A 1,153,433-nucleotide genomic window follows, 5' to 3' on the forward strand; every position below is an offset into this window, starting at 1 on the left:
GGCTCTATAAATAAAGAACTACGGCAGATCTGTAATATTTAATGCAGCCGAACCGTGTATTACAATGCCGTTATGTGATGACTTTCAAAGAGAAAAGCAGGAGCACTCGGAATTAAGTATTATTTTATTATTTTAAAATGTTTTCCGGATTTCATATAATATAAACACCAAATCCCAGCATACATTGCGGCTAAAACATCCAATCAGCGTAGCTGAGGATCTTGGGTAATCGCTCGAAATGCCTACGTCTGTTTCCGGTTATTTTTATTTTGAAATTCAGTTCCTGACGAACGCCAAAGAAGCCCGAGATTATGGAATTAAACCAATAAATAAAAGCAAGGATAATTGTGTGTTATTGGTGAGTAAATAACAGTGTGCTATTTTGAAAAGAATAACAAATTAGAAGGAAAAAAAGATTTAACAAATACGAGGCTCTGAGCCCCGTTTATTTTCCTCACAGACGGCAACACTAAAGGTCTAAAATAAAGACCTAAATGAATATTTGGGATGTTCTTGCCTTTAGATTCTCCCAATAAGTCCAAGTACAGAGGGTGACTTTGCTGTGAAAAAACACATTTCCACCAAAAAAACGTTAGCAACCATGAATGTGTACACATTCATGAAGTAATCTTCGTCATAACTAGCAAACTAAACATCATGTCCATGTACTGCACAAATAATCAGAAATAAAAAGTCATTACTTGCATAAAATGACATCAAAACGCATTTTAATGGCCAAATGAACCTTAAAATAGGCATTTTCCACCGAGAATAACACGAAGGTCGGCCATTGTTGTTGATCACGTGGTCTGGGAGCTGTTGCAGCGTCCATAGCAACCACCTTAGCAACCATGAATGTGTACACATTCATGAAGTAATCTTCGTCATAACTAGCAAACTAAACAACATGTACATGTACTGCACAAATAATCAGAAATAACAACTCATATTAATCGCATAAAATGACATCAAAACGCATTTTATTGGCCAAATGAACCTAGGCATTTTCCACCGAGAATAACACGAAGGTCGGCCATTGTTGTTGATCACATGGTCTATGAAGGTCTATGGGACGCCCTGCCCGTAGAAGCCTGACGGTCAAGGGGTCCGCTGTCCGCAATGAAGGTCTATGGGACGCCCTGCCCGTAGAAGCCTGACGGGCAAGGGGTACCCTGTACGTAATATAGCGACGGGGAGGGGCCCTGACCGTCCGTCAATATGTGACGGGATGGGAGTGAGAACGTGTTGGTGTGTTTGTGTGTGTGTGTGTGTGTGTGTGTGTGTGTGTGTGTGTGTGTGTGTGTGTGTGTGTGTGTGTGTGTGTGTGTGCGTGTGTGTGTGTGTGTGTGTGTGTGTATGTGTCTGTGTGAGAGAGAGTGTGTGTGTCTGTGAGTGTGAGAGAGAGAGTGTGTGTATGTGTGTGAGAGAGATATATAGAGAGAGAGAGAGTGTGTGTGTGTGTGTGTGTGTGTGTGTGTGTGTGGTGTGTGTGTGTGTGTGTGTGTGTGTGTGTGTGTGTGTGTGTGTGTGTGTGTGTGTGTCTGTGTCTGTGTCTGTATGTGAGAGAGAGAGAATGTGTGTGTCTGTGTGTGAGAGAGAGAGTGTGTGTCTGTGTGTGTGTGTGTGTGTGTGTGTGTGTGTGTGTGTGTGTGTGTGTGTGTGTGTGTGTGCAACACACTCTCACTCCCTAAGCGTCCAGGAGCGACGTTTGGTCAGTGTCCGTGGCGTCCAGTTGTGACGCTCCTAGGCTCCTTCAGCGTCATAAAGGGACGCAAATAGCTTTCAACTGATTGCAATGTATTCCCATCTGCGGCGGGATTTGACGCTCATGGAAGCACCGCATTCGTTTGTGTCGGCTGCCCATAAAGGCAATGTGAGCGTCCATTCCCATTGGATAACGGAGAATTGTACACCCGGAAGTAAGTATTCCTCTTACTGTCGATTGATTTTACAGTGATATCTGCACTACTCATCGACTAAAAAACACCAGATTATCCTTGTTAATTACACAACATTGATTGGTTTAAATTGTGTGCAATGCTTTTGTATTTTTCCCCTTCGATTCGGAGAAACAAATGTTTTTTCTGAGTAAAGGATGGCAGAAGACACTACACTACCCAGAATCCCCAGCTATCGTTTGGACTACACCATGTGCTCTGTTTGACAAACCCCGTTTTTTTCACTATTCATTCCAATGGCTGGCGTCTATGTCAGGTAATCTTCAAATTTCTCCCTGCAGAAAAAGAAAACATGGCCGAACTTCGTTTTATTCTCGGTGGAAAATGCCAATTTTAAAGTTAGTTTGGCCATTAAAATGCGTTTTGATGTCATTTGATGCGAGAAATATGAGTTGTTATTTCAGATTATGTGTGCAGTGGATGTCCATGATCTTTAGTTTGCTAGTTATTACGAAGATTACTTCAGGAAATCGCGACGTTTTCATTGTTACCAAGGTGGTTGCTAGGGACGCTGCTATCGATATTATTTCTGTTATATTGTGTAACTGTTTAATGGTGTTATCTTTATTGCTACCCCCTTCCCCGTCAATGTATAGTGTTGGTCCACAGCGCAAACATATTAGTTTAACAAAATCCGCATCTAAAGATAGCCTACGTTATTTTCCCCTGTGCAATTTCAGTCTCACATCTCACAGCACATCGTCATCGTCAGATTTTCTAAGGTTTATTGACATATCATATAGGCCTACACAACTATGGTGTAGTTCTGCATTGAATGAAAAACGTGGGTCGCAGGTTCCTCAATAGTGCATTACAAGACATCTATCAATATTTGTGCATACCTCCAGCAATGTTAACTATGTTGAAGCACTTATTTTAACTGATATTATACATAATGTATTTTACTCTTATAAGATGTATGTAGATATTTCATCTCCGGCCTTGTCAGGTATTGAACAATCAATAAATAAAGAACACAGAATTGTTAAATATAAAACACAGAATTTGTGTGATTATACTAAATGATTTACAAATAAACACCACTGCATATTTACAACTGTTACACATGCTGATGTAACGCAAATGTTCCAAATTGGGATCAATAAAGTATATCTTATTTTAAGCTGATCGATGGCTACTGCCATATTTGCAAAATTTGCCTCTGAACCTTGACAAGTGCATGTTTCAGGCTTATCAATTAATGTAATGTAATGTTATCAATTAACAACAGGGGTCACAAACATAAGACCAGCTGTTAAATAAAGCTCTTCTGACCTTAGCTGGCATGTGTGTATATATATTAATGCTGCCCATTATGGGCACAAGCAATTTTCACCCATTTATTAATTATATGTTTTAAATGTGAGTGTTTCCTATCCCCTAAACCTCCAGGGATGTACCCAGTTTAATACTGGCAACTTCTTATTATGGGAAATACGAAAACGTCTTTTAAAACTACAACTCCCAGTAGAGACGTGCCATAGATAGAGAACATGTTGCGAAACAGAATAGCCAGCATGTGTAGTTCTGGGGATGGGGTGGGGGGGGGGGGGGGACGCGGTGGACCCGTTCAAATCCAGTTTTCGACAGTCTGCGTGGTTCCATCCCATTTCAAGTGCTGTTCGAGAATCGGCGTAACCCTCGGAGCACACTCTCCAATCACAGAGCTTGAGGACTATCATTGGGTTTGTCAAACAGAGCACATGGTGTAGTCCAAACGATAGCTGGGGATTCTGGGTAGTGTAGTGTCTTCTGCCATCCTTTACTCAGAAAAAACATTTGTTTCTCCGAATCGAAGGGGAAAAATACAAAAGCATTGCACACAATTTAAACCAATCAATGTTGTGTAATTAACAAGGATAATCTGGTGTTTTTTAGTCGATGAGTAGTGCAGATATCACTGTAAAATCAATCGACAGTAAGAGGAATACTTACTTCCGGGTGTACAATTCTCCGTTATCCAATGGGAATGGACGCTCACATTGCCTTTAAGGGCAGCCGACACAAACGAATGCCGTGCTTCCATGAGCGTCAAATCCCGCCGTAGATGGGAATACATTGCAATCAGTTGAAAGCTATTTGCGTCCCTTTATGACGCTGAAGGAGCCTAGGAGCGTCACAACTAGACGCCACGGACACTGACCAAACGTCGCTCCTGGACGCTTAGGGAGTGAGAGTGTGTTGGTGTGTGTGTGTGTGTGTGTGTGTGTGTGTGTGTGTGTGTGTGTGTGTGTGTGTGTGTGTGTGTGTGTGTGTGTGTGTGTGTGTGTGTGTGTGTGTGTGTGTGTGTGTGTGTGTGTGTGTGTGTGTGTGTGTGTGTGTGTGTGTGTGTGTGTGTGTGTGTGTAATTTTCAGAGTGGTTTTCGTAAAGGAAGATGTACAATAGATACTTTGGTTAGAGTAAGCAACGAGGTGGAATAGACACTGAAAATGAAAGAGGTTATGGCAATAGTACATTCTGATATTGAAAACGTTTACGACTCTATGTGGAGGGATGGTTTACTCATCAGATTAAGTGAAATGGGCATTGGAGGGAGAATGTTTAACTGGATCATTGCTTTTTTATCAGATAGGATATTCAGAGTTCAAGTAGGGGCAGAGGTTTCAAAAGAGTTCAGTATAGAAAATGATATTCCCACAGGGAGTTCAATCAGCCCGATATTATTTAACATTATGATAAATGACATAATCAGTCATTTGGACGGATGAATCAAATCTGCGCTGTATGCAGATGACGGGCCATATGGATAAGGGGAATAAATGTGTTTGAGAAGATATGCAAAGCTATAAAGAAAGTGGAGAAGTGGTCATATACATGAAGCTCAGTGTAAATTCAACCAGGAAGACCTTCTTTACTCATTCATTCAGTATTTCCAATTTACTACTCTCTCTCCTCTCAATAAGTGATCGGGGCGTCACTCCCCAGTTTAACCAATCACGTCGCTCTATTCTCACAAGCCTATCAAAGCGCTCCGCTAAACTTTTTAAATCTGCTCTCCCCTCTGACAGCTGTCATTTCAGGTGACTCAACACAACCCCCATCCAGGGTCAAGCTAAGCCCCTCCCCTTCAGACCGACCCCAACTATCCATTCACCACCACCAGGGTCAAGCTAAGCCACTCCCCTTCAGACCGAACCTAACTATCCATTCACCACCACCAGTGTCTAGACCCCGGGGGGTTTCATCGGATCGGTTCTCCCCTCCCGAATGATACACCTGCACAACGGGGTCTAATCATCAAAACTCCATTACATTCATTTGTGTATTCCTGGCAATAAACATGTATTCTTACATCAAAACCGTCTCTCCTGATTGAACTGGGGTTTCAAGCTGTCAGCAAGCAAATCTTGCCTCATGAAATTGATTAATAAACGCAAGATGGAGACTGAGAAGCTTACATTATATGGAAAGCCGATGAATGAGGTCAATGAATTTAAATATCTGGGGCTATGGTTAAATAGTAAATGTACATGGAAAACTCATATTAAACATTTGGAAACAAAATCCCAAAAAGTTTTGAACCTATTAAGAGCGGTGTCTGGATGTGACTGGGGGCAGACTAAGGGCAATTATGAGGGCAACATTGGATTACGGGTGTATAATATATGCAGCAGCAGCAAAAACGTCATTACAAAAAATTGATAGATTTACAATATAAAGCGTTACGGTTGTGTATAGGTGCAATTAAGTCAACCCCTATTAATGCAATACTAGTTGAAGCAGGAGAGACTCCATTTGGGCTAAGAAGAGAGAAAATTGATCTTGCTTATTGGGTCAGGAAGTGGGGAAGGAAATATCACAAACAAAACATTACAGGATTGCTGGGAATATTCCAAGTTCCAGGGGCGTGGGTTTGGATGGACAATTAAAGGAAAAATAAGGACATACGGCATGCATGATTCAGAGTTCTCACCATCAAATTCATTCAGTAGTGTACCCCCATGGCTCTTTCCAATAGTAAATATATATGTGAGTATTGCAGAAAAGAAAAGAGAGTGGCAAATAAATGAAGTATGTACCTCAGGAATAATTATCACAATTACCTCAAAATATACACAGATGGTTCTAAGAACAAGGAAGAGTGTGTTGGAGTTGGTATACATCCCAGACTTTAAACTATGGATCTCAAAAAGAGTGTCAGATCAATTATCAGCGTACACAGCAGAAATGCTGGCAGTAATAATAGGATTACAGTGGGTTGAAGAGGTCAGACCAGATAGGGTGGTGATATGCACATATTCATTCATATTAAAAAGCATATAGTCAACAACAACTGTCAGAGAAGACATTCTCATAGAACTTAATCATAGCCTGTTAAGACTTCACAGAGGCGGTAAAGATCTGCAGTTCTGCTGGATGCCTGCACATGAGGGGGTGAAAGGGAACGAGTGTGCTGATAAATTAGCAAAAAGTGCACTACAAAAGGAAATAACATTACCAGTTCAACTTGGAAAAGGAGAAGGAAAAGGAGTAATTAAGAAGAAAGGGATGGAGATCTGGCAGAAAAGATGGGAGAAAGACCAGAAAGGCAAAGAGTATCATAAAGTTCAAAAGACAATCACAATTAATATTTATAAAGAAAGAAACAGAAGGGAGGAAATCATGATGGCTAGACTCAGACTAAATCACACAGCATTGAATGGTACGCTGTATGTCATGGGGAAAAGTGACAGTGACAAGTGTAGGAACTCTGGAGTTAAAGAAAATGTAGATCATATCTTATTACATTGTGACATCTGAGAAAAACTAAAGGATAAAGTTTTAGAGGCAGAGAGGGAGTGGAATGTGTTTGGTATTCTGGGAACAGAAGGAGAGGGAGTACGAGCTACCAGAAATGCACTGTTTACCTTTCTGAGTGAAACTGGGGAGGGAAAAATAATTCAACATTAGGTTAGAATAGATATGGGATGATTGTTTTTTTTGTAGCCTATTGTTTTATTTATTTTATGTTTTGATTAGATCATAGATATACGCCCATGAGTTAAGAGATGGAATTATATGGTGATTCACACTCATGTACAGTAGGTGGCGGTATGCACCTTAAAGTTGTTTGCAATCTGCCAAAAACCGAGAGAAGAAGAACAAGAAGTGAAGTTCCCAGCTCTTTCTAACCTGGATCGAGGAGGCATCTCGTAGCTACGGTTCTCTCTCTGTGTGTTCCTGATAAAGTGTGTGTGAGCTCCAGCACTACTGATCCATCATCTGTGTGTCTGGATAAACCTCCGAATGGACACTGTGCTCTTTTTTCTGGAGCGTTTACCTCGGACTATAGGAGCTAGTTTAGCATGCTAGCTGGAAACACGTTAGCAACACTAGTCAGATTGAGAGTTTGATGAAGAGAGAAACGCTGTGTTTAATGGAGTTAGCAGGAAAAGGTGATCTAGTAAACATGAGTAAAGTCCAAATGCTGCTGTCGTTGAAGAAGCAGGGACTCACTGCTGCTGCTGAAGAGATATTTGCTCTGTTTGAAAAAACGATAGCAGAGCTCGAGGAGGAGCTGTTTCTTTCCAAAGAGGAGAACGAGAGACTCCAGAAACTACTGGACGCTGTTTTACAGCCTGAGCTTCGGATACACAGAGCAGGTATGTTCCCTTTACTCTTAATTAACACTTTAAACCAGGGGTGTCCAAACAACGGCCCGGGGGCCAAATGCAGCCCGCTGGCCATTTTGAATCGGCCCTCAGCTAATTCAAATAGTAAAAAAAATGAAATATGGCCCACAAATTAAACTTGTGCTTTTCTCATATTGTACTTCTTAAATATATATGTACAAAAACATTACATGGTAGTATTCATGTCTTAACCAGTTAAGCCCCAATCCTGTTTTTCAGGCCTCAGGCTCGAAAATGACAATAGCCGCGTTCACACCAAGTACTTTGCCACCCCAGGACACTAAGTACAGATCACGTTCACACCGGAATAAGTTCCCTGAGGGAAGATTATGCAAATGAGCCGCTGACGTCACTTCGTCTTCTTCTACTTTGGGTTTAACTGGCAGGCCACAAACCACTTCACGGCGAGTACAGTAGGTGGCGGTATGCACCTTAAAGTTGTTTGCAATCCGCTAAAAAACCAAGAGAAGAAAAACTTCCAGCGTATACTGCCACGCCCACCCACCCGCTGTATGTGTCTGTTTACCTTCCGACCTCAGACATGATGGAGATGGAGTCGACATAAGTTGTGCTGTTTGTGCTCATGTTATTCAGCTTTGTAACTGAGTTATTGCAGCCTGAGCCAACTACGCCTTCGACACAAATCCGGAGCCGCCACCCGTCGAATGCTATAATCGCAAAGCTGCTTCAGCATCAAATGCGGTTAAAAAGCCTTAAGAAAAGGATTGGACGACGAAAAGCACGCAGTATGGCCATGTTTCACCGTAGGATGGCTGATGACGATGAGCGTTTTCACGCCCTAAGAACAGCAATGGTAAGTTCAGTAAATCACAATTATTAATACTCTCTAATGTAGGATTTGTGGAGTTATGTAGAGCTAATTTGTGCCTTTGTATGTGTTCCAGATATGCGAATACTAGGGCTGCACGATTTTGGGAAAAAAAATCGAATTGCGATTTTTCTGAAAAATATTGCGATTGCGATATTTGTTTTTAAGCGACCCAACGGAAGTTTCTTGTAAAATGCGGCCATAACTCCGGCTAGGAAGGTCGTATCAACGTACTCCCGTCTCTAGCACCCCCGCAGCCCGAGCTACGAGTGAAAAAACTAAACTTACATGAAACTTCCGTTGGGTTGCTTTAAAGTCAAGCTTCAGTTTAAGATTCACCCTGTAATAGAAACATGTGATGGAGCATTACTAACCTGACCCAGATGGTTTGTTTCACCAAACCATCTAAAGCTCCATTGGAAGCCATTTGGAAAGGGCGGGCACTTTCAGAAGCACTTGGCAGGTGATTGGATCAATCTGTGTATCACCTTCTATCATGGGCTACTTCTGATTGATTAACAATGGCTGGTACATGTGGAGCACAGCACTTCTGATTGGTGTGGATGACTGACACACAAGAAAAAATAAAAAAAATTGTAAAAATAAAAAAATTGTAAAAATGTTAAAAATAATCGTAGGCTTTGCGATTTGATAATCGCATCATTTAAAATCACGATTTCGACTTAAAATCGATTAACCGTTCAGCCCTAGCGAATACTACGGAACGCGTCGTGTCCCGCGCTCTCTCTGGGTGAACAATAGAACATCGGCCACACTGATGTGCAGTGGATCAAAGTTTTCCGAATGTCCAAGCACTCTTTCCAATACCTCTGTAGTCGCCTGGAAGCAACGTTGGGGAGAAGCAACACCAACTTCCGGGAGTGTGTCCCTGTGCCTAAAAAAATCGCCATAGCACTGTGGAAACTTGCGACCAACACTGAGTACAGGACCATCTCTCATTTGTTTGGAGTCGGCAGATCTACGGTGTGTTACTGTGTGCACGAGTTCTGCTCCTCTGTTGTGAGCCTACTCCTTCCTGAGTTCATGCCATGGCCGAACGCTGAGAAGTTAGAGATGGCGTTATTTTTTGAGCACAGATGGGGTGTGCCACAGTGTGTAGGTGCAGTAGATGGATCACACATCCCCATTCTGAGACCAGAGGAATTCCACAACGAGTATTTCAACCGCAAAGGCTGGCACTCGCTCATCCTGCAGGGTGTTGTGGATGGTAAGGGCCTCTTTTGGAGTGTTTTTGTTGGCTTACCAGGTAGCATGCATGATAGCAGAGTGTTAGGCATGTCATCACTGTGTAGTTTTGTGGATAAGGGTGGTCTACTTCCTCATGTAACAAGGAATATTGGTGGACATGATGTGGGTTACTATATCCTTGGTGACTCAGCCTACACCCTGCAAAGATGGCTGATGAAACCTTTATAAGTAAGGCTGACACCCCAGCAACTTGCGTACAATTACAAAACAAGCCGAGCACGAGTGGTGGTGGAGAACGCTTTTGGCAGACTGAAGGGCAGGTGGCGGTGCTTGATGAAAAGAAACGACTGCAAGATTGACAAGATCAAAATCCAGGTGGCAGCATGTTGCATATTACATAACCTTTGTGAGAGTAATGATGATGAGTACAGGGAGGAATGGACTGCCTTACCGGCGACCCAGCTTGATGGGCCAGCGCCAGCCATTGCCGAGGCTGGGGGGCAAGACACGCGCACAGCCCTTATGAGGCATCTGAACAGCGTGTAAATTGTACATTGTAAACATTTTGACAATAAAGTTGATCTTTTGGTTCTCTCTTTTATTTACCACAGGCAACATTACAATAGTGTACAGTGTGGAAATATAATAACAATAAACTGTGCCAGGTGTGTTGTATGCACAGTAAATAGGCTCAGCAGCAAACACACCTTTTATTATATATCTTCCTGAGACCCACTGCATCCATCCATCCATCCATCTTCTCCCGCTTATCCGTGGTCGGGTCACGGGGGTAGCAGTTCCAGCAGAGAGCCCCAAACTTTCTTTTCCCTGGCGACATCAACCAGCTCTGACTGGGGGATCCCAAGGCGCTCCCAGGCCAGCGAAGAGATATAATCCCTCCACCTGGTCCTAGGTCTACCCCTTGGTCTCTTCCCAGCTGGACGTGCCTGGAACACCTCCCTAGGGAGGCGCCCAGGTGGCATCCTAACTAGGTGCCCGAACCACCTCAACTGGCTCCTTTCGACGCGAAGGAGGAGCGGCTCAACTCCGAGTCCCTCCCTGATGACCGAACTTCTCACCTTATCCCTAAGGGAGACACCAGCCACCCTGCGGAGAAAACCCATCTCGGCCGCTTGTATCCGCGATCTCGTTCTTTCGGTCATGACCCATCCTTCATGACCATAGGTGAGGGTAGGAACGAAAATGGCCCGGAAGACCGAGAGCTTTGCCTTCTGGCTCAGCTCCCTTTTCGTCACAACGGTGCGGTAAAGCGACTGCAGTACCGCTCCCGCTGCTCCGATTCTCCGGCCCATCTCACGCTCCATTGTTCCCTCACTCGAGAACAAGACCCCGAGATACTTGAACTCCTTCACTTGGGGTAAGGACTCATTCCCTACCTGGAGTGGACAGTCCATCGGTTTCCTGCTGAGAACCATGGCCTCACTGGCCCACTGCATCCGTCTGCCATAAACACTACGGAAACCTACATGTTAGTTATGGCCAGTGTTGTGATAGTTACTGAAAACCAGTAACTAGTTACCATTACTAGTTACTTCATTTCAAAAGTAACGCAGTTACTTACATCAAATAGTAATGCGTTACTGTGAAAAGTAACGTTTTAGTTACTTACAAAAAGGGCTCCCATTAATGCCCTTATAGCCATCATTTCAGTACTGTTATTGCATTGGAGAATAATACAATCTGTTGATCAACTTGACATTCATTATATGCAATCTGGATTGCATCGATATTAGCTGGCTTTCCATTTTTGTATATTCTTTCTCCAGGTAGTTGGAAAAAGTCTTCCGTCCCATATGCCGTGTGCAGCCCGGACATGCTATCATGCTAACTAGCTCCCTGAAAGCAGGTGACTCCACTGTAGCAATAGCCTGCATGTGTTCTACAACATACCGTGCAATGGCTTTATCGACTTTTCCCTGGCCAGCAGTCCCTTGGTTAAAATCCAGCCGCTGTTGCTTAGGTGGAGGTGGAGTGGCGTCGGCTGAGTCTCTGTGGTCTTAGCTACTAGCTTCGTCCCAGCATGTTGTTTTTGCAGATGTTTTAAGAGATTTGAATAACTGGTTTGGGCAGTAGATAGGCTCTTTGACCCGCCAAGACACAACTTACATTTAACAGAAACTTTATTTTCTTTGTGCTCGACAAAAGTGAAATAGTGAGAATATCTCCAGGTGGAGAAACTAGACTTGAGCTCTGCCGCCGCCATGATAGTCTTGTTAGTAAACAACACAAACACGCCCACAGCCCGTCTCCGCATGTGACACAGGAAGTATCTAAGTACATTTACTCAAGTACTGTACTTAAGTACAGTTCTCATCTCTGTTCGCCTGGCTGTTGACTATATAAAAAAACTAACGCAGTAACGGAGTAACGCACCATGTAGTAACGGTAACTGAGTTACTGAATTTTAAAATAAATGTGTTAGAGTATTAGTTACTACAAAAATAACGGCGTTACAGTAACGCGTTACTTTGTAACGCGTTAATCCCAACACTGGTTATGGCCCATAGTGGACTCCATTTTGTGTTGTGTAAAATGGGGGGGGAATAAAAAGTTAGCAAATCCCCATGTCCTCCTCAGAGAACATTCATAAAAACATTTAGTTTTAGGTTAAATAATACTTAAAATGATAGGATGCTACATAGGTCGTTGTAAAGATAAAGTGTCAGAGGAGAAATAAGCAAGACACAGGATCTGTTTAATCGCCATGTAGGTTCTCTTTTATTGCACACTCAAGACATAACAGTAGTAAATAGAAGTTCACATTTTTTATGTAAATAAAATAGAAGTTGTAAATGTAAGTTAACATTTTCAATATAAAATTAAAACTGCGGTCACAGACGTGCACGGAGTTGTGGGCAGGCCTTCGCGTCTGAGCGCCTGTCGGGGAGGGTCGCCGGTCGTCCCGCCGTCAAGCAGACGCGCGCGAGTCCTCCGAAATGAGCCGTTCGTAATTTCTCAAATGTTCGCGTTGCGGTGGGATAATCCAAAAATCAGCTCCTAATGTCCAACCCTATCGTCTATTCCTTGACCTCTGAGTGAAACGTCATGGGGTTAAGGCATCGTTTCTCAAAGTGTGGGGCGTGCCCCACCGGTGGGGCGCAGAGATATGATAGGTGGGGCGCGAATGGACGCGATGAACGGAAGATTATTTTTTTTTATTTAAGAAAAAAATGTTTTGGACTTCAGGCTGGAATCGAACCCGGGTCCTCGCGGGCGGTAGTGGATTGTTACAGCCGGAGACTCGCAACGGCGATGGACTTTCACAGCACCGCTGCGCCGGACCTGCCGGAGGCGCCAGAGCCTCGCAACGGCGGGTGTTTGCGGCGGCGGATGCGGTACCGGCGCAGCGGCGCTGTGAAAGTCCACGGCCCACCTATGCCAGAGCTAGCGGCCCACCGAAGGCAGCAGCCCACCAACGGCAGCGGCCCACCGGGAAAAGTCCCGATGCTCACACACACACAACTGAAACCAAAATAATTTACAGATTATGTAAAAATCACTCTCACACACATGTGAAACACACACACACACACACACACACACACACAGCGTTACAGTCGGGAAGAAAAGCAATGTGGAGCGGCACCTCACCACTTCAAGGAGTTTAACCGTGACACTTTTCGAAATCCCGTTTGTGTCCCCCCACTTTACAAATAGGCCTATGTTTATTATTATCTTTTAACACAAGCCATCATCGCCACGGAGGAGCACACAGCCTCTGTGAACGAGCGAGACAGAGCTAGAGAGAGCACACCTTTATCTATTTAATATAGCCTAGTTGTAAAAAATAAAGTAAGAAATCATTCCAATGTGTACTATAGGTTGTGATCATATTCTAAAGATGTTTGGATTATTGAAAAGTATACAGCTCCCTTTCATGAGGGTTGAGAGCTGTATCCATACATTCATTTTGTGCTCAAAGTGCACCAGATAGATGCTTTTAACTTCAACATTTAAAAAAAAAAATCATACATTTTCTTTTAGTAAACACTGAAAACGGGTCCCACAGACCCAAACAGCACACAAAGGTTAAATGTAGCATATAATAATGTTAAAATGTGCTAAATATATACATTGCAAAAAAACAAAAAAAGAGGAGTAAGTAGCTCACGACTTGTTTTTTTTTAAAGTAGCTCTCATCCTAAAAAAGGTTGGAGACCCCTGTTGTAGAACGATATATTTGACCATTTTAAGCTTGGCCTACCATTTTATTGGAGCGATGAGGAACAGGTGGGGCTTGAAAAGGCCCACCTGTTCAAAGTGGGGAATGACAGGAAAAGTTTGAGAACCACTGGGTTAAGGGATAGTGGATAGGATAATTCAAAAGGACTTAGGAGAAGAGACTGCGGTACTTTAGAGAATCCGACCCACTTTCACTATCCGACGTGTTTATGATGAGCCAGCGGACGTCATACATGTGCGTCTGCTGCTGTGGGGAAACTATGGAAACTACAGTTTTCTTTACAGAGGACTACAACATGGATGTATAATAAGAACGAGGGACTACTGTAAACTCATCTAGAGACTCTGCACCGTGCTCTGATGCTGTTGCTTTATGCTTTATGAACGTGGATAACAGAGAAAAATATTCTTCATGACCAAAGTTGGAATTGAAATAAAAAAGGAAAGTGCTACTGAGCCGTATTTGCTAAAACGTACGATTTTTTTGTACAGTCTGGAAAAGGTTGTGGGCTGTCATGTGTGTTCTGAGATTAAAGGCCGTAACAGATTTTAACACAAAGTTATACACTAAGTGTTTTTAACCCTTCGATTTCGAGAAAATACTTAATAGGACACGCCCACATTTATCATTGGTTGCAACACTTTAAATCTCAGTTTATACTCATCCTGCCAGTATATCTATATATAGGGAGGTGTGTGGCGCAGTGGATAGAGCCTTGGTGTTGGGATCAGGGGGTCACAGGTTCGAACCCCACTGCAGTCAGCATGTCGTTGTGTCCCTGGGCAAGACACTTCACCCCAAATTGCTCCTGTGGGGATTGCCCACAGTATTGAGTATGGAAGTCGCTTTGGATAAAAGCGTCTAACAAGTGACATGTCATATCTGACAAAATATATTTATTTCGTCCATCCGTTCTTGAGGTATACATTTGTTGTGTTTTTGGCGCCCCTTATTTTCCAAAATGAACATGCTTTTTTGAGCATTTATGTCTAGGCCACACCTTTTTGCGAATAGGTTTTGATTGATGTCGGCCACATTTTTCCACACCTCGTGCTCATTTTCTACGGTAATGTGTCCCTCCAATGATGCTGTACACTAAGTTTGGCGTGGAAAATAAAAAAATGGAAATTTAAGTTAATATTTCACTGTTTTTCACATTATGTTAATTTAAGTGTGCAAAATGTCAGGTCCATCAGACTTACGCTGCGACTATGTACATTTTTCGCAAACTGAATTTTCAAAGGTGGCGCTAGCGAGCATGTTGGACATTTTTCACCCATCGACTCCAGAATGTAAAATGTTTCACCCGTCCTGGCGGCGTTGCCAAATGTCGCTACATGAATAGTGTCGTAACCCCCTCAAAAACAGGTTGAAACTGCAGAGCATGGAGAATAAGAATTCTACCAATTACAATAGGTCTTCGCACACTTCGTGCTCAGGCCCTAATCAACTGTCCCAGGTGTAGGGATAGGCTCAGCAGCAGACAAAGTTTAGTGCAAAGTTATTGTTAACAGTGGCAACTATACCACTATACTAACTGGGAAAGCACTTCCAGAAACCCATTCTGAAAAGAGGTTTGTCGCTCATCCTGGCGCTCCTGGCGCCGCTCGCGCCGCCCCGACAATTCATCCTGGCGCTCCTGGCGCTGCGCCGACACTTCATCCTGGTGCTCCTGGCGCTCCATCTGCCGCGTCAACACTTCAGCCTGGCGCTCCATCATCGTGAGCATCTTGTCCTCTGTTTACTCTTTGACCACATCGCCTCGACGGTGTCAAATAAATTATCATCCCGTGCCCGCTTTCCTAAGAGGAAAAATAAGCAAGATACAATATCTGTTCAATCAACACGTTCTCACTCCCAACCCGTCACATGTTGACGGACGGTCAGGGCCCCTCCCCGTCACTCTATTACGGACAGGGTACCCCTTGGAAGTCAGTTTTCAACGGGCAGGGCGTCCCATAGACCTTCATAGACCTCCCATAGCGTTGATAATAGACGCCATGAGAACGCTCCCCGACGGTGGGTTGTTATTGTCAATATTAATATAATAATTATTTATTTTTTAATAGTCACACTCGATTTCGCCGATTATCTTGTTGCCCCAGCTGGTCGACACCTCTTTTAGCAGAAACAAAGGCTACATTAATGTATTAAATCGATGTTAATCCATGTGTGTGGTTGTGGAATTAATGGACGTGCCGTTGTCCGTTACAAACTCTTCAACTACAACCCTAATTATATTTAAAAACATTTTAGAAGGCCTCACGAAATACTTTAATGTAAATTCAAATGTAAATGTGAAGGGATGTGTGTAATGTGGTGATTGACATTATTCACCCACGGATCTATGGGTTGGGGTATTGTTCCGCACGGACATTTTAGTTAACCGGACTTCCTGTTGATGTGAAATCCGAAAATATTTTTTACAAATAAAATAACACTTTATTCTGAGTTTGCTTGCTTTTCTCTTTGAAAGTCATCACATAACGGCATTGTAATACACGGTTCGGCTGCATTAAATATTACATATCTGCCGTAGTTTGCTATTTATAGAGCCCTGATGAGAAGACCTCTGGACAAACAGGAAGAACTGCCGCCGAAACTGAATATGTGACGTGGATCATAAATATATCAGCAATTAAACAAAATCTTCAATTTCTCTTCACAATATAAGTCTCCTTGCAGTATCAATACTAATTCGGCTGACTTTTATATTTGATCCAATTGCTATATTTACACCATAACGGTGCACAGCTGATAGAAAGGGACACCTGGTGGTTAAAGCACGTTATTGAAATGTATTATTTTTATTATTAGATATTAATAGGAGACACAGACAGACAAACTAATAAGGCTTTATTTAAACATTAAATAATACTTTAGGTTAAGGTCTTATTTTGAATAAGAAAAAAGCTTTGGGGGTATAAATATTAAGCCTGACAAAGTACTAATATATTGCTTTCGTGCAATGTTAACTACTGTATGTTTAAGCACTTATTTTAACTGATATTATACGTATTATACTCTTATAAGATGTATGTAGATAGTATAAGAAATGTGCAGAATACGACAGTTTAATGGTGGAGGTATACACACATATTGATAGATGTCCAAGTTTTTCATCTCCGACCTTGTCAGGTATTGAATATTCAATAAATAAAGAACACAGAATTATTAAATATAAAACACAGAATTTGTGTGATTATACTAAATGATTTACAAATAAACACCACTGCATATTTACAACTGTTACACATGCTGATGTAACGCAAATGTTTCCAACTTAGGATCAATAAATTATATCTTATCTTAAGATGATCGATGGCCATGCCATATTTGCCTCTGAACCTTGACAAGTGCATGTTTCAGGCTTATCAATTAACAACAGGAGGGGTCACAGACATAAGACCAGCTGTTAAATAAAGCTCTTCTGGCCTTAGCTGTCATGTGGGTATATATGAATGCTGCCCATTATGGGCACAAGCAATTTTCACCCATTTATTAATTATATGTTATAAATTTGAGTGTTTCCTATCCCCTAAACCTCCAGGGATGTACACAGTTTAATACTGGCAACTTCTTATTATGGGAAATACGAAAACGTCTTTTAACCTCTTAAGCCCCAAGCCTGTTTTTCAGGTTTCAGGCTCGAAAAAAAAAGGACATGCCCAAAACAAAGGACTATAACTTAACTTCTAAAAGGGTTATATGAATAATTTATTTTATCAAAGCAAGGTCACATCTGTGAGTTGGATGTAGAAGTGTCAGAATCAATAAAGATGTTTCAGTGTCAGAGTAAATCCATATGGAACATAGTCAAAAAGTTTAAATTCTTGTCTCCGCCCAAATAAAACCCATTACTTATAGTGAAAACCACCCTTGAATGATGGGTTAGTAGCCTCAAAGCTTTAGGAATCCAAAGTATAACATATAATAAGTACCCTGTATCAAGATTGAGGCAAAACAAGTGAGAATTGACCTTTTCAGAGAGATTTAGCAAACAAAAAGTCCAAGCGGACTAAGCTTTGGGTACATTTGGTTCCATCAGTGCCATTTAACATTTTTCAGGTACCAGACTGTACAAATCATAGTATAACATTTAATTATCACTATAGGTATTCATTCCATAAATAAAACAAATGATTGTAAAAAAAAGTGTGTGTGTGTGTGTGTGTGTGTGTGTGTGTGTGTGTGTGTGTGTGTGTGTGTGTGTGTGTGTGTGTGTGTGTGTGTGTGTGTGTGTGTGTGTGTGTGTGTGTGTGTGTGTGTGTGGTGTGTGTGTGTGTGTGTGTGTGTGTGTGTGTGTGTGTGTGTGTGTGTGTGTGTGTGTGTGTGTGTGTGTGTGTGTGTGTGTGTGTGTGTGTGTGTGTGTGTGTGTGTGTGTGTGTGTGTGTGTGTGTGTGTGTGTGTGTGTGTGTGTGTTGCACAATAACAATTAGGAAACTTAGGAAACATTTGACTCCAACTGGAGCAGCTTTATTTAAAACAATTTAGCAACACACTATACAACCAGCATTTTTTGGGTAAAAAAAAAAACTTTATACAAACCCTGAATGTTACAGTATTACTCCAGTAAGTCATGCCATGCCCGGTAACAGTTATTTTTGGTAGTGAAGCACAGACACTTCCTGCAGTACACAGGTGTCTTCACTCTTCAGTTGCCAGCATCAGAGCACCTTCTGCAGTACCTCCTGACCTTGGTGGCATCTTCCCCATAATACTCGGGCATCCAGAAGCCATATCATCATCGCCTTCTTCACTGTGAAAACAAATGTGGAAAAAACAAATACCAATGCAAAGACGCTACAATCGATGCATCGCGAGTTCAACCCAAACTGTAGCCGATGTGCACTCTTTCAACCGGTGCACTCGCATCTCGAACGTTTATGCCGGTGCACCGATGTGAATCGGTGAATCTTAACATCCCTACATTCAACACAACTTTTGATCAGAAACGGTAAAAGGTAAGACTCTTTTCCGTGTTTCCTCCGTAAAGCTGGGTTAGCTTCCCCTGTCACGAGTTTTGATCGCACGGTGATGATACTTATATTTCTAGAATCTGTGGAATCTCAGCTTGCTAGTTAATATCTTGTTTGTGCAGATCCAATAAGTAATAAACTATTTCTACCGAGAGTTCTGTGCTAAGTGTGTTAGCATGTTTTGCTTAGGGCTCATTTAGAGGCTTCTTGTGAGACTTGTGTTTTGTTTCGGTACAAATCGTATCGTCAGTTAGCTGAGTTTCTTCCCGTTAGGTGGGTATGACACATTCATAGTTTGTTAAATGTTAAGAAGCCCTCAGACGCTGTTTTTTGCAGATGTTGCGTTCATGCCCCCGCCCGCTGTAAAAAGGTAATGAACTGAACAAATTGTAAATAATGTGAACTTACAGAACTGTAAAAAACAAACAAAAAACAAATATTTACTGCAAAGATACAGTAGTACAGAGCAACACAGGTGGGGCATACAGGTATGCTGCAAAAGGCCTAACGGTTCTTCTGGAGGAAGATTAAGGCATACACATACCATACCTGACGTGGAAACGTTACTCGTGGATGGGGCTACAGAAATACCAGAAAGACAGTCGAAAAAGGTATTTATATATGTTTAGTAGGTCGTGGAAGTGCGCTCCAAAATATGTGTGGATCTTTATTGGTATTTATTATTTTTATATTATTTATTTAAATGTATAATTTTTTATTTTTTTTAAATTGGTTTTTCAGTTGAATTATACTTAAAGTTCAGTGTAATCAACTGTTTAAAATCAATAATAATAATTTGAGCAGTATGTTTTTGAGTTCAATAAATGGATGTTTTCAAAGTCAATGAATAATCGTATTTAATAATCGTGATATCAATATTGACCACAAATAATCGTGATTATGATTTTTGCCATAATCGATCAGCCCTACTATTTGTGCAATATATACCTGGCTGCTAAATCCTAAGAACTGTTACAGGATGTGTATTTTGTAAATTGTGTAACTTTTTATTATATTTTGTATTATATCATTACTTTTTTTTTTCCTTCAATACTTTCTAATTCATGTAACATGTAACATTAAGCTGGCTCTTTTTCTGCTGTAACAATGTACATTTCCCCTCTCTGGGACTGATGAAGGTATTCTGATTCTGATTAACACTTTAAACCCTTTGTTAACCCTTTTTACAATTTAACTAATAAGTGAATTATCATGCAATTATATTGACCAAAAAGTAATATTAAAAATAAATGTAGAAAATATTTAACTCATAAAATATTAAACGTTATCTTTTGCAGTTGTTCCACTATTTATCTCTCTTCGTTATAAATGTATTTTTAAATGATTTATTCATTATCAAATGTATGTATTTATTTTTTCATCTTGAGAAAGAAAATCAACTAAATGTTAAAAAGAAAATAATAAAAAATTACATTTTGGGTGTATTCAGATTGCGAGTTCCCTCTTCTATCATCATTTATAGAAGTGCAACCTTAAACATGTACAGCAGTAAAATGCAACATTGACAATAATCAAGAAACATCATAAATCAAACGCTGACAGGGAAGATTTTATTGCAGTGTCATTACTTTTACATAAGAAGGTGCTGTTAATACTTGCGTACTTTTACTTAAATAAGGTTTAAATGCAGAATTTAATTTGTAACCGAGTATTACCATTCTATAGGCGTAGTGTATCTGTGAACGATCCCAAATACAATTATTTGTTTACATATCAGCTAGTGCTAAACCAGAAGAAAAACCCCTTTTTCATTTTTAACTGTAAGTGGAAAGGGTTGTGCTACATAAGGTGAATTGAGCCAACAAAAATACACAACAGGTGGGACAAATTCACACCAACGCAGTTCCCGTTCTAGCTCCGTGCTAGAGCTTTTCTGGTTCGGAACCGTTTTTTTTTCAGCCCCCCGTTTTGTTCACACCGCCGAGAAACCGACTGGTGCTGCTGCGTCATGACGTCACCGTTTACATCGCTGATCGATGGATCAGCTGGTCGATGATCGTGTTGCTTTTAATCATATGAAGCCAGATTAAATTAAATAGCTACTTCTCAAGACTATCAACTTGTGATAGTCGGACATGAGTCATGGAAACCTGTGCAGCCCATGTATTGATTCCATCCGATACCTGCTATAATACAAAACAAAACGTCTGCCTGCTCTCCACAATGATCAATGATAGCGAACAGATGGTCAAAGTAGGGTACAAATAAACAGAATAACACTAAGCCTGGTTAGTGTTGCCTGACTTTATAAAGTGTGTTTTTTTTAATAAGTGTGTGGTTGGGTTCTAGTCACTTTGGTCAGCGCTACTGCTTGTTACAACTTTCATTTGCCGTACTCGCCATAAACTGTTATTGCTGAGGTTGATCCCGCCCCTGCCCCGCCTCCGAAGTAAGCTCTTCTTGCTTCTACAATTTTTTGGTCCTTGAAAAGCACCGGGATTCGGAGCTTAGAGCCGGCTACGGTGTGAACAGGAAAAACTGGTACTTTTTAGGCTCTAGCTCCGAACCACGTTGGAAAGCCCCATCAGAAAGACAATATGAAAGTATAAAAACAAAGGCATTAATTAGGGCTGCAAAATGTCTCCCATTGTAATGGTGATTAGATTTTTAAATGCTAACACTTAACAGTTTTTTCTGACTGTGTTTCCTGTTTCCTGCAGATGTCCAGCTGCTGGTGGTGGTTAAAGAAGAGCTTCTCCCTGACCAGCAGGAGTGGAGCACCAGTCTGGACCAGGAGGACCCAGAGCCCCCCCCAAACATTAAGCAGGAAGGGGAGGAACTCGGGATCAGTCAGGAGGGAGAGCAGCTTCAGGAGCTGGAGGAGGCTGATATCACCAAGTCCACTTTCACTCCTGACCCTGTGAAGAGTGAAGATGATAAAGAGAAACCTCAGTCATCACAGCCTCATCAAAGACAAACTGAACACATGGAAACAGAAGCTGATGGAGATGACTGTCGAGGACCAGAACCAGCCAGGAACTCAGATCCAGAGAGCAGTTTACAACCAAAGACTGAGGACCACACTGGAGACTCTTCTGAACCTGACACTGAAGACAGTGCTGATTGGAAGGAGACCAGAGAACCTGCGTCAGGCTCAAACTCACTGAAAAATAGACAAGAATCTGTCAGTGATCCAAGAGGTAGTGCTGGAAAGAAACCATTTGGCTGCTCAGTCTGTAAGAAAGCTTTTTCACAGAGTGGAAATTTAAATCGACACATGACAATCCACACAGGAGAGAAACCATTTAGCTGCTCAGTTTGTACCAAATATTTTGCATTGAGTGGACATTTAAAGGCACACATGAGAATCCACACAGGAGAGAAACCATTCAGCTGCTCAGTCTGTAAGAAAGCTTTTTCACAGAGTGGAAGTGTAAAGGCACACATGAGGGTCCACACAGGAGAGAAACCATACAGCTGCAAAGTTTGTGACAAAATATTTAAATGGCGTAATCATTTCAAAACACACAAGTGTGTTGGTCGTCAGTCCTCACAGCTTAATGAAATTCAAACTGAGGATAACGGAGAGGCAGAGCCTCCAATCAGCAGCTCAGCTGAACACATGGAAACAGAAGCTGATGGAGAGGACAATGAATATGGTTTTCAATTCTGACAGAAACGTCCCAGGTAGGCGGGACTTTCAGCGGTGCGTCCCCATTGGATACTCAGTTTTTGAGTGACAGTCCAGTCCTCCAGCGATTGTACAGTGCAGCTGCGGCAGTTGAGCATGGACAGAAGACCCCCAGGAGAGCCTGCATTTCAATTATTATAATACTACAAGTGAAAATATAAGTATTGATCATTTGTGTTGTTTGTGCTGTACTATACGGTCTGTTTCTTTTTTGTGTTAAGTGATAAGTAAAGAAAATATGTGCTATGAAAGTTAGCTTTTGCTACTATTGCGGCAGTGATCTTCCAAACAATGCCGCGAGGCACTAAACAAGAGAAAAACATTGTGGACGCGCAAAAAACTCAGTCTTTCCAGCAGTATGCGTTTGACCTTTTATTTCCAAAGCAAAACCATATGCATAGGCCTATATTCCTTTACGCGTGCGTGCGTGCGGTCAACAAAAATTGTCCTTCTCCAGCTCACTCCCCCTCCATCTATTACAAAGTGCGCAGGTAAAAGCAACCGGGTATAACCACAAACGTCACCACACAAATCCACTCAAAAAACATGTATCGTAACAAACACAGTAAAATACTTCAAATGTGGCTCCTACAGCAGCTACCTTTAGATCCATAACAATGCAAGCTAAGTAGCAGGGACAGTTAGCCACATAGCTAGCAGTGAGTGAGCATTCAGACACCGGCGCACACACTCAAACGGACTTGTGTGCCTGACTCTACCAACAGGCTTTCATGATTCTGTTTAGATATGCAAGTATAAGCCACGTTAGCTTATTTTATTAACACACTAATTTTATATGAAAATCAATGGAGGCTGAGTTAACTTTGTAGGAAAACCTACCTTCCCTGATGCCCCTGAGCTGAGTTTTAGTTGTTAACTTCATATTTTTCATTTCCTAAATCATTAATGTTCCTCTCTTAAAAGTGTGGATCATTGAGACAGCATGGTGTCCAGAGTCTTATCCCGTTTTCCCACTTCCTCTGAGGGGACAGCATTAGATCCTAGGAGGGGGGGGCATGAAGAAAGACCTGCACCATCTTCATCCACGCGTTGCTGTTATCACTTGCTCAGTGTCATTTTCATTCATGTCTTTACATATACATTTAATAGATTTTATTATTATCCACCTTTTAGTTTAATGTTCTTTTATTTAAAACATTCTTTGAGACTTCATCTTCTGGTTCAAATTTCAATAAATGTAATTTGTAAAACCACTATTTTTATTCTACATGAAAATGTTAGAGATTCCATTCAAACCTGTTGATTATTCATATCTTCCTCAGGCTATAGGAATAGTATGTCGAATTTGTAATGCTAAATGTATATCATTTTCTCATAGGATATAGAATGAGACAACATAGGCCCTTTCTCATTTCTCTAACTCCCCTCCTCGACTCCTATCCTCGAGACTTAGTCCCGCCCACAGGAGATGCGAACGGAGGAGTCGAGGAGGGGAACCGAGGAGAGAGGAGGGGAAGCAGCAGGCGGTTAGAGAAATGAGAACTCCTCTCCTCTGAGCGGTCATTTTAAAGAGACGTCCATTAATGATGACAGGAGGCTCAGCAGCCCTCTGTCTGATGGACAGATGTGTTCATGACGACTTATATATTTACTTTTAATTCATTCACCGTGCGGTATAATGAGACAATAACAGGCTACAGATGCGGACACACACACACACACACACACACACACACATAAATATATACCATTTCAGAATCAAACAGAGCACTCTCATAATAACGTAACACTATCAGAGACTGGATATATCCCCCCCCCCCCCCCCCCCTCTCTGGTCGCTACAATGAGGGAAATAAATTACGGGCCAAAAGTTTTATTTACAAGTATTAAAAGTAAGCAGAGGACACCAAACCAACTGTGACCTGTCTGTCCGCTGCATCTACGCACTGTACAACACACACACCTACACACTGTACCACACACACACACCAACACACTGTACCACACACACCTACAGCTCCTAAAGCATATTATCAGGCTACAGCCGTTGTGTATTTTATTATGTGAAGCACTAAATGGTTTTAGAAAAATATCGACTCTTTGTTTGTAGATATCTACTAAACTAAAGCAAATAAAGAGAGTAGGCCTGTTATACTGAGTGATATATATTATACACACTGCTCTGCTTTCTGCACGGACCTCAAAGCTGTTCTCTCTGTAAACATCGCGTTGCGATGAGAGCAGTTAATAAAATAATATCCAGGGGATGCATGCAGAGCTGTCATTGGCTGAGATAAGTCCGGCCGTGCGTCACGACGCTTTGAAACATCTCTGTTCCCGGAAATGCATCCGCGAAGGAGCCGTGGAGGACCCATCAGTGTCTCCTCGGTTATAGCTCCTCCAGAGAGCCTCCTCGACGCTCGATCCTCAGTCCTCGAAGTGCATTGAGAGAAATGAGATGTCCTTCAACATGACGCGCTAAAATTCATTTCCGGGTCACTACCGGAGGACCGAGGAGGGGGATTTGATGAAATGAGAAAGGGCCATAGTTTGTATCCATTGTGTATGAATGCTTCAGAATTGTAGAGTTTGTTAAATTAAAGCTGTCTTTAATTGTTTTGTCCTAAACATAGCAATATATGCTTTTGAAATGTAACATGTTTTATTATTTTACAGCAGCAGTGTGTTCAGGTATTAAAATATTTAAAGTTGGAATAAAGTATGAACTACACAACACAAGTATAATGCACAGCAATCCATAAGATAAGTCCGATATGTTCATGAAACTCCCCAGGAGACACCAACACTAATGTGGCCGAGTGGACTCCGGAGTTTGCTGCATGAGTTGCACTGTATGATCTGTGGTGTAGTGGGCTGTCACTCAAAAACTGAGTAGCCAATGGGGACGCACCGCTGAAAGTCCCGCCCACCTGGGACGTTTATGTCAGAATTGAAAACCAAAAATGAGGGAGCGCAAATAAGAGAGCTGCAGCGAGAGCAAAAGTCTGATCCTTGAGAAAGAAGAAACAAGAACTGCAAACAAAAAGCTATGTTAAAACAAAGAAAAAATATTTATAGTTTATATGATTACACAAATGATTTGTTTGCAATTTATAGTTTTATTTTTAAAATTTATTTTATTTTGCTTGACTCAGTTTTTTTCTTCTTTTAAACTCATAGTTTTGCTTTATTCTGAGAAAGTGTTGCTTTATCTTTATGATACAAAACTAATCCCATACTAAATGCACTTTTGTACGTCTTTTATACATGAATATGTGTCCCCGGCAGAGGTCGCGTTAACCGAATATATTCCGTCGATGACGGAATTTTTTTTAACGATGACGGAAAAATCTGAAAGCAGTCCGTCATTTTGACGGATTAGAACAAACTCAGTACAGTGCAAAAGTTTCCCCGCAGCAGGGCTCCGGTGTTATGCCTTGTTATGGTAATTTGGTAAGAGCGTTTTTAACAGACAGGACATTTAGAGGAAAGGTTGGAGCAGATATTTCCAATTATTTTGAAATAGAAAATGGTATTCCCCAAGGGAGTGCAATCAGTCCAAAATTATTTAACATCATGATTAATGACATGTTTACATGCTTAGACACATGCATCCAATCGGCTCTGTACGCAGATGATGGGGCTATATGGATGAGGGGAAGAAATGCCCCATGTAATGGAGAATATAGCTTGAGCGATTAGAAAAGTGGAGAGGTGGTCATATAACTGGGGATTCAAAATGTCAGAAAGCAAGTCATGCTACATGGTATTTACAAACAGCGAGAGCAAAAGTCTGATCATTGAGAAAGAAGCAAAGAGAACTGCAAACAACAACCTATGTTAAAACAAAGAAAAAATACTTATAGTTTATTACACAAACGATTTGTTTGCAACTTATGGTTTTATTTTTGAAATTAAATGCATTCTGCTTGACTCCGTTTTTTTTTTCTTAAACTCTTAATTTTGCTTGATTCTGAGAAAGTGTTGCTTTATCTTTATGAAACAAAACTAATCCCATCCATAAAGGCATAATATAACAATTCAAGGGACACGAGGAGGTAAGATAATAACAATAAATTAATAAAAATAAATGAAAACATTAGACAAATTAAATGAATACAATACAATAAAACCTATAAGACACCATCTGAGTATTTCTTCCACCTCTGCTGCTGAGGCACATCAAACATTAAAATACAAGTTCTCACCTTGTTGAACACATCCTCAAACTGTGCGTCCGTCACACAGCCAAGCCTCCTCAGCACCTGAGTGTCAATAATGAACATAATCAGAGGTGGGAAGCAACTAAGTAGATTTACTTAAGTACTGTACTAAAGTATCATTTATAAGTACTTGTACTTTACTTGAGTATTTCAATGTTATGCTATTTCATACTTCTACTCCTCTACAGTTCAGAGGTACATGGTGTACTTTTACTCCACTACTTGTATTTAATATCTTTAGTTACTTTACAGATGTGGATGAATGATGTGAAATATAATCAAGTCTTAAATCAGACTTTAGTTCCACCTGGAGTACACTGGGTCAGGCTACAAGGAAGTGGCGAGGAAAATATCACAAACATAATACTGCAGGATTGCTGGGAATATACAAAGTTCCAGGGGCGTGGGTTTGGCTGGACGAGTAAGGAGAGAACGAGGGCATATGGAGTGGAGACCATAAAGCTTGCCAAAGCAAGCCCATTTAGCAGTGTTCCCCCATGGCTTTCCCCAGAAGCTAATATAGATGTGAGCAGGGACGTGCACAGGTACGGGCTAATGTTGCCCGGGCAACGGCCCGTTTGGCCTTTTTGGCTGACCTGCCCCTCTGGAGAGAGCGAGAGTTTGTTTTTGTTTTTTCTGTTGTGGCCAAATCAACATGATAAACCCACAATTAGTATTGTAGCATCTCGCTGCGGGAAACACACTTTGTCAGCGCTGTCATCTGCCGGGGCGTTAAGACCACCTCAGTGTCAGATTATGGAAACTTGATTTTGAGTTGTCTCATGGCAGTTAGGGTATAAGAGACAAACCAGGGGGCTTTACTTCCTCTTGATACCGTCGGTTATTTACAAAAAAACACCTAAATATAGCCTACTTGTTGTTATTGTGCTTCTGTCTTTCTGTGTCTTCTCATCTGTAAACTCCCTCAACGGGGCCGCTCGCTCTCTTTTCTTGATCGCCCTCTCACGGGTGAACAGTTCAATGTCCCGCTTCATTGTAGGGCAAGGCAAGGCAAGGCAAGGCAAGGCAAGGCAAGGCAAGGCAAGGCAAGGCAAGGCAAGTTTATTTATATAGCACTTTCCAACACAAGGCAATTCAAAGTGCTTTACAAAAAATGAAAGAAATTAAGAAAATGGCATTTAAAATCAGTCATTAAAAAGAAAAGCTAATAAAATAAACATTAAAAGAAAAAGTACATGGATAAAAGTTACAGTGCAGTCTAAGATATGAATAGTTCAATTAAAAGCAGCGACAAAAAGAAAAGTCTTCAGCCTGGATTTAAAAGTAGTAAGAGTTGCAGCGGACCTGCAGGTTTCTGGGAGTTTGTTCCAGATATTTGGAGCATAATAACTGAACGCTGCTTCTCCATGTTTAGTTCTGACTCTGGGGACAGAAAGCTGACCAGTCCCTGAAGACCTGAGAGATCTGGATGGTTCATAATTTAGCAGGAGGTCAGAAATGTATTTTGGGCTTAAACCATTCAGTGCTTTATAAACCAGCAGCAGTATTTTGAAATCTATTATTTGACACACAGGAAGCCAGTGTAAAGACTTCAGAACTGGAGTGATGTGATCCACTTTCTTAGTGTTAGTGAGGACTCGAGCAGCAGCGTTCTGAATTAGCTGCAGCTTCCTAATAGATGTTTTAGTGAGACCTGTGAAGACACCATTGCAGTAGTCCAGTCTACTGAAGATAAAAGCATGGACAAGTTTTTCTTTTGTAGGATTTCTACCACGTCTCTACCACTTTAGTTTGACCATCTCTGTTACTAAGTTATGGAATACTAAATAAATAAGTAATTAGATACCTTACCGTTACTGCGCTCATGATAAGAATAAGAATAATGCGTAATGAACTGGTTTAATTAATTAGTGAGTTTATTTAAGGTAATTAGTTAGAGGCCCTATTTTATGTCTGGACTGCACAGCAGTTACAATGGTCTGGTCAAACTATATTAGAATATAATTGTCCCCATTTTGTCTTTAATAGTTACTAACATTAGATATTTTTGATGAGATATGGACCGCAAAACAAAAAATGTCCCTGGTTTGCATTTTTAAAAACAAGTTACCGAATGCAATAGTTGCCTTAGCTTATTTTGTTATGAGATGTGAATTACTGTTCAATTTAGTTGATGTAATAATCGTTTGGTTTCTTTTACATTAAAAACAAGTTACAATTTTCAAAAGGTCTTATGTTTTTTATCGGGGGGAGGCCCTTTTTCCAGTTTAGAGCAATAGCCCCTCCAAATGTCTGTGCACGTCCCTGGATGTGAGTATCATAGAAAGGAAAAAAGAGTGGCAAATAAATGAAGTGGGAATTAAAACGAGTATGTACCTGAACGAAAAGTATTACAATTACCTCAAAATGTACACAGAGGGTTCTAAGAACAAGGAAGAGTGTGTTGGAGTGGCTATATATATATATCCTAGACTTTAAAATATTGATCTCAAAAAGAGTGTCAGAACAATTATCAGTGTACACAGCAGAAATGCTGGCAGTAATAACAGGAATACAGTGGGTTGAAGAGGTCAGACCAGATAGGGTGGTGATATGCACAGATTCATTGTCCATATTAAAATGCATACAGTCAACAACAACTGTCAGAGAAGACATTCTCATAGAACGTAATCATAGCCTGTTAAGACTTCACAGAGGCGGTATAGATCTGCAGTTCTGCTGGGTGCATGCCAACCTGATCTCACCAGAATGCGTGACTCCACCACGACTCCTCAACACCACAATGCGTGGTGGAGTCACGAACTTGGCCACATTTACGTGTCTGCACCACTCAAACAACCCCAATGTAAAGTGAATGAGGCTGCTTTGTTGTGGTGCACACACGCATTTCTACAACGTCCCGCAGTGAGCTTTTATTCTATAAAACGTTTTTTAAATCTACTTTACAGCTTTACTCACGGGAGGCTTCTTTTATTTTATTTTTATTCATAATCATTTTTATTTTTCGTCAGAATGTAAAAATTACATTAGTTACGAATTTTTGTTCTCAAAAAACAGTGCATTGTGTGTAATGCAACTGTGATTTTTATTAAATTAGATAGGTTTTAAGGAAGGCCAGAGCTTCAGCTGTATCAAATAGATTGTTCCCTTTAGTTAACGTTATTTAAAAGATAATGATCATGTCCCCTTTATTGTATTACGAGCGTCCATTCCCATTGGATAACGGAGAATTTTACACCCGGAAGTAAGTATTCTCCTGACTGTCGATTGACTTTACAGTGATATCTGCATTACTCATCGACTCAAAAACACCAGATTATCCTTGTTAATTACACAACATTGATTGGTTTGAATTGTGTATAATGCTTTTGTATTTTCCCCCTTCGATTGGGAGAAACAAATATTTTTTCGGAGTATTTGGATGGCAGAAGACACTACACTACCCAGAATCCTCAGCTATCGTGTGGGACTACACCATGTGCTTAGCTTGACAAACCCCGTGATCAGTCCTCAAGCTCTGTGATTGGATGTTGGAGTGGCAGTACGCGAAGTTTACACGGAGCGTCAAAAAGCACTTTGAAATGGAATGAAACCCATCGACGGCACACTATTCAAAACAGGAATCACAGGCTCCTCCAACAGTGCTACACAATAAAACAGATACACAGAAAAAATAGTGAAATAGTGCAATAAGAGTCTATATACAAGTGATTGGAATATGATATATTAGATACATAATTTCTAAGTAGCAGCCAGATGAATGTTATGGATGTTGTTTCTAAATTCAGGTGTTTAATAATCTTATGGTCTGTGGGATGAAGCTATCTCTGAGTCTGGTGGTTTTAGTCCGGATGCTGCGGTACCGCCTGCCAGACGGCAGCAGACAGAACAGTTTGTGGTTGGGGTGATGGGGGTCTTTTATAATCCTGAGGGCTTTCTTTAAGGTTAACGTGGTATTTGTACTCCACTACATTTATTTTTAGTTACTTTACAGATTTGGATTAATGATGTGAAATATAAACAACCCTTAAATCAGACTTTAGTTACACCTGAGTGAAATTCAGTGAAGGTGATTGTCAAGTGCCAACAATCAGGAGAGATATTTGATAGTCGGTGCTTGAGAAGACTAAATATGTATCTGCAGATCCGTTTAAAGCATATCCATTACTCGTTATTCTCTAATCGTTCATTAAAGACTGTATATAATGGCTATTTTGCACATCCCTTTCAAGATTTCAAGATTTTCTAAGGTTTATTGACATATCATATACACAACTACGGTGTAGTTATGCAATGAATGAAAAACTTAGGTCACAGGTTCCTCAACAGTGCATTACAAGATATCTATCAATATGTGTGTATACTTCCATTAAACTGTCGTATTCTGCACATGTATTATTCTATCTACATACATCTTATAAGAGTATAATAAATATGTATAATATTGGTTAAAATAAGTGCTTCAACATAGTTAACATTGCAGGAAAGTTGATTGTCAAGTTCCAAAACAAACCATGCAATATATTAGACTTTGTAAGGCTTAATATGTATCTGTATCAAAGCTTTTTTCCTATTTAAAAGAAGATCTTAACCTAAAGTATTCTTTAATGTTTAAATAAAGCCTTATTAGTTTGCACATCCTCCTATCAGGCACTAAACTGTTTTATTCTAGATATAATTTAGAGTGTCTTCTTGATATTTTCTATTCTATATTTATATCATTGACCTTCTACTTTCCCACTATTTTGTATGTACTCTTAATATTTAAATGTTTTCATCAAATATAACACATTCAAAAGTGCTTTACAAAAATGAAAGACATTAAGAAAAAGGCATTTTAAACAGTCATTAAAAAGCAACACAATCTCCCTGCATTGCATTACTCTAAACGTGTAATAACGTGCTTTAACCAGTAGGAGGTGCGGGTTAAAAAGCTGTCAATTTTACAGTGTTAACAAAATAAAATATACTGCTGTTTCCGGTTTAGTTTACGACGGATACATTTTGTTATTGTTTTGATATTTGTAACACAAAAGCGATGGAAAAAACCCACAGCAACACAGAAAATATGGTCTTAACATGACCCAGCGGTCTAGTAGTTAATAACAAACAATAATATCAAAACAAATTATTACTACTAACTTTATTGTGAAATTAAAACAGAACGGTAAAAGAAACGTTTCCGGTCTAATCTGATGCCCGATCTCTGTAGATAAATAAAGAACAACGACAGATGTGTAATATGTAATGCAGCCAAACCATTTATTACAATGCATTCATCTGATGACTTTCAAAGAGTAAAGCAAGCACTGCTGAATAAAGTATGCTTTTCTTTTTTACGAAAGGTTTTTTTTATATGGAATGCAGTTGGAGGTCAACCAATCACAGAGCTTGAGGACTGATCAGGGGGTTTGTCAAGCTAAGCACATGGTGTAGTCCCAAACGATAGCTGAGGATTCTGGGTAGTGTAGTGTCTTCTGCCATCCAAATGTACAAAAAATACGTGTTACTCCGAATCGAAGGGGGAAAATACAAAAGCATTGTACACAATTCAAACCAATCAATGTTGTGTAATTAACAAGGATAATTTGGTGTTTTTGAGTTGATGAGTAATGCAGATATCACTGCCAAGCTGGCAGATGTGTGTGTGTGTGTGTGTGTGTGTGTGTGTGTGTGTGTGTGTGTGTGTGTGTGTGTGTGTGTGTGTGTGTGTGTGTGTGTGTGTGTGTGTTGTCCCAATGGAATCTATAAAATACCCTAAATGATAGGGGGATCTAAAATGGTCAATTTAAAAGTAATTCCAGTTCTATTAGTAGGCCATGCATAGAAGTGTAAGTGCAGTTAAAACACAAGTGCAATGATAAAAACACAAATAATTAAAACAATCTCCCCAGTAATATTAATTTAAAAAGTAAAGGGAGTGTTAAAAGTAACTAATAATAATAAAATAAAGGCACACCGGGTTAGTAAAATCGTATAAGATGAACTGGATGTCACTGAAAAACAAAAACCACTAAAATCAAGGTCGGGCTAAAAGATTCCAAAGGGTAGGTATTTTTTGGCTCTGTTTATTTAAAAGGGTAGCAGGTAGGTGAAGAGTTCCTCTCTGCGGGTGGTTTTCTGGCCTCCAGGTAATAAAATAATTTAAAATAAATATAAATAAACAAATAAAAGCATCCCTCCTCATGTGGCTTTGATCATTATCAGATAAAAACATACACATATATACATTTAAAATTATAAAACATGAAAGAAGTAATAAAAACATAAATATGAGCACCATTAAAATAGATAAGATAGTGCTAAAAACATGCGATAAAAATGTAGCACACCAATAAAAAAAGTCCAGATGAGGTGGATCTATAGATAGTTAATAAATAAATATAAGTGCTAAAATACGTGGAGGGCGGATTCAAACAGGCTGACACACCCGCAGAGAAGGGAATTAAAATCACCCATCTGCAGGGGAGAGACCCTGGGGGGAGAGGAGATCACACAGGTTATCAAAGTTAATAAAACATGTTTAAGTCGTGGGAGGCGGACCCATCAATTGTATTTTTCGTTTAATCCGCCCGGGTCAATGGTGCCCAGGCGATGGATCCACCTCCGCTCCGCCGCTCGCCCGTGCTCCAGCCGCTGCTGCTCTCCAGGCCCATGGACTGCACGTTCTGGAGGCCATGGAGTTTAAAATGGTTATATAAAACGCTCGTGCCGTCCCCGTCTCTAATTCTATATCGGTGTTGTTTAATTCTGAGGCTGATCTCATTGCGCGTTTCCCCCACATAGAGTATCTGGCAGGCCTTGCACCTAATTGCATAAATAATGTTTTTTGTGTTAGGTGTCAAGGCCTGCCGTACATTGCTCCCCTCTCGAGAGAAGGGATTGAAAACGTGGGGGAGGCGAACGAAACCAACCTCAGAGACTCGAGGCGCCTCCCTAGTTTTGGTGCTTTTATTTAGTTTGGTATGGACCAGGAGGTCCTGGAGATTTGTATTACGCCGGTAGGCAGAGATCAGCCGGCACGGCCGCAGCGCGTCACAGCCACTCCTGGCCCTCTCAAAATTGGCCTTTAGTTTGCCTAAAAGGCTGGTCAGGCTACCTGAGTAGGTTGTGATGAGGGGGACCAGGGTAGGGCCGGACGGCCGGGCGGAGATGTCTTTATATTTCTCTATGAAGGTGCGGCTGACCTCCGCCTTAATGCTTCTAAGGAAGCGCCTCGAATAGCCCCTATAGGTCTCAGCGCACTAAAGAGGATTCTGGTAGCCTCCTCCACATCCTCCGCGAGGGTGCATATCCTGTGGAAGCGGATCAGCTGGGACTTAATCAGACCTCTGTACGTGTGCCCAGGGTGATAGCTGGTTTTATGGAGGAGTGCTTGGCGATCTGTGTCCTTAAAGAACACCCTGGTGGTGAGTGTCTTGCTGTGGTCGCTGGAGCTGCGGAAAAAAGACCCCAGTGTCGAGGAACTCCACAGTGTGTGTATTTAACTGATGTTTGAGTTTTATTTTAGGGTGATGTGTGTTGAGGATGTCTGAGAAGGTGAGGAAGTCCTGTTCTGTGTGATGCCATAGGCCAAAGATGTCATCCAAGTACCGGAAGTACAGAAGGGGTTTGAGGGGGAGTTTACCCCTAACCCTAATCCTACCCCTCACACGAGATACTGACTGGTTTTCGGACCCCCAGACCCCCCAATAAAGCAAAACTGCACGTTTCAGAGTGGCCTTTTATTGTGGCCAGCCTAAGGCACACCTGTGCAATAATCATGCTGTCTAATCAGCCTCTTGATATGCCACACCTGTGAGGTGGGATGGATTATCTCGGCAAAGGAGAAGTGCTCACAATCACAGATTTTTTCAGATTTGTGAACAATATGAGAGAAATGGTTATTTTGTGTATATATAAAATGTTTTAGATCTTTGAGTTCATCTCATGAAAAATGGGAGCAAAAACAAAAGTGTTGCGTTTATATTTTTGTTCAGTGTATATACTAATAAAGGACTGGCTTATCTAAAAACAGTTGAGTAGCACTTGAAATGTTTTGCTCTATGAAACCTGATGTACTTATATGATTCTATTTTCTTCAAGTTTGTATTTTCTTGGTCGAACGCACTTATTGTAAGTCGCTTTGGATAAAAGAGTCAGCTAAATGCAATGTAATGTAATAGTCATCCTGCGAAAAGTATTTTTGAAAGACTGCTGGGAGCACAATGAGTCACATTTAACAAGTTTTGGATGGATTGGCGATGTTAAAGCAGCAAGTATAGGTTTGAATCAAATACAGTATTGCCCACAGTTCCAACCTCGTCCATTCCACCCTGGTTGTTCCCATTGCCAAGTGTAGACCTCAATATACAAAAAGAGTTGAAGGAAAATAAAGAACTACCAGTATGGCGCATCATCCAGAATTATTTTGCAAGATATCACTCAGACTCAACAATCATATTTACAGATGGTTCCAAAGATCCAGAGACAGGGCGTGCAGGGGCAGCAGTGTATATCCCAGTGAGTAATACACATATAAAGAAAAGGGTAACAGACCATGTGTCAGTATACACCACAGAGTTGTTGGCATTGGTGTTGTCATTGAAATGGATAGAGGAGAAAGAAATACATAATAGTGTAATTGCATCTGACAGCTGTTCAGCATTATCGAGTACACGATCAGGTAGATCTTCATCTAGAATGGACATAATAAATGAAATATTTCTAATTTTATATAAAATGCAAATCAAAGGCATAGCAACTCGTTTCATCTGGGTTCCTGCTCATGTAGGTGTGGAGGGTAATGAACAGGTGGATATTCTGGCAAAACAAACACTCAGAATGACAAACACAGACATAGAAGTTCCACTCAGCAAAGCGGAGGTTCAAACATTCATACAGAAATATGCACAAACAACATGGCAAGAACATTGGGACCTTAGTGATACAGGAAGACATCTTTATAAAATGCAAAGGTATGTGGGGGATGGAAGGAAGGTAGGGTTTAAAAGAAGGGAGGAACATGTCATTTCTCGGATGAGAATAGGTCATACAGGTCTCAATCATACATTAAGTATAATAGGAAAGCATCCAACCGGAAAGTGTATACACTGCAGCCAGACAGAAACTGTTGAGCATGTTTTACTGCTTTGCAGGAAATATAGTACTCAGAGAAATGTGCTTTTCCACACACTGAAGAAAGCAAAATTCCATGACTTGTCGCTATCAGGGCTGTTAGGGAAAACATCAGGCAATATATATTGTGAGATTATTACGTTTCTAAGAGAAATTGATAAATGTAAAATAATCTAGAGTTTTGGTTCTTTGTTTTGTTTTGTTTATTGTTTTCTGCATAGTCTCTTGTCCACACTCCAGTCCAGTTGGTGGCGGTAATGCACCTACAAGTTGGTTTGCCATCCGCCAATAAACACTAAAGAAGAAGAAGAAGAAAAAACGAGAGAAGAAGAAGAAAAACTGAGAAAATAACATTACCAGTTCAACTTGGTAAAGGAGAAGGAAAAGCAGTCATTAAGGAAAATGGGTTTGAGATCTGGCAGAAGAGGTGGGAGGAAGACCAGAAAGGCAAGGACTATCACAAAGTACAAAAGACAATTAATATTCATAAAGAAAGAAACAGAATGGATGAAATCATGATGGCTAGACTCGGAATAAATCACACGGCTGTATATACACTGTATTTACGCTGTATATCATGGGGAAAAGTGACAGTAACAAGTGTGCGAACTGTGCAGTAAAAGAAGATGGAGAACATATCTTGTTACATTGTGACATCTATAAAGCAGAAAGAGAACAATTAAAGGCTAAAGTCTTAGAGGCAGAGAGGGAATGGAGTGTGGTTGGTGTTTTGGGAACAAAAGGAGAGAGAGTAAGAGCTACCAGAAAGGCACTGTTTAAATTCTTGAGTGAAACTGGGGTAGGAACAATTATTTAACATTAGGTCAGGAAAGAACATAGATTTGTTTTTTGTTTTATTTATTTATTTTAATTTAATTTTGATTAGAGCATAGGTTAAAGAGTTGGAATGATGTAATGATTCATACTCATGTACAGTAAGTAGGTGGCGGTATGCACCTTTTAAGTTGTTTGCAATCCGCCAAAAGCAAGAGAAGAAGAAGAAAAACTGAGAGAAGAAGAAAAATAACCTGGATCCATGTGGCGTCTCGTCGCTACGGTTCTCTCTCTCTGTGTTCCCGATAAAGTGTGTGTGAGCTCCAGCACTACTGATCCATCATCTGTGTGTCTGGATAAACCTCCGAATGGACGCTGTGCTCCTTTTTCTGGAGCGTTTACCTCGGACTATAGGAGCTAGCTTAGCATGCTAGCTGGAAACACGTTAGCAACACTAGTCAGATTGAGAGTTTGACGGAGAGAGAAACGGTGTGTTTAACGGAGTTAGCAGGAAAAGGTGATCTAGTAAACATGAGTAAAGTCCAAATGCTGCTGTCGTTGAAGAAGCAGCGACTCACTGCTGCTGCTGAAGAGATATTTGCTCTGTTTGAACAAACGATAGCAGAGCTCGAGGAGGAGCTGTCTCTTTCCAAAGAGGAGAACGAGAGACTCCAGAAACTACTGGACGCTGTTTTACAGCCTCAGCTTCAGATACACAGAGCAGGTTTGTTCCCTTTACTCTTAATTAACACTTTAAACTCTTCAGTAACACTTTATTATCACTTTAATAATTTAATTACCCTTTATCAGCCCTTGCTGCAGGTAGTAGATCCTGAACAGTAGCGGCCGGCCCATAGGGGAGCTAGGGGCGCCGCCCCCCCTCTTCCCACATGTTTGATTGTCATTAAAAATATTTTTAATTTAATAAAATTTGTAATGAACAAGGTAAATATGATATAGTTGGTATCAGTAAAATGTATAATCTAAAATAAAATCTCGTTTCAAATTGTGTTAAGATGTCTAAAGTTACTGATAAGTCACATGTTTCCTGCCTGGCCGCAGCGTGTATCATTACCCTCTCTCGTCTGGGCGCTAAGAAAGGAGCCCTCACTCAGCCCCAGCAGCATCCAACACATTGCTGACTGTTGCCATCTGTAAAACTATGCCGCCGAAACATAATTTCAGCCAATCAGCGTCGTCAGATCTGATGTTCAAAGGGCAGCAATTTCAGTGCCCGATGCAGTCTGTGAGTTGGTTATGGCTAGAAAGAATCCGTCTTGTGCAAAACTCTTCCGAGAGTTTGCGAGTCACGTGTCTGAATGTTTACGTTTGGCAGGCAGCCTTTCGTTAACATCAGTGGGCCACAGCAAATGATGGTGAGAAGCTAAACTATCTATTAATTATGTCAATTACAGGGAGTGTGATTGTAACTGTGTGTGTGACTAGCTGGATGCAAACAGGTAAACGCTGTCTTTTGTTTCCCATGCTTGCTCTTCAAACAGCCGGGGACAGATACTATGTGCCCGTGATAAAGAAACACACACACACACACACATTATTATTAGGGATGCACGATAATTATCGGCCCGATAATTATCGGTCCGATATTAGGAATTATGACGTCATCCCGATAAACCCGATACCAGTATTAATAGCCCCGATAATATACAATATATTTTTTGGGTAAGAAAAAAATACTGCGGTGTGGGTGGATTGGGATGAGGGGCGCTTGTTTTTCACTCGGCTCCTCCCGTTTTGCCAGTACCGTGGTATTAGTGGTTTAGGAAGAGGGGAGTTCTTCACAAATCCAGCGCTCCCTAACTCATGCCTGGCTGTGACGTAAATGGTGTGCAGCCGTGAAGCCAGGACAGTAAACAAACATGTCGTCGGTGGTATGGGCGTTGGAGCTATGTGCAACTCAAGGCATATGCTCGAACCGGAGCTGCCTGGACGCTGCAATCATGTTGCGCACTATCCGTGCTGAATGTGCTGACTTTTCGTACAATGTCCCACTGTCTGGCTTCCTGCATAAAGTCAAGTGCTCAGCGCAGTTGTGGTGAAATGTCGCTCCTCTGTTTTCATTTAAACAGCTCCTTATATCCGTTAGCGCAGCTAGCTAGCACCAGATGCTAACAACAACAATACACGTAAGGTCTCTCTCTCGCTCGCTCGGGCCACACATACACACACCCTCCCGGTCTTCCAGATGTCCAGTCGGTGCCTGCCGGTGAGCGTGGAAGTGTGGTCTGCCACAAGCGGGCGGCAGGAGCGGGGCTGTCAGCATCAGCTTGTAGATGGTATTTTAAACTCGATGCGCTCTGAAACTACGGGGCGGTCAAGGAAAAAAAATACACATGTGTTAATCGCGTTAAAATAATTAGTGGCGTAAAAAAATGTTTGGTATCGGTCTTGAGAAGCAGGAAGGTATCGATTTCAAAAAACCAATATCGTGCATCCCTAATTATTATAGTTGAGTTTTGACAGCATCCATCAAACTAGATGTATTGCCTTAATGGTCTGTTTTCTAATATTTCTGTGTTTCTGAACTATGTCTGTGTCTGCATATAATGTTCGTATTTAGTCTCCTGATTTTAAATGGGAATTCAATCATTTGAGTGCTCCCAAAGAACCGGTGTTCTGCAGTTTGTGTGGGCCTACTGTACTGTTGCACAGTTTACTGTAGAAACTATGTCCAGGACAAGGTATTTAAGTTTTGGAAGATTCATAGCTAACCACACTGAAGATTATGGAGGTATTGATCAGCCTTCTCATATCTCTAATATCACCAGGAGTCATAATTTAAGGGGTCATTTCTCAAAATGTCCCCCGTGTGGTTTATTCACCATTACAATAGCCCCACCTAAAATAATTTCCACCAGCCGCCACTGTTCATATCTTATTTAAGTAAAAGTATGTAAGTATTACTAGACAACTGTACTTTATTATACAAATTATAATTTATTACGGAAGAGCAAACCTACCAAAATAAATGTATTTATAAAAATACATACATATGCCATTTAATTTACCGATTTAAATATGTGTTTCCCACCGATATGAAATATACTTTGGGTGGGGGGTGTGACGTGGCTTTGTGACGTGCAACAACATTAACCTTTCTGTTGGTCGCTTGTGAGCAGACCCTTCACGCGATGGCAGAGCGAACAGGTACAGGCAGGACCGAGACAATAATTCAGGCCGGAAATGATACACCCAGCCAGGCCACTACCAGTTTTTTTTTTGTGCCATTTTGCTGGATTTATTTGCCAATATGTACAGCGTTGCTGCCCATAGTGATAGCCCTATAGTTTAAATCTACTACCTGCAAATAAACATATGGACATGGGTTACTATTTAAAAAAATGTTTAAATGTATTTAGGAACCTGTCCATGTGATATTAAGTGGGGGTGGACCTCAAATCCTCTAGGAGACGAGACTAAGGTGTTAATGGTGGACTATCAGACATTCAAAATGCAGGGTCTTCTCTGTCGTAATGCATCTTACGTTTCTAACTTGCAACATCATTATTTCTGCTCTCTTCACTCCAGAAGAGCGATCTCTCTTAGTCTCTCTGTGTGCGGGGGCGGGGCCTAACAGACGCTGCACTGGCAGACAGAGATCTGCCCTAGATATTACACAAGTAAAGTGTTAAGAGAGAGAAGTGTTGCTTTACTAATTTCAACACTTGATACTGTCACCTTGATTCCAATTTCAGATTCCTGTATTTGCACGACTGAATTAGTTTAAGGAGAGAAAACATTTTGACTAAAAGTTGACTAAAATGTAATGATTTTTCATCGACTAAAACTACATTAAAACTATGAAGGATCAAAAGGACTAAAATGTGACTAAAACTAATCACCATTTTCGTCTAAAGACTAAATCAAAAATAGCTGCCAAAATTAACACTGAAGTGATGATGGACGGCCGTTTCTCTTTACTGGGTTGAGTGGTTCTTGCCATAATAGGGATTACAACAGCAGTCAACTTGGGCTTTCCACTGTGCACTGACTCTACCTCTGCACAACACAACTGATGGTCTCAAACACATTAAGAAGGCAAGTCATTCCACACATTGACTCTTGACATGTTAATTGAAAACCATTCCAGGTGTCTACCTCATGAAGCTGACTGAGAGAAGCCAAGAGCGTGCAAAGCTGTCATCAAGGCAAAAGGGGGCTACTTTGAATAATCTAAAAATAAAAATCATATTCTTGATTTTTAAATGCTTTTTTGTTAACTAGATAATTCCATATGTATTCTTTCATAGTTGTGATGTCTTCAGTATTAATCTACAAAGTAGAAACAAATTCAAATAAACAAAAACCATTGAATGAGAAGGTGTGTCCAAACTTTTGACTGGTACTGTATATAAAAAACACATATTTTAATATTTAGCAGGTTCCCTCATCTATAATCATTTATACAAGCGCAACTTTGAACATGTACAGCACTAAAATGCAACATACAAAATAATCAAACATCATAAACTAAACACTGACAGGGAACATTTTACTGCACCATCATTACTATGACATAAGAAGGTGCCGTAAAATGTTCTGATGATACTTGCATACTTTTACTTAAATAAGGTTTGAATGCAGGATTTTAATTTGTAAGAGAGTATTTTAATTATATACTATAGGGGTAGTGTATCTGTGAAAGATCCCAAATACAATTCATTGTTTACATTGCTTTTTAATTTTTAACTGGAAGTGGAAAGGAGTTGGGCTACATAAAGTGGATTGAGCCAACAAAAACACACAATAGGTGGGACTAAGAAAGATAATATGAAAGTATAAAACGAATGCATTAATTAGGGCTGCAAGATGTCTCCCATTGTAATGGTGATTAGATTTTTAATTGCTAACACTTAACAGTTTTCTTTGACTGTGTGCTTCCTGCTTCCTGCAGACGTCCAGCAGCTGCTGGTGGTTATAGAAGAGGTTCTCCCTGACCAGCAGGAGTGGAGCACCAGTCTGGACCAGGAGCACCCAGAGCTCCCCCCACACATTAAGCAGGAACAGGAGGAACTCAGGATCAGTCAGGAGGGAGAACAGCTTCAGGAGCTGGAGGTGGCTGATATCACCAAGTCCACTTTCACTCCTGACCCTGTGAAGAGTGAAGATGATAAAGAGAAACCTCAGTCCTCACAGCCTCATCAAAGACAAACTGAACACATGGAAACAGAAGCTGATGGAGATGACTGTCGAGGACCAGAACCAGCCAGGAACTCAGATCCAGAGAGCAGTTTACAACCAAAGACTGAGGATGACACTGGAGACTCTTCTGAACCTGACACTGAAGACAGTGCTGATTGGAAAGAGACCAGAGAACCTGCGTCAGGCTCAAACTCACTGGAAAATAGACAGGAATCTGTCAGTGATCCACAACATAGTGCTGGAAAGAAACCATTCAGCTGCTCAGTCTGTAAGAAAGCTTTTTCACACAACAGAAATTTAAAAGAACACATGAGAGTCCACACAGGAGAGAAACCATTCAACTGCTCAGTTTGTGAGAGAGCTTTTTCACAGAGTGGAAATATAAAGGCACACATGAGAGTCCACACAGGAGAGAAACCGTTTAGCTGCTCAGTTTGTGAGAAAGCTTTTTCATGGAGTGGACATTTAAAGGAACACATGAGAGTCCACACAGGAGAGAAACCCTTTAGCTGCTCAGTTTGTACCAAATCTTTTGCATTGAGTGGAAATTTAAAGACACACATGAGAGTCCACACAGGAGAGGAAATATACAGCTGCAATGTTTGTGATAAAAGATTTAAATGGTGTAGTGATTTCAAAAGACACAAGTGTGTTGGTCGTCAGTCCTCACAGCTTAATGAAATTCAAACTGAGGATAACGGAGAGGCAGAGCCTCCAATCAGCAGCTCAGCTGAACACATGGAAACAGAAGCTGATGGTGAGGACAATAAATAAGTCTTATGACAGTTCACACATGAGAGAAATCTGTCTGACTGGATTAACATTGTTACACAACATTCATATAAGACTTAAATGAACTCCATCTTTATCAATATAAGTAGACAATATGATTTTCTGATGTATACGTTTACCACTTACTGTTGATGAACCATTTTATTTTGGATTGAGGGTTTCAAGTTTCCATATAGAGATATAGGATGATTTGATATATTTTTCTTTATTTCTAAATGTTTAGTATCATTGCTATTCTGTTAATGAGCCCTGTTTTACATACATGTACCCGTTATCTGATTGTTTTTGCTTCTGTAACTGTAAGGGAATACATTTGTCTATTTTGTATCCTGATGACCTAATGCCGTTACATGTAATACGTTACTCCCTAAGCCTGATTTCACCCACCTGCAACCGATTCGCTAATAATCACAAATGTTAATTTCTTTGACCCCTTGACTAGACTATTTCTTGTTTAATAATTGTTACATCTCCTCAGGACCAAGTTCCAGTGTCCTGCCTTTCACCTGCTGATCACCCACTGCTCATTTAAGGTGGACTGACCATTACAATGGACCAGCTAGTCTTAGTGTCTTAATACAAACGTTTCGTAAAGTGATGCTAGACCAACAACGTGCTGTTGGGTTGTGTGCTCTCTGCAGGACGGGGTCTGTACTCAAAGATTGTTTATGAAATGAGAGCTTCACTCTGTTCTTGTTGTCCAAACGATGCACACAGAGCGATACGTCTTCTTTCCAGCAGATGGCATAAATGATACATCATCCAGTTCAACTGTCATCCACATATTAATGATTCAAAACAGCAATGTGTAAGATATGGCTCGTAATTGACTATTTCAACAGAATGTGAAGAGGTTACAGTCTTGAGGTCATGTCCAATATGTTTATGTTTTGTTTGATTAAATCTACTGAAATGAGCATTCAATGACTAAATTATTCTTAATTACTGTCATTACATCATGGGTTTGCATTGCAATATTAGAACGCATAAAACCCAACTTTATTTCTTCTAAGTTACGGGTGTTCATTGTTTAGAAGTCCGCTGTGTTTCATCCAAGCTTCCACTTCTTCCACTTTAATCTTTTATCCCAACTAGACTACAAGGAAATAGTGCTACTTGGAGATTTTAACTGGGACTGGTTAACTGCAGTGTCAGAGGATTTTAAAAACCTTTGTATCTCTTTGAATGTTACTCAGATTGTTGACAGTCCTACTCGCCCAAATATTAAGTCCCCTAATAAATCCTCCCTAATTGATCTCCTTTTAACTAATGTTCCCCATAAATATTCATCTGTGGGAGTATTTGCAAATGATCTGAGCGATCTCTGTGTTGTAGCCACAATTAGGGACACTAAGGTTCAAAAGGTTAAACCTCGCATTATCATTAAGAGAGACAAAAAACATTTTGTTGAGCAGGGTTTTGTGCATGATCTGTTTGGGTTTGATTAAAATCGATCTGTGTGCTGATGTAGAAACCGCATGGTCTTATTTTTATCTTGGTTTTATGGAGATCATTGATAGACATGCACCCCTGCGTACATTTAGAGTAAAAGGGACGAGACAATCCTTGGTTTTCTGCCGAGCTGTCTAGTCTCCTTCATGAGAGAAACAAGGCCTGGGCAAAGGCTAGGCAATCAGGCTCAGAGGTAGAATTGCTGCATTTTAGGCAGCTAAGAAATAGCTTCACTTCAAATGTCAAAAGTGCAAAGTCGAAGTACTATTTGTCAGTAACCACAAATAATCTGATTAATCCTAGGAAATTTTGGAAAGCCATAAAAATCGATATCCACCGGTGAGATCCGTAATGAGCTACCTCCTTGCCTTACCACAGCATCTGGCACTATATCGGACAGGGCCACTATGCTAAATTGCTTTAATGAGCATTTTGTGTCCTGCGGTTCTCTGTTTGATTCTGTTTCTAACTCTGCTTCTGTGAACACCCCAATCCGTGACTCTGAACAATGTGGTCTGGAAAACCCTTTCAGTTTTACTCCTTTTACTGTCAATGTTGTTCATGAAGCCTTATCTAAGCTAGATCCTAAGAAACCGGCTGGTCCGGACAACGTAGAACCTTTCTTTTTAAAGATAGCTGCAGATTTATTGCTCTTCCTCTTAGTAATCTTTTTAACCTCTCCCTCAGCACAAATGCAATTCCAAAAGTATGGAAGTCAGCTTATGTATTGCCTTTACTAAAAGGAGGGGAGGCAACTATTTTAAATAACTATAGGCCAATCTCTAAATTGTCAGTTCTGGCGAAGGTGCTCGAACGCCTAGTAAGTGAACAAGTAAAGGAGTTTTTATGTAAAAATGATATCCTGTCTAAACATCAGTCAGGCTTCAGAAAGCAACATAGCACCATCACTGCCACAATGAAAGTGGTGAATGACATTACGAGTATTTTAGACAATAAGCAGAGTTGTGCAGCTCTATTTATTGACCTTTCCAAAGCGTTTGATACCGTTGATCATCGCATCTTAAAGCAGAGGCTACTCAGTATTGGCATATCCAGCCATGCAGTGGGTGGTTTGTGAACTACCTCTCTGAAAGGTCCCAATGTGTTCACTTTGATGGGATGTCTTCTGAATGGTTAAACATTGCTAATGGTGTTCCTCAAGGTTCTGTTTTAGGTCCACTTTTATTCTCCATATATATCAACAGTTTAGGTGAAAATGTGGATGAAGCTACTTTACATTTTTATGCTGATGATACCGTGATGTATTGTTCAGGTCCCTCCATTAAGGAGGCTGGTGTTAAATTACAGGCTGTTTTTAACATTATTCAGACTCAGCTCGCTGAACTTAAGCTTATTTTAAATGTTGATAAAACCAAGGTAATGCTCTTTTCTAAAGCTAAAAAGACACCAGAGCCTGTTTTGGATATTGTTACTATGCAAGGACAAGTACTTGAAGTGGTTACCAGTTATAAATACCTTGGTATCTGGCTTGATGATTGTCTTAGTTTTAAACTTCATGTCAATAACCTGCTTAAAAAGCTGAGGGTTAGGCTAGGTTTCTTTTACAGAAATATGTCCTGTTTCTCTTTTGAAGCCAGGAAAAGGCTCTGTGACCTTTTTACCTGTGCTGGACTATGGTGATTTGTTGTATATGAATGCACCTGCCTATTGCCTGAACAAGTTAGATGCCACCTATCACAGCGCACTGAGATTTGTCACAAATTGCAAAGCACTTACTCATCACTGTACCCTGTATGCCAAGGCAGCTTTGCCATCACTTACTGTAAAGAGGCTCAGTCATTGGTACACGTTTATTTATAAAGCTTTGTTGGGTAAACTCCCATATTATATCTGCTCTCTGATAACACAGAGAGTTGCAAGCAGCTATTGTCTGAGATCGCATGATGTAGTATTGTTAGATGTGCCAAGAGCAAGGACTGTCTTAGGTAAGACTGCTTTTATGTGCGCAGCTCCACTTGCTTGGAACAATCTTCAGCAAGAATTTAAACTGAGCAATCTCATTCCTCTGCATGTTTTTAAAGCTAGGCTAAATGAAATGCTCGTTGATACTATGGCCACTTGTAAATGTCTATAACTATGTAAATGTATCCTGTAAATATAATGTATAATGTCCTTTATTGTTTGATGTTTCATGTGGAACCTATATGCTGCAGGTCTCCCTTGAAAAAGAGATCTATGATCTCAATGGGACCAATCTGGTTAAATAAAGGTTTGAAATGAAATGAAATGACTTTGTGCTCCGATAATGCTGAAAGTATCTGTTGTATGCTTTACCTGCTCCAGTAACACAAGTGTAATTCACTGGACAGAGACAAGTGGATGGATCCAGAGGAGAACCAGAAGATAGTCCGTATAGAGCCTTTGGTTTCTGAAAAGTATCAGGGATAGAGCTAGAAAAAAAACCTCCAACAACCTCAATAGAGCTAGAAGATAACCAGTACAAAGCCAAGAAAGACCCAGTAGAAAGACAGGAAGGAGCCAAAATAGTTTTTAATATTCAAGCTCTTCTCTTAAGGTATTAGAACTTCCTATCTCAACATGTATCCTTTTATTCCAATTACAAAAACCTTACATTGTTGCTGCAAATTATTGAGATTGTTTCACAGCTTTATCTTAAATATTTAGACTTTTTTCTTTACATATAGATTTGAACATCACGATCCACTCAGCGTACAAGACACATCCTTTAAATATCAATTTTATTGGGTTCTGTCCTCAGAAAAAGCTGTATATTTTTAAGCAATTTACTCACTTTTTTCTCACACAACATTTGCTTCATTATGGCAATCAATTTCTAAAAGAAATAATGAATGTATAGAATCCTTCTTTTCCCCCTTTTCCACTGTCACTCCATTTCATTAATGTCACTTCATGTCTTAACTTCTTAAAGTATTTATTTATGTACTGTGAGAAAACCATTTCAAAGGGACTATATTGTACATTTAAGAAGATGTTTAGAAACGGTGTTCTTCAGTATTTTTGGTTAGAGGAATATTGAAATGATTGCCATATAGGAGAGAGTATGGAGATAGCAGCAACGTTTTTTTTCTGTCTTTTCTTCTTGCTGTGATTCAGTGCAGTTGGGTGTTTTTTAGGCTGTTCCACTGTAACTGTAATTAAAGGACTGGTGTCTCAGCATTTATAGATATGTTCTATTTCTATTTTTAAGGTCATTTCCCTGCAGCTCTGCCATTTCTCTCTCTGTTGTCACAACTGTCCACTAGAGAGCGCTGCAGCTCCTGAGATGTAACACTGATGCTGCAGAAAGCTTTCTTACTGCTGTTGAATACATTCCAGTAAGTTCATACATATTATTAATGCCACTATTCAAAGAAGATCTGTTTGTTTTATGGCACCCGTGCCCTCTTCTGAAGGAATGAACGTCCCACATGCTGTTTCCCTTTGTGGAAATGTTATGTTGTGCTTATCTTAAGAAGCTGTCTGATTTCAGTATATTATTTTTAAAAAACTGAGCAATGGTTTTTGTTGACATTTTGTCTAGAGAAAATAACTTTTACTCTTTGATGTTGAAATGTGCTTTGCCTTAGTTTCAAGAAAATGAAAGGTATAAAAAAAAACAGTGTGTGACGGGCTTCTTCCCTCTTATTCTTCTTCCCCATTTATAAATAGATATCACGTCCACTTCATGACACCTACTGAACAATTTCATAACAGCTGTTTATATCCTAAAGCAGTGGTGGTGGATAGTAACTAAGTCCATTTACTCAGTTACTGAAACATTTTTAGGTCATTTACTTTTCCTGCTACTTTATACTTATAATCAAATAAGTATTCATGTATAATTATAGAGCTTTATTGGCCCCTATGATACATGTACAAGCTACCATGCAGTATATAAAGGTACACTTGCTTCGTATTTATCAGAGGCAACATTTGAGCATTCATGGATTCAGATTTATAATTTTAAAATATAACATACATTTTTTCTGAATATTACGTTTTTTTACCTATATAAATATAAGTATCATTTGACGACTTAAGGACTTCAGCACTTTAACTGAAATAAAAATAGTAATACCACAGTGTGTAGAAATTATCAACACAATACAAATACGTCCAGAATGTACATGAATGCATCAATGATTATAATCAAAACATATCATATATATTATTCTGAAATGGGTCGATCTGCATATTGAGTACTTCTACTTTTGGAACTTTAATTATATTTTGATGCCAATACTTTTCTACTTTTACTTCAGTAACATCTTGAATGCAGGACTTTTACTGTAGCAGAGTATTCATACACTCTGGTACTTCTACTGTTACTCAAGTACAAGATCTGAGTACTTCTACTTTTACTCAAGTACAAGATCTGAATACTTATTCCACCTCTGCAGCTTACAATAGGTCAATCAACCGCGAGGATGCAAACTCCGAAAAGCACGAATCCTGCAAGAAAATTTGCTTCAGATATGCCAAACATTTGTAATTGCTATACAGATATTTGATTTGTGTACCCGCGACCTGTTTGGCTTAATGATGTTTATTTAATTTCCCTTTTTCCTATATGAGTATTTTCTGTTATAGCTCTTACGTGCACCTATGGATGGAAAAGATCATTGTCCGTAGGCTCTCACATGTACTGGAACAGAAAGGGCTGCTGAGTAGTTTTCAGAGCGGATTTCGTAAAGGGCGGTCCACAATAGATGCGTTAGTAAGAGTGAGTAATGATGTGGAAAAACACTGAAAGTGAAAGAGATAATGGCAAATGTGTACTTTGACATTGAAAAGGCGTATGACTCTGTGTGGAGGGATGGATTACTGATCAAATTGAGTAGAATGGGTATTGGAGGGAGAATATACAATTGGGTAAGGGCCTTTTTAACAGACAGGACATTTAGAGTAAAGGTTGGAGCAGATATTTCCAATTATTTTGAAATAGAAAATGGTATTCCCCAAGGGAGTGCAGTCAGTCCAATATTATTTAACATCATGATTAATGACATATTTACATGCTTAGACACATGCATACAATCGGCTCTATATACGCAGATGATGGGGCTATTTGGATGAGGGGAAGAAGTGCCCCATATGTAATGGAGAATATAGCTAGAGCGATTAAAAAAGTGAAGAAGTGGTCATATGTTCAAAAATAATATCCTCCCCTCCGTCACGAACCTTGGAGTGACCTTTAATAGCGCTTTTAAATTTGATAAGCAGGTCAGCAGCGTAGTCAAAACCTGCTTTTTTTTTAAAATACGACTATTGGCCAAGACCAAGTCGTTTTTATCTTTTAAATACCTGGAAGGGGTTATTAACGCCATTGTTACCTCAAGACTGGACTATTGCAACGCTCTGTACGTGGGTATGGACCAGGCGTCAATTAAACGCCTGCAGCTAGTGCAGAACACAGCTGCATGTCTACTCACTGGCCACAAAAAGCGTGACCATATCACCCCAATTCTGGTCTCACTGCACTGGCTTCCAATTCGGTTCCGAATTGATTTTAAACTCCTTTTATTTGTTTTTAAAGCACTAAATGGGCTGGCTCCGGCCTATATAGCTGAACTCCTCCAGCGCTACACCCCAGCCAGAGCTTTGACCAGCTGTTCCTGATAGTGCCCAAGACCAGGCTCAAAACCCGAGGGCACCGAGACTTCGCAGCAGCTGGCCCTAGGCTCTGGAACACTCTGCCCCTCCATGTGAGGTCGGCCCAGACCCTATGGGTTTTTAAATCTACTCTTAAAACACACTTCTTCTCCCTGGCCTTTTAGTCAGAGCGGAGCATGACACCTGACTTTTCCCTGTGTTTTTTATATATCTGTTGTAATTTATTGTCTTTTATTGTGATTGTAGTAATGTGTTTTATGTGATTGTAGTATTTTTTTACATGTACAGCACTTTGGCCCGACCAAAAATCGCTTTTAAATGTGCTCTATAAATAAACTTTAGTTTCATTTGATTTTATATAACTGGGGATTCAAAATGTCAGAAAGCAAGTCATGCTACATGATATTTACCAATAAACGCAAGGTTGATGGCCAACAGCTAACACTATATGATCGTCCAATGACAAAGGTGAATGAGTTCAAATACCTAGGGCTGTGGTTTGATAGCAAATATACATGGAACATGCATATTAAACAAGTGGGAACAAAATGCTAAAAAGTATTAAATGTATTACGAGCTGTAGCTGGATGCAACTGGGGCACAGACAAACAAGCATTAATAGACATTTACACATCAATGATGAGGTCCACAATAGACTATGGTTGTATACTAGTGTATGGAGCAGCAGCAAAAACATCACTATTAAAAATTGATAGACTACAATTTAAAGCATTGCGGCTGTGTGTTGGAGCGATAAAGTCATCCCCTATTAATGCAGTTCTGATAGAAGCAGGAGAGACACCTCTGGAGATCAGAAGAGAGGAACTTGCTCTGTCATACTGGGTCAGGCTACAAGGAAGTGGAGAGGAAAATATCACAAACAGAATACTGCAGGATTGCTGGGAATATGGAGTGGAGACCATTACGTTTGCCAAAGCAAGCCCATTTAGTAGTGTTCCCCCTTGGCTTTCCCCAGAAGCTAACATAGATGTGAGTATCATAGAAAGGAAAAAAGAGTGGCAAATAAATGAAGTGGGAATTAAAATGATTATCTACCTGAACGAAAAGTATTACAATTACCTCAACATTTACACAGATGGATCTAAGAAGCAAGAATGTGTGGGGATAGGCGTGTATATCACAGAATTCAAAATATCTCAAAACGAGTGTCAAATAACTTATCAGTTTATACAGCAGAAATACTCACAGCAATTATTGGGCTACAATGGGTTGAAGAGGTCAGATAGGGTGGTGATATGCACAGACTCACTATCTGCATTGGAAAGCAAACAGTCGACAATAACTGTTAGAGAAGATTTAATCATTGAACTTAACCATTGCTTACTGAGACTTCAGAGGAGGGGAATAGATGTGCAGTTATGCTGGGTGCCTGCGCATGAGGGGGTTCAAGGGAATGAGCATGCTGATAAGTTAGCAACATATACGTTACTTAAGGAAATAGCAATAGCAGTTTCACTTGGGAAAGGAGAAGGAAAAGCAATAATGAAGAAGAAGGGTATGGAAATATGGCAGAAAAGGTGGGAGGAAGATCAGGAAGGGAGGAGATGCCACAAGTTACAGAAATCAGTCCTAACAAAGATCTATACAGAAAGGAACAGACGGGAGGAGATCATCATCACTAGACTCAGATTGGATCATACAGGATTAAACGGCACAATGTTTATAATGGGAAAAAGCGAAGTTGAAGAATACAGGGTGGAGTGAAAGAAAATGTGGAACACATCATATTTCACTGCAACATGTACAAAACAGAGAGGGAACAACTACGAGACAGGGTCAGAGAGCAGGAAGGGAGTGGAGCCTGATGGGGATACTGGGAACAGAAGGTGAGGGGGTAAGAGCTACCAGGGAGGCCATTCTTAAGTATTTTAGTGAAACAGGATTGATTAGAATAACTTAAAACAACGTAAATACAGTGTTATATTTCCACAAGTGGCGATACGATGATATGGTGATACACATTATTGTACAGTAGGTGGCGGTATGCACCTTAAAGTTGTTTACAATCCGCCAAAAACCGAGAGAAGAAGAAAGAGAACCTGGATCCATGTGGTATCTCGTCGCTACGGTTCTCTCTCTCTGTGTTCCCGATAAAGTGTGTGTGAGCTCCAGCTCTACTGATCCATCATCTGTGTGTCTGGATAAACCTCCGAATGGACTGTGTGCTCTTTTTTCTGGAGCGTTTACCTCGGACTATAGGAGCTAACTTAGCATGCTAGCTGGAAACACGTTAGCAACACTAGTCACATTGAGAGTTTGACGGAGAGAGAAACGGTGTGTTTAACGGAGTTTGCAGGAAAAGGTGATCTAGTAAACATGAGTAAAGTCCAAATGCTGATGTCGTTGAAGAAGCAGCGACTCACTGCTGCTGCTGAAGATATATTTGCTCTGTTTGAAAAAACGATAGCAGAGCTCGAGGGGGAGCTGTCTCTTTCCAAAGAGGAGAACGAGAGACTCAAGAAACTACTGGACGCTGTTTTACAGCCTCAGCTTCGGGTACACAGAGCAGAAGAGATATTTTCTCTGTTTGAAAAAACGATAGCAGAGCACGAGGAGGAGCTGTCTCTTTCCAAAGAGGAGAACGAGAGACTCCAGAAACTACTGGACGCTGTTCTACAGCCTCAGCTTCGGGTACACAGATCAGGTCTGTTCCCTTTACTCTTAATTTACACTTTAAACCAGGGGTGTCCAAACTACGGCCCGGGGGCCAAATGTGGCCCGCTGGCCATTTTGAATCGGCCCTCAGCTAATTCAAAACGTTATAATGAAATATGGCCCAAAAATGAAACTTGTGTTTGTCTTATATTGTACGTCTTAAATATAAATGTGCAAATATATTACACAGTATTCATGTTTTAATAAGGCAAGGCAAGGCCATTTTATTTATATAGCACTTTTCAGCACGTGGCGATTCAAAGTGCTTTAATAAGCCCACTTTTAAAGTAAATTCACTAAATTCATGTTAACAATTGTATGTTTTGAGCTGTACTGCACTGTACTCAATATACAAGCTGTTAATAAACTTTTCAATCAATCAAACATTTTCTAACAAATCTTAGTTGATACAAAAAAAGCCAACTAATTACAACTTATTTACATAACAAGCTTGAAATAGACCCTTCATATTTTATCTTATTATAATCGCTCTGAGACTTCTGTTTTTAAGGGATGAGCTGCCAACAAGATAAATGAAACCCTATAGAGAGCTGTGATGTAGGTGGTTTTTTTCTTAAAGCATATTCATGTGTCGAGCCTAATTTACCTACATGTTGCTATCTTAACTTAACTGATGAGGCGATATACCTCACCTTTATGAGTTGCCCAGACCTTCGTATATTTTTCTGTGTGTGGCCCTTGGTGAAAAAAGTGTGGACACCCCTGCTGTAAAGTATTTGGTAACACGTTAAACTATTTGATAACACTTCTGACTGTTTGTCTGCGATTAATTGCATTGTTATACACACAATTCAATAATGAATTCAAAAGTATTGTATTGCTTACTTTTATTTTAAACAAATAAGGTTATTTTTAAAAGTAGTAGGCCTATTCCCTTTACAGAGTAGCATTTCAAATATTTCTTATAAATCTCAAATAACATTAATGTAATCAAATATAAAACCAAAGCTAGTTGCCACTTCCAGGGCATTAACGTTTTATTTAGTTTGTTATTAGGGATGGGTATCGTTAAGGTTTTAACGGTTACCGCTTATCGATCCGGTCCTTTAACGATACTCTTAAAAATACAGTGGTACAGAGCAACACAGGTGGGGCATACAGGTATGCTGCAAAAGGCCTAACGGTTCTTCTGGAGGAAGAGTAAGGCATACATAACATACCTGACGTGGAAACGTTACTCGTGGATGGGGCTACAGAGCTACCAGAAAGACAGTCGAAAACGGTGCATTTCTCCGTCTGAATGTGGTGCACTTTTATAAGATGTTTAGATAAATTGCTCGTGTTACCATCCTTAAATGTTAAACTCTTATTGCACTTTTGGCAAAGAGCAGAGAGTCCACCACTTTTGGCAAAGAGCAGAGAGTCCACCTCAAGACGGGTAAAGTTTAACCACACCTTGCGCTTAGTTTTCTCCGCCGTGTGTGTGTGTGTGTGTTGCATGTAGCGGCCGCGTGTGTTTAACCTGTTAAGCCCTGAGCCTGTTTTTCAGGTATCAGGCTCGAAAATGACATTCCCAGAACAAATGACTATATCTTCCCTTTTTAAAAGGGGTAAATGCATAATCTTTTTTCTCAAAGCAATGATAAACCTGTGAGTTGAATGTAAAAAAAAGTCAGAATCAATATAGATTTTTTTTATTTTAATGTAAATTCAGATTGAACATAGTAAAACAAAATGTAAATGATCGTGTCCGTCCAAATTTTATTTTGTACTTATAGTGAAAACCACCTTTTGAGTGATGGGAAAGTAGACAAAAAGCTTTAGGAATCCAAACTATAACCTATAATAAGTACCCTGTATCAAGATTGATGCAAAACAAGTGAAATTTGACCTTTTTAGAGAGATTTAGAAGAAAAAAACGCACTTCTGGGGTCATTTGGGTGCATTTTCCATATCTCTGGCACCCCTCGTTCGATTTTGATGATTGACATATCTTTTTAACCGTTAGAGCCAATAGAATCGAGGGGAAGTTCCTAAAATCCATCTAAACATTACCCATTGGTGAATGAGTGCTGCGCAGCCAGAATGCCCTGGAACCGGAAGCTGCAATACACTCTGGTGGCTACCATTAGCAGCTAATTTAAATTCTCCGATTTTTACAAACATTTTTAATTATGGATTATCAATAATTGTTTCAAAGTGACAGACACATTGGATCATTAACCTATGGATTAACCCAGGGGTTCCCAAACTTTTCAGCCCGCGACCCCCTGTCAACGGGGAATTCATTTAAGTTTTCCACACTCTCGCGGGAATATCTCTGGAGCAATGGAGCGAGCTTAAAGAGCCTGTGACACGAGTGTTCCCCCATCATCCAAACCCATCAATTTGAGTAAATATTGTCCCCTTGAAAACCGTTACTGAACTGATTTTGGATATTTGTACTTTGATAACCATTAATCTGCCCTTCAATGTTGACCGATGGCGCACACAGCAGCAAGCTCAGACAGCGATGACAGTTTAATTTTGAACGTGTCTGAGAGCTCATATGAGGCTGAAGGATCGGTTTATGTTGTATCTGTTAGAAGTTTAGGAATTAGGTGCGTCAATATGGGCGATCATACGGTCATGTAGCCAGTGGTGGACTGGGACTCAAAATCATCCCGGGACTCTCGACCGGCCCACTTCGGTACCGCTAGTAAATTGTCAACGGGGGGAGTGGGGGATGTGCTAGTGACTTATCCGACCGGCCCACTTCGGTACCGCTAGTAAATTGTCAACGGGGGGAGTGGGGGATGTGCTAGTGACTTATCCGACCGGCCCATTTCGGTACCGGCCCATCGGGATTCGTCCCGATGGGCAGTCCACCACTGCACCCAGTCCAGCCCACGTAAACTGTCAACGGGGGGAGCCTCGGTGCGGGGAAACGGTGGACCTAGTGTCCCGATCGGAGTAGGAATAATAATAATAATAATAATCCGTGCATTTTATCCATTAATTTCCCCAACATTGTGGTAAAAAAACCACACGTTTAATCCATGTTGGTGTACTACAACTACAAAAATAATCGATTTGTTTTTATATCACATCCTACGGGAGGAAATTCAGCAGCTCTCACTACCGATTTGTAATCCTAATTTAATCATCATCTTCACCACGATCATGTATGTTTATGTTCACCGAATTGACATGAATATGAATATACTGTAGTCAACTTCATTACAACGTTATTAACGTGCCTAAACTCAGTAATTCACCATTTCTACGCATGACAACACACTTTGTCTGTGTTTGGCTCTCTTGCCGCACAGTGAAGCGTTCCCGCATTGACGTCATTTCCGGCTTCCCCCAAAACTTCAAAATGAGTCGAAGGAATTTCCCCGCGATGTTCGAAATTATTGATATTTATCGGAACGGTATCGCATCGGTATTAGCTTTTCTTTTTAATGACTGATTTTAAATGCCATTTTCTTAATCTCTTTCATTTTTTGTAAAGCACTTTGAATTGCCTTGTGTTGAAAAGTGCTATATAAATAAACTTGCCTTGCCTTGCCTTGCCTTGCACCTTCTTTTTTTAGCTGACGGTTCAAGATGACTAGTCGCCCAATATGTCATTGCACAACAGTTGTTGGGAGGCTGTCACAGGCTCTTTAAGTTTCACTTTCGACTGCATGATATAGCCCAGCGCAACACCTTCGTCAAACATGTTGCCACTTGTTTGTACCATTTTCAGGCGATTTGTAATCTGTTCTAGAAAAACGATGTGTTTTTTTGGATTTCAAGAAGCATATAGAACAAACAATGGATGTATTTTATGAACATTTATCCATGCTTAAATTAGATTTAGATGTGTTAGGAGTGAGATAGAGATAATTATCTAATATCCAATGAAGCATTGCATGAAGTCTGTTTATGATCAGAGGCTGTTGTTGGGGCTGCATAAACGTTTTTTATTTTTGTGTTGTAGGCAGACCATGCAGAGTTAAACTTGGGCCTGCGACCATAGTTTTACTGTATTTTGTTTTGAAAATCCACAGCGGAGGTTTGTGTCGTACTACATGCGGTGTGTTTGCATATCTCTCAGTAGCCAACGATCTGTAAGTCTGTAATTTGTTATATACTTTTGGAGTGGTAAGCAAGCCTATTGTTTTTGGATATTTGTGGAGATAGGTGGTCCGTGAGTGTTTTTTTATTGGTTAAGTGGTCCTTGGTATGAAAAAGTTTGAGAAACACTGCGCTAGTGGATTGTCAAAGGGGGAGCCTCGTTGCAGGGAAATTATACAGATGGCTAGTCCGCCCCTGAAAAATGTCTATGCACATGTTATTATTAATAATAATAATAATTACAAAAAAATTGATACAAAAAATTGAATCTGATCGCTCAGTGATGATACCAATACCTATATAATCTGTGGAATCTCAGCTTTAATCAGATATCTTGTATGTGCAGTTACGATAAGTAATAAAGGTATTCTGTGGCAAGTGCGTTAGCATTTTTTCGCTCAGGGCTAAGTTAGACGCTTCTTGTGAGACTTGTGCTTTGTTTAGGTAAAAATGGTTCATTTCTTCAGTTAGTTGAGTTTCTAACCGTTAAGTGAGTATGACACATTCATGGTTTTTAAATAGTAAGAAGCCCTGAGACACAGTTTCATGAAAAAACTACCTGCCAGACCCGGATTAGGGTCCTCTCGGTCTTAACAGGTTAAACCGCCCCGCCCCCTCACACACAGACGTGTAGTGCCGCGTACCTGTACTCACATTCAGGTTCAGGTCCGGACTCAAGTCCAGAGGTTCAGGTTCAGAACCCATGGCTTGTGTCAAGTTGTGTGAGTAACTAAAGTGAACTTATTGTGAGCTAATTATCAATTGAAAATAAACTCATAATCAACTCAAATTCAAACTCGTCAGGTTTATTGTGCTCCCTTCCAACTTGTGTCTACATTTCTCTACAAAGTACAAATGTAAAAAAAACACTTTTTGCCACTTAGTCTACAAATGACTTATGACAGCAACTACAGTGAACTACTACAAAGTTCACACAATTATTTCATTTACCAAACTAAAGTAACCAAACAGTCCCTGAGCTGACTGAGCCTAAATCCCTAAAACTTTGCTGAAAGGTAGAGTAGACTATACGCATTACACTGTTACACACCTACTATACAGTATACATTGTAGTGACTGAACAGTCAGGGTACTGTACTGTCTGTACACCATGTATTTTCTACAACTCTACATGTGTACATTATACAGTACATACATAGTGATGTACATACATACGCTGAACAAACATATAAATGCAACACTTTTGTTTTTGCTCCCATTTTTCATGAGATGAACTCAAAGATCTAAAACATTTTCTCTCAAATATTGTTCACAAATCTGAAAAAATCTGTGATAGTGAGCACTTCTCCTTTGCCGAGATAATCCATCCCACCTCACAGGTGTGGCATATCAAGATGCTGATTAGACAGCATGATTATTGCACAGGTGTGCCTTAGGCTGGTCACAAGGTCGCTTTACAAGGAAGAACAGGAGTATAAACAAACATAACAAACATAACAAAAACAAAAGGCAGTCAGATGAACAGTTGGACAGACAAAACAACAAATAGATTTGGGGCCAAAGTCCTTGGCAGACAGATGGGACTTGAGGGCCCTTTTGAAGGCGTCAAGCGTGGGGATGTTGTCAATCTCCACAGGGAGAGCGTTCCAGAGAGTGGGGGCTGCCATACTGAAGGCTCTATCCCCGAAGGTTCACAGGTTGGTGTGGGGGGCCAGAGTCTGAAGACTGCAGGTTCCGGGGTGAGGCATGTGGGAAAAACAGCGAGCCAGCTAGCAGCTAGCATCATTAGCCTGGTAGAAACCGGACCTCGAACCTCAGCAGCGGTGATGGAAAACACCCCAGTTGAGAGGGCAGGACTGAGGGAGGGTTCGTGGATAGTCCTGGGAGCGTGGCAGAGAGGATCCCAGTAAGGGTATTCCGGAGCGGGGATTCCACGGATAGCAGAGCACGACGGTGAGCTCGTTTTGCTAATGGCAGGGTGGCAGAGGCTAGGAGCTAAACAGCAGCCAGACATAATCGGCTGAGCAACGGAGATGGCAGAAACACAAAACCAGAGCAGAACAATCTTTTCGCTGTGTATGTGAAAAATAATTGACGGCAGGGAGTGATAGACACGAGGAATAAGCGTTGGCAAGAAGAGCGATATCATGCTTATATAGCTTCATAACTTAAAAGGTACTTGTACAATTTGTATGTGAAAGTGTAGGGTTAAAAACTGTTCCTCGACGGCGTCTCTCAAAACAGGTTGCCCATCACTGTGGCTTTAGCGCAGGCACCGTGGGAATTGTAGTCCTTTATAGTGCGTTGACTACATACGTAGCAATTAGGTGGCCTTTCTTATAAAATCAAAATACTGGCTCTAACATACAGTATGGGTATCTTTAATAACAATAAACAAACATTCTAAAAGAGCCAGACAGGTCAGTCTTCATATTCTATTTGAGATAGACAGGGTGTCTTAATTGTCCATCTTCAGTTATTTCCTTATTCTAAGGCAGGCACCAGTAGGCTAGTGCTGTAGCGACGCGTCGACGACATATTTCTGCGTCGACGCGTCGCTACACACACGTGGGTCACCCAAAGCAACAAGCAGTTCGCAATCGCACTTCAAACACAATGGAGACTGAAACGGCTACCACCTCCTCCTCACAGGATTGCGCACGAAGCCCCCAAACGAAAACATCTCGCCCTAGGTCTTCAAAAGCATGGGAATATTTTAAAGTTAGTCCAAAACGCAAAGATATTTATATATTTATATCTCACTGAGACTGCTGCATAGCCTAGCAGAAGCAACAGCTAGCTGTGGTGGCTACCATTAGCAGCTAGCATTTGCTCTCCGATTTTTACATAAAATGGAATTATGGATTATAAATTCAATCATTTTTTTATACATAGACGTTAAAAACCTATGGATTAACCGATTCAGCCGCGTTTTTTCTCATTTTATTGCCATTGAACACGTCTTTTGATCAGATTACGGTGGTGAGACGATCTCCCGAGAAGCTCTGTGAAGGTACGTGTTGTGATGACTGTATTTGCTTCCCCTGTCGCGAGTCCGGATCACTCAGTGATGATACTATATACCTACATAATCTGTGGAGTCTCAGCTTTAATCGGATATATTGTATGTGCAGCTACGATAAGTAATAAGGGTACTTTTATCTTGAGTTCTGTGCCAATGTCCGTTAGCATTTTTCGCTCAGGGGTCATTTAGATGCTTCTTATGAGACTTGTGTTTTGTTTTGGTAAACATGGTTTGTATCGTCAGTTAGCTGAGATTATTTCCGTTAATCTGGTATAACACATTAATGGGTTCTTAAATATTAAGATCCCCTGAGACACAGTATCGTGAAAACAATTTTTTTTACATTACGTTTTTTTTACATTACGTTTTTTATGAATTGAACAACAGAAAAATAATCGTTAGATTAGTCGACTAATCGATCAAATAATCGCCCGATTAATCGTTTTCAAAATAATCGTTTTCCCCCAGCACTACAGTAGGCATATTTTGCTTATTGGTCTTTCCAGCATGTTGGTTTTTGTCTTAAAAAGAACACTCCGAATCAGTCCTCCAGATCCAGGATCTTTTCAGTTTCCTCCAGTCAGAGTAGTGATGCACTAGCTTGCTTGTGGCATTTAGGTTGGTTGCAATGGTTAGGTTCACATTTAATTGTTCCTTCTTCACCTCTGGATGATCAGGATAGCTGTCATTGACCACTTTAACTGTGTCCAGAAACTCAGGCCATTTGTCCTCAGGTTTTTTCAGAAACAATGGACCATTTAGCCAAGTCTCACATTTCAAGAACGATTCTGCTGTCAATCCCCGAGATGCATAATCTGCTGGATTCAGTTTAGTGTTGATGTATTTCCACTGTGATATTGCAGTTGCTTCTCTTGTAATACTTATTATGTTGGCTACACATGTCTGAAACCTTAGCGTTTCATTCATGATGTATCTCAGAACAGATGTACTGTCAGTCCAGAAAACAGATTTGCATAATGGGATTTGCAGCTCGGTTCTGATCATCTTGTCCATGCGTACTGCCAGTACTGCTGCTGTGAGCTCCAATCTTGAGGCACAACACGTGACTTTCCTGACATGAAGGATATGTGAACGTCTTCATCTTCATTTGTCATCTTAAGGTAGGTGACAACACCGTATCCAATCTCGCTTGCTTCACTGAAATGGTGCAATTGTGCAGATTTAATTTGTCCATAATTCTTTGGTTTGATACATCGATCAATCTTGAAGCTTTCTATCTGCTTTAATCCCATGAGCCATCTTTGTCACTGTTTCTGGAGAGCCTCCGGGAATTCTTCGTCCCACCCACAATTTAGTTTGCACAACTCTTGTAGGACATGCTTTGCAGTGAAGATAAATGGTGAAAGAAATCCAAGTGGGTCATACACAGAGCAGACTGTTGGAAGGATGCCTCTCCTTGTGGCTGGTTGAGATTTTAAGCAGACTTGAAACTTGAAAACATCTTCCTCCACATGCCACTGTATCCATAGGGCTTGTTCTATTGGAAGATTGTCTTGGATCTCTAAGTCTAGGTTTTTTTACCTCTTTGGGTTTTTCACTCTTTAGGATGGATGCCAGCACAGTTTTACTGTTGCTTGTCCACTTTGTCAGATTAAATCCTCCCTTTGCACAAAGATCCTTGAGTTCTTCACATAACTTCACAGCTTGATCAGCAGAAGCGACAGATTTTAAGCAGTCATCAACATAGACATTTCTTCTGACAGTGTCAACAGCTTCTGCAGAGAAATCCTCTTTGTTGTCTTCAGCGGTTTTAATGAGAGCATAGGTTGCACAACTTGCTGATGAAGTGGCACCAAATAGATGTCATCCTGTACTCAGCGAGAGGTAAACTGACATCTCTTCCTGGCCACCAAAGAAAGCGAAGATAATCTTGATCGGCAGGAGCCACCTTGACCTGATGATACATCCCTTCGACATCAGCCACGAAAACTATTTGTTCTTGTCTGAATCGAATGAGCACACCAAACAGCGTGTTGGTAAGATTGAGACCCTGAATAAGCTTGTCATTTCATGAATATCCTTGATAAGATGCAGAACAATCGAACACTACACAAATCTTGCCCTTCTTTGGTTGATGAACCCCATGATGTGGTATGCACCACACCTTTCCACTCAGGTTTGAGCTGCTCTTGGGGCAGTGGCTGTGCATGACCTTTTGCTATCACAGCCTCCAAGAATGTTTTTTATTCATCATGGAAAACTTTTTTCCTTTTTGAATTTCCTTTTTAATGATTCTGCTCTGCAAGTTTGCGATTGTTTGGCATCATGATATTCTTCTGTTTGAATGGAAGTTCAAGCTGATAATGTCCATCTTTGATTTCAGCTGAATCTGACATGATCTTTAATAATTGCTTGTCTTCAACTGACATCTCTTTCTTCTCATCACAACCTTTCTCTGGAAAGTCATGATTGTATTGCTGCACCAGCAGCTCACCTAAATCTGTCACTGATATCCGATTACAGCACATGAAGTATTCTCAGATTCAGTAGTTTCCTAATTCAGTCCATTCACAACCCAACCTAGGAATGTCTTAACAGCAAAGGGTCCTCTATTTTGACTGTTTATTATTTTCCACGGCTCCAATAGCTTTGGTGCATTTGTTTGCATTTCACAATCGGGTTGCTTATAGGAAAGTAATTTAGCATTTTGACCCAAAGTCTGCTGCTGTAAATAACACCCTGCATGCTCATACTGTATCTTAAGTGACGCTGCTCTGAAAACATTGATTCAGGTCTCCTTTAGTTCAGCTCTAAATCTGAGGGAGTTGGAACATGCACAGGCAAAAACACTGACTGAGTTTTAAATCAATCACTCTTTGAAAATCTTCATTGACGCCTGCAGTGAGTGGCCCCGGCAGATTATTCTCCTAAGCGACTGCAGAAAAAGGTTACAATAATTGCCCTAACCTTTCACACTCAAGAATGCCATCGAAACACCCTGAGGATTATGTGCTACTTCAAAGAGCTAATACACAGATAATAGACCTTAAGGAGGAAATCCGACGGCTTTCTGATGAGCTGAAAGACAAAGACTCTCGTGCCCGGTCTCATGGAGGTGGCCTTGGTGCAGTCTAAACAGCTTGCCTCGTTCAGTGCAACTATCCATGACACAGTTCTGTGGGATCCTTCCACCTGTCCACGGCATTCCGACTGCTTGACACCTGGCCATCAGCAGTCGTAGTCTGAGGTGGTGCGCAGGAGCCTATTGAATGGGGTGACTTCACGCCTCGCCTAAGCCTTCAAAACCGCTTCACGACCCTGTCTGATGATCCGGTCCATCCAGCTGATGCTCCTGCAGCACTGACCCGTCCAGATCTGCACTCTGCCGACACTGCAACTTCTGCGCCAATAGCCGACAGCGTTTGTGCTGCTTCCCAGGCCACTGTAGAGTCAACTCGGCGTCCCTCATCCCGTCTGGCGAAGTCCTCTTCACGTCATAAACTCCTCAAAGGCCGTGCCGAGACACTCAGGAAGTTTTCCGGGCCCTGAGCCGGCAGGGAAATCGTCTCCCAGCCCAGTTGTTACTGTCTCACCACAACACTCTCCTGCTCGGCACCACATCTTCAATCACCGGCACCTCCTCGTCCCCTTTTCGCCCCAACCATGTTAATAATCGGGGATACCATAACCAGAAACATCCGATTCTTCAATGCTTCCGCCAAAAAAAGTTTTTGAGGAACTTTTTAATCTTCTACGGAGCTGTGAAAAGTCGGTTTTTATTTCAGGTCCGATAACTATACCGTACTAATTCGAGTGAGCCCCTGCAATGGAAATGCACCATAATATGAAATATGTAGAGCTTTTAATACAGTCTTTTAATCAGCATTGCTCCACATTGCTGGACAAAGTGGCACCGCTAAAGGATAGGACTAGGGCTATCTGGGACACTTCTCCATGGATGACAGGCACTGTCTGCTGCCTGAGACGGAAGTGTCGCAGGACAGAACTACTATGGAAAACCACTGGGCTGGAAGTGCATCGCCTATATCTCAAAGATCTAAGGTACTCTTTTATTGCATTAGTAAAAGAAGCCCGGACTGCTTACTTTGCGGAGTTGTTTTCTTCTTCAAAAACAAATCCCTAGATGCTATTTGACACAATTAATAACATTGTTTCACCACCATTATCTACATTACCATGTATTTCGAAAGATGACTGTAACAAGTTCCTTATCTTCTTTGTAGATAAGGTAGCATCTATCAGGTCCAGTATTCATCCTGGGACTTCACTGCGCAACTCTAGCCCCTCTCCATCCCATTATGTGCTTGGCTCCTTCGAACCTATCAACTCACAAGACCTGATGGATTTGATTAGAAGAATGAAGCCTTCTTCCTGCCCTCTGGATGTAATACCAACTTCCCTATTTTTAAAAGTCTTACCAACCATTGGCAGTGCTGTATCAGCTATTATTAATATTTCCTTGTCTACAGGATATGTGTCTTCCTATTTTAAGCATTCCACTATTCAGCCCATACAGGCATATATCAAAACTACCCTTTCTGTCAAAAGTTCTAGAGAAGGTTGTGGCCAACCAACTTACTGCTGCATTGGAGAGGCACAATATTTATGAAAAGTTCCAGTCTGGATTTCTGAAAAACTACTCCACTGAAACGGCTCTCCTGAGGGTTTCTAACAACATCCTGATGGCTTCTGATGTGGTTGATTGCTCTCTGTTAGTACTTCTTGACCTAAGTTCTGCGTTTGACACTGTAGACCACCATATCCTGATCAAGAGGTTACGTGACTGGGTGGGCATATCTGGCATAGCACTAGACTGGTTTGCATCATATCTTGCTGACAGAAGTTTCACCGTCTCGATTGGAGACTTTGTGTCAGACTCCTCTCCACTGTCCTGTGGTGTCCCGCAGGGTTCGGTTTTGGGGCCTCTGTTATTCTCCCTATATTTGCTACCCTTAGGACAGATTTAACATTACATATCACTTATTCGCGGACGATATCCAGCTCCACATTTCATTCAAACCTAGTGAGGCTTTTAGGATATCTAGGCTCTTAGAATGTCTAAGTGCTATTAGGGACTGGACGGCAGATAACTTCTTACAACTCAATGCTGATAAGACGTAGGTTCTGGTTGTTGCACCAGAAAAGGTTATGCGCCTGATTTTGAAAAGTATTGGACCATATTCCTCTGCTGCCAACTCCAAACTACGTAACTTAGGGGTAATATTTGACCAATCCGCGTCGTTTGATACCCATGTTAAGCAACTGACGAGATCTTGTTTCTTCCACCTAGGAAACATTAGTGAACTGAGATCTGTAGTTTCAACACCCGACCTAGAAATGATTATACATGCGTTTATTTCATCTCGCATTGACTACTGCATCGCATTGTTCTCCTCTCTCAGCATGTCTGCTCTTGGTCGTCTGCAGGCAGTCCAGAATGCAGCTGCAAGACTTCTCACCCGGTCAAATAAACGGTCCCACATTACCCCGATACCCCGATCACTTCACTGGCTCCCTGTAGCTTATAGGATACAGTTCAAAATCACTCTCACCTACAGAGCATTGCACGGTCAGACTCCTGCTTATGTGGCTGACCTAATTCATCCATATACATCAGCCCGCCCACTCCGGTCACACATGCACAATTTACTGTCTATCCCACGTACCCACTTTAAGACCCGCGGTGACCGAGCGTTCGAAGCCGTGGCTCCTAAGCTATGGAACGCTCTGCCCGCTCATCTACGGTCTGCTGACTCTGTTGACTCCTTCAAAGCTAATATAAAGACATTCCTGTTTGGGCAGGTGTTTGGGTAACCGGTGTGCTTGATTTTATTCTATTTTATACTACGTTTTTGTTTTGTTTTCATTGTGTTTTATTGTGTTTTTATTGTGTTTGTATTGTGTCATTATGTTTTGGTGTTTTTATGACTTCTTAACACGTGGCTTGTGTGTTCATTTATCATTGTACGATTCCTATGATGATGATTTATTGTTTTACTTACAATCCAATTCAGGCAACTTAATTGCTCTTCAATATTTCCATTTATTTATGGTCTCTTGAGTGGGAATGTGCTCTTTTCCAGCAGGAATTTCCTCTTGTGTGTAGACTTTAGGCAGCTGATAAAAATCATTGCCTTCGATGCAACTCACTTCAAGACCTTTGACAAAGGAAGTGTCAATAATTTTCTCCTGACCCATTGTTTTTAAGAGGATTGTTGTTCTCTTGCCCTTGGCATGCAAATCTTGTTGAAGGGCTTCAGTACAGAAACTTGCAGTGCTTCCCTGATCCATAAATGTGTAAGTCTGCACAGTCTGGTTCAAGTTTGACAACTTTATTTGAACTGGGATAATTGGTAGGGTTTGTTGACCCCAGTGTGGTTTCTGCCATTTAAAGAGACTAATGCACTGCTTACAGAAGCTGCTTGGGTGTATTTATCAGTTGTCTTTTTGTTCAATCCTTTTCTTGTAGATGTGCAATATTGTTGGATGTTTCATTGAACAAACTTCACATTTCATTATTTTCTGACAGTCTTTGCTTAGATGTCCTTTCGTTAGACAGCCAAAGCAAATTCCTTGTGCTTTTAAGCAGTCAATATTTTCATTGTGAAATGTTTTGTTCATGTTACATGTTGCAGGGGTGTGTTCTCCTGCACAAAATACACAGCGCCTCTGAACAGTAATGCCTGTGAGTTTCTATATCCAACTCACAGGTTTATCATTGCTTTGATAAACAAAACAAAACATCTGATTTAATTTTTTGGAAAGGTTTTTGCTCCTCACTGACTCTTGGGCTTGTTACAGTAACAACACTACTTCCCTTATAACCATGAGCAGGCTTATTGCTGGGTGATGTGTACACTTTAATATCCCTTTTTGGCATGACATCCTGTCTGTCTCCAAACATGGGGTCTGATGCAATGCGTGCATTATTTTCAATGAAGTCGACCAATATTGGAAACTTTGCTCTTGTCTTATTGTGTTCATAATAAGCATATGCAGTTGTTCTCCACTTGTCCCTAAGTTTAAATGGGGGTTTCATGATCACATTTCTCATGTTTGATGTGCTATTAATTTCATCCAAAAACTCAACATCTTCCATTGTGTTGCAACATCCACGAAGAAAGATAGCATAATAATGCAGTGCTTTTCTATCTTCACTCTTGATGGCATTCCAGTTCAACATTTTGTCCAAACAAGCTGCTGCGATTAAGAGTTGATGTCCATAGTTCTCTTGGAGCAGTCTTTTGCTTCCAAAAAAAACATTTTTTAGAATCCATGTATTGGCAACTTTTTACCAAGTCTTTAGCTTGGCCTTCTGTATACTGCTCTAGAAAGAACAGCCTGTATTTGTAATTGTCAGTTTTATCTTCTATTGTATTTTTCGAACATTCTGATGAATGAAAGGTACTGCAATGGATCTCCTTTAAAGATGGGTATTTCTCTGGATGGGAGTAATGTTAAGTGTTGCTCCTTCATTAGCATTTCAGTGATTTCGTTTTGTCGCTGCATTACTTGAATAAAGTAATTACTTTCTGTCCGAGAGCTTTGTCTGACCTGGATGGAGTGATGCTGCTGTGCTGATGCTGCTGCCCCTGTTGTGGGCCTTGGTTGTAATACTTGGACATGACCACTAGGGGCTGCATGACTTGAGTTCATTGAATTGGAGTCTATGAAACTCTTTTTATTATCCTTCTCCACAGCTTTTCCTTGGTTCTCGTCATCCTGGAAATCATCAGTGTCACACTGCTCCTCCCCCACACGAGGGTCAGGATCAGAGTCATCATCCTCAGAAGCTTCCAATGTTTTAATTGTGGCTGTTGCAGCATCAATATCAGTTTGAAGCTCAAGCTTTTCCATTTTAGCTCTGATATTGGCTTTCATTGCTTCCAGGTCAGCTTCTTGTTTTTCAGGTGAGTGTTTCTGTGATAAGGCAGCAGCGCGTGATATGAGCGCAGCTCTCTCTGCCTCTGCCTTTCTTCTTACTGATGAAGATGTTGAAGATGTATTGCTGCCACTGGAACTTTTACCTTTTCTGCTTATCATGCCCACTGATATTGCTTTATGTTGACTTGACATATATGCAGTATATGAGTCATGGTCAGAAGGAGGCACATTCTCAAAGGAGGCAGCTCTAGCTAACCATCTCTTCATCACATCTTGAAACTCATTAAAATATGCAATTTTTGGGAGATACCAGTCAACATGATCACTTTCTTGTTCTTGCTCCCACAGCATTTCTTGCACTGAGTGATGTGAGTTTGAAAACTCTTTGGAGAGAATTTGAAAAACCCCAATACAACTTTGCATCTCAATGATGTTCCCATAATCAATCATGAGTGAATCAATCTCCTTTTCTTTCCTTGAGACTTGACCCAATTTTGTTTTCCTTTTTTTTTTATTAACTGCACCAGCTTAGCTTCTAAAGCCTTTTCTGTAGGTCGTATTGTTCTTTTTGGTCTGACGTCAGCATTTTCCACAGGCACTTCACGTTTGGGTCCATAGGAGTTTAATTCGATTCCACATTTTCCTTTTCAGCCATTATTATGCTTTATTGTCATTTAACATACACGTGTAAATAGCTTTCCTTATTTTAATGTTGCGCTTTGTTATTGTGCGGCTTGGATCTGTGGCAGTAAGTCAGATGGACAACATTATTAAAGCGCTTTTCAAGATGCACTCCTTGAATTACGTTCCACACTTTATTCATAAGCAAATTTGTTCCACTTCCAGCATTAGACTATAATGTATTGCAACATCCACAACATGTGGCACAAGACTTTTTCCACAGAAATCCACGTTGTCACAATCCAGAATGTCAATGCGGTCCTTCCGTGTTCACTTTGAAGTGCGTGATTTATAAACTCACGATTCACATCTGCTCGTATCCATTCATTTCCAAGAGTATTTAATTGATTCTATAATATTGTGGCAACCATTTAATTCCACACGGATTTGTCCGTTACGAGAGTTTTTAACAATGTTGTGGCTTCCTTCCTTGTCTTTCCATCAAGCCACTAGACCTCTTAAACAGACAGTTCTAACTTGTTTCTTTCCCTTAAATTACTCACAGTTTGAAGAGCTGCTTGGCCTCCGATCATACTTGTCAACCCTCCCGATTTTCGTGGGAGACTCCCGATGTCATTGCCCTCTCCCGGTTTCCTCCCGGGGTCATATTTCTCCCGCATTTCTCCCAATTTCTGACAAAATCAGATTTACTCAGGACTGTTTACACTCGGACTTTAATACAGCTACTACTGTTTGGTTTCCATGGTACCACGTCTCTTTAGTAGCGCGCGCAACTGAAAGTCTGAGAGGGTGAGGCACAGAACACAGAACAAGAATCGACAACTCTACTCTCTGCTCACTCCTTTCCAGCCCACACATCTAATACAGCTCCGGCGATCTACTAGCACCCCCCCCCCCCCCCCCCCCCCCCCCCCCGCGGTGGTTTTGAAATGCTCCCTCCGATGGTTTAGATGATGTTGCAAAATAAAATAACAAACTTTTGCGCATGCAACAACAAAAATAGGCCTTTATAATATTCACATAAATGAGCAAAAACTCAAGTAATATAATAAACAACTTAGGTATTCTTTCTTTCTTAATAATGCTTATATAACTTCATAACTTAAAGGGTACTTGTACGTGTAGGGTTAAAAACTGTTCCTCTACGGCGTTTCTTAAACAGGTTGCCCATCACTGTGGCTTTAGCACAGGCGCCGTGGGAATTGTAGTGCGTTGACTACAGACGTCACAATTAGGTGGCCTTTCTTATAAAATCTAAATTCTGGCTCTAACACATATATCATTGAAATCTGTGGAATCTCAGCTTTCATAAGATATCTTGTTTGTGCAGATCCAATGAAGTATAAAATATGTCTATAGTGAGTTATGTGCTAAGTGCGTTAGCACTCTTTCGCTTAGTGCTAATTCAGAGGCTCGGCATTAGACTTGTGTTTTGTTTTGGTAAAAATGGTTCATATCATCAGGTAGCTGAGTTTTTTTCCCGTTAAGTGGGTATTCATAGTTTGTTAAAAAGCCCTCAGACGCTGTTTCTTGCAAGATGTTGCAGCAGCCCGGGCTAAACGGGTTAAATACCAACCGACTGTGCTATATGTGAGATATATATTTATGCCATTAATAACTGTGCAATATATACCTGGCTGCTAAATCCTAAGAACTGTTACAGGATCTGTATTTTGTAAATTGTGTAACTTTTTTTTTTTTTATTATATTTTTTATTATATAATTTCTTCTTTTTTTTTTTTACATTATTAATTTTTAACCTGTTAAGCCCAGAGCCTGTTTTTCAGGCCTCAGGCTCAAAAATGACATTCCCAGAACAAATGACTAAACTTCCCTTCTAAAAGGGGTAAATGAATAGTCTGTTTTCTCAAAGCAATGATAAACCTGTGAGTTGGATGTAGAAAAGTCAGAATCAATATAGAATTTTTTTTATTTTAATGTAAATTCAGATTGAACAAAGTAAAAAAATGTAAATGATAGTGTCCGTCCAAAAAAAACACATTACTTATAGTGACAACCACCCTTGAATGATGGGATCAGAGACTAACAACTTTAGGAATCCAAACTATAACATATAAGTACCCTGTATCAAGATTGATGCAAAGCAAGTGACATTTTACCTTTTTAGAGAGGTTTAGCAACAAAAAAACACTTCTGGGGTCATTTGGGTGGATTTTCCATATTGGTCCATGTTGATGATTGACACCTCTTTTGAACCATTAGAGTCAATAGAATCGAGGGGAAGTCCCTAAAATCCAGAATGCCCAAAACCGGAAGCTGTCATACACTCTCGTAGCTATCATTAGTAGCTAATACGAAAACTCCGTTATTGACATAAATATGGTGATGGATTATCAGTAATCATTCAAAGTGACACAGACACATTGGATTAACCTTCAGCAGCGTTTTTATCCTTTTAATGCCATTGATCACAACTTTTGATCAGAAACAGCAAAAGGTAAGACATATTTCCCGTGTTTGCTCCGTAAAGCTACGTGGTGTGATGTCTGGGTTTGCTTCCCCTGGTGCAAATTTTGATCGCTCACTGATGATACTTATATTTCTAGAATCTATGGAATCTCAGCTTGCTTGCTGATATCTTGTTTGTGCAGATTCGATAAGTAATGAGGGTATTTTAGCGTGAGTTCTAAGCTAAGTGCGTTAGCATTTTTTCGCTCAGGGCTAATTCAGAGCCTTTGTTATTACCCTTGTTTCATTTAGTTAAACATTGTTAATATTGTCTGATAGCTGAGTTTCTTCCCGTTAAGTGGGTATGACACATTCATAGTTTGTTAAAGGTCCCATGACATGGCCATTTCTACTGATCATAATTCCATTGTTGAGGTCTACCAGAATAGATTTACATTGTGCAATTTTCCAAACTCACATTGGTTTTTCATACAGCATCTCTATGGTATTTGTATTCACTCTGTCCTACACGGCTTGTTGGAGCTCCTGCCCCTCCCTGTGAGCCCACTGTGCTCTGATTGGTCAGCTCGCCAACTCTGTTCTGTAGACCACCGTTACAACGGAACATCAGTGATTATGAGATACAATGGCATTTTTTAGCAACCAGAAAATGACACCAGTAATGACAAACAGATGAGAATGCTGCGTGGGGTCTGGGTGCCGTGTTGGCGGGACGTTGCGAGGCTCGCCGCTGCTCACACACAGCCTCGCCACGTCCCGCCGTCTCAGGGTGAGAAATCCGCGGAGCTGAAGCTGAGAAAAGATTGAGTTTGTGTGTGTGTGAGAATTTCCGTGGATTAGTCAATTTGGACCAATTCGCGGATTTAACGTAACGGCTCCGCGGACGTAACATAACTGCTCCATTTGGGTCGTCGTTACGTCACCTGGCATTCTGGGGCAGCATAGACAGGCCTTTTATGTGTTAGAGTTTTACTCGCTACAGGGTGTACTTTGAGGGTTTGTAACTCTGCAGACCGTTTACATGCATAAAAAGCTACATAACACACAAGGGGACGGGTAATAACCAGAAAAGCATGACATGGGACCTTTAAATGTTAAGAAGCCCTCAGACGCTGTTTCTTGCAAGATGTTGTCCCAGCGAAAATTTTATTGCAGTATCATTACTTTTACATAAGAAGGTGCTGTACATTTTTCTGTTAATACTTGTATCCTTTTACTTAAATAAGGTTTGAATGCAAGATTTTCATTTGTAACGGAGTATTTTCATTCTAGAGATGTAAGTCTGTGAACAATGCCAAATACAATTCCTTGTTTACATTGCAGCTAGTGCTAAACTGGAAGTGGAAAGGGGCTGGGCAACATGAGGTGAATTGAGCCAACAAAAATACACAATAGGTGGGACTAAGAAAGATAATATGAAAGTATAAAAACAAAGGCATTAATTAGGGCTGCAAAATGTCTCCCATAGTAATGGTGATTAGATTTTTAGATGCCAACACTTAACAGTTTTTTTTACTGTGTGCTTCCTGTTTGCTGCAGATGTCCAGCTGCTGGTGGTGGTTAAAGAAGAGCTTCTCCCTGACCAGCAGGAGTGGAGCACCAGTCTGATCCAGGAGGACCCAGAGCCCCCCCCACACATTAAGCAGGAACAGGAGGAACTCAGGATCAGTCAGGAGGGAGAGCAGCTTAAGGAGCTGGAGGAGGCTGATATCACCAAGTCCACTTTCACTCCTGACCCTGTGAAGAGTGAAGATGATAAAGAGAAACCTCAGTCCTCACAGCCTCATCAAAGACAAACTGAACACATGGAAACAGAAGCTGATGGAGATGACTGTCGAGGACCAGAACCAGCCAGGAACTCAGATCCAGAGAGCAGTTTACAACCAAAGACTGAGGACGACACTGGAGACTCTTATGAACCTGACACTGGAGACTCTTCTGAACCTCACGCTGAACACAGTGCTGATTGGAAGGAGACCAGAGAACCTGCGTCAGGCTCCAACTCACTGAAAAATAGACAAGAGTCTGTCAGTGATTCAAGCCGTAGTGCTGTAAAGAAACAATTTGGCTGCTCTGTGTGTACGAAATATTTTACAAATACAAGAGATGTAAATCGACACATGACAATCCACACAGGAGAGAAACCCTTTAGCTGCTCAGTTTGTGAGAAAGCTTTTTCACGGAGTGGACATTTAAAGCGACACATGAAAGTCCACACAGGAGAGAAACCCTTTAGCTGCTCAGTTTGTACCAAATATTTTGCATTGAGTGAAACTTTAAAAAAACACATGATAATCCACACAGGAGGGAAACCAATCAGAAGCTCAGTCTGTAAGCAATCTTTTTTACTGAGTGGAAATTTAAAGGAACACACGAAAATCCACACAGGAGAGAAAGCCTTTAGCTGCTCATTTTGTACCAAATCTTTTGCATTTAATGGCAGTTTTAAAAAACACATGAGAGTCCACACAGGAGAGAAACCATACAGATGCTCAGTATGTAAGAGAACTTGTTCACAGAGTTCAAATTTAAAGAAACACATGAGAATCCACACAGGAGAGAAACCATACAGATGCTCAGTGTGTAAGAAAGCTTTTTCACAGAGTGGAAGTTTAAAGGCACACATGAGAATCCACACAGGAGAGAAACCATACAGATGCAATGTTTGTGACAAAATATTTAAATGGCGTAGTAATTTCAAAAGTCACGAGTGTGTTGGTCAACAGTCCTCACAGCTTAATGATATTCAAACTGAGGATAATGGAGAGGCAGAGCCTCCAATCAGCAGTTCAGCTGAACACATGGAAACAGAAGCTAATGGAGAGGACAATGAATAAGTCATATGACTGTTCATACATGAGAAAAATCTGTCTGACTGGATTAACATTGTTGCACAACATTCATATAAGACTTAAATGAACTCCATCTTTATCAACATAGGTGGACAACATGTTTAATGTTTTTGCCATACTAATTTTCTGATTTATACCTTAACCTCTTAAGCCCTGAGCCTGTTTTTCAGGTTTCAGGCTCGAAAATGCCACTAACACAACAAAGACTATATCTTCACTTCTAAAAGGGGTAAATTAAAAATCCTTTCTCTCACAGCAAGGTTACATCTGGGAGTTGGATGTAGAAGTGTCAGAATCAATATAGATGTTTTTATTTTAAAGTAAATTCAGATGGAACATAGTAAAAACATGTAAATTCTAATGTCCGCCTAAAAAAAAAAAACATTACTTATAGTGAAAACCACCCTTGAATGAAGGGTTAGTAGACTAAAAGCTTTAGGAATCCATACTATAACATATAAGTACCCTGTATCAAGATTGATGCAAAACAAGTGAAATGTTACCTTTTTAGACAGGTTTAGAGTCCAGGCGGACTCTGGGTAATTTGGGAACTATCAGTTCCATTTGACCTTTTTCACTGTAAAAATAATTGTATTACTTTGAATTATCCCTATAGGTATTAATTCCATCCAAATACAACTGTTGTGAAAATAAAATAAAAAACATACTCTGTTATCTGCTGTCCACTCTTTGCTCCGTGCGCTCTGGGTCCTGCAATTCCTGCTTCCTTACGTAGTAAACACTGCGTAGAGTCTGCTCCGTAATATGCTTACGCTGGCTGGCATTCTTTATATTTTACGGAGGACCATATCTCTGGAACCCATTGGTCGATTTGGGTGATTTACACCTTTTTCTTAACCATTACATCCAATAGAATCGATGGGCAGTTCCCAAATCCACGTAAACATTACTATTGCGGACGTAATAGAGAAGCAAACGAAGCATATCTGAAAGTACAAGCCTGAACGGCAAAACTTTATACCCATTATATTGCCATAAATATGATGATGGATTATCAGTAAAAATGTCTACATGACACAAAGACATTGGATTAACCTTGAGCGGCGTTTTTATTCCGTTGAACACAACTTTTGATCACAAATCAAAAAGGTAAGACGTAATTATTGTAATATTTTTGAAACCGGAAGTTGTTTACTTTCTCTTTTCTGGCTGATAGCTCCGCGAATTCGGGGTCGTACAGTGTTGACATTCCATGTGTGGAATCTGTGGAGTCTCAGCTTTAATCAGATATCTTGTTTGTGCAGTTACGATAAGTAATAAGGGCATTTCTACCGTGAGTGCTGTGCAAAAGTCCGTTAGCATTAGTTAGCATTTTTTCGCTCCATGCTAATTCAAAGGCTTGGTATTACTCTTGTGTTTCTTTTAGCTAAAAATTGTTCAGATTGTCAGTTAGCTGAGTTTTCTACCGTTAAAAGGGTATGGAACATTAATAGTTTCATAAATGTTAAAAGCCCTGAGACATAAAACGGTGGGAGGGGTCCACTGGGGGGACCCTCGGGCTTAAGAGGTTAACCACTGACTGTTGATGAATCATTTTATTTTGGATTGAGGGCTCCAAGTTTCCATATAGAGATATAGGATGATTTGATGTATTGTTCTTTATTTCTGAATGTTTTTTATCATTGCTATCCTGTTAATGAGCACTGTTTTACATACATGTACCTGTTATCTGATTGTTTTTGCTTCTGTAACTGTAAGGGAATACATTTGTCTATATTGTATCCTGATGACCTAATGCCATTACATGTAATACGTTACTCCCTAAGCCTGATTTCACCATCACAAATGTTCATTTCTTTGACCCCTTGACTCGACTATTTCTTGTTTAATAATCGTTACATCTCCTCAGGACCAAGTTCCCGTGTCCTGCCTTTCACCTGCTGATCACCCGCTGCTCATTTAAGGTGGACTGACCTTTACAATGGACCACCTAGTCTTAGTGTCTTAATGCAAAAGTGTTGTAAACTGATGCTAGACCAAAAACAAGCTGTTGTGTTGTCTGCTCTCTGCAGGACGGGGTCTGTACTCAAGATTGTTTATAAAATGAAGCTTCACTCTGTTTTTGTTTTCCAAACAACGCCAACAGAGCGATACGTCTTCTTTCCAGCAGATGGCATAAATGTTGCAGGTGTTCATGTTTAGAAGTCCGCTGTGTTTCATCCAAGCTTCCACTTTGTGCTCCGATAATTTTGAAAGTATCCGTTGTATGCTTTTCCTGTTCCAGTAACAAACGTGTAATTCACTGGACAGAGACAAGAGATAGTGGATGGATCCAGAGGAGAACCAGAAGATAGTCCGTATAGAGCAGGGGTAGGCAAGTAAGTAAGTAAGTTTGGCCTTGGGCCAATATTTTGCTGAGCCGCAAGATGGTGGGCCAGAATATAATCAAAGCCTAATTCAAGGAATTGATTTTGGTAAGAGGGCGCAGCGCCCCTGTTTCCCGGTTCATAAAAAACTCTATCGCTGATAACCCTCCCCATCAACACTGATGCGCAGTCAGATCCGCTGATTGGTTCACTGATGATATAGGCGCCCAATCCAGAGCCTCTGGCTAGACTCGCCCAAAGGGAGGCTTGTCCTCTCTAGCCCCATTTCAGTCCCAAAGCCAGGGCTATTATCTGTATTTTAACAGACTTATCTTTTAAATTGAGGTGTAGCCTACTTATTGTTCTCTTCAAAGTTTATTTTTCTCTGAAATTTTAGGGAGGATGGTCCTCCCTTTCCTCAATGGACGAGCCTCCACTGAGTAAAGTAGAGTTATTAACTAGGTAGCAGTGTTATTTAACATACTTTTATTCTGATAAGTATTGTCAAGTTCTCTGGGTTTTTGGCATTTATTTGAGTGTTTGCCCACATTTGAGAGGCTTGAGGGACAACTGGAATCATTTTTCCTTTTCTTTATTTCAACTTTTCAAGGACACATTAGGATTCTTTCAGGTTGAAAACCTTTAAAAAATACCAAAGGACAAAATAAATCAATTACAGCAGTTTTGCTTTGCAATTTCATATATTATAACCTAAATTAATCAGTAACCAAGTATTTTACTCAAACTCAATGTATTTAATAGTTAAATTAGTACTTTAATTGACCTGGTTCCCCCCAACCACACATTTGCCATATGTGACCCGCTCTATTGAAATCAGTCGAAAGTCGGAACGGCTCATTTCAAAATAAACGTGGATTTGCGTAAAAACTAGTTTTTCGGGGTTAGGGTGTTTTGTTTGATTTTAAATAAACAAAGTCTTGGCTTTCAGAATATGACATTTTTATTTCCAAAATCACACGATAAATACATGTTTGAAGCTTGTAAAAGGAAGATGACAGCTCTCACTCACCACTCTGCTCTTCCACAGCGCCGCTTCCCCTCCCTCCGCTGACATTATGAATGTAAGCAGATATGTCGGGACAGAATTTATTTTACCGGACAAATTTGAAACTTACCGGTCATGTTTCAATGATAATAATAAGAATTGTGTAGCAGAGTTTCCGTTAGCAGGTAATCACCGGACTAGGACCGGATATGCTGATGTTTAAAACTCAGTTAATGGGGCTCATTTTTATATTGCTTCAGTTTATAATCGTTACAGATCGAAAAGTTCAGATTCATTTTTCAATGAATGATTCCACAAACAACAAACAACATCATTATTACATTCAAACAAACTACTTGCAGTAGATGAAGTACATTATTCAAAACTTTACATTAACTTTGAATAATAACACAGGAGAAACGGATGCTCTCTTTTCCTCTCTCCTGACAGCCTGTCAGTTTCTCATGCAGCTCGCTAAACAGTGGGCGGGGCTTCAGGTGATTATGCAGAGCTGGGTGTCTCGTCAGACTCAGCAGCTGATCTGATCTCTCTCTCTCGGGTCCGGTTATACTTCACTCGCGTTTATGTCCATATCGATCAGATCCAGCTCTCCTGATCGGCCTTTAAAAAAAATCTCAAAATAAGATTTTATTTTTGATTCTCAAAATTACGGGCCAAATATTATTGCTGGCGGGCCAACAATGGCCCGCGGGCCGCCTGTTGCCGATCCATGGTATAGAGCATTCAGGTTCTGAAAAATATCTATAGCTAGAAAAAAAACATGGGTCAAAAACCTGAATAGAGCTAGAAGATAGCCAGTATAAAGCCAAGAAAGACCCAGTAGCAAGACAGGAAGGAACCAAAAGAGTTTGTATTTTTAGTGTGAATGCTGTGCCACAGCATTCCACTATAGTACTTCAAATCTTTATTCTTCCCCTTATTATTATTTCAGCCAACACTTTGGCTCTCCATAACTTCAGCTTATTTACAACTACAGAAACCATTCAAATATTAAACTATTCAGCCTGTTCAGGAATCGATGGGAAACCTTCAACCTTTTCAAAATATTTCATATTTTTGGAAATATTCAGCTTTTTAAACTCTTTTTTTAACATTGAAGTCAATGGGAGATGCCTTCAAATCCACTTTTCCTACACTTTGAGCCAAATGCTTCTCCTTACACATACTTTCAGCTAGACACTTCATTCTAACTTTCAAATGATCAAAAGACCTTCAGCTATTCAATTCCTATTCAGAATTTTTATATCTTTTAAACGTTTTGAGATATTGAACTTAGTTTGGAGCTTGGTAGAGAGGCCTTTTCAGATTTTAACATTAGTGTGGATGGGAGCAGCTCGTTAAGTCTAGAGTGCTTTGATCTCAAAACAGAGTGGAGCAGTGCTTGAAATTCTCCCCCAAAAATGTTTTAAACTTGCCATAATTCCCAAACCCTACACTCCTCAGACATATTTTTTCATGAAAAACGTAGGAAAACCTCTCCTAGGTTGGAAAATTTAAATAAAATTAAGAAAAAATATTAAACAAAATGCCTCTTGAGGACATGAAGTGACAGATAGTCCAGCTAGCTCCCAATTTATTCCCATGTTAAATTGCTCCGGATCTTTCTTCAGATCAGAGAGAACTACACTTTAGACAAACTTGTCAGATATACTGCTCAATGCATTCTTATGGGACTCAGTGCTGCAGTTGGTTGTCATGGTGTTGCTGGGCAGATTGGAGCCACACACACACACACACACGTCAGTGACATCATCCAATCAGAGCAGACACCATGGAAACTCTTGATCTCTGGGTTTACACACACAGGTGTTTGTAAACATTCAATCACTACTACTTACATTTGATATCTTTATTTAACTCCTTCAGCCTAATTTCAGCTGCAGGAACCATTCAAATATCAAACTATTCAGCCTTTTCAGCACATGATAGGGAAACTTTCAAATTTTTCAAAATATTGTATACTTTTTATAATATTCAGCTTTTTAAAGTCTTTTTAACATGAAGTCATTGCAATGCATTTGAGGCTTTAACAATTAACACACACACACTCGTCTTCTCTCTCTCTCTCTCTCTCTCTCTCTCTCTCTCACACAGACAAGACCACACCACACTCTCTCTCTCTCTCACACACACAACACACACACACACACACACACAACAAACACACTCTCTCACACACCAAGACACACACACACACACACACACACACACACTCTCTCTCACACAAAAGACACACACACACACACACACACACACACACACACACACACTCTCTCTCTCACAGACACACACCGATGATGATGAATGATCAAGAGAAGAGAGAGGGCGATCAAGAGAAGAGAGAGAGTAATGTAACCTCCTAATGTAATGTATAACTCCTATGAAAATGTTCAAAAAGTGCTCAAACTTTGTGAAGACATCTACGGGACAGTTTTGAGATTTCTTCAAATCCGTTGCCATGGCAACACAATGCTCACCATGAAACACGGTTTTCTCATAACTTCAGTGAAAATGCTCAAAATGGCCCTAAACTTCACAGGTTTGGTAACGATGCAGCCATCAACACATCTAAGCGTATTATGGGGTGTCATCCAATGTCGTTGCCATGGCGACAGATTATTCACCATCAAGTTAGTTCAAAAGTTTGCAGTTAAAATATTCTGCTGCTTTCCCAAGCCATTTTACTTTCTTTTCTCATCTTAATACAAATTCATTCACTACTACTTACATCTGATATTTAACTCCTTCAGCCTATTTTCAGCTGCAGAAACCATTCAACTATTACATTATTCAGCTATTTCAGGACATCAAGTCTATACATGTTGTTGTTTATACCTTTTTTTTAAAAAACCTTTTCTTTTAAATATTAAGCTTTTTCTGCATTTTTGTAGCTAAAAGCAGCTACCATTCAGCTAATAACATATTCAGGTTTTTCTTTATTTTCAGCTAAATTCAGCCATAAATGTTCACAGTTTACAGCATTCACACACATTTTCTGCAGGAAATGCATTTTCTAGTTTATTTCAAGCTCTTCTCTTAAGATATTAGAACATGTATCCTTTTATTCCATTTTTTTTTTTTAAACTTACATTTTTGCTGCCAATTATTGAGATTGTTTCACAGCTTTATCTTAAATATTTAGACTTTTTTCTTTACATATAGATGACATAGGATGAACAGCACGATCCACTCTGCTGGATTCTGCCCAAATCTGCTCTAAATGCATGCAAACGTCTCGCTTTATCCATACTCCTGCAATTGTATTGTTCTGGATTCATAGTGAAGTGTATTAGATGTTCTGCACTGGTATTAATTAATATAAAGTGAAATACCCATAAAAAAAGTCAAAAAAGAAAAGACTCACTTAAGGAAAAAGGTACTGAACCAGTGAGAGTTCTTCATTTTCACATAAACATGGTAAAATATTTAAAGTTGTGACCAGATGGTGTCGCCCTCTGCACACATTTAACGCTTTACATTTTATGTATTTATTTTTGCCTTTTATACCACACTGCAAGTCTGACATTTATTAATGAGACGACTGGAAGTTACACTGCAGATTTAAACACTTATAAACACAGCTCAAGTCTTTCACAGCCAGAAATAGTTCTCTGTTTCACCTTGTCTATTATCTGCATTTTCACAGCTAGAAATATTCAAGCAGAAAAATCAGTGCCTGTTCAATCAAAGGGAAAGCAATCAGCTAAGACAACATTTGTGAAGCGGATAAGATCCACTCAGCGTACAAGACACATCAATCCTGTAATCTTTGGTCATAATCCAGGCTCTATGTTCACATAGAGAAGGATTTTACAGTGTTTGAGGGCCTATGTCGGTTAAAAGCCAGCAGAAGGGTGTATTAGTTTGGGAAATAACTCATAAAGTTGTAAATAAACAAGAAATAAATTGTAATAATGTTAGTGCAATTTATGGCTAACCAACCTTAAATGTTAACACAGAGAGAGATCAATAAAACACAAACACAGACATGGTTGAGATTAATTATTATTCAGTTGCGCAACAACAATAATAATCTTGGAGTACATCACCTGCCACAGCAGTCAATCGTGGAAATGCCCCCCGAATACCAGAAACAGAGGGCAGATATACGTTTTCTAAATGACACACAAACATGTTCCCTAACCATGTTTAACGCACACACATGGTTTAGGTCTCCTAAACTTGGACATGTTCCAGATGTAGAAAGGTCATCATCTCCTGACGTCTTTAGGAGTCTTGTAGGATAGGAATTATCCAATAAACAAATTATCCAATAAACAAACTATATATACGTCTGCACATGAACGCACATACATTTCTTAACTAACACACAAACCTCAATGTTTTCCCTCTAACTCTATTATAATCTAAACATCCTCTTTGTCAGCTCACTTCAAGTGAATAATTAGCAAAGAGACGATTAGCCTTGGCTCTGAAAACTGTAATTTAATAACATAGTTACTATGACTAGGTCCAAGATTGATATAACAATACCTTAACAAAGTGTTTGATAGAGGTTCACCCAACCTTGCAAGTGGAGCAATGCAAAAAAATAATAAAAATACTGACAACATAATTATTTTTATTATTTTCCCCCCAAATGTAGGAATTTAATATACTTTTGTTCTTATTAATGGCTGTTTTCTTCTGGTAAATTAACCTTACAAATCTCAGAGAATATAAACATTTGTTTACGATTTAATCTTGCTTATTTTCTTGGAATATTACCCTCCTCCCTTTCTACAATCTACGAATCTAAGAATCTACAATGGCCCTAAAACACTGCTGATAATAGACAACCCTTCGTCTTGTGTCAGTGGAATGTATGAATAAATACATATTAAATATGGAGCCTGACGATTACAAAAACACAGCTCTTAACGTTAAATAGGATACACTGCCTTCAAACACATTTTGAATTGAATCAAGCTAATATCCTTTTCAGTTAAATCCCATCTCAGTGTACTCTCAGCTGACCGTAATCCCTTGCGTTGTACCACCATCAAATCTATCGCTACATATTTGGAACAAGGACCCTTAGTCATGAATATAATTGGTTTGATTGCCAGGCAAATGATTGTAAACATATTTTCCTAATGATGTTTTGTCTCCACAGTTTGGTTGGACTCATGTGACTGCTGATCATGGGGACTCAGTCTCACCTCATCATTCACAACCTGTTTGAGGGGATGATCTGGTAAATAAATAGTCCTTTATCGTCTTCACATAGATAAAGCTTCACCTTACTAGTTTCTTAAGTTTCTGTCTTTAAAAAGAAAATATTCCGCTGTGTTTTACCATTTCAATAAACTTGAACAATTTTCCCATTTTATACTCACACTGTGCCTCATTGCATTTAAATAAATAAAAAACTGCACCTACTATGTTTATCGTGTTTATGGCTAGAAAAATCTAAATGCATTCCTACATGCCTTGTTTTACAAAACTTGTTTTCTCTAAATCTCTTATTTATGAGTCTCATGTTAACTCTTCTCTTCTCTCAGGTTCATTGTGCCAATTTCCTGTGTGATCTGTAACGACATTATGGCCTACATGTTTGGTTTCTTCTTCGAGCACACCCCTCTCATCAAGGTTGGTTGCCTATTATTGTTTTTCCTATTATGAAAAACTGTTAATGCCAGCAACAGATCCAGTCCAGCCTGTTTCATCAATAAAACTCACGTGTTTCTAGTAAATGGAGGGGAGGGAGAATGTGGCGCAGTGGATCATTTTAGGTATTTCTCCATAATATTAGTTCCTTCTCCTTGTTCTTGTTTACTTATCGTTAGTCAGTGTTTTATTGACACATTTCATGGACACTTTGAAAGCGTTGTTTGGTACATGGTGATGTATTAACCTGCTATCGACACATTCACTGTCTTCTGTAGCTTTCCCCTAAGAAGGCATGGGAGGGATTAATCGGTGGATTGTTCTCCACCATAGTGTTTGGCATCATGGTAAGAGTTATAGAGAATCCTTAGTTTTGTCGTTTTTGGACCTGTTTTTCTATCTTAAGATAGTTTAGTTAGATAATGCAGCACACATGCCAATCTCGCTATATCAATTAAAATTACACTTTTTTTATTATGCCTGTGAATTGTATGTGCTCCAGATTATAATTAGATCCTAGTTAGCACATGTTACAGCTTTTCTACAAGCTTCATTAATATCGGCAGACAGAAAAAATGAGCATACAATCCTAACATCCTGGCTGTTTCACTGAGATGTGCAACATCTAATTAAAGCTTGAATTAGCTCTGAATTATTAAACAGTCTACTTGTTGCAGCTTTTCTTGCCCTTATGTCTGTCATTTGACAATGAAACAATATTTAATATTGAAACCTTGCAGCGGAAACCTTGCAGCGGCGGATAAACTGTGGCTCGCTTACACTAATTGCACCGCATTAGCGCATAATAGCTTCAGATGAGGAGGTGAGGCCCCCTCATAACTGCATGAATCCGTATGGCACAATATAACTCAGTACATTTTTTGTAATTGTTATACCCTTTTTAGTAGAATTGTATAAATTGGAAGGCTAACAAGGTAATCAGCTCGTCGGTGATTTTCAGCCCATGCGTGGTGAACTGCGTGTTAGAAAATATGAGATCTCAGACTGGCTTACCTGTACGTCAATCAAGTGGCAAATGCCATAGTAAGGATGGATGATAGGCTAACTTAAAAATGTTTTTAAATAAATGTTTTTTTCTGTGTGTGTGTCGGCAGCTGTGCCAGATGTGACCTGATTGCTAATTCAAGATGTTTTTGAGGACCCTTTGATATTCATACCAGTGGCAAATGTTCGCTTCATTTGGTGGTTCAAATATAAAGGATTCTCTAATGTTGAGTTAATTTTGTTTTGTTTTCTTAAGGGAAAGCGCCCCAGGTAAAAATGTCCCTATGATGTCCATATGACTTTTTGTTGATATTAATAAAGAAAGGGAAAGCAGTTTTGGCTTCTGCTTCAAACTTCAAAAAAGGCCAAATACTGGTACAAAGTAATATTGCTAAGTTCATCAACAAATAGTCACATATTTCTGGGTTATTTTGGGAACAAACATCTGTATTCAGTGTACGTGGGTCCAACTCTGGTTGGATAAAGAGAAAGGCTCTTATATGTCACCATAATCATCCAATCACATCAGGTTGTCCATCATGTCTGTGCAGATTCATCCTTTTGTTTCCATCCAATCTGAAAATATATCATTTATCCTCGTCAGTGAAAGCCAAATGAAATACCTTACGTGTAAATGTAACCCTGGCTATAGAAATTCTGTGTTTATTTGTAAAGGACAAAACAGCAATATGAACAATCATACAGCAGTCCGTGTAGCATAAATGTGAAGTTAAGTATCTAAATGCTATTCTTAAAAATAAAAAACAGCGTACGTTTGTGCTATTATCTGTGACTGCTCCACGTAATCCTTTTGGAAATAATTTGCCATTTTATTGGGTTCTGTCCTCAGAAAAAGCTGTATATTTTTAAACAATTTACTCACTTTTTTGTAACAACATTTGCTTCATTATAGCAATCAATTTCTAAAAGAGATAATGAATGTATAGTCTCTTCCTTTCCCCCTTTTCCACTGTCACTCCATCCTTTCATTAATGTCATTTCATGTCTTAATATGATTTATTTATTCACTGTGAGAAAACCTTTTCAAAGGGACTATATTGTACATTTAAGAAGATGTTTAGAAATGAAGCTTAGCGCAAGTTCAAGAAGGAAGACCATACCCCCTGGTGTTACACGTCACTGCAAGCTCTTCTCCCATTAAGTAATCAGGGGCGGTACTCCCCAGCTAGCAATCATTGCACCTGCTAAACCCTTTAAATCTGCTCTTCCCTCTCTGTCAGTTGTCATTTCAGGTGTCAACGCACAAGTGTACGCGTCATGGTGTTCATGGTTAAGCCAAGCAGCAGCAGGGCTTTGTCCCAGCTGAGGGCTTCGTTCCAGCTCCAGGCATTTATTCATCAGCTCCGCAGTATCGCGGATTAAGCTACAGGCGGCGTTCCCCAGTCGGGTAGCGGGTCAGCCGGCCGGACGCGGGAGGAAAAGACAAGGAAATCGGACTCCATGGAAGTTCCTCCGGCCTAATGGGAATGGCTACTTCACGCAAACAACTGACGTACGCTTCAGTCTCTTGAGAAGGCATCACTGGCATCAGGGCCGCCTAATGCGGCGCTTCCGGCTTCACGTGGAACGGGTCCTCATCACATGCGGAGTTTTACCCATTCTGGCTTCAACTACAACCCCTCCTGCAGGCAGGCAGGGCTTAAGCTATCCCATTGAAGCTATTCCTCCTGCGCTCACTTCAACAGGCGTCAGGGTAACGTTGGCAAAGGCAGTTGCAACAAATTCACGAGATGTTTCGTATATTGTTACGACATTTGGGTCATGCAGAGTGAGATCGCTACCCTTAAGAGAGGGGTGTGGCGTGCATGTGTGCATGGGCATGGTATGAGCGAGCGGGATACATGTTTCTAGAAATAAACGTGGCAGCAGAAAAAAGGAAGGTCTGTGATCTTGCGAAATCTATCTTGCGAAACAGGAGAGCTAAATAATGCAACGACCTCCCAAGTAGAGCTCGCCTCTCTCCTGTCTTTCCGATCAAATGAGTTATTGAACCAGAAGCGTGTTGCTTCTGCCCTGGGAGAGGACAGAGAGTCACCCCCCCCCCCCCCCCCCCCCCCCCGTTTCCTCGACTACGGTCTGGGAGCCGACAGGAAGTTCAACACTATGCATTGCTACCTCTAGTCAGGGTTAAGGTGAGCTTCAGGCAGTGTTGGGGGTAACGTGCTACAGTATGGAGTTTCAGTAACGTATTACTTGCATTACTAATGCAGTCGGGTAATTACTCATTACAATGCTCAGTAACTAAACGCAGGTTCAAGCTTCAACACAGCGTTTCCTGAAATGAATGGCGTTTCGTAGGGCTTCTTTTCCTCAATGAACAAGTCGCTGCACATTATCCTGTTTATGACCAGATACTAAATAAATTAGGAATTCACTCCCAATATTAATTTAATGATTATTGACTAAATGATCGGTTTTCTCTTTTTCTTCTCCACTAAGAATATTCCGCTTCTTGGTGCACCAACGGCTAGATCTGCGACAACAACATCTCCTTGGCAGCAAGTTTATTTATATAGCACTTTCAATACAAGGCAATTCAAATTGCTTTAAAAAATGAAAGACATTAAGAAATGGCATTTAAAATCAGTCATTTAAAAGAACGCTAATAAAATAAACATTAAAAGAAAAAGTTTTAATATATGAATAGTTCAATTAAAAGCAGCGACAAAAGAAAAGTCTTCAGCCTGGATGTAAAAGTAGTCAGAGTTGCAGCGACTAAGGGTGCAACGACTAATCGACTAATCGATCAAATCGATTACCAAATTAGTTGCAACTAATTCAGTCGTCGATTCATTGTGACGTCAGCAGTGTGTTTACGTGCGTAAGCTCCAACGTTATTGGTCTTTTTATCAGTACCGGAGACATTTATAAATATATGTCATGTTTATTGCTACAAAAACATTATATCGCAGTCTAGTGTCACAACTCGTTCTAATATGCAAAGGACAAACAAATGCGCCTATGATGTATTTTCGATCAGATGAGATCTCTCTCCCCCATCGCGAGGGGACGGGGCAGTTTACACACACAGCTGCTACATGCAGCGGAGCACACTGCGGAGGTGGCGGAGAGAACGCGCTCCGAGGCGTGGTTAACTTCACCCGCTTCGATGTGGAGAATGCTCGTTGCCAAAGTGCAATAAGAGTTTATCATGTAAGGGCGTAACACGAGCACTTTGTCTAAACATTTAGCAAAAGTGCTCCACATCCAGACGGAGGAATGCACCGGGTTCCACTGTCTTTCTAGCAGCTCCGTAGCTCCATTCACGAGTAACGTTCCCACGTCAGATGTTATGTATGCTAGCAGCAACACACAGAGTAACTGTGGGGTAGGGACGGGTGTCGCAGTGGTCTGTGCATCCGATCATCAGATCAAGGGGGAGTGCTGGGGAACTCCAGTTCGAAACCCGCTCCTGCCGCCACTGCGTCAGGCCGTTGTGTCCTTGGGCAAGACACTTCACCCGGATTTGCTCCTGTGGGTATCGTCCACAGTACATGTATAATACCAATGTGTACTTGTAAAAGCGCCTCGATGACCTCGAGGCGTGAAGATGGACGGTGTGGTGCAGTGCGCTGTGCAATGATCATCAGATCAAGGGGTGAAACCCGCTGCTGCTGCTGCGTCTGTAAAGCCGGTGTGTCCTTGGGCAAGACACTTCACCTGAACTTGCTCCTGTGGGTATTGTCCACAGTATCTGACCATTGCATGTATGATATATGTGTAATGTGTGTATATGTAAAGCGCTTTGAGTCATTGAAAAAGCGCTATAATAAATGTAAGGAATTATTAACTACATTATACAAACTCGGTTAACTGAGTATTTATTAGTTTCAATTTCAGCTTTTCTGTTTACAGCCTGTCGACAGATTATTTAATACAATTCGGTAAATGCTCAGGTGACAATCTCGATGACAAGGTCAATGTTCCCCCCTTTCTACGCACGGAGATAATGTAATCTAATAGCGTGCAGGCCAAGGCTGGCTCTTCAAAGCAGATATTACGACGCGCTTTAATGTTCCCATCATCGTTCAGCTGAACTCTTCAGCCTTAAGTCAAGTAGGAGAAATTATGCGTGCACCGGCTATTCGGGTAATAATATTAATAGCGTCTCTCCCCAGTTCAAATCACCCACTGCTCAGGGAGATCTCCTAATGCGCTGCCTTCACGCATCTAGCGTTCAAATACAACATTACTAAACTACAACTCCGCTCAACTGGGAAAAGAGAAGAAGAAACAGAAGAGACTCCTCCAGGAGCACAGCGTTCCTAATCATGAGGAACTACAGGCCCAGTCTCACACCGGAGTTCCTAGCCATCACATCAAGCTCATGGTATTATCGTTCCTCTAACCAACTGCGTGCATCCACATAAACGTCTTCAACGACAGTTGCTCTTACTCACCGGGCAACCGTACTTTGCATGCGGATTCTTCGGCACGCATCATCTCCCGTTTCCTGGACGTGGCATCCGCCGGCCTCACGACGACCGTGTTTTCCCCGACTTAAGGACGTGCACTGCACATCCTCCGTTTTGGGGGGGATATCTGCATGAGATCAATCAGATTTCCACTATTTCTACACATTTTTATCACACTTGCTGGATCTAACACTAGCGTCCCTCCATCATCCTCACTTCAGATGATAGAAGACAGTCTTAATCACTCAATCAGCTCATCAGCATCTATGACTCATCCCAGCACACTTAACGCTAATTAAGATATACTATATCATGGGTCATGTCTCAGTATTTAACCAAGTGTACGTCTTTTCTGCGTGCATCCGGCACTTCATTCATATTCTCGGGTTCATGCTCACTTGGCTCGTGGTAAACCAGGTTACGATATTCATGCATCACCGTACTCAAGCTAACAGCTCTCGGGCATTATATCGTCTACATCTCCCTCTTCACCGGACATCGGCTCGTGCCGCCAATCAAGATCTCTTCAGTTTACCTATGGTAAATATGCATATAACTGGTGGTGGCGTCTAATAGCATATCAGGGCTTTCGTTCAGACAGGTGCAGCCATTCAAGGCATATCTCCCTCCTCCCTGCCAACTCGGACGGTGGTTCTCCTCCGCCTTCATATCCCACATTCGCCCGGACATCCGTGCGTGCTGGCCATCCAAGGTCCGAACACTAAACGGTATTTATACATACAACTGGTGGTGGTCTTAGCAAGTCAGCACATGTACGTGTCACCGTGTTCATGTTTAAACACTTAATATCGTCGTGACCTTCAGGTTCGCTCGTATTGAATCCTGCCGCGCAGGTTGCGGCCAGTGGGTCCGCATTATGTTTAAACCCTGCACGTGCAGGGCGAGTAGGCCAGTGTCATGTTTAACCCTGTGTGTACAGGTTGCGGCCTATGGGTCAGCATTTGTTTAACCCTGCGTGTGCAGGTTGCGGCCTATGGGTCAGCATTTGTTTAACCCTGTGTGTACAGGTTGCGGCCTATGGGTCAGCATTTTGTTTAACCCTGCGTGTGCAGGTTGCGGCCTATGGGTCAGCATTTTGTTTAACCCTGTGTGTACAGGTTGCGGCCAGCGGGTCAGCGTCATGTTTAACCCTGCGCGTGCAGGTTGCGGCCGGTGGGTCAGCGTCATGTTTAACCCTGCGCGTGCAGGTTGCGGCCTGTGGGTCAGCATCGTCTAATCCAACATGCAGGCGCTAAGCATGGTTGGCGTTCACATTAACCCTACAGTTATTCCGACAATCTCATCATGTCCCGGTGTTATCTCATTTCATCCGCAGATCTCCTCAATCAGCCAGCAAGGTAAGAAATGCTTCACATCTCAGCACTTCTTACTTCTCTTCTCTTTGGGGGTTCATCGGAGCGGTTTTCCCCTCCTGAATGATATCCTACAAACCGGGGCCTAATCTCCAAACATCAGTTGATTCATTGTTGTAATCTGTCAATCATAATTTTCTATACCACGTGTCCGGTATTAAACATGTATTTCATACATCACGTCTCTCATGATTGAAATGGTGTTCTTCAGTATTTTTGGTTATAGTAGAGATGGAGATAGCAGCAACGTATTTTTCTGTCTTTTCGTCTTGCTGTGACTTCAGTGCAGTTGGGTGTTTTTTAGGCTGTTCCACTGTAACTGTAACTAAAGCATTGTCTCCAGAAATGATATGTTTAGGACTGGTGTATCAGCATTTATAGATATGTTCTATTTATATTTTTAAGGTCATATCCCTGCACCTCTGTACTGCCATTTCAACACGTTCTCCCTCCCAACCCGTCACATGTTGACGGTCGGTCAGGGCCCCTCCCCGTCACCATATTACGCGCAGGGTACCCCTTGAGAGTCAGTTTTTAACGGGCAGGGCGTCCCATTGACTAGAGCATCCTGAACGTTGGTAATAGACGAGTTGGGATCGCGGCGAAATGCTCTCCGCAGATCCATTCTCACAGCGTTTATCAACCTTTTTCTTACTCAATATCAAGCCACACTTATTGTTTTTACTTCTTTATTTTAATTGAATAACGTAGGACTTTTGTTGCCGTCAGTTATGGGGAGAGTAGGGGCTCAGAATACTGAAATCTGTATTGTTTCATCGTTTTTTCCTTCTAATTTTGTATTATTTTCTAAACCACACACTGTTATTTACTCAACAATAATACATAATTATCCTTGTGTTTATTTATTTGTTTGATTAATAAACACAAGTTGGAGTCCGTCAGGACCGAGGGTCGGAGCAGCTCATAGTAGTTGCTTTAGAGAATTTTACACCCGGAAGTAAGTATTCTCTCCGCTTCGCTTGACAAACCCTGTGATAGTCCTCAAGCTCTGTGATTGGATGTTTGAGTGTGCGCCGAGGGTTACGCCGAGCGTCGAACAGCACTTTGAAATGGGATGGAACCACGGCAGACTGTGCAAAACTGAATTTGAACGGGTCCCCCCCCCTCCCACACCCCGTCCCCCCCCCTCCCACACCCCGTCCCCAGAACTACACATGCTGGCTATTGTGTGTTTTTGCAACATGTTCTATGGCACGTCTCTACTGGGAATTGTAGTTTTAAAAGACGTTTTCGTATTTCCCATAATAAGAAGTTGCCAGTATTAAATTGTGTACATCCCTGGAGGTTTAGGGGATAGGAAACACTCAAATTTAAAATTTAAAACATATAATTAATAAATGGGTGAAAATTGCTTGTGCCCATAATGGGCAGCATTAATATACCCACATGACAGCTAAGGTCAGAAGAGCTTTATTTAACAGCTGGTCTTATGTCTGTGACCCCTCCTGTTGTTAATTGATAAGCCTGAAACATGCACTTGTCAAGGTTCAGAGGCAAATTTTTCAAATATGGCAGTAGCCATCGATCATCTAAAAATAAGATATACTTTATTGATCCCAAGTTTGAAACATGTGCGTTACATCAGCATGTGTAACAGTTGTAAATATGCAGTGGTGTTTATTTGTAAATCATTTAGTATAGTCACACAAATTCTGTGTTTTATATTTAATAATTCAGTGTTCTTTATTTATTGAATGTTCAATACCTGACAAGGTCGGAGATGAAAAACTTGGGTCGCAGGTTCCTCAACAGTATTTACAAGACTATCAATATGTGTGTACCTCCACCATTAAACTGTCGTATTCTGCACATTTCTTATACTATCTACATACATCTTATAAGAGTATAATACATATGTATAATATCAGTTCAAATAAGTTCTTAAACATACAGTAGTTTACAATGCAGGAGAGCAATATATTAGTACTTTGTCAGGCTTAATATGTATACCCCCAAAGCTTTTTTCTTATTCAAAATAAGACCTTAAAGGTGGGGTAGGTAATTTTGGAGAAACCAGCTCGAGTGCGCTAGAATTTGAAAATACACAGCCGGAACAAATCTGCCACTTCCTTACAGAGCCCCTCCTCCAACACACACGAACGCACACATGACCAATGAGGGCACGAGATAAGTGTGTGCCCCGATGGAAGGCTGACAGGCAGGTAGGCCATCCAGTTACTTTAGCCAGGCCGGCTCAGATGATTGGTCGTGCTTTTTACAGTACTACGGCTTCCACAGATGACATTTATTTATGGATTTTTTGTCAAAGCACTTCAGATATTCATTGCTATCGTACGGTGGCCGGCAGGTGCAAACGCTAAACAACGGCCAAAAACACACACATAAGCAGGAAACACCTGCAAATAATGAAATGAAAAACCAACAAACCCTGAAAACACATACAACAGAAAAACGCTGCATTTACAGAAATGATGCAAGCTAAACCTACAACACACAAACCCCGAAAACAAACGCGATACAAAAACGATATGCAAAGTCAAAAGCACATACAACCGAATAACGTTACAAAAAAAAAAGACATTCCGGAAGTGCTTCAGGCCTCTAGGGGGCGCGCTACGTGGAACAGATTGATGTATGACCAGACATAGAGAGAACGAACAAGAGGAAAGAAAGTTCATTTAAGTGGAGAAAGATATAAGAAGGTAAGTTTTGTTTTTTTATACATAGAGCGTCATATTTATATAGCTAGCGTTAGCGTGCCTAACTACTACACCAGCTGAGGGAGGAGAGCTTCACGTGAAGAGAAGATAAAGTGAGGGAAGAACATTGTAAAGAGATGACAAATCAAGTGCAGGCAAATAACACGGGCCATAGTGAGTACCGCGGAAAAAGGACATTTGAATTCTTAGCAGTTTGTTTATATTTATGTATTTGTGTATAGATGTTGCAACTATACAGAGCTTTAGCAATTACCTGTAACTATGGTCATGCTAATAAAGCTATTGAATTCAGAGAGAAAGTGACAAAATGTGAAGAGGGACAAAGTAATGACAGGATAGTAGTGTGCATTAGACATGCTCAAGAACAAATATAGAGACATTCAAGGAGAGAGAGAGACAAATCACAGATTCAACGGTGAACATGATGTATCTATTTATTTAGCTAACCACTATTTAGACTATGTGTTTTTGTTTGACTTGATTACATGGATTTACTACATCAATGTATGTCTTTTCAGGCCGCCATGTTGTGTCCTTTCTGTGGCCAGCATCTGGGGACAGTTCAAGTGTTCTGTGGCTCCTGTGGCAAACATGTACAGTTTTTGGCAGAAGTTGAACACAACAGTAAGTTCACTTTTTTTTTATTGTATCTGTTTCAAATGCAAGAAATAAGGATTCAACACACTACTCTGTTTAGAATACTAATTGCAGATGCATACACTAGCCATTAGCATGAAGGACCCATTTTTTCATTGTCTGTTTATGTGAAATATGTAGAAGCCATCATTAAATTGTAGACCAACGCATGATTAAATACACAAAACAGCTTATATTATACATTCATAATTGTGTATTAGTTATATCTTTATAAAGAACATTATACATTTAGAATCAGATTTTGAGACAGTGAGCCATGACATGTTTTCTTCTTTTTCTCCTTGTGTTTTTGAACTATAGAAGTTGCAATCATCCTCCCAGCATGAAAGTATTCGTCATCTTTTGCAGCTGTTGATATTTTTTGTTAAATTATTATCACGTTAACCAACAGTTGCCACGTTATCATAAAGATATACAGTATAAGATAATTTAATTGTCACGTAAATCAAGCTGCAAAATCCATAAGCAGCTCCTATATTTACAGTACAGTATTGAACATAAGACAGATTTGCGAACATCATTACCTGCATTGTCGAACTTGAGGAATTTCCTGTCCTGTGGACCATCAAATATTCTTCTCATTCTCAGGCATTCCATTAGGAGGGTCAGGAACTCACGCTTGGGACCACCAGTGTCCACTCCATCCTCAGTTTGTCCCTCATCGTCAGTAAACTTAACCTGCATCTGATGAGAGGGGTCCAATGAGGCCCGTTTGAAGCCGCGGATTGCTCCATCCCATACATTGGCTCTATTAATATTAAACCTGCTGCAAGAGGTATTTTTAATTTTTGCAGAGAGTTCTGCAACAATGTCTGGCGCAGTCAGGTATTCTGTGCTGGGAAAGACAAAGTGATGTATTGTAATATTAAATGATGAAGCTAGTAATAAGATTTACAGTATAGAATAAAAAAATTAAGTGATAAAAGTAACAATTAATACATTTCCTCTGCAGTTTGCTCCGTTTCCTCTTCTGGCTCAGACTGGCTATCAATAATGATAAGTGCATACACAGTTGTGTAGTTGCTGCAGTGAGAAGACAGTTGAATAATTACTTTCAAATACATAATATATGCATGACAGTCATATTTGCAAAAGGATGTCGATCCTCATCCTGTTTTTTTTAATACATTGGGTTCTAAACTGACAACAGCACTTTGTCATACTCCTGCACAATCCTTTTAACATTTGAAATGGATGCAATAAACAATATCTGACCTTTGAAAAATATTTGTGGGTGTTTTTTGTATCGTCTTCACTAAGATGTCAGATGTTGTGGGTGTCCTTTGGAAATGTATGAAAGTATAATTGTTCTGCTTCCTGGCAATGTTACCCACTGTGATTGGAGGCTATGCAAACAACCAAATGTACAAATAAAAATACACACCAAATAACTGTGTCACGATGCAACTGTCAACATCGTTTACCTATAGAAGGTGTTCTGACCCGGGGCAGATTGGACCTCTTCCTGGAATGGGGTTGGTTCTCCATCCTACTTTTACCCAATAAATAATGATGCAGTTTATCTAATGACGGTGTCATTAGCACACATTACAAAGGTATTTATTGATTTCATGTTCACAAATTCAAACCTACATGGTATAATTACATTTTTAATTAGTCTTACCCGATCAGACGCTGGTTGTGGGTGCCTGAGAGGTCTGATAAAGGTAAACAACAAATATATTCAAACTACTGTACTGTTAAAACATTCTGCTTGTGGCACAAAATAACATGTTGACAATGTTTTATTTTACCCTGGCAAACTGTTGTCCATTCTGGGAGTGCTCTGTTCATTTGGAAAGTCCCACACCTGCATACAAAACACAAATAACTGACTGAAATGAAATAAATTCACTTTAATTAAGAATAAATGCCACGATAGATCCAAACTGACCACGGTGTCAGCAAGACTGTCTCCAGATGGCAACTTTGCAACAACCACACTGTCCTCGTCACTTGAAGAGGTTGTTCCTGTGTAACCTAAGAAAATAAAAGTGTCATGATTAATACTATACAAATAATTGTTCGCCTACGTCTGTACCTATCATCAAATGTTGGTTTGAATCCTGAATTATTGGATTGACATCAATCAGAAAGGATTCAATCGAAACACAAAATGTTTGTGAAATGTACATTATATTGTTGACCGTCTTTTTCACTCTCACATTAGGATTTAGGGCACAACAAACCAACATTGTTGTGAGAAAAAAGGTTAATTTAGAATTACAATCCTTAAGAGGGAATTTATATTTAGTTTGAACAGAAGGAAAGTTTGGAAGCTTTTGTTGATACTTAAATTCCATTTCTTCTGCCACTATTCATAAAAGACCATTTGACGTCATAAGTTCAACCACGAAGAGAAAGGAATGATGGGTGGAATGAATTGTGTTAAGAAATATAGACAGAACAACTGTTATGTTTACATTTGAACTATTATACAGTTTAGTGCTTTAAACAAGGGGGAATATATGTCAGAAGCACTTACAACTGTTTTCAACGGCTTCAAGAGTACAGATGTACAACGTAATTCGTTGGTAGGGCTTTCCAATGGCCTCTTTGTACATCTGTACTGTGAAAGGGGTGTCCGTTCCGGGGATATTTGTTATCACCCTCGCATCAGGGTACAACAAGACATGGGCACCATCTTCCAAGTCCTGGTTAAAGGCTTTCTGCTTTTTTATGGCAGCAGCCAACAGTTCTTCACATGCCCATTGAGGTTCAACATTAAGGGGAAGTGACCTCCCTCTCACAGGTTTAAGGCAGCCATCCATCCTCCTCATTACTCCAACAGAAATCTGCAAAAAGACAATAATATGCAAATGAATAAAAAAATGTTTCGGACATTATATGAGTGTGGTGAGCAGATTTGAATGACAGATGTATTCATAATAGAAAACGTTGCATACCTTCACCAATTTCTGTTTATTTTTGGAGTTATGCCGTCCCTTTGTAAAAAAAGGTCTCTCCCTCTTTTTTATTTCCCTATATTTTTGAAAGGACTCTACAGCTGAGATTCCTGCTACAAAAAAACAGGAATAAAACATTCATTACTCTTCATTATGTTCAATAGGAGTCTCATCCTCAATCCCTTCTGAGGAACATCTTATAACACATTCAACAGTAGGTAAGCCACATAGTTTAGAGATGTATTTGTATAATAACAGAATTCGAACTTTTAAACCAAGTTTTCTATAAATACTTATTGTTTGGTAATAAAACGAACAACCTATTTACCTGCACTGGTGCTAGACTGTGCACTAATGGCGCGTTTCCACTGCAGCGGGTAGCTCGCTTTAAGCGTGCCGAGCCGTGCGGGGCCCGTTTTTGGTTGCGTTTCCACTTGGCCTAGTTTTGTCCCGTGGCTACTTTTTCACCTTTTTTCTGGCCCGACTAAATCGTGGTTCTAGGGCCAGGAACAACCAGGCTGAGTCGGGCTGAGTATGCTAAACTAGAGAGAGAATCGCTGGCAAGGGGGCTACAACTACAACAAGATGAACATATTTGACCGTGAATTAATTGTAATACACGTTTCAAAATGATGCCGAAGTAACAACATACTGATACCGGTTAGTAAAAACCATGAATTAATGCTTTGACAAGTCTGCAGACAGACGGCAGGCGAAAAACCCTTTTAAAATGCGTGTTTTCTAAATGTAGCTTGGCTAAGCTAACGTTATATATGCTCCGACCGTCCACACTCACAACAACGGCCTACAGACATAAATAAACCAGCGACTGTATTCTCCATGACACAGGCAGTCTGTGGTTTGTACTTGTTTAACTTTTGTCTAGTTTCTGAACAGATATGAGGAGCTGTGAGCTCTGAGTGCTAAGAGCTAACGGCTGTGTTGTTTTTCTGGAGCTCTCATTGAAGATGACGTCACGGCTCCGCCTACACTGCGTTACTATAGTAACTGCCCCAGTTCCTAAACTGTAATGAAAAACGCAGCATTAAAGTGAGCCGGGCCTAATAAGGCCTAACCAAACCGAGCGAGGCCGAGCGAGGCCTGCAGTGGAAACGCGCCATTAGATGCGCACTAGTGGTGGGCATCTCCTCAGGGACTTTGTTAGTCACATCTTTTAGAAATGTGATGTCTCTGCCACAGACACCACAAAAGCCATGCGAAGATGTCACACTGGAACCACAGAATGGACAGTACATCTGTGGAGAAATAAAATGTAGGACAGCTAGGTTAAGTCAAAAAGAGTGGATATTTTTCGGCTACCTAAATATTATAATAGTATTAAAGAACTGTCTTTCAATTAACTCATCAGAAGCCAACCTCCTGTCTATCCCCCCACAAACCAAGCACCGAACCTGGAGGGACAGAGCTTTCTCCATCGCTGCCCCCTCCCTCTGGAACTCACTCCCATTAAACATCAGAGACTGCACCGACCCCCCCACCTTCAAAACACACCTCTTCAGACTGTCTTTTAATGTGGGCATAATGTTGTGTTGCTGTTTTAATATTTTAATTCAACTTTTTACATTTGATTTCCTTTTTATCACCGCATCGCATTTGCGGCTCAGTTGAGGCCCCCTCCACGAGGTGAGGGCGTGAGACCCCACCCAGTCTGTGTGATCTGCGTGTAGGGAGGGTCGTCCCGGTTCTATACTATATCTATATTATGTCAAGAGTTACATTTAGGTGCACAATGGCTCTTGCAAGCTCTTTGATCAAACACGCTAACGCTAGCTACGTAAATATGACGCTCTATGTATAAAAACAAAAAAAAACTTACCTTCTTATATCTTTCTCCACTTAAATGAACTTTCTTTCCTCTTGTTCGTTCTCTCTATGTCTGGTCATACATCAATCTGTTCCACGTAGCGCGCCCCCTAGAGGCCTGAAGCACTTCCGGAATGTTTTTTTTTTGTAATGTCTTTTTTTTTTGTAACGTTATTCGGTTGTATGTGCTTTTGACTTTGCATATCGTTTTTGTATTTGAAGCGTTTTTCTGTCGCGTTTGTTTTCGGGGTTTGTGTGTTGTAGGTTTAGCTTGCATCATTTCTGTAAATGCAGCGTTTTTCTGTTGTATGTGTTTTCAGGGTTTGTTGGTTTTTCATTTCATTATTTGCAGGTTTCCTGCTTATGTGTGTGTTTTTGGCCGTTGTTTAGCGTTTGCACCTGCCGGCCACCGTACTATCGGGATGTTAAGAGCATTCTATGTAATATAACAAAAAGTGTATCTCGAGCCGGGTTTCTCAAACTTACCTACCCCACCTTTAACCTAAAGTATTCTTTAATGTTTAAATAAAGCCTTATTAGTTTGTCTGTCTGTGTCTCCTATTAATATCTAATAATAAAAATAATACATTTCAATAACGTGCTTTAACCACCAGGTGTCCCTTTCTATCAGCTGTGCACCATTATGGTGTAAATATACCAATATACTGATTGGATCAAATATAAAAGTCAGCCGAATTAGTATTGATACTGCAAGGAGACTTATATTGTGAAGAGAAATTGAAGATGTTGTTTAATTGATATATTTATGATCCACGCCACATATTCAGTTTCGGCGGCAGTTCTTCCTGTTTGTCTAGAAGTCTTCTCATCAGGGCTCTATAAATAGCGAACTACAGCAGATATGTAATATTTGATGCAGCCGAACCATGTATTACAATAACGTTATGTGATGACTTTCAAAGAGAAAAGCAAGCAAACTCGGAATAAAGTGTTATTTTATTTTTAAAAAATATTTTCGGATTTCACATCAACAGGAAGTCCGGTTAACTAAAATGTCCGTGCGGAACAATACCCCAACCCATAGATCCGTGGGTGAATAATGTCAATCACCACATTACACACATCCCTTCACATTTACATTTTAATTTACATTAAAGTATTTCGTGAGGCCTTCTAAAATGTTTTAAAATATAATTAGGGTTGTAGTTGAAGAGTTTGTAAATTATTGCGTTGCCATTAATGTAGCCTTTGTTTCTGCTAAAAGAGGTGTCGACCAGCTGGGGCGACAAGAAAATCGACGAAATCGAGTGTGACTATTAAAAAATAAATAATTATTATATTAATATTGACAATAACAACCGACCGTCGGGGTAAAGCATTTGCCGGGGAGCGTTCTCATGGCGTCTATTATCAACACTATGGGAGGTCTATGAAGGTCTACGGGACGACCTGTCCATTGGAAACTGACTCTCAAGGGGTACCCTGTGCGTAATAGAGTGACAGGGAGGGGCCCTGACCGACCGTCAACATGTGACGAGTTGGGAGTGAGAACATGTTGGCCATTTCTCTCTCTGGTGTCAATCTCAAAAAGAGTGTCTGATCAATTATCAGTGTACACAGCAGAAATGCTGGCAGTAATAATAGGATTACAGTGGGTTGAAGAGGTCAGACCAGATAGGGTGGTGATATGCACAGATTCATTGTCCATATTAAAAAGCATACAGTCAACAACAACTTTCAGAGAAGACATTCTCATAGAACTTAATCATAGCCTGTTGAGACTTCACAGAGGATAGATATTATAGATCTTCAGTTCTGCTGGGTGCCTGCATGAGGGGGTGGAAGGGAACGAGTGTGCTGATAGATTAGCAAAAAGTGCAGTACAAAAGGAAATAACATTACCAGTTCAACTTGGAAAAGGAGAAGGAAAAGCAGTCATTAAGAAGAAAGGGATGGAGATCTGGCAGAAAAGGTGGGAGAAAGACTAGAAAGGCAAAGAGTATCATAAAGTTCAAAAGACAATCACAATTAATCTTTATAAAGAAAGAAACAAAAGGGAGGAAATCATGATGGCTAGACTCAGAATAAATCACACAGCATTGAATGGTACTCTGTATATCAGGGGGAAGTGACAGTGACAAGTGTGGGAACTGTGGAGTTAAAGAAGATGTAGAACATATCTTATTACATTGTGACATCTATAAAGCTGAAAGAGAAAAACTAAAGGATAAAGTTATAGAGGCAGAGAGGGAGTGGAATGTGTTTGGTATTCTGGGAACAGAAGGAGAGGGAGTAAAGGCCGCTACACACCAACCTGAGACCAAAGAACGCGTACCGAAGGCGTCCCGACTTTTACGTCTGCTACGTCGCCTGCGTCGGCTACGCCGCCCGCCTACGAACACACCGCAAAGACTTCAGTTGACGAGTGGCAATAACTGTCTGTAGTGGCTATTTGTCAACAACAATAAAACTTAAAAAGGCCACTGAGGCACCAGGTATAGTGGATCTTACGCAGATCATGAGTTGGTAATGAGTCCATTGTCCAGACAAGGCATCGACGTTTTACTGGTATTTATTGGCTTCACCTTGGCAAGAACAATACAGCAAAAGGTGTTGAAATGTTTGCTGAACTCACGGGAGGCCCTGGGAGGTGTGAAAATGTGCCGTAAAGCAACGACGGTGCGGGACCATGGATGTATAATAAGAACTGGATACAGCGTGGGAGGCGGGGCCTCATTCATTCCTATGATAGTTGCTCAATAGCGCATGATGACAAAATGGCCCAACTTTTGAGAGAGCAAAACGTCACAGATTACCCGGCATGCCTGAGAAGTACCCGTATGTGCGCTCATAGCGCATGCGCAACTTTAACCACGCCGCCCAAAAGGCTCGCTCACATTAAGCACGTGAATTTGCGTACAGGTAACAGCACCGCGCATTCATGACAGCATGGTACTGGATTTATATTAACGAGGCGGCAGTTAGCAGCTAGCGGCTAGCTAGTAAATGATGCTAACTTACACATCAATCGTTATGTACTTTTATATTACGCTGACATCAGGATCTAGTGATATCCAAGCAACAGAGCTTCATTTAGCATGATACTTGTGTGGGTTGTACATGAAACCACTTGGTAATATATACAAATGTATATGTTGAAGCCTGTTATGATCAATTGTGAGTTAAAACTTTATCTAAAAAGTAATGCTGATGATGGATTACTGTGGTGGAGTTAAAATAACAATAGCCTATTTCTTTTTTAAATGTGATGGAGTAAAAGGATAGTAACTGTGATTATTCATGTTAAGTAGCCCACAAGTAACTAAAACGTATAATACTTGAAGGAAAGGTGTAAAATGTTCCCATAAATACCAATATCACAGTACAACACCCCTTGTTGTTAAATACCAACCATGTGTGTGTATATATATATATATATATATGCCGCTAAAACTGTGTAATATACCAGGCTGCTAAATCCTCCAAACTGTTACAGGATGTGTATTTTTTTAAATGTGTATTTGTTTTTAATTATAATTTCTTGTTTTGAATCTTTAATACTTTTATGTATACTTTAAGTAACATTAGGCTGTCTTTGGCTCTTTTCTGCTGTAACAATGTAAATGTATTCTGATCTAATTGATGTTTTTGTCAGTTTGTTTCCCTATATTGCGACACTTATTTGGTTTAAGATTATTTCTCCTTTTTTTACAGACATCCCCAACCATAGTGGAATGCTGTTGTAAAGGATTGCATTGATCCGTGCATCAATACCTTCACCCAGCTTTGAGGCATCCAATGAATGAATATCATCTTGTGGCTGGGAAAAATGTGAACAAATAAATCTCACAAAGAGTGACTTTCTGGTGTAATCATTATAATATCAAAGACAAGCACTTTAAGTAACAATATATAAAATCATTCAGCAGCAGAGGATGGGGTGGAAACAGCATTTCTAACTAAGATGATTACAATATTACAAGTTAAACATCAAGATGAACATACTATTATTAATTTAAAAGTACATGGGAGACTTAAATATCCTGCAATATACCATTAGCAGAATAGGAACAAATGTGCCAAAACATTTCTAAAATAAACATAAACTGAGGGCTTTCTTCCTGAGCCGCTGGGAGTAAAGGTCCTCCATGGATGGCAGCTCCGCCCTGGTGATGTTCTGTGCAGTTTTCACCACCCTTTGGAAAGCCTTACGATCGAGGGCGGTGCAGCTGCCGTAACGGGCCGTGATGCAGCCGTGTCCGTGATGGACACTGAGGAACCTAAAGCTGCTGACTCTCTCTACCGTAGTCCCATTGATGGCGATGGGGGGCGTGTCCCTCTCTTTGCCGCTTCCTGTAATCCACAATCAGCTCCTTGGTTTTGCTGACGTTGAGATGGAGGTTGTTATCCTGGCACCAAGATGTCAGGTTTTCGACCTCCTCTCTGTACGCCGTCTCGTCGCCGTCTGTGATCTGGCCGATGACGGTTGTCTGTTACGATCTCAGGCACTTAGGATGTTGGACCCAATTGCAGACAGGGAGACAGAGGTAAAGTATTGGTAAGATACTTTATTTTTCCAAGAAAACACGATGAACAAAAAAAGGTCACTAACTAATCTCAGGATGAGATGACAAAAAATTAGACCAAAAGGAAAATCGCTCACGTGGTGAGGAACAAAACTATTCTTGAGCATAAAAGAGCATAGACCTGACCATGGCAAGAGACAATACGAACTGACACTGAACATTGGGAGACAGGGGAATTTAAACACAGGGTAACTAGACACAGGTGGGAACAATCAGGGGCGGGGCTGACACTGCTGAGCACAGGAGACTCACATGAAGTGACAGGTGAAAACAATCAGGAAATTAGACACACCAGGGAACTAACGACAGACATGAAAACACAGGGAAAAGAGACCAGACAATATACAGGGAGGAAAACATGACAAGGAGAACGGAAAAACACCCACACCTAGACATAGACACGTGATATGACATAATAATCCTGACATTGTGTCGTCAGCACGTAGGTCCATACCAGTGTCTTGAAGTGGCTGCGCTTCCTCCTGGGCAGCATCCAAAATGGAGAAGAAAGAGAACAGACACACCACAGCTGGGTGAGGCTGGTGAGGCTGGGGAAGATGAGTGAGGGAAAGAGAGAAACAAAACAGGGGGACTAAGATGAGTGAGGGAAAGAGAGAAAAAGACAAGGGGACTAAGATGAGTGAAGGAAAGAGAGAAAAAGACAAGGGGACTAAAGTTTAAGAGAGAGGAAGAACACAGAATGTGAGTGAACAATTTAATTAAATTACACATTTAAAAAAAATAGTGTGAGTAAGTGAAGACATCCTTACAAGGAGGACTGCCCTGTCATATTTAAAAGTTATTCTTGTTAAATACACATATCCTGTTGAGGCTAGAATCCAAAATGCAGAACCACTTTAGATTGTAGCCTCAAGGGACTGTTTAAGGTTACTTAAAAACATATAATTTCCCAAATTGGTGAAATGAACTCCATCTCTTAGAAATATGCCAGGGCAGTCAAACTTAATGCAAGGATGCCTTACACTCTACCCAAATCACTAACACATTTACCCATCTCTCTGTTCACCCACATTCTGGCCTTGTTCAGCTTTCCCGGATTGGCTTTCCTCCAGTGACATCTCTCATTGATAGAAGATATAATTATCTTCATCTCTGAGAAGTTGTCACTGAGGGAAAGCAGGTCCTGCTTCATCGCTGTGACAAGCTCCACACCTTTGATGTTGCCAAGGTCTTTGCCGCCACAGTGGATGAGCAAGACATCCGGGACTGTTCTTCCTCTCAAGGACTGATAGAAAAAGGGAAGAAGGTTCCTCCACCTCAGACCACCCTTGCCAAACCACCACACACGGCAATTGAGACCCAGGTTGCTTCCCATGGTGTGTCTGGCTCTTTCTTCCCCACGTCTAACGTAGCTGCTCCCTATTATCCACACATTGGGACCTAGATAGAATAAAAATATATTGAAAAAGGGAAAAAAAGTGTTTACTGGTGATCATCTTTTAGAAAAAGGTGGTACATGTAGCCTGAGTTGTCATATCATTTTCATCATATTTTTAAGACTACACAAGTTTAATTTGTATATTATATTACATATAACTCTATACTTGTATATAGAATCATGATGAAACTTTATAAGGATTAAGATTATATATTAATATTACATTAAATAATGCATGACGATTTCATGCATTATTACGAAGCAGGATGTATCAAGTCACTGACTTTTTGTGATAAGGTCACAATCAACTGATTTCACTTATCAGATGTAAAAATAAGGTACAATATATTTGTTTTTGCCATATGAAAGTAAAGGGTATGCAATCAAAAAATTACTGAAACAAAATGAATAAAAATTCTTATAAAAACTATACAGCACCTTGTCCAAGTATGGCGGGAGGCCCACTTTCCTTCAGGATTTCCTCTCTGGATGACGATCCGGCTATTTCTGCCATCTATAAATAAAGTACAAATGATTAGCTCTTCACGCCTCTTTAAAATAATATGTGTTCTTGAAGATTCTGTATGCAGCGTCGTTTACAATGGTAGGGACATTGCATTGGAAATTAGTTGTGAAAAAGATATGTCATTTTTAGTTTTTTCATCTCACATTTATAGATTTTAAATAGAAATATATATATATAAAAAACGAATTATAAATGCAAAGTCTGGTTTCTAGAAAGTTAGCTAATGCATACAGAGTTAACATTGCAGAACTGCTGGCATGCATACATTTCTAGCATTTTGGTTAACTATGAAAAGTATGGAAAATTACTGTGCAAACACCCAACATTAGCTTAGCCACAGTAGCGGTTGCTGATGAGTGGTTTGGCTTATTTTACTCTTTTATATGAGAACATGTTACATTACATACAGACATTAAGGAGGCAGGTTAGAAAATAAATATGTTTTCGTCTCTTACCTTTGGGAGCAAACTGTTGTCGGTTGTTAGCATAGACTGTCTGTATATATAAAGCGTTGTCTCTTTAGCCTCAGTGACGTGACATTGAACACTGAACGTGACCGCGTGTGAAGGGGGAGGGGCGCGGGGGATTTAGGTCTGGGCTGCGCTAAATTCAGCCTCTCTTTCCAACATCTCCTGTGGCGGCAATCCACATTCTATACTATTCTCTACTTCCTTCTATATGTATGAGCTCTGTATGTGTTTTATTTTCCTTATGACTGTTGTAAGTTAACTTATTTATTCTATATCTTCTTCTATATTTGTATTTGAATGTATGTCACAGTCCTCTGTTTATTTATTGTTAAGCAACGCAACACATGGTTTTCAACAGTGGAACGATGTATGTGAATGTCAACAGCAACATCCCAAGCTTCTTTCTAGCCAATATTCATTATGTTGTATTTGTACCTTCAACTGTAACTGAAAGTTCAATTTGGTGTATTTTGTTTGCAAGTCTGTGTTCAACATACTACTTGGAGTATGCTTAACGCGGCACAAGTCTATACTAAACATGGACACGCAAAATTCTAAACATGTATTTTTTTTCATATCTGATACCAAATCTTGCAGCAATATTGCCACACTGGAGATGTATATTAGTTATTTAGAGTTTAGTGTTCAATGTATTCAATGTATTCAATGTGTTAAATGCATTCAATGTGTTAAATGTATTCAATGTGTTAAATGTATTCAATGTGTTAAATGTATTCAATGTATTCAATGTGTTAAATGTATTCAATGTGTTAAATGTATTCATTGTATTCAATGTATTAAAATAACTATCCAAACATTTTATATATAAGTTATTTATATGTATGTAAGTGTTGTCTCGTGTGTATGTACTGTTTGTGATCGTTGTTGTGTCCTCACTCGTGGCCTGCACCTTGATGTGGTGAGTGGGCTTTAAACTAAGACAGGTCATTTATGTTTGAAATATCATGCTAACAAACTAACAAACCTGCAATTACAGAATTGAATGATAGTGGTTATATATGTTCATGTCTTGCTGACATTATTACAATTTTTGTAATGGTTCTCCTCTCTCCTGCAGTCAGCTATGATTCCAGGTGTTCATGCTGCCGCCCGCCTCCCCCCCATCCACCTCCTTTCATCATATCCAGTACCAGGAGAGCTAATCCAAAGACCTCATCATACCTCCTCTTCATCCCATCTCCTCATCAAATCCAGATCTTCAGCATTATCACCAGTGTCTAGACCCCGGGGGGTTCCCTATATGCTCACGGCTGCATTTCCCCTCTTAGATATACGATTTCAGGATCGGGGTCTAATCGCCAAAGACTTAACATTTATCATATGACATGTGTCAATAAATGTTCTTTAAACAAAATGAAGTCTCTCCTGATTGAACTGTCTGGACCCCATCCTCAACTTTTTTCAAACCATAACATGCCTTCAGAGGGCTTTCCTGTTGATAATGTTTGGTGGATTTTTTAATAGAATAATTGTAATCAATCAATATTATATTACCTTTTAATCTATATAAATTGTATTAACATTTTTTGTCACTATTTTGTTCACCTTGTTCTACTATGCCAGCCATCAGAGGTTGTTAACATCTCTTTTAGGTTTCATTTCTTATATTTGTGAATTTCTATATAAAATGCTAATTTCTACCTGAAATGCTTATGTATTTTTAATTACACTTTCGTAAAGCTTTCACTTTTTCAGCGGAATAAATATTATAACTGGTTTTGTTCAGCATTGCCAGCTTCACTGTTTGAGCGTGATCTTGTGCCCAGCATTCTCCTGTCCTGTGCTCTGAAATCAAAATGTGGATAAGAATAAAACAACACTAAAATAAACACTACAATAAAACTTTTGAAAAAACACAAGGTTGTTCATTTGTGTGTATACATATACAACACAGGCAATATACATATATATATATATATATATATATATACAATTATAATTAATACAACTGTTAATTTGATTAGAGCTTTGACACATATCTTTATTGATATATGTATAAATATGACGACTTAATATATAGTCGGCCTAATAGCAAACAGCTACGTTCAACTCTTTTAATGGTATATTGCAAGTGCAATAAGAAGCTACAGGAACGTTAATCTACGTCGGTAATATTATTAACTTTATTTAATACAACATTTACGGTACAAGATTTACATCATAGCCTACAGCCCATGTAGTATATTATTTTACAAATGATGAATTACAGCAAACATGTGCAATATATCCATTATTACAGCTCCGTGGGCTGGCAGTAAGGCGATATGGTCCGTTGTTATTGTGCATCCATGGGTAAAGATAAACGCATGTAGTGCTGAACACGTCACATCACATGAACGTGCCGGGCAGCGCGGTCCCGTGGGTTAGATGCACGTTCATAATGCCGAGGGAAATAACTCTCAGAATAACGTTATTAGCACATTTCTACAGCTTGAGGAACGAATGTTTTTAATAAGGGCTATACAAGTGTTCATACTGGGTTGTTTATTTAGTTTAAAAAAAATTATCCAACGAGTTACAGACCACTCTTTCCCCATGTAAGTCAATGGGAAAAAGTGTTTCCGGGCCCAGCAACCAAACGGAAGTGTAGTACCGCCGTTTGGCCACTACGAATATTCTCATCAGACTCCGGCGCACTTCCTGGGGGCTTGTGCGGGACACACCAACCTGAGTAGGGCGCCGCAAATGCCCGACTGCCTCTGACTCCCAAAATCGGGTAGGTGTGTCAGGGCCTTAAGAGCTACCAGAAAGGCACTGTTTACCTTTCTGAGGGAAACTGGGAGAGGAACAATTATGTAACATTAGGTCATAATAGATCATAGATTGTGGTTTTGTTTTGTTTTATTTATCTTTTTTGTTTATTTATTTATTTTTGATTAGATCATAGATACGTCCAGGAGATAAGAGATGGAATGATATGATGATTCACACTGATGTAGAGTAGGTGGCGGTATGCACCTTAAAGTTGTTTGCAATCCGCCAACAAACTGAGAGAAGAAGAAGAAGAAGTAGGAGGAGCTTCGCCGGAAGTTAAGTTCCCGGCTCTTTCTAACCTGGATCCATGTGGCTTGGCGTGTCGTCGCTAAGGTTCTCTCTCTCTGTGTTCCTGCGAAAGTGTGTGTGAGCTCCAGCACTACTGATCCATCATCTGTGTGTCTGGATAAACCTCCGAATGGACTCGGTGCTCTTTTTTCTGGAGCGTTTACCTCGGACTATAGGAGCTAGCTTAGCATGCTAGCTGGAAACACGTTAGCAACACTAGTCAGTTTGAGAGTTTGATGTAGAGAGAAACGGTGTGTTTAACGGAGTTTGCAGGAAAAGGTGATCTAGTAAACATGAGTAAAGTCCAAATGCTGCTGTCGTTGAAGAAGCAGCGACTCACTGCTGCTGCTGACGAGATATTTGCTCTGTTTGAAAAAACGATAGCAGAGCTCGAGGAGGAGCTGTCTCTTTCCAAAGAGGAGAACGAGAGACTCCAGAAACTACTGGACGCTGTTTTACAGCCTCTGCTTCGGATACACAGAGCAGGTATGTTCCCTTTACTCTTCAGTAACACTTTATTATCACATTAATAACACTTTAGACTCTTTCATAGCACTTTAGACCAGGGTTTGAGTTATAAACTGAGCTATATGGGGGTCTATATGTGCGTGTGCACACACACGCACACATACACACACAAGGCCGGACTGTGACAATAAGTCAGGCCGGTTATTATACACTTCTTTTGTGCCATTTTGTTGGATTTATTCGTGAATATTTACAGCGTTGCTGCCCATAGTGATAGCCCTATAGTTTAAATCTACTACACACAAATAAATATATGGACATGGGTTACTATTTAAACATTTTTTTAAATGTATTTAGGAACCTGTCCATGTGATTTTAAGTGGGGGTCGACCTCAAATCCTCTAGGGGGGGTCCGGGGGCATGCTCCCCCAGTAAGATTTGTTTTTTTGATTTTGGAGTTAAATACATCAATCTGGTGCAGATTGATGTAAACACCTATATGAACAGAACTGTATACATTTCAAAAATCATAAGAACATGGCCATAACCAATAACATACCATATCCAATATTAAAAATAATCGAAACTTGTTTATTTATTTACACTGAACAAAAATATAAATGCAACACTTTTGTTTTTGCTCCCATTTTTCATGAGATGAACTCAAAGATCTAAAACATTTTTTATATACACAAAATAACCAAATTTCTCTCAAATATTGTTCACAAATCTGAAAAAATCTGTGATAGTGAGCACTTCTCCTTTGCAGAGATAATCCATCCCACCTCACAGGTGTGGCATATCAAGATGCTGATTAGACAGCATGATTATTGCACAGGTGTGCCTTAGGCTGGCCACAATAAAAGGCCACTCTAAAATGTTCAGTTCTATCACACAGCACAATGCCACAGATGTCGCAAGTTTTGAGGGAGCGTGCAATTGGCATGCTGACAGCAGGAATGTCCACCAGAGCTGTTGCCCGTGAATTGAATGTTAATTTCTCTACCATAAGCCGTCTCCAAAGGCGTTTCAGAGGATTTGGCAGTACATCCAACCGGCCTTTTATTGTGGCCAGCCTAAGGCACACCTGTGCAATAATCATGCTGTATAATCAGCATCTTGATATGCCACACCTGTGAGGTGGGATGGATTATCTCGGCAAAGGAGAAGTGCTCACTATCACAGATTTTTTTCAGATTTTTTAACAATATTTGAGAGAAATGGTTATTTTGTGTATATAGAAAATGTTTTAGATCTTTGAGTTCATCTCATGAAAAATGGGAGCAAAAACAAAAGTTGCTCCCCAACACATTTCTTATGCTATCTACATACATCTTATAAGAGTATAATACATATGTATAATATCAGTTAAAATAAGTGCTTAAACATACAGTAGTTTACAATGCAGGAGAGCAATATATTAGTACTTTGTCAGGCTTAATATGTATACCCCCAAAGCTTTTTTCTTATTCAAAATAAGACCTTAAAGGTGGGGTAGGCAATTTTGGAGAAACCCGCTCGAGTGCGCTAGCATTTGAAAAAATCTGCCACTTCCTTACAGAGCCCCTCCTCCAACACACACGAACGCGCACATGACCAATGAGGGCACGAGATAAGTTTGTGCACAGGTGGAAGGCTGACAGGCAGGTAGGCCATCCAGTTACTTTAGCCGGGCCGGCTCAGATGATTGGTCGAGCTTTTTACAGTACTACGGCTTCCACAGATGACATTTTTTAATGAATTTTTTGTCAAAGCACCGAAGATATTCATTGCTATCGGGATGTTAAGAGCATTACATGGAATATAACAAAGTGTATCTCGAGCCGGTTTCTCAAACTTACCTACCCCACCTTTAAGTAATTAAAACATTAATATAAATGTATATAAAATCTCATCAATCAATTATTTTCAACATGTATTTATAATAGGGCTGTCAGTCGATTAAAATATGTAATCGCATGATTGTCCATAGTTAATCGCAAATTAATCGGACATTTTTGATCTGTTCTAAATGTACCTTAGAGGAATATTTTTCAAGTTTTTAATTCTCATATCAACATATGAGTGACAAATATGCTTTATGCAAATGTTTCTTATCATTTGAACAATAACAAATATTCTCATGAATATTAAACACAACAACCTCTGAACATTACAAATATTTGCCTCAATTCAACCTGGAACCTCTCTCATGCAATAATACAATGGTGTGTGTGTGTTCGAGCTATGTGCAACTCAAGGCATATTCTCGAACGGGAGCTGCCTGGACGCTGCAATCATGTTGCACGCACTATCCGTGCTGTGTGTGCTGACTTTTCGTACAATGTCCCACTGTCTGGCTACCTGCATAAAGTCAAGTGCTCGGCGCATTTGTCGGCGAAATGTTGCTCCTCTGTTTTCTTTTAAACAGCTCCTTATATCCGTTAGTGCTAGCACCAGATGCTAACAACAATACACGTAAGGTCTCTCTCTCTCGCTCGCACCACACTTTAAAACTCGAGGACAAAAAATACATATGCGTTAATCGCGTTAAAATAATTAGTGGTGTTAACTTTTTTTTGCGTTAACTTGACAGCCCTAATTTATAATATATTCTGTATATATACACAGAATATATATTTTGAGAGATGTACACTAATATTAGACGCAGTCAAAAGTTTGGACATATGTTCTTATTCAAAGTTATTTATTTAAATTGTTTCTACTTTATAGATGTATACTGAAGACATCAAAACTGTAAAAGAACACATGGAATGATCTAGTAAACAAAAAAGTGTTAAAAAATCTAGAATATGATTTATATTTTGCTGGCTACTGCAGAATGCTGTGGTAGCCATGCTGGTTAAGGGTGCCTTGAATTCTGAATAAATCACCAACAGTGACACCAGCAAAGCCCCCCCACCCTCTCACCTCCTCCTCCATGCTTCACAGTGGGAACCACTCATGCAAACCACCCGCTCACCTTCTCTGCATCTCACAAAGACACAGAGGTTGGAACCAACAATCTCTAATTTGGACCGATCAGACCAAAGTACAGATTTTCACTGTCTAATGTCCAATCCTTGTGTTTCTTGGCCCAAAGAATTCTCTTCTTCTTCTTGTTCATCCTCAGTAGTGGATCTTTGCAGCAATTGGACCATGAAGGCCTGATTCACGCATTCTCCTCTGAACAGTGGATGTTGAGATTGTCTGCTCCTTGAGCTCTGTGATCATTTATGTGGGCTCTAATCTGAGGTGCTTTCATTTGCGGTTTCTGAGGCTGAGGCTCTGATGTATTTATCTCCTCTGCAGCAGAGGTAACTCTTGCTCTTCCTTTCCCGGGTGGGTCCTCATGATAGCCAGTTTCATCATAGCGTTCGATGGTTTTTGCGACTGCACATGAGGATACATTCAAAGTTCTTGACATTTTCCGGATCGACTGGCCTTCATTTCTTGTAATGATGGACGGTCGTTTCTCTTTGAGTTGAGTGGTTCTTGCCATAATATGGATTACAACAGTAGTCAAATAGGGCTTTCCTCTGTGCACTAACCCTACCTCTGCACAATAATAATAATAATAATAAATGATATTTATATAGCGCCTTTCAAGGGACCCAAGGTCGCTGTACATGGTGGACAAACAAAACAAACAGACAATCAACGGGCAAACCAAATAAATAAATAAAGGAAGCCAGAGGACCAGAAAAGGGCTAGGGGCCGAAGGCCAGGGTGAACAGGTGTGTTTTTAGTGATCATTTGAAGATGTCCAGGGAGGCAGCATTACGGATCTCGGCAGGAAGTGCATTCCAGAGGGTGGGGGCCGCAACACTGAATGCCCTGTCACCAACAGTTCGGAGGCGAGAGCGGGGGATGGAGAGCAGGCCCGTGTCTGAGGACCGCAGACTCCGAGAAGGGGTGTAGGGATGGAGGAGGTCCGATAAGTACTGGGGGGCGAGGGTATGGAGGGACTTGTACGTGAGGATGAGTGTTTTGTATTGAATCCGGGACTTGACCGGCAGCCAATGTAGGTGGATGAGGGTGGGGGTGATATGGTGCCATGCCTTGGTGTGGGTGAGAAGCCTGGCGGCAGAGTTCTGGACATATTGGAGCTAGGGCTGGGCGATTTAGCCTAAAAATAAAATTGCGATTTTTTTTTTTTTTTTTTTTTTTTTTTTTTTTTTTTTTTTTTTTTTTTTTTTTTTTTTTTTCTTCTAACTAATGGACAATTTTCGATTTAAACCTCGTTTTTTTCTAAACAAACCAGACCAAGGCAACATTTAAATACGTATTTTCTTTATTAACACAATACAAATAAATGAGATTACCAAGTAGTCTAGGCCTATGTGAACAAATCAGTTGTTCAAGAATAAAAATAATAAAATAAAAACAGCACCACGGCACTTGGCTGTCATTAATGTGCTTTGATTTTTTTTAAATCAAACTGAAAAAAAAATCTCTTTTAGGCCATCCCTGAAAAAACTTGTAAAATGAAATACAACAAATAATAAATAATGATAATGAAATGAATAATAAAAAAATACCCTCAAACAAAATAACATCCCTTTAACTTTCTAGGAAGTTGTCTACAGGTTTTTCGCGAGGAAGACCAGCCTGTCTACTAGAGATGTTAAGATTCACCGATTCGCATCGGTGCACCGGCATAAACGTTCAAGATGCGAGTGCACCGGTTGAAAGAGTGCACATCGGCTACAGTTTGGGTTGAACCGGGTTGAACTCGCGATGCATCGATTGCGTAGCGTCTTTGCATCGGTAAAAAACCGATTCATTCATATAAAATCCCCTCATCTTGTCAACGCTCAGCAGAGACGATCTTTGATATTTGCTTCGCCACTACGGAGGCCGAGAGTCTCAGTTATCAACACACACGGAAGTCGAGGAGAAAGAGAAACACAGCGCACCGAAAAATACCTACAAATCAAACGTTTGGTAACACTTCGGATTGTTCAAGAAAGACGGTGTAATAGTCCTTTATGCTAGGCTATGTAGTTGACCGTAGGTCATGGAGAGTAATAAGGTATCCGTAGACTTTTGTATGAGGTATCTTTATTACTTAACAGGTCTACAGCCATGATACATAGATCCGTCCTAGATGCGGGCTTGCATACACACAGTATCACTCCGCAGCCGCACCCCATCAGTAACGTCCTGATGGTATATGTGCGCGGCACTATATACTACAGACGGTCAACTTGAAAAATCGCTCGCAAATTGTTAACGATGCCGAGCCGATTTAAAGTACGAGGAACTTAGCGACGCACATAAAGAGTCGACATGGGGTCTGCGGCTGAAAAGAGAAACCTCAAAGTTAGACATATGAGTTAAATCACTCAGTGAGGTGTTCTGTCAGAGAGAGTGGTGTTTAGTTTGACGGCCTGTGACGGCCAATAATAATTTAAATGTATTCCTCACTGTAAGCAGTTATGAAATACCTGTTTGTGAAAGGTTATTTGTATTATTTATTGTTCATATAGAACCCACCGCTTTCTGCTCACTGGTGAGTTAGCCTATGAATGAGTGTTAAGCACATCAGGCTGGCAGCTGGATGGGCATTGCTCTATGGTAGCTGTTATTTGCACATTGTTAATCATGAGCAATGCATCCTTACATTGTTTAACTGTGAGGTGTTATACAATTGTACTCTGGAGAGCTTTTAAAGGTAAAAAAATAAACGGCATGATGGGATGTGCAGTACCAAATATGTAAAGCACTTTTTTGTTAATGTATGATTTGCTGCATATAAGGAATAAAACAAAAATCCTCTGTCGTACCAAATTGAAGTATCATTATTTTTGCATCGTGTTGAATCGCATCGTATCGCACCAAATCGCATAATGTTGAATCAAATCGTATCGAACTGTATCGCAACAGGGGTGAATCGTATCGTATCGCATCGCCTGGTGTTTCAAATGTATCGTTAATGTATCGTATCGTGGCAACGTATCGAGATGCGCATCGCATCGGCCTCAGTGATGGAGATGCACATCCCTACTGTCTACTGCCTCTGGCTTGAGGCATGCTCTTTGGCATGTTACAATGTTACCCCCCGTACTGAAAACCCTCTCCGAAGGGTGGCAGGAATGGAGAGATATTTCTTGGCCAGATTACTCAGTCTTGGGAAGTTAGCTTCATGTAGCTTCCACCACTGCAGTGGGTCTGTATCAGGGTCTGTCTCAGACGACAACAAATAGGATGACAGCTCAGCTTCAATTTTGTCCTGCTCTGACTGGGAGGTAGACGACACTGTCAGTAGTGATGTGTGGGTCGCGAACGAGCCGGCTCAAAGAGCCGGCTCTTTTAAGTGAACGACGGGAGCCGGCTCTCGCCTGCGAACGAGCCGTGTTTTTGTTTTTTTGCGGAGGGATCTAGATCGGCATGAAGGCACATTATGCAATGTGCACATTATCCCGCTTATTACACATGGCCACATTCTCAACAAAGTAACGACATGACTCCTAATATTAATTGAAATGCTTTTATGGATTTAGAAAATGATTTTATTGACTTAAAAAATAGTTGTATGTATTGATTTAAATTGACATGCATCCGCTAAGAAAAGTAGTCCGTTGTTACTGTTTGAACTAACGTAGCAACCGCAGGAACTGCTTCGATAGTGTTTTTGAGGAGCTTTTTGATTACAGATTTGAAAACATCGTTGCTTGCTTTAAAAGTAGCACACTTCATGATGTCAGACCTTGGGAAGTATCTAGATATCCCTGCCCTAATGCCAAAGTAACTGCCAACTGAATATGTGTCGCCGTTTGATGTCTATGTCTGGACCGCTGCGTAAAAAGGAGGGTTTCTGCCCCATTACTTCTCTTCTTACTTCTATAAGAATAAAACACGGAGGACGGAGATCTCTTTTCCTCCCCCTCTACAGACCGCCCAGCAGCTGATCTCAGAGCACGCTCCCCTCTCCTGCAGGGGGGCGTGGTCAGCTGCAGCTCACATAATCAGCCCCCTGCAAAAACAGCGCTGGAAAAAGCAAATGGAGCGACGAAATGGGCATGGCTAAAATGCAAGATATTTTTGGTATTTTGAAGAGAAAAAAAAATGTATATACTTTATATAGGCCGATACAGTAGCCCCTTTTTTAAAAATAGTTTGTATAGGTGTTGCTATCTGTTTTGTGTAGCGTGGTTCTACAAGCAAGTCAATGCATTCATTGGGTGGTATCAGAGATTTACACGGGTCTGTAAATGCAATGAAAACAATTGGCCACAGCAAATCATTTATATTAAACTTTATTTACTTTATTTACTCTTGAATACTTCAGTACAAAGGATGTATTGAATAATTTAAGTGATATATGTGTACACAGAGCTGCAGATCGGGTAGTCACAGGCAATGGGGCTGAGTTTTGTGTGCGTTCTGGAAAGTGAGAGAGTAAGCTACTACGGAGTCCCTTAAAGCAAAAACAAATCTGCGGAGTCTAGAAATGTTTTTAACTCACGATTTTTCGGTTCAGCCATTTCACAAACCGTAGGAAAGTAAAAATGCAAATTAATCGTTAAAACCGAAAAAATCGCCCAGCCCTAATTGGAGCCTATCCAGGGTTTTGATGGGAACCCCGGACAGGACTCCATTGCAATATTCCAGACGGGATGTAATGAAGGCGTGTACCAGGGTTTCTGTCACAGAATCAGAGAGAGAAGGCCGGATTCTGGCAATGTTTTTTAGGTGGTAGAAGGTGGATTTGGTGACAGCTTTGACATGCACCTGGAAAGAGAGGGTGGTGTCCAGGATGACTCCCAGGTTGCGGACTTCAGTGGACGGGGAGATAGAGCAGCCGTCAATGGAGAGAAGCAGGTCTCCAACCTTCTGGAGCTGCGTCTTGGGAGCCACAATCATGAGCTCTGTTTTTATTGCTGTTGATTTTGAGCAGGTTTGATGACATCCAGTTTTTTATGTCCTGTAGGCAGTTGAGGGGGGAGCTGAGTGGACAGTTTAGTGGAGAGATAGAGCTGTGTGGCATCAGCATAAGAGTGAAAGCTGAGACCATGTTGGCGGATGATTTGACCAAGTGGGAGCATGTAGATATTGAATAGGAGGGGTCCAAGCACAGAGCCTTGAGGTACACCTTGGTTGACTGGGGCGGGAGGGGAGCTGCAGTCACTGATGGTGACAAAGTTTTTCCTGTTAGACAGGTAGGACTCGAACCAGGCAAGAGCTGTGTCACTGAGGCCAAGGTAGTCAGACAGGTGGCTGAGGAGGATGGAATGGGATATGGTATCGAAGGCTGCTGAGAGGTCCAGGAGGATGAGAATGCTGATGAGGCCAGAATCAGATGCGATGAGGAGGTCGTTTGTGATTTTGATGAGGGCAGTCTCAGTACTGTGATATGGTCTGAAGCCAGACTGGAGGGGTTCGTAGAGCTCATGCAGTGACATGTGGTGTTGCAGTTGTGCGGCAACTGCTCTTTCCAGGATCTTGCTCACGAATGGGAGGTTTGAGATCGGTCGGTGGTTGTTGAGGTCCTCCGGGTCCAAGCCAGGCTTCTTCAGGATTGGAGAGACTGAGGCAGTTTTGAGGCAGGGTGGGACTGTGCCAGAAGACAGGGACAAGTTCACAATGTCAACAATGATGTGGCAGATGGTGGATAGAGCTGCCTTGACCAAGGCTGTGGGCATGAGGTCAAGAGAGCAGGTCGATGTCTTGGCCTTAGTAACCAGCTTGGTAATTTGGATGACATCCACTGGGGAGAAGGTGGAGAGGCAACACCTAGGTGGACGAGTAATACCTTGTAGCTGGGGTGCGGTTGAAGTAGGTGGGGGGGGCCAGGCACCAGAAGCTGCTGGTGGATGGAATCAACTTTTGCCTGGAAGAAATCCAGAAACTTCGAGCAGAGATCAAGAGCACCTGGGGGATGGGGGGGGGGGTCAAGGGGGCGGAGAAGCCGGTTTATGGTTGAGAACAGCATTCTCGGTTGGGATTGTTGGATGCCAATGAGGGTGGAGTAGTAGGAAGACCTAGCCAGGGAGAGGGCTTCTTTGTAGACCTTTACATGGTCCTGGTATGCTTTGCGGTGGACGGCGAGGTCAGTTCTTGTTTTGAGTCTCTCTAGCCGACGACCAGAAGCCTTCAGGGCGCGGAGTTCAGTGGTGAACCAAGGGGCCGAACGGGTGAAGGAGACAGTCCGGGTTTTGAGGGGGGCTAGAGAGTCAAGGCTGAGGGATAGAGCTGAGTTGTAGCGAGCAACCAGGCCATCCACAGTGGTGGTAAGGGGAATGGAGGCTAGGTGCGCTGCTATCATGCTGGTCAGGGCTGGTGCACTCAGTGATTTTGTGTTTCTGAATGTGATGGTGTGTTTTGCACGCTGAGTGGGCAGGGGGACAGGAACAGTAAAGAGTATGGCAAGATGGTCCGCAACAGCTAGGTCTAGGCACTGGAGATGGGAGGGAGGGGTGCCTATAGAGCACACTAGGTCCAGCGTGTGACCTTTGGTGTGGGTGGGACCTTGGACGTGCTGTGTGATGTTGAAGCAGTCGAGTAGTGTGAGAAATTCAGAGGCAAAGGTGCATGTACTAGAGTCGACATGGATGTTAAAGTCACCAAGCAGTAATGTGGATGGAGACCTGGAGCAGACACAGGTGAGCAGCTCAGCGAACTCAGACATGAAGATGGCGGAGGCTTTGGGGGGGCGGTATATGAGGACAACCTGTAGCTGTGATGAACCAGCCAGAGAAAAGGCGATACACTCAAAAGAGGTTGTATTTACCACAGCTAGTTGTTTTATCGGGATTTCTGCTCTGTGGATAACAGCCAGCCCACCACCCCGACCCAGGGAGCGGGGCTTCTGTAGGTAAATATAGCCTGGGGGTGTGGCTTGGTTTAAGGTGAAAAAGTCTTCTTTTTTTTGCCAGGTCTCCGTTAGGCAAACAAAGTCTGTTTTCCTATCAGTGATTATGTCCTGAATGAGTGGTGCTTTATTATTGAGGGAGCAGGTATTCAGCAGCATGAATGTGGGGGCGTTGCTACTGGATGCTGGTGGTGTGAGCAGAATGACACGGTCGACACAAATCAGGGCCTTCAGATTGCCAATGCACGTGCAAGGTTTGTTGTGATGACGTAGCGAGGCAGGGACGGTGCGCGCGCAGGACCAGCTGGAGAGAGGCTCCGACCCAGCGATAACAAACCTACGCCGAGAGCCTCTATGGATGTACTGAGGTCTGCTACGTAACAGCCCAAGCTTGTTGATGACTGCTAAGCGTAGAGATTGCCTAATACAACTATTGAGAGTAACCAGTTGTGCGGTGGAGTATTTCAGCATCATAGAGCCGGTGGTATGGTAGCACGATGCTATGTTAGCTGAGAGCCAACTGGGAGAGGGTGGTCCCAACCAAGCGGCTAGCCACTCCGGGATGGATTTGAATGTGTCGTGGAACAGAACTCTCAGCATGGACAGCACCGAGGGGGTGAGACGGGTGAAGACGGGTGAAGACGGGTGAGGACGGGTGATCCAGATATGTTCTGAGGAGGGTAGCCGAAGCCCCAGCTGTTGAGATGGAGCGGAGCTAACCGCACCGGCGGGCAGCAGTGGGTTTGTCGAGCTCTCAGTGGTGATGTTGGCACAGGGTAGAGTCGGCAATGAGTGATCGAAAGTCGGCGACGGGTAGTCCAGAGTCGGGGCACGCAGGGAAGGCAGGACAGAGCAATCTGTCGGAGATGACAGGAAAGCAAAGAACACCTAGCCTGGAGCAGCTGCTACAGCTAGCTACAGGAGCTGGTATAGCAGCTGCTGCGTACAGGTAAAAGATCAGAGGAATTGGGTGTAAAGACGTGTTCACATAAAACGTGAAGTATGAGATACACGGCTGAGTAAGAGGCCGACAGTTAGAGCTGTGCAAAAGAACGACAAACAAACAAAAACACTACTAGGTGTAGCCGGAGAAGCGGCGAACAGTCTACGCCAGCTTCCTCTCACGACCACGAGAAAACACAACTGATGGTCTCAAACACATTAAGAAGTCAAGTAATTCTACACATTGACTCTTGACAAGGCTCACATGTTAATTGAAAACCATTCCAGGTGACAACCTCATGAAGCTGACTGAGAGAAGCCGAGAGTGTGCAAAGCTGTCATCAAGGCAAAAGGGGGCTACTTTGAAGAATCTAAAAATAAAAATCATATTCTGAACACTTTTTTTTTTTTAAACTAGATAATTCCATATGTGTTCCTACATAGTTTTGATGTCTTCAGTATACATCTACAAAGTAGAAACAAATTAAAATAAACAAAAAACATTGGATGAGAAGGTGTGTCCAAACTTTTGACTGGTACTGTATGTACAAAAAACACCTATTTTAATATTTAGCAGGTTCCCTTATCTATAATCATTTATACAAGCGCAACTTTGAACATGTATAGCAGCAAATTGATTTGAAAGTGATTAGATTTTTTAAATGCTAACACTTAACAGTTTTTTTCTGACTGTTTCCTGTTACCTTCAGACGTCCAGGAGCTGGTGGTGGTTATAAAAGAGGTTTTCCCTGACCAGCAGGAGTTGAGCACCAGTCTGGACCAGGAGGACCCAGATCCCCCCCCACACATTAAGCAGGAACAGGAGGAACTCAGGATCAGTCAGGAGGGAGAGCAGCTTCAGGAGCTGGAGGAGGCTGATATCACCAAGTCCACTTTCACTCCTGACCCTGTGAAGAGTGAAGATGATAAAGAGAAACCTCAGTCCTCACAGCCTCATCAAAGACAAACTGAACACATGGAAACAGAAGCTGATGGAGATGACTGTCGAGGACCAGAACCAGCCAGGAACTCAGATCCAGAGAGCAGTTTACAACCAAAGACTGAGGACGACACTGGAGACTCTTCTGAACCTGACACTGGAGACTCTTCTGAACCTGACACTGGAGACTCTTCTGAACCTGACACTGGAGACTCTTCTGAACCTGACACTGGAGACTCTTCTGAACCTGACACTGGAGACTCTTCTGAACCTGACACTGGAGACTCTTCTGAACCTGACACTGAAGACAGTGCTGATTGGAAGGAGACCAGAGAACCTGCGTCAGGCTCACAATCACTAAAGAATGGAAAAGAATCTGTCAGTGATTCAAGCCATAGTGCTGTAAAGAAACAATTTGGCTGCTCAGTTTGTAAGAAATATTTTTCACAGAGTGGACATTTAAAGGAACACATGAGAATCCACACAGGAGAGAAACCATTTAGCTGCTCAGTCTGTAAGAAAGCTTTTTCACGGAATATACATTTAAAGGAACACATGAGAGTCCACACAGGAGAGAAACCATTTAGCTGCTCAGTCTGTAAGAAAGCTTTTTCACAGAATATCAATTTAAAGACACACATGAGGATCCACACAGGAGAGAAACCCTTTAGCTGCTTAGTTTGTACCAAATCGTTTGCATTGAGTGAACATTTAAAACAACACTTGCAAATCCACACAGGAGAGAAACCATTCAAATGCTCAGTCTGTAGCAAAGCTTTTTCACGGAGTGAACATTTAAAGGCACACATGAGAGTCCACACAGGAGAGGAAATATACAGCTGCAATGTTTGTGACAAAAGATTTAAATGGCATAGTGATTTCAAAAGACACAAGTGTGTTGGTCGTCAGTCCTCACAGCTGAATGAAATTCAAACTGAGGATAATGGAGAGGCAGCGCCTCCAATCAGCAGCTCAGCTGAACACATGGAAACAGAAGCTAATGGAGAGGACAATGAATAAGTCTTATGACAGTTCACACATGAGAAAAATCTGTCTAACTGGATTAAAGGGACCATGTCATGGCCATTTCTACTGATCATATTTCCATTCCTGATGTCTACTAGAATACATTTAAATTGTGCAATTTTCAAAACACACATTGGTTTCTCATACAGCATCTCTGTATAGTATGTGTATTCACTCTCTGTCCTAAACGGCTTGTTGGAGCTCCTGCCCCCCCCTCCCTGTGAGCCCAGTGTGCTCTGATTGGTCGGGACGTTGCGAGGCTCGTTGCTGCGAGGAGCGGACAGGCTTCCGGGTCGTCGACACACAGAGAAATAGCGAAACTCATCCTGAGCACACACAAACCCTCACAGCCGAAGTGAAAACAATAAGTGTGGCTTGATATTGAGTAAGAAAAAGGTTTATAACCAGGGGTGCACATAACTTTTTCAGTGAGGTATACTCAGATGAGTACCTGGAGTCAGTGTTTGGTACTTCAACTTCTGGATCCACTCAAAGTTATTAGATGAAGCCCTCTGTATCGCGAACGTTAACGGGTGGTGCAAGTGGAGTACTTCACAGGAAAGTCGATGGGGTTGGGGGGGGTGCTAGTGGAGTACTTCGTGACCACAGAGCGTGAACGTTGTGATCAGCTGTTTTAGCACAGTTCTCCAGTGAAGGGGGTGAGTCTCCCTCCGCAGCAGGTTGGCGTATTTTTGGCACAATTTCGTTGTACAGACCGACGTTAACAGCAGCCCTGTCTGTGCACACAGAGACCGAATTTATCCGCCTTCTGGAAAAGCTTCACAAGTACCTCGGTACGCAAATGCGCTTAGTGACACAAGTGACGGTACGCATTTCAGATTATTGCCGCACCTGCGTACCAGTTATTTGCACCCCTGTTTATAACGCTGTGAGAATGGGTCTGCGGAGAGCATTTCTCTGCGGTGTGTGAGATGCTCCGCGGATTGCTCCATTTGGGCCAATCCGGTCATTTGTTGTTGATTTGGGTATTCACACGTTACAGAACCCAGGAAGCAAACAATGGACAATGAGAAATCTCCAAGAGACGTTCTGGGGCAGCATAGACAGGTCTTTTCTGTGTTAGAGTTTTACTCGCTACAGGGTGTACTTTGATGGTTTTTGACTGTAGACCATTTACATGCATAAAAACCTTCATAACACACAAGGGGACGGGTAATAACCGGAAAAGCATGACATGAGACCTTTAACATTGTCGCACAACATTCATATAAGACGTAAATGAACATAAGTGGACAATATGTTTAATGTTTTTGTCATACTGATTTTCTGATTTAAACGTTAACCACTGACTGTTGATGAACCATTTTATTTTGGATTGAGGGCTCCAAGTTTCCATATAGAGATATAGGATTATTTGATGTATTGTTCTTTATTTCTAAATGTTTTGTATCATTGCTATCCTGTTAATGAGCCTTGTTTTACATAAATGTACCTGTTATCTGATTGTTTTTGCTTCTGTAACTGTAAGGGAATACATTTGTCTATTTTGTATCCTGATGACCTAATGCCGTTACATGTAATACGTTACTCCCTAAGCCTGATTTCACCCACTTGCAACCAATTCGATAACAATCACAAATGTTCATTTCTTTGACCCCTTGACTCGACTATTTCTTGTTTAATAATCGTTACATCTCCTCAGGACCAAGTTCCTGTGTCCTGCCTTTCACCTGCTGATCACCCACTGCTCATTTAAGGTGGACTGACCTTTACAATGGACCAGCTAGTCTCAGTGTCTTAGTGTCTTAATCAGAGGTGGCGTTAACCGAATATTTTCCATCTATGACGGATTTTTTTTAACAATGACGGACAAATCTGAAAGCAGTCTGTCATTTTGACAGATAAGAACAAACTCGGAACAGCGCCAACGTTTCCCCGCAGCGAGGCGCCGGTGTTATGCATGCCCTCCAAAAAGGAAATTTTACCGTTTCCAAAGCTAACCGTTCCGTACAAATCATTGAAATGTCTGTGAGTTTTGGCTTTACGCTGTGCACGCTCCCGTGAGGTGCAGCAGCCATGCATAACACGGCGCATGTGAACTGTCTCCCCCCCCCCCCCCCCCCCCCCCATTTTTGCTGCCAATTATTGAGATTGTTTCACAGCATTATCTTACATATTTAGACCTTTTTCTTTATATATAGATTACATAGGATGAACAGCACGATCCAGTCAATCCATGTTCTGCACTGTTATTGTTAGTAAGAAAGCCTCAGTTGTAAATTAACAAGAAAGAAGCTGTGATAGTGTTTGAAGCTTGTTCTCCCCCAGCTCTCCTACGTGATGTCCAGCTGGCGTTACTTCGTCTGCCCGGTGGAGTTCAACAACGACTCCAACCGGTTCCAGGTGGACTGCGAGCCGTAGGAGCTTTTCCAGCTGCAGGACTATGCCCTCGCCCTGCCCTCCGTCCTGGAGTCCTTCACCGGATGGGTAAGACTCTCCTGACCTTCATCTGTCCTTCCTGTTTTCTGGCATCACAAGTCATGTACACATGAATGTAACTATGAAACAATAACATCACTTTATTTATGTTTTTTCAGAAAGGACCCTTTGATATTTATACCAGTGGCAAATGTTCACTTCGTTTGGTGGTTCAAATATAGAAGATTCTCTAATGTTGAGTTCATTTTGTTTTGTTTTCTTAAGGGGAAGAGCCCGGGGTAAAAATGTCCGGATTATGTCCGGATGACTTTTTGTTGATATTGATAAAGAAAGGAAAAGCCGTTTTGGCTTGTGCTTCAAACTTCCAAAAAGGCCAACAACTGGTACAACGTAATATTGCTAAGTTCATCAACAAATAGTCACATATTTCTGGGTTATTTTGGGAACAAACATCTGTATTCAGTGTACATGGGTCCAACTCTGGTTGGATAAAGATAAAGGCTCTTATATGTCACCATAATCATCCAATCACATCAGGTTGTCCATCATGTCTGTGCAGATTCATCCTTTCATTTCTATCCAATCAGAAAATATATCATTTATCCTCGTCAGTGAAAGCCAAATGAAATACCTTACGTGTAAATGTAACCCTGGCTATAGAAATTATGTGTTTATTTGTAAAGGACAAAACAGCAATATGAACAATCATACAGCAGTCAGTGTAGCAGAAATGTGAAGTTAAGTATCTAAATGCTATTCTTAAAAATAAAAGACAGCGTACATTTGTGCTACAGTATTATCTGTGACTGCTCCACGTAATCCTTTTGGAAATAATTTGCCATTTTAAATATCCATTTTATTGGGTTCTGTCCTCAGAAAAAGCGGTATCTTTTTAAACAATTTACTCACTTTTTTGTAACAACATTTGCTTGATTATGGCAATCAATTTCTAAAAGAGATAATGAATGTATAGTCTCTTCCTTTCCCCCTTTTCCACTGTCACTCCATCCTTTCATTAATGTCATTTCATGTCTTAACATGATTTATTTATTCACTGTGAGAAAACCTTTTCAAAGGGACTATATTGTACATTTAAGAAGATGTTTAGAAATGGTGTTCTTCAGTATTTTTGGTTATAGGAGAGATGGAGATAGCAGCAAAGTATTTTTCTGTCTTTTCGTCTTGCTGTGACTTCAGTGCAGTTGGGTGTTTTTTAGGCTGTTCCACTGTAACTGTAACTAAAGCATTGTCTCCAGAAATGATATGTTTAGGACTGGTGTCTCAGCATTTATAGATATGTTCTATTTATATTTTTAAGGTCATATCCCTGCAGCTCTGTACTGCCATTTCAACACGTTCTCACTCCCAACCCGTCACATGTTGACGGTCGGTCAGGGCCCCTTCCCGTCACCATATTACGCGCAGGGTACCCCTTGAGAGTCGGTTTTCAACGGGCAGGGCGTCCCATTGACTAGAGCATCCTGAACGTTGGTAATAGACGAGTTGGGATCGCGGCGAAATGCTCTCCGCAGATCCATTCTCACAGCGTTTATCAACCTTTTTCTTACTCAATATCAAGCTACACTTATTTTTTTTACTTCTTTATTTTAATTGAATAACGTAGGACTTTTGTTGCCATCAGTTATGGGGAGAGTAGGGGCTCAGAATACTGAAATCTGTATTGTTTCATCGTTTTTTCCTTCTAATTTTGTATTATTTTCTAAACCACACACTGTTATTTACTCAACAATAACACATCATTATCCTTGTGTTTATTTATTTGTTTGATTAATAAACACAAGTTGGAGTCCGTCAGGACCGAGGGTCGGAGCAGCTCATAGTAGTTGCTTTAGAGAATTTTACACCCGGAAGTAAGTATTCTCTCCGCTTCGCTTGACAAACCCTGTGATAGTCCTCAAGCTCTGTGATTGGATGTTTGAGTGTGCGCCGAGGGTTACGCCGAGCGTCGAACAGCACTTTGAAATGGGATGGAACCACGGCAGACTGTGCAAAACTGGATTTGAACGGGTCCACCCCGTCCCCAGAATTACACACGCTGGCTATTGTGTGTTTTTGCAACATGCTCTATGGCACGTCTCTACTGGGAATTGTAGTTTTAAAAGACGTTTTCGTATTTCCCATAATAAGAAGTTGCCAGTATTAAACTATGTACATCCCTGGAGGTTTAGGGGATAGGAAACACTCAAATTTAAAACATATAATTAATAAATGGGTGAAAATTGCTTGTGCCCATAATGGGCAGCATTAATATACCCACATCACAGCTTATGTCTGTGACCCCTCCTGTTGTTAATTGATAAGCCTGAAACATGCACTTGTCAAGGTTCAGAGGCACATTTTGCAAATATGGCAGTAGCCATCGATCATCTAAAAATAAGATATACTTTATTGATCCCAAGTTTGAAACATGTGCGTTACATCAGCATGTGTAACAGTTGTAAATATGCAGTGGTGTTTATTTGTAAATCATTTAGTATAGTCACACAAATTCTGTGCTTTATATTTAATAATTCAGTGTTCTTTATTTATTGAATGTCCAATACCTGACAAGGTCGGAGATGAAAAACTTGGGTCGCAGGTTCCTCAACAGTATTTACAAGACATCTATCAATATGTGTGTACCTCCACCATTAAACTGTCGTATTCTGCACATTTCTTATACTATCTACATACATCTTATAAGAGTATAATACATATGTATAATATCAGTTAAAATAAGTGCTTAAACATACAGTAGTTTACAATGCAGGAGAGCAATATATTAGTACTTTGTCAGGCTTAATATGTATACCCCCAAAGCTTTTTTCTTATTCAAAATAAGACCTTAAAGGTGGGGTAGGTAATTTGAGAAACCAGCTCGAGTGTGCTAGAATTTGAAAATACACAGCCGGAACAAATCTGCCACTTCCTTACAGATCCCCTCCTCCAACACACACGAACGTGCACATGACCAATGAGGGCACGAGATAAGTGTGTGCCCCGATGGAAGGCTGACAGGCAGGTAGGCCATCCAGTTACTTTAGCCAGGCCGGCTCAGATGATTGGTCGTGCTTTTTACAGTACTACGGCTTCCACAGATGACATTTATTTATGGATTTTTTGTCAAAGCACTTCAGATATTCATTGCTATCGGGATGTTAAGAGCATTCCATGGAATATAACAAAAAGTGTATCTCGAGACGGTTTCTCAAACTTACCTACCCCACCTTTAACCTAAAGTATTATTTAATGTTTAAATAAAGCCTTATTAGTTTGTCTGTCTGTGTCTCCTATTAATATCTAATAATAAAAATAATACATTTCAATAACATGCTTTAACCACCAGGTGTCCCTTTCTATCAGCTGTGCACCATTATGGTGTAAATATACCAATATACTGATTGGATCAAATATAAAGTCAGCCGAATTAGTATTGATACTGCAAGGAGACTTATATTGTGAAGAGAAATTGAAGATTTTGTTTAATTGATATATTTATGATCCACGCCACATATTCAGTTTCGGCGGCAGTTCTTCCTGTTTGTCTAGAAGTCTTCTCATCAGGGCTATACATAGCGAACTACAGCAGATATGTAATATTTGATGCAGCCGAACCATGTATTACAATGCCGTTATGTGATGACTTTCAAAGAGAAAAGCAAGCAAACTCGGAATAAAGTGTTATTTTCTAAAAATATTTTCGGATTTCACATCAACAGGAAGTCCGGTTAACTAAAATGTCCGTGCGGAACAATACCTCAACCCATAGATCCGTGGGTGAATAATGTCAATCACCACATTACACACATCCCTTCACATTTACATTTTAATTTACATTAAAGTATTTCGTGAGGCCTTCTAAAATGTTTTTAAATATAATTAGGGTTGTAGTTGAAGAGTTTGTAAATTATTGCGTTGCCATTAATGTAGCCTTTGTTTCTGCTAAAAGAGGTGTCGACCAGCTGGGGCAACAAGAAAATCGACGAAATCGTGTGACTATTAAAAAATAAATAATCATTATATTAATATTGACAATAACAACCGACCGTCGGGGTAAAGCATTTGCCGGGGAGCGTTATCATGGCGTCTATTATCAACACTATGGGAGGTCTATGAAGGTCTACGGGACGACCTGTCCGTTGAAAACTGACTCTCAAGGGGTACCCTGTGCGTAATAGAGTGACAGGGAGCGGCCCTGACCGACCGTCAACATGTGACGGGTTGGGAGTGAGAACGTGTTGGCCATTTCTCTCTCTGGTGTCAATCTCAAAAAGAGCGTCTGATCAATTATCAGTGTACACAGCAGAAATGCTGGCAGTAATAATAGGATTACAGTGGGTTGAAGAGGTCAGACCAGATAGGGTGGTGATATGCACAGATTCATTGTCCATATTAAAAAGCATACTTACATACAAAATACATACAACAACAACTTTCAGAGAAGACATTCTCGTAGAACTTAATCATAGCCTGTTAAGACTTCACAGAGGATAGATATTATATATATAGATATTATAGATCTTCAGTTCTGCTGGGTGCCTGCACATGAGGGGGTGAAAGGGAACGAGTGTGCTGATAAATTAGCCAAAAGTGCACTACAAAAGGAAATAACATTACCAGTTCAACTTGGAAAAGGAGAAGGAAAAGCAGCAATTAAGAAAAAAGGGATGGAGATCTGGCAGAAAAGGTGGGAGAAAGACCAGAAAGGCAAAGAGTATCATAAAGTTCAAAAGACAATCAATATTAATATTTATAAAGAAAGAAACCGAAGGGAGGAAATCATGATAGGTGCTAGACTCAGACTAAATCACACAGCATTGAATGGTACGCTGTATATCATGGGGGAAAGTAACAGTGACAAGTGTGGGAACTGTGGAGTAAAAGAAGATGTAGAACATATCTTATTAATCAATCAATCAATGTTTATTTATATAGCCCAATATCACAAATGTTACATTTGTCTCAGTGGTCTTATTACATTGTGAGATCTATAAAGCTGAAAGAGGAAAACTAAAGGATAAAGTTATAGAGGGAGAGAGGGAGTGGAATGTGTTTGGTATTCTGGGAACAGAAGGAGAGGGAGGAAGAGCTACCAGAAAGGTACTGTTTACCTTTCTGAGGGAAACTGGGGTCGGAACAATTATTTAACATTTGGTTAGAATAGATCATGGATGATTGTTTTGTTTTATTTATTTAATGGTTTCTTATTTGTCGTTATTTTGTTTTATTAAAGATAGAATGACATGATAATACACACTCATGTACAGTAGGTGGCGGTATGCAACTAAAAGCTGTTTGCGATCCGCCATTAAAAAAGAGAATAAGAAGAATATCTTTCTAACCCGAATCAAGGAGGCGTCTCGTCGCTACGGTTCTCTCTCTCTGTGTCCCTGAGAAAGTGTGTGTGAGCTCCAGCACTACTGATCCATCATCCGTGTGTCTGGATAAACCTCCGAATGGACTCTGTGGTCTTTTTTCTGGAGCGTTTACCTCGGACTATAGGAGCTAGCTTAGCATGCTAGCTTGAAACACGTTAGCAACACTAGTCAGATTGAGAGTTTGATGGAGAGAGAAACGGTTTGTTTAACGGAGTTAGCAGGAAAAGGTGATCTAGTAAACATGAGTAAAGTCCAAATGCTGCTGTCGTTGAAGAAGCAGGGACTCACTGCTGCTGCTGCTGAAGAGATATTTGCTCTGTTTGAAAAAACGATAGCAGAGCTCGAGGAGGAGCTGTCTCTTTCCAAAGAGGAGAACGAGAGACTCCAGAAACTACTGGACGCTGTTTTACAGCCTGAGCTTCGGATACACAGAGCAGGTCTGTTCCCTTTACTCTTCATTAACACTTTAAACTCTTCAGTAACACTTTATTATCACATTAATAACACGTTATACCCTTTATCAGCACTTGCTGCAGGGAGTAGATCCGGAATTAAAAGTACTAACACCACACTGTGAAAATACTCCATTACAAGTTAAAGTATTGCATTAATATCTTATTTAAGTAAAACTATTATTAGACAAATGTACTGTATTATAATAATTATAATTATTACGGAAGAGCAAACCTACCAAAATAAATATATTTATAAAAATAAATACATTGAATGATATGCCATTTAATGTACAGATTTAAATATTAACCATTCATGTAGGCAATAGTTGATTAAATGTGACATGAATTGATAATGTAGTTGTAATGTGCTTCTTTATTCACCTTTTTCTTTTTAAATGTGTAGAAAGCAAATAAAAATAACACTTTGGATCAGGGACGTGACATTTGGAGGTGCTATTACTCTAAACTGGAAAAAGGGCCTCCCCCCGAAAAAAAAAAATAAGACCAAAACGATTATTACATTAACTAATTGAACAGTAATTCACATCATCATCTCATAACAAAATAAACTAAGGCAACTACTTGCATTCAGTGACTTGATTTTTAAAATGAAAACCAGGACCATTTTTTGTTTTGCGGTCCATATCTCATTAAAATATCTAATATTAGTAACTATTAAAGACACAATGGGGACAATTCAATGTAGTTTGACCATTATAACTGCTGTGCAGACATACTGATAACATAGGGCTTCTATAATTACCTTAAATAAACTCACTAATTAATTAAACCAGTTCAATACGCATTATTCTTATTCTTATCATTCTTTATGAGCACAGTAACGGTAAGGTATCTAATGGACTTATTTATTTAGTATTCCATAACTTAATAACAGAGATGGTCAAATTTAAAGTAGAGACATGGCAGAAATCCTACAATGAAGCGGGACAGTGAAGGGTTCTCCTGAGAGAGGGCGATCAATAAAAGAGAGCGAGCGGCGCGTTGAGGGAGTTTACCATGGATGTTTAATAGGAGTTTACGGAGCAGATGAAAAGACACATAAAGATAGAAGCACAATAACAAGTATATGTAGGTGTTTTTTTTGTAAATAACCGAAGGTGTCAAGAGGAAGTAAAGTCCCTGCCATGAGAAAACTCAAAATCCATTTTCCAAAATCCGACACTAGAGGTGGTCTTAACGCACCGGCACCAATACAGTAGTGTATAATAAATATTATATATATAATACGTAACATGTGTAATCACACACTTAGCGATATAGAACATAAATAATAAAAACGTAGGCCTAGCTGGTTTAAAACACTTTTGTGGTCATACTGTGGAATGAGTTCACACCCTTTATACCAGGGGTGGGGAACCTTTTTCCTCTCAAGGGCCATTTCAATTTTTCCAATATCCTCAGAGGGCCGTACAAATTATTGACCTCTGCTTAAAAATACTAAAATCACAGCCCATTCATTTCGCCTTTCTTTCATGCTGTGCAAAGAAAAAGCAACCTCTTAATCCAGATATTTCACCATGACTCGCGTATGCATGCACGGTTGTGGCATGACCACCCAAACAGAAAGATATAAAGATATGGACACAAGATGTGTGCAAATATATTTAGTTTCCTATCCATGTGAACATGATTTAAGTGGGGGGGAGGGACCTAACCTCCTCTAGGGGGGCCCGGGGGGCATGCTCCCCCGGGAAGATTATTTTTTAAATGTTGAAGTTAAAAGCATCAATCTGCTGCACTTTGAGAGCAAAATTAGGAGATCTATGGATACATCTCTCAACATCCATATGAAACAGAACTGGAAGCAGATTTATTTTTCTTTATGGATATTTTACAAATCACTCCCCTTTCAAACTGTATTCTTGTTTATTAATAACAACTTTTTTTTACTGTCATATAGTATTGTATACCTGTTTACTTTATTCTCTTATTTTTTTATAACTATAATGATCATATAAAGATGTGCCTTTACCTCACTGGTTGGAGAAAAAGCTTCTTATATTCGTTAGCATAGGTAGCTAACCAGATGCTAATAACAACAAAGTTATTGACTGTCTGTATGATCAGTATGTCAGATGAACAGATCGCCACTGGGTTTTCAACTAAAGACACAGCCATGCAAAAACTGCGGCATGTGTACGGCTCCTTATGGGTACTGCAATTGTTGGAAGTGCCGGAGCGGCGTTCTGGTGCTCTCCGTCAGAACTACACCCCCCTCAGACGAGACATATACCACGTGATGACACGTTTTTTGCGGTCTAGATTTCTTTAATTTTTTTCTTTTTTGCGTGTGTACATAAATTACCTCGAGGGCCGTACCAAATTGTCTCGGGGGCCGCAGGTTCCCCACCCCTGCTTTATACAGTCTATGGTTCACACTGAAACGAGTTCTTCATTCAACATTTTGCGGGCAATTACATGTAAGAAGAAGGAGAAGAAGAATGAAGCTGGTGTGTTTCCCGCAGCGAGACACTACAATACTAATTGTGGGCTTATCATGTTGATTCGACCACAACAGAAAGAAAAAGAAAACTCTCGCTCTCTCCAGAGGGGCAGGTCAGCCAAAAAGGGAAAACGGGCCGTTGCCCAGGCAACATTAGCCCGTACCTGTGCACGTCCCTGCTTTGCATTCATTCAAATTGTGGGAGAATATTTCATAAAAAAATCAATGAATAAATATGTTCAATAATAAAGTAAACACATTGTAAAAGAAAAAAAAGTTAGGACAACTCAAAATGTCAAGGCAACAGGCTTAAGTATTTCTTATAGCTATGCACGGCATGCAGGCGAGCAAACACAAACAAGAACAAACAAACAAGTGAAATGAAGAATAAAATTGAAATTGTACAATATAATATTGTGGTGGTTCATCTTATAATTCAGTCTAGAGAATGCACCAGACAGCATCTAAGATCTGCAAAAATCTAAATGTTCTAGGGGGAGGCCCCCCAAACCCTTCGTGCGTCATTTCGTCCACGCGCATTTTTCAGGGCAATCTCTATTGGGCTCAGGGCCATCTGTAAATTAGCTTAGATGGCCCACAGGGCCATCTCCCAGAATCCTTAATGTCATGCACTGAAATCTCATCAATTAATTATTGCCCACATGTATTTATAATATATTCTGTGTATATATATATATATTAGTGTTGCACGGTGTACCGATACTTGAAAGGTACCGCGATACCCTGCCGTTAAAAACGTTACGATTCCTCAGTTTCATTAGTATCGGTACTTTAAGAATGACGGGGAAAAGTACTCCGGTGAGAAAGCGCAGTTTTAATAAGAGCTGTGTGTGTTCGGCGCTCTGCTTCCACTCCCTGCACTGCAGCCGTGCCTGCAGTCCCTCCCCTCTCAAGCACGCTCTAACTGCCTCCCCTCTCTCATGCACGCGCTAGCTGCCAGAGCAGCATGTGAGAAAACGAGAAGCATGGCTGCAAGTGGGAGTGCAACTGCCGCTGAGCCTCGGCTTGTTGTCAAAAAAGACGCCAGAAGCTAAATTTGGAAGTATTTTAGCTATATCTCTGACAGTGAGGGCAAGCCTACGGACACCACGAGGCCTGTCTGTAAGACATGTTTTAGATCCCTGCAAACCAAGGGAGCCAACACATCAAACTTGGCTAAACACCTCGCCGACCGGCATCCAGAGCTGTTTAAAGAATTTAAAGACAGACAGGTTAGTGAATGTGATAGATAACATAATTACATCATGCTCAAGCCCATGCCCTCACATCTAAGTCAAACAAGTGTAATTTATTTTGTGACAAACGAACGTTTTCGTAGTTTGACGAGGCAATTAATGGCAATGATAACTGTCTAATATGGCTATCTTTTTAGCTAACTTACCAATGTGGCTAACATCTGCAATGTACATTTTGTCAATAATTATTTATATTACTGTACTATTACATGAAAATATAAAGTTAACTATCAAATAAATCACATGAACTCAAGTATAAAGAAGAGACCATGTTGTAAGAAAACACTTAACAGATAAACTACAATTGTATTGATCATGTATTGACCTCTCTGAAGAACCAGCACCTTACCGTGGTAGAGAGGTTTGTGTGCCCTGATGAACCTGGGGGCTGTGTTGTCTGGAACCTTGTGTTCCTGGTAGGGTTTCCCATGGCAAATTGGTCTCAGGCAAGGGGCCAGACTAAGATTGGTTCAAAAGACCTCATGAAAGACGATACAAAAAGTGAGGATACCCGGCCCGGAGGAAGCCCGGGGTCCCCTTCTGGAGCCAGGCCCAGAAGGAGGACTCGTCGGCGAGCGTCTGGTGGCCGGGCTTGCCACGGAGCCCGGCCGGGCCCAGCCCGAAAAGGCAACGTGGGCAACACCTCCGCTTCTCCGTCCCGCGGGCCCACCACCTACGGGAAACATCAATGGGGTCGGGTGCGCTGCCAGAAGGGTGGCAGTGAAAGCGGAGGGTCTCGACGGACCAGACCCGGGCGACAGAAGCTGGCTTTGGGGACGTGGAACGTCACCTCTCTGGGGGGGAAGGAGCCGGAGCTTGTGCGGGAGGTGGAGCGTTACCAGTTGGATCTGGTTGGGCTCACCTCTACGCACAGCGTCGGCTCTGGAACCTTACTTCTGGATAGGGGTTGGACTCTATTCTTCTCCGGAGTTGCTCAAGGTGTGAGGCGCCGGGCGGGTGTGGGGATACTCACAAGTCCCCGGTTAGGTGCTTCTTTGTTGGAGTTTACCCCAGTGGACGAGAGGGTCGCCTCCCTACGCCTGCGGGTTATGGGGGGGAAAACTCTGACTGTTGTGTGTGCTTATGCACCCAACAGCAGTTCAGAGTATACGGCCTTCTTGGAGACCCTGGAAAGAGTCCTGTATGGGGCTCCTGAAGGGGACTCTTTAATCTTGCTGGGAGACTTCAACGCACATGTGGGCAATGATGGAGACACTTGGAGGGGCGTGATTGGGAGGAACGGCCCCCCTGATCTGAACCGGAGTGGTGGTTTGTTACTGGACTTCTGTGCTAGTCATGGATTGGCCATAACAAACACCATGTTCGAACATAAGGATGCTCAGAAGTGTACGTGGTACCAGAGCACCCTAGGCAGAAGGTCCATGATCGATTTCGTTATCGTATCATCGGACCTGAGGCCGTATGTTTTGGACACTCGGGTAAAGAGAGGGGCGGAGTTGTCAACTGATCACCATCTGGTGGTGAGTTGGGTCGAGTGGCGGGGGAAGCCTCTGGATAGACCTGGTAAGCCCAAACGTGTAGTTCGGGTGAACTGGGAACGTCTGGAGGAGGCCCAAGTTCAGGAGGCCTTCAACTCACACCTCCGGCGGAGCTTTTCGGGCATTCCTGTGGAGGTTGGGGACATTGAACCAGAGTGGTCGGTGTTCAAAGCCTCTATTGCCGAAGCCGCGGCGGGGAGCTGTGGTCTCAAGGTCCTAGGTGCCTCAAGGGGCGGTAACCCTCGAACCTCCTGGTGGACACCGGTGGTCAGGGAAGCCGTCCGACTGAAGAAGGAGGCCTTCAGGGATTTGTTATCCCGGGGGACTCCCGAGGCAGTTGCAAGGTACCGACAGGCCCGAAGGGCAGCAGCCTCATCCGTGGCCGAGGCAAAGCAGCGGGTGTGGGAGAAGTTCGGAGAAGACATGGAGAAGGACTTTCGGGCGGCACCAAAGTTGTTCTGGAAAACTGTCCGACACCTCAGGAGGGGGAAGCAGGGAACCATCCAAGCTGTGTACAGTAAGGATGGGACGTTGTTGACCTCAACTGATGGAGTGTTAGGGCGTTGGAAGGAACACTTTGAGGAACTCCTGAACCCGACAACTCCGCCCTCTATGTTAGAGGCAGAGCTGGAGTATGACGGGGGATCAACACCAATCTCCCGGGGGGAGGTCACTGAGGTCGTCAAACAACTCCACAGTGGCAAAGCCCCGGGGGTGGATGAGATCCGCCCGGAAATGCTGAAGGCTCTGGGTGTTGAGGGACTGTCATGGTTGACACGTCTCATCAACGTTGCGTGGAAGTCGGAAACAGTACCGAAGGAGTGGCAGACCGGGGTGGTGGTTCCCCTATTTAAAAAGGGGGATCAGAGGGTGTGTGCCAATTACAGAGGCATCACACTACTCAGCCTCCCCGGGAAAGTTTACTCTAAGGTACTCGAAAGGAGGGTCAGGCCGATTGTCGAACCTCAGATTGAGGAGGAACAATGCGGATTCCGTCCTGGTCGTGGAACGACGGATCAGCTTTTTACTCTCGCAAGGATCCTGGAGGGGGCCTGGGAGTACGCTTATCCGGTCTACATGTGTTTTGTAGACTTGGAGAAGGCGTATGACCGAGTTCCCAGGGAGTTACTGTGGGAGGTGCTGCGGGAGTATGGGGTGAGGGGGTCTCTACTCAGGGCCATCCAATCTCTGTACTCCCAAAGCGAGAGCTGTGTCCGGGTCCTCGGCAGTAAGTCGGACCCATTTCCGGTGAGGGTTGGCCTCCGCCAGGGCTGCGCTTTGTCACCAATCCTGTTTGTAATATACATGGATCGGATTTCGAGGCGTAGTCATGGGGGAGGGGGTCTGCAGTTCGGTGGACTAAGGATTGCACCACTGCTTTTTGCAGATGATGTGGTTCTAATGGCTTCATCGGTCTGCGACCTTCAGCACTCACTGGATCGGTTCGCAACCGAGTGTGAAGCGGCTGGGATGAGGATCAGCACCTCCAAATCTGAGGCCATGGTTCTCAGCAGGAAACCGATGGACTGTCCACTCCAGGTAGGGAATGAGTCCTTACCCCAAGTGAAGGAGTTCAAGTATCTCGGGGTCTTGTTCTCGAGTGAGGGAACAATGGAGCGTGAGATGGGCCGGAGAATCGGAGCAGCGGGAGCGGTACTGCAGTCGCTTTACCGCACCGTTGTGACGAAAAGGGAGCTGAGCCAGAAGGCAAAGCTCTCGGTCTTCCGGGCCATTTTCGTTCCTACCCTCACCTATGGTCATGAAGGATGGGTCATGACCGAAAGAACGAGATCGCGGATACAAGCGGCCGAGATGGGTTTTCTCCGCAGGGTGGCTGGTGTCTCCCTTAGGGATAAGGTGAGAAGTTCGGTCATCAGGGAGGGACTCGGAGTTGAGCCGCTCCTCCTTCGCGTCGAAAGGAGCCAGTTGAGGTGGTTCGGGCACCTAGTTAGGATGCCACCTGGGCGCCTCCCTAGGGAGGTGTTCCAGGCACGTCCAGCTGGGAAGAGACCAAGGGGTAGACCTAGGACCAGGTGGAGGGATTATATCTCTTCGCTGGCCTGGGAGCGCCTTGGGATCCCCCAGTCAGAGCTGGTTGATGTCGCCAGGGAAAAGAAAGTTTGGGGCTCTCTGCTGGAACTGCTACCCCCGCGACCCGACCACGGATAAGCGGGAGAAGATGGATGGGATGGATGGATGAAAATAATAAAAGAAAAATAATCGGAATCGCAATTCTTGACTTGGTATCGAAACCAAAATGTTGGTACCGTGACAACACTAATATATATACAGAATATATATTTTGAGAGATATACACTAGTATTAGACGCAGTCAAAAGTTTGAACACATCTTCTCATTTGAAGTTTTTTATTTAAATTGTTTCTACTTTGTAGATTAATACTGAAGACATCAAAACTATAAAAGAACATATATGGAATTATCTAGTAAACAAAAAAGTGTTAAAAAATTAGAGGCGGGATCCTTCTCCCAGGATGGACAGACGTGCAATAGATGCCGTGTGTAAATCGAAAAGATAATACATTTACAACATAGGTAGACCAAATGTTTGGAAATGCATGTCTATAATAAGAAGATGAATCCACGAGGATGTCAGCAATCTTGTGGGAGCCATCAGGGAAGTAGTATGGTGAGAGTCAGGCAGGACCGCAGAGACAGGTTCAGCCACTACTCGAAGTCCAGGACTCAGATCCAGTACTCAGGATAGAGGATCCAGGACACACGACCACAGCAACAGGATTAGCCTCGACTCAGGCTGTAAGAAATCAGGAAGCATCTTTGGTAGCCATGCTGGTTAAGGGTGCATTGAATTCTGAATAAATCACCAACAGTGAAACCAGCAAATGCAATTATCTTCTTCTTGTTGTTCATCCTCAGTAGTGGATCTTTGCAGCAATTGGACCATGAAGGCCTGATTCACGCATTCTCCTCTGAACAGTGGATGTTAAGATTGTCTGCTTGTCGAGCTCTGTGATCATTTATGTGTGCTCTAATCTGAGGGGCTTTAATTTGCGGTTTCTGAGGCTGGTAACTCTGATGTATTTATCCTCTGCGGCAGAAGTAACTCTTGCTCTTCCTTTCCCGGGCGGGTCCTCATGAGAGCCAGTTTCATCATAGCGTTCGATAGTTTTTGCGACCACACTTGAGGATACATTCAAAGTTCTTGAAATGTTCCGGATCGACTGGCCTTCATTTTTTAAAGGGGACCTATCATGCAAAATGCACTTTTGTATGTCTTTTATACATGAATGTGTCCCCGGTGTTCCAGGGAACTCACCAAGTGTCCGAAAACACAACCCTCTCTATTTTCCTCCATACCCAAATCTCTAAAAAAGGGGCTGCAACGGATCTGATACAGACTGATCCAGATTTGTACACTGTCCTGGCGTCAGGACCATGGTGCTACGGCTATTGGTCAATTCTCCACCTATCAGGGGAATGAGAGGTTGGGCCACGGCCGGCCATTGCTGCTCGAAAGCGCTGGAGAAGCTGTAGTACATATGCCATGCCTGTAAGTGGCGCTATAGTCTGCCACAAAAGCAGCGAAGAAGACTTCCCTTGCATGGTTGCAATGCTTGCCCTTCTGTTTATTCTCCGCTGTGGCTCTTTTTCTCCCTCTCCGAGGCAATCTTTTGCGCCTCCTGCTTTAAAACAAATTAATAATGACTCTATATAATCATATGTAAGGGATAATGTCCAGCGACGCGAAATAACACCTTCAAGCCGATCTAGATCCCTCCGCTTTGCGTCGGGCTCCTGATCAGCCTGTCAGTGTTCTTTTCCCCATAATAATGACCGCATCGCTGCACATTATCCCGCTTATTACATGGCCACATTCTCAACAAAGTAACGACATGACTCCCGATATTAATTGAAATGCTTTTATGGATTTAGAAAATGATTTTATTGATTTAAAAAAGTTGTATGTATTGATTTAAATTGACATGCATCCGCTAAGAAAAATAGTCCGTTGTTACTGTTTGAACTAACGTAGCAACGGCAGGAACTGCTTAGTTAGTGTTTTTGAGGAGCTTTTTGATTACAGATTTGAAAACATCGTTGCTTGCTTTAAAAGTAGCACAATTCATTATGTCAAACCTTGGAAAGTATCTAGATATCCCTGCCCTAATGCCAAAGTAACTGCCAACTCCCCTCTCCTGCAGGGGGGCGTGGTCAGTTGCAGCTCACAGAATCAGCCCCCTGGAAAGAGCAAATAGAGCGAAATGAGGCATGGCTAAAATGCAGGATCTGTTTGGTATTTTGAAAAAAACCAACTATTTATATACTTTATATAGGTATGGCCCTACAATATATGTTTCAAATATAGGTCCACTTTAAAGTGATGATGGACGGTCGTTTCTCTTTGAGTTTGGTCGTTCTTGCCATAATATGGATTACAACAGTCACATAGGGCTCTCCACTGTGCAATAACCCTACCTCTGCACAACACAACTGATGGTCTCAACCACATTAAGAAGGCAAGTCATTCCACACATTGACTCTTGACAAGGCTCATGTGTTAATTGAAAACCATTCCCGGTGTCCACCTCATGAAGCTGACTGAGAGAAGCCAAGAGTGAGCAAAGCTGTCATCAAGGCAAAAGGGGTCTACTTTGAATAATCTAAAATATAAATCATATTCTTGATTTATTTTTTTAGCACTTTTTTGTTACCTAGATAATTCCATGTGTTTTCTTTTATAGTTTTGATGTCTTCAGTATTAATCTACAAAGTAGAAACAAATTAAAATAAACAAAAACCATTGAATGAGAAGGTGTGTGTGTGTGTGTTACGGTTGAGTGAAGGAAGCAGGACCCAAATTAAGATAACTCTGATTAACCTTTATTTCAAGGATAATGAAAATAACTCAGACAAAACAGAACACTCACCGGTGAACTCAGTCACCAACAAAAGACGAACCAACACTGAACAAAGGAAGAGACAAGACTAAATACAGGGAGGGGTAATCACGAGACGAGAAACAGCCGGGCAGGGGAGGAGAAACACAAGAGCAACTAGTGAACACAATCAGACACACCAGGGTAACTAACGACAGGGAGGAAAAACACAGAGAGAGGGACCAGACAATACACAAGGGAGACAGGGAGAACCGAACAGCAAAATAAACCCAAACATACAAAACTAAAAACGTGACATAACATGAGAATCGTGACAGAACACCCCCCCCCCCCCCCCCCCCCCCCCCCAGTGGAGGGCCCGGAAGGGATCTCGGGCAGACGGCCCGGGGGCAAGGCAGAAGCAGAGAAGGGGGACTCGGGCGGACGGCCCGGGGGCAAGGCAAAGTCCTAGGTGGGGGTCTCGGGAGGACGGCCTGGGGGCAAGGCAGAGTCCATGGTGGGAGTCTCGGGCGGACGGCCCAGGGGAAAGGCAGAGTCCATGGAGGGACGAAGACCACAGCGGGCGAACTCAGGGGGCCGAGCATGAGGGCGAAGACCGCGGCACTCAGGGGGTCGGGCTCGAGGGCGAAGACCGCGGCTCTCAGGGGGCCGGGCTCGAGGGCGAAGACCGCGGCTCTCAGGGGGCCGGGCTCGAGGGCGAAGACCGCGGCACTCAGGGGGCCGGGCTCGAAGGCGAAGACCACGGCTCTCAGAGGGCCGGGCTCGAGGGTGAAGCAGGCGGCGACTGAACAACTCCGGAGACTTGAGAGGGAACTCGAGAGGGGACTCGAGAGAGGGCTCGAGAGAGGACTTGAGAGGGGACTCGAGAGGGAACTTGAGAGGGGACTCGAGAGGGGACTAGAGGAGGCACTAGAGGAGGGACTAGAAGAGGGACTATGGCTGCCGGGGCCGGAACCGTGGCTGCCGGGGCCAGAACTGGGGCCGGAACCGTGGCTGCCGGGGCCAGAACTGGGGCCGGATCCATGGCTGCCGGGGCCAGAACTGGGGCCGGAACCGTGGCTGCCGGGCCAGAACTGGGGCTGGAACCATGGCTGCTGAGGCCAGGACTGAGGCCGGAACCGTGGCTGCTGGGGCCAGAACTGGGGCCGGAACCATGACTTTTGGGGCTCGGGCTGCTAGTCTGGACTTGCGTCTCCTTCTCTTAGGAGCCTTTTGGAGGCTCCGTGGACCTCCAAAAGCCAGACTAGTTCCAGAGAACGACTCCTGGACAGGAGCAGGAACTGGGGAAGAAGCAGAGGTTGACTCCAGACGGAACACGCCGAGACGTATGGTGTCCGTTTGAGAATTGGGAGGCAGGGGCTAGCATGCCTGGGGCTAGCAGGCCGGGAAACACATGTCGGGAGGATATCCATCATCCAGCCAGGTAAGATCTTCCCAATACATGGTTTATCTGTAGCTATCTGGTGCGCCTCTGCCTGAGCAGCCTCTTTCTGCTCAACAATGGATGCTCCCCTCCACCTACCATAGCAGAAAGCCAAAGAATAGGTATATTTATGTAGTTCCACCTCAAATGGATAATCTGCTGAGTCCATCTTGGTTGGTTTGTACTGTTACGGTTGAGTGAAGGAAGCAGTACCCAAATGCAGATAACTCTGATTAACCTTTATTTCAAGGATAATGAAAATAACTCAGACAAAACAGAACACTCACCGGTGAACTCAGTCACCAACAAAAGACGAACCAACACTGAACACAGGAAGAGACAAGACTAAATACAGGGAGGGGTAATCACGAGACGAGAAACAGCCGGGCAGGGGAGGAGAAACACAAGGGCAACAGGTGAACAAAATCAGACAATTAGACACACCAGGGAAACTAACTACAGGGAGGAAAAACACAGAGAGAGGGACCAGACAATACACAAGGGAGACAGGGAGAACCGAACAGCAAAATAAACCCAAACCTAGACATACAAAACTAAAAACGTGACATAACATGAGAATCGTGACAGTGTGTCCAAACCTTTGACTGGTACTGTATATAAAAAACCCATTTCAATATTTAGCAGGTTCCCTCATCTATAATAATGTATACAAGAGAAACTTTGAACATGTACAGCAGTAAAATGCAACTACAAAATAATCATGAAACATCATAAATTAAACACTGACAGGGAACATTTTACTGCACCATCAGTACTCTGACATAAGAAGGTGCCGTACAATGTTCTGATGATACTTGCATACTTTTACTTAAATAAGGTTTGAATGCAGGATTTTAATTTGTAAGAGAGTATTTCAATTCTATTCTGTAGGCGTAGTGTATCTGTGAACGATCCCAAATACAATTCATTGTTTACATTGCAGCTAGTGCTAAGCTAGAAGAAAAAACCCTTTCATTTCTAACTGGAAGTGGAAAGGGGTTGGGCTACATAAGGTGAATTGAGCCAACCAAAATACACAATAGGTGGGACTAAGAAAGATAATATGAAAATGTAAAAGCAAAGGCATTAATTAGGGCTGCAAAATATCTCCTATTGTAATGGTGATTAGATTTTTAAATGCTAACACTTAATAGTTTGTTCTGACTGTGTGTTTCCTGTTTCCTGCAGATGTCCAGCTGCTGGTGGTGGTTAAAGAAGAGGTTCTCCCTGACCAGCAGGAGTGGAGCACCAGTCTGGACCAGGAGCACCCAGAGCTCACCCCCACACATTAAGCAGGAACAGGAGGAACTCAGGATCAGTCAGGAGGGAGAGCAGCTTCAGGAGCTGGAGGAGGCTGATATCACCAAGTCCACTTTCACTCCTGACCCTGTGAAGAGTGAAGATGATGAAGAGAAACCTCAGTCCTCACAGCCTCATCAAAGAGAAACTGAACACATGGAAACAGAAGCTGATGGAGATGACTGTCGAGGACCAGAACCAGCCAGGAACTCAGATCCAGAGAGCAGTTTGCAACCAAAGACTGAGGACGACGCTAGAGACTCTTCTGAACCTGACACTGGAGACTCTTCTGAACCTGACACTGGAGACTCTTCTGAACCTGACACTGAAGACAGTGCTGATTGGAAGGAGACCAGAGAACCTGCGTCAGGCTCAAACTCACTGAAAAATAGACAAGAATCTGTCAATGATTCACAACGTAGTGCTGTAAAGAAACCATTTGGCTGCTCTTTGTGTACGAAAATGTTTACATATAGAAGCAATGTTCATCAACACATGAGAATCCACACAGGAGAGAAACCATTCAACTGCTCAGTCTGTAAGAAAGCTTTTTCACAGAATATACATTTAAAGGAACACATGAGAATCCACACAGGAGAGAAACCGTTTAGCTGCTCAGTTTGTATGAAATATTTTGCATTGAATGGAACTTTAAAAAAACACATGCGAATCCACACAGGAGATAAACCACACAGCTGCTCAATCTGTAAGAAAGCTTTTTCAAAGAATATAGATTTAAAGAGACACATGAGAATCCACACAGGAGAGAACCCATTCAGCTGCTCAGTCTGTAAGAAAGCTTTTTCAAATAATAGAAATGTAAAGCTACACATGAGAATCCACACAGGTGAGAAACCATTCAGCTGCTCAGTCTGTAAGAAAGCTTTTTCAAATAATAGAAATGTAAAGATACACATGACAATCCACACAGGAGAGAAAGCACACAGCTGCTCAGTCTGCAAGAAAGCTTTTTCACAGAGTGGAAATTTAAAGGAACACATGAGAGTCCATACAGGAGAGGAAATATACAGCTGCAATGTTTGTGACAAAAGATTTAAATGGCGTAGTGATTTAAAAAGACACAAGTGTGTTGGTCGTCAGTCCTCACAGCTTAATGAAATTCAAACGGAGGATAACGGAGAGGCAGAGCCTCCAATCAGCAGCTCAGCTGAACACATGGAAACAGAAGCTGATGGAGAGGACAATGAATCAGTCTTATGACAGTTCACACATGAGAAAAATCTGTCTGACTGGATTAACATTGTTGCACAACAGTCATATAAGACTTAACCTGTTGAACCCCATCCCCCCGCCCCCGGGCGGAAAAATGCATCATCAACAGGAAACAGCGTATTTCTCGTTTAATAATCGTTACCTTTCCTCAGGACCAAGTTCCCGTGTCCTGCCTTTCACGTGCTGATCACCCACTGCTCATTTAAGGTGGACTGACCTTTACAATGGACCAGCTAGTCTTAGAATATTAATGCATAAGTTTTGTAAAGTGATGCTGGACCAAAAACGTGCCGTTGGGTTGTGTGCTCTCTGCAGGACGGGGTCTGTACTCAAAGATTGTTTATGAAATGAGAGCTTCACTCTGTTTTTGTTGTCCAAACGAAGCCAACCATGATACGTCTTCTTTCCAGCAGATGGCATAAATGTTACATCCTCCCGTTCAACTGTCATCCACATATTAATGATTCAAAACAGCAATGTGTAAGATATGGCTCGTAATTGACTATTTCAACAGAATGTGAAGAGGTTACAGTCTTGAGGCCATGTCCAATATGTTTATGTTTTGTTTGATTAAATCTACTGAAAGGAGCATTCAATTACTACATTATTCTTATTTGCTGTCATTACATCATGGGTTTGCATTGCAATACTAGAACACATAAAACCCAACTTTATTAGTGCAAATGCTGTTTACAGCATTCCACTATAGTTCTTCGAATCTTTAATCCCCTTAATATTATTATTATTTCAGGCAATACTTTGGCTCTCCATAGCTTCAGCCTACTTTAAGCTACAGAAACCATTCAAATATTAAACTATTCAGCCTTTTCAGGAATCGATGGGAAACCTTCAACTTTCTAAAAATATTATATAATTTTTGAAAAATTCAGCTTTTTTTACATTACATTGCATTTAGCTGACGCTTTTATCCAAAGCGACTTACAATAAGTGCGTTCGACCAACAAGATACAATAAGTACATCAGGTTTCATATAGCTAAAACATTTCAAGTGCTACTCAACTGGCTTTAGATAAGCCAGCCCTTTATTAGTATATAAGTGCTCTGTTATCAGTTCTTTGTTAGTAGTTATATCGCTTGAGGTGGAGTCGAAAGAGATGAGTTTTCAGTCTCCCCCAGAAGATGTGCAAGCTATCTGCTGTCCTGATTTCAATGGGGAGCTCATTCCACCATTTTGGAGCCAGGATAGCAAACCCACGCGTTTTTGCTGATGGGAACTTGGGTCCCCCTCGCAGTGCGGGTGCAGCGAGCTGTTTGGCTGATGCAGAGCGGAGTGCACGTGCTGGGGTGTACGGTTTAACCATGTCCTGGATGTAGGAAGGGCCAGATCCATTCGCAGCATGGTACGCAAGTACCATTGTCTTGAAGTGGATTCTAGCAGTTACCGGAAGCCAGTGAAGAGAGCGGAGGAGCGGCGTGGTGTGGGAAAATTTAGGAAGGTTGAAGACCAGACGAGCCGTTGCATTCTGGATGAGCTGCAGAGGTCGGATGGCACATGCAGGTAGACCAGCCAGGAGGGAGTTGCAGTAGTCTAGGCGTGAGATGACGAGAGCCTCGGCCAGAACCTGCGTGGCTTTCTGGGTCAGCTGGGGACGTATCTTCCTGATGTTGTAAAGCGTGTATCTGCAGCAGCGGGTTGTAGCAGCGGTGTTTGCAGTGAAGGACAGTTTGTTATCTAGGATCACACCCAGATTCCTTGCAGTCTGAGTCGGGGAAACAAACTATTTTTTAACATGGAAGTCAATGGGACGACTCTTCAAATCTTCTTTTCCTACACCTTACGCCAAATGCTTTTCCTTCCACATACTTTCAACTTTAAAAATCACAAGACCTTCAGCTATTCAATTCTGATTCTTGATATCTTTTACACATTTTGAGATATTTAACTTAGTCTGGAGCTTGGTAAAGAGGCTTTCTAAAGGTTTTAACATTAGTGTGTATTGCGCTGCTCGTTAAGTCTAGACTGCTTTGATCTCATAACAGAGTGAAGGACAGCTTGAAATTGTCCCAAAAATCTTTTTTATAATAATTCCCAAACCCTACACTCCTCAGACATCATTTTTCATGAAAAACTAAGGAAAACCTCTCCTAGGTTGGAAAATAAATAAAATTAAGAAAAAATATTAAACAAAATGCCTCTTGAGGGCATGAAGAGACAAAAAGTCCACCTAGCTCCCAATTGATTCCCATGTTAAATGTTTCCGGAACTTTCTTTAGAACAGAGAGAAGTAAACTTTAGACAAACTGCTCTCATATTCACATTTACCACACAAAACCCAAAAAAACCAAAACATATCAGTTCATTGGGGTTCCCTGACGCTCACGGTCTGTTAATTTTTTGATAGGAGCCATAGTTTTTTCACAGGTGGCAAATTTGTCAGATATGATCCTCAATGCATTCTTAATGTCACTCAGTTCTGCAGCTGGTAACCGTGGTGTTACAGGGCAGATTGAAACCTTTGATCTCTGGGCTCACACAGGTGTTATGATTATTTGTTATGATTAGGTGCTCAGCACAGAAATAAACACTGACAAACACATTGGACTTTAACAGACTGTCTCAGCCTATTATTTTCTGTCTGATGGAGACTTCATACTGACTTCAACATGTTCCAAATATTTTATACATTATTGGTGACGTTTGGTTTTAGTCGAAAAGTTTGCAGTCAAAATATTCTGCTGCTTTTCAAAGCCTTTTTACTTTCTTTTCTCTTCTTAAAGGAATGCTCCACTCATTAGATAATTAATCAAAACTTCAGTATTTAGTGAAACATTATGTTTAAACCATACCCTGAAGAAATCAGCGGTATTCCCCGGTAAATAATGATTTTATAGCTCTTTTTTATCAAAACCTGTATATTCCGTCAGGCCGCTGCCATTTTGCCCATTTTCAGTAGTCACGTGATGGTCGTGACGTCATCCATGCGTTCACTTTGTAAACACACGAAAACATGGCGAAGTTTTGAGCAATATGAAGAGATTGGAAGGGGGAATTCAGCCATACAGGTTCGAGCCTACTTAGTACTACTTAGTAGATACAATGATTTTGATTACTAGATATGTATGCATGTAGTACCACCCTTGCTAGCGATTCCCTCTCTAGTTTAGCATACTCAGCCTCGTTGTCCCTGGCCCTAGAACCACGATTTGATGGGGCCGGAAAAACTGGGGGGAATACCCACTAGCCGGTACTACGCTATATGGAAAGGCCACCAAAAACTGGCCTGGCCTGGACGATAAAGGACGTTTAAACGGGGCTACCCGCTGCAATGGAAATGCGCCATAACATACCTTATTCTTACTCCGAGCACTACTTCTGGGCCTCCGTCGCTTCACACTTGCAGAGGGCGATTTCTCAACTGGCCGAACTGGTGTCCTGGTCGGTGATGACACCAGAAAGACCGATGGTACTGCATCTCCATTAAGTAATGGTTGTTCAATAAATCCCATGTTATGTTTTATCATACTCATAGTAGTCGTCCGGAAACTTGAAATGTTCGCTGCATACATGCGCCTGTGGATCTTTCGGTTCGGGCCGGCCACATTTCGCTAGCCACTGCCTCCGAACGTACTTCCTACGCTTACCTTTTGGCAACAGATAGAACCGAGCATTCCGTGGATTGTTCCTATCATAATTGTGGCAATGTTTCGTAATACAATGAGGCATATTTGAAGAGAGTAACTACAGTAAATAACATGAACATCAACGTGTCCTCGAAACCAAACGCATGGTTTACGTCACGTCCGGTAAAATGGCGCCGCCCACAGTGTTGATGTTATTTCGGTAATTAATCAGTTTAAAATCACTGATAATGTCATCGGATTAAAAAAAAAAAAAGAGAGACTGGCAGAGACTGGTCTGTTTTATCGGATGATAATTATTTAAAAATGAGTGTCATGACCATACCATTCCTTTAATACACATTCATTCACGACTACTTACATCTGATATTCAACTCCTTCAGCCTACTTTCAGCTGAAGAAACCATTAAACTATTACATTATTCAGCTATTTCAGGACATTGAGGCTATACATGTTGTTGTTTATACCTTTTTAAACCTTTTCTTTTAAATATTAAGCTTCTTCACTCTTTTTCCTACTCTTCCAGTTTAACATTTCACTTTCAAGTTTTCTACAAAGTCATTGCAATGCATTTGAGCTGTAACAATTTGATTCAAATCATTTCACTTTTCTGCATTTCTCCGCTAAGTTCAGCAACACACTTACTTGGTTTTTGTAGCTAAAAGCAGCTACCATTCAGCTAATAAAATATTCAGCTTTTTCTGCATTTTCAACTAAATTCAGCCACAAATGTTCACAGTTTACAGCATTCACACGCATTTTCTGCAGGAAATGCATTTTCTAGTCTTAAGAAGTTTGATTTCAGTATATTATTCTTAAAACTGTGCAATGGTTTTTGTTGACATTTTGTCTAGAGAAAATAACCTGTATCTTTGATGCTGAAATGTGCTTTGCCTTAGTTTCAAGAAAACTAAGGTATAAAAAAACAAACAGTGTGTGATGGGCTTCTTCCCTCTTAGTCTTCTTCCCCATTTATAAATAGATATCACGTCCACTTCATGACACCTACTGAACAATTTCATAACAGCTGTTTATATCCTAAAGCAGTGGTGGTGGATAGTAACTAAGTACATCTACTCAGTTACTGAACCATTTGTAGGTCATTTACTTGAGTATTTACTTTTCCTGCTACTTTATAATTATAATCAAATAATTGTTCATGTATAATTATAGAGATGTATTGGCCCCTATGAGAAATGTACAAGCTACCCTGCAATATATAAAGGTACACTTGCTTCCTATTTATCAGAGGCAACATTTGAGCATTAATGGATTAGGATTTATAATTTGAAAGCATAACATAATATTACGTTTTTCAGGTACTTTGATGACTTAAGGACAAAGTATTCAGCACTTTAACTTAAAGGGGACCTATCATGCAAAATGCACTTTGTGATGTCTTTTATACATAAATATGTGTCCCCGGTGCGTCGGGGAAGTCACGCAGCGTCAGAAAATAAAACCCTCTCTCTTTTCCACCGTACCCAAATCTTTTAAAAACGGGTGTACAACGAGCGGATTCGGATTCCATCCGAACTGACGTCAAATCGGCAGCGGACCCACAGAAAGTTGCTCTCAGAAACAATGCCTGACATGTTTTGGACGTAATCTCGTCTTTGTTTACATTAGCAAGCCTCGCTAACACTCAGAGCTAACCTGTACTGGAGAGCACATGTGTTTAAAAAGCTGGAAATAAAAAAAGAACTCACCTTGTGATAAACCTGAGAGAGAAAAAGCATTTGAGCTCCATACTGTTTATTTCAGAAAAAATCCTTGACGTGGTTTAAACAGGATGGCGTTTTATCACAGCCGAATGTAACTTTATCTCCGGTAGAATTCTGATTAGGCATTAGCTCCGCCTCCTCCTCTTTCTTTTTTTCAAGCTAAGGACCCAAGATCCGCGTTTCTCTAACAGGGCTTCAAAAGAGTGGTATGAGCAGTATGAGGGATGGCTACAATGGGTGATCTGTTTTGTATTTTGAAAAAAAAAACTTCACAGACATGTTGTGTATAAGTATGGCCCTACAATATATTTTTCAAATATAGCATGATAGGTCCACTTTAAATAAAAATAGTAATACCACTATAAGGCTTTAGCGCTAGTATCCTGTTAGTTGTGTTTTTATTGTTTGTCCATCTGTCTTATTATGTTAATGACTCTACCCTCTCTTTCCAGGTGTCTGCACTTCCTGTCCGTGTGTCACCTGTTAGACTGATTGTTGTTCCCTCCCCTGATTGTGTCCACCTGTGCCCCATTACCTAATGTGTGTGTGTATATATAGGGCCCTTCTCACTTCGGTTAAATGGATTCCTTGCGTCCCTCACTTGCATCGTTTCCCTGTGACTAGTCCCTCCCACCAGGGAAGCATGGAGAGACGCAAGGAAACCACGAGAAGCAGGGAAATTAGTTTTAAGAGCAATGGGACGTCCTTTCCTCCGGAGCATCACGTGAAGCGACGTCCGTTTGTGATGACGCTGCACAGCTGATCGTCTGACAGCAGCTCTGTCCCCGTTACTTCCACACACACCCCCGCCTCTGTTAGTACACATTTACTGACACAAAACATTTGTATCATCTGTTGTAGACCCAAATAAATAAAATTAAATAAGAACTCATTCTCAAAAAAGATAAACGCCATTCTTAAAATGTATAAATGAACATTAGTTGGATTAATATTGATTAGAGTGCACAATAGAAATAAAATAATTGAGAGAAGAAAAAGAGATATCTATCAAAACCCAGTTAGATTAACATGCATTGGATTGCACACTTTGTTTGTTTGGATATGTAGCAAATTAACATTTTAATAGCACTTAATGACTGACTGAATGGAAATGACAATACATGAAAATGTAAAACTAAAAAAGCGATCATGAAAATATTTCCAAAAAATGAATAAAATGATTTTTGACCACTTTGTTGTTCAGATATATCACATATTTGTAACTAAATGATACATTAATTGAAACAAAACACGGTATAAACTGAGGAGTGACTCCTGTGAGGTTCATGTATTTTCTTCACTCCGCTGGGAAACTGCTCTCATGTCAAGAAGCATCAGATCAGTGCATGCACTGCCTCGTCCAATCAGTGAGCAATACACAGTAAGGGGGCGGGGCGAGTGTCTGAGGATTTCATCGGAGGATGGTCTAGTGGTTCCTTGGTTATAGCTCCTCCATTATCGCTCCTCGCTCCTCGCTCCTCCGGCAAAAATAAGGCCATTGGGACGCTACTCAAGATGGCGCAGACAAATCAACTTCCGGTGAGACCGAGACCGAGGAGCGAGGAAATTAAAAATAAGAGAAGTGAGAAGGGCCCATAGTCCTTCTCTCCCTTTGTCTTGTGTTAGTTCGTCTTGTCTTTTTGTAATATCCATGCCTGTTTACCAGAGACCTGTTTTTGCATTACCTAGTCGAACCTAGTGATTCTATGGAGAGTCCTAATAGATCCTAGAAGTTATTATTGAAAAGCTTTGTATTGTTTAAAATAAAGAATATTACAAAGCAACGGAATCGAGCATCTGAGTTCTTATGAGCCCATCGTGTCAACCACAGTGTGTAGAAATGATCAACACAATACAAATAAGTCCAGCATTTAAATGTGATAAACACATGAAAGCATCAATGATTATAATCAAAATATATCATATTATTTTGAAATGGGTCGATCTGCATATTGAGTACTTTTACTTTTGGAACTTTAATTATATTTTGATGACAATGCTTTTGTACTTTTATTTCAGAAACATCTTGAATGCAGGACTTTTACTGTAACAGAGTATTCCTACACTCTGGTACTTTTACTTTTACTGAAGTACAAGATCTGAGTACTTCTACTTTTACTCAAGTACAACATCTGAGTACTTCTACTTTTACTCAAGTACAAGGTCTGGGTACTTATTCAACCTCTGCAGCTTACAATAAGTCAATCAACCACGAGGATGCAAACTCCGACCAGCACGAATTCTGCAAGAACATTAGCTTCAGATATGCCAAACATTTGTAATTGCTATACAGATATTTGATTTGTGTATCTGCGACCTGTTTAGCTTAATGATGTTTATTTATCTTCCCTTTTTACTATATGAGTATTTTCTGTTAGTTATAATAGGTTTTTTTGGAAAGAGTGGTTTTATTATTTATCCAGTAGTAGGCGGTAAGGCAACGTCCGGATGCCAATCGCATCTTAAAACCAAAAAGAAGAAATCCTTCCCGGTTTTTTTTTTACGTCCTTTAACCGCACCGGAAGTGAAGTTCCCAGCTCTTTCTAACCTGGATCGAGGAATGAGGTCAATGATATTAAATATCTAGAGCTATGGTTAGATAGTAAATGTACATGGAAAATCCATATTAAACATTTGGAAACAAAATCCAAAAAAGTTTTGAACCTGTTAAGAGAGGTGGCTGGATGTGACTGGGGGGCAGACTAAGGAAAATTATGAGGGCAACACTGGATTACGGGTGTATAATATATGCGGCAGCAGCAAAAATGTCATTACTAAAAATTCATAGATTACAATATAAAGCGTTACGGTTGTGTATAGGTGCAATTAAGTCAACCCCTATTAATGCAATACTAGTTAAAGCAAGAGAGACTCCATTGGAGCTAAGAAGAGAGAAAATTGATCTTGCTTATTGGGTCAGGTTAAAAGGAAGTGGGGAAGGAAATATCACAAACAAAACATTACAGGATTGCTTGGAATATTCCAAGTTCCAGGGGCGTGGGTTTGGATGGACAATTAAAGGAAAAATAAGGATATACGGCATGCATGATTCAGAGTTTTCTCCATCAAATCCATTCAGTAGTGTACCCCCATGGCTTTTTCCAATGGTAAATATAGATATGGGTATTGTAGAAAAGAAAAGAGAGTGGCAAATAAATGAAGTAGGAATCAAAACAAGTATGTACCTCAGGTGTCACAATCTTATGAAGGACCCAAATGCAGCACTCGAGAAACCACGGAGTATTGGTAATGTACTTTATTGGTAATAATACCAGAGCAGAGGAATACCGGATGATGTACAGGCAAACGAACCGGAGGACAGCGGGCAGAAGGTGAGTCAGGGCCGGGCAGAGGGTCAGACAGCAGGCAAGGCAGGATAGTCCAAGGACAGGCAGGATCAGGGATCAGGCAGAGCAGGCAGGTCGGGGACAGGCAGGGTCGGAACCGGGTAGGCAATCTGATGACAAACGCGTGAAAGACTAGCATAAGGCAAAGTACGATCTGGCAACGGGTGTGTGTCTGGTGAGGGTTTAAATACTGGCAGTGAAGCTAATGGGTGCAGAAGAGAAAGAGAGTGAGCAAAAACGTGGGTGTGGTTAACAGGTGAGACAGGTGAATGGAAAACTACTGGTGAAAGATGGAGCAGACTGTGACATCAGGAATAATTATCACAATTACCTCAAAATATACACAGATGCTTCAAGGAAGAGTGTGTTGGAGTTGGTATATATATCCTAGACTTTAAAATATCGATCTCAAAAAGAGCGTCTGATCAATTATCAGTGTACACAGCAGAAATGCTGGCAGTAATAATAGGATTACAGTGGGTTGAAGAGGTCAGACCAGATAGAGTGGTAATCCGTGTATCTACCATCCATTTGTTTTTCTTTATTAAACAAGTAATCGGAAGAGCGTCTGAGACGCGTTTTTTGTTTTTGTTTTTGTACCTTACTAAATGGTCTAATGGTCATTGGAGCGAGGGGCGAGCGAAACTCACAGAAGTGATTTCAAAACAAAATCACTCGTGTGCTTGGAACGGTGATAATATTATAAACAAGGGGAAACAAGGTAAAATTAGCGATCACAAATAAAATGGCCCAGACACATATTGAGTCCAGAAAATTAATGTTATTAAGGGCTGTAAATATAATAAGCCTATGTCTAAAATGGACAACATTGTTAGGAGATTTTAAACTATACAGCAATTCTGCACTGCGGTCAACTCAGCCGTCTCTGTATTAAAGTCCGAGTGGAAACAGTTCTGAGTAAATCTGATTTTGTCAGAAATCGGGAGAAATGCGGGAGAAATATGACCCCCGGGGAAACCGGGAGAGGGCTATGAAATCGGGAGTCTCCCCCGAAAGTCGGGAGGGTTGGCAAGCAGTGGCGGCGCTAGGGGGTGGCTACTTGGGCTCAAGCCCCGGATGTTTTCTGAAAAGCCCCGGATGTTTCACTTAAAAAAAATATAAAAATGTAATTATTTTTTTTTTTTTAAAAACGTCTCGGGAGTAATGTGCAGTACCGGAGTCCACCAGAGAGGCAGCCACTGTGGGACATTAGCCTGCGTACTGCGTAGCCTGCCCTGAAGAAGAAGTGATCCTTCCTAGTGCCTGACGAGTTTTAAGCTAATAGCATATACAGTTATGGATATTAGAAAGTTATTGTCATCGAAGCAGGCGCCACAAGCTGCAGCAGCAGCAGTATCAGCAGCAGCAGTATCAGCAGCTGACAACAATGTCATCACCAGCAGTCAAGAAATGGATGATGTTTCAGGTTTGTTAATCTAATGGTGATATCTGCCCTCTGGCTGACTGAGTAAGAAGTGAAAAAGAGTGATGTAACGTTAATGTTATAGCTAGTAAACATGGAGTAACCACACTAAGTATACGCTTATATGTTAGTATGTATACAGAACATGACTAAAAATTATCCTAAGATGTAACGTTAACCCTTCATAACTCAGTCTACTTTTAAGACACTAAAATAACGTATTCCAATTTGTATTTTGTTTTCACGCGTGGAATTATACCGGCTCTCGTTTCAGTACACATAACAACAGAACTGACAGGCAACCCTCTGAATCAGACTCCGATTGGCTGTGACTGCATCCACTCAGTGTCCGATTCAGAAACGTGACTCTTACGGCCCGTCCACACAGCGGCGTGCGTTGAAGCTTCCAACGCTTCTGCCCATTCACTTTGAATGGAGTGACGTCACTTTTAGCCAAACTGCATCGTGGGAAGCGACGCGGAGCGTTGCTGGCGTGGCTCGCTGCAAAAGTTGAGCAATGCTCAACTTTTGACGCCTCGGCAGAAGCGTCAGCCAATCGAATCATATGCCAGTACAAGCTCTAGCCAATCAAACCGCTGCTTGTGTATCAGGGGCGGGAGATTCATGTGATTGGTTGTTGGTCGAGTGTCAGACACGCCCGCCGGCAAGCGTCAACGCACGCCGTTGTGTGGACGGGCCGTTACACTCTTTACGTCACAAACAAAGATCTTGGATGAAAATAGATCTATAAAATGATAAGAAATGCGCCAGAATCAAGGTGAGACTATCCGCATCCTTTAAAACTCTACGCACATTCGTTTCACCTTAATAAGTAAACGACTATTTGAGTGAGTTAAGGCATTAGTTTGCTTCATTAAAGGGTGTTAATGAGTGCTCTCCAGTGCCTTTTGTCCGCTTTAAGGTGTTATTAAGGTAGGGTTAATGTTGCTCTCAAAGTGCACCAGATTGATGCTTTCAACTTCAATATTTAAAAAAAAATCTTCCCGGGGGAGCATGCCTCCGGACCCCCCGAGAGGAGGCGACGACCCCCCTAAAGGATGTTCGGTCCACCCCCCACTTATAAAAAATAGCACTGTACCCCTGGACCCCCCCCCCCCAACCCAACGACTCCTGGGCTAAGCCCCGGATCTCCTACAATCCTAAATCCGCCTCTGTTGGCAAGTATGCTCTAGCATTGTTTTTTCAAATCAGCTGCTCTTAATTTTTTTGTCCTGCTATATTTGATGCTCGATACAAATATGTGTTACCATAAGTTCTTAATAAAACTGATACTGTTGGACTCGGTACTAGTTTGACTGCTACCAGAAATAAAATGAAGTACCTTTACGGTGTACTTTGTGAGTAATCCTCTGTCAAAGTCCCCTCCTGAGTACAAGAAGGCATGTTTTTCTGCTATTTTTAATAAGCATTAAAAAATCATTCTTCCTGAGACTGATATTATTGGACAGAGGATTTTAAGAGGATACGGTGGACATATTATCAGCAATATTTCCAGTCAGACTCAGTAGCAAAAATGCTACTGCTGGATGGCAGATGGCAGTAGCATTTTTACACCTTTGAAAGTCTTTAGAGACTGGCCTGGATAGCTGGTCATAACTATCCTTCAGCAAAGTGACACACCCTACCCCCAATTACTGTAGACTATTCTGCCCCTTTTTGGGTGAAAACGTTCGCTCTGAAATTCTGAGGTCTTCGCCGATGCAATCAAAACATTAAGAAGAACGCGCATTTTGTTATCTATATAGAGCTTACATATGACAGTCAGTCAGGCATACATTTACACAATGCCATTGCAGATAGATGATTGGCATTAATAGGCTATGGTGAGAGCGGAGCAATGTATTTTCAATCCAACAGTAAACGAGTTTCTCACACTAAAACTGGGATTTCCATGGCTTCATATTTTAATATCAGCAATTGGAATGATAACCCCGACATTTAACGAGACAACTTCTCACTTTGACGATTGCCGTTAGCCTCACTAGCATCATAATGTAACCGTGATGAAGTTTTTCCCTGTTAATGTTGATAGTCCTCGCTTTGGACGGCCTGTAGCCAAACATCTCTCCTTTTACTGTTCTTGTTTTATAAGGGAAAGGGAAGAAAAACATAAGCCTGGATGTTTTGTGTTGCTTAACTTTCAATTCACTGCACAGCAGCTTTGAGACATGATAAAGCATCTATACAGGGCTGGATAAAAAACGATATCTTTCCGCTTGCCGCTGATTCACGGGGTGTTTCTCAATCGCGAGGATGCTGGCTTGGTAGTCGCGTACTTCCAAGTCACTTCCTTCAGAAACGAAGCAAGTATATTTCCAAGCCACGGCTTCGGAAAGAAGAATGGAACAGGCTAACAAGTGTGCCACTCTCTCTAACCGTTTCAACATTGTGATTCTACAATTTAGGGTACATTCCATGTCCATTGATGTCAATTGATGATAATTATAATTATTCTTTCTATTTTCTTCAAAAATATCATATTTTGCCTATTATTGGAAAGCATGTTATAATATCACACAAACATTATGTGCATCCTATGCTTAATTTAGCTTGAAATGTGTCATGATGTTCTTAAATTGACAGTTTTTGCTCTGTCCGTTTTTCAGTTGAGGGTGTCTTGGTTTCAAAATAATGAATAAAAACCATTAAAGTAAATGAAAAGTATTATTCATTTATTTCAAAAGTCTAAATACTAAAGATTAATCATATTTTTTTTATTGATTTCCTCCTTTAAATAATTTAAATATCATAATATATGAATGTGCGCAAAAGTTCTGTCAACTATGCATACTTGCCAACCCTCCCGATTTTTTTTTTTCCGATTAGGAGCGTGGACATGGAAGACCTGACATCATCAATAAGCTGCAATCCAAATTCAAAGGACTGCATGTACAACGAGTGTCCCCATTGCAAAGGACAGGAGTTTGCCATAGCAACAGAAGTTAACCTTCAGGCAAATGTCGAACTCACTCAGTGGTCAACTGAAACAGTCATCAGAGAAAAGAAAAACAATGATGTTAAAAAGGACAAGGTCCCCATGAAAATCACTGTGAAGAATAAAAAGGACATAGTGTTGGCGGATCTGCTGGAGATGTTTCAAGGCCAATTGAGACATTTCAAACGGCATACATTTAACATTAAAAGCCAGTTCACCCACTACCGTGAATTAAGAAAAAGCAGGACCAACCAAGAATGCTTGATTCATGTGGATTTTTCGGAGAATTACTCATGTAAGCTTGCAGCAGAAATCCAGGCAATGCACTTTGCCCCAAACCAGAAGCAAGCAACGCTCCACACAGGAATTCTTCATGTTGGTGGGACAGCAGAGCACATGTGCTTTGGCACAATTTCGGCATCAAAGGAGAAAGGCCCACCTGCCATTTGGGCACATTTGTCCCCCATCCTGGATGAAGTGAAGGCCTCATATCCTTCTGTCGAGGTGGTGCATTTCTTCAGTGACGGTCCATGCACGCAATACAGACAGAAGGGAAACTTCTTCCTCTTTAGCACAGAGCTGATGAACCGTGGTTTCAAAAGGGGGACATGGAACTTTTTTGAAGCAAGCCATGGGAAGGGTGCTCCAGATGGAGTGGGAGGCCTCCTGAAGCGAACGGCTGACAGGCTTGTTAGCCAAGGTCATGACATCCCTTCAGCAGAACATCTCTACAGTGCTTTGGTCAACAGCGGAACAGTTAGGGTGTTCTACATCGGAGAGAATCTTGTGGATGAAGCAATTAACAAGATGCCAAGTAATCTGCCAGCAGTGCCCTCAACTATGCGTATCCACCAGGTGGTCACAGGGGCACCAGGAGAGATCTTGTATCGAGATGTAAGTTGCCCTTGCACCGCCAGACAAAGTTATAAGTGTCGCTGTGATGACACTCATACTTTTAGTTTTGAGGTTCAGCAAACGACCCCTTCGCTGCCTCAAGCACCTAAAGGCAACAGCAAAGAGAATGAAAGGCTGTGGGGTCCTGATTCAATTGGCCAGTGGTGTTCCCTTAAATATGATGATGACATTTACCCAGGAGTCATTCAGGAGGTCATGGACACACATGTGCAGGTAAAGTGCATGCACGTTGCCGGAGTCAACCGGTTCTTCTGGCCACTGAGAGAGGATGTGCTTTTGTACCCTTTTGAGGATATTTTGAGAGTGATTCCTCCTCCAAAGTCAGTGACCTCACGCCACGTGGAGATTGACAAAGACATCTGGTCTAGTTTCTAAAAGGTCCAACTGAATGTTGCAATTGAATAGTACTGTTCTGTTGAATATTAATGTTACTGTACTGTTCTTTAATATTTCGTTTTTAGGTAAGGCTTCACTTGGACCCCTGTGCTGGTTTGAACCCATTACAAAACCATTACTTTAAAAACTGTTCTTTATTTGTTCCTCTACTGTGGGTTTGATCTTTGTCTGACATACAAGTCACTTTCGATAAAACCGTCACATTTCTCAATGTAAATGTAACTATTTAGACTGTTCTGTAGGAATTGAATTAGAAATGAATTCTGAATGTCTGAATTAGAAGAACTTGTTCCAACCCTTCACCGGTTACTGATCAGAGGGAATGTTTAATTTGCACTGTTATTTTTTGTTTTGCTTGATTGTACATTTCAAATGTAATGTATTTTGTATGAATTTGGTGTTTCATAATTGAATTAATTGAAAGTTTCAATTGAATTTTGCACTTCTTCCTTGAAATAAACATAGTGCTGATGGTTAATAATGTGTCCAGTCAACTATGTTATTTGTGTCAAATGTGTGACTTTCATTGTCAACTATGTTGCACCTCATTTTTTCAAATTTAAAATATATAAAATAGTGCTTCTGATATCCTATATAGCATAATGTATATCTACACAGGTTGGAGTTTTACGTGACATCTCTTAAAACTATCAAAATGACCTGTATGGTAGTTTTATAATATAAAATATCCCTATCCTTAATGACAGTGATGAACATATTACATGAAAAAACTAGGGCCGGGACTTTAACGCGTTAATTAAGATTAATTAATTACACAAAAATTAACGCGTTAAAAAAATTAACGCATTTTAATCGCACTTATTTTTGCACCGCGGAACGTTTCTCACTGGATGAGTTTCAGGCGTACCGATTATACTGGAGCACCAACTAACGTTCATGACTTCAGACAACAACAAACCACAGTGAACAACAGTGGGAAATGTTGTTTTAAAAAACGGACGGATGGAAGCGTTGATAAGAGCACGGTTGTGTGCAAATTATGCAAAAAGCAATTCGCATATCACCGCAGCACATCAAGCCTCAAGTATCACCTCAATGCAAAACATATAGCAGCTAGCGTGGAAGCTAGCGTGGACGTTAGCCTCTTTTATCGCGTTCACACCAAAAAGAGCCGGTACTAAAATTAGTTCATGAGAACCTTTTTACCCCCACGAAAGTCCCTGCTAGAGAGCAGAGAGCTGCTAGAGAGCAGGGACTTTCGTACGGCTCTCTTGTGAGAAAAGAGCTATATTTCTGATTGGCTGGGCGGATTGCAAACCACGCCCCCACAAACTCCCAAAAAGTTTTGTGAAGCCGCCATTTTATTATCCTCGCATTAGCATTATTAGCATTAGCCCAGCGCAGAAACCCAGAGAGACTAACTTATGGCAACACAAAATAAAACATGGGAGCGGTGGAGATGAGGAGGTGTCAGCGTTCTGGCGATTTACTCGGAAGGCTGCTGGGACTCCCAGCAGCTTCTACTGAAGCCAGTCCCCAACTCCGGGGACTTCCGGCCGGGGACTTTGTGCGGCAGTATACGCCGTGAAGTGGTTTGCGGCCTGCCAGTAAACCCAAAGCAGAAGAAGAAGAAGTGACATCAGCGGCTTCATTTGCCTAATCCACCCCCAGGTTCAAAGAGTTCTCATGAACTAAATTCTCATGAACTAAGTTCTCATGAACTAAGTTCTCATGAACCTTTGTGGGAAAAGTACTGCGGTGTGAATGCGCCTAATGGTATACTAAAATCCATGTGAAAAAAAATTGCTTCTCACTGTTCTTAGGTCAAATATTTATATGTGATTTAAAAATGCGATTAATTTCGATTAATTAATTACAAAGCCTCTAATTAATTAGATTAATTTTTTTAATCGAGTCCCGGCCCTAATATAAACAAAACTTTAATACAATTATTTTTCAATCTTTTAAAAATCTTTGGATATATGTTAGAATAGACTCAAGAGCCTTTCAAATTGGATTTTACTTGAAGTGTAAAACTTAATCAAATGATTGTAATGACATCAAGTTTGTCCGTAACATAGTTGACAAACTGAGTAGTGAAAACATCCTTTCCCTTCAAATAAAAAATAAATTAAAAAAAGTTTAAGCTTTGCAACTAGTGGATATGTTACACTGAGGAATATACTAACTTGAACCACTGATTGTTTTTTTTACCGTTTTGTTGATGTGAAATGTATACCCTAAATTATAGAATGACTAAACTGTACCGAAAATGAATACCTCACGATGTCTATCTAATTATGAACTTGCTTTACTTTCACGGAACACATTTTTGGTGATAACAAATGTAACAAAGTAACATATTTACCAACACATGTTCTACGCCACAACATACTTACATTTAAATGTGTGCTGCCCCCCAAACCAAGGACGCGGCCTCGGTGGAATTCCAAGTATGCTGGACCTTGGAACAGTACTTTGGCGGCACTCGATGACGTAGCATCCTTGAAATATTGGCTTGGAAGCCAGTATCCTCGAGATTGAGAAACGGCCTGAGAAACAGCCACTGTTTTCACCGGAAAGGGGGCGGGGCCGGTGCTTTGCCGTGCTGTGACGTAGCGTTGCTCTCATCTATAGTGGAGTGGCAGCCAGTAATAACAAACATTATGAAATACATATGATATATTGTTAAGTGTATCACAAACGTGGCAGCGAGTAATGAAATCCTTTAAAAACACGATACTCTCTCTTATTTGTCGTTGTTATTTTTAGAAGGGATTGGCACCCAAATGTTCCATTACCGCCACCTACTGGATACAAACTAATAGTGCATTCTAAAAAAAACTCCAACAATAATAAATCCACTCACATCAACTAAATTGACATCGCCAAATGTCTCCTTAATCAAACCCGCGACTTCAGGTCTGTCAGACAGAACTCAAGATTTGTCCTTGCTCCCAGTTATTTTTTATTACAGCCAGCTATTACATTTAAAAAACATGTTTAGCTTAATTTGTGAATGATGGAGTTTGCGAGTGCTTTTATTTTGAAATCACTTCCGAGAGTCTCGCCCCGCCCCTCGCTCCAATGACCATTAGACCATTTAGTAAGGTAAAAAGCTCATATTTGTCTAATATTAGTTTACTTTTCATTAATGAAGTATGACGTTACGCTGTCAGTACACTTGTCCCTGTTTGTGATTGGTCAAATGTAGCTAACCCCGCCCCTTTCACGTGAACGCGCTCTCAACTGGTGAGAGAAACCCTGGCTTGATTTACCGAGTTGATAACCAGCGTCGTAGGACAGCTTAGCGAGATCTCGTTTGTTAGTTTGTTTGTTACTCAAACATATCCAGGGTATGTTGAACTGGCTTCGTAGTACAGGGCACAGGTGACTAGCAGCGCTAATGTCAAAGACACAGACATTATACATTATATTTGTATTTTACCAGGATGCAGTGACACAAATATTTGGGAAGGCTTAGCCTTCCCTAGCCTACAGCACCCACCACCCCTGCTCGTAATCACGAACAGCTGCGGTCGTCTATGCCATTAATTTCACACGGCTGGTTCCAATAAATGATATGGGCTAATAGCACTAACAACAAAGGATTATAATATTCGAAAATATCAGACTATACATGTTAACTGTTACTAACTGTTACTAACTGTATATCTGTAGACTTGGTATGTCTTAAATGTCCGGTTAGGATGTATTAGAACGAAATCTAAAATGAAAATTGTAAATAAGCAATCTGTATGTAAAAAACCACCTGTATTTAAATTGTAAATAAGCCATCTGTATGTCAAATATGTCTTATATGTCTTAAATGACATGATGAATTGGAAATGGGGGACCCTGATGTAAACAAGACGAAAGTCTTTCTCTGGTCTGCATCCCCTTAACAATTGTATGTTTTGAGCTGTACTGTACTGTACCCAATATACAAGCTGTTAATAAACGTTTCAATCAATCAATCAACATATGGCTCCTACATTACCAGTTCAATTTGGAAAAGGAGAAGGAAAAGCAGTAATTAAGAAAAAAGGGATGGAGATCTGGCAGAAAAGGTGGGAGAACGACCAGAAAGGTAAAGAGTATCATAAAGTTCAAAAGACAATCAATATTAATATTTATAAAAAAAGAAACAGAAGGGAGGAAATCATGATAGCTAGACTCAGACTAAATCACACAGCATTGAATAGTATGCTGTATGTCATGGGGAAAAGTAACAGTGAAGTGTAGGAACTGTGGAGTTGAAGAAAATGTAGAACATATCTTATTACATTGTGACATCTATAAAGCTGAAAGAGAAAAACTAAAGGATAAAGTTATAGAGGCAGAGAGGGAATGGAATGTGTTTGGTATTCTGGGAACAGAAGGAGAGAGAGTAGAGCTACCAGAAAGGTACTGTTTACCTTTCTGAGGGAAACTGGGGTAGCAAAAATAATCTAACATTAGGTTAGAATTGATCATGGATGATTGTTGTGTTTTGTTTATTTTATGTCTTTTGTTTATTTATTTATTTGTGATTAGATCATAAATATACGTCCATGAGTTAAGTCATGGAATGATATGATGATTCACACTCATGTACAGTAGGTGGCGGTATGCACCTTAAAGTTGTTTGCAATCCGCCAAAAACGAGAGAAGAAGAAGAAGTGAAGTTCCTGGATCGAGATGGCGTCTCGTCGCTACGGTTCTCTCTCTCTGTGTTCCCGATAACGTGTGTGTGAGCTCCAGCACTACTGATCCATCATCTGTGTGTCTGGATAAACCTCCGAATAGACTCTGTGTTATTTTATTCTGGAGCGTTTACCTCGGACTATAGGAGCTAGCTTAGCATGCTAGCTAGCTGGAAACACGTTAGCAACACTAGTCAGATTGAGAGTTTTATGGAGAGAGAAACGGTGTGTTTAACGGAGTTTGCAGGAAAAGGTGATCTAGTAAACATGAGTAAAGTCCAAATGCACGTGGAGGAGCTGTCTCTTTCCAAAGAGGAGAACGAGAGACTCCAGAAACGACTGGACGCTGTTTTACAGCCTTAGCTTCGGATACACAGAGCAGGTATGCCCCCTTTACTCTTAATTAACACTTTAAACTCTTCAGTAACACTTTATTATCACATTAATAACACTCATGCCCCTTTCACACCAACGCGTTTTCAGATCCGGCTCGGAGCTGGAGCCTGAAAAGTGCCGGTTTTTCCTGTTCAAACCGCAGTGGCGCCTCCTCTTAGCTCCAGAATCCGGTTCACTTCCAGCTCCAAAAAATTGTCGGTCTAGAGGCAAGAGCTTCGGAGCTAAGAGGTGGCGTCGCTTACGTCTCTCTTACGTCGAGGCGTGCAGGAAACTAAACCCACCTCCCCTGAACATGGGTCGACTGCATGGATGTATAATAAGAACTGGATACAGCGTGGGAGGCGGGGCCTCATTAATTCCTATGAGAGTTGCTCATTAGCGCATGATGACAAAATGGCCCAACTTTTGAGAGAGCGAAACGTCACAGATTACCCGGCATGCCTGAGAAGTACCCGTATGTGCACTCATAGCCATGCGCAACTTTAACCACGCCGCCCAAAAGGCTCGTTCACATTAAGCACGTGAATTTGCGTACACGTAACAGCACCGCGCGTTCATGACAGCATGGTACTGGATTTATATTAACTGAGGCGGCAGTTAGCAGCTAGCGGCTAGCTAGTAAATGATGCTAACTTACACATCAATCGTTATGTACTTTTATATTACGCTGACATCAGGATCTAGTGATATCCAAGCAACAGAGCTTCATTTAGCATGATACTTGTGTGGGTTGTACATGAAACCACTTGGTAATATATACAAATGTATATGTTGAAGCCTGTTATGATCAATTGTGAGTTAAAACTTTATCTAAAAAGTAAAGCTGATGATGGATTACTGTGGTGGAGTTAAAATAACAATATCCTATTTCTTTTTGAAATGTGATGGAGTAAAAGGATAGTAACTGATTATTCATGTTAAGTAGCCCACAAGTAACTACAACGTATAATACTTAAAGGAAAGGTGTAAAATGTTCCCATAAATACCAATATCACAGTACAACACCCCTTGTTGTTAAATACCAACCATGTGTATATTAGTGCTGGGGGGAAACGATTATTTTGAAAACGATTAATCGGGCGATTATTTGATCAATTAGTCGACTAATCTAACGATTATTTTTCTGTTGTTCAATTCATAAAAAACGTAATGTAAAAAAACATTTTTATCACGATACTGTGTCTCAGGGGATCTTAATATTTAAGAACATATTAATGTGTTATACCAGATTAACGGAAATAATCTCAGCTAATTGACGATACAAACCATGTTTACCAAAACAAAACACAAGTCTCATAAGAAGCATCTAAATGACCACTGAGCGAAAAATGCTAACGGACATTGGCACAGAACTCAAGATAAAAGTACCCTTATTACTTATCGTAGCTGCACATACAATATATTCGATTAAAGCTGAGACTCCACAGATTATGTAGGTATATAGTATCATCACTGAGTGATCCGGACTCGCGACAGGGGAAGCAAATACAGTCATCACAACACGTACCTTCACAGAGCTTCTAGGGAGATCGTCTCACCACCGTAGCTGTCAATCTGATCAAAAGACGTGTTCAATGGCATTAAAATGATTACAAACGCGGCTGAATCGGTTAATCCATAGGTTTTTAACGTCTATGTATAAAAGAAAGATTGAATTTATAATCAATAATTCCATTTTTATGTAAAAATCGGAGAGCAAATGCTAGCTGCTAATGGTAGCCACCACAGCTAGCTGCTGCTTCTGCTAGGCTATGCAGCAGTCTCAGTGAGATATAAATATCTTTGCGTTTTGGACTAACTTTAAAATATTCCTATGCTTTTGAAGACCTAGGGCAAGATGTTTTCGTTTGGGGGCTTCGTGCGCAATCCTGTGAGGAGAAGGTGGTAGCCGTTTCAGTCTCCATTGTGTTTGAAGTGCGATTGCGAACTGCTTGTTGCTTTGGGTGACCCACGTGTGTGTAGCGACGCGTCAACGCGGATATATGTCGTCGACGATATTTTGAAGTCGTCGTCGTCGTCGCTACAGCACTAGTGTATGTATATATATATATATATATATATAAAAATGCCGCTAAAACTGTGTAATATACCAGGCTGCTAAATCCTCCAAACTGTTGTTGCTGGATGTGTATTTTGTGAAATGTCTATTTTTTTAAAATTATAATTTCTTGTTTTGAATCTTTAATACTTTTATGTATACTTTAAGTAACATTAGGCTGTCTTTGGCTCTTTTCTGCTGTAACAATGTAAATGTATTCTGATCTAATTGATGTTTTTGTCAGTTTGTTTCCCTATATTGCGACACTTATTTGGTTTAAGATTATTTCTCCTTTTTTTACAGACATCCCCAACCATAGTGGAATGCTGTTGTAAAGGATTGCATTGATCCGTGCATCAATACCTTCACCCAGCTTTGAGGCCTCCAATGAATGAACATCATCTTGTGGCTGGGAAAAATGTGAACAAATAAATCTCACAAAGAGTGACTTTCTGGTGTAATCATTATAATATCAAAGACAAGCACTTTAAGTAACAATATATAAAATCATTCAGCAGCAGAGGATGGGGTGGAAACAGCATTTCTAACTAAGATGATTACAAGTTAAACATCAAGATGAACATACTATTATTAATTTAAAAAGTACATGGGAGACTTAAATATCCTGCAATATACCATTAGCAGAATTGGAACAAATGTGCCAAAACATTTCTAAAATAAACATAAACTGAGGGCTTTCTTCCTGAGCCGCTGGGAGTAAAGGTCCTCCATGGATGGCAGCTCCGCCCTGGTGATGTTCTGTGCAGTTTTCACCACCCTTTGGAAAGCCTTATGATTGAGGGTGGTGCAGCTGCCGTAACCGGCCGTGATGCAGCCGTGTCCGTGATGGACACTGAGGAACCTGAAGCTGCTGACTCTCTCTACCGTAGTCCCATTGATGGCGATGGGGGCGTGTCCCTCTCTTTGCTGCTTCCTGCAATCCACAATCAGCTCCTTGGTTTTGCTGACGTTGAGATGGAGGTTGTTATCCTGGCACCAAGATGTCAGGTTTTCGACCTCCTCTCTGTACGCTAGTGCTGTAGCGACGCGTCGACTTCAAAATATCGTCGACGACATATTTCCGCGTCGACGCGTCGCCACCATAGACTGTATGACGCCACACACACGTGGGTCACCCAAAGCAACAAGCAGTTCGCAATCGCACTTCTAACACAATGGAGACTGAAACGGCTACCAACTCCTCCTCACAGGATTGCGCACGAAGCCCTCAAACGAAAACATCTCGCCCCAGGTCTTCAAAAGCATGGGAATATTTTAAAGTTAGTCCAAAACGCAAAGATATTTATATATTTATATCTCACTGAGACTGCTGCTTGACCGGAAGCAGCAGCTAGCTGTGGTGGCAACCATTAGCAGCTAGCATTTGCTCTCCGATTTAAAATGGAATTATGGATTATAAATTCAATAATTTTTTTATACATAGACGTTAAAAACCTATGGATTAACCGATTCAGCCGCGTTTTTTCTCATTTGAATGCCATTGAACACGTATTTTGATCAGATTGACAGCTACGGCGGTGAGACGATCTCCCTAGAAGCTCTGTGAAGGTACGTGTTGTGATGACTGTATTTGCTTCCCCTGTCGCGAGTCCGGATCACTCAGTGATGATACTATGTACCTACATAATCTGTGGAGTCTCAGCTTTAATCGGATATCTTGTATGTGCAGCTACGATAAGTAATAAGGGTACTTTTATCTTGAGATCTGTGCCAATGTCCGTTAGCATTTTTCGCTCAGGGGTAATTTAGATGCTTCTTGTGAGACTTGTGTTTTGTTTTGGTAAACATGGTTTGTATCGTCAGTTAGCTGAGATTATTTCCGTTAATCTGGTATAACACATTAATAGGTTCTTAAATATTAAGATTCCCTGAGACAGAGTATCGTGAAAAAAAATTTTTTTACATTACGTTTTTTATGAATTGAACAACAGAAAAATAATCGTTCGATTAGTCGACTAATCGATCAAATAATCGCCCGATTAATCGTTTTCAAAATAATCGTTTCCCCCCAGCACTACTGTACGCCGTCTCGTCGTCTGGGTGAGGCTGGGGAAGATGAGTGAGGGAAAGAGAGAAACAAAACAGGGGGACTAAAATGAGTGAGGGAAAGAGAGAAAAAGACAAGGGGACTAAGATGAGTGAGGGAAAGAGAGAAAAAGACAAGGGGACTAAAGTTTAAGAGAGAGGAAGAACACAGAATGTGAGTGAACAATTTAATTAAATTACACATTTAAAAAAAATAGTGTGAGTAAGTGAAGACAAGGAGGACTGCCCTGTCAAATTTAAAAGTTATTCTTGTTAAATATACATATCCTGTTGAGGCTAGAATCCAAAATGCAGAACCACTTTAGATTGTAGCCTCAAGGGACTGTTTAAGGTTACTTAAAAACATATCATTTCCCAAGTTGGTGAAATGAACTCCATCTCTTAGAAATATGCCAGGGCAGTCACACTTAATGCAAGGATGCCTTACACTCTACCCAAACAACTAACACATTTACCCATCTCTCTGTTCACCCACATTCTGGCCTTGTTCAGCTTTCCCGGATTGGCTTTCCTCCAGTGACATCTCTCATTGATAGAAGATATAATTATCTTCATCTCTGAGAAGTTGTCACTGAGGGAAAGCAGGTCCTGCTTCATCGCTGTGACAAGCTCCACACCTTTGATGTTGCCAAGGTCGTTGCCGCCACAGTGGATGAGCAGGACATCCGGGACTGTTCTTTCTCTCAAGGACTAATAGAAAAAGGGAAGAAGGTTCCTCCACCTCAGACCACCCTTGCCAAACCACCACACACGGCAATTGAGACCCAGGTTGCTTCCCATGGTGTGTCTGGCTCTTTCTTCCCCACGTCTAACGTAGCTGCTCCCTATTATCCACACATTGGGACCTAGATAGAATAAAATATATTGAAAAAGGAAAAAGTGGTTACTGGTGATCATCTTTTAGAAAAAGGTGGTACATGTAGCCTGAGTTGTCATATCATTTTCATCATATTTTTAAGACTACACAAGTTTAATTTGTATATTATATTACATATAACTCTATACTTGTATATAGAATCGCATTATTACGAAGCAGGATGTATCAAGTCACTGACTTTTTGTGATAAGGTCACAATCAACTGATTTCACTTATCAGATGTAAAAATAAGGTACAATATATTTGTTTTTGCCATATGAAAGTAAAGGGTATGCAATCAAAAAATTACTGACACAAAATGAATAAAAATTCTTATAAAAACTATACAGCACCTTGTCCAAGTATGGCGGGAGGCCCACTTTCCTTCAGGATTTCCTCTCTGGATGTCGATCCGGCTATTTCTGCCATCTATAAATAAAGTACAAATGATTAGCTCTTCACGCCTCTTTAAAATAATATGTGTTCTTGAAGATTCTGTATGCATCGTCGTTTACAATGGTAGGGACATTGCATTGGAAATTAGTTGTGAAAAAGATATGTCATTTTTAGTTTTTTCATCTCACATTTATAGATTTTAAATAGAAATATATATATATATATATATATATATATATATATATATATATATAAAACGAATTATAAATGCAAAGTCTGGTTTCTAGAAAGTTAGCTAATGCATACAGAGTTAACATTGCAGAACTGCTGGCATGCATACATTTCTAGCATTTTGGTTAACTATGAAAAGTATGGAAAATTACTGTGCAAACACCCAACATTAGCTTAGCCACAGTAGCGGTTGCTGATGAGTGGTTTGGCTTATTTTACTCTTTTATGTGAGAACATGTTACATTACATACAGACATTAAGGAGGCAGGTTAGAAAATAAATATGTTTTCGTATCTTACCTTTTGGAGCAAACTGTTGTCGGTTGTTAGCATATACTGTATATATAAAGCATTGTCTCTTTAGCCTCAGTGACGTGACAGTGAACACTGAACGTGACCGCGTGTGAAGGGGGAGGTGCTGAACACGTCACATCACATGAACGTGCCGGGCAGCGCGGTCCCGTGGGTTAGATGCACGTTCATAATGCCGAGGGAAATAACTCTCAGAATAACGTTATTAGCACATTTTTACAACTTGAGGAACGAATGTTTTTAATAAGTGCTATTCAAGTCTTCATACTGGGTTGTTTATTTAGTTTAAAAAAAATTATCCAACGAGTTACAGACCACTCTTTCCCCATGTAAGTCAATGGGAAAAAGTGTTTCCGGGCCCAGCAACCAAACGGAAGTGTAGTACCGCCGTTTGGCCACTACGAATATTCTCATCAGACTCCGGCGCACTTCCTGGGGGCTTGGTCGACTGTCATGCCTGCCTACAAGCAGTAGTGCTTATAAACACACTTTATAAAGTCAGGCAACACTAACCAGGCTTCGTGTGATTCTGTTTATTTGTACCTTACTTTGACCATCCGTTCACTGTTATTGATCATTGTGGAGAGAGGCAGACGTTTTGTTTTGTATTATAGCAGCTATCGGATGGAATCAATACATGGGCTGCACAGGTTGTCGTGTCCGACTATCACAAGTAGAATCATAATAAAAATACGCCTGTAAAATGTGCCTGTAGAAAACGGTTTATGCCACAATAGGATAGCAATAGCAAGTAGTCAGTTTAGCTTCGGTTGCTATGCTAACATCACCCATTTTATACCAGAGAAACTTTCATAACAGGGTTGTGATGCCAAACAGCGTCAATTCAGACTGACACACATTCACTTAAGGGGAACTGGGGATATGTGCAGCCAACACTGCAGCGGTCGGTAAATGCCGCAGAAACACATTGATAAACAATGAACCACGGCACTCTGGAGAAAAGCATAAGGTTGGAGAAGTCGTTATTTAATTTAATCTGGCTTCGTGTGATTAAAAGCAACACGATCATCGACCCGACGCAGTCCCCCATTGTTGTTGTTGTGAGCGCCGTAACGCCGTTGGGGAGCAAATCAGCGATTTAAACGGTGACGTCATGACGCAGCAGCGGCAGCACCAGTCGGGCTCTGGGCGGTGTGAACAGAGCGGGAACAGAAAAGGGAAACCGGAGCTGAACCAGAAAAGCTCTAGCTCGGAGCTAGAAAGGGAAAAGCGCTGGTGTGAAAGCCGCATCAGAGGCAGTGGCGTAGCCAGGAATTATTGTGTGGGTGGGCCTGGAGAAATGTAGGTGGGCCAGGGGGAGACTCATTAATTAATGATTTTTTTTTTTTTTTTTTAATGCACTAATTAAACATAAGCATAAACTAGCAGTGAAAACAAAAAGATAGGCACGGCGGCCTCAGAATGTGTGTAAAACTGACATCCACATGACTGGTTCGGCGGCCACAGAATACACAGGCTCGGCGGCCTCAGGTTGTTTATCCTTGACAGTCGCACACACGGAGTCGCTATAGCCTGCGAAGCGACGGCATCTTTGAATCGGTATCATACAGAGCGGCGATACTGCGACTAGAACACGCACACACACACACACACACACACACACACACACACACACACACACACACAATAGTCTGCAACAGTCTTTTGTGTCTGCTGCGAGATGCCATCGCGCGTCTTCGTATAGAAGATGAAGGAGAGAAGAGTAGATAAACAAAATGGAACTGATGGATAAAAGACAACGACGAGGCATGGACATCAAACGCTTCATGAAGAGGAACTGGCTGCTCATCGCTACGATGATAGCAGTGGTGTTGTCATCCACATGACTGGAACGGTGGCTTCAGGTTTATCCCGCATCCACATGACTGGATAAAAAATCCAAATAACACCCAAATAAAAAGTAAAAAATAATAACAATTATATTATATTGACGCACCAAATAGCTAGGCTTCATAACAATTACAAATTAGTGAAATGTGAATTAGCCTACCTTTTTGATGATCACAGCAGGAGACGACGGGGCTTGGTATTGAACACTGAGCTGATCTCGTCATGCTGCAAAGACTCGGCCAGTTCTCTTTCAAATGACAGAAGCGATAAGCTATTCAGACGGCCAGTCACCATCGATGCCCTGTTGTCTGTCTTGATTCGATTGACTATAGAAAATAGTCTCTCCACAGAGCAACTGGTCATCGGTAGAGTAACGAGTGCCCTCAGCAGACAATTCATATTTGGAAATATGTCACTTGGGCAGGTGTCGATAACTTCCATGAGTGATGGAAAGAGCCTGCCATCTTCCTCCTTTCTCTTTAGCTGCTGTACAAAAACAGTGTGTTCTGCAGCCTCCACTGTTATTCCAAAGTGGGCACTGGGTGACTGTATTGCTGCCATCTCGCCAAATGTCTCGGAACTGGGCATGCAGGACGCTGCGGCTTTCATCAGCCCATATGAGTCTGCTTGGAAACGAGTGTCTAGCTCCATTATCTGCCTGTCCAAGATGTCATTATATAATCTTCTTAAATCAGAGTTGTCCCTCACAGCGGTCGCTTTGCCGATTGTCGATTCCACGAGAGTCACCCAACCTGGCTGGCATCTTCCTCTTTCGGGAGGCAGTGACGTCCCAGTTCATAATGTCGTATTTCAATATAAAATCCTCCGTCAGTTTCATTACTTTGTCCAAGTCATTTTTGGAATTATCCCTGCATGCAGTGAAGCTCTCCTTAAGTCCCTCGATTAGATGTATGCAATCTGTTATAGATATAGTGGCGGATTGCAGGCCCTTCGTGGCGAAGTCACTCATTTCAAACAACATATTAAATGTTACGAGAAGACATTTCTTGTTCTGGATTTGTTGTAAGAGAGAGTCAGCCTCGATTTTCGTCTGACCAGTGCTCTCAGAAAATTCGGCAAGCGTTTCTAATATTGAATCAAAAAGACTCAAAACCTTATTAACTGAACCAGTCCTGGAACTCCATCGCGTGTCGGAGCCCCTCTCAAGCTCTAGCGCTGGTTTATGTGGGCGGAGCTGTTTCTGTACATTTCTATAAACTTTGCATGTCTATGTGACCCAGTCATTATTTCACACACACATACGGGTTTTGGGCCGAGGGCGACACCGTACTTCCAGTATCAACCATTTCACACGAGGTGCATACAGAATATCATAGTCTATTCCTTAATCAATATAGTCAACTCTAAAATACCACATATATGCATTGGCATGATAATATTATTGTGACAAGTGGGGTATTCACCTGGTGTTTCCAGAAGATAGACGTAGATGCTGCCAAAATCGACCGAAGGCCACTTTTGAGGGTCGTAATTCCATACATTGTACATCCAACAACCCACACAGCTCTAGTTTACGCTGGTAACGACCTAGAGCACACCCCTCAAGTCCAGAGATGTAATCCGAAGACATGCAGCGAGTTCTTCGGTCGTTAATTCAGAAAAAAAACCTAGTGCGCTCTGCCTGGCTACGTTAGCTAGCTGTTTATATTAGCATCGCCAGGATTTTTGCACCTCCAGAAAAATGGCGTCTTTATAAAAAAATATATGGCGCGCGTTGCATTGTGGGTAGCTGTGACGTCACTGTGTGTGAAAGAATTAAACTATGTAAGGAGTTCAAAATAGCAAAAAAGGTTGCGACGCTGGGTGATGCCTTGGATGCTGCGCAAAGCACAAGGTTGAGACGGTGCGAGTTACAGTGCACATAAACAGCATGGGGGAACGTTTGCTTCAGAATTACTTGAACCCCACCTCTTTTGCCGGACATCACTGATGCTCCATTAAAACTAAATCCAACACATAATGCGGGATCAAGCTCTAGTGCCTCCAGTACTTGCAAAATCTTTTCTGATATTACATTTGCAGTCATGTCCCCTGTCTCTACAAAACCCACAGCCCTCTCCTTCAACACTCCTTTGTGTAGGTATCGAACACAGACAGCCACCAGTTCTCTCTTGGAGAGGTCTTTACATGAATCTGCGAGAATAGCATAATATGTATCCGGCTGATCATGTAATTCACCTTTTATTTTCCGGATGAGTAGAGATACAGCTATTTCCAACAACTCATTTTGTATGTCAGGGCTCATGAGTTTACCATTCTTCGGTAGTTCGTCCAGGCGCATTTTTATGTTGGGGTCATAAGTACAAATTAATTTGAATAACTCAAAAAAATTCCCCCTGTTCAATGCCTCCGCATTTTCGCGGTGCCCCCGCAAAGGTATGTCTTGCTTGGCGCAAAATAAAACGAGGTCTATCACAACTTTTATGTGTTCTCGATTTCGTTCTATAAATGATTGATTAGCAGCATCCCTGTTAAGCTGGTTAATAATATTTCCCTTCCCTGATCCTGACTGGTGGCATTGCTTATAGCCTTCTACTTTTGCCAATGCTAAATGTTCTATAAATGATTGATTAGCAGCATCCCTGTTAAGCTGGTTAATAATATTTCCCTTCCCTGACCCTGACTGGTGGCATTGCTTATAGCCTTCTACTTTTGCCAATGCTGAAACATGTTGTTTGCTAGCCTCATGTTTTACACAACTGAGAAATATGCTTCCAGTCCTTAAATCCATCTTTTACGAATCGATCTTCGCCTGTCACTTCAGGGAAATGGCGACATGCCTTACAAAACACTGCATCTCTGGATGTGCTGTATTCAATCCAATGAAATCGGTCATAGCACCGGGCGGAAAAACTCCTACCTTTTCCCGACAAAGTGGTGGCTGGGAACACTTTGTGTTTGGGCTGTGTCGGGGGCTCATCTATACCTGACAAGTCTGATGGTGCTGCTAACTTTAAGTCTGTTCCACCTGAGGCTGAGGTCGATGTTGTAGGTTCTTCGAGAGCAGCTGCAGTGGAGGAAGGGAGTGGAGGAGGATGAGTTGTGATAACGTTAGCCATCTCGAATGCTGACTCTGGCGCTTGCTGGGAAGAATCACTGTGAGCAGCGGCAGCTGCAGTCGGTGTCTGGATGGATTCAGAGGTAGACGCCTGTAGTTCAGCAGAATCCTCCGTGCGAACTCGTTTTAGAAATTTAAACAAACTAGTTTTTTTTGCCATTTTGCAATCAACTTGGTACTGTACAGTTGCGCTAGCTACTGGCTGAGAAAGAGCGCGAGAGCAGTCAGGAACGTCAAAATCGCTATGACACGCTGATTGGCTGTGGGTGGGCCAGACATGCATGTGGGTGGGCTTTCACACCGGCGCTTTTCCCTTTCTAGCTCCGAGCTAGAGCTTTTCTGGTTCAGCTCCGGTTTCCCTTTTCTGCTCCCGCTCTGTTCACACCGCCCAGCACCCGACTGGTGCTGCCGCTGCTGCGTCATGACGTCACCGTTTACATCGCTGATTTGCTCCCCAACAGCATTACGGCGCTCACAACAACAACAATGGGGAACTGCGTCGGGTCGATGATCGTGTTGCTTTTAATCACACAATGCCAGAATAAATTGAATAACGACTTCTCCAACCTTATACTTTGCTCCAGAGTGCCGTGGTTCATTGTTTATTAATGTATTTCTGCAGCATTTACCGACCGCTGCAGTGTTGGCTGCTCTTCCACGGGAGTTTATTCTCCTCCGTTAGCTCCCGGTTAGCTCACACTGCAGCGGCCGCTCTAAAGTATTCACTGTCCGACTCACACAAGCAGCTGATACATATCCCCAGTTCCCCTTAGCCTAAGTGAATGTGTGTCAGTCTGAATTGACGCTGTTTGGTATCACAACGCTGTTATGAAAGTTTCTCTGGTATAAAATGGGTGATATTAGCATAGCAACCGAAGCTAAACTGACTACTTGCTATTGCTATCCTATTGTGGCATACACCGTTTTCTACAGGCACATTTTACCGGCGTATTTTTTATTATGATTCTACTTGTGATAGTCGGACACGACTACCTGTGCAGCCCATGTATTAATTCCATCCGATAGCTGCTATAATACAAAACAACACAACACGTCTGCCTCTCTCCACAATGATCAATAACAGTGAACGGATGGTCAAAGTAAGGTACAAATAAACAGAATCACACGAAGCCTAGTTAGTGTTGCCTGACTTTATAAAGTATGTTTATAAGCACTACTGCTTGTAGGCAGGCATGACAGTCAACCCATGTTCAGGGGAGGTGGGTTTAGTTTCCTGCACGCCTCGACATAAGAGAGACGTAAGCGACGCCACCTCTTAGCTCCGAAGTTCTTGCCTCTAGACAGAAAAAAAATGTGGAGCTGGAAGTGAACAGGATTCCGGAGCTAAGAGCCGGCGCCGCTGCGGTGTGAACAGGAAAAACCGGCGCTTTTCAGGCTCCAGCTCCGAGCCGGAGCTGAAAAAGTGTGTGTGTGTGTGTGTGTGTGTGTGTGTGTGTGTGTGTGTGTGTGTGTGTGTGTGTGTGTGTGTGTGTGTGTGTGTGTGTGTGTGTGTGTGTGTGTGTGTGTGTGTGGGTGTGTGTGTGTGAGATCGTTGGAGCTATGTGCAACTCAAGGCATATGCTCGAACGGGAGCTGCCTGGACGCTTCAATCATGTTGCGTGCACTATCCGTGCTGAGTGTGCTGACTTTTATACAATGTCTCACTGTCTGGCTACCTGCATAAAGTCAAGTGCTCTTCGTAGTTGTCGGCGAAATGCCGCTCCTCTGTTTTCATTTAAACAGCGCCTTATATCCGTTAGCGCAGCTAGCTAGCACCAGATGCTAACAACAACAATACACGTAAGGTCTCTCTCTCGCGCCACACATACACACACCCTCCCGGTCCTCCCGATGGTCAGTCGGTGCCTGCCGGTGAGCGTGGAAGTGTGGTCTGCCGCAAGTGGACGGCAGGAGCGGGGCTGTCAGCATCAACTTGTAGATGGTATTTTAAACTCGATGCGCTCTGAAACTACGGGGCGGCCGAGGACAAAAAATACACATGCGTTATTCGCGTTAAAATAATTAGTGGCTTTCATTTTTGTTGCTTTAACGCGTTATTAATTATAATCCTTTGTTGTTAGTGCTATTATATCATTTATTTGAACCAGCGGTGTGAAATTGACGGCATAAACGACCGCAGCTGTTAGTGATTACGAGACGTTATAGCCGACGGCAGCTGCTGGTGATTGGCGTGTGTGAGAAGGAGAAAGAAGCACAGAGCAACATAGTTTTTGACCTGAGAAAATATGTGTTTGTATTTGATACCTTTCTGTTTAAGTATAGAGTCAAACAAACTATCCTGAGATGTACAGTGGGGCAAAAAAGTATTTAGTCAGCCACCAATTGTGCAAGTTCTCCCACTTAAAAAGATGAGAGGCCTGTAATTTTCATCCTAGGTATACCTCAACTATGATAGACAAAATGAGAAGAAAAACAAATCCAGAAAATGACTGTCGATTTTTAAAGAATTTATTTGCAAATTATGGTGGAAAATAAGTATTTGGTCAATAACAAAAGTTCATCTCAATACTTTGTTATATACCCTTTGTTGGCAATGACAGAGGTCAAAAGTTTTCTGTAAGTCTTCACAAGGTTTTCACACACTGTTGCTGGTATTTTGGCCCATTCCTCCATGCAGATCTCCTCTAGAGCAGTGATGTTTTGGGGCTGTCGTTGGGCAACACAGACTTTCAACTCCCTTGTTTAGAGTATGAGAGGTCCTGATAATTTATTCCGGTAAATTACTCTGACCTCCTAATTGACCTTTCCGAAGATTATTGAGTCTATGTAAGGTTGCTGCTTGGCTCAGATCCACCAACGTCAGCAAGATCTCACCTCTTCCTAACCCCCCCGAAGAACCAGGTTCAATTAACTGCTGTTTCAATTCAGACAACTCTTTTTTAATCTGTTTAAGCGATCCCGAAGGATTTTGATATCAGTAAATGGAGTGTGCTCCTACCTAAGTGTGTGTGGCAGGGTGCAATCTTACCTTTGACGCAGGAGAGGAGAGCACAGGTGTCTTTTAAAGGATCCCAATCCAACAGGTGGGATTCAGTTTATTTGAAGAAAAATAGGTCCAAACTAATACAGGGTTTTTACCTTCTCTCTCACAACATTATAATCATCCTAACAAAAAACCGGGCTGTGATCATGTTCAAATGAAACTTTAATTCACAGTCTTACATTTATTACCAAAATGTTTTAATTTCAACTGCCCATTTCAGTTGTGACATTTTAAAATTCTCCCGATAGAATTTAGAGGTATTTCCTCGTAAAAAGACCGGTGACAATAAAAAGCGCATTCAACTTTTCATTCACCCATTTATTCACTTCACTTTTTCCGACACAGACGGCGGATTAACACTCAAAAACCCATACCTGTCCGCAAAATTCGGGGGACCAGATTTTTTCCCCACAGGTCGCGGTATTTATAAAGGTTCATACACTTTTTCCGACACAGACGGCGGATTAACACTCAAAAACCCATACCTCTCCGCAAAATTCGGGGGACCAGATTTTCCCCACAGGTCGCGGTATTTATAAAGGTTCATACACACATCTCTCATCAAATCATTCCACTCAGCCAACAACCAATAAATTCGAGAGATATTTACCCCGTCTAGAAGGACCTTACCGAGAGCTATTTAACCCAGCTCTGAAGCACACAGCCTACCCGGAGAGAGTCTACCAGGGGTCACCCCCCCTCTCTCGCGCTCTCTCAAAAACCCAGTCCCTTTATGCTAAAAAAACTGGATCCTAAACCCAAAAAAACAAACTCCTCCTCTTCACCCAATTCAGTTGAAAACTGCGCCTGCGCACTAATGTACAAGGCTAAACATGTCCCGACATGTTCCACAGCTGTTATGGGATAAGACACCCTTTCATATGAGGTAAAAAGGACATGAACTCTCTTTGGCCTCTAATGTTTCTCCCCTTAGTGTGAAGCCCCCCCTCCCTGTGGACTGCTGCCAGAGGAGAGGAAGAAAACTCAACCTAAACAACCCACTTTGTTTTGTTTATACTGTAACTATAGGAAACCTAAAATATGAAGCATTTTCATTGTGGGTTATACAAGAATATAATTGATTATATTTGATTATAACTAACTTTCGTTTTTAAGTATTAAACATACTATGAAAACTCACAACACCCTCTTTTCAAAACGCAAAGTTATCAAAATAGCAACAGAAAAAATTGTAAGCATAGATACATATTCAAAAACCGTCAAGAAGCATTCTCATTATGGGTTTATACAAGAATATGATTGATCATGTATGATTTATAATTAACTTTCGTTTTTTAAGTATTCACTTCATACCATGATCTCAATTAACTTTCGTTTTAAGTATTCACTTCATATGAAGATCTCAACACCCTCCAAAGATTTTCTATGGGGTTGAGATCTGGAGACTGGCTAGGCCACTCCAGGACCTTGAAATGCTTCTTACGAAGCCACTCCTTCGTTGCCCGGGCGGTGTGTTTGGGATCATTGTCATGCTGAAAGACCCAGCCACGTTTCATCTTCAATGCCCTTGGTGATGGAAGGAGGTTGTCACTCAAAATCTCACGATACATGGCCCCATTCATTCTTTCCTTTACACAGATCAGTCGTCCTGGTCCCTTTGCAGAAAAACAGCCCCAAAGCATGATGTTTCCACCCCCATGTTTCACAGTAGGTATGTTCTTTGGATGCAACCCAGCATTCTTTCTCCTCCAAATACGTCTAGTTGAGTTTTTACCAAAAAGTACTATTTTGGTTTCATCTGACCATATGACATTCTCCCAATCCTCTTCTGGATCATCTAAATGCTCTCTAGCAAACTTCAGATGGGCCTGGACATGTACTGGCTTAAGCAGGGGGACAAGTCTGGCACTGCAGGATTTGAGTCCCTGGCGGCGTAGTGTGTTACTGATGGTAGCCTTTGTTACTTTGGTCCCAGCTCTCTGCAGGTCATTGACTAGGTCCCCCCGTGTGGTTCTGGGATTTTTGCTCACCGTTCTTGTGATCATTTTGACCCCACGGGGTGAGATCTTGCGTGGAGCCCCAGATCGAGGGAGATTATCAGTGGTCTTGTATGTCTTCCATTTTCTAATAATTGCTCCCACAGTTGATTTCTTCACACCAAGCTGTTTACCTATTGCAGATTCAGTCTTCCCAGCCTGGTGCAGGTCTAACATTTTGTTCCTGGTGTCCTTTGACAGCTCTTTGGTCTTGGCCATAGTGGAGTTTGGAGTGTGACTGTTTGAGGTTTCTTTTATACTGATATAATGAGTTCAAACAGGTGCCATTAATACAGTTAACAAGTGGAGGACAGAGGAGGCTCTTAAAGAAGAAGTTACAGGTCTGTGAGAGCCAGAAATCTTGTTTGTTTGTAGGTGACCAAATACTTATTTTACCGAGGAATTTACCAATTCATTCATTAAAAATCCTACAATGTGATTTCCTGGATTCTTTCCCCCCATTATGTCTCTCATAGTTGAAGTGTACCTAGGATGAAAATTACAGGCCTCTCATTTTTTTAAGTGGGAGCACTTGCACAATTGGTGGCTGACTAAATACTTGTTTGCCCCACTGTATCTTGTCCGAGTCAAACTTATTTGCTACCTGTAAATCAAATTGTGGGTTACTGGAACTACAGTTGTCAACAAACTATGCTATGGAGAAGCCGAGCTATGAAGGAGGGATTCCAGTGACGGTGTCGCATGAAAGGTGAAGATAAAGACTGCTCTTTCGCACACGGAGATCGGCGCATTAAGTGGGACATCCGAAGAACAAAAGACTGTGAAGTGGCCTGTTACGTTAATGTTTGAAGACGGATGGGAGATCGCTACTCTCCGACAGAAGAGGGAGTCTGAATGGATCAGCTGATTCCAACTACCAGCTGATTACCTTTTTGATTTTCATTTGTAAAATACATTTAACTAAGTTGTTCTTTAAGAAAGACAGTGCAACAAAGACATTTTCTATAAAAACGAAGCGTTTATTGTTGGACACCTTCAGTTGAGTTTAAACACTGTACTAAGTTTAATTTGAAAGAGCCATGGATGAACTAACTGAAAGGAGCCACAAGAGGGAGCCAAAGCCCACGGAAAAAGCCAAAGAGGAGAGGCTCCACAGGCCAAATGGATTAAGGAGAGTGAAGCTGTGCCAGCTCACCAAGAAGGTTAATGAGCTGAAACATCTTAAAGAAAATGATAGCAATGTGGATAAAGTGGAAGAAGAAATTCTGAATGACTTTGCTAAATTATTTGGAGAGTTTAATTACATTAACAAGGAGTTGGTAACTCTCTTACCTGAAGGGGCATCTGAAGATTAGCAACACTGGTTTAACCCCAAATCAGCAAGCATTAAACAGTTTGTATGCATAACTGAAAAATGGATTAAAGGAGTGCACGAAGGCACAAAAGAGGACCATGAAGAGGATGCCTGCTCGTCTGAAGTAGATGATATCAGGCCTGAAGACAGCGCCTTCAGAGCCAGTAACCACACAGTGGCGTCTTCTACTGTTTCTTCTGCTCGCAGAAGGGCGGAAGCTGAAAAGGCAGAACTGCTAGCTCGAGCAGCATCTTTAAAGAAGAAGCAGGCTCTTGAGGTAGAAGAAGCCTCTCTAATACAACAGCAAGCAAAGCAGCAAGCAAAGCAGCAAGCAAAGCAGCAAGCAAAGCAGCAAGCAAAGCAGCAAGCAAAGCAGCAAGCAAAGCAGCAAGCAAAGCAGCTCCAGCAGCTCAAAGCTAAAAGAGAACAATTAGAGATGGATGCAGCTGTAGCTGAATGTGATGCAAAGTTAAAGGTGCTTGAAGGGTATGAACAGCTACCTCAATCGCAGCCAACGTCATGTCAGGTCAGAGACATCTGGCACTGGATCCAGAACTGCTTCAAAACCAGCTAAATATGGTGAGAAACTTGCCTCAGCACACCTGCTAAAAGGAACTGTCATGCCACACCCAACACAGTCAAGCATGTGGATGGACATGCAGGATGGGGCTTCTCATGCAGCACACGGACCGGGCCCCAGGGAAGGTCACCGTAGAGGAGAGGGATAGTTATGTTGTGATGCAGTGTCAAAATCAGATTACAGAGATGCTGGTAAGGCAGCACAACCTGTCTTATCTTCCTAAAAGAGAGTTGCCTGTGTTCAAGGGAGACCCGCTCACCTACAAGTCCTTTATAAGAGCCTTCAACCATGTAATCGACAGCAAGGCAGAGAGCAGCAGCGATAAATTGTACTACTTGGAACAGTTCACCGGAGGGGAACCTCAAGAGCTCGTCCGCAGTTGTGAGCACATGGCACCACAGAGAGGCTACAAAGAAGCCAGGGGTCTACTCCAGAAACATTATGGTGATGAACTTAAAATTGCTACAGCATATATAGATAAAGCTCTGAAGTGGCCACAGATCAGATCTGAAGACGGAAAAGCTCTGAATGCCTATGCCCTTTTCCTGAATACGTGCCGTAATGCCATGGAGGACATAGAGGATATGGACGAAATGAACAATCCAACTAACATGAGAGTTGTCGCCTCAAAGCTTCCATACAAAGTGAAAGAAAGATGGAAGAGTGCTGCTTTCGAGGTTCAAGAGAAAAAGGGACGAAGAGCAAGGTTTACAGACCTAGTGACTGTCTGTATATATATATATATATATATATATATATATATATATATATATACAGACAATCACAAATGGCTAATGACCCCCTTTTTGGAAGCATGCATGATACCAGGACAACTACGGAGGGAAAAGTCAAAGCTACGGCCACAGACTCTAAAGCTTGGAAGTCAGGCTGGCAAAGGGGAAGCAGTTTTGCCACAGCTGTCGCTCCAATGAGTGAAGAGAAAACACCGCCCTCAAACTTAAAGTACAGTCCCTCAGCTGCAAATCATGTCAATGCCTTTCAAAAACCCTGTTTGTTCTGCCATAGAGACCACACACTTGATTCCTGCAGAATCATCAAAGAGCAACAACCGAAAGACAGGATTGAGTTTCTGAAAACTAAAGGCCTCTGTTTTGGATGTCTTACACAGGGACACCTTAACAGAAACCGCAATAAAAGGATGACCTGTCAAGTCAGCTCCCTAAGACACCCAGGAATTCTGCATGTTGAGAAGGACAGTGCTACATTTTAGAAATCCAGATGAGAACATCTCAAATGGTCTTGTGTCATTGACGCAGGAAACATGTGGATACACTGGGGCCGGAGAATGTGTACTCGCTATAGTACCGGTAAAAGTCAAGTCCAGTAAATGTGAGAAGGTTGTGGAGACGTATGCCTTCATGGACCCAGGAAGTACGGCGACTTTCTGCACTGAATCACTGAAGACACAGCTGAACGTTCGAGGCAAGAAAACTACGATCCTACTCCGAACTATGGGTCAGGAGAAGCCAGCCCAAAGTTGTATCTTGTCGGACCTGGAAGTGTGCGGACTTGAAGAAAGTAAGTACATTGAACTCCCTTAGGTTTTTACATGTAAAGATATACCGGTCAAGAAAGAAAACATCCCCCTGCAGGAAGACCTAAAGAAGTGGCCATATCTGAAGGAGGTGAAAATCCCAAAGATAAAAGGAGAAGTCACCATGCTTATAGGAACCAACACCCCTAAAGCTTTGGAGCCATGGCAGGTGATAAACAGCATCGGAGACGGGCCCTATGCAGTTAAGACTGCCCTTGGATGGGTATTGTATGGGCCGAAGAAGACAGATGATGGCAGCGGATGGAGTTGTGAGCCACATTACAGCCAACCACATCTCCATAGCTAACATTGTCAAGTTCCGCTGGTTTTTTGCAGACTCCCCACTTGAAAGGGACTCGAGGCATCTACTGGACATTAATAACAGGATTCCACTCCACAGCTTTTCTTTTAGACTTTTTATTTAGTAGATTATGCAGCTTCATGCAGCAGCTTTAATCAGCTTCATTCAGCAGCTTTATTCAGCAGCTTTATTCAGGTGAAAAACCTTTAAACAAGAAAGGTGCATTTTAGTGATCAAAACAAACAAAACATGTAAATAAACCTCACTATCAAATGCTTCTAACAAACAAAATGAACATGAATGAATAACTTTCTCCCCTTTTTAGCAGGACTCTTCAGTGGGTCAAAACAACAGGATTCTAAGTAAATCAAAAATTAAACTTTCCAAATATAAATCCCTCTCTCTCCCACCTATCCCTCCGAAGATAACCAACAGAGCGTCCAAGCACAGAATGCACCCCACAACCAGCGCACCACACTGAAACCTACTCTCTGAGCAATGCTGCGCAGAGTTTTGACAAGACACGTGACACACACGCAAACAATCCAAACAGAACATAACATCAGCGGCTCTGCGGAGCTCTTACACAACATGTTGATCTGCTCTTACCGGCTGCCTGTCCTGACTTAGTAGAAAAATGCCTCCCGTCTGCATGCTTCGGTCTCCCTGGATCGCACACAGCAACTATTGAAATACCTTCTTCCTACTGCAGCTGGGGCTCTCTGATTAGGGTGATTGCACCCAGCTTGCTAGAGGAGGCAGGACTGCCTGCGATCGTTTACACCTGTTGACTATCCCTACTAATTGGTGACTTGATATCTGACTACTTGTAGTCTGTTCTATTTCGTATATGGCTTCGCCCTCTAAGGCTATCGCTATTGGGTTTACCCTTCTGCGCCCCCGCGCAGTACTGAAAACACTTGTAGTCCACGCCCACCCGCTAGGTGGGCCCCACCCTCGGGCCTCATTCCGGTATAAATAGGGAGGTTGCCCGGCGATCTGCTCCCTCTTTTCTTCAGCAACCAGCAGTGAGCAATAAAGAGTCTGTCCGTATGTGCCCTTCGTGCAATACGGGCTACATTATGAGCTACGATTTGCATCCGATATGCGCAGCCTGTCTGGGGCCAGAGCACGCGGACGCGGCTCTCAGCCAGCAGGTCGCATGTCCTCACTGTGTGCGTCTTCCTTCATCCGACAGGAAGCGAAGGGCGGACGCTCTAGCTGCTGCGGGTGAGGAAGACGTCTGGCTAGGGCAGGAGCCCATCCAGAACACACCACCGTCGCTGTGCGCAGCCGAGGCGGTGTCCCAGGCGAGGATTACAGCCTGGGTGACACAGATCCAGCGTCACCTCTGGTTACAGCAGGCAGCGGTCACAGAGCCAGCCAGGAAGGTTTTACTGGACGCTCCGATCAGCTCGGACGGGCTGTTCGGGCCCCAGTTCCTGGCCATGGTTGATTCCATGAAGGCGGCATCGGAGCAGGCGGAGGACATCCGCCAGCACGTCGGCTGGCTCCAGCCAGCGGTGAAGCAGCAGCGACACCAGCGGCAGCAGCAGCAGCTAACCCGGCCACAGCGGCAGACGGACAGACACCAGCAGCAACAGCAGCCGAGGGGTCAGAATCGTCCGTCAGCGGCGGCCGGGGCACCGGCCCACACCTCCAGGGCACCGTCCCGCACCTACGGGCCCCCACCAGAGGGGGGGTAAAAAGGGAGTGAGATACTCCCGTTCGGCGTCTGCTCCATGAGAGCCGCCGAGGAGACAGAGCGGCCTTGACGGTTTGGGAGGGAGTGTGAGGAAAATAAAAAGAAGCTTATTTTACAACATGTTGGCTGAGTCATCAGTTTCAAATGTGTTTCACATATCCCCCACTCTGGGTAAACCAGCTGCCTATGACCTATCGGTTAATAGCCAGCAGGATTCGTTACAAAAGCCTGCGCATTTTAGCACAACTACACCAGCTGTCTTCAATCTGGTGATTAGTAGGCAGCATGGTTCGCTGCAGGGTTCTGGTGGTTATAACTTTCGGTTATTAAACCACAGACCTCGAGGCATTCCTCTACCCGAGACACGCCACCTACACACGGTGACAATAAGCCCATGAGCGCCGTGGTAACGCCTCATGTGGTTATCACTGCACACACCTCCACCCATCCTCTGAGCGTGTACGCGCATCATGATGAGAGGCGGAGTGAATGCAACGTGTGGAGGCCTCCTCACAGCCTTTTCGCTAGGCCCACCTTGGGTTGCCTCACGGGGCCTCCGCCCCCCCCACCAGGAGAGGGGGGGTAAAAAGGGAGTGAGGTACTCCCATTCGGCATCTGCTCCATGAGAGCCGCCGAGGAAGCAGAGCGGCCTTGACGGTTGGGGAGACAGTGTGAGGAAAACAAAAGAAGATTATTTCCCAACATGTTGGCTGAGTCATCAGTTTCAAATGTGTTTCACATATCCCCCACTCTGGCCGGTGAGCCAGCTGCCATGACCTATCGGTTAATGGCCAGCCGGGTTCGGTACAAAAGCCTGCGCTATTTAATCTATCGATTAATAAGCTGCGGAGCACAGTAATTACACCAGCTGCCTTCAATCTGGTGATTAGTAGGCAGCAGGGTTCGCTGCAGGGATCTGATGGTTATGACTCTTCGGTTATTAAACCACAGACCTCGCGGCATTCTTCTGTCCGAGATACGCCACCTATACACGGTCATAATAAGCCCATGAGCGCAGTGTTAACGCCTCATGTGGATATTACTGCACACACCTCCACCCATCCTCTGAGCGTGTACACGCCTCATGATGCGAGGCGGAGTGATACGCAGCGTGTGGAGGCCTCCGCACAGCCCTTTCGCTCTAGGCCCACCTTGGGTTGCCTCACGGGCAGCGGCGGCAAGGGCTCTGGCGTGGCTCGTCGTCATGACAACCACAACACATCTCGAGCATGCGCTCCCGCTGTCAGAGTGTTTCTCGGCGTGGCAGCGCATGTGTTTGATGGACGGATGGATGCACAGGCTGATCAGCAGAGGGTACACCCTGCAGTTCGCCTCCCCCCCCCCACAGTTCAACGAGATACAGGTGACATGCCTAACATCCCGTGAACAGTGTCTTGCGCTCCAAGCAGAGCTACGGGAACTCCTGTTGAAAGAGGCTATTTCCAGGGTTCCCCAGGAGGAAGAAAATCAGGGGTATTACTCCCGCTATTTTCTTATCCCGAAAAAGACAGGGGGAATGAGACCCATCCTCGACCTGTCAGTTTTCAACAAGGCAATAATGAAAAGGCCTTTTCACATCAAAAAGGTGCTAGAGTGTGTTCACCAAGGAGATTGGTTCACCTCTATAGACCTAAAGGATGCATACTTCCATGTACCCATCATTCCGCAACACAGGAAATTCCTGCGGTTTTCATTCCAGGGAATAGCGTACCAGTACAACCGTCTGCCGTTCGGCTATTCCCTGGCTCCTCGTACTTTTTCAAAGTGTGTAGAGACGGCGTGCAGCCGCTACACAGAGGAGGGATGAGAGTACTATTTTTACCTGGACGACCTGCTGCTGCATGGCTCGCTCCAGGGAGGAAGCGGCTTTACAGACGGTACAACTCATATCGTATCTGTCAAAGCTGGGTTTCATGATAAATTGGGAAAAGAGACTCAGCCCGCATGAGAGCACGACTCTCACGGCAGAGAGTGGAGTGGACACGCTGACAGCTCTCCTTCGACGTGTCACACCCCGCAGCGTTGTGACGAAAAAGCCCCCCACAGTTCAATGGGATACAGGAAACACTCCTGTCCTCCCAGAAGCTATGTCTTGCGCTCCAAATCCGAGCTGCTGGAACTCCTGTTGAAAGAGGATATTTCCAGGGTTCCTCAAAGGGAGGAAAATCAGGGGTTTTCACTCCCGTTATTTTTCTAATCCCGAAAAAGACTGGGGCAATGAGATATCCTCGATCTGTCAGTATTCCACATGCTGACGATCAAACAGGGGCTGGAATGTGTTCACCAGGACGACTGGTTCACTTCCACCTGAAGGATGCATACTTCCACGTACCCATCATCCCGAAACACAGGAAATTCCTGCGGTTTCTCATTTCAGGGAATATCAGACCAGACAATCGTCTGCCGTTCGGATATTTCCTGGCTCCTCCCATTTTTGTGTAGAGAAGGCTGGAGCCGCTACACAGAGGAGGGATGAGAGGGTGGTTTCCTTTGGACGACCTGCTAGTTGCTGGCTCGCTCCAGGGAGGAAGTCGCTTTACAGACGGTACATCTCGTATCGCATCTGTCAAAGCCTGGGTTTCATAACAAGTTGGAAGAAGAGCTGTTCCCTTCCCTCTCAGACAAACGTTATCTGGAGTGGAATTAAAAACTCAGCCAGCAGCAGAGCGCTCTCTGGCAGCGAGTGAGAAACTGACAGCTCTCCTCCGGCGTGTCACAAACCACACAGCCCTCTCCATAACGCAGCTGCTCGGCATTAGCGTCAGCTGGTCACGGGGGGGATTCCCCTGGGTCTCCCCCACAGGAGGAGTCTCCAGAGGTGCTTCATTCACTGCAGAAACCTGCTGTTTTAACCTATTGGTTTATAAACTGCAGAGCTCGAGGCATTCCTCTGTCCCAGATATGCCTTACACACGGTCATAATAAATCCACGAGCACTGTTATACCGCCTCATGAGGACAGCATACACACACCTCTCATCCTCTGGGCGTGTACGCGCCTCATGATGAGAGAGACAGAGCGGAATGCAGCGTGTGGAAACTCCCTCGCAGCTTTTTTGCTTCACGGGCAGCAGCGGCGAGGGCGTGGCACGTCACCATGACGACCATTACGACACATCACAGAGAAGCCTCTCCCCCCAGCAGTTCCATGGGATACAAGAAACACTCCCGTTATCCCAGGAACAGTGTTATTTCCGGCGAATGTAACCGAGGGGCTCGCAGAACGCAGCAGCCGTGCTATGCGAGGAGTATGGAGACTCAGACCGGTGTCACGCACACTGGCGCCTCAGTGGGATTTGGCTTTGGTGTTACGCGCACTAAAGAAAAACCCCATTTGAACCTGATCAGGTTCCCCTTAACTGTATTCAGCCAAAGTAGTACTGCTTTTGGCTCTATCAGAGGAAAGGGTGATATGTCTGCTCTCCCGGTGGCTCCGTCATGTCTCCGGATCCATGGAGATGCAGTTCAGCTGTTTTACGCCCTAAACCGGCTTCATGCCTATAAGGTCATCACAACTCTTTTAGGTCAAGAGTGATCACCCTGGCTGGCTTCTTCCCCCCTCCTCACAGGTCGGAGGAAGAAGAAACATCTCATCTCCTCTGTCCGGTACGCGCGCTGTCCTGCTATGTAGCGCGCACGGCGGCATTGCGCCGTTCTCAGCGCCTGTTTGTGCACTACAGAGAGCGCTCGATCGGGCAACCTCTGTCTACTGAAGGGTATTATCATCTGATATTTAAGAAGTGTGTTACATTTGAAATGGCAGAAAGTCTTGTTGCAAATTCCAGATAGATATTAAGAGAGGTCCCTTGGGTTTCTCGGGTGGTTATCAATAGTAGCAGTTAAGTGAATACTGTTCAAACAATACCTGTGTTTGTGTTTTATATTGATTTCTCTGTTTTATCCTTTCATAAATGTAAGGACTAAAAATGGCTATAAACATTCTGTGCTGGTTGGAGTAAACAGGGTTTTATTGCTCTGTGGGGGAGGTGTAGGTATGCAGGACAGGGGGGCTGGGTGGATGAGAGTATATTCTGCTTAGGATCTCTTGGTTAGCCATTAGATATAATGGCTAAATTCTTCCTAAGTTATTTATGCATATCCTGCAGGCCTTGAGAATTGAGTCACACAGATAAGAAAGACAATGGTCCTTTTGTTGTAAAGTGAGCCTGTTTGGTTTTCTGCTGGCCAGCACTGAGTCACTGTGATACAGCATATTTTGCGTCTCCCAATGAGATGACCTGAAAAGATGACCAGCTGACCTAACCCCTAACCCCTCCTTCTTATTCTGGTATATCTACTGTTGATCCCTGGCGTTCGGTCTCTCTTCACATGCTGCCCCGACCGAAAGGATCTCCGAGGCACGCGAACCAGGGCAGGAGTAGGCCGGCATACTCCTTAACCATTACAATATAATTGTAATATATTATGTTGTATTGTAATGATTGTATTGCATTGTCATATTACCATTAAAGTAGATTATTGTTTAACGGTTACTTGGTAGCTCTGGATTCCTTCCTGTATCATAACCAGCTTGATAGGGACGCGCGGAGATTTGAAAAGCGGACCAGATATCCCTTTAAATCTCTAACACTACACAACGGCTGTCACACTGGCTGTGTGAGGCTGTGTCACAGGCATATGTCTCCTCGGGGGTGGAGCCCCCGGAGAATATCAAAGCGCACTCAACCAGAGGAATTTCCTCCTCCTCTGTGTTGCGCGGAGGAATGTCAGTGGAAGATATTTGCACGGATGCATCTTGGTCTTCCCCCTGTTCATTTATTCAATTCTATTTGAGGGATGTCTCCCTTTCCTCTCTGACACGCCCTGTACTGGGTGTCCTGTCAGAGTGAGTGACGTCAGGGATCCAGCTGTGCGCCTCTCTCCTGCCTCGCGGCACACAGAGAGCGGCCCTTTTTCCCCTCGTAGGAGAGGGACGTTCCCCTTTGTTGAGAGTTTTTCATAATATGTTTAATACTTAAAAACGAAAGTTAGTTATAATCAAATATAATCAATTATATTCTTGTATAACCCACAATGAAAATGCTTCATATTTTAGGTTTTCTATAGTTACAGTATAAACAAAACAAAGTGGTTTGTTTAGGTGGAGTTTTCTTCCTCTCCTCTGGCAGCAGTCCACAGAGAGAGGGGGGGGGGCTTCACACTAAGGGGAGAAACATTAGAGGCCAAAGAGAGTTCATGTCCTTTTTACCTCATATGAAAGGGTGTCTTATCCCATAACAGCTGTGGAACATGTTGAGGCATGTTCAGCCTTGTACATTATAGGACATGCGCAGTTCTTCACAAATTAGGTATAGAGGAGGAGTTTGTTTTTTGGGTTTAGGATCCAGTTTTTTTAGCATAAAGAGACTGTTTTTTTGAGAGAGCGCGAGAGAGGGGGGGAGACCCCTGGTAGACTCTCTCCGGGTAGGCTGTGTGCTTCAGAGCTGGGTTAAGAGCTCGGTAAAGGTCCTCTCACACTTGGTAAATATCTCTCGAATTTATTGGTTGTTGGCTGAGTGGAATGATTTGATGAAAGATGTGTTTGTGGATATTATAAATACCGCGACCTGTAAGGACCTTCCTTCGAACTCTTAGCGGATGGGAATGTGTTTTTGACAGGTTAATCCGCCGTCTGTGTCGGAAGATGTGTTTGTGAATATTATAACCCGCAACCTGTAAGGACCTTCCTTCGAACTCTTGGCGGATGGGTATGTGTTTTTGACAGGTTAATCCGCCGTCTGTGTCGGAAGATGTGTTTGTGAATATTATAACCCGCAACCTGTAAGGACCTTCCTTCGAACTCTTGGCGGATAGGAATGTGTTTTTGACAGGTTAATCCGCCGTCTGTGTCGGAAAAATGGTATGAAACTGATGTAAATTGAGTTGGTGAAATGAAAAAGTTGAATGCGCTTTTTATTGTCACCGGTCTTTTTACGAGGAAATACCTCTAAATTCTATCGGGAGAATTTTAAAATGTCACAACTGAAATGGGCAGTTGAAATGAAAACATTTTGGTAATAAATGTAAGACTGTGAATTAAAGTTTCATTTGAACATGATCACAGCACGGTTTTTTTGTTAGTATGATTATAATGTTGTGAGAGAGAAGGTAAAAACCCTGTATTAGTTTGGACCTATTTTTCTTCAAATAAACTGAATCCCACCTGTTGGATTGGGATCCTTTAAAAGACACCTGTGCCCTCCTCTCCTGCGTCAAAGGTAAGATTGCACCCTGCCACACACACTTAGGTAGGAGCACACTCCATTTACTGATATCAAAATCCTTCGGGATCGCTTAAACAGATTAAAAAAGAGTTGTCTGAATTGAAACAGCAGTTAATTGAACCTGGTTCTTCGGGGGGGTTAGGAAGAGGTGAGATCTTGCTGACGTTGGTGGATCTGAGCCAAGCAGCAAACTTACATAGACTCAATAATCTTCGGAAAGGTCAATTAGGAGGTCAGAGTAATTTACCGGAATAAATTATCAGGACCTCTCAAAACTCTAAACACCTTCCTCTGACACACTTCGTAGGGAGTGCCTGGTCAGAGTGAGTGACGTCAGGGATCCAGCTGAGCGCTCTCCTACCTGGCTGACACGGAGAGAGCGGCTGTTCCCCCTCTACGATCGCAGGACAAGGTGGGACCTTCGTCTCTACTTTCTCACAGCGGTCGGTATGTATTGTTCCCAGCCTTCACCCCGTCAGGAAAACAGGTATGTTTGCTCCAGGGACGGGGATGTGCCATTACGCATGGCACAACAGGCAGGGAGGTGTTATTAAGCAGGTATGTCTGTGCTTCTAGTGCTGGACGGACCCAGTGGGGCGCATCATGCTTCGCCCTTAACCCAATAGCGATAGCCTTAGAGGGCGAAGCCATATACGAAATAGAACTGAGGTTACCTACTGTAACCCAGCTTCTATGAGTATTGGCGCAGCCCTCTAAGCACTGGGCCCCACTGGCTCTACGAATAGCTGAAGAAAAGTTATATTGTATGGGAGCAGATCGCCGGGCAACCTCCCTATTTATACCGGAAGGAGGCCCGAGGGTGGGGCCCACCTAGCGGGTGGGCGTGGACTACAAGTGTTTTCAGTACTGCGCGGGGGCGCAGAAGGGTAAACCCAATAGCGATAGCCTTAGAGGGCTGCGCCAATACTCATAGAAGCTGGGTTACAGTAGGTAACCTCAGTTTTTACTCTTGTATTTATTAAAGCCTTAGGCTCTGTTTGACTTTACAAACATAGAGGAACTGTTGATCAAGCAAGATAACACAGACTTCTCAGAACTCAGCTGTGAAGACAAAGAAGAGATATCCCAAGAGGATCATCAGTTCATGCGGTCAGTGGTAAAATCAGCAGAGATAAGGGATGGGCACTACTGCATTGGCTTACCACTGCAAAACGAGACAGCCATCACAGCAAAAGGAAGGGGGGTGTGACAGGAAGGGGTAACAGGAAGGGGCGAGAGGGGGACGGGTGCGAGGGGACGGGGTGTGAGACAGTCTCACATAACTTCAAAGAGACTGCCTTAATTAACACTTAGATTGACATCAAAGGCTTTATAACATGCCGGTGCGATATCACACCGGCATGTTATAACACATCAACCCTCACATCAAAGGACAGACATCAAAGGCTAATTAGATTAGAAAACAAAGGGTCTACTACAGGGGGGCATCAAAGGACAGATATCAAAGGCTAATTAGATTAGACAACAAAGGCTCTACTACAGGGGGGCATCAAAGGACGGACATCAAAGGCTAATTCAATTAGACAACAAAGGCTCTACTACAGGGGGGCATATCACACCTACGTGTAATAACACCTCACCCCTCACATCAAAGGATATCACACCTACATGGGGTATCACACCTACATGACATAACACCTCGAACAAATGGGTCATTAGCATATCAATGGGGGCGGGACCTAGTACATTAGCATAAGTAGGGAGAGGTGTCACACCACCTGTCACTTTGTATGCATACTAATGTGATCGAAAGGGCATGTGTACTACTACTTATTTACATCTGTTACACATACAAGAATAGTGTTTTATTTTGAAGGCCAGTGCGACTGACACCAGCACCCTCTCAGAATAATGGTCAATAATTTGCAGAAAAGCTCTCAGAACACTATCATGATTTAGTTGAATTGGCTTATGCTCTGTGACATAGTTTTAATCTCTGACAAAGAGCTGTTTTACCACATGTTTTGTAAGATGGTGGGATTGTTGCATCTGTTTGTTACATTAGTAGAAACAATAATGGTTTATACACTGCCAATATCTGCTTCTTTATGCTGTAATGTTAGCAGCTTCAAGGCAGAAATACTATTTCACAGAATATGTTTATCACTGGTGGACCTGTGTGTGTGTGACAGCAGCTGTGCCAGATGTGACCTGATTGCCAATTCAAGGTGTTTTTCAGAAAGGACCCTTTGATATTTATACCAGTGGAAAATGTTCACTTCATTTGGTGGTTCAAATATAAAAGATTCTCTAATGTTGAGTTTATTTTGTTTTGTTTTCTTAAGGGGAAGCGCCCCAGATAAAAATGTCCGGATGATGTCCGTATGATTTTTGTTGATATTGATAAAGAAAGGGAAAGCAGGTTTGGCTTGTGCTTCAAACTTCCAAAAAGGCCAACAACTGGTACAAAGTAATATTGCTAAGTTCATCAACAAATGGTCACATCTTTCTGGGTTATTTTGGGAACAAACATCTGTATTCAGTGTACGTGGGTCCCACTCTGGTTGGATACAGATAAAGGCTCTTATATGTCACCATAATCATCCAATCACATCAGGTTGTCCATGTCTGTGCAGATTCATCCTTTCGTTTCCATCCAATCAGAAAATATATCATTTATCCTCGTCAGTGAAAGCCAAATGAAGTACCTTACGTGTAAATGTAACCCTGGCTATACAAATGCTGTGTTTATTTGTAAAGGACAACACAGCAATATGAACAATCATACAGCAGTCAGTGTAGCAGAAATGTGAAGTTAAGTGTCTAAATGCAAAGAGACCTAAAATAACTCTAATGAGACACAAAAAGAAATATAACTACAAAGAGAAAAAACTATTACAAAAAGTGACTAAACAACTACAAAGACACACAAAAAACATTACAGAGGCACAAAGAACCCCACAAAAAGACTCAAAGCTACAACAAGAGACACAAAGCAACCACATGAGTAACGTAAACTAGACAAAGACACCCAGAATACATTTAAAGAGACAAACCGACCAAAGAGTGAAAAAGTTACCACAAGAGACACAAAAAATACAGAGACACAAAATAACCACAATCAAATGTAATCACATTGACAAAGAGATCACGACAGACACAAAACTACAAAGAGACACAAAGAGATCACGACAGACACAAAACTACAAAGAGACACAAAGAGATCACGACAGACACAAAACTACAAAGAGACACAAAGAGATCACGACAGACACAAAACTACAAAGAGACACAAAGAGATCACGACAGACACAAAACTACAAAGAGACACAAAGAGATCACGACAGACACAAAACTACAAAGAGACACAAAGAGATCACGACAGACACAAAGCGACCACAGAGACAAACTATAGACAAAACAACTACAGAGAGACCTAAAACAACTCCACAAATACACAAAACAACTATGAAGAGACACAAAACTACTCAAAGACCAAAAATAACAAAAACTGCTTAGAGACAAACAGTGATCACAAGAGAGACAAAACAACTGCAAAGAGACACAATACATTGAATGAAAATAACAATCTGTCTCTCTCTCTAGCCAGTTGTGGGTATTTTGCATGTCTCTCACACAGAACCTAAAACATGTTTCTCCCAGTTGGTCCACAGCTCATGTGTCCCACTAAGCTGCGGGTGAGGGAGGGGGAGAGCCTGAGCTGCGAGGCGAGAGGAAACCCCCCGCCATCCGTCACCTGGTCGCCCTACCTACTAACTCCAGCAGAGAGTATGCTGGGAATTACACAGTCTCTGCGAAGTCTCTTCTGGGACAGACACGTTTCACAGTGGAAGTGGAGGTCCTCCCTGGCAAAGGTACGTGTATTAGTGCTGCGTTCATATGCCTGAAATCTATATTTACAGCCCCATTGTTCTTTTATATTGAGTTCCTATTAACGAGGTTTAAACGTTCTTTCCTTCCTGAATATCCGAGTGCATTGTTATGTTTTCTAAATAGTTTTAAAACATCCTGTATCAAGGGAATTTATTTGTCTCTTCCTTTTTAGGAACTACAAACAGTTACAACGGGCATTTCCTGTTGGCCGTCTTGCTTATGTTGACGATCAACTGGTCGTAAAACCTCAGGACTCAACGTGATGTGTGATGATTTTTATTCCAAAAATCTGCGAGGGAGTTTTGCTCCTGCTGTGAGAAACGTTTGTCAGCGAAAACTCGTTCTGTCTCCCTTTCCTGCAGTGTGATACAGTATATAGGTTTGTGTGCATGTAAATGGTCTGCAAAGGCTAAAATCCCAAAGTTCCCCAGAGCGAGTTTCTAAGTAGCAGATAAACCTCTCGAGAGAGATTCTGCACAGGTACATTTTCTTAAAATAACTATTAATCTGATCTTTATGTATATTTCCGCACAAACTAACTTCCATATATTCAAGACTGAAAGCTGCTGTAGAAATAATTCACAATGTATTTTCGTACATTTCACTAATCAAAACTCGTACTGCCATAAAGATTTTATGGACACAAAACAATGTTTGTGTCGTGTGTGCAGCTGTTTTTTTCTGTAGTATAATAAGATACTAACAGGTGGTGTCCAGACTTTTGAAATGCTCCAGACCCTTCACTAAAGTCATGTTCGTTCTGCTGTGTAGTAAAATGCTGAATTCTCGTGTCCAACATCAGTGCTTTCTTGCTTTAGACTTTAACTTCCTCGCCAATTCACCAACAAAATATGGTAAAAATGAACATAACTGCGATAGTCTGACGTTGATATGATGTCAAACTTTTGTAAGAGTGGCAAATGTAAGTTAAGAGTTTAAACTGTTAATTAAAAGAAAAAGGTATGCCTGGTTTTAAAGCAATACAAAATAATAAAAGTTGGATGAAATATTTGAAGACTTGGGGTGTTTCTCAATGTCGAGGACGCTTCCTTGGTGGGACATGTCTTCCCACAGGTCCATCAGAGGCTAGGCAAGAATCCATCATTCCAAGCATACTGGACATTGGAATAGATGACGTAGCATCCTTGAAATAGTGGCTCTGGAGCAGCCTTCCTCGACATTGAGGAACACCCCAGGTCACAAACATAGCAGTCGGCCACTTTGCACATGCACACTTAGTGTTTTGTAATGTATTTATTGCGTGTAAGGCATCAATACTGAAACTTAAAGGACACCTATCATGCTATATTTAAATGATATATTGTAGGGCCATACCTATATAAGGTATATTTATACGTTTCTGTTTTCAAAATACCAAACAGATCATGCATTTTAGCCATGCCTCATTTCGCTCTATTTGCTGTTCTCCAGCCCTGTTTTTGCAGGGGGCTGATTCTGTGAGCTGCAGCTGACCACGCCCCTCTGCAGGAGAGGGGAGCGTGCTCTGATCAAGTCAGAAGAGGGGGAGAAAAAGAGATCTCCGTCCTCCGTGTTTTATACTTATATGATTATATAGAGTCGTTATTCATTTGTTTTAAAGCTCAATAAATAACAAAGAAGACCTTTGACCGGCACTTTTCTAATTTTGTCCGGAATATTTAAACTTTAACGGACATGTTGACCGGCGAACTGAAACTCTGCCGCATGGTCCCCTCGTTCCTTGGAAGAGGCGGAGAGGTGGGTGTTTGTCATCTGCTGGTGGACTAACCGGAGAGAATTACAGTGCTTGCCTCGACGGGGAGGGATTGCATTGAATGACAGCAACGGGAGCAAACGCTTGCCTCGGGGAGGGAGAAAAAGAGCCACAGCGGAGAATAAACAGAAGGGCAACCATGCGCGGGAAATCTTCTTCTTCGCTGCTTTTGTGGCAGACTACAGCGCCACTTACAGGCCTGGCATATGTACTACAGCGTCTCTAGCGCTTTCAAGGAGAAGCCCCTCAATGCAGTGCGCAATATCTCAACATGGGCGGAGCCTCAATGCCCCTCCTTCTCAACCTTTGAGGCATGTGACGTCCCGACTCCCGTGTTGTGTACTTACAAAAGTAACATATTATATCAGGGATACTTACCTCCATCGTACTCTGACGCTATGATTAACAGTGTCACTAGGTCACTACCCGATCTGCAGTGCGCATGTGCGAGATGGTCCGCCATATTGGACAACTCCGTACGCAACCCAAGATGGACACTTGACACAGTGGCTTTTGGCAAAGCTCAAAAAGAAAACTCGAGAGAGATGAGTTATTGTTATTACAACGTGACGTCACTATTATTTAACAACTCTTTTTATCGGGTTCTTTTATTTGGGGTTAAGTAAATGAGAAAGTGAGAAATGGATTTAACTTCTGTTAGACAGCTTATATGCCATACATTTTTGCATACATTCACAGTAAATATTTATTCAGTAGCTGTCTAACAGAAGTTAAATTCATTTCTCACTTATAATGACAATGTACTTAACCCCAAATAAAAGAACCCGATAAAAAGAGTTGTTAAATAACAGTGAAGTCACATTGTAATAACAATAACTCATCTCTCTCGAGTTTTCTTTTTGAGCTTTGCCAAAAGCCACTGTACGGAGTTGTCCAATATGGCGGACCATCTCGCACATGCGCACTGCAGATCGGGCAGAGCTGCAGATCGGGTAGTGACAGTGACAAACAGAACATAACTGCTACCCCGGAAACAGGATGCAACGCGTCATCTGTGAAGCTCCGCCCACGTTGACCTCCCACCCACGTGCCACGTCCCGTGCCTCAAAGGTTGAAAAGGAGGGGCGTTGAGGCTCCGCCCATGTTGAGCTCCCGCCCATGTTGAGGTATTGCGCACTGCATTGAGGGGTACTACCTTTCGAGCGGCATTGGCCGGCCGTGGCCCAACCCCACATTCCCCTGATAGGTGGAGAGTTGGCCCAATAGCCGTAGCACCACCGTCTTGACGTCAGGACAGTGTTCAAATTTGGATCAGTTTTTATCAGATCCGTTGCAGCCCCTTTTTTTAGAGATTTGGGTATGGAGGAAAATAGAGAGGGTTGTGTTTTCTGACACTTGGTGAGTTCCCTGGAACACCGGGGACACATATTCATGTATACAAGACGTACACAAGTGCATTTTGCATGATAGGTCACCTTTAAGGCTCATTAACTCATTCCTTCAGTCTCTCTACCTTTGAAGACAATTTATCTAAAATCAAATGGCTGCACAACATGTTAATTTTTTATTATTTATTCATACAAATTAAATCATACATTATAAACAAAGCCTCTCAAATACAAGTTGATTAAAGGGTCACTGCACAGTTTATCACAAGGTGTTATCAGAAACAGTCTGTTCATTTCTAAATTGGTATAAGTGCCATTTCTCCTTTCATAGGTTAAAAAACAAACTAGCATTTATTTGGTTACTTCCCAACTCAGATGAAATGCAAAACAAGTGAAAATGTTGAGAGCACATTTCCACTTGAAAAAAGAAAAAATCTCAACTTGTAGCTGTAGACTAAAAGTCATATTCATTAGCTAATTGACTTTTGATGAGCATCTAATTTGCACAGCTGATTTTGGTGTCGTAACTCCTGTGTTTGTTATAATCTCAACATGTGTCCAGTCAAGAAACGGCTCCCACCTAGAGAGAAATAAACAAAAGTTGAACAAACCTTCATTTACTATATTCCATATCTGGGTTGTACTTTGTCAAACAATAAGTCTTTACTTATTTTAGGTCTTGCATTGTTTGATCCTAAATGTTACAAAAAAGGCTATTGAGGGTGGTTTAACATTTTGTCAGATCATTATTTTATTACTAATAACCTATTAAATAACGTTATCCGTCAAACTTTTACCTGAACATTTAAACTAATGTTTGAATTCTATAGTAGGGACTGAAAATCAGGATATCTGCTGTTTAGAGTTTTTTCATCCAAAAATACATCAACTAAATATGATTAAACAAAACGTACAGCGTGTAAATCTGCACTGGGAGTTGTCATTGTAGCATAACGTCGTCTGAGATGATCTGCACGTGTCCAGCATCAGAGAGCCGGCGAATGTCTCTGACCTGCTGAGGCACAACGACTCGACACAACGGGAAACCCACCGGGCTGGAATGAGGGGGCGGTGGAGGGAACGGAGGACTTCTGGTGTCCGACCCCAGGATCCAGTGCTGGACTGAACGCTTGTATTTAGCCACGGCTGCTGCCAGGAGCTCCTGGAGGATCGGCTGCACGCACGAGCCAGCGCCTGCTCTGCGAGGAGCTCCAGGAGGGACTGTGTCTGAGCAGATCTGGCGTTTATCAGCAGGTGTAGAGGAGGCAGAATCCACTGAAACCCTTCCCGTTTGACCCTCCACCGTCAGCAAGGTTTCCTTATTCTCAGAACTAAGGGAAACTGGATTGGAGAGATTTCTGATCAAAAATCTTTTTATTGTGTTTCGACAATGTAAAAGTAATGTTTGTCATTTAGAGATGGAAAGCAAAATATATACATACAAATGAGACAGTGGTCTGTACTGATTGTACATACAGAGAGAAAAAACAATTACAAAAAACACAAACAATCAATAACATTGACTAAAGTAATCCCCTACATTCACTGCCAGTGAGCCTCATACACACGATTATTTATCAGGAACATTGTTAGAATATATATGCGTGTTATACATATGCACCTACATGCAGCAAATACCTGGATTGGAGAGATTTAAACTCACGATAATGACATCGTCTGAGTCGTGAGGCGGTCCTCTCAGCAGGGGAGACTCCTGGAAGACGCTGAAGTTATCCGAAGTAGCGAGAGGAGAAATGAGAGGCGGCTGCTTCTTCTCAGGCCGGACCCTCTTCACTCTGAGAACACATGTGAGAAGTGAATTTGGAAATCCTTTTAACTAAAAAATAAATAAATCAAGACCTTTCGCAACATTTCCAGAAGCATCTAGACTAGGAACTCATACAAATGAAAGAGATACACTCACGGTAATGGTGCAAAGAGGCTCAACATCTCCCTGCTTTCCTTTATCAGCACCCTGAAACAACACATGTTGAGTAGTAATCAGATTACTTTCTTTAGGAAAATTGGGTTTCAAATTTAGATTGAAAATAATTAATAATAAAATAAAAAATTATAGAAATATTAGTATAACAAATATATTAAGTAAGAAAGTTCAATAAATGGTCAAATAAAATACATATGTAAAGAGAACTTTAAGTTAAACTGTCCAATAAAGATAGAATGAAAAACAAATATGTATTCAAATATAAGTTTATACCACAATCTATGACAGGTATATATAAAATAGTGGTACATTAGTATGGATAAGATATTGAATTGCACAGTTTAATGAGGAATTGTTTTAACAGTAAGAGAAATCAGGCTGTTGAGACTGAGTTTGCCCTGGTGTGACCAACCTAGACTGCATCCAGCCCTTTGGCCACAGCAGTTTGACCTCATTGTCTAAAAAGGTCTTCAGATATTCATCCAGCTCCAGACTCCTTTTCTGTCTTTTATAGCTCTCCATGTTCACGGTTAACACGTGACACAGGCACTCCCTGTGTGAGAGATGTTGGCACAAAGTTAAAATTAGGTTATTTAACAGTTTAAATAATCTAATGATGATTAAATCTGACCTTATCTCTTCGTTCCATTTGAACAGCTTCTTTGGACTCCCTCTTTTCCCGCCTTTCTCCTCCATGTTGTCCTCTGGACCAACATTCTCCTTCTGGTTGCTTTCTTTCTCCTCCGCTGCCCTGACATTAAAACACAGAGATTAATGAGACAAAAAAGATCCACAATGAGCCCAAACCATGATCTGAGGAGAATCAAGTATACGGCCTCAAATTATGGATACAGTAGTTTTTGAGGACAAGCTGCACAAAAATATGTGTGAATACAAAATGGAAACAAGGCTTTGAAATAACAAATATATTCTCATAATTGATAGATGAAAAGATACAAATCTAATAATTTAAATCCAAATGCCCCTTTTTTGGCTCCTCTGTTAGCAAATAGCAATCTAATACCATTTAAGTAAATGAAAGGAATTGTCCACACAAGATATATGCTCAAGTGCTTACTTTGAAGTCCTGGCTTGCTCATATACTTGACAGCTTTCATTGAAACTTGCAATCTGCTCGGGCATGGCTCTGCAGACGGCCTCCTTCAGTTTCTGCATGCGGTTCTCCAAAAGGCTCTGGCTCCCATTGTACTTTTAGAGACTCTAGGAACAACCAACAACGCTGCATTCTTGGAACGCAATGCCCTAATAGGACAGTAGGGTATAATGAGTTATTTAAGGTAAGATGGCACCTGCCCATTAAGGGCTTTGTAGGCGAGAAGAAGAATTTTAAATTCTATCCTGTGTTCTATAGGGAGCCAGAACAGGAGTAATGTGGTCCCTTTTCCTAACTCTGGTTAGTACACGAGCTGCAGCATTTTGAATCAGCTGAAGCGACTTGACTGACTTCTTGGTACACCCTGATAATAAAGAGTTACAATAATCCAGCCTTGAAGTAACAAATGCATGGACTAGTTTCTCTGCATCGTTTTGAGGCAAGATATGCCTGATTTTTGCAATGTTACGTAGATGGAAGTAGGCGGTCCTTGAGATTGATTTTATGTGGGCGTTAAAGGATAAATCCTGATCAAATATAACACCAAGATTCCTTACAGTCTCACTGGAGGCCAAATGAATGCCATCAATAGTTAGTATATCTTTAGATAATTTGTTTCGTAGATTCTTCGGGCCAAGTACAATAACTTCAGTTTTGGTCGTGTTTAACATAAAAAAATGTAAGGTCATCCACGTTTTTAAGTCCTTAAGGCAGTCTTGAATTTTATTTAGATGATTAATTTCATCAGGCTTGATTGATACATATAGTTGAGTATCATCCGCATAACAATGAAAGTTTACAGAATGATTCCTTATAATATTGCCTAACAGAAGCATATATAATGTGTCCAATATGGCGGACCATCTCGCACATGGGCAGTACAGATCGGGCAGGGGGACAGATCGGGTAGGGACAAGGATCGAGGAGGACGGACCGGAAGAAGGAAGTGAAGTCGGAGACACGTTGTAGAAAACTCAGAGAGAATCCGAAAACATCGAAAACATACAGAAACGATAGCATTGGACTGTTATTTTGGTGGATTAGCATAAACTGTACATTGACTGTATCAACATGTCAACCAGCTCAGATGGTAACCAAAGAACCGATATGGAATGGAAGGTATCCACAGCCGTGAGGAAGAAAAGGGCTTTGAGAGAAAGATATAGCTCAGCAAAAGCGCAAAGTTGGTCGGATTGGTCAGGTGAAGCTAGCCTAAACAAAAAATAGCAGAACTTAAAATAGCTTTACAAGGTACAGGATACTCAGCACCAGGACAAGACCAGTTATGCTATGCCATGTTCCGGCAGTTACCTGTGGAAACATTCTAATTAGTCCTGAGACTATTTAATAAAATCTGGAGAAACAGAGTCTTGCCAAGGAGTTGGAAAACGGCAGTCATATTGCCATTTAATAAGCCAGGGAAGGATCCTTCTAATCCCAATAACTACAGACCAATAGCATTAACATCACACTTGTGTAAATGGATGGAGAAGATGATAGTGCATAGACTATCACACGTCTTAGAACAAAGAGGGTTAATGAGTAATTTCCAGAGTGGTTTTCGTAAAGGAAGATGCACAATAGATGCTTTGGTTAGAGCACATATGTCAAACTCAAGGCCCGGGGGCCAAATCAGATTTAATTTCGGCCCGCAGTATCGGCCCGTTTTTTTCATCATTCATTCCAATGGCTGGCGTCTATGTCACGTGATCTTCAAATTTCTCCCTGCAAAAAAAAGAAACATGGCCGAACTTCGTTTTATTCTCGGTGTAAAATGCCTATTTTAAAGTTAGTTTGGCCATTAAAATGCGTTTTGATGTCATTTGATGCGAGAAATATGAGTTGTTATTTCAGATTATGTGTGCAGTGGATGTACATGATCTTTAGTTTGCTAGTTATTACGAAGATTACTTCAGGAAATTGTGTCTATACAACGTTTTCATTGTTACCAAGGTGGTTGCTAGGGATGCTGCTATCGATATTATTTCTGTTATGTTGTGTAACTGTTTAATGGTGTTATCTTTATTGCTACCCCCTTCCCCGTCAAGGTATAGTGTTGGTCCACAGCGCAAACATATTAGTTTAACAAAATCCGCATCTAAAATGGTGGCATAGAAACGTTATTTTCCTCTGTGCAATTCCAGTCTCACATCTCTATGCTGAAAGCTCTGCACCTCCACCCCCCCCCCCCCCCTATCCCCACCACTCACATGCGGGCCCATGTTTTATGGGAAAGATGTCCGTATCAGGAAGGAAGAACTGCAGGAACTGCCATGATGCTGGCAAAAAGAGAGTGAAGACACCTTTGCACTGCGTGAAGTGCCAGGTCCCTCTGTGCTTGACTCCCAAAAAGAATTGTTACCAGGAGTGGCATGCCAAAATGTTGTAACATTGTAAATGTTTAAAATAAATCTGCTCCAGTTGGAGTCAAACTTAATTTTGTATGTTTTTTTTATTTTTTTGTTTTTTTTTACAAATGTTGTATTTGGATGGAATGAATACCTATAGTGAAAATTCAAAGTAATAAAATGATTTTTACAGTGAAAAAGGTCAAATGGAACTGATGGTTCCCAAATTACCCAGAGGTGAGTCCGCCTGGACTTTATTTTTCTAAATCTCTCTAAAAAGGTTGAATTTCACTTGTTTTGCATCAATCTTGATACAGGGTACTTATTATATGTTGTAGTTTGGATTCCTAAAGCGTTTAGTCTACTAACCCATCATGCAAGGGTGGTTTTCACTATAAGTAAAGGTTTAATTTTAGGCGGACATTAGAATTTACATGTTTTTACTATGTTCCATCTGAATGTACTTTAAAAATAAAAACATCTATATTGATTCTGACACTTCTACATCCAACTCACAGATGTAACCTTGCTTTGAGAAAAATAATTATTAATTTACCCCTTTTAGAAGTGAAGATATATCATTTGTTGTGTTAGTGGCATTTTCGAGCCTGAAACCTGAAAAACAGGCTCAGGGCTTAAGAGGTTAAAGAACCGCTGCTGTTTTGCTGCACCGAAAAGAGACGGGTTTCTGACGCTGGGTCATCTCCCGTACTTCCTGTGTGCTGCTAAGTGCTAGTTAATTGTCTGCGTCTGGCTATCGTGTCTGGTCCGGTTTGGCATTGCTTACGGCAGTATCATCACCTGCCCTACCGATCCTGTGCTGCTGGACGCTACTTAAATTGTTCGCTTTTGGCTACTGTGGTTGGGCCGGTTTAGCGTGGCCTACTCTGTACTATAGGTCCGCTCCCCTAGTGAGATTTTAGTGACTGGACTGCTGGGCTAACTCCTTCTGTTTAGTTATTCTTTCCTTCACCAATTTAAACTATTGTTTACTTTGTTCTTTTTCATTAATAGTTTATTTTTGTTTATTCCTATTTTCTTTTGTTGTTTTCTTTTGGCTTATTTTATACTTAATTAGTGTCGATATATCTTTGGTCAATTCATTGTTTGTTTAGATGATAACGGTTTTGGTTTAGGTTTTCTTTCTTTGCTTTTTGCAAAGTTTTGTTTATGCCGCATGTATGGCTGTTGCTAATTCTGGTTTATTTCATTTTGAGTCATTCTGTGTTTTTGTCCCCCACTTATTGTGTTTTCCCTTGTTTTCCTATTTTAGTTACTGAGAGCTGAAGGTGGTGGTGTTGGTGTACGAGGTGGTGGCTTCCCCCTTTCCGTGTGCTGTGCTTCCCCCGGGTTTTTGGATCTTTTCTCCGTGTGATTGTGTGAGTGTGGAACACGTGTGACCGGGGTGACTTAAGTTTGTTTTAGTGGGATCCCTCTACTCATTCGTTGACCTTCTCCCCCACTGGTAAGCCTCAGCCCGCTTGTTCATTCTCCCTTTTGGATATAGCCCTGTGTGACTGTTTTTATAAATTGTATTTTTACTATTGTATACAAATAAACCGTTCTATTTTTGATAATTGGACCACGTCTCTTGTTCCATGAGTAACCGAACCTGTGTGTCCTAGTGACTTAAAATTGTCACATTTCCTGTGAAATTCCCGGGGTGGAGTTGTCGGACTTAGCGGTTTAACCAAACTGTTAAATTAATATATTTATTCTGCGGCCACTGCTACACACAGATTCATTATCCATATTAAAAAGCATACAGCCAACAACAACTGTTAGAGAAGACATTCTCATAGAACTTATCATAGCTTGTTAAGACTTCATTGTATTGTCATACCTTCATCTCCTCTCGTCTGGACTACTGCAATGAAGTTCTGTTCGGGTCACCAGCAAAGCCCTGGGCAGGCTCCAGTACGTCCAGAACTCTGCAGCCAGGCTCCTCACCCGCACTAAGCCCTGGCAACACATCACCCCTACCCTCATCCACCTTCACTGGCTCCCGGTCAAGTCACGCATCCAGTACAAACTCCTCCTGCAAACTTACAAGTCTCTCCACTCCCTAGCCCCTCCATACATCTCTGACCTCCTTCAGCCCTACACCCCCTCTCGTCACCTGCGGTCCTCCGACAAAGGGCTGCTCTCCATCCAGCGCTCCAAGCTGAAAACATTTGGCAACAGAGCCTTCAGTTTTGCAGCCCCCACCCTCTGGAATTCTCTCCCCTCTGCAATCAGGAATGCAGACTCTCTGGACACCTTCAAAAAACACCTCAAACACCATCTGTTCACTCAGGCCTTTGGCCTCAACTAATATATAGTACCCAGCAACCTGTTCCTGTTTTGTTTTCTTCAGCCTATGTATCTGTATGATTATTATTCCTTTTTTTTTTTGTTACTTCCCATTGTAAAGCGTCCTTGGGTTTCGTGAAAGGCGCTATATAAATTGAAATTATTATTATACTGATATTCTGTACAAACTGTGAAGTCTACTGAGACAAATGTAACATTGTGATATTGGGCTATATAAATAAACATTGATTGACTTTACAGAGGCGGTATAGATCTTCAGTTCTGCTGGGTGCCTGCACATGAGGGGGTGAAAGGGAACGAGTGTGATGATAAATTAGCAAAAAGTGCAGTACAAAAGCAAATAACATTACCAGTTCAACTTGGAAAAGGAGAAGGAAAAGCAATAATTAAGAAGAAAGGGATGGAGATCTGGAAGAAAAGGTGGGAGAAAGACCAGAAAGGCAAAGAGTATCATAAAGTTCAAAAGACAATCACAATTAATATTTATAAAGAAAGAAACAGAAGGGAGGAAATCATGATAGCTAGACTCAGACTAAATCACACAGCATTGAATGGTACGCTGTATGTCATGGGGAAAAGTGACGGTGACAAGTGTAGGAACTGTGGAGTTAAACAAAACGTAGAACATATCTTATTACATTGTGACATCTATAAAGCTGAAAGACAAAAACTAAAGGATATAGTTATGGAGGCAGAGAGGGAGTGGAGTGTGGTTGGTATGTTGGGAACAGAAGGAGAGGGAGTAGAGCTACCAGAAAGGCACTGTTTACCTTTCTGAGGGAAACTGGGGTAGGAAAAATAATTTAACATTAGGTTAGAATAGATCATGGATGATTGTTTTGTTTTGTTTTATTTATTTAATGGTTTCTTATTTTTATTTGTATTATTTTGTTTTATTAAAGATGGAAAGACATGATGATTCACACTCATGTACAGTAGGTGGCGGTATGCAACTAAAAGCTGTTTGCGATCCGCCATTAAAAAAGAGAAGAAGAAGAAGAATCTCTTTCTAACCTGGATCGAGGAGGAGTCTCGTCGCTACGGTTCTCTCTCTCTGTGTCCCTGAGAAAGTGTGTGTGAGCTCCAGCACTACTGATCCATCATCTGTGTGCCTGGATAAACCTCCGAATGGACTCTGTGCTCTTTTTTCTGGAGTGTTTAGCTCGGACTATAGGAGCTAGCTTAGCATGCTAGCTGGAAACACGTTAGCAACACTAGTCACATTGAGAGTTTGATGGAGAGAGAAACGGTGTGTTTAACGGAGTTTGCAGGAAAAGGTGATCTAGTAAACATGAGTAAAGTCCAAATGCTGCTGTCGGTGAAGAAGCAGCGACTCACTGCTGCTGCTGAAGAGATATTTGCTCTGTTTGAAAAAACGATAGCAGAACTCGAGGAGGAGCTGTCTCTTTCCAAAGAGGAGAACGAGAGACTCCAGAAACTACTGGACGCTGTTTTACAGCCTCAGCTTCGGATACACAGAGCAGGTATGTTCCCTTTACTCTTAATTAACACTTTAAACCAGGGGTGTCCAAACTACGGCCAGGGGGCCAATGCGGCCCGTTGGCCATTTTGAATTGGCCCTCAGCTAATTCAAAAAGTATAATGAAATATGGCCCACAAATAAAACTTGTGCTTTTCTTATATTGTAGGCCTACTTCTTAAATATATATGTACTGAAGTCAAGTGTTACAGCAGAAGGTTTAATACAGCGTATTTCTGGTAGATTCATTTTATTATGTCACCTGATAAGAAGTGTGTTTTTATATATGTCGGTACTTAATTACTTTGTATTTAATAGTAGCAGTTTATATGAACAAGAAGCTGGAGATATGAGAAGTGAAAACTTTTGTATTTGGAGTAAGATGTGAGCCTTAGATGTCCTTATTTGGAGACAGCTTAGATCTCTGGAATGCTGCATATGTGTGGGTTCATTGTAGTGGCTATATATATACTGGATGTCCTTGTTTGCACACAGCTCAAGCCTCTGGAATGCTGCATATGTGTGTGTTCATTGTAGGGCTGGGCGATTTGGCCTAAAAATAAAACCTCGATTTGTTTCTAACTAATGGACGATTTTCGATTTAAACCTCGATTTTTTTCTGAAATGATATGGATCCTCCTGGATGTGGTGAGTTAAGTATGGCGAGTAAAAAGAAGAATAAAACAGATGGTTGGAGTAAAGATGCAAGGACTTGACATTTTATTTTGGGATCATCCACATTTCCAACAAAGGTTCACGGATGAAAAAAATGCCAATACTGAATCTGATGTTAGAAATGTTGACTGCATCTGGTTTCATTTCAATTTCAACATTTCTATTATTTCCAAATGCACCTGCATGGAAAGAAAACCTATTAAATATCACTGTCCAGAATAATTTGGGTTTCATATTTAGTTATGTGAGAAAAATATACATTATACACTTTTGTCAATCATTTCAACAAATCATATCTCAAAGAAAATTAAAAGAAAGTATAAAGCCTCATATATCTTTGAAAATGTAAAACTGTTTTATGAAATATGTTTTTGTTATGTTCCAATACAAAATATAAAGGCTATAGGTCATCAGTTAAACATTTAAAAAAATAAAATATATATTGTTATATGTTTTTAATATAATAGTGAAATAGAAAAACATGTCCAAAATAAATCAGGTTACAGGATGTTGATTTCAGGAAAGGTAATATTGGGGTTTGTTATAGCTTGCAGGAAGTTAACCATTAGAATAATTGCAATGCATGAATTCCAGGTTAGTCTTGCTGTTGGCATCAAACAAAAAAATCACTTCAGACTGGTTTCATCATTTAAAAATATCATCATGTTGAATGATACAAATACAACAAATAATGATAATGAAATGAATAATAAAAAAATACCCTCAAACAAAATAACATCCCTTTAACTTTCTAGGAAGTTTTCTACAGGTTTTTCGCGAGGAAGACAAGCCTGTCTACTGCCTCTGGCTTGAGGCATGCTCTTTGGCATGTTACAATATTACCCCCCGTACTGAAAACCCTCTCCGAAGGGGCACTTGTGGCAGGAATGGAGAGATATTTATTGGCCAGATAACTCAGTCTTGGGAAGTTAGCTTCATGTAGCTTCCACCACTGCATGTCTCTGTCGCAGGTGCTGGAATAAGTTGGTTGTGTTCCCATGTTTTGCAGCGATCGTCTTTCTACAGACCTTACACAGAACAGTTGTTTGTTCTATGTCTGACTGCTTGTACCCGAACCACTTCCATACAACTGAACTTACTGAAGTGGTACCTTTTTTAGGAATGAGTTCTTCTTCATCTGTGTTCGTGGACATTTTTATGCTACGTCTGTCGTAGTGATGTGTCGGTCACGAACTATTTAAGTGAACGACGAGAGCCGGCTCTCGCCCGCGAACGAGCCGTTTTTTTTGCGGAGGGATCGGCATGAAGGCACATTATGCAATGTGCAATGTGCACATTATCCCGCTTATTACATGGCCAAATTCTCAGCAAAGTAACGACATGACTCCCAATATTAATTGAAATGCTTTTATGGATTTAGAAAATTGTTTTGTATTGATTTAAATTGACATGCATCCGCTAAGAAAAATAGTGCGTTGTTACTGTTTGAACTAACGTAGCAACGGCAGGAACTGCTTCGATAGTGTTTTTGAGGAGCTTTTTGATTACAGATCCAAAAAAAAATCGCGGTTTTTCGGTTTAGCCATTTCACAAACCGTAGGAAAGTAAAAATGCAATTAATCGTGAAAACCGAAAAAATCGCACAGCCCTAGTTCATTGTAGTGGCTATATATATGCTGGACATCCTTGTTTAGACACACACACACACACACACCCCAGACAGAGTCAACAACTGCTGACTCATTGCCTAGGGTCCCACCCAGAAGTGAAACTGGCCAATGGAGAACTACCAGCTCACGGTCTAGGGCTCGCCCAGAAGTGGAATTTGAGGAGGAGCAACCGACACAAATCCTCACACAGAATTTGTATTTAAGCCGTCCCTATGTTCATAATCGGGGCTCTCTTCCTGACTGGCTGTCGTGGTATGTATATCACACGGTGGTAGGAATTGAGCCCGGAGCACTCTGTATTTGGAACTGTTGCAGAGTGTTCTGTATTGTGTTTTGTTGTCTTTTACCATTAAAACAGATTAACCTTTATTTCTGGTGCCCTGAATTCCTTCTTTTATAATCTGACCAGCTCATCAAAGGACACGCGGAGCCGAGGTGGGTTTCAGACCACACTTTGCTCCAACAGTACACATATATTACACAGTAGTATTAATGTATTAATTATTATGGGACATAATTCACCGTGGTATTATTGTGTGTTGCAACACGGACCAGTGAGTGAAGGTTGTCATACTAGCTTGACATATAGTAGCAAGCAGATGCACTTACCTTGTCTTCATGCTAATGAAAAATAAAGTTCCATACTGAACACTCCGCCTCTGACTCCCTTTCATCGGCTCTACACTGGTGACCCTGACGTTTTCGTGATTCCGAAGACTTAATGAACATGGCTGATCGCGATGTTTATATTAAACTGCCGGAGTTTTGGGAGCATGCCGCTGCAGCGTGGTTCGCACACGTGGAGGCACACTTTGCCTGCCGACAGGTCCGTGACGGGGACCTGAAATATTTTCACGTGGTAGCAACGCTGGGGAGCTCCACGTCGTCCAGGTTGGTTGGATTTATTGCAGACCCCCAAGCCATGGCAAATTTGAGGTGATTAAGGCCCTTCTCCTTAAGACATTTAGCTTATCTGCTAAGGAGAGGGCCCGCCAGATTCTTGACATTGAAGGCCTAGGAGACAGCAAGCCATCTCAGCTCATGGAGAAAATGCTGAATCTGCTGGCGGGGGAGGATCCCCAGATTTAGTTTAAGGAGACGTTCCTGCGGCACTTGCCTTCCCGGGTTCAGACGGCGCTAGCCAGCACGTCCATTACTGAACCCTGTGCCTTGGCTGAAGAGGCCGACCGTTTTTTCCTGGCTACCCAGCAGACCTGTGCAGAGGCGCGAGCTGTGACGCTCAGTGCCCCCTCACCAGTTAAGAAGGCTTGGGGGGGGGGGGCTGGCCGCGACGGTGCCAAGCCGGCGTGGGGACACAGGAGTGTTTTTACCACGCGCGGTTCGGGGCCAGGGTGAAGAAGTGCATCGCTCCCTGCAGTTACAAACCTCCGGGAAACGGGAGAGCCGGCGCTCAGTAGTGGCTCTGAGCGTTGGCGGCATGAGCAGGCTTCTCTTCGTTAGCGACAGTGTCTCAGCAAGCTTGTTTCTTTGTGACACGGACGCTCAACGGAGTGTGGTTCCTGCGTCGAGGGAGGACGTCGTTCGAGGGGGACACGGACCGCGGTTGACGACGGCTAATGGCGGCCCCATCCGCACGTACGGCCTATGTGTTTGTGTATTGGAGGACAGCGGTTCAGCTGGGATTTTGTGATGCAGACATTTATTTTCCCCTCCTCGGGGCAGATTTTTTATGTGCTCACGGACTCCTGGCGGACGTTAAAAATAAAAGTTTGGTTGATGCCTTGACATTTTCCTCCCTTGTGTGTACGCTTGGCAAGGCGGCATACGACAGGCTGTCGGGCTCGCTGTCGGGGGTGGACAGTTTTCTTAGGCTGAATTTCCAGACCTGACGCAGCCCACTTTCTCTGCGCTCACCACCAAGCATGGGGTGGAGCACCACGTCACCACCGAAGGTCCCCCAGTCTACGCCAGGGCCCGGCGGTTGAACCCTTCTAAGCTTGCAGTAGCGAGGGCGGAGTTTTCGACCATGGAACGCCTGGGTATCATCCGCCGGTCTGACAGTCCTTGGGCCTCTCCTCTGCACATAGTTCCCAAGCCGTAAGGCAGTTGGCGTCCGTGTGGGGATTACCGCCGTCTCAACAACGCCACGACACCTGACCGCTACCCGGTGCCGCACATTCAGGACTTTTCTGACCGGTACGCTGGTGTTTTCTAAAGTGGACCTGGTGCGTGGATACCACCAGGTGCCCATGCATCACCTGGACGTTCCCAAGACAGCAGTGATAACGCCGTTTGGGTTGTTCGAGTTCCTGCAGATGCCTTTTGGGCTCAAGAATGCCGCTCAAACGTTCCAGCGCTTGATGGATTCGGTGCTGCGGGACTTGCCGTTTGTGTTCGTCTACCTGGACGACATTCTCGTCGCCAGCGCTTCGGTGGAAGAGCACCTTTCCCACCTTCGAGCCCTTTCGACGAGGCTCAGCCAACACGGGTTGATAATCAATCCTGCAAAGTGCCTGTTCGGGGTGTTTGACATTGACTTCCTCGGACACTGCGTCGCCAAAGGCGGGGCAGCACCCCTGCCGGCGAAGGTTAAGGCTGTTGCGGCGTTTCCTCGCACGCACACAGCCCGGTCGCTCCGTGAGTTCCTGGGGATGGTGACTTTCTACCACCGTTTCATCGCCCGGGCCGCCCACATTATGCGGCTGCTGTATGAGGCGTTGAAGGGTAAGGCCCCAATCCAGGAGATCGACTGGACGGCGGATGCTGAGGTGGCTTTTAAGGAGGTCAAGACCGTGCAGGCTCAGGTGGCCCTGTTGGCGCACCCATCATCCACGGCTCCCATCTCCATTACCACAGACGCATCGGACTACGCCGTTGGTGCAATGCATGAGCAGTGTGTGGAGGGCGCTTGGCAGCCACTCGCCTTTTTCAGCCGTCAGCTGACACCCAGGGAACGCAGGTACAGCGCTTTTGACCGAGAGCTCCTTGGACTCTGGCTGCGCTTGGAAGACGTGGTTTTCGGTGACGCGGGCGATACTCTCCTTTGCGACGTCTCCACGGGCCTGCCGCGGCCAGTCGTTCCCGCCAGTTGGAGGTGCTCCGTTTTTGAGGACGACCTGTCTCACCCCGGCGGTAAGCCTTTGGTGCGCTTGGTGGCCGCGAAGTTTGTCTGGCGGGGGCTGAAAAAGGACGTGAGGACTTGGGCTGGTGCGTGGCTTGTCAGCGCGCTAAGGTGCACCGCCACACGAAGGCCCCTTTGGAGCGTTTCCTGGTGCCAGAGAGGAGGTTTGACCACGTCAACATCGACGTGGTGGGTCCATTGCCCTCCTCTCAGGGCTTTTCCTATCTCCTTACCATGGTGGACAGGACGACCCGTTGGCCGGAGGCGGTCCCTCTTGTGTCAACATCGGCAGGTGACATAGCCCAGGCTTTCATTGCGACGTGGGTGTGTCGTTTTGGGCCCCCGTCTGACATTTCCTCAGACCGGGGTTCGCAGTTCACGTCCGAGCTTTGGAACGCCGTGGCGAGTGGTTTGCGGGTTAAGCTTCACAGGACAACCACTTATCACCCTCAGTCTAACGGCCTCTGTGAACGTTTCCATCGCTCCATGAAGGCAGCACTCAGAGCCGGCCTGAAAGACGGCAATTGGGTCGACAAACTGCCTTGGGTAATGCTGGGTCTGCGGACCGCGCCTAAGGAGGATCTGCAGTGTTCCATGGCTGAGATGGTCTACGGTCAGCAGCTGAGGGTTCCAGGGGATTTCCTCCCTAACGCGCCGGTCCCTGGTCGGCATCGGCCCAGTGGGTTTGCCTGCAGGACGCCGCTGAGGCTTTTGCACCGATTCCCACTGCTCAACACGGTACTCAGGTGTCCCGGGTTCCCGCGGATCTTCGCTCGGTGGGGCACGTCTTCATCCGACACGACGCGCACAGGGGTCCCCTGTGGCCTACTTACGATGGACCTTTCCGGATTTTGGAACACGGGGACAAAAACCTGGTGGTCGACCTGGTTGGTAAGGCTGAGTGCGTTTCGGTGGACCAGGTGAAGGCTGCCCACTTGGATTTGGACCAGCTGGTGGGGCTGGTACGGCCTCCGCCACGGGGCCGCCCCCCCGGCCTTAATCCCTGTCACTGAATTGGGACCCATTGTTCAGGTTCCGCCTCTTCCGGAGACCGCCCCTTTGGGGGTTGCTTTCCCGGCTTCCGTGCTCAGGAGTCGTGGTGGCCGGCCTGTCGTTCCTCCTCACTGCACAGACTTTGTTTATGGGTGAATTCTGGGGGGGCTTGTGTGGGGGCACATTATGGGACATAATTCACCGTGGTTTTATTGTGTGTTGCAACACGGACCAGTGAGTGAAGGTACCGTGTGTAGGTTGTCATACTAGCTTGACATGTAGTAGCAAGCAGATGTACTTACCTTGTCTTCATGCTAATGGAAAAATAAAGTTCCATACTGAACACACCGCCTCTGACTCCCTTTCATCGGCTCTACAGTTTATACAAAAAAGCCTAATAACTTATTTACATAACAAGCTTGAAATATACCCTTCATATTTCATGTTATTATAATCACTCTGAGACTTCTGTTTTTAAGGGATGAGCTGCCAACAAGATAAATGAAACCCTATAGAGCAGTGTTTCTCAAACTGTTTCATACCAAGGACCACTTAACCAATAAAAAAACACTCGCGGACCACCTAACTCCACAAATATCCAAAAACACATCGTTTTTTACAAATAGCCGGAAAATGGTACAAACAAGTGGCCACATGTGTGATGGTGTTTATCTGGGCTATATCATGCAATCGAAGGTGACACTTAAGCTCGCTCCATTGCGGAAATATTCCTGCGTTAGTGCGGAAAACTTAAATAAATAAATGTATTTCAAATGTGAAATGTTACCAATATACTCACGGACCACTAGGTGGCGCTCACGGACCACCAGTGGTCCGCAGACCACACTTTGAGGAGCACTGCTATAGAGAGCTGTGATGTATAGTAGGCGGGTTTTTTCTTAAAGCATATTCATGTATCGAGACTAATTTACCTACATGTTGCTAACTTATAAGTTAACTGATGAGCTGATATACCTCACCTCTATGAGTGGCCCTTTGTATATTTGTGGCCCTCGGTGAAATAAGTTTGGACACCCCTGCTTTAAACTCATTGGTAACACGTCAAAGTCTTTGGTAACACTTTTTATTATTGCTGGGCAACGATTAAACAAATGATTTTCTGCGATTAATTGCATTGTTATGCACGCAATTCAATAATTAATTCAGAAGTAGTGTATTGCTTACTTTTATTTTAAAGGTGACCTATCATGCAAAATGCACTTTTGTACGTCTTTTATACATGAATATGTGTCCCCGGTGTGTCAGGGAACTCACCAAGTCTCAGAAATTACAACCTTCTCTCTTTTCCTCCATACCCAAATCTCTAAAAACGGGGCTGCAACGGATCTGATACAGACTGATACAGATTTGAAAATTCTCTGACGTCAGGAACGAGGAGCTCCGCCTATATAGCCAACTCTCCACCTATCATGGGAATGTGGGGTTGGGCCACGGCCGGCCATTGTCGCTCGAAAGCACTGGAGACGCTGTAGTACATATGCCAGGCCTGTAAGTGGCGCTGTAGCCACAAAAGCAGCAAAGAAGACTTCAGGGCATTAACATTTTTATTTAGTTTGTTATTAGGGATGGGTATCGTTAAGGTTTTAACGATAATACTACTTTTATCGATACCGCTTATCGACCCGGTCCGTTAACGATACTCTTATCGGTTCTTTTGAGAAAAAAAAGGTAATGAACTAAACAAATTGTAAATAATGTGAACTTACAAAACTGAACAAATAAAAAAAATAAAAAAAGTATTTACTGCAAAGAGTAACACAGGTGGGGCATACAGGTATGCTGCAAAAGGCCTAACGTTTCTTCTGGAGGAAGATTAAGGTATACACTCCGTGTGTTGCTGCTAGCATACATAATATACCTGACGTGGAAACGTTACTCGTGGATGGGGCTATAGAGCTACCAGAAAGACAGTCAAACGGTGCATTGCTCCGTCTGAATGTGGTGCACTTTTACAAGATGTTTAGATAAATTGCTCGTGTTACCGTCCTTAAATGCTAAACTCTTATTGCTCTTTTGGAAACGAGCATTGTCCACCTCAACACGGGTAAAGTTTAACCACACCTTGGAGCGCTTAGTTCTCTCTGCCATCTCCACCGTGTGTGTGTGTGTGTGTGTGTGTGTTGCATGCATGTAGCAGCCTTGTGTGTGTAAACCGCCCCCACCCCCTCATACACAGATGTGGGAGAGAGAGATCTCCCCACCCCCTGGGGCTCCCGGGCTTAACAGGTGGAATACCAACCAACTATGTACTATATGTGCAATATATATGTATGCCGTTAATAACTGTGCAATATATACCTGGCTGCTAAACTCTAAAAACTGTTACAGGATGTGTATTTTGTAAATTGTCTTAACTTTTTATATTATTTTTTATTATATTTGTTATTATATCATAACTTTTTGTTTTTACTTTAATACTTTTGACAAATAATCAAGAAACATCATAAATAAAACACTGACGGGGAAAATGTTATTGCAGTATCATTACTTTTACATAAGAAGGTGCTGTACATTTTTCTGTAAATACTTGCGTACTTTTACTTAAATAAGGTTTGAATGCAGGATTTTTATTAGTAATAGAGTATTACCATTCTATAGCCGTAGTGTATCTGTTAACGATGCCAAATACAATTCATTGTTGACATAGCAGCTAGTGCTAAACCAGAAGAAAACCATCTTTTTCATTTTTAAGTGGAAGTGGAAAGGGGTTGGGCTACATGAGGTGAATTGAGACAACACAAAAATACAATAGGTGGGACTAAGAAAGATGATATGAAAGTGTAAAAACAAAGGCATTAATTAGGGCTGCAAAATGTCTCCCATTGTAATGGTGATTAGATTTGTAACAGTTTTTTCTGACTGCTTTTCCTGTTTCCTGCAGATGTCCAGCTGCTGGTGGTGGTTAAAGAAGAGGTTCTCCCTGACCAGCAGGAGTGGAGCACCAGTCTGGACCAGGAGGACCCAGAGCCCCTCCCACACATTAAGCAGGAACAGGAGGAACTCAGGATCAGTCAGGAGGGAGAGCAGCTTCAGGAGCTGGAGGAGGCTGATATCACCAAGTCCACTTTCACTCCTGACCCTGTGAAGAGTGAAGATGATAAAGAGAAACCTCAGTCCTCTCAGCCTCATCAAAGACAAACTGAACACATGGAAACAGAAGCTGATGGAGATGACTGTCGAGGACCAGAACCAGCCAGGAACTCAGATCCAGAGAGCAGTTTACAACCAAAGACTGAGGACAACACTGGAGACTCTTCTGAACCTGACACTGAAGACAGTGCTGATTGGAAAAAGACCAGAGAACCTGCGTCAGGATCAAACTCACTGCAAAATAGACATGAATCTGTCAGTGATTCAAGCCGTAGTGCTGAAAATAAAACATTCAGCTGCTCAGTCTATAAGAAAGCTTTTTCACAGTGTAGGAATGTAAAGGCACACATGAGAATCCACACAGGAGAGAAACAATTTAGCTGCTCAGTTTGTGAGAAAGCTTTTTTGCGGAGAGAACATTTAAAGATACACATGAGAATCCACACAGGAGAGAAACCACACAGCTGCTCAGTCTGTGAGAAAGCTTTTTCACAGAATACAGATTTAAAGAGACACATGAGAATCCACACAGGAGAGAAACCACACAGCTGCTCAGTCTGTAAGAAAGCTTTTTCACAGAATACAGATTTAAAGAGACACATGGAAATCCACACAGGAGAGAAACCCTTTTGCTGCTCAGTTTGTACCAAATATTTTGCATTGTGTGGACATTTAAAAAAACACATGCGAATCCACACAGGAGAGAAACCACACAGCTGCTCAGTCTGTAAGAAAGCTTTTTCACAGCGTGGAAATTTAAAGGCACACATGAGAGTCCACACAGGAGAGAAAATATACAGCTGCAATGTTTGTGACAAAAGATTTAAATGGCGTAGTGATTTAAAAAGACACAAGTGTGTTGGTTGTCAGTCCTCACAGCTTAATGAAATTCAAACTGAGGATGACGGAGAGGCAGAGCCTCCAATCAGCAGCTCAGCTGAACACATAGAAACAGAAGCTGATGGAGGAGAATAAATAGGTCTTATGACAGTTCACACATGAGAAAAATCTGTCTGACTGGATTAACAATGTTGCACAATATTCCTATGAGACTTAAATTAACTCCATCTTTATCAATATAAGTGGACAATATGTTTAATGTTTTTGTCACACTGATTTTCTGATGTATACATTAACCACTGACTGTTGATGAACCATTTTTTTTTTAATTGAGGGCTCCAAGTTTCCATATAGAGATATAGGATGTTTTGATTTTTATTTCTAAATGTTTTGTATCATTGCTATCCTGTTAATGAGCCCTGTTTTACATAAATGTACCTGTTATCTGATTGTTTTTGCTTCTGTAACTGTAAGGGAATACATTTTCCTATTTTGTATCCTGATGACCTAATGCCGTTACATGTAATACGTTACTCCCTAAGCCTGATTTCACCCACCTGCAACCGATTCGCTAAAATCACAAATGTTCATTTCTTTGACCCCTTGACTCGACTATTTCTTGTTTAATAATCGTTACATCTCCTCAGGACCAAGTTCCCGTGTCCTGCCTTTCACCTGCTGATCACCCACTGCTCATTTAAGGTGGACTGACCTTTACAATGGACCATCCAATTAAACTGTTATCCACATTGTAATGATTCAAATCAGCAATGTGTAAGATATGGCTAGTAATTGACTATTTCAACAGAATGTAAAGAGGTTACAGTCTTGAGGCCATGTCCAATATTTGTATGTTTTGTTTGATTAAATCTACTGAAATGAGCATTCAATGACTACATTATTCTTAATTACTTTCATTACATCATGGGTTTGCATTGCAATATTATAACTCATAAAGCCCAACTTTATTTCTTCTAGGTTGCGGGTGTTCATTGTTTAGAAGTTAGCTGTGTTTCATCCAAGCTTCTTCTTTGTGCTCCGATAATGCTGAAAGTATCTTGTATGCGTTACCTGCTCCAGTAACAAAAGTGTAATTCACTGGACATAGACAAGAGATAGTGAATGGATCCAGAGAGGGGGAGAGCATTGCAAAACTGGCCCCGGTAATGGTACAAATCTCAACCTGTCATTCAATGGACAGCTTCCCCCTCCATCTATGTATATACTCGCATTTTAGACTCTGTTACTAACTGTATATCTGTAGACTTGGTATGTCTTAAATGTCCGGTTAGGATGTATTAGAACGAAATCTAAAATGAAAATTGTAAATAAGCCATCTGTATGTCAAATAGTCTTATATGTCTTAAATGACATGATGAATTGGAAATGGGGGACCCTGATGTAAACAAGACGAAAGTCTTTCTCTGGTCTGCATCCCCTTAACAATTGTATGTTTTGAGCTGTACTGTACTGTACCCAATATACAAGCTGTTAATAAACTTTTCAATCAATCAATCAATCAGAACCAGAAGATAGTCCGTATAGAGCCTTCAGGTTCTGAAAATTATCAGGGATAGAGCTAGAAAAAAACTCAGAAAACCTGAATAGAGCTAGAAGATAGCCAGTACAAAGCCAAGAGAGACCCATGGGGTAGTAGAAAGACAGCAAGTAGCCAAAATAGTTTGTATTTTTTCTTTTGTAATATTCAAGCTCTTCTCTTAAGATATTAGAACTTCCTATCACAACATGTATCCTTTTATTCCAATTAAAAAACTTTACTTTTTTGCTGCCAATTATTGAGATTGTTTCACAGCTTTATTTTAAATATGTAGACTTTTTTCTTTACATATAGATGACATAGGATGAACAGCACGATCCACTCTGCTGGATTCTGCCCTAATCTGCTCAAAATGAATGCAAACATCTGGCTTTATCCAAACTCCTGCAGTTGTATTGTTCTGGATTCATAGTGAAGTGTATTAGATGTTCTGCACTGTTATTGTTATGTATTTAATATAAACTGAAATACCCATTAAAAAAAGTCTGAAAAGAAAAGGGACTCACTTGAGGAAAAAGGTTCTGAACCAGTGAGAGTTCTTCATTTGCACATAAACATCGTAAAATATTTAGAGTTGTGACCAGATGGTGTCGCCTGCTGAAATACAAGGTGAGTTTCTGTTTCTTTCTTTTACTTCTTTAACATGTTTTATTAAAAATGTATAAAATAATGTGGTGTAGATCAGGGGCGTTGCCTGGACCTGAAAACATCCGGGGCTTAGCCCACAGTGGCCGCAGCGCTCCAGTAGAATGTTCTACTGCAACACTGTGGTTCTGTCCTCAGAAAAAGCTGTATATTTTTAAGTAATTTACTCACTTTTTTGTAACACAACATTTGCTTCATTATGGCAATCCATTTCTAAAAGAAATAATGAATGTATATAATCCTTCTTTTATCCCTTTTCCACTGTCACACCATCCTTTCATTAATGTAATTTCATGTCTTAACTTCTTAAAGTATTTATTTATTTACTGTGAGAAAAAAAAACTTTTCAAAGGGACTATATTGTACATTTAAGAAGTTGTTTAGAAACTGTGTTCTTCAGTATTTTTGGTTAGAGGAATATTGAAATGATTGCCATATAAGAGAGAGTATGGAGATAGCAGCAAAGTCTTTGTCCGTCTTTTTTTCTTGCTCTGACTTCAGTGCAGTTGTTGTTTTTTAGGCTGTTCTACTGTAACTGTAATTAAAGCATTGTCTTCAGAAATGATATGTTTAGGACTGGTGTCTCAGCATTTATAGATATGTTCTATTTCTATTTTTAAGGTCATTTCCCTGCAGCTCTGTACTGCCATTTCTCTCTCTGGTGTCACAAGTTGTCCACTGGAGAACGCTGCAGCTCCTGAGATTTAACACTGATGCTGCAGAAATCTTTCTTACTGCTGTTGAATACATTCCAGTACATTCAAGAATATTATTAATGCCACTATTCAAAGAAGATCTGTTTGTGAGTATCATAGAAAGGAAAAAGATTGGCAAATAAATGAAGAGGGAATTAAAACGAGTATGTACCTGAACGAAAAGTATTACAATTACCTCAGGGCTCTGTTCTTGGTCCCCTCCTCTTCTCCCTGTACACAAACTCGCTCGGATCAGTCATTAGCCCGCATGGATTTTCATACCACTGCTACGCTGACGACACCCAATTAATTCTGTCCTTTCCCCGCTCAGAGACCCAGGTCGTCGCAAGCATCTCTGCTTGTCTAGCTCACATCTCTCAGTGGATGTCTGCTCATCACCTCAAGCTCAACCTTGACAAGACTGAACTGCTTTTCCTTCCAGGAAAAGATTGTCCCACTCTTGACCTAACAATCAACATTGGCACCTCTGTTGTTTCCCCGACTCAGACTGCAAGGAATCTGGGTGTGATCCTAGATAACAACCTGTCCTTCACTGCAAACATCGCTGCTACAACCCGTTGCTGCAGATACACGCTTTACAACATCAGGATGATACGTCCCCAGCTGACCCAGAAAGCCACACAGGTTCTGGTCCAGTCTCTCGTCATCTCACGCCTAGACTACTGCAACTCCCTCCTGGCTGGTCTACCTGCATGTGCCATCCGACCTCTGCAGCTCATCCAGAATGCAGCGGCTCGTCTGGTCTTCAACCTTCCTAAATTCTCCCACACCACTCCGCTCCTCCGCTCCCTTCACTGGCTTCCGGTAACTGCTAGAATCCACTTCAAGACACTGGTACTTGCATACCATGCTTCGAATGGATCTGGCCCTTCGTACATCCAGGACATGGTTAAACCGTACACCCCAGCGCGTGCACTACGCTCTGCATCAGCCAAACGACTCGCTGCACCCTCGCTGCGAGGGGGACCCAAGTTCCCATCAGCAAAAACACGTGGGTTTGCTATCCTGGCTCCAAAATGGTGGAATGAGCTCCCCATTGACATCAGGACGGCAGATAGCTTGCACATCTTCCGGCGCAGACTGAAAACTCATCTCTTTCGACTCCACTTCGAGCGATATAACTATTAACAGAGCACTTATATACTAATAAAGGACTGGCTTACCTAAAGCCAGTTGAGTAGCACTTGAAATGTTTGGCTCTATGAAACCTGATGTACTTTATGATTCTGTTTTCTTCAAGGTTGTGTCTTCCTGGTCGAATGTACTTATTGTAAGTCGCTTTGGATAAAAGCGTCAGCTAAATGCAATGTAATGTAATGTAATGTACACAGATGGATCTAAGAAGCAAGAATGCGCCGGGATAGGAGTATATCCCAGAATTCAAAATATCAATCGCAAACGAGTGTCAAATAACTTATCAGTTTATACAGCAAAAATACTATAGCAGCAATTATTGGGCTACAATGGGTTGAAGAGGTCAGATAGGGTGGTGATATGCACAGACTCACTATGTGCTTTGAAAAGCATACAGTCGACAATAAATAATAAAATGATGCTGTATGATGTCCTTTTGTTGTTCTATTTATGTTTTTATGTTTCATGTGGAACTACTTGAGCAGGTCTCCCTTGAAAAAGAGATCAATGATCTCAATGTGATTTATCTGTATAAATAAAGGTTTGAAATGAAATGAAATAACTGTTAGAGAAGATTTAATCATTGAACTTAACCATTGCTGATTGAGACTTCAGAGGAGGGGCATAGATGTGCAGTTATGCTGGGTGCCTGCACATGTTTATGTTTATTAAGGATCCCCATTAGCTTTTGCTCTCGACAAAAGCTACTCTTCCTGGGGTCCGACACTTAAAACAATACAACAATAATACAGCAACATTTAGGACATAAGTCCTGACATCATTAACAACATTAAAAACATCACCAATATCATCAACAACATGCGATCAAATTTAATTAGGGTTCACAGCTCACAAGGGTACATGGTCATTAGTAGAGATGGCCATTCAATCTCTTCTTGAAAGAGGCTCTGGACTCTATTTCAGTAAGGTAGTTTGGCAATGAGTTCCATTCCTTTATAGCTCTATAAGACACAGAAGATTTCAGAAGATTTGTCCTGGGTTTAGGTGCCAGTAGATGGCCTGATGTAGCTTGTCTAGTCTTATGGTCATGCTCATCTCTTGTGTAAACAATTTGATCATAAAAATACAGTGTTTTTTGGCTAAATTGGAATTGTTTTAGAAAGTGATAACACGAGATTGCAGACGTTTCTCAACTGGAAGCCATGATAGGTTTCTATGCATAACTCCAATATGACATGCCGTAAAAACTGGCCCCTATTAATTATGGTCTGTGAGCAGTAAAGACAATGAAAATTGCTTGCTGTTCTGCAGCTTAAGCCACACTTAACAATTGTGAACTCTGAAAACAAGAAACAATAGTAAAGTCAATAAGCTTGAAGACATTAAGCTCTCATTGTAAATAATGTGAAAATACAGACACCACTAAAAAGAGCAATTTATTATACCTCTGTGCCTCACAGAAGAATGGCTTTTGTCATGGTATTCCACCTGAAGCCTCTGACCTTGGTATTGGCAGAACAGACTTAAAATTGGTACAGACAAAACTCCCCCCTGCTCACTCCTTTCCTGTATAACACAGGTCCAGCCCATCAAGACAGTGCACTTACAACTACAATAAGCATGTTAAGCTAATACAGCTCCGGCGATCCATAGCACCCCCCCCCCCCCACCCGCGGTGGTTTTGAAATGCTCCCGATTTCTGAGGTATCAAGGTTGGCAAGTATGACACACACACACACACACACACACACACACACACACACACACACACACACACACACACACACACACACACACACACACACACACACACACACACACACACACACACACACACACACACACACACACACACACACACACACACACACACACACACACACACACACACACACACACACACACACACACACACACACACACACACACACACACACACACACACACACACACACACACACACACACACACACACACACACACACACACACAGTATTATTGTATGAGAGAGGTTCCAGGTTGAATTGAGGCGAATATTTGTAATGTTCAGAGGTTGTTGTGTTTAATATTCATGAGAATATTTGTCATTGTTCAAATGATAATGAACATTAGCATAAACTATATTTGTCCACTCATATGTTGATAAGAGTATTAAAAACTTGAAAAATATTCCTCTAAGGTACATTTAGAACAGATCAAAAATGTGCGATTAATTTGCGATTAATCGCGATTAACTATTTTAATCGACTGACAGCCCTATTAAGAACCTATTCATGTGAACATATTTTGTGGGGGTGGACCTCAAATCCTATCCTATAGGTCCATATATGCTCCCCCAGTAAGTTTTTTTGTTAAATGTTGGACTTAAATGCATCAATCTAGTGCACTTTGAGGGGGAAATAAAGAGACTACACCCATATGAAACAGAACTGTATACATTTAAATAATCATAAAATCATAAGAACATGGCCTTAACCAATAACATACCACATCCAATATGAAAAAACATTGAAACTTGTATATTTATTTGTTTTTGGTTCATTTATAGTTGTGAGTGTGTCTGGGCTCCTGGATCAGCCTCTCCTGTCTCCCTCCTCTCCCCCTGCTCCTCTTTGAGGCAGCAGCAAAGACTAGTTTTAGCTCTCAACAAGTTTTAAAAGTGTATCTTACCTTTTTTCACCTAGTTAACATGTTATTTGTATTATTCATGCATATTTTACTAATCACTCCCCCCTCAAATGGAAATATGTGTTTACATAAATGGTGACCAAACCGTTTGAGACCCACAGAGAACTTAGACTAAGTTAACTATCTAAACACTCAGAGAGTCCTTTACCTCATCTGAGCTGTAGTTATCAGCCTCTCAGTCTGACTGGAGAGGACTCTCCTCCACCTTGTTGTTGAAACAGCTCCTTATATCCGTTAGCGCAGTTAGCTAGCAACAGATGCTAACAAAAACAATACACGTAACTCAGCCAGTCACCCTCTGTGAGGCAGAGTCAGACCCACATTTGCGCAGCGTTGCGTTCACAAAACATACGTATAAAAAAATCCTCAGGCCAACATGGCCACTTTCATATTGCTGCAGGAGTAGGAAGCAGGTGAGAGGTTCACATTTGATCTCCTCTCCGTGAATAATGTGCAGATAACATGTAGAAGCTCACGTTTAAGTAAGGGATAATGTGCAGCGAGGCGGTCATTATGGGTAAAAGACCACCAATCATAAGGTTCCACCGAGATTTGAACTCTGATTACAGGATTCAAAGTCCAGAGTGCTAACCATTACACCATGGAACCATGTATTTCATTAGTTTTAATACAGTTTTTTTCCTAGCAGATGCAACTTTATTCACATTAAACTTTAGTTTCTCACTTCTAGTTTGTTACTGAACCAATAGAGGTTCAGACAACTGTTTGGGTTTTGTCACCATCTCTTACACTGAAGTTCTGACATGATGGTTTCCTTTTAAATACATTGGCAATGGGGGATCATATTACATTACATTACATTATATTACATTGCATTTAGCTGACACTTTTATCCAAAGCGTGCGTTCGACCAACAAAATACAAACTTGAAGAAAACATAATCATATAAGTACATCAGGTTTCATAGAGCAAAAACATTTCAAGTGCTACTCAACTGGCTTTAGATAAGCCAGTCCTTTATTAGTGCTTTGTTAATAGTTCTATCGCTCGAAGTGGAGTCGAAAGAGATGAGTTTTCAGTTTGCGCCGGAAGGTGTGTAAGCTATCTGCTGTCCTGATGTCAATGGGGAGCTCATTCCACCATTTTGGAGCCAGGATAGCAAACCCACGTGTTTTTGCTGATGGGAACTTGGGTCCCCCTCGCAGCGAGGGTGCAGCAAGCTGTTTGGCTGATGCAGAGCGGAGTGCACGTGCTGGGGTGTACAGTTTAACCATGTCCTGGATGTAGGAAGGGCCAGATCCATTCGCAGCATGGTACGCAAGTACCATTGTCTTGAAGTGGATTCTAGCAGTTACCGGAAGCCAGTGAAGGGAGCTGAGGAGCGGCGTGGTGTGGGAGAATTTAGGAAGGTTGAAGACCAGACGAGCCGCTGCATTCTGGATGAGCTGCAGAGATCGGATGGCACATGCAGGTAGACCAGCCAGGAGGGAGTTGCAGTAGTCTAGGCGTGAGATGACGAGAGCCTGGACGAGAACCTGCGTTGCTTTCTGGGTCAGGTGGGGACGTATCCTCCTGATGTTGTAAAGAGTGTATCTGCAGCAGCGGGTTGTAGCAGCTATGTTTGCAGTGAAGGACAGGTTGTTATCTAGGGTCACACCCAGATTCCTTGCAGTCTGAGTCGGGGAAACACATATTATATATGTGATTATGTGGATAATAATAATAATAATAATAATTTCAATTTATATAGCGCCTTTCACGAAACCCAAGGACGCTTTACAATGGGAAGTAACAAAACAAAAAGTAATAATAAACAGACATAGGCTGAAGAAAACAAAAACAGGAACAGGTTGCTGAGTACTGTATATTAGTTGAGGCCAAAGGCCTGAGTGAACAGATGGATGTCAGTAAATAATCAGTAGATGACATCAATGTGACATTGGGCTCCAGCTCCATTTACAGATCAATGCTGAGTAGTTAAACGTATGAATTGATACAGAATAACATTCTCTCTATCTTCCAAAAAGCTTGGTTTAATGTGAATGCTACCACAGTCCCTTCAGCTCTTCGAAATGTTTATCCAATTACTTCATGGTATGTAAAAGCTGCATGTGGAAGGGGACACACATGGAGGATTATCATAACACTTTGGAGTGTTTTCACACTTTCATCTCATATGTGTTGGGTTTACAGCCTGGAAAGTTGCTGTTTAGGTTCAACCTTTCGCTCTCATTGGCGTCATTTCCAGCCATATAAAGCAGAACATACAGTAAGTGTTACTATGTGGTGACAGTTACGGGACATAATTCACTAAGACATATAGTGTGTGTTGCAACCCGGACCAGTTAGTGAGGGTACCAGGGTTTGGTGTTATTCATGCTAGCTGGTTACACAGAGCAGCACATGTACTCACATCTTCTGGATTAATGAATAATAAAGTGTGGAAGTCCATTCTGAATGCACCGCCTCTGACTCCCGTTCATCTGCTCTACACTGGTGACCCTGACGTTTTCGTGAAAGTTTCCGAAGACTCAATGAACATGGCTGATCGCAATGTTTTTGTAAAGCTGCCAGAGTTTTGAGAGCATGCCGCTGCGACGTGGTTCGCACACGTGGAGGTACACTTTGACTGCCGACAAGTCCGTGACAGGGATTTTAAATATTTCCACATGGTAGCAGCGATGGGAAGCTCCACGTCATCCAGGTTGGTGGGATTTATCGCAAACCCCCCCGCACCATGGCAAATATGAGGCGATTAAGGCCCTTCTCCTTAAGACGTGGGGGACATGGTCCGCGATTGACTACGGCTAATGGCGGCCCCATTCCCACGTACGGCATGAGGCCTATGTGTTTGTGTATTGGAGGACAGCGGTTCAACTGGGATTTTGTGACGGCAGGCATTTCTTTTCCCCTCCTCGGGGCAGACTTTTTATGTGCTCACGGACTCCTGGTGGACTTTAAAAATAAACGCTTGGTTGATGCCTTGACGTTTTCCTCCCTTGTGTGTACTCTTGGCAAGGCGGCGTACAACTCGCTGTCGGGGGCGGACATTTTTCTCAGGCTGTTGGCTGAATTTCCAGACCTGATGCCACCCACCTTTTCCGCGCTCACCACCAGGCATGGGGTAGAGCACCACGTCACCACCGAAGGTCCCCTGGTCTACGCCAGGGCCCGGTGGTTGAACCCTTCTAAGCTTGCAGTAGCGAGGGCGGAATCTTCAACCATGGAACGCCTGGGTATCGTCCACCAGTCGGACCGTCCTTGGGCCTCTCCTCTGCACATCGTTCCCAAGCCGAACGGCGGTTGGCGCCCGTGCGGGGATTACCGTCGCCTCAACGACGCCACGACGCCTGACCGCTACCGAGTGCCGCACATTCAAGACGCATGCATCCCCTGGACGTTCCCAAGATGGCAGTGATAACGCCGTTTGGACTTTTCGAGTTCCTGCGGATGTCTTTTTGGCTCAAGAACGCGGCTCAAGAACGCAGCTCAAACGTTCCAGCGCCTGATGGATTCCGTGCTACGGGACCTGCCGTTTGTGTTTGTCTACCTGGACGACATACTCGTCGCCAGCGCTTCGGTGGAAGAGCACCTGTCACACCTCCGAGCCCTTTTCACAAGGCTCAGCGAACACGGGTTGATAATCAATCCTGCAAAGTGCCAGTTCGGGGTGTTTGACATCGACTTCCTCGGACACCGCGTCACCAAAGGCGGTGCAGCACCCCTGCAGGGGAATGTTGAGGCTGTTGCGGCATTTACACAGCCCGGTCGCTCCGTGAGTTCCTGGGGATGGTGGAGAAGGTACACACGGGTACTTTTGATTTTCAAAAGCAGGCATTGCTTTACTGTAAAAATGATGTTGAAATTCTTGCGCAGGGCGCCACTTTATTTCGAAAAGGGTTCCTTGAAGAGACAGGCTTAGATCCTTTTTGTCGTGCGACCATTGCTTCAGTGTGTAAGAAAGTTTTCACCACACATTTTCTACCCCCAAAAACCCTAGCAATTCCCCCACCTGATGACTACCGCCGTGAAAACAAGACATACTCAAACGCAGGTATTCAGTGGTTAGAGTGGGTGGCACAAACTGAAGGGGTATTTATTCAACATGCGTTGATTGAAGGCGAGAAACGAGTGGGACGTTTCGTCGTAGATGGGTTTGCTGAAGTTGCGGGGGTAAAGATTGTTTGGGAGTTTCTTGGTTGCTTTTATCACGGATGCCCATCTTGCTATAAGGGCCATGAGAAAAACCCCTTGACAGGTGGCACATTTGAGCAGCTCCATGCTGCTAGTGAGGAAAAGCTGCATGAGCTGCAGTCTGTTCACGGGGCCAAAGTGATCGTTATGCGAGAACATACATGGGGTGAGATGAAAAAATCAAATCAAGATTTGCAGGCTTTCCTCAGGGAATACAAAGCTCCAGAGCCACTGACCCCCAGGGATGCTTTGTATGGTGGTATGACATGTGCAGTGAAGTTGAGGCACACGGCAGCGTCAGATGAATTGGTTCATTATTGTGATTTCACCTCACTATACCCTTTTGTAAACTGTACAGGCCTATATCCACTTGGACACCTCCAGATCATATTCCGAGGTTTCAAAGCTCCTCAGAGTTATTTTGGGTTAATCAGAGCCACAGTAGACCCTCTCAGGGGTCTTTACTTTCCAGTCCAGCCCTACAGAACTGCAGCGGGTAAGCTAGTGTTCACCCTCTGCCGTACATGCGCTGAGCCTAACAACCAACAGGGGCCCTGCATGCATAGCAAGGAGGAAAGAGCATTAACAGGAGTTTGGGTGACCACATAATTCAACAAGGCCCTGGACATGGGTTACAACCTGACTCAGATCACAGAGGTGTGACATTTTGAGAAGAAAAGTGACAGCATTTTTGTAGATTATATACAGACATTTTTGAAGGGCAAACAAGAAGCATCAGGTTATCCTTCAGAGGCCACAGATGATGAGAGCAGACAAAAGTATGTTTATATAATCTACAAAAATGCCTTTTGTTTCTGGAGCAGGTAAAGCATACAACAGATACTTTCAGCATTATCGGAGCATAAAGTGGAAGCTTGGATGAAACACAGCGGACTTCTAAACAATGAACACTCGCAACTTTGAAGAAATACAGTTGGGTTTTATGCGTTCTAGTATTGCAATGCAAACCCATGATGTAATGACAGTAATTAAGAATAATGTAGTCATTGAATGCTCATTTCAGTAGATTTAATCAAACAAAACATAAACATATTGGACATGGCCTCAAGACTGTAACCTCTTCACATTCTGTTGAAATAGTCAATTACTAGCCATATCTTACACATTGCTGTTATGAATCATTACAATGTGGATGACAGTTGAACTGGAGGATGTAACATTTATGCCATCTGCTGGAAAGAAGACGTATCGCTCTGTTGGCGTTGTTTGGACAACAAAAACAGAGTGAAGCTCTCATTTCATAAGAAGCATAAACAATCAGATAACAGGTACATGTATGTAAAACAGGGCTCATTAACAGGATAGCAATGATACAAAACATTTAGAAATAAAAAAACAAAACATCAAATCATCCTATATCTCTATATGGAAACTTGGAGCCCTCAATCCAAAACAAATTGGTTCATCAACAGAAAATCAGTATGACAAAAACATTAAATGTGTGGGGGTGGGGGGGGCTCTGGGTCCTCTGGGTCCTCCTGGTCCTCCTGGTCCAGACTGGTAATCTACTCCTGCTGGTCAGGGAGAAGCTCTTCTTTAACCACCACCAGCTGCTGGACATCTGCAGGAAACAGGAAACACACTGTCAGATAAAAGTGTTGAGTGTTAGCAACATCTTGCAAAAACAGCATCCGAAGGCTTCTTAACATTTAACAAACTATGAATGTGTCATACATACCCACTTAACGGGAAGAAACTCAGCTACCTGACGATATGAAGTATTTTTATCGAAACAAAACACAAGTCTAACGCCAAGCCACTGAATTAGCACTAAGCGAAAGAGTGCTAATGCAATTAGCACATAACTCACGGTAGAACATTTTCATACTTCATCAGATCTGCACAAACAAGATATCATATGAAAGTTGAGATTCCACATATTCCAATAGTATAAGTATCATCACTGTGCGACCAAAACTCAGGGCAGCGAAAGCAAAACCAGAAAACACACAACTTAGCTTTAGGTAGCCAAAACGGCAAATACGTCTTACCTTTTCTGTTTTCTGATCACAAGTTGTGATGAAGGGCATTAAAACGCATAAGAACGCCACTGAAGGTTAATCCAATGTTTCTGTGTCACTTTGAAATTATCATTGATAATCCATCATAACATTTTTGTCAAAAACTGAGATTTCATATAGAGTGTATGAGAGCTACAACCCAGCGTCCGGTTTTGGGCATTCTGGCTGCGCATCACTCTATTCACCAATGGTAATGTTTAAATGGATTTTATGAACTTCCCCTCGATTCTATTGGCTCTAACGGTTAACCTCTTAAGGACGAGAGCCCCCCCGATCGGTGCTCGTGAACGTTTTTTTTTTTAGATTGTGTCTCAGGGCTTCTTAACATTTATGAAACCTATTAATGTGTCACATCAGATTAACGGGAAAATCTCAGCTAACTGATGATATGAACAATTTTTACCAAAACAAAACACAAGTCTCATAAGAAGCGTCTAAATGACCCCTGAGCGAAAAAATGCTGACGCACTTGGCACAGAACTCAAGATAAAGATACCCTTATTACTTATCGTAACTGCACATACAAGATATCCGATTAAAGCTGAGGCTCCACAGATTATATAGGTATAGTACAGCGACGTGCAGTCAGGGGAGGCAGGGCCTCACCTGTCATACTCCAATGTAAAGGAAAAACAACTAAAGAAAAACTAAATAGTAATAATAATAAAATGTCTCCACTGATCTGTGTTGTAAGTGTTATTTATGTTTGATTCCAATTGCTTTTTATAGTCAAAATCAGCAAATTTGCCGAGCTCCGCTACAACTACGGGTAGCGATGAGAAGTGAGGCAGGGACGAGCTCTGCCTCTCATAAACCCACAGTAACTGGCTGGAGCGCGGGCACTAATTTAACGCGGGCACTTATTTTGTGAGCGCGCTCAAGCCAGTTACTGTGGGGTGAGGTGAGGCACAGATGAGCTCTGCCTCACCTCAGAATGCGTCACCTCACAGAAACTGGCTGGAAAGCGGGCCCTAAGCGCATGCCTGCACCATCTCACTGTATGTCACCAATGTAATGTTTGTAGATCCCTTTATTACATTTATCCTCGCCATCCATAGTCTCTCAATAACTTATTTCACGTATATATGATATTTAGGCTCGCTGGTCTCATCATACAACGGCAATGAAAAAAGCACCAGGGGAGGCAGCCATAACCTCTGCCGAACTGAAGGGGGCGCAAGTGAGCCCACAGGTTCTTGTTGCTACTGTTATTCTACGCAGAGACGGAACGCAAACAACAAACTAGACTTTTGAAACTACAGGAAGATAAGGAGGACTTTTACAAAAAAGTAATAGAGATTGTTGTCCAGAAGGATAACATGGACTTCATCTTCAAGTCAAGGTAAGACCACAATTGTAATGAAAATGGGATCTTACTAAGAAAGAACAATCCAATATTTAGATTGTGGGTATCCTTTTGTTGAACGGTCTGTTTAAAATGAATCGAAGCATCAGACTAAAAAAGCTTTTGAAAATAACCGAATATTTCGATTAAGGTCAAAATATAATATTTGTAAATCTGACTCTGAAAGAGTCAGTGCCTCACCAGCCATGAACCTCACCGCACGTCACTGGTATAGTATCATCACTGAGCGATCAGAACTCGCGACAGAGGAAGCAAACACAGACATCACAACACGTAGAATTACGGAGCAAAAACGGGACATTGTCTCACCTTAGCTGTTATTCTGATCAAAAGTCGTGTTGATATGGCATTAAAACGATACAACGCTGCTGAGTCACTGAGTGAATGTATCTGTCACTTTGAAAACATTATTTATAATCTATAATTCCTTTTTTATATAAAAATCGGAGAATAAAAGTTAGCTGCTAATGGTAGCCACCAGAGTTATCTCAGCTTCCGGTTTTGGCTACGCGTCACTCTCACTCCTTATTTGGTAACGTGTGTGTGTATGTGGAACTTTCCCTCGATTACATTGGCTCTAGCGGTTATAAAGAGGTTTCAATCATCAAAATGGACCAAGGGGGGCCAGAGATATGGAAAATCCACCCAAATGACCCCAGAAGTGGGTTTTTTTGCTAAATCTCTCTAAAAAGGTCAAATGTCACTTGTTTTGCATCAATCTTGATACAGGGTACTATATTATATGTTGTAGTTTGGATTCCTAAAGCTTTTAGTCTACTAACCCATCATTCAAGGGTGGTTTTCACTATAACTAATGTTTTTTTTTTTGGACGGACACTATCATTTACATTATTTTACTATATTCAATCTGAATTTACTTGAAAATAAAAACATCTAGATTGATTCTGACTTTTCTACATCCAACTCACAGATTTTTCATTGCTTTGAGAAAAAGATTTAGACTAGGGGCTGTGCTAGTTGTATAGTCTGACCGCTGCAGGAAGGAAGAAGCTAATGTATCTCTCCGTGAGACAGCGGGGGTGCAGTGGCCTGTCGCTGAAGGAGCTGCACAGTGAGGACAGGGTGTCCGGGAGGGGCTGGGACACATTGTCCAGCAGGGAGGACAGCTTGGCTGCCATTCTCCTGTCTCCCACCACCTCCACAGTGTCCAGAGGACTCCTGTCTCCCACCTCCTCCACAGTGTCCAGAGGACTCCCCAGGACAGAGCTGGCCTTCCTTACCAGTCTGTTCAGTCTCTTCCTGTCAGCAGCCAAGATGCTGCTGCCCCAGCAGGCCACACCATAGAAAATGGCTGATGCCACAACAGAGTCATAACATGTCTGAAGGAGTGCCCCCTGCACCCTGAAAGACCTCAGTCTCCTCAGCAGAAAGAGTCTGCTCTGTCCCTTCTTGTACAGAGCAACAGAATGAATGAATGAATAGTAGGGTTGAAGAAGTGTTATTATCGCGTCCCAACCAATGAGAGCATTTTGGGCGGGCCTTAGACTGCTGCAGTGCTCACATGAACCTACGTGAAACATGAAAATAAGTGGCGGGGACAGAAACATGGAGAACGGTACCAAACTCTTAAATGGACATTTTTAATCCGTTCCAGGCGGTGGAGTTGATAGAGCCAGAGTTATGTATAACCACTGCAAAGTTGAATTTCCTTATCACTGGACTCGGAGGCTAACTTGTTTTCTATAACAAATATGGATGGTTACCGAGCCCCGGTATTAAACGGGCCCCGGGGCGGAATTATTAAAGACCGTGGTACCCTTAAGCTCCAACGTTATCAGTCTTTTTATCGGTACTAGGCTCAGGTTTGGGAAGGCTAACTTGTTTTACCTGACGCTGCCTGCCTCCGGCGTCTATAGAAAAGAGATCAACTCAGTGAAAGCACCGCCTGATCAGAGCTCAGTGTGCGGAGTTTAAATCTATTAAGTATAAAGGAAATACAGTTTAAACTGCCGTATGCAGAGAAGGCGCCGACGTGTCGCACTTCTCATTCATATCACATCATCAATCAGATCATCGATTATATAATATCATAATATATCATATATGTCCTTATCTGAGTCAGCTTCTCGAGCCGTATCTGGCCGTGCATCACCTACAGTGTCTCCTACTGTATGCATAAGTATTATTTTAAGCAACACATTAGGTTGACGAAAAACTCAACTCAAATGTAGTTAATGTCAGATTTTAGATGGGGCAGTGATCATCATAAAACTGTTACGCTTTCAAACACTCTGTAGTTTATTTATTTTTTAACCAGTTCTATATTCACCTTGCAGGTGCAACTATGTGGCTTGTATCCTGGATTATATGTTTAAGTCATGGATGTTTAAAGCTCATATTTGTCTAATATTAGTTTACTTTTCATTAATGAAGTATGACGCTGCGCTGTCAGTACACTTTTCCCTGTTTGTGATTGGTCAAATGTTGCTAACCCCGCCCCTTTCACATGAACGCTCTCTCAGCTGGAGAGAGAAACCCTGGCTTGAGTTGATAACCAGCGTCGTAGGACCGCTTAGCGAGATCTCGTTTGTTGGGTTAGTTAAGATAACTCAAACATTTCCAGGGTCTGTTGAACTGGCTTCGTAGTACAGGGCTGCATAGCAGCGCTAATGTCAAAGACACAAACATTATACATTACCAACATTTTTCTTTTACCAGGATGCCGTGACAACAATATTTGGGAAGGCTTAGCCTTCCCTAGCCTACAGTACCCGCCGCCCCTGGTACTAGAGACATTTAAAAAAGAAATGTCATAGGTATTATTGCTACATAAACATTATATTGCAGTTTTAGTTTTGCCAAATCCGTTTCCAATATGCAATAAGACTACAAAATGCGTCTACGATGTATATTCAATCTTTCCAATCCAGACGAGATCTCTCTCTCCCACGTCTGTGTGCGAGGGGAGGGGCGGTACACACACACAGCTGCTACATGCATGCAACACACACACGGCGGAGATGACGGAGAGAACTAAGCGCTCCAAGGTGTGGTTAAACTGTACCCGTCTTGAGGTGGACAATGGTCTTTGCCAAAAGAGCAATGAGAGTTTAGCATTTAAGGACGGTAACACGAGCAATTTATCTTGTAAAAGTGCACCACATTCAGACGGAGAAATGCACCGTTCGACTGTCTTTCTGGTAGCTCTGTAGCCCCATCCACGAGTAACGTTTCCACGTCAGGTATGTTATGTATACCTTAATCTTCCTCCAGAAGAACCGTTAGGCCTTTTGCCCCACCTGTGTTGCTCTGTACTACTGTATTTTTGCAGTAAATACTTGTTTTTTACAGTTCTGTAAATTCACATTATTTACAATTTGTTTAGTTCATTTACCTTTTTTCTTTCTCAAAAGAACCGATAAGTGTATCGCTAAAGGACCGGATCGATAAGCGGTATCGACTAAAGTAGTAGTACCGTTACAACCTTATTGATACCCATCCCTAATAACAAACTAAATAAAGCGTTAATGCCCTGGCAGTGGCAAAAAAGCTTTGGTTTTATATTTGATTTCATTAATGTTTTTTGAGATTTACAAGAAATATTTTATATTTGATAGTCTTAAGTGTTACCAAATAGTTTAACGTGTTACCAAAGACTTTAAAGCAGGGGTGTCCAAACTTTTTTCACAGAGGGCCAAATACAGAAAAATATACGAAGGGCTGGGCCACTCATAGTGGTGAGGTATATCACCTCATCAGTTAAGTTATAAGTCAGCAACATGTAGGTAAATTAGGCTCGATACATGAATATGCTTTAAGAAAAAAAACGCCTACATCACAGCTGTAGGGTTTCATTTATCTTGTTGGCAGCTCACCCCTTAACACAGAAGTCTCAGAGTGATTATAATTAGGGCCGGGACTCGATTAAAAAAATTAATCTAATTAATTAGAGGCTTTGTAATTAATTAATCGAAATTAATCGCATTTTTAATCACATATAAATATTTGACCGGAGAACAGTGAGAAGCAATTTTTTTCACATGGATTTTAGTATACCATTAGGCGCATTCACACCGCAGTACTTTTCCCAAAAAGGTTCATGAGAATTTAGTTCATGAGAACTCTTTGAATTTGGGGGTGGATTAGGCAAATGAAGCCGCTGACGTCACTTCTTCTTCTTCTGCTTTGGGTTTACTGGCAGGCCGCAAACCACTTCACGGCGTATACTGCCGCCCAAAGTCCCCGGAGTTGGGGACTGGCTTCAGTAGAAGCTGCTGGGAGTCCCAGCAGCCTTCCGAGTAAATCGCCAGAACGCCGACACCTCCTCATCTCCACCGCTCCCATGTTTTATTTTGTGTTGCCATAAATTAGTCTTTCTGCGTTTCTGCGCTGGGCTAATGCTAATAATGCTAATGCTAATAATGCTAATGCGAGGATAATAAAATTCACAAAACTTTTTGGGAGTTTTACGGGGCGTGGTTTGCAATCCGCCCAGCCAATCAGAAATATAGCTCTTTTCTCACAAGAGAGCCGTACGAAAGTCCCTGCTCTCTAGCAGCTCTCTGCTCTCTAGCAGGGACTTTCGTGGGGGTAAAAAGGTTCTCATGAACTAATTTGAGTACCGGCTCTTTTTGGTGTGAACGCGATAAAAGAGGCTAACGTCCACGCTAGCTGCTATATGTTTTGCATTGAGGTGATACTTGAGGCTTGATGTGCTGCGGTGATATGCCAATTCCTTTTTGCATAATTTGCACACAACCGTGCTCTTATCGACGCTTCCATCCGTCCGTTTAAAAAAAAAAACATATCCCACTGTTGTTCACTGTGGTTTGTTATTGTCTGAAGTCATGAACGTTAGTTGGTGCTCCAGTATAATTGGTACGCCTGAAACTCATCCAGTGAGAAACGTTCCGCGGTGCAAAAATAAGTGCGATTAAAATGCGTTAATTTTTTTAACGCGTTAATTTTTGTGTAATTAATTAATCTTAATTAACGCGTTAAAGTCCCGGCCCTAATTATAATAAGATGAAATATGAAGGGTCTATTTCAAGCTTGTTACGTAAATAAGTTATAAGGCTTTTTTGTAGGGATGCTCCAATCGCCAATTTCGGGGCCAATCGCCGGAATCATTATCGACCGATACCGATCATCGATCCGATCCAGTGGGCGGGGCCTATGGGGATCTTCCATTTAAAGTGATGTTTAAAACTCGGTTAATGGGGCTCATTCACTGGCGCTTCCACAAACAACATAATTATTACATTCAAATGAAGTACATTTTTCAAGTTTACATTAACTTTGGATGATAACACGGGAGAAATGAGTCTCTCTCTCTCTCTCTCTCTCTCCTGACAGCCTGTCAGTATCGTCTCATGCAGCTCACTGATCCAGTAATGAGTGACCCTACAGTGAAGAATACATATATTTATAACTAGTTTAGCTTGTTCCAGAGGTAGATAAAATAGCTAAGTGTGTTAGGTTTAACTCTTAGTGTGTGTTTTCCTCTTCTCACCGGTCCGTCACAGCGGGTGGAGCTGCAGGATTTCTGCTTCACACACGTTGCATACCGCTATTTTATTGTCATTTTCGGACACCTTAAAGAGCCTGTGACACGAGTTTCCCCCATCATCCAAACCCATCAATTTGAGTAAATATTGTCCCCTTCAAAACCGTTACTGAACTGATTTTGGATATTTGTACTTTGATAACCATTAATCTGCCCTTCAATGTTGACCATTTTCTGGATCTTCTCGGGGATTCTTCAAGTCCCGCCAAATTATGTGTGACGTCATTGCGGGCACAGCGCCCCAGCTGCACCGTTCAGGATCCCAGCATCTGCATGTAAACGCACGATGGCGAACACAGCAGCAAGCTCAGACAGCAATGACAGTTTAATTTTGAACGTGTCTGAGAGCTCATATGAGGCTGAAGGATCGCTTTATGTTGTATCTGTTAGAAGTTTAGGAATTAGGTGCGTCACTATGGGCGATCATACGGTCATGTTGCCAGTGGTGGAATGGGACTAAAAATCATCCCGGGACTCTCGACCGGCCCACTTCGGTACCGCTAGTAAATTGTCAACGGGGGGAGTGGGGGATGTCAGGGGCGGCGGGTGCTGTAGATAGTAAATGTAAATATGTAAATATTTGTGTCACTGCATCCTGGTAAAATACAAATATAATGCAATGTCTGTGTCTTTGACATTAGCGCTGCTAGCCACCTGTGCCCTGTACTACGAAGCCAGTTCAACAGACCCTGGATATGTTTGAGTAACAAACTAACAACAACAAACTAACAAACGAGATCTCGCTAAGCGGTCCTACGACGCTGGTTATCAACTCGGTAAACCAAGCCAGGGTTTCTCTCTCCAGCTGAGAGCGCGTTCACGTCTAAGACACGAGTGGATCTGACTTTAAATTACATTTGACTCAAGTGTTTCGTCAACATAATGTGTTGCTTAAAATAATACTTCTGCATACAGTGTGTGACACTGTAAGTGTTGCACGGCCAGATACGGCTGGAGAAGCTGACTCAGATAAGGAAATATATGATATATTATGATCGATGATCTGATTGATGATGTAATATGAATGATAAGTGCGACACGTCGGCGTCTTCTCTGCATACGGCAGTTTAAACTGTATTTCCTTTATCCTGTAATATGACTTGAGAGATTTAAACTCCGCACACTGAGTTGATCTCTTTTCTATAGACGCCGGAGGCGGGCAGCGTCAGGTAAAAAAAGTTATTTAGCCTTCCCAAACCTGAGCCTCACGCGCCGCCTATGGGGGATGTGCTAGTGACTTATCCGACCGGCCCACTTCGGTACCGGCCCATCGGGATTCGTCCCGATGGCCAGTCCGCCACTGCACCCAGCCCACGTAAACTGTCAACGGGGGGAGCCTCGCTGCGGGGAAACGGTGGACCTAGTGTCCCGATCGGAGTGGGAATAATAATAATAATAATAATAATAATAATCATTGTGGTAAAAAAACCACACGTTTAATCCATGTTGGTGTACAACAACTACAAAAAGCATCGGGTGGTTTTCTCATAAGGAAATGCAGACCGGCACAAACAAACGATTTTTAATCATCATTCTCACGATCATTTAATGTATCATATGTTCGCCGAATTGACATGAAAGCACTAATAAATGTAGTTTCATCCACTTGAGTTTACACCTACAAAAATAATCGATTTGTTTTTATATCACATCCGACGGGAGGAAATTCAGTAGCTCTCACTACCGATTTTTAATCCTAATGTAATCATCATCTTCACCACGATCATTTATGTTTATGTTCGCCGAATTGACATGAAAGCACTGACAAATATGAATATACTGTAGTCAACTTCATTAAAACGTTATTAACGTGCCTAAACTCAGTAATTCACCATTTCTACGCATGACAACACACTTTGTCCGTGTTTGGCTCTCTCGCCGCACAGTGAAGCGTTCCCGCATTGACGTCACTTCCGGCTTCCCCCAAAACTTCAAAATGAGTCGAAGGAATTTCCCTGCGATGTTCGAAATTATTGATATTTAACGGAACGGTATCGCTTTTTCTTTTTTAAACTGACGGTTCGAGATTACTAGTAGCCCAATATTTCATTGCACAACAGTTGTTGGGATGCTGTCACAGGCTCTTTAAAATACTGCCAGTCTGGTGAACCCATTTTGGCGAGCTTGTTTTGCCACGCACAGAGAAAAGTGTCATGTATTTTACGTCATGCGATCGGCTCTCGCGATCAGCATTTTTAGAGAGCCCCGATCAATCGGCAGAGAGTGAGTATCGGCCGATATCGATCGGAGCTTCCCTACTTTTTTGTATCAACTAAGATTTGTTAGAAAATGTTATCAACATGAATTGACTGAATTTATTTTAAAAGTGGGCATATTAACACATGAATACTATTGTGTAATATATTTCTACATTTATATTTAAGAAGTACAATATAAGAAAAGCACAAGTTTCATTTGTGGGCCATATTTCTTTGTACTTTTTGAATTAGCTGAGGGCCGCTGTTATGCCGTAGGTTGAAGCCTTGCCGTGGATTGAAGCCCTGTTCGCGGGGACGCGCAAAGGTGACGTCATCGCCTGTATTGAACGTTCGCCGTTTTCTAAGCTTTTTTCACCCTTTTCTAAGCTTTTTTCTCTCTTTTGAATGATATATCAGATTAAACAGCAAACGGCTGAATAAATAATGTGCATACAATTGCGAGGAGGCTCGTTTTAAGGACACGTTTTTCAGATCTGTCACAATCTCCGTATTGGAATACATTTACGTTTTTTAGTGTATAGTCCCACTCTGTTATATTCCTCCTTCCTACAGAACGGACAGGATAATATGTGATTTGTCAGTATAGTCCTATTTCTTAAAACCGTCTCTGTTGTTTAAGTGTCTGATAACCACGAACAGTAAGCAATGATATAACAGTAATGATATCACATATATGATCATGTCAGACACTGTGTTATTTTCAATCAAGCCTAAAATATAATGTGTTCAAACTGGCTTCACTCACTTGAATTGCTCCTTTGAATATCATTTTTATATATTCCTACTCAACACATATATATGTATTGTAATGCCACTCGTATTTTTTTTTTTTTTTAAATTGTATTTTAAAGTGACATTGAATGCTTTGAAAGGTGCCCTAAAATAAAGTGTATTATTGATCTTATATCTGTGCCTCTATTACATTACATTACATTTTCTATCACACTATTAATGTTCCTTATTTTAGACTAGGTTAATCCTGGTGTCAATAGGGAAGATCTGCACTGTTCTCTACATAACATGTTCAGAGCAGGTATTTCTCCTGCCGGATTTGGAACCCCCCCTATATCTTTGTCCAGGATAGTCACAACTTCACCAAAATCACACTGGTGTTTGCTGTTCCCCTCTAGTTTGTGCTCACAAAAGCATTTTAATCTGGGCCCTGCAGGTGAAAAACTAAAGAGGGGCTTCAAAATCCGGCAGATCAGGTGTTGGTGCTGCCGGATTTGGAACCCACCCTATATCTTTCTCCAGGTTAGTCACAGACTCACCAAAATCACACTGGTGCTTGCTGTTTCCCTCTAGTTTGTGCTCACAAAAACATTTTACTCTGGGCCCTGCAGGTGAAAAACTAAAGAGGGGCTTCAAAATCCGGCAGATCAGGTGTTGGTGCTGCCGGATTTGGAAGCCCCTCTTTAGTTTTGTACCTGCTAGGCCCAGAGTGAAATGCTTTTGTGAGCATAAACTAGAGGGGAACATGCAACACCAGTGTGATTTTGGTGACATTGTGACTATCCTGGCCAAAATTACAGGGGGCGCTTCAAAATCTGGCAGCTCTAACAACTGCACTGCCGGATATGGAACCTCCTCTTTCGTTTTTCAACTGCTGGGCCCAGAGTGAAATGCTTTGATGAGCATAAACTAGAGGGGAACATGCAACACCAGTGTGATTTTGGTGAAGTTGTGTCCTGGACAAAGTTGTAGGGGGGGGGGTGACATATCTGGCAGGAGAAATACCTGCTCTGCTGAACATGTTATAGAGAACAGTGCAGATCTAAAATAAGGAACATTAATAGTGTGATATAGGCACAGATATAAGATCAATAATACACTTTATTTTAGGGCACCTTTCAAAGCATTCAATGTCACCTTAAAATACAATAAAAAATATGAGTGGCATTACAATACAAACATGTGTTGAGTAGGAAACCACAGAGGAAAATTACATTCAAAGGAGCAATTAAAGCGAGTGAAGCCAGTTTGAACACATTATCTTTTAGGCTTGCTTGAAAATAACACGTGTGTGTCTGACATATGTTATATCATTACTGTCATATAATTGCTTACTATTCGTTGTTATCAGACACTTAAACAACAGAGAAGGTTTTAAGAAATAGGACTATACTGACAAATGACATATTATCCTGTCATTGTCTGTTCTGTGGAGGAACATAGCAGAGTGGGACTGCACTCAAAAACGGAAGTTTGTTCCAATACGAAGATTGTGACTATCTGAAAAGTGTCCTTAAAACGAGCCTCCTCGTAATTGTATGCACATTATTTATTCAGCCGTTTGCTGTTTAATCTGATGGGAAATATATAATTCAAAAGAGAGAGAAAAGCTTATTAAACTAGACGAACGCTCAATACAGGCGATGACGTCACGTTTGCGCGTCCCCGCGAACAGGGCTTCAATCTACTGCAAGGCTTCAATCTACGGCACAACACCGGCCCGTACTTTGGCCACCCCTGGTTTAAAGTGTTGATTAAGAGTAAAGGGAACAGACCTGCTCTGTGTATCCGAAGTTGAGGCTGTAAATCAGCGTCCAATAGTTTCTGGAGTCTCTCGTTCTCCTCTTTGGAAAGAGTCAGCTCCTCCTCAAGCTCTGCTATCGTTTTGTCAAACAGAGCAAATATATCTTCAGCAGCAGCAGTGAGTCGCTGCTTCTTCAACGACAGCAGCATTTGGACTTTACTCATGTTTACTGGATCACCTTTTCCTGCAAACTCCGTTAAACACACCGTTTCTCTCTCCATCAAACTCTCAATCTGACTAGTGTTGCTAACGTGTTTCAAGCTAGCATGCTAAACTAGCTCCTATAGTGGCGAAGTCCCTCCCCTTCCGGTGGACCTCCATGGAACCTTATTTCGAAAAAATTACGTTTTGAAGTCAATGGAGAAAGAAAGATTATCTTACGATCCCGTTTGAATTGTGCCACAAATTACACATATGATGTTTGTCAATTTAAAAGATAATTTTGCAAGTCAAAAAAAAAAAATGTGTCGTAAAACTGTGAAGTAACACATTTGTTTGTGTGAAACGCTCAATGAACTACATCTCCGGTCTAGCAGAACAACACACGTCACCAAGATGGCCGTCACTACTGTTTGATTGATTGATTGAAAAGTTTATTAACAGCTTGTATATTGGGTACAGTACAGTACAGCTCAAAACATACAATTGTTAAGGGGATGCAGACCAGAGAAAGACTTTCGTCTTGTTTACATCAGGGTCCCCCATTTCCAATTCATCATGTCATTTAAGACATATAAGACATATAAGACATACAGATGGCTTATTTACAATTTACATACAGGTGGTTTTTTACATACAGATTGCTTATTTACTATTTTCATTTTAGATTTCGTTCTAATACATCCTAACCGGACATTTAAGACATACCAAGTCTACAGATATACAGTTAGTAACAGGGTTGCCAACTCTCACGCATCTGGCGTGTGACACACGCTTTCACTCTCAATCTCACGCTGCCCAAACTATTCTCACGCCGAAAAACAAGAATACCGAAGACTAGAAACGGTTTTGAAAACTGTTGTGACGTAGTGATCGTCTTTCCAATAGAACATCTTTGATAATGTCTTCTGGCCAATCAGAATCAAGATAACTGCGTGGTGTTGTTGCAGGAAGTCCCGACGGAGATTAATTTTGCTGTAGTACATCTCTATACGTCGATACAACATTACGTGTTGATAGAAATCAACACGTAATGAAATAAGACCCCACGGTTTGATGATTGATAGGTGTGTGGGCTGTCTTTCATTTTGACACACAGAACAATGGGGGCTATCCACCCTTATCCACAATGTAAAGTCATTCACAGCCTCTTCCCTGTTCTCTCTGTGAGGAGCAGCAGGTTCAGCTTTCAGAACAAAGTAACACAAAACTAAAATGGCATTCATTTTTTTAAATATGTCGTGTAGTAATAGATGTATTTATTTTTCTTCTCAAGAGAGTACCAGAATGTGTATTTTATGTTAGTATTTCAAAAAATCTCCTGGGGAAGAATCCCCCCAGACCCCCCTGCAGGGGTTGGGTTTTCAGCATGTCAACTCTTTCACCTGTGGGGAAATTGCAGGATTGGCTCCAGGTCGCCCTTTTTATTTACTACAAGACAAATGTGCCTTTTTATTTCATACAGTTCAATTTGGATTGAGACAGGGAAATAATCTAACCCTCACGCGTGGCGTTTCACTGTCGGGGGGGCGATATAGCGTGTATGTAATTACATTTCAAATACTGATTTGAGCCCCACCACTGTATGGGTTAGCCCTACCATAGATTACCCAACAAAAATACTCTCTCGCAACTGCCGACCCGTATTGCGCATGCGCAGATCTAAGATCCAGTAGAAATGATAAAAAAGTAAAAGTCTGCTGCTTATTGTTCTACTAGGCCAAAATAGAGTGTGTTAATTAATATGTTTGGCAGTAAGTCTGTAGATTTGTTTGTGTGTGTGTGTTTCATGTATAGGCCTCTCACGATAATTCATTTTGTTGGATACATTTTCCCGGAAATTATTGCGATAAACGATAATATTGTCGGCAACGTTGTATGACCATTTTAGACCACTGACATAATGATAATATATAATAATAATTCAAGTACATCCTTTCAAACTGCTAGTCACATCCTCATGTCAATGGCAATTTATCGAGTTCATTTTTATTTATCGTACGATAAGTCAATTAGTTGCTTATCAGGCACACAATAAAACAGTGCAAACAAACATGTGTTTGACTTTCATTAGTGATTGAAACTTTGTGCCCTTTATAGTCTGTGTCCAATATTGTGTATTTGTATATATTGTATATATATCCTATATGCTAAGGTCCCGCTGTTGACACGATAGCAGTCATTTTGTGCGCATATGTGTAATTAAACCCATGATATCAAAATCTCACTCCAGCCAGGTGCCCAAAGTTGGCAACCCTGAGTTAGTAACAGAGTCTAAATTGCGAGTATATACATAGATGGGGGGGGGGAAGCTGTCCATTGAACGACAGGTTGAGATTTGTACCATTACCGGGGCCAGTTTTGAAATGCTCTCCCCAGAAGGTGCTCTTTAAGAGAGGTTTTGAAGGTAAGTATAGTTTTACTTTCCTTTACATTTGTGGGAAGAGCGTTCCACCTTGATGTGGCATAATTGCGAAACGTGTATTCCCCCTTTTTTGTGCCAAATCTGGGTTTCACATGATTTGTGGAGCTCCCTCTGGTGTTATGATCATGGTATTCCTTGACCTTTGGGAAGAATTTTGACATGTACATGGGTACCATAGAGGTGTAGTGGATCTTGTAGACCAGGCCAATTGCAAGTAGCTGTACTTGTACACTGTCTTGTCAACAAAACGATTGACCACCCTCACTATCACCACAAGGAAACACGTCCAGACGAATGTCATGCAAAGCTGCCTGCCTGCCTTCCTTTGATTCTCTCTGAACTGCCTGGTCTTTTTAATGTGTAATGTCAACCATGTGTGCAGATAGCATGAAGTAGAACAGATCAGCGATCGCCGATGCTAGCGTTAGCATTTCTCCCCCGGGCTTAAATTGTGTATAGAATGATCACACCGGTGACAGTACTCTTCAAAGGGTTCACAAAATATGACTACTACTCTTACTGTTTAACATGTTGGGTTACTTCATGTTAAGGCTAATAAAAATGACAAGGCTGTAATGCTAACTAACGTGCTATCTACTAGCTAGGTAGCTAACTTGATCCAGGCAGCCACTCCTGGTCCTTTCATCAGACGGGAAACGAAAGAACGAGCAAGACCCATTGCTGGTATGATTACAGCCTGGTACTAAGCACACAGGCATCTTGTTAAAGTGATCTTATTTTAGCCAGCGCCATATAGATAGATTATATCTATATGGCGCTGATTTTAGCTATCTCTTAGTGGAGGAAAACAATTGTGACATCAGTTGTGACATCACTTACGGGACTCTGGGATTTGTAGTCTTTCTAGTTGCGTATTTTTCATAGTCTTATATTTCAACAGTTTTACGACAAACTGTGACTTTTTTTACATGGAAATTATTTTTTAAGATTGACAAACATCATATGTGTAATTCATGGCACAATTCAAACGGAATCGAAACAGGGCCATATCCAGGATTTCCTAAATACCGAGGTCCACACATGCTAGGGGGGTTCGGGGGATACTCCCCGAGATTTTTGGAATTTTCATGATCTAGTTAGGTGCTTTGTAAGTCCTGTGGGGGGTCACACATTGGATAATATATTGATTTCAAACTATGTCAGTGGGCTCACAATGTCAGCATCAATTATTTTTAAAGTGTAATAAGAATCAGTTGATTGTTACTATTAATGATCTGGACATGCAGAAGAGGCTAAAAATGATCACAACACATTGTCAACATTCATTTTCCATGTCTCTCTCCTTTCCATAACCTGCACCCTCTCTTCCATCGCCTTTAGTCTCTCTGTCTTCTTCCTGTTCTTTACTCTCTCTGTCCTCTACTCTTTATTTTTGTTCAATCTCTCCCTCGTTGTTCACTGTTTGCTCCTCCTCACTTGTCGCTCCTGCCAGTGAATTAAAAGCAATTCAGCAGTTTAGTTCATTTCACTTGTTTGTTTGCATTTTGTTTGATTCTCAAAAGAGAACAAAGATGTAAGCAAATTGTGTTTTATACAATTGTATGTTATTATGACATCATAACTGCAATAGATGTATGTTTTAAAATGATGCCTACTGTAAATGAAGACTATTGTTATAGATACATAGATAGATAAATAGGTGGGCTTATTAAGCCTACATTATGTTGTGTGACTCCAGTTCCTCCCTGACTTCCATCACTTTCTCTCTCTCTCTTTCTCTCTCTGCCCGTCCTGTCTCTCTCTTACCAAAGCTGAGCTTCGACTGACGTAGTCTTTTCATTATATCTGAGTCAGTGTAAAAAGAAAACAATACAATGTTATATCTTCAATGTTTTACTCAAATTGAAATGAAAGAAAAGCATTACAACGTTTGTTAAAAGGTAAAGCTTCTGACATTGGATGAACGTAATTAACGTTAGCTCTCTAGCTAGTTTTTTCACGCAATTTAAACCAAAGTATAGCCTATAGCTGCATATAAGTTAGTGTGCATGTTGTCGAACGTCCACTGACTAACGTAGAGCGTTCACACAGGATTTGCTGGTCATATGATGTTCTGTAAGGAGCAGGAACACAAGCAGCCCGCTGCACTCAGATCTCTAGATACCTCATCACTCCTTCGCTGCTCCGGTTCAAGTCCGGGGCCCTTTCTCATTTCTCTAACTCCCCTCCTCGACTCCCCTCCTCGACTCCCCTCCTCGACTCCTATCCTCGATACTTAGTCCCGCCCACAGGAGATGCGAGCGGAGGAGCCGAGGAGGGGAACCGAGGAGAGAGGAGGGGAAGCAGCAGGCGGTTAGAGAAATGAGAACTCCTCTCCTCTGAGCGGTCATTTTAAAGAGACGTCCATTAATGATGACAGGAGGCAGCAGCACTCTGTCTGATGGACAGATGTGTTCATGACGACTTATATATTTACTTTGATTCATTCACAGTGCGGTATAATAAGACAATAACAGGCTACAGATGCGGACACACACACACACACCTGTCTGTCCGCTGCATCCGCACACACTGTACCACACACACGCACTTACAGCTCCTAAAACAGGCTATAGCCGTTGTGTATTTTATTGTGAAGCACTAAATGGTTTTAGAAAAATATCGACTCTTTGTTTGTAGATATCTACTAAACTAAAGCAAATAAAGAGAGTAGGCCTGTTATACTGAGTGATATATATTTTACACACTGCTCTGCTTTCTGCATGGACCTCACAGCTGTTCTCACTGTAAACATCGCGTTGCGATGAGAGCAGTTAATAAAATAATATCCAGGGGATGCATGCAGAGCTGTCATTGGCTGAGATAAGTCCAGCCGAGCGTCACGACTCTTTGAAACACCTCTGTTGCCGGAAATGCATCCACGAAGGAGCCGTGGAGGACCGTGGAAGACCCATCAGTATTCTCGGTTATAGCTCCTCCAGAGAGCCTCATGGACGCTCGATGCTCGGTCCTCGATGTGCATTTAGAGAAATGAGATGTCCTTCAACATGGCGCGCTGAAATTCATTTCCGGGTCACTACCGGAGGACCGAGGAGTCGAGGAGGGGGATTTGCTGAAATGAGAAAGGGCCCGGGCTGCGGTGGTTTGTTGATACATGTCGTCTTCTTCTGTTTGGTTTAACAGAGGCTACGTAGTTATGCAGCGCCCACATGGTCAGTAAATGGAAGTACTACAAAGAACACCGTTTAGTGCAATTATTTCACAAGTTTTGTTATACACAGCTCGGAAAATATTACCGAGGTCCGGACCTTGGTGACCTCAATGGTAGATACGGCCATGGATCGAAAGATACGTTAGGCTTGTTTGAGAAAAGCGAGACCTGCGCAATTTCGATCAACGTCTTGCTCGTGCGTTGCATGATGGTTAGTCATTAGAGGCTTCTCAATACTCAAATTTCCCCTCCTCGACTCCTCGGTCCTCCGGTAGTGACCCGGAAATGAATTTCAGCGCGCCATTTTGAAGGACATTTCATTTCTCTAAATGCACACCGAGGACCGAGGATTGAGCGTCGAGGAGGCTCTCTGGAGGAGCTCTAACCGAGGATACACTGATGGTTCCTCCACGGCTCCTCCACGGATGCATTTCCGGGAACGGTGGAGGCGTGACGCACGGCCGGACTTATCTCAGCCAATGACAGCTATGCATGCATCCCCTGGATATTATTTTAGAAACTGCTTTCATCGCGTCGCGATGTTTCCAGAGAGAACAGCTGTGAGGTCCATGCAGAACGCAGAGCAGTGTGATATATCACTCAGTATAACAGGCCTACTCTCTTTATTTGCTTTAGTTTAGTAGATATCTACAAACAAAGAGTCGATATTTTTCTAAGACCATTTAGTGCTTCACATAATAAAATACACAACGGCTTATGCTTTAGGAGCTGTAGGTGTGTGTGGTACAGTGTGTAGGTGTGTGTTGTACAGTGCGTAAATGCGGCGGACAGACGGGTCTCAGTTGGTTTGGTGTCCTCTGCTTACTTTTAATAGGCCTACTTGTAAATACAACTTTTGGCCCGTAATTTCAATTCCCCATTTCAGTGACCAGAGAGAGGGGGGGATATATCCAGTCTCTGATTGTGTTACGTTATTATGAGAGTGCTCTCATACTTTAAATTGTATATATTTATATAAATATATGTGTGTGTGTGTGTGTGTCCGCATCTGTAGCCTGTTATTGTCTCATTATACCGCACTCTCAATGAATTCAAAGTAAATATGTGGGGGAACAATGTTCAGCTGATCTAACAGAGATACAGCGCTATGACAAAACACTCGACAGCTGATGCAGCTGTTGCCACGTAATAATGAACGGACGTCTCTTTAAAATGACCGCTCAGAGGAGAGGAGTTCTCATTTCTTTAAACGTCTGCTGCTTCCCCTCCTCTCTCCTCGGTTCCCCTCCTCGGTCCTCCGCTCGCATCTCCTGTGGGCGGGTCTAAGTCTCGAGGAGGGGAACCGAGGAGGGGAGTCGAGGAGGGGAAATTTGAGTATTGAGAAGCCTCTATTTTGTCGGACTTGCTCTGGAGGCTCGCCTACATGAGACGTTGAAATCTCGCGGGACAAAGACGCCCGCAGCCTTGAGAGCGAGGCGCGGCGAGGCGCGGCGAGGCGCGGCGAGGCGCGGCGAGGCGGCGCAGTTCCTCTCCATGGGCTGCGGAAGCGAAATGCTTGATGGGAACGACTCGCTGGTATCTCGTGGTTTTTTCCACGTGCTGGTGATGAAACTCTCCAATTGGCTCGGCAAAAGTTTGTTGTTGTTTTGTGTCCGTTTTACGTCGCCACTTCCATTCACAGTTTTCATCATTGTTCCACAATATTTATCATCATTAAATTAATATCCATATATTGTATACTATACTTGCACTGCTTACATTTTTCATACTTTATATATCTTAGCATATTCATACACACTGTTCATACTGCTCTCAGATTGCTGTGTATATCTAGTGTATTCATACCCCTCACTGTTTATTCATCATTCAATTCATTCTATATTTTATTCTGTAGATTTTGTACATTACTTTTCACTTTACTGCTTGTTGCACCTGGTTAGAAGCTAAACTGCATTTCGTTGTCTCAGTACCTTTAATATGTGCAATAACAATAAAGTTGAATCTAATCTTGAGCAGGAACAAATGTATTTAGTTAGTACATATCTGACATTAACGATTAAACACATGTGTGCATTCTTTATAAATGCAAACCGAGTCAAGCCGACTCCGGATGTGGCGGTATGCACCTTAAAGTTGTTTCCAATCCGCCAAAAAAACGAGAGAAGAAGAAGAAGAAGAAGAAGAAGAAGAAGAAGAAGAAGAAGAAGAAGAAGAAGAAGAAGAAGAAGAAGAAGAAGAAGAAGAAGAAGAAGAAGAAGAAGAAGAAGAAGAAGAAGAAGAAGAAGAAGAAGAGGACGAAGCCGACTCCGAGCTGTCCGACTTCAGGCGAGCTTTTTGAGACCTCCCCCGGCTGTGATCGGCTATTCTCGTCTACTTTCGAGGCGAGCCGCAACGCGTCTCAAACAAGCCTCATTTCTCTCTCCATTGACTTCAATCCATAATCTTTCCGAAATAAGGTCCCATGGACCGGAAGTAGATGGGCGTGACTTCGCCACTCCATAGAGCGAGGTAAACGCTCCAGAAAAAAGAGCACTGAGTCCATTCGGAGGTTTATCCAGACACACAGATGATGGATCAGTAGTGCTGGGGCTCACAAACACTTTATCGGGAACACACAGAGAGAGAGAACCGTAGCGACGAGACCAACATACTCTCACTCCCTAAGCGTCCAGGAGCGACGTTTAGTCAGTGTCTGTGGCGTCCAGTTTTGACGCTCCTAGGCTCCTTCAGCGTCATAAAGGGACGCAAATAGCTTTCAACTGATTGCAATGTATTCCCATCTGCGGCGGAATTTGACGCTCATGGAAGCACGGCATTCGTTTGTGTCGGCTGCCCTTAAAGGCAATGTGAGCGTCCATTCCCATTGGATAACGGAGAATTGTACACCCGGAAGTAAGTATTCCTCTTACTGTCGATTGATTTTACAGTGATATCTGCACTACTCATCGACTAAAAAACACCAGATTATCCTTGTTAATTACACAACATTGATTGGTTTAAATTGTGTGCAATGCTTTTGTATTTTTCCCCTTCGATTCGGAGAAACAAATATTTTTTCTGAGTAAAGGATGGCAGAAAACACTACACTACCCAGAATCCCCAGCTATCGTTTGGACTACACCATGTGCTCTGTTTGATAAACCCCGTCATAGTCCTCAAGCTCTGTGATTGGAGAGTGTGCTCCGAGGGTTACGCCGAGCCTCGAACAGCACTTGAAATGGGATGGAACCACGCAGACTGTCCAAAACTGGATTTGAACGGGTCCACCCGCGTCCCCCCCTCCCCCACCCTGTCCCCAGAACTACAAATGCTGGCTATTCTGTTTCGCAACATGTTCTGTATCTATGGCACGTCTCTACTGGGAGTTGTAGTTTTAAAAGACGTTTTCGTATTTCCCATAATAAGAAGTTGCCAGTATTAAACTGTGTATATCCCTGGAGGTTTAGGGGATAGGAAACACTCACATTTAAAACATATAATTAATAAATGGGTGAAAATTGCTTGTGCCCATAATGGGCAGCATTAATATATATATACACACATGCCAGCTAAGGTCAGAAGAGCTTTATTTAACAGCTGGTCTTATGTTTGTGACCCCTGTTGTTAATTGATAACATTACATTACATTACATTAATTGATAAGCCTGAAACATGCACTTGTTAAGGTTCAGAGGCACATTTTGCAAATATGGCAGTATAGCCATCGATCAGCTTAAGATAAGATATACTTTATTGATCTCAAGTTGGAACATTTGCATTACATCAGCATGTGTAACGGTTAAATATGCAGTGGTGTTTATTTGTAAATCATTTAGTATAATCACACAAATTCTGTGTTTTATATTCAACAATTCTGTGTTCTTTATTTATTGATTGTTCAATACCTGACAAGGTCGGAGATGAAATATCTACATACATCTTATAAGAGTATAATACATGATGTATAATATCAGTTAAAATAAGTGCTTCAACATAGTTAACATTGCTGGAGGTACGAAAAAATATTGATAGATGTCTTGTAATGCACTATTGAGGAACCTGCAACCCAAGTTTTTCATTCAATGCATAACTACACCATAGTTGTGTAGGCCTATATGATATGTCAATAAACCTTAGAAAATCTTGAAATCTTGAAAGGGATGTGCAAAATAGTCATTATATACAGTCTTTAATGAACTATTAGTAGAGAATAACGAGTTATTAATATACTTTATAGGGATCCTATTAATATCTAATGATAAAAATAATAAAATTCAATAACATGCTTTAACCACTAGGTGTCCCTTTATATCAGCTGTGCACCGTTATGGTGTAAATACAGCATATCTACCAATTGGATCAAATATAAAAGTCAGCCGAATTAGTGTTGATACTGCAAGGAGACGTATTGTGTGAAAAGAAATGTAAGATGTTGTTTAATGGCTGATATATTTATGATCCACGTCACGTTTTCAGTTCCTCATGTTTGTCTAGAAGTCTTCTCATCAGGGCTCTATAAATACAGAACTACGGCAGATATGTAATATTTAATGCAGCCGAACCGTGTATTACAATGCCGTTATGTGATGACTTCCAAAGAGAAAAGCAAGCACACTCGGAATAAAGTATTATTGTATTTTTTTTCAATGTTTTCGGTCTTTTTCCGTTATTTGTTAATGACGATGTGCTGTGAGATGTGAGACTGGAATTGCACAGGGGGAAATAACGTAGGCTATCTTTAGATGCGGATTTTGTTAAACTAATATGTTTTCGCTGTGGACCAACACTATACATTGACGGGGAAGGGGGTAGCAATAAAGATAACACCATTAAACAGTTACACAACATAACAGAAATAATATCGATAGCAGCGTCCCTAGCAACCACCTTGGTAACAATGAAAACGTTATGGATGCAATTTCCTGAAGTAATCTTCGTAATAACTAGCAAACTAAAGATCATGTACATCCACTGCACACATAATCTGAAATAACAACTCATATTTCTCGCATCAAATGACATCAAAACGCATTTGAATGGCCAAACTAACTTTAAAATAGGCATTTTCCATCGAGAATAAAACGAAGTTCGGCCATGTTTTTTTTTTCTTCAGGGAGAAATTTGAAGATCACGTGACGTCAAACAGAGCACATGGTGTAGTCCAAATGATAGCTGGGGATTCTGGGTAGTGTAGTGTCTTCTGCCATCCTTTACTCCGAAAACATATTTGTTTCTCCGAATCGAAGGGGAAAAATACAAAAGCATTGCACACAATTTAAACCAATCAATGTTGTGTAATTAACAAGGATAATCTGGTGTTTTTTAGTCGATGAGTAGTGCAGATATCACTGTAAAATCAATCGACAGTAAGGGGAATACTTACTTCCGGGTGTACAATTCTCCGTTATCCAATGAGAATGGACGCTCACATTGCCTTTAAGGGCAGCCGACACAAACGAATGCCGTGCTTCCATGAGCGTCTATAGAAGCATATGGACATCCCGGAAAGCTGAAAATGGACGCTAAGGCCCCCCCCCCCCCTTGCGTTGAAAATGGACGCTAAGGCCCCCCCCTTGCGTTGGAAAAAGCCGACAGGGGACTTGACATAACGTCAACATAGGCCGACCTGGGAGTGAGGATGTGTTGAATATATATATACACACATGCCAGCTAAGGTCAGAAGAGCTTTATTTAACAGCTGGTCTTATGTTTTTGACCCCTCCTGTTGTTAATTGATAACATTACATTACATTAATTGATAAGCCTGAAACATGCACTTGTCAAGGTTCAGAGGCACATTTTGCAAATATGGCAGTAGCCATCGATCAGCTTAAGATAAGATATACTTTATTGATCCCAGGTTGGAAACATTTGCGTTACATCAGCATGTGTTACAGTTGTACATATGCAGTGGTGTTTATTTGTAAATCATTTAGTATAATCACACAAATTCTGTGTTTTATATTTAACAATTCTGTGTTCTTTATGTATTGATTGTTCAATACCTGACAAGGCCGGAGATGAAATATCTACATACATCTTATAAGAGTATAATACATTATGTATAATATCAGTTAAAATAAGTGCTTCAACATAGTTAACATTGCTCGAGGTATACACAAATATTGATAGATGTCTTGTAATGCACTATTGAGGAACCTGCGACCCAAGTTTTTCATTCAATGCAGAACTACACCATAGTTGTGTAGGCCTATATGATATGTCAATAAACCTTAGAAAATCTTGAAATCTTGAAAGGGATGTGCAAAATAGTCATTATATACAGTCTTTAATTAACTATTAGTAGAGAATAACGAGTAATGAATATACTTTATAGGGATCCTATTAATATCTAATAATAAACCTGCATGTGCCATCCGACCTCTGCAGCTCATCCAGAATGCAGCGGCTCGTCTGGTCTTCAACCTTCCTAAATTCTCCCACACCACTCTGCTCCTCCGCTCCCTTCACTGGCTTCCGGTAACTGCTAGAATCCACTTCAAGACACTGGTACTTGCTTACCATGCTGCGAATGGATCTGGCCCTTCGTACATCCAGGACATGGTTAAACCGTACACCCCAGCACGTGCACTACGCTCTGCATCATCCAAACGACTCGCTGCGCCCTCGCTGCGAGGGGGACCCAAGTTCCCATCGGCGAAAACACGTGGGTTTACTGTCCTGGCTCCAAGATGGTGGAATGAGCTCCCCATTGACATCAGGACGGCAGATAGCTTGCACATCTTCCGGCGCAAACTGAAAACTCATCTCTTTCGACTCCACTTCGAGCGATAGAACTATTAACGAAGCACTTTTATACTAATAAAGGACTGGCTTATCTAAAGCCAGTTGAGTAGCACTTGAAATGTTTTTGCTATATGAAGCCTGATGTACTTATATGATTCTGTTTTCTTCAAGTTGTATTTTGTTGGTCGAACGCACTTATTGTAAGTCGCTTTGGATAAAAGCGTCAGCTAAATGCAATGTAATGTAATGTAAAAATAATGAAATTCAATAACATGCTTTAACCACTAGGTGTCCCTTTATATCAGGTGTGCACCTTTATGGTGTAAATACAGCCTATCTACCAATTGGATCTAATATAAAAGTCAGCCGAATTAGTGTTGATACTGCAAGGAGATGTATTGTGTGAAAATAAATGTAAGATGTTGTTTAATTGCTGATATATTTATGACCCACGTCACGTTTTCAGTTCCTCATGTTTGTCTAGAAGTCTTCTCATCAGGGCTCTATAAATAGAGAACTACGGCAGATATGTAATATGTAATGCAGCCGAACCGTGTATTACAATGCCGTTATGTGATGACTTTCAAAGAGAAAAGCAAGCACACTCGGAATAAAGTATTATTTTATTTTTTTTAAATGTTTTCGTTCTGTTTCCGGTATTTGTTAATGACGATGTGCTGTGAGATGTGAGACTGGAATTGCACAGGGGAAAATAACGTATCTTTAGATGCGGATTTTGTTAAACTAATATGTTTTCGCTGTGGACCAACACTATACCTTGACGGGGAAGGGGGTAGCAATAAAGATAACACCATTAAACAGTTACACAACGTAACAGAATTAATATCGATAGCAGCGTCCCTAGCAACCACCTTGGTAACAATGAAAACGTCGCGATTTCCTGAAGTAATCTTCGTAATAATTAGCAAACTAAAGATCATGGACATCCACTGCACACATAATCTGAAATAACAACTCATATTTCTCGCATCAAATGACATCAAAACGCATTTTAATGGCCAAACTAACTTTAAAATAGGCATTTTCCACCGAGAATAAAACGAAGTTCGGCCATGTTTTCTTTTTCTGCAGGGAGAAATTTGAACATCACGTGACATAGCCATTGGAATGAATGGTGAAAAAAAACAGGTTTGTCAAACAAGGATAATCTGGTGTTTTTTAGTCGATGAGTAGTGCAGATATCACTGTAAAATCAATCGACAGTAAGGGGAATACTTACTTCCGGGTGTACATTTCTCCGTTATCCAATGGGAATGGACGCTCACATTGACTTTAAGGGCAGCCGACACAAACGAATGCCGTGCTTCCATGAGCGTCAAATCCCGCCGCAGATGGGAATACATTGCAATCAGTTGAAAGCTATTTGCGTCCCTTTATGACGCTGAAGGAGCCTAGGAGCGTCACAACTGGACGCCACGGACACTGACCAAACGTCGCTCCTGGACGCTTAGGGAGTGAGAGTGTGTTGACGAGACGCCTCCTCGATCCAGGTTACAAATAGCTGGGAACTTCACTTCTTCTTCTTTGTCTTTGGTGTTTATTGGTGGTTGGCAAACCAACTTGTAGGTGCATTACCGCCACCAACTGGAATGGAGTGTGGACAAGAGACTTTGCAGACATATAATAAACAGAAAGAAAGGAAATAAAAGAAAAAAGAAATAAAACTCTAGATTAATTTAAATGTATCAATTTCTCTTAGAAACTTAATAATTTCACAATATATATTGCCTGATGTTTTCCCTAACAGCCCTGATGGCGAAAAGTCATGATATTTTGAATTCTTCAGTGTCTGGATAAGCACATTTCTACTATATTTCCTGCTATGCAGTAAAACATGCTCAACAGTTTCTGTCTGGCTACAGTGTATACACTTTCCGGTTTGATGCTTTCCTATTATACTTAATGTATGATTGAGACCTGTATGACCTATTCTCATCCGTTGGGTCCTAGCGCTTCGTGCTCGGGCCCTAATAATAATACATTACATTTATAAAGTGCTTTTCCTGGTGCTCAAAGCGCTTATGTCCATTCTAAATGAAGATCTACCAGATCGTATACTCGATAATGCTGAAAAGCTGTCAGACACAATTACACTATTATGTATTTCTTTCTCCTCTATCCATTTCAATGACAACACCAATGCCAACAACTCTGTGGTGTATACTGACACATGGCCTGTTACCCTTTTCTTTATATGTGTATTATTCACTGGGATATAAACTGCTGCCCCTGCACGCCCTGTCTCTGGATCTTTGGAGCCATCTATGATATGATTGTTGAGATGAGGTGATATCTTGCAAAAATAGTTCTGGACTTACATACTGGTAGTAGTTCTTTATTTTCCTTCAACTCTTTTTGTATATTGAGGTCTACACTTGGCATTGGGAATAACCAGGGTGGAATGGAGGAGATTGGAGCAGTGGGGCAATACTGTATTTGATTAAAACCTATACTTGCTGCTTTAACATCACCAATCCATCCAAAACTTGTTAAATGTGACTCATTGTGTTCCCATAAGTCTTTCAAAATACTGTTTGCAGGATGATTATCACAATGCCCCTAAAGGTTTACCAAGTATGCCAACATTAACTTCACTCTTCTGATTCTTAAAGGCATTTCTCCCATTTCCATACTTGTCGCTCCTGCCAGTGTATTACAAATGATTCAGTCATTTAGTTCATTTCACTTTGCAGATAGATAGATGGGGTTATTAAGCCTACATAGTTTGTGTTGAACAGCACATGAACAGAATGTAATGCAACCCTGTGCTCAGAAGGGTGCACCTGCAGTTCCTCTCTGACTTCCATCGCTTTCTCTCTTTCTCTCTGCCTGTCCCGTATATCCCTTACCAAAGCTGAGCTTTGACTGATAGTCTTTTCATTATATCTGTGTCACTGAAAAAATAGAACAATACAATGTTATCTCCTCAACCTTTTACTCAAATTATAATGAAAGAAAACCATTGACACTTTCGTTAAAAAGTCTGACATTGGATGAATGCAATTAATGTTAGCTCTCTAGCTAGTTTATTCACGCAATTTAAACCAAAGTATAGCCTATAGCTGCAATATAAGTTATTGTGCATGTTGTCGTACGTCCACTGACTAACGTAGAGCGTTCACACAGGATCTGCTGGTCATATGATGTCCTGATGAACCAGTGTTAATTTTGGCAGCTGTTTTTTTATTTAGTCTTTAGACGAAAATGGTTATTAGTTTTAGTCACATTTTAGTCATTTCTATCCTTCATAGTTTTAGCCTAGTTTTAGTCGACGAAAACTCAAAACGTTTTAGTCAACTTTTAGTCAAAATGTTTTCTCTCTTTAAACTAATTCAGTTAGGCAAATACAGGTTTCTGACATTGGAATCAAGGTGACAGCATCAAGTGTTGAAAATCGTAAAGCAACATTTCACTCTCTTAACACTTTACTTGTGTAATATCTAGGGATGGTATCATTAAGGTTTTCTACGGTACTACTAGTCTTATCGATCCGGTACTTTAATGGTATTCTTGTATTTACTTTTTGTTATGTTTTAAAGGGAAAAACTAACAAATTGTTAACCGAATTAATTGCTTTATTTAAATGTGAAATAAATGAAATATATATAATTATGTTAAAATATTGTACTGTACTTGAGTAAAATGTTGAGGTAAGGCAAGGCAAGTTTATTTATATAGCACTTTTCAACACAAGGCAATTCAAAGTGCTTTACAAAAAATGAAAGACATTAAGAAAATGGCATTTAAAATCAGTCATTAAAAAGAAAAGCTAATAAAATAAACATTAAAAGAAAAAATACATGGATAAAAGTTACAGTGCAGTCTAAGATATGAATAGTTCAATTAAAAGCAGCGACAAAAAGAAAAGTCTTCAGCCTGGATTTAAAAGTAGTCAGAGTTGCAGCGGACCTGCAGGTTTCTGGGAATTTGTTCCAGATATTTGGAGCATAATAACTGAACGCTGCTTTACCATGTTTAGTTCTGACTCTGGGGACAGAAAGCTGACCAGTCCCTGAAGACCTGAGAGATCTGGATGGTTCATAATTTAGCAGTAGGTCAGAAATGTATTTTGGGCCTAAACCATTCAGTGCTTTATAAACCAGCAGCAGTATTTTTGAAATCTATTCTTTGACACACAGGAAGCCAGTGTAAAGACTTCAGAACAGGAGTGATGTGATCCACTTTCTTAGTGTTAGTGAGGACTCGAGCAGCGGCGTTCTGAATCAGCTGCAGCTTTCTAATAGATTTTTTAGTGAGACCTGTAAATACAGCATTACAGTAGTCAAGTTTTTCCAAATCCTGCTGTGACATTAGTCATCCTAGATATGTTCTTTAGGTGATAGTAGGCTGATTTAGTAACTGTTTTAATGTGACTGTTGAAACTCAGGTCAGAGTCCATGACTACACCTAGATTTCTGGCTTTATCTGTTGTTTTGAACATTGCAGACTGAAGCTCAGCGCTAACTTGTATACGTTCTGCCTTGGCTCCAAAAACCATTACCTCAGTTTTATCTTTGTTTAATTGGAGAAAGTTCTGACACATCCAGTCATTGATTTGTTCAATGCACTTACTCAGTGTTTGAATTGGAGCATAGTCTCCTGGTGAAATTGTTACGTACATTTGTGTGTCATCTGCATAGCTATGGTAACTTATTTTGTTGTTCTTCATTATCTGAGCCAGTGGTAGCATGTAGATGTTAAACAACGAGGTCAAAAACAAGCCTAGACAATAGCTACTTAATATGCACACACTCGCCACCAACCGGACAGTGGTGTGAATGACTAAATAATTGTTACAGACTACAGTAGAGTACAGTAGATCGCCCTCAGTCGACCTGGCCACTAAGGATGTAATATAATGTGGGCCGCTGGTGGACATTTTGGCGCTGTTCCGAGTTGTGTTCTAATCTGTCAAAATGACGGACTGCTTTCAGATTTTTCCGTCATTGTTAGAAAAAAATCCGTCATTGACGGAAAATATTCGGTTAACGCGACCTCTGGCTGGAAGAGATATAAGAATTTCGGCAGAATTACCATTTTAATAAGATTGACACGGCCAACAAGGGATAAGGGAAGGGAAGACCACCTAGATAGATCCGATTTGCATTTAGCTAAGAGTGGTTGAACATTTTTGGGAAACAGATCTTTAAAGGAGCTGGTGATGGACACCCCCAAGTATCTGAAGCCGTCTGATGCAATATTAAAGGGAAAAGCGGTTGGGGGGAGTGTCTTCGCCAGTTGGTTTACAAACAATAGTTCGCTCTTTTGGAGATTTAATTTGTAGCCTGATAAACGACCAAACTGCTCAAGGATTGACAATATACATGTAGGAGGGAGAGAGGACACAGGATTGGAGACGTATAAGAGAAGGTCATCCGCGTAAAGGGAAACTTTGTGAACTATACTGTACCATGGCGAGTGATGCCCTCAAACCCATTGTGGCCTCTAAGCCATATAGCTAGAGCAGTGCTTCTCAAAGTGTGGTCCGCGGACCACTGGTGGTCCGTGAGCGCCCCCTAGTGGTCCGTGAGTATATTGGTACAATTTCACATTTTTAATTAATTAATTAATTAAAGTTTTCCGCACTCTCGCGGGAATATCTCCGCAATGGAGCGAGCTTAAGTTTCACTTTCGATTGCATGATATAACCCAGATAAACACCTTCATCACACATGTTGCCACTTGTTTGTACAATTTGCAGGCGATTTGTAAAAAACAATGTGTTTTTGGATATTTGTGGAGTTAGGTGGTCCGCGAGTGTTTTTTTATTGGTTAAGTGGTCCTTGGAATGAAAAAGTTTGAGAAACACTGAGCTAGAGGCTCGATGGCTAAATTAAACAATAGGGGAGAAAGCGGGCAGCCCTGGCGTGTCCCACGTTGGAGAGGGTAGGTAGACGATTGAATGACATTTGTGTTTACCGATGCAGAAGGGGAGGCGTATCAAAGCTTAATCCAAGAAATACAATTTGAGTCAAAGCCACATTTTTCTAAAATGAAGAACAAGTAGCTCCACTCCACCCTATCAAAAGCTTTTTCCGCATCGAGTGAAACTATGGCTTCGGGGACATTGGACGGGGACGAGAAAATAACATTAAGTAGCCTCCTGGTATTGAAGAAAGAGTGTCTCCCTATCATAAAGCCTGTTTGGTCAAGCGGAACTATAGAAGGTATCACGAGTTGGAGGCGGACGGACAAAATCTTAGCCAGTATTTTACAATCAACATTTAGGAGGGAAATTGGTCTGTAGCTGCCACAAAGAGTAGGATCTTTATCCTTCTTCAATAGTAGAGAGATGGATGCCATGGACAGGGTTTGAGGTAATCTGCCTTCTTTAAGGGAATCATTATACATCCTTGCTAGAATTGGGGCTAAAAGAGACGAATATGCCTTGTAGAATTCGACTGTGAAGCCGTCCGGACCAGGGGATTTCCCATTTTGCATAGATTTGATGGCTTCCTGTATCTCTAAATTGGAAATGGGGTCCCCCATTCCGCGTGCGTTAACTACGTCAATTTGGGGGAAAGTTAAGGAGTCAAGAGGATTTGGGTTTATTGTGACAATTGTGGGGCATTCAGAAGTCTACAAATTATTATAAAATTCAAAGAAAGACAATCGGGTCAGAGACTAAATTGCCTTCGGGCGACTTTACTTTGGGGATTAATCTGGAGGCGTTAACTGCCCGAGCCTGTTGAGCCAGAAGCCTCCCAGCCTTGTCCCCCTGACAAGCGCTGCTTAGTTTGCCTCAGTTGTCTCTCCACTACGCTCGTCATTAAAAAGTAATGTTCCAAATGTAATAATATGCATTTTTTATATAAGGTCGGTGAGGGGGAGGAGGAATATGTTTCATCAATTCGGAGAAGTTCTTCCAATATAAACTGCTCACGAACATAGGCTTTGAGAGCCTCCCACACTGTTCCACAACTTACATCAGCAGTGTCATTAATTTCGATATATAAACGAATCTGTGAATGAACAATGTCCTTAAACTTGTCATCTGACAGCAGGTAGGAACTGAACCTCCACAATTTAGCGGGAGTAACACTAAGAGGGAAGTGGATGTCAATGAATACAGGGGCGTGATCTGGGGTGGCTATAGGATGGTATTGACACGCGCTGGCAAGGTGTAGCAAGCTGTCATCAAGCAGAAAAAAATCTATTCGCAAGAATGTGTGGTGGACGTGTGAGAAAAAAGAGAAAGCTTTACTTTGAGGGTTTTTAAATCATCAAGGGTCTGAGATTCCTAATTGTGCTGCATAATTTGAGACTACATTGGTGGATTTTGAGAGAGTGCCAAGCTTAAGGGATGACCTGTCGAGATGCACATCTTGAATCAAGTTAAAATCTCCACCCCTGATTATGCGGAGATTGTCTGCGTTCGGGATTTTAGCAAAAAGGTTCATAAAGAATTGGTCATCATCCCAGTTGGGTGCGTAAACGGAAACCAAAATTACAGGCATGCCCTGCAAGACACCTGAAACTATGACGTAGCGGCCATTATTGTCGAGAATAGTATTTGTTGGTACGAATATAACACTCTTGTGAATAATAATGGCAGCACCTCTGGCTTTACTAGAAAATATTGAGTGGAAGTAATGGCCCATCCACGCCCGATTGATGCAAAGGGTGTCAGATGTTTTAAGGTGTGTTTCTTGTAAAAATATAATGTCCCCTTCAAGATGTTGCAATCGAGTCAAGACCTTACCAATTTGAATAGCTTTGTTCATTCCTCTGGTGTTCCAGGAGATCAGGCGCACACTTCTGCCAGCAGTCGTCATACTGTTAGTCATATGGGGAGTCTAATGAAAGTGGTCTGAAACTGTTGTGCTTCCCGAGGACTGAGGGGAGAGGAGTGGTGGGGGGGGGGGGGAAGAAGAAGACCGGGGAAGGGGAAAAAACAGTACAAAAAAAACAAGCAAAGGCAAAAATAGACAAACCATAAACAAAACACAACCCATAAACCCAAATGTGACCATACAAGGAGCATCCCAAATACAAACCTTGTCTGAGCGCTATAGCTCAAAGCTCAACAGCTGAACTTATCTTCCGGGGTCCCGTTCCCTATACTAAAAGCAGAAAGCCCATTGTAACACGGAAGAGTATCAAAGTGAACAAACAAAAACAACTCAAGTGTATATATATGCATAGAATAGTAATTATAATAACATCCATATGTAAACAGCCAGCCAATATAAGCATAGCAGAGGGCAATAAGGCACTGACATAGATCTCAAGTAACATACATTAAAAGAAATAGACATTAAGCGGCGTTGCCGTTTCGCTCCCTGCAAAAAATCTTCGGACTTTCTATGACTGATTGAACTGGAGCTGGCCGAGCCGCGCAGGACATAACCGACGGACCTGTGAAGCTTACAGGAGGCAGAGGCTTAGATCACCGGACAACAGAGTTGTTCACCGTGTGCACAGTCGGTATGAACAACAGAATTGTGCCAAAACTCCGCCAACTGGCTACAGTGGGAGACTCCCCTGAGCACACACTGGAGAACTGTGCAAAATCAGCTGATCACAACGTTCACGCTCTGTGGTCAAGCTGCTGCAGTTTTATTTAAAACACACAGTTGCAAACTTCCTCATGGTGTTAATGGAAGAGTTTGGAATCAGACAGAGGTGGAAGAAGTACTCAGATCTTGTGTAGGAATACTCTGTTACAGTAAAAGTCCTGCATTCAAAATGTTACCCAAGTAAAATTAGAAAAGTATTATCAAAAGATAGTACCAAAAGTAAAAGTTGTGCAGATTGGTCCATTTCAGAATAATATATATGATATGTTTTATCATATATATTATTTATATTTATCAAGTCTGATTTAACACTTGATTATGTTTCACATCATTAATCCACATCTGTAAAGTAACTAAAGGTATTAAATAAATGTAGTGGAGTAAAAGTACACCATTTACCTCTGAACTGTAGTGGAGTAGAAGAACAAAGTAGCATCAATGTCAATTAAAGTACAACTATCTCAAAATTGTACTTAAATACAGTACTTGAATAAGTGTAGTAACTTCCCACATCTGAAATCAGATATGACTTCAAGTCATGTGATAATTTCTTAGTATTTGATCCTTCAACTTGGCTTCAGGAAATGCAAGGACTTCACAGTTTTGGCAACAAGTTTTGGAGAAAGCAAATCGGAGGCTTAGAAAGAGACAGGGAGGTGCATCTTCATCATCTTCATCATCTAGCATGCAAGAAGTGTAAATAGAGGACAGTGAAGGAGACACTGAGGAGGACCACGCTTCGTGTGGGGTGAGTACCAAACGCTGTCTCCTGGTACTCATCTGAGTAACTCACTCAAAAAGTGATGTGCACCCCTGGCTATATAGCCTTTAGCCTCTGCCACCGAGGAGAATCTCTTCTTACCTCCCTCCTTCGATACGATGGAAAGCCTCACAGGGAACAGCAGGGCTGGCTTGTTGTAAAGCTCCGCCATCAGCTCTCGGTATTTGTAGTGCTGTTCCATCACTTCGGGTGTGTAGTCCTTGTAGATGGCGATGGGCGTACCTTGGTACTGTAGCTTGCCTCTCCTGGCCCGGGCCTCGCGGATCATTTTCTCCTTCTGCTGGTACCTGTGGACGCGGATGATGACCGGCCGTGGCCTTTGTCCCAGCTTGGGCTTGTCGGTGAGTGAGCGGTGGGCCCTGTCGCACTCCGGCGGTGAATCAAGGACGCCCTCACCAAGGACCTCCATCAGCAGCTTCAGGAAGAATGTCGAGGGATGACGGCCCTCAATGGATTCTGGCAAACCGACAATTCTTATATTGTTGCGCCGGCTGCGGGACTCGAGATCAGTGACTTTGGCCAGCAGTTTAGCATTGCTGTCCGTTAGCGTAGCACAAGTAGCCTCCAGGGCTAACATGCGTTCGTCCTGCAAGTTAGCATTGGACTTGAGCGAAGCAATTGTCATGGTCCGACACAGTCGCTTGGATTCGGTCTAGTTTTGCTTCAAGAGTTGAGATGGCAGACTTAAAGTCTGCAGAGAGAGCTCTACGGTGGTCTTCAAGGAGGCTAGCTATGCCCGCCATGCTGAGATTGTTGCTAGCTAGCTCGGGGCTATCGGTCCTGGCGTTTTGTTATTTTTTTGTTGCTTTTTGCCGGTTTGGACGGCATACTACGGTGGCGTTGTGAACGGAATAATATTAATGTTCACTTGAATGAAAGTTAAAGAAGAGTTACGGGCTTCAGAAAAGTTACAACACAAAAGTTTGCGGGAGCAGGACTACGCACGTCTCTACTCCGTCATGCCCAACCGGAAGACCCTAACGACATATTCTGACTGGAAATTAGATAAATATACTTGGCAAGATTGTACATGTTAGCAGTGCACACTTGAACTCAGGCTTTCAGAGAGAGACGTGATAACATGTACGATGAGATGTATCTTGATCTGATTGTGAATGACTTGTTTTGATGCAGAGTGTCCCCCGGTCCTGTCTCTGACCTGGCACCATGAGTCCTGAGCTGCTGCTCCTCCTGCTGGTGGCTGCAGGGAGCGCAGGTAAACACAGGGACTCAGTGCATTCACTCAATGCTATACTTCACTGCAAAACTACACAAAAGTAGAACAAATAACCTGCAAACATCAACTGGTTGTTAATTAACATGCATATTAGCAGGCTCTTTATTAGCCATCAGATGCACGAGTGACTGGACCCTACACTCTTCCATAAGTGGGTGAAAAAGGACCTGTATTAGATATGTCAATCACTTATGTAGCGGCGATCGCTCATCAAAAAAGGCCACTCATGGAGGTTAGCAGAGTTCCCAACGCGTGTTGTGATGAAGGATGAGGTCCACCATGATGTAATTTGTAATGCTTTATTTCTTTCTCCAAGGTTAAAATGTTCTTTTACGACTCACGTAGGCCTATCTAAAATCTTGTTTAAAACATAACGATGACGCACACGCACACGCTCAGACACAAACACTCACGGTCAACACGGTTAAAAAACGTGTGGCTTCCTCTCTAACCTCTCATCCCAGCTGATCACCTGTGCCCACATATGATCCATTATTACATTTAAAAAAAAAAAAATGTATTAGAGCGCTTTTACAGGTGCTCAAAGCGCTTTACACATTACACATATCAGACATGTAAGAGTCATTACTGTGGACATTACCCACAGGAGCAAATGCGGGTAAAGTGTCTTGTCCAAGGACACAACGGCCTGACGCAGTGGCGGCCGAGACGGGATTCGAACTGGAGTTCACCAACGCCCCTTGATCTGATGACCAACGCTCTAACCACTGCACCAAAACCGCCACATATAGGTGAATTACCTCTCGTGCTCCCAGGTGCGCAGATTGGATGATGACCCGTTCACACAAATAGATAAACCCTGTGCACAACCCAAAGCAAATTGGCTTCAACACACCGGCCCCTAATTGTGACTGTATAATAAAGTGACAATTACACCAAAACACCAGTGGAGTCAATTATTAGTAAAGAGCACGAGAGTGTCTCATACTGTCAGTCAAAAAGTGTCCAAAAAGGGAAAAAGTAATCCGACCATAGGGATCTATGTCAGTTCTTTATTCAGCTTCCTGGAGAAGACAGATATTGGTGACTGGTCATTCCAGTATGCTGCATTTTGTCTGGACTTTAAACAGACCGCACCAGTCAATGTGCGTCAGGAAAGGTCTGTAGTATTTTCCCTAGCAACCAAGATTCACGGGGGGCAGTAGAGTCTGCAACGATGACGATGTCTCCTGTGACGAAACTCCTCTTCTCCTTTGTCCACCGTTGACGTTCCTGTAACAGTGGCAGTGTTGGGACCAACGCGTTACAAAGTGGCGGCGGCGGAGCTCAAGTCTAGTTTCTCCACCTTGAGATATTCTCACTATTTCACTTTTGTCGAGCACAAAGAAAAGAACGTTTTAGTTAAATGTAAGTTGTGTCTTGGCGGGTCAAAGATCCTATCTACTGCCCAAACCAGTCATTCAAATCTCTTAAAACATCTGCAAAAACAACATGCTGGGACGAAGCTAGTAGCTAAGACCACAGAGACTCAGCCGACGCCACTCCACCTCCACCTAAGCAACAGCGGCTGGATTTTAACCAAGGGAATGCTAGCCAGGGAAAAGTCGATAAAGCCATTGCACGGTATGTTGTAGAACACATGCAGGCTATTGCTACAGTGGAGTCACCCGCTTTCAGGGAGCTAGTTAGCATGATAGCATGTCCGGGCTGCACACGGCATATGGGACGGAAAACTTTTTCCAACTACCTGGAGAAAGAATATACACAAATGGAAAGCCAGCTAATATCGATGCAATCCAGATTGCATATAATGCATGTCAAGTTGATCAACAGATTGTATTATTCTCCAATGCAATAACAGTACTGAAATGAAGGCTATCCTTATAGCCTTCATTTCAGTACTGTTATTGCCCTTTTTGTAAGTAACTAAAATGTTACTTTTCACAGTAACGCATTACTTTTTTGTGTAAGTAACTAGTAAAGTAACTGAGTTACTTTTGAAATGAAGTAACTAGTAATGGTAACTAGTTACTGGTTTTCAGTAACTAGCACAACACTGAACAGTGGTAAGTACTCCTGGATCCATCTGCTGCCAGTAAGAAGATGCTCAGCTTTCATGCCACGAGATGCCTCATCTGCTGGATTTTGCTTTGTACCAACGTACCTCCATTGTGAGATATCTGTGGCATCTCTTATAGCAGAAATCCTATTGGCCACGAAGGTGTGAAAACGCTTTGTTTCATTCCTAATGTTCTTCAGTAAAGCTGTGCTATCCGTGCAGAAGGTTGAACCTTTCAACTCTAGCTGCAGCTCAGCTCTCAGCATCTTGTCAACTCGCACTGCAAGCACAGCAGCTGTTAATTCCATTCTCGGGATTGTCACTGTCTTTACTGGAGCAACTTTTCCAAGCAGGAAAGCTAGATGAATGTCCTTCCGTTCATTCTGCAACCGCAGGTATGAAACTGTGCCGTATCCATGCTCACAGGCTATGCTCTTCACACTCCAGTGCATGTTTTTCTCAGCCTGTCCTCCTACAAAAAACGACCATATAGGTCGATTGTTCAGCAGCTAAATACGACCCAGAGTCACGTTTTAAAGTGTAGCACCTCTAGTGGTCGTGTAAGAAACAACATGCTCCTGTCGATTGCAAATGCTCCGGAGGGTCGTTTATTCACAAATTACCCTCTGGAAAATCCTAAATTGTGGAATAGTTTGGCCATTAAAATGCTTTTTTATTAGATTTCTAGCGAGAAGTGTATATTGTATTTTTATAATCTACGTCCAGTGGATGTGTAGGATCTACAGTTTGATAGATATACGAAGATAATTTGAGGTCTCGCCAGGAGAACGTGTACTGTATATGGGGCAGCTTCCATGTAAAGTTAGCATGGGTGAAAACAGTATTGCCGGTCTCGAAGTTTTCATAATAAAACCGGAAGTATTCCCCACACTGTCAAATGATCTCCATTACTCATCCACTTAAAAACATCAGTTTATCCTTGTTAATTACACAATATTGATTGGTTTAAATTGTGTACAATGCTTTTGTGTTTTTAACCTTCGATTCGGAGAAACAAATATTTTTTTCGGAGTTTAGACACTACAGAGTTTCCGAAGACACTACACTACTCAGAATCCCCAGCTATCGTTTGGGACTACAACATCCGCCTTGCTTTACAAACCCCAGGATTAGCCCTCAAGCTCTGTGATTGGATGTTGGAGTGGCAGTGCGACAAGGTTACGCCGAATGTCAAACAGCTCTTTGAAATGGAATGGAACCACGCCAGACTATCCAAAACTGGACTTGGACGTGTCCAGCCCAGCCCTCCCCCACATAATTACACATGCTGGCTATTGTGTGTTTCGCAATATGTTCTATGGCACGTCTCTACTGGGAATTGTAGTTTTATAAGACGTTTTCGTATTTCCCACAATTAGAAGTTGCCAGTATTAAACTGTATACATCCCTGGAGGTTTAGGGGATACGAAACACATTGGTGTTATCAAATTTAAAACATATAATTAATACATGGGTGAAAATTGCTTGTGCCCATAATGGGCAGCATTTATATACCCACATGACAGCTAAGGTCAGAAGAGCTTTATTTAACAGCTGGTCTTATGTCTGTGACCCCTCCTGTTGTTAATTGATAAGCCTGAAACATGCACTTGTCAAGGTTTAGATGCACATTTAGCAAATATGGCCTTAGCCATCGATCATCTTAAGATAAGATAGTTTATTGATCCCAATTTGGGAAATGTTTTTGTTACAGCAGCATGTACTACTTTGTTCTACTCCACTACAATTCAGAGGTCAACCTGGTATTTTTACTCTACTACATTTATTTTTGTTACTTTGCAGATTCTGATTAATGATGTGAAATATAAACAACCCTTAAATCAGACTTTCGTTACACCTGAGTAAAATTCAGCCTTATCAGTTTGTCTGTTTTGCACATCCACCTGTTAATATCTTTGGACGTCCTGCACTAAACTGTTTTATTGTAGAGATCACTACAGTATCTTCTTGATATTTTCTATTCTATATTTCTTCATTGACCCCAATTTTGTATGTAGGCTACTCTTAATATTTAAATGTTTTCATAAAAATTAAACGTATTCAACAACTAAATTCAATAACGTGCTTTAACCACTAGGAGGTACGGTTTAGACCAGTGGTCAAGTTAATAAAACATAATAATATCAAACATAATATGACTATTCACTTTATTGTGAAATTAAAACAGAACGGTAAAGGAAAATACAGTTTCAGTCTCTCAATGTGAAGCTTATGCATTGTACCATAAACTTTTATAGACCTGTAACAGTCATGAGGAGTTGGAAAGGTAGTTCAGAAAATCAGTAATATCTTTAAAAACTACAAAAAAAATCCCTTTCTATCAGCTGTGCACCGTTATGGTGTAAATACAGACTATCTACTTATTGGATAAAATATAAAAGTCAGCCGAATTAGTGTTGATACTGCAAGGAGACGTATTGTGTGAAAATAAATGGAAGATGTTGTTTAATTGTTGATATTTTATGGTCCACGTCACGTATTCAGTTTTGGCGGCATCTCTTCCAGTTTGTCAAAAGGTCTTCTGATCAGGGCTCTATAAATACATATCTACGGCAGATATGTAATATTTAATGCAGCCGAACCGTGTATTACAATGCCGTTATGTGACGACTTTCAAAGAGAAAAGCAAGAACACTCGGAATAAAGTATTATTTTTTTTTTAAAAATGTTTTCCGATTTCATATCACATAAACACCATATCCCGACGTGCATTGCGGCGTGATTTTAGCCTATCAAAACCTCTGAAAAAAGAAATGTGTCTCTCAGAATCGAAAGAGAAAACCCTATGGGAAAAACACAAAAGCATTGTACACAATTTAAACCAATTAATGTCGTATAATTAACTAGGATAAACTGATGTTTTTTAGTGGATGAGTACTGCAGATATCACTGTTAAATCATTTGATCATTGGTTTTATTATGAAAACGTCGAGACCGGAAATACTGTTTTCAACCCGTAACTTTACATGGAAGCTTGCCGCATATACACGTTCTCCTGACGAAACCTCAAATCATCTTCGTAATATCTATCAAACTATAGATCCTACATAACGACTGGACGTGGATTCTAAAAGTACAATATATACTTCTCGCTAGAAATCTAATCATAAAGCGTTTTAATGGCCAAACTATCCTACAATTTAGGATTTTACAGAGAGGGTTATTTGTGAATAAACGACCATCTGTAACGTTTGCATTCAACGGGAGCACTAGAGGCCGAGAACTTTAAAACGTAATTATAGGTCGTATTAAGCGCTTGAAGAAACAACATATTTGGTCGTAATAAGGGCTTAAACAATCGACCCATTTGGTCGTATGAGTTGGAGGACTTGTTGGTTTTTCTTTGAGGATAGCCGCCATAGCACTGAGAGCAGCCGCTTCAGCCTCCGCCTTGATACATGCAGACGAGTTGGATGGCATTTTGGACCTCTGACTGGAGCGGCCAGCTGATGTGCATGTTCTTCCGGTTATATTAGAAACGCTGTCATTTGGACAGATATCATCAATTACCACATTAGTTTTGGTTTCAGCATTGACATTTACCACATCATCATCAATTGCATGTGTAAATTGCTCCTTTGTAGTTTGCAACCACCTTTCCATTTTATTCATAATTTCTCGATTGCTGTGCATTCATGTTTCAAACCATTCATTTTGTTTTATAACTTCATCCTCTGGTATTATTGGTTTCAGTGCCTCATGCAACTCATTTAATTCCATCATTGTTTTCACAAACATTTCACACATGGATTCCACCTCAGACACATTTTGGCTTGAAAGTATCAATTGTTCAACATCCTTTGTTAATTGATGCAGTTTCTTTATCCTTGAATTCCTTTCATGTTGAATTGATGCTATTTTTAATTCCAATGCTTTAACAGTGAGTTTAGGCTGTCTTTTACCGAGCCCACTCTCTGCATCGCTTTGAGTGGCATGGCGCTTTAGGCCGACTCCCCTCTTGGCTCATTTTGACAGTAAAGAGGTTTTATTTGAGAATTGTCACAGGATTTACCTTTATCCTGATATGCAGTGGTGGCCGGCCCATAGGGGCGCTAGGGACGCCACCCCCCTTCTTCCCACATGTTTGATTGTCATTAAAAATAAAAAATAAATAAAAAAATATATTAAAAAAAATAAAAAATATTTTTATTTTTTATTTTTAATGAACAAGGTAAATATTATATAGTTGGTATCAGTAAAATGTATAATCTACAATAACATCTCGTTTAAAATTGTTTTACGATGTCTAAAGTTACTCATAAGTCACATGTTTGCTGCCTGGCCGCAGCGTGTATCATTACCCTCTCTCGTCCGGGCGGTAAGAAAGGAGCCCTCAGCCAGAGCAGCAGCAGCCAACAAGCTGACTGTTGCTATCTGTATACTATGCCGCCGAAACATAATTTTAGCCAATAAGCGTCGTCAGATCAGATGCTCAAAGGGCGCCCTGTCAGCGCCCTGGCCTGTGTGTGTGTGAGTTGTTTGTACTCGTATCCAAGGTGACGCTACAGTAGTTGGAGGTGGAGACTCCGGTGCTAGTGGATCGCCGGAGCTGTAGTTTAACAATTACATGCTTATTGTAGTTGTAAGGGCAATGCCTGTAGCACCATGGAGCATATGTGTGGGCTGGACCTGTATTTTACAGGAAAGGAGTGAGCAGAGGGTGGAGATGTCGATTCTTGTTCAGTTTTCTTCCTCACCCTCTCAAACTTTGAGTTGCGCGCGCTGCTAAAGAGACGGGCTACCATGGAAATCAAACAATGGTGTAGCTGTATTAAAGTCCGAGTGGAAACAGTCGTGAGTAAATCTGATTTTGTGCAGAATATCTAATACACCTCACTATGAATCCAGAACAATACAACTGCAGGAGTATGGATAAAGTGAGATGTTTACATGCATTTTGAGCAGATTAGTGCAGAATCCAGCAGAGTGGATCGTGCTGTTCATTCTATGTCATCTATATGTAAAAAAAAAAGTCTAAATATTTAAGATAAAGCTTAGAAACAATCTCAATAATTGGCAGCAAAAAGTAACGTTTTTTAATTGGAATAAAATGATACATGTTCTGATAGGAAGTTCTAATATCTTAAGAAAATAGCTGGAATATTACATTTTTTAAAATACAAACTCTTTTGGCTCCTTCCTGTCTTTCTACTGGGTCTTTCTTGGCTTTGTACTGGCTATCTTCTAGCTCTATTTAGGTTTTTGGAGTTTTTTTCTAGCTCTATCCCTGATAATTTTCAGAACCTGAAGGCTCTATACGGACTATCTTCTGGTTCTCTTCTGGATCCATCCACTATCTCTTGTCTCTGTCCAGTGAATTATACTTGTGTTTCTGTAGCAGGTAACGCATACAACTATACTTTCAGCATCATCGGAGCACAAAGAAGAAGCTTGGATGAAACACAGCTGACTTCTAAACAATGAACACCCACAACCTAGAAGAAATAAAGTTGGGCTTTATGAGTTCTAATATTGCAATGCAAACCCATGATGTAATGAAAGTAATTAAGAATAATTTAGTCATTGAATGCTGATTTCAGTAGATTTAATCAAACAAAACATAAACATAATGGACATGGCCTCAACACTGTAACCTCTTTACATTCTGTTGAATTAGTCAATTACTAGCCATATCTTACACATTGCTGTTTTGAATCATTACAATGTGGATAACAGTTGAATTGGATGGTCCATTGTAAAGGTCAGTCCACCTTAAATGAGCAGTGGGTGATCAGCAGGTGAAAGGCAGGACACGGGAACTTGGTCCTGAGGAGATGTAACGATTATTAAACAAGAAATAGTCGAGTCAAGGGGTCAAAGAAATGAACATTTGTGATTATTAGCGAATCGGTTGCAGGTGGGTGAAATCAGGCTTAGGGAGTAACGTATTACATGTAACGGCATTAGGTCATCAGGATACAAAATAGGCAAATGTATTCCCTTACAGTTACAGAAGCAAAAACAATCAGATAACAGGTACATTTATGTTAAACAGGGCTCATTAACAGGATAGCAATGATACAAAACATTTAGAAATAAAAAATAAAACATCAAATCATCCTATATCTCTATATAGAAACTTGGAGCCCTCTATCCAAAATAAAATGGTTCATCAACAGTCAGTGGTTAACGTATACATCAGAAAATCAGTATGACAAAAACATTAAACATATTGTCCACTTATATTGATAAAGATGGAGTTCATTTAAGTCTCATAGGAATATTGTGCAACAATGTTAATCCAGTCAGACAGATTTTTCTCATGTGTGAACTGTCATAAGACTTATTTATTGTCCTCCATCAGCTGAGCTGCTGATTGGAGGCTCTGCCTCTCCATTATCCTCAGTTTGAATTTCATTAAGCTGTGAGGACTGACAACCAACACACTTGTGTCTTTTTAAATCACTACACCATTTAAATCTTTTGTCACAAACATTGCAGCTGTATATTTTCTCTCCTGTGTGGACTCTCATGTGTGCCTTTAAATTTCCACGCTGTGAAAAAGCTTTCTTACAGACTGAGCAGCTGTGTGGTTTCTCTCCTGTGTGGATTCGCATGTGTTTTTTTAAATGTCCACACAATGCAAAATATTTGGTACAAACTGAGCAGCTAAAGGGTTTTTCTCCTGTGTGGATACTCATGTGTCTCTTTAAGTCTATATTTTCTGAAAAAGCTTTCTTACAGACTGAGCAGCTGTGTGGTTTCTCTCCTGTGTGGATTTCCATGTGTCTCTTTAAATCTGTATTCTGTGAAAAAGCTTTCTTACAGACTGAGCAGCTGTGTGGTTTCTCTCCTGTGTGGATTCTCATGTGTCTCTTTAAAACTGTATTCTGTGAAAAAGCTTTCTTACAGACTGAGCAGCTGTGTGGTTTCTCTCCTGTGTGGATTCTCATGTGTGCCTTTAAATGTTCTCTCCGCAAAAAAGCTTTCTCACAAACTGAGCAGCTAAATTGTTTCTCTCCTGTGTGGATTCTCATGTGTGCCTTTACATTCCTACACTGTGAAAAAGCTTTCTTATAGACTGAGCAGCTGAATGGTTTATTTTCAGCACTATGGCTTGAATCACTGACAGATTCATGTCTATTTTTCAGTGAGTTTGTGCCTGACGCAGGTTCTCTGGTCTTTTTCCAATCAGCACTGTCTTCAGTGTCAGGTTCAGAAGAGTCTCCAGTGTCAGGTTCATAAGAGTCTCCAGTGTCAGGTTCAGAAGAGTCTCCAGTGTCGTCCTCAGTCTTTGGTTGTAAACTGCTCTCTGGATCTGAGTTCCTGGCTGGTTCTGGTCCTCGACAGTCATCTCCATCAGCTTCTGTTTCCATGTGTTCAGTTTGTCTTTGATGAGGCCGTGAGGACTGAGGTTTCTCTTTATCATCTTCACTCTTCACAGGGTCAGGAGTAAAAGTGGACTTGGTGATATCAGCCTCCTCCAGCTCCTGAAGCTGCTCTCCCTCCTGACTGATCCTGAGTTCCTCCTGTTCCTGCTTAATGTGTGGGAGGGGCTCTGGGTCCTCCTGGTCCAGACTGGTGCTCCAATCCTGCTGGTCAGGGAGAACCTCTTCTTTAACCACCTCCAGCAGCTGGACATCTGCAGGAAACGGGAAACGCAGTCAGAAAAACTAATCACCATTACAATGGGAGACATTTTGCAGCCCTAATTAATGCCTTTGTTTTTACACTTTCATATCATCTTTCTTAGTCCCACCTATTGTATATTTTTGTTGTCTCAATTCCCCTCATGTAGCCCAACCCCTTTCCACTTCCAGTTAAAAATGAAAAAGATGGTTTTCTTCTGGTTTAGCACTAGCTGCAATGTAAACAATTAATTGTATTTGGCATCGTTAACAGATACACTACGCCTATAGAATGGTAATACTCTATTACTAATAAAAATCCTGCATTCAAACCTTATTTAAGTAAAAGTATGCAAGTATTTACAGAAAAATGTACAGCACCTTCTTATGTAAAAGTAATGATACTGCAATAACATTTTCACCGTCAGTGTTTTATTTATGATGTTTCTTGATTATTTGTCAAAAGTATTAAAGTAAAAACAAAAAGTTATGATATAATACAAAATATAATTAAAAAAATAATAAAAAGTTAAGACAATTTACAAAATACACATCCTGTAACAGTTTTTAGAGTTTAGCAGCCAGGTATATATTGCACAGTTATTAATGGCATAAATATATATTGCACATATAGTACATAGTTGGTTGGTATTCCACCCGTTAAGCCCGGGAGCCCCTGGGGGTGGGGAGATCTCTCTCTTCCACATCTGTGTGTGAGGGGGTGGGGGCGGTTTACACACACGAGGCTGCTACATTCATGCAACACACACACACACGGTGGAGATGGCAGAGAGAACTAAGCGCTCCAAGGTGTGGTTAAACTTTACCCGTGTTGAGGTGGACAATGCTCGTTGCCAAAAGAGCAATAAGAGTTTAGCATTTAAGGACGGTAACACGAGCAATTTATCTAAACATCTTGTAAAAGTGCACCACATTCAGACGGAGAAATGCACCGTTTGACTGTCTTTCTGGTAGCTCTATAGCCCCATCCACGAGTAACGTTTCCACGTCAGGTATATTATGTATGCTAGCAGCAACACACGGAGTGTATACCTTAATCTTCCTCCAGAAGAAACGTTAGGCCTTTTGCAGCATACCTGTATGCCCCACCTGTGTTACTCTTTGCAGTAAATACTTTTTTTATTTTTTTTATTTGTACAGTTCTGTAAGTTCACATTATTTACAATTTGTTTAGTTCATTACCTTTTTTTTCTCAAAAGAACCGATAAGAGTATCGTTAACGGACCAGGTCGATAAGCGGTATCGATAAAAGTAGTATTACCGTTAAAACCTTAACGATACCCATCCCTAATAACAAACTAAATAAAAATGTTAATGCCCTGAAGTCTTCTTCGCTGCTTTTGTGGCTACAGCGCCAGTTACAGGCCTGGCATATCTACTACAGCGTCTCCAGTGCTTTCGAGCGACAATGGCCGGCCGTGGCCCCAACCACATATTCCCATGATAGGTGGAGAGTTGGCTATATAGGCGGAGCTCCTCGTTCCTGACGTCAGAGAATTTTCAAATCTGTATCAGTCTGTATCAGATCCGTTGCAGCCCCGTTTTTAGAGATTTGGGTATGGAGGAAAAGAGAGAAGGTTGTAATTTCTGAGACTTGGTGAGTTCCCTGACACACCAGGGACACATATTCATGTATAAAAGACGTACAAAAGTGCATTTTGCATGATAGGTCACCTTTAAAATAAAAGTAAGCAATACACTACTTCTGAATTCATTATTGAATTGCGTGCATAACAATGCAATTAATCGCAGAAAATCATTTGATTAATCATGATTAAAATGTTTAATCGTTGCCCAGCAATAATAAAAAGTGTTACCAAAGACTTTGACGTGTTACCAATGAGTTTAAAGCAGGGGTGTCCAAACTTTTTTCACCGAGGGCCATATACAAAGGGCCACTCATAGAGGTGAGGTATATCAGCTCATCAGTTAACTTATAAGTTAGCAACATGTAGGTAAATTAGTCTCGATACATTAATATGCTTTAAGAAAAAACCCGCCTACTATACATCACAGCTCTCTATAGGGTTTCATTTATCTTGTTGGCAGCTCATTCCTTAAAAACAGAAGTCTCAGAGTGATTATAATAACATGAAATATGAAGGGTCTATTTCAAGCTTGTTATGTAAGTAAGTTATTAGGCTTTTTTGTATCAACTGTAGAGCCGATGAAAGGGAGTCAGAGGCGGTGTGTTCAGTATGGAACTCCACACTTTATTTTCCCATTAGCATGAAGACAAGGTAAGTACATCTGCTTGCTACTACATGTCAAGCTAGTATGACAACCTACACACGGTACCTTCACTCACTGGTCCGTGTTGCAACACACAATAATACCACAGTGAATTATGTCCCATAATGTGCCCCCACAAAAGGCCCCCCAGAATTCACCCATAAAAAAAGTCTGTGTGGTGAGGAGGAACGACAGGCCGGCCACCACGACTCCTGAGCATGGAAGCCGGGAAAGCAACCCCCATAGGGACGGTCTCCGGAATAGGCGGAACCTGAACAATGGGTTGCCATTCAGTGACAGGCATTAAGGCCGCGGGGCGGCCCCGTCGCGGAGGCCGTGCCAGCCCCACCGGCTGGTCCAAATCCAAGTGGGCAGCCTTCACCTGGTCCACCGAAACGCACTCAGCCTTACCAACCAGGTCGACCACCAGGTTTTTGTCCCCGTGTTCCAAAATCCGGAAAGGTCCATTGTAAGGAGGGCCGTAGGGGACCCCTGTGCGCGTCGTGCCGGATGAAGACGTGCCCCGCCGAGCGAAGATCCGCGGGAACCCGGGACACCTGAGTACCGTGTTGAGCAGTGGGAATCGGTGCAAAGCCTCAGCGGTGTCCTGCAGGCAAACCCACTGGGCCGACGCCGACCAGGGACCGGCGTGTTAGGGAGGAAATCCCCCTGGAACCCTTAGCTTGCTGACCGTAGACCATCTCAGCCATGGAACACTGCAGATCCTCCTTAGGCGCGGTCCGCAGACCCAGTATTACCCAAGGCAGTTTGTCGACCCAATTGCCGTCTTTCAGGCCGGCTCTGAGTGCTGCCTTCATGGAGCGATGGAAACGTTCACAGAGGCCGTTAGACTGAGGGTGATAAGTGGTTGTCCTGTGAAGCTTAACCCGCAAACCACTCGCCACGGCGTTCCAAAGCTCGGACGTGAACTGCGAATACCCGGTCTGAGGAAATGTCAGACGGGGGCCCAAAACGACACACCCACGTCGCAATGAAAGCCTGGGCTATGTCAGCTGCCGATGTTGATACAAGAGGGACCGCCTCCGGCCAACGGGTCGTCCTGTCCACCATGGTAAGGAGATAGGAAAAGCCCTGAGAGGAGGGCAATGGACCCACCACGTCGATGTTGACGTGGTCAAACCTCCTCTCTGGCACCAGGAAACGCTCCAAAGGGGCCTTCGTGTGGCGGTGCACCTTAGCGCGCTGACAAGCCACGCACCAGCCCAAGTCCTCACATCCTTTTTCAGCCCCGCCAGACAAACTTCGCGGCCACCAAGCGCACCAAAGGCTTACCGCCGGGGTGAGACAGGTCGTCCTCAAAAACGGAGCACCTCCAACAGGCGGGAACGACTGGCCGCGGAAGGCCCGTGGAGACGTCGCAAAGGAGAGTATCGTCCGCGTCACCGAAAACCACGTCTTCCAATCGCAGCCAGAGTCCAAGGAGCACTCGGTGAAAAGCGCTGTACCTGCGTTCCCTGGGCGTCAGCTGACGGCTGAAAAAGGCGAGTGGCTGCCAAGCGCCCTCCACACACTGCTCATGCACTGCACCAACGGCGTAGTCCGATGCGTCTGTGGTAATGGAGATGGGAGCCGTGGATGATGGGTGCGCCAACAGGGCCACCTGAGCCTGCGCGGTCTTGACCTCCTTAAAAGCCACCTCAGCATCCGCCGTCCAGTCGATCTCTTGGATGGGGGCCTTACCCTTCAACGCCTCATACAGCGGCCTCATACAGCGGCCGCATAATGTGGGCGGCCCGGGCGATGAAACGGTGGTAGAAAGTCACCATCCCCAGGAACTCACGGAGCGACCGGGCTGTGTGCGTGCGAGGAAACGCCGCAACAGCCTCAACCTTCGCCGGCAGGGGTGCTGCCCCGCCTTTGGCGACGCGGTGTCCGAGGAAAACAATGTCAAACACCCCGAACAGGCACTTTGCAGGATTGATTATCAACCTGTCTTGGCTGAGCCTCGTGAAAAGGGCTCGGCGGTGGGACAGGTGCTCTTCCACCGAAGCGCTGGCGACGAGAATGTCGTCCAGGTAGACGAACACAAACGGCAAGTCCCGCAGCACCGAATCCATCAAGCGCTGGAACGTTTGAGCGGCATTCTTGAGCCCAAAAGGCATCTGCAGGAACTCGAACAACCCAAACGGCGTTATCACTGCTGTCTTGGGAACGTCCAGGGGATGCATGGGCACCTGGTGGTATCCACGCACTAGGTCCACTTTAGAAAACACCAGCGTACCGGTCAGAAAAGTCCTGAATGTGTGGCACCGGGTAGCGGTCAGGTGTCGTGGCGTTGTTGAGACGGCGGTAATCCCCACACGGGCGCCAACGGCCTTACGGCTTGGGAACTATGTGCAGAGGAGAGGCCCAAGGACTGTCAGACCGGCGGATGATACCCAGGCGTTCCATGGTCGAAAACTCCGCCCTCGCTACTGCAAGCTTAGAAGGGTTCAACCGCCGGGCCCTGGTGTAGACTGGGGGACCTTCGGTGGTGACGTGGTGCTCCACCCCATGCTTGGTGGTGAGCGCAGAGAAAGTGGGCTGCGTCAGGTCTGGAAATTCAGCCTAAGAAAACTGTCCGAGCCCGACAGCCTGTCGTATGCCGCCTTGCCAAGTGTACACACAAGGGAGGAAAACGTCAAGGCATCAACCAAGCTTTTATTTTTAACGTGCGCCAGGAGTCCGTGAGCACATACAAAATCTGCCCCGAGGAGGGGAAAATAAATGTCTGAGTCACAAAATCCCAGCTGAACCGCTGTCCTCCAATACACAAACACATAGGCCGTACGTGCGGATGGGGCCGCCATTAGCCGTCGTCAACCGCGGTCCGTGTCCCCCTCGAACGACGTCCTCCCTCGACGCAGGAACCACACTCCGTTGAGCGTCCGTGTCACAAAGAAACAAGCTTCCTGAGACACTGTCGCTAACGAAGAGAAGCCTGTTCATGCCGCCAACGCTCAGGGCCACTACTGAGCGCTGGCTCTCCCGTTTCCCGGAGGTTTGTAACTGCAGGGAGCGATGCACTTCTTCGCCCTGTTCCCGAACCGCGCATGGTAAAAACACTCCTGTGTCCCCACGCCGGCTTGGCACCGTCGCGGCCAGCCCCCCCAAAGCCTTCTTAACTGGTGAGGGGGCACTGAGCGTCACAGCTCACGCCTCTGCACAGGTCTGCTGGGTAGACAGGAAAAAACGGTCGGCCTCTTCAGCCAAGGCGCAGGGTTCAGTAATGGACGTGCTGGCTAGCGCCGTCTGAACCCGGGAAGGCAAGTGCCGCAGGAACGTCTCCTTAAACTAAATCTGGGGATCCTCCCCCGCCAGCAGATTCAGCATTTTCTCCATGAGCTGAGATGGCTTGCTGTCTCCTAGGCCTTGAATGTCAAGAATCTGGCGGGCCCTCTCCTTAGCAGATAAGCTAAATGTCTTAAGGAGAAGGGCCTTAATCGCCTCAAATTTGCCATGGCTTGGGGGATCTGCAATAAATCCAACCAACCTGGACGACGTGGAGCTCCCCAGCGCTGCTACCACGTGAAAATATTTCAGATCCCCGTCACGGACCTGTCGGCAGGCAAAGTTTGCCTCCACGTGTGCGAACTACGCTGCAGCGGCATGCTCCCAAAACTCCGGCAGTTTAATATAAACATCGCGATCAGCCATGTTCATTAAGTCTTCGGAATCACGAAAACGTCAGGGTCACCAGTGTAGAGCCGATGAAAGGGAGTCAGAGGCGGAGTGTTCAGTATGGAACTTTATTTTCCATTAGCATGAAGACAAGGTAAGTGCATCTGCTTGCTACTATATGTCAAGCTAGTATGACAACCTTCACTCACTGGTCCGTGTTGCAACACACAATAATACCACAGTGAATTATGTCCCATAATAATTAATACATTAATACTACTGTGTAATATATGTGTACTGTTGGAGCAAAGCGTGGTCTGAAACCCACCTCGGCTCCGCGTGTCCTTTGATGAGCTGGTCAGATTATAAAAGAAGGAATTCAAAGCACCAGAAATAAAGGTTCATCTGTTTTAATGGTAAAAGACAACAATACACAATACAGAACACTCTGCAACAGTACCAAATACAGAGTGCTCCGGGCTCAATTCCTACCACCGTGTGATATACGTACCACGACAGCCAGTCAGGAAGAGAGCCCCGATTATGAACATAGGGACAGCTTAAATACAAATTATGTGGGAGGATTTGTGTTGGTTGCTCCTCCTCAAATTCCACTTCTGGGCGAGCCCTAGACCGTGAGCTGGTAGTTCTCCATTGGCCAGTTTCACTTCTGGGTGGGACTCTAGGCAATGAGTCAGCAGTTGTTGACTCTGTCTGGTGTGTATGTGTATGTATATGTATATGTATATGTGTATGTGTATGTGTATGTGTATGTGTATGTGTATGTGTATGTGTATGTGTGTGTGTGTGTGTGTGTGTGTGTGTGTGTGAACAAGGATGTCCAGCATATATATAGCCGCTACAATGAACACAAACATATGCAGTATTCCAGAGGCTTGAGCTGTGTGCAAACAAGGACATCCAGCATATATATAGCCACTACAATGAACCCACATATATGCAGCATTCCAGAGGCTTGAGCTGTGTGCAAATAAGGACATCCAGCATATATATAGCCACTACAATGAACCCACACATATGCAGCATTCCAGAGGCTTGAGCTGTGTGCAAATAAGGACATCCAGCATATATATAGCCACTACAATGAACCCACACATATGCAGCATTCCAGAGATCTAAGCTGTCTCCAAATAAGGACATCCCCTTGGCTCACATCTTACTCCAAATACAAAAGTTTTCACTTCTCATATCTCCAGCTTCTTGTTCATATAAACTGCTACAATTAAATACAAAGTAATTAAGTACCCACATATATAAAAACACACTTCTTATCAGGTGACATAATAAAATGAATCTACCAGAAATACGCTGTATTAAACCTTCTGCTGTAACACTTGACTTCAGTACATATATATTTAAGAAGTAGGCCTACAATATAAGAAAAGCACAAGTTTTATTTGTGGGCCATATTTCATTATACTTTTTGAATTAGCTGAGGGTCAATTCAAAATGGCCAACGGACCGCATTGGCCCCCTGGCCGTAGTTTGGACACCCCTGGTTTAAAGTGTTAATTAAGAGTAAAGGGAACATACCTGCTCTGTGTATCCGAAGCTCAGGCTGTAAAACAGCGTCCAGACGTTTCTGGAGTCTCTCGTTCTCCTCTTTGGAAAGAGACAGCTCCTCCTCGAGTTCTGCTATCGTTTTTTCAAACAGAGCAAATATCTCTTCAGCAGCAGCAGTGAGTCGCTGCTTCTTCAACGACAGCAGCATTTGGACTTTACTCATGTTTACTAGATCACCTTTTCCTGCAAACTCCATTAAACACACTGTTTCTCTCTCCATCAAACTCTCAATGTGACTAGTGTTGCTAACGTGTTTCCAGCTAGCATGCTAAGCTAGCTCCTATAGTCCGAGGTAAACGCTCCAGAAAAAAGAGCACAGAGTCCATTCGGAGGTTTATCCAGGCACACAGATGATGGATCAGTAGTGCTGGAGCTCACACACACTTTATCGGGAACACAGAGAGAGAGAACCGTAGCGACGAGATACCACATGGATCCAGGTTAGAAAGAGATTCTTCTTCTTCTTCTCTTTTTTAATGGCGGATCGCAAACAGCTTTTAGTTGCATACCGCCACCTACTGTACATGAGTGTGAATCATCATGTCTTTCCATCTTTAATAAAACAAAATAATACAAATAAAAATAAGAAACCATTAAATAAATAAAACAAAACAAAACAATCATCCATGATCAATTCTAACCTAATGTTAAATTATTTTTCCTACCCCAGTTTCCCTCAGAAAGGTAAACAGTACCTTTCTGGTAGCTCTACTCCCTCTCCTTCTGTTCCCAACATACCAACCACACTCCACTCCCTCTCTGCCTCCATAACTATATCCTTTAGTTTTTGTCTTTCAGCTTTATAGATGTCACAATGTAATAAGATATGTTCTACGTTTTGTTTAACTCCACAGTTCCTACACTTGTCACCGTCACTTTTCCCCATGACATACAGTGTACCATTCAATACTGTGTGATTTAGTCTGAGTCTAGCTATCATGATTTCCTCCCTTCTGTTTCTTTCTTTATAAATATTAATTGTGATACTCTTTGCCTTTCTGGTCGTTCTCCCACCTTTTCTTCCAGATCTCCATCCCTTTCTTCTTAATTATTGCTTTTCCTTCTCCTTTTCCAAGTTGAACTGGTAATGTTATTTCCTTTTGTACTGCACTTTTTGCTAATTTATCATCACACTTGTTCCCTTTCACCCCCTCATATGCAGGCACCCAACAGAACTGAAGATCTATACCGCCTCTGTGAAGTCAATCAATCAATCAATATTTATATAGCCCAATATCACAATGTTATATTTGTCTCAGTAGACTTCACAGTTTGTACAGAATATCAGTATAATAATAATTTCAATTTATATAGCGCCTTTCACGAAACCCAAGGATGCTTTACAATGGGAAGTAACAACAAAAAAAGGAATAATAATCATACAGATACATAGGCTGAAGAAAACAAAACAGGAACAGGTTGCTGGGTACTGCATATTAGTTGAGGCCAAAGGCCTGAGTGAACAGATGGTGTTTGAGGTGTTTTTGGAAGGTGTCTGCATTCCTGATTGCAGAGGGGAGAGAATTCCAGAGGGTGGGGGCTGCAACACTGAAGGCTCTGTTGCCAAATGTTTTCAGCTTGGAGCGCTGGATGGAGAGCAGCCCTTTGTCGGAGGACCGCAGGTGACGAGAGGGGGTGTAGGGCTGAAGGAGGTCAGAGATGTATGGAGGGGCTAGGGAGTGGAGAGATTTGTAAGTTAGCAGGAGGAGTTTGTACTGGATGCGTGACTTGACCGGGAGCCAGTTAAAGTGGATGAGGGTAGGGGTGATGTGTTGCCAGGGCTTAGTGCGGGTGAGGAGCCTGGCTGCAGAGTTCTGGACGTACTGGAGCCTGCCCAGGGCTTTGCTGGTGACCCCGAACAGAACTCCATTGCAGTAGTCCAGACGAGAGGAGATGAAGGTATGACAATACAATGAAGTCTTAACAAGCTATGATTAAGTTCTATGAGAATGTCTTCTCTAACAGTTGTTGTTGGCTGTATGCTTTTTAATATGGATAATGAATCTGTGTGTAGCAGTGGCCGCAGAATAAATATATTAATTTAACAGTTTGGTTAAACCGCTAAGTCCGACAACGCCACCCCGGGAATTTCACAGGAAATGTGACAATTTTAAGTCACTAGGACACACAGGTTCGGTTACTCATGGAACAAGAGACGTGGTCCAATTATCAAAAATAGAACAGTTTATTTGTATACAATAGTAAAAATACAATTTATAAAAACAGTCACACAGGGCTATATCCAAAAGGGAGAACGAACAAGTGGGCTGAGGCTTACCAGTGGGGGAGAAGGTCAACGAATGAGTAGAGGGATCCCACAAAAACAAACTTAAGTCACCCCGGTCACACGTGTTCCCCACTCACACAATCACACGGAGAAAAGATTCAAAAACCCGGGGGAAGCACAGGACACGGAAAGGGGGAAGCCACCACCTCGGACACCAACACCACCACCTTCAGCTCTCAGTAACTAAAATAGGAAAACAAGGGAAAACACAATAAGTGGGAGACAAAAACACAGAATGACTCAAAATGAAATAAACCAAAATTAGCCGCAGCCATACGGGCAATCATGCGGCATAAACAAAACTTTGCAAAAAGCAAAGAAAGAAAACCTAAACCAAAACCGTTATCATCTAAACAAACAATGAATTGACCAAAGATATACCGACACTAATTAAGTATAAAATAAGCCAAAAGAAAACAAAAGAAAATAGGAATAAACAAAAATAAGCTATTAATGAAAAATAACAAAGTAAACAATAGTTTAAATTGGTGAAGGAAAGAATAACTAAACAGAAGGAGTTAGCCCAGCAGTCCAGTCACTAAAATCTCACTAGGGGAGCGGACCTATAGTACAGAGTAGGCCACGCTAAACCGGCCCAACCACAGTAGCCAAAAGCGAACAATTTAAGTAGCGTCCAGCAGCACAGGATCGGTAGGGCAGGTGATGATACTGCCGTAAGCAATGCCAAACCGGACCAGACACGATAGCCAGACGCAGACAATTAACTAGCACTTAGCAGCACACAGGATCAGCAGTACGGGAGATGACCCAGCATCAGAAACCCGTCTCTTTTCGGTGCAGCAAAACAGCAGCGGTTCTTTAAAGCCTTAGTTTGGCCCTAGATTAACAATAAACACACAAGTATAATATTAATGTTCAGGAAAGGTGTGGTGAATGGACTGAACAAATCGCTGTGCATACCGATCAGGCAGAGAGGAGAGAGTTTCATGCTCTCTACGTTACGGCTACTTGACGGGCATCGCCAGGAAGACCCTCCGCTATACAAAACATGATAGAGAATTGCGAAACTTTACCTGAAGCCAGCTATTCTCCAACAACATACCTACGCCGGTAGCGGAAGCAAAACACGGCAAGAACGGAAGTGGGTACAGTAGGTCTGGGCCCCAGCGAACAAGAGGCCGACAGCTAGAAGCCTCTGCCCCTTTATAGGGTGCCCCCTGGCGGTGATAGGCCAAAAAGAATATGCCTGACAACACTATTTACTGCTCATCCTGCTACATGTGCATATCACCACTCTATCTGGTTTGACCTCTTCAACCCACTGTAATCCTATTGTTACTGACAGCATTTCTGCTACACTGATAATTGATCAGACGTTCTTTTTGAGATCGATGAGTAAAGAAGGTCTTCCTGGTTGAACTTATGCTGAGCTTCATTTGTATGACCACTTCTCCACTTTCTTTATAGCTTTGCATATCTTCTCAAACACATATGGAAAATGTCTTCCCCTTACCCATATGGCCCCGTCATCTGTATACAGCGCAGATTTGATGCATCCGTCCAAATGACTGAATATATCATTTATCATAATGTTAAATAATATCGGGCTGATTGAACTCCCTTGGGGAATATTATTTTCCATACTGAACTCTTTCAAAACCTCTGCCCCTACTTGAACTCTGAATTTCTTGTTTGATAAAAAAGCCATGATCCAGTTAAACATTCTCCCTCCAATACCCATTTCACTTAATCTGATGAGTAACCCATCCCTCCACATAGAGTCATAAGCCTTTTCAATGTCAAAATATACTATTGCCATAACCTCTTTCATTTGCAGGGTCTATTTCACCTTGTTGCTTACTCTAACCCATGGGTGTCAAACTCAAATACACAGTGGGTCGAGGGCCGGACTGGTTCAATGTTTATTGCAAAACTTATTAAAATTAACTTATTGCACATATTAAACCTGGTACTAACAAAGCTTAAATGATTGCCTATAAAAACAACATTAAATAATCAGTTGCATTCATTTATTATGGCTCTATCTGCAGCTTTTCCGGAGTCATTTCTTTTGATTACATTTTCCCACAGGCCAACAACAGCTTCAACAAAACTATTTCTCTCAAAGAAAATACCAAACATGCCCTGCTGTTGTGAGAGAAAAAGTGCAGAAGGAAACATCCATTGAAACTCAGTGTTCTGCTCTGTGATGCTCAAGCCAGATACTTGGCATCTCATCTTGGGTGCAAGTTCATCCAACCCAGTCTCATAAAAAAATGTGTAATAACTACGTTGGTCCACAACGTAGGATGTAGTATTTCTACAAAAACGCCTCTGAAATTGTAAGATCCCTACGTTTTTTTTCACCATTCATTCCAATGGCTTGCGTCTATGTCACGTGATCTTCACATTTCTCCCTGCAGAAAAAAGAAACTTGGCCGAACTTCGTTTTATTCTGGGTGTAAAATGCCTATTTTAAAGTTAGTTTGGCCATTAAAATGCGTTTTGATGTCATTTGATGCGAGAAATATGAGTTGTTATTTCAGATTATGTGTGCAGTGGATGTACATGATCTTTAGTTTGCTAGTTATTACGAAGATTACTTCAGGAAATTGTGTCTATACAACGTTTTCATTGTTACCAAGGTGGTTGCTAGGGACACTGCTATCGATATTATTTATGTTATGTTGTGTAACAGTTTAATGGTGTTATCTTTATTGCTACCTCCTTCCCCGTCAATGTATAATGTTGGTCCACAGCGCAAACTTATTAGTTTAACAAAATCCGCATCTAAAATTGTGGCATAGATACGTTATTTTATATTTAAATACTACGTCCTACTTAGTTATTACACGTTTTTTTGTGAGACTGGGTTGGTTCATCAATGTTTGGGCTCAGGCTCCTAGCTGAGGAAACCCTCAGGATGGAGTGAAGGTGTGCGTGCAATATACCGGCGGGCCAGATCTAATAGTAATTAGAAATGATCCTGCGAGCCGAAATTAAATCTGATTTGGCCCCCGTGCCTTGAGTTTGACATATGTGCTCTAACCAAAGCATCTATTGTGGATCTTCCTTTACGAAAACCACTCTGGAAATTACTCATTAACCCTCTTTGTTCTAAGACGTGTGATAGTCTATGCACTATCATCTTCTCCATCAATTTACACAAGTGTGATGTTAATGCTATGGGTCTGTAGTTATTGGGATTAGAAGGATCCTTCCCTGGCTTATTAAATGGCAATATGACTGCCGTTTTCCAACTCCTTGGCAAGACTCTGTTTCTCCAGATTTTATTAAATAGTCTCAGGACTAATTAGAATGTTTCCACAGGTAACTGCCGGAACATGGCATAGCATAACTGGTCTTGTCCTGGTGCTGAGTATCTGGTACCTTGTAAAGCTATTTTAAGTTCTGCTATTTTTTGTTTAGGCTAGCCTTGTCTGCTTCACCCGACCAATCCGACCAACTTTGCGCTTTTGCTGAGCTATCTCTTTCTCTCAAAGCCCTTTTATTCCTCACGGCTTTGGATACCTTCCATTCCATATTGTTTCTTTGGTTACCATCTGAGCTGGTTGACATGATGATAAAGTCAATGTACAGTTTATGCAAATCCGCCAAAATAACAGTCCAATGCTATCGTTTCTGTATGTTTTCGATGTTTTCCGATTCTCTCTGAGTTTTCTACAACGTGTCTCCGACTTCACTTCCTTCTTCCGGTCCGTCCTCCTTGATCCTTGTCCCTACCCGATCTGTCCCCCTGCCCGATCTGTACTGCGCATGTGCGAGATGGTCCGCCATATTGGACAACTCCGGACGGCAATCCAAGTAGGACACTTGACACAGTGGCTTTTGGCAAAGCTCAAAAATAAAACTCGAGAGAGATGAGTTATTGTTATTACAACGTGACTTCGCTATTATTTAACAACTCTTTTTATTGGGTTCTTTTATTTGGGGTTAAGTACATTGTCAGAATAAGTGAGGAATGGTGTCAGTCGCACTGGCCTTCAAAATAAAACACTATTCTTGTATGGAAGATAGTATCTGTAACTGATCCTGTCAAACACTTCAGGCAGAGTCCTGCATCGGGTACCCGACGGGTGACCCGCAAAAAAAGTGATTCGCGGGTGATATTTTCTCAAACGCTTTTTTCCGGGTTCGGTTCTGGGTAAAACAAAGATGATGCGGGTCGGGTCGCGGGTGTTGCATAGTAAATATATTAAAATAATAATAATTTAGTTTAATGTTAAAATCCTCAGACCTCTCCCCCGCGGGACCGCGCATAATCATAACCTCTGCAGCGCATCAATCTGCTGCTGAGCGTGCCACATTCAAAATGGCTGAGGTGAAGCTCTAGCGGAGAATACAGCATTTTCAATAACACTTCCATAAGAGCAAAATCCAAGGTCTGGGAGGCTTTTGGTTCCTAGATGGAGAAAATAACCAACATCCCACGCTTTTTGAGACAAATATGCAACTGCGTGTGTTAATAATTGCACGTTTTCACTGCTCATATGCGGGTCGGGTTGCAGAACTAATTGGCAATATGTGCGGGTAGCGGGGCGGGTTCGGTATTGCATGTCGCGGGTGCGTGGCGGGAGCGGGTCTTGAAAATCAGACCGGTGCAGGACTCTGCTTCAGGGTAACTTAGCTGTTCTTCTCTGGACATTATTTTGTGTTAATACTAGGGCTGTCAAACGATTAACATTTTTAATCAGATTAATCACAGCTTAAAAATTAATTAATCATGATTAATCACCATTCGAACTATGTCCAAAATATGCCATTTCTTTATGTAGCCTATATTGTTGAGGGAATGGAAAGATGGCGGATATATCCATTTAACATACAGTATCTATGTTTATTATAACATTTTTCTGTGTGTCAAAATGAAAGAGAGCACCTATCAATCATCAAACCGTGGGGTCTTAATTCATTACGTGTTGATTTCTATCAAAGGGGGAGTACTTCGGAAAAGTCGACAGGGGGGGGGGGGGGTGCTAGTGGAATACTTCGTGACCACAGAGTGTGAACATTGTGATCAGCTGTTTTAGCGCAGTTCTCCAGTGAAGGGGGGGAGTCTCCCTCCGCAGCCGGTTGGCGTAGTTTTGGCACAATTCCGTTGTACAGACCGACGTTAACAGCAGCCCTGTCTGTGCACACGGAGACCGACTCTGTCGTCCGGTGATCTAACCGCCTTCTGGAAAAGCTTCACAAGTATGTCGGTACGCAAATGCAAAGTATTCTCCGTCGGGACTTCCTGCAACAACACCACGCCGTTATCTTGATTCTGATTGGCCAGAAGACATTATCAAAGATGTTCTACAAAACCGTTTCTAGTCTTCGGTATTTCCAGACAAGTGGATACTGAAATCAATCTTACTAATTGCTGTCTGTGCAATTTACTCCGCGAGTTGGCAGACTTTATTTTGCTTACTTTAACCTCATTTTTCATGGTGGGGCTAAGCCATTTCTTGGTATGGGTGTAGCCTACCCCAGCCATACCCTGGCGCTGCCACTGGTGGGATGTATGGGGCGGGCTATTCTGGACATGTGTTAAATGCATTAAATATTTTAACGCAATTAATTAAAAAAATTAATTACCTCCGTTAACGCGATAATTTTGACAGCATTAGTTAATACATGATGAAATGATGTCAATGGCTCTTTTATGAAATGATGAATGGCACCGACACAAACTCGCATATAAATGCACGTGGCGAATGGCAAAGGTGAATTCAGTCTGAATAAAACACGACATTTAGATATAATAGAACAAACATAAAAAATATCTATGTATAAATATAAACAATCACGACAGAACAACTTAGAATCTGTGGAGGAGGAGGGGCGGTAACAATACAGTACAGTGAGTGTTGAGAGCAGTGCATTCAAACTGAAAAACACACATTAATAGGTATATAGAGGATATCCAGGTAGAAATGTCTATCTGACCAACAGTGGTAATACAAGTCGTCTATAACAAAAATGTGTAACAGTAAAGTAACTCACAAACACTGGACTCCCAAACCAAATGACGTGGAATGAACAAAAGCTGGAGTTTTTTGTAGTTTTTCTTTTTTCTCTGATGTGTTTTTCGCTCACACACAAATCACTGCCAGTGTCCCGGGTCAGCAGGGGGTCCTCAGGGTGCTGCCCTCCTCTCTCTCCTCCCCCTCAGGGTGAGCCACAGTGGGTGAGGGGGTCTAGGCCATGACATCCTCCACCGCCGGCAGGAAACCCTTCTCCGCCAGGTGAGCCTTCAGGGAGTTGAAGATGTGGAGCTGCTGGTCGATGCGCAGCGCCAGGAGCTGCTGGATCACCTTGCTGGGGTCCGGGCCCCTGAGAGGAGAGGGGAGATAATTTGGGAGGGAAATTACTAAGATTAGAACCATCAAATCTCACCATCGATCCCAAATAAATTGATGGGTGGTAGAAGAATACATACGAAAAATATGAACACAACCATTACGTTTATTTATTTATTTGAATTATATATATTATTTAGTATGTTCTTTCCCAGTATGATTCATTAAGTACACTGTAAAATGTTTGGCTGTAAAATTACAGTAAATTAATGGCTACTAGTTGCATGGATTTCACAGTAATTGACTGTAAATATTTCACAGTAATTTAGTGTAGATATTTCACAGTAATTTAGAATAAAAGTACAACTAAATACTTTAACTTTACAGTTGCCATGCCCATGAAATTACTGTGATAATTACTGTGATACAGAGCTGTGGTATTATGTTACCTTGCTGTACATACATTACAGTAATTACCTGTATTTTCACACTATTACTGTAGAAGTAATGCAACAAAGTAGCCAGTAATTTACGATAATATATTGTACATTTGAATAGTTAACTGGGATTTTACCATAGCTACACAATTCAATCAGCTCAATCAACAAAGAAAAACAAAGAAAATGCCCATTTTAACTTTTTATTACTCCATTGAAGTGCAAAGTACATTTCACAGTGTCTTGGACATGTTGTTACGGCCCCAACCTCTACTCCGCGGTAGTGGCTCGTGCTGAGACCCGCAACATGAAAGAATACACGCAATAACCGGTGCTTGATAACGAGCATTTATTGATAATCAGCCGTTTGCTCACACAAGCGAAACGGGAAACAAAAAGAGGTCTGGAGGGCCTTGGGCAAGTCTTGGTGTGGATGATGTCCAGGTTAGATATGATAAAATTATTCTACTGAAGAGTATGATGTAATTGTCATTTTTGACACTTTTGACTTTTCACACTACAGGGCCTACCAAGACAAGGGTTCTCCAACAACTGTGGGGTGTTTGTTTTGATGGTAAGACACTGGATATACAGTATACATATAGTAGTCCTATTTTTCTGTTTATAATAATGTATACAGATGTATAATGCTTTCAGCATGCTATGCACTCCATTATTGCTCATAGTTTGAGACATGCTGTGATTTATTTATATCCAAAACAACATTCACGGAGGAATATTATTTGTCAATGAACACCATAGCATCACAACAACCTAACATAATAACTATTTCTTTATTTACAGTACACAATTTAGATTGTGGCAAGAGCCCAATTTGATTTCAATGAGGTATGTATAAATAAGGGTTTCATATTTCAGTTTTTCATTGATATCACTTGTGGATACAAGACTTTTCAGGACATATGTTGTTGACCCATCTGGTTGTGTGCTTTTTATATTCCAAGACAAACATGCAGCAAATTAGGCACTGGTAACCCTAGTTCTCCTCAAAAACGTTCCCATGCCATATGTTCCTTTAATTTTACAATTTACATTTGCATTCTTGAAACTATTTGTTGCACTGTAACCAGACTATATCATTTTTAATGAATGTTTTTAATGTTTGTCCTTCATTCACCAAGGTCTGAACAAGAGAGGTCGCAAGACTGCAAGAGGCGACGGGAGGAAAAGGCAATGCAGGTAGAAGTTGTTGAATCACAAATGATAAAGTCTTGAACCAGTGTGAGTGTTAAACATTTAACCTCTCTTTGTCAAATATATTTCAGGATGAAGAGGTTGTGAGGTTCCACAAAAGAAGCAGGCCATAATTTGAAGGCCGCTGGGAATTGAGATGGGGTCATGTGACCGCTGCTGGGGGGGAACTGTTACAATCAGCTGTATTAGGTTCACTAATGCCTCAATTAGTTGTCACGATCTGTCTGTGTTTTATTTTGTCCTGTCTTGTCTGTTGCTTCCTGTCCCTGTGTTCAATGCAATTGAAAGTCCTTCATTCAAAGTGTTTCTTAAGTAAAAGAATAGAAGTATTATCAGCTAAATGTACTTAAAGTATCAAAAGTACAGTATGCAGAATGGCGCTGTTCCCTGTATTACATTGCCATTGATATTATCCTGTCAATAACAAATACATGGAAGAGCATGTTCATTTGTCAATATGATGGCACTTTTTTAATATTTTTTTTTAAAATACTGGTTGGTATATATATATTAGTAAATACAGTACTATATGATTTAATTTATATCACATGTTTTTGATCTGTAAAAAGTGAGTAAATATACAATATTGCCTCTGGAATGCAGTGATTATATTGAAATGAAAAAGGTATACGTTAAAAAACAAAGGAAGGCCTTTTCTTGAAGTCATAACTGATGCAATTAACATGCAAATAGACATTAAAATATGCTTTGAAGGCTGTTAATGTGTTTAATTTGAGTTTAAACTGTTATGTTGATATGATAAAACATTTTAACTCAAATGTAACACAAACCTCAAGGTATCATTATAGGCCTATTACAGGTATCATTAGCTTCAAAACTTTGAAACAACCTGATTGTCTAGACTGACTTTGTAGTTACATTACATTACATTACATTGCATTTAGCTGACGCTTTTATCCAAAGCGACTTACAATAAGTGCGTTCGTCCAACAAAATACAACTTGAAGAAAACAGAATCATAAAAGTACATCAGGTTTCATAGAGCAAAAACATTTCAAGTGCTACTCAACTGGCTTTAGAAAAGCCAGTCCTTTATTAGTATAAAAGTGCTTCGTTAATAGTTCTATCGCTCGAAGTGGAGTCGAAAGAGATGAGTTTTCAGTTTGCGCCGGAAGATGTGCAAGCTATCTGCTGTCCTGATGTCAATGGGGAGCTCATTCCACCATCCTGGAGCCAGGACAGCAAACCCACGTGTTTTCGCCGTTGGGAACTTGGGTCCCCCTCGCAGCGAGGGCGCAGCGAGTCATTTGGCTGATGCAGAGCATAGTGCACGCGCTGGGGTGTACGGTTTAACCATGTCCTGGATGTACGAAGGGCCAGATCCATTCGCAGCATGGTAAGCAAGTACCAGTGTCTTGAAGTGGATTCTAGCAGTTACCGGAAGCCAGTGAAGCGAGCGTAGGAGCGGAGTAGTGTGGGAAAATTTAGGAAGGTTGAAGACCAGACGAGCTGCTGCATTCTGGATGAGCTGCAGAGGTCGGATGGCACATGCAGGTAGACCAGCCAGGAGGGAGTTGCAGTAGTCTAGGCGTGAGATGACGAGAGCCTGGACCAGAACCTGAGTCGCTTTCTGTGTCAGCTGGGGACGTATCTTCCTGATGTTGTAAAGCGTGTATCTGCAGCAACGGGTTGTAGCAGCGATGTTTGCAGTGAAGGACAGGTTGTTGTCTAGGGTCACACCCAGATTCCTTGCAGTCTGAGTCGGGGAAACAACTGAGGTGCCGATGTTGATTGTTAGGTCAAGAGTGGGACAATCTTTTCCCGGAAGGAAGAGCAGCTCAGTCTTGTCAAGGTTGAGTTTGAGGTGATGAGCAGACATCCACTGAGAGATGTCAGCTAGACAAGCAGAGATGCGTGCGACGACCTGGGTCTCTGAGCGGGGAAAGGACAGAATTAATTGGGTGTCATCAGCGTAGCAGTGGTAAGAAAAACCATGCGGGCTAATGACTGATCCGAGCGAGTTTGTGTACAGGGAGAAGAAGAGGGGACCAAGAACAGAGCCCTGAGGGACCCCTGTAGTTAATTGACAAGGGTCGGACTCAGACCCTCTCCAAGTCACCCTGTAGGTACGGTCTTTCAGGTATGAGGTGAGGAGGGAAAGTGCAGAGCCTGAAACTCCAAGTTTTTGGAGAGTGCGAAGGAGGATCTGATGATTCACCGTGTCGAATGCAGCAGACAGGTCCAACAGGATGATGACAGAGGAGAGGGATGCAGTTTTGGCAGTGTGCAGTTCCTCCGTGGCAGCAATGAGAGCAGTTTCTGTGGAGTGACCTGCCTTGAAACCAGACTGGTGCAGATCCAGAAGGTTGTTCTGATTGAGATAACAGGAGAGTTGTTTAAAGACAGCGCGTTCAAGTGATTTAGACAGGAACGGGAGGAGAGAGACAGGCCTGTAGTTTATAACATCAGACGGGTTGAGAGTGGGTTTCTTTAGGAGAGGGTTTACTCTTGCCTCCTTGAGACTGTTTGGAAAGTGACCAGAAGTTAGAGAAGTGTTGATGAAATGGGTGAGAAACGGTAGAATATCAGGAGCGATAGTCTGAAGGAGGTTTGAAGGGATAGGGTCCAGAGGACAGGTGGTAGGGCGGGCAGAGGTAATGAGGGTAAGAACCTCACTTGGAGAGAGAGGGGAAAAGGAGGTAAGTGTGTTGGTGGAAGGAGGGTCTGGTGACCCAGCGGTGAGTAAAGGTGAGTCAGAAAAAGAAGAGCGAATATCAATATAGTTCTTAAAGCTTTAATCGGAGCCTAAACAATGTTTAATTTAGCATTTCAATTCAACAAAAAACGGACTTATTTCGCCTTAAAACAGGCCAGTTTCATTTGACATTGCATTGTTTCCACATCTATTACACATGAGATAAAAAGAGCCAGGCATAGAGCTTGCACATACAAATGAGCTTGGACATAAACTTAAAAAAAAAAAAAAATTCTAAATCACCAAGCTCTAAAACTTTGAAACAACATAATTGTCTACAGACTGACTCCAGTTCAAACAGCTTTTCTCAAAGCCTAACACATTATGGTCTGCACAAATCTGACTTATTTCGCCTTTATTTAAAATATCATGAGCGTGCCTTTTATCTAATAGCGTTTTCTTTTTCTATCTTTACTTTTGCTTTACAATGTAAATTCCCCCTGTCGGAAAAATAAAGGAATTCGGATTCTTAAAACAGACCTTTTACATTCACCCACTTTATATTGCCTTACTTTGTTTCCGCATGGGTCTACTTATACTAATAATACGAGACGGGGCAAAAAGAGCCAGGCCTACCTGAGAGTTTGAACTGCCCTCCGTCGTGCGACAGCAGCGGGTTGTTGACCACAGAGGCCGAGCAAGATCTGTTCAGTAATCCGTCTATAGAGAAGGGGTTGGCGGCTGCGGAGTGCAGGGAGTGGTGGTGTCCCCGCGAGCTCGTACAGGGAGTGGTGGTGGTGGTGGTGGTGGTGATGGGCACCGAGCGAGTACGGGAAGCCCACCAATCCGCCCAAGGAGCCTCCGAACTGGGTGTGAGGATGCTCGAGTACCTGGCTGTCCATGCCAAAGTGAAGACGCGGAGAGGAGGGGAGGCAGTGTGGCTGAACATGCAGTCAGAAGAAAGTGAGGAAGAGGAGGAAGAGGAGGGAAAGAAGGACCGTACAATACAAGTATTTTCTACAGAATAGGAAAGACAACAGCATTCACCAAACTCAAGACCCATCTCAGCGAGCTCAAAGATCTGGCACATTTTGGACTCTGCCAGCTTGGAAGAGTCTTTGCCAGTCGCAAAAGAATTTGCGCTTCTGCTATATGGAAAAAAGAAAATTGGACTGATGTGCACAAACTTGGATGAACTGAGGTTCATAATTGCATCAACAGCAGATGAATCCTCTGAAAATGTTCCGCCAACAGAGGATGCATTTCAACAACATGTAAAGAGCAATGTTTCAGACAGTGATATGGTGTCACAGCCCGAACCCAAACCCTTGTTATGGAGTCCTGTTGGCAAGGGGTGGATTGTTAAAGATGGGGCCATTCAACCAGTGCTATTTACAAAACCCCAGCACCTACAGAAGATTGGGACATTACTCACTTGTATTGCAAAGATGCAAAGTGTGGAGAGAGTGGGAAGTGCCTCTCTGTTGGCCTTCCCTGAACGGAGCTCTGCACCTGCTGTGCAGAAAGTCAACATGTGTCCCCTAACGTTTCTGAGGAACCAGACATTCAACATTATATTCTAGTATCTATATACTTGACCTCTCACAGAATTATTTGATGAGTTGTATACTGTACTTTGAATTAAGGTTCCAGTTTCAATAAAACCTGTACTATTTACACCTATGTTTTAGAGGCTTGCAATTTAGAACTAATACACTTTATTGTATTGGGTTACTCTTATTCTGACTATTTGGTGATGTAGTTCAGCCACCTGGTATTTCCCTCTCCAAATATAATGACCATCAGAGTAAACATTCTTAACTTATAGGCTATTGGGCCACTTATCCCCCATTCTGAGTTTGACTGTCTCAGAGAAGAGGTAGGCCTACGTCTAAAGAAATCTCATGTGCAATAGAACTGTACCAGATATTTCCATACACCTACTGGTTAGTGTTCAATAGCACCTACTGGTTAGTGTTCAATAGCACCCTAGACAATTCAGTAATGGTATATTTTTTAGGGATTTCTGTTTTTATGATAAATGAGAGAAAAGTGATTGAGTCCTATGTTCCTATCACCAAAAAGTACAATTTCCGTTTAAACTAAAGCTAAGTTTACACGACTATAGTTCAGTATTTATTTAGTTAAATAATTGTCTGACTATTTGGTGATGTAGGACAGCCACCTGGTTCATACCTCAGCACATCTGAAGAGGGAAAGAGAGGTCATTCTCAAGTTATGGGCTTTTCTGTCACCTTTCCCATTCGGCCTGGTCTAATTTGGCTCTTTTTCAGGGATTGGGGTAGTTCTAAAGAACAACCAAAAAAAGTGTTTTCCCCCAAAATAAAATTTGACAACAATCAATTTCATTAATGGGAGACCCTAAAGATAAGAAAAATCATTGTTGTCATTTGTTCTACTTCGGGTAGGGGTATCTCAAAATCTGAGGGCCCTTCCTGCTAGACTAATAGTTTATCACACAGCTGCAGGATTCCCTCACATACAGACATTTAGTTAAACATACATTATCAGTTCAATATATATAACTTTAATTAAAGACATGACGACTAAAATAATAAAACTGAGCCACTTAACTTCAACTAATCACATAATCCATGATTCATCCTTATTGTTGTAGATACAGACATTTAGAGGAAATAAAATTACCCAGATATTAAAGCCCTTTCTCTTTTACTATACAATGAACAGTTCTCTTTCAAACAACCACTGTAAGAGTCATTGTTCCTGCAGCGCTTCTTAGTCTAACAGCATGCAGTGGATGGCACGCCGCCAACATGACAGGACAGTTTAAACAATTAATGCTCAAAGATATCAGCCAGTGAGGGAACTCATTCCAGATAAACTGCCAGTCTGATGATACCCTCTGGAATATCCCATCCTAACATATGCCTAACTGTTTACTACTGCTTGTTTACATAAATACAAAATGTTGCAGGGGGGAGGAGGGGGAGAGAGAGAGAGGGGGGGGGGGGGGGGAGAGAGTGGAGGAGAGTCAGTACACTATAAGAGAGAGAGCCGGAGAATTAATAACAATTTGTGGCAGATAATTACTTATCAATTAAAGCTGTTATCCTGCCTAATTAGACAACGTTCATTAAATTCAGCCAATTTAAACCCTAATCAAAGTTAGCAGGGCCTGACAGCTGCAGGAGGATCAGGGGAGCAGCGCCCCCTAGTGGAAGAGGGGGGGACTACATCAGTGAGTTTTATAGTTTTAATTTTTTTTTTAAATTATTTTCTATTTGTGAGAATTAATAAGGAAAGGCTTTCTCAGTTGTATATATTCTATTATGCATTTTTATTATTTCTTATAATATTAACACAATGATGATGATGATGATTATTATTATTCATATATTTGTATTATTTGTTTATGGCTAGTACTCAGATTGGGCTTTTGCAAGTATCAAAACAACATATTATATTTGTTGTTGTTGTTGAATTAATGTTCAAGCCAATATGAATTTACTAATCCTGTGAAATAAATGTCTAAGAATAAAAAGTAAATAACTTCCTTCATAGTATTTCAATCAAACTGAAATAATAACCTAAGCTTTATTAAATCCAGTCCTCCCACTATCCAGGCAATGCGTCCAGTACTTTATTTATATCTCTGAAGGCCTAGGTTTGCTGTGGGGCAATTTGAACCTAATTTAGGAAGATGCACCACTTTAAACACGATGTCATCCGAAATAATGAACTTCTGTAGAATAGTTTTGATCCAGACCGGGCCATAAGGTCATGTGATGAAGTCAGACCGGCAGAAATCTGTAACTTAAAATCTGTAACTTAAAATCTGTTATGGATATTATGCAAATGAATGACAGTTAAAACACATTTGCGGACATCCAGTGAGTATATTAAACGTTACTTCCAACACAAAAGCCATTGTTATATTGTTTTCAGTTTTAATCTGACACCAGCAGGAGCAGGTTAAGGTGATAAACATCAGGCATATACTCTGTATAATTGTTCTGTAGTTACTCTGTATAATTGTTCTGTAGTTATTGTAGCTAAAACGGCGCTTTTGAGAGATTTTAAATCTCAGATCTGCTCAAGGGAACCTGTTACACATGGTCGCAGTGGGCACTCAAGCCTGCATTACAATATCAGGGCCAGTCTGCTGTCGCCCATCAGCTGTAGAGAGTTAACTAATTAGAGGGGCGTGGCCCCACAGCTGTGAGAACTCAGCAATCAGGCGTCCATTATAGGTAGCTCTTTCCTGGAGCGTCAGCTTTAGCGTCAGACTGACAAAGACATTGGAGTCCTGCTGGAGTTAGACTGACAAAGACATTGGAGTCCTGCTTGAGTAAGACTGACAAAGACATTGGAGTCCTGCTGGAGTCACGAGGGAGGCAAAGAGGAGGCAAATCCTACTCTGATTCAGCTAATTACCGCTGGTGTCTTATTTTATTTTCTTTAGTTGTTTAGCCCCTCATGCTATAATCATGTGTATTTTATCCATTCCTGTTCATGTGTCTTCTCGCAATTATCACTGGTCCCGTGTATCTCCTAATCGCTATAACCGGCCTGCTCTTGTCTATCCCACATGCTCCACTGAGATCCAACATCTAGTTTCAGGTGGCCTGTGGAACTGCCAGTCAGCTGTTCCTAAGGCTGACTTCATTTCTGGCTACGCCTCCCTGCAGTCCCTGGATTTCCTTGCTCTCACTGAGACCTGGATTACTCCATTCAACACATCCACCCCAGCAGCTCTCTCCACAGCATATTCCTTCTCCCATACACCCAGACCCACTGGCAGAGGAGGTGGCACTGGTCTCCTGCTCTCTCCCAAATGGAGCTTTTCCCTCTTCAAGCTACCTAACTTCACTCCTTCCACCTTTGAATTCCATGCCGTCACAGTAACCCATCCTATACAATTAACCATTGTTGTTCTCTACCGTCCACCAGGCGCCTTGGGGGACTTCTTGGAGGAATTAGATCATCTCCTCTCACACATCCCTGAAACTGGCCCTCCCGCTGTACTTCTCGGAGACTTCAACCTCCGGACGGGGAAGATAGGCGAACTAACATCTCTGTTAACCGCCTTTGCTTTCTCACTGTCTCCGTCCCCACCAACTCATAAAGCTGGCAATGTCCTTGATCTCATATTCTCAAGGAACTGCGGTACTTCTAACCTCTCTGTAAACCCGCTCCACACATCCGATCACTTCTTCATTTCATTCTCTCTACCCCTTTCCAAACATAACAAACTAATCTCTTCTCATCCTGCACCTGTCCGTCGTAACCTTCGTTCCCTCTCCCCCTCTACCTTTGCCTCATCGGTGCTCTCAGCCCTCCCTTCATCTGACTCGTTCCAACTCCTGCCTCCAAACTCTGCTGCAGAAACTCTCCTCTCTACTCTCTCATCCTCTCTGGACTCTCTCTGTCCTCTCACATCTCGGCAGGCTCGTCAGTCCCCTCCTGCTCCCTGGCTAAATGATGCACTGCGTGCTAATAGAACCGTCCTTAGGGCAGCAGAGCGGAAACGGTGGAAATCCAAACACTGTGACGACCTCCTAACCTATCAGGCTCTCCTCTCCTCTTTCTCTGCTTCGATCTCTCAGGCAAAAAGCACTTTCTTTCAAGATAAGATCCAATCTTCCTATTCCAATCCCAAAAAACTATTTTCCATCTTCTCCACCCTCTTGGACCCTCCCAAAGCCCCTCCCCCCTCCTCACTTCTGTCAAGCGACTTTGTTATCCACTTTGAAAAAAAGGTTGATGATATTCGCTCTTCTTTTTCTGACTCACCTTTACTCACCGCTGGGTCACCAGACCCTTCTTCCACCCACACACTAACCTCCTTTTCCCCTCTCTCTCCAAGTGAGGTTCTTACCCTCATTACCTCTGCCCGCCCTACCACCTGTCCTCTGGACCCTATCCCTTCAAACCTCCTTCAGACTATCGCTCCTGATATTCTACCGTTTCTCACCCATTTCATCAACAATTCTCTAACTTCTGGTCACTTTCCAAACAGTCTCAAGGAGGCAAGAGTAAACCCTCTCCTAAAGAAACCCACTCTCAACCCGTCTGATGTTATAAACTACAGGCGTGTCTCTCTACTCCCGTTCCTGTCTAAAACACTTGAATGCGCTGTCTTTAAACAACTCTCCTGTTATCTCCATCAGAACAACCTTCTGGATCCGCACCAGTCTGGTTTCAAGGCAGGTCACTCCACAGAAACTGCTCTCATTGCTGTCACTGAGGAACTGCAGACTACCAAAGCAGCATCTCTGTCATCATCCTGTTGGACCTGTCTGCTGCATTCGACACGGTGAACCATCAGATCCTCCTTCGCACTCTCCAAAAACGTGGAGTTTCAGGCTCTGCACTTTCCCTCCTCACCTCATACCTCAAAGACCGTACCTACAGGGTAACTTGGAGAGGGTCTGAGTCCGACCCTTGTCAATTAACTACAGGGGTCCCTCAGGGCTCTGTTCTTGGTCCCCTCCTCTTCTCCCTGTACACAAACTCGCTCGGATCAGTCATTAGCCCGCATGGTTTTTCATACCACTGCTACGCTGACGACACCCAATTAATTCTGTCCTTTCCCCGCTCAGAGACCCAGGTCGTCGCACGCATCTCTGCTTGTCTAGCTGACATCTCTCAGACATCGCTCAACCTTGACAAGACTGAGCTGCTTTTCCTTCCGGGAAAAGATTGTCCCACTCTTGACCTGACTATCAACATTGGCACCTCAGTTGTTTCCCCGACTCAGACTGCAAGGAATCTGGGTGAGACCCTAGACAACAACCTGTCCTTCACTGCAAACATCGCTGCTACAACCCGTTGCAGCAGATACACGCTTTACAACATCAGGAAGATACGTCCCCAGCTGACACAGAAAGCGACGCAGGTTCTGGTCCAGGCTCTCGTCAACTCACGCCTAGACTACTGCAACTCCCTCCTGGCTGGTCTACCTGCATGTGCCATCCGACCTCTGCAGCTCACCCAGCGGCGGCTCGTCTGGTTTTCAACCTTCCTAAACGTTCCCACACCACTCCGCTCCTCCGCTCCCTTCACTGGCTTCCGGTAACTGCTAGAATCCACTTCAAGACACTGGTACTTGCTTACCATGCTGCGAATGGATCTGGCCCTTCGTATATCCAGGACATGGTTAAACTGTACACCCCAGCGCGTGCACTACGCTCTGCATCAGCCAAACGACTCGCTGCACCCTCGCTGCGAGGGGGACCCAAGTTCCCATCAGCAAAAACACGTGGGTTTGCTATCCTGGCTCCAGGATGGTGGAATGAGCTCCCCATTGACATCAGGACAGCAGATAGCTTGCACACCTTCCGGCGCAGACTGAAAACTCATCTCTTTCGACTCCACTTCGAGCGATAGAACTATTAACAAAGCACTTATATACTGATAAAGGACTGGCTTATCTATAGCCAGTTGAGTAGCACTTGAAATGTTTGGCTCTATGAAACCTGATGTACTTTTATGATTCTGTTTTCTTCAAGGTTGTGTCTTCCTGGTCGAATGTACTTATTGTAAGTCGCTTTGGATAAAAGCGTCAGCTAAATGCAATGTAATGTAATGTCTGTAACAGGTCTAACTTTAGATGAAGCAAAACATTCTCACCGCACACAAAGCATGGGTTTTCATTTGTTGACCCCACAGTAGCGGGAAACTGCCCTGTAGTTTTTTGGAGTAACTGTACTGTACTTGAGTTATTTCCCACCAGTGATGATTGTACCTGTCATTGTCATTGATTGTCATTAATATCTTAATCTTTTGCAGTAGTGGAAGTAGTTTATACCAAAATAAAAAGAGAGAGAGAGAGAGAGAGAGAGAGAGTGTGTGTGTGTGTGTGTGTGTGTGGTGTGTGTGTGTGTGTGGTGTGTGTGTGTGTGTGTGGTGTGTGTGTGTGTGTGTGTGTGTGTGGTGTGTGTGTGTGTGTGTGTGTGTGTGTGGTGTGTGTGTGTGTGTGTGTGTGTGTGTGTGTGTGTGTGTGTGTGTGTGTGTGTGTGTGTGTGTGTGTGGTGTGTGTGTGTGTGTGTGTGTGTGTGTTGTGTGTGTGTGTGTGTGTGTGTGTGTGTGTGTGTGTGTTGTGTGTGTGTGTTGTGTGTGGTGTGTGTGTGTGGTGTGTGGTGTGTGTGTGTGTGTGTGTGTGTGTGTGTGTGTGTGTGTGTGTGTGTTGACTGCTGTCAGTTGGAGTGATGACATAATCGTGTTCCATGACACAGGAGTTTATATTTGAGCTAACGAGGTGTGCAGAGATCACAGGTTTCCATTGTTCTGAATGAGAGATGAACCTCTTACATGTGAACGTTTTGTGGAAGAACCGTAACAGATATCTGTGAAATTTCAAAACGTGAAGCATGTCAAGGATGTTGAGTATCTGAAGTGTAATGCCCTCAAGACTTATTTTTTGCTTAATTATTTGTCATTTTTCAAGCTACGAGATGTTTTCCTACGTTTGTCATGAAAAATGATGTCTCATGAATGTAGGGTTTGGGAATTATAGCAGTTGTTTTTTTTAAATATGAAGGCAAATTTCAAGATTTCCTACCCTCTAGCTGTGACATCACACACTCTAGTTAATGTTAAAATCTGAAGAAAACCTCTAAACAAGGTCTGAACAATGTTTAATATCTCTAAAAGTAAGAATCAGATTTAAAAGTTGATCTACACGAATAATGTCAGAAAGATGTGTAACATTTTAAAGTTGGAATGAGGTTTCTGAGTGAAAGTATGAATGCACAGTTAGCAGTTGAAGTCGCATGAAGATTTGTTGAAGTCTGAAGATTTCCTCCATTGACTTCCATGGTTAAAAATGTGATGTATTATGGGATGTATCTCTGGAATTATGAAAGTTATGAATGAGAAAACTAATAGCCATTGATTCCCGACCGAGCTGAACGTGTTGATGTTTGAATGGATTGCGATGTTCAATGCGGGAGGAGAAGAGGGTCAAAATACCGGCGGAATAATAATAAACTTTTTGTGCGTAGAATAACAGATAGTTGGAATGGTGTTAACAGCATTCCCACTAAATAAATACAAGAGAAACAATAGATATATCAATGAGTAGGCCATGAACATAAAACTGCTGAAAAAGGGTACATTTTATAAACAAGTTCTCAAATATATCCATGTTCAGAGATGTAAAGTAAGTACATTAACACTTAAGTACTGTCGTTCAGTACTCTTTTGAGATACTTGTATAGTGTGGTGATTGACATTATTCACCCACGGATCTATGGGTTGGGGTATTGTTCCGCACGGACATTTGAGTGAGCCGGACTTCCTGTTCCGCCGGTCTTCGCTTCCCGGGCATGAAGTTGTTTACATGTGTGTTCAGATGCTAAATAAAAGTAGAGCTTGTAACTTTGATACCCCGCCTCCGACTCCCGTCTCTCGGCACTACATTGGTGACCCCGACATAAGTCTTGTTGAAGGATCCGAGACTGAACCGAGCATGGCAAGTAACGCCGTTTTTTTCAAACTGCCGGAGTTTTGGGAGACATCTGCAGCTGCATGGTTCGCTCAGGCGGAGGCTCAGTTCGCCCTCCGCGTAGTGACTGACGACGCAGCACGCTATTTTCACGTCGTATCGGCGCTGGGGAGCTCCACTGCGATCCGGACGGTGGGCTTTATTACATCTCCTCCTGCCCAGGATAAATATGCAGCGTTCAAGGCTTTCCTGCTAAAGACTTTCGAGCTGTCACGGTCGGAACGGGCCCGACGCCTGCTGGCTATTCATAGCCTGGGGGACAACAAGCCTTCTGACCACATGGAGATGATGCTCAGCCTGCTGGGTACGGAATAACCTAATTTTTTGTTCATAGAACTGTTTCTTCGGCACATGCCGCCGCATGTACAGACAGCGCTAGCTAACACGGCTATTACTGAGCCCCGCGCTTTGGCCGAAGAAGCTGACCGGTTCTTCCTGGCAACCCAGCGTTTTGCCCCGGAGGTGCTGGCCCCGACACGCAGCGGCACCTTCCCTGGTACAGGCAAGCCACCTAGCAGAAGCTCCGGGGCCGACGTCAGCAACTCCAGCCCTGGCCTGTGCTATTACCATGCACGCTATGGGGCGAAAGCGAAGATGTGCCGTCCTCCCTGCACCTACAAGGTAACGGGAAACGCCAAGGCCTGCGCTCGGTAGTGGCCGCGAGCGTGGGTACATCCAACCGCCTCCTGTTCATCAGGGACACCCTCTCTGGTCGCAGACTCCTTTGTGACACAGGAGCCCAGCGGAGCGTCCTGCCGGCTACCATGGAGGACGCTGCCGGTGGAGGCCACGGCCCACCTTTAACGTCCGCTAACGACACCCCTATTCGCACCTATGGCACAAAGACAGTGGACCTGTGCTTCGAGGGTCAGCGGTTTAAGTGGGATTTCGTCACGGCTGACATCTCCTTCGCAGACTTCCTGTGCGCTCACGGACTGCTGGTGGACGTCAAGAACAGCCGCCTGGTGGACGCACTGACGTTTGCCTCGTTCACGTGTACCCGCGGCGAGGTGTCATTCAGCGGGCTCTCCAGCTCACTCTCACAGGGCGACAAGTTCCAGCACCTTCTCAGTGAGTTTCCCGACTTGACGCAGCCCACCTTTTCTGCTGCCACTACCAAACATGGGGTAGAGCACCACATTGACACTGAAGGCCCCCCTGTCTACGCTAGGGCCCGGCGGCTCAACCCTGACATGCTGGCAGTCGCCAAGTCAGAGTTCGTCAACATGGAGTGTCTGGGCATCATCCGCCGCTCAGACAGCCCTTGGGCTTCGCCGCTTCACATGGTCCCTAAATCAGCCGGTGGCTGGCGACCGTGTGGTGACTACCGCCGCCTTAACGACGCCACTACGCCAGACCGCTACCCGGTCCCTCACATCCAGGACTTCTCTGCACACCTGGCGGGCAAGCTGGTTTTCTCCAAGGTGTATCCGGTGCGGGGCTACCACCAGGTTCCGGTGCACCTCTCGGACGTCCCCAAAACTGCGGTAATTACGCCGTTTGGGCTTTTCGAGTTCCTGCGTATGCCATTTGGACTTAAGAACGCAGCTCAGTCCTTTCAGCGGCTGATGGATTCAGCGCTCAGAGACATGCCATTCATCTTCGTCTATTTAGACGACATCCTGGTCGCCAGCTCCTCCTCCGAAGAGCACCAGGCACATCTCCGGGTCCTTTTCGCGAGGCTCAACCAACACGGCCTGATTATCAACCCGGCGAAGTGTCAGTTCGGGTTGTCCTCCATCCATTTCCTCGGGCACCTCATCAGCAAGGACGGGGCCGCCCCCCTCCCGTCGAAAGTGGAGGCCGTGTCTGCCTTTCCACGACCGCCTACAGCTCGGGCGCTCCGAGAGTTCCTCGGGATGGTGACGTTTTATCACCGGTTCATCCGCCGGGCGGCCCACACCATGCGCCCACACAAATCCCCCGGCCAGGCCATAGACTGGACGGCTGAAAGGGAGGTCGCTTTCAACGCCACCAAAGCCGCCCTGAGCGAAGCCGCCATGTTGGCTCACCCGTCACACAGGGCCCCCATCGCTATCACCACCGACGCGTCTGACTACGCAGTGGGCGCGGTGCATGAACAATGGGTCGACGGCGCCTGGCAACCGCTCGCCTTTTTCAGTCGCCAGTTGACTCCCAGGGAGTGCAAGTACAGCGCTTTCGACAGAGAACTCCTTGGTCTCTATTTGGCGGTTCGCCACTTCCGTTTCCTGCTGGAAGGCCGGGAGTTTGCGGCGTTCGTGGATCACAAGCCACTGACCTTCTGCATGTCCAAGGTGGCCGAGCCGTGGTCCGCCCGGCAGCAACGCCAGCTTTCGTACATCTCCGAGTACACCACGGACATACGACACATCGCTGGCAAGGCTAACGTGGTCGCGGACTGCCTCTCCAGAGCGGTCATCGGAGCTGTGCAGCTGGGCCTCGATTACCTCCGCATGGGCGCTGACCAGGCCTCTGACCACGGGGTCCAGACCCTCAAGGCCTCGGTCACGGGATTACGCCTGGAGGAGGTCACGGTTGGTGACTCTGGCGCAAAGCTGTGGTGTGACGTCTCCACGGGCCAGCCTCGACCACTGGTCCATGCGGACTGGCGTCGACCCGTTTTTGAGGCGGTTCACAATCTTTCCCACCCCGGTAGGAAGCCGTCCGTGAAGTTGTTGTCACAGAAGTTCGTGTGGCAGGGGCTTAAGAAGGACGTGAGGTCCTGGGTCGACTCGTGCGTGGACTGTCAACGGGCCAAAGTCCACCGCCATACTAGGGCCCCTTTTGAACTTTTTGCGGTTCCTGAGAGGAGGTTTGACCATGTCAATGTCGACCTCGTAGGTCCGCTTCCCCCCTCTCACGGTTTCACTTACCTGTTTACGATGGTGGACAGGACGACCCGCTGGCCCGAGGCCGTTCCCCTCGCCTCGACATCAGCTTCCGACGTCGCCCGCGCTTTCATCGGCACGTGGGTGGCGCGATTCGGGACCCCGTCTGACCTCTCCTCTGACCGCGGTTCTCAGTTCACCTCGGAGCTGTGGAACGCTGTTGCTGTGGGTTTGGGGGTCAAGCTGCACCGCACCACTGCATATCACCCCCAGGCTAACGGATTGTGTGAGCGGTTTCACCGGTCCATGAAGGCGTCACTGCGTGCCGGCTTGATAGACGGCAACTGGGTGGATAAGCTCCCGTGGGTTATGCTCGGCCTCAGGTGTGCCCCCAAAGAAGACCTGCAGTCCTCGTCGGCGGAGCTCGTCTATTGTCAGACGCTACGGGTCCCTGTGGAATTCATTCCCACCGCCACTGTGCCCTGGTCTGCAGCCGGGCAGCGCTCCTCCCTGCTGGAGACCGCCGGGACATTCACGCCCGTCCCCACGTCGCAGCACAGCAACCCAGCTTTCCGGGTGTCCCCTGGATTACGGTCGGCAGATTTCGTTTTTATTCGCCACGACGCCCACCGCGGTCCCCTGCGGCCCCCTTACGACGGTCCGTTCAGGGTCATACGTCACGGGGACAAGAGCCTGGTGGTGGACGTTGGTGGCAGGCCTGAGACTGTGTCCGTTGATCGGATTAAGAAGTTAAATCCAGAAGTTAAATCCATTTCTCACTTATTCTGACAATTTACTTAACCCCAAATAAAAGAACCCAATAAAAAGAGTTGTTAAATAATAGTGAAGTCACGTTGTAATAACAATAACTCATCTCTCTCGAGTTTTCTTTTTGAGCTTTGCCAAAAGCCACTGTGTCAAGTGTCCTTCTTGGGTTGCGTACGGAGTTGTCCAATATGGCGGACCATCTCGCACATGTGCACTGCAGATCGGGTAGTGACCTAGTGACACTGTTAATCATAGCGTCAGAGTACGATGGAGGTAAGTATCCCTGAATAAATTAACTATTTGTTTTTGCTGCGGTTTAAAATGTGTTGATTTTAAGTCTCACTTATTTGCTGTCAAATGTGCGCTGTCGCTACTTGGACGTGTATGTCCTAGTGATGCAGCAAGTAAAAATACATTTGTGTTGCTTCAAAATAGTAGGATTGCTGTATAAGCAAAGTCCTGAAAACTTTAGGAAAGTCTTTATATTATTTGTGCACTACTTGAGAAATACTAATAACTATACTATGCATAACCTATATGTCAATTCGATTTTTACAAAATAAATGTATATGCAGCTTATTTTATTCCTGCCTATTGCCTAACCCTTTTGTTTGTGTTTATTTTCTTTGACCAGAAACACATCACACTTACACCATGACGAGAGCCCAGAAGTGTATATTTGTAATTCTGGCAGTCATCACTGCCCGTTCTGCCAATACCAAGGTCAGAGGCTTCAGGTGGAATACCATGACAAAAGCCATTCTTCTGTGAGGCACAGAGGTATAATAAATTGCTCTTTTTAGTGGTGTCTGTATTTTCACATTATTTACAATGAGAGCTTAATGTCTTCAAGCTTATTGACTTTACTATTGTTTCTTGTTTTCAGAGTTCACAATTGTTAAGTGTGGCTTAAGCTGCAGAACAGCAAGCCATTTTCATTGTCTTTACTGCTCACAGACCATAATTAATAGGGGCCAGTTTTTACGGCATGTCATATTGGAGTTATGCATAGAAACCTATCATGGCTTCCAGTTGAGAAACGTCTGCAATCTCGTGTTATCACTTTTCTAAAAAATGTCCAATTTAGCCAAAAAACTCTGTATTTTTATGATCAAATCGTTTACACAAGAGACGAGCATGACCATAAGACTAGACGTGCTACATCAGGCCATCTATTGGCACCTAAACCCAGGACAAATCTTCTGAAATCTTCTGTGTCTTATAGAGCTATAAAGGAATGGAACTCATTGCCAAACTACCTTGCTGAAATAGAGTCCAGAGCCTCTTTCAAGAAGAGATTGAAGGGCCATCTACTAATGACCATGTACCCTTGTGAGCTGTGAACCCTAATTTAATTTGATCGCATGTTGTTGATGATATTGGTGATGTTTTTAATGTTGTTAATGATGTCAGGACTTATGTCCTAAATGTTGCTGTATTATTGTTGTATTGTTTTAAGTGTCGGACCCCAGGAAGAGTAGCTTTTGTCGAGAGCAAAAGCTAATGGGGATCCTTAATAAACATAAACATGTGCAGGCACCCAGCATAACTGCACATCTATGCCCCTCCTCTGAAGTTTCAATCAGCAATGGTTAATTTCAATGATTAAATCTTCTCTAACAGTTATTTCATTTCATTTCAAACCTTTATTTATACAGATAAATCCCATTGAGATCATTGATCTCTTTTTCAAGGGAGACCTGCTCAAGTAGTTCCACATGAAACATAAAAACATAAATAGAACAACAAAAGGACATCATACAGCATCATTTTATTATTTATTGTCGACTGTATGCTTTTCAAAGCACATAGTGAGTCTGTGCATATCACGACCCTATCTGACCTCTTCAACCCATTGTAGCCCAATAATTGCTGCTATAGTATTTCTGCTGTATAAACTGATAAGTTATTTGACACTCGTTTGCGATTGATATTTTGAATTCTGGGATATACTCCTATCCCGGCGCATTCTTGCTTCTTAGATCCATCTGTGTACATTACATTACATTACATTGCATTTAGCTGACGCTTTTATCCAAAGGGACTTACAATAAGTACATTCGACCAGGAAGACACAACCTTGAAGAAAACAGAATCATATAAGTACATCAGGTTTCATAGAGCCAAACATTTCAAGTGCTACTCAACTGGCTATAGATAAGCCAGTCCCTTTATTAGTATATAAGTGCTCTGTTAGCAGTTCTTTGTTAGTAATTCTATCGCTCGAGGTGGAGTCGAAAGAGAAGAGTTTTCAGTCTGCGCCGGAAGATGTGCAGGCTTTCTGCTGTCCTGATGTCAATGGGGAGCTCATTCCACCTTTTTGGAGCCAGGATAGCAAACCCACGTGTTTTTGCTGATGGGAACTTGGGTCCCCCTCGCAGCGAGGGTGCAGCGAGTCGTTTGGCTGATGCAAAGCGTAGTGCATGTGCTGGGGTGTACAGTTTAACCATGTCCTGGATGTAGGAAGGGCCAGATCCATTCGCAGCATGGTATGCAAGTACCAGTGTCTTGAAGTGGATTCTAGCAGTTACCGGAAGCCAGTGAAGGGAGCGGAGGAGCGGAGTGGTGTGGGAAAATTTAGGAAGGTTGAAGACCAGACGAGCCGCTGCATTCTGGATGAGCTGCAGAGGTCGGATGGCACATGCAGGTAGACCAGCCAGGAGGGAGTTGCAGTAGTCTAGGCGTGAGATGACGAGAGCCTGGACCAGAACCTGCGTCGCTTTCTGGGTCAGCTGGAGACGTATCTTCCTGATGTTGTAAAGCGTGTATCTGCAGCAAGGGGTTGTAGCAGCGATGTTTGCAGTGAAGGACAGGTTGTTATCTAGGATCACACCCAGATTCCTTGCAGTCTGAATCGGGGTAAACAACAGAGGTGCCGATGTTGATTGTCAGGTCAAGAGTGGGACAATCTTTTCCTGGAAGGAAAAGCAGTTCAGTCTTGTCAAGGTTGAGCTTGAGGTGATGAGCAGACATCCACTGAGAGATGTGAGCTAGACAAGCAGAGATGCGTACGACGACCTGGGTCTCTGAGCGGGGAAAGGACAGAATTAATTGGGTGTCGTCAGCGTAGCAGTGGTATGAAAAACCATGCGGGCTAGTGACTGATCCGAGCGAGTTTGTGTACAGGGAGAAGAGGAGGGGACCAAGAACAGAGCCCTGAGGTAATTGTAATACTTTTCGTTCAGGTACATACTCGTTTTAATTCCCTCTTCATTTATTTGCCAATCTTTTTCTTTCTATGATACTCACAAACAGATCTTCTTTGCATAGTGGCATTAATAATATTCTTGAATGTACTGGAATCTATTCAACAGCAGTAAGAAAGCTTTCTGCAGCATCAGTGTTAAATCTCAGGAGCTGCAGCGTTCTCCAGTGGACAACTTGTGACACCAGAGAGAGAAATGGCAGTACAGAGCTGCAGGGAAATGACCTTAAAAATAGAAATAGAACATATCTATAAATGCTGAGACAACAGTCCTAAACATATCATTTCTGGAGACTGCTTTAATTACAGTTACAGTCGAACAGCCTAAAAAACAACTACTGCACTGAAGTCACAGCAAGAAAAAAAGACGGACAAAGACTTTGCTGCTATCTCCATACTCTCTCCTATATGGCAATCATTTCAATATTCCTCTAACCAAAAATACTGAAGAACACAGTTTCTAAACAACTTCTTCAATGTACAATATAGTCCCTTTGAACAGTTTTTTTTTCTCACAGTAAATAAATAAATACTTTAAGAAGTTATGACATGAAATTACATTAATGAAATGATGGAGTGACAGTGGAAAAGGAGGAGTCTATACATTCATTATTTCTTTTAGAAATGGATTGCCATAATGAAGCAAATGTTGTGTTACAAAAAAGTGAGTAAATTACTTAAAGATATACAGCTTTTTCTTAGGACATAACCACAGTGTTGCAGTAGAACATTCTACTGGAGCGCCGCGGCCGCGGCCACTGTGGGCTAAGCCCCGGATGTTTTCAGGTCCAGGCAACGCCCCTGATCTCCACCACATTATTTTATACATTTTTAATAAAACATGTTAAAGAAGTAAAAGAAAGAAACAGAAACTCACCTTGTATTTCAGCAGGCGACACCATCTGGTCACAACTTTAAATATTTTACGATGTTTATGTGCAAATGAAGAACTCTCATTGGTTCAGAACCTTTTTCCTCAAGTGAGTCCCTTTTCTTTTCAGACTTTTTTTATGGGTATTTCAGTTTATATTAAATACATAACAATAACAGTGCAGAACATCTAATACACTTCACTATGAATCCAGAACAATACAACTGCAGGAGTTTGGATAAAGCCAGATGTTTGCATTCATTTTGAGCAGATTAGGGCAGAATCCAGCAGAGTGGATCGTGCTGTTCATCCTATGTAATCTATATGTAAAGAAAAAGTCTACATATTTAAGATAAAGCTGTGAAACAATCTCAATAATTGGCAGCAAAAAAGTAAAGTTTTTTAATTGGAATAAAAGGATACAAGAGCTTGAATATTACAAAAGAAAAAATACAAACTATTTTGGCTCCTTGCTGTCTTTCTACTACCCCATGGGTCTCTCTTGGCTTTGTACTGGCTATCTTCTAGCTCTATTCAGGTTTTCTTAGTTTTTTTCTAGCTCTATCCCTGATAATTTTCAGAACCTGAAGGCTCTATACCAGGGGTGTCCACACTTTTTGGGCTGGTGAGCTACTTTTGAAATGACCAGCTCACCGAGGTCTACCAACCAAAAATAAAATCCCAAATTGCAAGGGTTGCTGAATAACACGTTTTATTTATACATGGGATAATAGGGCTGCAACAAACGACTAATTTGATAATCGATTAATCTATCGATTAATGAAACGACTAATCGACTATTCGGACTATTACTGTATGCCTTGCACAATTTCTCAAACGCTCTTATTTAGCCATCAACTTTTAGATTTAGCTTGAGGTTGTTTTAGGCATGTGGAAACTAACAATGAAGACAATAAAGATGAATACTTGATTCAAAAATACATATATTATTAAATTAACAAATTGTTTACAAAATTAACATTGCTTTTTATTTAAATAAAATAAATAATATTTCGCATCAAAAGAAACAACAATGTTTTAACAAATCCTATTAAATAATCTGATGACAGAACTGTAAACAGAATAGCTGAAACTTTAACAAAATAAAGAGTAACTCAGTTTCCTCTAATCATTAACCCGTGTTTGTATAATTGAGTTAACTCCGTGTGTTGCTGCTAGCATAACACCTGACGTGGAAACGTTACTCGTGGATGGGGCTACAGAGCTGCTAGAAAGACAGTCGAACCCGGTGCATTCTTCCGTCTGAATGTGGTGCACTTTTGCTAAATGTTTAGACACATTGCTCGTGTTCCCGCCCTCACATGCTAAACACTCTTGGCAACGAGCATTGTCCACTTCAAGACGGGTAACATTTAACCACACCTTGGAGCGCTTCTCTCCGCCATCCCCTCCGTGTGTTTCTGCATGTAGCAGCCGAGTGTGTGTAAACTGCCCCGCCCCCTCACAGACGGGGGAGAGAGAGATCTCGTCTGGATCGGAAAGGTCGAAAATACACCGACCATAGACGCATTTGTTTGTCTTTTTGCATGTTAGAAACGAGTTGGCGACACTAAGACTGTGATATAATGTTTGTGTAGCAATAATACATGACCTTTTCTCTTTCTCAAGTCGCTGTCATATGCCTTGTGAACACTCCGATAATGCCTCTCCACGTTACCTTTCTTTGGCAGAGCGACGCTTGCTTTACAAATAAGGCAAATAACCTTTGAATGTGACATCACAAAACAATATTCTTCCTCCCATTCTGTGTGGAAGTGGTTTGTCTTTAGCTTCTTGCTCGGTCCCGCACTCATTTGGTTGTTTGTCTCTTGTTAGTCTCTTTAACTTAATTTGAGTTTTCCAGGCACTTGACTAATTTTGTATCGCTTTGCATTCTGGGTTAACAGACTGGAAAGCGATAGGTCGCTTTTTCTGTCAATCAAGTAAACTCCTGAATTAAGTGGCAGGGAGGCCAAGGGAGGAGGGATCAAAACCTGTTTTGTCTATTTTAACGGAGCTGGATTTTTTTTTTAAGAATGACTCACGATCTACCAGCTTTGCCCCCGCGGGCGACCGGTCGCCCGCGGTCGACGTACTGGGCACCTCTGCTCTATACGGACTATCTTCTGGTTCTCCTCTGGATCCATTCACTATCTCTTGTCTATGTCCAGTGAATTATACGTTTGTTACTGGAGCAGGTAAAGCATATAAGATACTTTCAGCATTATCGGAGCACAAAGAAGAAGCTTAGATGAAACACAGCTGACTTCTAAACAATGAACACCCGCAACTTAGAAGAAATAAAGTTGGGTTTTATTCGTTCTAATATTGCAATGCAAACCCATGATGTAATGAAAGTAATTAAGAATAATGTAGTCATTGAATGCTCATTTCAGTCGATTTAATCAAACAAAACACAAACATATTGGACATGGCCTCAAGACTGTAACCCCTTTACATTCTGTTGAAATAGTCAATTACTAGCCATATCTTACACATTGCTGTTTTGAATCATTAATATGTGGATGACAGTTGAACTGGATGGTCCATTGTAAAGGTCAGTCCACCTTAAATGAGCAGTGGGTGATCAGCAGGTGAAAGGCAGGACACGGGAACTTGGTCCTGAGGAGATGTAACGATTATTAAACAAGAAATAGTCTAATCAAGGGGTCAAAGAAATGAACATTTGTGATTATTAGCGAATCGGTTGCAGGTGGGTGAAATCAGGCTTAGGGAGTAACGTATTACATGTAACGGCATTAGGTCATCAGGATACAAAATAGGCAAATGTATTCCCTTACAGTTACAGAAGCAAAAACAATCAGATAACAGGTACATTTATGTAAAACAGGGCTCATTAACAGGATAGCAATGATACAAAACATTTAGAAATAAAGAGCAATACACCAAATCATCCTATATCTCTATATGGAAACTTGGAGCCCTCAATCCAAAATACAATGGTTCATCAACAGTCAGTGGTTAACGTATACATCAGAAAATCAGTATGACAAAAACATTAAACATATTGTCCACTTATATTGATAAAGATGGAGTTCATTTATGTCTCATAGGAATAGTGTGCAACATTGTTAATCCAGTCAGACAGATTTTTCTCATGTGTGAACTGTCATAAGACTTATTCATTGTCCTCCATCAGCTTCTGTTTCCATGTGTTCAGCTGAGCTGCTGATTGGAGGCTCTGCCTCTCCGTTATCCTCTGTTTGAATTTCATTAAGCTGTGAGGACTGACAACCATCACACTTGTGTCTTTTGAAATCATTACGCCATTTAAATATTTTGTCACAAACATTGCAACTGTATATGTTCTCTCCTGTGTGGACTCTCATGTGTGTCTTTACATTTCCACTCTGTGAAAAAGCTTTCTTACAGACTGAGCAGCTGTGTGGTTTCTCTCCTGTGTGGATTCGCATGTGTTTTTTTAAATTTCCACACAATGCAAAATATTTGGTACAAACTGAGCAGCTAAAGGGTTTTTCTCCTGTGTGGATTTTCATGTGTCTCTTTAAATCTGTATTTTGTGAAAAAGCTTTCTTACAGACTGAGCAGCTGTGTGGTTTCTCTCCTGTGTGGATTTTCATGTGTCTCTTTAAATCTGTATTCTGTGAAAAAGCTTTCTTACAGACTGAGCAGCTGTGTGGTTTCTCTCCTGTGTGGATTCTCATGTGTCTCTTTAAGTCTATATTCTGTGAAAAAGCTTTCTTACAGACTAAGCAGCTGTGTGATTTCTCTCCTGTGTGGATTATCATGTGTGCCTGTAAATGTGCACTCCGCAAAAAAGCTTTCTCACAAACTGAGCAGCTAAATGGTTTCTCTCCTGTGTGGATTCTCATGTGTGCCTTTACATTCCTACTCTGTGAAAAAGCTTTCTTACAGACTGAGCAGCTGAATGGTTTATTTGCAGCACTACGGCTTGAATCACTGACAGATTCATGTCTATTTTTCAGTGAGTTTGTGTCTGACGCAGGTTCTCTGGTCTTTTTCCAATCGGCACTGTCTTCAGTGTCAGGTTCAGAAGAGTCTCCAGAGTCAGGTTCAGAAGAGTCTCCAGTGTCGTCCTCAGTCTTTGGGTGTAAACTGCTCTCTGAATCTGAGTTCCTGGCTGGTTCTGGTCCTCGACAGTCATTTCCATCAGCTTCTGTTTCCATGTGTTCCGTTTGTCTTTGATGAGGCTGTGAGGACTGAGGTTTCTCTTTATCATCTTCACTCTTCACAGGGTCAGGAGTGAAAGTGGACTTGGTGATATCAGCCTCCTCCAGCTCATGAAGCTGCTCTCCCTCCTGACTGATCCTGAGTTCCTCCTGTTCCCGCTTAATGTGTGGGAGGGGCTCTGGGTCCTCCTGGTCCAGACTGGTGCTCAACTCCTGCTGGTCAGGGAGAACCTCTTCTTTAACCACCTCCAGCAGCTGGACATCTGCAGGATCAGGAAACGCAGTCAGAAAAAACTGTTAATCTAATCACCATTACAATGGGAGACATTTTGCAGCCCTAATTAATGCCTTTGTTTTTACACTTTCATATCATCTTTCTTAGTCCCACCTATTGTATATTTTTGTTGTCTGAATTCACCTCATGTAGCCCAACCCCTTTCCACTTCCAGTTACAAATGAAAAAGGGGGTTTTCTTCTGGTTTAGCACTAGCTGCAATGTCAACAATGAATTGTATTTGGCATTGTTAACAGATACACTACGCCTATAGAAAGGTAATACTCTATTACTAATACAAATCCTGCATTCAAACCTTATTTAAGTAAAAGTACGCAAGTATTAACAGAAATTAACACCTTCTTATGTAAAAGTAATGATACTGCAATAACATTTTCCCCGTCAGTATTTTATTTATGATGTTTCTTGATTATTTGTCAAAAGTATTAAAGTAAAAACAAAAAGTTATGATATAATTAAAAAAACAAGACAATTTACAAAATACACATCCTGTAACAGTTTTTAGAATTTAGCAGCCAGGTATATATTGCAGTTATTAACGGCATACATATATATTGCACATATAGCACATAGTTGGTTGGTATTCAACCTGTTAAGCCCGGGAGCCCCTGGGGGTGGGGAGATCTAATCATTCTGAAAAAAAAACTGAACAGAAAGAAGAAGAAAATGTATTATGAGATTAAGATAAATGATATAAAGCATGATGGAAAAAAGCTCTGGGGTACCTTGAATACCATCATGGGTAGGAAAAACAACTCAACACCATCCTTTATAGAATCAGAGGGGACATACATTACTAGACCACTAGATATTGCCAATTATTTTAATAACTATTTCATTGATAAAGTGGAGAAGCTAAGGCAGGGAATGCCAAAATCTAGCTGCGAGTCGTCCTATGTTAATATTAGAGAACGTATTATGAAAAATAAAAATTGCACCTTTGAGCTGGGTAAAGTTAGGACAGAAGAGGTGGAAAAGTTATTGTTGGCAATCAATAATGATAAACCACCAGGTATTGATAACTTAGACGGTCAGCTATTAAAGAATGTAGCCAAGTTCATTGCTGCACCCATCTGTCATATTTTTAACATGAGTTTGGAAGGTACATGCCCGCAAATCTGGAAAGTAGCTAAAGTTATTCCACTCAGACCAATAAGCCTGTCACCTGTTCTAAACAAACTACTAGAAAAAATGGTATTCAATCAAATACAATGCTATTTTTCTGTTAACAGTCTGATGAGTGAGTATCAACATGTCTCTTTGTATAGAGAGGGTCACTCAACAGCCACAGCATTAACACAAATGACAGATCAATGGATGAAAGAGATTGATGTGAAGAAAATGGTGGGAGCAGTACTATTAGATTATAGCGCTGCCTTTGATTTGATAGACCATAGAATTTTACTTGACAAATTGGAGTGCTATGGTTTTGCCCCAAAGGCGATATCATGGCTAGAAAGCTATCTATATAACAGAACTCAAAGTGTATACTTTAATGGCAGTATCTCTAGTGCTAGATGTGTTGCAAGTGGAACTCCACAAGGAAGTTCACTAGGTCCTTTACTCTTCTCAATCTTTACAAATGATTTTCCATTAGCTCTTGAAAAAGCACAAGTCTCTATGTACTCGGATGACACGACAATATATACACAGGCTCCCACAATCGGTGAGATAACTGATATTCTGAACAAATAACTGAAAACAGTAATGGAATGGGTGACCAGCAACAAATTAGTGCTCAACATTCAAAAAACAAAAAGTATTGTATTTGGCACAAATTACGTACTAAGGTCTAAGCCGCAGTTGAATCTGATGCTGAATAATGTAGAGGTTGAGCAGGTGGAGGAAACAAAGCTCCTGGGACTCATCCTAGTGAACAATTTATCATAGACGAAACACATAGAGTCAGTGGTGGCAAAGATGGGGAGGAATATATCTGTCATCAAGAGGTGCTCAGTGTTTTTACCACCGCAACTGACAAAACAAGTCATTGAGACTCTAGTACTTTCACAACTGGACTACTGCTCAATGATCTGGTCAGGGGCAAACAAGAGGGACCTGGGAAAGCTGCAACTGGTTCAAAACAGAGCAGCTCGGCTTGCCCTTAGGTGTACACCAAGACATAATGTAAACAAAATGCATGTCAAGCTCACCTGGACATTAGTCACGGAGAGGCTGATGGTATCACTCCTTGCCTTTTTGAGAAATATAAATGAGCTGAAACATCCAACCTATCTATATAAGCAACTTACACCTAGCTCTAAAATCCATACATATAAAACGAGACATGCCACAAGAGGTTGCTATCAAATCCCTAAAGCCAAAACAGAGTCTATGAAGAGCACAGTGCTGTATAGAGCCATGGCTGCATGGAACACACTGCCAGATCAGATTTCTAAAGAAACAACTAAAGCAAGCTTCAAAAGACGATTGAAGAGACATCTAGAAGCTCAAAGATTGTAAATTACACAAGCGGCAGACAGGTTATGGTAAACATACAGCAGCACACCGATTCATATAGGTTTTTTAAACACATGCAGGAATACGGTACTTTCGCTAACATAGACACACACACAGCCTTTCACAGTTATTTATGAGGATTGTATTTGTTTAGTTTGTTTTTACTCTAAAAGAAGGGAGACATTTGGAAAATCACTATTATTATTGTTCTTTTTTTGAATTTTTCTTTCCAAGGAAATGGGGAATAAGTAAATAAGCTGTATGTGATGGTTGATATGAAAGTCACTGTTTGAAGGAAAATTGACGCCGTACACGATTTGTATCATTGTCTTGTAATGTACTGTCGAATGTCATGCTTTATGTTATTTGTGGACCCCCGGAAGATTAGCTGTTGTTATGCACCAGCTAATGGGGATCCTAATAAAATAAACAAATACATCTCTCTCTCTCTCCCACGTCTGTGTGTGAGGGGGCAGGGGCGGTTTACACACACGCGGCTGCTACATGCAAGCAACACACACACACGGCGGAGATGGCGGAGAGAACTAAGCGCTGCAAGGTGTGGTTAAACTTTACCCGTCTTGAGGTGGACAATGCTCGTTGCCAAAAGTGCAATAAGAGTTTAGCATTTAAGGACGGTAACACGAGCATTTATCTAAACATCTTGTAAAAGTGCACCACATTCAGACGGAGAAATGCACCGTTTGACTGTCTTTCTAGTAGCTCTATAGCCCCATCCACGAGTAACGTTTCCACGTCAGGTATGTTATGTATGCTAGCAGCAATACACGGAGTTCATACCTTAATCTTCCTCCAGAAGAACCGTTAGGCCTTTTGCAGCATACCTGTATGCCCCACCTGTGTTGCTCTGTACTACTGTATGTTTGCAGTAAATACTTTTTTTATTTGTACAGTTCTGTAAGTTCACATTATTTACAATTTGTTTAGTTCATTACCTTTTTTTCTCAAAAGAACCGATAAGAGTATCATTAACGGACCGGATCGATAAGCGGTATCGCTAAAAGTAGTAGTACCGTTAAAACCTTAACGATACCCATCCATAATAACAAACTAAATACAATTTTCAATGCCCTGGCAGTGGCAAATAGCTTTGGTTTTATATTTGATTACATTAATATTTTTTGAGATGTACAAGACATCATTTAAATGCTACTCTGTAAAGGGAATAGGCCTACTACTGTTAAAAATAACCTTATTTGTTTAAAGTGGACCTATCATGCTATATTTGAACAATATATTGTAGGGCCATACCTATATAAAGTATATAAATATCGTTTTTTTTTCAAAATACCAAACAGATCCTGCATTTTAGCCATGCCTCATTTCGCTCTTTCCAGTCCTGCTTTTGCAGAGGGCTGATTCTGTGAGCTGCAGCTGACCACGCCCCCCTGCAGGAGAGGGGAGTGTGCTTTGAGATCAGCTGCTGGGCTCTCAGAAGAAGGGGAGAAAAAGAGATCTCCGTCCTCCGTGTTTTATTCTTATATGATTATATAGAGTCATTATTCATTTGTTTTAAAGCTCAATAAATAACAAAGAAGACCTTTGACCGGCACTTTTCTAATTTTGTCCGGAAGATTTAAACTTTAACGGACATGTTGACCGGCGAAAACAAATCTAACTGAAACTCTGCCGCACGGTCCCCTCGTTCCTTGGAAGAGGCGGAGAGGTGGGTGTTTGTCATCTGCTGGTGGACTACGGGAGAGAATTACAGCACTTGCCTCGGCGGGGAGGGATTGCATTGAATTACAGCAGCAAACGCTTGCCTCGGGGAGGGAGAAAAAGAGCCACAGCGGAGAATAAACAGAAGGGCAACCATGGCAACCATGCATGACAAGTCTTCTTCGCTGCTTTTGTGGCAGACTACAGCGCCACTTACAGGCCTGGCATATGTACTACAGCGTCTCCAGTGCTTTCGAGCGGCAATGGCCGGCCGTGGCCCAACCCCACATTCCCCTGATAGGTGGAGAGTTGGCCATATAGGCGGAGATCCTCGTTCCTGACGTCAGAGAATTTTCAAATCTGTATCAGTCTGTATCAGATCCGTTGCAGCCCCGTTTTTAGAGATTTGGGTATGGAGGAAAAGAGAGAAGGTTGTGCTTTCTGAGACTTGGTGAGTTCACTGACACACCGGGGACACATATTCATGTATAAAAGACGTACAAAAGTGCATTTTGCATGATAGGTCCCCTTTAAAATAAAAGTAAGCATTACACTACTCCTGAATTCATTATTGAATTGCGTGCATAACAATGCAATTATTCGCAGAAAGTCATTTGATTAATCATGATTAAAATGTGTAATCGTTGCCCAGCAATAATAAAAAAGTGTTACCAAAGACTTTAACGTGTTACCAATGAGTTTAAAGCAGGGGTGTCCAAACTTTTTTCACCGAGGGCCACATACAGAAAAATATACGAAGGGCCACTCATAGAGGTGAGGTATATCAGCTCATCAGTTAAGTTATAAGTTAGCAACATGTAGGTGAATTAGGCTCGATACATTAATATCGTGCCCCGCCGAGCGGAGATCCGCGAGAACCCGGGACAACTGAGTACCGTGTTGAGCAGTGGGAATCGGCGCAAAAGCCTCAGCGGCGTCCTGCAGGCAAACCCGCTGGGCCGACGCCGACCAAGGAGCCGACGCATTAGGGAGGAAATCCCCTGGAACCCTCAGCTGCTGACCGTAGACCATCTCAGCCGTGGAACACTGCAGATCCTCCTTAGGCGCGGTCCGCATACCCAGCATTACCCAAGGCAATTTGTCGACCCAATTGCCGTCCTTCAGGCCGGCTCTGAGTGCTGCCTTCATGGAGCGATGGAAACGTTCACAGAGGCCGTTAGCCTGAGGGTGATAAGCGGTTGTCCTGTGAAGCTTAACCCCCAAACCACTCGCCACGGCGTTCCAAAGCTCAGACGTGAACTGCGAACCCCGGTCTGAGGAAATGTCAGACGGGGGCCCAAAACGACACACCTACGTCGCAATGAAAGCCCGGGCTATGTCAGCTGCCGATGTTGTAACAAGAGGGACTGCCTTCGGCCAACGGGTCGTCCTGTCCACCATGGTAAGGAGATAGGAAAAGCCCTGAGAGGAGGGCAATGGACCCACCAGGTCGATGTTGACGTGGTCAAACCTCCTCTCTGGCACCAGGAAACGCTCCAAAGGGGCCTTCGTGTGGTGGTGCACCTTAGCGCGCTGACAAGCCACGCACTCACCAGCCCAAGTCCTCACGTCCTTTTTCAGCCCCTGCCAGACGAACTTCGCGGCTACCAAGCGCACCGAAGGCTTACCGCCGGGGTGAGACAGGTCGTGCACTGCCTAAAAAACGGAGCGCCTCCAACTGGCAGGAACGACTGGCCACGGAAGGCCTGTGGAGACGTCGCACAGGAGAGTATCGCCGGCGGCACCGAAAACCACGTCTTCCAAGCGCAGCCCCAAGCTATCCTCCTTCAGGGCCTGGACGCCGGGGTGCGTGACCTGGTCCGGCGCCATGCGGGTATAGTCCAGGCCCAACTGGACGGCCCCGATGACGACCCTAGAGAGGCAATCTGCGACCAGGTTTGATTTGCCAGCCACGTGCTTAATGTCTGTGGTGAACTCCGAGATGTAAGAAAGCTGCCGCTGCTGACATGCAGACCAAGGCTCCGCCACTTTTGACATGGCGAACGTGAGTGGCTTGTGGTCAACAAACGCCATAAATTCACGGCCAAAAAACGGAAGTGCCGCACGGCCAGCCAGAGTCCAAAGGAGCTCTCGGTCAAAATCGCTGTACCTGCGTTCCCTGGGCGTCAGCTGACAGCTGAAAAAGGCGAGTGGCTGCCAAGCGCCCTCCACCCACTGCTCATGCACCACACCAACGGCATAGTCCGATGCGTCTGTGGTAATGGAGATGGGAGCCGTGGATGATGGGTGCGTCAACAGGGCCGCCTGAGCCTGCGCGGTCTTGACCTCCTTAAAAGCCACCTCCAGTCGATCTCCTGGATGGGGGCCTTACCCTTCAACGCCTCATACAGCGGCCTCATACAGCGGCCGCATAATGTGGGCGGCCCAGACGATGAAACGGTGGAAGAAAGTCAGCATCCCCAGGAACTCAAGGAGCGTGTGCGGGCGAGGAAACGCCGCAACAGCCTCAACCTTCGCCGGCAGGGGTGCTGCACCGCCTTTGGCAACGCGGTGTCCAAGGAAGTCAATGTCAAACACCCCGAACAGGCACTTTGCAGGATTGATTATCAACCCGTGTTGGCTGAGCCTCGTGAAAAGGGCTCGGAGGTGGGACAGGTGCTCTTCCACCGAAGCGCAGGCGACGAGAATGTCGTCCAGGTAGACGAACACAAACGGCAAGTCTTGCAGCACCGAATCCATCAAGCGCTGGAACGTTTGAGCGGCATTCTTGAGCCCAAAAGGCATCTGCAGGAACTCGAACAACCCAAACGGCGTTATCACTGCCGTCTTGGGAACGTCCAGGGGATGCATGGGCACCTGGTGGTATCCACGCACCAGGTCCACTTTAGAAAACACCAGCGTACCGGCCAGATGCGCTGAAAAAAATGCGTGTGTAAGCAGAAAGCTTACACACCTTCCGGCGCAGACTGAAAACTCATCTCTTTTGACTCCACTTCGAGCGATAGAACTATTAACAAAGCACTTATATACTAATAAAGGACTGGCTTATCTAAAGCCAGTTGAGTAGCACTTGAAATGTTTTTGCTCTATGAAACCTGATGTACTTATATGATTCTGTTTTCTTCAAGTTTATATTTTGTTGGTCGAACGCACTTATTGTAAGTCGCTTTGGATAAAAGCGTCAGCTAAATGCAATGTAATGAAAAGTCCTGAATGTGCGGCACCGGGTAGCGGTCAGGTGTCGTGGCGGCCTTACGGCTTGGGAACGATGTGCAGAGGAGAGGCCCAAGGACTGTCAGACCGGCGGACGATACCCAGGCGTTCCATGGTCAAAAACTCCACCCTCGCTACTGCAAGCTTAGAAGGGTTCAACCGCCGGGCCCTGGCGTAGACTGGGGGACCTTCGGTGGTGACGTGGTGCTCCACCCCATGCTTGGTGGTGAGTGCAGAGAAATCAATCAATCAATCATCAATCAATGTTTATTTATATAGCCCAATATCACAAATGTTACATTTGTCTCAGTGGACTTCACAGTTTGTACAAAATATCAGTATGACAATACGACACCCTCTGTCCTTAGACCCTCACATCGTACAAGGAAAAAACTTCCGAAGAAAACCCACAGTTTAAAGGGAAAAATGGGAGAAACCTCAGGGAGAGCAACAGAGGAGGGATCCCTCTCCCAGGACGGACAGACGTGCAATAGATGCCGTGTGTAAATTGAAAAGATAATACATTTGCAACATAGGTAGTCCAAATGTTTGGAAATGCATGTGTGTATAATAGGAAGATGAATCCACGAGGATATCCATCCAGGACCTATGATCCAGGACCACAGCCACGACTCAAGATCCAGGGCTCGCGATCCAGGACAGAGGAGCGCAGGATCATCCATGACTCCGGATCCCGGCGTATATAGACACCAAAAAGAAAGACATTTGGGGAAGCTGGGTTAATCGGAACATGAGAGTACACAGGTATAGACAGAGAGAAGGAAGAAATAAGATGTCCCCCGACAAACTAAGCCTATATCAGCAAAACTAGGGGCTGAATCTAATCAGCCCTAACTATAAGCTTTATCAAAAAGGAAGGTCTTAAGCGCACTCTTAAAAACGGATAGGGTGTCTGCCGCCCGAACACAAACTGGAAGCTGATTCCACAAATGTGGAGCTTGATAAGAAAAGGCTCTGGCTCCCATTGTACTTTTAGAGACTCTAGGAACAACCAACAACCCTGCATTCTTGGAACGCAATGCCCTAGTAGGACAGTAGGGAATGAGTTCTTTAAGGTAAGATGGCGCCTGCCCATTAAGGGCTTTGTAGGCGAGAAGAAGAATTTTAAATTATATCCTGTGTTCTATAGGGAGCCAGAACAGGAGTAATGTGGTCCCTTTTCCTAACTCTGGTTAGTACACGAGCCGCAGCATTTTGAATCAGCTGAAGCGACTTGACTGACTTCTTGGTACACCCTGATAATAAAGAGTTACAATAATCCAGCCTTGAAGTAACAAATGCATGGACTAGTTTCTCTGCATCGTTTTGAGGCAAGATATGCCTGATTTTTGCAATGTTACGTAGATGGAAGTAGGCGGTCCTTGAAATTGATTTTATGTGGGCGTTAAAGGATAAATCCTGATCAAATATAACACCAAGATTCCTTACAGTCTCACTGGAGGCCAAATTAATGCCATCCATAGTTAGTATATCCTTAGATAATTTGTTTCGTAGATTCTTCAGGCCAAGTACAATAACTTCAGTTTTGGTCGTGTTTAACATCAAAAAGTTTAAGGTCATCCACGTTTTTAAGTCCTTAAGGCAGTCTTGAATTTTATTTAGATGATTAATTTCATCAGGCTTGATTGATAAATATAGTTGAGTATCATCCGCATAACAATGAAAGTTTACAGAATGATTCCTTATAATATTGCCTAACGGAAGCATATATAATGTGAACAAAATAGGTCAGAGCACTGAGCCCTGTGGCACTCCATGGCTAACTTTGGTTTGCGTGGAAGATTCATCATTGACACGTACAAACTGAGAACGTTCAGATAGATAGGACCTAAACCAGTCTAAAGCAGTCCCCTGTATGCCAACTAAGTGCTCTAGTCTTTGCAATAAGATATCATGGTCGATAGTATCAAATGCAGCACTGAGATCGAGCAAAACAAGAATAGAGACACGTCCCTTGTCAGAGGCTATTAGAATGTCATTTGTGACTTTAACCAGAGCTGTATCTGTGCTATGATGTGTTCTAAAGCCAGACTGAAAAGCTTCAAATAAATCATTGTTTTTTAAGTAATCACACAGCTGTTTTGCGACCGCTTTCTCAATAATTTTTGAGAGGAACGGAAGATTGGAAATAGGTCTATAATTGGCTAAAACCTCTGGATCGAGGTTGTGCTTTTTAAGAAGCGGTTTTATCACTGCTACTTTGAATGATTGTGGAACATAGCCTGATAATAAAGACATATTCATAATATTTAATAAATAAGTGCTAATTAATGGAAACACTTCCTTCAACAGCTTAGTTGGAATTGGGTCTAACATGCACGTTGATGGTTTAGAAGAGAGAATCATTTAATTTAATTGTTCAAGGTTTATGGCTGAAAAGCATTCTAGTTTACTATCTAGCGTAATATTAGAACTTACGTTTCCGGGAGCTGTTGATAACACTATACTGGTCAAAGGCAAGAGGTCATTAATTTTGTTTCTAAGAGTAACAATTTTATCGTTAAAAAAGCACATAAAATCATTACTACTGAGTGCTATGGGAATAGAAGGCTCAATCGAGCTGTGGCTTTCTGTCAGCCAGCCTGGCTTTACGCAGTGCTTTCTTATATTCATTGAGAGTAATATGCCAAATTAAACGAGATTCTTCAAGTTTAGTGGAACGCCATATCCTTTCAAGTTGTCTCGACTTTTGCTTTATTTTGCGGGTTTTGGCATTATGCCATGGAGCTAATCTATGTTGTTTTATTTTCTTCTTTTTCAAAGGAGCAACAGAGTCTAATTTTATTCGCAGCGCATCTGTAGCACTATCAACAACATGATCAATTTGGGGTGGTGTACATTTTGTATAAAAGTGGGCTGCGTCAGGTCTGGAAATTCAGCCAACAGCCTGAGAAAACTGTCCGCCCCCGACAGCGAGCCCGACAGCCTGTCGTACGCCGCCTTGCCCAGCGTACACACCAGGGTAATAAATGTCTGCGTCACAAAATCCCAGCTGAACCGCTGTCCTCCAATACACAAACACATAGGCCTTACGCCGTACGTGTGAATGGGGCCGCCATTAGCCGTCGTCAACCGCGGTCCGTGTCCCCCTCGAGCGACGTCCTCCCTCGACGCAGGAACCACACTCCGTTGAGCGTCCGTGTCACAAAGAAACAAGCTTCCTGAGACACTGTCGCTAACGAAGAGAAGCCTGCTCATGCCGCCAACGCTCAGGGCCACTACTGAGCGCCGGCTCTCCCGTTTCCCGGAGGTTTGTAACTGCAGGGAGCGATGCACTTCTTCGCCCTGGCCCCGAACCGCGCGTGGTAAAAACACTCCCTGGGTCCCCACGCCGGCTTGGCACCATCGCGGCCAGCCCCCCCCCCCAAGCCTTCTTAACTGGTGAGGGGCCACTGAGCATCACAGCTCGCGCCTCTAGCCAGGAAAAAACGGTCGGCCTCTTCAGCCAAGGCGCAGGGTTCAGTAATGGACATGCTGGCAAGCGTCGTCTGAACCCGGGAAGGCAAGTGGCGCAGGAACGTCTCCTTAAACTAAATCTGGGGATCCTCCCCCGCCAGCAGATTCAGCATTTTCTCCATGAGCTGAGATGGCTTGAATGTCAAGAATCTGGCGGGCCCTCTCCTTAGCAGATAAGCTAAATGTCTTAAGGAGAAGGGCCTTAATCGCCTCATATTTGCCATGGCTTGGGGGGTCTGCAATAAATCCAACCAACCTGGACGACGTGGAGCTCCCCAGCGCTGCTACCACGTGAAAATATTTCAGGTCCCCGTCACGGACCTGTCGGCAGGCAAAGTGTGCCACCACATGTGCGAACCACGCTGCAGCGGCATGCTCCCAAACCTCCGGCAGTTTAACATAAACATCGCGATCAGCCATGTTCATTAAGTCTTCGGAATCACGAAAACGTCAGGGTCACCAGTGTAGAGCCGATGAAAGGGAGTCAGAGGTGGTGTGTTCAGTATGGAACTCCACACTTTATTTTCCATTAGCATGAAGACAAGGTAAGTACATCTGCTTGCTATGTCAAGCTAGTATGACAACTTACACACGGTACCTTCACTCACTGGTCCGTGTTGCAACACACAATAATACCACGGTGAATTATGTCCCATAATAATTTTAAGTGGGCTAATTAACACGTTAATACTACTGTGTAATATATGTGTACATATATATTTAAGAAGTACAATATAAGAAAAGCACAAGTTTTATTTGTGGGCCATATTTCATTATACTTTTTGAATTAGCTGAGGTCCAATTCAAAATGGCCAGCGGGCCACATTTGGCCCTCTGGCCGTAGTTTGGACACCCCTGGTTTAAAGTGTTAATTAAGAGTAAAGGGAACAGACCTGCTCTGTGTACCCGAAGCTCAGGCTGTAAAACAGCGTCCAGTAGTTCCTGGAGTCTCTCGTTCTCCTCTTTGGAAAGAGACAGCTCCTCCTCGAGCTCTGCTATCGTTTTTTCAAACAGAGCAAATATCTCTTCAGCAGCAGCAGTGAGTCGCTGCTTCTTCAACGACAGCAGCATTTGGACTTTACTCATGTTTACTAGATCACCTTTTCCTGCAAACTCCGTTAAACACACCGTTTCTCTCTCCATCAAACTCTCAATCTGACTAGTGTTGCTAACGTGTTTCCAGCTAGCATGCTAAGCTAGCTCCTATAGTCCGAGGTAAACGCTCCAGAAAAAAGAGCACCGAGTCCATTCGGAGGTTTATCCAGACACACAGATGATGGATCAGTAGTGCTGGAGCTCACACACACTTTATCGGGAACACAGAGAGAGAGAGAAACGTAGCGACGAGACGCCTCCTCGATCCAGGTTAGAACGAGATTATTCTTCTTCTTCTATTTTTTTTAACAGCTTTTAGTTGCATACCGCCACCTACTGTAAATGAGTGTGAATCATCATGTCTTTCCATCTTTAATAAAACAAAATTGCGAAAAATAAAAATAAGAAACCATTAAATAAATAAAACAAAACAAAACAATCATCAATGATCTATTCTAACCTAATGTTAGATTATTTTTTTCTACCCCAGTTTCCCTCAGAAAGGTAAACAGTGCCTTTCTGGTAGCTCTTACTCCCTCTCCTTCTGTTCCCAGAATACCAACCACACTCCACTCCCTCTCTGCCTCTATAACTTTATCCTTTAGTTTTTCTTTTTCAGCTTTATAGATGTCACAATGTAATAAGATATGTTCTACTTTTTCTTTAACTCCACAGTTCCCACACTTGTCACTGTTACTTTTCCCCATGACATACAGTGTACCATTCAATACTGTGTGATTTAGTCTGAGTCTAGCTATCATGATTACCTCCCTTCTGTTTCTTTCTTTATAAATATTAATTCTGATTGTCTTTTGAACTTTATGATACTCTTTGCCTTTCTGGTCTTTCTCCCACCTTTTCTTCCAGATCTTCATCCCTTTTTTCTTAATTATTGCTTTTCCTTCTCCTTTTCCAAGTTGAATTGGTAATGCTATTTCCTTTTGTACTGCACTTTTTGCTAATTTATCAGCATACTCGTTCCCTTTCACCCCCTCATGTGCAGGCACCCAGCAGAACTGAAGATCTATACCGCCTCTGTAAAGTCAATCAATCAATCAATCAATGTTTATTTATATAGCCCAATATCACAAATGTTACATTTGTCTCAGTGGACTTCACAGTTTGTACAGAATATCAGTATAATAATAATAATAATAATTTCAATTTATATAGCGCCTTTCACGAAACCCAAGGACGCTTTACAATGGGAAGTAACAACAAAAAAAAGGAATAATAATCATACAGATACATAGGCTGAAGAAAACAAAACAGGAACAGGTTGCTGGGTACTGCATATTAGTTGAGGCCAAAGGCCTGAGTGAACAGATGGTGTTTGAGGTGTTTTTTGAAGGTGTCTGCATTCCTGATTGCAGAGGGGAGAGAATTCCAGAGGGTGGGGGCTGCGACACTGAAGGCTCTGTTGCCAAATGTTTTCAGCTTGGAGCGCTGGATGGAGAGCAGCCCTTTGTCGGAGGACCGCAGGTGACGAGACGGGGTGTAGGGCTGAAGGAGGTCAGAGATGTATGGAGGGGCTAGGGAGTGGAGAGATTTGTAAATTAGCAGGAGGAGTTTGTACTGGATGCGTGACTTGACCGGGAGCCAGTGAAGGTGGATGAGGGTAGGGGTGATGTGTTGCCAGGGCTTAGTGCGGGTGAGGAGCCTGGCTGCAGAGTTCTGGACGTACTGGAGCCTGCCCAGGGCTTTGCTAGTGACCCCGAACAGAACTCCATTGCAGTAGTCCAGACGAGAGGAGATGAAGGTATGACAATACAATGAAGTCTTAACAAGCTATGATTAAGTTCTATGAGAATGTCTTCTCTAACAGTTGTTGTTGACTGTATGCTTTTTACTATGGATAATTAATCTGTGCATATCACCACCAGTGGCGGCGCCAGAGATTTTCTCTAGGGGGTGCTGTGGGGTAGCTTGACGTTTCATAGAGGGTGCTCAAACATTAAGGGTTTCCCATTAATGCACCAGCACTACAGTTGAACAGTGGGGAGTGGACCCCACGTCCTCTAGGAGGGTCCTCACCTCCTCTAGTGGGGCATGCTCCCCCGGGAAGATTAAAAGCATCAATCTGGTGCACTTTGAGAGCAACATTAAGAGATCTATGGATTTATCTCTCATCAACCATATGAAACACAACTGTAAACAGATTTTCTATTTCTTTATAGACATTTTACAAATCACTCCCCTTTTAAAACAAACCGTTTGAGACCCACTGAGATAACTAGACTAAAGTTAACTATCTAAACACTGAGAGAGTCCTTTACTTCACCTGAGCTGAGGTTACCTGAGACTCTCCGTCTGACAGGAGAGAGTTCTCCCTCCACCTTGTTGTTGAAAAAGCTCCTTATACCCGTTAGCTTGGCTAGCTAGCACCAGATGCTAACCACAACGATCTCCGGTATATACCCACCGGTGCGCGAGTTTGCTCGCTTGCTCGCGCACGCACACAAAATGGCTCGTGCCACACACACACAGAGCAGAGCTTGAATGAAACACAGAGACCCAGTAGTAAGCTACTTGTACTCACAAGGCCTATTATGTGCAGAATCCTTCTCGCTTTCAGGTGGTTTTGATTGAGTGTCCACACGTGGACGTTTAAGGACTAAAAAACGATAATTTTTTCACTTTGCTGTTAGCAAATCATTTGGCGCTCTAGCTAACAGGAAGTCACTCAAGTGTCACAAAGTAATTTAGCCTATGGGTAGGTCAAAAATCGAATGGGTGCTGGCCATTGGCCTAATCATATCACCTGTGTTGGCTTTATGTTTTTGGTCAAACATTTGTTTGTTTCACATTTGCATTGATGTAATCAATAATTTTTCTAATTTAATTTAATAATAATAATTTTCGAAAACAAAAAAACACATATTTCTTGGGGGTGCTTTGGCAATCCTGGGGGGTGCTTCAGACGTTCTTTTTGAGATCGATGAGTAAAGAAGGTCTTCCTGGTTGAACTTATGCTGAGCTTCATTTGTATGACCACTTCTCCACTTTCTTTATAGCTTTGCATATCTTCTCAAACACATATGGAAAATGTCTTCCCCTTATCCGGCCCCGTCATCTGCATACAGCGCAGATGTGATGCATCCGTCCAAATGACTGAATATATCATTTATCATAATAATATCGGGCTGATTGAACTCCCTTGGGGAATATTATTTTCCATACTGAACTCTTTCGAAACCTCTTGAACTCTGAATTTCTTGTTTGATAAAAAAGCCATGATCCAGTTAAACATTCTCCCTCCAATGCCCATTTCACTTAATTTGATGAGTAACCCATCCCTCCACATAGCCTTTTCAATGTCAAAATATACTATTGCCATAACCTCTTTCATTTGCAGGGTCTATTTCACCTCGTTGCTTACTCTAACCCAGGGGTGTCAAACTCAAATACAAAGTGGGCCAAATAAAAAAATGGGTACTAGTCGAGGGCCGGACTGGTTCAATGTTTATTGCAAAACTTATTGAAATTAACTTATTGCACATATTAAACCTGGGACTAACAAAGCTTAAATGATTGCCTATAAAAACAACATTAAATAATCAGTTGCATTAATTTATTAGTGCTCTATCTGCAGCTTTTCCGGAGTCATTTCTTATGATTACATTTTCCCACAGGCCAACAACAGCTTCAAAAAAACTATTTCCCTCAAAGAAAATACCAAACATGCCCTGCTGTCGTGAGAGAAAAAGTGCAGAAGGAAACATCCATTGAAACTCAGTGTTCTGCTCTGTGATGCTAGTTCAAGCCAGATACATGGCTTCTCATCTTGGGTGCAAGTTCATCAATGTTTGGGCTCAGGCTCTGAGCTGAGGAAACCCTCAGGATTGAGTGAAGGTGTGCGTGCAATATACCGGAGGGCCAGATCTAATAGTAATTAGAAATTATCCTGCGGGCCGAAATTAAATCTGATTTGGCCCCCGGGCCTTGAGTTTGACATATGTGCTCTAACCAAAGCATCTATTGTGCATCTTCCTTTACGAAAACCACTCTGGAAATTACTCATTAACCCTCTTTGTTCTAAGACGTGTGATAGTCTATGCACTATCATCTTCTCCATCCATTTACACAAGTGTGATGTTAATGCTATGGGTCTGTAGTTATTGGGATTAGAAGGATCCTTCCCTGGCTTATTAAATGGCAATATGACTGCCGTTTTCCAACTCCTTGGTAAGACTCTGTTTCTCCAGATTTTATTAAATATTCTCAGGACTAATTAGAATGTTTCCACAGGTAACTGCCGGAACATGGCATAGCATAACTGGTCTTGTCCTGGTGCTGAGTATCCTGTACCTTGTAAAGCTATTTTAAGTTCTGCTATTTTTTGTTTAGGCTAGCCTTGTCTGCTTCACCCGACCAATCCGACCAACTTTGCGCTTTTGCTGAGCTATCTCTTTCTCTCAAAGCCCTTTTCTTCCTCACGGCTTTGGATACCTTCCATTCCATATTGGTTCTTTGGTTACCATCTGAGCTGGTTGACATGATGATACAGTCAATGTACTGTTTATGCAAATCCGCCAAGATAACAGTCCAATGCTGCCGTTTCTGTATGTTTTCGATGTTTTCCGATTCTCTCTGAGTTTTCTACAACGTGTCTCCGACTTCACTTCTTTCTTCCGGTCCGTCCTCCTCGATCCTTGTCACTACCCGATCTGCAGCCCTGCCCGATCTGTACTGCGCATGTGCGAGATGGACCGCCATATTGGACAACTCTGGACGGCTACCCAGGTAGGACACTTGACACAGTGGCTTTTGGCAAAGCTCAAAAATAAAACTCGAGAGAGATTAGTTATTGTTATTACAACGTGACTTCACTATTATTTAATAACTATTTTTATTGTTTTTTTTTATTTGGGGTTGTCGTCTATAACAGAAATGTGTAACAGTACAGTAACTCACAAACACTGGACTCCCAAACCAAATGACGTGGAATGAACAAAAGCTGACATTTTTGGCCGTTTTTCTCTGATGTGTTTTTCGCTCACAGGGTCAGCAGGGGGTCCTCAGGGTGCTGCCCTCCTCTCTCTCCTCTCCCTCAGGGTGAGCCACAGTGGGTGAGGGGGGGGAGGGCCTCTAGGCCATGACGTCCTCCAGTGCCGGCAGGAAATCCTTCTCCGTCAGGTGAGCCTTCAGGGAGTTGGAGATGTGGAGCTGCTGGTCGATGTGCAGCGCCAGGATCTACTGGATCACCTTGCTGGGGTTCGGGCCCCTGAGAGGAGAGGGGAGATAATTAAGGAGGGAAATTACTAAGATTAGAACCATCAAATCTCACCATCGATCCCAAATAAATTGATGGGTGGTAGAAGAATAAATACGAAATATATGAACACAACCTTTAAGTTTATTTATTTATTTGTATTATATATACTATTTAGTATGTTCTTTCCCAGTATGACTCATTAAGTACACTGTAAAATGTTTGGCTGTAAAATGACAGTAAATTACTGGCTAATAGTTGCATGGATTCCACAGTAATTTACTGTAGATATTTTACAGTAAATTAGAATAAAAGTACAACTAAATACTGTGACTTTACAGTTGCCATGCCCATGGAATTACTGTGATATAGCAGTACAGAGCTGTGGTATTATGTTACATTACAATAATTACCTGTATTTTCACACTATTACTGTAGAAGTAATGCAACACAGTAGCCAGTAATTTACGATAATATATTGTACATTTGAATAGTTAACTGGGATTTTACCATAGCTACACAATTCAATCAGCTCAATCAACAAAGAAAAACAAAGAAAATGCCCATTTTAACTTTTTATTACTCCATTGAAGTGCAAAGTACATTTTACAGTGTCTTGGACATGTTGTTACGGCCCCAACCTCTACTCCGCGGTAGTGGCTCGTGCTGAGACCCGCAACATGAAAGAATACACGCAATAACCGGTACTTGGTAACGAGCATTTATTGATAATCAGCCGTTTGCTCACACAAGAGAAACGGGAAACAAAAAGAGGTCTGGAGGGCCTTGGGCAAGTCTTGGTGTGGATGATGTCCAGGTTAGAGATGATAAAATTATTCTACTAATTATTCTTCTCTTATTTTTAGCGCCTTGGAGGTGCTATGGTACCATGACGTGCAAGCATAGTCATAGTACCCTTGAATGAGTGCTCCTGCCAGAGTTTTCAGGGTGTTTTTGTTTACCAGAGAGGAGATCCGGTATAGGAATCTAGTTCTTTGATTGACTTTTTTGATTACATTGGATGCCATTTTGTCACAGGAGAGGTTTGCCTCAAGAATAGATCCTAGGTATGTCATTTCCTTCTTACTTGTGACAATAATGTCGCCCACTGCAACTGAGAAGTCGTCGGATTTGCTGAGATTATGTTTCGAACCGAAGAGAATGGACTCTGTTTTACCCAGGTGTAATGATAATGTATTATCGGCGAGCCAGGTGCAGATTCTGCCGAGCTCGGAGCTGAGGGTTTTTTCAACCTGCAACCTGTTCCTGTCAGAGACCAGCAGGGCTGAGTCGTCCGCGAACAGGAACAAGTTGCAGTCACATGCTGATGACATGTCATTTACATAAATTAGGAACAGTAACGGACCTAATATGCTTCCTTGTGGAACACCACAGCTCACTGGGAGGGGGGGGGGGGACAGAGTACCGTTTACCTCCACCATCTGTTCTCTCCCCTCCAGGTAGGATTGCATCCAGCTCACCGATAGTTTATCAAAAACCAATTGCTTTTAGCTTGTCAATCAGAATGGGGTGATTGACAGTGTCGAAAGCCTTTTGTAGGTCCAGCATCACCATGCCGCAGTACTTGCCCTCGTCCACCTCTTGTTTGATGTGGTCGCTCAAATAAAGAAGGCATGTGTTAGTGGAGTGGGATGTTCTAAAGCCAGATTGAAATTCATAGATTAGTTTCTTTTCCGCGAGGTACTTTTCGACCTGTTCATATACTATTTTTTCCATGACTTTCGATATGGAGGTAAGTATAGAAACAGGGCGGTAGTTGCCTGGGTCCAATTTGCTGCCCTTTTTGTGCAGGGGGGTTACTCTTGCAATTTTGAAGTCTTTGGGTACTTTTCCCTGTTTTATGGAGAGGTTAATTATGTGAGCTATGACTGGTGAGATGGCGGTTGCTGAGTCTCTGAGGAATTGGAGGGGATATTGTCGTGGCCAGTGGCCTTGTTAGGTTGGAGGGGCGCTCAGTTTAATGAGTACTTCTACTATTGTTACCCCTTGCTAGACTGAATCATCTTTGCGTACCCTAGGTTTTTGTAGTAGGTCATGATGTGATCTACTCCAAAAGCCCTGAGTGGGAGGGTAATTTATTTACAAGAGTTGTGGCTATGTTTGTGAAAAAAATGTTAAAGTACTTGGCCACATCCAGTTTGTCTGTGATGAGCCTGTTATCTGTCTTTATGTTTAAGTTAGAACATCTCGTTTTGAGTTTTTTACTGCAGCCAAGCTGGTTATTGAGTAATTTCCAAAGTTCACGGGGTTTATTTTTGTTTTCCTCAGTTTTGACATTGATTAAATTCTTTTTGGCAGTTTTGATCATGGAGCTTACGTCATTTCTTAGTCTGTTTCTTGCTATATGCTATAACCCCTTTACTGGAGATCCTGGACTTGTCAGAGGTCAGAATGAGATCAATGGTAGTTTGTGTTGTTTCACATACCCGGGTGGGTTGGGTGATTAGCTGGCTGAAGCCGTGCAGATCACAAATCCTACTGAAGGACTTGAAGACGGACGTGTCTTTACGTTGCATATCCGTGTTCCAGTCTCCAATAATAATTGTCTCTACATCCCCCACATCAGCCAAACACCCATCTAATGTATCATAAAAGTCACTCTGTTCCGGTGGTCTATAGATTGTCCCGACTATTACAGATTTAGCATTGTCAAAAATAATTTCAACCCACACAGATTCAATATTTTCATGATGCAGGTCAGTACGGTTTTTGAAATTGGTGTCTTTATGTATGTACATGCAGACACCACCTCTATTCACGTTCCTGTCCCTTCTCACTACAAGATAATCTTCAATTTCAATCTCTGAATCTGAAATGGAATTGTCCAATTTGGTCTCAGAAAAGCATAATATGCTTGTCTTACCGTTCATGAATAGCTGCCTGAGTTCAGCCAGTTTGTGTCTCAGGCTGTTAGTGTTCAGATGAAAAATATGTAGTCCATTTTTGTTGCTTAAATGCACAATGTCGTCAGCTTGCAGATATTTGTCTTTGTCCGTTACAGCAACCGGCTAGTCGTGGTGGGGTGGTGGGGTGGTGGGGGGAGGGAGGCTCCGTTGTAGCTTTAGCCGTTGATATGCTAGCAGGGTGGCTAACAACATGGCGGATATTTGTTCCCTCGGATCTCGGTTCTCTTCCTCTCGTCACTGCCTCATGCGTGTCTGTCTGCCGAGGCGTCCCGGGGGAATCTCGAAGTCTCCGTTTATTCCTTGGTCTCCGCTGTCTCCACGGTCTCTGTTGTCGTCGCGTAGTTGTTGTTGCAGCGGAAGAGATGCTAGTTCTGATGCTAATTGAGATGCTAGCTCCTCGAGCCTGCAGGACTGGCTTCTTGTCTGCACCGGGCCCGGATTCAGATGGATGTCTCCCGCTAACAATAAGACCAAGACGATCATACTTCTTCGGTCTAGTTTGCCTGACGGGGGTAAGTACTTTCGCGTCGGGTTTGCAGTTAATAATGCATGAATGCTTGCACTTCCAAAAGCGAGGTGTTTCCTTTCCCAGCCGTTGAGAAGGTAAAAGTCATTGTGGTTCATTTTATCCCCGCTTTCATTACTCTCCTCTAAGTGATGTTGCCTCATTGATGAGTTGAGGTAGGAGTCCATAATCCATATTGTCAGGAGGATTAAATATGTAAAAAATCGTGAGGAATAACCGCCAAAGCGGGAGCTCTCGAAAATGCGACCACTCATAGTGAAACTTCGGTTAAATGGATCTGTGTGTGTGTGTGTGTGTGTTGTGTGTGTGTGTGTGTGTGTGTGTGTGTGTGTGTGTGTGTGTGTGTGTGTGTGTGTCAGTGTTTTAGGTGTTGGTGGCAGTTTTTGAGGCCTTGAGCACTGGGGTTGGTGGCTCCCATCTGAAACAGTTTGGTTCCAGGCCTGCCATCTTCACTGTCATGATGGAGGACAGTGTTCCATCTAGGGCCAAGCTGTTCCTAGTTTTTGTCTTGTTCAGTCCAACCATCGAGAAAACCCTCTCCGCGTCGGCATTAGAGTGAGGGAGCACTAGAACAAGTTGAGCTATTTTAGTGAGACTCCCAAACTGGCTCAAACCGGTCACCTTTAAAAAAAAAAGGAACCAAGAGACTCTATTACTCAAATGCTTTGCTTTTGATTTCAATTGATTATGTGTATGTCATGTGGTGCCAAATATTTCTTACCTTGCACTTGATTGAGGACATACTCCCCCAAAACTCCTCAACATTAAAGGTGGTGGGATCTTGGGGCATGGGGATATCCATCAGCTGATATTCCAGGAATTCCTCACACACCTTGTCCTGTTCCTCCGGCCCATGGAAAGGTAGTAGTTCCTGAAATCTAAAAAGAGCACCATGTGTAAATAACTGATTAATGTATTCAATCAAAGTATTGAAATCCTGGAAAATGTGGAAACCCTTACCTGTCTATAAAGTATAGGGCATCTTCCACCCCACACTCAGTCCTCGCACACAGTTTCTTGATGAACTTTGTCATCTGCAAATGTGTAGTTCATAAAACATTTCCATGTATTACTTGAAAAAGGACATATCAGCCAATTCAAGCAGACATACTGTATTTGGCAGCAGGATGGCCTAACCCTTGCATTTTACCTCTCCGTGGAGGAAAGATGGAAGACCTTTCTCTCTGGAGGAGGAGGTTCAGTAGGGTGAACACTGGCAGCGTCGCTTGATAGAAGAGTAGGTAGACTTCAGTCAGGGGGTCTGAAAATGCATCCACCAGCCTTCTAAATCTTGGTTGTTTCTCATCTGCAAATAAACACAGTCAGTGCTTAAAAGTACACATTTAGTCTGGTGTAATGCACCTGTATTACTGTCAATGAAACAAACAACATACTTAAAGACTTAAAATAGCTGGTAAGTGGCCCATACTGTCGCAGAATTCGTGTGATGCACCTCTCCAGGCTTAACCATCGCACTGAAATGTGCAGCAGCATTTCCATGTACTCGCTCTCATGGAATTCACAAAATTCTGGAAAATATAAAACATAACATCAACAGTAAACAAATTAAAAATGTCTGCATTTTGTTGTATAACAGTAGAGCTGGTTGAATCACAAACCTGCCAGGTAACCTTTACGGTTGGTGCTTCCTTTAAACCAGTACCCAACATCCACGGTCAGATCCTCTAGTCTAGATCAAATCCAGATATCTGCAATACATGAATTCAAGTAACTATTGCAACACTATCAGCAAACTGTTTTACATGGCATTGGGCTTAACGGATTGGTAATATGGAGTGTACATGTTTGAACTTACTTCCATAAACTTCTGCCCCGCATGTTTGGCAGTGTTGTGGATGATATGACAGGGGCATCCATGGATGTAAATACTGCCATTTTCCTTCAATATTCTGGCTGAGATTGAATTTCTGGCACCTGTATTTACAGGGGCATTGTCAATAGAGAGACCTACTCAATTTCTCCAAGGGATGTCATTTTCCTGCAAGGTGTCATTGATTTTTGTGTAGATCACTTCAGCGGTGCCACAGCTCCGCCCACTGGTGGTGCACATATCAAGGAACCTGTGCACAACTTTGTTGGTGTCAAATATTCTGACAGTGAGAGGATTCATCTTCTCTAGACCTGTAACAATAAGGACCATAACTAAAACAATATGTTGTTCAAATTGTATGAGTGCATCTAGAAATGAATAAAAAATAAGTACTAATTACTGATAGAAGTTGTTAAGCACATACCAGTATCAATCGAGCCATCTGTGACAAGTGTGAAGGGATTCTCTCTCATCTTCATCACCAGTTCCTTCTTAAAATGAGGTGCCACTGCTTCATTTATGAGGCACGTTGTTTTTGTGCTTGCGCTCTTAAAGCCCTGAGCTGTAGGGGAGTCTCTAAAACATTCTTTGTACAAGGGGCTGAAATGGTCAGCAACGGCAAATGAAACATTGTGCTGCACCATTGCAACAGCAACCTTCACCTCAGCCCTCCTGGTCTGCAACAGAAACAACTGATTACATACCTCATAACCTTAAATACGTTTTCAAGGTAATATGACCATCAATTTGAAGAGAAATGAAGCTTAGCGCAAGTTCAAGAAGGAAGACCATACCCCCTGGTGTTACACGTCACTGCAAGCTCTTCTCCCATTAAGTAATCAGGGGCGGTACTCCCCAGCTAGCAATCATTGCACCTGCTAAACCCTTTAAATCTGCTCTTCCCTCTCTGTCAGTTGTCATTTCAGGTGTCAACGCACAAGTGTACGCGTCACGGTGTTCATGGTTAAGCCAAGCAGCAGCAGGGCTTTGTTCCAGCTGAGGGCTTCGTTCCAGCTCCAGGCATTTATTCATCAGCTCCGCAGTATCGCGGATTAAGCTACAGGCGGCGTTCCCCAGTCGGCTAGCGGGTCAGCCGGCCGGACGCGGGAGGAAAAGACAAGGAAATCGGGCTCCATGAAAGTTCCTCCGGCCTAATGGGAATGGCTACTTCACGCAAACAACTGACGTACGCTTCAGTCTCTTGAGAAGGCATCACTGGCATCAGGGCCGCCTAATGCGGCGCTTCCGGCTTCATGTGGAACGGGTCCTCATCACATGCGGAGTTTTACCCATTCTGGCTTCAACTACAACCCCTCCTGCAGGCAGGCAGGGCTTAAGCTATCCCATTGAAGCTATTCCTCCTGCGCTCACTTCAACAGGCGTCAGGGTAACGTTGGCAAAGGCAGTTGCAACAAATTCACGAGATGTTTCGTATATTGTTACGACATTTGGGTCATGCAGAGTGAGATCGCTACCCTTAAGAGAGGGGTGTGGCGTGCATGCGTGCATGGGCATGGTATGAGCGAGCGGGATACATGTTTTCTAGAAATAAACGTGGCAGCAGAAAAAAGGAAGGTCTGTGATCTTGCGAAATCTATCTTGCGAAACAGGAGAGCTAAATAATGCAACGACCTCCCAAATAGAGCTCGCCTCTCTCCTGTCTTTCCGATAAAATGAGTTATTGAACCAGAAGCGTGTTGCTTCTGCCCTGGGAGAGGACAGAGAGTCACCCCCCCCGTTTCCTCGACTACGGTCTGGGAGCCGACAGGAAGTTCAACACTATGCATTGCTACCTCTAGTCAGGGTTAAGGTGAGCTTCAGGCAGTGTTGGGGGTAACGTGCTACAGTATGGAGTTTCAGTAACGTATTACTTGCATTACTGCAGTCGGGTAATTACTCATTACAATGCTCAGTAACTAAACGCAGGTTCAAGCTTCAACACAGCGTTTCCTGAAAGGAATGGCGTTTCGCAGGGCTTCTTTTCCTCAATGAACAAGTCGCGCACATTATCCTGTTTATGACCAGATACTAAATAAATTAGGAATTCACTCCCAATATTAATTTAATGATTATTGACTAAATGATCGGTTTTCTCTTTTTCTTCTCCACTAAGAATATTCCGTTTCTTGGTGCACCAACGGCTAGATCTGCGACAAGAACATCTCCTTGGCAGCAAGTTTATTTATATAGCACTTTCAATACAAGGCAATTCAAATTGCTTTAAAAAATGAAAGACATTAAGAAATGGCATTTAAAATCAGTCATTTAAAAGGAAGCTAATAAAATAAACATTAAAAGAAAAAGTTTTAAAATATGAATAGTTCAATTAAAAGCAGCGACAAAAGAAAAGTCTTCAGCCTGGATGTAAAAGTAGTCAGAGTTGCAGCGACTAAGGGTGCAACGACTAATCGACTAATCGATCAAATCGATTACCAAATTAGTTGCAACTAATTCAGTCGTCGATTCATTGTGACGTCAGCAGTGTGTTTACGTGCGTAAGCTCCAACGTTATTGGTCTTTTTACCAGTACCGGAGACATTTATAAATATATGTCATGTTTATTGCTAAAAAAAAAAAAAAAAAAAAACATTATATCGCAGTCTAGTGTCACAACTCGTTCTAATATGCAAAGGACAAACAAATGCGCCTATGATGTATTTTCGATCAGATGAGATCTCTCTCCCCCATCGCGAGGGGACGGGGCAGTTTACACACACAGCTGCTACATGCAGCGGAGCACACTGCGGAGGTGGCGGAGAGAACGCGCTCCGAGGCGTGGTTAACTTCACCCGCTTCAATGTGGAGAATGCTCGTTGCCAAAGTGCAATAAGAGTTTATCATGTAAGGGCGTAACACGAGCACTTTGTCTAAACATTTAGCAAAAGTGCTCCACATCCAGACGGAGGAATGCACCGGGTTCCACTGTCTTTCTAGCAGCTCCGTAGCTCCATTCACGAGTAACGTTCCCACGTCAGATGTTATGTATGCTAGCAGCAACACACAGAGTAACTGTGGGGTAGGGACGGGTGGCGCAGTGGTCTGTGCATCCGATCATCAGATCAAGGGGGAGTGCTGGGGAACTCCAGTTCGAAACCCGCTCCTGCCGCCACTGCGTCAGGCCGTTGTGTCCTTGGGCAAGTCACTTCACCCGGATTTGCTCCTGTGGGTATCGTCCACAGTACATGTATAATACCAATGTGTACTTGTAAAAGCGCCTCGATGACCTCGAGGCGTGAAGATGGACGGTGTGGTGCAGTGCGCTGTGCAATGATCATCAGATCAAGGGGTGAAACCCGCCGCTGCTGCGTCTGTAAAGCCGGTGTGTCCTTGGGCAAGACACTTCACCTGAACTTGCTCCTGTGGGTATTGTCCACAGTATCTGACCATTGCATGTGTGATATATGTGTAATGTGTGTATATGTAAAGCGCTTTGAGTCATTGAAAAAGCGCTATAATAAATGTAAGGAATTATTAACTACATTATACAAACTCGGTTAACCGAGTATTTATTAGTTTCAATTTCAGCTTTTCTGTTTACAGCCTGTCGACAGATTATTTAATACAATTCGGTAAATGCTCAGGTGACAATCTCGATGACAAGGTCAATGTTCCCCCCTTTCTACGCACGGAGATAATGTAATCTAATAGCGTGCAGGCCAAGGCTGGCTCTTCAAAGCAGATATTACGACGCGCTTTAATGTTCCCATCATCGTTCAGCTGAACTCTTCAGCCTTAAGTCAAGTAGGAGAAACTATGCGTGCACCGGCTATTCGGGTAATAATATTAATAGCGTCTCTCCCCAGTTCAAATCACCCACTGCTCAGGGAGATCTCCTAATGCGTTGCCTTCACGCATCTAGCGTTCAAATACAACATTACTAAACTACAACTCCGCTCAACTGGGAAAAGAGAAGAAGAAACAGAAGAGACTCCTCCAGGAATACAGCGTTCCTAATCATGAGGAACTACAGGCCCAGTCTCACACCGGAGTTCCTAGCCATCACATCAAGCTCATGGTATTATCGTTCCTCTAACCAACTGCGTGCATCCACATAAACGTCTTCAACGACAGTTGCTCTTCCTCACCGGGCAACTGTACTTTGCATGCGGATTCTTCGGCACGCATCATCTCCCGTTTCCTGGACGTGGCATCCGCCGGCCTCACGACGACCGTGTTTTCCCCGACTTAAGGACGTGCACTGCACATCCTCCGTTTTGGGGGGGATATCTGCATGAGATCATTCAGATTTCCACTATTTCTACACATTTTTATCACACTTGCTGGATCTAACACTAGCGTCCCTCCATCATCCTCACTTCAGATGATAGAAGACAGTCTTAATCACTCAATCAGTTCATCAGCATCTATGACTCATCCCGGCACACTTAACGCTAATTAAGATATACTATATCATGGGTCATGTCTCAGTATTTAACCAAGTGTACGTCTTTTCTGCGTGCATCCGGCACTTCATTCATATTCTCGGGTTCATGCTCACTTGGCTCGTGGTAAACCAGGTTACGATATTCATGCATCACCGTACTCAAGCTAACAGATCTCGGGCATTATATCGTCTACATCTCCCTCTTCACCGGACATCGGCTCGTGCCGCCAATCAAGATCTCTTCAGTTTACCTATGGTAAATATCATAACTGGTGGTGGCGTCTAATAGCATATCAGGGCTTTCGTTCAGACAGGTGCAGCCATTCAAGGCATATCTCCCTCCTCCCTGCCAACTCGGACGGTGGTTCTCCTCCGCCTTCATATCCCACATTCGCCCGGACATCCGTGCGTGCTGGCCATCCAAGGTCCGAACACTAAATGGTATTTATACATACAACTGGTGGTGGTCTTAGCAAGTCAGCACATGTACGTGTCACCGTGTTCATGTTTAAACACTTCATATCGTCGTGACCTTCAGGTTCGCTCGTATTGAATCCTGCCGCGCAGGTTGCGGCCAGTGGGTCCGCATTATGTTTAAACCCTGCACGTGCAGGGCGAGTAGGCCAGTGTCATGTTTAACCCTGTGTGTACAGGTTGCGGCCTATGGGTCAGCATTTGTTTAACCCTGCGTGTGCAGGTTGCGGCCTATGGGTCAGCATTTGTTTAACCCTGCGTGTGCAGGTTGCGGCCTATGGGTCAGCATTTTGTTTAACCCTGCGTGTGCAGGTTGCGGCCTATGGGTCAGCATTTTGTTTAACCCTGCGTGTGCAGGTTGCGGCCTATGGGTCAGCATTTTGTTTAACCCTGTGTGTACAGGTTGCGGCCTATGGGTCAGCATTTTGTTTAACCCTGCGTGTGCAGGTTGCGGCCTATGGGTCAGCATTTTGTTTAACCCTGCGTGTGCAGGTTGCGGCCTATGGGTCAGCATTTTGTTTAACCCTGCGCGTGCAGGTTGCGGCCAGCGGGTCAGCGTCATGTTTAACCCTGCGCGTGCAGGTTGCGGCCGGTGGGTCAGCGTCATGTTTAACCCTGCGCGTGCAGGTTGCGGCCTGTGGGTCAGCATCGTCTAATCCAACATGCAGGCGCTAAGCATGGTTGGCGTTCACATTAACCCTACAGTTATTCCGACAATCTCATCATGTCCCGGTGTTATCTCATTTCATCCGCAGATCTCCTCAATCAGCCAGCAAGGTAAGAAATGCTTCACATCTCAGCACTTCTTACTTCTCTTCTCTTTGGGGGTTCATCGGAGCGGTTTTCCCCTCCTGAATGATATCCTACAAACCGGGGCCTAATCTCCAAACATCAGTTGATTCATTGTTGTAATCTGTCAATCATAATTTTCTATACCACGTGTCCGGTATTAAACATGTATTTCATACATCACGTCTCTCATGATTGAAATGAAGCTTAGCGCAAGTTCAAGAAGGAAGACCATACCCCCTGGTGTTACACGTCACTGCAAGCTCTTCTCCCATTAAGTAATCAGGGGCGGTACTCCCCAGCTAGCAATCATTGCACCTGCTAAACCCTTTAAATCTGCTCTTCCCTCTCTGTCAGTTGTCATTTCAGGTGTCAACGCACAACCCGCCTCCACCCCTTCGCCTCCTGTCTCCTAATTCAGGGCCAAGCTAATCCTTCTTCCTCCAAACCAGACCGAACCATGATCACCACCACCAGTGTCTAGACCCCGGGGGGTTCATCGGAGCGGTTTTCCCCTCCTGAATGATATCCTACAAACCGGGGCCTAATCTCCAAACATCAGTTGATTCATTGTTGTAATCTGTCAATCATAATTTTCTATACCACGTGTCCGGTATTAAACATGTATTTCATACATCACGTCTCTCATGATTGAAATGTAATTCATCAAACATTGCCGCCAGCTTTTTAGTTTTTCTGTGCTACAGTACACTTTACTGTATGTAACTTGGCCGCTTGTACACTCATGCCTCCAACAGAAGTTTCTGGCACGTAGAACTGTGCAATACTGCTGACTGAGTTTAGAGACTGTTCTTTGGCCCGATGTCCCTTGCCTTCCACATGCCTGCTTATGTCCCTCACGCCTTGATGAGCACAGGAGTTTTCTTGTCTGCACACTGAGCACCAGTAGAAGGAGCTGGTGGTTCCCATTGTGATGAATGGCCATCGAGTTGACCACTCCTTCTTAAAGGAACACCTATATGTGGCTGTTCCACATAATCCTCTCCTTTTCTCTGTTTCCAATGGGTTCTCCCCAGTCTCCTCCACTGTCTCCTCTACAGTGTCCTCTGACCTGGCCACCTTTTTAGGGAGCTGATTGTTTTGAAAGCATGAAAGAATGCTTAGTTGCCTCTTTCCTGACATCTTTGAAAGACAAATGCAATAATTATTAATATGCTTTGTTTTCTGATAAAATATACACACACTCACGCCAGGGATGGAAATGAACACCAACCATCAGCCAAATGCTGGTAAAACATAACAGTGGCTGGTAGATTTTAAATACATAATACAAATGTACCATTGGTTTACTACACTAAGAAAGTGGATCACATCACTCCAGTTCTGAAGTCTTTACACTGGCTTCCTGTGTGTCAAAGAATAGATTTCAAAATACTGCTGCTGGTTTATAAAGCACTGAATGGTTTAGGCCCAAAATACATTTCTGACCTCCTGCTAAATTATGAACCATCCAGATCTCTCAGGTCTTCAGGGACTGGTCAGCTTTCTGTCCCCAGAGTCAGAACTAAACATGGTAAAGCAGCGTTCAGCTATTATGCTCCAAATATCTGGAACAAACTCCCAGAAACCTGCAGGTCCGCTGCAACTCTTACTACTTTTAAATCCAGGCTGAAGACTTTTCTTTTTGTCGCTGCTTTTAATTGAACTCTTCTCATCTTAAACTGCACTGTAACTTTTATCCATGTATTTTTTCTTTTAATGTTTATTTTATTAGCTTTTCTTTTTAATGACTGATTTTAAATGCCATTTTCTTAATCTCTTTCATTTTTTGTAAAGCACTTTGAATTGCCTTGTGTTGAAAAGTGCTATATAAATAAACTTGCCTTGCCTTGCCTTACTGAATGGCTGGTAGATTTTCCCCAGTGGCTGGTAAATGTTCATGTGTTGTGTAAATATTCAAATGTTTTGAACAATTAATTTCCAGCCCTGGCGCGCGCGCACACACCGGGAAAATAGGAGAAACAGGGACAGTCCAACAAGGGAGCAAATAGCCTTGGTGCTTACTACAATAACAATAACAACAATGATAATAATAAATAACAATAATAATCATTATAATAAGTTAGTGTAGGCGCAAAATTCCGAAGAAAACAAGCGGCAGAATAGCTGCTGAAATTAGCTAGCAGGGATTCAATCGGCTAGCTAGGCTAGTTCATGCATACTCAGTCAAACTGTTAGCTAAAAGCTCCCTGGACATATATTCCGTAACAACGGAAATCAATGATGAGATGACTTAATGTACTGAAAATATGGTATTCTCCCACGTCGAGCAGTCTGTAGCCACGCAAAATGTCAGTGAGTGACTATGTGACAGCCGTCCTCTTTGGTTACTCTTCAGCGAGCGTCTTAATCATTGGAATGGAATCAGAATGTAATGTTGTAGCGGAATGTCTAAATCCTACCCGGATACAGCCATGTTATTTTCTAATTGGCTGTTCGACAGCTTACATTATTTTGATTGGTTGATGCGTGGCTACAGTGATTCTGTACTAGTTTGTTTACAAAATTGCGGCGCAACTTGGTGGGCGGTACCCTGGAAAGAAATCTCTGCGTGAGAAATACAAGGTGTGGCGTGTGAGTGTGTGAATGGAGTGAAATGTGTGTGTCTTGAGAGCCTTGTACAGTATACATATAGTAGTCCTATTTTTCTGTTTATAATAATGTATACAGATGAATAATGCTTTCAGCATGCTATGCACTCCATTATTGCTCATAGTTTGAGACATGCTGTGATTTATTTATATCCAAAACAACATTCACGACCCCGCCAGCGGGGACCCCGGGTTTTTTTTCACGACACTGTGTCTCAAAGGATCTTAATATTTAAGAACCTATTAATGTGTTATACCAGATTAACGGGAAGAATCTCAGCTAACTGACGATACAAACCATTTTTACCAAAACAAAACACAAGTCTCATAAGAAGCATCTAAATGACCCCTTAGCGAAAAATGCTAACGGACATTGGCACAGAACTCAAGATAAAAGTACCCTTATTACTTATCGTAGCTGCACATACAAGATATCCGATTAAAGCTGAGGTTCCACAGATTATTTAGGTATATAGTATCATCACTGAGTGATTCGAACTCGCGACAGGGGAAGCAAACACAGACATCACAACACGTACCTTTATGGAGCTTCTAGGGAGATCTTCTCACCGTAGCTGTCAATCTGATCAAAAGACGTGTTCAATGGCATTAAAACGAGAAAAAAGGCGGCTGAATCGGTTAATCCATAGGTTTGTAACGTCTCTGTATAAAAAATGTATTTCATTTATAATCCATAATTTCATTTTGATGTAAAAATCGCAGAGCAAAAGTTAGCTGCTAATGGTAGCCACCAGAGTGGCTGCTGCTTCCGGTCTTGGCTATGCGGCAGTCTAACACACACACATTACCAAATAAGGACTATGTGTGAGTTCCCCTCGATTCCATTGGCTCTGACGGTTAGAAAGATATGTCACATGTCAAAATCTAGCAAGGGGGGCCAGAGATAAGGAAAATCCACCCAAATGGCCCCAGAAGAGGGTATATTTTGCTAAATCTGTCTAAAAAGGTTAAATATCACTTGTTTTATATCAATCTTGATACAGGGTACTTATTATATGTTGTACTTTGGATTCCTAAAGCTTTTAGTCTACTAACCCATCATCCAAGGTTAGTTTTTTAGGTAATATTTTTTGGACGGACACTATCATTTACAGTTTTTTACCATGTTCAATCTGAATTTTCTTTAAAATAAAAAACATCTATATTGATTCTGACTTTTCTACATCCAACTCACAGGTTTATCATTACTTTGAGAAAAAATATTATTAATTTAACCCTTTTAGAAGGGAAGATATGGTCATTTGTTCTGGGAATGTCATTTTCGAACCTGAAACCTGAAAAACAGGCTCAGGGTTTAACACATTTAACCTCTCTTTGTCAAATATATTTTCAGGATTGTGAGGTTCCACAAAAGAAGCAGGCCATAATTTGAAGGCCGCTGGGAACTGTGACAGCTGCTGGGGGGGAACTGTTACAATCAGCTGTATTAGGTTCACTAATGCCTCAAAATGTATTAGTTGTCACGATCTGTCTGTTTTATTTTTGTCCTGTCTTGTCTGTTGCTTCCTGTCCCTGTGTTCAATGCAATTGAAAGTCCTTAATTCAAAGTGTTTCTTAAGTAAGAGAATAGAAGTATTATCAGCTAAATGTACTCAAAGTATCAAAAGTACAGTACGCGGAATGGCTCTGTTCCCTGTATTACATTACCATTGATATTATCCTGTCAATAACAAATACATGGAAGAGCATGTTCATTTGTCAATACGATGGCACTTTTTTAATATATTTTTTAAAATACCGGTTGGTATATATATATTAGGAAATACAGTACTATATGATTTCATTTATATCACATGTTTTTGATCTGTAAAAAGTGAGTAAATATACAATATTGCCTCTGGAATGCAGTGATACAAGTATATTGAAATTAAAAAGGTATACGTTAAAAAACAAAGGAAGGCCTTTTCTTGAAGTCATAACTGATGCAATTAACATGCAAATAGACATTAAAATATGCTTTGAAGGCTGTTAATGTGTTTAATTTGAGTTTAAACTGTTATGTTGATATGATAAAAACGTTTTGACTCAAATGTAACACAAACCTCAAGGTATCATTATAGGCCTATTACAGATATATATATATATATATATATATATACAGGGCCATATCCAGGATTTCCGAAATACCGAGGTCCAAACATAGATACCCCGCGAGATTTTTGGGATTTTCATGATCTAGTTAGGTGCTTTTTAAGTCCTGTGGGGGGTCACAAATTGGATAATATATTGATTTCAAACTATGTCAGTGGGCTCACAATGTCAGCATCAATTATTTTTAAAGTGTAATAAGGATCAGTTGATTGTTACTATTAATGATCTGGACATGCAGAAGAGGCTAAAAATGATCACAACACATTGTCAACATTCATTTTCCATGTCTCTCTCCTTTCCATAAGCTGCACCCTCTCTTCCATCGCCTTTAGTCTCTCTGTCTTCTTCCTGTTCATTACTCTCTCTGTCCTCTACACTTTCTCTTTGTTCAATCTCTCCCTCGTTGATCACTGTTTGCTCCTCCTCACTTGTCGCTCCTGCCAGTGAATTAAAAGCAATTCAGCAATTTAGTTCATTTAATTTGTTTTTTTTAAAAATCTGTTTTGTTTGATTCTCAAAAGAGAAGAAAGATGTAAGCAAATGGTGTTTTATACAATTGTATGTTATTATGACATCATAACTGCAATATATATATGTTGTTTTAAAATTATGCCTATTGTAAATGAAGACTATTGTTATAGATAAATAGATAGATAAATAGATGGCCTACATTCTGTTGTGTGACTGTACCTGCAGTGCAAGTGAAGAAAGAGGAGGGAGAGAGAGAGAGAGAGAGAGAGAGAGAGAAGAGAGAGAGAGAGAGAGAAGAGAGAGAGAGAGAGAGAGAGAGAGAGAGAGAGAGAGAGAGAGAGAGAGAGAGAGCGAGAGAAGAGAGAGAGAGAGAGAGAGAGGAGAGAGAGAGCGCTCTCTCTCTCTCTCTCGCTCTCTCTCTCTCTCTCTATACTCTCTCTCTCTCTCTCTCTCTCTCTCTCTCTCTCTATCTCTCTCTCTCTCTCTCTCTCTCTCTCCTCTCTCTCTCTCTCTCTCTCTCTGCCTGTCCTGTCTCTTCCTAACCAAAGCTGAGCTTTGACTGACGTAGTCTTTTCATTATATCTGAGTCAGTGTAAAAATAAAACAATACAATGGTATATCTTCAACGTTTTACTCAAATTGAAAAGAAAGAAAAGCATTATAATGTTTGTTAAAAGGTAATCCTTCTGACATTGGATGAATGTAATTCACGTTAGCTCTCTAGCTAGTTTATTCACGCAATTTAAACCAAAGTATAGCCTATAGCTGCAATATAAGTTAGTGTGCATGTTGTCGGACGTCCACTGACTAACGTAGAGCGTTCACACAGGATCTGCTGGTCCTATGATGTTCTGTAAGGAGCAGGAACACAAGCAGCCCGCTGGACTCAGGTCTCAAGATACCTCATCACTCCTTCGCTGCTCCGGTACAAGTCCGGGCTGCGGTGGTTTGTTGATAATTGTCGTCTTCTTCTGTTTGCTTTAACAGAGGCTACGTAGTTATGCAGCGCCCCCATGGTCAGTAAATGGAAGTACTACAAAGAACCCCGTTTAGTGCAACTATTTCACAAGTTTTGTATCAGCTCGACAAATATTACCGAGGTCCGGACCTCGGTGACCTCAATGGTGGATACGGCCATGTATATATATATAAATAATATAAGATATAATATGTTACTTTTGTGACTGGGTACGTACATAACGCGGGAGTCGGGACGTCACGTGCCTCAAAGGTTGAGAAAGGTTGAGCCCCCGTCCACGTTGAGCTGAGCTCCCGCCCACGTTGAGACGTTGAGGCATTCGTACTGCATTGAGGGGTAGGCTAGCTACGCATGTGTCAGGTCTATCCGGATGTATATGTTCAGCGCAGCCGCTCAGGGTTTACTTTAAGACGGGACTCCAAGAACTTCACTTTCGGCTTTTTCTATTAAAGGACCATTGTTGGTATTTCATGTGAACAGTGTTACATTTATTTCAAATACCGTCTCAGGTTTTTGAGGGTGGTTTTATCTGGCAGTGAAGGGAAGAGGCAGAGTTTCTTTAAGAGTTTCTCTCAACTTTAAATCCCGCGGTATTCCTGTCATGCTACAGTATGATCTATCTTTGTTATCTCTTGTTGGCTGTTCTGTTTGACTTCTATGTTGAAAATAAGTCTGTACCATTGCTAACACTTGTATGCTTCTTCTCAATGAAAATATTTTAAACAAAAAATATGAACAGGTTAAACTTGAGGGCTCCTTTTCTGAGGCTTCAAGCTGGAACCACGTGCTTTATCTGCTTTGAGTTCATTTATAAAAAGTGCTGGAGCTTGACTGCATAGCATTTTTAGAGCCTGATCTACATCGTAAACGCAATATGAAGTTACATTTAAAATCTTTTTTTCCAGTAATCATGAAGTCTCAAAGGCACCCTACAGCGATATTGACCAATACTGAAAAGTCTCAAACAAAATTCAGTTTTCAAACTTTAGTTTCATGTTTTTATATTTATTCAGTGTCAGAGGAAGACATAAAACAACTCAAGAAGAGACAGAGATAACTCTGTAATGGTTATTAGCAAGTTACAACCCTGTCTCCTAAAAATTACGTTCTCACAGAACTAAATTGCATTCTCAATTACGTTTAGCAAGAAACGTATTTTCTCCCACGTTACGTTTCTTATGAACGTATCTTAAAGACATTTATTTTCTACATATCTTTGCCATTTATTGTCTTGCTTATAATAATGATAATAGTCATTTATAAATATCATTTTAGAGCACACATTTTAAATCAGTAGGTGAGGCTGTAATTTCACCAGCTGTTACTCTCATGAGCGAGGCAGAAAATAATAGTTTTAACATGCCAAAAAGCTGCTGTGTCGTTTATTGCACCTCAAACATTAAAACAAATCCAGAGTTACGTGTTTCTGTACTTCTTCTAAGAAGAAAGGACAGTAACAGAAGATCTCTGTGACGCCAGATGTGGTGTTAATGCGATATGATATCCGAAAAAAGATTCAGTTTAGGATGGCCGAAGACACTACACTACCCATAATCCCCAGCTATCATTTGGGACTACAGTCCCGTTGACAAACCCCGTGATTAATCTTCAAGCTCTGGGATTGGATGTTGCAGTGGCAGTGCGCCAAGGTTACGCCGAGCGTCAAGCTCTTTGAAATGGAACGAAACCACGGCAGACTATTCAAAACTGGACTTGAATGCCTCCCGAGAACTACACATGCTGGCTATTGTGTTTCGCAACATGTTCTCTATGGCACGTCTCTACTGGGAATTGTAGTTTTAAAAGACGTTTTTGTTTTTCCCAAAATTAGAAGTTGACAGTATTAAACTGTGTACAGCTCTGGAGGTTTAGGCGATAGGAAACACATTGGTGTGTACAAATTTAAAACATGTCATTACTAAATGGGTGAAAATCGCTTGTATCCATAATGGGCAGCATTAACATATATCCACATTTAATGGTGGAGGTACACACATATTGATAGATGTCTTGTAATGCACTGTTGAGGAACCTGTGACCCACGTTTTTCATTCATTGCATAACTACACCATAGTTGTGTATATGATATGTTAATAAACCTTAGAAAATCTTGAAATCTTGAAAGGGATGTGCAAAATAGTCATTATATATATCTTTAATGAACTATTAGTAGAAAATAACGAGTAATGAATATACTTGATAGGGATCCTATTAATATCTAATAATACAATTCAATAACATGCTTTAACCACTAGGTGTCCCTTTATATCAGCTGTGCACCGTTATGGTGTAAATACAGCCTATCTAGCAATTAGATCAAATATAAAAGTCAGCCGAATTAGTGTTGATACTGCAAGGAGACGTATTGTGTGAAAAGAAATGCAAGATGCATTGCTGATATATTTATGATCCACGTGACGTATTCAGTTTTGGCAGCAGTTCTTCCTGTTTGTCTAGAAGTCTTCTCATCAGGGCTCTATAAATAGAGAACTACGGCAGATATTTAATGCAGCCGAACCATGTATTACAATGCCGTTATGTGATGACTTCCAAAGAGAAAAGCAAGAACACTCGGAATAAAGTTTTTTTTTTAAAAATGTTTTCGGACATCATATCGCATTAACACCATATCCCAACGTGCATTGCGGCAAAAACATCCAATCAACGAGCTTCAAGCTAAGGATCTTGGGTAATCAGTTCAGTGGGTTTGTGGTGTGTATCGCTCGAAATGTCCCTTATAGGCCTACGTCTGTTTCGAATAAACGAATAAATCAAAACAAGGATAATTGTGTGTTATTGTTGAGCATATAACAGTGTGTTATTTAGAAAAGAATAACAAATTAGAAGGAAAAAAAGATTTAAAAAATACAGATTTCAGTATTTTGAGGCTCTGAGCCCCATTTATTTTCCTCACAGACGGCAAAAAAAAGTCCGACATTATACGATTTTAAATAAAAACAAATAAATAAAAAGATAAAGCACTGGCATGTAATTTACGTTAGAATAAATATAATGGTTTTGAATAATATATAATATATTCCGCACTTTTGGGGAAACCAACGCTGTAATTTCAACGGCGATCAAGCCTGAAGCCACATAGATCTTCTTTTACTGTCCTTTCTTCTTAGAGGAAGTACAGGAACACGTAACTCTGGATTTGTTTTAATGTTTGAGGTGCAATAAACGACACAGCAGCTTTTTGGCATGATAAAACTATTATTTTCTGCCTCGCTCATGAGAATAACAGCTGGCGAAATTACAGCCTCGCCTACTGATTTCAAATGTGTGCTCGAAAATGATATTTATAAATGATTATTATCATTATCATAAGCAGGACAATAAATGGCAAAGATATGTAGAATATAAATGTATTTAAGATATGTTCATAACGAACGTAACGTGGGAGAAAATAAGTTTCTAGCTAAACGTAATTGAGAATGCAGTTTAGTTCTGTGGGAACGTAATTTTTAGGAGACAGGGTTGCAAGTTAGCTAATTTAATGTTCAACCAATAGTTTGTTTTCTTGGAGAAATACAATTATTTCTCTAACAGTCGGAAATAAAACAAATAACCACTAACTTTGATGATTAATTCCTTCACTGTCACTGTACATTGTTAATTAGATTATAAAACATATGAACAAGCCATAGCTGTGTGTTTACCTGATGAAGCTGGCAATGTAAATGTTAACAAATGTCGCCATGAGGTACTGGCAGTCGAACCGGTCCATAATGCCACCGTGACCCGGGATCGTGTTGGCAAAATCCTGGAAGAACAAACAACAGTACATGTGATCAGACTGCTGCTAAGAATATAATATACATGGAGCAAAGACAACAGACAATAAAAGGGATAGTTGGAGTGTTTTGAAGTAAACAAACGTGTCAGAAATATCTACTTTGATCTTGAAGGCTCTCTTGAAAGCCGCTGGTGAAGAATCCTCCGAAGGGTCCCATGATGGAGGCGAAGGAGGAGAGAGCGATGCTGTGGATCTGGAACGGATACAGACGCACCGTGGTCTGCGGAGACAAGGAACATGTGTCAGACTGAAGCAGAGACCAGAAGTTCAGTCAAACTAAACTAGTTACTAGTTATTTGGCTAAAATAGGACTTGCATCCCCAGGCTTTTAGTATCAAAATCAAACCTGGCTGAGAAAAATATGATGAGGTTGAAACGTATGATAAAAACCTGGTGTTAAACGGGATTTAGGTTCTGTTAATGTGTACTCTAGAAACAGCATTTAGATATATTTTAACTTTACTTAATGAGTAACACAGGATTAAAACTAAATAACATAGCTGATACAATTAAAGTGTTCGAAAGGTTGCGACACAAATACATTATTATATATATTACGGATCCCTCTTGTTTTTTGGCATACTGGATTTGCAATATAGTGATTTTATTGTTTCATAGTTACATTCATGTTTATATGACTTGTGATGCCAGAAAACAGGAAAGACAGATGAAGGTCAGGAGAGTCTTACCCATCCGGTGAAGGACTACAGGACGGAGGGCAGGGTGTAGTCCTGCAGCTGGAAAAGCTCAAACGGCTCGCAGTCCACCTGGAACCGGTTGGAGTCGTTGTTGAACTCCACCGGGCAGACGAAGTAACGCCAGCCGGACATCACGTAGGAGAGCTGGGGGAGAACAAGCTTCAAACACTATAACAGTTTATTTCTTGTTAATTTACAACTTTATTATGAGTTATTTCCCAGACTAATACACCCTTCTGCTGGCTTTTAACCGACATAGGCCCCAAAACACTGTGATATCATTATCTATGTGAACATAGAGCCTGGATTATGACCAAACATCACAGGATTTATGTGTCTTGTACGCTGAGTTGATTTTATCCGCTTCACAAATGTTGTCTTAGATGATTGCTTTCCCTTTGATTTAACAGGCACTGATTTTTCTGCTTGAATATTTCTCGCTGTGAAACACTTGAGCTGTGTTTATAAGTGTTTAAATCTGCAGTGTAACTTCCTGTCGTCTCATTAATAAATGTCAGACTTGCAGTGTGGTATAAAAGGCTAATTAAATCAATAAAATGCAGAGCGTTAAATGTGTGCAGCGGGCGACACCATCTGGTCACAACTCTAAATATTTTACCATGTTTATGTGCAAATGAAGAACTCTCACTGGTTCAGAACCTTTTTCCTTAACTGGGTCCCTTTTCTTTTCTGAATTTTGTTATGGGTATTTCACTCTATATCAAATATATAACAATAACAGTGCAGAACATCTCATACACTTCACTATGAATCCAGAACAATACAACTGCAGGAGTTTGGATACAGCGAGATGTTTGCATTCATTTAGAGCAGAATCTAGCAGAGTGGATCGTGCTGTTCATCCTATGTCATCTATATGTAAAGAAAAAGGTCTAAATATTTAAGATAAAGCTGTGAAACAATCTCAACAATTGGCAGCAAAAAAGTAAGGTTTTTTAATTGGAATAAAAGGATACATGTTGTGATAGGAAGTTCTAATATCTTAAGAGAAGAGCTTGAATATTACAAAATAAAAAATACAAACTATTTTGGCTCCTTCCTGTCTTTCTACTGGGTCTTTCTTGGCTTTGTACTGGCTATCTTCTAGCTCTATCCCTGATCATTTTCAGAACCTAAAGGCTCTATACGGGCTATCTTCTGGTTCTCCTCTGGATCCATCCACTATCTCTTGTCGATGTCCAGTGAACTACACTTTTGTTACTGGAGCAGGTAAAGCATACAACAGATACTTTCAGCATTATCGGAGCTCAAAGAAAAAGCTTGGATGAAACACAGCGGACTTCTAATCAATGAACACCCACAACTTAGAAGAAATAAAGTTGGGTTTTATGCATTCTAATATTGCAATGCAAACCCATGATGTAATGAAAGTAATTAAGAATAATTTAATCATTAAATGCTCATTTCAGTAGATTTAATCAAACAAAACATAAACATATTGGACGTGGTCTCAAGACTGTAACCTCTTCACATTCTGTTGAAATAGCCATATCTTACACATTGCTGTTTTGAATCATTACAATGTGGATAACAGTTGAACTGGATGATGTAACATTTATGTCATCTGCTGGAAATAAGACGTATCGCTCTGTTACCGTTGTTTGGACAACAAAAACAGAGTGAAGCTCTCATTTCATAAACAATCTTTGAGTAAAGACACCGTCCTGCAGAGAGCACACAATCCAACAGCACGTTTTTGGTCTAGCATCACTTTACAAAACGTTTGCATTAAGAAATCAGAAATCAGTCAAAGTGACACAGACACATTGGATTAACCTACGGATTAATTTCAGCATCATTTTAATGCCATTGAAGACCACTTTTGACCAGACTACCACACAGGTGAGCCATTTTGCCATTTTTGGCTAACTAGCTCCATATGTTCTGATGTGTGTTCTTGTCATTATCTCCGAGAATTCCTATACTTGAGTGATAATGAGGGCACCCATCGATTCTGTGTCCCCTCACGATGTGAAACGATGGGTTGAGATGTGCAGCAAAGATAAATAATAAGGTTTTATGAGTGAATATCGGTGTAGTCATCTGTTAGCATTTTTTGCTCGTTGCTAATTCAGAAGCTCAGGGTTAGCATTGTGGGGGTTTTTTTGAAAAAAAAATTAAAATGATCAGTTAGATGAGTTTCGTTCCGTTACATGGATATAAAACATTCATAGTTTATTAAATGAATATGCCCTCAGACACTGTTTTCTGCAAGATATTGCAGCAGGCCCCCGGAACCGGGGTCTCTCGGGCTTAACAGGTAACAAGACATAGTCGAGTCAAGGGGTCAAAGAAATGAACATTTGTGATTATTAGCGAATCGGTTGCAGGTGGGTGAAATCAGGCTTAGGGAGTAACGTATTACATGTAACGGCATTAGGTCATCAGGATACAAAATAGGAAAATGTATTCCCTTACAGTTACAGAAGCAAAAACAATCAGATAACAGGTACATTTATGTAAAACAGGGCTCATTAACAGGATAGCAATGATAAAAAACATTTAGAAATAAAGAACAATACATCAAATCATCCTATATCTCTATATGGAAACTTGGAGTCCTCAATCCAAAATAAAAATGGTTCATCAACAGTCAGTAGTTAACGTATCAGAAAATCAGTATAACAAAAACATTAAACATATTGTCCACTTATGTTTATAAAGATGGAGTTCATTTAAGTCGCATAGGAATATTGTGCAACATTGTTAATCCAGTCAGACAGATTTTTCTCATGTGTGAACTGTCATAAGACTTATTCATTGTCCTCCATCAGCTTCTGTTTCCATGTGTTCAGCTGAGCTGATGATTGGAGGCTCTGCCTCTGTTATCCTCAGTTTGAATTTCATTAAGCTGTGAGGACTGACGACCAACACACTTGTGTCTTTTGAAATCATTACGCCATTTAAATATTTTGTCACAAACATTGCAGCTGTATATTTACTCTCCTGTATGGACTCTCATGTGCGTCTTTAAATGTCCACTCTGTGAAAAAGCTTTCTTACAGACTGAGCAGCTGTGTGGTTTCTCTCCTGTGTGGATTCTCATGTGTTTCTTTAAGTCTATATTCCGTGAAAAAGCTTTCTTACAGACTGAGCAGCTGTGTGGTTTCTCTCCTGTGTGGATTCTCATGTGTCTCTTTAAGTCTATATTCTGTGAAAAAGCTTTCTTACAGACTGAGCAGCTGTGTGGTTTCTCTCCTGTGTGGATTCTCATGTGTGTGTTTAAATGTTCAATCCGTGAAAAAGCTTTCTCACAAACTTTGCAGCTAAATGGTTTGTCTCCTGTGTGGCTTATCATGTGTGCCTTTAAATGTCCACTCCGTAAAAAAGCTTTCTCACAAACTGAGCAGCTAAATGGTTTCTCTCCTGTGTGGATTCTCATGTGTGCCTTTAAATGTCCACTCCGTAAAAAAGCTTTCTCACAAACTGAGCAGCTAAATGGTTTCTCTCCTGTGTGGATTCTCATGTGTGCCTTTAACTGTTCACTCCGTAAAAAAGCTTTCTCACAAACTGAGCAGCTAAATGGTTTCTCTCCTGTGTGGATTCTCATGTGTGCCTTTACATTCCTACTCTGTGAAAAAGCTTTCTTATAGACTGAGCAGCTGAATGGTTTATTTTCAATACTACGGCTTGAATCACTGACAGATTCATGTTTATTTTTCAGTGAGTTTGTGCCTGACGCAGGTTCTCTGGTCTTTTTCCAATCAGCACTGTCTTCAGTGTCAGGTTCAGAAGAGTCTCCAGTGTCGTCCTCAGTCTTTGGTTGTAAACTACTCTCTGGATCTGAGTTCCTGGCTGGTTCTGGTCCTCGACAGTCATCTCCATCAGCTTCTGTTTCCATGTGTTCAGTTTGTCTTTGATGAGGCTGTGAGGACTGAGGTTTCTCTTTATCATCTTCACTCTTCACAGAGTCAGGAGTGAAAGTGGACTTGGTGATATCAGCCTCCTCCAGCTCCTGAAGCTGATATCCCTCCTGACTGATCCTGAGTTCCTCCTGTTCCTGCTTAATGTGTGGGAGGGGATCTGGGTCCTCCTGGTCCAGACTGGTGCTCCACTCCTGCTGGTCAGGGAGAACCTCTTCTTTAACCTCCACCAGCAGCTGGACATCTGCAGAAAACAGGAAACGCAGTCAGAAAAAAACTGTTAAGTGTTAGCATTTAAAAATGTAATCACCATTACAATGGGAGATATTTTGAGGCCCTAATTAATGCTTTTGTTTTTACACTTTCATATTATCTTTCTTAGTCCCACCTATTGTATATTTTTGTTGTCTCAATTCACCTTATGTAGCCCAACGCCTTTCCACTTCGAGTTACAAATGAAAAAGGGGGTTTTCTTCTGGTTTAGCACTAGCTGCAATGTAAACAATGAATTGTATTTGGCATCGTTAACAGATACACTACGCCTATAGAATGGTAATACTCTATTACAAATAAAAATCCTGCATTCAAACCTTATTTAAGTAAAAGTACGCAGGTATTAACAGAAATTAACACCTTCTTATGTAAAATAAATTATACTGCTATAACATTTTCCCTGTCAGGGTTTTATTTATGATGTTTCTTGATTATTTGCCAAAAGTATTAAAGTAAAAACAAAAAGTTATAATATAATTAAGAATATAATTAAAAAAAGACAATTTACAAAATACACATCCTGTAACAGTTTTTAGAGTTTAGCAGCCAGGTATATATTGCACAGTTATTAACGGCATAAATATATATTGCACATATAGCACATAGTTGGTTGGTATTCAACCTGTTAACCTGTTAGGCCCCAAGCCTGTTTTTCAGGTTTCAGGCTCGAAAATGACATCTGGCCCCCCTTGTTCGATTTTGACATGTGACATCTCTTTCTGACCGTTAGAGCCAATAGAATCCAAGGGAAATCGTCCCGCACACACTCATGTTAATAAAAAAAAGGTATCGTCTCTGCGCATCCTAGCTTGCAGCAGAGGGGAGAAATATCACTGCTTTCAAGCAACGGAAAAGCTGTTTTATTGCTTATGGATTATCAGAACATTTCAAAGGGGATGCAGTCACATTGGATTAACCTATGGATTAACTACAGCATCGTTTTTATCGTTTTAATGCCATTGAAGACCAGTTTAGACCAGAACAAGACGAAGGTAAGCCATGTTAGCGTTGTGGGCTACCTAGCGCCACTTGTTTTGATGTACGTTTTTGTTGATAACGTCGCCTCGATACATTAATATGCTTTAAGAAAAAACCCGACTACTGTACATCACAGCTCTCTATAGGGTTTCATTTATCTTGTTGGCAGCTCATCCCTTAAAAACAGAAGTCTAAGAGTGATCATAATAACATGAAATATGAAGGGTCTATTTCAAGCTTGTTATGTAAATAAGTTATTAGGCTTTTTTGTATCAACTGTAGAGCTGATGAAAGGGAGTCAGAGGCGGTGTGTTCAGTATGGAACTCCAGACTTTATTTCCCATTAGCATGGTACCTTCACACACTGGTCCGTGTTGCAACACACAATAATACCACAGTGAATTATGTCCCATAATGTGCCCCCACACAAGCACCCCCAGAATTTACCCATAAACAAAGTCTGTGCGGTGAGGAGGAACGACAGGCCGGCCACCACGACTCCTGAGCACAGAAGCCGGGAAAGCAACCACCATAGGGGCGGTCGCCGGAAGAGGCGGAACCTGAACAATGGGTCCCAATTCAGTGACAGGGATTAAGGCCGGGGGACGGCCCCGTCGCGGAGGCCGTGCCAGCACCACCAGCTGGTCCAAATCCAAGTGGGCAGCCTTCACCCGGTCCACCGAGACGCACTCAGCCTTACCACCCAGGTCGACCACCAGGTGTTTGTCCCCGTGTTCCAAAATCCAGAAAGGTCCATCGTAAAGAGGCCGCAGGGGTCCCCTGTGCGCGTCGTGCCGGATGAAGATGTGCCCCGCCGAGCGGAGATCCGCGAGAACCCGGGACACCTGAGTACCATGTTGAGCATTGGGAATCGGAGCAAAAGCCTCAGCGACGTCCGGCAGGCAAACCCGCTGGGCCGACGCCGACCAGGGAGCCGACGTGTTAGGGAGGAAATCCCCTGGAACCCTCAGCTGCTGACCGTAGACCATCTCAGCCGTAGAACACTGCAGATCCTCCTTAGGCAAAGTCCGCAGGTCCAGCATTACCCAAGGCAGTTTGTCGACCCAATTGCCTTCCTTCAGGCCGGCTCGGAGTGCTGCCTTCATGGAGCGATGGAAACGTTCACAGAGGCTGTTAGCCTGAGGGTGATGAAGCTTAACCCCCAAACCACTCGCCACGGCGTTCCAAAGCTCGGACGTGAACTGCGAACCCCGGTCTGAGGAAATGTCAGACGGGGTGCCAAAACGACACTCCCACGTCGCAATGAAAGCCCGGGCTATGTCAGCTGCCGATGTTGACACAAGAGGGACTGCCTCCGGCCAACGGGTCGTCCTGTCCACCATGGAAGGAGAGGAGGGGACCCACCAGGTCGATGTTGACGTGGTCAAACCTCCTCTCTGGCACCGGGAACGACTGGCCGCGGAAGGCCCGTGGAGACGTCGCACAAGAGAGTAATGCCCACGTTACCGAAAACCACGTCCTCCAAGCACAGACCCAAGCTATCCTCTTTCAGGGCCTGGATACCAGGGTCCGTGACCTGGTCCGCCGCCATGCGGGTATAGTCCAGGCCCAGCTGGACGGCCCCGATGACGACCCTGGAGAGGCAATCTGCGACCAGGTTTGATTTGCCAGCCACATACTTAATGTTTGTTGTGAACTCCGAGATGTAAGAAAGCTGCCGCTACTGATGTGCAGACCAAGGCTCCGCCACTTTTGACATGGCGAACGTGAGGGGCTTGTGGTCAACAAACGCCATAAATTCAGGGCCTTCCAGCAAAAAACGGAAGTGCCACACGGCCAGCCAGAGTCCAAGGAGCTCTGGTCAAAAGCGCTGTACCTGCGTTCCCTGGGCATCAGCTGACGGCTGAAAAAGGCGAGTGGCTGATAAGCGCCCTCCACCCACTGCTCATGCACCGCACCAACGGCATAGTCCTATGTGTCTGTGGTAATGGAGATGGGAGCCGTGGACGATGGGTGCGCCAACAGGGCCGCCTGAGCCTGCGCGGTCTTGGCGTCCTTAAAATACAACTCAGCATCCGCCGTCCAGTCGATCTCCTGGATGGGGGCCTTACCCTTCAACGCCTCATACAGCGGCCGCATAATCAATCAATCAATGTTTATTTATATAGCCCAATATCACAAATGTTACATTTGTCTCATTGGACTTTACAGTTTGTACAAACTATCAGTATGACAATACGACACCCTCTGTCCTTAGACCCTCACATCGTACAAGGAAAAACTTCCGAAGAAAACCCACAGTTTAAAGGGAAAAATGGGGGAAACCTCAGGGAGAGCAACAGAGGAGGGATCCCTCTCCCAGGACGGACAGACGTGCAATAGATGCCGTGTGTAAATTGAAAAGATAATACATTTGCAACATAGGTAGTCCAAATGTTTGGAAATGCATGTGTGTATAATAGGAAGATGAATCCACGAGGATATCCATCCAGGACCTATGATCCAGGACCACAGCCACGACTCAAGATCCAGGGCTCGCGATCCAGGACAGAGGAGCGCAGGATCATCCATGACTCCGGATCCCGGCGTATATAGACACCAAAAAGAAAGACATTTGGGGAAGCTGGGTTAATCGGAACATGAGAGTACACAGGTATAGACAGAGAGAAGGAAGAAGTAAGATGTCCCCCGACAAACTAAGCCTATATCAGCAAAACTAGGGGCTGAATCTAATCAGCCCTAACTATAAGCTTTATCAAAAAGGAAGGTCTTAAGCGCACTCTTAAAAACGGATAGGGTGTCTGCCGCCCGAACACAAACTGGAAGCTGATTCCACAAATGTGGAGCTTGATAAGAAAAGGCTCTGGCTCCCATTGTACTTTTAGAGACTCTAGGAACAACCAACAACCCTGCATTCTTGGAACGCAATGCCCTAGTAGGACAGTAGGGTATAATGAGTTCTTTAAGGTAAGATGGCGCCTGCCCATTAAGGGCTTTGTAGGCGAGAAGAAGAATTTTAAATTCTATCCTGTGTTCTATATATATATATATATAATGTGGGCTGCCCGGGCGATGAAACGGTGGTAGAAAGTCACCATCCCCAGGAACTCACGGAGTGACCGGGCTGTGTGCGGGCGAGGAAACCCCGCAACAGCCTCAACCTTCGCCGGCAGGGGTGCTGCACCGCCTTTGGATTGATTATCAACCCGTGTTGGCTGAGCCTCGTGAAAAGGGCTCGGAGGTGTGACAGGTGATCTTCCAACGAAGCGCTGGCGACGAGTATGTCGTCCAGGTAGACGAACATAAACGGCAAGTCCCGCAGCACCGAATCCATCAAGTGCTGGAACGTTTGAGCGGCATTCTTGAGCCCAAAAGGCATCTGCAGGAACTGAGGTTACCTTCTGTAACCCCAGCTTCTATGAGTAAATGGCGCAGCCCTCCAAGGCTATCGCTATTGGGTTATCCCCCTGCGCCCCCGCGCAGCACTGAAACACTTGTAGTCCACGCCCACCCGCTAGGTGGGCCCCACCCTCGGGCATCCTTCCGGTATAAATAGGAAGGGGGCCCGGCAATCTGCTTCCATACAAAATAACTTTTCTTCAGCTATTCGTAGAGCCAGTGGGGCCCAGTGCTTAGAGGGCTGCGCCATTTACTCATAGAAGCTGGGGTTACAGTAGGTAACCTCAGTTATATTTCGTATATGGCTTCGCCCTCAAAGGCTATTGCTATTGGGTTAAGGGCGAAGCATGATATAGTCTGCGCCCCACTGGGTCCGCCCGGCACTAGAAGCACAGACACACCTGCTTAATAACACCCCCCTGCCTGTTGTGCCATGCGTAATGGCGCATCACCATCCCTGGAACATAGCAAAACATGCCTGTCTTCCCGACGGGGTGAAGGCTGAGAACAATACATACCGCCCGCTGTGAGAAAGTAGAGACGAAGGTCCCACCTTGTCCTGCGATCATAGAGGGGGAACAGCAGCTCTCTGCGTATCAGACAGGTAGGGGAGCGCCCTGCTGGATCCCTGACGTCACTCACTCTGACCAGGCACTCCGTACAAAGTGTGTCAGAGGAAAAAGGAACCTCCCTCCTATAATAACGGGGCCGCTCTCCGCGTACCGAGAGGCAGGAGAGAGGCGCACAGCTGGATCCCTGACGTCACTCACTCTGACAGGACACCCAGTACAGGGTGCGTCAGAGAGGAATGGGAGACATCCAGTGTGCGAAAAAGTACACGTCCCACCGTCCGGGACGTGTTATTAACAATATCGGACAAGTAGATCTTTCAATTGACTTGTCCGGCGGACAAGTGACGTTTTTCGCCCTGATTTATTGACAAATTCAGTTTACAAAAGGCAGAACTCATTCGCAAATTCTACGTGTCCGCCATTGTTCGTTTAGAAATGTTAGTTTCGGTTCTGTTTGACGATTCCTAAGGAAATGCATCACGCCGCTTTCTGTACAGAGACGGGAGCGGGGCGGGGTGGAAAGTGTAGCACAGTGGCAGGGTTGGGAAGCAAAACTTGGTTCCGAGTAGGAACAAATAACAATTGTCCGGTCCCGGGATTAATAGGAGTTGTAAGGACAGGAGGCGAGGCCGAGCCCTGCGGACCACAGCTCTCTCTCTCTATGCTCCGTATCAGCTGATCGCTGCACGGTGCAGCTCAGCGTCTCTCTCTCTCTCTTTCTACACACAGCAGATCCGCTGCCCGTTTAACAGCCTCATCTTTGTCAAACTTTCTTATGTTCTTTCTCTAACACGTAATGAAGGTTATTAAGCGTTTTAGCTCCTGTGTTGTTAATATTGACCGCCATTTCCTTTATGAAGTGAAGCAGCCTCCCTGTCTGTGTCCTCGCGCTGTCCTCACATCCTCGGACCCCCAGACTCGGAGGAGCACAGGGATGTCAGTATTGTTTATGAAGCAGGGTATAGAAAGTACATTATTGAAATGAAAATACTATTTATTTACTTTTACAAACAGTGAGCAGCTGAGCAGCTGCAGCATGTGTATTGCAGGACATGTGTAAGCGTGCAAGCGTCTTTGAGTTGTAGAAAAGCGCTAGGCCTATAGGCTATAAATATAATAATATTATTATTATTATTAGGTTATGTCCTACACGTATGTGTTGGACATGTGTGGTTGGACTCTGTCTCACAGGCAGGTTGCACTGTAACATCAGAGGACACTGGGCCAATTGTACATTCTCAAACTGCACCACTTAGAACTAACTAAACAATGCAGAGATTATTTTTATATAATTGTATTCAATAACCGTAAGAAATTAAACAGTATGAAGTGATTTGTAAATAGGAATACAGATTTGACTTAATGTTTTCAAAAATATATTTTTCTCCCAGTTTGTCATGGGACTTATTTTTACCCTCTCAAAGAACCGGAATTGAGAACCGAAAATAACCGGAATCGAAAAGCAGAACCGGAATCGTTAAAATCCAAACGATACCCAACCCTATGTGTGATCCATTAAAATCTTACCACTCACTTACGTTAGCGGTGTCGTAAAAACCGTGGGAAAATGTAAAATACGATGACGAAGAAGAAGATTCCAGTGGCCCCAATTTTTGTCAATTCTGGACCAGTGACAAATTTATTCGGACAAGTAAATTGCCAAATTCACTTGTCCATGGACAAGTACTCTCTAAAAACTTTTTCTCACACTGACATCCCTCAAATAAAAATAAATAAATGAACAGGGGAAGACCAAGATGCAGCAGTGCAAATATCTTCCACTGACATCCCTCCGTGCAACGCCGTGGAGGAGGAAATTCCTCTGGTGGAGTGCGCCTTGATATTCTCCAGGGGCTCCACCCCAGAGGAGACATATGCCTGTGACACAGCCTCACACAGCCAGTGTGACAGCCGTTGTGCCGACAGAGGCTGCCCGATTGAGCGCTCTCTATAGTGCACAAACAGGCGCTGAGAACGGCGCCAGGCCGCCGTGCGCGCCACATAGCAAGACAGCGCGCGCATAGGACAGAGGAGATGAGACGTGGCTTCTTCCTCCGACCTGTAAGGAGGGGGGAATAAGCCAGCCAGGGTGATCACTATTGACCTAAAAGAGTTGTGATGACCATAGGCATGAAGCCGGGTTAGGGCGTAAAACAGCTGAACCTGCCATCTCCTTGGATCCGGAGACATGACGGAGCCACAGAGAGAGCAGACAAATCACTCACCCTTTTCTCTGATAGAGCCAAAAGCAGTACTACTTTGGCTGAATACAGTTTAAGGGGAACCTGCTCAGGTTCAAATGGGGCTTTGCTTTAGTGCGCGTAACACCAAAGCCAAATCCCACTGAGGCGCCAGTGTGCGTGACACAGGTCACAGTCTCCATACTCCTCGCATACAACGGCTGCTGCGTTCTGTGAGCCCCTCTGTTCATTTCGCCGGGAATATACATTGCTCTGATGGAGAGCAACGTGTATGTGTGTGTGCGCGCGCCCATAACAGCAGCCGCCTGGCTGCGTTCAGAAGCTGCGCAGATCGTACTCCTCGCTGGCGATTGAGGTAGGCTGCTTCCATAGCCGTGGCCTGTTGTCTGTGTAAATCAACACATGTTTGATTGTACAGCAACGGGGCGACTCCCCCGTTCTTTTCAGAGATTTAGAAAAATAGCGGGGGCAAAAACCACGCAAGACACTGTTCCTGGGATGACAGGAGTGTCTCTTGTATCCCATGGAACTGCTGGGGGGAGAGGCTTCTCTGTGATGTGCCGTAATGATCATCATGGTGACGAGCCACGCCATCGCCGCCGCATGCCCGTGAGGCAAAAGGGCTGCGAGGGAGTTTCCACATGCTGCATTTCACTCCGTCTCTCAACATGAGGCGCGTACACGCCCAGGGGATGAGAGGTGTGTGTATGCTGTCCACACGAGGTGTTATAACGGTGCTCGTAGATTTATTATGACCGTGTGTAGGAGGCATATCTGGGACCGAGGAATGCCGCGAGCTCTGCAGTTTATAAACCAATCGGTTAAAAACAGCAGGCTTCTGCAGCGAATTAACCACCTCTGGAGACTCCACCTGTGGAGGAGACCCAGGGGGATCCCCATGTGACCAGCTGACGCCAACGCCGAGCAGCTGGGTCACGGAGAGGATTGTGTGGGTTGTGACATGCCGGAGGAGAGCTGTCAGTTTCTCCACTCGCTGCCGCGAGAGCCGCGCTCTGCTGGCTGAGTTTAATTCCACTCCAGATAAACGTTTGTCTGAGAGGGAAGAGGACAGCTCTTCTTCCAATTTATTATGAAACCTAGGCTTTGACAGATGCGATACGAGATGTATCGTCTGTAAAGCGACTTCCTCCCTGGAGCGAGCCAGCAAATAGCAGGTCGTCCAGAGAAAACCACACTCTCATCCCTCCTCTGTGTAGTGGCTCCAGCCTTCTCTACACAAAAATGGGAGGAGCCAGGGAATATCCGAACGGCAGACGATTGTCTGGTCTGATATTCCCTGAAATGGAAAACGCAGACATTTCCTGTGTTTTGGGATGATGGGTACGTGGAAGTATGCATCCTTCAGGTGGAAGTGAACCAGTCGACCTGGTGAACACATTCCAGCACCTGTTTGATCGTCAGCATGTGGAATACTGACAGATCGAGGACGTCTCATTGCCCCAGTCTTTTTCGGGATTAGAAAAATAACGGGAGTGAAAACCCCTGATTTTCCTCCCTTTGAGGAACCCTGGAAATATCCTCTTTCAACAGGAGTTCCAGCAGCGCTGAATGGAGCGCAAGACACTGTTCCTGGGATGACAGGAGTGTTTCTTGTATCCCATGGAACTGCGGGTGAAGAGGCTTCTCTGAGATATGCTGTAATGGTCGTCATGGTGACGAGCCACGCCCTCGCCGCTTGCGCTTCTTGAGGCGAAAGGGCTGCGAGGGAATCTCCACACGCTGCATTTCACTCTGGCTCTCATCATGAGGTGCGTACACACTCAGGGGATGGATGGAGGTATGTGCAGTGCTGTCCACACGAGGCGTTATAACGGCGCTCATGGGTTATTATGACCGTATGTAGGAGGCGTATCTCGGACAGAGGAATGCCGCGAGCTCTGCAGGTTATTAACCGAAGGTTAAAACCAACAGGCTTCTGCAGGGAGCCCTGCTGTCTACTTAAACAGATTAGTGGCAGCTGGCTTAATTACCGGCTATGCTTCCTCGGAGGATCTCGCGGAGCAGACCAGGAGCGGGGGAGCCTCACTCCCCTTTGACTCGTCGCCGGGAGACCCTGTCTCTGGGGTGGTGGGGGAGCGGAGACGTGGGACGGAACCCCTGCAGCCGCCGAAGGGCGAGTCTTGCTGTGGCGTCTCTCCGCTTGCGGCCTCCTGTGGCCGGCGTGGAGGCCGCAGCTGCTGCGAGCGTTGGTGCCGCTGTGGGCGCTCAGCAGGCTGGAGCTAACTGTACATGCTGGTGAATGCCGTCCGCCTGTTCCGCGGCCGTCTTCATGGACTCCACCATGGCGTGGAACTGGGGTCCGGGCTGATTAGAGAGTCCAGTAGCACTTTTCTGGCCGTCTCCGTAACAGACGCCTGCTTCCGCCAGAGGTGGCACTGGATCTGTGTCACCCACGCGGAAATCCTCGCGTGGGAGACAGTAACGGACGCGCACAGAATGAGCGCCGTGCTGGCCGCCTTGCTGATTTCCTCTGCCTCGGTGGTGGATCGCTCTACCAGTGTCACCACCGAGTTGGAGAGCAGCGCAATGTTATTCGCCACCGCGCTGTGGTGACGGAGAGGGGGAAAGCATGTTCGGCCGCCAAGATGGCACCCTGCTCCGACTCTGTCTCCCCCGTCCGTGGGAGAGGAGGGAGGGGAGAACCGAACGGTGAACCGTGGAAGGAGGCGGCGCAGGAGTTGCTTTTCTTCGGACTCCTGCCCGGCACTCGGCCCCAGGGACACGAGGACCCGTCCGCGGCTCGTAAGCCTGGCCACAAGAGCGTCCGCTCTCCGCTTCCTGTCGCCCGAGGGGAGAAGGGCGCAGTGTGTGCATGCTACCTGCTGGTTAAGAGCCGCGTACACGTGCTCCGACTCCAGGCAGGATTCGCATACTGCTTTTATCTCTGCTGGTCATAACTCATTATGAACCCAGAGCCACATGAGGGACAATCACGGACGCAGTTGTTGCTCATGATGATTCTCAATTGCTGTGCTTTAGTACTGTGCTGGTTGCTGAAGAAAAGAGGGAGAAGATTGCCGGGGCCCCTTCCTATTTATACCGGAAGGAGGCCCGAGGGTGGGGCCCACCTAGCGGGTGGGCGTGGACTACGAGTTTTTCAGTGCTGCGCAGGGGCGCAGGGGGATAACCCAATAGCGATAGCCTTCGAGGGCGAAGCCATATACGAAATAGAACTCGAACAACCCAAACAGCGTTATCACTGCCGTCTTGGGAATGTCCAGGGATACCTGGTGGTATCCACGCACCAGGTCCACTTTAGAAAAAACCAGCGTACCGGCCTGAATGTGCGGCACCGGGTAGTCATGGCGTTGTTGAGACGGCGGTAATCCCCACACGGGCGCCAACCGCCTTTCAGCTTGGGAACGATGTGCAGAGCAGAGGCCAAAAGACTGTTAGACCAGCGGATGATACCCAGGTGTTCCATGGTCGAAAACTCCACCCTCGCTACTGCAAGCTTAAAAGGGTTCAACTGCAGGGCCCTGGCGTAGACTGGGGGACCTTCGGTGGTGACGTGGTGAGCGCAGAGAAAGTGGGCAGCGTCAGTTCTGGAAATTCAGCCAACAGCCTGAGAAAACTGTCCGCCCCCGACAGCGAGCCTGAAAGCCTGTCGTACGCCACCTTGCCAAGAGTACACACAAGGTAGGAAAACCTCAAGGCATCAACCAAGCGTTTATTTTTAACGTCCACCAGGAGTCCGTGAGCACCTAAAAAGTATGCCCCGAGGAGGGGAAAATAAATGTCTGCCGTCACAAAATCCCAGCTGAAACCGCTGTCCTCCAATACACAACAGTGTTTCCCCTAGGTTTACTGCCTTGGCAGGGTAATGCCCGAATTTTTGTTATCCTCTGGAGCAGAGAGAGGAGCTGTGGATTATTGGATTACTGATATCGTACAGTAACAAAGTATTTGTACATTAGAAAGTAATAAAGTACAGTGTTACACTGTACTTTATTACTTTTATTCAAACTGTATTCCCTTCTTATCATGTAGCCTACACTTCTTCCTTTCATTGATACATTTAAATCACCTGACTGACTACAGCATATAACATACCTGCTGCAACCCTGTGCTGCTGCTGCTGCTGCTGCTTCTCTCTGCCTCATCCTCTATTGCTGGAGGCAGCTCCACCTCATCTGATCTCTAATATGAAAGCAATCGTGTTATGATCATATTGAGCTATTGGTGTGAGTCTAACATTAAACAAACAGTCTGTTTGTCATACATTGCTGACGATACATTTTAAGAGGCAATTTGTTGAGTTACTGCCGCTAAATGCCGGTAGCATCAAGCTAGCAAATCCTGCATTAGCCTCACATCAAGAGGTGTAGACAGAACGTCCAATTATCCTGAGCTAATTTACTGAATAAACCAACTCACATCTCCCGTCTTTTTTTTCACCCAACTCATTAGACTATTCTTCTGCTGGCGCTTCCTTGTTGTTTTCTGTGAAATTCAATACTGTAGTTCAAAACCGCGGTACCTGCTCACCATCTGTGAGCTATTTTTAGAATGCGCACGCTACGTTCTTTGTCACGTTCGTTGTTGCGTTCGTGCGCGTCCACCTGGGCAGGCTGTGTGTGTCCTTCTCCCGTGACGATAACGGCTTGAGGTTAAAAAATAATAAACAAATGTGAAACTGGACACACACACACACGGCCAGACAGCAGAGCTCGGGGCAATAATGCAGATTTGTTTGACTTTTTTACACTTTGTTCTTCTCCTCCTTTCCTCCGCTCTTGTCTCTGATTGTGAGTGTGTGCATTCGTGTGTGTGTGTGGGGGGGGAGCGGAAACAGAAACAGAGCGGAGGGAGAATGTGAATACGCAAAGCAGTGGACACTGAAACATGCACATACATTGGATAAATAACATAGGTGTTTAGTTTATTTAATAAAAGAGCACATGTTCAATGTGAAAAGTGACCGTAGATGGATTACTTCAGTTGCAATTTGGTGCTTTATATATATGTTTTAAATTAAAAAAATAAAAATTAAAAACACCTTGAATTTCAGGCGGGGCGCGGAGCCTCGCCAAGACATAGGGGAAACACTGCACAAACACATAGGCCTCACGCCGTACGTGCGGATGGGGCCGCCATTAGCCGTCGTCAACCGCGGCCCGTGTCCCCCTCGAGCGACGTCCTCCCTCGACGCAGGAACCACACTCCGTTGAGCGCCTGTGTCACAAAGAAACAAGCTTCCTGAGACACTGTCGCTAACGAAGAGAAGCCTGCTCGTGCCGCCAACGCTCAGGGCCACTACTGAGCACCGGCTCTCCCGTTTCCCGGAGGTTTATAACTGCAGGGAGCGATGCACTTCTTCGCCCTGGCCCCGAACCGTGCGTGGTAAAAACACTCCTGTGTCCCCACACCGGCTTGGCACCGTCGCGGCCAGCCCCCCCCCCCAAGCTTTCTTAACTGGTGAGGGGGCACTGAGCGCCACAGCTAGCGCCTCTGCACAGGTCTGCTGGGTAGCCAGGAAAAAACGGTCGGCCTCTTCAGCCAAGGCGCGGGGTTCAGTAATGGACGTGTTGGCTAGCGCTGTCTGAACCCGGGAAGGCAAGTGGCGCAGGAACGTCTCCTTAAACAAAATCTGGGGATCCTCCCCCCCACCGCAGATTCAGCATTTTCTCCATGAGCTGAGATGGCTTGCTGTCTCCTAGGCCTTGAATGTCAAGAATCTGGCGGGCCCTAAGCTAAATGTCTTAAGGAGAAGGGCCTTAATCGCCTCACATTTGCATTGGCGTGGGGGGTCTGCAATAAATCTAACCAAGCTGGACGATGTGGAGCTTCCCAGCACTGCTACCACGTGAAAATATTTCAGGTCCGCGTCACGGACCTGTCGGCAGGCAAAGTGTGCCTCCACGTGTGTGAACCAATCTGCAGCGGCATGCTCCCAAAACTCCGGCAGTTTAACATAAACATCGCGATCAGCCATGTTCATTAAGTCTTCGGAATCTATCACGAAAATGTCAAGGTCACCAGTGTAGAGCCGATGAAAGGGAGTCAGAGGCGGTGTGTTCAGTATGGAACTCCACACTTTATTTTCCATTAGCATCAAGACAAGGTACTTACCTTTTCTTGTACTTACATCTGCTTGCTAATACATGTCAAGCTAGTATGACAACCTACACACGGTACCTTCACTCACTGGTCCGTGTTGCAACAACAAATAATACCACGGTGAATTATGTCCCATAATGTGGCCCCACACAACTAAGATTTGTTAGAAAATGTTAACATGAATTGACTGAATTAATTGTTTTAAGTGGGCTAATTAACACATTAATACTACTGTGTAATATACGTGTACATATATATGTAATTAGTACAATATAAGAAAAGCACAACTTTTATTTGTGGGCCATATTTAAAATTATACTTTTTGAATTAGCTGAGGGGCAATTCAAAATGGCCAGCGGGCCGCATTGGCCCCCGGGCCGTAGTTTGGACACCCCTGGTTTAAAGTGTTAATTAAGAGTAAAGGGAACAGACCTGCTCTGTGTATCCGAAGCTCAGGCTGTAAAACAGCGTCCAGTAGTTTCTGGAGTCTCTCGTTCTCCTCTTTGGAAAGAGACAGCTCCTCCTCGAGTTCTGCTATCGTTTTTTCAAACAGAGCAAATATCTCTTCAGCAGCAGCAGTGAGTCGCTGCTTCTTCAACGACAGCAGCATTTTGACTTTACTCATGTTTAATAGATCACCTTTTCCTGCAAACTCCGTTAAACACACCGTTTCTCTCTCCATCAAACTCTCAATCTGACTAGTGTTGCTAACGTGTTTCCAGCTAGCATGCTAAGCTAGCTCCTATAGTCCGAGCTAAACGCTCCAGAAAAAAGAGCACCGAGTCCATTCAGAGGTTTATCCAGACACACAGATGATGGATCAGTAGTGCTGGAGCTCACACACACTTTATCGGAACACAGAGAGAGAGAGAACCGTAGCGACGAGACGCCTCCTCGATCCAGGTTAGAAAGAGATTACTTCTTCTTCTTCTCTTGCTTTTGGCGGATTGCAAACAACTTAAAAAGGTGCATACCGCCACCTACTGTACATGAGTATGAATCATCACATCATTCCAACTCTTTAACTTGTGCTCTAATCAAAATTAAATTAAAATAAATCAATAAATCAATAAAACCATGAAATAAATAAAACAAATCTATGTTCTTTCCTGACCTGATGTTACATTATTTTTCCTACCCCAGTTTCACTCAAGAATTTAAACAGTGACTTTCTGGTAGCTCTTACTCCCTCTCCTTTTGTTCCCAAAACACCAACCACACTCCATTCCCTCTCTGCCTCTAAGACTTTATTCTTTAATTGTTCTCTTTCCGCTTTATAGATGTCACAATGTAACAATATATGTTCTACATCTTCTTTTACTGCACAGTTCGCACACTTGTAACTGTCACTTTTCCCCATGATATACAGCGTACTATTCAATGCTGTGTGATTTATTCTGAGTCTAGCCATCATGATTTCCTCCCTTCTGTTTCTTTCTTTATAAATATTAATTGTAATTGTCTTTTGAACTTTATGATACTCTTTGCCTTTCTGGTCTTTCTCCCACCTTTTCTGCCAGATCTCCATCCCTTTCTTCTTAATGACTGCTTTTCCTTCTCCTTTTCCAAGTTGAACTGGTAATGTTATTTGCTTTTGTACTGCACTTTTTACTTATTTATCAGCACACTCGTTCCCTTCCACCCCCTCATGTGCAGGCACCCAGCAGAACTGCAGATCTATACCCGCTCTGTGAAGTCTTAACAGGCTATGATTCAGTTATATGAGAATGTCTTCTCTGGTAGTTGTTGTTGTTGATTGTATGCTTTGTAATATGGACAATGAATCTGTGCATATAACCACCCTATCTGGTCTGACCTCTTCAACCCACTGTAATCCTATTATTACAGCAAGCATTTCTGCTGTGTACACTGATAATTGATCAGATGCTCTTTTTAAAATAGATATTTTGAAGTCTGGGATGTATATGCCAACTCCAACACACTCTTCCTTGTTCTTAGAACCATCTGTATACATTTGTAGGAAATTGTAGTACTTTTCGTTCAGATACATACTTGTTTTAATTCCCACTCCATTTATTTGCCACTCTTTTTTCCTTTCTAAAATACTCATATCTATGTTAGCTTCTGGGAACAGCCATGGGGGAACACTGCTAAATGGGATTGCTTTGGCAAACGTGAAATTCTCCACTCCATATGCCCTCGTTCTTTCCTTACTTGTCCATCCAAACCCACGTCCCTTTTTTTTGCATATTCCCAGCAAATCTGTAATATTCTGTTTGAAATATTTCCCTCTCCATTTCCTTGTACCCTGATCCAGTATGACAAAGAGCACGTTTCTCTCTTCTGATCTCCAGAGGCGTCTCTCCTGCTTCTATCAGAACTGCATTGATAGGGGATGACTTTATCGCTCCAATACACAGCCGCAATGCTTTATATTGTATTCTATCTATTTTTAAAAGCGATGTTTTTGCTGCTGCTCTATACACTATACAACCATAGTCTATTGTGGACCTCATAATTGATCTGTAAATGTCTATTAATGCTTGTTTATCTGCGCCCCAGTTGCATCCAGCTACAGCTCGCCATAAATGTAATACTTTTTTGCATTTTGTTTCCACTTGATTAATATGCATTTTCCATGTATATTTGCTATCAAACCACAGTCCTAGGTATTTGAACTCATTCACCTTTGTCATTCGACGATCCTATAGTGTTAGCTGTTGGCCATCAATCTTGCGTTTGTTTGTAAATACCATGTAGCATGACTTGCTTTCTGACATTTTGAATCCCCAGTTATATGACCACCTCTCCACTTTTTTAATCGCTCTAGCTATATTCTCCATTACGTATGGGAAATTTCTTCCTCTCATCCAAATAGCCCCATCATCTGCGCACAGAGCCGATTGTATGCATGTGTCTAAGCATGTCAATATATCATTAATCATGCATGATGTTAAATAATATTGGACTGACTGCACTCCCTTGGGGGATTTAATTTAATTTCAAACCTTTATTTATACAGATAAATCCCATTGAGATCATTGATCTCTTTTCCAAGGGAGACCTGCTCAAGTAGTTCCACATGAAACATAAAAACATAAATAGAACAACAAAAGGACATCATACAGCATCATTTACATAATTATCCACATATCCACGTGCTCGGAACCTATTTTGTTCATATTATATATGCTTCCGTTAGGCAATATTATAAGGAATCATTCTGTAAACTTTCATTGTTATGCGGATGATACTCAACTGTATTTATCAATCAAGGCTGATGAAATTAATCATCTAAATAAAATTCAAGACTGCCTCAAGGACTTAAAAACGTGGATGACCTTACATTTTTTTATGTTAAACACGACCAAAACTGAAGTTATTGTACTTGGCCCGAAGAATCTACGAAATAAATTATCTAAAAATATACTAACTATGGATGGCATTAATTTGGCCTCCAGTGAGACTGTAAGGAATCTTGGTGTTATATTTGATCAGGATTTATCCTTTAACGCCCACATAAAATCAATTTCAAGGACCGCCTACTTCCATCTACGTAACATTGCAAAAATCAGACATATCTTGCCTCAAAACGATGCAGAGAAACTAGTCCATGCATTTGTTACTTCAAGGCTGGATTATTGTAACTCTTTATTATCAGGGTGTACCAAGAAGTCAGTCAAGTCGCTTCAGCTGATTCAAAATGCTGCAGCTCGTGTACTAACCAGAGTTAGGAAAAGGGACCACATTACTCCTGTTCTGGCTGCCTTACACTGGCTCCCTATAGAACACAGGATATAATTGAAAATTCTTCTTCTCGCCCTTAATGGACAGGCGCCATCTTACCTTAAAGAACTCATTATACCCTACTGTCCTATTAGGGCATTGCGTTCCAAGAATGCAGGGTTGTTGGTTGTTCCTAGAGTCTCTAAAAGTACAATGGGAGCCAGAGCCTTTTCTTATCAAGCTCCACATTTGTGGAATCAGCTTCCAGTTTGTGTTTGGGCGGCAGACACCCTATCCGTTTTTAAGAGTGCGCTTAAGACCTTCCTTTTTGAAGCTTATAGTTAGGGCTGATTAGATTCAGCCCCTAGTTTTGCTGATATAGGCTTAGTTTGTCGGGGGACATCTTACTTCTTTCTTCTCTCTGTCTATACCTGTGAACTCTCATGTTCCGATTAACCCAGCTTCCCCAAATTTCTTTCTTTTTGGTGTCTATATACGCTGGGATCCGGAGTCATGGATGATCCTGCGGTCCTGTGTCCTGCATCGCGAGCCCTGGATCTTGAGTCGTGGCTGTGGTCCTGGATCATAGGTCCTGGATGGATATCCTCGTGGATTCATCTTCCTATTATACACACATGCATTTCCAAACATTTGGATTACCTATGTTGCAAATGTATTATCTTTTCAATTTGCACACGGCATCTATTGCACTTCTGTCCGTCCTGGGAGAGGGATCCCTCCTCTGTTGCTCTCCCTGAGGTTTCTCCCATTTTTCCCTTTAAACTGTGGGTTTTCTCCGGAAGTTTTTCCTTGTACGATGTGAGGGTCTGAGGACAGAGGGTCTAAGGACAGAGGGTCTAAGGACAGAGGGTGTCGTATTGTCATACTGATATTCTGTACAAACTGTGAAGTCCACTGAGACAAATTTAACATTTGTGATATTGGGCTATATAAATAAACATTGATTGATTTATTGATTACTTTGTGAGAGTGCTGTTGCGCAATCGACGGCTTTTTTACGCAGCGTGGTCTGCCTGCGCTCCATTTGTTTGATGTGTATTTTCAACCCTGTCTCCTAAAAATGACGTTCCCACAGAACTAAACTGCATTCTCAATTACGTTTAGCTAGAAACGTATTTTCTCCCACGTTACGTTTGTTATGAATGTATCTCAAATAAGTTTATTTTCTACATATCTTCTAGATATGTCCTTTGTGTTTTGAAGGTTTTCAACCTGATGAAAATTCTTGGAGTTGTCTTTTAAAAATAAAGACAAAAAAGAACAAAATCCGAGTTTTCCAAGCGTCCTCTGTTGCCCTGCAGCCTCTCAATTTCGGGCTAAATCACTATGTACATGCCAAAACCCTGAAGAACTTGACAAACACCGTTTCTAAACATCTTCTGAAATGTACAATATAGTCCCTTTGAAAAGGTTTTTTCACAGTCAATAAATACTTTAAGAAGTTAAGACATGAAATGACATTAATAAAATGATGGAGTGAAAGTGGAAAAGGGAGAAAAGGAAGAGTCTATACATTCATTATCGCTTTAGAAATTGATTGCCATAATGAAGCAAATGTTGTTACAAAAAAGTGAGTAAATTGCTTAAACATATACAGCTTTACAGAGGACAGAACCCAATAAAATGGATATTTCAAATGGCAAATAATTTCCCAAAGGATTACGTGAAGCAGTCACAGATAATAACACAAACGTACGCTGTTTTTTATTTATTTTTAAGAATAGCATTTAGATACTTAACTTCACATTTATGCTACACTGACACTGTATGATTGTTCATATTGCTATTTTGTCCTTTACAAATAAACACAGCATTTCTATAGCCAGGGTTACATTTACACGGAAGGTACTTCATTTGGCTTTCACTGACGAAGATAAATGATATCTTTTCTGATTGGATGGAAACAAAAGGATGGATCTGCACAGACATGATGGACAACCTGATGTGATTGGATGATTATGGTAACATATAAGAGCCTTTATCTGTATCCAACCAGAGTGGGACCCACGTACACTGAATACAGATGTTTGTTCCCAAAATAACCCAGAAAGATGTGACCATTTGTTGATGAACTTAGCAATATTACTTTGTACCAGTTGTTGGCCTTTTTGGAAGTTTTGAAGCACAAGCCAAACCTGCTTTCCCTTTCTTTATCAATATCAACAAAAAGTCATAAGGACATCATACGGACATTTTTACCCGGGGCGCTTCCCCTTAAGAAAACAAAATAAACTCAACATTAGAGAATCTTTTATATTTGAACCACCAAATGAAGTGAACATTTGCCACTGGTATAAATATCAAAGGGTCCTTTCTGAAAAACACCTTGAATTGGCAATCAGGTCACATCTGGCACAGCTGCTGTCACACACACACAGGTCCACCAGTGATAAACACATGCTGTATATAATCTGTATTTCTGCCCTGAAGCTGCTAACTTTACAGCATAAAGAAGCAGATATTGGCAGTGTAGAAACCATTATTGTTTCTACCAATGTAACAAACAGATGCACCAATCCCACCAGCTTACAAAACATGTGATAAAACAGCTCTTTGTCAGAGATTAAAACTATGTCCCAGAGAATAAGCCAATTCAACAAAATCATGATTGTATTCTGAGAGTTTTTCTGCAAAGGATTGACCTTTATTCTGAGAGGGTGCTGGTGTCAGTCGCACTGGCCTTCAAAATAAAACAATATTCTTGTATGGAGGATTGTATCTGTAACTGATCCTGTCAAACACTTTAGGGTAACTTAGCTATTCCTCACACATCTGTGGAGTAACAATACACTACAGTGAGTGTTGAGAGCAGTGCATTCAAACTGAAAAACACACATTAATAGGTATATAGAGGATATCCAGGTAGAAATGTCTATCTGACCAACAGTGGTAATACAAGTCATCTATAACAGAAATGTGTAACAGTACAGTAACTCACAAAACACTGGACTCTCAAACCAAAGGACGTGGAATGAACAAAAGCTGACGTTTTTTGCCGTTTTTCTCTGATGTGTTTTTCGCTCACACACAAATCACTGCCAGTGCCCCGGGTCAGCAGGGGGTCCTCGGGGTGCTTCCCTCCTCTCTCTCCTCCCCCTTAGGGTGAGCCACAGTGTGTCGGGGTGGGGTGGGGGGGGGGGGGCTCTAGGCCATGACGTCCTCCACCGCCGGCAGGAAACCCTTCTCCGTCAGGGAGTTGAAGATGTGGAGCTGCTGGTCGATGCGCAGCGCCAGGAGCTGCTGGATCACCTTGCTGGGGTCCGGGCCCCTGAGAGGAGAGGGGAGATAATTAGGGAGGGAAATTACTAAGATTAGAACTATCAAATCTCACCATCGATCCCAAATAAATTGATGGGTGGTAGAAGAATAAATACGAAAAATATGAACATAACCTTTAAGTTTATTTATTTGTATTACATAAACTATTTTGTATGTTCTTTCACAGTATGACTATGTATGTCATTGAGTATGGTATTCCTGTCAAGCTATGTTTTTTCTTTGTTATCTCTTGTTGGCTGTTCTGTTTGTCTTCTATGTTGAAAAGAAGTCTGTATCATTGCTAACACTTGTATTCATCTTCTCAATGAAAATATTTGAAACAAAAAATATGAACATGTTAAACTTGAGGACTCCTTTTCTGAGGGTTCAAGCTGGAACCCCGTGCTTTATCTGCTTTGAGTTCGTTTATAAAAAGTGCTGGAGCTTGACTACATAGCATTTTTAGAGCCTGATCTACATAGTAAACTCAATATGAAGTTACATTTAAAATCTTTTTTTTCATGAAGTCTCAAAGGCACCCTACAGCGATATAAACCAATACTGAAAAGTCTCAAACTAAATTCATACTTTTGTTTCATGTTTGTTTATTTATTCAGTGTCAGAGGAAGACATAACACAACTCAAGAAGAGACAGAGATAACTCTTTAATGGTTATTAGCAAGCTAGCTAATTTAATGTTCAACCAACAGTTTGCTTTCTTCAAGAAATAAAATGCTTTCTCTTACAGTCGGAAATAAAATAAATAACCACTAACTTTGATGATGAATTTCTTCACTGTCACTGTACATTGCTGATTAGGTTATAAAACATATGAACAAGCCATAGCAGTGTGTTTACCTGATGAAGCTGGCAATGTAGACGTCAACAAATGTGGCCATGAGGTACTGGCAGTCGAACCGGTCCATAATGCCACCGTGACCCGGGATCGTGTTGGCAAAATCCTGGAAGAACAAACAACAGTACGTGTGATCAGACTGCTGCTATGAATATAATATACATGGAGCAAAGACAACAGACAATAAAAGGATAGTTGGATTGTTGTGAAGTAAACAAACGTGTCAGAAATCCCTACTTTGATCTTGAAGGCTCTCTTGAAGTCGCTGGCGAAGAATCCTCCGAAGGGTCCCATGAAGGAGGCGAAGGAGGAGAGAGCGATGCTGTGGATCTGGAACGGATACAGACGCACCGTGGTCTGCGGAGACAGGGAACATGTGTCAGACTGAAACAGAGACCAGCAGTTCAGTGAAACTAAACTAGTTACTAGTTATTTGGCTAAAATAGGACTTGCATCCCCAGGCTTTTAGTATCTAAATCAAACCTGGCTGAGAAAAATATAATGAGGTTGAAACGTATGATAAAATCCTGGTGTTAAACCGATACAGATACCGATTATTAGTAATCAAGGAGACCGATAACCGATATTTGGAACCGATATATATTTATATTTGCAGTAATATCAGAAAATCTTGGTGTCAAAATGTAGAATAACACAAACTCCAACACAACTCAACACAACTTCTTTGAAATGCATTTAAGCATATATTATGTTTAATTAACTGTTAAACATCTTACAACTGGTTTCCTCTCTGTGCCCTTTTCTTTAGTGCAGTCATCTGCTATGAGTTAGAGAGAGATACAATAAGTGGGGCTGCAGGCTGACATGCTTAACTAACAATAATGCTTAATTTATTATATCTGTCTATCTAGCATACAATCCCAATAAGCTGCTAGCAACTGCAAAACACTAGTGCTAGCTAATGTTTTGCAAACTATTAAAAGTGAGGCTATTACAGTAGACCTAACGTTAGTCTAGTAGCTTCACTTCTAATATTTTGCTAAACATTTGCTAGATACATGTTGGCTAGCTAATGAGCTGCACATATCAACCTGAAAAACTGCGAGGCTCCACTCGCAGCCCCTCCCCCCCCTCCGCTCCACAGTTACTCCGCTGCGAGACGCTGCACGCACCCCCAACTCTGACTGACTTCCCGCGTCCCTGTGTAACTGGGAAACTGATAGAATTGGATCATAAGATCGTGGTGTTTTTGCAACTTCAGCATAGGGGATAGCGATGTTTATTGAACTTCGGTTTAACACATGTATGGCTCTGCCGCTCAGCGCTGCTGCTTGCTTCAGTCTGTGTCTGCGTTCTTTCGCACCTGCCTGTAATCTGAGAAGGTCCCGCCCCTCTGGCTGGCTCCCGCCCGGAAAATCTTCAGTAATAGCCTATCAGATAGCTCGTGTACACAGAGTGGTGACTGCAGCCAGAGAAACGGCCGTATCAGAGCCAAAGTTGTATCGGCAATTTGATTTAAAAAAAGGCGGATACCGATAATCGGTCAAATGCGGAATATCGGCGGAATATTGGCCCCACCCATCCGGTGAAGGACTCCAGGACGGAGGGCAGGGTGTAGTCCTGCAGCTGGAAAAGCTCCAACGGCTCGCAGTCCACCTGGAACCGGTTGGAGTCATTGTTGAACTCCACCGGGCAGACGAAGTAACGCCAGCCGGACATCACGTAGGAGAGCTGGGGGAGAACAAGCTTCAAACACTATCACAGTTTCTTTCTTGTTAATTTACAACTTTACGAGTTATTTGACAGACTAATACACCCTTCTGCTGGCTTTTAACCGACATAGGCCCCAAAACACTGTGATATCCTTCTCTATGTGAACATAGAGCCTGGATTATGTCCAAACATCACAGGATTTATGTGTCTTGTACGCTGAGTTGATTTTATCCGCTTCACAAATGTTGTCTTAGATGATTGCTTTCCCTTTGATTAAACAGGCACTGATTTTTCTGCCTGAATATTTCTGGCTGTGAAAAACTTGAGCTGTGTTTATAAGTGTTTAAATCTGCAGTGTAACTTCCTGTAGTCTCATTAATAAATGTCAGACTTGCAGTGTGGTATAAAAGGCTAAATAAATCAATAAAATGCAGAGCGTTAAATGTGTGCAGAGGGCGACACCATCTGGTCACAACTCTAAATATTTTACCATGTTTATGTGCAAATGAAGAACTCTCACTGGTTCAGAACCTTTTTCCTTAACTGGGTCCCTTTTCTTTTCTGAATTTTGTTATGGGTATTTCACTTTATATAAAATACATAACAATAACAGTGCAGAACATCTCATACACTTCACTATGAATCCAGAACAATACAACTGCAGGAGTTTGGATACAGCGAGATGTTTGCATTCATTTAGAGCAGAATCCAGCAGAGTGGATCGTGCTGTTCATCCTATGTCATCTATATGTAAAAAAAAAAGTCTAAATATTTAAGATAAAGCTCAGAAACAATCTCAACAATTGGCAGCAAAAAAGTAAAGTTTTTTAATTGAAATAAAAGGATACATGTTGTGATAGGAAGTTCTAATATCTTAAGAGAAGAGCTTGAATATTACAAAATAAAAAATACAAACTATTTTGGCTCCTTCCTGTCTTTCTACTGATCTTTCTTGGCTTTATACTGGCTATCTTCTAGCTCTATCCCTGATCATTTTCAGAACCTGAAGGCTCTATACGGGCTATCTTCTGGTTCTCCTCTGGATCCATCCACTATCTCTTGTCGATGTCCAGTGAATTACACTTTTGTTACTGGAGCAGGTAAAGCATACAACGGATACTTTCAGCATTATCGGAGCACAACGAAGAAGCTTGGATGAAACACAGCAGACTTCTAAACAATGAACACCCGCAACTTGGAAGAAATAAAGTTGGGTTTTATGCGTTCTAATATTGCAATGCAAACCCATGATGTAATGAAAGTAATTAAGAATAATTTAATTATTAAATGCTCATTTCAGTAGATTTAATCAAACAAAACATGAACATATTGGACATGGCCTCAAGACTGTAACCTCTTCACATTCTGTTGAAATAGCCATATCTTACACATTGCTGTTTTGAATCATTACAATGTGGATAACAGTTGAACTGGATGATGTAACATTTATGTCATCTGCTGGAAAGAAGACGTATCTCTCTGTTACCGTTGTTTGGACAACAAAAACAGAGTGAAGCTCTCATTTCATCAACAATCTTTGAGTACAGACCCGTCATTCAGAGAGCACACAATCCAACAGCACGTTTTTGGTCTAGCATCACTTTACAAAACGTTTGCATTAAGAAATCAGAAATCAGTCAAAGTGACACAGACACATTGGATTAACCTACGGAATAATTTCAGCATCGTTTTAATGCCATTGAAGACCACTTGTGACCAGACTACCACACAGGTGAGACATTTTGCCGTTTTTGGCTAACTAGCTCCATATATTTTGATGTGGTTTCTTGTCATTATCTCCGGGAATTCCTATACTTGAGTGATAATGAGGGTACCCATCGATTCTGTGTCCCCTCACGATGTGAAACGATGGGTTGAGATGTGCAGCAAAGATAAATAATAAGGTTTTGTGAGTGAATATCGGTGTGATTTTTCGCTCGTTGCTAATTCAGAGGCTCAGGGTTAGCATTGTGGGGTTTTTTTTGAAAAAAAAATTAAAATGATCAGTTAGATGAGTTTATTTCCGTTACATGGATATAAAACATTCATAGTTTATTAAATGAACATGCCCTCAGACACTGTTTTCTGCAAAATATTGCAGCAGGCCCCCGGAACTGGGGTCTCTCGGGCTTAACAGGTTAAACAAGACATAGTCGAGTCAAGGGGTCAAATAAATGAATATTTGTGATTATTAGCGAATCGGTTGCAGGTGGGTGAAATCAGGCTTAGGGTGTAACGTATTACATATAACTGCATTAGGTCATCAGGATACAAAATAGGAAAATGTATTCCCTTACAGTTACAGAAGCAAAAACAATCAGATAACAGGTACATTTATGTGAAACAGGGCTCATTAACAGGATAGCAATGATACAAAACATTTAGAAATAAAGAACAATACATTAAATCATCCTATATCTCTATATGGAAACTTGGAGCCCTCAATCCAAAATAAAAATGGTTCATCAACAGTCAGTAGTAAACGTATCAGAAAATCAGTATGACAAAAACATTAAACATTTTGTCCACTTATGTTGATAAAGATGGAGTTCATTTAAGACGCATAGGAATATTGTGCAACATTGTTAATCCAGTCAGACAGATTTTTCTCATGTGAACTGTCATAAGACTTATTCATTGTCCTCCATCAGCTTCTGTTTCCATGTGTTCAGCTGAGCTGATGATTGGAGGCTCTGCCTCTGTTATTCTCAGTTTGAATTTCATTAAGCTGTGAGGACTGACGACCAACACACTTGTGTCTTTTGAAATCATTACGCCATTTAAATCTTTTATCACAAACATTGCAGCTGTATATTTACTCTCCTGTGTGGACTCTCATGTGCGTCTTTAAATTTCCACTCTGTGAAAAACCTTTCTTACAGACTGAGCAGCTGTGTGCTTTCTCTCCAGTGTGGATTTGCATGTGTTTTTTTAAATGTCCACACAATGCAAAAGATTTGGTACAAACTGAGCAGCTAAAGGGTTTCTCTCCTGTGTGGATTTTCATGTGTCTCTTTAAATCTGTATTCTGTGAAAAAGCTTTCTTACAGACTGAGCAGCTGTGTGGTTTCTCTCCTGTGTGGATTCTCATGTGTCTCTTTAAGTCTATATTCTGTGAAAAAGCTTTCTTACAGACTGAGCAGCTGTGTGGTTTCTCTCCTGTGTGGATTCTCATGTGTCTCTTTAAGTCTATATTCTGTGAAAAAGCTTTCTTACAGACTGAGCAGCTGTGTGGTTTCTCTCCTGTGTGGATTCTCATGTGTGTGTTTAAATGTTCAATCCGTGAAAAAGCTTTCTCACAAACTTTGCAGCTAAATGGTTTCTCTCCTGTGTGGATTCTCATGTGTGCCTTTAAATGTCCACTCCGTAAAAAAGCTTTCTCACAAACTGAGCAGCTAAATGGTTTCTCTCCTGTGTGGATTCTCATGTGTGCCTTTAAATGTTCACTCCGTAAAAAAGCTTTCTCACAAACTGAGCAGCTAAATGGTTTCTCTCCTGTGTGGATTCTCATGTGTGCCTTTACATTCCTACTCTGTGAAAAAGCTTTCTTACAGACTGAGCAGCTGAATGGTTTATTTTCAATACTACGGCTTGAATCACTGACAGATTCATGTTTATTTTTCAGTGAGTTTGTGCCTGACGCAGGTTCTCTGGTCTTTTTCCAATCAGCACTGTCTTCAGTGTCAGGTTCAGAAGAGTCTCCAGTGTCGTCCTCAGTCTTTGGTTGTAAACTACTCTCTGGATCTGAGTTCCTGGCTGGTTCTGGTCCTCGACAGTCATCTCCATCAGCTTCTGTTTCCATGTGTTCAGTTTGTCTTTGACGAGGCTGTGAGGACTGAGGTTTCTCTTTATCATCTTCACTCTTCACAGAGTCAGGAGTGAAAGTGGACTTGGTGATATCAGCCTCCTCCAGCTCCTGAAGCTGATATCCCTCCTGACTGATCCTGAGTTCCTCCTGTTCCTGCTTAATGTGTGGGAGGGGATCTGGGTCCTCCTGGTCCAGACTGGTGCTCCACTCCTGCTGGTCAGGGAGAACCTCTTCTTTAACCACCACCAGCTGGACATCTGCAGGAAACAGGAAACGCAGTCAGAAAAAAACTGTTAAGTGTTAGCATTTAAAAATGTAATCACCATTACAATGGGAGACATTTTGCAGCCCTAATTAATGCTTTTGTTTTTACACTTTCATATTATCTTTCTTAGTCCCACCTATTGTATATTTTTGTTGTCTCAATTCACCTCATGTAGCCCAACCCCTTTCCACTTCCAGTTACAAATGAAAAAGGGGGTTTTCTTCTGGTTTAGCACTTGCTACAATGTAAACAATTAATTGTATTTGGCATCGTTAACAGATACACTACGCCTATATAATGGTAATACTCCATTACAAATTAAAATCCTGCATTTAAACCTTATTTAAGTAAAAGTACGCAGGTATTAACAGAAATGAACACCTTCTTATGTAAAAGTAATGATACTGCTATAACATTTTCCCTGTCAGTGTTTTATTTATGATGTTTCTTGATTATTTGCCAAAAGTATTAAAGTAAAAACAAAAAGTTATAATATAATTAAGAATATAATTTAAAAAATAATAAAAAATTAAGACAATTTACAAAATACACATCCTGTAACAGTTTGTATAGTTTAGCAGCCAGGTATATATTGCACAGTTATTAACGGCATAAATATATATTGCACATATAGCACATAGTTGGTTGGTATTCAACCTGTTAACCTGTTAAGCCCCAAGCCTGTTTTTCAGGTTTCAGGCTCGAAAATGACATTCCCAGAACAAATGACCATATCTTCCCTTCTAGAAGGGTTAAATTAATAATCTTTTTTCTCAAAGTAATTATAAACCTGTGAGTTAGATGTAGAAAAGTCAGAATCAATATAGATGTGTTTTTTATTTTAAAGAAAATTCAGATTGAACATGGTAAAAAACTGTAAATTATAGTGTCCGTCCAAATAATATTTTGTACTTATAGTGAAAACTAACCTTGGATGATGGGTTAGTAGACGAAACGCTTTAGGAATCCAAAGTACAACATATAATAAGTACCCTGTATCAAGATTGATGCAAAACAAGTGATATTTGACCTTTTTAGACAGATTTAGCAAAAAAACCCTCTTCTGGGGCCATTTGGGTGGATTTTCCATATCTCTGGCCCCCCTTGTTCGATTTTGACATGTGACATCTCTTTCTGACCGTTAGAGCCAATAGAATCCAAGGGAAATCATCCCGCACACACTCATGTTAAAAGAAAAAGGTAGCGTCTCTGCGCATCCTAGCTTGCAGCAGAGGGGAGAAATATCGCTGCTTTCAAGCAACGGAAAAGCTGTTTTATTGCTTATGGATTATCAGAACATTTCAAAGGGGACGCAGTCACATTGGATTAACCTATGGATTAACTACAGCATCGTTTTTATCGTTTTAATGCCATTGAAGACGAATTTAGACCAGAACAAGACGAAGGTAAGCCATGTTAGCGTTGTGGGCTACCTAGCGCCACTTGTTTTGATGTACGTTTTTGTTGATAACGTCGCGAGTTTGTATCTTTCAGTGTTGAGGTGGGCACCGTTAGATTCTGTGTCTCCTTGCGAACAAGTAATCAATACACTACTTCTGAATTCATTATTGAATTGCGTGCATAACAATGCAATTAATCGCAGAAAATCATTTGATTAATCATGATTAAAATGTTTAATCGTTGCCCAGCAATAATACAAATTGTTACCAAAGAGTTTAAAGCAGGGGTGTCCAAACTTTTTTCACAGAGGGCCACATACAGAAATATATACGAAGGGCCACTCATAGAGGTGAGGTATATCACCTCATCAGTTAAGTTATAAGTTAGCAACATGTAGGTAAATTAGGCTCGATACATTAATATGCTTTAAGAAGGTACACAATAATACCACAGTTAATTATGTCCCATAATGTGCCCCCACACAAGCACCCCCAGAATTCACCCATAAACAAAGTCTGTGCGGTGAGGAGGAACGACAGGCCGGCCACCACGACTCCTGAGCACAGAAGCTGGGAAAGCAACCACCATAGGGGCGGTCGCCGGAAGAGGCGGAAACCTGAACAATGGCTCCCAATTCAGTGACAGGGATTAAGGCCGGGGGGCGGCCCCGTCGCGGAGGCCGTGCCAGCACCACCAGCTGGTCCAAATCCAAGTGGGCAGCCTTCACCCGGTCCACCGAGATGCACTCAGCCTTACCACCCAGGTCGACCACCAGGTGTTTGTCACTGTGTTCCAAAATCCAGAAAGGTCCATCGTAAAGAGGCCGCAGGGGTCCCCTGTGCGCGTCGTGCCGGATGAAGATGTGCCCCGCCGAGCGGAGATCCGCGGGACCCCGGGACACCTGAGTACCATGTTGAGCATTGGAAATCGGAGCAAAAGCCTCAGCGGAGTCCTGCAGGCAAACCCGCTGGGCCGACGCCGACCAGGGAGCCGACGTGTTAGGGAGGAAATCCCCTGGAACCCTCAGCTGCTGACCATAGACCATCTCAGCCGTAGAACACTGCAGATCCTCCTTAGGCGAGGTCCGCAGGCCCAGCATTACCCAAGGCAGTTTGTCGACCCAATTGCCATCTTTCAGGCTGGCTCGGAGTGCTGCCTTCATGGAGCGATGGAAACGTTCACAGAGGCTGTTAGCCTGAGGGTGATGAAGCTTAACCCCCAAACCACTCGCCACGGCGTTCCAAACCTCGGACGTGAACTGCGAACCCCGGTCTGAGGAAATGTCAGACGGGGTGCCAAAACGACACTCCCACGTCGCAATGAAAGCCCGGGCTATGTCAGCTGCCGATGTTGACACAAGAGGGACCGCCTCTGGCCAACGGGTCGTCCTGTCCACCATGGTAAGGAGAGGAGGGGACCCACCAGGTCGATGTTGACGTGGTCAAACCTCCTTTCTGGCACCGGGAACGACTGGCCGCGGAAGGCCCGTGGAGACGTCGCACAGGAGAGTAACGCCCGCGTTACCGAAAACCACGTCCTCTAAGCGCAGGCCCAAGCTATCCTCTTTCAGGGCCTGGATGCCGGGGTCCGTGACCTGGTCCGCCGCTATGCGGGTATAGTCCAGGCCCAACTGGACGGCCCCGATGACGACCCTGGAGAGGCAATCTGCGACCAGGTTTGATTTGCCAGCCACATACTTAATGTCTGTTGTGAACTCCGAGATGTAAGAAAGCTGCCGCTGCTGATGTGCAGACCAAGGCTACGCCACTTTTGACATGGCGAACGTGAGCGGCTTATGGTCAACAAACACCATAAATTCACGGCCTTCCAGCAAAAAACGGAAGTGCCACACGGCCAGCCAGAGTCCAAGGAGCTCTGGTCAAAAGCGCTGTACCTGCATTCCCTGGGCATCAGCTGACGGCTGAAAAAGGCAAGTGGCTGATAAGCGCCCTCCACCCACTGCTCATGCACCGCACCAACGGCGTAGTCCGATGCGTCTGTGGTAATGGAGATGGGAGCCGTGGACGATGGGTGCACCAACAGGGCCGCCTGAGCGGACTTGGCGTCCTTAAAATCCACCTCAGCATCCGCCGTCCAGTCGATCTCCTGGATGGGGGCCTTACCCTTCAACGCCTCATACAGCGTCCGCATAATGTGGGCTGCCCGGGCGACGGTGGTAGAAAGTCACCATCCCCAGGAACTCACGGAGCGACTGGGCTGTGTGCGGGCGAGGAAACGCCGCAACAGCCTCAACCTTCGCCGGCAGGGGTGCTGCACCGCCTTTGGATTGATTATCAACCCGTGTTGGCTGAGCCTCGTGAAAAGGGCTCGGAGGTGTGACAGGTGATCTTCCAACGAAGCGCTGGCGACGAGTATGTCGTCCAGGTAGACGGACATAAACGGCAAGTCCCGCAGCACCGAATCCATCAAGTGCTGGAACATTTGAGCGGCATTCTTGAGCCCAAAAGGCATCCGCAGGAACTGACCTTACCTTCTGTAACCCCAGCTTCTATGAGTAAATGGCGCAGCCCTCTAAGGCTATCGCTATTGGGTTATCCCCCTGAACCCCCGCGCAGCACTAAAAAACTTGTAGTCCACGCCTACTCGCTAGGTGGGCCCCACCCTCGGGCCTCCTTCCGGTATAAATAGGAAGGGGGCCCGGCAATCTGCTCCCATACAAAATAACATTTTCTTCAGCTATTCGTAGAGCCAGTGGGGCCCCGCACTTAGAGGGCTGCGCCATTTACTCATAGAAGCTGGGGTTACAGTAGGTTATATTTCGTATATGGCTTCGCCCTCAAAGGCTATCGCTATTGGGTTAAGGGCGAAGCATGATATAGTCTGCGCCCCACTGGGTCCGCCCGGCACTAGAAGTACAGACACACCTGCTCAATAACACCCCCTGCCTGTTGTGCCATGCGTAATGGCGCATCACTATCCCTGGAACATAGCCAAACATGCCTATCTTCCCGACGGGGTGAAGGCTGGGAACAATACATACCGGCCGCTGTGAGAAAGTAGAGACGAAGGTCCCACCTTGTCCTGCGATCATAGAGGGGGAACAGCAGCTCTCTGCGTATCAGACAGGTAGGGGAGCGCCCAGCTGGATCCCTGACGTCACTCACTCTGACCAGGCACTCCATACAAAGTGTGTCAGAGGAAAAAGGAACCTCCCTCCTATAATAACAGGGCCGCTCTCCGCGTGCCGAGAGGCAGGAGAGAGGCGCACAGCTGGATCCCTGACGTCACTCACTCCGACAGGACACCCAGTACAGGGTGCGTCAGAGAGGAATGGGAGACATCCCTCAAATAAAAATGAATAAATGAACAGGGGAAGACCAAGATGCAGCAGTGCAAATATCTTCAACTGACATTCCTCCGTGCAACGCCGTGGAGGAGGAAATTCCTCTGGTGGAGTGCGCCTTGATATTCTCCAGGGGCTCCACCCCAGAGGAGACATATGCCTGTGACACAGCCTCACACAGCCAGTGTGACAGCCGTTGTGCCGACAGAGGCTGCCCGATCGAGCGCTCTCTATAGTGCACAAACAGGCGCTGAGAACGGCGCCAGGCCGCCGTGCGCGCCACATAGCAAGACAGCGCGCGCATAGGACAGAGGAGATGAGACGTGGCTTCTTCCTCCGACCTGTAAGGAGGGGGGAATAAGCCAGCCAGGGTGATCACTCTTGACCTAAAAGAGTTGTGATGACCATAGGCATGAAGCCGGGTTAGGGCGTAAAACAGCTGAACCTGCCATATCCTTGGATCCGGAGACATGACGGAGCTACAGAGAGAGCAGACAAATCACTCACCCTTTTCTCTGATAGAGCCAAAAGCAGTAATACTTTGGCTGAATACAGTTTAAGGGGAACCTGCTCAGGTTCAAATGGGGCTTTGCTTTAGTGCGCGTAACACCAAAGCCAAATCCCACTGAGGCGCCTGTGTGCGTGACACAGGTCACAGTCTCCATACTCCTCGCATACAACGGCTGCTGCGTTCTGCGAGCCCCTCTGTTCATTTCGCCGGGAATATACATTGCTCTGATGGAGAGCAACGTGTGTGTGCGCGCCCATAACAGCAGCCGCCTGGCTGCGTTCAGAAGCTGCGCAGATCGTACTCCTCCCTGGCGATTGAGGTAGGCTGCTTCCATAGCCGTGGCCTGTTGTCTGTGCAAATCAACACATGTTTGATTGTACAGCAACGGGGCGACTCCCCCGTTCTTTTCCGAGATTTAGAAAAATAGCGGGGGTAAAAACTGCGCAAGACACTGTTCCTGGGATGACAGGAGTGTTTCTTGTATCCCATGGAACTGCTGGGGGGAGAGGCTTCTCTGTGATGTGCCGTAATGGTCATCATGGTGACGAGCCACGCCATCGCCGCCGCATGCCCGTGAGGCAAAAGGGCTGCGAGGGAGTTTCCACACGCTGCATTTCACTCCGTCTCTCAACATGAGGCGCGTACACGCCCAGGGGATGAGAGGTGTGTGTATGCTGTCCACACGAGGCGTTATAACGGTGCTCATGGATTTATTATGACCGTGTGTAGGAGGCATATCTGGGACAGAGGAATGCCGCGAGCTCTGCAGTTTATAAACCAATAGGTTAAAAACAGCAGGCTTCTGCAGCGAATGAACCACCTCTGGAGACTCCACCTGTGGGGGAGACCCAGGGGGATCCCCACGTGACCAGCTGACTCCAACGCCAAGCATCTGGGTCACGGAGAGGGCTGTGTGGGTTGTGACATGCCGGGAGCCGCGCTCTGCTGGCTGAGTTTAATTCCACTCCAGATAAACGTTTGTCTGAGAGGGAAGAGGACAGCTCTTCTTCCAATTTATTATGAAACCCAGGCTTTGACAGATGCGATACGAGATGTATCGTCTGTAAAGCGACTTCCTCCCTGGAGCGAGCCAGCAAATAGCAGGTCGTCCAGAGAAAACCACACTCTCATCCCTCCTCTGTGTAGTGGCTCCAGCCTTCTCTACACAAAAATGGGAGGAGCCAGGGAATATCCGAACGGCAGACGATTGTCTGGTCTGATATCCCCTGAAATGGAAAACGCAGAAATGTCCTGTGTTTTGGGATGATGGGTACGTGGAAGTATGCATCCTTCAGGTGGAAGTGAACCAGTCGACCTGGTGAACACATTCCAGCACCTGTTTGATCGTCAGCATGTGGAATACTGAGAGATCGAGGATGTCTCATTGCCCCAGTCTTTTTCGGGATTAGAAAAATAACGGGAGTGAAAACCCCTGATTTTCCTCCCTTTGAGGAACCCTGGAAATATCCTCTTTCAACAGGAGTTCCAGCAGCGCTTATAAACCAATAGGTTAAAACAGCAGGCTTCTGCAGCGAATGAACCACCTCTGGAAACTCCACCTGTGGGGGAGACCCAGGGGGATCCCCACGTGACCAGCTGACGCCAACGCCGGGCCGCTGCGTCATGGAGAGGGCTGTGCGGGTTTGTGACACGCCAGAGGAGAGCTGTCAGTTTCTCCACTCACTGCCGCGAGAGCCGCGCTCTGCTGCTGGCTGAGTTTAATTCCACTATCAGATAAACCATTGTCTGCAGGGCTCGACATTATAATTGGCCCGCTGGCCCGGAGGCACTATTTAGACACCCCGGGCCAGCATAACGTACTTTCCACTTGCCCGCTCGGGCCACTAAAAACAGTAAGACATACATTCACATTGTTCTGTGATATTGGTATTTTGACAAGCAATTTTGTTAGATTGTTCCGTTTATTAACGCTACAACATCGCGCTCTACTCTGCAGCTGTTTGTTGCGGAGTAGAGTGCAGTGAGAGTAGGCCCGTGCACGCGCAGCGCGAGCCTGCTCGCGCTGCGCGCTCACTACAGACTTTCGCGCCACCTAACCATTCCGCAAAATGTTTTTAAAACCACCAGTAACCGGCCAAGCGCCGGGCAAAAAACAGTCCTTAAATAAAAGAAAGTCACCGGAGGAGTTAAAGGAGAGTGACAGGGAGTACGAGAAGAAGAAGAGGGAGAGAAAGTTTCAGGCACACTGGCTTGATCGTTGGAGTTGGCTTGAATATGATGCCAATATAAACAAGGTCTTCTGTCGGCTCTGTACATCAATGCCGACCTATGCTGAGAAGTAAGTGAAGAGTAGAAAATATTATGGTATATTCGCTATAGGGAAATGTCCCAGCAGTTTAGGACAAGGAAGGCTAGAGGCTAATATATTATAGCCATTACATGTCTAACTCCTGATAATGACAGGAAGGCAGAAAGCGCATTATACACATAATAATACTCATACCATAGTGTCACCCTCCTTTTTATTTTATTTTAAAAATGACCACAATATAATTATTTTAATAAACCAAATATGAACAATTGCTTTATAGAAATGTATAGTAGGCCTAGCTAGTTAGTGGCTAGCTAGTGGCTATTTACATATGATATTTAAGCAGCAGATTGTTTTGCTTGTTTAGGGACTCTCCACTCTTCAAGGGCCAGGTAGCAGAATGCTCCACAGGGTTTGACCCGCATGAAAAAAGCACCTCACACCAGGTGTGTGTGAGGAGGCAGAAGGCAGCAATCAAAACACCCGCTGTGTTAGCTGGGATTCATGTTAATGGTGAAATAGATGCAGGTTTCCAGGATAAAATGGAGAATATGTTTCATACAGCGTACTATGTTGTCAAGAAAGAAAAGCCATTTACTGACTTTCCGGACCTGGTGCAGCTCAACAGTAGGACTGGCTCCAACATGACCAATTGTTACTTGTCAGACAAGGCATGTTTAAGGTGAGAATCACAAATACATTAATACTGTACATTCCAAATTTACTATTTAATTAACTTTTTACAATTCCTTCATTATTAATGAAATTCCCTTTTTTTACCTTCAGATTCACAATTGATATCTACAATGTGGAGAGGGAGCAACTGCTTTCTGACCTAAAGAATGCAGGCTATATCAGTGTGATGATTGACGGGGCAACTGATACTGGGAACCTTGAGAATGAGATTGTCTATGTCAAGATCTTCAATAAGGAGAGAGGAGTGGTTCAGTCCTTCCTTGGCATTGAGGATGTCAAAAACGCACATGCAGATGGTGTACTTTCTGCAGTACAGACAGTGTTTGAAAAAGCAGGTCTGGATAACTGGAAGGAAAAGGTGGTTTTCCTATGCGCTGATGGTGCGGCTGTCAATTTGGGGAAGAGGAATGGTGTGGCTGCAAAGCTGAAGGAAGAGATTGGACACCTGCTTGCTATACACTGTGTGGCACACAGGCTGGAATTAGGTCTGGTGGATTCAATAAAAGAGAATCAGAGGCTGAAGCAGCTGCAGGAGGTGCTGCAATATTTGCATCAGCAATACCACTACTCTCCAAAGGCACTGAGGGAGCTGAGGATGCTGGCAGATGCAATGGAGGAGAAGGTCCTCAAGCCTACAAACCTGAAGGGGTCCAGGTGGTTGCCCTACATCCACAAGGCAACACAGATCCTGTGTAATAGCTATGCAATCTTTGTGGCCCACTTTGAGGACCAGGTCAGCCCAGAGAGGACAACCCGACCTTCACCTGCAGTGATGGGAAGGGCAAAGAACATCCTCCACTACCTCAAAAGCCACACCAATGTCCAGTTCATGCACTTCCTGCTGGATAGACTGGACTTTCTCAAGGCACTGAGCCTCCAGTTTCAGCAGGATAGTCTGACACCAGGGGAGGCAGTGCAGTACATTGAGGCCTGCCTCAATGGCCTTACAGAGCTGTGTCTGGAGCCCGGAGAGCAGCAAAGGAAGATGTTGGCTGATGCAATGAATGGCACCTATAGAGGGGTAGAGCTCAAAAACACCACCACAGACACACTGGCTACAGACAGGAAGGAAATTACAGACATGCTTACCAAACATATTGAGAGCCGTCTGGGAGACCTGTTGTCTACCGAGAGCATTGTGCAAACATTCTCAGCTCTTGATCATAATGTGTGGCCAAAACTGAACAACTCAGATGAGTCCAAAGAAGCCTTTGTCCTCCATGGACGAGCAAATATTGAGTCCCTGTGCCACCATTACCAGAGCATCCTGGTGCGTGAGGGGACCACAGTCACTGAGGTGTTGGGAGAGTACAGGCTCTATAAAATCTGGGCAAGAATGCGGAATGGGCCCCTCAGAGACACTCTCCTGGAAATACTCCAGAGAGGTGATCCACAGACCAAGTTTAAGAACCTAGGCATCTTTGCCCAGATCTACCTAACAATGGCTATCAGTACCGCAGCATGTGAGAGAGGCTTCTCTTGCATGAAGAGGGTGAAGAGCGACTGGAGGTCCTCACTGTCGACCCAAAATCTCACTCGTCTCATGTTCCTGACCATTGAAGGGCCTAGTCTGGATACCTTTGATGCTAAGAGAGCTGTTTTGCAGTGGTGGCAGTCGGGGTCAAGAGCCAGACGTCCAGGATTTACAGCCTGGTCATCAGGAGGACGGCAAAATCAACCGACTGAGGAGGAAAATGAGGAAGAACTGACGATTGAAATGTTGTAGTATAGTAGTAATGTAGTTTGTAAATAAATTACTATTGCAACAAATGTGTTCATTTTCTTCATTATTAGAGTCGATTTTTTTTGGACGAATTCTCTTGGGCCAGTGGTTACAATGGTGGGGCCAGTGATAATGAAAAAATCTACTCCTCTGTGTAGTGGCTCCAGCCTTCTATACACAAAAAATGCGAGGAGCCAGGAAATATCCAAAGGCTATTTCCTGTGTTTTGGCATGATGTTTTGGGTACGTGGAAGTATGCATTCCTGCGCTGCCCGTGAGGCAACCCAAGGTGTGCTTGGACCGAAAGGGCTGCGTGGGGGCCTCCACACGCTGCGTCTCACTCCGGCTCTCATCATGAGGCGCGTACACGCTCAGGGGATGGATGGAGGTGTGTGCAGTGCTGTCCACACGAGGCGTTATAACGGCGCTCATGGGTTTATTATAACCGTGTGTAGGAGGCGTATCTCGGACAGAGGAATGCAGCGAGCTTCTGCCGCGAGCCCTGCTGTTTACTTAATCAACAGATTAGTGGCAGCCGGCTTAATTAGCGAGCTCTGCAGTTAATTAACCGATAGGTTAAAACCAGCAGGCTTCTGCAGCGAGCGCTGACGCCATGGCGCTGCGGGCGCTGCCGCTGGGGGGCACTCAGCCTGTAATGGTCGTCATGGTGACGAGCCACGCCATTGCCCTCGCTGCCCGTGAGGCGAAAGGGCTGCGAGGAAGCCTCCACACGCTGCGTTTCACTCCGGCTGTCATCATGAGGCGTGTACACGCTCAGGGGATGAGTGGAGGTGTGCGCAGTGCTGTCCACATGAGGCGTTATAACGGCGCTCATGGGTTATTATGACCGTGTGTAGGAGGCGTATCTCGGACAGAGGAATGCCGCGAGCTCTGCAGGTTATTAACCGATAGGTTAAAACCAGCAGGCTTCCGCAGGGAGCCCTGCTGTCTACATAAACAGATTAGTGGCAGCTGGCTTAATTACCGGCTCTGCTTCCTCGGAGGCTCTTGGGTGGTGGGGGAGCGGAGACGTGGGACGGAACCCCTGCAGCCGCTGAAGGCGTCTCTCCGCTTGCGGCCTCCTGTGGCCGGCGTGGAGGCCGCAGCTGCTGCGAGCGTTGGTGCCGCTGTGGGCGCTCAGCAGGCTGGAGCCAACTGTACATGCTGGCGAATGCCGTCCGCCTGTTCCGCGGCCGTCTTCATGGACTCCGCCATGGCGTGGAACTGGGGTCCGAACAGCCCGTCCGGGCTGATTGGAGCATCCAGTAGCACTTTTCTGGCTGTCTCCGTAACAGACGCCTGCTTCCGCCAGAGGTGACACTGGATCTGTGTCACCCACGCGGAAATCCTCGCCTGGGAGACAGCAACGGACGCGCACAGAATGAGCGCCGTTCTGGCCGCCTTGCTGATTTCCTCGGTGGTGGATCGTGTCACCACCGAGTTGGAGAGCAGCGCAATGTTATCCGCCGCCGCGCTGTGGTGACGGAGAGGGGGAAAGCATGTTCGGCCGCCAAGCTGGCACCCTGCTCCGACTCTGTCTCCCCCGTTCGGGGGAGAGGAGGGAGGGGAGAACCGGCGAGGGAGGCGGGCAGGAGTTGCTTTTCTTCGGACTCCTGCCCGGCACTCGGCCCCAGGGACACGAGGCCCCGTCCGCGGCTCGTAAGCCTGGACGGGCAAGAGCCCGCTCTCCGCTTCCTGTCGACCGAGGGGAGAAGGGCGCAGTGTGTGCTTGCTACCTGCTGGTTTAGAGCCGCGTACGCGTGCTCCGACTCCAGGCAGGATTCGCATACTGCTTTTATCTCTGCTGGTCATAACTCATTATGAACCCAGAGCCACATGAGGGACAATCACGGACGCAGTTGTTGCTCATGATGATTCTCAATTGCTGTGCTTCAGTACTGTGCTGGTTGCTGATGAAAAGAGGGAGCAGATTGCCGAGCCCCCTTCCTATTTATACCGGAAGGAGGCCCGAGGGTGGGGCCCACCTAGCGGGTGGGCATGGACTACAAGTGTTTCAGTGCTGCGCGGGTGCGCAGGGGGATAACCCAATAGCGATAGCCTTCGAGGGCGAAGCCATATACGAAATAGAACTCGAACAACCCAAACAGTGTTATCACTGCCGCCTTGGGAACGTCCAGGGGATGCATGGGCACCTGGTGGTATCCACGCACCAGGTCCACTTTAGAAAAAACCAGCGTACCGGCCAGATGCGCTGAAAAGTCCTGAATGTGCGGCACCGGGTAGCGATCAGGTGTCGTGGCGTTGTTGAGACGGCGGTAATCCCCACATGGGCGCCAACCGCCTTTCGGCTTGGGAACGATGTGCAGAGGAGAGGCCAAAGGACCGTTAAACCGGCGGATGATACCCATGGTCGAAAACTCCACCCTCGCTACTGCAAGCTTAGAAGGGTTCAACTGCCGGGCCCTGAAGTAGACTGGGGGACCTTCGGTGGTGACGTGGTGAGCGCAGAGAAAGTGGGCAGCGTCAGTTCTGGAAATTCAGCCAACAGCCTGAGAAAACTGTCCGCCCCCGACAGCCTGTCATACGCCACCTTGCCAACCAAGCGTTTATTTTTAAACGTCCACCAGGAGTCCGTGAGCACCTAAAAAATCTGCCCCGAGGAGGGGAAAAGAAATGTCTGCCGTCACAAAATCCCAGCTGAAACCGCTGTCCTCCAATACACAACAGTGTTTCCCCTAGGTTTACTGCCTTGGCAGGGTGCTGCCCGAATTTTTGTTATCCTCTGGAGCAGAGAGAGGAGCTGTGGATTATTGTTATTGATATCGTACAGTAACAAAGTATTTGTACATTAGAAAGTAATAAAGTACAGTGTTACACTGTACTTTATTACTTTTATTCAAACTGTATTCCCTTCTTATCATGTAGCCTACTCTTCTTCCTTTCATTGATACATTTAAATCACCTGACTGACTACAGCATATAACATAACTGCTGCAACCCTGTGCTGCTGCTGCTGCTTCTCTCTGCCTCATCCTCTATTGCTGGAGGCAGCTCCACCTCATCTGATCTCTAATATGAAAGCAATCGTGTTATGATCATATTGAGCTATTGGTGTGAGTCTAACATTAAACAAACAGTCTGTCATACATTGCTGACGATATATTTTAAGAGGCAATTTGTTGAGTCACTGCCGCTAAATGCCGGTAGCATCAAGCTAGCAAATCCTGCATTAGCCTCACATCAAGAGCAGAACGTCCAATTATCCTGAGCTAATTTACTGAATAAACCAACTCACATCTCCCGTCTTTTTTTTCACCCAACTCATTAGACTATTCTTCTGCTGGCGCTTCCTTGTTGTTTTCTGTCAAATTCAATACTGTAGTTCAAAACCGCGGTACCTGCTCACCATCTGTGAGCTATTTTTAGAATGCGCACGCTACGTTCTTTGTCACGTTCGTTGTTGCGTTCGCATGCGTCCACCTGGGCAGACTGTGTGTGTCCTTCTCCCGTGACGAAAACGGCTTGAGGTTAAAAAATTATAATAAACAAATGTGAAACTGGGGACACACACACACACGGCCAGACAGCAGAGCTCGGGGCAATAATGCAGATTTGTTTGACTTTTTTACACTTTGTTCTTCTCCTCCTTTCCTCCGCTCTTGTCTCTGATTGTGAGTGTGTGCATTCGTGTGTGTGTAGGGGGGCAGCGGAAACAAAAAGAGAGCAGAGGGAGAATGTGAATATGCAAAGCAGTGGACACTGAAACATGCACATACATTGGATAAATAACATAGGTGTTTAGTTTATTTAATAAAACAGCACATGTTTAATGTGAAAAGTGACCGTAGATAGATTACTTCAGTTGCAATTTGGTGCTTTATATATATTTGTTTTAAATAAAAAAATGAAAATGAAAAAACACCTTGAATTTCGGGCGGGGCGCGGAGCCTCGCCAAGACATAGGGGAAACACTGCACAAACACATAGGCCTCACGCCGTACGTGCGGATGGGGCCGCCATTAGCCGTAGTCAACCGCGGCCCGTGTCCCCCTCGAGCGACGTCCTCCCTCGACGCAGGAACCACACTCCGTTGAGCGCCTGTGTCACAAAGAAACAAGCTTCCTGAGACACTGTCGCTAACGAAGAGAAGCCTGCTCGTGCCGCCAACGCTCAGGGCCACTACTGAGCACCGGCTCTCCCGTTTCCCGGAGGTTTAACTGCAGTGAGCGATGCACTTCTTCGCCCTGGCCCCGAACCGTGCGTGGTAAAAACACTCCTGTGTCCCCACACCGGCTTGGCACCGTCGCGGCCAGCCCCCCCCAAGCTTTCTTAACTGGTGAGGGGGCACTGAGCGCCACAGCTAGCGCCTCTGCACAGGTCTGCTGGGTAGCCAGGAAAAAACGGTCGGCCTCTTCAGCCAAGGCGCGGGGTTCAGTAATGGACGTGTTGGCTAGCGCTGTCTGAACCCGGGAAGGCAAGTGGCGCAGGAACGTCTCCTTAAACAAAATCTGGGGATCCTCCCCCCCACCGCAGATTCAGCATTTTCTCCATGAGCTGAGATGGCTTGCTGTCTCCTAGGCCTTGAATGTCAAGAATCTGGCGGGCCCTAAGCTAAATGTCTTAAGGAGAAGGGCCTTAATCGCCTCACATTTGCATTGGCGTGGGGGGTCTGCAATAAATCTAACCAAGCTGGACGATGTGGAGCTCCCCAGCACTGCTACCACGTGAAAATATTTCAGGTCCCCGTGACGGACCTGTCGGCAGGCAAAGTGTGCCTCCACGTGTGTGAACCACGCTGCAGCGGCATGCTCCCAAAACTCCGGCAGTTTAACATCAGGGCTCGACATTAAGGACTGCCCGATGGCCCGGGGCCATCTAGTATTTAGCTCGGGCAATGAAGCCTCACCTGCTGGTTGCCCGATCGGGCAATCTATTATGCCAGTATCATGCAGCTCGCGGATCCAGTAATGAGAGACCCGACAGTAAAACTAAACTTATCTATAACTAGTTTAGGTAGTTTGAGAGGTAATTAAAATAGCTACGTGTGATATTCTAACCTAAAGTGTGTGTTTTGTCCGCTCACCGCTGCATGTGATCATGCAGAGCTGCGTGTCGACTCGTCAGCAGCAGCTGATCTCTCTCTCCCTTCAGATTAGACTTCACTCGCGTTTATGTCCATATCGATCAGATCCAACTAGTTCTAGCTAATTATATGACTACCTGCTTATTAAAAGACACCTAAACAATAAGTGTCGCTATGCAACCGGATGAGGCCACAAAGTATAGCGCAGCATTATGCATTTGTTTACATGCCCACCGGAACCCCGAGGCATTACCAACAGATCAACGCACAATCAACCCATACAGGACATCTCTTTCTCCACATTAAGTGTTAGACATTAGAATTGACTATTCTTGTCTGTCACATACTCTTCTTGTCTGTCACATAAGTGGCGCAACTGAAGCGGTATTGCGCTAAAGGGAAATTATTTTGACCGAAGATATTTAGATTTGCCGGCTAACGGAAACTCTGAAGTCGCCATTTTGTGTGCTTCGCGGATGCGCTCGGCTCCTCTCGACTGCTGCTCGGTCATCTTCCGGATGAGGAGGCATTCGTTCGACCAATTTAGATAACATTACAAACATTTTTAACAGGGGCCATAATAGTGTAAATAATGTTTGTTTTGGCAGTTATAACTGAATGTAATGTTTTCTACTTTTTTTACATCTGGGAAGGCATTTGCCTTCATCAGATGGAAAGTGTCTTGACCAACAACTTAAGTATTTCTTAAAGCTATGCAGGGCATGCAAGCGAGCAAACACAAACAAGAACAAACAAACAAGTGAAATTAAAAATAAAATTGAACAATATAATATTGTGGTGGTTCATCTTATAATTCAGTCTAGAGAATGCACCAGACAGCATCTAAGACCTGCAACAATCTAAATGTTCTAGGGGGAGACCCCCCAAACCCTTCGTGCGTCATTTTGTCCGAGCGCATTTTTCAGCGCAATCTCTATTGGGCTCGGGGCCACCTGTAAATTAGCTTAGATGGCCCACAGGGCCATCTCCCAAAATTCTTAATGTCATGCACTGAACATAAACATCGCGATCAGCCATGTTCATTAAGTCTTCGGAATCTATCACGAAAATGTCAAGGTCACCAGTGTAGAGCCGATGAAAGGGAGTCAGAGGCGGTGTGTTCAGTATGGAACTCCACACTTTATTTTCCATTAGCATCAAGACAAGGTACTTACCTTTTCTTGTACTTACATCTGCTTGCTAATACATGTCAAGCTAGTATGACAACCTACACACGGTACCTTCACTCACTGGTCCGTGTTGCAACAAAAAATAATACCACGGTGAATTATGTCCCATAATGTGGCCCCACACAACTAAGATTTGTTAGAAAATGTTATCAACATGAATTGACTGAATTAATTGTTTTAAGTGGGCTAATTAACACATTAATACTAATGTGTAATATACGTGTACATATATTTAATTAGTACAATATAAGAAAAGCACAACTTTTATTTGTGGGCCATATTTAAAATTATACTTTTTGAATTAGCTGAGGGCCAATTCAAAATGGCCAGCGGGCCGCATTGGCCCCCGGGCCGTAGTTTGGACACCCCTGGTTTAAAGTGTTAATTAAGAGTAAAGGGAACAGACCTGCTCTGTGTATCCGAAGCTCAGGCTGTAAAACAGCGTCCAGTAGTTTCTGGAGTCTCTCGTTCTCCTCTTTGGAAAGAGACAGCTCCTCCTCGAGTTCTGCTATTGTTTTTTCAAACAGAGCAAATATCTCTTCAGCAGCAGCAGTGAGTCGCTGCTTCTTCAACGACAGCAGCATTTTGACTTTACTCATGTTTAATAGATCACCTTTTCCTGCAAACTGCGTTAAACACACCGTTTCTCTCTCCATCAAATTCTCAATCTGACTAGTGTTGCTAACGTGTTTCCAGCTAGCATGCTAAGCTAGCTCCTATAGTCCGAGCTAAACGCTCCAGAAAAAAGAGCACCGAGTCCATTCAGAGGTTTATCCAGACACACAGATGATGGATCAGTAGTGCTGGAGCTCACACACACTTTATCGGAACACAGAGAGAGAGAACCGTAGCGACGAGACGCCTCCTCGATCCAGGTTAGAAAGAGATTACTTCTTCTTCTTCTCTTGCTTTTGGCGGATTGCAAACAACTTAAAAAGGTGCATACCGCCACCTACTGTACATGAGTATGAATCATCACATCATTCCAACTCTTTAACTTGTGCTCTAATCAAAATTAAATTAAAATAAATCAATAAATCAATAAAACCATCCATCCATCCATCCATCTTCTCCCGCTTATCCGTGGTCGGGTCGCGGGGGTAGCAGTTCCAGCAGAGAGCCCCAAACTTTCTTTTCCCTGGCGACATCAACCAGCTCTGACTGGGGGATCCCAAGGCGCTCCCAGGCCAGCGAAGAGATATAATCCCTCCACCTGGTCCTAGGTCTACCCCTTGGTCTCTTCCCAGCTGGACGTGCCTGGAACACCTCCCTAGGGAGGCGCCCAGGTGGCATCCTAACTAGGTGCCCGAACCACCTCAACTGGCTCCTTTCGACGCGAAGGAGGAGCGGCTCAACTCCGAGTCCCTCCCTGATGACCGAACTTCTCACCTTATCCCTAAGGGAGACACCAGCCACCCTGCGGAGAAAACCCATCTCGGCCGCTTGTATCAATAAAACCATGAAATAAATAAAACAAATCTATGTTCTTTCCTGACCTGATGTTACATTATTTTTCCTACCCCAGTTTCACTCAAGAATTTAAACAGTGCCTTTCTGGTAGCTCTTACTCCCTCTCCTTTTGTTCCCAAAACACCAACCACACTCCATTCCCTCTCTGCCTCTAAGACTTTATTCTTTAATTGTTCTCTTTCCGCTTTATAGATGTCACAATGTAACAATATATGTTCTACATCTTATTTTACTGCACAGTTCGCACACTTGTTACTGTCACTTTTCCCCATGACATACAGCGTACCATTCAATGCTGTGTGATTTATTCTGAGTCTAGCCATCATGATTTCCTCCCTTCTGTTTCTTTCTTTATAAATATTAATTGTAATTGTCTTTTGAACTTTATGATACTCTTTGCCTTTCTGGTCTTTCTCCCACCTTTTCTGCCAGATCTCCATCCCTTTCTTCTTAATGACTGCTTTTCCTTCTCCTTTTCCAAGTTGAACTGGTAATGTTATTTGCTTTTGTACTGCACTTTTTACTTATTTATCAGCACACTCGTTCCCTTCCACCCCCTCATGTGCAGGCACCCAGCAGAACTGCAGATCTATACCGGCTCTGTGAAGTCTTAACAGGCTATGATTCAGTTATATGAGAATGTCTTCTCTGGTAGTTGTTGTTGTTGATTGTATGCTTTGTAATATGGACAATGAATCTGTGCATATAACCACCCTATCTGGTCTGACCTCTTCAACCCACTGTAATCCTATTATTACAGCAAGCATTTCTGCTGTGTACACTGATAATTGATCAGATGCTCTTTTTAAAATAGATATTTTGAAGTCTGGGATGTATATGCCAACTCCAACACACTCTTCCTTGTTCTTAGAACCATCTGTATACATTTGTAGGAAATTGTAGTACTTTTCGTTCAGATACATACTTGTTTTAATTCCCACTCCATTTATTTGCCACTCTTTTTTCCTTTCTAAAATACTCATATCTATGTTAGCTTCTGGGAACAGCCATGTGGGAACACTGCTAAATGGGATTGCTTTGGCAAACGTGAAATTCTCCACTCCATATGCCCTCGTTCTTTCCTTACTTGTCCAGCCAAACCCACGTCCCTTTTTTTTTGCATATTCCCAGCAAATCTGTAATATTCTGTTTGAAATATTTCCCTCTCCACTTCCTTGTACCCTGATCCAGTATGACAAAGAGCACGTTTCTCTCTTCTGATCTCCAGAGGCGTCTCTCCTGCTTCTATCAGAACTGCATTGATAGGGGATGACTTTATCGCTCCAATACACAGCCGCAATGCTTTATATTGTATTCTATCTATTTTTAAAAGCGATGTTTTTGCTGCTGCTCTATACACTATACAACCATAGTCTATTGTGGACCTCATAATTGATCTGTAAATGTCTATTAATGCTTGTTTATCTGCGCCCCAGTTGCATCCAGCTACAGCTCGCCATAAATGTAATACTTTTTTGCATTTTGTTTCCACTTGATTAATATGCATTTTCTATGTATATTTGCTATCAAACCACAGTCCTAGGTATTTGAACTCATTCACCTTTGTCATTCGACGATCCTATAGTGTTAGCTGTTGGCCATCAATCTTGCGTTTGTTTGTAAATACCATGTAGCATGACTTGCTTTCTGACATTTTGAATCCCCAGTTATATGACCACCTCTCCACTTTTTTAATCGCTCTAGCTATATTCTCCATTACGTATGGGAAATTTCTTCCTCTCATCCAAATAGCCCCATCATCTGCGCACAGAGCCGATTGTATGCATGTGTCTAAGCATGTCAATATATCATTAATCATGCATGATGTTAAATAATATTGGACTGACTGCACTCCCTTGGGGATTTAATTTAATTTCAAACCTTTATTTATACAGATAAATCCCATTGAGATCATTGATCTCTTTTCCAAGGAAGACCTGCTCAAGTAGTTCCACATGAAACATAAAAACATAAATAGAACAACAAAAGGACATCATACAGCATCATTTACATAATTATCCACATATCCACGTGCTCGGAACCTATTTTGTTCATATTATATATGCTTCCGTTAGGCAATATTATAAGGAATCATTCTGTAAACTTTCATTGTTATGCGGATGATACTCAACTGTATTTATCAATCAAGGCTGATGAAATTAATCATCTAAATAAAATTCAAGACTGCCTCAAGGACTTAAAAACGTGGATGACCTTACATTTTTTTATGTTAAACACGACCAAAACTGAAGTTATTGTACTTGGCCCGAAGAATCTACGAAATAAATTATCTAAAAATATACTAACTATGGATGGCATTAATTTGGCCTCCAGTGAGACTGTAAGGAATCTTGGTGTTATATTTGATCAGGATTTATCCTTTAACGCCCACATAAAATCAATTTCAAGGACCGCCTACTTCCATCTACGTAACATTGCAAAAATCAGACATATCTTGCCTCAAAACGATGCAAGGCAAGGCAAGGCAAGGCAAGTTTATTTATATAGCACTTTTCAACACAAGGCAATTCAAAGTGCTTTACAAAAAATGAAAGAGATTAAGAAAATGGCATTTAAAATCAGTCATTAAAAAGAAAAGCTAATAAAATAAACATTAAAAGAAAAAATACATGGATAAAAGTTACAGTGCAGTCAATTAAACATTAAAAGAAAAAAGTACATGGATAAAGTTACAGTGCAGTCTAAGATATGAATAGTTCAATTAAAAGCAGCGACAAAAAGAAAAGTCTTCAGCCTGGATTTAAAAGTAGTCAGAGTTGTAGCGGACCTGCAGGTTTCTGGGAGTTTGTTCCAGATATTTGGAGCATAATAACTGAACGCTGCTTTACCATGTTTAGTTCTGACTCTGGGGACAGAAAGCTGACCAGTCCCTGAAGACCTGAGAGATCTGGATGGTTCATAATTTAGCAGGAGGTCAGAAATGTATTTTGGGCCTAAACCATTCAGTGCTTTATAAACCAGCAGCAGTATTTTGAAATCTATTCTTTGACACACAGGAAGCCAGTGTAAAGACTTCAGAACAGGAGTGATGTGATCCACTTTCTTACTGTTAGTGAGGACTCGAGCAGCAGCGTTCTGAATTAGCTGCAGCTTTCTAATAGATTTTTTAGTGAGACCTGTGAAGACACCATTGCAGTAGTCGAGTCTACTGAAGATAAAAGCATGGACAAGTTTTTCCAAATCCTGCTGTGACATTAGTCTTTTAATCCTAGATATATTCTTTAGGTGATAGTAGGCTGATTTAGTAACAGTTTTAATGTGACTGTTGAAACTCAGGTCAGAGTCCATGACTACACCTAGATTTCTGGCTTTATCTGTTGTTTTGAACATTGCACACTGAAGCTCAGCGCTAACTTGTATACGTTCTGCCTTGGCTCCAAAAACCATTACCTCAGTTTTGTCTTTGTTTAATTGGAGAAAGTTCTGACACATCCAGTCATTGATTTGTTCAATGCACTTACTCAGTGTTTGAATTGGAGCATAGTCTCCTGTTGAAATTGTTAAGTACATTTGTGTGTCATCTGCATAGCTATGGTAACTTATTTTGTTGTTCTTCATTATCTGAGCTAGTGGTAGCATGTAGATGTTAAAGAGAAGAGGCCCCAAGATGGAGCCTTGAGGAACCCCACATGTCATATTTGTCAACTCAGATGTGTATTTACCTATAGAAACAAAGTTGTTTCTGTCCTTTAAGTAGGATTCAAACCAATTTAGAACTGTTTCCGAAAGTCCCACCCAGTTTTCCAGTCGGTCTAGTAATATGCTGTGGTCAACAGTGTCAACGCAGCACTGAGATCTAATAATACTAACACTGAAGTTCTGCCACTGTCTGTGTTTAAGTGGGATGTCATTAAAGACCTTTACAAGAGCAGTCTCAGTGCTGTGGTTTGGACGAAAGCCTGACTGGAACACATCGAAACAGTTATTTTAAATGCAAGAAATTACTCAACTGTTGAAAAACAACTTTTTCAATGATTTTACCTAGAAATGGCAGGTTTGATATGGGCCTGTAATTGTTCATTACTGAAGCATCTAGATTATTCTTTTTTAAGAGCGGTTTAATGACTGCAGTTTTCAGGGCCTGTAGAAAAATACCTGAGTGAAGAGATTTGTTTACTATATGAAGTAGATCTGAGGCCATGCAAGGCAAAACATCTTTGAAAAATCCTGTTGGAATAATATCAAGGCAACAAGAGGAGGATTTCAGAAGTTGAATAATGTCCTCTAGGTTTTTATCATTAATCTGATGGAATTGTGTCATGATGTCTGAATTTATGTTAAGTGGAGATAGGGACAACACATTTGCTGTTCCTGATGCAGAGGCACTGACTGCTTGTCTGATTTTCTGAATTTTGTCAGTGAAAAAGGAGGCAAAATCATTGCACGCCCTGGTGGATAGAAATTCAGAGGCTACTGACACTGGGGGGTTAGTTAGTCTGTCGACGGTAGCAAACAAGGCACGTGCGTTGTTTTTGTTTTTGGTAATGATGTCAGAGAAGAACGATTGTCGTGCGTTTTTCAATTCCAAATTATAAAGGCCAAGTCTCTCTTTATAGATTTCAAAGTGAACCTGGAGATTTGTTTTTCGCCACCTGCGTTCAGCTTTTCGACATTCTCTTTTTTCTGTTTTCACGGTCATGGCCTTTCTCCATGGAGATATTTTCTTGCCAGACACTTCCTTTAACCTAGTTGGAGCAATGGCATCTATAACATTTTTAATTTTTGAATTAAAATGATCTACTAGCTCATTTACTGAGATGTTGGCAGGGGCAAGTGTGGAAGAGAAATTCTGAGTAAACATTTCCCTAGTATTTTCAGTTAAATATCGCTTTGTGGTTACCTCTTTTTGAACATTTTTGTGAACAGAAATAGAGCTCTCAAAGAAAACACAGGAATGGTCAGAGAGTGCAACATCAGTCACCACAACCTTAGAGATATTCAGACCCTTTGAGATAATTAAGTCCAGAGTGTGCCCCTTATTGTGCGTGGGCTCCGTCACATGCTGAGTCAGTCCATAGCTATCAAGAACACAAAACAGTTCTTTAGCCCCTCTGTCCTGGGGGTTGTCAACATGGATGTTAAAATCACCAACAATGACTAGACGGTCAAAGTCAATACACACTATAGACAGCAGTTCAGTAAAGTCATCAAAAAAGCTTGCACAGTATTTGGGTGGTCTATAGATATTAGGAACAGAGCTCGAGAGGAGCATTTCAGCCGAAGGGCCACATATTCAAAAGAATCAAAGTTTCCATACGATGTCTTCCTGCATTGAAGGGAATCATTGAACAGAATAGCAACTCCACCCCCTTTCTTATGCATTCTTTCCTGACTCATAAAACTAAAGTTGGGAGGGGTTGATTCGATAAGAACAGCTGCACTGTTATTTTGTTCAATCCAAGTTTCTGTTAAAAACATAAAATTGAGATTGTGCTCAGTGATAAAATCATTGATTAAAAATGTTTTTCATGCCAAAGACCTGACATTTAATAAAGTTAGTTTAAGTTTGTTAAACACACTATCAGTCATGTTTTTTGTAACAAGCTGTGGCTGACATGGAATCACTTCTAAATTTGATAAACTCACACAAACGTTTGAGCGCTTCCTGTTTCTATGATTCACCGCTCTTAATCTATTACCTATCAACACAGATATCGGCAAAGCTACTGGCAGGCAGGGCCCCGGCATGTCCTGGAAAGAGTTGAGAGTGCCATACGCCCTTGAGCCTGGACCCATCACATATCAGTAAGAGTTTGTTGTGTTTTGTACACACACATCCTTATCAGGCTTCGGACACTGCAGATGCCCCCTCGAAGGGAGGGGAGGTGGTCGACGTAGGCACGGTGATGGAGACGGGCTAGATGGTGCGGGGGTAGAGGACATGCTGCCAGGGGGGGGAAGTGGTTGACGTAGGCGCGGTGATGAGGACGGGGGAGATGGTGCGCGTCTCCGCGGTGATTTTGGTGGCCGTTGTTGAGGAGCGGGGGTAAAGGACATGGTGCCAGCCCTGCGTATCGCCTTCGTTTGGTCTTTGAACTCCAGGAAGGAATCGGTGCCAACCCTCTGTATCTCCTTTGTGTGTTCATCGATCTCCAGGAGGGTGGGCGAGGGTGAAAGGGTGAACGGAGTATCCTCAAGGCGTTGACAGGGGGGGGGGGGGGGGGGGGGGGGGGCAGTGGAGACTCCTCCATGTGTCTCATATGTCTCCCATAATCAGAACATTCCTCAGGCGGGTGCAGTGATAATTTTTCAGGGTTTTCTGCGTGATGTGTTGTGTCTTTCTCGTGTTTTGATTCCTCTTGCCGCTTGTCCTTGGCAGAGGGAACAGATTGATGACGCAGGCAGTTGAATATGTTAGAGATAAACAATTTCACTCCTGACTTGTTCAGGCAAACTCCATTTGCCTTGAAAAGATGTCTGCGATCCCAGAAAAAGTTAAAATTGTCAATAAAATGAACAGAATGGTCAGTACAGGCCGTTGAAACCGTCTGTTCTGGATTGGCACACTTGGTGGTTTAGGAGGATTGTTTGTAATTCTCCCTTTAGCAGCTGTCCACTGCTGTTTCCTAGTATGAATAGGGGTTGAAGAGGCGCTCTTCCTGGGTGATAACAATGCAGGCCAGCCGGTCGCATCACAGATTTCGGAGCTCTGGGCTCTGCCTGTTATCCGTCCTCCCAAATCCCATGGAAATGATTTACTCTTAGGCTTTGCACCCAGAGAGTTCCAGGGAGGACTACCACTTGTAGATTTATTACCCGGTACACAGCCCTCCTGTTCATTGGAATCCTTGTAGCTGCTAACTAGCTGTGAGTTAGCATACCCTTCTCCATTATTTTGCAACACTGGTAAAGTCGTGTCATTCCCACGACATAGTCCAATCATTTCCACGTTAACTTCCAACCGTTACATTTTCATTTCCAACACAGCCATCTTCTGTATAAGTTTCTGGAAGTCATCTGTAGAGAACGGAGGCATTTTGCTACCAACTAGCTAAATAGCAGTAGCCTACCAGGCTTTAGCTGTTGCTAGGCCACGCTATTGTAAGACTGACGTCGTCGTAAAAATGTTGAAATATGGCTGAAACCCTCCGTCTATTTACGAAGATGAACTGTCCCAGTGATAAGTTAATGTCCAGGAGCCGCTGCTCGAAGTTTTCAGATAATAAGAATAGGAAAATCAGCATATAAAGTAAGCAGAGGCAAGAGCAAGCAGAAAAGCGTCTGCACTGTAAGAAAGATAAGCAAGATGCAGAGAAACTAGTCCATGCATTTGTTACTTCAAGGCTGGATTATTGTAACTCTTTATTATCAGGGTGTACCAAGAAGTCAGTCAAGTCGCTTCAGCTGATTCAAAATGCTGCAGCTCGTGTACTAACCAGAGTTAGGAAAAGGGACCACATTACTCCTGTTCTGGCTGCCTTACACTGGCTCCCTATAGAACACAGGATATAATTGAAAATTCTTCTTCTCGCCCTTAATGGACAGGCGCCATCTTACCTTAAAGAACTCATTATACCCTACTGTCCTATTAGGGCATTGCGTTCCAAGAATGCAGGGTTGTTGGTTGTTCCTAGAGTCTCTAAAAGTACAATGGGAGCCAGAGCCTTTTCTTATCAAGCTCCACATTTGTGGAATCAGCTTCCAGTTTGTGTTTGGGCGGCAGACACCCTATCCGTTTTTAAGAGTGCGCTTAAGACCTTCCTTTTTGAAGCTTATAGTTAGGGCTGATTAGATTCAGCCCCTAGTTTTGCTGATATAGGCTTAGTTTGTCGGGGGACATCTTACTTCTTTCTTCTCTCTGTCTATACCTGTGTACTCTCATGTTCCGATTAACCCAGCTTCCCCAAATTTCTTTCTTTTTGGTGTCTATATACGCTGGGATCCGGAGTCATGGATGATCCTGCGGTCCTGTGTCCTGCATCGCGAGCCCTGGATCTTGAGTCGTGGCTGTGGTCCTGGATCATAGGTCCTGGATGGATATCCTCGTGGATTCATCTTCCTATTATACACACATGCATTTCCAAACATTTGGATTACCTATGTTGCAAATGTATTATCTTTTCAATTTGCACACGGCATCTATTGCACTTCTGTCCGTCCTGGGAGAGGGATCCCTCCTCTGTTGCTCTCCCTGAGGTTTCTCCCATTTTTCCCTTTAAACTGTGGGTTTTCTCCGGAAGTTTTTCCTTGTACGATGTGAGGGTCTAAGGACAGAGGGTGTCGTATTGTCATACTGATATTCTGTACAAACTGTGAAGTCCACTGAGACAAATTTAACATTTGTGATATTGGGCTATATAAATAAACATTGATTGATTTATTGATTACTTTGTGAGAGTGCTGTTGCGCAATCGACGGCTTTTTACGCAGCGTGGTCTGCCTGCGCTCCATTTGTTTGATGTGTATTTTCAACCCTGTCTCCTAAAAATGACGTTCCCACAGAACTAAACTGCATTCTCAATTACGTTTAGCTAGAAACGTATTTTCTCCCCACGTTACGTTTGTTATGAATGTATCTCAAATAAGTTTATTTTCTACATATCTTCTAGATATGTCCTTTGTGTTTTGAAGGTTTTCAACCTGATGAAAATTCTTGGAGTTGTCTTTTAAAAATAAAGACAAAAAAGAACAAAATCCGAGTTTTCCAAGCGTCCTCTGTTGCCCTGCATCCTCTCAATTTCGGGCTAAATCACTATGTACATGCCAAAACCCTGAAGAACTTGACAAACACCGTTTCTAAACATCTTCTGAAATGTACAATATAGTCCCTTTGAAAAGGTTTTTCAAGTCAATAAATACTTTAAGAAGTTAAGACATGAAATGACATTAATAAAATGATGGAGTGAAAGTGGAAAAGGGAGAAAAGGAAGAGTCTATACATTCATTATCGCTTTAGAAATTGATTGCCATAATGAAGCAAATGTTGTTACAAAAAAGTGAGTAAATTGCTTAAACATATACAGCTTTACAGAGGACAGAACCCAATAAAATGGATATTTCAAATGGCAAATAATTTCCCAAAGGATTACGTGAAGCAGTCACAGATAATAACACAAACGTACGCTGTTTTTTATTTATTTTTAAGAATAGCATTTAGATACTTAACTTCACATTTATGCTACACTGACACTGTATGATTGTTCATATTGCTATTTTGTCCTTTACAAATAAACACAGCATTTCTATAGCCAGGGTTACATTTACACGGAAGGTACTTCATTTGGCTTTCACTGACGAAGATAAATGATATCTTTTCTGATTGGATGGAAACAAAAGGATGGATCTGCACAGACATGATGGACAACCTGATGTGATTGGATGATTATGGTAACATATAAGAGCCTTTATCTGTATCCAACCAGAGTGGGACCCACGTACACTGAATACAGATGTTTGTTCCCAAAATAACCCAGAAAGATGTGACCATTTGTTGATGAACTTAGCAATATTACTTTGTACCAGTTGTTGGCCTTTTTGGAAGTTTTGAAGCACAAGCCAAACCTGCTTTCCCTTTCTTTATCAATATCAACAAAAAGTCATAAGGACATCATACGGACATTTTTACCCGGGGCACTTCCCCTTAAGAAAACAAAATAAACTCAACATTAGAGAATCTTTTATATTTGAACCACCAAATGAAGTGAACATTTGCCACTGGTATAAATATCAAAGGGTCCTTTCTGAAAAACACCTTGAATTGGCAATCAGGTCACATCTGGCACAGCTGCTGTCACACACACACAGGTCCACGAGTGATAAACACATGCTGTATATAATCTGTATTTCTGCCCTGAAGCTGCTAACTTTACAGCATAAAGAAGCAGATATTGGCAGTGTAGAAACCATTATTGTTTCTACCAATGTAACAAACAGATGCACCAATCCCACCAGCTTACAAAACATGTGATAAAACAGCTCTTTGTCAGAGATTAAAACTATGTCCCAGAGAATAAGCCAATTCAACAAAATCATGATTGTATTCTGAGAGTTTTTCTGCAAAGGATTGACCTTTATTCTGAGAGGGTGCTGGTGTCAGTCGCACTGGCCTTCAAAATAAAACAATATTCTTGTATGGAGGATTGTATCTGTAACTGATCCTGTCAAACATAGGTAACTTAGCTATTCCTCACACATCTGTGGAGTAACAATACACTACAGTGAGTGTTGAGAGCAGTGCATTCAAACTGAAAAACACACATTAATAGGTATATAGAGGATATCCAGGTGGTAATACAAGTCATCTATAACAGAAATGTGTAACAGTACAGTAACTCACAAAACACTGGACTCTCAAACCAAATGACGTGGAATGAACAAAAGCTGACGTTTTTTGCCGTTTTTCTCTGATGTGTTTTTCGCTCACACACAAATCACTGCCAGTGCCCCGGGTCAGCAGGGGGTCCTCGGGGTGCTTCCCTCCTCTCTCTCCTCCCCCTTAGGGTGAGCCACAGTGTGTCGGGGTGGGGGGGGGGGGCTCTAGGCCATGACGTCCTCCACCGCCGGCAGGAAACCCTTCTCCGTCAGGGAGTTGAAGATGTGGAGCTGCTGGTCGATGCGCAGCGCCAGGAGCTGCTGGATCACCTTGCTGGGGTCCGGGCCCCTGAGAGGAGAGGGGAGATAATTAGGGAGGGAAATTACTAAGATTAGAACTATCAAATCTCACCATCGATCCCAAATAAATTGATGGGTGGTAGAAGAATAAATACGAAAAATATGAACATAACCTTTAAGTTTATTTATTTGTATTACATAAACTATTTTGTATGTTCTTTCACACTATGACTATGTATGTCATTGAGTATGGTATTCCTGTCAAGCTATGTTTTTTCTTTGTTATCTCTTGTTGGCTGTTCTGTTTGTCTTCTATGTTGAAAATAAGTCTGTACCATTGCTAACACTTGTATTCATCTTCTCAATGAAAATATTTGAAACAAAAAATATGAACATGTTAAACTTGAGGACTCCTTTTCTGAGGGTTCAAGCTGGAACCCCGTGCTTTATCTGCTTTGAGTTCGTTTATAAAAAGTGCTGGAGCTTGACTACATAGCATTTTTAGAGCCTGATCTACATAGTAAACTCAATATGAAGTTACATTTAAAATCTTTTTTTTCATGAAGTCTCAAAGGCACCCTACAGCGATATAAACCAATACTGAAAAGTCTCAAACTAAATTCATACTTTTGTTTCATGTTTGTTTATTTATTCAGTGTCAGAGGAAGACATAACACAACTCAAGAAGAGACAGAGATCACTCTTTAATGGTTATTAGCAAGTTAGCTAGTTTAATGTTCAACCAACAGTTTGTTTTCTTGGAGAAATAAAATGCTGTCTCTAACAGTCAGGAATAAAATAAATAACCACTAACTTTGATGATGAATTTCTTCACTGTCACTGTACATTGCTGATTAGGTTATACAACATATGAACAAACCATAGCTGTGTGTTTACCTGATGAAGCTGGCAATGTAGACGTCAACAAATGTGGCCATGAGGTACTGGCAGTCGAACCGGTCCATAATGCCACCGTGACCCGGGATCGTGTTGGCATAATCCTGGAAGAACAAACAACAGTACGTGTGATCAGACTGCTGCTATGAATATAATATACATGGAGCAAAGACAACAGACAATAAAAGGATAGTTGGATTGTTTTGAAGTAAACAAACGTGTCAGAAATCTTTACTTTGATCTTGAAGGCTCTCTTGAAGTCGCTGGCGAAGAATCCTCCGAAGGGTCCCATGATGGAGGCGAAGGAGGAGAGAGCGATGCTGTGGATCTGGAACGGATACAGACGCACCGTGGTCTGCGGAGACAGGGAACATGTGTCAGACTGAAACAGAGACCAGCAGTTCAGTGAAACTAAACTAGTTACTAGTTATTTGGCTAAAATAGGACTTGCATCCCCAGGCTTTTAGTATCTAAATCAAACCTGGCTGAGAAAAATATAATGAGGTTGAAACGTATGATAAAAACCTGGGGTTAAACGGGATTTAGGTTCTGTGTACTCTAGAAACCACATTTAGATATATTTTAACTTTACTTAATGAGTAACACAGGATTAAAACTAAATAACATAGATGACACAATTAAAGTGTTTGAAAGGTTGCGACACATACATGATTCTACAAATATTACGGATCCCTCTTGTTTTTTGGCATACTGGATTTGCAATATAGTGATTTTATTGTTTCATAGTTACATTCATGTTTACATGACTTGTGATGCCAGAAAACAGGAAGGACAGATAAAGGTTAGGAGAGTCTAGGAATCGACCGATATGGCTTTTTCAAGGCCGATACCGATACCGATTATTAGTAATCAAGGAGACCGATAACCGATATTTGGAACCGATATATATTTATATTTGCAGTAATATCAGAAAATCTTGGTGTCAAAATGTAGAATAACACAAACTCCAACACAACTCAACACAACTTCTTTGAAATGCATTTAAGCATATATTATGTTTAATTAACTGTTAAACATCTTACAACTGGTTTCCTCTCTGTGCCCTTTTCTTTAGTGCAGTCATCTGCTATGAGTTAGAGAGAGATACAAGAAGTGGGGCTGCAGGCTGACATGCTTAACTAACAATAATGCTTAATTTATTATATCTGTCTATCTAGCATAAAATCCCAATAAGCTGCTAGCAACTGTAAAACACTAGTGCTAGCTAATGTTTTGCAAACTATTCAAAGTGAGGCTATTACAGTAGACCTAACGTTAGTCTAGTAGCCTCACTTCTAATATTTTGCTAAACATTTGCTAGATACATGTTGGCTAGCTAATGAGCTTCACATATCAACCTGAAAAACTGCGAGGCTCCACTCGCAGCCCCCTCCCCCCCCCCTCCGCACGACAGTTACTCCGCTGCGAGACGCTGCACGCACCCCCAACTCTGACTGACTTCCCGCGTCCCTGTGTAACTGGGAAACTGATAGAATTGGATCATAAGATCGTGGTGTTTTTGCAACTTCAGCATAGGGGATAGGGATGTTTATTGAACTTCGGTTTAACACATGTATGGCTCTGCCGCTCAGCGCTGCTGCTTGCTTCAGTCTGTGTCTGCGTCGCACCTGCCTGTAATCTGAGAAGGTCCCGCCTCTCTGGCTGGCTCCCGCCCGAAAAATCTTCAGTAATAGCCTATCAGATAGCGCTGTGGGCGGGACATTGCTCGTGTACACAGAGTGGTTACTGCAGCCAGAGAAACGGCCGTATCAAAGCCAAAGTTGTATCGGCAATTTGATTAAAAAAAAAGGCGGATACCGATAATCGATCAAATGCGGAATATCGGCGGAATATTGGCCCCACCCACCCGGTGAAGGACTCCAGGACGGAGGGCAGGGTGTAGTCCTGCAGCTGGAAAAGCTCCAACGGCTCGCAGTCCACCTGGAACCGGTTGGAGTCGTTGTTGAACTCCACCGGGCAGACGAAGTAACGCCAGCCGGACATCACGTAGGAGAGCTGGGGGAGAACAAGCTTCAAACACTATCACAGTTTCTTTCTTGTTAATTTACAACTTTACGAATTATTTGACAGACTAATACACCCTTCTGCTGGCTTTTAACCGACATAGGCCCCAAAACACTGTGATATCCTTCTCTATGTGAACATAGAGCCTGGATTATGTCCAAACATCACAGGATTTATGTGTCTTGTACGCTGAGTTGATTTTATCCGCTTCACAAATGTCTTAGATGATTGCTTTCCCTTTGATTTAACAGGCACTGATTTTTCTGCTTGAATATTTCTCGCTGTGAAACACTTGAGCTGTGTTTATAAGTGTTTAAATCTGCAGTGTAACTTCCTGTTATCTCATTAATAAATGTCAGACTTGCAGTGTGGTATAAAAGGCTAAATAAATCAATAAAATGCAGAGCGTTAAATGTGTGCAGCGGGCGACACCATCTGGTCACAACTCTAAATATTTTACCATGTTTATGTGCAAATGAAGAACTCTCACTGGTTCAGAACCTTTTTCCTTAACTGGGTCCCTTTTTATTTTCTGAATTTTGTTATGGGTATTTCACTCTATATAAAATATATAACAATAACAGTGCAGAACATCTCATACACTTCACTATGAATCCAGAACAATACAACTGCAGGAGTTTGGATACAGCGAGATGTTTGCATTCATTTAGAGCAGAATCTAGCAGAGTGGATCGTGCTGTTCATCCTATGTAATCTATATGTAAAGAAAAAGGTCTAAATATTTAAGATAAAGCTGTGAAACAATCTCAACAATTGGCAGCAAAAAAGTAAGGTTTTTTAATTGGAATAAAAGGATACATGTTGTGATAGGAAGTTCTAATACCTTAAGAGAAGAGCTTGAATATTACAAAATAAAAAATACAAACTATTTTGGCTCCTTCCTGTCTTTCTACTGGGTCTTTCTTGGCTTTGTACTGGCTATCTTCTAGCTCTATCCCTGATCATTTTCAGAACCTAAAGGCTCTATACGGGCTATCTTCTGGTTCTCCTCTGGATCCATCCACTATCTCTTGTCGATGTCCAGTGAACTACACTTTTGTTACTGGAGCAGGTAAAGCATACAACAGATACTTTCAGCATTATCGGAGCACAACGAAAAAGCTTGGATGAAACACAGCGGACTTCTAAACAATGAACACCCGCAACTTAGAAGAAATAAAGTTGGGTTTTATGCATTCTAATATTGCAATGCAAACCCATTAAGTAATTAAGAATAATTTAATCATTAAATGCTCATTTCAGTAGATTTAATCAAACAAAACATAAACATATTGGACGTGGCCTCAAGACTGTAACCTCTTCACATTCTGTTGAAATAGCCATATCTTACACATTGCTGTTTTGAATCATTACAATGTGGATAACAGTTGAACTGGATGATGTAACATTTATGTCATCTGCTGGAAAGAAGACGTATCGCTCTGTTACCGTTGTTTGGACAACAAAAACAGAGTGAAGCCCTCATTTCATAAACAATCTTTGAGTACAAACACCGTCCTGCAGAAAGCACACAATCCAACAGCACGTTTTTGGTCTAGCATCACTTTACAAAACGTTTGCATTAAGAAATCAGAAATCAGTCAAAGTGACACAGACACATTGGATTAACCTACGGATTAATTTCAGCATCATTTTAATGCCATTGAAGACCACTTTTGACCAGACTACCACACAGGTGAGCCATTTTGCCATTTTTGGCTAACTAGCTCCATATTTTCTGATGTGTGTTCTTGTCATTATCTCCGAGAATTCCTATACTTGAGTGATAATGAGGGTACCCATCGATTCTGTGTCCCCTCACGATGTGAAACGATGGGTTGAGATGTGCAGCAAAGATAAATAATAAGGTTTTGTGAGTGAATATCGGTGTAGTCATCTGTTAGCATTTTTTGCTCGTTGCTAATTCAGAAGCTCAGGGTTAGCATTGTGGGGTTTTTTTGGAAAAAAAAATTAAAATGATCAGTTAGATGAGTTTCTTTCCGTTACATGGATATAAAACATTCATAGTTTATTAAATGAATATGCCCTCAGACACTGTTTTCTGCAAGATATTGCAGCAGGCCCCCGGAACCGGGGTCTCTCGGGCTTAACAGGTTAAACAAGACATAGTCGAGTCAAGGGGTCAAATAAATGAACATTTGTGATTATTAGCGAATCGGTTGCAGGTGGGTGAAATCAGGCTTAGGGAGTACGATACGATACGATACGATATACTTTATTGTCCCCATAAGGAAATTCGTTCTGGGCTCCGTCCAGCAGTTCCGCATACATGTACATAATATACGTACTGTATACATACATACGTAATGTACATATATATGCTTGTCTAGCTGACATCTTGCTTGTCTAGCTGACATCTCTCAGTGGATGTCTGCTCACCACCTCAAGCTCAACCTTGACAAGACTGAGCTGCTCTTCCTCCCGGGAAAAGATTGTCCAACTCTTGACCTGACAATCAACATCGGCACCTCAGTTGTTTCCCCGACTCAGACTGCAAGGAATCTGGGTGTGACCCTAGATAACAACCTGTCCTTCACTGCAAACATCGCTGCTACAACCCGCTGCTGCAGATACACGCTTTACAACATCAGGAAGATACGTCCCCAGCTGACTCAGAAAGCGACTCAGGTTCTGGTCCAGGCTCTCGTCATCTCACGCCTAGACTACTGCAACTCCCTCCTGGCTGGTCTACCTGCATGTGCCATCCGACCTCTGCAGCTCATCCAGAATGCAGCGGCTCGTCTGGTTTTCAACCTTCCTAAATTCTCCCACACCACTCCGCTCCTCCGCTCCCTTCACTGGCTTCCGGTAACTGCTAGAATCCACTTCAAGACACTGGTACTTGCTTACCGTGCAGCGAATGGATCTGGCCCTTCCTACATCCAGGACATGGTTAAACCGTACACCCCAGCGCGTGCACTACGCTCTGCATCAGCCAAACGACTCGTTGCGCCCTCGCTGCGAGGAGGACCCAAGTTCCCATCGGCGAAAACACGTGGGTTTGCTATCCTGGCTCCAAGATGGTGGAATGAGCTCCCCATTGACATCAGGACGGCAGATAGCTTGCACATCTTCCGGCGCAAACTGAAAACTCATCTCTTTCGACTCCACTTCGAGCGCTAGAACGATTAACGAAGCACTTTTATACCAATAAAGGACTGGATTACCTAAAACCAGTTGAGTAGCACTTGAAATGTTTGGCTCTATGAAACCTGATATACTTATATGATTCTGTTTTCTTCAAGGTTGTGTCTTCCTGGTCGAATGTACTTATTGTAAGTCGCTTTGGACAAAAGCGTCAGCTAAATGCAATGTAATGTAATGTAATGTAATGTAATATACAAACATAGTGGACATTTAAGAGACATACACATATCATCAATCATACACCGTTTGAACAAACACAATACACGCAGACGCACATACTGACAATGGCGACCTATTGCACAACCCTCATGGCCAACATTTAAAAAAAGTACATTTCATTACATTTGACTTCGACTACATTTCATTTCCTGTCAATGTTAAGAAGTTTAACGGACATTGGTAGGAATGAGTGCTTATAGCGGTTCAGCCTGCTCTTGGGAACCCTGAATCTTCTACCAGAAGGTAGGAGCTGGAATTCTGGGTGGAGTATGTGGGTGGGATCAGACACTATTTTGTTTGCCTGTCTGATAATGGACTGCTCATATATGTTTTGGAGAGATGGGTGTTTTTTAACCCCCATAATTTTCATAGCCGTCTGTACCAGGCGAGCGATCTGTGACTTTGACTGCACTGTCAAGTTACCGTACCAGGCAGTGATACCATACCTAATGATGCTCTCCAACACTGCATGATAAAACAGTAACATGAACTTCTGGTCGACTCCGAAAGCCCGGAGTCGACGCAGAAAGTACAATCGCTGTTGAAGTCTAGAGCACAGATCTTGAACATGCGCCTTCCAGCTGAGTGTATTATCTAGATGGACACCAAGGTACTTATAGGAGCTGACCTGAGTTATGGGTTCATTGTGGATAACCACCGGGCTAAGGTCACCCACTGCCTTTGGGTCCCACACCATCTCCTCAGTCTTCTTCACATTCAGCACTAGATGGCTAGAATCACACCACTGCACAAATCTCTCTATTTCAGAGTGATAAGCCGATGAACTGCTGCCCTTGTGCATTAAGCCAAGGATAGCTGTATCATCAGAGAATTTGATGATATAATTCTCCGGGTGGGCTCTTGTACAGTCGTTTGTGTACAGTGTGAAGAGGACCGGGGAGCTCACACAACCCTGGGGGGCTCCTGTACTGATGGTCCGGGGCTCTGAGAGGGCATTGTTGACCCTGACTTGCTGAGTGCGATTGGTTAAAAACGAAAAATACCATTTCAAGATGAAAGGATTTATATTGATCTTTATCAGTTTTTGAAGCAAGATGTGAGGCTGCAGTGTGTTAAAAGCCGAGCTGAAATCCACAAACAGTAGGCGTACATATGCCTTAGGGTCTTCCAGGTGTTTAGTGACCAGGTGTGTGATGCTATTTAGAGCATCGTCTGTGCCACGCCCTTGCTTGTAGGCAAACTGAAAAGGGTCTAAATGTACATCAACCTCCATTTTTAGCAGCGGCACCATGATCCTCTCAAAACATTTCATGACAATGGATGTCAATGCAACAGGCCTAAAATCATTGTTTACCTTTGGACAAGGTTTTTTGGGGACAGGTTTTATTATTGATTTTTTCCAGAGGGTGGGGATGGTGTGAAGATCAACAGATTTTTGAAATATGGGACACCATGCTGGTGTCAGTTCTTCTGCAAATGTCTTGAGGAGGAATGCAGAGATGCCATCTGGCCCTGTGGCCTTCTTAGTACAGGTGTGTTTGAAAAGTGATTGGACCTTTAAAGGGTCAATCACCACCCTTTCATCCTGGTCACTAGCAGGGATTGTCTCTACGATGTCTGTACATTCAGAGGAGAAGTCCTGGGTTTCAAATCTCATGTAAAAGTCATTCAGTTCATTTGCTTTTTGCAGGTCATCAGAGGTACAGAGAGTTTTTTTAGCTGGGGTCATATTTGTGATTGCCTTCATAGTGTCCCAAAGTTCCTTGGAGTTCATTGTAGAAAAGTTTTGTTCTATAATGTCCTTATGTCTCCTTCTAGCTTCTCTGAGCATGTGGTTGAGCTCCTTTTGCACACATTTCAGTTGCGTTTTATCCCGGTTTTTAAAAGCTATATTTTTACGATTTATGCAGTCCTTAACCTCTTTAGTTATGTATGGTTTGTTGTTGGGGTACACAGTTATTTCTTTCTGAGGTATCACATTGTCAACACAGAATTGTATATAGTCAGTTACCGTCTCAGTAGCATTATCCACGTCCATCTCATGAAAGATACTCCACTCAGTAGAGAGAAAACATCCTTTAAGAGACTCTATGCTGTCACTAGTCCAAACCTTTACAGTCTTGGTCTGTGGTTTACTTCGCTTGAGAACCGTTTTGTAGGTAGGTATTAGATGAACAGTGTTATGGTCCGAGTTCGAAAGCGGGGGTTTGGCTCTACTCACATAGGCGTTGTTCACATTTCCGTAACATTTGTCTAGAATTTTATCTCCCCGGGTCTCACATGTAACGTATTGCTGAAAACTGGGTAGTGACAGTTCAAGTTTGCAGTGATTAAAGTCCCCTAGAATGAAAACCGGAGCGTCAGGAGTGTGTAGTAGCTGCTGGTGAACACAGTCTGCTATTTGAGCTGCTGCACTTGCTGCGTTCCCGCTGGGTGGAATATAAACAGTGCAGAGAATGATATTCCCAAACTCTCTAGGCAGGTACAGGGGTCTTAGGCTCAAGCACATAAGTTCAACGTCGGGGCTGCAGATAGTCTTACGCAAAGTGTGTTGTCTGCACCACTTGTCATTGATAAATACACAGATGCCCCCACCTTTGCCTTTCCCCGACGTTTCACTCCTGTCCGAGCGGATGAGTGAAAAACCCTCCAGTTCACACAAAGAGTCGGGAACATCCTGATGAAGCCATGTCTCACAAAACACCATAATGGACGACTCACGGTACTCGAAACAGGCTGTAGCGTTGATCCGCAGCTCATCCATTTTCCTCCGTAGCGACCTCACATTACTGAGTATCATGGAGGGTAAAGGCGGCCTGTTGCCTCTCCGTCTGAGGCGCTGCCGTACTCCTCCCCCTTCTACGGAGACGTCTCCTCAGAGCAGTGGATCGTATGTCCTCCGGCAGGTCGGCGGGTGGGAGGCTTCCCGCAGCACGGAGTGCCAGCAGTGCGTCTCTGGTGTGTGACAGGGCCAAGTAACGTATTACAGTGGTTCCCAACCTTTTTTGAGTACTGTACCCCCAAAGCATTTCAAGCCAACCTAAAGTACCCCCTACTATGCAATCAATCGTGGTGATCCCCAAGATATATGAATAGTCTATATATATTGTGGCAGACCGTGTGTGTGTGTGTGTGTGTGTGTGTGTGTGTGTGTGTGTGTGTGTGTGTGTGTGTGTGTGTGTGTGTGTGTGGATGACCTGGATAAAGTCACATGGTCACACAGGTTGGCAGTTTATTGAAGTAAAGCTTTAGTTCTGAGGTCTGACATCATCATTCCCATTGTAACATTAAGTTAACAAAGCACTGAAGAATCTGCTACAAAACTAAGATAAGATAAGATGAGATACGATGCGATACGATACGATGTGATACAATCAGATGAGATGTTCCTTTATTGATCCCCTTGGGTAAATGTGGGTGTCATAGCAGCATGGGGGAGGGGGGTATAGGTATGGGCAGGGTAATAGCAGAAAGAAAGAAATATAGAATTAGATCTGAATATAAAAAGATGAGAAAAATGTGAGAAGGATATAATAACCACATACCGTAATAATCAAGTGTGTGTGTGTGTGTGTGTGTGTGTGTGTGTGTGTGTGTGTGTGTGTGTGTGTGTGTGTGTGTGTGTGTGTGTGTGTGTGTGTGCAGCACATATCAGACCCGGGCCGGGGGGCGGGGCCTGGATACAGCCCTGTGTGTAGCTAAGGTGAAACCTGGGAGTGGAAGAAGGAGAGAAGTGACGAGGAGAGATAGAGAAGAGGAGGATATTTTTGTCTGTGTGACCCAATGCGACAATTAATGTGACACTTAAATCATATTCAATCATAACTAATCATATACATTATAATAGCCATTGTTTAAAGACTTTTTTTAAAAAGTAAGATAACTCACCAATTAATGTGACACTTGAGCCTGTTTCTCCCTCATCAGTTTTGTGAGTCTGGGGGAGATTTTTGCAACAGCAGTGACCAGGTTATTCTCCAAGTTGAGTCTGTTCCTGTGTTTAGTCTTGATGTGGGTTATGGCGGAGAATGTCACCTCACACAGGTATGTGGACCCAAAAGGCAACAGTTCATTCAGGGCATGTTTCCCCAATTCAGGATACTCCTTCTCCACACCACACCAGAACTGTGTCAGTGGTGTGCTTGAGTACCTCATCTTCAGGCTCCTATCTGAGGACACATCTATGAGGTGTTCTTGCAGTCTGGCGGGAATGCTGCTGTTAATGCACGTCACAAATGGATTACGCACCCAGTCCAGTGTGGATGACTTGTTGTCAATATCAGGGAAGTAGGAGTTGAACTCATTATTGAGCTTGGACAAATGTGTGTGTACTATTTTCACAATTGGAGCTCTGTCACATTCACCAGTAGCAATGTATGCGTTCAGCTGCAGGAAACAACTTGTATCCCCTTTTTCACATTTGCTCTGCCAGAGCTTGATCTTCTCCATGAATCCACACACTTTGTCATACAAGCTAAGAACATTTGTGTATTTACCTTGAAGAGAGAGATTCAGCTGGTTGAGTTTGCTCAAAATATCAGAGAGGTATCCCAGCCGAGCTATCCAGTCAGCGTCGTCAAACATAGCCACAAGTGGGTGGGTGTGCTCCGACAGAAATGCCCTCACTTCATTGCGTAGCTCGAACAGCCGCTGTAACGTCTTCCCTCGGGATAACCAGCGGACGTCAGTGTGAAGCAGGAGCTGTTTATGTTCTGACCCACCGTCTTCACAAAGTGACTGAAACAGTCTATGATTCAAAGGCCTGGACTGTATGAAGTTGATCACTTTTACGGCATCATTCAAAACATTGTTTAACTCTGGACTCATTCTCTTGCTAGCTAATGCTTCTCTGTGAATCATGCAGTGCGTCCATGTAACGTCAGGGTTTACCTTTTTTATGTGGGCCATTAATCCATTTACTCTGCCGGTCATCGCCGCAGCGCCGTCTGTGCACACATGAGAGCAGGATTTCCAATCCAGCTTGTGTTGAGAGAAAAAATGGTAAATAACGTTAAAAACGTCCTGTCCGGTAGTTCTCCCCGTGAGTTTCTTGCAAAACAGAATGTGCTCGTTCATCTCCAAAGTGTCTTTGTAACGCACAAACGCAATCAATTGTGCTTCCCCACTGACATCCGTTGATTCGTCCAACTGCAAAGCGAACGTACCAGACGCTTTACATCTTTCCACCACTTGGTCAATAATGTCAATTCCCATGTCGTCGATCCGATGGCACACAGTATTATTTGACAACGGCACTTTCTTCAGGACATCAGCTGCTTTCTTATCGAGCATAGTTTCTGCGAGAATTATAGCAGCAGGCAAGATTAGCTCTTCGGCTATGGTAAATGGCTTTTTCGATTTAGCAACGAGTAGCGACACGGCATAAGATGCCTCCAAGGCCTTGGTTGAGACCGATGTCGCTTTCTTTAGTTTTTCTTGGCTTCCCTTAAATTCAGCCAGCTTTTGGTGGAAAAACTCTGCAGACTTACCCACACAGGCGGGATGTCTAGTACTAAGGTGCCGATGTAAATGGGATGGTTTCATGCTATTATTAGAAAGCACGTCGCCACAGATGAAACACATTGGCTGCGGTGGCTCTGTAGTTGTTACCGTAAACCCGGAGAGCACATAATGTTCACCAAACTGACGATTCTTCACCTACTCTGTTTTCATTTTCTTGAGAACGGGTTCTCCTGATTCAGCAGTATCACCTGTGCTGTTGTTTCTGGATGAACCAGCTCGACTCAGCCATTGATCCATAATGATTATGTTAGCAGAAATTTTGATCTCAATAAACACCAGCGCATTCACTTGATAGGATGTTGATATTTTGCTAGCTAGCAAGAAAACCAGCGCGCCACTACAATGATGATGATGATGATGATGATGATGATGAAACACCTGACAGTCCGGCGGGAAGCTGAACGCCACGGCAATAATAATATATAGCCAGCACGTGATTACTTAATTTGAATGCCCCCAATTTTAGTTACATTATTACAGATTATGCATTATTCGGGGACAGTTTTCCTGTAAAAATTTTAATTAAAAAAAATCTAAAATCAAATTATTATTTTTTTGTTTTACTTTTCAAAATCTTTTCACGTACCCCCTGGGGACCACCCACGTACCCCCGGTTGGGAAACACTGACGTATTACATGTAACGGCATTAGGTCATCAGGATACAAAATAGGAAAATGTATTCCCTTACAGTTACAGAAGCAAAAACAATCAGATAACAGGTACATGTATGTGAAACAGGGCTCATTAACAGGATAGCAATGATAAAAAACATTTAGAAATAAAGAACAATACATCAAATCATCCTATATCTCTATATGGAAACTTGGAGCCCTCAATCCAAAATAAAAATGGTTCATCAACAGTCAGTAGTTAACGTATCAGAAAATCAGTATAACAAAAACATTAAACATATTGTCCACTTATGTTTATAAAGATGGAGTTCATTTAAGTCGCATAGGAATATTGTGCAACATTGTTAATCCAGTCAGACAGATTTTTCTCATGTGTGAACTGTCATAAGACTTATTCATTGTCCTCCATCAGCTTCTGTTTCCATGTGTTCAGCTGAGCTGATGATTGGAGGCTCTGCCTCTGTTATCCTCAGTTTGAATTTCATTAAGCTGTGAGGACTGACGACCAACACACTTGTGTCTTTTGAAATCATTACGCCATTTAAATATTTTGTCACAAACATTGCAGCTGTATATTTACTCTCCTGTATGGACTCTCATGTGCGTCTTTAAATGTCCACTCTGTGAAAAAGCTTTCTTACAGACTGAGCAGCTGTGTGCTTTCTCTCCAGTGTGGATTTGCATGTGTTTTTTTAAATGTCCACACAATGCAAACGATTTGGTACAAACTGAGCAGCTAAAGGGTTTCTCTCCTGTGTGGATTTTCATGTGTCTCTTTAAATCTGTATTCTGTGAAAAAGCTTTCTTACAGACTGAGCAGCTGTGTGGTTTCTCTCCTGTGTGGATTCTCATGTGTCTCTTTAAGTCTATATTCCGTGAAAAAGCTTTCTTACAGACTGAGCAGCTGTGTGGTTTCTCTCCTGTGTGGATTCTCATGTGTCTCTTTAAATCTATATTCTGTGAAAAAGCTTTCTTACAGACTGAGCAGCTGTGTGGTTTCTCTCCTGTGTGGATTCTCATGTGTGTTTTTAAATGTTCAATCCGTGAATAAGCTTTCTCACAAACTTTGCAGCTAAATGGTTTCTCTCCTGTGTGGATTCTCATGTGTGCCTTTAAATGTCCACTCCGTAAAAAAGCTTTCTCACAAACTAAGCAGCTAAATGGTTTCTCTCCTGTGTGGATTCTCATGTGTGCCTTTAAATATTCACTCCGTAAAAAAGCTTTCTCACAAACTGAGCAGCTAAATGGTTTCTCTCCTGTGTGGATTCTCATGTGTGCCTTTACATTCCTACTCTGTGAAAAAGCTTTCTTACAGACTGAGCAGCTGAATGGTTTATTTTCAATACTACGGCTTGAATCACTGACAGATTCATGTTTATTTTTCAGTGAGTTTGTGCCTGACGCAGGTTCTCTGGTCTTTTTCCAATCAGCACTGTCTTCAGTGTCAGGTTCAGAAGAGTCTCCAGTGTCGTCCTCAGTCTTTGGTTGTAAACTACTCTCTGGATCTGAGTTCCTGGCTGGTTCTGGTCCTCGACAGTCATCTCCATCAGCTTCTGTTTCCATGTGTTCAGTTTGTCTTTGAGGAGGCTGTGAGGACTGAGGTTTCTCTTTATCATCTTCACTCTTCACAGAGTCAGGAGTGAAAGTGGACTTGGTGATATCAGCCTCCTCCAGCTCCTGAAGCTGATATCCCTCCTGACTGATCCTGAGTTCCTCCTGTTCCTGCTTAATGTGTGGGAGGGGATCTGGGTCCTCCTGGTCCAGACTGGTGCTCCACTCCTGCTGGTCAGGGAGAACCTCTTCTTTAACCTCCACCAGCAGCTGGACATCTGCAGAAAACAGGAAACGCAGTCAGAAAAAAACTGTTAAGTGTTAGCATTTAAAAATGTAATCACCATTACAATGGGAGACATTTTGCAGCCCTAATTAATGCTTTTGTTTTTACACTTTCATATTATCTTTCTTAGTCCCACCTATTTTTGTTGTCTCAATTCACCTTATGTAGCCCAACGCCTTTCCACTTCGAGTTACAAATGAAAAAGGAGGTTTTCTTCTGGTTTAGCACTAGCTGCAATGTAAACAATGAATTGTATTTGGCATCGTTAACAGATACACTACGCCTATAGAATGGTAATACTCTATTACAAATAAAAATCCTGCATTCAAACCTTATTTAAGTAAAAGTACGCAGGTATTAACAGAAATTAACACCTTCTTATGTAAAATAAATTATACTGCTATAACATTTTCCCTGTCAGTGTTTTATTTATGATTTTTCTTGATTATTTGCCAAAAGTATTAAAGTAAAAACAAAAAGTTATAATATAATTAAGAAAATAATTTAAAAAAGACAATTTACAAAATACACATCCTGTAACAGTTTTTAGAGTTTAGCAGCCAGGTATATATTGCACAGTTATTAACGGCATAAATATATATTGCACATATAGCACATAGTTGGTTGGTATTCAACCTGTTAACCTGTTAGGCCCCAAGCCTGTTTTTCAGGTTTCAGGCTCGAAAATGACATTCCCAGAACAAATGACCATATCTTCCCTTCTAAAAGGGTTAAATTAATAATCTTTTTTCTCAAAATAATGATAAACCTGTGAGTTAGATGTAGAAAAGTCAGAATCAATATAGATGTGTTTTTTATTTTAAAGAAAATTCAGATTGAACATGGTAAAAAACTGTAAATTATAGTGTCCGTCCAAATAATATTTTGTACTTATAGTGAAAACTAACCTTGGATGATGGGTTAGTAGACGAAAAGCTTTAGGAATCCAAAGTACAACATATAATAAGTACCCTGTATCAAGATTGATGCAAAATAAGTGATATTTGGCCTTTTTAGACAGATTTAGCAAAAAAAACCTCTTCTGTGGCCATTTGGGTGGATTTTCCTTATCTCTGGCCCCCCTTGTTCGATTTTGACATGTGACATCTCTTTCTGACCGTTAGAGCCAATAGAATCCAAGGGAAATCGTCCCACACACACTCATGTTAAAAAAAAAAGGTAGCGTCTCTGCGCATCCTAGCTTGCAGCAGAGGGGAGAAATATCGCTGCTTTCAAGCAACGGAAAAGCTGTTTTATTGCTTATGGATTATCAGAACATTTCAAAGGGGACGCAGTCACATTGGATTAACCTATGGATTAACTACAGCATCGTTTTTATCGTTTTAATGCCATTGAAGACGAGTTTAGACCAGAACAAGACGAAGGTAAGCCATGTTAGCGTTGTGGGCTACCTAGCGCCACTTGTTTTGATGTACGTTTTTGTTGATAACGTCGCCTCGATACATTAATATGCTTTAAGAAAAAACCCGACTACTGTACATCACAGCTCTCTATAGGGTTTCATTTATCTTGTTGGCAGCTCATCCCTTAAAAACAGAAGTCTAAGAGTGATCATAATAACATGAAATATGAAGGGTCTATTTCAAGCTTGTTATGTAAATAAGTTATTAGGCTTTTTTGTATCAACTGTAGAGCCGATGAAAGGGAGTCAGAGGCGGTGTGTTCAGTATGGAACTCCAGACTTTATTTTCCATTAGCATGAACATAAGGTAAGTACATCTGCTTGCTACTACATGTAAAACTAGTATGACAACCTACACACGGTACCTTCACACACTGGTCCGTGTTGCAGCACACAATAATACCACAGTTAATTATGTCCCATAATGTGCCCCCACACAAGCACCCCCAGAATTTACCCATAAACAAAGTCTGTGCAGTGAGGAGGAACGACAGGCCGGCCACCACGACTCCTGAGCACAGAAGCCGGGAAAGCAACCACCATAGGGGCGGTCGCCGGAAGAGGCGGAACACTGGCTTGATCGTTGGAGTTGGCTTGAATATGATGCCAATATAAACAAGGTCTTCTGTCGGCTCTGTACATCAATGCCGACCTATGCTGACAAGTAAGTGAAGAGTAGAAAATATTATGGTATATTCGCTATAGGGAAATGTCCCAGCAGTTTAGGACAAGGAAGGCTAGAGGCTAATATATTATAGCCATTACATGTCTAACTCCTGATAATGACAGGAAGGCAGAAAGCGCATTATACACATAATAATACTCATACCATAGTGTCACCCTCCTTTTTATTTTATTTTAAAAATGACCACAATATAATTATTTTAATAAACCAAATATGAACAATTGCTTTATAGAAATGTATAGTAGGCCTAGCTAGTTAGTGGCTAGCTAGTGGCTATTTACATATGATATTTAAGCAGCAGATTGTTTTGCTTGTTTAGGGACTCTCCACTCTTCAAGGGCCAGGTAGCAGAATGCTCCACAGGGTTTGACCCGCATGAAAAAAGCACCTCACACCAGGTGTGTGTGAGGAGGCAGAAGGCAGCAATCAAAACACCCGCTGTGTTAGCTGGGATTCATGTTAATGGTGAAATAGATGCAGGTTTCCAGGATAAAATGGAGAATATGTTTCATACAGCGTACTATGTTGTCAAGAAAGAAAAGCCATTTACTGACTTTCCGGACCTGGTGCAGCTCAACAGTAGGACTGGCTCCAACATGACCAATTGTTACTTGTCAGACAAGGCATGTTTAAGGTGAGAATCACAAATACATTAATACTGTACATTCCAAATTTACTATTTAATTAACTTTTTACAATTCCTTCATTATTAATGAAATTCCCTTTTTTTACCTTCAGATTCACAATTGATATCTACAATGTGGAGAGGGAGCAACTGCTTTCTGACCTAAAGAATGCAGGCTATATCAGTGTGATGATTGACGGGGCAACTGATACTGGGAACCTTGAGAATGAGATTGTCTATGTCAAGATCTTCAATAAGGAGAGAGGAGTGGTTCAGTCCTTCCTTGGCATTGAGGATGTCAAAAACGCACATGCAGATGGTGTACTTTCTGCAGTACAGACAGTGTTTGAAAAAGCAGGTCTGGATAACTGGAAGGAAAAGGTGGTTTTCCTATGCGCTGATGGTGCGGCTGTCAATTTGGGGAAGAGGAATGGTGTGGCTGCAAAGCTGAAGGAAGAGATTGGACACCTGCTTGCTATACACTGTGTGGCACACAGGCTGGAATTAGGTCTGGTGGATTCAATAAAAGAGAATCAGAGGCTGAAGCAGCTGCAGGAGGTGCTGCAATATTTGCATCAGCAATACCACTACTCTCCAAAGGCACTGAGGGAGCTCAGGATGCTGGCAGATGCAATGGAGGAGAAGGTCCTCAAGCCTACAAACCTGAAGGGGTCCAGGTGGTTGCCCTACATCCACAAGGCAACACAGATCCTGTGTAATAGCTATGCAATCTTTGTGGCCCACTTTGAGGACCAGGTCAGCCCAGAGAGGACAACCCGACCTTCACCTGCAGTGATGGGAAGGGCAAAGAACATCCTCCACTACCTCAAAAGCCACACCAATGTCCAGTTCATGCACTTCCTGCTGGATAGACTGGACTTTCTCAAGGCACTGAGCCTCCAGTTTCAGCAGGATAGTCTGACACCAGGGGAGGCAGTGCAGTACATTGAGGCCTGCCTCAATGGCCTTACCGAGCTGTGTCTGGAGCCCGGAGAGCAGCAAAGGAAGATGTTGGCTGATGCAATGAATGGCACCTATAGAGGGGTAGAGCTCAAAAACACCACCACAGACACACTGGCTACAGACAGGAAGGAAATTACAGACATGCTTACCAAACATATTGAGAGCCGTCTGGGAGACCTGTTGTCTACCGAGAGCATTGTGCAAACATTCTCAGCTCTTGATCATAATGTGTGGCCAAAACTGAACAACTCAGATGAGTCCAAATAAGCCTTTGTCCTCCATGGACGAGCAAATATTGAGTCCCTGTGCCACCATTACCAGAGCATCCTGGTGCGTGAGGGGACCACAGTCACTGAGGTGTTGGGAGAGTACAGGCTCTATAAAATCTGGGCAAGAATGCGGAATGGGCCCCTCAGAGACACTCTCCTTGAAATACTCCAGAGAGGTGATCTACAGACCAAGTTTAAGAACCTAGGCATCTTTGCCCAGATCTACCTAACAATGGCTATCAGTACCGCAGCATGTGAGAGAGGCTTCTCTTGCATGAAGAGGGTGAAGAGCGACTGGAGGTCCTCACTGTCGACCCAAAATCTCACTCGTCTCATGTTCCTGACCATTGAAGGGCCTAGTCTGGATACCTTTGATGCTAAGAGAGCTGTTTTGCAGTGGTGGCAGTCGGGGTCAAGAGCCAGACGTCCAGGATTTACAGCCTGGTCATCAGGAGGACGGCAAAATCAACCGACCGAGGAGGAAAATGAGGAAGAACTGACGATTGAAATGTTGTAGTATAGTAGTAATGTAGTTTGTAAATAAATTACTATTGCAACAAATGTGTTCATTTTCTTCATTATTAGAGTCGATTTTTTTTGGACGAATTCTCTTGGGCCAGTGGTTACAATGGTGGGGCCAGTGATAATGAAAAAATCTACTCCTCTGTGTAGTGGCTCCAGCCTTCTATACACAAAAAATGCGAGGAGCCAGGAAATATCCAAAGGCTATTTCCTGTGTTTTGGCATGATGTTTTGGGTACGTGGAAGTATGCATTCCTGCGCTGCCCGTGAGGCAACCCAAGGTGTGCTTGGACCGAAAGGGCTGCGCGGGGGCCTCCACACGCTGCGTCTCACTCCGGCTCTCATCATGAGGCGCGTACACGCTCAGGGGATGGATGGAGGTGTGTGCAGTGCTGTCCACACGAGGCGTTATAACGGCGCTCATGGGTTTATTATAACCGTGTGTAGGAGGCGTATCTCGGACAGAGGAATGCAGCGAGCTCTGCCGGTTTTAACCAAGGTTAAAACCGGCAGGCTTCTGCCGCGAGCCCTGCTGTCTACTTAATCAACAGATTAGTGGCAGCCGGCTTAATTAGCGAGCTCTGCAGTTAATTAACCGATAGGTTAAAACCAGCAGGCTTCTGCAAAGAGCGCTGACGCCATGGCGCTGCGGGCGCTGCCGCTGGGGGGCACTCAGCCTGTAATGGTCGTCATGGTGACGAGCCACGCCATTGCCCTCGCTGCCCGTGAGGCGAAAGGGCTGCGAGGAAGCCTCCACACGCTGCGTTTCACTCCGGCTGTCATCATGAGGCGTGTACACGCTCAGGGGATGAGTGGAGGTGTGCGCAGTGCTGTCCACATGAGGCGTTATAACGGCGCTCATGGGTTATTATGACCGTGTGTAGGAGGCGTATCTCGGACAGAGGAATGCCGCGAGCTCTGCAGGTTATTAACCGATAGGTTAAAACCAGCAGGCTTCCGCAGGGAGCCCTGCTGTCTACTGTAAGAGAATATTTTCATCTGATCTGTTTATAGAGTCTCTTATGGTTCCTTAGAGTCTGTGATACTGCAAACATCTGCTTGTAGTCAGTCAGAGACTCCTCTGTAGGTTGAGGTCACAGGTCAAACGCTTCTCCTATGTCCATGGGGGAGGGTTGACCTGGCAGCATCTCTTTGAGACAAGCAGACCATTGTCCCCCATCGGCTATTGATTAGGTAAACGCGGGCTTTCTGTGGGCGGCCTCTCCTCGTGTAGCAGCGATGCTTTGTGGCTTAGGGTCAGAAATCATTTTGGCGGAGCACTGGACATGTGTGAAACTAAGATGATCTCCCGGCCGTATTGTCTGTACTTTCTCCAATAAAACTCTCAGTGCTTTTGGCCAACAACGGTTCCAGAGTCCTTCATTCTGCCTCAACATTGCAACAACAGAAGTTTACCTTCACAATTGGCGTCTACGAATAGGATACCGAGATTTCTTCAGAAGACTGGTAAGTGCTTTTTTTCAAATCTATTTGAACAACTGCCTTACCAGACTCTGTGATTGACGGTATCAAAATTATCTGTGAAACTGCGCGAGTGCAATTTGTTTTGGTCTCTCCACTATGTACATCTGAAGGCTTAATCATAACCTGAGGAATCGGTGTCAAAAGGGGATTTTATCCTGGCCGGTTCTTCCTGTGAATGCTGCTGGGGCAAGTGCCAACAAAAGCAAGCACAGCTCATGTATAAAACAATAAGAATATTTGGGGCTAATAAATAACCTCGGAACATCGACTTTTAACGATTTCCGCTGTGTGTGGTTTCTAGAATTAAATTACTGGACAATCACACACTGCAAATATTCGGAGAGACCTTAAGGAAAGCATCAGCAAGGTGGAACCTCTGTTTAAAAAAAAAAGCAATGTGAGGATTTGTAATTGAAACAAATTGCCGAATTCTGGAGATTTCAACGGGTTTAAATCAGACCAATCCGTTTACGGGTGTCTGCTCAGGCCTGCACGAGGGAGGGCGAATTCCCCTCCCCCTGTGGTGAACGGCACACGAGGAATGTTTAAGAACACAGACTTGTATTTTCTGTTAATCACACCATAAGCTCAAGAACTAAATTGAGCTATTAAATGGGAAGGGTCGTGGCAGAATATTACGTTCACACTGTTTAATGAACTAACTGATTATTGAATTGGCTGTTGTTTATAAAAAATTTTTTTTAAAAAGCACTGAATTAATTAAAACAATCGCTGCTCTCGGTCGGTTGAGCAGTTTTACCACTACATTTGCATAGTGGTTTTGATTGAGAATAAGGTAGTTTATTGCTCATCAACAGATTGAATATGGCTGAGAAGAGCCCATATTAAACAGATATTTCAGTGCTCCCGTTGACGTTTCCGTAATTTCGGACTAAATTAAACTGGATGATTTTTTTGGCCAGGGCACTGATTTTGTTGCGAGTACATGTTTGTTTGTCTAATTGCAGTGTTTGTTTTTATTGTACTAACCGTTAAACATAGGTAATACTGCCTCCACAAACGATTCAGTTGGTAAGAGGAAAACCATTTCACGCACAAAGACACTTAAAAAAAACCCGATTGCAGAAAACCACTACACGCATTTGTTTTCTCCAAACATGCCGTCTGGAATTGTCGGAAGAACTTTGGATTGGTCTAAAGTTATGCCGTTTACATCGTTACTTTGCGAACACTCACAACAGATTAATCAGAAAGGATTGATTCAATTTGATTGGCCTCTGACAGGTAGTTTTGATATGGCCGTGTTGTGGCAAGCATTTAAACTGGTGGAAGATAATTCAAATTGTTCATGGGATCAGAAATACATGACAGAATGTGTGAAAGCCTGGATGACTTTGGCAGAAAAGCGGGGTTATGAAGAAAGGAAAAATGCAAAATCTGTTGGCAGCGAGCGAGGCTCCATTGAGCTCAAGGCGCTTATTGATAAAGTTGCTCAATGTGCAAAAAGTTGTCATTTGCTTAGCCTAGAGGCTGCTTTTGATGTAAGATCAGAAAACATGTCCAGATTCAGGGAAAGACACGGTGAGAATGTTCCAGACATTGCAAAATCCATCATTTATGATTGGATTAAAAGACAAGGTAAAACTCCAACCCCATCTCAGCTCATTTGTATTTTGACAGACGCAGGGCTGTTGGACGGAAAGCAGGCTGTATCTCTCTGTACGAAAATAATTCCCGCGACAGAACTCTCAAATCCCGTTGCGAGAAACTCCGATGATGATCTGTTAATGACAGCTGCAGCTATCATGAATAAAAATGGTTTGAGATATCACACAGAACAATATGGCGAATTAGATTCGGCACACGCCGGGCAGAGTGCAGCAGCGGGGGAGGAGAATGTTTTACATGACAGTCCGCGATTGACCCCCACTCCTCGCACTCCGCCACTCCTCTTACAAGATTACCCAGGTTCGCCGTACGGCAGCAGTTTTCCAAAACATGTGCAGCGTAAAATGTACACGACAATGCAAACATCTCAGGATAATAATTCTGAAGAAAGTGTGACCGCCCCGAAAATTCTGATAGGAGAGGTTCCAGTTTGCAAACCCTGGACACCCGCTGAGGTCATTGATGTCACTAATCACGCTCCCAGTCCCACTAAAAGTCCAGATGAGTATCTGTCATGGTTGACTAATGTTTGTTCAGTTTATAACTGTTTGGTTCATGATGTTAAACAGCTGATAATCTTAACATACAAGGCAGATTGGCCCACGTGCAGAGACGAGTTTAAATTTCCTGAGTGTACGGCCGCAGGGGACTGGCCCACGACACAGACGCGAGACACGTGGATACAAAACGTCGCTGCATTGGCTATCAGAGCATGCGCTAAAACTCACACAGATTTCTCCCAAGTGACGGCATGTGTACAAGACCCAGCGGAAAATGTCCCAGAATGTATCCAGCGTTTCATGACAGTGTGGGATAATAATGCGGGCATTAAAAGAGAGGGTAATGATTTGTTTGCCATACAGACCTTGTTACATAATTTAATCCCAGAAACGGCTCAGGCCTACATGATGGCGACTCCCGAATGGCAAGTTAAAAATTGGAAAATGACGATAGCCACAATGCGTGCATTGCATAGGAGCCAAATATTTCTTACTCCCAGAATTTCACAACTGCTTCAACAATTTCCTCAAAACACCCAGGCTTATCAAACTCAAGGACAGAACCACACCCAGCAGTATCAAAATCAGGGGAGATCACAGGATTATCATAATAAGAGCAGACAGCAGCAGAACAAAAATCCCAAAAAGTTGATGCCATGTCATGTTTGCGGAGAAACCGATCACTGGGCAGGACAGTGTGGTAAGCGCTGGGGGGTCCAGCAGCACACACAGCCCCCCCTCACCCAGCCCCCCTTCTCCCAGCCCGCACTTCCCCCTAACCTCCCCCAGCAGTCCGGACATCTGGCATTAATGCAGTCTCCACGTTATGACAGACAGAACCAGGGGCAGAACGCTCAACAAAGTGGATTTAATAGAAGATAGTGGTGCCAGGAAGATATAGGATCAGAATCACAGCATTTCCCCATTCAAGCAGCAACAATTCGCCTTTCCAATAACCCGCGTGAAGATCCGATTATGCCCGTTGATTTTAGTGGTACGGCTGTAGATATTTTGATTGACAGCGGAGCCACCTTGTCTGCCGTGCGTACTAAGGAGAAAGTGTGTGAAGCAACCAATAAATTTGTCACAACCATCGGTGTTGCTGGAATTTCTATGTCCGAACCCATTTCAGAGAACACTAATGTTTCAATTAATGGATCAAACGTGGAACACTCTTTCATTATTTCAGATGGAAGTCCTATTAATTTAATGGGCAGGGACTTACTATGTAAATTACAGGCAACAATACATTCCACTTCAGACGGATTGTTTTTGACAATTCCTGACAGTAAGGTCTATCAGGCAGTCCAATTCATTCAATCATCGCGAGACAACCTTTATTGTTGGTCATTTCCAGATTTCAATATGATTTCTGTTTTCTCCACAACAGGGATTCAGAAAATTGCTAGCATTTCTCCGGTTTGTGCGTCTTTAATGTCTCTTATGCGACCTGTGTTGAATTGTCATTGCACAGCAGCCTTTAATCCGTCAGATGACTACGCGCAATCAGTAAGAGGTTTTTGCAACAAATCAGATCGGTTGACAAGTGAACAATATTTGTTCATTTCCCGACAAGGATGTGTTTTACCCATCAGACTCACAACACCCCAGCAGGTTCTCCAAGTTGAAGAAAGCCTCCCCTACATAACGGTGGCTGTTACACCAGGCAGTAACCCAAAAGAGGTGGGGGCCATGGCAGCCCGCTGCCAGGCCCAGCCGGAAGCCTCACTTTCCTCACACACACACACACACGCACACGCACCTAACGTAATTAACTTTGGAGGGGAGCATTTCCTGCTGCGTCTCGCGGAGCCAATTGCTCTTCCACAATGCACTTTCCTTCATTTACAACCAAACCCCCCCACAGAGTATGGCCCCCCCTCAGATTTTTCAGAAGTACCGGCTGCATTATGGGCAAAACACAAGAATCATGTTGGGTTTGTTGCCTCAGCGCCTCCACATCGAGTAACACTTAAAGCCAACGCCAGATTGCCAGCTATCAGACAGTACAATTTGCCCCATAGAGCCATTTTGGGGATTGAAGGAGTCATCCAATCTTTGCTTGATCAGGGCGTGTTAATTTACACAACTAGTCCCTGTAATACTCCAATTCTACCCATACCTAAACACAATCGCCCTGATGAGTGGCGCTTTGTCCAGGATTTGCAAGCTATTAATGTTATTGTCATTCCGACAGCTCCAATTGTGCCGGACACCAATTCGATTTTAGCTTCTCTGCCCCCGGACTCTAAGTACTACACAGTGATTGATTTATGTTCAGCATTTTTCTCTGTTCCTCTGCATCCAGACAGCCAGTATCTGTTTGCATTTACTTTTAAAGGTAAACAAATCACATACACGCGCCTCCCACAGGGGTTTGTTGAATCCCCTACAGTGTATGCAGCAGCTGTGAGGAGAGATCTGGACACTTTGGTCCTGACAGGAGGTAGTACCTTGCTTCAGTACGCAGATGACCTGTTGTTAGCTTCTCCCAATAAAGACGCCTGTCGCATCGACTCCATTCTGCTCATGAAAAGACTTTCTGAATGCGGACACAGAGCATCCCTGGCCAAGTTGCAATACTGCCAGACTGAGGTCACGTATTTGGGTCACATTCTGAGGGATGGACACCGTCTCCTCTCGCCAGCAAGGATTTGTCTGTTGAACAAAGTACCACCACCTCGCACAAAGAAGGACATGCTTTCCTTCTTGGGCATGGCAAATTATTGCAGACACTGGATTTTTGAGTATGCTGCGATGGATTCTGTCCTGCGTGCTGCCACTCTGCAGGCTGCCCCTAACATTGTTCAGTGGTCTGAGGACATGCACACTGCCTTTCAGGACTTAAAGCAGGCCCTCACATCTGCTCCTGCCCTGGGGCTCCCTGACTACCATCAACCTGTTCATCTACACGTCCATGAGAAGGGGGGCTTTGCAACGGGCATCTTGGTGCAGAAGCATGGCTCTAATTTCCGGCCTGTTGCATACTACTCATCTCGACTCTCCCCTGTGGTGCTTGGTATGCCTTCATGCCTGCGGGCTGTGGCCGCAGTGGCGATAGTTGTAAAACAATCCTCTCCCATTGTACTGGCCAGTGACTGTGTAGTACATGTCCCACATGCAGTTTTGCATATTCTGAACACCTCTGCTACTCAGCATATGACGGCAGCAAGGCGATCTGGTTATGAAGCGGTAATTCTTTCAAGTCCACACATCACTCTTAAACGTCCCCCCCCCCTAAACCCAGCTACACTGGTGCCAATTCCAGATTTTGAAATAACACATGACTGCGTCACAACGATTGACATGTCTTCCTCCCCCAGAGCTGATATGTTGCAAACCCCTATCCCTAATTCAGATATGATTCTGTACACAGACGGGTCTGCGAGCAGGCCGTCTGACACAGTACACTTAGCAGGCTACGCTGTTGTGAATGACTGGGAAGTCTTAGAAAGCCGAGCCTTGCCAAATGGCACGTCAGCTCAGGCTGCAGAGTTGTATGCTCTGCTCAGGGCGTGTATTTTGGCTGAAGGTAGAGTTGCAACCATTTTCACAGACTCCAGGTATGCATTTGGTGTGTGCCATGATTTTGGTGTCTTGTGGAAAATGCGCGGTTTCTTAACATCGGCTGGTAAGCCTATTCAACATCATGCGTTAGTAGCTGAGCTATTAGACGCTATCCTGCTCCCTGCACAGCTAGCAGTAGTTAAATGTGCTGCTCACACAAATTCGAATGATCCTATTTCGCGTGGAAATGCGTTAGCCGACACCGCGGCTAAACAAGCAGCAGTTTCCTCCTCTTCTATGGTGCTCCAATGCCCCTCGACACAACCCGCAGAAACCATTTGTTTGCCTTCCTTTAATGATGTCGCGGACATGCAAGCCCGCGCTGATGTTAGGGAGAAAGACTTATGGCTAAGACGAGGTTGTACACTTGACGCTGAGTCCAGCTTGTGGCTCCACCCAGACGGCCGGATGGTCTGTCCCCGTTCATTCCTCCATGTTTTGGCACATGTTGCACATGGCAAATCACATGTAGGAAAAGGAGGGATGAATGGGATTATAAAGTCACAATGGTTTGCTCCAGGCATTACACTAGCTACACACACCCTTGTAGATAGATGCATGATATGCCAGCAGACAAGAAGAAGAAAAGGTCCAGTTCAGCATGAACATTTACCACCGCCCCCCTCGGGGCCCTTTGTAAATATGCAAATTGACTTTTCGCACATGCCACCATGCCAAGGATTCAAATATCTTTTGGTAATAGTGTGCCAGTTCTCCAAATGGGTAGAGGCCTACCCTACCAGAAAAGAAGACGCCAGAACAGTTGTAAAGTGTCTTCTCAAAGATGTTGTCCCTAGATTTGGTGTTCCAGCAGGGATTAACAGTGACAGAGGTCCAGCATTCATTTCTAAGATAACCCAGAGTCTAGCTACAGTGTTAGGGTTCAAATGGCAATTGCATGTTCCCTATCATCCACAGAGCTCAGGCCAGGTTGAGAGAATTAACTTGACTATAAAGGAAAAACTCACTAAAACAATGTTGACCACAGGACTAAAATGGGTAGACGCGCTGACGCTAGTTCTGTGCTCAATCAGAAACTCACCAAATGCAACGACAGGGCTCAGCCCACACGAAGTATTGATGGGAAGGCCAATGTTCACAGGATCTAGTCCTCCAGTAATGCCCCACAGACTCACTCTTTTGTGGACAGAGGATTACATGACTAACTATGTCAAATATCTAACTGACATGTTGAGAAAGTTTCACAGGCAGGTGGCTGACAGGCTCACCCAGCCTGGTGAGGAGCCCACCCACCCTTTTCAGATTGGTGATAATGTACTAATCAAATATCTTGAAAAATATTCTTTGTCTCCCAGGTGGAAAGGTCCTTTCCAGGTATTAATAGTGACCAGAACAGCCCTGAGAGTACAAGGTAGAGCGGAGTGGATTCACGCTTCAAGATGTCGTCTCTCTCCTCTACCGGATGCTGGCGTGTGAAGGCAGTCACCATCATCGTCATTCTGGGTTTACTGTACCTGGCCAAGAACGCCCTGCTAGATGAAGCTGTGAAAATCCCAACGACAGGTGGCGAGGGACCTCGCCCATCTGAGGGAGAAAATAAGGTGCTCTTATCTAAGAGCGCAGACGACTTGACCACTCAGGGTCCAGGCCCTGAGGGCAAAACAACACCAACGGGCAAAGAAGTGCCTAGCGACAAGGACAGGTTGTATCCAAACACCACACAGACACTCAGTATGGTGCAAGAGACACAAAGAGAGAGAAAAGGAGGGAGAATAAGGAGGATTGTCTCCCTCCCTGATCATAAGTCAGAGACTATTGCCTTTAACTGCCCAAGTTCAATATGTGACTCATCTAACTGTATTATTGTGTTTCCTGTGTCCTCAGTTTACCCAACATGGGAGATATATCCAAAAAGCCAGTACTCTTGGTTCAGGTTCGCACCAGAGGGGGTAAGGATGGCTCTTAACACCATCGAAGAAATGCCCCCAGAACTGTGGTGTAGCACGATAGAACAGTTCGAGACACTGATAAGGAATGAGGTCAAATGTACAGTGCGGAAGCCAGATTACCACATTCCCAATCTAGGTGATACTGCATGCACAGTTACTGGACCAAATAGCAAAACAAATGTTCCATCTACTCCACTTAAACAATCAGGAGGCGAGGTAGATTCTTCAAAAAAGGCCTTAATTACTCCTTATAAACAAACTAAAACTAATTCTGCAGTAAGTTTAATGTTAGACTATGCACATGAACGTAATGTTAGCAACTGTTGGTTGTGCCAAAATATGCCAGAATCAATGCATTCTCCTATGTTTAGCCCAATTCCTTTCACAAAAGCTGATTACGGTTTAGTAAACTGGAATGACATAGCATCTAGAATTAGCGATGAGGCTGAGGATTGTTATACTCCTTCCTACCCCATAGACTCTGAAAAACCTTTACAGTACAAGGGCTTAGTCTCTCTCATTGTTGATACAGTAAATAAAGATTACCTGCCTGACGGTTTCAAACGTTTGATGTTTTTAAAACTAATATATATGAAGAAATACGTTAACCTAGCTTTTGAATATAGATTCCAGTTAGCTCTAGCTCAGACTAATTGTTCAGCTAACTTTACAAGTCCAACATGTACAATGCAACCACACACACCCGCTTTGTTAGTGGAAGCTTTGGTAACAGTTGTGCCCTGGTTCGGCTCTAGAACAGTGGACTCCGTTGAGGTTAAAATACATGACTGTACGCAGCCAATACCCTTAGGCAAGCCCCCTACACTTGACTGCTCAGTATATGTCCCCCCAATTGTTGTGCATGAATGGAAGAATGTGTCCATCTGTTTCCAGAATGCAGTAGGATCTCACACCTCTCCTGATGTGGGACACAGCGACTGTAATGCCATAGTGAGAGTACATATAGCCAGAATTCCCCTCCCACCGAGAGTTTACTTAGTTTGTGGGGACCGGGCCTATGGATGTGTGCCATATGATGTTTTTTATGGTACCTGTTATCTAGCCTACCTAATCCCTTTAATCCGTAAAGTAGAGGCTACTGAGATTGCAGCAATACTTCCCTCTCTACACAGGAACAGCAGGTCAATTTCACAAGGACAACAGATAGCTAGCCTATTCTTGCCTTGGTACGGTATTTATGTTACTCAGCAGGAAATTGTCGCATTGTCTAAAGTGGTAGAACATCATTTAAATGTATCCAACACAGCGATGTTAGCTGAACACAAAGAATTGCAGGAAGTTAGGACAGTAGCACTACAGAATCGTATGGCTCTTGACCTCCTCTTAGCGGCCCAAGGAGGAACATGCAAGGTGATAGGAAGTGAGTGCTGTTCTTTCATATCTGATGCCACACCTGAAGTTATGGACATGGCTCATGATGCTGCCAGGGGAATAAAAGAATTGCATGAAACTCATGGGTTTACATTTGGGGAATTAAGTGGAACTTTTGGATCTTGGGGAGCGGGGCTGGTTAAATTTGTTGTTACTGTTTCAGTGTTTATCTTGGTTGTGCTGATCCTAGTGATCTGTTTGATCACTGTGGTTAAATTAGCCATATGAAGGGTTGCCAAGACCGCCCTCCAGGCCCCACAAAGGCTAGTTGGACATTCCACTGTAAAGGACACAATATTAATGTACAATGCCGAGCTTCCGGACCCCTGGGTCTCCATCGTGATCTCCGACCCGTGGGTACCTCCATTCAACGATTGAGATGTTGTTTAAAGTTGATATTCTGAATAAAGAACAGATGTTTTAATAATTGATTACAGTTGATACACTGGATTAAAGGACAAATGTCTGATTTTTCCTTTGCAGGTTGTGATACAAATAAAATGTCTGATTTTCCTTTTCAGATTTTGAACAAGTGTATTTGAATGAAATAAATGTATTACTAAGTGCCTTACTCTTGAATAAAGCGTAATGAAGTAAACGTAAAGTAATGTTAAAGATTGAGGACACTGTAACTTTACAGATTACAGATTGATCGATTAATCACTGTGAATTTATACCTTAAACTAGGAACCTTAATTGGATTTCTCATAATCCTAAATGATACCTCAATTGATTTCTTATAATCCTAATTGTGTTTTTAATAAGTAATTGCCTTAAAGTAAATCTTTGAGATGTAAGCTGATTTAGAATCTGTGTTTGATGAATGAGATTAACTGAGTGATAAATGATAAAAGATCTTATTTTTTGAAACATATATTTTGCTATAATATTTTGTATCCCATGTGTTTATTATTGTACCTTTTGACAAAAGATGCCAAGCACTGAAGAGAGATGATTTTTATTATGATTGACTGTGTTCAATCAGGGTGATTGAAATGTTTTCAATCTTGTTCTATTTTTAATGTAATGAATGTATCTGAGCCCACCCAACTCTGAGGACGCCTATTGATTTTAAGTATTGACTGAAATATTCTTAGACTAATGTTAATTGGTTATCAATAGATTGATAAAAAGAGTGAATCTGTAAGAGAATATTTTTCATCTGATCTGTTTATAGAGTCTCTTATGGTTCCTTAGAGTCTGTGATACTGCAAACATCTGCTTGTAGTCAGTCAGAGACTCCTCTGTATGTGGAGGTCACAGGTCAAACGCTTCTCCTATGTCCATGGGGAGGGTTGACCTGGCAGCATCTCTTTGAGACAAGCAGACCATTGTCCCCCATCGGCTATTGATTAGGTAAACGCGGGCTTTCTGTGGGCGGCCTCTCCTCGTGTAGCAGCGATGCTTTGTGGCTTAGGGTCAGAAATCATTTTGGCGGAGCACTGGACATGTGTGAAACTAAGATGATCTCCCGGCCGTATTGTCTGTACTTTCTCCAATAAAACTCTCAGTGCTTTTGGCTAACAACGGTTCCAGACTCCTTCATTCTACCTCAACATTGCAACAACAGAAGTTTACCTTCACATCTACTTAAACAGATTAGTGGCAGCTGGCTTAATTACCGGCTCTGCTACCTGCTGGTTTAGAGCCGCGTACGCGTGCTCCGACTCCAGGCAGGATTCGCATACTGCTTTTATCTCTGCTGGTCATAACTCATTATGAACCCAGAGCCACATGAGGGACAATCACGGACGCAGTTGTTGCTCATGATGATTCTCAATTGCTGTGCTTCAGTACTGTGCTGGTTTCTGAAGAAAAGAGGGAGCAGATTGCCGGGCACCCTTCCTATTTATACCGGAAGGAGGCCCGAGGGTGGGGCCCACCTAGCGGGTGGGGCCCACCTAGCGGGTGGGCGTGGACTACAAGTGTTTCAGTGCTGCGCGGGGGCGCAGGGGGATAACCCAATAGCTATAGCCTTCGAGGGCGAAGCCATATACGAAATAGAACTCGAACAACCCAAACAGCGTTATCACTGCCGCCTTGGGAACATCCAGGGGATGCATGGGCACCTGGTGGTATCCACGCACCAGGTCCACTTTAGAAAAAACCAGCGTACCGGCCAGATGCGCTGAAAAGTCCTGAATGTGCGGCACCGGGTAGCGGTCAGGTGTCGTGGCGTTGTTGAGACGGCGGTAATCCCCACATGGGCGCCAACCGCCTTTCGGCTTGGGAACGATGTGCAGAGGAGAGGCCAAAGGACCGTTAGACCGGCGGATGATACCCAGGTGTTCCATGGTCGAAAACTCCCCCCTCGCTACTGCAAGCTTAGAAGGGTTCAACTGCCGGGCCCTGAAGTAGACTGGGGGACCTTCGGTGGTGACGTGGTGAGCGCAGAGAAAGTGGGCAGCGTCAGTTCTGGAAATTCAGCCAACAGCCTGAGAAAACTGTCCGCCCCCGACAGCGAGCCCGACAGCCTGTCATACGCCACCTTGCCAAGAGTACACACAAGGTAGGAAAACCTCAAGGCATCAACCAAGCGTTTATTTTTAACGTCCACCAGGAGTCCGTGAGCACCTAAAAAATCTGCTCCGAGGAGGGGAAAAGAAATGTCTGCCGTCACAAAATCCCAGCTGAAACCGCTGTCCTCCAATACACAACAGTGTTTCCCCTAGGTTTACTGCCTTGGCAGGGTGCTGCCCGAATTTTTGTTATCCTCTGGAGCAGAGAGAGGAGCTGTGGATTATTGTTATTGATATCGTACAGTAACAAAGTATTTGTACATTAGAAAGTAATAAAGTACAGTGTTACACTGATACATTTAAATCACCTGACTGACTACAGCATATAACATATAACTGCTGCAACCCTGTGCTGCTTCTCTCTGCCTCATCCTCTATTGCTGGAGGCAGCTCCACCTCATCTGATCTCTAATATGAAAGCAATCATGTTATGATCATATTGAGCTATTGGTGTGAGTCTAACATTAAACAAACAGTCTGTTTGTCATACATTGCTGACGATATATTTTAAGAGGCAATTTGTTGAGTCACTGCCGCTAAATGCCGGTAGCATCAAGCTAGCAAATCCTGCATTAGCCTCACATCAAGAGCAGAAAGTCCAATTATCCTGAGCTAATTTACTGAATACAAGCGGCCGAGATGGGTTTTCTCCGCAGGGTGGCTGGTGTCTCCCTTAGGGATAAGGTGAGAAGTTCGGTCATCAGGGAGGGACTCGGAGTTGAGCCGCTCCTCCTTCGCGTCGAAAGGAGCCAGTTGAGGTGGTTCGGGCACCTAGTTAGGATGCCACCTGGGCGCCTCCCTAGGGAGGTGTTCCAGGCACGTCCAGCTGGGAAGAGACCAAGGGGTAGACCTAGGACCAGGTGGAGGGATTATATCTCTTCGCTGGCCTGGGAGCGCCTTGGGATCCCCCAGTCAGAGCTGGTTGATGTCGCCAGGGAAAAGAAAGTTTGGGGCTCTCTGCTGGAACTGCTACCCCCGCGACCTGACCACGGATAAGCGGGAGAAGATGGATGGATGGAATTTACTGAATAAACCAACTCACATCTCCCGTCTTTTTTTTCACCCAACTCATTAGACTATTCTTCTGCTGGCGCTTCCTTGTTGTTTTCTGTCAAATTCAATACTGTAGTTCAAAACCGCGGTACCTGCTCACCATCTGTGAGCTATTTTTAGAATGCGCACGCTACATTCTTTGTCACGTTCGTTGTTGCGTTCGCACGCGTCCACCTGGGCAGGCTGTGTGTGTTCTTCTCCCGTGACGATAACGGCTTGAGGTTAAAAAATTATAATAAACAAATGTGAAACTGGGGACACACACACACGGCCAGACAGCAGAGCTCGGGGCAATAATGCAGATTTGTTTGACTTTTTTACACTTTGTTGTTCTCCTTTCCTCCGCTCTTGTCTCTGATTGTGAGTGTGTGCATTCGTGTGTGTGGGGGGGGGGGGGAGCGGAAACAAAAAGAGAGCAGAGGGATAATGTGAATATGCAAAGCAGTGGACACTGAAACATGCACATACATTGGATAAATAACATAGGTGTTTAGTTTATTTAATAAAACAGCACATGTTTAATGTGAAAAGTGACCGTAGATAGATTACTTCAGTTGCAATTTGGTGCTTTATATATATTTGTTTTAAATGAAAAAATGAAAATGAAAAAACACCTTGAATTTCAGGCGGGGCGCGGAGCCTCGCCAAGACATAGGGGAAACACTGCACAAACACATAGGCCTCATGCCGTACGTGCGGATGGGGCCGCCATTAGCCGTCGTCAACTGCGGCCCGTGTCCCCCTCGAGCGACGTCCTCCCTCGACGCAGGAACCACACTCCGTTGAGCGCCTGTGTCACAAAGAAACAAGCTTCCTGAGACACTGTCGCTAACGAAGAGAAGCCTGCTCGTGCCGCCAACGCTCAGGGCCACTACGGAGCACCGGCTCTCCCGTTTCCCGGAGGTTTATAACTGCAGGGAGCGATGCACTTCTTCGCCCTGGCCCCGAACCGTGCGTGGTAAAAACACTCCTGTGTCCCCACACCGGCTTGGCACCGTCGCGGCCAGCCCCCCTCCAAGCTTTCTTAACTGGTGAGGGGGCACTGAGCACCACAGCTAGCGCCTCTGCACAGGTCTGCTGGGTAGCCAGGAAAAAACGGTCGGCCTCTTCAGCCAAGGCGCGGGGTTCAGTAATGGACGTGTTGGCTAGCGCTGTCTGAACCCGGGAAGGCAAGTGGCGCAGGAACGTCTCCTTAAACAAAATCTGGGGATCCTCCCCCCCACCGCAGATTCAGCATTTTCTCCATGAGCTGAAATGGCTTGCTGTCTCCTAGGCCTTGAATGTCAAGAATCTGGCGGGCCCTAAGCTAAATGTCTTAAGGAGAAGGGCCTTAATCGCCTCACATTTGCATTGGCGTGGGGGGGTCTGCAATAAATCTAACCAACCTGGACGATGTGGAGCTCCCCAGCGCTGCTACCACGTGAAAATATTTCAGGTCCCCGTCACGGACCTGTCGGCAGGGAAAGTGTGCCTCCACGTGTGTGAACCACGCTGCAGCGGCATGCTCCCAAAACTCCGGCAGTTTAACATAAACATCGCGATCAGCCATGTTCATTAAGTCTTCGGAATCTATCACGAAAATGTCAGGGTCACCAGTGTAAAGCCAATGAAAGGGAGTCAGAGGCGGTGTGTTCAGTATGGAACTCCACACTTTATTTTCCATTAGCATCAAGACAAGGTACTTACCTTTTCTTGTACTTACATCTGCTTGCTAATACATGTCAAGCTAGTATGACAACCTACACACGGTACCTTTACTCACTGGTCCGTGTTGCAACACACAATAATACCATGGTGAATTATGTCCCATAATGTGGCCCCACACAACTAAGATTTGTTAGAAAATATTATCAACATGAATTGACTGAATTAATTTTTTTAAGTGGGCTAATTAACACATTAATACTACTGTGTAATATACGTGTACATATATATTTAATTAGTACAATATAAGAAAAGCACAACTTTTATTTGTGGGCCATATTTAAAATTATACTTTTTGAATTAGCTGAGGGGCAATTCAAAATGGCCAGCGGGCCGCATTGGCCCCCGGGTCGTAGTTTGGACACCCCTGGTTTAAAGTGTTAATTAAGAGTAAAGGGAACAGACCTGCTCTGTGTATCCGAAGCTGAGGCTGTAAAACAGCGTCCAGTAGTTTCTGGAGTCTCTCGTTCTCCTCTTTGGAAAGAGACAGCTCCTCCACGAGTTCTGCTATTGTTTTTTCAAACAGGGCAAATATCTCTTCAGCAGCAGCAGTGAGTCGCTGCTTCTTCAACGACAGCAGCATTTGGACTTTACTCATGTTTACTAGATCACCTTTTCCTGCTAACTCCGTTAAACACACCGTTTCTCTCTCCATCAAACTCTCAATCTGACTAGTGTTGCTAACGTGTTTCCAGCTAGCATGCTAAACTAGCTCCTATAGTCCGAGGTAAACGCTCCAGAAAAAAGAGCACCGAGTCCATTCGGAGGTTTATCCAGACACACAGATGATGGATCAGTAGAGCTGGAGCTCACACACACTTTATCGGAACACAGAGAGAGAGAGAACCGTAGCGACGTGACGCCTCCTCGATCCAGGTTAGAAAGAGATTACTTCTTCTTCTTCTCTTGCTTTTGGCGGATTGCAAACAACTTAAAAAGGTGCATACCGCCACCTACTGTACATGAGTATGAATCATCACATCATTCCAACTCTTTAACTTGTGCTCTAATACAAATTAAATTAAAATAAATCAATCAATCAATAAAACCATGAAATAAATAAAACAAAAAACAAATCTATGTTCTTTCCTGACCTAATGTTAAATTATTTTTCCTACCCCAGTTTCACTCAAGAATTTAAACAGTGACTTTCTGGTAGCTCTTACTCCCTCTCCTTTTGTTCCCAAAACACCAACCACACTCCATTCCCTCTCTGCCTCTAAGACTTTATTCTTTAATTGTTCTCTTTCCGCTTCATAGATGTCACAATGTAACAATATATGTTCTACATCTTATTTTACTGTCACTTTTCCCCATGATATACAGCGTACTATTCAATGCTGTGTGATTTATTCTGAGTCTAGCCATCATGATTTCCTCCCTTCTGTTTCTTTCTTTATAAATATTAATTGTAATTGTCTTTTGAACTTTATGATACTCTTTGCCTTTCTGGTCTTTCTCCCACCTTTTCTGCCAGATCTCCATCCCTTTCTTCTTAATGACTGCTTTTCCTTCTCCTTTTCCAAGTTGAACTGGTAATGTTATTTGCTTTTGTACTGCACTTTTTACTTATTTATCAGCACACTTATTCCCTTCCACCCCCTCATGTGCAGGCACCCAGCAGAACTGCAGATCTATACCGCCTCTGTGAAGTCTTAACAGGCTATGATTCAGTTCTATGAGAATGTCTTCTCTGGTAGTTGTTGTTGTTGATTGTATGCTTTGTAATATGGACAATGAATCTGTGCATATAACCACCCTATCTGGTCTGACCTCTTCAACCCACTGTAATCATATTATTACAGCAAGCATTTCTGCTGTGTACACTGATAATTGATCAGATGCTCTTTTTAAAATAGATATTTTGAAGTCTGGGATGTATATGCCAACTCCAACACACTCTTCCTTGTTCTTAGAACCATCTGTATACATTTGTAGGAAATTGTAGTACTTTTCGTTCAGATACATACTTGTTTTAATTCCCACTCCATTTATTTGCCACTCTTTTTTCCTTTCTAAAATACTCATATCTATGTTAGCTTCTGGGAACAGCCATGGGGGAACACTGCTAAATGGGATTGCTTTGGCAAACGTGATATTCTCCACTCCATATGCCCTCGTTCTTTCCTTACTTGTCCATCCAAACCCACGTCCCTTTTTTTTTGCATATTCCCAGCAAATCTGTAATATTCTGTTTGAAATATTTCCCTCTCCATTTCCTTGTACCCTGATCCAGTATGACAAAGAGCACGTTTCTCTCTTCTGATCTCCAGAGGCGTCTCTCCTGCTTCTATCAGAACTGCATTGATAGGGGATGACTTTATCGCTCCAATACACAGCCGCAATGCTTTATATTGTATTCTATCTATTTTTAAAAGCGATGTTTTTGCTGCTGCACCATAAACTACTATACAACCATAGTCTATTGTGGACCTCATAATTGATCTGTAAATGTCTATTAATGCTTGTTTATCTGCGCCCCAGTTGCATCCAGCTACAGCTCGCCATAAATGTAATACTTTTTTGCATTTTGTTTCTACTTGATTAATATGCATTTTCTATGTATATTTGCTATCAAACCACAGTCCTAGGTATTTGAACTCATTCACCTTTGTCATTCGACGATCCTATAGTGTTAGCTGTTGGCCATCAATCTTGCGTTTGTTTGTAAATACCATGTAGCATGACTTGCTTTCTGACATTTTGAATCCCCAGTTATATGACCACCTCTCCACTTTTTTAATCGCTCTAGCTATATTCTCCATTACGTATGGGGCATTTCTTCCTCTCATCCAAATAGCCCCATCATCTGCGCACAGAGCCGATTGTATGCATGTGTCTAAGCATGTCAATATATCATTAATCATGCATGATGTTAAATAATATTGGACTGACTGCACTCCCTTTAATTTAATTTCAAACCTTTATTTATACAGATAAATCCCATTGAGATCATTGATCTCTTTTCCAAGGGAGACCTGCTCAAGTAGTTCCACATGAAACATAAAAACATACATAGAACAACAAAAGGACATCATACAGCATCATTTACATAATTATCCACATATCCACGTGCTCGGAACCTATTTTGTTCACATTATATATGCTTCCGTTAGGCAATATTATAAGGAATCATTCTGTAAACTTTCATTGTTATGCGGATGATACTCAACTGTATTTATCAATCAAGGCTGATGAAATTAATCATCTAAATACAATTCAAGACTGCCTCAAGGACTTAAAAACGTGGATGACCTTACATTTTTTTATGTTAAACACGACCAAAACTGAAGTTATTGTACTTGGCCCGAAGAATCTACGAAATAAATTATCTAAAAATATACTAACTATGGATGGCATTAATTTGGCCTCCAGTGAGACTGTAAGGAATCTTGGTGTTATATTTGATCAGGATTTATCCTTTAACGCCCACATAAAATCAATTTCAAGGACCGCCTACTTCCATCTACGTAACATTGCAAAAATCAGACATATCTTGCCTCAAAACGATGCAGAGAAACTAGTCCATGCATTTGTTACTTCAAGGCTGGATTATTGTAACTCTTTATTATCAGGGTGTACCAAGAAGTCAGTCAAGTCGCTTCAGCTGATTCAAAATGCTGCGGCTCGTGTACTAACCAGAGTTAGGAAAAGGGACCACATTACTCCTGTTCTGGCTGCCTTACACTGGCTCCCTATAGAACACAGGATATAATTGAACATTTTTCTTCTCGCCCTTAATGGGCAGGCGCCATCTTACCTTAAAGAACTCATTATACCCTACTGTCCTATTAGGGCATTGCGTTCCAAGAATGCAGGGTTGTTGGTTGTTCCTAGAGTCTCTAAAAGTACAATGGGAGCCAGAGCCTTTTCTTATCAAGCTCCACATTTGTGGAATCAGCTTCCAGTTTGTGTTTGGGCGGCAGACACCCTATCCGTTTTTAAGAGTGCGCTTAAGACCTTCCTTTTTGAAGCTTATAGTTAGGGCTGATTAGATTCAGCCCCTAGTTTTGCTGATATAGGCTTAGTTTGTCGGGGGACATCTTACTTCTTTCTTCTCTCTGTCTATACCTGTGTACTCTCATGTTCCGATTAACCCAGCTTCCCCAAATTTCTTTCTTTTTGGTGTCTATATACGCTGGGATCCGGAGTCATGGATGATCCTGCGGTCCTGTGTCCTGCATCGCGAGCCCTGGATCTTGAGTCGTGGCTGTGGTCCTGGATCATAGGTCCTGGATGGATATCCTCGTGGATTCATCTTCCTATTATACACACATGCATTTCCAAACATTTGGATTACCTATGTTGCAAATGTATTATATTTTCAATTTACACACGGCATCTATTGCACTTCTGTCCGTCCTGGGAGAGGGATCCCTCCTCTGTTGCTCTCCCTGAGGTTTCTCCCATTTTTCCCTTTAAACTGTGCGTTTTCTCCGGAAGTTTTTCCTTGTACGATGTGAGGGTCTAAGGACAGAGGGTGTCGTATTGTCATACTGATATTCTGTACAAACTGTGAAGTCCACTGAGACAAATGTAACATTTGTGATATTGGGCTATATAAATAAACATTGGTTGATTGATTGATTACTTTGTGTGAGTGCTGTTGCGCAATCGACGGCTTTTTACGCAGCGTGGTCTGCCTGCGCTCCGTTTGTTTGATGTGTATTTTCAACCCTGTCTCCTAAAAATGACGTTCCCACAGAACTAAACTGCATTCTCAATTACGTTTAGCTAGAAACGTATTTTCTCCCACGTTACGTTTGTTATGAACGTATCTAAAATAAGTTTATTTTCTACATATCTTCTAGATATGTCCTTTGTGTTTTGAAGGTTTTCAAAATCCAAAATTCTTGGAGTTGTCTTTTAAAAATAAAGACAAAAAAGAACAAAATCCGAGTTTTCCAAGCGTCCTCTGTTGCCCTGCAGCCTCTCAAGTTCGGGCTAAATCACTATGTACATGCCAAAACCCTGAAGAACTTGACAAACACCGTTTCTAAACATCTTCTGAAATGTACAATATAGTCCCTTTGAAAAGGTTTTTTCACAGTCAATAAATACTTTAAGAAGTTAAGACATGAAATGACATTAATGAAATGATGGAGTGAAAGTGTAAAAGGGAGAAAAGGAAGAGTCTATACATTCATTATCGCTTTAGAAATTGATTGCCATAATGAAGCAAATGTTGTTACAAAAAAGTGAGTAAATTGCTTAAACTATGTTGAAAAGAAGTCTGTACCATTGCTAACACTTGTATGCATCTTCTCAATGAAAATATTTGAAACAAAAAATATGAACATGTTAAACTTGAGGACTCCTTTTCTGAGGGTTCAAGCTGGAACCACGTGCTTTATCTGCTTTGAGTTCGTTTATAAAAAGTGCTGGAATTGACTACATAGCATTTTTAGAGCCTGATCTACATAGTAAACTCAATATGAAGTTACATTTAAAATCTTTTTTTTCATGAAGTCTCAAAGGCACCCTACAGCGATATAAACCAATACTGAAAAGTCTCAAACTAAATTCATACTTTTGTTTCATGTTTGTTTATTTATTCAGTGTCAGAGGAAGACATAACACAACTCAAGAAGAGACAGAGATCACTCTTTAATGGTTATTAGCAAGTTAGCTAGTTTAATGTTCAACCAACAGTTTGTTTTCTTGGAGAAATAAAATGCTGTCTCTAACAGTCAGGAATAAAATAAATAACCACTAACTTTGATGATGAATTTCTTCACTGTCACTGTACATTGCTGATTAGGTTATACAACATATGAACAAACCATAGCTGTGTGTTTACCTGATGAAGCTGGCAATGTAGACGTTAACAAATGTGGCCATGAGGTACTGGCAGTCGAACCGGTCCATAATGCCATCGTGACCCGGGATCGTGTTGGCATAATCCTGGAAGAACAAACAACAGTACGTGTGATCAGACTGCTGCTATGAATATAATATACATGGAGCAAAGACAACAGACAATAAAAGGATAGTTGGATTGTTTTGAAGTAAACAAACGTGTCAGAAATCCTTACTTTGATCTTGAAGGATGTCTTGAAGTCGCTGGCGAAGAATCCTCCGAAGGGTCCCATGATGGAGGCGAAGGAGGAGAGAGCGAGGCTGTGGATCTGGAACGGATACAGACGCACCTTGGTCTGCGGAGACAGGAAACATGTGTCAGACTGAAACAGAGACCAGCAGTTCAGTGAAACTAAACTAGTTACTAGTTATTTGGCTAAAATAGGACTTGCATCCCCAGGCTTTTAGTATCTAAATCAAACCTGGCTGAGAAAAATATAATGAGGTTGAAACGTATGATAAAATCCTGGTGTTAAACGGGATTTAGGTTCTGTGTACTCTAGAAACCACATTTAGATATATTTTAACTTTACTTAATGAGTAACACAGGATTAAAACTAAATAACATAGATGACACAATTAAAGTGTTTGAAAGGTTGCGACACATACATGATTCTACAAATATTACGGATCCCTCTTGTTTTTTGGCATACTGGAGTTGCAATATAGTGATTTTATTGTTTCATAGTTACATTCATGTTTACATGACTTGTGATGCCAGAAAACAGGAAGGACAGATAAAGGTTAGGAGAGTCTAGGAATCGACCGATATGGCTTTTTCAAGGCCGATACCGATACCGATTATTAGTAATCAAGGAGACCGATAACCGATATTTGGAACCGATATACATTTGCAGTCAAATCAGAAAATCTTGGTGTCAAAATGTAGAATAACACAAACTACAACACAACTCAACACAACTTCTTTGAAATGCATTTAAGCATATATTATGTTTAATTAACTGTTAAACATCTTACAACTGCCAAACATCTTACAACTGCCAACTCTCTGTGCCCTTTTCTTTAGTGCAGTCATCTGCTATGAGTTAGAGAGAGATACAAGAAGTGGGGCTGCAGGCTGACATGCTTAACTAACAATAATGCTTAATTTATTATATCTGTCTATCTAGCATAAAATCCTAATAAGCTGCTAGCAACTGTAAAACACTAGTGCTAGCTAATGTTTTGCAAACTATTCAAAGTGAGGCTTTTACAGTAGACCTAACGTTAGTCTAGTAGCCTCACTTCTAATATTTTGCTAAACATTTGCTAGATACATGTTGGCTAGCTAATGAGCTTCACATATCAACCTGAAAAACTGCGAGGCTCCACTCGCAGCCCCTCCCCCCGTCCGCACCACAGTTACTCCGCTGCGAGACGCTGCACGCACCCCCAACTCTGACTGACTTCCCGCGTCCCTGTGTAACTGGGAAACTGATAGAATTGGATCATAAGATCGTGGTGTTTTTGCAACTTCAGCATAGGGGATAGGGATGTTTATTGACCTTCGGTTTAACACATGTATGGCTCTGCCGCTCAGCGCTGCTGCTTGCTTCAGTCTGTGTCTGCGTCGCACCTGCCTGTAATCTGAGAAGGTCCCGCCTCTCTGGCTGGCTCCCGCCCGGAAAATCTTCAGTAATAGCCTATCAGATAGCGCTGTGGGCGGGACATTGCTCGTGTACACAGAGTGGTGACTGCAGCCAGAGAAACGGCCTCATCAGAGCCAAAATGTTATCAGCAATTTGATAAAAAAAAGGCGGATACCGATAATCGGTCAAATGCGGAATATCGGCGGAATATTGACAAATATTACGGATCCCTTTTTCTTTTTGGCATACTGGATTTGCAATACAGTGATTTTATTGTTTCAAGTTACATTCATGTTTATATGACTTGTGATGCCAGAAAACAGGAAAGACAGATGAATGTCAGGAGAGTCTTACCCATCCGGTGAAGGACTCCAGGACGGAGGGCAGGGTGTAGTCCTGCAGCTGGAAAAGCTCCAACGGCTCGCAGTCCACCTGGAACCGGTTGGAGTCGTTGTTGAACTCCACCGGGCAGACGAAGTAACGCCAGCCGGACATCACGTAGGAGAGCTGGGGGAGAACAAGCTTCAAACACTATCACAGTTTATTTCTTGTTAATTTACAACTTTACGAGTTATTTGACAGACTAATACACCCTTCTGCTGGCTTTTAACCGACATAGGCCCCAAAACACTGTGATATCATTCTCTATGTGAACATAGAGCCTGGATTATGTCCAAACATCACAGGATTTATGTGTCTTGTACGCTGAGTTGATTGTATCCGCTTCACAAATGTTGTCTTAGATGATTGCTTTCCCTTTGATTAAACAGGCACTGATTTTTCTGCTTGAATATTTCTGGCTGTGAAACACTTGAGCTGTGTTTATAAGTGTTTAAATCTGCAGTGTAACTTCCTGTAGTCTCATTAATAAATGTCAGACTTGCAGTGTGGTATAAAAGGCTAAATAAATCAATAAAATACAGAGCGTTAAATGTGTGCAGCGGGCGACACCATCTGGTCACAACTCTAAATATTTTACCATGTTTATGTGCAAATGAAGAACTCTCACTGGTTCAGAACCTTTTTCCTCAAGTGAGTCACTTTTCTTTTCTGAATTTTGTTATGGGTATTTCACTTTACATAGAATACATAACAATAACAGTGCAGAACATCTAATACACTTCACTATGAATCCAGAACAATACAACTGCAGGAGTTTGGATACAGCGAGATGTTTGCATGCATTTAGAGCAGAATCCAGCAGAGTGGATTGTGCTGTTCATCCTATGTAATCTATATGCAAAGAAAAAAGTCTAAATATTTAAGATAAAGCTGTGAAACAATCTCAACAATTGGCAGCAAAAAAGTAGCGTTTTTTAATTGGAATAAAAGGATACATGTTGTGATAGGAAGTTCTAATATCTTAAGAGAAGAGCTTGAATATTACAAAATAAAAAATACAAACTATTTTGGCTCCTTCCTGTCTTTCTACTGGTCTTTCTTGGCTTTATACTGGCTATCTTCTAGCTCTATCCCTGATCATTTTCAGAACCTGAAGGCTCTATACGGGCTATCTTCTGGTTCTCCTCTGGATCCATCCACTATCTCTTGTCGATGTCCAGTGAACTACACTTTTGTTACTGGAGCAGGTAAAGCATACAACAGATACTTTCAGCATTATCGGAGCACAAAGAAGAAGCTTGGATGAAACACAGCGGACTTCTAAACAATGAACACCCGCAACTTAGAAGAAATAAAGTTGGGTTTTATGCGTTCTAATATTGCAATGCAAACCCATGATGTAATGAAAGTAATTAAGAATAATGTAATAATTAAATGCTCATTTCAGTAGATTTAATCAAACAAAACATAAACATATTGGACATGGCCTCAAGACTGTAACCCCTTCACATTCTGTTGAAATAGTCAATTTACGAGCCATATCTTACATTGATGTTTTGAATCATTAATATGTGGATGACAGTTGAACTGGATGATGTAACATTTATGCCATCTGCTGGAAAGAAGACGTATCGCTCTGTTGCCATCGTTTGGACACCAAAAACAGAGTGAAGCTCTCATTTCATAAACAATCTTTGAGTACAGACACTGTCCTGCAGAGAGCACACAACCCAACAGCACGTCTTTGGTCGAGCATCACTTTACAAAACGTTTGCATCAAGACACTAATGGCGCATTTCCACTGCAGCGGGTAGCCCCGTTTAAGCATCCTTAAATCGTCCTCAAGCGGCCAGGCCAGTTGTTGGTGGCCTTTCCATATAGCGTAGCACCGGCTAGCGGGTACTTTTTCCCTCTTTTTCCGGCCCCATAAAATCGTGGTTCTATCAGGCCAGGGCTGAACTAGTGACGTCAACACTCTCGACTGCTGATTGGTCAGAGAGAATCGTCACAAGATCGCGCGCGAGATCATCCCTAGCGTCGCATATACATCTAGAAGCAAGTTTGCAGCATTTTTATACACAGCATTTTTGTAAACGGAGGAGCTACAAAAATGGCAACGTCAAAGGAAAGCACACCGCGGTCGACCGAGGAGGTGACGACGTTCCTACATCTCATTGGGAATGATCAAATCCAGCGGGAGCTCGACGGAACAACTCCAAATGTGAAAAAAAAAAGCTGATCGCCCCGCCTACACTGTGTTGCTACCCCAGGTCCTAAACTGTAATGGAAATGCGCCACAGTCTCGGACGGCCAGCGAGGCAGCCCGAGGCCTGAGCGAGGACGCTTATGGCGCGTTTCCACTGCAGCGGGTAGTTCGCTTTAAGCGTTTCCACTTGGTCTAGTTTTGGCCCGGGGCTACTTTTTCACCTTTTTTCTGGCCCGACTAAATCGTGGTCCTAGGGCCAGGAACAACCAGGCTGAGTCGGGCTGAGTATGCTAAACAAGAGAGAGAATCGCTGGCAAGGGGGCTACATCTACAACAAGATGAACATATTTGACCGTGATTCAATTGTAATGCACATTTCAAAATGATGCCGAAGTAACAACATACTGATACCGGTTAGTAAAAACCAGGAATTAATGCTTTGACAAGTCTGCAGACAGACGGCAGGCGAAAAACCCTTTTAAAATGCGTGTTTTCTAAATGTAGCTTGGCTAAGCTAACATTATATGCTCCGACCGTCCACACTCACAACAACGGCCTACAGACATAAATAAACCAGCGACCGTATTCGCCATGACACAGGCAGTCTGTGGTTTGTACTTGTTTAACTTTTGTCAAGTTTCTGAACAGATATGAGGAGCTGTGAGCTCTGAGTGCTAAGAGCTAACGGCTGTGTTGTTTTTCTGGGGCTCTCATTGAAGATTACGTCACGGCTCCGCCTACACTGCGTTACTATAGTAACTGCCCCAGTTCCTAAACTGTAATGGAAACGCAGCATTAAAACGAGCCGGGCCTAATAAGGCCTAACCAAACCGAGCGAGGCCGAGCGAGGCCTGCAGTGGAAACGCGCCATTAGAGACGCTCAAACGGGGCTACCCCGCTGCAGTGGAAATGTGCCATAAGGCTAGCTGGTCCATTGTAAAGGTCAGTCCACCTTAAATGAGCAGTGGGTGATCAGTAGGTGAAAGACAGGACACGGGAACTTGGTCCTGAGGAAATGTAACGATTATTAAACAAGAAATATTCCAGTCAAGGGGTCAAAGAAATGAACATTTGTGATTATTAGCGAATCGGTTGCAGATGGGTGAAATCAGTATTACATGTATATATGTAGCATTAGGTCATCAGGATACAAAATAGGCAAATGTATTCCCTTACAGCAGGGATGACCAACTACATTTGTCCAAGGGCCAAAATGTGTCCGATAGACACTATCGCGGGCCAGCGATTTTTATATAGCCAAGAAAGGGGGGGGGGGGGGGGGGGGGTTTATTCCATAAAAAAAAATAATAATAATTATTGTAAAAAATAAATAAGTGTGTGTGTGTGGTGTGTGTGTGTGTGTGTGAAATTCCCTCTTTGCATGAGATGCATGTTACTTGCACAATAAAAATTAGGAAACTTAGGAAACATTTGACTCTAACTGGAGCAGATTTATTTAAAAAAAATTAGCAACACACTATACAACAAGCATTTTTTGGGTAAAAAAAATAAACTTTATACAAACCCTGAATGTTACAGTATTACTCCAGTAAGTCATGCCATGCCCTGTAACTAGTGCTGCATACCGGTACGCCAAACCGGTACTGGACTTGTAAAAAATGTCGGTTCAAGTCCGGTTAAAACCGGAAAGTCGGGAACCGGTACTTGGACTCGCAAAAAAACTAGCACTTACGTATATTCTGGTGCCTGTGGTTATTTAAACATTCCCTGATAAACGTTATTCAGCGTCAATAAATGAGTGCTAATCCCAGTGTGCTCAGTGTACAACATCACATGTCATTTCACCTTCGATTCACGGTTTGAAAACGTAGCATTTTGCCACATGCTAATGCTAACCGGAAGTGAAGAATTTTCAGAATAAAAGTATTAAGTTAATAGTGTGAACTTCCGTTTTTTTCAGAATAAAACTGATTTAAATTAAATAGTGTATTTAATTCAAAATTACGCCATATCAATATTGATTTTAATTTCTAACAGTATGTATGTACATCACTATGTATGTAGTATACTGTATAATGTACACATGTAGAGTTGTAGAAAATACATGGTGTACAGACAGTACAGTACACTCTGACTGTACAGTCAGTCACTACAGTGTAGCCTATACTGTATAGTAGGTGTGTAACAGTGTAATGCGTATAGTCTACTCTACACTCTACCTTTCAGCAACATTTTAGGGATTTAGGCTCAGTCAGCTCAGGGACTGTTTGGTTACTTTAGTTTGGTAAATGAAATAAATGTTTGAACTTTGTAGTAGTTCACTGTAGTTGCTGTCATAAGTCATTTGTAGACTAAGTGGCAAAAAGTGTTTTTTTTACATTTGTACTTTGTAGAGAAATGTAGACACAAGTTGGAAGGGAGCACAACAAACCTGACGAGTTTGAATTTGAGTTGATGATGAGTTAATTTTCAATTGATAATTAGCTCACAATAAGTTCACTTTAGTTCCTCACACAACTTGACACAAGCCATGGGTTCAGGTCCGGACGGGGCGGTGGTGGCGAAGTCGATAGGGACTTGGCTTGGCAACTGGAAGGTCACCAGTTCAAGTCCCGGAAAGACCAAGTGCTACTGAGGTGTCCCTGAGCAAGGCACCGTTCCCCACACTGCTCCCCGGGCGCCGTTCAAAATGGCAGCACACTGCTCCTAACACTAGGATGGGTCAAATGCAGAGAAACAATTTCCCCACGAGGGATTAATAAAAGTCCATCTTAAAAGGACTTATAAGTCCGGACCTGAACCTCTGGACTTGAGTCCGGACCTGAACCTGAATGTGAGTCCAGGTACGCAGCACTACCTGTAACAGTTCTTTTTGGTAGTGAAGCACAGAGGGACCTGACACTTCCTGCAGTACACATGTGTCTTCACCCTTCTGTTGCCAGCATCAGAGCACCTCCTGCAGTACCTCCTGACCTTGGTGGCATCTTCCCCATAATACTCGGGCATCCAGAAGCCATATCATCATCGCCTTCCTCACTGTGAAAACAAATGTGGAAAAAACAAATAGATTAATTCTCTGGCTTGTACTTTCAAAAATCTCAAATCAGAAATAATTTCTCTACAACAGCAGAACATCAATTTTGAGTGTGTGAATTAACATTATATCACTCAAAATGTATACTGTGTAAATTATGTGAGACAGGGTTCATATAATCTTTTCAATATTTAATAATATTCCATCTGTCATATATTTATATTTTATATATGCATTAGGGCTGTGCATCTTCACTGGTCTCACGATTCGATTATCCTGTCAACGATTCGATTCAATTCGATATCCCGATGCATCACGATTCATACCAATGCATTGCATCCTTAATTTTCTATATTACTGCACATGGCTTATTTTTCATCAATGCATACATGCAGTAAATACATATGAACTCTCTTTTTATTATTTAGAAAGTGCTTCAGAAATCAATAACATAAATGTCTTGACATTAATTTATAAACCAAAATGAATTGTATAGGTCTAGCCTCCCTATATCTGTGTGTGAAGTTGTTCCATCCTCAAAAACAAAAAAATAATGCTTCTGCAGTCTCGCTGCAGCTTCTAGCAACGGTCTTCTGTTAAAAAAAGGACACTGAATGTCCTGAATGTGGCATCACACACAGGACTTGAGTCTGAACACAGCAGACAACAGGAGTATTTACAATAGCATATAACAAGTAAAATACTGCATGTGGGTGCACACTTACATTCTCTGTCTTATTGTTACATAAATCCCATGAATGTTTGAGATTAAGTTAGCTTCATTATATCTCAGTGATTAAGTGAATAATAAAGTTTCTATCGGGTCACTATCAGCCTGTCACTCATTTTCAGGGAGGGGGCGGGGTTTGGAGGAACGGAGAGGAGACGGTGATCGCGGAAGCTTTTTTCCTCCTGCCTTCACAAACTTTACACACGTATATATATCGTCTGAAAATTGCTAGAGGACATTCATACTCTGCAATCCAAGACTTAATTAAATCCACCAAAAACCTAACATGATTGTAACGCGATTATTTTTGAAAAACATAAATCCTTGTGTCTCTGAGCCGCAGCGACACGGAGTGATTCAGAGCGGGTCCTTCTGCTGTTGGTTCTGGACTGGTGTTCTTGTGTTGGTGGATAAAGCAGACTGCTTCGTGTTTGGTGTTGCTGTGCCGCTGTCACGTCTGTTCCCTGATCTCTGCGTCACCGAGCAATTTGATATTAAAGTGACAGAAAAAAAAACGTTATAGTAAAGCCGTGTCCGGAAAATCAGGAAGCAACGTTACTACGCTATAATCGATTATCTTCCGTCACTGCATCGATACCGAATCGTCCACGTCCGCATCGCAATGCATCGTAGAAACGATTATTTTCAACACCCCTAATATGCATGTGTGTATATATATATATATATATATAATATAAGTAATAATTGTAATAATTGTAAGTCGCTTTGGATAAAAGCGTCAGCTAAATGAAATGTAATACCGTGTTAAATTCAACATGTATATGTCTTGTTTATTTCAACAACAAGAACAAGAAACGGCATCCATCTTCTTTGTTTGTTGTGGAGTGTGTGAAAGAACATTATATCACAAGATGGATGCCGTCGTGTTATTGTCACGTGTTGGAAATTACTATAGATGAATACACTCTTACACCAAATAAATAACAAAAAGATAAAAACAGATGAATACTCTTACACCAAATAAATAAGTAATAGATACAAACAGAGAGATTACATACCTTTCCGGTGACGGAGGTTCATAATCAGAGTCATTACCAGAGTCATTACTGTCCCCTTTATGCGTGACGACATCACTATCTTCCCGACGGAGAGTCCTGAAATACGATGTCCAATGCCTCCTCTACGGACAAAAAAGTCTTCTTTCTGGCTGCCATTGTTACAATGAAGACAAATAAAACAAATCCTGCTGATCGATCTGCCATTCTCTGCTCTCCTGTCGCCGCGGGACATGCTATGCTATGCTATGCTATGCTGCGTAAAAAGAGTGGGCGTGTGCCTAAACCAGCTATACTGCCTTTACTTATACTTACGCAAGATCCTATCTCTGGAACCCATTGGTCGATTTGGGTGATTCAAAAATACGTAAATACGTTACGCCTGCGGAGGGGGAGCTATGCGTAAACTGCATCTGCCGCAGCTGAAGCCACAGACTGTTAATCGTTGGACCTACTCTTCTGCCGTGAATGAAAGGATTGATTATCAGTAATCATTTTAAAGTGACAAGAGACATTGGATTAACCTTGAGCAGCGTTTTTATTCCTTTGAACACAACTTTTGATCACAAAACAGCCAAGGTAAGACCTAATTATTGTCATGGATTTGAAAAATTATATTGTTTACTTGCTATGTTCTGGCTGCTAGCTCGATTAATGTTGTGCCTGTAGTGATGGGGTGTATATCCATGGAATCTGTGGAATCTCAGTTTTCAGAAAATGTGTTGTTTGTGCAGAAAGTATGAATTATAAATGATTGTTTTTGTGAGTTATGAGCAGAAATAGTAATTGCCCGTTTTTGCCATGGGCTCATTTAGAGGCTTCTTGTGAGACTTCTTTTTCGAAAAACTTTTTTTTTTTCGTATCGTCAGTTAGCCAAGTTTCCTCCGGTCAGATGGGTATGGAATATTAATAGTTTCATGAATGACACTTCAGATATAGCACTGTTGCTACATATATAGCATTTTCGGACCCGAGCTCGGGTCCGTGGGGCTTAAGAGGTTAAGCTGTGAGGACTGACGACCAACACACTTGTGTCTTTTGAAATCACTACACCATTTAAATCTTTTGTCACAAATATTGCAGCTGTATATTTCCTCTCCTGTGTGGATTCTCATGTGTGCCTTTAAATCTATATTGCGTCGAAAAGATTTCACACAAACTGAGCAGCTGTGTGGTTTCTCCCCTGTGTGGATTTTCACGTGTTCCTTTAAATGTTCACTCCGTGAAAAAGATTTCTCACAAACTGAGCAGCTGTGTGGTTTCTCTCCTGTGTGGATTCTCATGTGTCGATTTATACTTTGTTTCTGTGCAAAAGACTTCATACACACAGAGCAGCCAAATGGTTTCTTTACAGCACTATGGCTTGAATCACTGACAAATTCCTGTCTATTTTTCAGTGAGTTTGAGCATGACGCAGGTTCTCTAGTCTCCTTCCAATCAGCACTGTCTTCAGTGTCGGGTTCAGAAGAGTCTCCAGTGTCAAGTTCAGAAGAGTCTCCAGTGTCAAGTTCAGAAGAGTCCCCAGTGTCAGGTTCAGAAGAGTCCCCAGTGTCAGGTTCAGTCTTTGGTTGTAAACTGCTCTCTGGATCTGAGTTCCTGGCTGGTTCTGGTCCTCGACAGCCATCTCCATCAGCTTCTGTTTCCATGTGTTCAGTTTGTCTTTGATGAGGCTGTGAGGACTGAGGTTTCTCTATATCATCTTCACTCTTCACAGGGTCAGGAGTGAAAGTGGACTTGATGATATCAGCCTCCTCCAGCTCCTGAAGCTGCTCTCCCTCCTGACTGATCCTGAGTTCCTCCTGTTCCTGCTTAATGTGTGGGTGGGGCTCTGGGTCCTCCTGGTCCAGACTGGTGCCCCACTCCTGCTGGTCAGGGAGAACCTCTTCTTTAACCACCACCAGCAGCTGGACATCTGTAGAAAACAGGAAGCACACAGCCAGAAAAAACGGTTAAGTATTAGCATTTACAAATCTAATCACCATTACAATGGGAGACATTTTACAGCCCTAATTAATGCCTTTGTTTTTATATTTTCATATTATCTTTCTTAGTCCCACCTATTGTGTGTTTGTGTTGGCTCAATTCTTCTGGTTTAGCACTAGCTGCAATGTAAACAATGAATTCTATTTGGGATCTTTCACAGATACACTACCCCTATAGTATATAATTAAAATACTCTCTTACAAATTAAAATCCTGCATTCAAACCTTATTTAAGTAAAAGTATGCAAGTATCATCAGAACATTTTACGGCACCTTCTTATGTAATAGTAATGATGGTGCAGTAAAATGTTCCCTGTCAGTGTTTAATTTATGATGTTTCTTGATTATTTGGTATGTTGCATTTTAGTGCTGTACATGTTCAAAATTCCGCTTGTATAAATTATTATAGATGAGGGAACCTGCTAAATATTAAAATATGTCTGTTTTTTATACACAGTACCAGTCAAAAGTTTGGACACACCTTCTCATTCAATGGTTTTTGTTTATTTTAATTTGTTTCTACTTTGTAGATTAATACTGAAGATATCAAAACTATGAACATATGGAATTATCTAGGTAACAAAAAATTGTAAAAAAATCCAGAATATGATTTTTATTTTAGATTCTTCAAAGTAGCCCCCTTTTGCCTTGATGACAGCTTTGCTCACTCTTGGCTTCTCTCAGTCAGCTTCATGAGGTAGACACCTGGAATGATTTTCAATTAACACGTGTGCCTTGCTAAGAGTCAATTTGTGGAATGAATTGCCTTCTTAATGTGTTTGAGACCATCAGTTGTGTTGTGCAGAGCTAGAGTTAGTGCACAGTGGAAAGCCCCATTTGACTGCTGTTGTAATCCATATTATACGGAGCCCCCTGGAGGACATGGAGTAGAAAAGATATCGCAAAACCTTTGCGAGATATTGCAAAACCCCGTTGCAGTTTTTAGACGGTCCCTAAGCACTCCTCTCCCTCCTCCAGCTGCAGATTGTGACCAATTATTGAAGTTTAGCTCGGATGATGGCGCATATCGAACTGTTCTGATAAAAATGACTATGTACCTCGTTGTCTACCTTTGTAAAGTCATACTGTTTGTATTTTTACAACATTATGTTCATGAGTTATTGATCCGCGAAATTCAAATCTGTCAATAACTCAACACAGAGTATGCTTCTCTTGAGGTGTCTTTCACTTATGTGAAATCATTACATTTTAGTCAACTTTTAGTCAAAATGTTTTCTCTCTTTAAACTAATTCAGTTGGGCAAATACAGGAATCTGACATTGGAATCAAGGGGACAGTATCAAGTGTTGAAATTATTAAAGCAACATGTCACTCTCTTAACACTTTACTTGTGTAAGATCTAGGGATGGGTATCGTTAAGGTTTTTAACAGTACTACTACTCTTGTCGATACTGCTTATCGATCTGGTACTTTAACGGTATTCTTGTAGGTACTTTTTGTTATTTTTTAAAGGGAAAAACTAAACAAATTGTTAACCGAATTAACATTGCTTTATTTAAATGTGAAAAAAAATCAAATATAATTATGTTATTATATTGTACTGTACTTGAGTAAAATGTTGAGGTTCTTGTACTTTACTGGTGTTTAAATGTGTTGCTACTTAGTACTTCTATTCCACTACAGTTCAGAGGTAAATGGTGTACTTTTACTCCACTACATGTATTTAATAACTTTAGTTACTTTACAGATGTGGATGAATGATGTGAAATATAATCAGGTCTTAACGTTATTCGTAATTGGGGCAACAGAGCTACGAGTTAAGGAAGTCGAAAATTGTGCATTTCTCCGACTGAATATGACACCTTTTGGCCAGCTGTTTGGACAGACTGCTCGTGTCAACGCGCTTATGCGAAAACAGGAGCCTTGTAGAGTGTCTGTATACTTTTGGACGCTCCGTCCCCGGCAGATCTCTGTGTGCTGCTGCAGCGTCTGTTAGGCCCCGCCCCCCGCACAAAGAGGAGACACAGGGAGATCGCTCTTCTGGAGTGAAGAGAGTGGAAATAATGATACTGCAAGTTAGAAACGTAAGATGCATTTTGACAGACAAGACCCTGCATTTTGAATGTCCGATAGTCCACCATTAACAGCTTAGTCCTGTCTCGTCTCCTCAACGAAAACTAAATATACATTTCGCCATAGTTTTTATTATCAATAATCTATTTTTAGCTCGTCATCGTCTCGTCCTTGTCATGTAAAAAAGGTCGTTGACGAAGATTTTTCGTCATAGTTTTCGTTGACGAAATTAACACTGCATCACTTTAAGAAATGAAGGCCAGTCGATCCGGAAAATGTCAAGAACTTTGAATGTATCCTCAAGTGCAGTCGCAAAAACCATCGAACGCTATGATGAGACTGGCTCTCATGAGGACACCCCCCCCCCCCCCCTGAAAGCAAGAGCAAGAGTTACCTCTGCTTCAGAGGATAAATCCATCCAATTTATTGAGATGTACCTGTACATCAGAGTTACCAGCCTCAGAAACTGCTAATTAAATCACCTCAGATTAGAGCCCACATAAATGATCACAGAGCTCAAGGAGCAGACAATCTTAACATCCACTGTTCAGAGGAGACTGCGTGAATCAGGCCTTCATGGTCCAATTGCTGCAAAGATCCACTACTGAGGATGAAGAAGAAGAAGAAGAGAATTATTTGGGCCAAGAAACACAAGGATTGGACATTAGAAATCTGTACTTTGGTCTGATCGGTCCAAATTAGAGATTTTTGGTTCCAACCTCCGTGACTTTGTGAGACACAGATAAGGTGAGCGGATGGTTTCTGCATGAGTGGTTCCCACCGGGAAGCATGGAGGAGGAGGTGTGAGGGTGGGGGGGGGGGAGCTTTGCTGGTGTCACTGTTGGGGATTTATTCAGAATTCAAGGCACCCTTAACCAGCGTGGCTACCGCATCATTATTCTGGATTTTTTAACACTTTTTAGTTGACTAGATAATTCCATATGTGTTATTTTATAGTTTTGATGTCTTCAGTATAAATCTACAAAGTAGAACCAATTTAAATAAATAAAAAACTTTGAATGAGAAGATGTGTCCAAAGTTTTGACTGCGTCTAATACTAGTGTATATCTCTCAAAATATATACACACACATTAAAGCACCTCAGATTAGGTATATACATACACAGAATATATTATAAATACATGTTGACAATAATTGATTAATGAGGATTTATATTAATGTTTTAATTACTTAATGACCCTATTCTTTTATCAAGTAACATTCTAGATGCGTTTACTTTATTATTGAACATATTTATTCATTGATTTTTTTTTTGATGAATTATTCTCCCGCAATTTGAATTAATCCAAAGTATTGTTTTTATTTGCTTTTTACACATTTAAAAAGAAAAGGTGAATAAAGAAGCAGATTAAAACTAAATTATCAATTTATGTCACATTTAATCAACTAGTGCCTACATGTATCAGGGTTTCCCACACATAGACATTACTTGGGCGGGCCGCCAAGGTATATTAACGGCCAAATATTGGCACAAAAAAAACTGGGAGTGGCCTGGCTGGGTGTATAATTTCCAGCTTGAATTATTGTCTCGGTCCGGCCCTGCTTGTACCTGTTCGCTCTGCCATCGCGTGAAGGGTATGCTCACACATTTTTATTTATTTGAATTAGTCCGCGACGCCATCTGCGATCGATTAACTTGTGGACAATGACGCCATCTGCAATCGATAAACTTGTGGACAATGATCCCTCACTCTACGCCTCCTGTACCCAGGCCCGGACTGGCCATCGGGAGGACCGGGGGGTTTCCCGATGGCCTGGCTTGTTAAGTGGCCTGCTGGCCTGAGGATTTGTGTGGGTCTGCCTCACACAGGGTGACTGGCTGTCCACATCATGTGACCTGCCGACATGGCCACTGTCATACAGATCATAAATCAAAGCCCTTGATTGTGTGTCATTCAAGCTCCGGATAACTACAGCTCAGAGGCCTATACCACAAATCCAGTTCAACATACCCTGGATATGTTTGAGTTAGCTGGCTTACCTAATCCAAAACAAACGCGCTCTCGTTAAGCGGTCCTACGACGCTGGTTATCAACTTGGTAACTCAAGCCAGGGTTTCTCTGTCCGGCTGAGTGCGCGTTCACATGAAAGGGGTGGGGCTAGCAACATTTGACCAATCACAAACATGGACAAGCGTACTGACAGTGCAGCGTCATACTTCCTGAATGAAAAGTCAACTATACTATTACAACAGACATATGAAGAAGTTAAACTTTAAACATCCATGACTTAAACACTTTATCCAGGACAAGGTGAATACAGCTGGTAAAATAAAAAGTGTTTGAATGCGTACATTAACAGGTTTATGATAACGAGTGGATCTGACTTTAAATTACATTTGACTCTAGTGTTTCGTCAACTTAACCTGTTAGGCCCCAATCCTGTTTTTCAGGTCTCAGGCTCGAAAATGACATTTCCAGAACAAATGACCATAACTATACTTCTAAAAAGGGGAACATGAATAATCTTTTTTCTCAAAGTAATGATAAACCTGTGAGTTGGATGTAGAAAAGTCAGAATCAATATATATGTTTTTTTATTTTAAAGAAAATTCAGATTGAACATAGTAAAAAACTGTAAATTATAGTGTCCGTCCAATTTTTTTTACCGAAATCAGTTCCGGTTTCGATACTTTAAAAAAAAAAAAAAATTATTTTTTATTTATTTTTAGTTAATTTGAAAAGTGAGTCCGTGGCCCGTGATGGCGGGTGTTATAAATTAGATTGCATAATCGTTTTTTCTTCATATTTTATGTATTTTTCATTGTTTGTTCAATACTAGAAAGGTAAAAGTCCCACAAATGAACTGTGATGGGATTTGTTTTCTCTCACCAGTGAAGGTAAATGTTGATTTTAAAGATGAGATTTGTTTGTTTGTGCAATGCCGAGATCTCATGACCATTATTCTATTATGTATGTGTTCTCTAGTCGAATCTCAGGTTTAACATTAATTATAACGTTGCTATAACGGTCTGTTTGCATTGACAAGATGTGCTATTCACGCGGCACACCTGATGGCGTGTGTTATAAAAGATATTCCATAATCGGTTTTCTTCATATTTTTTATGTATTTTTCATTGTTTGTTCAGTACTAAAAGGTCTAAGAAGTCCCACAATTGAATTTAATATTCATTTGACATGTTAACTATATCGTAAAGCGCTTCGTGGGAATAATTGTGGGATGATACATTTTCAAAGTATCACAATATGTATCGGTTGAGTATCGGTATCGTTCAGTGGTATCAGTATCGGTATCGTAAAAAAGTCAACGATATGAATCCCTACCTCTGGTGGCTACCATTAGCAGCTCATTTTTCTTCTCCGATTTTTGCATTAAAATGGAATTATGGATTATCAATAATTTGTTCAAAGTGACAGACACATTGCTATAACCTATAGATTAACCTTCAGCCGCGTTTTGATGCCATTGAACACGACTTTTGATCAGAATAACAGCTAAAGTGAGCATATCTCCGTGTTTTGCTACCTAAAGATACGTTGTGTGTTGTCTGTATTTGCTTCCCCTGTCACGAGTTCTGATCGCTCAGTGATGATACTTATATTTCTATAATCTGTGGAATCTCAGGATGTTATCTAAGCTTGTTTGTGCAGATCCAATAAGTATATCGATCGGTATAGCTAGAGTTCTGTGCTAACGGGCTTAATATTGTTTTGCCTGTGGCTAATTCAGAGGTTCAGCGTTAGCTTTGAGGTTTTTTTTATTAAAGATAAATAAAAAAGATCAGTTAGCTGAGTTTCTTCCCGTTACATAGATATGAAACATTCATAGTTTATTAAATCTTAAGAAGCCCTCAGACACTTTTGCTTGCAGATCTTGTGATTTCGGCCCCTTTGGCGGGTCTGTGGGCCTTAAGAGGTTTTAATGTGTTGCTCAAAATAATACTTCTGCATACAGCAGTGACCACCAACTGGCGGCCCGCGGGCCACATCCGGCCCGCCAGACATTCTCATCCGGCCCGCACGACGGGGGTGACTGTGGCGTTGGCGGAGTGGTTAATGCGTTCGCCCCCCCACCCATTTTTTTTTTGTACAACGTCTCGTGAGTAAGGTGCAGTACCGGAGTCCAACAGAGAGGCAGCAGCTGCAGGACAGTAGACTGCGTACTGCGAAACCTTCCCTGCCTTGAAGAAGACGTGATCCTTCGTTGTGAAGAGTCTGCTTTGTGCGCTCCGCACCACAGCAGTAGCCCTGCTGCGACAGAGTCCAACAGATAGGCAGGAGCTGCGGGACAGTAGCCTAGAAGCAGGGTTGGGTTGGTTGTAACGGAATACATGTAATGGTGTTACGTAATCAGAATACAAAAATCAAGTAGGCTAACTGTATTCAGCTGGCGTTTGAAAAACGAGTAATCTGATTACAGTTACTTTCGTAAACCTGAAGTGAATACATTTTGGAATACTTATTGGAATTATTGGTGGAAAAGTTTCCTCACAAAATGTAATATTCATTACCAGCAGAACTGTGTGCACACTGCACAGCGCTGCAGCATGTCTGTGAGCGAGAGAGAGATGCAGCGTGTCTGTGAGGCTCCGCCACCGCACGCAAATGAGAGAGAGATCTCTGAAAATATATTGAAAGTTAGAAACGGAGATGGTTGGATACAATGTGCAAGATAACGTTTATGTGTTGTTTCCCCGACTCAGACTGCAAGGAATCTGGGTGTGATCCTAGATAACAACCTGTCCTTCACTGCAAACATCGCTGCTACAACCCGTTGCGGCAGATACACGCTTTACAACATCAGGAAGATACGTCCCCAGCTGACACAGAAAGCGACGCAGGTTCTGGTCCAGGCTCTCGTCATCGCACGCCTAGACTACTGCAACTCCCTCCTGGCTGGTCTACCTGCATGTGCCATCCGACCTCTGCAGCTCACCCAGAATGCAGCGGCTCGTCTGGTCTTCAACCTTCCTACATTTTCCCACACCACTCCGCTCCTCCGCTCCCTTCACTGGCTTCCGGTAACTGCTAGAATCCACTTCAAGACACTGGTACTTGCTTACCATGCTGCGAATGGATCTGCATCAGCCAAACGACTCGCTGCACCCTCGCTGCGAGGGGGACCCAAGTTCCCATCAGCAAAAACACGTGGGTTTGCTAACCTGGCTCCAAGATGGTGGAATGAGCTCCCCATTGACATCAGGACAGCTTGCACTTCTTCCGGCGCAGACTAAAAACTCATCTCTTTCGACTCCACTTCGAGCGATAGAATTATTAACAAAGCACTTATATACTAATAAAGGACTGGCTTATCTATAGCCAGTTGAGTAGCACTTTAAATGTTTGGCTCTATGAAACCTGATGTACTTATATGATTCTGTTTTCTTCAAGGTTGTGTCTTCCTGGTCGAATGTACTTATTGTAAGTCACTTTGGATAAAAGCGTCAGCTAAATGCAATGTAATGTAATAGGGATCGATCGATATGGCTTTTTCGATACCGATACCGATTATTAGTTATCAAGGAGACCGATAACCGATATTTGGAACCGATATACATTTGCAGTAAAATCAGAAAATCTTGGTGTCAAAATGTAGAATAACACAAACTCCAACACAACTCAACACAACTTCTTTGAAATGCATTTAAGCATATATTATGTTTAATTAACTTTTAAACATCTTACAACTGGTTTCCTCTCTGTGCCCTTTTCTTTAGTGCAGTCATCTGCAATGAGTTAGAGAGAGAGACAAGAAGTGGGGCTGCAGGCTGACATGCTTAACTAATAATAATGCTTAATTTATTATATCTGTCTATCTAGCATAACATCCCAATAAGCTGCTAGCAACTGTAAAACACTAGTGCTAGCTAATGTTTTGCAAACTATTAAAAGTGAGGCTATTACAGTAGACCTAACGTTAGTCTAGTAGCCTCACTTCTAATATTTTGCTAAACATTTGCTAGATACATGTTGGCTAGCTAATGAGCTTCACATATCAACCTGAAAAACTGCGAGGCTCCACTCGCAGCCCCCCCCCTCCGCACCACAGTTCCGCTGCGAGACGCTGCATGCACCCCCACCTCTCACTGGCTTCCCGTGTCTCTGTGTAACTGATAGAATTGGATCATAAGATCGTGGTGTTTTTGCAACTTCAGCATAGGGGATTGGGATGTTTATTGTTTATTGTGTTTTATTTAACACATGTATGGCTCTGCCGCTCAGCGCTGCTGCTTGCTTCAGTCTGTGTTCTTTCGCACATGCCTGTAATCTGAGAAGGTCCTGCCTCTCTGGCTGGCTCCCGCCCGGAAAATCTTCAGTAATAGCCTATCAGATAGCGCTGTGGGCGGGACATTGCTCGTGTACACAGAGTGGTGACTGTAGCCAGAGAAACGGCCGCATCAGAGCCAAAGTTTTATCGGCAATTTGATTAAAAAAAAGGCCGATACCTTATAGACCCCTATAATGTAATGTAATGTAGCATTTATTTATTGTCGAAATGACGACATTTCATAACGGGATCAAATCAAAGTGAATGGCCTGCTGCTGCTGAATGCATGGGGCAGTGACTGGAAAAAGTTATTACATCGTTTCAGATAATAATAATAATAATTCATTCTATTTAGGGGCGCCTTTCAAAGCACCCAAGGACACCTTACAATTCATAACATATTCCAAGGAAAGGTTTTAAGACAGTACAAAGAATGCAATCCGGGTGATGTTTTTTATGTGGGGTGCAGATCAGAGGGAGCTGTCCAGAATGACACCAATATGTTGTGTTTGAGTTCTTGATAAGCCATTAAAACAGTAAAATAAGTGTCTCCTGTTCACTAAAACATACCCATCTGTTATGGAAAAAGAAAGTATTCCAAAAGTATTCTAAAAGTAATCTGAATACGTAACTGTATTCTGATTACTTTCAGAGCATGTATTCAGTAACTGATTACATGTACAAAGTAACCCTCACAACCCTGCCTAGAAGTATTCCTTCGTTAGCGTGAAGAGTCTGCTAAGCTTTATGCGGTCCACACTACCTGAGCGTGCTCCACTAGCACCCCCCCTTTCTGGGCTATATAAATATCGCTGGCCCGCGATAGTGTCTATTGGACACATTTTGGCCCTTGGACAAATGTAGTTGGTGATCCCTGACATACAGTATGTGACACTGTAAGTGTTGCACGGCCAGATACGGCTCAAGAAGCTGACTCGGATAAAGAAATATATGATATATTATGATGTGATGTGATATGAATGATAATGGGACACATCGACGTCTGCACTCACTGTGCCGGGGACTGTACGTAATGTTACTTTGATCCGGTTACTTATGTTGTGGCAGATATTTAAGTAAGCTTTCAGTAACACTTTATATTAAGGTACACAAATTAACCATCAACTAGTTGTTAATTAACATGCATATTAGCAGTATATTGGCTCTTTAGTAGTCATTATAAAACACTTATTAATGCCTTATTCTACATGACCATATTCTACAAGTAATAAGCCATTAGTTGAGAGTTTTTATGCAACCTGAAGAGTAAAAGGGTCAAGTCCGTCAGAAAGCAATGACTGTAACTGTAAGTGTGAGCCTTACACTTACACTGTAAGGATTAGTAACATGTATTGTGTTTATGTGATGACATTTGGAGATGTTTAAACTAGGGCTGTCAAGTTAACGCGTTAATAAAAAAAATTAACGCCACTAATTATTTTAACGCGATTAACCCATGTGTATTTTTTTTCCTCGGCCGCCCCGTAGTTTCAGAGCGCATCGAGTTTAAAATACCGTCTACAAGCTGATGCTGACAACCCCGCTCCTGCCGCCCGCTTGTGGCAGACCACACTTCCACGCTCACCGGCAGGCACCGACTGGCTACTGGGAGGACCAGGAGGGTGTGTGTATGTGTGGCCCGAGCGAGCGAGAGAGAGACCTTACGTGCATTGTTGTTGTTAGCATCTGGTGCTAGCTAGCTGCGCTAACGGATATGGAGCTGTTAAATGAAAACAGAGGAGCGACATTTCGCCACAACTGCGCCGAGCACTTGACTTTATGCAGGAAGCCAGACAGTGGGACATTGTCAGCACGGATAGTGCGCAACATGATTGCAGCGTCCAGGCAGCTCCCGTTCGAACACACACACACACACACACACACACACACACACACACACACAACACACAACACACACACACACACACACACACACACACACACACACACACACACACACACACACACACACACACACACACACACACCACACACACACACACACACACACACACACACACACCACACACACACACACACACACACACACACACACACACACACACACACACACACACACACACACACACACACACACACACACACACACACACACACACACACACACACACACACACACACACACACACACACACACACACACACACACACACACACACACACACACACACACACACACACACACAATTGTATTATTGTATGAGAGAGGTTCCAGGTTGAATTGAGGCGAATATTTGTAATGTTCAGAGGTTGTTGTGTTTAATATTCATGAGCATATTTGTCATTGTTCAAATGATAATAAACATTAGCATAAAGCATATTTGTCCACTCATATGTTGATAAGAGTATTAAAAAACGTTATTCCTCTAAGGTACATTTAGAACAGATCAAAAATGTGCGATTAACTATGGACAATCATGCGATTAAATATTTTAATCGACTGACAGCCCTAGTTTAAACACAATGAGAAAATGTGTTAGCATTCGCGCTAGCATTTTCATTAGCATTCGCGCTAGCGTTAGCATACATGCTAGCGTTAGCCATACTAGCCTGTATACATGTTTATTGCACAGCTAGCATTAGCTATATTTGCCTTGTTTACACTTAGCGGTCCTATGTGTTAATCTGTGTATGTTAAACTTGCATGTATGAGATCATTAAGTGCCTTGTAACTTATTTTTTTATAGTTTCACTCCGTTTGAATGTCAGTGGACTGGGAATAAGGAGCATGGCTGCTCATTCCCTGGTTCTCAAAAGAGTTTGACTGACTGTTTAATCTATGTTCACACTGAGACAGTACAACACAGAGAGAACAGTACACCTATTGTGTAAATACATACAAGGAGGTCACACAGTATGATCACAAATACATACAATCTGTTAAAAATCTGTTTTAATTAAAAAGTACAGGCTGCATATGCAACCCAGTCTCACGGCATTTCGTGTTCACCAACACGATTTTTAATCTATTGATTCGTGTTCCCCAACACGATTTTCCCCTTTTTTTCGTGTTGCACAGCACGATTTTTTTTCGTGTTGCACAGCACAATTTTAAAAGCAATGTATTTCTACTGCTTGCAGCACGTCTTTTTCTCCGGTCGGGTCGAGGAAGACCTGAAGCTGTGTGGTTCATAAAAACATGTTCTTAGTCAATATCAAGCCACAATTATTGCTTTTATTTTAAATCGTATAATTTCGGACTTTTGTTGCCATCTGTGAGGAAAAGAAATGGGGCTCAGAGCCTCAGAATACTGACATCTGTATTTTTTAAATATTTTTTTCCTTCTAATTTGTTATTCTTTTCAAAATAACACACTGTTATTTACTCACCAATAATACACAATTATCCTTGATTTTATTTATTGGTTTAATTCCATAATCTCGGGCTTTTTTGGCTTCCGTCAGGGACTAAATTTCAAAATAAAAATAACCGGACATAGGCATTACCCAAGATCCTCAGCTATGGTTTTAAGCTCGCTTATTGGATGTTTTAGCCGCAATGCATGCTGGGATTTGGTGTTTATATGATATGAAATCCGGAAAACATTTATGTACCTTGTGTGCATCTAGTGGTTAAAGCACGTTATTGAATTATTGTGTTTGATTAAAAAAATATTAAGAGTACATACTTTCATAGGGGGAAAGTATAAATATAGAAATATAGAATATACAAAATCAAGAAGATACTATAAAGTGATCTCTACAATAAAACAGTTTAGTGCAGCATGTACAAAGATATTAATAGGAGGAGGTGCAAAACAGAAAAACGAATTAACCTTTATTTAAACATTAAATAACAGATTAAGGTCTTCTTTTAAATAAGAAAAAAACGTTGGGGGTATCCATCTACAGATAAATATTAAGCCTGACAAAGTACTTAACGTCTAATATATTGCTTTCCTGCAATGTTAACTATGTTGAAGCACTTATTTTAACTGATATTATACATATGAATTATACTCGTATGTATGTAGATAGAATAAGAAATGTGCAGAATATGACAGTTTAATGGTAGAGGTTCACACATATTGATAGATGTCTTTTAATGCACTGTTGAGGAACCTGTGACCCAAGTGTTTCATTCATTGCATAACTACACCGTAGTTGTGTATATGATATGTCAATAAACCTTTGAAAATCTTGAAAGGGATGTGCAAAATAGCCATAATATACAGTCTTTAATTAACTATTAGTAGAGAATAACGAGTAATGAATATACTTTATTACTCGTTTCCATTCATGTCAATTGCAGATACATGTTTAGTCTTCTCAAGCACCAACTATCAAATATCTCTCCTGATTGTTGGCACTTGACAATCACCTTACCTGAATTTTACTCAGGTGTAACTAAAGTCTGATTTAAGGGTTGTTTATATTTCACATAATTAATCAGAATCTGCAAAGTAACTCAAATAAATGCAGTGGAGTAAAAATACCAGGTTAACCTCTGAATTGTAGTGGAGTAGAATTACAAAGTAACAATGAGCTCTCATGTGGGTATATATAGCGATTTTCACCCATTTATTAATTATAATAAATAATATATAATAGTTTTACATTTGATAACGCCAATGTGTTTAATACTGGCAACTTCTAATTGTGGGAAAAACGAAAACGTTCAGTAGAGACGTCCCATAGAATATTTGGCGAAACACAATAGCCAGCATCCAGCATGTGTAGTTCTGGGGGGGGGCGTTCGATTCCAGTTTTGGATAGTCTGGCGTGGTTTTGTTCCATTTCACACAGCTGTTTGACGCTCTGCGTAACCTTACGGGGGACTGTAGTCCTAAACGATAGCTGGGGATTATGGGTAGTGTAGTGTCTTCGGCCATCCTAAACTCAGAAAGGTTGACAATCGCAATAACGCTCGAAATGTCCCTTATAGTCCTACGTCTGTTTCCGGATATTTTATTTTGAAATTCAGTCCCTGATGGACGCCAAAAAAGCCAGAGATTATGGAATTAAACCAATAAATAAAAGCAAGGATAATTGTGTGTTATTGGTGAGTAAATAACAGTGTGTTATTTTGAAAAGAATAACAAATTAGAAGGAAAAAAATATTTTAAAAAATACAGATTTCAGTATTCTGAGGCTCTGAGCCCCATTTATTTTCCTCACAGACGGCAACAAAAGTCCGAAATTATACGATTTAAAATAAAAGCAATAATTGTGGCTTGATATTGAGTAAGAACATGTTTTTATGAACCACACAGCTTCAGGTCTTCCTCGATCCGACCGGAGAAAAAGACGTGCTGCAGGCAATAGAAATACATTGCTTTTAAAATCGCGCTGTGCAACACGAAAAAAAATCGTGCTGTGCAACACGAAAAAAAAGGGGCAAATCGTGTTGGGGAACACGAATCAATAGATTAAAAATCGTGTTGGTGAACACGAAATGCCGTGAGACTGGGTTGGCATATGTGTTCTCAGCCTTGGAGAAACTTGACATGTTTTGGTATGTGTCTGAACCTCTCTTTAGTGGTTCGTTAATAAAAGAGATATTTCAACATGTGCCTACTTTGTTCATGTCATGTTTCAGTAGTTGTGTGCTACAATAAATAAATATGTACAAAGTGTGAAGAGGAGGCAACTTTAGAATAGGGAACCTGTTCAGGTCAATTAGAGTCAAACTACTATCTTATTGGTTATGAACTTCACTTTAAAATAGGGAACATGTTCTTAAATATAACTACCTAATTAGAGTAAAACGACTAGCTTGTTGGTTATGAACAAGACTTCACTTTAAATAGGGAACATGTTCTTAAATATAACTACCTAATTAGAGTAAGGCGTTCGCAGGTATCGCGGCCACTCTAGTCAATGGGTGCTATTCCACCAGACGCACCGTGTTACGGCTCAGAAGCGTCCCAGAAGCGTCTCGGCGCTGGGCTCCACTCAAAATAGGATTGAAGTCTATTTTTCGACGCGAGGCGTTGCAGAGGCACCGGGCAGGAAGTGGACCGGTCAGAGCATCCGGCACATCCCCAAAATAAACACATTTTGCAGACCCTATCCCTCCGTAGTCTTTCAAGTAGGAGGAGAAATGCCAGCGTTCTCCTCCGGTTTACAGGCACTGTGTAAATTATATATATAGAATAATTATGATGATGAATGCATTTTTTTACCACTAAAATACAGCAACACATCTTTGATTCATGTCGTTTATAACTGGGATATTACAATTATTATTAACTTTGTCTGTACAAAGTAGCCTGTCCAGGAAATATGCCCAAATCAAGAAAAACTGCGAGCCGGCAGGCAAGATGCTCCGCTTCTGAAATGCTTCTGAAACGCTTCTGAAACGCGCCTGGTATGGTATGACGCCGGGGGAGGCCGGACCAAAACCGCGGCGCAGCCGTGCCGAGACGCAGACGGACCCAGTGGTATCGAGGGGTTAGACCCTCACATCTTACAAGGAAAAATTTCCGGAGAAAACCCACAGTTTAAAGGGAAAAATGGGAGAAACCTCAGGGAGAGCAACAGAGGAGGGATCCCTCCCCCAGGACGAACAGACGTGCAATAGATGCCGTGTGTAAATTGAAAAGATAATACATTTACAACATAGGTAGACCAAATGTTGTTGTGAAATGCATGTGTTTGTAAGAAGAAGATGGGGAGGATGTCAACAATCCTGTGGGAGCCATCAGGGAAGTAGTATGATGAGAGTCAGGCAGGACCACAGTTAAGGACGCTCTGAGTGTTTAGATAGTTAACTTAGTCTAAGTTATCTCAGTGGGTCTCAAACGGTTTGGTCACCATTTATGTAAACACATATTTCCATTTGAGGGGGGAGTGATTAGTAAAATATGCATGAATACAAATAAAAAATGTTAACTTGGTGAAAAAAGCTAAGATAGACTTTTAAAAACGTGTTGAGAGCTAAAACTAGTCTTTGCTGCTGCCTCAAAGAGGAGCAGGGGGAGAGGAGGGAGAGGCTGATTCAGGAGTCCAGACACACTCACAACTATAAATGAACCAAAAATAAATAAATAAACAAGTTTCAGTGTTTTTTCATATTGGATATGGTATGTTATTGGTTATGGCCATGTTTTTATGATTATTGAAATGTATACAGTTGTGTTTCATATAGGTGTTTCCATAAATCTAGTCTCTTTATTTCCCCCTCAAAATGCACCAGATTGATCCATTTAACTCCAAAATTAAAAAACGAATCTTACCGGGGGAGCATGCCCCCGGACCCCCCTAGAGGATTTGAGGTCCAGCCCCATTTAAAATCACATGGACAGATTCCTAAATACATTTTAAAAATGTTTAAATAGTAACCCATGTCCATATGTTTATTTGTGGGTAGTATATTTAAACTATAGGGCTACCACTATGGGCAGCAACGCTGTAAATATTGGCCAGCAAAATGGCACAAAAAAAACTGGTAGTGGCCTGGCTGGGTGTATAATTTCCGGCCTGAATTATTGTCTCGGTCCGGTCCGGTCCTGCCTGTACCTGTTCGCTCTGCCATCACGTGAAGGGTCTGCTCACAAGCGACCAACAGAAAGGTTAATGTTGTTACACGTCACAATGCCACGTCACACCCCACCCTCTACCACCACAAGCATATTTTGGATCTGTGGGAAACACTGTTTATGGTTAATATTTAAAATGGCATATTATTCAATGTATGTATTATTATAAATGTATTTATTTTGGTAGGTTTGCTCTTCCCGTATTATAATAATATAATTATAATTATTATAATAAAGTACATTTGTCTAATAATAGTTACATACTTTTACATAAATAAGATAAAAATGCAGTACTTTAACTTGTAATGGAGTATTTTCACGGTGTGGTGTTTGTACTTTTACTTCAGGATGTACTACCTGCAGCAAGTGCTGATAAAGGGTCATTTATGCAACTGGATTTGAAGCGTGTGTGTGTATTTTTATTATTTGTCCCGTCCCACAAATTGAGACTATGTCCCGCATTTGAGCGACAGTCGCGCAGAAAGACCGGATCGGTTCGCTGACGGCCGGTGTTGCAGTGTAGCTTGAGTCATGACAACTGGCGACATTTTATTATTTTCGTCATAGGAATCCGGGGCGTGTATATTGAGGACCCATTGTTGACTTACCATGTCGATCGCCTCGTTTGTCGTTTACGTTCATCTTTTGCTATTTCTGCCTTCCTAAGATCACTTTGATGCACATTCAGTACTCGTATGTGAGGTTGTGGGTGAGTGGTGGATATCGTGATGCTTACAGGGAGGTATCGAACATTACAAAGTAGGTGACTGTGTGGATGCCTGTTCAAAATATTGCAAACTTGAATAAATCATTTAAATGATATATCTGTGTCCGACTTTCATTTGTACATCGCTCTTAATGTGATGTATAGTAGCTTTGATAGCTGTACATACCTTCAGACAGCCTAAAATTAAAACACAAGTTGTTTATTCACAGCCCGAACGCTCATCAACATGACTGGATCACTCATGACAAGTTGTGATCAGCTCCGATTAAAATTGTGATATCAATTCTGTACCTATTCTCCAGGGAGCACGTTTTTTTTATGAAATACCTGTATCCCTCTCATCACAACAAGACTCTACACTGTGCAGGAAAAACAATTACATACATGAAAATAACCTTGATGCATGGGAATGAATCACACAAACTATCTTCCGTGGCTATACTGATATGTCACAGTAACGGTCAACCACAGAAACATAAGTCCAGCAAGTTGATTGCACAATTACAAATATGATGATGATCTGCTCAGTTAATTTAGCTGATTCAATTATATTCTTTATTATTCAATTCAAAGTATGTTCAAACAAATGTAAACCAAAAAATCATCCTCATTAATGAAGTTATAAATAAGAGTTACTTTACCATTAAAGCCCAATGTGACATATGTCACATTTCAGATATTTGACAGTAGGGGGGGGGGGGGGGGTTACTTGTTAGAAATGTGTACTAGGTGGTCGATTTAGTCTAAATGACGTTCCCATTAATTTCCCCAAAAGTATAAATGGGTCCGGGTTCTTATGGGTTAAACGTATAGGCTTAAAGGCATAATAGAACTACTGTATTATATGTATTCAACGTGTGCCCCGCTGGACTTACTTTTCTGTGGTTTACCGTTACTGTGACATCAGTATAGCCACTGAAGATAGTTTGTGTGATTCATTCCCATGCATCAAGGTTATTTTCATGTATGTAATTGTTTTTCCTGCACAGTGTAGAGTCTTGTTGTGATGAGAGGGATACAGGTATTTCATAAAAAAACGTGCTCCCTGGAGAATAGGTACAGAATTGATATCACAATTTAATCGGAGCTGATCACAACTTGTCATGAGTGATCCAGTCATGTTGATGAGCGTTCGGGCTGTGAAAACAACTTGTGTTTTACTTTTAGGCTGTCTGAAGGTATGTACAGCTATCAAAGCTACTATACATCACATTAAGAACGATGTACAAATAAAAGTCGGACACAAATATATAATTTAAATGATTTATTCAAGTTTGCAATATTTTGAACAGGCATCCACACAGTCACCTACTTTGTAATGTTCGATACCTCCCTGTAAGCGTCACGATAACCACCTCTCACCCACAACCTCACATACGAGTACTGAATGTGCATCAAAGTGATCTTACGAAGGCAGATATAGCAAAAGATGAACGTAAACGACAAACGAGGCGATCGACATGGTTTGTCAACAATGGGTCCTCAATGTACACGCCCCGGATTCCTATGACGAAAATAATAAAATGTCGCCAGTTGTCATGACTCAAGTTATACTGCAACAACGGCACGGTCCCTTTATTATTATATTGTCTAAACGGCATCATGTAAGTTGCGCAATGCGCTGACAGGCGACACAGAGGTCCACACACAGTGTACCCCCCCGAATTAGCTGAGGGCCAATTCAAAATGGCCAGCGGGCCGTACTTGGGACACCCCTGGTTTAAAGTGTTAATTAAGAGTAAAGGGAACATACCTGCTCTGTGTATCCGAAGATGAGGCAGTAAAACAGCGTCCAGTAGTTTCTGGAGTCTCTCGTTCTCCTCTTTGGAAAGAGACAGCTCCTCCTCGTACTCTGCTATCGTTTTTTCAAACAGAGCAAATATCTCGTCAGCAGCAGCAGTGAGTCGCTGCTTCTTCAACGACAGCAGCATTTGGACTTTACTCATGTTTAATAGATCACCTTTTCCTGCAAACTCCGTTAAACACACCGTTTCTCTCTCCGTCAAACTCTCAATCTGACTAGTGTTGCTAACGTGTTTCCAGCTAGCATGCTAAGCTAGCTCATATAGTCCGAGGTAAACGCTCCAGAAAAAAGAGCACAGAGTCCATTCAGAGGTTTATCCAGGCACACAGATGATGGATCAGTAGTGCTGGAGCTCACACACACTTTCTGAGGAACACAAAGAGAGAGAACCGTAGCGACGAGATGCCACATGTATCCAGGTTCTCCTTCTTCTTCTTCTTCTTCTTTAGTGTTTATTGGCGGTTGGCAAACCAACTTGTAGGTGCATTACCGCCACCAACTGGACTGGAGTGTGGACAAGAGACTGCAGAAAACAATAAACAAAAGAAACAAAACAAAGAACCAAAACTCTAGATTATTTTTAAATGTATCAATTTCTCTTAGAAACGTAATAATCTCACAATATGCCTGATGTTTCCCCTAACAGCCCTGATAGCGACAAGTCATGGCATTTTGCTTTCTTCAGTGTGTGGAAAAGCACATTTCTACTATATTTCCTGCAAAGCAGTAAAACATGCTCAACAGTTTCTGTCTGGCTGCAGTGTGTACACTTTCCGGTTGGATGCTTTCCTATTATACTTAATGTATGATTGAGACCTGTATGACCTATTCTCATCCGAGAAATGACATTTTCCTTCCTTCTTTTAAATCCCACCTTCCTTCCATCCCCAACATACCTTTGAATTTTATAAAGATGTCTTCCTGTATCACTAAGGTCCCAATGATCTTGCCATGTTGTTTGTGCATATTTCTGAATGAATGTTTGAACCTCCGCTTTGCTGAGTGGAACTTCTATGTCTCTGTTCATAATTCTGAGTGTTTGTTTTCCAGAATATCCACCTGTTCATTACCCTCCACACCTACATGAGCAGGAACCCAGATGAAACGAGTTGCTATGCCTTTGATTTGCATTTTATATCAAATTAGAAATATTTCATTAATTATGTCCGCTGGTTTCTCCAAAATTACCTACCCCACCTTTAAGTACTGTAAATATCTTCACAGAACATTCAGAGGTTTTTCATTTCACTCCTCTTTTAGCTGACATTTAATAAATGCAGGTACATTTTTAGCAGCTATTCATACTAAATCAGTTGCCTTGTCCCTCCCCCTGGTGCCAGGACCAACAGATCCATCTTTAGGCTCCGCAGCCCTGTCCCCCCATAAGGCTTTGCAGTCTTGCCATGCTGTCCATTGAAAGCCAGTTGGCTAGAAAGCTGGACTTCAAGGACTTGATCAGTGACTTTACCTGTAAGAAGGCTAGGCGCTGGGCTCTTGGTGAGTAACGGCCCGTCTACACTACAGGCATAAAACAATCTTGAAGCTGGGCATGTCTTAGCTTGGCGATTTTTTGCGACCAATGCGACCAACAACCAATCACATGAATCTCCCGCCCCTGACATACAAAGCATTAGCAATGTTAAAACGAAGTAAACTGGATATAAACTCCCCAAACAGGTGAAAACCTACCAGTTTCACCCACTGTCTCTGCCACCTCCCTCCATGCCTGGTTCCTGTTACGGTTATCTGAGAGGACCCAAACGCAGGACACGGCAGAGTGTTACAAAGGTTTTATTTTGAGGAGAAGGAGCGTGGAGAGTAATCCGGTTGCTGGCGGCTGTTGAGGTGGAGGAGCGTGGAGAGTAATCCGGTTGCTAGCGGCTGTTGAGGTGGAGGAGCGTGGAGAGTAATCCTGGAGCACAAGAAGAACAGGTAAGAAGAACATTCAAGTGTAGCGGAAATAGCTAACTAATTCTAAGAAGGCTGAGAATTTTACCACTGGGGTTTAAACAACGATCTGGCGCTGACAAGTTGTGGAGCCTCCGCTGATATGCCATTAGTAATGGCTGATGGAAATCAGGTGTGTAGCAGAGGAGGGTGCCCAACTGATTGCAGCAGGTGGAGGTTGAGCCGGGAGCCAGGAGTGACAGCCACCACGCCCACACAGACAGGGGAAGGGAAAAGACACACAAGGGAGGTGGCTGGAGAATACAACAACCACAGTTCCTCCGGTTTGTATCCCGGTAAATAGTTCTGGTCGGAAAGAACCGGGTGATTTGCTACCGTAATTTCTCGTTTGGAATATGAGGAAATGAACTGCGGTCTGGCTCACCCAGCTTGCACGCGGTTTGATTGGCTAGCGCTTGTACTGGCGGGATTTGCATAAACGGGATTTGATTGCAGCTTCGAAAGCATCGGGAGCATCAAAAGTTGAACATTGCTCAACTTTTGATGCTCACGATGCTTGCAAAGCCATGCTCCGCTCCCCACAATGCAGTTCGGCGAAGATTCAAAATCTTCTACGTCACCCCATTCAAGTGAATGGGTGAAGCGTTGAAAGCATTTTTCGATGCCTGTAGTGTAGACGGGCCGTAAGGCTGAGCAAGGGCTCGTAATAACTGTTAAAGGGCAAGGCTATGGTAACAATATTGGATCACTACACACACCAGATGCATGATGAGAAAAAGACTGAGAACAGGTAATAGGCTCTGATTTAGCGCCACCATCAGGCCTTTTCACTTCCATTTCCGGTTTGTTGTCCGTTTACACTTTAATACCCGCTTATTTTGTAGTTGGTATGTATATTTAATTCAAATCTACTGCTTATGTTATTTTTTTTGTTATAGCATTTTATAAATGATAATATTGGTGTTAATGTTCACTTTATTTTAATTTAATGTATATTTAAGTTATATTTATTTTGATTTATGAATGTTCCATTCAAAAATGTTATTAAAAAGGCATGTACACCATAAAAGATGACTATTGAGGTCTATTGTCAGGAATGTTAGTGTTATATCAAATAGTGAATTCTACTGCAGCAGAATGTTGCACGTCTGCACAGTGTTATATGTTCACCGCTCAGTGTCAGTAAATATTGTGCAGTTAGTATTGGACTACAAGATAGATGCAAGCCTGTACAGGTAGAGCTATTTAAAGCATAAATGAGTCGGTTGGGTTCTGAAGGTGTGGTTACAGCAATTATGCTTGGTTGGCGTGGCCTGGGCCTGGTGGTGGGGCCCAATGTGATATATTTTCATGGGGCCCAAAATCCCTGGCGGCGCCCCTGTGAGTGCCCAATATATATTCAGAAGTGATGACCTACTCGCTCCCCACTCCTGTCCCGCCAAACACCGAAGTACATTGTTGACCTTTTTACATTTATTTTGAACTTTTCCTATATGATTGCTCCATGTTAACTTTCCGTCAAACCAAACACCAAGAAATCTTATTGTATTAACCTGTTCAAGAGGTTGCTCATACAATTGTAACGATATAGGAGCAATGTTCTGCCGTTTTGTAAAACAAATGACCTGCGTCTTAGCTACTGACAGTTTGAATCCCCATTTATTTGTCCATTTCTCCACTTCAACTATTGCAGCTTGTAATTTATTTACAACATGTGCTACATTGCGGCCTTTTGCCCACAAAGCCCCATCATCTGCATACAAAGATTGTCCCACACTTGGATTAACTTGATTAAAAATGTCATGTATCATTATATTGAACAGCAACAGACTACATACACTACCTTGTGGAGTACCATTTTCCACAGCATAAACACTTGAATATTCTGCACCTACTCTTACTTGTATTTTTCTGTCCAGTAAAAAATTCATAACCCAATTATATGCTTTACCACCAATTCCCAATGATTTGAACTTGATTAGTAGTCCTTCCTTCCAGAGCATGTCATAAGCCTTTTCAATATCAAAGAAGACTGCAATCACTACTTCCTTGTTGGTGTGTGCTTTCCTGATGTCTGATTCTAAGCACAATATAGAATCCATTGTATTCCGACCCCTACGGAACCCACTTTGATATGGGGACAACAGAGCTTTACTTTCTAAGATATATGTTAACCTTTCTGTAACCATTCTCTCCATGATTTTGCACAAATGAGATGTCAGGGCAATAGGCCTGTAGCTAGATGGATCTGAAGGGTCTTTCCCTGGCTTTAGGATGGGCACTATTATCGCTTGTTTCCACACTGAAGGAAGTTGGCCAGAATCCCACACCCTATTAAATAACCATAACACAATGACTAGAGAGTTATCTGTCATGTGTTCCAGCATTTTGTAACAAACACCATCTTTCCCAGGAGTGGTTTGACGAGCACTAATAATGGCTCTTCTCAACTCAAACATACTAAAATGCAGATCCAATTAGCACTTCTACTCTATCCAATATTCTCAGGTTTGCCATTAGTGTATTGTTTCTGCACTGCCTGGCTTCCTCTGTAAGGTTATCTGAACGATGAACTTTCCTAAATGTTTGAGCTAGGAGTTCCGCCTTTCCTAAGTTTGTGACAGCCATTTTGTCCCCTCTGCTCAAAACTGGTAATTCATAATTTCTTCGAATTCCCCCATTCTCCTAATCATGCCCCAAACATCTGCAAGCTTTACTTCTCTTCCAATACTATTGCAATATTGCCTCCAAAAAGTGCGTTTTTGCGTTCTTATTGTTCTCCTCACTATAGCCTGGGCCCTTTTATACTGATTCAAAGCTTCCTGAGAATGGAGTTTTTTTGAGTTGCCTGAATGCTTTATTTCTGTCTTTAATGGGTTTGCTACATTCACCATTCCACCAGGGTACCCTCTTGGTACGCCTAGCTCCTGCAATATCCGGAATTGTTTCTTTAGCTGAATGAATGATAACCTTAACCAGCTCATAATTTAATTTATTTATATTACATGTTACTTGTTAGACGCTTTTATCCAAAGCGACTTACATACTCAATACTGTGGACAATCCCCACAGGAGCAATTTGGGGTGAAGTGTCTCAGGGACACAAAGACATGCTGACTGCAGTGGGGTTTGAACCTGTGCTCCCTTGATCCGAACACCAACGCTCTATCCACTGCGACACACGCCTCCTTTATATCATCATAATTTTCCTCTTGAAGTGTTTTACATCTATTCATACTTACACATTGGAAGGCATCCCAATTACCATCTAGGAATTTTCTTTTCCTTTTCAAAACTTATGTTGGTCCCAACTTTAGTCATTACCGGATAATGATCGCTGCCCACTGCAGTATGCTTTACCACATTCCATGTACTTGTACCAGCTATAGCACTAGACAAATGTCAGGTCGAGTACCGTTTCTATATTCTTCATCCAATTATATCGTGTTCCTTCTCCAGTGTTAATACACACTAGCCCGTGTTCATCTATACATTCTTCAACTACTGCACCATTTGCATCTGTGCTACTGCTTCCCCATAGCGAGTTATGTTAATTAAAATCCCCACACCATATTACTTTGTCTTGCAGTGAACCCCCAGCATCCTCTAATATACTTTGATTTAATTTCCCACATGGATTATAATAATTTACTATATCTATAGGTCCTCTATCATTCCGTACCGTTATAACTATTGCTTCATGATCTGTACTTACATGCATAACTTTGTAACTTATACCACTTTGTATGAATGTTGCAACTCCTCCCCCTCTGCCAGAGTCCCTATCTCTTCTAACTGCAGTATATCCCTTTACAATCAAACCCAGTTGTGCTTTCAGCCATGTTGCCTGAATACAAAGTACATTAGGTTTCTCTCCCAGGTTGTCAATATATTTGTTGAACTCTTGTCCATTTGCAATTAAACTTCTAGCATTCCACTGCTGTACAATTAACACCATCAGGATGATCCAGTCCATGTCTGAGATTGTTGGAAGTTATCATTTAGGATATCTTTGACATGTTCCCAGTGCATCCTTTTCACATCAAGGTACTTCTCAGCTGATTTGATAATTATTTAGATTCTTTCATTCCGGCTTTTGGTCTGCGCTGAACAGACAAAATGGACAAAATGGACAAATTGGATAATATATCTCCTCAACCTTTTACTCAAATTATAATGAAATAAAAGCATTGAAACTTTCGTTAAAAAGTCTGACATTGGATGAATGAAATTCACTTTGGCTCTCTAGCTATTTTATGCATGCAATTTAAACCAAAGTATAGCCTATAGCTGCAATATAAGTTATTGTGCATGTTGTCGTACGTCCACTGACTAACGTAGTGCGTTCACACAGGATCTACTGGTCATATGATGTCCTGATGAACAGAAACACAAGCAGCCCACAGGACTCAGATCTCTAGATATCTCAATCACTCCTCCGCTGCTCAGGTGTTGTGCCGTAGATTGAAGGCTTGCCGTGGACTGAAGCCGTGTTCACAGGGATGTGCAGGGCAGACATAATTTCAATTATTGGACGTTTCGTCTAGTTTTCTAAGCAGAACAACGAAATAAATGATTTACTCTGTAAACATTTTTGTATTGGAATAAACTTCAGTGTTTTTAGGTTTTATTCCGACAGAATACATGGTGAAAGGATAAGATGTGTTTTGTAAAACAAAACAAATATTCTCTGTTGTTTAAGTGTCTGATACTTGATAACCACAAATACAAAATCCTTACAAAATGACAAGTAATGATATCACATATATGATATAATCAGACACTGTGTTATTTCAAATCAAGCCTAATGAATAATTAGTTCAAAACTCACTTACTCACTTGAATTGCTCCTTAGAATGTAATTTTCCGGCCCTAGACTTTTGGGGGCCCTAAGCGAGCTTTGGCTTGGGGGCCCCCCTCACTCTAGCGCGTTCTCAATACACACAACACGGAACCAACTTTTGTCTTATGATATTAGCATAAGCACACATATTGTATAAATAAGCATGTAAACACCATGGACCTAACCTCCTCTAGGGGGGTCCTCACCTCCTCTAAGGGGGTCCGGGGGCATTTCATTTCAAACCTTTATTTAATCAGATTGGTCCCTTGAGATCATAGATCTCTTTTTTAAAACATGCAGAGAAATGAGATTGCTCAGTTTCAATTATTGCTGAAGATTGTTCCAAGCAAGTGGAGCTGCGCACATAAAAGCTGTCTTACCTAAGACAGTCCTTGCTCTTGGCACATCTAACAAAACTACATCATGCGATCTCAGACAATAGCTGCTTGCAACTCTCTGTGTTATCAGAGAGCAGATATAATACGGGAGTTTACCCAACAAAGCTTTATAAATAAATGTGTACCAATGACTGAGCCTCTTTACAGTAAGTGATGGCAAAGCTGCCTTGGCATAGAGGGTACAGTGATGACTAAGTGCTTTACAATTTGTGACAAATCTCAGTGCGCTGTGATAGGCGGCATCTAACTTGTTCAGGCAATAGGCAGGTGCATTCATATACAGCAAATCACCATAGTCCAGCACAGATAAAAAGGTCACAGTGACTAGCCTTTTCCTGGCTTCAAATAAGAAACAGGACTTGTTTCTGAAAAAGAAACTTAGTCTAACCCTCAGCTTTTTAAGCAGGTTATTGACATGAAGTTTAAAAGTAAGACAATCATCAAGCCAGATACCAAGGTATTTGTAACAGGTAACCACTTCAAGTACTTGTCCTCAGTGGCGTGCACAGACATTTATAGGGGCAGGTGCTCAAGAGAAAAAAAAAGGGCACCTTCTGAGTCGTCGTGGTGGTCGCGCCGAAATTGTGCGCTCCAAAATTGTGCGCAAAAATTTGTTTTTTCGGATTTTGTTAGTTTATTTTCGGTTTTTGGTTACTTTATTTCGGTTTTAGGGTTAGGTTAGGGTTATGTTATTTAATTCTTATTTTTGCCTGATTTTACTGATTTATTATCAAAAAATTAATTATTTTAACATTTCTTTTTATTATTCTAAATGACTTAGGGGGGTCCAATCTGAAGCTAAGGGGGGGACGAAATCCCCCCCCCCCGGGATTGACGCCCCTGGTGGAACCGCCGGCTGCCTTAGTAGTGTGAGATTTATTAAAGGCACATCTTGTATGTCGTAATTGCATATATATTTATTTCAATAACCATATGCTGTCTGATGCAGATGCCTATCTAAAACAAATCAAATAGTAGGCTTACTAGCTTCTACACGCTGAAGCAACTGTAGTCAGGGATGCAAACTCATCAGGTATGAAAAAGGTGACAAGGATCCGAGCCCCCCGACCCCACGGAATATCGGCTTTAAAATTAGGAATAACAGAGGATTTTAGCAGTCAGAACAACTAAAGCATCAGGTAATAATAACAGAAACGCCAAAGAGTTACATCTAATAGAAATATATAAAAGCATTTATTTTAATTGTGTAGCAGTCAGTTTATAATTTTGGCAGCACTGTTGAGCATTTTGAAAATGTATTTTCATGCCTTTTAGTATTTTTATAATACTTTTCTACTTTCACCTGAGGAACATTTTGAATGCAGGACTTTTACTGTAACAGAGTATTCCTACACTCTGGTACTTCTACTTTTACTCAAGTACAAGATCTGAGTACTTCTACTTTTATTAAGTACAAGATCTGAGTACTTCTACTAAAGTAGGCTACAAGATCTGAGTATACTTCTACTTTTACTCTAGTAGCCTACAATCTCTATACTTATACCACCTCTGTTTATAGCCTATGAAAACAACTATTAGAAAACGAAGGCTAAAGCTAACGTTAGCAGATAGTGACAATGATATTGCGACAGAAAAACTTTTCAGTTCACATCACGCTCTGTCGCTCTGCTCTGAACACCTGAACGGCCCGTTCTAACAGCTGTTCACCAGCGGCTCAGTCTGTGCCACAGTGACTCCACACAGTTAATGGAACACACCGTAGATAATGTAGCTGAGCCCAGGGGCGTACTGGGACACAAATTCAGCCCGGGACGTTCAGACGCACCGGCCCACACCGGGCCGCCGCCCACACATGCGGGCCACCCTTGTAGCCTACAGATAAATGATACATCTACTATGCTCATATACTGTATACTGTTATGGCTAGATTCCCCAGAGTCAAGCCATAACATAAAAGAGATGGACAACAGGAGTAAGGTGCAAAATGAAACCTTCCTTTAGTTAAGGTTTCTTAAAAATGTCCGTGTCATGTGTGAAGTGTGTCAAAGTGGATATGTAGGAGTCAGTACAATAGTATAGCAAATGGGTATAGTCAAAAATGGTTGCCTGTGCCTGGCTGTAAACAAAAAGAAGTGCCAATGCACATGCAGCTCAGACATTCAATCAATGCCATGTGGTCTAACCAACAAATGATTCTAATAGTCATTATGAGAGCACTTGTCCAGTATTAAATAACCAACTTCAAGGAATACAATATCATGCACAGTAATGTCAATCACTAAAATGAATGCAATAGTGAATTGGCCACACATCTGTGTCCTTATTATTCAATATTAATATTATTGAATATTAATATTATTTCATATAATTATTTAAAATTGTAATATTAATATGATATAAATATAATTTAACTTGGAATATCATGAGCATATAACTCTATCCTAATGCATCTAACTGTATGCAAAATATAATAGTCTGGCCAGCCCTGCAGCCCGTTCTAGCTTCTGATTGGCTCTCTAGGTTTGCATTCTAGCTTCTGACTGGCTGTCCAGGTTGTTAATCACACATCGCTAAACTTTTTTCTTGACGGTTTTCTCAGTCAACTAATGCTATTGCTAACAGTAACATAAATGAACACAGCCCTGCACACTGCACCTGCTGTCATTATATGCCGGGTCTGTGGTTCATCATCTTCCTTTTCATTCTCCTCCTTATTACTTGCGACTGGGAGCGGGAGCCCTTCTACTAAACAGCTCTGTGATTTTCGAAAATGTTCCAGCATCTTCGTGTAGCAATTTTCGTTTTTTCATTCTGGCTTTTTCAGCCCCACCCTTTCTTTTTTTACTGTTCTCCATCTTGTCTTTCTCAATTTCACTAGCTAACTTACTGATCAATCATCAAACGAAGCTAGGGAGCTTGTCTGATGAGTGGACCTCGCGGGCCTCGCCCTCTTTCCAATTGGAAGAGACGACTCATCTCTCCCGGCCCAACCCCTTCAGTTCATCTATTAGCCTACTTTCGAAAACCTAAGATTGACAAGTTTGACAACCTATCAATTGAATGCTTTTCCGATCGTATCCGATCACTAAATAAAGCGATCCACGTTCACTCGTATACATGGGCCAAGCATTAAGCTGATTACAATTTCACCTGTAACGAAGTGGGCCGATCGGAGTGGGGCAGTGGGCCACTTCGGTACCGGGCTACCGGCCCATCGGGATTCGTCCCGAACGTCCCGATGGCCAGTCCGCCCCTGGCTGAGCCTCATCCCGGAGCAGCAGAGTTCAGCCGGCCCGACAGGCAAGAAGACTCGAGCACACAGCTCGCGCTTCATATATTAAAAAATAACACCATGCGCGTCATGATGGCACATAACAGCTCGCGACCGCAGATTATTTCGGCGATTAGATAAAATGTAAATTATATTTAACGCAACTTTAGTTACATTTCCATGACTTTTCCAAAACTTTGGGAAAAATATTGTTTTCCATAACTTTTCCAGGGCCTGGAATTAGCATTTTGAATTTCCATGACTTTCCAGGTTTTCAATGACCGTACGAACCCTGTATAGTTTAGTTTGGCATCTGATTTAGGGGATTAAACAATACACTCGTTGTTTGTTACCTGGTGGTTACTTACTTGGTCGTCACTAGGCACTTTTAATCGTGTTGCTGCGTGCTGCTGCACCACAGACCCGCCGTGGCCTGTCTGACTGACTACTGTCAGCTCTGCGCGCTGCGCGTTCACTTTGAGAGCAGGGAAGGGAGGGGCTGCAGCCAGGGCACGTATACGGGAGTGCCGCGGGGCACGTGTGGGGATGTCTGACAAAATTACAATGCGCATTTGGGGCATTGTTGTATATATTAGAAGCTTTTAATCCAGAATTGATCGATGTTACCATGAGTACACTGTAAAAAAAAAAAAAAAACTGTAAAAAACGAACTTTCAAAAGGGCACATTGCTGTCAAGAGGGCAAAACGGGCAGGTGCTCAAGCACTACCTAGAGTCTATGTGTGCACGTCTCTGCTTGTCCTTGCATAGTAACAATATCCAAAGCAGTCTCTGGTGTCTTTTTAGCTTTTGAAAATAGCATTACCTTAGTTTTATCAACATTTAAAAGAAGCTTTAGTTCAGCGAGCTGAGTCTAAATAATGTTAAAAACAGCCTGTAATTTAACACCAGCCTCCTTAATGGAGGGACCTGCACAGTACATCACAGTATCGTCCGTATAAAAATGTAAAGTAGCTTCATTCACATTTTCACCTAAACTGTTGATATATATGGAGAATAAAAGTGGACCTAAAACAGAACCTTGAGGAACACCATTAGCAATGTTTAACCACTCAGAAGACAGCCCATCAAAGTGAACACATTGGGACCTTTCAGAGCGGTAGTTCACAAACCACCCACTGCATGGCTGGATATGCCAAAACTGAGTAGCCTCTGCTTTAAGATGCGATGATCGACGGTATCAAACGTTTTGGAAAGGTCAATAAATAGAGCTGCACAACTCTGCTTATTATCTAAAATACTCGTAATGGCATACTCCCCCGGGAAGATTTTTTTTTAAATATTAAAGTTAAAAGCATCAATCTGGTGCACTTTGAGAGCAAAATTAAGAGATCTATGGATACATCTCTCAACACCCATATGAAACAGAACTGTAAACACATTTTTCTTTATGGATATTTTACAAATCACTCCCATTTTAAACTGTATTCTTGTTTTGTCATATAGTATTTCATAACTGTTTTTCATTTATTCTCTCTGGCTGTCCATCTCATAATGTTCACATAGAAACTAGCTGTCAATAGGAATATCATTCAGAAGAATTATAATGTAATGCAAAAATCTGTCAGAAAAAGAGGTTGCACATTTAAATTCAGGTGTTGTTATGGCAACGTCAGTGACCAAACAGCCACATTTACTGCTGCAAACACGTTCAAACATGCTGTCGACACTAAAGCAGTGGCAACTATGCCACCATTTCAGCTGACTTTTTCCCAGAAATACTGTCACATAACATCCATATATTTCAGTGCTAGGTTGATGCTTAGCTAAGCTAACTATGAAACACTTTAACTGACAGGACTCCGGATCGACTTCTAGCTTCATGTCGAACAGTAAGGCAAGTTTATTTATATAGCACTTTTCAACACAAGGCAATTCAAAGTCCTTTGCAAAAAATGAAAGACATCAAGAAAATGGCATTTAAAATCAGTCATTAAAAAGAAAAGCTAATAAAATAAACATTAAAAGAAAAAAATACATGGATAAAAGTTACAGTGCAGTTTAAGATATGAATAGTTCAATTAAACATTAAAAGAAAAAGTACATGGATAAAAGTTACAGTGCAGTCTAAGATATGAATAGTTCATTTAAAAGCAGCGACAAAAAGAAAAGTCTTCAGCCTGGATTTAAAAGTAGTCAGAGTTGCAGCGGACCTGCAGGTTTCTGGGAGTTTGTTCCAGATATTTGGAGCATAATAACTGAACGCTGCTTTACCATGTTTAGTTCTGACTCTGGGGACAGAAAGCTGACCAGTCCCTGAAGACCTGAGAGATCTGGATGGTTCATAATTTAGCAGGAGGTCAGAAATATATTTTGGGCCTAAACCATTCAGTGCTTTATAAACCAGCAGCAGTATTTTGAAATCTATTCTTTGGCACACAGGAAGCCAGTGTAAAGACTTCAGAACAGGAGTGATGTGATCCACTTTCTTAGTGTTAGTGAGGACTCGAGCAGCGGCGTTCTGAATCAGCTGCAGCTTCCTAATATATTTTTTAGTGAGACCTGTGAAGACACCATTACAGTAGTCGAGTCTACTGAAGATAAAAGCATGGACAAGTTTTTCCAAATCCTGCTGTGACATTAGTCTTTTAATCCTAGATATATTCTTTAGGTGATAGTAGGCTGATTTAGTAACTGTTTTAATGTGACTGTTGAAACTCAGGTCATGAGTTCATGACTACACCTAGATTTCTGGCTTTATCTGTTGTTTTGAACATTGCAGACTGAAGCTCAGCGCTAACTTTTATACGTTCTGACTTGGCTCCAAAGACCATTACCTCAGTTTTATCTTTGTTTAATTGGAGAAAGTTCTGACACATCCAGTCATTGATTTGTTCAATGCACTTACTCAGTGTTTGAATTGGAGCATAGTCTCCTGGTGAATTTGTTACGTACATTTGTGTGTCATCTGCATAGCTATGGTAACTTATTTTGTTGTTTTTCATTATCTGAGCCAGTGGTAGCATGTAGATGTTAAAGAGAAGAGGCCCCAAGATGGAGCCTTGAGGAACCCCACATGTCATATTTGTCAACTCCGATGTGTATTTACCTATAGAAACAAAGTTGTTTCTGTCCTTTAAGTAGGATTCAAACCAATTTAGAATTGTTTCCGAAAGTCCCACCCAGTTTTCCAGTCGGTCTAGTAATATGCTGTGGTCAACAGTGTCAAACGCAGCACTGAGATCTAATAATACTAACACTGAAGTTCTGCCACTGTCTGTGTTTAAGTGGATGTCATTAAAGACCTTTACAAGAGCAGTCTCAGTGCTGTGGTTTGGACGAAAGCCTGACTGGAACACATCAAAACAGTTATTTAAATGCAAGAAATTACTCAGCCGTTGAAAAACAAGTTTTTCAATGATTTTACCTAAAAATGTCAACATTTCCCACAGAGCTTTCTTTGAAATCACCAGGTAACGCTAAAAAACATTACATTTAGATTGTATGACAAAGTGTTTATTTAATATATCTGGCTAGCTATAGCTACTTGCTAAAGGTTTAGCTTACCCCCGCGATTCAAAGTGACGTCAACGTAGCTGTAATTTCTCCTGGCTCAAGTGGTGGCTCTGGGGTTGTTGTGTGAGCCACCACTTGAGAATTGTCGTATTTTTTAAGAACAAATGTTCTTATGTCCATCTTCAAAAACTCTGAGTCTGAGACTGACAGTTTATTTTAAACATTGTCACAGCTCAAAGGATAGGTACCTGTCAGCCAATAAGACCATTTCCATTCAACTCTCTGGTTGGTCTGGTGCCTTGCCTCTGTTGCATTCACTGAACATGGGAAATTACAATCCTGCTGTCCTCTCATGATGAGGTTCAGGTAAAGCACGGTTAATGTATTATATGATTGACACAATCATATAATATATCACTTTGAGAGTAGGCAATCTAGGCGTAGTAAGAAAATGAATCAAACATACTTATCACGGCGACGGTGTACCGAGATAAAAAACGGTGTTCTGAGATTTTTTTAGATTTTTTGCTAGGGGGCCCTTAATGGGTCGGGCCGGCTCTGGGTTTTATGCAACACATTTATTTATTTGTTTGTTTGTAGCCTTTATTTGGTAAAATCCCATTGAGATCAACAATCTCTTTTTCAAGGGAGACCTGCAGCACATTGGTTACACATAAAAACAAAAGGACATCATACAACATAATTACAGGGGTACAAATGACAACCTATTCACAATGACAGGTATCAAATAACATTTCATCTATCCAAGCTTTAAAATGATGCAGGGGAACCCAAATGCTCAGTTTCAATTTTTTTTGCATAGTGTTCCAAGCTAGAGGAGCAGCGCACATAAAAGCTTTTGGACCAAAAATAGTCCTAGCACTTGGTACATGTAATAAAAACACATCCAGGGATCTCAGGCAATAGCTACTTGCCACTCTCTGTGATATCAGAGAGTAGATGTAAGTTGGTAGTTTACCCAACATGGCTTTGTAGATAAACATGTACCAATGCTTGGTTACTTTGAAGACTGCGTGAACCGGTCAATGCCATAGAGAACCACAGTGACGTGTCCTAAAACCCGGAAGTAAACTCATTCCGGTTCCTTCGTCAAAAACCAATGCAATTTCTCCATGGGACTTTGGATAATAGCTCGAAATAAGATCTGTGGTTGACACACATTAAAGAGACGGATCACGTTTTGTTCAGCCGGATAATATCCACAGTCTACACTACTTTTATAATGTTCGAATCATAAATCTCAGAAGAAAAATGCTAACGTTATGCTATAAACGAGCTACAACAGGGTCGCTGCTTCAACGTCACGCTAACTTAAGATCCATATTCAAAACTACAGATTCAAAATTGTACAAGTTGAAGCCTTTGTTTTAACAGTTTGCAAGAGCGTAGGTACTTGCTTTCAAGCAGAACAGGGCAAACAATCTTAGCGGGAGTATTTACGTGTTCGGTGTACAACGGCCTCAACAATTTCTGTAGTCCTATTCAGCCACATGTTAACAACCATCATTTTTCAGATACATAAACTCTTCAAAAATCACCAGCGGGGTCACTGCTGATGTATTTAATGTCGTAGAACAAAACGCAATCTGTCTCTTCAATTTGTGTCAAACACAGACCTTATTTCCAGATATTTTTCTAAAATCCTATGGAGAAATTAAATTGCTTTTTGTCGAAGGAACCGGAAGTGGTACAAATGCTAACTTACGTCCGGGTTTTAGGATGCGTCACTGCAGTTCTCTATTGGGGCCCCCAAAAAAAAATATATATACAGTGGGGCAAAAAAGTATTTAGTCAGCCACCAATTGTGCAAGTTCTCCCACTTAAAAAGATGAGAGAGGCCTGTAATGTTCATCCTAGGTACACTTCAACTATGAGAGACAGAATGGGGGGAAAGAATCCAGGAAATCACATTGTAGGATTTTTAATGAATTAATTGGTAAATTCCTCGGTAAAATAGGTATTTGGTCACCTACAAACAAACAAGATTTCTGGCTCTCACAGACCTGTAACTTCTTCTTTAAGAGCCTCCTCTGTCCTCCACTCGTTAACTGTATTAATGGCACTTGTTTGAACTCGTTATCAGTATAAAAGACACCTGTCCACAACCTCAAACAGTCACACTCCAAACTCCACTATGGCCAAGACCAAAGAGCTGTCAAAGGACACCATAAACAGAATTGTAGACCTGCACCAGGCTGGGAAGACTGAATCTGCAATAGGTAAGCAGCTTGGTGTGAAGAAATCAACTGTGGGAGCAATTATTAGAAAATGGAAGACATAAAGAACACTGATAATCTCCCTCGATCTGGGGCTCCATGCAAGATCTCACCCCGTGGGGTCAAAATGATCACAAGAACGGTGAGCAAAAATCCCAGAACCACACGGGGGGACCGAGTCAATGACCTGCAGAGAGCTGGGACCAAAGTAACAAAGGCTACCATCAGTAACATACTACGCCGCCAGGGACTCAAATCCTGCAGTGCCAGACGTGTCCCCCTGCTTAAGCCAGTACATGTCCAGGCCCGTCTGAAGTTTGCTTGAGAGCATTTAGATGATCCAGAAGAGGATTGGCAGAATGTCATATGGTCAGATGAAACCAAAATATAACTTTTTGGTAAAAACTCAACTAGACGTGTTTGGAGGAGAAAGAATGCTGAGTTGCATCCAAAGAACGCCTACTGTGAAACATGGGGGTGGAAACATCATGCTTTGGGGCTGTTTTTCTGCAAAGGGACCAGGACGACTGATCCGTGTAAAGGAAAGAATGAATGGGGCCATGTATCGTGATATTTTGAGTGACAACCTCCTTCCATCAGCAAGGGCATTGAAGATGAAACGTGGCTTTCAGCATGACAATGATCCCAAACACACCGCCCGGGCAACGAAGGAGTGGCTTCGTAAGAAGCATTTCAAGGTCCTGGAGTGGCCTAGCCAGTCTCCAGATCTCAACCCCATAGAACATCTTTGGAGGAAGTTGAAAGTCTGTGTTGCCCAGCGACAGCCCCAAAACATCACTGCTCTAGAGGAGATCTACATGGAGGAATGGGCCAAAATACCAGCAACAGTGTGTGAAAACCTTGTGAAGACTTACAGAAAAGTTTGACCTCTGTCAACAAAGGGTATATAACAAAGTATTGAGATGAACTTTTGTTATTGACCAAATACTTATTTTCCACCATAATTTCCAAATAAATTCTTTAAAAATCAGACAATGTGATTTTCGGGATTTTTTTTCCTCATTTTGTCTCTCATCGTTGAGGTATACCTAGGATGAAAATGACAGGCCTCTCTCATCTTTTCAAGTGGGAGAACTTGCACAATTGGTGGCTGACTAAATACTTTTTTGCCCCACTGTATATATATTAATGCTGTCAAAATTATCGCGTTAACGGCGGTAATTCATTTTTTGAATTAATTGCGTTCAAATATTTAACGCATTTAACGCATGTGCAGAATGGCCCGCCCCATACATCCCACCAGTGGCAGCGCCAGGGTATGGCTGGGGTAGGCTACACCCATACCAAGAAATGGCTTAGCCCCACCATGAAAAATGATGTTAAAGTAAGCAAAATAAAGTCCGCCAACACGCGCCGAGTAAATTGCACAGACAGCAGTTAGTAAGATTGATTTCAGTAGCCACTTGTCTTGAAATACCGAAGACCAGAAACGGTTTTGAAATCTTTTGTCACGTAGTGATAGTCTTCTCAATAGAACATCTTTGATAATGTCTTCTGGCCAATCAGAATCAAGATAACGGCGTGGTGTTGTCCCGACGGAGAATACTTTTGCTGTAGTAGGTGCACATAACTGGTACGCAGGTACGCATGCGCGGCAACAATCTGAAATGCTTACCGCCACTTGTGTCACAAAGCGCATTTGCGTACCGACGTACTTGTGAAGCTTTTCCAGAAGGCAGTTAGATCACCCCCCCCCCCCTGTGTTGATAGAAATCAACACGTAATGAAATAAGACCCCACGGTTTGATGATTGATAGGTGTGTGGGCCGACTTTCATTTTGACACACAGAACAATGTTATAATAAACATACATACTTAGGCTACTGTATGTTAAATGGATATATCCGCCTTCTTTCATTTATCTTTCCATTCCCACAACAATATACATAAATAAATGGCATATTTTGGACATAGTTCGAATGGTGATTAATCATGATTAATGCATTTTTAAGCTGTGATTAATCTGATTAAAAATGTTAATCGTTTGACAGCCCTAATATATATAATTTATTTTTTTCCTGTCGATAGTTACGCCACTGATTGTCTCGTCCCTTCACTCTAAATGTACGCAGGGGTGCATGTCTATCAATAATTTCCATAAAACCAAGATAAAAATAAGACCATGCAGTTTCTACATCAGCACACAGATCGATTTTACCCCTTAAAAAACCAAACAGATCATGTACAAAACCCTGCTCCACAAAATGTTTTGTGTCTCTTCTAATGACATTGCAAGGTTTACCCTTTTGGACCCTTTAAGGCTAAACATTCTAGTTGCTTACTGAAGACCAATGTGGTTACACTAAACTTATTCTTCACATAAATGGCAACGCCACCACCTTTATTAGATCGGTCGGTACGATATACATTATAACCATTTAAGGATATGTCAGAGGCCAAAATAGATTTATTTAGCCACGTTTCTGATAAAAACAATGACATCAGCGTCAGTTGAGTTCACCCAAATGCGGACAAAATCTAGTTTAGGTAAAAGACTGCGCACATTCAAGTGGATGAATCCCAACCCAGACCTAGCTTTAAAATCAGCAGGAGTAGCGATCTGACTACTACTACTGGTTGTACATTTCCTGATAGCAATAATAGCAAGAAAACCAGGCATCTTTTCCTCTTAATCGACACACACATAAATTGTCATCTACTTTAAAATCACCAGCAAAGTCTGTGAAAGTGTGATGAGAGCTCAAGAAGCAGTCCTGAAGAACCATCATAGCAGGCAAATAAAACAGACAAACATATTTTGCCGAACTGATTGTCTGTGACAAGGCAACCGGTAATTGTTTGCGTAACACACCTGATCCCCGTGGATTCATCTTCCTATTATACACACATGCATTTCCAAACATTTCCAAACATTTGGACTACCTATGTTGCAAATGTATTATCTTTTCAATTTACACACGGCATCTATTGCACGTCTGTCCGTCCTGGGAGAGGGATCCCTCCTCTGTTGCTCTCCCTGAGGTTTCCCCCATTTTTCCCTTTAAACTGTGGGTTTTCTTCGGAGGTTTTTCCTTGTACGATGTGAGGGTCTAAGGACAGAGGGTGTCGTATTGTCATACTGATATTCTGTCCAAACTGTGAAGTCCACTGAGACAAATGTAACATTTGTGATATTGGGCTATATAAATAAACATTGATTGATCCTTTGCAGGGGATGCCCACTGCGGGCGGCAGAACAGACCAGAATCCAGTTGACTTCTCAGGATGAATAGAGAACTTCTCACTGTCCAAAACAGTTAACAGGCACAGCAGAATCACGATACGGGCCATTTTCCCAGACCGGCACAGCATCCGTGAGGTTTTTGGGGCAAAACCTCCTCAGCAGAGCCGCACAAGACAGACGAAAACAGGCTCCGGTCTCTCTGCGATGTCCCCGGGGTAAATCCTCCTCAGCACAGCACAGCAGCACACGACAGGTAGAGGTAGGCCTCCGCTACAGCAGAAACAGGACAGGTGGAAAGCAGGCCCCTGCCTGAACGTGGAGCCGCTCCGTCTCTCCATGATGTCTCCAGTGCAAAATCCTCCTCAGCGCAGCAGCACAGTACAGGTGGACGCAGGCCTCCGCTACAGCAGTACAAGACAGGTAGAAGCAGGCCCCAGCCCGAACGTGGAGAACGTTCAGGCTACTCCGCAATGCCCTCGGTGCAAATCCTCCTTTCCACGCCGGCGGAAGAGAGGTAACCCTGCCCCTCACTTTCCACGCTCCGTGAGGCGGATGAGTAAAAAAACTGCCAGGTGAGTTGCTCCTGCTCTGATCGACGCTCCTGCTCTGATCGACGCTCCTGCACTGTTACCTCAGCAAGGAGCAGGGAAACACTATGGTGTGGATTTTTACAAAAATAGATCATGGTTGCTTTTTATTTCTTAAGTAAAGCGGGGCAGGGTACATTAATTTGTTTAGCATTTAAAAAAGGTACTCAAAATCTATGTATATGTTTAAAACCAATGAGAAAACCTCTTATATTCCATGAGTTACAACATTGAATGCTTTCATGAGTTGTATTGCAGTCTTGAAAGAGACGGCTGAGACGAGGCCGTCCAACATGACCTTTTTAGGGCAAAGCAGAGAAACACAACATACCATGTACTGTGTATGTGTGCGTGTTTAAGCAAAGGTGCAGGGGAGATATTATTGAGGGTTTTGTGTGTGTGTGTGTGTGTGTGTGTGTGTGTGTGTGTGTGTGTGTGTGTGTGTGTGTGTGTGTGTGTGTGTGTGTGTGTGTGTGTGTGTGTGTGTGTGTGAAGAGGAGTGTTTTAAAGAGGAGAACAAAAGGAGAGAAGATGAAATAATCACGCAGAGAGGGAAGGGGTTCCTGTCTCTGCTATAATGGAGTCCCTCAGTCCAACTCTATTTGCATTAAACACAAATTAAATGCTGAACAAGTCTTTGTGCAAACGTTTAATATCACTCAGACCGATGTGGTTGCCTGGTGTTTCTAGTTGTTGGAACTGTGTGGAGCTGCTGGTTTCTGGTCTGCGAGGGATAAAGATATTAAAGGAAATATATAATAATTCAAAGTAATGTTACCTCCACAAAGGAGGTTATGTTTACAGGTTTGTTTGTCTGAATGTTAGCTCAATTGAGGAAAAAAGTACTCATCCAACCTTTCAAATTGTAAAAGGGCGAAGCATTTCAATTTGGTTTGAATATACAAATTATTTTGTTTACATTGCAAGAAAGGGCATCCATTTTTATCGATAGTTCAACCGACAAAAGGTCCAAAAATGGTTGGCTGGCTGATTTATTTTTTAGTTTACTATGTGCTGCTTGGATTAGTTTTCATTAGTATATTTTATTTTCAATAGCACACAAAAAGAACATTCAGAAACAACAACACAAATAATACCAGACCTCGGGCCTCTCTGAAGAACCAGCACCTTACCGTGGTAGAGAGGTTAGTGTGCCCTGATGAACCTGGGGGCTGTGTCGTCTGGAATCGCATAAAGCTTAGCAGACTCTTCACGCTAACGAAGGATCACTTCTAAGCAGGTGTTAGAAAAATATCACTCGACACCAGGTTGAGAATCAATGATCAGGTAACTAATTTATTCTTGCAAGAAGGAGCAGAGTTAAATCACATACAAAGGATATGGGTTAACTCACACACATGAGGTATGTTGCTCAAAGGAACAGCAAAAACCATTAGGCTTATATAGTCCAAAACACAGGAGATAACAACAAAGTCGTAAATCGAGGTGGCGCTAATATCAGCCGCGGGTGTCGGAAAGTCGGGTCATCTGCGATGGGTCATCTGTGACATCTTCTGGACTTCCAGCAGATAATGTAGGAGACAACAAGTATGTGCCTGTCTCCTCAGAATAGAACAACAACCTGTCTTCTGTTATCATTAGAGGAGGCAGCTGCAAGGTCGTACAGTCTCAGAACCACACATGATATCAGTGCATTAAAACAACCCAAAGAGTGGAGAAAACAGTATTTCTCCAACATATCCCTCCTGTTTATACTACGGAATAACATAGAACTTGGAAAATACAAATGATTATAAAGATTAAAAATTCATATACAAAAGTATCCAAACGGCTGAGGTAGGTAGATTGTATAGGCACATGTTTTAATGTAATCTGAATGGATGCCATGGCCTAATTCTTTCTCTGTACATCGTCAGTTTCTATCACTCAGACCCGTTACTGTTTCCCTGCTAACGTCCACTCTTTAAATTCTACTGGGTTCTGTTGGTTTCTTCACTGGTTTGAGACAAGTGCCCTTATTGGAATCACCTCCCTTTGTAGCCAGACTTCACCACCGTAGGGGCGAGTTTCTGTCTTTAGGTTTAAACAGATTCACAGTCAGATGTATCCAGGATGGTCTCTCCGCCACTCTACAGTAACTGCAGTCGGTGTAGACAGGAGTGCTTGGTAGGGACCCTCCCACTTGGGTGAGTGCCAGCTCTTCCTCTTTATCACTCTGCTGAACACTCACTCTCATGGTTTCACTGTCTGTGTAGTGTCAGGTACTTCCTGTGCAGAGGGGACAATAACATTTGTGATCTCTTTTCTTCTCAACATTTTTTCCATATACTCTGCTGTGTTTTCACTCATACCCTCGTCCTCTCTTACAAATGGTTTTAACTCAGGCAGATATATGGTCTTCCATATAACATTTCAAAAGGTGATAGCCCTCTAGCACTAGGTAATCCTGAATTACTTTATTTACAAAGTGTGTGCCATTATCACTATAGATCTTTTCCGGAATTCCAAAACGTGGGATTATGTGATTTGTCAATGCTTTAGCCACTGCCAATGCATCTGGATTCCTAGTTGGAAAAACTTCAATCCATTTTTAGTACATGTCAATGATTGTTAGACAATATTTCATTCCCTCACATTTATTTAGTTCAATAAAGTCCATGCAAATGTGCTGATACTGGGGCTCAGGTATTCTACCTCTTTTTGGTCTGAACTGTCCCTGAGGGTAATACTGTGCACACACAGAACATGCTAAACAATTTTTTTTTAAGAGTAGTTTGTAAAGCCATAGGCTGTGAATATCTCCTGTATTACGTCCACCATTCCCACTGTTGAGCCGTGGTCCAACCCATGGCTCAATATAGCTGCATATCGAAATAAGGTTTTTGGTAATACAAATTTGCCTTCTGTACTTTCCCACAACCCCTCTTTATTCTGTGTACACAACTTCTTCTTCCAGTATACATTTTCTTTGTCAGGTGCATTCGCTTGCATGTGTTCCATATTTTCAGAAATATATTGTCCTGTCACTGTCTTTGCGCTGCTTTCTTAGCCTCTTCATCTGCCTTCCGGTTCCCTGTGGAAATTGGGTCCGTCCCTGTAGTGTGTGCTGCACACTTATAGACCACCACTCTCTTAGGGAGTTGTACTGCATCCAAAAGTGATAGGATCAAATCTTTATGTGTAATAGGTTTGTTTGTGGATGTTACCATCCCCCTATTTTTCCATTGTTGTGCAAACACATGCATGAATAAGCATAGTTGCTGTCTGTATAAATGTTAACTGTCTTCCCTTTTCCCAGTTTTCATGCCTCTGTTAGTGCGATTAGTTCTGCTGCCTGTGCTGATAAGTGAGACGGCAATGCTGCGCCCTTGAGCAGTTTCATCTGTGTCACTACAGCATAGCCTGTTGCATTAGTTCCATCAAGATTCCTCTTACATGAACCGTCAACATATATTGTTATGTCTGCATCTGGAAAGGGAATGTCCGTCAGGTCTGTCCTTGGTAACACTCTGTTCTCAGTTTCTGCGATACAGTCATGTGATTCCCCATCTATCTCTACTGGCAGTAGTGTAGCTGGATTTAAAGTAGTACATCTCTCGATAGTAAGATTTGGTTGTGATAACAACGTAGCCATGCATGCTAAATGTCTAGCTGGTGACATATAGGAAAGGAAAAGCAGAGGGTCTCGACGGACCAGACCCGTGCGACAGAAGCTGGCTTTGGGGACGTGGAACGTCACCTCTCTGGGGGGGAAGGAGCCGAAGCTTGTTTGGGAGGTGGAGCGTTACCAGTTGGATCTGGTTGGGCTCACTTCTACGCACAGCGTCGGCTCTGGAACCTTAATTCTGGATAGGGGTTGGACTCTATTCTTCTCCGGAGTTGCTCAAGGTGTGAGGCACCGGGCGGGTGTGGGGATACTCACAAGCCCCCGGTTGGGTGCTTCGTTGTTGGAGTTTACCCCAGTGGACGAGAGGGTTGCCTCCCTACGCCTGCGGGTTATGGGTGGGGAAACACTGACTGTTGTGTGTGCTTATGCACCCAACAGCAGTTCAGAGTATACGGCCTTCTTGGAGACCCTGGAAAGAGTCCTGTATGGGGCTCCTGAAGGGGACTCTTTAATCTTGCTGGGAGACTTCAACGCACATGTGGGCAATGATGGAGACCCTTGGAGGGGCGTGATTGGGAGGAACGGCCCCCCTGATCTGAACCGGAGTGGTGGTTTGTTACTGGACATCTGTGCTAGTCATGGATTGGCCATAACAAACACCATGTTCGAACATAACGATGCTCATAATTGTACGTGGTACCAGAGCACCCTAGGCAGAAGGTCCATGATCGATTTCGTTATCGTATCATCGGACCTGAGGCCGTATGTTTTGGACACTCGGGTAAAGAGAGGGGCGGAGTTGTCAACTGATCACCATCTGGTGGTGAGTTGCGTCGAGTGGCGGGCGAAGCCGCTGGACAAACCTGGTAAGCCCAAACGTGTAGTTCGGGTGAACTGGGAACGTCTGGAGGAGGCCCAAGTTCAGGAGGCCTTCAACTCACACCTCCGGCGGAGCTTTTTGGGCATTCCTGTGGAGGTTGGGGATATTGAACCAGAGTGGGCGGTGTTCAAAGCCTCTATTGCCGAAGCTGCGGCGGGGAGCCGTGGTCTCAAGGTCTTAGGTGCTTCAAGGGGCGGTAACCCTCGAACCTCCTGGTGGACACCTGTTGTCAGGGAAGCCGTCCGACTGAAGAAGGAGGCCTTCAGGGATTTGTTATCCCGGGGGACTCCCGAAGCAGTTGCAAGGTACCGACAGGCCCGGAGGGCAGCAGCCTCAGCCGTGGCTGAGGCAAAGCAGCGGGTGTGGGAGAAGTTCGGAGAAGACATGGAAAAGGACTTTCGGGCGACACCAAAGTTGTTCTGGAAAACTGTCCGACACCTCAGGAGGGGGAAGCAGGTAACCATCCAAGCTGCGTACAGTAAGTGTAAGAGTCATTTAGGCACATTATTTTATGGTAATGAATTATGGTTTTGTGAGCCAATTGAATATTCTTTAATTTAACTTAAATGAGCTGAATAACTATGAATTATTATTCAGTTTTTGTAACGTGTTATCTTGCTTATGGACAGCTCTAGTTTATGTTTTGTTATTATTTATAGAAAGCAATCGTAGGGGCGTGCTCAGGTATAAATGACGCTGCCAGCATGACACAGCAGGAAGTTGGAAAATGTTTTTGACCGCACACATCCGTATGACCGAGGGATCTTGTTTGTTTATTTGTCTAAATACTGTGCACATTTTGCACGTCGGCAGTGGATTGACCAACAACGTGGTCAATCAGATACGTTCGGGTCGTGGCTGAACTTGTCTCTGCGGTCCTGCCTTGGGTCTCGCCATGCTGCTTCCCTGATGGCTTCCACAGGATTGTAGCTGACATCCTCGTGGATTCATCTTCTTATTACAGACACATGCATTTCCTAACATTCGGTCTATATGTTGTAAAATGTATTATCTCTTAGATTTACACACGGCATCTATTGCACGTCTGTCCGTCCTGGGAGAGGGATCCCTCCTCTGTTGCTCTCCCTGAGGTTTCTCCCATTTTTTCCCCTTAAACTGTGGGTTTTTCTCTGAAGTTTTTCCTTGTACGATGTGAGGGTCTAAGGATAGAGGGTGTCGTTTTTCTCATACTGATATTCTGAACAATCTGTGCTGTTGTATTTGCTGTAAAGTGTCTCTACTGTAGGCTAATTTTATTATATGTACAGCACTTTGGCTCGACCAAAAATCGTTTATAAATGTGCTATATAAATAAAACTTGATTTGATTTGATTTGATTTGTTGAGGATTGCTAGCGTGTAAGAACCTACTATCACTGGAATTGTCGGATGTGGATCTGATCGTGGCTACTGGAGCCGTGGCAGAAACAAAGTGGATCTGATCGTGGCTACTGGAGCAAAGGACCATTTGGATTATCCTCACCGTGTGGACATGGACTGCAGGCTGTCACGCTACTCTGCATGCCTTTCCGTTGGAGTTCGAGCCACTGGGTAAAACAGCTGTTGTCTTTTGTTCAGCCAAACCGGCTGAATAATGTCGGAAGACAACAACGCCATAGAGGGTGCGTTTACGGTCGACGCACACAAGAGGGCAGCAAAACCAACAGAAAAGGCCATGGAGCGGCGGGTACAGCTCTGCATCAATGCAAGGAGAGGTACATTAAGACTCACTGCAAAAATGAATGAAGTTGAGCCTTTAATGGGCAACACCTGTAACTTAATGGAAGTTCTCTCAAAGATGAAACTTTTCAAGGCAATATTTGAAGATTTTAAAGACTGTAACTGCTCAGTTGTGCTTTTTATTAATGAAGAAGAAAAGAGCCATGATCAAGAGAGCTGGTTTGAGCCTAAATCTCAGAGGTTTCAGGAATGTATTAATGAAGCTGATGTGTGGATTAATTGTGATGAGCATTACAAAGAAATACCACAAGCATGCAACGATGATGTTTCTCATATGGACAGTGTATCTGTGGTGTCAAGATCCAGTAGAGCTAGCAGGGCTTCATCCGCTTCAACAGCATCCTCAGCACGATTAAGAGAGGAAGTAAAGCGTGCAGCTTTGGAAGCCAAGGCTGCCTCGCTAAAGCAAAGTCAAGCCTTGGCATTTAAGGAGGCGCATCTTCGGGCTCAGAAAGAAGAACTGAACATTAAAACAGCTTTAGCAGTGTCCAACGCTAAAATTAAAATATATGAAGAGTATGACGCACAGGATAAGAGTGATGCAATGAACACGTATTTGGACAATGCAAACACACGGCAGAAAGAAGACGCACAAGAGCAAGCAGGACACAGCCATCCACTAATCCCAAGCAGTCATGTAAACCCCTCAGATAGGTCTATTTCAGCACCTGGAGCTAGACCTAAAGCACCAAAGGCTCTGGACTCAAGTACATTAGCCAGTGGGGCACATCAGCGACAAAGTGACTATGAAAAGGACATATGCAAAGTAATCAAGAAGCAGATTGATATAATAGAAATGCTTGTGAAACATCAACAGCTCGCCCTTCTCCCGCAGCGTGATATTCCTGTTTTTTATGGTGACTTGCTCGACTTCAGATATTTTCTTAAGGCATTCCAACACACAGTCAGCTCCAGAACAGACAATGCTGCAGATAAGATGTACTTCCTGGAACAGTATACAAGAGGTGATCCAAAAGACATTGTAAAAAGCTGCCAAGATATATGCCCCCCTGACCGTGGTTTTCAGAGAGCCATGGAAATGTTGGAAGACCGCTACGGCAACCCACTAAAAATTGCCACCGCTTTGATGGAAAACGTGCTAAAATGGCCGCAAATAAAACCAGAGGACTCACAAGCACTCAACAAGTTTTCCCTATTACTTTTAAGTTGCAGAAACGCCCTGGAGGATGTGGATTACATGGAGGAGCTGGATAACCCTACAAATATGAGTTATCATCTCGAAGTTACCCTATAAATTCATAGAAAGGTGGAGGGTGCTGGCATTCAAGATCCAAGAAAGGAGCCAGAGAAGAGTGAGATTCAAAGACCTGGTCGACTTTGTGGATAGACAAGCCAAAATCCTGGCTGACCCTCTCTTTGGTGACCTGCAGGGATCTGCTGCTGAAGCGAAAAAGCAGGAATGTTTTACAAATGGAGAAAAATACCAGGGGCCTCATTTATAACGTGTTGCGTAGGATTCACGTGTGGAGGTTGCTTACGTAGTAGAAATCCAAAAAATAGGTACAGAAATGTTCCGACATTTTCCGATTCACCAAACATTGCGTACCAGCAAGGAAAGTGCGTACAGCCCTTCATACGCCGGTTTCCCTTTATAAATCACAATCGACTCGAAATGCGGTGCAGCTTTTGCGGGCTTCACATAACGCCCATATTTGCCTATAAATAGTCAAAGAAACGCCCATTCATTCATTCATTCATTTTGACAGACTGACTTTATGAAGAAGCTCGCAGGAAATGACGACAGAACAGCTAAAAAAGACATCTCACACCGTGTCAGATTTTGGTTATTTTGGGGAGGTGGAGATAAATCATATTGTTTGGTGGATGCCGTTTGAACCAGAGTAGCAGCATGGAGGTCGGATCGTCATCAAAATAAATAAATAAGTGGTCCGAAAAAGGATAATGACAAAAAAAATACACATAGCCTTCCTCAGGCAGAGTGTTTGTACCGGGGACAGGAGACCCCCCCTTGATGAGAGATGGTAAGAAATGATCGGGGAATCCCTCCGGAGTGGAGTCATCCCCCCCCCCCCCGCAGCAACTCTATATCCACCAGTTAAAGGAAATACAACTAATGTGTTGTGTTATATTAGCTGTACAATTTACCACATATGGTGTTCTTTGTTTCCATACCTCCTGTGTTTTACGAGCGACTTATCAAGTCTTGGCAAATGACACAAAACACGATTAAACGTGATAGTATATAAAACCATGCTCGTATCTACAACCTATAGAAATGCAAAACGGGGTCAGTTTAGACGTAATTCTGTCCTCCTGCTTACCGCATCATTTATGAGAAAACATTTCATAACATTAACACAACATATTCTAGGTGGTTTTAAATAACATATCCGTATTTATTTATTTATCCAAGTTATGTGTTTGTGTGCACTGAGGAGTCTCAAACAGGCGTTTGTTTAATCATTTTAAGATTGGCTTTAATCAATGTTTGAAAATGAATTCTTCATATGATAAATGCGAGATAACATTTTATTTATGGTATTATTTCCACACATTTCTCTCCATTCTTCCTTCTGCCAACGGTGTCGCAGTTTCTCGTCTCTCCCGTGTTTGTGTTTAGTGCGTACGCATGGGTTAGAGTTTGCGTGGAGGACCGCACATTTTCCCGTCAAGTTAGTATTTTATAAATCGCAAACATTGTGTAGAAACTGGCGTACGCCATTTTTTGAGCGTATATCCCTTTATAAAGGAGGCCCCAGGAGTGAAAGGATTAAAGGAAGCATCTTTGCAACCAGTGTGGCCACATCAACAGAGGAAGATAATTGCAAACCACTGACAGTGAATAGCAAGACGTCAAGTAATGTTGCCTTCATGAAGCCATGTTTGTTCTGCAAAAAAGACCACGCACTATTGGAGTGCCATCAGATTGCAGAAAAACCTCATAAAGACAAGGTGGATTTTATATGGAAATCTGGACTATGTTTTGGTTGCCTAGTTAAAGGGCACGTGAGTAAAGACTGCAAAAAGAGAATGACATGCCAAACATGTTCAGAAAGACACCCAAGCTTGCTACACATTCACAAAAAAGACAATGTGTCCAATCATGCACATGCAGAAAGCCAAAAGGCGGCCAGGTCAGACAACACAGTAGTTTCAAGTGCACTGGTGAGCTTACACCAGGAGACTACTACCTGTGAAGGGGCCAGAGATAGATGTGTTCTTGCTATTCTTCCGGTCTACATCAAAGCAAAGATAGGAAGCAAGCTTGTGAAAACCTACGCCTTCGTGGACCCTGGGAGCTCTGCAACATTTTGCACACTCTTTAGCAAGACAGCTAAACCTGCAGGGAAAAGGAATGCAGCTTGTCCTAACAACAATGAGCTCAACCAAACAAGTGAAAACTTCTCTGCTGAGAGATTTGGAGGTCTGTGGAATCAAAGAAGATAAGTTTATCAGCTTAAAAAAGGTTTTCACGCAAAAGAGCATCCCAGTAACAAAGGATCATATTGCTCTTCAGAAAGACATTGAAAAATGGCCACACCTTCAGGAAGTAGAGCTGCCGTGTATCGCTGCTAAGATAGGACTCCTAATTGGAAATGACGTGTATGAAGCTTTCGAAGTCATTCACAGTCAGAATAACGGCCCATATGCCGTAAAGACGGTCCTTGGCTGGACTATTAATGGCCCGCTTAAAGGTGGGGTAGGTAAGTTTGAGAAACCGGCTCGAGATACACTTTTTGTTATATTCCATGGAATGCTCTTAACATCCCGATAGCAATGAATATCTTAAGTGCTTTGACAAAAAATCCATAAAAAAAATGCATCTGTGGAAGCCGTAGTACTGTAACAAAACAAAAAAAGCCAGAAATGCTCAGACGCTGTCTTTTTCCTGATGTCAGCTGGAGATGTTCTTCTAAAATAAGATGTTTTTAAGAGACTTTGACTTAAAAAGATACTTCAGATGCCTTGTCTAAAAACAAGAATTCGGTTATTAAGTCTTATCTCAAGTGTAACGACATATTCTGACTAGAAATTAGACAACTATACTTGGCAAGATTTGACACGTTAGCAGTGCACACTTGAACTCAGGCTTTCAGAAAGAGACTTGATAACATGTACGATGAGATGCATCTTTATCTGATTCTGAATAACTTCTTTTGATGCAGAGTGTCCCCCGGTCCTGTCACTGACCCGGCACCATGAGTCCTGAGCTGCAGCTCCTCCTGCTGGTGGCTGCAGGGAGCGCAGGTAAACACAGGGACTCAGTGCATTCACTGTACTCAAAAGTAGAACAAATAACCTGCACGTTTTCTTTGATTGTTGAAATAATCTTTCAGTAACACTTTATATTAAGGTACACATATTCACCATCAACTAGTTGTTAATTAACATGCTTATTAGCAGTACATTGGCTCTTTATTAGTCATTATAAAACACTTATTAATGCCTTATTCTACATGACCATATTCTACAAGTAATAATCCATTAGTTGAGAGTTTTTCCTCAATGACTCTCTAATTAGTGATTATTGATTGTAAGTCAGGAAGTTGTTGTACATCAGTCTTAATATGCTCAATATGGGCCTAATAAGGACGCAGTACCACAAGAATAGTAATTCTCCCATAATAACACTTAACAAATATGATCTATTCTCATGTAACAAGACATGAAACTATAAGTGTTAATTAAGTCTAAATAACTCAAAATGAGGTGTTTCTATCTAAGGATATGTTTTGGGGTGTTGACAGTTCAGCTACCAATAGCAAGGTGATATTGACCTGTATGTTTCATATGTATTACATTGTTATTTATTAAAGTTAATATACCAGACATCATGTTCAGGTTGGGAGTCACACTTTAGTTTTTATTGATTTATTTATAATTGGATTTCTTTATAATTTGTGTATGTGCTATGTTTGAATTCAAAGAGGTTTTTTTCTGAACATGTTTTGTGATAAATTGTTCATAAATGAGTGTGTAAATGGTGTGTGTGTAGAAAGCTTCAGAATATAGAGAGGAGTGAATGTGGACGCTTTGGTTTTTGTAAGAGATTTCTGCTGAGAGAGGAGGAGAACAATATCATGGAGAGAAAGACATTTGAGCTAATTCCAACATTTTAGGAAAACTGTCGGAATAATCAAATGTAAAATACGACGAGTAAAGTTTAAATAATAACTAATCTGAGCAATACTCTATGTAATAATAACTAATCTGAGCAATACTCTATGTAATAATGACTAATCTGATCAATACTCTATGTAATAATAACTAATCTGAGCAATACTCTATGTAATAACAATGAGATTCCTAACATCTGCATATGTTCTTCCTTTACTGAAAGGAGGGGATCCCTCATCTGTTAATAATTATAGGCCAATTTCAAAATTATGTGTTGTAGCGAAGGTCCTTGAAAAGCTTCTCAGTGAACAACTTAAATTATTCTTGGACACAAATGATATTCTGTCAGAGCAGTGAGCACCAATACGGTTTTAGAAAACAACACAGCACAACAACTGCTGCTATAAAAGTGGTGAACAACATAATTGAGGCATTGGACTGTAAAAAGTATTGTGCAGCTCTATTTATTGATTTGTCAAAGGCGTTTGGCACAGTTGATCATATCATCCTGGCGGAAAGACTACACAGTATCGGCTTATCTAGGCATACTGTAGGTTGGTTTTTAAATTATTTATCAGCGAGAACCCAATGCGTCCAATTTTCTGGGTCCTCTTCTTCCTTCCTCTCGATAGTAAAGGGTGTGCCACAAGGTTCCATATTAGGACCGATTATCTTTACCATATATGTAAATAATCTATGTAATAATTTAGCAAATGCTTCTTACCATTTGTATGCAGATGATACTGTTATTTATTGTTCCTCCGCTTCTATAGAGCAAAGTCTAGATTTCCTCCAGTCTGCCTTTGATGTCATACAAACCCATTTATATCAACTGAAGTTGGTATTAAATGCTGAAAAATCTATTCTACCCAAGATTTGTACTGCACAAGGGACTGACATTGAGAGGGTCACTACTTAGAAATATCTGGGATTTCTTATTGAACAGAACTTGTCTTTCAAGTTACACACGTAAAATGTTCAAAGCTACAAATAAAATTAGGTTTCTTTTACAGAAATAAATTCTGTTAAAAATAAAAATACAAACTCTTCTGGCTCCTTCCTGTCCTTCTACTGGGTCTTTATTGGCTTTGTACTGGCTATCTTCTAGCTCTATTCAGGTTTTGGACTTTTTTTCTAGCTCTATCCCTGATAATTTTCAGAACCTGAAGGCTCTATACGGACTATCTTCTGGTTCTCCTCTGGATCCATCCACTATCTCTTGTCTATGTCCAATGAATTAAACGTTTGTTACTGGAGCAGGTAAAGCATACAACGGATACTTTCAGCATTATCGGAGCATGAAGTGGAAGCTTGGATGAAGACACAGCAGACTTCTAAACAATGAACAGCCGCAACTTAGAAGAAATAAAGTTGGGTTTATGCGTTCTAATATTGCAATGCAAACCCATGATGTAATGACAGTAATTAAGAATAATTTAGTCATTGAATGCTCATTTCAGTAGATTTAATCAAACATATTGTACATGGCCTCAACACTGTAACCTCTTCACATTCGGTTGAAATAGTCAATTACTAGCCATATCTTACACATTGCTGTTTTGAATCATTAATATGTGGATGACAGTTGAACTGGATGATGTAACATTTATGCCATCTGCTAGAAAGAAGATTTATCGCTCTGTTGGCGTCGTTTGGACAACAAAAACAGAGTGAAGCTCTCATTTCATAAACAATCTTTGAGTACAGACCCCGTCCTGCAGAGAGCACACAACAGCACGTTTTTGGTGAAGCATCACTTTACAAAACGTTTGCATTAAGACACTAAGACTAGCTGGTCCATTGTAAAGGACAGTCCACCTTAAATGAGCAGTGGGTGATCAGCAGGTGAAAGGCAGGACACGGGAACTTGGTCCTGAGGAGATGTAACGATTATTAAACAAGAAATAATTGAGTCAAGGGGTCAAATAAATGAACATTTGTGATTATTAGCGAATCGGTTGCAGGTGGGTGAAATCAGGCTTAGGTAGTAACGTATTAAATGCAACGGCATTAGGTTATCAGGATTGTTAGAGATTAAAAGGGATATCTGGTCCGCTTTTCAAATCTCCGCGCGTCCCTATCAAGCTGGTTATAATACAGGAAGGAATCCAGAGCTACCAAGTAACCGTTAATCTACTTTAATGGTAATATGACAATGCAATACAATCAATACAGTACAAATTCAATACAGTTAATCTTTGGGATCCCGAATTTACCTGCACGTGAGCCAGCCAGAGGAAAGAGGCTGAACACCGCGTGTGTGTCTGTGTTTATACTCTTTGACAATGGGAGGAGTTATCAGATCCTCCCATTTGGACCTCCTTGATTGGCAGCCCCAAATATCCCTAACACTTTAGACTTCCCCAATCACTGTAGCTAGATCTAAGTTGAATGCAACTCAAGACATGCTCTCACCTTCCCCCATCTTCCTTTGTCCTCAAAAACACATGTCAACAGGCCCCAAATCCAGCTCACAGTTTTACCCAAATTATTCCCATTTTAAGCTTATCCATAGTTTGCTAACATGAATAAATACAAATCTTTCACTACAAATCCCCCTTTTTATCTCCTTCTCCAGAGATAAACTTAGACAAGGCATTTTGAAATATACCCACTGTCATTCTTTTCTACTGTGTCCGTCCCCCAAACATTGTATAAATCCATCCAAAGCTGGTATTTAGAGTACTTGAAAACTTCATGGAGACAGAACACCACTTTCCATGGCAGTGAAGGAACCATGAGGGGGCAGCTGAGTGCTAGAATCATCAGCCCCCCCCCCCTCGGAGGAATAGCCCACAAGGACAGCTAATAGGGAGGGGGAGATGCGGCTTTCCCTTCACGGGTGGAACTGATCAGAGAGAAGTAGACTCCTCTGCTGCCTCGACAAGTCCCCTGTGCCATCCTGGCTTGCCGTGTCTTTGTCCCCCCGATCCGCTGACAGCAGCTTCTGGGCTGCCTGCTAGAGAGATGTCTTCCTCCTCCTCCTCCTCCTCCTCCGGCCCACTGATGGCGGCTTCCGGGTCGATGCTGTAGAGATGTCTTCCCGATCCTCCTTCTCCGGCCCGCTGATGATGCCTCCCGGGTCGTCTGCTGTAAGGATGTCTCCAGGGTCCTGCTCCTCCAGTCCGCTGCTTCCGAGTAGTCCACGTCTGCCAGGGCCACGTCCGTCCTGATGTCGTCCCCTGGTCCTAGCAGGTGGTTTCCCCGCCGCACACTGGCTCCCGTGGTACGAGCTGTCCCCCTTTTCTCCCAGGCAGACAGCATAAGAGGTCCGCTGGGTCACTCGGTCGGGGCCGGAGAGCCTGGGGTTGAGCCACTTTGTCCTGATGACTTTCAGCCAGACGAACTCTGCTGTGTCGGCCTCGTGCTTCTCGGGTCCCCCTTTTGGCGCCAGCAACCTGTGTGGAGAAATCTGATACAACTCCCTCAAGCCTACGCTTAGCTGTTTTGACCCACTTGGAGCCTGTTGTTGGGGTGTCTTGAAACAACAGCCGTCTGTGAACAGGTTTTCTAAATTAATTGTAGACCTCTTATCTACCAGTGCAGCTTCAGAATCTTAATACTTGGATTGTGCCAACTAAATAAGAACCTCAACATCTTTAGGTAAACTAAATAACATATTTCAATAGCTCTGAATTTCTGACAAGCATCCGTGTTTATTTTTAAATGAAATCCTATTTAAAATCCAAATATAATATGAACTGCTAATGTTTCTGGCAAAGAAACACACCAATGTTATAGATTCAAAAACAACCAAAATCACGATACTAACAAAGTGAATGATTTCCTGATGATACTGCTTTTACCTGTCAGTGCTTAGATATTATCAAGCTGAAAAAATGAATACAGAATTCCAACAAACTGTCATCAAATGTCTTTCTATTCTAAATGTAGATGAAATGTATATCCCCATAATGACCTAAACAATAAAGTCTATGGCTTTTACTTCTTTACCAGGCTAGTTACATGATGTTGTCTGAATTAAATTCTGTCTCAATACACTACTATGTTTTAGCTTTAACTGTAATATGTTCTTTCTACATTTCAAACCTCAGTTACTCTAATGTCTGTTAAAATATTACAAAATTGTTTCATTATCACAGGTCAACTTCTTCGGTATTCTATTATTTCTCACAGTAGCCCCTTGGCCACTGCTTCTGTGTTACCTGTTATAATTCAAATCAATATTTAGAAACATCTCAACATTCATCAAACAGTATCTTATCCCCAGATATGGAGCAGGTTAATTACATTCAATGCTCAGTTTGAACATCTGGGTTGGGGCGGAAGGTTTCTGTCAATCCTTAAAATAAAAATGTAAATTGTGAATTTTACAGCCATGTTGACATTTATACATTATACACACTCCCCCCTTTTACACATTAAATCATGTGTAACAAAACCCTGTAATGGGAGGGGAACAAAAACTGTCAGGTAATTGGTTAGGGACATAACGAATATTATTTACAATTTGACATCCATTATCATTATTTCCACAGTAAACACTTCAGTGAAAAGAAGTGTTCCTCTCCGTCCTTCAGGCCTAAAAGAAACAGAATCTTTAGTTTTACATTTGCAAACCGCCAACTCATGTGAGAGTAAAATATCATCAAGTAGATTAGAACCGGGTCACATGTGCGGTTTCCCCTTTTTGTGGAATTTTTAGGAAACCTCTCGTTTCCCTTGGAGCACCAAAATAATATGTTAGTCCAAAAACATGCTTGGTTAGTTATTGTTTTAGAATCATGCAGTTACACTGATCACATGCAGACATACACTCACATTCACACTCACACCGTCAGGTTGTAAAGTCAGGTTTGGTCAGGTACACCCCAGAGTCAGTCATCCACAGTGCCTTGTCAAGTTACACTGTCGGTCAGGGTCAAAGGTCAGTTGGTCTCCGTCTTTTTTGGCCATGTGTCGTGCTCTGCAGAGACTTTGACATTTCAGCATAGGCCAGTATAATTTATTCTAACTTGTCATTGGGACTTCTGCCTCCCACTTTTCCTGAAACTTGGTACAAAACTCACTTCCTTCGAGTACTACTACTACTGCAATCCATTTACACCTAATTAGTATTAAAATGTCTAATGATCTATTTCAGAAACTTGTGTACATAACTATTATCTTGAGTCAAAACATTACTAGGATCTGTGTCGCTCTGCATTTCATAGCTCATTATACTCATTTATAATTCTGGTCTACTTAAAAAACAATGTTAAACTCTTTAGCAGTGTGTGGAACCTTGGGTGTCCGAACATGCAACAATTACTCCCTCCTTTATCAAGGATTTAAAACCGAAGTCGTTTTATATTTCCATCTTAAAGCCCTCCTATGGTAATAACTATGCTACAATGGTGAAATCAACACTTTAGATTGGAATTTTATATGTGGCTTGGCACCAGCTCTCCCTTTAACATTATTAATACAAATAAAGATTTGTCTTATAGAGTGGTTCCTAAAACTATCCTTTTAATGGTGATCAATATTGTAACCAATGAGATCACTACTTTATTCACACGTGAATAAAAATGTCTTAAAGAATGATTTGTTAAAAGATTGAAGAATATGGTTCTACTCTGTCATGTCTTCCCCTTTATCCCTCAGTGTGTTTTAGGATGATTCTCATTTTACTTTAATAGTTTCCTCTTTACTGCTATTTTTAATTTACCAATTGATTAATTCCTGGTTAATAAATCTTTCTGTCTTTACATATTTATGAAGTTAATTCAAGTTATTTAAATGTGCGTTTTGTGAATAAGTGTGTTTATGTGTAAACTCACTCATTCCCGTTCTCCTTTTCTCCTCCCCTGGTTTTCTCAAGCCGTGACCCCGGCCTCCTCACTTCTAATCGACCATGCCAACTCCTCTGATTCTGTCTTCTCTTCAGTCCATCAGCTGTTGAATCCATCCGCTGTAACTTTTTTAGGCAGCCATTGGCCCAGTTACATCTGCAGCCCCATCATGCCACTGTTGTTGCACTACTCCTTTACAGTCTCTCTGCTGTTTTTATGGAGGGCGGATTCTGCTCTCATGTCCTGTCTGAGGGGCTGATGAGAGTATCTCTCTGTATGTCAGCATGCTGTTTGGTTCTGGATGCCACAGGTGGAGATAGTTCTGGCTGCAGTCTTGATGTAGTCTTGTTGTTGTTGTTGGTTCAGCTCTGGTTCTCTGTCTGTACGATGGAGAAGGAGGAGTCTCCTGTTGGGTTAGGTCTTTTGTCTGCTTGGAGGGTCGGGATCGAAGCCTTTCTAACTCAGAGGGGGAGTCCAGGTCTCGGGACACCTTACCTATAAGAAGTCTAGCACACTGATGTTAAATAAATCCAACCCTTTCCACTCTGTCTCTTTCTAATCATACTATCTGTCTTAGTTGTTAAATGCCATCTAAACAACATAATTAATGTCTACTAATGATATTACAAAAACTCACTCCAAAAATTGTTTCATCCATTGCTACATATTTACCCAACACAACTCTGAAATACTTACATGTTTCCAGCATCACATATTCCACACACTACGAAAAAAAACATCCCCACATTTTCTCTCATTTTAAATCCCACTGTTACTCCGAACAATAGTAAACCTGCAGAGCACACCAATCGGATCACAGTAATGAAATTTGAATCAAGTGTAGGCCTATGTCTACTTTCTGAACATTTATGTATATTGTCTAAATTCCTTGTCTATGATGTGCAAACAGTTCGAGTGTAAAATGTGTTTTTCACAATGTATTTACACTCTACAGATTCTTGAGTTTACTCATCTCCTGGTGCTGTCGTTGTAAAAAATGTTCAATTCCTTATTGTTTTGTACCAGTTTTCCAAAATCAGTTCTAATTAATATACTGGGCTATTGTCGTTGTTACTATTAACGTGCTTCCCGTCTTCAATACCGGCCAGCAATGTAATGAAAAATGTCAAGGGTGTGATACCCCCTTTCAGCCACTAGATGGCAGCAGCAGAAGTTTACAGACAAAGGGAAACGCTCTCCCTCGATTTAACATATAACAGACCTCTGGCTTTTAGCTTTCAGCCTTGGTCTGTTATTTAACCCCAGTTTTAAACGGCGACCCGATCTAAAATATCGTGTTTCCAGGTTTTGTCGTGCAGGAATCAAACCTCGCACCGAACAAACTGCACCGTCTCCACACCACTCAGGAATAAACTACCTGCAGATCCGCGCCAAACTGCTCTATTTACGTTACGCAGGACTTTCCGTCTACCTGGCGATCAACGTTCACGTTTTGTATATAACTTTCCTAACATAGTAAAATATGCATTGTATATTCCATTTAAACTTTAAAAACACTGTGAAACGCCTACAGACAATCCTAAAGTTTTAGTGTATTCAATTGCAGACAGTCGATTTTCATAACAGGCGTCTGCGTACCTTATTTGCAGAGTTCGTGCAGGGACCTGCCGATTGTCTGAGATGTTTGAAAGCGTTTATTCCCGACCCATTCTGGTCGTCTGGATTCTTCCTCAGCTTCGTTATATCTGGCACGTCGAGGGTCACCACTTTGTCAGAGATTAAAAGGGATATCTGGCCCGCTTTTCAAATCTCTGCGCGTCCCTATCAAGCTGGTTATAATACAGGAAGGAATCCAGAGCTACCAAGTAACCATTAATCTACTTTAATGGTAATATGACAATGCAATACAATCAATACAGTACAAATTCAATACAGTTAATCTTTGGGATCCCGAATTTACCTGCACGTGAGCCAGCCAGAGGAAAGAGGCTGAACACCGCGTGTGTGTCTGTGTTTATACTCTTTGACAATGGGAGGAGTTATCAGATCCTCCCATTTGGACCTCCTTGATTGGCAGCCCCAAATATCCCTAACACCTTAGACCTTAGGTTTCCCCAATCACTGTAGCTAGATCTAAGTTGAATGCAACTCAAGACATGCTCTCACCTTCCCCCATCTTCCTTTGTCCTCAAAAACACATGTCAACAGGCCCCAAATCCAGCTCACAGTTTTACCCAAATTATTCCCATTTTAAGCTTATCCATAGTTTGCTAACATGAATACATACAAATATTTCACTACAGGATACAAAATAGACAAATGTATTCCCTTACAGTTACAGAAGCAAAAACATCAGATAACAGGTACGTTTATATAAAACATGGCTCATTAACAGAATAGCAATGATACAAAACATTTAGAAATAAACAAATATTACATCAAATCATCCTTTATCTCTATGGAAACTTGAAGCCATCAATCCAAAATAAAACGATTCATCAACAGTCAGTGGTTAACGTATACATCAGAAAATCAGTATGACAAAAACATATTGTCCACTTATGTTGATAAAGATGGAGTTCATTTAAGTGTTATATGAAAGTTGTGCAACAATGTTAATCCACAGACATATTTTTCTCATGTGTGAACTGTCATAAGACTTATTCATTGTCCTCTCCATCAGCTTATGTTTCCATGTGTTCAGCTGAGCTGCTGATTGGAGGCTCTGCCTCTCCGTTATCCTCAGTTTGAATTTCACTAAGCTGTGAGGACTGACGACCAACACACTTGTGTCTTTTTAAATCACTACACCATTTAAATGTTTTGTCACAAACATTGCAGCTGTATATTTCCTCTCCTGTGTGGACTCTCATGTGTTCCTTTAAATTTCTATTCCGTGAAAAAGCTTTCTTACAGACTGAGCATCTGTATGGTTTCTCTCCTGTGTGGATTCTCATGTGTTCCTTTAAACCTCCACTCTGTGAAAAAGCTTTCTTACAGACTGAGCAGCTGTGTGCTTTCTCTCCTGTGTGGATTCGCATGTGTTTTTTTAAACTTCCATTCTGTGAAAAAGATTTGGTACAAACTAAGCAGCTAAAGGGTTTCTCTCCTGTGTGGATTCTCATGTGTTCCTTTAAATTTATATTCTTTGAAAAAGCTTTCTCACAAACTGAGCAGCTAAATGGTTTCTCTCCCGTGTGGATTCTCATGTGTTCCTTTAAATGTCTATTCCTTGAAAAAGCTTTCTCACAAACTGAGCAGCTAAATTGTTTCTCTCCTGTGTGGATTCTCATGCGTGTCCTTAAATTTCCACTCCGTAAAAAAGCTTTCTTATAGACTGAGCAGCTCAATGGTTTATTGTCAGCACTACAACTTGAATCACTGACAAATGCATGTCTGTTTTCCAGTGAGTTTGAGCCTGTTGCAGGTTCTCTGGTCTCCTTCCAATCAGCACTGTCTTCAGTGTCAGGTTCAGAAGAGTCTCCAGTGTCGTCCTCAGTCTTTGGTTGTAAACTGCTCTCTGGATCTGAGTTCCTGGCTGGTTCTGGTCCTCGACAGTCATCTCCATCAGCTTCTGTTTCCATGTGTTCAGTTTGTCTTTGATGAGGCTGTGAGCACTGGGGTTTCTCTTTATCATCTTCACTCTTCACAGGGTCAGGAGTGAAAGTGGACTTGGTGATATCAGCCTCCTCCAGCTCCTGAAGCTGCTCTCCCTCCTGACTGATCCTGAGTTCCTCCTGTTCCTGCTTAATGTGTGGGAGGGGCTCTGGGTCCTCCTGGTCCAGACTGGTGCTCCACTCCTGCTGATCAGGGAGAAGCTCTTCTTTAACCACCACCAGCTGCTGGACGTCTGCAGGAAACACACAGTCAGAAAAAACTGTTAAGTGTTAGCATTTAAAAATCTAATCACCATTAAAATGGGCGACATTTTGGAGCCCTAATTAATGCCTTTGTTTTTATACTTTCATATTAACTTTCTTAGTCCCACCTATTGTGTATTTTTGTTGTCTCAATTCACCTTATGTAGCCCAACCCCTTTCCACTTCCAGTTAAAAAAGAAAAAGGGTTTTTTCTTCTGTTTTAGCACTAGCTGCTATATATATATATATATATATATATATATATATATATATATATATATATATATCTCTAAATTGGCAGGGGCATTCATATACATCAAATCACCAGTCCAGCACAGGTAAAAAGGTCACAGTGACTAGCCTTTTCCTGGCCTCAAGCGAGAAACCGGACTTGTTCCTGTAGAAAAAACCTAGCCTAACCCTCAGCTTTTTAAGCAGGTTATTGACATGAAGTTTAAAAGTGAGACAATCATCAAGCCAGATACCAAGGTATTTGTAACAGGTAACCACTTTGAGTTTTATTCCTTGCGTAGTTACAATATCTAAAACAGGCTCTGGTGTCTTTTTAGCTTTAGAAAAGAGCATTACGTTGGTTTTCTCAACATTTAAAAGAAGCTTTAGTTCAGAGAGCTGAGTCTGAATAATGTATCATCCGCATAAAAATGTAAAGTAGCTTCATCCACATTTTCACCTAAACTGTTTGCAATGTTCAACCACTCAGAAGACAGCCCATCAAAATGAACACATTGGGACCTTTCAGAGAGGTAGTTTACAAACCACCCTACTGCATGGCTGGACATGCCTATACTGGCTAGCCTCTGCTTTAAAATGTGATGATCGACGGTGTCAAACGCTTTTGAAAAGGTCAATAAATAGAGCTGCACAACTCTGCTTATTATCTAAAATACTCGCCACATCATTCACCACTTTCATTGTGGCAGTGATGGTGCTGTGTTGCTTTCTGAAGCCTGACTGATGTTTAGACAGGATGTCATTTGTACATAAAAACACCTTTACCTGTTCACTCACTTAGCATTCAAGAACCTTAGCCAGAACTGACAACTTAGAGATTGGCCTATAGTTATTTCATAAGGTGGCCTCCCCTCCTTTTAGCAAAGGCAGGACATACGCTGACTTCCACAATTTTGGAATTGTGTTTTTGCTGAGGGAGAGGTTAAAAAGAGTAGTGAGAGGTGGAGCAATAACATCTGCAGCTATCTTTTAAAAAGAAAGGTTCTACGTTGTCCGGGCCAGCCGGTTTCTTAGGATCTAACTTGGTTAAAGCTTCACGAACAACATCAACAGTAAAAGGGGTAAAACTAAAAGGGTTTTCCAAGACACGTTTTTCAGAGTCACATACTGTAGTGTTCACAGAAGCAGAGTTAGTGACAGAATCAAAAAGAGAACCACAGGACACAAAATGTTCATTAAAGCAATTTAGCATAGTAGCTCTGTCTGATATAGAGCCAGATGCTGTGGTAAGGCACGGAGGTAGCTCATTACGGATAACGATTTAATGGCTTTCCAACATTTTCCAGGATTATTCAGATTATTTGTGGTTACTGACAGATAGTACTTTGATTTAGCACTTTCGATATGTGAAGTGAAGCTATTTCTTAGCTGCCTAAAATGCAGCCATTCTACCTCTGAGCCTGATTTCCTAGCCTTTGCCCAGGCCTTGTTTCTCTCATGAAGGAGACTGGACAGATTAGCAGAAAACCAAGGATTGTCTCGTCCCTTTTACTCTAAATGTACGCAGGGGTGCATGTCTATCAATGATCTCCATAAAACCAAGATAAAAATAAGACCATGCGGTTTCTACATCAGCACACAGATCGATTTTACCCCAATCAAACCCAAACAGATCATGTACAAAACCCTGCTCCACAAAATGTTTTTTGTCTCTCTTAATGATAATGCGAGGTTTAACCTTTTGGACCTTAGTGTCCCTAATTGTGGCTACAACACACTCAGATCATTTGCAAATACTCCCACAGATGAATATTTATGGGGAACATTAGTTCAAATGAGATCAATTAGGGAGGATTTATTAGGGGACTTAATGTTAGGGCGAGTAGGACTGTCAACAATCTGAGTAACATTTAAAGAGATACAAAGGTTTTTAAAATCCTCTGACACTGCAGTTAACCAGTCCCAGTTCAAATCTCCAAGTAGCACTATTTCCTTGTAGTCTAGTTGTGATAAAAGATTTGCTAGTGAAGACAAGGAGTCTTTGACAGCTCTCTCCTCTCCATCTTTGTACCCTCGGTTATAGCTCCTCCAGAGAGACTCCTCTCTCCTCTAAATCAGTGTATCCTCGGTTACGGCTCCTCAAGACAGCCTCCTCCATAATCGATCCTCGACGAGACTTTAGAGACATTTATTTTCCTTCGAGACGGCGCGCAGACATCCGTTTTCTGGTCGCTGCCGGAGTACCTGGGAGTCTGGGACGCGAAAATCATAGAAATCACAAACGGCTCATTTCGGTGGACTCGCGCGTGTCTGCTTAACGCCGGGACGACCGGCTGCCCTCCCCAACAGGCGCACGGACGCGAGGGCATCACTACGCGCACATCTTTGACCGCAGTTTCAAATTATTATTATTTTAAATACTTTTTTCGAACCTGGGTCCTCGCAGGCGGTAGTGGACTGTTACAGCAGGAGACTCGCAACGGCGGTGGACTTTCACAGCGCCGCTGTGCCGGAGCCGCGCAACGGCGGGTTTTTATGGCGGCGGATGCGGTACCGGCGCAGTGAAAGTCCATGGCTCACCTATGCCAGAGCCAGCGGCCCACCGGAGGCAGCAGCCCACCAATAGCAGCGGCCCACCGGGAAAAGTCCCGAATCTCCCGATTGCCAATCCGAGCCTGCTCACACAAACACAACTGAAACCAGAATAATTTAAAAGACATGTAAAACTCTCTCACACACAGAGGGCCAATTCTAGGGTCTCTGGCGGCCCTCGACAAAAATTCACTGGGGGCCCCTCGAACCAGCTTTCATCACCATTGTGTTATAAATAATCTGACACCAACAAAAAAATTGCTAAATGTAAACAGTTTTTTTATTTAATAACTTCGCATTTTTGTTATTTTCAAAGTTAGTTATTAGTTAGTAATATGAATATAAAAGACATACAAAAACGAATAAATCACACATATAAATATAAAGAACAATTAAAACCAGAATAGTTTTCCTTTGTAAATCTAAGTGAAGTTTTTTTCAGTATTCTGCGGAAAGACTATATCGGTTTCTTGTATTGGTCCTCTTGTTACTAGTGCACACTATTCACTATCATTTAGGACATTTGGCCATTGTGCAGGGTCGTCTGATGTGATCAAACCTTTTGTAGTCGTGGTAGTGCTGCTGGAGGTAGGGGTTGACGTGTCATCTTCATGATGAGAAGATGTTGCTGTCCCACTGGAGGCAGATGTTGACGCCCCACTGGAGGCAGATGTTGATGCCCCACTGGAGGTAGATGTAGACTGAACTGCTATGACCAAAAAGGAAACAGGGAATATCCTGTTACAAGGAATCTTTGGAGTGCAATGCACAGTATAATCAATTAAAAGTGGAATACTTAACTTACCATCATCAGCATTTGGAGGGGGCACCTTATCCTTTTCCGTTGCTGCTGCCAGAAACTTAAGAAAGGATCCTGAGGATAGATAATAAAGTGAAACTTATAACTAACATGTTAACAATTCAAAATGCTTTCACTTTATATAATTCAAATTCCTCATATTCAGCTTTCGAATGTTGTTTTTGGGTATAGCTTCCACTATTCTTCATTGTTTACTATTTCTATTTCATTTGAAAGGGACAATGTAAGTGAACATGGTTCCAATACAGAGGATTGTGTTGGAGCCTGCACTATGGCTACTAAGGTTGAAATATACAGTTTTCAGTATAATCATAAAACCACTAGGAGTACACTACAGAGAAGCAAAATACAATAAAATACACTCAACACATAGCACACTAACTTAACAATAAGTTATTTAGAGTACACTTGTCCAAATGTCTTGCATCTAAATTTCCTAATTTAACATTCATAGCTTGACAGTTAGCTCAGTCGGACACAGCTTCATCAGTTAACTAGCCTACAGAAAAAGTTAGCTGATTTCCCCCTCCAAATTACTCCATTACTGGTGTCCCATTAAACAACGGGTGAAACATTAATGTAGAAATGGCAGAGACCATGTTTATTTCAGTAGGGATGTCCCGATCTAATTTTTTAGCTTCCGATCCCGATATTTTCATATAGGTTCCGATCCGATCCTGATATTTCCCGATACCGATTTCCGATATCACTTTTTGTGTTGGCAAACAGCATTTAATTTTGTATACATTAAGAAATAGACAAGCACCCAAGCTGTGCTCAATAGATTTTATTCTCTCACTATCACAAATAAGAGCATTTTTTTTGCAATAATAATTAAAAAAAATTGATCTTTCAGTTCCCTTTATTCTGTTAAATAGGACTTTGGTTGTTCAAGTCGCCAGTAGTTAGAAACTATAGTATGAATATTCTGCAGGTAAACTTTACTATCCAACATAAAGTACCCTTTACAACTCAAAAGGTTACTCATTTAACAGCAGTAAATACAAGTAAGCTTCACTAAACTTTACTTCTTGGAAGTAAGTAACCATAACTTAAAAATATTTGCATTAATTGTACACATAAAGTAAACATAACGTACACAAAGTTTTGGTTACTTATTTGAGACAACGAGTTTCCACCCTTTTTTCAAGTAAACTGAACTTATTATTTTTCACAGTGTGGATAATTAAGGGATCTCAGAGACATATAATCACTAAACTTAAACATAAACATTTTTACAGTGTAATAGAGTTCCTTATTTCCTCCATCTTAATCTACTGCACTGACTTCTTCAAAGTGTAGTGCAGGTTTTTTTTTTTATGAAAACCAACACCTGCACCTTATCGGCTGTCAACCGGTTCCTTTTTTCATCAAGGACATTCAACACTGCACTAAACAGTCTCTCACTGTCCACCGATGTACAAGGTGCACAAAGAAACTTCATGGCTGTATCAGCCAGTGCGGGTCGCTGTGTAGCATGTGCCCGCCAGTAGTGTAGAGGATTATCTGACCTTGGGATGGTTTGTTCAGCCAGGTAGGCCTCCACCTGAGTGACGACTGCTGACGTACTCACAGGCCTCGACTCCACCACATTCCCCTCCAAGATCTCGTCATATAGACTGACAAAGCTGCTGTTTGCAGCTGCACAGCCTACACCGCCTCGACGTGGTGACTTTCTTGGAGGCTCTTCTGCAGACACCTCACTGCCAGCCTTCCTCTTTCTCTCCATGATCTCCACCTCTCTAATGAGAGCCTCCTTGGCAAGCTCCTGGTGGTCTGGACTTGTGAATAATCTGAAAATGGATAGAATTTAATTTAGTTAAAAATAATTATTTGTTTCCTAACATATTTTGTCGTTCCCTTAGCATATCGAAGTTATTGTTGTCAATGTCATAGAACAACATTTGGAACATTTATTTTGATGTTATAATCAAATGGTGAATTAATTAGGCCTGAGCAATTATATATATCGCAAAATAAGTTTTGAAACAAACAGGACTTGCCTTTCTTTGTATCTTGGGTCAACCAATGTAGCAACGGAGATTTTAACATCTCAAAAGTTGCACTGAATATTTTTCCTGCTGATAGGTAGCCTCTCAAAACTAGCTGTTTTGTCATTAATACGGTAGGCTACTTCCAAGTCTAACAAACGTATTGAAAGCCTGTAGTCTTAGATAAGACATAAAACAGGATATTAATGTTTCGTTTTAATTATTTGCTGTCGCAATAACAACTAGTGCTAGTGGCTAAGCTGACTTGAGTTAGCTGACAACAAGCTAGGCTAACTTTTCTGCTAGCCTGTTGATGTGGTTGCCGTCTAAAAGACACGTTATCTAGACATCATTTTAAATAAATCCAGGGCACACGTAATTATAATTAGGAATAGGGAACATTTAATATACATCTAGTATATCATGTCAAAATCATCAAATGGAAGTTTACCCCATGACCATTCATTAAAAGATGCTGTTGACGGAATTAGCATGAACTTTACTGACGTGGGTAATGCGTAGCTAAACATCAGTGGTCAATAACAAGAAGGCTTACCTTCTTCATGTTGGCGGCGTTGTCTCTCATAACATGCACCTTGTCATTATCGATGTCCCACTTGGCGAGCATCTCTTCTATAGCATTCCGGATACGCATTGAAGTGTGTGAGAGCCACGCAGCTCACTTGCATACACCACATTGTGCAAAGTAAAACTGGAGTCTATCCAGTGGGCGGTCAGACTGAGGAGCGACATCGGGGCTACACCTGAACTCCACAGGTCAGTGGTGAGGGCGATTGAGGTAGCCTCCTTTAGGTGCCGCTGCACTTGTTCACGCACCTTGGTGTGCAGGGCTGGGATGCCTTTTTCAGCAATGTAATGGCGGGATGGCATCCCATAGCGCGGCTCCAAATAATTTATTAGACGACAAAAACCGGAGTTTTCCACAAGTGAAATTGGCTGGTCGTCCTCTGCTATGCACTCCACAATCAGCTCAGTAATCTTGCGAAATCTCTCGGAGTCTCGAAGAAGTAAATCCTTTCGTTTCAAGCTGTCCCGCAGTGTTTGTTGATGAGTCCATCAGTCGCAGACGCTGTCGCTTTACAGTAGGCGGCGTGTTCGTCGGGGTGGTGCTTTTTAAGATGTTTTATTAGGTTTGTGGTGTTGTAGGAGACCCTGTTAGCACCACCTCGTGAGACTTCCACACCACAGACTTTGCATGTCGCAGTCGGCGACTCACTTCTAGTTATTTTAAAATGATGCCAAACTGCAGACATTTTAACTAGCTAACGATGTGTCTGTTCCACTTTTCCAACTCGATAATGGCGGCTGATGCAAAAGAACAACAACAACAAACAACGGAATCATGGGAAATATTAAATATGGATCGGCCATGATATTTAATTGGATCTGCCGATCCCGATCCACCTTAAAACCAAGTATCGGGGGCCGATCCGATCCGGGGATCGGGACATCTCTATATTTAGTAACAATGCCAAAAAGATTAATGAAGACGTGTTAATACTGTAATTACTAGCTTTTACGTTATTTCAGCCGGCTAGCTAAGCTAAGCTAACACGTCAACAGCAACTGTAATTTCTAGCTTTTACGTTCTTTCAGCCAGCTAGCTAAGCTAAGCTAATAGGTTAACGGCGTTGTACCGACCCGGCTGCGCAGACTTGACTCGGTAATGTCACGGCCAGCAGAGCAGATACTGTTCTGCTAGGTTAACTCATGTCATGTTAAACGTCAGAGTTAATAATAAATAAATAATTTGATTCTAGTGGAAGTTACGTAATTCAAGTTTCTCTATCCCTAGACCAGTGGTTCCCAAACGGTGTGCCGCGGCACACTGGTGTGCCGTGAGGCAAGTCCGGGTGTGCCGTGGGATTTTGTGACAACCATACGTTATTATTGCAATATACAACTACACAAAAATAATTATTTTTTAATTTACTATATCAGTACTTTGTAGGTTTATATGTACGTAATCTGCGCGACTTGTGCGTCCACATCTCCACGTGCAGTGCTGCATAAACATGGCTGAGTCAGCAATAACTTTCGAGGGGTGGAGGTATGCCCATTATTTTGAGTTCGTCCGAAGAATAGACAGGAATGTGACGGTGAGGTGCAAACTGTGTCCAGGCCAGAAGCTGTTATCCACTGCTGTAAACACCACGTGGTCAAACCTCAACAAGCACCTGCAAAGAACACATGCTAAGGTGAAGCTACCGCACACGCTATTTGTTGTTTGTTTATATCACGCAGTCTGTTCTTCTTCTCTGTCTTCCGGTTGTTGCCTGTTTTGAATGACAAATACACAATACCGCCGCCTGCTGGTAAGGAAAGTTATTGCCACTCACGCATGCGCAGTTCGTACGTGCTCGGCGAGTAAAGTAACGAGTAAAGTAACGAGTTACTTTATGTAGATAGTAACGAAGTAGTGTAATATATTACTTTTTTAAAGTAATATGTAATATATTTTAAAAGATTAGTAACGACCCCATCTCTGGAGTTGGCGTTATCTACTCTGGTTTACATGAAGAACAACAAGAGGTCACGGCTCTCTGTTGAACAGGACTTGCGAGTGGCCCTCTCCTCAGTGCCACCAAGGATTAAAAAATGCTGTGCGCCCCCGACAGGCACATGTATCTCACTAATTTGTAAGTCGGCAAAAATATTTACAATAGCACATGTTTCAATGCTGATTGCTGAAATGTTACATTTATAATTTGTAGTTCAGGACCACAGTGCAGCTTCCTTGCATTGACAGTTCTCTGTGCTGAATTTCTGCTGAGTTTCCTTTGCCTCATTTTTAATGTTGTGACCTGTCTGGTTTAAATGAGTGTGTTGCTGCTTTGATGAAACCTAATTTGATAACGTTTCAAATTAATTTCTGAAATATTTCGTTAATAGATATTTCATGAGTAATATAGTTGTCTGTCACATTTTATTTTGCATTAGTAAATAATTATGCACATTTACAGATATTTTACATGATATGAGTGATAACACGTGTTATAAGGGCTATTTTGCAATATAGGTGTGCCTTGAGATTTGTACTTGTCCTTTGGTGTGCCTTGGGCACAAAAAGTTTGGGAACCACTGCCCTAGACTAGCAACATTTAGTTATTTAGTATTTCTTCGTTATCTACTCAACTTACTTACCACTGTCTTGTTTTTTTCTCTCATCTTTATCTTTTTTCCTCTTCCTTTTTTCGCTTCCAGAAAGATAATTTCTCTTCATTTTTCAGTGCCTTTCCTTGTCATCAGGATTATTTTGTAAACAATGATGCACGCGATTTGCGACACTGACCGGAGTGAGCATGGATAAGGTGGGGCCCCATTAGGGAGGTCTCCTACTGTCTGTCATTGCAAACGTTGCGCATTGCCCCACTCATTCAAATTCAGTTCATCTACAATAATGGGGCCCCCCACTATTGTAGATGAACTGAATTTGATGAAGGCTTATGACAATGTAGGATGTCAGTTTAATTGTATTTGTTGTATAATTTGTTGAATTTAAAAAACATTTTTTTTTTAAAAAAACGACACTGATGTCGTTTTAAAGATGTGCCACCCCACTGGGCCCCAAGCAGTTGCCTGCCTTGCCTGTCCGCAAGCGGCGGCCCTGCACACACAACAGCGTTGCAGTCGGGAAGAAAAGCAATGTGGAGCGTCACCTCACCACTTCATAAGGACTTTAACCGTGACACTTTTCGAAAACCCGTTTGTGTCCCTCCACTTTACAAATAGGCCTATGTTTATTATAATTTTTTAACACAAGCCATCATCGCCAGGGAGGAGCACACAGCCTCTGTGAGCGAGCGGGATAGAGGGAGATCGAGCACACCTTTATCAATTTAATATAGCCTAGTTGTAAAAAATATAAGTAAGAAATCAGTCCAATGTATACTACAGGACAATAAAAAAAATAAAATAAAAGGGGAGGGATTAGTAAAATATGCATAAATAAAAAGAAAGAATGCTAACTAGGTAACATAAGATAAGAATAAACCAGTTTAAATGATTTGTTATTGGTTGTGATCATATTCAAAAGATGTTTGGATTATTGAAAAAGTATACAGCTCCCTTTCATCTGAGTGTTGAGAGCTGTATCCATAAATTCATTTTGTGCTCAAAGTGCACCAGATTGATGCATTTAACTTCAACATTAAAAAAAAAAAAATCTTTCCGGGGGTGCATGCCCCCGGACCCCGCTAGAGGAGGTTAGGTCCACCCCCAAATAAAGCATGTTAAAATAATTAAATTGCAGAAATGTACACTGCAAACGGGTCCCATGGCGGACAGAGCGAAGCGATCGAAGGTCTGGGTGCACTTTAAAAGATGTAGTGGCGATAGTGCAAGGTGCAATCTATGTACTCAATTAGTTGCTTGTAAAGGGGGTAACACAAGCAACTTAATGAAGCATTTGCAAACGAGACACTCATTGAATCTAAAACGGTGCAGCATATTTCACAGCCTAAACAATGTGGCTGCTAGCGATACTGCTAGTGCTAATAGTGCTAGCGGCTTCAGCCGCGCCGTGTGTAAATGTGACCTGAGCGAAGGCTCGCAGGCAGGTTAGCTGCTGCACACGGGTAATATGTTTTGTTTACCTGAGTGAAGTCTTGCAGGCACATCGCCTTGTCTTTTTTTTAGCTTATTAACACTGACAGCAGAGATGTTCACAAGTCTTTTTTTGCAAGTCCAAGTCAAGTCTCAAGTCTTTGGTCACGAGTCCAAGTCAAGTCTCAAGTCTCTAAAAAATAAAAGTCTCATGTCTCTTCTGGTTGTAATAAGCCTTCTATTGTCTGCTGCTATCCAGTCTGTTAAGAATACTGCACAGCTATATCTAAGAAATTCAAAGCATTTACTGTATTATTATCACTCCTATATCTATTAGCATACAGTATCAGTACTGATTAGTTGTTTGTTATATGATCACTTTAAAGGAATGCTCCACTCATTAGATAATTAATCAAAACTTCAGTATTTAGTGAAACATTATGTTTAAACCATACCCTGAAGAAATCAGCGATATTCCCCGGTATATAATGATTTTATAGCTCTTTTTTATCAAAACCTGTATATTCCGTCAGGCCGCTGCCATTTTGGTCATTTTCAGTAGTCACGTGATGGTCGTGACGTCATCCATGCGTTCACTTTGTAAACACACGAAAACATGAAGAGATTGGATGGGGGAATTCAGCCATACAGGTTCGAGCCTACTTAGTACTACTTAATAGATACAATGATTTTGATTACTAGATATGTATGCATGTAGTACCACCCTTGCTAGCGATTCCCTCTCTAGTTTATCATACTCAGCCTCGTTGTCCCTGGCCCTAGAACCACGATTTTATGGGGCCGGAAAAACTGGGGGAAAACACCCACTAGCCGGTACTACGCTATATGGAAAGGCCACCAAAAACTGGCCTGGCCTGGACGATAAAGGACGTTTAAATGGGGCTACCCGCTGCAATGGAAATGCACTATAACATACCTTATTCTTACTCCGAGCACTACTTCTGGTCCTCCGTCGCTTCACACTTGCAGAGGGCGATTTCTCAACTGGCCGAACTGGTGTCCTGGTCGGTGATGACACCAGAAAGACCGATGGTACTGCATCTCCATTAAGTAATGGTTGTTCAATAAATCCCATGTTATGTTTTATCATACTCATAGTAGTCGTCCGGAAACTTGAAATGTTCGCTGCATACATGCGCCTGTGGATCTTTCGGTTCGGGCCGGCCACATTTCGCTAGCCACTGCCTCCGAACGTACTTCCTACGCTTATTTGGCAACAGATGGAACCGAGCATTCCGTTGATTGTTCCTATCAGAATTGTGGCAATGTTTCGCGATACAATGAGGCATATTTGAAGAGAGTAACTACAGTAAATAACATGAACATCAACGTGTCCTCGAAACCAAACGCATGGTTTACGTCACGTCCGGTAAAATGGTGCCGCCCACAGTGTTGATGTTATTTCGGTAATTAAATCAGTTTAAAATCACTGATAATGTCATCGGATTAAAAAAAAAAAAAAAAAAGACTGGCAGAGACTGGTCTGTTTTATCGGATGATAATTATTTAAAAATGAGTGTCATGAGCATACCATTCCTTTAAACAGGCTATTGCAATGCAATATGAGGAAAAACATCACAGTTTAGCTAAATGCAAACAACTTATAAGCAAAACACTTCAGAATAAGAAATCAGTATCACAAATACTTTATTAATCCCCCGCAGGGAAACTGTGTTAAAAGTACTTAAAAGTAAACATTTGTTCTGTGCCATTTGCAACTAAAACACTATTGCTGCAATATTATCTGAAATATACTGAACTGGTGATATTAAAACATGACCTGTTCCAAAAGAGATATCTACCATTAACACCATTTACCAGCCAAATGCTGGTAAATCATGCAAGTGGCTCGTACTGTATGTTGCACGCACCAGCCAAAAATAACAATGGCAATCTATTGAGTGGCTGGTAAAATGTCAACATTCACTAGGCTAGCCATTTGGCCAGTGGACAAAAATGTTAAAAGTTGACCTCTGCAACCGTATTGTTTAATTACACTGGGTCTCTAATTACATCTTTTAAGTCTACTATAAATAAACATATTCCTCTATCCTCTCACTCAAACCCAGTGTAATGGTAACCTGATAAACCTGTAACATTAACGTTACGTGGTCAACAATAAACCTGTAACCTGCCTATAAACCGACAGATGTATTTATGTATGTAACTATGTATTTTTCTACGTTTAACGTTAGCCAGTAGATGGTGGCAGCGGAACGTAATGATTAACGTTACCGACCTTTTTTATGTCATGTCAAGAGTTGGATGTCAACGCCACTCAACGCAAACAAGTGTGACAAGCAAACATTCACTCATCTTTTCAAATATTCAGTTACAAAGCTAGTAGCAAGCTAAGTTAACATTACATAGCTGATGCTGAGCTAAACATGTTTGCTAACCGTCCATATGCGTTAATGTGACTGACCTCTCCGGGTGAGTTTTCAAGTGCCTGATGAAATTTGACGTTGTTGCACCAGCATCCTTGATTTTAATATTGCAGACTTTGCAGTGTGCGCTTTTTTTGTTGGTGCCGCCGGCGTTTTGTTCGAAGTTTTTATAGTTGAACAAGCGGTACAGCTGCAGGTGTGCCGCCGGTCGCCATGGTGTTACCATGATGTTAATGTTAAAGGTGGGGTAGGTAAGTTTGAGAAACCGGCTCGAGATACACTTTTTGTTATATTCCATGGAATGCTCTTAACATCCCGATAGCCGGCCCGGCTAAAATAACTGGATGGCCTACCTGCCTGTCAGCCTCCCATCGGGGCACAAACTGATCTCGTGCCCTCATTGGTCATGTGCGCGTTTGTGTGTGTTGGAGGAGGGGCTCTGTGAGGAAGTGGCAGATTTTCTCCGGTTGTGAATTTTCAAATTCTAGCGATCTCGAGCCGGTTTCTCAAACTTACCTACCCCACCTTTAATACGCCAAAAATAGAAAACACAATGATTGTTCACGAGTCCCAAAACACGAGTCCAAGTCGAGTCCGAAGTCTTTTGAGCAGGAGTCCAAGTCAAGTCTGAAGTCTCTGTGTGTGCGACTTAAGTGCGACTCGAGTCCGAGTCACAGACTCGAGTCCCCATCTCTGACTGACAGTGTATTAATGTGAGCTCCTACACCTATAATAATTTGGCCTTTCAATTAATGCTTTATAAACCAGTTAAACTTACAGATGTCATTGTGAATTGGAAAACTGCTTTTAAATGTTAAAGGTCAACGTTTCAATGTATGGTTCAGCAATTGTTGGTCGTTTACTAGGAATTGACATATTTTAAGCTCAAATACTTTGTTCCATGTTTAAACCTTCAGACACATTTTGACGTGTTTCAGTTCAGCACATCATTTATTTTGTGATGATTTAAAAGTACAATCCAGAATAATATACAACGTACGACTTTATCTTTTTGCCATCTTAGCCTTTTGACCAATTTCTTCATATCACAGTTTTGCATGATGTCAATGTTTTAAGGATCTCTTGTCGAGCTAGGTTGTCGATTTGAAATGTCTGGATGAAGATGTAGATTTACAAATGTTAAAAAATGTTATAAAAAATGCCTCTTTTCAGCCTCTGTCTGAGGGACAACCCCAAAAAAGCATGATAGACAACCCCAAAAAAGCATGATAGAGCGAGCCAGGCTTCTGAGAAGCTAATGCAGGGCCGCCCCTGGCCAACTTGGGGCCCCAAGCGACATTGTGAGATGAGGCCCCCCCCCCCCCCCCCCCAACCGACAGGAGTGGAAAATGTTTTTTTGGAAACAAAGTAGGCTACTTTGCAAATATAATTCCTGTATATTATTATTATTATCAACAGTTACTTTTTTATACAGTGAGGTAAACATCTGCATTTCCTGCCAAATACTAGCCTCAAAAAGATTAAAATATAATGAATGCAAATAAACTACTTCTACTAATAATAATAATAATAATAATCAATTCAATAATATAAATACTATATTATTTTATTATAATATAGTTGTAATATAGTCAAGACAAAACATGCTTATGACATGCTCAAAAACTGATACTTCTTAAATCTGTATTCAAATGTAGTTCCCTCTGTCAGCAATGTATCAACAACTACACACACATTTCTATCAGTATTTCTCTGTGTTGTGGTTGACATGATGATGACTGTTAGGAGTTAAGGGGAGAGGCTGAGCATCACCATGAAATGTGCAAATTGACATAAAAATTAGTAAAAGGGGGAAAAATGCTGCATGTTTTTTAGGCTGTAAACTACTAACTGTTAGTAAGCCAACTAGAAAGACAGTTTATCACTCTTCCTCCTGTACATTAGCAGATAAAAGGCATCACATACTTGAATGAATGGTAAATAAAGAATGCTGGAAATAACTGCATCCCCATTAGCCTATATGCTATGCAGAGACTGCCTTCTTCATGTCGTGAATTGCAGCTGATGTTTTAATATGGCAATTGGCAATTTGACTTACACAACATTCGCAAGTTGTACATTTGACTCATACAATAACCCACCTTCGAGTGATGCTCTAGTTTCTTCATGTTTTATTTTGTTCCCTCTTGCTTGTGCCGGACTGAAACTGTCTTTTCACCGACATCTCTTCACCTGCACTAGTGGCCGTATCAAAGCCGTAATTGGTCAGATGTCGATTCATTGCAACGGTGTCGGGTTACAGACGTGCTCCCCTTGTCATCTCTCACTCTCACGGGGGGTGCGCGGAGAACTGAGCGGAGAACTGCGCACAGCAGTTGAGGCCCTATGGGCGGGGCCCCCTGCGCAAGGCGGGGCCCCATGCAGCCTGCGTGATTGGCCTGTAGGGAGGGGCGGCCCTGAGCTAATGTATAAGTTATAGTTATTTCTGCAAGAAAATTACAATAAAATGACTGTTTAATCTTCACATCTTGTATTCATGTCCATAATTATGAGCACCAAATTATTGAAAAGTATCGAAAAATACCGATACCGATAAGCAGTACCGGTATCGATAAAATCCTAACGATACCCATCCCTACCTGTTTTAGAACAATACATTTGACAATATTAAGCTTGGCCTACCATTTTATTGGAGCGATGAGAAACAGGTGTTAATCTGTTCAAAGTGGGGAATGACAGAAAAAGTTTGAGAACCACTGGGTTAATCCAATGTGTCTGTGCCACTTTGAAATGATTACTGATAATCCATCAGCAATAGGACTATTTTTCAGTTTTCAGAGAGTAACATAGCTTTCGGTTTAGACAAACTGCGTGTGCATCACTCTCACTCCTTATTTGGTAACGTGCAGGTGGATTTAGGAAATTCCCCTTCGATTCAATTGGCTCTAACGGTTCAAAAGAGGTGCCAATCATCAACATCGACCAAGGGGGGCCAGAGATATGGGAAATCCACCCAAATGACCCCAAAAGTGATTTTTCTTGCTAAACCTCTCTAAAAAAAAGAAGTTAAATGTCACTTGTTTTGCATCAATCTTGATACTGGGTACTTATTTTAAGTTATAGTTTGGATTCATAAAGCTTTTAGTTTACTATCCCATCATTCAAGGGTGGTTTTCACTATAAGTAATGGTTTTTTTTCGTTCTGGGAATGTCATTTTCAAGCTTGAGGCCTGAAAAACAGGCTTGGGGGCTTAACTGGTTAACACATGAATACTACCGTGTAATATATTTGTACATATATATATTTAAGAAGTACAATATAAGAAAAGCACAAGTTTCATTTGTGGGCCATATTTCATTATACTTTTTGAATTTGCTGAGGGCCAATTCAAAATGGCCAACGGGCCGCATTTGGCCCCCGGGCCGTACTTTGAACACCCCTAGTTTAAAGTGTTAATGAAGAGTAAAGGAAACAGACCTGCTCTGTGTATCCGAAGCTGAGGCTGTAAAACAGCGTCCAGTAGTTTCTGGAGTCTCTCGTTCTCCTCTTTGGAAAGAGACAGCTCCTCCTCGAGCTCTGCTATCGTTTTTTCAAACAGAGCAAATATATCTTCAGCAGCAGCAGTGAGTCGCTGCTTCTTCAACGACAGCAGCATTTGGACTTTACTCATGTTTACTAGATCACCTTTTCCTGCTAACTCCGTTAAACACACCGTTTCTCTCTTCATCAAACTCTCAATCTGACTAGTGTTGCTAACGTGTTTCCAGCTAGCATGCTAAGCTAGCTCCTATAGTCCGAGGTAAACGCTCCAGAAAAAAGAGCACAGAGTCCATTCGGAGGTTTATCCAGAGACACAGATGATGGATCAGTAGAGCTGGAGCTCACACACACTTTATCGGGAACACAGAGAGAGAGAACCGTAGCGACGAGACGCCACCTGGATCCAGGTTAGAGAGAGCTGGGAACTTCACTTCTTCTTCTTATTATTCTTCTTCTCTTGCTTTTGGCGGATTGCAAACAACTTAAAAGGTGCATACCGCCACCTACTGTACAAGAGTATGAATCATCACATCATTCCAACTCTTTAATTTATGCTCTAATACAAATAAATAAAAATAAATAAATCAATAAAACCATGAAATAAATAAAACAAAAAACAAATCTATGTTCTTTCCTGACCTAACGTTAAATTATTTTTCCTACCCCAGTTTCACTCAAGAATTTAAGCAGTGCATTTCTGGTAGCTCTTACTCCCTCTCCTTTTGTTCCCAAAACACCAACCACACTCCATTCCCTCTCTACCTCTAAGACTTTAGCCTTTATTTGTTCTCTTTCCGCTTTAAAGATGTCACAATGTAACAAGATTGTACATCTTCTTTTACTGCACAGTTCGCACACTTGTTACTGTCACTTTTCCCCATGATATACAGCGTACTATTCAATGCTGTGTGATTTATTCTGAGTCTAGCCATCATGATTTCCTCCCTTCTGTTTCTTTCTTTATAAATATGAATTGTAATTGTCTTTTGTATTTTGTGATAGTCCTTGCCTTTCTGGTCTTCCTCCTACCTCTTCTGCCAGATCTCCATCCCTTTTTTCTTAATGACTGCTTTTCTTTCCCCTTTACCAAGTTGAACTGGTAATGTTATTTGCTTTTGTAGTGCACTTTTTACTAATTTATCAGCTCACTCGTTCCCTTTCACCCCCTCATGTGCAGGCACCCAGCAGAACTGTAGATATATGCCGCTTCTGTGCAGTCTTAACAGGCTATGATTCAGTTCTATGAGAATGTCTTCTCTAGTAGTTGTTGATTGTATGCTTTGTAATATGGACAATGAATCTGTATATATATAACCACCCTATCTGGTCTGACCTCTTCAACCCACTGCAATCCTATTATTACTGCCAGCATTTCTGCTGTGTACACTGATAATTGATCTGACGCTCTTTTTAAAATAGATATTTTAAAGTCTGGGATGTATATGCCAACTCCAACACACTCTTCCTTGTTCTTAGAACCATCTGTATAAATTTGTAGGAAATTGTAGTACTTTTCATTCAGATACATACTTGTTTTAATTCCCACTCCATTTATTTGCCACTCTTTGTTCCTTTCTACAATACTCATAGCTATTTTAGCTTCTGGGAACAGCCATGGGGGAACACTGCTAAATGGGATTGCTTTGGCAAACGTGATATTCTCCACTCCATATGCCCTCGTTCTCTCCTTACTTGTCCTGCCAAACCCACGTCAACTTCACTTCTTCTTCTTCTCTGATTTAATGACGGTGTCACTACCCGATCTGCAGCCCTGCCCGATCTGCAGTGCGCATGTGCGAGATGATCCGCCATATTGGACAACTCCGGACGGCAACCCAAGTAGGACAATTGACACAGTGGCTTTTGGCAAAGCTCAAAAAGAAAACTCGAGGGATGAGTTATTGTTATTAAAACGTGACTTCACTATTATTTAACAACTCTTTATTGGGTTCTTTTATTTGGGGTTAAGTACATTGTCAGAATAAGTGAGAAATTGACTTAACTTCTGTTAGACCATACATGCCATACATTTTTGCATAGATTCACAGTAAATATTTATTCAGCTGTCTAACAGAAGTTAAATTCATTTCTCATTTATGAAAGGGGAGTGATTAGTCAAATATGCATAAACAAAAAGTAAGAATGCAGACTAGGTAAGATAAAGATAGGAGAGAGGAGTTTATCAATGATGTGTTATTGGTTGTGAGCATATTCGAATGGTTTTTTGATTATTGAAATATATACAGTTCTGTTTCATATGATTGTTGAGAACTGTATCCATAAATCTCTTAATGTTGCCCTCAAAGTGCACCAGATTGATGCATTCAACTTCAATTTAAAGAAAACAAATCTTCCCGGGGGTGCATGCCCCTGGACCCCTTAGAGGATGTGAGGTAATCACAAATAAAAACAGGTTCACATGGATAGGATACTAGATAAGTGTGCACACATTATATACACTACACATTTGTCTTGGATTTGTTAACACTATAGTCCCTAATATATTTGTAGAAAGGCAGGAAATGGAATTAAATTGTGACGTCCACTGAGACAAATGTAACATTTGTGATATTGGGCTATATAAATAAACATTGATTGATTGATTGATGGAAATTGAGAAAATTTTTCATTGCGGAGGACCCCCTGTTTTGTGTCCCCCCCCACTTCTCAAACGAAAGTTACACCCTTGTTAGTGTTACATCTCAGGAGCTGTAGCGCTCTCTATTGGACAGTTGTGACACCAGAGAGAGACATTTACACGTGAGGTACTTCATTTGGCTTTCACTGACGAGGATAAATGATATATTTTCTGATTGGATGGAAACAAAAGGATGGATCTGCACAGACATGATTGACAACCTGATGTGATTGGATGATTATGGTGACATATAAGAGCCTTTATCTGTATCCAACTAGAGATGGACCCACGTACACTGAATACAGAGGTTTGTTCCCAAAATAACCCAGAAAGATGTGACCATTGGTTGATGAACTTAGCAATATAACTTTGTACCAGTTGTTGGCCTTTTTGGAAGTTTGAAGCACAAGCAAAACCTGCTTTCCCTTTCTTTATCAATGTGACACTTCTATGTACTAGGTTGCTTTCAATGAGGAGTAGAAGATAATATAAATAGAAAAAACAATATCAAATTAATATAGCCGGCATTTTATTAAACATTCATACAACAATTTCACAAACCCCTCATCCACCCCAGTGAAACCCAATCTGCTATCATGGACAAAACAACATTAATCGAACCCGGGTAGTCTGTAGTTTCTCTCTCTGGTAATCCAATGACCATCAGTCCTTTTTCTGGTGAGTAGAATCCTTTAGAATCCTTTTTCTGGTGAGTAAAAGACAAAAACTGCAGCTCCAAAAACTTCCGTCAGTTCTTCTAGTTCCTGGTTCCCCGCAGCATCAAAAAAGCACATCATCAAACAATTTGAACACACACAGGGCCCACACTCAGCTGCCACTCATTGAGCCTCATTAACAACCACACTTGGCCTGCTCTTCCTCTCCTCCCTCATATGCAGATTCTGCTGCCCCAGCACTGCCCCAAGTGGGAGCTGCTGTTTATTACAGGGTCTAAAACTCACTGCATTATTTGAGTGGGTTACATCAATATCAACAAAAATTCATACGGACGTCATCCGGACATTTTTACCTGGGGCGCTTCCCCTTAAGAAAACAAAACAAAATGAACTCAACATTAGAGAATCTTTTATATTTGAACTACCAAATGAAGTGAACATTTGCCACTGGTATAAATATCAAAGGGTCCTTTCTGAAAAACTTCTGGTCACATCTGGCACAGCTGCCGTCACACACACAGGTCCACCAGTGATACAAATATTCTGTATATAATCTGTATTTCTGCCCTGAAGCTGCTAACATTACAACATAAAGAAGCAAATATTGGCAGTGTAGAAACCATTATTGTTTCTACCAATGTAACAAACAGATGCACCAATCCCACCAGCTTACAAAACATGTCCCAGAGAATAAGCCAATTCAACAAAATCACAGAGAGTTTTTCTGCAAATGATTGACCATTATTCTGAGAGGGTGCTGGTGTCAGTCGCACTGGCCTTCAAAATAAAACACTATTCTTGTATGGAGGATTGTATCTGTAACTGATCCTGTCAAACACTTCAGGGTAACTTAGCTATTCTTCTCAGGACATTATTTTGTGTTAATACATGATGAAATTATGTCAATGGCTCTTTTATGAAATGATGAATGGCACCGAAAACACAGGAAAAACAGACACAAACTCACATATAAATGCACGTGGCGAATGGCAAAGGTGAATTCAGAGTGGATAAAACACGACATTTAGATAAAAAACATCTATGTATGAATATAAACAATTACGACAGAACAACTTAGAATCTGTGGAGGAGGAGGGGGGGGGTAACAATACAGTACAGCGAGTGTTGAGAGCAGTGCATTCAAACTGAAAAACACACATTAATAGGTATATAGAGGATATCCAGGTAGAAATGTCTATCTGACCAACAGTGATAATACAAGTCGTCTATAACAGAAATGTGTAACAGTACAGTAACTCACAAACACTGGACTCCCAAACCAAATGACGTGGAATGAACAAAAGCTGACGTTTTTTGTCGTTTTCTTTTTTCTCTGATGTGTTTTTCGCTCACACACAAATCACTGCCAGTGTCCCGGGTCAGCAGGGGGTCCTCAGGGTGCTGCCCTCCTCTCGCTCCTCCTCCTCAGGGTGAGCCACAGTGGGTGAGGGGGTCTACTCTAGGCCATGACGTCCTCCAGCGCCGGCAGGAAACCCTTCTCCGTCAGGTGAGCCTTCAGGGAGTTGAAGATGTGGAGCTGCTGGTCGATGCGCAGCGCCAGGAGCTGCTGGATCACCTTGCTGGGGTCCGGGCCCCTGAGAGGAGAGGGGAGATAATTAGGGAGGGGAATTACTAAGATTAGAACCATCAAATCTCACCATCGATCCCAAATAAATTGATGGGCGGTAGAAGAATAAATACAAAAAATATGAACATAGCCTTTAAGTTTATTTATTTTAATTGTATATACTATTTTGTATCTTTCCCACTATGACTATGTATGTCATTAAGTATGGCATTCCTGTCATGCTATGTTCTGTCTTTGTTATCTCTTGTTGGCTGTTCTGTTTGTCTTCTATGTTGAAAAGAAGTCTGTACCATTGATAACACTTGTATGCATCTTCTCAATGAAAATATTTGAAACAAAAAATATCAACATGTTAAATTTGAGGGCTCCTGTTCTGAGGGTTCAAGCTGGAACCACGTGCTTTATCTGCTTTGAGTTTGTTTATAAAAAGTGCTGGAGCTTGACTGCATAGCATTTTTACAGCCTGATCTAAATAGTGAACTCAATATGAAGTTACATTTAAAATCTTTTTTTTCATGAAGTCTCAAAGGCACCCTACAGCGATATAAACCAATACTGAAAAGTCTCAAACTAAATTCATACTTTTGTTTCATGTTTGTTTATTTATTCAGTGTCAGAGGAAGACATAACACAACTCAAGAAGAGACAGAGATAACTCTTTAATGGTTATTAGCAAGCTAGCTAATTTAATGTTCAACCAACAGTTTGCTTTCTTCAAGAAATAAAATGCTTTCTCTTACAGTCGGAAATAAAATAAATAACGACTAACTTTGATGATGAATTCCTTCACTGTACATTGCTAATTAGGTTATAAAACATATGAACAAGCCATAGCTGTGTGTTTACCTGATGAAGCTGGCAATGTAGACGTTAACAAATGTGGCAATGAGGTACTGGCAGTCAAACCGGTCCATAATGCCACCGTGACCCGGGATCGTGTTGGCATAATCCTGGAAGAACAAACAACAGTAAATGTGATCAGACTGCTGCTATGAATATAATATACACTGAACAAAAATATAAACGCAACACTTTTGTTTTTGCTCCCATTTTTCATGAGATGAACTCAAAGATCTAAAACATTTTCTATTTACACAAAATAACCATTTCTCTCAAATATTGTTCACAAATCTGAAAAAATCTGTGATAGTGAGCACTTCTCCTTTGCCGAGATAATCCATCCCACCTCACAGGTGTGGCATATCCAGATGCTGATTAGACAGCATGATTATTGCACAGGTGTGCCTTAGGCTGGCCACAATAAAAGGCCACTCTGAAACGTGCAGTTTTGCTTTATTGGGGGGGGTCTGGGGGGGTCCGAAAACCAGTCAGTATCTGGTGTGAGGGGTAGGATTAGGGTTAGGGTTAGGGGTAGGGTTAGGGTAATGTTGTGAATTGAGTGGCCTGTGTTCGTCGTCCATAACATACGCCTGCCCATACCATAACCCCACCACTACCATGGGCCACTCGATTCACAACATTAGCCTAACCCTAACCCTACCGCTACCACTCAAACAGCGAGTCTGCAGCGATGCTGACTTGAGACCGGTCTCTACCTGACCGGTCTCAACGCTGTGTGTGTCCGTCAGGAAACAAGCTGTTAACAAGTAGTTCCAGCAAACATCCACTGATAAACTGCGATGTTAATGACCTCATATGTTTTAACTTAGCATCATACCTGTGTTTAGTCTAGAAAAAGGTAAATGTGTGCATTTTATTATAAAGTTGTGTATATTTACAGACTGTTGCAAAAACTAAGAAGCTTATAAACATCAGGTTTAAAACTAAAAAACCCAATGAAAGATGTTTGGAGTTTTATTTTAGTTATTAATTTACATTTGTTGTCTAAGAGATGCTGATTTGAAACCGTTGTTACAGTTACGGCATTTCCTGTTTCTGCCGGAGAGAGGGGAGGCCGTCCCAAAGCTTGCCGCTGTATTTACTCCCTCCATCTGACAGGAGGGAGCCTCATGTGTCACTCCACGGAGTTCACTCGGTCACGGAAGGGTAGGGTCGAGGGAGTGGTTTGGGATTGGGCCTAAATCACACTGCATTGAATGGTACTCTGTATGTCATGGGGAAAAGTGACAGTGACAAGTGTGGGAACTGTGGAGTTAGGGGAAATGTGGAACATATTTTATTACACTGTGTCACCTATAGAGTCGAAAGAGGAAAATTAAGGGATAACGTTTTAGAGGCAGAGAGGGAGTGGAATGTAGTTGGTATTCTGGGAACAGATGGATAGGGAGTAAGAGCTACCAGAAAGGCACTGTTTACCTTTTTGAGGGAAACTGGGATAGGGAAAATAATCTAACAGTAGGTTAGAATAGACCATGGATGATTTGTTTTTTGTTTTTGTTTTGTTTTATTTATTTTATGGTTTCTTAGTTTTATGTTTTTCGATATGCTGGTGTATTAGAGGGATGACATGATGATACACAATCGTGTATCATCAGTAGGTGGCGGTATGCAACCAAAAGCTATTTGCGATCTGCCCTTAAAAAGAGAAGAAGAAAACCCAACAAAACGAACAAAATACAAGAAGAATAAAAGTTAGTATTGGGAGTTCAGATAATAACACACAGGAGCTAGAAGACCTGACCCACCTGCTTCTTTTAAATCAGCTGTGTGGGAACATTTCGGGTTCCCTGTGGACTACAATAACGATGGAGTGTGAGTGGTGGATCAGGAGGACGGTGTGTCGGCGTTGTTCGACAGCGGTGCGGTTTGCTAATGGTAACCAGGGGCGGTGACAGGGGGGAGCTGAAGCACCCCCCAGGATTGCCAAAGCACCCCCAAGAAATATGTGTTTTTTTCGAAAATTATTATTATTATTTTTATTAAATTAAATTAGAACAAATATTGATTACATCAATGCAAATGTGAAACAAACAAATGTTTGACCAAAAACATAAAGCCAACACAGGTGATATGATTAGGCCAATGGCCAGCACCCATTCGATTTTTGACCTACCCATAGGCTAAATTACTAGGCTTGCTTGTTTACCAAGCGAGACCTGTGCAGTTGCGATCAACGTCTTGCTAGTGCGTTGCATGATGGTTAGTCATTTTGTCCGACTTGCTCTGGAGGCTCGCCTTGACGTTGAAATCTCGCGGGACAAAGACGCCCGCAGCCTTGAGAGCGAGGCGAGGCGGCGCAGTTCCTCTCCACGGGCTGCGGACATGGGCGCGGGAAGGGGGGGTGCTGAGGGCGCTGCAGCACCCCCTAGCGGCGGGCAGGGGGTGCGGAGCTCCCCTGTCTGAATTATTATTTGACGGTTATTGCTGCTCCCGCTGTGCATAATCTGTGTAATATGTAGCCAATAAATTCCACATTGTTGGCTACAATTCCTGTAGCCCCCGGATAATTCTACCTCAATAATATAATACATTAACCGTGTCTTACGTGAACCTCATCATGACACTAGAGAGTACGGCAGGACTGTAATTTCCAGTGTTCAAGTGAATGCAACAGAGGGCATGACACCAGACCAATCAGACGAAGTTGCATGGAAATAAAAGTGTGCTTGTGTCATCAAGCTCGTCTCTGTGGTGTGTGGTGTGTGTGTGTGTGTCGTGTGTGGTGTGGAAAATAGCGCATTTAGTGTGTGTGAGAGAGGGAGAAGAGAGGGAGAGAGGAGAGAGAGAGAGAGAGAGAGAGAGCGAGAGAGGACGAGAGAGAGGAGCAGCAGAGAGAGAGTAGCAGTAGAGAGAGCTACGAGGAGAGGAGAGCAGCTGATGAGAGAGAGCTGAGAGAGATGCAGAGCGTAGAGATGCGAGCGCGAGAGATCGCTGAGAGAGAGAGTGGCCCGGTTGCCAGCAGCAGGGGACCGGTTGTTAGCATCTGGTTAGCTAGCTGCACTAACGGACACAAGGAGCTGTTTGTTCCACAACAAGCTGGAGGAGAGCTCTCCTCTCAGACTGAGAGGCTCAGGTGAGCTAAAGGACTCTCTGAGTGTTTAGATAGTTCACTTTAGTCTATGTTATCTCAGTGGGTCTCAAATGGTTTGGTCACAAATTATTCAAAAGATTATTTCCGCAGCACATCATACTATCATTATAGTTATAAAACAAATAAGAGAATAAAGGAAAAACAGTTATGAAATACTATATGGCAGTAAAACAAGAATACAGTTTGAAAGGGGAGTGATTTGTAAAATATCCATAAAGAAAAAGTAAATCTGTTTACAGTTGTGTTTCATCTGGGTGTTGAGAGATGTATCCATAGATCTCTTAATGTTGCTCTCAAAGTGCACCAGATTGATGCTTTTAACTTCAATATTTAACAAAAATCTTCCCGGGGGAGCATCCCCCCGGACTCCCCTAGAGGAGGTGAGGTCCGCTCCCCACTCGTAAAAAATAGCACTTTACCCCTGCCTATATCCCGTGAGCTGATTATCGAGCCTTCATTGTAACAGTCGCGGGTGTACTGTGTGTTTGCGTGTGGGGAGTGCTTTTGTGCGTGCTCTATAGGCCTAGTGCCCGTAATAGTGTTCACTGGAGTCCAGCACCTCAGCACCCCCACTCAAAATACCTTCCCGCGCCTCTGGCTGCGGAAGCGAAATGCTTGATGGGAAACGACTCGCTGGTATCTCGAGCTGAGCGCTCATTGGTGGTTTTTACCCCGTGCTGCTGATGAAACTCTCCAATTGGCTCGGCAAAAGTTTGTTGTTGTTTTGTGTCAGTTTTACGTCGCCACTTCCATTCACATTTTTCATCATTGTTCCACAATGTTTATCATCATGAAATTAATATCTATATATTGTATACTATACTTGCACTGCTTACTGTTTTCATACTTTATATATCTTAGCATATTCATACACACTGTTCATACTGCTCACAAACTGATATCCAGTGTATTCATACCCCTCACTGTTTATTCATCATTCAATTCATTCTATATTTTATTCTGTAGATTGTGTACATTACTTTTCACTTTACTGCTTGTTGCACCTGGTTAGAAGCTAAACTGCATTTCGTTGTCTCAGTACCTGTAATATGTGCAATAACAATAAAGTTGAATCTAATCTTGAGCAGGAACAAATGTATTTACTGAGTACATATCTGACATTAACGATTAAACACGTGTGCATTCTTTATAAATGCAAACCGAGTCAAGCCGACTCCGGAGGTGGCGGTATGCACCTTCAAGCTGTTTGCAATCCGCCAAAAAACCGAGAGAAGAAGAAGAAGAAGCCGACTCCGAGCTGTCCGACTTCAGGCGAGCTTTTTGAGACCTCCCCTGGCTGCGATCGGCTATTCTCGTCTGCTTTCGAGGCGAGCCGCAACGCGTCTCAAACAAGCCTACTTTGTGACACTTGAGTGACTTCCTGTTAGCTGGAGCTAACAGCAAAGTGAAAATATTATCGTTTTTTAGTCCTTAAAGCATTACAACGTTTGTTAAAAGGTAATCCTTCTGACATTGGATGAATGTAATTAACTTTAGCTCTCTAGCTAGTTTATTCACGCAATTTAAACCAAAGTATAGCCTATAGCTGCAATATAAGTTAGTGTACATGTTGTCGGACGTCCACTGACTAGCGTTCACACAGGATCTGCAGGTAATATGATGTCCTGACGAACAGAAACACAAGCAGCACATTGGACTCAGATCTCTAGATACTTCATCACTCCTTCGCTGCTCCGGTACAAGTCCGGGCTGCGGTGGTTTGTTGATACATGTCGTCTTCTTCTGTTTGCTTTAATCGAGGCTATGTAGTTATGCAGCGCCCCCATCGTCAGTAAATGGAAGTAGTACTACAAAGAACCCCGTTTAGTGCAATTATTTCACAAGTTTTGTTATATACACAGCTCGAAAAAGAATTACCGAGGTCCGGACCTCGGTGACCACAATGGTGGATACGGCCATGGTTGTGGTTAGCATCTGGTGCTAGCTAGCTAAGCTAACGGATATAAGGAGCTTTTTCAACAACAAGGTGGAGGGAGAACTCTCTCCTGTCAGACGGAGAGTCTCAGGTAACCTCAGCTCAGGTGAAGTAAAGGACTCTCTGTGTTTAGATAGTTAACTTTAGTCTAGTTATCTCAGTGGGTCTCAAACGGTTTGTTTTAAAAGGGGAGTGGGACCCCACTAGAGGAGGTGAGGACCCTCCTAGAGGACGCGGGGTCCACTCCCCCACTTGTAAAAATAGCACTTTACCCCTGCTTACACATATGCCGTGAGCTGATTATCGAGCCTTCATTGTTACAGTCGCGGGTGCACTGTGTGTGCGTGTGGGGAGTGTTGCAGTAGAAAATTCAATTGTAGCGCTGGTGCATTAATGGGAAACCCTTAATGTTTGAGCACCCTCTATGAAACGTCAAGCTACCCCACAGCACCCCCTAGAAAAAATCTCTGGCGCCGCCACTGATGGTAACACACGCCAAACGTGCTACATCATATAAGAAATATACGGAAGCTATTGGCATATATATTTCAACGGCTATGCTGCACCCTTATGCAATAGTAGAGGACCCCACCTTTTATTGATCTATTATTTATTTTGTAATATTTTCAAGACATTCTTTTTAGTTTTACAGCTTATTGAACCTTTTTGTTTGACATCAGCCATTATAGATAATATGGCCATCTGAGTGTGTGTGGTACTGTTTGTGGTTTGTTTTTAACTGTGTAATACAGTTAATTATTCAAAATGTTAGAGTTCCTTATTGTTAAACTGAAACTTGCACTACTGTTAAAAAATAAATAAAAAACAAATCTAAAATTATGCATTTGGGACTTTTTTTTGCTTTTTCTTGTTGTACCGAACCCGTACCGAACCGTGACCCCCAAACCGAGGTACATACCAAACCGTGAATTCTGTGAACCGTTACACCCCTATGTATCACAGTTTCTTTCTTGGTAATTTACAACTTTATGAGTTATTTCCCAGACTAATACACCCTTCCGCTGGCTTTTAACCGACATTGGCCCCAAAACACTGTAATTATGTATTATTATGACCAAAAATCACAGGATTGATGTGTCTCGTTTGCTGAGTTGATCTTATCCGCTTAAAAAATGTTGTCTTAGAAGATTGCTTTCCCTTTGATTTAATAAACACTGATTTTTATGCTTGAATATTTCTAGCTGTGAAAAAAAAGGCAATATAATAAACAAGCTGACACAGACAAAATATTTCTGGCTGTGAAAGACTTGAGCTGTGTTTATAAGTGTTTAAATCTGCAGTGTAACTTCCAGTCGTCTCATTAATAAATGTCAGACTTGCAGTGTGATATAAAAGGCAAAATCAATCAATAAAATGCACAGCGGGCGACACCATCTGGTCACAACTTTACATATTTTACCATGTTTATGTGCAAATGAAGAACTCTCGCTGGTTTAGAACCTTTTTCCTTAAGTGAGTCTCTTTTCTGTGTTTTTGTTATGGGTATTTCACTTTATATTAAATACATAACAATAACAGTGCAGAACATCTAATACACTTCACTATTAACCCAGAACAATACAACAATCTAATACACTTGAATCTACGAATTATACAACTGCAGGAGTTTTGATAAAGCCAGATGTTTTGCATGCATTTTGAGCAGATCTGGGTAGAATCCAGCAGAGTGGATGGATGTTCATCCTATGTAATCTAAAATCCTCAAAAAAAGTTTGGAAACATTATTTCGGTCGATTATTACTCCCCTTTGATAATACCAATTTATATTGTTGGAAAGCCTGATTAGACACCTTTATAACGAGGTACAACTTGTAAGGATCGTGCATTCGTGGGATGAGCAACACAGCTAACCGTGTCGGTAGCGGCCCAAACATTTTTGCCAAAATCCCCTGCAATATTCTTCTGTTGGTATTCACTCTCGTTTTGAGCCTCAAGTGCTGGCAGGTGTGTGACTGACACCTGATTACAGGCAAGAATTGATCGCTGATCAGACGGTGAGGAACAGACTGCACATGGCCGGTCTTCGTGCTTAGAAGGCTTCCAGGAAGCCTGCAATGACTACCCTTCACCGCCAGGCTCGTTTGCGCTGGTGTCGACAGCACCGACAGTGGAACCTAAGAATGTGTGGGAACGTCATCTCACATCTCTCTCACAGGTAAAACAGAACTTGTCATCATCGAAGGCAATCTCAATGCAGTGAGATATCGGAATCAATTAATGTTTATTTATATAGCCCAATATCACAAATGTTACATTTGTCTCAGTGGACTTCACAGTTTTTACAGAATATCAGTATGAAATTACGACACCCTCTGTCCTTAGACCCTCACATCGTACAAGGAAAAACTTCCGGAGAAAACCCACAAACCGAGGTACATACTGAGATTCTGGAGCCAGTAGCGATCTCATATCTCCAGAATCTGGGACCTAACTCCATCCTCAAGGATGACAACGCTTGCCCCCACAGGGCCAGGATCATCACAGAGTACCTCCAGAATTTGGCAGTGGAGAGGATGGAATGGCCTGCCGTGAGTCCAGACCTCAATTTTTAACATTTTTGGGAGGCTATCCACACGGTTAGCTGTTGATCATTCCACAAATGAACAATCTTTACAAGTTGTACCTCGTTGTAAAGGTGACTAATCAGGCTTTCCAACGATATAAAATACAATACCAATTGGTATTATTAAAGGGGAGGAATAATTGACCGAAATAACTTTTTTTTATGTAAAGAAAAAAGTCTCAATATTTAAGATAAAGCTGTGAAACAATCTCAATAAAAGTTTTTTTTAGTTGGAATAAAAGGATACATGTTGAGATAGGAAGTTATAATATAAGAGAAGAGCTTGAATATTAAAACAAAACAAACTCTTTTGGCTCCTTCCTGTCTTTCTACTGGGTCTTTCTTGGCTTTATACTGGCTATCTTCTAGCTCTATCCCTGATAATTTTCGGAACCTGAAGGCTCTATACGGACTATCTTCTGGTTCTCCTCTGGATCCATCCACTATCTCTTGTCTCTCTCCAGTGAATTACACTTTTGTTACTGGAGCAGGTAAAGCATACAAAAGATACTTTCAGTAATATCGGAGCACGAAGTGGAAGCTTGGATGAAACACAGCGGACTTCTAAACAATGGACACCCGCAACTTAGAAGAAATAAAGTTGGGTTTTATGAGTTCTAATATTGCAATGCAAACCCATGATGTAATGACAGTAATTAAGAATAATGTAGTCATTGAATGCTCATTTCAGTAGATTTAATCAAACAAAACATAAATATATTGGACATGGCCTCAACACTGTAACCTCTTTACTGTCTGTTGAAATAGTCAATTACTAGCCATATCTTACACATTGCTGTTTTGAATCATTAATATGTGGATCACAGTTGAACTGGCTGATGTAACATGTATGCCATCTGCTGGAAAGAAGACGTATCGCTCTGTTGGCGTAGTTTGGAAAACAAAAACAGAGTGAAGCTCTCATTTCATAAACAATCTTTGAGTACAGACACCGTCCTGCAGAGAGCACACAACCCAACAGCACGTTTTTGTTCTAGCATCACTTTACAAAACGTTTGCATTAAGAAATTAAGACAAGCTGGTCCCTTGTAAAGGTCAGTCCACCTTAAATGAGCAGCAGGTAAAAGGCAGGACACAGGAACTTGGTCCTGAGGAGATGTAACGATTATTAAACAAGAAATAGTTAAGTCAGTGGGTCAAAGAAATGAATATTTGTGATTATTAGCCAGGTGGGGTTGAAATCAGGCTTAGGGAGTAGCGTATTACATGTAACGGCATTAGGTCATCAGGATACAAAATAGGCAAATGTATTCCCTTACAGTTACAGAAGCAAAAACATCAGATAACTGGTACATTTATATAAAACAGCGCTCATTAACAGGATAGCAATGATACAAAAACATTTAGAAATAAAGAACAATACATCAAATCATCCGATATCTCTATATGGAAACTTGGAGCCCTCAACAAAAAAAAGGTTCATCAACAGTAAGCGGTTAATGTATGAATCAGAAAATCAGTATGACAAAAACATTAAACATATTGTCCACTTATGTTAATAAAGATGGAGTTTTTTTAAGTCTTATATGGATGTTGTGCAACAATGTTAATCCAGTAAGGCAGATTTTTCTCATGTGTGAACCAAGCCCCCAGGAAGTGTAACGAAAATATTTGTTGTGTCCAAACGGTGGAACTGCAACTTCCGTATCAGTCCGTCACGTCACCCGGCCCAAAAAAACGTTTCCCATTGACTGGGAAAGAGACGTCTGTAAATCGGTGGATTTTTTTTTTTAAATAAATAAACTAACCTAGAATCATTCGGTCCTTAAAGTTGTAAAATGCACTAAAAGCCGAACCTAGATTCATTTTCTCTCTTCATTCATTCTAGTGAGCCGAGAGTGGGAGCTCAGGGGGCGGGGATTAAGGGGCAACTCGACTGTGCATGCTCTATGAGCGCACATACGAGTACTTCTGCTCTGACAGCCAGGAATGACGGGTAATCTGTGACGTTTCGCTCTCTCAAAAGTTGGGCCCTTTTGCCTTCATGTGCCAATGAGCAGCTCTCATAGGAAAGAACGAGACCCCGCCTCCAACGCTGTATCCAGTTCTTATTATACATCCATGTTGTGAAATGTCATAAGACTTATTCATTGTCCTCTCCATCAACTTCTGTTTCCATGTGTTCAGCTGGGCTGCTGATTGGAGGCTCTGCCTCTCCGTTATCCTCAGTTTTAATTTCATTAAGCTGTGAGGACTGACGACCAACACACTTGTGTCTTTTGAAATCACTAAGCCATTTAAATCTTTTGTCACAAACATTGCAGCTGTATATTTCCTCTCCTGTGTGGATTCTCATGTGTATCTTTAAACTTCCACTCTGTGAAAAAGCTTTCTTACAGATTGAGCAACTGTATGGTTTCTCTCCTGTGTGAATTCTCATGTGTTTCTTTAAATTTCCACTCTGTGAAAAAGCTTTCTGACAGACTGAGCAGCTGTATGGTTTCTCTCCTGTGTGGATTCTCATGTGTTTTCTTAAATTTTCTCTAAATGCAAAACATTTGGTACAGACTGAGCAGCTAAAGGGTTTCTCTCCTGTGTGGTTTCTCATGTGTAGGTTTAAACGTCCACTCTGTGAAAAAGCTTTCTCACAAACTGAGCAGCTAAAGGGTTTCTCTCCTGTGTGGATTCTCATGTGTCGATTTACATCTCTTGTATTTGTAAAAGATTTCGTACACACGGAGTAGCCACATTGTTTCTTTACAGCACTACGGCTTGAATCACTGACAGATTCTTGTCTATTTTTCAGTGAGTTTGAGCCTGATGCAGGTTCTCTGGTCTCTTTACAATCAGCACTGTGTTCAGTGTGAGGTTCAGAAGAGTCTCCAGTGTCAGGTTCAGAAGAGTCTCCAGTGTCGTCCTCAGTCTTTAGTTGTAAACTGCTCTCTGGATCTGAGTTCCTGGCTGGTTCTGGTCCTCGACAGTCATCTCCATCAGCTTCTGTTTCCATGTGTTCAGTTTGTCTTTGACGAGGCTGTGAGGACTGAGGTTTCTCTTTATCATCTTCACTCTTCACAGGGTCAGGAGTGAAAGTGGACTTGGTGATATCAGCCTCCTCCAGCTCCTGAAGCTGCTCTCCCTCCTGACTGATCCTGAGTTCCTCCTGTTCCTGCTTAATGTGTGGGGGGGGCTCTGGATCCTCCTGGTCCAGACTGGTGCTCCACTCCTGCTGGTCGGGGAGGACCTCTTCTTTAACCACCACCAGCAGCTGGACGTCTGCAGGAAAGAGGAAACACAGTAAATACAACTGTTAAGTGTTAGCAATTTAAAAATCTAATCACCATTACAATGGGAAACATTTTGCTGCCCTAATTAATACCTTTGTTTTTATACTTTCATATTATCTTTCTTAGTCCCACCTATTGTGTATTTGTGTTGGATCAATTCACCTTATCCCATCCCCTTTCCACTTCCAGTTTAGCACTAGCTGCAATATAAACAAGGATTTTTATTTGGCATCGTTCATAGATACACTACGCCTATAGAATGAAAATACTCCGTTACAAATGAAAATGTTGCATTCCAACCTTATTTAAGTAAAAGTATGCAAGTATTAACAGAAACATGTACAGCATCTTCTTATGTAAAAGTAATGATACTGCAATAACATTTTCACGGGGGCAAAATGCAACATCTTGCAAGAAACAGCGTCTGAGGGCTTCTTAACATTTAAAAAGATCCCATGTCATGCTTTTCTGATTATTACTCGTCCCCTTGTGTGTTATGTAGCTTTTTATCAGTCACAAACCCTCAAAGTACACCCTGTAGCGAGTGCAACTCTAACACAGAAAAGGCCTGTCTATGCTGCCCCAGAACGCCTCGTTGGAGACTTCTCTTTTTCTTCCTGGTACCAAGTGACGTAACGACGACCCATATGGACCAATCCGGAGCCGTTACGTTAAGTCAGCGGATTGGTCCAAATTGACCAGCCTGAGACGGCAGGACGCGGCAAGGCTCTGAGTCTGTGTGTGAGCAGCAGCGAGCCTCGCAACGTACCGCCAACATGGCACCCAGACCACACGCAGCATTATCATCCGTTTGTCATTACTGGTGTCATTTCCTGGTTGCTAACAAACGGCATTGTAACACATAATCACTGATGTTCCGCTGTAACGGTGGTGGACTCATCAGAACAGAGTGGGCGAGCTGACCAATCAGAGCACAGTGGGCTCACAGGGAGAGGGGGGCAGGAGCTCCAACAAGCCGTTTAGGACAGAGAATGAATACACATACTATACAGAGATGCTGTATGAGAAGCCAGTATGAGAAATTGCACAATGTAAATATATTCTAGTAGACCTCAACAATGGAATTATGATCAGTAGAAATGGCTATGACATGGGACCTTTAACAAGCTATGAATGTGTCATACCCACTTAACAGGAAGAAACTCAGCTATCAGACAATATTAATAACTTTTAACTAAATGAAACACAAGGGTAATAAAGACTCTGAATTAGCCCTGAGTGAAAAACTGCTAACACACTTAGCATTGAACTCACGGTAAAATACCCTTATTACTTATCAGATCTGCACAAACAAGATATCAGCAAGCAAGCTGAGATTCCATAGATTATAGAAATATATGTATCAACAGTGAACGATCAAAACTCGCGCCAGGGGAAGCAAACCCAGACAACACACCACGTAGCTGTACGGAGCAAACACGGGAAATACGTCTTAACTTTTGCTGTTTATGATCAAAAGTTGTGTTCAATGGCATTACAATGATAAAAACGCTGCTGAAGGTTAATCCAATGTGTCTGTGTCACTTTGAAATGATTACCGATAATCCATCACAATATTTATGTCAATAACGGAGTTTTCATATTAGCTGCTAATGATAGCTACGAGAGTGTATGACAGCTTCCGGTTTTGGGCATTCTGGCTACGCATCACTCATTCACCAATGAGTCATGTTTAGATGAATTTTAGGGACTTCCCCTCGATTCTATTGGCTCTAACGGTTCAAAAGAGGTGTTAATCATCAAAATCGACCGAGGGGGGCCGGAGACATGGAAAATCCACCCAAATGACCCCAGAAGTGTTTTTTTGTTGTTGCTAAATCTCTCTAAAAAGGTATATACCTACCAGTATTTGCAGTTTATGACAGAAACTACAGTAATAACATGCCGAACAATGCTATTCAATACAGACGAGTTAGATCAGAGGAAGCAATGAACGCTTTAAAAAATGCCTTACTGGCACAAAGATGGGATGATTTATACAAAGAAAACAATATTGACAATGCATATGATCAATTCCTGAGAATTTTTGTATCATTATATAATACATACTGCCCAATTGTCAAATGAAATATGTCCATAGATCACAAGGGGTTTACAAAATGCCTGTAAAAATAAAATTCATTGTATAGAGATTGCATGCGAAATAAAACAAAAGAGACAGAGATTAGATATAAAAAATATAAAAATAAATTAACAATTATAATAAGGACCTGCAAAAGTGAATACTATCGGAAAATACTAGACAAAAATAAAAACAACATTAAAGGAATATGGAGCATACTGAATAGTATTATAAAAAATGGGTCTAGAAAAAGGAGTTATCCCACATACTTCATTGACAAGGATAAGGAAGAGGAAAATATGGATGTTGTATCCAACAGTTTCAATGATTTCTTTGTAAATGTTGGACCTGAATTAGCAGGCAAAATCCCTGATGGAGGAACATCAGAAAAAAAGCTGGAAAACATAATAAAACGTAATCCTTTCTCAATGTTCCTCACAGCAGCAAAGCTGGGAACAAACATCACTTCACAAACTACAGACCTGTCTCACTTCAACAACGATTCTCAAACATTCTTGAAAAGCTTTTCAATAACAGACTGGACAATTTCATAGAAAAACACAAACTTTTCACCGAAAGTCAATACGGATTCAGAGCCAATAGATCAACATCGATGGCTTTAATAGACTCACTTGAAAAAATTACTAGCTCAATTGACCAAAAGAAACATGCCATTGGAATATTCATTGACCTAAAAAAAGCATTTGACACAATTAATCATGACATATTAATAAAGAAACTGGAACGTTATGGAATCAGGGGTGTAGTTTTGGAATGGGTAAGAAGTTATTTAACCAACAGGCAACAGTTTGTGAAGCTGGGAGAGTGTTGTTCTTCATATTTGGACATTACATGGGGTGTCCCCCAGGGGTCAGTATTGGGGCCGGAACTATTTACTATGTATATTAAGGACATATGCAATGTATCGACAGTACTCAAGTTTGTTTTGTTTGCTGATGACACTAACATATTTTGTTCTGGGGACAATGTACAGCTACTATTGGAAGAGATCCCAGCTGAAATATGCAAACTAAAGTTATGGCTAAACAGTAATAAGTTATCATTAAACTTGAATAAAACAACATTAATCATATTTGGACATAGCAATACACAAGCATCCATTAAGATAAATGGGATTTTCATTGAGAGAGTTAAAGAACATAAATGCCTTGGAATCACAATTGATGAGAAACTGAGCTGGAAACCACACATAAAACATATTCATTCCAAAGTCTCAAGAAGTATTGCAATATTAAACAAGGCAAAACAGATTCTTGATCAAAATTCCCTCTACATTCTTTACTGTTCATTGGTGTTACCTTATTTAAGTTACTGTGCAGAGGTTTGGGGCAGTAATTATAAAACAACACAATTCCTATTTATTCTACAAAAAAGAGCAATAAGACTTATTAAAAATGTCGGCTATAGGGATCATACAAACCCATTATTCTTAGAGCTACAATTATTAAAACTGTCAGATCTTGTTGAATTCCAAATTGCACAAATCATGTTAAAAAGGCAAAAAACGTTCAATTACGTGGGAATATTCAGATATTGTTCAATGAAAGACAAGGGAATTATTATTTACATGGTTCATTTATATTTCACTAATGTTAGGGTGCGCACAACAAAGAGAAGTTTTTGTGTTTCTGTTTGTGGGGTGAAGATCTGGAACAATTTGAGTGAGGAGCTAAAGGGATGTCCAAACATCAAACTATTCAAAAAGAGGTATAAAGACACAATTCTCACAAGGTACAGGGATGAAATTGCTAAACCATATTCTTGTTTTGTATTCTATTTATGAATTTGTGTTTGTATGAATTTGTCAATGTACATATATATATAAATATATAGAGACCATTCTCCTAACTTGCCTGTATATATTATATAAATTATTCAAGATTATAAGTATACATTTATATTGTATGTTAACATATATTAAGATGTAAAAAAAAAGGGAGAAGGGGTCTGATTAAATAAGTGTAAACTTCTTCCGACCCCTTTTCGGACGTGTAATTAGCTAAAGCTTTGTTGTTTATTGATATCAGACAATGATACTACAGATTATTCAATTATTAACGGACACTATCATTCACAGTTTTGTTTTAGTTTTTTTTACTGTGTTTAATCTGATTTTCTTTAAAATAAAAAACATCTATATTGATTCTGACTTTTCTACATCCAACTAACAGGTGTATCATTACTTTGAGAAAAAGGATTATTAATTTCCCCCTTTTAGAAGTGTAGTTATGGTCATTTGTTCTGGAAATGTCATTTTTTAGCCTGAGACCTGAAAAACAGGGAGGTGGTTAATAAGTTTGTCTATCTGACTTACTGCCGCAGATCCAAGCCGCACAATAACAAAGCACAACATTAAAATAAGGACAGCTATTTATACGTGGATGTTAAACGACAATAAAGAATAAAAATGGCTGAAAAGGAAACTCCTATGGACCCAAACGTGAATGAATGTGAAGTGCCTGTGGAAAATGTTGACGTCAGACCAACAATAAGACCTACAGAAAAGGCGTAAGAAGCTAAGCTGCTGCAGTTCATTTAAAAAAAAAAAAAGGAAAACAAAATTGGGTCAAGTCTCAAGGAAAAAAAATTAGATTGATTCACTCATGATTATGGGAATGTCATTGAGATGCAAAGTTGTCGTGGGGTTTTTCAAATACTCTCCAATAGAGATGGGCGAGTCCTGATTCATCCGGATCATTAACCCGGATCCTAGAAATGAGCTGGTCGTGACGAGTCTCCCCTCTCCCTTAACCCGAGTCCTTTGAGTCCTACACCTTGTGTGACGTACAAATTAAAACTATAAATTGCGTCACTCGCTACTCTCTATATAACATGTAAAATAACATTACAACGTACCCCAGTCCATCTGCCTACCCTTTAGCAAGTAGGATAGCTTCCAGAAGTTATATCTCTCACAGGCTCCGCCCTCTACTGGACTCTATGGGTACTACCCTCTATGCAAGCATTCTCCCACTGAGACTTCTATAGACGTAGCCGGCCTTGGGCGGGCCTACCTGAATGCGCGCGCATCACACCGTATAAAAGGAGGCCTCGCCTCCTGACCATCATCCTTTTCTCTTCAGCAGCGGAAGTGATTCCACGAGAGACTGAGATGTTTGAAAGAAGAAGAAAGAGTTATCATATCTCCAGGGAGTCGCCACTGCTAGAGACCCGGGCCTGTCCTTTGTGCCCTGGCTGAAATAGCGGGCGCCGATCCCCACCACCTCGCTTCGAGTGGTTGGGGGACCAGGATATGGCCGAGGCGGTGCCATTCACGTTCGCCATTCACGTTCGCCATTCCTTCCGGGTCTGGCGTCCATGGAAGTCCACCGCCCAGGGCTGTACTCTCCCTGGGTGATGATCGTGGCGGCGGGTGTGTGGGCTACTCACTTATTGCTAGAGATGCCCCCGCCTCACCAGGTCAGAGTGATTATTGGGCCGCAAGGCCGAATAAGTAGCTTGGTCCACGGGCCGAGGGACCGGTGCTCGGTGGCTTCACGTGATATAGGGTCGACCCTACTTCATCACAGGCTGCCACCGCTGCCCGACGTGTGATGTCCCTGGGATATCACGCCGCGTGGCACTTTCCAAAGAGGATCGTGTTGATCTCTTGGGAGCCCCCGTGTTTACGGAAGGGCTCTTTGGATCGATCTCCTTGCTCACGGGATGAGGATTAGTCGCAGTGTAGCTGCTTCTTGCCCATCCCCAGCGGAAGAAACACTGTCCTACACTCCCCGCCCCTGCTGTAAACCCCAGTATAGTGAGCCAGCAGGTGGGCGTGTGCACGTGAGTGGAATAAACCGAGTGCTGTCAAAGCACTGTGCGGGTTCAAGAGACGCTATTGCCGGCGTGCTGTTGTCAGAAAACACACCTTGCCTGGTATAATAGCACCAATTAATGCATTTCACCGTTGCAATGGGAAATACAGCGTTAATACGTGGGCGCGCGGCCCTCGTGAGAGTGGCCGCGGTGCGTTCAGGGACCCCCGCAGGAGAACGGTGGTTTACGTTTGTAAACTCTAGTTCTGGAGTGAGGTGTGTGTGGGAAAAATGCATTCAGTAAAGACTATTGCATTTATCCCAGAGTAAGAGTAATTTCTCTCCACAATTCCACTTTTTCCCATAATGTCCGTTTCAAAGAGACGGCATTGTGACGGCGCGCGCGGCCCCCCCCCCTCCCCCGAGGGCGGGCCACGGTGCGTTCAAAGACCTCAGTAGAGAGGTGAGACGAAGGGAGAGGTGCCGGCACGGAGATCCCGATCCCGTGCCCGCGGCGCCCTCCACCTCTTCGGCCCACCCTGTGGAACCGGCGTGCCGGCACTCACGGGGACGGGCTTTCTGTCTTTACGGATCTGGCTGGCGGGGGGAGAAAATCTCTCCGCCCGGGACGAGGGGGCGAATCCCGCCTCCTCCCTGTATAATGCACAGATCACTACGTTTTCTAATAAGAATGAGGTTGATCTGTATCCAAATCTAAGTGTCTTTTGTTTCCACAAAGGCTACACTTGGGCCTACACACAATGTTAACCGTACAAATTCCCCATTCGCTGCCCCAGCTGTAGCTCCTGTAAAGGAGGTGGCTAGTGGGCATGCGCAGAGAGGGGATGAACCGCAGGGAGTGCTATCTAAAGGAGAGCGCTATGCGGGTACAGGGAAATTATGGCCGGCGTATTGCTGTCAGAGAACACACTACGCCTAGAGCAAAGACTCCAATGCAGTTTACCCGTAGTGGTAAAGGCTGCATTATGGCGGAGCCCGCACTCACACAAGAGCGCGTGGTGGTGCGTTCAGGGACCTTAGTAAAACACACTACGCCTATAAAGACTCCGATTAATGCTGTTTACCGTAGTGGTGAGAACAGCATTAGGGTGCGCGCTCTTGTGTGAGCGCGCGGCTGTGCGTTCAGGGTCCTCAGTAAATAATCGGCCCTTTCTGTGTCAACCCTCCATGGGCAAATCTTCCCTTCGTGGGGAGGAACGGGTCAACAGAGAGTATCACAGCTTCATAGCTGCTGCCCCACGGCTGAGGGCCTGTCCATTAACACAATGTTCTGGGGAATGGGAACTCAGCTGTGTGCTAACAAGGTGGAGGGACAGGAGGACGCTGAAACGGGGCTATTCACTCCAGTTTTGCAGCGTCCCACTGTACCACATGTCTATACACTGTACCACTGTATCACATGGACCACTGTCTTGTAGGTGTCCCACACTCACCTCTTTTTATGGGCATGCGAGAGGTAAATCTGTTCTCCCAGGAGGAATTGTGTTTCCTCTCAGAAGAGATTCAGGCTCTGGTGCAGAAACAGGCTGTGTCTGTTGTGCACCCTCAGCACAGAGAAAAGGGTCTTTATTCCATGTACTTCCTGGTTCTCAGGAGGACAGGGGAATTCAGACCTATTCTAGATCTCCGCGGCCTGAATCGCCACATTTCCTGCAGGAAATTCCGCATGTTAACTATGAAACAGTTACTGGGGCTTGTGCAGACAGGCGATTGGTTCACCACCATCGACCTGAAAGATGCGTACTTTCATGTAGAAATTGCTCCAGAGCACAGAAAGTGTCTGCGTTTTGCCTTCCAGGGAATAGCCTACGAGTACAACAGGCTGCCGTTCGGCTATTCCCTATCCCCATGCACATTCAGCAAATGTGTGGCCACAGCGCTTCAACCGCTGCGCGTCCACGGCATGAGTTTTATTTTACTAGACGACCTCAGTCATGGCTGGGTCCCGGGAACAGGCAATGTTTTGCACAGCACAATTGATCACACACCTAACCAAATTAGGCTTTGCGATCAATTGAAAAAAGAGCACCCCCATACCTCACCAACAGGCGTTGTAGTTGGGAGTGGTGCTCGATGCAGGCGTGCTACGCGCCACCCTGTCAGAGAGCAGAAGTGCGTCCTTTCTCCGGGCGGTTCACAGGCTGCGACAGGGGGCAACAGTGACAGCTTTAACTGTCATGCAGACTCTGGGTCTCATGGCGGCTACTCACATTATGGTCCCGCTGGGGTTACTGCATATGCGCCGCCTGTAGAGGTGGTTCTCCAGCCTGCGTTTGGATCCCAAGAGGCACAAACAGCGGCTGATGACCATCCCCCCCCCCTCAGTGGAGGGCAACCTCCGGTTTTGGGGGTCCCCAGATCACCTCCAGAGGGGGTCTCCACTGGGACGGGTGACCTCCTACATCACAGTGTTCACGTACGCATCCAGAACAGGATGGGGAGGGACCTGCCTGAAGAGGGCTATAGGTGGGCGCTGGGCTCTAACAGAGTTTCGACACAGCAACCTCCTAGAGCTACGGGCGGTAGTGTTAGTCCTCCAGCATTTCATGCCCCTAATTCAAGGGAGACATGTAATGGTCAGGAGCGACAACAGCACCACAGTGGCTTATATCAACAGGCAGAACGGAGTCCGCTCCGCCGCCTTGTTGACCACAGCGGAGAGGCTGTGGTTATGGGCTTCAGAGGTGGTGTTAGCCCTGAGAGCCCTCCATATCCCGGGACTGGAGAACAGGGGAGCCCACCTCATGTCGAGGAGCGGCCCCCTGCCAGGCGAATGGACGCTTCACCCGGATGTGGTGAAGCAGATCTGGGCCCAGTTCGGGAGAGCGGAAGTGGATATGTTCGCCAGCCGGCGCAACAACCACTGTGCCCTGTGGTTCTCCATGGCCCTGGGCGACGACCCGCCCTTGGGGGTGGACGCGTTTGCACACGAGCCATGGCCAAGGAAGCTGCTATACGCCTTTCCACCGCTGCTTCTCATTCTCCCTCTCCTGGGGAGAGTGAGCCGAGAACGTCTGTCAGTCATCCTAGTGGCTCCGGACCGCGTAGGGGCGCCGTGGTACTGAGAGATGACACAGATGAAGGTGGGCCAGCCCTGGGCGGTTCCCCAGTTCTGGGGGGCAAGGTCTCAAGAGGCAGGTGCAATCGGGGCGTTACCCACTCTGGGCCGTCCTCTCCAGGCTTGGCTCCTGAGAGGGACAGGCTGAGACAGGGTGCATTGTCTGACAGTGTTATTCAGTCTATCCAGGCAGCTAGAGCTGGATCCACCACAGCATGTTACAAGTCAAGGTGGCTAAGATTCCAGCGATGGTGTGAGGAGCGGAGAATAGAGCCCCTATCTTGTGAGTTAGGCTCTATTTTTTCCTTCTTACAGGTGGTGGACAGAGGACTAGCTCATTATACTATAAAAGTGTATGCAGCAGCCATCTCGTCCTGCCATGAGGGATTTGGCGGCAGGTCAGCCTTTAGTCAACCACTGATGTCTCGGTTTTTACAGGGGGTCAGGAGGCTGCGCCCAGTAGTGCACGCCTCCACCCCGCAGTGGGACCTGCCCCTAGTGCTCGAGGCTCTGGCCTCGGGGCCGTTTGAGCCTCTGGAGCTCACCTCTGAAAAAATTGTCGTGGAAAACAGCTTTGCTACTTGCCTTAACGTCAGCCAAAAGGGTGTCCGAGTTAACTGCTCTGTCGGTGCACCCGAGCTGTTCACTGATTCGGGGTGACCGGAGTGGCGCGACACTCAGACCGAACCCCTCCTTTGTGCCCAAAACCTAAGGAGTGCGTTCAGGTCGAGGGCTATTCAGTTAGGGGGTTTTAGTCTTCCCCCCCATGGTGGGGCCAGGGAAGCTAAACTGCACCTCCTCTGCCCGGTGCGTGCGCTAGCATGATATGTGGAGCGCACGGCTGCCCTTAGACGCACCGAACAGCTGTTTGTGTGATCGGGAAAGCTCTGTCCAAGAAACGCCTGGCAGGCTGGCTCTGCGAGTGCATTGCACATGCCTACGGACAGGCAGGGAGAGCCTGCCCTACGGGGGTTTGTGCGTACTCCACACGGGCTGTGGCTGCGTCGACAGCCTTATTCAACGGTGTGAGTGTGGAGGATATATGCACAGCGGCGTCTTGGTCGACGCCAGGCCCTTCATAAGGTTTTATCTCTTGGACATGTCGGGCTCTTTCTCCTCGTCTGTGCTTGCGGGGGCAACACAGGACTGGTAGGGAGGGGGGTTGTGGGTCAGTTGGCATCTGACCCCCTCCCCGGACGTAATGCGCCTTTGCTGTTCCCGGGCCCTCTGAGTGTCCCGGGATGGGTGAGGGGCGCGCTGGGCCCTTACAGCCCTCCACACTTTAGTCCACACACTCTGCACGGGGTCAGTGTTTGAGCACTACTTGCTTATCTTTCTTACAGTGCAGACGCTTTTCTGCTTGCTCTTGCCTCTGCTTACTTTTTATGCTGATTTTCCTATTCTTATTCTCTGAAAACTTCGAGCAGCGGCTCCTGGACATTAACTTATCACTGGGACAGTTCATTTTCGTAAATAGACGGAGGGTTTCAGCCATATTTTAACATTTTTACGACGACGTCAGTCTTACAATAGCGTGGCCTAGCAACAGCTAAAGCCTGGTAGGCTACTGCTATTTAGCTAGTCGGTAGCAAAATGCCTCCGTTCTCTACAGATGACTTCCAGAAACTTATACAGAAGATGGCTGTGTTGGAAATGAAAATGCAACGGTTGGAAGTTAACGTGGAAGTGAATGGACTATGTCGTGGGAATGACACGACTTTACCAGTGTTGCAAAATAATGGAGAAGGGTATGCTAACTCACAGCTAGTTAGCAGCTACAAGGATTCCAAGGAACAGGAGGGCTGTGTACCGGGTAATACATCTACAAGTGGTAGTCCTCCCTGGAACTCTCTGGGTGCAAAGAGTAAATCATTTCCATGGGATTTGGGAGGACGGATAACAGGCAGAGCCCAGAGCTCCGAAATCTGTGATGCGACCGGCTGGCCTGCATTGTTATCACCCAGGAAGAGCGCCTCTTCAACCCCTATTCATACTAGGAAACAGCCATGGACAGCTGCTAAAGGGAGAATTACAAACAATCCTCCTAAACCACCAAGTGTGCCAATCCAGAACAGATACGCTCCGCTGACCGAGAACCGGAGATCTGATGACCTGGATAACCTGTCCTCTTCACGCAGCAGGGTAAGGACCAATAGCTACTCTAAAAGTAAAAGGCTAGAGGGAAAGCTAACGACTGGGCCTGAAACTCTGATTGTGGGTGACTCTGCTGTAAGAGATGTAAAAGGTCTGTGTAATAAGAACAACACCAAAGTACTCTGTTTTCCCAAGGATGTGGTCTCTGACTTGGCTGAGAAGATCCTGCATATTGGGGCTGAACATCCGACTGTGAAGAATGTGGTACTGCACATTGGAACAAATGATGTTGTGAAACAACAGTCAGAAGTGCTGAAAGAAGACTTTAAATGTTTGTTGGAAACTGCCAGCTCTCTAAATGCAGAGGTGTTCATCAGTGGCCCTCTACCGCCAGTCAGAAGAGGAGTGGAGAGATTCAGCAGATTGTTTGCACTGAACACGTGGCTTTCAACGGCCTGTACTGACCATTCTGTTCATTTTATTGACAATTTTAACTTTTTCTGGGATCGCAGACATCTTTTCAAGGCAAATGGAGTTTGTCTGAACAAGTCAGGAGTGAAATTGTTTATCTCTAACATATTCAACTGCCTGGAATCAAAACAGGAGAAAGACACAACACATCACACAGAAAACCCTGAAGAATTATCACTGCACCCGCCTGAGGAATGTTTTGATTATGGGAGACCTATGAGACAAATGGAGGAGTCTCCACTGCCCGTAACCCCCCCCCCCCTCCCTGTCAACGCCTTTGAGGATACTCCGTTCACCCTTTCACCCTCGCCCACCCTCCTGGAGATCGATGAACAAAGGAGATACAGAGGGTTGGCACCGATTCCTTCCTGGAGTTCAAAGACCAAACGAAGGCGATACGCAGGGCTGGCACCATGTCCTTTACCCCCGCTCCTCAACGACGCCCACCAAAATCACCGCGGAGACCCGCACCATCTCCCCCGTCCTCATCACCGCGCCTACGTCAACCACCTCCCCCCCCTGGCAGCATGTCCTCTACCCCCGCACCATCTCGCCCGTCTCCATCACCGTGCCTACGTCGACCACCTCCCCCTCCCTTCGAGGGGGCATCTGCAGTCTCCGAAGCCTGATAAGGATGTGTGTGTACAAAACACAACAAACTCTTACTGATATGTGATGGGTCCAGGCTCAAGGGCGTATGGCACTCTCAACTCTTTCCAGGACATGTCGGGGCCCTGCCTGCCAGTAGCTTTGCCGATATCTGTGTTGATAGGTAATAGATTAAGAGCGGTGAATCATAGAAACAGGAAGCGCTCAAACGTTTGTGTGAGTGTATCTAATTTAGCAGTGATTCCATGTCAGCCACAGCTTGTTACAAAAAACATGACTGATAGTGTGTTTAACAAACTTAAACTAGCTTTATTAAATGTCAGGTCTTTGGCAGGAAAAACATTTTTAATCAATGATTTTATCACTGAGCACAATCTCGATTTTATGTTTTTAACAGTAACTTGGATTGAACAAAATAACAGTGCAGCTGTTCTTATCGAATCAACCCCTCCCAACTTTAGTTTTATGAGTCAGGAAAGAATGCATAAGAAAGGGGGTGGAGTTGCTATTCTGTTCAATGATTCCCTTCAATGCAGGAAGACATCGTATGGAAACTTTGATTCTTTTGAATATGTGGCCCTTCGGCTGAAATGCTCCTCTCGAGCTCTGTTCCTAAATATCTATAGACCACCCAAATACTGTGCAAGCTTTTTTGATGACTTTACTGAACTGCTGTCTATAGTGTGTATTGACGTTGACCGTCTAGTCATTGTTGGTGATTTTAACATCCATGTTGACAACCCCCAGGACAGAGGGGCTAAAGAACTGTTTTGTGTTCTTGATAGCTATGGACTGACTCAGCATGTGACGGAGCCCACGCACAATAAGGGGCACACTCTGGACTTAATTATCTCAAAGGGTGTGAATATCTCTAAGGTTGTGGTGACTGATGTTGCACTCTCTGACCATTCCTGTGTTTTCTTTGAGAGCTCTATTTCTGTTCACAAAAATGTTCAAAAAGAGGTAACCACAAAGCGATATTTAACTGAAAATACTAGGGAAATGTTTACTCAGAATTTCTCTTCCACACTTGCCCCTGCTAACATCTCAGTAAATGAGCTAGTAGATCATTTTAATTCAAAAATTAAAAATGTTATAGATGCCATTGCTCCAACTAAGGTAGAGGAAGTGTCTGGCAAGAAAATATCTCCATGGAGAAAGGCCATGACCGTGAAAACAGAAAAAAGAGAATGTCGAAAAGCTGAACGCAGGTGGCGAAAAACAAATCTCCAGGTTCACTTTGAAATCTATAAAGAGAGACTTGGCCTTTATAATTTGGAATTGAAAAACGCACGACAATCGTTCTTCTCTGACATCATTACCAAAAACAAAAACAACGCACGTGCCTTGTTTGCTACCGTCGACAGACTAACTAACCCCCCAGTGTCAGTAGCCTCTGAATTTCTATCCACCAGGGCGTGCAATGATTTTGCCTCCTTTTTCACTGACAAAATTCAGAAAATCAGACAAGCAGTCAGTGCCTCTGCATCAGGAACAGCAAATGTGTTGTCCCTATCTCCACTTAACATCAATTCAGACATCATGACACAATTCCATCAGATTAATGATAAAAACCAAGAGGACATTATTCAACTTCTGAAATCCTCCTCCTGCTGCCTTGATATTATTCCAACAGGATTTTTCAAAGATGTTTTGCCTTGCATGGCCTCAGATCTACTTCATATAGTAAACAAATCTCTTCACTCAGGTATTTTTCCACAGGCCCTGAAAACTGCAGTCATTAAACCGCTCTTAAAAAAGAATAATCTAGATGCTTCAGTAATGAACAATTACAGGCCCATATCAAACCTCCCATTTATAGGTAAAATCATTGAAAAAGTTGTTTTTCAACAGTTGAGTAATTTCTTGCATTTAAATAACTGTTTCGATGTGTTCCAATCAGGCTTTCGACCAAACCACAGCACTGAGACTGCTCTTGTAAAGGTCTTTAATGACATCCACTTAAACACAGACAGTGGCAGAACTTCAGTGTTAGTATTATTAGATCTCAGTGCTGCGTTTGACACTGTTGACCACAGCATATTACTAGACCGACTGGAAAACTGGGTGGGACTTTCGGAAACAGTTCTGAATTGGTTAGCCACTGGCTCAGATAATGAAGAACAACAAAATAAGTTACCATAGCTATGCAGATGACACACAAATGTACGTAACAATTTCACCAGGAGACTATGCTCCAATTCAAACACTGAGTAAGTGCATTGAACAAATCAATGACTGGATGTGTCAGAACTTTCTCCAATTAAACAAAGATAAAACTGAGGTAATGGTTTTTGGAGCCAAGTCAGAACGTATAAAAGTTAGCACTGAGCTTCAGTGTGCAATGTTCAAAACAACAGATAAAGCCAGAAATCTAGGTGTAGTCATGGACTCTGACCTGAGTTTCAACAGTCACATTAAAACTGTTACTAAATCAGCCTACTATCACCTAAAGAATATATCTAGGATTAAAAGACTAATGTCACAGCAGGATTTGGAAAAACTTGTCCATGCTTTTATCTTCAGTAGACTCGACTACTGCAATGGTGTCTTCACAGGTCTCACTAAAAAATCTATTAGAAAGCTGCAGCTAATTCAGAACGCTGCTGCTCGAGTCCTCACTAACACTAAGAAAGTGGATCACATCACTCCAGTTCTGAAGTCTTTACACTGGCTTCATGTGTGTCAAAGAATAGATTTCAAAATACTGCTGCTGGTTTATAAAGCACTGAATGGTTTAGGCCCAAAATACATTTCTGACCTCCTGCTAAATATGAACCATCCAGATCTCTCAGGTCTTCAGGGACTGGTCAGCTTTCTGTCCCCAGAGTCAGAACTAAACATGGTAAAGCAGCGTTCAGTTATTATGCTCCAAATATCTGGAACAAACTCCCAGAAACCTGCAGGTCCGCTGCAACTCTTACTACTTTTAAATCCAGGCTGAAGACTTTTCTTTTTGTCGCTGCTTTTAATTGAACTATTCATATCTTAGACTGCACTGTAACTTTTATCCATGTACTTTTTTCTTTTAATGTTTAATTGACTGCACTGTAACTTTTATCCATGTATTTTTTCTTTTAATGTTTATTTTATTAGCTTTTCTTTTTAATGACTGATTTTAAATGCCATTTTCTTAATCTCTTTCATTTTTTGTAAAGCACTTTGAATTGCCTTGTGTTGAAAAGTGCTATATAAATAAACTTGCCTTGCCTTGTGGGGCATGGGCTCTGGTGCTCTCCCTGTTATCCTTAGGGATTAAGGGAAGCAGGCGTGTAGTAAGCCCATTCGGGGCCGAGGGGGCTCTCCCCATCTGTGGGCGGGGGGTCTCCCGGCACTGTTTTTTGAGCAGACTTTCTGCGAGGTAAGCACAGCAGGGTGTGCTCTGTCAGCCACAGCCCAGATTTCTCCTCGGTTATAACCGGGTTAAAGGAGAATGTGGGGCAGCAGCTGCTGACCATAAAAGCCGGTCAGGGGCAGTACGGTGGAATGTTGTTTTTGGACGACAGTGCGCGTATATATATATCGTAGCTCCACCCACTGTACCCATAGAGTCCAGTAGAGGGCGGAGCCTGTGAGAGATATAACGTTGGGTTACGTATTGTAACCCTGTTTATTAGCAAAGGCGGAGCCCTCTACTCAGGGCACTGTCTGTCCTATTCCGCTCGCTGAAGGGAGGTGTAGGATGATAGTCAGGAGGCGAGGCCTCCTTTTATACGGTGTGATGCGCGCGCATTCAGGTAGGCCCGCCCAAGGCCGGCTACGTCTATAGAAGTCTCAATGGGAGAATGCTTGCATAGAGGGTAGTACCCATAGCGTCCAGTAGAGGGCTCCGCCTGTGCTAATATAACAAGGGTTACAATACGTAACCCAACGTTATCGTTTGGCTCAGGGGAAGGGACGCGGATCAGTGAAACTTCCTGCAGACTCGTGGGGACTCAGAGTAAGTTACGGCTCCTAACCGTAATAGCATAGCAGATCCAGAGATCCATACTCGTCATGTGCACAAGCATAGCTGCGGCCGGGAAGCCATTTTACTTAGGGGGTGTGGCCAAAAGTGGGGAGAGATTAACAGTAACATGTTGCAGCCCCTCCTCCAGCTCCCGGCTCCCGCGGCTATATTATGCACGAGTCAACAGCAGACTCAGATTCGCAAATCCTGACTCACTGTGCAAAACACAGCAGACTCGTGCAGACTCAGAGCCGTAACCGTAGAGCAGCAGATCCAAAGATCCAGCAGACTCGTCGTCATGCAGGAGTCAACAGCAGACTCAGAGATTCGCAAATCCTGACTCACTGTGCAAAACATAGCAGACTCGTGCGGACTCAGAGCCGTAACCATATAGCAACAGATCCAGAGATCCAGCAGACTCGTCCTCATGCACGGGTCAACAGCAGACTGAGATTCGCAAAATCGCAAAATGACCCTTTTTGTTTGTGATCAATATTTTGTATTAAAGCAAAAGACACTGTGTAGCGGAGGTTAATGTAACGTCAGTTTAATATGCTCGTGAAATGCAACAAGTTTTCGGTTTCACCGGTAGGATTTCTACGCTCTTGGTGATGCTGACTCATATGACTCGTATGATCCGGATCTCTTCAATGACTGACTCAGAAGACCCTGAGTCCGTAAAAGGATCCGGATTTGCCATCTCTACTCTCCAAACAGTTTTCAAACTCACATCACTCAGTGCAAGAAATGCTGTCGGAGCAAGAACAAGAAAGTGATCATGTTGACTGGTATCTCCCAAAAATTGCATATTTCAATGAGTGTCAAGATGTGATGAAGAAATGGTTAGCTAGAGCTGCCTCCTTTGAGCATGTGCCTCCTTCTGACCATGGCTCATACTGCATATAGGTCAAGTCCACATAAAGCAATATCAGTGGGCATGATAAGCAGAAAGGGTAAAAGTTCCAGTGGCAGCAATACATCTTCAACAGCTTCATCAGTAAGAAGAAAGGCAGAAGCAGAAAGAGCTGCGCTCAGATCACGTGCTGCTGCCTTATCACAGAAACACTCACTTGAAAAACAAGAAGCTGACCTGGAAGCAATGAAAGCCAATATCAGAGTTAAAATGGAAAAGCTTGAGCTTCAAACTGATATTGATGCTGCAAGAGCCAAAATTAAAACATTGGAAGCTTCTGAGGATGATGACTCTGATCCTGACCCTCGTGTGGGGGAGGAGCAGTGTGACACTGATGATTTCCAGGATGAAGAGAACCAAGGAAAAGCTGTGGAGAAGGATAATAAAAAGAGTTTCATAGACTCCAATTCAATACACTCAAGTCATGCAGCCCCTAGTGGTCATGTCCAAGTATTACAACCAGGGCCCACAACAAGGACAGCAGCATCAGCACAGCAGCATCACTCCATCCAGGTCAGACAAAGCTCTCGGACAGAAAGCAATGACTTTATTCAAGTAATGCAGCGACAAAACGAAATCACTGAAATGCTAATGAAGGAGCAACACTTAACATTACTCCCATCCAGAGAAATACCCATCTTTAAAGGAGATCCATTACAGTACCTTTCATTCATCAGAATGTTCGAACATATAATAGAAGATAAAACTGACAATTACAAACACAGGCTGTACTTTCTAGAGCAGTATACAGAAGGCCAAGCTAAAGACTTGGTAACAAGTTATACATGGATTCTAAAAAATGGCTTTTTGGAAGCAAAATACTGCTCCAAGAGAACTATGGACATCAACTCTTAATCGCAGCAGCTTGTTTGGACAAAATGTTGAACTGGAATACCATGAAGAGTGAAGATAGAAATGCAGTGCATTATTATGCTATCTTTCTTCGTGGATGTTGCAACACAATGGAAGATGTTGAGTTTTTGGATGAAATTAATAGCACATCAAACATGAGAAATGTGATTATGAAACTGCCATTTAAACTTAGGGAAAAGTGGAGAACAACTGCATATGCATACTATGAACACAATAAGACAAGAGCGAAGTTTCCAATAGTGGTCGACTTCATTGAAAAGCATGCACGCATGCATTGCATCAGACCCCATGTTTGGAGACATACAGGATGTCATGCCAAAAAGGGATATTAAAGTGGACACATCACCAAGCAATAAGCCTGCTCATGGTTATAAGGGAAGTAGTTTTGTTACTGTGACAAGCCCAAGAGTCAGTGAAGAGCAAAAACCTTTCCAAAACATCAAATCAGACCATAAAGGCATTACTGTTCAGAGGCGCTGTGTATTTTGTGCAGGAGAACACACCTCTGAAACATGTAACATGAACCAAAAATCTCACAATGAAAAGATTGAGTGCTTAAAAGCACAAGGAATTTGCTTTGGCTGTCTAACGAAAAGACGTCTTAGCAAAGACTGTCAGAAAATAATGAAATGTGAAGTTTGTTCAATGAAACATCCAACAATATTGCACATCTACAAGAAAAGGATTGAACAAAAAGACAACTGATAATTACACCCAAGCAGCTTCTGTAAGTAGCAGAGGTGTGGACTCGAGTCACATGACTTGGACTCGAGTCACCAATTTGATGACTTTGGACTCGACAAGACAAAATCACAAAACACTCGCGAATCGGACACCAATGACTCGGGACTGGACTTGGCAGGGCTCGACATTAACGACTGCCCGATGGCCCGGGGCCATCTAGTATTTAGCTCGGGCAATGAAGCCTCACCTGCTGGTTGCCCGATCGGGCAATCTATTATGCCAGTATTATGCAGCTCGCGGATCCAGTAATGAGTGACCCGACAGTAAAACTAAACATATCTATAACTAGTGTAGGTAGTTTGAGAGGTAATTAAAATAGCTACGTGTGATATTCTAACCTGAAGTGTGTGTTTTGTTCCGCTCACCGCTGCATGTGATCATGCAGAGCTGCGTGTCGACTCGTCAGCAGCAGCTGATCTCTCTCCCGTCAGATTAGACTTCACTCGCGTTTATGTCCATATCGATCAGATCCAGCTAGTTCTAGCTAATGATATGACTACCTGCTTATTAAAAGACACCTAAACAATAAGTCTCGCTATGCAACTGGGCATAGGCGGAGTTTGACATTTGCGCTTGGGGGGGCAAACCTTTTTTACTGACGTCAGTACACAGTCCCAACTATTGCGTGAGATGCAACATACGGATACAGTAGCAATAAAGCCAGCGCTCACCGCACTGAGTATGACTTTTCCATGCCCGCCGTACACACACACTCATATGGAAGGGGCGGTCTCTCCCCCCAACAACAGTGCATTACATAACTGTAAAACGTATCATAACTGTGCACATCTTATACTTATTTGATAACTACTATATCCCTTGGTTACTTGAACACTCTACAATATTATTAACCAGTGTCCTACCTTATTAAAATATTGATATACGAAATATTTGTATTGGAACAGTTTTCGACGTAGTAATGCTGTAATATATTTCAGCTACTAGGGGGGGGGGGGGGCAATGCCCCCCGCAAAATCCGCCTATGCAACTGGGTGAGGCCACAAAGTAGCCTATAGCGCAGCATTATGCATTTGTTTACATACCCACCGGAACCCAGAGGCATTACCAACAGATCAACGCACAATCAACCCATACAGGACATCTCTTTCTCCACATTAACATTAGTGTTAGACATCAGAATTGACTATTCTTGTCTGTCACATACTTTCTTGTCTGTCACATAAGTGGCGCAACTGAAGCGGTATTGCGCTAAAGGGAAATTATTTTGACCGAAGAGATTTAAGATTTGCCGGCTAACGGGAACTCTGACGTTGCCATTTTGTGTGATTCGCGGATGCGCTCGGCTCCTCTCGACTGCTGCTCGGGTCTGCTCGGTCAGCTTCCGGATGAGGAGGCATTCGTTCTACCAATTTACAGTAGATAACATTACAAACATTTTTAACAGGGGCCATAATAGTGTAAATAATGTTTGTTTTGGCAGATACAACTGAATGTAATGTTTTCTACTTTTTTACATCTGGGAAGGCATTTGCCTTCATCAGATGGAAAGTGTCTTGACCAACCACTTAAGTATTTCTTATAGCTATGCACGGCATGCAGGCGAGCACACACAAACAAGAACAAACAAACAAGTCAAATGAAGAATACAATTGAAATTGTACAATATAATATTGTGGTGGTTCATCTTATAATTCAGTCTAGAGAATGCACCAGACAGCATCTAAGACCTGCAAAAATCTAAATGTTCTAGGGGGAGGCCCCCCAAACCCTTCGTGCCATTTCGTCCGCGTGCATTTTTCAGGGCAATCTCTATTGGGCTCAGGGCCATCTGTAAATTAGCTATCTCCCAAAATCCTTAATGTCATGCACTGCTTGGACTTGGACAGCCGGTCCTAATCTTGCTGCTGAAAATCCATGCAGGGAGGGACTTTATTTTGCTGGGCCACCATGCGGGAAAGTCACGAGTCGTGCCTTTGCAGCATACCTGTATGCCCCACCTGTGTTGCTATGTACTACTGTATTTGTGCAGTAAATACTTGATTTCTGTTTGTTTTTTACAGTTCTGTAAGTTCACATTATTTACAATTTGTTTAGTTCATTACCTTTTTTTCTCAAAAGAACCGATAAGAGTATCGTTAAAGGACCGGATCGATAAGCGGTATCGATAAAAGTAGTAGTACCGTTAAAACCTTAACGATACCCATCCCTAATAACAACAAAATAAAACGTTAATGCCCTGGAAGTGGCAACTAGCTTTGGTTTGACATTTGATTACATGAAAGTTTGAGATTTACAAGAAATATTTTAAATGCTACTCTGTAAAGGGAATAGGCCTACTACTGTTAAAATAAAAGTAAGCAATGCACTACTTTTGAATTCATTATTGAATTGTGTGCATAACAATGCAATTAATCACAGAAAATAATTTGCTTAAATCATGATTAAAATGTTTAATCGTTGCTCAACAATAATAAACAGTCAGAAGTGTTACCAAATAGTTTAAAGCAGGGCTATCCAAACTTTTTTCACCGAGGGCCACATACAGAAAAATATACGAAGGGCTGGGCCACTCATTGTGGTGAGGTATATTGCGCGTGATGATGTGGCTACCTCCCCTGCTACTCTACCTGGTCGGCTACCGGTGTCGCTCCCGACGCTGAACACCCACAAGACACACCTGCGCTTGATGTGTGGCCTACCCCAGGCACCATGGCTTCCCCGGATCCAGTAAGAGTTTTTGCCATGATGACAACCCCGCTGCTCGCGGAGGACCTTCTCTCATGGACGTCTCATCTACCCGGGGTTCTGCCGCGAGGACTACGCTGTCTATGGGCCCAGGGAAATGGGAGACTTTCCCCCTATGCAGCGCGCACTTGCGACGGCAAGCCGACCAGCCCAGCGAGGAGGACCTGGCTTCTAATTCTCCTACTCCTGATGTCGGGTAACGTGAAACCGAATCCAGGCCCAGAACTGTCTCAGCTGCAAACGCCAGAGGAGTTTAGAACGAAAGACGGATTACGTCTTTTTCACCTTAATGTTCGCAGCATGATTAATAAGATGGACTCCATCAGAATATGGGCCGATTCGACTGACTCTGATATCATTGTCCTTTCTGAGACGTGGCTCAAAAAGTCGATTACAAATGATATGATAAATATAAAAGATTACAATGTCTTTAGAACAGACCGTGTGGGAAAAGGGGGCGGGGTTGCGATTTATGTTAAAAACCATTTAGACTGCACCTGCATCGAATCCCTAACAAAACCAAAATGCTTTGAACTCTCTGTAATTAAACTATCGCTCCCAAGTGGTTCAGACATTATAGTGGTCGGATGCTACCGCCCGCCCGCTGCCTCAAGCGAAGCCACGAATATACTCTCCAATCTTCTCCATAACTGGACTAAATCCGAGATGGTTTTACTCGGAGACCTAAACTGGGACTGGCAAACGGATTTACAAAACTCTTTCAAGGACACTTGTGACTCTCTCTGTTTGGTGCAACTAGTTAACTCGCCAACTCGGTTAAACCAAAAAGATTTAGAGAAGTCCACTTTGATTGATGTTATTCTTACAAACGCACCTCACCGTTTCTCCGCAGTAGGCACGTTTTGTAATGATATAAGCGACCACTGCGCAATTGCTTGTGTGAGAACCTGTAAGATCCCTAAAGGAAAGCCACGTCTCATTCACAAGAGGCGATTCAAACATTTCGATGAGCAGGCGTTTCTACATGATGTTTTTAATAGTGATTTACACATTGTTTCACTTATGACCGATGTTGAGTTAGCATGGAATTATTTTAAATCCACCTTCTTGGCTATATGTGACAAGCATGCTCCTTTTAGGACATCTAGGATAAGCGGTAAAGACAACCCCTGGTTTAATGATTCTATATCCTCTCTCATTCGACAGAGAGACACTGCCTGGGCTAAAGCAAAGAAATCGAATATTCCATTAGATTGGAATCTGTATAGGACATTAAGAAACAAATGCACTAAGCTGATTAAAGACTCTAAATGTGCCTACTATCTTAATGCAATACATGACAATTTGAATAACCCTGCAAAGTTTTGGAAACTTGTTAACTCCTCCTCAGGTTCTATCACTCCAAACAGCCTTCCTGATCTCTTAAGGGTAAATCAGAGTGAAATCAAGGGCAAAATAGATATTGCAGACAGCTTTAATAATTATTTTATTTCTGCTGGCTCAATCTTTGATTCTAGCAACTCAGGGATGATTGCTGCAGAAGGAGAGCCAGGTCCTCCGCCACTTGACCCTGATCAACTGTTCACCTTTGCCCCCATCTTGACCTCTCAGGTTCTCAAAGCTTTAATGAGCCTAGATGTAAAGAAATCTTCAGGCCCAGACAAGATAGAGCCGTTCTTCTTCAAAGTTGCTGCAGGTCTGATTGCAGAACCCATAACCTCTATTTTGAATCTCAGTCTTTGTGCTGGTGAATTGCCTAGCTCCTGGAAGTCGGCCATGGTTCTCCCCTTGTTAAAGGGCGGAGACCCCTCTGACCTAAATAATTATCGCCCTATTTCCAGACTGTCTGTAATGGCCAAAGTCTTTGAATCTCTTGTAAACGAACAACTGAAAAAGTTTCTAACTGACCATAATATTCTTAACGAGTCTCAGTCAGGCTTCAGATCAGGCCATAGTACTACTTCAGCGGCTATGCTAGTCTCAAATGACATAATTGAAGCACTAGACAAGAAAAAACACTGTGCAGCATTGTTTGTTGATCTGTCTAAAGCTTTTGATTCTGTGGATCATGCATTGCTACTGCAGAGGCTTGGCTGCATAGGTCTTGGCAAAATGGCTTTGAGCTGGTTTAAAAACGATCTATCTGAAATAACTCAGTGTGTCTCAGTAGAAGATTATACCTCAGCTGCTCTTACTGTAAACAAAGGTGTTCCACAAGGTTCTATTTTGGCCCCCGTCTTATTCTCCATCTTTATAAATGAACTAGGAAATGGGATAAACCCAGCACGGTTTCATTTATACGCCGATGATACAGTTGTTTACACAGTGGCTTCCTCTTTAACCCAGGCCATAGAGCTTCTACAGGATGCTTTTAATACACTGCAACACTCCTTGCTAAGGCTAAGACTGGTCCTTAATGCAAAAAAGACCAAGTACATGACCTTCTCTCGCTCTCGAGCTAATACAGCTGTCCCTCCGATTCTGACACTGGAAGGGACATGCCTTGACAAAGTAGCATCCTACAAATATCTGGGCATATGGATTGATGAAAAGATGGCCTTTGATGTTCATATTGGGAACCTACTGAGAAAACTTAGACCTAAACTGGGCTTTTTCTTCCGTTTAAAGAAATGTTTCCCGTCTGAAGCCAGGAAGAGAATTGTGCAGAGTTCCTTTCTGTCTGTATTAGACTATGGCGATGTGATCTATATGCATGCTCCTTCCTCCCTGCTTAAAAAGCTGGATTCTGCGTACCATACTGCTATACGTTTTGTAACGGGTGCAGGCTCTCGCACCCACCACTGCACTTTGTATCAATCCCTAGGATGGTCCTCTCTGTACCAAAGAAGACAATCACACATGTTGATTTTTATCCTTAAGTCATTGCTAGGTAAGCTGCCCTTATATATCTCCAGACTTCTGTCCTTTTATACTTGCTTTTATAATACCAGACGAGCAGCAAATGGGATGCTTTTAAATGTTCCTTTGATGCAGTCAGAGCTTGGTAAAACTGCATTCTCCCACTATGCTCCCTTTTTATGGAATACGCTGCAAGTAAAACTTTGTCGAGAGGCACTTCCTACTGTAAATGCTTTTAAAGGTATGCTACGATTAGCCCTTCATGAAACATGTAACTGTTTTACCTGATGCTATTGCTGATGTGATTATGCTTCTTGCCACTGCACAAATGGCCTTCTGTATTTATATTTGAATTGTATGTTTTTTTGTTTAATGCCCTTGTTTTATGTTGAAACTTGTTGTGTGCCGTGTTGGTCAGGACTCCCTGGAAGAAGAGATCTTGTATCTCAATGGGACATTCCTGGATAAATAAAGGATAAATAAAAAAAAAAATTTAAAAATCAGTTAAGTTATAAGTTAGCAACATGTAGGTAAATTAGGCTCGATACATGAATATGCTTTAAGAAAAAAACCGCCTACATCACAGCTATCTATAGGGTTTCATTTATCTTGTTGGCAGCTCATACCTTAACACAGAAGTGTCAGAGGTTATAATAAGATGAAATATGAAGGGTCTATTTCAAGCTTGTTATGGAAATAAGTTATAAGGCTTTTTTGTATCAATTTGTTAGAAAATGTTATCAACATGAATTTGATTGCATTTATTTGAAAGGTGGGCTTATTAACACATGAATACTACTGTGTAATATATCTGTACATATATATTTAAGAAGTACAATATAAGAAAAGCACAAGTTTCATTTGTGGGCCATAATTCATTATACTTTCTGAATTAGCTGAGGGCCAATTCAAAATGGCCAGCGAGCCGCATTGACACCCCTGCTTTAAAGTGTTAATTAAGAGTAGGAACATACCTGCTCTGTGTATCCGAAGATGAGGCAGTAAAACAGCGTCCAGTTGTTTCTGGAGTCTCTCGTTTTCCTCTTTGGAAAGAGACAGCTCCTCCTCGTGCTCTGCTATCGTTTTTTCAAACAGAGCAAATATATCTTCAACAGCAGCAGTGAGTCGCTGCTTCTTCAACGACAGCAGCATTTGGACTTTACTCATGTTTAATAGATCACCTTTTCCTGCAAACTCCGTTAAACACACCGTTTCTCTCTCCATCAAACTCTCAATCTGACTAGTGTTGCTAACGTGTTTCCAGCTAGCATGCTAAGCTAGCTCCTGTAGTCCGAGGTAAACGCTCCAGAAAAAGAGCACCGAGTCCATTCAGAGGTTTATCCAGACACACAGATGATGGATCAGTAGTGCTGGAGCTCACACGCACTTTATCGGGAACACAGAGAGAGAGAACCGTAGCGACAAGAGGCCTCCTTGATCCAGGTTCTTCTTCTTCTTCTCTCAGTTTTTGGCGGATTGCAAACAACTTTAAGGTGCATACCGCCACCTACTGTACAAGAGTGTATATCAGCATATCATCCTATCACCACTTGTGGAATTATACCACTGTATTTACGTTATTTTAAATTATTCCAATCAATCCTGTTTCACTCAAATACTTAAGAATGGCCTCCCTGGTAGCTCTTACCCCCTCACCTTCTGTTCCCAGTATCCCCATCAGGCTCCACTCCCTTCCTGCTCTCTGACCCTGTCTCGTAGTTGTTCCCTCTCTGTTTTGTACATGTTGCAGTGTAATATGAAGTGTTCCACATTTTCTTTCACTCCACACCCCCTGCATTCTTCAACTTCGCTTTTTCCCATAATAAACATTGTGTCGTTTAATCCTGTATGATCCAGTCTGAGTCTAGTGATGATGATCTCCTCCCGCCTGTTCCTTTCTGTATAGATCTTTGTTATGACTGATCTCTGTAACTTGTGGCATCTCCTCCCTTTCTGATCTTCCTCCCACATTTTCTCCCATATTTCCATACCCTTCTTCTTCATTATTGCTTTTCCTTCTCCTTTCCCAAGTGAAACTGGTATTGCTATTTCCTTAAGTAACGTATATGTTGCTAACTTATCAGCATGCTCATGCCCTTTAACCCCCTCATGTGCAGGCCCCCAGCATAACTGCACATATATGCCCCTCCTCTGAAGTCTCAGTAAGCAATGGTTAAGTTCAATGATTAAATCTTCTCTAACAGTTATTGTCGACTGTTTGCTTTCCAATGCAGATAGTGAGTCTGTGCATATCACCACCCTATCTGACCTCTTCAACCCATTGTAGCCCAATAATTGCTGTGAGTATTTCTGCTGTATAAACTGATAAGTTATTTGACACTCGTTTTGAGATTGATATTTTGAATTCTGGGATATTCACGCCTTCCCACGCATTCTTGCTTCTTAGATCCATCTGTGTAAATGTTGAGGTAATTGTAAGACTTTTCGTTCAGGTACATACTCGTTTTAATTCCCACTTCATTTATTTGACACTCTTTTTTCCTTTCTATGATACTCATATCTATGTTAGCTTCTGGGGAAAGCCATGGGGGAACACTGCTAAATGGGCTTGCTTTGGCAAACGTGATGGTCTCCACTCCATATGCCCTCGTTCTCTCCTTAATTGTCCAGCCAAACCCACGCCCTTGGAACTTTGTATATTCCCAGCAATCCTGCAGTATTCTGTTTGTGATATTTCCCTCTCCACTTTCTTGTAGCCTGACCCAGTATGACAGAGCAAGTTTCTCTCTTCTGATCTCCAGAGGTGTCTCTCCTGCTTCTATCAGAACTGCATTAATAGGGGATGACTTTATCGCTCTAATACACAGCCGCAATGCTTTATATTGTAGTCTATCAATTTGTTGCCTTTGTTTACGTTTTTGCTGCTGCTCCATACACTATACAACCATAGTCTATTGTGGACCTGATAATTGATCTGTATTTGTCTATTAATGCTTGTTTGTCTGCGCCCCAGCATCCAGCTACAGCTCGTAATGGCTAAATGGGCTTCCTTTAAGAGCTGGGAACTTCACTTCCGGTGCGGTTTGAGGACGTCAAAATAAAAGCGAGAAGGATTTCTTCTTTCCGGTTTTAAGATGCAATTGGCATCCGGACGTTACCGCCTACTACTGGATAAATAATAAAACCACTCTTTCCAAAAAAAACTATTATCACTAACAGAAAATACTCATATAGGGAAAATAAATAAACATCATTAAGCTAAACAGGTCGCAGGCACACAAATCAAATATCTGTCTAGGAATTACAAATGTTTGGCATATCTGAAGCTAATGTGCTTGCAAGATTTGTGCTGTTCGGAGTTTGCATCCTCGTGGTTGATTGACTTATTGTAAGCTGCAGAGGTGGAATAAGTACTCAGCTCTTGTACTGAGTAAAAGTAGAAGTACTCAGATCTAGTACTTGAGTAAAAGTAGAAGTACTCAGATATTGTACTTGAGTAAAAGTAGAAGTACTCAGAACTTGTACTTGAGTAAAAGTAGAAGTACCAGAGTGTAGGAACACTCTGTTATAGTAAAAGTCTTGCATTCAAGATGTTACTGAAGTAAAAGTACAAAAGTATTGGCATCAAAATATAATTATATTCTATCTGACCAACAGTGGTAATACAACCCTTCTCCGTCAGGTGAGCCTTCAGGGAGTTGAAGATGTGGAGCTGCTGGTCGATGTTCAGCGCCAGGAGCTGCTGGATCACCTTGCTGGGGTTCGGGCCCCTGAGAGGAGAGGGGAGATAATTAGGGAGGGAAATTACTAAGATTAGAACCATCAAATCTCACCATCGATCCCAAATAAATTGATGGGTGGTAGAAGAATAAATACGAAAAATAGGAACATAACCTTTAAGTTTATTTATTTATTTGTATTATATATACTATTTTGTATGTTCTTTCCCACTATGACTATGTATGTCATTGAGTATAGTATTCCTGTCATGCTATGTTCTGTCTTTGTTATATCTTGTTGGCTGTTCTGTTTGTCTTCTATGTTGAAAAGAAGTATGTACCATTGTTAATACTTGTATGCTTCTTCTCAATGAAAGCATTTGAAACAAAAAATATGAACATGTTACATTTGAGGGTTCCTTTTCTGAGGGTTCAAGCTGGAACCACGTGCTTTATCTGCTTTGAGTTCGTTTATAGAAAGTGACTACATTGCATTTTTACAGTCTGATCTACATAGTGAACTCAATATGAAGTTACATTTAAAATATTTGTTTTCAGTAATCATGAAGTCTCAAAGGCACCCTTCAGCGATATTGACCAATAATGAAAAGTCTCCAACTAAATTCAGTTTGCATACTTTAGTTTCCATCCATCCATCTTCTCCCGCTTATCCATGGTCGGGTCGCGGGGGTAGCAGTTCCAGCAGAGAGCCCCAAACTTTCTTTTCCCTGTCGTCATCAACCAGCTTTGACTGGGGGATCCCAAGGCGCTCCCAGACCAGCGAAGAGATATAATCCCTCCACCTGGTCCTAGGTCTACCCCTTGGTCTCTTCCCAGCTGGACGTGCCTGGAACACCTCCCTAGGGAGGCGCCCAGGTGGCATCCTAACTAGGTGCCCGAACCACCTCAACTGGCTCCTTTCGACGCGAAGAAGGAGCGGCTCAACTCCGAGTCCCTCCCGGATGACCGAACTTCTCACCTTATCCCTAAGGGAGACACCAGCCACCCTGCGGAGAAAACCCATCTCGGCCGCTTGTATCCGCGATCTCGTTCTTTCGGTCATGACCCATCCTTCATGACCATAGGTGAGGGTAGGAACTAAAATGGCCCGGTAGACAGAGAGCTTTGCCTTCTGGCTCAGCTCCCTTTTCGTCACAACGGTGCGGTAAAGCGACTGCAGTACCGCTCCCGCTGCTCCGATTTTCCGGCCCATCTCACGCTCCATTGTTCCCTCACTCAAGAACAAGACCCCGAGATACTTGAACTCCTTCACTTGGGGTAAGGACTCATTCCCTACTTGGAGTGGACAGTCCATCGGTTTCCTGCTGAGAACCATGGCCTCAGATTTGGAGGTGCTGATCCTCATCCCAGCCGCTTCACACTCGGTTGCGAACCGATCCAGTGAGTGCTGAAGGTCGCAGACCGATGAAGCCATCAGAACCACATCATCTGCAAAAAGCAGTGGTGCAATCCTTAGTCCACCGAACTGCAGACCCCCTCCCCCATGACTACGCCTCGAAATCCGATCCATGTATATTACAAACAGGATTGGTGACAAAGCGCAGCCCTGGCGGAGGCCAACCCTCACCGGAAATGGGTCCGACTTACTGCAGAGGACCCGGATACAGCTCTCGCTTTGGGAGTACAGAGATTGGATGGCCCTGAGTAGAGACCCCCTCACCCCATACTCCCGCAGCACCTCCCACAGTAACTCCCTGGGAACTCGGTCATACGCCTTCTCCAAGTCTACAAAACACATGTAGACCGGATAAGCGTACTCCCAGGCCCCCTCCAGGATCCTTGCGAGAGTAAAAAGCTGATCCATCGTTCCACGACCAGGACGGAATCCGCATTGTTCCTCCTCAATCTGAGGTTCGACAATCGGCCTGACCCTCCTTTCGAGTACCTTAGAGTAAACTTTCCCGGGGAGGCTGAGTAGTGTGATGCCTCTGTAATTGGCACACACCCTCTGATCCCCCTTTTTAAAAAGGGGAACCACCATCCCAGTCTGCCACTCCTTCGGTACTGTTTCCGACTTCCACGCAATGTTGATGAGACGTGTCAACCATGACAGTCCCTCAACACCCAGAGCCTTCAGCATTTCTGGAGTGGATCTCATCCACCCCCGGGGCTTTGCCACTGTTACCTCATTCACACCAACGCAACTCCGGTTCAAGCTCCGTGCTAGAGCTTTTCAGGTTCAGAACCGGTTCTTCGGTTTAGCGGAGGCTCTTTTCACACCGCCCACCGCCTTTTCACACCGACTGGTGCTGCGTCATTGCGTCATGACGCAACCGTTTGCGTCATGACGCATTCGTTTGCGTGCCTGCTTCATAAAGCCAAACCACGCAGAAACCCCTCACAGCTGACACCGACAACAACAACAATGGCCGATTGTGCTCCAGCTTCCTCTGTACCTCTTCGGAAGACCAGATTCCCAGTAGGTAGCTGGTCTCTTCAGTGGACCCCTGCTGCTTGTTAAGTTTCTCCATCGTTGTGTACAAACTGGATACAACGCCGGCTTTTTGTTGTTGTTCAGGAGTTGATCTGTCTCTGCCCCTGCCCCCGCCTCGACGTAAGCGTGACGTATGTGGTGCTTTTGCTCTGGCCGGACAATTTTTTGGTGCTTGAAACTAACCGGATTCCGGAGCTAAGAGGCTGCTCCGCTGCGGTGTGAAGAGGAAAACCCGGTGCTTTTCAAGCTCCAGCTCCGAACCGGCCCTGAAAACACCGTTGGTGTGAATGAGGTATAAGGAGTTGTTTGAGGACCTCAGTGACCTCCCCCCGGGAGATTGGTGTTGATCCCCCGTCATACTCCAGCTCTGCCTCTAACATAGAGGGCGGAGTTGTTGGGTTCAGGAGTTCCTCAAAGTGTTCCTTCCAACGCCCTAACACTCCATCAGTTGAGGTCAACAACGTCCCATCCTTACTGTACACAGCTTGGATGTTTCCCTGCTTCCCCCTCCTGAGGTGTCGGACAGTTTTCCAGAACAACTTGCCGCCCGAAAGTCCTTCTCCATGTCTTCTCCAAACTTCTCCCACACCCGCTGCTTTGCCTCGGCCACGGATGAGGCTGCTGCCCTTCGGGCCTGTCCATACCTTGCAACTGCCTCGGGAGTCCCCCGGGATAACAAATCCCTGAAGGCCTCCTTCTTCAGTCGGATGGCTTCCCTGACCACCGGTGTCCACCAGGAGGTTTGAGGGTTACCGCCCCTTGAGGCACCTAGGACCTTGAGACCACAGCTCTCCGCCGCGGCTTCGGCAATAGAGGCTTTGAACACCGACCACTCTGGTTCAATGGCCCCAACCTCCACAGGAATGCCCGAAAGGTCCGCCGGAGGTGTGAGTTGAAGGCCTCCTGAACTTGGGCCTCCTCCAGACGTTCCCAGTTCACCCGAACTACACGTTTGGGCTTACCAGGTCTATCCAGAGGCTTCCCCCGCCACTCGACCCAACTCACCACCAGATGGTGATCAGTTGACAACTCCGCCCCTCTCTTTACCCGAGTGTCCAAAACATAGGGCCTCAGGTCCGATGATACAATAACGAAATCGATCATGGACCTTCTGCCTAGGGTGCTCTGGTACCACGTACACTTATGAGCATTCTTATGTTCGAACATGGTGTTTGTTATGGCCAATCCATGACTAGCACAGAAGTCCAGTAACAAACCACCACTCCGGTTCAGATCAGGGGGGCCGTTCCTCCCAATCACGCCCCTCCAAGTGTCTCCATCATTGCCCACATGTGCGTTGAAGTCTCCCAGCAAGATTAAAGAGTCCCCTTCAGGAGCCCCATACAGGACTCTTTCCAGGGTCTCCAAGAAGGCTGTATACTCTGAACTGCTGTTTGGTGCATAAGCACACACAGTCAGAGTTTTCCCCCCCATAACCCGCAGGCGTAGGGAGGCGACCCTCTCGTCCACTGGGGTAAACTCCAACAACGAAGCACCCAACTGGGGACTTGTGAGTATCCCCACACCCGCCCCACTTTAGTTTCATGTTTGTTTATTTATTCAGTGTCAGAGGAAGACATACAACAACTCAAGAGACGGAGATAACTCTTTAATGGTTATTAGCAAGCTAGCTAATTGAATGTTCAAGCAACAGTTTGTTTTCTTCAAGAAATAAAATACTTTCTCTAACAGTCGGAAATAAAATAAATAACCTCTAACTTTGATGATGAATTCCTTCACAGTCACTGTACATTGCTAATTAGGTTATAAAACATATGAACAAGCCATAGCTGTGTGTTTACCTGATGAAGCTGGCAATGTAGACGTTAACAAATGTAGCAATGAGGTACTGGCAGTCGAACTGGTCCATAATGCCACCGTGACCCGGGATCGTGTTGGCAAAATCCTGGAAGAACAAACAACAGTACATCTGATCAGACTGCTGCTATGAATATAATATACATGGAGCAAAGACAACAGACATTAAAGGGATGGTTGGATTATTAAGTAAACAAACGTGTCAGTGTTATGACCGGCTCGTAGGCCACAACGGAAAGATGACAAGACGTACACGAGTTTCCAAAAACCACGGCACATTTATTGCGGTTGTTCAATATAAAGTACAAGATGGATGGACGAAGGGAGAGGATCGCCGTGTTACTCCTCCTGCGGCCGGCTTGGAGAAAGTCAGGGCCGCCATTTGACTCGGGGCAGCTGGGCTTAATAGCACCTTGGCGCCGGCCAGGTGTCCGCGATTGCTCTGATTGGCCTCTTCAGCTCCACCCCACCATAAGACCTGTAACACACCTTGCACACAGGCTCTGGGGCCGTCACAGCCCCCCCCATAAAATCAGGGTCCCCATCGGAACCCTGGTGCCTACACACAAACGGAAACACCCCACAAAGAACATGGCGCCCACAACAACGAAGAAAAACAAACAAGTCACTGACTAGTTCAGCTAACTATAACGCGTTAAATTTTTCTTCCCTTTTTTTTTTTTTTCTTCTTTTTTTTCTTTCCCGCCATGCTCCGGAACCTGGAAGACACCCCGACCTGGTAAACCGGTTTGCCAGCAAAATACGCAACACTCTCCTGAAGTGAATACCCCTGAGCACGACCTCTCACCTCACCACCATGAAGAACACTCTCCCTTAGACCCTCCAGAGATGCATCAGGACGCTGTTCCTCCACCAGCTCAGCGTGAGAAACCGACCAGGGAATCTCGAGACACGTCACCCCATGCTGCGGTGAGGCCTCATCGATTTCAGCTGTGCTCATGACCTCTGTCTGCCCACGTTTCATTCCCCGTGTCACAGCGCATGCTTTAAACACGTCAGGGTACTCAGTTTCGCTCTTGTCTGGCTTAATACTAACCAGGGTCACTGGCGCCATAATAGCAGGAGGTGCCCCATCAGCCCACACACGACTACCTGCAATGTCGTTACCAAGTATCATCGTGACCCCATCTATGGGCAGAGCGGGCCGCACGTCAACCGCTACTTCACCCTCAAACAGATCCGAACACAGCATCATTTAATGGAGAGTCACCCGAAGAACATTTAATCTGATTCCAAGTGTCGGAATGAACAACCCCATGTATGTGTCCTCTGAAAATGGTAAGGCAGATGCCAAAATGAACGAATCAAATGATCCAGTGTCTTACCCGCACCTTCTCATCGTTCCCCACCAGAGAAACAAACCCCTCAGTCATGAAAGGCAAATAAGACTGTAGTTCTGGGCTAGACCTCTGTGGTTTCAACTCACCGTCTAAAGGCCCAGTCACCTGCTCAGCGACAGGTGCCACGAACATTGCTGGCCTGGGACTACCACTAGTCCCTTCCTGCTCAGCTTTAGCCCTAAATGCATTGCAGTCTTTTCTCCAGTGCCCTTGCTCATGACAGTAATGACACACATTGTCAGGCTCACGTGCACCACGTCCATACCCACTGTCCTGCCCAGCAGGTCTCACTGGAAGACCAGACCACGCTCCCACACCCAAGGAATTTCCACCGTGACTGCTTTGTACGGCAGCATCTCCCTTAACGTGTGTTAAAACACAGTCATCTGCTAATGCAGCAGCTTCAGCAGTTGTCCTGACTGCGTGCTCACTGATATACACTGCAATGTGCTCCGGTACAGAATTTTTGAATTGCTCCAAAATAACGAGATCCCTCAACGTCCCGTGAGAATCAACGTCAGTTGCCGCACACCAGCGATCGAAATGGGTGGAAATATCCCGAGCAAACTCAAGGTGAGATTTATCACCTCTCTTCCAATTCCTAAACCGCTGACGATAAGCTTCAGGCACCAGCTCGTAAGCCCTGAGAACGGCAGATTTAACTAAATCATAGCGCAAATAGTCACTGCCACTTAAAGATGAATAAGCCTCCTGAGCCCTCCCGGTTAACACACACTGTAACAATAACACGCGAGTGGCCTCAGACCACCTCATTACACCTGCGAGAAGTTCAAACATTGAAAAAAAAAAATCCGGATCCTTCTCATTAAACCTCGGAACCAACTTCAAATCATTTAAGTCATCCACTGACCTCCCTGGGGCCCCGCTTTGACTCGCTGAATAATCAGGAAACAGGACATCAGCCGCTACTTTGCCCTCTCTAATTAATTCCAGTTTCTCCCTCTGAAACTCCAACTTAGCCTGCTCAGTTTCCTGCCTCAATTTCTCCAAGGACACCGCTCTTTCCAGCTCAATGCCCTGTCGCATCTTCTCCACGGCCAACTCCTTTTCCGTCTCCAACTCTAAGCGTAATCTGAGTAACTCCTTCTGTTGCTCGAAAACTCAAAACCGCACTTTGACCCGCCATTTATTTTGTGCGCCCGGGGACAGGAGTATCAAACACTTTACTTTTCAACAAACAAGCCCTCAAAATGGCTTTCACCGACAATTTCACTCTTTTATCGCCAACTTCAAACCCATAATACTGAGCTATGTTCACCAATTGATCCAAGAAACCTTCAGAAGTTGCAGCCACAAACGCCCCCACAATATCCTCCATATTTACCGATATTTACCCAATAATATCTATTTACACAGAGGAAATGCAATTTCTTAGCCCACCTGTGCACACAGTAGGAATGAGCAGCCCCGCTAGCTGACTTCTTAATCACAAACTTACTACATAACTCCCCCCCTAGTCTTCATGAGGCGTAACGGTGGGTACTTATGCACTTAAAGCCCGCTGGACCGAGAGAGGCGACCAGGTAATCGGCAACCCCCCTGAACCACGGAAGTGCTCCCGAGCAAGTTAAGGGAAAAGGGAAAGTGAAGCTCTAACCGCCGTACCTCAACACTATCAAAGCCCCCCCGGACGAAACCCAAAGGGGAAACGCCTCTTGAACCCACCAGGGGAAACACTCCTACAGGTATTGTATACACAGGCGGGACCACTACCTCCTATTTTTCAGCGAATATTTAAGAGAACAGATCACCGCTATCGGACAAAAACACATCTCATCAAATCCCACAAACCTGGGACCATCCGCGTTCCAAAATAACGCCTAGGCACCCGTAGAGTGCATCCACAACACCATATAAGGCCACATACATCACTGTCCTCAGAGGGAATCCCCTCAAAAAAAAAACTCAGGCTACCAACTAGCCATGAACACAGGCTAATTCAGGCACAGCTAACGCCAAAACAATCCAACCAACTCCCGGTTCATACTCAAGTTCACGATAGACGAGCCCCCAGTTGTTATGACCGGCTCGTCGGCCACAACGGAAAGATGACAAGACGTACACGAGTTTCCAAAAACCACGGCACATTTATTGCGGTTGTTCAATATAAAGTACAAGATGGATGGACGAGGGGAGAGGATCGCCGTGTTACTCCTCCTGTGGCCGGCTTGGAGAGAGTCAGGGCAGCCATGTGACTCCGGGCAGCTGGGCTTAATAGCACCTCGGCGCCGGCCAGGTGTCCGCGATCGCGCTGATTGGCCTCTTCAGCTCCACCCCACCGTAAGACCTGTAACACACCTTGCACACAGGCTCTGGGGCCGTCACATCAGAAATCCCTACATTGATCTTGAAGGCTCTCTTGAAGCCACTGGCGAAGAATCCTCCGAAGGGTCCCATGATGGAGGCGAAGGAGGAGAGAGCGATGCTGTGGATCTGGAACGGATACAGACGCACCGTGGTCTGCGGTGACAAGGAACATGTGTCAGACTGAAGCAGAGACCAGCAGTTCAATCAAACTAAACTAGTTATTTTGCTAAAATAGGACTTGCATCCCGAGGCTTTTAGTATCAAAATCAAACCTGTCTGAGAAAAATATAATGAGGTTGAAACATATGATAAAAAAAACCTGGTGTTAAACAGGACTTCGGTTCAGTTAATGTGTGCTCTAGAAACAACATTTAGATATATTTGAACTTGAATTAATGAGTAACACAGGATTAAAACTAAATAACATAGCTGACAACAAGTGTTGCGACACAAATACATGATTCTGCAAATATTACAGATCCCTCTTGTTTTTTGGCATACTGGATTTGCAATATAGTGATTTTATTGTTTCATAGTTACATTCATGTTTATATGACTTGTGATGCCAGAAAACAGGAAGGACAGATGAAGGCCAGGAGAGTCTTACCCATCCGGTGAAGGACTCCAGAACGGAGGGCAGGGTGTAGTCCTGCAGCTGGAAAAGCTCCAACGGCTCGCAGTCCACCTGGAACCGGTTGGAGTCGTTGTTGAACTCCACCGGGCAGACGAAGTAACGCCAGCCGGACATCACGTAGGAGAGCTGGGGAAGAACAAGCTTCAAACACTATAACAGTTTCTTTCTTGTTAATGTACAACTTTATTATGAGTTATTTCCCAGACTAATACACCCTTCTGCTGGCTTTTAACCGACATAGGCCCCAAAACACTGTGATATCCTTCTCTATGTGAACATAGAGCCTGGATTATGACCAGACATCACAGGATTGATGTGTCTTGTACGCTGAGTTCATCTTATCCGCTTCACAAATGTTGTCTTAGATCAGGGGTGCCCAACCTTTTTTGAACCGAGAGCTACTTTTAAAGTTGCCAGTCTGCCGAGATCTACCAGTCCAAGCGTCCAGGCGTAGCCATTACTGACAGCCTACTACCAGGTAAATACACACTTCTACTTGTGTAAAACTGAGTAGTGTTGCTACAAAAGTATAAATTAGGCTTACTAATAAGACAACTCAGATCTGAAGCTACACAGGAATCTGCTGCCAACGTGCAATAAAAAAGACAAAATTAATAGAATCAAACACTTTTTTTGTTTCATTTAGTAGAGTATACAAATAAATGCCTTTTTAAAATAGGATGCAAGCAACACTAGTTTCTTAACTTAACCTGAATTGATAATAGACTATAACCTTTATCTTTATCTTTTACCATTTTGTACAATAATTATAATGAATAAGTTCAAACAAACAAAAACTTACAGCTGATTAATAACGGTATCTAACTTGAGTTTTTATTATATCAAAAACCTGTTGAAATGCTACTGTTATTTTTACTGTCCCCAAAAAGCATGTCGGCAGCCTCCAGGAATGCTTCTTTCACAACTTCGCCGTCTTTGAAAGACTCTGGCCTGGCGCCACGAGGGGGCAAAAGGGGGCATTTCCCCCTAAGTTGTTTTATTTGCCCCCTCACTTTGAGCATCATTCAGCCATCGAAAAGTTACATAAATGTCACAATTATTAAATAACTTTAAATAATTATTTTCCCCAACACACGTTACTATATTTAGATCAGATATGTGGGCAGGCAGTCAAGCAACGTGTAAACAAGCCTCAACCCCAAGTGAGCTTGTAGTCTTAATTAATGTTAGCATGTGTGCTTATCTGTAAACACAGTCGGATGGGGGACCAAAACGTCCCTGTTTTCCGGGCAAAGTCCCCATTTTCGGAATGTGCGTAAAAAAACATAGAGCAAGGTGAAATAAAATGTTACATGTCAGTAAAAACAGAGTAACAGTGTTGTGCCTGTTTGTAGCGTTAGTGTATTTCTTTTTCTAATACTTCTTCTTCTACCCATGGATGTATAATAAGAAGCTTCTAATTCAATGTACCTTCCCGCAAAATATTGGACAAAAGAAAGTCGGCTAGTAGTGTCAACTAAATCCATAGTATTAGAACAAAAGTGATTTAAACAAGGTAAATTACGAATGTATGTTCTCAATCGCCAAGTGTGGGATTGAATATTACATTAGTTTAGATTAGATTTATTGTCCCCAGGGGGAAATTCATTTCCACAGCTCTGTGAAAACAAGATGAAATCGACAAAAAATAAGACAACTACAGATAGCACCACACATGATGCTTACCTGTTATTATTTATGGATCAGGATTTTGCCAAAGCGAGCCCTTTTACTATAATAATAATGTTATTATATAAACCGTATTGGTACAATGAGCGACATCTAGTGACGGATTTTTATTCTGTGTCTGTCCATTGGGTGTAGTATTTGATCCAATATTACATTTGGTTTATATATTAGTCACTTTCTTATGGAATGCCAGGTTGACGAAGGTACGTTTTAACCGTTTGTTTTTTCGTTCTAATTGAAATAACAAAAAAAGCAGAAACGGGTCGTTTTTTGGTTTTTCAATTTTGCCCCAAAACGAAAAAACGGAAATTCAGCTCGTTTTTTCGTTTTTCTGTTCTTACTGTTAAAACAAGTATAGCACTCAATGTTTCGTTTCCATAAGTGGGTGTGTCTCCAGCGCCTCCTTGCTTCTGATTGGCTAGTGTGCCCTATGCTTGCGCTGTACTCTTCAAAATAAAGGTTCTACGTATTTGCCTTTAGACTGCGTTACAAATATACGTATATTATTATATTCATACATACAAGTACAGAAGACAGTCTGTCCGTATGTCTGTCTTTCTATGTATATGTCTGTCTCGATGTCTTTCTATCTCGATGTCTGTCTGTCTTTCTGTAACTATATTTTAGAGTTTAAAGCGTAGCCACTTTTACTCCACTCCATGTATTTAAAACCTTTAGTAACTTTACAGATTTGGATTAATTATGTGAAATGTAATCAACACTTAAATCAGACTTTAGTTCCACCTGGAGTAAATCCACCAGCTACCCTGCAGTATACAAAGTCATTCAAACAGCTGCACCTTTACCAGCTTTGAGAACACTTTCATGATCAATCATTATAAAACATATCATATATTGTTCTGAAATGGACCAATCTGCAAAATGACTACTTTTACTGTCTTTTGACGAGAATACTTTTCTACTTTCACTTGAGGAACATTTTGAATGCAGGACTTTTACTGTAACAGAGTATTCCTACACTCTGGTACTTCTACTTTGACTAAAGTACAAGATCTGAGTACTTCTACTTTTACTCAAGTACAAGATCTGAGTACTTCTACTTTTACTCAAGTACAAGAGCACCTGTCCCACCTCCGATCCCTTTTCACGCGGCTCAACAAACACGAATCATCAATCCTGCAAAGTGCCAGTTCGGGTTGTCTGACATTGATTTCCTGGGGCACCGCGTCACCAAGGGCGGTGCGGCACCTCTGCCAGCGAAGGTGGAGGCTGTTGCGGCTTTTCCTCGCCCGCTCACAGCCTGGTCGCTCCGTGAATTTCTGGGAATGGTGACCTTCTACCACTGTTTCATCGCCCGGGCCGCACACATCATGCGGCCGCTGTATGAAGCGTTGAAAGCAGTGACGTGCGGTGAGGTTCATGGCTGGTGAGGCACTGACTCTTTCAGATCTTGTACTTCTACTTTTACTCAAGAACAAGATCTGATTACTTCTACTTATACTCCAGTACAAGATCTGAGTACTTCTACTTTTACTCAAGTACAAGATCTGATTACTTCGACAACCTCTGATTAATGGTTGATTTCCAAATGTTCTGTTGGTGCGTGGATGATAAAATAATAGTGTTTGATTGTATTGCCTTACGTATGTAGCTATTTGCCTGTGTTTAGAAACATAATTAAACATACAATGGACACACATTCAAACAATTTTCCATTTATTAAACATTGCAGATGAACAATTAACAAGTCATACAGCTAAAAAAAACTACAACAATAATTTTTTGTATGATATCATGGAATCTGGAATTTGAACACACACCACTTAACAATAAACAATAAACTTAACAATAAACGACTGAACTGCTGTCCACTTTAGGGTAGGGCCCTTAAAGCATCCAGTGCTGCAGACAGTCCAGCAACCTATACACTGGCTCCTGATCCCTGCACTTAAGCACAGGGTTGCCAACTCTCACGCATCTGGCGTGTGACACAGGCTTTCACTCTCAATCTCACGCTCTCACGCTGCCCAAACTATTCTCACGCCAAAACAAGAATACCGAAGACTAGAAACGGTTTTGAAAACTGTTGTCACGTAGTGATCGTCTTCTCAATAGAACATCTTTGATAATGTCTTCTGGCCAATCAGAATCAAGATAACGGCGAGGTGTTGTTGCAGGAAGTCCCGACGGAGAATACTTTTGCTGTAGTACATCTCTATATACATCGATACATCGATACGTAATGAAATAAGACCCCACGGTTTGATGATTGGTAGGTGTGTGGGCTGTCTTTCATTTTGACACACAGAACAATGGGGGCTATCCACCCTTATCCACAATGTAAAGTAATTCACACAGCCTCTTCCCTCTTCTCTCTGTGAGGAGCAGCAGGTTCAGCTTTCAGAACAAAGTAACACCAAACTAAAATGGCATTCATTTTTTTAAATGTGTAGTAATAGATTTATTTCTTTTTCTTCTCAAGAGAGTATCAGAATGTGTGCAGGGGTTGGGTTTTCAGCACGTCAACTCTTTCACCTGTGGAAAAATAGCAGGATTGGCTCCAGGTCGCCCTTTTTATTTACTACAAGACAAATGTGCCTTTTTATTTCATACAGTTCAATTTGGATTGAGATAGGGAAATAATCTAAACCTCACGCGTGGCGTTTCACTGTCAAGGGGGCGATATAGCGTGTATGTAATTACATTGCAAATACTGACTTGAGCCCCACCACTGTATGGGTTAGCCCTACCATAGATTACCCAACAAAAATACTCCGGAGCCGATAAATCAATGAATTGCTTATCGCGACAGGCACACAATAAAACAGTGGAAACAAACATGTGTTTGACTTTCATTAGTGAAGGAAACTGTGTGCCCTTTATAGTCTGTCCAATATTGTGTATTTGTATATATTGTATATCCTATATATATATATATATATGCTAAGGTCCCGCTACTGACACGATAGCAGTAATTCCGTGCGCATATGTGTAATTAAACCCATGATATCAAAATCTCATTCCAGCCAGGTACCCAAAGTTGGCAACCCTGACTTAAGGCATTGGGGAGATGTTATCCTCCACTCCTCCACACAGAGCCTGCATCCCACGATGCTTCGGCAGCAGGAGGAAAACATGGGTCCAGTCATTGTGTCTTTGTCTTTGTGTCGCTTTTGTACCCAAAATGGTATAGGCAGAGAGCGAGTGCACGATTCCAAACTGGAAGTAGAGGTTGCTAAAGCAGCTGTTGAGGTGAGGTAGGCCTATGGCTTAATTCAGTGATGTAAAGTAATTACGTAGATTTACTCAAGTACTGTACTTATTACATAATAGAGTGGTGTAGTGAAGCGTCCTAAAACCCGGAAGTAAGTTCCTTCTGGTTCCCTCGACCAAAAAGCTATGCAATTTCGCCATAGGATTTTGGAAAATAGCTCGAAATAATGTCTGTGGTTGACACACATTTAAGAGACGGATTTTTGACGTTTTGTTCAGTCGGGAGAGGGGCCGTATACTGTAAACGTTTCAGCTCCGATTATAAACTCTCTTCCAGTCTTCTCCCATTGGTTGGCGGCGTCATATTCCGTTACCCTCTATTGACGTAGCTAAACATCCATTCATAAGCATTTAAAGAGCCTGTGACAGCATCCCAACAACTGTTGTGCAATGAAATATTGGGCTACTAGTCATCTCGAACCGTCAGTTTAAAAAAGAAAAAGCGATACCGTTCCGTTAAATATCAATAATTTCGAACATCGCGGGGAAATTCCTTCGACTCATTTTGAAGTTTTGGGAGAAGCCGGAAGTGACGTCAATGCGGGAACGCTTCACTGTGCGGCGAGAGAGCCAAACACGGACAAAGTGTGTTGTCATGCGTAGAAATTGTGAATTACTGAGTTTAGGCACGTTAATAACGTTTTAATGAAGTTGACTACAGTATATTCATATTTGTCAGTGCTTTCATGTCAATTCGGCGAACATAAACATAAATGATCGTGGTGAAGATCATGATTACATTAGGATTACAAATCGGTAGTGAGAGCTGCTGAATTTCCTCCCGTGGGATGTGATATAAAAACAAATCGATTATTTTTGTAGAGGTAAACTCAAGTGGATGAAACTACATTTATTAGTGCTTTCATGTCAATTCGGCGAACATATGATACATTAAATGATCGTGAGAATGATGATTAAAAATCGTTTGTTTGTGCCGGTCTGCATTTCCTGATGAGAAAACAAACCGATGCTTTTTGTAGTTGTAGTACACCAACATGGATTAAACGTGTGGTTTTTTCACCACAATGTTGAGGAAATTAATGGATAAAATGCACGGATTATTATTATTATTATTATTCCCACTCCGATCGGGACACTAGGTCCACCGTTTCCCGGCAGCGAGGCTCCCCCCGTTGACAGTTTACGTGGGCTGGGTGCAGTGGCGGACTGGCCATCGGGACGAATCCCGATGGGCCGGTACCGAAGTGGGCCGGTCGGATAGTCACTAGCACATCCCCCATAGGCGGCGCGTGAGGCTCAGGTTTGGGAAGGCTAAATAACTTGTTTTACCTGACGCTGCCCGCCTCCGGCGTCTATAGAAAAGAGATCAACTCAGTGTGCGGAGTTTAAATCTCTCAAATCATATTACAGGATAAAGGAAATACAGTTTAAACTGCCGTATGCAGAGAAGACGCCGACGTGTCACACTTATCATTCATATTACATCATCAATCAGATCATCGATCATATAATATATCATATATTTCCTTATCTGAGTCAGCTTCTCCAGCCGTGCAACACTTACAGTGTCACACACTGTATGCAGAAGTATTATTTTAAGCAACACATTATGTTGACGAAACACTTGAGTCAAATGTAATTAAAGTCAGATCCACTCGTGTCTTAGACGTGAACGCGCTCTCAGCTGGTGAGAGAAACCCTGGCTTGATTTACCGAGTTGATAACCAGCGTCGTAGGACCGCTTAGCGAGATCTCGTTTGTTAGTTTGTTGTTGTTAGTTTGTTTGCTACTCAAACATATCCAGGGTCTGTTGAACTGGCTTCGTAGTACAGGGCACAGGTGGCTAGCAGCGCTAATGTCAAAGACACAGACATTGCATTATATTTGTATTTTACCAGGATGCAGTGACACAAATATTTACATATTTACATTTACTATCTACAGCACCCGCCGCCCCTGACATCCCCCACTCCCCCCGTTGACAATTTACTAGCGGTACCGAAGTGGGCCGGTCGAGAGTCCCGGGATGATTTTTAGTCCCATTCCACCACTGAGCTTGCGCCATCGTGGGTTTACATGCAGCTGCTGGGATCCTGAACGGTGCAGCTGGAGCGCTGTGCCCGCAATGACGTCACACATCATTTGGCGGGACTTGAAGAATCCCCGAGAAGATCCAGAAAATGGTCAACATTGAAGGGCAGATTAATGGTTATCAAAGTACAAATATCCAAAATCAGTTCAGTAACGGTTTTCAAGGGGACAATATTTACTCAAATTGATGGGTTTGGATGATGGGGGAAACTCGTGTCACAGGCTCTTTAAATAGCTATATACATGATAGTTAACCATATAGTAACAGTTGATATGTTAGCATCGATGAGTGGCAGTTGGAGACGGTGTGTTTAGTATGTAACGACACACGTTTGTATCCATCTCTTCACTAATGCTGCTTGATATGCTACATCCTACCGTGAATGCTAAAAACAATGCAACTTCCGGTTCCGGAAGCTACTAACCTCGATATTTGTCCGTGGGGGAACAATACATCAGTGGACTAAAGTTCCGGTTTAATTTGTATATTGATTATTCTCACAATACAAACAAATGTAACGAGCCCTGAATTATGGGTTTTCTTTGAGACGTAGGAGCTGAGTTGAGGCTTAACAATGATGTGACAGAAATACTCACTAATAACTTTGGACGTAATTGTGTAAATAATAATGAGATAACTATTCTGTTTTTTTTTTTTTCAATTAGAACTAAAAAACAAACGGTTAAAACGTACCGTGGTCCTATTTAGTTTTTGTTTTGTGTTTACAAATTCAGACTGGACCAACATATGGAAGAAAAATGATGACTGGTTACCTGGCCTCAAAAGGAATCCGAGCATCAGAGGGGCGTGTTGGTCGTGTCCTCAGAGAAACTAACCAGCCATATCATGCAGATCGGTATCGTGTAGGTATTATTAAAAAACATCTAGATTTTCCTGTATTGTACATTGCTGAACATATTGTGAGAACAATAACATTGTGTGTAATTCCTCAGAGATTAAGGAATTTAAATCCAGTGCCATACAGTGCAGATATTTTTAAGGTAAGGGTATCCCAGGTCAACTTGCTCATGGTGGATGCCCAAAGAGACTGCCTGCAGATCTTTTGCCTGAAGCTACAGGTGCTGCAGACTGCTATCATCAGGAAGTGGGGTCCTCTCTGACACGAGTGTCGCTGTTTGGGAGAAACCCATTTGCCACTGTGGAGCACCAGACAGCAGCTGAACAAGAATTTGCAAGGAACTATGCGGACATTGCTGAACTCTTTGAGCGTGCCATTCATAACGAGCCAGCACCATTCCAAAACGGGATAAAGGATCTCATAGGCATTGTAAGAAGATATGTGTAAAGGCAAGTGCAGGGATCAGGAGCCAGTGTATACCCAGGTTGCTGGACTGTCTGCAGAACTGGATGCTTTAAGGGCCCTACACTAAAGTGGACAGCAGTTCAGTCGTTTATTGTTAAGTTTATTGTTTATTGTTAAGTGGTGTGTGTTCAAATTCCAGGTTCCATGATATCATCATACAGAAAATTATTGTTGTAGTTTTCTTTAGCTGTATGACTTGTTAATTGTTCATCTTCAATGTTTAATAAATGGAAAATTGTTTGAATGTGTGTCCATGGTATGTTTAATTATGTTTTTAAACACAGGAAAATAGCTGCATACGTAAGGCAATACAATCAAACACTATTATTTTATCATCCACGCACCAACAGAACATTTGGAAATCAACCATTAATCAGAGGTTGTCGAAGTAATCAGATCTTGTACTTGAGTAAAAGTAGAAGTACTCAGATCTTGTACTTGAGTAAAAGTAGAAGTACTCAGATCTTGTACTTGAGTAAAAGTAGAAGTACTCAGATCTTGTTCTTGAGTAAAAGTAGAAGTACTCAGATCTTGTACTGGAGTAAAAGTAGAAGTAATCAGATCTTGTACTTGAGTAAAAGTAGAAGTACTCAGATCTTGTACTTGAGTAAAAGTAGAAGTACTCAGATCTTGTACTTTAGTCAAAGTAGAAGTACCAGAGTGTAGGAATACTCTGTTTCAGTAAAAGTCCTGCATTCAAAATGTTCCTCAAGTAAAAGTAGAAAAGTATTCTCATCAAAATATAGTGAAAGTAGCGACAATAAAAGTAGTCATTGTGCAGATTGGTCCATTTCAGAATAATATATATGATATGTTTTATAATGATTGATCATGAAAGTGTTCTCAAAGCTGGTAAAGGTGCAGCTAGTTTGAATGACTTTGTATACTGCAGGCAGGGGCGGCGCCAGGTGGGAGCTAGGGGGTGCTGAAGCACCCCCCAGGATTGCCAAAGCACCCCCAAGAAATATGTTTTTTTTTTGAAAATTATTATTATTATTTTTATTAAATTAAATTAGAAAAATTATTGATTACATCAATGCAAATGTGAAAGAAACACATTTTTGACCAAAAACATAAAGCCAACACAGGTGATATGATTAGGCCAATGGCCAACACCCATTCAATGTTTGACCTACCCATAGGCTAAATTACTTTGTGACACTTGAGTGACTTCCTGTTAGCTAGAGTGCCAAATTATTTGCTAACAGCAAAGTGAAACATTTATCGTTTTTAGTCCTTAAACGTCCATGTGTGGACACTCAATCAAAAACACCTGAAAGCGAGAGGGATTCTGCACATAATAGGCCTCGTGAGTACAAGTAGCTTACTACTGGGTCTCTGTGTTTAATTCAAGCTCTGCTCTGTGTGTGTGTGGCACGAGCCATTTTGTGTGCGTGCGCGAGCGAGCGAGAGAGAGAGCTCGCGCACCGGTGGGTATCTACTGGAGATCGTTGTGGTTAGCATCTGGTGCTAGCTAGCCAAGCTAACGGATATAAGGAGCTTTTTCAACAACAAGGTGGAGGGAGAACTATCTCCTGTCAGACTGAGAGTATCAGATAACCTCAGCTCAGGTGAAGTAAAGGACTCAGTGTTTAGATAGTTAACTTTAGTCTAGTTATCTCAGTGGGTCTCAAACGGTTTGTTTTAAAAGGGGAGTGATTTGTAAAATATCTATAAAGAAATATAAAATCTGTTTACAGTTCTGTTTCATATGGGTGTTGAGATGTATCCATATATCTCTTAATGTTGCTCTCAAACAACACCAGATTGATGCTTTTAACTTCAATATTTTAAAAAATATTCCCGGGGAAGCATGCCCCCAGACCCCAGGAGGTGAGGTCCCTCATAGAGGAGGTGAGGTCCACCCCCCACTTGTAAAAATAGCACTTTACCCCTGCTTACACCTATATGCCGTGAGCTGATTATCGAGCCTTCATTGTAACAGTCGCGGGTACACTGTGTGTGCGTGTGGGGAGTGTTGCAGTAGAAAATTCAACTGTAGCGCTGGTGCATTAATGGGAAACCCTTAATGTTTGAGCACCCTCTATGAAACGTCAAGCTACCCCACAGCACCCCCTAGAGAAAATCTCTGGCGCCGCCACTGACTGCAGGGTAGCTTGTGAATTTACTCCAGGTGGAACTAAAGTCTGATTTAAGTGTTGATTACATTTCACATAATTAATCCAAATCTGTAAAGTTACTAAAGGTTTTAAATACATGTAGTGGAGTAAAAGTGGCTACGCTTTAAACTCTAAAATATAGTTACAGAAAGATAGACAGACAGACATTGAGATAGAAAGACATCGAGACAGACATATACAGAGACAGACAGATATACGGATAGACTGTCTTCTGTACTTGTATGTATGAATATAATAATATACGTACATTTTGTAACGCAGTCTAAAGGCAAAGACGTAGAACCTTTATTTTGAAGAGTACAGCGCAAGCATAGGGCACACTAGCCAATCAGAAGCAAGGAGGCGCTGGAGACACACCCACTTATGGAAACGAAACATTGAGTGGTATACTTGTTTTAACAGTAAGAACAGAAAAACGAAAAAACGAGCTGAATTTCCGTTTTGGGGCAAAATTGAAAAACCAAAAAACGACCCGTTTCTGCTTTTTTTTTTTTTTCAATTAGAACGAAAAAACAAACGGTTAAAACGTACCTTCGTCCAGGATTTAGGTCTTGGTTTGAACATTCAATTCTGAAAATAAAAAATCAACCAGATTAATTTGTCTTTAATCCTGACATGACTAGAGTAGATAGTAAGTAAATAAATCTGTATAGGAAGAGGAGTTAAGGGATAGAGGAGAAAAGGTTATGGTATAATTACAGAGCCTGTCCATTTATAAATTGAGGAAATCAATGTTAGTCTGTTAACGTGACTAACAAAGTGCAGGCATCTAATAATGTACCATCTATTATTAAAGATCAGAGGAAAATAACAGAATGAGAGGGGTCAATCCGGAATACAAATAAAGAAGCAAAGAGATTGTAGAGCAGTGAGAATGAAAAAAACTTGGTGTGTCAATTCATTACATTGCCAGTATTTTTCGTTGTTGTGAAAAAAAAGTCGCCCCCTAGGATTTTTGAACAGCCCCCTCAGTCATTTCAGCCTGGAAAGACTTCATGTGTTTCGCAAGAACGTGACTGACACGATAAGATGCTCTGGTAGCAGCCTTGCTCTTGTTGTTGGGCCTGGTGAAAATGGACTGCTGTGCATTTAGCTGTCCTTTCAGGCCCCTCCCCTTTTGGGAGTGTAGGGAATTCCGTCTCGTAGCGTTTGTGCACTGTTTTGAAATGCCGCTCCTAAATTACCCTTCTTCGATAAAGCCACGCTCGCATTGCAGATGAGACAGATGGACTTTGAATTGGAATAGATACAAAAATAATCATCCTCCCACTCGGAGTGAAAATTATATAGCCTATGTTGGGCTTTTTTGCTTCTGCCATAATTGCGGTCTTGTGTGTGCGGACTGTCACTCCTGTTGACACGGACAACGTCAGCGAAATAGTGCCCACTGCCCACCAGCCACGCCCCGACACATGGGGTCACGCCGGCCAATCACAAAACTTTGATGCGTTCAAGTGCATTATTCTGGCACAGGAAGATTATGTTATAGGACATTAACGATAAAACAGAATATTGTTGTTCTATTTTTAGACACATATCGCGATCGACTGGGAATCTCCCCGCGATCGACCGGTCGATCGCGATCGACTGGTTGGGCACCCCTGTCTTAGATGATTGTTTTCCCTTTGATTTAAAAGGCACTGACTCTTCTGCTTGAATATTTCTGGCTGTGAAAGACTTGAGCTGTGTTTATAAGTGTTTAAATCTGCAGTGTAACTTCAAGTCATCTCATTAATAAATGTCAGACTTGCAGTGTGGTATAAAAGGTGAAATAAATCAATAAAATGCAAAGCGTTAAATGTGTGCAGCGGGCAACATCATCTGGTCACAACTTTAAATATTTTACCATGTTTATGTGCAAATGAAGAACTCTCACTGGTTCAGAACCTTTTTCCTTAAGTGAGTCTCTTTTATTTTCTGACTTTTTTTAATGGGTATTTCAATTTATATTAAATACATAACAATAACAGTGCAGAACATCTAATACACTTCACTATTAACCCAGAACAATACAACTGCAGGAGTATGGATAAAGCCAGATTTTTGCATGCATTTTGAGCAGATTTGGGCAGAATCCAGCAGAGTGGATCGTGCTGTTCATCCTATGTAATCTAAACTCCTCAAAAAAAGTTTGGAAACTTTATTATTAACGTTGCCAGGCAACGCAATAATTTACAAACTCTTCAACTACAACCCTAATTATATTTAAAAACATTTTAGAAGGCCTCACACAATACTTTAATGTACATTTAAATGTAAATGTGAAGGGATAGTAATGTGGTGATTGACATTATTCACCCACGGATCTATGGGTTGGGGTTTATTGTTCCGCACGGACATTTGAGTTAACCGGACTTCCTGTTGATGTGAAATCCGAAAACATTTTTTAAAAATAAAATAATACTTTATTCCGAGTTTGCTTTCTTTTCTCTCTGGAGGTCATCACATAACGGCATTGTAATACACGGTTTGGCTGCATCAAATATTACATATCTGCCGTAGTTCACTATTTATAGAGCCCTGATGAGAAGACTTCTAGACAAACAGGAACAACTGCCGCCAAAACTGAATATGTGACGTGAATCATAAATATATCAAATAAACAAAATCTTCAATTTCTCTTCACAATATAAGTCTCCTTGCAGTATCAATACTAATTCGGCTGACTTTTATATTTGATCCAATCGGTATATTGGTATATTTACACCATAACGCTGCACAGCTGATATAAAGGGACACCTGGTGGTTAAAGCATGTTATTGAAATCTATTATTTTTATTATTAGATATTAATAGGAAACACAGACAGACAAACTAATAAGGCTTTATTTAAACATTAAAGAATACTTTAGGTTAAGGTCTTATTTTGAATAAGAAAAAAGCTTTGGGGGTATAAATAATAAGCCTGACAACGTACTAATATATTGCTTTCCTGCAATGTTAACTACTGTATGTTTAAGCACTTATTTTAACCTGTTAAGCCCGAGAGACCCCGGTACCGGGGCCCTCCTGCAACATTTTGCAGGAAACAGTGTCAGAGGGCATGTTCATTTAATAAACTATGAATGTTTTATATCCATGTAACGGGATGAAACTCATCTAACTGATCATTTTAATTTGTTTTAAAAAAACAAAAACACAATGCTAACGCTGAGCCTCTGAATTAGCAACGAGCGAAACATGCTAACATATAACTGAATAGAATAGAATTCCTTTATTGTCATCGCACCAGGTACAACGAAATTTAAAAAAAGCAATCCTCGCAGTGCATTTCCACATGAAACGAATAAATATATATCTAAACATATACATACATAAACATATGCTCACACATCCATACCAACATGCATACATGCCCGCACATAATTTAAATACAGTTTACAATATAAAAAACACAGGGATGATATTTTGCATCTCTCAGTTAATAAGTTAATAAAACTATTAAAAAATAGTGCAGTTGCAAGTTGTAACTGTTCAGCATTTGATGGTGTTCAGTTCTCGTATGGCTCTGGGGTAGAAACTGTTTTTCAGTCGGTTTGTCCTTGATTGAATTGACCTGTAGCGTCTACCGGAGGACAGAAGAGCAAACAGGAAGTGTCCAGGGTGCGAAGAGTCTGCAATTATTTTGCCTGCTCTGTTGAGGCAACGTTGGCTGAAGAGTTCCTCCAGAGAAGGCAGTGAGCAGCCGATGACCTTCTGGGCTGTGTTGACGACCCTCTGAAGGGATTTCCTGTCCTTTTCTGAGCAGCTGGCACACCACGTGATTAGGCAATATGCCAGCACACTCTCTATGGAGCAGAGGTACAAAGACACCAGAAGCTTCTCCTCCAGGTTGTTTTTCCTGAGGATCCTCAGGAAGTGGAGTCACTGCTGGGCCTTTTCACAGATCTTGTGTTGTTGAGGACAAGTTAAGGTAAAACCTAATAGAGGTGTCATACATAATAACCTAATAAAAGTAAATGTAACAACTACTACAGTGCAACAAAACAGGAATATTAAATGTGGTCTCTTAAACATAAGATCTCTAGCATCTAAAGCAATATTGGTAAATGATTTAATATCAGATTATAATATTGATATATGCTGTCTCACTGAAACTTGGTTGAGACATGAAGAATATGTCAGCATAAATGAGGCCACTCCACCCAGCCATATCAATACTCATATTGCCCGAGGCACGGGCCGAGGAGGTGGAATTGCAGCAATCTTTGACTCAAGTTTACTTATCAATACTAAACCAAAATTAAATTATACCTCCTTTGAAAGTCTTGTTTTTAGTCTTACGCATCCGACCTGGAAAACTTTGCAGCCAATCTTATTTGTTACAGTGTACCGTGCACCAGGTCCTTATTCAGAATTCTTATCAGAATTCTCTGAGTTTTTATCAACTTTGGTACTTAAAACAGATAAAGTAATTATCGTAGGTGACTTTAATATTCATGTTGACGATGAAAAAAATAGCCTTACTGTTGCATTTAACTCTATATTAGATTCTGTTGGTTTCTGTCAGAGTGTAAATAAACCAACCCACTGCTATAATCACACTCTCGACCTTGTTCTGACTTATGGTATTGAAATTGAGCAACTATTAGTCGAACCGCATAATCCTGCTTTATCCGACCATTTCTTAGTAACTTTTGAAGTACTGTTACGAGACTACAAAGCATTAGTCAAAAGCTCCTGCAGCAGAAACCTATCTGTTAGTGCTATAGCCAAATTTAAGGAAGAGATTCCACTAATACTTAACTCGATAGCATGTCTGCATGTAAGGGAGGAAACTTATACAAAATGTACACCACCCCAAATTGATCATGTTGTTGATAGTGCTACAGATACGCTGCGAATAAAATTAGACTCTGTTGCTCCTTTGAAAAAGAAGAAAATAAAACATAGATTAGCTCCATGGCATAATGCCGAAACCCGCAAAATAAAGCAAAAGTCGAGACAACTTGAAAGGATATGGCGTTCCACTAAACTTGAAGAATCCCGTTTAATTTGGCATATTACTCTCAATGAATATAAGAAAGCACTGCGTAAAGCGAGAGCAGCCTACTACTCTTCATTAATAGATGAGAATAAGAATAATGCAAGATTTCTTTTCAGCACTGTAGCCAGGCTGACAGAGAGCCACAGCTCGATTGAGCCTTATATTCCCATAGCACTCAGTAGTAATGATTTTATGTGCTTTTTTAACGATAAAATTGTTACTCTTAGAAACAAAATTAATGACCTCTTGCCTTTGACCAGTATAGTGTTATCAACAGCTCCCGGAAACGTAAGTTCTAATATTACACTAGATAGTAAACTAGAATGCTTTTCAGCCATAAACCTTGAACAATTAAATTCAATGATTCTCTCTTCTAAACCATCAACGTGTATGTTAGACCCAATTCCAACTAAGCTGTTGAAGGAAGTTTTTCCATTAATTAGCACTTATTTATTAAATATTATGAATATGTCTTTATTATCCGGCTATGTTCCACAATCATTCAAAGTAACAGTGATAAAACCGCTTCTTAAAAAGCACAACCTCGATCCAGAGGTTTTAGCCAATTATAGACCTATTTCCAATCTTCCGTTCCTCTCAAAAATTATTGAGAAAGCGGTCGCAAAACAGCTGTGTGATTACTTAAAAAACAATGATTTATTTGAAGATTTTCAGTCTGGCATTAGAACACATCATAGCACAGAGACAGCTCTGGTTAAAGTCACAAATGACATTCTAATAGCCTCTGACAAGGGACGTGTCTCTATTCTTGTTTTGCTCGATCTCAGTGCTGCATTTGATACTATCGACCATGATATCTTATTGCAAAGACTAGAGCACTTAGTTGGCATACAGGGAACTGCTTTAGACTGGTTTAGGTCCTATCTATCTGAACGCTCTCAGTTTGTACGTGTCAATGATGAATCTTCCACGCAAACCAAAGTTAGCCATGGAGTGCCACAGGGCTCAGTGCTCTGACCTATTTTGTTCACATTATATATGCTTCCGTTAGGCAATATTATAAGGAATCATTCTGTACATTTTCATTGTTATGCGGATGATACTCAACTATATTTATCAATCAAGCCTGATGAAATTAATCATCGAAATAAAATTCAAGACTGCCTTAAGGACTTAAAAACGTGGATGACCTTAAACTTTTTGATGTTAAACACGACCAAAACTGAAGTTATTGTACTTGGCCCGAAGAATCTACGAAACAAATTATCTAAGGATATACTAACTATGGATGGCATTAATTTGGCCTCCAGTGAGACTGTAAGGAATCTTGGTGTTATATTTGATCAGGATTTATCCTTTAACGCCCACATAAAATCAATTTCAAGGACCGCCTACTTCCATCTACGTAACATTGCAAAAATCAGGCATATCTTGCCTCAAAACGATGCAGAGAAACTAGTCCATGCATTTGTTACTTCAAGGCTGGATTATTGTAACTCTTTATTATCAGGGTGTACCAAGAAGTCAGTCAAGTCGCTTCAGCTGATTCAAAATGCTGCAGCTCGTGTACTAACCAGAGTTAGGAAAAGGGACCACATTACTCCTGTTCTGGCTGCCTTACACTGGCTCCCTATAGAACACAGGATAGAATTTAAAATTCTTCTTCTCGCCTACAAAGCCCTTAATGGGCAGGCGCCATCTTACCTTAAAGAACTCATTATACCCTACTGTCCTACTAGGGCATTGCGTTCCAAGAATGCAGGGTTGTTGGTTGTTCCTAGAGTCTCTAAAAGTACAATGGGAGCCAGAGCCTTTTCTTATCAAGCTCCACATTTGTGGAATCAGCTTCCAGTTTGTGTTCGGGCGGCAGACACCCTATCCGTTTTTAAGAGTGCGCTTAAGACCTTCCTTTTTGATAAAGCTTATAGTTAGGGCTGATTAGATTCAGCCCCTAGTTTTGCTGATATAGGCTTAGTTTGTCGGGGGACATCTTACTTCTTCCTTCTCTCTGTCTATACCTGTGTACTCTCATGTTCCGATTAACCCAGCTTCCCCAAATGTCTTTCTTTTTGGTGTCTATATACGCCGGGATCCGGAGTCATGGATGATCCTGCGCTCCTCTGTCCTGGATCGCGAGCCCTGGATCTTGAGTGGCTGTGGTCCTGGATCATAGGTCCTGGATGGATATCCGCGTGGATTCATCTTCCTATTATACACACATGCATTTCCAAACATTTGGACTACCTATGTTGCAAATGTATTATCTTTTCAATTTACACACGGCATCTATTCCACGTCTGTCCGTCCTGGGAGAAGGATCCCTCCTCTATTGCTCTCCCTGAGGTTTCTCCCATTTTTCCCTTTAAACTGTGGGTTTTCTTCGGAAGTTTTTCCTTGTACGATGTGAGGGTCTAAGGACAGAGGGTGTCGTATTGTCATACTGATATTTTGTACAAACTGTAAAGTCCACTGAGACAAATGTAACATTTGTGATATTGGGCTATATAAATAAACATTGATTGATTGATTGATTGATCAGAGTTGGGTATAACGCGTTACAAAGTAATGCGTTACTGTAATAATATTACTTTTGTCGGTAACGGAGTAGTGTAACGCGCTACTTTTATAATTCAGTAATCACACTACAGTTACTAACATTGCCGCGTTACTTCGTTACTTACTAAAATCAGTCATAATCAAACCTCAACAAACACCTGCAAAGAACACATGCTAAGGTGAAACTAACGCACAGCTATTTGTTGTTTGTTTATATCACGTAGTCTGTTCTTCTTCTCTGTTTTCCGGTTGTTGCCTGTTTTGAATGACAAATACACACTACCACCGCCTGCTGGTAAGGAGAGTTATTGCCACTCACGCATGCGCAGTTCGTACGTGCTTGGCTGTCTTTGCGGTGTCTGGTTCCACGCCGACGCAACAGGGTGAGCAGAGATAGACTGCGCAAAATATACAGATAGCAGGAGACAGAGGACAGCCATGGTCAGATAGGAAAACATTCAGGAGCTATCTGGATCAGTCTTATGCGACAATGGAAACTGAACTAAAGAGAACATTTGAAACTTTAGCAGTCTGCGTGATCTGCCTGTAGGGAGGGGCGGGCCGGCCCTGCGAGTAAAGTAACGAGTAAAGTAACGAGTTACTTTATGTAGAGCAGGGGTGGCCAACCAGTCAGAGGTTAAGAGCCACATTTTTTCTATGTTACTGCAAAGAGCCACATCAAACACAGTCACTGATACCGCTTGTTTACGTTTTTTGTTTTCTGGAGACAAGATTTCAACCACGTCACTGATGCATTTTTGTGGCATTGGGATATATATTTTTTAAATCCTCTGGAGCAGAGAGAGGAGCTGTGGATTATTGATTAATGCATCAGTGTTTCTTAGGGTCAAAAACACTAAACTCACAACTTAAAATGAAAGCGTTTAGTTTATTTAATAAAAGAGCACATGTTCAATGTGAAAAGTGACAGTAGTTATAGATTATTTGCAATTTGGTGCTATATATATATTTAAAAATAAAATTATATATATATTTTTTTTAAACACCTTGAATTTCAGGGGGGGGCGCGGGGCTCCGTTGGCGGGGCGCAGCGCCCCTCCAAGACAATGGTAGGGGAAACACTGGATAGTGTTTAATCAACGATAGGTTTTCCCCCCCTCAAAGGTGATTGGTTCACTGCATCGCAGGTATTATTGTGATTGGCTCTTGGGCCACATCAAAAATTATACGCGCTGTCATCCTCTCATACTGACACCACACATACACAACATACATAACACGGGACGAAAGTAACGGAGCGATTTTATCCGAGCCCAAACAACTTTGACCGGCCAAATTACGTCAGAATTATCAGCATTCAATACTTAACAGACCTACTAAATATCAGGTTTAACTGTCAGGAGTAGCTAGTGTTGTCACGATACCAACATTTTGGTTTCGATACCAAGTCAAGAATTGCGATTCCGATTCTTTTTCGATACTTTTCTTAAAAAAAGGGAAACGGTCTTAAATGTAATTATTGTGCTTTATTTCACACCAGAACCATAACCATAACACAAACTTTTAAACAATGAGAACAATAAATAAAATAAATGACAAGAATTCGTATTAAATAAAATTAATAAATGTCTTACAGACAGGCCTCGTGGTGTCCGTAGGCTTGCCCTCACTGTCAGAGATATAGCTAAAATACTTCCAAATTTCGCTTCTGGCGTCTTTTTTGTCAACAAGCCGAGGCGCAGCGGCAGTTGCACTCCCACTTGCAGCCATGCTTCTCGTTTTCTCACATGCTCTGGCAGCTAGCGCGTGCACGAGAGAGGGGAGGCACTTAGAACGTGCTTGAGAGGGGCGGGACTGCAGGCACGGCTGCAGTGCAGGGAGTGGAAGCAGAGCGCTGAACACACACGGCTCTTATTAAAACGGCGCTTTCTCACCGGAGTACTTTCCCCCGTCATTCTTAAAGTACCGATACTAATGAAACGGAGGAATCGTAACGTTTTTAACGGCAGGGTGTCGCGGTACCTTTCAAGTATCGGTACACCGTGCAACACTAGTCAGGAGTCAGTGTCTCTCCCCCAAACTCACACATATAAAATTCGATATGAACTGAAGAGCCGCATGAAACTAGGCAAAGAGCCGCATGCGGCTCGAGAGCCGCGGGTTGGCCACCCCTGATGTAGAGAGTAACGAAGTAGTGTAATATATTACTTTTAAAAAAAGTAATATGTAATATATTACTTTTTTTTAGTAACGACCCCATCTCTGGTGTTGATAGACCAGGATAGATCTTCAGCAATGTGTGTGCCGAGGAACCTGAAGGCGGGAACCCTTTCCACACAGTTGCCGTTGTACAGTGGATCTGGTGTTGTGCTGTTTTTCCTGAAGTCTATAATGAGTTATTTTGTTTTTATGGAGTTCAGAACAAGGTTATTATCTGAACACCACACTGCCAGTCTCTGGATTTCATCCCTGTAGGCTGACTCATATCCTATTGTGATCAGTCCAACCACAGTTGTGTCGTCCGTGAACTTGACGATGGTGTTGGTGGGGTGAGTGGGGGCACAGTCATAGGTGTACAGGGAGTAGAGCATGGGGCTAAGCACACAGCCTTGTGGTGAACCTGAGCGTGAGCGTGGAGGAGAGGTGAGGGCCTATTCTCGCTGTCTGGGGGCGGTTAGTTAGGAAGTCCTTAATCCATTGGCAGATGTTTGAGGAAAATCCTAGGTCAGATAGCTTGGAAATCAATCTGCCCGGGATGACTGTATTAAAGGCAGAACTGTAATCAACAAAGAGCATCCTCACATAGCTCCCCTGGTGTTCAAGGTGGGACAGTGCACTGTGAAGAACAGTGGCGATAGCATCCTCTGTAGACCTATTTGCTCTATACGCAAACTGATTTGGGTCAAATGTGGGTGGGAGAATGGTTTTGATGTGCTGCAGGACCAGCCTCTCGAAACACTTCATGATGAGCGGTGTGAATGCTACCAGACGGTAGTCATTGAGGCTGGAAATTATGTTTTTTTTCGGCAGAGGGATGATTGTGGCAGATTTCAGCCACAAAGGGATGATGGATTTGGAGAGAGACAGGTTGAAGATCTTTGTGAAGACCTCCGTAAGTTGGTCTGCACACTCCTTCTGTATATAGCAGAGTACAGTTGAGGCGTACTCCTCCAAGTCCTTAACCTCAAAAATATCCCAGTTAGTCCTTTCGAAGCAATCCTGTAGCTGCGAGGAAGCTCCTTCAGGCCATGTTTTAACAGTCTTTGTGGTGGGTTGAGTTTTCCTCCTGACAGGGGTGTATGCTGCGGTTAAAATTATGGACAGGTGATCTGACTGCCCTAGATGTGGTAGTGGTACAGACTTAAATTCCTTCTTAGTGTTTGAATAGGCCTTATCCAGTGTGTTTTTACCCCTGGTAGCACATGTTATGTGTTGTACAAACTTTGGGAGAACTGTCTTTAAGTCTGCATGGTTGAAATCACCAGCTATGATATGGGCGGCTTCGGGATATGTGCTTTGTTGTGAATTGATAGCACTGTGCAGGTAGCCTAGGGCTATTTTAGGATTAGCATCTTCTGGTGGTATGTAGACAGCTGTTACTATGACAACGGTAAACTCACGAGGGAGGTAAAAAGGCCTGCATTTCACTGTCAACTACTCCAGGTCTGAAGAGCAATGACTGTCCATGATTATGGCGTCTTTGCACCAGTTGTTATGTTCGTAAATGCATAACCCCCCTCCCCTGCTCTTACCAGAGTTGACTGCACCGAAATTCACTCACAAAACCTTATTATTTATCTTTGGTGCACATCCAACACATCGTTTCACATCGTGAGGTGACACAGAATCGAAGGGTACCCTCATTATTACTCAATTATACGAACTCGTGGAGGTAATAACAAGAACAGACATCAAAACATATGGCGCTAGGTAGCTAAAAACGCTAATATGGCTCACCTGTGTCGTAGTCTGGTCAAAAGTGGTCTTCAATGGCATTAAAACGATAAAAACGCTGCTGAAGTTAATCCATAGGTTAATCCAATGTGTCTGTGTCTGTGTCCCTTTGAAATGATTTCTGATAATCCATGAGCAATAAACCTGCTTTTCGGTTTCCAGATGTCAGAGCTAGAGCTATAGCTCTATAGCTTCACTCTCATGCAAAACTGTGTCCGCCAAGCCCCCACCTTTTTTGTTTTACCATGTGTGTGAGTGGGGAGATTCCCCTTCGATTCTATTGGCTCTAAGGGTCAGAAAGAGATGTCAATCACCAAGATCGACCAATGGGTTCTAGAGAAACGGTAAAACCCCCATTTCCACCCAAATCACCTCAGAGGTGGAGTTATTTTTGCTAAACCTCTCTAAAAAGGTAAAATGTCACTTGTTTTGCATCAATCTTGATACAGGGTACTTATTATATGTTGTACTTTGGATTCTTAAAGCTTTTAGTCTACCTTACCATCATCCAAAGGTAGTTTTCACTATAAGTAAAACATAATTTTTGGACGGACACTATAATTTACAGTTTTTTACTATGTTCAATCTGAATTTTCTTTAAAATAAAAAACATCTATATTGATTCTGACTTTTCGACATCCAAATCACAGGTTTATCATTACTTTGAGAAAAAAGATTATTAATTTAACCCTTTTAGAAGGGAAGATATGGTCATTTGTTCTGAGAATGTCATTTTCGAGCCTGAGACCTGAAAACAGGCTTAGGGCTAAACTGATTAATTGATATTATACATATGTATTATACTCTTATAAGATAGTATAAGACATTTTCAGAATACGACAGTTTAATGGTGGAGGTGTACACAAACATTTATAGATGTCTTGTAATGCACTGTTGAGGAACCTGCGACCCAAGTTGTTCATCTCCGACCTTGTCAGGTATTGAACAATCAATAAATAAAGAACACAGAATTATTAAATATAAAACACAGAATTTGTGTGATTATACTAAATTATATACAAATAAACACCACTGCATATTTACAACTGTTACACATGCTGATGTAATGCAAATGTTTCCAACTTGGGATCAATAAAGTATATATTATCTTAAGATGATCAATGGCTTCTGCCATATTTGCAAAATGTGCCTCTGAACCTTGACAAGTGCGTGTTTCAGGCTTATCAATGAACAACAGGAGGGGTCACAGACATAAGACCAGCTGTTAAATAAAGCTCTTCTGACCTTAGCTATCATGTGGGTATATATTAATGCTGCCCATTATGGGCATAAGCAATTTTCACCCATTTATGAATTATATGTTTTAAATTTGAGTGTTTCCTATCCCCTAAACCTCCAGGCATGTACAGAGATTAATACTGGCAACTTCTTATTATCAGTGCTTGAATTGGAATGAAAAAGGTGCCAGTACTCTAAAATCAGCAACTTTTTCAAGTCAATTTTATATATACAGCCCACAAACAAGAATTTGGCTACTATAATGCTGGTGGGTTTGTCTCTTTACTACTGTATATTTTAGAAAGGTTCACTGTACTTAACATTTTTTATGATAGGCAGCGGATATGGCTAAAGCTCAGTAAGGTCAATATTAACTGGAAATATAGCAATCAAAGTCTAGATCTTCTGCTGAAGACACATGAAGCAGAGACCTTTCAGGTGAGAGCCCCTCTGGTGGTGTTCAACATTAATGACAAGGAAACAAAGCTCTGGTCAGAAGCATTTTTTATAAAAAGCTTTAACAAAATTAAGTATTTCTGTACATTTTGAATGCAATCTAACTTTCCAACTCAGAAAACGAAAAACGAAAAAGTGCCAAAAGTCTTCTCACATGGCTGAGCTGCTTTGCAATATACTTCACCACTGAAGAATACAAATATGTATAAAGTAAACTATGATGCAATCTAACTTTCCAACTCAGAAAAATGATAAAGAGCATGAACAAAGAACATGTAAAAACAAATGCAAAATTTGCACAATCTAAAATGAGAAACTGTAACTGCAAGTAACAAAGTCTGAGCCATGGTAAAGAGTTACATTGAACACCAAGCTGATCAGATAACTCCCTGGTTGGTCTGAAGTCCTTCTATCTCCAGGATCTGTACAAATCGGCACATTATGCCAAAAGTCTTCTCACTGGGTGAGCTGCTTTGCAATATACTTCACATTGTTAGAAAAGGCTCCAGAAGGCCTTGGGGACATCAGTATCAGGGGCTGGAGCTGGACAGGCTCTTTCATCAGCACTTCTCCTTCCCTTTGCCAGCCAGGACCTCACATACTGTTCCGGATTGAACTGTCCTAGTGATGGTCCATTACATTTAATGAAAACCAGGCTGGACAGTCGGCTGACAGAGAGAGCATTCCTTTTTGCAGTAAGGATATCGTTCATGCAGCTGAATGCCCGCTCACACTCACTAGTGGAGACAGCGATGGTTCGGACTGCTTTCAGTAGAGGCTCCATGGCAGCAGGTGTACGGGATGCCCTGGTTTCCTTGTATTCGAGAAAGCCCTGAACAGTCTCTCTTCTGTCCACTTTCAGCACTTCGCACAAACATAGCACCTCTACGTCCCCATACTGTACGTCTAACTCCTCTTCAGGCCAACTTCCAGGATGGATAACTTTCATGTCCTGGATTAGCTGATTGTCCCGGGCCTCCCGGCCATGTAATGGGATTTCTCTTGTGCTGACATGAGAGGAGGTTGTGGAAGTCATTCTGTGTCTCAGATTCTCTACCATACTGCGGAAAAACTGACCTGCATGAATCTGTACAAGCCTGCCATTCTCACGCAGGGCAACACCCTTGAAGGACTTCTCAGCTAGAGCTGTATGAACTGTAGTCATGTGTGGGCCAGGCATGGTGACCATGGATTCAAAAACTCGTATTTCTCGAGTTAAGAGCCTATCTGCTGTAGGCAGTGTCATCTCTCTTTTTTGGAGTTGCCGAGAGAGGTCGCTGAGCTCTGTGAGCGCATCGTACATCAGTCCCAGATTGCTGACAAACGTTGCAGATGTGAGCACATCATCCAGGCCCTTGTACTTTGCTCTGTCTCTGGAATCCCTGCTCGTGTCGTTTGCAGCATTTGTGAAGTGATCATGAAGCACTCGGTAGTTTTCCCAGACTGCTCTGACGCTCCTTTCACTTGAAGCCACCCAGCGGATGGACAAAACACGCCCTATCACCAGGAGACGCTGTCCGACTGCTTGCGCATACTGCGCTAACTGCCTCTGATTTTTGGGGGAGGCATGGAACAAGGAATAGAGTTTGTCAAAAAAGATCTGGAAATGATTGAGCCCTGAGACCTCCTTGACCACATCCCCAACTGCCAGCTCGACGATGATTGGAGCAGTGCCACACAAACAGGCTTGGGAATTTACTACACAACTGGGTAGCAACGCCTGTTCTCTTCCCTAGCATGACTGAAGCCCCATCACATGCAAAAGAAACGAAACACTGACCTAAAAAGTCCTCGTTAAAATCTCTTCCAAGACACTCCATTAACGCCTTTGTGATGTCATCAGCCGTTGTTCCATCCAACTCGATCAGCTCCCAAAAAAACGTTTCGGGCTCAGCATCAGCTAATGCTGAGCGTAGACACACAACAAGCACCGTTTTACCACTAATAGTGGTAGATTCATCGACCAAAACACAGAGTTTTCTTTGGTTTTCTGTAATGTCTTTTGCCATTTTTTTCTTCAGCTCATGAGCTATGTGGTCGATGATTTCGCCACAGGTTTTATTGGAGTGCAAAACCCTGCCCACGTTCAGCCCATTCAGTTTCTGTACATTCAAATCAATTGGCATGTCTGTGAATGGCCGGCTATGTTTGCCAATTTTATATGCCGTTCGAAAAACTCTGATAGTGGTGTCTAATTCAGATTTATGCATAGACTGCACTTGATGTTGAATAGTTTCACGTGAAGCAGATGTAAGGATGTCAGCAGCTTTTACATGGGCTTGTGATTCTTTATGTTCTTTGATTTTTTTTCTCAGGATAGCTTGTTGTTTGCCCTTGTCAACACCGAAATGAGACACTGCACACTCACCCCATTCAGTTGACAGTTTCAGTCCTTGTCCAGTGTGTATTCCCAAAGATTTGACATCTCTGCATATCCGACATCCTAGCTTCTTATCTTTAAGAAGGAGCCATGCATTGGTCTTGCAAAAATATTGCACCTGGTCCGTTGTCCAGCAGTCAGGTGCATCGCTTTGCCCGGTGTTGGTGGTGGCAGTTGAGCCAGCAGCAGCTAACGTTAGAGGCTCTGGAGGAGGCGACGGAGCTAGTGCTAATGCTAATGCACTAGAACTTGGAGCAAGAAGATCAACCAAAGAAAGCTCCCCATCAGACACAATTTCCAACACAGGCACAGCATTCTCTGTATTTGAAGTTTCTTCCGGCGACAACCGCTGTCTTTTTGCACTTTTATTAATCCACGCTAACATTTTAGAAATGCTAATTTGTGACGTGACTTGCTTTCCTTCTCTCGGGGGCGTGCCTGCTCTGTTCTATCACTCTACATAGCCACCCACTGGGTGGGAGTTGCACTGCATAAACACAACACACGTGCATCTAGGTATGTAAATTGTAAAGCATTAAAACATGGTTTTACTAACAGTTTTCAGTATGTTGTTACTTCGGCATTATTATTATTATTATTTTGAAACGTGTATTACTATTAAATCACGGTCAAATAGGTTAATTTTGACATAGTCGTTTCCACCACAGTATTTACATGGAGAAGATAAGCCCCGCCCCCTCTCCAGCACGTTCTGTTTGAATGACAGGAGTAAACAGCTGACAGCCGCTGTGAAACTCCAGCGGTTAGAGCGATGAGAATGTCCGTTCGGCACCTCATGACGCATCTACTGAGTACCGGGCGGCTGAATATATATATATGGATGTATAATAAGAACGGCGGGAGAGTGTTGAGTACTGGCACGGTGCATGAGTACCGGAGTACCGCCAGCATGCCGGTACTGAGCAAGAAGTGCCGGTACTCCATGGGTCAGAACCAGAAGTGCCGGTACTGCTACCGGTGAGTACCGGCCCAATTCCAGCACTGCTTATTATGGGAAATACGAAAACGTCTTTTAAAACTACAATTCCCAGTAGAGACCTGTCATAGAACATGTTTGGAAACACACAATAGCCAGCATGTGTAGTTCTGGGGACGGGGTGGGGGAGGGGGGGGACGGGGTGGACCCGTTCAAATCCAGTTTTGGACAGTCTGCCGTGGTTCCATCCCATTTCAAAGTGCTGTTCGACGCTCGACGTAACCCTCGGCGCACATCCAATCGCAGAGCTTGAGGACTATCACGGGGTTTGTCAAGCGAAGCGGAGAGAATACTTACTTCCGGGTGTAAAATTCTCTAAAGCAACTACTATGAGCCAGAGATGGAGTACTCGAGTCCCGGACTCGGACTCGAGTTGGACTCGAGAGCCGATTTTCGGGACTCGTGACTCGACTCGGACTCGCGCACTGATTGACGCGACTCGAAGAGTGGTGACTCGAGAGTGATTTGGACTCATGAATTGGTGACTTGACTACAACACTGCTATGAGCTGCTCCGACCCTCAGTCCTGACGGACTCCAACTTGTGTTTATTAATCAAACAAATAAATAAACACAAGGATAATTATGTGTTATTGTTGAGTAAATAACAGTGTGTGGTTTAGAAAATAATACAAAATTAGAGGGAAACAACTATGAAACAATACCGATTTCAGTATTTTGAGCCCCTACTCTCCCCACAACTGACGGCAACAACAGTCCTACATTATTCAATGAAAATAAAGAAGTAAAAACAATAAGTGTGGCTTTATATTGAGTAAGAAAAAGGTTGATAAACACTGAGAATGGATCTGCGGAGAGCATTTTGCCGCGATCCCAACTCGTCTATTACCAACATTCAGGGAGCTCTATGCAAGTCAATGGGACGCCCTGCCCGTTGAAAACAGACTCTCAGGGGGTACCCTGTCCATTGAGTGACGGGGAGGGGCCCTGACCAACCGTCAAAATGTGACGGGTTGGGAGTGAGAACGTGTTGGTGTTACCAGGCAGGCTGGTGACCAGCATGAGGAGGAGATGCCAAGCTGTTGTGGCTGCGTATGGATCTTCCACACGCTACTGAGGTCTCTGACAGTGTAAAATGAATAAAGTGTAAAAATTGCCAATATGTGTTGCGTAGAAATCATCCAATCCAACAAGCAACTCAAAACGAGAGTGAATACCAACAGAATAATATTACAGGGGATTTTGGCATTTTTGGGCCGGTACCCACACGGTTAGCTGTGTTGCTCATTCCACGAATGCACAATCCTTACAAGTTGTACCACGTTGTAAAGGTGACTAATCAGGCTTTCCAAAGATAAAACATACAATACCAATTGGTATTATTAAAGGGGAGTAAAAATAAACGACCGAAATTGCGTTTCCAAACTTTTTTTGAGGAAACAATCTCAATACTTGGTAGCAAAAATGTAAGTTTTTATTTTTTTGGAATAAAAGGATACATGTTGATGTCTTTTGGCTCCTTCCTGTCTTTCTACTGGGTCTTTCTTGGCTATATGTATACTGGCTATTTTCTAGCTCTATTCAGGTTTTTTTCTAGCTCTATCCCTGATAATTTTCAGAACCTGAAGGCTCTATACGGACTATTTTCTGGTTCTCCTCTGGATCCATCCACTATCTCTTGTCTCTGTCCAATGAATTAAACTTTTGTTACTGGAGCAGGTAAAGCATACAACAGGTACTTTCAGCATTATCGGAGCACGAAGTGGAAGCTTGGATGAAACACAGCGGACTTCTAAACAATGGACACCCGCAACTTAGAAGAAACAAAGTTGGGTTTTATGCGTTCTAATATTGCAATGCAAACCCATGATGTAATGACAGTAATTAAGAATAATGTAGTCATTGAATGCTCATTTCAGTAGATTTAATCAAACAAAACATAAACATATTGGACATGGCCTCAACACTGTAACCTCTTCACATTCTGTTGAAATAGTCAATTACTAGCCATATCTTACACATTGCTGTTTTGAATCATTAATATGGGGATGACAGTTGAACTGGATGATGTAACATTTATGCCATCTGCTGGAAAGAAGACGTATCGCTCTGTTGGCGACGGTTGGACAACAAAAACAGAGTGAAGCTCTCATTTCATAAACAATCTTTGAGTAAAGACACCGTCCTACAGAGAGCACACAACCCAACAGCACGTTTTTGGTCTAGCATCACTTTACAAAACGTTTGCATTAAGACACTAAGACTAGCTGGTCCCTTGTAAAGGTCAGTCCACCTTAAATGAGCCGTGGGTGATCATCAGGTGAAAGGCAGGACACGGCAACTTGGACCTGAGGAGATGTAACGATTATTAAACAAGAAATAGTCTCGTCAAGGGGACGAATAAATGAACATTTGTGATTATTAGCAAATCGGTTGTTGCAGGTGGGTGAAATCAGGCTTAGGGAGTAACGTATTACATGTAACGGCATCAGGTCATCAGGATACAGAATAGACAAATGTATTCCCTTACAGTTACAGAAGCAAAAACATCAGATAACAGGTACATTTATGTAAAACAGGGCTCATTAACAGGATAGCAATGATACAAAACATTTAGAAATAAAAAACAACATACCATATCTCTATATGGAAACTTGGAGCCCTCAATCCAAAATAAAATGGTTCATCAACAGTCAGTGGTTAACGTATACATCAGAAAATCAGTATGACAAAAACATTAAACATATTGTCCACTTATGTTGATAAAGATGGAGTTCATTTACGTCTTATATGAATGTTGTGCAACAATGTTAATCCAGTCAGTCAGATTTTTCTCATGTGTGAACTGTCATAAGACTTATTCATTGTCCTCTACATCAGCTTCTGTTTCCATGTGTTCAGCTGAGCTGCTGATTGGAGGCTCTGCCTCTCCGTTATCCTCAGTTTGAATTTCATTAAGCTGTGAGGACTTATGACCAACACACTTGTGTCTTTTTAAATCACTACGCCATTTAAATCTTTTGTCACAAACATTGCAGCTGCATATTTCCTCTCCTGTGTGGATTCTCATGTGTCTCTTTAAATTTGTATTCTGTGCAAAAGATTTGGTACAAACTGAGCAGCTAAATGCTTTCTCTCCCGTGTGGATTTTCATGTGTGCCTTTAAATGTATATTCTGTGAAAAAGCTTTCTTACAGACTGAGCAGCTGTGTGGTTTCTCTCCTGTGTGGATTCTCATGTGTCGATTTACATTTATATTGTGTGAAAAAGCTTTCTTACAGACTGAGCAGCTGTGTGGTTTCTCTCCTGTGTGGACTCTCATGTGTGCCTTTAAATTTCCACTCAATGCAAAAGACTTGGTACAAACTGAGCAGCTAAAGGGTTTCTCTCCAGTGTGTATTCTCATGTGTTCCTTTAAATGTCTATTGTGTGAAAAAGTTTTCTTACAGACTGAGCAGCTGAATGGTATATTTTCAGCATTACGGCTTGAATCACTGACAGATTCTTGTCTATTTTTCAGTGAGTTTGAGCCTGGCGCAGGTTCTCTGGTCTCTTTCCAATCAGCACTGTCTTCAGTGTCAGGTTCAGAAGAGTCTCCAGTGTCAGGTTCAGAAGAGTCTCCAGTGTCGTCCTCAGTCTTTGGTTGTAAACTGCTCTCTGGATCTGAGTTCCTGGCTGGTTCTGGTCCTCGACAGCCATCTCCATCAGCTTCTGTTTCCATGTGTTCAGTTTGTCTGTGACGAGGCTGAGAGGACTGAGGTTTCTCTTTATCATCTTCAATCTTCACAGGGTCAGGAGTGAAAGTGGACTTGGTGATATCAGCCTCCTCCAGCTCCTGAAGCTGCTCTCCCTCCTGACTGATCCTGAGTTCCTCCTGTTCCTGCTTAATGTGTGGGGGGGGCTCTGGGTCCTCCTGGTCCAGACTGGTGCTCCACTCCTGCTGGTCAGGGAGAAGCTCTTCTTTAACCACCACCAGCTGCTGGACGTCTGCAGGAAACAGGAAGCACACGGTCAGAACAAACTGTTAAGTGTTAGCATTTAAAAATCGAATCACCATTAAAATGGGATACATTTTGCAGCTCTGTCCGTCTGTCTGTCTCTCCCTCTCATCTGCACCCCACATAAAAAAACATCACCCGGACTGCATTCTTCTCCAGACTCCGCCCTGTCTCAGCACTGAAGTCCTGGTTCATGCATTCCTCACATCCCGTATTGACTATTGTAATACCATGCTCTCAGGCCTTCACATCAAACTCCTCAATAAACTCCAAATCATTCAAAACTCAGCTGCCCGGATCATCACCCACACCAAATCCTCTGACCACATCACCCCCATCCTCTGACCACAACACCCCATCCTCTGACCATATCACCCCCACCCTCAGACCACATCACATTACCCCCATATAGATCTGCCGTTGGAGAAAATACTGTTCAAAAGTGATAATCTAATCTACAGAGCTCGATGTGGTCAATGCTCGTTTGCCATAAGTATTTTCGCGGAAACACGAGCAATCTGTCCATCAGCTGGCCAAAAGGCATTATATTCATACAAAAATGCACCGTTTTCAACTTTCTTAACTCTGAGTTCTGTCACTCCAATTACGTGTAAGGTGGGAGAAGTACTCAGATCAAGTACTTAAAGAGCCTGTGACACGAGTTTCCCCCATCATCCAAACCCATCAATTTGAGTAAATATTGTCCCCTTGAAAACCGTTACTGAACTGATTTTGGATATTTGTACTTTGATAACCATTAATCTGCCCTTCAATGTTGACAATTTTCTGGATCTTCTCGGGGATTCTTCAAGTCCCGCCAAATTATGTGTGACGTCATTGCGGGCACAGCGCTCCAGCTGCACCGTTCAGGATCCCAGCATCTGCATGTAAATGCACGATGGCGCACACAGCAGCAAGCTCAGACAGCGATGACAGTTTAATTTTTGAACGTGTCTGAGAGCTCATATGAGGCTGAAGGATCGGTTTATGTTGTATCTGTTAGAAGTTTAGGAATTAGGTGCGTCAATATGGGAGATCATACGGTCATGTAGCCCGTGGTGGAATGGGACTAAAAATCATCCCGGGACTCGGCCGGCCCACTTCGGTACCGCTAGTAAATTGTCAACGGGGGGAGTGGGGGATGTCAGGGGCGGCGGGTGCTGTAGATAGTAAATGTAAATATGTAAATATTTGTGTCACTGCATCCTGGTAAAATACAAATATAATGCAATGTCTGTGTCTTTGACATTAGCGCTGCTAGCCACCTGTGCCCTGTTCTACGAAGCCAGTTCAACATACCCTGGATATGTTTGAGTAACAAACAAACTAACAACAACAAACTAACAAATGAGATCTCGCTAAGCGGTCCTTCGACGCTGGTTATCAACTCGGTAAATCAAGCCAGGGTTTCTCTCACCAGCTGAGAGCGCGTTCACGTCTAAGACACGAGTGGATCTGACTTTAATTACATTTGACTCAAGTGTTTCGTCAACATAATGTGTTGCTTAAAATAATACTTCTGCTTACAGTATGTGACACTGTAAGTGTTGCACGGCCAGATACGGCTGGAGAAGCTGACTCAGATAAGGAAATATATGATATATTATGATATTATATGATCGATGATCTGATTGATGATGTAATATGAATGATAAGTGCGACACGTCGGCGTCTTCTCTGCATACGGCAGTTTAAACTGTATTTCCTTTATCCTGTAATATGACTTGAGAGATTTAAACTCCGCACACTGAGTTGATCTCTTTTCTATAGACGCCGGAGGCGTAAAAAAAGTTATTTAGCCTTCCCAAACCTGAGCCTCACGCGCCGCCTATAGGGGATGTGCTAGTGACTTATCCGACCGGCCCACTTCGGTACCGGCCCATCGGGATTCGTCCCGATGGCCAGTCCGCCACTGCACCCAGCCCACGTAAACTGTCAACGGGGGGAGCCTCGCTGCGGGGAAACGGTGGACCTAGAGTCCCGATCGGAGTGGGAATAATAATAATAATAATAATCCGTGCATTTTATCCATTAATTTCCCCAACATTGTGGTAAAATAAACCACACGTTTAATCCATGTTGGTGCACTACAACTACAAAAAGCATCGGTTTGTTTTCTCATCAGGAAATGCAGACCGGCTCAAACAAACGATTTTTAATCATCATTCTCACGATCATTTAGTGTATCATATGTTCGCCGAATTGACATGAAAGCACTAATAAATGTAGTTTCATCCACTTGAGTTTACAACTACAAAAATAATCGATTTGTTTTTATATCACATCCTACGGGAGGAAATTCAGCAGCTCTCACTACCGATTTTTAATCATCATCTTCACCACGATCATTTATGTTTATGTTCGCCGAATTGACATGAAAGCACTGACAAATATGAATATACTGTAGTCAACTTCATTAAAACGTTATTAACGTGCCTAAACTCAGTAATTCACCATTTCTACGCATGACAACACACTTTGTCCGTGTTTGGCTCTCTCGCCGCACAGTGAAGCATTCCCGCATTGACGTCACTTCCGGCTTCCCCCAAAACTTCAAAATGAGTCGAAGGAATTTCCCCGCGACGGTATCGCTTTTTCTTTTTTAAACTGACGGTTCGAGATTACTAGTAGCCCAATATTTCATTGCACAACAGTTGTTGGGATGCTGTCACAGGCTCTTTAAGTAAAAGTAGTATACTGCAGGGTAGCTTGTCAATTTACTCCAGGTGGAATGTAAGTCTGATTTAAGAGTTGATTATATTTCACATCATTCATCCAGATCTGAAAAGTAACTAAATGTATTAAATACATGTAGTGGAGTAAAAGTATATCATTTACCTCTGAACTGTAGAGGAGTAGAATTACAAAGAAGCAAAAGTGGAAATACTTAAGTACCTCAATATAAGTACAGTACTTTAGTAAATCCACTTACTACCACCACTGCAGGTATTTTATGTGTGCTAGCAGCCCATAATCCACATACATATATATCATTGTATACATACAATTAATCAATGTGAATTCTGTTTCTAATTTGTTTAGTTCTTCCCCTAAGAATTAACAAAAATAACCTATACAAATACTGTTAAAGAACCGGATCGATAAGCAGTACTTGTAATTGTTTCAATTAGGCCTCATTATTTCACAGTGGTGTTACGCCCAGGTCCCGGACGAGCCCCCAATTATGTTACACCCAGGCCTAGCGGAACCTATGCGCAGCTCAAAGTTTGCTCTCTCCCAACTTTTCCCACTCTCAAGACAAAGGACGCCGAGACAGAGAATGTCGTTTGGTAAGGCAAGGCAAGTTTATGTATATAGCACCTTTCAACACAAGGCAATTCAAAGTGCTTTACAAAAAACGAAAGACATTAAGAAAATGGCATTTAAAATCAGTCATTAAAAAGCCAAGATATTAAAAGAAACATTAAAAGAAAAACTACATGGATAAAAGTTACAGTGCAGTTTAAGATGTGAATAGTTCAATTAAAAGCAGCGGCAAAAAGAAAAGTCTTTAGTCTGGATTTAAAAGTAGTCGTTGCAGCGGACCTGCAGGTTTCTGCGAATTTGTTCCAGATATTTGGAGCATAATAACTGAACGCTTTTTTACCAGGTTTATTTCTGGGACAGAAAGCTGACCAGTCCTTGAAGACCTGAGAGATCTGGATGGTTCATAATTTAGCAGGAGGTCAGAAATGTATTTTGGGCCTAAACCATTCAAAGCTTTATAAACCAGCTCAGAGTATTGTCCTGAATTTACCAAATCCAACAAAAATATACTTTCGCAACAAAAAAACAGGCTGAAAGTCTGATACAAAATTAACAAAACAGGAGTAACAAAACCACAAAAACGAACTAACCTTTAACACAAAATCTTACCTAATAGAGAAAAATAAATATACAGGCTTCTTACCTACTCTAACTTAAAACAGGAGAAAACGAACAATCCAAAAGAAAGAAAAAGGGGTTTGCACTCCTGAGAGAAATAACCCGTCTATAAAGACAGGTAAAGTAAAAATAGCTCACAGCAAGCAGAGAAGGACAAGATACTCTCAAAGTGCGAACACAGCACAACAGGACAAAATATCTTAATATGCGCAGCGTTGGGAGTAGGAGTAATTGAGTCCGAGAGAGCGGCCGAGGAACTGCATGGCCGCAGCTTAAAATGCTCCTGTCTCCTCAGGTGGACCAATCAGCCTGACGAGGGTAGCTAATCCAACCCAGTCTCATAACAAAACGTGTAATAACTACGTTGGTCCACAACATAGGACGTAGTATTTCTACAAAAACGGCTCTGAAATTGTAAGATCCCTACGTTTTTCAGGAAATTGTGTCTATACAACGTTTTCATTGTCACCAAGGTGGTTGCTAGGGATGCTGCTATCGATATTATTTCTGTTATGTTGTGTAACTGTTAATGGTGTTATCTTTATTGCTACCCCCTTCCCCGTCAATGTATAGTGTTGGTCCACAGCGCAAACGTATTAGTTTAACAAAATCCGCATCTAAAATTGTGGCATAGATATGTTATTTTCCCCTGTGCAATTCTCCATTTACTCAACAATAACACATAATTATCCTTGTGTTTATTTATTTGTTTGATTAATAAACACAAGTTGGAGTGCGTCAGGACCGAGGGTCGGAGCAGCTCATTTGCTTTACAGAATATTACACCCGGAAGTAAGTATTCTCTCCGCTTCGCTTGACAAACCCCGTGATAGTCCTCAAGCTCTGTGATTGGAGAGTGTGCCGAGCGTCGAACAGCACTTGAAATGGGATGGAACCACGGCAGACTGTCCAAAACTGGATTTGAACGGGTCCACCCCGTCCCCGTCGCCCCCACCCCGTCCCCAGAACTACACATGCTGGCTATTGTGTTTCGCAACATGTTCTATGGCACGTCTCTTCTGGGAATTGTAGTTTTAAAAGACGTTTTCGTATTTCCCATAATAATAAGTGGCCAGTATTAAACTGTGTACATCCCTGGAGGTTTAGGGGACAGGAAACACTCAAATTTAAAACATATAATTCATAAATGGGTGAAAATTGCTTGTGCCCATAATGGGCAGCATTACCCACATGCCAGCTAAGGTCAGAAGAGCTTTATTTAACAGCTGGTCTTATGTTTGTGACCCCTCCTGTTGTTCATTGATAAGCCTGAAACATGCACTTGTCAAGGTTCAGAGGCACATTTTGCAAATATGGCAGTAGCCATCGATCATCTTAAGATAAGATATACTTTATTGATCCCAAGTTGGAAACATTTGCGTTACATCAGCATGTGTAACAGTTGTAAATATGCAGTGGTGTTTATTTGTAAATCATTTAGTATAATCACACAAATTCTGTGTTTTATATTTAATAATTCTGTCTTCTTTATTTATTGATTGTTCAATACCTGACAAGGACGGATATGAAAAACTTTGGTCGCAGGTTCCTCAACAGTGTATAACAAGACATCTATCAATATGTGTGTATACCTCCACCATTACACTGTCGTATTCTGCACATTTCTTATACTATCTACATACATCTTATATAAGAGTATAATACATATGTACAATATCAGTTAAAATAAGTGCTTCAACATAGTTAACATTGCTGGAGGGATACATAAAGTGTTTCATTCATTGCATAACTACACCGTTTGTGTATATGATATGTCAATACACCTTAGAAAATCTTGAAATCTTGAAAGGGATGTGCAAAATAGTCATTATATACAGTCTTCAATGAACTATTAGTAGAGAATAACGAGTAATGAATATACTTTATAGGGATCCTATTAATATCTAATAATAAAAATAATGAACTTCAATAACATGCTTTAACCACTAGGTGTCCCTTTATATCAGCTGTGCACCTTTATGGTGTAAATACAGCCTATCTACCAATTGGATCAAATATAAAAGTCAGCCGAATTAGTGTTGATACTGCAAGGAGACGTATTGTGTGAAAAGAAATGTAAGATGTTGTTTAATGACTGATATATTTATGATCCATGTCACGTTTTCAGTGTTGGCGAGAGTTCCTCATGTTTGTCTAGAAGTCTTCTCATCAGGGCTCTATAAATAGAGAACTACGGCAGATATGTAATATTTAATGCAGCCGAACCGTGTATTACAATGCCGTTATGTGATGACTTTCAAAGAGAAAAGCAAGCACACTCGGTATAAAGTATTTTCGGTCTGTTTCCGGTATTTGTTTATGACGATGTGAGATGTGAGACTGGAATTGCACAGGGGAAAATAACGTATCTATGCCACAATTTTAGATGTGGATTTTGTTAAACTAATACATTTGCGCTGTGGACCAACACTATACATTGACGGGGAAGGGGGTAGCAATAAAGATAACACCATTAAACAGTTACACAACATAACAGAAATAATATCGATAGCAGCGTCCCTAGCAACCACCTTGGTAACAATGAAAACGTTGTATAGACACAATTTCCTGAAGTAATCTTTGTAATAACTAGCAAACTAAAGATCATGTACATCCACTGCACACATAATCTGAAATAACAACTCATATTTCTCGCATCAAATGACATCAAAACGCATTTTAATGGCCAAACTAACTTTAAAAATAGGCATTTTACACCGAGAATAAAACGAAGTTTGGCCATGTTTTTTTTTCTGCAGGGGAGAAATGTGAAGATCACGTGACATAGACGACATGGAATGAATGGTGAAAAAAAAACGTAAGGATCTTACAATTTCAGAGGCGTTTTTGTAGAAATACTACGTCCTACGTTGTGGACCAACGTAGTTATTACACGTTTGTTTATGAGACTGGGTTGACACTGTTTAGAGTCGGAGAGGTCCTGATAATTTATTCCGGTAAATTACTCTGACCTACTAATTGACCTGACCGAAGTTATTGAGTCTATGTAAGGTTGCTGCTTGGCTCAGATCCACCAACGTCAGCAAGATCTCACCTCTTCCTAACCCCCCGAAGAACCAGGTTCAATTAACTGCTGTTTCAATTCAGACAACTCTTTATTAATCTGTTTAAGGGATCCCGAAGGATTTTGATATCAGTAAATGGAGTGTGCTCCTACCTAAGTGTGTGTGGCAGGGTGCAATCTTACCTTTGAAGCAGGAGAGGATTGCACAGGTTGTCTTTTAAATTATCCCAGTCCAACAGGTGGGATTCAGTTTATTTGAAGAAAAATAGGTCCAAACTAATACAGGGTTTTTACCTTCTCTCTTTACAACATTATAATTATACTAAAAACCATGGTGCTGTGATCATGTTCAAATACGAAACTTTAATTCACAGTCTTACATTTATTACCAAAATGTTTTAATTTCAACTGCCCAATTCAGTTGTGACATTTTAAAATTCTCCCGATAGAATTTAGAGGTATTTCCTCGTAAAAAGACCGGTGACCATAAAAAGCGCATTCAACTTTCCATTCACCAAATCAATTCACATCAGTTTCATACCTTTTTTTCCGACACAGACGGCGGGTATAACATTCAAAAACCCATACCTGTCCGCAATAATTCGGAGGGGAGATTTTCCTCACAGGTGGCGGGTTATAATATTCACAAACACATCTCTCATCAAATCATTCCACTCAGCCAACAACCAAGAAATTCGAGAGATATTTACCCCGTCTGGGAGGACCTTACCGAGAGCTATTTACCCAGCTCTGAAGCACACAGCCTACCGGGAGAGAGTCTACCAGGGGTTTCCCCCCCCCCCCTCTCTCTCGCGCTCTCTCAAAAAACCAGTCTCTTTATGCTCAAAAAACCGGAACGAAAACCCCAAAAAAAACAAACTCCTCCTCTACACCCAATTTGTGGAAAACTGCGCATGCCCTCTAATGTACAAGGCTGAACATGACTCGACATGTTCCATAGCTATGGCATAAGACACACCTTCCTATGTTAGTGTAAACAGGACTTGACCCTTTTTTGAGGCCTCTGTGTTTCTCCTTAAGCCTGGAGCCCCCCTCCATGTGTACTGCTGCCAGAGGAGAGGGAGAAAACGGTCTACTCTCTTCAGAGACACCCATAAATCATAGACCTTACACACTCAACCTAAACAAACCACTTTGTTTTGTTTATACTGTAACTATAGAAAAACCTAAAATATGAAGTATTTTTCATTGTGGGTTATACAACAATATAATTGATTATAACTAACTTTCGGGGTTTTTAAGTAACACACCACACACACACACACACACACACACACACCACAAAACACACACACAACACACACACACACCACACACACACACACACACACACCACACACAGCCACACACACATACACACACACACACCACACACACACACATCACCACCACACACACACACACACACACACACACACACACACACACACACACACACACACACACACACACACACACACACAGCACACACACACACACCCACACACAGCACACACACACAACACACACACACATCACACACACGACCACACACCACACACACACCAGCACACAATTACACACATACACCACACAATACATCTACACGACAGCATCACACACACACAACACACAATACACACCACACACACACACATAGCACACACACAGACACTGACACCACACACAGTCACCACAGCACGACACACATTCACACACACACAACAACACACACACACACACACACACACACACATTCCACAACACACACACACACACACACACACACACACACAACACACACACACACCCACACACAATTATTATTATTTCTTTTTTAGAGAAAGGAGGAAAAGAGAGAGGGTTTGTATTTGCTGACACTTTGACACACACCGGGGACACATTTATGTATAAAAGACATACAAAAAGTGCATTTTGCATGATAGGTCCCCTTTAAGTAAAAATATTATCAGAAAAATGTACAGCACCTTCTTATGTAAAAGTAATGATACTGCAATAAAATGTTTCCTGTCAGTGTTTGATTTATGATGTTTCTTGATTATTGTCAATGTTGCATTTTACTGCTGTACATGTTGTACAACCCTAAGGTTGCACTTCCATAAAGGAAGTGTTGCCAAAGACTTTAAAGTGTTACCAAAGAGTTTAAAGCAGGGGTGTCCAAACTTTTTTCGCAGAGGGCCACATACAGAAAAATATACGAAGGGCTGGGCCACTCATAAAGGTGAGGTGTATCACCTCATCAGTTAAGTTATAAGTTAGCAACATGTAGGTAAATTAGGATCGATACATGAATATGCTTTAAGAAAATAACCGCCTACATAGCCATCTATCTATAGCAGTGGTTCCCAAACTTTTTGTGCCCAAGGCACACCAAAGGACAAGTAAAAATCTCAAGGCACACCTATTGTGCAAAATAGCCCTTATAACACGTGTTATCACTCATATCATGTAAAATATCTGTAAATGTGCATAATTATTTACTAATGCCAAATAAAATGTGACAGACAACTATATTACTCGTGAAATATTTATTAACGAAATATTTCAGAAATTAATTTGAAACTTTATCAAATTAGGCTTCATCAAAGCAGCAACACACTCATTTAAAACCAGACAGGTCACAACATTAAAAATGAGGCAAAGGAAACTCAGCAGAAATTCAGCACAGAGAACTGTCAATGCAAGGAAGCTGCATCGTCCATGGTCCTGAACTACAAATTATAAATGTAACATTTCAGCAATCAGCATTGAAACATGTGCTATTTTAAATATTTTTGCCGATTTACAAATTAGTGAGATACATGTGCCTGTCGGGGCGCACAGGATTTTGTAATCCTTGGTGGCACTGAGGAGAGGGCCACTCGCAGGTCCTGTTCAACAGAGAACCGTGACCTCCTGTTGTTCTTCATGTAAATCAGAGTAGAGAACGCCAACTCCAGAGATGGGGTCGTTACTAAAAAATGTAATATATATATATATATATATATATATTACTTAAATAAAATAATACTTTTCCTTACCAGCAGGCGGCGGTAGTGTGTATTTGTCATTCAAAACAGGCAACAACCGGAAGACAGAGAAGAAGAACAGACTACGTGATATAAACAAAAAAGCATGTGTTCTTTGCAGGTGTTTGTTGAGGTTTGACGTGGTGTTTACAGGCAGCAGTGGATAACAGCTTCTGGCCTGGACACAGTTTGCACCTCACCGTCACATTCCTGTCTATTCTTCGGACGAACTCAAAATAATGGGCATACCTCCCACCCCTCGAAAGTTATCGCTGACTCAGCCATGTTTATGCAGCACTGCACGTGGAGATGTGGACGCGCAAGTCGCGCAGATTACGTACATATAAACCTACAAAGTACTGATATAGTAAATTAAAAAATTATTATTTTTGTGTAGTTGTATATTGCAATAATAATGTATGGTTGTCACAAAATCCCACGGCACACCCGGACTTGCCTCACGGCACACCAGTGTGCCGCGCCACACCGTTTGGGAACCACTGATCTATAGGGTTTCATTTATCTTGTTGGCAGCTCATCCCTTAACACAGAAGTGTCAGAGGTTATAATAAGATGAAATATGAAGGGTCTATTTCAAGCTTGTTATGGAAATAAGTTATTAGGCTTTTTTGTATCAATTTGTTAGAACATTTTAACATGAATTTGATTGAATTTATTTGAAAAGTGGGCTTATTAACACATGAATACTACTGTGTAATATATCTGTACATTTATATTTAAGAAGTACAATATACGAAAAGCACAAGTTTCATTTGTGGGCCATATTTCATTATACTTTCTGAATTAGCTGAGGGCCAATTCAAAATTCAAAACTTTTTCTGTAGAAACCTTAGCAAAAACAAATTACTAGCAGTGGCGACTGGTCATGAGGGGCAGCCCCACCTAGTGTCAGCAGAAAGTATTAACAATAATTACAACAAGAAAATGCAACAAAAAAAAAAAATGAATATAAAATATATTTTAAGATCATGTTTAATCATCTGATTCGTCTGTACATTGCTGTTTTAGTCTGTGTTCTTCTAATTAGTGTCTACCAGAAATGGAGTACTCGAGTCCTGGACTCGAGAGCCGATTTTCGGGACTCGTGACTCGACTCGGACTCGCGCACTGATTGACACGACTCGGACTTGGACTCGTGAATTCTCACGCACGATGACTTGGACTCGGACTAGTGAATTATCGCGTACGATGACTTGGACTCGGACTCGTAAATGTCCCCCCCCACGATGACTCGGACTCGACTTGTACATTGATGCTCCGACTTGGACTCGGGCTCGAGCTAATTTGTTCTGGAGTCTGATGTCCTCTATCCTGGCGTGTGCACCTGCGAGGCGAGTTCACATACTGGGCCCGCTATTCCAGTCTAGAGATGTCTAGAGACACACCCCGCATCGTGCCGTATGCTTTCACACATTCTGCTTCCACATTGGAAAAGAGCAGGGCAAAATGCTCGTTATGTGGAAACAATATTGAAGAGAAGGCTCAGTAACACATTACTCTAAGAATCGAGTTCAGACATGGCTGTCTTGAACACTATCATCAGAGTAACGTGATCTAATCAATAAATAAAGATTCAGCCGATAACACGAAAGCACATGGCTACTTAACATGCAGAATGACTCAGAGACACTCCTTGGGTGACTCGGACTGGACTACGACTCTCCCTTGGTGACTCGGTCTTGGACTCGAAGAGTGGTGACTCGAGAGTGACTTGGACTCGTGAATTGGTGACTTGACTACAACACTGGTGTCTACAGTGTGTGCCTATTGAGCTGTTTAGAGCCATGTGGGACAAACCCCGATCATGCCCCTCCCACTCACTGTCTAAGTGAACAGTGACTGTAAAAACTACACTGCGCATGCTCAGAGTATTGTCCTATTAATGTGTGCGGCAAAATGACCATAGGGGCAGTGAGCTGCCATCCCCACCATACGTCATCTCACATAATTCAGAACTGATTGGCTGTAAGTACGTGTGCCGCGAAAAGTGTGGTGTGTGAATAGGAGACGAGAGACGCGCCCTAAAACCCGGAAGTAAGCTGCGCATGGGTTCCCTCCACAAAAAAGCAATGAGATTTCTCCATAGGATTTTAGAAAATAGCTCAAAATAAGATCTGTGGGAAATGTACCTATTAGATAAATGCACGTTTTGTTCAGCCGGATAACATCCACATGTCTACCCTACTTTTATAATTTTCTATTCATAAATCTATCGATTAGATTTATGATAGACTTTTGAAACTACAAGAAGATAAGGAGGACTTTTACAAAAAAGTAAGAGATTTTTGTCCAGAAGGATAGGCCAATGGACTTCATCTTCAAGTCAAGGTAAGACCGCAATTGTATTGAAAATGGGATCTTACTAAGAGAGAACAATTCAATATTTAAATGATAAAACTGCGTTTTTTGGGTATCCTTTTGTTGAACTGTCCGTTTAAAATTAATCGAAGCATCAGATAAAAAAAGCTTTTGAAAATAATATTATGTTTTGACCTAAATCAAAATATAATATTATTTTCAAAAGCTTTTTTTGTAAACCTGAAGAGTCAGTGCCAGTGCCTCACCAGCCATGAACCTCACTGCAGAAGCTTATAGACATCTACGTTTTTTGTGCCCCACCACTTTTGTACATATAAAAACGCCACTGATTACTAGGATAGCGACAGAGTAGGGAGGAACCTTCACACTTCACAGGCCGGCCGAATGCTGATTGGAAGATCGTGTTGCCAAGAGACTTTAGGCTTGTTTGAGACAAGCGAGACCTGCGCAGTTGCGATCAACGTCTTGCTAGTGCGTTGCATGATGGTTAGTAATTTTTTCCGACTTGCTCTGGAGGCTCGCCTACATGAGACGTTGAAATCTCGCGGGACAAAGACGCCCGCAGCCTTGCGAGCGAGGCACGGCGAGGCGGCGCAGTTCCTCTCCACGGGCTGCGGAAGCGAAATGCTTGATGGGAAATGACTCGCTGGTATCTCGAGCTGAGCGCTCATTGGTGGTGTTTACCCCGTGCTGGTGATGAAACTCTCCAATTGGCTCAGCAAAAGTTTGTTGTTGTTTTGTGTCAGTTTTACGTCGCCACTTCCAGTCACATTTTTCATCATTGTTCCACAATGTTTATCATCATGAAATTAATATCTATATATATTGTATAGGCCTACTATACTTGCACTGCTTACCGTTTTCATACTTTATATATCTTAGCATATTCATACACACTGTTCATACTGCTCACAGGCTGCTGTGTATATCTAGTGTATTCATACACACTGTTCATACTGCTCACAGGCTGCTGTGTATATCTAGTGTATTCATACACACTGTTCATACTGCTCACAGGCTGCTGTGTATATCTAGTGTATTCATACCCCTCACTGTTTATTTATCATTCAATTCATTTTTGAGACTTCCCCCGGCTGCGATCGGCTATTCTCGTCTACTTTCGAGGCGAGCCGCAGCTCGTCTCAAACAAGCCTTTTGTCTAAGTCTGTGCACCAACGAGAGAGAGCCAAAGTATAAACCGCAGCCCTCCCCAACTAGTCTCAACCAATCATAAATGTACGGGCAAGGCCCTGTGTAATAAGTTACAACTAGTTACAACAATAAAACGAGCCACAGGACCAGCCGGTGTTCCGGATTAACTTGTTTCCCGATCAACTTGTTTCCCAATCAACTCGTTTCCGTGGGGTGCGTGGCTTTCGAATGAAATACACATTTCGATCGCTTTCTTCTGTCGTTTACATACATATTTTGGTATATTTGGCTTCTTAGGAACACGTTGATGCACTTCCAGTACCAGTGTGTGAGGTTGTGATTACGATGGCGATATCCGGACGCGAACAGCGAGGACTACAACAAGACAAACGAGTTGTTCGAATAAATCATTTAAACCAGCTATTGTTTCCAGACTTATTACGGAATATCGTTGTTAATGTCCAAGTCCATCTGTGTATACCTTCAGACAGCCTCCAAGTGAAGCACACAATGTTTACTCACAGTTTGAAAGCAGCGTGGAGAAGTCTTCATCTGTGTTAAACTGTGATCCTCCCACGGAACTGGGACCAGCCCACGTTAAAATGTGACCCGCCCAGATTAAATTGTGTTACGATTTCTGTGGCTATCTACCAGCGATCATGTTTAATATGAAAGACTACCCACACATGTATCCCTTGTAAAAACGGTATTGTGCAGCACTCATCCAGATAAGATGTGACTGTTACCTCGTTTTGCAAAGATAGCAGCATAAATGTCATTGGGGATATTTAGACTTTAAAATGCTGCTTGGTCGTGAATGTTGGTGTCGGCAAACAATATTACGAATCCTCTATTCAAACATAACATTCAATGTGCATCGAGATGAAAATAACAAAAAAGTTCATGCTGGACTCAAACCCGAGTCCCAACAGTAAAAATCAATCATGCCCTGCGCATTATGAGTGTGCCACGAATCATCACATCCTAACAGACCACCACAGCTCATTTTATTACATTAATATTGTCAACAAGTTCTAGAAAAATGCAATCCGACATCATATTGACAACAATAATAGTTAGTAAAGGATGTATTGATGTGAATGTTTTGAACAGTGAATACTTATTGTAAATCACTTTGGATAAAAGCGTCAGCTAAATGTCGTGTAATGTGATGTAACAGGCATCAACACAGCGACTTTATTTATTGTTCTCTGGTGATCTGTTAGGACGTGTTGAATGGAGAAGTCTTCATCTGTGTTAAACCGATCCTCCCAGGGAACTGGTTAAAATGTGACCCGCCTACATTAAACTGTGACCCGCCCAGGTTAAACTGTTACGATTTCTGTGTTCACTGTTCAAAACATTCACGTCAATAAATCCTTTACAAACTATTATTGTTGTCATGTCTTACATTTGTATCATATATTATTATCAATATGATGTCGGGTTGCATTTTTCTAGAACTTGTTGACAATATTAATGGAACAAAATTAGCTGTGGTGGTCTGTTAGGACGTGAAGATTCGTGGCGCACTCATAACGCAAAGGGCATGATTGATTTTTACTGTTGGGACTCGGGTTTGAGTCCAGCATGAACTTTTTTGTTATTTTCATGTCGATGCACATTGAATATGTTGTTTGAATAGAGGATTCGTAATATTGTTTGCCGACACCAACATTCACGACCAAGCAGCATTTTAAAGTCTAAATATCCCCAATGACATTTATGCTGCTATCTTTGCAAAACGAGGTAACAGTCACATCTTATCTGGATGAGTGCTGCACAATACCGTTTTTATAAAATGGATACATGTGTGTGGGTAGTCTTTCATATTAAACATGATCGCTGGTAGATAGCCACAGAAATCGTAACACAATTTAATCTGGGCGGGTCACATTTTAACGTGGGCGGGTCCCAGTTCCGTGGGAGGATCACAGTTTAACACAGATGAAGACTTCTCCACGCTGCTTTCAAACTGTGAGTAAACACCGTGTGCTTCACTTGGAGGCTGTCTGAAGGTATACACAGATGGACTTGGACATTAACAACGATATTCCGTAATAAGTCTGGAAACAATAGCTGGTTTAAATGATTTATTCGAACAACTCGTTTGTCTTGTTGTAGTCCTCGCTGTGCGCGTCCGGATATCGCCATCGTAATCACAACCTCACACACTGGTACTGGATGTGCATCAACGTGTTCATAAGAAGCCAAATATACCAAAAGATGTATGTAAACGACAGAAGAAAGCGATCGAAATGTGTATTTCAGTCGAAAGCCACGCACCCCATGGAAACGAGTTGATCGTGAAACAAGTTAATCCGGAACACCGGTCAGTGGGCAAAAAAACAAGAAGCACTTTAATTAAAGTGTTAATTTAATTTAACACTTTAATTACATTCATTAATTCATACTAACACATGTAAAAGGGAAAATATTAACAATATATGCTGTTTACATCGCTTGTAATTGAGATGAAGTAAACATCGGTTTAGAATTTTTAACACAAAATGGTTTGATTGTGTTGAATTGAAGCCCAAAAAGGCAGCGGGTCCACCAGACCCGCGAACACTGGCTGAGTAACACAAATATGAACACCACACAAGGGTTAAGAGTAAAGGGAACATACCTGCTCTGTGTATCCGAAGCTGAGGCTGTAAAACAGCGTCCAGTAGTTTCTGGAGTCTCTCGTTCTCCTCTTTGGAAAGAGACAGCTCCTCCTCCAGCTCTGCTATCGTTTTTTCAAACAGAGCAAATATCTCTTCAGCAGCAGCAGTGAGTCGCTGCTTCTTCAACGACAGCAGCATTTGGACTTCACTCATGTTTACTAGATCACCTTTTCCTGCAAACTCCGTTAAACACACCGTTTCTCTCTCCATCAAACTCTCAATCTGACTAGTGTTGCTAACGTGTTTCCAGCTAGCATGCTAAGCTAGCTCCTATAGTCCGAGGTAAACGCTCCAGAAAAAAAAGCACAGAGTCCATTCAGAGGTTTATCCAAACACACAGATGATGGATCAGTAGTGCTGGAGCTCACACACACTTGATCGGAACACAGAGAGAGAACCGTAGCAACTAGTGACGAGACGCCACATTGGTTCTGGTTCTTCTTCTTCTTTTCTTTAATGGCGAATCGCTTCCACTTGGAGCATATATCGCCACCTACTGTTGATTTATTAAATGATCATATTAAATCCTTGTCCTCAGACCAGTGCTTTTGAGGAATTTGAAGATCAGCTTGTTTGCTTCATTTCTTGATTTACTTTCGTATATTGACTTGAAATCCATGTCCTTGAAGTTGAGTTGTTCCAGTGCAGTTTTCAGAATGAGTCTTTGTCTGTTATAATCCGGGGAGCTAAAAAAATACATGATGTATTGTCTCTGGTTGTTGGCAACCATCACATAATTGCCATTTGGATGTTTTCTAATCAGATGCAGTGATGAGTTTAATCCAGAGTGTCCCAATTTTATCCTGCTGTTAATGCTCTGTTCTCTTCTACTACTCCCCCAAGTGCTTCCCGTTCCTACTTCCCTTTGTATCCGGTATAAATGTCTTCCTTTGGTGTTACTGTCCCATAGTTGCCATTGTTGCGTGATAACAACTTGTGTAACATATTTTACTTCTGCTCTACTGTTGGGTACCATAATATCAATCTGGTTTGCTTTCAAACCACATTTTGACAGTTGATCCACTACTTAATTCCCTCTAATACCCACATGCGCTGGAACCCACACAAATTGAACAACAATTCCCAGATGAACTAACCTAAACATGATGTGTACAATTTCATGTAAAATATCCTGACGACATTCTGAAGAGAAGTTGTTTATACTCTCCAGAGCTGCACTGGAGTCAGAGCAAATGACCACTCGCATTGGCTGCACTTCCTCTTTATGTCTTTATGTCTTTATTAGGATCCCCATTAGCACTAGCATGAGCATTGGCTATTCTTCCTGGGGTCCTCACACACTCAAAACATACATAAACATACATACTCTACCTACTGAAGTGCTAGAGAGATAGCCATCATCTCTACTTTCCCACTTTGACTTTTAATTCAGGAACATAAAAACTAGTTTGCCAATTTTCTGGATTTTTGGATCCATCAGTAAATATTTATATAAACTGCCCATATTGTTCATGTAGAACAGTGTTCACATAAGCCTGTACATTGATTTTGTTTTTCATTGAATGTAACCGTTTCAATAATGATAAATCTACTATAGGTTGAGGTAGCAACCATGGTGGAACAGCTGATAACAACATCTTCGGACTAATATTCCATTCTTTAACTTTGAATTACTTAATATTTCCAAAACACAAACATAAAAACTTTCTTTTTTAATTTTGTTGCTTTCCCAACTTGTTTTTACAGCTTGTTTATTCGGGTGAGTATCTTTATGGCCCTGTAGATTTGCCCAGTAATTAACTGTTTTCTCCTCAAAAAAATTGGTATTTCTCCGACCTCTACCTGAAGTGCCGACACTGGTGTAGATCTGACTGCCCCACAGCATATCCTTAGTGCTTGTGCCTGGACTCTATCTAATTTTTGAAGAGAAGAATATGCAGCTGAACCATATACTATTAGTCCGTATTCTATGGCTGATCTTATTAAGGCTGTGGATACGTTCCTCAAAGCAGCTTTATCAGCCCGCCACTTAGTGCCTGCCAAGCACCTCATAACATTTAAAACCCTTTTACATTTATCTACTACTTTATCAATGTGCGTACTCCATGTGACTCTCTCGTCCAACCATATTCCCAGAAATTTAAATGTCTTCACTTTCTTTAGATCTTGTCCATAAAGTTTTAACCTAACCTCCTCACTTATCCTTTTCCTCGTAAAAAATAAAGTTTCAGTTTTTTCCACCGACAATCTAAACCCCCATGTCAGAGACCAGCTTTCGATTTCCGTAATGGCTTCCTGAATCTTAGCTACAATATATTTTACATGTCTGCCCCTTTTCCAAATAGCTCCATCATCTGCAAAAAGTGACTTACCAATATCAAATCCTACTTGTGTGTATATATCATTTATCTTGATAGAAAACAACAGAGGACTAATTACACTCCCCTGCGGGGTTCCATTTTCAACTTCATGCCTTCGAGAATATGAATTGCCAACTCGGACTCTGATGGCACGGCCAAACAAAAAATCCATAATCCAATTATATACATTACCTCCCAGACCCATAATGTCCAGTTTTATTAATAATCCTTCCTGCCACATCATATCGTAAGCTTTTTCCACATCAAATAATACAGCTACAACACACTCCTTATTCGCTTGGGCTTTCCTGACTTCAGATTCCAACACAACAGTGGATCTAAAGTACTCCGCCCTCTTCTAAACCCACTCTGATAAGGAGTCATTAGTTCATTTTTCTCAACGTAGTATGTCAGCCTTTCTGTTATCATTCTTTCCATAACTTTACACAAGTGCGATGTCAGAGCTATAGGTCTATAACTGCCTGGACTGGTTGGATCTTTCCTAGGTTTAATAGGAATAATGACAGACTCTTTCCATATTATTGGCAGCTTCCCTTTCTCCCAAATCTTATTATACATCTCCAGCAGCTTTCCTAATGCAAAATCACTTAATTTGGTCAACATTATGTAACATACATTATCTTTCCCAGGAGCAGTCATTTTACACTTACTTAATAATAATAATAATAATAATAATAGCTTAGATTTATATAGCGCCTTTCATGGGACCCAAGGTCGCTTTACAAGGGAGAACAGGGCAAAACAAACATAACAAAACAAAAGGCAATCAGACAACCAGTCAGACAGACAAAAACAACAAATAGATTAGGGGCCAAAGGCGTTGGTGAACAGATGGGTCTTGAGGGCCCTTTTGAAGGCGTCAAGCGTGGGGATGTTGCGGATCTCCGCAGGGAGAGTGTTCCATAGGGTGGGGGCTGCCACGCTGAAGGCTCTGTCCCCGAAGGTTCGCAGCACTTAATGCTCTTCTCAACTCTTGAAAATAGAAAAGGTATATTTACAACACTCTGCGACAAATGTATTTCTTCATATACATTAGGATGTTCATCTAACACTTCCTGCCTCCTGATCTTACCTTCTTCTGTCAAATTTTCCGAAGAATGAACTTTGACAAAATCTTTAGCTAGAATTTCTGCCTTCTCCATCCATAGCACCAGTGCCAATTTCCCCTCCATTCTCTAACACTGGCAGGTTACTCTGCTGTCTTATTCCCCTCATCTTCTTAATCATTCCCCATACTTTATCTAATGGCGTAGTTCTCCCAATACATGAACAGAATCCTGTCCAACATTCCCTTTTTGCTCTTTTAACAATTGTCCTTACCTGAGCCTGTGCCTTTTTATATTCTAATAAATTGTGCAATGAATGTGTCTTTCTTAGCTTTCCAAACAGCCTGATTTTGTTTCGGATTGCATCATTACATTCTTTGTTCCACCACGGTACCATCTTAACACATTTACTAAGTTTACCAGTTTTATTCCCAATAGTTTGATTAGCGCTTTTAATTATATTTGAAGTAAATTGCTCATTTATTTCATCAATACTTCCTGCCATATCAATCTGATCAAATTCATTATCACACAATTTAGCAAACATCTCCCAATTTGCTTTAGAAAAGGTCCATCTCATGATACCGTCTAGCTCAACCACATTACTTATATCAAACTTAATTATAATCGGAAGATGATCACTCCCAATACTGTTATTTGCCAATACTTCCCAACTGCTACCAGAAGCTAATTCACTTGTTACAAGAGTTAGGTCGATCGCAGACTCTGTTACATCTCTAAAATGTAGTCTTGTACCTTGCCCATTATTTAAACAAACTAATTCCTTTGCCTCCATTAAGTCCTCCACCACCTGTCCGCTGTAATCTGTTGATCTCCCTCCCCATTTTGTATTATGTGCATTCAAATCACCACACCATATTATTTCATTTCCTTGGCAAAGACTGTCTAATTCCTCTATTTTGAGTTTATTTCATGGATTATAAAAATTCAGGACACTAATTTTCCTTTTATTAATCCAAACTTCTACACCCACTATTTCTAAATCATGACTGTTCTTAAATGTTAGCCTACTATAAGACATTACTTCTCTGATAAAGACTGCACATCCCCCTCCCTGACCATCATTTATATCTTGTCTTATAGCACTATATCCCCCAATTATGAAGTCCAAATGATTCTTCAGCCATGTTTCTTGAATACAAATAACGTCTGGTTTTTCTTTTAACTGATATATATAGGTCTTGAATTCTTGTCCATTTGCCATAAGGCTTCTAGCATTCCACTGCAGAATGAGACAAACCATTAATCTATTTACTAATCTGTGAATCATCATTATTGGGGGCTAGCATATCATGTATCATTTAAACGGTTATCCTTTATCCCCAAAAATGCACCTGCTGCTTCCACTATTGTTTTCAGTCTTGACCACTTAAAAAGATGAGAGAGGCCTGTAATTTTCATCCTAGGTACACTTCAACTATGAGAGACAGAATGGGGGGAAATAATCCAGGAAATCACATTGTAAGATTTTTTAATGAATTAATTGGTCAATTCCTCAGTAAAATAAGTATTTGGTCACCTACAAACAAACAAGATTTCTGGCTCTCACAGACCTGTAACTTCTTCTTTAAGAGCCTCCTCTGTCCTACACTTGTTAACTGTATTAATGGCACCTCTTTGAACTCGTTATCAGTATAAAAGACACCTGTCCACAACCTCAAACAGTCACACTCCAAACTCCACTATGGCCAAGACCAAAGAGCTGTCAAAGGACACCAGAAACAAAATTGTAGACCTGCACCAGGCTGGGAAGACTGAATCTGCAATAGGTAAGCAGCTTGGTGTGAAGAAATCAACTGTGGGAGCAATTATTAGAAAATGGAAGACATACAAGACCACTGATAATCTCCCTCGATCTGGGGCTCTATGCAAGATCTCACCCCGTGGGGTCAAAATGATCACAAGAACGGTGAGCAAAAATCCCAGAACCACACGGGGGGACCTAGTCAATGACCTGCAGAGAGCTGGGACCAAAGTAACAAACGCTACCATCACACTACGCCGCCAGGGACTCAAATCCTGCAGTGCCAGACGTGTCCCCCTGCTTAAGCCAGTACATGTCCAGGCCCGTCTGAAGTTTGCTAGAGAGCATTTTGATGATCCAGAAGAGAATTGGGAGAATGTCATATGGTCAGATGAAACCAAAATATTACTTTTTGGTAAAAACTCAACTAGACGTGTTTGGAGGAGAAAGAATGCTGAGTTGCATCCAAAGAACATACCTACTGTGAAACATGGGGGTGGAAACATCATGCTTTGGGGCTGTGTTTCTGCAAAGGGACCAGGACGACTGATCTGTGTAAAGGAAAGAATGAATGGGGCCATGTATCGTGAGATTTTGAATGACAACCTCCTTCCATCAGCAAGGGCATTGAAGATGAAACGTGACTGGTCTTTCAGCATGACAATGATCCCAAACACACCGCCCGGGCAACGAAGGAGTGGCTTCGTAAGAAGCATTTCAAGGTCCTGGAGTGGCCTAGCCAGTCTCCAGATCTCAACCCCATAGAAAATCTTTGGAGGGAGTTGAAAGTCTGTGTTGCCCAGCGACAGCCCCAAAACATCACTGCTCTAGAGGAGATCTGCATGGAGGAATGGGTCAAAATACCAGCAACAGTGTGTGAAAACCTTGTGAAGACTTACAGAAAACGTTTGACCTCTGTCATTGCTAGGGTTGGGTATCGTTTGAATTTCCACGATTCTGATTCCGATTCCGATTCTACTTTTCGATTCCGGTTCTTAACGGTTCTCAATTCCGATTCTTTGAGGGGCAGGGTAAAAACAATTATTAAGTTCTTGTTGAGAAAAACAAGCACATCTGCCTTCTCAGGCATACCAGGAAGAAATGTTGGAACATTTTAAAGCAAAATGCTTCAATCTGGTGCACTTTAAGCAGAATTACTAGATACAAGATCTAGGGGGTACAACTCTAAACACCCATATGAAAAAGATCGGTTTACATTTGAATAATTAAGTAAGTATGTGAGCATAACCAATAACCCATAGCCAATAACAAATACATGTAAGGTATTTTATTTTTGTTGTTCATTCATATCTTATTTTACTATTCTATTTATGCATATTTTGTTATCTCTCCAGTTTAAAACGATATGTCTGGTTTACTGTCCGATAGTATACATTGGAATGATTTCAAACCTGTTTTATCCCAATAATTATAAAGGAGTGCCTTGGAAATATGTGTTTACATAAATTGTGATCAAAACGTTTGAGACCCACTGAGATAACTTAGACTAAAGTGAACTATCTAAACACTCAGAGTTCTTTACCTCACTGAGCTGTAGTTATCAGCCTCAGTCTGACTGGAGATGACTCTCCCTCCACATCATTGTAGAAACATATTCTTCTTCCGTTAGAGCAGCTAGCACCAGATGCTAATAACAACAGCGCCGGTTCCAGTGCACCCTCCCTTTCTCCCTCGCTCACTCGCACTTTGGCTGTGAGCTGCGGGTGCCAGATAAGCCAACATCCCCCATTTTGCAGCGCCCATCGTACAGGGCGAATGAAACGTGTAACCAGGGTGAAAAAGGGTGTTACATTTACTTAATTATGAATGTTGTTACATCAAGGCCAAAAATTAGGATGAGCACCAACGGTCAAAACATTTGTTTTCCCTCCCAGATCTGGCGCCCTAGGCGAACATCTATAACGCCAGTGCGACGGGCCGGCCCTGGTCTCAGGTTACGCTGTAGGAAGTGTAGGGACAACGCTACATTTCCCGCCCCGCCGCAGTCATACAGTAGGCTACGGAGAGCGGCGAGAAAAATTTCCTCAGGCATCGAAAAGCGGAACCGAAATTCACATTTCTAAATGATGCCGTTGGAATCGAAATGTTGGAACCGGTTCTCGGTACCCAACCCTAGTTATTGCCAACAAAGGGTATATAACAAAGTATTGAGATTAACTTTTGTAATTGTTAAAGTGTCCAAACCGGGCTTTTCTGGATAAGCGCATTTTTAAAACATAGTCATTGTCCATGCCGGTTTCAGTTGGATTATTTGTCATAGTTGCTCCGATTAGATTGGTCTACTCCATTTTGTAGATTATTTACGACTTTTGAATCCACAGAAACACATCGGCAAAATCTGGCTTACTTTGAGCATGTGTTTAAACAGTTTAATCCCTTTGTGAATTGTTTTCACTTGCGCCGTCCTTTCATTTCTTCATTCAGGCGGGAATCCAAATGAATGAATCCTGAGTCCAATAACCATCAAAGGTCACTTCAATAGTGCCTCCTTAATTACGCTTTCCTCCTCCTTTAACAAAATACTTCACATTCAATCTAGTTTGTGACAGTAGTAGTAGCATTTCTTTTGAGACTTTTAAACTTTAATTACCGCTGTTGTGACTATGAATAAGGACCATACAGAGAGTATGCAGTTTCATATTTTGAGTCGGCTCAACACCCGAATATTTTGGAGAGAGGATTGTATTGGCAGGTGTAAAACTTTCACAACCTGTTAATGCACCAACAGACTCTAGTAGAATCATTATAGATCACCCTGACTATCCTGATCTACAGACGGTACCTCCCTGTTACCATGATTTAAAGGAAGCGTTTAACAAATCCAAAGCCTTGTCGCTATCTTCTCGCCGAGATTTTGACTATCTCATTCATCTCCTACCGGGAGCCCCCATTCCCAAGGGGAGACTTTACTCGATTTCGAGACCTGAGAGAGCAGCAATGGACGAATACATCTCCTCTTCACTCAAATTAAGGGATTATCCGTCCTTCATCTTCTCCAAGCCGGAGCGGGGTTTTTCTTTGTGGGAAAGAAAGACGGGTCTCATGAGACCTTGCATAGACTACAGTCCACTAAGTGACATTACGTGAAAAACCGCTATCCTCTGCCACTCATTTCATCTGCTTTTGAACTGCTTCATACTATCAAGATAGTCACCAAGTTAGATTTAAGAAATGCATATCACTTGGTTAAAAATAAGAAAGGGGATAGTGAAGACAGGATTCAACACTCAGAGTGGTCACTATGAGTACCTAGTAATGCCTTTTGGACTATGCAATGCACCGGCTGATGTTCAAGCTTTTTAATGAGGTTTTGCCGGAATTTTGAATATTTCAGTGTTTGTGTATCTGGATGATATTCTGATTTTCTCCCCAGACGCTAAATCTCATGTTACGCATGCAGAAATCGCTTGAGAATCAGCTATATGTCAAGGCAGAGAAATGTGAGTTCCACACAGAAGAGGTGTCTTTCTTAGGATACATAATCTCACCTAATCATATTCATAATGATCCTGCTAAAATCAGTGCAGTTCCCCAGTGGCCCACTCCAGGAAGAAGGTTTCAAGCAGTTTCTGGGGTGTTGCTAATTTCTATAGAAAGTTTATTAGGAAATTTCAGTTGGTTGCTGCCCACTCTCTGCATGTTGCTGACTTCTCCTAAGGTTCCCTTCAAGTGGACTCCCCAGGCGACTTCGCTTTCCAACGCCTCAGAGAGAGATTCACATAAGCTCCCATACTCACCATTCCAGATGCCGCAGGCGCAGTTTGTGGTTGAGGTTGATGCTTCCAATTAGGGAATTGGAGGAGTACTGTCTCAACGTTCTGTAGAAGACAACAAAATGCACCCATGTGCTTACCTGTCGCGGAAGTTGACAATGGCAGAGAGGAATTATGACGTGGGAAACAAGGAACTGTTAGCTGTAAAAGCTGCCCTCGAGGAATGGAGACATTGGCTAGAGGGGGCAGAGCAGCCGTTCTTAGTCTGGACAGATCACAAAAATCTGGAATATATATAAGAAAGGCTAAGCGTCTCAACTCCAGTCAGGCCAGGTGGACACTATTTTTTAGTAGGTTCAACTTCACACTCTCTTTTCGTCCCGGGTCTCAGAATCAAAAACCTGATGTTTTGTCTCATCTTTACGATCCAGAACCACTTGCTGTAGTGCCCAAGACAATCCTTCCACTTAACCATGTGATCGGAGCCTTTTCCTGGCAGGTGGAGTTGGACGTTAAAAAGGCGAATGTCATGAATCCAGCACCTAGCGAGTGTCCCAACAATCTGCTGTTTGTTCCTGAGTCTCTTCACTCCAAGGTCATCCACTGGGCTCACTCATCTGTGCTTTCCTGCCATCCAGGAGTAACAAGGACAATGTTCAGGATTAAACAACGTTTCTGGTGGCCAGCCATGAGGAAGGATGTGGCGGAGTATGTAGCAGCTTGTACGGTGTGTGTAATAAGACCTCGTCTCAAGTCAAGATGGGCTTGCTCCAGCCGCTGAGCAATTCCTAGTAGACTGGAAGGGTTACGGTCCTGAGGCTAGAAGCTGGGTAGCTGCTTCATTTATCGTAGACAAGACTCTTATCCACGACTTTTACAATCAGCCTGGGCCATCAGGAGTCGGCCCTAGAGGGGGGTACTGTTGTGCACCGACAGAAATAAGATAAGATAAGATAAGACTTTATTCATCTCGAAGGAAATTGTTGTGCCAGAGTAACAAAATACAATAAACACAATAAACACAGCGGCAAAACTGTACACTAAAAGTGCAGCAAAAAGAGCAATTAAACAACATGAAACGTAGAAACATAGATGGTCACACAATCAATGCAATTATTATTAGCAGTATATAGTAGTTAGTAGTGCAAAAAATAAAACGTAGTGGCAGTTACGTAATTGCACGTTATCATAGCATTATTAATAATACTAATAATAATAATATAATATTGCACATAGATATATATATATAGCAGCGAATGTATTGCAATTATGTTAATTATATTGATATGTATATTGCACTATAGTGTTCTCAGTTCTCTGAAATGCTAGAGAGGTTGATTTTCATGTTGTTTTATGTTTGTTTTGTCACTCACCATTTATCTCTCATTCCAGGCTTCCTGATTGTCCACCCATTGTGTGTCTCCTGTCCTCATCAGCACCAGCCCCGCCCCTGATTGTTTTCACCTGTGTCTTGTTGTCGTGTGTATAAATTCCCCAGTCTCCCAGTGTTCATAGAGAACCGCAGTGACGCATCCTAAAACCCGGAAGTAAGTTAGCATTTTTAGCACTTCCGGTTCCTTCGTCAAAAAGCAATGCATTTTTTCCATAGGGTTTTGGAAAATAGCTCCGAAATAAGGTCTGTGATTGACACAAATTTAAGAGATAAATCACGTTTGTTCTACGACATTAAATACATCAGCAGTGACACCACTGGTGATTTTTGAAGAGTTTACGTGTCTGAAAAACGATGGTTGTTACCGAGTGGCTGAATAGGACTACAGAAATTGTCGAGGCCATTGTACGTCATTACGCCGAACACATAAACACTAAGTTTGTTTTCCCCCGTGTTCTGCTTGAAAGCAAGTACCTGCCTATCTGTAGTATCTTTAGTATCTGTATATCTATATCTGACCATTAGAATCTGTATTTTTGAAATTGTCGTTTTTAAAACCGTAGTTTTACAAATTATAGAATAATTAATTACCAGTGTTTTCCAATTTTACTCGGCAGTTCGTTTCGTTAGCTAACGTAAGCTAAAGCTAGCGCTACTAGTTAGCTACGCAATGGTTTGTTGCTTTGCTCCGGGTTGCAGCCACAGGTCTTCGCATGAAACGTGCTCGTTCTATCGTTTCCCGGACAATGTTTTCCAAAGGAGAGTCTGGATTCGTGCCATGAGGTAAGCTGACGTTACATTTTTGTCCATGTCACGGTGAAATTTAAATGATGGGTAGTGACTGTATCGCCGTTTTAGAGATGGCGCGGCTGAAAAGACCGCAACATAAGTAAAGATAATTAATACATCCTATTAAAACCTGTGTGGCTTATATGATAGGTCTAATTGGTACAAGTAGCATGACGTTTCACCATGTAACTAAAGATTGTAGTCAGGGAAATCAGTTTGACATATTGAACTAATAACAAATCACCTCTGGCTGGCAGAGAACTCTCTGCTCCATAGCTTCTCTTGGACGTAAAATCACATGTACATTTTACATGTATATTCAATTTAATATTCCATCCCTCACATACTTTTGTATATATAATAACTTATATTTTGTTTTTCTTGTTATGCTGCTGCAACACAAACATTTCCCAAATTGGGATCAATACAGTAATATCTTATCTTAATTAATTAAGAAATATAACTATTATAATTAGTGTAGCAGCTGACACCTATTTTCAATATGGATTAATCTACCATTTATTTCTTTATTTCAATTTTGATCTATAAAAATGTCAAAATAGTGAAAATGTTCACGAGACTTATCAAAGTGCAAGGTTATATCTTTAGATGTTTTGTTTTAGCCTATGTACTGTATGTCTTAATGCTCTTATATGTGACGGTGTGACTTCCATGAAACTAATATTTTATATCTTCCCAACAGACGAGCTGACAGGAAACCTAACACTCTAACAACCACAACATTGCAAAGGCGAGTAAATGTAAATTAAAACGATTCACAATTTCTTAATTTCTTCTTCTTTCTTGCAGTGAGGTGAAGCTGACCTGCACTTGGTGCCAGTAAGGATGTTTCCTCACGCAGGCTGAATGTTTCTCCTTCCTTACTGACCCAGAAGCCCTTGATTTGCAATGCTTCACTAATTGTCATTTCCCTGGCTCCGTAGGGACACTTTACCTCCAGCACAGCGGAAGACCCTACCAGACCATCTGGAGATGCCCCCAACACTCCTGATTGGGAGAGCCACAAACCTGACTCATGGACCTGCATCTGGGTTACAGTGGTGAATGCCCTGACGCCCTCACATTCATTCATAATCCCCCACTGTACAGACAAAACACCATCAAGGGCCTGTTGTTGCCCTAGCACCTTGACAATAAGGGAAGCAGTACACACGCTTTGACCTCAGGACAGCTCCAAAGTTGCTGGTAGTCAACCTTCCTTTCCTGAACAAATGCCAGTTTGGGTTGGTTTCGCTGACCAGTGGTAGCCACCTGAATTGTCCCTCTGTTGCTCCTCAGACAATGCCATGCTTGCCACAATTGCCTCAGGTCACCTGATGCCCAACAGATTTGATAATTTCAGGAACAGTAAGTGTTTCCAAGCTGTAGTGTTCCTCTTCTGGCTCGGGGGAGAGAAGCCAATAAATTCCTGAGAACCTGCCCCCGAGTCTGTCCCTCAGCCAGTCACGATCTTCGGAGCTGGGTTCTCTTGTCAGCGGGTTGAATTAGTTATTGGTTGGAGGAAATAGCTCCTCCACTGAATGCGTACGTTTTGCTGCCTTTGGCTTCTTCCACTGACAGGGGGTGTCAGTGCAGCTGAAATTGGATGGCAAAGATGGCTAATGCAGCCGCATGACTGCATTTCCATTCTCCACATCGGGCATTCACATTTTGTGGAGAGAATTCCCTCTTCTCCTGTAGATACCTTGTGGTGGTGGGATTGTTTTATTATTTAAAATATATTTACATTTGTAATGCCTTCCCAATTATCCCTTTAATTGTTTATAGCCTACTGTATGTTTATTTCATGGATATTTCTGTGTTTTCTGGTGTGTAATATTTGTAATAAAGATTTCATGTGACACATAAAATGGATTTGTTGATGGGAATTAATGTCACTAATGTGAATAAATTAACTCTAGGTTAACTGGTACTCTTGCTATCACTACTCACCGACACTATAAACCTTGTCCCTCATGCTAGCCCTGACAACACCTGGTAAGCACACCTTCATCTAGGCTGCACTGCTGTACGTGTCCTGACTTGTAGTGGTTCTCTCCTCTATCTACACTCTTCTTGTCATCTTTGTAAAACGATATCAGACTGGTAATTGACACAGCCATGACTTCTAGTTAAATTCAGTGTGGCTAAAATGAAAAACTTTGTTAAAATATGCAAGCGTGCGAAAGTCAAAGTCAGCTTTATTGTCAAAAATTCTACCTGTGTTATTCATCCAGAAATATCCAAATATCGTTTCCCACAGTGTGACATGTATACATAAAACAAAACAAAAAAGGCCAAGATAAACGTGGTATACATTAAACAAAACAAAAAGGGCCTAGATAACCAGGGTATACAGTTTAAAATGTTAATAATATATTTAAAGTGTTCAAAGTGCAGTTTCAGTGCAAGTCAGTTGAAACGATCTTAAGTTGGCGTGACGTTGAAGTCGTGCGACCCTGCTGCTGTACTGGCTTGTAGTTCGTTTCTAGCATAATGTTAGCAAGTTGCTTCTGGCGACTAGATTTATGATTCAAAAATTATAAAATTAGGGTTGACATGTGGAGATTATCCGGCTGAACAAAACGTGATCCCTCGCTTAAATGTGTGTCAACCACAGACCTTATTTCGAGCTATTTTCCAAATCCTATGGAAAAATTGCATTGGTTTTTGACGAAGGAACCGGAAGAAGTTTACTTCCGGTTTTAGGATGCGTCACTGCGGTTCTCTATTGTCAGTTTGTCTTGTCTCATGCCATAGTCAGGTCTATGCTCTCTTTGTGCTCTTGAAAAGTTGTTGTTCCTCACTACGTGAGCGACTTCCTTTTGTTCTCATTTTTTTTCATCCTGAGATTCGATAGTGACCATTTTTTGTTCATCTTGCTTTTTTGGAAAAATAAAGTATCTTACCAATACTTTACCTCTGTCTCCCGGGTCATGCAATTGGGTCCTATATCCTGATTGTCTTAGTTAATAACAGTGTCTTGGAATTTTCTGCTTTTGCATGCAATAGGCAATCAGAACCTGTGCGACTTATAGTCCGGAAAATACGGTAAACAATATTTGACCACTCCACTACAAGGACTTTATGATTAAAAAGCTCATTATACTGGTAAATGGAAAACAAATTAAAGATTACAAAATATACAATTACCTTTGAATGAACTCCATTGTTGCTCCAAGCTCTACAGGGTAGTCGATGTTGAGGGCATAGTAGATCATGAACATGTCATTAAATGCCTCTGTGAATGTCAAGATTCTGTCGTTAACCACCACCTGGTCAACTGCTACCATGAAGGCAGAGGCAGTCATTGGGCTTTCTCCTGTGAAGGTAACTCACAGACAGACAAAGTGAGACAAGAGCGAAAAAGAGACCAAACTGAAGCTGGCCAGTATACTTCACATTTTCTCAACAATGACTGTATTGGCCCGAGTCAAATGAAAACGATTTTTGAAGATCAAATAAAATAATTGTTCAAGTAAATGAATTTGATTTAATTATCTAAAATAAAAAATAGGAGATAGCCAATGACAATTTATCAGAAAATGACACAATTTATAAAACTTTTCCGTTAACCCAGGGGTGCCCAACCAGTCGATCGAGGGGAGATTCCCAGTCGATCGCGAGATGTGTCTAAATATAGAACAACAATATTCTGTTTTATCGAACTATAGTTTGTTTGTTTATAGCCTTTATTTAACCAGGTGAAAGCCCCTTGAGATCAAACGATCTCTTTTTCAAGGGTGACCTGCAGTTGTCCTATAACATAATCTTCCTGTGCCAGAATAATGCACTTGGACGCATCAAAGCTTTGTGATTGGCCGGCGTGACCCCATGTGTCGGGGCGTGGCTGGTGGGCAGTCGCTGACACACAAGACAGCAATTATGGCAGAAGCAAAAAAGCCCACAATATATAATTTTCACTCCGAGTGGGAGGATGATTATTTTTGTATCTATTCCAATTCAAAGTCCATCTGTCTCATCTGCAATGCGAGCGTGGCTTTATCGAAGAAGGGTCATTTAGGAGCGGCATTTCAAAACAGTGCACAAACGAGACGGAATTCCCTCCTAATTCTGCCCTACGCTCCGAAAAGGGGAGGGGCCTGAAAAGGACAGCTAAATGCACAGCAGTCCATTTTCACCAGGCCCCAACAACAAGAGCAAGGCTGCTACCAGAGCATCTTATCGTGTCAGTCAGGTTCTTGCCAAACCTTGCCAAGTCTTTCAAGACGGCGAAGTTGTGAAAGAAGCATTCCTGGAGGCTGCCGACATGCTTTTTGGGGACAGTAAAAATAACAGTAGCATTTCAACAGGTTTTTGATATAATAAAAACTCAAGTTAGATACCGTTATTAATCAGCTGTAAGTTTTAGTTTGTTTGAACTTATTCATTATATTTATTGTACAAAATTGTATAGTATAGTATAGTATTCGTTTATTAGTCCCCGAGGGGAAAATGGGTTGCAGCACATCACAAAGGCATTTCAAAAGATAAGACAATACATCACTGACAACATAGACACAGATAAAAACAAACAGACATAAGAAAAACCAGATATCGGCAGACATGACAAGGGGCCTATAGGCCCTCATTTGCTAAATAGGGGGGACAGGGCCAGACCAGCTGGGTAAACAGTGCGTCCTAGCCATCATTTATTTAGGAGTTTGATGGTTTGTGGAACGAAAGACAGCCTAGATCTGTTCTTTTTGAAATAAGGGGCACGGTATCTCCGCCCGGATGGCAACAGTTCAAAGTAAGAGGCAAGAGGGTGCCTCAGGTCACTCACAATATTGTGTGCCAATTTTAAAACTTTGTCCTTGTATAAGCTTTCTATATTAGCAAATGAGATTCCTGTCAATTTACTGGACAATGTTATGGCCCTCCTGACTGACTTTTTCTGTGCCTCAGTTGCGTTGCCGAACCAGCATATAATGCCGAAGGAGAGCACACTTTCGATAAAAGCGTGATAAAACATCTTCACCATTCTGTTGCCGACATTAAAAGACAATAATTTACGTAAAAAAAATATTCTTTGTTAAGACTTAACATTTATTTTCTCAGACCAAACTGTTACGACTGGGGCACACGCAAACTGATAGGACCCAAATGCACGACTCATTTCAAAAAAGGTTTTTACTGAGCTGATAAGCAAGGTAATCCATTCTCAAGGTTCAAAAACGATCTGGCACTTGGCACAGGGAACACACAGAATATATACACATACAAGGGACTCTACAGGTGCGAACAATAAGGGCGGGGCAGGTAATCAGGTTCGTGAGCATAGTGACAAGGTAGGAGACGAACTACCTGAAAATGAGAAAGGAAATGGCAAAGTAAAACAGGAAATGGCAGACAACAAAAAGGGTAGCAGACACTGACTTATACTAAACAGAGAAATACTATTAACATATCTGCCGAGACACAACAGTACCCCCCCCCAAACTAACGACAGGGAGGAAAACACAGGGAGAAGGACCAGACAATACACAAGGAGGAAAACATGACAGGGAGAACAGCAAAACACCCATAACAAGACATACAAAACTAAAAACGTGACATAACACAAGAATCATGACACAAACATCCCATCTTAGCTTGTGGTCAAGCACGACAGCAAGATACTTGTACTCAGTGACACATTGAATGGGCTCGCTATTTAATAAAAGAGTAGGGTTGGGCGATTGTGCTATTCGAAAATCAATTTCCATCTCCTTTGTTTTTGAGGTGTTTAGAAGCAGGTTTGACTTCTCACACCAGTTAATAAAGAAGTCAAGGACAGGCCAATACTCCTCTTCCTCATCAAATAGGAGGCTGACCAGGGCCGTATCATCTGCATACTTAATAAACAGGGGTGCACATCACTTTTTTGCCCTGGTTCTCAAAGGAGCACCTGGAGATGTTGCTTGGTGCTCATCCTTAAAATGAAATAAACCGTAACTTTTGAGGGGGTCTTGACTTTATTTACCAGACACACGCGCTGAACACAAATGCAGAGGTGAACACAGAACACACATGCAGAGGTGAACACAAGACCAGTAAACCTACAAGCTGTCATCACTACCCTCTTGACTGTTCTCCTCACTGTCTTCCTCTCTGTCAGACATGGTAGCTGATGATGTAGGCCTACTTCCTTCTCTCTGGTTGAGTCTGCGATTAGCTGCTTGCATCCACAAGTCAACAGCTGGGTTTGGGTCGAAAGTCTCTGTTGTCATCTTAGACAAGTGGATGTAATCAAATAAGTATGTGAACATAACCAATAATCTACCATAGCCAATAACAAATGAATGTAACTTATTTTATTTGTGTTGTTCATTCATATCTTATTTTACCTTAACATTTATTTATGCATTTTTTTTTATCTCTCCAGTTTTAAAGGATATTTTTGGTTACTGTCCTATAGTATACATTGGAATGATTTCAAACCTGTGTATCCCAATAATTATAAAGGAGTGCCTTGAAAATATGTTTTTACATAAATTGAACTGCCGAATTCAGTTGTGACATTTAAAATCTCCCGATAGAATTTAGAGGCATTTCCTCATAAAAAGACTGGTGATAATAAAAAGCACATTCAACTTTTCATTCACCAAATCAATTCACATCAATTCCATACCTTTTTTGCGACACAGATGGCGGGTACTAACATTCACAAACACATACCTATCTCCTGCATGTATTTGGAGGAAGATCCTCACAGGTGGCGGTTACTAATTCTCACAAACACACACCTATCCGACACAGATGGCAGGTACTAACATTCACAAACACATACCTATCTCCCGCATGTATTCGGAGGAAGATCCTCACAGGTGGCGGTTACTAATACTCACAAACACACATTACATTACATTACATTGCATTTATCCAAAGTGATTTACAATAAGTGCGTTCGACCAACAAAATACAAACTTGAAGAAAACAGAATCATATAAGTACATCAGGTTTCATAGAGCTAAAACATTTCAAGTGCTACTCAACTGGCTTTAGATAAGCCAGTCCTTTATTAGTATATAAGTGCTTTGTTAATGGTTCTATCGATGGGCGTAGGAAGCATCCTGAATGTGGGGGGGGCATTTTGAACGGGGGGGGGGGTGTGTGGGGGCCCCCCCCCCCCCCCCACAGAAAAAAAAATGGATTTCCTGTATTCTGGTGAATTTTAACAGGTGGTTTGATACTTTTATGTGGCTATACTAGCATGAGGAAAATGATGGGTACATTTTGTAATTTCATCCAGTAGTAAAGAAGGAAACATATTTGATTATTAATTCAGAGCCGTCTTTGAATTAATAAAAAGCAGTTTAAATGCCCATTTTTTGTACATTTATATACAACAATAAATATTTGTGAGTGCATTGAGAGATATTGTTGTGGAGAGTCATTTATATATAAATCGCAAAATACATTTGTGAATCCTTCTGAGAGCATTTATTAATATTGAGACTGATCTGACTCCATACAGATGTTAAGTTCACAGAATGGTATCGACTTAAATGTTCAAATAAATGTTGCTCTTCTGTCTATATTGGTCATATGATGCCCCTTGACTGAAATGCTTCCTGTTCAATATCCCCACTGATTTCCTTAAAATTCTGGGATGAGAGTCCACATCACAATTGACTCTAAACTGTAATTTCCCTTTCATCACTCACCTCAGCAATGGACCTCTTTCCACTGTCCCTGTGTTTTGCCTCTGACTCACTCTCAAGCGCCTAGATGTCAAGAGAGGTGGTGAAGTGATCATTATTTATTGAGCAGTATACTCTTTCACATTGAATCATAACAAGTCATACTGAATGTAAATACAACTGACTCTAAAGTAAGTCCCAGTCTGTGACATTGGACATTTTGAAGACTCAAAGTCCCAAGCAGTAGGTAGAATATTAGCTAGTCTATAATGTGCACAGAAAATAAATAGTTAACTGAATACTGGGGTGGAAATTGCCTATAAGCACTCAGTAAAACATAAACACAAACAAAAAGCTTCTGAATGATAAGAAGTATAATTAAAACATAATGCGCATTACCATTTTGAGAGAGAGTACCTAAATTAAAGAACTCAGAAAATAATCTCTGATCGAACTGAGGCTCCAGTAAAACACACTGACTGCGTCTACATGGACGCCGTTTATAGTATTATCCCGGTTATGATCATATTGGGGATAGGCCTATGGTGTTTACATGAGCACAGAGAGCTCGGGTTATTCATGTTCCCTGTTTACATGATAAATACTAGTAACCTGGCATTTCGATGCCTTGTCTCATCTAAACTATTCAGTATTTGTATCTCTCTATCATCACATAAAGACGAAACTCCTCTCCAGAAGTGAGACGCTTTTGTTGCCGCCGCCATCACTGTTAACTGATGAACTGCTACCAGCTGAGGACTTACTTTCCTCTTCTTTGAAATTGTTTTGTTATGTCCATGTTGTCTGGGGGAGAAAACATATCAAACCAAGAGATCGTCAGCTTTGATTTTCGCTGTATTAACCATTTCCTGAACATTTGGTGTGTGTGCCTTACCTCCGCTACCGGCATCGCTTCATACAACAGATCTGAGCTGTCCAACAGTTACAACATGCGCGCGCTATGTGAGAATCTGCCTTGGTACAAAGTAGCAGTGAAAACATGGAACGGAGTTTCATTGATTTGGGCATTCTCTCAATAAGCAAGTGGAATGGATTTGATAGTGAACCACTGACACAGCGCTCTACAAAGTGCGGCGAGTGGAGAGACCGATTCACGGACTTTCCGCATGGTAAAAGTGGGGGGGTCTAAACTAATCATTTGAAGAAGTGTGGGGGACTTGTCCCACCCTCATATAATGGCTGCGACGCCCATGGTTCTATCGCTCGAAGTGGAGTCGAAAGAGATGAGTTTTCAGTCTGCGCCGGAAGGTGTGTAAGCTTTCTGCTGTCCTGATGTCAATGGGGAGCTAATTCCACCCTTTTGGAGCCAGGATAGCAAACCCACGTGTTTTTGCTGATGGGAACTTGGGTCCCCCTCGCAGTGAGGGTGCAGCGAGCTGTTTGGCTGATGCAGAGCGGAGTGTAAGTGCTGGGGTGTACGGTTTAACCATGTCCTGAATGTAGGAAGGGTCAGATCCATTCACAGCATGGTACGCAAGTACCATTGTCTTGAAGTGGATTCTAGCAGTTACCGGAAGCCAGTGAAGGGAGCGGCGTGGTGTGGGAGAATTTAGGAAGGTTGAAGACCAGACGAGCAGCTGCATTCTGGATGAGCTGCAGAGGTCGGATGGCACATGCAGGTAGACCAGCCAGGAGGGAGTTGCAGTAGTCTAGGCGTGAGATGACGAGAGCCTGGCCCAGAACCTGCAGGGCCGCCCCTCCTTACAGGCCAATCACGCAGGCTGCATGGGGCCCCGCCTTGCGCAGGGGGCCCCGCCCAGAGGGCCTCTTCTGCTGTGCGCAGTTCTCCACTCAGTGCTCCGCTCAGTGCTCCGCTCAGTGCTCCGCTCAGTTCTCCGCTCAGTTCTCCGCGCACCCCCCGCGACAGCGAGAGGTGACAAGGGGAGCACGTGTGTAACCCGACACCGTTGCAATTAATCGACATCTGACCAATCACGGCTTTGATACGGCCACTAGTGCAGGTGAAGAGATGTCGGTGAAAAGACAGTTTCAGTCCGGGGCAAGCAAGAGGGGAAAAAAACAAAACATGAAGAAATTAGAGCATCACTCGAAGGTGGGTTATTGTATGAGTCAAATGTACAACTTGTGAATGTTGTATAAGTCAAATTGCCAATTGCCATATTAAAACATCAGCTGCAATTCAGGACATGAAGAAGGCAGTCTCTGCATAGCATATATAGGCTAATGGAGATGCAGTTATTTCCAGCATTCTTTATTTAACATTCATTCAAGTATGTAATGCCTTTTATCTGCTGATGTACAGGAGGAAGAGAGATACACTGTCTGTCTAGTTGGCTTACATAACAGTTAAAGTTTGCAGCCTAAAAAACATGGAGCATTTTTTCCCCTTTTATTCATTTGTATGTCAATTTGCACATTTCATGGTGACGCTCAGCCTCTCCCCTTAAGGCAAGGCAAGGCAAGTTTATTTATATAGCACCTTTCATCCATCCATCCATCCATCCATCCATCTTCTCCCGCTTATCCGTGGTCGGGTCGCGGGGGGTAGCAGTTCCAGCAGAGAGCCCCAAACTTTCTTTTCCCTGGCGACATCAACCAGCTCTGACTGGGGGATCCCAAGGCGCTCCCAGGCCAGCGAAGAGATATAATCCCTCCACCTGGTCCTAGGTCTACCCCTTGGTCTCTTCCCAGCTGGACGTGCCTGGAACACCTCCCTAGGGAGGCGCCCAGGTGGCATCCTAACTAGGTGCCCGAACCACCTCAACTGGCTCCTTTCGACGCGAAGGAGGAGCGGCTCAACTCCGAGTCCCTCCCTGATGACTGAACTTCTCACCTTATCCCTAAGGGAGACACCAGCCACCCTGCGGAGAAAACCCATCTCGGCCGCTTGTATCCGCGATCTCGTTCTTTCAGTCATGACCCATCCTTCATGACCATAGGTGAGGGTAGGAACGAAAATGGCCCGGTAGACAGAGAGCTTTGCCTTCTGGCTCAGCTCCCTTTTCGTCACAACGGTGCGGTAAAGCGACTGCAGTACCGCTCCCGCTGCTCCGATTCTCCGGCCCATCTCACGCTCCATTGTTCCCTTACTCGAGAACAAGACCCCGAGATACTTGAACTCCTTCACTTGGGGTAAGGACTCATTCCCTACTTGAAGTGGACAGTCCATCGGTTTCCTGCTGAGAACCATGGCCTCAGATTTGGAGGTGCTGATCCTCATCCCAGCCGCTTCACACTCGGTTGCGAACCGATCCAGTAAGTGCTGAAGGTCGCAGACCGATGAAGCCATTAGAACCACATCATCTGCAAAAAGCAGTGGTGCAATCCTTAGTCCACCGAACTGCAGACCGCCTCCCCCATGACTACGCCTCGAAATCCGATCCATGTATATTACAAACAGGATTGGTGACAAAGCGCAGCCCTGGCGGAGGCCAACCCTCACCGGAAATTGGTCCGACTTACTGCCGAGGACCCGGACACAGCTCTCGCTTTGGGAGTACAGCGATTGGATGGCCCTGAGTAGAGACCCCCTCACCCCATACTCCCGCAGCACCTCCCACAGTAACTCCCTGGGAACTCGGTCATACGCCTTCTCCAATTCTACAAAACACATGTAGACCGGATAAGCGTACTCCCAGGCCCCCTCCAGGATCCTTGCGAGAGTAAAAAGCTGATCCGTCGTGCCACGACCAGGACGGAATCCGCATTGTTCCTCCTCAATCTGAGGTTCGACAATCGCACCTTTCAACACAAGGCAATTCAAGGTGCTTTACAAAAATGAAAGACATTCAGACAAAGGCATTTAAAAACAGTAAAAGATAATAAAATAAACATTAAAAGAAAAAATACATGAATAAACTTGTACTCCTAACAGTCATCATCATGTCAACCACAACACAGAGAAATACTGATAGAAATGTGTGTGTAGTTGTTGATACATTGCTGACAGAGGGAACTACATTTGAATACAGATTTAAGAAATATCAGTTTTTGAGCATGTCATAAGCATGTTTTGTCTTGACTATATTACAACTATATTATAATAAAATAATATATTTATATTATTGAATTGATTATGATTATTATTATTATTAGTAGTAGAAGTTTGCATTAATTATATTTTAATCTTTTTGAGGCTAGTATTTGGCAGGAAATGCAGACGTACCTATAAACGCATACTGAACGACATACATGCACATTTACCATTTACCTCACTGTATAAAAAAGTAACTGTGTTGATAATAATAATAAACAGGAATTATATTTGCAAAGTAGTCTACTTTGTTTCCAAAAACAACTGTCGGTTGGGGGGGGGGGGCCTCATCTCATAATGTCGCTTTGGGCCCCAAGTTGGCCAGGGGCGGCCCTGAGAACCTGCATCGCTTTCTGAGTCAGCTGGGGACATATCCTCCTGATGTTGTAAAGCGTGTATTTGCAGCAGCGGGTTGTAGCAGCGATGTTTGCAGTGAAGGACAGTTTGTTATCTAGGATCATACCCAGATTCCTTGCAGTCTGAGTCGGGGAAACAACAGAGGTGCCGATGTTGATTGTCAGGTCAAGAGTGGGACAATCTTTTCCTGGAAGGAAAAGCAGTTCACACATCAATTGATCTAATTGGTAACTAGTTACCATTACTAGTTACTTCATTTCAAAAGTAACTCAGTTACTTTACTGATTACTTACACCAAAAAGGCTTATGCATTACTGTGTTTTGTGAGACTGGGTTGGGTGATCAGCAGGTGAAAGGCAGGACACAGGAACTTGGTCCTGAGGAGATGTAACGATTATTAAACAAGAAATAGTCGAGTCAAGGGGTCAAATAAATGAACATTTGTGATTATTAGCGAATCGGTTGCAGGTGGGTGAAATCAGGCTTAGGGAGTAACGTATTACATGTAACGGCATTAGGTCATCAGGATACAAAATAGGCAAATGTATTCCCTTACAGTTATAGAAACAAAAACAATCAGATAAAAGGTACATTTATGTAAAACAGCAGGGCTCATTAACAGGATAGCAATGAAACAAAACATTTAGAAATAAAGAACAACACATCAAATCATCCTATATCTCTATATGGAAACTTGGAGCCCTCAATCCAAAATAAAATGGTTCATCAACAGTCAGTGGTTAACGTATAAATCAGAAAATCAGTATGACAAAAACATTAAACATATTGTCCACTTATGTTGATAAAGAAGAAGTTCATTTAAGTCTCATATTAGATTATATTAGAATCTTTAATGACCACACAGCTAGGCTGGTGGAATTTGTGTTCAGTGCAGATTATTACAGCTTGTTCCATACAATTCAACATACAATAAACAGACAATAAAAAGTACAACACAGGGCAAATACATACATCATGACATATATACATAAAGTTCAAGGTGTGATTGATTGTTCATTGGGGTTATTTAGAGTCCATTTAGTGACCATATTGCAAAGGGGAAGAAGTTGTTTTTGAAGCGGGCGGTTTTGGTGGACAGTGACCTATAGCGCTTATGAATGTTGTGCAACAATGTTAATCCAGTCAGACAGATTTATTTCATGTGTGAACTGTCATAAGACTTATTCATTGTCCTCTCCATCAGCTTCTGTTTCCATGTGTTCAGCTGAGCTGCTGATTGGAGGCTCTGCCTCTCCGTTATCCTCAGTTTGAATTTCATTAAACTGTGAGGACTGACGACCAACACACTTGTGTATTTTGAAATTACTACGCCATTTAAATCTTTTATCACAAACATTGCAGCTGTATATTTCCTCTCCTGTGTGGACTCTCATGTGTGCCCTTAACCTGTTAAGCCCGGAGCCTGTTTTTCAGGTCTCAGGCTCGAAAATGACATTCCCAGAACAAATTACCATACCTTCCCATCTAAAAGGGTTAAATTAATAATCTTGTTTCTCAAAGTAATGATAAACCTGTGAGTTGGATGTAGAAAAGTCAGAATCAATATAGATGTTTTTTATTTTAAAGAAAATTCAGATTGAACATGGTAAAAAACTGTAAATTATAGTGTCCGTCCAAAAATTATTTTTTACTTATAGTGAAAACTAACCTTGGATGATGGTAAGGTAGACTAAAAGCTTAGGAATCCAAAGTACATCATATAATAAGTACCCTGTATCAAGATTGATGCACAACAAGTGACATTTGACCTTTTTAGAGAGATTTAGCAAAAAAAAATCCACTCCTCTGATAAAGTTTAGAGGCAGAGAGGGAGTGGAATGTGTTTGGTATTCTGGGAACAGAAGGAGAGGGAGTAATAGCTACCAGAAAGGCACTGTTTACCTCTTTGAGGGAAACTGGGGTAGGGAAAATAATCGAACAGTAGGTTAGAATAGACCATGGAATATTTGTTGTTGTTTGTTTTATTTATTTTATGGTTTCTTAGTTTTATGTTTTTCGATATGCTGGTTTATTAGAGGGATGACATGATGATACACACTCCTGTACAGTAGGTGGCGGTATGCAACCAAAAGCTGTTTGCGATCCGCCATTAAAAATTGAAGAAGAAGAAGAAGAAAAAAACCGAGAGAATAAGAAGGAGAAAAAACCGAGAGAAGAAGAAGAACAACCTGGATCGATTTGGCGTCTCGTCGCTACGGTTCTCGCTTTCTGTGTTCCTGAGAAAGTGTGTGTGAGCTCCAGCACTACTGATCTATCATCTGTGTCTGGATAAACCTCCGAATGGACTTTTTTCTGGAGCGTTTACCTCGGACTATAGGAGCTAGCTTAGCATGCTAGCTGGAAACACGTTAGCAACACTAGTCAGATTGAGAGTTTGATGGAGAGAGAAACGGTGTGTTTAACGGAGTTTGCAGGTAAGGGTGATCTAGTAAACATGAGTAAAGTCCAAATGCTGATGTCGTTGAAGAAGCAGCGACTCACTGCTGCTGCTGAAGAGATATTTGCTCTGTTTAAAAAAACGATAGCAGAGCTCGAGGAGGAGCTGTTTCTTTCCAAAGAGGAGAACGAGAGACTCCAGAAACTACTGGACTCTGTTTTACAGCCTCAACTTCGGATACACAGAGCAGGTCTGTTCCCTTTACTCTTAATTAACACTTTAAACTCTTCAGTAACACTTTATTATCACATTAATAACACGTTAGACCCTTTATCAGCACTTGCTGCAGGTAGTAGATCCTGAAGTAAAAGTACAAACACCACACTGTGAAAATACTCCATTACTTGTTAAAGTACTGCATTCATATCTTATTTAAGTAAAAGTATGTAAGTATTATTAGACAAATATATTTTATTATAATAATTATAATTTATTACGGAAGAGCAAACCTACCAAAATAAATATATTTATAAAAATACATAAATTGTATAATATTCCATTTAATGTCCTGATTTAAATATTAACCATACATGTAGGCACTATTTGATTACATGTGACATACATTGATAATTTAGTTTTAATGTGCTTCTTTATTCACCTTTTCTTATAAATGTGTAAAAAGCAAATTAAACAATACTTTGTTTAATTCAAATTGCAGGAGAATAATTCGTTAAAAAATCAATGAATAAATACTTTCAATAATAAAGTAAACACATCTAAAATGTTACTTGATAAATAATAGGGGAACTAGTATACATTTCATTAAGTAATTAAAACATTAATATCAATTAATGTAAAATCTCATCAATCAATTATTGCCCACATGTATTTATAATATATTATGTGTATATATATATATATATATATATATACAGAATATATATTTTGAGTGATATACACTAGTATTAGACGCAGTCAAAAGTTTGGAGACATCTTCTCATTTGAAGTTTTTTATTTATTTAAATTGTTTCTACTTTGTAGATTTATACTGAAGACATCAAAACTATAAAAGAATACATATGGAATTATCTAGTAAACGAGACTGCTCTTGTAAAGGTCTTTAATGACATCCACTTAAACACAGACAGTGGCAGAACTTCAGTGTTAGTATTATTAGATCTCAGTGCTGCGTTTGACACTGTTGACCACAGCATATTACTAGACCGACTGGAAAACTGGGTGGGACTTTCGGAAACAGTTCTAAATTGGTGTGAATCCTACTTAAAGGACAGAAACAACTTTGTTTCTATAGGTAAATACACATCTTAGTTGACAAATATGACATGTGGGGTTCCTCAAGGCTCCATCTTGGGGCCTCTTCTCTTTAACATCTACATGCTACCACTGGCTCAGATAATGAAAAACAACAAAATAAGTTACCATAGCTATGCAGATGACATACACATTTACGTAACAATTTCACCAGGAGACTATGCTCCAACTCAAACACTGAGTAAGTGCATTGAACACATCAATGACTGGATGTGTCAGAACTTTCTCCAATTAAACAAAGATAAAACTGAGGTAATGGTTTTTGGAGCCAAGTCAGAACGTATAAAAGTTAGCACTGAGCTTCAGTGTGCAATGTTCAAAACAACAGATAAAGCCATAAATCTAGGTGTAGTCATGGACTCTGACCTGAGTTTCACCAGTCACATTAAAACAGTTACTAAATCAGCCTACTATCACCTAAAGAATATATCTAGGATTAAAAGACTAATGTCACAGCAGGATTTGGAAAAACGTGTCCATGCTTTTATCCTCAGTAGACTCGACTACTGCAATGGTGTCTTCACAGGTCTCACTAACAAATCTATTAGGAAGCTGCAGCTGATTCAGAACGCCGCTGCTCGAGTCCTCACTAACATTAAGAAAGTGGATCACATCACTCCTGTTCTGAAGTCTTTACACTGGCTTCCTGTGTGTCAAAGAATAGATTTCAAAATACTGCTACTGGTTTATAAAGCATTGAATGGTTTAGGCCCAAAATACATTTCTGACCTCCTGCCAAATTATGAACCATCCAGATCTCTCAGGTCTTCAGGGACTGGTCAGCTTTCTGTCCGCAGAGTCAGAACTAAACATGGTAAAGCAGCGTTCAGTTATTATGCTCCAAATATCTGGAACAAACTCCCAGAAACCTGCAGGTCCGCTGCAACTCTTACTACTTTTAAATCCAGGCTGAAGACTTTTCTTTTTGTCGCTGCTTTTAATTGAACTATTCACATCTTAAACTGCACTGTAACTTTTATCCATGTATTTTTTTCTTTTAATGTTTATTTTATTAGCTTTTCTTTTTAATGACTGATTTTAAATACCATTTTCTTAATGTCTTTCATTTTTTGTAAAGCACTTTGAATTGCCTTGTGTTGAAAAGTGCTATATAAATAAACTTGCCTTGCCTTGCCTTGCCTGGCCTGGCCTTGCCTTGCCTTGCCTTGCCTAAACAAAAAAGTGTTAAAAAAAATCCAGAATATGATTTATATTGTGCTGGCTACTGCAGAATGCTGTGGCAATTGCCGCAAGTGTATTTATATAGCACATTTCAACACAAGTTGCTTTACAAAAATGAAAGGCATTAAGAAACATATTATGAAATGACATTTAAAAACACTAATTTAAAAGCAAAGATACATGAATAAAAGTTAAAGTGCAGTGTGAGATACACACATCTGAAATGCAGTAGTCGAGTCTACTGAAGATAAAAGCATGGACAAGTTTTTCCAAATCCTGCTGTGACATTAGTCTTGTAATCCTAGATATATTCTTTAGGTCAGTGGTTCTCAAACTTTTTTCAATCATGTACACTCTTTGAAAAAAAAATTCAGCCAAGTACCCCCTGATCAGCGCAAAAACAATTTGTTAAGGAAAAAATGTCTATATAAAGAGGTACAGCACAGTGCTGCACCATCAGCGTCTGATTTATTAAAACAACAACCTTGTAACTGAGAAACACTTAAATGCAACATTTCAAATGTTTACAATCCATCACTAAATTCATGGCAAACCAATTTTAACATCATGCAATAACACTAAGACGACATTAGTTGCATTGAACTGATCTTTTTAATAAGTTGTACTTACAATGTAGTGAGAAACATGGGCTTGTGCTTCACTGAGGATCTTTGTCATTCTGACAGGGAGGCAACTATGGAGCTATTTCAGGGTCATCATTCAAAAAAATACAATTTATTTGAAAGTTCAAGTTTTTATCCTGATCTTTGAAAAATACAATGATGTATTCAAAATAAAAATAAGTATTTGAAATAATTTTTCAGGTTGAATATTATTTTGATTCAGTTCAGCAATGTTTTTGAATAAAATATTTATTTTCAGATTTCACTTTTATACATATTTTGATATTTGAATCCTTATTTTTTTCAGTTGCAGATTTTTCGTTTTCAGATTGAAAACAATAATTTTTTTAGTTTCAAATCTTGTTTTTTCAGGTTTCACATTGCTTTTCACCTTCAGATCTTTTTTTTTTCGCTTTCAGATCTTTTTTTTTCGCTTTCAGACTTTTGGCCCTGATGTTGCTTGGGGGGCGGGGCTTAGCAAAGAGTAGTTTGGCTTCCTGAGTGACATTTCCGTGGGGAAATTGTTTCTCTGCATTTGACCCATCCTAGTGTTGGGAGCAGTGTGCTGCCAATTTGAACGGCGCCCGGGGAGCAGTGTAGGGAACGGTGCCTTGCTCAGGGACACCTCGGTAGCACTTGGTCTTTCGGGGACTTGAACTGGTGACCTACCAAGCCAAGTCCCTATCGACTTCGCCACCACCGCCCCTGGAAGAAAGACTGTTGTGCAATTTTTCAATTCCAAATTATAAAAGCCAAGTCTCTCTTTATAGATTTCAAAATGAACCTGGAGATTTGTTTTTCGCCACCTACGTTCAGCTTTTCTACACTCTCTTTTTTCTAGTTTCATGGTCATGGCCTTTCTCCATGGAGATATTTTCTTGCCAGACACTTCCTTTACCTTAGTTGGAGCAATGGTATCTATAACAATGTTTGAATTAAAGGGCCCATGTCATGCTTTTCCGGTTATTACGCGTCCCCTCTGCAGAGTCAAAAACCCTCAAAGTACACCCTGTAGCGAGTAAAAATCTAACCCAGTCTATGCTGCCCCAAAACGCCTTGTTGGAGATTTCTCCTTTTCCATTGTTTACTTCCTGGTGTTTAGAGTCGGAGAGGTCCTGATAATTTTATTCCGGTAAATTACTCTGACCTACTAATTGACCTTTCCGAAGTTATTGAGTCTATGTAAGGTTGCTGCTTGGCTCAGATCCACCAACGTCAGCAAGATCTCACCTCTATTAACTTCCCGAAGAACCAGGTTCAATTAACTGCTGTTTCAATTCAGACAACTCTTTTTTAATCTGTTTAAGGGATCCCGAAGGATTTTGATATCAGTAAATGGAGTGTGCTCCTACCTAAGTGTGTGTGGCAGGGTGCAATCTTACCTTTGAAGCAGGAGAGGAGAGCACAGGTGTCTTTTAAGTTATCCCAGTCCAAAAGGTGGGATTCAGTTTATTTGAAGAAAAATAGGTCCAAACTAATACAGGGTTTTTACCTTCTCTCTCTACAACATTATAATCATACTAAAAACCTGGTGCTGTGATCATGTTCAAATATGAAACTTTAATTCACAGTCTTACATTTATTACCAAAATGTTTTAATTTCAACTGCCCAATTCAGTTGTGACATTTTAAAATTCTCCCGATAGAATTTAGAGGTATTTCCTCGTAAAAAGACCGGTGATAATAAAAAGCGCATTCAACTTTTCATTCACCAACTCAATTCACATCAGTTTCATACCGTTTTTTCCGACACAGACGGCGGATTAACACTTAAAAACCCATACCTGTCTGCAATAATTCGGGGGCGAGATTTTCCCCACAGGTGGCGGTATTTATAATATTCATACACTTTTTCCGACACAGACGGCGGATTAACACTTAAAAACCCATACCTGTCCGCAATAATTCGGGGGCGAGATTTTCCCCACAGGTGGCGGTATTTATAATATTCACAAACACATCTCTCATCAAATCATTCCACTCAGCCAACAACCAAGAAATTCGAGAGATATTTACCCCGTCTGGCAGAACCTTACCGAGAGCTAGTTACCCAGCTCTGAAGCACACAGCCTACCGGGAGAGAGTCTACCAGGGGTCCCCCCCCCCTCCTCTCTCGCGCTCTCTCAAAAAACCAGTCTCTTTATGCTAAAAAAACTGGATCGAAAACCCAAAAAACAAACTCCTCCTCTACACCCAATTTGTGAAGAACTGCGCATGCCCTGTAATGTACAAGGCTGAACATGCCTTGACATGTTCCAGAGCTTTATGACATAAGACCCACCTTCTCATGTTAGTGTGAAAAGGACATGAACTATTTTTGACCTCTGTGTTTCTCCTTAAGCCTGGAGCCCCCCTCCCTGTGTACTGCTGTCACAGGAGAGGAAGAAAACTCAACCTAAACAAACCACTTTGTTTTGTTTATACTGTAACTATAGAAAAACCTAAAATATGAATCATTTTCATTGTGGGTTATACAAGAATATAATTGATTATATTTGATTATAACTAACTTTCGTTTTTAAGTATTAAACATACTATGAAAACTCACAACACCCTCTTTTCAAAACGCAAAGTTCTCAAATAGCAACAGAAAAAATTGTAAGCATAGATACATATTCAAAAACCGTCAACAAGCATTCTCATTATGGGTTTATACAAGAATATGATTGATCATGTATGATTTATTAATTAACTTTCGTTTTTAAGTATTCACTTCATACCATGATCTCAATTTACTTTCGTTTTAAGTATTCACTTCATATGAAGATCTCAACACTGGGTACTGTGACGTGTGAATACCCAGAGGCCACACCCTCTGCCAGCATTTCACAAAACAAAGCTTCACAAACCTTTCAGCAATTCATGCCAGATATGTACAGCGTAGGGCACTGAAAAACGATGCTGTTCCTACTTTGTTTGGACCAGCGGGAGATTCGGGTACACAACCTGTAACAGGGTTCCCGCGGGGTCTTAAAAAGTCTTACATTTGATAATCTGAATTTAAGGCCTTAAAAAGGTCTTAAATATGACTAAGAAAATAAGAAAGGTCTTAAATATGATTTAGAAGGTCTTAAAAATGATCGGATTTGAAAGGTACTTCTGTGTTGCGATCACGTCTAAATGTGTTATGGGGGAAATGTCCGGGCTGCAAAGTAACCAGTGTGGTAAGAGCCTTTCAGTCCCCCCCCAACAATTTGTATTGAAATAAATCAACATGGAACCAGTAATCACTAACTTTGTTTCCCCCGGCCCCTTATTGGGCAACACCCAGCTAGTAACGTAGCAACCAAGCTTCAGCTAGCGGCAGTCAGAAACTCATATATCTTCAAATCTACTTACAAATAAATATGGGGAAGTGTAAGTTCAACCGTATTTGGTTGGAAAACATCACATTTAGTGCTTTGTTGAAACCAGTGGAGGGAACGTGTTTGAAGCCCGCTGCACCTTTTGCAAAATAAATTAGCGTTTGTTTTGCTAATGTAGCGTTAGCTAGTGCAGCAGCTCCCGCAACAACACCGGGGGACCTCCGAGCGACATTTGGGTCGAAGTCAACCCTAAAAGCGGAGGTGCTGTAGACGCTAAATACCGTAGTTAAACACCAATCATACAACAGCAACGATGAAATAGTGTAGCCAAGGCAGCAAAGCTCTGAATATAGCTCTTGTCACACACACACACACACACACACACACACACACATATATTATTGAACTTTAAAACAAATAATAATTTGAACAGTATGTTTTTAACTGTTGATTACCCTGAACGTATAATTCAAATGAAAAACCAATACAAAAATAAATTAAATAAATGATACATTTAAATAAATAATATCAAAATAATAAATACCAATAAACAAGATCAACAAATATTTTGGAGCGCACTTCCACAAGCTACTAAACATATATACATATGATAAATAAAAACAAATTAGACTAAAATTAATTAGATCAAATATGTTCTATCTAGTGGACTGTCACAACCTAGCAAAGCAAAATAATTGTTTTTTTCGATTATGTTGTTTTCGTAATTGTGGCAGGCCAACATCTTAATTGCGATTAAAATACACACACATTTTTTGTCTAACACAGTTCTGTGCTGTTATGTTCAGTCATTGTTCTTATGTTGAACATGAATAAATGTACTTTGTAAGTCATTATGGGACGTATTTCTTCTTTCATAGCAATTTTCCTTCATACTTTCTTGCCGTGAAATAGGTCTTAAATTCTATTCAAAGTGGTCTTAAAAAGGTCTGCAGGAACCCTGTGTAAGTATTCATTGTTGTTTGTGTATTTATGATGTTTAAAACAAACAAGGTATGTACCACGACTGTTTAAATGGGTAAACTTTTTTCGGGCTGCTAAGCTGGGATCGCGGAGAAATGCTCTCCGCAGACCCATTCTCACAGAGTTATAAACCTTTTTCTTACTCAATATCCAGCCACACTTATTGTTTTTACTTCGGCTGTGAGTGTTTGTGTGTGCTCAGGATGAGTTTCGCTTGTTCTCGCTGTATCGCCGACCCGGAAGCCTGTCCGCTCCTCGCAGCAGATCGGAGCAACGAGCCTCGCAACGTCCTGACCAATCAGAGCACAATGGGCTCACAGGGAGGGGGGGACAGGAGCTCCAACAAGCCGTTTAGGACAGAGAGTGAATACACAGACTTTACAGAGATGCTGTATGAGAAACCAATGTGAGTTTAGAAAATTGCACAATTTAAATCTATTTTAGCAGACCTCAACAATGGAATTATGATCAGTAGAAATGGCCATGATATGGGACCTTTTTTTAAATGATCTACTAATTTACTGAGGTGTTAGCAGGGGCAAGTGCACCCTGTGTGGAAGACGTATTTTCAGTTAACCCTTGCATGGTATTCGGGTCTGTGGGACCCGTTTTCATTAATTAGCTAAAGAAATATTATATGCTAAATTATTTTTTCAAACCCACACTCAATGGCCTTGGCTCATTTTCTCTGAAGAACATATATCAGAACATATTTTCATTGACCACCCACTGTACCTCCCCCCCCCCTACACATTTACATTACATACAGGGTGTTCGGGTCTAACAAAAGTGTTTGTGTGTGTGTGACTTTTGTGTTTCTGCCCCTGCCATTCCCTCACCAGGTTGCAACATTGTTGATAAACTCAAGCGCTGAAACCTGTCTGCTCTCACATTCCCGCATTATGTTTTGCGGGAACCAATCCTAATTTTTTTCACACTCTATCCAAGCTGCACATTTGGGGCGGGACACAATAAATAAAGCTTCGCCAGTTTGGGTCCTTATCACAACTGATCAAGATGGCCAAACGATTCTCTGCTCAGAGGGCCTTGCAAATGATTCTGGAAGAGAGAGAACCGTTTGATGATGATGTAGAGGAAGAGGTTTCAGAATGTGAGGATCACATTTCTGAGAATTCTGACAGTGACTTTGAAGAAGAGGATGAGATTGAGCATCAGCTAGTTACAAAACAAAGACGAGCCACAGGACCAGCCGGTCAGTGGGCACTTTAATTCATTAAATTGATCTAACAAATTTAAAAGGGCAAATATTAACCATATATACTGTTTATATTGCTTGTAATTGAGATGAAGTAAACATCTGAGTATTTTAACATAACATAGTTTGTGTTGACTTGAAACCCAAAAAGTCCACCAGACCCACGAACACTGGCTGAGTAACTCAAATATGAACACCACGCAAGGGTTAAATATTGCTTTGTGGTTACCGCTTTTTGAACATTTTTGTGAACAGAAATAGAGCTCTCAAAGAAAACCCAGGAATGATCAGAGAGTGCAACATCCGTCACCACAACTTTAGAGATATTCAGACCCTATGAGATAATTAAGTCCAGAGTGTCCCCCTTATTGTGCGTGGGCTCCGTCACATGCTGAGTCAGTCCATAGTTATCAAGAACAAAAAACAGTTCTTTAGCCCCTGAGATTTAATGGATATTAAAATCACCAACAATGAATGGTCAAAGTCAATACACACTATAGACAGCAGTTCAGTAAAGTCATCAAAAAAGCTTGCACAGTATTTGGGGAGTCTATAGATATTTAGGAACAGAGCTCGAGAGGAGCATTTCAGCTGAAGGGCCACATATTCAAAAGAAGCAAAGTTCCCATAAGATGTCTTCCTGCATTCAACGGAATCATTGAACAAAATAGTAGTAGCTATTGGTCCTTACCCTGCTGTGTGAAGAGGACAGGTTATCCCAGTCTTCAGAAATAGATCTCCGGTTCTGGGTCAGTGGAGCGTATCTGTTCTGGATTGGCACACTTGGTGGTTTAGGAGGATTGTTTGTAGTTCTCACTTTAGCAGCTATCCACGGCTGTTACCTAGTAGGAACAGGGGTTGAAGAGGCGATATTTCTGGGTGATAACAATGCAGGCCAGCCGGTCGCATCACAGATTTCAGAGCGCTGGGCTCTGCGTGTTATTCGTCCTCCCAAATCCCATGGAAATGATTTACTCTTTGCACACAGAGAGTTACAGGGAGGACTACCACTTGTAGATTTATTACCCGGTACTTAGCCCTCCTGTTCCTTTGAATCCTTGTAGCTGCTAACTAGCAGTGAGTTAGCATGCCTCTCCATTCTTTTGCAACACTGGTAAAGTGGTGGCATTCCAGCATAGTCCATTTACTTCCACGTTAACTTCCAACCGTTGCATTTTCATTTCCAACACGGCCATCTTCTTTAGAAGTTTGTGGAAGTCATCTGTAGAGAACGGAGGCATTTTGCTGCTAACTAGCTTAAGCTAAATAGCATGCAGTACCAGGCTTTAGCTGTTGCTAGGACAAGCTATTGTAAGACTGAGGTCGTCGTAAAAATATTGAAATATGGCTGAAACCCTCCGTCTATTTACGAATAATTACTGTCCCAGTGATAAGTTAATGTCCAGGAGCCACTGCTCGAAGTAAGGAAGCATCTTTGGTAGCCATGCTGGTTAAGGGTGCATTTAATTCTGAATAAATCACCAACAGTGAGACCAGCAAAGACCACCCCCCCCCACCCTCACACCTCCTCCTCCTTGCTTCACGGTGGGAGCCACTCATGCAGAAACCATCCGCTCACCTTCTCTACGTCTCACAAAGACACGGAGGTTGGAACCAAAAATCTCTAATTTGGACCCATCAGACCAAAGTATATATTTCCACTGTCTAATGTCCAATCCTTGTGTTTCTTGGCCCAAACAATTATCTTCTTCTTGTTGTTCATCCTCAATAGTGGATCTTTACAACAATTGGACCAGGAAGGCCTGATTCATGCTGTCTCCTCTGAACAGTGCATGTTAAGATTGTCTGTTCCTTGAGCTCTGTGATCATTTATGTGGGCTCTAATCTGAGGTGCTTTTAATTAGCGGTTTCTGAGGCTGGTAACTGATGTATTTACCCTCTGCAGCCGAGGTAACTCTTGCACTTCCTTTCCCGGGGGGGGGACTGGCCTTAATTTCTTAACGTGATGATGGATGGTCGTTTCTCTTTGAGTTGAGTCGTTCTTGCCATAATAGGGATGACAACAGCAGTCAAATAGGGCTCTCCACTGTGCACTAACCCTACCTCTGCACAACACAACTGATGGTCTCAAACACATTTAAGAAGGCAAGTCATTCCATAAATGGACTCTTGACAAGGCTCACATGTTAATTTTATTTATTTTACCTTTATTTAACCAGGATAGGTCTCATTGAGATTAAAAATCTATTTTTCAAGAGAGTCCTGGCCCAAGAATGGTAACGGCACAGTTTCAGACAGTTTTACAGTTACAGACAATTAAAAAAACACACAATCACAACACAGTCATACACCAAGTTTAGCCAAAGCATTTACAGATACAGCGACCTGCTTCAAGGTCAGTTAAAGTTGCTTTGAGTGTGTTTAATGAGACCAGCTCTCTGAGTTTCAGCTCAGTTTGAAGCAGATTCCAAGCTTGAGGGGCAGCGTAACTGAACGCCTTCTTCCCTAGTTCAGTACGGACCTTTGGTTCAGTTAAAAGAAAAAAGTTCTTGGAGCGAAACTGATAAGATCCTGTGCATTTTCTGTATATGTACATCCTTAGATGAGGGGGAAGAGCACCAAGAATAGCCTTATATATAAGGAAGTGCCAATGTTTCAGTCTACGCGTGGTCAGGGAAGACCATCCAACACGAGTGTATAGATTGCAGTGGTGCGTCAAGGTTTTGAGGTTTGTGATGAATCTCAGTGCACCGTGGTAGACGGTGTCCAGCGAGTGAAGGCACTGAGAAGATGCATTCATATAAACCACATCTCCATAATCCAGCACAGAAAGGTTGCAGACACTAGTCTCTTTTTGGCCTCATAGGAAAATCAAGACTTGTTTCTAAAGAAAAAACCTAATTTTATTCTTAATTTTTTCAAGAATTCCACAATGTTTAAAAGAAAGTGAATTATCAATTATAATTCCAAGATACTTATACTGCAACACAGATTCAATCTCCGTCCCCTGCAAGGTGGTGATAGGAGGAAGGTTCAAGACCTTGGATTTTGCTTTCGAGAACATCATTAGCTTTGTCTTGGCAGCATTTAAAACAAGTTTCAAATCACACATGTTGGATTGTACAATGTTAAAAGCATTCTGGAGCTGACAAAGAGCCTGCTTCGGGATGGACGCAGAACAATAAATAACTATCATCAGCATAAAAATGCAAAATTGCATTCAAAACATTGTTATTAAGACTGTTAATGTAAATAATAAATAACAATGGTCCTAAAACAGATCCCTGTGGCACACCATTGAAGAGATGTTGAAGTTAAGCCTTCTGCCCGCACACACTGTGATCTGCATGATAGATAGTTCTCGAACCAACAGACAGCCTTACCTGAAAGACTGATACTAAGCAGTCTTTGTAACAGTATGGCATGATTCACTGTATCAAAAGCCTTTGACAAGTCAATAAAAATTGCTGTGCAATGCTCTCTATTGTCTAATAAATAAATAAGATAATTTACTACTTTTTAAGGCAGCTGTTGTAGTGCTGTTTTTTCCTAAAACCAGATTGAAATTCAGATAAAATATTATTTGTTGATAAAAAACTCCTTCAGTTGGAAGTTGACCAGAGATTCCAGTACTTTATTTAAAACACATAATTTGGGGATGGGTCTGTAGTTGTTTAGGAGAGTGGGGTCACCCCCTTTTAGCAGTGGGAGAACAAAAGCAGATTTCCAAATAAGGGGAATTTCGTTTGACTCCAAGGACAGATTAAAAAGATAAGCCAAGGGCAAAGCTATAAAATCAGCTGCTAACTTTAAAAAGTACGGCTCCAGGTTGTCAGGACCTGCTGATTTTCTTGGTTCCAAACTTTTCAGGGCTTTATGAACCTCTGAGACTGTTACTGGAATAAAATTAAACTGTTCACCCTCCCAGATACCACCGTCAGAGCGATCAGTGCCTCCTTGAGCTATGTTCTGCGAGGTAAACAGCTAACCAGAAGCACTAAAATGTTCATTAAAACAACCAAGCATTTCTGCCTTATCAGCGATTTGAACAGAGTCCTCCTTCACAATGCAATGTGGAAGCTCTATAACATTTTTGTTTGCAGCTAGTGATTTAATAGTTTTCCAGAATTTAAGGGGATTATTTAGGTTGTCTGAAGTTTCAGTTAGGAGATGGTCCGTTTTGGCTTTTCTGATTTTAACGGTAAATGCATTTCGCAGCTGCCTGAAGAGCAGCCAACCCAAGACCTGTACTCCTGGCATTTGACCATGCCATATTGTGCTTGTGTAGTAAATCAGAAAGATCTGATGTGAACCATGCCTTTTACTCTGTAGTTTCTTATGGGGGCATGCCTGTCAACTATTTTAATAAAACCATCATAAAATAATGTCCAGGCAGTTTCAACATCTGCAATGAGATTGATTGTGTCCCAATCAAATAGAAACAGGTCGTGGAAAAAACCCTGCTCTACAAAATGTTTCAGATCACGCTTTATGATGATATGGGGTTTTGTCTTAAGGACTTTTGTATTCCGTACCGTGGCAATGACACAGTGGTCACTGATGTCATTTGCAAATACAGAAGCAGGGGTGTATTTATGAGAAGCATTTGTAAGGATTAGATCAATTAAGGAGGATTTTTCAGGAGATTTCAGATTGGGTCTAGTGGGACTGCCAACAATCTGAAAGAGATTTAAGGAATTGCAGTATGTTTTAACTAGGGCTGTCAAGTTAACGCGTTAATAAAAAATTAATGGGACTAATTATTTTAACGCATGTGTATTTTTTGTCCTCGGCCGCCCCGTAGTTTCAGAGCGCATCGAGTTTAAAATACCATCTACAAGCTGATGCTGACAGCCCCGCTCCTGCCGTCCGCTTGCGGGAGACCACACTTCCACGCTCACCGGCAGGCACCGACTGGCCATCGGGAGGACCGGGAGGGTGTGTGTACAGTGGGGCAAAAAAGTATTTAGTCAGCCACCAATTGTGCAAGTTCTCCCACTTAAAAAGATGAGAGAGGCCTGTAATTTTCATCCTAGGTATACCTCAACTATGAGAGACATAATGGGGGGAAAGAATCCAGGAAATCACATTGTAGGATTTTTAATGAATGAATTGGTAAATTCCTCGGTAAAATAAGTATTTGGTCACCTACAAACAAACAAGATTTCTGGCTCTCACAGACCTGTAACTTCTTATTTAAGAGCCTCCTCTGTCCTCCACTTGTTAACTGTATTAATGGCACCTCTTTGAACTCGTTATCAGTATAAAAGACACCTGTCCACAACCTCAAACAGTCACACTCCAAACTCCACTATGGCCAAGACCAAAGAGCTGTCAAAGGACACCAGAAACAAAATTGTAGACCTGCACCAGGCTGGGAAGACTGAATCTGCAATAGGTAAGCAGCTTGGTGTGAAGAAATCAACTGTGGGAGCAATTATTAGAAAATGGAAGACATACAAGACCACTGCTAATCTCCCTCGATCTGGGGCTCCACGCAAGATCTCACCCCGTGGGGTCAAAATTATCACAAGAACGGTGAGCAAAAATCCCAGAACCACACGGGGGGGCCTAGTCAATGACCTGCAGAGAGCTGGGACCAAAGTAACAAAGGCTACCATCAGTAACACACTACGCCGCCAGGGACTCAAATCCTGCAGTGCCAGACGTGTCCCCCTGCTTAAGCCAGTACATGTCCAGGCCCGTCTGAAGTTTTCTAGATAGCATTTAGATGATCCAGAAGAGGATTGGGAGAATATGGTCATATGGTCAGATGAAACCAAAATATAACTTTTTGGTAAAAACTCAACTAGATGTGTTTGGAGGAGAAAGAATGCAGAGTTGCATCCAAAGTACACCATACCTACTGTGAAACATGGGGGTGGAAACATCATGCTGATCCGTGTAAAGGAAAGAATGAATGGGGCCATGTATCGTGAGATTTTGAATGACAACCTCCTTCCATCAGCAAGGGCATTGAAGATGAAACGTGGCTGGATCTTTCAGCATGATAACGATCCCAAACACACCGCCCTGGTAACGAAGGAGTGGCTTCGTAAGAAGCATTTCGAGGTCCTGGAGTGGCCTAGCCAGTCTCCAGATCTCAACCCCATAGAACATCTTTGGAGGGAGTTGAAAGTCCGTGTTGCCCAGCGACAGCCTCAAAACATCACTGCTCGAGAGGAGATCTGCATGGCGGAATGGGCCAAAATACCAGCAACAGTGTGTGAAAACCTTGTGAAGATTTACAGAAAACGTTTGACCTCTCATTGCCAACAAAGGGTATATAACAAAGGATTGAGATGAACTTTTGTTATTGACCAAATACTTATTTTCCACCATAATTTGCAAATAAATTCTTTAAAAATCAGACAATGTGATTTTCTGGATTTTTTTTTTTTTTTTTCTCATTTTGTCTCATCGTTGAGGTATACCTAGGATGAAAATTACAGGCCTCTCATCTTTTTAAGTGGGAGAACTTGCACAATTGGTGGCTGACTAAATACTTTTTTGTCCCACTGTATGTGTGGAGCGAGAGAGAGACCTTACGTGTATTGTTGTTGTTAGCATCTGATGCTAGCTAGCTGCGCTAACGGATATAAGGAGCTGTTTAAATGAAAACAGAGGAGCGACAAATGCGCCGAGCACTTGACTTTATGCAGGTAGCCAGACAATGCGGCATTGTACGAAAAGTCAGCACACAGCACGGATAGTGCAACATGATTGCAGCGTCCAGACAGCTCCCGTTCGAGCATATGCCTTGAGTTGCACATAGCTTCAACGATCCATCACACACACACACACACACACACACACACACTTGATATTGTATGAGAGGTTCCAGGTTGAATTGAGGCGAATATTTTTAATGTTCAGAGGTTGTTGTGTTTAATATTCATGAGAATATTTGTCATTGTTCAAATGATAATAAACATTTGCATAAAGCATATTTGTCCACTCATGTTGATAAAAGTATTAAAAACTTGAAAAATATTCCTCTAAGGTACATTTAGAACAGATAAAAAATGTGCGATTAACTATGGACAATCATGCGATTAAATATTTTAATCGACTGACAGCCCTAGTTTTAACATCATCAGATACTGGTTGCAGCCAGTTCCAGTTAAGGTCACCCACAAGGACAATTTCAGTATAGTTAAGACTGGACAAAAGCTGCATTTAAAGATGGTAAAGCGTCGCTGACAGCTGAAGGTGGTCTGTAGCAACCAACAACAGTAATATGGAGCAGAATAATTTTTACATGAAACTTTGATTTAACATAGACTGCAACACCTCCACCCTTTTTAGGTCGATCAGTCCTATACACATTATAGCCGTCAATGCAAATATCTTTGCTTGAAATTGATTTTCCGAAGTTTCAGATATCACTATTATATCAGCATCGGTTGAATGTGCCCAAATACGAATCATATCCATTTTAGCAATCAAACTAAATGGATGAGACCAAGACCAGACCTTGATTTAAAATCTGCTGGGGCGTTAAAATTAACACAAGAATCTGGTCCAGGGTTAAGTTGCACATTTCCTGAAATCAACAAGAGTACAATTAGACACCTATAGACAGGCCTAGGTGGACTTTTTGACGGCTCTCTCTTAGTGTTTAAACCTAACACAAAATCATGAACATGACTTGAAGAAATAATAAAGTTGTCTTGTAGAGCCATGAGGCTATTCAGACGGGCCAAGTCCACAGATCCGCTCTTGACAGACGCGGGAGAGAGGATCAGAGGGAGGGGGCTCAACATTGTGCCCAGCGGACTGCAAGAGGAGCACGTTCCCCGTCCTGGTAAAACCGGGGTTGGGAGAAATGGACGGGATATTTCGGTCCCGTGGGGACTTCCCCCAGTGCTGCTCCAAATTAAAAGGGATAGGACAGCCAAAAGCAGTGACATAATTAAAATCCCGCAAAACGTGGAGAACCCGACCAAAACAGCAGACTCTTGAGCTTCACGCCACAAGACAAATTAGTGAAGAACGAAATCAGGGTCAATCCCATGTAAATCCGTTCCGGGAATTTTCAACCACCCGATCAGCTGGGGACGATGTGTGTCATGATGTCACATGTAAACAGGAAGCCCGACCCGATACATTGCTGGTTTAAAAGTAAAAAAAACTGGATAAGTAGGGATTGTAACACAGTCAAGTAATTGAAAACCATTCCAGGTGTCTACCTCATGAAGCTGACTGAGAGAAGCCAAGAGTGAGCAAAGGCAAAAGGGGTCTACTTTGAAGAATCTAAAATAAAAATCATATTCTTGATTTTTTTTTTTAGCACTTTTTTATTACCTAGATAATTCCATATGTTGTCTTTTATACTTTTGATGTCTTCAGTATTAATCTACTAAGTAGAAACAAATTAAAATAAACAAAAACCATTGAATGAGAAGGTGTGTCGAAACTTTTGACTGGTACTGTATATAAAAAACACACATATTTTAATATTTAGCAGGTTCCCTCATCTATAATCATTTATACAAGAGCAACTTTGAACATGTACAGCAGTAAAATGCAACATACAAAATAATCAAGAAACATCATAAATGAAACACTGACAGGGAACATTGTACTGCACCATCATTACTATTACACAAGAAGGTGCCGTATAATGTTCTGATGATACTTGCATACTTTTACTTAAATAAAGTTTGAATGCAGGATTTTAATTTGTAACAGAGTATTTTAATTCTATACTATAGGCGTAGTGTATCTGTGAACAATCCCAAATACAATTCATTGTTTACATTGCAGCAAGTGCTAAACCAGAAGAAAAAAACCTTTTTCTTTTTTAACTGGAAGTGGAAAGGGGTTGGGCTACATGAGGTGGATTGAGCCAACACAAACATTAGACTGGGACTAAGAAAGATAATATGAAAGTATAAAAACAAAGGCATTAATTAGGGCTGCAAAATCTCTCCCATTGTAATGGTGATTAGATTTTTAAATGCTAACACTTAACAGTTGTTTCTTACTGTGTGTTTCCTGTTTCCTGCAGATGTCCAGCTGCTGGTGGTGGTTAAAGAAGAGGTTCTCCCTGACCAGCAGGAGTGGAGCACCAGTCTAGACCAGGAGGACCCAGAGCCCCCGCCACACATTAAACAGGAACAGGAGGAACTCAGGATCAGTCAGGAGGGAGAGCAGCTTCAGGAGCTGGAGGAGGCTGATATCACCAAGTCCACTTTCACTCCTGACCCTGTGAAGAGTGAAGATGATAAAGAGAAACCTCAGTGCTCACAGCCTCATCAAAGACAAACTGAACACATGGAAACAGAAGCTGATGGAGATGACTGTCGAGGACCAGAACCAGCCAGGAACTCGGATCCAGAGAGCAGTTTACAACCAAAGACTGAGGACGACACTGGAGACTCTTCTGAACCCGACACTGGAGACTCTTCTGAACCCGACACTGATGACTCTTCTGAACCCGACACTGATGACTCTTCTGAACCTGACACTGAAGACAGTGCTGATTGGAAGGACACCAGAGAACCTGCTTCAGGCATAAACTCACTGAAAAATAGACAAGAATATGTCAGTGATTCAAGCCGTAGTGCTGTAAAGAAACAATTTGGCTGCTCTGTGTGTAGGAAATATTTTACATATAGAAAAAATGTTCAGCGACACATGAGAATCCACACAGGAGAGAAACCATTCAACTGCTCAGTCTGTAAGAAAGCTTTTTCACAGAATATACATTTAAAGGAACACATGAGAGGCCACACAGGAGAGAAACCACACAACTGCTCAGTCTGTGAGAAAGCTTTTTCACGGAGTGGAAGTTTAAAGGCACACATGAGAATCCACACAGGAGAGAAACCACACAGCTGCTCAGTCTGTAAGAAAGCTTTTTCACGGAGTGGAAGTTTAAAGGCACACATGAGAGGCCACACAGGAGAGAAACCACACAACTGCTCAGTTTGTGAGAAAGCTTTTTCACGGAGTGGAAGTTTAAAGACACACATGAGAATCCACACAGGAGAGGAAATATACTGCAATGTTTGTGACAAAATATTTAAATGGCGTAGTGATTTCAAAAGACACAAGTGTGTTGGTCATCAGTCCTCACAGCTTAATGAATAAGTCTTAAGACGGTTCACACATGAGAAAAATCAGTCTGACTGGATTAACATTGTTGCACAACATTCATATAAGCAGGGCTGCACATAACTGGTGTGCATGCGCACCCCACGCCCAAAAAGAGCACCGGATCTTTTGAAAAAAGGCGCATTTACGCACCAACATTGAGAGAGAGGGGGAAAGAGAGAGAGAAGAGAGATATTTGCGAGTTACATAAGAACTGGTAAGATAGCAGGTTTTCCCACTCATAGACTTTACTTGGGCGGGCTGCCCAGGTATATTAACGGCCGCCAAAGTATAATTCGCGAGCTATTTAGGTTTAATTAACCCAGTAACCCTGCTGCGTGCTCACTAGCACCTCCCCCCCCCTTCCCCCTGTTCATAAAGTCAAATACCCCTCAAAAGGTCTGGTTTATTTCATTTTAAGGATGCGCACCAAGCAATATCTCCAGGTGCTCCTTTGAGAACCAGGGCAAAAAAGTTATGTGCACCCCTGCATATAAGACTTAAATGAACTCCATCTTTATCAACATAAGTGGACAATATGTTTAATGTTTTTGTTAGTCAGATTTTCTGATTTATACGTTGTTGATGAACCATTTTATTTTGGATTGAGGGCTCCAAGTTTCCATATAGAGATATAGGATGATTTGATGTTTTGTTCTTCATTTCTAAATGTTTAGTATCATTGCTATCCTGTTAATGAGCCCTGTTTTACATAAATGTACCTGTTATCTGATTGTTTTTTCTTCTGTAACTGTAAGGGAATACATTTGCCTATTTTGTATCCTGATGACCTAATGCCGTTACATGTAATACGTTACTCCCTAAGCCTGATTTCACCCACCTGCAAGCGATTTGCTAATAATCACAAATGTTCATTTCTTTGACCCCTTGACTCAACTATTTCTTGTTTAATAATCGTTACATCTCCTCAGGACCAAGTTCTCGTGTCCTGCCTTTCACCTGCTGATCACTCACTGCTCATTTAAGGTGCACTGACATTTACAAGGGACCAGCTAGTCTCAGTGTCTTAGTGTCTTAATGCAAAAGTTTTGTAAAGTGATGCTCGACCAAAAAAGTGCTGTTGGGTTGTGTGCTCTCTGCAGGACGGGGTCTGTACTCAAAGATTGTTTATGAAATGAGAGTTTCACTCTGTTTTTGTTGTCCAAACGAAGCCAACAGAGCGATACGTCTTCTTTTGGCATAAATGTTACAGTATCCAGTTCAACTGTCATCCACATATTAATGATTTAACTGCAATGTAGGAGATATGGCTAGTAATTGACTATTTCAAAAGAATGTGAAGAGGTTACAGTCTTGAGGCCATGTCCAATATGTTTATGTTGTTTGATTAAATCTACTGAAATGAGCATTCAATGACTAAATTATTCTTAATTACTGTCATTACATCATGGGTTTGCATTGCAATATTAGAACGCATAAAACCCAACTTTATTTCTTCTAAGTTGCGGGTGTTCATTGTTTAGAAGTCCACTGTGATTCATCCAAGCTTCCACTTCGTGCACCGATGATGCTGAAAGTATCTGTTGTATGCTTTACCTGCTCCATTAACACAGGTGTAATTCACTGGACAGAGACAAGAGATAGTGGATGGATCCAGAGAAGAACCAGAAGATAGTCCGTATAGATGCTTCAGTAATGAACAATTACAGGCCCATATCAAACCTGCCATTTCTAGGTAAAATCATTGGAAAAGTAGTTTTTCAACAGTTGAGTAATTTCTTGCATTTAAATAACTGTTTGGATGTGTTACAGTCAGGCTTTCGTCCAAACCACAGTACTGAGACTGCTCTTGTAAAGGTCTTCAATGACATCCACTTAAACGCTGTCATGGCCCTTAGCCATAACGAACGTGTGGAAAAGACAAGTGTATATATATGAAAAAGGTATTTATTTGATAACACAATGTGGTCGAAGCCAAAAAAAAAGGCAAAGCAAAAGAATAGGAGACGTGGCTGCTCTCTGAGGTTCGGTCCTCTGCGGGGAGAGCGATTGAGGGTCTCACTCAGGCCTTTTAACCCTCTGGTACCGGCAGCCAGGTGTCCTCACTCAAAGCTGATAGACGAAAGGGAGAACATTAAAGGAACACACACACACACACACCACAAGAGATAGCATGGCAGGGGTCATCACCCCCCCCCCCCTTAAAATCGGTGTCCCCAGGACCTCAAAACAAAAGACATAAGGCACTACAAAGAAAACCAACAATTGCAACATACAACCCTCATACTGCCAACCGCGCCTCCAACACCCAGCCAGACCTTTAGCAACACAGGTAGGCTACCTGAGAAGCACATTTTAAAAAGATGGGCAGAGCGAGAACGATTTACCAAAATAGTATGTAACATTTGTGACAATCATATCACCAACCATCAATCTGGAAAGAAAATAGGTTCAGCGCAGTTAACAGATGGTCCATGTTTCCTCAGTTGTAGCAGTTAGTCTCACTGGCTTTACTGCAATGCACTGCAATGTGGCCAATGTCGCCACACCTGTAACATTTCACCTTAATTACAACGTCTCTGGATGTGACCAAGCCCACCGCAGGAGTAGCACTTCCGGTCGATGGCATGCCCACAGTTACGAGCCATGTGTCCTTTGTCTCCACACCGATAGCAGAACATTTCCTTGCCTCGTCCTCGACCCCTGCTGCCGACCACCATCAACGCCGCCGCCGCCAAGACCACCATCAACGCCGCCGCCACTACCACTTTCAACGCCGCTGCCGCCACGACCACTTTGACTAGTGGGGCAATGCTTGGTCTTCTGGTTTCTAAACAACATAGTTTTGGCCATAGCACGCGTGACCACGCAGGAGGACGTGACCTCTGGCACCACTGTAGAGCCCTCCCCAAACCCAGACTCAATCAGGTCACCAGTCACTAAAAGTTCAGGGAGAACATCAGTCCAGACTCTGCTACCTGCCAAACCGTTGCCCAGAATGAAATGTATCCCCTCGATTGCAAAGCTGGACGTACACCAACAGTTACTTCACCCTTAACAAGGTCACAGTCAATATACATCATATGAACAGGAATAGGAAGAACTTTTAATCCCATCCCCCAACTCAGAACTGTGTCACCTGTGTCACTTTCATCTGTCAAAGGCAACACAGAGTCAACAATATAGGAGTCAAAAGCCTCTGTGTCCCGTGAGATTTTGATTGGAACTTTGACCTTACTACCTACCAATGACACCTAGCAGTCTCGTATAAATGGAGCATAAGATGCCAAAACCTCAGATCCACATAAGTGGGATGTAAGCACATCGGCAACACAGCAGCTTTTCACAGGAGCAGCAAATGCAACAGGCCCAACAAAATATGGCAGCAGGTCCCGCCTCGGCTCCGCCTCTTTGCCCTTATTTGGAGCAGGCGGGAGTTGAACTCTGACGTCACTGTCGAGCCGTTAGTGGCCGACTCCGCCTACTAAGGGCTTCTCCGCAACTCTGCAGAATCCTATGGGTGACGTCACGGACCCTACGTTATATATAGCCTACAGTCTATGGCTGTATCTCATACCGAGTTCCCAATGAGTAAAGCCTTAGAATAACTCTAAACAACGAACATTAAATCATATGTTCATGTTAACAATATTATTTTTATTCCAGTTGAATGATTGTGATTGAAAAGCCTAAGGAGGCTGGTAAACATTGCAAAGAAGGATTTGTATTCCTTAATAATATTCATCTTTTTGAGTCAAAGTCTCTTAAAAACATCTTATTTTAGAGGAACATCTCCAGCTAACATCAGGAAACAGAATTTAAGCATTTCTGGCTTTTTTTGTTACAAATTCCCTGATTCTGATCAAATATAGTTCAGAATAAGTTTCCCCAGCTAAACACAAGATGTGATTTATCTAATTATCTCATCTTTACTTCAAGATATCTCACCAAGTCATTTTGTTCTTGTTCTATTGGCAGATTGAAAACCTTGTTTTTATTATATATGGACTTGTTGTTGGAGCTGCATCTTTTACAGTGTGTCTGCACTTTCTGACATGACTCTGTTCATATTCTGCTATTATTTGTATTGTCGTTTTTGAATGTTCTTTTTGTGTGCTATTAAAAATAAACAATTTGAATGGAAACTAATCCAAGCAGCACATAGTAAACTAAAAAAGAAATCAGCCAGTCAACCATTTGTGGACCTTTTGTCGGTTGAGCTATCGATGTGATGGATTTAGTAGAGAGAATAATGGATGCCCTTTCTTGCAATGTAAACAAAAGTGGAAAATAATTGTTATATTCAAACCCAATTGAAATGCTTCTTCCCGTGCTACGCCCTTTTACAATTTGAAACTTTTTTCCTCAATGGAGCAAACATTCAGACAAACCAACCTGTAAACATCACCTCCTTTGTGGAGGTTACATTACTTTTAATTATTATATATTGCCTTTAATATCTTTATCCCTCGCAGACCAAAAACCAGCAGCTCCACACAGTTCCAACACATGGAAACACCAGGCAACCACATCGGTCTGAGTGATATTAAACGTTTGCACAAAGACTTGTTAAGCATTTAATTTGTGTTTTGTATTTAATGCAAATAGAGTTGGACTGAGGGACTCCATTATAGCACAGACAGGAACCCCTTCCCTCTCTGTGTGTTTATTTCATCTTCTCTCCTTTTGTTCTCCTCTTTAAAACACTCCTCTTCACCCCCCCCCACACACACACACACACACACACACACACACACACACACACACACACACACACACACACACACACACACACACACACACACACACACACACACACACACACACACAAAACCCTCAATAATATATCCCCTGCACCTTTGCTTAAACACGCACACACACACATGGTGTGTTGTGGTTCTCTGTTTTGCCCTAAAGAGGTCATTTTGGACGGCCTCGTCTCAGCCGTCTCTTTCAAGACTGCAACACAACTCATGAAATCATTCAATGCAGTAACTCATGGAATATAAGAGTTTTTCTCATTGGTTTTAAACACGTAAATAGATTTTGAGTACCTTTTTTATAAGCCAAACAAATGAATGTACTATGCCCCAATGTACTTAAGAAATAAAAAGCAATGGGTTCTTCCATGGTCTATTTTTGTAAAAATCGACATCATAGTTCTTCTCTGATCCTTGCTGAGGTAACAGTGCAGGAGCGTCGATCAGAGCAGGAGCGTCGATCAGAGCAGGAGTGCCTCACCTGGCAGTGTTTTTACTCATCCGCCTCACAGAGCGTGGAAAGTTAGGGGCAGAGCTGCCTCTCTTCCGCCGGCGTGGAAAGGAGGATTTGCACCGAGGGCATTGCGGAGTAGCCTGAACGTTCTCCACGTTTGGGCTGGGGCCTGCTTCTACTTCTCTTGTACTGCTGTAGTGGAGGCCTGCGTCCACCTGTACTGTGCTGCTGCGCTGAGGAGGATTTTGCACTGGAGACATCGCAGAGAGACGGAGCGGCTCCACGTTCAGGCTGGGGCCTGCTTTCCACCTGTCCTGTTTCTGCTGTAGCGGAGGCCTACCTCCACCTGTCGTGTGCTGCTGTGCTGAGGAGGATTTACCCCGGGGACATCGCTGAGAGACCGGAGCGCCTCCACGTTTCGAGCTGGGGCCTGTTTTCGCCTGTCTCTGCTGAGGAGGTTTTGCCCCAAAAACCTCACGGATGCTGTACTGGTCTGAGAAAATTGCCCTTATCGTGATTCTGCTGCTATGATGGTTCTTCAGGACTGCTTCTTGAGCTCTAATCACACTTTCACAGACTTTGCTGGTGATTTTAAAGTAGATTGGTTCTGGTTTTCGCGCTATTATTGCTATCAGGAAATGTACAACCTAACCCTGGTCCGCCCAGTAGTAATAGTAGTAGTCAGATCGCTACTCCTGCTGTTAAAACACATCTTATCCTTTCACCATGTATTCTGTCGGAATAAAACCTAAAAACACTGACTTTTATTTAGTTGTATCCTTCCGCTTAGAAAACTAGACGAAACGTCCAATAATTGAAATGATGTCTGCCCTGCACATCCCTGTGAACACGGCTTCAGTCCACGGCAAGCCTTCAATCTACGGTACAACACCTGAGCAGCGGAGGAGTGATTGAGATATCTAGAGATCTGAGTCCTGTGGGCTGCTTGTGTTTCTGTTCATCAGGACATCATATGACCAACAGATCCTGTGTGAACGCACTACGTTAGTCAGTGGACGTACGACAACATGCACAATAACTTATATTGCAGTTATAGGCTATATACTTTGGTTTAAATTGCGTACATAAAATAGCTAGAGAGCTAACGTTAATTTCATTCATCCAATGTCAGACTTTTTAACGAAAGTTTCAATGCTTTTCTTTCATTATAATTTGAGTAAAAGGTTGAGGAGATAACATTGTATTGTTTTATTTTTTCAGTAACACAGATATAATGAAAATAATATCAGTCGAAGCTCAGCTTTGGTAAGGGATATATGGGACAGGCAGAGAGAAAGAGAGAAAGTGATGGAAGTCAGAGAGGAACTGCAGGTGCAGCCTTCTGAGCACAGGGTTGCATTTACATTCTGTTCATGTGCTGTTCAATACAAACTATGTAGGCTTAATAACCCCATCTATCTATCTGCAAAGTGAAATTAACTAAATTACTGAATGATTTGTAATACACTGGCAGGAGCGACAAGTAAGGAGGAGCATACATTTAACAATGAGGGATGAGTAGACGACAGAGAGAGTAATGAACAGAAAGAAGACAGCGAGATTATTTTTCCAATGTTTTGTGAGCAATTTAGCCTCTTCCGCATGTCCAGATTATAATGTGGATCATTATTGGTAACAATCAACTGATTCTCGTGAATTACACTTTCAAATATCTATTATACTGCAGCCCACTGACATGGTTTGAAATCAATATATTATCCAATTTGTCAATGTTGTCTGTTCAGCGCAGACTAAAAGCCAGAATGAAATAATCTAAATAATTGTCAAATCAGCTGAGAAGTACCTTGATATGAAAAGGATGCACTGGGAACATCCATCCATCCATCCATCTTCTCCCACTTATCCGTGGTCGGGTCGCGGGGGTAGCAGTTCCAGCAGAGAGCCCCAAACTTTCTTTTCCCTGGCGACATCAACCAGCTCTGACTGGGGGATCCCAAGGCGCTCCCAGGCCAGCGAAGAGATATAATCCCTCCGCCTGGTCCTAGGTCTACCCCTTGGTCTCTTCCCAGCTGGACGTGCCTGGAACACCTCCCTAGGGAGGCGCCCAGGTGACATCCTAACTAGGTGCCCGAACCACCTCAACTGGCTCCTTTCGACGCGAAGGAGGAGCGGCTCAACTCCGAGTCCCTCCCTGATGACCGAACTTCTCACCTTATCCCTAAGGGAGACACCAGCCACCCTGCGGAGAAAACCCATCTCGGCCGCTTGTATCCGCTTGTATCCGCTTGTATCCGCGATCTCGTTCTTTCGGTCATGACCCATCCTTCATGACCATAGGTGAGGGTAGGAACGAAAATGGCCCGGTAGACAGAGAGCTTTGCCTTCTGGCTCAGCTCCCTTTTCGTCACAACGGTGCGGTAAAGCGACTGCAGTACCGCTCCCGCTGCTCCGATTCTCCGGCCCATCTCACGCTCCATTGTTCCCTCACTCGAGAACAAGACCTTGAGATACTTGAACTCCTTCACTTGGGGTAAGGACTCATTCCCTACTTGGAGTGGACAGTCCATCGGTTTCCTGCTGAGAACCATGGCCACAGATTTGGAGGTGCTGATCCTCATCCCAGCCGCTTCACACTCGTTTGCGAACCGATCCAGTGAGTGCTGAAGGTCGCAGACCGATGAAGCCATTAGAACCACATCATCTGCAAAAAGCTGTGGTGCAATCCTTAGTCCACCAAACTGCAGACCCCCTCCCCCATGACTACGCCTCGAAATCCGATCCATGTATATTACAAACAGGATTGGTGACAAAGCGCAGCCCTGGCGGAGGCCAACCCTCACCGGAAATGGGTCCGACTTACTGCCGAGGACCCGGACACAGCTCTCGCTTTGGGAGTACAGAGATTGGATGGCCCTGAGTAGAGACCCCCACACCCCATACTCCCGCAGCACCTCCCACAGTAACTCCCTGGGAACTCGGTCATACGCCTTCTCCAAGTCTACAAAACACATGTAGACCGGATAAGCGTACTCCAAGGCCCCCTCCAGGATCCTTGCGAGAGTAAAAAGCTGATCCGTTGTTCCACGACCAGGACGGAATCCGCATTGTTCCTCCTCAATCTGAGGTTCGACAATCGGCCTGACCCTCCTTTCGAGTACCTTAGAGTAAACTTTCCCGGGGAGGCTGAGTAGTGTGATGCCTCTGTAATTGGCACACACCCTCTGATCCCCCTTTTTAAAAAAGGGAACCACCACCCCGGTCTGCCACTCCTTCGGTACTGTTTCCGACTTCCACGCAACGTTGATGAGACGTGTCAACCATGACAGTCCCTCAACACCCAGAGCCTTCAGCATTTCCGGGCGGATCTCATCCACCCTCGGGGCTTTGCACTGGGAACATGTCAAAGATTTCCTAAATGATAACTTCCAACAATCTCAGACATGGACTGTGAAGAGTTTATCGCCGGCCACTAGAGGGCAGCATCACTGCTGTCGCTGTCCGGATATGCCGTGCTCTGACCCGGTAGTGCCGAGCGGCCATTTTAGTTCAAATATTGTTCATTCACTCCGCCTTGAGTTGAGACGTTCATCCACTCATTCATGTAAGATTGTTTCCACTATTGTTTGGTGTGTCTTTACTCTATGTAATTGCATATATGTGTATTGGTCATGACATGCATGTATGTAGTACTTTGTCAGCTTATCTTATCTAGTATCTATCTAGTACTTTGTCAGCTTATCTTGCTGCATTGCTCTGTTTCAGGGTGTCGTCATCCTTGTCATTAAAGTACCAAAACTGACATTGAGGAGTGTGTTTCATCATCCTGATGGTGTTAATTGTACAGCAGTGGAATGCTAGAAGTTTAATTGCAAATGGACAAGAGTTCAACAAATATATTGACAACCTGGGAGAGAAACCTGATGTACTTTATATTCAGCAAACATGGCTGAAACCACAACTGGATTTGATTGTAAAGGGATATACTGCAGTTAGAAGAGATAGGGACTCTGGCAGAGGGGGAGGAGTTGCAACATTCATTCATACAGAGTGGTTTAAGTTACAAAGTTATGCATGTAAGTACAGATCATGAAGAAATAGTTATAACGGTATGGAATGATAGAGGACCTATAGATATAGTAAATTATTATAAGCCATGTGGGAAATTAAATCAAAGTATATTAGAGGATTGCTGGGGGTTCACTGCAAGACAAAGTAATATGGTGTGGGGATTTTAATTAACATAACTCGCTATGGGGAAGCAGTAGCACAGATGCAAATGGTGCAGTAGTTATTTTTTGTTTATTATTGTTCTGCATAGTCTCTTGTCCACACTCCAGTCCAGTTGGTGGCAGTAATGTACCTACAAGTTGGTTTGCCAACTGCCAATAAACACCAAAGAAGAAGAAGTGAAGTTCTCTGCTCTTTCTAACCTGGATCGAGGTGAAGTCTCGTCTCTACGGTTCTCTCTCTCTGTGTTCCTGAAAAAGTGTGTGTGAGCTCCAGCACTACTGATCCATCATCTGTGTGCCTGGATAAACCTCCGAATGGACTCAGTGTTCTTTTTTATGGAGCGTTTATCTCGGACTATAGGAGCTAGCTTAGCATGCTAGCTGGAAACACGTTAGCAACACTAGTCACATTGAGAGTTTGATGGAGAGAGAAACGGTGTGTTTGACGGAGTTAGCAGGAAAAGGTGATCTATTAAACATGAGTAAAGTCCAAATGCTGCTGTCGTTGAAGAAGCAGCGACTCACTGCTGCTGCTGAAGATATATTTGCTCTGTTTGAAAAAACGATAGCAGAGCTCGAGGAGGAGCTGTCTCTTTCCAAAGAGGAGAACGAGAGACTCCAGAAACTACTGGACGCTGTTTTACAGCCTCAACTTCGGATACACAGAGCAGGTCTGTTCCCTTTACTCTTAATTAACACTTTAAACTCTTCAGTAACACTATATTATCACATTAATAACACTTACGTTTAGACTCTTTATCAGCACTTGCTGCAGGTAGTAGATCCTGAAGTAAAAGTACAAATCCGACGACTTCTCAGTTGCAGTGGGCGACATTATTGTCCCAAGTAAGAAGGAAATTACATACCTAGGATCTATTCTTGAGGCAAACCTCTCCTGTGACAAAATGGCATCCAATGTAATAAAAAAAGTCAATCAAAGAACTAGATTCCTATACCGGATCTCCTCTGGTAAACAAAAACACCCTGAAAACTCTGGCAGGAGCACTCATTCAAGGGTACTATGACTATGCTTGCACGTCATGGTACCATAGCACCTCCAAGGTGCTAAAAATAAAACTTCAAACATCGCAAAATAAACTGGTCAGACTACTGCTTGACCTTTCATCTAGAACCCACCTCACCTCTGCCCACTTTGACAACCAAGGATGGCTTAGAGTAGACGACAGAGTACAGCTACTTGCAATGGGCCTGGTCTACAAGATCCACTACACCTCTATGGTACCCATGTACATGTCAAAATTATTCCCAAAGGTCAAGGAATACCATGATCATAACACCAGAGGGAGCTCCACAAATCATGTGAAACCCAGATTTGGCACAAAAAAGGGGGAATACACGTTTCGCAATGATGCCACATCAAGGTGGAACGCTCTTCCCACAACTGTAAAGGAAAGTAAAACTATACTTACCTTCAAAACCTCTCTTAAAGAGCACCTTCGGGGGAGAGCATTGCAAAACTGGCCCCGGTAATGGTACAAATCTCAACCTGTCGTTCAATGGACAGCTTCCCCCCCCATCTATGTATATACTCGCATTTTAGACTCTGTTACTAACTGTATATCTGTAGACTTGGTATGTCTTAAATGTCCGGTTAGGATGTATTAGAACGAAATCTAAAATGAAAATTGTAAATAAGCAATCTGTATGTAAAAAACCACCTGTATGTAAATTGTAAATAAGCCATCTGTATGTCAAATAGTCTTATATGTCTTAAATGACATGATGAATTGGAAATGGGGGACCCTGATGTAAACAAGACGAAAGTCTTTCTCTGGTCTGCATCCCCTTAACAATTGTATGTTTTGAGCTGTACTGTACTGTACCCAATATACAAGCTGTTAATACACTTTTCAATCAATCAATGAAACACCACACTGTGAAAATACTCCATTACAAGTTAAAGTACTGCATTCATATCTTATTTAAGTAAAAGTATGTAATTATTATTAGACAAATATATTTTATTATAATAATTATAATTTATTACGGAAGAACAAACCTACCAAAAGCCAAGTCTCTCTTTATAGATTTCAAAATGAACCTGGAGATTTGTTTTTCGCCACCTACGTTCAGCTTTTCTACACTCTCTTTTTTCTGTTTTCACTGTCATGGCCTTTCTCCATGGAGATATTTTCTTGCCAGACACTTCCTTTACCTTTGTTGGAGCAATGGCATCTATAATAATTTTTTAATTAAAGGGCCCATGTTATGCTTTTCCGGTTATTACCCGTCCCCTTGTGTGTTATGAAGGTGTTTATGCATGTAAACGGTCTGCAGAGTCAAAAACCCTCAAAGTACACCCTGTAGCGAGTACAATTCTAACACAGTCTATGCTGCCCCAAAACGCCTTGTTGGAGATTTCTCATCTTCCATTGTTTACTTCCTGGGTACTGTGACATGTGAATACCCAGAGGCCACACCCTCTGCCAGCATTTCACGAAACAAAGCTTCACAAACCTTTCAGCGATTCATGCCGGATATGTACAGCGTAGCGCACTGAAGAACGATGCTGTTCCTACTTTGTTTGGACCAGCGGGAGGTTCGGGTAACCTGTAAGTATTCATTGTTGTTTATGATGTTTAAAACAAACAAGGTATCTACCACGACTGTTTAAATGGGTAAAAGTTTTTCGGGCTGCTAAGCTGGGATCGCGGATAAATGCTCTCCGCAGACCAATGCTCACATCGTTATAAGCAGGGCTGCACATAACTGGTGCGCAGGTGCGCATGCGCACCTCTGCCAAAAAAAGAGCACCGGGTCATTTGAAAAAAGGCGCATTTGCGTACCAACATTGAGAGAGAGAGGGAGAGAGAGAGATATTTGCGAGTTGCATATGAACTCAGGGTCGGCCCGTCGCACTCGCTAGATGTTCGCCTAAGGCGCCAGATCTGTGGAGGCGCTGCGCTGGCAGTTCTGGGAGGGAAAAAAACATTTTTGACCGTTGGCGCTCATCCTAATTTTCGGCCTTGATGTAACAATATTCATAATAAAGTAAAGTAACACCCTTTTCACCCCGGTTACATGTTTCATTTGCCCTGTATGATGGGCACTGTAAGTGATGAAAATGGGGGATGTTGGCTTATCTGGCGCCCGCAGCTCACAGACAAAATGCGAGTGAGGGAGAGAGAGAAGGGCGCACCGCCCGGTACCGGCGCTGTTGTTATTAGAATCTGGTGCTAGCTGCTCTAACGGATATAAGAAGAAGATGTTTCTACAATAATGTGGAGGGAGAGTCCTCTCCAGTCAGACTGATAACTACAGTTCAGTGAGGTAAAGGACTCTTAGTCTAAGTTCAATCGGTTTGGTCACAATTTATGTAAACACATATTTCCAAGGCACTCCTTTATAATTATTGGGATAAACAGGTTTTAAATCATTCCAATGTATACTATAGGACAGTAACCAAAAATATCCTTTAAAACTGGAGAGATAAAAAAAAATGCATAAATAAATATTAAGGTAAAATAAGATATGAATGAACAACACAAATAAAATAAGTTACATTCATTTGTTATTGGCTATGTTAGGTTATTGGTTATGTTCACATACTTATTTGATTACATCCACTTGTCTAAGATGACAACAGAGACTTTCGACCCAAACCCAGCTGTTGACTTGTGGATGCAAGCAGCTAATCGCAGACTCAACCATAGAGAAAGAAGTAGGCCTACATCATCAGCTACCATGTCTGACAGAGAGGAAGACAGTGAGGAGAACAGTCAGGAGGGTAGTGATGACAGCTTGTCTTGTAGGATTACTGTTCGTGCTAATGTTGTCTTGTGTTCACCTCTGCATGTGTGTTCTGTGTTCACCTCTGCATGTGTTTTCAGTGCCGTGTGTCTGGCAAATAAAGTCAAGACCCCCTCAAAAGTTACGGTTTATTTCATTTTAAGGATGAGCACCAAGCAACATCTCCAGGTGCTCCTTTGAGAACAAGGGCAAAAAAGTGATGTAAACCCCTGGTTATCAGCCTTTTTCTTACTCAATATCAAGCCACACTTATTGTTTTTACTTTGGCTGTGAGTGTTTGTGTGTGTGCTCAGGATGAGTTTTGCTTGTTCTTGCTGTATCGGTGACCCGGAAGCCTCGCAACGAGCCTCGCAACATCCTGACCAATCAGAGCACAGTGGGCTCACAGGGAGCAGGAGCTCCAACAAGCCGTTTAGGACAGAGAGTGAATACCGGTGAATACACATGCTTTACAGAGATGCTGTATGAGAAACCAATGTGAGTTTGTAAAATTGCACAGTATAAATCTTTTTTAGTATACCTTAACAATGGAATTATGATCAGTAGAAATGGCCATGACATGGGACCTTTTTAAAATGAACTACTAATTTACTGAGGTGTTAGCAGGGGCAAGTGCACCCTGTGTGGAAGAAAAATTCTGAGTAAACATTTCCCTAGTATTTTCAGTTAACCCTTGTATCGTATTCGGGTCTGTGGGACCCGTTTTCATTATTTAGCTAAAGAAAAATGATATGATAAATTATTTTCAAACCCACACTCAATGGCCTTGGCTCATTTTCTGTGAAGATCATATATCAGAACATATTTTCAATGACCACCCACTGTACCCCCACTGTACCCCCCTACACATTTACAATACATACAGGGTGTTCAGGTCTAACAAAAGTGTGTGTGACTTTTGTGTTTCTGCCCCTGCCATGCCCGCACCAGGTTAGGGTTAGCCCATAAGATGTCTTCCTGCATTGAAGGGAATCATTGAACAAAATAGCAACTCCACCCCCTTTCTTATGCATTCTTTCCTGACTCATAAAACTAAAGTTGGGAGGTGTTGATTCGATAAGAACAGCTGCACTGTTATTTTGTTCAATCCAAGTTTCTGTTAAAAACATAAAATCTAGATTGTGCTCGGTGATAAAATCATTGATTAAAAATGTTTTTCCTGGCAAAGACCTGCCATTTAATAAAGCTAGTTTACGTTCGTTAAATACACTAACAGTCAGATTTTTTGTGACAAGCTGTAGCTGACATGGAATCACTGCTAAATTTGTTAAACTCACACAAACGTTTGAGCGCTTCCTGAAGCTGATTCACCGCTCTCAATCTATTACCTATCAACACAGATATCGGCAAAGCTACTGGCAGGCAGGGCCCCAGCTTGTCCTGGAAAGAGTTGAGAGTGCCATACGCCCTGGAGCCTGGACCCAGCACATATCAGTTAGTTTGCTGTGTTTTGTACACACACATTCTTATCAGGCTTCAGAGACCGCAGAGGCTGTCTTGAAGGGGGGGAGGTGGTTGATGTAGGCACGGTGATGAAGACGGGGAGATGGTGCGCTTCTCTGCTTCGATGATTGCGCTGGGCGTCCGTTGAGGGGCGGGGGTAAAGGACATGCTGCCAACCCTGTGTATCGCCTTCATGCGGTCATTGAACTCCAGGAAGGACTTGGTGCCAACCCTCTGTATCTCTTTCATGTGGTCATCAAACTCCAGGAGGGAGGGTGAAAGGGTGAACGGAGAGTAGAGAGAGCTGGGGGGTGAATGAAGAGTATCTTCAAAGGTGATAGGGGGGGGGGGGGGTGAAGGGCAGTGGAGACTCCTCCATTTGTCTCATCGGTTTCCCATAATCAAGACATTCCTCAGGCGGGTGCAGTGATACTTCTTCAAGGTTTTCTGCGCGATGTGTTGTGTCTTTCTCTTGTTTTGATTCCTCTTGTCCTTGGCAGAGGGAACAGATTGATGACGCAGGCAGTTGAATATGTTAGAGATAAACAATTTCACTCCTGACTTGTTCAGGCAAACTCCATTTGCCTTAAAAGATGTCTTCGGTCCCAGAAAAAGTTAAAATTGTCAATAAAATGGACAGAATGGTCAGTACAGACAGTTGAAAGCCACGTGTTCAGTGCAAACAATCTGCTGAATCTCTCCACTCCTCTTCTGACTGGCGGTAGAGGGCCACTGATGAACACCTCTGCATTTAGAGAGCTGACAGTTTCCAACAAACATTTAAAGTCTTTTTTCAGCACTTCATTCGTTCCAATATGCAGTACCACATTGTTCACAGTCGGTTGTTCAGCACCAATATGCAAGGTCTTATAAGCCAAGTCAGAGACCATTTCCTTGGGAAAAGGAAGTACTTTGGTTTTGTTCTTACTACACAGACTTCTTACATCTCTTACAGCAGAGTCACCCACAATCAGAGTTTCAGGCCAAGTCGTTAGCTTTACCTCTAGCCTTTTACTTTAGGAGTAGCTATTGGTCCTTACCCTGCTGTGTGAAGAGGACAGGTTATCCAGGTCTTCAGAAAGAGATCTCCGGTTCTGAGTCAGCGGAGCGTATCTGTTCTGGATTGGCGCACTTGGTGGTTTAGGAGGATTGTTTGTAGTTCTCCCTTTGGCAGCTGTCCACGGCTGTTACCTAGTATGAATAGGCGTTGAAGAGGCGATATTCCTGGGTGATAACAATTCAGGCCAGCCGGTCGCATCACAGATTTCAGGGCGCTGGGCTCTGCCTGTTATTCGTCCTCCCAAATCCCATGGAAATGATTTACTCTTTGCACACAGAGAGTTACAGGGAGGACTACCACTTGTAGATGTATTACCCGGTACATAGCCCTCCAGTTCCTTGGAATCCTTGTAGCTGCTAACTTGCTGTGAGTGAGCATGCCTCTCCACTCTTTTGCAACACTGGTAAAGTGGTGGCATTCCAGCATAGTCCATTCACTTCCACGTTAACTTCCAACCGTTGCATTTTCATTTCCAACACGGCCATCTTCTTTAGAAGTTTGTGGAAGTCATCTGTAGAGAACGGAGGCATTTTGCTGCTAACTAGCTTAAGCTAAATAGCATGCAGTACCAGGCTTTAGCTGTTGCTAGGACACGCTACTGTAAGACTGAGGTCGTCGTAAAAATATTGAAATATGGCTGAAACCCTCCGTCTATTTACGAAAAATGACTTGTTCATTAGTATCAGTACTTTAAGAATGACGGAGAAAAGTACTCCGGTGAGAAAGCGCCGTTTTAATAAGAGCTGTGTGTGTTCAGCGCTCTGCTTCCACTCCCTGTACTGCAGCCGTGCCTGCAGTCCCTCCCCTCTCAAGCACGCTCTAAGTGCCTCCCCTCTCTCGTGCACGGGCTAGCTGCCAGAGCATGTGAGAAAGCGAGAAGCATGGCTGCAAGTGGGAGTGCAACTGCCGCTGCGCCTCGGCTTGTTGACAAAAAAGACGCCAGAAGCGACATTTGGAAGTATTTTAGCTATATCTCTGACAGTGAGGGCAAGCCTACGGACACCACGAGGCCTGTCTGTAAGAAATGTTTTAGATCCCTGCAAACCAAGGGAGCCAACACATCAAACTTCGCTAAGCAACTCGCCAACCGGCATCCAGACAGGTTAGCGAATGTGATAGATAACATAATTACATCATGCTCAATCGCATGCCCTCAAATCTAAGTCAAACCAGTGTAATTTATTTTGTGACAAATTAACGTTTTCGTAGTTTGCCGAGGCAATTAATGGCAATGATAACTGTCTAATATGGCTATCTTTTTAGCTAACTTACCAATGTGGTTATGATTCTGGTGTGAAATATAAAGCACAATAATTACATTTAATTACATTCTTGACTTGGTATTAGGGTTGAAGGATTAATCGATTTTAAATCGAAATCGTGATTTGAAATGATGCGATTATCAAATCGCAAAGCCTGAGATTTTTTTTAACATTTCTTTTTTTTTTTTACAATTTTTTTTCCGCAATTACATTTTCCCCCAAAATCGTGCAGCCCTAATCGGTATCGAAACCAACATTTTGGTATCGTGACAACACTAATTTGGACCCATCAGACCAAAGTAGAGATTTCCACTGTCTAATGTCCAATCCTTGAGTTTCTTGGCCCAAACAATTCTCTTCTTCTTGTTGTTCATCCTCAGTGGTGGATCTTTGCAACAATTGGACCATGAAGGCCTGATTCACGCAGTCCCCTCTGAACAGTGCATGTTAAGATGGTCTGCTCCTTGAGCTCTGTGATCATTTATGTTGGCTCTAATCTGAGGTGCTTTAATTAGCGGTTTCTGAGGCTGGTAACTCTGATGTATTTATCCTGCTATTTATTAGCAGAGGTAACTCTTGCTCTTCCTTTCCCGGGGGGGGGGGGGCCTAATGAGAGCCAGTCTCATCATAGCGTTCAATGTTTTTTACGACTACACATACATTCACGGTTCTTGACATTTTCCGGATCGACTGGCCTTACTTTCTTAACGTGATGATGGACGGTCGTTTCTCTTTGAGCTCAGTCGTTCTTGCCATAATAGGGATTACAACAGCAGACAAATAGGGCTCTCCACTGTGCACTAACCCTACCTCTGCACAACACAACTGATGGTCTCAAACACATTAAGAAGGCAAGTCATTCCACAAATGGACTCTTGACAAGGCTCACGTGTTAATTGAAAACCATTCCAGGTGTCTACCTCATGAAGCTGACTGAGAGAAGCCAAGAGTGAGCAAAGCTGTCATCAAGGCAAAAGGGGTCTACTTTGAAGAATCTAAAATAAAAATCATATTCTTGATTTTTTTTTTAGCACTTTTTTTTATTACCTAGATAATTCCATATGTTTTCTTTTATAGTTTTGATGTCTTCAGTATTCTACAAAGTAGAAACAAATGTAAAATAAACAAAAACCATTGAATGAGAAGGTGTGTCCAAACTTCTGATTGGTACTGTATATAAAAAACACACATATTTTAATATTTAGCAGGTTCCCTCATCTATAATCATTTATACAAGAGCAACTTTGAACATGTACAGCAGTAAAATGCAACATACAAAATAATCAAGAAACATCATAAATGAAACACTGACAGGGAACATTTTACTGCACCATCATTACTATGACATAAGAAGGTGCCGTAAAATGTTCTGATGATACTTGCATACTTTTACTTGAATAAGGTTTGAATGCAGGATTTTAATTTGTAACAGAGTATTTGCATTCTATACTGTAGACGTAGTGTATCTGTGAACGATCCCAAATAGATATTCATTGTTTACATTGCAGCTAGTGCTAAACCAGAAGAAAAAAGGCTTTTTCTTTTTTAACTGGAAGTGGAAAGGGGTTGGGCTACATAAGGTGGATTGAGCCAACACAAACACACAATAGGTGGGACTAAGAAAGATAATATGAAAGTATAAAAACAAAGGCATTAATTAGGGCTTCAAAATGTCTCCCATTGTAATGGTGAATCGATTTGTAAATGCTAACACTTAACAGTTGTTTCTTACTGTGTGTTTCCTGTTACCTGCAGACGTCCAGCTGCTGGTGGTGGTTAAAGAAGAGGTTCTCCCTGACCAGCAGGAGTGGAGCACCAGTCTGGACCAGGAGGACCCAGAGCCCCCCCCACACATTAAGCAGGAACAGGAGGAACTCAGGATCAGTCAGGAGGGAGAGCAGCTTCAGGAGCTGGAGGAGGCTGATATCACCAAGCCCACGTTCACTCCTGACCCTGTGAAGAGTGAAGATGATGAAGAGAAACCTCAGTCCTCACAGCCTCATCAAAGACAAACTGAACACATGAAAACAGAAGCTGATGGAGATGACTGTCAAGGACCAGAACCAACCAGGAACTCAGATCTAGAGAGCAGTTTACAACCAAAGACTGAGGACGACACTGGAGACTCTACTGAACCTGACACTGGAGACTCTTCTGAACCTGACACTGGAGACTCTTCTGAACCTGACACTGGAGACTCTTCTGAACCTGACACTGAAGACAGTGCTGATTGGAAGGAGACCAGAGAACCTGCAACAGGCTCAAACTCACTGAAAAATAGACAAGAATCTGTCAGTGATTCAAGACGTAGTGCTGTAAAGAAACAATTTGGCTGCTCTGTGTGTACGAAATCTTTTACATATAGAAAAAATGTTCAGCGACACATGAGAATCCACACAGGAGAGAAACCATTCAATTGCTCAGTCTGTAAGAAAGCTTTTTCACAGAATATACATTTAAAGGAACACATGAGAATCCACACAGGAGAGAAACCCTTTAGCTGCTCAGTTTGTACCAAATATTTTGCATTGAATGGAAGTTTAAAAAAACACATGAGAATCCACACAGGAGAGAAACCACACAACTGCTCAGTTTGTGAGAAAGGTTTTTCACGGAGTGGAAGTTTAAAGGCACACATGAGAATCCACACAGGAGAGAAACCACACAGCTGCTCAGTCTGTAAGAAAGCTTTTTCACGGAGTGGAAGTTTAAAGAGACACATGAGCATCCACACAGGAGAGGAACTATACAGCTGCAATGTTTGTGACAAAAGATTTAAATGGCGTAGTGATTTCAAAAGACACAAGTGTGTTGGTCGTCAATCCTCACAGCTTAATGAAATTCCAACTGAGGATAACGGAGAGGCAGAGCCTCCAATCAGCAGCTCAGCTGAACACAAGGAAACAGAAGCTGATGGAGAGGACAATGAATAAGTCTTATGACAGTTCACACATGAGAAAAATCTGGATTAACATTGTTGCACAACATTCATATAAGACTTAAATGAACTCCATCTTTATCAACATAAGTCGACAATATGTTTAATGTTTTTGTCATACTGATTTTCTGATTTATACGTTAACCACTGACTGTTGATGAACCATTTTATTTTGGATTGAGGGCTCTAAGTTTCCATATAGAGATATAGGATGATTTGATGTTTTTTTCTTCATTTTTAAATGTTTTGTATCATTGCTATCCTGTTAATGAGCCCTGTTTTACATAAATGTACCTGTTATCTGATTGTTTTTCCTTCTGTAACTGTAAGGGAATACATTTTCCTATTTTGTATCCTGATGACCTGATGATCACAAATGTTCATTTATTTGACCCCTTGCCTAGACTATTTCTTGTTTAATAATCGTTACATCTCCTCAGGACCAAGTTCCCGTGTCCTGCCTTTCACCTGCTGATCACCCACTGCTCATTTAAGGTGGACTGACCTTACAAATGACCAGCTAGTCTTAGTGTCTTACTGCAAATGTTTTGTAAAGTGATGCTAGACCAAAAACGTGCTGTTGTGTGCTCTCTGCAAGACGGGGTCTGTACTCAAAGATTGTTTATTAAATGAGAGCTTCACTCTGTTTTTGTTGTCCAAACAACGGCAACAGAGCGATACGTCTTCTTTCCATCAGATAGCATACATGTTACATCCTCCAGTTCAACTGTCATCCACATATTAATGATTCAAAACAGCAATGTGTAAGATATGGCTAGTAATTGACTATTTCAACAGAATGTAAAGAGGTTACAGTCTTGAGGCCATGTCCAATATGTTTATGTTTTGTTTGATTAAATCTACTGAAATGAGCATTTAATGACTACATTATTCTTAATTACTGTCATTACATCATGGGTTTGCATTGCAATATTAGAACGCATAAAGCCCAACTTTATTTCTTCTAAGTTGCGTGTGTTCATTGTTTAGATGTCTGCTGCGTTTCATCCAAGCTTCTACTTCGTGTTCCGATAATGCTGAAAGTATCTGTTGTATGCTTTGCCTGCTCCAGTAACACAAGTGTAATTCACTGTACAGAGACAAGAGATAGTGGATGGATCCAGAGGAGAACCAGAAGATAGTCCGTAGCCTTCAGGTTCTGATAATTATCAGGGAGAGAGCTAGAAAAAAACTCAAAAAACCTGAATAGAGCTAGAAGATAGCCAGTATAGAGCCAAGCAAGACCCACTAGAAAGACAGGAAGGAGCCAAAAGAGTTTGTATTTTTGGTAACACTTTATATTAAGGTACACAAATTTACCATCAACTAGTTGTTAATTAACATGCATATTAGCAGTATATTGGCTCTTTATTAGTCATTATAAAACACTTATTAATGCCTTATTCTGCATGACCATATTCTACAAGTAATAAGCCATTAGTTGACAGTTTTTCTTCAATAACCCTCTAATTAGTGCTTATTGATTGCAAGTAAGGAAGTTGTTGTGCATGAGTTTTGGTCTCAGTATGCGCAGCTCAATATGGGCTTAATAAGGCAGTAGTACCACAAGAATAGTAATTCTCCCATAATAACACTTAACAAATATGATCTATTCTTATGTAACAAGACATGAAACTATAAGTGTTAATTGTGTCTAAATAACTCAAAATTAGGTATTTATATCTAAGAACATGTTCCCTATTTCAAAGTGAAGTCTTGTTCATAACCAATAAGCTAGTAGTTTGACTCTAATTAGGTATTTCTATCTAATCAATCAATCAATCAATGTTTATTTATATATCCCAATATCACAAATGTTACATTTGTCTCAGTGGACTTCACAGTTTGTACAGAATATCAATATGGCAATATGACACCCTCTGTCCTTAGACCCTCACATCGTACAAGGAAAAACTTCCGGAGAAAACCCACAGTTTAAAGGGAAAAATGGGAGAAACCTCAGGGAGAGCAACAGAGGAGGGATCCCTCTCCCAGGACGGACAGATGTGCAATAGATGCCGTGTGTAAATTGAAAATATATTACATTTGCAACATAGGTAGACCAAATGTTTGGAAATGCATGTGTCTATAATAAGAGGATGAATCCACGACGATATCCATCCAGGACTCATGATCCAGGACCACAGCAACAGGCACAGCCACGACTCAAGATCCAGGGCTCGCGATCCAGGACTCAGGACCACAGAAACACAATCAGCCATGACTCCGGATCCCGGTGTATATAGACACCAACAAGAAATCTGGGGAAGCTGGGTTATTCAGCAATGTAATATTCAGAACATGAGAGTACACAGGTATAGACAGATTGAAGGAAGAAGTAAGATGTCCCCCGACAAACTAAGCCTAAAGCAGCAAAACTAGGGGCTGAATCTAATCAGCCCTAACTATAAGCTTTATCAAAAAGGAAGATCTTAAGCGCACTCTTAAAATCGGATAGGGTGTCTGCCGCCCGAACACAAACTGGAAGCTGATTCCACAAATGTGGGGCTTGATAAGAAAAGGCTCTGGCTCCCATTGTACTTTTAGGGACTCTAGGAACAACCAACAGTCCTGCATTCTTGGAACACAATGCCCTAGTTGGACAGTAGGGTATAATGAGTTATTTAAGGTAAGATGGCGCCTGCCCATTAAGGGCTTTGTAGGCGAGAAGAAGAATTTTAAATTCTATCCTGTGTTCTATAGGGAGTCAGTGTAAGGCAGCCAGAACAGGAGTAATGTGGTCCCTTTTCCTAACTCTGGTTAGTACACGAGCTGCAGCATTTTGAATCAGCTGAAGCGACTTAACTGACTTGTTGGTACACCCTGATAATAAGGAGTTACAATAATCCAGCCTTGAACATGTGCCCTATTTTAAAGTGAAGTCTTGTTCATGACTAATAAGCTAGTAGTTTGACTCTTATTAGGTATTTCTATCCAAGAACATGTTCCCTATTTTAAAGTGAAGTCTTGTTCATAACCAATAAGCTAGTAGTTTGACTCTAATTGACCTGAACAGGTTCCCTATTCTAAAGTTGCCTCCTCTTCACACTTTGTAAATACATTATAGCACACAACTACTGAAGTAGGGACATGTTGTGTTAGAAATTAAAATCAATGTTTTATGGCATAATTTAGTTTAAACAGACCGTCAGTTTAAGCAACAACGAACATTGAAGATCGGAGGAGGGAGGTCCCCCTACAGCACCAACCGGCAATACAAGGAGGAGCTATAGGAGGATATTTAAACGGTGGATGTGTGTTTTCTCTGCCTTTTCCTTTACTCTCGAGAGTCTGAGAACACAGCTGTCTTTCTCACCAAACCATATCTCTGCTTGTAACATTACCGCGCCATTTTAATTAAAGTACCATTTGAACCTTCTCAGAGACTCCATTGGTCTCCTTACTTTTAAAGCTTCTCTCTTGGACGCGAGAATAACGAACAAAGCTAATAATTGGTGACACCTTAAGACGTGATCTCGTTACACCGGGGAGAAGAGACTACAGCCAGCTGTTCGCCGGAAACGCTGGCATCCGTTTGACACACAAAGAGCTCAAATCCACTCGGTAAGGAGAAGCCTGTTCGAATTCTTCAATAGTTTATGCAGGACATGTTAGGTTTGTGTGTTTGACGGCGGCCAGCGGATCCTGGAAATAGCTGTGCATTTAATGTTAAAACAACCTAAATGTATAGACATAGGCATCCTATAACTCGTGCCGTCACATTTTCATTTCTTCTTCTATTAAACCTGCATGCTATTAATTTGTGTGTGTTTTTTATGCCGGAAATATTAAGGTGTCTCCTATTACGTTCATAGTTTCAAGGCCTATAAAGTAAGTGTTTTAAACAGTTCAAGGCTGTTAGAATTGGAGACTATGAGTTGTCGGTTCAAGGCTGATTTTAAATATTAAGATGTCTCCTATTACGTTCATAGTTTCAAGGCCTATAACGTAAGTGTATTAAACAGTTTAAGGCTGTTAGAATAAAGGAGACATAGCCACAGTTTAGGGCTGAGGAAATTGAAGTGAGTGTTTGTCTAGAAACGGTTTAAGGCTGTTTTTAAAAAAGTCCTTTTTAGTAAAAAGGCCTGATTAAGGTTCAAGGTTTTATCAGTGTTTATTCTGTTCTGTTTTCAACCAGACATTGCGTGTGGATTACGACGGGAAATGCAACATTCGTTCGTTAGATAGACGATATTCTTCTGATTGTGTTTGGATAGCGTCCCACTTTGTCCCATTATAGCGTGTTTAAATAGCAAGAGATTAACATAAGACTCAAAGTCAAATATTATGTAATTCGGTTCAAGGCTTATAACGTAAGGGGTTCAATGTCCCATTTTCATTGTAAACTACATATAAATGTTATTTTAAACTACAGTGTTGTTTTGTGTTGTATTTAAACTCCCCTGTGAAAGCCACTTGGTGTATTTTCAAATCCCTTTGTTCTTCAGGTTAGAAGTTGGAAAATCAGTTGCCATCTTGTTTAGACCGCATGTTGCCAAACACGGCAGTTGCCATTTTGTGAAATGCTAATTGAAAGTACTCTGTAAGTTACCACTCACATGACGCTAGGCACTCCATCTTCAGGGTATATGCAGGAATCCTGAAGTCAAATGTAATACCTTTTAAGAGCCTTTTTTAAGACCCTTTCCATACATTTTAAGACCTCATCGCAACTTCGAGTTCTAACCGGTTACATTGGCGACACACTTTACCTCACATTTACTATATTGATTGTAAGATAGCACAACTAAACAGAGTGCAGACAGACTACTGAAGCCTCCTCTCCACATGAACTTCAACCTCTCTGTGAAGGTCAGGTTTAATGCAGTATGCTGCTTTGTTGCTTCTGTACTCTGTGCTCTTTCATTCCAGTAAAACTCCTCAGAAACCATTAGAAACCAGTATTTGACCAATAAACAAAACAATTGACAAAACTTTGAACTATGAAATATATTAAACTTTGGTGAGCTTCAGCGGGGTAATGTCATATAGGAGCTCCCTCACAAATACCCAGGGGTTATATTGGGCTGGGGCTGTCCGGGGCTAAGCCCTGGCACATAGGACGATGCTCTGACGTCATCACCCTCACACATTTGTCATATGTTTACAAAAAAGGATATATATGTTAAGACTTTTCTCGTTCTTAATATAGACTATATTTAGGGTCGATATGTGTTGACTTTACTTTAAAATAGCAGATCTCTGTGACCGGATATAGTTTGGCTTAGACCCCGGCCCCACATACGGTAAAACGTATACGCAAACGCAAAAAAGTCTTCCGTTCACACGCATTCGATTCATTAACGTGTCCGTTCACACTAGACCGCTGGAAAAGCTGGAAACGCTGTAGTTTGTTTGTTTGTAGTCTTTATTTAACCAGGTGAAAGCCCCTTGAGATCAAAAGATCTATTTTTCAAGGGTGACCTGCAGGACATTAGTTACACATGTAACATACAAACAACAGAACAACAATAAGGATGACATACAACATAATGTACAGGGTACAGTTTACAAACTCTATTTACAGTGACAGGTACCATGAGTATCAAACAGCATGTCACCCAGCCGAGTTTTAAAATGATGCAGGGGAACCAAAGTGCTCAGTTTTAAACATGTTTGCAGACTGTTCCAAGTTAGTGGAGCTGCACAACTAAAAGCTTTCTTCCTTAAGACAGTCCTAGCACTTGGCACATTTAATAAAACAACATCATGAGATCTCAGGCAATAAGTACTTTCAATTCGTCGAGAGATCAGAGAGCAGATATAAAAAGGTAGTTTACCCAACACGGCTTTGTAAATGAACATGTAGAATACAGTCGCTGGTTTATTTATGTATGTATAGGCCGTTGTTGTGAGTGTGGACGGTCGGAGCATATATAACGTTAGCTTAGCCAAGCTCCATTTAGAAAACACGCATTTAAAAAAAGTGTTTCGCCTGCCGTCTGTCTGCAGACTTGTCAAAGCATTAATTCATGGTTTTTACTAACCGGTATCAGTATGTTGTTACTTCGGCATCATTTTGAAGCGTGTATTACAATTAAATCACGGTAAAATATGTTCATCTTGATGTAGTTGTAGCCCCCTTGCCAGCGATTCTCTCTCTAGTTTAGCATACTCAGCCCGACTCAGCCTGGTTGTTCCTGGCCCTAGAACCACGATTTTATGGGGCCAGAAAAACTGTGAAATAGGACCCGCTAGCCGGTACTAGGCCAAGTGGAAACGCAACCAAAAACGGGCCCCGCACGGCTCGGCACTGTCTGTGTCATGGCGAATACAGTCGCTGGTTTATTTATGTCTGTAGGCCGTTGTTATGAGTGTGGAGTGAGCATATACAACGTTAGCTTAGCCTGGTCGACCCCAATCTCCGCCTGCCGTCTGTCTGCAGACTTGTCAAAGCATTAATTCATGGATTTTACTAACCGGTATCAGTATGTTGTTACGTCGGCATCATTTAGAAACGTGTATTACAATTTAATCACGGTAAAATATGTTCATTTTGTTGTAGTTGTAGCTCCCGAGCACGTCTTGTTTGAATGATGCGAGTAAACACAGCTGGCAGCCGCGGTGAAACTCGAGCGACTAGATCAGGGGTGCCCAACCTTTTTTGAACCGAGAGCTACTTTTAAAGTTGCCAGTCTGCCGAGATCTACCAGTCCAAATAGAGAGGCGTAGCCATTACTGACAGCCTACTACAAGATAAATACACACTTCTACTTGTATAAAACTGACCTTTGTACGATTAATACCTCATAAAATACAGCAGATCCTTTATCTTACCTCGGCTCTTTCTAATCTCCACACATACAAGTATTTAACTGAAGTTACACAACAGTGTTGTTGATACAGAGTTGGAGTTTATTCACACGTCACTACAGTGGGTAATGTTTTCAAGAAACATTGAACAGTGCTGCCACATATGACACAGGACAAAAAGAAAATACGCTGAACCCTTTCTTTGCCATTATATAAAAATAGTGTTGCTTCAAAAGTATAAATTAGGCTTACTAATAAGACAACTCAGATCTGAAGCTACACAGGAATCTGCTGCCAAAGTGCAATAAAAAAGACACAATTAATAGAATCAAACCCTTTTTTGTTGCATTTTAGTAGAGTATACAAATAAATGCCTTTTAATAGGATGCAAGCAACAGTTTCTTAACCTGAATTGATAATAGACTATAATCAATTTAAGTTTGCATTCTTATGAAGCTTAGCGCAAGTTCAGACAGGAAGACCTATCACTCCGTATTGCACGTCATGGCAATACTCGCTCCCTGCACTAATGACAGGGAGCGCCACTCCTCAGCTAACCTATCACTCCCCTCCATTTACAAGCCTAATCATCGCACCTGTTAATCCCTCTATATATGCTCTCCCCTTTCCTATCAGCTGTCTTCCAGGTGTCAACGCGCAACCCTCCTCCACCCCTTCACCTCCTGCTTTCAACTCAGGGCCAAGCTTAACCTTCTCCCTTTCAACCGGACCTAACCACTTATCACCACCACCAGTGTCTATCGGAAACGGTTCTTCCCTTCCCGATTGATATCCTACAAAACCTGGGCCTAATCGCCAAAACACCATTTCATTCACTTGTTATAAACTGTCATCATTATGTTTCATTTATATAATGTGACCGATAATAAATATGTATTCCATACATCACGTCTCTCCTGATTGAAATACCATTTTGTACAATAATTATAATGACTAAGTTCAAACAAACTAAAACTCACAGCTGATTAATAACGGTATCCAACTTGAGTTTTTATTATATCAAAAACCTGTTGAAATGCTACTGTTATTGTTGTTGTTTACTGTCCCCAAAAGCGCGTCGGCAGCCACCAGGAATGCTTCTTTCACAACTTCGCCATCTTTGAAAGACTTCATGTGTTTCGCAAGAACGTGACGGGCACGATAAGATGCTATGGTAGCAGCCTTGCTCTTGTTGTTGGGCCTGGTGAAAATGGACTGCTGTGCATTTAGCTGTCCTTTCAGGCCCCTCCCCTTTTGGGAGCGTAGGGCAGAATTAGGAGGGAGTTCCGTCTCGTAGCATTTGTGCACTGTTTTGAAATGCCGCTCCTAAATTACCCTTCTTCGATAAAGCCACGCTCGCATTGCAGATGAGACAGATGGACTTTGAATTGGAATAGATAAAAATAATCATCCTCCCACTCGGAGTGAAAATGATATATTTTGGGCTCTTTTGCTTCTGCCATAATTGCGGTCTTGTGTGTGTGCGGACTGTCACTCCTGTTGACACGGACAACGTCAGCAAAATACTGCCCACTGCCCACCAGCCACGCCCCGACACATGGGGTCATGCCGGCCAATCACAAAGCTTTGATGCGTTCAAGTGCATTATTCTGGCACAGGAAGATTATGTTATAGGACATTAACGATAAAACAGAATATTGTTGTTCTATTTTTAGACACATCTCGCGATTGACTGGTTGGGCACCCCTGGACTAGAGCGATGCGATAGGAGCGTTTAGAGCGAAGCGAATATTCGCATCGCGTCCGGTCTGAACGCAGCATTAAAGCGAGCTCTGCGCTGCACTGAAAACGCGCCATTACATCACCAGAAGTCCTAATTTAAGGGGTAATAAATTTGTTTACTCACTATATCAACAGCCCCACCAAAGATATTTTACACCGGCCGCCACTGGGCAAGACATAAGCTGACTTCCATACTTTTGGAATTGCATTTGTGCTGAGGGAGAGGTTAAAAAGAGTAGTGAGAGGAAGAGCAATACAATCTGCAGCTATCTTTAAAAAGAAAGGTTATACGTTGTCCGGGCCAGCCGGGTTCTTAGGATCTAACTTAGATAATGCTTCATGAACAACATTGACAGTAAAAGGAGTACAACTGAAAGGGTTTTCCAGACCACATTGTTCAGAGTCACGGATTGGGGTGTTCACAGCAGCAGAGTTAGTCACAGAATCAAACATAGAACTGCAGGACACAAAATTCTCACTAAAGCAATTTAGCATAGTGGCCCTGTCCGATATAGAGCCAGATGCTGTGGTAAGGCAAGGAGGTAGCTCATTACGGATCTGTAACATCCCGTCATGTCTGCTAAATCCTTCATGTCATGTTAATCAGGTTCATGTTATTGTTTCATGTTTAGTTCATAGCCCAGGTTAGATTTATGTTTAGTCAAGTATTTTTGTTCACCTGTCTTGTCCTGTCATTGCACTTCCTGTTTTATTTTGTACTTACCTCTCTCATTTCAGCCCCCCTTACTTCCTCCCTTTGTGTGTGTTCCCACCATCGTCAGCGTCTGCCCCGCCCCTGATTGTTTCCACCTGTTCCCACTTACCTCATGTATAAATAGTCCTGTCTCCCTTTGTCCTGTGCCAGTTCATCTTGTGCCTTGTGCCATTAAGAGAGCCAGCTTGTCACGCCAAGAGTTTTTGTACTTTGTGATCATAGTCAAGTTTATTTAGTTTGTAGTTTGCTTTGCTATGTTTTGCCTCTCAGGAGTGATTTTTTGTTTGAACTTTATACTTATTCAAAGTAAAGACCTTTTGAACAACAAACTTTCTTTTGAGTCGTGTGTTTGAGTCCAAGTGTCTGTCAAGGTTCCTAACAGGATCTCACTGGTGGATATCGATTTTATGGCTTTCCAAAATGTCCTAGGATTATTTAGGTTTTCTGTGGTAACTGACAAATAGTACTTCGACTTTGCACTTTTGACATTTGAAGTGAAGCTATTCCTTAGCTGCCTAAAATGCAGCCATTCTACCTCTGAGCCTGATTTGCTAGCCTTTGCCCAGGCCTTGTTTCTCTCATGAAGGAGACTAGACAGTTCAGCAGAAAACCAAGGATTGTCTCGTCCCTTTACTCTAAATTTACGCAGGGGTGCATGTCTATCAATGACCTCCATAAAACCAAGATAAAAATAAGACCATGCAGTTTCTACATCAGCACACAGTTCGATTTTTCCCCAATCAAACCCAAACAGATCATGTACAAAACCCTGCTCCACTAAATGTTTTATGTCTCTCTTAATAATAATATGAGGTTTAACCTTTTGAACCTTACTGTCCCTAATTGTGGCTAGAACACAGTGATCATTCGCAAATACTCCCACAGATAAGTATGTATAGGGAGCATTAGTTAAAATGAGATCAATTGGGGAGCATTTATTAGGGGACTTAATGTTAGGGCGAGTAGGACTGTCAACAATCTGAGTAACATTCAAAGAGATACAAAGGTTTTTAAAATCCTCTGACACTGCAGTTAACCAGTCCCAGTTGAAATCTCCAAGTAGCACTATTTCCTTGTAGTCTAGTTGCGATAAAAGATTTGCTAGCGAAGACAAGGAGTCCTTGACAGCTGTGGGGGATCTGTAACAGCCCACCACCATGACCTGTTGCCCCTTTGCCACTTCTATATTTAAGGCTAGAAATTAAAATTGCTTACTGATAGATTTGGAAACTAATGTGGATACACTGAACTTATTCTTAACATAAATGGCAACGCCATCACCTTTATTAGGCCGGTCGGAACGATACACATTATACGCCATTTAAGGCAATGTCAGAGGCCAAAACATATTTATTTAGCCATGTTTCTGATAAAACAATGACGTCAGCGTCAGTCGATCTCGCCCAAATGCGGACAAAATCTAGCCAAAATCTTACCTAACAGATTGCACACATTCAAGTGGATGAAACCCAACCCAGACCTAGCTTTAAAATCAGCAGGAGTAGCGATCTGACTACTACTACTGGGCGGACCAGGGTTAGGTTGTACATTTCCTGACAGTAATAACAACAACAAAAAAACAGGCATCTTTTCCTCTTAAACGACACACATACATTGTCATCTACTTTTGAATCACCGGAAAAGTCTGCAAGAGTGTGATTAGAGCTTAAGAAGCAGTCCTGAAGAATCATCATTGCAGGCAAACAAAAAAGACAAACATATTTTGTCGAACTGATTGCCTGTGACAAGGTAACCGGTAATTGTTTGTGTAGCACTCCCGATCCTTTGCAGGGGATGCTCACCGCGGACGGCAGAACAGAAATGAATCCAGTAGACTTCTCAGGATGACTAGAAATCTTCTCACCGTCCAAGACAGCCAAAAGGCACAGCAGAGCCACGATAGTGGCCATTTCCCCAGGCCAGCACAGCATCCACGATATTCCCTTCCCGTTATGAAGTGAAGCGGCGTCACTCACCGAGCCCGGGGCACTGGAGGTGGGAGGCCCGGAGATGCAGGGCTGAAGAAAGACAGCAGGCCTCTCCGGTGAATCCTTCAGATCCCAAAGCCAGATATATCCGGCGTGGAGGCGCTCCAGATCTCACCGCGATATCTCCACAGCAGCCCGGCGTGGCTGCGCACCGGTCTCACCGCGATGTCTCAGGGGTAGAAAAATCCACTGCACAGCAGCCCGGCGCTCCTTTCCCACCGCGATGTCTCCAAGGTGGATAAACTCCTCCACACAGCAGCTCAGCGTGGCGGCTCTCCTGAGCACAGAAACACCGGAAAGGCGAAAGCAGTCCCCGGCCCGAGCATGGAGGCGCTGCGGTCTCTCCGCGAATATCTCCGTGGTAAATTATCAACAGCACAGCACAGCAGCACACGAGTAGTGTGTACAATAAAAGAAGACTAAACAAAGTGTCCCACAGAGCGTACATACAGTGGCGGCGCCAGATATTTCCTCTAGGGGGTGCTGTGGGGTAGCTTGACGTTTCATAGAGGGTGCTCAAACATTTAGGGTTTCCCATTAATGCACCAGCGCTACAGTTGAATTGTCTACTGCAACACTCCCCCCCCCCCCCCCCACACACACACACACACACACACACACACACACACACACACACACACACACACACACACACACACACACACACACACACACACACACACACACACACACACACACACACACACACACACACACACACACACACACAGTGCACCCGCGACTGTTACAATGAAGGCTCGATAATCAGCTCACGGCATATAGGCAGGGGTAAAGTGCTATTTTTACAAGTGGAGAGCGGACCTCACCTCCTCTAGGAGGGTCCGGGGGCATGCTCCCCCGGGAAGATTTGTTTTTAAATATTGAAGTTAAAAGCATCAATCTGGTGCACTTTGAGAGCAACATTAAGAGATCTATGGATACATCTCTCAATACCCATACGAAACAGAACTGTCAACAGATTTACTTTTTCTTTATAGATATTTTACAAATCACTCCCCTTTTAAAACAAACCGTTTGAGACCCACTGAGATAACTAGACTAAAGTTAACCATCTAAACACAGAGAGAGTCCTTTACTTCACCTGAGCTGAGGTTACCTGAGACTCTCCGTCTGACAGGAGAGAGTTCTCCCTCCACCTTGTTGTTGAAAAAGCTCCTTATATCCGTTAGCTTGGCTAGCTAGCACCAGATGCTAACCACTGTCACTACCCGATCTGCAGCTCTGCCCGATCTGCAATGCGCATGTGCGAGATGGTCCACCATATTGGACAACTCCGGACGGCAACCCAAGATGGACACTTGACACAGTGGCTTTTAGCAAAGCTCAAAAATAAAACGAGAGAGAGATGAGTTATTGTTATTACAACGTGACTTCACTATTATTTAACAACTCTTTTTATGGGGTTCTTTTATTTGGGGTTAAGTACATTGTCAGAATAAGTGAGAAATGAATTTAACTTCTGTTAGACAGCTATATGCCATACGTTTTTGCACACATTCACAGTAAATATGTATTCAGTATGATAGCTGTCTAACATAAGTTAAATCCATTTCTCACTTATTCTGACGAGATGTGTCTAAAAATAGAACAACAATATTCTGTTTTATCGTTAATGTCCTATAACATAATCTTCCTGTGCCAGAATAATGCACTTGAACACATCAAAGCTTTGTGATTGGCCGGCGTGACCCCATGTGTCGGGGCGTGGCTGGTGGGCAGTGGGCAGTGGGCAGTATTTCGCTGACGTTGTCCGTGTCAACAGGAGTGACAGTCCGCACACACACAAGACCGCAATTATGGCAGAAGCAAAAGAGCCCAAAATATATCATTTTCACTCCGAGTGGGAGGATGATTATTTTTATCTATTCCAATTCAAAGTCCATCTGTCTCATCTGCAATGCGAGCGTGGCTTTATCGAAGAAGGGTAATTTAGGAGCGGCATTTGAAAACAGTGCACAAATGCTACGAGACAGAACTCCCTCCTAATTCTCTACCTCACGGGAAAAGATTGTCCCACTCTTGACCTAACAATCAACATCGGCAACTCAGTTGTTTCCCCGACTCAGACTGCAAGGAATCTGGGTGTGACCCTAGATAACAACCTGTCCTTCACTGCAAAAATCGCTGCTACAACCCGTTGCTGCAGATACACGCTTTACAACATCAGGAAGATACGTCCCCAGCTGACACAGAAAGCGACTCAGGTTCTGGTCCAGGCTCTCGTCATCTCACGCCTAGACTACTGCAACTCCCTCCTGGCTGGTCTACCTGCATGTGCCATGCGACCTCTGCAGCTCATCCAGAATGCAGCGGCTCGTCTGGTCTTCAACCTTCCTAAATTTTCCCACACCACTCCGCTCCTCCGCTCCCTTCACTGGCTTCCGGTAACTGCTAGAATCCACTTCAAGACACTGGTACTTGCTTACCATGCTGCGAATGGATCTGGCCCTTCCTACATCCAGGACATGGTTAAACCGTACACCCCAGCGCGTGCACTACGCTCTGCATCAGCCAAACAACTCGCTGCGCCCTCGCTGCGAGGGGGACCCAAGTTCCCATCGGCAAAAACACGTGGGTTTGCTGTCCTGGCTCCAAGATGGTGGAATGAGCTCCCCATTGACATCAGGACGGCAGATAGCTTGCACATCTTCCGGCGCAGACTGAAAACTCATCTCTTTCGACTCCACTTCGAGCGATATAACTATTAACGAAGCACTTTTATACTAATAAAGGACTGGCTTACCTAAAGCCAATTGAGTAGCACTTGAAATGTTTGGCTCTATGAAACCTGATGTACTTATATGATTCTGTTTTCTTCAAGGTTGTGTCTTCCTGGTCGAATGTACTTATTGTAAGTCGCTTTGGACAAAAGCGTCAGCTAAATGCAATGTAATGTAAAATGTAATGTAATGTAATTCTGCCCTACGCTCCCAAAAGGGGAGGGGCCTGAAAGGACAGCTAAATGCACAGCAGTCCATTTTCACCAGGCCCAACAACAAGAGCAAGGCTGCTACCATAGCATCTTATCGTGTCCGTCACGTTCTTGCGAAACACATGAAGTCTTTCAAAGATGGCGAAGTTGTGAAAGAAGCATTCCTGGTGGCTGCCGACGCGCTTTTGGGGACAGTAAACAACAACAATAACAGTAGCATTTCAACAGGTTTTTGATATAATAAAAACTCAAGTTGGATACCGTTATTAATCAGCTGTGAGTTTTAGTTTGTTTGAACTTAGTCATTATAATTATTGTACAAAATGGTATAAGAAAGCAAACTTAAATTGATTATAGTCTACTATCAATTCAGGTTAAGAAACTGTTGCTTGCATCCTATTAAAGGCATTTATTTTTATACTCTACTAAAATGCAACAAAAAAGGGTTTGATTCTATTAATTTTGTCTTTTTTATTGCACTTTGGCAGCAAATTCCTGTGTAGCTTCAGATCTGAGTTGTCTTATTAGTAAGCCTAATTTATACTTTTGAAGCAACACTATTTTTATATAATGGCAAAGAAAGGGTTCAGCGTATTTTCTTTTTGTCCTGTGTCATATGTGGCAGCACTGTTCAATGTTTCTTGAAAACATTACCCACTGTAGTGACGTGTGAATAAACTCCAACTCTGTATCAACAACACTGTTGTGTAACTTCAGTTAAATACTTGTATGTGTGTAGATTAGAAAGAGCCGAGGTAAGATAAAGGATCTGCAGTATTTTATGAGGTATTAATCGTACAAAGGTCAGTTTTATACAAGTAGAAATGTGTATTGATCTTGTAGTAGGCTGTCAGTAATGGCTACGCCTCTCTATTTGGACTGGTAGATCTCGGCAGACTGGCAACTTTAAAAGTAGCTCTCGGTTCAAAAGAGGTTGGGCACCCCTGATATAGGGCTTACACATGGAGCCGTTGGACCCCCAGAGCGTTGCGTATGCCGGTCTACCCACCTTGGGACCCGTTATCGTTACCGTAGTCGTTTAGTGCCCCCCCCCTCCCACCCCACCGAGCGGAGCAAGGCAACGCAAATTAAAATAAGAAGCAGCATTTTACGGCGCGCTATGCATGGGGCCACCTTGGGGGGTTTCCCGACATGTCGTTTCAGTAAATTAAAGAGTGTTTCATGTTGTCGTTGCTGTGGACCTTCTTAATACCTTGGAAAATGCCGTTTAATACTTTTTAATAGCCTTAATTTTTGCTAAATTGATTTATCAACTTTTAATACTTTTTAAGACCCTTTTTAAGACTACCCTATCCAATAATAATCCAATGCACAGGCAATAATGTAATATAATACATTATTTTATATATATATATATATATATATATATATATATATATATGAGTTACAACCGGCCCCTTGAGTGCAGCCATAATGCTGATGTGGCCCGCGATTAAATTGAGTTTGACACCCCTGCTCTATACGGACTATCTTCTGGTTCTCCTCTGGATCCATCCACTATCTCTTGTCTCTGTCCAGTGAATTACACTTGTGTTACTGGAGCAGGTAAAGCATACAAGATACTTTCAGCATTATTGGAGCACGAAGTGGAAGCTTGGATGAAACACAGCGGACTTCTAAACAATGGACACCCGCAACTTAGAAGAAACAAAGTTGGGTTTTATGCGTTCTAATATTGCAATGCAAACCCATGATGTAATGACAGTAATTAAGAATAATTTAGTCATTGAATGCTCATTTCAGTAGATTTAATCAAACAAAACAAACATATTGGACATGGCCTCAAGACTGTAACCTCTTCACATTATGTTGAAATAGTCAATTACTAGCCATATTTTACACATTGCTGTTTTGAATCATTAATATGTGGATGACAGTTGAACTGGAGGATGTAACATTTATGCCATCTAATGGAAAGAGGACGTATCGCTCTGTTGGCGTCGTTTGGACAACAAAAACAGAGTGAAGCTCTCATTTGATAAACAATCTTTGAGTACAGACCCCGTCCTGCAGAGAGCACACAACCGAACAGCACGTTTTTGGTTTAGTATCACTTTACAAAACGTTTGCGTTAAGACACTTAGACTAGCTGGTCCATTGTAAAGGTCAGTCCTCCTTAAATAAGCAGTGGGTGATCAGCAGGTGAAAGGCAGGACACAGGAACTTGGTTTTGAGGAGATGTAACGATTATTAAACAAGAAATAGTCGAGTCAAGGGGTCAAAGATATGCACATTTGTGATTATTAGCGAATCGGTTGCAGGTGGGTGAAATCAGGCTTAGGGAGTAACGTATTACATGTAACGGCATTAGTTCATCAGGATACAAAATAGGCAAATGTATTCCTTTACAGAAGCAAAAAACAATCAGATAACAGGTACATTTATGTAAAACAGGGCTCATTAACAGGATAGCAATGATACAAAACACTTACCACAATACATCAAATAATCCTATATCTCTATATGGAAACTTGGAGCCCTCAATTCAAAATAAAATGGTTCATCAACAGTCAGTGGTTAAAGTATAAATCAGAAAATCAGTATGACAAAAACATTAAAAATATTGTCCACTTATGTTGATAAAGATGGAGTTCATTTAAGTCTTATATGAATGTTGTGCGACAATGTTAATCCAGTCAGACAGATTTTTCTCATGTGTGAACTAGGGCTGCACGATATTGAAAAAAACAGACAATGCGATATTTTTTTGAAGTTTTTATTTTTATAAAATTGCACATCCCTGCGATGTGAATATGCATGCGCATATCGCGGTTATCGCCATGACAGGATATATCGTTCAGCCCTTGTGTGAACTGTCTTAAGACTTATTCATTGTCCTCTCCATCAGCTTCTGTTTCCTTGCTGAGCTGCTGGTTGGAGGCTCTGCCTCTGCGTCATCCTCAGTTTGAATTGCATTAAGCTGTGAGGACTGACGACCAACACACTTGTGTCTTTTGAAATCAATACGCCATTTAAATCTTTTGTCACAAACATTGCAGCTGTATATTTCCTCTCCTGTGTGGACTCTCATGTGTGTCTTTACATTTATACTCTGTGAAAAAGCTTTCTTACAGACTGAGCAGCTGTGTGGTTTCTCTCCTGTGTGGACTCTCATGTGTTCCTTTAAACTTCCACTCTGTGAAAAAGATTTCTTACAGACTGAGCATCTGAATGGTTTCTCTCCTGTGTGGACTCTCATGTGTTCCTTTAAACTTCCACTCTGTGAAAAACATTTCTTACAGACTGAGCATCTGTATGGTTTCTCTCCTGTGTGGATTCTCATGTGTTTCTTAATATCTCCTTTCTGTGTAAAGGATTTCGTACAAAGAGAGCACCCAAATGATTTCTTTTCAACAGTACGTCGTGGATCACTGACCGATTCATGTCTATTTTCCAGTGAGTTTGAGTGTGATGCAGGTTCTCTGGTCTCCTTCCAATCAGCACTGTGTTCAGTGTCAAGTTCAGAAGACTCTTCAGTGTCGTCCTCAGTCTTTGGTTGTAAACTGCTCTCTGGATCTGAGTTCCTGGCTGGTTCTGGTCCTCGACAGTCATCTCCATCAGCTTCTGTTTCCATGTGTTCAGTTTGTCTTTGATGAGGCTGTGAGGACGGAGGTTTCTCTTTATCATCTTCACTCTTCACAGAGTCAGGAGTGAAAGTGGACTTGGTGATATCAGCCTCCTCAAGCTCCTGAAGCTGCTCTCCCTCCTGACTGATTCTGAGTTCCTCCTGTTCCTGCTTAATGTGTGGGGGGGGGCTCTGGGTCCTCCTGGTCCAGACTGGTGCTCCACTCCTGCTGGTCAGGGAAAAGCTCTTCTTTAACAACCACCAGCAGCTGGATGTCTGCAGGAAACAGTAAACACACATTCAGAAAAAACTGTTAGGTATTAGCATTTAAAAATCTAATCACCATTAAAATGAGTGACATTTTGCAGCCCTAGTTAATATACTTTCATATTATCTTTCTTAGTCCCACCTATTGTGTATTTTTGTCGGTCAAGGTCACCTAGCAGGCAGACGAGACGGGGATAGCACCACACACACACCACACACACACACACACACACACACACACACACACACACACACACAACACACACACACACACACACACACACACACACACACACACACACACACACACACACACACACACACACACACACACACACACACACACCACACACACACACACACACACACACACACACACACACACACACACACCAACACACACACACACACACACACACACACACACACACACACACACACACACACACACACACACACACACACACACACACACACACACAGTTAGTCCAACAACACCCTTTGCTCGCGGCATATTCATTACAACAGACACCTATACACTCCCTAACCCTAACGTTTATTTGTAGATATCTCCTAAAGCCTACAAATAAACTGTGAAATGTAGGCCTGTTACATTTATTATTGAGCAATATATATTTATATGCTTTCTGCACTGACCTCAGCAGCTGTTCTCACTGTAAAATCACCTAACATCCAGGGGACATGTGATTAGTGAGTAAACTAACGGTAAAGGGCAGAAAGTCTGATGCACATTTGATCATCTCAAATAACTTATAATCACAACGGGAACAGTTTGCAGAGCTGTGCTTCGTTGACAGAAGTCCAGCCATGCGTCACACCTCTTTTAAACATCACTGTTGGCTGAAATCGTCTCAGGAGAATACTTCAGTGTACCCTCGGTTATAGCTCCTCTAGAGACACTCCTCTCTCCTCTAAATCAGTGTATCCTCGGTTACGGCTCCTCCAGACAGCCTCCTCGATAATCGATCCTCGACGAGCCTTTAGAGACATTTGTTTTCCTTCGAGACGGCGCGCCGACATCCGTTTCCGGGTTGCTGCCGGAGGACCTGGGAGTCTGAGACGCGAAAATTATAGAAATGAGAAACGGCTCATTTCCCAGGACTCGCGCGCGTCTGCTTGACGCCGGGACGACCGGCTGCCCTCCCCGACGCGAGGGCCCGCTCATCACTGCGCGCACAAGTGCGACCGCAGTTTTAATTTCATTTTGTTTTCTCATAATGCCCAGTATGTTGTTTTGATCTTGTAGTGGAAATTGTATTATATCCTGATATGTTTTAACCAAATGTGTCTCATTTGGTTAGATGTGCTGTTTTCCTCTATCTATCCTACTTCAAGGCCACAGAGCTGTTTTGGCTACTGGGTTGAGACTCACACAAAGTCACACGAGAACTTCTACAGCTCAAGGCCAGGTGTCTAATAACAATGTGACCGTGTGAAGACAGATTTCTTACCTTCCCACCCTTTCCTCAATATAAGCTTGAAAACTATATTGAACTGCGCACACTCGCGCAGACTATCCTATACTCTGTGAGACCTATGTCTATATTTTATTGTATCTGATGTTTGTTCGAATAAACATCACCAGAAAGACAACTCTGTCTGATTCACCATTTATTTGTTTTCTGACTTGTACTCTACAGTATTGGGGTTTTTAGATTTCCATAACAATTGGCGCTGCGAGCAGGGTCTCTGCAAGTTCGATTGGGAACACCTCCGGACGCTGGTGGTGGGCGCTCCAGGATCCGCGGATCTTCCTCTACCGCGACAGAAACCGTATGGGATGAGAGGACCAGCGCCGGGGGTGGAACCGATTGACTTCACGAGATCCAACAAACTCAAAGGCTTTCCAATACTGGGTGAGATGTACAATGTCTAAATTGTTTAAAGTTAAACGTAATTAAAACTCCATGACGTTTATGAAAGGGGCTGCTCGAAGAGGGTTTATCCCGTCGTAGATAGTGGGTTTACGATTAGTTTTTTGTGTGATTTGTACTGTGAAACAAACATCACATAGGGTTTATCCCGTCGTAGATAGTGGGTTTACGATTAGTTTTTTGTGTGATTTGTACTGTGAAACAAACATCACATAGGGTTTATCCCGTCGTAGATAGTGGGTTTACGATTAGTTTTTTGTGTGATTTGTACTGTGAAACAAACATCACATAGGGTGTATCCCGTCGTAGATAGTGGGTTTACGATTAGTTTTTTGTGTGATTTGTACTGTGAAACAAACATCACATAGGGTTTATCCCGTCGTAGATAGTGGGTTTACGATTAGTTTTTTGCGCGATTTGTACTGTGAAACAAATGAGGGGATTTTGTCATGGGAGCAAGGCAAAGTAGGGGGCTTGTACACCCTCCTGAGGGCCCGATTGTAGACGTCATGAGAGTAAAATATGGTGAAAACAGTCTGTCTAAAGAATAAATATATGGACGGAAATGTTTGGATTTCCAAAGGGAGGTTTTTGAGTAAATTAAAAATCAAGAAGTCTAAAGAATAAATGTATTCTTCAAGAAGAAGTAGAAATACAAAGAGGAGGATTAAAGTAAAAGACTTATATAGAAAACTGGACACTCACAGAAAGTGTTTATAATAAATACTGGGAGGATTAAGCAGAATGCCGTGAAAGAAGGCAGTTGGCCTGGGGCATTAAAGAAAATATTAAGGTTGAAGATGAATGTGAAGAAAAGAAGGAAAATAAATTATTTCCAAAACTATGTAAACCCCAGACATCTCTGTGTTCTTCCATTGCAGGCCTGAGTGACCTCTCCTCGACTGGGTATCCTTTCCCTCCCCGGGGTACAGCCCTGGCAATCCGGCTGGCCCACCTCAACCACCTCCACCGCCACTACAAGCCACAGCCATGCAGTCAACTCCAAGCTCGCCACCCCCATCAGCCCCAAGTAGATGGGGACAACAGCGGGATAAACAAACCCAAGCCCAAGCAAGTGTTTGGGCAACACACCTCAGTAATGCCTTTCTCAACGGACTCACAGACACAGCGCAAGCTACGCAGAATGCTGGCCAGTCACAATACCGAGGGAGAGGCAGAAGAGGTTTTCCGAGGCAGAAGACGAGAAGCAAGACCTTCATTTGACGAAAGATGTTTCAAGTGTGGCAGTGTTGAACATTGGATTATGGGACTGCTCACAGAACACTGGCGAGTGGAGGCAGAGAGGGGGACAGCAAGGACGGGGCCATTCACAATCAGACTGACCTACACCAGATGGGGAGGAAGGGGCCCGATCGAGCGAGATGGAAATTCAGCCAGCATCATCGAACCAGGGAAGTGAATACATACACACACATCATGCTATGGAAAATTGGAAAATGTAGAAGACATGCCTGTGGTTAAAGAGGGTACATATTTGAAATATGACAGTGAAACAGCATTTGAGAAATGTCCCACACTAACTTTAGCTGTCATGGGTGTTGATGTTCTATAGTAAAAAGGGCAGATTTGCCTGATTGCAAATTTAGTGGTAGATTTATGCACTCAATAGGAGCGGCTGGGGTGATTGTAAAGGAGAAGTTTTTGTATCACTTCACAGTAGAGATAACGGTGATGATAGTCAATCCATTTCCCACATCAGTAAAAAAACAGTTTCTTTTATCCTCCGTCTGCCTAATAAATTTACTGGGCAGAGATCTGAAACTCCGGTTCGGCTTAGATCTCATTTATTCCACAAATGAGGGGTTTAAAGTCCGGCAGCCATCTCCTACGATGGTTCAAAAACTGGCATTTGATGATAAAGAACTGTGTGAATGTGTATTAAATGGCTGCTGACATATCCTGATTCTCAGGTGCGGGGTGACTGATCAACGTGTTTTTCCACCAGCTGTGTTCATGGACTTCTCATTTGCATTATACGTGCTAACGTTGTTGATGATCCGTGTAAATGTGGTTCCCTGACCGGGAATGATGAGAGTTTTTCTGTTAGAATGTGTGAATGAGGAGCTCATGCTTAAAACTAAGCTTGAAGTTGGCTGCGCAGCTGCATTCCTGTTGCACACCCACACAACACAAACTGTGTCAAATCCCAGGGGCGGTCCACACATTTCACTAGTCAGGGGCCCCACTGATAGATAGAGGGATTTGGATCCAATCGTTAAAGATTTGGAGTCAGTCACTGATTGGACACCTACACACACAGAATATGTTATGTACTATATGTCAGGTGACATGTATAAGATGAAAATGTGCACAAACGTAGCCGTTCTGCGCACATTGCTGTTGGTTGAGGATGATGAGGTAATTATTATATCTCTGAGCTTCCTGCCGCGCTTTCAGATGGGCCATGCTCACTCTGGGCAGCTCACAGATATGACGTAGGTTTAATGTCCATGTTGATGGACTCAGTGTTTACCTCTCTGCTTAAACAAGGGGTCATTATTCCGTGTAACGATTCCGGTACTTACTCCAGTGTTTCCTGTCAAAAAGATCAGAGACAAAACCTCCTGACGAGTGGAGATTTGTCCAGGATTTACAGCTGTAAATGCTATGCAGCTATGCCCGCTCGTCCCAAGTCGCTTATCTGATTACTCCAAAAGTTCCAGCCTCTGCAGCATTTTTTTTACTGTAATAAGATCTCTCAAATGCATTTTTCAGTGTTCCTGTACACAAAGACAGTCAATTTTGTTCACATTTGAATATAAGGGTAAACCTTACAGATTCACACGTTTGTGTCAAGGCCACTGTGTACAACCAGGCATTGTGTACAAGGTCGGTCTCTCTCCAGAACAGTGTGGAGCTGATACCATTTCCTTGTTAAAATACCTCGCAGCCGAAGGCCAGAAGGCTAGTTCGTCTAAACTCCAATATGTACAAAGAACAGTTACATTTTTGGGTCATGTCATTTCAGGAGAGGGGAAAACGCTTTCAGATAACTCACTAAGCGACAGATGATGTCATTCTTGCGTATGTGTGCATAACACACGGCTGTTGTTATGCTTGCTGTGATGTTACATTAGTCCATTCTCTGCTTGTAATTATGCCGTTACAAGTTTCAAAGTTGTATTTATCATCTGAATTTGCCGAAACAAGTTTGGTATTCTGAAGACCAATACTTGGTTTGTTCTAAAACAGATGAAAACAAACTGTCTTTTATACAAAATGGAAGTATTATACAAGTAAAACTACATGTTGCTTTAATCCCATGTAATTGTAGAATGAACACAGTCTTCCTTTGTATAAGTAAGGTGTTCTGAGTAGTCAAAATTACCTAAAATCATTGTACACATTGGTAAATATTATTTTCCACTTGTTACCATTGTGAGGCTATATTTACGCAGCTCTGCGTGATTTAGTAGCTAGAATTCAGACTAATGCACTACCAGAGGTGGAATAAGTACTCAGATCTTTTACTTGAGTAAAAGTAGAAGTACCAGAGTGGTACAGTAAAAGTCCTGCATTCAAAATGTTCCTCAAGTAGAAGTAGAAAAGTATTATCAAAATATAATACGGTAAAAGTATTCATTGTGCAGATTGGTCCATTTCAGAATAATATATATGATATGTTTTATAATGATTGATCATGAAAGTGTTCTCAAAGCTGGTAAAGGTGCAGCTAGTCTGAATGACTTTGTATACTGCAGGGTAGCTGGTGGATTTACTCCAGGTGGAACTAAAGTCTGATTCAACACTTGATTAGATTTCACATCATTCATCCACATCTATGAAGTAACTAAAGGTATTAAATACATGTAGTGAAGGAAAAGTACACCGTGTACCTCTGACTTATGTTCACTGCCAACCTAAAGTACCTAAAAGAATAGTAATCAATAATGTATTGAAAAGTTATTTGGCTGATTGTTTTTATATCGACTAAGCCAGGTTATATGGGAGGCCCAGTCTACGAACCCAGTCTACGAACACTCTAAAAACAAATGCTTGGCTTAACAAAGAGAATCAAGGCAATAGGTTGCATCAATGGTTATTGAGTTAAGACAACTTCTAATGACATTTTGTTAAAGCAACAAAGTTATTTGAGTTAGGGGAGAAGGCGTTTCCTCTACAATCAGGTGTTTTCAATTACCACTTACTTAATAATTGGTAGCATAAACACAAGTTTTTAAGTTGATTACTCCAAACGTTCCAACTTGTTTTACCGTATGATTTAAATGTAATCTTAAGTTGTGTATACTTAATTACCACATGTTGAACATGGACAGATGTTTTTAAGTTGACAGCCATTTGTAAATTAAGTTGCTCCAAATAATATTGTATTCAATAGGGTTTTTCTCTTAGCTTATTCATGTTTTTTCCTTTAAAGAAAGAAATTAATTGATTCCACAACAAAAATATTAGGCAATTCACTTTTTATTTTTGAACTGCAGTTGGTTATTTCAACACATGATGTTTCAATCAGGAGAGTTTGAATTTCGAGTTGTATTTGAATGACAAAAGATGACACTCACCTTAAAATGTCCTTTGTATATTTCTATTTGTCTTAACTGTGGGAACTTGTCCAGGCATCTTAAGTGGGAGTGGATTTGAAATCCTTAACTCAAGGTGTAGAACAATTAAGTTATCAAGCCAATTGCATTACAATACCTCAACTTGAATTTAGGGTGAAGTCAATTAACGCAGAAATCAGAGTTCAAATGACACAATTAAGTTGATGTAATTACCAACATTATTACATCAACACAACTTATAAATTAATGTTGCAACTTAAACTGTTTATCTAAAATCAATTAACTCACATTTTTTATCTTGCAACCAGTGCATTTAATTAAGTGGAGGTGAAAGGTCGCTTGAATTGGGTTTTTAGATGTACAGATCACTCATTTTGATATTAATATTAAACTTAGTTTTCTTTTCTTCAATTTTTCATCCTCGTGTAAAATGCTATCACGAAACACACATTTGGTTGTTTATAGCATAAAGAACATCTGAGTTAATGTGAGGTAGGGAAATACTCATTTGAGTATGTGCATATAAATATGTAATTTACAACAGCTGTAAGATGCTTGAAAAGCTTGAAAAGTGCACCTTGAAAAAGCTTGAAAAGTGCACCTTGAAAATGCTTGAAAAGTGCTTGAATTTGATTTTGGAAAAGGTGTAAGAACCCTCTTATTGACCTTTGCCTGAAGGTGACGAACACGACTGTGTGCACACCTAGACCGGACTTAAAAGACGTTCCTCTGACCAACGCTGACCTCATTTTGTATGTTGATGGGTCTGCCTCTCGCGACCAAGGGGGAACTAATCGGGTGGGGTTTTTCCTGTTGTTTCAGATTCTGCTGTACTCCGTTCCGGACCAATCCCATGTCACCTCTCATAACAAGCAGCAGAGCTCATCGCACTAACTGAAGCCTGCACGTTTGCAGAAGGCAAAACCGTGACTATTTACACTGACTCACAACAATTTCTGCAAGCAGTACAGACCCAGTTTTCCCTAAGAAATTGGGTCTGCTAATTTACTGCTGACTCAGCCGCAAAGAAAGAGTCTGATTCCTCTCGCACCTCACGCACCTTACACTCATTTGTTAGAATGCCTGTCTCCTCCTTCACTGACAACATGTCGTCACTTCAGCAGCTAGCTACACCAGTTGAGAAGGCTCGGTGGAAGGCTGTTGGGGCTGTTTTTGACACATGGGTTGGACAATGTGTCAAAAGGGGGGATGTTAGAGGCTATAAATCAGAAGGGGGGTGAAGGGGGGTAATTTGCATTAAGCAAAATTCATTTGAGCACCTAATGCTGGATTTCATTGAGTTTAGCCCATCAGAGAACATCTTAAATTAAAGAGGGAATGGCAAAATCAAAAAAAAACTAGCAAAATGCTGTGCAGACACAGGTCTGTCATGGACACAAGCTCTGCCCATTGTGCTGATGTACATGCGGATGTGGGAACGAACACGGAGCCAACTCAGCCATTTGAAATCCTTTTTGGGGCTCCTCCACAGATTGGACTCAAGGCTCCAGGATGTCCTCTTCCCTCCACAACTTTGTGTGAGGATGCTATGTTGCTATGTTGTATGTTAACCTGTCATCCACTTTAGCGACTGCCACTGGTCCACTTAACCATCTCCAACCCGGCGACTTCGTGCTGGTCAAGGATTTCCGGAGAAAGAGCTGGAAATCCAATCGTTGGTCCCTACCTGCGTCTGGTCAACCAGACAGCGGTCAAGGTCGCCGAGAGAGAGCTACGTGGGTCCACGCCAGCCACTGCAAGGTCGTAGTCACAGGAAAGGAGAAACGGTAGAAGCAGAAGACAACAAGTGACGTGTCCTAATCACCAACAGAAGTAGATGACAACAAGTGATGTGTCCTAATCACCAACAGAAGTAGATGACAACAAGTGATGTGTCCTAATCACCAACAGAAGTAGATGACAACAAGTGATGTGTCCTAATCACCAACTTGCACCACACTTGCACTACATACACTAAAACACACTACACACAAGGTGTCACAAACGAGTGCCAGCTGAGCGGTTCCATATGCTCTCTGGTTCCTCGTTTGTGTCAACGGTGTGCGGAGTCTGACTGTCCGTGTCACAAAATCGACCGAAGGAATACACACACACACCCCATGGAGCATTCCCACCTCGTGATGACGGCTCACCTGGGAAAACGACAACGCAACCGTGAGCAATGTTGATACTACTGGAGAGCCTGGACAATCATAAAATGGTTCCTCTGCATACTTGCCATGATAGTTGTGTTAGGACTAGTCCTATATTTTATGTATCCATGGTCAGCACACAGCATGTCAGCCAAAATCGAGATATCTAAGAGGTACATGGGGAGAGCAGGGCGAACCACACGGGCAGAGGGGCTGGTCAAGACAGGGATTGGTAACATTACTCTAAGGGATGGGGAAGATAGCACAGTGCAGTTACGGTGTTTACAATATCTCGTATTGCATATTCAGTGTCCCTGGAAGAATCCTTTCTAACGTAGCATTCCCTGATGTTAACCATATTTCCCTCCAACTGGCCTGGCCCAGTAGTGCTGGGTTTAGCTCGCCACAAGATTACGTTTGGTTGTGCGGCGACAAGCTCTATCAAGTTCTGGCTCCCCTCTGGATAGGTACATGCACTCTAGTGGATTTGAATTCAGCAGTCACGGTCCTCACGTCCTTAATGTACACGACGCATCATTACCCAGAGTTCCAACACCACGAACACCACAAGGTAAAAAGCCCATAACATAGATACCTTACACGTTCGGCTAGAGAACCTCACTTACGAGACGACGCAAGGCTTCCAGGTCATGCCCCATTCATAATAGCCTCTAGGAACATGCTCATGCAGCAATTTGCTCTTGACCTGTGTCATATTATATGTCTGTTTGATTATCCCAATACTGAAGAAGTGCGTTTCCAGCATGGTATCTTTAGCTTTCGTTCAGTATACTGCTATTCCATTACAAGACAATCCTTTGCGCCACAGTGAGATAGACTAGCTAGAATCAGAAGAGTCTGATTCCGACACTACAATATAATCAATATAATCATGTGTATCGAGTGTACTCTCCTCTTATGCTTACATTATATTGGAGTCTGTCCTCCACAAAAACAGCCAGTTTTCTATGATATATTTGTGATGTGTTTACTTAAACCAGTGATGGAGTGTATTCATTGATGTGTTATATCAGTCTATCCTGTCATTTGTTTTTTTATTGATCAAGTATGATCAAAAGGGGGGAATGTAGTGGACATTTTATTATATCCTGATATGTTTTAACCAAATGTGTCTCATTTGGTTAGATGTGCTGTTTGCTCCATCTATCCTACTTCAAGGCCACAGAGCTGTTTTGGCTACTGGGTTGAGACTCACACAAAGTCACACGAGAACTTCTACAGCTCAAGGCCAGGTGTCTAATAACAATGTGACCGTGTGAAGACAGATTTCTTACCTTCCCACCCTTTCCTCAATATAAGCTTGAAAACTATATTGAACTGCGCACACTCGCGCAGACTATCCTATACTCTGTGAGACCTGTGTCTATATTTTATTGTATCTGATGTTTGTTCGAATAAACATCACCAGAAAGACAACTCTGTCTGATTCACCATTTATTTGTTTTCTGACTTGTACTCTACAGTATTGGGGTTTTTAGATTTCCATAACAATCTTCACTTGCATTCAAGCTATCTCCATAATTCATTTGTGTTTTCAAATTGGATTTTTTAAGGGAAACTGGCTCTGAGGAAAGGAAAAAGGTGAAATGTTATCATTAGGCCGTGTTGTTGGCTCCAATAAGTCTTCCAAAACGGCAGGCTTTATTAACAGCCAGTGCTTACCCCCGTAAATTATTTCAAACAATTGCTTATCTCCATTCTCCTTGAAAGATCCTTAATCCATGTGCTGTTATGGTTCTTCTTACGTCTTGTGTGCTTGTTGTTTTTTTGTTGACAAAATATAGCGACAGCAGGACACAAATAAAGTCGCTGAGAGGCTGAGGCCAGGCTGTCATTTCAACTTGCGGTCAACAAAAAAGTACAACGGCCCTGTGTCACCCTCTCTTCCACACACACCTCACGCAGGTGAACAGGATTATAATGAGTGCCGCCCATATCCATGTGACCCAAGCCAACCAATCAATAGTGCTCAAACTAATATCTTATATTAAAACAAAAACGCAATACTATACATGTTTCATGGCTCCTACAGGTTTGGTCACCATTTATGTAAACACATATTTCCATTTGAGGGGGGAGTGATTAGTAAAATATGCATGAATGAAAAAAAAAGAAGTTAAAAATAGGTGAAAAAAGTAAGATACCCTTTTAAAATGTGTTGAGAGCTAAAACTAGTCTTTGCTGCTGCCTCAAAGATGAGCAGGGGGAGAGGGGGAGAGGAGGGATACAGGAGAGGCTGATTCAGGAGCCCAGACACACTCACAACTATAAATGAACCAAAAATAAATAAATAAACAAGTTTCAGTGTTTTTTCATATTGGATATGGTATGTTATTGGTTATGGCCATGTTCTTATGACTTTATGATGATTGAAATGTATACAGTTCTGTTTCATATGGGTGTTCCCTTAGATCTAGTCTCTTTATTTCCCCCTCAAAATGCACCAGATTGATGCATTTAATTCCAAAATTAAAAAGACAAATCTTACCGGGGGAGCATGCCCCCAGACCCCCCTAGAGGATTTGAGGTCCACCCCCACATAAAATCACATGGACAGGTTCCTAAATATATTTTAAAAAATATTTAAATAGTAACCCATGTCCATATGTTTATTTGTGGGTATTTAAACTATAGGGCTATCACTATGGGCAGCAACGCTGTAAATATTGGCAAATAAATCCAGCAAAATGGCACAAAAAAACTGGTAGTGGCCTGGCTGGGTGTTTAATTTCCGGCCTGAATTATTGTTTCGGTCCTGCCTGTACCTGTTCGCTCTGCCATCGCATCAAGGGTCTGCTCACAAGCGACCAACAGAAAGGTTACCACCACAAGTATATTTCAGATCTGTGGGAAACACTGTGTATGGTTAATATTTGAATCAGTAAATTAAATGGCATATTATTCAATGTATGTATTTTTAGAAATATATTTATTTTGGTAGGTTTGCTCTTCTGTAATAAATTATAATTGTTATAATAAAGTACATTTGTCTAATAATACTTACATACTTTTACTTAAATAAGATATGAATGCAGTACTTTAACAAGTAATGGAGTATTTTCACAGTGTGGTGTTTGTACTTTTACTTCAGGATCTACTACCTGCAGCAAGTGCTGATAAAGAGTCTAAAGTGTTATTAATGTGATAATAAAGTGTAACTGAAGAGTTTAAAGTGTTAATTAAGAGTAAAGGGAACAGACCTGCTCTGTGTATCCGAAGTTGAGGCTGTAAAACAGCGTCCAGTAGTGTCTGGAGTCTCTCGTTCTCCTCTTTGGAAAGAAACAGCTCCTCCTCGAGCTCTGCTATCGTTTTTTCAAACAAAGCAAATATCTCTTCAGCAGCAGCAGTGAGTCGCTGCTTCTTCAACGACAGCAGCATTTGGACTTTACTCATGTTTCCTGGATCACCTTTTCCTGCAAACTCCGTTAAACACACCGTTTCTCTCTCCATCAAACTCTCAATCTGACTAGTGTTGCTAACGTGTTTCCAGTTAGCATGCTAAGCTAGCTCCTTTAGTCCGAGATAAACGCTCCAGAAAAAAGAGCACAGAGTCCATTCAGAGGTTTATCCAGACACACAGATGATGGATCAGTAGTGCTGGAGCTCACACACGCTTTATCGGGAACGCAGAGAGAGAGAACCGTAGCGACGAGACGCCTCCTCGATCCAGGTTAGAAAGAGCTTCTTCTTCGCTCGGTTTTTGGGGGATCGCAAACAGCTTTTAGTTGCATACCGCCACCTACTGTACATGCAGGGTTGGGTTGTAACGGAATACATGTAACGGTGTTACGTAATCAGAATACAAAAATCAAGTAACTGTATTCAGCTCGCCTTACATTTGAAAAACGAGCAATCTGATTACAGTTACTTTCGTAAACCTGAAGTGAATACGTTTTGGATTACTTATTGGAATTATTGATGGAAATATTTCCTCACAACATTTAATATTCATTATTAAAGGTACAGTCGAATCATCACAGCGCACAAACACTTTTACCGCCGCAGATGGACCAAAAAAGGGAGCGAAAAAAAGGGGCGGGTCTGCTCAGTGAAACAATAACAACGAAACATGGAGGAACAAAAGTCTGCGTTTAAGTAGTGTGTGTGTGTAGAGGTGTGTATGGTTAAAACACATCAGCCTGCGGTCGCTCTTTAGCCTTATGATTCTGAAGGTAAACACAGCGAAGACGGTGCGTGAAAGGCACTGCACGCTCGTTTCTGAGTTAACCCTCCCGCTGCCTCATGGTGCTGCAGAGATTTCATGAAGTGAAGGAGGTTTCCCTTCTATAAAACAGCTGTGGGCAGCAGTAGCGTGGCGTGGGGAAAAATGTAGGGGAAGCCAATAATACGTCCTTTATTTTGGGTCGGGAGTGTGGTGGTCAATGTAATAACGTAACCAGATGAGTGATTACAGCACCCGGTATCATTTTACACACATGTGTATCATACAGATGCAGGACTTACACACGCCTGTTATCTAACCGACAGGTCCGCACGCACTCTCCAGCCCAAACTCTAATAAGCATTAATTCACAAACTAAATCAGGAGATCGTTAACGTGTTATGTCCGATTCGCTCGTTTTTTCCTCTCTGTACACAGCTCCAGTTTGGGCATTGGCCTGTCATCAGATTGTATGTTGTTGATGCTGTAGCGGAAGTTTAGTACAATTATTTTTGATTAAATACTCCAAATCTCCACCCTCCATAATTGCACTTGCTTCAGTTGCTTGCTACTTTCTAACGGCGGTGAGAGTGGTGCAGTGGCGCTATCTATCTTCTATCGATTAGATTTATGATTCAAAAATTATAAAAGTAGGGTAGACATGTGGATATGATCCGACTGAACACAACGTGCATTTATCTAACAGGTTTGTTTTCCACTGACCTTATTTCGAGCTATTTTCCAAAATCCTATGGAGAAATCCCATTGCGTTTTTGTCGAGGGAAACCGAGCGCAGCTTACTTCCGGGTTTTAGGGCGCGTCACTGCAACACTAAGTTGATGCGATTTGATTGGATTGTGAGGCAAATGAAGCCAGCTGCCTCAGGCTTCCCTTGGCATGGCCCTGACCAATCACAGGTCGGCAGGGGCATGACATGAACCTCATCTGATTGGTCAACCCCAGAGACGTGCACACATAAGAGGCTTCTCAATACTCAAATTTCCCCTCCTCGACTCCCCTCCTCGGTTCCCCTCCTCGAGACTTAGACCCGCCCACAGGAGATGCGAGCGGAGGACCGAGGAGAGAGGAGGGGAAGCAGCAGACGTTTAAAGAAATGAGAACTCCTCTCCTCTGAGCGGTCATTTTAAAGAGACGTCCGTTCATTATTACGTGGCAACAGCTGCATCAGCTGTTGAGTGTTTTGTCATAGCGCTGTATCTCTGTTAGATCAGCTGAACATTGTTCCCCCACATATTTACTTTGAATTCATTGAGAGTGCGGTATAATGAGACAATAACAGGCTACAGACACACACAGAAATATATTTATATAAATATATACAATTTAAAGTATGAGAGCACTCTCATAATAACGTAACACAATCAGAGACTGGATATATCCCCCCCTCTCTCTGGTCGCTGAAATGGGGAATTGAAATTACGGGCCAAAAATTGTATTTACAAGCAGTGGCGGCGCCAGAGATTTCCTCTAGGGGGTGCTGTGGGGTAGCTTGACGTTTCATAGAGGGTGCTCAAACATTTAGGGTTTCCCATTAATGCACCAGCGCTACAGTTGAATTGTCTACTGCAACACTCCCCACACACACACACACACACACACACACACACACACACACACACACACACACACACACACACACACACACACACACACACACACACACACACACACACAACACACACACACACACACACACACACACACACACACACACACACACACACACACACACACACACACACGCGACTGTTACAATGAAGGCTCGATAATCAGCTCACGGCATATAGGCAGGGGTAAAGTGCTATTTTTACAAGTGGAGAGCGGACCTCACCTCCTCTAGGAGGGTCCTCACCTCCTCTAGGGGGGTCCGGGGGCATGCTCCCCCGGGAAGATTTGTTTTTAAATATTGAAGTTAAAAGCATCAATCTAGAGCAACATTAAGAGATCTATGGATACATCTCTCAATACCCATACGAAACAGAACTGTCAACAGATTTACTTTTTCTTTATAGATATTTTACAAATCACTCCCCTTTTAAAACAAACCGTTTGAGACCCACTGAGATAACTAGACTAAAGTTAACCATCTAAACACTAAGAGAGTCCTTTACTTCACCTGAGCTGAGGTTACCTGAGACTCTCCGTCTGACAGGAGAGAGTTCTCCCTCCACCTTGTTGTTGAAAAAGCTCCTTATATCCGTTAGCTTGGCTAGCTAGCACCAGATGCTAACCACTGTCACTACCCGATCTGCAGCTCTGCCCGATCTGCAATGCGCATGTGCGAGATGGTCCACCATATTGGACAACTCCGGACGGCAACCCAAGATGGACACTTGACACAGTGGCTTTTAGCAAAGCTCAAAAATAAAACGAGAGAGAGATGAGTTATTGTTATTACAACGTGACTTCACTATTATTTAACAACTCTTTTTATGGGGTTCTTTTATTTGGGGTTAAGTACATTGTCAGAATAAGTGAGAAATGAATTTAACTTCTGTTAGACAGCTATATGCCATACGTTTTTGCACACATTCACAGTAAATATGTATTCAGTATGATAGCTGTCTAACAGAAGTTAAATCCATTTCTCACTTATTCTGACAATGTACTTAACCCCAAATAAACGAACCCAATAAAAAGAGTTGTTAAATAATAGTGAAGTCACGTTGTAATAACAATAACTCATCCCTCTCGAGTTTTCCTTTTTAGCTTTGCCAAAAGCCACTGTGTCAATGTTGTCCTATTTGGGTTGCCGTCCGGAGTTGTCCAATATGGCGGACCATCTCGCACATGCGCACTGCAGATCGGGCAGAGCTGCAGATCGAGTAGTGACAACCACAACGATCTCCGGTAGATACCCACTGGTGCGCGAGGCGAGCTCTCTCGCTCGCTCGCGCACGCACGCACGCACACAAAATGGCTCGTGCCACACACACACACACACACACACACACACACACACAGAGCAGGGCTTGAATGAAACACAGAGACCCAGAAGTAAGCTACTTGTACTCACGAGGCCTATTATGTGCAGAATCCCTCTCGCTTTCAGTTGGTTTTGATTGAGTGTCCACACGTGGACGTTTAAGGATTAAAAACGATCAATTTTTCACTTTGCTGTTAGCAAATCATTTGGCGCTCTAGCTAACAGGAAGTCACCCAAGTGTCACAAAGTAATTTAGTCTATGGGTAGGTCAAAAATCGAATGGGTGCTGGCCATTGGCCTAATCATATCACCTGTGTTGGCTTTATGTTTTTGGTCAAAAATGTGTTTGTTTCACATATGCATTGATGTAATCAATAATATTTCTAATTTAATTTAATAAAAATAATAATAATAATTTAAAATTTTTTTTTAAAAAAAACATATTTCTTGGGGGTGCTTAGGGGGTGCTTTGGCAATCCTGGGGGGTGCTTCAGCACCCCCTAGCTCCCCCCTGGCGCCGCCCCGGTTTACAAGTAGGCATATTAAAAGTAAGCAGAGGACACGAAACCAACTGAGACCCGTCTGTCCGCCGCATGTACGCACTGTACAACACACACCTACACACTGTACAACACACACCTACACTGTACCACACACACCTACACACTGTACCACACACACCTACAGCTCCTAAAGCATAAGCCGTTGTGTATTTTATTATGTGAAGCAATGGTCTTAGAAAAATATCGACTCTTTGTTTGTAGATATCTACTAAACTAAAGCAAATAAAGAGAGTAGGCCTGTTATACTGAGTGATATATATTATACACACTGCTCTGCTTTCTGCACGGACCTTACAGCTGTTATCACTGGAAACATCGCAACGCGATGAAAGCAGTTTCTAAAATAATATCCAGGGGATGCATGCATAGCTGTCATTGGCTGAGATAAGTCCGGCCGTGCGTCACGCCTACACCGTTCCCGGAAATGCATCCGTGGAGGAGCCGTGGAGGAACCATCAGTGTATCCTCGGTTATAGCTCCTCCAGAGAGCCTCATCGACGCTCGATGCTCGGTCCTCGGTGTGCATTTAGAAAAATGAGACGTCCTTCAAAATGGTGCGCTGAAATTCATTTCCGGGTCACTACCGGAGGACCGAGGAGTCGAGCAGTCGAGGAGGGGACATTTGAGTATTGAGAAGCCTCTATAGACTCTAGGTAGTGCTTGAGCACCTGCCCGTTTGGCCCTCTTGACAGCAATGTGCCCTTTTGAAAGTTCGTTTTTTACAGTTTTTTTTAATTGATTTTTTACAGTGTACTGTATGTGGCTCATGGTAACATCGATCAATTCTGGATTAAAAGCTTCTAATATATACAACAAAGCCCCAAATGCGCGTTGTAATTTTGTCAGACATCCCCACACACACGTGCCCCGCGGCACTCCCGTACGTGCTCTGGCTGCAACCCCTCCCTTCCCTGCTCTCAACGTGAACGCGCAGCGCGCAGAGCTGACAGTCAGTCAGTCAGACAGGCCACGGCGGGTCTGTGGTGCAGCAGCACGCAGCAACACGATTAAAAGTGCCCTAGTGACCACCAAGTAAGTAACCACCAGGTAACAAATACAATGAGTGTATTGTTTAATCCCCTAAATCAGATGCCAAACTAAACTATACATGGTTCGTACGGTCATTGAAAACCTGGAAAAGTCATGGAAATTCAAAATGCAAATTCCAGGCCCTGGAAAAGTTATGGAAAACAATATTTTTCCCAAAGTTTTGGAAAAGTCATGGAAATGTAACTAAAGTTGCGTCAAATATAATTTACATTTTATCTAATCGCCGAAATAATCTGCGGTCGCGAGCTGTTATGTGCCATCATGACGCGCATGGTGTTATTTTTTTAATATATGAAGCGCGAGCTGTGTGCTCGAGTCTTCTTGCCTGTCGGGCCGGCTGAACTCTGCTGCTCCGGGATGAGGGTCAGCTACATTATCTACGGTGTGTTCGTTAACTGTGCAGAGTCACTGTGGCACAGACTGAGCCGCTGGTGAATAGCTGTTAGAACGGGCCGTTCAGGTGTTCAGAGCAGAGCGGCAGAGCGTGATGTGAACTGAAACGATTTTCTGTCGCAATATCATTGTCACTATCTGCTAACGTTAGCTTTAGCCTTCGTTTTCTAATAGTTTTTTTCATAGGCTATAAACAGAGGTGGTATAAGTATAGAGATTGTAGGCTACTAGAGTAAAAGTAGAAGTATACTCAGATCTTGTACTTTAGTAGAAGTACTCAGATCTTGTACTTAATAAAAGTAGAAGTACTCAGATCTTGTACTTGAGTAAAAGTAGAAGTACCAGAGTGTAGGAATACTCTGTTACAGTAAAAGTCCTGCATTGAAAATGTTCCTCAAGTGAAACTAGAAAAGTATTATAAAAATACTAAGAGGCATGAAAATACATTTTCAAAATGCTCAACAGTGCTGCCAAAATTATAAACTGACTGCTACACAATTAAAATGTCACCTTTTTCATACCTGATGAGTTTGCATCCCTGACTACAGTTGCTTTAGCGAGTAGAAGCTAGTAAGCCTACTATCTGATTTGTTTTAGATAGGCATCTGCATCAGACAGCATATGGTTATTGAAATAAATATATATGCAATTACGACATACAAGATGTGCCTTTAATAAATCTCACACTACTAAGGCAGCCGGCGGTTCCACCAGGGGCGTCAATCCCGGGGGGGGGGGGGATTTCGTCCCCCCCCTTAGCTTCAGATTGGACCCCCCTAAGTCATTTAGAATAATACAAATAAATGTTAAAATAATACATTTTTTGATAATAAATCAGTAAAATCAGGCAAAAATAAGAATTAAATAACATAACCCTAACCTAACCCTAAAACCGAAATAAAGTAACCAAAAACCGAAAATAAACGAACAAAATCCGCCATTATCCGGCAAATTTTTGCGCACAATTTCGGAGCGCACAATTTCGGCGCGACCGCCACGACGACTCAGAAGGTGCCCTTTTTTTTCTCTTGAGCACCTGCCCCTATAAATGTCTGTGCACGCCTCCATTTTTTTTCACCAAGGGAAGCCAATTTCGGCTAGCCTCCTCTCGCAACAGAGAGTGCAATCTACTGTTTCACCATAACATCTAGAGGGGCGCTGTTTCACTCTTTGTAAAATACTCAATGAGAATGGGGTAGAGACGGGCCGGCAGCAACACACAACAAAGAATTTCCGAAACTAAACGAAGTGTTTTTATTTATTTATTAAAATTATAACTACAATCCGAAAAAACAGAGGAAGCCTGGCTTCCCTTGGCCTCCAGGAGAAAACGCCACTGGTGGGCAGCAGATAGGCTACTGTGAGTGTCACGGACATGAATTCATAGATCAAGGCAGAGTGGTTCACAGAGTCTCCTGTTTTGCCAATCCGGTGCTTAAACAAATATAGCTCTACACCCCTGGCCGACATGTCCTTAAAATGAAGTCCGAGTTCAACATTTTAATTAATGTCCTGCCAACACTGGCATGACAGAATGCGACATGCCCGTTCTAAGCCGTGTCCCTCACTCCTCACATCCCAAGCTGCATCCCCAAAAAGTGTATTATGTTGTTGCATCGTTTCAGATGTTATGTTTCAGTTGTGCTCTTGATAAGCCATTAAAACAGTAAAAACACGTTCAGTTTCCTTTTGCTTTTTGTGTCTCCTGTTCACCAAAACATACCCATCTGTGATGGAAAAAGAAAGTAATCAAAAAGTAATCTGATTACGTTACTTTTTTAAGAGACGTAACTGTAACTGTATTCGGATTACTTTCAGAGCCATGTATTCAGTAATCAGTAACAGATTACATTTACAAAGTAACCCTCCCAACCCTGTGTACATGAGTGTGTATCATCATGTCATTCCATCTCTAATAAAACAAAAATAACGAAAAATAAAATAAGAAACCATAAAAAAAAATAAAAAAATAAAACAATCATCCATGATCTATTCTAACCTATATTGTTAATGTATTTTTCCTACCCCAGTTTCTCTCAGAAAGGTGAACAGTGCCTTTCTGGTAGCTCTTACTCCCTCTCCTTTTGTTCCCAGAATACCAACCACACTCCATTCTCTCTCTGCCTCTATAACTTTATCCTTTCGTTTTTCTCTTTCAGCTTTATAGATGTCACAATGTAATAAGACCACAGTTCCTAAACTTGTCACTGTCACTTTTCCCCATGACATACAGAGTACCATTCAATGCTGTGTGATCCAGTCTGAGTCTAGCTATCATGATTTCCTCCCTTCTGTTTATTTCTGTATACATATTAATTGTAATTGTCTTTAGAACTTTATGATACGCTTTGCCTTTCTCCTACCTTTTCTGCCAGATCTCCATCCCTTTTTTCTTAATTACTGCTTCTCCAAGTTGAACTGGTAATGTTATTTCCTTTTGTAGTGCACATTTTGCTAATTTATCAGCACACTCGTTCCCTTTTACCCCCTCATGTAATATACTGAAATCAAACAGCTTCTTGTTAAGCCCCGAGCCTGTTTTTCAGGTCTCAGGCTCGAAAATGACATTCCCAGAACAAATGACCATATCTTCCCTACTAGGGTTACATTAATAATCTTTTTTCTCAAAGCAAGGTTACACCTGTGAGTTGGATGTAGAAGTGTCAATATATATAGAATCAATATAGATGTTTTTATTTTAAACTAAATTCAGATTGAACACAGTAAAAACATTTTATTATTGTGTCCGTCCAAAAAAAAAATTACTTGAACCACCCTTGAATGATGGGATGGTAGACTAAACGCTTTAGGAATCCAAACTACAACATATAATAAGTACCCTGTATCAAGATTGATGCAAAACAAGTGACATTTGACCTTTTTAGAGAGATTTAGCACAAAAAAACACTTCTGGGGTCATTTGGGTGGATTTGACCTATCTCTGGCCCCCTTGGTCGATTTTGCTGATTGACATCTCTTTCTAACCGCCAGAGCCAATGGAATCGAAGGGAACTCCCATAGACTCCTTATTTGGTAATGTGTGTGTGTGTGTGTGTGTGTGTGTGTGACTGCTGCATAGCCAAGACCGGAAGCTGCGATACTTCACATTTCTGCTACACTGACTGCTGTATGATTGTTCCTATTGCTGTTTTGTCCTTTACAAAATAAACACAGCATTTCTATAGCCAGGGTTACATTTACACGTAAGGTACTTCATTTGGCTTTCACTGACGAGGATAAATTATATATTTTTCTGATTGGATGGAAACGAAAGGATGAATCTGCACAGACATGGACAACCTGATGTGATTGGATGATTATGGTGACATATAAGAGCCTTTATCTGTATCCAACAAGAGTTGGACCCACGTACACTGAATACAGATGTTTGTTCCCAAAATAACCCAGAAAAATGTGACCATTTGTTGATGAACTTAGCAATATTACTTTGTACCAGTTGTTGGCCTTTTTGGAAGTTTTGAAGCACAAGCCAAAACTGTTTTCCCTTTCTTTATCAATATCAACAACAAGTCATACGGACATCATAAGGACATTTTTACCTGGGGCGCTTCCCCTTAAGAAAACAAAACAAACTCAACATTAGAGAATATTTTATATTTGAACCACCAAATGAAGTGAACATTTGCCACTGGTATAAATATCAAAGGGTCCTTTCTGAAAAAACACCTTGAATTGGCAATCAGGTCACATCTGGCACAGCTGCCGTCACACACACAGGTCCACCAGTGATAAACACGTTCTATATATAATCTGTATTTCTGCCCTGAAGCTGCTAACTTTACAACACAAAGAAGCAGATATTGGCATTGTAGAAACCATTATTGTTTCTACTAATGTAACAAACAGATGCAACAATCCCACCAGCTTACAAAACATGTGGTAAAACAGCTCTTTGTCAGAGATTAAATCTATGTCACAGAGAATAAGCCAATTCAACAAAATCATGATTGTATTCTGAGAGCTTTTCTGCAAAGGATTGACCTTTATTCTGAGAGGGTGCTGGTGTCAGTCGCCTTCAACATAAAACACTATTCTTGTATGGAGGATTGTATCTGTAACTGATCCTGTCAAACACTTCAGGGTAACTTAGCTATTCTTCTCAGGACATTATTTTGTGTTAATACATGATGAAATTATGTCAATGGCTCTTTTATGAAATGATGAATGGCACTGAAAACACAGGAAACACAAACTCACATATAAAGTCTGAATAAAACACGAGATTTAGATAAAAAACATCTATGTATAAATATAAACAATCACGACAGAGAAACTTAAAATATGTGGAGGAGGAGGGGGGGTAACAATACAGTACAGTGAGTGTTGAGAGCAGTGCATTCAAACTGAAAAACACACATTAATAGGTATATAGAGGATATCCAGGTAGAAATGTCTATCTGACCAACAGTGGTAATACAAGTCGTCTATAACAGAAATGTGTAACAGTACAGTAACTCACAAACACTGGACTCCCAAACCAAATGACGTGGAATGAACAAAAGCTGAAGCTTTTTGTCGTTTTTCTCTGATGTGTTTTTCGCTCACACACAAATCACTGCCAGCGTCCCGGGTCAGCAGGGGGTCCTCGGGGTGCTGCCCTCCTCTCTCTCCTCCCCCTCAGGATGAGCCACAGTGGGTGAGAGGGGAGATAATTAGGGAGGGAAATTACTAAGATTAGAACCATCAAATCTCACCATCAATCCCAAATAAATTGATGGGCAGTAAAAAATAAATACGAAAAATATGAACATAGCCTTTAAGTGTATTTATCTATTTGTATTATATATACTATTTTGTATGTTCTTTCCCACTATGACTATGTATGTCAGGGGTGGGGAACCTTTTTCCTCTCAAGGGCCATTTCAATTTTTTCAACATCTTCCGAGGGCCGTTCAAATTATTGACCTCTACTTAAAAATCACAGCCCATTAATTTGGCCTTTCTTTCAGGCTTTGCAAAGAAAAAGCAACCTCTTAGTCCAGATATCTTGCCATGACTCGCGTATGCATGCACGTGCACGGTTGTGGCATGACCACCAAACAGAAAGATATGGACACAAGATGTGTGCAAATGCATTTAGTTTCCTATCCATGTGAACATGATTTAAGTGGGGGGGGACCTAACCTCCTCTAGGGGGGTCCGGGGGGGGGGGGGGCATGCTCCGGGAAAGTTGAAAGCATCAATCTGGTGCACTTTGAGAGCAAAATGAAGAGATCTATGGATACATCTCTCAACACCCATATGAAACAGAACTGTAAGCAGATTTACTTTTTCTTTATGAATATTTTCCAAATCACTCTCCTTTTAAACTGTATTCTTGTTTATTAATAACAACTTGTTTTTACTGTCATATACTATTTTATACCTGTTTTTTTTTGTATAACTATAATGATCATATAAAGATGTGCCTTTACCTCACTGGTTGGAGAAAAAGCTTCTTATATTCGTTAGCATAGCCAGCTAACCAGATGCTAATAACAACAAAGTTATTGACTGTATGATCAGTATGACAGATGAACAGATCGCCACTGGGCTTTCAACTAAAGACACAGCCACGCAAAAACTGCAGCATGTGTACGGCTCCTTATGGGTACTGCCATTTTTAAAGTCCCGGAGTGGCGTTCTGGTGCTCTCCGTTAGAACTGCACCCCTGTCAGACGAGACATATACCACGTGATGACACGTTAGGCTCGTGTTGTGTTCAAGGACCATGACCGTTGCCAGGAAAAACAGGCACTCGCTTGTTTAATTATTTTGCGGTCTGAAAATATTTGAAATAAAAAATATGAACATGTTAAATTTGAGGGCTCCTTTTTCAAGCTGGAACCACGTGCTTTATCTGCTTTGAGTTAATTTATAAAAAGTGCTGGAGCTTGACTTCATTGCATTTTTACAGCCTGATCTACATAGTAAACTCAATATGAAGTTACATTTAAAATCTTTTTTTCAGTAATCATGAAGTCTCAAAGGCACCCTACAGCGATATTGACCAATACTGAAAAGTCTCCAACTAAATTCAGTTTTCAAACTTTAGTTTCATGTTTGTTTATTTATTCAGTGTCAGAGGAAGACATAAAACAACTCAAGATACAGAGATAACTCTTTAATGGTTATTAGCAAGCTAGCTAGTTTAATGATTCAACCGACAGTTTGTTTTCTTCAAGAAATAAAATGCTGTCTCTAACAGTCAGGAATAAAATAAATAACCACTAACTTTGATGATGATTTCCGTCACTGTACATTGCTAATTAGGTTAGAAAACATATTAACAAACCATAGCTGTGTGTTTACCTGATGAAGCTGGAAATGTAGACATTAACAAATGTGGCCATGAGGTACTGGCAGTCGAACCGGTCCATAATGCCACCGTGACCCGGGATCGTGTTGGCAAAATCCTGGAAGAACAGACAACAGTACATGTGATCAGACTGCTGCTATGAATAGAATATAAATGGAGCAAAGACAACAGACAATAAAGGGATAGTTGGATTGTTTTGAAGTAAACAAACGTGTCAGAAATCCCTACTTTGATCTTGAAGGCTCTCTTGAAGCCTCTAAAACATAGGTGTAAATACACTGAACGAAAATATAAATGCAACACTTTTGTTTTTGCTCCCATTTTTCATGAGATGAACTCAAAGATCTAAAACATTTTCTATATACACAAAATAACCATTTCTCTCAAATATTGTTCACAAATCTGAAAAAATCTGTGATAGTGAGCACTTCTCCTTTGCCGAAATAATCCATCCCACCTCACAGGTGTGGCATATCAAGATGCTGATTAGACAGCATGATTATTGCACAGGTGTGCTTTAGGCTGGCCACAATAAAAGGCCACTCTAAAATGTTCAGTTTTATCAGTTTTATCACACAGCACAATGCCACAGTCGCAAGTTTTGAGGGAGCGTGCAATTGGCATGCTGACAGCAGGAATGTCCACCAGAGCTGTTGCCCGTGAATTGAATGTTCATTTCTCTACCATAAGCCGTCTCCAAAGGCGTTTCAGAGAATTTGGCGGTACATCCAACCGGCCTCACAACCGCAGACCACGTGTAACCACACCAGCCCAGGACCTCCACATCCAGCATGTTCACCTCCAAGATCGTCTGAGACCAGCCACTCGGACAGCTGCTGCAACAATCGGTTTGCATAACCAAAGAATTTCTGCACAAACTGTCAGAAACCGTCTCAGGGAAGCTCATCTGCATGCTCGTCGTCCTCATCCGGTTCGTCGTCGTAACCGAGTTGAGTGGGCAAATGCTCACATTCGATGGCGTCTGGCACGTTGGAGAGGTGTTCTCTTCACGGATGAATCCCGGTTTTCACGGTTCAGGGCAGATGGCAGACAGCGTGTGTGGCTTCGTGTGGGTGAGCGGTTTTCTGATGTCAATGTTGTGAATCGAGTGGCCCATGGTGGTGGTGGGGTTATGGTATGGGCGACGAACACAGGTGCATTTTATTGATGGCATTGTGAATGCACAGAGATACCGTGACGAGATTCTGAGGCCCATTGTTGTGCCATTCATCCACGACCATCACCTCATGTTGCAGCATGATAATGCACGGCCCCATGTTGCAAGGATCTGTACACAATTCCTGGAGGCTGAAAACATCCCAGTTCTTGCATGGCCAGCATACTCACCGGACATGTCACCCATTGAGCATGTTTGGGATTCTCTGGATCGGCGTATACGACAGCGTGTTCCAGTTCCTGCCAATATCCAGCAACTTGGCACAGCCATTGAAGAGGAGTGGACCAACATTCCACAGGCCACAATCAACAACCTGATCAACTCTATGCGAAGGAGATGTGTTGCACTGCGTGAGGCAAATAGTGGTCACACCAGATACTGACTGGTTTTCGGACCACCCCAGACCCCCCCAATAAAGCAAAACTGCACATTTCAGAGTGGCCTTTTATTGTAGCCAGCCTAAGGCACACCTGTGCAATAATCATGCTGTCTAATCAGCATCTTGATATGCCACACCTGTGAGGTGGGATGGATTATCTCGGCAAAGGAGAAGTGCTCACTATCACAGATTTTTTCAGATTTGTGAACAATATTTGAGAGAAATGGTTATTTTGTGTATATAGAAAATGTTTCATGAAAAATGGGAGCAAAAACAAAAGTGTTGCATTTATATTTTTGTTCAGTGTAATATAAATGGAGCAAAGACAACAGACAATAAATTGATAGTTGGATTGTTTTGAAGTAAACAAACGTGTCAGAAATCCCTACTTTGATCTTGAAGGCTCTCTTGAAGCCGCTGGCGAAGAATCCTCCAAAGGGTCCCATGATGGAGGCGAAGGAGGAGAGAGCGATGCTGTGGATCTGGAACGGATACAGACGCACCGTGGTCTGCGGAGACAAGGAACATGTGTCAGACTGAAACAGGGACCAGCAGTTCAATCAAACTAAACTAAACTAGTTATTTGGCTAAAATAGGACTTGCATCCCCAGGCTTTTAGTATCAAAATCAAACCCTGGCTGAAAAAACATGAGGTTCAAACGTGTGATAAAAACCTGGTGTTAAACAGGACTTCGGTTCTGTTAATGTGTACTCTAGAAACAACATTTATATATATTTTAACTTTACTTAATGAGTAACACAGGATTAAAACTAAATAACATAGCTGACACAATTAAAGTGTTTGAAAGGTTGCGACACATACATGATTCTACAAATATTATGGATCCCTCTTGTTTTTTGGCATACTAGTGATTTTATCGTTTCATAGTTACATGAATGTTCATATGACTTGTGATGCCAGAAAACAGGAAGGACAGATGAAGGTCAGGAGTCTTTCCCATCCGGTGAAGGACTCCAGGACGGAGGGCAGGGTGTACGTGAACATAGGGCCTGGATTATGACCAAAAATCACAGGATTGATGTGTCTTGTACGCTGAGTTGATCATATCCGCTTCACAAATGTTGTCTTAGATGATTGTTTTCCCTTTGATTTAACAGGCACTGATTTTTCTGCTTGAATATTTCTAGCTGTGAAAAAAAAGGCAAGATAATGTGCAAATGAAGAACTCTCACTGGTTCAGAACCTTTTTCCTTAACCGAGTCCCTTTTCTTTTCACTTTATATTAAATACCTAACAATAACAGTGCAGAACATCTAATACACTTCACTATGAATTCAGAACAATACAACTGCAGGAGTTTGGATACAGCGAGATGTTTGAATGCATTTAGAGCAGATTTGGGCAGAATCCAGCAGAGTGGATTGTGATGTTCATCCTATGTCATCTATATGTAAAGAAAAAAGTCTACATATTTAAGATAAAGCTGTGAAACAATCTCAATAATTGGCAGCAAAAATGTAAGTTTTTTAAAATTGGAATACAAGTATACATGTTGAGATAGGAAGTTCTAATATCTTAAGAGAAGTGCTTGAATATTAAAACAAACTCTTTTGGCTCCTTCCTGTCTTTCTACTGGGTCTTTCTTGGCTTTGTACTGGCTATCTTCTAGCTCTATCCCTGATCAATTTCAGAACCTGAAGGCTCTATACGGACTATCTTCTGGTTCTCCTCTGGATCCATCCACTATCTCTTGTCGATGTCCAGTGAACTACACTTGTGTTACTGGAGCAGGTAAAGCATACAAGATACTTTCAGCATTATTGGAGCACGAAATGGAAGCTTGGATGAAACACAGCGGACTTCTAATCAATGAACACCCGCAACTTAGAAGAAATAAAGTTGGGTTTATGCGTTCTAATATTGCAATGCAAACCCATGATGTAATGACAGTAATTAAGAATAGTGTAGTCATTGAATGCTCATTTCAGTAGATTTAATCAAACAAAACAAACCTATTGGACATGGCCTAAACACTGTAACCTCTTCACATTCTGTTGAAATAGTCAATTACTAGCCATATCTTACACATTGCTGTTTTGAATCATTAATATGTGGATCACACTTGAACTGGATGATGTAACATTTATGCCATCGGCTGGAAAGAAGACGTATCGCTCTGTGTGCGTCGTTTGGACAACAAAAAAACAGAGTGAAGCTCTCATTTCATAAACATTATTTGGCGCGTTCACACCAGAATACTTTTCCCACAATAGTTCATCAGAACTCAGATATATTTGCGTTCACACCAAAAAGACCCCTGAACTAAATTAGTTCATCAGAACCTTTTCAGTACCTGCTAGAGAGCAGGTACTTTCGTGGGAGAAAAAGGTTCCTATTTCTGAGTGGCTGGGCGGATTGCAAACCACGCCCCGTAAAACTCCCAAAAAGTTTTGTGAAGCCGCCATTTTATTATCCTCGCATTAGCATTAGCCCAGCACACAAACACTAACTTATGGCAACACAAAAGAAAACATGGGAGCGGTGGAGATGAGGAGATGAACTTGGTGCGAATGCCCCTATAGAGTACAGACTCCTTCCTGCAGAGAGCAAACAACCTAACAGCACATTTTTGGTCTGGCATCACTTTACAAAACGTTTGCATTAAGACACTAAGACTAGCTGGTCCATTGTAAAGGTCAGTCCACCCTAAATGAGCAGTGGGGGACACGGGAACTTGGTCCTGAGGAGATGTAACGATTATTAAACAAGAAATAGTCGAGTCAAGAGGTCGAATAAATGAACATTTGTGATTATTAGCGAATCGGTTGCAGGTGGGTGAAATCAGGCTTAGGGAGTAACGTATTACATGTAACGGCATTAGGTCATCAGGATACAAAATAGGCAAATGTATTCCCTTACAGTTACAGAAGCAAAAACAATCAGATAACAGGTACATTTGTGTAAAACAGGGCTCATTAACAGGATAGCAATGATAAAAAACATTTAAAAATAAAGAACAATACATCAAATCATCCTATATCTCTATATCAGTGTTTCTCAAACTTTTTCATACCAAGGACCACTTAATCAATAAAAAAACACTCGCGGACCACCTAACGTGGGCGGTGGTGGCGAAGTCGATAGGGACTTGGCTTGGCAACTGGAAGGTCACCAGTTCAAGTCCAGGTGCTACCGAGGTGTTCCTGAGCAAGGCACCGTTCCCCACACTGCTCCCCGGGCGCTGTTCAAAATGGCAGCACACTGCTCCTAACACTAGGATGGGTCAAATGCAGAGAAATTATTTCCCCACCAGGGATTAATAAAAGTCCATCTTATCTTAACTCCACAAATATCCAAAAACACATCGTTTTCTGCAAATCGCTTGAAACTGGTACAAACAAGTGGCCACATGTGTGATGAAGGTGTTTATCTGGGCTGTATCATGCAATCGAAAGTGAAACTTAAGCTCGCTCCATTGCGGAGATATTCCCGCGAGAGTGCGGAAAACTTTAATTAATTAATTAATTTCAAATGTGACATTTTACCAATATACTCACGGACCACTAGGGGCGCTCACGGACAACACTTTGAGAAGCACTGCTCTATATGGAAACTTGGAGCCCTCAATCCAAAATAAAATGGTTCATCAACAGTCCAGTGGTTAAAGTATAAGTCTGAAAATCAGTATGACAAAAACATTACAAATATTGTCCACTTATGTTAATAAAGATGGAGTTCATTCAAGTCTTATATGAATGTTGTGCAACAATGTTAATCCAGTCAGACAGATTTTTCTCATGTGTGAACTGTCATAAGACTTATTCATTGTCCTCTCCATCAGCTTCTGCTTCCATGTGTTCAGCTGAGCTGCTCTGATCAGCTCTGCTGATTGGAGGCTCTGCCTCTCCGTTATCCTCAGTTTGAATTGCATTAAGCTGTGAGGACTGACGACCAACACACTTGTGTCTTTTTAAATCACTACACCATTTAAATCTTTTGTCACAAACATTGCAGCTGTATATTTCCTCTCCTGTGTGGACTCTCATGTGTTCCTTTAAACTTCTATTCCGTGAAAAAGCTTTCTTACAGACTAAGCATCTGTATGGTTTCTCTCCTGTGTGGATTCTCATGTGTTCCTTTAAACTTCCACTCTGTGAAAAAGGTTTCTTACAGACTGAGCATCTGTATGGTTTCTCTCCTGTGTGGATTCTCATGTGTTTTTTAAAGCTGTCACTAAATGCAAAAGTTTTGGTACAAAATGAGCAGCTAAAGGCTTTCTCTCCTTTGTGGATTTTTGTGTGTTCCTTTAAACTTCCACTCTGTGAAAAAGATTTCTTACAGACTGAGCTTCTGATTGGTTTCTCTCGTGTGTGGACTCTCATGTGTCGCTGAATATTTCTTCTATATGTAAAAGCTTTCTTACAGACTGAGCAGCTGAATGGTTTATTTGCAGCACTACGGCTTGAATCACTGACCGATTCTTGTCTATTTTTCATTGAGTTTGACCCTGAAGCAGGTTCTCTGGTCTCCTTCCAATCAGCACTGTGTTCAGTGTTAGGTTCAGAAGAGTCTCCAGTCTTTGGTTGTAAACTGCTCTCTGGATCTGAGTTCCTGGCTGGTTCTGGTCCTCGACAGTCATCTCCATCAGCTTCTGTTTCCATGTGTTCAGTTAATCTTTGATGAGGCTGAGAGGACTGAGGTTTCTCTATATCATCTTCACTCTTCGCAGGATCAGGAGTGAAAGTGGACTTGGTGATATCAGCTTCCTCTCCCTCATGAAGCTGCTCTCCATCCTGATTGATCCCAAGTTCCTCCTGTTGTGTGGGGGGCTCTGGGTCCTCCTGGTCCAGACTGGTGCTAAACTCCTGCTGGTCAGGGAGAACCTCTTCTTGAACCACCACCAGCAGCTGGACATCTGCAGGAAACAGGAAACACACAATGGGAGATATTTTGCAGCCCTAATTAAGACCTTTGTTTTTATACTTTCATATTATTTTTCTTAGTCCCACCTATTGTGTATTTTTGTTGTCTCAATTCACCTTATGTAGCCCAACCCCTTTCCACTTCCAGTTACAAATGAAAAAGGGGTTTTTCTTCTGGTTTAGCACTAGCTGCAATGTAAAAAAGGAATTGTATTTGGCATAGTTCACTAGTGAACCTATAAGATTAGTATGATCCGGTAATGGCTCTACAACACCATCAGGATCCTCTAGTTTCAATTTCTTCACTTCCTTTTTCTTTTCACCTACCTTCTTTTTGGTTTTCCATCCTATGGCCCCTTTTCTTTTCATTCGCATTCTGCGTTTGCTTTTCATTTTTCTTCTCTTTTTCATTTTTCTTTTTCTTTTCTTTTCTGCTAATTGTCGTTTGCGATCTTGGCGAGTGGTATGAGATATACTGTTTCTATAAAGGTTATCTATAATACCATCTTTTAAAGAAAGATATTCTTCATATGTCATGTTATCATGGTCCTCTTTTGTCCTAAAGACCTTACATGGATATGATATAGAGGAGAGCTCTTCTTCGGGAACATCCTCTCCCCTACTTTGTAACATCCAGTCAATAAGCCCGTATCCGTTATCCTGGCGATAATAAGGGGAGGCTACATCAGACTTGGTTTTTCTCAGATTCATGGCTAGTTTTCAACGGTCGTCTTAGTGGGGGTCCTTAGTTTTATATGATTTGCTGATTGGGGTGGGACTTATTGCGTTGAGTGGGAGGAGTCATCTGTAGAAAGTGCTCTGTTTTATTAGATTTCGTAAAGCATCTGACTCTTAATGGCAGTTTGTGATTTTGAGGCTATTTCAGTGAAACAAGGCTGTTTTGAAACATTTGACAGATTTATGCTTAAATTCTCTGAGAAAGTTACTGAAAGATACAAGTTTGTGTTTAAAAGCTGACCACTACCATGAAGTACTCTGTTTGAGTAGATTTCAGTACACAGGGTCTGACAGAAAAAACATAATGTTTTGAACATTTGACAGATTTACGCTTAATTCTCTGAGAAAGTTACTGAAAGATACACTTTGTGTATAAAAAAGCTGACCACTACCATGAAGTACTCTGAGTAGATTTCGTAAAGCATCTGACTCTTAATGGCAGTTTGTGATTTTGAGGCTATTTCATTGAAACAAGGCTGTTTTGAACATTTGACAGATTTATGCTTAAATTCTCTGAGAAAGTTACTGAAAGATACACTTTTGTGTTTAAAAGCTGAAAAGTAAATAATGAAGTACTTTGTATTAGTAGATTTCGTCAAGCATCTGACTCTTAATGGTCCTCTCTAAATTTGATTCAGGGGTTTGTTTTAAATGATTTGTGCTTTGTGTGTACAGACACACAGAAAACACTGAAAAACACAAAAAGAAGGACTGTAATACACATGTATCAGACACGCTCCCCTTGCTATAACGAAGATAACAGTTTTTAAATGTAAAAAAAACACTTTTTTTTATTTTTTTCACACACAAAAATCTAAAAGTTATACTGATTGTAACATCCCCAGGACCGTCTCCAGCTTAGAATTCCCCATATTACTGGAAATATCGTGATGGAGTTTTTTCACTTCAGTCAGAATATTCATGTGTATGCTGCTTTCGACACAAAGATGCATTACATCGACAAACAGAGCATACAATGAGAGCACATGATACACTTTTGATGTTTGTTTGATTTCTGAGATAATGTTACAGAATGTTTCGGAAGATGAAGATTCCAGGACCACTTTAAATGTTTCGTTTACAATTGTTTCCCAATGACCCGGAATAGTACTGCCAGAACGAACGATATCCAAAATGTCTTCCAGTTTACAAACTTCAGCCATTCTTTTTACACAGGGGTCACTACTCGTTCTGTTTTCAATCGTCCTCATCACCACACTTATTAAAAGGGTATTGACTACATTCTGATCAATATATACAGAGCATTTTGCATAGTAGTTTCCCATTTTTATTTTACTTTAAAGAAAAAAAAAAGTCAATGTATCGAACAAGTCCCTGGCTTCAGTCAACTGCTGGTTATTAGTCTTCTTCTTCTCCATCCAACTCTGCATGGATCTTTTCAAGTCTCTCCTTGAGGCGTCTGGAGTTTTTGAGATTGTGAAGAAAAGCCTCCGAAGCGCCTTGGATCCTCCAATCATCCGTGAAAATGTCTTTATCAATAAGAGTCTGGTCGATCTCAGGAATGAAGTCGGTGAGCCAGAGTCTTTTCATTAACGCGTTGTAATTGTTTCTGAAGTAAAAATCGGACATGTCATTCAGGAAATCGTGTTGCCTTTGGCCGGGGTGACTGACTCGGCACCCGTTGCATATTTCTTCTCTGTACCGATGTATCACCTGTTGTGGAAATAATTATCATAAGACGCCAATTAGTAACATACAAGACAAACCTCGATGTCTGTTTACCTTCTTTAAGGACACAGGCGGCTTAGCCAATAATGTTATTGTTCCCATTCTGTGACCGGTCAATACTGGGATACAGATGGTCTGTGTTGTGGGTACACTGGGACACTTCCTTCTCTGTATTTGTGGACTCCAAGGTAAAATCTTCGAGGTCATAAGTGTCCGAGGCAAGTAGCTCTGTGCTCCCACACTGTTTAGGCTATCTCCTCAAATATGTTGTTTACTCTCTGCGAAACCAGTTAGATGGGCTGGCAAGAGAGAGGCTCTCCAGAATTGACGTGGCAACTCTACCGTGAAGTCAGAACCTCTGACTCTTGGACTTGTGATGTGAATCCTCCGGCCGTTAACTCCAAATAAACCATCATGTGTTTGACATCAAAGCTACTGCTCTTCCCGTGTCTCCTTCCTGAGTCGGTGACTCCCACTGCATAGCTACACAGAAGTTTCCATTACAAATTGGCGTTGTCGGCAGGATGCCAACAGATCTTCAGATTGTGGTAAGTGTGATTTTCAAATCTACTTTGGACATTGCCTTATCAGAATCTGTGATTGACGGTATCCTAAAATTACCTGTGAAACTGATCGGCTGCGTTTCCTTTTGGTTAATGAACATTTGGGGATGATAAACCCAGGAGATCAGTGTCTGGGGACTCAGTCCTGGCTGATTTCCTCTGTGTATGCTGCTCGGGACGGAAGTGCCATACAGGCATACACAGCTCATGTTTAGAGATACCTTAAAGAAAGGGCATCAGTGAAGTGGAGCTTCTGTGTGAATTGAAAGCAATGTAAAAGATTTGTATTGGACAAATCGCCGGATTTTGAGGGTCTTAGTGGCTAAACATAGCAGTTGAAAATAAGCAGCCAAAGATATTTGCTGCTATCACCTCTCTGTAAAAACACGGCTCCAGCTGCAGCCTTGCGTGTGTGTGTAAAACCTCACCGTGTGTGTGTGGGGCTGGAGCAGTGCAGGCTGAGAGGAAGAAAGTCACAGCTTATTGCCTATAGGTTTTAACTCACGGCACCGCCGTCCTTCAAACGGGACGGTCTAAAAGCACTCGTTGTTTAGGACCGCTTTTCTCATGGTTAGACGGGCCAGCGCGAAGTGCGTGCATCACCCGATGCGCTACGGCTCTCTGGAGCAGGTGGCGGTCAGGAGTGCATACATAAAATTATAGGCTAATTGATCAGAGGTGTGTAGTGGCAAGCAAGCATAGGCAAACTGTGTTTCACCTTGAGGTGAACTCGATGGCGAGTAGATATAGGCTGGTCGTACGGACTACAGTCAACTGAGCTGTTGTTTGGAGAGAAAGGGCAGGGGAAAAGTCTGTGGGCTCCGATCGGGGGGGCACAGCGCCACTAGAAACAGATAGCCTAGTGGTTGTCGCAGGAGGATAAGCTAGTTATCGTTCTTGGACGGCTTTCAGGCACCGATAAATCACTTGTATGCAAGGGTGAGGCGTGAGAAGACGCCGCACTGGAGAGAATTCCCACCCCCTCTAAGATCTCTAAAATCCGGACTAAATTGAGCTGGATGAGCTTTGCTGTCGCGCTGGTGTTTATTAAGAGTTCATGTTTTGTTTGTCTGATTGTTTGTATGGGGGTCTATATTGGTTTGTCCCGCCGTCTTGTGTATGTTTTGTAACAATAATGAATCAGTCCATAGACAGGGTAAAATGAACTAAACTGTAGTTATCTCACCAAAAGTAAATGACCTGAGAAAAATAAAAAGTGTTTTTATGTCCTGCCTCTGAGTGCAGGGGAACATGTAAACAAGAAGCCCACTGTGCAGGGTGTGCGCTGTAGGTGTAAGAAGAAAATAAGATTATATTGCTTTAAGAATCCATTCTTAGATGGTATTGCTGGTATGTTAAGATATCTTTGTGACCTTGTATAAACCCTATGCCCGTCCTGCGCCCCGAGACCCTCAGAGACTTGCCTGAGGAGATCAGGGTTGCAAAATCTGGTTTTAGGTCAATGTTGTATTATTTGTTTCATTTATTCTTAATCTATGTATTGTATAGTAATAATGAATAAAAACGTAATGTATTGAACACATTCCGAAACAAAGCAGATAAGCAGAACAAGACTCAGACATAATACTAATTGTTGTTGAAACCTTTTGCGCTGTTGCAGCAAAATGGAAACTGTGTTAATTATTCTGTTCCAACTGGCCACTGGAATCAGGTAATTAATATAAGTTGAAGTTCAATTACAGTTTTAAAAATAGTTTAACATTATTTATTAAACTGCTTGAAAATATTTCTAGTATCAACCAATTGGTCTCTGTAGACAATACTAACATTAAAATAGTTGTTAAACTACTGACAAGTTTTCTGAAAGCGAGCTTATGAACAACAGAGTAAAGGTCGCTGGTTAAGCCAGGATCAATATATTTGTTGAAGTTTTTATTGTGTGCATAATAAATGTGTTAAATTAATTGAGCAATTCTTTAAAAGTATAATGTTGCAATTTCTTTAAAATAAGTAATTACAGTTACAAAATAGGTGTTGTTTTCCAAGGGCCTCTCTTTCACAGGCACTTTGAATCATAACACTTCCAAGTCCTACAGAGATCAGTATCACTTTGTGTTGCAAGCCAAACCCAGGGGTTCTACTCGAGCCCAATTTTAAATACCATAAAGAAAAGTATTGAACCCAGCTCGAGCTAAATGTGAAATGTATTTAATTAATGTGCAAGTGTTTTGATTTATTTAAAAATGTTCCAGTCTAGCTTCCTTCGAGTTTAATATAAACAACAGATTGGTTCTCATAACATTCTCACTGCTGTGCTGTCCCAAATGTTTGAAACCTTGGGCAGATAAGCACACACACACACACACACACTTTGGATGAGTAATCACTTCATCCAAATTGTAAATTGTTGCCTTCTTTAAAGTTATTAGTAATTCAAGATTAATTATTAAATTAAATTAGGTACATAACATATAATAAACAAAATAACTTTGATTTGATCATTTTGTTCACAACATTAGACCTTGTCCTCTAATCTCTACTAGAATAAGATAAGTGTGCATGTTTGGGTGTGGAACACTCCTGTAAAGTACCTAATCTTCTTATCCTTTTCATTACAGAGCTGGGGAAATGGTGTATTGCTTAGATTCGGATCTGTGCAAAGTCCAATTTTGACTGACTTTAGTTTTAATGTTAATTTGATTTCAACCCATAAGGAATTATTTAGATGAACTCAACATTTCACATGATGGATTAGTGCTCCACATTTTTCCCACTAATTTGTTGTGCAATTAGGCCAATGGTAAAGAGAGACATTGATGACCTTGTGTCCCTTTTGTTGGTACGTGGTTCCATTCTGTCTATGGCCTTGGACGACTTCACTAAGAATCACCCAGTTCTGACACAGTTCTGACAGTCCGGCTGAGTGCAGTCACAGAGATGCTATGGCTGCTCTACATGAAATGACATTAATGGTCTGGTCTGAGAATGGACACCATTACCTGCTTCCAGAGACAATGCCGCTCCTCAAACTGAACAATACTGTCTAACGTGGGCCACTCCCCCCACCAAGCCATGAACTGAAAGCTTGACATCTGAACACCTGGAAGCCTCCCGGTCACACCAGCACCAACCCTTGGGTCAGTCAGATGGGACTAACGGCTTAACTTAGGGCATTTGGTTCAGAAATATGACTCTCGTTACCGCACAGTGGGTTGTTTTTTTAAGGCTATTCATACTGCTATGCAGAGGATGCCTGTAGGTTGGCAAGCTGTTAAAAGCCCCTACTATTTTTAAAATAGGCCTAAATGTCAGGAGCCTCTGAATGTCTAGTTCTACATGTATTCCCATTATATGGACAATGTTTCCACCTGGTGAAACTGAAGGCTGCACGGTACTCAGGCTACAATACGACCATTCTGTTCTGCTCTAACAATTCAATTGATAGATTCTACATCAAAACAATTAGCTTTTATTGTTTCCAATGATAACGTCATTTTAAGAGAAGGAATGCAAACCTGTTTTCAAATGTAAGGTTTTGAATGTGTTTGACATTTCTCAGTAATAACACCCTCAGACACCCACTATCATTTATGCTATGCTTTCAGTAGTGACTCAGATGTTAAGGGGGAAGAAGCTTTTCCTCCCAAATCAGATATGCTTTGTTTTTTTAACAAAGGTATACAGTTCCTGCATAATATATGTTTCTCACAATTGTTTGTTTTTTTGTAAGCTGCACACAGGTGATACTGAGTATTCTCGAGTAATAGATTACACCATGCTTAAATAGACTCCTAAGTTATTATTTCATATGAGACATATGTAAGAAAAGGGAGGGAAGAGTCAATTATATTGAGTAATTGATTTTATATTGGAACATTTATTTCTCAAACCTGTTTTATGGAAGAGGAAAATATTTCTGATAAACTAATATGTTATCAAACGGTAAATGGTGAATTAATATAACATTTAGAATCATTGAGAAGGGGTGATATCCACAGGGACTAGCTCACCTTTAAATTACAATAACATTTCTCTACTTTGGACTGATGAGTTTATGATTCTTGCATGTTAAATGACTAACACAAACCTTACATTTATGCATGTGCATGTCTCAGGAAGGCTCCCAAATAATTCTGAGGGGCCTATCCTATTTTTGTATTTAAATGATAATGTGCTAATCCATTACCTTGAGTTGTCTGCACTCAGGAAAACATCCCTATCAAGTGTTAACCCAATAACTACAGTAGGATAGCTCTGAAGGCCAAGGGTCAGAGAGAGAGCTACGTGGGTCCACGCCAGCCACTGCAAGAAGTAGATGACAACAAGTGATGTGTCCTAGTGACCAACAAAAGTAGATGACAACAAGTGATGTGTCCTAATCACCAACAGAAGTAGATGACAACAAGTGATGTGTCCTAATCACCAACTTGCACCACACTTGCACTACATACACCAAAACACACTACACACAAGGTATCACGAGCGAGTGCCAGCTGAGCGGTTCCATATGCTCTCTGGTTCCTCGTTTGTGTTACCGGTGTGCGTAGTCTGACTGTCCGTGTCACAAAATCGACCGAAGGAATACACACACACACCCCATGGAGCATTCCCACCTCGTGATGACGGCTCGCCTGGGACAACGCAACCGTGAGCAATACAACTGGCCTGGCCCAGTGATGTGGGGTTTAGCTCGCCACAAGATTACGTTTGGTTGTGCGGCGACAAGCTCTATCAAGTTTCTGGCTCCCCTCTGGATAGGTACATGCACTCTAGTGGATTTGAATCCAGCAATCAGGCTTAACAACACTACTCTTTAATGTATTATCCATGCATAGAAAGACCTACAATGATGTTTCAAGTACTGGATTAATTTCAGTTTTGGCCCAAAACAAATATTTATAATATTTCATATAACAATTATGTAGCATATTTGATCCTCAAATTAGAGAAGTATAATTTAAAGAAATTGATATTCTCAACATTAGATAAACACAGAAGAATCCTTTCCAAGTACCATAAGTAGATGCTCAGGTAAGTATGGCTAATAGGAATACTTGATAGACTTAATTTGGTACAGATCAGTGGTAGCATTTACAAATGTAATAATTCAAGGTTTAAAAATGTTTAATCCTTCCTTTCCAGGTTTTTACAAAAGTCTTTGAATATTTGCCTAACTTTTCCTTTTCAGATTTTGAACAATGTACTTGACTAAAATGAATGTATTGATTTCACTAAGTGCCTTACTCTTGACTAAAGCGTATTTAAGTAAACGTAAAAGTAATCCTAAAATTGAGGACACTGCACTTTTGCAGATTACAGATTGATCAAATCCCCAGTGTGAATTCTATACTCTAACTGTGCATTTTTAGCTGGATCTCTTACGATCCTGAGTTTTAAAATGCTTTTGACTAGTGATTGCCTTGAAGTAAATCTTTAAAGCGGCAAGCTGGTTTTGATTTTATAGTTTGATGAATGAAATTAACTAATGGTAAATGATCAAATATATTAGTTTAAAAACAAATATTTAGCCATTGTGCACCTGTGTTTTATGTGTGTTCATTATTATGCTTTTGACAAAAGATGATCAAACACTGATGAGAGATGATTTTTCCTATTATGATTGGCTGTATCAATCATTGTGATTGAATGTTTCAATCTTATTCCACTTTGTGATATAATTGATGTAAGGTGAGACCACACTCGAATCTGGAGACGCCTATTGAGTTAATTATTGACCAAATTATTATTAGACTAATGTTTTTAGGTTATCATAAATGATAAAAAGAGAGGACTGTTGTGGAAATAATTATCATAAGACGCCAATTAGTAACATACAAGACAAACCTCGATGTCTGTTTACCTTCTTTAAGGACACAGGCGGCTTAGCCAATAATGTTATTGTTCCCATTCTGTGACCGGTCAATACTGGGATACAGATGGTCTGTGTTGTGGGTACACTGGGACACTTCCTTCTCTGTATTTGTGGACTCCAAGGTAAAATCTTCGAGGTCATAAGTGTCCGAGGCAAGTAGCTCTGTGCTCCCACACTGTTTAGGCTATCTCCTCAAATATGTTGTTTACTCTCTGCGAAACCAGTTAGATGGGCTGGCAAGAGAGAGGCTCTCCAGAATTGACGTGGCAACTCTACCGTGAAGTCAGAACCTCTGACTCTTGGACTTGTGATGTGAATCCTCCGGCCGTTAACTCCAAATAAACCATCATGTGTTTGACATCAAAGCTACTGCTCTTCCCGTGTCTCCTTCCTGAGTCGGTGACTCCCACTGCATAGCTACACAGAAGTTTCCATTACATCACCCTCTTCACAATATCAACCAACACCGATTTCACTGTGTCCATAAACAGAGACGTTTTGGCCCAAGGAGCAAAATCAGCAGCAGTAGTATTGCAAGATTCGGGTGTCCAAAATGGTGGTGATGATGGTAGTCCAGGAGTCTGTTCCTGGCTGCACCTCGCGGGGGAAGTCTTGGTTTTTCTCAGCTCCATGGCTAGTTTACAACGGTCGTCTTAGTGGGGTCCTTCGTTTTAGATGATTTGCTGAGTGGAGGGTGGGCTTATTGCATTGAATGGGGGGAGTCATTTATAGAATTGAGAGTTTAAAAAAAAAACTTCTTTAAGCGCTGTAGCTTTTTCATCTATCATCTCCAACCAAGCAGCAATAGGTCAACATTTAAGAATAAGTAATAGTTTGTCAAGATTTTACGGAAAAAGTCAAAAAAGTATAGTTTGTCAGAAATATGGAAAAGTCATTGTGTACAAATAGTATGTTGAAAATCAAAAGAAAAGAAAACTCAATTCATTACAAATTAATGAATATTTTACCCTGTTCTAAAGTTTTGCACCCCTTAAAGAAAAACCCATTCCTTACCAAGTACTTCATATTATACCCTTTTGTTAAGTGTTGTGTACATCAAGGTGTATCTTAAAGTATCTTGGTAGCAGAAAATAACTAAAATATGTAAGGTTATCAGAAAAGAAAAAACCTTGTTTAACTGAACAAGTGTTGCATACGCCAAAGTGTGTCTAAAAGTATCTTAGTAACACAATAAAAGAGAAAAAAAGCATTGATGTTAACAAAAACTGGATTGTTCCACTGAAATAAATAAATAATTTCAAAAAGTGCGCTTAAAAAGAAAAAATGTATTCAGATAAAGTAGTTTGTTAGACTATTAAGTCCAAGATGGTTACATTTACCCCCTAAACCATTTGTATTATATTTTTGTTTTCCTAATAAAGACAGAGTCACCTGAATTAATTTAGTCTCCAGACCTTTTTATTTTTTACATTTTGTAACAATCTTTAAACATTTGTAGAGAACAAACACTGTGGTTAAAATGAGTGTCTTTATGACGTCTCTCACACAGTTGGTATTTTTCACAAAATTCATTTTTAAACACATCATCTTGATACAGAGATAACACATTTTTGTAAGACAACCCCGACGCTCTTTTTACATAGGTAGAAAACACAATGCTTTTCTTTGAGGGGTCCCTAGTTTTAAATGATCTGGTGAGGAGGGTGTGACTTGTAATGTTGATTGGGAGGCGGAGTCCTCTGCAAAAGTGAGTCTTGTTCACCAGTATAATGTCGATCGATGTCTGACTCTGTTTAAAAAGTTCTTTAAGCTTTGTAGCTTTTCCATCAATCATTTTCAGCCAAGCAGTCAGAGGCACCCGCAAGGATGTCTGAAAAACCCCGCATGTAGAGTTGAAATACTCCAAAACAAAATCATCCGAGGGGTCCTTCCCCAGCGTCACCATACGGCTTGCGCGGTAATACCATGGCCCCGATGGTCCGCTTTTAGTTTCCCAGACGGTGCTTGTCAGGACTCTTCTCACTTCTGGCGGCGGGGAAATATCTTCTTCTTCTTCCTCCACCTTGAGGGGCAGCGGTGCAAACTCTTCTTTGATCTCGCATGCTGTCTGCATTTCTTTGCTTTTCTTTGCAAATATCTTGTACACCGCTGGTTCCACGCTTGTTTCTTGATGCACTACTTCTTCCGATACAGTGGTTGCGTGGAGATCTCTGGAGGACACCAGAGTTAACACAGCCCAATCTGTTGAGGTCAGTGTCGCTTTAACATTACAGGGTCCATACGTTTCTCCATTCTTCAGATTGTAGAAATGCAGTTCATTCGCCATATAGTTGAATACATAACCCCAAACATCGCCATTTTTCAGAGTCCATTCTTCATGAAGTTCTTCGGCTGGAGGGGTCTGAACCCGGCCCAGATACTGCATTCGTTTCTTGATTGGCGCTCCGGACGGATGGCGGTAAGTTGTCACAGGCGTCTCACTGATTAAACCCATATCGAGGCGTCTCTTGGCCATTTTTCTTTTTTGAAAGGTGACTTGATGAGTGGAAATGACTGGCTTGTTATTTAGTTTGAGCGTATTTCTTTTTTCATCTATTTCCATCCCCTTACTTTTAAATGATCTGGTGAGGAGGGCGGGACTTGTTATGTTGAGGGAGAGGCGGAGTCATGCTGAGTGGGATGATGATGATGAGGAGGAGGAGGAAGAGCTAGGATTGGGAGGATTAAGACGCATTTCTAAGATTCCTAGTTCAAGAGATTTAAGAATGATTGACAGCATACCCTTCGACAGATCACCCATTAAAAGAAAGAAAAAGACCCCTCCAAAAGTCCCAATAAGGATGAGTTTGATTCCTTCAGACAAAATATTTAGATTGAGCGTATTTCCTCACAGAGCCCCTCCTCCAACACACATGAAACACGCGCACATGACCAAAAGAGGGCACGAGATAAGTTTGTGCACAGGCTGTAGGCGTCTGAACCCCGCACTGCTGCTGCATTCGTTTCTTGACTGGTGCTCCGGACGTATGGCGGTAAGTTGGCACAGGCTGATTAAAAACCCCATTCGAGGCGTCTCTTGGCCATTTTTCTTTTTTTTAAAAGGTGACTTGGTAAGTGTAAATGACTATCTTTTTATTTAGTTTGCGCATATTTCTATTTTCACCTAATTCCATTCCCCACTATCTGCTTGCGTCATAGCCACAGGAAGGGGTGGAGAAAAGGGGGAGAGGCCTGGGGCTGGGAGGGGGGCGGGTAGACAGTCTCACGCATAACTTCAAAGAGACACCTAGATTAACATCAAAGGTTTATAGCACACCAGTGTGAAGTCACACCTGCCTGTTATAACACCTCACATCAAAGGGCAAACACCAAAGGCTAATTAGATTAGACAACAAAGGGCTCTGAGGGCCAGACATCATAACTTCAAAGAGTCTGCCTTAATCAACACCTAGATTAACATCAAAGGCTTATATCACACCTACCTGCTATAACACACATCAAAGGACTAGACTACAAAGGGGTGTGAGGGGGCAGGGGCCATACAACACAACTTCAAAGAGACTTAATCAACACATCAAATAATTAGACAACAAAGGCGCTACCCAGGGGGCTTTTCACACCTACCTGTTATAACACACATCAAAGGATCTCGAACAAAGGCGCTACACAGGGGGGCATTTCACACCTACGTGTGATGACACATCACCCCTCACATCAAAGGATCTCGAACAATGGGAGGCGGGACTTAGCTCATTTGCATAATTGGGGGCGTGTCCACCTGTCACTTTTCATGCATACTAATGAGACGAAAGGGGCATGTGTATAACTACACACAGATTACAATGGTATAAGTATCATCAGTGTGCGACCAAAACTCAGGGCAGCAAAGGATAAACCAGACCACACACAACTTAGCTTTAGGTAGCCAAAACGGCAAATACGTCTTACCTTTGCTGTTTTCTGATCAAAAGTTGTGATCAATGGCATTAAATTGCATAAGAACGGTGCTGAAGGTTAATCCAATGTGTCTGTGTCACTTTGAAATGATTACTGATAATCCATCATCATATGTATGGCTATAACCTACACTGTAAGACCGAACACCAGACCCTCCTTTCACCCACACACTGACCTCCTTCTCCCCTCTTTCTCCAAGTGAGGTTCTTACCCTCATTACCTCTGCCTGCCCTACCACCTGTCCTCTGGACCATATCCCCTCAAACCTCCTTCAGACTATCGCTCCTGATATTCTACCGTTTCTCACCCATTTAATCAACACTTCTCTAACTTCTGGTCACTTTCCAAACAGTCTCAAGGAGGCAAGAGTAAACCCTCTCCTAAAGAAACCCACTCTCAACCCGTCTGATGTTATAAACTACAGGCCTGTCTCTCTACTCCCGTTCCTGTCTAAAACACTTGAACGCGCCGTCTTTAAACAACTCTCCTGTTATCTCCATCAGAACAACCTTCTGGATCCGCACCAGTCTGGTTTCAAGGCAGGTAACTCCACAGAAACTGCTCTCATTGCTGTCTCTGAAGAACTGCACACTGCCAAAGCAGCATCCCTCTCCTCTGTCATCATCCTGTTGGACCTGTCTGCTGCATTTGACACGGTGAACCATCAGATCCTCCTTCACACTCTTCAAAAACTTGGAGTTTCAGGCTCTGCACTTTCCCTCCTCACCTCATACCTCAAAGACCGCACCTACAGGGTAACTTGGAGAGGGTCTGAGTCCGACCCTTGTCAATTAACTACAGGGGTCCCTCAGGGCTCTGTTCTTGGTCCCCTCCTCTTCTCCCTGTACACAAACTCGCTCGGATCTGTCATTAGCCCGCATGGTTTTTCATACCACTGCTACGCTGACGACACCCAATTAATTCTGTCCTTTCCCCGCTCAGAGACCCAGGTCGTCGCACGCATCTCTGCTTGTCTAGCTGACATCTCTCAGTGGATGTCTGCTCATCACCTCAAGCTCAACCTTGACAAGACGAACTGCTTTTCCTTCCGGGAAAATATTGTCCCACTCATGACCTGACAATCAACATCGGCACCTCTGTTGTTTCCCCGACTCAGACTGCAAGGAATCTGGGTGTGATCCTAGATAACAAACTGTCCTTCACTGCAAACATCGCTGCTACAACCCGTTGCTGCAGATACACGCTTTACAACATCAGGAGGATACGTCCCCAGCTGACCCAGAAAACCACGCAGGTTCTGGTCCAGGCTCTCGTCATCTCATGCCTAGACTACTGCAACTCCCTCCTGGCTGGTCTACCTGCATGTGCCATCCGACCTCTGCAGCTTATCCAGAATGCAGCGGCTCGTCTGGTCTTCAACCTTCCAAAATGTTCCCACACCACTCCGCTCCTCCGCTCACTTCACTGGCTTCCGGTAACTGCTAGAATCCACTTCAAGACACTGGTACTTGCGTACCATGCTGCGAATGGATCTGGCCTTTCCTACATCCAGGACATGGTTAAACTGTACACCCCAGCGCGTGCACTACGCTCTGCATCAGCCAAACAGCTCGCTGCACCCTCACTGCGAGGGGGATCCAAGTTCCCATCAGCAAAAACATGTGGATTTGCTATCCTGGCTCCAAAATGGTGGGATGAGCTCCCCATTGACATCAGGACAGCAGAAAGCTTGCACATCTTCCGGCGCAGACTGAAAACTCATCTCTTTCGACTCCACTTCGAGCGATAGAATTACTAACAAAGAACTGCTAACAGAGCACATATATACTAATAAAGGACTGGCTTACCTAAAGCCAGTTGAGTAGCACATGAAATGTTTTGGCTCTATGAAACCTGATGTACTTATATGATTCTGTTTTCTTCAAGGTTGTGTCTTCCTGGTCGAATGTACTTATTGTAAGTTGCTTTGGATAAAAGTGTCAGCTAAATGCAATGTAATGTAATGAACATTACAAGCTTCTGAAAGAAAATGGGTTGTTTTAACTCAAACATTTAAAAAAGTTAATTCACCGCTAATGTTTTGATGACTATGAACTGATTTGTAATATTGTGTATACAGTGTTCAACCACTTTGGGTCATATTGGTAATAGTGCTCAAAAATGTTTACTGAATCTGTCTGATGTCATCACGTATGTGCTCCGCCCCCGACGTGCCTAGACGTTCTCTCACCCATGCCTTCACCAGAGTCCGCCATTAGCTCCTCGCCTCGGTTGAAATTGCTCATACTTTTAAGAATACTTTCCCCACCTTGCTCTCACTGCCGGAATCGTGATCCTTTTTTTTGGCCGCACTACTCTGGTGAGTTACGTCTTGCCTTTGCAGAGTATTTAAATTATGTTTTATTCATTTCTGCATCCAATGCACTTTGTGTCGCATGGTGTGTTAGTTTGATTTGAGCTCTTGTTAGCTAGCCTACATTTAATATCTGCCTCACTTGAAAAATGATTTAACTTACATGTAAGACAGTATATTTTTATATTGTTTTAAGTTATATCTCAAAGTGGAACGTTTGTGTTGCAAAAGTTCTCTGGAAAATTCAAACCTAAAATGGCGGCAGGCGGCGCGTTTTCTTTCTTCTTCTTTTTTACCGCATGTCTGGGCATATTTTATTAACTTAGAGGCATAGAGGATTTGCAGAGCTGTCCACTACTAAGCGAAGGAAAACATTTGTAAGGAGTAACACAACAGTGTATGTTCCAATACTACAGATGCTTCAAGCAATGTTTAAAAATACTGATCTTAACAAGATCCAAGAAGTCAAACCATCGCCTCCTTGAATGTACATGTCTCGTGAAAATGGCACATATTTCAAAGAAAATCAGTTGTCAGAAGCAGGAGAGATGAAATTGTCACTGATTGTGTATGTGGATAACATTGCACTAGCTAACCCTTTAGGCACATCCAGAAAGATCCACAAGCTTTGAGAAGTATACTGGTTGCTCGCCAATTTGCCCGCTAGTTATCAGTCCATTCTGCATGTAATACAGCTAGCTCTGCTGTGCAAGGTACAGTTGCAAGAAAAAGTATGTGAACCCTTTGGAATTACCTGGATTTCTGCATAAGTTGGTCATAAAATGTGTTCTGATATTCATCTAAGTCACAACAAGACAAACACAGTCTGCTTAAACTAATACCACACAAACAATTATATGTTTTCATGTTTTTATTGAACACACCATGTAAACATTCACAGTGCAGGGTGGAAAAAAAACCCTAGGCTAAAGACTTCTTCAAGAGCTAATTGGAGTCAGGAGTCAGCCAACCTGGAGTCCAATCAATGAGACGAGATTGGAGGTGTTGGTTAAAGCTGCCCTGCCCTATAAAAAATACACACCAGTTTTGAATTTGCTATTCTTAAGAAGCATTGCCAGATGTGAACCATGCCTCGCACAAAAGAGCTCTCAGAAGACCTACGATTAAGAATTGTTGACTTGCATAAAGCTGGAAAGGGTTACAAAAGTATCTCTAAAAGCCTTGATGTTCATCAGTCTGACAAATTGTCTATAAATGGAGAAAGTTCAGCACTGTTGCTACTCTCCCAAGGAGTGGCCGTCCTGTAAAGATGACTGCAAGAGCACAGCGCAGAATGCTCAATGAGGTGAAGAAGAATCCTAGAGTGTCAGCTAGAGACTTAAAGAAATCTCTGTCACATGCCAACATCTCTGTTGACGAATATACGATACGTAAAACACTGAACAAGAATAGAGTTCATGGGAGGACACCATGGAGGAAGCCACTGCTGTCCAGAAAAAACATTGCTGCACGTTTGAAGTTTGCAAAAGAGCACCTGGATGTTCCACAGCACTACTGGCAAAATATTCTGTGGACAGATTAAACCAAAGTTGAGTTGTTTGGAAGGAACACACAACGCTATGTGTGGAGAATCCAAAGGGTTCACATACTTTTTCTTGCAACTGTACCTGATCTGCAGACGTGTGGTTATCAAAGTGTTCTTTCACCTTTGTTGAAAGACTTGCGCACTCTCAAGCAGGATGGCATTTTCATTGAAAGTGTTGGTCAGTGTATCAGGGGCACTGCATTGTGTGTTGCAGCTGATAATTTGGCTGCCCATGCATGGCCTTGCAGGCTTTGTTCAGTGTTTCCGAGCTCACTATGTCTGCAGATTCTGTTGCTGCCCTAAAGAGCAGATACAGTCCAGTGACGTTTCTGAAGCAGAGTTTACCATGAGAACGAGGGCCTGCCATGATATTCATGTGCAGAATGTTGTGCAAGGACAAAATGCCACTCACTTTGGTGTTACAGGAGAGTGTGTTCTCAGCAAGGCTTTTAACCATTTCCATCCCATTACTGGTTTCCCACTAGATATACTTCACGGCCTTTTTGAGGGTATTGTGCCAGTTGAGTTAGCCTTGTGCATTCGTGAGATGATTCGTCAGAAGTATTTCACTCTTGACTACCTAAACACACAAATTTGCACATTTCCATATCAGCACTGATAGGCTTGATAAACCACACCCAATCCCAAAGACTTTTGCGACCAAACTGAGCATTGGCGGGCGGCAATGGGCATGACAATTCTACTTTGCTGAGGTTGTTACCACTTATGGTAGGAAGTAAAGTCCCTGAAGGAGATGAAGCATGGGCCATATTATTAGACCTTAAAGAAATTGTGCAACTGGTTTTGTCGCCATCTTTCACAGAGGAATCCATCCAGTACATGCAGACTAAAATAAGTGATCACAGACAGGGTCTTCAAGCAGTCTTTCCAGACTTTAAGCTCCGACCCAAGTATCATTATGTTGAGCACTACCCAGAACTGACAAGCCGTTTTGGGCCTCTTGTTCACCTATGGACCATGAGGTTTGAGGGAAAACATCGCTTTTTCAAAAAGGTGATACATGACACACACAACTTCAAGAATGTCTTAAACTCTTGCTACCAGGCATCAGCACATGATGGCATATCATTCAAATGCACCATTATTTTTCAAACCTCACACACAAGCCTCAAGTGTCACATCTGTCCAAGTTGCCACCCTGCCTCAAGTGGCAAAAGACTTCATTGAGACAAAGACAGATAGCCAAAACATTCAAAGGTCGCCATCAATGGCACAGAGTATGCAAATGACATGTTTGTGTCTGCAGGTCAGACTGGAGGACTTCCACAATTCTGCAAGATTGAGCATATACTGCTTGTGAACAACTCTGTTTCCTTCCTTTGCAGAAACTACGAGTGCTGGTACAATGAGCATTTAAGGTCGTTTGAGCTGACATCCTCATACAACTTTTCTGTGCATCAGATGTCCGAGTTAAATGACACAGTAAGTCTCACAGCATACAATATTGATGGACATTTAAAGTTGACACAAAAAAGATTTTGATCAGAGACTTAGAGGAATAAATGTTTTTAGAAGTGGGGACATATACATGGGACACAACTTACCATGACAGGCCAAGCCTAAGACTAACAGAACTTAGCGATTGTTTTTTTTCCTACACATTGCCTGACTTTCGTGTTGCCAAACTGAATGTTCCTCTTATTCTCTTCTTTTAATTAATAGGAAATGGCGGCCCAAAACTACTTTCTTCATGTCCATACCTCAAAGGACATAGTCAGGAAGATGACTTTATCTTCATGTCCAGAATCAGTGGATGAGCTAAAAAACCATGATGAAAGACAAGTTTAAGCTAGACTTTGACTTTAGCTTATCCTACAAAGATCCAGACTTTGACGGGCAGTTATGTTCCCTTGTAGACATTGAGGAGCTTCCATTAAAGGCTGTATTGACAGTTATAAGGTCTGAGAGTGATGCCAGTTCAGTAGCATCAGCATCAGATGAGACAATAATATTGCCCCCTGCCATAACTCCAGAGAGGGCTGAGAGATGGCCTGCTCTTTTTCCAGTGCCAACTTTTTCCTACGAGGTAGAACACATAATTGGTGAGGGAAATCTTGCATATCAGAGAACAGGGAAAACTTTAAAGCTATCTCGGGGGCAAAAGCACAACATCCTTGAGAGCCTTGCAGCCAACATGCATAGCTTCAAGGCATACCCCGGTGATAAGGACGTTTCAATGGTGGCAGAAGCACTTGTCACTAAGCATCCTAGTCTAAAAGAGCCAGGATCTCAGCCAGGATGGTATGGCTGGAAAAATAGTCTGAAGTATAAGATGGGGAACTTCCGCACTAAATTAAGTCGAGCAGGATTTGTAATCCGTACATTCTGGGAAGAGGAGTAAAAACAATCTCCCCACTCTAACATCAAAAGACCAAAGAGGGCAGAGGTGAATTTCTTGCCTAATTTCCCACGGGGTGAAGATGGTACAAGCCTTGAGCGATTGAGACTCCAAATCGTAGATGAAGTTACGAGGAGTGAAAGTTAATGCAGACTACCTTTGCCCTGCGGCGCAATGAGATCATCAATGATGAGCTACCTGTTGGAGAGATCCTGGAACACTGGCCTGCCTTGAAAATTGAGTCACAGGTGAAAATATTGTATTTATTACCACTATATAATTATTTTGTGTGCCTTTGTCACTGATAACTTTGACATGTTTACTCAGATTTAGCATGTTATGTTTCTGTTTATCTCTGCTGCCTTCAGTCCACATACAGTATACATTGTACTGTGAATGAAATAGTCATTTTCTATTTTGGCAGATTTGTGCAGAGTTTCACAGGATAACAAACCTCAACCTGAAGAACCACTTCTATGCAAAGTTGGATACATGCCCCCCGTCTTCAGAGCCTGTTCAGGAAGAAGGCAGCAAGCAAAGGGAAGGTAGCTGAAGTTCTGAATCAGCTATTCGTCTCCGATGACTTCCAGGTGAGTTGGTTATGCCTCTTGGTGTTTTATTCTCATACTAGAGTGGATTATCTTTGTCAAAATGGTAATCTCTTCAGTCATGGAAGAGCCCTTTCTTGTGATATCAATTGTTGTGTGGCTATACTGTTTAGCATCCAAAGTAAAACAAATATATGTTCTCACACTCAAGGAGCAAGGTGACGTCCATGTCCTCCGTGCTCTGCCTGCATATCTGCATGAAGATGACTCCACGTTTCTGAGGCTGTGGCATGTAAGTCAGCATAATAACTGTTTTGAATGTATGTGACAGATCCTCAACAAATATAGTTTATCTTGTTACATTGTTTCAGGACCTCTATTGCAGTTAGACACTTCAGAAGTGTTGAATATGATTTCTAATTTAGGATTTATTCGAAATTAAGCTCTTTAGGTTTCAGTGTAAAAAATGGGCTCACGTGATTTAATAATATATACAATCAAGAGAGGGCTTTCTTTCCTGCAGCATCAGTGTTCAATACAAAATAATCTCTAGTGTTCCCCATATTTTTGTATGTGTAGTAGGGAGAGATTATACTGTAAATATATATTCAGTTGCCAGTTTATTAGGTACAACTAGCTAATAGTAACAGTCTAATACAGTGATAAAATAAATCCTACCCTTATGAAGGTTATACATTTTTTTTGTAGAAAGCATTTATGTCAACTGATTGGTTATTTTGGCGGCTGAAGTTTCTGGTGCTGTAACATTATGTTGTGCAATGCTAATAGGAGTTTCCTTAAAGCCACATTATGCACAAAACATTAGTTTATTTGATGTGATATGTCACTGATGTATTTTTCAGAAAACAGATTTCTGAGATACCCATTACCACAAATTGCCTGGGCTAACATGTATCTGTTCTTGTCATCAGGTGGAGCAGTCTGATGATCCAGACATAGAGGACATCGCGGTCTGACTTCTCATGATCAGTCTCAGGTCAACAGATACCACGCTCTTCTGCCCAGAGAGGATCGCTGTCAGACAAAGCTCTCGGAGAGAAAGCAATGACTTTATTCAAGTAATGCAGCGACAAAACAAAAATCACTGAAATGCTAATGAAGGAGCAACACTTAACATTACTCCCATCCAGAGAAATACCCATCTTTAAAAAGGAGATCCATTACAGTACCTTTCATTCATCAGAATGTTCGAACATACAATAGAAGATAAAACTGACAATTACAAATACAGGCTGTTCTTTCTAGAGCAGTATACAGAAGGCCAAGCTAAAGACTTAGTAACACAAAAGGGCTTTTTGGAAGCCAAAAGATTGCTCCAAGAGAACTATGGACATCAACTCTTAATCGCAGAATCAAGAGCGAAGATAGAAAAGCACTGCATTCTTATGCTATCTTTCTTCGTGGATGTTGCAACACAATGGAAGATGTTGAGTTTTTGGATGAAATGAATAGCACATCAAACATGAGAAATGTGATCATGAAACTCCCATTTAAACTTAGGGAAAAGTGGAGAACAACAGCATATGCATACTATGAACACAATAAGACAAGAGCGAAGTTTCCAATATTGGTCGACGCCATTGAAAAGCATGCACGCATTGCATCAGACGCCATGTTTGGAGACAGACAGGATGTCATGCCAAAAAGGGATATTAAAGTGGACACATCACCAAGCAATAAGCCTGCGCATGGTTATAAGGGAAGTAGTTGTGTTACTGTGACAAGCCCAAGAGTCAGTGAGAAGCAACAACCTTTCCAACACATCCAATCCGACCATAAAGGCATTACTGTTCAGAGGCGCTGTGCATTTTGTGCAGGAGAACACACCCCTGAAACATGTAACATGAACAAAAAATCTCACGATGAAAAGATTGACTGCTTAAAAGCACAAGGAATTTGCTTTGGCTGTCTAACGAAAGGACATCTAAGCAAAGACTGTCAGAAAAGTTTGAAATGTGAAGTTTGTTCAATGAAACATCCAACAATATTGCACATCTAAAAGAAAAGGATTGAACAAAAAGACAACTGATAAATACACCCAAGCAGCTTCTGTAAGCAGTGCATTAGTCTCTTTAAATGGCAGAAACCACACTGGGGTCAACAAACCCTACAAATTATCCCAGTTCAAATAAAGTTGTCAAACTCGAACCAGACTGTGCAGACTTACACATTTATGGATCAGGGAAGCACTGCAAGTTTTTGTACTGAAGCCCTTCAACGAGATTTGCATGCCAAGGGCAAGAGAACAAAAATCCTCCATCCAAAATCCATTTTTAACTAACTAGCTCCATATGTTTTGATGTGTGTTCTTGTCATTATCTCCGAGAATTCGTATAATTGAGTGATAATGAGGGTACCCATCGATTCTGTGTCCCCTCACGATGTGAAACGATGGGTTGAGATGTGCAGCAAAGATAAATAATAAGGTTTTGTGAGTGAATTTTGGTGCAGTCATCTGTTAGCATTTTTCGCTCGTTGCTAATTCAGAGGCTCAGCGTTAGCATTGTGGGGTTTTTTTTGAAAAAAAAATTAAAATGATCAGTTAGATGAGTTTCTTTCCGTTACATGGATATAAAACATTCATAGTTTATTAAATGAACATGCCCTCAGACACTGTTTTCTGCAAGATATTGCCGGAGGCCCCTGTTACCGGGGTCTCTCGGGCTTAACAGGTTTACTGCTTTTCCTTCTCCTTTTCCAAGTTGAACTGGTAATGTTATTTCCTTTTGTAGTACAGTTTTTGCTAATTTATCAGCACACTCGTTCCCTTTCACCCCCTCATGTGCATTAAGTTCTATGAGAATGTCTTCTCTGACAATTGTTGTTGACTCTATGCTTTTTAATATGGACAATGAATCTGTGCATATCACCACCCTATCTGGTCTGACCTCTTCAACCCACTGTAATCCTATTATTACTGCCAGCATTTCTGCTGTGTACACTGATAATTGATCAGACGCTCTTTTTGAGATCAATATTTTAAAGTATGGGATGTATATAGCAACTCCAACACACTCTTCCTTGTTCTTAGAACCATCTGGGTAAATTTTGAGGTAATTTTCGTTCAGGTGTATACTTGTTTTAATTCTCACTTCATTTATTTGCCACTCTTTTTTCCTTTCTATGATACTCACAGCTTCTGGGGAAAGCCATGGGGGAACACTGCTAAATGGGCTTGCTTTGGCAAGCTTTATGGTCTCCACTCCATATGCCCTCGTTCTCTCCTTACTCGTCCAGCCAAACCCACGCCCCTGGAACTTTGTATATTCCCAGCAATCCTGCAGTATATTCTGTTTGTGATATTTCCCTCTCCACTTCCTTGTAGCCCGACCCAGTATGACAGAGCAAGTTTCTCTCTTCTGATCTCCAGAGGTGTCTCTCCTGCTTCCATCAGAACTGCATTAATAGGGAATGACTTTATCGCTCCAATACCGGACGTTGCCTTACCGTCTACTACTGGATAAATAATAAAACCACCCTTTCCAAAACAAACTATTATAACTAACAGAAAATACTCATATAGGAAAAATGGAAAATAAATAAACATCATTAAGCTAAACAGGTCGCAGGTACACAAATCAAATATCTGTATAGCAATTACAAATGTTTGCCATATCTGAAGCTAATGTTCTTGCAGGACTCGTGCTGTTCGGAGTTTGCATCCTCGTGGTTGATTGACCTATTGTAAGCTGCAGAGGTGGAATAAGTACTCAGATCTTGTACTTAAGTAAAAGTAGAAGTACTCAGACCTTGTACTTGAGTAAAAGTAGAAGTACTCAGATCTTGTACTCGAGTAAAAGTACAAGTACCAGAGTGTTAGAGCCAGTATTTTGATTTTATAAGAAAGGCCACCTAATTGTGACGTCTGTAGTCAACGCACTATAAAGGACTACAATTCCCACGGCGCCTGTGCTAAAGCCACAGTGATGGGCAACCTGTTGAGAGACGCTGTCGAGGAACAGTTTTTAACCGTACTCGTACACGTACATACAAATCGTACAAATACACTTTAAGTTATGAAGTTATAAGCATTATCAAGAAAGAAAGAATACTTAAGTTGTTTGTTATTTTATTTGAGTTTTACCTATTTCTTTTGAATATTGTAAAGGCCTATTTTTCTTTGTTGCATGTGCAAAAGTTTGTTATTTTATTTTGAGCAAAAACATCGCAACATCTTCTAAACCATCGGAGGCCAAGCAACACTTCAAACTGTGAGTAATTTAAAGGAAATAAACAAGTTAGAACTGTCTGTTTAAGGCGTCTAGTGGCTTGATGGAAAGACAAGGAGGGAAGCCACGACATTGTTAAAAACTCTCGTGACGGACAAATCCATGTGGAATTAAATGGTTGCCACCATATTTGAATGAAATACTCTTGGAAATGAATGGATACGAGTGGATGTGAATCGTGAGTTTACAAATCACGGACTTCAGAGTGAACAAGGAGGGACCGCATTGACTTTCTGGATTGTGATAACGTGGATTTCTGTGGAAAAACGCTTGTGCCGCATGTTGTGGATGTTGCAATACAGTATAGTCTAATGCTGGAAGTGGAATAAATTCGCTTATGAATAAAGTGTGGAATGTAACTCAAGTCGCGCATCTTGAAATGCGCTTTAATAAGTTTGTCTATCTGGCTCACTGTCGCGGATCCAAGCCGCACACTAACAAAGCGGAAACATTAAAATAAGGACAGCTGTTTACAAGTGGATGCTTAATGACAATAAAGCATAACAATGGCTGAAAAGGAAAATGTGGAAACGAATGAAATTCCTATGGACCCAAACGTGAATGAAAGTGCTGACGTCAGACCAAAAAGAACAATAAGACCAACAGAAAAGGCTTTGGAAGATAAGCTGGTGCAGTTAATTAAAAAAAGGAGAACGAAATTGGGTCAAGTCTCAAGGGAAAAAAATGAGATTGATTCACTCATGATTGATTATGGGAATATCATTGAGATGCAAAGTTGTCTTGGGGTTTTTCAAATTCTCTCCAAAGAGTTTTCAAACTCACATCACTCAGTGCAAGAAATGCTGTCGGAGCAAGAACAAGAAAGTGATCATGTTGACTGGTATCTCCCAAAAATTGCATATTTCAATGAGTTTCAAGATGTGATGAAGAGATGGTTAGCTAGAGCTGCCTCCTTTGAGAATGTGCCTCCTTCTGACCATGACTCATATACTGCATATATGTCAAGTCAACATAAAGCAATATCAGTGGGCATGATAAGTAAAAAAGGTAACATTTTCAGTGGCAGCAATACATCTTCAACAGCTTCATCAGTAAGAAGAAAGGCAGAGGCAGAGAGAGCTGCGCTCATATCACGCGCTGCTGCCTTATCACAGAAACACTCACCTGAAAAACAAGAAGCTGACCTGGAAGCAATGAAAGCCAATATCAGAGCTAAAATGGAAAAGCTTGAGCTTCAAACTGATATTGATGCTACAACAGCCACAATTAAAACATTGGAAGCTTCTGAGGATGATGACTCTGATCCTGATCCTCGTGTGGGGGAGGAGCAGTGTGACAATGATGATTTCCAGGATGAAGAGAACCAAGGAAAAGCTGTAGAGAAGGATAATAAAAAGAGTTTCATAGACTCAAATTCAATGAACTCAAGTCATGCAGCCCCTAGTGGTCATGTCCAAGTATTACAACCAAGGCCCACAACAGGGGCAGCAGCATCAGCACAGCAGCATCACTCCATCCAGGTCAGACAAAGCTCTCGGACAGAAAGCAATGACTTTATTCAAGTAATGCAGTGACAAAACGAAATCACTGAAATGCTAATGAAGGAGCAACACTTAACATTACTCCCATCCAGAGAAATACCCATCTTTAAAGGAGATCCATTAGAGTACCTTTCAATCATCAGAATGTTCGAACATATAATAGAAGATAAAACTGACAATTACAAAGACAGGCTGTTCTTTCTAGAGCAGTATACAGAAGGCCAAGCTAAAGACTTGGTAAAAAGTTGCCAATACATGGATTCTAAAAAGGGCTTTTTGGAAGCAAAAGACTGCTCAGAGAGAACTATGGACATCAACTCTTAATCGCAGCAGCTTGTTTGGACAAAATGTTGAACTGGAATGCCATCAAGAGTGAAGATAGAAAAGCACTGCATTATTATGCTATCTTTCTTCGGGGATGTTGCAACACAATGGAAGATGTTGAGTTTTTGGATGAAATGAATAGCACATCAAACATGAGAAATGTGATCATGAAACTTCCATTTAAACTTAGGGAAAAGTGGAGAACAACAGCATATGCATACTATGAACACAATAAGACAAGAGCAAAGTTTCCATTATTGGTCGACTTCATTGAAAAGCATGCACGCATTGCATCAGACCCCATGTTTGGAGACATACAGGATGTCATGCCAAAAAGGGATATTAAAGTGTACACATCACCCAGCAATAAGCCTGCTCATGGTTATAAGGGAAGTAGTTGTGTTACTGTGACAAGCCCAAGAGTCAATGAAGAGCAAAAACCTTTCCAAAATATCAAATCAGACCATAAAGGCATTACTGTTCAGAGGCGCTGTGTATTTTGTGCAGGAGAACACACCCCTGAAACATGTAACATGAACCAAAAATCTTCCAATGAAAAGATTGACTGCTTAAAAGCACAAGGAATTTGCTTTGGCTGTCTAACGAAAGGACATCTAAGCAAAGACTGTCAGAAAAGAATGAAATGTGGAGTTTGTTCAATGAAACATCCAACAATATTGCACATCTAAAAGAAAAGGATTGAACAAAAAGACAACTCTGATAAATACACCCAAGCAGCTTCTGTAAGCAGTGCATTAGTCTCTTTAAATGGCAGAAACCACACTTGGGCCGGTGGTCAACAAACCCTACCAATTATCCCAGTTCAAATAAAGTTGTCAAACTTGAACCAGACTGTGCAGACTTACACATTTATGGATCAGGGAAGCACTGCAAGTTTTTGTACTGAAGCCCTTCAACAAGATTTGCATGCCAAGGGCAAGAGAACAAAAATCCTCTTAAAAACAATGTGTCAGGAGAAAATGATTGACACTTCCTTTGTCAAAGGTCTTGAAGTGAGTTGCATCGAAGGCAATTATTTTTATCAGCTGCCTAAAGTATACATACAAGAGGAAATTCCTTCTGGAAAGAGCACATTCCCACTCAAGAGACCATAAATAAATGGAAATATCTAAGAGAAATTAAGTTGCCTGAATTGGATTGTGAAATTGGGTTGCTTATAGGAACAAATGCACCAAAGCTAATGGAGCCGTGGACAATAATAAACAGTCCAAATGGAGGACCCTTTGCTGTTAAGACAGTCCTAGGTTGGGTTGTGAATGGACTGAATCAGGAAACCACTGAATCTGAGAATACTTCATGTGCTGTAATCGGATATCAGTGACAAATTTAGGTGAGCTGCTGGTGCAGCAATACAATCATGACTTTCCAGAGAAAGGTTGTGATGAGAAGAAAGAGATGTCAGTTGAAGACAAGCAATTTTTAAAGATCATGTCAGATTCAGCTGAAATCAAAGATGGACATTATCAGCTTGAACTTCCATTCAAACAGAAGAATATCATGATGCCAAACAATCGCAAACTTGCAGAGCAGAATCATTAAAAAGGAAATTCAAAAAGGAACAAAGTTTTCCATGATGGATATTAAACATTCTTGGAGGCTGTGATAGCAAAAGGTCACGCTCAGCTACTGCCCCAAGAGCAGCTCAAACCTGAGTGGAAAGGTGTGGTGCATACCACATCATGGGGTTCATCACCCAAAGAAGGGCAAGATTCGTGTAGTGTTCGATTGTTCTGCATCTTATCAAGGATATTCATGAAATGACAAGCTTATTCAGGGTCTCAATCTTACCAACACGCTGTTTGGTGTGCTCATTCGATTCAGACAAGAACAGATAGCTTTCATCGCTGATGTCGAGGGGATGTACCATCAGGTCAAGGTGGCTCCTGCCGATCAAGATTATCTTCGCTTTCTTTGGTGGCCAGGAGGAGATGTCAGTTTACCTCTCGCTGAGTACAGGATGACATCTATTTGGTGCCACTTCATCAGCAAGTTGTGCAACCTATGCTCTCATTAAAACCGCTGAAGACAACAAAGATGATTTCTCTGCAGAAGCTGTTGACACTGTCGGAAGACATTTCTATGTTGACGACTGCTTAAAATGTGTCGCTTCTGCTGATCAAGCTGTTAAGTTATGTGAAGAACTCAAGGATCTTTGTGCAAAGGGAGGTTTCAATCCGACAAAGTGGACAAGCAACAGTAAAACTGTGCTGGCATCCATCCTAAAGAGTGAAAAACCCAAAGAGGTAAAAAAACCTAGACTTAGAGACCCAAGACAATCTTCCAATAGAAAGAGCCCTCGGGATACAGTGGCATGTGGAGGAAGATGTTTTCAAGTTTCAAGTCTGCTTAAAATCTCAACCAGTGACAAGGAGAGGCATCCTTTCAACAGTCTGCTCTGTGTATGACCCACTTGGATTTATTTCACCATTTATCTTCACTGCAAAGCATGTCCTACAAGAGTTGTGCAAACTCAATTGTGGGTGGGAGGAAGAATTCCCGGAGGCTCTCAAGAAAAAGTGGCAAAGATGGCTCATGGGATTAAAGCAGATAGAAAGCTTCAAGATTGATCGATGTATCAAACCAAAGAATTATGGACAAATTAAATCTGCACAATTGCACCATTTCAGTGAAGCAAGCGAGATTGGATACGGTGTTGTCACCTACCTTAAGATGACAAATGAAGATGAAGACGTTCACATATCCTTCATGTCAGGAAAGTCACGTGTCGTGCCTCTGAAAAAAGTCACTGTCCCAAGATCGGAGCTCCCAGCAGCAGTACTGGCAGTACGCATGGACAAGATTATCAGAACCCGAGCTGCAAATCCCATTATGCAAATCTGTCTTCTGGACTGACAGTACATCTGTTCTGCACTTAAACTAGCCAATGACAGCTATCCTGATGATCCAAAGGTGAAGAAGGACAAATTCAATGTGAACCTAACCATTGCAACTGACCTAAATGCCACAAGCAAGCAAGTGCATCACTACTCTGATTGGAGGAAACTGAAAAGAGCAGTTGCATGGTTCCTTCAAGTAAAACATCTCTTGCTGCTTTTAAGTAAGCAGAGGAAGGAAGTACTTACTTCTACTCAAGCAAAATAACCACATTGAATAAAGCTGATTGAGAAGGAGATGAGGTTGGAGGAAGGCTAAATCAAATGGCAATGCCTGAGGAAGCAAAGCACCCAAGCATTCTTGGAAAACACCACCATGTCTCTAAAACCATACTTCGAGATATTCATCAACAAGTTGGTCACAGTGGAAGGAATCATATATTATCCAGGTTAAGACAAACATACTGGATACCATGTGCCAATGCATTAGCCAGAAAAAGTATATCTGAATGTACTGTGTGCAGACGCATGCATGGAAATGCAGGAGAACAAAACATGTCAGATTTGCCAAAAGACAGAATTACACAAGACCTACCACCATTCACATATGTTGGAGTGGATTACTTTGGCCCACTGGAGGTGAAAAGAGGACGAAGCATTGTGAAACAATATGGAGTTATCTTTACCTGTCTAACAACCAGAGCGGTGCACTTGGAAGTAGCTCATTCGTTAGATACAGATTCATGCATTAATGCCTGCAGACGTTTCATCAGCAGAAGAGGACAAGTTTTGGAGATGAGGTCAGACAATGGGACTAATTTCGTTGCCACTGAAAGAGAGCTGAAGGAATCTATAAAAGAGTGGAATCTGAGCAAAATAGAAACAGCCCTCCAGCAAATGGACCTTCAATCCTCCTTACGGAGCACATCATGGCGGAGTATGGGAAAGACTAATCCGGCTTGTAAAGACAATTCTGCTATTCATCACAAAACAACAAACACTTGATGACGAAAGCCTTTCAACAGTTCTGTGTGAAGTTGAAGGAATTCTCAACAGCCGACCAATAACTACAGTGTCAAATGATCCAAATGACTTGGAACCTTTCACACCAAACCATTTGCTGCAGCTCAAGGTCAAACCTTCGTTGCCCCCAGGCTTATTCCATCAGCAAGATACAGACTCAAGACGCCGCTGGCGACAAGTGCAGTACATAGCAATTTTGTTTTGGACCAGATGAATCAAATAATATCTACCACTTTTGCAAGCAAGACAGCAATGGAATCGCATTAAAAAGGAAATTCATGCCTGGAGACATCGTAATAATTATGGATTCAAATGCACCTCCTGGATCCTGGTTAATGGCAAGAGTTATGGATGCTCCTGGATCTGGAGGACTGATTCGGAGTGTTCTTCTTAAGACAAAAACCAACACGCTGGAAAGACCAATAAGCAAAATATGCCTACTGGTGCCTGCCTTAGAATAAGGAAATAACTGAAGATGGACAATTAAGACACCCTGTCTATCTCAAATAGAATATGAAGACTGACCTGTCTGGCTCTTTTTGAGTTTTTGTTATTAAAGATTTCCATAACAATAGGGGCCGGTATGTTAGAGCCAGTATTTTGATTTTATAAGAAAGGCCACCTAATTGTGACGTCTGTAGTCAACGCACCATAAAAGGACTACAATTCCCACGGCGCCTGTGCTAAAGCCACAGTGATGGGCAACCTGTTGAGACGCCATCAAGGAACAGTTTTTAACCGTACTCGTACACACAAATCGTACAAGTACTCTTTAAGTTACGAAGTTATATAAGCATTATCAAGAAAGAAAGAATACCTAAGTTGTTTGTTATTTTATTTTTGCCTATTTCTTTTGAATATTGTAAAGGCCTATTTTCTTTGTTGCATGTGCAAAAGTTTGTTATTTTATTTTGAGCAAACACATCGCAACATCATCTAAACCATCGGAGGCCAAGAAACTCTTCAAACTGTGAGTAATTTAAAGGAAAGAAACGAGTTAGAACTGTCTGTTTAAGGCGTCTAGTGGCTTGATGGAAAGACAAGGAGGGAAGCCACGACATATTGTTTTAAGTACATTCAGTCAGTTTTGAGTACTACTCCATTGACGAGATAATACAAATATTCAAGTTAAATATATTTGATTTTCATATGTACCATGCTAACAAAATAGCTAGTTGAATAGATATGAACATTTTTAAGTCAACAATATTTGATCTTTATATGTACAGTGTTAACAAACATTCATGTTTTTTGAGATTTACAAGAAATATTTTATATTTATATTTGATAGTCTTAAGTGTTACCAAATAGTTTAACATGTTACCAAAGAGTTTAAAGCAGGGGTGTCCAAACTTTTTTCACCGAGGGCCAAATACAGAAAAATATACGAAGGGCTGGGCCACTCATAGAGGTGAGGTATATCACCTCATCAGTTAAGTTATAAGTTAGCAACATGTAGCTAAATTAGGCTCGATACATGAATATGCTTTAAGAAAAAAACCACCTACATCATTCAAGCTTGTTATGTAAATAAGTTATAAGGCTTTTTTGTAGGGATGCTCCGATCGCCAATTTTGGGGCCAATCGCCGGAATCAGTATCGACCGATACCGATCATCGATCCGATCGAGTGGGTGGGGATCTTCCATTTAAAGTGATGTTTAAAACTCGGTTAATGGGGCTCATTCACTGTCGCTTCCACAAACAACATAATTATTACATTCAAATGAAGTACATTTTTCAAATTTACATTAACTTTGGATGATAACACGGGAGAAATTAGTCTCTCTCTCTCCTGACAGCCTGTCAGTATCGTCTCATCCAGCTAACTGATCCAGTAATGAGTGACCCTACAGTGAAGAATACATATATTTATAACTAGTTTAGCTTGTTCCAGAGGTAGATAAAATAGCTAAGTGTGTTAGGTCTAACTCTTAGTGTGTGTTTTCCTTTTCTCACCGGTCCGTCACAGCGGGTGGAGCTGCAGGATTTTTGCTTCACACACGCAGGGCCGTATCCAGGATTTCCTAAATACCGAGGTCCACACATGCTAGGGGGGTTCGGGGGATACTCGCCGAGATTTTGGGGATTTTCACGATCTAGTTAGGTGCTTTTTAAGTCCTGTGGGGGGTCAAAAATTGGATAATATATTGATTTCAAACTATGTCAGTGGGCTGACAATGTCAGCATCAATTATTTTTAAAGTGTAATAAGGATCAGTTGATTGTTACTATTAATGATCTGGACATGCAGAAGAGGCTAAAAATGATCACAACACATTGTCAACATTCATTTTCCATGTCTCTCTCCTTTCCATAACCTGCACCCTCTCTTCCATTGCCTTTAGTCTCTCTGTCTTCTTCCTGTTCTTTACTCTCTCTGTCCTCTACTCTTTCTTTTTGTTCAATCTCTCCCTCGTTGATCACTGTTTGCTCCTCCTCACTTGTCGCTCCTGCCAGTGAATTAAAAGCAATTCAGCAGTTTAGTTCATTTCACTTGTTTGTTTGCATTCTTTTTTTATTTAAATCTGTTTTGTTTGATTCTCAAAAGAGAACAAAGATGTAAGCAAATTGTGTTTTATACAATTGTATGTTATTATGACATCATAACTGCAATAGATGTATGTTTTAAAATGATGCCTACTGTAAATGAAGACTATTGTTATAGATACATAGATAGATAAATAGGTGGGCTTATTAAGCCTACATTATGTTGTGTACCTGCAGTTCCTCCCTGACTTCCATCACTTTCTCTCTCTCTCTCTCTCTCTCTCTGTCCTGTCTCTCTCTTACCAAAGCTGAGCATCGACTGACATAGTCTTTTCATTATATCTGAGTCAGTGTAAAAAGAAAACAATACAATGTTATATCTTCAATGTTTTACTCAAATTGAAATGAAAGAAAAGCATTACAATGTTTGTTAAAAGGTAATGCTTCTGACATTGGATGAACGTAATTAACTTTAGCTCTCTAGCTAGTTTATTCACGCAATTTAAACCAAAGTATAGCCTGTAGCTGGAATATAAGTTAGTGTGCATGTTGTCGGACGTCCACTGACTAACGTACAGCGTTCACACAGGATCTGCTGGTCATATGATCGATGTCCTGATGAACAGAAACACAAGCAGCCCGCTGGACTCAGATCTCTAGATACTTCATCACTCCTTCGCTGCTCCGATACAAGTCCGGGCTGCGGTGGTTTGTTGATACATGTCGTCTTCTTCTGTTTGCTTTAACAGAGGCTACGTAGTTATGCAGCGCCCCCATGGTCAGTAAATTGAAGTACTACAAAGAACCCCGTTTAGTGCAATTATTTCACAAGTTTTGTATACACAGCTCGGAAAATATTACCGAGGTCCGGACCTCGGTGACCTCAATGGTAGATACGGCCGAGCACACACGTTACATACCGCTATTTTATTGTCATTTTCGGACACCTTAAAGGAATGCTCCACTCATTAGATAATTAATCAAAACTTCAGTATTTAGTGAAATATTATGTTTAAACCATACCCTGAAGAAATCAGCGATATTCCCCGGTAAATAATGATTTTATAGCTCTTTTTTATCGAAACCTGTATATTCCGTCAGGCCGCTGCCATTTTGCCCATTTTCAGTAGTCACGTGATGGTCGTGACGTCATCCATGCGTTCACTTTGTAAACACACGAAAACATGGCATAGTATTTGAGTTCGGACTCGTCAGCCGAGGAAGAAGTTTTGAGCAATATGAAGAGATTGGATGGGGGAATTCAGCCATACAGGTTCGAGCCTACTTAGTACTACTTAGTAGATACAATGATTTTGATTACTAGATATGTATGCATGTAGTACTACCCTTGCTAGCGATTCCCTCTCTAGTTTAGCATACTCAGCCTCGTTGTCCCTGGCCCTAGAACCACGATGTTATGGGGCCGGAAAAACTGGGGGAAAATACCCACTAGCCGGTACTACGCTATATGGAAAGGCCACCAAAAACTGGCCTGGCCTGGACGATAAAGGACGTTTAAACGGGGCTACCCGCTGCAATGGAAATGCGCTATAACATACCTTATTCTTACTCCGAGCACTACTTCTGGTCCTCCGTCACTTCACACTTGCAGAGGGCGATTTCTCAACTGGCCGAACTGGTGTCCTGGTCAGTGATGACACCAGAAAGACCGATGGTACTGCATCTCCATTAAGTAATGGTTGTTCAATAAATCCCATGTTATGTTTTATCATACTCATAGTAGTCGTCCGGAAACTTGAAATGTTCGCTGCATACATGCGCCTGTGGATCTTTCGGTTCGGGCCGGCCACATTTCGCTAGCCACTGCCTCCGAACGTACTTCCTACGCTTACCTTTTGGCAACAGATGGAACCGAGCATTCCGTGGATTGTTCCTATCAGAATTGTGGCAATGTTTCGCGATACAATGAGGCATATTTGAAGAGAGTAACTACAGTAAATAACATGAACATCAACGTGTCCTCGAAACCAAATGCATGGTTTACGTCACGTCCGGTAAAATGGCGCCGCCCACAGTGTTGATGTTATTTCGGTAATTAATCAGTTTAAAATCACTGATAATGTCATCGGATTAAAAAAAAAAAAAGAAAGACTGGCAGAGACTGGTCTGTTTTATCGAATGATAATTATTTAAAAATAAGTGTCATGAGCATACCATTCCTTTAAAATACTGCCAGACTGGTGAACCCATTTTGGCGAGCTTGTTTTGCTGCGCAGAGAAAAGTGTCATGTATTTTACGTCATGCGATCGGCTCTCGCGATCAGCATTTTTAGAGAGCACCGATCGATCGGCAGAGAGTGAGTATCGGCCGATATCGATCGGCGGCCGAGATCGATCGGAGCATCCCTACTTTTTTGTATCAACTAAGATTTGTTAGAAAATGTTAACATGAATTGACTGAATTTATTTTAAAAGTGGGCTAACACATGAATACTATTGTGTCATATATTTGTACATTTATATTTAAGAAGTACAATATAAGAAAAGCACAAGTTTCATTTGTGGGCCATATTTCGTTGTACTTTTTGAATTAGCTGAGGGCCAATTCAAAATGGCCAGTATTCGGCCCCCGGGCCGTACTTTGGACACCCCTGGTTTAAAGTGTTGAGTAAGAGTAAAGGGAACATACCTGCTCTGTGCATCCGAAGCTGAGGCTGTAAAACAGCGTCCAGTAGTTTCTGGAGTCTCTCGTTCTCCTCTTTGGAAAGAGACATCTCCTTATCATGCTCTCCTATCGTTTTTTCAAACAGAGCAAATATATCTTCAGCAGCAGCAGTGAGTCGCTGCTTCAACGACAGCAGCATTTGGACTTTACTCATGTTTACTAGATCACCTTTTCCTGCAAACTCCGTTAAACACACCGTTTCTCTCTCCATCAAACTCTCAATCTGACTAGTGTTGCTAACGTGTTTCCAGCTAGCATGCTAAGCTAGCTCCTATAGTCCGAGGTAAACGCTCCAGAAAAAAAGAGCACAGAGTCCATTCGGAGGTTTATCCAGACACACAGATGATGGATCAGTAAAGCTGGAGCTCACACACACTTTATCAGGAACACAGAGAGAGAACCGTAGCGACGAGACGCCACATGGATCCAGGTTACAAATATCTGGGAACTTCACTTCTTCTTCTTCGTCTTTAGTGTTTATTGGCGGTTGGCAAACCAACTTGTAGGTGCATTACTGCCACCAACTGGACTGGAGTGTGGACAAGAGACTATGCAGAACAATAATAAACAAAAATAAAAGAAATACAATTTAAATGTATCAATTTCTCTTAGAAACTTAATAATTTCACAATGCATATTGCCTGATGTTTTCCCTAACAGCCCTGATGGCGAAAAGTCATGATATTTTGATTTCTTCAGTGTCTGGAAAAGCACATTTCTACTATATTTCCTGCAAAGCAGTAAAACATGTTCAACAGTTTCTGGCTGGCTACAGTGTATACACTTTCCGGGTTGATGCTTTCCTATTATACTTAATGTATGATTGAGACCTGTATGACCTATTCTCAACCGAGAAATTACATTTTCTTCCCTTCTTTTAAACCCCACCTTCCTTCCATCCCCCACATACCTTTGCATTTTATAAAGATGTCTTCCTGTATCATTAATGTCCCAATGTTCTTGCCATGTTGTTTGTGCATATTTCTGTATGAATGTTTTAATCACCGCTTTGCAAAGTGGAACTTCTATGTCTGTGTTCCTAATTCTGAGTGTTTGTTTGGCCAGAATATCCACCTGTTCATTACCCTCCACACCAACATGAGCAGGAACCCAGATGAAACGAGTTGCTATGCCTTTGATTTGCATTTTATATCAAATTAGAAATATTTCATTTATTATGTCCGTTCTAAATGAAGATCTGCCTGATCGTATACTCGATAATGCTGAAAAGCTGTCAGATACAATTACACTGTTATGTATTTATTTCTCCTCTATCCATTTCAATGGCAATACCAATGCCAACAACTCTGTGGTGTATACTGACACATGGCCTGTTACCCTTTTCTTTATATGTGTTACGTTCCCTATTGGGCTAGGGGGACCAAAGGGACACGACACGACCAGATTGGAATTGGTATGTGTTACCGGTGGTTTATTTGTAACCAAAACAATGAACACAATAATATATACGAACAGCCTGGACCAACAACGGACTAAACTGTTATGATTTAACAAAAGGAGAACTCCAAAAGAGAGTTGCACAATATGATACAAAAGAAAGAAAGTACCTCACTTCTAAAGTGGAACAAAACACTAAACAAAATGAGGCGGTGTGGGAACACAGCGGTGGCTGGTCAACAGTTGCTAATCACCTGGGTCTAAGTAATACTTCCACAAATGCTGATCTACAGGCGCTAAGCTAACCTGGGTCTAAGCTGTTTCACAATGTCAATAATCCTAAATGCTGTTCTACAGGAGCTAAGCAACCTGGATATAAGCAACACACACACACAAACCCTATACTAAACACAGAACACTACGACACACTGCTAATCAGTGTGCTCGCACAGAAACCCTACTGAACACACTGCTAGGCAGTCTAAGGAATCACAGAAGATGGCAGTATCACAATGAGAGGCTTGAGGCATCTGTCACACAATACAGAGCCTCGAGAATGATGTCCGTGCCCGGCCTTTGTACTCCTCCCCCGGGTGACGTGGCAGAAGCGAGCGAGGATTGGATGACGTCTGTCCAATCACCGCGGATGTTGCGAGGTCGGGACGGCCAATAACAGCTGATGAACTGCACAGCTCATTCACATATACAGTTGGTGAAGGCAAACCTGCCCTGGCATACAGGGTACAGTGATGAGTAAGTGCTTTACAGTTAGTAACAAATCTCAGAGCACTGTGATAGGCGGCATCTAACTTGAGCAGGCAATGGGCAGGTGCATTCATATAGATCAGATCACCATAGTCCAGCACAGGTAAAAAGGTCAAAGAAACCTAGCTTCACCCTTAGCTTTCAAAGCGGATTATTGACCTGAAGTTTAAAAGAGAGGCAATCATCAAACCAGATACCAAGGTATTATAACAGACAACCACTTCAATTACTTTTCCTTGCGTAGTAACAATATCCAAAGTGGTCTCCGGTGATTTTTTGACTTTTGAAAATAGCGTTACCTTAATTTTATCAACATTTAAAAGAAGCTTAAGCTCAGCGAGCTGAGTCTGAATAATATTAAAAAAACAGCCTGTAATTTAACAACAGCCTCCTTAATGGAGGGACCTGCATAATACATCACGGTATCATCAGCATAAAAATGTAAGGTTGCTGCATCCACATTTTGACCTAAGCTGTTGATATATATGGAGAATAAAAGTGGACCTAAAACAGAACCATTTGTAATGTTTAACCACTCAGAAGTGAGCCCATTAAATTGAACACATTGGGATCTTTCAGAGAGGTATTTCACAAACCACCCCACTGCATGGCTGGATATGCCAATACTGAGTAGCCTCTGCTTCAAGATATGATGATCGACGGTATCGAAAGCTTTGGAAAGATCAATAAACAGAGCTGCACAACTCTGCTTTTTGTCTAAGATATTATATACAATATCATTCACTACTTTCATTTTGGCAGTGATGGTGCTATGTTGCTTTCTGAAGCCTGACTGATGTTTACATATGATGTAATTTTTACATAAAAACTCCTTTACCTGTTCACTCACTAGGCTTTCAAGAACCTTGGCCAGAACTGATAATTTAGAGATGTGCCTATAATTATTTAATAAAGTGGCCTCCTCACCTTTTAGTAGAGGAAGGATGTAAGCTGACTTCCATACTTTTGGAATTGTGTTTGTGCTGAGGGGGAGGTTAAAAAGAGAAGTAAGAGGTGGTGCAATAAAATCTGCTGCTATCTTTAAGAAGAAAGGTTCTACGTTGTCCGGACCAGCCGGCATCTTAGGATCTAACTTGGTTAAGGCTTCATGAACAACATCAATAGTGAAAGGAGTAAAACTGAAAGGAAGTGGAGTCGAAAGAGATGAGTTTTCAGTCCGCGCCGTTTTTCAGTGCAAAATGCTAAAACATGGATGTCACATGCATATTAAAAGTCTACATTGAAAACATCTCATATTCACATCCAGATTTACAGTGGCACTAAAAGGTACAGGAAATGTTGCCTGTGCAAATACTGATTCAAAAACACGATGCCACTCTCTTTAAACAATTATGGTTAATTGGATTTTTTTTAACAACCACCTTTAACACTTTTTTAACTCAGTTTTCCAGGAGCCCACTAAGGCCATAGACAAACCCATGCAGTATCCTTCAAAAGGGCGTCCTTAAATAAACGGGAACAAACGACTCAAACATTTAACAAAACACTGAAGGTAACCATTTTGTGTGCCATTTTTGATGGAGACATAACCATTTTTCTCAAGCAAGAAGCTTATTTTTCAGGCTGTTCAACTTTGGGGACAGCTTTGAACAGTCCAGTTTGAGAAAGAGTTTCTGGAAGGCTTCGAACGTGTACTTTAGCTGCTTGGGATAGGCAAGATTGACTGCATGCGATCCAAATGAGCATGCAGCAAGCCCTTGGAATGGTGCCCTGAGAAGTCAGCACTCTGATGCCCTCTACAACAATGCCAATGTCATGGGAACCCTCTGAAGCATTTGTCTTGATGCTGTAGATCGCCATCCCTTGAACAGCAAGGTCATGTGACGCGCTGTCTTCATCTGCATCCTGAAATTGCAAAAAACATTGTATATGTCAGAATGTTCTGCCAAAGGAGAAGGTGATACAAATTAATATATAATAATTTACCAAATTTCTTACAACTTACTGGATAAGAAAACTTGAAATGAATGCTCCCTAATTACATCAGTGTTTTAGAAAAATAGAACATAAGGCATTTTGCAATAGCATATTTTCATCGCAGCTAAGTTAAGAATTAGGTGATTATTTCACCAACAACAAACAATTTAATTACAACATAAATCATGGTCTGAATTTAGTCAAATGTTTTTAAATTGAAATAAATCTATAGGTATTTTAATGTATAAATAACACCTGTGTATTGATGAATATCTTATTTTACATGTACAGTACTAGCAAAAGCTTGTCACCGGTCAACCAATCCTGATAATTCACTGCAAGACCATTTCTGAAGATTGAAGTGAATTACAGCTGGATCAATCCTGCTTGTTCTCTTATTTAAAGTGTCTTTCAGCTGCTATTTGAATAGCTCTTAGGAAGAAACGTTTAGGACCACGTAAACATGTATTTAAAAAAATAATAGACATATAGAAGAAAATTATATTTCACACTTACACAGAAGCGATGATTGCTAACATGACTCAACAAAACTACGAAACTTAGTAGCTTGCCAATCATTTCTGGGAAAAATATTTATCATTTTATTTTATGATTAGACCTTGCCAAGACATACCAGGAGAGAAGACAGAGAGAGAGATACACTTACATCATACTCTTTTAAGAGCTGATCAGTACGTTCCCCAAGGTAAACCATCAGACAGCGAATGACAACATCTCTTGTGATGTTGATGTTGGGATTGCTTGGAGTCTGAAATAAAAAATAAACATGGTTTAATTTGAATGAAACACGTCCTATCACCCAGGGCTTTATTACAGAAAATGTTGCCTTATCTGCGAGTGTCTCAGTCTGTTACTTTAAAAATAAACATTACCTTATTTTATTGCTCATTACTTATACTATAAGAGTTTGATTTTAAAAAAATCAAAACAGAAACCCATCTGTTACGTCCCCTAGGGGACCTGGAGACAATAACATACAACCAATAAAAATGAGGGAGTCAGCGTAACAGTTGACAAAAGGTTTATTCTGTGTAAACCCAGAACCGAACAGACATATAACTGAAACACTCTGTTGGAGGAGGAGGAGTCAAAGGATTGTGCCAAACATAAGAAACAAGCATAACAAAACCAGGCCTATCTCTACATCTATCCTTTGAAACCAAAACTCAAACAAAAAAGAACCCTCACTAACTAAACTACAAAGAAGTTGGCAAAACAATATAGAGGGGTGGCAACAATCCGCTAACCTAGTGTGTCTAAACATTAGTTAGCTACGTGGTGAGAAATGTACAGGGTACTCCAGACTTACCTAACTCCTCCCCCTCTCAACACACACACTTTCATAAAGATCAGACAATACAAAGAGAATGAGTTGCTAAACACTGCAGGCTCCTTCATCAGCAACAGGCCCAGTTTGAGAGAGCGAGAAGACTTCCTGGGTGCCTCCTTTATGGTCGGCCCTGGCTGCTGATAGGCCAGCTGAGGGTGAGAGGATCCAATCATCCATCAGACTCAGGTGCACAGGCAGATACCGATCAGCTGCTGATCAGCTGTGCAGAAGACAGGGAGAAGAGAGAAACACAGGAGGGAAGGAAAGAAAACCACACAAGTACAGCCTGCCTGGCACGTAACACCATCAGTAAATGACAAATGTCAGGTAAGTTGTTGGCATACAATCTAACAAGTTTAAGTACACCGGACATATCTTTTCAATAATCATTCAGTGTTAAAAGCAACCCCAACCAACCAATGCTGTAAATAACATATATACACTGAACAAAAATATAAATACAACACTTTTGTTTTTGCTCCCATTTTTCATGAGATCTAAAACATTTTCTATATACACAAAATAACCATTTCTCTCAAATATTGTTCACAAATCTGAAAAAATCTGTGATAGTGAGCACTTCTCCTTTGCCGAGATAATCCATCCCACCTCACAGGTGTGGCATATCAAGATGCTGATTAGACAGCATGATTATTGCACAGGTGTGCCTTAGGCTGGCCACAATAAAAGGCCACTCTGAAACGTGAGTCAACACTTTCCCCATAGACCAATTAAAAAATGTACTTTGATTAAATGACACAGTCGTTGCACTTTTTTCAGTGTTCAGGTGTTGAGATAGCTGGAGAAGCTTGTCTCGGGATAAAGGGCTGAGCGTGCACATTTATTCGTTCTGGTGTGTACGGTTGGGATTTTCCATCCGTGTACTGAGATAATGGTTGGTTGTAACCGTCAGCTTTGGTCGGAAAAAGGTAAGTGCACATCTCTGGCTGCTTTAAATTCTGTTTTTAAGGCTACTTAATGGTGGTGGTTGTACGATGTCTTCAGCAGGTGACAACTGAGGTATGAATCCTTCTTCTAGCTCCATGCAAGACTGGCCCATTTCACGTGAATGTTGGGAAAGAGCACTTTGTTCACAGATATAGTCACTTATGCGTTCCGTTTTATTTTCAGACTCTGGTGCTCGGAATTCATCTTTAACTTTGAAACCATCTGCCATTTCCAAAACCTGTGCTTCAGCTACTGCGGCTTCTGCTTCACACTGTAGATTTAATACTTCTAGTTCTGTGTCTATTCTTGTTTTTTCGAACTGTACTTCTGCATTTCTCCTAGCTGACTCCAGCTTTAGTTTTAGTTGTTGTGATGCATAAGCTGCTCTAACCGTGGCTGCTTCTGCTTTAGCACGAGCATGTGGTGCACTGCTTGATGAAGAGGTTGAAGATCTTCCTCCAGAGGTTGATGATTTTCCTCTCTTTCTGGAAGCCATTTTTATCCTTTGTAAAAACTGATCTCTACTGTCTTTTCACTATAATGTTCAAATCCGGACGTAAGAGCCGCAGACTTAACACAAAGTTAAACTCCACTCAAAATGAAGAAAAAGAGTTGTCGTTGTCGTTGTCTGGTCAAAACTTGTCTTCAATGGCATTAAAACAATAAAAACGCTGCTGAAGTTAATCCATAGGTTCATCCAATGTGTCCGTGTACCTTTGAAATTATTTCTGATAATCCATAAGCAATAAACCCTGCTTTTCCGTTTCCAGATGTCAGAGCGAGAGATAGCTTCATTCTCTTGCAAAACTAAATACGCAAAGCCCCCACCTTTTTGTGTTAACGTTGGTGTCTATGTGAAAACTGCCCTTCGATTCTATTGGCTCCAACGGTCAGAAAGAGATGTCAATCACCGAAATCGACCAATGGGTTCCAGAGAAACGGTAACAACTCTCATTTCCACCCAAATCCCCCCAGAGGTGGATTTTTTTTTGTTGCTAAACCTCTCTAAAAAGGTCAAATGTCACTTATTTTGCATCAATCTCGATACAGGGTACTTATTATATGTTGTACTTTGGATTCCTAAAGCTTTTAGTCTACCTTACCATCATCCAAGGGTAGTTTTCACTATAAGTAAAAAATAATTTTTGGACGGACACTATAATTTACAGTTTTTTACCATGTTCAATCTGAATTTTCTTTAAAATAAAAAAACATCTATATTGATTGACTTTTCTACATCCAACTCACAGGCTTATCATTATTTTGAGAACAAATATTAGTAATTTAACCCTTTTAGAAGGGAAGATATGGTCATTTGTTCTGGAAATGTCTTTTTCGAGCCTGAGACCTGAAAAACAGGCTCGGTGCTTAACAGGTTAAACATCTTTCCATCAAATAATCATTGATATAGGAACTACAACATGTTAACAATGAAATGTAATCATTGATTGATCGGTCTTTTCATGCAAATGCAAATGGCTCCTAACAGTGCATAAACATGTGGCTTCCTTGAGTTTCTACCATTTTCTAACAGCATGACAGGAAGTGATGCAAGATTGACAGGAAGTGATACATTCAAATAACTTTATGAACAGTGTCAAATAAACAAACGTTACAAGTCACCTGAAAGGTGCGGCAAGCAGTATTTTAACCTTACAAATTATATTAAGTGTTTTTGAAAATACCAAATATATCTTAAAATCTTTAACAACTATATTTAGATGTGCATAACTATCTACATTTATGTATAAATTCATGTGTAGCCGTGAGACAAACATAATGAATAGATGATCTCATTATTACCTATTTTATGTGTACTAAAAAATAAAGTTTACTAAGCCCCCTTTTTATTTTAATTGATTAGACAAAATGATTTGTGCTTAAAGTCATATACTGTTGTGTCTCAAACGGATAGACTAGATTATTAATTAGTTTGCCTAATAGTTGCTTAAAATGCTAAAATAACATTTGCAATTCGTTTTTAATCTGCCATGTACGGCATCAATGTCTCTCAGCCACCGTAGTGTCGTGTCAGGTGGGCGGGTCGTGTAGGGGGCGTGTCGTGTACTTGCTGCGGCTGCAGATAGACCATATTGCAGAGTTTGCCGCTTGTCGACACCATCTGGTCACAATCATGTTTATGTGCAAATGAAGAACTCTCACTGGTTCAGAACCTTTTTCCTTAAGTGAGTCCCATTTCTTTTCTGACTTGTTTTAATGGGTATTTCACTTTATATCAAATACACAACAATAACAGTGCAGAACATTTAATACAATTCACTATGAATCCAGAACAATACAACTGCACAGTGGCGAACTGTGTCTATCACAACTGGACCTTCTGTAGGGTTTTATGCTTTCTAATATTGCAATGCAAACCCATGATGTAATGACAGTAATTAAGAATAATTTAGTCACTGAATGCTCATTTCAGTAGATTTAATCAAACAAAACATAAACATATTGAACATGGCCTCAAGACTGTAACCCCTTCACATTCTGTTGAAATAGTGAATTAGTAGCCATATCTTACACATTGCTGTTTTGAATCATTAATATGTGGATCACAGTTGAACTGGATGATGCAACATGTATGCCATCTGCTGGAAAGAAGATGTATCGCTCTGTTGGCGTTGTTTGGAAAACAAAAACAGAGTGAAGCTCTCATTTCATAAACAATCTTTGAGTACAGACACCGTCCTGCAGAGAGCACACAACCCAACAGCACGTTTTTGGTCTAGCATCACTTTACAAAACGTTTGCATTAAGACACTAAGACTAGCTGGTCCCTTGTAAAGGTCAGTCCACCTTAAATGAGCAGTGGGTGATCAGCAGGTGAAAGGCAGGACACAGGAACTTGGACCTGAGGAGATGTAACGATTATTAAACAAGAAATAGTCGAGTCAAGGGGTCAAATAAATGAACATTTGTGATTATTAGCGAATCGGTTGCAGGTGGGTGAAATCAGGCTTAGGAAGTAACGTATTACATGTAACACCATTAGGTCATCAAGATACAAAATAGGCAAATGTATTCCCTTACAGTTACAGATAACGGGTACATTTATGTAAAACAGGGCTCATTAACAGGATAGCATTGATACAAAACATTTAAAAATAAAGATGTAGAAATACATCAAATCATCCTTTATCTCTATATGGAAACTTAGAGCCCTCAATCCAAAATAAAATGGTTCATCAACAGTCAGTGGTTAACGTATACATCAGAAAATCAGTATGACAAAAACATTAAACATATTGTCCACTTAAAGATTGAGTTCATTTAAGTCTTAGATGAATGTTGTGCAACAATGTTAATCCAGTCAGACCAATTATTAGTTCATTACATTTCAGATTATTAGCGGACTATTAGGTGCATTCACACCTAATAGTTCGCTTCTCTGGAGTGCACCAGACCACAGTTTGTTATATTGTATTTTTTAGAAGGTTCGGTTTGCATTCACACGGGCAAAATTCAAATGGACTATAAACTTTAAAGACAAGTCATGTGCTCGGAAATGCTGTTCAACAATTGGTCAGACATTAAGGGCGTAAAAACGCAAATCCCATGGAGCATCGGCAGGTTATTTTCATGCTGTTGTTAATCTGGAGAGCATATCAACAGCAATGGTTTGTATGATTATATAATGAGACAACGTGCGATACAAAACATAACACATATAATGAGAGACGTTCTGCAGTAAGGAGGGGGTTTACCGACGGCAGGTGGCTCTGACTTTTATGTATAGTTTTTTGTTTGATAGTTGTTTTTACTTTACACGACACTGTTCAACACATCATTCTGCTTCACCCTTTCACTAAAGAAATTAAGACACCGGCATTCTTGTGACACGTAAAAACTACGCTTCCTATGTTTTGGTGCGGTCTGCGTTCACACCAGCGATCAACCGCTCCAGAGTTCACTAGCAAGCGTTCCCAGACCACCTATTTTATCGGACCAGAGTCCGGTTGTTTAGTTCACTTAAGAGGTCTCGGACTGTGTTCACACCGACCCAAACGAACCGCACCAAGCGACTAAACGCACCAGGGTTCGATTCAAACGGACTATAAAAGGCTGGTGTGAATGCGCCCTTTTTTTTTTTCATGTGTGAACTGTCATAAGATGTATTCATTGTCCTCCCCATCAGCTTCTGTTCCCATGTGTTCAGCTGAGCTGCTGATTGGAAGCTCTGCGTCTCCGTTATCCTCAGTTTGAATTTCATTAAGCTGTGAGGACTGACGACCAACACACTTGTGTCTTTTGAAATCACTATACCATTTAAATCTTTTGTCACAAACATTACAACTGTATATTTCCTCTCCTGTGTGGACTCTCATGTGTGTCTTTAAACTTATATTCCATGAAAAAGCTTTCTTACAGACTGAGCAGCTGTGTGGTTTCTCTCCTGTGTGGACTCTCATGTGTGCCTTTAAAGATCCACTCCGTGAAAAAGCTTTCTCACAAACTAAGCAGCTAAATGGTTTCTCTCCTGTGTGGATTCTCATGTGTTCCTTTAAATGTATATTCTGTGAAAAAGCTTTCTTACAGACTGAGCAGTTGTGAGGTTTCTCTCCTGTGTGGATTCTCATGTGTCGATTTATACTTCGTTTCTGTGCAAAAGATTTCTTACACAAAGAGCAGCCAAAGGTTTTTTTTTCAGCACTACGTCGTGAATCACTGACAGATTCTTGTCTATTTTTCAGTGAGTCTGAGCCTGACCCAGGTTCTCTGGTCTCATTCCAATCAGCACTGTCTTCAGTGTCAGGTTCAGAAGAGTCTCCAGTGTCAGGTTCAGAAGAGTCTCCAGTGTTGTCCTCAGTCTTTGGTTGTAAACTGATCTCTGGATCTGAGTTCCTGGCTGGTTCTGGTCCTCGACAGTCATTTCCATCAGCTTCTGTTTCCATGTGTTCAGTTTGTCTTTGATGAGGCTGTGAGAACTGAGGTTTCTCTTTATCATCTTCACTCCTCACAGGGTCAGGAGTGAAAGTGGACTTGGTGATATCAGCCTCCTCCAGCTCCTGAAGCTGCTCTCCCTCCTGACTGATCCTGAGTTCCTCCTGTTCCTGCTTAATGTGTGGGGGGGGGCTCTGGGTCCTCCTGGTCCAGACTGGTGCTCCACTCCTGCTGGTCAGGGAGAAGCTCTTCTTTAACCTCCACCAGCTGCTGGATGACTGCAGGAAACAGGAAGCACACAGTAAGAAAAAACTGTTAAGTGTTAGCAATTATCTAATCACCATTTAAAATGGGAGACATTTTGCAGCCCTAATTAATGTCTTTGTTTTTATACTTTCATATTATCTTTCTTAGTCCCATCTATTGTGTATTTTTGTTGTCTCAATTCACCTTATGTAGCCCAACCCCTTTCCACTTCCAGTTAAAAATGAAAAAGGGTTTTTTCTTCTGGTTTAGCACTTGCTGCAATGTAAACAATGAATTGTATTTGGGATCGTTCACAGATACACTACGCCTACAGTATATAATGAAAAATTACAAATTAAAATCCTGCATTCAAACCTTATTTAAAGTGGACCTATTATGCTATATTGGAATCATATATTGTAGGGCCATACCTATACAAAACATGTCTGTGAAGTTTTTTGCTTAAAATACCAAACGGATCGCCCATTCTAGCCATGCCTCATACTGCTCGTAACCCTCATTTGCAGCCCTGTTGCAAACAGGTTGATTCTGCTGCTAGCCACGCCCCTTTGTAGCGTCACGTAGCTTTCCCCTGCTACCGGGAGATCTCAGCTAAACGCTGCCGTGATTAAATGCCATGTTATGATCCTAAGCACTTCAAGCTTTATTTCTGAAACAGTATGGAGCTGAAACGTTTCTCTCTAGCAGGGTTTACCACAAGGACATTACGTTACACATATTCTCTCCAGCGTTAGCTCCATGGCTAGCTCTGAGTGCTAGCATGCTTGCTAATGTAAACACACAGCATATTACTCCCAAAACACACCGCGCATTGTTTCTGATACAGCACATAGTTTGACATGTTCTTTCTTAAGTGTTTACCACTAGAACAGTGCCATTATATGCATTATATATACAACTTTACTCTTAGTGCCTCCTGCAGACATCCTGCTGAATACACAGACACACAGCTGCGACTGTATACGGAGACGATAGGTCGGGACCAGGGTATCCGCTAGGATTTTTTTCTCGCCGGTCAAATGTCCGGGCAGAATTTATTTTATCGGACAAATTTGAAACTTACCGGTTATATTTCAATAATAATAATAAGAGTTGTGTAGCAGAGTTTCCGTTAGCAGGTAATTACCGGACTATGAGCAGATATGCTGATGTTTAAAACACAGTTAATGGGTTTATAATCAAACAACATAATTATTACATTCAAACAAACTACTTGTAGTAGATAACGTACATTATTCAAAAGTTTACATTAACTTTGAATAATAACACGGGAGAAACGGATCCTCTCTTTTCTCCTCTCCCTCCCTCTCTCTCCTGACAGCCCGTCAGTTTCTCATGCAGCTCCTGCAGCTCGCTAAACAGAGGCGGGGCTTCAGGTGATTATGCAGAGCTGCGTGTCTCGGTCTGACTCAGCAGCTGATCTGATCTCTCTCGCGTGTCCGGTTATACTTCACTCGCGTTTATGTCCATATCGATCAGATCCAGCTCTCCTGATCGGCCTTTATAGAGAGCACCGATCAAACTATTAAGAGTGAATATCGGCCGATAATGACCGGCGGCCGATCTATCGGAGCCTCCCTAATTATTACCAGACATTTTGACCGGCAGGTTTTGAATTTACCGGTTTTTAATAAATGTTACCAGCTAAATACCGGTAATTACCGAGGATTTTTTCTCGCCGGTCATATGTCCGGACAGAATTAATTTTACCGGACAAATTTGAAATGTACCGGTCATGTTTCAATAATAATAATAAGAATTGTGTAGCAGAGTTTCCGTTAGCAGGTAATTACGGATTAGGACCGGATATGCTGATGTTTAAAACTCAGTTAATGGGGATCGTTTTTATATTGCTTCAGTTTATAATCGTAACAGATCGGAAAAATTCAGATTCATTTTTCAATAAATGATTCCACAAACAACATAATTATTACATTCAAATAAACTACTTGTAGTAGATGAAGTACATTATTCAAATTAACTTTGAATAATAACACGGGAGAAACGGATCCTCTCTTTTCCCCTCTCCCTCCCTCTCTCTCCTGACAGCCCGTCAGTTTCTCCTGCAGCTCGCTAAACAGAGGGCGGGGCTTCAGGTGATCATGCAGAGCTGCGTGTCTCGGTCTGACTCAGCAGCTGATCTGATCTCTCTCTCGCGTGTCCGGTTATACTTCACTCGCGTTTATGTCCATATCGATCAGATCCAGCTCTCCTGATCGGCCTTTATAGAGAGCACCGATCAAACTATTAACAGTGAATATCGGCCGATCGATCGGAGCATCTGACATTTTGACCGGCAGGTTTTGAATTTACCGGTTTTTATTAAATTTTACCAGCTAAAAACCGGTAATTAGCGGCTAACGGAAACCCTGGTCGGGACGTGTCACTTTTGCCGGAGAATATCGGTTCGGACGGTTAAGGTAAGGGAGCGAAAAGTCTGGATCTGCTTGTTAGCAACCCTCTTTTGGGAGATGTGGGTATGGAGGAAAAGAGAGAGGGTTTTGTTTTCTGACACTTTGTGAGTTCCCGGGGACACCGGGGACACATATTTATGTATAAAAGACGTCAAAAAGTGCATTTTGCCTAATAGGTCCCCTTTAAATAAATAATATCAAAATAATAAATACCAATAAACAAGATCAACAAATATTTTGTTGTGTGCACTTCCACAAGCTACTAAACATATATAAATATGATAAAATAAAATTAGACTAAAATAAATTAGATCAAATATATTGCAGTGCACTGTCAGGACCAAGCAAAGGCAAATAATCGTTTTTTTCGATTATGCTTTCGTAATTGCGATTTAAAATACGATGAATTGCACGGCCCTGTATTTTTGTTGGCTCAATTCACCTCATGTAGCCCAGCCCCTTTCCACTTCCAGTTAAAAATTAAAAATGTTTTTTTCTTCTGGTTAAGCACTAACTGCAATGTAAACAATAAATTGTATTTGGCATCGTTCACTGATACACTACGCCTACAGTATAGAATTAAAATACTCTGTTACAAATTAAAATCCTGCATTCAAACCTTATTTAAGTAAAAGTATGCAAGTATCATCAGAACATTTTACGGCACCTTCTTATGTCATAGTAATGATGGTGCAGTAAAAGGTGCCCTGTCAGTGTTTAATTCATGATGTTTCTTGATTATTTTGTATGTTGCATTTTACTGCTGTACATGTTCAAAGTTGCGTTTGTATAAATGATTATAGATGAGGGAACCTGCTAAATAGTAAAATATGTGTTTTTTAAATACAGTACCAGTCAAAAGTTTGGACACACCTTCTCATTCAATGTTTTTTGTTTATTTTAATTTGTTTCTACTTTGTAGAATACTGAAGACATCAAAAGTATAAAAGAAAACATGAAATTATCTAGGTAATAAAAAAAAGTGCTAAAAAAAAATCTAGAATATGATTTTTATTTTAGATTCTTCAAAGTAGCCCCCTTTTGCCTTGATGACAGCTTTGCTCACTCTTGGCTTCTCTCAGTCAGCTTCATGAGGTAGACACCTGGAATGGTTTTCAATTAATACTGAAGACATCAAAACTATGTAAGAAAATATATGGCATTATCTAGTTTACAAAAAAGTGTTCAAAGTAGCCCCCTTTTGCCTTGATGACAGCTTTGCTCACTCTGGGCTTCTCTCCGTCAGCTTCATGAGGTCTTCACCTGGAATGGTTTTCAATTAACACGTGAGCCTTGTCAATGTGTGGAATGACTTGCCTTCTTAATGTGTTCGAGACCATCAGTTGTGTTGTGCAGAGGTAGGGTTAGTGCACAGTGGAAAGCCCTATTTGACTACTGTTGTAATCCATATCATGGCAAGAACCACTCAACTCAGTGAAGAGAAACGACCGTCCATCATCACTTCAGTGTTCATTTTGGCAGCTATTTTTGAGTTAGTCTTGGTCTTTAGACGAAAATAGTTATTAGTTTTAGTCACATTTTCGTCCTTTTTATCCTTCATAGTTTTAGTCTAGTTTTAGTCGACTCGACGAAAACTCAAAACGTTTTAGTCCAGTTTTGGTCAAAATGTTTTCTCTCTTTAAACTAATTCAGTTAGGCAAATACAGGAATCTGAAATTACCTTGTAGAGTGTCTCTATACTTTTGGAACCTCCGTCCCCGGCAGATCTCTGTGTGCCGCTGCAGCGTCTATTAGGCCCCGCCCCCCGCACAAAGACGAAACACAGGGAGATCGCTCTTCCGAAGTGAAGAGAGCGAAAATAATGATATTGCAAGTTAGAAACGTAAGATGCATTTTGACAGACAAGACCCTGCATTTTGAATGTCCGATAGTCCACCATTAACACCTTAGTCCTGTCTCCTCAACGAAAACTAAATATACATTTCGCCATTGTTTTTATTATCAATAATCTATTTTTAGCTCGTCATCGTCTCGTCTGAGCCATGTAAAAATGGTTGTTGACGAACATTTTTCGTCACAGTTTTCGTTGACGAAATTAACACTGCATCACTTTAAGAAATGAAGGCCAGTCGATCCGGAAAATGTCAAGAACTTTGAATGTATCCTCAAGTGCAGTCGTAAAAACCATGGAACGCTATGATGAAACTGATCTGATCCCTGATCTGAGGGAAACATTTGGATTTGGAGCTTACAAATAAATAACTTCACTTTCTGATAAGAAAAACACACAAATGACATGGAAAACAAATCACTTTTTTAATATCAATAATGTCAAACATGATATCATCATATAGGCCTATGCCTCCTTAGTATTACCGTATATAAAATAAAATACTCTATTTTTAATAATATCTGTTCAGAAACTAGACAAAAGTTAAACATATACAAACCACAGACTGTCTGTGTCATGGTGAATACAGTCACTGCTTTATTTCTGTCTTTAGGACGTTGTTGTGAGTTTGGCAGATACAGGTTAGTTTAGCCTGATCTGATCGAATGGAGATCGCTCCATTCAGAGAACACGCATTTTAAAAGTGTTTCGCCTGCCGTCTTGTCTGCACACTTGTCAAAGCATGGTTTTTACTAACCGTTATCAGTATTTAGTTACTTCGGCCTCATTTTGAAATGTGTATTACAATGAAATCACGGTAAAATAGGTTAATTTTGTCGTAGTTGGTTTCCAACACAGTATTTACATGGATATAAGCCCCGCCCCCTCCCCAGCGCGTCCGGTTTGATGACAGGAGTAAACAGCTGACAGCCGCAGTGAAACTCCAGCGGTTAGAGCGATGAGTATGTTTGCATCGCGCCCGTTATGTATATTATTGTATATATATTGTCTCAGCACGAGCCACTAACGCGGAGTAGAGGTTGGAGCCGTAACAACATGTCCAAGACACTGTGAAATGTACTTTGCACGGACCCTCACTATTGCGGTAAGCGTGTTGTAACTTCCGGTTGTTGTTCCGGTTGTTGTTGTCACCTCCGGGTATCCTGTGTGCCTGTTCTGCTGCTGATAGCTTATATTATCTTAACTTAAATCGATCATTTTAAAACTCTTGTTCACGGCAACTGCCTGACGTTGTAATCGCACGCTACTTAAGCACGCTACTTAAGCACTCACAACTCTCCTTCTTTTAGCGACTGTAACTCCACAGTTGCCTACACTCTTTTCGGGTTTGCTAACGGTAGCTACTTTAGCTTGATAGCTAGCCATGGCTCTTTCCCCACCCTCGGGTGTTAAGTTATTCCCCTACCTCCTTTACTGGTACCGATACATGTGTTAAATGTAGTATAGTTGGAGGCGGGAATCATAGCCATAGAAGCCCGGCTCCACATCTTAGAAAGTAACTCAGCTACAGTAAAGCCCATCTTTAGTCGGTGCGGACCGGCAAAAGGTAGCTCCTATTAGCCGTCCCCTGACAACTCCTGAGCAGCAGGGAGACTGGGTGACTGCTCAGAAGGGGCATAACGCGAAACCCGCAGGTCCCCACCAACCCGTTCACGTATCTAACAGATATTCCCCACTCAGCGAGACACCCGCTGAGAAGCCAACTCTGGTTATTGGTAGCTCTATTATGAGACACGTGCATTTAGAGACCGAAGCCTCCACAGTCGCATGCATTCCGGGGACCAGAGCGGGCGACGTTGAGGCGCATCTTAAACTGCTGGCTAAAAATAAACGTAAATACAGTAAGATTGTTATTCACGTCGGTGGTAATGATGTTCGTTTACGCCAATCAGAATGCACCAAACTTAATGTGGCGTCGGTGTGTAGATATGCTAAAACAATGTCGGACACTGTAATTTTCTCTGGTCCCCCTCCCCAATCTGATCAATGACGACATGTATAGCCGCATGTCATAATTTCAGCGCTGGATGTCTTGGTGGTGTCCAGCGAACAATGTGGTCTTCGTAAATAATTGGACAGCCTTCTGGGGAAAACCTGGTCTGATTAAGAGAGACGGCATTCATCCTACTTTGGAAGGTGCAAATCTCATTTCGGCAAACATTTCAGGGCTTTGTGGAATTAATCCATGACAAACTGGAGTTGAGACCAGGAGGCGGAGTTGCAGTCTTACACGCTTCTCTGCGCTCTCTCCTGGGCAGTCATCCATAGGAATCCCGAACCCAATAAAATACCCAATAGTAACGGTGTGTGTGTCTGCCCAAGGACAATTTAAGGTAAAACCTAATAGGTGTCATACATATTAACCTAATAAAAATAAATGTAACAACTACAGTGCAACAAAACAGGAAGATTAAATGTGGTCTCTTAAACGTAAGATCTCTAGCATTGAAAGTCTTGGTTTTAGTCTTATGCATCCGACCTGGAAAACTTTGCAGCCAATCTTATTTGTTACAGTGTACCAGGTCCTTATTCAGAATTCTTATCACACACACACACACACACACACACACACACACACACACACAATCAACTTTGGTTCTTAAAACAGATAAAGTAATTATCGTAGGTGACTTTAATATTCATGTTGACGATGATAAAAATAGCCTTACTGTTGCATTTAACTCTGTATTAGATTATATTGGTGTATGTCAGAGTGTAAATAAACCAACCCACTGCTATAATCAGACTCAACCTTGTTCTGACTTATGGTATTGAAAATGAGCAACTATTAGTCGAACCGCATAATCCTGCTTTATCCGACAATTTCTTAGTAACTTTTGAAGTACTACTACTAGACTACAAACCATGCAACCAGTAGCCAGTCATTTACTGTAATTTTTCAGCCAAACATTTTACAGTGTAGTCTTTGCTGCTGCCTCAAAGAGGAGCAGGGGGAGAGGAGGAAGAGGGGGGGAAAGGATGGAGAGGAGGGAGACAGGAGAGATACAGGAGAGGCTTATTCAGGAGCCTAGACACACTCACAACTATAAATGAACCGAAAATAAATAAATAAACACGTTTCAGTCTTTTTTCATATTGGATATGGTATGTTATTGGTTATGGCCATGTTCTTATGATTTTATGATCATTGAAATGTATAAAGTTTTGTTTCATATAGGTGGCGGTGGCACAAAAAAAACTGGTAGTGGCCTGGCTGGGTGTATAATTTCCGACCTGAATTATTGTCTCGGTCCGACCCTGACTGTACCTGTTCGCTCTGCCATCGCGTGAAGGGTCTGCTCACCAGGGACCACCAGAAAGGTTGATGTTAATGTTACGTCACGTCACAAAGCCACCACAAAGCAACGTCACCCAAAAAAAGTATATTTCAGATCTGTGGGAAACACTGTGTACGGTTAATATTTAAAATGGCATATTATTCAATGCATGTATTTTTATAAATATATTTATTTTGGTAGGTTTGCTCTTCCGTAAGAAATTATAATTCGTATAATAAAGTACAATTGTCTAATAATACTTTTACTTAAATAAGATATGAATGCAGTACTTTAACTTGTAATTGAGTATTTTCCCAGTGTGGTATTTGTACTGTTACTTCAGGATCTACTACCTGCAGCAAGTGCTGATAAAGGGTCTAAAGTGTTATTAATGTGATAATAAAGTGTAACTGAAGAGTTTAAAGTGTTAATTACGAGTAAAGGGAACATACCTGCTCTGTGGATCCGAAGCTGAGGCGGTAAATCAGCGTCCAGTAGTTTCTGGAGTCTCTTGTTCTCCTCTTTGGAAAGAGACAGCTCCTCCTCGTGCTCTGCTATCGTTTTTTCAAACAGAGCAAATATCTCTTCAGCAGCAGCAGTGAGTCGCTGCTTCTTCAACGACAGCAGCATTTGGACTTTACTCATGTTTACTAGATCACCTTTTCCTGCAAACTCCGTTAAACACACAGTTTCTCTCTCCATTTCAATCTGACTAGTGTTGCTAACGTTTCCAGCTAGCATGCTAAGCTAGCTCCTATAGTCCGAGGTAAACGCTCCAGAAAAAAGAGCACAGAGTCCATTCAGAGGTTTATCCAGACACACAGATGATGGATCAGTAGTGCTGGAGCTCACACACACTTTATCTGGAACACACAGAGAGAGAACCGTAGCGACGAGACGCCACCTCGATCCAGGATCTTCTTCTTCTTCTCTCGGTTTTTGGCGGATCGCAAACGGTTTTTAGTTGCATACCGCCACCTACTGTACATGAGTGTGAATCATCATGTCATTCCATCTTTAATAAAACAAAATAGCGAAAAATAAGAAACCATCAAATAAATAAAACAAAACAATCCTCCATGATTTATTGTAACCTATTGTTGAATTATTTTTCCTACCCCAGTTTCACTCAGGAAGGTAAACAGTGCCTTTCTGGTAGCTCTTACTCCCTCTCCTTCTTTTCCCAGAATACCAACCACATTCGACTCCCTCTCTGTCTCTAAAACGTTATACTTTAGTTTTTCTCTTTATAGGTGTCCCAAAGTCATAAGATATGATCTACTTTTTCTTTACTTTAACTCCACAGTTCCTACACTTGTCACTGTCACTTTTCCCCATGACATACAGCGAGTCTAGCTATCATGATTTCCTCCCTTCTGTTTCTTTCTTTATAAATATTAATTGTAATTGTCTTTTGTACTTGATGATACTCTTTGCCTTTCTGGTCTTTCTCCCACCTTTTCTGCCAGATCTCCATCCCTTTTTTCTTAATTACTGCTTTTCCTTCTCCTTTTCCAAGTTGAACTGGTAATGTTATTTCCTTTTGTAGTGCACTTTTTGCTAATTTATCAGCACACTCGTTCCCTTTGCCAGGAATACATGAATGTAATGGAGTTTTGGCGATTAGGCCCCGTTGTGCAGGAGTATCATTCAGGAGGGGAGAACCGATCCGATTGAAACCCCCGGGGTCTAGACACCGGTGGTGTTGAATGGATAGTTGGGTTCGGTCTGAAGGGGAGTGGCTTAGCTTGACCCTAGTGGTGGTGAATTGATAGTTGGGTTTGGTCTGAAGGGGAGGGGCTTAGCTTGACCCTGGTGGTGGTGAATGGATAGTTGGGTTCGGTCTGAAGGGGAGGGGCTTAGCTTGACCATGGTGGTGGTGAATGGATAGTTGGGTTCGGTCTGAAAGGGAGTGGCTTAGCTTGACTCTAGCGCAGGCATCCTCAAACTACGGACTCCGGTCCGGATCCGGACCGAACCACCACTGTCTCCGGACTCTGAGAAAATTATACTTTTCATATGTATTATCTCTCTGTATTATATGTGAGACATCGCCACAACGCATTCGCAACGAGTCAAAATTATCCGCTATGTCCACTGCAAACAGCGCTCTGCATGTCTGACTGTTCCACTGTGTTCCACCTGTGTGTGTCAACGCTTTGGTCCAATCACATTCAGCATCCAGTCAGCGTTTTTTCCCCCCAAACAATCTGCGAATCAGAGGCACAGTAGGGCGGGTCTTCGCGGAATCCGGGTGGGAAAAATGTGTGTCTCTTTCAACCTGTCTAAGTCAGAGCGAGAATTTAAAATAAATAAATTCAGAGCGAGAGTTAACAGCTCATCTAGTTCCATCTGTACTGTAGATAGTAGCCTAGTTTCACCTACTGGGGTGGCAACTGACACTCCAGCTGCCACCCCAGTTGGCAGCTTTGTTTTGAAAGAAAAGTTGTGGCTCATCGGACATTTATGAGAGAAAGTCTCTAATGTCCGAGTGCAAGTGAATGCAGCACAAGATGCACGTCATGTAACCCCTCCCCTGGTCCTGGCGCGAGCGTGGACATACGATTGGCGGCGATTTCATTTTGAAATGGACGGCGCAAAACGAGAAGCATTCGGACCCAAGCACTGAAGGAATGAGGTATTTGCGGTCTACAATGACAGAGAAGAGACTGTCAGTTTGGCTGTACTCAGCATTGAATCAAAACGCACTAAAGCTGTTGATCTTAATACGTTTGTGAGGCGTTTCGCTGAACAAGATGGTAATCGCCGCATTCAGCTGTAATAGACATGTCAACTTGATGCTCTGCTCACGGATGAGCATACACAACTATTAAGATGATGACCTTACGTGTGTAAATATATTTTTTTCTTTGAGGGGGTCTGCCCCCAAAAAACTGTTTTAAGTCCTGAGAAAGTCAAATAAGATGGTGTGTAAAACTACACTGCCCAGCCAAAAAAAAGTAACCACTTTGATTGAACTAGGCCAGTAGGTAAGGACCTTCCACTGGATAATAACTGAAGTATAAAATAATGCATGACTGAAGTGATGCAGACCATGTTGAAGGCAAACAAAAAGAGGAAATAACAGGTAAAATCAAGCAAATCCCCCTCTCAGATTCCACAGCAACCAGAAGAACATAAATACTGGCTGGTGATTTGATTCATCAGCTTTGTGATGGAATAAAAAATGCACAGTGCATTTCCTTAGCTGTGGGTGAGTCCACTGACACCACTGACAATGCTCAGTTGCTGGTGTTTGAGAGTTTTTATGATGAGGCAAAGGGGGAGTTTGTTGAAGATGTGTTGGGCCTGACGAACCTCAGTGGACGCACAAGGGGGGGGGGGAAGACATTTATAAAGCAATAATGGGAATGCTGAATGAAAGAGGGTGCAGCTGCCTTTATTCATAACTGTGCAGCTCTTACACTGCGACTCTGAGGGGTCAAGCACAGACACAATAACAATGAAAACGGCTGCATACAGATTATTTTTGTTTTTGCAACCTCGTGTTAAGAATCTTGTTGTAATTGTTTAAAAGTTTGAATGACCGTGATAAACGGACCTTTGTCTTATTGAAACATTTATTTTGGACCTTTAAGATTTGTATTTGAGTACCCCTGCTCTAGCGGCTTCTCAATTCTTAAATTTCCCCTCCTTGACTCCCCTCCTCGGTTCCCCTCCTCAAGACTTAGTCCCGCCAACTGGAGATGCGAGCAGAGGACCGAGGAGGGGAACCGAGGAGAGAGGAGGGGAAGCAGCAGACGTTTAAAGAAATGAGAACTCCTCTCCTCTGAGCGGTCATATTAAAGCGACGTCCGTTCATTATTACGTGGCAACAGCTGCATCAGCTGTCGAGTGTTTTGTCATAACACTGTATTTTATAATCTCTGTTAGATCAGCTGAACATTGTTCCCCCACATATTTACTTTGAATTCATTGAGAGTGCGGTATAATGAGACAATAACAGGCTACAGATGCGGACACACACACACACAAATATATTTATATAAATATATACAATTTAAAGTATGAGAGCTCAGCACTCTCATAATAACGTAACACAATCAGAGACTGGATATATATCCCCCCCCCCTCTCTCTGGTCGCTGAAATGGGGAATTGAAATTACGGGCCAAAAGTTGTATTTACAAGTAGCCTATTAAAAGTAAGCAGAGGACACCAAACCAACTGAGACCCTCTGTCCGCCGCATCTACGCACAGTACAACACACACTGTACCACACACACACCTACACACTGTACTACACACACCTACAGCTCCTAAAGCATATCAGGCTACAGCTGTTGTGTATTTTATTATATGAAGCACTAAATGGTCTTAGAAAAATATCGACTCTTTGTTTGTAGTTATCTACTAAACTAAAGCAAATAAAGAGAGTAGGCCTGTTATACTGAGTGATATATATTATACACACTGCTCTGCTTTCTGCACGGACCTCACAGCTGTTCTCTCTGGAAACATCGCAACGCGATGAGAGCAGTTTCTAAAATAATATCCAGGGGATACATGCAGAGCTGTCATTGGCTGAGATAAGTCCGGCCGTGCGTCACGCCTCCACCGTTCCCGGAAATGCATCCGCGGAGGAGCCGTGGAGGAACCATCAGTGTATCCTCGGTTATAGCTCCTCCAGAGAGCCTCCTCGACGCTCGATGCTCGGTCCTCGATGTGCATTTAGAGAAATGAGATGTCCTTCAAAATGGCGCGCTGAAATTAATTTCCGGGTCACTACCGGAGGACCGAGGAGTCGAGGAGTCGAGGAAGGGAAATTTGAGTATTGAGAAGCCTCTTCTGTATTCAGAGGGATAGGAGGTGAAAAGGGGTGGAGGAGGGTTGCGTCGAGTCACCTGAAATGACAGCTGTCAGAGGGGAGAGCGGAGCTGGGAAGTGACGCCCCCGATCACTTATTGAGAGGAGAGAGAGGAGAGAGAGTAGTAACATGGAAATAGTGAATAGAGGTTTCTCAATACTCAAATTTCCCCTCCTCGACTCCTCGGTCCTCCGGTAGTGACCCGGAAATTAATTTCAGCGCGCCATTTTGAAGGACATCTAATTTCTCTAAATGCACATCGAGGACCGAGAATCGAGCGTCGAGGAGGCTCTCTGGAGGAGCTATAACCGAGGATACACTGATGGTTCCTCCACGGCACCTCCGCGGATGCATTTCCGGGAACGGTGGTGGCGTGACGCACGGCCGGACTTATCTCAGCCAATGACAGCTCTGCATGCATCCCCTGGATATTATTTTAGAAACTGCTTTCATCGCGTCGCGATGTTTCCAGAGAGAACAGCTGTGAGGTCCGTGCAGAAAGCAGAGCAGTGTGTATAATATATATCACTCAGTATAACAGGCCTACTCTCTTTATTTGCTTTAGTTTAGTAGATAACTACAAACAAAGAGTCGATATTTTTCTAAGACCATTTAGTGCTTCACATAATAAAATACACAACGGCTGTAGCCTGATTATGCTTTACGAGCTGTAGGTGCGTGTTGTACAGTGTGTAGGTGTGCGTGTTGTAGCCTACAGTGTGTAGGTGTGTGTGTGTTGTACAGTGCGTAGATGCGGCGGACAGACGGGTCTCAGTTGGTTTGTTGTCCTCTGTTTACTTTTAATACTTGTAAATACAACTTTTGGCCCGTAATTTCAATTTCCCATTTCAGCGACCAGAGAGAGGGGGGGGGGGGGATATATCCAGTCTCTGATTGTGTTACGTTATTATGAGTGCTCTCATACTTGTTTGATTCTGAAATTGTATATATTTATATATATGTGTGTGTGTGTGTGTGTGTGTGTGTGTGTGTGTGTGTGTGTGTGTGTGTGTGTGGTGTGTGTGTGGTGTGTGTGTGTGTGTGTGTGTGTGTGTGTGTGTGTGTGTGTGTGTGTGTGTGTGTGTGTGTGTGTGTGTGTGTGTGTGTGTGTGTGTGTGTGTGTGTGTGTGTGTGTGTGTGTGTGTGTGTGTGTGTGTGTGTGTGTGTGTGTGTGTGTGTGTGGCCTGTTATTGTCTCATTATACCGCACTGTCAATTAATCATAGTAAATATATAAGTCATCATGAATACATCTGTCCATCAGATAGAGGGCTGCTGTGCCTCCTGTCATCATTAATGGACGTCTCTTTAAAATGACTGCTCAGAGGAGAGGAGTTCTCATTTCTCTAACCGCCTGCTGCTTCCCCTCCTCTCTCCTCGGTTCCCCTCCTCAGTCCTCCGCTCGCATCTCCTGTGGGCGGGACTAAGTATCGAGGATAGGAGTCGAGGAGGGGAAATTTGAGTATTGAGAAACCTCTAATGAATGAGTAAAGAAGGTCTTCCTGGTTGAACTTACGCTGAGCTTCATTTGTATGACCACTTCTCCACTTTCTTAATAGCTCTGCATATCTTGTCAAACACATATGGAACATGTATTCCCCTTATCCATATGGCCCCGTCATCTGCATACAGCGCAGATTTGATTCATCCGTCCAAATGACTGAATATGCCATTTATCATAATGTTAAATAATATCGGGCTGATTGAACTCCCTTGGGGAATATCATGTTCTATACTGAACTCTTTTGAAACCTCTGCCCCTACTTGAACTCTGAATTTCTTGCCTGATAAAAAAGCCATGATCCAGTTAAACATTCTCCCTCCAATGCCCATTTCACTTAATCTGATGAGTAACCCATCCCTCCACATAGAGTCATAAGCCTTTTCAATGTCAAAATATACTATTGCCATAACCTCTTTCATTTGCACGGTCTATTTCACCTCGTTGCTTACTCTAACCAAAGCATCTATTGTAGATCTTCCTTTACGGAAACCACTCTGAAAATTACTCAATAACCCTCTTAGTTCTAAGACTTGTGATAGTCTATGCACTATCATCATCTACATCCATTTACACAAGTGTGATGTAAGTGCTATGGGTCCGTAGTTATTGGGATTAGCAGGACCTGGCTTATTAAATGGCAAAATGACTGCCGTTTTCCTACTACTTGGTAAAACTCTGTTTCTCCAGATTTTATTAAATAGTCTCAGGACTACCACAGGTAGCTGCCGGAACATGGCATAGCATAACTGGTCTTGTCCTGTTGCTGAGTATCCTGTGCCTTGTAAAACTACTTTAAGTTCTGATATGGAAACGTCTACATGAGAGCTGATTTATCATCCCGTTTCTTTTCCCTCACATTTTCATTTTCTCTTAATACACACTCTTTTTGCTGTCTGTGTTTGTCATCAAGGTAATCCCCACTATGCACCGCAGCAAATGCCCTACCCTGCCTTCTCTTCATTTGACACTGCCACTTTATCCCCTTCAATCAAAGCGGGAATTTTAACAGACTTCCTTTTCCGATTCATCCGTTTAAACATAGACCATACATCCCCTAACTGTACTCCTCTTCCAATGGTGGAACAAAACTCTCTCCATTATGTCTTTTTTGTGTATTTTACTGTTTTACGGGCTACTGCGCTTTTTCTTTGATAATCTGTAATATTGTCTTGTGACAAGTTTTTCTTTAAAGACCTAAATGCCTTGTTTCGTTCTTTAATAGCTCTGCTACATTCCTCATTCTCATGATTGTAAAAACTGGGTAATGATCACTTCCTATGGTAGAGTCACTCTTTACATACCATTCACATGATTTAACTAAACTATCCGTCACAAGTGTAGGGTCCAAACATGATTTTGTCCCCCTATTCACGTCTATTCTTGTTTTTTGTCAATCATTAAGGCAAAACAATTATCTTTCCTCTAACATTTCTTCTACAACATCCCCATTACTGTCTGTTTGAATGCTTCCCCATAGGCTGTTGTGAGCATTGTGAGCCGTCCCTGCTATTGTCTGCAAAGTTTCAATGTGAAGATTTTTACACAGGTTGTAGGAATTGATAAGCTTTATGTGTCCTTCTTTCCTTGGGCTGCACATTTCTACTATGACACATTCCTTGTCTTCAGGGGATGGGACTACCCTATAGGCCAGCCCATCCTTTAAGAAAGTAACACACCCTCCACCATTTTGATTGCTAGCTCTATCATATCTTATAGAGCTGAATCCTGGAATCACAAAGTCTAGATGAGGTTTTAACCAAGTCTCTTGCACACAAATTACATTCGGCAATGTTTGTGCATATTTGTTAAACTCCTATCCATTAGCTATGAGGCTTCTAGCATTCCACTGGAGTATGTGAATTACCATTAATAACGTGCTAACCCTCATCCTGTATGTCAGTTTCTCCCACTTCGTTTATTACTAGTAATGCAAGTATCTGGTCTGCTTTTATATTTCTAACGTTAAGGAATTTCCCCGCAGCCTGCACTATGGTTTTGATTCTGTCACTTTTATTTTTCAGCTGTGCCGCAACATTAATGGTATGAGAGATAAAGGCCATAAAGTTGACTTTCTTTACATCGAGAATGCTATCATCTTCTTTATTTTTCACAGGTACTTTCACAGGCTTTGATTTGTAGACTGACTTTCTGTTATGTTGCTACCACTCTGTACTATATTTCTTTGTACCATTCCACTAGGAGCCTGATTGTTTGCTTCTATTTCCCTTACCTTCTTTAAAGCTTCTGCATATGAGACTTTGCTAAGTACTTTGACCCTCTGAGCTTCTCTGGCTTCTCTCTGCACTACACATCCACCAAACGCCGCACTGTGCTCTCCTCCACAATTACAGCATTTCATCTTTGCCTCTTTTTCACATTTCCCATACTCATGTTGGCCTCCACATCTCGCACACCTTAGTTTTCCTTTACACTGCTTTGCTGTGTGTCCCATTCTTTGGCATGCATAGCATCTTAGTGGTTTTTGGATGAATTCACTCACACTGTAGTTCTTGTATCCTATTTGCACAGATTTCGGTATATTTTTCTCAAATTGAATAACTACTGATAGTGTTTCCTTCCATGTACCATCTTGTTTGCTCATAAGTCTGTTGGCCTCAATTACTTTTCCTCCTTTAATCTCCTTTTTAACATCATCCATAGTCATATTTAATGGCACTCCGGATATGACTCCTGTCAACATTGCCATTGCTCCTGGGATATGAGCCTTCATTTGTTCCCCATTGAGTGACGTGATGTTAAGTAGTTTGTCTTGCTGCTGCTTGCTGGTTGCTTGTATCAAAACTCGTTTGTTGTTCATAAACTTGAAGAATTTGATTTGACCGGTTTCTTTCTCAATTGATTTTGTCAGTTTAATCGGGTGGTAATGTCCACCATCCTGATTGAATTATATTACAACTTTCCACTCATGTTCTATTTCTTTATTCAAAGTTGCTTGGTTGTCATTTTGACTGATTTTTGGGATTTTTTGGCTAGCCTTGTCTGCTTCACCCGACCAACTTTGCGCTCTTGCTGAGCTATCTCTTTCTCTCAAAGCCCTTTTCTTCCTCACAGCTTTGGATGCCTTCCATTCCATATCAGTTCTGTGGTTACCATCTGAGTTGGTTCACATGATGATTTATCCAATGTATAGTTTATGCAAATCCACCAAAAATAATGCTACCGTTTCTGTATGTTTTCGATGTTTTCCGATTCTCTCTGAGCTTTCTGCAACGTGTCTTCGACTTCACTTCCTTTTTCTGGTCCGTCCTCCTCGATCCTAACTAACCGGCCGCTGGCTGGGAACTTCACTTCCGGTGTGGTTTGAGGACATCAAAATAAAAGCGGGAAGGATTTCTTCTTTTTGGTTTTTAAGAACGATTGGCATCCGGAAGTTGCCTTACCGCCTACTACTGGATAAATAATAAAACCACTCTTTCAAAAAAAAACTATTATAACTAACAGAAAATACTCATAAAGGAAAAAGGGGAAATAAATAAACATCATGAAGCTAAACAGGTCGCAGATACACAAATCAAATATCTGTATAGCAATTACAAATGTTTGACATATCTGAAGCTAACGTCCTTGCAGGATTCGTGCTGTTCGGAGTTTGCATCCTCGTGGTTGATTGACTTATTGTAAGCTGCAGAGGTGGAATAAGTACTCAGATCTTGTAATTGATTAAAAGTACTCAGATCTTGTACTTAGTAAAAGTAGAAGTACTGATATATTGTACTTGAGTAACAGTAGAAGTACTCAGACCTTGTACTTGAGTAAAAGTAGAAGTACTCAGACCTTGTACTTCAGTAAAAGTACCAGAGTGTATGAATACTCTGTTACAGTAACAGTCCTGCATTCAAGATGCTACTGAAGTAAAAGTACAACAGCATTGTCATTGAAATATAAATAAAGTTCCAAAAGTAAAAGTACTCAATATGCAGGTCGACCCATTTCAGAATAATATATATGATATGTTTTGATTATAATCATTGATGCATTCATGTGTTTATCACATTTAAATGCTGGACTTATTTGTATTGTGTTCATCATTTCTACACACTGTGGTATTACCATATTTATTTAAGTTAAAGTGCTGAATACTTTGTCCTTAAGTCGTCAAATGATACTTATATTTGTAAAAGTAAAAGTACCTGAACAACGTAATATTATGTTATACTTTAAAAATCATAAATCTTAATCCATTAATGCTCAAATGTTGCCTCTGATAAATATGAAGCAAGTGTACCTTTTATATACTGCAGGGTAGCTTGTACATTTCCCAAAGGGGCCAATAAAGCTCTATAATTATACATGAACACTTATTTGATTATAAGTATAAAGTAGCAGGAAAAGTAAACACTCAAGCAAATTACCTAAAAATTGTTCAGTAACTGAGTAAATGTACTTAGTTAATATCCACTGTCATGGTTGGCTCTTGGCCATAAAAAAAGCGTGGAAAGGACAAGATATAAGAAAATATATTTATTACAATAACCCAAGGTTAACTAAAACTAATTTAAAGGTAAGGCAAAAGCATAAACGAAGTAGCTGCTCTCCCAAAACAGATCCTCCGCGGATCGAGACTCTGGCTCATGCCTTTTACTCCTCCGGTACTGACAGCCAGGTGTCCTCAATCAACACTGACACAGACAAAGGGAGAACATGCACACACAACAGGAGATAGTAAAGTCGGTGTCCCTAGCATGTGATGACCCCTGCTTTACTGTTGTGTGTGCACATATGAGTGACAACGCTTCCTTCTCAATAATAGAGTAATGTTTTTGGTTAACTGTGTTAAGCTTCTTTGAGAAGAAACTGACTGGTCTCACCACTCCTTGATTGTCACCCTGGAGCAAAACCGCACCCGTTTTCATACCACTGCTACGCTGATGACACCCAACTAATTCTGTCCTTTCCCCGCTCAGGGACCCATGTCGTCACACGCATCTCTACTTGTCTAACTGACATCTCTCAGTGGATGTCTGCTCATCATCTCAAGCTCAACCTTGACAAGACTGAACTGCTTTTCCTTCCGGGAAAAGATTGTCCCACTCTTGACCTAACAATCAACATCGGCACCTCAGTTGTTTCCCCGACTCAGACTGCAAGGAATCTGGGTGTGATCCTAGATGACAAACTGTCCTTCACTGCAAACATTGCTGCTACAACCCGCTGCTGCAGATACACACTTTACAACATCAGGAGGATACGTCCCCTCCTGTCCCAGAAAGCGACGCAGGTTCTGGTCCAGGCTCTCGTCATCTCACGCATAACTCCCTCCTGGCTGGTCTACCTGCATGTGCCATCCGACCTCTGCAGCTCATCCAGAATGCAGCGGCTCGTCTGGTCTTCAACCTTCCAACATTCTCCCACACCACGCCGCTCCTCCGCTCCCTTCACTGGCTTCCAGTAATTGCTAGAATCCACTTCAAGACAATGGTACTAGCGTACCATGCTGCGAATGGATCTGGCCCTTACTATATCCAGGACATGGTTAAACTGTACACCCCAGCACGTGCACTTCGCTCTGCATCAGCCAAACGACTCACTGCACCTTCGCTGCGAGGGTTCAGCAAAAACACGTGGGTTTGCTATCCTGGCTCCAAAATGGTGGAATGAGCTCCCCATTGAAATCAGGACAGCAAATAGCTCGCACATCTTCCGGCGCAGACTGGAAACCCATCTCTTTCGACTCCACTTCGAGCGATATAATTACTAACAAAGAACTGCTAACAGAGCACCTATATACTGTACTGATAAAGGACTGGCTTATCTAAAGCCAGTTGAGTAGCACTTGAAATGTTTGGCTCTATGAAACCTGATGTACTTATATGATTCTGTTTCCTTCAAGGTTGTATCTTCCTGGTCGAATGTACTTATTGTAAGTCGCTTTGGATAAAAGCGTCAGCTAAATGCAATGTAATAATGTAAAACAGGTTAAGAGAAGAGCTTGAAAATTAAAAAATATAAACTCTTTTCTACTGGGTCTTTATTGGCTTCGTACTGGCTATCTTCTAGCTCTATTCAGGTTTTTGGAGTTTTTTTTCTAGCTCTTTCTCTGATCATTTTCAGAACCTGAAGGCTCTATACGGACTATCTTCTGGATCCATCCACTATCTCTTGTCTCTGTCCAGGGAATCACACTTACAAGTTACTGGAGCAGGTAAAGCATACAACTATACTGTCAGCATTATCGGAGCACGAAATGGAAGCTTGGATGAAACACAGCAGACTTCTAAACAATGAACAACTTAGAAGAAATAAAGTTGGGTTTTATGCCTTCTAATATTGCAATGCAAACCCATGATGTAATGACAGTAATTAAGGATAATTTAGTCATTGAATGCTCATTTCAGTAGATTTAATCAAACAAAACATAAACATATTGGACATGGCCTCAAGACTGTAACCTCTTTACATTCTGTTGAAATAGTCAATTGCTAGCCATATCTTACACATTGCAGTTAAATCATTAATATGTGGATGACAGTTGAACTGGATGATGTAACATTCATCTGTGTGCGTCGTTTGGACAACAAAAACAGAGTGAAGTTCTCATTTCATAAACAATCTTTGAGTACAGACACCGTCCTGCAGAGAGCACACAGCCCAACAGCACGTTTTTGGTCCAGCATCACTTTACAAAACGTTTGCATTAAGACACTAGCTGGACCGTTGTAAAGGTCAGTCCACCTTAAATGAGCAGTGGGTGATCAGCAGGTGAAAGGCAGGACACGGGAACTTGGTCATGAGGGGATGTAACGATTATTAAACAAGAAATAGTCGAATCAAAGGGTTAAAGAAATGAATATTTGTGATTATTAGCGAATCGGTTGCAGGTGGGTGAAATCAGGCTTAGGGAGTAACGTATTACATGTAACGGCATTAGGTCATCAGGATACAAAATAGGCAAATGTATTCCCTTACAGTTACAGAAGAAAAAACAATCAGATAACAGGTACTTTTATATAAAACAGGGCTCATTAACAGGATAGCAATGATACAAAACATTTAGAAATAAAGAACAATACATCAAATCATCCTATATCTCTATATGGAAACTTGGAGCCCTCAATCCAAAATAAAATGGTTCATCAACAGTCAACGTATACATCAGAAAATCAGTATGACAAAAACATTAAACATATTGTCGACTTATGTTGATAAAGATTGAGTTCATTTAAGTCTTATATGAATGTTTTACAACAATGTTAATCCAGTCAGACGTGTGTGAACTGTCATATGACTTATTCATTGTACTCTCCATCAGCTTCTGTTTCCATGTGTTCAGCTGAGCTGCTGATTGGAGGCTCTATCTCTCTGTGGGTGTTTCTCAATGTCGAGGAGGCTTGCTTGGTAGCAGATGTATACTGGACATCTGAACAGTCATTCGGCAGCACTCGATGACGTAGTATCCTTGAAATAGTAGGTCTGGAGCAGCTTTCCTCGACATTAAGAAACACCCCTTTATCCTCAGTTTGTATTTCATTAAGCTGTGAGGACTGACGACCAACACACTTGTGTCTTTTGAAATGACTATACCATATAAATCTTTTGTCACAAACATTGCAGCTGTATATTTTCTCTCCTGTGTGGACTCTCATGTGTGTCTTTAAATTTGTATTCTGTGCAAAAGCTTTCTTACAAACTGAGCAGCTGTGTGGTTTCTCTCCTGTGTGGATTCTCATGTGTTCCTTTAAACTTCCATTCTGTGAAAAAGCTTTCTTACAGACTGAGCAGCTATGTGGTTTCTCTTCTGTGTGGATTCTCATGTGTTCCTTTAAACTTCCACTCCGTGAAAAAGCTTTCTCACAAACTGAGCAGTTGTGTGGTTTCTCTCCTGTGTGGATTTTCATGTGTTGATTTATACTTCGTTTCTGTGCAAAATATTTCGTACACACAGAGCAGCCAAATTGTTTTTTTACAGCATTACCGCTTGAAACACTGACAGGTTCTTGTCTATTTTTCAGTGAGTTTGAATCTGATGCAGGTTCTCTGGTCTCATTCCAATCAGCACTGTGTTCAGCGTCAGGTTCAGAAGAGTCTCCAGCGTCAGGTTCAGAAGAGTCTCCAGCGTCAGGTTCAGAAGAGTCTCCAGTGTCGTCCTCAGTCTTTGGTTGTAAACTGCTCTCTGGATCTGAGTTCCTGGCTGGTTCTGGTCCTCGACAGTCATCTCCATCAGCTTCTGTTTCCATGTGTTCAATTTGTCTTTGATGAGGCAGTGAGGACTGAGGTTTCTCTTTATCATCTTCACTCTTCACAGGGTCAGGAGTGAAAGTGGACTTGGTGATATCAGCCTCCTCCAGCTCCTGAAGCTGCTCTCCCTCCTGACTGATCCTGAGTTCCTCCTGTTCCTGCTTAATGTGTGGGGGGGGCTCGGAGTTATCCTGGTCCAGACTGGTGCTCCACTCCTGCTGGTCAGGGAGAACCTCTTCTTTAACCACCACCAGCAGCTGGACATCTGCAGGAAACAGGAAGCACACAGTCAGAACAAACTGTTAAAGGTCACATGTCATGGCCATTTCCACTGATCATAATTCCATTGTTGATGTCTACTAGAATAGATTTATACTGTGCAATTTTCCAAACTCACATTGTTTCGCATACAGCATCTCTGTAAACTACGTGAATTCACTCTCTCCACTAAACGGCTCGTTGCAGCTCTTGCCCCCCCTCCCTGTGAGCCCAGTGTGCTCCGATTGGTCAGCTCGGCCCCTCTGTTCTGATTTGTCAACCACCAGAGAGGCTCTGCCCCTGTTGACATCTGCCGTAAAGTGGTTTAGCGGGTACTTAGCCCATGGTGTTTTTTCGGCTCTGAGCGGAGTAGCAGAAATGAAATGGCGTCAGTAAAGCCATATATGTACGAACCGGAGTCCAACCCTGAGAGTGAAACGGACCGTGATGGACCTGATCCACCGTCCCAAACAAGAATACAGCAGGCGGTTTCACAGTGGAACGTTTTAATTTTGTATAGCTGCTACATTTCAGATGTAATGTTAGAACTTCATCACAGTAACAAGTGTGTCCGCTGACTAACCAAACTTTCCAACTGTTGTTATTTAGGTGCACGTGTGGAAACTGCGCAGTAATGCCTACCGAGGTGGAAAACCTCTGTTGCAGGGAGATTAGAAAGGTGACAGTGTAGTGCCGATGAAAGGGAGTCGGGGGCGGTGTGTTTAGAATCAGGTAAAATACATGTCTGCTCTGTCTGACAAGCTAGGAATGACAAGCTAAACCTAAGAGCACACACTAAAGGGTCCGTGTGGCAACACTATACCAAAGGTGAATTATGGTTAAAACAGGGTGTCACCACAACAAATACAAAAACACCAACAGTAGCACACAACATTATATACACCATACATACTTGTCAAGTCAATAGACTATATGCCCTTTTATTTATTCTATAGTAATTGAATGTTTATTTTGTAAACATCGCCATAGTTGGATTTAATTGCTAAACGTATTATGTTACAAATATCTTATCCTCCTATAGGTTTTAACACGAATGCACCAAGTCCCAGAACCCATTGTGTGCATGGTTGACCACCCCGGACTAGAGCCAAACTGCCTCAATCCCTACACCCTGCAGAACCTCCACAATATTTATCGGTTTGATTATGGACCTTTGAGGCGTAGAACTGAAGAAGAGTAAGTTATTTTTAGCTATAATAAACTAGTACTGTATTAGATGAAAAATCAAATAATGGTTTGCTATATATGAATGATCTAGGAGCAAATAATTCAGGGAAGAAAGGCTATCAAGTAGTTCCATCAAACTTTATTTTGATAAATGTACAAATTGATCATGTGTATATATACACTGTATGAGATAAGATGGACCTTTATTAATCCCTGTGGGGAAATTCAGTTGTTCAAGAAAAAACAGGACAGCACATATATGTTATCATCCATTCCTCCTCTTATAGGCGTTTTAGGCATCTGGCCTATCGCAGCTTCGTAAGCTGGTGCTGGGGCTTTTTGGGACGAGGAATCAGAGTGGTCATCCCGTCGTGTGTGGTCCGCCGGATACGCCAGGAGTTCCCTGATCTGGCTGGACAGTACGTGGGCTTCCTTCCCTAGACTAAAACGTGAGACATGGCGGGCTACCACTTCCTCCTTTGAGGGCCTGTCAAATTGAGTGGACAGGTCCTTTGGGATGTTGATTTTATTCATCTCCTCCACAAAGGGTGTTGGGTCCTCAAAGACTTCTTCAAACACCAGCCTCATCAGCTCACCCACGTACACTGAAAAATATAACATTCATATAATAATTAATTATTTGTATACACTTATTCATTTCTCTTTTATTCTTTCATTGTACAGATAATTCAGTGTGGCTATCTCTCTAGCCCTCCATCATCTGTTGCAATCATCCCGGTTCTCCATAGATCTGGCCAGTTATTTGGTACTTTGTGCTATAATAATTTAAAATGTAATTTATGTTTGTAATAAATAAATAATAATAATGTAATAGCATGCCTCCTGAAGGTCTCATACTGGAAGATCTCCAGCTGGATGGCTCTAAATATCTATGAATAAATAGAAAAACAGGACAAGTATTTGAAAAAGTCCACTTCTGTCATTTTTCATATGCTATGGATGTAAGATGGTAAAATACCTTTTTTAGTTGGAAGAGGGAAGCACCAGTGAAGTATGTAGCAGCAGATAATTGTAAGTTCAACCGGGGTACTTCCAATGATGGGCTGGCTCTCCCATTGTCTGAAGTAAGTGCAGTTTAGACAACGCTGTTTGGACAACGCTGTTTGAATGCCACAAAAGTCCCATTTTTTTCGTTTTTGGACATCACGTCTTACAAAACGGACATTTTTCAAACAGCTGTCCGAGGCAGCTTTCAAAAACAATGTACTTTGCGTCACTGTGCGTGGATCGTGTCTGAAGTCTAATGTAACAAAACAAAATGAACAATACATGTTAGATGTCAACTCTGAACAACAGTTATAGTAATGTGTACCAAATATACCAAACTTACAATACGTCAGATTCTTCTACAGTATCATCAGGGTGGTAACGCAAATCCAGAGTCTCTTCAAATTCAATCGAAGTCTCTCATTGTTCCTGCTCCAACTCTAGTCGAGGTCTCTTGCTAGGTCCCAATCCTGGGCCCTTTATTGGTGTAGAGCAGTGGTTCCCAAACTTTTTGTGCCCAAGGCACACCAAAGGACAAGTAAAAATCTCAAGGCACACCTATTGTGCAAAATAGGCCTCATAACATGTGTTATCACTCATATCATGTAAAATATCTGTAAATGTGCCTAATTATTTACTAATGCCAAATAAAATGTGACAAAGACAACTATATTACTCATGAAATATTTATTAACGAAATATTTCAGAAATTAATTTGAAACTTTATCAAATTAGGCTTCATCAAAGCAGCAACACACTCATTTAAACCAGACAGGTCACAACATTAAAAATGAGGCAAAGGAAACTCAGCAGAAATTCAGCACAGAGAACTGTCAATGCAAGGAAGCTGCACTGCATGGTCCTGAACTACAAATTATAAATGTAACATTTCAGCAATCAGCATTGAAACATGTGCTATTGTAAATATTTTGCCGATATATTACACTACTTCGTTACTATCTACATAAAGTAACTCGTTACTTTACTCGCCGAGCACGTACGAACTGCGCATGCGTGAGTGGCAATAACTTTCCTTACCAGCAGGCGGCGGTAGTGTGTATTTGTCATTCAAAACAGGCAACAACCGGAAGACAGAAGAAGAACAGACTGCGTGATATAAACAAACAACAAATAGCGTGTGCGGTAGTTTCACCTTAGCATGTGTTCTTTGCAGGTGCTTGTTGAGGTTTGACGTGGTGTTTCCAGCAGTGGATAACAGCTTCTGGCCTGGACACAGTTTGCACCTCACCGTCACATTCCTGTCTATTCTTCGGACGAACTCAAAATAATGGGCATACCTCCACCCCTCGAGAGTTATCGCTGACTCAGCCATGTTTATGCAGCACTGCACGTGGAGATGTGGACGCACAAGTCGCGCAGATTACGTACATATAAACCTACAAAGTACTGATATAGTAAATTAAAAAGTAATTATTTTTGTGTAGTTGTATATTGCAATAATAACGTATGGTTGTCACAAAATCCCACGGCACACCCGGACTTACCTCACGGCACACCAGTGTGCCGCGGCACACCGTTTGGGAACCACTGGTGTAGAGGACAAGGGGATTTCTGTGTAGGTGGAAGTTTTAGTGCCAACACTTTTGAAAGACACCGTGGCCTGGATGCCTGTTAATAAAAAGGGAAAAGTGCATAAATACTATGTACATTAGATAAGACACTAATACATTGTAAAAGGCCAACAACTTGTGTACATCTGACAGATTAATTCATGAAAAATGTACAAACTACAAACAGCACTGTATTTCTTGTAGTCAACATAAAAGTATTTCTGTGATATACAATAATATCAAATAAGGTTTTATTTATAGAGCACATTTAAAAAAGATTTTTGGTCGAGCCCAAGTGCTGTACATGTAATAAAAGCACAATTAAGGTAATGTATCTGTGATTTGTCAGTGTTATAGTCTACCTTTGCTTCTCACGTGTGCCGATTTCAGTGTTCCCCGGGCCAACTGTGTAGCAACAGAAATGGCGGACATTTTACATTCCACTGTCTGTGTTCCCACAGTTGTGGTTGTGGACGGTCTGTTTGACATCCGACTGTACTGGAGCAGTTGGTATTGTGTTCCTGCTGTGATGTACTCTAAGAAAGATACACATAGTATTCATACAATTAATTTTGTATCCGAGGAAAACAGTCAATTTCATAAAAGCAACACTTTTACAATTACAATGTTCTACAGATAGTCTGCTACGTTCGGTCATTCATTGTAGCTGGCATGAAAACAATGTTTTTCATAACATCTCTAGGTTAGAGCTTTTAGCTTAGCTTATTAATGGTAGCTCGGTAGAATACACAAACGGCAACTGTAATTACTGACCGTACGGTTAAATCACCCGGAGTATACTGTCTATGAGTATTTCGTGTGTGTTTGCAAACATTCTCCTGCTATGAGATACATGTAAGGCCATGTGCTAACATCGGTGTTGAGGTCTGGGAATGCTAGGTAGCCCTCGTGTTTACCTCGGTAGCATAGCATTAGCATAGCATAGCATGTACACAGTCATGGTAGATACATTGTTTGTTTTAAACAGAATAAATACATAAACCACAATGAATACTTACAGGTTGTGTACCCGAATCTCCCGCTGGTCCAAACAAAGTAGGAACAGCATCGTCCTCCAATATCAGCTTTGCAAGTCCGAAGCTAAACATTGTTACGTTTTTAAAGCTTTGGTCCGTGAAATGCCGCGCACACACACAACAGTACCGGCTGGTAAATCAGCTGGAACAGTGTTAAAAAGGAATGTCAACCACTGACTTCTTTGTGGTTCTGCCTTCGGTACTGCAAACATTGTGGATTTCTCCACACAATACAGGCAACAGACCCTCCGCGACATGACTGGATAGAGCTTTGAAAAGAAGCAGGTTTTACGACACTTAATATGGTCGGCTGGCAGAGGAAGTGACGTCATGCGGTGCAGCTACGTCACGCGGGGCAGGAAGTAAACAATGGAAACTGAGAAATCTCCAACGAGGCTTTTGGGGGAGGTATTTTCTGTGTTAGAGTTTACTCGCTACAGGGTGTACTTTGAGGGTTTTGACTTTGCAGACTGTTTAAATGCATAAAAACCTTCATAACACACAAGGGGACGGGCAATAACCGGAAAAGCATGACATGTGACCTTTAAGTGTTAGCATTTAAAAATCTAATCACCATTACAATGGGGGAAAATTTGCAGCCCTAATTAATGCCTTTGTTTTTATACTTTCATATCATCTTTCTTAGTCCCACCCAGAGTTTCCGTTAGAATTTTCTTTTGCCGGTAAGATGTCCGTTAAAGTTTCAATCTTCCGGACAAAATGAGAAAAGTGCCAGCCAATGGTCTTCTTTGTTATTTATTGAGCTTTAAAACAAATTGATATGATTCGATATTAAACAAACAAATTATAGTAGATTAACTACATTATTCTAAAGTGTACAGTAATTTATAAAAACACGGAATAATAAACGGAGCGCTCTCTCCCTCCCCTGACAGCCCGTCAGTATTCCTCTCATGCAGCTCGCTGATGCAGTAATGAGTGACCCGACAGTAAAAAAAAACATATTTATAACTAGTTTAGGTAGTTTGAGAGGTAATTAAAATAGCTACGTGTGATTTTCTAACCTTAAGTGTATGTTTTGCTCCGCTCACGACTGCAGGTGATCATGTGCGTGTCGACTCGTCAGCAGCAGCTGATCTCTCTCCCCCGTCAGATTAGACTTCACTCGTGTTTATCTCCATATCGATCAGATCTAGCTCTAGCTAATGATATGACTACCTGCTTATTAAAAGACACCTCAACAAAAAGCGTCGCTATGCAACCGGGTGAGGCCGCAAAGTATAGTGCAGCATTATGCATTTGTTTACATGCCCACCGGAACCCTGAGGCATTATCAACAGATCAACGCACAATCAACCCACACAGGACATCTCTTTCTCCACATTAAGTGTTAGACATTAGAATTGACTATTCTTGTCACATACTCTATTGTCTGTCACATACTATTCTTGTCTGTCACATAAGTGGCGCAACTGATGCGGTATTGTGCTAAGGGGAATTTATTTTGACCGGACATTTTGACCGGAGAGATTTAGATTTGCTGGTCTTCAGCATATGTTACCGGTCAAAGTCCGGTAATTACTGGCTAACGGAAACTCTGGTCCCACCTATTGTGTATTTGTGTTGTCTCAATTCACCTTATGTAGCCCAGCCCCTTTCCACTTCCAGTTCAAAATGAGAAAGGGGTTTTTCTTCTGGTTTAGCACTAGCTGCAATGAATTGTATTTGGGATCTTTCACAGCTACACTACGCCTATAGAATGGTAAAACTAAAAATATATTGTAGGGCCATACCTATACAAAACATGTCTGTGAAGTGTTTTTGCTTTAAAGTGCACCTATCATGCCATTTTTAGGCAATAGCATAGGTCTCAGATATATAACAAATTAGGGCTGTCAGTCGATTAAAATATTTAATCGCATGATTGTTCATAGTTAATCGCGATTAATCGCACATTTGTTATCTGTTCTAAATGTACCTTAGAGGGATACGTTTTTAATACTCTTATCAACATATGAGTGGACAAATATGCTTTATGCAAATGTTTGTTTATTATAATTTGAACAATGACAAATATAGTCATGAATATTACAAATATTCGCCTCAATTCAACCTGGAACCTCTCTCATACAATACAAAGTGTGTGTGTGTGTGTGTGTGTGTGTGTGTGTGTGTGTGTGTGTGTGTGTGTGTGTGTGTGTGTGTGTGTGTGTGTGTGTGTGTGGAGACACTGATGGATCGTTGGAGATATGTGCAACTCAAGGCATATGCTAGAACGGGAGCTGCCTGGACGCTGCAACCATGTTGCGCGCACTATCCGTGCCGAGTGTGCTGACTTGTGCTCCATATATCCGTTAGCGCAGCTAGCTAGCACCAGATGCTAACAACAACAATACATGTAAGGTGTGCCCGTTCTCTCTCTCTCACTCGCGCCACATATACACACACCCTCCCGGTCCTCCCGATGGCCAGTCCGGGCCTGCCGGTGAGCGTGGAAGTATGGTCTGCCGCAAGTGGGCGGCAGGAGTGGGGCTGTCAGCATCAGCAGGGCTGTCAGCATCAGCTTGTAGATGGTATTTTAAACTCGATGCGCTCTGAAACTACGGGGCGGCCGAGGACAAATAATATACACATGCGTTAATCGCGTTAAAATAATTAGTGGAGTTAACTTGACAGCCCTATTAAAAATATATAAAACACATGTCTATGAAGTGTTTTGCTCAAAATACCAAACAGATCACACATTCTAGCCATGCCTCATATCCTTCACTTCCTGTTTCAAAAGTGCTGATTTGGGGTATAAAGCTTAAAAAAAAGGAGGTGGCTGAGCTCATGCAGGAGATTCTACCGGCAGCTACTATCTAAACCAGTGACCATCAATTGGTGGCCCGCGGGCCACATCCAGCCTGCCAGACATTCAAATCCGTTCCGCACGGCGGACCCCCCCCAACAGAGTCCAACAGAGAGGCAGCTACGGGACAGTAGCACTGCGTGAACAGTCTGCTTTATGTGCTCCTTAGTAGCCCCGATACGAGGCTCCGGCGAGTTACGAGGCCCCCCCACCCCATGTCAACAACTTCAAAATGCTGGGCTATATATAAAAATCGCTGGCCCCCGAAAGTGTCTCTTGGATTAATTTTGGCCCTTGGAAAAATGTAGTTGGTGATCCCTGGTCCAAACTAAATGCTGCCATATCATGGATTATCAAGGATTATTTCTGAAACAGTATGGAGCTCAAAAGGCTTGCCGGTAGGGCTGTCCCGAATACCATTTTTCGGAATCCGGATATTCGGTAGTAGGGGGGGCGGGGGTGCGTAGTGATCAGCAGCGAACCGCTTCAACACGTGTATTTCGGTTTATTCATTTTGTTATTCTACAGTATTGTTGTTTTATAGTTATTTGTTAATGTAATTAACCCAATTTCTGTTCTTTGAAATTGAAAAGGATATTGCATTGTGTTTGTTACTTCCGTTGCAGTTGTATATGTCTTAAGTGTAATTTGGCTTGGCTTCCTATTTGTATGGACATGATTTTATTTTGAAGGAGAGTTAGCGCTGTTGACAGGAAGTTGATGTTGCTATGGAAACAACGTATATCTACATATAAAGACGGAGAAATTAAACGATAACGTTTATGGTTAAGTGTTAGCACCCCCCAAAGAGGCACAAGCTCTTACGTGGATATTGGAGATTTCAATAAATTCAATTGAATTTTTCTGCCAAAAAAAAGAAAAAAGAAAACGAATAACGAAATTGAAACCCGAATAGTACTCCAACAAACTAATATTCGGGTACAGCCCTACTTGCCGGTTATACCACAAGGTGAGTTCCTTTGTATTTTCCTGCTTCTACAGGTACAGGTTAATTCTGAGTGTTAGCGATGCTAATGTAAACATGCACCGACCATATTTCATCCAAAACAGTCGGCAGGGCTCAACGCTAACTTTTAAAAGTGGTTGCCAGGCTGGCAACCAGGCATCAGCTTTTGGTTACCAAAACTGAAAATATGGTTGCCATTTTTAGACACCTTATATTTATAATAATTAAGATACCATACAGTTATACATCAACTTAATAATGAACATGTGACACAAAAGAATGTTCAAATGCTTTACAATAAGTAATTAACACAATTATTTGAAACTTAAGTGGTAGTAAACTTGTCCACCCTCAATTGCTGGTATACTAAATACCAGTAGTGCAGCTGTTGTCATGTTCTTCACAGATCCCTCACAAATGAATTGAGCAAGTCACTAGTTTCTTGGTCATCCGTTGTCTCCCTTTCACATTTGGGTTGTCTTGACCTTTGTGCTGACCCCCACCATAGATCCATTGGCCCTTCAGCATTGAAGTCTTGGATTGGCCAGACTAATACATTTCTAATGTTAAATAAATGAAAACCATTCACAGTTAAGAATTAGATAATAATTATTAATGCTGTAAATTACCTTTTAATATGTCTAACTATATTTAAAATGTGTTACCTTTTTATAGAAGTGATTATAATTGTATGCCAATATTTTTCTATGGTAAAGTTTCGTTTTGCACTTTTATTTTGGTAGTAATAAGATCGGGACTCTTATTTTGAAGGAACTTTTACCCGAAGTGAATGGACATTCCTCTTTGCTTTTCGTTCGGGTTTACCTTACGCTTTATCAGTTGAATCACTTTGAACATTCGTTTGAGATGTTGACGGGTTGGCCGAAGTTTTAACCCCAGAGTCAAACAACTTAATTTGCTTCGCCATTTTTTGTAAAACAAACACACGGCGCACCGCGCACGCGAGTAAACGTGCATCGCTGTCTGGCTCCGTAATCACACCAATGCACGTGCAACTTAAGTATCAGGTTCCAACTGGTCACAACAATAATTAAATATCACTCTTAATACAACAAATAATTAACATTTATCTATTTTGGGGTGCACATTTTGCTGTTTGCTGTCCTTATTTCTTTATGTTAAAAACTGGTTGCCACTGATGGCAACCAAAGGCCAAGAAGTGGTTGTCATTTTTTCTGTATGGTTGCCAATTGCAACCTGGCAACCGTTACTGTCGAGCCCTGGTGTTTCTGATAGCAACGTTTCTGATGTGGGTGTAAAGCCAGCCTACATTTTCAATATTACATCATATCAGACGCAAATCTGGAACAGCTCCGTTGTAGCCCCGTCTTTAGAGATTTGAGAATGGAGGAAAAGAGACAGGGTTTTATTTTCTGACGCTGCGTGTGGTCCCCGACACACCGGGGACACATATTTATGTATTCAAGAATGCATTTTGCATGATAGGTCCCCTTTAAAATACCAAACAGATCACCCATTGTAGCCATGCCTCATACCCCTCTATTCCAGCCCTGTTCCAAAAGGGCTGATTTTGCTTTACATGGAACGGCAGCTGCTAGCAACGCCCCTTTGTAGCGTCACACAGCTTTCCCCTGCTAAGAGAGTTTTATAGCAGGAGAAACTCAGCTAAAAGCTGCTGTGATTAAATGCCATATTATGTTCCCAACCACTTCAAGCATTATTTCTGAAACAGTATGGAACTCAAACGTTTCTCTCTCGCAGGGTTTACCGCAAGGACATTACGTTACACATATTCTCTCCAGTACAGTGTTAGCTCTGAGTGTTAGCATGCTTGCTAATGTAAACACAGATCATATTACTCTCAAAGCATGTATTATATATAACAACTGTACTCTGAGCCTCCAGCAGACTTCCTGCTGAATACACAGACACACAGTTGCGGGAGAGGATTCAGCCAGACCAATGGTTCCCAACCAGGGGGGCGCGCCCCCTACGGGGGGCACAGCGCTATTGCAGGGGGTGGGGGAAGTTGTATACAAACATTGTTTGCTCGTAAAATCAATAAAATTGACACGTTTTTAACAAAACCGGCAGTGAAAAGAAAAGTGGACGAGCCCACGACAAGTCTTTCAGCTATAATGCCCACATCAACAAAGTATGAAGAGGCATATACAGATGTAGCACTCTAGAAAGGACTCCAGCCAACAGCTTCCTGCCAAAGACCCAATGGATCTCAGCGGCTGGGAATGTTAAGCCCTCCCACTATTTTCCAAGAGGGCGTTGCCAGATTTTCAATTTCAGGATTTAACCATAATAATAATAAGGGGGGGGTCCTCCACAATTAAAAAAAAATCCGATTTGATTCAATTGCCTGCCTTTCTACAAATATATTAAGGACGATGGTGTTAAACAAATCCAAGAAAGATGTGTGTTAAGGTAATTAGGTAGAGGCCCTTTTTTATCAGTAACGAATTTAGCAGTTGAACATCAAAGTCAACTGAGTGTCACTTGCAATGACAGTGTTGTGTTTTTATTGTATGAACCTTTTACATTAACAATTGTTTTATAAATATTATTATGAATATGGATAAATACTAGGCTATTTATTAGAAAAGTTAGTCCTTAACATCTATCACTGTGTATATCACCATTCTTTAATTACATGTTTGATAAGTTTCTATGAAATAAGAAATGAAAATGTAATTATCATATCATATATTATAATGTATTGTATTATTAAATATCATACATTAACCCAATTATAGCAAATGCCACATTGAATGGATGAACACACTTATGCATCAATAATTACAACGGAGTATTTCTAAATACAAGTAGTAAAAATACTTATATGTATTTAATTCTAATAACATAATGATTAATTTTACTTTCAGATGATAATACTTTTCAGGGCTAGGTCCGGTCTGACAGCGCTTAGCTCTCTGCTGAAGAGAGGAAGAGAAGATCACTGCTCTAAACAAAGTCAACAATCGTACATTCAAACGGAATAAATATAATTAATTATTAATACGTTCAATCTTGTTCACTTTTATTAAATGTTTGATATTTCCGGCACAGACCCTTTCATACCGGCAATGCACGATAGAAACAACAGGAACTGCGACAGCAAAAATATGCGAACACAAACCAGACTGCTGGAGAAGAGAGATCACAGAGGGGGGTGGGGGGCGGACGCGCACACACATTCCGATGGCCAATTAGTTTTAAACAAAGAGTATACTCAACATACAGTAGGCATAGGGGGGTGGGGGCTGGAGAACGGTATGGTCAATGTTTGTAAACACTGACATGTTGACTTTATTTGATCATTTCAGTGAAAAACTAACGTTCATATTTCTCTTTTTGAGAAAAGAAATATGAATATGTTAGTGGCTGACCCAGCCCCATAATCTGTCACAGTAGTGCAGGAAAGAGAAGTGCACTGTTTTGCCTGGCTGGACCTGTATTTTACAGGAAAGGAGTGAGAAGAGGGTGGAGTTGTCGATTCTTGTTCTGTTTTATGTGAACAATCCTCAACCTATCAGACTTTCAGTTGCTACTAAAGAGACACGCTACCATGGAAACCAAACAATGGTGTAGCTGTATTGAAGTCCGAGTGGAAACAGTAACATTTGGAGCGTTATGTTAGAATGAAACAGCCAGGTCGTGACACACAAAAAAAAAAGTGTTACTTCACTAACTGTAAGCTTGTCACTTAGAGTAACCTATAGTTAACTGGTGGAGAAGAAAGATCAGGGGGGGGGGGGGGGAGAGAGCTGTGGATGATGGGCCATTAGGTCATCACCCATCGGCCAATATATGAACTGCAGTGTGTGGCACTTCCGTATTGGCGTCCCGGCTCTTCCCCAGAGTTTGCCGGTTGGTGTAAGGTGGGAGAAGTACTCAGATCAAGTAAGGTAGTATACTGCAGGGTAGCTTGTGAATTTACTCCAGGTGGAAATAAAGTCTGATTTAAGAGTTGATTATATTTCACATAATTCATCCAGATCTGTAAAGTAACTAAAGGTAATAAATAGATGTAGTAAAAGTATATCATTTATCTCTGAACTGTAGAGGAGCAGAATTACAAAGAAGCAAAAGTGGAAATACTTAAGTACCTCAATATAAGTACAGTACTTGAATACATCTACTTACTACCACCACTATGTTATGTGTGCGAGCAGCCCATAATCCCATAGTAAAAGTATTTAAGTATTCTCAGAAAAATGTACAGCATCTTCTTACGTAAAAGTAATGATACTGCAATAAAATGTTCCCCGTCAGTGTTTTATTGATCATCTTTCTTGATTATTGTCAATGTGAAAACATTAAGTCAAATCTGTATTCCTATTTACAAATCACTTAGAGATTATTTTTATATCATTTTTTTCAATAACCGTAACAAAATTAAACACTGAGTTGTTTAGTTAGTTCTAATTGGTGCAATTTGAGAATGTACAATTGGCCCAGTCTCCTCTGATGTTACACTGCAACCTGCCTGTGAGACAGAGTCCAACACATAATAATAATGATAATACATTATATTTATATAGCGCTTTCCTGAAACTCAAAGACACTTGCACATGTCCTGCAATACACATGCTGCGGCTGCCCAGCTACTCATTGTTTTGTAAAAGTAAATACATAGTATTTTCATTTCAATAATGTACTTTCTAAACCCTGCTTCATAAACAATATTGACCTCCCTGTGCTCCTCCGAGTCTGGGGGTCCGGGGATGGGAGGACAGCGCGAGGACAGACAGGGAGGCTGCTTTACTTCATAACGGAAATGGCGGTCAATATTACAGCATAGGAGCTAAAACGCTTAATAACAACAACAAGGCTCCTGGACCTGATGGCATCCCTGGCCGTGTTCTTAGGGTGTGTGCAGTTCAGCTGGCAGAGGTGTTCACAGACATCTTCAACAGGTCCCTGCTGCAGCCTGTAGTCCCCACATGCTTCAAACACTCTACCATTGTTCCTGTCCCCAAAAAAAGCACTCCCCTCCATCAGTACGAAGTGCTTTGAGCGGTTAGTCACATCATTCATCACCTCCTCCCTCCCTGACTCTCTGGACCCCCTGCAGTTTGCCTACAGAGCAAACAGGTCCACAGACGACATAGCCCACACCATCCACACTGCCCTCTCACACCTGGACCAGAGGAACAGGAACACATATGTGAGAATGCTGTTCATTGATTACAGTTCAGCATTCAATACCATTGTGCCCTCCAAGCTGGCCATCAAGCTCAGAGACCTCAGGCTCAACAGCTCCCTCTGTGACTGGATCCTGAACTTCCTGACGGGCAGACCCCAGGCAGTGCGGGTGGGTAACATCACATCCTCCACCCTGATCCTCAACACCGGTGCCCCTCAAGGCTGCATGCTCAGCCCTCTCCTCTACTCCCTGTTCACTCACGACTGCGTGGCCACACACAGCTCCAACACCATCGTGAAGTTTGCTGACGACACAACCGTCATCGGTCAGAACACAGACGGCGACGAGGCGGCGTACAGAGATGAGGTCGGAAAACTGACATCTTGGTGCCAGGATAACAACCTCCATCTCAACGTCAGCAAAACAAAGGAGCTGATTGTGGATTACAGGAAGCAGCAGGGAGAGGGACACGCCCCCATCACCATCAATGGGACTGCGGTGGAGAGAGTCAGCAGCTTCAGGTTCCTTGGGGTCCACATCACTGAGGACCTGACATGGACTCTTCACACCACCACCATCACCAAGAAAGCTCGACAGCGGCTCTTCTTCCTCCGCAGGCTGAGGAGGTTCAACATGGATTCCAGGATACTCTGCAACTTCTACAGGGGCACCATAGAGAGGATCCTGACTGGCTGCATCACGTCCTGGTACGGCAACTGCACCGCCCTTAATCGTAAGGCTTTACAGAGGGTGGTGAAAACTGCACAGAACATCACCAGGACGGAGCTGCCATCCATGGAGGACCTTTACTCCCAGCGGCTCAGGAAGAAATCTCTCAGGATTATAAAAGACCTCCATCACCTATTAGCTTTGTTCGTTATTCTCGCGTCCCGGAGAGAAGCTTTAAAAGTAAGGAGACAATGGAGTCTCTGAGAAGGTTCAAATGGGTACTTTAATTAAAATGGCGTGGTAATGTTACAAGCAAAAGATGGTTCAGAGAGAGGAAACAGCTGTGTCCTCGGCTTCTCGAGAGCGTAGGAAAGGGGAGAGAAACACACATTCAGCTGTTAAATATCCTCCTATGGCTCCTCCCCGTGTGCCGGTTGGCACTGCTGGGGGACGGCCCTCCACTCGTCTTCAATGTCCGTTGTTGCGCATAACAGAGGATTCAGACATTGTACATTCAATATATAACTAAACACGCCTCTTCTCCTCATATTCTCTTTCATCACTTTTCATTTATTGCATTTTTACGGCTGTAATTCATTACTTTTAATAATACTGTAAATACTTCACGGCAGTTATCATTTCCGGAAGTTCTGGATGTTGTCATATGCTACCCACGTCTGTAAATAAAACGTATTAAAATAAACTGTACCTTCATTTTAATATTCAGCAATAATAATATCTCGACGTCTATAGTTGTAGTGTTAAAATCAGTAGGTTTCGGTGTGCAACACTCCATGTCATTTTGCTACTAAATTCACCTCTATAGGAAAAGGAATATTAGCCACATGCTAAATGCTAACCGGAGATGAAGGATTTTCAGAATAAAAGCTTGACAACAGACATTGTGCGCGAGAACTTCTGGTTTTTCAGTATAAAACAGCATTTAAACTGACGGTATGTTTAAACTAAATTATGCCATAAAACATTGATTTTTTCAAACTGTTCAGTCTGCTGCCGTCTGGCAGGCGCTACCGCAGCATCTTGACAAGAACAACCAGACAGCTTCATCCCGCAGGCAATAAGACTGTTAAATAACTGAACTGCTGAACCAATTTCATAACATCTATCTGCTACTTAGTAATATATATTATATCATTCCAATAACTTGTACATAGACTCGTATTGCACTATTCCAATTTTTTTTTTCTCTCACTTTATTTTTTTATTACTTTTAATATAATATACTTTAATATTGCTTTAATAGTGTCTGCTTCTCTGTATTATTGTGTTGCATCATTGGAGAAGCCTGTGACCTAAGATTTTCAACGACATAATTACTCTGTAGCTATGTTAGTTTAACAATAAAGAACCTTGAACCTTCATAAGAGAGCGAGAGAGAGAGAGCGAGAGCGAGAGCGAGAGCGAGAGCGAGAGCGAGAGCGAGAGAGAGAGAGCGAGAGCGAGAGCGAGAGAGAGGCTGAGTTGATAATTTGTCAATAAATAAGGGCGAAAAACGTCACTTGTCCGTCAGACAAGTCAATTGAAAGATCTACTTTTCAGATATCGTAAATAACACGTCTTGGAAGGTGGGACAAGTGCTTTTTCGCACACTGTAGCCGTCCTTTTTTTAAATGTCTATGCTTACGTTTTTATAGGTGTTGCTATCGGCTTTGTGTAGCGTGGTTCTAGCAAGTCAGTGCATTCGTTGGGTGGTATCAGAGAGTTACAAGGGTCTGTAAATGCAATGAAAACAATTGGCCACAGCAAATCATTTATATTAAAATTTTAATTTTTACTTTTGAATACTTCAGTACAAAGGATGTATTGGATAATTTAAGTCAGGGGTGCCCAACCAGTCGAGGGAGCGGGGAGATTCCCAGTCAATCGTGAGATGTGTCTAAAACTAGAACAACAATATTCTGTTTTATCGTTAATGTCCTATAACATAATCTTCCTGTGCCAGAATAATGCACTTCAATGCATCAAAGCTTTGTGATTGGCCAGCGTGACCCCATGTGTCGGGCGTGGCTGGTGGGCAGTGGGCACTATTTTGCTGACGTTGTCCATGTCAACAGGAGTGACAGTCCGCACACACACAAGACCGCAATTATGGCAGAAGCAAAAAAGCCCAAAATATGTAATTTTCACTCCAAGGAGGATGATTATTTTTGTATCTATTCCAATTCAAAGTCCATCCGTCTCATCTGCAATGCGAGCGTGGCTTTATCGAAGAAGGGTAATTTAGGAGCGGCATTTCAAAACAGTGCACAAACGCTGCAAGACGGAATTCCCTCCTAATTCTGCCCTACGCTCCCAGAAGGGGAGGGACCTGAAAGGACAGCTAAATGCACAGCAGTCCATTTTCACCAGGCCCAACAACAAGAGCAAGGCTGCTACCATAGCATCTTATCATGTCAGTCACGTTCTTGCGAAACACATGAAGTCTTTCAAAGATGGCAAAGTTGTGAAAGAAGCATTCCAGGAGGCTGCCAACGCGCTTTTTGGGGAGAGTAAAAACAGGTTTTTGATATGATAAAAACTCAAGTTAGATACCGTTATTAATCAGCTGTAAGTTTTAGTTTGTTTGAACTTATTCATTATAATTATTGTATAAAATGGTATAAGAATGCAAACTTAAAATGTATTATAGTCTATTATCAATTCAGGTTAAGAAACTAGTGTTGCTTGCATCCTATTTAAAAAAAAGGCATTTCTTTTTATATTCTACTAAAATGCAAAAAAGGGTTTGATTCTATTAATTGTGTCTTTTTTATTGCACTTTGGCAGCAGATTAGTAAGCTTAATTTATACTTTTGTAGCAACACTATTTTTATATAATGGCAAAGAAAGGGTTCAGAGTATTTTCTTTTTTCCCTGTGTCATATGTGGCAGCACTGTTCAATGTTTCTTGAAAACATTACCCACTGTAGTATGTGACGTGTGAATAAACTCCAACTCTGTATCAACAACATTGTGTAACTTCAGTTAAATACTTGTATGTGTGTAGATTAAAAAGAGGTAAGATAAAGGATCTGCAGTATTTTATGAAGTATTAATCGTACAAAGGTCAGTTTTATACAAGTAGAAGTGTGTATTTACCTGGTAGTAGGCTGTCAGTAATGGCTACGCCTCTCTATTTGGACTGGTAGATCTCGGCAGACTGGCAACTTTAAAAGTAACTCTCGGTTCAAAAAAGGTTGGGCACCCCTGATTTAAGAGATATATGTGTACACATATAAATCATTAAGTTGAGTTAATAACTGGAAAAAGTCACGAAAAGTCTAATTTTCACAGAGTGTGTTAAAAAAAAGTGCGCTTACTTCAGTCAAACACCAGATTGTCAAACTAGAGCGTATTGAGCAGGAAAAAAGGAGAGATGGAATGATGGAGCAACTGCACTGTCTAAAGTTTCTAACCCGACAGGGCCTAGCAATCAGGGGGCATGCGGATAAGGAGAGCAATTTCCAAAAGCTAGTCAAACTCGTAGCTGAGAAAAACCCCACTCTGAAAATATTCATGCTCACCGGGAAATATGCATTACACGAGACAATCAATGAACTTATAAATGAAATGTATCGGGAGTCTCTCACCAATCTCTGAACTGAAATGAAAAGCAGTGCGAAACACTATGCAGTTATTGTGGATGAAACTTGCGATTGTGCCGGGCATCAACAGTTGTCTTTGACTGTACAATGGGTATCAGCTGATTATACAGGCACAATGAGTGATTACCACTCCGCTAGTGCCTGTAGATTTAGAATGTTTTTGACCATCACATGCATTTTTTGCCCCCTCCACTTCTGAAATGAATCCGGCTGATCACAGCTCTCTATAGGGTTTCATTTATCTTGTTGGCAGCTCAACAAGAGTGATTATAATACGATTAAATATGAAGGGTCTATTTCAAGCTTGTTATGGAAATAAGTTATTAGGCTTTTGTGTATCAACTAAGATTTGTTAGAAAATGTTATCAACATGAATTGACTGAATTTATTTTAAAAGTGAGCTTATTAACACATGAATGTGTAATATATGTGTACATTTATATTTAAGAAGTACAATACAAGAAAAGCACAAGTTTCATGTGTGGGCCAAATTTCATTGTACTTTTTGAATTTGCTGAGGGCCAATTCAAAATGGCCGTACTTTGGACACCCCTGGTTTAAAGTGTTAATTAAGATTAAAGGGAACAGACCTGCTCTGTGTATCCGAAGCTGAGGCTGTAAAACAGCGTCCAGTAGTTTCTGGAGTCTCTCGTTCTCCTCTTTGGAAAGAGACAGCTCCTCCTCGTGCTCTGTTATCGTTTTTTCAAACAGAGCAAATATATCTTCAGCAGCAGCAGTGAGTCGCTGCTTCTTCAACGACAGCAGCATTTGGACTTTACTCATGTTTACTAGATCACCTTTTCCTGCAAACTCCGTTAAACACACCGTTTCTCTCTTCATCAAACTCTCAATCTGACTAGTGTTGCTAACGTGTTTCAAGCTAGCATGTTAAGCTAGCTCCTATAGTTTGAGGTAATCCAGAAAAAAGAGCACAGAGTCCATTCGGAGGTTTATCCAGACACACAGATGATGGATCAGCAGTGCTGGAGCTCACACACACTTTATCGGGAACACAGAGAGAGAGAACCGTAGCGACGAGACGCCTCCTCGATCCAGGTTAGAAAGAGCTGGGAACTTCAATTATTCTCCTTTGGTGTTTATTGGCGGTTGGCAAACCAACTTGTAGGTGCATTACCGCCACCAACTGGACTGGAGTGTGGACAAGAGATGCAGAAAGAGGAAAGAAAATAAAAAATAAATAAAATTCTAGATTATTTGAAATGTATCAATTTCTCTGAGAAATGTAATAATCTCACAATATATATTGCCCGATGTTTTCCCCAACAGCCCTGATAGGGAAAAGTCATGGTATTTAGCTTTAATCAGTGTCTGGAAAGAGTAGCCTACTATATTTCCTGCAATGCAGTAAAACATGTTAGACAGTTTCTGGCTGCCTACAGTGTATACACTTTCCGGTGGAAAATACAACCATTTCATCCGGCTGTGATGAAAACTAATAATCCACCAAAATAAATGTTGTTGCTAATCTTTGGCATATCCAAGACTGTGATAAAAAAAATCCGACCCCCCCCCAACATTTATTATATGGAAAATAACTGCCTTTTTGTGCATGTTTTTCATAGAAAACGCAAATTCATGTTTTCAAACCTGCAGATAAAGAGTTAAAATCCTGAAAATAATTTGATATTTGATATTTTTGATCAGGACTGAAGTTGATTGAAAGATTTAACCCCAAAATGTTTTTAAAAATATTAATCTGTTGTCATTTTAGAGCAGTTTTTGGAAGTGGACATTTTTGTCCCGAATGACTAATGTGTGACTTTTTTATTCAATCTGATTTTGTGTAAAAACTAATAATGCAAAAAAATCAATTTTGTTGCCAATCTTTGACATATCCAAGACTGTTATAATATAATTATATAACTAAATAACTAATTTTCTCTGTTTTCATCGTGAAAAAAAACAGCGGTTTCATGTATTCAAAATGGCATTTAAAGGGTTAAAATCCTGAAATTACATTCTTGGTATTTTCTATTAGGGCGGAAGTTGCTTTAAAGATTGAACCCAAAAAGGTTGTGAAAAAAACCTTTTAATATAATGTTTTTATCAAAGTCTTTTGCAGTGGACATTTTTGTCTCGAATGACTAATTTGCGTAGTCGATTTGTTACACAGTGAATTAAAGACCAATTTGAAAAATGTAAATTGGAATTCCAAAATAGATCGAGAAAATAGCCTTGTTACAAACATTCAGGCCGTTTTCACCAACACAACCAAAATTATTGCAAAATGAAAAGTGAAAAATTACCCATATGGACAAAAACGTCCAGAGTGATACCGGAGGGTTAAGAGGAAAATATTCCCGTTTTTGTTGTTGTTATTACTGTCAGGAAATGTACAACCTAACCCTGGTCCGCCCACTAGTAGTAGTCAGATCGCTACTCCTGCTGATTTTAAAGCTAGGTCTGGGTTGGGTTTCATCCACTTGAATGTGCGCAGTCTGTTAGGTAAACTAGATTTTGTCCGTATCTGGGCGAGCTCGACTGACGCTGATGTCATTATTTTATCAGAAACATGGCTAAATAAATCTATTTTGGCCTCTGACATTGCCTTAAATGGTTATAATGTGTATCGTACCGACCGGCCTAATAAAGGTGGTGGCGTTACCATTTATGTTAAGAATAAGTTCAGTGTACCCACATTAGTTTCCAAATCTATCAGTAAGCAATTCAAATGTTTAGCCTTAAATATAGAAGTGGCAAAGGGTCAACAGGTCATGGTGGTGGGCTGTTACAGACCCCCCTCAGCTGTCAAGGACTCCTTGTCTTCGCTAGCAAATCTGTTATCGCAACTAGACTACAAGGAAATAGTGCTACTTGGAGATTTTAACTGGGACTGGTTAACTGCAGGATTTTAAAAACCTTTGTATCTCTTTAAATGTTTCTCAGATTGTTGACAGTCCTACTCGCCCTAACATTAAGTCCCCTAATAAATCCTCCCTAATTGATCTCATTCTAACTAATGTTCCCTATAAATACTCATCTGTGGGAGTATTTGCGAATGATGTGAGTGACAACTGTGCTGTAGCCACAATTAGGGACACTAAGGTTCAAAAGGTTAAACCTCGTATTATTATTAAGAGAGACATACAACATTTTGTGGAGCAGGGTTTGGTACATGATCTGTTTGGGTTTGATTGGAGAAAAATCGATCCGTGTGCTGATGTAGAAACTGCATGGTCTTATTTTTATCTTGGTTTTATGGAGATCATTGATAGACATGCACCCCTACTTACATTTAGAGTAAAGGGACGAGACAATCCATGGTTTTCTGCTAATCTGTCCAGTCTCCTTCATGAGAGAAACAAGGCCTGGGCAAAGGCTAGGAAATCAGGCTCAGAGGTAGAATGGCTGCGTTTTAGGCAGCTAAGGAATAGCTTCACTTCACATGTCAAAAGTGCTAAGTCGAAGTACTATTTATCAGTTACCACAGAAAACCTAAATAATCCTAGGACATTTTGGAAAGCCATAAAATCGATATCCACCGGTGAAATCCGTAATGAGCTACCTCCGTGCCTTACCACAGCATCTGGCTCTATATCGGACAGGGCCACTATGCTAAATTGCTTTAATGAGCATTTTGTGTCCTGTGGTTCTATGTTTGATTCTGTCACTAACTCTGCTGCTGTGAACACCCCAATTCGTGACTCTGAACAATGTGGTCTGGAAAACCCTTTCAGTTTTACTCCTTTTACTGTCAATGTTGTTCATGAAGCCTTATCTAAGTTAGATCCTAAGAAACCGGCTGGCCCGGACAACGTAGAACCTTTCTTTTTAAAGATAGCTGCAGATTGTATTGCTCATCCTCTCACTACTCTTTTAACCTCTCCCTCAGCACAAATGCAATTCCAAAAGTATGAAAGTCAGCTTATGTCTTGCCTTTGCTAAAAGGAGGGGAAGCAACTATTTTAAACAACTATAGGCCAATCTCTAAATTATCAGTTCTGGCGATGGTGCTCGAACGCCTAGTGAGTGAACAAGTAAAGGAGTTTTTATGTAAAAATGATATCCTGTCCAAACATCAGTCAGGTTTCAGAAAGCAACATAGCACCATCACTGCGACAATGAAAGTGGTGAATGGCATTACAAGTATCTTAGACAATAAGCAGAGTTGTGCAGCTCTATTTATTGACCTTTCCAAAGAGTTTGACACCGTTGATCATTGCATTTTGAAGCAGAGGCTACTCAGTATTGGCATATCCAGCCATGCAGTGGGGTGGTTTGTGAACTACCTCTCTGAAAGGTCCCAATGTGTTCACTTTGATGGGCTGTCTTCTGAGTGGTTGAACATTGCTAATGGTGTTCCTCAAGGTTCTGTTTTAGTTCCACTTTTATTCTCTATATATATCAACAGTTTAGGTGAAAATGTGGATGAAGCTACTTTACATTTTTATGCGGATGATACCGTGATGTACTGTGCAGGTCCCTCCATTAAGGAGGCTGTTGTTAAATTACAGGCTGTTTTTAACATTATTCAGACTCAGCTCTCTGAGCTTAAGCTTCTTTTAAATGTTGATAAAACCAAGGTAATGCTATTTTCTAAAGCTAAAAAGACTACAGACACTGCTTTGGATATTGTTACTATGCAAGGACAAGTACTCAAAGTGGTTATCTGTTATAAATACCTAGGTATCTGGCTTGATGATTGTTTTACTTTTAAACTTCAGGTCATTAATCTGCTTAAAAAGCTGAGGGTTAGACTAAAAGGGTTCTTTTTCAGAAACAAGTCCTGTTTCTCACTTGAGGCCAGGAAAAGGCTAGTCACTGTGACCTTTTTACCTGTGCTGGACTATGGTGATTTGATCTATATGAATGCACCTGCCCATTGCCTGGAAAAGTTAGATGCCGCCTATCAAAGTGCTCTGAGATTTGTTACTAACTGTAAAGCACTTACTCATCACTGTACTCTGTATGCCAAGGCAGGTCTGCCTTCACTCAGGTGTATTTCCACAGACACTGAAAACTGGAGTAATCAAACCGCTCCTAAAAAAGCATAACCTTGACGCAACCGTAATGAATAATTACAGGCCCATATCAAACCTTCCCTTTTTAAGCAAATTTATTGAAAAAGTTGTTTTTCAACAGTTGAGTAATTTCATGTTTTTAACTGACGGTTTTGATGTGTTTCAGTCGGGCTTTCGACCAAACCACAGCACTGAGACTTCTCTTGTTAAGGTCTAAAATGGTAGCCACCAGAGTGTATGCAGCTTCCGGTTTTGGCTACGCGTCACTCTCACTCCTTATTTGGTCATGTGTGTGTGTTAGACTGCGCTGGACTGCCGCATAGCCAAGACCGGAAGCAGCAGCCACTCTGGTGGCTACCATTAGCAGCTAACTTTTGCTCTGCGATTTTTACATAAAAATGGAATTATGGATTATAAATGAAATAATTGTTTTTTATACAGAGACGTTAAAAACCTATGGATTAACCGATTCAGCTGCGTTTTTTCTCGTTTTAATGCCATTGAACACGTCTTTCGATCAGATTGACAGCTACGGTGAGATATCTCCCATAGAAGCTACGTAAAGGTACGTGTTGTGATGTCTGTGTTTGCTTCCCCTGTCCGAGTTCGGATCACTCAGTGATGATACTATATACCTAAATAATCTGTGGAACCTCAGCTTTAATCGGATATCTTGTATGTGCAGCTACGATAAGTAATAAGGGTACTTTTATCTTGAGTTCTGTGCCAAAGTGCGTTAGCATTTTTCACTCAGGGGTCATTTAGATGCTTCTTATGAGACTTGTGTTTTGTTTTGGTAAAAATGGTTTGTATCATCAGTTAGCTGAGATTATTTCCGTTAATCTGGTATAACCAGTACTCGAGTTGGGGGGGGGGGGTGAGGGGGGATGGCATCCCCCCTGAAATAAAAACGGTCAAAATCATCCCCCTTCTAAAACTGCCATTCCCCCTTTCCATGTAATTTTATCAATGAACGTGGCACTGGTATTACTGCTATTTCAACATTAATTTTGCGCATTTTGAGTAAAATACTGTGGGCGAGGGAGCACGCACACACGCAATGACATTTTTACCAAGTCACTGACGCTATACTATGCGAGTGCCCTAGAGGGCGCCAGAGCGCCGTGATGCGCCTGTTTGAACGATGCCAGAAGCACAGGTAACGGTCATCACAATGGCCAAGCAACCAGGAGGACAACGCGATCTCAGGGACTTCATATTTAAAAATACTAAAAATAACATTTCAGGTAAGTCAAGAGTTAGTAATCTTAGTCATTACTCATTACTTTAATCACCAAAGGTGGAATCTATGGACATAAGCAGCAATAACAACTTAGTTTGGAGTTTAGCTACGTTTTTCTCTCGTGTTAGCTAGCTGGTAAGACTCAAAACTGTTGATGAAATGATACCACCAGCACCAGAAGAGCTGAACCCTCTCCTTCAAGCAGTGAACACTCTGGTCATCTCCACAGCTCAGTGTGAACGTGGGTTTAGTCAGATGAACATTTTAACCACAACTAGAAGCTCCCTAGAGGTAAAAAGCATGTCAGCCTTGCTTTTCATCAAGTGTTGGCCCTCCACTGAACAAGTTCAGACCAGAGGTATATGTCAAGACTTGGCTTCAAAGCCATTGCTTAGCTAAACAAAAGAGCCAGAAAAATTTAGACCAAAAAGCATGATTATGAAAATCTTTGGAAACTTCTATGAGATGGGGGAGAGTGGAGCAGGCAGCCATTGACAACATTGGTCCTATTTTGTATTATCTGTATAATCTTTTAATATATTTTCATATTTTGTAAACAAATTCAATTTGCACTTAATGCCCTGTTAAAAAAAGTAACATTGGGAATGTTAACATAAAATATTTGTATTTGAACTGCAATAAAATGATGACGGATCAATATTTTTCTAATTTTTTTCCTCACATTTTTTATGAAGTGTTTAATTTACATAATGATTTAATTCATTACGATACCAATGTAACCCTTTAGATACCAGTTTTGATCGTATACCAGTAACTGCTTTTTTGAAAAAATACACTATAATTCAATATTCTAAAAACTATTTTGACTTTATTATTAGTATAATCAGTTGATCCATCTGAATAATAAATGAGGGACTGTTAACCTACAAGATTTGTACCATAGACTTCCATTATAACCACATTTTTGTATCCCCTCCCCCCCTTTCAATTAAAGTGAAAAAAAGATGTTGCACTAATTGTCCTCTGCATTTGACCCTAAATGTTAGTGGTGCCATGGCAGCCCGGGGACCGACTCTAATTCTGAGGTGCCTTGGTCAAGAGCAATGAAAGGAGTATCTGAACATCCATAACATGCATGTTGTTTTAGGAGTATAATAATTATCTTTATTCTGGTTGGTCTCCCACCCTCGGCGGGTTATCAGCACAAATTATGTCCCCATATGATAAAATCCACCATCCCCCCTGATTTTTTTTACAACTTGAGTACTGTATATAACACATTAATAGGTTCTTAAATATTAAGATCCCCTGAGACACAGTGTCGTGAAAAAAAAAAGTAAAGTACCCGCCGGGACTTTGGGGCTTAACAGGTTAAAAAACCGCAATATATACCGTAGGGGGGGGGGGGAATCGCGATGTCGGTTTTTTTCAATATCGTGCAGCCCTAGAGCTGAGTATTTCTACTTTTACTCAAGTACATTACATTACATGTTACTTGTTAGACGCTTTTATCCAAAGCGACTGACATACTCAATACTGTGGACAATCCCCACAGGAGCAATTTGGGGAGAAGTGTCTTGCCCAGGGACACAACGATATGCTGAGTGCAGTGGGTTTTGAACCTCTGCCCCCCCTGATCCGAACACCAGAACAAGATCTGAGTACTTCTACTTTTACTCGAGTACAAGATCTGAGTACTTCTGCTTTTACTGAAGTAATAATAATAATAATAAATGATATTTTTATAGCGCCTTTCAAGGGACCCAAGGTTGCTGTACATGGTGGACAAACAAAACAAACAGACAATCAAAGGGCAAACAAAAAATAAAGGAAGCCGGGGGACCAAGAAAGGGCTAGGGCCCGAAGGCCAGGGTGAACAGGTGTGTTTTTAATGCTGATTTGAAGATGTCCAGGGACGCAGCATTACGGATCTCGGCAGGATGTGCATTCCAGAGGGTGGGGGCCGCAACACTGAACGCTCTGTCACCAACAGTTTGGAGGCGAGAGCGGGGGATGGAGAGCAGGCCTGTGTCTGAGGACCTCAGACTCCGAGAAGGGGTGTAGGGATAAAGGAGGTCCGATAAGTACTGGGGGGCGAGGGTATGGAGGGACTTGTATGTGAGGATGAGTGTTTTTTACTGAATCCGGTACTTGACCGGCAGTCAGTGTAGGTGGATGAGGGTGGGGGTGATATGTTGCCATGGCTTGGTGCGGGTGAGAAGCCTGGCGGCAGAGCTCTGGACGTATTGGAGCCTGTCCAGGGTTTTGCTGGGAACCCCGGACAGGACTCCATTGCAGTAGTCCAGATGGGATGTGATGAAGGCATGTACAAGTGTTTCTGCAACAGAGTCAGAGAGTGAAGGCCGGAGTCTGGCAATGTTTTTGATATGTCCAATTATTTTGAAATAGAACATGGTATTCCCCAAGGGAGTGCAGTCAGTCCAATATTGTTTAACATCATGATTAATGACATATTTACATGTTTAGACACATGCATCCAATCGGCTCTATACGCAGATGATGGGGCTATTTGGATGAGGGGAAGAAATGCCCCATGTAATGGATAATATAGCTTGAGCGATTAGAAAAGTGGAGAGGTGGTCATATAACTGAGGATTCAAAATGTCAGAAAGCAAGTCATGCTACATGGTATTTACAAATAAACGCAAGATCCAATGACTCATTCACCTTTGTCATTATCCAATGACAAAGGTGAATGAGTTCAAATACCTAGGACTGTGGTTTGATAGCAAATATACATGGAAAATGCATATTAAACAAGTGGAAACAAAATGCTTATACTTACTTGGGACATGTGGTTAGTAAGAAAGGGGTGGCCACGGACCCAGAAAAAACTGCAGCTGTGCAAGAATGGCCGGTCCCCAAGACAGTCACTCAAGTCCGTTCTTTCTTAGGCTTTGCAGGCTACTACCGCCGATTCATCCCTGCCTTTTCCCGGCTGGCAGCTCCCCTGAATGTTCTGCTTCGGGGTACTGCAGGGGGTAAATCAACAACAGTTAAGTGGTCTCAAGAGTGCCAGGGTGCGTTTGAGGAACTTAAGCGAGCTCTATTACAGGCGCCTGTGTTGGTGTATGCAGATCATTGAAAAGAATGACCAGAACTATAGTTCTTTTAAGTTAGAGTTTCTGGCGCTATTTTGGGCAATCACAGAGAAGTTCAAACACTACTTCTGTCTACACTAGAATTCACAGTGTTTACAGACAACAATCCCCTGGTACACCTTGGGACAGCCAAACTGGGGGCCGTGGAACATAGGTGGGCAGCCCAGCTGGCAAACTTCACCTTTTCAGTCAAGTATCGACCCGGTGTGGAAAACCGGAATGCAGATGCCTTGTCCCGGCTCCCAGGGGAAGTAGATGTCAAAGCAGTCTACCACGTGCCCAGAGCTCAGGGAGGTCTAAGAGTGAAGGATCCACCAGCTGGAAAGGACTGTGATCCAGGGTCTTGGCTGGAGCGTCAACAGGCAGACCCGGAGTTGGACAAGGTGAGACAATTGATAAACCAAGGGTTAAATGAGTCTCAGGTGCGACGGTCTGAGTTCCCCCAAGTGCACGGGTGGTTGCAGACATGGGATCGGCTTGAACTTCGTGACGGAATCTTGGGGCGCTGCATTCAGGAACCCGACACGGGCCAGCAGGCTTTCCAGTTGATTGTCCCAACCCAACATGCCCGGGAGCTGTGGGAGGATTACCACAAAGCGGCTGGACATGCCAACAGCAAAAAGGTCTTGAGTATCCTGCAGCGCAGATTCTACTAGCTGGGGATGGCTAAGGACATAAAGTCCTGGACAGTAGTATGCCCACAATGTGTGACAGGGAAGGCTGGTCCCAAGGTGAGGGCCCCTCTTCAGCCCATTGTCTCCAGTTACCCATGGGAGGTTGTAGCCCTGGACTATTTATCACCCACCAGTATATCCTGGTTATGACAGATCTGTTTTCCAGGTATGCTGTGGCAGTGCCCACCAAGGACCAGACAGCCCAGACGACGGCGAGACATTTGTGGACCGCTCTCATCCAGCCTTTCGGGTGCCCAGAACGGTTCTTGACGGACTGAGGAGGTGCCTTTGAGTCTGAGGTATTGCGGCAGCTCTGTGAACTGTATGGCTGTACAAAGAGCCGCACTACCTCATACCATCCCCAGGGAAATGGGGCCTGTGAGCGTTTCAACAGAACTTTGCTGTCATTATTAGGCACACTAGGTGCAGAGGAGCAGGTACGGTGGAGGGAAAAGCTGCCAGCTTTAGTTCAAGCGTACAACAACACTGTACATTGTAGCACTAAACTGACTCCCTACTTTGTACTGTTTGGCCGTCACGCCAGACTGCCTGTTGATCTGTGTGTAGGTGTTGTCCCCCCACAGAAAAAGGGAACAATTAATGGCTGGGTGAGAACACACCATCAGACACTGCTTGAAGCGTATAGCCGGGTACGAGCTCATTCCAAGCAAAGGCAGAACTGGGACCAGACACGGTATAATAAAAAGGCCCATGCTATCCCCTTGTTGCCCGGAGGGAGGGTGCTGATCAGGAACTTTAGACGGAGAGCCAGAGGCAAGTTGGAACCATATTGGGTGCCTTCTCCCTATGTTGTTGTCTCACAGGTACGGCCTGGCCATCCAGTGTATAGTATCCGGCCCGAGGGGAAGGACCAATACGGACGATGCCCCGCAACAACCTGCGTCCCTGCCCAGCAGGATTATGGACTGAGTCTCAGGTGTGTCCTCAAGAAATTGATTCCCAGCCTAAACAGCCTGTATTCTTGTTGCCTTTTGCCCCTGTAGCTAGGTGGGACTCTCAGCCTACTCCAGTCATACCAGGCCTAGTGCCTGAGCCAGAGCAGTTTGGGGAACTAGAGCAGGTCCCAGCCCAGTTGGACCCTGAGCCTCAATTGGAGGGTGGGCTTGTGCCAGGGGAAGGACAAGGCCCAGTGAGAAGGTCGCAGCGTCGAAATGTTGGGGTGCCTCCACAAAGGTACCAGGTCTAAGGGGTAGTCGGGACGACCACCAATATCGGGGGGGGGAAATGTTGCCAGTAGGGATGGGATTTTTGTATGTCAAATGATGATGCGTTATATTTACTGTGTGTATATGTATTTTAAGCGGAAGTGGGGACAAATGTGTGTTTCCATGCATAAAAAGGTTTAGCCTGTCAGGTGGGCGGAGTATGTGTGTTGTCGCAGCTGGTGTGAATCAGCTGGATGAGAGCAGCGTGATTGGCTGCTGCCCGCCCAGCCTTCCAGGGAGCTACGTGGATTGGCCGGTGGTTGGTTAAAGCGAGGAGCCGGGACATTTACAGGGAGAGCTGGGAGAACGGAAAATGTGAAGCTACGAGGCGAAGAGGGAACGGGAAGCAAGACTCTGGACGGATCGACGAGGAATCGACCGTGAGGCGAAGGTCCACTGTGGAAGTTCTGCTGCACTGCGATTTGCTGTACGGCTGCCAGCCACTGATCGACGGGTCGGTTGAAGGCAGAATTGCAACGCTCCCAAGTTCCTGTTATTGCAACGCTCCCAAGTTCCTGTTTATTGCAACGCACTCAAGTTCCTGTTATTGCAACGCACTCAAGTTCCTGATCATTGCAACGTCTTCAAGTTCCTGTCTTTCGCACCACACGCTTGTTCCTATCAGGGCCAGTGCGCATCTGAGTCGGACGCGCTCCGAACTATTGGGAGACGCACGCCAAGTCTCCAGCTGCTGTCTTCCAACCAGATCCCTGGGTCGCTCAGTATTGGAACATGCTGCGCTTAAGGAAGGGTGAGAGAAATAACTTTTAACTCCTCTCGGTCTGAGGTGTTCCAAACCGAGAGCGGACCCATAACTATTTTTAACTCGGGCCATGTCTTGGCAGGCTGTCACTGGTTAAATGAACAAAGGGAGTATGGAGTGCAAATAGTGCCACTCGTTGTCATTTGGCCACCAGTGCCAGTGACTTTTCCATTTTTACTCCTTAGTGAGTGGGAGAGCATGTTCATTGTGTGATGTGTGTAGTGATTTCTTTAAATAGACGTGTCATGTGTGTAGTGACGCCCTGATAGAAGTGTCATGTGTGTAGTGATTCCCTAATAGAAGTGCCATGTGTTTGCATTATTTGCATGCTTTTGTGATCTTGTACTGTTAGTTGTACCATTGATAGTCCCTCCGGCCAGCAGGGGGTGGGGTAGAGCAGTAACAGCCTGAATGACGGGGTGGTCTATAGGCACTGCATTACTTGGCCTTGTGATACATTTCCATGTGAGAAGCTTGGCTGATATGGTCCCTTACTGTTAACTTAATTTATAATAAAGATTATTGTGTTACCTGATATCTACCTGCTCCTCGTGTGTGTGGGTTAATTGGGGGATTAAAATAACTGGGTGCCAGCAAGTGGGCCATTACATAGAGGGCTCACTCGCGACATATACAAAGTTCCAGGGTCGTGGGTTTGGCTGGACGAGTAAGGAGAGAACGAGGGCATATGGAGTGGAGACCATAAAGTTTGCCAAAGCAAGCCCATTTAGCAGTGTTCCCCCATGGCTTTCCCCAGAAGCTAACATAGATATGAGTATCATAGAAAGGAAAAAAGAGTGGCAAATAAATGAAGTGGGAATTAAAAGGAGTATGTACCTGAACAAAAGTATTACAATTACCTCAACTTGTACACAGATGGATCCAAGAAGCAAGAATGCGTGGGGATGGGCGTGTATATCCCAGAATTCAAAATATCAATCTCAAAACGAGTGTCAAATAACTTATCAGTTTATACAGCAGAAATACTCGCAGCAATTATTGGGCTACAATGGGTTGAAGAGGTCAGATAGGGTGGTGATATGCACAGGCTCACTATCTGCTTTGAAAAGCATACAGTCGACAATAACTGTTAGAGAAGATTTAATCATTGAACTTAACCATTGCTTACTGAGACTTCAGAGGAGGGGAATAGATGTGCAGTTATGCTCGGTGCCTGCACCAGTTGCGCCTCCAGAAATGTATCATAGGGGTGGCCAAATGGGGCCACTGAAAATCTTGGGGTGGCCCACCAAAACCAAGAATGTAATTGTTGTAAAAGTATAGACTAGATGAAAACAATGGCAAAGAGAATCACCTACTGATATACTTTGGTTTCTTATTTGACATTTTCTGATACTATTCATCTGAAGTGAATATAATACGGATAGTTAACATTTTACTTCAAACAACATTTAAAATAACCTTGTTTTGTGTTATGTATACATGTGTTGGTGATTTATTGTTTTATTTGTTATATATGCTAGTTGTTCTTTCCTTTTAAAAAGACAAATACAGCTTAATTTAAATAAGTTCCTTTATTGTAAGGCACAACATGTTCAGCATTCTCAACACATACAATACACAACAGCAACACAACATGTTCTTCAGTTATCTTATGTCTCTAGGTTATAAATTGTTTTAGACTGAACAAAGCTGTTTGTGTCACACTGGGATCAAAGATGATTGACATTACTTTATTAAATCATGACTATTTTATTTCAACAGGACCCAAAAACACAAGGGGTATAAAATGGTAAATACATACTGTGATTGAACACAAAAACACCATCTATTATTGACCTTTATAGCAAATTCAAAACATTATAAATGATACAAAACACCACCTTTTAGTATTAGACAGAAAATAGGTGAGGAGACATTGTATTTTTTTAGATGAGGCCACTGTGGTGAGATTATACATATAGCTTGTATTAAAATGTATATTTATACTTTATAAACAAACTGGTTACCCTTTTTTTAATTAGCATACAGAACATTATGAAAACAAACTTGACTAATGGTCGGCTCATAACATCAGAACACAGAAGAAGAAACACTGCATAGATTCTCGTTTAATTTTGAAGGAGCTGCAGACCTAAAGTGTGTAGAAGACTTAAATGATTACAAAGGTCACAATCACATTAATTCAACTGTAGTTTTAGGTTTTAGTTTCACTTTTACAAAACAGAGTTCCACATGTACTTTCTAGCATGTATGGCCATCTCCTCACTAGCCCTATGCTGCTGCTCCCCTGCCAGCTCTGTCTCTCCTTTACTCATCTTCTTCTTCAAATAAGAAGAGATGTCTGTTGAGTTTCTCTTCAGGTTCTGCAAATTGACATTACACACAGCAGTGATTAATAGTAGCCTACGCATTACACCAGCCCAGCATACCGACATCAGCTAACGTTAGCTTAGCAAGCTAAACTAACGCTAACTAGGATAGCCGCCAAAGTGTGTTTACAGACGAATTATACCTGAAGTCCAGCCAGCCTTTACTGAGCCCCGAGCCTGTTTTCCAGGTCTTCCAGCGTTTTTCTCGTTTTAATGCCATTGAACACACATTTTGATCAGAATAACAGCTAAAAGTAAGCATATCTCCGTTTTTTGCTACCTAAAGCTAACACACTAAAGCCTAAAGTGTTGTGGGGCTTAACAGGCAACGAACGTATATGACTTACCTTCTAGTAGTCTGGTGGATTTGTGTCAAGTCAGTAGAAAAGTCAGCAGTTTTGCTGCAACCTGCTGCTGTCTGTGCGAATCTCAGAGTGATGCGCGCGAGTATCAGAGTGGTGCACTGAGTATCAGAGTGGTGCGCCTAGTATCAGAGTGTTACCATGGTAGCAGAGGGAGAGGGAGGGGCTGCAGTATGCGCGTTGGAAGCTCAAATCAAGCGACTCGCTGGCTGTGTATTTGTTGTTAAATATCAGATAAACTACTACGCATACGTGACTGGCGAGGCGGTGTTTGTGGTGGGGGGGCCAGTGGGGGGGGCCAACAAATATATCAGGGTGGCCATGGCCCCCTGCCCCCCCCCCCCCCTGCTGGGGCCACTGGCCTGCACATGAGGGGGTTAAAGGGAATGAGCATGCTGATAAGTTAGCAAAAGATGCGTTACTTATTAAGGAAATAGCAATACTAGTTTCACTTGGGAAAGGAGAAGGAAAAGCAATAATTAAGAAGAAGGGTATGGAAATATGGCAGAAAAGGTGGGAGGAAGATCAGAAAGGGAGGAGATGCCACAAGTTACAGAAATCAGTCCTAACAAAGATCTATAGAAAGGAACAGACTGGAGGAGATCATCATCACTAGACTCAGACTGGATCATACAGGATTAAAACGGCACAATGTTTATAATGGGAAAAAGTGAAGTTGAAGAATGCAGTGGGTGTGGAGTGAAAGAAAATGTGGAACACATCATATTACACAGCAACATGTACAAAACAGAGAGGGAACAACTAAGAGACAGGGTCAGAGAGGCAGGAAGGGAGTGGAGCCTGATGGGGACACTGGGAACAAAAGGTGAGGGGGTAAGAGCTACCCATACTTGCCAACCCTCCCGATTTTTGCGGGAGACTCCCGATTTCATTGCCCTCTCCCGGTTTCCTCCCGGGGTCATATTTCTCCCGCATTTCTCCCGATTTCTGACAAAATCAGATTTACTCAGGACTGTTTCCACTCGGACTTTAATACAGCTACACCATTGTTTGGTTTCCATGGTAGCATGTCTCTTTAGTAGCGCGCGCAACTGAAATGCTGCGCTCACACCGAACGTGATGCGAATATTCACTTCGCTCTAAACGCTCGACTTTCACCGCGGCTGCCAGCTGTGTTTACTCGCATCATTCAAACAAGACGCGCTGGCTCGGGAGCAACAACTACAACAAAATGAACATAGTTTACCGTGATTAAATTGTAATACACGTTTCTAATCATAGTGAGTGTCTGCATTTGGCTAAAATCTTGCCTAGGGCAGCAAATTGGTCAGGGCTGGCCCTGGGTGAGGCAGATAGTCACAGAAAACTGAACAAGAATCGACAACTCGACCCTCTGCTCACTCCTTTCCTGTAAAATACAAGTCCAGCCCACACATATGCTCCATGCTACAAGGCAGTGCACTTACAGCTACAATAGGCATGTTAATCTAATACAGCTCCGGCGATCCGCTAGCACCCCCCCCCAAGGTTTTGAAATGCTATGTGAGTGAAACACGATTGATTGGAAGAATTGTAAACAACGTAAATACAGTGGTATAATTCCACAAGTGATGATAGGATGATATGGTGATACACGCTCTTGTACAGTAGGTGGCGGTATGCACATTCAAATTGTTTGCAGTCCGCCAAAAACCTAGAGAAGAAGAAAGAGAACCTGGATCCATGTGGCGTCTCGTCGCTACGGTTCTCTCTCTGTGTTCCAGATAAAGTGTGTGTGAGCTCCAGCACTACTGATCCATCATCTGTGTGTCTGGATAAACCTCTGAATGGACTCTGTGCTCTTTTTTCTGGAGCGTTTACCTCGGACTATAGGAGCTAGCTTAGCATGCTAGCATGTTAGCAACACTAGTCAAGGAGTTTGATGAAGAGAGAAACAGTGTGTTTAACGGAGTTTGCAGGAAAAGGTGATCTAGTAAACATGAGTAAAGTCCAAATGCTGCTGTCGTTGAAGAAGCAGCGACTCACTGCTGCTGCTGAAGAGATATTTGCTCTGTTTGAAAAAACGATAGCAGAACTCGAGGAGGAGCTGTCTCTTTCCAAAGAGGAGAACGAGAGACTCCAGAAACTACTGGACGCTGTTTTACAGCCTGAGCTTCGGATACACAGAGCAGGTCTGTTCCCTTTACTCTTCAGTAACACTTTATTATCACATTAATAACACTTTAGACTCTTTCATAGCACTTCAGGAGGGTTTGAGTTATAAACTTAGCTATATGGGGGTCTTTAAAATGAACGTGTACACACACACACACACACACACACACACACACACACACACACACACAAGGCCGGACTGGGACAATAAGTCAGGCCGGGAATTATACACTTCTTTTGTTTTGTGCCATTCTGCTGGATTTACTTGTGAATATTTACAGCGTTGCTGCCCATAGTGATAGCCGTATAGTTTAAATCTACTACCCACAAATAAACATATGGACATGGGTTACTATTTAAACATTGCATTTAGGAACCTGTCCATGTGATTTTAAGTGGGGGTGGACCTCAAATCCTCTAGGGCGGTCCGGGGGCCTGCTCCCCCGGTAAGATAATTTGTTTTAATGTTGGAGTTATATGCATCAATCTGGTGCACTTTGAGGGTGAAATAAAGAGACTAGATCTATGGAAATACCAGTGGCGTCGCCTGGCCTGGGCAATGTTTTTTCTGTTTCACCGACGACCGGTGTTCTTACTTTTATGTAGTTGACGGAGCAGTTTTACTTTACACGACACTGTTCAACACTTAATTCTGCTTCACTCTTTAAATTAACAACCGCGTATGTCTTGAAAGACTCTTTTGGTAAATATATTTGAAGACATCATTGTTCTTGTGACACGTAAATACTACGCTTCCTATGTTTTGGTGCGGACTGCGTTCACACAGGCAATGAACCGCTCCAGAGTTCACAAGCAAGCGTTCCGAGACCACCTATTTTAGCGGACCAGAGTCCGGTTGTTTAGTTCACTTAAGAGGTCTCGGACTGTGTTCACACCGACCCAAATGAACTGCACCAAGCGGCTAAACGCACCAGGGTTAGATTCAACCGGACTATAAAAGGCTGGTGTGAATGCTCCGTTATCTCAGTGGGTCTCAAACGGTTTGGTCACAATTATTCAAAAGATTATTTCCACGGCACACCTTCATATGATCATTATAGTTATAAGAGAATAAATGAAAAACAGTTATGAAATACTATATCACATCACTCCTGTTCTGAAGTCTTTACACTGGCTTCCTGTGTGTCAAAGAATATATTTCAAAAATACTGCTGCTGGTTTATAAAGCACTGAATGGTTTAGGCCCAAAATACATTTCTGACCTCCTGCTAAATTATGAACCATCCAGATCTCTCAGGTCTTCAGGGACTGGTTAGCTTTCTGTCCCCAGAGTCAGAACTAAACATGGAGAAGCAGCGTTCAGTTATTATGCTCCAAATATCTGGAACAAACTCCCAGAAACCTGCAGGTCCGCTGCAACTCTTACTACTTTTAAATCCAGGCTGAAGACTTTTCTTTTTGTCGCTGCTTTTAATTGAACTATTCACATCTTAAACTGCACTGTAACTTTTATCCATGTACTTTTTCTTTTAATGTGTAATTGAACTATTCATATCTTAGACTGCACTGTAACTTTTATCCATGTATTTTTTCTTTTAATGTTTATTTTATTAGCTTTTCTTTTTAATTACTGATTTTAAATGCCATTTTCTTAATGTCTTTCATTTTTTGTAAAGCACTTTGAATTGCCTTGTGTTGAAAAGTGCTATATAAATAAACTTGCCTTGCCTTGCCTTGCCTTGCCTATATGGCAGTAAAACAATAATCGAGTTTAAAAGGGGAGTGATTTAAGATAAATGTATTATCTTTTCAATTTACACACGGCATCTATTGCACGTCTGTCCGTCCTGGGAGAGGGATCCCTCCTCTGTTGCTCTCCCTGAGGTTTCTCCCATTTTCCCCTTTAAACTGTGGGTTTTCTCCGGAAGTTTTTCCTTGTACGATGTGAGGGTCTAAGGACAGAGACTCATATTGTCATACTGATATTCTGTACAAACTGTGAAAACCACTGAGACAAATGTAACATTTGTGATATTGGGCTATATAAATAAACATTGATTGATTGATTTGTAAAATATCCATAAAGAAAAAGAAAATCTGTTTACAGTTCTGATCTCTTAATTTTGCTCTCAAAGTGCACCAGATTGATGTTTTTAACTTCAATATTTAGCATCCCCCCCGGACCCCCCTAGAGGAGGTGAGGTCCGCCCCCCACTCAAAATAGCACTTTACCCCTGCCTATATGCCGTGAGCTGATTATCGAGCCTTCATTGTAACAGTCGCGGGTGTACTGTGTGTGTGCGTGTGGGGAGTGTTGCAGTAGAAAATTCCACTGGTTATTCTCTCTCTCTCTCTCTCTCTCTCTCTCTCTCTCTCTCTCTCTCTCTCTCTCTCTCTCTCTCTCCGTCTCTCTCTCTCTCATCTCTCTCTCTCTCGCTCTCTCTCTCTCTCTCTGCTCATCTCTCTCAGTCTCTCTCTCGCTCATCTCTCTCTCTCTCTCGCTCGTCTCTCTCTCTCAGTCTCTCTCTCTCTCTCTCTCATTCTCTCTCTCTCTCTCTCTCTCTCTCTCTCTCTCTCTCTCTCTCTCTCTCCAGCCAGTCAGTATCTCATGCAGCTCACTGATCCAGTAATCAGTGACTCGATAGTGAAGAATAGTTTAGCTTGTTCCAGATGTAGATAAAATGGTAACACTTTATATTAAGGTACACAAATTAACCATCAACTAGTTGTTAATTAACATGCATATTAACAGTTTATTTGCTCTTTAGTAGTCATTATAAAACACTTATTAATGTCTTATTCTACATGACCATATTCTACAAGTAATAAGCCATTAGTTGAGAGTTTTTCCTCAATAACTCTAATTAGTGTTTATTTATTGCAAGTAAGGAAGTTGTTGTACATGAGTTTTGGTCTTAATATGCGCTGCTCAATATGGGCCTAATGAGGCAGCAGTACCACACGAATAGTAATTCTCCCATAATAACACTTATCAAATATGATCTATTCTTATGTAACAAGACATGAAACTATAAGTTTGAATTGTGTCTAAATAACAAAAAATTAGGTATTTATATCTAAGAATATGTTTTGGGGTCTAATCTGAGGTGCTTTAATTTGCGGTTTCTGAGACTGGTAACTCCAGTGTTTCCCCTACCATTGTCTTGGCGGGGCACTGCACCCTGCCAACAGAGCCCCGCGCCCCGCCTGAAATTCAAGGTGTTTTTTTCATTTAAAAAAAATAAATAAAAATAAATATATATATATATATATATATATATATAGCACCAAACTGCAACTGAAGTCATCTATCCACGGTCACTTTTGACATTGCACATGTGCTCTTTTATTAAATAAACTAAATGCCTATGTTATTTATCCAATATATGTGCATGTTTCAGTGTCCACTGCTTTGCGTATTTACATTCTCCCTCCGCTCTCTTTCTGAAGGGCGGGGCTCCGCTCCCCCCCCCCCCCCCCCCCCCCCCTACACACACACGAATGCACACACTCACAATCAGAGACAAGAGCGGAGGAAAGGAGGAGAACAACAAAGTGTAAAAAAGTCAAACAAATCTGCATTATTGCCCCGAGCTCTGCTGTCTGCCCGTTTGTGTGTGTCCCCCCAGTTTCAAATTTGTTTATTATTATTTTTTAACCTCAAGCCTTTCTCGTCACGAGAGAAGGACACACACAGCCTGCCCAGGTGGACGCGCGCGAACGCGACATTGAACGTGGCGTGCGCATTCTAAAAATAGCTCACAGATGGTGAGCAGGTACCGCGGTTTTGAACTACAGTATTGAATTTGACAGAAAACAACAAGGAAGCGCCAGCAGAAGAATAGTCTAATGAGTTGGGTGAAAAAAAAAGATGGGAGATGTGAGTTGGTTTATTCAGTAAATTAGCTCAGGATAATTGGATGTTCTGTCTACACCTGTTGATGTGAGGCTAATGCAGGATTTGCTAGCTTGATGCTACCGGCATTTAGCGGCAATGATTCAACAAATTGCCTCTTAAAATGTATCGTCAGCAATGTATGACAAACAGACTGCTTGTTTAATGTTAGATTCACACCAATAGCTCAATATGATCATAACACGACTGCTTTCATATCAGAGATCAGATGAGGTGGAGCTGCCTCCAGCAATAGAGGATGAGGCAGAGAGAAGCAGCGGCAGCACAGGGTTGCAGCAGGTATGTTATATGCTGTAGTCAGGTGATTTAAATGTATCAACGAAGGGAAGAAGAGTAGGCTACATGATAAGAAGGGAATACAGTTTGAATAAAAGTAATAAAGTACAATGTAACACTGTACTTTATTACTTTCTAATGTACAAATACTTTGTTACTGTATGATATCAATAACAATAATCCACAGCTCCTCTCTCTGCTCCAGAGGATAAAAACAATTATAAATTCAAAAAAAAGTTTCGGGGCACTCCCCCAACGGTTCGTACTGAGGATACATTCAAAGTTCTTGACATTTTCCGGATCGACTGGCCTTAATTTCTTAAAATGATGGACGGTCGTTTCTCTTTTATAATATGGATTACAACAGTAGTCAAATAGGGCTTTTCACTGTGCACTACCACTACCTCTGCACAACACAACTGATGGTCTCAAACACATTAAGAAGGCAAGTCATTCCACACATTGACTCTTGGCAAGGCACACGTGTTAATTGAAAACCTTTCCAGGTGTCTACCTCATGAAGCTGACTGAGAGAAACCAAGAAGGTGCAAAGCTGTCATCAAGGCAAAAGGGGGCGACTTTGAAGAATCTAAAATACAAATCACATTCTTGATTTTTTTTCCTTTTTTGTAAACTAGATAATGCCATATGTGTTCTTCCATAGTTTTTATGTCTTCAGTATTAATCTACAAAGTAGAAACACATTTAAAATAAACAAAAACCATTGAATGAGAAGGTGTGTCCAAACTTTTGGCTGGTACTGTATATAAAAAACACACATTTTAATATTTAGCAGGTTCCCTCATCTATAATCATTTATACAAGTGCAACTTTGAAAAAAAAATGTCTTCTATTGTAATGGTGATTAGATTTTTAAATGCTAACACTTAACAGTTTTTCCAACTGTGTGTTTCCTGTTTGCTGCAGATGTCCAGCTGCTGGTGGTGGTTAAAGAAGAGGTTCTCCCTGACCAGCAGGAGTTGAGCACCAGTCTGGACCAGGAGGACCCAGAGCCCCCCCAACACATTAAGCAGGAACAAGAGGAACTCAGGATCAATCAGGAGGGAGAGCAGCTTCAGGAGCTTGAGGAGGCTGATATCACCAAGTCCACTTTCACTCCTGACCCTGTGAAGAGTGAAGATGATAAAGAGAAACCTCAGTCCTCACTGCCTCATCAAAGACAAATTGAACACATGGAAACAGAAGCTGATGGAGATGACTGTCGAGGACCAGAACCAGCCAGGAACTCAGATCCAGAGAGCAGTTTACAACCAAAGACTGAGGACGACACTGGAGACTCTTCTGACCCTGACACTGAACACAGTGCTGATTGGAATGAGACCAGAGAACCTGCGTCAGGCTCAAAATCATTGAAAAATAGACATGAATCTGTCAGTGATCCACGACATAGTGCTGAAAATAAACCATTCAGCTGCTCAGTCTGTAAGAAAGCTTTTTCACAGAGTGGACATTTAAAGGAACACATGAGAATCCACACAGGAGAGAAACCATTTAGCTGCTCAGTTTGTGAGAAAGCTTTTTTACGGAGTGGAAATTTAAAGGCACACATGAAAATCCACACAGGAGAGAAACCACACAGCTGCTCAGTCTGTAAGAAAGCTTTTGCAGAATATAGAGATGTAAATCGACACATGAGAGTCCACACAGGAGATAAACCCTTGAGCTGCTCAGTTTGTACCAAATCTTTTGCATTGAATGGAAATTTAAAGACACACATGAGAGTCCACACAGGAGAGGAAATATACAGCTGCAATGTTTGTGACAAAAGATTTAAATGGTGTAGTCATTTCAAAAGACACAAGTGTGTTGGTCGTCAGTCCTCACAGCTTAATGAAATTCAAACTGAGGATAACGGAGAGGCAGAGCCTCCAATCAGCAGCTCAGCTGAACACAAGGAAACAGAAGCTGATGGAGAGGACAATGAATAAGTATTTTGACAGTTCACACATGAGAAAAATCTGACTGACTGGATTAACATTGTTGCACAACATTCATATAAGACTTAAATGATCTCCATCTTTATCAACATAAGTGGACAATATGTTTAATGTTTTTGTCATACTGGTTTTCTGATTTATACGTTAACCACTGACTGACCATTTTATTTTGGATTGAGGGCTCCAAGTTTCTATATAGAGATAAAGGATGATATGATGTTTTGTTCTTTATTTCTAAATGTTTAGTATCATTGCTATCCTGTTAATGATTCCTGTTTTACATAAATGTACCTGTTATCTGATTGTTTTTGCTTCTGTAACTGTAAGGGAATATATTTGTCTATTTTGTATCCTGATGACCTAATGCATTTAATCATGGGCGTCGCAGCCATTATATGAGGGTGGGACAAGTCCCCCCCACTTTTTGAAATGATTAATTTAGACCCCCCCCACTTTTACCATGCGGAAAGTCCGTGAATCGGTCTCTCCACTCGCCGCACTTTGTAGAGCGCTGTGTCAGTGGTTCACTAACAAATCTGTTAGAATGCACCATAATACAGGAAATCTATTTATTTTTCCGTGGGGGAGGACCCCCACACCCCCCGTTAAAAATGCCCCCACCCACATTCAGGATGCTTCCTACGCCCATGCATTCAATGACTAAATTATTCTTAATTACTGTCATTACATCATGGGTTTACATTGCAATATTAGAACGCATAAAACCCAACTTTATTTATTCGGGTGTTCATTGTTTAGAAGTCTGCTGTGTTTCATCCAAGCTTCCACTTTGTGCTCCAATAATGCTGAAAGTATCTGTTGTATGCTTTACCTGCTCCATTAACACAAGTGTAATTCACTGGAGAGAGACGAGAGATAGTGGATGGATCCAGAGGAGAACCAGAAGATAGTCCGTATCGAGCCTTCGGGTTCTGAAAATTATCAGGGATAGAGCTAGAAAAAAAACTCCAAAAACCTGAATAGAGCTAGAAGATAGCCAGTATAAAGCCAATAAAGACCCAGTAGAAAGACAGGAAGGAGCCAAAAGAGTTTGTATTTTTTATTTACTAATATTCAAGTTCTTCTCTTAAGATATTAGAACTTCCAATCTCAACATGTATCATTAATCCAATTTAAAAAAAACTTACATTTTTGCCGCCAATTATTGAGATTGTTTCACAGCTACCTTAAATATTTAGACTTTGTTCTGTACATATATATTACATAGGATGAACAGCACGATCCACTCTGCTGGATTCTGCCCAAATCTGCTCAAAATGCATTCAAACATCTCGCTGTATCCAAACTCCTGCAGTTGTTTTGTTCTGGATTCATAGTGAAGTATATTAGATGTTCTGCACTGTTATTGTTATGTATTTAATATAAAGTGAAATAGTCAGAAAAGAAAAGAGACTCACTTAAGGAAAAAGGTTCTGAACCAGTGAGAGTTCTTCATTCATTCTCTCAAAGAAAACACAGGAATGATCAGAGAGTGCAACATCAGTCACCACAACCTTAGAGATATTCAGACCCTTTGAGATAATTAAGTCCAGAGTGTGCCCCTTATTGTGCGTGGGCTCCGTCACATGCTGAGTCAGTCCATAGCTATCAAGAACACAAAACAGTTATTTTGCCCCTCTGTCCTGGGGGTTGTCAACATGGATGTTAAAATCACCAACAATGACTAGACGGTCAAAGTCAATACACACTATAGACAGCAGTTCAGTAAAGTCATCAAAAAGCTTGCACAGTATTTGGGTGGTCTATAGATATTTAGGAACAGAGCTCGAGAGGAGCATTTCAGCTGAAAGGCCACATATTCAAAAGAAGCAAAGTTCCCATAAGATGTCCTGCATTGAAGGGAATCATTGAACAGAATAGCAACTCCACCCCCTTTCTTATGCATTCTTTCCTGACTCATAAAACTAAAGTTGGGAGGGGTTGATTCGATAAGAACAGCTGCACTGTTATTTTGTTCAATCCAAGTTTCTGTTAAAAACATAAAATTGAGATTGTGCTCAGTGATAAAATCATTGATTAAAAATGTTTTTCCTGCCAAAGACCTGACATTTAATAAAGCTAGTTTAAGTTCGTTAAACACACTATCAGTCAGGTTTTTTGTGACAAGCTGTGGCTGACATGGAATCACTGCTACATTTGATAAACTCACACACACGTTTGAGCGCTTCCTGTATCTAAGATGATTCACCGCTCTTAATCTATTACCTATCAACACAGATATCGGCAAAGCTACAGGCAGGCAGGGCCCTGGCATGTCCTGGAAAGAGTTGAGAGTGCCATACGCCCTTGAGCCTGGACCCAGCAGATATCAGTTTGCAGCGTTTTGTACACACACATCCCTATCAGGCTTTGAAGGGGAGGGAGGACCCACCACCCTGCTCCTCTCATCATAGGAGGGCAGGGTGAGGGCTACACTGTATGATTGTGGTAGGCATGGTGATGAAGCCGGGGGAGATGGTGCGCATCTCTGCTTCGGTGATTTTGGTCGGCGTCGTTGAGGGGCGGGGGTAAAGGACATGCTGCCAACCCTGCGTGTCGCCTTCATGTGGTCATCGAACTCCAGGGGGGTGGGCGAGGGTGAAAGGGTGAGCGGAGAGTAGAGAGAGCTGGGGAATGAATGAAGAGTATCCTCAAAGGCGTTAACAGGGAGGGTGACGGGCAGTGGAGACTCCTCCATTTGTGTCATAGGTCTCCCATAATCAGAACATTCCTCAGGCGGGTGCAGTGATACTTCTTCAGGGTTTTCTGCGCGATGTGTTGTGTCTTTCTCCTGTTTTGATTCCTCTTGCCGCTTGTCCTTGGCAGAGGGAACAGATTGATGATGCAGGCAGTTGAATATGTTAGAGATAAACAATTGCACTCCTGACTTGTTCAGACAAACTCCATTTGCCTTGAAAAGATGTCTGCGATCCCAGAAAAACTTAAAATTGTCAATAAAATGGACAGAATGGTCAGTACAGACAGTTGAAAGCCAGGTGTTCAGTGCAAGCAATCTGCTGAATCTCTCCACTCCTCTTCTGACTGGCAGTAGAGGGCCACTGATGAACACCTCTGCATTTAGAGAGCTGACAGTTTCCAACAAACATTTAAAGTCTTCTTTCAGCACTTCTGACTCTTGTTTCACAACATCATTTGTTCCAATGTGCAGTACCACATTCTTCACAGTCGGATGTTCAGCCCCAATATGCAGGATCTTCTCAGCCAAGTCAGAGACCACATCCTTGGGAAAACAGAGTACTTTGGTGTTGTTCTTACTACACAGACCTTTTACATCTCTTACAGCAGAGTCACCCACAATCAGAGTTTCAGGCCCAGTCGTTAGCTTTCCCTCTAGCCTTTTACTTTTGGAGTAGCTATTGGTCCTTACCCTGCTGTGTGAAGAGGACAGGTTATCCAGGTCATCAGAAAGAGATCTCCGGCTCTCGGTCAGCGGAGCGTATCTGTTCTGGATTGGCACACTTGGTGGTTTAGGAGGATTGTTTGTAATTCTCCCTTTAGCAGCTGTCCATGGCTGTTTCCTAGTATGAATAGGGGTTGAAGAGGCGCTCTTCCTGGGTGATAACAATGCAGGCCAGCCGGTCGCATCACAGATTTCAGAGCGCTGGGCTCTGCCTGTTATCCGTCCTCCCAAATCCCATGGAAATGATTTACTCTTAGGCTTTGCACCCAGAGAGTTCCAGGGAGGACTACCACTTGTAGATTTATTACCCGGTACACAGCCCTCCTGTTCCTTGGAATCCTTGTAGCTGCTAACTAGCTGTGAGTTAGCATACCCTTTTCCATTATTTTGCAACACTGGTAAAGTGGTGTCATTCCCACGACATAGTCCATTCACTTCCACGTTAACTTCCAACCGTTGCGTTTTCATTTCCAACACAGCCATCTTCTGTATACGTTTGTGGAAGTCATCTGCAGAGAACAAAGGCATTTTGCTACCAACTAGCTTAAGCTAAATAGCATGCAGTAGCCTACCAGGCTTTAGCTGTTGCTAGGCCACGCTACTGTAAGACTGAGGTCGTCGTAAAAATGTTGAAATATGGCTGAAACCCTCCGTCTATTTATGAAGATGAACTGTCCCAGTGATAAGTTAATGTCCAGGAGCCGCTGCTCGAAGTTTTCAGAGAATAAGAATAGGAAAATCAGCATACAAAGTAAGCAGAGGCAAGAGCAAGCAGAAAAGCGTCTGCACTGTAAGGTGTAGTTTATTGTTAGAACAGGTGAAACGAAAGAAGGAACAATTGGATTTACAAACTAAACTGGCAGAAGCCAATGCCAGGCTAAACGTGCTCAGCATGGGATCAAGACACACCTCTAGAGCATCAGATGGGATGAGCTCTTACTTCAGAAACCCTACAGCAAGATGTAATCTACATGCAACTGAATTCTTGCCTCATCAAGCCCAAACCTCTATTCCCAGACAAAATATACAGACACATGTGCAGGGACATGTTGATATCACACCACCTATAATCCATCCATCCATCCATCTTCTCCCGCTTATCCGTGGTCGGGTCGCGGGGATAGCAGTTCCAGCAGAGAGCCCCAAACTTTCCTTTCCCTGGCCACATCAACCAGCTCTGACTGGGGGATCCCAAGGCGCTCCCAGGCCAGCAAAGAGATATAATCCCTCCACCTGGTCCTAGGTCTACCCCTTGGTCTCTTCCCAGCTGGACGTGCCTGGAACACCTCCCTAGGAAGGCGCCCAGGTGGCATCCTAACTAGGTGCCCGAATCACCTCAACTGGCTCCTTTCGACGCGAAGGAGGAGCGGCTCAACTCCGAGTCCCTCCCGGATGATCGAACTTCTCACCTTATCCCTTAGGGAGACACCCGCCAACCTGCGGAGAAAACCCATCTCGACCGCTTGTATCTGCGATCTCGTTCTTTCGGTCATGACTATAACCTATAATCAACAATGGTAATCAAGGTGACATCTATAACCTAATCCATAGGCAAAATGACATCACTGCTATGCTGGCTCAACAACATCTCACTTCTACTTTACCTCCAAGAGACATTCCTGTTTATGATGGTGACCCATTACAGTTTGAAGCCTTCATCCGTGCATTTGAAAGAGGAGTAGAACGGAAAACTGATGATGAAAGTGACTGCCTGCATTACCTAGAGCAATACACTAGAGCAGCGGTCCCCAAACCCCGGTCCGTGGGTCATTTGGTACCGGGCTGCAAAGAAAAAATAAATAACTTACACTATTTACGTTTGATTTATTATCTGAGTCTGAACGATGTTTTATTTTGAAAACTGACCGGATTCCCTCTGTTACATCCGTCTATGCCGCTAATCCATTGCCGCTAAAATTAAACCCACAAGCTAGCAAAATGAGTAAAAAACAAACGTCTTTGGAAAGTTTCTTTGCGAAGGGGAAAAGGCCCAGTGAGGAGACAGAAGAAGAGCCTACGACTTCCAAGAAAAAAAAGCTGCATTTAACAGACAATACCAGGAGTCCTACTTAAACTAGAAAATGCATTTCTTGCAGAAAATGCGTGCGAATGCTGTAAACAGTGAACATTTATGGCTGAATTTAGCTGAAAATGCAGAAAAAGCTGAATATGTTATTAGCTGAATGGTAGCTGCTTTTAGCTAAACAAATGCAGAAAAAGCTTAATATTTAAAAGAAAAGGTTTAAAAAAGGTATAAACAACAACATGTATAGCCTTGATGTCCTGAAATAGCTGAATAATGTAATAGTTGAATGGGTTATGCAGCTGAAAATAGGCTGAAGGAGTTAAATATCAGATGTAAGTAGTAGTGAATTAATTTGTATTAAGATGAGAAAAGAAAGTAAAAAGGCTTGGGAAACTTTTGAACTAACTTGATGGTGAATGATCTGTCGCCATGGCAACGGCATTTGATGACATCCCATAATACTCTTAGATGTGTTGATGGCTGCATTGTTACCAAACCTGTGAAGTTTTGGGCCATTTCGAGTATTTTCACTGAAGTTATGAGAAAACCGTGTTTCATGGTGAGCATTGGCATTTGAAGAAATCTCAAAACTGTCACCTAGATGTCTTCACGGCTGGACTGTTAGCACACATGTGAAGTTTGAGCACTCTTTGAACATTTGCATAGGAGTTATAGTGACATCATATTTTATGGCGAGGGATACGCATCCCTCGCCATAAAATATGATGTTTCCATGGAAACGGCATATGGTGAGATCTCAGACTTGGCGTAGAGCTCTTGAGGCATGGACCGGTGATATACAAGTGAAGATTGGGGGACGATTGGACAGTGTCGATTGGACTTACAGCCTCATCGTGTTTCATGGCGAGTGGTCTGTCGCCATGGCGACGACATTTGATGACACCCCATACTACGCTAAGATGCATTGATGGCTGCATCGTTATCAAACCTGTGAAGTTCTGGGCTGTTTGGAGTATTTTCACTGAAGCTATGAGAAAACCGTGTTTCAAGGCGAGCATTGTGTTGCCAAGGCAATGGCATTTGGAGAAATCTCAAGACTGTCCCGAATCGTCTTCACAGCTGGACTGTTAGCACACTGTGTGTGTGTGTGTGTGTGTGTGTGTGTGTGTGTGTGTGTGTGTGTGTGTGTGTGTGTGTGTGTGTGTGTGTGTGTGTGTGTGTGTGTGTGTGTGTGTGTGTGTGTGTGTGTGTGTGTGTGTGTGTGTGTGTGTGTGTGTGTGTGTGTGTGATAAACGATAGCTGGGGATTCTGGGTAGTGTAGTGTCTTCTGCCATCCTTTACTCAGAAAAAACATTTGTTTCTCCGAATCGAAGGGGAAAAATAGAAAAGCATTGCACACAATTTAAACCAATCAATGTTGTGTAATTAACAAGGATAATCTGGTGTTTTTTAGTCGATGAGTAGTGCAGATATCACTGTAAAATCAATCGACAGTAAGGGGAATACTTACTTCCGGGTGTACAATTCTCCGTTATCCAATGAGAATGGACGCTCACATTGCCTTTAAGGGCAGTCGACACAAACGAACGCCGTGCTTCCATGAGCGTCCATAGAAGCATATGGACATCCCGGAAAGCTGAAAATGGACGCTAAGGCCCCCCCCCTTGCGTTGAAAATGGACGCTAAGGCCCCCCCCCTTGCGTTGGAAAAAGCCGACAGGGAACTTGACATAACGTCAACATAGGCCGACCTGGGAGTGAGGATGTGTTGCTTATACACAGAAATAAGATGGTTATCCCGATGGAGACCGCTGGCCAGAGTGTTTGAATTACGAGAGACGCTGCAGAGATTTCTCTCAGAAAATAAGTCACCGCTGGCAGCACATTTCAGTGACGAGGAATGGGTCGCACAACTCGCTTACTTGTGCGACATATTCAACCTGCTCAATGAACTCAATCTGTCACTTCAGGGGAAAATGACAACTGTCTTCAAGTTGGCAGATAAAGTAGCTGCATTTAAAGCCAATCTGGATTTGTGGGGACGGCGCGTGAACAGAGGTATATTTGACATGTTTCAAACATTCGCGGGGATTTTGGAAGAGACTGAGCCCGAGCTTTCATTCTCCCAGATGGTGCATAACCACCTGTCTTTGCTTTTAAAAGAGTTTGAGCGCTACTTCCCAACCACAAAAGACCCACGAACTGCCAAGGAATGGATCCACGACCCATTTGTCAACAAACCAGGTGAATCAAGCATGTCTATGCAAGAAGAAGATCAACTGTTGGAGATCGCAAATGACGGCGGCCTTAAAAGTATGTTCGAGACAACAACTCTGCCGGTGTTCTGGATTAAAGTCACGGCAGAATACCCTGAGATCGCCACAACAGCACTGAAAACCCTGTTGCCATTTCCGACATCCTATTTGTGTGAAGCGGGATTTTCTGCAGTGACAGCAACCAAAACAAAATTACGGAGTACACTGGACATAGGCAACACACTTCGGGTGTCATTGTCTCCCATTACCCCCAGATGGGACCGTCTCATTGCAGAGAAACAAGCTTAGGGCTCCCACTGATTTAGCGTTACGGTGAGTTGTATTTTTCATGCACTTTATATTTGTTTTTGTGTTGTATCTTATTTTGAAGGCATGTTTAAACGTTACCATAGCGACCAGAGAGTGTTAGGGGCAGAGAGGATGTTACTCATGTTATGTTGTTGGTGCGATGTTCCGAGGTCGCTGATAATAAAGTTGCATACGAGTACACAGTGGATTCACGTTTAATATTATATTTATGAAAATACCACAGTTTTTATGCTGGTCGTATCATTTTATTTTGTGTATTTATCCGCCACACCTTAAAGGCCGGTCCGTGAAAATATTGTCTGACATTAAAACGGTCCGTGGCGCAAAAAAGGTTGGGTACCGCTGCACTAGAGGACAACCAAAGGACCTAGTGCGCAGCTGCCAACATCTGCCTCCAGCTCAAGGTTATCAAAGGGCAAAACAGCTGCTTAAAGAACACTTTGGTAATGAACACAAGATCGCCACTGCATACATGAACAAAGCATTTACCTGGACAATGATCAAAGCCGAAGATGTGAAAGCACTGCAAGCCTTCTCTTTGTTCCTAAGAGGTTGTTGAAATGCAATGGAACATCTCACCTATATGGATGAAATGAATGTTGTTTCAAACATGAAAAACATACTTCAGAAACTACCCTACAAACTCAGAGACAAGTGGAGGAATAGGGCATGTCAGCTACAGGAAGAGCGTGGGCATCGAGCTAAATTTCCTGACCTTGTCAACTTTATAGAAAGGCAAGTGAAGATACTGTCAGATCCTCTGTTTGGAAGCATCCAGGATGATAAACCAACTGCAGCTATCAAAACTGTTATCTCTACCTTTTCAAAGGGAAAACCAAGCCTAAGAGGAAATAGTTTTGCAACAATTATTACCTGCCCAAGAACACCAGTGCTAGAACATGCAACAACGAATGGAATGAAAATACCTCCATCAACCACCAACTTCCTACATTTGTGTTTGTTCTGCAGAAGAAGTGGTCACTCATTGGAGCAGTGTCCACACATCCTGAAGAAAACACACAGAGAAAAAATTGACTTCTTGAAAGGAAAAGGGGTGTGTTTTGGATGCCTAAAAATAGGACACATGAGCAAACACTGCCACAGTCGTTTGACATGTTATGTGTGCAATCAAAGTCATCCTGAAATACTCCACATTGAACAAAAAGGCAAAAGAGAGGAAGCAGAACACACAAAACAGAATGGGAAGCCAATGGAAAGTAATAGTGTCATCTCACCTCATACATGTGGGCACATTGGGGCCGGTGATGAAAACTCCACCTTCTCCATTGTACCAGTACAAGTAAAGAGCCACAAAGGGGACAAAGTGTTACAAACATATGCATTTCTGGACCATGGAAGTTCATCTACCTTTTGCACAGAAAGTGTAATGAGGAGGCTAAACCTTACAGGACAAAGGACTAACATTCTCCTAAAGACAATGAATCAGAAATAAATTGTGTCTAGTCATCATATCTCAGGTTTGGAAATATCGAGTCTGGACGAAGACAATTTCCTTCAACTATCCGATGTCTTCACACATAAAACCATGCCTGTTTCCAAGCACAATATTCCTCTACAAGAAGATCTGGAAAAATGGCCTTACTTAAAGGACATCAAAATTAATGAAATTGCTTCTGGCATTGGGTCAAATTCTCCTAAGGTATTGGAACCATGGGAGCTGATCAATAGCCAAGGAGAAGGACCGTACGCTGCAAAGACCCTACTGGGCTGGGTCTTCTATGGTCCCCTAAAAGGAAGCAGCGACAGCAGATATGCTAATGGCCACCCTGCTGCTGCTGTCAATAGGACATCCATTGTACACCTAGAGGAGCTATTGGTCAAACGATACAATCATGATTTCAATGAAAATACATGCAAGGAAACAGAGGAAATGTCCAGAGAAGACAAACAATTCCTGAACATTATGAATCACTCTGCAACAATGTCAGATGGACACTACTGCCTAGACTTACCATTTAGACAAGAAAATCACAGCATGCCAAATAACCGATGCATCGCTAAACAGCGTATCCAAAGCCTGAAAAGCAAGAGACTTCATGAAAAAATCGAGGAGTCCAGAGGACAGGGAACCCCGAAGAACGCACTCTCTGAGGCCATGCTGGCAAAGCGAGCAAAACAAAAGATAGAACGGGAGCGCAAGAGGAGGAGGAAAGAGTTTATCCTGAAGAAGAAACTGGCTGAAGAGAATAGCCAAGAAGCGCCAGTGGAGATCAAGAAAGAACCTGAGCCCGCCCCCGCTGCTAACAAAAGAGATGTAACGGCCCTCATCTTTAACAAGGTTGAGACGGTGGAGGAAAAGGACAAGGCCAAAGAAATGGAGAACAAGATCAAGTGGACCAACGTGCTCTACAAGGCCGAATGACTCAAAATAAAGGACAGCAAAGACTGATGACCCTTAAAATAAGGGAGAAGAAAGGAAACTGAAAAACATTATTAATAATTAAATACCAACACATAGAACACACCATTTGTATTTTACATAGCTCCTTTATTCTTTATTTGTAATTGTTTTGTTTTCATACTAAAGCCAAATAGGGGCCGGTGTGTAGGAGCCATTTTATGGGTGTTGTTGGTGTGTCAGTTTATTTAAGTTATATGTATAGTGCAATATTATTTTTTAACACTTGGTGGCGGGGTTTAGCTGCACCGGGTGTATATAAGAGGTCATAGGTGACAGGAGAAGGAGGACACAGAAGGAAGAGAGCATACCGATTCCACCAGCCCGGCAGATGCTCACCACACAACAACTAAATTGTACAATTAAACCCTGGTATGTAAACCCTGAATAAACCTCATTATAAACTGTACCAAAAGACCGGAAAGTCATCTGTTTGTGTCTGCGTCTGGATCACTCTTCAGCCCTTCTGTGAAGTAATGGCAAAAATATATAGGACATAGAAACAGGAAATTGCCATTACAGTCCCTTTCCATCTACAACTCCTTGAAGGATGATGGAGTGTCAGCCTTTACGGTTGAAATAGTCACAGTGGTATTCCTGTGGTGCCAAGATGGGTATGTGTGATCCATCAATAGCACCTACACACTGAGGGAGCCGCCACCTGTTCTCAGTGTAGGCAGTCATTTCTGCAAACTTCTCCCGGTCTGGTGAACAAATTAGTTCCGGTACTAACAACGTCTCTGCAGCAGCACAGAAGTCTTGCACACACAGGCACATGGTTGTCTTGCTCACTCCGAAAATATGTCCAATGCTTCTGTACTCTGAGCCGGTTGCAAGCTTCCACAGTGCGATGGCCACTCTCTTCTTTAGAGGTATGCACTCGCGGAATGGTGTGTCCTGTCTCTCCATCGCTGGCTGCAGTTTGTTGCACAGGTAGGTGTATGTTTCCTCAGACATCCTAAAGTTCTCCACCCACTGAGTGTGTGTGAAAGATGGAATAATCACATTCCACCACTTGGTAGCTCGGTCGAGCATCCAAACACATGGTCTAAGGCGGCGATGTAACTTCTGAAGTACACGTAACTTCTGAAATACACAAACAAAAGCATACATATTTTAATACGTAAAAGTGGTAGGTACAATTAATTAAATACTTGAAACACTTTGGTCGTATAGGGAGCGTGAGCCTAAACACATTGCTAGTCAGCGAACGTTAGCTTACCAAGTATTATTGTAGTCTAGAAGAAGAATAAGAAGTAGTAGTAGTAGTAGTAGTAGTAGTAGTAGTAGTAGTAGTAGTAGTAGTAGTAGTGATTTGAGTCGTCCTATAGTCTCTGCGGCATTGTAGGACTGCCAAAACTCTCGCGTCAGCTTCTTCTATACCTCGTCTTGCTATAAGCCGCCTCTTTCGAAACAACTTTTGCCTCTTTGTTGTGATAAGAAGCCACACAGCAAAAACAAGCAAACGATTGCTTCCACATCCTCCATTGTTGTGTGTTGTGTCGCATTGAAGATGACGTCACAGCAGTTTTAAGCAGCGTCGCTCCGCCCGCCAAAAAGCCGATCGCTCCGCCTACACTGCGTTACTATAGATACTACCCCAGTTCCTAAACTGTAATGGAAACGCGCCGTAAAGTGAGCCGGTCTTAACAAGGCCTAACGTGGCCTAGCGAGGCCGGGCTCCACGCTGCAGTGGAAACGCGCCATTACAGTTCCTTTGTGAGAGAATTGCACACAAATCTGCCGAGTGTCAGTAGGATTGTCTTACTTAAATTAAAATCTGCCATTAAGAGTCACATTCTTAAATAACATCTATTTAGACAAAGTATTTGATTTTTCTAGTTTTAACTTTTTGCATACCTCAAAGTGTATCTAAAAGTATCTTAGCAAGAGAAAAAAGCCAAAATCTGCCTAGTGTCAGTAAAAAAGTGTTAAAATCACAAAACTTGCCTTTCAGAGTCACAGTCTTTCAGAAAATAAAATGTGTTACAAAGTGATTGACATTTATAAGTAATTCTAGAACCCTGAGAGCAGGAGAGACTGAAAAGAGTCAAGGAAGGCTTATAAAAGTTAACAGCATTTAATTACACAAAAGATGCGGTGGTGTACAAATGAAATTGCAAGCGGAGGCACTCTCCCCATGTGTCTAATCAGCCAAGGTCAGGAGGAGAATAGATCGATTCTTGGCTTGCTCTTCCTGTTGTCATCTGAGGTCTTCTCCTATTGGCCGGCGTTGACGGGGGCGTGTTCAATTCCTGCCGGTTTCTGCTGCTGAATTACATCATTCTGATGTCTGTGGTTATTTAAACATTCCCTAATAAACGTGATTTCAGCGTCAATAAATGAGTGTTAAACCCAGTGTGTTTAGGGTACAACATCACGTCATTTCACCTTCAATTCACGCTTTGAAAATGTAGCATTTCGCCATATGCTAATGCTAACCGGAGATGACAAAATGTACTAGCGGAAAACCGGAAGTCAAGTGTGAATATTTGGTTTTTAGAATAAAACTGATTTAAATGAAATACAGTGTATTTAATTCAAATTACGCCATATCAACATTGATTTTAATTTCTAACAATCCCTCCTTACATACCCTTTAAGGTATGTAAATAATACTGAAATCAATGAGTTATTCATCTGAACATTGCATGGTACATAACTCATAATAGTAGAAAATACAAATAAGAATACATATTCTTCATAAATATGAAGTTTTTCATTTGTGCATAACTTCTAGCTTAAACCTTTAATGTAACTTCGTAAAATAGCATCAATTAGCTTGGTATGGAAAACGTCTAACTCCCTCCTTTCACATCATACATCCTCTTCATACTGTATCTGGTGTAAAGGCACTTGTTCTTTTACAAAGTATAAGAAGGATTAAACTATCTGAAAATAGCTATCTGAGGAAAGCCCTGCTGATACACTCACTGGGCAGCGAGGGACAGTGGATTTTTCGGACTCTCAGACTCGCTCCGAAATATGCGGACTGTGTTACACTGCTCACTGGACACTTTGCTGCTCCACAAAATGTTATGCTCCGGCGGATTGTTTTTCGGCAACGCCGGCAACAGGCGGGTGAGTCCGTCCACCATTACGTGGCTGATCTGAGGGGACTAGCCAGCCTCTGTAAATTCGGGGCGCTGGAGGATGAACTAATACGGGAGCACACTAACAGCTCGACGCTCAGAGAAAAGTTGCTAATGATCACAGACAAGCTCACTTTCACAAGAGCAGTGGAGGTAGCATTCCAGCTTGAGTCAGCAGCAGCCTTAGCATCCCAGCTAGCTCCCTCCTCCAGTTATTTTCCCCACAGACCCATGCTACTAACTTAAACGGTGGTGCTACCCATGGAGCCTCCTGGGGAGGTTTTCCCTGAGGACAACTTTGATGTGAACTTTGCAGCACGCCAGGGGTACGGCAGCACGCCGGGCCTGTGGTAATTGTGGCTCATCATCGCACCAGAGTCGAGCTCCAAACTGCCCTGCCAAGGGACAGAGGTGTCAACGCTGTAGCAGACAGAACCATTTTGCACGGGTCTGTCGCTCTGTTCCTGCAACCGACAGCCCACCTCCACGTACGCCTGGGCCACACGCACCGACGATCATCCACTTAGTGGGCGCCATCTCCCGACCACTAAAGTGCTGCACGGTGGAGCTGGATGGGGTCTGCCTCCCGCTGCTGCTGGATACGGGGGCCTCCAAATCGCTCCTGAATGTTTCCACGGTCCAGTGTCTCTTTCCGCTCCGAACACTCACCACCGACGCCAAGGATCTGTACGGGTATGGACACAAATTGGAATGGCGGGCACAATCGCCATTGCTGTGCATTACGGGACTAGGGCTCTCCCCGCATTCACCTTTCAAGTGTCTCACCAGGGGGCCAACCTCATGGGTTTTGATTTGTTTTGTGAGTTGGGTTTCACCCTTGTAGACAATTCTGGGGCCGCCATCTTGTCTGTTGGCTCGCCGTGGCATCAGCGCTGGCCTGCTCTGTTCAGTGGTTTGGGCTGCCTCACCGCCTTTGACCACCAGCCCGTCCTCAAGCCTGAGGTACACCCCGTGGTTCAGCCCTTACGCCGCCTGCCTCTCGCCCTGCGTGACGACGTCACCGCCGAGCTGCAAAAACTCTTGGACGCGGGCATCATCGAACGCATTGATGCTTCCCCGTGGATTTCAAACCTGGTGGTGGTGAAGAAGAAGTCAGGGGGCCTGCGCCCGTGCATCGACCTCAGACCGGTGAACAAGGCCATGATACCTGACAGGTATCCGCTGCCCACAGTGGAGGAGCTAGCCGCACAATTCTTCGGCTCTTCCATGTTCACAAAACTAGACCTTTGCCAAGGCAACTTGCAGGTTCTGCTGCACCCTGACAGCCGCAGCCTTACAGCTTTCGTGACTCATGTCGGTGTGTTTCGCTACACCCGCATGCCCTTCGGCCTCAGCTCGGCCCCCAGCTGTTTTCAGAAAATCATGACCACCATCTTCGCCGGCATCCCGGGCGTAGTTGTCTTCCTGGACGACATAGTGGTTCATGACGAACGCCTGGCGAGGATGCTGGACGTCCTCGCCAGTCACAACCTCACACTCAATGGGGAAAAGTGCACCTTCGCCGTTCCAGCCATCGAGTTTGTGGGGTTTCGCCTGACCGGCGACGGCCTCAGCCAGCTACACTTCAACGTAAAGGCGGTGCTGCGCCTGCCTGAGCCGTCCTGAGCCGTTCTGTCCAGCTCAGATCTCTTCGTTTCTGGGGAGGATGGCCTACTACCTGCGTTTCCTTCCTTAGTACTCATAAACCACCTCCCCACTGCGCGAACTCCTGAAACAGGACGCGGTCTGGGAGTGGACCCCGGCCTGCTCTTCCACTATTCGCCAGCTCGAGACGCAGCTCACCTCAACGCCGGTGCTCACATTCTTTGACCTGGCGAGCCCCATGTTTGTGACCTGTGACGCAACAGAGTCAGAGCTCATTCTCATGCTCCACGCCCCGTTTCAGGCCACGGTTTCCATGGAGGACCTTCGGCTCGCGTCGGAGGAAGACCCCACGCTCTCCCGGCTCCACACTTACATCCGGGAGGGATGGCCTGCGAAGTTCCCGGAGGAGCTGGCATCTTTTCATCGGGTCAAGGACGAGCTGACCTGCTGGAACGGTGTCTGCGTGGCCCGGGGCCTCCGCACGTTCGTTCCAATCAACCTCAGGGCACACGAATTGGCTATGGCGCACAAAGGCCACCTGGGTATCGTGAAGGGGAAACAGCACTGCAGGGATTTGGTGTGGTGGCCGGGCATAGATCGAGATATAGAGACAATGGTGAAGGAGTGCACGTTCTGCCTGGTCAGTGGCAAAACCGCCCCTACAGCCCTCACAGTGGCCGTGTGCGCCTTGGGAGCACATGCAGCTGGACATCTGTGGGGAGCTCCATGGCGTCCCGCACCACCAACGCTTCCTCTTGGTGGCCTACGACCTCCATTCGAAATGGCCAGAGGTGGTCGCCACAGGGTCTGTAACAGCTCGGGTGGTCACAGACTTCCTCTCCTCTCTGTTTGCTCGGTGGGGCAATCCTAACGCCATCACTACAGATAACGGCCCACAGTTTGTCTCAGCTGAGTTCGCCACCTTTGTGGAAGAGAGGGAGATTAAACACATCCGTACAGCTTTCTACCACCCGCAAGCAAATGGGGGGGGGGTTGGAAAGGTTCAACCAAACCCTAAAGAACGGGATCAGAGCACACCTTGCAGATAGTCTTCCGTTCTCAGCTGCGCTGCTCCGCACCCTGCTTCGCTACCGGGCGACGCCGCATTCAACTACCGGCAGCTCCCCAGCCCTCTTGATGATGGGCCGTGAGCTGCAGCTCCCTTTGGATCGCCTACGGGCCCTGGCGGCCGTCACGCCAACAGCCGCACCCTGCCAGAGCGACAGGGTCGCAGAGGCTCAGCGTCGCATGAAGCAGCGGTTCAACAAGAGACAGAGGGTGAGAGTGCCTCCCTTCACAGTGGGGGACGGGGTCAGGATTCACCGTCCTAACCGGGACCACAAGCTGCTATCCTTCTGGATGGCGCCGATGAAGGTCACCGCTCCACTGGGGTTAGCCACCTTTCGTCTGGCCGACGGATCACGGTGGCATGCAAGCCGGCTTCGGAAGGTGGCACCGCCCCACATCGTGGACCCATGGCCCAGGGAGGACGGGGACTTTGCTTTTCCTGATGAGCAGTTGCAGGGTCCAGCCGGGTTCCCACCTGAGCCGGTTGAGCCAGTGGTTCGTCCTGAAGCTCATCCAGCCCGTGTCCGGGTCAGACCAAGATACTTGGAAGACTATATTGTGAGCTTGTGACTCTCAGGGGTAATGTTTAGAGCATAGTCTGTTGCGTGGCAGAATAATCCACATGGCTATGCTGATGACTGGCAGTCGACCAAATGCATAATTCCAGGTTTGTTGTTATTTATGTTTGAACAGTAGTGCGCGTTTCAGTTTTAAAAAAATAACTCTGACATTTTGAATAATTAACTGTATTAAACAGTTAAAAACAAACCATACACAGTACACTCAGATGGCCATATTATCTATAATGGCTGATGTCAAACAAAAAGGTTTCATCAAGCTGTAAAACTAAAAATAATGTCTTGAAAATATGACATCATAAATAATAAGAAAGTGTTTCAAAAGCGCAAAGTCGTTGAAAAACATATGCCAAAAGCTTCCGTTATTTATTTTGGTCTCTCGGTCTATTGGCTTCTTAAAAACAGCGGGGATAAGCTATTGAACTGCTGTTGTCTTTTGCCGGGCTACGGTGATTGGCAAATCTGGGTGATGCCTTCTGATATGATTTAGCATGTTTGGCGTGTGTTACCATTAGCATACCGCACCACTGTAGAACAACGGCGACACACCGTCCTCGTCCGATCCACCACTCGTCCGATCCACCACTCGCAGACTTAATCATTATTGTAGTCCACAGGGAACCCGAAATGTTCCCACACAGCTGATTTAAAAGAAGCAGGTGGGTTCTAGCTCCTGTGTGTTATCTGAAATCGCCATACTAACTTTTCTTCTTGTATTTTGTTCGTTTTGTTGTTGTGTTTCTTCTTGTTCTTCATTTGTTGTTTAAGGGCGGCTGGCAAACAGCTTTTAGGCGCAATACCGCCCCCTGGATTATATATAGTGTAGTGGATACTGCCCTGAATGACAGACTTTTTTCCCACTCGTAAAAAAAAAGGCGTATTCGTCGTGTGACTGCATGTGCCGAACCGTGACGTCCGAACCGTAACGGTACGGGACGAATACGGATACCGTTACACCCCTAATCCCCAGGCTTTTAGTAGCTATCAAAATCAAACCTGGCTACGAAAAATATAATGTGGTTGAAACGTATGATAAAAACCTGGTGTTAAACGGGACTTCGGTTCTGTTAATGTGTACTCTAGAAATAACATTTAGATACATTTTTAACTTTACTTAATGAGTAACACAGGATTAAAACTAAATAACATAGCTGACACAATTAAAGTTGAAAGGTTGCGACACAAATACATTATTCTACAAATATTACGGATCCCTCTTGTTTTTTGGCATACTGGATTTGCAATAAATTGATTTTATTGTTTCATAGTTACATGAATGTTTATATGACTTGTGTTGCCAGAAAACAGGAAGGACAGCTGAAGGTCAGGAGAGTCTTACCCATCCGGTGAAGGACTTCAGGACGGAGGCCAGGGCGTATTCCTGCAGCTGCAAAAGCTCAGAGGAACCGGTTGGAGTCGCTGTTGAACTCCACCGGGCAGACGAAGTAACGCCAGCCGGACATCACGTAGGAGAGCTGGGGGAGAACAAGCTTCAAACACTATCACAGTTTCTTTCTTGTTAATGTACAACTTTATTTTGAGTTATTTCCCAGACTAATACACCCTTCCGCTGGCTTTTAACCGACATAGGCCCCAAAACACTGTGATATCCTTCTCTATGTGAACATAGAGCCTGGATTATGACCAAACATCACAGGATTGAAGTGTCTTGTACGCTGAGTTGATCTTATTCGCTTCACAAATGTTGTCCTAGATAACATTACATTACATTACATTGCATTTAGCTGACGCTTTTATCCAAAGCGACTTACAATAAGTACATTCGACCAGGAAGACACAACCTTGAATAAAACAGAATCATATAAGTACATCAGGTTTCATAGAGCCAAACATTTCAAGTGCTACTCAACTGGCTTTAGATAAGCCAGTCCTTTATTAGTATAAAAGTGCTTCGTTAATAGTTCTAACGCTCGAAGTGGAGTCGAAAGAGATGAGTTTTCAGTTTGCGCCGGAAGATGTGCAAGCTATCTGCCGTCCTGATGTCAATGGGGAGCTCATTCCACCATCTTGGAGCAAGGACAGCAAACCCACGTGTTTTCGCCGATGGGAACTTGGGTCCCCCTCGCAGCGAGGGCGCAACGAGTCGTTTGGCTGATGCAGAGCGTAGTGCACGCGCTGGGGTGTACGGTTTAACCATGTCCTGGATGTAGGAAGGGCCAGATCCATTCGCAGCATGGTAAGCAAGTACCAGTGTCTTGAAGTGGATTCTAGCAGTTACCGGAAGCCAGTGAAGGGAGCGGAGGAGCGGAGTGGTGTGGGAGAATTTAGGAAGGTTGAAGACCAGACGAGCCGCTGCATTCTGGATGAGCTGCAGAGGTCGGATGGCACATGCAGGTAGACCAGCCAGGAGGGAGTTGCAGTAGTCTAGTCTAGATGATTGTTTTCCCTTTGATTTAACAGGCACTGATGTTTCTGCTTGAATATTTCTAGCTGTGAAAAAAGTTAAGATAATAAATAAGGTGACACAGAGAAATATTTCTGGCTGTGAAAGACTTGAGCTGTGTTTATAAGTGTTTAAATCTGTCCCTGAAATGGGGACTCAGGTTATTTCACACATCCAGGACAGAGACTGGGGAAATCACCTCTCTGTGGCCCTTCCAAGACCCCCAAAGGACGGACTCAGACCTCCAGCATGTGTCCCTGAAATGGGGACTCTGTTTATTTCACACTTCCAGGAGAGACGACGGGTAAACCCCCTCTCTTTGCCGGCTCACAGAGCCCCGAAGGACAGACTACAGACCTCCAGCATGTGTCCCTGAAATGGGGACTCAGGTTATTTCACACATCCAGGACAGAGACTGGGGAAATCACCTTTCTGTGGCCCCTCCAAGACCCCCAAAGGACAGACTACAGACCTACAGCATGTGTCCCTGAAATGGGGACTCAGGTTATTTCACACATCCAGGACAGAGACTGGGGAAATCACCTTTCTGTGGCCCCTTCAAGACCCCCAAAGGACAGACTACAGACCTCCAGCATGTCTCCCTCACATGGGCACTCTGCTTATTTCACACCTCCAGGAGAGAGACCAGTAATGGCACCTCTATGTTCTCCCTCACATGCGCACTTCCATAACCTTGAACACTGTGAGTCCCCGGGCCCCCGGACTTAAGCACTCCCCCACGGACTAAACTCAGATGATCACACCCTACAGAACCTCATGCCCCTGGTAACCCTAAAAGGGGGGTGGATTTTGCGGTGCTTTACCTTCCGCCCATCAGCATCCATATTCGGCCTTCTTCACGGCACCACCACCCCCCCTTCTGTGGAGGATATTCTCATGCTCCTGGTAACCCTTTAAATAGTCTGATACTACCAGGGCTCATCACTGCACTTTACAAGCCAGAAATAATGTTTAAATGGTTGGGAAAAGGGTTTTTAAACGTCTGGAAGAGAGTTTTAGCCTGTCCTTTTGCACAATATCATTTAACATTGAACCTCTCCTGGTCCTGGTTCAAGGGTAAAATGACAGGCTAAAACCCAGGAATAAGTGTTTGAAAGGCGGGGAAAAGTTGTTTAAAATAGTCTGATACCTCCAGGGCGCATCACCGCATTTTACAAGCCAGGGAAGGTGTCTGAATCCTGGGTAAACATTGTTTAAATAGTCTGATACCTGGCACTGTATCTACCCCTGGGAACCTTCAAGGTTATATAAATGTTTTATTATTTATTTAATTATCACACGATTTTTACAAAAACAGTATACACAATATACATAATAAAAACATGATTAGCAGGGGCCCGGGGGCCATATTAGCCGTCTAACTTGTACGGTGCACTGGGGAAAAAAAGGTTGAGTCCACGGCCCCTACCCCCTCATCAGGAGTATCAACCGGCCCTGAGGAAGAGGTATCGCTGCTCTCCGCCCCTGAGCCCTCTTCGGAGGTATCTGACGGTGGTAGACCTCCTTCCGATGATGCTGCTGCAGCTGCTGCCGCCCTGAACATGGAGCGGATCTTCAATCCCTCCTTTATTCCAGGCGTGCTTACGTGCTTACGTCGTGACACATACATCTGGTGAGAATCGACCTGCTTTCTGGATCTTGGTGATGCTTGATATTGTCAGCCAGGGCAGTGCGCAGGATTGTGAAGGTGACGGCTGTTTCTAGCCCAGCATCAGCCCAAACCCTCTTCAAGTGAGCGTTCAGGTTCTTGGAGGCATGCTTCCCCATTGTGAAAAGGAAGAATTCATTCTGAGGACCCGACAAGCCCTCTTTTATCCCATCCACCGCATGACCCAGCTAATCTCCTTTACTGTAAGCACCAGCTGTGCTTTGCCAAATGTCTTGGCAGTCTTGTGATCCTGCACGTGGATGATGTAGCCCTCAGCAGTGCCCCTTCTGTCCGCCTAAAATACCTCAGTGTTGGTCATGTTTGCGTACACACCCGCACGGTGGCCATACAGGAGGCTCCAATGGAGGGTTAGATAGCCATATAGCAGGTACTGGGTGATTGAGGTCGGATTGCTAGCCATCAGGTCAAGGAGATCAGGGATGCGCTTCTCAGCGGCCGCCATGGTGGCGGGAAGCTCCGCCTGGCTCGGCAGACGATCCAGCTTGTTCCTCTTCACCAACTGGTGGACAGTGACAGACTTTTTCAAGTCGTTCATGTTGGCTGTCACCTCTCTGATGATGTGGTTCATATCCGACTGGGTGACCCTGCACCCCCGGAGCTTTGACTCAGACAAGTACCTCAGGAAATGGTTCATATTCTTCAGGAACAACAGCGATGTTGTGACTGCCCGGCCCGACTTTGCAATATACTCGCTCCAGCCACGGACCCTCTTTGTGTCTTTTAGGAACAGCCAATCTGACAGCCGGTTAACACCATGGGCCATGAAGACGAGGACGTTTTTTATCCGGCTGATCTTGGACAGACAATTTTCTTTCCGTTTTACTGTCGGTGCGACACCCTCACAATGATCCCTGTATGTCTGAATGTACGTCTCCATGCTTTGAGGCAACGTGATTCCACGCATGGTATTCCCCCGTCCCTTCCCAGTGGACCAGTGATTTGGGGGAGAGGGCCAGTCCTTAGCCAGATTAGCTTTCAGCTTATTGTAGACAGAAGCACGGGTCTTCTGGCATACAGGGGTATTGCTGCCGGAGGCTTCTGGGGACCGCATGACAGTCTTGACCGGGGTCTTGAGAGGGGTCTCACTACCGGAGGCTTCTGGGGTCCGCATGAGAGTCTTGACCGGGGTCTCCCTACCGGAGGCTTCTGGGGACCGCATGATAGTCTTGACCGGGGTCTTGAGAGGGGTCTCACTACCGGAGGCTTCTGGGGACCGCATGACAGTCTTAACCGGGGTCTTGAGAGGGGTATTGCTGCCTGAGGCTGCTGGGGACCGCATGACAGTCTTGACCGGGGTCTTGAGAGGGGTCTCACTACCGGAGGATTCTGGGGACCGCATGAGAGTCTTGACCGGGGTCTTGAGAGGGGTCTCATTACCGGAGGCTTCTGGGGACCGCATGACAGTCTTGACCGGGGTATTGAGAGGGGTATTGCTGCCGGAGGCTTCTGGTGAAGGCATGACAGTCTTGACCCGGGTCTTGAGAGGGGTATTGCTGCCGGAGGCTGCTGGGGACCGCATGACCGTCTTGACCGGGGTCTTGAGAGGGGTATTGCTGCCGGAGGCTTCTGGTGAATGCATGACAGTCTTGACCGGGCTCTTGAGAGGGGTATTGCTGCCGGAGGCTACTGTGTTTATGCCGGAGGTACTTGAGATTGCCAGGCCCTTAAATCGTATACATTATTCCTCTTCGTCAAGCACAGCAGCAGTGGCACTCTGCTTCCTGGGTTTTAGCCCCTTTTTCAGCCTGGAGCGCAGGGTCTTCACCTAATCAATGAGGGCATCCTTCTGAGCCCTTAATGCCACATTTTCCAGCATCACCTGCCTGCAGTCCTCTTCGTCACACTCGGTATGTGGGGAGAAGGGTGAAGGGTGCACCGGGTATTCCTCCTCATTGTCTATATCCAATGATGTAGCCATTCCAATGATGGGATTAGTCTCTCGGAGGTCATGGAGCAACTGCAGGGCCACACTATGCTTCAGCCTTGCCAGGACCTGATGTGCCTCATCTCGGGAGAACTCAGGGTGGTCATGAGTTACATAACGGTCTAGTCTCTTCCCAGCATACGAACACCCTGTGATGGGACAGGGTTTGGTCCGAACATTTATTCTGCCACTGGCCATTTTAAGAATGATGCCTCTTTCCTCCAAGTTCTGCACTGCATGTTTGTGCTTAAGGTGCTTGTTCAAAGCAGGATAGAAGAGTCTGCACACCGGGCATTCGGACGACATCCTTACTAAAACAGACACATTATTTTCTGTTTCTCCGTTTATATGCGTTAGCGTAACCGGTGATTGCAACAATGGGTCCGATGCTTCAATGCCTGGTACACGGACCAAGGGAGGACTTGGGTTACCACTGGGTTAAATGGTCCCACTTCCGCGGGGCTGGTGATGGCAACATTGGGTCCGATGCATCAATTCATGGTTCCCCGACCATGAGAGGGTTTGGGGTGCCCCGGAACCAGGCAGTACCCCAGCAGGAAACACGTTTTATGGTCAAAGGAGGGAAGAGTGATAGAACCCGGGTAAAGCAAAGAAAGTGTCCGACAATAGTGACTTGTGAGGCGGCCAGAGAGTCTGTCATCTCTCGGTCCTATCCTCCAGGCAATGCGGTACCAGAACTGGGTCAAATTGACTAAAATGTAAACAAAATAAGTTTCAATTCATCCATGGAAAAGGGCTGAAAATGAAAAAAAGTATCTGAAAATAGTGCCTCATAACCCGGGTAGAGTCCCCTGACAACTCTCCTCACATTCCTCCAGAGTCGGAAAAAGTCTGAGTTAACTTTTGGGAGAACCAGAGAAAAGGGGTGAAAATGGAGAAATTGTATCCGAAAATAGTGTCTCTTAAGGCGGGTAGAGTCCCCTGACAACTCTCCTTACATTCCTCCAGAGTCAGAAAAACTCTAAGTTAACTTTTGGGAGAACCAGAGAAAAGGGGTGAAAATGGAGAAATTGTATCCGAAAATAGTGTCTCATAATTCCCAGACAACTCCCCTTGCATTCCTCCAGAGACCAGTTCAAAAACTTAAAGTTTGGTAAGAACCATGCTGGGGGGTCTCCATGCAACAATTGTATCCGAGCCAAAGCACTCATGGAGTGGATGCATTCCTCCATGATGTGAAACAGCCGTTTTTTTGGGTTTCCAATTTCGTGCGGATTGTCGCTTGAAAAACATGAATGAATTTTTTTGACGGAGGAGCGGAGCTCTCGATTCCCCTCTCCGTTGTAAAATGCAACGGGGGAGTGCAAAAGTGTCCGGGGCTTCGGCCGGAAGCCCCGGACTTTTTTTAGCCCCTCCTCCGTTGGCACTCTGTCATTTTTTCGAGAATTTTTTTAAACTTCATTTTTGATTATCTTAAGATATAATTGACCCTTTTTTGTTACTTTCTTCTGCTTTCCGCGGGTGGGGGCGCATGGCAGTCCGCCTATGAGCTCCCAAATTCGGCCTGGAACCTCCGGGAATTGTGGGCTAAGCTCTATAAACTGAAAAAGTCACCCAGAAATGTCACTTTTATAGCCCAAAAATATATAATACAAATACATTTAAATAGTAAAAGGTACAATTGTGCTCCGAATTACCCGGAATTTGATTTATATAGCCCCATGATAGTGAATAAAAATCATTTTCATGGAAAAAAGTGTTAAAACGCCTGATTAATATGTTTGTAATGCTGGCAGCAGGTTCTCACACTCACATCGGCAGAGATCCAGGGTGATGCACAAGGCTTTTCTACCCAGCAATGAGTCTCTGAAAGGCGGGGATAAGTTCTGTGAATAGAGGGAGAGAGCAGCCAGAGAGAAGCGGGCTGTGAGAGCCACAGAGCGCACCCAGAGATCTCCTTGCAGCACATGGCTCTTGCACCCAGACTGCACCCAGAGAACATGCTGCTTCACAGCACTTTACAAGCCAGGAAAAGTGATTGAATCCTGGGTATACATGTTTTAAATAGTGATACCTCCAGGGCGCATCACCACATTTTACAAGCCAGGGAAGGTGCCTGAATCCTGGGTAAACATTGTTTAATTGTTTAAGTGTTTTTAAATGTGTGAAACAGTGTCTTGTCACTTTCAAAACTCTCCCGTCATTGACCGGAGAAATTGGGTCGATATTGTATTCAATCTGACCGTTAATATTCCAGGTTCTCCTCTGGATCCATCCACTATCTCTTGTCTCCGTCCAGTGAATTACGCTTGTGTTACTGGAGCAGGTAAAGCATACAACAGATACTTTCAGCATTATCGGAGCACGAAGTGGAAGCTTGGATGAAACACAGTGGACTTCTAAACAATGAACACCCGCAACTTGGAAGAAATAAAGTTGGGTTTTATGCGTTCTAATATTGCAATGCAAACCCATGATGTAATGAATAATTAAGAATAATGTAGTCATTGAATGCTCATTTCAGTAAATGTAATCAAACAAAACATAAACATATTGGACATGGCCTCAAGACTGTAACCCCTTCAGATTCTGTTGAAATAGTCAAATACTAGCCATATCTTACATATTGCTTTTTTGAATCATTAATATGTGGATGAAAGTTGAACTGGATGATTTAACATTTATACCATCGGCTGGAAAGAAGACGTATCGCTCTGTTGGCGTCGTTTGTACAACAAAAACAGAAAAGAACAGTGAAGACACCGTCCTGCAGAGAGCACACAACCCAACAGCACGTTTTTGAACTAGCATCACTTTACAAACCGTTTGCATTAAGACACTAAGACTAGCTGGTCCATTGTAAAGGTCAGTCCACCTTAAATGAGCAGTGGGTGATCAGCAGGTGAAAGGCAGGACACGGGAACTTGGTCCTGAGGAGATGTAACGATTATTAAACAAGAAATAGTTGAGTCAAGGGGTCGAATAAATGAACATTTGTGATTATTAGCAAATCGGTTGCAGGTGGGTGAAATCAGGCTTAGGGAGTAACGTATTACATGTAACAGCATTAGGTCATCAGGATACAAAATAGGCAAATGTATTCCCTTACAGTTACAGAAGCAAAAATAATCAGATAACAGGTACATTTATGTAAAACAGGGCTCATTAACAGGATAGCAATGACACAAAACATTTAGAAATAAAGAACAATACATCAAATCATCCTATATCTCTATATGGAAACTTGGAGCCCTCTATCCAAAATAAAATGGTTCATCAACAGTCAGTGGTTAACGTATACATCAGAAAATCAGTATGACAAAAACATTAAACATATTGTCCACTTATGTTGATAAAGATGGATTTCATTAAAGTCTTATATGAATGTTGTGTAACAATGTTAATCCAGCCAGACAGATTTTTCTCATGTGTGAACTGTCATAAGACTTATTCATTGTCCACTCCATCAGCTTCTGTTTCCATGTGTTCAGCTGAGCTGCTGATTGGAGGCTCCGTCTCTCCGTTATCCTCAGTATGAATTTCATTAAGCTGTGAGGACTGACGACCAACACTTGTGTATTTTGAAATCAATACACCATTTAAATCTTTAGTCACAAACATTGCAGCTGTATATTGTGGACTCTCATGTGTGTCTTTAAATTTCCACTCCGTGAAAAAGCTTTCTTACAGACTGAGCAGCTGTGTGGTTTCTCTCCTGTGTGGACTCTCAGGTGTTCCTTTAAACTTCCTCTCTGTGAAAAAGCTTTCTTACAGACTGAGCAGCTAAAGGGTTTCTCACCTGTGTGGATTGTCATGTGTCTCTTTAAATCTATATACTGTGAAAAAGCTTTCTCACAAACTGAGCAGCTGTGTGGTTTCTCTCCTGTGTGGATTCTCATGTGTCGATATATACTTCGTTTCCGTGCAAAAGATTTCGTACACACAGAGCAGCCAAATTGTTTCTTTATAGCAATACGGCTTGAATCACTGACAGGTTCTTGTCTATTTTCCAGTGATTTTGAGCCTGACGCAGGTTCTCTGGTCTCCTTCCAATCAGCACTGTCTTCAGTGTCAGGTTCAGAAGAGTCTCCAGTGTCAGGTTCAGAAGAGTCTCCAGTGTCGTCCTCAGTCTTTGGTTGTAAACTGCTCTCTGGATCTGAGTTTCTGGCTGGTTCTGGTCCTGGTTTCTCTTTATCATCTTCACTTTTCACAGGGTCAGGAGTGAAAGTGGACTTGGTGATATCAGCCTCCTCCAGCTCCTGAAGCTGCTCTCCCTCCTGACTGATTCTGAGTTCCTCCTGTTCCTGCTTAATGTGTGGGGGGGGCTCTGGGTCCTCCTGGTCCAGACTGGTGCTCCACTCCTGCTGGTCAGGGAGAACCTCTTCTTTAACCACCACCAGCAGCTGGACGTCTACAGGAAACAGAAAGTAAACAGTCAAAGAAAACTGTTAAGTGTTAGCAATTACAAATCTAATCACCATTAAAATGGGAGACATTTTGCAGCCCTAATTAATGCCTTTGTTTTTATAATTTCATATTCTCTTTCTTAGTCCCACCTATTGTTTATTTATGTTGTCTCAATTCACCTTATGTAGCCCAACCCCTTTCCACTTCCAGTTAAAAATTAAAGGTTTTTTTCTTCTGGTTTAGCACTAGCTGCAATGTAAACAATGAATTGTATTTGGGATTGTTCACAGATACACTACGCCTACAGTATAGAATTAAAATACTCTGTTACAAATTAAAATCCTGCATTCAAACCTTATTCAAGTAAAAGTATGCAAGTATCATCAGAACATTTTATGGCACCTTCTTATGTAATAGTAATGATGGTGCAGTAAAATGTTCCCTGTCAGTGTTTAATTTATGATGTTTCTTGATTATTTTGTATGTTGCATTTTACTGCTGTACATGTTCAAAGTTGCGCTTGTATAAATGATTATAGATGAGGGAACCTGCTAAATATTAAAATATGTGTGTTTTTTTATATACAGTACCAGTCAAAAGTTTGGACAAACCTTCTCATTCAATGGTTTTTGTTTATTTTAATTTGTTTCTACTTTGTAGATTAATACTGAAGACATCAAAACTATGGAAGAACACATATGAAATTATCTAGTGAACAAAAAAGTGTTAAAAAAATCAAGAATATTATTTATATTTTAGATTCTCCAAAGTAGTCCCCTTTTGCCTTGATGACAGCTTTGCAAACTCTTGGCTTCTCTCAGTCAGCTTCATGAGGTCGTCACCTGGAATGGTTTTCAATTAACACGTGAGCCTTGTCAAGAGTCAATGTGTGGAATGACTTGCCTTCTTAATGTATTTAGGACCATCAGTTGTGTTGTGCAGAGGTAGAGTCAGTGCACAGTGGAAAGCCCTATTTGACTGCTGTTGTTAACCTCTTAAGCCCGGCCCCCCCGATACCGGGGGGAAAAACGCATCACTGCAGGAGACAGCGTCTGGGGGCTTCTTAATATTTAAAAACCTATGAATGTCTTATACTCAAAGAATGGGAAAAAACTCAGCAACCTGACGATATGAGCCATTATTACCGAAACAAAACACAAATCTCACAAGAAGCGTTAGCATTAGCCCTTAGTGAAAACAGGCTGATGCTACTTCCGGTGCTAACTAGCAAAAACGATCTTTAAAACTTAATATGTTCTGCACAAACTACATAGCATCTGAAAGCTGATACTCCACAGATTATTTTGATATAAGCATCATCACTGTAGGACACAAACTCACTGAGCAAGCAGCCAGAACAGAGCAAGAAAACAACAACAGTGTTCTAAACCATAACAATAATTATGTCTTACCGTTGCTGTTTTGTGATCAAAAGTCATGTTCAAGGGAATAAAAACGTTGCTCAAGGTTAATCCAATGTCTCTTAGTCACTTTACAATTGTTGCTGATAATCCATCATTACATTCATGGCCGCAGAGTAGGTATAAAGTTTTGCAGTCCGGGGCTCCGGCTGTCTCACGTGCTGTTTACGCAAGCCTATCTCTCCTTGACGTAAGTGTTTAGCGGGGTTTACTAACTCCCCCTCGATTCTATTGGCTCTAAAGTTTCAAAAAAGGTGTCAATCACCCAAATCGACCAATGGGTTCCAGAGATAGGATCCTGCGTAGTATGAATAATGCCAGCAGCGGCTGCTTTACGCACATGACGCAGCACCGCCAGCCGCACAACCAGCACAACACAGCACAGCACAGCACAGCAGCAACGAACACAGCGAACAGAGAAAACTGCGAACAGAGAATACAGAGACAACAGCAGGCAACCCTGATTATGAACTTCAGGAAAGGTATGTACTCTCTCTGTTTGTATCTATTAGTTGTGTATTTGGTGTAATCTATAGTAATTCCACACTCGCAAAATACAAAATGGACGCCGCTTTGTTGTTGTAGTGTTATCGTTCCGTAAGAAACATCATGTTGGTGAACGTATAAATAGATTAATTGTATTTCATGACTATAACACGGCAGTATATAAATAAAGCTGTATGTATATCAACCCAGTATATATAAATATATATATATATATATATACTGTTATTCCACACACGCCAAATGGATGCTGTTTTGTAGTTCTACAGACATTGACTATTAGCAGTTTATAAATAAAGCTGTATTGTATATCAGTCTATATAAATGAAGAAATGAACATTTGTGATTATTAGCAAATCGGTTGCAGGTGGGTGAAATCAGGCTTAGGGAGTAACGTATTACATTTAACGGCATTAGGTCATCAGGATACAAAATAGGCAAATGTATTCCCTTACAGTTACAGAAGCAAAAACAATCAGATAACAGGTACATTTATGTAAAACAGGGCTCATTAACAGGATAGCAATGATACAAAACATTTAGAAATAAAGAACCATACATCAAATCATCCTATACAGTGGGGCAAAAAAGCATTTAGTCAGCCACCAATTGTGCAAGTTCTCCCACTTAAAAAGATGAGAGGCCCATAATTTTCATCCTAGGTACACTTCAACTATGAGAGACAGAATGGGGGGAAAGAATCCAGGAAATCACATTGTAGGATTTTTAATGAATGAATTGGTAAATTCCTCGGTAAAATAAGTATTTGGTCACCTACAAACAAACGTTTGGCTCTCACAGACCTGTAACTTCTTCTTTAAGAGCCTCCTCTGTCCTCCACTTGTTAACGGTATTAATGGCACCTGTTTGAACTCGTTATCAGTATAAAAGACACCTGTCCACAACCTCAAACAGTCACACTCCAAACTCCACTATGGCCAAGAACAAAGAGCTGTCAAAGGACACCAGAAACAAAATTGTAGACCTGCACCAGGCTGGGAAGACTGAATCTGCAATAGGTAAGCAGCTTGGTGTGAAGAAATCAACTGTGGGAGCAATTATTAGAAAATGGAAGACATACAAGACCACTGATAATCTCCCTCGATCTGGGGCTCCACGCAAGATCTCAACCTGTGGGGTTAAAATGATCACAAGAACGGTGAGCAAAAATCCCAGAACCACACGGGGGGACCTAGTCAATGACCTGCAGAGAGCTGGGACCAAAGTAACAAAGGCTACCATCAGTAACACACTACGCCGCCAGGGACTCAAATCCTGCAGTGCCAGACGTGTCCCCCTGCTTAAGCCAGTACATGTCCAGGCCCGTCTGAAGTTTGCTAGAGAGCATGTAGATGATCTAGAAGAGGATTGGGAAAATGTCATATGGTCAGATGAAACCAAAATAGAACTTTTTGGTAAAAACTCAACTAGACGTGTTTGGAGGAGAAAGAATGCTGAGTTGCATCCAAAGAACACCTACTGTGAAACATGGGGGTGGAAACATCATGCTTTGGGCTGTTTTTCTGCAAAGGGACCAGGACGACTGATCCGTGTAAAGGAAAGAATGAATGGGGCCATGTATCGTGAGATTTTGAGTGACAACCTCCTTCCATCAGCAAGGGCATTGAAGATGAAACGTGGCTGGGTCTTTCAGCATGACAATGATCCCAAACGCACCGCCTGGGCAACGAAGGAGTGGCTTTGTAAGAAGCATTTCAAGGTCCTGGAGTGGCCTAGCCAGTCTCCAGATCTCAACCCCATAGAAAATCTTTGGAGGGAGTTGAAAGTCTGTGTTGCCCAGCGACAGCCCCAAAACATCACTGCTCTAGAGGAGATCTGCATGGAGGAATGGGCCAAAATACCAGCAACAGTGTGTGAAAACCTTGTGAAGACTTACGAAAACATTTGACCTCTGTCATTGCCAACAAAGGGTATATAACAAAGTATTGAGATGAACTTTTGTTATTGACAAAATACTTATTTTCCACCATAATTTGCAAATTAATTCATTAAAAATCCTACAATGTTATTTCCTGGATTCTTTCCCCCCATTCTGTCTCTCATAGTTGAAGTGTAGCTAGGATGAAAATGATAGGCCTCTCATGTTTTTAAGTGGGAGAACTTGCACAATTGGTGGCTGACTAAATACTTTTTTGCCCCACTGTATGTATACTATAGCGTATATATATATATATATATATATATTATATATATATATATATATATATTATATATATGTGTATACACATGCTGAATGGAGGAATTATTTCTAATTTGAGTTACATTTTTGAAAGAATAAGCCAGTGAAGTAATCAAAGTAATTGTTTTTTCCACATTTGTTTTCACAGTGATGAAGACGAGTATCAAATGGCTTCTGGATCACAGCCATCAACATCTGCCTCATCCGAGCTACGACGTGCATCAGATCGGCATACAGCTGCCCCAGAGCCATCAACATCCAAGCTACGCCGCCGGACGTCTGCATCAGTACTAACTCAGCCTCCCTCTGCATCTTCTGATTCAGTGGACAGACTGTCAGGAGGAAAGTGAAACGGGCTGGTGTGTGGCAGACTAAGATTATTACCGTTCCTGACGCTGTGGTGGACTACAACAGAAGCAACGGCTGCGTGGATGTGTCCGATGCTTTGATTGGGTACTACAGCGTTCACCACAAAACCATGAAATGGTACAAGACTTGTTTTTACCATTTTCTGGACATTGCAGTGGTGAACAGCTTCCTTCTCCACAAGGAGCTGCACAAGATGAGGGGTGAAGCCACACACCCAGAAGTCCTTCAGGGAGCAGCTTGCTGCAGACACGAGGGGTGAAGTCCCTGCAGCACCACCACCACCACTCCCCCCATCATCACTCGTATACATTCCCAAGTATTATGGGGAAGATGCCACCGTGCTCAGGAGGTGCTCTGATGCTGGCAACACAACGGTGAAGACCTATCTACTGCACTAAGTGCCTGGTGCCTCAATTCAAAAACACTAAACACATTGAGGCTGTGTACATTTTTTCTTTTTTGCCAGTGTCTACAAAAAAAATGTTTGTGGTGTTATTTCGGTTTTAGTGTAGTTTTTTAGTGTGTTATTTTTTTAATAAATCTGCTCCTATTGGAGACAAATGTATCCTATGTTTCCTAATAGAAGTGTTAGTCGGGTGATAAACATGTAAGGACTGTGGCAAAGTCCACACACAGACACACACACCATTTACATAAACATTTAAAAATTGTAATTTAAAAATATTTTATTTTTTATAAAAACACTTGTATTTGGATGGAATGATTACCTATAGTGATAATAAAATTATGTTTACAGTATGGTACCTGAAAAAGGTCAAATGGCACTGATGGTATCCAAATGTGCCAAAATGTGCCCAAATGTCAGTCCGCCTGGACTACTTTTTGCTAAACCTCTCTAAAAAGGTCAAATTTAACTTGTTTTGCCTCAATCTTGATACAGGGTACTTATTATATGTTGTACTTTGGATTCCTAAAGCTTGTAGTCTACCTTACCATCATTGAAGGGTGGTTTTCACTATAAGTAATGGGGTTTTTTTTAGGCGGAGGTAAAAATGTACCTTGTTTTACTATGTTCCATCTGAATTTACTCTGACACAGAAACATATTGATTCTGACACTTCTAGATCCAACTCACTGATGTAACCTTGCTTTGATAAAAGAAATTATTCATATAACCCTTTTAGAAGTTAAGTTATAGTCATTTGTTTTGGGCATAGCATTTTCGAGCCTGAAACCTGAAAAACAGGCTCAGGGCTTAAGAGGTTAAAGTTTTCTTTCATTCATTCATTCATATTATGGCAAGAACCACTCAACCCAGTAAAGAGAAACGACCGTCCATCATCACTTCAGCGTTAATTTTGGCAGCTATTTTTGATTTAGTCTTTAGACGAAAATGGTTATTAGTTTTAGTCACATTTTAGTCCTTTTTATCCTTCATAGTTTTAGTCCAGTTTTAGTCGAGCAAAAATCATTGCATTTTAGTCAACTTTTAGTCAAAATGTTTTCTCTCTTTAAAACTAATTCAGTTAGGCAAATACAGGAATCTGAAATTGGAATCAAGGTGACAGTATCAAGTGTTGAAATGAGTAAAGCAACATTTCTCTCTCTTAACACTTTACTCGTGTAATATCTAGGGCAGATCTATGCGTGCCGCTGCTGCGTCTGTTAAGCCCCGCACACAGGGAGATTGCTCTTCTGGAGTGAAGAGAGCGGAAATAATGATATTGCAAGTTAGAAACGTAAGATGCATTTTCACAGACAAGACCCTGCATTTTGAATGTCCGATAGTCCACCATTAACCTGTTAAGCCCCAAGCCTGTTTTTTAGGTCTCAGGCTCGAAAATGACATTTCCAGAACAAATAACTACACTTCAAAAAAGGGGGAAATTAATAATCTTTTTTCGCAAAGTAATGATAAACCTGTGAGATGGATGTAGAAAAGTCAGAATCAATATAGATGTGTTTTACTATAAAGAAAATTCAGATTCAACATAGTAAAAAAATGTAAATGATTGTGTCCGTCAAAAGAAAAAGCATTACTTATAGTGAAAACCACCCTTGGATGATGGGATCGGAGTCTAAAAGCTTGAGGAATCCAAAGCACAACATATAATAAGTACCCTGTATTAAGATTGATGCAAAACAAGTGACATTTGACTTTTTTAGAGAGGTTTTTTAAAAAAAAAACACCTCTGGGGTCATTTGGGTGGAAATTTGCCGTTTCTCTGGAACCCATTGCTCGATTTTGATGATTGACGTCTCTTTTGAACCGTTAGAGCCAATACAATCGAAGGGGAATTTACACATACACACGTTACCATTGAGAAATGAGAGCTATGCGCACACAGTTTTCGAAACTCTTCCGCTCTGAAATCTGAAAACTTAAAACTAGGTTTATTGCTGATGGATTATCAGAAATCATTTTTAAAGTGACACAGACACATTGGATTAACCTATGGATTAACCCTCAGCAGCGTTTTTATCGTTTTAATGCCATTGAAGACAACTTTTGATCGGACAACAACAAAGGTAAGACATATTGCCGTGTTGGCTACCTAATGCCACGTGTTGTGATGTCTGTTTTTGTTTCAAAACGAGTTTTGATCATGGAGTGATGATACCAATACCTATTGAATCTGTGTAATCTCACAATGCTAATCGATGGGTTGGATGTGCATTTAAGATAAGTAATAAGGGTTTTATACCGTGAGTTCTGTGCCAACGGCGTTAGCATTTTTTCGCTCAGGGCTTATTCCAGAGGCTCAGCGTTAGTCTTGTGTTGTTTTTTGCAAAATATTGTTCATATCATCAGTTAGCTGACTTTCTTCCCGTTACATGGATATGAAACATTCATAGTTTATTAAATCTTAAGAAGACCTCAGACACTTGCTTGCAGATGTTGTGGTTTCTCCCCGGCCTGCGGGGGAATGGGGCTTAACCAGTTTGGCCCTAAGCCTGTTTTTCAGGTCTCAGGCTAGAAAATGACATTCCCAGAACAAATGACCATATATTCCCTTCTAAAAGGGTTAAATTAATAATCTTTTTTCTCAAAGTAATGATAAACCTGTGAGTTGGATGTAGAAAAGTCAGAATCAATATAGATGTTTTTATCTTAAAGACAATTCAGATTGAACATGGTAAAAAACTGTAAATTATAGTGTCCGTCCAAAAAATATGTTGTACTTATAGTGAAAACTAACCTTGGATGATGGGTTAGTAGACTAAAAGCTTTAGGAATCCAAAGTACAACATATAATAAGTACCCTGTATCAAGATTGATGCAAAATAAGTGATATTTGACCTCTTCTGGGGCCATTTGGGTGAATTTTCCTTATCTCTGGCCCCCCTTGTTCGATTTTGACATGTGACATCTCTTTCTGACCGTTAGAGCTAGGGATGCTCCGATCGATCGGTCACCGATCGTAATCGGCCGATACTCACTCTCTACCGATCGATCGGTGCTCTCTAAACATGCCGATCGCGAGAGCCGATCGCATGACGTAAAATACATGACACTTTTCTTTGTGTGCGGCAAAACAAGCTCGCCAGAATGGCTTCACCGGTCTGTCATTAGTTTAAGGTGTCCGAAAAAGACAGTAAAATAGCGGAATGCAACGTGTGTGAAGCAGAAATCCTGCAGCTCCGCCCGCCGGACCCGTAAGACGAAACACACAAGACCTAACACACTTAGCTATTTTATCTACCTCTGGAACAAGCTAAACTAGTTATTATAAATATATGTATTCTTCACTGTCGGGTCACTTATTACTAGATCAGTGAGCTGCATGAGATACTGACAGGCTGTCAGGAGAGAGAGAGAGAGAGGGGGGAGAGAGAGGGAGAGAGGAAAAGAGAGCGCTTCCGCTAATTTCTCCCGTGTTATTATCCAAAGTGAATGTAAACTTGAATAATGTACATCATTTGAATGTAATAATTAAGTTGATTGTTGTTTGTGGAAGCTCCAGTGAATGAGCCCCATTAACTGAGTTTAAACATCACTTTAAATGGAAGATTTAAAGTGATGTTTAAATCTTCCATTTAGGCCCCGCCCACTCGATCGGATCGGCGATCGGTATCGGCCGATACTGATTCCGGCGATCGGCCCCGAAATTGCCGATCGGAGCATCCCTAGTTAGAGCCAATAGAATCGAAGGGGAATCGTCCCGCACACACTCATGTAAAAAAAAAAAGTTTTGCTCCATAGTGAAGCTGTCTCTAGGTCTGACATCTCAAAACCGAAAAGCAGATTTATTGCTCATGGATTATCAGAAATCATTCAAAGTGACAGACACATTGGATTAACTTCAGCATCGTTTTTATCGTTTTAATGCCATTGAAGACCACTTTTGACCAGACTACCACACAGGTGAGCCATTTTGCCGTTTTTGGCTAACTAGCTCCATATGTTTTGATGTGTGTTCTTGTTATTATCTCCGAGAGTGCGTATGGGTTTTTTTTTTAAAAAGAAATTAAAATGATCAGTTAGATGAGTTTCTTTCCGTTACATGGATATAAAACATTCATAGTTTATTAAATGAACATGCCCTCAGACACTGTTTTCTGCAAGATATTGCAGGAGGCCCCCGGAACCGGGGTCTCTCGGGCTTAACAGGTTAACACCTTAGTCTCGTCTCGTCGAAAACAAAATATACATTTCGTCATAGTTTTTATTATCAAAAATCAATTTTTAGCTCGTCATCGTCTCTTCTTAGTCATGTAAAAAAGGTAGTTGATGAACATTTTTCGTCATAGTTTTCGTTGACGAAATTAACACTATCACTTTAAGAAATGAAGGCCAGTCGGTCCGGAAAATGTCAAGAACTTTGAATGAATCCTCAAGTGCAGTCGCGAAAACCATCGAACGTTATGATGAGCAGGGATGCAAACTCATCAGGCATGAAAAAGGTGACAAGGATCCGAGCCCCCCGACCCCACGGAATATTGGCTTTAAAATTAGGAATAACAGAGGATTATAGCTGTCAGAACAACTAAAGCAGCAGTGTTAATAATAACAGAAACGCCAAAGAGTCACATCTAATATAAATATATAAAAGCATTTATTTGAATTGTGTAGCAGTCAGTTTATAATTCTGGCAGCACTGTTGAGCATTTTGAAAATGTATTTTCATGCCTCTGTGCAAGGCTTAGTCTTTCTATCTGTATAGCCACTGGTGTAAAGTAACTAAGTTCATAAACTCAACAAGTACTATACTTGGGTACAATTGTAATGTGTTGCTACTTTGTTCTTCTTCTCCTCTACAGTTCAGAGGTAAATGGTATTTAATACCGTTGGTTACTTCACAGATTTGGATGAATGATGTGAAATATAATCAAGTGTTGAATCAGAATTTAGTTCCACCTGGAGTAAATCCACCAGCTACCCTGCAGTATACAAAGTCATTCAAACTAGCTGCACCTTCACCAGCTTTGAGAACACTTTCATGATCAATCATTATAAAACATATCAGATATATTATTCTGAAATGGACCAATCTGCACAATGACTACTTTTACTGTCGCTGCTTTCACTATATTTTGATGATCATACTTTGACTTGAGGAACATTTTGAATGCAGTACTTTTACTATAACATGGTATTCCTACACTCTGGTACTTCTAGTACAATACCTGAGTACTTCTACTTTTACTCAAGTACAAGATATGAGTACTTCTACTTTTAGTGTCGCTACTTTAACTATATGTTGATGATAATACTTTTGTACTTTTATTTGAGGAACATTTTTGAATGCAGGATTGTTCCTACATTCTGGTACTTTTACTGAAGTACAAGATTTGAGTACTTCTACTTTTACTCAAGTACAAGACCTGAGTACTTCTACTTTTACTGAAGTACAAGATTTGAGTAATTCTAGTTTTACTCAAGTACAAGATCTGAGTACTTCTACTTTTACTCTAGTACAAGATCTGAGTACTTCTACTTTTACTCAAGTACAAGATCTATACTTATACCACCTCTGTTTATAGCCTCTGAACAAAACTATTAGAAAATAAAGGCTAAAGCTAACATTATCATAGTGACAATGTATGCTAGTTTGCCAGCTCAACGATAATATTGCGACAGAAAAACGTTTCAGTGCACATCACGCTCTGCCGCTCCCGAAGGGAGCTCTGCTCTGAACACCAGAACGGCCCGTTCTAACAGCTGTTCACCAGCGGTCCAGTCTGTGCCACAGTGACTCCGGACCACACAGTTAATATTAACGAACGCACCCATAGGTAATGTAGCTGCTGAAGCTAGCTAGACCATCATCGCGGAGCAGCAGAGCCTTATTATACATCCATGAGCAGAGCCGACAGGCAGGAAGACTCGAGCACACAGCTCGCTTCATTATAATATATAAAAAAAGAACACCATGCGTATCATGATGGCAGATAACAGCTCACGGCCGCAGATTACTCTGGGTCCCAGACCCCCCCCATACCCCAACAATATTTGTATTGCAGATCTACATGAATCACACAAACAACCTATTTTGGATTCAAAACGGCGAATTTCGCCGAAAGGTGACAAGTTTGCATCCCTGGATGAGACTGGCTCTCATGAGGACCCACCCGGGAAAGGAAGAGCAAGAGTTACCTCTGCTGCAGAGGATAAATACATCAGAGTTACCAGCCTCAGAAACCGCTAATTAAAGCACCTCAGATTAGAGCCCACATAAATGATCACAGAGCTCAAGGAGCAGACAATCTTAACATCCACTGTTCAGAGGAGACAGCGTGAATCAGGCCTTCATGGTCCAATTGCTGCAAAGATCCACTACTGAGGATGAACAACAAGAAAAAGAGAATTGTTTGGGCCAAGAAACACAAGGATTGGACATTAGACAGTGAAAATCTGTACTTTGGTCTGATGGGTCCAAATTAGAGATTTTTGGTTCCAACCTCCGTGTCTTTGTGAGACGAAGAGAAGGTGAGGAGATGGTTTCTGCATGAGTGGTTCCCATCATGAAGCATGGAGGAGGAGGTGAGAGGGGGGGGGGGCTTTGCCGGTGTCACTGTTGGTGATTTATTCAGAATTCAAGGCACCCTTAACCAGCATGGCTACCATAGCATTATGCAGTAGCCAGCAACATATAAATCATATTCTGGATTTTTTAACACTTTTTAGTTTACTAGATAATTCCATATGTGTTCTTTTATAGTTTTGATGTCTTCAGTATAAATCTACAAAGTAGAACCAATTTAAATAAATAAAAAACTTTGAATGAGAAGATGTGTCCAAACTTTTGACTGCGTCTAATACTAGTGTATATATCTCTCAAAATATATATTCTGTATATATTAGGGGTGTAACGGTATACGTGTGTACCGAAGTGTACCGAACGAATATAACGTGAAATGTAAAAAATTGAGAACGTGAACAACTTCTTGGAAGTAATCTCAGGTGCTGCGTCGCAGCATTCAGAGTAATTTGCTCACATTGGGTTCAACCAAGCGGCAAACTCTGGGGAACAGCCGGGACGCCAATACGGAAGTGCCACACACTGCAGTTCATACATGGGCCGCTAGGGACTGGCTGCAGAAAGGAGCAATTTCCATAGACCCCCATGTTAAAATGCCCAACTTTACAGCAGAAAAAAACATGTTTCTACCCATGGATGCAATAAATATTATTATCGATATAGTTAGATTCCACCTTCATGATTATGAATCTGTGAGTGAATTGTTTTCTAACAGTTCTAAATGTTTTGCATAAATTAGGGCGTGGTCACTTTGATGGACATGTACATGCCTCACTGTCAGCTAACAGCCACTTGTCCACTCTGCTAGGCTACAACGTTAGTTAGTCATAGTACTGTACTTGACCCTTTAGCTTTAGCCGTGTTCGTGGTGATTGTGCCTTTTAGGGAATATTGTTACAAATACCAGACAATTAAAATGTCGTGCTGTGCGCTTGAATGTACTAACAGAACTTCCAAGAAGTCTAAAATGATAATATTATACATGTTAACCCCGTTCGCAGGTGTTTGTGTGCTTGGTAGCTTAGCTTGTTACTTATTAGCTAAGGACGTAACCCTTTATGCATACATATACATTTTAATTTATGATTCAGCCTTGGGTAAGACTTTTATAGTCTATCTATGGCTATGACGCCCATAATGCTAAACGGGAGCAAATGTTAATAGGGGACCCAATTATCCCAGTGGTGGCCGCCGGAGCTAACGGAGGCGCAGTGGGATAGCTCCAGCCGGCGTCCCGGAGCTAGCCCACTGCGGCTCCGTTAGGTCCAGGCGGTGGAGTCCGTCGTTATAACTGGAGATCAAGGAATGCAACGAAACGCAGACTTGGTTCGCCTGCTGTAGTATTAGCTAAATAAATTATGTTGAACAAGGCTTATTAAGCTGAACATCGCCACAATTGTTCTGCTATGTATCGGTACTTATTTTCTTAACGTGTGAATGACAAGCATTAAGAATAACAAAATATAGCTAATTCTCTTGCAGATTGTCTCATTTGATTATGAATGTAACGTTTATATAGGGGAACTACACTGTTAGCAGTAACTTGGTATGCATGTATTTCATGTTAGCTTAGCTTCTTAACCTGAGCTAGCTCTGTTTACTTCCAGTTCGGAGGCAGCAGGTCCCGCCTCGGCTCCGTCTCTTTGCCCTTATTTGGAGCAGGCGGGATTAGACTCTGACGTTGCTATCAAGCCGTTAGTGGCCGACTCCGCCTACTAAGGGCTTCTCGGCAACTCTGCAGAATCCTATGGGTGACGTCACGGACACTACGTCCATTTATATATACCAGTGTGAGAAAAAGTTTTTAGAGAGTACTTGTCCATGGACAAGTGAGTTTGCCAATTTACTTGTCCGAATACATTTTTCACTTGTCCAGAATGGACAAAAATTGGGGCCACTGGAATCTTCTTCGTCATCGTATTTTACATTTTCCCACGTTTTTTACGACACCGCTAACGTAAGTGAGCGGTAAGATTTTACTGCTTCAGTTTAAAACTCAGTTCACGGGGCTCATTTTTATATTGCTTCAGTTTATAATCGTAACAGATCGAAAAATTCAGATTCATTTTTCAATAAATTATTCTACAAACAACAAAATTATTACATTCAAACAAACTACTTGTAGTAGATAACGTACATTATTCAAAAGTTTACATTAACTTTGAATAATAACACGGGAGAAACGAATCCTCTCTTTTCCCCTCTGCCTCCCTCTCTCTCCTGACAGCCCGTCAGTTTCTCAAGCAGCTCGCTAAACAGAGGGCGGGGCTTCAGGTGATTATGCAGAGCTGTGTGTCTCGGTCCGACTCAGCAGCTGATCTGATCTCTCTCGCGTATCGATCAGATCCAGCTCTCCTGATCGGCCTTTATAGAGAGCACCGATCAAACTATTAAGAGTGAATATCGGCCGATAATAACCGGCGGCCGATCTATCGGAGCCTCCCTAATTATTAACAGACATTTTGACCGGCAGGTTTTGAATTTACCGGTTTTTAATACATTTTACCAGCTAAAAACCGGTAATTACCGGCTAACGGAAACCCTGATGTATAGCCTATAGGCCTAGCGCTTTTCTCAAAGACGCTTGCACGCTTACACATGTCCTGCAATACACATGCTGCAGCTGCCCAGCTGCTCACTGTTTGTAAAAGTAAATAAATAGTATTTTCATTTCAATAATGTACTTTCTATACCCTGCTTCATAAACAATACTGACTAACAATACTTAAGCCAAAACGCTTAATAACCTTCATTACGTGTTAGAAAGAACATAAGAAAGTTTGACAAAGATGAGGCTGTTAAACGGGCAGCGGATCTGCTGTGTGTAGAAAGAGAGAGAGAGAGACGCTGAGCTGCACCGTGCAGCAATCAGCTGATACGGAGCATAGAGAGAGAGAGCTGCAGTCTGCGGGGCTCGGCCTCCTGTCCTCACAACTCTTTTTAATCCCGGTACTGGACAATTGTTATTTGTTCCTACTCGGAACCGAGTTTTGCTTCCCAACCCTGCCACTGTGCTACACTTCCCGCCCCGCCCCGCCCCGCCCCCGTCTAACTGTACAGAAAGCGGCGAGATGCATTTCCTTAGGACGACAAGCAGAACCGAAACTAACATTTCTAAACGAACAATGGCGGACACGGACAATTTGCGAATGAGTTCTGCCTTTTGTAAACTGAATCAATCAATCATTTGTCAATAAACGTCACTTGTCCGCCGGACAAGTCAATTGACGGATCGACTTGTCCGATATTGTAAATAACACTACTTTTTCGCACACTGTATACAGTCTACGGGTTCAACGCGTCATAGAGCGAGCAAGTCATTTCATTGGACGAGAGGCATACTATGAGAGATGGTCAGAGGGATGCGTTAAAATGTAGTCAGTAATTTGAGGAACTGTCGAAATGGCGAACGCAGATAAAGTTGAGCTCGAAAATCCTCCAGCATCATTGAAGTCTCCGGTTTGGGAACATTTTGGTTTCGCAGTTACGTACAAGGATGACGGACAAAGACAGGTGGACTGAACCAATGCTGTTGTCGGCATTGTTCAACTAACATTGGTTACGCGGCTGGCACTACATCAAACGTGTACTCATTTGAAAAGGCATCACCCGAACGTGAATATCACCGGTACCAAAAGAAAAAAGACTGAAGTGCAAACCCAACTCCCACTAGCATTTAAGCCTCAGACAACTCGCAAAAAGTTCAGACCAAGCCAAAGCTATTACAAACGCCATATATCCTTATGTTGCCATGTTAGCAAAGCGCTACCTGGCTGTATCTGCTACCTCTGTCCCTAGCGAGAGGAATGAGCTCCCCATTGACATCAGGACGGCAGATAGCTTGCACATCTTCCGGCGCAAACTGAAAACTCATCTCTTTCGACTCCACTTCGAGCGTTAGAACTATTAACGAAGCACTTTTATACTAATAAAGGACTGGCTTACCTAAAGCCAGTTGAGTAGCACTTGAAATGTTTGGCTCTATGAAACCTGATGTACTTATATGATTCTGTTTTCTTCAAGGTTGTGTCTTCCTGGTCGAATGTACTTATTGTAAGTCGCTTTGGATAAAAGCGTCAGCTAAATGCAATGTAATGTAATGTAATGTGTTCTCCACAGCAGGAGACATTGTTAGTGCCAGCAGATCTGCCCTTGCGGCAAGCAATGTGGACAATAGGGCTGTCCCGAATACCATTTTTCGGTCTCCGAATATTCGAATATTCGGTGCGGAGAGATTTTTTTTTTTTTTTAAGAACATTTAAAAAAAAAAAATGTTTCATAACACGCTCCGAGACACCTGACAACACGCTGTTAAGCAGAAGCGCAGAAAAGAGTATACTATTACGATGTATATGTATTTATTGTCTCAGTACTCGCATACATTAAAACAAAATGTGTCCTCTGCATTTAACCCAGCCGCAGTGCAGCGCCCGGGGACCAAATCTGGTTCCAAATTCCGTCTATAACGTTTTACAACCTGAAGATACAAAACACATATTTCTGTTATAACAACAATACTTTTAATAACATAGCCGTAACAATAGGCCTGACAGTGTAATACGTGTTACCGATACAGCAAACAGTATTTAAATAAATGAAGAACGAAAAATAAATGAACGAACTGAATGCCAATAATTGCCTTAGCCCCAGATGTTCCCACATTGCTCCTATTATTTTCACTATTCGGATAAAATTGAAAAACTAATATAAAAAAACAATTAGGTTGCTTGCTTGCAACGATTTTTCCAAGCAAAAAAAGTGCACGTTTTTATCATGTGTAACGTTACTGTTTAAACGGCGGATAAAGCAGCTTCATCATGGCAACTTGACAACAGCTAAGCTAAGCTAGGCTAGTACTTACAGCATCCGGTGACTTTTCAGAGTTGTTGTGCCACCGTGGTAGGCCAGTTTCTTGCATGGATGTATAATAAGTTTAATAATAAGTTTCTTATAGCATATTTGGCACACTGCCTTCTTCTTACCGTCGTCCAACTTAAAATGGTCCCACACAGCTGAAGTCTTCGGCATTTTGTGTTCAGGTGTGTGAAACGAGTTGAAGCGAGGTGAAGCGTGCCGTGTGCGTTCGTGACTGAGTGAACGCGATGTCAGGAGCACAGGCTGAGATTGTATATATTTCCAAATGTTAACAGTGCAATTCAAAAGTATAAATATAGTATAAGAATATGGCAATTCGCCTTTATTGATAGCATACATTTAGGACAAAAAAAATATTATTTTTTTTTTAAATAAAAAAACGAATATCCGAATAATGAAATTGAAACCCGAATAGTTGGCCAACGAACGAATATTCGAATATTCGGGTACAGCCCTAGTGGACAAGTTCATTTTTCTTTAAAAAAACATGAAAATACAATGACAAGCAAGTCATAATGTCAAACAGGCTGCTTAGGTACTAGTACAGTACAGTTCAAATACAGATTATTTCTAGGGATGCACGTTGGTTTTTTGAAACCGATACCCCACTACTTATTTTAACGCGATTAACGCATGTGTATTTTTTTTCCTTGGCCGCCCCGTAGTTTCAGAGCGCATCGAGTTTAAAATACCATCTACAAGCTGATGCTGACAGCCCCGCTCCTGCCGCCCGCTTGTGGCAGACCACTCTTCCACGCTCACCGGCAGGCACCGACTGGCCATCTGGAAGACCGGGAGGGTGTGTGTATGTGTGGCCCGAGCGAGCGAGAGAGAGACCTTACATGCATTGTTGTTGTTAGCATCTGGTGCTAGCTAGCTGCGCTAACGGATATAAGGAGCTGTTTAAATGAAAACAGAGGAGCGACATTTCGCCACAACTGCGCCGAGCACTTGACTTTATGCAGGAAGCCAGACAGTGGGAATTGTACGAAAAGTCAGCACACTCAGCACGGATAGTGCGCAACATGATTGCAGCGTCCAGGCAGCTCCGGTTCGAGCATATGCCTTGAGTTGCACATAGCTCCAACGCCCATACCACCGACGACATGTTTGTTTACTGTCCTGGCTTCACGGCCGCACACCATTTACGTCACAGCCAGGCATGAGTTAGGGAGCGCTGGATTTGTGAAGAACTCCCCTCTTCCTAAACCACTAATACCACAGTACTGGCAAAACGGGAGGAGCCGAGTGAAAAACAAGCGCCCCTCATCTCAATCCACCCACACCGCAGTATTTTTTTCTTACCCAAAAAATATATTGTATATTATCGGGGCTATTAATACTGGTATCGGGTTTATCGGGATGACGTCATAATTCCTAATATCGGACCGATAATTATCGGGCCGATAATTATCGTGCATCCCTAATTATTTCAGTTCATCGAAATGCTGCACCTTAATGTTTATTTTATTATATTAAGTATTTATTTGAGTGAACATTCAGTTTAATAATAATTTAAAAAATACGTTATGTTTTGTGATAATTTTTTCTGCTGTACCCAAAACTTACCGAACCGTGACCTAAAAACCGAGGTACGTACCTAACCGAAATGTTTGTGAACCATTACACCCCTAGTATGTATATATATATATTATAAATACATGTTGGCAATAATTGATTGATGAGATTTTACATTCATTTTTATTAATGTTTTAATTACTTAATGACCTTTGTACGTTTTAGATGTGTTTACTTTATTATTGAACATATGTATTCATTGATTTTTTTAATAAATTATTCTCCTGCAATTTGAATTAATCAAAAGTATTGTTTTTATTTGCTTTTTACACATCTAAAAAGAAAAGGTGAATAAAGAAGCATATTAACACTAAATTATCAATTTATGTCACATGTAATCAACCAGTGCCTACATGTATCAGGGTTTCCCACACATAGACTTTACTTGGGCGGGCCGCCCAGGTATAATAACGGCCGCCCAAGTATATTTTGTGACCCATTTAGTTTATTTTAAATTTTATTTTTTATCCGTCCCCAACCTGCGATCGATTAACTTGTGAACAATGATCCCTCACTCTACGCCTCCTGTACCCTGGCCCGGACTGGCCATCGGGAGGACCGGGGGGTTTCCCGATGGCCTGGCCTGTTAAGTGGCCTGCTGGCCTGAGGATTTGTGTGGGTCTGCCTCACACTGGGTGACTGGCTGTCTACATGATGTGACCTGCCGACATGGCCACTGTCATACAGATCATAAATCAAAGCCCTTGATTGTGTGTCATTCAAGCTCGGGATAACTACAGCTCATGTGAGGTTAAGGACTCTCTAACCCCCTAATCCCACCAGGAGCGTCTGCGCTGCGCTGCGTTGCGTTGCGCTGCGGCTGCGGTGTTTTTAGGGATCGCGGCCACTCTAGTCAATGGGTGCTATTCCACCAGACACGCTGTGCCACGCTGCGCCGCGGCTCGAAGCGTCCCAGAAGTTCCTCGCCGCAAGGAATTTCTAAAATATAGGATGAATCCTATTTTTGACGCGGCGCAGGCAGGAAGTGGAATGTTCATCCAACAACTGCGAGGCTGCACACACGACGCTCCGCTTCCGCAACGTTTTGAAACGCGCCTGGTGGGTTAGGATGCAGGAGGAGGTCGCAGCGTGGCGCAGCCGCAGCGCAGACGCTTCCAGTGGGATCAGGGGGTAAGTGTCTAAATCAGGGGTTCTCAAAGTGCGGCCCGCGGGCCAATGGCGGCCCTCGGAAAGGTTTCTGGCGGCCCGCAATAGTTAATGTGACACGCTGAAATGCATGAGTTATATTTTAATCTTCCATGGTTGTATCTAGTAAGAATTAGAATGGAATTTAATCATATATTTTCGATTATAAGGAGTAGAAATATGATTCAGATATCCGCGGAATCGCTGGAAGAGTAGCTTTCCAGCGGTATCTCCTGTGAGACTGTAACCAGGGCACAGCAGCCAATATGGCAGCTTGACTTTACACTGTGTGGGATTGGTGGATTTGTGTGTCCGTCAAGGAAATCTCGGCCGGCAGCCATCATGATCTGAAATGACCAATGGACATCGAGAAATCACTAAGGACCTACCCACCAAGTAAACAAAACATAAACCACGTGTCTCCCATCAGTTTACGTCTGTGAGATGGCTAAAAAAAACTTTACAGTTGCCGACTTCGCTAGAGATTTTTTTCGCTAGCAGCAGTGAAGATAGAGCCTCAGAAACTGAAGTCTTCGACTCTTCTGAAGAAGAAGAATACAAAGACAACAACAAGGATCCATTTGGACATGGGTAGGTGTAAATATTACAGTAATGTGTGGGGAATACCGCGAAAATGAACAATAGGTTTATTGATATATATTTTTTATCGATAGTCATGAACTTTTTATTGGGACAAAATAGACCCTCCATTAGCAAACTTTTACTCTGTGTTAACGTTATTTTGGTGTGTAAAAGTGAGATTACATGTGTAGATGATTAAATTAATCATTTATTCGTCCCACAACTGGACTGGAAATACGTGTGTGTGTGTGTGTGTGTGATCGAGAGAGACTCCTTCTGCAACCTCCCAAACTTTATTTTTATGTGTAAATTGTTATTTTTGCTTGAGCAACATTTTATTTGAACTTTATTTCAATGCAATTAGTTGTAATTATTGTCCTACACAGGTGGCGTTTATCCAGCAGCCACAACATCCATCTGTGCCTGCCCCCAGGTCAAGATCTACTGTGGCTCAAGGGCCTTCACCAGAGCCATCACCACCAAGGACCAGCAGACCAGCATCACTACAGCTGCCTCCACCTCCATCTGCGGCTGCCACCAGGTCAAGATACACCTCAGCACAAAGGCTCCACCACAGCCATCACCTTCAACCCAGCCAGCAAGGGGGTCTCGTGGAGGTCTCGTTATAGCACTTGTACACCCCACCTACACAGAAGCCCATGCACCATCACCCCCATCTTCACAGCAGCCAGACCCACTGTCTTGGAAGACAGACAAAGACCTTGACACTGTCTTGACATTTATAATGAATAGTTGGTTGAAAGTTCTGATGTTCAATATTGTAAATAGTGAGATTTTCCAGTTTCTTATATTTATATAAATAGTTGGTTGAAAAAAACATATTTATAATAAATTGTTGGTTGAAAAAAAGGTTGAATGCTCAATTTGTATTTGTACACATCACATGAACCTTGGTATGTAATATGAAGTCATTATTCAGTCCTGATGTATCTCAGTCCCTGCTGTGGTGAAAGTAGAGTGATAAAGACTTATTTTACTCAATTTGAATTAAATTGTTTTTATTTTAGACATGAATAACACATTTATATACAGTGTAATTCAAATATTTCACTGCTTTTATGATCCTAAGACTTTGGTAACCAAATCTAAAACACCAAAACAATTTGATCACATGAGTAAATTTGTGTTTTCACAAGAGTTTTGAAGATTTTCCAAAAATCTGATGTCACATTTTAAGCTTTTGAGCTACTTATCTCATCAAACAGTGCTCTAAGGTGAGAAATATGCATATATAGCAAGACCAGAGATTGTCCTGAACATTTTGATATGTAACACATGGGGTGCCATGTTAGAAGAAATACATTTAAAAGGTGATTTAAGAAAACATCTAAAAATCGAGAAAATACCCTTACGGCCCGTACACACAGCAGCTTTTGGCGATTTGTCCACCGCTTCCAGCGCGTCTCCGCCCATTGACTTTGAATGGGGATGACGTCACTTTCGCTCGCTTGTCGCCGAACTGCATTGTGGGGGGGCGAGACGAAGATTTCCAGGATTTCCAGGATGTTCAGGATTCCAAAGTTGAACAATGTTCAACTTTTGAGGCTGAGCTGGAAGCGTCAGCCAATCAAACCCGTTTATGCAAATCTGACAGTAGAAGCTCTAGCCAATCAAACCGCGTGTAAGCAGGGAGAACCAGACCGCAGTTCATTTCCTCATATTCCAAACGAGAAATTACGGTAGCAAATCACCCGGTTCTTTACGACCAGACTATTTACCGGGATACAAACCGGAGGAACCAGGCATGGGGGGAGGTGCCAGAGACAGTGGGTGAAACTGGTAGGTTTTCGCTTGTTTGGGGATTTTATATCCAGTTTACTTCGTTGCTAGTTTACTTCGTTGCTAGCAAGCATAGACAGTATCATTAGCCAGCATGGAATGTAGCATAAAATAGCACCATAAACATTAATCTCATAAATGTTCAAAATGTTAAAAAAATAAATGTTCATCATAGCCCTTCCTATTTGACAATAGTGTAGAAGAACCGGGTTGTTTTGCTTTGTATCTCGGGGGCGGGATATTCATGTGATATTCATGGGATTTGTTGTTGGTCGCGAAATCCCCAAGCTGTCAGACACGCCCAGCTCCAGGATTTTCAAGATTTGGTCAAAGCTGCTGTGTGGATGGCCCGTTAGACTCCAGAGGGTTAAGAATGGTAAAACTGCGCCCCCTGGGTTGTCATTCCTAAACTATCACTGACAGCTTGTGGAAAGTTTGCTAGACTACTGGTTGCATGGCAACTAGGCCTCTCGCGAGTTGCGATAATTGGTTAGTACAATAAAGAAAGGATTTGTTTTGGAATTATTTTGTGTTGCGTTTTTTCTTGGGCGGCCCTCAATCCAATATTGGGTACCTAAATTGGCCCTCACTCATCAAAACTTTGAGAACCCCTGGTCTAAATAGTTAACTTAGTTAGTCTAAGTTATCTCAGTGGGTCTCAAACGGTTTGGTCACCATTTATGTAAACACATATTTACATTTGAGGGGAGAGTGATTTGTAAAGTATGCATGAATTAAAAAAAAGAAGTAAAAAATAGGTGAAAAAAGGTAAAATACACTTTTAAAACTTGTTGAGAATTAAAACTAGTCTTGGCTTCTGCCTCAAAGAGGAGCAGGGGGGAGAGGGGAGAGGGGGGAGGGAGGGAGGAGAGGCTGATTCAGGAGCCCAGACACACTCACAACTATAAATGAACCAAAAATAAATAAACAAGTTTCAGTGTTTTTTCATATTGGAAATGGTATGTTATTGGTTATGGCCATGTTCTTATGATTTTATGATTATTGAAATGTATACATTTCTGTTTGGGTATTCCCATAGATCTAGTCTCTTTAAATAGTAACCCATGTCCATATGTGTATTTGTGGGTAGTAGATTTAAACTATAGGGCTATCACTATGGGCAGCAACACTGTAAATATTTGGCAAATAAATCCAGCAAAATGTCACCAAAAAAAACTGGTAGTGGCCTGGCTGGGTGTATAATTTCCGGCCTGAATTATTGTCTCGGTCCTGACTGTACCTGTTCGCTCTGCCATCGCGTGAAGGGTCTGCTCACAAGTGACCAACAGAAAGGTTAATGTTAATGATGTTGCACGTCATACACAAATTACATCCTATTTAAATCAGGTGATGCGCCTCCGTCTTTTCCACATTCCCTTTGCTGGGGTGACGGCGGCCGTACGACGAACGAAAGAAAACAGTAAATGTTGTGTGTGTGTGTGTGTGTGTGTGTGTGTGTGTGTGTGTGTGTGTGTGTGTGTGTGTGTGTGTGTGTGTGTGTGTGTGTGTGTGTGTGTGTGTGTGTGTGTGTGTGTGTGTGTGTGTGTGTGTGTGTGTGTGTGTGTGTGTGTGTGTGTGTGTGTGTGTGTGTGTGTGTGTGTGTGTGTGTGTGTGTGTGTGTGTGTGTGTGGCGGAGTCAGTCACTCTGTGATCCGCTCCGTCACAATAATAAAGTACATTTGTCTAATAATACTTACATACTTTTACTTAAATAACATATGAATGCAGTACTTTAACATGTAATGGAGTATTTTCACAGTGTGATGTTTATACTTTTACTTCAGGATCTACTACCTCCAGCAAGCGCTGATAAAGAGTCTAAAGTGTTATTAATGTGATAATAAAGTGTTACTGATGAGTTTAGAGTGTTAATTAAGAGTAAAGGGAACATACCTGCTCTGTGTATCCGAAGCTGAGGCTGTAAAACAGCGTCCAGTAGTTTCTGGAGTCTCTCGTTCTCCTCTTTGGAAAGAGACAGCTCCTCCTCAAGCTCTGCTATCGTTTTTTCAAACAGAGCAAATATCTCTTCAGCAGCAGCAGTGAGTCGCTGCTTCTTCAACGACATCAGCATTTGGACTTTACTCATGTTTACTAGATCACCTCTTCCTGCAAACTCCATTAAACACACCGTTTCTCTCTCCATCAAACTCTCAATCTGACTAGTGTTGTTAACGTGTTTCCAGCTAGCATGCTAAGCTAGCTCCTATAGTCCGAGGTAAACGCTCCAGAAAAAAGAGCACTGAGTCCATTCAGAGGTTTATCCAGACACACAGATGATGGATCAGTGGTGCTGGAGCTCACACACACTTTCTGAGGAACACAAAGAGAGAGAACCGTAGCGACGAGACGCCACATGGATCCAGGTTAGAAAGAGCTTCTTCTTCTTCTCTCGGTTTTTGGCGGATCCCAAACAGCTTTTAGTTGCATACCGCCGCCTACTGTACATGAGTGTGTATTATGTCATTCCATCTCTAATAAGACAAAAATAAAATAAGAAATCATAAAATAAATACAATAAAACAATCATCCATGATCTATTCTAACCTACTGTTCGATTATTTTAACATTAAGAAAGGTAAACAGTGCCTTTCTGGTAGCTCTTACTCCCTCTCCTTTTGTTCCCAGAATACCAAACCAACACACTCTCACTCCATAATCGTCCAGGAGCAACGTTTGTTCAGGGTCCCGTGGCGTGCAGTTGTGGTCGCTCCTAGGCTCCTTCAGCTTCATAAAGGGACGCAAATAGCTTTCAACTGATTGCAATGTATTCCCATCTGCGGCGGGATTTGACGCTCATGGAAGCACGGCTCGTTTGTGTCGGCTGCCCTTAAAGGCAATGTGAGCGTTCATTCCCATTGGATAACGGAGAATTGTACACCCGGAAGTAAGTATTCCCCTTACTGTCGATTGATTTTACAGTGATATCTGCACAACTCATCGACTAAAAAACACCAGATTATCCTTGTTAATTACACAACATTGATTGGTTTAAATTGTGTACAATGCTTTTGTATTTTTCCCCTTCGATTCGGAGAAACAAATATTTTTTCGGAGTAAAGGATGGCAGAAGACACTACACTACCCAGAATCCCCAGCTATCGTTTAGGACTACACCATGTGCTCTGTTTGACAAACCCCGTTTTTTTTCACCATTCATTCCAATGGCCGGCGTCTATGTCACGTGATCTTCAAATTTCTCCCTGCAGAAAAAAAAAACATGGCCTAACTTCGTTTTATTCTCGGTGGAAAATGCCTATTTTAAAGTTAGTTTGGCCATTAAAATGCGTTTTGATGTCATTTGATGCGAGAAATATGAGTTGTTATTTCAGATTATGTGTGCAGTGGATGTACATGATCTTTAGTTTGCTAGTTATTACGAAGATTACTTCAGGATATTGCGTCCATAGAACGTTTTCATTGTTACCAAGGTGGTTGCTAGGGACGCTGCTATCGATATTATTTCTGTTATGTTGTGTAACAGTTTAATGGTGTTATCTTTATTGCTACCCCCTTCCCCGTCAATGTATAGTGTTGGTCCACGCGCAAACGTATTAGTTTAACAAAATCCGCATCTAAAGATACGTTATTTTCCCCTGTGCAATTCCAGTCTCACATCTCACAGCACATCGTCATTAACAAATACCGGAAACAGACCGAAAACATTTTAAAAAATAATTATAATACTTTATTCCGAGTGTGCTTGCTTTTCTCTTTGAAAGTCATCACATAACGGCATTGTAATACATGGTTCGGCTGCATTAAATATTACATATCTGCCGTAGTTCTCTATTTATAGAGCCCTGATGGGAAGACTTCTAGACAAACATGAGGAACTGCCGCCAACACTGAAAACGTGACATGGATCATAAATATATCAGCCATTAAACAACATCTTACATTTATTTTCACACAATACGTCTCCTTGCAGTATCAACACTAATTCGGCTGACTTTTATATTTGATCCAATTGGTAGATAGGCTGTATTTACACCATAAAGGTGCACAGCTGATATAAAGGGACACCTAGTGGTTAAAGCATGTTATTGAATTTCATTATTTTTATTATTAGATATTAATAGGATCCCTATAAAGTATATTCATTACTCGTTATTCTCTACTAATAGTTAATTAAAGACTGTATGTAATTACTATTTTGCACATCCCTTTCAAGATTTCAAGATTTTCTAAGGTTTATTGACATATCATATTCACAAACGGTGTAGTTATGCATTGAATGAAAAACTTGGGTCGCAGGTTCCTCAATAGTGCATTACAAGACATCTATCAATATTTGTGCATACCTCCAGCAATGTTAACTATGTTGAAGCACTTATTTTAACTGATATTATACATATGTATTATACTCTTATAAGATGTATGTAGATATTTCATCTCTGGCCTTGTCAGGTATTGAACAATCAATAAATAAAGAACACAGAATTTATAAATATAAAACACAGAATGTGTGTGATTATACTAAATGATTTACAAATAAACATCACTGCATATTTACAACTGTTACACATGCTGATGTAACGCAAATGTTCCAACTTGGGATCCATAAAGTATATCTTATCTTAAGCTGATCGATGGCTACTGCCATATTTGCAAAATGTGCCTCTGAACCTTGACAAGTGCATGTTTCAGGCTTATCAATTAATGTAATGTAATGTAATGTACTGTTATCAATTAACAACAGGAGGGGTCACAAACATAAGACCAGCTGTTAAATAAAGCTCTTCTGACCTTAGCTGGCATGTGGGTATATATATTAATGCTGCCCATTATGGGCACAAGCAATTTTCACCCATTTATTAATTATATGTTTTAAATTAGAGTGTTTCCTATCCCCTAAACCTCCAGGGATGTACACAGTTTAATACTGGCAACTTCTTATTATGGGAAATACGAAAACTACAACTCCCAGTAGAGACGTGCCATAGATAGAGAACATGTTGCGAAACACAATAGCATGCATGTGTAGTTCTGGGGACGGGTTGGGGGAGGGGGGGACGCGGTGGACCCGTTCAAATCCAGTTTTGGACAGTCTGCCGTGGTTCCATCCCATTTCAAGTGCTGTTCAACGCTCGGCGTAACCCTCGGACCACACTCTCCAATCACAGAGCTTGAGGACTATCACGGGGTTTGTCAAGCGAAGCGGAGAGAATAGTTACTTCCCGGTGTAATATTCTCTAAAGCAAATGAGCTGCTCCGACCCTCGGTCCTGACGGACTCCAACTTGTGTTTATTAATCAAACAAATAAATAAACACAAGGATAATTATGTGTTATTGCTGAGTAAATGGAGAATTGCACAGGGGAAAATAACGTAGGCTATCTATGCCACAATTTTAGATGCAGATTTTGTTAAACTAATAAGTTTGCGCTGTGGACCAACACTATACATTGACGGGGAAGGGGGTAGCAATAAAGATAACACCATTAAACAGTTACACAACATAACAGAAATATTATCGATAGCAGCGTCCCTAGCAACAAGTAACAAGTTAATAATAATAAAATACATTAAGAAAAAGGCATTTTAAACAGTCATTAAAAAGCAACACAATCTACCTGCATTGCATTACTCTAAACATGTAATAACGTGCTTTAACTAGTAGGTGGTTTGGGTTAAAAAGCTGTCAAGTTTACAGTGTTAACTAAATCAAATATACTGCTGTTTCTGGTTTAGTTTACTACGGATATATTTAGTTATTGTTTTGATATTTGTAACACAAAAGCGATGAAAAAAAACCACAGCAACACAGAAAAGATGGTCTTAACATGACCCAGCGGTCTAGTAGTTAATAAAAAACAAAAATATCAAAACAAAATATTACTAACTTTATTGTGAAATTCAAACTGAACGGTAAAAGAATAGTTTCCGGTCTATTCTGAGCCCGATCACTGTAGATAAATAAAGAACAACGACAGATGTGTAATATATTTAATGCAGCCGAACCATTTATTACAATGCATTCATGTGATGACTTTCAAAGAGTAAAGCAAGCACTGCTGAATAAAGTATGATTTTATCTTTTCCGAAACGTTTTTTTTTTTCATATGGAATGCAGTTGGAGGTCAACCAATCACAGAGCTTGAAAACTAATCACGGGGTTTGTTAAACAGAGCACATGGTGTAGTCCTAAACGATAGCTGGGGTTTCTGGGTAGTGTAGTGTCTTCTGCCATCCTTTACTCCGAAAAAATATTTGTTTCTCCGAATCGAAGGGGAAAAATACAAAAGCATTGCACACAATTTAAACCAATCAATGTTGTGTAATTAACAACGATAATCTGGTGTTTTTTAGTCGATGAGTAGTGCAGATATCACTGTAAAATCAATCGACAGTAAGGGGAATACTTACTTCCGGGTGTACAATTCTCCGTTATCCAATGGGAATGAACGCTCACATTGCCTTTAAGGGCAGCCGACACAAACGAATGCCGTGCTTCCATGAGCGTCAAATCCCGCCGCAGATGGGAATACATTGCAATCAGTTGAAAGCTATTTGCGTCCCTTTATGAAGCTGAAGGAGCCTAGGAGCATCACAACTGCACGCCACGGGACCCTGACCAAACGTCGCTCCTGGACGATTATGGAGTGAGAGTGTGTTGACCAAACACATTCCACTCCCTCTCTGCCTCTATAACTTTATCCTTTAGTTTTTCTCTTTCAGCTTTATAGATGTCACAATGTAATAAGGTATGTTCTACATTGTCTTTAACTCCACAGTTTCTACACTTGTCACTGTCACTTTTCCCCGTGACAAACAGCTTACCATTCAATGCTGTGTGATTTAGTCTGAGTCTAGCTATCATGATTTCCTCCCTTCTGTATACATAGTAATTGTAATTGTCTTTTGAACTTTATGATACTCTTTAACTTTCTGGTCTTTCTCCCACCTTTTCTGCCAGATCTCCATCCATTTTTTCTTAATGACTGTTAGGTTTCCCGAGAAGTGACTGGAGATGAGAACCCGCTATGCAAGCACTACAACTGAGACTGTGGTGAAGTGTCAAAAAGGCTTTATTTTGTCCACGACACTGACAAGGAGTTGACGAAGCACACGTAGAGGGAAGACGTAGAGCTGGGCTGCTCTGGAGGGGAGGCTGGACGTGGCAGGCAGAGCGGCTGGAGTATGTGGATCTGGAACAGGAAAAACAAGCAGGATTAGGAAATGATCTCCCTTCACTAGGAGCATCAAAAAAGTCACTAGGAAAAAACACTAGTAGGCCTGGACGATAGTTTACCACTGAAGAATAAACGAAGAACTGGCGAAGTCTGAAGATGGGAACCAGGGTTTTAAGCAGGTGCAGGTGAGTAGTGGCAATCAGTGAGATGAGCAGCAGCTGAGGCGGTGAGTTGGCGGGAATCGGAATGTAGGTAACCACGCCCAGCCAGGGAGACAGACACATAGACAAACAGACAAAACAAACACAGACAGGGGAAAAAGAAGAAGGAAGTACTGCAGATCCTCACAATGACTGCTTTTCCTTCTCCTTTTCCAAGTTGAACTGGTAATGTTATTTCCTTTTGTAATGCAGTTTTTGCTAATTTATCAGCACACTCGTTCCCTTTCACCCCCTCATGCGCAGGCACCCAGCAGAGCTGAAGATCCGCCTCTGTGAAGTCTTAACAGGCTATGATTAAGTTATATCTCTCACAGGCTCTGCCCTCTACTAGACTATATAGAGGCTTCTCAATACTCAAATTTCCCCTCCTCGACTCCTCGACTCCTCCGGTAGTGACCCGGAAATTAATTTCAGCACGCCATTTTGAAGGACATCTAATTTCTCTAAATGCACACCGAGGATCGAGCGGCGAGGAGGCTCTCTGGCGGAGCTATAACCGAGGATACACTGATGGTTCCTCCACGGCTCCTCCGCCGATGCATTTCCGGGAACGGTGGAGGCGTGACGCATGGCTGGACTTATCTTAGCCAATGACAGCTCTGCATGCATCCCCTGGATATTATTTTAGAAACTGCTTTCATCGCATCGCGATGTTTCCAGAGAGAACAGCTGTGAGGTCCGTGCAGAAAGCAGAGCAGTGTGTATAATATATATCACTCAGTATAACAGGCCTACTCTCTTTATTTGCTTTAGTTTAGTAGATAACTACAAACAAAGAGTCGATATTTTTCTAAGACCATTTAGTGCTTCACATAATAAAATACACAACGGCTGTAGCCTGATTATGCTTTAGGAGCTGTAGGTGTGTGTGGTACAGTGTGTAGGTGTGTGCGTGGTACAGTGTGTAGGTGTGTGTTGTGCAGGTGTGTGTGTTGTACAGTGCGTAGATGCGGCAGACAGATGGGTCTCAGTTGGTTTGGTGTCCTCTGCTTACTTTTAATACTTAAATAAATAAATAAATAATAAGTAAATACAACTTTTGGCCCGTAATATCAATATGTGTACTGAAACAAATACCAATAACTGTATTGCATAGTTTTCTTATGTGAAATTACTTCATACTGTCTTTGTCTTTTTCGTCCCTAATTTATTGTGCCCGCCTCAGAAAATAACTGACCCCAGCCTGGCCCCCCCCCAGTCAAATTGGTCTAGAACCGCCACTGCTGACCATCATCCTTTACTCTTCAGCGAGCGGAGGTGATACCTAGCACTGAGTCTGTGACGTTTTGAGAGAAGGGAAAAAAGAGTTATCATACCTCTTTATACACACACAGCAAACCCAAGTCCCATTGGGAACATCAAACATGTGTATCTACTTGGATACAAACCTTCCTGACGTGGGTCAGCCCTATCCTTCCCTTACTTAACCCCCTACATTGAACAGTGAACAAATTCCCCATAAAAACCCCTGAGTTAGCTGCCATAACCGACATCAACCTGGCAGAATAACACCAATTATCTGAGCACAACCAGCTAATCACAAATATATTTAAACAGTGAGACTGACATTCAACTTAAAGTGCTATATTTAGAAACAGTGATCAGTCTACGTAAAAATTAGCGTACAGGGAGTCCTTCGTAGAGTAACATGACTAGTTGCCGTGCAGTTCAGCATAGCAATAGTGCAGTCCGGGCTATGCTAACGAACAGCTAAGTTAGACCACTCAGTAATGTGGCAGATGGGCCGACCATAGCTACTGTGTTTTATAGCAGTGCATGCTACCTCTGTTTAGCGGCAAGATACTTAGTAGCTTCCTGGACAGATGACAGCCAAACTTTGTCTCCATTCTCCGCCGTAATCATCAGCTTGGCCGGGTACTGGAGAGCAGGCCTGAGTTCGAGTTTATACAGCTGCACCATCACCTCACGGTACAGAGCTCGCTGCATCACAACCTCGGGAATATCATCTTCGTAGTAAGCAATCGGTTTCCCCTCGTACCGTAGATCCGCTCTCATTATCCGGGCTTCACGGATTACTCTTTCCTTGGTCTGGAAGTTGTGGAATCTGATGATGACAGGCCTCGGTCTTTCCCCAGGCTTCGCGGCTAACGACCTGTGAGCCCGGACCAGTTCAGGAGAAGTAGGCAGGATTTGGTCCCCCAGAAGCTGGGGTAGTAGGTTGGAGTCAATCGACTTTTTTGTTGCTTTTATTCTTTTATTGTTGAGTTGTGTCATATTTTTGTTAATAAAATAAATTCAAAAGAAAAGAACATTCTGAGTATCTTTATTTTGGCAAAAGAGTTAACAATTGACTTTTTACAGCAGAGGTTAAACTTCCAATATTAACTCAAATAAACCTTTTGCAGTATAAGGGCATAATATAACAGTTCAAGGGACACAGGGAGGTAAGATAGGTATGATAATAACAATAAAAAACAATACAATAAAATACAATAAAGTAAATAATGATCCCTTACAGAAAAATAAAGGAAGACATAAGACAAAATTAATGAATATAATAAAATAATAAAACCTATGATACTTTTTTTACTTTTGGTACTTTGGTATATTTTGATGATAATACTTTTCTACTTTTTCTTGAGTAACATTTTGAATACCAGACTTTTACTGTAAAAAGTGTTCCTACAATCTGGTACTTCTACTTTTAATCAAGTATTCTAGCGAGAGATATGGAGACAAAAAAGGTCTTTTAAACAGCAAGCGAAGCACACAGCTGATGCTGACAGCCCCGGTCCTGCCGCTCGCTTGCGGCAGACCACGCTTGAAAGTTTGCCGGGCAGAAGCCTGGACACGGCGTCTACGAGCAGCAAGCTTTCAACAGCGATAGCTAAATGGGTGGCTACAGCTTAACATTGTGGAGGATGAGGGGCTGCGTTAGATAATTCGGATCGCATCCAACCTGTCGACTGCACATCACAGCGCATTATTTTGACCCACAGTGGGAACTTCAGTCTCATGCTTTGACTGTTATGAAGATGAAGACAGAGGAGCGGCATTTCACTGACAATTGTAAACAGGCTTGTCTGTTTGAGCAACCGGCTCAGTGCAAAGAAGTAGACAGGGTTGGGAGAGAGTGCAGAGAGAGGTTCCAGGTTGTTGTATTGAAAATATTCAGGAGAATATATGTCATTGTTCCAATGATAATAAATAAACATTTGCAAAAAGCATATTTGTCCACTCATATGTTGATAAGAGTATTTAAAACTTGAAAAATATTCCTCTAAGGTACATTTAGAACAGATACAAAATGTGTGATTAATTTGCGATTAATCGCGATTAAATATTTGAATCGACTGACAGCCCTAATTTATACTTGTGTCATTTTGTAATTTTTTTTTAATTAATGTTCACATTATTTGTTTCCTCTGGAGTTTACATTAAGTACCATTCACTGGCTGGGGGAACCAATGCAACACCAATAGAATACAAACTTAGTGACTTAAAAGTAGCAGAAGAAGAAGACAGACAGATGTGGAAAAACACTGAAAATGAAAGAGATAATGGCAATAGTGTATGTTGACATTGAAAAGGAGTATGTCTCTAGGTGGAGGGATGGGTTACTGATCAAATTGAGTAGAATGGGTATTGGAGGGAGAATGTACAATTGGGTAAGGGCCTTTTTAACAGACAGGACATTTAGAGTAAAGGTTGGAGCAGATATTTCCAATTATTTTAAAAATAGAAAATGGTATTCCCCAAGGGAGTGCAGTCAGTCCAATATTATTTAACATCATGATTAATGACATATTTACATGCTTAGACACATGCATCCAACCGGCTATTTGGATGAGGGGAAGAAATGCCCCATACGTAATGGAGAATATAGCTTGAGCGATTAGAAAAGTGGAGAGGTGGTCATATAACTGGGGATTCAAAATGTCAGAAAGCAACTCATGCTACATGGTATTTAAACGCAAGATCCAATGACTCATTCACCTTTGTCATTGTCCAATGACAAAGGTGAATGAGTTCAAATACCTAGGACTGTGATTTGATAGCAAATATACATGGAAAATGCATATGAATCAAGTAGAAACAAAATGTATTAAATCTATTACGAGCTGTAGCTGGATGCAACTGGGGCGCAGACAAACAAGCATTAATAGATACAGATCAATGATGAGTTCCACAATAGACTATGGTTATATAGTAGTGTATGGTGCAGCAGCAAAAATATAACTTTTAAAAATGGATAGATTACAATATAAAGCATTGCGGCTGTGTATTGGAGCGATAAAGTCATTCCCTATTAATGCAGTTCTGATAGAAGCAGGAGAGACACCTCTGGAGATCAGAAGAGAGGAACTTGCTCTGTCATACTGGGTCAGGCTACAAGGAAGTGGAGAGGAAAATATCACAAACAGAATACTACAGGATTGCTGGGAATATACAAAGTTCCAGGGGCGTGGGTTTGGCTGAACGAGTAAGGAGAGAACGAGGGCATATGGAGTGGAGACCATAACGTTTGCCAAAGCAAGCCTATTTAGCTGTGTTCCCCCATGGCTTTCCCCAGAAGCTAACATAGATGTGAGTATCATAGAAAGGAAAAAAGAGTGGCAAATAAATCAAGTGGGAATTAAAACGAGTATGTACCTGACCGAAAAGTATTAAGTATTTGAGTGAAACAGGATTGATTGGAAGAATTTAAAACAACGTAAATACAGTGGTATAATTCCACAAGTGGTGATAGGATAATATGGTAATACACAGTCTTGTACAGTAGGTGGCGGTATGCACCTTAAAGTTGTTTGCAATCCTCCAAAATCCGAGAGAAGAAGAAAGAGAACCTGGATCCATGTGGTATCTCGTCGCTACGGTTCTCTCTCTCTGTGTTCCCGATAAAGTGTGTGTGAGCTCCAGCACTACTGATCCATCATCTGTGTGTCTGGATAAACCTCCGAATGGACTCAGTGCTCTTTTTTCTGGAGCGTTTACCTCGGACTATAGGAGCTAGCTTAGCATGCTAGCTGGAAACACGTTAGCAACACTAGTCACATTGAGAGTTTGATGGAGAGAGAAACGGTGTGTTTAACGGAGTTTGCAGGAAAAGGTGATCTAGTAAACATGAGTAAAGTCCAAATGCTGCTGTCGTTGAAGAAGCAGCGACTCACTGCTGCTGCTGAAGAGATATTTGCTCTGTTTGAAAAAACAATAGCAGAGCTTGAGGAGGAGCTGTCTCTTTCCAAAGAGGAGAACGAGAGACTCCAGAAACTACTGGACGCTGTTTTACAGCCTCAGCTTCGGATACACAGAGCAGGTCTGTTCCCTTTACTCTTCATTAACACTTTAAACCAGGGGTGTCCAAAGTTGTACTGTATTGTACTTCTTAAATTTAAATGTACAAATATATTACACAGTAGTATTCATGTGTTAAAAAGCCCACTTTTAAAATAAATTCAGTCAATTCATGTTATTAACATATCTTAGTTGATACAACTATCGATCGAGAGAGAGAGAGAGAGATTTAAACATCACTTTAAATGGAAGATCTCCATAGGCCCCGCCCACTCGATCATTGGCTGAATGTGGTGCTCTTTTACAAGATGTTTAGATAAATTGCTCGTGTTATCGCCCTTAAATGCTAAACTCTTATTGCACTTTTGGCAACGAGCATTGTCCACCTCAAGACGGGTAAATTCTATTCACATACAAGGGGTTTAAATCATCAAAAAAGGCTGGTTTGCAAGAAAATGAACCACATAGTCATGATATTGATATAGTTCATAAAATGTCCAACTACTTATTTTTAACCCCACCTCATGCTCAGAGATTTATATAAAGTGGCACATGGGTCCTAGAATAAAAAGAACAGACGATTATTTCAACTTTTATCTTGATAAGTGAGAGCGCAGGCCAGTCTACATGAATGCAGGGCAAGGCACGTTTCTGTCCAAAGGTTCCATGATGGAGTCGATAACGTTTTAACATATCACTTTGAGTGGTGACATGCTGCATAGTTTACATCTCCATCCCATCTGTGATTTAAAAAAAAAAATAGAAATGGGTACGTTTACCTGATGCTCATTATATTAGTAGGTAAACATAACACGTCTTGAATTAACCTCTGAAACAACAACTTTAGTCTGACACACTCAAGGGCTTACCTAATATGAACCTGAAGTTGATTGCAGGAGGCAAAATGTCTTTAAGAGGAGGTGTGACTGTTTTCTGGTGAGGCAAATAAAAGAACAAAATAGTTACATGATGACAATGTAACAATCATTTCAGTAGAATTCATTAAAACATATTTAATTCAATTAATGGAATCAAACATAATTAAAACACAAGTATCATTTAAAACGGTATTGTATACATTTATAAGTAGGGATGGGATCGTTAAGGTTATAACGGTACTACTACTTTTATCGATACCGCTTATCGGTCCGGTCCTTTAACGGTACTTTTATCGGTTCTTTTGGAGAAAAAAAAAAGGTAAACAAATTGTGAACAAAATCAACATGGCTTTTTATTTAAATGAAATACATAATATTTCACATCAAAAGAAACAACAATGTTTTAACAAATCATATTAAATAATGTGATGACAGAATTGTAAACAGAATAGCTGAAACTTTAACAAAATAAATAACTCAGTTACCTCTAATCATTAACCCATGTTTGTATATTTAGTTAACTCCGTGTGTTGCTGCTAGCATACAGAACACCTGATGTGGAAACGTTACTCATGGATGGGGCTACAGAGCTACTAGAAAGACAGTCGAACCCGGTGCATTCCTCCGTCTGAATGTGGTACACTTTTGCTAAATGTTTCGACAAATTGCTCGTGTTACCGCCCTCACATGCTAAACTCTTATTGCACTTTTGGCAACGAGCATCGTCCACATCGAGACAGGTAAACTTTAGCCACACCTCGGAGCGCGTTCTCTCCGCCATCTCCTCCGTGTGTGTTGCTGCATGTAGCAGCTGTGTGTGTGTGTGTAAACTGCCCCGCCCCCTCGCACACAGACGGGGGAGAGAGAGATCTCGTCTAGATTGGAAAGATCGAAAATACAAAAAATAATCATAGACACATTTTGCAGTCTGAGCATTTTAGAAACGGAGTTGGCGACACTAATACTGCAATATAATGTTTGTGTAGCATAATACATATGACATATATTTTTTACTTGTCTCCAGTACCAATGAAAAGACCGATAACGTCGGATCTTAACGGTATCACGGTCTTTAATAATTCAGCCCCGGGGCCCGTTTAATACCCATCCCTATTTATAAGGAATGGCATTTATTAAGGATGGTATTGTTAGATACCAATACAATTCCATGATTCTCTACACAGAAGATCCTAATTACTTCAATATACACTCTGTTATCTCGTTTGCATACTGTCTAATATCTACTTTATGTTGTAGTAAAACATCTCCTTAATAAAGCTGTATTTATTGATATTTCTCGCTAAAGACTGCATTTTACTGTACTACATTGAACACATCTCGCTGACGTTATAAATGCATCCTCGCCCAATACACACCTTTACTGAATTGCGCCTGAATGCACCTTAACTGAAGTCACCTCCATCACTTTCTACTGAGAGCTAACGTTAACTCTCCTGCAGATTCCAACATGGATTTGCATCTATAGCGTTGCATAAGCATGAAAAATATAGTTTGCACTTAATTTTGTATAATAACAACTCGATTCTGTAACTGCAGACTATGAGTTTAAATTGGGTACACTAAGATTGTAGAAATATAATTCATTGCTCACAGTAAAACAAACGGCGAAATACATAGAGGAATTCATATCAAATAGGCGCATTAGTAACTTACTCTTACATAACCGCTGGGTTATAAAGTAGTAGGGAATAGTTTTAACGGATGTATTTTACCGCACAACATGCACATCAGGAGAAGCCCTGAGCCCTGCGGGCGCATAACGGTGCCCGGCCAACGCTTAGAGTGACATAGGGGAACAGTTTGCGGAGTTGATTCTTAATAGCGTACGTACTCTTAACTGAACCACTTTTAACAGAATTGCGCTGGCATTAGGGGTGTAACGGTATCCGTATTCGTCCCGTACCGTCACGGTTCGGACGTCACGGTTCGGCACATGCAGTCACACGGCGAATACGCCTTTTTTTACGAGTGGGAAAAAAGTCTGTCACTCAGGGCAGTATTACACTATATATAATCCAGGGGGCGGTATTGCGCCTAACAGCCAGCCGCCTGTAAATAACAAATGAAGAACAAGAACAAAACAACATAACGAACACAATACATGAAGAAGAACAGTTAGTAGCTATGGCGAGTTCACACAACACACAGGAGCTAGAAGACCCACCTGCTTCTTTTAAATCAGGTGTGTGGGAACATTTCGGGTTCCCTGTGGACTACAACAATGATGGGGTGCGAGTTGTGGATCGGACGAGGACGGTGTGTCGGCGTTGTTCAACAGCGGTGCGGTATGCTAGTGGTAACACGTCAAACATGCTCAATCACATCTGAGTCAGTCTCAGTCCCCAGCGAGAGGGTTTTCTCGACGGCAGGTGACATGGTTACCGCCAACAGATCTGCCCTCACTACTGACAACGTAGACAAACTCATCTTTCTGAAGAACAACTTGAAAATAGAGTAAAGCTTGAGTACCTTTATTTAGGCATAATGGCCTCACACACTCACAGTTAATTACACATGTTAGACATTGCTCCTAAAGCTACAGATTTTATTTTGTTTTATATTTATCATTGTATTTATTTTATATTTTGACATCAGGAGATGTTATACAGTTCTGTATTGCCTTTTATTGATTGTGATTGAAACACTTTCTTATTATTTATTTTAATATTTTCAAGACACTTTTTTAGTTGTACAGCTTATTTAACGTTTTTGTTTGACATCAGCCAATATAAATAATATGGCCATCTGAGTGTGTGTGGTACTGTTTGTGGTTTGTTTTTAACTGTGTAATACAGTTAATGATTCCAAATGTTAGAGTTCCTTATTTTCATACCAAAACTTGCACTACTGTTAAAAATAAATAACAGCAAAAAAAAATTATGCATTTGGGACTTTTTTTTGCTTTTCCTTGTTGTACCGAACCCGTACCGAACCGTGATCCCCAAACCGAGGTATGAACCGAACCGTGACTTCTGTGAACCGTTACACCCCTAGCTGGCATGCATTAAAATGTCGATGTTTCGTTCAAAACAGTGAATACAAGAAAAGTAAATAACACTTGCTAGTTAAAAAGCAGTAATTAATAACTCGGGTGGTATGCCTACTTGTTTTACGATGGTTTGAAGAGGATCCAACGCAAACATGTGTCCAACTGCTGAAGAATCGCTGCAAAGAGCAATAGGAAGTCTTACACCGCGCTATTCTCGTTTGAGGGCGTGGCATGACCGTGGCGTTGACTGGGGGTGCGTCTCACTTCGGTTATTTTTCATTTCCTCGCTCCTCGGTCTCTGTATCACCGGAAGTTGATTTGTCTGCGCCATCTTGAGTACCGTCCCAGTGTCCTTATTTTTGCCGGAGGATCGAGGAGCGATAATGGAGGATGAAGAGGGATGCTTTCCTACTTTGGAAGGTGCACATCTCATTTCGGCAAACATTTCAGGGCTTTGTGGACTTAATCCATGACAAACTGGAGTTGAGACCAGGAGGCGGAGTCGCAGTCTTACACGCTTCTTTGCGCTCTCTCCTGGGCAGTTATCCATAGGAATCCCGAACCCAATAAAATACCCAATATTAGCGGTGTGTGTGTCTGCCCAAGGACAATTTAAGGTAAAACCTAATAGAGGTGTCATACATAATAACCTAATAAAAGTAAATGTAACAACTACTACAGTGCAACAAAACAGGAATATTAAATGTGGTCTCTTAAACATAAGATCTCTAGCATCAAAGGCAATATAGGTAAATCATTTAATATCAGATTATAATATTGATATATGCTGTCTCACTGAAACTTGGTTGAGACATGAAGAATATGTCAGCATAAATGAGGCCACTCCACCCAGCCATATCAATACTCATATTCCTCGAGGCACAGGCCGAGGAGGTGGAGTTGCAGCCATCTTTGACTCAAATTGACTTATCAATACTAAACCAAAATGAAATTATACCTCCTTTGAAAGTCTTGTTTTTGCAAAGACTAGAGCACTTAGTTGGCATAAAGGGAACTGCTTTAGGCTGGTTTAGGTCCTATCTATCTGAACGCTCTCAGTTTGTATGTGTCAACGATGAATCTTCCATGCAAACCAAAGTTAGCCATGGAGTGCCACAGGTAGGGATGGGTATCGTTAGGTGTGAAGCTGACCGTTGAGCAGCCCGACCAAGCAAGGAGGCAGAGGCAGAACGTCCAAAATACAAACCGGTGTGGGCATTTATTACTCACGGGCACATGACACAGCCTCAATCTCGCTGTTCACTTGAGCACAGCCACAAGGATCTCACACACCAAACAAAACAGGAAACACAGAGCCTATTATTATTTTGTTGTTTTGTTCCCCATTGGGTCCCTTGAAAAGCGCTATAAACATTTAAATTATTATTAAATACCCACACTAATTAACCCAACAAGACACAGGTGAGGGGGGAGGAGACAACACAGGGCACCAGGTGAACATAATCAGGAGCAACAGACAAAACGGGAGGGGGAACACTTTTCAAAATAAACATGTGCAATATACAAAGCCCGAAGCCATCTTCGTCACATTAGGATTTTATCGATACCGGTACTGCTTATCGGCATCGGTATTTTTCGATACTCTTATCGATACTTTTCAATAATTTGGTGCTCAAAATTATAGACGTGAATACAAGATGTGAAGATTAAACAGTCATTTTATTGTAATTTCCTTGCAGAAATAACTATAACTTACATTAGCTTCTCAGAAGCAGACACAAATAAATAAAATAACTTAAAGGGGCCTGGCTCCCCCTATCATGCTTTTTGGGGTTTTCCCTCAGACATTGGCTGAAAAGAGGAATTTTTTTTAACCTTTTTTAACATTTGTAAATCAGTTACATCTTCATCCAGACATTTCAAACTGACAACCTAGCTCGACAAGAGATCCTTAAAACATTGTCCGACAGTGACATCATGCAAAACTGTGATATGAAGAAATTGGTAAAAAGGCTAAGATGGCAAAAAGATAAAGGCGAGTACGTATATTATTCTGGATTGTTCTTTTAAATAATCACAAAATAAATGATGTGCTGAACTGAAACACGTCAACATGTGTCTGAAGGTTTAAACATAGAACAAAGTATTTGAGCTTAAAATATGTCAATTCCTAGTAAATGACCAACAATTGCTGAACCATACATTGAAAACGTTGACCTTAACATTTAAAAGCAGTTTTACAATTCACAATGACATCTGTAAGTTTAACTGGTTTATAAAGCATTCAATGAAAGGCCAAATTATTATAGGTGTATGAGCCCACATTAATACACTGTCAGTGTTAATAAGCTAAAAAAAGACAAGGCGATGTGCCTGCATGACTTCACTCAGGTAAACAAAACATATTACACGTGCGCAGTAGCTAACCTGCCTGCGAGCCTTCGCTCAGGTCACATTTACACACGGCGCGGCTGAAGCCCGCTAGCACTATTAGCCCTAGCAGTATCGCTAGCAGCCACATTGTTTAGGCTGTCAAATACGCTGCACCGTTTTAGATTCAATGAGTGTCTCGTTTGCAAATGCTTCATTAAGTTGCTTGTGTTACCCCCTTTACAAGCAACTAATTGAGTACATAGATTGCACCTTGCACTATCGCCACTACATTTTTTAAAGTGCACCCAGACCTTCGATTGCTTCACTCTGTCCGCCATGCCTGCGGGAGTCTCACAACAACAATAAGAGCGCTGTTGAGAGAGATGACGAGTGGCATTTACAGTGGCCAATCAGAGGGGTCTCAAACCAGATGCATCACGGGATGAGGGTTCCCAACCAACCAGAATGGTTTAAAGATAAACTAAGGAAGTAGACGTAACACGTATACCGATAGCAGCACCGTTTGTTCAGCGGCTTAACAGTATACCGATACCGTCCAATCAGGTACAGGTATTGACTTAGTACCGGTTCTCGATACCCATCCCTAGCCACAGGGCTCAGTGCTTGGACCTATTTTGTTCACATTATATATGCTTTCGTTAGGCAATATTATAAGGAATCATTCTGTACATTTTCATTGTTATGCGGATGATACTCAACTGTATTTATCAATCAAGCCTGATGAAATGTATCATCTAAATAAAATTCAAGACTGCCTTAACAACTTAAAAATGTGGATGACTTTAAACTTTTTGATGTTAAACACGGCAAGTTATTGTACTCGGCCCAAAGAATCTACGAAACAAATTATCTAAAGATATACTAACTATGGATGGCATTCATTTGGCCTCCAGTGAGACTGTAAGGAATCTTGGTGTTATATTTGATCAGGATTTATCCTTTAACGCCCACATAAAATCAATTTCAAGGACCGCCTACTTCCATCTACGTAACATTGCAAAAATCAGGCATATCTTGCCTCAAAAAGATGCAGAGAAACTAGTCCATGCATTTGTTACTTCAAGGCTGGATTATTGTAACTCCCTATTATCAGGACGTACTAAGAAGTCAGTCAAGTCGCTTCAGCTGATTCAAAATGCTGCAGCTCGTGTACTAACCAGAGTTAGGAAAAGGGACCACATTACTCCTGTTCTGGCTGCCTTACACTGGCTCCCTATAGAACACAGGATAGAATTTCAAATTCTTCTTCTCGCCTACAAAGCCCTTAATGGGCAGGCGCCATCTTACCTTAAATAACTCATACCCTACTGTCCTACTAGGGGTGTAACGGTTCACAAACATTTCAATTCGGTAATGTACGTGACGTAGGTCACGGTTCGGTACGTTTTCGGTACAGCAGAACAAATTATCACAAAACAAAAAATATTTCTTTGGGGTTTTTAATTATTATTAAACTGTGAATAATGTATTCACTCAATTAAATACAAAATATAATAAACATTAAGGTGCAGCATTTCGATGAACTGAAATAATCTGTATTTGAACTTTACTGTACTAGTACCTAAGCAGCCAGCTTGACATTAGGACTTGCTTGTCATGTCATGTTTTTAAGAAAAAATAACTTGTCCACATTGCTTGCCGAAATGGCAGATCTGCTGGCACCAACAATGTCTTCTGCTGTGGAGAACACCCTCTTGCTAGGGACAGAGGTAGCAGATACAGCCAGGTAACGCTTTGCTAACATGGCAACATAAGGATATATGGCGTTTGTAATGGCTTTGGCTCAGTCTGAACTTTTTGCGAGTGTTGGAGGCTTAAATGCTAGTGGGATTTGGGTTTGCACTTCAGTCTTTTTTCTTTTGGTACCGGTGATATTCACGTTCGGGTGATGCCTTTTCAAATGAGTACAAGTTTGATGTAGTGCCAGCCGCGTAACCAATTTTAGTTTAACAATGCCGACAACAGCTTTGGTTCGGTCCACCTGTCTTTGTCCGTCATCCTTGTACGTAACTGCGAAACCAAAATGTTCCCAAACCGGAGACTTCAATGGTGCTGGAGGATTTTCGAGCTCAACTTTATCTGCGTTCGCCATTTCAACAGTTCCTAAAATTACTGACTACATTTGAACGCATCCCTGTGACCAGCTCTCATAGTATGCCTCTCATCCAATGAAATGACTTGGTTTCTCTATGACGCGGTGAACCCAATGGGAGCAAATTACACTGAACGCTGCGACGCAGCTTCCAAAAAGTTGTTCTCAATTGTTTACGTTTAACGTTATATTCGTTCGGTACACTTCGGTACACACACCGAATAATTTCGGTATGAATACGTATACCGTTACACTCCTATGTCCTACTAGGGCATTGCGTTCCAAGAATGCAGGGTTGTTGGTTGTTTCTAGAGTCTCTAAAAGTACAATGGGAGCCAGAGCCTTTTCTTATCAAGCTCCACATTTATGGAATCAGCTTCCAGTTTGTGTTCGGGCAGCAGACACCCTATCCGTTTTTAAGAGTGCGCTTAAGACCTTCCTTTTTGATAAAGCTTATCTAGGGGCTGATTAGATTCAGCCCCTAGTTTTGCTGCTATAGGCTTAGTTTGTCGGGGGACACTTTACTTCTTCCTTCTCTCTGTCTGTACCTGTGTACTCATGTTCCGAATTACCCAGCTTCCCCAAATTTATTTTTGGTGTCTATCTATGCCGGGATCCTGAGTCGTGGGTGTGCCTGTTGCTGTGGTCCTGGATCATAAATCCTGGATGGATATCCTCGTGGATTAATCTTCCTATTATACACACATGCATTTCCAAACATTTGGACTACCTATGTTGCAAATGTATTATCTTTTCAATTTACACATGGCATCTATTGCACGTCTGTCTGTCCTGGGAGAGGGATCCCTCCTCTGTTGCTCTCCCTGAGGTTTCTCCCATTTTTCCCCTTTAAACTGTGGGGTTTTTCCTTTTTTGGAAGTTTTTCCTTGTACGATATAAGGGTCTAAGGACAGAGGGTGTCGTATTGTCATACTGATATTCTGTACAAACTGTGTTCTGAGACAAATGTAACATTTGTGATATTGGGCTATATAAATAAACATTGATTGATTGATTGATGAGGAGCGATAACCGAGGAACCACCAGACCATCCTCCGGTGAAATCCTCAGACACTCGCCCGCCCCCTTACTGTGTATCGATCACTGATTGGACAATGCAGCGCATGCACTGATCTGATGCTTCTTGACATGAGAGCAGTTTAACAGTGGAGTGAAGAAAACACATGAAACTCACGGGACTCACTCCTCAGTTTATACCGTGTTTTGTTTCAATTAATGTTTCATTTAGTTACAAATATGAGATATATCTGAACAACAAAGTGGTCAAAAATAATTTTATTCATTTATTGGAAACATTTTCATGATCGCTTTTTTCGTTTTACATTTTCATTTATTGTCATTTCCATTCAGTCATTCATTAAGTACTATTTTTAAAATATTAATTTGCTACATATCCAAACAAACAAAGTGTGCAATCCAATGAATGTTAATCTAACTGGGTTTTGATAGATAATATATCTCTTTTTCTTCTCAATTATTTTAATCAAACTATTTTTCGTTTATACATTTTAAGAATGGCGTTTATCTTTTTTGAGAATTAGTTCTTATTTTATTTTTTTATTTGGGTCTACAACAGATGATACAAATGTTGTGTCAGTAAATGTGCACTAACAGAGGCGGGGGTGTGTGTGGAAATAACGGGGACAGAGCTGGCTGCTGTCAGACGATCAGCTGTGCAGCGTCATCATAAACGGACGTCGCTTCACGTGACACTCCGGAGGAAAGGACGTCCCATTGCTCTTAAAACTAATTTCCCTACTTCTCGTGGTTTCCTTGTATCTCTCCATGCTTCCCTGGAGGGAGGGACTAGATGCAGGGAGACAACGCAAGTGAGGGACGCAAGGAATCCATTTAAACAAAGTGACACGCACCCAAAATCATTTTTATTAAGTTTTCCAAAACGTATTTATAAGAAAGTTCAGAAAATGTGATATTAATTTACAAATTAATGAGTTTCTTAAAACATGTTCTCATTGTTGCTTAAAGGTGGGGTAGGTAAGTTTCAGAAACCGGCTCGAGTGCACTAAAATTTGAAAGTACACAGCCGAAAATAATCCGCCCCTTCCTTCAGACTTCCTTACAGAGCACCTCCTCCAACACACATGAACGCGCACATGACGTCAGCAGACTGGTGAAAGTGGCCGCCTGTTGCTGGCGAGTCATTGAAGTACTATTGCAATGCACGCCCAATGACGGCACGCCCAATGAGGGCACGAGATACATTTATGCATGCACGAGATGGAAGGCTGACAGACAGGGCGGCCGGCTAAACGGATTGGTTGTACTTTTTACAGTATTACGGCTTCCACAGATGACATTTTTTTTAATGGATTTTTTGTCAAAGCACTTAAGATATTCATTGCTATCGGGATGTTAAGAGCATTCCATGGAATATAACAAAAAGTGTATCTCGAGCCGGTTTCTGAAACTTACCTACCCCACCTTTAAGTGTTACTTATTTAAACGCACATTGAAAAAAAACTAATTTAGGGCAAGTAAATTACATTAAAAAATTGAGTTTTGTTGACTTCACCATCGGAACTGTTTTTACAGTGTACTATTCATTCATTAGGGCCCGAGCACGGAGCGCTAGGACCCAACGGCGTCCTAGCACGGAGCGCTAGGACCCAACGGCGTCCTAGCACGGAGCGCTAGGACCCAACGGCGTCCTAGCACGGAGCGCTAGGACCCAACGGCGTCCTAGCACGGAGCGCTAGGACCCAACGGCGTCCTAGCACGGAGCGCTAGGACCCAACGGCGTCCTAGCACGGAGCGCTAGGACCCAACGGCGTCCTAGCACGGAGCGCTAGGACCCAACGGCGTCCTAGCACGAAGTGCGAGAAACCTATTGTTATTGGAGGAATTCTTCTTATTATTTTTCTGCGCTTTCGACCTGTTTTTGAGAGCTTTAGGATGCTTCAAAAGTTGTTAACGACTTTGAAAAAAAGGTTGATGATATTCGCTCTTCTTTTTCTGACTCACCTCTACTCACCGCTGGGTCACCAGACCCTCTTTTCACCCACACACTGACCTCCTTTTCCCCTCTCTCTCCAAGTGAGGTTCTTACCCTCATTACCTCTGCCCGCCCTACCACCTGTCCTCTGGACCCTATCCCTTCAAACCTCCTTCAGACTATCGCTCCTGATATTCTACCGTTTCTCACCCATTTCATCAACACTTCTCTAACTTCTGGTCACTTTTCAAACAGTCTCAAGGAAGCAAGAGTAAACCCTCTCCTAAAGAAACCCACTCTCAACCCGTCAGATGTTATAAACTACAGGCCTGTCTCTCTCCTCCTGTTCCTGTCTAAAACACTTGAACGCGCTGTCTTTAGAGACAACTCTCCTGCTATCTCCATCAGAACAACCTTCTGGATCCGCACCAGTCTGGTTTCAAGGCAGGTCATTCCACAGAAACTGCTCTCATTGCTGTCACTGAGGAACTGCACACTGCTAAAGCAGCCTCCCTCTCCTCTGTCATCATCCTTTTGGACCCGTCTGCTGCATTCGACACGGTGAATCATCAGATCCTCCTTCGCACTCTCCAAGCACTTGGAGTTTCAGGCTCTGCACTTTCCCTCCTCACCTCATACCTCAAAGACCGCACCTACAGGGTTACCTGGAGAGGGTCCGAGTCCAACCCTTGTCAATTAACTACGGGGGTCCCTCAGGGCTCTGTTCTTGGTCCCCTCCTCTTCTCCTTGTACACAAACTCGCTCAGATCAGTCATTAGCCCGCATGGTTTTTCATACCACTGCTACGCTGATGACACCCAATTAATTCTGTCCTTTCCCTGCTCAGAGACCCAGGTCGTCGCACGCATCTCTGCTTGTCTAGCTGACATCTCTCAGTGGATGTCTGATCATCACCTCAAGCTCAACCTTGACAAGACTGAACTGCTTTTCCTTCGGGGAAAAGATTGTCCCACTCTTGACCTAACAATCAACATTGGCACCTCTGTTGTTTCCCCGACTCAGACTGCAAGGAATCTGGGTGTGACCCTAGATAACAACCTGTCCTTCACTGCAAACATAGCTGCTACAACCCGCTGCTGCAGATACACGCTTTACAACATCAGGAGGATGCGTCCCCAGCTGACCCAGAAAGCGACGCAGGTTCTGGTCCAGGCTTTCGTCATCTCACGCCTAGACTACTGCAACTCCCTCCTGGCTGGTCTACCTGCATGTGCCATCCGACCTCTGCAGCTCATCCAGAATGCAGCTGCTCGCCTGATCTTCAACCTTCCTAAATTCTCCCACACCACGCCGCTCCTCCGCTGCCTTCACTGGCTTCCGATAACTGCTAGAATCCACTTCAAGACAATGGTACTTGCGTACCATGCTGCGAATGGATCTGGCTACACACCTTCCGGCGCAGACTGAAAACTCATCTCTTTCGACTCCACTTCGAGCGATATAACTATTAACAAAGCACTTATATACTAATAAAGGGCTGGCTTATCTAAAGCCTGTTGAGTAGCACTTGAAATGTTTTTGCTCTATGAAGCCTGATGTACTTATATGATTCTGTTTTCTTCAAGTTTGTATTTTGTTGGTCGAACGCACTTATTTTAAGTCGCTTTGGATAAACGCGTCAGCTAAATGCAATGTAATGTAACATTTTGCACGGACACCAGGACCGGTGAAAAATTCAATATTCTGGAGTCAATGGGTTAAATATTCCAACCTGCTCACTAGCGCCACCTATCAAAATCCCATTTCGGAATACATTTACAAAGTCGCACCGTAACTCCGAATGACCTGACATTTTGCACACATATCCGGGTGGACCTGCTCTACAAATAATCCTCTTGGAACCTTAAGCTCCGCCTACATTTTTAACTTAAATTAGCATAATGTTCAAAACAGTTAAATATTCACTTAAATTTCAATTTTCAGTTTTTCAACACCAAACTTCGTATACAGTATCGATGGAGGGTCAGACACATTACCGTAGAAAATGAGCATGTTAGGACGATAAATATTGCCGCCGTCAATCAAAACATACTCGCAAAAAGGCGGGGCTTAGAAAGAAATGCTCTTAACTCATCAACAATGTATCCAAACATCACAGATTTTGGTAGATAGGTTCAGTCTGTCTTGAGAAATAGGCACATCAAAGCATTTTCATTTTGGACTATAGGGGGTGCCAAAAACACCACCAATGTATAACTCAAGAGTGGATGGACAACATTTTTTATTTTTTATTTTACACATACTCTCGGAGTGACTATGAACTCAGATTTAAAGTGTTGCAACACATTTCGAATGTGGGCGTGGCCTATACTTTTTTTAAAATTGCGATAGCATAAAATGAGCTTCGGACGCAAAACTTGGGACACACGTCAGAGCCCACGACCTTTTCGAGAATGTAAAAAAAAAACGTAATCTTTCAAAAAAACTGCTCACTAGTCACATATTGTTTCTCAGAACTTCACGAATTTTGGCACAGACATTCCTCATGGAATTGCGGACATATTTGTAAATAGATTCGATTAGCCCCGCCCCCCAGGAAGTCGGCCATTTTGAAAGATGTGCCTTTTTCATGCATTTTAAGCACATTCTTGCGAACTCCTCCTAGGGAAATAATTGGAACAATTCCAGTCCAACACAAGTTCAGCCCCTATTCAATATGATACTTAATTGCGGAGCACATTTTTGAAAAATCACTCGTGGAGGTCGTAAGCTAACGGCGAATACACCATTTTTGACGATTTACAAATTGCAAATTGCTCCAAACTGCTCACATATAGTTTTTCCGATATTCACGAAACGCTGTATACACATTACTATTATGATTGCACACATATTTCAAATTGCCTTCCATTAGCCCCGCCCCCCAGGAAGTCGGCCATTTTTTTAAATGTGCGTTTTTCATGCATTTTAAGCACATTCTTGCGAACTCCTCCTAGGGAAATGATTGAAAAAATTCCAATCCAGGACAAGTTCAGCCCATATCCAATGTGATGCTAAATTGCGAAGAAAATAGTTGCTAGCTCAATCGTGGAGGCAGCGAATACACAATTTTTGACGATTTACATGGCGCAAATTGCTCCAAACTACTACATTTCCATTTTTAGAAACCTTTACAAAGTGGCACCGTAACTCCGATTGACCTGAAATTTTGCACACTTATTCGGGTGGACCTACTCTACATATTATGTCCTTGAACCCCAAAGCTCAGCCTACTTCATTTTAAAAAAATTAGCATAATGTTAAAAACAGTGAAATATTACCTTCAATTTCTTGTTTTTCAACGCCAAACTTAATATACAGCATTGGTAGAGGGTCAAACACATTACCGTAGAAAATAAGCATGTTCAGTCCATAAATATGCCCGTCATTAATCTAAACCTGTTTGCAAAAAGACGGGGCTTAGAAAGAAATGCTCATAACTGGTTAGGGGTTAGGGTTACCCCTAACCCACACACACACCGGCTCTGCTGGCGGAAAATTCAATTACAACAGACACCTATACGCTCCACAACAGACACCTACTGAATGTAAAACACACATATACAGCTCCTCATGTATATCAGGCTACAGCCCTTGTTAATTTTATTATGTGAAGCACTATATGGTTTCATGAAAAATATCTACTGTTTACTTGTAGATATCTACTAAAGCATACAAATAAAGTGTGTAATGTAGGCCTCTTACATATATTATTGCTGTTCACACTGTAAACATCGCGTCTGAATGAAACCAGTTGTATTAAAAAAAATACCCTAACATCCAGGGGAGATGTGATTAGTGAGTAAACAAACGGTAAAAGGCAGAAAGTCTGATGCACATTTGATCATCTTGAATAACTTATAATCACAACGGGAACAGTTTGCAGAGCTGTGCTTCGTTGACATAAGTCCAAACATGCGTCACGCCTCTTTTAAACATCACTGTTGGCTGAAATCGTCTCCGGAGAATACTTCAGTGTACCCTCGGGTATAGCTCCTCCAGAGAGACTCCTCTCTCCTCTCTCCTCTAAATCAGTGTATCCTCGGTTACGGCACCTCCAGACAGCCTCCTCGAAAATCAATCCTCGACGAGCCTTTAGAGAAATTTGTTTTCCTTCCAGACGGCGCGCCGACATCCGTTTCCGGGTCGCTGCCGGAGGACCTGGGAGTCTGGGACGCGAATATTAGAGAAATGACAAACGGCTCATTTCCGAGGACTCGCGCGCGTCTGCTTGACGCCGGGACGACCGGCTGCCCTCCCCGACAGGCGCACGGACGCGAGGGCCCGCTCATCACTGCGCGCACAAGTGCGACCACAGTTTTAATTCATTTTGCTGCTCTGTACAAGAAGGGACAGAGCAGACTCTTTCTGCTGAGGAGACTGAGGTCTTTCGGGGTGCAGGGGGAACTCTTTCAGACATTTTATGACTCTGTTGTGAAATCAGCCATTTACTATGGTGTGGCCTGCTGGGGCAGCAGCATCTCGGCTGCTGACAGGAAGAGACTGAACAGACTGGTAAGGAAAGCCAGCTCTGTCCTGGGGAGTCCTCTGGACACTGTGGAGGTGGTGGGAGACAGGAGAATGGCAGCCAAGCTGTCCTCCATGCTGGACAATATGTCCCAGACCCTCCAGGACACCCTATCCTCACTGTGCAGCTCCTTCAGCGACAGGATGCTGCACCCCCGTTGTCTCGCGGAGAGATACCGCAGGTCCTTCCTTCCTGTAGCGGTCAGACTATACAAATACAACCAGCACAGCCCCTAGTTGACCCCCACACACACACACACACACACACACACACACACACACACACACACACACACACACACACACACACACACACACACACACACACACACAACACAGACTATAACACCCCTTAAATACCAACCAACTATGTGCAATATGTATTTATGCCGTTAATAACTGCAATATATACCTGGCTGCTAAATCCACAGAACTGTTACAGGATGTGTATTTTGTAAATTGTGTAACTTTTTATTATTTCTTTAATTATATTTTTAATTATATCATACATTTATTTTTTTACTTTAATACTTTTGAATGCATGTAACACATGTAACATTAAGCTGCCTTTTTTCTCTTTTTCTGCTGTAACAATGTACATTTCCCCTCTGTGGGACTAATAAAGGTATTCTGATTTTGTTAACCCTTTTTACTCTCTGTTTACACTTTAACCAGTTAAGGGAAGTCTTTAATGAGATAAATTGTATTGCATTATCATTACTTTTACATAAAAAGGTGCTGTCAAATGTTCTGATGATACTTGCGTACTTTTACTTAATTAAGGTTTGAATGCAGGATTTGTATTTGTAACAGAGTATTACCATTCTATTCTGTAGGGGTAGTGTATCTGTGAACGATCCCAAATACAATTAATTGTTTACATTGCAGCTAGTGCTAAAGAAGAAGAAAAAAAACTTTTTCATTTTTAACTGGAAGTGGAAAGGGGTTAGGCTACATAAGGTGAATTGAGACAACACAAATACACAATAGGTAGGACTAAGAAAGATAATATGAACATATAAAAACAAAGGCATTAATTAGGGCTGCAAAATGTCTCCCATTTTAATGGTGATTAGATTTTTAAATGCTAATACTTAACGTTTTGTCTGACTTTGTGCTTCCTGTTTCCTGCAGATGTCCAGCTGCTGGTGGAGGTTAAAGAAGAGCTTCTCCCTGACCAGCAGGAGTGGAGCACCAGTCTGGACCAGGAGGACCCAGAGTCCCCCCCACACATTAAGCAGGAACAGGAGGAACTCAGGATCAGTCAGGAGGGAGAGCAGCTTCAGGAGCTGGAGGAGGCTGATATCACCAAGTCCACTTTCCCTCCTGACCCTGTGAAGAGTGAAGATGATAAAGAGAAACCTCAGTCCTCACAGCCTCATCAAAGACAAACTGAACACATGGAAACAGAAGCTGGTGGAGATGACTGTCGAGGACCAGAACCAGCCAGGAACTCAGATCCAGAGAGCAGTTTACAACCAAAGACTGAGGACAACACTGGAGACTCTTCTAAACCTGACACTAGAGACTCTTCTGAACATGACACTGGAGACTCTTCTGAACATGACACTGGAGACTCTTCTGAACCTGACACTGGAGACTCCTCTGAACCTGACACTGGAGACTCCTCTGAACCTGACACTGGAGACTCTTCTGAACCTGACACTGGAGACTCTTCTGAACCTGACACTGGAGACTCTTCTGAACCTGACACTGAACACAGTGCTGATTGGAAGGAGACCAGAGAACCTGCGTCAGGCTCAAACTCACTGAAAAATGGACAAGAATCTGTGAGTGATTCAAGCCGTAGTGCTGAAAAGAAACCATTTGGGTGCTCTCTTTGTGCGAAATATTTTATACGGAAAAGAGGAATGAAGAAAAACATGAGAGTCCACACAGGAGAGAAACCCTTTACCTGCTCAGTTTGTACCAAATCTTTTGTTCTCAGAGGATGTTTAAACCGACACATGAGAATCCACACAGGAGAAAAGCCACACAGCTGCTCAGTCTGTAACAAACGTTTTTCACAGAATGGAAGTTTAAAGCTACACATGAGAGTCCACACAGGAGAGAAACCATTCAGCTGCTCAGTTTGTACCAAATATTTTTCATTGAGTGGAAGTTTAAAGGAACACATGACAATCCACACAGGAGAAAAACCACACAGCTGCTCAGTCTGTAAGAAATATTTTGCAATGAAAAGAGATCTAAATCGACACATGAGAGTCCACACAGGAGAGGAAAAATACAGTTGCAATGTGTGTGACAAAAGATTTAAATGGCGTAATCATTTCAAAAGGCACAAGTGTGTTGGTCGTCAGTCCTCACAGCTTAATGCAATTAAAACTGAGGATAACGTAGAGGCAGAGCCTCCAATCAGCAGTTCAGCTGAACACATGGAAACAGAAGCTGATGGAGAGGACAATGAATAAGTCTTATGACATTTCACACGTGAGAGAAATCTGTCTGACTGGATTAACATTGTCGCACAACATTCAGATAAGACTTAAATGAACTCCATCTTTATCAACATAAGTGGACAATATGTTTAATGTTTTTGTCATACTGATTTTCTGATTTATACGTTAACCACTGACTGTCCATTTTATTTTTAGATTGAGGGCTCTAAGTTTCCATATAGAGATATAGGATGATTTGATGTTTTTGATGTTTTGTTCTTTGTCCTGTTTCCCTCCATGTTGGTCACGACCGTGTTTGGGTATTGTATGTTCCACGTGTTACCTATTTGCCATCCATGCCATGTTATTTTGCTTGTGTGTTATCCATGCCATGTTTCCTTTTGCTGATCGGCTTTGAAATAAAGCTCGCTTTTGTTTGTAGACCTTTGCATTTTTGTAGTCTGCTTTTGGGTCCTACCTTTTCCGCGATCTTAAAAGTGATTCTAACATGCAGGACTACGCCCTGCCCTCCGTCCTGGAGTCCTTCACTGGATGGGTAAGACTCTCCTGACCTTCAACTGTCCTTCCTGTTTTCTGGCATCACAAATCATATACACATTAATGTAACTATGAAACAATAAAATCACTATATTGCAAATCCAGTATGCCAAAAACCTGTGGGATCCGTAATATTTGTAGAATAATGTATTTGTGTCAACATTTCAACTTTAATTGTGTCAGCTATGTTATTTAGTTTTAATCCTGTGTTACTCATTCAGGGTGTCCGCGGGGTCTTACAAAGTATTAAAAGTTGATAAATCAATTTAGCGAAAATTAAGGCTATTAAAAAGTATTAAACGGCATTTTCTAAGGTATTAAGAAGGTCCACAGCAACGACAACATGAAACACCCTTTAATTTACTGAAACAACATGTCGGGAAACCCCCTCAAGGTGGCCCCATGCATAACGTGCCATAAAATGCTGCTTCTTATTTTAAGTTTCGTTGCCTTGCGCCGCTCTGTGTGGGGTGGGGGGGGGGGGGGGGGGGGGGTGTTTATCTGCTGGTGGACTACCTGAGAGATATACAGCAGGAGAACACGTCATCCACCGCAGAGAATAAACAGAAGGGCAACCATGACAACCATGCTCCGGGGTCTTCTTCGCTGCATTTGGTGTATTTACAGGCCTGGCATATGTACTACAGCGTTTCCAGCATTTCCAGCGGTCTAGTGTGAACGGACACGTTAATGAATCGAATGCGTGTGAACGGAAAACTTTTTTGCGTTTGTGTATGCGTTTTACTGTATGCGTCCTCGTTTTGTCAATTGTTTTGTTTATTGGTCAAATACTGGTTTCTGAGGAGTTTTACTGGAATGAAAGAGCACAGAGTACAGAAGCAACAAAGCAGCATACTGCATTAAACCTGACCTTCACAGAGAGGTTGAAGTTCATGTGGAGAGGAGTCTTCAGTAGTCTGTCTGCACTCTGTTTAGTTGTGCTATCTTACAATCAATATAGTAAATGTGAGGTAAAGTGTCGCCAATGTAACCGGTTAGAACTCAAAGTTGCGATGATGTCTTAAAATGTATGGAAAGGGTCTTAAAAAAGGCTCTTAAAAGGTATTACATTTGACTTCAGGATTCCTGCATATACCCTGTCATTAAGTAAATAATATATCAAATATATCTAAATGCTGTTTCTAGAGTACACATTAACAGAACCGAAGTCCCGTTTAACCCCAGGTTTTTATCATACGTTTCAACCTCATTATATTTTTCTCAGCCAGGTTTGATTCTGATACTAAAAGCCTGGGGATGCAAGTCCTATTTTAGCCAAATAACTAGTAACTAGTTTAGTTTGACTGAACTGCTGGTCTCTGTTTCAGTCTGACACATGTTCCCTGTCTCCGCAGACCACGGTGCGTCTGTATCCGTTCCAGATCCACAGCATCGCTCTCTCCTCCTTCGCCTCCATCATGGGACCCTTCGGAGGATTCTTCGCCAGCGGCTTCAAGAGAGCCTTCAAGATCAAAGTAGGGATTTCTGACACGTTTGTTTACTTCAAAACAATCCAACTATCCTTTTATTGTCTGTTGTCTTTGCTCCATGTATATTATATTCATAGCAGCAGTCTGATCACATGTACTGTTGTCTGTTCTTCCAGGATTTTGCCAACACGATCCCGGGTCACGTTGGCATTATGGACCGGTTCGACTGCCAGTACCTCATGGCGACATTTGTTAACGTTTACATTGCCAGCTTCATCCGGTAAACACACATCTATGGCTTGTTCATATGTTTTCTAACCTAATTAGCAATGTACAGTGAAGAAATTCATCATCAAAGTTAGTGGTTATTTATTTTATTTCCGACCGTTAGACTATCACCTAAAGAACATATCTAGGATTAAAAGATTAATGTCACAGCAGGATTTGGAAAAACTTGTCCATGCTTTTTTCTTCAGTAGACTCAACAACTGTAATGGTGTCTTCCCAGGTCTCACTAAAACATCTATTAGGAAGCTGCAGCTGATTCAGAACACTAAGAAAGTGGATCACATCACTCCTGTTCTGAAATCTTTACACTGGCTTCCTTTGTGTCAAAGAATATATTTCAAAATGCTGCTGCTGGTTTATAAAGCTTTGAATGGTTTAGGCTCAAAATACATTTCTGACCTCCTGCTAAATTATGAACCATTCAGGTCTTCAGGGACTGGTCAGCTTTCTGTCCCCAGAGTCAGAACTAAACATGGGGAAGCAGCGTTCAGTTATTATGCTCCAAATATCTGGAACAAACTCCCAGAAACCTGCAGGTCCGCTGCAACTCTTACTACTTTTAAATCCAGGCTGAAGACTTTTCTTTTTGTCGCTGCTTTTAATTGAAACTGAGCGGTTGTGTTTCGTTTTTGGTTGATGAACATTTGGGGCTAGTAACCCCGGGGGATTAGTGTCTGGGGACTTTGTCCTGGCTGGTTTTCTCTGTGTATGCTGATTGGGACGTATGTGCCATACAAGCGTACACAGCTCATGTTCGGAGAAACCTTAAAGAAAGGCATCAGTAAAGTGGAACTTCTGTGTGAACTAGTCATATCTTAAACTGCACTGTAACTTTTTATTCATGTACTTTTTATTAATATATTTTTTCTTTTATTATCTTTTCTTTTTAATGACTGTTTTTAAATGCCTTTGTCTGAATGTCTTTGATTTTTGTAAAGCACCTTGAATTGCCTTGTGTTGAAAGGTGCTAAATAAATAAACTTGCCTTGCCTAGACAAAGCATTTTATTTCTTGAGGAAAACAAACTGTTGGTTGAATCATTAAGTTAGCTAGCTTGCTAATAACCATTAAGTTATCTCTGTATCTTGAGTTGTTGTATGTCTTCCTCTGACACTGAATAAATATACAAACATGAAACTAAAGTATGAAAACTGAATTTAGTTTGAGACTTTTCAGTATTGGTGAATATCACTGTAGGGTGCCTTTGAGACTTCATGATTACTTACAAAATTGATTTTAAATGTAACTTCATATTGCGTTTACAATGTTGATCAGGCTGTAAAAATGCTATGCAGTCAAGCTCCAGCACTTTTTATAAATGAAATCAAAGCAGATAAAGCACGGGGTTCCAGCTTGAACCCTCAGAAAAGGAGCCCTCAAATTTAACATGTTCATATTTTTTGTTTCAAATATTTTCATTGAGAAAATGAATACAAGTGTTAGCAATGGTACAGACTTCTTTTCAACATAGAAGACAAACAGAACAGCCAACAAGAGATAACAAAGACAGAACATAGCATGACAGGAATACTATACTTAATGACATACATAGTCATAGTGGGAAATAACATACAAAATAGTTTATATAATACAAATAAATAAATAAACGTAAAGGTTATGTTCATATTTTTCGTTTTATTTTTTATTTTATCGCCCATCAATTTATTTGCGATCGATGGTGAGATTTGATGATTCTAATCTTAGTAATTCCCCTCCCTAATTATCTCCCCTCTCCTCTCAGGGTCCCGAACCACAGCAAGGTGATCCAGCAGCTTCTGGCGCTGCGCATCGACCAGCAGCTCCACATCTTCAACTCCCTGAAGGCTCACCTGACGGAGAAGGGTTTCCTGCCGGCGCTGGAGGACGTCATGGCCTAGACCCCCTCCCCCACTGTGGCTCACCCTGAGGGGGAGGAGAGAGAGGTGGGCAGCACCCCGAGGACCCCCTGCTGACCCGGGACACTGGCAGTGATTTGTGTGTGAGCGAAAAACCAACTCAGTCTCACATCTAGTGTAATAACTACGTTGGTCCACAACTTGGGACGTAGTATTTCTACAAAAACTTCTCCCCACGTTTTTTTTTTCACCATTCATTTCCAATGGCTATGTCACATGATCTTCACATTTCTCCCCGCCGAAAAAAAAAAACATGGCCAATGTAGAGGAAACTTCTGTGTAGCTATGCAGTGGGAGTCACCGACTCAGGAAGGAGACACGGGAAGAGCAGTAGCTTTGATGTCAAACACATGATGGTTTATTTGGAGTTAACGGCCGGAGGATTCACATCACAAGTCCAAGAGTCAGAGGTTCTGACTTCACGGTAGAGTTGCCACGTCAATTCTGAAGAACTCTACCCCAGACCCATGTATTTAGCTAGTTCAGAGAGCATCATCAACATGCTGCATAACAAGATAGAATGATAACACCTCTATCAGCTGACGCCAACAGGCAGGAACAGGGAGACAAAACACTGAGAGCACAGCAGCCAAGGTTACAGGTGCCTGTGCTCAGTCAGGACAGTTTGAACTGATACACTGGGTCAAAGTTATGGGCCTTGGAAAATATTCCACAACAGCCAACCTTCGTTTTATTCTCGGTGGAAAATGGCTATTTTAAGGTTAGTTTGGCCATTAAAATGCGTTTTGATGTCATTTGATGCGAGAAATCTGAGTTCTTATTTCAGATTATGTGTGCAGTGGATGTACATGATCTTTTGTTTAAGTCGCACCGTAACTCCAAATGACCTGACATTTTGCACACATATGACATTTTGCACACACATCCGGACCTGCTCTACAAATAATCCTGTTGAAACCCTAAGCTCCGCCTACATTGTTTTAAATTAGCATACTGTTGAAAACTGAAATATTCACTTAAATTTAAATTTTCAGTTTTTCAACACCAAACTTTGTATACAGCATCGGTGGAGGGTCAGACACATTACCGTAGAAAGTGAGCATGTTAAGACGATAAATATTGCCGCCATGAATCAAAACGTACTCGCAAAAAGGCGGGGCCTAGAAAGAAATGCTCATAACTCAACAATGTATCCATATATCACAGATTTTGGTGCATAGGTTCAATCTGTCTTGGGGAATAGGCACACCAAAGCATATTCATTTTGGACTATAGGGGGCGCCAAAAACACCACCAATCTATAACTCAAGAGCGGATTTTTTTGTTTTTTACACATACTCTGGGGGTGACAACAAACTGAGATTTAAAGTGTCGCAACAAATGCAGAATGTGGGCATGGCCTATATTTTTTTAATTGAGATGGCATAAATTAGCTTTGGACGCAAAACTTGGGACACACGTCAGAGCCCACGACTTTTTCGAGAATGTAAAAAAAAAAACGTAATTTTTCAAAAAAAACTGCTCACTAGCCCCTATTGTGTCGTAGTCACATATAGTTTCTCAGAAGTTCACTAATTTTGGCACAGACATTCCTCATCGAGTTGCGGACATATTTGTAAATAGTTTCCATTAGCCCTGTCCCCCCAGAAAGTCGGCCATTTTTGCATTTTAAGCACATTCTTGCGAACTCCTCCTAGGGGAATGATCGGAAAAATTCCAATCCAGGACAAGTTCATCCCCTATCCAATATGATGCTAAATTGCGAAGAACATTTTTGATAGCTCAATCGTGGAGGTCGTAAGCTAACAGCGAATACACCATTTTTGATGATTTACATTTCGCAAATTACTCCAAACTACTCGCATATAGTTTTTCCGATATTCACGAAACGTTGTATACACATTTCTCTTATGATTGCGGACATATTTCATATTTGCTTTTATTAGCCCCACCCTCCAGAAAGTCGGCCATTTTGAAAAATGTGCGTTTTTCATGCATTTTAAGGACATTTCTGCAAACTCCTCCTAGGGGAATGATCGGAAAAATTCCAATCCAGGACAAGTTCAGCCCATATCCAATGTGATACTAAATTGCGAAGGAATAATCGATCGCTCAAACAATGAGCTCGTAAGCGATTGGAGAACTTTCCATTTTTGACGATTTACATGTCACAAATTACTCCAAATTACTCCAAACTACTCACGAAATGCTGTATTCAAATTTCAAATTTCTCTTATGATTGCAGACATATTTCAAATATGTTTTTAACATGCCAAAAAGCTGTCGTGTCGTTTATTGCACCTCAAACATTAAAACAAATCCAGAGTTACGTGTTTCTGTACTTCCTTTTAAGAAGAAAGGACAGTAACAGAAGATCTCTCTGGCTTCAGGCTTGATCGCCGTTCAAATGACAGCGTTGGTTTCCCCAAAAGTGGGCGGGGCTGTAAAGTGACGTATATTTTACTATCATCTATTATTCAAAACCATTCTATTTATTCTAACGTAAATTACATGCCAGTGCTTTATCTTTTTATTTATTTGTTTTTATTTAAAATCGTATAATGTCGGACTTTTTCTGTATTTTTTTTAATCTTTTTTTCCTTCTAATTTGTTATTCTTTTCTAAATAACACACTGTTATATGCTCAACAATAACACACAATTATCCTTGTTTTGATTTATTTGTTTAATTCTATAATCTTGGGCTTTTTAGCCGTAAATAAAGAGCGATACACACCACAAACCCACTAAACTGATTACCCAAGATCCTTAGCTTGCAGCTCATTGATTGGATGTTTTTGCCGCAATGCACGTTGGGATATGGTGTTAATAGGATATGATGTCCGAAAACATTTAAAAAAAATAAAAATACTTTATTCCGAGTGTTCTTGCTTTTCTCTTTGGAAGTCATCACATAACGGCATTGTAATACACGGTTCGGCTGCATTAAATATCTGCCGTAGTTCTCTATTTATAGAGCCCTGATGAGAAGACTTCTAGACAAACAGGAAGAACTGCTGCCAAAACTGAATACGTGATGTGGATCATAAATATATCAGCAATGCATCTTGCATTTCTTTTCACACAATACGTCTCCTTGCAGTATCAACACTAATTCGGCTGACTTTTATATTTGATCCAATTGGTAGATAGGCTGTATTTACACCATAACGGTGCACAGCTGATATAAAGGGACACCTAGTGGTTAAAGCATGTTATTGAATTGTATTATTAGATATTAATAGGATCCCTATCAAGTATATTCATTACTCGTTATTCTCTACTAATAGTTAATTAAAGATATATATAATGACTATTTTGCACATCCCTTTCAAGATTTCAAGATTTTCTAAGGTTTATTAACATTTCATATACACAACTACGGTGTAGTTATGCAATGAATGAAAAACTTGGGTCACAGGTTCCTCAACAGTGCATTACAAGACATCTATCAATATGTGTGTATACCTCCACCATTAAATGTTGGTACATATTAATGCTACCCATTATGGATACAAGCGATTTTCACCCATTTAGTAATTACCTGTTTTAAATGTGTCCACACCAATGTGTTTCCTATCGCCTAAACCTCCAGGGCTGTACACAGTTTAATACTGCCAACTTCTAATTTTGGGAAAAACGAAAACGCCTTTTAAAACTACAATTCCCAGTAGAGACGTGCCATAGAGAACATGTTGCGAAACACAATAGCCAGCATGTGTAGTTCTGGGGGGGCGTTCGAGTCCAGTTTTGAATAGTCTGCCGGGATTTCGTTCCATTTCAAAGAGCTTGACGCTCGGCGTAACCTTCGCGCACTGCCACTCCAACATCCAATCCCAGAGCTTGAAGATTAATCACGGGGTTTGTCAACGGGACTGTAGTCCCAAACGATAGCTGGGGATTATGGGTAGTGTATTGTCTTCGGCCATCCTAAACTCTGAATTTTTTTTCGGATATCATATCGCATTAACACCACATCCCAACGTGCATAAAAAACATCCAATCAGCGAACATGAAAACATTCCCAGTTAAACATGCAAAAACAAATCGCAAAATAAAAAGATAAAACACTGGCATGTAATTTACGTTAGAATAAATAGAATGGTTTTGAATAATAGAGTAAAATCTACGTCACTTTACAGCCCCGCCCACTTTTGTGGAAACCAATGCTGTCATTTGAACGCCGATCAAGCCTGAAGCCACAGAGCTCTTTTACTGTCCTTTCTTCTTAGAGGAAGTACTGAAACACGTAACTCTGGATTTGTTTTAATGTTTGAGGTGCAATAAACAACACAGCAGCTTTTTGTCTATTAAAACTATTATTTTCGCTCATGAGAATAACAGCTAGCGAAATTACAGCCTCACCTACTGATTTTAATTTAACTATCGACCCCGATTCTCGATTTCAAATGTGTGCTCTTAAATGATATTTATAAATGACTATTATCATTATTATAAGCAAGACAATAAATGGCAAAGATATGTAGAAAATAAATGTATTTGAGAAACGTTCATAACAAACGTAACGTGTTGAGAATACAGTTTACTTCTGTGGGAACGTAATTTTTAGGAGACAGGGTTGTATTTTTTTTGTATGAATTTATATTTCATCCAATCACAGAGCTTGTTGACTTATCATGAGGTGTGTCGCAAAGCGGACAGGCGTCATCACAACAATAGCTGGGGATTGTGGGTAGTGTAGTCTCTTTGGCGCTCCACATTTCAGAGAAAACAAGTTGTTTCTCAGAATTGAAGGGGAAAAACACAAAAGCATTCTACACAATTTAAACCTATCAATGTTGTTTAATTAACAAAGATAATATGGTGTTTTTGAGTTGATGAGTAGTGGAGATATCACTGTCAAATCAATCGACAGTAAGGAGAATACTTACTTCCGGGTGTACAATTCTCCGTTATCCAATGCGAATGGACGCTCACATTGCCTTTTTAAGAGCTGCCGACATAAACGGATGCGGTGCTTCCCTGAGCATCAAATACCGCCGCCGATGGGAATACATTGCAATCAGTTGAAAGCTCTTTGCGTCCGTTTATGAAGCTGAAGGAGACTCGGCGCGTCCCAACTCCACGGGACCCTGACCAAGCGTCGCTCCTGGACGTTTAGGGAGTGAGTGTGTTGGCCTCATTGCCTTATTTCTAATAATAATAATAATAATAATAATAATTCTTCAGTCACATTCCTTTTTCAGGGTATTATAATTAAAATGAGAAATTGTGAGTTATTTTACAAAACATCAATCAATCAATCAATCAATGTTTATTTATATAGCCCAATATCACAAATGTTACATTTGTCTCAGTGGACTTCACAGTTTGTACAGAATATCAGTATGACAATACGACACCCTCTGTCCTTAGACCCTCACATCGTACAAGGAAAAACTTCCAGAGAAAACCCACAGTTTAAAGGGAAAAATGGGAGAAACCTCAGGGAGAGCAACAGAGGAGGGATCCCTCTCCCAGGACGGACAGACATGCAATAGATGCCGTGTGTAAATTGAAAAGATAATACATTTGCAACATAGGTAGTCCAAATGTTTGGAAATGCATGTGTGTATAATAGGAAGATGAATCCACGAGGATATCCATCCAGGACCTATGATCCAGGACCACAACCACGACTCAAGATCCAGGGCTCGCGATCCAGGACAGAGGAGCGCAGGATCATCCATGACTCCGGATCCCGGCGTATATAGACACCAAAAAGAAAGACATTTGGGGAAGCTGGGTTGATCGGAACATGAGTACACAGGTACAGACAGAGAGAAGGAAGAAGTAAGATGTCCCCCGACAAACTAAGCCTATATCAGCAAAACTAGGGGCTGAATCTAATCAGCCCTAACTATAAGCTTTATCAAAAAGGAAGGTCTTAAGCGCACTCTTAAAAACGGATAGGGTGTCTGCCGCCCGAACACAAACTGGAAGCTGATTCCACAAATGTGAAGCTTGATTAGAAAAGGCTCTGGCTCCCATTGTACTTTTAGAGACTCTAGGAACAACCAACAACCCTGCATTCTTGGAACGCAATGCCCTAGTAGGGTATAATGAGTTCTTTAAGGTAAGATGGCGCCTGCCCATTAAGGGCTTTGTAGGCGAGAAGAAGAATTTTAAATTCTATCCTGTGTTCTATAGGGAGCCAGTGTAAGGCAGCCAGAACAGGAGTAATGTGGTCCCTTTTCCTAACTCTGGTTAGTACACGAGCTGCAGCATTTTGAATCAGCTGAAGCGAGCGACTTAACTGACTTCTTGGTACACCCTGATAATAAGGAGTTACAATAATCCAGCCTTGAAGTAACAAATGCATGGTCTAGTTTCTCTGCATCGTTTTGAGGCAAGATATGCCTGATTTTTGCAATGTTACGTAGATGAAAGTAGGCGGTCCTTGAAATTGATTTTATGTGGGCGTTAAAGGATAAATCCTGATCAAATATAACACCAAGATTCCTTACATCACAACTTTAAAGGAATTAATAAGAGTCTCTTTCTCTACTTGAAACCAAGCAACCCAGAAAACGTCACTGAACACCGTCTGCGCTGTCTAAAATATGCACTAAACGGAGCCCACACAAACCAGCTGCGTAAAAGTCGTTGATTGCGCAACAGCGCTCTCACACAATAAGGCAACAGAACAAGTACGCGCAATACATTTAACACCGCAGAAACATACCAACGGTGTCTCTGGAGCCTCACACACACACACTGTCGCCAATTTCTCCCTCTGTGGCTTTGGGAACAAAAGACCGGCCATCACAATTCCTGCCCCTTTTGTTGCCGGGTTACCGGAAGCGGCATTAATATTTTTTAATAACAGCTCGCTTATTAAGAAAAGCCTATGCTATTCAAAATAAAACGAATACCCCTCCTGGTATTGAACAATACTATAATAATAATAATAATAATAATAATAATAATCATAATAATCATAATCATAATAATACTCTAAACAAAAATACATACAAATAATTATTTATCAGTCCGTTTTTCTCAGATATTATAATTTTTCTTTCAATATTGACTTTCGTCTTGACAATCTCTCTCTCTCTCTCTCTCTCTATCTATCTATCTCTCTATCTATAAGTAACCGCAGTAGAGAAAAAGGTGTTGCTATAGCAACACGTCATGTTTACGCTGCATTTTCTATGAGGTAAATATTACCCGTTGGCGGATATAGGTATAAATGGAATTTTTTTGGCGATTTTTTTCAATCTGATTTCATATTGACAATTTTTAACAACACTTTCAGGAAAAGTCACGGACTGAGAGACTTGAATATTTTATTGAAAAAAAGTTAAATACAATAAAAAAAACAGCTGCGGGTAAAATTGACCTGTTGGCGGTTCTAGTGTTGAGTTCATCTTGTTTTGTCTTCTCAAGGGGAAGCGCCCTAGGTAAAAATGTCCGGATGATGTCCGTATGACTTTTTGTTGATATTGATAAAGAAAGGGAAAGCAGGTTTGGCTTGTGCTTCAAACTTCCAAAAAGGCCAACAACTGGTACAAAGTAATATTGCTAAGTTCATCAACAAAGGTCACATCTTTCTGGGTTATTTTGGGAACAAACATCTGTATTCAGTGTACGTGGGTCCTGGTTGGATACAGATAAAGGCTCTTATATGTCACCATAATCATCCAATCACATCAGGTTGTCCATCATGTCTGTGCAGATTATAACCCTGGCTAAACAAATGCTGTGTTTATTTGTAAAGGACAAAACAGCAATATGAACACGCAAACAGCAGTCAGTGTAGCAGAAATGTGAAGTTAAGTATCTAAATAATATTAAAAACAAAACAAAACAAAAAACAGCGTACGTTTGTGCTATTATCTGTGACTGCTTCACGTAATCCTTTTGTAAATAATTTGCCATTTTAAATATTCATTTTATTGGGTTTTTCCTCAGAAAAAGCTGTATATTTTTAAGCAATTTACTCACTTTTTTGTAACAACATTTGCTTCATTATGGCAATCAATTTCTAAAAGAGATAATGAATGTATAGACTCCTCCTTTTCTCTCTTTTCCACTGTCACTCCATCATTTCATTAATGTCATTTCATGTCTTAACTTCTTAAAGTATTTATTTACTGTGAGAAAACCTTTTCAAAGGGACTATATTGTACATTTAAGAAGATGTTTAGAAATGGTGTTCTTCAGTATTTTTGGTTAGAGGAATATTGAAATGATTGCCATATAGGAGAGAGTATGGAGATAGCAGCAAAGTATTTTTCTGTCTTTTCTTCTTGCTGTGACTTCAGAGCAGTTGGGTGTTTTTTAGGCTGTTCCACTGTAACTGTAATTAAAGCATTGTCTCCAGAAATGATATGTTTAGGACTGGTGTCACAGCATTTATAAATATGTTCTATTTCTATTTTTAAGGTCATATCCCTGCAGCTCTGTACTGCCATTTCTCTCTCTGTTGTCACAACTGTCCACTAGAGAGCGCTGCAGCTCCTGAGATGTAACACTGATGCTGCAGAAATCTTTCTTACTGCTGTTGAATACATTCCAGTAAGTTCAAACATATTATTAATGCCACTATTCAAAGAAGATCTGTTTGTTTTATGGCACCCGTGCCCTCTTCTGAAGGAATGAACGTCCCACATGCTGTTTCCCTTTGTGGACATTTTATGTTGTGCTTATCTTAAGAAGCTGTTTGATTTCAGTATATTATTTTTAAAAAACTGAGCAATGGTTTTTGTTGACATTTTGTCTAGAGAAAATAACTACTCTTTGATGTTGAAATGTGCTTTGCCTTAGTTTCAAGAAAATGAAAGGTATAAAAAAAAACAGTGTGTGACGGGCTTCTTCCCTCTTATTCTTCTTCCCCATTTATAAATAGATATCACGTCCACTTCATGACACCTACTGAACAATTTAATAACAGCTGTTTATATCCTAAAGCAGTGGTGGTGGATAGTAACTAAGTCCATTTACTCAGTTACTGAAACATTTTTAGGTCATTTACTTTTCCTGCTACTTTATACTTATAATCAAATAAGTATTCATGTATAATTATAGAGCTTTATTGGCCCCTATGATACATGTACAAGCTACCATGCAGTATATAAAGGTACACTTGCTTCGTATTTATCAGAGGCAACATTTGAGCATTCATGGATTCAGATTTATAATTTTAAAATATAACATACATTTTTTCTGAATATTACGTTTTTTTACCTATATAAATATAAGTATCATTTGACGACTTAAGGACTTCAGCACTTTAACTGAAATAAAAATAGTAATACCACAGTGTGTAGAAATTATCAACACAATACAAATACGTCCAGAATGTACATGAATGCATCAATGATTATAATCAAAACATATCATATATATTATTCTGAAATGGGTCGATCTGCATATTGAGTACTTCTACTTTTGGAACTTTAATTATATTTTGATGCCAATACTTTTCTACTTTTACTTCAGTAACATCTTGAATGCAGGACTTTTACTGTAGCAGAGTATTCATACACTCTGGTACTTCTACTGTTACTCAAGTACAAGATCTGAGTACTTCTACTTTTACTCAAGTACAAGATCTGAATACTTATTCCACCTCTGCAGCTTACAATAGGTCAATCAACCGCGAGGATGCAAACTCCGAAAAGCACGAATCCTGCAAGAAAATTAGCTTCAGATATGCCAAACATTTGTAATTGCTATACAGATATTTGATTTGTGTACCCGCGACCTGTTTGGCTTAATGATGTTTATTTAATTTCCCTTTTTCCTATATGAGTATTTTCTGTTATAGCTCTTACGTGCACCTATGGATGGAAAAGATCATTGTCCGTAGGCTCTCACATGTACTGGAACAGAAAGGGCTGCTGAGTAGTTTTCAGAGCGGATTTCGTAAAGGGCGGTCCACAATAGATGCGTTAGTAAGAGTGAGTAATGATGTGGAAAAACACTGAAAGTGAAAGAGATAATGGCAAATGTGCTTTGCCTTAGTTTCAAGAAAGGTATAAAAAAACAAACAGTGTGTGACGGGCTTCTTCCCTCTTAGTCTTCTTCCCCATTTATAAATAGATATCACGTCCACTTCATGACACCTACTAAACGCATGGTTTACGTCACGTCCGGTAAAATGGCGCCGCCCACAGTGTTGATGTTATTTCGGTAATTAATCAGTTTGAAATCACTGATAATGTCATCGGATTAAAAAAAAAAAAGAGAGACTGGGAGAGACTGGTCTGTTTTATCGGATGATAATTATTTAAAAATGAGTGTCATGAGCATACCATTCCTTTAATACACATTCATTCACGACTACTTACATCTGATATTCAACTCCTTCAGCCTACTTTCAGCTGCAGAAACCATTCAACTATTACATTATTCAGCTATTTCAGGACATTGAGGCTATACATGTTGTTGTTTATACCTTTTTAAACCTTTTCTTTTAAATATTAAGCTTCTTCACTCTTTTTCCTACTCTTCCAGTTTAACATTTCACTTTCAAGTTTTCAACAAAGTCATTGCAATGCATTTGAGCTGTAACAATTTGATTCAAATCATTTCACTTTTCTGCATTTCTCCGCTAAGTTCAGCAACACACTTACTTGGTTTTTGTAGCTAAAAGCAGCTACCATTCAGCTAATAAAATATTCAGCTTTTTCTGCATTTTCAACTAAATTCAGCCACAAATGTTCACAGTTTACAGCATTCACACGCATTTTCTGCAGGAAATGCATTTTCTAGTCTTAAGAAGTTTGATTTCAGTATATTATTCTTAAAACTGTGCAATGGTTTTTGTTGACATTTTGTCTAGAGAAAATAACCTGTATCTTTGATGCTGAAATGTGCTTTGCCTTAGTTTCAAGAAAACTAAGGTATAAAAAAACAAACAGTGTGTGACGGGCTTCTTCCCTCTTAGTCTTCTTCCCCATTTATAAATAGATATCACGTCCACTTCATGACACCTACTGAACAATTTCATAACAGCTGTGTATATCCTAAAGCAGTGGTGGTGGATAGTAACTAAGTACATTTACTCAGTTACTGAAACATTTTTAGGTCATTTACTTGAGTAATTACTTTTCCTGCGACTTTATACTTTAAAATAATTGTTCATGTATAATTATAGAGCTGTATTGGCCGCTATGGGCAATGTACAAGCTACCCTGCAGTATATAAAGGTACACTTGCTTCCTATTTATCAGAGGCAACATTTGAGCATTAATGGATTAAGTTTTATGATTTTAAATATAGGATATATTTTTCTGGTTATTACTTTTTTCAGGTACTTTTACTTTTACAAATATAAGTATCATTTGACGACTTAAGGACAAAGTATTCAGCACTTTAACTTAAATAAAAATAGTAAAACCACGGTGTGTAGAAATGATCAACACAATACAAATACGTCCAGCATTTTAATGTGATAAACACATGAATGCATCAATGATTGTATATAGACTCGTTATAATATTCACTATTATATACACTATAAATAATACATAATATAATATACATAATAATATAATATAATATACATAATATACATTATTCCACTTTAAAAAAAGAAATATTTTTATTTGTTGTATTACTTTAATATAATATTCGTAATATTGTTTTTGATACCGTCTGCTTATCTGTATTATTGTGTTGCATTGTTGGAGAAGCCTGTGACCTAAGATTTTCAACGACATAATTACTCTGTAGCTACTGTATGTTAGTTTGACAATAAAGAACCTTGAACCTTGAACACATATATATATATATATATATATATATATATATATATTATTCTGAAATGGGTCGATCTGCATATTGAGTACTTTTACTTTTGGAAATGTAATTATATTTTGATGCCAATACTTTTGTACTTTTACTTCAATAACATCTTGAATGCAGGACTTTTACTGTAACAGAGTATTCCTACACTCTGTGTCGTGGCTTCCTTCCTTGTCTTTCCATCAAGCCACTAGACGCCTTAAACAGACAGTTCTAACTCGTTTCTTTCCTTTAAATTACTCACAGTTTGAAGAGTTTCTTGGCCTCCGATGGTTTAGAAGATGTTGCGATGTGTTTGCTCAAAATAAAATAACAAACTTTTGCACATGCAACAAAGAAAAATAGGCCTTTACAATATTCAAAAGAAATAGGCAAAACTCAAATAAAATAACAAACAACTTAGGTTTTCTTTCTTTCTTGATAATGCTTATATAACTTCGTAACTTAAAGTGTATTTGTACGATTTGTGTGTACGAGTACGGTTAAAAACTGTTCCTTGATGGCGTCTCAACAGGTTGCCCATCACTGTGGCTTTAGCACAGGCGCCGTGGGAATTGTAGTCCTTTATAGTGCGTTGACTACAGACGTCACAATTAGGTGGCTTTTCTTATAAAATCAAAATACTGGCTCTAACATACCGGCCCCTATTGTTATGGGCATCTTTAAAAACAATAAACACAAATTCAAAAAGAGCCAGACAAAGTCAGTCTTCATATTCTATTTGAGATAGACAGGGTGTCTTAATTGTCCATCTTCAGTTATTTCCTTATTCTAAGGCAGACACCAGTAGGCATATTTTGCTTATTGGTCTTTCCAGCGTGTTGGTTTTTGTCTTAAGAAGAACACTCCGAATCAGTCCTCCAGATCCAGGCGTCTCCATAACTCTTGCCATTAACCAGGATCCAGGAGGTGCATTTGAATCCATAATTAATACGATGTCTCCAGGTATGAAGTTCCTTTTAATGCGATTCCATTGCTGTCTTTCTTGCAAAAGTGGTAGATATTCTTCGATTCATCTGGTCCAAAACAAAATTGCTATGTACTGCACTTGTCGCCAGCGGCGTCTTGAGTATGTATCTTGCTGATGGAATAAGCCTGGGGGCAACGAAGGTTTGACCTTGAGCTGCAGCAAATGGTTTGGTGTGAGATGTTCCAAGTCATTTGGATCATTTGACACTGTAGTTATTGGTCGGCTGTTGAGAATTCCTTCAACTTCACACAGAACTGTTGAAAGGCTTTCGTCATCAAGTGTTTGTTGTTTTGTGATGGAGAGCAGAATTTTCTTTACAAGCCGGATTAGTCTTTCCCATACTCCGCCATGATGTGCTCCGTAAGGAGGATTGAAGGTCCATTTGCTGGAGGGCTGTTTCTATTTTGCTCAGATTCCACTCTTTTATAGATTCCTTCAGCTCTCTTTCAGTGGCAACGAAATTAGTCCCATTGTCTGACCTCATCTCCAAAACTTGTCCTCTTCTGCTGATGAAACGTCTGCAGGCATTAATGCATGGATCTGTATCTAACGAATGAGCTACTTCCAAGTGCACCGCTCTGGTTGTTAGACAGGTAAAGATAACTCCATATTGTTTCACAATGCTTCGTCCTCTTTTCACCTCCAGTGGGCCAAAGTAATCCACTCCAACATATGTGAATGGTGGTAGGTCTTGTGTAATTCTGTCTTTTGGCAAATCTGACATGTTTTGTTCTCCTGCATTTCCATGCATGCGTCTGCACACAGTACATTCAGATATACTTTTTCTGGCTAATGCATTGGCACATGGTATCCAGTATGTTTGTCTTAACCTGGATAATATATGATTCCTTCCACTGTGACCAACTTGTTGATGAATATCTCGAAGTATGGTTTTAGAGACATGGTGGTGTTTTCCAAGAATGCTTGGGTGCTTTGCTTCCTCAGGCATTGCCATTTGATTTAGCCTTCCTCCAACCTCATCTCCTTCTCAATCAGCTTTATTCGATGTGGTTATTTTGCTTGAGTAGAAGTAAGTACTTCCTTCCTCTTCTTACTTAAAAGCAGCAAGAGATGTTTTACTTGAAGGAACCATGCAACTGCTCTTTTCAGTTTCCTCCAATCAGAGTAGTGATGCACTTGCTTGCTTGTGGCATTTAGGTCAGTTGCAATGGTTAGGTTCACATTGAATTTGTCCTTCTTCACCTTTGGGTCATCAGGATAGCTGTCATTGGCCAGTTTAAGTGCAGAACAGATGTACTGTCAGTCCAGAAGACAGATTTGCATAATGGGATTTGCAGCTCGGGTTCTGATAATCTTGTCCATGCGTACTGCCAGTACTGCTGCTGTGAGCTCCGATCTTGGGACAGTGACTTTTTTCAGAGGCACGACACGTGACTTTCCTGACATGAAGGATATGTGAACGTCTTCATCTTCATTTGTCATCTTAAGGTAGGTGACAACACCGTATCCAATCTCGCTTGCTTCACTGAAATGGTGCAATTGTGCAGATTTAATTTGTCCATAATTCTTTGGTTTGATACATCGATCAATCTTGAAGCTTTCTATCTGCTTTAATCCCATGAGCCATCTTTGCCACTTTTTCTTGAGAGCCTCCGGGAATTCTTCCTCCCACCCACAATTGAGTTTGCACAACTCTTGTAGGACATGCTTTGCAGTGAAGATAAATGGTGAAAGAAATCCAAGTGGGTCATACACAGAGCAGACTGTTGAAAGGATGCCTCTCCTTGTTACTGGTTGAGATTTTAAGCAGACTGGAAACTTGAAAACATCTTCCTCCACATGCCACTGTATCCCGAGGGCTCTTTCTATTGGAAGATTGTCTTGGGTCTCTAAGTCCAGGTTTTTTTTACCTCTTTGGGTTTTTCACTCTTTAGGATGGATGCCAGCACAGTTTTACTGTTGCTTGTCCACTTTGTCGGATTGAAACCTCCCTTTGCACAAAGATCCTTGAGTTCTTCACATAACTTAACAGCTTGATCAGCAGAAGCGACACATTTTAAGCAGTCGTCAACATAGAAATGTCTTCCGACAGTGTCAACAGCTTCTGCAGAGAAATCATCTTTGTTGTCTTCAGCGGTTTTAATGAGAGCATAGGTTGCACAACTTGCTGATGAAGTGGCACCAAATAGATGTCATCCTGTACTCAGCGAGAGGTAAACTGACATCTCCTCCTGGCCACCAAAGAAAGCGAAGATAATCTTGATCGGCAGGAGCCACCTTGACCTGATGGTACATCCCCTCGACATCAGCCATGAAAGCTATCTGTTCTTGTCTGAATCGAATGAGCACACCAAACAGCGTGTTGGTAAGATTGGGACCCTGAATAAGCTTGTCATTTCATGAATATCCTTGATAAGATGCAGAACAATCGAACACTACACGAATCTTGCCCTTCTTTGGTTGATGAACCCCATGATGTGGTATGCACCACACCTTTCCACTCAGGTTTGAGCTGCTCTTGGGGCAGTAGCTGAGCGTGACCTTTTGCTATCACAGCCTCCAAGAATGTTTAATATCCATCATGGAAAACTGTGTTCCTTTTTTAATTTCCTTTTTAATGATTCTGCTCTGCAAGTTTGCGATTGTTTGGCATCATGATATTCTTCTGTTTGAATGGAAGTTCAAGCTGATAATGTCCATCTTTGATTTCAGCTGAATCTGACATGATCTTTAAAAATTGCTTGTCTTCAACTGACATCTCTTTCTTCTCATCACAACCTTTCTCTGGAAAGTCATGATTGTATTGCTGCACCAGCAGCTCACCTAAATTTGTCACTGATATCCGATTACAGCACATGAAGTATTCTCAGATTCAGTGGTTTCCTGATTCAGTCCATTCACAACCCAACCTAGGAATGTCTTAACAGCAAAGGGTCCTCCATTTGGACTGTTTATTATTGTCCACGGCTCCATTAGCTTTGGTGCATTTGTTCCTATAAGCAACCCAATTTCACAATCCAATTCAGGCAACTTAATTTCTCTTAGATATTTCCATTTATTTATGGTCTCTTGAGTGGGAATGTGCTCTTTTCCAGAAGGAATTTCCTCTTGTATGTATACTTTAGGCAGCTGATAAAAATCATTGTCTTCGATGCAACTCACTTCAAGACCTTTGACAAAGGAAGTGTCAATCATTTTCTCCTGACCCATTGTTTTTAAGAGAATTGTTGTTCTCTTGCCCTTGGCATGCAAATCTTGTTGAAGGGCTTCAGTACAAAAACTTGCAGTGCTTCCCTGATCCATAAATGTGTAAGTCTGCACAGTCTGGTTCAAGTTTGACAACTTTATTTGAACTGGGATAATTGGTAGGGTTTGTTGACCCCAGTGTGGTTTCTGCCATTTAAAGAGACTAATGCACTGCTTACAGAAGCTGCTTGGGTGTATTTATCAGAGTTGTCTTTTTGTTCAATCCTTTTCTTTTAGATGTGCAATATTGTTGGATGTTTCATTGAACAAACTCCACATTTCATTCTTTTCTGACAGTCTTTGCTTAGATGTCCTTTCGTTAGACAGCCAACGCAAATTCCTTGTGCTTTTAAGCAGTCAATCTTTTCATTGGAAGATTTTTGGTTCATGTTACATGTTTCAGGGGTGTGTTCTCCTGCACAAAATACACAGCGCCTCTGAACAGTAATGCCTTTATGGTCTGATTTGATATTTTGGAAAGGTTTTTGCTCTTCATTGACTCTTGGGCTTGTCACAGTAACACAACTACTTCCCTTATAACCATGAGCAGGCTTATTGCTGGGTGATGTGTACACTTTAATATCCCTTTTTGGCATGACATCCTGTATGTCTCCAAACATGGGGTCTGATGCAATGCGTGCATGCTTTTCAATGAAGTCGACCAATAATGGAAACTTCGCTCTTGTCTTATTGTGTTCATAGTATGCATATGCTGTTGTTCTCCACTTTTCCCTAAGTTTAAATGGGAGTTTCATGATCACATTTCTCATGTTTGATGTGCTATTCATTTCATCCAAAAACTCAACATCTTCCATTGTGTTGCAACATCCCCGAAGAAAGATAGCATAATAATGCAGTGCTTTTCTATCTTCACTCTTGATGGCATTCCAGTTCAACATGTTGTCCAAACAAGCTGCTGCGATTAAGAGTTGATGTCCATAGTTCTCTCTGAGCAGTCTTTTGCTTCCAAAAAGCCCTTTTTAGAATCCATGTATTGGCAACTTTTTACCAAGTCTTTAGCTTGGCCTTCTGTATACTGCTCTAGAAAGAACAGCCTGTATTTGTAATTGTCAGTTTTATCTTCTATTGTATGTTGGAACATTCTGATGAATGAAAGGTACTGCAATGGATCTCCTTTAAAGATGGGTATTTCTCTGGATGGGAGTAATGTTAAGTGTTGCTCCTTCATTAGCATTTCAGTGATTTCGTTTTGTCGCTGCATTACTTGAATAAAGTCATTGCTTTCTGTCCGAGAGCTTTGTCTGACCTGGATGGAGTGATGCTGCTGTGCTGATGCTGCTGCCCCTGTTGTGGGCCTTGGTTGTAATACTTGGACATGACCACTAGGGGCTGCATGACTTGAGTTCATTGAATTGGAGTCTATGAAACTCTTTTTATTATCCTTCTCCACAGCTTTTCCTTGGTTCTCTTCATCCTGGAAATCATCAGTGTCACACTGCTCCTCCCCCACACGAGGGTCAGGATCAGAGTCATCATCCTCAGAAGCTTCCAATGTTTTAATTGTGGCTGTTGCAGCATCAATATCAGTTTGAAGCTCAAGCTTTTCCATTTTAGCTCTGATATTGGCTTTCATTGCTTCCAGGTCAGCTTCTTGTTTTTCAGGTGAGTGTTTCTGTGATAAGGCAGCAGCGCGTGATATGAGCGCAGCTCTCTCTGCCTCTGCCTTTCTTCTTACTGATGAAGCTGTTGAAGATGTATTGCTGCCACTGGAACTTTTACCTTTTTTACTTATCATGCCCACTGATATTGCTTTATGTTGACTTGACATATATGCAGTATATGAGTCATGGTCAGAAGGAGGCACATTCTCAAAGGAGGCAGCTCTAGCTAACCATCTCTTCATCACATCTTGAAACTCATTGAAATATGCAATTGTTGGGAGATACCAGTCAACATGATCACTTTCTTGTTCTTGCTCCGACAGCATTTCTTGCACTGAGTGATGTGAGTTTGAAAACTCTTTGGAGAGAATTTGAAAAACCCCAAGACAACTTTGCATCTCAATGATATTCCCATAATCAATCATGAGTGAATCAATCTCATTTTTTTCCCTTGAGACTTGACCCAATTTCGTTCTCCTTTTTTTAATTAACTGCACCAGCTTATCTTCCAAAGCCTTTTCTGTTGGTCTTATTGTTCTTTTTGGTCTGACGTCAGCACTTTCATTCACGTTTGGGTCCATAGGAATTTCATTCGTCTCCACATTTTCCTTTTCAGCCATTGTTATGCTTTATTGTCATTAAGCATCCACTTGTAAACAGCTGTCCTTATTTTAATGTTTCCGCTTTGTTAGTGTGCGGCTTGGATCCGCGACAGTGAGCCAGATAGACAAACTTATTAAAGCGCATTTCAAGATGCGCTACTTGAGTTACGTTCCACACTTTATTCATAAGCGAATTTATTCCACTTCCAGCATTAGACTATACTGTATTGCAACATCCACAACATGCGGCACAAGCCTTTTTCCACAGAAATCCACGTTATCACAATCCAGAAAGTCAATGCGGTCCCTCCTTGTTCACTCTGAAGTCCGTGATTTGTAAACTCACGATTCACATCCACTCGTATCCATTAATTTCCAAGAGTATTTCATTCAAATATGGTGGCAACCATTTAATTCCACATGGATTTGTCCGTCACGAGAGTTTTTAACAATGTCGTGGCTTCCCTCCTTGTCTTTCCATCAAGCCACTAGACGCCTTAAACAGACAGTTCTAACTTGTTTCTTTCCTTTAAATTACTCACAGTTTGAAGTGTTGCTTGGCCTCCGATGGTTTAGAAGATGTTGCGATGTTTTTGCTCAAAATAAAATAACAAACTTTTGCGCATGCAACAAAGAAAAATAGGCCTTTACAATATTCAAAAGAAATAGGTAAAACTCAAATAAAATAACAAACAACTTAGGTATTCTTTCTTTCTTGATAATGCTTATAACTTCATAACTTAAAGTGTATTTGTACGATTTGTATGTACGTGTACGAGTACGGTTAAAAACTGTTCCTCGACAGCGTCTCTCAACAGGTTGCCCATCACTGTGGCTTTAGCACAGGCGCCGTGGGAATTGTAGTCCTTTATAGTGCGTTGACTACAGACGTCACAATTAGGTGGCCTTTCTTATAAAATCAAAATACTGGCTCTAACACTCTGGTACTTGTACTTTTACTCGAGTACAAGATCTGAGTACTTCTACTTTTACTCAAGTACAAAGTCTGAGTACTTCTACTTTTACTTAAGTACAAGATCTGAGTACTTATTCCACCTCTGCAGCTTACAATAGGTCAATCAACCACGAGGATGCAAACTCCGAACAGCACGAGTCCTGCAAGAACATTAGCTTCAGATATGGCAAACATTTGTAATTGCTATACAGATATTTGATTTGTGTACCTGCGACCTGTTTAGCTTAATGATGTTTATTTATTTTCCATTTTTCCTATATGAGTATTTTCTGTTAGTTATAATAGTTTGTTTTGGAAAGGGTGGTTTTATTATTTATCCAGTAGTAGACGGTAAGGCAACGTCCGGTATTGGAGCGATAAAGTCATTCCCTATTAATGAAGTTCTGATAGAAGCAGGAGAGACACCTCTGGAGATCAGAAGAGAGAAACTTGCTCTGTCATACTGGGTCGGGCTACAAGGAAGTGGAGAGGAAAATATCACAAACAGAATATACTGCAGGATTGCTGGGAATATACAAAGTTCCAGGGGCGTGGGTTTGGCTGGACGAGTAAGGAGAGAACGAGGGCATATGGAGTGGAGACCATAAAGCTTGCCAAAGCAAGCCCATTTAGCAGTGTTTCCCCATGGCTTTCCCCAGAAGCTGTGAGTATCATAGAAAGGAAAAAAGAGTGGCAAATAAATGAAGTGAGAATTACTGAACGCTGAATTAGCAACGAGCGAAAAATGCTAACAGATGACTGCACCAAAATTCACTCACAAAACCTTATTATTTATCTTTGCTGCACATCTCAACCCATCGTTTCACATCGTGAGGGCACACAGAATCGATGGGTACCCTCATTATCACTCAATTATACGAATTCTCGGAGATAATGACAAGAACACACATCAAAACATATGGAGCTAGTTAGTTAAAAATGGCAAAATGGCTCACCTGTGTGGTAGTCTGGTCAAAAGTGGTCTTCAATGGCATTAAAACGATGCTGAAGTTAATCCGTAGGTTATCCAATGTGTCTGTGTGACTTTGAATGATTTCTGATAATCCATGAGCAATAAATCTGCTTTTCGGTTTTGAGATGTCAGACCTAGAGACAGCTTCACTCTGGAGCAAAACTGCGTGCACAAAGACGCCATCTTTTTTTTAACATGAGTGTGTGAGGGAGATGTCCCTTCAATTCTATAGGCTCTAACGGTCAGAAAGAGATGTCACATGTCAAAATCGAAGAAGGGGGTCCAGAGATAAGGAAAATCCACCCAAATGCTCCCAGAAGAGTTTGTTTTTGCTAAATCTGTCTAAAAAGGTCAAATATCACTTGTTTTGCATCAATCTTGATACAGGGTACTTATTATATGTTGTACTTTGGATTCCTAAAGCTTTTAGTCTACTAACCCATCATCCAAGGTTAGTTTACATCAGGGGCGTCGCCTGGGGTAGGCATCCGGGGCTAAAGCCCCGGATGTTTTTTCTTTAGCCCGGACTAGAGCCGTATAATAGAAGAGTTACGACAACGGAAGTCCAAAAACGGTTATCGTCACGTGGTTCATGTAGACGAGGATCGTTCCCCGGAAGTTCATGGCGGGCAATGTGAATGCACTGATAACAGGAGATAGAACTACGATTTTTGGTAATTATTAGTGAATAAAGGTTTTGATTTGCAATATTTATACAACAAATCGATATGTGTATGTATTTACATCAATATGTTTTAAAAAATAAAATAGAATTTGCTAATATTAAGTGATAATATTAGGATTAGTGTGAACAACTAGTTTACTTGGTAGGCTAACAGTGCCTTGGTTAAAGAGCCTGTTGCTGTTTATTTATAGCTTTGAATTCTTTAAAACCAATATTATCTTCTTAAACTTGTATGGTAGTCAGGAGCATCACTTTCTAATGTTTATTGATATATTTAGAGGGAGGGGATCTAAAGTAATGCTTTACAATTCAGATTAGATTAATGTCTACCATTTTCTTAAATTCATGGTAGTTTCAGTAATCCCATGGTAATTGAGGACACAAGTTATCTAAATGACTAATGTCATCTTTATGGCTTTCAGAAAGGACAGGAGACCGACAGGTGACTATCAAAGGACTAGCAGCAGCAGCATGATGATGATGATGTTAAATGTGTTGTTTTAGGAACATCCATTGCAAATACATGGAATTCAATAAACATTGAATAGCATATCATGCAGTTTGTCTGTGCCTTTTCCTCCGTGTTGTCCTGGTTTGCTGTGCTGCCTCCCAGTCGCCACCATGGTTTGCTGTGCTGCCTGGGGATGCTCAAATCGCTCCGAGAAAGGAGTACGAATGAACGGCTTCCCCACTGACAGAGCGGAGGAAAAAATGGCTGGCTCAAGTCAGCAGGAGCAATTTCACAACCAACAGCAAAATAATATGTGAGGTAATTATATACAAACACTGCATTTGCACTTTTTCACAAAACGAAAACCACACCATTGGGAAAGCTTAATGTTTTGTTTAATACAAAAAAACAGGGAAAGGCTTGAAAAACACAGAGTTGAGACTCAGGGTGCAGGGTGAGGGTCTCAGTGCAGGTATTCAGGCTCCATTGAATCCCCCTCTGGTTCTTGTGCTGAAAGAGGGATAAACAGACAGGAGAAAGGGTTATACACACCTATATAGCACACCTATTGGATGGGAAATTGCCTTGGGGAGATAAGGTGTGGTCTTTGTTCCCAACTGAAGTTATGGAACTTTATTATTTGTGAATTTAATAAAGTATGACAAATGGCATCAGTAACAGATGTGATATGAATTTCTATAAAGTTGTCTCACATTCTTGGTCATATTTTATATACAGTATGTAATGAGTATAACATGTCCAGTAAGTATAAAGTGTTTCCTAATACTGTGTATTCAACCACTATGGAATATGTATGTGGGCAGACAAGATTCAGACACAGTTGTTCTGTGTGTGAAGTAACCTCAAGTCACTCCGCAGGCACATTTTGATGCAGACCAGTTTGTCAAGACAAAAAAGGGCAAGACTAGGCTGAGAGCAGAGGCTATACCCACCATCTTCGTGCATCGCCCTGTGGTCAAAAAGAGAAGGGCCCCTGCACCACGATTCACCCCGGGACCTGTATCTACAAAGCCCATAGCTCATGATCACAGCTATAGTGTGAAAGGTGACACAGGTATAATAAGTATGAACTCTTTGTAACAAAAGTAATATTTCTTATTTTTAAGTGGTATAATATTTTAAATGTTCGAACATTTACAGTGCCATGTCTTCTACTTACATTAGTCTCAAAGATTGAGGGAAGAAGGGATGAGGAGACTGAGAGAAAGGAAAGTGAGGGTGAAGAAAGAGAGGACATGGCTAGTGAGGAGAGACAGGGAGGGCGGACACCACCCACTCAGCCAGCAGCCAGTCAGCATACGAGGGAACCAGCAGCCAGTCAGCATACGAGGGAACCAGCAGCCAGTCAGCATACGAGGGAACCAGCAGCCATTCAAACAGATCTATTACAACAATTAAAGAGAAAATTAAAGAGCCAAGAAGGAATCACCAAAAAAGCAAAGGCTGCACTAAGAAAAATCAGGAAGGAAAATGCAGCTCTCAAGAAAACAATGAAAATTAGGGACAAGAAATATAAGAAAACGTTTTCAAAAGACCAACTGAAGGCATTAGGCAGACTCACCACAAAGGGGATGAAATGGAGCAATGAGACAATTAAGAAGGCTTTAAAAATTCGCTTTGCGAGCGGACCAACGGGTTACAAAACTCTGCAGGAATTGAAGATTCCCCTTCCAGGAATAAGGACACTGCAAAGAAGGATGCAATGTGTTAAGTTTGAGCCTGGTGTGTTGACAGAGGTATTTGATTTCCTAAAATTGAAGGCAGATAAATTGACAGACCTTGAAAGGGAGTGTGTGTTGACCTTGGATGAAATGGCAATCACACCAAGTGTGGAGTTAGACATGATTACAGGCAAACTGTACGGTGATGTGACTTTACCAGGTCACACAGGGGTGGCAACACATGCTTGTGTGTTTATGTTGGCTGGAAACACAACACGGTGGAAGCAAGTAGTGGCATATCATTACACTGGCAATTCTACCAATGGAGCAGAGTACAGGCCAATCATTATTGAGATAATACAGAGGGCAGCATCCATAGGGCTACATGTGCTTGATGTCACCACCGACATGGGTAGCCCTAACCGAGCCATGTGGAAATCCTTTGGGGTGGACCAAAATAAAACATCGTTGCCACATCCAGCAAAACCAGACAGGCAGCTCTATTTCATGCCCGATGTCCCACATCTGGTAAACATTTTAAAAAGTGCCCTTGTCCGTTGGCAGGTCTTCATAATTCCTGAGGATGTTGTTAACAGAGAGAACCTCCCCTCTAACGAGGTTTCTGTGGTCCCCATTAAGGACTTATTGACCTTTCAGGAAGGGATGGCCTTAAAAATAGCTCCCCATCTTTCAGCTGCAGCCATCGAGCCAAGTCACTTTGATAAGATGAAGGTTGGTCTTGCTCTAAATGTGTTCAGTAAGGCTACAAGTGCTGGGCTGAAATACATGGTGCAGCAAGAAAACCGCCCTCTGTCATACCTGACGACAGCGTGGTTCCTGGAGCAGGTTGATCGTTGGTTTGATCTGATGTCATCTCGCCATCCAATTACAGCCCTGAGCAGGCTCAAGATGGAGGAGTACCAAAAGGCCATCACCTTCCTCCAGAACATCGTCCATCTGTTTCGTGGGATAAAGATAGGTCAAAAGGGAGGTTGGAAGCCTGTTCAAACAGGGGTGATAATGGCAACAACATCAATTTTGGCCATACAAGAGGAGATGCTTACACAAGGACACAGGTTTGTGTTAACGTCAAGGTTCACACAAGACTGCCTTGAAAATACATTCAGCTGTGTGAGGTCTAAAAATCCTGTCCCAACTCCAGTGGAATTCCATCATGCACTGAGAATCATATCTGTGGGGCAGTTCCTCACCACCATCAGCTCTGGGAGCTACCAGGAAGACCACAGTAGCTTTTTGGCAGACTTCCTGGACACAGGGGAGCCAAAAATCACTCCATCAGTCAGAGTGGAACAGCTGATGGCGGTGAACAGAGCAGCAGCACCTGACCTCACAAAAACTGAGAAATGTATTCTCTTCCATCTTGCAGGCTACATCGTCCACAAAATCATCAAGTTTGCCAGCATCTGTGAAAAATGCAAAATTGCAACAGAGCACCATGATGAGAGTCCTTCTGGTGACAACAGCTTGTTAGTGGACTTGAAAGACTTCAAGGCAGGTGCTCTTTGTCGTCCCTCCCAAGAAGCCTTTGACTTAATTCACCAAATTGAGGAACTATTTAGGACCAAGACTGGTTCCTCCCTCATGCAGCTCCCCAACGCAGTGGGTGTCTTGGAGAAAGAAGCTCAGGCCCTCTCCAGCAGGCTTCCGTCATGCTGTGGAGTACAACAAAAACTCGTAAAAAGATTTATACGGCTGAGGCTGAGAATTGAGGCAAAAAAAATCAGAAATGACAGAAAAAAAATCAAATTAAAAGATGGCCATTTTGGAAGCAAGAGCCAATCCAAAAAGGTGAAAAGGAACAACAGCAGCCAAGCTACCACATCCAGCAACCCCCAAACAGATCCACAGCTGCAATCATTTCCATTAGCCGTTGCAATGGAAATATTTGGACTAAACATTGCTCTTCCACCTGCCAGCACCCAGCTAACATCACTGCCCCTCCACCCGTAACATCACTGCCCCTCCACCTGCCAACATCACTGCCCTCCACCTGCCAGCACCCAGCCAGAGGAGAGCAAACAACAAAAACAAGCAAGGTGTCCCGTCATGTACCTGGAAGTTTGGGTTGGCAAAATGGAGTAAGAGAGGGACTTGAAAAACCTTGGTGGCTCTCTACTCCTGTTGTTACAGTTGTCTTGGTTACAGCTCTCACGTGTTTTTTTGTTGCCATTTCCACATCTTTAGAAAATATGAAATAAAAAATTGAAGTGAAATCAACCTCTTCTCTGGAGAACAAACTTTGATTTCTCTGTCTTGTGAGTTTGCAGTCTTGCTCCTCCACCTGTAACATCACTGCCCCTCCACCTGCCATACAGTAGGTTACTAACAAGATTACTTATATAATACAGTGATAGAATACATGTTTAGTATGCTTACTTATATAAAACAGTAGTATTAAACTTACCTTGTGTTTTCACACTCACTTAAGTCCCTCTCCCTTTGCCATCAATCCAAAATCAGCTGAGCTGCAACATTATACAGGCAGGTAATAATCAACATAATCACAAGGACACAATATGGCTCTGCTAAAAACACTCACTCTTACACGCACCAAAGTTATATTTATCTAATATTTAACTCCCTCCACCCCCACATACAATCCCGTTTAGAAGCCCCTCTTCTCTAATTCAACAACGTTGGACCAAATGACATTAAGAGAACGGAATTTACAATTAAAAGGCTGTTCAACGTCTGTTGCTAACTTGCTTCGGTATCCTAGCTTGATCTGTTATCTGTAAACGTTCCCTAAATCTACTGATTTAGGGATAATCCACTGACATCCTTTAATACACATGTTAATTTGAATCAGATGTACTGATAATATCCGCAATATAAATCTTTAAACTTCTTCTTACCTTTAAAAGTCCGTCACGAACGGTTATTATGCTGCAACTCTACAGCTCTGCTAGCCTTGGCGCTAACTTCCGGGGAACGAATGAGAGGCTCCACGATCCGCCATTGCTGTAAAAAAGTGGTCCATTGGAGTGAACGGAGATGTCATAATAACTCTTCTATTATACGGCTCTGGCCCGGACAAATTCTCCCTCAATAATATAATACATTAACCTACTTTACCTATAGGACGGACGGCAGAACTGTAATTTCCCATGTTCAGTGAATGCAACACAGAGGCAAGACGACGCCACCAGACCAATCAGAGAGTTGCATGGAAATAAACGTGTTTTATTGGCTGACAGGTACGTACCTCTCCTCTGTGACAATGTTTAAACTTTCAACTGTCAGCCCCGGACGCGGAGATTCTGAAGATGGACATTAGACATTTATTTAATAAAAAAGACGGCAATTCTCAAGTGGTGGCTCACACAACAACCCCAGAGCCACCACCTGAGCCAGGTGAACAAGGTATGTACCTGTCAGTAAACTTACAAGTTATGTGAACATGTAAGCAAAGCATAAATTACAGCTACGTTGGCGTTACTTTGAATCACGCGGGTAAGCTAAACCGTTAGCAAGTAGCGATAGCTAGCCAGATATATTAAATAAACACTTTGTCATACAATATAAATGTTGTGTTTTTTAGCGTTAGTTGGTGATTTCATAGAAAGCTCTCTGGGAAATGTTGACTTACTGTCAGTGTTCGACATGAAGCTAGAAGCTACCTTACAGCAGTGGCGTAGCCAGGAATTATTGTGTGGGTGGGCCTGGAGAAATGTAGGTGGGCCAGGGGGAGACATATTAAGCGTGGGGTCTGAGCTGAAACTTCATTAATGATTTTAATTATTTTTTAATGCACTAATAGAACATAAGCATAAATTAGCAGTGAAAACAAAAAACATAGGCACGGCGGCCTCAGAATGTGAGTAAAACTGACATCCACATAGGATGTTAAGGTTTTAACGGTACTACTACTTTTAACGATAGCGCTTATCGATCCAGTCCTTTAACGGTACTTTTCTCGGTTCTTTTGGAGAAAAAAATAAGGTAAACTAACTAAACAAATTGTGAACAAAACTAACATTCCTTTTTATTTAAATTAAATACATAATATTTCACATAAAAAAAAACAACAATGTTTTAACAAATCGTATTAAATAATCTGATGACAGAACTGTAAACAGAATAGCTGAAACTTTAACAAAATAAATAACTCAGTTACCTCTAATCATTAACCCATGTTTGTATAATGGAGTTAACTCGTGTGTTGCTTCTAGCATACATAACATACCTGACGTGGAAACGTTACTCGTGGATGGGGCTACAGAGCTACTAGAAAGACAGTCGAACCCGGTGCATTTCTCCGTCTGAATGTGGAGCACTTTTGATAAATGTTTAGACAAATTGCTCGTGTTACCGCCCTCACATGCTAAACTCTTATTGCACTTTTGGCAACGAGCATTGTCCACATCGAGACGGCGGGTAAAGTTTAACCACACCTCGGAGCGCGTTCTCTCCGCCATCTCCTCCGTGTGTGTGTGTGTTGCTGCATGTAGCAGCTGCGTGTGTGTAAACTGCCCCGCCCCCTCGCACACAGACGTGGGAGAGAGATCTCTTGTCTGGATTGGAAAGATCTAAAATACTAAAAATAATCAGACGCATTTTGCTGTCTTTTTGCATATTAGAAACGGAGTTGGCGACACTTAAACTGCAATGTAATGTTTGTGTAGCAATAATACATACGACATATATCGGGGGCCACAGGTTGTTTATCCTTGACAGTCGCACAGTGGGCACACACTGAGTGTTTTCATATTCAGCAAATGTGTACACGCTAAACTGCAGACCTCAAGAAGAAATAATACTTTCATTCACTCACGGCAAAAGTTACTTTACTTACTATAAAAACTCACGGTAAAAAAATGCACTCCCTATTCCATTGTCATGAAGGTGGAATCTAACTATATCCAGAATACGTTTTATTGGATCCAGGCTAGAAACATGTTTTTTTCTGCTGTAAAGTTGGGCATTTTAACATGGGGGTCGATGGGAATTGCTCCTTTTTGCATCCATCCCCTGTCGGCCACTAGATGAACTGCAGTTTGTGGCACTTCCTTCTGGGCTTCCCGGCTCTGCGCTATGAAGCGCTGATTGGCTGTGGGTGGGCCAGACGTGCATGTGGGTGGGCCCAGGCCCACCTGGGCCCACCCACAGCTACGCCACTGCCTTACAGTAGTACACAGTTGATCCTGATTCATGAGTCCTAGGGAAGGGACACTATGCTCCCACATATTAAGCCTTGACCCGCATCTTAAAATTGATATGATCAAAAAATGATCTGCATTGTCGGAGGCCTTTTTTCCTCATTATCATGTCAAATTGTACAGCTTTCCTTAGTTTTGAATGCAGAAAGATGACTATATTAGAGTACAGTATTAAGTGAAAATGACTATATTAAAGTTTTAAGTGAATTACTCAAACTGCATTTGTATAGGAATGATTCTGTCCTATTGGCAGATAACTACTCTTAATAGACTACAAGAGGTTTCCAATGTAAATTTAACTATTTTCAATTGGTTAGTATTACATTTTGTGACAGTGTGGTGACACTCATTTTAATGAAGACAAATTTGTGTATCTTGAAATTCATTTATTTGATAGAGCTGGAAACTGATTGACTTAAAATACTTGTTTGTCTTTACCTACACAGTCATCACAGATGAGCCAGACAGAGTAGAGGATGAAGAAAGGAGAACAGGAGAAAGGAACACACAAGAAGGAGATGCATATATATATATATATATATATATATATATATATATATATATACTGTTATTTCACACACGCTAAATGGAGGAATTATTTCTGATTTGAGTTACATTTTTGAAAGAATAAGCCAGTGAAGTAATCAAAGTAATTGTTTTTTCCACATTTGTTTTCACAGTGATGAAGACAAGTATCAAATGGCTTCTGGATCACAGCCATCAACATCTGCCTCATCCGAGCTACGACGTGCATCAGATCAGCATACAGTTGCCCCAGAGCCATCAACATCCAAGCTACGCCGCCGGACGTCTGCACCAGTACTAACTCAGCCTCCCTCTGCATCTTCTGATTCAGTGGACAGACTGTCAGGAGGAAAGTGAAACGGGCTGGTGTGTGGCAGACTAAGATTGTTACCGTTCCTGACACTGTGGTGGACTACAACAGAAGCATGGGCTGCGTGGATGTGTCCGATGCTTTGATTGGGTACTACAGCGTTCACCACAAAACCATGAAATGGTACCATTTTCTGGACATTGCAGTGGTGAACAGCTTCCTTCTCCACAAGCAGCTGCACAAGATGAGGGGTGACCCCGGCAGGACGAAGCCACACACCCAGAAGTCCTTCAGGGAGCAGCTTGCTGCAGACATGAGGGGTGAAGTCCCTGCAGCAGCACCACCACCACTCCCCCCCCCATCATCACTCGTATGCATTCCCAAGTATTATGGGGAAGATGCCACTGCGCTCAGGAGGTGCTCTGATGCTGGCAACAAAATGGTGAAGACCTATCTACTGCACTAAGGGCCTGGTGCCTCAATTCAAAAACACTAAACACATTCAAGTTGTGTACATTTTTTCTTTTTTGCCAGTGTTTACAAAAAAAATGCTTGTGGTGTTATTTAGGTTTTAGTGTCGTTTGTTTGTGTTATTTTTGAAATAAATCTGCTCCTGTTGGAGACAAATGTATCCTATGTTTCCTAATTGTTATTGTGTAAGTAAACCTTCCTAGAAGTGTTAGTCGGGTGATAAACGTGTAAGGACTGTGGCAAAGTCCACACACACACACACCATTTACATTAAAAAATAAAATGTCATTTATAAACAGTGTTGGGACTAACGCGTTACAAGTAACGCGTTACTGTAACGCCGTTATTTTTGGCAGTAACTAGTACTCTAACGCATTACTTTTTAAATTCAGTAACTCAGTTACCGTTACTACATGGTGCGTTACTCCGTTAGTTTTTTTTATATAGTCAACAGCCAGGCGAACAGAGATGAGAACTGTACTTAAGTACAGTACTTGAGTAAATGTACTTAGATACTTCCTGTGTCACATGCGGAGACGGGCTGTGGGCGTGTTTGTGTTGTTTACTAACAAGACTATCATGGCGGCGGCGGAGCTCAAGTCTAGTTTCTCCACCTGGAGATATTCTCACTATTTCACTTTTGTCGAGCACAAAGAAAAGAAAGTTTCTGTTAAATGTAAGTTGTATCTTGGCGGGTCAAAGATCTTATCTACTGCCCAAACCAGTAATTCAAATCTCTTAAAACAAATGCAAAAACAACATGCTGGGACGAAGCTAGTAGCTAAGACCACAGAGACTCAGCCGACGCCACTCCACCTCCACCTAAGCAACAGCGGCTGGATTTTAACCGAGGGACTGCTAGCCAGGGAAAAGTCGATAGAGCCATTGCACGGTATGTTGTAGAACACATGCAGGCTATTGCTACAGTGGAGTCACCCGCTTTCAGGGAGCTAGTTAGCATGATAGCATGTCCGGGCGGCACACGGCATATGGAACGGAAAACTTTTTCCAACTACCTGGAGAAAGAATATACAAAAATGGAAAGCCAGCTAATATCGATGCAATCCAGATTGCATATAATGCATGTCAAATTGATCAACAGATTTTATTATTCTCCAATGCAATAACAGTACTGAAATGAAGGCTATAAGGGCATTAATGGGAGCCCTTTTTTCAAGTAACGAAAACGTTACTTTTCACAGTAACGCATTACTTTTGGGTTTAAGTAACTAGTAAAGTAACTGAGTTACTTTTTAAATGAAGTAACTAGTAATGGTAACTAGTTACTGGTTTTCAGTAACTAGCACAACACTGTTTATAAATTTTTTTTATTTATATAAAAACACTTGTATTTGGATGGAATGATTACCTATAGTGATAATAAAATTATTTTTACAGTATGGTACCTGAAAAAGGTCAAATGGCACTGATGGTATGCCAAAATGTGCCCAAAGGTCAGTCTGCCTGGACTACTTTTTGCTAAACCTCTAAAAAGGTCACATTTAACTTGTTTTGCCTCAATCTTGATACAGGGTACTTATTATATGTTGTACTTTTGATTCCTAAAGCTTTTAGTCTACTATACCATCATCCAAGGTTGGTTTTCACTATAAGTAATGGGTTTTCTTTAGGCGGAGGTAAGAATTTACCTTTTTTTACTATGTTCCATCTGAATTTACTCTGACACAGAAACATCTATATTGATTCTGACACTTCTACATCCAACTCACAGATATAACCTTGCTTTGATAAAATAAATTATTCATATAACCCTTTTAAGTTATAGTCATTTGTTTTGGGCATAGCATTTTTGAGCCTGAAACCTGAAAAACATGCAGGCTCAGGGCTTAAGAGGTTAAGAGATCCTCACATGCTATCTCTTTAAAAAAAAGAAGTGTCCAGTCAACAACAAAATATCAGTGATCGTATAGTGATAGTATATTTTTCATAAGCGATGTGAAACATTAAACTTAAAAAAACTCTGTGAGGGCCTAAGATATTCTACAAAATAATATTTAAAAACATTTTAGTTATATTTTTCATTAGTTTTACCAAAATAACTTGATTTAATTGTATTTAAAATAACATTTCCAAATAAATAAATCCTTCGAATCTGCCTATTCAGTTTCTGTTGGAATGTGAAGGGTTAAATGAAAGAAGCCCCTCTCTGCGAGTCTGTGAAGAGAGGAGCTGTTGGACGTCCAGCTATGAATTCACAGAGGGCCCGCTATAGTAACTAAAACGAGAGAGTAATGTCAAATGACAGTACAATTGACCAATCATATCTTCCCTCTAAATGGGTGGGTGTTATTATCGCGGACTTTATGACAAGTTCCGCCCACTGTGCAACTTTTCTTGTTTCCATAGCAACAACAACTTCCTGTCAACAGCGTTAACTCGCCTTCAAAATAAAAGCATGCCAAATTACACTTAAGACATACAACTGCAACGAAAGTAACAAACACAATGCAATATCCTTTTCAATTTCAAAGAACACAAATAGGGTTATTTACAGGTGTTGTTTTGTGTGGTAGAGGGTCGCTTTCATTTATGCGTTTTGCACCCCGGGCCGTTGTTTTGATATTCCGCTGAAGTATACGCTGCTGTGACATAATAACTCGAGGGAAGGGGTGGGGGTCAGAGGGCCTAGGTATACAAGTCACGGCTCGCCACTGCAAATAGCCAATCACGCAAAAAACATGTTGCTGTGACTGTGAGCATTAAACAATTAAACTAAACAAACACAACAGTACGTTATTGTCCTTATAAAATAAAAACACACATTTTGTCCACCGACATAATACAGGCACCTTACCCTCAAGAGATCCTCACGTGCTATGACAATCTCCCACAATCCATTGCCGTAACAAAGCTAATGCAGGCATACGTTTGTGACACTAGATGGCGCAATTGTGTATGTGCGTGTGGGGAGTCTTGCAGTAGAAAATTCGACTGTAGCGCCGCCACTGTGGGCTAAGCCCCGAATGTTTCCAGGTCCAGGCGACGCCCCTGGTTTACACTATAAGTACAAAATATGTTTTGGACGGACACTATAATTTACAATTTTTTACCATGTTCAATCTGAATTTTCTTTAAAATAAAAAAACATCTATATTGATTCTGACTTTTCTACATCCAACTCACAGGTTTATCATTACTTTGAGAAAAAAGATTATTAATTTAACCCTTTTAGAAGATATGGTCATTTGTTCTGGGAATGTCATTTTTGAGCCTGAGACCTGAAAAACAGGCTCAAGGCTTAACAGGTTAAGAAAGAATAAAGGGATGAAGATCTATGTTTTATTTTATGTTTTTTGTTTAATTATTATTATTTTTTATTAGATAGATAGGCTATATAGTCGGATCATATACGTCCACGAGTTAAGAGATGGAATTATATGATGATTCATACTCATGTACAGTAGGTGGCGGTATACACTTTAAAGTTGTTTGTAATCCGCCAAAAAACGAGAGAAGAAGAAGAAGAAAAACTGAGAGAAGAAGAAGAAGAAGACGACGAAGTAGCTGGATCCATGTGGCGTCTCGTAGCTACGGTTCTCTCTCTCTGTGTTCCAGATAAAGTGTGTGTGAGCTCCAGCACTAGTGATGGCGGGATGAAGCCTTATGAAGCTTTCCAGGTTCGCAAAGGGGTTCATCTCATGAGGCTTCATCATGGGCTTCATTTGAACACAAACCCCCTGTTGGTCAAAGTGTGTAAAACAGGCAGACATATCAACACTGTGCTCTATCTCATACCGAGTTCCCAATGAGTAAAGCCTTAATAACTCTAAACAACGAACATTAAATCATATTTTCATGTTAACAATATTTTATTTATTCCAGTTTAATGATTGTGATTGAAAAGCATAAGGAGGCTGGAAAACATTGCAAAGAGGGATTTGTATTCCTTAATAATATTCGTAAACTTAACCATGTTGTAGCCTGAGAAAAGCTAAACCATATCAAAGAATACATTTATTAACTACATTATCTAATTTAGCTGTAGCTTTTATAAACAAACAAAAAAGACGTAGGCCTATTGGCCAGTCGTTGAGCCAGGGACCCTGCGGTTGTAGTCAACTGCTTTCCAGCTGAGCCACAGCCCACACACAGAATGTATCTGAAAACACTGTAGACTATTTATTCCTGTATTTATTTATTCATGTTTTTATTCCTACATTTATTTATGCTTTTATTTATTTATGCTTATGACATGTTCCGACCTCTATAAGAGTGAGGGACTGAGCTCTCTTGATTCCATCGTGTCACCGGGCCCGGGGACAGGAGGGGTAATATGGTTCTTATTATACATCCATGGATATTATGAGCGTTGTGGTTCAACCCATCTAAAGCACTTTCTGAAGCAGTCACGTGGTATTGACAGGCAGCGAGGCTTCGTTTGTCATCGGTGACGTCACTGGCCCAAAACGACACAAGCCTCGATACAAGGTTCACAATAAGCTTTGGGGATTACTCGACACACGCTCCGAAGCCTCGGCGCAATACGTAACACCACTATCCAGCACTACTGATCCATCTGTGTGTCTGGATAAACCTCTGAATGGACTCAGTGCCCTTTTTTCTGGAGCGTTTACCTCGGACTATAGGAGCTAGCTTAGCATGCTAGCTGGAAACACGTTAGCAACACTAGTCAGATTGAGAGTTTGATAAAGAGAGAAACGGTGTGTTTGACGGAGTTAGCAGGAAAAGGTGATCTAGTAAACATGAGTAAAGTCCAAATGCTGCTGTCGTTGAAGAAGCAGCGACTCACTGCTGCTGCTGAAGAGATATTTGCTCTGTTTGAAAAAACAATAGCAGAACTCGAGGAGGAGCTGTCTCTTTCCAAAGAGGAGAACGAGAGACTCCAGAAACTACTGGACGCTGTTTTACAGCCTCAGCTTCGGATACACAGAGCAGGTCTGTTCCCTTTACTCTTAATTGACGTGGCTTTGTGACGTGCAACAACATTAACATTAACCTTTCTGTTGGTCGATTGTGAGCGAACAGGTACAGGTAGGGCCGAGACAATAATTCAGGCCGGAAATTAAACACCCAGCCAGGCCACTACCAGTTTTTTTTGTGCCATTTTGCTGGATTTATTTGCCAATATTTACTGATAGCCCTATAGTTTAAATCTACTACCCACAAATAAACATATGGACATGGGTTACTAATTAAACCTTTTTTAAATGTATTTAGGAACCTGTCCATGTGATTTTAAGTGGGGGTTGACCTCAAATCCTCTAGGGGGGGTCCGGGGGCATGTTCCCCAGGTAAGAATTGTTTTTAATTTTGGAGTTAAATGCATTAATCGGGTGCATTTTGAGGGGAAAATAATGAGACTAGATCTATGGGAACACCTATATGAAACAAAACTGTATTTCAATAATCATAAAATCATAAGAACATGGCCATAACCAATAACATACCATATCCAATATGAAAAAAACACTGAAACTTGTTTATTTATTTATTTCTGGTTCATTTATAGTTGTGAGCAGGGGTTAAGTTGGGATTTGATATGTGGGGGGGGGGGGGGCTGTGTTTTTTTTTGTGGGGGGGGGGCAATATATGATTCCCAATCCTAAAGCAACTGCTCCTGTATCAGATGCACTATTTCATGCCACCAATCGAGAAAGTAAACATAGAAAGTATATCAAATAGACCGTCTTTTTATTAGTATTATTTAACTGGAATGAATTTACATTTGAAATTATTAATTTATACACAAATATTTTTCACTAATTACAGACCTTCAAATTGCCATTTTAAGTCAACATTTCTCTGCACACTTACTCAAGAACATTAAAAAACAACTATATGAGTACAGAGACATATTATCTGAATTGATTGAGGAATGAAAGTCAACATCAATTTGCAGTTCAACAACATTACTGTATGTACGACTAGCTACTTCATCAAATCCCAGATGGGCTGATAGGGGGAAGTCTGTGTAGTCGTGCATCTTTGTCTACAGGCTAAATGGTCTGCAGACCTTCTGGTAGCTACCCACTTCCTCATATATTTTGTGGGGTCCCAAGAGGTAAGAGGAGGTCCAACCATTTGAATTAACATTAGAGCAGAGACATTTTGAATTTTCAGTTGCGAGCACATTGATATTAAGGCAAGGCAAGGCAAGTTTATTTATATAGCACTTTTCAACACAAGGCAATTCAAAGTGCTTTACAAAAAATGAAAGACATGGCATTTAAAATCAGTCATTAAAAGAAAAGCTAATAAAATAAACATTAAAAGAAAAAATACATGGATAAAAGTTACAGTGCAGTCTAAGATATGAATAGTTCAATTAAAAGCAGCGACAAAAAGAAAAGTCTTCAGCCTGGATTTAAAAGTAGTCAGAGTTGCAGCGGACCTGCAGGTTTCTGGGAGTTTGTTCCAGATATTTGGAGCATAATAGCTGAACGCTGCTTTACCATGTTTAGTTCTGACTCTGGGGACAGAAAGCTGACCAGTGCCTGAAGACCTGAGAGATCTGGATGGTTCATAATTTAGCAGGAGGTCAGAAATGTATTTTGGGCCTAAACCATTCAGTGCTTTATAAACCAGCAGCAGTATTTTGAAATCTATTCTTTGACACACAGGAAGCCAGTGTAAAGACTTCAGAACAGGAGTGATGTGATCCACTTTCTTGGTGTTAGTGAGGACTCGAGCAGCAGCGTTCTGAATCAGCTGCAGCTTCCTAATAGATTTTTTAGTGAGACCTGTGAAGACACCATTGCAGTAGTCGAGTCTAAGATAAAAGCATGTACAAGTTTTTCCAAATCCTGCTGTGACATTAGTCTTTTAATCCTAGATATATTCTTTAGGTGATAGTAGGCTGATTTAGTAACTGTTTTAATGTGACTGTTGAAACTCAGGTCAGAGTCCATGACTACACCTAGATTTCTGGCTTTATCTGTTGTTTTGAACATTGCACACTGAAGCTCAGCGCTAACTTTTATACGTTCTGCCTTGGCTCCAAAAACCATTACCTCAGTTTTATCTTTGTTTAATTGGAGAAAGTTCTGACACATCCAGTCATTGATTTGTTCAATGCACTTACTCAGTGTTTGAATTGGAGCATAGTCTCCTGGTGAAATTGTTACGTACATTTGTGTGTCATCTGCATAGCTATGGTAACTTATTTTGTTGTTTTTCATTATCTGAGCCAGTGGTAGCATGTAGATGTTAAAAAGAAAAGGCCCCAAGATGGAGCCTTGAGGTACCCCACATGTCATATTTGTCAACTCAGATGTGTATTTACCAATAGAAACAAAGTTGTTTCTGTCCTTTAAGTAGGATTCAAACCAATTTAGAACTGTTTCCGAAAGTCCCACCCAGTTTTCCAGTCGGTCTAGTAATATGCTGTGGTCAACAGTGTCAAACGCAGCACTGAGATCTAATGATACTAACACTGAAGTTCTGCCACTGTCTGTGTTTAAGTGGATGTCGTTAAAGACCTTTAAAAGAGCAGTCTCAGTGCTGTGGTTTGGACGAAAGCCTGACTGGAACACATCCAAACAGCTATTTAAATGCAAGAAATTACTCAACTGTTGAAAAACAACTTTTTCAATGATTTTACCTAGAAATGGGAGGTTTGATATGGGCCTGTAATTGTTCATTACTGAAGCATCTAGATTATTCTTTTTTAAGAGCGGTTTAATGACTGCAGTTTTCAGGGCCTGTGGAAAAATACCTGAGTGAAGAGATTTGTTTACTATATGAAGTAGATCTGAGGCCATGCAAGGCAAAACATCTTTGAAAAATCCTGTTGGAATAATATCAAGGCAGCAGGAGGAGGATTTCAGAAGTTGTATAATGTCCTCTAGGTTTTTATCATTAATCTGATGGAATTGTGTCATGATGTCTGAATTGATATTAGGTGGACACAGAGACAACACATTTGCTGTTCCTGATGCAGAGGCACTGACTGCTTGTCTGATTTTCTGAATGTTGTCAGTGAAGAAGGAGGCAAAATCATTGCACGCCCTGGTGGATAGAAATTCAGAGGCTACTGACACTGGGGGGTTAGTTAGTCTGTCGACGGTAGCAAACAAGGCACGTGTGTTGTTTTTGTTTTTGGTAATGATGTCAGAGAAGAACGATTGTCGTGCGTTTTTCAATTCCAAATTATAAAGGCCAAGTCTCTCTTTATAGATTTGAAAGTTTGTTCACATTTTTGTGAACAGAAATAGAGCTCTCAAAGAAAACACAGGAATGGTCAGAGAGTGCAACATCAGTCACCACAACCTTAGAGATATTCAGACCCTTTGAGATAATTAAGTCCAGAGTGTGCCCCTTATTGTGCGTGGGCTCCGTCACATGCTGAGTCAGTCCATAGCTATCAAGAACACAAAACAGTTATTTAGCCCCTCTGTCCTGGGGGTTGTCAACATGGATGTTAAAATCACCAACAATGACTAGACGGTCAAAGTCAATACACACTATAGACAGCAGTTCAGTAAAGTCATCAAAAAAGCTTGCACAGTATTTGGGTGGTCTATAGATATTTAGGAACAGAGCTCGAGAGGAGCATTTCAGCCGAAGGGCCACATATTCAAAAGAATCAAAGTTTCCATACGATGTCTTCCTGCATTGAAGGGAATCATTGAACAGAATAGCAACTCCACCCCCTTTCTTATGCATTCTTTCCTGACTCATAAAACTAAAGTTGGGAGGGGTTGATTCGATAAGAACAGCTGCACTGTTATTTTGTTCAATCCAAGTTTCTGTTAAAAACATAAAATTGAGATTGTGCTCAGTGATAAAATCATTGATTAAAAATGTTTTTCCTGCCAAAGACCTGACATTTAATAAAGCTAGTTTAAGTTTGTTAAACACACTATCAGTCATGTTTTTTGTAACAAGCTGTGGCTGACATGGAATCAATGCTAAATTAGATAAACTCACACAAACGTTTGAGCGCTTCCTGTTTCTAAGATGATTCACCGCTCTTAATCTATTACCTATCAACACAGATATCGGCAAAGCTACTGGCAGGCAGGGCCCCGACATGTCCTGGAAAGAGTTGAGAGTGCCATACGCCCTTGAGCCTGGACCCAGCACATATCAGTAAGGGGGGGGAGGTGGTTGACGTAGGCGCGGTGATGAAGACGGGGGAGATGGTGCGCGTCTCTGCGGTGATTTTGGTGGGCGTTGAGGAGCGGGGGTAAAGGACATGCCAGCGTTTTGTACACACACATCCCTATCAGGCTTTGAAGGGGAGGGAGGACCCACCACCCTGCTGTGTTGTGTCTTTCTCCTGTTTTGATTCCTCTTGCCGCTTGTCCTTGGCAGAGGGAACAGATTGATGACGCAGGCAGTTGAATATGTTAGAGATAAACAATTTCACTCCTGACTTGTTCAGACAAACTCCATTTGCCTTAAAAAAGATGTCTGCGGTCCCAGAAAAAGTTAAAATTGTCAATAAATGAACAGAATGGTCAGTACAGACAGTTGAAAAGCCAGGTGTTCAGTGCAAACAATCTGCTGAATCTCTCCACTCCTCTTCTGACTGGCGGTAGAGGGCCACTGATGAACACCTCTGCATTTAGAGAGCTGACAGTTTCCAACAAACATTTAAAGTCTTCTTTCAGCACTTCTGACTCTTGTTTCACAACATCATTTGTTCCAATATGCAGTACCACATTCTTCACAGTCGGATGTTCAGCCCCAATATGCAGGATCTTCTCAGCCAAGTCAGAGACCACATTCTTGGGAAAACAGAGTACTTTGGTGTTGTTCTTACTGCACAGACCTTTTACATCTCTTAAAGCAGAGTCACCCACAATCAGAGTTTCAGGCCCAGTCGTTAGCTTTCCCTCTAGCCTTTTACTTTTGGAGTAGCTATTGGTCCTTACCCTGCTGTGTGAAGAGGACAGGTTATCCGGGTCATCAGAAAGAGATCTCCGGCTCTCGGTCAGCGGAGCGTATCTGTTCTGGATTGGCACACTTGGTGGTTTAGGAGGATTGTTTGTAATTCTCCCTTTAGCAGCTGTCCACTGCTGTTTCCTAGTATGAATAGGGGTTGAAGAGGCGCTCTTCCTGGGTGATAGCAATGCAGGCCAGCCGGTCGCATCACAGATTTCAGAATGCTGGGCTCTGCCTGTTATCCGTCCTCCCAAATCCCATGGAAATGATTTACTCTTTGCACCCAGAGAGTTCCAGGGAGGACTACCACTTGTAGATTTATTACCCGGTACACAGCCCTCCTGTTCCTTGGAATCCTTGTAGCTGCTAACTAGCTGTGAGTTAGCATACCCTTTTCCATTATTTTGCAACACTGGTAAAGTGGTGTCATTCCCACGACATAGTCCATTCACTTCCACGTTAACTTCCAACTGTTGCATTTTAATTTCCAACACAGCCATCTTCTCTATAAGTTTGTGGAAGTCATCTGTAGAGAGCGGAGGCATTTTGCTACCAACTAGCTTAAGCTAAATAGCATGCAGTAGCCTACCAGGCTTTAGCTGTTGCTAGGCCACGCTACTGTAAGACTGAGGTCGTCGTAAAAATGTTGAAATATGGCTGAAACCCTCCGTCTATTTACGAAGATTAACTGTCCCAGTGATAAGTTAATGTCCAGGAGCCGCTGCTCAAAGTTTTCAGAGAATAAGAATAGGAAAATCAGCATAAAAAGTAAGCAGAGGCAAGAGCAAGCAGAAAAGCGTCTGCACTGTAAGAAAGATAGATAAGGAGCAACTGCATTCATTTCTGAGAAACCCCTCTCACACTCTGCACTGCTCACAGCAATGGTTTCCACTGCATTCTTAAGCTTTAGAAGGGCCATGTGCATCGGCACACTGGCATTCTCCTTAAAGTCCCTATAACTTTGCTTAACACCAGAGAATCCGATTTAAAAAAAAGTGCATAGCTCTGGTGATGGTAGAGGGCTTGGCCATGTCTTTGTATCAAGAACATTGACCTTTTGAAAGAGGGATTCCTCTTCACTTGTGACCATCCTTGTTTCCATGCTTTTGCATAGTGCTGCATAAAACTTTGTGGGATCTATTATCTTCTGCCTTGGGTCATTGCATAGTGTTATGCCATTAAAAACACCTTGCTGCTCTGCCTCACATGCTGTTTTGTAGAACAGACCACTGTCTGGGTTCCTGCTCATGGTTTTAAAAACATCTAGCTGTCTTTTTATCAGATTTACTGATTGAGACAGTCTAATGTCTCTCGACTGTAGAGCCTCAGACAGGTCTTTCAGCTCCTCAAGTACATCCATTATCAGTCCCAGGTTTTTAACAAAAGCAACTGACGTCAGCTTTGCTGCTAGCCCCTCATACATGCAGCTATCATTTGAGGAATGGTTCACATCTACACTTGCAGATGTGAGGTGATGATAGAGTGCAGCATACATGGTCCAAACAACATTTACTGTCCTAAAAGATGAAACCACCCACCTTATCCAGAGGACGCGACCAATCTTCCTCAAGCATATACCTACTTCAGAGACTGCAGCATCAAGCTCTCTTAAGTTCTTTGGTGACTGATGATAGAGACAGTATAGCTTGTCCAGAAAAGCTGTGAAGTGGTTGGTTTCGGTGCAGTGCTTGACTGCATCTGACACAGACAAATCCAACCTATGGTTTAGACCAGGGGTGGCCAACCAGTCAGAGGTTAAGAGCCACATTTTGTCTATGTTACTGCAAAGAGCCACATCAAACACACAGTCACTGATACCGCTTGTTTCAGTTTTCTGGAGACAAGATTTCAACCACGTCACTGATGCATTTTTGTGGCATTGGGATATATATTTTTTAAATCCTCTGGAGCAGAGAGAGGAGCTTATTGTTATTGATGAATGCATCAGTGTTTCTTAGGGTCAAAAACACTAAACTCACAACTTAAAATGAAAGTGTTTAGTTTATTTAATTAAAGAGCACATGTTCAATGTGAAACGTGACAGTAGATATAGATTATTTGCAATTGGTGCTATATATATATATATATATATATAAAAAAAAAATAATAATATATATTTTTTAAACACCTTGAATTTCAGGGGGGGGCGCGGGGCTCCGTTGGCGGGGCGCAGCGCCCCTCCAAGACAATGGTAGGGGAAACACTGGATAGTGTTTAATCAACGATAGTTTCCCCCCCTCATAGGTGATTGGTTCACTGCATCGCAGGTATTATTGTGATTGGCTCTTGGGCCACATCAAAATTAGACGCGCTGTCATCCTCTCATACTGACACCACACACGTATAGGGAGAGCCGGGACGAAAGTAACACGGGACAAAAGTAACGGAGCGATTTTATCCGAGCCCAAACAACTTTGACCGGCCAAATTACGTCAGAATTATCAGCATTCAGTACTTAACAGACTTACTAACTATCAGGTTTAACTGTCAGGAGTAGCTAGTGTTGTCACGATACCAACATTTTGGTTTCGATACCAAGTCAAGAATTGCGATTCCGATTATTTTTCGATACTTTTCTTAAAAAAAGGGAAACAGTCTTAAATGTAATTATTGTGCTTTATTTCACACCAGAACCAGAACCATAACACAAACTTTTAAACAATGAGAACAATAAATAAAATAAATGACAAGAATTAATACATGTCTGACAGACAGGACTCGTGGTGTCCGTAGGCTTGCCCTCACTGTCAGAAATATAGCTAAAATACTTCCAAATTTCGCTTCTGGCGTCTTTTTTGTCAACAAGCTGAGGCGCAGCGGCAGTTGCACTCCCAATTGCAGCCATGCTTCTCGCTTTCTCACATGCTCTGGCAGCTAGCGCGTGCACGAGAGAGGGGATGGATTTAGCATGTGCACGAGAGGGGAGGGACTGCAGGCACGGCTGCAGTGCAGGGAGTGGAAGCAGAGCGCTGAATACACACGGCTCTTATTAAAACGGCGCTTTCTCACCGGAGTACTTTTTCCCCGTCATTCTTAAAGTACCGATACCAATGAAACGGAGGAATCGTAACGTTTTTAATACGGCAGAGTATCGCGGTACCTTTCAAGTATCGGTACAACCGTGCGGAGTCAGTGTCTCTCCCCCAAACTCACACACATACAATTCGATATGAACTGAAGAGCCGCATGAAACTAGGCAAAGAGCCGCATGCGGCTCGAGAGCCGCGGGTTGGCCACCCCTGGTTTAGACAATGCCAGCCTATGAGTCCTGGGTACTTACTTCTCAGTTTTGTGTAGACGCCATTCTTTCTGCCTACCATTACGGAGGCTCCATCTGAGCAGAATCCCACCAGACATTCTTTGAGAAAAGCATCATTAAGACCATATTTCTGTAGACAGTTCAGTAGTTGACTAATGATTCCATCTGCAGTTGTACTCTCTAGCTCGAGAAGATCTAGGAAGAAGTTCACTGGCTCTGAGCTATCAACTGAGGTTCTTAGGTACACAATAAGACAAGACTTCTTGCTTAATGATGTGCTTTCATCCACAAGAACAGTTAGCTTTGGTCGGGTCACTTTGATACTTGCCAATTAGGGGTGCAACAACTAATCGGCTTAATCGATTACCAAATTAGTTGCCAACTAATTCAGTCGTCGATTCGTTGGTGATGTCATCACGTGTGTTTTACGCGCCATTAAGCTCCAACGTTATTGGTCTTTTTATCGGTACTGGAGACATTTAAAAAAATATATGTCATGTATTATTGCTACAAAAACATTATATCGCAGTCTTAGTGTCGCCAACTCGTTTTTCTAATATGCAAAAAGACTAACAAATGCGTCTATGATGTATTTTCGATCAGACGAGATCTCTCCCCCGTCTGTGTGCGAGGAGGCGGGGCAGTTTACACACACGCAGCTGCTACATGCCACATGCCACAGATCGCGCTCCGAGGTGTGGTTAAACTTTACCCGTCTCGATGCTCGTTGCCAAAAGTGCAATAAGAGTTTAGCATGTAAGGGCGGTAACACGAGCAATTTGTCTAAACATTTAGCAAAAGTGCACCACATACAGACGGAGAAATGCACCGGGTTCGACTGTCTTTCTAGTAGCTCTGTAGCCCCATCCACGAGTAACGTTTCCACGTCAGGTGTTATGTATGCTAGCAGCAACACACAGAGTTAACTCAATTATACAAACATGGGTTAATGATTAGAGGAAACTGAGTTACTCTTTATTTTGTTAAAGTTTCAGCTGTTCTGTTTACAGTTCTGTCATCACATTATTTAATAGGATTTGTTAAAACACTGTTGTTTCTTTTGATGTGAAATATTATTTATTTTATTTAAATAAAAAGCTATGTTAGTTTTGTTCAAAATGTGTTTAGTTAATTTAATAATATATGTATTTTTGAATCAAGTATTCATCTTTATTGTCTTAATTGTTAGTTTCCACATGCCTAAAACAACCTCAAGCTAAATCTAAAAGTTGATGAATAAGAGCACTTGAGAAATTGTGCAAGGCATAATAGTCGATTAATCGTTTCATTAATCAATAGATTCATCGATTATCAAATTAGTCGTTTGTTGCAGCCCTATTGCCAATAGGGCTTCCCTCATTTCTTTTGAGATAAAATGTACAATGTCTGTACATGTAACATTTGAGTGGAGTACTCGGCCAACATTTACACCATCTATCATTTGTATTTATATTAGTCCAGGATGATCAGAGTATGGCCGGTTATTTTTTGCAATGTTGTATGCCGTTCTAAAGACATTATGGGTGGAAGCCAAAATGTCGTTTTGAGTTTTTAGAAAGCTTGATTTTAAAGCTTCTTCATTTTGTCTTTTTACTATGTCCTGTGCTAATTTGTGACTCTGTGAGACACTATGTTCATTTATTTTCTTTCTCAAAGATTTCATTTGCTTCTCATTGCTGTTGCCATATGGGCCTACCCTACAGTTCTGCCATTCAGTAGAGAATGAGTACCTCTGTTTCCCTGTTCTCATTGCCCCAAGGGATCCCGCTTCCCTGCATGATTTGCATTCTATTTTTTTATTTCCAACTATTAGAAATGTATATTTCTGTGGAAAATATTACAATTGACTTTGATTCCAGCAGTCAGGCAAGTTGTCAGCCTTTCCTACACTGCTTCCCTGCTCTGCTCCTCTGTCCTCCTCAAACTGCCGTGCTCCTCTGTCCTCCTCAGGCTGCTCTGTTCTGCTCTGCTCTCCTCAAACTGCCGTGCTCCTCTGTCCTCCTCAGGCTGCTCTGCTCTGTCCTCCTCAGGCTGCTCTGCTCTGCTCTCCTCAGGCTGCTCTGCTCTGCTCTGCTCTCCTCAGGCTGCTCTGCTCTCCTCAGGCTGCTCTGCTCTCCTCAAACTGCCGTCCTCCTCAGGCTGCTCTGCTCTGCTCTGCTCTGCTCTGCTCTGCTCTGCTCTGCTCTGCTCTGCTCTGCTCTGCTCTGCTCTGCTCTGCTCTGCTCTGCTCTGCTCTGCTCTGCTCTGCTCTGCTCTGCTCTGCTCTGCTCTGCTCTGCTCTGCTCTGCTCTGCTCTGCTCTACTCTGCTCTGCTCTGCTCTGCTCTGCTCTACTCTACTCTGCTCTGCTCTGCTCTGCTCTACTCTGCTCTGCTCTGCTCTGCTCTGCTCTGCTCTGCTCTGCTCTGCTCTGCTCTGCTCTGCTCTGCTCTGCTCTGCTCTGCTCTGCTCTGCTCTGCTCTGCTCTGCTCTGCTCTGCTCTGCTCTGCTCTGCTCTGCTCTGCTCTGCTCTACTCTGCTCTGCTCTGCTCTGCTCTGCTCTGCTCTGCTCTGCTCTGCTCTGCTCTGCTCTGCTCTGCTCTGCTCTACTCTGCTCTGCTCTGCTCTGCTCTGCTCTACTCTGCTCTGCTCTGCTCTGCTCTGCTCTACTCTGCTCTGCTCTGCTCTACTCTGCTCTGCTCTGCTCTGCTCTGCTCTGCTCTGCTCTGCTCTGCTCTGCTCTGCTCTGCTCTGCTCTGCTCTGCTCTGCTCTGCTCTGCTCTGCTCTGCTCTGCTCTGCTCTGCTCTGCTCTGCTCTGCTCTGCTCTGCTCTGCTCTGCTCTGCTCTGCTCTGCTCTGCTCTGCTCTGCTCTGCTCTGCTCTGCTCTGCTCTGCTCTGCTCTGCTCTGCTCTGCTCTGCTCTGCTCTGCTCTGCTCTGCTCTGCTCTGCTCTGCTCTGCTCTCTGCTCTGCTCTGCTCTGCTCTGCTCTGCTCTGCTCTGCTCTGCTCTGCTCTGCTCTGCTCTGCTCTGCTCTGCTCTGCTCTGCTCTGCTCTGCTCTGCTCTGCTCTGCTCTGCTCTGCTCTGCTCTGCTCTGCTCTGCTCTGCTCTCCTCAGCCTGCTCTGCTCTCCTCAGCCTGCTCTACTCCTCTCCTCTCCTCAAGTTCCTCCACTCCCTTCCCTTCTTTGCGCTGCTCTGATCCTCTCTCTTTTCCAAGCTGCCCTGCTCGCCCATCACCTGCCTTGTTCTGCTCAACTCTGCATTTAAATGTAGGATAATTAACAAAGGAACTTATGGTGAATAAATAAAAGATACAAATTGCTGTAATGACATCGATCAACAGAATAATACTTAATAATCAAACTGCTCTTTATTATTCACATTAATACTGTAATAATCCATTTTCTCTCTGCTGGTAAAGTAACGTGTTTTTTTCTATTTGAAGAGGGATCAGTAACATAAGGCTACTGTGACGGTTTGATTCAGAAGGAGTTTAATGTATAAGATCCCTGATGTTGAGGTAACCAGAATGTTTATTTCCACTGTGTACAACATGTTATAAGGGACCCACAATCTATCTTTATGCAAGGGATAATGATGTGCAGTGAGGCGGGTCTCTATGGGGAAAAGAACACCTGGATCTAGATCCCTCTGCAGGTGGTTCTTTAAGTATATGTTGATGCTAATACTTTTGTACTTTTACTTGTAACATTTTGAATGCAGAACTTTTTATTATAACCGAGTATTCCTACAACTTTTACTCAAGTACAAGATCTGAACTTCTCCCACCTCTGACAATAAATCATGAGTGGTACCAACAAAAAGGTTATTTTCATTTTACAAATCCTGCACTCAGCTTTGCTTTCTCCAATATCATTGAAATGCAGCCAGATGCTGCTTCTTTTTTTGGTTTTCGCTAATTTCTTGACTTTTTCCGACGCGCTTGCATTTAAATCCATCTCTCCGTCGCTCTGTAGCTGGCCTGTACCACTACACCTGCTGTCTTTGGAGCGTCTTCCCCGCACCCTTCTTTCACATAATGGTATGATCCTAGTGTGTCCTCGCTAGGGCTGCACGGTATTGAAAAAAACTGACATCGCGATTTCCCCCCCCCCCCCTGCGGTATATATTGCGTTTTTTTTAACCTGTTAAACCCCAAAGTCCCGGCGGGTACTTTACTTTTTTTTTTCATGACAGTGTCTCAGGGGATCGTAATATTTAAGAACCTATTAATGTGTTATACCAGATTAACGGAAATAGTCTCAGCTAACTGACGATACAAACCATTTTTACCAAAACAAAACACAAGTCTCATAAGAAGTATCTAAATGACCCCTTTGCACTTTGGCACAGAACTCAAGATAAAAGTACCCTTATTATTACTTATCGTAGCTGCACTTACAAGATATCCGATTAAAGCTGAGGTTCCACAGATTATTTAGGTATATAGTATCATCACTGAGTGATCTGAACTCGGACAGGGGAAGCAAACACAGACATCACAACACGTACCTTTACGTAGCTTCTAGGGGAGATGTCTCACCGTAGCTGTCAATCTGATCAAAAGACGTGTTCAATGGCATTAAAACGAGAAAGAAAAAAACGCGGCTGAATCGGTTAATCCATAGGTTTTTAACGTCTCTGTATAAAAAAATGATTTAATTTATAATCCATAATTCCATTTTTATGTAAATATCGCAGAGCAAAAGTTAGCTGCTAATGGTAGCCACCAGAGTTAGCTGCTTCCGGTCTTGGCTATGCGGCAGTCCAGTGCAGTCTAACACACATACATTACCAAATAAGGAGTGAGAGAGACGCGTAGCCAAAACCGGAAGCTGCATACACTCTGGTGGCTACCATTAGCAGCTAACTGTTGTGCTCTGATATTTACATAAAAATGGAATTATGGATTATAAACAATTGCTTCAAAGCCACAGATATATTATCAACCTATGGATCAACCAATTCAGCCGCGTTTTTTCTTTCTCGTTTTAATGCCATTGAACACGTCTTTTGATCAGATTGACAGCTACGGTGAGACGATCTCCCGTAAAAGCTCTGTAAAAGGTACGTGTTGTGATGTCTGTGTTTGCTTCCCCTGTTGCGAGATCGGATCGCTTAGATACTATACTTAAATACTATACTTAAATACTCTGTGGAGTCTCAGCTTTAATCGGATATATTGTATGTGCAGTTTGGATAAGTAATAAGGGTATCTTTATTTTGAATTCTGTGCTAAAGTGCGTTAGCATTTTTTTTTTTAAATGAATAAAACCGCACGTCCCTGCGGTGTGAATACCGCGCATGCGCATACCGCGGTTATCGCCATGACACGGTATATCGTTCAGCCCTCGCATATGATTGGCCGCATGGTGGCCCAGCTAAATAAAGACCCACCCCTGCCTGCATGGATTCTCAGCAAGAGTAGGTGCGGCTGAAGATTCTCCTCTCCCCGACTGGAGTCTGCTCTTCTAGCGGCTTAAAGCGAATTAAATTATCTAGACACTCAGAGTCCTTAACCTCACCTGAGCTGTAGTTATACGATACGATATTACTTTATTGTCAGATCAAGTCTGAAATTTGACTTGTGTCACAGCAGCTCCATGTCCAACATCAACAGACAAATATGCATACACAAATACATGAAACACAAACATTTAACATAACAGCACAATCAGTGAGAGAAAAACATGCTCAAAGAGCCTTCAGCGTGCATTTGGTCTGGGATTTAGCTCTGTATTTACTGTGAGGACTGACTGATGCACAAAGGAGTGCTTCAGTCTGACTTTATTGAATCGTGGGACCCTGTATCTCCGATTAGATGGTAGCAGTTCATATTCACTGTTCAGAACATGGTTTGGGTCGGAGATGATGTTGTTGGACAGCCTCACTAGGTTGTTATGATAGGCTGAGTCATAGAGTCTCTGACAGGGTTGACCAACAATCTTTGAGCAGATCTTTAACAGGTGGAGCAGTTTTGATTTTAACGCTGCTGACAGACATTTGTACCAGGTAGTATTGCAGTACTGTAGAATGGACATGATCACAGATGTAAAGAACAACAGAAGAATTTCTCTGCTCGCGCCAAAAGACCTAAGACGGCGGAGAAAATAAATTCTTTGTTTTGTCCTTTTGCACAGATAATCAATGTGATCCTTCCATGACAGCAGATGGTCAATAATTACACCCAGCTATCCCGAGCTTGAATGACACAAAATCAAGGGCTTTGATTTATGATCTGTATGACAGTGGCCATGTCGGCAGGTCACATCATGTAGACAGCCAGTCACCCTGTGAGGCAGACCCCACACAAATCCTCAGGCCAGCAGGCCACTTAACAGGATACAGGAAGCGTAGAGTGAGGGATCATTGTCCACAAGTGAATCGATCGCAGATGGCGTTGTGGTCGCGGACTAATAAAAAAAAAATTAATAAAAATGAATGGGTCGCGAAATATACTTGGACGGCCGTTAATATACCTGGGCGGCCCGCCCATAAAGTCTATGTGTGGGAAACCCTGATACATGTAGGCACTAGTTCAGGGGTATTTAACAACAATTCAACGAGGTCCAGTTGGAGAAAATCTCCCCATGCAAAGGTCCGGAACATCAAAATGTCTAGCTTGCTTTATGAATTAGTGTGATATATATATATATTGAAGTAGCCTGTAGCTTTATCAACGTCTGCATGTAATCAACAACTGACTGCCAAATAAAGAAAGTACAATTCAAAAACAACTAGGTATTTTCAATTAACATTGAACTATGCAGATATACAGTAAAATACTGTGGATATGTGTAATGTTCCTCTCGGGCTGCATTTGAAAATAAAATAGAGAAAATAAATAAAATAGCTTTTGAAAATATGTGCATCTTAAAAGTGCTTAATTTTAGATGAATAAAATAAAGTGTAGCAGCAGCAGCTTGAGTTTCCCTTTTTCTTTGTTAACCGTTTCACATCATGACTTAACAGTTTCAGCCGATTATAGAACAATATCAGTATTTACACATCAGAACAACAGTTTTAAAGTTTCTCTTTCTTTCCCTCTTATATTGCAGTTCCTCACTCGCTTTTTTTTAATTCAGTGCGAGAATTGAGCTTGTCCTGCCAGGAGTTTAAATCTGGGCTGAAATGGTGTCAGGGCCATTCTCATACACACATGCAGGTGCTCATTGGTGAGCCTCGGTTAGCCTGCCCTGGAACGATATTTAGTTTTATTTTTGATCCTGGTGGACTGATCATATTGGGCTCTGAGACTGCTTATTTTTTGTGACCTCAGTTCTGACTTGAGAGGGAATGTTTGGTCAAACACTTTGTGTTTTGTCTCATAGTGGCGTTTTGGCACTTTTAATGAGCTCCACGGTCTCTGAACAAATGAGACACACTGGCTCTGTGCTCCCAGTGGGCAGGATGAACATGAATGAGTCCGTCCACTCAGGGTTAAAACTCTGTTCTCACTGTCCACTTTCCTCTTCTTGGAGAGCGCCATGTGTAATTATTTGTCTCTCCCTGTCTGCCGCTAACATGCCTGTTCACTCTCCTCTCCGCTTCTCTCCCTGTAACGCTAATTATTCTTTTCACTCACTTTCCTCTCCGCTTCTCTCTGCCGCTCTCTCGTCTCTTCTTCTGTGTTTCTCTCCCTGTATCGCTCACTCGTCTCTTTCGCCCCCTGTCGGCAGCGGTTAAAATAGAATCGCCCCGTCAAAATTGAAATCCCCTATTTATGTATTGATGATAGGTCCGGGTCCGTATAGGTCGGCGTCAGGATCCGGATTTAAATGTGACATAAATTGATAATTTAGTGTTATTATGCTTCTTTATTCACCTTTTCTTTTTAAATGTGTAAAAAGCTAATAAAAACAATACTTTGGATTCATTCCAATTTCATGAGAATAATTCATTAAAAAAATCAATGAATAAATATGTTCAATAATTAATTAAACACATCTAACATGTTACTTGATAAAGAATAGGGTAATTAAAACATTAATATCAATCAAGTATTGCCAACATGTATTTATAATATATATATATATATATATATATATATATATATATATATATATATACACAGAATATATATTTTCAGAGATATACACTAGTATTAGACGCAGTCAAACGTTTGGACACTCATTCGAAGTTGTTTATTTATTTAAATGAGTTCTACTTTGTAGATTAATACTGAAGACATCAACACTATAAAAGAACACATGTGGAATTATCTAGTAAACAAAAAAGTGTTCAAAAATCCAGAATATCATTTGTATTTTGCTGGCTACTACAGAATGCTGTGGTAGCCATGCTGGTTAAGGATGCCTTGAATTCTGAATGAATCACCAACAGTGACACCAGCAAAGCCCCCCTCACCACCCTCACACCTCCTCCTCCACGAGATTAAGGTGTTATAATTAGGGCCGGGACTTTAACGCGTTAATTAAGATTAATTAATTACACAAAAATTAACGCGTTAAAAAAATTAACGCATTTTAATCGCACTTATTTTTGCACCGCGGAACGTTTCTCACTGGATGAGTTTCAGGCGTACCGATTATACTGGAGCACCAACTAACGTTCATGACTTCAGACAACAACAAACCACAGTGAACAACAGTGGGAAATGTTGTTTTAAAAAACGGACGGATGGAAGCGTCGATAAGAGCACGGTTGTGTGCAAATTATGCAAAAAGGAATTCGCATATCACCGCAGCACATCAAGCCTCAAGTATCACCTCAATGCAAAACATATAGCAGCTAGCGTGGAAGCTAGCCTCTTTTATCGCGTTCACACCAAAAAGAGCCGGTACTAAAATTAGTTCATGAGAACCTTTTTACCCCCACGAAAGTCCCTGCTAGAGAGCAGAGAGCTGCTAGAGAGCAGGGACTTTCGTGCGGCTCTCTTGTGAGAAAAGAGCTATATTTCTGATTGGCTGGGCGGATTGCAAACCACGCCCCGTAAAACTCCCAAAAAGTTTTGTGAAGCCGCCATTTTATTATCCTCGCATTAGCATTATTAGCATTAGTTTTATTAGCATTAGCCCAGCGCAGAAACGCAGAGAGACTAACTTATGGCAACACAAAATAAAACATGGGAGCGGTGGAGATGAGGAGGTGTCGGCGTTCTGGCGATTTACTCGGAAGGCTTCAGTAGAAGCTGCTGGGACTCCCAGCAGCTTCTACTGAAGCCTTCCCCAACTCCGGGGACTTCCGGCCGGGGACTTTGGGCGGCAGTATACGCCGTGAAGTGGTTTGCGGCCTGCCAGTAAACCCAAAGCAGAAGAAGAAGTGACGTCAGCGGCTTCATTTGCCTAATCCACCCCCAGGTTCAAAGAGTTCTCATGAACTAAGTTCTCATGAACCTTTGTGGGAAAAGTACTGCGGTGTGAATACGCCTAATGGTATACTAAAATCCATGTGAAAAAAAATTGCTTCTCACTGTTCTTAGGTCAAATATGTATATGCGATTAAAAATGCGATTAATTTCGATTAATTAATTACAAAGCCTCTAATTAATTAGATTAATTTTTTTAATCGAGTCCCGGCCCTAGTTATAATGCTTTCAATTCTTGATAATATGTATATTTATTTAGTTTTCGTTGACGAGACGAGACTAAGGTATTAATGGTGGACTATCGGACATTCAAAATGCAGGGTCTTGTCTGTCAAAATGCATCTTACGTTTCTAACTTGCAATATCATTAAACTATGAAGGATAAAAAGGACTAAAATGTGACTAGACGAAAATGGTTATTAGTTTTAAAGACTAAATCAAAAATAGCTGCCAAAATGAACACTGAAGTGATGATGGACGGCCGTTTCTCTTTACTGGGTTGAGTGGTTCTTGCCATAATAGGGATTACAACAGCAGTCAACTTGGGCTTTCCACTGTGCACTTACTCTACCTCTGCACAACACAACTGATGGTCTCAAACACATTAAGAAGGCAAGTCATTCCACACATTGACTCTTGACAAGGCTCACGTGTTAATTGAAAACCATTCCAGGTGTCTATCTCATGAAGCTGACTGAGGCCCCAGCCACACGAGGACGATAACGGTCGTTTCCGTTACCGTTTTGTGTCATAGAGACCATTCGGCCACACTAGGACGACAGAATATGGCACTAAACGACTACGGTAACGATAACGGGTCCCAAGGTGGATAGAACGGCTTACGCAACGCTCTGGGGTTCCAACGGCTCCGTGTGTAAGCCCTATACGATCATTTTCTGATAATGATGAGGCAATAGCCCCGCCTCTCCCCACCTCTGCTACTCACCCCCACGTCAAAGTAAACTGCACACTGAATTCAGATTATTTATCTTTCTCTCGATATGGACATAAACGCGAGTGAAGTCTAATCTGACAGGACGGAGACACACAGCTCTGCTCACCTGCAGCTCCTCCCGCTGTGATGCAGCGGTGAATGGAGCAAAACACACACTTCAAGTCAGATCATCACCCTTAGCTATTTTAATTACCCCTCAAACTACCTAAACTAGTTAGAAATATGTTTATTTTTTACTGTTGCCCGGGTCACTCATTACTGGATCAGCTGCTGCATGAGACAGACACTGGAGGAAAAAGAGAGGCTCCGTGTATTTTATTATTATATTATATATAGTCGTTATTCATTTGTTTTAAAGCTCAATAAATAACAAAGAAGACCTTTGACCGGCACTTTTATAATTTTGTCCGGAAGATTTAAACTTTAATACACGTTGACTGGCGAAAAACTTTGCCCGGTTCCCTCGGCCCCAACCGCGCAGAATAAACAGAAGGGCTACCATGACAACCATGCTTCTTCGCTGCTTTTGTGGAGGATGTTACAGCGCCATGAACAGGCTCTGCATATTTACTGCAGCTTCTCCAGCGGTTGGAGTTAAACAGAGCTGTCTCGTGTGGACAGAAACTTTCCGGTGTCTATTGCGTGTGGACGCATAGGCGGCGCGTGAGGCTCAGGTTTGAGAAGGCTAAATAAAGTTTTTTACCTGACGCTGCCCGCCTCCGGCGTGTATAGAAAAGAGATCAACTCGGTGACCAATCAGAGCTCAGTGTGCAGAGTTTAAATCTATCAAGTCATATTACAGGATAAAGGAAATACAGTTTAAACTGCCGTATGCAGAGAAGACGCCGACGTGTCACACTTATCATTCATATCACATCATCAATCAGATCATCGATCATATAATATCATAATATATCATATATTTCCTGATCTGAGTCAGCTTCTCGAGCCGTATCTGGCCGTGCAACACTCACAGTGTCACATACTGTATGCAGAAGTATTATTTTAAGCAACACATTAAGTTGACGAAACACTCAATTCAAATGTAATTAAAGTCAGATCCACTCGTGTCGGGCAGTGATATCATAAAACTGTTGTACGCTTTCAAACACTCTGTAGTTTATTTATTTTTTAACCAGTTGTACCTTGCAGGTGAATGTATGTGGCTTGTATCCTGGATTATATGTTTAAATCATGGATGGTTAAAACTCATATTTGTCAAATATTAGTTTTCTTTTCATTAATGAAGTATGACGCTGCGCTGTCAGTACACTCGTCCCTGTTTGTGATTGGTCAAATGTTGCTAACCCCGCCCCTTTCACGTGAACGCGCTCTCAGCTGGAGAGAGAAACCCTGGCTTGATTTACCGACTTGATAACCAGCGTCGTAGGACTGCTTAGCGAGATGTCGTTTGTTTGGGTTAGTTAAGATAACTCAAACATATCCAGGGTATGTTGAACTGGCTTCGTACAGGGCACAGGTGGCTGCATAGCAGCGCTAATGTCAAAGACACAAACATTATACATTATATTTGTATTTAATCAGGATGCAGTGACACAAATATTTGGGAAGGGTTAGCCTTCCCTAGCCTACAGCACCCGCCGCCCCTGTGTGGACGGAAGCCTTTTTTGCGATTGCGTTTGCATATGCGTTTTACCATTATCGTCCTCGTGTGGCCTTGGCCTGAGAGAAGCCAAGAGAGAGCAAAGCTGTCATCAAGGCAAAAAGGGACTACTTAGAAGAATTTAAAGTAAAAATCATATTCTTGATTTTTTGTAACACTTTTTTGTTAACTAGATAATTCCATATGTGTTCTTTCATAGTTTTGATGTCTTGAGTATTAATCTACAAATAGAAACAAATTCAAATATACAAAAACCATTGAATGAGAAGGTGTGTCCAAACTTTTGACTGGTACTGTATATAAAAAACCCACATATATAAACATTTAGCAGGTTCCCTCATCTATAATCATTTACACAAGCGCAACTTTTAACATGTACAGCAGTGAAATGCAACATACAAAATAATCAAGAAACATCATAAACTAAACACTGACAGGGAACATTTTACTCCACCATAAAATGTACCGTAAAATGTTCTGATGATACTTGCATACTTTTACTTGAATAAGGTTTGAATGCAGGATTTTAATTTGTAACAGAGTATTTTAATTCTATACTGTAGGTGTAGTGTATCTGTGAACGATCCAAAATACAATTTATTGTTTACATTGCAGCTAGTGCTAAGCCAGAAGAAAAAACCCTTTTTCATTTTTAACTGGAAGTGGAAAGGGGTTGGGCTACATAAGGTGAATTTAGACAACACAAATACACAATAGGTGGGACTAAGAAAGATAATGTGAAAATATGAAAACAAAGGCATTAATTAGGGCTGCAAAAAGTCTCCCATTTTAATGGTGATTAGATTTTTCAATGCTAACACTTAACAGTTTTTTCTGACTGTGTGTTTCCTGTTTCCTGCAGACGTCCAGCTGCTGGTGGAGGTTAAAGAAGAGCTTCTCCCTGACCAGCAGGAGTGGAGCACCAGTCTGGACCAGGAGGACCCAGAGCCCCCCCCACACATTAAGCAGGAACAGGAGGAACTCAGGATCAGTCAGGAGGGAGAGCAGCTTCAGGAGCTGGAGGAGGCTGATATCACCAAGTCCACTTTCCCTCCTGACCCTGTGACGAGTGAAGATGATGAAGAGAAACCTCAGTCCTCTCAGCCTCATCAAAGACAAACGGAACACATGGAAACAGAAGCTGATGGAGATGACTGTCGAGGACCAGAACCAGCCAGGAACTCGGATCCAGAGAGCAGTTTACAACCAAAGACTGAGGACGACACTGGAGGCTGTTCTGAACCTGATACTGGAGACTCTTCTGAACCTGACACTGGAGACTCTTCTGAACCTGACACTGAAGACAGTGCTGATTGGAAGGAGACCAGAGAACTTGCATCAGACTCAAACTCACTGAAAAATAGACATGAATCCGTCAGTGATCCACGACGTAGTGCTGAAAATAAACCATTTAGTTGCTCAGTTTGTGAGAAAGCTTTTTCAAAGAACATCAATTTAAAGTCACACATGAGAATCCACACAGGAGAGAAACCACACAGCTGCCCAGTGTGTAAGAAAGCTTTTTCAAAGAATATAAATGTAAAGGAACACATGAGAATCCACACAAGAGAGAAACCCTTTAGCTGCTTAGTTTGTACCAAATATTTTGCATTGAGTGGAAGTTTAAAAAAACACATGCAGATCTGCACAGACAAGATATCAGCTAGCAAGCTGAGATTCCACAGATTCTATAGGTATAAGTATCATCACTGAGCGACCAAAACTTGCGACAGGGGAAGTTAACCCAGACAACAAACAACGTAGCTTTCTGGGACCAAATCGGAAAATAAGTCTTACCATTGCTGTTTTCTGATCAAAAGTTGTGTTCAATGGCATTAAAACGCATATAAACGCTGTTGAATCCTCATATGTATGTCAATAATGGAGTTTTCATATTAGCTGCTAATGATAGCTACCAGAGTGTGTGACGGCTTCCTGTTTTGGGCATTCTGGCTACGCATCACACATTCACCAATGGGTGATGGTTAGATGGATTTTAGGAACTTCCCCTCTATTCTTACGGTTTAAAAAAAGATGTCAATCATCAAATCGACCGAGATATTGAAAATGCACCCAAATGACCCCAGAAGTGGGTTTTTTTTTCTAAAAAGGTAAAATGTCACTTGTTTTGCATCAATCTTATTACTTATTATATGTTCTAGTTTGGATTCGTAAAGCTTTTAGTCTACTATCCCTTCATTTAAGGGTGGTTTTCACTATAAGTAATGTTGTTTTTTTTGGATGGACACTATAATTTACATTTTTTTACCATGTTCAATCTGAATTTACTATCAAATAAAAAAAATCTATATTGATTCTGACTTTTCTACATCCATTGCTTTGAGAAAAAAGATTATTAATGTAACCCTTTTTAGAAGTGAAGTTATAGTCATTTGTTCTGGGAATGTCATTTTCGAGTCTGAGGCCTGAAAACAGGCTTGGGGCTTAACAGGTTTATGAGCCCACTTTTAAAATAAATTCAGTCAATTCATGTTAAAATTTTCCAACAAATCTTAGTTGATATAAAAAAGCCTAAGAAATAGACCCTTCATATTTCATATAATCACTTTGAGACTGATGAGCTGCCAACAAGATAAATGAAACATTATAGATAGCTGTGATGTAGGCGTTTTTTTTTCTTAAAGCATATTCATGTATCAATCCTAATTTACCTACATGTTGCTAACTTATAACTTAACTGATGAGGCGATATACCTCACCTCTATGAGTGGCCCAGCCCTTCGTATATTTTTCTGGATGTGGCCCTCGGTGAAAAAAGTTTGGACAGCCCTGCTTTAAACTATTTGGTAACATGTTAAACTCTGTGGTAACACTTCTGACTATTTATTAGTGCTGGGCAACGATTAAACATTTTAATCATGATTAATCACATGATTTTCTGCAATGAATTGCATTGTTATGCACGCAATTCAATAATGAATTCAGAAGTAGTGTTTTGCTTACTTTTATTTACAAATAAGGTTATTTTTAACAGCAGTAGGCCTATTCCCTTTACAGAGTAGCATTTTAAATATTTCTTGTAAATCTCAAAAAACATTAATGTAATCAAATAAAACCAAAGCTATTTGCCACTGCCAGGGCATTAACGTTTTATTTAGTTTGTTATTAGGGATGGGTATCGTTAAAGGTAGGGTAGGTAATTCACTTCAGAATCACTTTTTGTTATATTCCTTGGAATGCTCTTAAAAAGTCTTACATTTGATAATCAGAATTTAAGGCCTTAATACATCTTAAATATGATCAAAAAAAGAAGAAAGGTCTTAAATATGATTTAGAAGGTCTTTTTTTTAATTTAGCCTTTATTTATACAGGTGTAAAATCTCATTGAAACACAAGGTCTCATTTTCAATAGAGACCTGTTCAGTGGTGACACTACCACACAAAGTTACAGACTGACAGGACACTAAACACAGAGTCTTAAAAATGATGGGATTTGAAAGGTACTTCTGTGTTGCGATAGTCTACATTTGTTTTGGGGGAAATGTCTGGGCTGCAAAGTAACCAGTACGGTAAGAGCCTTTCAGTTCCCCCCAACAATTTGTATTGAAATAAATCAACATGGAACCAGTCATCTCTATCTAAGGATAGAGGGTGTCGTTTTTCTCATACTGATATTCTGAACAATCTGTGCTGTTGTATTTGCTGTAAAGTGTCTCGACTGTAGGCTATTTTTATTATATGTACAGCACTTTGGCTTGACCAAAAATCGTTTATAAAGGTGCTATATAAATAAAACTTGATTTGAATCACTAACTTTGCTTCCCCTGGCCCCTTATCGGAGAACACCCAGCTAGTAACCTAGCAACCAACCAAGCTTCAGCTAGCGGCAGTCAGAAACTCAGGTATCTTCGAATCTACTTACAAATAAATATGGGGAAGTGTAAGTTCAACCGTATTTGGTTGGAAAACATCGAATTTAGTGCTTGATTGAAACCAGTGGAGGGGAACGTGTTTGAAGCCCGCCGCACCTTTTGCAAACAACATTAGCGTTTGTTTTGCTAATGCAGCGTTAGCTAGTGCAGCAGCTCCCGCAACAACATTGGGGGACCTCTGGGTGATGTTTGGGTCTACGTCAACCCTAAAAGCGGAGGTGCTGTGGATGCTAAATACCATAGCTAAACACCAATCATACAACAGCATGAAGGCAGCAGAACTCTGAATATAGCTCTTGTCACTCTCTCTCACACCACACACACACACACACACACACACACTTTTTGTCTAACACGCTAACACAGTTCTGTGTGATGTTCAGTCATCGTTCTTATGTTGAACATGAATACATTTACTTTGTAAGTAATTATGGGACATATTTCTTCTTTCATAGCCATTTTCGTTCATACTTTCTTGCCCTGAAATAGATCTTAAACTCTATTCAAAGTTGTCTTAAAAAAGTCTTACATTTGAGTTGGTGAGACCTGCAGGAACCCTGTGCAGAATTACATTTGTAACCGAGTATTACCATTCTATAGGCGTAGCTGTGAACGAAAAAACCCTTTGTAATTTTTAACTGGAAATGGAAAGGGGTTGGGCTATAAGGTGAATTGAGACAACACAAATACACCATAGGTGGGACTAAGAAAGATAATGTGAAAATATAACAAAGGCATTAATTAGGGCTGCAAAATGTCCCCCATTGTAATGGTGATTAGATTTGTAAATGCTTAAGGCCCTGCCACACCAGGCCGATTTCGGCCGTTTTCGTTAGTCGGAAGACGAAGCGTGTCCTGTCGCCCAAACTCAATTTGGTGTGTCCCGCACCGTCGGCCGTGACACGCCTTAAGGCCCCTGACACACCAAGCAGTCACCAGAGGACTCGCCGACGCCGGCTGTTAGGTCGCCGTGTTCTCCTGCGTCTTGGCCATGTGTCGCACGGGAACACACCATGGATGTATAATAAGAACTGGATACAGCGTGGGAGGCGGGGCCTCATTAATTCCTATGAGAGTTGCTCAATGGCGCATGATGACAAAATGGCCCAACTTTTGAGAGAGCGAAACGTCACAGATTACCCGGCATGCCTGAGAAGTACCCGTATGTGCACTCATAGAGCATGCGCAACTTTAACCAGGCCGCCCAAAAGGCTCGTTCACATTAAGCACGTGAATTTGCGTACACGTAACAGCACCACGCGTTCATGACAGCATGGTACTGGATTTATATTAACGAGGCGGCAGTTAGCAGCTAGCTAGTAAATTTTGCTAAGTTACACATCAATCGTTATGTACTTTTATATTACGCTGACATCAGGATCTAGTGATATCCAAGCAACAGAGCTTCATTTAGCATGATACTAGTGTGGGTTGTACATGAAACCACTTGGTAATATTTAAAATTGTATATGTTGAAGCCTGTTATGATCAATTGTGAGTTAAAACTTTATCTAAAAAGTAAAGCTGATGATGGATTACTGTGGTGGAGTTAAAATAACAATAGCCTATTTCTTTTTGAAATGTGATGGAGTAAAAGGATAGTAACTGTGATTATTCATGTTAAGTAGCCCACAAGTAACTAAAACAATTGCAAGTGCAATAAGAAACTACAGGAACGTTAATCTACATCGGTAATATTAACTTTATTTAATACAACATTTACGGTACAAGATTTACATCATACAGCCCATGTAGTATAATATTTTACAAATGATGAATTACAGCAAACATGTGCAATATATATCCATTATTACAGCTCCGTGGGCTGGCAGTAAGGCGATATGGTCCATTCTTATTATGCATCCATGGGTAAAGAGAAACTCATGTAGTACTGAACACATAACATGAACGTGCCGGGCGGCGCGGTCCCGTGGGTTAGATGCGCGTTCATAATGCAGAGGGAAATAACTCTCAGAATAATGTTATTAGCAAATGTTTACAACTTGAGGAACGAATGTTTGTAATAAGGGCTATACAAACGTTCATACTGGGTAGTTTATTTAGTTTGAAAAAAATTATCCAACGAGTTACAGACCACTCTTTCCCCATGTAAGTCAGTGGGAAAAAGTGTTTCCGGGCCCAGCAACCTAAAGGAAGTGTAGTACCGCCGTTTGACCAGCACGAATATTCTCATCAGACTTTCAGTTTTAGTAGAATATAAAATACACGAATGAATGATGAAATGAGCACATAAAGTGCAGACATACTATAATTATATTGAGGTACTTGAGACTAATCCTGCAACTGTATAGTTCTGCTCCACAACAGCTCGAGAATGAAGAAACCATCACGTATGAAAGGCTACATGTGAATAGAGGGGCAGAAAAACGGCTTGCACATTTACATTTCAATCTTGAACAATGAACAGCGGTAGACAGTATCTAATTTAGGATCATCATCCTGCGCTTCGCCGGAGGCCTTCGTGTGCTGAGTGTGCTTGGCCTCTCTCCGAGCGGTGCCGGTGTGGTGCAGATGGTGGATTCTGCCAGGGGAGTGCAGGGCTCAGCATCAAAGTGGAAGGACTCCTCGGTGGTGCTGGTCGAGGTTTCACTGCTCGTGCCACCTGGGGTTGATTCTGCAGCCAGTTCCTTACATTCTTTGAAATACATTCACAGTTAGTTGGATTTAATACCATGGCTTCTTAAAACTGTTTACTAAGCATTCATAACAAAACAATACCGTGAAATGTGTGTGCCATTAGTTTGGGGTGTGGTCAAGTGTGAGAGGTACATTGTGGACACATTGTGATGCTCTATTCAGATGCTAAAGACATACTTCTAGAAGATTCAGAACACTACAAAATATAATCAAGACATATTTTATAATGTATTATTATAGGTTAAGATACAAGCGTTATTGATCAGAATTTCATAAGCTACCCAGCAGTATATCATGTAATTTCAATTAGCTCCTCCTTTACCAGCTGCAACATTAAGGTGATGAGCACATCAATAATTATAATACAATAATATATATTATTCTGTTATTGTTATATTTAACACTGTAGCCACCAAATGAATGAAAATAATGTTTTTGTAAATGAAAGAAGCAAGAAACACTTATTTGTACTCAACAAATAAAATAGTTACCGTGATGGTGAGGTTCGAAGTACTCTCCTTCCTTCTTGTGTAGGGCTCTAAAAACTGCAGCCTGGTTATGATCCACTGCTGTCTGCCAGTCCTTTGTGCTCCACAACTACCCGAAGGGGCAAGTTTCCTGTACCGGGTGTACTGGGTTCGCATAGAATCCCAATTCTTCCTCAGCTCTTTCTCTGAAGCACACAAATAAACGATGTAAGCATTGTGGGTAGTTAGCATGTCCCATTCATATCTAGGCTATATGCAGTGCCAAACTGCACAGCTAGCAACAGCTAGCAACAAGATAACAACAAAACACAAGGTTGAAATAACAAATTACATTTCACGTTAACGTCACTGTACGCTGGCAAACAATAAAAAGCCAACAGTATCTGCTAAAGAGCTCAATTGATGAAAAAGATAATCTTACCCGAGAAACCAAGTTGCGTTTCAATCTCTCGCCAGAGTCCGGTTTTCACTACTCGGTTCGAGTACCTTTTCACTGTGATGTCGTACAGAGCTGGCCTCTCCTGGATCAATGTGATGAGCAGGTCTTCGTTTCCGTCATTCCAGATCGCCATGATGAGATGAAAATGAATAGCAGTCTGTGTGTGCCTTCTTAAATCGTTTGTTTACGTCCCTCACTTCCGTTTCGCTTCTCATGCACTGATTCGCTAGCTGAACAGCCAATCAGAGTGATTGCTTGGTCCGACTGCCTGACCCAATGCATGGCCGATTCAACATGTTGAATCTGAATCGGCCATGCATCGGGTCAGGCAGTCCAAATAAGACGTGTCACGGCCGACGGTGCGGGACACACCAAATTGAGTTTGGGCGACGTCTTCCGTCTAACGAAAACGGCCGAAATCGGCCTGGTGTGTCAGGGCCTTTATTTGGCGAATAGCACCCATTGACTAGAGTGGCCGCGAACACCGGCGGCGCAGCCGTAACCTGGCTGCTATGCGCCCGCTGTGCGGCCGCAACGCGACGCAGACAGACCCGGTGGAATCTAGGGGTTAGGTAGTGACGTATTACATGTAACGGCATTAGGTCATCAGGATACAAAATAGACAAATGTATTCCCTTATAGTCACAGAAGCAAAACAATCAGATGATGATGATGATGATGCATTTTATTTATATAGCGCTTTTCACAACTCAAAGACGCTTTACAGTATGAGGGAGGGTAGACAACAAGGACAGGCAAACAAGTATGTAAAAAATAAAAAGGCAGTCAAGAGGAAGTTGATTGAGAGGGGGGGGGGGGGGCTTATGGGTAGACAGAGTTGAAAATATGTGTTTTGAGGCGGGACTGAAAGACTGTGAGGGACTCAGAGTCACGGAGATCTTGGGGTAGGGAAGTCCAGAGCCTAGGAGCTGCCACTGAGAAGGCTCTGTCCCCAAAGCTGCAGAGTGTGGATGTGGGAATGGATAGGAGTCCGGCTGCGGTGGATCTGAGGGACCGTGGGGGTTGATAAGGAGTGAGAAGGTTTGTGAGATAAGAGATAACAGGTACATTTATGTAAAACAGGGCTCATTAACAGGAAAGCCAATGATACAAAAGATTTAGAAATAAAGAATAATACATCAAATAATCCTATATCTCTATATGGAAACTTGGAGCCCTCAATCCAAAATAAAATTGTTCATCAACAATCAGTGGTTAAAGTATAAATTAGAAAATCAGTATGACAAAAACATTAAACATATTGTCCATTTATGTTGATTTAAGTCTTATATGAATGTTGTGCAACAATGTTAATCCAGTCAGACAGATTTTTCTCATGTGTGAACTGTCAAAAGACTTATTCATTGTCCTCTCCATCAGCTTCTGTTTCCATTGTGTTCAGCTGAGCTGCTGATTGGATGCTCTGCCTCTCCGTTATCCCCAGTTTGAATTTCATTAAGCTGTGAGGACTGATGACCAACACACTTGTGTCTTTTGAAATTACTACGCCATTTAAATCTTTTGTCACAAACATTGCAGCTGTATATTTCCTCTCCTGTGTGGACTCTCATGTGTGTCTTTAAATTTCCACTCCGTGAAAAAGGTTTCTTACAGACTGAGCAGCTGTGTGGTTTTCTCTCCTGTGTGGATTCTCATGTGTCCCTTTAAACTTCCACTCTGTGAAAACAATTTGGTACAAACTGAGCAGCTAAAGGGTTTCTCTCCTGTGTGGATTCTCATGTGTCCCTTTAAACTTATATTCTTTGAAAAAGCTTTGTCACAAACTGAGCAGCTAAAGGGTTTCTCTCCTGTGTGGACTCTCATGTGTTCCTTTAAATTTCCACTCTGTGAAAAAGCTTTCTTACAGACTGAGCAGCTGAATGGTTTCTTTCCAGCACTATGTTGTGGATCACTGACAGATTCATGTCTATTTTTCAGTGAGTTTGAGTCTGATGCAGGTTCTCTGGTCTCCTTCCAATCAGCACTGTCTTCAGTGTCAGGTTCAGAAGAGTCTCCAGTGTCAGGATCAGAAGAGTCTCCGGTATCAGGTTCAGAAGAGTCTCCAGTGTCGTCCTCAGTCTTTGGTTGTAAACTGCTCTCTGGATCTGAGTTCCTGGCTGGTTCTGGTTCTCGACAGTCATCTCCATCAGCTTTTGTTTCCATGTGTTCAGTTTGTCTGTGACGAGGCTGTGAGGACTGAGGTTTCTCTTTATCATCTTCACTCTTCACAGGGTCAGGAGGGAAAGTGGACTTGGTGATATCAGCCTCCTCCAGCTCCTGAAGCTGCTCTCCCTCCTGACTGATCCTGAGTTCCTCCTGTTCCTGCTTGATGTGTGGGGGGGGCTCTGGGTCCTCCTGGTCCAGACTGGTGCCCCACTCCTGCTGGTCAGGGAGAACCTCTTCTTTAACCACCACCAGCAGCTGGACGTCTGCAGGAAACAGGAAACACACAGTTAGAAAAAACTGTTCAGTGTTAGCATTTAAAAATCTAATCACCATTACAATGGGAGACATTTTGCAGCCCTAATTAATGCCTTTGTTTTTATACTTTCATATTATCTTTCTTAGTCCCACCTATTGTGTATTCGTGTTGTCTCAATTCACCTTATGTAGCCCAACCCCTTTCCACTTCCAGTTAAACATTTAAAAAAGGGTTTTTTCTTCTGGTTTAGCACTAGCTGCAATGCAAACAAGGGATTTTATTTGGGATCGTTCCCAGATACACTACGCCTACAGTATAGAATGCAAATACTCTGTTACAAATTCAAATCCTGCATTCAAACCTTATTTAAGTAAAAGTATGCAAGTATCATCAGAACATTTTACGGCAGCTTCTTATGTAATAGTAATGATGGTGCAGTAAAATGTTCCCTGTCAGTGTTTAGTTTATGATGTTTCTTGATTATTTTAGTTTAGTTGCGCTTGTATAAATGATTATAGATGAGGGAACATAATATTAAAATATATATCTATATGTTTGTTTTTTATATACAGTACCAGTCAAAAGTTTGGACACCTTCTCATTCAATGTTTTTTTGTTTATTTTAATTTGTTTCTCTACTTTGTAGATTAATACTGAAGACATCAAAACTATGAAAGAACACATATGGAATTAACTAGTGCAACAATCTATGAACTATTCTAACCTATGTTTAGATTATTTACCTACCCCCGTTTCAAATGATCCAGAAAATCACGTATGTTTTCCGTCCCTGGTCTCCAAGGATTTGAGAGAAGCTATAAACAACCTGCATAACCTATCCTCACCTATGCCTGCCCTGCTGGAAAAGTAATGAACAATACTACTGAAGAACTAACGAACAAAATGTCCTCTCCATTAAAAAGGCAGCTCATTGTGGAATAGCTTCCCAACTGAGATACGGGATTGTCCCACTCTCAATAGTTTTAAAGGACAACTTAAAGAATGGTTGAGCAACAAACAGACGTGCAATCACCGCTAAATGCACTTTAATACAGGGGTATCTCCTCTTCCACTTTATGTAGCACTTTTATCTTATCTTGCACTTTATATGTCATAGCTGCTACATTGTACTATGTGGTAAATGCTTGTATGCTGCTCATGCTCTTCCTGGATATCATGTATTTATTTTTGCTATGTATATAAATGTCATGTTCTTTTATGTTGTATGTGAGGGGACTATGGATGGAAATTAGCTTAAAGCTAAAATCCGGCTCATTTACGCTTGTAAGCATTGTTTTGTTTAAAATGTGTTCATCGATGTGCACTGTCCCGTTCAAATAAACGATTAAATAAATGAAAAATGAAAACAAATGATAAGACTGGAAAGCGTTTGCAGACGGCACAGCTCCAAGCTTTTGAACAGCAGTCTCAAAGGGGCAAAAGTGGACACCAAGGAAGGGGAAGGACACCAAGTAGAGGAAGAGGCAGACGGTCCAAAAGACAAAGAGGATGTTTTTGCTGTGGTTCATTGGAACATCGTATTAAAGATTGTATGGAACAGAATGAGGAGTAGCAATATGATCAAGAAGAAGGTGGGAGTGTTTTCAAGCCTGCAAGGTCACAGAATGAGAGGAGGTTGGGAGTGCTTGGGCTTGAGATGAACCAGAGGAGACAAGGAAGGGAACTGGAAATTAGTGAGTTTTGCACATAAACACACTTACTCACTAATGCACACAAAAAGGGACCACATTTAAAGAACTTGAATTGGCTTGTTAAATATACAAATTGTTTTATTCTGCAAGAATTAGGCAATTGGTCAATTACAAATAGCAGAAAAAGAGGATATTATTAAAGTAAAATGAGAAAATAAACTTAAAACACACTGTAGGCACTGTAGAATAAAGTGGGAAACATGAAGGAAATATTCACTACACTTTTTCTACAGTTTTTAAAAGACACTTTGGACAAATAGGAATTACAAATGTAATTTAGAAAAAGCAATATAACTGGGAGTAAACATGTGGGGTTTTGGATAACTCATTGTAATGGTGCATATGTTTGGGAACAGACATCTGTGGGGAGAAGGGGCCACTTTCCTACCGGAGCACTTTCAGCCATAGACTGATATCACCGATAACCACCACACAGCGCCACAGGAGGTCTTTCCTCCCAGTGGCAATCAAACTCTTTAACTCTTCACCCTTAAGTAAAGGGAACTGAGAACTTTCACACCAACACTATGTGCAATATACATATCAATATAATTACCATCATTACAATACACTCGCTGCTATATATAACTATGTGCAATATTATTATTATTAGTATTATTAATAATGCTATGATAACGTGCAATTACGTAATTGCCACTACGTTTAATTTTTTTAAATACTGTTAATAATTGCATTGATTGTGTGACCATCTATGTTTCTATGTTTCATGTTGTCTGTGGATGTTTATTTGCTCTTTTTCTGCTGTGTTTATGTGTTTTGTTACTCTGGCACAACAATTTCCCTTCGGGATGAATAAAGTCTTATCTTATCTTTACCCACCCTTCAGTTGTTTTCAAAAACCTTATCTGCACCCTCCTAGGGAAGCATGCAAAGCACCAGTTTATGAGTTTAAAAAAAGAAAGTCAAGCGCCACCACCTTCCAGTAGACATCCACTTAATTAGTGATGACCGGAAATTAAAAGATATTACGCCCAAATTGTGGGCTGATCTCAAATATGGTATTTATTAAAAACATACCTGCCATAGTGATAAACTCCTTAATTCGACTACAGACCATGTAAAATATAATTAGCCACACAAACAGGAAATCATTGATGGAATTACTCCTGTTTTTAAATCCTCATTGAAGGAAAGGAGTAATTGTGACATGTTCAAACCAGAGTTTGCATCGGGTCGGGTACCCGACGGGTGACCTGCAAAAACAGTAAATTCGCGGGTGGTATTTTTTTCAACAAAACTTTTTCGGGTTCGGGTCTGGGTAAAAAAAAGATGATGCGGGTCGGATCGCAGGTGTTGCATAATACATATATTAAAATGATAACAATTTAATGTTTAAATCCTATGACCGCTCCCCCACGGGGCCGGCGCATTACCTCTGACAACCTCCCCCGCGGGCCCGTGCATAATCATAACATCTGCACCGCCAATCTGCTGCTGAGCGCACCACATTCAACATGACTGAGCCGGTGAAGGCGAAGCTCTCTAGCGGAGAATACAGTATTGCCATACTTGATTACTCTTCATCAAGAACGAAATCCATTGTCTGGGAGGCTTTTGGACTCACTCCTAGATGGAGAACATAATCAGGTCGCTGGGTTCGCTGCTTGCAAGAAGTTCAAAAAAGTGTTGGCCTATGATAGCCGCAAGCTAGCTACTTCATCATTGAAAAAATATATGGAGTCGAGCTGCGCTGCCAATGCCACAGGTACAAGACCAATCAATCAATACTTCACCAATAACGGCAATCTTAAAGCACCCAAAAGGGAAAACAAGGACACTGTATCCAGATTAGCAATACAATTTGTCTGCAGTGATGTTAGATCATTCGAAACTGTGTGTGGCGATGGTTTCACTGGATTAGCACAGGGATTGATTAACATTGGTGCGCAGGCTGGCCGTGTCGATGCAATGCAGCTGTTACCAGATCTAACAATATATCGCAGAGTGACAACATATGCAGAAGACATACGCCGAAGCATAATTCCTGAGGGACAACATATGCAGAAGACATACGCAGAAGCATAATTCCTGAGCTGAGAGAACAGATGAGTGAGTACAATGGAGCAGTCACTTTAGACATTGTGGACCGACGATTATTGGAAAATAAGCTACCTTTGTCACACAATACATTACATCAATAGCAAGTGGGAGCTAGTCGAAAGAGTGCTTTTCTACGTCGGAATGGGATAGTACCTTGCGTAAAACGTCTGATAACATCAAACCAGCAATAATCCAAGCCCTGTGGGGATACAGCATTTAGGATTTCTTCACCAAACTGGTGTATGTGACAGACAGGGTTTCAAACATAGTGGCAGCTCTTCGCTCCATCACAAGACTGAGCTGTGCTGCACACATCCTTAACACTGTGCTGTACACTACGATCGGGAAACCAGCCAAGAAGATGCGTTCGGAGAGGAAGTGACTACACTTGTCACAGGGGCAAAGTCACTCGTAACTTACTTTAAGCAAACGAGTCTCCAGAATCGCCTTAAAAAGACATTAAAAGCATCAGTGGAAACGCGCTGGAACTCAGTCCACACAATGCTCGAGTCAATCAGCTGTCAATATGAGGACGTTCGTGCACTGCTGGTGGAAAGGGGGGAAGAGGGTCGTCTGAACGACTTGAGCGAAGTCACTTTGAATGCAATGGTGATGTTTCTTCAGAGATTCAAGGAGGCTACTAAGGCACTGGAGGCATCCAAAACCCCAACCCTTCACCTCACCGCTGTGTGGCTCGATCGCCTCAAACGCCACCTGCAACCATCCTCCACTGACAACCTGACATTCTCCTCTCTAAAGGCAAAATCTCTCAGATTTCTGGTTGAAAAGTACGAGATACACCTCCTGCACAAACTGGCCATGTTTTTGCACCCAAAGCTGAAAAGTCTGAAGGTGCTTGCGGAGGAACATGCAATGCAAACAGTGCACAACGAAGTGCGGCATCTTGTGAAAGGTAAGGCCGAAGGAAAATACAAGTGATCTCATAGTTTATTTCATACTGTATTCAAATTTAATTGAGGTAGAATTGGAAAAAAGTTACTATCCTAACGTTACAGTATAGCCCACTGTTACTGTATTGTATAGGCTTATTGGCCTGCTTGTCTTTGTTTTCATCATTTAAAATATAAAATATTAGGATATATATATGTAAAGTTTATAAAATTGCATATGCTTAATCTTGCTGCCTCTATTCGCACCTCTCTAGACATAAAAGAGAGGCGTGCATCGCCCACACAACGTGTTGCCACTGTCATTTCACCACCGCCCGGGAAGAGAGCTAGACAATCGGAGGGATTATCCGACGTCGAGGATTCGTCTTCCAGCGATGAGTGCACTCAGGATGAAGTGGGCGCATACATCGGCTTCAAGTCACCGAGGGAGGAGAATTTCGATGTTCTCAGCTGGTGGAAGGAGCATGCAACCAGGTTTCCGAATGTGGCACACATTGCTTGTTTCGATTCTTTCCATTCCAGCTTCAAGCGCCACGAGTGAGCGGGATTTTTCCACGGCTGGATTTGTGGTCTTGCCTTGATGACATTCTTTTTCTGCATAGTAATCTAAAGAATCACTGAATTGCTGTCTACTCCTCAATGGCTGCCTGATACTGATGTCTTGGTGAGGTCAGAGTCACATAGGGACCAACAGAAATTGATGAACCAATGTTCATATACGAGGCATCACTGATACATCAAAGGCAAGGACAAGCCTCAGAGTCGGACGAGATGTGATGATTGTATTGTTAACAATGTATGGGAGTTTAACTCTAAGGTGCCAAACTAAGCGTGTGTGAGAATGGAGAGTGACAGAGCATTTAGGTAACATAGAAATTGTAACAGACACACAGGATGAAAAGGGAACTTTTCAAAATTCCCATTTAGCCTTACAAAGAAGATTGACCAATGTTAACTTTAAATACCAACTTCTGATTGATGATTAATAATAATCAAGGGGAGAATGTTATGGCAATCATGGTATTAAAGCTTAATACAGTGTAATTCTGATGAAATGCAACTCCTGCATTCTGGAAATGGCCTATCAATGTATGTGTGATAACAGATGTTGTTGCAAGGGGGTTTTATGACACTACAGGAAGAGAGGATGAGAGGCAGGGGCGGTTCTACAGCGTGGCAGCTCTCAGAAAAATTCCCTAGTTGCCACCCTAAATGTAGGCAATTCATTTATTAATAATATTTTTTTGAATGTTGATTATAAATGTTGGTGATATATCTCCATAGTTCGTGTAAACGTTTTAATCAACAGTTTAGAATTAACTCCCACCCCCCCTAAATAAAGAAAACAATTGTTGCACCCGTCACGGGAAAATCGTGTCAGGTTTGTGGTCTCGCTCATTGACGTCTACTAGCGCTGTTGCACCCTACTAGAAAAAGTCGGTTGGAGTGACAGTTGGCCCCAGCACCTGAAGGGGGATCAGACGAGAGATTGAAACAAAATATTAATAAAACGCTGCTGTTTGAATCGATAGCGTTTAACAGGCGGTCGCTGTTTGGGGCGTTACAAAATACTACACAGACACTAGCTGGGAGATCGATCACTTTTATTTGCTAAACTATGCAGTACTATTAAATACACATCACAGCAATGAGGCCAGATCAATTAAACCAGGATACATCCTTTACTGTCAAATTGGGTCTGAACACAGCTGCCTGTGTGCGTTTGATGTAAATACTTTCTGATTTTATATGTAATATATGCTAGGTTACTTATTAGCTACATGGCCCTAACGTGTAATGTTATACAAGCATTTGTACCAGTGCTTTTCACAAGTAGACTCTTGCAGGCCAGAATAGCTGCAGTGATTCAACAACAACACAAAGACATATCTGAGAAGAGACCAGGATGAAGAGGAAGAGGAAGAGAGAGATGAAGAGACCAGGAGGGTCAGAGCAGGAGGAATAGGAGGAGAAGAAGACATTAGTGAAGAAGAATAAATATATGTGAGGAATAAGATGAAGTGTCAGAAAGAGGGACAGAAGCAGATGAAACTCCAGCTGGACCACATGGTTCTTATTCTCCTTACATATTCAATCACAGCAGCTCAATCTAGCAGCTCTTAGTATTGACACATATTGAAATGTGTTGCTGCACAGGTCACCTTTAGCTCTCTTAATTATTAGGGATGGGAACGATTAATCGGATATTCGAAATTATTCAGGTATTCGAATAGTTATTCATGTATTCGAATATGAGTTATGAATATTTTTATAAATCTTTTTTTTTTTTTTGGGAGTGATGAGTGATGCCTAAGTTGATTACATATTATCAAATTGAATATTATCAAATTGAATAATTCATTGTTATTCAATTAAATGTGTTAGTTGACGTCTAAAGGTGTGTTTTGCTCCGCTCACCGGTCCCTCACAGTGGGCAGAGCTGCAGGTGCTGATCTCTCTCTCTCGCGTCCGGTTATACTTCACTCGTGTTTATGTCCAAATCCATCAGATCTAGCTAGTTCTAGCCAATGATATGGCTGCTGCCCCTCCATACACGCAGATCACGCAGACTCAAACCTCATCTTAGGCCCAAATGTGGCGCAAATGCGCTCCGCAGCCGTTGCGAGGTTCATGAGCGTGCTCCCCCGCCCCCTGTCAACACTCGCGACACATGAGTGGCCAGCCTAAACAACAATAAGCGCTGCTTGGCAACCGTGTGTGGCAGCAAAGTACATAGACATTTTGACTGGAGAGATTTAGTTTTGCCGGTATTCAACATATTTTACCAGTCATAGTCCGGTAATTATTTACACTCTAAGAAGAGTCCTACACAACAGACATGGCGTCAAAAGGAGTAATGTGTGGAATATTTCGACCAGGTTAGTGAGTGCGGTGTAGAGGTCAAACTATGCCAAATTAAACTTATATATACATGCTATACCTTGCTATACCCGCAACCTCCGTTCCAGCTGAGAGGGTCTTCTCTACAGCTGGGCTGATTGTGAATCGCCTCTGCACATGAAAGCTGTAGGCCTATAGCTGTCAAACTGTGATCAGCAGTTCAATACATTTGAAAAATTCGACTTGGTTTCTACACTTATTTGAACATGTATGTATTTGTTTCCAAAAATTATTGAAAATAAATTGGGTAGAAAAACATTTTAAATAAAAGAAAAAAAATGTTTACCCAATTCTTTTTTTTATAGGATATGTACATTTCGGTTAACCGTTTTTTGGGGAGTCGAATATTCGAATATAGATTTGCTTTCAAATTCCCATCCCTATTAATTATAACTAAATACTTTTACTGTACTTACAGTAAATAGAATTCTAGGGTATCATGAGTATTTTCTGCTGTTGTATACTATATTTTAGTTTGTTTGTCTAAGTCAGGGGTGCCCAACCTTTTTTGAACCGAGAGCTACTTTTAAAGTTGCCGGTCTGCCGAGATCTACCAGTCAAAATAGAGAGACGTAGCCATTACTGACAGCCTACTACCAGGTAAATACACACTTCTACTTGTATAAAACTGACCTTTGTACGATTAATACTTCATAAAATACTGCAGATCCTTTATCTTACCTCTTTCTAATCCAAGTACAAATACAAGTATTTAACTTAAGTTGCACAACAGTGTTGTTGATACAGAGTTGGAGTTTATTCACAAAAGTATAAATTAGGCTTACTAATAATAATAATAATAATGTAATAAGCTACACAGGAATCTGCTGCCAAAGTGCAATAAAAAAGACAACATTAATAGAATCAAACCCTTTTTTGATGCATTTTAGTAGAATATAAACATAAATGCCTTTAAAATAGGATGCAAGCAACACTAGTTTCTTAACCTGAATTGATAATAGACTATAATCAATTTAAGTTTGCATTCTTATACCATTTTGTACAATAATTATAATCAATAAGTTCAAACAAACTAAAACTTACAGATGATTAATAACGGTATCTAACTTGAGTTTTTTATTATATCAAAAACCTGTTGAAATGCTACTGTTATTTTTACTGTCCCCCAAAAGCGCCTCTGCAGCCTCCAGGAATGATTCTTTCACAACTTCGCCGTCTTTGAAAGACTTCATGTGTTTCTCAAGAACGTGACTGACATGATAAGATGCTATGGTAGCAGCCTTGCTCTTGTTGTTGGGCCTGGTGAAAATGGACTGCTGTGCATTTAGCTGTCCTTTCAGGCCCCTCCCCTTTTGGGAGCGTAAGGCAGAATTCGGAGGGAGTTCCGTCTTGTAGCGTTTGTGCACTGTTTTGAAATGCCGCTTCTAAATTACCCTTCTTCGGTAAAGCAACGCTCGCATTGCAGATGAGACAGATGGACTTTGAATTGGAATAGATACAAAAATAATCATCCTCCCACTCGGTGTGAAAATTATATATTTTGGGCTTTGAAGCTACTGCCACTGCCCACTGCCCACCAGCCACGCCCCAACACATGGGATCACGCCGGCCAATCACAAAGCTTTGATGCGTTCAAGTGCATTATTCTGGCACAGGAAGATTATGTTATAGGACATTAACGATAAAACTGAATATTGTTGTTCTATTTTTAGACACATCTCGCGATCGACTGGGAATCTCCCCGCGATCGACCGGTCGATCGCGATCGACAGGTTGGGCACCCCTGGTCTAAGTGAACACCTTGTTTCTCATGTGCATTAAGAACACTTAGGGCATGATTTAACAATAAATAGGTTATATATACAGTACAAAATACCACGTACTGTCCACCCTCCCATGCCACCCTGGCATGACCTCTTGACCCCCCATGTAAAATGTTCAAGAACCGCCACTGATGAAGGGAAGGAATGTATGATTAGGGGTTATCTGTGTATCCCACTGTTCTTTGTAGGGTGTGAGTTTTAGCATGCAGTGCTGTGCCAGGAAGCGAACACCTGGGTCAACATGTTGTTGTGTTGTCATGTAAATGATCTTTGATGTTTTCCCTATAAGAATGACTAACACACAGAACAGAACGCACTCAGAACGAGTCGTCATGCTTGCAAGCATTACAACGAAGATCTCAAAATACTTTATATAGATATTGTGTTTCTTTGCCTAACTCATCTTTTACTCTAAGACAGCAGCTGATTTTAAAGTTGCGACGACACTAGTATCCAGAATATGATTTTCAATTTTAGATTCTTCAAAGTAGCCCCCTTTTGCCTTGATGACAGCTTTGCACACTCTTGGCTTCTCTCACTTATGCCCCTTTCACACCAACACGGTTCCAGGGACGGTTCGGAGCTAGAGCCTGATAAGCACCGTTTTTTCCTGTTCACACCGCAGCGGAAACCGGTTCTTACCAAGCTCCAAAAAAATGTTGGTCTAGAAGCAAGAACCGCATATGTCACGCTTACATCGGAGGCGGAGGCAGGGGCGGGATCAACGTGAGCAGTAACAGTTTATGGCGAGTACGGCAAATGAAAGTTGTAACAAGCAGTAGCGCTGAGCAAAGTTGACTAGAAGGCAACCACACACTTGTAAAAAAAACACACTTTATAAAGTCAGGCAACACTAACCAGGCTTAGTGTGATTCGGTTTATTTGTACCTTACTTTGACCATCCGTTCGCTGTTATTGATCATTGTGGAGAGCAGGCAGACGTTTTGTTTTGTATTATAGCAGCTATCGGATGGAATCAATACATGGGCCACACAGGTTGTCATGTCCGACTATCGAAAAATACGCCGGTAAAATGTGCTTGTAGAAAACGGCTTATGCCACAATAGGATAGCAACAAGTAGTCAATATAGTCAGTTTAGCTTCGGTTGCTATAATAACATCACCCATTTTATACCAGAGAAACTTTCAGTGATGTGATGCCAAATAGCGGGCAGCACTGCAGCAGTCGGTAAATGCCGCTGAACACATTAATAAACAATAGGGGTGTAACGGTTTACAAACATTTTGGTTCGGTACGTACCTCGGTTTTTAGGTCACGGTTCGGTACGTTTTCGGGACAGCAGAAAAAATTATCACAAAACATAAAATATTTCTTGTTTTTTTTAATTATTATTAAACTGTGAATAATGTATTCACTCAAATACTAAATATAATAAAATATACATTAAGGTGCAGCATTTCGATAAACTAAAATAATCTGTATTTGAACTTTACTGTACTAGTAGCCTACTACTTTGTTTCTATAGGTAAATACACATCTGAGTTGAAAAATATGACATGTGGGGTACCTCAAGGCTCCATCTTGGGGCCTCTTCTCTTTAACATCTACATGCTACCACTGGCTCAGATAATGAAAAACAACAAAATAAGTTACCATAGCTATGCGGATGACACACATTTACGTAACAATTTCACCAGGAGACTATGCTCCAATTCAAACACTGAGTAAGTGCATTGAACAAATCAATGACTGGATGTGTCAGAACTTTCTCCAATTAAACAAAGATAAAACTGAGGTAATGGTTTTTGGAGCCAAGGCAGAACGTTTAAAAGTTAGCGCTGAGCAGCAGTCTGCAATGTTCAAAACAACAGATAAAGACAGAAATCTAGGTGTAGTCATGGACTCTGACCTGAGTTTCAACAGTCACATTAAAACAGTTACTAAATCAGCCTACTATCACCTAAAGAATATATCTAGGATTAAAAGACTAATGTCAAAGCAGGATTTGGAAAAACTTGTCCATGCTTTTATCTTCAGTAGACTGGACTACTGTAATGGTGTCTTTACAGGTCTCACTAAAAAATATATTAGAAAGCTGCAGCTGATTCAGAACGCCGCTGCTCGAGTCCTCACTAACACTAAGAAAGTGGATCACATCACTCCTGTTCTGAAGTCTTTACACTGGCTTCCTATGTGTCAAAGAATAGATTTCAAAAATACTGCTGCTGGTTTATAAAGCTTTGAATGGTTTCGGCCCAAAATACATTTCTGACCTGCTAAATTATGAACCATCCAGATCTCTCAGGTCTTCAGGGACTGGTCAGCTTTCTGTCCCCAGAGTCAGAACTAAACATGGAGAAGCAGCGTTTAGTTATTATGCTCCAAATATCTGGAACAAACTCCCAGAAAACTGCAGGTCCGCTGCAACTCTGACTACTTTTAAATCCAGGCTGAAGACTTTTCTTTTTGTCGCTGCTTTTAATTGAACTATTCACATCTTAAACTGCACTGTAACTTGTAACTTGTATTTTTTCTTTTAATGTTTCTTTTATTATCTTTTCTTTTTAATGAGTGATTTTAAATGCCATTTTCTTTATGTCTTTCGTTTTTTGTAAAGCACTTTGAATTGCCTTGTGTTGAAAGGTGCTATATAAATAAACTTGCCTTGCCTCACAAAACATAAACTATTAGTTTTGGGTTTTTAATTATTATTAAACTGTGAATATTCACTCAAATAAATACAAAATATAATAAAATGAACATTAAGGTGCAGCATTTCGATGAACTGAAATAATCTGTATTTGAACTGTACTGTACTAGTACCTAAGCAGCCAGTTTGACATTATGACTTGCTTGTCATTGTATTTTCATGTTTTTTTAAAGAAAAATTAACTTGTCCACATTGCTTGCCGAAATGGCAGATCTGCTGGCACTAACAATGTCTCCTGCTGTGGAGAAGACCCTCTCGCTAGGTACAGAGGTAGCCGATACAGCCAGGTAGCGCTTTGCTAACATGGCAACATAAGGATATTTGGCGTTTGTAATAGCTTTGGCTCGGTCTGAACTTTTTGTGAGTGGTGGATGCTTACATGCTAGTGGGAGTTGGGTTTGCACTTCAGTCTTTTTTCTTTTGGTACCGGTGATATTCACGTTCGGGTGATGCCTTTTCAAATGAGTGTGCAAGTTTGATGTATTGCCAGCCGCGTAACCAATTTTAGTTGAACAACGCCGACAAACAGCTTTGGTTCGGTCCACCAGTCTTTGTCCGTCATCCTTGTACGTGACTGCGAAACCAAAATGTTCCCAAACCGGAGACTTCAATGATGCTGGAGGATGTTCGAGCTCAACTTGATCTGTGTTCGCCATTTCGACAGTTCCTCAAATTACTGACTACATTTGAATGCATCCCTGTGACCAGCTCTCATAGTATGCCTCTCGTCCAATGAAATGAGTTGGTCGTTCTATGACGCGTTGAACCCAATGTGAGCAAATTACTCTGAATGCTGCGACGCAGCACCTGAGATTACTAGTAATTGTGACATGTTCAAACCAGAGTTTGCATCGGGTCGGGTACCCGACGGGTGACCTGCAAAAACAGTAATTCGCGGGTGGTATTTTTTTCAACAAAACTTTTTCGGGTTCGGGTCTGGGTAAAAAAAAGATGATGCGGGTCGGATCGCAGGTGTTGCATAATACATATATTAAAATGATAACAATTTAATGTTTAAATCCTATGACCTCTCCCCCACGGGCCGGCGCATTACCTCTGACCAACCTCCCCCGCGGGCCCGTGCATAATCATAACATCTGCACCGCCAATCTGCTGCTGAGCGCACCACATTCAACATGACTGAGCCGGTGAAGGCGAAGCTCTCTAGCGGAGAATACAGTATTGCCATACTTGATTACTCTTCATCAAGAACGAAATCCATTGTCTGGGAGGCTTTTGGACTCATCCTAGATGGAGAACATAATCAGGTCGCTGGGTTCGCTGCTTGCAAGAAGTTCAAAAAAGTGTTGGCCTATGATAGCCGCAAGCTAGCTACTTCATCATTGAAAAAATATATGGAGTCGAGCTGCGCTGCCAATGCCACAGGTACAAGACCAATCAATCAATACTTCACCAATAACGGCAATCTTAAAGCACCCAAAAGGGAAAACAAGGACACTGTATCCAGATTAGCAATACAATTTGTCTGCAGTGATGTTAGATCATTCGAAACGGTGTGTGGCGATGGTTTCACTGGATTAGCACAGGGATTGATTAACATTGGTGCGCAGGCTGGCCGTGTCGATGCAATGCAGCTGTTACCAGATCTAACAATATATCGCAGAGTGACAACATATGCAGAAGACATACGCCGAAGCATAATTCCTGAGGGACAACATATGCAGAAGACATACGCAGAAGCATAATTCCTGAGCTGAGAGAACAGATGAGTGAGTACAATGGAGCAGTCACTTTAGACATGTGGACCGACGATTATTGGAAAATAAGCTACCTTTGTCACACAATACATTACATCAATAGCAAGTGGGAGCTAGTCGAAAGAGTGCTTTCTACGTCGGAATGGGATAGTACCTTGCGTAAAACGTCTGATAACATCAAACCAGCAATAATCCAAGCCCTGTGGGGATACAGCATTTAGGATTTCTTCACCAAACTGGTGTATGTGACAGACAGGGTTTCAAACATAGTGGCAGCTCTTCGCTCCATCACAAGACTGAGCTGTGCTGCACACATCCTTAACACTGTGCTGTACACTACGATCGGGAAACCAAGCCAAGAAGATGCGTTCGGAGAGGAAGTGACTACACTTGTCACAGGGGCAAAGTCACTCGTAACTTACTTTAAGCAAACGAGTCTCCAGAATCGCCTTAAAAAGACATTAAAAGCATCAGTGGAAACGCGCTGGAACTCAGTCCACACAATGCTCGAGTCAATCAGCTGTCAATATGAGGACGTTCGTGCACTGCTGGTGGAAAGGGGGGAAGAGGGTCGTCTGAACGACTTGAGCGAAGTCACTTTGAATGCAATGGTGATGTTTCTTCAGAGATTCAAGGAGGCTACTAAGGCACTGGAGGCATCCAAAACCCCAACCCTTCACCTCACCGCTGTGTGGCTCGATCGCCTCAAACGCCACCTGCAACCATCCTCCACTGACAACCTGACATTCTCCTCTCTAAAGGCAAAATCTCTCAGATTTCTGGTTGAAAAGTACGAGATACACCTCCTGCACAAACTGGCCATGTTTTTGCACCCAAAGCTGAAAAGTCTGAAGGTGCTTGCGGAGGAACATGCAATGCAAACAGTGCACAACGAAGTGCGGCATCTTGTGAAAGGTAAGGCCGAAGGAAAATACAAGTGATCTCATAGTTTATTTCATACTGTATTCAAATTTAATTGAGGTAGAATTGGAAAAAAGTTACTATCCTAACGTTACAGTATAGCCCACTGTTACTGTATTGTATAGGCTTATTGGCCTGCTTGTCTTTGTTTTCATCATTTAAAATATAAAATATTAGGATATATATATGTAAAGTTTATAAAATTGCATATGCTTAATCTTGCTGCCTCTATTCGCACCTCTCTAGACATAAAAGAGAGGCGTGCATCGCCCACACAACGTGTTGCCACTGTCATTTCACCACCGCCCGGGAAGAGAGCTAGACAATCGGAGGGATTATCCGACGTCGAGGATTCGTCTTCCAGCGATGAGTGCACTCAGGATGAAGTGGGCGCATACATCGGCTTCAAGTCACCGAGGGAGGAGAATTTCGATGTTCTCAGCTGGTGGAAGGAGCATGCAACCAGGTTTCCGAATGTGGCACACATTGCTTGTTTCGATTCTTTCCATTCCAGCTTCAAGCGCCACGAGTGAGCGGGATTTTTCCACGGCTGGATTTGTGGTCTTGCCTTGATGACATTCTTTTTCTGCATAGTAATCTAAAGAATCACTGAATTGCTGTCTACTCCTCAATGGCTGCCTGATACTGATGTCTTGGTGAGGTCAGAGTCACATAGGGACCAACAGAAATTGATGAACCAATGTTCATATACGAGGCATCACTGATACATCAAAAGGCAAGGACAAGCCTCAGAGTCGGACGAGATGTGATGATTGTATTGTTAACAATGTATGGGAGTTTAACTCTAAGGTGCCAAACTAAGCGTGTGTGAGAATGGAGAGTGACAGAGCATTTAGGTAACATAGAAATTGTAACAGACACACAGGATGAAAAGGGAACTTTTCAAAAATTCCCATTTAGCCTTACAAAGAAGATTGACCAATGTTAACTTTAAATACCAACTTCTGATTGATGATTAATAATAATCAAGGGGAGAATGTTATGGCAATCATGGTATTAAAGCTTAATACAGTGTAATTCTGATGAAATGCAACTCCTGCATTCTGGAAATGGCCTATCAATGTATGTGTGATAACAGATGTTGTTGCAAGGGGGTTTTATGACACTACAGGAAGAGAGGATGAGAGGCAGGGGCGGTTCTACAGCGTGGCAGCTCTCAGAAAAATTCCCTAGTTGCCACCCTAAATGTAGGCAATTCATTTATTAATAATATTTTTTTGAATGTTGATTATAAATGTTGGTGATATATCTCCATAGTTCGTGTAAACGTTTTAATCAACAGTTTAGAATTAACTCCCACCCCCCCTAAATAAAGAAAACAATTGTTGCACCCGTCACGGGAAAATCGTGTCAGGTTTGTGGTCTCGCTCATTGACGTCTACTAGTGCTGTTGCACCCTACTAGAAAAAGTCGGTTGGAGTGACAGTTGGCCCCAGCACCTGAAGGGGGATCAGACGAGAGATTGAAACAAAATATTAATAAAACGCTGCTGTTTGAATCGATAGCGTTTAACAGGCGGTCGCTGTTTGGGGCGTTACAAAATACTACACAGACACTAGCTGGGAGATCGATCACTTTTATTTGCTAAACTATGCGGTACTATTAAATACACATCACAGCAATGAGGCCAGATCAATTAAACCAGGATACATCCTTTACTGTCAAATTGGGTCTGAACACAGCTGCCTGTGTGCGTTTGATGTAAATACTTTCTGATTTTATATGTAATATATGCTAGGTTACTTATTAGCTACATGGCCCTAACGTGTAATGTTATACAAGCATTTGTACCAGTGCTTTTCACAAGTAGACTCTTGCAGGCCAGAATAGCTGCAGTGATTCAACAACAACACAAAGACATATCTGAGAAGAGACCAGGATGAAGAGGAAGAGGAAGAGAGAGATGAAGAGACCAGGAGGGTCAGAGCAGGAGGAATAGGAGGAGAAGAAGACATTAGTGAAGAAGAATAAATATATGTGAGGAATAAAGATGAAGTGTCAGAAAGAGGGACAGAAGCAGATGAAACTCCAGCTGGACCACATGGTTCTTATTCTCCTTACATATTCAATCACAGCAGCTCAATCTAGCAGCTCTTAGTATTGACACATATTGAAATGTGTTGCTGCACAGGTCACCTTTAGCTCTCTTAATTATTAGGGATGGGAACGATTAATCGGATATTCGAAATTATTCAGGTATTCGAATAGTTATTCATGTATTCGAATATGAGTTATGAATATTTTTATAAATCTTTTTTTTTTTTTTTGGGAGTGATGAGTGATGCCTAAGTTGATTACATATTATCAAATTGAATATTATCAAATTGAATAATTCATTGTTATTCAATTAAATGTGTTAGTTGACGTCTAAAGGTGTGTTTTGCTCCGCTCACCGGTCCCTCACAGTGGGCAGAGCTGCAGGTGCTGATCTCTCTCTCTCGCGTCCGGTTATACTTCACTCGTGTTTATGTCCAAATCCATCAGATCTAGCTAGTTCTAGCCAATGATATGGCTGCTGCCCCTCCATACACGCAGATCACGCAGACTCAAACCTCATCTTAGGCCCAAATGTGGCGCAAATGCGCTCCGCAGCCGTTGCGAGGTTCATGAGCGTGCTCCCCCGCCCCCTGTCAACACTCGCGACACATGAGTGGCCAGCCTAAACAACAATAAGCGCTGCTTGGCAACCGTGTGTGGCAGCAAAGTACATAGACATTTTGACTGGAGAGATTTAGTTTTGCCGGTATTCAACATATTTTACCAGTCATAGTCCGGTAATTATTTACACTCTAAGAAGAGTCCTACACAACAGACATGGCGTCAAAAAGGAGTAATGTGTGGAAATATTTCGACCAGGTTAGTGAGTGCGGTGTAGAGGTCAAACTATGCCAAATTAAACTTATATATACATGCTATACCTTGCTATACCCGCAACCTCCGTTCCAGCTGAGAGGGTCTTCTCTACAGCTGGGCTGATTGTGAATCGCCTCTGCACATGAAAGCTGTAGGCCTATAGCTGTCAAACTGTGATCAGCAGTTCAATACATTTGAAAAATTCGACTTGGTTTCTACACTTATTTGAACATGTATGTATTTGTTTCCAAAAATTATTGAAAATAAATTGGGTAGAAAAACATTTTAAATAAAAGAAAAAAAATGTTTACCCAATTCTTTTTTTTTATAGGATATGTACATTTCGGTTAACCGTTTTTTGGGGAGTCGAATATTCGAATATAGATTTGCTTTCAAATTCCCATCCCTATTAATTATAACTAAATACTTTTACTGTACTTACAGTAAATAGAATTCTAGGGTATCATGAGTATTTTCTGCTGTTGTATACTATATTTTAGTTTGTTTGTCTAAGTCAGGGGTGCCCAACCTTTTTTGAACCGAGAGCTACTTTAAAGTTGCCGGTCTGCCGAGATCTACCAGTCAAAATAGAGAGACGTAGCCATTACTGACAGCCTACTACCAGGTAAATACACACTTCTACTTGTATAAAACTGACCTTTGTACGATTAATACTTCATAAAATACTGCAGATCCTTTATCTTACCTCTTTCTAATCCAAGTACAAATACAAGTATTTAACTTAAGTTGCACAACAGTGTTGTTGATACAGAGTTGGAGTTTATTCACAAAAGTATAAATTAGGCTTACTAATAATAATAATAATAATGTAATAAGCTACACAGGAATCTGCTGCCAAAGTGCAATAAAAAAGACAACATTAATAGAATCAAACCCTTTTTTGATGCATTTTAGTAGAATATAAACATAAATGCCTTTAAAATAGGATGCAAGCAACACTAGTTTCTTAACCTGAATTGATAATAGACTATAATCAATTTAAGTTTGCATTCTTATACCATTTTGTACAATAATTATAATCAATAAGTTCAAACAAACTAAAACTTACAGATGATTAATAACGGTATCTAACTTGAGTTTTTATTATATCAAAAACCTGTTGAAATGCTACTGTTATTTTTACTGTCCCCCAAAAGCGCCTCTGCAGCCTCCAGGAATGATTCTTTCACAACTTCGCCGTCTTTGAAAGACTTCATGTGTTTCTCAAGAACGTGACTGACATGATAAGATGCTATGGTAGCAGCCTTGCTCTTGTTGTTGGGCCTGGTGAAAATGGACTGCTGTGCATTTAGCTGTCCTTTCAGGCCCCTCCCCTTTTGGGAGCGTAAGGCAGAATTCGGAGGGAGTTCCGTCTTGTAGCGTTTGTGCACTGTTTTGAAATGCCGCTTCTAAATTACCCTTCTTCGGTAAAGCAACGCTCGCATTGCAGATGAGACAGATGGACTTTGAATTGGAATAGATACAAAAATAATCATCCTCCCACTCGGTGTGAAAATTATATATTTTGGGCTTTGAAGCTACTGCCACTGCCCACTGCCCACCAGCCACGCCCCAACACATGGGATCACGCCGGCCAATCACAAAGCTTTGATGCGTTCAAGTGCATTATTCTGGCACAGGAAGATTATGTTATAGGACATTAACGATAAAACTGAATATTGTTGTTCTATTTTTAGACACATCTCGCGATCGACTGGGAATCTCCCCGCGATCGACCGGTCGATCGCGATCGACAGGTTGGGCACCCCTGGTCTAAGTGAACACCTTGTTTCTCATGTGCATTAAGAACACTTAGGGCATGATTTAACAATAAATAGGTTATATATACAGTACAAAATACCACGTACTGTCCAACCCTCCCATGCCACCCTGGCATGACCTCTTGACCCCCCATGTAAAATGTTCAAGAACCGCCACTGATGAAGGGAAGGAATGTATGATTAGGGGTTATCTGTGTATCCCACTGTTCTTTGTAGGGTGTGAGTTTTAGCATGCAGTGCTGTGCCAGGAAGCGAACACCTGGGTCAACATGTTGTTGTGTTGTCATGTAAATGATCTTTGATGTTTTCCCTATAAGAATGACTAACACACAGAACAGAAACGCACTCAGAACGAGTCGTCATGCTTGCAAGCATTACAACGAAGATCTCAAATACTTTATATAGATATTGTGTTTCTTTGCCTAACTCATCTTTTACTCTAAGACAGCAGCTGATTTTAAAGTTGCGACGACACTAGTATCCAGAATATGATTTTCAATTTTAGATTCTTCAAAGTAGCCCCCTTTTGCCTTGATGACAGCTTTGCACACTCTTGGCTTCTCTCACTTATGCCCATTTCACACCAACACGGTTCCAGGGACGGTTCGGAGCTAGAGCCTGATAAGCACCGTTTTTTCCTGTTCACACCGCAGCGGAAACCGGTTCTTACCAAGCTCCAAAAAAATGTTGGTCTAGAAGCAAGAACCGCATATGTCACGCTTACATCGGAGGCGGAGGCAGGGGCGGGATCAACGTGAGCAGTAACAGTTTATGGCGAGTACGGCAAATGAAAGTTGTAACAAGCAGTAGCGCTGAGCAAAGTTGACTAGAAGGCAACCACACACTTGTAAAAAAAAACACACTTTATAAAGTCAGGCAACACTAACCAGGCTTAGTGTGATTCGGTTTATTTGTACCTTACTTTGACCATCCGTTCGCTGTTATTGATCATTGTGGAGAGCAGGCAGACGTTTTGTTTTGTATTATAGCAGCTATCGGATGGAATCAATACATGGGCCACACAGGTTGTCATGTCCGACTATCGAAAAATACGCCGGTAAAATGTGCTTGTAGAAAACGGCTTATGCCACAATAGGATAGCAACAAGTAGTCAATATAGTCAGTTTAGCTTCGGTTGCTATAATAACATCACCCATTTTATACCAGAGAAACTTTCAGTGATGTGATGCCAAATAGCGGGCAGCACTGCAGCAGTCGGTAAATGCCGCTGAACACATTAATAAACAATAGGGGTGTAACGGTTTACAAACATTTTGGTTCGGTACGTACCTCGGTTTTTAGGTCACGGTTCGGTACGTTTTCGGGACAGCAGAAAAAATTATCACAAAACATAAAATATTTCTTGTTTTTTTTAATTATTATTAAACTGTGAATAATGTATTCACTCAAATACTAAATATAATAAAATATACATTAAGGTGCAGCATTTCGATAAACTAAAATAATCTGTATTTGAACTTTACTGTACTAGTAGCCTACTACTTTGTTTCTATAGGTAAATACACATCTGAGTTGAAAAATATGACATGTGGGGTACCTCAAGGCTCCATCTTGGGGCCTCTTCTCTTTAACATCTACATGCTACCACTGGCTCAGATAATGAAAAACAACAAAATAAGTTACCATAGCTATGCGGATGACACACATTTACGTAACAATTTCACCAGGAGACTATGCTCCAATTCAAACACTGAGTAAGTGCATTGAACAAATCAATGACTGGATGTGTCAGAACTTTCTCCAATTAAACAAAGATAAAACTGAGGTAATGGTTTTTGGAGCCAAGGCAGAACGTTTAAAAGTTAGCGCTGAGCAGCAGTCTGCAATGTTCAAAACAACAGATAAAGACAGAAATCTAGGTGTAGTCATGGACTCTGACCTGAGTTTCAACAGTCACATTAAAACAGTTACTAAATCAGCCTACTATCACCTAAAGAATATATCTAGGATTAAAAGACTAATGTCAAAGCAGGATTTGGAAAAACTTGTCCATGCTTTTATCTTCAGTAGACTGGACTACTGTAATGGTGTCTTTACAGGTCTCACTAAAAAATATATTAGAAAGCTGCAGCTGATTCAGAACGCCGCTGCTCGAGTCCTCACTAACACTAAGAAAGTGGATCACATCACTCCTGTTCTGAAGTCTTTACACTGGCTTCCTATGTGTCAAAGAATAGATTTCAAAAATACTGCTGCTGGTTTATAAAGCTTTGAATGGTTTCGGCCCAAAATACATTTCTGACCTGCTAAATTATGAACCATCCAGATCTCTCAGGTCTTCAGGGACTGGTCAGCTTTCTGTCCCCAGAGTCAGAACTAAACATGGAGAAGCAGCGTTTAGTTATTATGCTCCAAATATCTGGAACAAACTCCCAGAAAACTGCAGGTCCGCTGCAACTCTGACTACTTTTAAATCCAGGCTGAAGACTTTTCTTTTTGTCGCTGCTTTTAATTGAACTATTCACATCTTAAACTGCACTGTAACTTGTAACTTGTATTTTTTCTTTTAATGTTTCTTTTATTATCTTTTCTTTTTAATGAGTGATTTTAATGCCATTTTCTTTATGTCTTTCGTTTTTTGTAAAGCACTTTGAATTGCCTTGTGTTGAAAGGTGCTATATAAATAAACTTGCCTTGCCTCACAAAACATAAACTATTAGTTTTGGGTTTTTAATTATTATTAAACTGTGAATATTCACTCAAATAAATACAAAATATAATAAAATGAACATTAAGGTGCAGCATTTCGATGAACTGAAATAATCTGTATTTGAACTGTACTGTACTAGTACCTAAGCAGCCAGTTTGACATTATGACTTGCTTGTCATTGTATTTTCATGTTTTTTTAAAGAAAAATTAACTTGTCCACATTGCTTGCCGAAATGGCAGATCTGCTGGCACTAACAATGTCTCCTGCTGTGGAGAAGACCCTCTCGCTAGGTACAGAGGTAGCCGATACAGCCAGGTAGCGCTTTGCTAACATGGCAACATAAGGATATTTGGCGTTTGTAATAGCTTTGGCTCGGTCTGAACTTTTTGTGAGTGGTGGATGCTTACATGCTAGTGGGAGTTGGGTTTGCACTTCAGTCTTTTTTCTTTTGGTACCGGTGATATTCACGTTCGGGTGATGGCCTTTTCAAATGAGTGTGCAAGTTTGATGTATTGCCAGCCGCGTAACCAATTTTAGTTGAACAACGCCGACAAACAGCTTTGGTTCGGTCCACCAGTCTTTGTCCGTCATCCTTGTACGTGACTGCGAAACCAAAATGTTCCCAAACCGGAGACTTCAATGATGCTGGAGGATGTTCGAGCTCAACTTGATCTGTGTTCGCCATTTCGACAGTTCCTCAAATTACTGACTACATTTGAATGCATCCCTGTGACCAGCTCTCATAGTATGCCTCTCGTCCAATGAAATGAGTTGGTCGTTCTATGACGCGTTGAACCCAATGTGAGCAAATTACTCTGAATGCTGCGACGCAGCACCTGAGATTACTTCCAAAAAGTGGTTCATGTTCTCAATTTTTTACGCTTAACGTTATATTCGTTCGTACCGAATAATTTCGGTACGGGTACGTATACCGTTACACCCCTAATATATATACAGAATATGTTATAAATAAATGTTAGCAATAATTGATTTATGAGACTTTCCATTACATTTTATTAATGTTTTAATTACTTAATGACCTTTGTACTAGTTCCCCTATTCTTTATCAAGTAACATTTTAGATGTGTTTAATTTATTATTGAACATATTTATTCATTGATTTTTTTTTGTATTATTCTCCGGCAATTTCAATTAATCCAAAGTGTTGTTTTTATTTGTTTTTTATACATTTAAAAAGAAAAGGTGAATAAGGAAGCACATTAAAACTAAATTATCAATGTATGTCACATGTAATCAACTAGTGCCTACATGTATGGTTAATATTTAAATCAGTAAATAAATGGCATATAATTCCATGTCTTTTTATAAGTATATTTATTTTGATAGGTTTGCTCTTCCGTAATAAATTATAATTATTACAATAAAGTATATTTGTCTAATAATACTTACATATTTTTACTTAAATAAGATATGAATGCAGTACTTTAACTTGTAATTGAGTATTTTCATAGTGTGGTGTTTGTACTTTTACTTCAGGATCTACTACCTGCAGCAAGTGCTGATAAAGGGTCTAAAGCAGGGTTTGAGTGATGTGGGAGCCAATGGAAGCTGAGCTCCCACAAGGAGGGGTCTGAGCTCCCACAAGGAGGGGTCTGAGCTCCCACGGACACAGTGAAATCATACATCTGTTGGGGTCGCTAATACATTACCAACAACCATTATTTTAATCACAAATAATGCATGTGCCAATGTAATGAGTATTATTTACATTAACGAGGTAAATAGGCAAAACAAAAAAACACGTTTTCCAAAAGAACTACGCATCTCTTGAATAACAATATGCCTGCACTGCACCTCCAAGGTATAATACATTATTGCGCAATATATGCCTGTGAGCGTGTTGCGCGAGCCGAGATGATGTGTGTACGTAGTTGAACCTTTTCATATTTAAAGGGGACCTATCATGCAAAATGCACTTTTGTACGTCTTTTATACATGAATATGTGTCCCCGGTGTGTCAGGGAACTCACCAAGTGTCAGAAAACACAACCCTCTCTCTTTTCCTCCATACCCAAATCTCTAAAAACGGGGCTGCAACGGAGCTGATACTGATTTGAATTGTTCTGACGTCAGAAAAGGGGTGCTCCGCCTATATGGGCAACTCTCCACCTATCATGGGAATGGGAGGTTGGGTCACGGCCACGGCCATTGCCGCTCGAAAGCGCTGGAAACGCTGTAGTACATATGCCAGGCCTGTAAGTGGCGCTGTAGTCTGCCACAAAAGCAGTGAAGAAGACTTCCCGCGCATGGTTGCCCTTCTGTTTATTTTCCGCTGTGGACGCTCTGGCTCTTTTTCTCCCTCCCCGAGGCAAGCGTTTGCTCCTGCTGCTGTATTTCAATGCAATCCCTCCCTCACTGTAATTCTCTCTGGTAGTCCACCAGCAGATGACAAACACCCACCTCTCCGTCTCTTCCAAGGGACGAGGAGGCCATGCGGCAGAGTTTCAGTTAGATTATTTTTCGCCGGTCAACATGTCCGTTAAAGTTTAAATCTTCCGGACAAAATTAGAAAAGTGCCGGTCAGAGGTCTTCTTTGTTATTTATTGAGCTTTAAAACAAACTAGAGAATGCAATTCCTGAAGAAATTGCTAGTGGGAATGCTTTATGCTGAAAAGCTGACGCTGAATTGCTATGCTGAAATGTAATGTGTAAGAAGAAAGGGAAGAATTTAGATTGAAATGATACATGAACACTAGGGGCTTGAATGTGTGATGAAAGAAGAAAAATAAAGTAAAAATGCTTGGAAAAGCAGCAGAATATTTGAACTGCAAACTTTTGAACAAACTTGATGGTGAAGTATCTGTCGCCATGGCAACGGCATTTGATGAAACCCCATAATACCCTTAGATGTGTTGATGGCTGCATCGTTACCACACTTGTGAAGTCAGGGCTCGACAGTAACGGTTGCCAGGTTGCCATTGGCAACCATTCAGAAAAAATGTCAACCACTTCTTGGCCTTTGGTTGCCATCAGTGGCAACCAGTTTTTAACATAAAAAAATAAGGACAGCAAACAGCTAAATGTGCAACCCAAAATAGATAAATGTTAATTATTTGTTATAATAAGAGTGATATTTAATTATTGTTGTGACCAGTCGAAACCTGATACTTAAGTTGCACGTGCATTGGTGTGATTACGGAGCCAGAAAGCGATGCACGTTTACTCGCGTGCGTGGTGCGCCGTGTGTTTGTTTTACAAAAAATGGCAAAGCAAATGAAGTTGTTTGACTGTGGGGTAAACAGTTTGGCCAACCCGTCAACATCTCAAACGAATGTTCAAAGTGATTCAACTGATAAAGCGTAAGGTAAACCCGACCGAAAAGCAAAGAGGAATGTTGTCCTTTCACTTCCGGTAAAAGTTCCTTCAAAATAAGAGTCCCGATCTTATTACTACCAAAATAAAAGTGCAAAACGAAACTTTACCATAGGAAAATATTGGCATTACATTATAATCACTTCTATAAAAAGGTAACACATTTTCAATATAGTTAGACATATTAAAAAGGTAATTTACAGCATTAATAAGTAATATATAGCCTAATTCTTAACTGTGAATGATTTTAATTTATTTAACATTAGAAATGTATCAGTCTGGCCAATCAAGACTTCAATGCAGAAGGGCCAATGGATCTATGGTGGGGATCAGCACAAAGGTCAAGACAACCTAAATTTGAAAGGGAGACAACGGATGACCAAGAAACTAGTGACTTGCTCAATTCATTTTTGGGGGATCTGTGAAGAACAGGACAACAGCTGCACTACTGGTATTTTGTATACCAGCAATTGAGGGAGGACAAGTTTACTACCACTTAAGTTTCAAATAATTGTGTTAATTACTTATTGTAAAGCATTTGAACATTCTTTTGTGTCACATGTTCATTATTAAGTTGATGTATAACTGTATAGTATCTTAATTATTTAAAATATAAGGTGACTAAAAATGGCAACCGTATTTTCAGTTTTGGCAACCAAAAGCTGATGCCTGGTTGCCAGCTTGGCAACCACTTTTAAAAGTTAGCATTGAGCCCTGGAAGTTTTGGGCCATTTCGAGCATTTTCACTGAAGTTATGAGAAACCCATGTTTCATGGTGAGCATTTTGTTGCCAACAGCATTTGAAGAAATCTCATAACTGTCCCGTAGATGTCTTTACGGCTGGACTGTTAGCACACATTTGAAGTTTGAGCACTTTTTTAACATTTTCATAGGAGTTATACATTACATTAGGAGGTTTCATTACTCTCTCTTCTCTTGATCACCCTCTCTCTTCTCTTGATCACCCTCTCAATCTTCTATCGCCCTCTCTCTCTTCTCTTGATCGCCCTCTCTCTGTTCTCTTGATCGCCACCTCTCTCTTTTATTGATCACCCTCTCTCTCTTCTCTTGATCACCCTCTCTCTCTTCTCTTGATGACCCTCTCACTCTTCTATCACCCTCTCTCTTCTCTTGATCGCCCTCTTGATCTTCCATGGAAACGGCATATGATGACACCCCATAATTGACGTAGAGCTGTTGAGGGCAGGACCATTAACCATTATCTGAAGTCTGCTGCTCTGAGCATGTCAGTTGGAGTTATGACATCATCGTGTTCCATGACACAGGTGTTTATATTTGAGCTAACGACGTGTCAACGTGCAGTAATCACTGAGAGGAGAGCATTTGCATTGTTCTGAATGAGAGATAAACCTGTTACATGTGAACATTTTGTTGAAGAACCGTAACAGATATCGGTGACATTTCAAAACGTGAAGCATATCAAGGAAGTTGAGTATCTTTAGTGTAATTGTTGTGTACTTTCGGGTTAATAATGTGGCCTCTTTGGCAGTTTAACTAAAGGTGTGCGGCTGCTGCTGTGAGGAAATATCAGCCTGAAATTACGATGGGCTTTAATGGAGACATGTTGCAAGTTTTTGTCACTTCATGCCCTCAAGAGGCATTTTGTTTAATACTTTTTTGCTTAATTATTTGTCATTTTTCAAGCTACGAGATGTTTTCTTATGTTTGTCATGGAAAATGATGTCTCAGGAATGTAGGGTTTTAGAATTATGGCAGTTTAAAAAATATATATGAAGGCAATTTTTAAGATTTCCTACACTCTAGCTGTGACATCACACACTCTAGTTAATGTTCAAATCTGAAGAAGGCCTCTGTACCAAGGTCTGAACAATGTTTAATATCTCTTAAAGTAAGAATCAGATTTAAAAGTTGTGTTACAAGAATAATGTCAGACAGATGTGTAACATTTTAAAGTTGGAATGAGGTTTCTGAGTGAAAGTATGAATGAACAGTTAGCAGTTGAAATCGCATGAAGATTGTTCAAGTCTGAAGAATTTCTCCATTGACTTCAATGGTTAAAAATGTGATGAATTATGGGATGTATCTCTGGAATTATGAAAGTTATGAATGATAAAAGTAATAGCAATCGATTCCCGACCGAGCTGAACGTTTTGATGTTTGAACGGAGTTTCTGTGATGTTCAATGCGGGAGGAGAAGACCGGCAAAATAATGGGCGGAATCAAGATTTTGAATAACAGATAATTGGAATGCTGTATCAGCATTCCCACTAAATAATCATATTAGAATAAAACACGGAGGAGGAGGACACTTGAACGTGCTTTAAACAACTCTCCTGTTATCTCCATCAGAACAACCTTCTGGATCCGCACCAGTCTGGTTTCAAGGCAGGTCACTCCACAGAAACTGCTCTCCTTGCTGTCTCTGAGGAACTGCACACTGCCAAAGCAGCATCCCTCTCCTCTGTCATCATCCTTTTGGACCTGTCTGCTGCATTCGACACTGTGAACCATCAGATCCTCCTTCGCACTCTCCAAAAACTTGGAGTTTCAGGCACTTTCCCTTCTCACCTCATACCTCAAAGACCGTACCTACAGGGTAACTTGGAGAGGGTCAGAGTCCGACCCTTGTCAATTAACCACAGGGGTCCCTCAGGGCTCCGTTCTTGGTCCCCTCCTCTTCTCCTTGTACACAAACTCGCTCGGATCAGTCATTAGCCCGCATGGTTTTTCATACCACTGCTAAGCTGACGACACCCAACTAATTCTGTCCTTTCCCCGCTCAGAGACCCAGGTCGTCGCACGCATCTCTGCTTGTCTAGCTGACATCTCTCAGTGGATGTCTGCTCATCACCTCAAGCTCAACCTTGACAAGACTGAACTGTCAAGGTTCAGTCTTGTCAAGACTCATCTCTTTCGACTCCACTTCGAGCGATAGAATTACTAACCAAGAACTGCTAACAGAGCACTTATATACTAATAAAGGACTGGCTTATCTAAAGCCAATTGAGTAGCACTTGAAATGTTTGGCTCTATGAAACCTGATGTACTTATATGATTCTGTTTTCTTCAAGGTTGTATCTTCCTGGTTGAATGTACTTATTGTAAGTCGCTTTGGATAAAAGCGTCAGCTAAATGCAATGTAATGTAATGTAAAAAGGATGGAGCCTCTCTTTTCCTCCCCCTCTTTTGAGAGCCCAGCAGCTGATCAGAGCACGCTCCCCTCTATTGCAGGGGGGCGTGGTCAGCTGCAGATCATTTGCATTAAAGCTACAATCAGCCCTTGCAAAACAGGGCTGGAAAAGAGCAAATAGAGCGAAATGAGGCATGGCTAAAATGCATGATCTGTTTGGTATTTTGAAAAAAAAACTTCACAGACATGTTTTATATTGGTATGGCCCTACAATATATTTGTCAAATGTAGCATGATAGGTCCACTGTAAGTTTGTAGAAAGTAGAGCTGCTGTGTGTGTGTGTGTGTGTGTGTGTGTGTGTGTGTGGTGTGTGTGTGTGTGTGTGTGTGTGTGTGTGTGTGTGTGTGTGTGTGTGTGTGTGTGTGTGTCTAAACACAAGAGTCTAAAGTGTTATTAATGTGATAATAAAGTGTTACTGAAGAGTGTAAATTGTTAATTAAGAGTAAAGGAAACAGACCTGCTCTGTGTATCCGAAGCTGAGGCTGTAAAACAGCGTCCAGTAGTTTCTGGAGTCTCTCGTTCTCCTCTTTGGAAAGAGACAGCTCCTCCTCGCGCTCTGCTATCGTTTTTTCAAACAGAGCAAATATATCTTCAGCAGCAGCAGTGAATCGCTGCTTCTTCAACGACAGTAGCATTTGGACTTTACTCATGTTTACTAGATCACCTTTTCCTGCAAACTCCGTTAAACACACCGTTTCTCTCTCCATAAAACTCTCAATCTGACTAGTGTTGCTAACGTGTTTCCAGCTAGCATGCTAAGCTAGCTCCTATAGTCCGAGGTAAACGCTCCATAAAAAAGCACACAGTCCATTCAGAGGTCTATCCAGACACACAGATGATGGATCAGTAGTGCTGGAGCTCACACACACTTGACCGGGAACACAGAGAAAGAACCGTAGCAACTAGCGACGAGACGCTTCATGGATCCAGGTTAGAAACTTCACTTCCGGTGAGACGCCTCCTCCTTCTTCCTCTTCTTCTTCTCTCGGTTTTTGGCGGATTGCAAACAACTTTAAGGTGCATACCGCCACCCACTGAACATGAGTGTGAATCATCATATCATTCCATCTCCTCATGGACGTATCTATGATCTAATAAAAAAATAAAAAAATAAACAAAAAACATAAAATAAACAAAACAAAACAATCATAATAATAATAATACATTTAATTTCAAAGCGCTTTTTCAGGTGCTTAAAGACCCTTTACAGTGGTTTGATAAAACATGATAAAATATAATTTAAAAAAATATATATATATATTAAAACAGAAACACAACATAATTCACAAATTAAAAGCCCTTTTGAAGAGGTGTGTTTTGGTCAGTGTTTTGAAAGTGGGGGGGGTCGGTGCAGTCTCTGATGTGCTGTGAGTTGTGACTGTCATCCTACACTTCTCTTCAGCAAGCAGCATAGGACAGACAGGGCCCCATAGAGGGCTCCGCCTGTGTTTATATAACAAGGGTTACCATACATAACCCCTCGTTATATATCTCACAGGCTCGGTCCTGTCGTCCCACAACAACACTGTTCCATCTCACTGTTTCTGACCGGCTTTCTGGTTAGCAGCCGCTGCGCCTCACTCACCTCTCCCTTGGTCGTAACCGTGGAGAAAATTGAGGCTGCGGCTGACAGAGCACACCCTGACGTGCTTACCCCGCGTAGGTGTGCTATGACCAGTGTTGGGACTAACGCGTTACAAAGTAACGCGTTAGTCCGTTACTGCGTTCGTTTTTTTATACAGTCAACAGCCAGGCGAACAGAGATGAGTATACAGTACTTGAGTAAATGTACTTAGATACTTCATGTGTCACATGCGGAGACGCGCTGTGGGCGTGTTTGTGTTGTTTACTAACAAGACTATCATGGCGGCGGCGGAGCTCAAGTCTAGTTCTCCACCTGGAGATATTCTCACTATTTCACTTTTGTCGAGCACAAAGAAAATAACGTTTTAGTTAAATGTAAGTTGTGTCTTGGCGGGTCAAAGATCCTATCTACTGCCCAACCAGTAATTCAAATCTCTTAAAACATCTGCAAAAACAACATACTGGGACGAAGCTAGTAGCTAGACCACAGAGACTCAGCCGACGCCCACTCCACCTCCACCTAAGCAACAGCGGCTGGATTTTAACCGAGGGACTGCTAGCCAGGGAAAAGTCGATAAAGCCATTGCACGGTATGTTGTAGAACACATGCAGGCTATTGCTACAGTGGAGTCACCCGCTTTCAGAGAGCTAGTTAGCATGATACCATGTCCGGGCGGCACACGGCATATGGGACGGAAAACTTTTTCCAACTACCTGGAGAAAGAATATACAAAAATGGAAAGCCAGCTAATATCGATGCAATCCAGATTGCATATAATGCATGTCAAGTTGATCAACAGATTGTATTATTCTCCAATGCAATAACAGTACTGAAAGGAAGGCTATAAGGGCATTAATGGGAGCCATTTGTACAAGTAACGAAAACGTTACTTTTCACAGTAACGCATTACTTTTTGGTGTGAGTAACTAGTAAAGTGCCTGCGTTACTTTTGAAATGAAGTAACTAGTAATGGTAACTAGTTACTGGTTTTCAGTAACTAGCACAACACTGGCTATGACGTAGAGGACTCCCACCCCCCCTACCCTAAAGAGATCCTATGGGGCCCTTGTGCGTAAGTGCATTACCTCCGGGGAGGGGGTCGGATGCCCACTGACCCACAGACCCCTCCCTCCTCACCAGTCCTGCGTTGCCCCCCAGCAAGCGAGATGATGAAAAGGAGCCAGACATGTCCAAGAGATAAAACTTTATGACGGGGCCTGGCGTTGACCAAGACGCCGCCGTCAGGGGCGGCGGGTTGCTGTAGGCTAGGGAAGGCTAAGCCTTCCCAAATATTTGTGTCACTGCATCCTGGGTAAAATACAAATATAATGTATAATGTCTGTCTTTGACATTAGCGCTGCTAGCCAACCTGTGCCCTGTACTACGAAGCCAGTTCAACATACCCTGGATATGTTTGAGTAACAAACAAAACTAACAAACGAAGATCTCGCTAAGTGGTCCTACGACGCTGGTTATCACTCGGTAATCAAGCCAGGGTTTCTCTCACTAGCTGAGAGCGCGTTCACGGGGGCGGGGTGTTAGCTACATTTGACCAATCACAAACAGGGACAAGTGTACTGACAGCGCAGCTTTAAACATCCATGACTTAAACATATAATCCAGGATACAAGCCACAGAGTTGCACCTGCAAGGTGAATACAGAACAACTGGTTAAAAAATAACTAGGCCTACCGAGTGTTTGAAAAGCGTATAGTTTTATGATATCACTGCCCCATCTAAGACACGAGTGGATCTGACTTTAATTACATTTGACTCGAGTGTTTCGTCAACATAATGTGTTGCTTAAAATAATACTTCTGCATACAGTAGGCCTATGTGACACTGTGAGTGTTGCACGGCCAGATACGGCTGGAGAAGCTGACTCAGATAAGGAAATATATGATATATTATGATATTATATGATCGATGATCTGATTGATGATGTACCATCATCATCATCATCTTTTATTTAAAGAGACTCTTGGTCCATTATTACAAAAACATACAACACTCAAGTATAAATTAAAAAAGGCAGTTATACCAATGTTTCCACAGAGGTGACTGGTATCGTACAGCACTGAAACACGGATTTGACAGCAGCATAATGACAGAGTTATGAGAAACATTCAATCGACAGATGAATTTGTACATTCGATTTCTCAAAAGAGCATGGAACGTGTTGACTCGTGCGTTACAGAACATTTCACTTGCACTGCACCACCTTGGTTTTCTAAGCAGTATACGCAAACAGTCATTATAAGCAACCTGGAGCTTCTTGAGGCTTGTCTTCTTATACTTGACCCACAAGGGGGCAGTATAGAGAGGAGTGCAATAAGCTCTAAAGAGGTTCACCTTAACCTTATCTGAACACCAAGAGAGTTTTCTAGCCAACATGTTGGCTTGCATATATAAGACACGCCGCTGTCTATACATGTCATCATCATCAGCCATTTCATCTGTGATGATGTGTCCCAGATACTTAGTGTTACAGCAAACAGACAGCACCTGTCCTGACAGGTAGAATGTTGGAAAACAAAGGTTCTTATCCCCTTGTGCTCTGCAGATCATTACAGCGCTCTTCTTAGCATTGTATTTAACGTCAAATTTGACTCCGTAATCAGAACAAACATTTAGCAACTGTTGAAAACCAGCACTGCTAGGAGAAACAATAGCCAGATCATCGGCATACATAAGATGGTTTACAATCACATTACCAATCACACACCCTGTTTTACAGACACTTAATCATCTGATAGATCATTCATATAGATATTAAAAAGGCCTGGTGAGAGGAGCCCCCCCTGGCGGACTCCATTACCAACACCAAATGGCGCAGAGACTGCATTCCCCCATTTGATCCGCATGCTCTGGTTGGCATACCAATAAGCCAGGATCCTAATTATACTGTTAGGCACACCCCTTTGTCTCAATTTTAAAAACAGTTTATGGTGGTTAACTCGGTCAAAAGCCTTAGAGGCATCAATGAAACCAATCAGAACAGTTGAATTCTGTCTTCTATATGTTTCTACCATTTCTTTCAAAGCATAGATGCATAGCTCAGTACCATGCTTAGCCTTGAAGCCAAACTGGTTATCTGAGGTACATAAATATGAACATAGTCTATCTAACAAAATTCTTTCCAAGACTTTGGATAACACACTGGCTAGAGCAATTGGTCTATAGTTATCCAAGCTCCCTATGAATGATAAGTGCGACACGTCGGCGTCTTCTCTGCATACGGCAGTTTAAAATGTATTTCCTAATCCTGTAATATGACTTGAGAGATTTAAACTCCGCACACTGAGTTGATCTCTTTTCTATAGACGCCGGAGGCAGGCAGCGTCAGGTAAAAAAAGTTATTTAGCCTTCCCAAACCTGAGCCTCACGCGCCGCCTATGGCCGCCGTGCATATGTCCTCCACACTCACGCCGTTAAATAAAGCTGTTGACACATCCATGGCTCGTGTAGAGTGTGCACGGACCCCCGTGGGGAAGGCTCTCCCCGCCTGTCCATAGAGAGGCGAAGTCCCTCCCCTTCCGGGAGCCTCCATGGGACCCCGGAAGCGGAAAATTATACATTGAAGTCAATGGAGAGAGAAAGGTTATCTTTTGATCCCGTATGAGTTGTGCGACGAATGACACATATGATGTTTGTCAATTTAAAAGAACATTTTACAAGTAAAAAAAATAAAAATGTGTCGTAAAACTGTGAAGTTACACATTTTTTTGTGTGAAACCGCTCAGTGAACTACAGGTCTCTGGTCTCGCACAAAACGCGTCACCATCACAAAGACGGCCGTCACGTTAGCAAATTTCACCTGTTTCTTTCAGAATGAGGCAAAAAGTATAAAACGAGGTGAACATCACTACAAGTCTGGACATGTTGAGAGCTGTACATACACAAAGGGGAGTTAGTCGGTTCTGTAAGAGCAGCGGGACCGGCTTTACAAGGTTTCGGTGAGTAATATGAGTGCAATGTGTAACGTTAATGTCAGCTAGCTAACATTAGCTAACAAGGTACACTAACGTGTTTTGTTTTAGTAACTAGTTTTCTCCTTAAGAAATTTGTGGTCTCTGTGTATGCTGTGGATAACATTAGTGTTCACAAGAACAAGGTACACTCCCGTGTTTTGTTTTAGTTGCTCTTCAGATTGAAGCGGCCAGTTTTATATCGACTATACTGTATGTGTGATCTCCTTTTTCTCGTTGTGTCATTTGAGTTTATTTGCTGTGTGTAGATTCAAGGATTTTGGTTATCTAGGCACAGCTGTGTGTGACTCCCTCATGTACACTGGTATGTGTTTTCCTAATGTAGAGAGCATTGATTAATTAATAAACTACACACTGAGTCTAGATCCTGACCAAATCCTTTTTTATTGTTGATCAAATGTTTTTCAAAAATGTATTCATACACATTTAGAAAAATAAAATGTACAATCACAACCAATACAGCACAAATTACAAAAAATACAGAAAAAACAAACAATAACAACAATCAGACAAGAGGACAAAACTATGGAAAAAGAAACCCTCCCACCCCCAGATCCGGACCATCCTTGTATTATTGCTCATTCAATCTATTATAGCATGCTAACAAATGGTACTTACTTTATTTTTACAGATCTGCATGGGAGACGATGGCGCGATGCAGAGCGCTGTCTGTGATTGTGCACAGGGGATGTACAAATGCAGCCACGCTGCAGCATTGGCAATATTTGCCATGTGGCAGATCAGCTCCACAGATGTTGAGTGCCAGTGGAGGAAGCCTGGCACTTAAAAAGTAGTCCAGCCGGTGTCTCAACTTTACCAACAGTGAGAGGAGACATACAACCCACTGGCCAGAGACATCGCCAACTGTCAACTGGGGGGTTGTAAACGAGGCCGAAGGGGTGAAGGCTTTTGTGGAGGCCTATCAAGTGACAGTGTTCGAATCGAGTCTGGTCTCTTTGTGAGTGAGTCGGGTGTTTTGGGAGCATCACCCGATGGACTTGTGCAGCCATCTGCCCTGCTGGAGGTGAAGTGTCCACACAGCCAGAGGAACATGACCATCGCGGAGGCAGTCCAGTTACAATCCTTCTGTCTTCGTGAGGAGGGTGGGTCATATATTCTCAAGGAGAATCACCCATACAGGCACCAGGTCCAAGGGCAGCTGCACATCACAGACCGGAGTCTCTGCTACTTTGTTGTCTGGACCACGAAGGAGGCGATCATCATCTCCATCCCCAAAGACCCTGCATGGCATGGAAATCTCCTCCTCCTTGAAAAATTATACACCCAGCATATGCTCCCTGTGTTGGCCAGTAGAGAGGAGGACATTTAAATAAACATACTCTTAACACCCTCGGACTCTGCGTTGTGTTTCGTATGTGTGATGGGGTGTTATGCAGGGGGGAGGAAAACAGGACACAGCAGATTGGGATTGTGGTGGAGATACTGAGCAGTTATTTAATTGTTGCATGTAATTATTATTATACTGCGTGCTTCTTAGTTATTCCATCTTTTGCTGTAACATGGATCTGTATGTAACTCTATATTTACTTGTTATCTACCACACTTCCTTCTACATCATACACCATCATTATACATGATGGTGTATATAGGATATATATATTTGTATACATATCTGTAAATTGTATAATTTTATTTAAACGTCTTTTTGATCTCTGTCTATAAACACAAACTGAGTAAAATTGACAATAAAGTTGACTTTGAAAAATATATATATTCTTTATGAAAATAGTTGACTGTTGTCAAATGAATCCAAATGAAACGTTGGACTGAACTACAACTACACCTTAACATCTCTACGGACTGTTTTTCAGTGGGATGGCAAGTTCCTATCTTTAAACATTTATTAGTTTTTTCTCAGAACAGATTTGATTTTCTGAAGTTAATTTAACTTTGCCGACCATGTAAGGTCATTATTAAAAGGTACAATCAATGTGTTTAGGGTTGACTAAAATAATGAAAAACATTTCATTTGGATAATTTACTGACAGAATAAGAAACTCAATGATGCTCTACTCACCTGTTCCCTTTTTATAAAGTGAAACAGTTGAAACGATAGATTTTAGTAAACTTAAAAACAACCTTCTCCAAAAGCTATCAAGGAATATACCGAATACTTGTTTTAGAACTTTATTACATATTTTTATATAAATAGTTTGAATGATCCATAATTGACAGAAGCTTGTGTTTACACTGACCTGTTACTCATATATTAATGTCTTTGTAACTTCAGTAAACCACTACCTCACTCATTTCTTTCATTCATCACGGTTCAGTAAACTAAGTAATACATTAACCAGTTTAATCATTATAATAACGTAGGATTGCAACTCTTTCAAACTGTAGGTGGCTCTTAAAAGAGCCGTTGTGTTTGGGTGTGCTGGTCTCAGGTCAGTCTAAGCCCTCTCTCCGCAGATGCGGCGGGCCAGCTGGATGTCCTTGGGCATGATGGTGACCCTCTTTGCTTGGTTCATCTTACTGGGGGGCAGCTACATGGATGTCGGTGCAGTCCACAATCATTGCGCAGTTGAAGGCAGAATGAATTTATTATTGACTCCGAATGAAGCACAACTTCATGTCATACAATACAATGACTTTATTTGTAATTGTGTAAAAAAATATGAGCATTGATTAGCAAGCAGGACCTGCAGGAACAGAGAATGAAGATGGATGGAGCTGGGAAGAGAGAAGAATAAAGAAAACAGATCAACTTTATTATCGGATATTAAAAATTCAATTTCAAAACAAGTTGCCGCTCCTACAGTTTTCTAGTATGTAAAGATGATTTCACATGACCTATGCAAAATATCACACTCAATACATGTGTGTCTCTGGGGGGTACATTGTGCCTTTGATGTATATAAATAATATACCATAACCAAATACTATTACGTACAGTGGAAATTAGGTTGCCAGAGCAGGTCAGTGTGCATGTTCCTCAACGTCTCAGCAGTTACAGGTGAGGTAAAGAAAATAAAAGAGAAAAAGGTCAGTAACAACACTTTAAAGTAACAACACTTTGAATAATTATCTCTTCTAACAATTTTCTCTCAATAAGCACACAACGACTGTCTTTCCAACAAACAGATTGTCATCACAATGAAATACGTCCAGAAGAATGTCATGCAAAGCTCCCTGCCTGCCTTCGACTCTCCCTGAACTGCTTCCTTAGCACCCGGTGGAGGGCGCAGTAGGCTACTCTTCAAAAGTTTCATGAAATACTTACCATCATGTTTGGTTACTGTTTAACATTTTGGTTTAATTCATGTAATAAAATAATAACTTCATGGTAAGGCTACTAAAAATGACAAGGCTAAGTAATGTAATGCTAACTAACGTGCTCGCTACTCGTCGCTACTAGCTAGATAGCTAACTTGACTATGTTCCATGCACAACATGTATATTACCTATGATATTACCTGATATGTCTGATCCAGCGACTCCTGGTCCTTTCATCAGACGGGAAGCGATAGAACGAGCAAGTGGTATGATCACTTTTGTGATTACAACCTGGTACAAAGCACACAGGCATCTTGTAAAAGTGAACCAACCACTTGGAGCATTATCGCCTGTGACATCACTTACGCGACCCAGAATGGGATTTGGGATTTGTAGTCTTTGTAGTCGCGTATTTTTCATAGTCTTATATTTCAACAGTTTTACGACAAAATTTGACTTTTTTGACATGGAAATGATTGTTTAAGATTGACAAACATCATATGTGTAGTTCGTGGCACAATTCAAACGGGATCAAAAGATACGTTTTCTCTCTCCATTGAATTCAATGTATAATTTTTCGTTTCCGGGGTCCCATGGACCGGAAGTAGATGGGCGTGACTTCGCCTCTATATTGGCATGTGCAATGCACTCGCGGAGCCAGCCTGCCAGGCGTTTCTTGGACAGGGCTTTCCCTATCACCCCGCCCCCGAAACACACAAACAGCTGTTCAGTTCGTCTAAGGGCAGCGGTGCGCTCCACGCTAGCGCACGCACCGGGCAGAGGAGGTGTAATTTAGCCTCCCTCGCCCCACTATGGGGTGGAAGATTAAAGCCCCCCAACTGAATATAAGACACAATACGGTTTCTACACGGACCACTATTGCGGTAAGCATGTTGTAACTTTCGGTTGTTGTCATCTCCAGATATCCCGTGTGCCTGTTTTGTTGCTGATAGCTTATTATCTTAACTTAATCGATCGTTTTAAAACTCTTGATCACGGCAACTGCCTGACGTTGTAATCACACGTTACTACAGCTTAAGCACTCACAACTCTCCTTCTCTTAGCGACTGTAACTCCACAGTTGCCTACACTCTTTTCGGGTTTGCTAACGGTAGCTACTTTAGCTTGATAGCTAGCCATGGCTCTTTTCCCACCCTCGGGTGCTATTTCCTGCTCTTCCTGTCTGATTGATTGATTGATTGAAAAGTTTATTAACAGCTTGTATATTGGGTACAGTACAGCTCAAAACATACAATTGTTAAGGGGATGCAGACCAGAGAAAGACTTTCGTCTTGTTTACATCAGGGTCCCCCATTTCCAATTCATCATATCATTTAAGACATATAAGACATATTTGACATACAGATGGCTTATTTACAATTTACATACAGGTGCTTTTTTACATACAGATTGCTTATTTACAATTTTCATTTTAGATTTCGTTCTAATACATCCTAACCGGACATTTAAGACATACCAAGTCTACAGATATACAGTTAGTAACAGAGTCTAAAATGCGAGTATATACATAGATGGGGGGGAAGCTGTCCATTGAACGACAGGTTGAGAATTGTACCATTACCGGGGCCAGTTTTGCAATGCTCTCCCCCGAAGGTGCTCTTTAAGAGAGGTTTTGAAGGTAAGTATAGTTTTCCTTTTCTTTACCGTTGTGGGAAGAGCGTTCCACCTTGATGTGGCATAATTGCGAAACGTGTATTCCCCCTTTTTTGTGCCAAATCTCATGTTTGGTTACTTCCCTACCTCCTTTACTGGTACCGATACATGTGTTAAATGTAGTATAGTTTTTAGGTTGGAGGCGGGAATCATAGCCATAGAAGCCCGGCTCCGCATCTTAGAAAGTAACTCAGCTACAGTAAAGCCCATGTTAGCCGGTGCGGACCGTCAAAAGGTAGCTCCTCTTAGCCGTCCCCCGGCAACTCCCGAACAGCAGGGAGACTGGGTGACTGTTCAGAAGGGGCATAACGCAAAACCCGCAGGTCCCCACCAACCCGTTCACGTATCTAACAGATATTCCCCACTCAGCGAGACACCCGCTGAGAAGCCAACTCTTGTTATTGGTAGCTCTATTATGAGACATGTGAATGCATGTCTCCACAGTCACATGCATTCCGGGGGCCAGAGCGGGCGACGTTGAGGCGCATCTTAAACTGCTGGCTAAAAATAAACGTAAATACAGTAGGATTGTTATTCACGTCGGTGGTAATGATGTTCGTTTACGCCAATCAGAATGCACCAAACTTAATGTGGAGTCGGTGTGTAGTTATGCTAAAACAATGTCGGACACTGTAATCTTCTCTGGCCCCCTCCCCAATCTGATCAATGATGATATGTCATGTCATGTCATCATTTCAGCGCTGGTTGTCTTGGTGGTGCCCAGCAAACAATGTGGGCTTTGTAAATAATTGGACAGCCTTCTGGGGAAAACCTGGTCTGATTAAGAGAGACGACATTCATCCTACTTTGGAAGGTGCAAATCTCATTTCGGCAAACATTTCAGGGCTTTGTGGACTTAATCCATGACAAACTGGAGTTGAGACCAGGAGGCGGAGTCACAGTCTTACACGCTTCTCTGCGCTCTCTCCTAGGCAGTCATCGATAGGAATCCCGAACCCAATAAAATACCCAATATTAGCGGTGTGTGTGTCTGCCCAAGGACAATTTAAGGTAAAACCTAATAGAGGTGTCATACATAATAACCTAATAAAAGTAAATGTAACAACTACTACAGTGCAACAAAACAGGAAGATTAAATGTGGTCTCTTAAACATAAGATCTCTAGCATCTAAAGCAATATTGGTAAATTAATTAATATCAGATTATAATATTGATATATGCTGTCTCACTGAAACTTGGTTGAGACATGAAGAATATGTCAGCATAAATGAGGCCACTCCACCCAGCCATATCAATACTCATATTGCCCGAGGCACGGGCCGAGGAGGTGGAGTTGCAGCAATCTTTGACTCAAGTTTACTTATCAATACTAAACCAAAATTAAATTATACCTCCTTTGAAAGTCTCGTTTTTAGTCTTACGTATCCGACCTGGAAAACTTTGCAGCCAATCTTATTTGTTACAGTGTACCGTGCACCAGGTCCTTATTCAGAATTCTTATCAGAATTCTCTGAGTTTTTATCAACTTTGGTACTTAAAACAGATAAAGTAATTATCGTAGGTGACTTTAATATTCATGTTGACGATGATAAAAATAGCCTTACTGTTGCATTTAACTCTATAATAGATTCTGTTGGTTTCTGTCAGAGTGTAAATAAACCAACCCACTGCTATAATCACACTCTCGACCTTGTTCTGACTTATGGTATTGAAATTGAGCAACTATTAGTCGAACCACATAATCCTGCTTTATCCGACCATTTCTTAGTCACTTTTGAAGTACTGTTACTAGACTACAAAGCATTAGTCAAAGGCTCCTGCAGTAGAAACCTATCTGGTAGTGCTATAGCCAAATTTAAGGAAGAGATTCCACCATTACTTAACTCGATAGCATGTCTGCATGTAGGGGAGGAAACTTATACAAAATGTACACCACCCCAAATTGATCATGTTGTTGATAGTGCTACAGATGCGCTGTGAATATAATTAGACTCTGTTGCTCCTTTGAAAAATAAGAAAATAAAACAAAATAGATTAGCTCCATGGCATAATGCCGAAACCCGCAAAAGTCGAGACAACTTGAAAGGATATGGCGTTCCACTAAACTTGAAGAATCTCGTTTAATTTGGCATATTACTCTCAATGAATATAAGAAAGCACTGCGTAAAGCGAGAGCAGCCTACAGTAGCATTATTCTTATTCTCATCTATTAATGAAGAGTACTTAATTAATAGATGAGAATAAGAATAATTCAAGATTTCTTTTCAGCACTGTAGCCAGGCTGACAGAGAGCCACAGCTCGATTGAGCCTTCTATTCCCATAGCACTCAGTAGTAATGATTTTATGTGCTTTTTTAACGATAAAATTGTTACTCTTAGAAACAAAATTAATGACCTCTTGCCTTTGACCAGTATAGTGTTATCAACAGCTCCCGGAAACGTAAGTTCTAATATTACACTAGATAGTAAACTAGAATGCTTTTCAGACATAAACCTTGAACAATTAAATTAAATGATTCTCTCTTCTAAACCATCAACGTGTATGTTAGACCCAATTTCAACTAAGCTGTTGAAGGAAGTTTTTCCATTAATTAGCACTTCTTTATTAAGTATTATGAATATGTCTTTATTATCAGGCTATGTTCCACAATCATTCAAAGTAGCAGTGAAAAACCGCTTCTTAAAAGCACAACCTCGATCCAGAGGTTTTAGCCAACTATAGACCTATTTCTAATATTCCGTTCCTCTCAAAAATTCTTGAGAAAGCGGTCGCAAAACAGTTGTGTGATTACTTAAAAAACAATGATTTATTTGAAGATTTTCAGTCTGGCTTTAGAACACATCATAGCACAGAGACAGCTCTGGTTAAAGTCACACATTACATTCTAATAGCCTCTGACAAGGGACTTGTCTCTATTCTTGTTTTGCTCGATCTCAGTGTTGCATTTGATACTATCGATCATGATATCTTATTGCAAAGACTAGAGCACTTAGTTGGCATACAGGGAACTGCTTTAGGCTGGTTTAGGTCCTATCTATCTGAACGCTCTCAGTTTGTACGTGTCAACGATGAATCTTCCACGCAAACCAAAGTTAGCCATGGAGTGCCACAGGGCTCAGTGCTCGGACCTATTTTGTTCACATTATATATGCTTCCGTTAGGCAATATTATAAGGAATTATTCTGTAAATGTTCATTGTTATGCAGATGATACTCAACTATATTTATCAATCAAGCCTGATGAAATTAATCATCTAAATAAAATTAAAGACTGCCTCAAGGACTTAAAAACGTGGATGACCTTACATTTTTTGATGTTAAACACGACCAAAACTGAAATTATTGTACTTGGCCCGAAGAATCTACGAAACAAATTATCTAAAGGTATACTAACTATGGATGGCATTAATTTGGCCTCCAGTGAGACTGTAAGGAATCTTGGTGTTATATTTGATCAGGATTTATCCTTTAACGCCCACATAAAATAAATTTCAAGGACCGCCTACTTCCATCTACGTAACATTGCAAAAATCAGGCATATCTTGCCTCAAAACGATGCAGAGAAACTAGTCCATGCATTTGTTACTTCAAGGCTGGATTATTGTAACTCCTTATTATCAGGGTGTACCAAGAAGTCAGTCAAGTCGCTTCAGCTGATTAAAAATGCTGCAGCTCGTGTACTAACCAGAGTTAGGAAAAGAGACCACATTACTCCTGTTCTGGCTGCCTTACACTGGCTCCCTATAGAACACAGGATATCATTTAAAATTCTTCTTCTCGCCTACAAAGCCCTTAATGAGCAGGCGCCATCTTACCTTAAAGAACTCATTATACCCTACTGTCCTACTAGGGCATTGTGTTCCAAGAATGCAGGGTTGTTGGTTGTTCCTAGAGTCTCTAAAAGTACAATGGGAGCCAGAGCCTTTTCTTATCAAGCTCCACATTTGTGGAATCAGCTTCCAATTTGTGTTCGGTTGGCAGACACCCTATCCGTTTTTAAGAGTGCGCTTAAGACCTTCCTTTTTGATAAAGCTTATAGTTAGGGCTGATTAGATTCAGCCCCTAGTTTTGCTGATATAGGCTTAGTTTGTCGGGGGACATCTTACTTCTTCCTTCTCTCTGTCTATACCTGTGTACTCTCATGTTCCGATTAACCCAGCTTCCCCAAATGTCTTTCTTTTTGGTGTCTATATACGCTGGGATCCGGAGTCATGGATGATCCTGCGGTCCTGTGTCCTGCATCGCGAGCCCTGGATCTTGAGTCGTGGCTGTGGTCCTGGATCATAGGTCCTGGATGGATATCATCGTGGATTCATCTTCCTATTATACACACATGCATTTCCAAACATTTGGACTACCTATGTTGCAAATGTATTATCTTTTCAATTTACACACGGCATCTATTGCACGTCTGTCCGTCCTGGGAGAGAGATCCCTCCTCTGTTGCTCTCCCTGAGGTTTCTCCCATTTTTCCCTTTAAACTGTGGGTTTTCTCCGGAAATGTTTCCTTGTACGATGTGAGGGTCTAAGGACAGAGGGTGTCGTATTGTCATACTGATATTCTGTACAAACTGTGAAGTCCACTGAGACAAATGTAACATTTGTGATATTGGGCTATATCAATACACATTTATTGATTGATTGATTGATCATCGTCTGAAATTGTTAAGTCATGATGTGAAACGGTTAACAAAGAAAAAGGGAAACTCAAGCTGCTGCTACACTTTATTTTATTTATCTAAAATTAAGCACTTTTAAGATGCACATATTTTCAAAAGCTATTTTATTGGATATACTGGATGCTGGAAAGAAGACTTATCACTCTGTTGCCGTCGTTTGGACACCAAAAACAGAGTGAAGCTCTCATAAACAATCTTTGAGTCCAGACACCGTCCTGCAGAGAGCACACTGCTGGACCAACAGCACGTTTTTGGTCCAGCATCACTTTACAAAACGTTTGCATTAAGACACTTAGACTTGCTGGTCCATTGTAAAGGTCAGTCCAACTTAAATGAGCAGTGGGTGATCATCAGGTGAAAGGCAGGACACGGGAACTTGGTCCTGAGGAAATGTAACGATTATTAAACAAGAAATAGTCGAGTCAAGGGGTCAAATAAATGAACATTTGTGATTATTAGCGAATAGGTTGCAGGTGGGTGAAATCAGGCTTAGGGAGTAACGTAGTACATGTAACGGCATTAGGTCATCAGGATACAAAATAGACAAATGTATTCCCTTACAGTTACAGAAGCAAAAACAATCAGATAACAGGTACATTTATGTAAAACAGGGCTCATTAACAGGACAGCAATGATACAAAATATTTAGAAATAAAGAACCATACATCAAATCATCCTATATCTCTCTATGGAAACTTGGAGCACTCAATCCAAAAATAAAATGGTTCATCAACAGTCAGTGGTTACATTTCCACTCTTTGAAAAAGCTTTCTTACAAACTGAGCAGCTGTGTGGTTTCTCTCCCGTGTGGATTCTCATGTGTGCCTTTAAACTTCCACTCCGTGAAAAAGCTATCTCACAGACTGAGCAGCTGAATGGTTTCTCACCTGTGTGGATTCTCATGTGTTCCTTTACATTTCTATTATTTGAAAAAGCTTTCTTACAGACTGAGCAGCTGTGTGGTTTCTCTCCTGTGTGGATTCTCATGTGTGCCTTTAAACTTCCACTCCGTGAAAAAGCTATCTCACAAACTGAGCAGTTGTGTGGTTTCTCACCTGTGTGGATTCTCATGTGTTCCTTTACATTTCTATTATTTGAAAAAGCTTTCTTACAGACTGAGCAGCTGTGTAGTTTCTCTCCTGTGTGGATTCTCATGTGTGCCTTTAAACTTCCACTCCGTGAAAAAGCTATCTCACAGACTGAGCAGCTGTGTGGTTTCTCTCCTGTGTGGACTCTCATGTGTTGATGAACATTGCTTCTATATGTAAACATTTTCGTACACACAGAGCAGCCAAATGGTTTCTTGACAGCACTACGTTGTGAATCACTGACATATTCTTGTCTATTTTTCAGTGAGTTTGAGCCTGACGCAGGTTCTCTGGTCTCCTTCCAATCAGCACTGTCTTCAGTGTCAGGTTCAGCAGAGTCTCCAGTGTCAGGTTCAGAACAGCCTCCAGTGTTGTCCTCAGTCTTTGGTTGTAAACTGCTCTCTGGATCTGAGTTCCTGTCTGGTTCTGGTCCTCGACAGTCATCTCCATCAGCTTCTGTTTCCATGTGTTCAGTTTGTCTTTGATGAGGCTGTGAGGACTGAGGTTTCTCTTTGTCATCTTCACTATTCACAGGGTCAGGAGTGAAAGTGGACTTGATGATATCAGCCTCTTCGAGCTTCTGAAGCTGCTCTCTCTCCTGTCTGATCCTGAGTTCCTCCTGTTCCTGCTTAATGTGTGGGGGGGGGCTCTGGGTCCTCCTGGTCCGGACTGGTGCTCCACTCCTGCTGCTCAGGGAGAACCTCTTTTTTAACCACCACCAGCAGCTGGACGTCTGCAGGAAACAGGAAACACACAGTTAGAAAAAACTGTTCAGTGTTAGCATTTAAAAATCTAATCACCATTACAATAGGAGACATTTTGCAGCCCTAATTAATGCCTTTGTTTTTATACTTTCATATCATCTTTCTTAGTCCCACCTATTGTGTATTTGTGTTGGCTCAATTCACCTTATATAGCCCAGCCCCTTTCCACTTCCAGTTAGAAATGAAAAAGGTTTTTTTTCTTCTGGCTTAGCACTAGTTGCAATGTAAACAATACATTGTATTTGGGATCGTTCACAGATAGACTACGCCTATAGAATGGTAATATTCTGTTACAAATTAAAATCCTGCATTCAAACCTTATTTAAGTAAAAGTATGCAAGTATCATCAGAACATTTTACGGCACCTTCTTATTTAATAGTAATGACGGTGCAGTAAAATGTTCCCCGTCAGTGTTTAATGCAAGATGTTTGAGTATTTTGTATGTTGCATTTTACTGCTGTACATGTTCAAAGTTGCTCTTGTATAAATGATTATAGATGAGGGAACCTGCTAAATATTAAAATGTGTGTTTCTTATACACAGTACAAGTCAAAAATTTGGACACATCTCATTGAATGGTTTTTGTTTATTTTAATTTGTGTCTACTTTGTAGATTAATACTGAAGACATCAAAACTATAAAAGAAAACATATGGAATTATCTAGTGAACAAAAAAGTGCTAAAAAAATCAAGAATATGATTTTTAGTTTAGATTCTTCAAAGTAGACCCCTTTTGCCTTGATGACAGCTTTGCTCACTCTTGGCTTCTTTCAGTCAGCTTCATGAGTTCTTCACCTGTAATGGTTTTCAATTAACACATGTGCCTTGTCAAGAGTCAATGTGTGGAATGACTTGCCTTCTTAATGTGTTTGAGACCATCAGTTGTGTTGTGCAGAGGTAGGGTTTGAGCACAGTGGATAGCCCTATTTGACTACTGTTGTAATCCATATTATGGCAAGAACGACTCAACTAAAAGAGAAACGACCGTCCATCATCACTTTAAGAAATGAAGGCCAGTCGATCCGGAAAATGTCAAGAACTTTGAATGTATCCTCAAGTGCAGTCGCAAAAACCATCAAACGCTATGATGAGACTGGCTCTCATGAGTGTAGTCTGTGTAGTAAGAACAAAACCAGGGTACTCTGTTTTCCCAAGGAAATGGTCTCTGACTTGGCTGAGAAGATCCTGCATATTGGGGCTGAACATCCAACTGTGAAAAATGTGGTACTGCACATTGGAACAAATGATATTGTGAAACAAGTCAGAAGTGCTGAAAGAAGACTAAAATGTCTGTGGGAAACTGTCAGCTCTCTAAATGCAGAGGTGTTCATCAGTGGCCCTCTACCGCCGGTCAAAAGAGGAGTGGAGAGATTTAGCAGATTATTTGCACTGAACACCTGGCTTTCAACTGCCTGTACTGACCATTCTGTTCATTTTATTGACAATTTTTACTTTTTCTGGGACCGCAGACATCTTTTTAAGGCAGATGGAGTTTGCCTGAACAAGTCAGGAGTGAAATTGTTTATCTCTAACGTATTCAACTGCCTATGTCATCAATCTGTTCCCTCTGCCAAGGACAAGCAACAAGAGGAATCAAAACAAGAGAAAGACACAACACATCGTGCAGAAAACCTTGAAGAAGTATCACTGCAGGGAAATTGGAGCTTCTTGAGGCTCGCCTTCTTATACTTGACCCACAAGGGGGCAGTATAGAGAGGAGTGCAATAAGCTCTAAAGAGGTTCACCTTAACCTTATCTGAACACCAAGATAATTTTCTAGCCAACATGTTGGCTTGCATATAAGACACGCCGCTGTCTATACATCATCAGCCATTTCATCTGTGATGATGTGTCCCAGATACTTAGTGTTACAGCAAATATCCATGTTGACAACCCCCAGGACAGAGGGGCTAAAGAACTGTTTTGTGTTCTTGATAACTATGGACTTACTCAGCATGTGACGGAGCACACGCACAATAAGGGGCACACTCTGGACTTAATGATCTCAAAGGGTCTGAATATCTCCAAGGTTGTGGTGACGGATGTTGCACTCTCTGATCATTCCTGGGTTTTCTTTGAGAGCTCTATTTCTGTTCACAAAAATGTTCAAAAAGCGGTAACCACAAAGCGATATTTAACCCTTGTGTGGTGTTCATATTTGTGTTACTCAGCCAGTGTCCGTGGGTCTTGGGTTTCAATTCAACACAATCAAACTATTTGATGTTAAAATACTCAACAGATGTTTACTTCATCTCAATTACAAGCAATATAAACGGCATATATGGTTAATATTTGCCCTTTTACATTTGTTAGATCACATTAATGAATTAAAGTGCTACTTGTTTTTTTGCCCACTGACCGGCTGGTCCTGTGGCTCGTCTTTTTTTTGTAACTAGCTGATGCTCAATCTCATCCTCTTCTTCAAAGTCACTGTCAGAATTCTCAGAAATGTGATCCTCACATTCTGAAACCTCTTCCTCTTCCTCTACATCATCATCAAATGGTTCTCTCTCTTCCAGAATCATTTGCAAGGCCCTCTGAGCAGAGAATCGTTTGGCCATCTTGATCAGTTGTGATAAGGACCCAAACTGGCGAAGCTTTACTTATTGTGTCCCGCCCCAAATGTGCAGCTTGGATAGAGTGTGAAAAAAATTGAGATTGGTTCCCGCAAAACATAATGCGGGAATGTGAGAGCAGACAGGTTTTGGTGCTTGAATTTATCAATAATGTTGCAACCTGGTGCAGGAATGGCAGGGGCAGAAACACAAAAGACACACACACACACACACTTTTGTTAGACCCGAACACCCTGTATGTAATGTAAATGTGTAGGGGGGGGGGGGTACAGTGGGTGGTCATTGAAACTATGTTCTGATATATGTTCTTCACAGAAAATGAGCAAAGGCCATTGAGTGTGGGTTTGAAAAAATAATTTATCATATCATTGTTCTTTAGCTAAATAATGAAAATGGGTCCCACAGACCCGAATACCATACAAGGGTTAACTGAAAATACTAGGGAAATGTTTACTCAGAATTTTTCTTCCACACTTGCCCCTGCTAACATCTCAGTAAATGAGCAAGTAGATCATTTTAATTCAAAAATTGTTATAGATGCCATTGCTCCAACTAAGGTAGAGGAAGTGTCTGGCAAGAAAATATCTCCATGGAGAAAGGCCATGACCGTGAGAACAGAAAAAAGAGAGTGTAGAAAAGCTGAACGTAGGTGGCGAAAAACAAATCTCCAGGTTCACTTTGAAATCTATAAAGAGAGAAATTGCACAACAGTCTTTCTTCTCTGACATCATTACCAAAAACAAAAACAACGCACGTGCCTTATTTGCTACTGTCGAAAGACTAACAAACCCCCCAGTGTCAGTAGCCTCTGCATTTCTATCCACCAGGGCCTGCAATTAATTTGCCTCCTTCTTCACTGACAAAACTCAGAAAATCTGACAAGCAGTCAGTGCCTCTGCATCAGGTACAGCAAATGTTTTGTCCCTGTGTCCACTTAAAGTCAATTCAGACATCAGGACAATTCCATCAGATTAATGATAAAGACCTAGAGGACATTAAATTCAACTTCTGAAATCCTCCTCCTGCTGCCTTGATATCATTCCCACAGGCTTTTTCAAAAATGTTTTTCATTGCATGGCCTCAGATCTACTTCTTATAGTAAACAAGTCTCTTCACTCAGGTGTTTTTCCACAGGCCCTGAAAACTGCAGTCATTAAACCGCTCTTAAAAAATAATAATCTAGATGCTTCAGTAATGAACAATTACAGGCCCATATCAAACCTCCCATCTTTAGGTAAAATCATTGAAAAAGTTGTTTTTCAACTTCTTGCATTTAATTAACTGTTTCGATGTGTTCCAATCAGGCTTTCGTCCAAACTACAGCACTGAGACTGCTCTTGTAAAGGTATTCAATGACATCCACTTAAACACAGACAGTGGCAAAACTTCAGTGTTAGTATTATTAGATCTCAGTGCTGCGTTTGACACTGTTGACCACAACATATTACTAGACCGACTAGAAAACTGGGTGGGACTTTCGGCAACAGTTCTAAATTGGTTTGAATCCAACTTAAAGGACTGAACATTTTTTGTTTCTATAGGTAAATACACATCTGAGTTGACAAATATGACATGTGGGGTACCTCAAGGCTCCATATTCTCTTTAACATCTACATGCTACCACTGGCTCAGATAATGAAAAACAACAAAATAAGTTAACGTGACAGAGGTAAACAGGAAGTGTGACGTGTAAACAGGAAGCGTGACAGAGATTATGCTCCAATTCAAACACTGAGTAAGTTTATTGAACAAATCAATGAATGGATGTGTCAGAACGTTCTCCAATTAAACAAAGATCAAATTGAGGTAATGGTTTTTGGAGCCAAGGCAAAACGCATAAAAGTTAGCGCTGAGCTTCAGTCTGCAATGTTCAAAACAACAGATAAAGCCAGAAATCTAGATGTAGTCATGGACTCTGACCTGAGTTTCAACAGTCACATTAAAAACAATTACTAAATCAGCCTACTATCACCTAAAGAATATATCTAGAATTACAAGACTAAAAACTTGTCCATGCTTTTATCTTCAGTAGACTGGACTACTGTAATGGTGTCTTCACAGGTCTCACTAAAAAATCTATTAGAAAGCTGCAGCTGATTCAGAACGCCGCTGCTCGAGTCCTCACTAACACTAAGAACGTGGATCACATCACTCCTGTTCTGAAGTCTTTACACTGGCTTCCTGTGTGTCAAATAATTGATTTCAAAATACTGCTGCTGGTTTATAAAGCTTTCAATGGTTTAGGCCCAAAATAAATGTCTGACCTACTGCTATATTATGAAGTTGAACCATCCAGAACTCTCAGGTCTTCAGGGACTGGTCAGCTTTCTGTCCCCAGAGTCAGAACTAAACATGGAGAAGCAGCGTTCAGTTATTATGCTCCAAATATCTGGATAAAACTCCCAGAAACCTGCAGGTCCGCTGCAACTCTGACTACTTTTAAATCCAGGCTGAAGACTTTTCTTTTTGCCGCTGCTTTTAACCTGTTAAACCCTGAGCCTGTTTTTCAGGCCTTAGCCTCGAAAATGACATTCCCAGAACAAATGACCATAACTTCCCTTCTAAAAAGGGGTAAATTAATCATCTTTTTTTCTCAAAGCAATGATAAACCTGTGAGTTGGATGTATAAAAGTCAGAATCAATATAGATTTTTTTTCATTTGAAAGTAAATTCGGATTGAACATAGTAAAGAACATTTAAATTATAGTGTCCGTCAAAAATAAAGAAATTACTTAGTGAAAACCACCCTTAAATGATGGGATAGAAGACTAAAAGCTTTAGGAATCCAAACTATAACATAATAAGTACCCTGTATAAAGATTGATGCAAAACAAGTGACATTTGACCTTTATAGAGAGATTTATGAAAATAAACCCACTTCTGGGGTCATTTGGGTGCATTTTCCATATCTCTGGCCCCCCTTGGTTGATTTTAATGATTGACATCTCTTTTTAACTGTTAGAGCCAATAGAATCGAGGGAAAGTTCATAAAAATCCATCTAAACATTACCCATTGATGAATGAGTGATGCGCAGCCAGAATGCCCCGGACCCGGAAGCTGCAATACACTCTGGTGGCTACCATTAGCAGCTAATATAAAATCTCCGTTTTTGACATATAAATAGAATGATGGATTATCACTAATCATTTCAAAGTCACAGACACATTGGATTAACCTATGGATTAACCTTCAGCAGCGTTTTTATCGTTGTAATGCCATTGAAAACGACTTTTGATTAGAATAACAGCTAAGGTGAGACAATCTCCCGTGTTTGCTCCATAATGCTACGTGTTGTGATGTCTGTGTTTGCTTCCCCTGTCGCGAGTTCTGATCGCTCCGTGATGATACTAATACCGATATAATCTGTGGAATCTCAGCTTTAATCTGATATCGTGTATGTGCAGTTACGATAAGTAATAAGGGTATTGTTACCTTGAATTCTGTGGTGAGTGCGTTAGCATTATTTCGCTCAGGGCTCATTTAGACGCTTCTTGTGAAACTTGTGCTTTGTTTTGGTAAAAATGGTGCGTATCTTCAGTTAGCTGAGTTTCTTACCGTTAAGTGAGTATGACACATTAATAGATTTTTAAATATTAAGATGCCCTGAGACACAGTTTCGTGAAGGAAAAAAAACGCATCCCCCTGTAGAGGGGGCTCTCGGGCTTAACAGGTTAATTGAACTATTCATATCTTAAACTGCACTGTACATTTTATCCATGTATTTTTTCTTTTAATGTTTATTTTAATATCTTTGCTTTTTAATGACTGTTTTTAAATGCCATTTTGCTGCTGGTTTTAATTGATATATTGTTATTTTTAGGGTTAAAGTCCCATACGTGTATTGGGGTTAAAGTCCCCCCATAGATAGTTAAAGTCATTATTGTGGTTCAAGTCCACTGCGTGTTCCGTTTTGGTTTCAAGACCCTGGTTCGCGGAGGACACCAAAAAAGTCCTAGAAAAGACAACTTAAACTTAACTAATGTGCATTTATAAAAAAGAGGAATAGTTTCGGCGAAAACTAAAAAGATACCATAAAGTCAGATTATAATTTTCCAAGGGGGGGTTTGTTTAGCATGAAACACTTGAAATAACTAAAGGACAAGTTAAACAAGAAAGTAGAAAGAAATTGAGGTCATAGAAAACGATTTCTGCTAAAAAATTAGCAATGATTGAGAGTCAGACCTAAACATTTCAGATGTGTGTACCTCACACTGCACCTTTTATTCATGTATCTTTGCTTTTAAATTAGTGTTTTTATATGTCATTTCATATGTTTCTTAATGCTCTTAATGTCTTTCATTTTTATAAAGCAATTCATGTTGCTATATAAATACACTTGCCTTGCCACAGCATTCTGCAGTAGCCAGCACAATATAAATAATATTCTGGATTTTTTAACACTTTTTTGTTTACTAGATAATTCCATATGTATTATTTTATAGTTTTGATGTCTTCAGTATAAATCTACAAAGTAGAAACAATTTAAATACATAAAAAACTTCAAATGAGAAGATGTGTACAAACTTTTGACTGTGTCTAATACTAGTGTATATCTCTCAAAATATATATTCTGTATATTTATATATATATATATATATATATATATATATATATACATAATATATTATAAATACATGTGGGCAATAATTGATTGATGAGATTTCACATTAATTGATATTTATGTTTTATTTGCTTAATGACCCTATTCTTTATCAAGTAACATTTTAGATGTGTTTACTTTATTATTGAAAATATTTATTCATTGATTTTTTAATGAATTATTCTCCTACAATTTGAATTAATCCAAAGTGTTGTTTTAATTAGCTTTTTACACATTTATAAGAAAAGGTGAATAAATAAGCATATTAAAACTAAATTATCAATTGATGTCACATTTAATCAACTAGTGCCTACATGTATGGTTAATATTTAAATCAGTAATTAAAGGTGGGGTAGGTAAGTTTGAGAAACCGGCTCGAGATACACTTTTTGTTATATTGCATGGAATGCTCTTAACATCCCGATAGCAATGAATAATTTAAGTGCTTTGACAAAAAATCAATAATGTGGTGACCACCTTTAATACACTGGGTTACATAATCCACACATGGAACTAGAGTTGGGGGTATTGTTTCCACACGGACATGTATGTGGTTGTCTATATGTATTGTGTGGCCTCCTGACTTCACTCTCTTGTCGTCCCGGGCTGCGACCCAACAACATCTACATTTCTGCTGCTCATTAAAGCAAGCTTTGTACCTCCATTGCACCGCCTCCGACTCCCTATCTCTCGGCACTACATTGGTGACCCCGACAGCGTCTTGGGAAGTTTCCGAGACGGACCCGAACACGGCAAAGGAAACCCAGGTTTCTTTCTCGAAATGCCGGGGATTTTTTGGAGTCGACCGTAGCTGCTACAGGCACGCGGACTGAGGCTCGGTGCGCGCCTCGTGGAATGGCTGAGGATGTTGCTCGCCATTCCCGCATCTGCCTTCCAGGGGGGACGATGCACGACCTGCTGGGTAGGGATGAACCCGATTGCTACCTCGTGGGGTTGTTTATTCGGGGCGTGCGGCTGCACGTCCCAGCTGCGCTAGCTAACGACAACTAGCAGCTAACCACGTTGGCTAACTACGGCTAGCAGCTACCGGTGGCTGCCAGCTAACGGCAACAGCTAACGGCTATCGACCCTTTTGAGTTTTTTTTTTTTTTTTTCTGGTGCCGGAGAGGAGGTTCGACCAGCCGGTTGACCTCAGGTGGACACTCTCACATTTTTCACCACCTCCACGGCGGTTCCAGACGCCACTCACGTTTTCATCGACGCCTGGGTGGTGCACTCCTGGACCCCGTCTCGCCTCGACGGTTTTGGACGTCGCCCATGCTGCCATCGGCCCGTGGGTGGCGCGCTCCGGAGCCTGTCTGGCCTCTCCTGCGTTCCGGGGATATCCAGACGCCACTCACGTTCATCGGCGCCTGGGTGGCGCACTCCTGGACCCCCTCTCGCCTCGACAGTTCCGGACGTCGCCCATGCTCCGTCGGCCCATGGGTGGCGCGCTCCGGGACCCTGTCTGGCCTCTCCTGCTTCCCGGGGATGCCTCGACATCTGCTGAGGACTTCATGCCCGCCGCCGCGGCACGTCTGCCTGCGGCCGGGTTGCTCTCCTGCTTCCCGGGGATGCCTCGACGCCTGCCGAGGACTTCGTGCCCGCCGCCGTTGCACATCTGCCTGCGGCCGGGTTGCGCTCCTTCCTCCCGAGGACTTCATGCCCGCCGCCGCTGTGCCCTCGCCTGCGGCCGGGCAGCGCTCCTTCCTGCTGGGGACCACCGGGTTGTTGACGCCCGTCGCGACTCAGCGACCCGGCTTTCACCGATTGGCGGGTGATGACTCCATTCGCCACGACGCCTACTGCGGCCCCCTTCCGACGGCCCGTTCCATGGCCCGGTCCTCACCTGCGGCCCCACCCTCCTCGGCCCCTGTGGTGCTTCCTCCACGGACGCGAGGATTTTTTTTGCCATGTTTGAATTCTGGGGGGGCTTGTGTGGTGACCACCTATTAATACACTGGGACATAATTCATACATGGAACTACAGTTGGGGCTATTGTTTCCACACGGACATATGTGTTGTTTACTATATATGTTGTGTGCCCTCCTGACTTCACTCTCTTGTCGTCCCGGGCTGGGACCCAACAACATCTACATTTCTGCTGCTCATTAAAACAAACTTTGTACCTCCATTGCACCGCCTCCAACTCCCTATCTCTCGGCACTACAATAACAACATTTAATCTCTAGAAGCCGTAGTACTGTAAAAAGCACGACCAATCATTTTAGCCGGCCGGCTAAAATAACTGGATGGCCTACATGCAGCTTTCCATCTCTGTACAAACTTATCTCGTGCCCTCATTGGTCATGTGCGCGTTCGTGTGTGTTGGAGGGGGGTGCTCGGTAAGGAAGTAGCACATTTCTTCCAGCTGTGTATTTTCAAATTCTAGTGCACTCGAGCTGGTTTCTCCAAAATTACCTACCCCACCTTTAAATGGCATATTATTCAATGTAGCCTATGTATTTTTATAAATATATCTTTTTTGGTAGATTTGCTCTTCCGTAATATATTTTAATCATTATAATAAAGTACATTTGTCTAATAATACTTTCATACTTGTACTTAAATAAGATATTAATGCAGTAGCCTACTTTAACTTGTAATGGAGTATTTTCCCAGTGTGGTGTTTGTACTTTTACTTCAGGATCTACTACCTGCAGTAAGTGCTAATAAAGGGTCTAAACTGTTATTAATGTGATAATAAAATGTTACTGAAGAGTTTAAAGTGTTAATGAAGAGTGAAGGGAACAGACCTGCTCTGTTTATCCGAAGCTCAGGCTGTAAAACAGCGTCCAGTAGTTTCTGGAGTCTTTCGTTCTCCTCTTTGGAAAGAGACAGATCCTCCTCGAGCTCTGCTATCGTTTTTTCAAACAGAGCAAATATCTCTTCAGCAGCAGCAGTGAGTCGCTGCTTCTTCAACGACAGCAGCATTTGGACTTCACTCATGTTTACTAGATCACCTTTTCCTGCAAACTCCGTTAAACACACCGTTTCTCTCTCCATCAAACTCTCAATCTGACTAGTGTTGCTAACGTGTTTCCAGCTAGCATGCTAAGCTAGCTCCTATAGTCCGAGGTAAACGCTCCAGAAAAAAGAGCACAGAGTCCATTCGGAGGTTTATCCAAACACACAGATGATGGATCAGTAGTGCTGGAGCTCACACACACTTTATCGGGAACACAGAGAGAGAGAACCGTAGCGACGAGACACCACATAAGAGCTGGGAACTTCACTTCTTCTTCTTCTTCTCTTTTTTAATGGCGGATCTCAAACAGCTTTTAGTTGCATACCGCCACCTACTGTACAAGAGTGTGTATTATCATGTCATTCCATCTCTAATAAAACAAAATAACGAAAAATAAAATAAATAAAACAAAACAAAACAATCATCCATGATCTATTATGTGGTATCTCTCCGTGAGACAGCGGGGGATGTGCATCAGGTCCACCAGAACAACCTACTGGCTCATTGCGGATACGTAATTTCACATTCTAGCACAGTTTATTGCTCTTATACCTTTATTGTTGCCAACTACGATGCTCAATAGCTCGCTTAACGGAACTATGACGCTGGTAACAGTTTGGTTTCCCACCAATCACCAGAGTATTGTGAATAGTGTAGAGCCGAGGAATGGGAGTCGGAGGAGGTGTGTTCAGTATGGAACTCCACACTTTATTATCACGAAACATTCAGACAGGTAAGACATTAGCTTGTTACTGCATGTGAAGCTAGACTGAATGAACCTAGCTTCCGGTGCCCTCTCTAACGGGTCTGTGTTGCAACACAATATCCTGAGGTGAATTATGTCCTATCACGTGGCACCATACAAGCCCCCCCAGAATTAACATGTAAACAAAGTCTGTGCGGCGGGGAGTAACGACGCGCCGACCCCGACGACTCCTGAGCACGGGAGCCGGAAAAGCGACATCCGCTTGTGCGGCCCCCAGAAGAGGAGGGACCGGAACAACAGGTCCTAAATCCGTGACAGGGGTCACAGCCGGGGTCACAGCTGGGGGGCCGCCTTCATGGAGAGTAGTAGTAATCATGCTGTTTCAATCACATTAGTATGCATGAAAAGGGACAGATGGACACGCCCCCAATTATGCAAATGAGCCAAGTCCCGCCTCCCATTGTTCGAGATCCTTTGATGTGAGTGGGTACAATTATGTTAATGAGCTAAGTCCCGCCTCCCTTTGTTCGAGATCCTTTGATGGGTGTTATAACAGGTAGGTGAAAAGCCCCCCTGTGTAGTGCCTTTGTTGTCTAATCCTTTGATGTGTTGATTAAGGCAGTCTCTTTGAAGTTATGTTGTCTGGCCCCTGTCCCCTCACACCCCTTTGTAGTCTAATCCTTTGATGTGAGGTGTTATAACAGGTAGGTGTGATATAAGCCTCTGATGTTAATCTAGGTGTTGATTAAGGCAGTCTCTTTGAAGTTATGCTGTCTGGCCCCTGCCCCTCAGAGTTGACTAATCTAATTAGCCTTTGATGTTTTGCCCTTTGATGTGAGGTGTTATAACAGGCAGGTGTGATTTCACACTGGTGTGTTATAAGCCTTTGATGTTAATCTAGGTGTCTCTTTGAAGTTATGTGTGAGACTGTCTAGCCCCCCGCCCCCTCCCAGCCCAGGCCTCTCCCCCTTTTCTCCACCCCTTCCTTTGACTATGACGCCAGCAAATAGTGGGGGGTGGAATCAGGTGAAAATAGAAATACGCTCAAACTAAATAAAAAGACAGTCATTTCCACTTACCAAGTCACCTTTTTTTAAAAAGAAAAATGGCCAAGAGACGCCTCGATATGGGTTTAATCAGCGAGAGGCCTGTGACAACTTACCGCCATCCGTCCGGAGCGCCAGTCAAGAAACGAATGCAGCAGCAGTGCGGGGTTCAGACGCCTACAGCCGAAATATCTGTGCACAAACTTATCTCGTGCCCTCTTTTGGTCATGTGCGCGCGTTCATGTGTGTTGGAGGAGGGGCTCTGTGAGGAAGTGGCAGATTTCCCCCCCGGTTGTGTACTTTCAAATTCTAGCTCACTCGAGCTGGTTTCTCCAAAATGACCTACCCCCACCTTTAAGAACAATTAACACACACACACACACACACACACACACACACACGCACACACACACACACACACACACATTTGGAGTTGGCCTTTGATGTGAGGGTTTGAGATAAGCCTGGGATGTTAATCTATATGTTGATTAAAACACTCTCTGTGAGGTGAGAAGCGAGGGGATGGAGTTAGTTTTAAAAAAAGAAATACGCTCAAACTAAATAAAACAGCTATTAATTTTCACTCACTAAGACACCTAAAAACGTTATTGTCCTCTCTAGATTTGATTCAGGGTTTGTTTTAAATGATTTATGCTTGCTAAGGATGTTTCTTTTTAAGTTGTTGTGAAACTGTTAACTACAAGGAAGAATCTGTTCTACAAAGAGGGTATTCATATTCATTTAAAAAATATCTTATTTAGGTTTTTTGCTGTATCCATAAAAGAGAAGTTTGAATGCAACAAAAAAAAGGTTTGACTGCAAAATACTCTCACTTTTTACAGAGGGCTCCTCATGTTTCTTTTTAAGTTTTTTGTGAAACTGTTAACTACAAGGAAGTATCTGTTTGCAGAGAGGGTATTCATATTCATTTAAAAAGATCTTATTTAGGTTTTTTAATAGTGATACCTAAGGATATTCTCTTTAGTTGTAGGGATTGTGAACTAATGTGTAATTACTTTATTAACTATAAGAGAGTCTCTCTGAAGAGGGAAATAATAATTTAAAATATCCTATTGCCCCATGATCTTTGTCTTTTTTGTAATTACTTCACACAACTATAAGGAAGCCCAATATGAAGCTATGTGAGGGTGTATAGGGGTGATATTATAATTTAGCTGTATCCATAAAAGATAAGTTTCTTTTAAAAATGTGTTTCTGCTCCATTCACTTCATGGCGGCTCTAGCTTTGACAGAGGGCTCCGCCTCCCACTCAACATAACAAGTCCCGCCCTCCTCACCAGATCATTTAAAAGTAAGGGGGTGGAAATAGATGAAAAAAGAAATACGCTCAAACTAAATAACAAGCCAGTCATTTCCACTCGCCAAGTCACCTTTCAAAAAAAAGAAAAATGGCCAAGAGACGCCTCGATATGGGTTTAATCAGCGAGATGCCTGTGACAACTTACCGCCATCCGTCCGGAGCGCCAATCAAGAAACGAATGCAGTATCTGGGCCGGGTTCAGACGCCTCCAGCCGAAGAACTTCATGAAGAATGGACTCTGAAAAATGGCGATGTTTGGGGTTATGTATTCAACTATATGGCGAATGAACTGCATTTCTACAATCTGAAGAATGGAGAAACGTATGGACCCCGTAATGTTAAAGCGACACTGACCTCAACAGATTGGGCTGTGTTAACTCCCACGCAACCACTGTATCGGAAGACGTAGTGCATCAAGAAACCATAGTGGAACCAGTGGTGTACAAGATATTTGCAAAGAAAAGCAAAGAAACGCAGACAGCATGCGAGATCAAAGAAGAGTTTACACCGCTGCCCCTCAATGTGGAGGAAGAAGAAGGAGATATTCCCCCGCCGCCAGAAGTGAGAAGAGTCCTGACAAGCACCGTCTGGGAAACTAAAAGTGGACCATCGGGGCAATGGTATTACCGCGCAAGCCGTATGGTGACGCTGGGGAAGGACCCCTCTGATGATTTTGTTTTGGAGTATTTCAACTCTACATGCGGAGTTTTTCAGACATCCTTGCGGGTGCCTCTGACTGCTTGGCTGAAAATGATTGATGGAAAAGCTACAAAGCTTAAATAACTTTTTTAACAGAGTCAGACATCGATGGACATTATACTGGTGAAAAGGACTCTAACTTTAGCAGAGGACTCAGCCTCCTACTCAACATAACAAGTCACACCCTTCTCACCAGATCATTTAAAACTAAGGACCCCTCAAAGAAAAACATTGTGTTTTCTACCTATGTAAAAAGAGCGTCGGGGCTGTCTTACGAAAATGTGTTATCTCTGTATCAAGATGATGTGTTTAAAAATGAATTTTGTGAAAAATACCAACTGTGTGAGAGACGTCATAAAGACACTCATTTTAACCACAGTGTTTGTTCTCTACAAATGTTTAAAGATTGTTACAAAATGTAAAAAATAAAAAGGTCTGGAGATAAAATTAATTCAGGTGACTCTGTCTTTATTAGGGAAACAAAAATATAATACAAATGGTTTAGGGGGTAAATGTAACCATCTTGGACTTAATAGTCTAACAAAATACTTTATCTGAATACATTTTCTTTTTAAACGCACTTTTTTGAAATTATTTATTTATAATTTCAGTGCAACAATCCAGTTTTTGTTAACATCAATGCTTTTTTCTCTTTTCTTGTGTTGCTAAGATACTTTTAGACACACTTTGGCGTATGCAACACTTAACAACTGGTAGAATATGAAGTACTTTGTAAGGAATTTGTTTTTGTTTTTTAAAAACACTTGTTCAGTTAAACAAGGTTTTTTCTTTTCTGATAACCTTACATATTTTAGGTATTTTCTGCTACCAAGATACTTTAAGATACACCTTGATGTACGCAACACTTAACAAAGGGTATAATATGAAGTACTTGGTAAGGAATGGGGTTTTCTTTTAAGGGGTGCAAAACTTTAGAACTGGGTAAAATATTCATTAATTTGTAATGAATTGAGTTTTCTATCTTTTGATTTTCAACATACTATTTGTACACAATGACTTTTCCATATTTCTGACAAACTATACTTTTCGACTTTTTCCGTAAAATCTTGACAAACTATTACTTATTCTTAAATGTTGACCTATTGCTGCTTGGTTGGAAATGATAGATGAAAAAGCTACAACGCTTAAAGAACTTTTTTTTTAAAAACTCTCAATTCTATAAATGAAGCAATAAGCCCCACCCTCCACTCAGCAAATCATCTAAAACGAAGGATCCCACTAAGATGACCGTTGTAAACTAGCCATGGATCTGAGAAAAACCAAGACTCCCCCCGCGAGTTGCAGCCAGGAACAGACTCCTGGACTACCATCATCACCGCCATTTTGGACACCCGAATCTTGCAATACTACTGCTGCTGATTTTGCTCCTTCGGCCAAGACATCTCTGTTTATGGACACAGTGAAATCGGTGTTGGTTGATATTGTGGAGAGGGTGATCCATCGGTACAGAGAAGAAATATGCAACGGGTGCCGAGTCAGTCACCCCGGCCAGAGGCAACACGATTTTCTGAATGACATGCCCGATTTTTTCTTCAGAAACAATTACAACGCGTTAATGAAAAGACTCTGGCTCACCGACTTCATTACTGAAATCGACCAGACTCTTATTGATAAAGACATTTTCACGGATGATTGGAGGATCCAAGGCGCTTCGGAGGCTTTTCTTCACAATCTCAAAAATTGCAGACGTCTCAAGGAGAGACTTGAAAAGATCCATGCCGAGTTGGATGGAGAAGAAGAAGACTAATAACCAACAGTTGACTGAAGCCAGGGACTTGTTCGATACATTGACTTTTTTTTCTTTAAAGTAAAATAAAAATGGGAAACTACTATGCAAAACGCTCTGTATATATTGATCAGAATGTAGTCAATACCCTTTTAATACGTGTGGTGATAAGGACGATTGAAAAAAGAACGAGTAGTGACCCCTGTGTAAACAGAATGGCTGAAGTTTGTAAACTGGAAGACATTTTGGATATCGTTCGTTCTGGCAGTACTATTCCGGGTCATTGGGAAACGATTGTAAACTAAACATTTAAGGTGGTCCTGGAATCTTCATTTTCCGAAACATTCTGTAACATTATCTCAGAAATGAAACAAACATCAAAAGTGTATCATGTGCTCTCATTGTATGCTCTGTTTGTCGATGTAATGCATCTTTGTGTCGAAAGCAGCATACACATGAATATTTTGACTGAAGTGAAAAAACTCCATCACGATATTTCCAGTAATATGGGGAATTCTAAGCTGGAGACGGTCCTGGGGATGTTACAATCAGTATAACTATTGATTTTGTGTGTGGAAAAATAAAAAAAGTGTTTTTTTACATTTCAAAACTGTTGTCTCCATTATAGCAAGGGGAGCGTGTCTGATACATGTGTATTACAGTCCTTCTTTTTGTGTTTTCCGGTGTTTTCTGTGTGTCTGTACACACAAAGCACAAATCATTTAAAACAAACCCTGAATCAAATTTAGAGAGGACTTTAAAGAGTCAGATGCTTGACGAAATCTACTAAAACAAAGTACTTCATTATCTACTTTTTTAGCTTTTATACACAAAAGTGTATCTTTCAGTAACTTTCTGAGAGAATTGAGCATAAATCTGTCAAATGTTCAAAACAGCCTTGTTTCTCTGAAATAGCCTCAAAATCACAAACAGCCATTAAGAGTCAGATGCTTTACGAAATCTAATAAAACAGAGTACTTTCATGGTAGTGGTCAGCTTTTAAAAAGTAAAGTGTATCTTTCGGTAACTTTTTGAGAGAATTAAGCATAAATCTGTTAAATGTTCAAAAACAGCCTTGTTTCACTGCAATAGCCTCAAAATGACAAACTGCCATTAAGAGTCAGATGCTTGACGAAATCTACTGACACAGAGTACTTTCATGGTAGTGGTCAGCTTTCAAAAAGAAAAGTGTATCTTTCAGTATCTTTTTGAGAGAATTAAGCATAAATCTGTCAAATGTTCAAAACAGCCTTGTTTTACTGAAATAGCCTCAAAATCACAAACTGGCTGAAACTGTACAGTGAATTAGAGAAATTACAGCACAGAGATTTCTACTACGACACAGATATATACACAGGTATAATCTATGTGACAAGACATGGGGGATCCCCCAGATAAACCCCCATGGGCAGTGGAGTCTCCCCCATGTCATGTGAGGTGTTCAGTAGTGAACGTGAGAGTATTTCAGTAGTGTGTGTGCAAGGCCAGATGTTTTCAGTAGTGTGTGTGTGAGGTGAGTTTGAATTTTGGCCTACACGGCCCCTCATAGTTTCCTATATGTGCTATAATGGAGTCCCTCAGTCCAACTCTATTTGCATTAAACACAAATTAAATGCATAACAAGTCTTTGTGCAAACATTTAATATCACTCAGACCGATGTGGTTGCCTGGTGTTTCCAATTGTTGGAACTGTGTGGAGCTGCTGGTTTTTGGTCTGCAAGGCATAAAGATATTAAAGGAAATATATAATAATTAAAAGTAACCTCCTCAAAGGAGCTGATGTTTACAGGTTGGTTTGTCTGAATGTTAGCTCCATTGAGGAAAAAAGTACTCGTAAGTACTAGTAATTTTCAAATTGTAAAAGGGCGTAGCCTGGGAGGAAGCATTTACATTTGTTTTGAATAAACACATTATATTCCATTTTTGTTTACATTGCAAGAAAGTGCATTATTCTCTCTACTAAATCCATCACATTGATAATTCAACCGACAAAAGGTCCACAAATGGTTGGCTGGCTGATTTCTTTTTTAGTTTACTATGTGCTGCTTGGATTAGTTTCCATTAGTATTGTTTATTTCCAATAGCATACAAAAAGAACATTAAAAAATGACAATATAAATATATGAACAGTCATGTCAGAAAGTGCAGACACACTGTAAAAGATGCAGCTCCAAAACAATGCACATGCAGGTGCTCATTGGTTAGCCTCGGTTAGCCTGCCCTGGAACGATATTTATTTTTTGTGACCTCAGTTCTGACTTGAGAGTGAGTGTTTGGTCAAACACTTTGTGTTTTGTCTCATCGTGGCATTTTGGCACTTTTAATGAGCGCCACGGTCTTTGAACAAATGAGACACACTGTGCTCCCAGTGGGCAGGATGAACATGAATGAGTCCGTCCACTCAGGGTTAAAAGCTCTGTTCTCACTGTCCACTTTCCTCTTCTTGGAGAGCACCATGTGTAATTATGTGTCTCTCCCTGTCTGCAGCTAACACGCCTGTTCACTCTCCTCTCCGCTTCTCTCCCTGTATCGCTAATTATTCTCTTCACTCACTCTCCTCTCCGCTTCTCTCCCTGTATCGCTAACAATTCTCTCTGCCGCGCTCTCATCTCTTCTTCTGTGTTTCTCTCCCTGTATCGCTCACTCGTCTCTTTCGCCCCCTGTCGGCGGCGGTTAAAATAGAATTGCCCCGTCAAAATTGAAATCCCCTATTAATGTATTGATTATAGGTCCGGGTCCGTATAGGTCGGCATCTGGGTCCGGATCCGGACCGCCTGTAGCCGACCCCTGCTCTATGGCATGACTTTTTATTTTGAGACCATGTGTTTTAGGAGCTTAGGGGTCCCTGATATTATATCAATTATAACATGTGACCCCCCCACACCCCTCAACCAGGGGCTGGTTTGTTGCTTCAGGGCAACAATGTGCTACGAGGGTATTGAAACACCAAGGATTTTCTACAATTCAGTAGAAAAAACAACTCTATATGAATTCAAAAGGTTTTCTTTGTGTGTGTGTGTGTGTGTGTGTGTGTGTGTGTGTGTGTGTGTGTGTGTGTGTGTGTGTGTGTGTGTGTGTGTGTGTGTGTGTGTGTGTTTGTCTGCGTGTGTGTATGATATGTGTCTGTGTGAGTGTGTATGTGTGTGTGTATATGTGTGTGTGTATATGTGTGTGTGCAGCGGGCGACACCATCTGGTCACAACTTTAAATATTTTACCATGTTTATGTGCGAATGAAGAACTCTCACTGGTTCAGAACCTTTTTCCTCAAGTGAGTCTCTTTTCTTTTCTGACTTTATGGGTATTTCACTTTATATTAAATACATAACAATAACAGTGCAGAACATCTAATACACTTCACTATGAATCCAGAACAATACAACTGCAGGAGTTTGGATAAAGCGAGATGTTTGCATGCATTTTGAGCTGATTTGGGCAGAATCCAGCAGATCGTGATGTTAATCCTATGTAATCTATATGTAAAGAAAAAAGTCTAAATATTTAAGATAAAGCTGTGAAACGATCTCAATAACTGGCAGCAAAAATGTAAGGTTTTTTAATTGGAATAAAAGTATACATGTTGAGATAGGAAGTTCTAATACCTTAAGAGAAGAGCTTGAATATTAAAAAATAAAAAATACAAACTCTTTTGGCTCCTTCCTGTCTTTGGGTCTTTCTTGGCTTTGTACTGGCTATCTTCTAGCTCTATTCAGGCTTTTTGGATTGTTTTTCTAGCCCTATCCCTGATCATTTTCAGAACCTGAAGGCTCTATACGGACTATCTTCTGGTTCTCCTCTGGATCCATCCACTATCTCTTGTCTCTGTCCAGGGAATTACACTTGTGTTACTGGAGCAGGTAAAGCATACAACAGATACTTTCAGTAATATCGGAGCACGAAGTGGAAGCTTGGATGAAACACAGCGGACTTCTAAACAATGAACCCCCGCAACTTAGAAGAAATAAAGATGGGTTTTATGCGTTCTAATATTGCAATGCAAACCCATGATGTAATGACAGTAATTAAGAATAATGTATTCATTAAATGCTAATTTCAGTAGATTTAATCAAACAAAACATAAACATATTGGACATGGCCTCAAGACTGTAACCCCTTCACATTATGTTGAAATAGTCAATTACTAGCCATATCTTACACATTGCTGTTTTGAATCATTAATATGTGGATGACAGTTGAACTGGATGATGTAACATGTATGCCATCTGCTGGAAAGAAGACGTATTGCTCTGTTGGCGTCGTTTGGACAACAAAAACAGAGTGAAGCTCTCATTTCATAAACAATCTTTGAGTCCAGACACCGTCCTGCAGAGAGCACACCACCCAACAGCACGTTTTTGGTCTAGCATCACTTTACAAAACGTTTGCATTAAGATACTAAGACTAGCTGGTCCATTGTAAAGGTCAGTCCACCTTAAATGAGCAGTGGGTGATCAGCAGGTGAAAGGCAGGACACGGGAACTTGGTCCTGAGAAGATGTAACGATTATTAAACAAGAAATAGTCGAGTGAAGGGGTCAAAGAAATGAACATTTGTGATTATGAGTGAATCGGTTGCAGGTGGGTGAAATCAGGCTTAGGGAGTAACGTATTACATGTAACGGCATTAGGTCATCAGGATACAAAATAGGAAAATGTATTCCCTTACAGTTACAGAAGCAAAAACAATCAGATAACAGGTACATTTATTAATAATAATAACTTAGATTTGTATAGCGCCTTTCATGAGACCCAAGGTCGCTTTACAAGGAAGTATGAACAAACATAACAAAAACAAAAGGCAGTCAGACGAACTTTTAGACAGACAAAACAACAAATAGATTTGGGGCCAAAGTCCTTGGTAGACAGGGTAGACGGATGGGACTTGAGGGCCCTTTTGAAGGCGTCAAGCCTGGGGATGTTGTGTATATCCGCAGGGAGAGCGTTCCAGAGAGTGGGGGCTGCCACACTGAAGGCTCTATCCGCGAAGGTGGTACGGGGGGCGCAGAAACCGGGGTGGGGCATGGGGAAAAACAGCGAGCCAGCTAGCAGCTAGCACCATTAGCTTGGTAGAAACCGGACCTCGAACCTCAGCAGCGGTGATGGAAAACACCCCAGTTGAGATGGCAGGACTGAGGGAGGGTTCGTGGATAGTCCTGGGAGCGTGGCAGAGGAGGACGCTAATGGCGGCCCCATTCGCACGTACGGCGTGAGGCCTATGTGTTTGTGTATTGGAGGACAGCGGTTCAACTGGGATTTTGTGACGGCAGACACAGGCTGGACTGGATCTGTTGCTGGCATTAACCGTTTTTCATAATAGGAAAAACAATAATAGGCAACCAACCTTGATGAGAGGGGAATAAACCAAACATATAGGCCACAATGTCGTTACAGATCACACCTGAGAGAAGAGAAGAGTTAACATGAGACTAATAAATAAGAGATTTAGAGAAAATAAGTTTTGTAAAACAAGGCATGTAGGAATGCATTTAGATTTTTCTAGCCATAAACACGATAAACATAGTGGGTGCAGTTTTTTATTTATTTAAATGCAATGAGGCACAGTGTGAGTATAAAATAGGAAAATTGTTCAAGTTTATTGAAATGGTAAAACACAGTGGAATATTTTCTTTTTAAAGACAGAAACTTAAGAAACTAGTAAGGTGAAGCTTTATCTATGTGAAGACGATAAAGGACTATTTATTTACCAGATCATCCCCTCAAATAGGTTGTGAATGATGAGGTGAGACTGAGTCCCCATGATCAGCAGTCACATGAGTCCAACCAAACTGTGGAGTCAAAACATCATTAGGAAAATATGTTTACAATCATTTGCCTGGCAATCAAACCAATTATATTCATGACTAAGGGTCCTTGTTCCAAATATGTAGCGATAGATTTGATGGTGGTACAACGCAAGGGATTACGGTCAGCTGAGAGTACACTGAGATGGGATTTAACTGAAAAGGATATTAGCTTGATTCAATTCAAAATGTGTTTGAAGGCAGTGTATCCTATTTAACGTTAAGAGCTGTGTTTTTGTAATCGTGAGGCTCCATATTTAATATGTATTTATTCATACATTCCACTGACACAAGACGAAGGGTTGTCTATTATCAGCAATGTTTTAGAGCCATTGTATATCATTTTTTTATTAAATAGAAAGGGAGGAGGGTAATATTCCAAAAAAAAGAAGCAAGTTTAAATGGTAAACAAATTGTAGAGGCTAAGCCCACACTTTAAGCCTCTGAGGATCCGCTATGTTGGCGTAATTGACGCACACAAAGTTTGCTGCTGAATAAAAGTCTGAAACAAAGTTTACAGTTCGATACAGTCCATTTATTGCCTTTTCACTGGTTTCCATTTAACTTGCTTCCTTCTATCATTCACCATAGACGATATTACGGTTCACACAATACCTTTTGCAAATGTTTGTAATCCCGTGTTTGTGTGTGTAGTCCGTGTGTGTGGTCAAAAACTGTATGGCCTTCCGGCGGAACCTCTAACCACAAACATAGGCTCCTACCTTTATACCCACAGTGTTAATTGGCTCCTACACACCGGCCCCTAATTGGTAGTACATGTATCAATTAAATGCAAACAATTAAGGAGCCAAATGTTAAAATTATTTTTCAATACATAGAAATGCACATTCTACACTTCTTGTACTAAACATAGTTTAGTAATAGGTCGCACAATAATGCTGGTCTTGGTCTGTAGCTTTAAGTGATTCATTGAGTATAATATTAACCGAGGTATCTTTTCTGGCTTCTAGGTCAACCAAATCCAATATGACATCACCGCCATAATATGTAGGCCATTCCTCTTCAGACTTTACAAGAAACGTGGGAAACCTCAAACCAACTGCCGCTCTACAGAAAGTCAGGGATCTTCATTCCTCTGGATGCAGCATCAGCTGGGTTTTCTTTGGTTCCAACATGCTTCCATTGACATGGTCTTGAAACCTCTCTTATGGTAGTGATCCTATTTGCCACAAATGTGTGGAAATGCTTGTCCTCTTTGTTGATGTACTTCAGAACTGAAGTACTGTCCGTCCAAAACACAGACTCATCCAAATGAAGTTGAAGCTCTGATTTTAACATCATATCCACTCAGCCAGAACAGCAGCTGTTAGTTCCAGTCCTGAAATGGTCACAATTGTTATGGGTGTAACTCTAGCCTTTCCTAATAGGAAAGCAACATGAATATCGCCTTTGCAGTTCAGTAGCCTGATGTAAGTTACAGTCCCGTAGCCATTTTCACTGGCGTCAGCAAAGTGATGTAGTTGAGAGTGTATGGGTTCACCGAAGTCCATTGGCTTCATACATCTGTCCACTTTGAGTGATGCCAACAACTTAATGTCCTCCAACCACTGTCTCCACTGTTGTACAATATCTGGTGGCATGGCATCATCTGTCTTTGTTCGTTGTTCTCGCGTCCAGGAGAGAAGCTTAGAATAAAGAGACCAATGGAGTCTCTGGGTGTCTGCAGCGAAGCAGAGAGACCCAACCACGGACGTTGGCTCGTTATGTATCCTCCGTTGGCTCCTCCTCACGTGCAGGTTGGCTTAGCAGGGGGACCTCCCACCTCGGTCTTCAATGTCCGTTATTGGGTATAACAGAGGATTCAGACATTGTACATTCAATACATAACTTAACACGCTTTTTCTCCTCATACTCTCTTTCATGACTTTTTATTTAATGCATTTTAACGGCCGCAATCGTTGTTTACTCAACAACGGAAGTCAAGCTTACTCGTGATATTTCGGAGATCCCTTCCGGAATAGCTTTTCAAAATAAACTTTAGCCGCAGTCGAATACTAACCGTAAATGTTTTCACAATAAAACAATTGTAAGTTTACTGTATGATTAAAACAAAATACATCATTAAACATTGATTTTAATTTCTTACACATCCCATCCACAGCTTCTCCTGCAAAGCTCTTGTTGCATTATCTTGGCTGGCAAAAGTGACTGGTGCCAAAATACCCAAAGGATCATACACCGAGCTTGTTGTGGATAGCATGCCACGTCTGGTTAGAGCCTGCTGTTTCACTTCCATCTTAAACTTAAAGGAATCTGACTCGTCGCACCAGAGTAGTCCCAAAGCTCTCTCAAGAGGAAGATTGTCTCTATTCAGATCCAGGTCCTTTAGCTCTTTAGCGTTCTGCTCTTTTGCGATTGTGTGCAAAACTGCCCGACTATTGCTGATCAATTTTTCCAGCACAAAACCTCCTCTTTTACAGAGAGCATTAAGATGTTCAACCATTTGTATTGCTGCCTTCTCTGAGCCCAAACCCATCAAACAGTCATCCACATAGAAATGTAGCTTAACCGCTTCAACAGTCTCAGCAGAAAAGTCAGACTTGTTGTCGTCAACAGTTTTCCTTAGCGCATAGCTAGCAAAACTGGGAGAAGAGACAGCCACAAAACAAATGCACTGTCATTCTATATTCCTGGATATCTCTGGTGAAGTCTCCCTCTGGCCACCAGAGAGATCCAGGAATACAGAATGTCGGATTTTGGCCGCTACAATCATCGTTTATGTCTGTTGTTCTACAGTCAGAGAGACCTTCACTTGTAACACCTTAAATGTGTGTAAATAGGTTTCTGGACCTGGTAGTGACTGTGCTGAGTATTTACCTCCATAATAATCTATTCTCCATAATCTTCTAGACCCTATGCTTCCCTTCCCCTGGACAGACTCTGCTAACACTCCCAGTTCCCAGATTACATTGTCTCCGACATGGACATCCCAGCTGTGAATCCCTGAGTTAAAGCCCTCAGAGCCCAGGACAGACCAGTAGTAACTATCAAACCTCTCTGGGTTATCAGGAAGTTCCTGTCTCACTCCTCGTCTCACACTGGTCAGACCTTCAGACAGGATGAGTCCAGGACTAGCAGTGTTTGGGTCCAGGATGAGAGGAGAGTAGAACATCATGTCCTTCATCTTCCTCCAGATGTTGAAGCTGAGGTTGCCCAGGTGTTTGGCCTGGTCTATCAGAGCTCCTGAGGGCAGCTGTGGATCCTCCAGCAGGGGGCGCTGCAGCCTCTCCACTGCAGCCTCTGTGTCTCTGACTGTGTGTGAAAGAGCTGCTATCTCTCTGCTCACAGCCTCCATCTTCTCCTTCATCATCCTCCTCTTCTGCTCCTCTTCCTCCCTCAGTGCAGCCATCCTGGCCTCCTCTTCCTCTTCTAGAAACTGGTGAAGCTTCTTAAACTGCTTCTTAATCTGCGTCTCTGTGCGTCGGGCCTGGACCTTCAGGTGTTCTGCTGTTTGATCAAACTTCACTTTAACTTCTTCAAAAGTCTCTAACTTCTCCTTTAAGGGCTGCAGAGTTTCCTGAAGCTCCTTCCTGTGTTGTCGTGCAGCTTCATCGATTGGTCTGAGTCTGTGGTCGCTGTGTTTCTCTGAATCTCTGCAGACGACACACACTGGCTGCTGATGGTCCAGACAGAAGAGCTTGAGTTTCTCAGAGTGCAGACTGCAGAGAGCCTCTGGAGAGCTCTGACCTCTCTCCTGTAGGAAACTCTCACACAGGTTCTTTAACACCAGGTTACAGGGAGGTTCATAATCTGAAGGTCTCTTACAAAGTGGACACTCTTTGATGACTTTCTCCGTCCACCAGTTCTGCAGACAGGCTCTACAGAAGCTGTGGCTGCAGGACAGGACCACAGGATCTTTAAAGATCTCATGGCAGACAGTACAGCAGAAATCTTCCTCTAATCTGGAAGCCATGTTGTCTGTGAGTGAAGCAGTAAACTGAGCAGCAGCCGCTCCCTGTTCCCTTAGACGTCCTCTCACTTTGAGTCTTTGTTCTGGTGAAACTCAGCGTGTGGATTCAACAGCTGCTTGAAGAGGAAGGTATTCCAGTATTCCCTCCTGTGGACGTCCTCTCAGTGGAAGATGTGTTTTTGGTATGAAGTTGAGTCTTAGAGCCTGTGTGTGTATGGTTGTGTTTGTGTGTGTGTGTGTGTCGTCTCAGCGAGGCAGAATTGCAACATGTTTCCTGGTTAGTCTCATGTGAGTCAGGTGAAGCATCATCATGACAGTTTATCCGTTTGAGTTTCATTCAAAACGCATGAGTCAAGTTTGTTTCCTCAGTACATTACCACAGTGTACCATCCTTGAAAAACACAATTTCTTGAGTTTTGACAACTTTAAGTCTTTTAAAAGTAGGTGCTTTTTTTATAAATATTTACATGGACTGCCCCCCCCCCCCCCCTCCCTCCCTTAGAGGAATTCATCCTCAAAAAACACACTGGACGCTGCACTAGGTCAGAAACCAGAGGAGACTGTGAAGTCCACCGTAGACGGACCACTTTTGGACAAAATGTCCTCTCCATTAAAGGCAGCTCATTCTGGAATAGCCTCCCAACTGAGATACGGGATTGTCCCACTCTCAATAGTTTTAAAGGTCAACTCAAAGAATGGTTGAGAAAGAAACAGACGTATAATCACAGCTAAATGCACTTTAATACAGGGGTATCTCCTCTTGCACTTGATGTAGCTCTTGTATCATCTCTTGCACTTTATGTCGTTGCTGCTATATTGTACTGCCATGTGGCAAATACTTGTGTATGCTGCTCTTGCTCTTTTTGCATATCATGTATTTATTTTTTGCCATATTTATAAATGTCATGTTCTTATATGTTGTATGTCAGGGACTATACGGATGGAAATGAGCTCAAAGCAAAAAATCCGGCATATTTACACTTGAAGCATTATTTGTCTTAAGTGTTCATTAATGTGCATTGTCCCTATTCAAATAAACGATTAAATGAAATGAAAACAAATTAAAATGTGTAAATCAAATCAAATCAAGTTTTATTTAGCACATTTTAAAAAAAAATTGGTCGAGCCAAAGTGCTGTATATATAATACAAAAATAACCTACAGTAAAGACACTTTACAGCAAATACAACAGCACATTTTGTGAAGAATATCAGTATGAGTAAAGCAAGTCATGGCAAGTTTATTTCTATAGCACTTTTCAACACAAGGCAATTCAAAGTGTTTACAAAAATGAAAGACATTAAAAGCATTAAGAAATAGTGCAGCAGAAACACATTATAAAATGGCATTTAAAAACAGTCATTAAAAAGCAAAGATAATAAAATAAATATGAATAAAAATGACGGTGTGAGTAGTTCAATTAAAAGCAGCGGCAAATAGAGAAGTCTTGCCCTGGATTTAAAAGTAGTCATAGTAGTAAGAGTTGCAGCGGCCCTGCAGGTATCTTGTAGTTTGTTCCAGATATTTGGAGCATAATAACTGAACTTCTCCGTGTTTAGTTCTGAATCTGGGGACATAAATCTGACCAGAAGACCTGAGAGATCTGGATGGTTCATAATGTAGCAGGAGATCAACATAAACCATGCAATGATTTATAAACCAGCAGCAGAATTTTGAAGTCTCTGACACACAGGAAGCCAGTGTAAAGACTTCAGAACAGGAGTGATGTGATCCACTTTCTTAGTGTCAGTGAGGACTCGAGCAGCAGCGTTCTGAATCAGCTGCAGATTTCTAATAGATGTTTTAGTGAGACCTGTGAAGACACCATTACAGTAGTCGAGTCTGCTGAAGATAAAAGCATGGACAAGTTTTTCCAAATCCTGCTGTGACATTATTCTTTTGTGTAGGCGCGTTGGCGTGTTGTTGCGTTGGCATTTTACATTGGCGTGTTGTTGCGTTGGCAGGTTGGCATGTTGTCGCATTGGCGTGTTGTCACATTGAAGTATTGTTGCGTTGTTGTGTTGTTGCGTTGATATGTTACGTTGGCTTGTTGGTGTGTTGTTCCGTTGAGTGTGACGAGTTGGTGCGCTGCAGCTCCAGTAACATAGCAAATATAGAAACACAAAAAGCATATTGGAACCTATGATCAGCGTCGATAAGCTACTTTAAAATCAATAGGGGAATGATGTGGCAGGCAGCAGCTAACACTGAAACTGATATTTCCTTGGCTCATCAGGGCTTTATATTATACAGCAGCCTCTACAGTCACCACTTTTACTTTTAACAGTGCTTACGTTGAGGATTGACCTTTATATATTCCATCAATAGCAGGGGGGTCCAAACTGTTTTCACTGAGGGCCACATACAGGAAAACAGGCGAAGGGCTGGTCCACTCAATAGAGGTGGGGTATAATGCCTCACAAGTTAAGTTATAAGATAGCAAAATCAATCAAATGTATAAATTATGCTTGATATTTGAATATGCTTTAAGAAACATCCCAGCTCTCCAGAGGGTTTATTTTATTGAACAGGATAGCAATGATACAAAACATGTAGAAATAAAGAACAATATCTCAAATCATCCTATATCTCTATATTACATTACATTACATGTCACTTGTTAGACGCTTTTATCCAAAGCGACTTACATACTCAATACTGTGGGCAATCCCCACAGGAGCAATTTGGGATGAAGTGTCTTGCCCAGGGACACAACGACATGCTGACTGCAGTGGGGTTTGAACCTGTGACCTCCTGATCCGAATACCAACTCACAACCCACTGCACCAAACTTGGAGCCCTCAATCCAAAATAAGATGGTTCATCAACAGTCAGTGGTTAACGTATACATCAGAAAATCAGTATGACAAAAACATTAAAAAATATTGTCCACTTATGTTGATAAAGATGGAGTTCATTTAAGTCTTAAATGAATGTTGTGCAACAATGTTAATCCAGTCAGACAGATTTCTCTCATGTGTGAACTGTCATAAGACTTATTCATTATCCTCTCCATCAGCTTCTGTTTCCATGTGTTCAGCTGAGCTGCTGATTGGAGGCTCTGCCTCTCCGTTATCCTCAGTTTGAATTTCATTAAGCTGTGAGGACTGACGACCAACACACTTGTGTCTTTTGAAATCAATACGCCATTTAAATCTTTTGTCACAAACATTGCAGCTGTATATTTCCTCTCCTGTGTGGACTCTCATGTGTGACTTTAAATTTCCACTCCGTGAAAAAGGTTTCTTACAGACTGAGCATCTGTATCGTTTCTCTCCTGTGTGGATTCTCATGTGTTCCTTTAAATGTTCACTCCGTGAAAAAGATTTCTCACAAACTGAGCAGCTGTGTGGTTTCTCTCCTGTGTGGATTCTCATGTGTTCCTTTATATGTTCACTCCGTGAAAAAGATTTCTCACAAACTGAGCAGCTGTGTGGTTTCTCTCCTGTGTGGATTTTCAAGTGTTCCTTTAAATGTTCACTCCGTGAAAAAGATTTCTCACAAACTGAGCAGCTGTGTGGTTTCTCTCCTGTGTGGATTCTCATGTGTCGATTTATACTTTGTTTCTGTGCAAAATATTTCATACACACAGAGCAGCCAAATTGTTTCTTTACAGCACTACGGCTTGAATCACTGACGGATTCTTGTCTATTTTTCAGTGAGTTTGAGCCTGATGCAGGTTCTCTGGTCTCCTTCCAATCAGAACTGTCTTCAGCGTCAGGGTCAGAAGAGTCTCCAGTGTCAGGTTCAGAAGAGTCTCCAGTGTCGTCCTCATTCTTTGGTTGTAAACTGCTCTCTGGATCTGAGTTCCTGGCTGGTTCTGGTCCTCGACAGTCATCTCCATCAGCTGCTGTTTTCATGTGTTCCGTTTGTCTTTGATGAGGCTGTGAGGACTGAGGTTTCTCTTCATCATCTTCACTCTTCACAGGGTCAGGAGTGAAAGTGGACTTGATGATATCAGCCTCCTCCAGCTCCTGAAGCAGCTCTCCCTCCTGACTGATCCTGTGTTCCTCCTGTTCCTGCTTAATGTGTGTGGGGGGCTTTGGGTCCTCCTGGTCCAGACTGGTGCTCCACTCCTGCTGGTCAGGGAGAACCTCTTCTTTAACCACCACCAGCAGCTGGACATCTGCAGGAAGCAGGAAGCACACAGTCAGAACAAACTGTTTAGTGTTAGCATTTCAAAATCTAATGACCATTACAATGGGAGACATTTGGCAGCCCTAATTAATGCCTTTGTTTTTATACCTTATATTATCTTTCTTAGTCCCAACTATTGTGTATTTTTGTTGTCTCAATTCTGCTTATGTAGCCCAACCCCTTTCCACTTCCAGTTAAAAATGAAAATGTTTTTTTTCTTCTGGCTTAGCACTAGCTGCAATGTAAACAATGAATTGTATTTGGGATCGTTCACAGATACACTACGCCTACAGTATATATTGCAAATACTCTGTTAAATTTAAATCCTGCATTCAAACCTTATTGAAAATGGACCTATTATGCTATATTGGAAACGTATATTGGAGGGTCATACCTATAAAAAACATCTCTGTGAAGTTTTTTTCTTAAAATACCAAACAGATCACCCATTGAAGCCATGCCTCATACTGCTCATAACCCTCTTTTGCAGCCCTGTTGCAAACAGGCTGATTCTGCTGCTAGCCACGCCCCTTTGTAGCGTCACGCAGCTTTTCCCTGCTACCGGGAGATCTTAGCTAAACGCTGCCGTGATTAAATGCCATGTTGCGCTCCTAACCACTTCAAGCTTTATTTCTGAAACATTTCTGTCCCGCAGGGTTTACCACAAGGACATTACGTTACACATATTCTCTCCAGTAGCCTACAGCGTTAGCTCCATGGTTAGCTCTGAGTGTTAGCATGCTTGCTAATGTAAACACATATTACTCCCAAAACACGCCACGCATTGTGTTTCTGATACAGTACATAGCTTGACATGTTCTTTCTTAACTGTTTACCGCTAGAGCAGTGCCATTATATGTATTATATATAACAAATGTACTCTAAGCCTCCAGCCGACATCCTGCTGAATACACAGACACACAGCTGCGACTATATACGGAGACGATAGGTTGGGACATGTCACTTGTGCCGGAGACAATAGGTCGGGACGTGTCACGAGTGCTGGAGCCGATAGGTCGGCTGGATGTCGCCAATGACGTTATAGGATAGAAAATTCTGGATCTGATTGTTAGCACCCACCTTTTTTAGTTTTTAGACATGTGGGTAAGGAGGAAAAGAGAGAGGATTTTGTTTCCTGACACTTTGTGAGTTCCCTGACACACCGGGGACACATATTTATGTAAAAAAGACATCAACAAGTGCATTTTGCATGATAGGTCCCCTTTAAGTAAAAGTATGCAAGTATCATCAGAACATTTTACGGCACCTTCTTATGTAATAGTAATGATGGTGCAGTAAAATGTTCCCTGTCAGTGTTTCATTTATGATGTTTCTTGATTATTTTGTATGTTGCATTTTACTGCTGTACATGATCAAAGTTGCTCTTGTATAAATGATTATAGATGAGGGAACCTGCTAAATATTACAAATATGTGTGTTTTTTCTATACAGTACCAGTCAAACGTTTGGACACACCTTCTCATTCAATGGTTTTTGTTTATTTTAATGTGTTTCTACTTTGTATCAGAGTTCCCGTTAGAATATTTTTTCGCAGGTCAACATGTTAAAGTTTAAATCTTCCGGACAACATTTGAAAAGTGCAGGTCAAAGTTCTTCTTTGTTGTTTATTGAGCTTTAAAACAAATTGAGATGATTCGATATTAAACAAACTAATTATAGTAGATTAACTACATTATTCAAAAGTGTACAGTAATTTACAATAACACGGGAATAATAAACGGAGCGCTCTCTCCCTCTCCTGACAGCCCGTCAGTATCATGCAGCTCGTGGATCAGTAATGAGTGACCCGACAGTAAAACTAAACATATCTATAACTAGTTTAGGTAGTTTGAGAGTTAATTAAAATAGCTACCTGTGATATTCTAACCTGTAGTGTGTGTTTTGTTCCGCTCACCGCTGCAGGTGATTATGCAGAGCTGCGTGTCGACTCGTCAGCAGCAGCTGATCTCTCTCTCCCGTCAGATTAGACTTCACTCGCGTTTATGTCCATATCGATCAGATCTAGCTAGTTCTAGCTAATGATAGGACTACCTGCTTATTAAAAGATACCTAAACAATAAGCGTCGCTATGCAACCGGGTGAGGCCGCAAAGTATAGCGCAGCATTATGCATTTGGTTACATGCCCACCGGAACCCCGAGGCATTACCAACAGATCAATGCACAATCAACCCATACAGGACATCTCTTTCTCCACATTAAGTGTTAGACATTAGAATGGACTATTCTTATATGTCACATACTCTATTGTCTGTCACATACTATTCTTGTCTGTCACATAAGTGGCGCAACTAATGCGGTATTGCGCTAAGGGGAAATTATTTTGACCGGACGCTTTGACCGGAGAGATTTAGATTTGCCGGTCTTCAGCATATTTTACCCGTCATAGTTCGGTAATTATCGGCTAACGGGAACTCTTGTAGATTAATACTGAAGACATCAAAACGATGAAAGAACCAGTGGCGAACCGTGTCCATCACAACTGGACCTTCTGTAGACATTTTGTTTACTAGATCATTCCATATGTGTTCTTTTATTGTTTTGATGTCTTCAGTATACATCTACAAAGTAGAACCTATTTAAATAAATAAAAAACTTAGAATGAGAAGATGTGTCCAAACTTTTGACTGCGTCTAATACTAGTGTATATATATATATATACAGAATACATTATAAATACATGTTGGCAATAATTGATTGATGAGATTTCACATACATTTATATTAATGTTTTAATTACTCATTACTTCATTAATTTTTTAATGAATTATTCTCCCGCAATTTGAATTAATCCAAAGTACTTTTTTGATTTACTTTTTACACATTTAAAAAGAAAAGCTGAATAAAGAAGCACATTAAAACTAAAGTATCAATGTATGTCACATTTAATCAACTAGTGCTTACAGTACATGTATGGTTCATATGTATATCAGTCAATTAAATGGCATATTATTCAATGTATGTATTTTTATAAATATTTATTTTGGTAGGTTTGCTCTTCCGTAATAGTTATAATAAGGTACATTTGTCTAATAATACTTACAAACTTTTACTTAAATAAGATATGAAATTCGAATGCAGTACTTTAACTTGTAATGGAGTGGATTATGGAATGAACAATGGATGGATTTTCACAGTGTGGTGTTTGTACTTTTACTTCAGGATCTACTACCTGCAGCAAGTGCTGATAAAGGGTCTAACGTGTTATTGATGTGATAATAAAGTGTTACTGAATAGTGTAAAGTGTTAATGAAGAATAAAGGGAACATACCTGCACTGTGTATCCGAAGCTCAGGCTGTAAAACAGCGTCCAGTAGTTTCTGGAGTCTCTCGTTCTCCTCTTTGGAAAGAGACAGTTCCTCCTCGAGCTCTGCTATCGTTTGTTCAAACAGAGCAAATATATCTTCAGCAGCAGCAGTGAGTCGCTGCTTCTTCAACGACAGCAGCATTTGGACTTTACTCATGTTTACTAGATCACCTTTTCCTGCAAACTCCGTTAAACACACCGTTTCTCTCTTCATCAAACTCTCAATCTGACTAGTGTTGCTAACGTGTTTCCAGCTAGCATGCTAAGCTAGCTCATATAGTCCGAGGTAAACGCTCCAGAAAAAAGAGCACTGAGTCCATTCGGAGGTTTATCCAGACACACAGATGATGGTGCTGGAGTTCACACACACTTTATCTGGAACACAGAGAGAGAGAACCGTAGCGAAAATACGCCACATGGATCCGGGTTCTTCTTCTTCTTCTTCTTCTTCTTCTTCTTCTTCTTCTTCTTCTTCTTCTTCTTCTTCTTCTTCTTCTTCTTCTTCTTCTTCTTCTTCTTCTTCTTCTTCTTCTTCTTCTTCTTCTTCTTCTTCTTCTTCTTCTTCTTCTTCTTCTTCTTCTTCTCTCGGTTTTTGCCGGATTGCAAACAACTTTAAGGTGCATACCGCCACCTATTGTACAAGAGTGTGTATCACCATATCATCCTATCACCACTTGTGGAATTATACCACTGTATTTACGTTGTTTTAAATTCTTCCAATCAATCCTGTTTCACTCAAATACTTAAGAATGGCCTCCCTGGTAGCTCTTACCCCCTCACCTTCTGTTCCCAGTGTCCCCATCAGGCTCCACTCCCTTCCTGCTCTCTGACCCTGTCTCTTAGGTGTTCCCTCTCTGTTTTGTACATGTTGCAGTGTAATATGATGTGTTCCACATTTTCTTTCACTCCACACCCCCTGTATTCTTCAACTTCGCTTTTTCCCATTATAAACATTGTGTCGTTTAATCCTGTATGATCCAGTCTGAGTCTAGTGATGATGATCTCCTCCCGTCTGTTTCTTTCTGTATAGATATTTGTTATGACTGATTTCTGTAACTTGTGGCATCTCCTCCCTTTCTGATTTTCCTCCCACCTTTTCTGCCATATTTCCATACACTTCTTAATTATTGCTTTTCCTTCTCCTTTCCCAAGTGAAACTGGTATTGCTATTTCCTTAAGTAACACATCTGTTGCTAACTTATCAGCATGCTCATTCCCTTGAACCCCCTCATGTGCAGGCACCCAGCATAACTGCACATCTATGCCCCTCCTCTGAAGTCTCAGTAAGCAATGGTTAAGTTAAATGATTCAATCTTCTCTAACAGATATTGTCGACTGTATGCTTTCCAAAGCAGATAGTGAGTCTGTGCATATCACCACTCTATCTGACCTCTTCAACCCATTGTAGCCCAATAATTGCTGAGAGTATTTCTGCTGTATAAACTGATAAGTTATTTGACACTCGTTTGCGATTGATATTTTGAATTCTGGGATATACATGCCTATTCCCGTGCATTCTTGCATGCTTCTTATATCCATCTGTATACATGTTGAGGATATTGTAATACTTTTCGTTCAGGTACATACTCGTTTTAATTCCCACTTCATTTATTTGCCACTCTTTTTTCCTTTCTATGATACTCACATCTATGTTAGCTTCTGGGGAAAGCCACAGCTAAATGGGCTTGCTTTGGCAAACGTTATGGTCTCCTCTCCATATGCCCTCGTTCTCTCCTTACTCGTCCAGCCAAACCCACGCCCCTGGAACTTTGTATATTCCCAGCAATCCTGCAGTATTCTGTTTGTGATATTTTCCTCTCCACTTCCTTGTAGCCTGAACCAGTATGACAGAGCACGTTTCTCTCTTCTGATCTCCAGAGGTGTCGCTCCTGCTTCTAACAGAACTGCATTAATAGGGGATGACTTTATTGCTTCAATAGACAGCCGCAATTATTTATAATGTAATCTAAAAGCGATGTTTTTGCTGCTGCTCCATACACTATACAACCATAGAGTACACCATTTACCTCTGAACTGTAGAGAAGTAGAAGTACAAAGTAGCATAACATGGAAATACTCAAGTACAAATACCTCTAAGTTATACTTTAGTACAGTACTTGAGTAAATATACTTCCCACCTCTGATCATGTTCATTATTGATACTCAGGTGCTGAGGAGGCTTGGCTGTGTGATGGACGCACAGTTTGAGGATGTTTTCAACAACGTGAGAGCACACAACCCAACAGCACGTTTTTGGTCTAGCATCATTTTACAAAACGTTTGCATTAAGACACTAAGACTAGCTGGTCCATTGTAAAGATCAGTCTACCTTAAATGAGCAGTGGGTGATCAGCAGGTGAAAGGCAGGACACGGGAACTTGGTCCTGAGGAGATGTAACGATTATTAAACAAGAAATAGTCGAGTCAAGGGGTCAAAGAAATGAACATTTGTGATTATTAGCTAATTGGTTGCAGGTGGGTGAAATCAGGCTTAGGGAGTAACGTATTACATGTAACGGCATTAGGTCATCAGGATACAAAATAGGAAAATGTATTCCCTTACAGTTACAGAAGCAAAAACAATCAGATAACAGGTACATTTATGTAAAACAGGGCTCATTAACAGGATAGCAATGATACAAAACATTTAGAAATGAAGAACAATACAATCAAATTATCCTATATCTCTATATGGAAACTTGGAGCTCTCAATCCAAAATAAAATGGTTCATCAACAGTCAGTGGTTAACGTATACATCAGAAAATCAGTATGACAAAAACATTAAACATATTGTTCACTTATGTTGATAAAGATGGAATTCATGTATAGGTCCCATGTCATGCTTTTCCGGTTATTACCCGTCCCCTTGTGTGTTATGAAGGTTTTTATGCATGTAAACGGTCTGCAGAGTCACAACCCCTCAAAGTACACCCTGTAGCGAGTAAAACTCCGACACAGAAAAGACCTGTCTATGCTGCCCCAAAACGCCTCGTTGGAGATTTCACTTGGTTCCATTGTTTTCTTCCTGGGTATAGTGACGTGCCCATACCCAACAGTACCTAATCCCAGCTGCGAAAATGTGACTCGCTGGGAGGGGGGGCGGTGCGGGTGCTAGTGGAACCTCGCAGATAGGGGTGCTGCAGCCCCCTCAGCACCCCCCCCCCCCCTTTCCCGTGTCCATTCGCGATGTCTCGCTGTCTCGCAGATCCCACGCAGCAAGCAGGAAATTAACCCAGCTAACACTGTCCGCTCCTCGCAGCAGCGAGTCGCGCAACGTCCCGCCAACACGACACCCAGACCCCACGCAACATTCTCATCTGTTTGTCCTTACTGGTGTCATTTTTTGGTTGCTGACGCCATTGTAACACATAACCGATGTTCCGCTGTAACGGTGGTAGACTCATCAGAACAGAGTGGGCGAGCTGACCAATCAGAGCACAGTGGGCTAACGGGGAGGGGGCAGGAGCTCCAACAAGTCATTTAGGACAGAGAGTGAATACACATAGATACAGAGAAGCTGTATGAGAAACCAATGTGAGTTTGGAAAATTGCACAATATAAATCTATTCTAGTATACCTCAACAATGGAATTATTATCAGTAGAAATTGCCATCACATGGGACCTTTAAGTCTTATATGAATGTTGTGCAACAATGTTAATCCAGTCAGACAGATTTTTCTCATGGGTGAACTGTCATAAGACTTATTCATTGTCCTCTCCATCAGCTTCTGTTTCCTTGTGTTCAGCTGAGCTGCTGATTGGAGGCTCTGCCTCTCGGTTATCATCAGTTTGAATTTGATTAAGCTGGGAGGACTGACGACCAACACAATTGTGTCTTTTGAAATCAATACACCATTTAAATCTTTTGTCACAAACATTACAGCTGTATATTTTCTCTCCTGTGTGGACTCTCATGTGTGCCTTTAAATGTTCACTCCGTGAAAAAGCTTTCTTACAGACTGAGCAGCTGTGTGGTTTATCTCCTATGTGGATTCTCATGTGTCGCTCTAAATGTCCACTCCGTGAAAAAGCTTTCTCACAAACTGAGCAGCTAAAGGGTTTCTCTCCTGTGTGGATTCTCATGTGTCGATTTACATCTCTATTCTCTGAAAAAGATTTCTTACAGACTGAGCAGCTGTGTGGTTTCTCTCCTGTGTGGATTCTCATGTGTTCCTTTAAATGTCCACTCCTTGAAAAAGCTTTCTCACAAACTGAGCAGCTGTGTGGTTTCTCTCCTGTGTGGATTCTCATGTGTGCCTTTAAATGTCCACTCCGTGAAAAAGCTTTCTCACAAACTGAGCAGCTGTGTGTTTTCTCTCCGGTGTGGATTCTCATGTGTGCCTTTACATTTCCACTCAATGCATAAGATTTGGTACAAACTGAGCAGCTAAATGGTTTCTCTCCAGTGTGGATTCTCATGTGTCGATTTAAATCTCTATTCTCTGCAAGAGCTTTCTTACAGACTGAGCAGCTGTGTGGTTTCTCTCCTGTGTGGACTCTCATGTGTTCCTTTACATTTCTTGTATTTGTAAAATATTTCGTACACACAGAGCACCCAAATTGTTTTTTTTACAGCACTATGGCTTGAATCACTTACAGATTCTTGTCTATTTTTCAGTGATTTTGAGGCTGAAGCAGGTTCTCTGGTCTCCTTCCAATCAGCACTGTCTTCAGTGTCAGGTTCAGAAGAGTCTTCAGCGTCAGGTTCAGAAGAGTCTCCAGTTTCGTCCTCAGTCTTTGGTTGTAAACTGCTCTCTGGATCTGAGTTCCTGGCTGGTTTTGGTCCTCGACAGTAATCTCCATCAGCTTCTGTTTCCATGTGTTCAGTTTGTCTTTGATGAGGCTGTGAGGACTGAGGTTTCTCTTTATCATCTTCACTCTTCACAGGGTCAGGATTGAAAGTGGACTTGGTGATATCAGCCTCCTCCAGCTCATGAAGCTGCTCTCCCTCCTGACTGATCCTGAGTTCCTCCTGTTCCTGCTTAATGTGTGGGGGGGGCTCTGGGTCCTCCTGGTCCAGACTGGTGCTCCACTCCTGCTGGTCAGGGAGAAGCTCTTCTTTAACCACCACCAGCTGCTGGACATCTGCAGGAAACAGAAAACACACTGTTGTATCAGTCTTGGGCCTAGTCAATATAATTAGGTATGTTATTGAATTACAGTTTCCAGCGAAGAGAGGCCCATCGTCTCTTCCGCAATTATTAGGGGTGAGCGGAAGTGCAAAGAGGCCCTACTCAGGATAATACAGTTAAGTCTTGTTAGTTAAGTGGTTCATATCCAGACAGGGTATGAGATTTACCTTAATATTACCTTTAAATCGAAATTACCTTTCGACATCTGGAACATATCTGGGTGTGTACAAAAAAAAATGCAATGTAATGTGTTGGCTAATGTAAGGAAAATGGTGTGTGCGTTCATTACAGCTGCTATATGTGATGTGAAAGACTTGTACTCGTTGGAGCATTACCACTGTTGACTACTTGTGTGCAAGGTAATATTTCCTCATTATTATTTATTGCTGTACAACTAAATAATAATTAATCAACTATATCTTTGTTTGTGTTTTATTGATTCCTCTCTGTTTTATTCGTTCCTGTTGTGAGTGCTGAATTGCCACAACAACACAGTCAGACATTTTTTTCTAATTATGTTGGCTCAATTCACCTCATGTAGCCCAGCCCCTTTTCACTTACAGTTAAAAATGAAAAAGGGTTTTTTCTTCTGGTTTAGCACTAGCCGCAATGTAAACAATGAATTGTATTTGGGATTGTTCACAGATACACTACATCTACATTATAGAGTGAAAATACTGTTTTACAAATTAAAATCCTGCATTCAAACTAGGGCTGTGCGAATTATGGCAAAAATCATAATCACGATTATTTCTGGTCAATATTAATATCACGATTAGTACATACGATTATTCATTGACTTTGAAAACATCCATTTATTGAACTTTAAAACAAATTTAAATAATAATTTGAACAGTATGTTTTTAACTGTTGAATACCCTGAACTTTCAGTATAATTCAACTGAAAAACCAATGCAAAAAATAAAATATACATTTATATCTACATTTAAATAAATAATATTAAAAAAAATACCAATAAAGAAGATAAACAAATATTTTGGAGCGCACTTTGTCAACCTACTAAACATATATTGTTGGAGCTATATATCTCTTTATATTATTTAATAGTTTAACATTTATTTTCTTGCTGTTTATAGTGTTTATTTTAAATGTATTCTTAGTTAGCGTCATAGTAGTTTCTATGCTTTTATTTTGAAGGCATGTTTGGGCACTGGGTGATTAGAGCACCTGGTGTAATTGTATATATTGGAGACAGGTGGGTGATGGGAGCCAGAGTACTAGTAGGCAAACGTTTTTTTTACCAGGGTGTTTCAAGCCACACAAAAGAAAGCCATAGGAAAGGCTTAAAGAAAAGAGATATAGGAAACCTGTTCATTGTATTTTTTTATTGGAATAAAATGCACAAATTGAGGTTCTTGTCTGGACTTGGATGACCATTGCCCTGCGTAAGATCTGCTAACTAGTGCCTCAGCGGCTGTTTTAGCTCTATAGGATTTTGGCCGCTACATATATAAATATGATAGCTAATGTCACTCACAACCTGTAATGTTTATTTATACACGCAGTACTCTTATTTTGGTAGCCCCTTATCCGGAAACAGGAAGTAGCTAAGAGGCTCCGGCTGGACGAGGTTAGTAAAAGTTGACTGTACACTAGAGATAGGAGAATAAAGACACGGCAACTAAAGCTTCCCTTGTAACGTGTTTATATGGATTTATTAAACAGACTGCAAGTCACAACACAACATGGCCGAGAGGGATTTTAGGGATGGGGATGGGGGGGGGGGTAGAAGCAGCTGAAGCCAGTCTCCAACTCCAGGGACTTCGGGTGGCAGTATACGCCGTGAAGTTGCTTGCGGCCTGCCAGTAAACCCAAAGCAGAAGAAGAAGAAGTGACGTCAGCGGCTTCATTTGCCTAATCCTTCCCCCAGGAACTTATTCCGGTGTGAACGTGATCTGTACTTAGTTCATGAAAACTAAACAGGCGTCTGTTTACCTTCCGACCTCAGACATGAGCTTCGTCCGAGTTATTTAAGCAAACACAAATACAGATCGTCGACCAGTCAAATGCAATAGCAATGCTGATTCGGAAGCGAAGGCGGTTAAGAAGGATTGACAAAAGGATTGGACGACGACATGCACGCGCTATGGATTGCGTAACCTGTGTGAAATTAATAAACTGTGCCAGGTGTGTCGTATGCACAGTAAATAGGCTCAGCAGTTAAGACACCTTTATTATATATCCTCCTGAGAGCAACTGCATCCGTCTGCCATGAACCCTACAGAAACCTACGTGTTAGTTTTGGCCCATAGTGGCCCCCATTTTGTGTTGTGTAAAATGGGGGAAATAAAAAGTTAGCAAATCCCCATGTCCTCCTCAGAGGACATGCATAAAAACATTTAGTTTTAGGTCAAATAATTATTACACTGCTCTGAAACTCACTAAACTAACTCCTAAGATGTTCCCTTACTATAATTAATTAAAATATTGAACTCACAACACTGGTAATTACAAACGTAACCATTTATCTTTCTATAAATAGTGCTTGTGTTGATGGACACCATTTTGAAATACAATGAAATTATCTTTTTCAAAGCCACATATTTGGGGTGGGACACAATAAATAAAGCTTCGCCAGTTTATAACCGATGAAACATGATGGTATCAGAATAATCACCTACATGTGATGTATAGGATGCTACACAGGTCACTGTAAAGATAAAGTGTCAGAGGAGAAATAAGCAAGATACAGGATCTGTTTAATCGCCATGTAGGTTCTCTTTTATTGCACACTCAAGACAATATCAATAACGGCATCACGCTGTCCCATGTGTGTTGTATGCATGTAAATACAAGTTAAAAGTTTTAATGTAAATAGAAATTAACATTTTCAATATAAAATAAAGTGTCAGTAGTATCAAAACAATATATATATATATAAATAATAACAATAATAGGTAGGCTCAGCAGCAGACACACCTTAGTGCAAAGTGAAGTGTCAGTATTAATAACAGTGGCATATATATACAATCACAATAATACAAAATGTACTGTCCCAGGTGTAGGCAATTTGGGGTGAAGTGTCTTGCCCAGGGACACAACGACATGCTGACTACATTGGGGTTTGAACCTGCGCTCCCCTGATCCGAACACCACACACTCAACCACTGCGCCAAACGCCTCCCAACAAGTCATTGTACAGTTTATCAACGACGACAATTTTTTAAATGTTTTTTATTGAAGGCCTGTTGGATTTAATCAGCTCGCTTAGTACTGCCAGAAGCCCAGCCTGAAAGGTATTTTGTTACTCCACCTGGCGCGCAGCCTGGCGCGCAGCCTGGCGCGCAGCCTGGCACACCGCCAAGTCAGCATGGCGCAGCATCACCATGAGCAGCTGGTCGTCCGATTCCTGGGCCTTGTGTGAATGCAGCAGCCATTCGTCATGCATCTCCTTGGCACTCAGGTCCTCATTCTCCTTGCTGAGCATGGCACGGCGATCCTCCATCGCCATGATGGTGTCAAGGAAGCTGTCATCCCGTGCCCGCTTTCCTAAGAGGAGAAATAAGCAAGATACAAGATCAGTTTAATCGCCTAGTAGGTTGTCGACAGAGACAACATTGGACATGGTGCAGGCAGGGACAGTGTACAAAATGCAGGTGTAAAGTAGAAGATAAGATAGGATCAAATAATATCAAATACAAAATAAATATCAAAGTGCCCTTATTTATTGTTTTGTGCTTAATGTATGCTTGAACTTTGTTTTATAGGGATTAGTGGACATCAGTTCGATGCGTAACCTTCTTTCAAGGCCAGAGTAGTTACAGTGCAAGTGGATTGCCATCAAACATAACATGGCTGAGTGAAATTATAACAATCAATAAAAAAAAGGAAAAATAAATTGAATTTCAATTACATTTTACTTAAAGGGATAGTGGAAATGGAACATCAAATAGTTTCGTTTTAACTTATATACAAGCATAATTACGTACCAAAACAATCACACCTGATTAAAAAAATATAATAATTGCCTTACGCATGTTAGAAGCACTTTATTGCAGCTTCCCCGAAGTTTTTTAGAAACGAAATGTTCGACTCAGCCAAACCGGAAGTGACGAAAACTTAGGAAGACGATACGATAACAAACCATGGCGTCTATGCAGAATGAACGTGGAAGGGCAAATATACCAGACAAAGAAGAAGGATTGTACGAGGTATCCAGTGATGATAGCGAGTCAGAAACATCCTCTCGGCTTTCCTACGAAAATGTCGTTTTAGGAACTGAATCTGAATCCGGTTCAGTAAGCGACGATGGTGACAATATTGAGCCAGACGATGGACCATTACGTCCTTATTTGTTCGAGCCCGAGCCCGAGGTGATGGTTCACGGCATGGGCAATGGCGAGGATGACCAGGACCAGGCGCCAGATGATGCACCCCTACGCACAAATAATCTTGACTGGTAGGTCCCTAAGCATAGCTCACGCATCTTAAGATCACCTGTCGCCTTTACAAATATTAATCATTGTTAACCAGTTAAGCCCGAAGGTCCCCCCAGTGGACCCCTCCCACAGTTTTTTTTCTCTCACATGTCTCAGGGCTCATAAAACATTTATGAAACTATTAATGTTTCATACCCTTTTAAAAGGTAAGAAACTCCGCTAACTGACAATAAGAACAATTGTTAGCTAGAAAAAACACAAGAGTAATACCAAGCCTTTGAATTAGCATTGAGAGAAACAATGCTAACTAATGCTAACGCTTTTTTACACACAACACACGGTAGAAATGCCCTTATTACTATCTTAACTGCACAAACAAGATATACGATTTAAAGCTGAGACTCCACAGATTCCACACATGTAATGTCATCACTGTAAGACCTCGAATTCCTGGAGCTATCAGCCAGAAAAGAGAAAGTAAACAACATCCGGTTCCAAAAATATTACAATAATTACGTCTTACCTTTTTTGATTTGTGATCAAAAGTTGTGTTCAACGGAATAAAAACGCATCTCAAGGTTAATCCAATGTCTTTGTGTCACGTATAATTTTTTACTGATAATCAATCATCATATTTATGGCAATATACTCGGTATAAAGTATTGCCGTCTTACAGTCTTATAGTATTACCTATAGTGACAATTCTAAGTAATAAAATGATTTTTACAGTGAAAAAGGTCAAATGGAACTGTTGGTTCCCAAATTACACAGAGGTAATACTCACTTCTTATGTATTCCACTTTCAATTTGAGCTAGAGATCAAATCTGACAATCGTCAGTAAAATGACGGGAGCACACGACTGCCGAATTACTCGTCAGCTTCGGCTCCGTGAAGTTTGCCCATGTTATCTGAACAAATTTCACCCACTGACGACGAATGGCTGGGTTTCTTGGAAACGCATGCGTCGATACGCCATTCTCTGCATTTGCTGTCGCACTACAGCCATACAAAACACATCTATTCACCATAATAAAGGTCGGCTATTCACATGCAAATGCTATTGAATGTCCGCCATTGTTTGTGCCCGTCTTCCTATGCTCTCGTCATCACCCGAAGATTCCCGACGATTCCCGAAGTATTTAGTTTCATTGAGAGGGCGCAGTAAAATTGAAAATAAAATGAAACTAGGCGCATGAAATTAAAAAAAATTGTTTATTATGCTTATTTTTAATAAAAATACATAAGTTAAACCCAAAATTCACGGATTTCCACTATCCCTTTAAATGTGCAAACATATTAGAACATCAGTCTTTGTGGCATGCAGGTAATCAACTGTTTAAGCTTTTACCATTAACATGTAGAATGAATGTTGCAAATGACACATGAAATTATAGCAATTACAGTGTATTGTTTACCTCTATTCATTCAGTGTAGCCACAGAGCTAGCATTATGTCCAGCTAGCATGCTAATTGTTAACGTTATATCGTTTTATCCCGGAGGGGAAAGTTCATTAGTTTCCAATCCAGAGAGAAACACCTCGGTTGAAACACACGATTAGTGCCATGAGTTAGTGAAGCAAACTACAGAACATTGCACACTTATTCACAAGTCAAAACGCTTTCATAGCGGCTGAGAATAGCTAGCTAGATGTTGTTAGCCAGCTTGGAGCCAGCATGCTAACAGTGTTAGCCAGCATGGCTAGCTCGATCTACTAAGCAAATAAAAGTACATCTGAGACCAGTATTGTGCAGATTAAAACACTGCAGTGCATGTAGTTTATTTTACCTTCGTCGTCTAGTCGTCCCGGTGTTGCAGTATAACGTGAGTCATGACAACTGGCGACATTCTATTATTTTCGTCATAGGAATCCGGGGCGTGTACATTGAGGACCCATTGTTGACTTACCATGTCGATCGCCTCGTTTGTCCTTTACGTTCATCTTTTGCTATTTCTGCCTTCCTAAGATCACTTTGATGCACATTCAGTACTCGTATGTGAGGTTGTGGGTGAGAGGTGGATATCGTGACGCTTACAGGGAGGTATCGAACATTACAAAGTAGGTGACTGTGTGAATGCCTGTTCAAAATATTGCAAACTTGAATAAATCATTTAAATTATATAAATGTGTCCGACTTTCATTTGTACATTGTTCTTAATGTGATGTATAGTAGCTCTATAGTAGTCCATACCTTCAGACAGCCTAAAAGTAAAACACAAGTTGTTTATTCACAGCCCGAACGCTCATCAACATGACTGGATCACTCATGACAAGTTGTGATCAGCTCCGATTAAATTGTGATATCAATGCTGTAGCTATTCTCCAGGGAGCACGTTTTTTTTAATGAAATACCTGTATCCCTCTCATCACAACAAGACTCTACACTGTGCAGGAAAAACAATTACATACATGAAAATAACCTTGATGCATGGGAATGGATCACACAAACTATCTTCCGTGGCTATACTGATGTCACAGTAACGGTCAACCACAGAAAAGTAAGTCCAGCGGGGCACAAGTTGAATACATATAAAACATTTGTACATCGTTCTTAATGTGATGTATAGTAGCTTTGATAGCTGTCCATACCTTCAGACAGCCTAAAAGTAAAACACAAGTTGTTTATTCACAGCCCGAAAGCAGCATCGAGATAACTGGATCACCAGTGTTGGGCAAATTACTTCCAAAATGTAATACAGTACATTACTTATTACTAGGGTTGGGAACCGAAACTCGGTTCCAGATGAGAACCGATAAGAAAATGCCGGGTACCGGGTACCCATACAAAATACACAATTTCGGTTCTGCTTAACGGTTCCTAAACGCGGTAGACCCTGTATTCCAGCGGGTCCGTCTGCACCGCGGTGCTGCGGTGACCCGGTGGAATACAGGGCGGACTTGGAGAATCACAGAACGGCCGGTCGTCAGCGGGCCGTTGACGGCCGGCTCGGTACGCTGACGGCCGGCACCGCCCTTCATTTTTTTAAACGGCATCATATAAATTGCGCTGACAGGCGACAGAGGTCCACAGTTGCCCCGCAGCGATGCTCCCCCCGCCCTCCCGTAGACATTTCACCAGCTCAGTCACTTCATAACACCAAAGATAGGTCGCGGGTAAACACTCTGAAGTGAGGCTCCACTACACTAAAAAAGAAAAAGAAAAGGCAAAGTGTAATGCCTGTTAATAGCTTGCCACAGGCATAGCTCAGTTAAAATAAAGCACAGCTATTGTGCAATACATTTGTATTGCATGTATATTTTTGAGTAACAATTTCAGTTAAAGCTTTTAAGAATAAATATATTTTTGTTATCTAAACGTTTGACCTCTTTATTTTACAATTTTGGAATCGAAACGGGGAATCGATAAGAACCGGAATCGATAAGCAGAACCGGAATCGAAATCGGAATCGATAAATTTCAAACGATACCCATCCCTACTTATTACTATCTTTTTTAAGTAATAGGCTACGTTACATTACAATATTACTGTCTCTGAAATTTAATGACTTACACTACTTTTATATTAACCTACTTTTGATCACAAATGGATCCTGAGATTGAAGCTCAAGCCGGTGACCAGTGAGATTGTTCTAACAATTTCCAATAAATGTTATTCTGAAACATAACTATCACTGTTGTCTTTCCATATAAATGAAGCCAAAAATATGTCAAGCTGGCGCTTAGCCCTCCAAAAAGTGCATGGTTGCAACTTAGACAGTTAAGCATTTTATATCAGTGGGTCCTCATGGTGCAGACAGAATTGCTTAGACACAGGTGTCACATGAACTTTAAATGTTCTGGAAAGTTCCTTATACAGCTTTAGCCTTTTTTAAGTCCCTAAGTGACACACACTGAACAGTCTGGTGGGTTATGGTCCTTGTCATTTGCTTTTGTGTTCCCATAACAACATGTCCAAGATGTCCATGTGCCAGGCTAACACATGTGACAGAACTATCTACATTTGGAAGGGTTTTTTGTTGCTAAAGTTAACATTCAAGCCATTTAAGAATAAAAATGCTTACATGACATGTCATTTGTTAAACATTAAGCTGTCTTCGGCTCTTTTCTGATTCTGATTACATATAACCTGTTGTAGAAACATTTATTGATGAAATTGATATGAAACAAATACCATCAATATTGATGTGACACTTATGTCACATCGGGACATTAACCCTAAACATTCACAGTAAACCCGGAGTGACATATATGCACAATTACAAATATGATTATGATCTGCTCAGTTAATTTAGCTGATTCAATTATATTTAGTTAACATATTCTTTATTATTCAATTCAAGTATGTTCAAACAAATGTAAACCAAAAAATCATCCTCATTAATGAAGTTATAAATAAGAGTTACTTTACCATTAAAGCTCAATGTGACACATATGTCACATTTCAGATATTTGACACTAGGGGGGGTTACTTGTCAGAAATGTGTTCTCGGTGGTCTATTTAGTCTAAATGACGTTCCCCTTAATTTCCCCAAAAGTATAAATGGGTCCGGGTTCTTATGGGTTAAACGTATAGGCTTAAGGCATAATAGAACTACTGTATTATATGTATTCAACTTGTGCCCCGCTGGACTTACTTTTCTGTGGTTGACCGTTACTGTGACATATCAGTATAGCCACGGAAGATAGTTTGTGTGATTCATTCCCATGCATCAAGGTTATTTTCATGTATGTAATTGTTTTTCCTGCACAGTGTAGAGTCTTGTTGTGATGAGAGGGATACAGGTATTTCATTAAAAAAACGTGCTCCCTGGAGAATAGCTACAGCATTGATATCACAATTTAATCGGAGCTGATCACAACTTGTCATGAGTGATCCAGTCATGTTGATGAGCGGTCGTGCTGTGAATAAACAACTTGTGTTTTACTTTGAGGCTGTCTGAAGGTATGGACAGCTATCAGAGCTACTATACATCACATTAAGAACGATGTACAAATGAAAGTCGGACACAAATATATAATTTAAATGATTTATTCAAATTTGCAATATTTTGAACAGGCATCCACACAGTCACCTACTTTGTAATGTTCGATACCTCCCTGTAAGCGTCACGATATCCACCTCTCACCCACACAGGGTCGGCTCTAGAACAAATCAAATGGGGGGGCAATCATTTACCAAGGGGGGGCACATACTGCCGTCAACAACCAACACACAAACACCAACGCAACTTCAATTAAAAAAAACATGCTGTAAAGTGTATTGTCTTTCACACACATTGCAGGGTGTAGTGCTATTTTATAGCGCACCTATGACCTGTGACCATGCACGGTTGTGGCACGACCACCAAAACAGAAACATATGGACATAGGCCACCATATGAAAAGTGTTTAGTATTTAGTATCCTATCCATGTGAACATGTTTTAGGTGGGGAGTGGACCTAACCTCCTCTAGGAGGGTCTGGGGGCATGCTCCCCCGGGAAGATTATTTTTAAAATATTGAAGTTAAATGCATCAATCTGGTGCACTTTGAGAGCAACATGAAGATCTATGGATACATCTCTCAACATCCATATGAAACAGAACTGTACACAGATTTACTTTTTCTTTATGGATATTTTACTAATCACTCCCCTTTCAACTGTATTCTTGTGTTACTGTCCTATAGTATTTCATACCCGTTTTTAATTTATTCTCTTATTCTTTAATGACTATAATGATCATATAAAGGTAGCCTATTCCTCGCAAATACTTGTTTACATAAATGGTCACCAAACCGTTTGAGACCCACTGAGATAACTTACACTAAAGTGAACTATCTAAACACTGAGAGTCCTTACCTCACTGAGCTGACGTTATAAGATCCTCTCAGTCTGACAGGAGAGCACTCTCCTCCACCTTGGTGTAGAAACAGCTCTTTATATCCGTTAGCATAGCTAGCTAACCAGATGCTAACAACAATATTCCACGTTACCGCTCGCGCACTGACAAAATGCGCTCGTGCCACACACAGAGAGCCGAGCTTGAATGAAACACAGAGACCCATGTACTTGTACTGTACTGTATATCATATTATTTTCGATGGCTTTACTGTATAATCAGTATAACAGATGGACAGATCGCCACTGGGCTTTCATCTAAACACACAGCCACGTAATGATAACAAAACAAAAGTCGGGGTCATTGGTCAAGCAACACACCAATCAGAGAGCAGCAGTGAGCACACCTCAGGCTGTGTTTCATATAAAGAATACATAAAGAATACAAATGTGTATTCTTTATTTCTGATGTATTTCACACAAAAAACTTTTGGTGGAAACGTTTTAACTTATATGATTAAAAAAAAAAAAACCGGCAAAGTGGCAATAAGGCTTGCCCACCCTGCGTTGGGGGGGCACAGTGACTCATTTGGGGGGGCATGGCCCGCGAATGACCCCCCATGACGCCGACCCTGCACCCACAACCTCACATACGAGTACTGAATGTGCATCAAAATGATCTTAGGAAGGCAGATATAGCAAAAGATGAACGTAAAGGACAAACGAGGCGATCGACATGGTAAGTCAACAATAGGCTTGTTTGAGACAAGCAAGACCTGCGCAGACCTGCGCAGTTGCGATCAACGTCTTGCTAGTGCGTTGCATGATGGTAAGTCGCCTATTGCCGGCATGGACATTCTTCCCATTGGGATAACATTGTCGTGGGCAGTATATCCAGGAGGAGGGACCGACTCAACTTTTTACCGTCGCTCGGCAGGCTATTTGAGTACTCACACAGCATATGAGTGTGTATGCATGTATTGGACAATAGATGGCGCTCTTCTCACCAGTGTGTAGTTATACTGCATGGGGGGTGGCCCAAAGGCAATATGATGGCCCACTTTCCACATATTACACAGTAACACATGTATTCACTTGCTGTGTACTTGTACGTATGGGGGGGGGGTGTCCGTCAACCCAATATGGCGCCCACTTACCATATATTACACAGTAACACATGTATTCACTTGCTGTGTACTTATACTTGGGGGGGGGGGGGGTGTCCGTCAACCCAATATGGCACCCACTTACCATATATTACACAGTAACACATGTATTCACTTGCTGTGTACTTGTACTTGGGGGGGGGGGGGGTGTCCGTCAACCCAATATGGCGCCCACTTACCATATATTACACAGTAACACATGTATTCACTTGCTGTGTACTTGTACTTGGGGGGGGGGGTGTCCGTCAACCCAATATGGCGCCCACTTACCATATATTACACAGTAACACATGTATTCACTTGCTGTGTACTTGTAACCAATACGGGCGCCCACTTTTCGCATATTATACAGTAACACATGTATTCACTTACTGTGTACTTGTAACCAATACGGGCGCCCACTTTCCGCATATTATACATTAACACATGTATTCACTTGCTGTGTACTTGTAACGAATATGGGTCCCACTTACCAAATATTACACAGTAACACATGTATTCACTTGCTGTGTACTTGTAACCAATACGGGCGCCCACTTTCCGCATATTATACAGTAACACATGTATTCACTTACTGTGTACTTGTAACCAATACGGGCGCCCACTTTCCGCATATTATACATTAACACATGTATTCACTTGCTGTGTACTTGTAACGAATATGGGTCCCACTTACCAAATATTACACAGTAACACATGTATTCACTTGCTGTGTACTTGTAACCAATACGGGCGCCCACTTTCCGCATATTACACAGTAACACATGTATTCACTTGCTGTGTACTTGTAACCAATACGGGCACCCACTTTCCGCATATTACACAGTAACACATGTATTCACTTGCTGTGTACTTGTAACCAATATGGGTCTGACAGGCTTGTGGTGGGGAGGGGCAGAAAATGAAAAAAATTGAAAAAATGTAGTTGGCGTTCTGAAACTTTGAGAGTGTGTTGCTTAACGTCTGTGGAACCCGCTTGCAAAATATGGGGACCCTGCGACCTTCGACATGGTCAAAACGGAGGTCAGAGGTCACATTTTCATGCTTCACGGTGCCCTTTACGGCACAAAGGAAGGTCCGACCGCTTTGAGCTTGCTCTCATTAGAACCGGCTCGAAAAGTACATGCAGATTGATGCCTCTGCTGCTCCTAAGGTCAAAGGTTACGGCTTGAAATGTAACAAAGATCCAAAGGTCAAAGGTCACGCTTCCATGCCGTACGGTGCCCTTTACGGCACAAAGGAAGGTCCGACTGCTTTGAGCTTGATGTCATTTTAACCGTCTCGGAGAGCAGATGCAGATTCATGCCTCTGGTGCAACAAAATGTGAAAGGTTATGGCTTAAAATGTAACAAAACCTTCCGTTAAGGCCTTTTGAGATGCTGTAGTGCTGCATGAGTGTTTAAAGTACTTTGAAAAGGGCTAAAGAGATACTTTTTTGACAGGGGGACTCTAAATAGGGCCTAGATCAGGAATCTGAAATATGGGAAACCTAACCCTCACAGAACTTTTTTTTTGATAAAATGACAAACTTTCTCACACAATGCAGCTTAGCATCTGACAGGCGGGGGAGGGGCAGAAAATGAAAAAAATTGAAAAAATGTAGTTGGCGTTCTGAAACTTTCAGAGTTTGTTGCTTAACGTCTGTGGAACCCCCTTGCAAAATATGGGGACCCTGCGACCTTCGACAAGGTCAAAATGGAGGTCAGAGGTCACATTCGCAATGCCGACAGTACCCTTGACGGCACAAAGGAAGGTCCGACCGCTTTGAGCTTGCTCTCATTAGAACCGGCTCGAAAAGTACATGCAGATTGATGCCTCTGCTGCTCCTAAGGTCAAAGGTTACGGCTTGAAATGTAACAAAGATCCAAAGGTCAAAGGTCACGCTTCCATGCCGTACGGTGCCCTTTACGGCACAAAGGAAGGTCCGACTGCTTTGAGCTTGATGTCATTTTAACCGTCTCGGAGAGCAGATGCAGATTCATGCCTCTGGTGCAACAAAATGTGAAAGGTTATGGCTTAAAATGTAACAAAACCTTCCGTTAAGGCCTTTTGAGATGCTGTAGTGCTGCATGAGTGTTTAAAGTACTTTGAAAAGGGCTAAAGAGATAATTTCTTCACAGGGGGCCTCTAATTAGGGCTCAGATCAGGAATCTGAAATATGGGAAACCTAACCCACACAGAACTTTTTTTTTGATAAAATGACAAACTTTCTCACACAATGCAGTTTAGCATCTGACACCCTTGTGGTGGAGGAGGGGAGGAAAATGAAAAAAATTGAAAAAATGTAGTTGGCGCTCTGAAACTTTGAGAGTGTGTTGCTTAACGTCTGTGGAACCCGCTTGCAAAATATGGGGACCCTGCGACCTTCGACAAGGTCAAAACGGAGGTCAGAGGTCACATTCGCAATGCCGACAGTACCCTTGACGGCACAAAGGAAGGTCCGACCGCTTTGAGCTTGCTCTCATTAGAACCGGCTCGAAAAGTACATGCATATTGATGCCTCTGCTGCTCCTAAGGTCAAAGGTTACGGCTTGAAATGTAACAAAGCTCCAAAGGTCAAAGGTCACCTGTGCATGCTATACCCTACTGTTTTTGCCACTTAGGAAGGTCCGACTGCTTTGAGCTTGATGTCATTTTAACCGTCTCGGAGAGCAGATGCAGATTCATGCCTCAGGTGCAACAAAATGTGAAAGGTTATGGCTTAAAATGTAACAAAACCTTCCGTTAAGGCCTTTTGAGATGCTGTAGTGCTGCATGAGTGTTTAAAGTACTTTGAAAAGGGCTAAAGAGATACTTTTTTGACAGGGGGACTCTAAATAGGGCCTAGATCAGGAATCTGAAATATGGGAAACCTAACCCACACAGAACTTTTTTTTGATAAAATGACAAACTTTCTCACACAATGCAGCTTAGCATCTGACAGGCTTGTGGTGGGGGAGGGGCATAAAATGAAAAAAATTGAAAAAATGTAGTTGGCGTTCTGAAACTTTCAGAGTGTGTTGCTTAACGTCTGTGGAACCCCCTTGCAAAATATGGGGACCCTGCGACCTTCGACAAGGTCAAAACGGAGGTCAGAGGTCACATTCGCAATGCCGACAGTACCCTTGACGGCACAAAGGAAGGTCCGACCGCTTTGAGCTTGCTCTCATTAGAACCGGCTCGAAAAGTACATGCAGATTGATGCCTCTGCTGCTCCTAAGGTCAAAGGTTACGGCTTGAAATGTAACAAAGATCCAAAGGTCAAAGGTCATGCTTCCATGCCGTACGGTGCCCTTTACGGCACAAAGGAAGGTCCGACTGCTTTGAGCTTGATGTCATTTTAACCGTCTCGGAGAGCAGATGCAGATTCATGCCTCTGGTGCAACAAAATGTGAAAGGTTATGGCTTAAAATGTAACAAAACCTTCCGTTAAGGCCTTTTGAGATGCTGTAGTGCTGCATGAGTGTTTAAAGTACTTTGAAAAGGGCTAAAGAGATAATTTCTTCACAGGGGGCCTCTAATTAGGGCTCAGATCAGGAATCTGAAATATGGGAAACCTAACCCACACAGAACTTTTTTTTTGATAAAATGACAAACTTTCTCACACAATGCAGTTTAGCATCTGACACCCTTGTGGTGGAGGAGGGGAGGAAAATGAAAAAAATTGAAAAAATGTAGTTGGCGCTCTGAAACTTTGAGAGTGTGTTGCTTAACGTCTGTGGAACCCGCTTGCAAAATATGGGGACCCTGCGACCTTCGACAAGGTCAAAACGGAGGTCAGAGGTCACATTCGCAATGCCGACAGTACCCTTGACGGCACAAAGGAAGGTCCGACCGCTTTGAGCTTGCTCTCATTAGAACCGGCTCGAAAAGTACATGCATATTGATGCCTCTGCTGCTCCTAAGGTCAAAGGTTACGGCTTGAAATGTAACAAAGCTCCAAAGGTCAAAGGTCACCTGTGCATGCTATACCCTACTGTTTTTGCCACTTAGGAAGGTCCGACTGCTTTGAGCTTGATGTCATTTTAACCGTCTCGGAGAGCAGATGCAGATTCATGCCTCAGGTGCAACAAAATGTGAAAGGTTATGGCTTAAAATGTAACAAAACCTTCCGTTAAGGCCTTTTGAGATGCTGTAGTGCTGCATGAGTGTTTAAAGTACTTTGAAAAGGGCTAAAGAGATACTTTTTTGACAGGGGGACTCTAAATAGGGCCTAGATCAGGAATCTGAAATATGGGAAACCTAACCCACACAGAACTTTTTTTTGATAAAATGACAAACTTTCTCACACAATGCAGCTTAGCATCTGACAGGCTTGTGGTGGGGGAGGGGCATAAAATGAAAAAAATTGAAAAAATGTAGTTGGCGTTCTGAAACTTTCAGAGTGTGTTGCTTAACGTCTGTGGAACCCCCTTGCAAAATATGGGGACCCTGCGACCTTCGACAAGGTCAAAACGGAGGTCAGAGGTCACATTCGCAATGCCGACAGTACCCTTGACGGCACAAAGGAAGGTCCGACCGCTTTGAGCTTGCTCTCATTAGAACCGGCTCGAAAAGTACATGCAGATTGATGCCTCTGCTGCTCCTAAGGTCAAAGGTTACGGCTTGAAATGTAACAAAGATCCAAAGGTCAAAGGTCATGCTTCCATGCCGTACGGTGCCCTTTACGGCACAAAGGAAGGTCCGACTGCTTTGAGCTTGATGTCATTTTAACCGTCTCGGAGAGCAGATGCAGATTCATGCCTCTGGTGCAACAAAATGTGAAAGGTTATGGCTTAAAATGTAACAAAACCTTCCGTTAAGGCCTTTTGAGATGCTGTAGTGCTGCATGAGTGTTTAAAGTACTTTGAAAAGGGCTAAAGAGATACTTTTTTGACAGGGGGACTCTAAATAGGGCCTAGATCAGGAATCTGAAATATGGGAAACCTAACCCTCACAGAACTTTTTTTTTGATAAAATGACAAACTTTCTCACACAATGCAGCTTAGCATCTGACAGGCGGGGGAGGGGCAGAAAATGAAAAAAATTGAAAAAATGTAGTTGGCGTTCTGAAACTTTCAGAGTGTGTTGCTTAACGTCTGTGGAACCCCCTTGCAAAATATGGGGACCCTGCGACCTTCGACAAGGTCAAAACGGAGGTCAGAGGTCACATTCGCAATGCCGACAGTACCCTTGACGGCACAAAGGAAGGTCCGACCGCTTTGAGCTTGCTCTCATTAGAACCGGCTCGAAAAGTACATGCAGATTGATGCCTCTGCTGCTCCTAATGTCAAAAGTTACGGCTTAAAATGTAACAAAGCTCCAAAGGTCAAAGGTCACCTGTGCATGCTATACCCTACTGTTTTTGCCACTTAGGAAGGTCCGACTGCTTTGAGCTTGATGTCATTTTAACCGTCTCGGAGAGCAGATGCAGATTCATGCCTCTGGTGCAACAAAATGTGAAAGGTTATGGCTTAAAATGTAACAAAACCTTCCGTTAAGGCCTTTTGAGATGCTGTAGTGCTGCATGAGTGTTTAAAGTACTTTGAAAAGGGCTAAAGAGATAATTTTTTGACAGGGGGACTCTAAATAGGGCCTAGATCAGGAATCTGAAATATGGGAAACCTAACCCACACAGAACTTTTTGATAAAATGACAAACTTTCTCACACAATGCAGTTTAGCATCTGACACCCTTGTGGTGGAGGTGGGGAGGAAAATGAAAAAAATTGAAAAAATGTAGTTGGCGTTCTGAAACTTTCAGAGTGTGTTGCTTAACGTCTGTGGAACCCGCTTGCAAAATATGGGGACCCTGCGACCTTCAACAAGGTCAAAACTGTGGTCAGAGGTCACATTTTCATGCTTCACGGTGCCCTTTACGGCACAAAGGAAGGTCCGACCGCTTTGAGCTTGCTCTCATTAGAACCGGCTCGAAAAGTACATGCAGATTGATGCCTCTGCTGCTCCTAATGTCAAACGTTACGGCTTGAAATGTAACAAAGCTCCAAAGGTCAAAGGTCACCTGTGCATGCTATACCCTACTGTTTTTGCCACTTAGGAAGGTCCGACTGCTTTGAGCTTGATGTCATTTTAACCGTCTCGGAGAGCAGATGCAGATTCATGCCTCTGGTGCAACAAAATGTGAAAGGTTATGGCTTAAAATGTAACAAAACCTTCCGTTAAGGCCTTTTGAGAAGCTGAGTGTTTGAAGTACTTTGAAAAGGGCTAAAGAGATCATTTTTTCACAGGGGGCCTCTAAATAGGGCATATATCAATAATCTGAAATATGGGAACCTTCACCCACCCAGAACTTTTTTTCAATAAAATGTCAAACTTTCTCACATAATGCTGTCTGGAGCTAAGAATCTGACAGGCTTGTGGTGGCAGAGGGGAAGAAAATGAAAAAAATTCAAAAAATGTGCTTGGCACTCTGAGCCTTTGAGAGTATGTTGTTGCACTTGTGTGGAACCCGCTTGCAAAATGTGACCGTGTACAGTACTAAGAGCCATTTCATTTTATTCCCCTCCCCCACCACGAGCCTGTCAGATTCTAAGCAGTGCAGTTGCAGTGATATAAGGGTTGCTCATTGATCGCGAGTTCGAATCCATGCTGTGGCATGCATGCAACATTTTTTACATTTAGTCAAGAGAGAATTATATGTGGAAAGTTGTCTTCTCAGACATATTTGAAGTTGATTATTGTATAGTTATAGTTGTTTTTCACACGCTGGGAGTACTTCCATTCGCTACGTCTTGGTCTGTAGATGTGATTTGATGTGTCGTTTGTACATTTTGATGGCGGAAAAGATAATGTTCCGTTGATATACATACTGAGAAATATATCTCTATATATTACACGTTTTTCTCAGTAATTTCTTAGCGGCCCTGTGTCGCACTGAGATAAGCGTTGGACTTTGCTGCGGGAGACCCGGGTAAGATACCCGCCTAAGCAGTTTTAATGAAAATGCGAAAATTATTTAAAATTAGTTAGGGAGAAAGGATCTTTACTTTTAGGTTAATTGTTATAGGTTTATTTATTATGGAATTATTAAATATAAAACAATTGTGTTGAATTAAGAGAGGGAAAATGGGTTACATTATAATTTATGTCAGGGTGAACAGTGAATGTGTGAAATACTAGTATTATGCTAACCGCTAGCAGCAAAGCTAGCATCACAGCTACTGCTCCGTTTGGGGATACTTTGCACACGTTTTTCACACGCTAGAAGTCTGGGAGTACTTCCGTTCGCTACGTCTTGATCTGTAGATGTCTATCGATGCATCGTTTGTCCATTTTGATGGTGTAAAAGACTACTGTCTGCCAGTGCTTGAATTGGAATGAAAAAGGTGCCAGTACTCTAAAATCAGCAACTTTTTCAAGTCAATTTTATATATACAGCCCACAAACAAGAATTTGGCTACTATAATGCTGGTGGGTTTGTCTCTTTACTACTGTATATTTTAGAAAGGTTCACTGTACTTAACATTTTTTATGATAGGCAGCGGATATGGCTAAAGCTCAGTAAGGTCAATATTAACTGAAAATATAGCAATCAAAGTCTAGATCTTCTGCTGAAGACACATGAAGCAGAGACATTTCAGGTGAGAGCCCCTCTGGTGGTGTTCAACATTAATGACAAGGAAACAAAGCTCTGGTCAGAAGCATTTTTTATAAAAAGCTTTAACAAAATTAAGTATTTCTGTACATTTTGAATGCAATCTAACTTTCCAACTCAGAAAACGAAAAACGAAAAAGTGCCAAAAGTCTTCTCACATGGCTGAGCTGCTTTGCAATATACTTCACCACTGAAGAATACAAATATGTATAAAGTAAACTATGATGCAATATATGGATGTATAATAAGAACGGCGGGAGAGTGTTGAGTACTGGCACGGTGCATGAGTACCGGAGTACCGCCAGCATGCCGGTACTGAGCAAGAAGTGCCGGTACTCCATGGGTCAGAACCAGAAGTGCCGGTACTGCGTACCGGTGAGTACCGGCCCAATTCCAGCACTGCTGTCTGCGCGAAATCGGAAACCGGAAATCGGTTTTTGAAAGGACTCGGAAAAAAAACGGCTGCCTCACTTCATTGAGGAATATCTCCCCGCTCCATGTGCACTCTGGCCCCGGTACATGTGTTGCCTGTAAATGCTAACCGCTAGCAGCAAAGCTAGCATCACAGCTACTGCTCCGTTTGGGGATACTTTGCACACGTTTTTCACACGCTAGAAGTCTGGGAGTACTTCCGTTAGCTTCGTCTTGATCTGTAGATGTCTATCGATGCATCGTTTGTCCATTTTGATGGTGGAAAACGCAGGGAAATGTGCCGTTCGGAATGTTTATAAAAGACTATACAGCTATCAAGCTTTTTGATCCGATCAAGCGACCTGTGTTCGAAACCAGCCTCGGCAGTGTGAATTAATTATGTTGAATTGAGAGATGGAGGATGGATCTGTAGTGTATTCTATTATAATAATGAATTTATTTATTTTGCTCATTGAAATTGTTACTTTTACCACGTTGTTAAAGTGAAGCTGAAAGTGACGTCACTGTTGAGAAACGGATGGAGAGAGATCTCTCGTCTCGATGTTCACATGCTAGGAGTCTCGGAGTAGGTCCATTGACTTCGTCTTCATCTGTAGATGTGATTTGATGTGTTTGTTTGTCAATTTTGATCGCCAAAACGATAGAGAAATGTCTTTTGACTTTATAGTGGAGTCTATATATAATGCTTTTGTTCAATAAGCTTTAGCGCCACTTGTGGGGCAATGGAATGAGAGTCGGTCCCCGCAGCGGGAGATCCGGGCCCGACCCCCACCCCCGGCACCAAACCCCGACCCCATCCAACTCGCCTGCATATGTTACCCAAGTCAATACGGGTCAATACGTGGTGCATATTTAATAGTTGTAAAATATATTATTATTTTGTAATTATTAATAATATTGAGAGTGGGCTTCCATATTGATCTGTGCACACCCCTACATGGCAGGGAGATATGCTGGGTTAGGGTTATCTTGATAATCTCATAATATGTGACCCAAGTCAATATGGGTGCATATTTAATAGTTATAGAAACTATTATTATTTTATTATTATTACAATATGACTGTTGCATGTCAGGGTGAGATGCTGGAGCTGCTGCGTCCGTGTTTTGGGGGTCTTGGAGCGGCCCAAAAGAGGTGCTTTTCGCGCTCTGTCTCCTTGCAGTGTGATATAGTCTGTTTGCTCATGACAGGGTGAGATGCTGCGGCTGCTGCGTCCGTGTTTTGGGGGTCTTGGAGCGGCCCAAAAGAGGTGCTTTTCGCGCTCTGTCTCCTTGCAGTGTGATATAACCTGTTTGCTCATGACATGGAGAGATGCTGGAGCTGCTGCGTCCGTGTTTTGGGGGTCTTGGAGCGGCCCAAAAGAGGTGCTTTTCGCGCTCTGTCTCCTTGCAGTGTGATATAACCTGTTTGCTCATGACATGGAGAGATGCTGGGGCTGCTGCGTCCGTGTTTTGGGGGTCTTGGAGCGGCCCAAAAGAGGTGCTTTTTGTGCTCTGTCTCCTTGCAGTGTGATATAGTCTGTTTGCTCATGACAGGGTGAGATGCTGGAGCTGCTGCGTCCGTGTTTTGGGGGTCTTGGAGCGGCCCAAAAGAGGTGCTTTTCGCGCTCTGTCTCCTTGCAGTGTGATATAGTCTGTTTGCTCATGACAGGGTGAGATGCTGCGGCTGCTGCGTCCGTGTTTTGGGGGTCTTGGAGCGGCCCAAAAGAGGTGCTTTTCGCGCTCTGTCTCCTTGCAGTGTGATATAACCTGTTTGCTCATGACATGGAGAGATGCTGGAGCTGCTGCGTCCGTGTTTTGGGGGTCTTGGAGCGGCCCAAAAGAGGTGCTTTTCGCGCTCTGTCTCCTTGCAGTGTGATATAACCTGTTTGCTCATGACATGGAGAGATGCTGGGGCTGCTGCGTCCGTGTTTTGGGGGTCTTGGAGCGGCCCAAAAGAGGTGCTTTTTGTGCTCTGTCTCCTTGCAGTGTGATATAGTCTGTTTGCTCATGACAGGGTGAGATGCTGGAGCTGCTGCGTCCGTGTTTTGGGGGTCTTGGAGCGGCCCAAAAGAGGTGCTTTTCGCGCTCTGTCTCCTTGCAGTGTGATATAACCTGTTTGCTCATGACATGGAGAGATGCTGGGGCTGCTGCGTCCGTGTTTTGGGGGTCTTGGAGCGGCCCAAAAGAGGTGCTTTTCGCGCTCTGTCTCCTTGCAGTGTGATATAGTCTGTTTGCTCATGACAGGGAGAGATGCTGGGGCTGCTGCGTCCGTCTTTTGGGGTCTTATATTTATATCATCTGTGACTCCTCCTCTAAAATGGTGGCTAACCACATGTTGTTAAAGTCAAACCAAAAGTGTAATAGCATAGTCATTATTTGTTAACTACTAATCAATAACCCAAGTGGAAATATGCTCCGTTTCGGATACTTCACACTTTCGCAAACATTTACACACGATAGGTGTCTGAAAGTATATCCATTCGCTTCGTCTTGGTCTGTAGATGTGATTTGATGTGTCGTTTGTACATTTTGATGGCGGAAATATTGGGTTAGGGTTATATTGGGGTTCAGCACCACGGAGAGCGCCTCCCCTGAGATGTGGGATCTACAAGTGGGCTTCCATATTAGGATGTGGCAGGGGTTCAGCACGACGGAGAGCGCCTCCCCTGAGATGTGGGATCTACAAGTGGGCACCTACATCTACATCTACACACCACCCCCCCCCCATAAGTACAAGTACACAGCAAGTGAATACTTGTGTTACTGTGTAATATGCGGAAAGTGGGACCCATATTGGTTACAAGTACACAGCAAGTGAATACATGTGTTACTGTGTAATATTTGGTAAGTGGGACCCATATTGGTTACAAGTACACAGCAAGTGAATACATGTGTTACTGTGTAATATGCGTAAAGTGGGCACCCGTATTGGTTACAAGTACACAGCAAGTGAATACATGTGTTACTGTGTAATATTTGGTAAGTGGGACCCATATTGGTTACAAGTACACAGCAAGTGAATACATGTGTTACTGTGTAATATTTGGTAAGTGGGACCCATATTGGTTACAAGTACACAGCAAGTGAATAAATGTGTTAATGTATAATATGCGGAAAGTGGGCGCCCGTATCGGTTACAAGTACACAGCAAGTGAATACTTGTGTTACTGTGTAATATGCGGAAAGTGGGACCCATATTGGTTACAAGTACACAGCAAGTGAATACATGTGTTACTGTGTAATATTTGGTAAGTGGGACCCATATTGGTTACAAGTACACAGCAAGTGAATACATGTGTTAATGTATAATATGCGGAAAGTGGGACCCATATTGGTTACAAGTACACAGCAAGTGAATACATGTGTTACTGTGTAATATTTGGTAAGTGGGACCCATATTGGTTACAAGTACACAGCAAGTGAATACATGTGTTACTGTGTAATATTTGGTAAGTGGGACCCATATTGGTTACAAGTACACAGCAAGTGAATACATGTGTTAATGTATAATATGCGGAAAGTGGGCGCCCGTATTGGTTACAAGTACACAGTAAGTGAATACATGTGTTACTGTATAATATGCGGAAAGTGGGCGCCCGTATTCGTTACAAGTACACAGCAAGTGAATACATGTGTTACTGTGTAATATATGGTAAGTGGGCGCCATATTGGGTTGACGGACACCCCCCCCCCCCCAAGTATAAGTACACAGCAAGCGAATACATGTGTTACTGGGTAATATATGGTAAGTGGGCGCCATATTGGGTTGACGGACACCCCCCCCCCCAAGTATAAGTACACAGCAAGCGAATACATGTGTTACTGTGTAACATATGGTAATTGGGCGCCATATTGGGTTGACGGACACCCCCCCGAGTATAAGTACACAGCAAGCGAATACTAGCGTCGCTGCATAATACGCGGAAAGAGGGCTCCCGTACGGGCCCCGCGGACGCCCCCGCCACCTCCACCTGGTGGCCGGAGACGGGACGGCGTCCGGGAGCCCCCTAACGGGTTAAACCCCGCCGGTCGCCGGGGGGGGGTCGTCGCCGGGGCGGGCGGCGGCGACGGCCGGAGGCCCGGGGACCGTCCCGGGACCGCCCGGGGGTACGGCCATTTTACGAAGGTCGCGGGGGGGCGGAGCCGGGCCGGTTTGCGAATCGGCCGTCCGCCGGCAGCGCGGTATGCTGTCGGCGGGCTCCGGCCCTCTGAGCAGTAGCATTGGTTAGTCGTTTTGTCCGACTTGCTCTGGAGGCCCGCCCACATGAGACTTTGAAATTTCGCGGGACAAAGACGCCCGCAGCCTTGAGAGCGAGGCGAGGCGAGTTGGCGCAGTTGCTCTCCACGGGCTGCGGAAGCGAAATGCTTGATGGGAAACGGCTCGCTGGTATCTCGAGCTGAGCGCTCATTGGTGGTTGTCCACAATGTTTATCATCATGAAATTAATATCTATATATTTTATACTATACTGCTTACCGTTTTCATACTTTATATATCTTAGCATATTCATACACACTGTTCATACTGCTCACAGGCTGATATCTAGTGTATTCATACCCCACTGTTTATTCATCATTCAATTCATTCTATATGTTATTCTGTAGATTGTGTACATTACTTTCCACTTCACTGCTTGTTGCACCTGGTTAGAAGCTAAACTGCATTTCGTTGTCTCAGTACCTGTAATATGTGCAATAACAATAAAGTTTCTCTTTAAGTTAAACCAAATCATTAAAATAAAATCTATTGTAATGTAATGATTTGGTTTAACCTTATTTATTGAATACATCATTTAAAATGGCAAGATTAAATCAAATTACATCCATGTTGTACACATCATAAAGCTTAAAGTGGCAGCTAAAGAATTAACACAGCAGCAGGTCTGTTCAATTCATGCTCATTAAGCTTCATGTGTGCGGATCTGAAGGGACTGATCATTTGTAGCCTGTCCACCTATCAGTTTTGCAAACATTAAGAGGGAGGAGCATTTCTAATTATGGAACCCAGTCATGACTGAATTAACAAACCTATATAAAGCAATGGAGATCACCTTTGTCTACAGTGGGTAAAATGGAATTTGTGGTGCTTACACTGTGTGACGAACAGAGTTGGGTGTAACGCGCCACAAAGTAACGCGTTACTGTAATAATATTACTTTTGTCGGTAACGGAGTAGTGTAACGCGTTACTTTTATAATTTAGTAATCACACTACAGTTACTAACATTGCCCCGACACGCGTTACTTCGTTACTTTTATAAAATAATCACACTCACTGACAGACTAGAGGGGTTTCCGCCGCAGGTTTATATACATGTAGGCCTATGTAATCTGCGCGACTTGCGAGACCACATCTCCACGTGCAGTGCTGCATAAACATGGATGAGTCATCTGTAAACTCCCTCAACGGGGCCGCTCGCTCTCTTTTGTTGATCGCCCTCTCACGGGTGAACAGTTCAATGTCCCGCTTCATTGTAGGAATTTTGCCATGTCTCTACCACTTTAGTTTGACCATCTCTGTTACTAAGTTATGGAATACTAAATAAATAAGTAATTAGATACCTTACCGTTACTGCGCTCATAAAGAATGATAAGAATAATGCGTCTTGAACTGGTTTAATTCATTAGTGTCTTGACGTTTCACAGACTGTTAGCTTGTTGTGTGGCTGGTAGCCTATTTGAGAGCATATAAAAAGAAAGACTTGTGTTATGTCTTCCTTAATGCAATAGTAATTGGGGGTGCAAGTGGAGTCTCGCAGAGGCAAAACTGTGGCGCGCACACTGTAGGTGCGCCGCAGTCTGCGTGATCTGCCTGTAGGGAGGGGCGGGCCGGCCCTGCGAGTAAAGTAACGAGTAAAGTAACGAGTAAAGTAACGAGTAAAGTAACGAGTTACTTTATGTAGAGAGTAACGAAGTAGTGTAATATATTACTTTTTTTTAAAAGTAATATGTAATATGTAATATATTGCTTTTTTTTTAGTAACGACCCCATCTCTGGTGACGAACAGGGAGACATCACTGTAAGAGTCTCACAAGACATTTCCCAAAGACTACAAAATGGTGAGTAAACAACTCAATTGCATTCCAACAATCTGGATATGATTTTAAATGATGTAAATTATTTTTCAGATAACAGTTTAGCAGCTGCACTTATGCAGCAAGCAAGGGCTGCAACAAATGCACAAGGTAATCTATCATTTAAATCAAAAATGGTATTGTCTTTTAATGCAAATCAAACAAATGACATATTCATGTTTATTGTAAACAAATATTTAATTTTCTCTCAATCACAGTCCCTTTAGATCTGTCTTCAGATGCTAGGCCTGCTCCTGAAAGGCCTGCTCCTGATGAAAGACCTGCTCCTGACGAAAGGCCTGCTCCTGATGAAAGCAGGCCTTTGGGGGACCCTGATGTAAACAAGACGAAAGTCTTTCTCTGGTCTGCATCCCCTTAACAATTGTATGTTTTGAGCTGTACTGTACTGTACCCAATATACAAGCTGTTAATAAACTTTTCAATCAATCAATCAATCAATCAAAGACCTGCTCCTGACGGAAGGCCTGCTCCTGATGAAAGACCTGCTCCTGACGAAAGGCATGCTCCTGATGAAAGGCCTGCTCCTGTAAGGCCTGCTAGATCCCAAGCTGGCACTCCTCACCTGGCATCCCCCTCCAGCCGGTCAGAACACCTTGAGGCAACACAAGGTACAGTAACTAAAATGAGGATCTAAACAGCAAATGCTATTTGTTTGAGTTACTAACACTTGTGTCTTAACAGATTTCACACACAACACCATACTGCTGCTTTTGGACCTGACAAAAACACACCAACAGGTGTACTATCACTCCAAACCCGGTTTTTACAAAATTCTACAACGGCAGTTCAGCAAGGAGGGATACAGTTTCTCCTCAGACAAAATCCGGAAAAAACTCAACAACCTTTTGACCACCTACAAAAGGGCCAAGGACCGTTGTACCTCAACAGGAGAGGGGAACATAACGTGGGAATATTATGGGGTAAGAAGTTTGTTCTTGCACATCTAGTTGGTAAAAGCAACATTTCCATTTGAACAATTCTGCAATTCCACAGATAATGGACAACCTGTTTGGGAGGTGCGGTGTTGGGAGCGCACCTCCAGGCACTCTTGTTTCCACCCCTCTATTACCCACTGCCTCACAACCATCCACCACACTGCCGTGTGCCTCTGAGGCCCAGCCTGGTCCCTCCATGACCCTGCCCACGACACTGCCGTGTGCCTCTGAGGCCCAGCCTGGTCCCTCCATGACCCTGCCCACCACACTGCCGTGTGCCTCTGAGGGCCAGCCTGGTCCCTCCATGACCCTGCCCACCACTCAGCTGCGATCAATCCGGTCTCGAGTCTCCCATCCCTCCTTCTACGACCTGTATGAGGCCCACTCGGAGAGGAGGACCAGTGCACTGGAGACACTGGTGCGGCCAGAACAGGAGCGCCGGAGAAGGCTGAAGGAGAGAAATAGGAGGAGGTTTGAAGCTAAAATGTTGACTGCGATGGGAGAAGTTGTTTCCCAGTTAAAGTCCATTGGGAGCCAACAAGAGCGCATCATTGAGCTTTTGCAGGACAAGCCCAATATGCCATAATTTCCCCCGCACTGGGTATTCCCTGAATTAGTTTGTTTATAAAGAACACCACCTCAGTTTGTTTATGGAAGTAATATTGTTTAGATTAGTTATTTATTTTCCTCGTTATGCAGTTGAGTTATTATTTCATCCCTGGCAATTGCCTTGTAATATTTGTATTTGTATACACTAAGTGTTCACAATGTTTATATGCAATTATTATTTATTTGCCAAGTACATGTGTACATATGTATATATAGTTATTTCATTTTCAAAGAAGATAGTCAACTGCTATTGACATGTGCAGAAAATGACCATATCTAGTTTTCATATATATGCATATATTTTTTACTTGCCCAATCATTTTGGATGACATTACATGTTACTTGTTAGGCGCTTTAATCCAAAGCAACTTACATACTCAATACTGTGGGCATAAAAGGAAAGGAAATAAAAAACAAATGTCTTCCACAAAGAATATGACAGTGGTTATTTGTGGGGGGGGGGGGGGGGGGGGGGGGGGGGTGTGTGAGCTCTTTAAAAAAGGTCACAAATCTGATTTCTGTGCAACACTGCATCTTGGTTCTGGGGATGCGGTGCCCTGTTATCTGCTGCTTCAACCTGCTCATCAACTTCAATTGCTTCCCCTTCCTCCAAGCACATGTTGTGAAGTATGCAACAGGCAGTGACTGCTGTGCTAATGTTTGCAATGTTTTTCATGTACAAACATTTGAGCCTCCTGAACTTCGTTTTCAGTAGGCCAAAGGTATGCTCAATGACCACGCGTGCAACATTTAATTTTTGATTGAAACGACGCTGCCGAGCAGTTAAATGGCCATTGTCCCTGTATGGCCTCATAAGCTGAGGCAATAGTGGGTAGGCAGAGTCCCCAATGATGTGCATTCCCTCAGGCACCAGGGACTGGGGATCTTCATCAAGCAGCCTTCCAACAGCAGACAACCGGAATGCCCGTGCATCATGCCAGCTACCAGGGTGGCCCACATTAACATGACAGAATCTCCGTTTACTGTCACAGAACCCAGTAAGCACAACAGAATAAAACTGTTTTCTGTTGATGTATGCTACTGGGTTCTCACAGTGTGGTTTCACAATAGGAATGTGGCATCCATCTACCGCACAGACAGTGTTGGGAAATCCTGCTGCACGAAATCCTAACTCAGAATTATGTAGGGCTTGCCCTGTGGGCCAGGAAATGTGGTGAGACAAATATGTGGTGACAAGACTACAGAATTCATGGAGATGCAGGCAGACAGTGGATTTGGTGATATTGAAACGATCAGCAACCCCCCTATAGGACTCCTGGTTTGATAGAGTCCACAGACAGGCAAGAACACTGTTTTGAAGCGGCACTTTACTGTGCTGTCTGTTCCAGTAGAACGGGCCAATAGTCGTCATCACATCCTGTTTGGTAGAAAGGAATAAATGGCTTTTAATATCACCAGTCCAGATAATACATATTTGATGTTATTTATATATATATATATATATATATACACACACACATACTTCCACATGTCCCCTGGACAATCGGAAATGACTTTTGAAGTCTGAAGGACTGTACTGTGGGACCACTTCTTCCACAAATTGTTGGACCTTTGGAACGGATCTAAGGAAGGCAGACACAGGAGCAAATGATGACCATAAATCATTAGACCTATTCAACATTCTTTATATATATATAACTGCTGCTGCTGCTGTAGGCCTATATTATCTTCACTTGATTTCAGTTGTATTCTTGTTTATTTATTGTATCTTTGTACTACTATCTTGCTTGCTTTCTATATCTTTAGTAAAGTAGCTTTTATCTTATCCCATTGGACTAAAAAAGACTAATAGTGTCATAATTTTGCACAATTTGTGATCTGTAGAGTAAAGTAATCAGTCCGGATAATCGATCATACTTTTTAATTTAGACTGATGCAACAATATATTTTGTCTTTTTACTTGTGTATTGTATTGTGTATCTGTTTTTGTTACCTGCCTAGGTAGCCTACTACGGATGTAAATTAGCACGTTTGCTCAAACACATTTATACTTCTTGTATTTTATACTGATGTTCATTAACATGCTCTGTCCCTATCAAATAAAAAAATAAAAAAAACGTAATTACCTCCGCAGACGGTGTTCATCATGCCATTCTCCATACAATACATGTGGGATTTCTATTGCATCCACTTCATTTGCAACGAAAAACGCCAACGCAATTTCCGCCATTGCAAACCCAGCCAGTCAAGCCGACTCCGACTCCGAGCTGTCCGACTTAAGACGAGCTTTTTGACACCTCCCCCGGCTGCGATCGGCTACTCTCGTCTACTTTCGAGGCGAGTCGCAATGTGTCTCAAACAAGCCTAATGGGTCCTCAATGTACACGCCCCGGATTCCTATGACGAAAATAATAGAATGTCGCCAGTTGTCATGACTCACGTTATACTGCAACACCGGCATTACTTTGCGCTGTGGACGGTTAACTTTGCTGAACAACGGAAACTGCCTTCAGTAGAAGTTTCTGGATCACGTCCTCCGAGTAAATCGCCAGAAGTGCCGACACATCCTCATCACTCCACCGCTCCGATGATTTATTTAGTGTTGCCATAATAACTGCTTTCCCCACGCAGCAGCTGATCTCTCTCTCCCGTCAGATTAGACTTCACTCGCGTTTATGTCCATATCGATCAGATCCAGCTAATGATATGACTACCTTCTTATTAAAAGACACCTAAACAATAAGTGTCACTATGCAACTGGGTGAGGCCACAACGTATAGCGCAGCATTATGCATTTGTTTACATGCCCACCGGAACCCAGAGGCATTACCAACAGATCAACGCACAATCAACCCACACAGGACATCTATTTCTCCACATTAAGTGTTAGACATTATAATTGACTATTCTTGTCTGTCACATACTCTTCTTGTCTGTCACATAAGTGGCGCAAATGAAGCGGTATTGGGCTAAAGGGAAATTATTTTGACCGGACATTTTGACCGAAGAGATTTAGATTTGCCGGCTAAAGGGAACTCATTTTGTGTGCTTCGCGGATGCGCTCGGCTCCTCTTGACTGCTGCTCGGTCAGCTTCCGTTCGACCAACTTACAGTAGATAACATTACAATATTTTTAACGGGGGCCATAATAGTGTAAATAATGTTTGTTTTGGCAGTTATAACTGAATGTAATGTTTTCTACTTTGTTTACATCAAATGGACAGTGTCCTGACCAACAACTTAAGTAGGCTATTTCTTATAGCTATGCAGAGCATGCAAGTGAGCAAACACAAACAAGAACAAACAAGTGAAATGAATAATTAAATTGAAATTGTACAATATAATATTGTGGTGGTTCATCTTATAATTCAGTCTAGAGAATGCACCAGACAGCATCTAAGACCTGCACAAATCTAGATTTTCTAGGGGGAGGCCCCCCAAACCCTTCGTGCGTCATTTCGTCCTTGCGCTTTTACTCACTACAGATTGTACTTAGCGGGTTTGTGACTTTGCAGACCGTTTACATGTACTTTGGTCTGGTGGGTCCAAATTACCCAGCAAAATATAAATCATATTCTGTATTTTTTAACACTTTTTTTATTACGAGATGATTCCATATGTGTTCTTTTATAGTTTTGATGTCTTCAGTATACATCTACAACGTAAAACCAATTGAAATACATAAAAAACTTTGAATGAGAAGATGTGTCCAAACTTTTGACTACGTCTAATACTAGTGTATATATCTCTCAATATGTATTCTGTGTATATATATATAATTTGCTCACATTGGGTTCAACGCGTCATAGAGAGACCAAGTCATTTAATTGGACGAGAGGCATACTATGAGAGCTGGTCACAGGAATGCGTTCAAATTTAGTCAGTAATTTGAAAAGGCATCACCCGAACGTGAATATCACCGGTACCAAAATAAAAAAGAGTGAAGTGCAAACCCAACTCCCACTAGCATTTAAGCTTCCAACACTCGCAAAAAGTGCAGAGCGAGCCAAAGCTATTACAAACGCCAAATATCCTTATGTTGCCATGTTAGCAAAGTGCTACCTGGCTGTATTGGCTACCTCTGTCCCTAGCAAGAGGGTGTTCTCCACAGCAGGAGACATTGTTAGTGCCAGCAGATCTGCCCTTTCGGCAAGCAATGTGGACAAGTTAATTGTACATCAAAAAAACATGAATGTAGTTCCAGTAACCCAAAATTCGATTCACAGGTAGCAAATAAGTTTGACTCGGAAAAGATATGTCTCAAGATAGTTTGTTTGACTCTTTACTTAAACAAAAAGGTATTAAATACAAACATATATTTGCTAAGGTCAAAAAAATGATGTTGCTCTGTGCTTCTTTCTCCTTCTCACACTGGCCAAAGCAACAGCATGGTCTTCTGAATCCACAGACTTTAAACAGTCATCCACATAAAAGTTTCTGAGAACCGTTTCCACCACCTCTGGTGCTGTTCTTCTTGGCGCATATGATGCACAGCTGGGAGATGATATAGCGCCGAACAGGTGCACTCTCATTCGGTAGTCTTCCATCGGTGTGTTCAGGTCACCATCCTGCCACCATAGGAAACGCAGAAGATCAGCATCTTGGTCTTTCTTTGGGTGGTAGAGACCAGGATGAGGTATGTACCACACACATCCATCTTCTCGGCTTAACTGTTTTATGGGGATTTTGACAGCGTAGCCTTTTCCAATTATCCCCGTCATGAAGTCCTTGTAATCTTTGTACAGGTCCGGGGTTTTGCTGAGCTTTCTTTGGAGACTTGCGGCACGCTGCTCTGCCATGCAGCGGTTGTTTGGCATTTTGGCAGAAGATAGTGGGGGGTGGAGTTAGGTAAAAAAGAATTCCGTGCAGACTAGATAAAAAGCCAGTCATTTCCACTCATCAAGTCACCTTTCAAAAAAGAAAAATGGCCAAGAGACGCATCAATATGGGTTTAATCAGAGAGACGCCTGTGACAACTTACCGCCATCCGTCGGGAGTGCCAATCAAGAAACGGATGCAGTATCTGTGCCGGGTTCAGACACGGTCCTCCGTCTGAGGCTCTTTGCCTTTGATGTCAATCTAATTAGCCTTGATCTATAATCGAATTAACCTCTGCAGTCCGTCCTTTGACCAGTGTTTGTAATTAGTGTTGATTAAGGCAATCTCGTATGTAAGTGTGATATGTTTAAGACCCATAACTAACCTTTGATGTTATTGTCCTGTCTCAATTCCATTTAAATTTAGGTTTTTAAAATGATTTATGTTAGATAAGGATGTTTCTTTTTAAGCTGTGTGAGACTGTTAACTAATGTGTAATTAGTTTACTAACTACAAGGAAGTCTCTTTTTATGAAGAGGGTATTCATATTAATTAAAAAATATCTTATTTAGGTTTTAATATGATTGGTGTTAACTAAGGATGTTCTCTTTAGTTGTAGGGCTTATTAATTAAATATACATAATATGTATTAACTACAAGGGAGTCTCTTTGAAGAGGGTAATAATAATTTAAAAGACCTTAATGCCCCCTTGATCTTGTCTTTTTTATTGTTTAATTACATCACACAACTATAAGGAAGCCCAATATGAAGTTATGTGAGGTTGTATTGGGGTAATATTAGAAGAGAGAAGTTTTTAAAATATGTTTCTGCTGTATTCAGTGGGGTTGATCAGAGCAGACATCAAATGCATAGAATTAAGAGTGTGGGGGAAATGAAATGAATCATTTCTAGGCATACAAGGCTTCGTATTTGTATTTATTTATAGAAGGACCACGCATACAAAAACATTAATCTCAGCAAAGAGAAGAGATGCAATATGCCAGATTATAGCTAATAGCTCATTTCCATCTGTGGTCCTTCAGTCTATTGAAGATCAATGTATGGGCAGAGTTTCACTCTGTGTGGAAACAAAAGAAGCATCCTATTGACTCGTTAATCACATGGACATGGACAAATGACTCTTTAAAGCAGAGATACCACATACTGACATACACCTGAACATCAGCAGGAGAGGACTCTTTAAAGTAAATACACCATAAGGTTAAAATAAGATATATATGTTTAGTTGTTTATGATGAACAGGGTTCAAGGACTTTTGGTGCTTCAAGTTAAGCTCCATATTTTTTCTAGCTATTTCATTATATATAATATTTTCTTATGAAGATATAGGAACAATTCTAGAGACTTTTGAGTGTGTATCTACTATCTACATGTTTGTAATGTGTTATTACGACCCTGGTCGTTATGTGTATTGTGTGTAGAGACTTTTCCCTCCTCCTGTGTCTGTGTGTGTGTGTGTGTGTGTGTGTGTGTGTGTGTGTGTGTGTGTGTGTGTGTGTGTGTGTGTGTGTGAGAGCAAGCAGGTGGTGCCCGTTAGCTGATTAGCTACCTTCAACAGGCTGATTGGTCCACCTGAAGAAGAGGGGAGCATTTAAGCTGCAGCCATGCAGTCACTCTGCCACTCTCTCCGACTCAGCTTCTCCTGCTCCCAACTGTTGCGTATTTGTATCTGTCCTTTTGTACTTCTGTCCTGGTATATTTTGTAAACCTTGGCAGGATAGACATAACTTTAACCTGTCCTTGTTGGACACGCCTCAAGTCTACGTGAAAGTGTAAAACCCTTTTTCTTTTGGTTGCTTCTCGTGTTCTCCTGTTTTTACGTCAGTGTAGGAAAGAGTCCTGTATGTTTATTTTCTTATTTGTTAGGCAAGATATTTGTGTTCAGAAATGTGTTTGTTTTTGTGGGTTCTTTCTTTCAGTCTTTATTTCGAACAGATTAAAAAATAACAAATAACAAATGTGAAAAACAGAATACCGTATTGTTATAATACAGTATTTATCCACATTCATGGTAATATTTGTATATTCAACAAAAAAACAAAAAATGTCTTCATATTAATAATAAATCATATGTGTCCGAAAGGGAGTAGGAGGAAGCAAATGCTTATTAATTCCCACCCCTTACTTGATCAATGATTGTCCTTTAAATCATTATGCAAGTTATTCCTACATACATTTACATTTATACATACATATACAATCATTTCTCATCTTCAATCACCTTCTTCATTCTCATAGTTTTCCCAAAAAGTGTTTCTGTACATCTTTTTAAACTGAATTATGCTTGTGCTTTGTTGTTGCACTTAAAAAGAAAACTTTGGTAATTAAATTTACCAAAAGGTCTGTAAAACTGTCTCATTGTCTATGTTCTTGGGAGTGGGAAAAGAGGAGAGAGGGCAGATTTTATGCTGCGCCTAGGTTCCCCTTGATCTGGGCGTAACATAATTGGGGGCTCGTCCGTCCGGTCCTTCCGTTCTTTTCGGCGTGTCGGGTAAGCAATTGCAAATTTTTATGATGTGTTTGTGCCTACAAAAACAAAAAAAACAAGAGTTAAAAGATCTCTTGTGTAGAAAACTAGTCTAGAAGGGTGTATTTGACGAAAAACATGAAGTGGTTAATCTCGCAGGTTTGTCCTCCTCACTCCAAGGCCTGCCTTCCCAAGCTGGGATGTCTGCAGAGGAGCTACAGCTGACTCTGCGCATCAGGGAGGTAGAGCTGAGACACAAGGAGTTGGGGGTGGAAGCCATGCACATAACGGTAAAAGCTCTGGAGATAGAGCGGGGAGCCGCTCTACTATCCAGTCCATCACTTACCCATAGATCACACACAAATCCCCATGACAGTTTTGATTTGAGTAGGCACATAACATTAGTCCTTCAGAGTCCGTTAGAGTCCGTTATAGTCTTTCGAGTACGTTTGAGTCCTTCAGAGTCCGTTAGTCCTTAAGAGTTCTTATGAGTCCGTTAGTCCTTAAAGAGTCCTTATGAGTCCGTTATAGTCCTTCAGAGTCCATTATGAGTCCTTCAGAGTCCGTTAGTCCTTATGAGTCCGTTAGTCCTTATGAGTCCGTTAGTCCTTGAGAGTCCTTATGAGTCCGTTAGTCCTTGAGAAGTCAAACATTTTCTTTAGGGGGAAATGTTTGATTTTTAGTTGGGGAGTGTTACGACCCTGGTCGTTATGTGTATTGTGTGTAGAGACTAGGGATGGGTATCGTTTGAAATGTATCGATTCCGATTTCGATTCCGGTTCTGCTTATCGATTCCGGTTCTTATCGATTCCCCGTTTCGATTCCAAAATTGTAAAATAAAGAGGTCAAACGTTTAGATAACAAAAATATATTTATTCTTAAAAGCTTTAACTGAAATTGTTACTAAAAAATATACATGCAATACAAATGTATTGCACAATAGCTGTGCTTTATTTTAACTGAGCTATGCCTGTGGCAAGCTATTAACAGGCATTACACTTTGCCTTTTCTTTTTCTTTTTTAGTGTAGTGGAGCCTCACTTCAGAGTGTTAACCGCGACCTATCTTTGGTGTTATGAAGTGACTGAGCTCGTGAAATGTCTACGGGAGGGCGGGGGAGCATATCTGCGGGGCAACTGTGGACCTCTGTCGCCTGTCAGCGCAATTTATATGATGCCGTTTAAAAAAATGAAGGGCGGTGCCGGCCGTCAGCGTACCGAGCCGGCCGTCAACGGCCCGCTAACGACCGGCCGTTCTGTGATTCTCCAGGTCCGCCTTGTATTCCACCGGGTCACCGCAGCACCGCGGTGCAGACGGACCCGCTGGAATACAGGGTCTACCGCGTTTAGGAACCGTTAAGCAGAACCGAAATTGTGTATTTTGTATGGGTACCCGGTACCCGGCATTTTCTTATCGGTTCTCATCTGGAACCGAGTTTCGGTTCCCAACCCTAGTAGAGACTTTTCTCTCCTCCTGTGTCTGTGTGTGTGAGCAAGCAGGTGGTGCCCGTTAGCTGATTAGCTACCTTCAACAGGCTGATTGGTCCACCTGAAGAAGAGGGGAGCATTTAAGCTGCAGCCATGCAGTCACTCTGCCGCTCTCTCCGACTCAGCTTCTCCTGCTCCCAACTGTTGCGTATTTGTATCTGTCCTTTTGTACTTCTGTCCTGGTATATTTTGTAAACCTTGGAAGGTGTCATGTCTAGGAAACTAATAGTGAAAGTTTATTCTTTATGTTAGTTTTGTCATGTCCCTTTGCCCTGTGCTTTATGTTTATTCCCTTAATTAATCATCCCTCTCATTTCAGGCCTCCACGCTCCCCGCCCCCTTCGGTCTCCTGCGTCCTTGATTGTTTTCCCCGCCCTGATTGTTTCCACCTGTGTCCCCTTTACCTGTGTATATATTGTGGTAGCTTCCTCCTGTTCATTGTCAGTTCGTTGTCTTACTATGACCCACGTTCCTGATTACCTCACGGACTTCCCACGGATCTACCTCATTGATCACTTGCTAATTTTCCTCGAAAGAGTATATTTGTTTTCCTTGTTTTGATTACTGTGCTAAATTCCAGTAAAGTCTTTATTTTTTGAGAACACTATCTGAGTCGTGCAATTGAGTTCATGCCTCAGAGTCTCTCCTTGACAGTACGAACTGACCATTAAAATGAACTCAGCCGACTCAGACCAGCTAAAGAACGCCATCCGCTCTCAGGGCCAACGTCTTGGGCAACAAGAAGAGCAGATGGCCGCCATACAGCACGGAGTGCAGCACCTATCCAACAGCCACGGGGAACTACAATCATCGGTGACAACCCAGGTGAATCTGCTGGCAGCTGAGGTCCAGCGTGTGCTCACTCACCTGCAGGCTGCTTCTCCTCCCACGACTCCCCCGGTTCCGGCGGCGACCGGTTCCGATCCCAACCGGTCTACTGAGCCGCACAGTACTTCCATGCGTCTGGCTCCACCCGAAAAATACTCCGGAGACTCGGAGGGCTGCCGGACGTTCATTGTGCAGTGTGAGTTACACTATCACCACCAACCGGCTGCTTTTCCCACGGACAATTCCAAAGTGGCTTTCATGATCTCCCATCTCTCCGGCCGAGCAGCAGCGTGGGCTACGGCAGAGTGGTCCCGAGGCTCTCCCATCTGCGGGTCTCTGGAAAATGTCATAGACACTATGAGAAAGATCTTCAATCAAACCACGCCGGGCAGGGAAGCAGCTCGGGCTCTGATTAAGCTGAAACAACATCAGCTGAGTGTGGCTGACTACGCCATCGAGTTCCGGACTATGGCAGCCGATAGCGGCTGGAACTCCGCTGCATTGTTTGACGCTTTCGTCAGCGGTCTCTCGGATTCCCTACAAGACCAGCTGGCGCCTCTCGATCTGCCCGCTGACTTGGACTCTGTCATATCCATGGCAATACGGATAGACAATCGTTTGACGGAGAGGAGAAGGAATAAATCCAAGGATGCGGTTGATCCGCCTCCCCAGAGGAGACGCTCGCCGCTGGATACTACTTCTTCTTGGAGGCCCCGTCACCCCTCACCTGCGTTCCGGACAACAGCGCCCCCTGGCTCCGTGGAGGAGCCAATGCAGTTGGGCCGCGCCAAGCTTTCGATGGCAGAACGTCAGCGTCGATTAAAGGAGGGTCTGTGCTTCTACTGCGGGCAGCGCGGACATCCACAAGCGGCTTGTCCGGTAAAAGAGGAGGCTCACCAATAAAGAGGAGTACGTTGGTGAGCCGGATCTCTTCCTCTGACTTTCCTCCTCGCACCCTGACCCGCATCCAGGTAAAAATCAGAGACAATGTGGTTACTCATGGTGCACTCATTGACTCAGGGGCAGACGAAAGTCTGATGGATTGGGGTTTAGTTAAAAAATTGGACATAAAAACTAAACCTCTACCCCAGCCTCTTGAAGCGAGTGCTCTCGATGGGCGGCTGTTGTTTAAAGTGACTCACCAAACAGAGCCTTTAGAAATAAGATGTGGTGATAACCATCACGAGACAATGTCATTTCACTTGTTTAATTCAGTCCAACATCCACTCATTTTGGGGTTTCCCTGGTTGAAACTTCATAACCCTCACATTGATTGGCAATCTGGGAGGGTGGAGGGGTGGGGAAAGAATTGCAGAGATCACTGTGTTAAGCAGGTAGCGGAGATTGACAGAAGAGGTAACACTGGGAGGGTTAGGCAGGGAACTATCCCAGAAATATATGTTCCTGATGTTCTTTCAGTCCCTTCCTGCTACCACGATTTAAGTGAAGTATTCTGTAAATCCAAGGCTCTGACTCTTCCGCCTCACCGCCCCTATGACTGTGCTATCGACCTGATTGCGGGGTCTACAATTCCTAAGGGTCGACTATATGCTATTTCAGGACCTGAGAAAGAGGCCATGAAGGACTATATTAATGCCTCCCTCAAAACAGGCCTTATTCGCCCTTCCTCATCACCAGCAGGAGCGGGGGGTTTTTTTGTTGGGAAAAAGGATGGGTCTCTTAGGCCCTGTATTGACTACTCGCATCTCAATGACATTACGGTTAAAAACCGGTACCCCCTTCCTCTCATCTCGTCAGCCTTCGAGCAGCTTCAGGGAGCCAAGGTTTTCACCAAGTTAGACCTGCGTAACGCTTATCATTTAGTCAGGATCAGGGAGGGTGATGAATGGAAGACGGGTTTCAACACCCCTTCAGGCCACTATGAATACCGTGTAATGCCATTTGGATTATCAAACGCTCCTGCTGTGTTCCAGGCTATGATCAACGACGTGTTGAGGGAGTTTCTGAACCGTTTCGTTTTTGTATATCTGGACGACATTCTGATCTACTCCCCTGACCTTGACACCCATAAACAACATGTCCGCCAGGTTCTACAAGAGCTGCTCAAGAATAGGTTGTTTGTTAAAGCAGAAAAATGCGAATTCCATGCAGAGACAGTCACTTTCTTGGGCTTCATCATTTCGCCAGGTCAGGTTAGGATTAGGGTTGGGAACCGAAACTCGGTTCCAGATGAGAACCGATAAGAAAATGCCGGGTACCGGGTACCCATACAAAATACACAATTTCGGTTCTGCTTAACGGTTCCTAAACGCGGTAGACCCTGTATTCCAGCGGGTCCGTCTGCACCGCGGTGCTGCGGTGACCCGGTGGAATACAGGGCGGACTTGGAGAATCACAGAACGGCCGGTCGTCAGCGGGCCGTTGACGGCCGGCTCGGTACGCTGACGGCCGGCACCGCCCTTCATTTTTTTAAACGGCATCATATAAATTGCGCTGACAGGCGACAGAGGTCCACAGTTGCCCCGCAGCGATGCTCCCCCGCCCTCCCGTAGACATTTCACCAGCTCAGTCACTTCATAACACCAAAGATAGGTCGCGGTAAACACTCTGAAGTGAGGCTCCACTACACTAAAAAAGAAAAAGAAAAGGCAAAGTGTAATGCCTGTTAATAGCTTGCCACAGGCATAGCTCAGTTAAAATAAAGCACAGCTATTGTGCAATACATTTGTATTGCATGTATATTTTTGAGTAACAATTTCAGTTAAAGCTTTTAAGAATAAATATATTTTTGTTATCTAAACGTTTGACCTCTTTATTTTACAATTTTGGAATCGAAACGGGGAATCGATAAGAACCGGAATCGATAAGCAGAACCGGAATCGAAATCGGAATCGATAAATTTCAAACGATACCCATCCCTAGTTAGGATGGACCCAGAGAAGGTTAGCGCAGTAGCTTGTTGGCCTACCCCTGACTCTCGTAAGAAAGTGCAGCAGTTTTTAGGCTTTGCAAATTTTTACAGACGTTTTGTGCGGAGGTTCAGTGCTATTGCAGCCCCTCTTCATGTCCTCACGTCCCCTCAAGTGCCTTTTTTGTGGTCTCCTCAGGCTGAGGAGGCTTTTTTCTCGGCTTAAAGGAATGTTCACCTCTGCTCCCATACTCACCTTGCCGGACACCACTCGTCAGTTTGTGGTAGAAGTGGATGCCTCCAACGAAGGGGTGGGAGCGGTCCTCTCCCAGCGACTACAGAAGGACAACAAACTTCACCCCTGCGCTTTCCTGTCCAGGAAGCTCTCCCCAGCAGAGAGAAATTACGACGTGGGAAACCGTGAGTTGCTGGCCGTGAAGCTGGCACTGGAAGAGTGGAGGCATTGGTTGGAGGGAGCCGAGCATCCTTTCGTGGTTTGGACCGATCACAAAAACTTGGAATATATAAGAAAGGCCAAAAGACTGAACTCCCGCCAGGCTAGGTGGACCTTGTTTTTCAACCGTTTTGACTTTGTTCTTTCCTTCAGGCCAGGGTCTCAGAATGTCAAGCCTGACGCTCTGTCCCGTCTGTTTGACCCTGTGCCTGCAGTCAAGGAGCCGGAACCCATCATCCCATTAAACCGGGTGGTAGGAGCGCTGACTTGGTCAGTAGAGAAGGAGGTAATACGAGCCAATGCTGGAGCTCCTGCACCAAGGGGTTGCCCGCCTAACCGGCTTTTCGTTCAGGAGGCCGAGCGACCACAGGTGATCCACTGGGCTCACACTTCGCTGCTCACCTGTCACCCTGGAGTCAAGAGAAATATGTTCATCATAAAACAACGTTTCTGGTGGACATCCATGGAGAAGGAGGTGAAGGAGTATGTGGGGGCGTACCCTGTCTGCGCTCGAAATAAGACCTCTTCCAGGGCGCGAATAGGACTATTACAACCACTCCCTATTCCCAACAGACCCTGGTCAGAGATCTCCATGGACTTCGTCACTGGCCTGCCCCTCTCTAGAGGTAAAACCACAGTTCTTACGGTAGTGGACCGTTTTTCTAAAATGACACATTTCATTGCTTTGCCCAAGATGCCCTCAGCGAAGGAAACGGCTGAGGTCATGATGCATAATGTGTTTCGGCTTCATGGTTTCCCAAAGGATATTGTCTCCGACCGGGGCCCCCAGTTTGTGTCACGCTTCTGGAAGGAGTTCTGCCGCCTCATCGGTGCCACGGTCAGTCTCTCGTCAGGATACCATCCGGAGTCTAACGGCCAGACAGAGCGCCTAAATCAAGAACTGGAGACCTGTTTGCGCTGCTTGGTGTCCCAGAATCCATCCTCCTGGAGCGAGCACCTCACCTGGGTTGAGTATGCGCACAACATCCTCCCTACTTCTGCCACGGGCCTGTCCCCATTTCACTGTGTTTATGGCTACCAGCCGCCACTGTTCCCAGCCACGGAGAGGGAGGTCACGGTCCCGTCTGCCCACGCGCTGGTCAGGCGTTGTCGGCGCGTGTGGGCTGCGGCTAGGAAGATCCTCTGCAGGAATTCACAACTGGTGAAAAGAGCAGCAGACCGAAAACGCCGACCAGCTCCTGTATACCAGCCAGGCCAAAAAGTCTGGCTTTCTACAAGAGACCTTCCCCTCCACGTACTCCCCCGTAAATTGGCTCCCCGGTTTGTGGGTCCTTTTCCCGTCACCAAGGTCATCAACCCGGTTTCAGTGAGACTACGGCTTCCCAGGTCCATGAAGGTACATCCCACCTTCCATGTAGGGAAACTAAAACCCTTGAAGGAGAGCGCTATGGTTCCCAACGCCAAACCCCCCCCCCGCCCCCCCGGATGATTGATGGAGGTCCGGTTTACACCGTCAAGAAGATATTGGCTAGTCGGAAAAGGGGTAGAGGGCGACAGCTACTGGTTGACTGGAAGGGTTATGGTCCTGAGGAGCGGATATGGATTCCTTCCCGCTTCGTCATAGACAAAAGCCTCATTGAGGATTTTGACCGCCTCAACTCAGAGGAGCCTGGGCCGTCAGGAGCCGTCCCTAGAAGGGGGGGTACTGTCATGTCTAGGAAACTAATAGTGAAAGTTTATTCTTTATGTTAGTTTTGTCATGTCCCTTTGCCCTGTGCTTTATGTTTATTCCCTTAATTAATCATCCCTCTCATTTCAGGCCTCCACGCTCCCCGCCCCCTTCTGTCTCCTGCGTCCTTGATTGTTTTCCCCGCCCTGATTGTTTCCACCTGTGTCCCCTTTACCTGTGTATATATTGTGGTAGCTTCCTCCTGTTCATTGTCAGTTCGTTGTCTTACTATGACCCACGTTCCTGATTACCTCACGGACTTCCCACGGATCTACCTCATTGATCACTTGCTAGTTTTCCTCGAAAGAGTATATTTGTTTTCCTTGTTTTGATTACTGTGCTAAATTCCAGTAAAGTCTTTATTTTTTGAGAACACTATCTGAGTCGTGCAATTGAGTTCATGCCTCAGAGTCTCTCCTTGACAGAAGGATAGACATAACTTTAACCTGTCCTTGTTGGACATGCCTCAAGTCTACGTGAAAGTGTAAAACCCGTTTTCTTTTGGTTGGTTCTCGTTTTCTCCTGTTTTTACGTCGGTGTAAGTAAGAGTCCTGTATGTTTATTTTCTTATTTGTTAGGCAAGATTTTTATGTTCAGAGATTTGTTATTTTTGTGGGTTGTTGCACTTAAAAAGAAAACGTTGGTAATTCAATTTACCAAAAGGCATTCACTGTCTCATTGTCTATGTTCTTGGGAGTGGGAAAAGAGGAGAGAGGGCAGATTTTATGCTGTGCCTAGGTTCCCCTAGATCTGGGCGTAACATGTGTATCTACATATTTTTTTATGTGTATACAACATATAATATATATATATATATTAGGGCTGTCAGTCGATTAAAATATTTAATCGCGATTAATCGCACATTCATTTTTTATCTGTTTTAAATGTACCTTAGAGGAATATTTTGCAAGTTTGTAATACTCTTATCAACATATGAGTGGACAAATATGCTTTATGCTAATGTTTATTATCATTTGAACAATGACAAATATTCTCATGAATATTAAACACAACAACTTCTGAACATTACAAATATTCGCCTCAATTCAACCTGGAACCTAATACAATAAAAATGGTGTGTGTGTGTGTGTGTGTGTGTGTGTGTGTGTGTGTGTGTGCGCGTGCGCGTGTGCGCAACACGTTCTCACTCCCATCCCGTCACATATTGACGGACGGGCAGGGCGTCCCATAGACCTTCATAGACCACGTGATCAACAACAATGGCCGACCTTCGTGTTATTCTCGGTGGAAAAGGCCTATTTTAAGGTTCATGTGGCCATTAAAATGCGGTTTGATGTCATTTTATGCGAGTAATGAGTTTTTATTTCTGATTATTTGTGCAGTACATGGACATGATGTTTAGTTTGCTAGTTATGACGAAGATTACTTCATGAATGTGTACACGTTTTTTTGGTGGAAATGTGTTTTTTCACAGCAAAGTCACCCTCTGTACTTGGACTTATTGGGAGAATCTAAAGGCAAGAACATCCCAAATATTCATTTAGGTCTTTATTTTAGACCTTTAGTGTTGCCGTCTGTGAGGAAAATAAATGGGGCTCAGAGCCTCGTATTTTTAAAATATTTTGTTCCTTCTAATTTGTTATTCTTTTCAAAATAGCACACTGTTATTTACTCACCAATAACACACAATTATCCTTGCTTTTATTTATTGGTTTAATTCCATAATCTCGGGCTTTTTTGGCGTCCGTCAGGAACTGAATTTCAAAATAAAAATAACTGGAAACAGACGTAGGCATTTCGAGCGATTACCCAAGATCCTCAGCTACGCTGATTGGATGTTTTAGCCGCAATGCATGCTGGGAATTGGTGTTTATATTATATGAAATCCGGAAAACATTTTTAAAATAATAAAATAATACTTAATTCCGAGTGCTCTTGCTTTTCTCTTTGAAAGTCATCACATAACGGCATTGTAATACACGGTTCGGCTGCATTGTATATTACAGATCTGCCGTAGTTCTTTATTTATAGAGCCCTGATGAGAAGACCTTTGGAAAAACTGAAGAAATGCCGCCGAAACTGAATACTTGACGTGGATCATAAATATTTCAACAATTAAACAACATCTTCAATTTCTCTTCACACAATACGTCTCCTTGCAGTATCAACACTAATTCGGCAGACTTTTACATTTGATATAATTTATAGATAGGTTATATTTACACCATAACGGTGCACAGCTTATATAAAAGGATTTGTAGTTTTTAAAGATATTACTGATTTGAATTGGATTGCATTTTGAATGTAAGAATGTAAATACTGAGTCTGAAATAGTATAGCAATATGCTGTAAAATTATGTGAAAGCATGAATAAAACTACACATCTTCAGATGTTGTACATACAAGTGTCCAACACTAATAATACAAAGTTATTATGGCTGTGTGTACCTTGTGTGCACCGCCTAGTGGTTAAAGCACGTTATTGAATTATTGTTTTTATGTGTTTTATTTGTTTAAAAAAATATTAAGAGTACATACTTTCATAGGGGGAAAAGTATAAATATAGAATATAAAAAATCAAGAAGATACTATAAGTGATCTCTACAATGAAACAGTTTAGTGCAGAATGTACAAAGATATTAATAGGAGGAGGTGCAAAACAGAAAAACGAATTAACCTTTATTTAAACATTAAATAACAGGTTAAGGTCTTCTTTTAAATAAGAAAAAAACTTTGGGGGTATCTATCTACAGATAAATATTAAGCCTGACAAAGTACTTAACGTCTAATATATTGCTTTCCTGCAATGTTAACTATGTTGAAGCACTTATTTTAACTGATATTATACATATGGATTATACTCTTATGTAGATAGATAGAATAAGAAATGTGCAGAATATGACAGTTTAATGGTGGAGGGACACACATATTGATAGATGTCTTGTAATAAACTGTTGATTGCATAACTACACCGTAGTTGTGTATATGATATCATATGTCAATAAACCTTTGAAAATCTTGAAAGGGATGTGCAAAATAGCCATAATATACAGTCTTTAATTAACTATTAGTAGAGAATAACGAGTAATTAATATACTTTATTACTCGTTTCCATTCATGTCAATTGCAGATACATGTTTAGTCTTCTCAAGCACCAACTATCAAATATCTCTCCTGATTGTTGGCACTTGACAATCACCTTACCTGAATTTTACTCAGGTGTAACTAAAGTCTGATTTAAGGGTTGTTTATATTTCACATCATTAATCAGAATCTGCAAAGTAACTAAAATAAGTGGAGTGGAGTAAAAATACCAGGTTAACCTCTGAATTGTAGTTGAGTAAAATTACAAAGTATCAATGAGCTGTCATGTGGGTATATATTAATGCTATATATTAATGCTGCGCATTATGGACAGCGATTTTCACCCATTTATTAATTATATGTTTTACATTTGATAACACCAATGTGTTTAATACTGGCAACTTCTAATTGTGGGGAAAACGTTCAGTAGAGACGTCCCATAGAACATTTTGCGAAACACAATAGTGTAGTGTATAGTTCTGGGGGGGCGTTCGATTCCAGTTTTGGATAGTCTGGCGTGGTTTCGTTCCATTTCAAGCAGCTGTTTGACGCTCGGCGTAACCTTGGCGCACTGCCACTCCAACATCCAATCCCAGACCTTGAAGATTAATCACAGGGACTGTAGTCCTAAACGATAGCTGGGGATTATGGGTAGTGTAGTGTCTTCGGCCATCCTAAACTCAAAAATGTTGACAATCGCAATGATGCTCGAAATGTCCCTTACGTCTGTTTCCGGTTATTTTTATTTTGAAATTCAGTTCCTGGCGAACGCCAAAAAAGCCCGAGATTATGGAATTAAACCAATAAATAAAAGCAAGGATAATTGTGTGTTATTGGTGAGTAAATAACAGTGTGTTGTTTTGAAAAGAATAACAAATTAGAAGGAAAAAAAGATTTTAAAAATACGAGGCTCTGAGCCCCGTTTATTTTCCTCACAGACGGCAACACTAAAGGTCTAAAATAAAGACCTAAATGAATATTTGGGATGTTCTTGCCTTTAAATTCTCCCAATAAGTCCAAGTACAGAGGGTGACTTTGCTGTGAAAAAACACATTTCCACCAAAAAAACGTTAGCAACCATGAATGTGTACACATTCATGAAGTAATCTTCGTCATAACTAGCAAACTAAACATCATGTCCATGTACTGCACAAATAATCAGAAATTAAAACTCATTACTCGCATAAAATGACATCAAAACGCATTTTAATGGCCAAATGAACCTTAAAATAGGCCTTTTCCACCGAGAATAACACGAAGGTCGGCCATTGTTGTTGATCACATGGTCTGGGAGCTGTTGCAGCGTCCATAGCAACCACCTTAGCAACCATGAATGTGTACACATTCATGAAGTAATCTTCGTCATAACTAGCAAACTAAACATCATGTACATGTACTGCATAAATAATCAGAAATAACAACTCATATTAATCGCATAAAATGACATCAAAACGCATTTTATTGACGTTTAATGGCCTTTTCCACCGAGAATAACACGAAGGTCGGCCATTGTTGTTGATCACGTGGTCTATGAAGGTCTATGGGACGCCCTGCCCGTAGAAGCCTGACGGTCAAGGGGTCCGCTGTCCGCAATGAAGGTCTATGGGACGCCCTGCCCGTAGAAGCCTGACGGGCAAGGGGTACCCTGTACGTCACATAGCGACGGGGAGGGGCCCTGACCGTCCGTCAATATGTGACGGGATGGGAGTGAGAACGTGTGTGTGTGTGTGTGTGTGTGTGTGTGTGTGTGTGTGTGTGTGTGTGTGTGTGTGTGTGTGAGAGATGGATCGTTGGAGCTATGTGCAACTCAAGGCATATGCTCGAACGGGAGCTGCCTGGACACTGCAATCATGTTGCACTATCCGTGCTGAGTGTGCTGACTTCTCGTACAATGTCCCACTGTTTGGCTGCCTGCATAAAGTCAAGTGCTCGGCGCAGTTGTCGGCGAAATGTCGCTCCTCTGTTTTCATTTAAGCAGCTCCTTATATCTGTTAGCGCAGCTAGCTAGCACCAGATGCTAACAACAACAATGCACGTAAGGTTTCTCTCTCGCTCGCTCGAGCCACACATACACACACCCTCCCGGTCCTCCCAATAGCCAGTCGGTGCCTGCCGGTGAGCGTGGAAGTGTGGTCTGCCACAAGCGGGCGGCAGGAGCGGGGCTGTCAGCAGCAGCTTGTAGATGGTATTTTAAACTCGATGCGCTCTGAAACTACGGGGCGGCCGAGGAAAAAAAATACACATGCGTTAATCGCGTTAAAATAATTAGTGGCGTTAATTTTAACTGGACAGCCCTAGTTCTTAAATAGATTTGTAAAAAAAAATTAAATAGTAACCCATCTCCATATGTTTATTTTTGGGTAGTAGATTTCAACTAGAGGGCTATGACTATGGGCAGCAACGCTGCAAATATTTACAAATAAATCCAGCAAAATGGCACAAAAAACTGGTAGTGGCCTGGCTGGGTGTATAATTCCCGGCCTGACTTGCGCGTTTCCACTGCAGCGCGGAGCCCGGTTTAAGAGAGCTGTGACGTCAGCGGCCCGTTAAAGGTTGCGTTTCCACTTGGCCTAGTACCTGCTAGCGGGTCCTAATTCACAGTTTTTCTGGCCCCATAAAATCGTGGTTCGAGGGCCAGGGAACAACCAGGCTGAGTATGTGACGTCAATCAATGGCATCATCTAGGCGTCCCTCTGCAGTCAGAAATATCATAAACACCATCATTGTCCACAAAACACTGTACAGGGGTTTATGGATTTATGGACGTTCGATTCCTGTTTTGAACAGTGTTTCGTGCACTGCCACTCCAACATCCAATCACAGAGCTTGAGGACAAATCACGGGGTTTGTCAAGCAAAGCACATGGTGTAGCCCCAAACAATAGCTGAGGATTCTGGGTAGTGTAGTGTCTTCTGCCATCCTAAACTCTGAACAAATATTTGTTATTTGTTTTCTCTGCCTCACTGAGACATGGCAAAACCAACAGGACTTCCTCACACTCAACCTAGCCACCCCCCCAGGTTATGCTTATCTCCAACAGCCCCGCTCCATTGGTCGTGGTGGTGGGCTGGCAGTCATCCACAGAGCAGATATCCAACATGTCAAACAGCTGCTTGTGACGAATAAAATCTCACTTGAGTGCATTGCCTTCTCAGTGGCTGCCCCCTCAAAGCAGCAGGTCGTCCTCATTTACCGCCCCCCCCAAACCTTCCAACTCATTCATGTCTGAGTTGTCTGAGCTTCTCACCTCAATCTGCTCCATGTCCCCATCCACACTACTGCTAGGTGATTTGAACATCCACGTGGACTCCAGCTCCAAGGTCCCACCCACACTAAGGGCCACACCTTGGACTTAGTGTGCTCAGTGGGCACCGAACCTACCCATCTCCAGGTTTTAGATCTCGCTGTTGCCGACCATCATGCCATCTTGTTTTCTCTACCTATTCCCCTGCCGTTGCAGCGCTCAAAACGCACACCATCACTTTCAGGAACATCAAGTCAGTGAGTGCACCTGCCCTACACACCATGGTAGCATCCCATCTCGCCCCCTATCCCCCTAATACCCCTGTTGATGACCTGGTAGCCTGTTACAACACTGCCCTAGCGCTCACCCTTGATGCTCTGGCCCCTCTAAAAACCCGTACCGTCTGCTACACCTGTCCTGCCCCATGGTTCACTGCCGAACCCCGCTCCATGAAGGCTGCTTGTCGCCGGCTTGAGAGACTCATTAGAGGAACTGGTCTCACTGTCCACCGTGAGGCATACAAGGACCATGTAAGGGCCTACAAGGAGGCGCTCACCCGGACCAAAGCTCAATACTATTCAACCATAATCCACGGCCAACAACATCAACCAAGAAAACTGTTTTCAACAATAAATAGTTTACTCCGCCCCATTGCTGCCCCACAACCTCCTGGTGCTCGTGACCTCTGCTCGGACTTCCTGGATTTCTTCCAGGCCAAAGTGAATTCCATCCATTTGCAGCTTAGCGCACCTGCCCCCCCTGCTCCTCACACAGCTCGTACTCCAAGCGCCGCTGCTCCAACTGCACGCTCCTCATACTGCCACCTCTCTGCTTTTGCCCCTGTGGATGCTGTCCAGGTGGCTAAGCTGTTCTCTAAGGCCAAGCCTTCCACCTGCTCTCTGGACTCCATGCCCACTGTCCTAGTAAAGGCAACATTACACACTGTTCTGCCCACCATCGTGGACATCATTAACTCCTCCCTGCTAACTGGCATCTACCCGACATCCTTCAAAACCGCCTCAGTCACCCCCATTCTGAAGAAACCCGGACTTGACCCAACTGACCTCAACAACTACCGGCCAATCTCCAACCTTCCCTTCCTTAGTAAAATATTGGAAAGAGCAGTCGCCGACCAACTCCACCATCACATGTCCAACCATGAGCTCTATGAACCCTTTCAATCTGCCTACCGGACCCACCACAGCACCGAGACTGCCCTGATCAAAATCACCAATGACCTCCTCATCGCAGCTGACTCAGGCTCCATCACTACACTAATTCTCCTTGACCTCTCTGCAGCCTTTGACACCATCTCCCATAATATCCTCCTCACCCGCCTGTCTGAACTCCTTGGCCTCACTGACTCCGCCCTCTCCTTCTTCCACTCATACCTCTCGGACCGGACACAGTTTGTCACACACGCTGGCTGCAGCTCCCCCTTTGCCTCTGTCAACCATGGAGTCCCCCAAGGCTCGGTGCTCGGCCCCCTTCTATTCACAATATACATCCTTCCGATTGGTGATATCATCCGCAGCATGGTCTCTGTTTCCACTCCTATGCCAACGACACCCAACTGTACATCAGCACAAAACCTTCTGCCCATCTCCCCCTCAGTCACTAATCAATTACCTACACAAAAAGATACATTGTTTCATTACCTCACGTCTGGACTATTGTAACGGACTCCTGTCCGGGGTTCCCAGCAAAACCCTGAACAGGCTCCAGTAGCCTACATACAGAACTCAGCTGCCAGGGTTCTCACCAAGCCCTGGGAGCACATCACCCCCACTCTATTCAACCTCCACTGGCTCCCGGTCAAGTCCTGCATCACCTACAAACTCCTCCTCCTCGCCTACAAATCCCTCCATGCCCTCTCCCCTCAGTACCTCACAGATCTCCTCCACCCACACATCCCGTCCCGCACCCTTCGATCCTCAGACTCCGGCCTGCTCTCCATTTCCCATTCACGCCTCCGCACCTTCGGGGACCGTGCCTTCAGTGTCGCTGCCCCCACCCTCTGGAACTCCCTCCCTGCAGAAATCCGCAACGCCCCTTCTCTCAACATTTTCAAATCAACCCTTAAAACTCATCTGTTCAACATCGCCTTCCAACAATAACTCACTCCCCCCCCCCACTTACACTTCCATTTCTGCCCCCTGTTTTATGTTTATGTTTTTTATGTTTTATGTCTTGTCCTTGTATGTTTATTTGTAAAGCGACCTTGAGGTTATGAAAGGCGCTATATAAATTCAAGTTATTATGAAGTGTTTTGCTCAAAATACCAAACAGATCAATCATTCTAGCCTCAAACCCCTCTATTTCAGCCCTGTTACTAAAGTGCTGATTCTGGATGAGTAGCTTTATAAAAAAAAAAATGCTGCCATGATTAAACGCCATATCATGTTCAAAACCACATCAAGAATTATTTCTGAAACAGTAGGGAGCTCAAACTCTTTTTCTCTCTCAGGTTTACCACAAGGTGAGTTCCTTTTAATTTCCTGCTTCTTCACACATACTCTCTCCAGTACAGGTTCTGAGTGTTAGCATGCTAATGTAAACAAAGACCATATTACTTTCAAAACACGTTGTGCATTGTTTCTGACAGCAACGTTTCTGATAGGGCTGTGGGTGTAAAGCCAGCCCACATTTTAGTAATGTCGTCATGACGCAGCAAATCTGGATCAGCTCCATTGTACCCCCATTTTGATGTGTGTACGGAGGAAAAGAGAGAGGGTTTGTTTTCTGACACTTTGTGAGTCTCCTGACACACCGGGGACACATATTTATGTATAAAACAAGTACAAAAATAGCATTTTGCTCAATAGGAGACCATTAATAACGATGAGGCGTTTTGTACTTGCAGGTGATAGACGTGAGGATGCAGAGGGTGGTGCGTATCTTTTATAGCAGCAGCTCTCTCTGCACACGTCACACTAAGACGCCTTCGCCGGTCCATTTCTGTGAAATCAAAACAGGAAAAGTCGTGATGAGTTTTTGTGATTTTTATTTTGGGGGGGAAACCTTTCACATACTATACAAACAATAAAATACAAAATAATCCCTATAAAAGGTAAAAAGCTAATGTCCATGCAGCAGAAGAAGAGTGCATACAGACAACAGAGGTAGAATTATCATTATGAAATATAACAAGACAAAAAACTCTGCTGATAACATTCTGATTTGTGTTCAGAGCCATGGACTCAGTCTCCCAGGATCCTTCATTATGTAAAAACTACAATCACAAAAAGACAGACAAACTTTGCTTATAATACGTTGGATTGGTGTAACTGATATGTGTATTTCTAGACCTATTTGACAACTTTTAAAACGTTATCAGACATGGTTTGTGAAGAACCATGACATAATGAAGACAGAAGCAGTGTTCAGGATGTAATGAGGAAACACACATCACTCATGCGCTTTGAATGAAACTCAACCGGATAAACTGTCATGAGAGGCGTGTGGTGCAGTGGGTTATGTGTTGGTGTCCGGATCAGGGGGTTACAGGTTCAAACCCCACTGCAGTCAGCATGTCGTTGTGTCCCTGAGACACTTCACCCCAAATTGCTCCTGTGGGTATTGTGTATGGTATTGAGTATGTAAGTCACTTTGGATAAAAGCGTCTAACAAGTGATATGTAACATGTAATGTCATGATGATGCTCCACCTATCACCTGACTCATATGAGACTAACCAGGAAACAGGCTGTTATTCTGCATCGCTGAGACGACACACACACACACAGAGCCGGCCCGCGACATAAGCGGCCGCTTAGGGCCCCGCAGCCACTAGCCCCCTAGCAAGAATGAAAAAGTATGTTTAATTAATTTTGTTAATATGCCTAGATTGCCTACTCTCAAAGTCATGTATTATATTATTGAGTCAATTATATAATACATTCACGTGCTTTACCTGAACCTCATCATGACACTAGAGAGGACGGCAGAATTGTAATTTCCCGTGTTTAGTAAATGCAACAGAGGCAAGACACCAGACCAACCAGAGAGTTGAATGGAAATAAACATCTGTCTTATTGGCTGACAGGTACCCATCCTGTGAGCTGTGACAATGTTTAAAATAAACTGTCAGTCGGACTCAGAGTTTTTGAAGATGGACATAAGAACATATTTTCTTAAAAAAGACGACAATGCTACCGCCTATATGGATAAAGCTCTAAAGTGGCCACAGATCAGAAGACGGAAAAGCTCTGAATGCCTATGCCCTTTTCCTGATTACGTGCCGTAATGCCATGGAGGACATAGAGTATATGGACGAAATGAACAATCCAACTAACATGAGTTGTCGCCTCAAAGCTCCCATACAAGGTGAAAGAAAGATGGAAGGGGGGACCCAAGTTCCCATCGGCAAAAACACGTGGGTTTGCTGTCCTGGCTCCAAGATGGTGGAATGAGCTCCCCATTGACATCAGGACGGCAGATAGCTTGCACATCTTCCGGCGCAAACTGAAAACTCATCTCTTTCAACTCCACTTTGAGCGTTAGAACTATTAACGAAGCACTTTTATACTAATAAAGGACTGGCTTATCTAAAGCCAGTTGAGTAGCACTTGAAATGTTTGGCTCTATGAAACCTGATGTACTTATATGATTCTGTTTTCTTCAAGGTTGTGTCTTCCTGGTCGAATCTACTTATTGTAAGTCGCTTTGGACAAAAGCGTCAGCTAAATGCAATGTAATGTAATGTAAAATAGTGCTGCTTTCGAGGTTCAAGAGAAAAAGGGGCGAAAAGCAATGTTTACAGACCTAGTGATCATCTTCGTAAATATCTATCAAACTATAGATCCTACACATCGACTGGACGTGAATTCTAAAAGTACAATATACACTTCTCGCTAGAAATCTAATCAAATAGCATTTTAATGGCCAAACTATTCTACAATTTAGGATTTTCCAGAGAGGGTTATTTGTCAATAAACGGGAGCATGTTGTTTCTTACACGACCACTAGAGGTGCTACACTTTAAAACGTGGCTATGGGTCGTAATCTAAGCTGCTTAAACAATCGACCTATTTGGTCGTTTTTTGTAGGAGGATAGGCTGTAATTACATGGTGAGAGAAAACAATTCCACATCCTCCTATGAAACGTATTTTATTTCCTTCTCCATGTTATACTTATACTTACTTGTAATAGAACATTTGCATGTTGAACTGCTGGATATCTTCCCCAGCCTCGAGGAAACACAATACAATAAATGGATTCATAATTGAAAAAAAATGTATACATTAATAATGTTGTGTGCCAACATTTCAAATTTAAATATAAAATGAAAAAAAAGTTTACTTTCAAAAGATTTATCACGAAAACCTTTCTAAATTATAGTAAATTGTAAAAAAAGTTTTAGTCAATATATAAGTTTTTCTGCCTAAAGTAGTAGAAATTCAACGTAAACGATATCGAACACCACATGCATGGCAATTAACCCATTTTTGCCCACTATTTAAATTTACTTTGGTTCCATCCATCCATCTTCTCCCGCTTATCCGTGGTCGGGTCGCGGGGGTAGCAGTTCCAGCAGAGAGCCCCAAACTTTATTTTCCCTGGCGACATCAACCAGCTCTGACTGGGGGATCCCAAGGCGCTCCCAGGCCAGCGAAGAGATATAAGCCCTCCACCTGGTCCTAGGTCTACCCCTTGGTCTCTTCCCAGCTGGACGTGCCTGGAACACCTCCCTAGGGAGGCGCCCAGGTGGCATCCTAACTAGGTGCCCGAACCACCTCAACTGGCTCCTTTCGACGCGAAGGAGGAGCGGTTCAACTCCGAGTCCCTCCCGGATGACCGAACTTCTCACCTTATCCCTAAGGGAGACACCAGCCACCCTGCGGAGAAAACCCATCTCGGCCGCTTGTATCCGCGATCTCGTTCTTTCGGTCATGACCCATCCTTCATGACCATAGGTGAGGGTAGGAACGAAAATGGCCCGGTAGACAGAGAGCTTTGCCTTCTGGCTCAGCTCCCTTTTCGTCACAACGGTGCGGTAAAGCGACTGCAGTACCGCTCCCGCTGCTCCGATTCTCCGGCCCATCTCACGCTCCATTTTTCCCTCACTCGAGAACAAGACCCCGAGATACTTGAACTCCTTCACTTGGGGTAAGGACTCATTCCCTACTTGTAGTGGACGGTCGATTCCTGCTGAGAACCATGGCCTCAGATTTGGAGGTGCTGATCCTCATCCCAGCCGCTTCACACTCGGTTGCGAACCGATCCAGTGAGTGCTGAAGGTCGCAGACCGATGAAGCCATTAGAACCACATCATCTGCAAAAAGCAGTGGTGCAATCCTTAGTCCACCGAACTGCAGACCCCCTCCCCCATGACTACGCCTCGAAATCCGATACATGTATATTACAAACAGGATTGGTGACAAAGTGCAGCCCTGGCGGAGGCCAAACCTCACTGGAAATGGGTCCGACTTACTGCCGAGGACCCGGACACAGCTCTCGCTTTGGGAGTACAGAGATTGGATGGCCCTGAGTAGAGACCCCCTCACCCCATACTCCCGCAGCACCTCCCACAGTAACTCCCTGGGAACTCGGTCATACGCCTTCTCCAAGTCTACAAAACACATGTAGACCGGATAAGCGTACTCCCAGGCCCCCTCCAGGATCCTTGCGAGAGTAAAAAGCTGATCCGTCGTTCCACGTCCAGGACGGAATCCGCATTGTTCCTCCTCAATCTGAGGTTCGACAATCGGCCTGACCCTCCTTTCGAGTACCTTAGAGTAAACTTTCCCGGGGAGGCTGAGTAGTGTGATGCCTCTGTAATTGGCACACACCCTCTGATCCCCCTTTTTTTTAAAGGGGAACCACCACCCCGGTCTGCCTCTCCTTTGGTACTGTTTCCGACTTCCACGCATTGTTGATGAGACGTGTCAACCATGACAGTCCCTCAACACCCAGAGCCTTCAGCATTTCTGGGCGGATCTCATCCACCCCCGGGGCTTTGCCACTGTGGAGTTGTTTGACGATCTCAGTGACCTCCCCCCGGGAGATTGGTGTTGATCCCCCGTCATATTCCAGCTCTGCCTCTAACATAGAGGGCGGAGTTGTCGGGTTCAGGAGTTCCTCCCAACGCCCTAACACTCCATCAGTTGAGGTCAACAACGTCCCATCCTTACTGTACACAGCTTGGATGGTTCCCTGCTTCCCCCTCCTGAGGTGTCGGACAGTTTTCCAGAACAACTTTGGTGCCTCCCGAAAGTCCTTCTCCATGTCTTCTCCGAACTTCTCCCACACCCGCTGCTTTTCCACGGATGAGGCTGCTGCCCTTCGGGCCTGTTGGTACCTTGCAACTGACTCGGGAGTCCCCCGGGATAACAAATACCTGAAGGCCTCCTTCTTCAGTCGGACGGCTTCCCTGACCACCGGTGTCCACCAGGAGGTTCGAGGGTTACCGCCCCTTGAGGCACCTAGGACCTTGAGACCACAGCTCCCCGCTTCGGCAATAGAGGCTTTGAACACCGACCACTCTGGTTCAATGTCCCCAACCTCCACAGGAATGCCCGAAAAGCTCCGCCGGAGGTGTGAGTTGAAGGCCTCCTGAACTTGGGCCTCCTCCAGACGTTCCCAGCTCACCCGAACTACACGTTTGGGCTTACCAGGTCTATCCAGAGGCTTCCCCCGACTTTGGTTGAAGTTAACAATATTGATATTATATAGATATAGTGGGGCAAAAAAGTATTTAGTCAGCCACCAATTGTGCAAGTTCTCCCACTTAAAAAGATGAGAGAGGCCTGTAATTTTCATCCTAGCTATACCTCAACTATGAGACAAAATGAGAAAGAAAATCACTGTCTTATTTTTAAAGAATTTATTTGCAAATTATGGTGGAAAATAAGTATTTGGTCAATAACAAAAGTTCATCTCAATACTTTGTTATATACCCTTTGTTGGCAATGACAGAGGTCAAACGTTTTATGTAAGTCTTCACAAGGTTTTCACACACTGTTGCTGGTATTTTGGCCCATTCCTCCATGCAGATCTCCTCTAGAGCAGTGATGTTTTGGGGCTGTCGCTGGGCAACACAGACTTTCAACTCCCTCCAAAGATTTTCTATGGGGTTGAGATCTGGAGACTGGCTAGGCCACTCCAGGACCTTGAAATGCTTCTTATGAAGCCACTCCTTCGTTGCCCGGGCGGTGTGTTTGGGATCATTGTCATGCTGAAAGACCCAGCCACGTTTCATCTTCAATGCCCTTGCTGATGGAAGGAGGTTTTCACTCAAAATCACAGATCAGTCGTCCTGGTCCCTTTGCAGAAAAACAGCCCCAAAGCATGATGTTTCCACCCCCATGTTTCACAGTAGGTATGGTGTTCTTTGGATGCAACTCAGCATTCTTTCTCCTCCAAACATGTCTCGTTGAGTTTTTACCAAAAAGTTATATTTTGGTTTCATCTGACCATATGACATTCTCCCAATCCTCTTCTGGATCATCTACATGCTCTCTAGCAAACTTCAGACGGGCCTGGACCTGTACTGGCTTAAGCAGGGGGACACGTCTGGCACTGCAGGATTTGAGTCCCTGGCGGCGTAGTGTGTTACTGATGGTAGCCTTTGTTACTTTGGTCCCAGCTCTCTGCAGGTCATTGACTAGGTCCCCGCGTGTGGTTCTGGGATCTTTGCTCACCGTTCCTGTGATAATTTTGACCCCAGATCGAGGGAGATTATCAGTGGTCTTGTATGTCTTCCATTTTCTAATAATTGCTCCCACAGTTTATTTCTTCACACCAAGCTACTTACTTATTGCAGATTCAGTCTTCCCAGCCTGGTGCAGGTCTACAATGTTGTTTCTGGTGTCCTTTGACAGCTCTTTGGTCTTGGCCATAGTGGAGTTTGGAATGTGACTGTTTGAGGTTGTGGACAGGTGTCTTTTATATTGATAACGAGTTCAAACAGGTGCAATTAATACAGTTAACGAGTGGAGGACAGAGGAGGCTCTTAAAGAAGAAGTTACAGGTCTGTGAGAGCCATAAATCTTGTTTGTTTGTAGGTGACCAAATAATTATTTTACCGAGGAATTTACCAATTCATTCATTAAAAATCCTACAATGTGATTTCCTGGATTCTTTCCGCCCATTCTGTCTCTCATAGTTGAAGTGTACCTTGCACAATTGGTGGCTGACTAAATACTTTTTTGCCCCACTGTATATAGCATATCATTGATGCAGTCTTTCTGAACACTTTTAAAATAAAATACTGCAAATTAAGAATATTTGTAATGTTCTGCACAGATAGAATAACTTGAATTTGAAAACACGTGGCAACTTTATTAATACAGTAGATGAAAAATATTTGAGGAAGGATCAATTCTTCATGGGCTTCAATGGCTCTAGATAAAGGGCGTTTTATGGTTGCTTGTATTATCCTCAATCGTATACAGAACATAACCCTTCATACCTCAGTCTACTTTTAAGACACTAAAATAACGTATTCCAATTTTTATTTTGTGTGTGGAATTATACCGGCTCTCGTTTTAGTACACATAACAACGGAACCATAGCAACGGAACTGACAGGCAACCCTGTGAATCAGACTCCAATTGGCTGTGACTGCATCAACTCAGAGTGTCCGATTCAGAAAAGTGACTCTTACACTCTTTACGTCACTAACAAAGATGGTGGATGAGAATAGATCTATAAAACGATAAGCAATGCGCCAGGATCAAGGTGAGACTATCCACATCCTTTAAAACTCTACGCACATTAGTTTCACCGAAATAAGTAAACGACTGTATTTGAGTGAGTTAAGGCATTAGTTTGCTTCATTAAAGGGTGTTAATGAATAAGTGTTCTCCAGTGCCTTTTGTCCGCTTTGAGGTATTATTAAGGTAGGGTTAATGTTGCTCTCAAAGTGTACCAGATTGATGCTATTAACTTCAATATTTTAAAAATAAAATCTTCCCGGGGGAGCATGCCCCCGGACCCCCCTAGAGGAGGCGACGACCCCCCTAAAGGATGTTCGGTCCACCCCCCACTTGTAAACAATTGCACTTTACCCCTGCAACCTCCCCCCCCCCCAACAACTCCTGGGCTAAGCCCCGAAAATCCGAAAATCCTAAACTCACCACTGATTCTCAGATACTGTTCAAGGACAATAATTTCTCCAATTTCCTGAACAGTTTTCCCTTTTGGCTGAACCCACTTCCCATAAAGTTATTTTAAACGGACATAAAGTTATTTTGGGCTCTCCTGTGGTTCAACCTCATTACTGCGAAACCTTTGTCTGTAGGTTTCTGGATTTATGTCATATTTTCTAAGAATAGCTCTTTTTACTTCCTCATAGTCTAGTCATAGTCTAGGTCACCAACCTTTATTAGGGTCCATCCATCCATCTTCTTCCGCTTATCCGTGGTCGGGTCGCGGGGGTAGCAGTTCCAGCAGAGAGCCCCAAACTTTATTTTCCCTGGCGACATCAACCAGCTCTGACTGGGGGATCCCAAGGCACTCCCAGGCCAGCGAAGATATATAATCCCTCCACCTGGTCCTAGGTCTACCCCTTGGTCTCTTCCCAGCTGGACGTGCCTGGAACACCTCCCTAGGGAGGCGCCCAGGTGGCATCCTAACTAGGTGCCCGAACCACCTCAACTGGCTCCTTTCGACGCGAAGGAGGAGCGGCTCAACTCCGAGTCCCTCCCTGATGACCGAACTTCTCACCTTATCCCTAAGGGAGACACCAGCCACCCTGCGGAGAAAACCCATCTCGGCCGCTTGTATCCTTTATTAGGGTGAAAAAATAAAACAAGTCTGGGGCTACTTTTAATCCTCTTTTTTTTGTTTTTTGCAGTGTATATATTTAGCACATTTTAACATTAGTATATGCTTACCTTTAACCTTTGTGTGCTGTTTGGGTCTGTGGGACCCGTTTTCAGTGTTTACTAAAAGAACATGTTACAATGTAATTATTATAACCTGCTTTATTTGGGGGTGGACGGTCCTATACACATTGGAATGATTTCTTCCTTTATCTATATTAAATAGATAAAGGTATGGTGTGCTCTCTAAAACGCCTCACTATTTTCGCCTTAAGTGCCCATGTTGTTCTGTGATTGTGATAATCTGTGGCCTCCTTTTGTTTACTTATATTATACCTAGACAGCTCCTTGTTTAAATAACCGATATTTTAGTTTATTAAAATTAACCTCTTACCAAGAACATCCAGTTTCATGTTGCTTCCCTTTTACCCTTAGGGAGTAACGACATTAGGTCATCAGGTTACAAAATAGACAAATGTATTCCCTTACAGTTACAGAAGCAAAAACAATCAGATAACAGGTACATTTATGTAAAACGGGGCTCATTAAGAGGATAGCAATGATACAAAACATTTAGAAATAAGGAACAATACATCAAATCATCCTATCTCTATATGGAAACTTGAAGCCCTCAATCCACAATAAAATGGTTCATCAACAGTCAGTGGTTAACCTCTTAAGCACCACGGACCGGAGCTCGGGTCCGAAAATGCTATATATGTAGCAACAGTGCTATATGAAGTGTCATTCATGAAACTATTAATATTCCATACCCATCTGACCGGAGGAAACTTGGCTAACTGACGATACGAAAAATAAGTCTCACAAGAAGCCTCTAAACGAGCCCATGGCAAAACGGGCAATTGCTATTTCTGATCATAACTCACAAAAACGATCATTTATAATTCATACTTTCTGCACAAACAACACATTTTCTGAAAACTGAGATTCCACAGATTCCATGGGTATACACCCCATCACTACAGGCACAACATTAACCGAGCTAGCAGCCAGAACATAGCAAGTAAACAATATCAGTTTTCAAATCCATGACAATAATTAGGTCTTACCTTGGCTGTTTTGTGATCAAAAGTTGTGTTCAAAGGAATAAAAACGCTGCTCAAGGTTAATCCAATGTCTCTTGTCACTTTAAAATGATTACTGATAATCAATCCTTTCATTCACGGCAGAAGAGTAGGTCCAACGATTAACAGTCCGGGGCTTCAGCTGCGGGAGATGCAGTTTACGCATAGCTCCCCCTCCGCAGGCGTAACATATTTACGTATTTTGAAACTGCCACCCGATTTGATTGGCTCTAACGATTCAAAAAAGGTGTCAATCACCCAAATCAACCAATGGGTTCCAGAGATAGGATCTTGCGTAAGTATAAACAAAGGCAGTATAGCTGTTTACGCACACCCAACTCTTTTTACGCAGCATAGTATAGCATAGCATAGCATAGCATGTCCCGCAGCGACAGGAGAGCAGAGAACGGCAGATCGATCAGCGAAACAGCAGGATTTGTTTTCTTTGTCTTCATTGTAGCAATGGCAGCCAGAAAGAAGACTTTTTTGTCCGTCGAGGAGGCATTGGACATCGTATTTCAGGACTCTCCGTCGGAAGATAGTGATCTCGTCACGCATAAAGGGGACAGTAATGACTCTGATTATGAACCTCCGTCACCGGAAAGGTATGTATTCTCTCTGTTTGTATCTATTACTTATTTATTTGGTGCAAGAGTATTCATCTGTTTTTATCTTTTTGTTATTTATTTGGTGTAAGAGTGTATTCATCTATAGTAATTTCACACACGTGACAATAACACGACGGCATCCATCTTGTGATATAATGTTCTTTCACACACTCAACAACAAACAAAGAAGATGGATGCCGTGTCTTGTTCTTGTTGTTGAAATATATATACATATACATGTTGAATTTAACACGGTATTACATTACATTTCATTTAGCTGACGCTTTTATCCAAAGCGACTTACAATTATTACGTATTATATATATATATACACACATGCATACATAATATGTATATACATATATACACAATATACATATATAAATATATGACAGACGGAATATTATTAAATATTGAAAAGATTATATGAACCCCGTCTCACATAATTTACATGGTATACAATTTGAGTGATATGTTATTTCACACACTCAAAATTGATGTTCTGCTGTTGTTGTAGAGAAATTATTTCTGATTTGAGTTACATTTTTGAAAGTACAAGCCAGAGAATTAATCTATTTGTTTTTTCCACATTTGTTGTCACAGTGAGGAAGACGATGAGGATATTTTTTACCCAAAAAATGCTTCTTGTATAGTGTGTTGCTAATTTTTTTTTAATAAATATGCTCCAGTTGGAGTCAAATGTTTCCTAAGTTTCTTAATTTTTATTGTGCAAGTAACATGCATCTCATGCAAAGAGGGAACTTCCCACACACTCCACACACACACACCACACAGACACACTTAATTATTTATTTATTTTTACAATTTTTTTATGGAATGAATA

General features: G+C 42.0%; 15 protein-coding genes, 10 long non-coding RNA genes, 1 other non-coding gene and 1 pseudogene across 35 annotated transcripts; 8 read left to right on the top strand and 19 right to left on the bottom strand.

Annotated features, from left to right (window-relative positions):
• The first annotated feature begins 7,041 nt into the window (after nt 1-7,041).
• On the top strand, nt 7,042-23,586 carry LOC117534295 (zinc finger and SCAN domain-containing protein 2-like). Of its 2 annotated transcripts, none has more exons than XM_034198500.1 (2): nt 7,042-7,541; nt 21,474-23,586. In XM_034198500.1, exons 1-2 carry the CDS (start codon nt 7,292-7,294, stop codon nt 22,424-22,426), a joined length of 1,203 nt encoding a protein of 400 aa, XP_034054391.1. In that variant the 5' UTR covers nt 7,042-7,291; the 3' UTR covers nt 22,427-23,586. The 2 variants fall into 2 exon arrangements, 1 of the variants encoding a protein (XP_034054391.1); XR_004567171.1 differs by lacking the exon at nt 7,042-7,541 and adding an exon at nt 7,711-8,385.
• Nucleotides 23,587-71,991: 48,405 nt separating this feature from the next.
• LOC117534305 (gastrula zinc finger protein XlCGF71.1-like) lies at nt 71,992-73,335 on the top strand. The gene has a single exon (XM_034198513.1). The coding sequence runs from the start codon at nt 72,268-72,270 to the stop codon at nt 72,982-72,984; it is 717 nt and encodes a 238-aa protein (XP_034054404.1). The 5' UTR covers nt 71,992-72,267; the 3' UTR covers nt 72,985-73,335.
• Nucleotides 73,336-78,873: 5,538 nt separating this feature from the next.
• On the top strand, nt 78,874-944,514 carry LOC117534283 (annotated as a pseudogene).
• LOC117534309 lies at nt 91,403-93,361 on the top strand. Its single transcript, XR_004567175.1, has 3 exons — nt 91,403-91,461; nt 91,998-92,103; nt 92,725-93,361. It is a non-coding gene; the product is annotated as an uncharacterized LOC117534309 (long non-coding RNA).
• LOC117534313 lies at nt 93,760-94,107 on the bottom strand. The gene is made up of 3 exons (XR_004567179.1): nt 94,031-94,107; nt 93,891-93,946; nt 93,760-93,794 (listed from the first exon to the last, which is right to left on the bottom strand). It is a non-coding gene; the product is annotated as an uncharacterized LOC117534313 (long non-coding RNA).
• Nucleotides 141,337-142,917, top strand: LOC117534304 (gastrula zinc finger protein XlCGF71.1-like). Its single transcript, XM_034198512.1, has one exon. The coding sequence runs from the start codon at nt 141,558-141,560 to the stop codon at nt 142,314-142,316; it is 759 nt and encodes a 252-aa protein (XP_034054403.1). The 5' UTR covers nt 141,337-141,557; the 3' UTR covers nt 142,317-142,917.
• Nucleotides 161,302-164,218, top strand: LOC117534311. The gene is made up of 2 exons (XR_004567177.1): nt 161,302-161,718; nt 164,074-164,218. It is a non-coding gene; the product is annotated as an uncharacterized LOC117534311 (long non-coding RNA).
• On the bottom strand, nt 166,392-167,850 carry LOC117534310. Its single transcript, XR_004567176.1, has 3 exons — nt 167,620-167,850; nt 167,047-167,122; nt 166,392-166,682 (listed from the first exon to the last, which is right to left on the bottom strand). It is a non-coding gene; the product is annotated as an uncharacterized LOC117534310 (long non-coding RNA).
• trnaq-uug lies at nt 222,970-223,041 on the bottom strand. The gene has a single exon. It is a non-coding gene; the product is annotated as a tRNA-Gln (tRNA).
• On the bottom strand, nt 270,903-276,869 carry LOC117534322 (zinc finger protein 501-like). The gene is made up of 3 exons (XM_034198519.1): nt 276,607-276,869; nt 275,428-275,697; nt 270,903-272,384 (listed from the first exon to the last, which is right to left on the bottom strand). The coding sequence occupies exons 1-3, from the start codon at nt 276,867-276,869 to the stop codon at nt 271,607-271,609; spliced, it is 1,311 nt and encodes a 436-aa protein (XP_034054410.1). The 3' UTR covers nt 270,903-271,606.
• Nucleotides 312,741-326,593, bottom strand: LOC117534300 (gastrula zinc finger protein XlCGF8.2DB-like). The gene is made up of 2 exons (XM_034198507.1): nt 326,502-326,593; nt 312,741-314,785 (listed from the first exon to the last, which is right to left on the bottom strand). The coding sequence occupies exon 2, from the start codon at nt 314,517-314,519 to the stop codon at nt 313,494-313,496; it is 1,026 nt and encodes a 341-aa protein (XP_034054398.1). The 5' UTR covers nt 314,520-314,785; nt 326,502-326,593; the 3' UTR covers nt 312,741-313,493.
• LOC117534317 lies at nt 336,390-337,036 on the bottom strand. The gene is made up of 3 exons (XR_004567182.1): nt 336,988-337,036; nt 336,763-336,897; nt 336,390-336,674 (listed from the first exon to the last, which is right to left on the bottom strand). It is a non-coding gene; the product is annotated as an uncharacterized LOC117534317 (long non-coding RNA).
• LOC117534302 (zinc finger protein 79-like) lies at nt 354,862-371,409 on the bottom strand. Its single transcript, XM_034198509.1, has 2 exons — nt 371,299-371,409; nt 354,862-357,645 (listed from the first exon to the last, which is right to left on the bottom strand). The coding sequence occupies exon 2, from the start codon at nt 357,377-357,379 to the stop codon at nt 356,477-356,479; it is 903 nt and encodes a 300-aa protein (XP_034054400.1). The 5' UTR covers nt 357,380-357,645; nt 371,299-371,409; the 3' UTR covers nt 354,862-356,476.
• On the bottom strand, nt 381,232-384,172 carry LOC117534301 (gastrula zinc finger protein XlCGF8.2DB-like). The gene has a single exon (XM_034198508.1). The coding sequence runs from the start codon at nt 384,162-384,164 to the stop codon at nt 383,178-383,180; it is 987 nt and encodes a 328-aa protein (XP_034054399.1). The 5' UTR covers nt 384,165-384,172; the 3' UTR covers nt 381,232-383,177.
• On the bottom strand, nt 412,538-456,710 carry LOC117534306 (phosphatidate cytidylyltransferase 2-like). The gene is made up of 4 exons (XM_034198514.1): nt 454,930-456,710; nt 453,163-453,282; nt 452,928-453,031; nt 412,538-412,667 (listed from the first exon to the last, which is right to left on the bottom strand). Exons 1-4 carry the CDS (start codon nt 455,068-455,070, stop codon nt 412,544-412,546), a joined length of 489 nt encoding a protein of 162 aa, XP_034054405.1. The 5' UTR covers nt 455,071-456,710; the 3' UTR covers nt 412,538-412,543.
• On the bottom strand, nt 424,976-447,847 carry LOC117534289 (zinc finger protein 235-like). Its single transcript, XM_034198485.1, has 2 exons — nt 447,533-447,847; nt 424,976-426,873 (listed from the first exon to the last, which is right to left on the bottom strand). Exons 1-2 carry the CDS (start codon nt 447,780-447,782, stop codon nt 425,621-425,623), a joined length of 1,503 nt encoding a protein of 500 aa, XP_034054376.1. The 5' UTR covers nt 447,783-447,847; the 3' UTR covers nt 424,976-425,620.
• On the bottom strand, nt 526,404-530,408 carry LOC117534314. Its single transcript, XR_004567180.1, has 3 exons — nt 528,067-530,408; nt 526,541-526,609; nt 526,404-526,444 (listed from the first exon to the last, which is right to left on the bottom strand). It is a non-coding gene; the product is annotated as an uncharacterized LOC117534314 (long non-coding RNA).
• LOC117534318 lies at nt 583,453-591,473 on the bottom strand. The gene is made up of 3 exons (XR_004567183.1): nt 591,438-591,473; nt 587,700-587,803; nt 583,453-583,493 (listed from the first exon to the last, which is right to left on the bottom strand). It is a non-coding gene; the product is annotated as an uncharacterized LOC117534318 (long non-coding RNA).
• Nucleotides 692,192-724,476, top strand: LOC117534291 (zinc finger protein 32-like). 3 transcript variants are annotated; one of them, XM_034198488.1, is made up of 2 exons: nt 692,192-693,228; nt 723,813-724,476. In XM_034198488.1, exons 1-2 carry the CDS (start codon nt 692,979-692,981, stop codon nt 724,349-724,351), a joined length of 789 nt encoding a protein of 262 aa, XP_034054379.1. In that variant the 5' UTR covers nt 692,192-692,978; the 3' UTR covers nt 724,352-724,476. The 3 variants fall into 3 exon arrangements, with proteins under 3 accessions (XP_034054379.1, XP_034054377.1, XP_034054378.1); XM_034198486.1 differs by lacking the exon at nt 723,813-724,476 and adding an exon at nt 701,849-703,677; XM_034198487.1 differs by lacking the exons at nt 692,192-693,228; nt 723,813-724,476 and adding exons at nt 696,519-696,805; nt 701,849-703,677.
• LOC117534293 (phosphatidate cytidylyltransferase 2-like) lies at nt 720,375-839,145 on the bottom strand. Of its 4 annotated transcripts, XM_034198499.1 has the most exons (5): nt 786,124-786,622; nt 747,029-747,148; nt 745,077-745,180; nt 743,245-743,401; nt 720,375-721,045 (listed from the first exon to the last, which is right to left on the bottom strand). In XM_034198499.1, exons 1-4 carry the CDS (start codon nt 786,217-786,219, stop codon nt 743,338-743,340), a joined length of 384 nt encoding a protein of 127 aa, XP_034054390.1. In that variant the 5' UTR covers nt 786,220-786,622; the 3' UTR covers nt 720,375-721,045; nt 743,245-743,337. The 4 variants fall into 4 exon arrangements, 3 of the variants coding, with proteins under 3 accessions (XP_034054390.1, XP_034054388.1, XP_034054389.1); XR_004567170.1 differs by lacking the exons at nt 743,245-743,401; nt 745,077-745,180; nt 747,029-747,148; nt 786,124-786,622 and adding an exon at nt 732,850-732,966; XM_034198497.1 differs by lacking the exons at nt 720,375-721,045; nt 743,245-743,401; nt 745,077-745,180; nt 747,029-747,148; nt 786,124-786,622 and adding exons at nt 749,968-751,516; nt 838,656-839,145.
• LOC117534316 lies at nt 789,589-791,687 on the bottom strand. The gene is made up of 3 exons (XR_004567181.1): nt 791,591-791,687; nt 790,928-791,029; nt 789,589-790,188 (listed from the first exon to the last, which is right to left on the bottom strand). It is a non-coding gene; the product is annotated as an uncharacterized LOC117534316 (long non-coding RNA).
• On the bottom strand, nt 823,800-825,258 carry LOC117534312. The gene is made up of 3 exons (XR_004567178.1): nt 824,855-825,258; nt 824,198-824,371; nt 823,800-823,893 (listed from the first exon to the last, which is right to left on the bottom strand). It is a non-coding gene; the product is annotated as an uncharacterized LOC117534312 (long non-coding RNA).
• On the bottom strand, nt 885,940-911,905 carry LOC117534298 (zinc finger and SCAN domain-containing protein 5B-like). The gene is made up of 2 exons (XM_034198506.1): nt 911,410-911,905; nt 885,940-888,101 (listed from the first exon to the last, which is right to left on the bottom strand). The coding sequence occupies exons 1-2, from the start codon at nt 911,657-911,659 to the stop codon at nt 887,302-887,304; spliced, it is 1,050 nt and encodes a 349-aa protein (XP_034054397.1). The 5' UTR covers nt 911,660-911,905; the 3' UTR covers nt 885,940-887,301.
• A 108,104-nt stretch (nt 944,515-1,052,618) lies between the features above and the next one.
• LOC117534284 (zinc finger protein 583-like) lies at nt 1,052,619-1,087,385 on the bottom strand. The gene is made up of 4 exons (XM_034198481.1): nt 1,087,109-1,087,385; nt 1,082,892-1,083,808; nt 1,053,330-1,053,673; nt 1,052,619-1,052,649 (listed from the first exon to the last, which is right to left on the bottom strand). The coding sequence occupies exons 1-4, from the start codon at nt 1,087,356-1,087,358 to the stop codon at nt 1,052,619-1,052,621; spliced, it is 1,542 nt and encodes a 513-aa protein (XP_034054372.1). The 5' UTR covers nt 1,087,359-1,087,385.
• A 3,216-nt stretch (nt 1,087,386-1,090,601) lies between these two features.
• LOC117534303 (gastrula zinc finger protein XlCGF71.1-like) lies at nt 1,090,602-1,091,867 on the bottom strand. The gene has a single exon (XM_034198511.1). It carries the CDS (start codon nt 1,091,647-1,091,649, stop codon nt 1,090,849-1,090,851), a length of 801 nt encoding a protein of 266 aa, XP_034054402.1. The 5' UTR covers nt 1,091,650-1,091,867; the 3' UTR covers nt 1,090,602-1,090,848.
• A 25,776-nt stretch (nt 1,091,868-1,117,643) lies between these two features.
• Nucleotides 1,117,644-1,118,031, top strand: LOC117534319. Its single transcript, XR_004567184.1, has 3 exons — nt 1,117,644-1,117,666; nt 1,117,736-1,117,792; nt 1,117,900-1,118,031. It is a non-coding gene; the product is annotated as an uncharacterized LOC117534319 (long non-coding RNA).
• On the bottom strand, nt 1,117,861-1,121,445 carry LOC117534297 (putative nuclease HARBI1). 4 transcript variants are annotated; one of them, XM_034198505.1, is made up of 4 exons: nt 1,121,334-1,121,445; nt 1,120,726-1,120,829; nt 1,120,579-1,120,624; nt 1,117,861-1,118,294 (listed from the first exon to the last, which is right to left on the bottom strand). In XM_034198505.1, exons 1-4 carry the CDS (start codon nt 1,121,374-1,121,376, stop codon nt 1,118,239-1,118,241), a joined length of 249 nt encoding a protein of 82 aa, XP_034054396.1. In that variant the 5' UTR covers nt 1,121,377-1,121,445; the 3' UTR covers nt 1,117,861-1,118,238. The 4 variants fall into 4 exon arrangements, with proteins under 4 accessions (XP_034054396.1, XP_034054395.1, XP_034054394.1 ...); XM_034198504.1 differs by having other exon boundaries at nt 1,120,730-1,120,829; nt 1,121,334-1,121,439; XM_034198503.1 differs by lacking the exon at nt 1,117,861-1,118,294 and having other exon boundaries at nt 1,119,264-1,120,624.
• Nucleotides 1,121,446-1,153,433: the final 31,988 nt, after the last annotated feature.

The sequence above is a fragment of the Gymnodraco acuticeps genome, unplaced genomic scaffold, assembly GCF_902827175.1.
Source record: "Gymnodraco acuticeps unplaced genomic scaffold, fGymAcu1.1, whole genome shotgun sequence".
NCBI lineage: Eukaryota > Metazoa > Chordata > Actinopteri > Perciformes > Bathydraconidae > Gymnodraco > Gymnodraco acuticeps.

Bases quoted from the DNA above. Each gene is read 5' to 3' on its own strand.
- LOC117534295 (XM_034198500.1), top strand. From the start codon at position 7,292: ATGAAGAGAGAAACGCTGTGTTTAATGGAGTTAGCAGGAAAAGGTGAT. The intron at 7,542-21,473 runs GTATGTTCCCTT...TGTTTCCTGCAG, and splicing joins GCTTCGGATACACAGAGCAG to ATGTCCAGCTGCTGGTGGTG.
- LOC117534305 (XM_034198513.1), top strand. From the start codon at position 72,268: ATGACAATCCACACAGGAGAGAAACCCTTTAGCTGCTCAGTTTGTGAG.
- LOC117534304 (XM_034198512.1), top strand. From the start codon at position 141,558: ATGTTTACATATAGAAGCAATGTTCATCAACACATGAGAATCCACACA.
- LOC117534322 (XM_034198519.1), bottom strand. From the start codon at position 276,869: ATGAGGCCGCTGTATGAGGCGTTGAAGGGTAAGGCCCCCATCCAAGAG. The intron at 275,698-276,606 runs GTACAGCGCTTT...CACGGTACTCAG, and splicing joins CTGACGCCCAGGGAACGCAG to GTGTCCCGGGTTCCCGCGGA. The intron at 272,385-275,427 runs GCAACCCATTGT...TGAATCTGTCAG, and splicing joins TTAATGCCTGTCACTGAATG to TGATTCAAGCCATAGTGCTG.
- LOC117534300 (XM_034198507.1), bottom strand. From the start codon at position 314,519: ATGGAAACAGAAGCTGATGGAAATGACTGTCGAGGACCAGAACCAGCC.
- LOC117534302 (XM_034198509.1), bottom strand. From the start codon at position 357,379: ATGGAAACAGAAGCTGATGGAGATGACTGTCGAGGACCAGAACCAGCC.
- LOC117534301 (XM_034198508.1), bottom strand. From the start codon at position 384,164: ATGGAAACAGAAGCTGATGGAGATGACTGTCGAGGACCAGAACCAGCC.
- LOC117534289 (XM_034198485.1), bottom strand. From the start codon at position 447,782: ATGGAGAGAGAAACGGTGTGTTTAACGGAGTTAGCAGGAAAAGGTGAT. The intron at 426,874-447,532 runs GTCTGTTCCCTT...TGTTTTCTGCAG, and splicing joins GCTTCGGATACACAGAGCAG to ATGTCCAGCTGCTGGTGGAG.
- LOC117534306 (XM_034198514.1), bottom strand. From the start codon at position 455,070: ATGTCCGGCTGGCGTTACTTCGTCTGCCCGGTGGAGTTCAACAACGAC. The intron at 453,283-454,929 runs GTAAGACTCTCC...CTGTCTCCGCAG, and splicing joins TGGAGTCCTTCACCGGATGG to ACCAAGGTGCGTCTGTATCC. The intron at 453,032-453,162 runs GTAAGGATTTCT...TTGTTCTTCCAG, and splicing joins AGACATCCTTCAAGATCAAA to GATTATGCCAACACGATCCC.
- LOC117534291 (XM_034198486.1), top strand. From the start codon at position 692,979: ATGGAGAGAGAAACGGTGTGTTTGACGGAGTTAGCAGGAAAAGGTGAT. The intron at 693,229-701,848 runs GTCTGTTCCCTT...TGTTACCTGCAG, and splicing joins ACTTCGGATACACAGAGCAG to ACGTCCAGCTGCTGGTGGTG.
- LOC117534293 (XM_034198497.1), bottom strand. From the start codon at position 838,905: ATGAAGAGAGAAACGGTGTGTTTAACGGAGTTTGCAGGAAAAGGTGAT. The intron at 751,517-838,655 runs GTCTGTTCCCTT...TGTTTCCTGCAG, and splicing joins GCTTCGGATACACAGAGCAG to ATGTCCAGCTGCTGGTGGTG.
- LOC117534298 (XM_034198506.1), bottom strand. From the start codon at position 911,659: ATGGAGAGAGAAACGGTGTGTTTAATGGAGTTTGCAGGAAGAGGTGAT. The intron at 888,102-911,409 runs GTATGTTCCCTT...TGTTTCCTGTAG, and splicing joins GCTTCGGATACACAGAGCAG to ACGTCCAGCTGCTGGTGGTG.
- LOC117534284 (XM_034198481.1), bottom strand. From the start codon at position 1,087,358: ATGAAGAGAGAAACGGTGTGTTTAACGGAGTTTGCAGGAAAAGGTGAT. The intron at 1,083,809-1,087,108 runs GTATGTTCCCTT...TGCTTCCTGCAG, and splicing joins GCTTCGGATACACAGTGCAG to ATGTCCAGCTGCTGGTGGTG. The intron at 1,053,674-1,082,891 runs ATGAGAGTCCAC...GTTCATCAACAC, and splicing joins GTGGAAATTTAAAGTCACAC to ATGAGAGTCCACACAGGAGA.
- LOC117534303 (XM_034198511.1), bottom strand. From the start codon at position 1,091,649: ATGAGAGTCCACACAGGAGAGAAACCACACAGCTGCTCAGTCTGTAAG.
- LOC117534297 (XM_034198502.1), bottom strand. From the start codon at position 1,121,437: ATGGCGGAAATTGCGTTGGCGTTTTTCGTTGCAAATGAAGTGGATGCA. The intron at 1,120,830-1,121,333 runs GTAATTACGTTT...TGCCTTCCTTAG, and splicing joins GATGAACACCGTCTGCGGAG to ATCCGTTCCAAAGGTCCAAC. The intron at 1,120,625-1,120,729 runs GTATGTGTGTGT...TCTACCAAACAG, and splicing joins TGTCCAGGGGACATGTGGAA to GATGTGATGACGACTATTGG.